Source organism: Equus asinus, chromosome 16 (genome assembly GCF_041296235.1).
Source record: "Equus asinus isolate D_3611 breed Donkey chromosome 16, EquAss-T2T_v2, whole genome shotgun sequence".
NCBI classification, from domain to species: Eukaryota; Metazoa; Chordata; class Mammalia; order Perissodactyla; family Equidae; genus Equus; species Equus asinus.
The window spans coordinates 31,859,189-32,902,711 of NC_091805.1; the positions used below are offsets into that span (position 1 = coordinate 31,859,189).

At 36.0% G+C, this 1,043,523-nt stretch overlaps 1 protein-coding gene and 1 long non-coding RNA gene across 2 annotated transcripts; both read right to left on the minus strand.

The window, feature by feature from the left end:
- Window positions 1-86,837: 86,837 nt before the first annotated feature.
- LOC139040362 (uncharacterized) lies at window positions 86,838-90,197 on the minus strand. Its single transcript, XR_011494756.1, has 4 exons — window positions 90,075-90,197; window positions 89,153-89,177; window positions 88,660-88,786; window positions 86,838-87,008 (listed from the first exon to the last, which is right to left on the minus strand). It is a non-coding gene; the product is annotated as an uncharacterized lncRNA (long non-coding RNA).
- A 60,424-nt stretch (window positions 90,198-150,621) lies between these two features.
- DPYD (dihydropyrimidine dehydrogenase) lies at window positions 150,622-918,980 on the minus strand. The gene is made up of 23 exons (XM_044748877.2): window positions 918,596-918,980; window positions 880,054-880,164; window positions 815,727-815,809; window positions 740,027-740,114; window positions 720,033-720,194; window positions 703,761-703,957; window positions 693,437-693,518; window positions 685,862-685,949; window positions 598,259-598,366; window positions 596,140-596,309; window positions 581,039-581,249; window positions 559,128-559,312; window positions 535,739-535,954; window positions 470,603-470,767; window positions 424,004-424,072; window positions 415,408-415,491; window positions 356,419-356,539; window positions 355,496-355,615; window positions 294,699-294,841; window positions 260,946-261,125; window positions 169,635-169,778; window positions 155,374-155,514; window positions 150,622-152,325 (listed from the first exon to the last, which is right to left on the minus strand). The coding sequence occupies exons 1-23, from the start codon at window positions 918,632-918,634 to the stop codon at window positions 152,155-152,157; spliced, it is 3,078 nt and encodes a 1,025-aa protein (XP_044604812.2). The 5' UTR covers window positions 918,635-918,980; the 3' UTR covers window positions 150,622-152,154.
- Between the last annotated feature and the right edge of the window lie 124,543 nt (window positions 918,981-1,043,523).

Here is a 1,043,523-nt window from a genome sequence, read left to right on the forward strand (position 1 = left end):
AACTAGATATCTACATGCAAAAGAATGAAATTAGACCCTTGCAAAAATTGACTTGAATGGATTAAATACTTAAACATAAGATGCAATGATTTCCTGGATATGAAACCAAAAGCACAGGTAACAAAAACAAAAATAGACAAATGGGACTACATCAAACTAAAAAGCTTCTGCACAGCAAAAGGAACAATCAACAGAGTGAAAATGCAGCATATGGAATGGGAGAAAATTTTTGCAAACCATATATATGATAAGAGATTAATCTCTAAAATACACAAGGAACTCCTACAACTCAACAAGCAAAAAACAAACAACCCAATTAAAAAATGAGCAAAGGACTTGAATAGACATTTCTCCAAAGAAGACATACAAATAGCCAACAGTACATGAAAAAATAATCAACATTACTAACAATCAGGGAAATGCAAATCAAAACCATGATGAGATATCACTCACACTTATTAGAATAGACATCATCAAAAAGACAAGAGATAACAAGTGTTGGCGAAAATATGGAGGAAAGAGAACACTTGTGCACTGTTGGTGGGAATGTAAATTGGTACAGCCATTGTAGAAAACAGTATGGAGTTTCTCAAAAACTTAAAAATAGAACTACCATATGATCCAGCAATTCCACTTCTTGATATTTATCCAAAAGAGTTGAAAACAGGACTTCAAAGAGATATTTGCATGCCTATGTTCATTGTAGCATTATTCACAACTGCCAAGAGGTGGAAACAACCTAAGTGTCCATTGATGCGTAAATAAAGAAAATGTGTTATAAACACAAGATGGAATATTATTCAGCCTTTAAAAAGAAGGAAATCCTCTCACATGCTACAGCATAGATGAAGCTTGAGGACATCATGCTAAGTGAAATAAATCAGTCACAGAAGAATAAATACTGCATGATTCCACTTATATGAAGTATATAAAGTAGTGAAAGTCAAAGAACAGAAAGTAGAATGGTGGTTGCCAGGGAGTGGGAAGAGGAGGAAATGGGAAGCTGCTATGTAATGGGTATAGACTTTCAGTCATGCAAGACGAAAAAGTTCTAGAGATATGCTGTACAGCAATGCATATACAGTGAACAATGCTGTACTGGATACTTAAAAAATTGTTAATAGGGTAGATTTTGTTATATGTTTTTACCACAATAAAAGAAAAATATTTCTATATTTGAATCTTGTTGAGTTTTTTTCATAGTTTGAAAAGAGTATATTTCATTGTTTTTAATTAATCAATATGTCTTATTACTTAAGAAATCCTGTTAATTATATTATTTGAGCCATCCATGTCATAATTCTGGCACCCGTACCTTCTACAGATAGTAGATTGTGAAGTTCTTCTATAATTATATTTCTGTCAATTTCTTTTTAAATTTTCAAACAACTTTTCTTTATATTTATATTGCTTTATATGTCTGCTCAATTAATGCTTCATTTTGGCTTTGCCTTCTGTTTGTTTCATTTTTAAACTGCTGCGCCAGGTTTTCCCTCCTCCCCCTCCTCCCCTCCCTCGCTCCCTCCCTTATGTTTTTGGCATTTTCTCAATATATCTTTAATAATTTTTATTTCTTGTTAATCTTACTTTGTTACTAATAACATATAGCCTATTTTCATTTATCGTCAAATTCAATATTTTATTTTTTTCATCTTGTTTTGTGCTTTCTAGTTTCTATTTTTCTGTCTTTTGATAATAAAAATAAAGAAAACATTTATTTTTGATAATGTGACAAGTACATATTCTGTTCTAAATTCTACCTTGACTGCTTATAGTTTACCAAATAAATTTGTGATCCACGTTTTTGCATTTATTGAAATCAAGAACCAAGCAGAGATGACACTCCCCCTTATGTGTTGAGGAATTGATTGTGATTACACTTCTGCCCCCAGTGCAAACTTTGAAGGCTGGAGAATGTACAAGTATTGTGTATGTATAATATCAGTCCACATAAATACTGTAAAAGTATTTGCAGAAGTTGTGCTAATTGGTTTTAATACTACAGCTTTCCCATTCTTGATCTCTTGATTTTGATTCTCTCCTGGTAACCAAGAATATCTTTGAGTAATTTTTTCTAGACAGATTTGGTAAGTGGCGTAATTTTAGAATGTCATTCTGTTTCATCGTCTTTAGCTGTTTGATGTTGCCAAAAAAAAAAAAAGTGGAGGCTAGCTTGATTTTTGTTCTGAGTCAAAAGCTTTGTATTTGTACAATTTTCTTTTTGTTATCTTATAATTTTCCTAAATAGCCTGGCTACAGCCAGGTGTGCACCTTTTTATTAACCATGTCTAGAACATAGTGAGCTCGTTCAATTTACACACGGCAGGTTTTCTTTTGACCTCAGGAAAAATTTCTTTCAACACATCTTTGGTTGCTGTGTTTGATGATGATGATGGTATTCATAACAGTTATTCACTGAGCACTTAAAATGCCTATATTTAATAGTTTATATGCATTGTCTAATTTAGTCCTAACAATAGCTCCTATTGTTCTCAACTTAAAGATAAGCAAACCGAAGTTCACTGATCTCAAAGATTTGATTTTACGCAATGTCAACTTTGCTTTTATTTCCTAATTTTAAAATTTTTGAATTACATTCTAGGACTCATTAAAATCTTTCATTTCATCTAACATCATTTTTTCTTTGACTTTATCTCACTATATTTTTCATTATGCTTTTGGCACCTGTGTCTTGAAGGTCTTATTGTCTGGTAACTATTTGAGAGCATCAACTAGATGATTTTATAAAATAGTCTTATTTTTTTGAGTTTTCAACACATTTCTGAGTCTTCCTCTTTTTCTCAGGTGTTGCTTTTTGTTGTCTCCACTTCCTTGGATGAGGAGACAAGTCTTTCGGTCTCATGTTTATCTGTAGACCTGAGGAATATGTTTCTAGCAACCCTTCCTCTCTACTAGTTGTTGAGAAATTCCTCTTCTCAGATTTAGGTCCTAAGGGCAGAGCCATGTGTACAGTCCCTATATTCAGTTTCTTGCCATTAGGGTGGGTCTGCTGGGCTAAGGCGGATATTTTTCTGTGGTCATGCTCTTGAGACAGAGGAATCTGCAGTAATTCTTAAATTTAGAATAGGGAAGACTGCTCCCTACCAGCATGCAATTTTCCCATCAGACTTCATGTCCCCTTACAGCAAACATTTTTGCCAGGCACCTAATGCATCTTAAGATGTTGTACACTGGGGCTGGCCCCGTGGCCGAGTGGTAAATTTGTGCGCTCTGTTTCGGCGGCCCAGGGTTTCATTGGTTCGGATCCTAGGCACAGACATGGCACTGCTCATGAAGCCATGCTGAGGCGGCATCCCACATAGCACAAGCAGAAGGACCTACACCTAGAATATACAACTACATACTGGAGGACCTTGGGAAGGAGAAGAAGGAGAAGGAAGGAGAAGAAAAGAAGATTGGCAACAGATGTTAGCTCTGGTGCCAATCTTTAAAAAAAAAAGATGCCGTACATCATTGAGTGTTCTCATCTTTTTCTGGCAATGCTGTTTGTTGACGTTTGCAGTCTCTGAATATGGAGAAAGTGACAAGTGTATGGAAGCAGAGAGAGAAGCATTATTTTCATCAGCTGGTTTTGGGAAGACCATCATGCATCCCATAGCTAAGTGCAAATGTTAGAGCTGAATCAAGGTTTTGTTTTCTTCTCCACAGTGTTTTTGGTCTTCTGTATTATTCTTGGTTGACCTACAGAACATATGTAATCTAAGAATATGTTTATTAATGCATAAATTTCAGTGATAGATTTAGTGGAAAACCTACCCATACTTCAGCATGTGTTCTTTTAGAACTTTTGTTTTATACTTCTGTTGCTAGTTTTTGACTTTTTTCCATGATGGGATACCTTAATTGCAATTTGTAAGGATGCTGTTTTCATCTGGATTCCCCAGGAAGTAGAGCCTGGGACTTACACTTCATTCAGAGTGTGACTTGAGGGAGCAGAGTCTGAAGCAAGGAAGAAGGGAGAGCCATTCCAAGGATGTGGTATGGAGTTGGTCACCACTATGGGTGACTGGTTGATCAATCCTGTCGGACACCTGAGAAACAACATGGAATATGTCTCAGCACCTAGTGTTACTGGTAGTGTCCATCAGTCCCCATCTCTCTTTAGTCAAAGGTTCAATCCATGGGAGATTAACCCTTGAGTTGCACATGTGTGGATACTGAACAGTTTCCTACAATCAAACCAGGAACCCCAGAGCAGTAGGCCAGGGGCTATTGAAATGTTCCTCTTTGAAGCTAGTTACAGTCTGTGCAGAACCAGTCACTGAGCAGTGGCTGGAGAAATATACAACTGAGGCTCAGAGGACGTGGAGTCTTGGGACACACGAGGCTGTTAGAGAAGGTCTGAAGAAGCATCAGATGCAACAATCTGAGCTAGAGCATAGTTATTTTCAATTCGAATAAGCATTACCCTAGATTCTAACAAAACTAAAATAGCTAACACTGCTCAGAAGTTTACTGATATTCTAAGATTTTTAATTTCCTGATATTCTGAGAATTAGAAAATCAACAGTACATCTACTAAACTCCCCTAGTGTGAGCCCATGTAGCCCACAACCTTTCCTACAACTTTGACTGGAAGCCCTCATCTCATTTTCTGTGTGAAATACATCCTGTCTTCATGAAATCCATTAAATGGATAGAGGTGACACAGAGACTCTATGTAAGGGAATTTAAGTGTAACTCAAACAGAAGGCTGGTGGGTAATAAGTGAGGACACTGGGCTCTTGGGAAAGAGAAGCAGGAAGACTGGAGATCCCTGGGGGCCCACTTCAGATGTTTTCACCACCATGCTGCCTGCTTTTTCACAATAATAAATTAATCCCAAAGATAAGAGAGCTGTTTTAAATCTGGTGTTCAGAGCCATGCAAGGAGACAGATCAGTTAGTGACAATGAGCTACTGAAATATTTGTGTGCTGTTTGCTGCTTAGCCATCAACATTCAGCTATTTTTCACTGACTCTGATACCTGATAGTGTCATTGTGCCCCAAATATAATTTTATGGTTGTCACTATTTTGCTAAGTAGACTAAAGAATAGGTAAGATTTTAACACTATTATAAACCCCATTCATATGTGTTTAAAACTTTTTATTTTCAATTCCTTTTAGATTTACACAAACCTTGCAGATAGAGCTCAGAGAGTACCTGTATATCCCTTACTTCTCTTCCCTTAGTGTTAACACCACAAATAACCATTGTCCAATTACCAAAGCCAGGAAATTATCATGGTTTAGTACTACTAACTAAACTCCATACCTTATTTTATACTCCGTACCCTATTTTAACTTCATCCATCTTTCTAATAATGTCCTTATTTCCTTCTAGAATTCCATATTGCATTTGGTTGTCATGTCTCCTGTCTCCTCCAGTCACGAGTTCCTCAGTCTTTCTATGACTTTCATGACCTTGACACTTTTGAAGAGGATTGATCTATTATTTTGTAGACTGTCTCTCAGTTTGTGTTCATCTGATGTTTTCTCATGCTTAGAATAAAGGTATGCCTTTTTGACAAGAATTCCAAGGAAATGTTGTGTCCTTTTGAGTGCATAGAGGTGATTTTTATCTTCTCTACATCTAGATATAACTTGTTGAATTCCTGTTCAAACAGTGAGTAGATAGTCAATGCTCAGGGATGTTGTATGTAGCATTCTTGGCTTTGGATGTGAAATCAGGCTAGATGACTTCCAAGATCCCTTTCTGTTTATCAGATTCTATGATTCCACTTCATCCATTCAGCCAGTAAATATTTATTGAGAACCTACTAGGTGCCAGGCATTGGCACATAGATAAATACTTGTATTTGAAAAAAAGCCCCAATATTCCAGGAATATACATAAACAGATTCATATATAGCAAAATAAGTCTATTAATAGAGAAATGTCTAAATTCCTTGGGGAGCTCAGGAGAGTTTGGGGTTAAGAGATTTAAGTTGAGGAATTACCAAGTGTTTTTTTCCCACACCACCAAGCAATTCTCCTACACCAACTGAGTGTCCTACAATTCACCTCAATCCTGATCCTAACTGGAGTTAGTTCCAGATCCCACAGGTTAGGGCTCAGTCCTACTAGGCTGCTCCCTACCCCCACCTTTCAAGCCCCAATCACAAGTCCAAGTTGTTACCTATGTCTCTGACTGACCAACCAGCTATATATGGGAGGTTCCCGTGATCTCCTTCTCAGTTTAGTTAATTTGCTAGAGAGTCTCACGGAACTCAGAAAAATATTTCCTTAACCTTTACCAGCTTATTATAAAAGGATATAACTCAAGAACAGGCAGATGGAAGACATGCATAGGGCAAAGTATATGGGAAGGGGGCACCACTCTCCCCGAACCTCCACGTGTTCGCCAACCCGGAAACTCTCTGAACCCCATCCTTTTGGGTGTTTATGGAGGCATGATTGATTAAACCATTGGCCATTGGCAATTGAACTGAATCCCAACCCCTCCCCAGTGGTCAGGGTGGAACTGAAAGTCCCAACCATCTGATCACATGGTTGGTTCCCCTAGGTTACCTAGGGGCTTTCCAAAAGCCACCTCATTAACATTACAAAAACACTTTTACAGCTTTCATCCAGGAAAGTCCAAGGGCTTTTGAAGCTTTGTGCCAGAAATGAGGATGAAAACTAAACAATATACTTATTATAAATTACAATATCATAAGAATATGAGGGGAGACAATTCTTCTCTTCCTAATTCCCGTCTTTACCCATACAGAAAGGAATATCCTCTAACACTTAAAGGCTCTTAAAGAAGTTGTGGGAAGGAAAGTTATTCTTCCCTCTCCTCCCCGTTAACTGAGTTAACCTATTGGTGATGTTGGTAAAAGCCTGATGTTCTCTAAGTCTCACTTTTTTATTGGACATTGATAAATATGTTGTTGTTCGTGTATGATCCAGACGCTTGACTTATAGGATTATTGTCTTTGGAAACAATAGGCTTTGTTTTCAGTTTTCATAAGGTTGGTCTCTCAGTGGATGGGGCTCTGGGCAAGGGTGAGGGAGTGACTCTTCTGTGTCTTTTTACCAGTGACTGGTGTGTATGTCTCAATGTGTTTGGGGAGGAGATGGTTATAAGAGGCTCTGCTGAATTTTCCCATCAACTTTTATCATTAATAACATGGATGCTTTTATCCCTATTTTGAATCATGTGTCTAATATCTATTGATTTGAATCCAAAGGAAGAAAGATATGTAATTAGTACTCCTAAACTCTAATGCCTTTGATTGTCAGCCAGGTTTTACAGAGGCAGAGATATTTGGATTAGGTTTTGAAGGTAAGACAGAGAATGTCAAGGTGAAAGACAGGTACACATTTTGGGCACAAGAGTATTCAAGTATTTGGAAAAGTGGCCAATCATGACATCTCTCTTCTCTGCCTTGGAGTTGGAACAAATTGTCGAATAAGACAATGGAGTAGTGGATGGAGAAGCAAATATCATTTTTATTACTGATATATGCCTAGTTGGAAAATATAGCTCAGTGTAGATCTGCTGAGCAAACCCCAGAATTACCCTTATGGTCGTGAGCAGTGATGAACTGAGTATCATCTTGACATGGGGTATATGAACATGAACAGTGTGATGTGTGTGTGCGTATGTGTGTGTGTGCGTGTGTGTGTGTGTGTATTGAGATGGTGGGAAGTAATAAAAGATGTTACTAGAAAACAAAATTAGCTCTTTGGTAACAGGATGCAGCTTGTATCTTCTATTGGATCACTCTAGTTGCAGTATATAGGATGCGTTAGCACTAGGGGAGACAGAAGGCAGGCAGCAAGGTCAGTACTCCATTTATTGATCTAGTCTAGGAGTGAAATGATTAGTTTATAAACCAAGACAATGGAAGTGAATATAAACAAGATAGTTTCAATACAAATCAGTACAGTAGAATAGATCTGCTTGTTACCACACAAAATTGGGGTTCTCTTGACCAATGCACATAAAAAGCCAATTAATTATGGCATCAGCCTTTGGGAAAAGAAATCAGCTTTATTCTGCAAGATCGATCTGCAGAGAGACAGGGGGCATGTGCCCTCAGCTCTATCTCCTCAATTCAGGGTTTGGGGCAAAATTTAAGAGGTTAGGGAGAACAGGCTGACACACAGAAACCCTGGTGTGACAGGTTTTGATTGGTGGGATTCTAAACATTTATGACAGAGTTCTAAACTTTTATGATGAGATTCCAAACTTTTATGATAGAGTTCTAAACATTTATGATGATGTGGGAAGGAATTCTAACACTAAATCTTCCTGAATGAGGGATCCCTCGCTTTTGAGAAGAGTCCAACTTTTAAGTTCTGGTCATGGCCTGGTCCTTTGGTTCTGTAGGGAGGAGAATCTTTGGTTCTGCAGTCATTTCTAGTCAATATTTCTTCTTTGGTGCATGCTCTGGGCACATGATTTTGCAAATTTTCTGAAGGGAAATTCTTAATCACCCTGTTGATAAGATGGGGTCAGTTGAACTGGTCCCGGAGGGCCCATAGTTACATGCTGAGTGAACAGTTAGATGTAGAAATGAGGGATAGGAAGAAAATTAGAAATCCAACTGAGTCTCTAGCTTGAAGATCTGAAATAGGGACTGAGGGCAGGAGCAGATGCTTATGGAGAAATTGACACTTTTTGAGCTCCTACTATGTGCCAGAGTTTGCTAGACACTTAGCATAACTGTTGGCATTTAGGCAGTCAAGAAATAGCATTCTTATTTTTCTCCCCAACTTGGAAACCATTGAAGGATACAACACAAGAGTTAGTCACATGGAGATCAAAATCTCTGGCCAGGTGAGCTTGCCTATATTTTTCACCTGAACCAAACAGATTTATCCACTGGTACAACTGGCCTATTGTAGGTATTTATCACAGGGCTAGGAACAGATCAAGAACAAACCCTTTCTAAAAGCAGACAGTTGTGAAAGAGAAAGAACATGGAAGGCACTGATCTGGGCATCCTCAAGTCCTTCCATATGCACCAATCAGAGTCCTTCTCCTCCTCTTTGGGGAAGAAATTAGTGAAGGATGGAGGGATGGAGGAAGTGCTCCTCGTTGTTCTTTCTCATTCTAAGAAGAGGCATTGGAATTCTTCATATCTATGGAAATAAGATGAGTAGAATAAACATCTGCCCTAGTACTTATAATACTCATTTCAACACTTATAACAGCACTGTGAGATAGGTGTTTGTATTTCCATTTTATTGACAACAAAACTGAGACCCAGAGAGATTAAATAACTTGTTAAGTTCACATTGCTATTGAATGGTTGGGGAGAGGTTTAAATTCAGGTTTGCTTGAAGTGAAATACTGCTTCTTTTGCTATTTTTGTTACCATATTGCTTTAGGGGCTGAGTTAGGAAATGTTCAATTTTAGATGTTGACAAAGACATCCAGGTGGATAGGTACAGTGGAAACACATATGCAGGGTCCAGAAGGGATCTTGGGCTGGAGTTATAAATTTAGGAGGCAGAGGGAAATATATGGGAGTTGAGAATTTTGAGTAAGATAAAATTCCACCAAAATTTTTTGATAAGGATTTATTTGATAAGGAGGATTATGTGAAGGAGAGCATTGTAGAAAGAGAGTGCTTGGAATAATCAACAGAATTAGAAGTTGGTTGCAATATATACATATATTGCATATATCAGTGTGTGTGTGTATATATATATATATATATATATATATATATATATACACTGAAATTTTACTTGAAAGCTTTTCCTTGAAAACTATGACATATTTTCAAAGAAAGGTCTTTCTTTTCATAATTATGTTTATTAGCCTCCTAGCATAGGAACTGATTCTGTTCTGTAATTGCCATGCATCTCTGCTTGACAGCAGCATTGATCTTGGGTTTGGATTGACAATTAAACTCAAGACACCATAGGCTTCATCTGGCATTGTTTAGCTTTAGGAAAGGCTATGGATACAATAACAGCATGAATGGACCAGCAGAGTAAAGTCCCATGACTCCCAGGCACAGCTTCTGAGGTCCCCTACTCTGCACTTGGAATGTGATGAAGGTGAGTATGTGCAGACAACCTCAGCTTAAGGAAGCCACCAGCTCTAGGTTCTTTTAGTTTTTATGATCAGCTAGTCTCTTAGACCCCTCAGAATTGTAATTCTAAGTCTCATTCTCTAGTGTAGCTGATTCACAGCAATAAAAGTTATTCATTATTTGATAAACAATATTGACAACGAGGTATAGGTTCTTGGTCAAGAACATAGCCCCTGGTCGGATTCTCATTTACCTTGGATCTGGTATAAGCACCCTCCAAAAATGTCTTCCATTGTGTTGTAGGAGGATTTTCAGTATCGTGCCTCAGGTGTCTCTGAGACTAGAGAATGGGCCACAGAACCATTTCATTCCAGTAATAAAGAGAGAAAAATTAAGGGAAATCTATAAATATTTATTATACCAACTATCCAGCCTACTCATAAACTAATTGTTAGTGCATTGGAATGATCGATAACAAAGTGATAAAAACAAAACACAACAAAAATAAAACTTGAAACTGATTTAACGATAGAAATAACTGATTAAAAATGTGAAAACAGGATACACCCTCTGATACAGGTTGATCCAGGGTCTCAGGATCTCAAATGATATGTTAGTACTTCTCTCTCTCTCTCCATTTCTCCACTCTACTTTTTGATTCACTGGCTTCATAATTAGGCCCAGCATAGTAGTCTTCATGAACTCAGTGTTCAGTTTCTCCAATGTTTAAATCCAGTTGAAAAGAGATTATGTCTCTTTTCCAACACTTTCATTCTGCCTCATTGGCTCTGACTGAGGCACATTCTCATTCTTGAACCATCACTGTAGTTCAAGACAATTTGATGCTCTAGCTGGTCATGCTCATAGCTGAAGGTTGAGCACCACCTGAAGCATGACGACTGCGAGAAACAGGGTGTTTCTCCAGGGGAGTTTGAGCTGGTGTTACTGGAAAAATGGTGAGTAGATACCGAATGACTAAAAAAAGCCATATATATTTCAGATTCTTTCTCTCCTTCAGCTGATGGGAACCCAGCTCAAAATAATTTAAAGTAAAAGAACATTCTTTGGTTACATCTTTGGGAAGTCCAGAGATGCGACTGACTTCATTCGAAGAAGTAGCCAGGAACTCAAATGATGTTCGCATGACTCTTTCACTTGCATTCTCTCACCAAATAGTGGTGTTATTTTAGTAATTAAGCCTCTGCACCAGGTGAGCAAAATGGCAACTGAAAACCTCATACTTGCTTTGAAGCTAGAAGCATCTGACTACTCCAGCATTTTCAGGAGATAATGGTTGTCTTTCCTGTTACCTCCAGAATGTTTGGAGAAAGTTTTCTGACCCTGCTTGAGTCATGTTCCTATCCCTACATTAATGACTAGGCCCCCAGATGCAAGGTAACTTTGGTAAAGTTTGAACCTACTATTGACCAGGTGAGGGCAGGACACTGGGCTTAATAGCCCTAAGTGGGATCAGGAAGCAAAGGTTCCCAAAGGAAACTGAGTATATACCAGAAGAAGCAGACAAAACCATAGACATCACTGGCCTCCAAGCACTTTTAATATTGTGTCCAGATTAATACTGTTCATACACTTTCTCCCTCCTCTGAAAGCAAACCACCAAGCACAAATATTTTAAAAATGAAAAAGAGAAGGACTACATAGGATTTCCACTTTATCAGAACATAAGACCTCATATCTTCTCATTGGAAATTCACATTCTTGTAACCAGATTTGCAAGAAATTTGGGAGAAATCATGAGATTCCTGGTAATAGGTCTGGTATTTTCCTCTTCAATGCTACACTCACCAGATCAGAGGAAATAAAGCTACTGAAATGAGTGAGATGAGTTCTACCGACGGGGTTTTGTTAGTGAGGATTATTGCTAATATTTCTTAAATTAAGATGCAGAATAACAATAAAGATCTCTCCTTTGCACTTTGAGAGTAACTTTGGCAACCTTCTTATTTGGTTGTAATTCTTTTATATGCAAATCCTTGGAGATTAGCTTTCAGAAGGGGAGATCAATTAGTGAGTCCCTTCTGGATTCACACAACTTTGTGATGGGGCCCGGAAGTGAGTAGGGTGTCTTTAGTGGGGTAGATTAGAGATGATTCACTTTATTTGTTCACTAGGTACCAGATATTTCTCTACGTGTGGGCCAAGGTTTCTTCACTTTCATTGCTAGGAATGAGTCCACCCAAGCTGATTAACTCACACCAAGGGTTTAAATGGAATGGAATAAAGAGGGCTTATTTAAATCACACGCACTTTGAGGATCATTAGAGCTCTGTGTCCTACGAATAAGGACGATTAAAATTCAGTAGTTTTGTGTATTCTTAATGTGCATTTAGTTTACACCACGTCTTCTTTAACACACCATTATGCTGTGTGCTGTGACTGCTATTCATAATGGCGCACACTTGGTAACACGCATGATGATACAGAATAAGTTTAAGTGTCTTTACATTATTCTTAATATAATAATGGTTCCTAGGGCTGCATGCAGCTGTGAATGCATATTAACAGGGGTAGCCCACTGTGAATTACAAATCTACAACACAACATTTTCAGAAAAAGTACTTACTGTGTATGTAAAATAGCTGCCTTTTAAAGCTTGAAACTTGGGCTGGTTAAAATGCTTCTAGTAATATTTTTAAAAGAAAATATTCCAGAGGTAGTAAGTGAACTGAATGGATTTATGAATGATTGCTATAAAGTCTTCTTTTTATGGTAATAACTCACAAAACATCAAAAGGAATAGAAAATTATCTTCTTATGCATGTGTAATATGAAATCAATTCAAATGAATTTCAGTAACAAATGTTCTTGATGTTTTTGCCATCTTATGGATCTCACTATTTATCTTTTATTATTGTTGATCGAGTGATACCAAGACATAAGGGATCCTATTTCTTTATTAATTTGAACTAAGTGCCTATAAATGTAGACAATTTTAAGAACTAAGTTTTAAAATTGCCATTTTGACCTTATTTTGGTAATAGCCATACCTACATCCACTCCTTTCTAAAATTTCTCTAAAATTTCCATTATCCTTCTGAACTAGTCCAAATACTTTAACCACCCATATGAAGCTCTTTGTGAACTGTCCATCCCACTCTTTCCAGATTCATCTTCCGTTACCTCCCACCCCCGCAGACAATACACATCAGCATGTGGCAAATATTCATTTCCTCCTTGCTCCACACACACTCTTCCTTCACCGTAGAATGTTTGTCTTGTCTCTCCCTTCACTTCTTTTCAGATTCAAGACAGGGTTAAAACTTCATCTTCTCTGTAACATGACCCACGACCCGTGTGTTTTACCACCCCAATCACACTCCCTTTACAAGTCTATGCAAGACAAATCTGGACTGTGTAGATTGACCTTCATTAGTACACTTACTGGGCAGCATGTTAGTAAAAGAGGCAAAATACTACTGATCCCACAGGAAAGACATAAGCCTGAAAATATGTGTAATTCACAACATCTAATACACAGAATGTACAGTATATATTAGTTACATTCTTATTATGTACTTAACTGAAGTTTAATTGCTTTTAATTATGAGACTCTCTTACTAGACTATGAACTCCATAAGGTCAGGGACTATGTCTTATTCTCAGCACCAAGCATAATGCCAAGCATAAAAGAAGTGACTAATGAATGCATGTCACAAAAATGGGTTGAATATTTCACTAAAGCACTTGAATTATTTTACGTGTGAATTATTGTTATGGTATTTCATTGATTCTAGAATTCACTTTTTTGCATAATTTAACTTTCTGAAATTGGGATGGGTTGTCATAGATGATTGGCAGCATTCATTCTTTCTTAATGGAACAGAAAATAATGGTATATCTTACATTTGATGGTGTCTTGAATTCAAAGAAATACAGCATTACTACTTCTAGCTAGAGTTAATAAAATCAGTTCAAAAAATCTGTTAAGTGTCTGTATTGGTCAGGATAGGCTGAGTGCCATTATAAATAACCACAAATCTTGGTGGCTTATCAAAGGTTTAGTCCTCACCCATCTTCCAGCCTAATGTGGGTCAGAGAAGGGATGAGGGAACCCTGTTGTCTGCAGGCTTTCAGGGACCAATGCTTGTTTCATCAGATGGCTTCCACATCCACTGGGGTAGTGGCATCCTCCACTGGACTTTCTGAATGAAGAGGAGAGCAAGAGCACAGAAGACTCTTCTGGAGGCTTAGAAAACAGTTCTAGAAGTAGCACACATCACTTGCATTCACATGTCACCAACAAAACTCAGTCACATGGTCCGACCTAACTTTAAGGAAGACTATACATACAGTCTAGATATGTGCCAGGAGGGAGAGGAAATGGGGTTTGGTAAGCACATAAAAATCTCTGCCACATGTCCAATACTGCATGAGGCAATGTTGAAACCATACACAAAAGTTTCCACAACTTCTATCTACAAAGAGCTTACAATTCAATCTCTGTTTATTTAGCCAATAAATATTTAAGTAATATCTGTTATAAGCCATGCCATATGCTAAATGGCATGAGGCATACAAGGGTCATTGACATTTGGATCCCTTTGTTGAGAATTTTATCATCTAAGAGAGGAGATAAAATAGGCACATAAATAACTATAGTATCAGATAGAAAGCGAAAAGTACCACAAAATAGGAGATTGTATCTAGCCAGAGGAATCATGGAAGAGTTTCGGGAGAGATGTGCGTAGACCTGGACTAAACCAAAGAAGCCTTGAAACATGGGTATGAGAAGAAAGGATGCCAGAGACAGATTTGAACTCAAGCTGTGGAAGAGGAGGAGGCTGTAGGCTTGATCTGAGTCTTCCAGAGATTCGCCTGGAACAAACATATGGTCTCAAAGAGCAGAAGAAAATCTTAGTGAATAGAAACAGCCTGGAAAGAGGTATTTGAGCAATGTGTTGAGGGGCATAGGACATTTTGTTAGGTAAGCTTAGGGAGGAGATAGTGCAAAACAAAGTGCACAGAGACAAAGACTTCATATTGCCTACTTTGGTTCTATCTTTTCAGTAGCTGTGTGAGCACATCAAGATGTGGTAGGTCATGTTTCATGAGTGGGCCTGCAAAGCACTAACAGTCCTTGCCATCTAGATGTGTGTGTAGCATGTCCTAAGTGCAGAAAGGTTTGTGCCTAATAACTCTCTCACCCCACCATATAGGGCCCTGTAGCAGACGCCTTTGGTGCCCATTGTCACATCCTCTTGTTCCACTTCAGATTTCAGCACAGCCGTGATGGACAGTTCCATGGGAGCTCAGACTCCCTGTCCCGGCATCTTCCCTCCCATCTCAATGGCACTCTGTAAAGCCTGTCAGTCTTTTTTTTTTTTTTTTTTTAATAAAGATTTTATTTTTCCTTCTTTTTCCCCAAAGCCCTCCAGTACATAGTTGTGTATTTCAGTTGTGGGTCCTTCTAGTTGTGGCATGTGAGACACTTCCTCAGTGTGGCTTGATGGGTGGTGCCATGTCTGCGCCCAGGGTCCAAACTGGTGAGACCCTGGGCCACCCAAGCAGTGCGCTAACTTAACCACTTGGCCATGAGGCCGGCCCCAAGCCTGTCAGTCTTGAAGTGTGGGAATAGTTAACAGCATTGAGGGCAACCTTCAGCCAATGAGGGAGGGTATCCAATTGATAAATGCTCATATATATTTCAATTCAGATGTTTAAAAACTCTTTGAGAAAATTCTAAGCTTTCCTTGTTGATTGCTGGTAAAGGGAGAGAGATATTGAAAATGTTCCAGCAACTAAGAAAACATCCGCAGGATCACAGATTAAGAAACCTGTTGTCATAGAACTTGTATCCTTTTGGAGCTCTGAAAAGGTCACACAGTTTCCAGGGAGCATCACATTTGGTTTTTCATTAGGTTACTGTTCTTTACCTTAATAAATGCTCGCTCTGGAAGTCTCCCTTTAAAATAAAAGATATGCTCTCTTTGTCTAACAGGTATGAAAGCTTATCAGCACCTTAGTAACCTTTATAGGTTTATTTCTATTTAAATCACTTAATCTGATTTACTTTAGTCTTTTTTAAAAGAAGCAATGTTTTCTTTCTATAGGCACACTTTGAAATTGATATGGTTTAAATCTTCCCACGAAGGCATCTCTGAGCAGTGGCTCACTGCTTTCCTTAGTTGCCAACAGATGGAGACATGCCAATAATCACTAAAGAGAACACAGGCTTCCCCGCCTCTAGGTCACCTTAAAATACCATAACTCCGAGTGGCTAAAATAAGAAAATATGGTAGGGACACTATCCAGGCTTTTATTATAGAATTTAACTGCAGAAAAAAATTCCTCACATATGTTTACCTCTACGCTCACTTCTGCTTAGAGGTGTCCTCATGGCTCTCATGCTGGTTGATAGAATTCAGTTCACAACACCTTTATATTTCTAGAATTCTTTGAAATACTACTTTTTGATATGGATAACAGGAATGACAACAAGAATGTCAAAAAGTGACACGATACCTGTTGAATGTTTACTATCTACTATGAAGTATGATATACATTTTACTTGCAATTCAATTATCTCTCAAATCAACTCAATGAGACTGGTACTACTATCTCAATTTTACAAATGAGAAATTAAGATTCAGAGATCAAGTAATTTTCCTCTAAGTCACACACTAGTAAACACATATCCATTCAAGGCAGATCTGTTTGACTAAGGCCATGTCAACCCCACCTGCTTGAATTGACAAACTGGGTCCTTTCTTCCCTTCCTCCTTATTTATCCCTTCCTTCCCTTTATCCATCTATATTATTTCACTTATTCTTTGTACAGACCTACATTGAATACTTTTTCTGCACTAGATTCTGGCTTACAGGCTTCCACAGGCTCATAAAAGGCGGCCATTGGATAAAGCCACAGAGTTACAATGAACCTAAAAGGTTATCTAAGTAGTTCAACTTTCCTCCAGATACAAGGAAGGCAGAAAAACACGACAATATTCCAAATAGTTTTAGTTCCACGTGAAGACTTCCTGGGGTCGGGAATTCATGTTCTTTCAGAGCAGCTCTTTCTTCACATCTCAGCTTTAATCCTTTTTTTTGAGTGTCTGTTGTAACTAGATTTTATCAGCCAGGCTCTGCTGGAGCCGCCTGCAGGGGAAAAGCCAACTTTTCTCCAGAGGAAAGAGAGTTGCTGGGCTGTTTTGTTTCCTGTCCAAGTGGACAGAATGGGTTGGGAAGGGTCAGTTCTGGTTGCCTCGGTCGATTTCCAAAACAAGGCAGTTTGATTGTCAGTGTCTCTTTTTTCAAATCGAGAACTGATATTTAAAAATTCTGTCCTCCCAGGAGATGTCCCAAATCAGTTGAGAGCATATTTCTCCCTTTCACCTTCCTTTTCCTTACTTCCTCCTCTGGTTTTCTCTTTTTTATCATCAAAAACCAACATAAATTTCCTATCTAACTATTTTCCTCTCTATTTTATCTACTGTTTCTTTTAGGGATTTTACTAGGTGAAGATTCCTTTGTCAGCTGCTCTTGGAGCCTGTACGCCAGCACCAGCTCTACTGAAGGTAACTCTATATATTCTGATTTATTCAAATCCAATCAGCGAGAGTTAATGAATTCCTAAGGGCAGGAGATCAATCATGTTTTATTTATATTTAATTAATTTCATGTTGCCTCACTAGTCTTTTATAACTACTTTAAAGCATTTGAGAAAAGCATATTTGTAATACATTCTTGTCTTAGAATAATTTTTCTTATATTTTTATGGATTTTACTACACCAAATTCATAAAAATCTTAGTTTCCTCAGGACTTCTAGGACATGCACAATCATAACATTTTTATTAGCAAAAGAAGCCTCCTCACAAATATTCTCTTTTCCTCCAAGGTAGAATTGATGCCATACTATCTTTTTGGTCCCAAATGAAACGCAATTGTAACAGTTCATTGCATGTGCCTACTCACCTGTTTGCCTCTCTCTCTGGACAATACACTCTTTTGCCTCCCTGGGCTTAGCCATATGCATAGTACACAGAATAGGTCCTGTACAAATGCATTGTTTTTCTTGAAAGGATGGATGAATGAATAAATTTAAGAAGCTGTGAAACTAAAGAAATACAGTATGTACAAGACATATCAAAGGGAGACTGCCTGATTACACATGAAGCAAAGGGATGTGGTTGATGAAAGATGTTGTGGAACAACATAACTAAATGTTGAGTAAAATGAAAGCATGATACAGTGTATGCAGCTGGACGCTAAGATTTTGGTATAGAGAGAAAGAAGGGTTGGGTTAGAGGATAAGAAAGAGTTTGGTAGGGCCCCGTGGCCGAGTGACTAAGTTCGTGCGCTCTGCTGCAGGTGGCCCAGTGTTTCGTCAGTTTGAATCCTGGGCGCAGACATGGCACCACTCATCGAGCCACGCTGGGGTGGCGTCCCACATGCCACAACTAGAAGGACTCACAACTAAGATTGTACAACTATGTACTGGGGAGCTTTGGGGAGAAAAAGGAAAAAGATAAAATCTTTAAAAAAAAAAAAGAAAGAGCTTGGCAGGGAAGTGGGTGTGCAAGTGTATAGAGTGACGGTTAGGAGGTGAGAATTAAGGCAGGGGAGACCCATATCTTTCAGAAGCTGGCATAAAATGAACACAAGTTTTTCTTTTATGAAAGAATCTCAGATCTCCCTTTGGTGGCCAGGCCAGTTACTAATTTTTCTTCTCAACAAAGTAGGGAGACCATCCAGGGCAGGGGTCAGCAAACTTTTTCTATAAAGGGCCATATAGTAACCATTTTCAGCTTTTCAGTCTCTGTAGAAAATTATTAACTCTTCTGCTATAAAAACAGCCATAGACTATATGTAAATGGTCTGATTAAACTTTATATACAAAATCAGACATTGGGCTGGATTTAGCCTGCAAGCATAATTTTCTGACTTCCGATCTAGGGCACACAGATCATAGTCTGTGCCTTCTTTTCTTCCTTCTACCTTGTTGTGTTTTCATGGCTTGTCCAATAAATTGGTATAACATGAAATTAAGGGCTTTCTGCTCAGAATAAACAAACTACAACTTGACTTGCTTACTAACTAAAACTCCTTAACAGAAAACACAATCTTTGATTTCCTATTAGCTACAAACTGAATAAGTTAACACAATGCCTGAAATGTACTCATTAAAATATGCCCTATCAATAAGTCAAAAAATTCAAATTACTGCTATTAAATCTTTTCCAAAGAGGAAGAGACAAAGAGAAGATGATAGCTTGGCACATCTGAGCTGGGGGAAGTGGTAGATACGGAATGGTAGGGGAAGAAAAGTGGCAGAAAAGGCTAATTTGAGGTGAAAATCAGCTTTGCTGTCCTCATCATTTGTCTTAAAGTTGGTCCAGTTTGCCTCAAAGTCATCATAGACAAATTGTTGCTGAGTGGGAAGCATTTTTGTCAGCGGTGACTCTTAATGCTCTAAGGCTTTGTTTTGCAAGACTTCTGAAAATCAACTTTTTGTGTAGACATAGTTGGCCAAATGAAATATGGAATTACTTCTCAAAGGATTCTAACTGTGGTGCACTCCATTCCTTGGGATAAAAACTCAGGCTACTAGAGAGGTAGTATTCTGATCAAATGGGGTTGTAAGTTTATATATAAAACTGTCTCCTCCCAACTATAAATATATAGCAATAATATCTATAAATAATACTTATAGAGTCAGCGCTGCTCTGGGAAAAAAGATAAACATCTCTTAGGGACCAAAAATTGAAAAGAAACAAACTGCAGTAGGGGAGTGTGAAGCTGGAGATGTACACTACAGGATGAAAACAGAATGAGGAAGCTAAGGGCTCAATCTCTGTGCGGAAACAGGACCCAAGCTTTCTATATTCCAGTCAGAAGCTGGAGTAAGAAAAAAAGCCAAAATCATTCTCAGAGGCCATACCCTATAGTGTACTGTAGGGTGGCATGGCAGGAGGAAGCAGAGACAGCTGAATATGGCTCAAACCATATATTGAGTTGGATACTTCATCAGTTATAACTCTCAGAATGGTAATTCTGAGCTCCCAATGTGAGACCTGTTTCTGGCTGGGACTTTGGGTAACCTAAATAGAGGCAACACTAAAAAGACTAGACAGGAAGCAGTGAGTGCAGAAAGAGAAATAGAAAGGAAGATGACAAAATAAAATGCAAGAAAATTGTTAATTTGATCTTGCAACTAAAATTCTATGAATGAAAACTAAACTCATAATAGTTAGTCAACAAATTCAATAAATGGTAAAATTTATTGCTGAGATTAACATCTTTTGAACAGGACATTAAAAGGTATGTGGTCAAAATCCTCAAAGACATAAAGGAAAAATATATCTATAAAGCAAGAACAAGGTATTATGAACAAAAATAGATGAATATGAGTCAAAGGCAGGAGATGACTTTTTAAAAATGTGGAGATTTTGTAAATGAAAAATTTAATCACAGAAATCAACTCAGTAGATTGAATATAGCCAACAAAGAGTTAATTAACTGGTGGAAAGATCTGAGAGCGTGACCTAGAATTCAGGAAAGGTAAAGAGATGGAAAATAAAAAAGTAAAGTTAAGTGACCCAGAGGATAGAATGAGAAGCCCAACCCACATATAACAGGAGTTCCAGAAGTAGAAAAAAAGAGTAGCAGAGAGGTAATATTTTAAGAGATAGTGGCTTAGGGTTTTTCTGAATTGAAGATAAAAATTTGTCATCAGAAAAGGCCCACAACAAACTGAAACACAAAAATAATAAATCCACAGTTAGAATAATAAAAATGTAAACAATAAAGAAGAAATAGGAAATCTTAAATGTTAACATAGGAAAAAAGGACACATTACCCAAAAAGGGGTGAAAATTAACTCTCAACATGTAATTCTATAACTAGCTAAACTATCATTCACAGTCAAGGCAAAGCATCATTTTCAAGTACTAGGATTAAGTGAATTTGTCCCCTATACATAATTGTTGAATGAAGAACTAATGAACTAGTAAACTAGTGAATCTCAGGGAAGATATTGAAATACAAAGACAACCTAATTTACTACTGATTCTAAAATTAATATTAATAATCACTAATTATCTTAAAATTAGTGGAAATAACAATACCCTAGATAAAGGGAGGTGCAGTGTTTAGAGGGTAAAACATGGTAAGCTATTTTAGGAGTAAGACAGGAAAAAATACAGAAAAGAGAAAAGACAAAAGAAGGTAGCATTAAAAAGTTTAAATAAATCAGTAATCACAATAAATGTAAAAGGACTAAATACACCAATTAAAAAAAGGGGTGATCCAATTGCATATTAAAAATATGTGCAAAATCTAGATTCACCAATATATCATCAGAGAAGGTGGTTTGGAGGAAGGCAAAGCAAAGTAGATATGTAAATTTAGTGCTTTTTTTAAATTTAGGATTTAGATGACTTCAGTATGACTTTGTTACAGAGGAAACCAGAAATAATAAAAGCACTAAATACCACTGAATTTGTCAGCACTTTACCAAGTGAATCTGCTTTTCAGGAGATTTTGAGTGAGACGCTCTTCAACTTAAATTTTGGTTGTGCCACTTGACTTTCTGACCCAAAACAAGTTACCAAAGATTTTTGAGACTGTATTCTCATCTGTATTATATTTTATAGAATTCCCCTGACAGGGTTGTGGGTAGGATTAAATTGAATGATGAATTTAAAGTCTTTATTAAGGTTCAATATATGTTAGTACCTCTCTTACTCTTTCCCCCTTTACTCTTTAATGCACTCTATTTTGGGGTAAGATAAAACTAAACGTTTGGCTTGATTTGCTCCTATAAAGAAGTAAACTTAGAGGCAGCAAAGGCTCGTTAAGTTTCAGTCTCCATATACAGATGGCAATGTGTGTGAAAGTGCTACAGGAAACTCAAAAAGATATCTGCAAAGGGAATTTTCTGTAAATCATAAATTGTACACAGGACCTTAGTGACTGCTTAGTCTAACTCTTTCATTTTACCAAGAGGGAAAAGGAACACAAAAAAGAATCAGTGTGAAGTTATATAGACGAATACCTCTCCCACTTTAATGGACAGGTGCATATCCGAGGAGCTTGTCAAAATGCAAATTCTGATTCAGTAGGTCTTGGCAGAACCTGAGATTTTGCATTTCTCCCAAGCTTTCATGTGATATCAATGCTGATGCTCAGTGGACCACACCTGGATTTGCAAGAACATAAATGTTGACGGCAGAAACAACTTCAGAAACTGAATATGCAATGTACTTTCCACCATGTCACACTTCAGATAGCTTTGCAGGGAAGTAAAAAAGAGGTTGTTTCTGGAATAAAATAAGGCATGTGATGCTGTGGTTTATAGAACAGGAAGGAATATAATTTATATTGATGTATACTCTTCTTGGTTTGTTATTGGAAGTCAGATGGCAACGCTATGTAAATCCAAATTGAATTGATCAAAAAACTCCTCAGTAAGGAGAGAATTCTGAATGAGGCCACCTCAAAGTTCCTGCTTTGTGCTTTTCTGCCAACTTCCCTGACAAACTTCAAAATCTCTAAATGTTTCAATTGGAAAAGAAAATGGATTTCAAAGCATCTGCCTCTTGCCGTGACTCTCACTGGGGCTTTAGAACACATATTAGAGAATTGAAATCCAAACCAAAACCTCTTGAAACAAAAGGCATTCAATTGTTGGGTTTGGATTCAGATATTTTAGTCAATTTTATTTAGGCGATATCCTTTTCCCAAATACTTCTCGCTTCTGGGATTTGAACAAGGCTCATAAACCCTTAGGCACAATCTCCCTGTCTGTTCTCTCACTAATTATTAAAAAAAAAAAAAAAAGAAACACTTAAAGTTGTTCTTTAAGTGCTAAGTTCTTAGATTTATGGATTCAATAAAAAGCAGTGCCTCTTCAATTTTTCAAGGCTTTGCTGATTTATATGGGCTTTGCTGGCACAAAAATTAGATTAAAATTTTTTATTGAATCTTGTCTGAAATGCTTAAACTTGAAGGGAGACTTCAAGAGAGAAAATTCATTCTCCCAATTCTCTCATTGGATTTGGCTTTGGGAAAGCACAATGTGTAAGCACTGACTGGGCTACTGGTTTATCTCTGGATGTACCCCAGTCTACCCAACCCATCAGGGGAAGAGATTTCCTATCCCACTCATAATCTCACCAGAATTATGTGTTCTGCTTGGTATTACAAGGTGTTGCAGCCTGATTACCACCTATGTAGACAGGGGTTTGAATTTTTCAGGATCGTAGAAGTTGAGCCGAATGCTTTCTGAATTACTCATCAATGAAAGAGACTTCTTTTGTGAATTTGGAAGAACTCATTTGTCAGAACTCAAAATTCACATTTCTGGGTTGCAGCTTCCTGCAGCTCTGATCATAGCTTTTCTCTGGTTGGTCATAATTTTCTTCCTTTAAGCTCAGTTTGGTTTCCAGAAGTCCAGTGGTTCATGCACCTGGATAAACACTGAATCAGGAGGACAATTAAATAGCTGAGAACAATGAACTCAAGGACTCTGCCTTTCTTCTTTGTTTAAATTCAGGAATTTTTCTAGGCTTTACTTTCAGGCTGATCAAAACTCTCTGGTTTTTACCCTCCGGTGCAGGCTACCAGCAAAGTATAGAATTGGTTTCATTACCTTGTGAGATTGCTGGTGACAGTGACTCACGCAGGGATGGTTATTTGCTTCCTGTGATTTTCCTGCCATGCAGGTGGTTGGTTATATAAAAATTTTTTGAAAAAAGGAAGTTATTTTCAGGTGTATCCTGAAATAATATCACCTCTGTTGGGTTGCCTAAGGTAATAGGACACTGAAGGATGAGGGGTGGGGGGGCTCAGTCTTGCGTTTGTGGCAGTAGAAAGGTGCTGAAATGACAATGCTTCTGTTAAAATAGCTGTGTATAGAATGTAACACTATAATTGCTTATGGCTAAAAAAATTAAGAAATATTGCAATAATGTAACTATCTAGTGGGGTGAGTTGGTAGACTATGGTCGCTTTATTAATGTGATTTTGAATAATATTTTAATAGGAAAGAAAGGCTTACCATGAAGATTATTAAGTAGAAAGTGTGATAGCTATCCTTGCTTTCGCTGCGATGTTCCACCCTCCCACCCCCACTGCCTCGCAGGAGGAAATACTTGTGTTTCTATTTTCTCATCTGGAAAAGTGAAGACTAGAATTTTGGGAAACACTTTTGACAGGTAATTGTCCATGGTACTTTTGAGGTATAGATATTAAATGGATTTTGAATATTAAAACATTGCCAGAGCATTTGTATATCCATACTACTAGTGAGTGAGATATATTTTAAAAAAATAAATACCCACTCCCATTGGTCAAATGCACGGATGTGATATCCTGGCACAAGTTAAATACCTCATTTCTTAATTTATTAATTTAGTAAATGCACGCTGAGCTCAGTTGTCCCTGTAAATTTAATCAATCAACAAGTGCCCCTTTGGAGCTGTGCTTCCTCATAACTACCAGTGAGGCACTGTGGGGACGCTGGCCTCTGGATGTGACAGAAAGCTCTTTAGATCCTGCTCTGCTAGGATCTCTCTCTCCACCCAGCCTGGAGGCCTTGGGAGCCCCCCAGGGTTCTAGGTGAGGGGGGTTGAGAGGCCTTTATGAGTCAGGGAACAGCTTTCTCATTGGCATGGTCCTGGGATTCTTCTGAGGAACAATGGGGCAATGACCCTGGTGGCTGCCAACACCTGTCTGCTGCCCTGGGGTGGTTGTTTTTCAAAGCTAATCTTTTCTCAGTTCATTTTTATACTCAGATTTTATTACCATGTAAAACTGCAAGTATCACAAGAAGCAAAGATTTATTCTGAGAGGATATTACTGAGTTAATCTCACGAGATATCACAACTCCTATACATTTATTTTTCAGCCTTTATCAATTGAACATTTCATATTAATCAAGGAGGATATGATTTTGCTGGAGAACCAATTGGTGCTGCTGTCACTTTTCACTCGGTATGGTTCTATCATCTTTTTAATTTGATGGCAGGAGAATTTCTTCAGACTCTGACTCAGAAAAAGATCTAGGAAAAGATGACAGGATCTATATACTTATTTTAAGAACCTTTTTTTAATGATCAATATCTGCATCAAAGGTATAGTTTTTATGCTTTCACCATAAATATAGATCAAGCAGAACTTCTAACTCATATCTTTTCAGTTAAACATTTAATTTATTATGCTTTTTATTTAAAGCTTGAGACAGGGGACCTATTAGTTTATAAAAGAAAATGGATAGCTTTTTGAGCTGGGAGGAGACAGCAAATAGGGCTGAAATTTGGATCCTTCATTGAATTTTAGGTAAATGATAAAGTATGTGTGGTCATTTAAATAATCTTTGGATCCAATTTCCAAAGAACATCTTACCTATAATGAGATAATTTTTTGTTTCAGTTATGATAAAGACTTACGGGCAGTGAGTTTTAGCACTCAGTGACAGTTTCAAATCCACGCTGGTGTTGGGGGACAGATAAGAGCCACCCTAAAGACTGAGTTAAGATAGATGTTTTGAGTTCACTTTGTCCTGATGAATTTAAACAAGGTGGCCGCGCACCATACAAATGGCTCTTAAACAAAGAAAAGAAAAAAGAGGAAAGATAGAGACTTTTATTAATTTCTCAATTAATATTTATTAAGCACTTTCTACATCCCTGGCACTGTGCTAAGCGGACGTGCTCCGGCTCATTTTGGTTACTGCCCAATACCATGTAACGTAATCCCAGTGGCTTCCTCGCGCTAGTCTACAACTACAGGTCCCAGCCCTGGAAAACATTTCTTGGACTAGTTCAGTTTTCCTTGTTTTGAGCATCTGTGAGATTTTGTTTGCTCCAGCCCTCTCAGTCTTCCTGCTTCTCTTTCCAGTTAACCATCAGTGGGACCTGAGTGTTGCCTGTGTAAATGGTGCTCTGACAATAAGTGTGCTTATTCCTTTGGGGAGGGGGTTGTACATTTCTGGTGTGGTTGCTTGGCTACCATAGAATGTAATGGGACCTGTGATTCATCAGATCCCTCATCACAAAGAACTAACAATGGATTCTTTCCAGTCTTCTATGCTTGTTAAACAAATTAAACTTTTTTTCTGAAACAAGTACTTTATGCTGAATGATACTTTTAGCATCACTAAACTATCTAAATGAAATAGACTAGAACTGAAGGCTTACTTCTTCAAAGTATTAGGGAAAGAAGGAAGATGTTTCCTCTGATGCAACTTGCTTCTCAGTGTGGCCAGTGAACATCTTTGCCTTGGAACGCCCTCAGTAAAAGTGGGCACTGAGCAGAAAAGAATTCTAAGATTTTTTTCTGTATCCCTAATTTCCTTGACCATTTGATTGACGGTGCTCAGAGCATTATGAGCTCTCTAAATTGCCAAAATGAACACTTTTTCTAGCAGCAATTTTCTTTTGAGGATTCCTGGAAATTCTTATGGTCTTTGGTTAGCTTAAAAAACAAGATCATAACTCAAGGCATTCTCAAATTTTTACTCTGATTTATGAACATTGAAGACAACTTGAAATCTGACTATGATAACTCAATTTTTTATGTCTGATGATAGCCTGAGATCAGAAGAAAGAGTGGAAAAAATTGAGAATAATTTTCACTTTCTAGTAAGCTGAAGTCTTGTGTGTTGGGGAAATACAATTAAAAACAAAATCTTCTCCCAACTCAGAAAACTTCTCTACAGAAATAATAAAGAAAGAGAACAATTTTATTAGTAAATAAGCATTAAACCACACTGTGATGCACATCACAGACAATCTGACAAGAGATTACAAAGCCAGCAAGAAATCTCATCCCCTTATATTGCCAAGCGTATACAACCCATTATATACAAGTTTCAAGATAAAAAGTAACTATTCTCAAGTAAAGGACTCAGCACCACCATTTGTCATGCATAGTTCATCCTAACTTTACCTGATAATTGGAGTCACCATCTGTGTTAGCTAATTGGCTTTATACGGAGGAAAAACAAACTTCTCAGTTTTTTTCATCTTTCTTTTTGCTGAGGAAGATTAGCTCTGAGCTAACTTCTGTGCCAGTCTTGCTCTACTTTAGATGTAGGGTCGACACCACAGCATGACTGACATGTGGTGTAGGTCCATGCCCAGGATCCAACCCTGTGAATCCAGGCCGCCTAAGCAGAAAACGCCAAACTCAACCACTACACCACTGGGCCAGCCCCAACAAACCTCTCATTTCTTTTTGACAGGAGGTAGTTTTGCAACTTGGAGTTGCCCATTGAAGTTCGGCTTCTTATCCTCCTGCAGAAACTGGAAGATAGGGATGCTATCTGCCTTGATGTTTGCATTTCAAAGAGATGGCTCCCAGCTTCTGTGGAAACACAGTTCTAGGTCGGAAAGCTGACAAAAGGCCAGCTGACAGAAGGCCTATCTAGTCTTCAATCAGATTACATGCATTTCAAAGAGATGAGAAAGCACTTGCTTTGATATGTTTTCTCAAGTAAATACTCTGAGAAAAGGGAGAGGGGGAAATCTCCCATTTTCAGCAGGGAGAATTAAGCCTCTTATTTTTAATTTGTGTTTGTTCTTACATGTGCAAATCTGCAGAAAAATCATTATTTGGTTTCACAACTGTCTGCTAATAAAATCTGGTGTGTAAATGTTTATCTCTGGATATTGAGACCATGAACAATATTTATGACTTTAACTCTGATGAATGTGCCCTATGAGTTGAGTTCCCAGGAAATTCGCGGTCCCTTCTGCAGCACAGCCTTGCTCCGTATGCTCTAAGGGAATGGACTTGCTTGGGACACCACGGATTTGGCTTACGTATTTTTGTAGATGCCATGACCCTTGGTGGCATCTACAAAACTTTTGAGCTCTTTAGTTAATTTAGATAGTTAATAATTTCTCCTTTGATCTTCCTCTTAATTCAGTTACTATTGACGTAGATATTCTTAATGGGCCCAGAAAACTGCCATCTTACTCCTGTCTACAACAGTGCCTTTCAGATCTAGATACACATTGCTCTCGCTAACGGATCTTTTATAAAATAACAATGTCCAACACCTCTTCTTCAGAGACTCCAATTCAGTTCCTTTGTGGTGGTGATGAGGATTATTTTAGGCTGGTTAATTTTAAAACTGCAGATGAGAAGCAGGCTCCAAGGAGCAGAGTTTGCTTGCCCTTGGAGAGACATTTGCATTTGTGAAGGAAATCTCCATGCCTCCCCCTCTGCACCAAGAGAAAGGGGGGATGGCCTTATCTCTGGAAACTCTTAATGCCAAAGGAAAGAACTTAAGTTGGTTGCCGTCTGGCAACCTCATGTAACTGATTTAGGGTGGTGGCTTCTGACCTTACTTAATCCGATTTGATTCTTATCTAAAAGTCATGGGATCACCCAATAACCAGACCCCACCTGCACTGATACCATTTTAACTTTTTCATATTCTTTCCTTTGTCTTGTAAAGAGATAACTCACATACTCATGCCTTATAAAATTAGCCCTAACCCTCAACTCAGGGCAGCAGCACCTCCTCCTGCCTGTGGGCCCTGTCCCCACGCAGCAGCCTGACTGCCCATGGGCCCTGTCCCCATGCTGGCAGCAACAGCTCTGACTGCCCATGGGTCCTGTCCCCATGCTATTCCACACTATTCTCTAAATAAAAGAGCACTACTGCCAGATCTTGAGAGTCCAAGAAATCTTTCTTTCGACTCCTCGCCTCACTGACCCCGCATCAGTGGGACCCAGGCATCATTTTAAAAGATCTCTATTGTGCAGCTGGAGTTTAGAACCAATGATCCAGAACAAATGATTGGTCCAATAAGCCACTTACCAACAGTAATAATTACCCTCTGCCTGTAAGCTGGTCCTATGCTTATCTGTTTAGAATGCTGGGGACTTCCACTCTACTGGATCCTTCATATAGTGGAGGTCTCCTTTGAGAGGAGACTATGTTATCACAACCACCATCATCGCCATCACCAATGACTATCAGCCACACATTTGAATCCTCAGTACCTTGCACAGATCCTGAATGACAAATGCCCAGTTATTGAACAGTATGCAAGAATCAAAGAGGCAGAACGTGTAGTCCTTACGTGTAAAGAAGGTCTCTCTGAAATTCCATTTCTAACTCTGGGGGCGCAGGATCATGGCAAAATTCAAGTACATGTTTATTTGCTGTTGAGAATAATTAAAGAGTGATCATAGTAAGCTTTTAGGCTTTAGAATATGGGGAAAAACTCAAAGCCAGAGAAATTTGAATGGCAATTAATTCCTGGATTTTCAAGTATTTTAGTTATGAGATATCAATAAAATCTTTTCTCCTGAGAAAAGAAAAAAAACACCCAATACTTTGTGGAATTATCACTATTTCTTCACTTGGGTAGGAGGGTAACAGAGAGGAAAATAGGTAAAGGAGAAAACTTCAGGAAAGATTAGGCCTTTAGTTTTGAGGAAGAGAAAGGAAAAGTAAGTGTGGGAGGACAGGAGGAAAGCAGTGGGCTTTTCCCCTCAAAACGAGGAGAGTTAGAATAGGGATTGTTTCTTTATACACAAGCATGATATTGTGTTAGCCTAAAACACATAATAATTTTGGAGCTTCCTCTCTTCTTCGACATACATCCTGGCCTTTGGTAAATGCGCTTCCTGGTCTCTCCTCATCCCTCCCCCCCCCCCCCCCCACACACACACACACTTAGGAGTTTACCTAGGGTAATCCAGAGAATTCTAGTCCCCCAAATGTTTCACATTCAAAGACGACCTCCTGGTCAGGTAAGCCTGAAATGCTGTGTACTATTGCCTCATGCATATTAGCTTATTAAAGGCCCTGAGAAACCTGAAATAAGGAAAGCTGATGAACTTTAACACAGCATTCTCCAATTTTATGAAAGCGGGGTACCCTTTACATTAATTGAGCTAGACATCTGTATTACACCCTTTGGGGAAGTAGTGTGTTAACGCACTTTACCTGCATTACGTTTTCTATCCTGTTGCCTTAATTCTATTATTGTGGGCCTTTATTCATTTGTATTACTGAAGACCTAAGAAAGAAGAGAAAGAAGCTGAATTTAAGGAAATAGGTGGGTGAAAAAGGAAGGTGAAGCTAATAGAGAGCAGAGAGAGAGAGAGCTCTAGAGCCAAGATGGTGTTACAGCAGAAACCCCACCAGGGTACAAGCTGAGCAAGCACTTTTCACATATATTATTATAATGTGTTTTCATATATTGTAGTTTAGGGAGAAGGAAAGCAAGAGTGAGGGAATAGGCTGCCTCAGTCACTGTGGGTTTGTGATTTTAGGATTCCTACTCTGCTCACAACCAGTTGCAGTCTAGTCTTTAGATACACAGTCTTTTCAAAAGAATCGGGATGAATGGGAGTTGAGCTTGAGTTAGTACAGAGAAAGAAATGCCAGGTTCTTTATAATGATTTTAGAAAACTTGCTCTGATTCCCCTCTAGAACATGGTTATGACCCACATTTCATTTTTTAAAACTCCTGTTCAGGTAATATTGTTGTTCTATCTCTCAGCTACCTTGTTACCTACTACAAAATTTATCGTAACCAAAGCCCAATAAATAAGATTCCTCTGGCTATAACTAGAGAGACTTTCTCCATAATTCCACATTTAGAAAAATAGATATCAACAAAAGAAGCTGATGGGGAGGGTTTATGAGACGTGCAATAAGTCCAGCAGCATGAATTTGATTTCCAGTATGTTTTCACATTGAATATCTAATTTGGTATAGACTGGGCAACCGTAATTATCTTAGTTTGCAGATGAAGAAAGTTAGATGACTTGCCCAAGATCACACTGCTAGGAAAGCCTGAACTTTAACTCAGCTCTCTGACTCCAAATGCTATCTTTATTCAATAGACGTACAGCTTCCTTTACTAGCCCTCTGACTGCTACAAATATGTTCAATTTAAAATTCACAGAAAAATGATCAGTGAACAGCTAATGATCATTGAGAACTTACAATGTTGCAGGCCCTACTTTAAGCCTTTACATAAACTGTCTTACTTCATCCTCACAATATTCCTATGGAGAAAACACTATTGTTACCTTCATTTTACTATTTGGAGAAGCTGGTGGGTCTGGAATTGAGACTCAGGGCTGTTCGATCCTGGAGCTCATGCTCCTGGCCACAAAACTGTTTGTATTAGTTTTCTATTGCTGCCGTGAAAAATTACCGCAAACTCAGTGGCTTAAAATAACACAAAATTTTATCTGACTGTTCCAGAGGTCAGAAGTCCACCACGAGTCTCACTGGGCTAAAATTAAGGCTTCAGAAGGGTCGCGGTCCTTCTGGAGGCTCTAGGGGAGAATCCACTTCTTTGCCTTTTCCAGCCTTGAGAGTCCGGCCACATTCTCTGGCTCCGGCCCCCTTCCATCTTCAAAGCCTGCAACGCTCACCGGTTCTCATGCTGCTCTCTCCATTGGGTCTCTCCAACTTCCCCTATTAAGAACCCTGTAATTACATTGAGCACATCTGTCTAATCCAGAAGAATCTTCTTAAAGTTCTTTTGATGCACAATACTAATTCCATCTGCTACCCTAATGTCCCTTCATTCTGTGACTTCACATATTCACAGGTTACGGGATTAGGACTTTGACATCTTTGGGGCACATTACTCTGTGTACCACCTTGTTCTTTCTCTTTTCACGGAAAGAAAGATTCAGGGAGGTTCAGAATGTGTCACTACATTTACTTAAGTAGAGAAAGTTACCAGAATGTTTTAGAAAGAATTTAAAAAATAAATATGTAAACATGAGCAAAAATAACTTGGTTAACAATGAAAAAAGCAGAAAATATGACTTTGTAAAACAATTGGATTTGCATAGTACTATGTTTCACACACATCTGATCCTAACAGATTACCTGAGGTAACGAGGTCAGACTTGACGGTTAGTTAACCCTCCTCCTGTCCTACTTTTCTTGCTTTTTCTTTTCTCCTCCCTTGTTTCACAAATGTTTTTCCTAAAATAAATTGTACTGTGTAGGCCTAGTAAAAATTATAATTTTAACCTAAAATAAATACATTAAAATTTTCCACAGCTTTCTATTACTTTTTGGTTTAGTTTTCAAGGAACTCTGTGGGAGGATTTTGAGCATCGTTTGCAGATGGCAGGTTCTTGAGTAGGTTTATCTCTTTACTAAGAGGAAAACGGGAAGAAGACAGACATTGCTAGGAGAAGTAAGAGTGAAGTTGGTAAAAACTAGGCATTTATTCATCGAAAGAACATATTGAACACTCACTTTATGCCGGGCACGGTTCTAGGCTCTAGGCACACGGTAACCAATGAAGCAGTCAAGAATCCCTGTCTAGGGAGCTTAGACATCAATTTTTAGAAGATGAGATAGATACTGGACAAATTAACAAGTACGTATATAATATTTACAGTGATAAGCGCTGGGGAGTCTGGGAAGAGTAGGGCAAGGTGGCTTTTGCTGTTTTCCCTGGGGGGCGGGGGGGGGGGTGGGCAAAGAAGACCTCCCTGATAAGTACCATGGAAAGGAAGGAAGAGACAGAGCCATGTGATTATATAGGTAAGAATGTTTCAGACAGAGACAAAAGCAAATCCAAAGGCCCTGAGGTGGAAATATTCTTGGCATATTGGCAGAAGAGCAAAGAAGTTATTTTATTTTATTATTTTCCAGCTTTATTGAGATATAAATGACATACAACATTGTGTAAGTTTAAGGTATACAATGTGTTGATTTGATATACTTATATATTGCAAAATGCTTACCACCATAGTGTTGGCTAATACTTGCATCACATTACATAATTACCATTTCTTTTTTATGGTGAAAACATTTAAGATCTACTCTCTTAGCGACTGTGTATAATACAGTCTTATTAACTATAGTCACCATGCTGTACGTTAGACCCCCAGAACTTATTCATCTTCCAACTGGAAGTTTGTGCCCTTTAACCAACATCTCACCATTTCCCCAGCCCCCAGCCCCTGGTAACCACCATTCTAGTCTGTTTCTATGAGTTCAGCTTTTTGGGATTCCACATGTAAGCGAGATCACACAGTATTTGTCTTTGTCTGAGTTATTTCACTTAGCATAATGCCTTCAAGGTCTATCCATGTTTTTGCGAATGGCAGGATGTCCTCCTTTCTCATGACTGAATAACATTCCATTGTATATACCACATCTTCTTTATTCATTCATCCATTGACAGACACTTAGTTTGTTTCCATACGTTGGCTATTGTGGATAAGGCTACAATGAACATGGGAGTGCAGATATCTCTTCAATATCCTGTTTTCATTCCTTTGGATATATACCCAGAAGTGGGATTGCTGGGAAGAAATTATTCTAAGCGGAGGAGAGGGAGAAAACTGGAGAGAAATAGGAAATTAGTTCAGAGAGTTGATGGGGTCCAGACGGTAGTCTAATATTTGAGGAATTTGGTTTTTATTCTCAGTGAGATGAAGATCCACTGGGATTTTGGAGCAGAGAGTGAGATCTGACTTTAGTGTTGAAAGGATCACTCTGGCTGCTGGGAATGGGGAAGGGAGTAAAGGAGGGGAAAGAGAGACCAGTTAGGAGGCTATGAAAATCATGGCAATCAGGGAGGACCATAGCAGCAGAGGCGGAGAAGGGGTTAGTCTATGACCATATTTTGAAGGTAAATCTGTGAAGACAGCTGATGAAGGGGAAGTGTGGTAGGAGGAAAGGGAGGAGTGAAGGTAACACTAAGGATTTTAACCTGAGCAACTGAAAGAATGGGGTTGACGTTTACTTAAATAAATGAATCCAGGAGCAAAGAAGGTTTGGAGAAGAAAACGGGGACTGTGGCTTTGGACATGTTAAGATTGAATTGTGTATTGGATTCTCGAGTAGTTATGTCAAACAGGCAGTGGGATATGCAAGTTTGGATTTCAAAGCTGGAAAAATAATTTGGGAGTTATCATAAGTCTGGCTCCTGGTGTGCCTCAATATTTAAAAGTTGGAGAAAGGAGGGGAAAATCAGTAAAAGAGACTGAGGAGGGGTGAGTGAGATGGGAAGAGAACCAAAAGGGAATAACAACCTGGGAGTCTAGCGAAGAAAATGTTTCCAGAAGGAAAGAGTGAAAATGCAACTGGCAGGAGAAAAACAGGCTTGAAAATTGATGGTTGAATTTTGCAATATAGAGAGGACTATGAAAAGCTTGACAAGAGGTTTTACAGCAACATAGTGAACATGGGACTGACTGGAGTGAGGTCAAGAGTGATGGGGGAAATAAAGTAGAGACAGCAAGTGTAGACACCCTTTAAGAATGATATCTATAGGGGCCGGCCCGGTTGCGCAACGGTTAAGTTCTCACATTCCGCTTCTGCAGCCTGGGGTTCACTGGTTCGGATTCCGGGTGACGACATGGCACCGCCTGGCAAGCTATGCTGTGGCAGGCATCCCACATATAAAGTAGAGGAAGATGGGCACGGATGTTAGCTCAGGGCCAGGCTTCCTCAGCAAAAGAGAGGAGGACTGGCAGTAGTTAGCTCAGGGCTAATCTTCCTCCAAAAAAAAAGGAATGATATCTATAAAGAGGGGTAGTAAAATGGAGCAGTGGTGGAGGGGATCATGGGTCAAGGAAGGTTTGTTTTTTTTTAAATAGAGGACATTGCAGCACATTTGTAGGCTGATAAGGAAGAGCTAATAGGAGAAATTGATGATGCAGAAGACAGGACAATTGCTGGAGCAATACTCTTGTGTAAGTGACAGCACATGGAGATGGAGCTCAGGGAAACATTGGTCTTACACAGAACCACGGTAAGTGAGAAGAAGGAAGGCAGAGGATGTGGTCCAGATACAGACAGATTAGTAGATGTGGTGGGGACATGTTCTCATTGCTTCTGAGGACTTCTAATGTCTCAGTAAAGTAAAATGCAAGGTCTTCAGGTGAGCATGTAAAGAGAAAAGGAGATGTGGAGAGTCTGAGTATCATCTAGGAGAGTATGTGAGTACAATAAAGAAATTGGTAGGATTGCTTGTTGTGAATTTCAGCATGGTTCTGTGTTTTTCTCTAGCTCCCCCAGGCATAGAAGATTGAAAACCAATCAGAATAATTGGAGCTGTAATATTTTAAAATTTGTAAAAATATTGTCTCTTTCTGAATCATAATAAAGTATTATGAATGAAGCCTTTAATGTGGTCCACCCTCTGGGGACATCTGCATTTTCGGCAGTAGGAGAAACCCTCGCCTAATACCTGATGATTTAATAGTGGAGCTGCAGGCTTCAGTCATAAGGTTGGTGAGGAAATGTTTGTGGAGAGCAAGTCCGATTGCTGTTCCTCAAGTAACAGCATATTGTTATCAACTGATGCGTGAATCTGGACTTTTATAAATAAGCAGTTGTAATTTCAGATATTTACTCCTGACAGAGGCTATTCATTAATGTCAGGGTTAGCATGCCACTTAACGGCTCTGAAACAAGAAAAAAATAGAAAGAAGGAAAGGTTAAAGGGGGTAGGATGGCTGTAAATCTTCGTTACTGTTCTATGGTTGTCTTTTAAAGCTGTGATTTGTTTCCAGGATTTTTCACCAGAGTGAATGATAAGCAACACAAAGATTCCCAATATTTTCTCTTTGTAGTCCTTTGGCCTATTATTAGGATGATAAACTTAAACAGCTTTGGAAAATGAGAGCATATCAGTGTCCTCCTAACACAAGATACTAACTCTAGTCACCCGGTCCATTTAATAAAGACAAGGGAGATGTCTTTCTCTCTCTTAAGTGGCAGAGCTAACCTTATAATCTGTCATAGCTCTGCTAAAGCAAGAAAATTCTGAGAAAAGTCTCCTGACACATTTTTCTAGACTTCTGGAAAAACAGTATAGAAAGAACCAAGAGAGCCTGACATAAAATGAAGACAGCTTACTGTTCTGTCTTTTTTCTTAATTGGAAATGCTGTTTTATAAGAAGCTCTATTTTATTTTCATGTACTTCAAAGAAGATCAGGATAGTTTGATTAAACTAGAAAAATCTTCACTGGCGCTTCAGCATTGTTGTTTTATTTCAGAGCTCATGGTGTGGAAGCAGAGGTCCAAAAGGAGGTTGAGGGTTTTGATAGTACTTTCTGATCCAGATTACAATGGGAATCTTGAATTCTAATTGGATCATTCCCAAATAGAAACACACAGGTAAACAGTAGAAAATATAAGCCTAACATTTACTTCTATTTTACATTTGCAATTTATTGGTTTTTCATCACTGAGCCATTATCTAGTTTGTTATTTATTCATCCATCTATCCTATTAAACAAACATGTATTAAGTGCTTAAACCGCACTAGACTTCCTGTTAGATGCTGAGGATGTGGAGATCAGTCAGTCAGTGATAATCCTTGACCTCATGTAGCACATCATCTAGTCTTTCAACCTAGTCAGCAGTACTGGGTTGAATTGTGTCCCCCTAAAATTCATGTCCACCTCAGAGTGTGGTTTACTAAACCTCAGAGTGTGACCTTATTTGGAAATAGCATCCTTGCAAATGTAATTAAGTCAAGGTAAGGACACATTGCATTAGGGTGGGCCCTAATCCAATGACTGGTGTCCTCATAAAAGGAGAGAAACGTGGACATAGACACACAGAGGGAAGGGAGCCACGTGAAGACAGAGACCTAGATTGGAATTAAGCCACCACAAACCAAGGAATGCCAAGGACTGCTGACGACTGCCAGAAGCTAGGAGGAGACAAAGAAGAATAGTCCCCTAGAGCTTTCAGAGAGAGCTGGACCTGCCCACACTTTGATTTCAGATTTCCAGCCTTCTAAACTGTTAGACAATGAACTTCTGCTGTTTTAAGCCACTCAGTTTGCGGTAAGCTGTTAATGTCACACTAACACAGATACTTACAAACTATACACTAATCCCCAAATAATTCTCTTCTTTTCTAACTTTTTCTTTTGTAAAACCATTCCGTTTAAAAGGGGAAAAATTTCAAACAAGTGGGCTGTTATCAGTTGATTTGAGACGCTCTATGTTGGACCCTTTCTCTTTTATTCATTCATCAAGTGCTTTTGTCTTCATTCAGGGTCGATGTTTTCTCTTTGAAGTACATCTATGAGACAGTTTGCTTTCACAGTGAAAGTATTTTGTGATGTAAATAAAGGCTAGTAGCAGAGGACTTACTAGAAGCTGAAGGCTTTTTCACCAAACCATGGGTGAATGGTTTCTAATTCCTCCTTGAATTTCAAATACTTTTTATGAGAAGCAAAGATGGAAGAAAAATGATATCAGGGCTTCTTAAAGTTAAATGAAATTTCTACTTGGCCACGTCTTAATAAACAGAAGCCAGCTAAGCCATATTTCTTTTATCTGCACAAAATGAATGGCATTTCAATCAATAGATCCAACAGCAAAGAGCAGACCGTGGTAGTACAGCTGCCAATGTCAAATATAGTAAGTACTCAAGAATGCATTGGCAGCGACAAGTTTTGTGCAAATGTTGTTTCATGAAAAGCAAATTCTCATGGTAATTGTTGGTGACCATGGAGATCATGTTCTAAATTAACGTTGTACGATTATTGATTTGGAGGTAGGAAATGCATTTATTCTAAAAGCTCATTACCTAGCAACCACTGAGGCAGAGTCACCCAATCAGAAACAGCCTCTCTCAGGCAACTATGGGGGTCAGATTACACGCACTGTTTTGTGTACTCAAAAATAGGTCTGCATAGAGTAGAATATTCATAACCGTTACTTTTCAAAATTGTTCAAAATACATTCTTTTATAAAGGATAGGATATAACACAAAAACCTGTTAGGATGTTTGGGAAATAGAAAAAAATAAATAAATTACTTGCACAGGTTGGATAACGTTTATTTTTTCTTCAAGGGAGAGCCTTCTTCATTTCTTACATCCTCCCTCATTCTCTCTCTGGCCTTCTCTTCTCTCAGGACTTACTATGTACAAAATCCTAGATGTGTATCTGCAGAACTATCCAACCAAAACAACCTATTCTCATGTGGCGTTTCTTTCAAAATATTTCTTCTTGAAATATTTTCCTAAGATAATGATGCTCAAGTTTAATCGGAAAATCTGAACTCAATGTGAAACAAAATGTAACTGTGCTCCCCTTGGGCGAATGATCTCATGAGAGACAGCTGTTGTGAGGTGCAAGTCAGAGTTTACTTTGTTCAGTTCACGAAGTTAAGTAGTAATTCACAGGGAAATAACGATCTTCAGCAATAATAAATGTTTGTGCACCTACTTTAAGATTCTACTAATTTCCTCTCACACTTCAACATGTTGGAAATAATTTCATGCCACCAAAATTACTATAAAATTATACAAAAGTGGAGGCTTTTTGGAGGTGGTGGTGAGACATATCTTTAAAAATCTGTTATAAGAGACTATCACATGCAAACTCTGGTCAATTTTTTTGAATACTTGCTAAAACATAAGAATACATGGAAATTTCATATTAAAACTAGGACGGTAAAATTGTCAAAGATCTTGACCTTCTTTACTTAGTACAATATGTAATTTTTGTGTGTGTGTGTGAGGAAGACTGTCCCTGAGCTAACATCCATGCCAATCTTCCTCTATTTTGTATGCAGGATGCTGCCATAGCATGGCTTGATGTGTGGTGTGTAGGTCTATGCCCAGGATCCAAACCCAAGAACCGTGGGTCGCCGAAGTGTAGCACGTGAACTTAGCCAGTACACCACCATGCGGCCCCATATGTAATTCTTAATGATGTTTGACTAGTTCTGATCACATCTCAAAGGAGGAAGTGGTAAATTGATAGTAAAATGTAGTTCTACCCAAATGTTTTCCAGGGGAATAATTATGTGAGCCATATATGAAACTATATCCTGAACCCTTAGAAATTGGTTATAAATTTCTCAAAAAGTTTAATTTTTAGTCTGTGTAGATTTGCTTAGTACAGCTTTCATCAAACTCAATGTTAAAATCTCCTAGTTACCTATTGAGTGCCTGCATGAATGATGAAATGCTTGGAGAATTTGGCAGGATGATTTTAGCCATTAATAATTAAGCCGGTAAAGTTAAATTTGTAACCAAGTAACCAATGAATGAATACTTTGCTCCCCAATTCCTATCTGCTGTCTATTGGGCACAGCGCAGTCCAAGAGGCTCTACTGAGTTGGACTGTAAATAATATATCTATACATACGCTCAACTAGAAACATGATGATGTATCTAACTTGGGATTAAGATCCTTAGCTGGCATCAGTGATGTGTTCCGTGACTCGGTCATTAACAAATACTTATTGAATGCTTACTAAGAGCCAGGCACTGGGATTCAGCAGTAAACAAAACAAACTAAAGCCCTGCTTTTGTGGAGCACTGATTCCATGATGACTTTAATTACATCACAAATTAAATATTTAATGAGAATTGTGTATAAGATTGAGCAATGTAACTAGATTTTTTATTGAAGTAAAATTCATATACAGTGTACTGTACAGTTAGGAAGTGAACGATTTAACAAGCTCTGATGAATATATACACCTGTGTAATCCCAACTGCATTCAAACTATAGGACATTTTCATTATCCCAGAAATTTCCCTTCTGCTCTCTCCTAATGAGTCCATACCCCATGTAAGGAATCACTATTCTGATTTCTATGACCAAACATTGTCTTTTCCTGTTCTTAGATTTTATATAAATGGATTTACAAAGTATGCACTTTTGTGTCTTGCTTCTTTCACTCAGCATAAGGTTTTATGAGATTCATTCATGTGGTTGTATCAGTAATACATTCCTCTTTATTGCTGAGTATGATTTCTTTGTATGAATATACCACAACTTGTCTATCCATTCAAATGCTGATGGACATTTGGGCTGTTTCTAGTTTTAGGTTCTTAAGAATAAAGCTACTGTAAACAATCTGGTATAATCCTTTTCCGTGCAAGTCTGTTGTCAGATATAAGTATTGTGAATATTTTCTACCAGACTGTTGCTTGCATTTTCATTTTTAACCATGTCTTTAGATGAGCAGAAGTTTTAAATTTTGATGAAGTCAATTTTTTTCTATGATCAGTGCTTTTTGTCTCATCTTTAAAGAAGTTTTGGCTCCTCAAGTATCGCAAAGATATTCTATGTTTTCCTCTAGAAACTTTAAAGTTTTAGCTTTTGGCTTTAGGTCTATGACCAATTTCATGTTAATTTTTCTGTGAGGTAGAGGCTGAGGTTTATTTTTTCTCTATGTATTTATCTGGGAATTATTGCACCATTTTTTGAAAATGTTATTCTTTTTCCATTGAATTGCCTTGGGCCATTTGTCAAAAATCAAATGACAATATACATTTGCATACATAGATACATTTGTATACATGCATATATATGGACTATTTCTGGATTCTCTGTTCTGTTCCATTGATCTATTTTTTAATCTTTATGCAATTCTATACTATTTATAGTAAATTTTGAAATCAGGCAGTACGAGTCCAAATTTTTTCTCATTTTTCAAGGTTGTTTTAGCTATTCTAGGCTCCTTTTACATAAATTTAAGAATCAACTTTGTGATTTATATTTTAAAAAGCTCCTTGGAGTTTTATTAAAATTGTATTGAATCAATTTAATTGTGTTGATCAATTCAAGGAGATTGGCATCTTAACTATATTTAGTCTCCCAATCCATAAACATAGTATATTTGTCCATTTATTTAAGTCTCTTCTCTTTCTCTCGGAAATGAAGTGCAGTCTTGAACATCTCTTGTTACATTTATTCCCAAGTATTTTATTTTTTTATGCTATTTTTAATAAAATCATTTTAAATTTTATTTTTAAATTATTTACTGTTGGTATATAAAAATTTAATTGAATTTTGCATATTGATTTTGTTTCCTGAGAACTTGCTAAATTTATTTACTGGCTGTGTTTTATAAATTTCTTAGGATTTTCTATGTAAATAAATATTATATTGTCTGCAAATAAAGACAATTTTTAACTGTATTTTCAAAATCTTATTAGAACACAAAACGTTATTGAGGTGCAAAATTATTAATAATGTGAGTATAAAAGCGAATTGCCAGTGCCTCACCATTTTAAGGTTATGGGTTGAAAGAGACAGAGTTTTATTGTATCCTTGTTTACATAGACTAGTACCATTCGTTGGAAATATTATGTGAATAAATTTTCTTGTAGCCACGTTTTCAAAAGCAAACAGAAATAAATATAACTAATTTCAATATTATGTTTTGTTTAACACAACATATCCAAAAATTATCATTTCCACAAATAATCAATATCAAAATTATTTTGAGATATTTTATAGCTTTTGGTACTCAGTTTTTGGAATCCAGTGTGTATTTTCACTTTTAGCACATCTCAACTTGGATTAGCCACATTTCAAGTGCTCAATAGCCAAATGTGTCTAGTAGCTTCATATTGAATGGTGCAGATATAGAAGATAAAAAACAAGTATATAAACAGGTAATTCATAGTTGAATAACTAAACTTTTTGTCCTTCTATAAATGCAAGAGAGCTAATAACATAACATTGAAAATTTGCTTTCTTAAAGCACATATTGCAATATCTAGCACACTTTCACTGTAAGTACTTTTTAGGAAGGCAGTGGGAGTGGTGAAGAGCCCAGACTCTGAAGCTGGACTGCCTGTTTTCTTATCTTGCCTCCATCACTAACTGTGTGACCTTGAACAGATCCTTATTCTCTTTGTCTTAGTTGCTTCATCTGTGAAATGAGGACAATGATACTGCTGAGAGTTAAGTAAGATAAAACTTAGAGACTCTAAGATCAAACAGTGAGAGGCATGTAGTGAGCACTCAAGGCATGTTAGCTCTGAGTAGTACACTGTATGTGTGTTTCTGTGTGTGTGTGTTTGGAAACACGTTATATATGACCTGGGTGAAAAATGGATCCAGTGGCAAGTCATGTTCATTAATATCCCTTTTGGTTGGTCTTATGGTTAAACAAAGCCACATTTACCAGGTTGATATATTAAAGTGGAATAATTTGGAAGCGTGACACTTATGAAGAAAAATCACGAGGAAAGTGTCCGTGGAACTAACCAAAGAGACAGCTGCCTGGCCTGGTCAGCAGAGAGAGGTTCCATCGAGGGATCTCAGAATCACTCTGTATTTGGAGCTGAAGGGACTTTTCAGACATTTTCTATATATATATTTGCTCTAATTTCTATTTCTGGTCCCATGCTGCCAGTAACCTCTGCTGGTTCTGTTGACATCTGGCAGTGCTCTGGCTCAGTAACTTAAGTCAAATTACCTTTTTCTCTTTGTTTTCATAACTATTCTCTTCTATTCTCCTCCCTGGAAGCAGAGAAAGCACAGAAGGGAAAAAAAGAAGCCCCTCCGAGGCCAAGTCTTAGATTTTTGAAAGAATCTATTTTGGACTTACTTTAAAATCCATTCATTTTGATGAATATAATCTAGTAGTGTGTCTGGAGCCAGCCCAGTAAATTTGTGAAGATTCTCGGCTTCATCTCAGTGCTCTCACAGAGACAATGATTCTGCACTTCGGCAGCATAATGAGATTTATTTGCACAACTTCCATGAGTGTATCTATAGAATGTGTTTGTGGGGGAGAAGGGTTATTCAAGGGCTATCATCTGACTCTGCTTTCAGTAAATGTTTGCTATTTGAGATATTTTTCTATGTATGTGTCTCCTAGAGTTTCTTTGCTTTGTGATGTGTTCTCCTCTTGGGAGGCTGGCAGTGTAAGTGGTTGACAAAAAAAGCTAATAAATCTGAGGTTAATAGGGCTCTAGACAGCAAAGTACATAGAATAAGGAGTCTCACTAGCTGCAAAGTGTTGTTGCATAAGAAACTGTCAACAGAAAGTCTCACTATTGCAAAGGGCAGGACAAAGCTCGGGAAAATTCCAGATCAGTTCTCAATTCACTGAAGCAATATCTTCATATACCTCTCCCGTGGGATTTGAAGGTGGAGAGAAAGGAGTCAAGGAAAAATACAACTTTCTGCAGGGTTTCAACTTAGCTTGGGTTTGGAGGGAGTTCAGGTGGAGTACGTTGAGGGGGCAAAGTACACAGGAACGGAGTGTGTTCAGACTCAGATACATGTTACGCCTTAAACGTTTCTATAAAGGACTGGCAGGAGGTAGAACCTCATTCATTTTGTGATAATTTGCCATTCATGTTGCTTTTGAAGCTCCATGATACAGATTCACTCCCTACCTGCAGGGAAATCAGTTACATTTAAATATTAGCTGCTTGTGATTGTACAACAGAGGAAATGAGGGCCTGGGAGAAGCGATTCTGCTCATGCAGATCCTTAGGCAGGAGCTTGCCTGGGTGTGGGGACTGGGACTGCTGACATCTGACTGTCATGGCAGCCACCACTCTGCGTTTCCTCAGTAAGTTCCTCAGGTGGAGGAGGGAAATATGTTGCTGTGGTTGTGCACGTGGACTTGCTAGTGGGGAGCCGGTCATTTTTCTCTGAGATCTGAACACAGAATCTGTGGCAGGGGTGGAGAAAAGATTTCTTCCCAGCCTCTAATATGTACAGAGTAAGGGGCGGAAACATACATTTGAGGAGTGGCATAGGGAAAGGTAGCTTAAAGTGTACATCTGACATAGGGACACAATTATCAAAGAAACCAGGCTGTTTCTGATTTACAATGCATGCACTGGTTTCTTTCGAAATCAAGTAAACCACTTTTGAAACATATTCATTTCTCACATTGAAGGAAGAAAAGGATCGCATTTAAAAATAGTATGTCAGGCCAGCCTGGTGGCTTCACGGTTAAGTTCACCCGCTCTGCTTTGGCAGCCGGGGTTTGCAGGTTCGGATCCTAGGGCAGACCCACACACTGCTCCTCAAGCCACACTGTGGTGGTGTCCCACATACAAAGTAGAGGAAGACCGGCACAGTTGTTAGCTCAGGAACAATCTTCCTTACCTTACCAGATAATAACAATAACATGTCCAGAATTAGGATAAATGGAGGCTCCCATATGAATTGTAAGTCTCAACATTTTTTGAGTAGGCAATTTTTGCCAAGTTCATTTCCAGGAACAACACTGGGAGTCTAAACAAGTAGGGATCAGATCCTGCAGCAATCCCATACAGCAACAGCTCATTGACTCTTCCTGGATGTCCAGCTTTGTACGAGGCCCTGGTCCGTGGGGGTGGGGAGAGCAGAGGGAAAGACATTATGGAATCCTTGGAGGTGTCTGCCAACCACACATTCACCTCTTCTGGAGACAATGATGTGGCCCTGAGAAAGAGAAATGGAGAGTGTTATCAAGAGAGTAATTCAACACCGCAGCTCCCGGAAGCTCTCTACCTTCTCGTGTCACCCATCAGACCTTCTTCTCCTTGAATTCACTGGGATACTGCTGTTTCTTAGAATCAATTCCCTTTTCTGCCTTATGCTAGTTTGAACGGATGTCTGTTATTTTTTTAGGGAGGCCAGACATATTTACAATTAAACAGAGGTAAATGAATAAGTATTAAATTGAAGTAGAAATAATCCTTCCTATTCTAATTTCCATCTTCCTGCTTTGTATGTGTATGTTTTTCTTGATACTCATTTTTTTGAGCTGTTCGATGCACGCTTTCTCTTTTCTCTGCCCTCTCTTTGTAATTTTATATGATTTCCTGGCCCTATAACGGTGTCCATGTAAATGAGTCCCACTGTTTTTCTCATTTCTGCCTTTTATGCACATTGTGCTATGATGGAACTGGACTATCCACTACATGACAGAAATCTATTCCCCACATGATTAATGTATTAATTATTACTGAACTAATACAGTGTCTCCTATATAAACCATAGCCTTTTGCATCTATTTCAATCTCTATGTGGCCAAGTCCTACCTACTTGAGTCTGTTGAAATGCTGTATCTTTCTGATTCCTCTTGCTTACCTCATCCCTCTCATCCTCTTCCATTTCAAACCCACCCACCATGGGAATTAATGTCTCTCTCCTTGAACTTCCCACACTATTGTAAGTACTTTACATGAGCTAACTCATTCAGTACTAACCAAAACCCATGATGTATAGAACCCTACAATCACCACTATTTCATAAATGAGGAAATTAAGGCATCATAACAATCACATGACTTTCTCAAGGTCATGTTCTTAGTAAATAACAGATCCAGGATTCAAACCTAGTCAGTCTGGTTCTAGGCTCCATGTTTTTAGCCCTTATTGTATAAATATCTAAATATTGTCAGTGCTTTATATTTAAAGATGTTGATGGTGACTTCCCTTCCTACTCTAATCTTCTTGAGTGTAGAGCACTCTACACTGTTTGATTTTCTCTGGCTCCTCCACATTGCCTAGCAGGGTGCTTTACGCATTGCAGAAATTCAATAAATATTGGGTGAAGGATTGATTCTCTTATTTTGTTACTGCACCTCTTCCTGTGGTTTGGTTGTCCCTAAATTTAACAGCAAACAACATATTAGTTGATGGTCAATATGTTGATTTATCAAAAGCTTTGTTAAGAAAAGAGTAAGCCTTCTCCTTCACACCTTTCACACCACCTCTCACCTCCTCCTGGCTGAAGAAGAAGGTGGGATTGGTTTGACATGACAAATTTTGTGGGCTGCTTTTAAACAACTTAATAACCTCCAGGATTTTAGAAATTGATCTTTTTCTTAATGAATTGCCCCAGAAACTTTCAGGTTTGAGAGTCAGACCAACTGCTCCATAATTCATGAGTTAATCCTTGTGTTCTTCTTATAGTGCAGGATGAACTGATTAATTTTTTGGACATTTTGGCAAATCTGATCTGGATGACTAAGTCCCTGGCCTGTTTTAAATCCTATTTCTTAAGTCCTCTGGTAGGAATTATATTATATCTCTGACAACAGTAGCCTTGGTAATGAGAACTGAAACAAAACAGGCATTAAACATGTCTGTGTTAACCAACCATTATTCATTACTTTTCTTACTACAATGAGTGTCTACCATTTGCTTTGATTATATTTGAAATATGTTTTCTGGTTGCTAAATGTTACATCTCCCCTACTAAGTTGATTTTGTGTATCAGAAATATATGCATAGTTTGAGAATTTGGATGATAGAATTTGAATGTATGCATTTATATATTTATTTTTGAGGAAGATTAGCCCTGAGCTAACTACTGCCAATCCTCCTCTTTTTGCTGAGGAAGACTGGCCCTGAGCTAACATCCATGCCCATCTTCCTTTACTTTACATGTGGGACACCTGCCACAGCATGGCTTTTGCCAAGCAGTGCCATGTCTGCCCTGGGATCTGAATTGGCAAACCCTGGGCCATTGAGAAGCGGAACGTGCTAACTTAACTGCTGCGCCACTGGGCCAGCCCTCATTTATTTTTTTGAAGGTTAAAGTTTAGGGGCTATTTATTACAATAGCACACCCCATACAAGCATGACCTTTACCTTGCTCATGAAGAAGGGCTGGTCCTTCAGATAACAATCTGTTTAATCTTGCTTTATTATGCCATGTAAATGCCTGGGAAAAATTCTGAAGCTCATGATGTGGTAAAAATAAACTAATCTATGGTAGTTGAAGATGTTTCTTTCTTGCCTGAAGACTATACTCTCAATAACTTGAAAGTAAGGCATTTATTTCTTCATTCATCCATTTTTTCAATGAATATTTATGATATTTTATCACATGCCTGGCCAGCTGCTAGGTCATGAGGGGCATATAAAGATGAATAAGAACTGACCCCTGCCCTCGAAGGGTTCAGTTTGGTGGGAGAACCCAATCAAGTTGTATATTATAGGGGAGGAAAAATGATTCCCCTGCCCTCTAGGTTCTTCTGGCTGGTCTAAGAATTAAATTGACATGAAACAGAATCAGAGGAGAAAATCAAACACATTTAATAGCATGTATACATGGGAGAAACCCAGGAAAACTACCTAAAATGTCCTTCCTAAAATGGCTGAAGCCACTACCTTAAATACCATCTTCAGCTAAAGACAAAGGAGGATGTTGGGGGGTAGTGATTTGGGACTTCAAAGGGGAGCAAGGCGATTCACATGGAGATGGAAAAGCAAATGCTTGGTCAACAAATGTTTGCCATATCTTGCAAAAAAGCAATGGGTAGGACTTTGACTAAGTGGGCCTTTCTGGGTTCCTCCCTGTCTACCATTCCTAGTTTATACTATACTACAGTTATCTTACAGTATTAGCTCCTTCCTGGGACAGGCCTTCTTTCTTAAATTCTTCTAGGCATTTAGGGTAAAGGTCAAAGTTTCTTTCTGAGTTTTTTGTTCTTTAAAACAATTAGGCTACGAAATATATTACAATGTACATCTGAAAGCTATATAATGTTATAATACAATGTTACTGCAATAAAATAAAAAAATTAATTAATTAAAAAAATTAGGCAAAAGAGAGACATTTTAGGGTGGCAAATTCTTATCCCCCTAGTATCAACAAAAATATTGAGTGTTTACAGAGAGAAGAGTGACTAACTTCCTAGGGGATTTAGAAAAGGTGAATTTTGAACCAGGTCTTCATGGCTATAAAGAGGATGCGAGATAGGAGGGAGAGGAAAAAGAGGTTGGGTATGAAAGAGAAATAGAGGAATGAGAATGAATAGAGTTGGGCTCAGGCTGGCCCAGTGGCACAGCAGTTAAGTTTGCACGTTCCGCTTCTCGGTGGCCCAGGGTTCGCCAGTTCGGATCCTGGGTGCAGAGATGGCACTGCTTGGCAAAAGCCATGCTGTGGTAGGTGTCCCACGTATAAAGTAGGGGAAGATGGGCATGGATGTTAGCTCAGGGCCAGTCTTCCTCAGCAAAAAGAGGAGGATTGGCAGTAGTTAGCTCAGGGCTAATCCTACTCAAAAAAAAAAAAAGAGATGGGCTCTGATGCGGAAGGGCTTGGTGCAATTTTCTAAAGGGATCAGATTACATTCTGAAGGTTACAGAGAGTCTGAAGGTTTTGAAACATGAGAATGACATGATTGTATTTTTTTGTCGGAAGATCACTTTGGTGTCAGGTGGGGGACAGTGGAGGGAGGATAATTGGAAGCTGTCTATAAAGATTGAATAACATTGCTCACAATTTGATTTTCTGAAGATGTGTATATAAAAAACCCAATCCTAGTGGAGAGAAGTATTTTATTGTTAATGATCATCTATTAATAATCGTTGATGATTTATTTGCTCTATAGCAAAAGAATTAGCTATGGCATGCCTTTACTGCTCTCTGAGTACAGAATCATTGTTATTTTCCCAACACATTGGCCATATCTAAAATTCAATGAAATCCTTGACATTTAAGCAAGTTCATGTTCATTTGTGAGCTGTTTGCACAGCAGGATTCGAACAAAGCTGCAATGCACATTTGGTAGGAAAATGGCCTTAAAAGTAATTGTGGAGCCCAAACTTTCTCTGCTGATTAAAGCAGAATCAAATTTTATTTAAGAGAATATGGGGCTGATTATGGGGCTTGGGATACAGTAGAGTGTAGATACTGATGGCAGTCATGCCTGCAAGCCCAACACAGAGTCTCACACCCAGTGAACAGCCAAAAATTTAATTGATGGGGATGATGGGGACTGTGATGCAGTAATGCAAATGACTCTGAAAACAATTAGCTATCTTGTCCACGTTCATGAAAACATACGTTTTCTCTAATCTTGAAGAACTACGCTATTTTACACAAGAAGTATCAGATCCCATATTCACAAAAGAAGAATCTTGCCCTTTAGGGTATATTTGAACAGCCTACTGGGTTCATCTGAGAACTGGGGTATATTATGGAGTGAGCAAAAGTAATAAACACACAAAAGAAAAAATGGGCATAGTGTCTATCTTTAAGGTCTTATGTACCAGTAAGTCTTTTAAAATGTTAAAAAATATAATGAACATGTGTAGCAGAAACCCAAATGTGTCCACAATGAATTAAAACTCTAGGAAAATATGATGTCATGATGTTTGGCTGGAGCCGATTCAGCCCAGGAAGAAGTAGAAAGAATTTGGGAGATAAGAGCTATGATTATTTGTATGTCTAGGGAGGGTGGCAGGTAGTAATGACAAATCAAGGCCAGAGCTACTACTGATGTGATAAAGTAGAAGTTCATCTTCTGAGTTACATCCAAAGACCTAAGTTCAAGACCCAGCAACCACATATTGGCTCTGGGACTGTGGGAAATTCATTTAAGCAATTTGTGCCTTAGTATTCCTATCTGTGAAATGAGCAAATTCAATTATATGCCCTCTGAGATGCCTCCCAGTTCCAACACTCTTTGAGCCTACGAATTGATGTAACTTTCTGAAGGCCCACGATTTCAGGGGTTTGATGAATCTGACCAAGTTGGTTTGCAGACTCTGTTGATGGTTGTTGGGGCCACAGTGCTGGGCAGCAATGTGGATGAGACAGAGAGGGGAAGGGCTTTCTCCATATTCCTTCATGGTTGGAGCTAATCTCCATTGTACCTCACTTTCCACAAACCAATTATGAATGTGGAGTTTCTGAATCAAGACTATAGCTACTCATAGGACTGGATCTACCAAAGTAAAGGAGAAGGACACAGGCCAGGATACACTGGCACCTGTTTGCCTGAACTGAAATGCAGTGTTTAAAGCATTGACTAGCTTAGTGACTTAGGCAACTTGCTTAAAATCTCTCAGCCACGTCTTCCTCACCAGTAAAACTGGACTAAGGATGGCATCTGTCTCATAGAATAGGCTTGAGGATTCAAAGAAATAATTTGAAAAATAGTATTTATTGAGTGGTACCAAAAGCCAGGCACTCTGCATGAGCTTTAAACTCTTAATCTCATTTATTTCTCAAAAGGAGTGGAAGGGATGTTGAGCAGAAAGACCGAAGTGGTAGAGAAGGAGGAAGGCCGGACTCCAGAAACATTTTTATAGCTTTTAGCTTTGCTTAGGGCTGGGCTTCCTCCCAGTATTTGCCTCAGTTTCTCATAATTCATAGGCACACTGCTATGTTAGGTGTGACCTTTGAATTCCCAAAGGAAGATAACGAAGCAAGAGAAAGTTAGTGGGAGTGGATTAGTGGCTAAAGACAAACGTGGCTTTTGCATTTTATATTCACACCAGTGTATTCTACCTTACATTTTTTCCCCCATGTTTCAACTTAGTAGAAATCGTTTGCTGTGCTTATGTTCAGTTAGTGGATTTCTTTAGTGGGAAAAAGACCTTTTAAAAAATCTACTGTAATGATCACAGTCTAAGTGAATCCTTTCTATAAATTCACTTAGATTTTTCTCTTGAATATTATAAATGAAATGTAAAAATAACCTTAACATCCCTCAGAGAAGCATTGGGCTCCTCTTCTATTACTGTTACATCCACATGTAAAATTAGTTCGTTTTTGGTCTCCATGGAGGGCAGTCTAAGATAAATTGCATTAAAGTAAAACTAGAGTGATTCAGAAGACATACGATAGAACTGGCTTAGATGAAGATTTTTGAAACACAGTGGGGTATTGTCTAGAATGACTGTGGAAATACTTTCCCTTGAGAACTTTCTAAGTAGACTGACATCCTCCCTGTTCATATTATTCTCAGTCCAGTAGTAGCTGAAAATGTGTGTGTGAGGGCTGGGGGGAGGTGTGTCTTTAAAGCCCCTTCCAGTCCAATCCTAACACCAAAAGGGAAGGAACCTTCACAAAGAGCCTTTATCATTAGAACCAACTTAATGACAAAGAGCAATTAAGCATTTCTATGGTGGGTAGCATTCTGTGTCTGTTAGCTATTATTAAAGTTATTGAGTTTTCGAAGGGATTTATCTCTTGTTGCCTCTCTTTGCCTTTGGCTCAATAGGGCAATGAAATCAGAATTGCATGCCTGTGACAACATGGGGCGTTGCCACAGGATGAAAGATGTTACCAATTTAGCCTGCCGACCACTTCATATCAAGAGGAGGAGCAGATGGGCTGGTGCTGGAAAATTCTCCTACTTGCTAAATGAAAATAACTCATAAAATACTAAAGATAGAAAAGTGATTTTAAAAATTAAGCAAATACAATTCAACTTTTTGTTTCTATTGGTATGCCTCCTAAACAAAAAAGTAATGTCTGATCTAGGATCAATCAAAGAGCATTTGTTGAAGGCCTATTATCTATTCATGTTATGAACTAGGGAGTACAAAATTAATGAGTTTTAAAGATAAGGACTTTTAAGGAGAGTACATATGATTACCAGGACAAGCTGCACACACGTGTGTGTGTGTGTTATGTGTATGTGTATACATAAAATATGTGTGTGTATGTCTGTCTATATCTATGTATCTATCTGTAGAATTATATTGGCAACGATTCTTGAATTAGTACTATATGCATAACACTATGGATAAAACTAAATGTTAAATTGTGAGGTACTGGCTTGTAAAACACTGTAAATTATGGAATATGCAATACAGATATTGGAGAACTTTTAAAGGAGATTAATATGAACAGAGGCATCAGGGATGACTGGATCTGGACATTTGGGTGTATAGATGGGAAGAGCAAGACAATTTGGGGGTATGAGAAATAGCGTGAAGCAAGATATAGGCCAGAGTCAGGGAGGCAGTAAAAGGACCTGCTTAATGGGCACTAATCTTTCTTGATTTGGAATTATAGGAGATAAAACAAGGTAGACAAAAAGGCCAAGAGACCTAGACAGAGTTGGAATTAATGTGGTACCCATTATGGGGTCCTAAATTGGGGATGGCATAAGATGCAGTGGTTGTATGAACTTGGATTTGGAGGTAAGCTCCACCTCCACCACTGTTTCCTAAGGTTGGAGTGTTGCTTAATGGAATTATTTAAAATAATGGGAACTGAACAATTGTGCAAATGCCATAGCAAAGCCAAGCTCGAAGTAGAATTTTAAAGGTGGGGGAGGGATGTAATTAGCATGGAAGTTGCTGCAAGCTTGATGACATTGTTACTGCCCAAGGGGGGTCCTCTGCTCCCTGCAAGACACGCTAGTAGTCAGTAGGCAGGGTGGTAGGAGAGAAAGGATTTCTTTATTACAGCTTTCCAGCAAGAGGGAAGATGGCCGACTGATGTCCAAAAGAACCATCTTACAGAACAAAGACTACAGGCCAGTTATATACGGGACTTGTCTCCAGGTCGGGCAGGTGGCTGGTCTCTGGGTGGGGCCTCCATCTGATCTCCAGGAGGGGGCAGACATCTGGTCCCAGCTCCTGATAGTCCTTTGTTTTACTGGATATGCATCAGAGAATGGAGCAAAGCCCTATACCCTGATCTTTCAGTTGTCATTGATGATGGCTATCAGCGTAGGCTCTCTGCCCCGGGGGAGAGAACTAGAGAACCCAAAAGAACAAAGTTATCATCTTAAAGCAGGGAGGAGGGGCCACAAAATCAACAGAGCATGTTGTGTCTTGGCTACTTAATAAGAGGTTATTTAAAGTTGCAATATGGTTTCTTTTCTACAATATAGCTTTCCTTATTTCAACCTTGTGTCGAGCCGGTGTCAATATCATTCATAAAACATTTGTTAGCGCCAAGTCTGCGCTGGTACACCCAATAGACAAGCCCCCTGCCCTCCTGGAGTTTATAGTTAGAATGATGTCCACATTTAATGCACATCACTATTCTGATGTACAGAAAAAGAGTAGCTTCTTTTTCTAGAAACTATGTAGTCTTTCTTGTGAGTCTCATCCCACTGGGTAATAGGAAAGTACAAACTTGCCAGTTAACAGTATCTCATCTCATCTGTCTCAATCTCAATCACTTAATAGTCTCTCTGGGTTAAATTCTTAGTACATTCAGAATTTTCAATTCTCCATTAGGGCTAGTTTAGATGGTCTCTTTTGTATTACTCAATCTTTTAGGCAAATCTTTAGTCTTTCTGATTTTGGGTCCTTCTTCCTGCTCCTTTCCACAATGGCGTTATAGGAGAGAAGGGGGTGGGAAATCACATGGTGTCTTTTAGATACTGGAGATCTCGGCTGACGAGGCACAACCAGTACTGTTTGAATTTTTGGAACCATGGATGAGGTAGATCCTTGGAGTCCACAGTCAAACCATTTGCCTCTGATTCTATAGTCTTCATCGTCCTGTTGTAGAGCCCTGCTGGTCCACTGCCCTCAACAACAAATTCACCCATGCTCACTGGGGCACACAGGGTTCCTGCATGTCCCGCATGGCTCTGTGGAGCCAGGAGAACTCTCTCCATCTCTTCAGCTGCCTTCTTAGACCAGTGTTGCACTGGTTCTCAGGCATTGCTTTGCCTTCCTACACAATGCCTGAGAAAACATGTCACCAGCCCCCTTCTCTCCCACTTGGCATCACTGGGCTTTCTCAGACTTACCTACGCATTTCTGTCATTCCCCTCATCCTGAAGATTCCACCCCTGTTTTGCACTGAATTGTGTCTCCCCGACCCAAATCCATTTGTTGAAGCCCTATCCCCTAGTACCTCAGAATGTGAATATGTTTGGCCATAGGCCTTTAATTAGGGTTGAATGACATCATATGAGTGGGCCCTAACCCAGTTTGACTGATATTCTTATGAGAAGAGGAAATTTGGACACACAGAGACACCAGGGTTGGACACACACAAAGGAGAGACCATATGAGGACACAAGGAGAACATGGCCATCTGCAAGCCAAGGAGGGAGGCCTGAGAAGAAACTAAAGTTGCCAACATCTTGATCTTGGGCTCCTGGCCTCTAGAATGGTGAGAAAGTAAATTCGTGTTGTTTAAGTCCCCCAGACTGTGGGATTTTATTACGACGGCCCTGGCCAACTAAGAACCCCCAAAGCAGCAAGTTGAAGACATATCCATATGACTTCATGGCTCTTTCCTCTCTTTTCCCTTTCCACGATTTATTGGGGCAGAAAACGTGGACTTTCTATTTCCTGTGCAAGAACTTCCTTATTCTAATCTTCCTTCCTCCTACTATTCACCAAGCCTTAAAATTTCCCCATGATGGAAGAAAGAATATCTCTCTCTCTACACCAATAAAAGAAAACAATCCATGATTTGAGACTCTCAGGCATGACTGTTCTTATGGTAGCCATGGAATAATTTGTAATTAGTAATGAAACAAGCACGAAAATGTGTTGGTTTAATATCCTCAAAGTGTGATCCTTACTACATGGCCTGGTAAGTGGAGAAGAAAAGCTTTAACACATAATCGCACAAGTAAATAAGTAATTATGAAGAGGAGTAAGCGTGATGAAAGCAAACATAGGAACTGTTGAGATGGGGATGGGTAGAGGTCAGGGAATTCTCTAAGAAAGTGGCTTTTCACCTGGGACCTGAAGAATGACTAAGGTTTAGCTGGGAGGAGGGGAAGAGTGTTTTGGGAGTGGAAAGGCAGAAAGGAAAAAGGAAGCTGCTCTGAGGAACTCAATGGAAGCTGGTAAGGATGGGGCGCCGAAGCAGGATAAACACAAGGATGTGGCACAGACTGTAACAGTCCACCAGGCTATCATGCAGACCAGATTGCGCAGGGCTGGTGGACCATGTTAGACGTTTGGGATTTTAACTCTAGTGCAAGGGCAGCCACCAAAGGATTTCAGCCTGTGATTGCCAATTTGTGGTGATGGAAACTCCAGGGAGCGAAAATATGATAATAGCTACAGTAGTATTTATCAACTACCTCCTTGGTGTCAGGAGGTTTATATGTTGTTACTTAACCTTCACAACACCTAGTGAGGTAGTAATTGCTACTCTTCCCTGGGTACTGACAGTATTCCAGGCACCATGTTCAATACTTTACAAATATATCTCTAATCTCACAACAAACCTATCAGGAAGCATTATTACCTTACCTCCTTGTTATAATTATAGAATGCAGGCTCAGAGTGATCAAGTGATGATTAAGGTAAGTGGCAGAGCTGTTACGCAGCCGAAAGCTGTGTAGTTCTACCATTCCAGTCCTAGGGAGGTAGCGTACTTAAATAAAGAAACGACCAAAATGTGTTAGCAGTAGACAAAGCCAGGTAAACAAGGAAGATGCAATTTGAGGAAAGCCTTTAAAGATTTCTGAACCTCTCATTATGGCTGAATTTAGGACAAATCCACACAATCTTTTTGTCACTCAACTTAATTCACCAGCAATCCATTATGTCATCTTGTGTTCATGCTTTGTGTGCTAGTTTCCCAGGGTTTCTGTAACAAATAACCACAAACTCAGTGGTTTACAACAATAGAAATGTATTCTGTCAAGGTTCTGGAGGCCACAAGTCTGAAATCAAGATGTCAACTGGGCTGTGTTCCTTCTGAAGGCTCTGAGGCAAATCCTCATTTGCCTCTTCCACTGGTGGCTCCAGGCATTCCTTGGCTTGTGGCTGCATAACTCCAATCTCTGCCTCTGTCTTCACATGGCCTTCTCCTCCTTTCCCCTGTGTGTCTCTTCTCTTTGTGTCTCTTACAGGACTCTTGTCATTGGATTTAGGGCCCACCTGGATAATCCAGGATGGCCTCATCTCAAGATCCTCAATTTAATTAAATCTGCAAATTCCTTTTTCCAAATAAGGTCACATTCAAAGGTTCTGGAACATGGACACATCTTTTTTCCACCTCACCACATGTCCCATTTCAGGAAGCTCCTCCTAGGTTCTGGATGAACACATCCAGAAAAACCTCACCTTATTACCAATTTGGTTGTGATCTCTTTGCTCCCAGATGCAGAAGACCTCCCTACTCAGGGTTCAGCTCTCTGCTGTGGTTGAGGCTTTCGACCAAGTACAGCCAAGTTAAAGGTCCACAGAAGCAATGGACTTTTTTCCATTTTGTAATTGAGACTTTTATAATGTTGCACAATAGACCAAGATTTCCGTTTTCCTCCTTAGTAAGGAGTGAGATACACAGCTCTCTTTTATGTTGCAATTTGTACACGGGGCATTAGAATGTGTATTGTTATTATATCTAAGAGTAAAAAGTCTGTCTGAGATATAAATATTACTTATGACTTGAAGATCATTTCTTTTTCCTTTTTTAATTCGTCAGTGTTAGTCCAATGAACCAAAGTGAAAAAGATCTTTACACAGCCCTGAGTTAACACACTCTGCTCTGCTCACTCATACACCCAGGCATAAATGATAAGGCATAGTATGTGTTTGGAATGGAGCCTGTAATCTGACCTGCAGATCAAAAAAGTGCTAATAAGTGGCAATCAATCCATCAGCCAACAAATGGTTTTATTTTCACTCAGTGAGGGTTTCACGCTTTAAGGGGAGATGGATAATTAAGACTTCATGTTTCAAAATATTAAATATTGATTTGTAGACATTTAACAGCAGGCATAAAGCTCTCCTGAGGGATGACAACAACTGTCTAAAAGATTATAAAAGATTTTATTTCTCTTGGTAGAATTTAGCATTTATTTCTTATTTAAAAGATGTGAAATGAGAGTTAGTAAAATATTATATCAAGGAGATAGCTCAGAGCTCTGAAAATGGATCTCATGTCTGTGGCGTGTGGCTAGCCAGAGTTAAAGTAAAACCGTTTTGCTAGTTTCATATCGGGTTTTGGTTTATTGAAGTGTCAGAAGGTTTATAAGCTCTTCAACTCAAGTTTTGATTGTTTTATCCAAGTACCGTCACTTCTTATCAGTATTAAAGGCAGAAATCAAAGAAAAGGCCCAGGGGAGGAGGACTTCCAAATGTTGCTTTTTGCTGTCACAGTTGTAACACTGATCCTCTCTTGACAGGCCCTTTTTCTTGACACTGCAGAGTAATTAGGGGGATTTTTATAATAGGCTTCACCAATTAGTTAATACGTTTTCTGATTAAACACTCCTTTGTCTCAGCCTTAGAGAAAATGCCTAAATGAGTAGAAGCTGGAGATGGAAACTACAGTCGAGGCTAGAGGGGGAACACCATGGTGGGTACAAGTGTCACAGGGCTTCGATTTTTCCAAGACCTTGAGTCAAGCATACTTGTCAGCACAGGCGATTGGGACAATAGGGCCAGACATAATATTCAGACCTCACAGAGTCGTTTTGCAATCAATAGACCCCACATAATGTGTGGTTTTCTAGCACCTTGACGAAATTTAGTGTCTTTTCAAAAGGTTTACTCTACTAATAAGCTCTTTTGGTTGAGGGACTGTGCAAGGTAAAGAAAAGGACATTAAATTGAATGGATGTATAGGGAGATCTACAAAACACTCTAAAGGTTCTAGAAACACCCAACATGTAAGATTTATAAAAACTGCAAAATTCCGCAGTGTTGCCATAGCATTCTCACAGGCACAATTTGAGTTTCATCTTTATTTATACTACTTAAAATGCTTCAGTACAAACAGACATGCCATCAAAAATCTTATGCCATTTGGTTTGTTGAACCAAGTTCTTCATTGACGGAAGTAAAAGCTGCAGTTCCAAGGCAGAACTCTTTGGGCAGTGTAAGGCTTGGGGGTTGTCGGGTGGAGCTGAGGGGGTGCTGGAGGTTGGGTCCGCTCTTCCCCTGGGATGGAGAGTGGAGTTTACAACCCTTCGAGCACTGGTGGGTGGTGGAGTGCGCCTGGGAGGGAACTTTGTTCTGTAGTCTCTGCTGCTCTTCTCCTGTTCAGCTCAGAGAGTGGCTGCCTATCTCTGAGCAGCTTCTCAAATTTCCTTCTCCTACAGCATTCACTCCAGGGGATTTTCTTTTATTTCTCACTTTAATACTAGGGAAAAGTGACAGCAGTTGCATTAAAAAAATCAACATTTGGATTGAAGATCTTATAAACTTTCTTCCCATTGAAGATAATATAATGTCCGGGCATGTTTCTTTTGGCAGCTGCCTCTACTTTCTAGATTGAGGAAGGGAACATATCCTGGAGGCCTAAACTGAAGAGAAATGAGCGAGAGCCGAAAGCTCCCAAATTGCAGTCATGATTCTCCAATGGACGATCCTTGGATCTCCACGCCCCGTGGTCTGCTTCCTATTGATTTTTTTTTTTAAATCAATTGCACTGTGGGGCTTTAGAAATGCTCATTAAGGAGGTTGAAAAAGAAGGAAATGTGGTTCAAGTTTTTGTGCTGAAAATTTGCACTCTCTAAAACTGAAGTGCCCAGCATTAGGGCCCTGCAGTTCTTGCCTTATGCTTTGATGGCTCCATTGCATACGTTCCATGGCAAAGTGGAAAAGATTTAATGAATAGCCTTGTGGTATATGAAATTGATTTCTTTAGCAAATATTAGTTTGGGAGCTCCATGTGTGAAACTGACATGCAGTGTCACAGTTCATTTTATTTTGTTTATTGTACAGGTATATTCAATTTTAGAATAAAAGTACTTTTGTATTTCCTATCGAAGTTCATGTGATGCATTTCAGAGCTATCTTCTGCTTATAATGAAACACTTAGAATTAAAAATTTATTCTTTTAAAGGCGCATCCTTTTTTTTATTAGACATTTGAATGCATCACACCGTTTTATCAGCAGTAGTAAGTAGAGGATAGAACAGGGAAGTGACAGAAAATCCATTTGACAGAGAAAATAGGCTCTCTTCATATGTGTATGTGATTGCACGTGTGTGAGTAACATTACAGCAATTGTAATACGAGGATAGACATCTTTGGGCATCATAATGGCAAATCATAAAATAAAATACAGTTTTTAAAATGTGGTCTGTTTTGGTCACTTGATTATTTCATACTAGCAGCAAATAGAAAATAGACTAAGAAAGAGAATCCACTACATATGATTCTAAATTAAGCCCTAGGCTATATCTTTTTTACAAGTGAAAGGGAATTTAAAAGGCAAGTCATCTATTTGGAAAAGAAAAGGAGACAACGTAGTTAGAAATAAACACTCATATTTTGTTTTAAACATATATTTTATAAAACAAAGAAGCAGCTGTGGTTTCCATAAAAGAATCATTGAGAGTGCATTAAATGGAATATTTAAAGCTGTAAAGTTGAAGTGGGAATTCATACCAATTATCACTGCCTCTAATAATTTAGACAGTATTTCCTAGTATACAAGAAAATCTCTAAAGTATATGATCATGCTTATATTTATATTTAGGTTTGGAAAAGCAAAACAAAACAAAGAAAAATATTTTTTTTCGCTGAGACCTTCCAGGAAAGTCTTATTAGACATGCAAATCCCTTCTGATTATCGGGTGATCAAGAAAGTATTTGCCATTTCTAAAATACTCAACATTAGATTCTGTAGATAATGCACCCTGAAGAGGAGAAAACCTGGCTCATTTAATAATGTATACTTCATTTACAGTTCTGAGTGGGTTCCTTCTTCTGGCTATGACATTTCCTCCAGTCATAGTTCTGATGTATGCAGATCTCTAAGTACATTTTAAATAGAACAACAACTGAACGATACATTCAACAGAATTCATGAAGAGGAAATAGACATATTTCGGCATGGGAGAATATTTATGCATTATTTAACAGCAATAATGTTTGAATTCATACATTATGCAAATGCAGTTATAATCAGGAAAATGAAAGAACTTGGACTACTGCAACATTCTTAAGCCCACCATTAGGTACCTATTTGTGCATAACATTTAATACTGCACAATGCCTTACGATGCCACAGTGTGTCACTCGAAGAGAAAAGTTATCAGAGATTAACTGGGTATAAAATGAAAAGTTGATGAACCTCTGATTGCTACCTTGATATTGACTTCTATAAATTTATCCTCAAACAAGTGTAAGGATGTTAATGATAATTAAAATGATATTGGAAGAAAATGCACTTCACTCAAATGCTGTCCCCACTAAAGCTTCCTCATATTTAGTCAGATGTGAACGATTTCATCTTCTTTACCTAGAGAGCCCCGCCTATGTGCAGGCACCATTCCAGGCATTTTACAAGGCTCATACCAATGATCTTATAACACAGCTATGAGGTAGACACGACTATTATTCCTATTTTACAGATGTGGAAACTGAACTGCAAAGAGGATGAGTAGTAGCTAGCCCAAGGTCACTAAAGTATTAAGTGTAGAAACTTGGCTTTGAATACAAGTCTGAATCCAGAGTCTATGCTCTTTGCCACTATATCACGTTGTTTATATCACTATGATAGTTACTTATGTTCTACTTCTTTCTCCCAGACTGTAAACTCACTGCATTAAAAATAACAATAATTGAGCATTTGTTATACCCTAGGCACTGTGCCAGGCTTGGTGGATGCAAAGATGAGTAAACATAATCCTTGCTCTCCTGGGGCTCACAGTCTAACAGGGGAAAGAAACATCAAATCATACCACATTGTGAGAAGTGCAGAGATGGGCTTGTAAACAGAAAATTACAGAAAGAATATGAAGGGTCTTCAGCCCATCTTGAGGATTGGGAGTAGGAAAACAAAAGAAAGCTAAAGGAAGAGATACCTGTGATTGGAGCTGCATGCTATTTTCTTTGTCTTTTCCTTACTCTCCTGGCATGGGTTTTGGCAGAGTAAGAATAAGTAGATCAGTTTAATGTTTAATTGGTTGAATTGGTTGCTCTTTCTAGGCAACAAGGACCCAGTGACTCCCATGCTGGTGATCCTGGGTACCACAGCATCTGGGCAGAGTATAGAGAAGACATGTTCCCTGATTTTAACTGAAAGCAGTGGTTCCCGGTGAGTTATAGAGAATCTTACAAAATCCACAACCTTTGCCCCAGAAAAAAAATACAACTGTGTGAAATTTCAAGATATTCCTGAAGTCTCTAAAACCCACTCGGGACCCCAGGTTAGGGACCCCTGGTCCAAAGGAAGGCAAGTCAGATGAGTAATAAGCCTACCAGTATATAATGGCAGTGAGTAAGGATAGATCTGTGTTTCTCAAACTTTATGGTCTCAGGACATCTTTCTGCTTCTAAAAACTCTTGAGAACTCCCCAAGTTTTTTGTTTGGGTAGATTGTATCAATCTATACTTATCACAATAGAAATTAAAACTGAGAAATGAAAAAATAATGTCTATTAATTCAAAAATACCAGTAACAGACCCCATTATGTGCTAACACAAATGTTGTTATAAAACATAATCACATTTTCCAATACAAAAAAATTAGCAACACGGGTAGTATTATTTTATATTTTTGTAAATCATTTTAATGTCTGCATCAATAGAAGACAGCTGATTTTCAGGTCTGCTTCTGCTTTGAATCTGTTGTGATATGTTATTTTGATTGAAGCATATGAAGAAAATCTGTTCTCATATGGATAGGTAATGGAAAAAGGAGAAGCACTTTAACAGCTTCTTAAGATCATTGTGGACATTCTTCTTTGATATTACACCAAAACTTGGCAAGTAGTTGTTTCTTAAAGGTTATTTGGAGTGTCAAACCTGAAACCATATCAATAAACTTTTTGTACTCTGTTACATGAAAATTTACTGGTTTTATTTTCAGTTTGAGTGGATCTTTTGCCCTTGCATGATTGTTATAAAATTTTGCAATGGTCATTTGGAAATATAAGTTCACTGAGTTTTGCAGATGTTCCAAATGTTGACACATTTCAGCATACAGTATTTAAAAATTGCATTCATTAATATCACCACCAATCTCTTCCAAAAATCTTTAAGTACTAGGAAGCTGTCCAACTCATCATTGTGGATGCAGGTTTTCCAAAATTCCATTTTCTTGTGAAACCTTTCATTTTATCAATGACAACAAACATCGTAAGTTGTTTTTCTTGAAATAGGTTCACCTCATTTGTTTTTGGGAAAATGTCCCCAAATACACAAGATTGAGTAATCATAGTTTGTCAGTCATTCTTCCAAGTAAAAATAGAGTTCCACAAAGCGGCTTGCTCAGCTCACAACTCAAATAATCACACAAGTGCTTTTCCTTGAAACAAAGCTTATGCTTCTATATGCAGCCAAAGTGTTTCATATCTACTTCCCATTTCATCATCTAGATTATTAAATACTGTGTTCAAGAATCAAGTCCTAATAAAATTAATTTTTACTGTTTTATAAAGGACGTTACTAAATAAAACTGGCATTTCTTTTTAACTGTGATTGCGTGGCAGTTGAAAAACACAGTGACTACATTGTGCAGTTAGATGTCACTGCCTTGATTTTGCTAAGGCGCCAGAAGTCTTTCCTGCCATTCCCTGTGCACCATCGCTGCAAACCACCAACACAATGAAAAAGGCAAATAATGTCATAGCATTATTATGAAAACAGTTTTGACGTTGCAGATGCCCTGAAAGACTCTTAGGTCTCTGATGTTCTGCATTCCACACTTTGAGAACCACTGGCATAGAGGGCACAAAGGGAAAAAATCTATGGAGGAGGGTTGAAAATATGCAAAGGAAAGTTGAAAGGTTTGGGGAAAAGAACTTTCCAAGGAGAGAAGCTAACTAATCAAAGTAATAGGATGCACCTAAGAGTGTTTAAAGTACAGGGAATGACCACAGACTTCATGGACACCCAATACAACAAATTTAACATTGGATTGTTCTGGATAAGGATGTGCACCTCCTTTGGCAGTCATTTTCCTACCTGCAGTTTTGGACCTTAGGGTTTTGAACACACCAATACCTGTTTCTCTGGGTGGAATTTAAAGAAGGAGTGAATGGGAAATGGTAGGAGGGAATTACACTCCTCCAGCGGAAAATAAAGATTGTTAACAATCTCACAAAACAAAGGCTTTCAAGAGAGAACTTCTATTGTGAACACATAAGCTTCAGAGACTCCGGGTTCAGAGTGGAGTGTTGACTGAGGCAGGACCAGAGAAGCAGGAGGAGGCTGTTCTGCAGTAATTAAAACCAAACTGAAGAAGCCAGGAGATGCTTGTTATTCTGTGTTCTCAAAGCAGTGTGTTCAAGCTGCCACGGCAGAGGCTCTGTTAGCATTTACTGTACAAATCTCATTTCTTCAGAGGTCAGAGCTCAAGCTGAAAATTCACTTCTGGTGGAAATTCCTTACCTTTCTGTTGGCCCATGTCACAAATGGAATGCTTCTTAGGCTTATTTTAGTTGTCTAAATATTGTAGGGTGGCCTGGTAATAAATCAACTTTATGCAATATTTTTCTTCTCTTTATCTCTGGTCATCTTGAAACACTAAGGGTTTCTTGCATTAGGGTAGAATCCTGTATAATATAGAGATCACCGATAAAAAGATAATTTTGTGTTGTGAAACAGGTTAATAAGAAAGAATATTACTAGCCATTCATCTTTCTGCCTTCAAGGCAAAGAATATCTTCCAGAGAGATAGCAGTTTATGTCTTTTTAAAAACGCAGTGGTAATTCCCCCACCAAGATTACAGCCATATGGATGGAAACTTGTGGTAGAAAGTTAGCCTAAGCTTCAAATTTCATTCATACTTTGTGATTTCCCTGACATTGCCATTTCTTCAAGCACAGTTAAGGTATAGTGTGTAGAATCTTTCATATCGTCCAATAGGCAGTTACTTCTGGGACTAGCTTAGCATTTGGGGGTGTTTTCTGCCAAGGAATTTTGCAAAGGAAATTGCTGTGCTTTTGTGTTGCATGAAGGATGTAATCTGCTGGGACACTGAGTACCTACCACCTGAATGAAAATATGTGCTCTCAGTAGGAAAAAAATCCTGGGCTAAAAAGACTTGCTGGGCTCTTCTGACCTTTCTGGGTCATAGTCATGCTGAAGAGAGGACAAGTAAGTACACAGCTTTGGAGATAAAGGTTAAGGAGATGAGGTGGTAGTCTCAACTTTTACCCAGTTGGAGGAAAATACTTTTCTGTTTTGGAATGCTCTAGATGTCCACACTTGGCTTTGAAACTAACATAGTGATTAAACACATTTATGTAATTCTTGACTAGGCATAGATGGTAGATTAATGGAAGAATCTTCTGTTTATGCAATTTGCTAAAATACCCAATGAGCTTCTCAAAGTTCTTTTTGTAGATATCTTGTTTAGAAGTTTAAATAAGAAGAATCATAGATTTTAAAAAATCAGGGCAATAAAGGGGGCCTCGGAGATGGCCTATTACCAACCATTCATTTCTTAGGTAAAACATATTTTCACCTCTTTAAGATCATATCAAATGAGAGCGAACCTCTAGACGGGACACGGGCCAGAGAACTCCTTGATTTCCTTTCAAGACCTAAGTTTTCATGATTTAATAATAAAAGATATAAACATACTTGAATTAAATAAAAGCCCTCCATCAATTCCACTATTATTATTACCTTAATTGTTGGTTAGATGCTAAAGAGTGGAATGTTAACAATAAAACCAGGTCTACACTGGCTGAGAAAAAGGCTGTCTCTCTATGCAACCTTTCAAGGGAAGCGAACGCAGCGTTAGCCTGCTGACTAGTCTTAATGGGGAGCAGTTGAAAAGAGCTTAGAATTTCCAAATCAACACAAAAGCAGAATAGGTGTCACTTCAATCTCATATAACCTTAAAAAAAACAAACCCTTGTTCCCTTTGTGAGCCAGACTGAATACGGCCTAAAAAGAGGCCACAGGAAGGAAAGACAGTATTTGCTTACTCACAATGAATACTGTATCCGTGATATATTTATGATACCGGTGCTTTTGTTTTCAGAGGTGTAAGACACCTCCCCCCACCACACACAAACATTCCAAGCTGAAACGTGGCACCAGGAGCTTCATCCTGCACAGTTTCATTATTAATAGTGCTATCATTAATGCAAATGTTGACACATTATCTGCACAACCATTTTCTAGTAAGGAAATCCACAAATAATACTTGACATCTTGTTTGCATAGCAGCTACAGTGTGTATTTTTCACTGTTCTTTATATCTTTACTGCATATTGGAGCTCCACATCATTTTGGCCTAGTTCAAAATCTTTTAATATGCAAACCTGAATCCACATCAAAGGACAAGTCAGCTTCAAAATGATTTTCCACACTAACAGTCTTGTGCCTCTCCACCAAAGATTACCATGTTGATTACTACACAGTTTTAAGATTCAATAGTTTCATGGTGATATTTTTTTTTCGGTCCATTAATATGACATATGGACTTTCACACTATGCTGTGTGGGGCATAATTTTTTAGTTCTCATTTTGCTTTTTAAAATATATTCTTCATTAAATGTGTAATTTTTACTACAAGTCAGTTTTCTAGGATCATGGTGTTAACGATACTTCAGTTATTTTAAACTATTGTTTACGATGCAATTGAGCAAGACACTGTGAATCTTTAACATTAGGATTTCTTCCGTATGACTAGAACCATTACATAACTATTGCAAACTGGCTATCAGTTCTGCAGGACCTAAATCAAAAACAATCTTTTAAGAGCTATACTTCACCAAAGGATGCAAACGTCTTGGCTCCTAAGAAAAGCATTGTAGAGAGGGTTTGCTAATTGATTTTTCCTTAAGAACAATCTGTTTCTCTTCCAGTTTATTATAGGAAACACTGGCATTTGTCATTTTTCCAATATTTGGAGCTTGCTGCCTTAATAAATGCACATATCAGATGATGCTCTCTCCCTGTCTGATGGGCGGATGCTGTTGGGCAGAAGAAGGTCACAGTGATGTTAAATTTGCTGCTGAGCAAAGGATCAAAGTGTAAATGGAATCCTGAAAGCTGGGAAATGTGAGTGTGCCAGTGTAAATAATCTATTAATTATTGACAGCTAAGGGACTGAAAATTCCTATTTAGTCATGACATCTTCATTTGCACACTGACTGAACCATTTCTGGCATTTTTAAAATTAAAGTTTTCTTTTACTATAGATATGAAATATTTCAATTTATACTACATCTCTGCTGGTGCTTTCTTCTTCTTTTGACATTTTTGTTTGATTTCTGCATATGAAAGCAATATCGGATATGACAAAAGGCAAGACAGGATTCAAGTACGAGAAATAGAACAATGGTATTAAGATTGCCTACACATTACACATTTAAAAACTTCTGTTCCTACACAGAGAGGAAACAAACTCTTAGGAAAAAGGAAAGTGATGTTTGAGAAGCTTCAGTATGTTAGCTATTTATAGAAGGCAAACGACATTGAAGGTGCTGACATTTATGAGACCATTTATCAGATATTGCAGGACTATAGGCCATTTTTCAAACATTTTGCAACGTATCCAAGAAAAGCACAAAGCAAATATAAAATATTTTAGTGTCCTTGCTGTAAGTTTTAAAAATTATTATAAATGGGGCAATGACACAATACTTTAATATGTTCAATTTCTATATCTATACACATCATCAGGGTTTCTTTACTTCCAGCATTAGCTATTTGTTTAACCGACGTAACCGGCACTCTCTTCATCACAGTTTAACTAGAGAGAGTATAAATTTAGCCTAACGAAAAGGTTGGTACCACACTGGAACATTTGGGGACTTCTGAGGCACAGTGGGTTGGTGCCCCTGACATGTGGGGGAATGGCTTTTATTAACAGCGCACTTCCATTGACGAGGTAATGTGCAGACCTTTGATAACTATAAAGACCTTCTCTTCTGGCTTTCTTAACAAACTGAAAGGTTGAATCAGGTTCCCTGAAGTTTGTGAACCCCTTTTTGTACATTTGGGTCAAGTTTGAAGCCCAAATGGCCAATTTATGTTTTCAGGTTAGTTTTGCTTTGAGTTGAGGACATATGTTTGAACTTCCCGTTCAACAATCTAACTCAGGGGGTGTGAATGACGGTGAACTGTTCACACGAGCCCCTGCACACCGCCACCGCTGGGTTTCCTACTGCTGGACTACTGGTCCGAACTGGCCTTAAAGGATTTGACACCAGGAGGAGGTCTTTCATGTTTCTCTAACTTTGATTTCACACTCTCTGCTACTGATCATTTATGATAAACTGGAGCCTTTTGAGATGAGCAATGTCATGGCTACTGTCTAGATTTGAAATGACACTAGATTGATGCATTTTACCACTGAAACATACAAAATATATGATTTTTTAAAAGAAATGTTTTAAATAATATGTCCAAGTGAGACAGAGAAATAGAGAGGAAAGAGTTCCTACAAAATAAATTTAAGTGTAAGGAATTTAATGATATAGTTTGTTTAAAAGAAGAAAGAAGGCACGAAGGGTCAGTAAAGTGGGAATCCATCAGAGATTAGGCCAATAGCAAACCATTATTCCTAACTGAATCACATCGTAGGGATGAGTGTTTGTGCCTTGTCTTCGGTTTGGAAAGATATTTTTCTTCCTCAGGATGCTGCTGTGTGTGCATTGCATCTGCTACAAAGACAGCATCTGAAGTAGAAGAAATATGGACCCATCCTTATTGCTTATTGCTTGTTAAAGGGAGAACGAGCTCAGCCTTAGCCCTGGTGGCACTTGAAATGTGTGTTCTGTCCAGCAGAGGGCACTAGTAACCAGTGCACACCAGTAACACATCGTGGTATTTCCCATATGATGAATAACCATATTTTCAATACCTCACAAGCCACAGTAATGAGAAGCCCCAGATCTTATTTTTGTTTTGGTTATCATGACATAATATCTGTTATTTATCCCAGTGAACATTTCCAATTCCTACAGCCTCAATGAAAATATCAATATCCAGTTCAAAGCACTCTCTCAGTGTCCAGAATGGGTCTATTAAAACAAATCCACGCAGACGTTTTCACACTTCTGAATAAAACGAACTTCGCTGACTTTTCTCACACTACCACTTCTGCTCATTTAAGCAGGATTCCAAAGCACAGAGGCAACAATCCTAAACACTTGAGGTCTTTGGATGGAAGGGGTGCTTCAGAACTTTCAAGAACCATGGCTCTGCTGCCCTGGTAGGAACTTTATATTGAGGAGACACAAAGGTCAGTAAACCTTGACTTCACAGACACACTCCAAAAATTTTATGTAGCCATCTCCTTACATACTTAGGTATTATTTAAATAACCACCTTATCATATATTTAAATATTAACATTACTTTGGCAGCCTGCTGGGGTTGCTGAAGTATAATTCCCTGGAGACTGACAAATTTTCTAACATATTACCAAAATATCCTTCTCAAACTTTAGTTAAAGGAATTCGGCCGTTTTCATCACCCCAGACCAAATGTGCAAAAGGGAGAAGCAAGGAGACTTTATGTATCTTAATTGTTCCTCAAAAATTTGCCAGCAACAATCAATAGCAGACATCTCCAAGTCGCTGACACGAAAGAGTTCTTGGCAATATTTCTATACATTAGCAATCTAAAAACACTGTTGTTGAATTATTATTGTTTATTGTTGAATGAATTGTTAAATATAAATTCTAAGTATATTCTTATTGAAAAGAAATCTCACAGGACATTTTTAGTTAAATTAATGTATTTTTATCACCATATGTCTATATATACATATGTGTTTAACTTTGAATCCTTGTGATTCTCATTTTTTGAGGGGGAGGGGACATGGACCTTATGAATATGTGTAATAATTAAAAAAAATAAAAACATGAATGTCCACTGCACATCATTGAAATGACATATTTAAGTATAAAATTATATCTTTTATGGCTTCCATTGAAAATATAGAATGTAACGCTGGTCAATCAATTGGAGTTTTTAATTTTGTTATTCATATTTTCTTATCATTGGTTTATAGATAGTGCCCATTTTGCTTTGCATCAAAATTGTGCCCAGGTGAGTGTTGAGAAAGTTATATTCTGGAATATGGTAAAGCATTATAGAAAGATTTATATACCATTTTGAATGGATTGTTTCAGGTTGCCTGAATTTTTAATACCCCTTTCTTGTCACAGAGAAGAGAACTTTGTTATTTTTGGCTTTCATTAGAGTTTTCACTTCGGAGTTGGTTAGTATGGGTTTCTGCTTTCAAAGCTGACATCTCTTTCCTTTTTAGCATCTGTTACATAAACAGGGTGAGTAGCTACAGGGTTCCCAGATTGTGAAGGAAGCAGCGAACCCGCTTCCTCCTCACTAGCCAGCGTAACTGACAGCACTTAGCTCCCTGCATCCTTGCTGCCTCGGTTCTGAAGGGAAGCACTGTGGTGCGGCCTTCCTGACACTGAGGTGCTGACAACAGGCAGACCTAGGCAAGGAGTGTCATCAGGAAGACAGCAGAGGAAGGAAGTCTGGTGCTGTGAGAATGAAGATAGTAAAGGCAATTATTAATACTTCTATAGTGTTGTTTGCATATTTATCTCACTGATCCTCACACCATCTGTCTGAGAAATACATAATTATTACTACCTCTCATTTTTAAAATTCTATATACCTATTTGTATACATATATATTTTTAAGGAAAGAAGAGGAGAAATACTGTAGATGGGAGAAGTTTTTTGCTCTCTGAGCTAATGTTGAGGCTGGGATTGGGCAAATCAAAATGCCTTAAACACAAAGGAAAGTATCATCTCACACAAGAAGCTTCAGTGTAGAGTGGCTCCGCGGCAGAATGAGTCCTCAAGGACTGAACATTCGCCGTGGTCTTTCTGCTTTGCTGTCTCACAGCACACTGGATCCGTGCTCCGCTTGTATCGTCATGGTCAAGACGACTGCCACAGCTCCAGGAGTCACAGTTCACACTGTCATACAACACGGCGGTTAGCATAGTTTTTTAAAGATGGCGAAGTCTGATCCATCAAATAGTAGTGTTTCACCTCTGAGCTCCATGGTGGCTTCATTCCCAAGCTCCACACAGAAGCAAAATGGTTCCAGATGCTCCTGCCTCTTGGGTTCAAGTGTATCATAAAAAAAGAAAAAACAAAAAACGTGAAGCTCAGAGAGTTTAAATAATTTGTTCCAGGATCTTGAGGCATCTGTGCAACATGGTGCCCATTATTTTGTCTAAGACCAGTGCTCTGCTCTGGAAGGTGTTTGCGTCGAGAGAAGACAGCCTTCTCGGATATCTATTTATTTGTGCACACTTGTTTGTACACAGTAGGCACTGAATCAGCATCAGTTAATTTGATTTTAGGCTTAAAAATGAAATTAAAATGAAGCTCCCTTGGGCTATTTGGCTTTGCTCTCTCTCTGGCATTTCCTTGTGTTAAGTTTAATTGAATTTGAACCAGACTCAACAGTGAGAAATGTCCAGGACTCAGATATCTTTTCTTATGTGTTTAACTTGTGCTAATATCAATATAGATGGAGATAATCATAATCAGTGGACTCATTCTGCTGCTTCAGGATCCTGGCCCCACTCTCTGTAATTAATCAGCCAAGTACTCCACTAGTACTCCATTCTAGCTGTTTCAAAATACGTAGGAAGTAGAGCTTTTCATCCAGAAGCTTGAAATGTATTTGGAGAAACATGTCAAGTACATATGAAAGGTTGGCTAATGATTTTAGGGTGGCATACGTGCGTCGAATAGAGAAGCTCTCCGGGAGGTCCGGTACCTAAAGAGACATAAGATGTGCACTGGCCCGTGGCAGGTGAATGGTCTCAAGAAAGTAGAATAGTAACTCTCATAGAGAAGCTCTACTCAGATTTTATGAACACAAGTTTTCTCAGATATCTGCAGCTGCACCATGTGGGATTGGAACTGAATGTGCTTCAGAGGCACACCGAGGGCCTGGAAAATTGAGGCAGCTGCTTAGGGTTCTGAACACTATGCGGTGGGACAGTTATCAGAGAGTCAGTGTTGGGGGCAAAGAAGGATTTTTTATTCAGGTAGATTTAACTAAGATGCAAAATTTGAAGAATTTATCCAAATAAAGAATCAGCCAATATATGTGCCCATTATCCTCAACACAGAGCCCACCAAGCCACACAGCCCCTTTTATGATTTACTTTATATGGTTTTTATTTAAATCTAATTTCACTTGCTTTATCGGGATATGGGCTCAGTGGACTTAAGTTATTCTTTGATTTATTGTTGTTTCTTTCAGCAGAGGCTCTTAAGCTTGGATCAGGAATAGAGGTATAGATTTGGAAGTCAACAACAAGAGGTGACTGTTGATGCCAGATAGATGAGCTATCTAGGGAAAAAATTACAGAGAGGAAAATCAGAGATAGGGCATAGAGGATTGCTCTCTAGGGTTGATCCTAATCACAACTGTCTCTACTCTTTGATGCCTCATTTGTAAAAAGAGGGTCATAATAGCACCCACCCCACAGGGTTTTGTGAGGTTTCAGTGAGTTAACACATGCAAAGCATTGGAAAGTTTCTTGACAAATAGAAAGTGTTCAGTATGGTTGTTATTAAGACAAATCATCTTCTCACTTCCCCCTTTGCCCCTTCTTCTCCCTTTACACAATTCTCCTGTCACTGCTAAGCTGCCCTAGTGCCCACATGCCCTCCCCTGATGTTTACAGCCCTCTGCCAAGCCCCTTTTGAGCAAAGTGTAGGCCTGCAGGCCTCTCTATTTACTTTCCACAATCAAAACTTAACTGTTAACTAACTAACTCTGCCATGGGCGTTAACATTTTAACGAGACAACGCCTGAATGTGCAAGAATGGCTCTATTGCTGAGATATCAGACATCGACGGTGATTTCTGGATACAGGACTCTCTCTGTGCCCTCCTCAAAACACGCTTGCAAGCAGCCCCCTGCTCATGTGATACTTTGAAAGCAAGAGAAGAGACAGCAAAAAGAATGACAAAGAAGTAGGCACAGAGAAAGAAGCAGGAACAAGGATGCCATCAAGCCATTTCCACAGAAACCAAGAACTGATTAAAAGAGAAAAGCAAACAAATTTATGGTCATTTAAAGCCTAGAGACACATTTAATAACATTTCTTAATTTCCTTAAGTTTCTATCTTTTCCCTCCAATAGAAGAAATCTACCTGCTAAAACATAAACCACTAATATTGTGCTCTAGGCAGAACATGGTTCTGTGAGCCAATGCAGGCTGGTTTCGGGGAAACTAACAACGTTATTGATTTTAGTCAGGCTTATTAGAATCAGTGTTACATGCCCTCTTCCTCCACCAGATTGTATTTGGGCTTCATTATGAAATCTCATTACATTAAAAGGAGGTAGCAACGAGTTCCATAAATAAAAAATTTCCAAAGATGGATTTGTTAAAATTAGTGTATCTGTGAAACCTGCTTGGGGTATCAATCTGTCAGGGGACAAAATCAGACATTTTCTCATTCTACCATGCCTTATTTATTTATTTATTTGTATTGGGAATATTCACCAAATCTAGCAGCATTTAGGAAAGCTGCGCTTGTTTTCCTGTTAACAACCTCCGTGCAACATATTGTTGCCAAACCTGGGTGAGACATCCCATCACATAATGACTACAGACAGCTTGAAGGGATGAACATGGTTTTTTTTTCCTTTCCATACAGCTCAGTAACATAGTAGCCTCGTGAATCCCAAATAAGAGCAATGAAAAATGGAGTTACATCCACAGCCCTCCTGGCCTGGGTTTTTTTAGTGCAGGATATGGAGGACTAGAAGAGATTTGAAATGACTCCCATTTCTCTGCTTCAACATGTGGCATATCATTTGGACTAGGCAGCTTAAGTGAACTGATAAAATTGATGAAAATGAACTGATGGAGGAAATTACTTTTCCAAAACAAACAGTTACAATATGTACTTTTCCCTTAGACACTCACTCCTGTGTCTGTTTATTCAGTATCAGCATACACATCTTGTAAATACTGGAGAAAATGGTGAAAACTGTTTAGTCGGAAAACTTTGTACTCTCTCATCCAAAATTATAACCACAAAGTCAACACCAAACTACGAGAGTGGCTTCAACTAGCACTGAGGAGCTATTCTGGGATCGCCATTGGAGAGGCAGGGAGTGGTGAGAAGTCAAAGGTGTTCCTGGAGAACCTGTAGTAAATCACTCGCCTGCATTTCTCTATCTGCTTTACGCATCGCTAGCCAGTATAACCCAGCATCCCCTTTTCCCTGAATGCTTCCTAGTCTCCCACTCAGCTGACATATAGGATCTCCACAGTTCTGGGCACTGATCTGATCTATTGGATTAACACTGACATGGGGAGAAAGATCTGAACACCGAGATACTGAGCATAATATTACAGTGTAGGGAGAGGCACACAGAGAAGTTAGGAGGAGAACTCTCAGGTCTCAAGTCTCCTGGTAAAGGGTGACAGTTGAAGGGACAGGCTGATTTCTTCCATCTCTTCTGACCTGGTTTTCTCCATCCACCATAGCCTATAGATTAGTAGTGGGGTCACAAATTTACACACATTTGCTCAAGCCATACACAACCATGCTGAGAAAATGCAGTGTCTTTATATTCTACAATTGATCTGAGTCTTCTTTATGAGTCTCCTCCCTCCTGGATACTTTGAGTTGCTGATTAACAAGACATCAGCCTCTTCTGCTTTAAACAGTCTCGTTTTGGCCTCTGGTTCATCCATCTGGCCTCCTCCCAACATTGCCTGTGTACCACTGTTCCTGCACCATGGGGACTTGGCTTGGTCCCAAAGGCTGGGGATGTCCTAGAGATCTGGAGCCTGGGAAAGTGGGCAGGGCAGGCACTAGTCCCAGTGTTCCTGAGTCACCCTAACTGTAAGTTTTCAATTGTCACCTCCTCTTGGGATATGAGCCCATGATGGCTGTTGGGGGAAGAGGGATTGTATGCATATGTAAATGCACATGCATCCCTTCCTCTGCTTTTCTTCCTGCCACTCCTCAGTGCTGGCAAGCTTGGGCTTTTATTTTACTTCCTCTTCCCATCTGATCAGCGCTTTTCCTACATCCTACATTCTCCTTGCAGATCTGTGTTTTAACTCATTCCAATTGGTGACTGAGGTTTAAAGAGAGAAACCAATTCACCAATAGAGAATTACAATTCAGAAGGCATTTCAAAAACATTACACCCATTGCCCACTGTTTTACTGGTAGAGGTAAAATTTGAGTGTAATTATAAAATGTTGGGATTTTCTCTTTACCATATAAGCTTTCTTCATCATGTCCATTTTCAGAGAGAGAATGGAGATGTCTGTTGCCCTAGCTTCCATGTTGTTCAATTAGATATTCTGACATTATTAGAAACTTTGGACCAGAGGGATATTTACTTTCTTTTTAGTCACCACAGGATACTTGAAAAAGTGTGCATGGAACTAATAACATAAACTATGAAGGGTTATGTATCAGTCTGGCTGTTATCAGCCTGCATTTATATTTACACATTCTCTTGCAATGATTTCATTATAACCCTTCAAAACAAAGAAGTCTGTTGCTGCCAGTTTATAGAGTTGTGCATACAGAGGCATTAGGTTATGAAATTAGTTTTCTAAGCTTCTAAGAGGGGGAAACAATCTCATTGTACTCAACACTAGTCAACCTGCCCTGGAGTATATTACACAATTCTGGCTATAAGATATCACAAATTACATATGTCCCTTGGAAGGCAGCTGGGACTCAATCATTCAACATATATTTATTCAACAAATATTTCCTGCACTCTACATGCCGGTCCTTTTTTTAAGTGCTGGGGACAAAATGGTGATGTGTTAGATAAGGAAGGTAAAGTCTCTCCCCTGAGGGAGCTTACATTCTAGCAAGTAAAATCAGAAAGAAGGATATCGGCAAGCATGAAAAATATCTAAGGACCTTCAAGAGTATATCCATCAGAAGAAGGGAGACCTTGGAGAAAGGAGTGTGAGATCTGATGATTCTAAATAGTAGAAGTCTTGAATTTAGAAGAGGGAGGAGCTTATATTTCTAGTGGGTGTTGCTCCGTAGAACAAGACTAGGATCAATGGAGAGGATTAGGGAGGCGGATCTTGCTCCGTATAAGAAAGAACTTGCTAGCAATTAGTTTTTCTACATCTGTCTCTACAGAACCCTCATGCACTGCTGGTGGGAATCTAAACGGTACAGCTGCTTTGGAAAGCCGTCTGGCAGTTCTTCAAATGATTAAACATACATTTACCATATGACCCAACAATTCCACTCCTAGGTATATACACAAGAGAAATGAAAACATATGTCCATACAAAAAGTTGTACATAAATGTTTATAGCAGCAGTATTCATAATGGATAAAAGGAGGAAACAATCCAAATGTCCGTCAATTGACGATCAGATGAACAAAATACAATGGGATATTAATTGGCCATAAAAAGGGATGAAGTACTGATACATGCTATAGTACAGATGAACTTTGAGACATTATGCTAAGTGAAAGAAGCCAGTCACAGAAGACCATATATCGTATGATTCCATTCATACGAAAGTACAGAATAGGAAAATCTATAAGAGATAAAAAGTAGATTAATGATTGTTTAGGGTTTAGGGGAGGGGCTGAGGGTCAGGGGAATGATAGCTAAAGGGTATAGGGTTTCCTTTTAGGGGGATGAAAATGTTCTAAAATTGACTGCGATGATGGTTGCACATACCTATGAATATACTAAAATTATATACTTTTAATGCGTGAATTGAACGGTATGGGAATTTTATCTCAATAAAGCTGTTAATAAAAGAAGTAATATTGAATCTGTGGTTTGAAAATGGTCTCAAATGTAATACTGGACTTTTCAAAACAGATTATGGGACACTCCAAATTACACCTCCAGCCCAAAGGAAAAGAGATGGTCCACTTCAGACTCAATTTGAGTCTTATAAATCTCTACTTTAGCAAGTGTGGAAATCAGGCATTCGGTCTCTGATGTTCTGGGGAAACTGGGTTTTTCGAAAGATAATTCCTATCTTTTTTTAGTGGCTGTTTTTTGTGCTAGCTTCTCACTTCTAGAGAGGCAACTCTGAGGTGCAGAGGAGTGAAGGATCTGGGAGAAATCCACAAATCAGCTGCTAATCTTCATCTTCCAATGAACTCTTGTCAAAAAGGACGATTTTTACAAAGGAATATATAATAAGGATATTCTGTTCATCAATGTATTCTTGAAATTTATAATAAGGAACAAAATATTAAAAATTTCAAAATGTTATCTCATTATACATCATAAAAATGTTACTTATTGCCATTTATCGAGCATCTATTGTGCCCACATACACTTTTACATACCTTAGGCGTAATCCTGTTTACAGTTACAGGAACAGAGTTTAGAGAGACTTTAATTTGCCTCAAATCACATTGTTTTTGATAAGCGGCAGAGGCAGGACTTGAATCTGTCTTTCAGACATCAGAGCCTGTTGGTACAAGCGGCCTTTGAAGAAAACGTAGCAAGGCTGCAGCTGAGTCTCCCTGCTGCTGAGGAGTGCAGCGCAACACAAGCCGGGAAAAGGAAACCCGGCTACTTAGAAATCCCTCCGCAAAATTATGGGAGGTGAGGCCGCCTACTACAGTGAGTTCTCCTCCTATTTCTTCAAAGGTTAATACCATTGCCAAAGTCTTCGAAATCCAACATTTCTTATTTCATGATTACTGGATTCAAATGGCAGCACTCTCCCTCTCTTGCTTTTTTCTCTTGCTTTCACCCTACACCAATTGCTCGCTGTTGAGCTGCCAACAAGCCAGAGCCCCCCTGGTGCTTCTCACACATCTCCAGAAACGATGTCAGACCAGCTCGGCTCATGTTCATATTCTCCTTGGCTGATGAAATATTTAAACCGTGCTGATAGCCTCAGATGGCATTTTAGATGCTGAATACACCACCCTGTGGGGCTCTTTCCAGAGGAACAGTAGGCTGCAGTGCCCAGCATCCATTTCTCCCCCATGTTTATGCTAAAAATGACACTTCCTCCTAATGCTTTTTAATCAAAAGCAGCTCATCACGAACATTAAAAAAAAAAGAAGAAGCCGTTTCTAGTAGGGTGGACTGGCCACGTGCACACAATTAGTAAGACCTTTTGGTGGAAGAATTTACAGAAAATGCTCCGTTCGTTGACTTTCAATTAAAATGATAAGAGCAACAGATTAAGTGATAGGAAACCTGTTGCCTTACTGTCAAGCCTGTGGCTGGTGCGTGGTGGGAGAGCCAGGCTCTCTTTGCAAGCACAGGTGAGCAGGTTATTCTGAGCGCAGCTTTTACACCTAAGCTAATTGACGAAGACATTTTCATTTTGACCTGATCCCGTAGAAAACAAACAAACCCAAAACACTTGTCAAAGAGCTGTGCTGACACAGGTGAGGTTAATAGGTGTGAGGGACTAGACTTTCCTTAATATTAATCAAAAATAATTTGAGCCTTAACACTATGCCCTTGCTCCTTGGTTTTGATAGTAAAAATCAGAACGTTTCCCTTCAATGCCGTTAATGGGGTCAGTCTCCCAGTCTGAGCTGGTTGCCATGCCGTCAGTCCCGTGGAATCCTAAAAACCATCATCATTTGTTTCTAAACAGATCAAGAGCTATTTACCATCTCAGTGTTTTGTGCACAGCTGGGTGTCTGGCAAATGTCCAATATCCATTAACATTTAAAAATTAGTCCCATAATGCATCTTTTCTAGGGCTTGAGAAGTATACACTGTGACACATGTTGGGAACCAATTACACTTGCACTGCCATTAGTCTGGCTGCATTCAACTTCCCAGTAAATGCAGGCTAATTTAGTTTCCAGAATGGTGTGTCTAAATTCATACAATGACCTTAGAGAAGACTGAGTATCTAAAGATTTAAAGTGGAACAAACTGCTTAGCAAGAATATTACTTCTCATAGTGACACAGGAGAACACATTATGTGAGGATTTGCTGAATTTCTGTAAGTTTCCTTTTAATTCATCCTTTCTGGAACTCCCAGGCAGGGTGAGTGAGGAGGGCACAAACAGATTAACAGATTTCAATAACCATTTCTCTTCCCTTGGTCTGCAAAGCTAACGTTACCTTGTATGTTAGCAAATAACTGCAAATGTGTTTGTTCTTTCTCACTTCCTGGGTTACAGCTTGGTTACCTTACTCCATTCCTCTAATGAATGAACAAATTCTGACTCTGATGTATAGCACTTCAGGCTCAGTTTGGGAATCATATTATCTTATTGCCCAACATTCCCAAAGCAAACTCCATAACTGGTGGTTTGGTAAACAGTTGAAACAGGGAAGTTCAGAAATAAATACTTTCTGGAAGTTCTTCTGACTTGCACTGTCTAGAAAAATTCCTCTAATAAGGTCCAAGGTGAGATAGGGAGTCAAATATCCCCCCTGCTTCCCAGGTGTCCATTCAGCTCTCAGGAATCAAGATGGAAACCAATTGGCTCCTCTGGCTGATGATTCTGGGGCACATACTGTACCAAGCTTATCTTAGCTCGCTTAGTCTATGTCATGCTGTTTAATAAAGCTAAATTGCTCACATAAACAGAATACCGTGCCATGGGCTTTTAGGATTCAGAGGTGGTTTAAAAATATAATTTTTCACTAACATTCAACAGAACAATTTAGCAATAGCTTACAGAAAATTGCAGGAAAGCAGTAATTTTCCAAATGTGCACAAACTGATTCAGCAATTTACAAATTAGAGACTTTGGGGGTGGTTAGGGATGTGCAGGGAGCTGGCAAAGTTGTCCTCTCCTAGGGGAGATTTCCCACACCTCAGGCCACGCTGGGGAACATTATTCCATTTTTCTCAAGCACCTTGAAATGTTTCGTGGCAAAGCTCCTTTTGGAGGTTATAATCGTTAAGTTAAAAATTGCATTGACTGAATTGATTTAAATTGGACTTGATTCTGGGAAATGTCATGAACTCTGTAATTTCAGAGCAATTTTTAGTGAGTTGGAGGCATATATTAGGATCTCCTTTGGTATGCTTTTATTTTAAGAAGACTACGTATTATAATGTTTGGGGTTGAGATGCTTTTCAACATCATAGGAAATACAACAGCCTCATCAGGGCTGTTGATTTCTGCTCTTACAGAATTAAAAGTTTGAGGTTAGCTTCTTTTTTATTGTTTGGGGAGCGTGAGTCATAGTTATTGCTGAAAATTTGTAGGATAGGCAGATAGGTATGGCAGATTAAAATAATAAAGAATAAATGTACCAATTGGGGAAAACATCCGTAACTATCATTTTACAAAGCTGTCTATGTTGTACATTTCTAGGTCATTCTTTCAGTGTAGGAATTAATCCAATTGGTGTAGAAGAACTTGATTTATTAAATGAAGAGAAGTCTGATTTGGTTGAGAGTACTTCATTTCAATAACTAGAAAAGTAAAGATTTTATCTATAACAATAATTTGAATGTGTGTCCTGCTTAAAATAACTAGTTCAAAACAGGCTGGGGGAAAAGGTGTATTTATCTTTTGTATAAAATGCATGCAGGGTTTTGATCTCATCACACATACAAAAACCCCTTTACAATGGGAATTGTGAACAAGAAATGTATTTCCTTCACCTTAATTATTTAGTTTCCTACTAAGAAGTTGTTCTTCAGAGGTCAATTATCCTTCAGGGATATCCTGGAAGAAATGAACAATTAGCTTGATTTTCTGTTGAATTTGGAGCTTAAGACTCAGTATGTGATCTATTAAAAAAAGGAGATAATTCCTCTTAAACCCTGTCCTAATCTACATGGGAGTCTTACACTGCAGGTAAGAAATCAGCAAAGTAATCCAATCCACCACCATGGGGCCAAGACTGAGCATCTTGATACACAACAATCATGGCTTCAAAACATTAAAAGAAAAATCTCTCCTGGGGAGCAATGAAGGATAACAGAATTCACTCCTCTTATGAAGTGCGAAACCTTATGAAAGGAAAATGCCATTTGATTTTTTTTTTAACTAAGCAGAATTGCTCAAATCTGATTAAAGGGAGTAGCAGCAAACATTGTAATTTGGGGTAATCAGGAGAGTGTACAGTTTTATGGAGAGATGAAAGGCAAGAGCAAGACTTTCATAAGCTTCCGACTATCCAGGAGGCTGACTATTACCTGGCTCTGCTCTAAAAAAAGCTTTCTTGCCCCAAGAAACAGAATGTAAAATGGGGACTAAATTGAGTTAAAAAGCATCCTGCACAGAACTCTTCAGAAAAGCACTGAATTCGCCTACGCTGTGAATCTAGAAAAAAATTATTTCCTCTCTGGAAATGTCTTTCTCCCACTTTATGAGTTATTTTAACATGGGAGTTGTAAATACAACATTCTTTCTCTCTCTCTCTCTTTTTTTTTTTTAATTTGAGGATGCTAGTTTCAGCTGGCTCTATTTCCTTGGAAGTCTGGGCTATGCTTTAAGCTTAATAATATTGGATGCCCTTAAGACCTTTAAATCACCTTCATGTCACTGATTTAGCATTTCCCCTGAGGATGCATTCATTTGTTCTGTCTCAATCCTAGGAGTCTGGCTTTCAAACACACACACACACACAACAGGAGAGAGATGAGAATATGCAGAGGGTTCAAAGAGGAAGAGCTCAAAAGTATATTATGGAGTGGGAACTTGCTGGAGTTGTGTTGTTTCAAATACAATCCCAAGAAAATAGTTTTATAGCCAGTTGCTGATTTTCTTTACAAGAGGAAGAACAGCTTTATAAAAAACCACTGAGTGGGTGGCAGAAGTGAGTCTGCATGGAGAGAGGGTAGAGCTCTCTTGAATAACTGCTACTTATGATACCAATGATAATTTGTAATAATACACAAAGAGAGCACCCTGAATTCATTTAACCAATTTCAATGAGATTTAAACACTTTTCACACATTTTCATTTACTTTTACAGCATTCTGGTGAGGCAGAGTGGGCAGATCTCATTTTTCTCTCTGCAGTTAAGAGATGGCTGTGATGAAGACTAGAGCTGGGAATACGTGGAGCCGTGTCTGGTGATAGAAGATTAGGTGCTTCTTGTTGAACTCCTTTAAAGTTATTTTTTCTAATATATCTCCCTTTCGATATTTTTCTGTGCTCAGTTTCACACTGCTTCCAGTCTGGCCTGGGGAAAAGGGGGTCCCAGGATTTTGAATCCGTGTGAAAGATGCACTCTCTGGTTTTAATCCTCCTTTTCCCTTCAACTCAACTTCTGCTGACAGCCCCCGCATGATCTAGTAACTTTGAGCCATCAGGCTGGCATCAGATGCGGCCAGAAGAGATTTTATGGGGAAATGTGTGGTCTGACCACTCAGTACGGACCTGTATCTCTGAAACCAAGCGCCAGCCTACTTGGCAGTTAATGTGTCCTGAAGGATGGGGTAGAGGTGACTATCACAGCTTTTGGTGTCAAGACATCCCTGGGTTTAAGCCCCAGCTCTGATACTTAGTCTGAGTCTTCACTTCATGATCTGTAAAATAGAGATAATATGGGTAACCACCTCATAGGATTATTTATTTATTTATGGGTAAAGATGAATGAGACAATGTGAGCCAATGTGGCCATGGTTATTAGCATGCTGTCACTACAGACCCATCCTGAACCAAGCAGCTCACATCTCCATGATGTGTATTAGCCTAATTTTCTTGAGCCTGGTCTTTTCTATAGTGGGCTATCCTGGTCAAGGCCCCCAGATACCAGCTTTCTCTGTTATTCCATGTTGGAATCCCACAAAGGAACTTTCCTGAGTATATTTTTTATATTAAAAATATATTACAGAGCTCTTAACATCAGAAGATTTTCTTGGGATATGTAACTTCTAGAGTTTTCTGCTCAATTGCTCTCCAGAATGTACGGGCTGAATTAGATCAAGATGACTGAGGAACATCAGAGGAAAAAAGATTGTAAATATGTGTGGTGATGGATGTTAACTAGACTATTGTGGTAATCATTGCATAATATATATGTCTATCAAATCATTATATTATACGCTTGAAACTAACATAACATATGTCAATTATATTTCAATTTTTTAAAAAACAGTAATTAAAAAAAAAAGATGACCGAGGAAGCCATGAACTAACCTGTGTCTTACTGAGTAGTGAATTTTGTCATAAGAACACCTCACACCTCATAAAACTCTCTCTGAAGGTGCAAAATGTGTGTGGTGGCAGTTTCCAAATGGATTATTGTGCTTTCCTACCAGAATTGAAGCATCAGAGAATGTTAGGTCCAACAGCATCTTGGAGAGCACCGAACTCACTGCTTGGCCCATTTTGCAGATGAGGACACCGAAACATAAAATGGTCACACAGCTCTTCAGTTACCAAGTAGGATAAGAGCTCTGGTGCCCTAACTCCCAGTATTATGCCTTTAATATCCCATAGAATAAATCTTTGGTATTTGTGAATACACATCTGAAGGCACTGACTACCTATTTGTAAAACAACTGATCCGTGTAGGCAATCTAGTTACCTAGCCCATAAATTCCTTGGCAGGTGAAGGGAGGGCATGCTGCTGATGGGTGAGGGACTCCTAAATTGCCCGTTTGGCTAATTGTTTGATGAAATCATCCTCAATTCAGTCCAATGGTCATTGCAATAGCCTTCTAGACACAAAACAGATCAGGAAAAAAAATACTTCAGTGACATCCCTTCCACTGCTGTGCTGGATGAATGAGAGGCAGTGGTGATAGCAATGGAGTATTCGATTTGACAGAAAGAGATGGTTTTCAGTCCTCAGGATTTACAGGATGCATAATTGTGGCTGGTTGTCAATTTTGTCTTATTCAAAAGGAGGTTAGCTCTGGGTGAGTCATCACACTTCTTTTCCTTCTACAATGATTCATTTTCTCTCTCCACTTTTCCTTCAGTGGTGCATTTACACAGGAGCTAATAAAAGATGGACACCAACTCAAGTGCAGAGTTAAATAGTTCAAAAACCCTTCTCTGGGAATTGAAGGGATGTGAGCAACCACCAGAATGACAGGTGAAATCAACACAAGGCAATTTTTCCTTTCCTGTTTGCTCTTAGAAGCATGCATTTTGCCTAATGAAAAGTTGGTGAAATTTTCTCTCTAAGTTTAAAAACATCCAGAAGCATGAGATGGATTTGACTCCCATTTCCAATTTCATCCCCGCATTCTTTTTCTTTTACAGACACATTTTATTCTCATAGGTCTCTGAGAGTCAGAAAACGTTTCAAAGCCTACAACATCTGTTCCATACATGTCAGTTGTCCCCAAAAGAGCTCTGCAGAAACACCTTCACTAATGTAGAGCCAGCACTGAGTTTTGTTATGTCTACTTACACATGACATGTCTGGACGCGTAATTACTTGTGTAATCTGAAGACCTTGTCTTGTCAATGACGGCAGATAAACATTACTACCTGAACTTTACCAGCTCGCAGCCCCACCTGCTTATTTGGGAATCCCAGTCCCTCTCCCATTTGGTTCACTAATTATGTATGCAGGCCCATCCTGGGATACATTCACTTAGGATTAAGACTCAAATTCTTTGCAAGGTGTCCTCAGAAAGAAGACTATGCTCCACACACCAGTTGTCTGGTAGTGGCCCCATGAGTCTTAAGGAGACTGAGTTGCACCATAATAGGCGATGTTATGGGCCTAGAGACCCACTAAAGGGGATAGGAAAGGCCTTCTCCCCAACTCTGAGTTGGACATTGTCAACTGGGTTCCAGAGTAGAATAACTTGGGCCCAGAATCTTACAACATCTTCTACGCATTTGGTTCTGTATATCCTAGCCTCTCTCTCCTTTTGTATTCAAGACTGCTGCCTATCAGACTGGTGGTGGATAAGGGAGTGATTGGGTGAACAGAAGGATACCATGCCACCCTATCCATTTTATCCTCCTGCCTCAGCAGCCTTCATATATACAACCACAGCAGTACTGCTAACCCCCAAATGCCTCCTTCAGTTAAAACTCAAGCCTGTTTGAAAATTAACTCATGGAATGGATTTACAGGTGTGTAGTGGGGTAAGATGGAGAGGCAGTTGGACAGGAAGGTTCTCATCCTGAAATCCTTGAACTGAGCAGTGTGGGAAATGCTGGAATCTCTCAGGTGGCAACACCCTTCCTTTCACACTCCAAGGGTGTCCAGCTCCCTCTGGCCAACCGGCCAGCTTGTTTCCTAAGCTGGGTAGTTGTCAGAGTAGATCCTCTTCTCCTTGTGGGAGTTCACAGTTCGGCTGACTGTAATGTCTGCCTCAGGTGCTTTCAGGAAAATAGATTATGCTGATGAATGTTTTCATCAGTTCCTTACCAAAGAGTTCACATAATTCCTCTCAAACCACATAGTCAGGGGATGAGAGTGGGGAAATTGTGTATCTTCTGCACCGCTCAAAGGAGCAGGGTCTCCCTACCTTGGCCTCGAGGTATTCCAAGTCTGTGCTTTCTTGTTCAGTAATTCTCCCTCTTCTCTCCTCTCACCCCTTTAATACCCTTTCCCATCTGTGTTCCCAGCACTGTCCTTATTCCCTTCCTGTTCCCACTAATACTCCCAGAAATTCAACACCCTAGCCAAGATAAAGGAGTGTTCCCTCGCTGTGCCAGGAAAATTCCACAATGTGGGGCCTCAGGTGTCTGCTACATGTCATGAGTGTTTTTCTTGCATCTGGTTTTTGCTGGTGCACCAGATGAGCTCTCACTCAGAACCTGCTGGCACTTCGGAAAACGTGCTCTCCCCCCACCCTCTTCCCAGGATGCTTTCCTTTGGAAAACACTGTGCCTAATCCTTGGTAGAGGTTCACATTTCTCTTTCTTAACATCCCTCTGCCCTTGTTTCTTGAGAATAAGCCTGGCCTTATGTGTTAAAGACACACATGATTCCTTACATTACATTCCTTACGTTAATTGGCGTGAACATCACCAAGTCTAAATCTCTTTGTTTTCATCCCCCCAATTTCTCCCTGGCCAGAGGAGTTTGGGTGAAGGGATGGGAGGACTTGCAGGCCAGTTTTCGCAGTATACCAGTACAGACTGCACTACTCGGGGAAGGGGGGATCTGTGCCTTGTGCCTGCCAATAAGTTTTCACACAAGTTCTTTAGTCTTTGCCTTAGGTTGGGTCCCTCAGAAACAGACTCTGAGATGAGAATTTAAGTATAATTAGTTTATTTGGAAGATGATGCCAGGAATCATCAAGAGAGGAGTGGAGAGGTGAGACAGGGAAGGGAAGGAAGGAAGCTAGTATGTGTGCAGTAGACTCCCAGAGCTCAGTCCCCTCCCAACCTCTGGGAGACGGGAGGAATTTAGCTCAGCAGTGTCACACCTAAGGGGCAGGAAAGGTGGGTATTTATTCTCCTCTGTTATTAAGGAGTGCTACTCCAGGAGGGGTCAACTGTCTCAGCATTTCTGGCGGGCCCTGCCCTCTGTTAGAAACCAGAGAAAGCCCTCCGTGCAGAGTCATAGGTGCTTGTATAGCATGCTTTGGGACAGTCAAAGCCAAGGGCAAGGGGCAGGCCACTCATTCACTCATCTGCTACTGCTCTCTTCAAAGACATGAGTAGAAACACACTTTTCTACTTTACTGGGCTGTGACCCAGAAAGCAGAGACCCTCCTTCTCCTTGGTCAGAAACTGCTCCATGCAGTTTGCTGGTGTGGTTTTTGAAATGAAAGCCCTCCCTCTGCCTCACTCTGCAGAGAAGGATCTAGCAACGAGGAAGGAAGGCTGGCTGGGATATTGGGTCATCACCGATCTTTGTTTTCATAGCTCCTAAGAAAGTGACTGGTATCTGTTTTTTATGAAAATAAATGTGTTAAATGGAAGAATAAATAAAGAAATTGGGATTTGAACCAAGGACACCTCATCTCAGGAGCAGTGCTCTTATCATTTAGTTCAATCTTTACTCCATTAGGGAGTCCCTAAGTGGAGGGGACTGGAAACAGTAGCCGCCACCAATGGTGGCAACGAAAGCATTCTCTCCCTGGGAATTCTCCGCCCTGGCTGATAATGGCTTTTGTGCGTCTAAGACTGGGGTCTGTAAATTGGCCTGCCAACCTAGGCAGAATGCAAAAACCCCTCTCCATGAAGGGCCATTCAAATCAACCAAGATGTCAACATTCTTAAAAACGAATCTATTAATAATTCAAATGCTTTAGTAACAAAACTAGCATTTTCTCACATTATATTAGAAAATTTGACAATGTTTGCCCATATTTATAATTGCGATGGCTTTATTTTTCAGAAATAGAAAGATTGTTAAGCACTGACGCATTTGTTTCTGCACTGAATAGCCTGGCTTGACGAAAATTTTCCAAAGCCAATAGCTCTTACTTAAATAAATCAAATTTGTCTAAGAAAACTGTGAATTCATCCCAAGAAGAAAGAAGCTATATTCAGCATAGGATTGGTGGTGTTTAAGTGTTTTTGTTTCTTCTAATTCTTTGATAACTAGTTCTGGGTGGTAAGTTTCTAGTCAAGACGCATTCCGGTCCACTAACAGGTAACAGAGTGTTCACAGCGTAAATCTGCACACACATTATGTACACATACGTGTGTATTTACACACTATATTCCTTCCTTCCTTCATTCATTGGACAAATACTTATTTGCTGATCAATAAAGTGTTCATTAAATGAGTAAACTTATTTGAAGGCCTACAATAAATTAACTGCTTGCTAAAAAAGAGAGCACAGACTTTGTCTTAAGACCTTCATTCAAAACCTATTAGATGCCTAACATTGAGTAAATGACTTCAACCCTCTGAGTTTCAGTTTCCAAACCTGTCAGATTGTGGTAAATAATATTTATCTCACAATTGATGAGGGTTAAATTAGATAAGACATGTGAGTAAATTAACATTTAATTCTATGGATGACCCTATGAGGTTGATATTACCATGTACATTTTTGTAGAGGCAGCAATCAAGATTCTTCCAGATAGGATTCCCCTAAGTTGCACAGAATGGCATCTCTGCAGCTAGCATGTGATGCCATAGTCTGATTTATATATATATATCTATATATATATGACATATATATATATGACATCTGGCTCTAAAGTTTTCAGAATTGTATAGAAGTAGCAAGAAGTTTCCTCTTATCTCAGGTGACACCACAATTGTTCTTATCGAGTAAGAGACATGGAATCTCTTTTTTATCGGTTAGCTACTCATTAAGGTTAGTAAACTTTTATTGATTGGTAAAGGAGTCAGTAGCCAGTTAAAGGGATAATAGCAACTTACTGTTAACTGCAAAGCAGAGGATACTTAACAACACCCCTGGAAGTGTTTTCATTAATTTCTATTGGGTTTTATTAAACATCCAGCATCGCAGCATAGGAAGGCTGTTCAAATATTTGAGCTGGAATTGATTGTGTATTTTGACATAGTTGTGCTTTTGTGGAGTATCAATGATCACATGGATTGGTTGCCCATTTGACAAACTTCTTGCATGAGTAGTGTTGACAGTCAGACTATTCCTTCGAGTGCATGTTTGGCTTCATGAGCATCATTTTGTAATATATTGGGGTAAACATTTTTCTTTGTGTGTGTGGGAACACATTTCTAAAATCACAAAGGAAAGCAGTGGGAATATATGATTTTCGTATGCAAATATTTATTTTATAGACAGCTTTTCAGGAACATTTAGTGCATAATGCTAAGTAGATATATATATCGATTAGGCTGGCTGGTTTCCAGGGTAGGAGAACTTGATTCATCTCCTGTAAATTCAGTATTCTCTTTCGAGTTTCAAGATTTTCACCGGCAGTGTTTCGCCCGGGTTATAAGGTCTTTGCCACCTACACGGGCATGGGCAAGAAAGAAAAAATAATAAAGGAAGACAGAAGCATGTATGGAATATTTTGAAGATAGAATTACAAAGCGTAAAAAATGTTTACCTTTGATATCTTTTTTATAAGAGACCAAGGAAAAATAATCTTTGTATTTCTTCTTCAATTTTTGACCTACTTTTGGCAAAGGAAAGAGGATATGGCAATAATGAGATGGGGTCTGGAGTGTGGCCCACCTGAGCTCCCCTCCTCTCTTCAGTTGTCATCTGTGTGGCCTGAAGGAAGTCCCCTACAGTCCTAAGTCTCAGGCCCACCACCTCAAGAATGAGTACAGCTTCTAACAACTGCGTAGAGTTGTGAAGATTAAAGAAAAGGTGTGTAAAGTACCCAGAAAACAGAAATTAATAACTGTCAGCTAGTTTTATTTTTTAACAAGGTTATTATAGCCCCTGGGAAGGCAAAATATCTAATAGTTAGAATATAGTATTAAAAGTGGGCAAGGTGCGAAATTCTGTTTTTAGCTTTACTATTGACTCACTGCATGCTTAGCATCAGTAATGTACCTTCTCATTTGTGCCATTTAATTTAAAATTACATGGAAAATATGATGTAATTTGGTGATAATAACAGAGTGCTAAAGTGTTTTCAGAAAGGGATTTGGAGATAATGGGGGAGGGAACAGATCATGCAGAGCCTCATTGACCATTGTGAGGATTTTGGCTTTGATTTTTATCACTTCAGGCTTTTAAGGAGAGGAGTACAGTTACCCGAATTATGGGCTTTTTTTTTTTTTTTTTTTTTTGCTGAGAAAGATCTGCCCTGAGCTAACACCTGTGGCCAATCTTCCTCTATTTTGTATGTGAGCCACCACCACAGCATGGCCTCTGACAGACAAGTAGTGTAGGTGTGCACCCAGGAACTGAAACCTAACTGCTGAAGTGGAGGGTGCTAAAATTAACCAGTAGGTCACTGGGGCTGACCCCTGAATTATGTTTTAAATTGACTGTTGTGGTTGCCGTATTGGCAGTAGCCTGTGGGGTGGGGTTGGGGAGAAAGGTAGGGGAGGAAGCTGAAAGACCTCTTGGGTGGATATTGCAGTAATCCAGATGAGAGGTGACGCTGTCTCAGATCAGAATGTAAGCAGTGGAACTTTTGACAAGTAATCATACTCTTGCTATATATTCAAGGCAGAGACCACAGCATTGTGGATGGATTGGATGTAAGGTGCAAGAGAAAGTATCCTTAACACTTCAAAGTTTGGCCTAAGTAACTGGAAAGATAAAGTTGCCATTAACTGGGATGAGGAGAAGTGTAGTGGAGCAGATTTAGGGTGGAAGATCTGGAGTTCAGTTTGGGACATGCTAAATTTTAAAATGTTTGTTTAATTTTAGGTAGAGATGTCAATTAGGTAGTTAGGGCTATGTATCTGGAATTATAGATGTGAATCTAGACGTCAGACCAGAGACATAAATTTGGAAATCATTTGTATAGATGGCATTTAAAGCCATATACTGGATGAGGTCACCAAGGAGATAAATGTGATAGAGAAGAGAAGACCAAGGGCTGAGCCCTGGGAAAGTTTACATCATTAAATAATGTCTCCCAAAAATTAAAGGAAGAGCAACATGGTTCAAAAGAGTCTATATCTACGTTTGCTCACTTTTGTGACTGTAACTGTGAAAAGTCTAAGTCCTGCTTTTGCTGGGCTTCTGCTGAAAGAGAGGCTATAGTAAACACAGGTGAAATTTCATCCTTTTGCATGTCTCTTTACTGTCATGGACTTGCATCTGGAACATATAAAGAACATTCAAAATTCAAAAATAAGAAAATCAAAACTCTCAATTAAAACATGGGCAAAAGGTTTGAACTAAAACTTTACCAAAGAAGATATATAAGTGTCAAAAAAGCATATGAAAAGATGCACAATATCATGAATCTTTATGGAAATGCAAAATAAAATCACGAGAGATCACTGCACACCACCCAAAAATGGCTAAAAAGCAAAAACAAAACCAAGCAAACAAAAAACTGATAGTGCCAAGTGCTAAGGAGGATACAGAGCAACTAGGACACTGATACATTGTTGGTTAGGAATGCAAAATGGTACAGCCGCTTTGGAAAACAGGCAGTTTTTTATAAACTTACACACTCACCGTATACCCAGCAATGCATATTTACCTAAAAGGGATAAAAACTTATGGTCACACAAAATCCTGTACACGCATGTTTGCAGTGGCTTTGTGCATGATTGCCCCGAACTGGAAACAACTCAAATGTCCTTCAACTGGTGAATGGATAAACTGTGCTATATCCTTACAATGGAATACTATTTAACAATAAAAAGGAACGAACTACTGATGCACACACCAACATGGATGAATCTCAAAAGCAACATGTAAGTTAAAAAAGCCAGATTCAAAAGGCAGCATGTTGTTTGATTTTATAAAGACAATCTGTAAAGGCAAGAGAGCAGATCAGTGGTTGTGACTGACTGGGATTGTGGACAGGGGCTCACTACAAAGGGCACAAGTGAATATTTTGGGAAGAGAGAACTGTTCTATATCTGATCGTGGTGGTGGTTATATTATTGTATACATTTGTCAAAACTCATAGAAATGTACACCAAAAAGGGTGAATTTTACTATATAAATAAGTGTATTTCAATCACCCCGATTTAAAAAAAATAGCATTTCTTTTTTATTAAAGATTTGCACTTGAGCTAACAACTGGTGCCAATCTTCATTTTTTTTTTATCCCCTGCTTTTTTATCCCCAAATCCCCCCAGTACATAGTTGTATATTTTAGTTGTGGGTTCTTCTAGTTGTGGCATGTGGGACGCCGCCTCAACATGGCCAAATGAGCTGTGCCATGTCCATGCCCAGGATCGGAACCTTGGGCCACCAAAGCGGAGCACACAAACTTAACCACTCGGCCACAGGACTGGCCCCAAAATAGCATTTCTTTGTACTAACAATAAACAACTGGAAAAAATTTAGATCAAACAAAAAGCCACATGGCTTCACAGTGTTGAACTATTGGGAAACTACCTCAAAAAGTCAAGAGAAAGCCAGTTACCATACTGAAGTCTTTCCCAGGGGCTGAGCAGGTGGTAGAGAGTCAATAAAGTCCCCTTTCATTTGCTGTATCCAGGAGCACTTTGAACAAAGCCAGTGATACACTTGTAGACCGTTGGACAGCACATTCGCCTCGGTGAAAGATGACCCAGCCTAATGTACCATAAAGTGTCAGCACGCAACAAGCTTGTTGTATTTTTAGATCCCAGACTCAGAGACACCATGTATGATATTTTCACCTGGGGTGAGGTTGACCTAAAACACCACAGGCTGATTCTCTGGAGTAAAAGATTTTTAACTACATGTCAGCAATGATTAGTTACAAAGGGAAAGAGAACTTGCCCCATTTGACACTAAATGACAGAACAATGCGACAAAAGCTAAAAACAGAAAGAAAATCAGTCTTTAAGACAAGAGGCTGATCCCCAGTAGTGTTAGGGACAAGTCTTTTGATTATATCTTTTGTACCACGAATAATAAATCCCTACCCTCAAAAGGCTTTCTAGGCTAGTCTCCTAGATTTTGGCCTGGTGACCTCCAAAGTACAATTTGCCGAGTTGAAGGAATCTGACCTGCATTTAATATTTAGTTTCTATCTATCTTTGCAAAGTGTATTCTGGCGAGGAAGCCACAGTCTCGTTATCCTCCTATAAATCAGGTACAGCATGGACAATGAGTGCTACAGCTTTAAAGGTCTTTAAAGATCTGAGTAATGGGTTAAAACCCTGATTAGTAAAGATGCTCTTTTAAACCTCTTGACTTGGGCTTCTAGCCAGGCTATTAATTGTAATGTTAGCTTTCTGTGAAACCTCAACCACGATAATAATGTACTTTGAAAGGCTTCGCTACAACTGAGCGCACAGAGACATCAGACAGGGTCCCTGCCATAGGGGCTGGCATCAGGGTAGGAAGAAGCAAGACTTAATAATAAAATAATGATGAAGATGATGGTGGCAATTTAAAGTAGCACATGCTAAGTCACAAATGTGTAGAAGAAAATAGTCAACAGAATAGAGGCGGCGCACTGTAAAGAGATGTTTGAGAATCAAATAGCTGCGCCCTTGAGCCCAGCTTCCATTCCTTCGTAGCCGTGAAACATTGGACGACTCATGTAACCTCTCTAAGTCTCAGTTCCTTTATCCAGAAAAAAAGAGAGAATTATAGATTCCACTGCCCAGATATGTGAGAATCAAAGGAAATCATGCCATAAATGTTTAAGTGTAGTACGTGGCATAGGAAGTACTGAATAAGTGTTCACTATTGGATAGTAGAAGTGGAAGCACCAGTAAGATTTGAAAAATGCAGTCATTTCTGCAGTGGTATGTCAAGTGTGCTCCCAGGAGGAGGTCCTGGCTGGAGCTATAAATTTGGGAGTATAAATAGTACTTAAAATCATGGGGATGGAGTGAGATCAGCTAAGGAGAGAAAGTAGATAGAAATAGGATTCGGCCTGGCATGGAGTCCTCCAGCGCTCCAAAGTTTAGACGTTGGGCAGAGAAGGGGCTACTGGGATTGGAATTTTTTTCTTTTTTCATTTTCATTCATTTTAGAAATTTCCTCTACAACACTTTACAAATTCCTCACGAACATCACAATAATGGAATTAGGCCTCTACCTAAATCCTGACAGGTGTCTCCACTCACTTTCATTTCTGTCATTATTAACGGAATGTGAAAAAATAGGTTAAATAGACTTCTGTTGGCTTATGTAATTTTAGTCCAGGTCTCCATTGTCAAAGCAAAGGGTTGAAGCAATTATCTGGATAATTCAGGCAGAACCGACCAGGCCCTTGGGACGCCTCTCTCCTTCTGCTCCTTTTGCCTGAGTAACCTGGGAATCGCTTCAATCCTTTTTCTGCTCACAGAGCTCTGGTCTTACTACATCTTTAACCATCGGACCTTGTCACTGAAATAAATATATCATATTGGAAACAAATACCAGTGAGGGAAGGCACTCTCATTTCAAATGTGGATGTATTTTATTTCCATATGGACTATGCTGTGAGCCAGTACAGAAGGCAGATCTAAAGTGTGAAGAATAAATGAAGGCAGACAGTCAGGAGCTGAGTCCTTGTCAGTTTGAAAGGAAATCAAGCTCACTAAAGGTGAAGGAGCTGAATTTTCTCGACAAGAGCCTGTATTATCATTTATTTTTATTTATGGCTCTTTGGGAGGACAGCAAGAATATTAAAATAAAGGAGAACATTTTGACCCATGTCACAAAACACCACAAAAATTTGCAGCCTCCTCATTAGGGATATTTTTCTAATCAAGAAGCAGCACTTTAGCCCCATGAAAAGGGATGTTAGGAGGATGAGATGTTTTTGATAAAAAAGCCTGGAAAATTTTACTTGCTTAAACGCCCAGGTTGGGATAAATAACAGCAGAGTAAATGAAAATCTCACAGAAAAGAACGCTCTCTTATATGACTGAATGTAAGTCCATGGAACTTACAGTTGTGCCCAAATAAAGAGAAGCCACCAGCTCTAACTCAGCATTGACCAAGGCTGTCAGATCTTATCTTAATGAGGCCCAGATCCTAGGACAGGAGAGGAACAAAACGAAGCTGTGTGATAAGGTACACAGTGCAGTAATTGGATCAAGCTGAGGCAGTGGTGGTCCTTAACAGCAGCTGTGGGTACAAATGAAAGGGCTGTCACTTGTGAATAATTTGCTTTGTTTCAGTTTTCAGTTTTGTCCAAGGTGTTGTGTGTCAGAAGGAGAGTCTGAAAGCATAGATTTTCCTTCTCCGTTTGTCTTCCAGAATATTCGTCTCTAGCCATACTTCAGCAACTTAACATGGCAAATCTTGAGATGTTTGGAATTCTTTATTTACATGAATATGATGTATTTTCTCAGATCTTAGAACTGTATTCTACATCCAGTAAATTCCTCATGTTGTTAGCATGGTGTTGCAACTTACATTGCATTTTCCACGATTTGCCAGTGTTCCCAAGAAATGCTAGGTAAATATTGACATCATATGCTATGAAATGAGCCCTCCAGAGTAAACTGAGGTCTTGTTACTATTAAAGACGCATTTAGCTTCCATGATTCACAGTTCCAAAGACATTGTTTCAGTAATCTATTGCTTTGTAACAAACTACCCAAAAACTTAGTGGCTTAAACAATAATCTATTATTTCTCATCATTCTACAATCTGGATTGGGCTCAGTGATGTGGTTTTTCTGCTCCATCTGGTGTCTGTTGGGGCTGGACATCAGCAGGGATGTCTGGAACAGGTTGGGGCTGGTCAGGCATCGCTCTCTACATGACCTCTTTAGGTGGTTAGCTTGGGCCTCCTAACAGCATCATGCTTTCAAAGAAGTCTGACTTATTACATGATGCCTGCTTCCCAGAAGGAGGAGGCAGAAGTTTCTGGTTCTCTTTAGGCCAGGGCTTGTCCCATAATATCACTTCTGCCGCATTGTACTGATTAGAGCAAGTGATGTGCCAGGCCAGATTCAAGGAAGGGGAATAGCCTCACCTCTTAGGAGATGAAGAAGCACCATGTGTGTTCAGGGAGGGAAGGAATTGATGGTGGCCATCTTTAAGGGCTTTAGAGATGCCTCCCAACTGCTCTGGTAGGGACTAAGGAGCATTCAATGATGGATTCATTGGTTGCACATGGTTTATTTCTAGTTTAGAGGGTATTACTTCAGAGATACAAGAAACTCTACACATCATTTAAAATAGCATTTCTCAAAAAATTTTATTGTTATACATAGCAGGAAACATTTTATATCATGATATACAAAACTGAAGTTATAGAAATGTGTGTGTATATTTCTATAACATATATCCCTACACCGGCATCCATATAATAATAGTTTCACAAAACAGTGTTGATCCCTAATTTGTACGCTGGATGCTGATGTTTTTTTATCCTGTTTCATTTTAAAGAAAGTTGGTCTTGACCCATGAAATTGATTTCATGACCTACCAGTGGGGTAGCATTGTGATTTGAAACGTATCAATCTAATTCTATTTGCTCGTTTTCAGATGAGGTTCCTGAGACTTCACGAGGTTGGACAACTTGTTAGGCAGATGCAGGACTGGCATGCAGGCCTCCTGACTCCGGAGCTAATGCTCTGCCACTCACCACACTGCTGTTACAGAAGCAGAGTCAGGCAATCTAACGTGAGTTATGAATTTTGTTTAGTTTATGCTTTCTCATTCTAGTCTCCACAAAAGTATAAATGAGGGACTTTTTTTAAAGCATTTTCTTTCTCATTTCCCTACAACTTAACTATGCTTAGTATAATCCTTCAAATGTGAGTGTTAAGTCACAGCACTTTCAAGCAACACATAAAGCATAACCTATTCTCTGCCCTCAGACCCTTTTTGGTAGTTTGCGTCCTTCACAACCTTAGGAAGTGTAAAATAAATAAAAGCCCATTAAGTTATATTTATTTATTAATGCAAAGAGGAGAATTTCCCTGACTTTAGTGCTGTGAAGGAGCAGAGCAGTTTCCTAAGAGAGGTGGTGGAAACATCCACAGGAGATTTTGAGGAATAGGGCTGTCTTCCAGGAAGAGTTTTAGTGTATTTCTGCCCGGAACCATAGATTGACTAGATGACCTATGAATCCACATCATTACTCACCTCGGCTTAGTGGTGTTATGGGGCTGCATTAACTGATGGCCCAATTAGCTTTCCAACAATAACACTGCTTATTAAGTAAACTAAACTATCTCTAAACACGGACCTGCAATTGTTAGTGCGAGCTAAATAGACCTTACCTTCGTTCCTCTTGTATTTTGATATTCTACCACAGCACTGCCCAATAGAGAGATGATGAGAGCCACACATAAGACACTTTTAAATTTTCTCAAAGCCGCGCTCAGAAAAGAAGAAACAGGTGAAACTAATTTTTAAATTTTATATTTTGAAATAAATTTATACATAAAAAAGTTGCAAAAGTAGTGCAGCATTCCCATATACATTTCACCCAGCTTCTCTTAATGTTAGTGTCTTGCATAACCATGGTAAATTATCAAAGCTGAGACATTAACATTGGTACAATACTAGCAACTAAACTACAGGCTTCATTTGGATTGGTGAAATTAATTAACCCAATATATCCCAAATATTGTTTCAACATGTACTCAATATAAAAATTATTCACAAGCTATTTTATTTTCTTTGTTTTGTACTAAACCTTCAAAATCTGTGTGTTTTACAATTACAGCACATCTCAGTTTGGACCAACCACATTTCAAGCACTCAGGTGCCATGTAGCCGGTGGCTACCACGTTCAACAGTGCAATCGTACTATAACAACACAGAGATGAGCTGTCATCAACATCTACTCAGTCTGGTGTGAGTTACATGTCAGGTCCTTGAGTCAGTGGAGCACTGGTGGTAGAGGCGGTATAGGCTGCTGTTAAGGGCATCAGCTTAGGGGTCAGGCAGAGTGGAATTCCAACTCTGCAACTTATTATTACCTGTGTGACCTGGGCATATAATTCAAATTTTATGGGCCTCCTTTTCTTTATCTGCAAAAAAATAAATAAACAATGAAGAAAATAACACCAATGCATCGGGTTATCAGATGGATCAAATGAGAGGACACATTAAATGCTCGCACAGCGCCTTCCATGGAGTTGGTACACAGTGAATGTTAGCTTTTAGCGGTCATCTGTGTCATCACCAAAAGATCAAACACAAGTGCACTTTCTTCAGTGTTGAGTGATATTAAAAGTCAAGTTAAGGCTCTGGGTAATATTTTAAGAAAGCTCAACAAGTGTTTATGGAGTACCTACCATTTTCCAGGCACTGTGCAGAGTACTAGGGGTAAAAAGATGAATAAAAGCCCTGTGGAGTTTACTGTTTAATGAAAGACGGATAGCATTTAAATAAGAAGGCTGCATTTTCTGTGCGTATGTGTGTGTTCATGTGTCTGTGGCGGGGTGAGAATGAAAAATTGCTGTGGCTATTTGTTTTTTAAATGACAAAGTAATCATATCTTTTAGTGTTATAAAAACAGAGGTTTTCTTAATAAAAACTATTATAAAAAACAGAGTCAAAAAATTGAATATTACCGATAATCCTATCTTCCTCATAATTAACTTATTCTCTCTGTCTCTCTCTCTCTCTTTTGACATTTAGAGTTCTGTCATTTGCTTCATTCCGTGTATTTGTAACATAGAACAGGTACAATATCTTAACTTTTTCTATATTGTTGAGTGTTTGCTGCAGAATCTGAAAGACTATTTATGTAAAAGGTGCAGTTACCTAAGGTGCTTTTGAAATCAGTGAATCAGGCAGCATTTACTAGTTGGAATAAAATTTGCTTATTTCTTGTTACAGAATGAGGTGGCAAGCTCACGGAGATGGTTATATGTGTTAAAGAAAACTATCAGTGATAATAATAACAAGAGCTAACATTTCTTGAGCACTTATTATGCACAGTCATTGTGTGAACCCAGCAACATGGCTCCAGAGTTCTGTCTTAACGAATACTCTACAATGTCTCTAGTAAAGTTTTCTGTTTTCAAATCTCTGAGTGTAGGGCAAGTCAATTGTTAAAGTCCTGACACATACAGAGAATCAGGAAACCACATGGTGACTCTCCCAAACTTTTTTTGTGTGTGAGGGGATTGGTCCTGAGCCAACTTGTGTTGCCAAGCTTCCTCTTCTTTTTTTTTTTTTGTCCTCCTCAAAGCCCCATGACATAGTTGTATGTCACTTTAGTTCTTCTATGTGGGGTGCCACCACACTATGGCCTGATGAGAAGTGCGTAGATCCACTCCCAGGACCTGAACCAGCAAACCCCAGGCCACCAAAGCATAGGCATGAGCTCAACCACTTGGCCACAGGGCAGGCCCCTGACTCTATCAAACTTTTAATGTAATTTTCCTTGGGATGTTGTATATGAATGATTCTCCCTCCTTTTTCCCTTCCCTTCCTCGCATCCTTCCTTCCTTTCTTCCATCCTTCCATCCTTCCTTTTTTCCTTTCTTCCTTTCCTATATTTCTTACACTTACTTTGTATCATGAGACCATTTTGTCCCAATTGTCTAATGTTTTATGTTACAGATGCAATTTGAAGAATGAGCTACCTTGAACTTTCAAAGTGAAACTAATAGCTCATTGGTATATTTAAAAATATTTTATTCATAGTGCAGTGGTCACAAGACAGACTGAATTTGAGCTCTTACATTTGCTAGATACATTCCCTTTTGAGCAACTTAAACTCTTTGAGTCTCAGTTGCCTTATGTGTAAAATGAGAATTAAAAAATGTCTCCCCTCTAGGGTTGTTTTGAGGATTAAAAAAGATAATGTATGTAAAGCTTGTATCACGACATCTGCTTTATACACATTAACCACAGAATAAGTGTTCAACAAATGGTTCTTTAACTGTCGGTCCAAGATGTCAACCTACTTGTGGCTGGGAGATGGGGCTGAGGAATAAGGACTAGTATAGCAAGAATGCAAAAGGAAAGAGGACTTTAGCTTTTAACTAGCTAAATGTAATCTTTGTGTGAGATGACCATTTTGAAATGCAGACTTTTGTGTGTGTGTGTGTGAGGAAAATAGTCACTAAGCCAACATCTGTGCCAATCCTCCTCCATTTTATGTGGGATGCTGCCACAGCATGGCTCGATGAATGGTGCCAGATTCACGCCCCGGATCCGAACCTGTGAATCCCAGGCCACTGAAGCAGAGTGCACGAACTTAACCATTACACCACCAGGCTGGCCTCCAAATCCAGACTTTTTAAGCAAGATAAAACTTTTTTCTCCATTCTTTTATCTCCCATTTAACTTTCCAAGAACCAAATCTAGAAGACTTTAAGCATGGCGTTTCTTTTATTACTTAAAGAGGATTGCTCTTCTACCTCTCCCAGCTAGGCCATGAGACTGTCTTGCTGCCCTGGCACCAAAGGAGGCCATGGGGAAAAGGAAATGGGAAACCAGAAGTTGGTCCCTGCTGATCCAGGAGGATTTGGGGAAGGGGCAGACTGAGAAAGGATGAGGAGGTCTTCCCGCCCCATGGTTGGGACCACATCTCATTGGCACAAGGAAGCTTAAGAATCACCCAAATAGTTTTGGGATCCTGAGAACGTGAGTGCTAATGGCATGGTGGGGGGAGGGGCAACAGGCTCTTATAACAATCCCAACCTTCACAATGGGTCTCTGCCAACTTGGTTTAGAAGTGATGGTGCCATCGCTCTTACAGATGAGCCTGAGGGAGCATCACTGGCTCCTTTTGGTCTTTATAAGGCTTTGAGGAAATGACCTGGTGTGGGAATGTAGAAGCACTGAGAGGCCAGAAGCCTGTCAGAGGTTGGGATGAGGAAGCCATGGAGCAGAAGACTCTGAGATGGGCATGAGGGGAATGGATTTAAATGGTTGGGACAATGGACTTTGGTAACGACCGCCAGAATCTCACTCTCCAAAAAACATGAGATAGACGCGTTATACCTCTGCAGCTTGAGTTCATGGAGCAAAACAGACCAGACTGTCTGTCACAGAGGACATGGGTTATTTGTAGACTCTATCTCCCCAGCACTACCACTAGGTCACATTAGCTACACACTTCCACATACTCTGACAACATTTTCACATGTAACAGGGGAAGGATAAGAGTTTGAAATACCAAAAAGAGACTGTTAGACCAGAAAAGACTGAGCTATTTTAAGGAAATAGTTAAACTGTCGGATCTGACTAAGTTTACCAGATTGGATTAAAATTTATTTTCTCCTTTATTAACTGGTGGTGTGGGTGTGTATGTTTGTATGGTTGAGAGGGATGGGAGTTTCTTTTCAATGAGATGGATGAGATTGTGAGACGAGCACTTTTTGGAGGGGAAGATGAAAAGCTCCATTTGGGGTGTATTAAATTTGAGATGCCTATTAGACATCTAAATGGAAAGGATGAGTAGGCATTTAGGTATGTGAACCTGAAATTCAGAAAAGAGGGTTGTGCTGGAGATAAAAATGTAGGAGTTGTCAGCAAATAGGTGGTGTCTTTGTGCCAGAGCATGGCTGGCCCTCCACAATTTAAGTTTTTGAAGGACGTATACCTGTCACCAGTTGTCTTTTGGTAAATAATGCATGCAGAGCTGGGGCAGGGGGATGGAAGGTTAAGTGATTCCCCTTTTTTCCTGATCATAAGCCTAAGGAAAATGGAAAAGTGGGAGTGGATTTGGATGACTTAGAGGTTGTGTATTGATGCTGAGTAAGTTCTTGACCAGCCCTGGTGGTATAGTGGTTAAGATTCAGCGCTCTCACAGCAAGGGTTTGTTTCCAATCAGGGAACCACACCACCTTTTGTTGGTTGTCCTACTGTGGTGGCTGCATGTTGCTGTGATGTTGGAAGCTATGCCACAGGTATTTCAATACCAGCAGGGTCACCCATGGTGGACAGGTTTCAGTCGAGCTTCCAGACTAAGACATACTAGGAAGAAGGACCTGGGCACCAACTCCCAAAAACTTGGCCATGAATTCCCTGTGAATAGCAGTGGAGCATTGTGTGATATTGCACCAGAGGGTGAGAGGATGGTGCAAAAAGACCGGGCAGGATTCCCCTCTTCTGTACACAGGTTTGCTAGGAGTCAGAATCCACTGGAAGGCACTAACATCAATAACAACAACACAGAATCCTTAGATATATGCATGGTTGCCCATAAGGAAAGGAGCAAGACGAGTCTGCCCACATTCCCCACAACCTTCCGGGAAGGAATAGTGAGGACACTATTTGCATGTCATCTGGGGTGATATTTTGAAAAAGAAAGTCCTATCCTTTTGTAGCCTCGTGGTTTAGTACAAAGGCATGCAAAGTGAAAGGTCCTCTGTCTCTGATTGAACGCTAACAGAAGCCACCTGCCTCCTCCTTTTCTACCTCTTTACCTTCCAAAAATAACATCTTTAAGAGCTGGGCCTGAATATCTATCTGTCTATTGGGGTTTTCAATGTCCTTGTGTCATATTCAGGCTTTGTTATGAGGAGACATTTAAGGCATGTGACTCGCCTTCCCTTCCTTCCGTTTGAACTGTCCACAGGCACCTCTACTTCACACATCCATCTTCCTGAAGTTGTTCAGACACGATAGTGGAAATAAGCACTCTATTTCATGTCACTGGGGGTGGAGGGCATCTTTCCCAGTAGATGCCTGAGACCCGATCTTCCCTGCATCGCTGACGTAATATAAAACTCCCACTCTGTGCAGGAGTCGGCAGGTCTGTTGTCACACCTGACTTGTTTTCAGTTGCTGTTTCTGCAGAGTCTATCTTGTTCTTGAAACAAGCATAGTTTCCTTTTCTGAGATGCCTAAGCAAAGTATAGCAGAAAGGTTAGTAATAATAGTGGTAGTAATGATATTAAGCATGCTAATATAGATCGCTACCACTTGTTAGATAACTTCTAATGTATGGGTTACTCTATTAATTTCTTTGCCTGCCATACCTCACATACATGTGAAGTGCGATTTGGGAGGCCATGGACATAGTAGGTAGGGCCCAAGCTCTGCAGTCAAACTGTCTGGGTTAAATTTTGGAGGCATCACTCACCACTGTGTGATCTGAGACCACTTTTGCCTTGATTTTTTCATCTGAAAAATAAGAATAACATTAATAGCAAGGATAATTAGAGTACCTAATGCATAGGGTGGTTTCATGGACTAAATTTGATAATCATATAAAGAGACTAAATTTGACATATAAAGAAATTAGAAAAGCACTTGGCACATGGTAAATGATCCATAAACATCAGCTTTATAAATATCAGTATTACATTTGTCCTCTTGTCAAAAATGAGAAAAAAAAATCAAACGTAAGTGATCCAAAGCTGCACCATGATAGGTGGTATGTCTAAACTAAAAGCCAAGTTTATTTAAGGCCATACACTATCCAGTGGTCCAGAGGCCAAAAGGGTCCCATAAGAAATTTCTGACATTTGTGTGTAACTAATTAGTGTTTCGTTCTAATATAAGAGATGACAGTAAACATCACATGCTAAATCACACAAGTAAGTGTTATACCCCTCTCAAGAGAAGACCATTGTATTTCCCACTTTCCTTGACTAGTTCAGGTGGCACTGATCCAGGTGCAACTAAAACAACAGCCACAACAAAACCCCCTGTAGCTGTGTGAGAAGCACCCCACACCTGACCACTATCACATCTGTTCCTGGGCTGCGGAGTCCTGACTTTATAGTCCAGCCTGTGTATGTAAAAGCACTTTGTAAACTTTAAAGCTCTTATAATTATTATCCAGGGATGTCTATTGCGTGGGTACCAATACGTAGGAATTTTTGTGCCATCTGAGTAGAAAGAAAAAGCCCCCAAAACTTGATGTTATAACTCCCAATGCATTTTTCTGTCTATTTTTCTCGTTTCTAATGTTGACAACTGCCCACATGGTATTCACTGGTTCTCAGTGTAGCCCACAGAAATGCCAGGTGGCTGTATGCCAGTGTCAGGAGGATGAGATTGTTGAGAGCGTCCTCATAGCAAAACCTTGTCAATGACAAGCATTGTTTCTGAATCTGAAATATTTTTCTTTTTCTGTCCCTTTGGTTTTTCTTCCCACCTGGAAGTGGGACCCAGAATGGGTTACTAATTATATTGTGGAAGCTGTGATTCCTAGCAACACCAGGCCTCATATTTATGCAGCATCACTCACTTAGCTGTAGCAGCTAATACGTGAAGATCGGATGAGGCTGTCAGCACGCACATGCAACATCGCAGGAAGTCTCCTGTGCCTCCCAGTAGTTCCACGCTGGCTTTTTAAAATGTGATTTGTTTTCTCTAAACCTGTCCAACGCACGACATCCAGAGAGAAACATGATAAAAACACAAAAGACGCCTCCTGCCTATTTTTGACAATTATAACAATTTCTATCTTAAATTAATAGAAATGCTAAATTTTCCTGTTTGAGAATCAGTGACCACCAACATTCAAACACGGGCATTTGAAAACCCAGGACCTTTCTTCTATCCTAATAACAACTTCTCAGGTAGCCACGCACACTCTAAAGAATGTTCTTCAGTTTGGAATCTGGTCTTGTGTACATTGCATTGCTGATTAGAGCAATAAATGAAGGAACATGCAGAGTGCCCTAGACTGTATAAAAACATGCTATCTTTTACTCAACAGGCATAAAGCTTTAAAAATTTAAAAATAGGCTTTAGGACATATTTTGGCCTCCAAAATCTCCCAGCCAAAATCTAAGGGATTCTGAATGTGTTTTGCACTTAATGAAAATACGTGGTGAGCCTTTGACCCATGTGTGATGTGTGCATACAATTATAGTAGCTCTATGTGTTATCGTGCTTATATTAATCTACCAAGAATCAGTTCACTGACTTAAGATTTCTTTAGAGAATGACGGAGTTAGGATTCCTAGGCGTGTCGTTCAAGGTATTGTTGGTTTACATTAGGTGCCGTGATAGTTCGGAATACCGTATTATTGCATGTGGAGCATGGTCTCCTACCAAGGCTCCCAGGGGTGCCATGTTGGATTCCAAGGGGCTCTGGATTGGGGAGCAACAGCAGAGAGGGATTGGTTGGCGTCCTTCTTCTTCCATAGACCTGAGGTTTCCTTGTGTCTGCAACTCCCGCCCCAGGACTGTCCAGTAATTATCTACAATGCAACTATGGTTGGAAATATTTAAGGCATTATCACTCTGGGTGTACTGTGTATTTCTTTGGTAGAACAAAAGATGAGTTAGTATTTACTGAGCAGTATGTTCTAGGCATGTGCTAAGGGCTTTACATGTGTTAGTCCACTTAATCATCACAGCAATCTTATGAAGTAGCATTATTATTTTCCCACTTTTCAGATGAGGACACTAAAACACAGAAAGGTTAAGTGATTTTCCTAGGGTCACACAGTAAGTTGTGGAGGGGAAACAGGCCCAGGTCTCCCACTCCAGGCATAGTGCTTTTAACCACTATGGCTGTAGACTTTGAGAGACAGCTTTTTTAGAAGTAACAATAAGGGAATTTTCCAGTATCAGGTTAATCCTGAGGAGAAGAAAGGAACCTCTGATTTATGATACATAAACTTCCTGGCTTTTCAGGCTACCTTGCCCTCTTAGCAACAGCCTCTGGGATTCCTTAATTTGGGGAAAATCTTAAATCTATCGTAGCTACCTTTTCTCCTTTGCAACAAAAATATTCTGAATGTGCAACATACTGGGAGCACATGAAGAAACTGCAAATAGTAAGAAGTATGAGTATAAAGGTTCCCTCAACACATGTGGTGGTAATAGAATAGATGTTTCAAGAATTGGTACCATCTACAGTTTTAAGCCTTACCTGAAAAAGAGATAGGGTTCCACTCCAGGAATGTAGTGTTCGCTACAGTTAAATCTTTGGCGATGTACCTAGAATAAAGAGCACTGTTGTGCCCTTCAGTCAGGAGGAATTTGGGTGTCACATTTATTAGTTTCACACACAGCTATAGGACATTTTCTGTAAATGCATTGCATGGTGCGTTTGATCAAGGACTAGACATTTCGAGGGATGCCTTTGAGTAGAATGTTTTGATTTGTTCCTATAAGGTCTAGCTCTGCCAGACAACAATGGAATAAGTTTTGGGTCTCCCTGAGTTCTGAGCTGTTGCAGGCATTTGAGGTGGTACTGAGTGACTGGGGTTCCCAGGAGACGTACTGAAATGAGGACCAGTTGAAATTCTACCGTAGGAGACCTGGCTGAAGACTTTAGCTGGGTCTGTGGCCAGGACCCAGTAGCGGGGCGAGCCACTGGTTCATTTGTTTCAGTCTGCCCCATACCATGCCATATCACCCAATCCATTTCACTCTGGAGCAACATTAACAGCATTCTCTTCTTGGTCTTAATGAGACAGTGAGTCCTTCAGATGTCCAGTGTCACCTCCTGATTATTTTCATTTTCGCTCCACAAAAAAATCATTAGCGGCACTTGTGCACTATTTGGTGAATTCTACTGGCCGTGGTGATACACTTCAAATCCTAGAGCAACTCTGCAAATGAGAAGGTGTCCAAGGAGAGACTCTACATGTTAGGATAATTCACTAACTAATGGTTGCACTGCTAATTTGATTTTGCTACTGATCAGAGATAGGAAGAGAATTGTAATTGAAATGCATTGCAACCAATTTGTAAATGTTGGTACACATTATCCATCATTGTTATGCTATTATGCTATTAACATAAATTATCACATAGAGGTAATTTAAAACTGTTAACTGACACAGGTATATCTTATTCCTGGTGATAATTACACATGAAGGAGGTCAGGCTAAATGTTGCTTGGCATTATTGCGTGGACTATTGATGGACAGTAGTGATTAAGTGATGTTAGCATTGAAAAATTACTTTGTTCCTAGCATTTCTACTGATTTTCTATTATATATGAATTTAAGATATCATATTCAAGTAAGTAATAGATTTTTCTTAAGAACATACTTTTGGGGCTAACTTTTCTAAGTAACTTTTCTGCTTTATACTAATCTAATATTGATTTTAATAAGCTTTTGTTTCAAATTTTTTTATTCTTCATACTCAATTATAGGACATTTTCTTTAGAAAGTTAGAAAATACTGACTCATTACTAGTGAATTCTTGGGTGAGTACATCAACTCCCAATTCATTTGTATATTGATGAATTGTGTCCTATATTCTTAAGCAAATTAGAACCAAAAAATAATAAGTTTATGCTTAAGGAGGTGAGTACTCACTTTGACTAAGGGAACTGGGTATGTGGGCAGATTCCGTGTTGAGGCAGTTATACTGTGAAGAAAGACTTTCTGTTTTTCTGTGGAGTGTATCAGATTATGCACTGTATGTGGCCTTTGGGATATAACTAATGAAAAGAAAAGTAAGATCGATTAAATGATGGGAGATAAAGCCAGATAAGGAACACTGGACTTTTTAGATTTAAGCTTTGAAAATCTTAAATGCTTGAAGCTTCTCAGCCAGAAGTTAGGTTGTCAATGGATATCACAATGAAAATACTAGACAAGTGTCATGCCTGGAAATGTTATCTGAGATCTTACTACAACTGGATGTCAAGGACAAAGTGTAAAATGACAAATGGGCCCATAACAGAATAATGTGCTATCGTTTCATCTCATCCCAAAGGGTTCTATCAATTCCAGGACTGCTGAGGCTATGAGAGTCATATGTTACAAGTATTTGTGAGCTGGAGATGACACAACATGTGTGACATTCTGAAGATGTGAAATGGGAGGCCTAGACTGAATCCTTGGTGCTCAGGTCAGAAAATAATTGCACATAAAATTATAGAGAACCTGCTATCATAATTCTTTGTATTCTCAAACGTGGAGCACTCAGTGCTGAGTCAGGACATAGCGCAGATGTTTCTAAGTGATAAGTTCTAAAATAATCATGAAGGATGAAAGACATATGTCATCAAAATCACTCTTGAAAATCTCCAGAAGTTGCCATATCAAAGATGGAGATGCTAACTCAGTGAATCCAGCACTGCCAGCGTTATTCCCAGGGTGGGTCCATCAGGATTCCTGTGTGTACCAGAGGTGGTAGGTGCCTTCTACTTAGGGCCATTATGTACCAGACATATATATCTATAAGCACTAGAATCTGAGTCAACGTAGCAAAGCTATTCACATGATGAGGGACATGTAAGAAGTGGGGCTGATTAAAGGAACAGATTTTCATATTCTCACATTTCATTTACAATTCTCTTGAGATATATATTCCCTAAGTGAAATGGCCAAAATCTCTGACTTAATTGCATCATTTAAATGGTTATCTCTCACTTTCCTCCTCTCTTTGCTCCGTCTCTTTTCTCTTCCTCTTTCCTCCCCTCTTTCCCGCCTCTTCCTTACTAACGTTCAACAATTAGCATTATTTAATACCACCCTGACTGTCACTTTGAGATGGAATAGAAACTTTAAGCCTTTTTTGAAAACTTATATATCGACTATTCTCGGCTCGAAGACCCCTAATTTTTGAAACCTCTATGCCTTATTTACTGTTAGCAGACATATTTAATTTTTTTGTAGGGCCGACTTTTTGATTAAATGGTGAAAACTAAGGGCACTTCCCCAGAAAAATGTACTATCTACATTTAAACTCAATATAGGAAAAAAACATCAAGATCCATGCATGGTCTTTTAACAAAGATGCTCAAAAAAATTACAGATTTCTCCTTCATCCAGCAGGTGGTCCACTTTCTTATGGTCTAATGTTCTGCCCTGTAGCATCACTTTAGAGGGGAACTATAATGTTGATAATGACAACAATGCTAATAACGAATAGCTAACATGCATTAAGTGCTTAAATCTGTAAGGTGGTAGTCTAAGTTAGCTTACTTACCATTTGCCACAACCTATAACAAATGTGCTGCTATCCTCATTTTACTGTTAAGGAAACTGACGTACGGGGAGACCAAGGTATTTGATCACACATGATTTGAGCCCAAGAAGCCTCGTTGGAAAGTCCAGGTTATCCACTGCTGTGCAATATTACCTTGCTATATAAAATAAACTGGGTGTCTTTTCTGCTTGTCTTGGTAAAAAAGAGAAGAGAAGATGATAATGGCTCTACTGTACCATCAAACTGTTACTGTGACAATGGTCCTTTCTAATCAGGAGTGCTTCCCTCCCTAGAAGAAAGGATATGCCTCCTCTTAGCTGTTGCTGTTGACCTACAACTATATCTAGCCAGTCTCACAATCAGTCCCCCAGTAAGCACTGGAATTGATTTCTAGCGGGTTTACAGCCTGATTCCAGATTTCAAAAAGGACGATACCTATCTTCCAGAACAGTTTAATTTCATATTACTACTAGTTTTAAAATCAAAACATAATTCCCGGGAGTATTTAATAAAAATGATATTGTTTAGGACTTTTGGTTGCAAATATCAGAAATCTAACTTGCAGCAACTTAAGGAAGAAAAGAAATATATTGGGTCATGATCTCCAGAGAACTAGTGAACAGTGGAGTCATGGGAAGAGCGGGGAGGCCAGGAGCCTTAGGGAAAACTCAGACAGGGAAGCTAATGCTGATGGATCTATCTGGTTCTCGTCTACTTTTCTCTGTATTCGTTTTCTCTTACTGCCAACTGGCTTTCTCCAAATGGCAGGAAACATGAATGACTATAGCTTACAAGTTTTATGTTTTACATCTTATCACAAGAGGGAGACAGTTTTGTCATTTTCTTGATGTCAAGTTTAAGAATCTAAGGCAATATATATTATTGACCAACTTGGGCTAATTTCCTAACCCTGGAACAAATCAAATTTGACTTAGGGTAGAGGGATTGGATCATATGAAAACTTATCAGTCCCATAGAAATATGAGGATGGAATAGGAAGGGAGACATTGCCAGGAAAAGGGACAGAGTGAGGAACAGACAATAGCTACTGGTTTACTACAAAAGAAAACTCGACTAAATTTATTTGTTTGAGGTTAGCATCAAGTTACAGAGGGCTATTGGACAGAGGGCTTGAAAACTTATTTCCTGCTTTACACAATTAGATGAATACTTTGGGAATAAATGGTGTGCAAACCAAATTTGTATTAATTCAACAACTAGGTGACTATTTGGAAAAATGTTATTATAAATATTTCAGCAAAAGTTATGTTATTGAAGTAAATAAAATCGTCCTTAATTTGGATTTTTATACCAGTTTAAAGAGAGATAAACTGGTAATGAGAAGCCAATAGGAACAAGAAACATCTTTCTTAGAAGAAAACTGTGATTTTCTGCAGAATGTCTTCTGGAAGAGTCTGGGACTGTGATTAAGATAACTTTAAGCTGAGAATGAAAGTGAACATGCAGAGTGTAGTGATTGACTTGTCAAAGGATATTTGATAGTGTTACTGGCACTAGGTGCTTTTTAATGAAATAAGCAAAATAGAATTATTATGCATAGCACTTTGAGTAACATGATTCTGAGACATGGACTGGGGCCAGCTCCTAGAAGAATCGGAAGGAGAATTTCACTAGTCTAGCTACAGAGGCATTATATAGCTCTCCCTATGCTGAGTAAAAGATAGTTCTGGGCAAGAGTATACTTAGAAATTATGTCAGTAAAAAATGTCTGCATCTTACGGAAGTCACATTTTCAGCATTTAACTGGAAGGATCTGAGGGACAGATTTCGTTCTCATTCTTTCTTATCTCCATTAAGTGAGAAAGAGAAACTTACATGTGAGACTTTGAAAATACATGGGAGTCAGGTTTAAGGCTTCCTCCTTGACCAGCTTGAGTGAGTGTGAGAAATCGTGTGCCGTGGGTGGGTACAAGCAGCTCCAATCCATCATTTGGAAAAGTGAATATCAAAAACTTTTAGCTTTAATATTTTTTTAAAATGTACTTTATATTTAGATTTATACTTACTATTAAAAAATCTCTTTCATCTGCCATTAACTCTGGGAGCATGATGGTGCGAGCGCTAATGGTAATTTGTAGCAAAGATTTTTTATACCTGGGAATAAATGTGCATTTGCACAGGAAGTTCAAAGGACAATTTAAGATGGAATGAATGTCGCCCCCTAGTTTGTGGTGATAGTAGGCTGTCTCAGTGGCTTGAAAAATGACAGGCTGGTATATATCGAGAGAGAGGAAACAGAGGGATGAGATATGGCGGGAAAAATGCAAGAAAGGTGCCAAATTGATAAGAAACAAAGTGTGTTTATTGAGACTGCCACTGTACCTAAAATGTAGTCATTGATTCTATATATGAGCAAATGAAGATAGGATATTAGAATTATAATTTGTGAGAAAGAAAATACTTTTTGGTTGTTTAGAATTATAAATCATTGCCCATTACGTCATTGGAAGGCATTATTCTATAGTTGGTCAAGAGTGTGGGCTACATAGCCCAAGTTCAAAAATCTTCCTTCTTCCTGGTTGTGTGATCTTGGACAACTTAATCTTTTAAATCTCAGATCTCCCTTCTTCAGAATGTGGATAATAATAGAGCCTACTTGAGAAGGTTCTTGTTCTGCTTAAACAAGCAAATCTATATAATGTTATTACCACAGTGCCTGCTATACAGTAAATGCTTGATAAAGTTTTCTGTTATTTATGGCTCAATCTTAAAAACAAGCCATCAATACCCCCTCCTCACTTCTGGACAGAAAAATCTGTCTCACTATGCAACATGCCACATCCTGATCCTGTTTCTGGCTTCAGTATTCTCTGGAGTGGCCTTAACATTGTCCTGTTATAGATAACTCTTTGACCAGGGAACAGTAATACACTGCTCAAGATAGAAGATGACGAAGTCTTAATGACCCTTCCTCCTGATGGGGAAGCTGAGTCTCAGAGTGCTTAAATATCCTTCATAAGGCTACCCAACTAACTATTGTTAGATTAATAATTTTGTTGACTAACTTAAGTTTTTCCATTATATCATTAGTTTTTAAGATTCTTTGGGAGCCGGGAACCTCTTTGAACATCTGATATAAGCTACAGGCTTTATCCTCACCCAATGTATGGTTGCACACATATAAAACTTTTGCATACAATATCAAGGATGCCTCCACCCCTGCACCCAACGGGCTCTTGGTTATGGACTCTAGCTGATCAACACCCTCCTGATGTTGCCACTTTGAAAAAACTTTTGGTTGGTTTCATCCTTGTTCCCCTTTCCTTCTACATCCTTCATATAGAGACTTTCAGTCTCCTTTCCCCCCCGTTCTCTAGCCCATAGAGCTAGCAGCAGAAGATCTAGAGGCAATGACATATATTTTAGAGCTGGTTTGAACCTAGAAGTCTTACCCCGTGCATCCTTTGGAAATGTTTCAAGAAATACACAACCAACTCCAAGTAAAAGACATTTCTACCAAGTCCTCAGGAACAGGGCAAAGAATAAACTTTTGGAAAAACATAAATGTGGGAGTATGTCCATATGTGTGACAGTTCTAATTTTTATTATATCAAGAACATATGAAATGAGTTGGTGCCTCCAGATTGTGCTCATAAGGGAGAGAAAAATTGCCAAAAATCATTTCTTTCTTTACCTCCTGCAAATGATGACTTGTAGTTCAGCTGGAAACTTATATCCAAGCTAAAGCTTTCTCATCAGTTGTAGAATGATTTATTTTTTCTTTTGGAAAAGTTGCAAATTTTTCCCTGTATTTCTCTGTACAAAAAAGAGTGAGCAGTTGTAGATATAAGAGAATGGAAGGATAAGGAGCCTTGTGTCTTCAAAATAACAAATGGTTATTAGGATATTAGTGAAGGGACAAGAAGGGGAGGCAAAGTTCCCAGTGGAGCGAGGAGAGAAAGGAGAGGAGAGAGAAGCATAGGGAGATCAGATTGCCAGCTGTTCATCCGCCCCCCTGCAGTTGCGTTGGTGGCAGAGAGAGGACCTCCACGGTCCCCTCCAACCTAGACTAAAGCCCCCATTTAAAACAGCAAGGATACTAGTCTGCTAGGGATGTCATAACAAAATACCATGTACTATAACCACACGGGAGGCTTAAACAACAGAAATTTATTTTCTCACAGTTCTGAAGTCTGAAAGTCCAAGATCATTGTGTCAGTCGGGTTGGTTTCTACTGAGCCCTCTGTCCCTGCTTGCAGATGACCACCTTCTTGCTGTAGCCTCACGTGGAATTTCCTGTGTGTGTGCACATCCCTGGTGTCTCTTTTGGGTGTCTGAGGTTCCTCTTCTAAGGACGCCAATCAGATGGGATTTAGGGCCTACCCTAAGGGACTTGTCTTAAGTTAATCAGCTCTTTAAAGGCCCTATCTCCAAATACAGTCACATTCTGGGTGCTGAGGGTTAGGGCTTTGACATACAATTTAGGGGAGACACAGTTCAGCTCCTAACAGCAAAGTGGCTTGTCAGCCTGCTAGCCTCGTAAATGGTCATCCTTACAGAGGTGAGCCAAAGATTTGTGGGTTTTATTTGAGTAATATTTCTGTAAGGTGGACTGATGCAAGGAGTGCTTACTACTTATCTTTTCAGCCATCAGGACTTGGAAGATGTAAGCTAGACAGTGACTAGATTGCCTCTTTGATTAGGATATGTTCCAACTCTTGCACCAGCTCTCTCTGCAAAAACTGAAGTGTTTGGGACAAAAGATTTTCTGTAACCCCAAGAATGGATTTCCAAAAAGGCTGCCAAGCCTGATAGAAAGGCTTTGCTACCGTCCAGCTCTCATTGTTGTGTTTACTCACCGTGGTGGAACATTTCCAATCCTGTCAGCTTGTCTTTGATTTTACATTTTTTATAGTAACTTTCTAGCCAAATATCAATGCTCCTCGCTGTCTTTTAGATGTTCAAAATCAAAAGTTGCGCAGAGGTTATGTTTTTATTTTATATAAGGATTATTTCTATTTTTGGCAATCTTTGACAGCTCTGTTCAGCACCAGTGCTACAATACACCCATTGGAACTCTGGCTTTTGTGGAGAGCAAAACAAGCCAGAGAACTATTTCACCCAATTAAGATGGGAAATAGATTTCTGTTCCCTTCAGCCTCCATAAATCCTATAATTCTCCATTACAGGTTTACCTTAAAAATGAAACTTTGTGTCTTGCTTGCATTTATAAATCTTGTCTGGTGTATTTCACATAAAAGAGAGAAGGACTTTTCATATCTTTTATTTAAAGCCGGGACATCTTCTGGGCCAAAGAGGTGACTTTTAGAAATGGAGCTAGAACGTGATAGTCCGCCCAAGATGGGAGACAAATCTAAGGTGTGCTGAGCTAAGAAGCCAAACAGGTTTCAAAAACCTCTTATCGTATTTATTTTTATATGTGTACTTCATCTTGTGTCCATTCCCATATGATCTGCCATCAATTACCCAATGGTAATGAAAACTTCCATGTTTTTTACAAGGTAGAGGCACGATCAAAGTAACCAGAGGCCAGCGAGGCTGCTGCTTCAGCTTTTCTTCTTATTGCCTGGCCCTGCACACCGCAGACTCCTTCCTTTGCCCTGCTTTTAAAAAGCGTTCATTTGTATCTCTCTTCCTTTTCATCTTTTAAAGTTCATTGGGAAAACTATAGTGTTATATTTCAAAGCACTTTGGAATCAGACAGACCAGAAATTGAAATCCTGGCTCTAAACTTGCTACGTGAACTTGGTCAAGTGTCTTACTCTGTCTCTGCCTTAGTTTCCTCATCTCTAAATTGGTGCCATTATGAAGAATAAATGAGATTATATTTATAAACACTTAGTCCAGTTCATGGCTACATAGTATAAGCATTCCATAAATGAAAGCTATTTTTATCTATCTCATTCTCTTTCTTTATTGTTGTCTTTAATTTTGGTTCCTCCTCCTCTGCTCTCTTCTGCCTCCTCTTCTTTCTGTCCCTTATTGTCCTGTCTTCTCTTTCTTCCATTAACAATAACGTGGTATAAGCATACCTTGGCCTGTGGTGCAATCCGGTGAGTCCCAAACAAGGGGCTGTGTTGGGAATCCTAAAGAATTTTTAACTGTTCCAAAAGCCTGAGGGAAGCCTTAAATTGATCTGTAATAGCACTTCATTGTTTCTTTTCTTTTGGCTCCAATTATGTCAACTCAGTATAGAAAAACTGTCTGGTTCATGCTTCTCAGAAACTCTAATGATGAGCTATGAATGTCTTAACATTAAAAAAAAACATAGAGAAAGAGAGAGAGTGGGAACAATGATCAACTTACAAATACACTTTTTCTGGGAATAACATCTTTCAACATGTGTAGTCCATGGGGATTGGGGAAGAGAATAAATAAATCAAATGCTTTGCATTTTTCTTTTCTCATCTCTAAAATTAAAGATGTGGACTAGATGCTTTTACCTGTTCTGAACACTAGTAGTATGGACCACGTCAGTGTGACTCTTTAATTGAAAGATGCTTTGGTGTCTGAGGCCCTCAGCCCTTTCCTAGAGGGATACAGTAAGAAATAAGTTTGTTAGTCACACCATCGTATTAGTTGTTTAGGAATATTATTGAGGACATTGTCTACTACATTATTTAATGTGGCTTCTTTATGAAACCCATTTTACTATTTCATATTGGCATCTAGGAAATTTACAGTCAAATTCAAGTCTCAATTCTAGTCACTGATGGGGGTCTTTACAGGCTTATTAATTATATTCTATTATCCTTGATGTTTAACAAAATATATTCAGATTTTCTATTTTATAATCCTTACCTTAAATTCTCTCTAGAAAAACCAAGAATATACATTAGGAAATAAATCTTGTCCCTTCCTCTGGCTTCTCTCACTGCTTAGCACTCAACAGATACCATCTCATCTAGATGCCAATTCCTTCACACACTTTCATATGCTCTGTTTATCTCTTGTGTAAAATGAATGATTAATAATTTGTGCACGTGTATAAAAGGCAGGAAGCCTGTTCTTTCTCCTCTCCTGACCTCTAATTTTTGCATGTAGATTTTCATTTGGCTTGTAGATGTTATTTGATGTTATTTGGTAAGAGGAAATCTACAGTGATAACTGGTACCCTCGATCATACCTGACGTTCCTTATGGTCTTAACTTTGCTATTGAAAACTAATTTCTTTCTCTTTTCTATATTTCTCTTTCTTTTCCTTGAGAAAATGCTGTTATTTTACTTTGGAATGTGTCATATTTCACCTAGAGGAGATGAACTCCAGACAAAATTCTTCCTGGACTACTTAGTTTGTACCCTACTTAGAAACAATTAATTATTGCAAGCCAAGTTACCCACAGAAGGTAGCTGGCTCATGACAATTCTTGGTTTTATAATTGCCTATAGGTTATTGAAGCTGTTTGGCATTTTAATTTTGCAAATTGCTTCAGGAGGATTTTGGACATTTTCAACAAAAGCTTTATTAGGTAAGGCACACATGTAAGATTATTTTATAAAGAAGGAGAGCTAAGTCACTGATGACTACAATGGCATGTGGTTTAGCACACGGTGAAGGCCATGGTTCTGGGATAGGACTTCTTGGGTTTGAACTCCAGATTCTTCACTTATTTGCTGTGAGATTTTTGAACAAGTTACTTAGTCTTTCTGTACTTCATTGTTTTTATTTTTTAATCTGTAAAATGGGCCTAATAATGGCACTTTTAGCTTAGCTCAGAGCTTGGTGAATAAACAGTATTATTTCTTTTTAGTTTTCAGGATAAAACTGTCAAAACTGGCCTGCAATAAACTGGAACATATTACACTGAATTGTCCTATCTCCATGTCTCAGGGCCCTTTGTTGTTGGGTTTCCATTATCCAGAGAAAGCTTTATACATCTTTACTCTAGCACTATACTTGGACATTGGGGAACAAAAAGAAGTGTGTTTGTAAAATGAAGCCGAGAAAGAAGTTGATGATTTAAATAAATGAGCATTGTTTCTTATAAAACCCAGGAAGGATAAAGAGCCCCACTCAGTTCATTAACCAGTTACTAAATGGTGTTTGTGTTATCCCCATGAATACTAAATGAATTCATTATGATATGCGCTATTACAGTGAATAGCAAATGAATGCATAACGATGGGCTCCATAAAAATATTCCTAATGGAGATGTTATGCATTATCAAGCTGGTTTCTGGAGTAACTGGGGCTTACATTTAAATGGGGGAAATAAATACTACCAGGCACAACATAGATTAGTTGGAGTTATTTGAGTAGGTTCTACAGGACTGAAATCACAGTAAATGTCTTGGTAATACATCAGGAGCCTCATATGACTCTGTTTTTAGTTTCTGTCCTTTACTACTGGTGGCTGATGTCTATTTTTGTCTTTGATTCAAAGAGAAGGATCCAAGTATATGCAGCTGGTCAACAGTACACCTTTGGTTTGTGATTAGCTAGATTGAGTGAGAAAGTCTTGAAGAGTTTTCAACCTTTCCTGCCAAGGGGCTGCCTGAAGGAATGGCTGTCATGCTTGACCAACCTTCAGGTCAGATGCTGTACAAAAAATCCAATGCACCCCCTCATCTGCCCACTTTCACTTAGCACAAAAAGAAAATAAATTTTAGCATTAATGGCATGAATGGTGTACCCTAGAAGTAATATTTGAATTTTATTGACCATCATAAATAGATTATGAAATCATGGCAGCAACAAAAGCACAGATGGTGTCTTATAATAAACCTGCAAACTACAAGTGATGAGCCTGAAGACCTCTCAGAGGGCACTTGTGGGCCATCAGTGGTCTAGAAAGCACACTATGATAACCTCTCTTCGAAAGGTAGAATTAATTTCTTAGAAAAAAAATGACACAGCTTCTTGATTTCATAATAAAATTAAAGTTCTTCCAGGGCTTCATTGTCAAGAACCAGTGGTTTTATATGTTACCCTAATTTATGGATTACTTTTGAGCCTATGAGAGAAAAATTTAGCAAGAAGTATAAAAAGAAGAAATAGAAAGTAAAACTTCCTAACACAGACAGTTTAACAATTCAATTAAATAATGCTACTTGCAGCCTACAATGTGAAAGGCATTGTGGGAGGTACCTAAATGAGACACTGTGTTAGTCTTCAAGATATTTTCAATCTAGTCTGTCATGCACATCTTTAACCATGATATCAATTAGACCAGGATAAGACTTAGAACTAATATACACATTATGGAATGTGAATAATCATAGCAAAATAATAGCAAACGTTTATATAGCGCTTTCTAAGCGCCAGGAACTTTTCTAAGCACTTTACATAAATTAACTCATTTAACTCAGTCCTCACAACGAGCCTATGCTGTAGGCACTAGTGTTATCCCCAAGTTGCGCGTGGGGAAACCCAGCCACAGATGGTTAAGTAACTCAGAGATAGCTCATTGACCATGACCTTGTCTTCCTTTCCTTCCATGATGGAGGGTTGTTTTGCTGAGAAGCAGCTGCTACACGTAGAGAATTTTGAGGTTGTAGAAGAGGGTGGATTCCTGATATCATGAGGAAGCCTGGACTTTCCAAGAAAAGGAGGTGTTGTCAAATGCAGAGATATAAAATACGATGATTGGTGACAAAAGCAAACAAAGATGTTTGATAATTAGAACATCAATGGTATTTTTAAGTGAGTGCTTCATGGAAGTAGTCGTACATGGCAGCAGTTTTTAGATTAGACCTATTTAAAGAAAGAATAGGACATAAAAAAGTGAAGACTGAAAGTGAAGCCTGGGCTTCTGAGAAGATTCGTGTTGAGTGCCAGGAGAGCGAGGACGAGATTAGTTACAGGGTATTTTTTTAAGTGGAGAGCTTTACAAAATAAGCATGGAGTAGATTGAAGAGTGACTGTCAGAGAGGAGTCGATGGAGATAGAGAGATTGAAGATGCAATCCCCCTTTATAATATTGTATGCCTTGTACACCACTGGTAGTGTGGGAAATCGGTCAAAAATACAGCTTTTTTTATTTACAGTCATTGGACACCATTGTGTGAGGAAACATGCAGCTTGATGGTCATCTCCCCAGCTCGAGCTCTACTTTATTTGGGTCTACTTTATTTGTGATTGTGACCCGAAGAAGGAAGGAAAGAGCTCGTGACCCAGATAGAGAAGGAAGTGAATCTAGGGCGTAGCTTCAGGGAAGTGAAGAGAAGAGCTTTCTAATTTTGTCAATATTTGGCCCATTTCAATATCACTTCAATGTTTCCAGAAGAAATTTTTGGCAATGTTTCAGATGCTAGACCTTCAATAAAGAAAGTCTTAAAACATAGACACACACACACATCTCCAGTCAATATAACTATAATATACAAAAATTATAGATTTGAGCAATTTCCTATATTACCTGAATATATAATATTTATTATGATTGAAGTACCTTTGATTATCTTAACTTTATTAAAACAATAGCTTTAGAGCCTAATTTTTTTTTGGCAAGGAAGATTGGCCCTGAGTTAACATCTGTTGCCAATTTTCCTCTTTTTGCTTGAGGAAGATTGTCACTGAGCTAACATCTGTGCCAAACTTCCTCTATTTTATGTGAGATGCTGCCACAACATGGCTTGATAAGCAGTGCTAGGTCTGCGCCTGGGATCCAAACCTGTGAACCCCAGGCCACTGAAGCAGAGTGCATGAACTTAACCACTATGCCACCGGGCTGGCCCCTAGAGCCTGTCTAATTTATTAATGGGGTACACATTTCAGAAATGAGACAACTTTTCACATAGTGCCTAACAAAATGTTAAATGAATTAAATGTAACTAATTATGAGCTTTAATACACATTATCTCACTTAATACTCACAAAAATCCTGTGAAGCAGGTATTATTATCCTGTTTTACTGCTGAGGAAACATGTTGCCTGACTTACCCCAGGTCACTCAGGGTGGAGAGGAAAAGCATGGTGTTAAATAGATGTCAAATATCCTACTTGTACTTTCCCCGGCATTACATTCGTTTCATTTGTACTTAAAATTGAAAGTATAAGGCAAGTATAAACTATACACCTCACTGTGCTATTAAAAATCATATTTTTTAGTGTAATGACTTCTAAAAACTGTTGAGTCTTGTTCTGTGGCTTACACTTCAGCAGAAGCAGCTCCCGGCACTTTGAAACTGGGACCATTTTATACAGCCTCAAAATGCTCTCCCATAAGGCTGCTTACTAGCCAGCAACTCCACTGGCAACCTCCCGAATGTGGAGTACAAACAGAGTCTCAACAGGAAGGAATATTTCTGTGGGGGGAGAATGTTATTATTAGCATTCTTAGAGCTGTTACATTCTTAGAGTGGTACCTGAAGAAAAAACAAGGATGTGGATTTATTGATAATGATCTCTACTACCCTCCTGGAGGTAATTGATAATCAATTACTTAACTGTCCTCAATATCTTTGCTATTTCTACCATAACAACCACAATAACAAAACAAATGGATAAACGCAATTACTTATTCCTTCAAAAAACTCTTTTTAAGTAATTATTCAGTGCCAGGCACTGGGATTAGCATTTTGGATACACCATGAATAGAGTGCCTAATCTATTCCCTGGAGCCTCTTGTTTGCCTGTGTGTGTATTTTAGGTACTTATATATATATGCACATATGCATGTAGCATTGCACGTAGGAACTTTAAAATGCATTAAAAAGGAATCATATTAATGATAACCTTGTATTATGCTCCAAACTAACAGTTATCCCAGATGACTCTAATTCTGAACTTTTCTGGGGAGAAGCTGCCTTTTACAGCACTTCTCTTCCCACCTGCACATCTCTCTTCCCCACCAGCTTGTACAATGCCTTGGACTTAGTGAGCAGCCAAAAATACTAATTAAAAATAATTTCTTGATTGGCTTTTGGTGACATTTATTCTCTAAGGTATATAGTTAGCAGTTTTCTCCATGGCAATAAAGATTTTTAAGGATCAATTAGATTTATTCTTTCATCAAATACTAATGAATGAAATACTAGTATTTCATCAAATACTAAACTACTAGATGCCCTAGGTAGTTTATGAATACTTGTCACTGAGTTCAATTTACATCTAAACAAAGTCTTGATGGTCCAGGATTACTAAAGATGATTTGGCATCATGTAAAAATTATTTCACAAGATCAGTAAATCAAGCAGTGCCTACCTAATGCCACCACCATGAAATGGTCTAACTTTTTTTCTTTTCTTTTTTTCTTTTGGTGAGGAAGATTGGCTCGGAGCTAACATTTGTTGCCAATCTTCCTCTTTTTTGCTTGAGGAAGATTGTGCCTGAGCTAACATCCATGCCAATCTTCCTCTGTTTTGTATGTGGGACACCACCACAGCATGGCTTGATGAGCAGTGAGTAGGTGCACATCCAGGCTATGAACCCATAATCCCTGGGCCACTGAAGTGGAGCACATGAACTTAACCACTACACTACCAGGACAGACACAAATGGTGTAACTTTTAAATTCACATGGTTGCTTTATTTTTGTGTGTCCAGGGGAGGAGAAAAAACTGGGGAACCCAAAACACGTTCAGTCATAAAAGGCAAATCACTCAGTCAATTGTCTTGCCTCTCTAGGAAGCTAAGGGTCACCAACAAATTGAGCATATTTAAAGATGATGAAGTAGCTGAAGCTTCAAAAGCAAAACAAGACTCAGAACCTGATAAATCTCTGTTTTTAAGCAAAACCAAAGAAAATTAAGTGACTTTTAAGAGAGAAGTTTTTGTTTAGCAGCCGGGGATATGCCACATAGACTTGGGGGAGATTGGGGATGACAATTTAGTTTGCATGAATGATCCCACTGTTTAATGGATGATTATGAAATGACCAGAAAAAGCATATTGTCGTCTTATTTTGATCATAGTTTAAGATAATACAATGGAATGAGTTTGATAATTAAACAGTTCCAGGAACACTAATGTTTACTTTAAAAAAATTAAAACTAAGCCATTCTTCTCATCATATAATTTAGGTGACAACATTTCTTATTTGTTTATCCTCATGAAAACCACTTTGTTCTTTATCAGCTAGGGCTCACTTATTCCTGAGAAGTCAGAATTATGTGCTCCCAGGGTCGATGGTGTACACGGCAGAGCAATAAAATTGGCTTGAAGACTTTAAGGTCATTTCACAATTAATTAGATTTTGAGTTAGCCATTCTTTTGGAGGATGCTTTGTGGTAAATCCCACAGTCCTGTGTATGTGTGTGTGTGTGTGTCCTTTGGGCAATATTTGGCCCTGCTGACCTCTCCTTACTTTTATTTTATTTATTTATTTTTTAAAGATTGGCACCTGATGCCAATCTTTTTTTTTTTCTGCTTTATCTCCCCAACCCCACCCCCCCATATAGTTGTATATCTTAGTTGTGGGTCCTTCTAATTGTGGCATGTGGGACACTGCCTCAACGTGACCTGACGAGCAGTGCCATGTCCGCATCCAGGATCCGAACCCTGGGCCGCTGCAGCGGAGCGCGCGAACTTAACCACTCGGCCACGGGCCGGCCCCTCTCCTTACTTTTAGAAATGCTCTCTCCCTTTGCACTCCATGATAGCTAATTCTCTTGATTTTTCCTCCTTCCTTTTACTACTTAGTCTCCTTTCTGGGGGTTCTCTCCTTCGCCCCATCTCTTTACTACACTTCTCGTTTTTCTGCCCCAGGTCCCCTTTGCATCACTCTACACCTGTGCCTTGAGTGATCTCAGCGATGACTCCCTCATCTTCTGCTCAAATCCTTCTCTTTTTTTTTTTTTTTTCTCTTGAGGAACATTAGCCCTGAGCTAACTGCTGCCGATCCTCCTTTTTCTGCTGCAGAAGACTGACCCTGAGCTAACATCCATGCCCATCCTCCTCTACTTTATATGTGGGACGCCTACCACAGCATGGCTTGCCAAGCGGAGCCATGTCCGCATCCGGGATCCGGACCAGCAAACTCCAGGCAGCTGAAGTGGAACGTGCGAACTTAACTGCTGTGCCACCGGGCGGGGCCCTCAAATCCTCTCTTAACTCCTTTTGACTACCTTTACTGGACTTCTCTACTTCATTGTTTCTCAGACACCTAAATTCAGTGGGTTAAAAACTAAAGTTATTTTCCCTCCAAACTTGTCCCTTTTCCTTTGTTCACTATTGTTGAATGCTGTCTTCCCAAATATCACCAGCACAACCTGCTGATAACATAAAACTCAGTTCATTGTATTAAATTAATTAAACAAGAAGGTCATTAGCCTGAGGTGGCTGTAATGCCTTAGCAGTCTATGTAAGCAAACCAAAACCTAAGCCTATAATGCCTCAAGGTTAAGAAAACAAAACCTAAGGACAGCCAACCAAAAACAGCCAACTACGTTTCCTAAATAAGGCAACCCCTTACGCCATAGCCAATCAAATCATTTCCTTGCTTTACTTCTGTCTCTTCTCCGTAAAAGTCCTGCCCCAAGCTCCTGTTCGTGGAGCACTCCTAACCACTTCCAGTTTGACCACTGCCCGATTTTAATCAATTTTTGCTTGAATAAACTCAAAATTTCTAATATGCCTCAGTTTGTCTTTTAATAATTGTTTTCTGAGGTAAGAAAGAACATCATCTCAATAGAACTTTGGCAGTGTCTGGGGGTGGAAAGCAAGGTTTGAATTTACCGAGAGTTGAAACTTTGGTTTAAAATGTCTTTCAATAGGGACTTCATTAGGCTTGGTTAAGGATCACCATACGACCATCCAGAATTGGTGGAAACAGCACAGTGAGGATTTTTGAAGGAAAGGATTCAAAATAAGGACACAAACTGCTGATGCTTTCCAAGGAAGAGTTGATGGGTGTTTCCAGAAGCTTCTCTCATGAGCGATCAAGCCACTTGCCTGAACTAGAGTGTCCTGGAAGGGTAAAGTTTTATTAATGAAGACAACAGAAGAGTAAAGTCCTGCTAATATCGACAATAATTTATGTGTGTGCAGAGGATAGGTAGTTTCCATCCTCAGTGTCCAGCGTGTGTGTGGGTAGATGGTTTTGGTTCTCGTTGCGCGTGTGCTTTCAGACAACTAGGCAGCTGATGGCTATGTGAATATACACTCGCTTCACATATTCACGTAGACATCTCACAATTTCTCAGAAGAATCCATCCACAAAGGAACATTGCTAATACAAATTCCTTTTAAGACATACTTAATTTGATATTATGAACATCTAAGAGAGTGAGCTCTAGCCCACTGTGACCTACTCCGTGCACAGCTCTTTTGTCCCTAAATTGTATCAGGTATGTAACTCCGTAACACTATCCATGACACTAGGGCACTTGTTTACCTACGTCTTGCGTGTCTATTTTTCCCGATTGAGTGAACGATCTTGGAAGGCAGTTCTTAGAGCAATACCTGCAGAACAGATGGTAGGAGTTCAGTAAATACATGTTGAAAGAATCCAGTTTGATGGTTGTGTAGTTACTCTTAATAGGAGGTGAGTTTTTTTGGTAAAAAAAAACATGGAGTGACCTGTTTCATTAGCATTAGTTGATTTAGGTGTTTAAAAGTCATAAACTCCTCATGTAGTTATCTAATTTCAATTTGGATAACTGTCTAAAGGCCTGGAGGCACCATAATATATGGTGAGGAGCATAAGCTATGAGTCAGACTGATTTTGGCTCCTCAATAGCTATGGGATTTTGAGAAAGTGTTCTAGCTTTTGAGGCCTTGTTTTCCTCTGTAATGTGCCAAGATAATTGTACCTGACTGTATTCGTTTTCTAGGGCTGCCATAACAAAGTACCACAAACTGGGTGGTTTGAAATAAATTTATTGTCTCATGGTTTTGGAAGCTAGAAGTATGAAATTAAGTAGTTAGCAGCGCCCTGCTCCTTGTGAAACCTGTAAGTTTGCCACTTTCCAGCTTCCAGTGGTTGCTGGCAATCTTTGGCATTCATGGGCTTGCAGGTGCATAAGTCCAATCTCTGCCTTTGTCATCATGTGAGATCTTCCTGTGTCTATGTCCTCACATGGCCATGATTTTATAAGGACACCAGTTATATTGTGTTAGAGGCCCACCCTACTCCGGTAGGACATCACTGCAACTTAACTAATCACATCTGCAATGACTGTATTTCCAAATAAACTCAAATGCTAAGATACTGGAGGTTAGGACTTTAACATATCTTTTTGGTGGGGGCAGGGGGTGAACCATTTCAACCCATAACACTGATGAATAGAATTCTTGTTTGAAATAGAATGGCAAATCAATTGCTTGGCATCTAGTAGGCGCCACAAAATTATAAACCCTTCCTCCTTTGTGCCAGGTTATAATTACAGTAACTATCCATGACTGATTTCAGTCTGTCCCGATGCCCTTATGCTTGTCAGAAAATATGCACTAAATGTAGTGAAAGTTAGGTCCCCACGTTGATCCCTGTTGGTCTTCGTCTTCATGCTGGTTCCTGAGGACACGGGCTAATTAATGTTATTTGGTGTTTTTGTTTAGAGAATCCCCACAATATGCTTTTGTGCCAGGAGCCATCTCACTCTAGGGAGAGGGTTGGAACCCCACTGCCAGCGGATCCCACCAGCACCAGCTCTGATACAGGAGGCAAGATGGCTCTGGGAGGTACAAACTGTCCTAAGTTATGGCTGCTCATAGAAGGGTGATTAGTTTTCATTGTAATACTTTACTTTTGGCTATGCTTACCTCCTGCCAGATTTCTAATTCCCTTAACATTTAAGATTGCCAAATCAGGCCATCTGTAAACAGGGAAAGTTGTAAAACTGGGGTCGCTCACCAAAGTGATAGTTATAATTTTCAGAACAGAAGAAAGGCTGATTTTCGCAGTCCTGAAAGTCCCAAATAATATAGTTTGGGGTGGGTAGACCCTCTCCCCTCTCCACCCTCCTGCTTCCTAGGGCTTTCTGGATGTGGGTGGATTTTGGTTCGATGGCCATTTTTTAATTTTCTTTTCTTCCTTCTTTCTGTCAATAACATGCCTTGGCAACCATTGTGGAGGAGCCCAGCACAGCCTTTCATGAGCCAGAAAGGTTAAAAGTGTGCTGACAGGACAGCCCCAGCTCTCTGCTGTTGGTGAGTTATTCTGTTTATTCTACATATGTTTCCTTTTAATTAAAATGTCATTTTTAATTAAAAATGAAATGTCAAGAAGGAAAAAAATTTGGCAAAGTCTGGACCATTGCAATGAATGCAAGCAGAAAAAGTCGATAGAAAAAACTTTGCAAGGATCAGAACAGTATCCTATTCACCATTTTGGTAAAAAAAAAATAATCAAGAAGAGGCTTGGAAAGGTCTGGATGCCCTTTGTTGTTCGTGGCACACACACACATCTTCTTTATAGCATATTCCTATAATTAAAAAATATATATTTGATGTGTGGGCACATGCTTTAAGTTAATGAGTGATGCTGATGGGTGCCACATTTTTCATGAGTGACAGAGCCACTAATGAGATGTAGCACTGACTGCGGAGGGCACCAATAAATTGTGTAAAACACCCCTGCTGGCCATTTATTTAATTTATTTTATAGAAGTGTAATGCCTTATAGTTTAATATGGAGCTTTTATTTTGTTATAAAGACCTAAGCCTACAATGGGCTTTTCAAGAATTATGCATCATTTATGTGTCCCATTTCAGCATTGTTCTGATAGAGAATGTTCCACCTTATGATTAAATGCTCAAAAGGATGCTTCCATAGGCAAGCAAATTCCACAGAAACAACCGCACTAGAGCTACATCACCTTTACTAGAGAGCAGGAGCTGACACATGGTCGAGTAGATGGTGGGGAGTATAGAAGTCAGTTGTGGAAGAATGACAGAAGTAGTTTTGGTATTGAATAGAGGAAAGACCAATGGGAAGTGTCTACTCCCCAGCAGGTAGTACCTTGATTTGGCCTTCCCTCTGTTTCTTTTTATGCCCAGCTTGCTCTCTCAGTGGGGCGGAGGAACTCCCCTCCCTCTCCATGAGTGAGCAGTTGGCCTTTGTTTTCTTTCCTTTGTGGTACCAGGCTTTTCCCTGACTGAGGGCTTTGCATATTCTCTTCCCTCCTCTTGAAATGCAGTCCCCCCCCCATATTCACCCCTAACTCCCCTCCCAGCTACTCCTTCAATATCAACCAAATCCCTCCTATAATGGCCTTCCTCTACCATCAATAGGTTCTATGATCACCTCCCCACCATTATATTCTTTCATAGCATCCTGGACTTCTCCTTTGTAGCACTTATAGCAAGTGTCATTAAATGCTTCATTGCCAACTTAATTTGCTTACGTTTGCTAGAACGTAAGCTCCAGGAGGGCAGAAACTATGCCAACCCTGTTTTTGGCTGTGCCCTAGCACCCGGCACAGTGATTGTACATAGTAAGTGTTAGAGAAATATTTTTTGATAAATGAAGTTTACTCTCAGTGAGACTGTAAGTAGTCGGTTAGAACGGTTAGCTAAAAGTAGTCCAGGTTCACATAAATTAGGAAAGCGCTTTACAGTCAGTTCATCTCTAGGTTAGCCTTAACGCTGTCTCTGGTCCTGCTGTGATCTCTGAAAACGATCATAGCGCTTAGAGTTTGATCTTCTAATGATATAGAAAAAAATGAAATTTATGGAGCCGTCATTCAATAAACCTGTGCGGAGAGTCCGCTGTGTGCCAGGCAGCGTGCTTGGCACCTACTGTCCCTACATTTTAGGAGCTCTCAATTTCATCAAATTTGTTGAGCAGGTGAGAACGAAAGATCAGTTTGATGTTGGCAGCCTTTTTTATTTTCCCATCCGTACATGTTATCTAGGGGGAAGTGAAAGTCAGGTGTCTACCCAATTCTTAACTGGGTCTATAAGGAAATATACATGTATCTATTTACAAAACTAAACCTGAAGGGGACTGAAGTGCTTTTCCTTGTTTACCATATTAGCTGATTACCTAGTATGAAAGGACTACTTTTGTTGAAAAATAAATAAAATGTTGGAAATGGTATTAGGTATATATTAATTTCCCTGTCTAGGCCTCAATTCTGTAAATATTAGTAATAAAAGTAAAGACATGTCCTATCCATTTTACTGGATATTTTTTGACAGTTATCTTTGAAAAATTATTAAAAAGTTTCCCCCATTTTTCTTTATCACCATGATAGTCAAAAAGTTCTGCCTTGTGTCCAGTTGAAATCTCTCTTGCTTTATTAAACCAATTTCTTCTTGTTTGCTTCTCTGTATCCATGGAGAACAGCTAGCTGATCAGCATCCTTCATATAAAACCCTTTATATTCTTCGAGACAGTAATTTCCTGTGAAATATTTAGTTGAAAGTTCCATAAACTTTAAGAGAAAAAAAGACTGTGTTTAGTTTATACTGCATGAAAATATTATTCTGAAGTTTTGGACATAAAGATAGATAGTTACATTTACCTTGCTGTGTAACAAATTAATTTTAAGCCTCTTTTTAATAGTGAGTCCCATCATAATACACTTAAATCACGTATTTCCTGTCAAGTATGGTTAGTTATTTTGAAAGTGTGTGCATTATAGCAACTCTTTTCGGCTTCTCTTAATTTTTCGGTAAATCTCTTCAACTGTATTCTATAATTTAAATTTATAATTGTCCCAATATGAATTATTATTCATTTCGAATTGATTTTGGCAATTTGATTCTAAAACCTTAAAATCTGATTATGGATCACCAATAAGAAAGCATTCATGTAAGATACAGAAAAAAATATTATCTTTTAAGGTTGAATGACTTAATTTCAGGAGCAGTTTTTAACAACTACCTATCCCTAGCATTAATTTCAGAAGTTCAGAGCTGTCCACAGTAGTTTAAGAAATCCAAACATTTATGTAACAATAAAGATAAAATGTCACTGACACTGCAAATGTTTGTATGGTGATCTAGATATGAAGTTATTTTCTGAGATTGACAACACATGGTATTAACCATCTCATGATTTCTTCATTCTTTACATCAAGGGAGCTCTTCTCTTTGGAAGAGCTATGTTTGGAGGGGTCGCTATACAAATTAACAAAAAGTTCTGCCCAAGTGTTTCCTTGGTTTTGGTGAAAGGCTGCCCTCTTGTGCAGAGATGAGAAGCAACTGTTAAAAAATCTCATTTACCTTATTAGCTGATGCAATTTGTGTTGGATTCTGAAATGGACATTAATACTGTGCTTGGCACCCACAGGCCATCATTTAGAAATACAAAAAGAATTCACTCTTAACCTTCCTTTGTACTCCTTGTACTTTAGAAAAGGATTATGATTTTCATGGGTCCTTTATACAGCTCAGACCCAAAATAAACTCTCAGCTTCGATACCAGAAAACAGCCCACCAGTAGGAGGAACCCACAAGGTTCCCATTTCAAAAAATAAATGATGTGCTTATTTCTGATTACAAAATCTTCAGCTCTATTAATGAACAGAGTCATTTAACTAAATGGAAAAGAAGTCAGATCCACTCCCTTTGGTCTGTTGAAGGCTAGGGCTTGACTTTGTCACCAATGGGAGAGAAGAAACTTGGAGAATCTTTCAGAAGATTAGCGCTTAAAAGTGAAAAGTAGAGCACAGACTCTCTCCCACCTTCTTTTCTTTGATCTTATTTTTCCAAGTATTTAATTCCATTGAAGAAGTGGTGCTTCCAAAATGCATCTTTGATAAGTAGATAAGATAGATGGATTATTTCTACTTGAGACTTTAATAATGTTTTATTTTATGCAAATACTTTCTCGTACTTTTTAAATTTAGGGTTTTAAAGAACTTAAATAATTATTGTCACTTAGAAAAGAATTAGTCGACTATCTTTGTGAAAGTTATGAGTGGTTACGAATCCTGAGCAATGTTATATGAATTAATTACTCAGTCTCTAATCCATAACTCACAGAATGCAGAAGTAAAGCTTTGATGTAGATTACAGTTTAGAATTCCACGAGGTCTTTAGTCACTGGAGGATGTTTGAACTCCATCTTTTTAGGAGATAAGAATCACTTAAAAGCAAACAGATCCCAAAGAAAAATGAAAACATATGTCCATAGAAAAAGTTGTACATAAATGTTTGTAGCAGTATTCTTCATAATAGCCATAACAGCCAAAAAGTGGAAATAACCCAAATGTCCATCAATGGACAAAGCGTGGCTTATCCTTACAATGGAATATTATTCAGCCACAAAAAGAAATGAAGTACTGATATCTTCTACAATGTGGTGAACCTTGAAAACGTCATGCTAAGTGAAAGAAGCCAGACACAAAAGGCTACATAATGTGATTCCATTTTTATAAAATGTTCAGAGTAGGCAAATCTATAGAGGTAGAAAGTATATGAGTGGTTTCTCAGGGCTGGGGGTGACAGAGAGGGATAGAGAGGGAGAGAAGAAAGGGGAGTGACTACCAATGGGTGCAGGGTTTTCTCAGGGGCTAGTAAAAATATTCTAAAATCGATTGTGATGATGTTTGCACAACTTTGTGAATAGATTAAAAGCCTTTGAATTGTACATTTTAGATGATTTTATGGTATTGAAATTATATCTCAATGAAACTGTTAGTTTAAAAAAGGAATACTCAAAAAAGTGAAAAAGCAAAGAAAAAACCCACTGTGTTTTGTAAAAAGTCTTTTCCTTTATTTCAATGGCTCATATTCAGTGTTCAAAACTCTTCATATGTGTGCAGTTAGCCTCATAGAACCTTCCTTGATTTTTAAAGATTTTATGTCGCTGGTTCAAATCTGCCTTCTTGTTTTATGAGTTTAATTATTATGAGTAATATTCCTTCAGACTTTTCCCCCGCTTCCAGGACAAAATGCCTTGGAAGGAATGTAAATATTTTAAGTGTTGTTACAATATTTATATGAGCAGAAACAAAGAGCCAAGGGCAGCACTCTGCCCTAATGGATACCAGCACAGGCTCTGACGTCTGAACAATTAAGATCCAAATCCTGCTTATTAGTTGTAAAACCTTCACAAGTCTTCTTTGAGTCTCATTTTCCTTAGCTATAAAATGGGGGTAGCGGTACCTTCTTCATACAGCTGTTGTCTCATGTATTAGAAGAGATAATGCACTTTAAGCACTTTGCAAAGTTGCCCGGCATATGGTAGATGTTCAAAAAAGATGGGAATTGATAATAGTTCTGAAGGAAATCATCTTATTATTTAACTAAAATACACGAATAGAAAACAGAGTTAACAGCTTCCTCAAGCTGATTTAATGTTAGAGAGTTTTTGCATTGGTCTTTAAAATTATGAATATTTATAGAGATTTCAATATTAAGATACATTTTTTTCCTTTAAAAGAAAAGCTAGATGGAAATGTGTAAGAAATCATCGTAGCTTTGAGGGAATGGACAAGATTATTCTCTTCAGGTATTCTTTCCAAAATAATGGATTTTACTTGTCTTAGGAAATTTTTTTCCTGCCTTTTCATCACAATTGCAATCAGCACACTACCTGCTTTCAGTAGCAACAGAAACAGCTGGAACACCCATTTTGATGAGGGATTACTCTTCAGTATTTATAGTAACACCCATTTCACCCAGTGGAGCCCAAAAGGAGGAAAAAACAAACAAGTGACTTTTCTTATAACAGGTAACTGTTTTCTTTTGTATTAAATTTCCTTTCCTATTGCTTTCACCAGCTTCAGATTCTGAAGCCTGTTTCACCACTCAGGGGATACTTGAAAGCAGCCAAATCAATGTGGCCAATAGAAATTTAATTTTAAAAATATAAAGCTTTGCTTTAAATATCCTGTAGAAGCATTAAACAAAATATTGGAGGATAAAAACATGCCAAAGGCCTTGAAATCTGAACAGAGACAATGCTTGAAGTCAGGCATGCATAAATATGTCTTTCCTCAGTGATATTAATGAAATGGTTAATTCTGTTGTCATGGCAACAAAGAACAACTGTGATAAAAAAGCTAAAGGTCTCTATATAATGCCCAGTACAAGGTCTTTCTAGTTCTAAAGCTGATTTTCTTAGCTACAATAGGAGTGATGTGTTTTCAATATCATCCTAAGCGTTCACATCAAATCCTTCCGGTTAATCCAATAAATATACCAGTAGCATAAAAAGGAATATATGTTTGCACATTATAAATTGTATAAAAGAAGTTTACCTATGCTCAATCTTAAGAGGGGATCTGGAAAGTAAACATATGCTCCTGCAAAAATAAAAGTCTATACTGAGTGGAAATTGTAAAAAATAAAATATGTTCAAACGGGATATCAGAGTAATTATCAAAGGCATTATTGTCTAGCCAGTCAGTAGGAATGTATTATATTTGAGATAACAACATCTCCATCCACAACAACAGCAATGCAACAGCAAAAATAATTCAATTTTTAAAACTTATCAGAACATAGTAATATAAGAGAAAGAGTTTGTTTCCCAGGCCCGTGAACGTTGTTTGTGTGAAAGTGAGTTCACTACAATTTGCTAAATATACCACACCAGCAAATCCACCCCAGATTGTAAATGGATTTCAAACTCTGATAAAGACCCAAGTAATATTTCGTCTTTCTTCATAAATCTCTTCTTTCCACCTTCTTCTGGTTCCTGGGAGGTGTCCTAGATTTCTTGGTCTTCCTCATCTCTATTCCTCATAGGTGTCTATCAGAACTATCCTCTCTACTCTCTTCCCTGTGCTTAGCTCTGGTACCCATTGTTTCTCCCCTGCATTACTGTAATAATCAAATGGGTCTCCAATTTACTTTCCACCCAGCTGTCAAAGTGATCTTTTTAAAACCCAAATCAAATTGTATCACTTGTCTTAACATCTTTCAGATATTTTCCCTTTACTTTCAGAGAAAAATACAAACTTCTTTCATGTCTTTATTTTTTAAATAAAAATTGCATATATTTAAGATGTACCAGATCATGATTTGATATACATATACATGGTGAAACGATTACTACAGCTAATTAACATATCCATCTCATCACATCGCTGCTATTGTAGCACCTGAAATCTACTTTCTTAGCAAATTCCCAGGATGTAATACAGTATTATTAACTATAGTCATCATGCTGTACATAGGTCTCTAGTCTTATTCATCCTACGTAACTGCAACTTTATATCCTTTGACCAGCACCTCCCCATTTCCCCCACCACTCCGCCCCTGGTAACCACCATTTTACTCTCTGCTTCTATGTATTCAACTTTTTTAGATGCCACATATAAGTGAGATCATACATATTTTTCTTTCTGTGTCTGGCTTATTTCACTTAGTACAATGTGCTCTAGTTTCATTCATGTTCTTGCAAATGGCAGGATCTCCTTCTTAGAAGGCACTTCATGATCTGAACCTTAGCAACTTCACCCTCATCTCCTTCAATGCCCCTCATCTTATTCTCTAGTCAAAAAGACCTTCTGAAGCTTTCCAAATGGACGATACGTTATTAACGACTGTGTCATTTTACAACTATTTTTCCCTTTAAGTTGAATGTTTCTTTTTGCTTCTCCATCTAATGCTCTCCAGTTTGTAATTTAAAATTTACTTATATTTTCAAAGGTAGTGTTATATGTCATAGTAGAAAAAAATGGTCCCACTGTAAGTGTCCCACAGTTAAGTAATTTAGTTAAATAAATTCTGGCACAGCCGCAATAGGGAATATTTTGAAGCCATTACAAACTATGCCAGAGATAAATATGTATTGATATAGAAAATATTTCTTGCTATCTTTTTAGGTTACTATCAGGTGTAAAAATAGTATGTTCAAAATGATTCAATTTTTAAAAATTAACTCTATTGACGTATAATTTACATATTATAAAATACATGCTTTAAGTTTACAGTTTGATGAGGTTTTTTTTAATGTAAACCTATAACAACATCACAATCAAGATAAAGAACATTATACCACCCAAAAGCTTCCCTTATTCCCCTTTCTAGTCAATCCTACTGCCACCCCTGGCCCCAGGCAACCACTGATTTGCTTTCTATCAGTATAGATTAGATATTCTTTCCTAGAGTTGGTATGAATGAAAACATTAAGCATGGTCTGGCTTTTTTCTTTCAGCACAATGATTTTGAGATTCCCTCATGTTGTTGTATGTGTCAGTAGTCCATTCATTTTTATTGCTGAGTAGTACTCTACTTGGATATTCAGTAATTTATCTGTTCACATGTTGATGGGCATTTGGGTTATTTCCAGTTTTCGCATGCTATGAATAAAGCTGCTATGAACATTCCAGTACAAGTCTTTACATGGACATTTGTTTTCATTTCTCTTGGGTAAATATGTAGGAGAGGAATTGCTCAGTTGATTGGTAAGAGTATGTTTAACTTTATAGGAAACTGCCAAATTGTATTCCAAAGTGGTCAAACAATTTTACATTTCAATCAGCAATGCATGAGAATTCCAATTGCTTCGTAGTCTTACCAAATTTAATATTGTCCTTCTTTTTAAAATTTTGGTCATTCTGCTGGGTGTATAATAGCATTTCACTGTGCTTTTAATTTATATTTACCTGATGATTAATGATATTGAGCATCTCTTCATGTGCTTACTGGCCATCTGTATATCTTTTTGGTGATATATAAAAAGTATATCATTTTTTAATTTGTCTTGTTCTTGAGTTGTAAGAATTCTTTTTCTTTTTCTCTGGAAACAAGACTTCTGTTTTATGTGTATATTAAATAATATTAAAAAATATTTTACATAATATTTACATAATGTTACATAGTATTTTCTCTCTGCCTTTGTCTTGCCTTTTTATTTTCTTAATAGTTTCTTTTAAAGAGAAGTTTTTATGAGATTACATTTTTGTAAAAAAAAAAACATATAAAGACATCTATCAAACAGAAAAGAACCTGGAAAGATATACACCAAAATGTTCATAGTGAGTACCTCTGGGTGGTAGAATTATAGGTGATTTTCTTTGCTTTTTTCCCCTAACTTTTCCATAATAAACGTGAAATACTTGTGTAATTCAAAAAGGAAAAAGTATATTATATAGGAAAACAAACTTATCCCAGTTATCCTGTTTCCCCTGGAGATCTTCACAGACTCTTTTGCAGTTCCTGGGGGAGACAAGGTGACACTTCCCGACTTGTTGAAGTCTTGATTGTGTCTTTCATCTTTACATTCCTAGAGCCTGGCTCAGTGTCTGGCATAGTTGGTGAACAATGAAATTTGATTGAAGTCATTCAGCAGATATTGGTTGAGCACCTCCTGTGTGCTAGGAACTGTGCCTGGCACTGAGAAGACAAGCCGCGTATCAAATGCAGATCCTGCAGATAAGTAGCTTATAGTTGAATAAATGCAAGAAGGAATATTGTATATGGATAAATCTTTATATTTTCTGTGCCTGGCATGATTCCTAGCACTTACTAGGATCTTGAAAAAAGTATATTGATGAAAGAAATGGAGAGACAGTAATTAAGCATTGTGTTTCTTAGTATCATTTTTCAGATATGTTATGCGTTTGACAGGTATTTTTTTTTCTCATTGAATAGGTGCCAGCGTGGACGATTCAAATAATGGAACTTTTCCATTATTTTTTTTTCCAGGAGAGTTCATCTTTAAGTAAAAATGGAGCCCCAGTTATCTGCCGGAATTGTCTTCTTTTCTTCTTTATCAGAGGTGGTCAGATCAGATCTCAAGTTAGTCAAAATTGTCTTAATTATTGGCAAGTCTATGATCATTCTTTACAAAGATGTTGCCTATGTATTCCTGAGTCATTAGAATCAGGATACCCAATGTCATTATCTGTGTAATCAAATTGGATGATTTCATCCTCAGGCCCTCTAATCTGCATGATGCTAGTAACTCATTTCCTGTGAAACATTAACTCCCAGATATTAGATATATCATCATTGGTTACTATGTTTGAACCTTTTTCTAACAAGGGCAAATGGAAATGGTGATTGCAAGAAGCCTCAAGAATATCTGAATAAAGAAAATGTTCCTTCGATAGATGATAAATTTGAGTTCTCAAGCCATTCATGTGTAAATAGAAAAGGCAATCAGGACTGCATGTGGAGTTTTTTTCCCTGGATAAGTTGAACATTGACTACTGTTTTAGTAGTGGGATCTATTTTCTCTTTTTAAGCTAATATTTGATGGGCAGGTTTTTTGAGTATCAAGCATTTATAACTGGAGTTTAAGCACTTTTGTTTGAATTTTATGGTGGCGTTCCACAGGGTGGGAATTTTTGCAAACACTAGTTTCATTCTAAATTTTGCTTCTGTCTTCTCTTTTGAGGGTAAATCACTGCGTGTTGGTGGAAATATGCACCTTGATACATCTGGTAATGGCTTTGGAGACAGAAAAAAAACTTTTTTGAGTGTAAACAGAGAAAATGCACGTTATATAATCTTTAGCTTTTCTAGACAGAAACACATTCCTGGGGAACACAAGGCAGTTCTCTAATTATTGGTGAATTCTGAACTGCTTGTTAACTGTGTTCAATTGGATTGGGATCATCCCTTAATCTGGCCCATGTGTTGCCCTATTACATTTACTAAACCCTGTAGGCTGGCTCATGATCATTTGTTTGTCCTTTCACAGGACAACTGATTACAGAGTTCCTTAGAGCAAGAAGACTTAGTTTTCAGGCTTTCTCATTTCTTCCAGCAGTTGATAGGAAAGTCTTGGAGATGACAATGGAATTTGTCTGGGTTAGATTTGTATGAGAAAACTAAAAGGGAGAGCAATGTTTTTCACATGGTCAGAAAGCCCTGGAAGAAATCAACTACCCACTTGGGGGTAAGGTGGCTTCTATTGTTCTGCTATGGCTTCCTCTAAAATCCTAATGGCTGAAGAAGAGGGTTCTTGAAGAGAAAAAGGAATGATGTACAATTCTATCCTTGACAATTAAAAACCAACAAACTGAGACCCAAATTCTAACCCACTTGTAACATTACCACCTCATCAATAAAGTCAGGAATATTTAAGTTTCAAGTTTGTAAATTAACCTATCAATGCCTCAATATTTTTATCTACAAAATGAAGATAATCAAAGAATCTATGTCATTGACTTATTCTGAAGTTAAATCTAATCATGTAATCAGGCTGTTAGGACAATGGATAACACATAATAATGGCTCAAAAAATATTAACAATTATTATTCCTGTTAGTACTATTATTAATGCTATTATTTTCCACTTTTATTATTATTATTCTTGGTAACTCCTCTCTGGTCCCTGTAAGGTTTAACAGTAAAGTCTGTAAAATGAAAAACACTGAGCATTCATCTTTGGGGGTGACTAGGAAGTACATCACCCTTCTGCGGAGAAGCATCCTTAAACACTAGAGATAACTGTGTCCTACTTAACAAACAGAAGCAGTCTAAGCCTTTCAGGCCTGTGATTTGGAGGGAAAAATTGCCGCAGGAGACTGCCTGAGCCTGAGCCTGAGCCAAGGTCCTGGGGCATGACAGTGTTTCCCACTGTGCTGAGATAGCACTAAAGATGAGTCAAGAGTAAGTGGTAATCAAAGTCTTATTTGACAATACAAGTCCATGATCTCTTTTGCACAATTCTGAAATCTAAAAAGCTCCAAAAACCAAGAAGGGTTTTTTCTTTTTTTTTTTTTTTCCATAACTTATCATTTGCCAACAAAACTAAGCAGACCTGCACTCATCTGGGGGCAAAATCTGAACTGATTGTATGTAATTCTATTCTAGTATCTTCATTGCCTGTAGAGTAAATGCATTGGTCCAGAAATCTTAATGGCTTTGTATATGCAGTGTTACCCTGGACCTTGCTGGGGCTGTATGTGATATATAGAATATGCATATACATTTTCCAAGATGTGAAAAATTCTGAAATAGGAAACACGTGTGGCCCCAAGCTTTGTGGATACCTCCTCACGGATTCACTTGGTCTAGTAGAGTGAGCCGACCCAGTGTAATCCGTTGCTTCCTCCCTGGGCCTCCACCTCTGAATGCCTGCTCCTTGGGAGGCCGACCCTCATCTCCACACAGCCGTGGTGGGCTTTCAAAGAGAGGGGAGACTGAGACCATGGTCACAGCCATGACAGACTGTGGTGATTTCTTGCCTTAGAGAAAACAGCCTCTCCCTGCTTTTTTGAGGTCAGGAGTCAAAATTTAGAGACTATTTGGACAATCAGAATACAACCTGAGGGGTGGTCTCCCCAGTGAGCTTGGACAATGGCCTTGTGGGCCCAACATTTCTGGTTCCAACAAACTCTTTGTGTATTGGAGATGTGGGTTCTTACCCGCCCTTGGCTTTCAGTTCAGTGTCGAGAGCTCCTACCCTAGTGTGCAGGCCCTACATTGTCCTCTTTTGGTAATGTAGTTAGTACTTGGAGTACCAGCACAGCTCTGGAGTGATGCTTTCCATTTTTTTCCACTCATCTTGAAAATAAGATACTTCTCTGAGATTTAGGTTGAAACATCAACATATAACAAATCATAGTAGATATATAAGATCACGTTAAAGAGATAGGCTTTCAGGCCTAAGCGAGACATGGCTGCTGTTCTGAAATATTCCAGGGAAGGAATACGTAAATTGAAAGGGTATTTGTTTAGCAATGAAATCCTATAAATAATATCACAGACAGAAACCATTAAAGCACCATGGAGGGAAGAGGCCTTGGCCTGGGGAGGTGATGTTGCAGCCCAGGGGCCCTGGACTATTACAAACTGATGTCAGTGAACCTTCCTACCACCTAACCAACTCCCCTAACTTTGTCCTGTGTTTTCCTTGTATGGAGGGAAAGGAACGTGTTGGCCCACAGGCTTGGGAGTCCAGGTTCCTTTGTTGTTCCAGTTCTTATCACACATTCTGTTTTATGTAACTGTGTTTGTGAGTGGAGGTAGGAGTAGCTCTAAGATGTGGAGCAAGTCATGGTGTGTCTGCTAACAAGCCCCCCAGACTGGGCGCCCGAGGCCACCACCCTGTGAGGCCTGCTGCAGCCCCTCCTGACTCCCGCCTTTCGGGCGGAGAGCAGACAGGTGATTAGGTGAAGGTGACACAGGTGACTTCTCTAGTTGTCAGATGGGAAATGTGCATCTTCCCCTTGAGGTTTTCTTCCTGAAGCAAAACATCTATTTTAGTACTTTTTATTCTTTTCTAAGGTTAGGGAACATCAGGTTGGCAACAGTTAGTCAAATAAAAATATTTATTAAGTGTCTATTGTTTTATCCACAGAAGAAGTAAAGAGATGTTCCTGCCCTGGGGAGACAAAACTAACAAACTTTAAACAGGAGGAAAACATTTCTGCAGCTAAATCAGGACAGGTAAGTGTGGCTGGTTTGATTGACAGCGGGAGAATTGGGGTCTGACTTGGTTAAGGGAGAGCAGGGGAGGCCTGAGTTGACTTGGTGAGAGAGTCTAACACCTTGTGAACAGGAAAGAAACTTGCTCGTCTGCAGGGTCCAGGCAGGCAATGGGAGAGGAGAGTAGTGATGGTCTGTCTACCTGGAGAGCCCTGCCTGAAGGGGCAGTTGTTTCTAGTTTTAGGTCAGGGGTCAGCAAACTTTCCCTATAAAATGCCAATAGTAAATATTTTAGGCTTTGATGACGATACTGTCTTTGCCACAAGTTGACTATGCAACTGTTACCCACGAAAACACCCGTAGACAATTTGGTCAGGGAATGTGAATGGGTTTGTTCCAGTAAAACTATTTACAAAAACAGGCTGCTTTGGCGTGGCTGCTGAACTTTGCCAACCTCTGTTATTGGATCTGAGTTTTCAAAAGGATTTAGAAATCAGGATTGCAATGTGAAATATTTTGATTTTAAAATGTGTACTCAAAAAAATTTTTTATGCCATCTGATCCAAGCAAAACCATTTCTATGACCCCATTACAGCCAATTTGCACATGCTCAGTAAGGTTTGATAGAGGCTTTAAGGATAAGTAGAATTTGATAACCGAAGAGGAGAAAGGAAGGCTCTTTAAGAAGGAGGAACAGCTTGAGAACCATGATCAGTGGACGTAAGGTGTTTGCTGTGGTGGTTTAGGAGTACAGACGCTGGAGGCAGGCTGGCCAGGGTCAAATCCCAGCTCTGCCATCTACTAGCCTTGGACAAATGACCTCACCTCCCAGGCCTGAGTGTCCCCATTTGTGCTTTATAAAGATTAAATGAGTTGTTATTTGTAAAAGCACTTACAACAATTCCTGGCACAGAGGAATCACCACATGGCTATTGAGTTAATAATAATCAAAAGACCTTTTAAGAGGACATGTAAAAAACAGGCTAGATGTTAAGGCCAGTTTACCATTAGGAATAAGTGCCAATTTTGTCACTCATTGTACATTTCCCTTCGATATACGTGTTTTACTATTTGTAGTGCAGATTAATGAGTTTCATACAGGCAGACAACCGCTGTTTGGTCCAGAGTCAAACTCCACTCCTGAGTGGTCATTCACCCAGCAAATGTGTCTGTTGGTCCCAAAGTGGACCAGATAGACTAGAAACAGACATATAAACACCAACTGGGGAGGAAGAAGAGAGAAGGGACATCTAAGGAAGTCTATTATATGCTAATTGCTTCACAAGTTATTACAGTTCTTACTAAAGTCCTGTGAAGTAAATATAACAGCCTCCCTTCACCCTCCCAGCCCAGTAGCTTGCTGCTGCTGAGTGGCTGTGGCAGAAACTCAGCCCAGATCTAACGTCACGGTGTTATCTTCTTCTATAGCTAGGATTTTCAAAATGTGCTCTATGGAAACCTAAGGTTTGGGAAAGTGATCAAAAGCTCCTTGTGAACAGAGATCTTATTTGTCTTTATGTTGAAATCATTAAGGCCTAGAACATGCACTAGAAATTTGTTAAATGAATGCATGAATATGTGAAGGAAGGAAGGGAAAAAGGAAAGTAGGAAGGAACAAAGGTGCATAGGACTTTTGTTCCTGGCCTATTTCAACCACAGCAACTCTACTTTCACCCGTGTTTTCCTTTAAGATCCTAGAAAAGAGCTCATTTGAAAAGAAGAAATGTTTGGAAGCCCTACAGCTCACATCACCACCTCCCCAAAAGTGTGTATGTCTGACAGCAGCCATTATCTTACATGTGACGTTTGCAACAAAACTCAGCAAATGATTAAGTATCATTGCTACACTACTGTAAGACATGTGCCCTTGAGGCCTCAGCTGAGATTAGATGCACCTAGCAAGTAGAGACCCTTCAGACTGTGCTCCAGGAACCCAGAATTCTCAGCAACTCAAGAACACTTCTAGGGCTTGCACAGGCCTCTTCCCTAGGTCCCCATCTTATAGGATGACCCTACCATGTGATGTGCACACTCCTAGGCACAGGGACGAGCTCTTTGGAGGAAAATAAATTTGTTTTTCACTGACCTGAACATTTGCATTGAGATGTCCACATGAGTGTCTGAAGCCACTTACAGACAGGAGCAGAGAGCCGGTGGGGAGGGAAAGGTTTGGGCTATGGGTGGGGCAGGGGTAAAGGGTTCCATTTGTACTTTTGCCCCATGTGTGTAATAGTAGGACCACTTCACCGGACCCCTTTAACAGAAGGCAATACAAGAAGTAGGGGCAGCTTTTATATAGCTTTTTATATAGCACCAAGATCACTGAGAGTTTTGGTAACTCTGTACTGGCAGGATGTGAACAAGAGGATGCTAATAATGCAATAGAAACACAGATCAGCAGAACCCAGGTTTAGAGTGATGGGACGTTGGTGTTGCCAGGCTTAGTACTGAGATGCATGTGGATGGGGGAGCACATGACCCTCTGGAGACTCATGCTAATCCTTTTGTTTGTTGAGAGTTAGGAGAGAGGTGTGCTCTTAAAAAGGGCTGACATAGGTAGGCTTGCAGGTGAGGGTTAATTAACCATTGACATTTATTTCATGAAGTTAATGTGACCTCATTGGTCCACACAGGCTGGTGGGGCCTGAGGATATTCAAATGAGGTTAAAAATCATTCTGGCACTATTTGATGAGCATAGTGCCAATAGTTCAGCTTGTCTACACATCAGAGCAGGCCTCGCTAACATTCAGTCCTTGCAATAGTTCTCTTTAAGTACCCTTTGTAATTCTTTGGATGAGGTTTTCCAAGAATCTATTCTATTAAGGAGCCCCAAATCTGTAATTTCCTCCTAATGAGGCCTGTTAATTTGATGACAGCATTATCAAATATAAACACCGCCCTCCTTTGGTCTGTAGGGTGCTTCATAATGAGATGGATCCAGGGGGGCAGAGAGCTGCCAGACACATTAAAGAAGCTAGTGTCCCTGACTGAGGAAGGACTTATTAATGATTTTTGTCCCAAAGGAAGAGACACACAGAAATTCTTCAGAAAGAAAGAGATGGCAATGGTGAAATCAAAGCAACCCAGATGGCCTATAAACAGGCTAATTATGTGGAAGACCCAGAAGCAACTCTGAAGTTTCTTCCCCAGCTGCCTATGGAGTCTGCCAGGTAGCCAGATGCTGCCAGGGCAAACACGCCTTCCCCAGGTCATCGGCAAAGTGGTGCTATGCCTTAAAGCAAATGACAACCCCCAGTATATTTCTTTGTGTAACAAAAGAATGTTTCAGATCTTTATGGGTAAAATTCTAAAGGATTTATAAGCTCCTATGTTATTCAATGAATAAGAATTATTATGCAGATGATTTTTGTTGCTAGAAAGGCATAATTAGGGACCACCACATATATGTATTTCTATACATCCATAAACACAGTGTCAGATTAAGGGAAAAAATGATTCTAGTACATTGTTAATTTATTGTAATTTAGAGATAAACAGCAAAATTTTGGTGAAGAATGTGATTTCATGTCAAAATTTTCTTTATCATCTTAGCAGTATCAAGTTCAAACTCAGACTCTGAAATACGAAGCTGTGATTGAAATGCTCGGCTCCACCTGCAGTCCTTTGCCACAGTCTTTGTGACACCCCTGACAAACATCCGAGGCCAGGTAGTGCAGGCCCTTCTTGCTAATCGAGTTTGGTGATTTCAGCAATATCTGCAGAGAAGCCAGGCGCCCAGATTCAGAATGGAGAAGAAGACAGAAGGATGGGAAGAGGAAATGTGGTGGCTTTCTATTTCAAACTAATGGACCGATTTAACCACGGCCAGGATGATGCCATTAAAGGCAATGAGAGGTGTCCTTCAAGGGAGACCTGCCTTAGTTTCTCAGCTATTTCTTATCACACTTAAGATTTTTCTCTTTTAAACTAAGGAATCTGCATCTTTCTCTGTGCTTTTATTCTTGGTGATTGCTAATTGATGGGAATTGCATATGGTGGAAAGACTAGTGCCCTCAAGAAATTCAGATATTACGCAGGTGTCATTTTTAACTAAACTTAGAGGAAGAGAGAACCATTGTTTGTAGTAACTTTATGTGCAATGTCAGGGCTCAGTCTAGAAGCCTAGAAGAAGAGATTCCTAGCTGACTCCTGTGCTCTTCTGGGCTCACACATTGTCATGCTGCATTGTGATTTTCTGATGTACCTACCAGTCTCCATCATCATACTGTGAGTTCCCTGAAGGGTGGAGCCAGGGAGTGTGCCATTTAATCCGAAACTTTATTATGAGGGAAAGAATGGTCTTCTAAATCAATAGTGCTGGGACAAATGGGCATCCACATGCAACAGGATGAACTACTTTAAACCATCTAAAAAAATTAACTTAAAATGGATCAAAAACCGAAATATAAAATCCGAAAAAAAAAAGCTTAGAAGAAAATATAGGTGAAAATTTTGTGACCTTGCATTAGGTAATAGTTTCTTAGATATTACGTCAAAAATACAAACAATAAGATAAAAAAGTAGATACATTGGAAATCATTAAAATAAAAAAAATCGTGCTTCAAAGACACTATTAAGAAAGTGAAAAGGCAACATACAGAATGGGGAAATTTTTTGCAAATCTTATATCTAATAAGGGACTCATGTCTAGAATATATAAAAAAACTTCTACAACTCAATATAAAAAAGACAAATAGTGCAATTAAAAATAAGCTGAGACTATGAATATATATTTCTCCAAAGAAGATATAAAAATAACGGATACACATGTGAAAAGATGCTCAGCATCACAAGGCAGCAGGAAAATGCAAGTCAAACCACAATCAGGTGCCACTGACATCACTAGAATGGCCATAATCAAAAGGACGGAAAATATCAAGTGTTGGTGAGGATGTGGAGAAATTGGACCATCATACGCTGTTAGTGGGAATGTGAAACGGTGCAGCCACTTTGGAAAACAATCTGGAAGTTCCTTAAAAGGTTAAACATAGTTCCCTTATGACCCAGTGATTCCACTCCTAGGTATATACCCAGGAGAAATGAAAGCATACGTTCACACCAAAACTTGTACATGAATGTTCATAGCAGCTTTATTCATAATAGCCAAAAAAAGGAGAAACAATCCAAATGTCCATCAACTGAGGAATGGGTAAATAAAGCATGTTATATCCATGCAATGGAATATTATGCAGCCATAAAAAGAAATGAAGTATTGACACATGCTACAACATGGATAAACCTTGATAACACTATGCTAAGTGAAAGAAGCCAGTCACAAAGGACCACATATTATGTGATTCCATTTATGAAATGTCCAGAATAGGAAAATCCATAGAAACAGAAAGATTAGTGTTTGCCTGGGGCTGGAGCAGAGAGGAATGGCTACAAGTTTTCTTTTTTCCGGGTAATAAAATTGATTGTGGTGATGGCTGTACAACTCTATGAACATAGTAAAAACTTGTGAATTGTACACTTTAAATGGCTGAATTTTATGTTATGTGAATTATATCTCAATAAAGCTGTTACATAAATAGTCTATGGTGTACCCAGCCTACTATATGCCAGGTCCTGCACCTGGTCCTAGGAACACAAAGATGAATATGGCAATTGCTTGAAAGCCGGTGCGCTAATAGGCAGAAGCAGGAGCAGAGGTATTCCCAGAGGGAATCATTAACTCCCGTAGCTGGGGATGTCCTTGGAAAACAGGCCCCCACTGCTTGAGGTGGTCTTTGAAGAAGTTTGCTCCTTGGGTGAGATGACGAAGAGCGATACAGAATGAGGAAACAGCACATGCTAAGGCATTAGGGGGTTTATATATTTTGATGTAAGATTTATTCTTAAAAATTCTATGGTACAAAAGGAAAAAATAAAGAGGCTTGAAAAGCACTTCGCTGGGCAATTATCGTACCGAGGAGAGGTGGGAAGGATGTAAGTTTAGGCTGCAAGTGAGGGATGGAGAGGAGAGTGGGCCCAAGCGGGGGGCACCTTTATGGAATCTCACTGTGGACCCGCGTGTACCAGCTCTGCTCTCTTCCTCTGCACATAGCCCTGTGAAGGCTGTTTACTCTTTTCTCCATTTTAGACACAAGGGAAGTGAGGCACACAGAGTTTAGGCAACTTGCCCTAAGTCTAAAGCTTCTAAGTGGCAGAGTTGAAATTCAAACCTGGGAAATGTGTCTCCAGAACCTGAGCTCTCAGTCACTACTCTGTTTTGAAGACATTATCCCAGTTTTACATGCCCTGAGAGACCTGGCATGAGGCTTGACCCCTTGCTGGTCTTTGGAAAATGACTGCCGATGGAATGCATTCAGCTCTCCTATCTGTCCAGCCCAAAGAGACCACGCTCGGAAGCCCTGCCCTGAGCACTGCCACCAGTGGCAACCAGAGAATCCTGGTCTCACGTTCCAGGACAGCTGCCTTCTTCCTCTCTTTGCACTCTTAAAACATCCAGCCAGCAGATCCTACCACACAGCAGCAGCACTCTGAATAGTTAATATGGATTAATATTTGATATTATATTATGATATTAGTATTATCAAACTTTTTTTGTGTGTGTGAGGAAGACTGGCCCTGAGTTAACATCTGTTGCCAATTCTCTTCTTTTTGCTTAAGGAAGATTGTCCCTGAACTAACATCTGTGCCCATCTTCCTCTATTTTATACGTGGGATGCCACCACAGCATGACTTGATGAACGATGTGTATATCTGTGCCCAGGATCCAAACCCATGAGACCTGGCTGCCAAAGTGGAGAGCACGAACTTAACCACTATGCCACCATGCGGGCCCCAAACTCATATTTATTAAACACTTTCCACACACAGGCACTATGCTAAGCACTTTACATGCATTATCTCCTTTTGACCTCACAATAATGCTGAGAAATTGATCCTTAAGAGGGTGGTATATTGGTTAACAGCATGGATTCAGGAGCTAGACTGTGTGCATTCAAGTCCTAGCTCTGCTCTTTGCCAGCAATGTGGCCATACATATTATTTAATTGCTCAGTGCCTCAGTTTCCTCATCTCTAAATTGGTGATAATAATAGTACCTACTTTATAGGATTGTTGTGATGGCTACAAGATTGTAGGATGCACAGAGTTTGGACTAGTGCCTGACACACAGTGACAGCTGTTTAAATGTTAATTGCTATCAATAATTTCCTTTCTACTTCTGTTTACAACTGAGAAAGTAGGTTTAGATTAAGTACCTTCCACAGCAAGAAGACGCAGCAAAGAGGCAGAGCCAGGATTCAAACACAGGGAGTTTGATTCCAGAATTTCAATTCTAAACCAGTAATACCGCATCACCTGTCCACAAGATTCAGTTCACCTGGTATATATCCTCTGTGAAGCATCCTTTGTTTTCCCCAGAAGGATTTAAGGATGCCTTTATCGGTATTTCCATAATAGCATGTTCAACATTTTATTAGAAGCATACAACACTGTGTATTTCTAATGTTTTCCCATTTCTTTACACAGTAGCTGGTATCTACCACGTTCTTAACAAATGCATGTTCTTGTTCTCAACTCTATGGCTAAATATTTTTTCAACCCATTCCTTCCTCCCTAACCCCACTATTGCTGTCTTATTAAGTCCAAGCATTCAAAATTTCTTGCTTGAGCAGATCTAATAGCACCCTAATTAGACTTCATGCTACCATACCCCTCACCACAGGCTGTGATATGAGATAATCTTAGTGATAAAATTGATCCAAAAGCTAAATGTATATACATGTAGGCCCAATAATTTCAGGATAATTTGGACAGCTCTAACAGATAAAAGTCCTTAATAATCGTTATTTGATGAACATGGAACTGTCTCTGCTATTTAAAGCATCGTGATGAAGAGTGTTGATTTGTGAACACCTCTTGGCTGAGCGTGAAAATGATTGACTTAATACTAATATGCAAAGTATGGCTTTCTTTGCTGTTGCTGTACCAAAAAAGCCATCCCAAATTTTCAACTGCCTAACAAATGCCATTGGGTCTGTTTATGATCATGAACATCTTTTTTTTTTTCTTTAAAGATTTTATTTTTTTTTCCTTTTTCTCCCCAAAGCCCCCGGGCACATAGTTGTATATTTTAGTTGTGGGTCCTTCTAGTTGTGGCATGTGGGACGCTGCCTCAGCGTGGTTTGATGAGCAGTGCCATGTCCTCACCCAGCATTCCAACCAACTAAACAGTGGGCCGCCTGCAGCAGAGCGCGAGTACTTAACCACTCGGCCACGGGGCCAGCCCCCATGAACATCTTCTTTAAGGAAGATATCTTCTAAACTCTCTGAAACTGACAGTCATTCATTCATTAAGATATCACTTGATGCAGAAATTAATAAACTTCCTTTCCTAAATAAATAAATCCTTTACAATGCATAAAGATTAAGAGTACTTCATTTCTCATTTTGCCTCAGCATGGAACTTGTAGGCTAAATTTTATTAACTGCTCAATTACACAATCTGCTTAGGGGCCAAGGCAGCTTCAGAATGTTCTATTTGTTACAATTCTCTCAGATTTTTTTCTATCTAGAGGAGTTACATCTTATTCAAGATTTGGAATCTGAAATCATAGTGTTTTGGTTTTCAATACCTTGATGACTAATGAAGTTAAACACTCTTTTATACATTTATTGATCATTTGAATATCCTCCTTTTGTGTAGTGTCTATTCATGTCTTTTGCCCATTTGCTCCCTTGGTGGTCTGTCTTTTTCTTATTGATTTGTAGGAGTCGTTTCTATGTTTTGTACATGAATCCTTTGTCGGTTATATGTACTGCAAATGTATTTTCTTACTCTGTGACTTATTTGTTCATTCTCGTAATGGTTTTTTGATGAAAAGAAACTCCTAATTTTAATGTAGTCTTTATCAGCTCTCTTGCCATGCAGCATAATATATTCACAGGTTCCCGGCATTAGGACATGGGCGACTTGGGGAGGGGGCATTATTCTGTCTACCATACAATAATAAATATTATATTATTAGATGTGATACCATAAAGATGACGTAAACGTTGAGCTCCAGGGGTCACATGTGGAGCCTGAAAATAAAGCCCCAGAAGGCAGAAACAGAGAGATGAAGGGAAACTGGGTTCTGATGATGTCACTGTTTGAAACTCTGGATCCAATAAAACCTTCAGTGAAGTCTACCCATGGGTTTTAGTTATGTGAGCCAATAAAATTCTTTTTTCTTAGCCTAATCTAGTTTGAGGTGGCTTTTCTGTCACTTGAAATCAAGCATCCTGACTGATATGAGGCAGGAAAGAAAAGGAAGATTTCATTGTAATTCTAATTATCAATGCTGAGTGACTGGGAGAAGAGTGAAGCCATTATATATGAAGAAGGAAGAGAAGATGTGTACTAAGGAGAAGACAGAGCTGCCTTTAGGTCTATTGAGTTAGGGTTTGTGTTTAAATAGCCACTGTCCAATAAGCGTTCTGATATATACATTTGAAATTCAGAGAAGTGGGGATGACACAACTAGATTTTGGAGTCTCTAATCTTTTTTCTCTTATCTTTAATGTAGATGTTTTATCTATGGTGTTCTTGGCTTGCTAGATTGTTGGACTCCAATACTGATATCTTTAGCAAAAAGGAACATCACATTCTTGTCTTTAGGAAACTTTTAAAGGTTTTATTTTAAGGATTAGTTCAGAATAATATTGCAATAAGAGGCATTGTCATTGGCCATAATTGTTGGCCAGACTTTGGAGTATGATAAAAATTACTCATGCTCGTAGTCTCAAAAGAGAAAATGAACTGTTATTGTTAAGTATTCCACCCCCCACCCCCTCCCCAACCACATGTGTTGGTTGAAGCCCCATCAAAATATCACAGCCTGTAAGAAGGAGGAGCAAGATGCAGTCTCCCAAATGCTGCAAAACACGAGTGGAATATAAAAAAATTCATAATTAGCTTCCTACAGTCTTGTCCCAAATCCCTAAGCCCTCCTTCTCCCTTTCACTCAAAGGAGGATCTTTTAAAACAGAGGAAATAAGCATTTTTTTCAGTTTCTTGCCCAAAGACATAAATTGAATTGAAAGGTTCTTATCTTCCATTCAGGTTTTTATACCTCCAAGAAAAATATGCAGACTTAACCTTTTTAGTAATCTTAAACCTATCTTAACATATGTGTGTCTTTATGCACACTCATATGTGTGTATATATGTGTATATATTTACTTGGTGTTTTATCTTTGACCAAATACCTAGATTCCATGGAGACGGATACCATAAAAGGCTTGGAAAGATGAATAAGCCAGGACTATTAATAGGCAAGTGGATCTTATTTTCCATAGAAATAAGAGAGGAGGTCTTGACCCTTATGTTGACTAATGCAAATCTTTGAAAACTGCCCACAGAATATAAAGTTGAATTTATCAACAGCAGTGGAATAAAGAATGCACGGACATAGAAGGAAGGAGCACACAGAAGGCTCTTGGTGCCTGCAGAACACAGCATATGGAAAAGCCCTATACAAATTCTATAAACAAATAACTGCACAAATACATTAATCAACATGATTCACTACTACAGGCTATTTACCAGTGACAAACGACTCGGCTTCTTCTATGGCAAAGTAGCTTATAGTGCATGTTAGAAGAATAGTAAATGTGAATACAATGATAGACAATATCAGAGTTTATAAATGCTCCAGATCAGTCCACGAAAGGTTAACACACTCTCAGGGACAATCAGCCATGCATGTTTCCAACCCGAACGGGACTACTCCATTTAAAGATGTCACCTGTCATTTTTAAAGTTTAAGCAAAAAATCCATATTAATTAATAAAAGAAGTTCCATATTAATTAATGTTCCCATAATAATTAATAAGAGAGAGCTAGACTATATGAACCTCCCAGAATCATTAAGGATCTGGTCCAAATTTTCACTCTGCAGGCAGTTTGCTGAATTGCGTGCATTTGTGGGTAAGAAGAGAAGTTACAGCTCTGGGGAGATAATAGTGTGTCTAATGGCTTTCCTGCTAATTGAATTAACTTCATAGGATACAGGCAGATCCAATCCTGCCAGGTAATAAGCTCGTTTCTAAGGCAGTATCTTAACCCTTTCAGACAACAGTTATTACATGATTTCTTCAGGCTACTTACAGGCACACTAAGACCACCAGAAGTGAATACTGCATCTCCAAACACTTATACTGTAGAAAAATATACACTGCCTGCTTAGCAGAATGATCTGGAAGAGAGGGCACTGACTGAAACACATGTCAGCTGAGCTTCATTTCCAGGTGTGATACCAATTAAACGTGTCTATTTATTTAAGTCATTTTTTAAGAGATTATTTATCCGCTTTGTCTTTAAAGTTCCTCTTTACAAAACAAATTAGAAAAAAATTCTTTATGTTCTATCCCCCTCATAGAATGAAGCAAGTACAATGAGATAATTATATATATATAATGAGATAATTATACATATATGTTAAGTTTTATTACTGGGATATTTTATTTTGGTCAGAATTTGTTAGCTTGCTCTCTTTTTAAAAAAATCTTGGTCTTCCAACTGCATAGAATGACTTTTTTCCCAGATTGTTACAGACGACGAATGTTAGTTTTAGGAAATCATCCCACCAGTTACTACTACAACAGCATGATTTTGAGTCTAGCAAATGTAGATTTTCGTAAGTAGCCTTTTCTCTCTTTAAACTTTATTTGAAATTTCTTTGCCCATAAATAATAGCAAAAGGAAATTATAATTATATATAACTTATTAAATGCAAGGCTTTTATCTTTTCCATTTTCTACATGAGGAAACTGAGGTTCAGCAGTCTCGTTAGTGTACCCGAGTTCACACAACTGGCAGGTGGGAGATCTAGATTCTAACAACCTGTGCGTAAGACGAATAACTGTTTTCACATTAGCAGGAAGATTTGAGAGGCTCAAGCAAAGATGGGGAACATGCACTGGGGGCTGAGTAGTGGGTGAATGGAGCACTGGTTTTAAATGTGGACTTTGTTCTCTGCAATGTATGGTCTTGGAAAAATTATGTAAACTTGTTGGGAAGCTGGAGAAAGACTTGGGAAATGCTTCAGGGGTTAAATCATTGGACATGGCAAACAGACTGGATGTGGGTCGGGAAGATAAAAAGTAGAGGAAGCAACTATTTTGATTTTGGAACTTGAGTTTGAAATATTTAAATACAGCAGTGGTCAGGCACTTGGATAGAAGCTTAACTTGGAGGTCTAGATGTGGCATCATCTGTATAGAGGGGGTGATTGCAATTGTGAGAGTGGGAGAAGGGGAGGAAATCTCAAAAATACCTAGGAGACTGCTTCTAGTTCACTGTTACCATAGATTTTAGGCATTGCCTTCTATTACCCCACCTCAATCTCTCTTTCTAGTAATTTGAATAACTCAGGCTCTTTTCAATCTCAGGGCCTTTGCACTTGCTGTTTCCACTTCTGAAACACATTCTTCCCTATTGTGGTTGGCTCCTTCCCTTGCATCAGGACTTCCCTGCCCACCTTATGAAAAATAAGTACCCTCCTCATCGCTACCTCAGGCCCTTCTTGCTACTTCCAAAGCACTTACCATAATTTGCAGTTTATTTATTTGCTTGCATTTGGTATCCTGCACTAAGATGTATACTCAGTAAGGCGGGAATCATGTCTGTCTTCAGAGAAACAGAACCAATAGCGTGTGTGTGTGTGTGTGTGTGTGTAGAAAGAGATTCATTTTAGGGAATTGGCTCGTGATTGTGGAGGTTTCATGAGTCCAAAATCTGATAGGGGAGGCTGGCCAGCTGGAGATTCAGGAAAGAGTTACAGTTTGAGTCCAAATACTGTCTTTTGTAGAACCAGGAAAAGTCAATGTTGCAGAGGAAGTCCAAAGGCCCTCTGCTGGAGAATTCCCTCTTGCTCCGGGAGGTCAGCTGTTTGCTCTATTCAGGCCTTCAGCTGATTGGACGAGGCCCATCCACAGTATGGACAGTAATCGGCTTTACTCAGAGTCTGTTGACATAAACGTAAATCTCATCCAAAAACACCCTCACAGAAATTTCCAGAATAATACTTGATCAAGATCTGGGTACTGTGGCCCAGCCAAAGTGACACATAAAATTAACCATTACGTACGCAGAACATTTAGTACAGCTTCTCAGACGTAGGAAACACTCACTAACCAGACTCCTTGGTCTGGTCGTATGTCTTCACTCACATCTGAAAGTCAGGAGCCATGAGAATGTGTGTGTTAGGGCCAATGGCTTGTGTTGTCTCACTGGATGGAATAATGTGATTTTCATTCTCCCTCCATTCTGAGTCTTTCTGCAAGCTATACATGTAAAATTGAATTATGATTCCTTAAACAGCATGGATAGGAAATGCTTCTTAGTGTAAAGCAGAAAGTGGACAAAACAAAAAGAAACATATGTGAGGAACAAATCAATGGAACATCATGGATTGCCAGGGCTACCTCAAAGCCTTGGTCTTTTGCAGTTCTCCAAAGCAGTTCAAGAGAAGAGCCAAAGCACTGTGTCCACTCTTTCTCAGAGGAGGATGCAAACATCATAAACAACTTTTGTCTTTAATCTCTAGTAAGGGAATTTCTGCCTGGCAGCTAGATCTTGAAGAAAACTCAAGCATATATGCATGGGTGTCTTTTTCATAAAATTCCCAGAGTGAAAAACTCTTATTACATGGAGGTAGGGAGTAATATGTTATGATGGCATCTATATGGTCCTGGCAAATTTCTTTTCAGGACAATGTGAACTCTTTGCTAAGCTATGACCAAGTCCAAAAGGGTAAAATGGCCCCACCGTGACAAGAGCAAAAAAGAAATCAGTTTATATAAGTCCTTAATATCTCACAACTCTCTAAGGAGTAATATGAAGTGACATGGATGTTTCCTATAGTGAGGATGGCACCCTCAATGGTAGGTTGCCATTTCTCATTTATCTCTGTGCACGGGCTGTTGCAAGAAACCTGGCCTGTGCCCAGGGAAAGATGTATTTTGGCAGAATAGAATAGAATTCAGAAGGGAAACCTGGGTAAGAGGAGCAGGACGTGAAACGTCTAAGTCACTACATTGTCATTACTATGAACCAGCATTATATATACATTTGGATGGAATTCACTGTAGAATTAACCAAAAATTGCTCTACTTCAAAATATAAATAGTTAACTTGAGAGCGTACTTGCAAAAGAGGCAGCAAAAGACCATGTTGCTCAAAATGCTTTACGAAATTTTATTTGATATTATTCAATAATACAGATTTTTTGGTAAGTGCACATTTCTAAAAGTACATAACCAAACATTTTATTTTTCTAGATCTTGCATTTGTCATAGAAATATGCTACAGATTGTTACTTAAAGATTTACTACTTATGGATTCATATTAAAATATGCCACAAAAAAGAGATAAATGAATTTATATGATGTATTTGCTGATTATGAAAATAGAGACATACAAAAATATTGTTTGGCAGTAATAGAAAATATATATTTCTTCTTTATCCCATTACTTTTTTTTTTGGTGAGGAAGATTGGCCCTGAGCTAACATCTGTTGCCAATATTCCTCTTTTTCCTTGAGGAAGATTGTTGCTGAGCTAACATCTGTGCCAATCTTCCTCCATTTTATGTGGGACACTGCCACAATGTGGCCTGATGAGCAGTGCTAGGTCTGTGCCCAGGATCCGAACCTGCGAACCCCGGGCCACCGAAGCAGAGCACGCAAACTTAACCACTACGCCACTGGACTGGCCCCATTATTCCATTACTTTTGAAATTAAAACATAAACACTAAAAGAAAGAATAGTCAAACTGGTGTTGCATATTTAATATAGATTACCAATACTATATTTTTTCATTCCTGAATAATGAAGCACATGACCCACTACTGTATAATTTGGGTTTTGTTCAAACTATTAATTGCTATAATCACGAAGGTTACCATTAAAAGCAGATAGAACGGCTCTGCGCACAGCAAGAGAGTGGCTTTAACCAGACCTCCATCCTACCATCTTCTTTGGTTAGGAACATAGTTTAAATATTTAAAGAAGAATGTCATGTTGGTTCATTGGTGGAGTTTGGAGACCCATCTCAGCAGGAGTGGTGAATAGCACGGAGGATAAGAACGGTTCCTAAATTCTCTCACTTTCAGTGTCTAGCACCGAAAAGAAGCTATTCATCAAAAGGGCCTTAAAAAAGTTTTGCAAACCCTCAAAACTTTGGCTTTTTCTTCCCTCCCATAGTAAATAATTATTTGACTTTCTTCATTTGTGCTTTATGGAGCTAATTACATTTGCTCAGAAACAGTGTTAAAATTAAATGTAATTTTTAATTATAAAATGTTTCCTTGGAAACATTTTCTTGCCTGTTAAATTGTACTTTGTCCTAAAATACTTAATTTCACTTACAATTAGAAATCAAAGACAGAGCACGGCATAGGGCAATTTGGAAATTGTCGCATTAATTGCCACAGAAAAAGTTAATATTTCTCACAATGGATAACTGACAGTGAACATCCAATTATCTGCTACACGGTTATTTAACAACTAGCCTCAGAAAAGAATTATTCTGTTTTATGACCATTAATTGAATGGTCGCTGGTGGTGGATTTTTTTTTAAGTTTAGAAATTTATTTAGAAATTATATATTTGTTTTAATTTAGAAAGAGCTGAACATAATGATCACAATTAAAAAGATCAGCATTATGAAGGTGACCTCAAAGTTCACAGCAACTGTTTCACAAATCACCTCAACACACTGGATTCACAGCTAAGGGCAAGCCTCTCTTTGGTTCATAAGGTGTTGTCCTGGAAACCATTTTGATGCAGTCGATAATAGGGCAGACGCTGAGACACAGGGTACAGCCTGTACAGGAGTCAGTCACGGTGGGCAGGTGGGTTTCGGGATCAAACTCTATAGCCTGCAAACAGAAATAAAGAGGACGGCTGTCACTGCTCCCAAAGGTCAAGAACGCCCCCATTTTAGCATCAACGCTTTTCTCCACTGCGATCGGACGGCAGTTGGAGACAACTCGCGCAGCACTGTGGTGCAGCTATAGCAACAGTTGAGCTGCCAGAGAGGAGCAAAAAAACGACAGAAAAGAAATCCTTTTAAATTAGAAACACAATGTTTAAAATTCCTTAGAGGTATTTTTCTTCCACTGTGTGGGGAAAATATTTCATAACACAGTAGCTCTCTCATTTCCTTTGTTCTGAGCAGAGCTCAGGTCCCTCCAGTCCCACCAGGATGTGGTGTCTGCTACCCGAGGAGGGCAGGGTGCTCTCTCACTTCCCCTCCTCACCCTCCTGGTTCTCGACAGTGGAAAAGTGTCACCGTCAGATGGGGCAATGAATGCACTTGTTTGGATTTCAAAAGATGTGTATAGTTTTTAGAAGAAAGCAGTGGAAAAAAATTAGCTTCAGGGCCGGCTGTGAGGTTTGAGGATTTTCAAGCCGATTCTAGGCATTGTCCTACCACGAAGGGGAGAAAGCACTGAAAGAGGACAGCTTCCAGTTCCAGGCGGACATGGCTCGGCTGTGGGAACCACGGCAAGGCCTTCAGCTCACAAACTGCTCAGGATTTTGAGAAATTCAATAATTTATTCCTCCCTCCCTCCCCCGTTCCTTTCTTGTTTTTTTTTTTTAACATGAAGCAATCTATAATAAGCAATAAAAATACCTAGTGTGAAATTTACAATTGAGATTTTTATTTAAAGTCATGATGAGTATTTGCCTGTTAAAGAGAAACATTTCAACTGTGGAAACAAAAGGCAAAATTTCTTTCCACAGGGGCTTCAGGGCAGCCATATTGGGGCAGAGGACACTTAGGGGGCTTGTCTGGCACTCTCACTTGCACAACAAATACAATATATATTTTTTCCTCTTTTTTTTTTGAGGAGGATTAGCTCTGAGTTAACATCTGCTGCCAATCTTCCTCTTTTTGGGCTGAGGAAGACTGGCCCTGAGCTAACATCTGTGCCCATCTTTCTCTACTTTATATGTGGGACGCCTACCACAGCATAGCTTGCCAAGCAGTGCCATGTCCACCCTCGGGATCGGAACCAGCGAACCCCAGGCCGCTGAAGTGGAACATGGGAACTTAACTGCTGTGCCACCAGGCCGGCCCCAACATTTTTACTCAGACTGTGTACTACTTTGGAGCAACAACGTAGGGGCTGAGGAAAATTATGAGGGACATTAAGGTCCCCTCCCCTCAAACTCCTTGAGGTCCAGTCTGCAAATCTTACATTTTCAAATAATTACTTGATTCTGATCTTTTTCCTGTGTCATATACAATGTGTTATAAACCAATTCAAAATAAATTGTTTTTCGTTAAAAGTTTTCCTCTCCCCAGTGAAGCTACTTGTAAGTATAATTCTTTCCTCTTTTACGCACATGAAAATATTAGAGTAAATCATGTCAGAGTGTTTACTATAAAAAAAAAAGTCTGATCTTTAAGGAAACAATCATATTATCTGTGAACAAAACTGCAGCTGTGACAAACCATAAGAAAATTTGTCCACACAAATTGTTGCCATGTTTTGTAAAACAGCATCTTGGATGTCTGTTCGAATGAGTAGAAACTCTTTCTTTTCCTTATGTACCTTTTATAAATAGAAACCCAAGAAGCAACTGATGAAAATAAAATAATACTTATGTCTTAGAAATCTGATACTTTGAAAATTTGCAAACATATAAAACTTTACATTCAGCTGAAGATTTTGATTTTCTATTTTTTATCTTTTTGTGATAGGAGTCAAAGGAGGACTTTAAAAATCTTTTAAAATGTTTAATTGTGATTTTTTTCCTCATTAATAAAATTATTTTTAATGGAGTTGTACCAAGGCTAGAATTCCAAGGCGGGAGACATAACTTCCAAGATTTAAGATATTAGAACCCCGATGCCATGATTTTAGTGACAGGACGTTTTGACATCTCTCTGATTGGTCAATTAGAGGGAAGATGTAATGAAAGTCGATGTGATGTGATTCCCATTTTCAAAATAACTGTTAGAGACACCTTTCAGCTAGAAAAAAAAGTCATACTTTGGGAAAAAATTGGTATAGAACTAATGTCAAATTAAGGAGAAAGAGATTTTTAAAAAATTAAAATATGTCTGTCATATCTCTATTAGGTGGTCAGAGAAAATGCAAAATTCTACCATGAGCAACATAGAACCTTGCTCCAGGCTGAATAAGGTAAATGAACTGCAATTTTTTAAAATGGGCCATTTTATCTATCTTGAAAGTTCCATTAATCATCTTAAAGGGATCTTATTTTACTTTATTATACTTCTTTATAGATTGAAAAGTTTAAGAAAATAATATTATTCCGGAGTTTTTAGCCTGAAGACCGTTGAATCTCCACTTTTTCTTTATTGTCCCATGGCAGACTCTCAGCTGTAGAGTGAGAAACTGAGAAGAACCTATGACTCACTTCTTGGGGTAGGAATATAACTTGTTGGCTTTTCCAGCTACAAAGGGTTTCCTGGTCCCAACCTGCACAACTAGTTGATGGGAAAGTGCTTTTTCTTTCTGTCGTAAAAGCCCAATCAATATTGAATGGAAGAGAATTCCCTTTTGTAGAAGGAATCAAGTCCTTTCAGGGTAATGGCAGTAAATGGTAGTTCTCTCCCTTCCTTCTGTATTAAAGCATAATGCTTCCTAATGTGCATACATGTGTGAATTTCTCTTTTTGGTTGGATTTTTTTCCTCCACTTTTATGGGTGATGAAATAACATTAAAATAATACTGTGCATTGAATAGTGGCATTGTTAATATAAGTTATGGCTTCCCTTTAAAAAAATTACTATGCTAAGAAGGTGAGAAGACAGAGAGATATGCCACTGCTGAGGAACAATATTTGGTATGTCTGCTCTGAATCGCATACTTAGCAATAGAAGATTCTTTTTCCTACAAAAGTCAGAAGAAACATGCCTCACAGCATCCTAATTATAGCAGAATTCTTACCTGGTAGCCAGAGTCATTACAGGTCATGTAGCATTTACCACAGTTGATACACATTTCTTCATCGATCACAGCCACAACGTGCTCTGTGTTGCTCAGTTCACCGTATGCTCCAAGGTACCGCAATGCTTTTCCAATTACATCCTGCAAGATAGGCACTGAATGACATACAGTGTTCCCTTTAAAACATCACCATGCAATAATTAACGCCAGTCCAAACCTCCGTTTTTATATAATGCTGCATTATGTAACTTAGGAGCTTTGGATATTGCTGTTCTGATAGATACACTTTTCATAATTGGAGCTTAAATATTTCTGTCTTCTGAAAGACGGCCAATCTATCTATAATCTATCTATCTATCTTAGAAACGCAAGACCTAATTAACTGCATTCAATAGGTTTTCTACTAGATAATCTGAAACAGTATTTCTCTGGACAGAAGAAATGACACCCTTTTCAGCGGTTGTGGCTTACTTTTTCTCAAATTTGGACTTTGAAGTATCCAAAAGTAATGAAAAGTCACAAAGTGGTAATGCACTGATACTAGAAAATTTTAGATTGCTAGCGATGAGGGGAATAAAAATGTGAATGATATGCATTTATATCCCTGCATTTGGATTCTAGATTTTCATTTAGAAAGGTGCTTTGATAACATAACCCACCTGTCATATCTTGAAGAGTATATTTTATTATTTAAAAATTCTAATTTATGTTAATTAATTAGGTTCATCTAATAGCTAAATAAGATGCTCTTTTACTTTTAAAGAGCTAAGATTTTCTTCATTCATCACTGAAGATTTTTCATGCAGTTACATATTGCTTTGTTCTTCATATGAATTGGAAGTGTGCTTAATATGTGAAGCACAGAGGATGTTTCATCAACAATAAGAAACACTTTGTTTCATAAAACAAAACAGAGGCGTGTAACAATGTTTGTCAAATTAGTATGCTGTCAAGATTTTCTGCTTTTGTTTTCAACTTTTAACAAGAGAATCTTTTGCTTCAATTCAAGGTCCATGTTCAAGGAGATCTGACTCTTACTAAAAGCCATCTTCCTATATTCTCTTTGGTATTTTATTTTCTGCTCTTCTTTTTATGACCTTGGTTACTCTTTTTTGCTTTTATTTCCCCCTATTTCAGCTCAAAGTGACAATATGCTCATGAGCTTTCAAAGTGAAACAAAGTTTACATGCTTACATACAGTTCATTTGAGCAACTTTCAAGAAGGAAGATGACAGAAAACGTACAATACTGTCTTCACTATTTTCTTTTCAGTGTGCTGAAGTTATAATTTCAACTTTACAGCAGTCTGTTTGTAGGTGGGCACTTGATGTCCAAATCAACAGTTCCATTCTGAATTGCTCTCACAAACTCAAGATCTACATTTATCAGCTGCATGACGAGCACTGTCACTAGAAATTGGCCCCTCAAATTCACCACTCACTAAACTAATCATCAACACCACGAAACTGGATCTTTCTTCTGATTTCCTTAGTTTTGTGAAGTGTTAGGATTTTTCCAATCACTGAAGCTTGAAATTTCAGTTATATTTCACTCCCACTTCTCCCTATTCCAATATGTCATCTGTTGCCAAGTCTTCTGAGTTCTGGATCTGCAATATCTTTTGAATCCCCTTTCCATGTTTATCACCGTCTTTAATGACTACTAATTAATTTCCCATTACTTCTAAGGCAGTTGCAAGAGCTTCCTTGCTAAGTCTCATCCTCGTGTTCCTCTTTCTCCCTCTAACCTGTGCAATGTTGTCATCTTAATCTAGGCTGTACAGCACAGACTAAATTTCTCACTATTTTACTCAAAAGTCTGTTGAATTAAATACAGCCTCAATTTAAGTCTAGCATTTAAGGCTTTCTACCAACATGTCTTTTTTGGTCTTATTTCTCACTTCCAAACACCATGTGCTTCAGCTACACTGGACACATGCTCCACACTTAACACACTTGTCAATCAGCTCCTCTGGCACCTAGTTTTATGTTGAGTCCTTTGTCCAGAATACCCTTCCTTCCCATTTATGCTTTGAAAAATCCTATCCATCCTTCAAAGACATCTCATATGCCACAACCTCATGAAGATTTCCTCAATCCTTCCTTCTTCTTTCCTAACCATGTTGAAGATGTGATCTCTCTTTCTCTTCTTTCTTCATCTCTTCCCTCTTCTCCTCCTCTGCTTCTCCCCTCCCCATCCTCCCTCTCTCTTTTTTTTTCCCTCCTAATGGCCTGTAGTCTTTTATCTGTTATGTGGAACTAATGATAACAGTAACTTTTGAGTTCTTACAATGTATCAGGCCAGTGCCAAAATTTTTAAGCATTTTCTCATGTAAACCTCACACATTTTATAGATGATGAAGTAACTGAGATTTAAGGCATAAAATTAAGTAACTAGTGAAGCAGAGAGATTCAGACCAGTGCTGCCTGACTTCATAAGCACTCTGCTATGCTGACTCATCTGCTATTCTTCTGTATAGCAAATGCAACTTCATGTTATGGATATTTTCTATATTTAGCTTCCTATCTGCAGTCTCTTAGAAGACTTTATTCGTCTTTGTGTCTCAAGTGGCATATCTTGCTCCTGCAGATCACTGAAACATAATGGGTACTCAAATATTTGTTAAAATAAATATTTTTTTGTTTATGCACTAAATATACAGCATAATATTAGGCACATAGTTGTATGGGTGAATAGCTACTTCTTGATTACTGAACATTTTTATTAATATGAGACTCACGAAAAGGTTTGAGTACTTCTTTAAATACAGAATAATCATAGTCAAAGTATCTGGCTATGTTTACTATTTTCTAATAATATTTTAAGACAGTAAATGCCTGAGGTCACTCTCTGGCTACAAAAGGCTACTTATATGTGACAGAAAATAAGTTTTTCAATCTAGTAAATAAATCAGTCAAAACAGCTGTTTCATTGAACTAGATCATAGGTTGACTGAAATCACCAGTAAATAGTCAAAAGATGATTAAAGAGGAAACTCCCTAGCCAGTCATCAAGTTTATAAGGCTCATACAAAGAAACAATATATTTTTCTGAGAAATTTTATTGTGAAAAGCAAGTTCACATTCTGTATACATTAAGTATGTCTTTTGCTCTGTATTGGAGATTTGCTGTTGTTATTTATTAAAACATCATTGTTTAATGTTAAACTAAATAAAACAAGGTCCTTGGAGCCTCTAAAAGTTACTAGCACATGGTATTGAAAGGTTACCCCTCATTCATTATAGTTCTTAAGAAAATTGTAATAAAAAATATAAGAAATATGTAAGAAAATACTATAATATATAAAATTACATATATATTTAATTTGGAAGAGGATAAAAGAATGACAATTATTTTGAATTATTTTGGGAAAAAGTATCAAGGAAAATGAATTATCATCCTACGTGGCTGCAAATGTAGACCTTTGTTTAAAACTCAAAGCTTCCAGGTAGTACCGCCAGCTTATGAATACCCTTGAGTGCACGCCCTGGAATTTGGAGTTTGCTGAAAGACACACATAATCAGTAAAGCACATCTGGCTAGTCTAGTCCCTCTTGGACACACATCTGTGGAGATTAGGGAACCAAAATTCATTATTCCAAGCGGAGTGTGGATATACAAAGGTGGAGCGATCTGCTATAGCTATCCACGATTAGTGGAAATATTTATGTGTGAATGTGTGTGTGGAGAAAGTGATGTTAAATTCTTTAAAGTGTAGACGATACATTTGATTTAAATATAAGTGTTCCCAAGATGAATGTTGTGAAGGACCACATAATTCCAGAATTACATCTTTGTCAATTAATTATCTGTTCGAGATAATCAAAAGTGTTTTTAAAAGCGAGGTCAGTCAATAGTTCTGTTTGGTATAAGGTTTAGGACCAAAGAGGGAGGAACTAGAGAGCTCCAGTCCCACCCCTGCTGTAGCATACTTAGTTTATTATGCTTAGTAAGATTTTATTAGTTTTGGCTTATTTTTTATAGTTGATTGAAGTATTTTCACGTTGTGATTGTTATCCGGCACGCTAACTGTTCTTCTAAGCCTTAAGTCTTTTACACATCTGATCAGCATCCTTCCTACAATATCTATAAATTTATAAGTGCCATTCAAAGGCCAGGATCAAGGACAGTATGCTGTGGGGAATCGTCATAATTCCTATCTGAAAGGGATCCAATATTTAAATTATTTGGGTGTTGCTGTTTAATCACTTAACCATTTTCTTATCTGTACCACTACCAATGTCACATGTTCTTATCTTTTACATCAAGTTCACTACTTGCTTAATAAACCTATCAGAATAGGAAATGAGATAATTTGGTTTGTTCTCCCTGAATTTATGCTGACTGTTAATAGTATCTTCCTTTGCTAAAGCTCTCAAGTCAAAAGTTTAATGATCTCTGTAAAATTTCACTGAGGTTAAGATCTCAAGCTTTCTGGCCTACTTCTGTCTTTTTCTCTCTCCTCCTACCACATTTACCTTTTCCTTTTCTAAAGTACCTGGGACAACATTTATTTTTCAGCAGTGTGATACAGCAATATCATATGAAAGTACTTTAAAAAATATAGCACGAAATTTATTTTTGATATCCTGTATAAGGCCCTCTGAACTAGGAGGCAGGGAGGGGGCTGTACAGTTAGAAAAAGGAAGTCTTAAGTCTAAATTCAGTAGAACTCTGATAACTGAGGACTCGGCAGGAAGATACCGAGTTGGGAGGGCAGAGACAAAGCATTGAGCCAGGAAATAAAGCAGTAGATTGGTGAAGAGGGTGAGAGAAGCAAGGAAACCAAGAGATAAGATAGAAGCAAGTGAGAATCTGAGAACTGACATGGGTGAGAGAGGATGGGGTGGGAAGGAGCTTATTAGCGAGACAGATGGGTGAGGTTGGGTGTGACCAAGGTTGGTTCAGTACAGATCTGTGGCCCTGAGTACCGCAGTCTCTGGATGTGGGATGGACTCAGGCTTTAAAGCAGCAATTCTTGGCAGACGCTTTGGATTTAAATTCATTTAATGCAGAGAAATGCGTTTTTACTATATCCTTACCCATCTTAGGCTTCAACTCTGAAATATGTTTTCCTTATCCTTTTCAGTTCTAAGAACAGTCTCTATGGGGGTGCTAGAAAGATAACAGGGGTCCAACAGTTCTTTTTTCTAGTTACAAGCATACTATCTGCTCTAAGTAGAGGGGGGTATTTTCTTTCTTTCTTTTTTTACTTTTAATAGACAAAGAATATTTCCATATTTTCTAATATTTGTTCCAAGTTCAGAAAATTTGAGGCTTTGCCACTTTTGACCCGTCCTTCAATCTGGATGCCACTCTTTTATGATCATCATTGGTCATGTGATCTGTGTTTTCTCATATGGCCATTGAATACTGCGTTATCTAAAAACTTAACCCTTTTCATTAGGAAACTTAGTGATTATGTCATCAAATTTCTGTTTGACAGCTTCTCATTCTTCTTGATCCCTCTTCAAGTTAGAGTGGCTGACTACAGGATTGTTCTCTATTGTTTTCTCCGAACTTCCTAAACTTAGATTTATTGAAGGTGGGATACTCGAATATCTAAGCTCAGACTTCCTCTCCACGGCCAAATGAACTCTAAGATGATGTGGGATGGTTACTTTGCTTCGAGATTCCTTTAGCTGCCATTTTCCCCAAACAGAATTTTATAAGGAGCCAGAAATAAGCCAAGGCAGCAAGTCCCCTCCTTGCGTCTCTCTCTTTCGTGAGATTAAATTTCCAACAAGGCAATTCAATGATTTCTCAGATGTTTTGCCTTTAGTGGAGTGGGATTTTCATCTGACGTCTGTAAAGGCTTCCCTCCCCCCTCGATCTTGCCTGTCCATGTTAGCCATCTGGTTATGAGGTCTCTGATGTAGTCCCAGGATCACACTCCCGCTTTTCTTTCATTTCACTCTCCTGCAGCTGCTTCCTCCACGCTTCACCTTCAGCTTTGTGGATTTCCAAGCATGTGTCTGTCCTTTTGACATATACTGCTCCCCCCCAGCCCTTCGTTAGACCTATTTATTCCAAACAACATCTATCCTTCCATTGTCCTAGTCCAGTCAGGAATCACACCTCAAAACATCCCCATAAAATGTAAGACATGATTTTTACCAAATTTGTTCATGTTTTTTAAACTTCAGTTTGATCCTTTTTCATCTGCTATTTGTTGGTATTGAGACAACTGAGAATGTTAATGTTGCCCCTGGCCCATTTCTCTGATATCTTCTGAAAATTGCTGGGAAAGTCCTTCACTATTTTTCTTTCTGTGCCATCATATGCTCCATAGTATCTAATATGGTCTTACAGTTTTATCTGAGTACTTCTCTCCTTCCTCTCACAATTCAATTGAAATAATAAACCACTCGATCAGACTGACTGGTCTCCTGCCAACACTGTCTTGCCAGTCTTATGAGATGCAGTCCATCTCTTACTAGAAGCAGCAGGAAGAAGAGATGAAAACATCACTAGTGCCCCTAAACCATACATTTTCCTCCCCAGAAATTCAAAGACGTTAGAGATACATTCCTGGCTTCATAAAGAGAATGAGAATTCATTCTCATATATATCAACAGAAGTGGGAAGCATTCCGGGGACTTTATAAGTCTTGGCAGACTCTCAAGTCTCTGGTATATGCTGCCTGGGAATAAAGCACGTTTCTCATTTAGCTGGGCCAAATGTGCACACTGTCACTTCGGTTCTCCTCGGTGAGAAGACAAATCAGCCTCCTATTCGGTTTCTTTTCTCTAGCACAGGTGAACCTGTAGAAAGTGTGAAGAGCTTCTTCAGAAGGTCCTACCTGGTTCTTCTTTTATAAGGAGACCTTTACACCTATTGCAGGAAGCCAGCTCTCTTTTTCTTATTTTAGCTCATTCTTCCCCTTCAGCCTTCCGGCACTGCTTTTAATTACCTTCTTCTTCCCCAGAGTCCTTTTCTGTCTATTTCCTCCACATAATCGGCAGCTCCATAATATGGCAATATATGTATGGTAAATGCTGTGTCATTATGAAATGGAAATCAAGATGTGGGGTTGATAAAGAGGAAATCAACTGGATGCCAGGCTGTCCCCAGGGCACCAGACCATTCCCTGGTGTAGGATCGAGAGCCTCTAAGGCCATTTGTTAGTTTCCAAGAAGGCAAGAAGCAGATAACAAGCTGGCCAGCAAAGACTTCTGGTTCTCAAGGACCCCCTAGTCACAGTGTAACACTGGGAATAACCACTCTTGATGCACTGGCTGAAATTCTTAGCAGTTTAATCAGTACATCCTCTTGCCCTTTCATATCATGTCTTACGACTGATCAAGAAAACTGGATTATTTTCCTCATTATTGCCTTTCAGTCCTGTTCTTTCTATGAATTCCGATTGAACAAAAGAATGAGTTTTCCACTTTGACGCTATGACCTGGTTGATCCAGTGGTTGCGTGTTGGATTTAAGGTCCCATGTCATTCCAAGTATGTGTGAACACTATGCTTTGCAAACATACCAATTTGCTTGAAATGCCACCTTCCCTTTTTTTTCTTTTGTGAGAGACAGCAGACAATAGTGCTTAAGGGCCCAAGTTCTAGAGCCAGACTTTGGAATCAAATCTTGACTTTGATACCTTCCAAGCTGTGCGGCCTTGGGCAAGTTATTTAACCTCTCTGTTTGTCATTTACATAATCAGTAAAGTAGTGAAAATACAGGTACCTGATAGGATTATTGTGAGGATTAAATGAGTTAATTCACAAGCATACAGAACTGTGCCTGAAACCTCCTAAGTACTCAATAAATATTAGCTTTTATTATTAATTCTCTGCTTAATTAACACTAATTTATTAAACTCCATGTTAAATATCACCATCTCTGTGAAGCTTTCCACAATTACCCGAGGCAGAACTAATCCCTTTCACTCCTCTGTGTTCCCAGAGTATTTTGTACATATTTGATTGAACTGGAAATAATTTTTAACATGTCTTTCTCCCTTGTTAGCCTATGAGCTCCATAAGGATAGATTTCTTTCTTTTTAAAATTCCTGTTGGATTCCTAGTTTCTAGCACAGTTCCTAGATTGTAGTGAGGACGTAATAAATATATGGAAGTGCTCCACCTCTGCAAGACTGGGAGAATCCCCGAGCCTTGGACCGGGCCTTATATATGTCTTTGGACAAAGACCAATCCTTAGCACACCACTGGTCACATAGCACAAACTCAATAAATACTGTCTGATTGACTGATATTTAAACTGCCTACCTCTGAAGCAACAGACTATTAAATCTTTCTGAAGCACTTGAAAGGAAAAAAAGAACAAAAGATGAGATCTATTGAGCATGGCTTGCTTAGAAATAATATTGTCACACTCATAACCAGGGAAGAGGAGGGCAGATTAGAAACTTGAATGCATCACTGAAAAACTTGCTCAGACAAGAGGGGCTTAGTTAACTTTGTGGGGCACCAGGGCTCTTTCAATAGCAGATGGGGAATAATGTACTGTGCTGGCTGAGAGGATAAACAAAGCAGTGTCATGGAGTTTAAACTATTGAACAGAGGAATCTATAAAGAGGCCAGCAGAGAGGAGGGAAGAAACGAGCTGAAATAAACAGATGGGTGGACAGAGAAAATATTAAGCACGAAAACAGATAACCCAGACCCTCCAGGAGAAAGGGAAAAGGAAAAATGGGATGTCAAGAAGAGAAGAAATACTGTAGGGAAAACACAAAAGTCATGATGAAGCAGCAGAGGGAAGTACATAGCATGCCTGGGTACGTGTGGTAGAATAGAACAATAACAGCACGAGAAGCAGCGTCTGATTCACAAGCAGAGAGAAAACGACTCTTAAAGGGAATGTGGCTGTTAATTTCAATGGGGACTGAACAACCGCACAGTGACATCATCCAGCTGGAGTCTGAAATAATGGGCAAAGGGGCAGGGGACTGAAATGAAAATGACAGTAACCACGGCTCCTTACATTTGAATAGAACTAGGCTGTGTGTAATACTTTCACACACATCATTTCATTTAAAACAATGGAGTTGAGGCCTTCTGCCATTACTAGTATTTCTTCTGCCTTCTGCCCATCTCTCGCCTGGTGTGTATCAACAGCCTTCTAAGTGGTCTCTCTGCCCTGCCCGTGGCCATCTAGGATCTTGTATCAACACTGCAGTCAGAAGCATCCTTTGCAAAATTAAGGCAGATCACGTCATTCTTCCCTTTAAAAACCTCAGTGGTTTCCTGACAAGGACTTTCCTATTTCAGGTCTTCACACTTCTGAAGGGAGGGTTCTCCCCCGCAGATATCTATCCACATGGTTCACTCACTCTTTAAAGTGTTTACTCAAATGCCATTTATTCAGGTAGGCATCGCCTGACCAACCTCTCTAGCAGTTCCTATTCTCCTAATGCTGCTGTATTTTCTCCACACCACTGTGCCCATCTGACTTCCTAAGTATTCACTTGTTTATTTGTTTGTTTGTTTCTCCATACTAAAACGTAGGCGCCATGTGACCTGGGCTTTTATTTTGTTCACTATTGAATTGCTAATGACTTTATCAGTGCTGGAACATGGGAGGGTGTACATTAATAATTGTTGAATGAATGACCAAATGGACATATGCGTGAATACGACAACTGTCACCACTTGTAGGTTGGAATCACAGTGGTTCCATGTGAAAGATAAAATGAAACAATACGAGGTATTGCAGCTAAGATGAGCAGCGTTTTCTGACCTGTGGACCACTTCCTCATTCTTAAGACTTCCTCCCTTTTTGGTTTCCCTCACATTTTTCTCCTATTTCTTGGCTCACTTCTTCTCATTTGCTTCCCTAGAACTTCCTTCTCCCTCTTAGGGTATTAGGTTAAGTAAGAAATAAGAAAATATATGCGAAGTTCCTATCTTGTGCCTGGCACACAGTAGGCAGTCAACATGTCAGTTCTTTTTTTGTGTGTATCTTCCAGCACAGGTCCATATTCACTTAAGTTCATTTATTTCAATATGCTCAAATCTAAATTTTCCATCCCACATCAAAAAAACCTCATCAAACTTAAAAACACTAAAAACAGAATCCTGATTCATTATCTTTTATTTTTCTTTATCTCAATTAGTGGAACTAGCAAAAGTCTAATCTTAGGGTCCTTATTTTCAACTCCTCACTATCCCTTATCTCTCAATATATAGTGAGAATCACTAAGTTTTAGAGGAGAATTGACAAGACTTCATCAATTTCTGCCTGTTTCCACAACCATGACCACTCACCAGATCTAGGACCACATTATGGGGGAACATTCTTTTTTCCCCTTATTCTTCTAATCTCTACCTGGTCTAAAGGACTCTTAAATGTCACTTGCTCAGAGAGGCCTTCCTAGACCCTTCAATCTAAATGAGGTCTTTCTATGAAAGAGACTTCATACATCCTGTATTTTCCCTAGTTTGTATCACAAATATAATTTTATATTATTGTGGGAGTCTTTCTCTAATCTGTATGCTTCATGAGGACAGAGGTTTGTCTGTTTTATTTGTTGTACTATAGATGCCCAATTCCTAGCACATTGCTTATCTCATGGTAGGTATGCAATAAAGATTTCCTGGAAAATATATGGGCTTCTTCAAACCTTCCAACTTAGTTGGCGTCCAGAGCTTTAAGTGTCCTTACTTTCGTTCTTCAGTTCATTTTGTTGGACAGAACAGAAATGGAGAGTCGCCTTAACCTGTCATCTCCTTCAACCTATCCATTCCTAAAAATAATAACTAATAGTACATACCATTATTTAGACATATTTGGTGCAGGCTAAAAGCACTTCACACACTACTTAATTTATAACCCAGTGAGGCAGACACCTTTGTTACCTCCACCACACCGATTAGCTGACTGAGGACAGAAAGAAGGAAAGGTGCAAGGAAAAGAGACTTCTTTGTTCAGTAGTCTCATTTTATAAGTCTCTTATGAGATATTTGCCCCAAATCAAGTGACGAGTAGTACAACTGTGACAAAACCCATGTGTTGTAATTCCCTTAGTAAATGTTTCATTATTCCATGTTGACATCTTCACCTTGCATGAGCTGTTTCTAGGTATATTCCATATATTTTCTAGAATGGATGCAGACCTTTCTAGTCCCTATTATAAGTCTATCTTTTGAAACTTCTGAGCCAGCAATACTCAATTTCACCTCCATCCTCCGCTCTACCACTGTTTACTACATGACTTGATCAAATTATTTAATCTCTCTTTGTTCCTCGATTTTCTCATCTGTAAAATGAACATAAAGATAGTACCTATCCCAGGTATTGTAAAGATTAAATGAGATAAAACACGTATAGCACTTAGAACAGTATAACACATTAGAGCTATTGGTTGCTACATACTTCCAGGAGCACTTCCAGGAGATAAACTTTCTATCCTGCTCTGGAAAGTCACACTGGAATGTGAGTGAAAATGGATTTATTAAAGGACAACTGCTCTAATTAAAAATACAATATCATACACACACACACACACACACACAGAGTTCACTTTCGATAACATCATGTCTCTAGAGATCAAGAGTCATCTGAAGTCAAGATGGACCCATGGATATCTCTGCGGACAGGAACAGATCTCTGTATCTTCCTTCTTCCTCTAAAACATATGCTGTCCCCCACTCTGTAGAAAGCCTTATAGAAAGCAAGATGAAGCGAGCAGTCATCTTTATCACAAATGTAATTCCTCACTTTCCAAAGAGAGAGTTGAACTTATAGTGAAAATGTCCCCCCCCAGAAAGAACACCCCACCCCCACCGTTATCAGCTACCATTATGCTTATAGCGAAAATGTGCCCCCCCCAGAAAGAACACCCCACCCCCACCGTTATCAGCTACCATTATGCTTATAGTGAAAATGTGCCCCCCCCAGAAAGAACACCCCACCCCCACCGTTATCAGCTACCATTATGCTTTCTGACAGGGCACACTATCTTCCTAGAAATGACAATAGGTAGAATGACTATGGACACCTGGGGAGAGGGCCCAGGTAGTGGAAAATCCACTGGACGCTGAGAAAAATCTACCATAGCAGCCCCTTAATATGTTGGCACCGTTATGGTCTTAGGTGCTTGGAAAACGGTATCTACAATGTTTTGAGGCAATGTGACACCAGGGATACTTCAATTTGGATAACTTCTAAAATGAGACAACACAGGAGGGGAATGTAAACCTGTACTATTTTTTTTTTTTTGTGATGAAGATTGGCCCTGAGCTAACATCTGTTGCCAATCTTCCTATTTTTGCTTGAGGAAGATTATTGCTGACCTAACATCTGCGCCAATCTTCCTCTACTTTATGTGGGCTGCTGCCACAGCGTGGCTTGACAAGGGGTGCGAGGTCCACATCCAGGATCTGAACTTGTGACCCCCCGGCCGCCAAAGCGGAGTGCGAGAACTTAACTACTATGCCACTGGGCTGGCCCCGAACCTGTACTATTTTTAATAAGACTCCTCATCTCTCCTCTTCAAAAATGTTTACTTACTTTCCTGACTCCACATTTCTTTGGTTTATTTAATTCTGCTGAGTTTGATATTTTATTTGTATTAGTGATCCATCAGCTTTAATTCAACTACAGTAGGTTTTTCATTTGTTGTTTTTGTTTTGCTTCTAGGTTATCAAAACACTCCCTGAGGGAACAGAAGACTAGAAAAGGTCAAAACGCTTTTATAATCACCTTGCACTTCTTTTATTTCAAGTATAAATATCTTTCTTTTGAAATTTTTATACACAAGGAAAAGAGAGAGATCTTACATTTAATTCAAATTAATTCAGAAGAGAGAGCTGGGACAATTCCTACTTAACCCCAAATCATATAATAATCATAGCCAAACATGGGGGGTGGGGCTTATAAAGACCTGAAGGATCTGGCTTCCTCTTTACCATCAGTGTCCAGTTCATCCTTTTACTAGAACACAAACAATTTAAAGGACATAGCACAAGAGACGATTTGGGGCCATTACGCTGTTAAAAGTCCCAAGTGTTCCCTTTATTTGGAATTATGGCATTGAAGTGCTGGTAGAATTCATGCTCAGGCACTTCTATATTTCCTTTCAGAACTCTGAATCACGTAAATTTTGCAACATCAAGTCTAAACTCCACTGTTTTTAGCATAGGACAGATTTTTTTTCTTTTTGTCTTACAGGTAGAGAGGATTTTTAAAGGTTCCAGTTCCTACTTGACTACTAAAGATGAATTTCAGGGAGGTCCACTTGAGAGCTCCTAAGAGCAAGCTGTTCAGCTGATGCTTCAAACAGAACATGGAGATGTGGGAGTATTGTCACTAAATAGAGAAGAATAAGTTTCAGTAACTGCAACTGACACTAGTGATGGGGATTTTCAGAGAGAACGTGAACCTGTAACACTCCCTTTTTTTTTTCATGATGATTGCTTTAATACAAATCCATCTTGGGGGAGGTGGGCAGGAGGCAAGCAGTTGTGGCTAGAAAAGGGCAACCTGAGGGATCCCTGTGGTGGTGGAACTCTGCATCTTGACTGTGGTGGCGGAACCTACACATGTGGTGAAATTACACAGAACTAAACAAACACACGTGCAGGCGTGCACACACATACAAATGAGGAGAAGTAAAACTGGAGAAATCTGAGTAAGATCAGTGGATTAGGTCTGTGTCATTATCCTGGTTGTGACATTGTATCATGGTTTTGCAACATGCTACCACTGAGGAGACCGGGTAAAGGGTACATAAGACCTCTCTGTATTATTTCTTACAACTGTGTGAGAATCGACATCTCTCTCAAAATAAAAAGTTCAAGGAAAAAAAAAAGAAATATAACACACACAATTCCATCTTAATGATAATTTTTGCTATTATCCAGAAAATAATCTCCTGTGACCCAAATTTTACAGGCCTTCTAGAGGCTGAACCAGAGAAAGTTTGTCTAAAATGTAAGGTATCATGTTGATATTGATCATTTAGTTGCACTGTATGGCTAATATATCTCTTGGATTTAATTGTGGATTAAAATAATTTTAAAATGACTATGAAAATACAAAGAATTCACCTTAATATTTCCTGGCCCATTTAATACATACAAAAATTTCCATGAAACATATACTTGACAGTGTCCTAAAAAGCATAAAATATACAAATAAAAGAGACTATCCTATCACCATAGAAAGAATTTTTAAAACTTTTGGTATATTTTTAAAACAATATCAGTGATACATTTAAACAGAGAATAAACACCAACTATATTGTATATTTGAACAATAAAATATACATATTTATATATATGGCTTAATTTTTACCTTGATGGCAGGAATAGGCTTTTTGGGGATAAAAGGGTTTCTCTCGAGTGGTGGAAAAGCTGCATTCTGTCCTTTCTGTCTAATCTTGTTCTCTGCTATGATTTTCTTGCGCTTCTCAAGATAAGGTCCAAAACTTGGCAGTTTCTAAAAGGAAAATACACAAATAAGAAAGCATGTTAGCTCAGAGAAGAGAAACATGTGAGGATATAAACATCTAAATATTATTAGCAAACAAATGTGTGTTTTGAGATTGTTTCCTGTATACTGTAAGCAGGTCTTCATTCATTCTTGGATCACTAGTCTTCCCGGTATCAGATTGCACTAATTATTAAAAAGAACACAAAAATACCTTTACCAAATATGTATGTATTAGATATACAAATGTTAATTAAAATACATTTCTATATGGAATAAAGTTCACTATGGTAAACCAAATCCATTCACTTAAAACAATAACTATTAGTTAGACCATTTGTTTGGTTCATATAGACAGAAAGTGAATCCTATTGATGATTTTTTTCCTCTTCATCAAGTTTTTAGCACAATATAGACACAGCCATAGTCCCTGATAAATGCTTTTGTCAATAGCAAAGGTACTTTGCCAAAGTTCTAATCTGTATCTCTATTTTATTGTGTTCAAATTCCTACTACATCTCTTTAAAGATTGTAACTAATGTTGATTGCAATTTACTGGAATAGCTGAAAAACAAAATGGTAAAAATATTGATTTCTCTGTACAGAAAATAAATTTTATTTTGCATGGAAAAGGCAAAAATAGAAATGAAAAGCAGAGGAAATATCTCAGTGCTTAAGCAAACTCCATCAGTATTAAAAATCACATCATGGAGCTTTAAATTTCAAGGTTATTCAATTGTACTTTATAAAGTTCATTTAGAAAGATACCTGGGTGTCATGGAAAAATGGTAAGTGGTTTCAAGTTAACATGAATATGCCCTCATACTATTCATTATACCACAATTATTTCCTCTTCACTTTGCCCTTCTCCTCTTCTGGAAGCTTTGATCTTCACTTTTACTGACACATGCTGCTGGGGACAGACACCACTGAATTCCAACTGTTCTGTGTCCTCCTCTAACCTGGAATTGCTTGGTCTCTTTTCTAAGACTGCAAAAACATCCCCCCGCACTCCAGGCAGGATAAAGCCCATTTATCTAGCTGATGGAGGCTTGGAAAACTACAGCAGTCCGGGGTCACCCTGATCTCTGACCTAGCAAGCACTTGGGTGAAAAATCACACTTGTTTCAGAACACTGGCCTCCACTTGCCAGGCTGCAGAATGCCGCAGGAAAACGAGTTCTCTGGTTCTTTAGAGATGTCAGTAGGGTCGAGAAACTAAACATAAACCATCTTCCAATTCAGCCAAACTGCAAGTGAAAATTTATATTAGCAGAGTATGTTTATGTGGAATATCTAAGATTACTGCTTCCATTATCAATTTACTGTAATTACGTCAACAAGTCAAGCAAATGGAAACAATGTTATGAATGCCAAATTAATTTATAGACAATTAAACTAGAACTATATACTTCATCTCTACACCTTAACACTTTCCTAAATTATAATATTTAATGATTTCAGTTATATGGAATGGTATAATGGAGGGAGAGAATATACTGTATCTATTTTACCATAAAGTAAGTGTTGCTGTCTTGTGAAAAACCATAAAATAAATAAGAGTATAAAACAAATCCTCAGTACTTATCACCCATGTGGGCCCCTTTAATGTAGAAAAGATAATGCTTGTTTGAAGTGTCCTCTTATGAAATGACTTTTTCCTGGGGCAGATGAGGTGCTAGGGATTATGCTTCAGGCCAAAGAAATGTCCCTGGGGTCCTGATAACACCTCATAAGGTGGTGAACGGGTGTCCACACGATAAGAATCTTGTCAGAATATCACTCTCTCCACACTTCTCTTACACATCAAGGGCATCTAAATCCTAATCTTACATTCTTGAAGATTGTCAAGAATCGTCAAGGTTGAATCACATGACCTGGTTCTAGAAGATCTTTTATGGTGGCAAGCTCTATGAAAATCGGAACCATGACCCTGATTCCCTGATTGGGGCTTACCTTATTCAACACTGTCTAACTCCACCTAAGGTTCTCCTAAGGTTATTCAAAAGGAATCATTCTTGGAACTTTTTCATCTAACTTTTTTAAAACATAGACCAGAGGAGATTTTTCCCCCCATTTAGAATACTCTTTATCCAAAGGGAGAGAAATAAAGCAGTTAAATTTAAACTGTGATGGTTTCAAATTTTTCCAACTCTGGGAATAATAATAATAATAATAATGATAATAAGTGAGTAGGATACAGCCTGAGTAGCTGTTTACTCTACAGGTTTACATGTTTAGATGTTTACAACAGCCTGATGTTTTCTGCAATTTTTTTTTTTTAAAGATTTTATTTTTTTCCTTTTTTTTTTCTCCCCAAAGCCCCCAGGTACATAGTTGCATATCCTTAGTTGTGAGTCCTTCTAGTTGTGGCATGTGGGACGCTGCCTCAGCGTGGTTTGATGAGCAGTGCCATGTCCGCGCCCAGGATTCGAACCAACGAAACACTGGGCCGCCTGCAGCGGAGCGCGTGAACTTAACCACTCGGCCACAGGGCCAGCCCCCTGTTTTCTGCAATTTTTTGCAGTGGTTGACCACATTTGTCATATTTAAATTATGCAGGCTTTCCATGGCGACCAGCACCATGATTCTAATATGCTTATTTTTTATAACTACTCCTAAGGAGAGGTTCTCTATTTAGCCTAAAGATTCCTGTAGAATTCTTTGTGTGTTGGTTAGAAGAACCAATGGAAAAGAAGGAAAACTGTTGCCAAATTTTTTCTTTAAACTGAAAGCACACCCGCACAAAATATTAGTGACTGCCCCCTCAGCCTTCCACCGGGCATCTCCAAATCAGAGGGGGTCCTTTGTGTGTGTTTTCTCACTGCCAGATGGAGATCCCCGAGGCTGACATCAAGTATCAGCTTCCAAAACTTCAAGGCTGCTATAGACATTTTGTTTTCTGCGTTAGTATAATGCAGAATTAGCAAGAAAGTTCAGTGCTTTTAAAAAAAAAATTATGCGATGTATGAAAATGCCCCTAAGATATTTGAATACTGAACCTTTTAAAAATTAAGTTTTCTGAAAATGTAAAAGATCAATTCTCTCTTGCACCAGAGGATCACCTTGACATATACTACATTTAGGCATATATTTGCATTCTGATCTTGCCAAAACAACAACAACAAAAAACAAACCAAAACTAAGAAAGAGTGGGGATGAATGACTATTTGGCCACTGTGTACGTTGCCATCAGTGATGATTAATAAAGCATTTAGCTCAAACCTCTGCCTGAACATATAGTTAATTGATTTCCTATTGCAGGAGGAGAAGCAGCAGGGCCCGACAGAGCCAGCAGCAGGAGCTTTTCCTCTTTATTCATTATTTTCTCACAGAAAAAGTTGTAGCCTGTGGTAACTCAAAGTGAGAGGTGTTGAGCGTCATGCTATATTTCTTAAACAAAGGGAAAAGTTCTTTAGGACAATCAAAAGCTGCTTTGTAACTGATGAACTGCACAAAGCTCAGAAATGGTGTGATTTTTGTTTCAACAGTTTCTCCAGGGATTCATCATTGATGAATTTGTTCTCATCAGAAAGGCTAAATCCTACTCATTTAAAGATAACAGTGTCTCACACTAAAACTGTCTCTATCCAGATATAACAAGCATTATATTGCCGATAGAAAAGTGACAACATAATAAATCAACAATGATACCTTAAGCCAGCAAGGCTTTAAGGTAAAGAAGTCTGTTTGGATTGCAATTTATTCATAGATCAATCTAAAGGTAATTGAGCATATTATGAAGTAGAAAAGGTTCTTGTTTCTAATAGAAGCAGGCACTGGTATCTTCCAGTTTAAATTGTATAATTTTTATGAGAACGGCACCAAGTTGGCTAATAGCACTGGTCTATAGTGCTGTAATGGATCAACTCTATTTTCCTAATCATACTCTCTTATCTAATTGGCAACAATAACAGCAAGAAAAGTAATTACTTTGATATCCAAATGGTAATAAGTTAAAAGATAAAAGGATTTCACGTTTATACTGAGTGTGATATATATATATTGCACATATATTGAACTCAGTATAAATTGCACTCAGTATAAATAAATCCATATACATATGGATTTATATATATATGAGTGTATATATATATCGGTGTGCGTGTGAGTGTGTGTATACACTGACAGACTGAGGAATAAATTAGATGGAAAGAATATATGTTTCACAACTAAGAACTGACTTTTTTATTTAAAAAACATGTTCACATATGAGTTAGTTACACCATTTATCTCTTGCCATTTATTCAACAAATACAATATCAAAAGCCTACTCTGGGCCAGGAAGTGTCCTGTAGTACATTATAGGTTAAATAATTTCCATACATGTGCAATTATCATTCTTATTCATTTTATAAGTATGTCTTGTCATTCATTCAGGGCTAGTGTCAGACTGAATTATTGATCAAGTATACTTGGTTATTGCAGTTATCCACGGGCATGATAAACCAAACTCCTCGGAAAACTGTTTGATCTCAACAATTGGAGGGACCAACAATTGGAGAGAAAACTAAAGAGAATAAACCTTCAAAGAATCGATCTTTAACAAAACTCAAGATGGCAGTGGAGTACTTTTGGGATATCTGAAATAGAAAATGCGGGAGCACAAGGGCTAGGAGCATGGCTTCTTTGAGTCTGTTCCTAACACACCCTAATTTTAATCCCTGAGCACCCAGCATGATGCAAGGTAGTATGGGAGATACAGAGAAGAAGTCTCTGTTCTGTTCTGTCTGAAGTCAGTTACTTTTCTTCTTTCCTCAAGTATAGGAGTAATCAATTACTTACATTTGACCCTGATTTTTATTTCAAAATCTGTTTTAGCATGGTTTAGATTCAGAAACTCAGATTTTTCCCATGAGTAATTGGTATGTAATGCTTAATTACTGATAGAACAGTAAGCAATTTTTCATGATATTATCAAATTTGGACAGGGAAAAACAATAAGAAGACAGAGAAAGAAGGACTAGCTCTTTATTATGTCATCATTAACACTATGTGGTGCTCAATGGTTCAAATTGGGACAGTGAGTTAGACATGCAAAATATATGAAGTTAACGAAATAAAACTATTAGTTTAACCTGATAAATGTAAGCATATGACTTTTGATCAAAAATCTGATGTCTGGGGCTGGCCCCGTGGCCAAGTGGTTAAGTTCACGCGCTCCGCTGCAGGCGGCCCAGTGTTTCGTCGGTTCGAATCCTGGGCGCGGACATGGCACTGCTCGTCAGACCACGCTGAGGCAGCGTCCCACATGCCACAACTAGAGGAACCCACAACGAAGAATACACAACCTGGGGGCTTTGGGGAGAAAAAGGAAAAAATAAAATCTTTAAAAAAAAAAAAAATCTGATGTCTGTGTCAGTCAAAAGCAATGACAGTTCATAGTGGAAGTAGAAAGCCAACATTTGCAGAGTGGTTAGGGTACTGATATAAAAGTCATATTTGCATTAAAATCACAGTTTTACACTCATTAGCTGTGTGACTATGAGCCAATTACTTAACCGTTCTGCTACTAATTTTCCTTATCAATGAAATGAGAATGACAGTATGTAACTCACGATGTTGGTATAAGTATTAAATGGAATAATATTTGTAAAGTGCATGCCTGCCAATTTCTTCCCATAAGCCTTAACTACTTATATCGCACTGTGTACCATGCTCTGTATTTCCATGTTTGCTCATGCATCCCCTCTGCTCAGAATGCCCCCTCCCTGTCTTTTTCACCTGGTACATGCCCATTTGGCATTTTAGTCTCAGCTCGGTCATCATAGCATCTAAGTAATCTCCTTTACTGACTCCCCTCCCTACTCATTGTTAGGAGCCCCTCACAGTGCTCCAAAGGACACTGGACACATTTTAGTCTTTGTTTTTACTTCATTGTCTTATCACTGTTAGCCTGTGCCTCCATCCCCCCACTTGAACTACTAGAGAGTTAATTTTTGATCCAGCACACAACAGGTAATCATATGTTATCAAAAACTTAATAAATGAAAGAATGAATATATTGAATGTACTTAAAAAATCCTGCTACTTGTTTGACATGTGAGACAATCCCAAACGATTACTTTAAGAAATAAATTAAAACATATAAATAGGCTCCCTTAATATTAAAAATCATGTAAAAATTATCATACTTACACAATAGCTGTGATTCATAAATTCAAAAAACATTTATAAAGTACCATACAAAATATATATGTAAAAGACAATCCGTGACTTTAAAGAGTCTATAGTTAATAACAATTGCAGTACCCTGAGACAAGGGCTACGGCAAAGGTGACACAAGATGTTAGATGAGCAATGACAGTGTGTACCTAACCCAGGCTGAGGGGTCAGAGCTCTTCTAGAGGAAGTGACATAGGAGCTAAGTTCTGAAGGATAAGGGGAAGGTAGGTTGGCAAGTAGTGAAGATAAGGTGTGAGGGTCAGGAAAGGGGAAGAAAATCCTCCAGGTGGAAGAAACACAAGAGGGAGAAGGGTGGCACTTTGGAAGGGGCGCTGGGGAGCCAGCAGACTGCTAAGCCTCTGCTCTGTGTCTAATAAGATACAAGAGGGTGAGGAGCTTACTCTGTGAAGGGGAAGCAAACACATTTTGTGGTGAAGAAACTGGAATGCGTGTTAGGAAGAACATCAATCAAGAGAAGAAAATCCAACATTAACGGAATGCCAGCAAAGGATGAAAGAGGTAAGACTTGCTTTTTGCCAAGCATTGTGCAGGTGCTGGGGCCATGAAGACCACTAGGAGGTAGTTCTTTCTAAAAGGAGCTTAAGGCCTTGTGAGGAAGATTGACTCATTCCACAGAAGTGAGATGAGAAAATTATTATTTCATATGGAAATATTATTTAAATCAAGCATATCAGGTTTCTCTAAAGAAACAAACTTCATTGTTTAAAGCTGTAAATTTTAAAGCAATACCTTTAGCTTGGAGCTTGAGAGATTAAGCCCTGCTGGCATGATTTAGGAGAAACAAAAACAAAGAGATGGCCAAATCAGTAGGTATTAGAAATGCAGAAGAGTTCCTTAGCAGAGGGAGAAAAGACAAGAAAGGAGAAGGAAGAGGAAAGAGCAAAAAGAGAAGGAAGAGGGAGGGACAGAGAGAGAGCAGAGCCTGATGATTTGATGGCCGGACGAGGACTTTCATAAAGAGGACGCGTTAATATTCAATTTTAAGCTGTTTGTGTTGCTACAATCTAAATCCTCCTACGTGACCCCTAAAACTTTGATAAAGTCTCCTACACACTGACATGCCTTGGAGAGAAACTTGGAAGAAAATCAGTGAAATTTCCGAGAAATTCCTAAAAAATCAGTGAGTTTCCTAGTTGGGTTGGCATATAACTCAAAGAATAGAAACCAACAAGAGGGAAGATTTGAGGGAGACTCAGAATTCAGTGAGAGCAGGAATTTACAGCCAGAAGTGAACTAGAGAACATAATCTCCAGGGATTCCAAAAGGATGGCACAGTGATCTCAGCTGACATCTGGGTTATGTAGGTGAGTGTAAGGAAGAACGGGATAAGTAGAGGAAGAGATGCACAAACAGTTTGATGTAACTTCAATCCAGGAGCAATTAACTCCAACTAGGAGATTAAGAAAGATTTTCTAGTAAAGGAGGAATTTAAACTGTGATGAAAGATTGTAAAAGGGAGAAATAGTGTGTGGTGCTGAAAGACAAGAGAGAGATAAAGGAATGAATGAGCAAAGGAATGAAAAGTAAAGAAACTACAGAATGAACTCATTCCTTTTTCAATGTTTTTCTCTTATTGCAGTAACATTGGTTTATAACATCACATAAATTTGGGGTGTACATCATTATATTTCGATTTCTGTGTAGATTACATCATGTTCACCACCCAATGACTAATTACAATCCATCACCATGCACATGTGCCTAAGCACCCCTTTTGCCCTCCTGCCTCCCCTCTTCTCCTCTGGTAACTACCAATCCAATCTTGGTCTCTATGTGATTGTTGTCATTTTTCTATTTTATTTCTGAGTGAGATCACATGGTATTTGACTTTCCCCCTTGACATATATCGCTTAGCATAATGCCCTCAAGGTCCATCCATGTTGTCACAAGTGACTGGATTTCATCCTTTTTTATGGTTGAGTAGTATTCCACTGTGTATATATACTACATTTTCTTTATTCATTCATCCCTAGATGGGCACCTAGGTTGCTTCCAAGTCTTAGCTATTGTGAATAATGCTGCAATGAACATAGGGGTGCATATATCTTTACACATTTGTGTTTTCATGTTCTTTGGATAAATGCCAAGCAGTGGAATAGCTGGATCACATGGTATGAACTCCTTCTTATGTGGCTAAAATATAGTAAGTGACTGAGCAATAGTAGTGGATAAAGCTGGGAAATCTCTGGAGGGCTCTAAATTCTGGGCAAAGCAGTTTGGATTTTTATTCTTTAGCGTGTAAGGAAACACTAGATATTTGAAAATACGTGATCAGATCCCTGTGGTGGCAGAAAGAAAGGTGGGTTGTGGGAGGAGGTTTGTGGCAGAAAGAAGATAATGGTCCAGAATGTTGGGATGGGATTCCAGTAGCAGCAGAAAAGCTAAATAGATGACTTAGAAGATTTTTTAAAGATTTTATGGTACTCTGGGAAACAGAGAACCAATATTGACTTCACATCTCAACCCCATGAGTCCAACATTGACCTTCACTTCCACACTGTGTGCTGACTGCTACACCCCTACTCTGTCAGTGACCCTGTCTGAAACCACTCCGCTTTCATTCTTTCTGACACAGGACTCTTCTCTGACAGACCTCTGTTTCTTCTTCTTTGCTGCTTATCTTTCTACAGATGACCTCTCCTCTCTCCCCACCCCCTGCTCAGTCAGAATCTCAAACACTTTCAACATTTCATAGGAACTTGTGTTAACTGGCACCTGCGTAGGCTGCAAGCTGCAGGACGGTTACTTCCTAGTCAAAATGAGCATAAAATAATGTTGGTGGGGAACCTGGGAGCTATGAAATAGGAGAATTTCTTCTTCCCTTGCACTCTGGAGGACCCTTGCTTGTGTTCTGTAGTGACGATGAAGTGGGGCAAGAAAACATGGGGAAAATCAACTTCCTCAACAATAGCTGTAGTGAGAGGTGATTGTAAGTTCTATGAAGGAACTGTATCATCATCATCATCTTCAACAAAATCAGTACCTTTATTGAACACTGCTACATACCAGGCCCTTTGCAAAGCATACGAGTACATGATCTGTTCTTCGTGGCAACCCTATGAGGTGGGTGTCTTTTTGGCCCCATTTTCAGATAAGAAAACTGAGATGCAGAAAGGCTAAGGAACTTGTTTCAATTCTCACCATTAATAAATGGCAGAAACAGGATTCAAATCCCAGTTTGCCAGATGTCAGACCCTGTGCAATGCTGTCACTCATACTTCTTTATAGTCCTTACAAAGCTTTCTGTAAGATGAGCATTTAATATGCTTTTGATTGATATAAAGAGCCAAACTACACACATACTCCATTCCTCGAAATCTATGCTCCCTGTTTTTCTCATTCCACAAACTGTGAAGGGAAAAATGTTTCACATAGTCGACACCATTAAAAAAAATGCTGAATACATACCATGCAAAATATCTGTATTAGTTGAGTCCTGTTTATTACTGGCCTCCAGTTTAATGAGCTCAAGTTAATACAGGTGAAAGGTCAGAGTGTTACATGCAGCAGTTAATGAAATACCATAGAGCTGCTGAGAAAATGATTAGCAGCCAAATGTGAATTTAATATACTTCATTCTCAAGAAGCAGTGCCCCATGGGAGGCATCTTTCTGGGGAGGTAGCATGGTCTATTAGAAACAGCACTCACTTGAGAGTTAGGAGACAATGCTCTGATCTTAGCTTTGCTATCAGCTCATTTTGCGACCTATGGCAGAGTAGTGACTCCCTCTGAGTCTCAGTTTTCTCATCTGTAAAATGAGGGGGTTGAAGCAAATAATTTATAAGATTCCTTCCAGTGATATGGGTTGTTTTGTTTTCAAAATCACAGTTAGAAATCCTCAGGGTTTATGCCCAGATGGCATCACATAGTCTGTGGATGAAACATTGGATTGAGTTGCAAATTATAACTCTTTCCCTCCTATTTTACTATAGAACATTCTGAGTCTCTTTAAGCCACAAAATATGAATAAATATAGAGAACAGTTATCAAACCCCCAAGGTTAGATGAGTTCATAAACTGTTTTAGGCTTTATTGGTGGGAGGTACAGCCAAATAATGAAATCTGTATAGATAATTAAGGGAAATAAAAATTTTTTAAATAAAAGCTATTATCACAATTAAGATACACAGTAATTCTTTTTATGAAGTTTGACGTCTAGTTACAAACTCACCTGAGACACATCCTATACAAAATCAACCACATACATATTAGAAGTGGATATAAGTGATAACAGGCATGAAATTGCCAAGTAAGTAAGACTAAAATATATATAAATTGTGGTTGCATTTGGTGTATACTGGGAGTTTTAGTGTTGGAGGAAAACACAGAAAAGCAGTGCAACATACAGAATGATCACTCATCTTAGGATGCAGAGACTAAGCACTTGGTCTCTAAGACAAGTCACTTGTCCTTTGTGAGCTTTCATCTGTGTAAAACAGAAATAACAGTGATCACACTGACTACTTCCTCCTCACAACAATTGTTTGAAATAAGAAGACACTGGTAGATTATTAAAATACAGCTTTTACTATTGTGAAAACTATAAAGCAGTATAGAACCAAAGTTTTATTTTATTATATTGAGCACAAATATGATTTATGCTCAATATAATCAACAATCTAAAGAGGAAGTGAGTATTTTGAATGTAAAAATGTCATAAAATATTAGCTACACATAAAGACATCCTGAGCTATGGTCCTTCCAATGCCACAGGAGGACTTGGATGTAATGATTTGCTTTTGAAATCCACCTTCAACATGCTACTGCTTTCATGGCTAAACATTGCATAGACTGTCAAGGGCAAAATCCATGACGGAAGATGGAATAAAAATTACTTCATACAATGGGATAGAAGCGAAGGAAAACAGAAAAATGGGGTGATGAAGAAAACAGGACTGCTATAAATATGAAAAAAGCATACAGGATTCAGGCTATATTTGGAGCAAGAGTAGAAGATTAATCAATGTTTTCCATCTTTATTCAATACGATACCTAATATTTTCCTACATGGAAATACCTGGATGACTGCTTTAAGCCTTTTTACCTGTAAGAGTGGCATAGGGCATAAAATATTACATTTTGATCCAATCGAAAATCCTATTTGGAGTTACAGTTCAGGACATATTGGAAAAAATGATCATCATTTTGAAAGTCAATTTTTAGGGTTTCTATGCTAAGCAGGGGATTTATGTTGGAGAGAAAATGAAAGTAAGTGCAAGTTTTTAGTGGAAAGGAAAGAATTTTCTAAGATAATTAATTAGTATACTAGTAGGAAGTATTTAACATGAGAAAAGAATCTTTTATGTGTGGCAAAGTAGTCCATAAACAACAGCTCCTGCATGCAGATACAGAAACACTAGCAAACCTCCCTAAGATAAAACTCATCTCTGAACCTACTGAAGCCAATCATTGCCCCACAGATTCAGAGTTTTCTCTCTGTCTCTTCTTCATTTTCTAAACCACATTACCATGATTTACGCATTCTCTGTCTTACTGAGTAGATAATAAACATTTTGAGGACAGGATACTTCTTAAACATGTTTTATCATTCCCCTTAGTTCTTTACCTTAATTAACACTTTGTGAATGAAGGAATAAAATCCACAAAAAGCTACATTGATAAGAAATTTCAGCTAACCATATGTGGTACACAGCTTAATAATGACAGCAACTGATCTAGTTTGATTGAACACTTTTCATATAAAATATTCAGAAAGGTTCCTTCTATGCACAATGCTTCGCAAGAGTGGGATTCATCTAATGCTTAATGACTGAACAAACAATATTTGGTCTGGTCCGTAATATTACATAAACCAATCCCTGACAAATACATTTACTTTGAATGGTAATAATATCCTACAGCCTAAGAGCATTTGTAGTAATAATGTATTGTAAAGTATAGTTCCAACAATCAATTTAGATTCAATGGCTTAGAGCTCAATACAAATAATTTCTTTGTATTTTCTAGGTTCTTTGCTTAAAAGTTTCTATCATGAAAATAACAATGACCAACTATTTCACTCTCCTGCTTCATAACAACCAAATCTAACAACAAGATAATTTGGAGACCATAGTTATTATAAAAACCATTATTTTTATTAAAAATTTACTTTAAACAATTCTGAATCTAGGCAATTACTGCATTAGGTCAAATATTCAGCTTCTGGGAAAGAATAATATACTTGATTTTGTCAGCTTTACAAAAGCCATATGGCTACATAATCCATGTTGCTGGTCTTTACACCCTCCTGCCCTTGGCTACCATAGTCTACTACAAGGGTGAGCCTAATGTTGAACGATACAACAAAATGAGAACAGCAGTCAAAGAAATCAGCCATTAGGATTGGAGTAGAATAATCTGTAGATAATTTGCTGAGCTTCATCAGACATCAGCCAGTTGCTAAACATCACATGTCCCAAGAGGCGTTAGCACCAAACTCTAAAACTCAATGACATGGTTATAGCACTAACGGTTTTAGAAATTGTTTTTGCATATTATCTCATTTAATTTTCAAAATAACAGAATTATTATATTGTTGATGAATCCTGAGGCCCACAGATGGCAAGCACAAAATGCCCAATGTCACATAATAGTAAGTGACACAGCAAACTCAAACCTAAGTTTCCCAACTCCAAACTTAGCACCTTCTCCTCTACAGTGACTGGCCATGTCTTTCTTGAGTTCTTTGGCTGCTACTTCACCTAAAAATACTATAAGGTTTTTGGTGTGTTAGAAGAAAATACCAGGAAAGATCTAAGAAAATGTGTTCTTGTGAACCCTCATTCTATATTCTAGGCACTGATGACATAGTTGAGGGCAAAACAGGCATGATCCCTATCCTTAGAGAGTTTGTAATGATACCGGCTCAATACAAGGTTGACATAAGGGAAGTCATATTGTAGAAAAAATTAACTTTGAATGACCTCTGATTACCTAACCCAGCTGGATATGCACCCTCCAGGAAAAATACACATTCTGTAGATTTTATGGCCCCTCCCAGCTTCAATAAGTCAATAACTTTGTTGTTTTGAGTTCCTTAGGAATGTGACGACCCCTGGGCAGAGAGTCTCTGCTGATAGCCATCATCACTGACAACTGGAAGACCTGGCTACAGGGCATTGCTCCAGTCTCTGATGCATATCCAGTAAAACAAAAGATTATCAGGAACGAAGACCAGTTGTTTTCCCCTGGCCAGAGATCAGATGGATGCCACCAGCCGGAGACCAGCTGCCTCCCCCACTCAGAGACTAGCCTGTACAACTGGCCTGTAGTTTTTGTTCTGTAAGATAGTTCTTTTGGACATTAGTTGGCCATTTACCCCTTGCTAGCAAGCTGTAATAAAACCTTTTCTCTCCTACCACCTTGCATGTCTCATGGTGGGCAGATGACCTCCCTTGGGCAGTAATGGTAATAGTTTGTAATGTAATAGGATTTAACATAAACAAATAATTCTGCAAATATATATAACATTTTTCACAGTTTTCAAGGATATACATTTATCTGATCATTTGCTTAAGGTCTAATCCTATCAGACAACCTCTAACCCCTTGTTATACTCACCATGCAAAATCTTAGTCTTTACTTAACCCAATTATCCAGTTGTTCCATATTTATACTTGAGAAACTGAATATGGCTGGAGAATATGCCTCCTCCAGATTCATAACTATAATCTCAGATTAGCACTCAATTGTGCCCAAGAAGACTTGCTATGTTACCACTGTCACTCTTTAGCTTTCTCATTCTACAAAAGGACATTTCCATACTTTCTTCTTTCTCCTAAAATCCTAAATGCCACTCCTTTTCATTCTCAATTGATGATGTTGCCTCACATTATCATTAGAAATATTGAAGTAATTTTACTATTCTGAATTTTATAAATCTACCTCATCTGTTTTATCACCTTCATCTTTTCTTCTGTCACGGTGGCAAGTGTCCTTGTTCTTCAAAAGATCCACTGAGAGTCTAGCTCACATATGTCTGATCGTCTGAAGGAATTTGCTTCTGTAATTTTTACCTCTGTCATCCTATGATTCACTCTCATTTTTTTATTATTTTCATTAGGATACAAATATGCTTTAATCTCTACCACTCTAAAAACAAATACACAAAACAGAACAAACAACTCCTTTGACTCTACAGCCACTTCCAGGTATCATTTATCTATTTCCCTTCAAACTTCTTTTAAGCATTGTTAATAGTGTCTATCCTCACATCCTCACCTCCCATTCAATCCTCAATATTCTCTTTTCAGGAATTTGTCCTCCATTCCAAGCCATGGAAATGCTTTGGTAATGGGGTCAACAACAATCTTTATTTTATAAACCACAGGGCCACAGTTTTGTGCTCATCTTACTTTATTTCTCAATATCATTCAACTTAGGTGATCCCTCCCTCCTTAAAATACTGTTCTACTTTTCCTTCTACATCACATCTGTATCTCCTTTGCTGGGTCAACGTTGCTCTGTAAAACCTATAACTTAGAAAATATACAAGGCTCAGTCCTAGACACTGTTTTTCCTCTGTTGGCATACTCTTTCTAAGTGATTTAATCATGTCCTATGGCCTTAAATATTATTTAAGGCTTTCAAGTTTACAGCTCCAGTTTTATTTTTTATACTGAGTTCCAGAATGCTATATCCAGCAACTTAATTAACATATTTATTTAAATCTTGAAAAGGGATCTCCAACTTAACATATCTTAAGTAGATCCTTTGTTATTTCACTCTAAATATGCTCCTTCTCCAATCTTCCCCATCTCAGTTACTGGAATGACTGCTGACCCATTTGTTCAAGCCAAAAACCTAAGGTTAGGGGCTGGACCGTGGCCGAGTGGTTAAGTTTGTGTGCTCCAGGGCCCAAGGTTTCACCAGTTCAGATCCTGGGCACGGACATGGCACTGCTCATCAGGTCATGCTGAGGTGGTACCCCACACAGCACAAACAGAAGGACACACAACTAAAAACCCTATAGTTATTCTGGATTCCTTTCTTTCCCTTACCTTCCTCTCTAGATTCAATATTTTAGCAAAACTTCTAGGCTCCAACCCCAACACACATCCCAAATCTCTCCACTTCTCATCATCTCCATTGATATGGCTCTACTTCAAGGCTCAATTGTCTCTCACATGGAACACTGCAGTAGCCTCCTAAGTGATCTGCCCACTACAACTTTTGACTTGCTATAATGTATTTTCCAAATAGTAGCCTGAACAATTGTCTTAAATAGAAATCAGAACATGTCACTCTTCCACTTAATATTCTCCAGTGATTTCCCATTGTACATACAATAAAATCTAAAAGCTTCACAATGACTGCAGGCTTATTTGGCTCCTGCCTACCACTTCAATTTTATTTTTTACCATTCTCCTCTTAATTCACTACGCTGCAGCCACACTGGTCTTCTTGCTCTTCTCAAAAAGTCTTATAAGGTCTTATAGCCCTAGGGCCTTCATACTTAGAGTAGGCCCTCCAAATCAAACTCTGCACATCTCCCTTTTAATAATCATCTTTTTCTTTCTTTCTTTATTTTGTATCTCCAACCTCTCTAGAAGGTATGAGCTGCCAGAATAGATTGTTCATCAATTTTGTTCACTGATGTTTCCCAATGCCTGGCCCACCATTTATTCTTGAATGAATGAATGTACTAGGGAGCAGTATATTTAGGATAAACAGTACAGTCTTTGAATTTAGCTGGGCTTCCAATCCTAGTTCCATTATTTACTAGGTTACTGACATGGTCAAATTTTGCTTAACCTTCATAAGATCTCAGTTGCCTCATTCTTAAAAGTAGAATAACATATTATAGAGTTATAGTAAGGATTATATAATTTATAGAAATTATACAAAAAAGCCAGAGCTTGTAAACAGTAGGCCCTTAGTAAATGTTAGTCTTTATCATCAACATCCTTATTATTATATAAATTCTGCCAATGTGTTATAGTTTTCTTTCTATTATTAACTTACATGTGCTTTAGGACATTTTGCAATGTGCTTGACATTAGGCTATAGTAAACAGTCCCCCTCCCTCTATAAACCATTTTTCCAGCGTTTATAAGGGATGTCCATGGATTAAGCATGTTTTATATGATGGCGAATTGGTTATTTCACATTTAGACTTTATACATTCTATAAAGTCAGGATTGCCCACATAGTTATATAATTTTATGCTCCACATGCTTAAATAAGTAAAATTAAGAAAACGAAGATTTGATAGTTGAAAAGTAAATGTAAACACTAGTGCTTAAAGAATGAAGGCAAGGCCATTCTGTAGTCTAAAGTAAATGCTGTCATCTGTGGGGGTTGGGAAAGAGGATAAGATCTGAGCCCATTACGGTGCTACTTCATGAACATCTGGCAGTCTGTCACTTCACAGGCAACAACATCTTCTCTAAACAGAAGAGACTTGAATTCATCAGGGATTCCCATAGTACAGTATATGCTTAACTTAAGTACCTGCTTTCCATGATTTCCATAGATTATCATATTCATGACACTGTGGAGTGAAAGCATTCTTCTCACTCCCTAACCAGAACATGAAAAAGAAATTAAAACATTGGCAGGCACTTTGTCTCCAGTTTGTTGGACAAGTAAAAAAAGGACTTTGCACCCATTTATGTAAATGAAATTCTGTCAACTTAGAGCATTTTAACAAAGATGACAGCAGCCTGTCTATTAATAAATAACTGACAGGATAACAATTACAATTGTAGTTGACTGTTTTTCTTTCATAAATGTAGGTCAGTGGTGTTTTTAAAGAATTTGTTTAAAATAAATTTGCAAACCCCAATAACTTTTCTCCGCATCTCTATTAATGCAGAAAGAAACTTCAACATGCACATTCTTGCCTTCTTAATAGTGGTTTTAGAACAATATGGCCAAAGCCTTTTTATTACCTGTAACTATGGAATTAAATGTGTGTCTGCTTACCGTGTGTATGTACACACATACACACACAAACATACATAAATACATGTGAAACATCCATACTCTAATCCAATATTTTGAATTCTATAGAAGGACTTAAAGAATAGTAGGCTCTCTGGTATCCAGGGGTGGTTATGCAGGTTAGGGATTAACTGGCTCTTTGTGCTGCTTCTTCTGTGTGACTGGATTTTTTTCATTGCTGATTACCAGCAAGGAACAGTAAAGATATGTTACAAATTAATCAATTGGGTTACCCATCAAGTTTTGGGAATATATTCAGCAGAGAAAGAAGTGAATTTAATGAATAAATTGAGTTGTGGGGGATTATCTATGGAATTCATTAATACACCCTGGCCCAAGGCCCCATTAGTTAGATTTCAGAAAGTGACTTTCTAAACAGAATGAGGATGATATTTTGAATTTCCTTTTGTGGAAGATCTTTCCAAGAGAATGTGTTTTTCTCTGCCTAGGGGAGTTGGGGAGAGGGTCTATCTTGATGTGTTAGAATGCCAGTTATAAGTACTCCCAAAACAGTGAATAATTTTATCTTTATTACAAATGAAAGCCCAACACTGTATTTCACCACTTTTGAGATGTTAGCAAACAATGTTCTTATGCATACAATAAGGAGGAAAATATAAGCAAAATAAATTTTTTAAAATATTACTAAAACTTCTTCACATTCAGGGTCTGCTAATTTGAAGATGCCATCAATTAATTGCAAGACATCCTGATTTGGAGATATTAAAACACACAGAAAAATGCATGTCTTAGAATTGATGAAATGCATTACGTTTCCCAAATAATTACTGGCTCAGTTCTAGGTTTCTTTCTCATCACTGTTAGTAGCCATAATCATGGTATTTCATTATTCCTAGAGCAATGCTACGTGAAAATTACATCATTCCTAAAATCCTATTTATAAACAAAAGTTTAAATTTTAGAAGTATAAAACAGAAAAAAATTATCGTCAGAGAAAAGCAGGGAATAAAAATTGTTCTGTTTCCAGCTTTAGCCCAGAAAACAGTGTGTGAGCATCTGAAAGAAAGAGAAGGCAGAGAGGGGAAGTCACTGGATGTTTCTGATTTGGGTTGAGTCCAGATCTGAACGTTTCTGAGACAGGTGTCTGTTGTTTCTTGAATTCTGTTTTCCCCGATATCTCCTCTAAAGATGATGTCAAAGTGTTTTTTTAATTAGAGAATATGTATAATACGTATTTGTATCATCTAGTGTGAGTTCAAGGAGAAGATATCATAAGAAACATTGTTCCTTCAAAGAAAATCATTACGTCTGCTCATTTTTTAAGAGCAAGATTTACCTCTTGTGTTTCTGTATGAATGTCTCTGCATGAGCTAAATACCTGAACAGTTGACAGACTCAGTTATTTCTAGGAGAAATTTCTCTTGATCAGCATGCTGGGATTAATTCTAGCACTGCCCCTTAGAGATACTTTTTCTAGGGCAGAATGAGCCACAGGGAGAAAGATACACAAGACAATGTCAAAAGATACAGCATCATTATGCCATTTAGTGGCTGATGTGGGTAACGTCAGCCAACAGTCCTAGGAAAGTAGGTTTTCCCTGAAGAAGAATGATTCAAAAATATAATGTCATATTTTATTAGAATCAATAAAATCATAAGCAAATACCACATATTCCTGTTAGCCATCCACTGACGGAACTGTGTATGTGACTGCACTAATGGATTCCTTAAATGCAAATTACTGCTAAATTCCTAAGTAAACCGTGCCCCGCTTCAGAGCCATTGTAATCCATCTCTTATGTCAGATGAACTGTGAGACTCATCCTTCTGATCACATAGACTTTACTGCTTTTCTTCATTCATCTCTCACACTCTGTAATCCTTTTACCTCTTCTTTCCAAGTTTATAATTTAAATGCAATCTATTCGCTACTGAAGAAAGGACCCTAGTGTAAATAGGATGTCTTTGAGTTACAGCCAAAGAAGCCATTACTGGTTATACAATGGTCTGGCTTCTATTACACTTACGACAATCTGGGGAGCCCCACTGCTCACTTGCTTTCACCAATGTTTCCTATCAACACACAGAATTAAGACTGGGTACTGACTTTGGGGTCTTCTCCTGCTCTGACTTCTTTTATACGGTCTTGCAGCATTTTGTATTTGAGACAAAAGTCATTGAGGGCCAGAAATGGCCCCAGTAAGTTCTTTAGTTTGTCATCACATGGATTTTTATTTTATTACTTAAAAGTTCCAAAATAGCAGATTGGCTACCTTGGCATTTATTCCTCAAAATCCTAGATAGGCATTAAAAAGAAAATCATATTTAGGAAGATTATAAGAAGTCTATAAAATGTTTACATAATATATTCGTAAGTGAAACAAAAACCAGGATTAGAGCAGTATATGCAATGTGATCTTAATTTAGCTTAAGAAATTATTGTTTATATGTGTATACACATACCATTGGGATCTCTGCATTAGTGAGATTAGAGATGATCTTTTTTATACTTGAGTATTTTCCTAATTTTCTACAGTTGGCACATATTACCTTTATAATCAGAAAAATATTATTAAAACAAATATTGTCTTAAAAGGCACGCTAATGGAAAATATTATAAAAACCTTTGTGGGAATAAAATTACAGTTATTATTATGGCCAACATCATTATCCTGGTTTTGTTTTGTTTTTTAAAATATAAGCCCCAAATCAGAATTTAGAATGGTAGCTATGAAGCACATCTAAGCTGTGGGAGAATGCATATGTAATGACTAAACAGACAGAAATATGATAAGCAGACCTCCGGCCTAATTCTATAATATGGTTAAATATACATTAAATCAGAAATGTTCATCCACTCCAGCAAATCATTGTGTATATTTGTATTTACAGATTTTTATTTCTGAGTATATAATTTTAAATTATTTCTGAGTATATAATAAATTTTCCTTCTATATGGGTATTGGCAAATTAATGTACCTCCAAGAATTCAATCGTAACATGAACTTTCCAAGAATGCAAACTCTAATACTAGCTTATATTAGAGAGAGTTATCTTTCATTTATATTTCTCAAGGAAGATATAAATTTAGATAGATACACATACAAAAACTTTTATACACAAAAATACACAGACTAAAACTCTGTCCCTTCAAAGTCGATCTAGCTAAACAACTGCAGTTTCCTGAAACGTCCCTGAGCCTAAAAGTATTGCATCTCCAAAGGGATCTGTGGTGGCAAGTATCATGCACACTTCCAGACAGAATGAACAGAGTTAAGAAGATCTATAGAGCTAAGTGTTACCCTCACACTAAGTTCCAGTTGGTCCATTTGTGGATTGAAAAAGAAGAGCATTTTTAACTGGCTGGTTTTGTAGGCCAGTCTCTTCACGTAGAAGTCAGTGAGTACGGGTAAAGATTCACTAGAATAATGAAACCAGTTTGTAAAAAGATGAAACAAAGATTATATATAGATTATAGCAGCAGTGGCAGCAAATACAGTGACACTGGAAAAATAAGGCGTCAGTAGAGAGTCAGAGGATCTGTAAACAACAGTTGGTGAGAGAGAGTGAAGGCTTGGACTTTACAAGCTTTGAAGACCCATAAAGGTAATATCCACTTTATAAGCATTTAAAATAGGTATTCTTACTTCACTAAGGCCTGCTACACATACTTATATAATACATATATAATATACAAATACATAATGACATCTGTTTAGTATATAAATACATATATTACATGTGCATACATACATACACAAATACACACGGAGAGAAGCCAACTGCAATATAAATTCCATCTTCCTCTAGAATCAAAGAATGAATGCACCAAAGGGAAACTGGTGATGTGCACATGATTGAAAAAAACTAAGTAAAGGAAAATCTTAAGTCAATACAACATCGATTTTCCTACCATATATTAGGCTGAAGTTCAGAAAAAGTAGCTGTGGACACTGTGGAGATGCTGAGTCGTATGAAGTGATTTGAAAGCATGAACAGTATTCTGTCTGAATGAGTCAATTAAGTTAAACCTGCAATATTTTAGGCATGTGTCTCTCTAGCTGATTCACTGCTCAGTGAAGAGACCCAAGGTGACTATACCATGGATACCTTCCAATGTGTGGCTCTGCTGTGCCTTACTCAGACACCAGTTTTGGAGGCCTAGATATATATGCCTGTTGTGAAATGACAATTCACGCATCTACTATAGAAATGGGTAGTTTTCTCATAGAATTCATTTTTATACACAGTCCCTTTCTTGCAATGTTTTACAGACCAGATGAATTACCGATTTGTGTTATTGTCTTCTAATATCTACCCCGGCAGATGCTTGAATAAGCAACTCAAGTCTCCCTGGGATAAAAAGCATAATGACAGGTTGAATGTGCTAACACTACAGGTTTCCCAAATAAAATCTTTATTGACTGAATGCCTTATCATCATCAAGAGTCACTCATTTATCTGATGCTTTCAAGTATATGTGAATTTATGGATGAACAGAGTTTTTTCTCCTGAACAGTCTTCACTAAAAGATCACTTATTGCTTTATAATTGCAGAGGACACTTAGCGGAAGCTAGGTCAAATGCTGTTACCGTCTTTTTCATATACTGATTCAATCTATACACTGGGGTTTGTCCGCATTCCACAAAGTTAACACAGAGAAGATTCGAAGAGAAAGTCAATCCATTACATAGATATTGCATGGAACTTTTAGTTTCATTATAATGTCAAAGATGCAATTTTTAATATTATTTGGTTCAGAATTTTGCATCTTTATTCACAAGCAGAAAATGGTCTTTTTTTTACTGCAGTCTTATCTAGTTTTAGTAGTAAAGTTGATCAAAGCTCATAAGTTTATTACAGAGTTTTTTGTATCTTTCTGTAAGTTGGAATTGTTTAAATATAGAAACTTTGACAAAAATATTAGATATTCAGCTACAAAAACACTCGTGCCTGATATCCTTTCAATGGTAAATTTTAAAATTTGCTTTCTAATTCTGTCCCTGAGCATAGGTTAAATATTTTTGGAATTTTGGCAGTTTATATTTAATAAGAAATTACCTCCTTTCTCTACATTTTCTTGCCAAAGAGTTATACATAGCTGTGTCTGAGCTTACAGTTCTGTTTCCATTCTTACAGAATATATTTTTGCTTCCTCCTTTTTAAAACTTTAATGATAATTTTATCTATTTACTGGACTTGTCTTTCCAAATGTCATTTTCTGTTTCGTTCTTCCCTTTTGCTTTCCTTTTTTGGTTATTCCTCAAACAGGCCTTGCTGACCCCCAGGAGAAGTGGCTCGTCCTGGGAGATCCAGTGCACCTGCCTAACTTGCCCTTCTCTGGGCATCCTGAGCTCTCTTGATCATCTTCAGGTCTACCGTGAAAACTCCTTCCTTTTCTCCCTTCTGTTTCCCCCTGTCCTTAACCTTTGGCCTGGATGGTCTTTCCATTTCTCTTTCTTTTTAATGTTTTGTTCTCAAGCCAACAACTTTGGCTTCCCAGCATACAGACCATTTAAACATATAGATGTAGAAAGCAGTAGGTGATTACAAAATAGATTCCATGCTTCTTGGCTTCTGCAAAGGGGCTGGGATGGGGAGGGCACCAAAAATTAGGTACAGCAATAACAAACTACATTATTGAGTTTTTCCTGTTTCTTTAAGTACCTGGAAACAGCATGGTCTACTGAAAACAGTACTCAGTCTGGAATCAGGAGATTAATGTTCTGGGTCTTTGTTTGAATGACTTTTCTGCCAGATTCAAAAATTAAGTCTTCTTTAAGGGATCTTGCACAAATTTCCTCTTTATTATTTACTCAAAAGATTACAGAAGTATATAGAGCCAAACTGGAAAGAGACCCCAACTAATTATAAGTTTTACAATCACTTGAATCTGCCTCAAAATTGTTTACATGCTTGTTTGTTTGTTTTTCATGATTCACATTTCAGCGGTTTAGACCAGGTCACCTGAAGATTAAAGTTTAGTGAGAAAATTACTGTGCCAGGTGCAAATGGAAAAGAAGTTTCTAAATTTAGTGTGTGGCTTTGGAGGTCTCTGATTCCAGGATAACCCCGTTATCTGCATGGTGACCTGAGCAAGGAGCACAGCTCCATAATAGATGCCTCATGTATATAAGACAAACTCTCTACATCATCATTTATAAACTTTAAAAGTGAGGGGATAAATAATATAATATTATTTAGTGATGAAGCCCAAAAAAACCCAACCCTCATTGTTTTTCACAGGCTTTGGAAACAAAAGGTTCTTGCCTTTGGGTATCGGCAATTTGGAACAAAAATTCTTCATTATAAAGCATAATACGCGTCTTATTTATTATGATTTCTAGTGACATCATAAAGGCCAACCAGAACAGTATTTGAAAAGAAAGCCCTATGCTGTGCATTCTACAACTCTGGCTCACAAACATTTGGAAGAAGTGGATTTTATGCTGTCGACAACACATCTCAAGCCTTCAGTGTGTGCCCAGAAGTCAGGTATGAGTTGCGTGTAACAGTTCCGCGCTCAAAGACCGTTCAGGGCAATGACATGGAAATTAGCACACTGCGTTCCTTCTTTGCAGCCAAGTCCCTTGATTTCCATGATTTGACAGGAAGATGATATCAAAGGCTGCAGAACGGTATTAAGGGATGGCTCAAATGCTAGTGTGTGTGGTGGAGCAGGTGAGCAGTTAGGATTGCGTGTCACATGCTGACAGGAGAGGGAGTGTCGGGCTGCCCTGTGAGTGAAGCGTTGAACACAGGCCCTATCATAGAAAATATGCTTTTTGTTAAAACTCTCAATACCTGGAAGGAGGGGCAACCTTTCTGGCATGAATGCTTTACTGCTGTGAGGATGCAGTAAAAGGTCTTCTCAGGGTTTGTTTAAAAAGGTCAGCTCAGGAACTACTGACCCCCGTGACTTCATCCTGACAGTTTCAGCCCTCTCACAAAATCACTCTTGTCACTTCCAGCCTCCTGTGCTTTTCTGAAAACAAAACCTTCTACCACCTGCCGTCCATTATTCCATCAGTGAGCAACATGTGCTCTCTTCAGCTGATATTTCAATTTATTCGTGGTTAGATGTGCAATAATCCTCTGACTGATGCTGAGGGAACAGTTTAAAGATTTAAAACAAAACAAAGCCAGTGCTTCAAACATCTCTTCATGCAAAGCTTACCAGACACAAGAATGTGGCTAATTCGCATCCACACAAAAGCAAAACTAAGACACGCAGATGGTCAGTGCCTGCCCTCAGCAGAGGGAGAAGCAGGGTTGGCTCCAAGTAACAAATAATTATCCAGGTCCTTTGTAAATCAAGTTGTACCACTTCTCCTGTGAGCATCGACAAAGACGGCTGCATATATTTGCTATTAGCTCCTCTTTGTCTGGGGATTTTGTTAATGCCCTTTCTTCATATAAGTTGGTGTCGCCTTGTTCTCACATTTGACACCAACTGAAATAGCCTTGCAGAACCTTTGTTTCTCTTTTCTTCAAAATGTGTATTCCTCAATGAGGTTTCATCTTAATCTCTTCTTTTCAAAAGGATATGAATTGAACATGCAGAGAATCAGCCTAACAGGACCGATTATCAATTTCCATTTCCTTTCAGCGCCTCTGCCACCCGTGGGCCTCCCAGACAGCTTTCCTTGAAGACAAAGGGTGTCTGAAATGGACAACTTTATTTTATACACTGGTCTCTCTTAGTGGACGACAGAGACTCATCGCCCATAATAAATCCTTCCTCTGACCCTTTTATATAATGCACAGCTGAGCTAAAAAGGAAATCAATGTTGCAATTTTAATTTAGCACTTTCATTCTGTTAATTTATCTAAAAAATCCTATGCCATGACTTTCCCTTGTCAAAACAGCCAATTCCTGTCAATGTGAAAATGCTTTCAGTTTCTTCCGTTATTATTTTTTTTAATAGTATGGCTGTTAAAAACCATGGGTCACATACTAAGCTCTCTGTGTTTTTCTTGTGAGTGCAAAGCTCCTTTTGAAATCAATGTGAGTGCAGCAAGTTGGAGAAATGCGTAGGGTCTCTGGGGAGAAAAAAATCTGGGTCTACATCGTTTGTCAGCTTTGCCAAAGATGCTTGTGAAACACCATAAAGTGTCTCAAGTGTGTATTTGGTGGTGAAGCCTGGTCATTTTAGTAAACTGGGGCTATTTAATCATGACTAATTCCTGGGGAGATGTCTAAGTATGGAACAACACTGCATTTTCTCTTAGGGCACCATAAAATGACTCTTTGGGTTCACTCTTTTCTCTCTGTATTTCAGAACTTCAGAATAACCCACAGACAGCCTCACACTGCTCTGGGCATGATGCTGTGCTATGGGTTCAAGGCCAGCTCAACACCACACAGCAACCAGTGCCATGGTAGGATGGCCCAGGGTGTGGAGGAGGTGGGAAGGGTGCAGAAGATCTCATGAGGAAGGTGGAATCTGCTGCCTTTTCAGCAGGAATCTCCTGTCAAAAGAATTGTTTCTTAGAGTCTTTTTCAAATATTGCCTTTCCTAACCATCCTATTTAAACTGAAAATTTTTTCCTACCTCCTTCCACTCCTCATCCCTACCTATATCCCTTCCATGCCTTTTTTTCTGCTTAGCACTAATGATTTTCCACCTTACTTTATAATTTACTTATTTTGTTTACTGTCCATCTCCATCCCAAGTAAATTCTAAGTGTCCTGTCTACTTGTTTACTAAATTAGCCTCAGAGCATGGCACAGTGTTTGACATACTGTAGGTGCTCAATAAATGTATCCCAAAGAAACGTTATGAGGCCTCATCTGCCAAGTAGTCCCTTGTGTGCAGGAATGGTAGCATTGCAAGTCTGCTGTCACCCCAGAACCAAGGCCCCATGTAGAGGGGTTACTGCAGGCTGACTCACATACTGACTGTGTTTGGGAAGAAAACCACCTCTTGCTCTGAGAACTCCCAGGACCTCTACAAGAACTAGGTCTGATAGAGGAGAGGAAGCCCATCTCCAAACCCAGGACAAGGTATTAGCCCAAGTATGGGCTTGTAAATAGTCAAATCCTGGGGGGGGTGTGTTATAGAGACAAACCTAGCTGGTTTGAATTTGATGTAGGTCTTCAGCCATTGGTGCAGCATGCTTTAAGCAAAGCAATTCAGTGAGGGCCATTATAGCATAGGTACCATGCCAGGCATTGCAGGGGAGACAGCATTTTGGCCTATGTCTACAAGTGGATTATGATCCAGGGAGGTTAGCCTAGATGTTTCAAGTCCAGAGCAGGACATGGAGTTTACTATCTTGAATTACGAAAGATGGCAATGCTTTCAGTAGCAGGGATGAGACTGATGGCATTAAAAGCAATCAGAATGGTGTTAAGAGAAGCAGAATGCATTTGAGGAATAGTTATTAGCCTGATGTAGTCACTTACCTTGTAGACTTGTGTACTGGAGGGACGGTTGAAAGGAGAGATAATTCTAGAAAAATAAGTGGCTAGTTATATTTAGGCTGGCTTTTACACGTTGCATTAGTTTACTGGGGAACCACCTATAGCTTTTAAGGAGAGGAGAGACTCCTTCCGAAGTCTCTGCTTTAGGCAGGATGTTTTATTTTATTTTGTTTTTGTGGGAGTAATATGGGTGGTGGCAAACATAATTAGTCAAGTCAATAAATATTTATAAGTACTGTACTGTAAAGCTTAAGGACTATGGAATTCATCAAACTTCTAATCTTTAAGAGATAAAACTCAAATATTCTAGAATAGAGTCATGTACTTGCTTTGCTTTTCAAAGACCTCCCAGACAGACTTTGTAACCTTGCTCATCAATCTTGCTGGTACGCTGAATGGTTAAGAAATTCTTCTTTATTTCCGAACCAAACTTTATAACCTTCATTATAACCAAATATATCTGATTTAATCCTCTATGTACACAGAGTCACCACACGGCATCACCAAAGACAGCCTGTTACATACCTGAAGAGAGTAAGCAAGTAAATTTTATTGAAATAATCTACTGTTCTCGAAAAATCTCATTGCCTTTAATCATTCCATATGTCACATATTTTATTCCTTTACAAAAACCTCTTAACTCTTGTTACTATCCTTATATTTCTTTCTGAAAATTGACAATAAAACTGTATTTTGACCTAAGAAGAGGGTGACTATTGTAGAGACTAGCGGGAGATCACTTTGTGGCTATTTTATGCCACTGATTGACTTTTTAGTCCTCAATTGCACTGCTCTGATTAGTCAAATTAAATATAAGGCTGCCTAGACCCTCAGATATTTTTCTTCTCTACTTGAACGTAGTTAGATCAGACCATCCTGTACTATCTTCAAAATAAACGTTAGTTACCATGTGGCCAGGGAATAATGCAACATGGTCCTGATACATTTATTTAAGTTTTAAAGGTAAAAACCTCAATTTTCAGTTGATGAAATATAGATGGAAAATTTTAATGCTAACAACAGCATTGTAGGTTCTCATTTGAATTCTGAAAATTCGGTATTTTTACATATCAGAAACATATTTGCTCTGCGTATCAGTCAATACTAAGATACACACACAAAGAGTTTACTACACTTCCTGTAGTCAAAATTTATCTTTCTAATAAATCCTGCTTCTAATATTAAGGCTGGGCTTTGACCAATTCATTGCAACTTGGTCCTTTATTATCCTCTGAAATTGGTACTCTCAAATGAATTTAAGAAAACCAGTAAAAATTCAACTCAATAGGGTTTGAAATATAGTACCTTAAATAGCCCAGAGGACTCTCTTACTTTCTAAATCCGATAAACAAAGTAAATATATGAAGAAAAATATATACGTTCCTGGACATCACATTTATACACTAGCTTATTTATGAAATTTTTCTTTATTGGTCCTTTGAATGTAAGAAAGTCAACAATCTAGATGCTTTAAAAATGGATGAGAGCATTTATTAACCAAGAAAATATACATGAATGCATATCAACATTTACTTTTGTGTTTTATTCCTTCATTCATCTTTCCTCACCTTTTCCTTTTTTATATTCTATCTAATCTCTGAAAGATTTTTTTTAAAGTTTCATTATAACATCCTATGCATCCTTTTTCTATTTAGCCACTGCTGGGTTTCGGCAGACACCTTTATTGAGTTGTCAGGACGGTGCAGGTTCTGAGCCCTGTGGCATATAGAAGTAGCCTGAGTGATTCGGGTCAATGTGAAATAATGAATCCGGGTCTCTGCCTAATACAGTCTGCCATTGTGAGGTTCCATCCCTGCATTTTAAATTGTGATGGAGTTTCTTGCATTTACTTTTGCTTGGGTTGTGTTCCATTAAACAACTTTGGAAGAAGTATTGTACACTCCCAATTTCTGTTTGAAAGTCACCGATGAATTGGTGGATTTTGGGTTTGGAATGACACAGTGCCTGGTCCGCAGGAATCAAAGGAAAATTTCATAATGAACTTCCTCTTTATCACTTCGCCGAAGCAAATGGGATTCCCCCTGACCTGCTCCAAATGGCACATATTTCTGGTATTTTTGTCATTAGCTTGACCAGAGAGATTTTAATCCCTAATAAAACAATTTTCCAAACCCTAAGCTTATTTATTTCCCTTAATACCTTGTTATGAGAAAAGGCAAACAGTCATGTTATAACTGGGTCACAATGCTTTAACATTATAATTTTAGTAACTCTTCTGAGTAATTTTGAAAACATGGTTTTGGGAAACCAGAGAACTAAATTTATTCCAAGCACAGATTCAATAGGTCAATGTCTACATAAGAATTTGCATTTTGCATTTTATAGTGTTTTCTTCAACATGCTTCAGTGTCTACCAAGGATGAAAAAATATAGCCTCCATGGTCCATTTAGAATTTATCCCTCCTATTTGGGCAGATATTAGGGATAAAATATTTGGTTCAATAGATAGAAGTCCACTGAGAAAAGTTAGATGCACTAAAATTTGCCTGCGTCTATGAACACACTGGATGATCCACACCCACTCTCCTCCTGCCCCAAATATTTGTGCATCCACAGAGAGAATTATTTTTCTGATCTCTTAGTGATTTGCTGGGTGATCTTTGCCTTAGGAATGTAGGAAAGTCACTCCTTTTATCTGCTGAATGTGGGGGGGAGGGTCATACATACTCTTTAAAAACCTGTGGGCCCTAACTTGGGAAGTTAGGAAGTTCTTAACTTTTTCTATGGGGTGTGAAAGAAAAAGGAATTAGTAAATTGATCTGTAAATGAATCAGTAAAACCATAACTTCTATAATATTGTTTTAGCCTTAATTTTGAAATCTTTAAAAGGGATTCCCTTAGAATAAACTAACTAGTGAAAAAGAAATAAACCACTTGTGTTGGGGGAAGTAATAATTGATTTCAGTATGTTGTAGTAGCAACTTCCCAAATTAGCCTTGAGATTAAGGTTTTCAGAACAGAGGAAATATTTTAAAATAATCACCTTTTTCTTAAGTAACGTGAGGACTGTTGGCCAGAAACTGAACATGTATGACTATGTCTCCTGTTTTATGAGGATAAATCTCCTTTTCAAAAGACTAGCCTGACCATAGGAGATGATTTTTTTCAACAAACAAACCAAAAAAGTATTGCATCTTAGACATTCTGATTCTCTCTTTCACTCAGACAAAACATCTAATTTGTAGTAGAAAATTAAGTAGATTTTAGTAAAACCTCAGACCATCTACATAGGTGTGAAAGAGAAATTCCAGTTTTATAACTTTCTAGTACGTATAATTATTAGAACTATGCTGAATACTTGCATAGGTCTGGGGTTTAAGAGGCTCAATTTATAGAACAAGCCAGAATAAACCAGGGTAAGCAACAAATTACTTTTATATAAATGAATGCCTTTAAGATGCATAGTTAACTCTGCTTAGTGTAGAAATAATTTATATCATTCCTTTCTTCTGAGACTATTAATGGCTTATAAATCCCTTTGAGGATTTAATGGGATGATGACCAACTTTAGCCTTGCTCTAGTCTGACTTGTCACAGATTCTCAATACTTGGGATAAAAATAAGTGAAATTTATTGCACATGTGAGACTCTCTGCAGAACTTTCTTTTGGCCCTCATCCTAACAGATGTGGTATTAAGTGATAAATACTTGGAGAAATTGAGGGGCAGTGGCCCTTGCTCCACTTTCAGCACAAGGTTCCCAATTAATTTAGTTTGGGATATCTTCTCTTTAGATTCCCACTTCTAAACATGAGTATCTCATAAATTTGCTTGAGTACAACTTTTTTTTAAAGATCTTATTTTTCCTTTTCCTCCCAAAGCCCCCCAGTACATAGTTGTGTATTTTTAGTTGTGGGTCCTTCTAGTTGTAGCATGTGGGATGCTGCCTCAGCATGGTTTGACCAGCGGTGACATGTCCACGCCCAGGATTCGAACTGGCGAAACCCTGGGCCGCCGAAGCACAGAGAGTGAACTTAACCACTCGGTCACGGGGCTGGCCCCTGAGTACAACTTCTAAATGTGAATACTTGACAAACTTGATTTCATCCTAATAATTTTTTATTATCTATAGATTGTAAAACATTTCTACATAAATGACTTGTTGAAAGCTCTGGATCTTAACAAAAAAGCACTTGCTTTGACTTGCCTCCTTGGCCCCTTCCATTTGTCCATACTTAAGATTTAGCCAAACTAAACTCCTTGCAGTCTCCAGTGTTCCATTACATCTCATGCCTCTAGTCGATGCACATGCTGTTCTCTGGGCCTTATATTCCTTTCCTCTATTCTCAATGTGGCGAATCCCTACTATTTCTTTACATCTCAGTTTTGATTTTGTCTCCTCTGGGAAGCACTCCCCGCTAACACTTACTTCCATAACACCTGAGGTTAACCCATTCATAGCATTTACTCCACCACGCTCAGTACCTGACTTTCCCCCAGGCTAGTTCCTTGAAGGGCAAGGACTGAATGTTATAGTATTATTAGAACAACACCTGTCACATAGAGGTGCTCAAATACATTTGTTGAGTAAATGAATGGGTTGGAAAAACGTCATCTTTTCTTTAATGTGCTTTCTACACATGATTTCCCCATTTCAGTTCTTTTTAATCCCCTGGAAATAGCACCTTGGAATTTTCGCAAATCCTATGTTTTCTTTGGGACTTTTTTGCCTTGCTCTGCCAGGACAGTCATTCGTTCATTCAAAAAATATTTTCGACTTTTGTTTATGTATAAGGCAGTTTGCAAGGTTGCAGAAAGAACTCCAAGAGAAATCATACTTAGTTGTTGCCCTCAAGGGGTTTACAGTCTAATACAAAAGGGAAGACAGGCATACAGAGCACTATCATCAAAGTAGAAAATGGTAAGTGTCATGGAAGATGGAAGGGAAACGATATATCCAATTGGAGAGAGAAGACAGGTCTTCTTAAACATGAACAAGGTCTTAAAGGACGTGCAGTGTCTGGACATCATGGCATAAAGAGAAAGACATTCCAAGGCATGACATAATGTGTGTGAAGATAGAGGAAAATACAGAACATGTAAACCACAGCCCCAAAGCCTGACTGGAGCTCACAGTTTAGAGAACTGTAACAATGTTGATGGTATTTTGAAAAGGGAGCCTGGGTCTAGGTAGTGGAGATCCTTGAAAGATTGGCTATGGAGTTAGATTTTTGGTAGACAAAGGGGACTACTGAAGCTTATGAGCAGATTGTAAATCTCTCATTGGCTGGCTGGGTCTTGCTTCATCTTCCTACACCATATTTCTGTATTTAACTTTTTTTTCTGCAGAGGTGCAGAAGCATCTCTCATCTCATTCCAGGTTCCTTTTTCCTATTATTTTGTGACATTCTAAACGATTCTTCTAAAAAGCCCAACTTGTAGGCTGCTAGAAAGGTCATTGTGAAACAATATTCCCCCGTCCTCATTAAGCTTTATTACTCACATCAGGTTCAAAATCCTGATAATTAGCCTCCACTGTAGCTTCCTACTGGCATCCTTCCAATTCCAATTTACCTGCTACACATTTTCCCAGTCGTTCTGAGACTTTTGACTCCATCTTTTCCATTTCTGGAGCCATTTCCTTGTCATACGTCTCTATGTCATCTCTCTTTTTTGAAATATCAACTCATGACCAAGCTTCCTTGGACATCTTCTTAGCTTATGGTAAAAGCATATCAAACCGAAGCCATTAACCCCACACATGCTGCTATATATTGCCATAATAAACCTTGTATGTATTGCTGATCTTGCATGAACGAAGCACACAGTAGTAGGTAGTCAATAAATGCTCAATGAAGAAATGAATGAATGTGGGTTCATGTTGGAATACAGGTTCTTCAATAACAAGCATTAGTTTTTATATTTTACATCCTCGTCCACTCTCACTGGTACAGACACTCAATAAATGCTAATTGAATGAATGTAATTAATTTCTTCAGAAAAAAGAATGCTTATGGAAAAATCCCAAGGAAGTGCAAAAGAGAATGAATCTTCTCATTTCAAAATACACAGATTCTCATATATCGTATCTAAGATAATATAGAAACATACTCTTTAGTTCTCATTTACTGATGCCTGGCCTATAAGCTTTCAGTAAAGTATAGCCATTGCTGATTCTTTTTTTTTTAAAAAAGAAGGCTTTGTGTCTTTGAACTAAACAAGAGTTCTGGGTTTTTATGACTTGCACAAACAAACGGAAGCTGAATGTGGCTAGAGTTGTCCGTGCCTAATATTTTAATTCCATTGTTCAATAATTCCCATTCCTCTGCATTATTTTTGCTTTATTATACTCTTATAATACTCTCAAATATATCTATAAAACTTTACAACCCTTTTCCAATGGCATATGGTGTGTGTTCTGAAGAGAAACATGTTTATGAGCTGAAAGATGGGAAGAAAATGTAAAGTGCTCTTACGGGACTTGGGGAGGGACTGCTGCCTGCCTGTGTGGCAGGAACACTGCAGTATATCAGACTCTTGCAACCTCAATTGAAGCCCTTCTGTTTCAGCAATGAATAGAAGTCTGCGAATGTACTATGCCAACTTTGATGCTTTTAGGTTTTTTCTTTTTTCCCTGCTGAAGGTTGAGTCAATAGTTCCTGAAACAATACTTTAATTCTCTATGCTGTAGAATAATATCTGTCAGGAGAGACAGATATTCAGAGTGTGGATGGAGGTGTGATACAAATACAATCTTATCGTCCTCTCTCATCGGAGCCCACCCAGACCTTGTCCAGGCCAGAGTTAGTAACAGTGCTCCCTGGGGAAACTGTCCTTCCATAATCATTCTGGTAAGTCTACCGATCCTTGCTCTGAAAGGTCCTGCTGAGTTCTTAAATGATTCACTTGTTGAGCTCTAGATTCAAATTTTCAGATACCTCCTATATATAGTCCCTATTTGTCTTCCGTGTTACAATCATAGATCTAAACACATAGACACACGGACTAGACATTTTAGCATGATCTCTAACTTCTCTCTTTTTGCTGCCTATTTAGTCACCAAGTGCAGTCATTTCTCCTCTCATTTCTCTCCCACCCACCTCTCCCTTGAATCTTCATTGCTCTTTCCTAGTTTCAGGTCTTGACGTTATCTCATATAGCCTATTTCAAACATTTCTTAATCATAGCCTTCTGACTTTAGCCTTTCCCACTCAAATTGCCCTCTAACAAGCTACGCATGAGATCACTATTCCTTTAAGAAAGTCTTAAATGGCCATTAAATAAACAACTCCCTTCCCTCCTGTCTACTAAGTCCCAGGTTGTTTGCTTATAATGAACATCCCCTCACTATCTCAACCTATTCACCTTTGCAGCCTCACCCCCCACAGCACTGCTACACACACCCTGTGTGTCACCAGCATCGAGTGAACTTATTTATGGTCTTTGGCACACTCTGCTCAACCTTGAATCCTCTTGAACTTCTTCATCTTCTGAAATATGGCTTCTCTGTCAAATTTTGGCTCAAAGCCCCTATAGATATTCCTGGATTCCTCCAATTAGGAACAATCTCCCTTCTCTGCTCCTTGACATTGCTACTGCAATTCCATTGTAGTATTTTTATTCCACTTTTTATTATAGTTTGTAATTTTAATTCCTGTAGGACCCAGTGACTATAAGGTGCATCTTCACGTCTTCTTCAGCATCTCTGTTACCTTTTTGACAGTGTGCTTTAAGTGGATCCAGAATTATCTTTGCACAAAATATTGGCTCTACTCATGAGGATTTTTCTGGTCTCTATCCTGACATTTCTGAATGTCCCAGCCTTTCCTGTAGATATTCTACTAAAATGTAAAATAAAAAGGCATGGATCTGTCTTAGCAACATTGAGAAACTCCTCTGGAGGTCAGAGAGGGTACTCTCATGCATTCTGCCACTCAGTGATGATCAAACATAGATTTGAAAATAAAGTATTTAAGGAGAACGAAAGGTCAATTTTTCTGGATTCTCTAAATTTTATTTCTAGGTGCTTTAAATTTAAATTTTAGGGATCTACTTAACTGGATGGTCCTTCATAAAATTCCTGTCACTGTCAACAGTAAAAGACAGTGCAAAGTGCGGCACTGTGAAATCCACTTTTGCATTTATATCAGAGACGTGGTTCTAGAACATAGCATCTTCTTTGTAAAATATATCAGACATTTCTTGAGGGATTTCTACCAGAAAAAGCTGTGCTCCTCTTCTTTTGGTTTACAACTATAGATCTTGTGAATTGTATATGTTATTGCTCCACTTTTTGCATTAGTAGTTAGGCAGTTCAGTGTCTTATTTTCAAACTTCCTTTATTAGATATATACTTGGCTACTAACCCCATTCCATCTCCATTTTATTTTTCTCACTTTACTATATACCCTCTGATTTCTTTTCCCATCTATGTATTTATCTATCCTCTGCTTATCCAGTTATTAGTTATGTATTGAAAATCATTATAAGAAGTTTTAAGTATGAACAGGGTTGGGAATAAATAAATATTTTATTTCATATAGATTATATAAGATAGCGCTTTATACAGAGAAGGTCCTCAAGGATTTCCTGATTGAATCCAAAGAATTTCAAAGCACTGAAAAATTCCAGATAACAAAGGCAATAGGTCAGATGTAATCAGTCCCTTGGAGGAACCCAAATAGGCTTCCAGTCAAAGTTGAACACAATAATATGGTACTCATCATTATTGGCTTTCATTTATTCTTAGTGACTCATACTTCATAACTTTAGGAAAAAGAGTAAGGCAACATATGCTGTATTTTTCCCTACTCTAATCCTCATATAGAGGATCTGAAAGAGAATGGTGCTTTTCATGCGTATAATAATATCTAGCCACCACTGTATCAGCTAACTCTGCTAGACAGCAGTCACAAAAAGAACATCAATATCTCTCTTACCTCCACCTGAGAAAGGTTAGTGTTATGGGATATGCACAAGAAGAAGGGCAAGGAGCATGAATTGCTGGTCCCTGCAATATGTCAGAGCAAGACAACTGAAATACACTGAGAAGGTCAAGAGCAGTGGAAGCTGAAGAGACAACTATTTGTGTGTGTGTGAATGTTCATAGGATCTGAAGAAACCTGAGTACAAATGTCACTCTTCATGACCTGATCACATATGACTCAATACAGAGGTAAAATCAGGAGGCCCCTACTGAGAACTTTAAAGTGTAGACTCCTGAGGAATGAGACTGCAATAAACCAAGAGATCCAGTCCTAACAGGAAGGAAGGATATCCATGAACAAATTTTCATATTATGCCCAGATGGACGAGCAAAGAGGAAAAACCATTTAAACCAAATAATTTTAGTTTTTAGGGTTACCTTCTTATTTTTTATACAACAAAATTTTTTATCATTTATTTTCCTTTGCTTAAATGTTTTTTAAATGAAGATGCATGGTTGCTAAGGTGCCTACAATTTAAAATACATTTGAAAAAATTCCTGTGACTTTCACAATTATCATGCTATTAAAAGTGAACACAACTACAATTGAGAGGGTTATGGGGAAAGAAATCCAGCAAAAAATTTTTTTTTAAAAGATGTTTTTAAAGACACACACACACAAATGTAATTCCTTTATTATCCTCATCAGACTTTCTTACATCTCAGCTTTCTTTAGGTCAAGTAGTCATATGCCTGCTAAAGCTTTCATCAACAGGGACATCATGATTGAGGTTCATACTTCAGCACAAAAACTGTTATTACTAATAAAAATTCATAATGATAAGATTTTTTCCCCCTTAAGTGGTATAGAAATGCCTCTACAGATAAATAAAATACTGTATCAGTCCACTACTCTATTCCACGTTCATTAACTTGGCTATCGTGTAGTTTACTGGGATAGGAAATGAATAAGATAGAGGAAATCTTCACAGTTCCATATTTCTTATTTCATATAGTCCATATTCTTATTTTATATGTGAAATAAGAAATATACATAAGAAATTTTGTCTCTGTAGTTTTCAGTTATAAAGGTAAAATAATACTATAGAAAAATTTGATACATGAAGAAAAGTGAAAGAAAAAAAACACAAATAAATCCAACACTCTAACAATTCTTATCATTCTTATGGGTCCTCCTTCCATCCTTCTCATGTGCAAGTCATCATGATGTAAAATGATTCAGAATATGTTTGCTCATTTTGCATTTTATCTTGTGGAGTGTGCCAGATCACTGCCTAGAAATTGAAATACTCTATCCAATGCTGTACCGTAATTTAATCAACTTTTTTCCATATTGCTTCCAAGTTTTTACAGTTAGTACTATTTGATTATTAAATAATGATAAAGTGAACTTCTGTGTGCACATCTAAAAATATATATATTTTGGATTATTTCCTTAGAATTAATTCAAAGGCTTTAGATTATAGGATTTCTTTTCCAAAAAGTTGAAACCATTTCCAAAGTCCTTAATATTTATGAGATCACTAGTTTCAAACCAATACTTGAGATTGTCTTAATATACATAAATGTAATTTTTTTCTGCCTATTTATGACGTGACATAAAAATGAGACCTTATTTTTCCTTTAAATTTTTTTCAAAAAACCAGTGAGCTTGAAAATTTTTTCTATGTTCTTTATTAGTTTTGTTTCTTATTCTGTGAATTGTCTGACTATAGAGGTGTCAAGATATTTTTCTTAAAAATTTAATTTAATCCTTTATGAAATAAAAATATTAACTCTGTCACATTTATTATACTTTCCCTAAATCTACTTAACTAGCCTTTTTAAATATTGGCTAAATATTATGTAAATAGGTTTTAAAATGTATGCAGACATATCTATAAACCTCCTTGTTGGTTTTATCTTTATTTTAAAATTCCTTTTTTGATAGTGATAACTTGCAGTGATATGACAGTTTTATTATCTTTTACATTTTTTTTCTGCTTTATCTCCTCATTTCCCCTGTACATAGTTGTATATCTTAGTTGCATGTCCTTCTAGTTGTGTCATGTGGGATGCTGCCTCAATGTGGCCTGACGAGCAGTGCCATGTCCGTGCCCAGGATCTGAACCGGCGAAACCCTGGGCCACCGAAGAGGAGTGCATGGACTTAACCGCTCGGCCACGGGGCGGCCCCTACCTTTTACATTTTTTTAAAGTTTCTATCTAATTTATGCAGAGAAATCTATTTGTGAGTGTCTTGCCTTTTCATTGCTTTTTAAAATTGATTACCTATAGAAGTTTGATAAATATTCAGTTTTAATTTCTTCTACCTGTTTTTTTTTTTTTTAAATCTATTTAATCCTTTGGAATTTGTTTTGGTGTATGGTATGAGACATTTTACATTTTACTTTTTCTGCAATTTTATACATTATCTATCACATAACACATTCTAATTTTTAAAAATCCTTTCCCCACTGTTGTATGAAAACTTCCATGGTACATATTCAATTATTACACATATTAGGTTTGTTCTATCTTTTATTTAAAATTATATTCTATAGGTGGAGACTGTTATGGGCTAATTACACTGATAATATATGATAACTATGGGAAGCAACATTACACTGAGAATAATTTCTTTACCTTCTAGGTAACGACTTCTGACCAAGCTGGGGCTTTACAGAGCTGGCTCTGGGCTGACCCTAAGTTTTCAAGAAATGCAAAGAATATCATTTTCAATTTTTAAGCTATTAGTCTATCTCCAAAATGAAAGTAACCCCTTTCATCAAATCTGAGTATAAATATTTGCTTTCCTTTGATAAACGATCAGTTTACAATAAGACCTAATTTTGTACCACCACATAGAATGTATTTGTGAGCATGCATTCTGAAGCCAGATTGCGCGGGCACCATTCTCTGGGCTGCTACCGACAGGCTGGATAGTTTGGGGCAAATTACTTAACCTTTCGTGCACTACTCTCCTCATATATAAAATGACAATAACAGTCATTATCTCCTGGGGTTGTTATAAGGATTAAACGAATAGTCATATTATTTTACCTAGTTTTGGAGGAAGAGGGGGCAGTGCCTCAACAAAGCTCCCTAGAGAGGGTCACCGCTAGGCCAAATCTTAAAATAGAAGTAGAAGCTCACTGTTTGAATTTTCCATTTTGACACTAGTTTCTGAAGCTGGTGGTTGCCTATTTAGCAGAGAAGTTTTACTAAATACTTTCAGAAGGTTCCACCCAGCTGTGTTGGGGCATGTAGGATGTTGCTATTTTGAGGCAGTCTTAGGCCTAATGACGAAGCATGTCAATACTGCCTTTGACACTTACCTCCACTCAGATGAAGGAGGGTGCTGAGAGTATAAATGGTAAAGGATCCGATAGAAAATTTTACACAAAGGCAAGCAGTACCTAGTGGGTTATTCCTTCCAGTCAGGACCTTATAAATATTTTTTATTTAAAAAGTATCTCAGAGATAATTGATATTAAAAAAGAAATCAGCCTGAGGGGCTGGCCTGGTGGCACAGCAGTTAAGTTTGTACGTTCTGCTTCGGTGGCCCGGGGTTCGCTGGTTCAGATCCCAGGTGCGGACATGGCACCGCCTGTCAAGCCATGCTGTGGCAGGCATCTCATGCATAAAGTAGAGGAAGATGGACACGCATGTTAGCTCAGGGCCAGTCTTCCTCAGCAAAAAGAGGAGGATTGGCAGCAGATGTTAGCTCAGGGCTAATCTTCCTCAAAAAAAAAAAAAAAAAAAATCAGCCTAAAAGGCAGCTTAATCTACCACATTTCTGGGTTTCTGTAAGCATTAAGTTTGGACAACATGAAGCAATGTTCCTAGGGTTTATTAGTTTAGCTTTGCTCGGACATAATTCTGTTGAGTTGATTTAGCTAATCCTTGGCTGTAACTAAGACTTGATATGGTAGAGTTATTTCAAGGACATTTTTGCATCTTTCACAAAACACGAGTAGTAGCCATTGTACACTATATTAATAGGTGTTTCTTAAATATATATTCATGTAAGAAAATGTTGCCAATATTTAGTGCCAAGAGCAAAATGTTGTCTCTTAAAATAAACTTATATAGTCCCTTCCATCAGAACACAAGGGCTATAAAGCCCAAGAGCTCCTTCAGTTTCTTGGCTACCAATAAGTTTTGAACAAAACTTGGTGTCCTGTTTTAGTAGTATAACTTACCTTTGGTTTTGATACAAGTACTTCTCACTTCTTAAATGATGCTTAGTCTCTCTTATATTTAAAAAATTCTGTTGTCTTAGCGGCTGGCCCCATGGTGTAGTGACTAAAGTTTGGCGTGCTCTGCTTTGGCGGCCCAGGTTCATGGGTTTGGATCCTGGGCACCGACCTACACTACTTGTCAGCCATGCTGTGGTGATGACCTATGTATAAAGTGGAGGAAGACTGGCACAGATGTTAGCTCAAGGCTAATCTTCCTCAAGCAAAAAAAAAAAAAAAGTGTTATATTAAATATTTAAAATCTGTAAGCTGCTTTAAAAGCCATGTAGGTACATGAATGAAATAGTTTTTGTCTGTGATCTTCATTTGACCTTAATTAAATGTTAATTTTTTAAAAAATACTGGTAATCTTTTTTTCTAAATAAATTTCAAGGCCCTACAGCAAAACAGAACTTCTTGTTTTATTCCTTCTATCCCTCACTTATAGGCACTCAATAAATAGCTTGATTGATTGATAGCTGTCTTTTGAAAGAAGATGCCTACAGAGAATTTTTAATGATGGGTTTTCATTAAAAATGATGTGCTAATAGCAGAAATATTGAGTTGAGAGTCTTTCTGTTATTTTTCAAATTACTCCAAAATGGACTGTGGCTATCTTCTATATGTAAGGGAGCGTATATCCAGGATCACCATTCTTTAACTTTGATAGAGTCTGGTTCCCTCATTTCAAAGACTAGGAAAGCAAGGCCCAGAGAATTTACATCATTTGCAAAGGTAACGTGCTAAGTCATCATAAAGTCATGTCATCTGAGTTGTGTCATCTGAGGCCAATCCACTTATTTACTTTCTGAAGCCACACAATAAGAATGACCTGCATAATTTCCAAGGCTTGAAATGGAGCATGACCCTAATCAGAATCTCCATTCATTAAACCTAAGCTTTGACAGTGCTAAGAATCATGACACAAATAACAAAATCCTGAGCACTCACTGTGCCAGGTCCTGTTCTAAACATCTCTCATTATCTAAGAAGTGGTTCTATAATAAGATTCTATATGATTCAATAAGATTCCATAAGATTCAATAAGAATCAATATGATTCTATAATAAGATCTAAATATGATTCTATAATATAAATGAATCTATAATAAGATTATCATATAATCTTCACAATAACCCTGTGATATAAGTATCATTATTATCCCCATTTTACAAATGAGAAAATGAGTGGCAGGCCCCATGCTTAGCACGAGGATTCAGCTGAGCTGTCTTTCACTGAGTACTGCCTCACAAATCTGTTAGGGTACAAACACTTACATGCTTCCCTTTTGGGTTATATTAGGAGATTTTTTTCCCAACCCAGACTGGGCTACCTTAGTATTCTTCTAATAGAATTCTTTTTTTTTTTTTTTCTTGAGTTAGATTAGCCCTGAGCTAACAGCCGCCAACAGTCCTCCTCTTTTGGCTGAGGAAGACTGGCCCTGAGCTAACATCCGTGCCCATCTTCCTCTACTTTATACATGGGATGCCTGCCACAGCATGGCTTGACAAGCGGTGTGTAGGTCCGCACCTGGGAACCAAACCAGCGAACCCCAGGTCGCCGAAGCAGAAGGTGCAAACCTAACCGGCTGCACCACCGGATGACCCTCCCTCTAATAGAACTCTTAAATTCTACTTCCTATGACCATTTTCCTGGAAACCTCTCACCATCAAAACAGAAATTCATACTCAGAGCTTCAGGACTGAAAGTCACATATATTGTGGAATACAAGAGAACATCAGGTATTTGGACAAAACAGAGAGGAATAGTCTGAATCCCCCAAAAAGAATGCCAGTGAAAATAAGGTGCTGCAATTAAGGAATACCTTGGAAGAATGCAGGAATGCAAATCTGTGATAAATAAATAAAGGAAATCTAAGCCAAAAGCAACTGGATTGCTTTTGAAAAAAATTTTTTTTATGCCATCCTCAACACTGGTAAAGCGTAGCATGCTAGATTGTCTTGGACTAGAAAGAATAGCTAAAACGGACAACCAACACTGTAACATTTACAAGTCACACAAATCAGAGAACTCTCGCCTAAATCTCTCTTCTTTCCATAACTGTGATATTTGCTAAAGGTGATCACCTATTAATTTTTCTGATGGAGCCTAAGGAATAATATGGCCAATGCCAAGGAAATAGTTCAATTTGAACCAGATTTATTGTTCAGCTGTTGGTGCCATGGTAGCGTGTGTGCTCGTGAGTCTTCCGTTGCTGAGGAACAGAAGGTTTTCTGAAAATGCTGAGAGAAATGTCTTCCCAGAGCTGATTATACTGGATGCCAGCCTCTATGACGCATGTCCCAGCTAACACCATGCCACACAACCCCACAATGCCTTCACCAGGTTCAGTCATCTGCCCTGGAGCGACTGAAATGATTACTATTGATTAACTTGGTGTTTAATGTGGTTGTTCAATTTTAAATCATTGCACAATGACCAATACTTTGGGTAGTAAGTAATTCTTCCAGGTTTATCACCTCTCTTGAAGCTCAACTATTTAGCACGTTGTGTAGCATTAATTCTAGACAGATGAGTAGGTTTTAATAACACAAACACTTAATAGAACAACTTTCCCATAAGCTTTCTCATAATGGTATGAACAGGAAAAGACAACTTCTCTCATTGTGCTTCTCTGAAGACATTCTGCTGGCTCTGTATCTCTATCAGTTTTTCCATAATGTGCTCTTGGCACACTTACTTTAGTATAGCTGGCTGGAGAGCACTGTCTTTTTTATCCTTGTCACCAAATGTGATATTTTGAGCACTCAAGATGCGCTGCAAGCAGAGATAAACTGATATATATTGAGATTACAATGGCAGAGTGTGTAAGATCATCTACCTCTTTGAAATGAGCCTTTAGGAAATGACTTCATCTTGGGAGTATGTCTGGCTATTCTATACAATTTTTTTAAAGGGCTAATAATTAATGTACCAGGCAAAACTCCTTTCATATTCACTGCCTACAAGCAGAGTGGTCTTGGTGGGTGCACACCTTAACATAAAGGAGGGAACACCTACATCTTGCCTTTGCCACAGAGAGACTGATGGCTCCACTATGTACACGTCCCTGATCCAAGATGTTAGTGAGCACATTTCTTATCAGCCGTGGAGCCTTCAAAGATATTTTCAGTGTTCACCGACCACTTTCCAGTCTGGATGAAGGACGTTAGCTAGGTACAGGACTAAGTACAGGTGAAAACTGGTTATTTAAGCTGACCCTACAGGTAGATGTTGCCTGCACAATGAACGTGACCTGGCTGAAGCCTGTTCCTATGCGAGTGGCATGTGGAAAATTGGGACAGATGGCAGGGTCAGTAATAAGGAACTTGTTTGTTGTTGCCGATTGGAGGCCATTTCTCCTGCCAGCATGACTCCACAGACTTATCCTGGCATTGGTGACCAAGGGGAGACAAACAACGTTGTTCAACAAGCATTCTGAAAGATAGCATATGGCCAGGGATAAATCTCTAGAGACTACCAGGATGCGTTGTGTTGTGCTACACTGTGGTACTATTGCTCCTAAGCAGTAGGGGGCATGGTGAGTTCATCCGGTTAGAAGTATAAATAGAAGTAACTGAAAACAGCAGGAAATAATCTGCTGATGAGCAGATTGTGTTGTGTGCTGCTTCTAAGATTACTGCTTAATAGACTGTATTAGTTTTATTCTTTTGCATTTTACTTCCAGAAAATATTCAAATGGGTTAGGTTTTAGGGTGACAAAGTATGGAGAATTTTTGTTGATTTTACACATACATATATTATATATATATATATATATATATAAATATATATGAACTAATAAGAGAGAAGTATTAATGATGCTAGTCTAGAAGCTTAGTTAATTGGGAGTGTCTGGGGGAGTCACTCAAGTTGGTGTCTGCTAATTAAGACAATGCATTTTCCAGGGATTTCGAGAACCAAGAGCCCGTCTGGCTTTATGACCACTTCTGGGTTATCACGCAGTAGCAGTGACCAGCTTTCACGGATTCTAGTCACATGGACTTGGTTAGATGCATTCCACTCTCATAACAAAGACTTGTGGGCAGAAATATAACATTAATCATAGAATAAAACACTAATGTGATTCCACTTGAACTTTATCTAGAAATTTGGAAATTCTGTCATTGAGTTTGGTCCTTTTGAAAAAAGAAATCTGGCACAATTGCATATTTCTTGTTCAACTTTGTGGATTCACAAATCTTATTCAAAATGTAGATTATTTTCCTGAAACAGCTCCAAAGGAGGAATCTTGGAATCCATTGGTCTTGTTTTGATCCATGCTAGTTCTGGTTCATTAGTGCCAAACAGGTCCTGGTGCCTCAGATGCTTCCCCTTCATTTCTGATGCCATAGCAGGATCTTCCCAATTACAACTGGATCAAGTAAATGGGATTTTTAGAAAATTGCAAAGTACTTTTCATTCTTCTGAGAAGCAAGTCATAAAAATAAAAATATTTATTCTCAAAAGTGGTTTCAAAAGATGAATCTTTCAAATAAAAATCAAAACATTATGAAAAACCTAATAATACAACTTCCAGATATGTAACAGAACAATGAAACAGGCCAAACCCAAAGAGTTTATTCATGGAGTTTAAAAATCTTGGACTTTAGATATTTAAAACTTCTCTCCCTGTAATTTGAGTTTAACGAACGGAAGCACCACTATATCCTTGGTCTAATGTTATTACCACACTATCTGATATTTCTAGCCTGAAATATTTTTTTAATGTTTAAAAACAACAGATTGAAGGCAAAGGCAGAGATTGAAAGCAAACAATAGCACTATTGTAATAGGACATTATGGGATTTTTCTTCATCTCAGATGAGGCACCACAGATGAAAGAAATGTTGGCAAATTTCCTCCTTTCTAAACTGGTCAGAATGTGGTAAGATATGAAATGAACTTGTTCTGTGGATCTAGGATCTTCCCCCATCACTCATGTCTAGCCTAGCTCTAATGAGAGACTAGAAGAAGAGACTATAGAAAAGAGAATTTCTTACAGGCCTAGAAAAAGTGCTGCACTTTTCTCCCCCTTACCTCAAGATTCTCCCGCAGAATCTCGTGTTTCCCCCACCCCAAGCCAAGTGACAGGGGCCTCTAGGGAACTAACTAAGAAGGGGTGCTTGCCCAAAGAAGTGACTGGTATTTTTGACTCTGAGCTACACGTTTGCTACTGGCAAAAATCTGCCTTCATGGGACAGCTGCTGACGTCTAAGAGCGGTCTTGGCAAATTGGACATGGATATGTCCCTTCGTTTTTGGGTGGGTAGCCAGGGGAGGGGGAAAATGAGGGGATTGGTGACTGACTATTACCTAGAAACATCTATATGTTAGAGATTGACTGTTAGGGTTCCCTGACAGTAGGATGATGAGAGAGATGTCTGCACATGAGCAGGCTCTGCTGCCATGATGGCAGGAAATGGGAGCCAGTTTTGGGAACACCATGGAATGCTGCTGTGATAGAATTGTCTCGAAAGTCTTGTCAAGGAGAAGTGATCTTGGTAGAGAGAGGCTGTGAGTTGAAAATGCTGAAGCATAGGGCATCATAATGGAGAGAGGCAGAGGTTATCTCCATGGCTAGAGGATGGGAGGGGAGTCTTAAGATCTCATACAGGTATCCCCTCAGAAAAAGAGCCAGCATTTGGGCATCTGTTTCACTGGGTTGGCATCAATACCAAACCAATCTCTTTTAGCCTCAAATGGCTCTTCCTTCCCAACACACTGGAGGAGTCAGAGGTGAGATGGAGAAGAGGAGAGGAGAGGGATGGGAGAGGGAGGTGGGAACATCACAGAAGACCTGAGCATGCTCACCTTTTTCCCTGCTGCTGATACAGAATTCAAGGGTCTTGAGAAGGTTAAAGCAAAGAAGCTGTAAACAGAAGGAGAGCTACACATTTCCTAGCTGGACTCTTTACCACCTGAGAGTGTTCCAACCAGGAAGCTCTGGGATCCGCCCATGGTTTCATCCAAAAACAAGAAAAGGAACCTAATGAATTGGAAAGAGAGTAAAGATATTTCTGGCTTGTTCTGAAAGCGCAGCTCATTCAGTAAACTGTAGTATCATTTTTGCCAATAATCAAGTAACTAAGTTTTGTGTTATACTACAAAGATGAACATAAATGTGAACTGAGAGTGGGCCTTAAGTCTGACAGGTTTGCAAACATGTGGAGGGTAGGGAAAGTTCTCTTCTGAGCACATATTACACCTGCAAACCTTGTCATCATAAGCCAAAATAGGGTGGAATGGGAAGTACTACTCTAGTGATCTAGCTTTATGCAGGAGAGTACTTGCATTTTCTAGCACAGTCCCTGGCACATAATGGAAGCTTGATAAATGCATGTCAGACTGAAGGGTGAACCTTGAGAGACAATGGGGTAGAGGTGCACAGAAGGTGGCCAATAGGTTCTTGAGTTAGAGGGGAACCAATTAGGGCATGAAGTGGGCACCCTTGCTACACTATGCCTTACCTCCCTGCCTTTATCCCCTGTTACTCCCTAGCCATTCTACTCCAGCACACTGCTCCTTGTTGTTCCTGAAGGCTTCTGCACTGGCTGTTCTTTCTGCCTGGAAACCTCTTCTCACAGACATCCACGTGGCTTAATTCTTCACTTCCTTCACATCTGTACTCAAACATCACCTTCTTAATGAAGTCTGCACTCTCTGCCTGCAACACTTACACCGCAACCTGTCTCCTACTTCCCTGCCTTTGACTCCATTTTTCTGCTCCACTTTTCCATTTTACATAGACCTACCTTCCAACATACTATCATTTCTTACGGTTATTGTTCATTTTTGTGTCTCCTTACTTGCCTATAAGTTTTGCAAGGGTGGGACTTTTCTTTTTTAATTGATATATCCGAAGTGTCTAGGACAATGTCTGGCAAATGGTAGGGCTTTAAGAGTTATCTTAGTTGAATGAAGAATGACTATAGGTGAGGCTTCTGTGCCATGTTAACTGAATTCCCTTTGAGACACCACAGAACATATGCTGGGGTTGGAGGAGGAATTATTGACTTCTTTGCCAAGTAGCTGCAATGCATATCCACAATCTCCCACTGAAACTCAGCATCCTGGGTGTTCTAAAACTACATTCAAGAACTACTTAGGGCCTCTCAAAGAGATATCTGTACTCCATGTTCATTGCAGCATTATTTACAAAGCCAAGGTATGGAAACAAACTAAGTGTCTATCAATGGATAAATGGATCAAGAAATGTGATATATAGGGGCTGGTCCAGTGGCACAGCAGTTAAGTTTGCATATTACGCTTTGGCAGCCCAGGGTTCGCCGGTTCAGATCCTGGGTGCGGACATGGCACTGCTTGGCAAGCCACGCTGTGGCAGGCATCCCACATATAAAGTGGAGGTAGATGGGCATGGACGTTAGCTCAGTGCCAGTCTTCCTCAGCAAAAAGAGGAGGATTGGCAGTAGATGTTAGCTCAGGGCTAATCTTCCTCAAAAAAAAAAAAAAAGGAAATGTGATATATATACAATGGAATATTATTCAGCCTTAAAAAAGAAGGAAATCCTGTTGTTTGTGACAACATGGTTGAATCTAGAGGGTATTATGGTAAGTGATATAAACCAGACAGAGAAAGACAAATACTGTATACATCTCTTATATGCGGAATCTAAAAGAAAAGAAAAAAAATAAAAAGTTGAACTCATGGAAACAGAGAGTAGAAAAGTAGTTGCCAGGGACTGACTGGTGGGGAGGTGGGTGGGATTGGCGGGAGGTGGAGAGAACAGAGGAAATAGGGAGAAGTTAGTAAAAGGGTACAAACTTTCAGTTACAGGACAAATAAGGTCTGAGGATCTAATGTATCATATGGTGACTACGGTTGATAACACTGTATTGTATAACTGAATTTTCTAACAGAGTAGAACTTAAATGTTCTCACAAAAACAAAAAAGGTAAATATGTGAGGTGATGCATGTGTTAATGAACTCCATAGGGGGAATTCTTTCACAAGGTATATGTAAATCAAATCATCGTGTTGTACACTTTAAATATCTTACAATTTTATTTGTCAACTATATTTCAATAAAGCTGAAAAAAGAAAAACTACTCAGGGGTGCTCAAGTCAAAATGACAGGTCAAAGATCTCCTTTGGATGCTTCTTTGGCTGTTTGGAAGCACGGTCTACTAAATTAGATCTGGAGGCACTCAAGTTTGATATTTTGAGAGCTATTCCTATATAATGCAGAGAGGATAGGAATTTAGATACCAACGGAAATTAAGATAATTCAAATGGAATCAATTTAGATTAGATAGTTCTTCAAATCAACTTGCACTCCAAGAATATTGGACTATTTTTGACAAAAAATAATCACACTTCACATTGAAGATAAGTAAGTCTATCTTCAGTAGGACCTCATGAAATATTTCCAGTGTTACTTGTGAAGAACTAATTTGAGAATTCTGGAGAATGCATTTTAAAGAAAACTTCATGCAACGTTAGGGAAGGAAAAGAAACTAGCTTCCTTCATATAGTTCTACGCATTTAGAATTACAGATACATCAGAATCTCTTTTTCTCAAAGATCTAAGAAAAGAAATGAAGAGAAAAGAAAAAGGAAAAGATTCTGTGGATTATTTTTCAGTCTCTTCCAAATTGCTCAGGAAAACATACCTTCTGGAAGATTTAACTTCTCATAGTGGTTTAATTTCCCTTCTTCAGTGGTAGACTTAGAAAACCGTCACTCTTTTTTGAAAACTTTACACAATATTCTTTTCTTAAAAAAATACCAGCAATTTTTTCTCAGCCTTTCTTTGTGGGTTAAACTAAGTTTCTACCAGCTAAATAATGCCAATTCTTTATGCCCTTGCTGATTTTGCCCTTCAGCACTAGAATAGTCTTGAATCTTTTAAATTTGGCTCTTCTAGGCCTATTTTGATGAAATATTTGATCTGTATTCTTTAGAGACTCATACAAAACTTTCTAAAGCTACTACTTTCATTTTTAGTCTTTGTCACTATAAAAAAATATATGTTCATTTTGGGAAATTGAGGAAACATAGAAAAGAAAAAGAAGGAAATTGAAATCACACAGAATGTCTGCTCTCAGATATGCTTGTTAATATAGGAATATCATCATAGCCTTTTTTTCTGTTCCTATAGACATGCTTTTTGAACAAAACTGGAATTATATTTAGATGTAATCTGATTTCTTGCTTTTTTTAAGTAATAAGAGCATTTCATAGCTCCAGTAAATACTATTTTTTTGAGTATTATATTTATTTTAAAAGGAGTCACTTTCATTCTGCCAAGGATGTTTGAAGCAAGGTATACTTTTCAAATCATGGTTGGTAGAACAGTTATATAAGAAGCAGGCTGTCTCAGCATCTGCTTTAAACACATTACAATGTCTAAAGGGCAGTTTATTTGGAACTGAGCACACTTGACCAATTAGAGTAAGTTCTTTGAACTGCAAAGTGAATAAACACAGAAAAGTGACTTGGTGACTAGTATTACTGGTCAAGATGTCTGAACCTCCACAGGTGGAAAGAAATCTCAGGGATGAGTAAATCTAAACTCCTGAGTAAGGAATTTTAGTATTATCTGGTGACTCCACCAATTAGGTAGACTCTTCTATATAGTGACTCAATGTCAACATTTATAAAATATTAAATTTAATCTTTATATATATTCCACAATTTGTTTAGAATTTGTTTGTCAAGCACTTACAGATTAAAAAATAGTTCTTGCTAATTATAAGAAATTTTTATCACACCGTATTGCCAGGTTCCTTAGTTATTCGTTACCTCACAGTCTTAGCTTCTGAGGTGAGTAAAATTTTAAATCAAAAAGCATTCTCAAAATGAATTTTACAACCCATCTTTGTAGGGCCATTTCTTACATATCATCTTGCATTTTTCACTCCACCAGAATTTGGGCAAAGGGAGTTATTTGTAATAAACAAGTAAAGGCTGCTTTTCTGGGACATCAAGAAGAGTTGGTCACCACCAAATGCTGACTGGTTCCTCTAGTGTATGCTTTATCCCCAGTTACAGAGCTTTCTTACATGGTAATTATCATTCCTGATATGATTCTCTGGTCATCAAACCCAGTATGTAGCATCAGGAAACAAGTGTCCAATAAAGGGTGGTCTCAGGATAACCCCAGAGCTGGACCATGACTCTCAGGCACTGGAAAAATATTCTCTGACTTTAAGGCCTTTGCTAATTTAAATGACTTTTTAAAGCAAAAGGACAAGAAATAAATGTACTGCCCTCATGCAGCTACATAGGCAAATGCTTTTCTTTCTGCTTTACACAAAGATAGCAGAAGAATCTTTTACACTCTGGGCAACCAACCAGAACTCTATTAACCGGTAGATGAAATAACTAAACTATATGTTCCAGATGTAACAGGGAACAAATACACTCAATCAATGAAAGGTAGGGTCACATCCCCCAAATGGAAAGAACTCAAAGTTCTCAGGTCATTCTACAGGGAAAGTCCATTTTGACATTTCTGTTGTATTCACAATCTGTTCCTGCTTTGGTGGCCTTCGGAGAATGAACGGCAATATTCATAATCTCTACTATCGGCTTTGTTAATTTTTTTTGAAGACCACTGGATATTTTTTTACCCTACAACTTTTCACTACTTGAAGTGTTCTCATTTCTGTAACAAATAGATTAAAATCAACAGAGAAAAGTTCCAAAGAGTGGCAAGATTGTTGGGGTTTTTCTTAAGATCGTTATGATTACTCCTTTATATACAGGTCCTGTGAGGCACAGTAAAATATCAACTACTCAGAGTCACATGCTGCGCTTTATCCCTTTGGTAGATCAGAAAAACAGAGAACTTGGGTCCATCACTATCATCTGATGTTGCAAAGAGGAATGACAACTGAAGTACTCTTAGGCGAATCACCATTTTTTTTTACAAATCACATTCTTATTCATTCTATAGACATGCCAAAATAGCATTCGTTCTCTCGCTAAATTTAACAAATAAAACAGTATATACCTTTCAATGTAGTGGCTAAGATTGGGTGATGCTGAGGGGAGGATGATATGCAGAGAGATGTTAGTATGGCACAGGGTGTTGGTGGTGGTGGGGGGCAAGTGCGCACCGTTAATAGGAGAAGATGTCAAAAAAAATGAAGCATAATAATAGTGCAATTTATCCTTGCTAAACGTACTGCAGTGTGCTATAATTAAATATGAAAACCTAAATTTATCTCTATGTTCGGTTGTCATTAATTTAACAGGGAGTGCACATGTTCTAATCTAATGGCTGTTTTTTTTTCTCCATGTGCAGCATATTAAAATGTATATTAGCCTCAAGGTGCATAAACACAAAATAATAGACCAAAGGTTTTGGCCTGTGGAGAAAAAAATCCATGCTCAAAGGCCGTCAAGTAGCTGTGATGCAGGGGAGACACTCACTTAGCCTCATTAAGCCAAAGCTCTCTTTTGCTTGTCTTTTGTTCTGCATGACAGCAGCCTCTTTGTTGTATAATAATTCATTCCAAGTTCGTTCCAAGCTACCGAAACTGGTGAACTGTGGCCATTTTAATGAGAAGTATTGGTGGTATGCATAATCTGGAAGCCACGTGGGCCAGACAATCACAGAGCACTGCAGCCAGCAAAATGAGATATTGTCGAAATCACAAATTTGTCAAGTTGTTTTTGGACAGGGTATTATAATAAGCACTAAAATATGCATCCTATTACTCTGCATCTGCCAGTCAAAGATCACTGTAATGAATGCGTGCTGCAGGGTAAAACCAGGCCGTTTGCCTAAGTAAAACAAACCACAGAGTACAGAGAAGAATTATGTGGGTTTTCTGTTTTTTGGCATTGCTCGATTTTTTTAATCCTTTTGCACCAGGAGTCAGGTTCTCCTGGCATGGCGTCCACTGCTAGCGGTGAAGACACAGAGCCTGATGGTGCCAGGGAGTTAACGTGAATACATTGCTTTTTAATAGGTGTGCTTACCAACTGAGAATACAAAACCTCAAACTCAGGGCTTAAATTGAGTCTAATGAAGAATTCCTGGGAGACAAAAGGAAAAAAGAAGGATAAGAAAATCTCTCCCAATGATACTGAGCCTTATGTTTTATCCTTTTCTACTTCAAATGGCTTAGCCTTTGGGACTTGTTTTTGGGTTTGTTTTTTTTCCTGGGATTTTTATTTGTTTGTTTTTTGCTTTTTTGTCTGTCTTTTGGCTGGTCTGCTTTGTAGATTAGCCTGAAACTTTGTGGAAAAATGGGTAGGATAATAACCCATTACACTTCCATAATAGCTCGTTTAAAAAAACTAATAATAATGATGTATAAGGTGAGCCTTTTTACTTGTCAATAAAAATGGTCCTTAGGGAGAGTGACCATATAATTCATCCTCTAAACCAGAACTCTTTTGAGAATGAAAGGGAGAGGAATACCAAAAATTACAGGTATAAAAACCAGGTCTCTCACAGGCAAACTGGCCTATATGATTATCACGAACACAGGTTCTCAGCTGGGCAAATGTGAAAGAACCTCACCATGACCAAAGGCAGCACAATACACGCTGTTGTTTTAGGCAGTCTGCATTAAATATTTAGGATTTTCTTTTGACTTTCAACCAATACACTCTCTGTAAGATCTGGCTAGAAGTACAAGGATGGTGGAAGACAATCTCAGAATGGGGAGAGAAATTCACTCTTCCATTCTTTTCTAGCCACTCATTAAACAAACCTTACTGAACCTTTGTTTTATGACGAACAGACACTATGAGGGACAGAGAGATATAAAATACGGTCCTCATGGTGTTTATAATCAGCGCTGGGGGTGGAAAGATGGTTAAAGACAAGTACATGATGACTCAAACAAATAGGTAGACACATAGTAAAAGTTAATATAGGTATAAACTCAATCTCTTAGCTTAAAGGAGAGAAATATCTTATATGTTGGGGAAAAATGAACAAAGCTTCCTGGAGTAGGTAATGACATCTTGAAGAATTAGTAGAATTTCATTAGTCAGGGAAGATAAAGAGTCAAGCGAATGGCATGTCATAAGCCAAGATGTTGGGGTTGTGATAGGAACCAACGGGGCATGTTTAGGGACCACTTGACTCAGAAATAATATATGTGCAGAGAATAAAAAAAAGTAAGATTGGCAAAAATAGGTTGCAGTGAGATCACAAAGAACCCTGAATGCCAGAGGAAAGAATTCCTTACATCTGTTGTCATAGTATCATTGAAGGCTCTGAACGGGAAAATGAGTTTTGGAACGAATAAACTTATGGTGATATATAAGAGGGCTGGAAAGGGAGAAGCTGGGAGGAGAAAGCCTACAGTTACAGAGCAGGAAAGAGGTCCTAAAAGCCTAAACTAAGACACTGATATTTGAGTTGAATAGATGGGGCTGCTCGAAGTGTTCCCATCTTCCTACTGCAATATTCCTACCGTAAGACTTACACATGTTTCCCAAGTTGTATCATATCTTCTTAACGTCTTTCGTGTCCTCAGCCCATTGTTCCATCTTGATTTCATGCCCAATTCTTCTGTGCATTGTCTCAGGCTCAGTGATTGAAGAGCAGGTGACAGCTCTATGCTGAGAATGCTTAGGACCAAGAAGGTGAGTCTATTTACATGACTTGGTATAGCCTAAGGTAGGAGGCATTTTCTTTTGCCTTAATGTTTAAAAGTGTGAGCACTTTGGGGACATAACTACTTTATTCTATAGGTGCAGGTTTGAAAAGGAAGATAAGTGCAAGGCGAACCAGAGCCCTGAGTTTGTCTCAGGAGAAACACTCTAGAAGCGCTGTCCACAGTCAAATCATGGAAGCCTGAAAGTGTAACAAATGTCCTGGGATGTAATGCCTGGAGTCTTAAAGCTGTGATGCATGACAAGCGAAGCTCTTCAGTGCCAGAGGTCTCCGTCTCTGGGGCACTGGTACATCCCTCCATTGTCCAAGTGGCTTCTGTTGCGGGGGGGTGTTTTCCTTTGGGACATTTGCTTTGAAGTCTGGTCATCAAAGTAGACTTTTCCCTGGTGAGAGTGCCACACTACAGAGAAAACATCCACATTTGCCTGCAGTTTGTGCAACTTGCTAAACTGAAGACAGATCCGCTGTACAGCAACCAGAGTGCTTTCATTTATTTCTTAATTTCATTAGATTCCCATCTACCGGTCAAAATTCTGGTTTTGTTTTTCAACTATGATGACAAATACTAAGAATTATTTTATTTATAGCCTGATTTCATTTTGTAGGAAATAAAGAGAGGTATTTTGAGTTTTTTCTTTAAAGACCTCAATAATATTTATCTTCTAAATGGAATCTTCAAATATACCAGGACAATCTATGGCTTACTATATACTGAGAGATGTCTACTATGGAATCCTTGGTAGTATCTGGTTTTAATTAAAATGAAATGTCACAAGAATGTCATCCTACATTCTGATGTCACAATAAAAAATCATTGAACTCCTGTTAAATAAGCAGAAACACTTCATAAAACTTCCAATGATGCTCTAAACAAATGAAATCCCTGACAGGGTGTCGTTTGTATCTCCTTTATATTCTTTTTTGTATATTCTTCCTTGTATTATAGCTATATAGTCTTGCTCTTCAATTAAATTATAAATTCTTAATATATAACACCTACATCACTCTCAGTTCACGGCACAGAGTGTTTAATGTGCTTTGGGCTCAACAGATGTTAGTGGAATGGAAAGGTAAATCTAAACGTTTCACATTCTCCAGAGTTCACCTCTGTTATAGATACATGATATACAGATGTACTAACAGAGGATGACAAAATATGGCAATCTTTTGAAAACTCATATTTGTTAAATGCATAGGATATGTGTTGATTACCTTAAGTTAATGTTGTCCAAACAATTAAAAAGCTCTACATGGACCAAACTGAAAGCTCATATTGACAGCAACTTGATATTGGATTCTAATTGTGTTTCATCTGTAAAATAAAGGTCACTTTTCTCCATCCCCAGTGCCATCATCCTAGTCTATGGCAACATCATCTTGCAGCTAGATTTCTACAACAGCCAGTATCAGCTACATAATCTGGGGGCCCAGTGAAAATAAGAATACAAGACCTCCTGTTTAAAACTTACTAAGAACTTCAGGATGGAGTCAACAGAGTACTAAACCATCAGCAGCAGCCTTCTGAAGAGGGGAGCCTTGTGAGACCACACAGCTCACACACCCATGAAGCTGGCCCTGATAACAGTCTCCTAACGGTTTCTCTGATTTCACTCTTGTACATTTCCTGTCTATTTTCACATAGCAGCATGATGATGTATTTAAAATGAAATTTGGATAATGTCATTGTTTCTGTGTAAAACCATTTGACAGTTTCCCTTTGCACATTTAATATAATCCAAATTCTTTCCCATGGGAATCAGGCTCTACATTATGTGGCCACTGACAACGTCTAATCCCACGTGGTGTCATTTTTACCCTTTTTTTCTAAGTTTGGCCATACTGGCCCTTTTTCAGTTTATTAAACACCTTCACAGATGCTGTTCCCTCCCAGTGGAATGCTGTTCCTTGGCTCCTGTTCATCCATCAGATCTCATTTCAAATGTCACCCCCACAGAGGACTCTTTACTGATACCCAAACTAGATACACATTCCCCATTATTCTGCTAAGCACACCTTTTTCTTCTTCAGGATATTTATCACAAGCTGTAACTTTTTAAAAATTTAAATTGTTTCTCTTCACTTTCTGACTGTAATCTTCAAGAAGGCAAGAACCCGTCTCTCTTATTCACCACAGTGTAACAACATTTAGCACAGTGCCTAGCTTACAGCAGGTGCTTAATAAACATTAGTTAAATGAATGGATTTCTTGAACAAATGAAGGAAAGGGACATTCAAATGCTCAATGACTTTTTTCTCATTATTATTCTTCTTTTCATGAAGTTAAGATATAATTTGCTTGGGCAACCAGAAATACAACATGCTCATTCAGGTATTTTTTGGGGGGCGGGTACTGAGCTCTATTCTCTACCCATGAAAAAGCTATTTTCTCAGGATAATGAATATTTATTAACATTTATCTCTTTTATGCAAAATAGGAGCCCAGAACTAAGTACATTGCTGCATCATCTGTTTTCCTGACTCCTGGATGAGTTGAGATATTATGCTACTTTCTAGGACCTCCTCTTTTCCATTTTCTATTCTATCTCAGAAGAAAGAGTTGTTATTTTTCACTTGCCACTTTGTTCATCTTTGGCTTCAAAAAGAACTAAAGCTGTTTCTAAGAAACTACACACACACACAGTATATGGCATCTTCCTGGAATTCTAGTACATTATTATGACAAACGTTTTTCACAGCAATATTTATTGCATTATGTTCAACTGTTTTTGTTGTTGGTCTGGAAACATTAGAAGTATAATTATTAGCTTTGATAAAGTAATAAAACTGTGGAATAAAACTATGCTAGGATTACGACCTCTTGTTATAAGATAGGTGGGAAAGCTAAGTCAATACACATATGGAAAATTAATATTGATATCAGATCTAGCTATCTTATGCTCAAAATGAGAAATCATTACATTCTCATAACATTCTTCTATGAAATGTATTCCTTTTATAACTTTAACACTATAGAAAACATTAAAATACTTTACATATATTTATATAGCACCTTCCTTCACTTAGGAGCCTTTTACTATACATATCTGATCTCTTCTGATTCTCATAACAGTTCTGTGAAATCAGCAGGGGAAGACTTAGTTATCTCCATTCTCTAGATGAGAACACTGAGACTCAGAAAAATTATCTGTGACCAGCTAGTTAGCAGCAGAATCAGAATTCAGATCTTCAGATTCCGTTCTGGTTTACTGCTCTATGTTTAACAAATACAGCAGATATAAAATGCATTTTAGATTTAAAACATTCTAATGAACGTACTCTACTAATCTATGGAAGAACTTAATAGCAAAAAGTTAATTCATGAAAAAGTTTGACAATAGAACATTACTGAATCCATCTAGTATTATTTACTAAGCCTTCTTCAGCCTTTCCCCATCAAGAAGTGTATTAAATTAATATTACAGCTATTTAAGAACTAAATAATTTTTCTAGCCTGATTTAATTTTATGGATAAAGTATTAATTATCATGTCTTCTTGGTTTCCCATCAAAATGCAGTTGAGAATATTTATATTGGTATTTCCAAGAAATTCCTTCTGCTAACTTTGTAAAGCACTAACTTGATAGAAAGCATTTTAAACATTTCTGATGGAAAAATATACTATGCAATTTGAGCCTAAGTTTCCAGGGATGTGGCTGATTTATTTCCTGGCCTAAACCATCTCCAAATGAGATTTAAGACTTTAAAACCTGAGAGTGAATGTACGGTTGGGTTACATTATATTCAGAAGAATGAGATTTGCAAGGTCAATGTCAGTATTAAATTTAGGTGTAAAATGCAAAGGTAGGAAGTTTGAATGATGTTTCCACTTTGTTAGATGATGCCTGACTCACAAATATATATACAGATATATGAACACATACATATGCAGTTGCACATATTTAATATCTAATTTATATATATATTAAATGATGGGTAATATTACATATACATATACAGGTACTCATATTTAATAGATATTAACATACAATTATATAAATCAATATATATACACAGAGACACATAATAGATATTGACATATATGATAGATAATAGATGTGGACATATACTAATATATAATCATCACATCTATATGATATTAACACTTCCAGGATTTTTTGTCAAGTTCTTACTTTCTTAGGCATAGCATGCTTGAGAAATGGATACTTTTTCAAGATTATGTTTAGATTATTTTCATTGTGTTTTCCCACTGATAATGTAGAATTTTAAATATAACTTGTCTTATTTTTATTTGTCCTCAATTTGAGCGCTTCCTAGCTCATTAAATTTAGAAATCCCTTCTCATTGCCCCTCTGCCATGTACTTAATGACCTGTAAAACACTTAAAAACACTAGAGGAGGTCATTTTTTAAAAGGAACCCTATGGAGAAGCCTTCTGAAATGTGAGAAAATCTTTTGTAATCAGCCATTTATTTATTTGTCCTTTGTTGATTTTCATACAGTAGAGGTATTCTTTGGCAGGGCAAACCTGCAGGATGTTCTGTAGCTTAATCTGATGATAGCTGATAACAATCTCATTTTTTTTTTTTTTTTGGTATTACTGCTGTAAGAAAACAAGCTTAGAGCCTAATAGAGCAGAATTGCTTTCCAAAAGAACAGGAATTCGATTCAGATGAGGGAAAAGATGATAATAACTACACTGCATCCCCACTCCTCTCCCATCATATACCTTTGTTGTCATTATCATGTTCATGGACAATACGGTGACATGGCATGACATATGAGTTTAGGTCTGGCTGTTATGTGGCAGAACATGGTGAGGACAGTATTAAGAGCATGTGTCTAGGAGCTGGCCCAGTGGTGTAGTGGTTAAGTTCAAGTGCTCTGCTTCAGTGGCCCGGGGTTCACAGGTTCAGATACTGGGTGTGGACCTAGTACCACTCATCAAGGCACGTTGTGGTGGCATCCCATATACAGAATAGAGGAAGACTGGCACAGATGTTAGCTCAGTGACAATCTTCCTCAAGCAAAGAAAGGAAGATTGGCAACAGATGTTAGCTCAGGGCCAATCTTCCTCACAAAACAAAACAAAAGCAAACAAACAAAATAGTAGCAATAAAGTAAATTTTCATTAAAAACAAAAAAGCATACATCTAGGTAATTTACATAGTAGGCAGCCTTGTCCTAGGTCAGTTAATGTGTTTTGTCTGTGTCATTGCAGAAGCAGAGCAAGCTAGAGCTGAATTAGACTGAGCTTTTCTCAAGACCTGGTAAGGAAGTGGGGAGTTAGCATCAACTGGTTATCTTCTCTTTGGGGGAACGCTTCTGTAGCCTGAAGAGCTGAGCACACAGACTTGAGCTGGGTACTAGTAAACCTGTGGGATGTGTATTAATATTTGGGACATGTTTTTCTGTTTGATTTCACTACTATACTTCAAAATTCATGCTTCCTCAAGTCAAAGCCTTTTCACATTTCATATTTCCAAGCATTGCCATATGTCTGACCTTGGCATCATCATTTAAACTATTCATAGTTCTTTTCATCTATCAAACTTTATAACCTGTTGTTCGCTGGATCCTGTGTGAAGCCTGAGCCTCTCTGCTTTTGGGTCCAAATACTCTCTTTGAATTTTCACTGGGATAATTTAAAAAGAACCATTATCTGCCTCTTCCATGATCTGTCTCTGGGTAGGAGGCCCCAAATTGGATTAGTTGGTTTCTTATCCTAATACATTGAAAGCCTGATTTTACTATAATTTGTTCTTCACTTTCATCTCAGTTCTAGGTCTCCTGATAATACTGCTTTCTAAATGGTGTCTATTAAATGTCTTATTTGGCATTGTTATCTCACAGATTCATATCTTACATTTACCCATGCTTCATTTCATTTCTTCTTCCTTATTTGTAACCTCTTCAGATTCTTTTGTGCAAGTTGTCTTTTTCTGAGACTTGAAAGTGGCTCCCAAATTATGACCATCTACAAATTTCCTTAATGTTCTTTTGACCTCACTTTCCAGTGATGTCACTAAATATGACATACGAGGTGCTTCTTACATTGAGATTTTATTTTATTGTATTATCTGTACCAGGACTTCTCAAACTTTAACACACAGATCAATCACCTGGGGATCTTGTTAAACTACAGATTGGGATTCAGTAGATTGGGGTGGATCTGAGAGTCTGTATTTCCAACAAGCTCCAGGTGGTGCTGATGCTGCTGATTCAAGTACCATGTTTTGAGTAGCATTATCTAGATAAGTCCAGTTCATGCAAACAACAGAAATAAACTAACTCATTTCAAAGAAAGTTTTAAAGAAAATGTTCATAATTTTACATACAAAAGTTTTTTGAAACAGTAGTTATCTGAAATGCATGAATTCCTTTGACTTTGGATTAGAGAAAGGATCTCACTTCAGTATGACCTAAGAGGGAGATGAGAACTTGGTTTTCTCTTCTTTAGACTCTAGGATTCTGTTCTTGGGTAGGAAAATGCTTACTTGGTTCTCCGCAAATCCTTCTTGACGGTAAGCTATATTACCTAGTGTTTGCCCACATTCAAACACACGTCACCTTTTCTGCCCATTCATACAACTTCAGAGATCCCTTTTCAGTGTATTACCATCATCTTGTCTTTTTCTTATTGGGAAGAGTTATCTACTTACGTGGGATTTTATTCCTTAAATAAGATAAGTTTTATTACTGACCCTGGGGAACAAAAATGCCTAGCTGTCCCTATTTGTAGTTTCCTATCATTAAGTCAGTTCTCTATCCAGGACAACAAAGTCCCTCTCAATTTCCTTGGTGACTAAATGAAGACGCAGTGATCATAAGGAGTCAAGCAGAGCACATGAGACAGAATAAAGGAGGCCTGAAATTTCTCCAGACTCAGGAAATATGTATCCCATGGCACAGAATGGAGTATCGCTTCTGAAATATTTCACTTTCTGTGAAAACTGCCCACACCTCTTGATGGATATATTTTCAAGTTGTACAAGCATTCCCATACCTATAATATGTGTATAAGCTCTCCCTTACTTTTGACACTTTTATTCACCATTAATGGTACATGGAGCTAAAAGTGATATATTTTTCAGACATGGCTTGATTTCAGGTGATGTATATCTGCGACTAGAGAATAAGATTCTTTACAATGAGCAGTGTTGAATAGGTGCTTCTATAATAATCAGGTATCACGTATTTGGACTTGACTGCTCAGGGTAACCACATATATTCTTACTGAAGTGCTGGGTGCTTAAAAATGTTTTACTTCATTCCACAGTTAACAAAAATGACCCTGAAAAGTACACTGATAGCAAGCGGTATTGCACCAATTATACCCTTCACTGCATTTGATTGTAGGGTTTTCTCTTTATTAGCTTAAAAGTGAGCAATACCAAGTCCAATTCCCCAGGGCCTTTTGTGCTTCTACAAATCATGTCAAGCTGCTCACATCCGCTGAATTCATTGCTCTGATTTAGAGATGGCAGGATGTAGGATGAGACTTTAAAAACAACAATAGCAAAAAACATTGAAGTCTTCAAATTGTACACATTTGCAATTTCAGCAAGTTTGATATCTAGGTGAATGTTCTTTCTATGAGGATTCTTCAGTTCTGTATTTACTACATGTAGGTGATGTTTAGAGAGTTGCATTTCTGGTAATTGCACAGTACCTTGTGTTGGACTTCTTCTGCAGGTAACATACCACATACACACACAAAAGCCATCCAAAGGCACTGAAGAATGTCCAAAAGAAGGCAGACACTGGAGGGGAGTTGACTCTTTGAAGAACAGAATGACAACATCCTTTTTGCTTGAGGACAGGCCCAGAGAGGTTAAAATTCAGAGAAAAATCCACAGTCTTACTATTTGAGAAGTCAGAGACCAATGCCATCAAAGCATCTAGAAACTGGGGGAATATCGAGCAAAGGGAAAAGCTACAGAGAGTGAGCCTCAGATTCTGCATACGTACTCGATCCAAATCTCTGGCCGACTTCTGAGGTATGCTTGTGCTTGGCAGACTCCAAGCAGCCCAGATAAGTCTGAAATAACTGAGAAGATATTTCAGCAGCTGCTAAGTGCAGAGGGAACAGAGTCTGGGGTTTGCATTCAGTGAAGGTAACTGTCTGCTTAAACAAACAAAAATCAGTACTCTTAGGTAGCAAATAATAGAGTCCAGAGTCTGTCTACAACGTTTCATTCACACTGTCCAGATACAATAAAAAATCATGAGACATATGGAAAAGCAGGAAATTGTGATGATTCCCTAGAGAAAGGGCAATCAATGGAGATCCATCTTGAGATGATCCAGATATTGAAATTAGAGGTCAAGAGTTTAAGGCAGCTGTTATAACTATGCTCAGCATATAAGGAAGAATATGCTAATAATGAATAATAAGGTAAAAACCTTGCAAGAAATAAAAGCTATAAAAATGAACCAAAAAGACATTCTAAAGCTGAAAGATGGGATATCAGAAATAAAAAATTCACTAGGTGGGCTTAACAGCATAGTGGAGATGCTATAAGGAGAAAGACCCAGCGAACTTGAAGGGAGATAACTAGAAATTAACCAAACTGAAGACTAGAGAGAATAAGCAACTGAAAAAAGGAAGCTAAAGAACCTCAGGGACCTGTGGAACAATATCAAAAGTCTAATACACATTTAATTGGAGTCCTAGAAAAAAAGAAAAACTGTGACACAAAAACTATTTAAAGAAATAATCACTAATATTGCCAAAATTTGGTAAGATGCATACATTTACAGATTCAAGAAGCCCAGAGAAGCTTAAGCTGAATAAGCACGATAGATGATTTTTCAAGGTTTATATAGAGGGAAAGTTAGGTAAAAGATTTGAGACTCTGAGTCTGTAATATGTTTGGAGAAAACTGTAGCAAATGGGATATAGAAAAATGGGGAAATAACAAAAATGAACGTGAAATGCATTCTGTCCCTTTAAAATCTATTATTAGAATGTTAAATAGGAGTATTGTAAGAATGAATTCATCCATTCGACAATTAAATAGAAATAATATTATTCAGTTTTTATGTCACTTAAATAAATCCTAAGATTTCCTTTCATTTCCCTTCCTCCTTCCTCCCTATCTTCTACCCTGAAGAAAGGCAAAGAATGCAGTTTTTCATAGTGATACCATTAGATTGGGGATGAAATGACATTTTCCTGAGTCAAGAGTCATCGTGATAACCAATAATTTTATATTTATAATGTTGCACATTTAACTAACTTCTCCATAATTACTGTACATTAGGGTGCTGGACTTTCCAAGATGATTTTAGAATGATTTCTATTCAAAAGACATGAAATTAAAATAGTTATTTTACCAAAAGAGATAAAGAAAAAAAAACAACAAACACAACTTTTCTACTTTCTCCATTCAGAATATTAGAATAGGGTGACAGGGAAGCTATACTTGAAATGCAAGATAGAATGCTTTCTCTAAGCTACTTGTAATAGAATGTTAGTTACACATCCTCAACTGAACTAACGCTCCATACCTTTTCTATAATATTGATAAGAGACTTGAAAATGGATGCCTCTTTAATATACCACCTGACAAATGTGAGATTAGAGAGTCCAGCAGAATTTTGAAGGCCAAGGGATAGGGTATCTGATTCTGAGAGAGAAGCTAACTCTTTAAATAGAAGAGAAAGATTGTATGAGATTTACCCCTCCTATCAGGTCCTCTCTGGTTCCCAAGATTTCAACACAATTATAATTTCATTGGTACTTGAATTTTCCCTTATTGTCACATATTTTGAAATCTGAATTTCAAAGAGAACATGACAGCCTTACACACAGAATCACTCAGAGCTGGAAGGCTACCACCCAAATTATTTACTTCATCCACAAGAGACTGTATCATTACCAGGATTCAATAATGTAATATCTGAATAAAACCTTTACTTTAATTACTGCTTTCATTTTTTTTTTCAAAGCCCAGTTCTTCACAAATTTTGAAAACAAAAATTTGGACCTGGTCACTGTTTGTTCTCCAGTTAATTCTTCAAATAGCTTCAGGAGCGCTTTAGTGAACTTGGCAAAAGCCTTCAAAAGCGAATTAGCATGTTTAACAACTTTGCCTATCTCTCCCTCACCCCCACCCCAAGCAAAGCCTATTTAATTTCAAGCAGGCATTTTAGCATATAGTGGTCTAAATTCCATCCTGTGTTCACATCTTGAATTGGCTGATTTGGAGGCAGGCAGACTTCCTTCTGTATCTCATACAATTTAGAAACAACAGCAGATTAGTAATTAAATTGGCTGAACAACTTCTGGCTCATATCAATTAATTTCTCCAAGGATTTTTCTTTAAATAAAGCATCTTTTCTACACAGCTGCAACAAATGTCTCAAACAGTCCAACTATATAATACACCACTATCTTTGAATACTTTCCTTTTTAATGTTAGAAGCTCTGTTACAGAAAACAGCCTGGAAAGTCTGTGGGGGCAAGCCACCATTATTCTACCACATGGATACAAATATGAGAAATAACAGTATCAATGTTGCAAGAAATTAAGACTCTTTATAAAGAAGAACCATCACCTTCAGAAAGCTCCTGGAGTCGTGAGGGATCTGGAAGTATTTCTAAGCCAGTCAAAAAAGAGCAACACATTTGGAATCTATAGAGGCATTCTCCTTCATTTTTAATTCAAGATGAAGCCTAAACCATGTGTAGTTAAAGTGATTTTCCAAATGGAAAGAATGCAACCAACCATCTAAGTCCACATACAGGGGTCTCATGAACAATATCAAGCAAATGGGATGACCCTATTTTAGAATCAGGGTTGAGAGGACAATATTGTGATAGTCACTTGCTTCTGGTCCATAGAGTTCAATTCTTAAGAAAAAGTGGCAGGTTAAAAAGTTGAATAGTAAAACTGAGGCTTCAGGTAAATGGGGAAATAGTTCACTTTCCTCTTAGGGTTTCCTTAAGATGACTGGTGGTTTATCTGTATTGTCCACTCAGCCCTTGGCAGCTGACCAACCCAGCTACCTACTCCTAAACTTTCTTCTTCTCTCAATTCAGAGGTACCAGGAATTACCTGCTAGGAGTTACATTTTGTGTTAAGAACTCTTCAGACATAAGTAAGGATCCCCAAATTTGCCATATGGGCCAATACTTGTGCTTTAAAGTTTTAAAAAAGTAGAATTTAATGCAGATACAGGAATATTATCAAGTCCTATTTTATCGGAGCATTTTGGAAAATGTCCTTATATTTTATTTTCGATAGTTTTTATTATCACTAATGTTTTCGATCACTTTAGAGGGTATAGTAATGCTAAGTTAGGAAATGAGAATGTTTCTGATAGCAAAAGTTCATATTTATAAAAATATGGAATTATGCTTTAGATGAGGATATTCATGAATAGGTTTATATTATCAAATTTTTATGGTGGAAAATCTTTTTTTTTTTCCTTTCAGAGGATGTCCAACAGAAAGTTTACATTTTTCAAAAGGTTTAATACAGATTAAAAGTTAAAATCATTTTGGCCACAGGGAGAACACAATATACACGTCTGTGGAATATCTACCTCATATTTATATACTCCTTGGATTTATTTAGTATTCCAGCATTAGATTTAAAAATTAAAGCACATATCACTCTATTTCCCGTAAGTTACCACTTCTTGACACTGTACAATCCTTGGACATAATTACTTTGAGTCTCTAGAGTAAGATCAGTAAGCAACTAATGAAAGATTCCTGGTAGAAGCAGATAGAATAGACAATGACTACATAACTGAGATCAAATTATATCCACAGGGAATATGGTGCTCTCTAAAAGTCTATAGTAAAAGCTCACTAATTTGGATGAATTGTCTGGAGAGTTCTTTTGAATTGTGAAAAGTATGATTTATAGATTATTGGGAAAGAAATACATTTCCAGGTACATCTACTGGAAGGAATTGCTAACAAATGTTCATTTAAAACAGCACATTCATTGTTGGTTTTCATATGAATTTTGATAGCGTACTTGAAAGCTGTTAATTATCTTAAGCAGGTTAAACAGTTTCTTGAAATGTGTTTATAATAATTTGTTTAGCAAAGCAGGCCTTACTATATTCTAGCAGAAAGGCATATTATAACTTCTAATAACTAAACATCTTGCATTTTAAGTTAGTTATATCTAAAACTTATAAGTTTGTGGTTTTCATTACCAATCTCTGGAAAAATGCTAGGTGTTTCTTTCAGATGTCCACTATTCTCACTCAATATTCCTAAATACATTACTTTAATTAAATATTGTCATATCCTGATAGAGCAATGTTTTCAAGTTTGGATTTCTATAGTGGATGATAGGCCTAACATTTTTTTTTCAGTCATATATTCACAGGTTCTAATGTAAATCTGAGGAACTCTGAGAATATGAAACCTTTTTATAAGTATGGTATTCTCCAAACAGCAAGTTAAGCTTTTCAAGGGGAAATAAGAATATTATGCGGCTTAACTAATATCTATCTAGCTCTGTGCCAGTCTTCCCCAGTGTCCACCAGGCTACCATGGTCAGCTGTCAAATGCCTTTTTGGAAATCAAGTTATACCTTGCAGGCAGCAGTTCTTCACTCTTTTGAGAAGGATGTAAAACAGTTCGGGGCTTGTGTCCTGATTTCCTGTTATCTGGGTCCAAATTCCAGCTCGACTACTCACTAGCCTTCCCTCTGTTTCCTCATCGATACAGGAGGGATCTCAGTAAGGCCCACTTCACAGCTGCCCTGAGGGTTAAACGAGGTAAGGTAGCCCAGCACATGGTACTTAGTAAGAGCCAGGAGAGAGTTCACAATTGTTATCTATTGCCTAGAAATATACCAAAAAAGAAAATTAGGTTTATTTGGCATGAATTGTTCTTATTGAGATTTTTGCCCAAAGGATTTACTTATATATTAAATTTTATTTTTTTTTTCAGTTCTCTTGTTTGTGGCTTTCTTTCTGTCATTTTTTTTTTTTGCTAACTAATAAGAACTTTCAAAAAATAACCACTATGCCATTTTCTTATTTCACAAAATTAACAAAAATACTAATGTCGTCCAATACCCATTTCATGTTCAGTTTTCTCCAATTGTCTTCAAAGTTTCTCCTCTTTTTAAATTATTTCTTTTTATTGAGGTAATATTGCTTTATAACATTATATAAATTTAGGGTGTACATCATTATATTTTGACTGCTGTGTAGACTACATCATGTTTACCACTCAAAGACTAATCATAATACATCACCACACACATGTGCCTAATCACACTTTTCATCCTCCTCCCTCCCCTCTTCCCCTCTGGTAACCACCAATCCCATCTCTGTCTCTATGTAATTGTTGTTGTTTCTATCTTCTACTTATGAGTGAGATCATATGGCATACGACTTTCTCCCTCTGACTTATTTTGTTTAGCATAATACCCTCAAGGTCCATCCATGTTGTCAAAAATGGCTGGATTTCATTGTTTCTTATGGCTGAGTAGTATTCCGTTGCATATACATACCACATCTTCTTTATCCATTCATCCCTTCTGGGCACCTAGGTCGCTTCCACGTATTGACTATTGTGAATAATGCTGTGATGAACATAGGGGTGCATGTATCTTTATGCATTCGTGTTTTCTTGTTCTTTATATAAATACTCAGCAGTGGAATGTCTGGATTGCATGGTAGTACTATTTTTAATTTTTTGAGGAATCTCCATACTGCTTTCCATATTGGCTGCACCAGTTTACACTCCCGCCAGCAGTATATGAGAGGTCCCTTCTCTCCACATCCTCTCCAACACTTATTGTTTCCTGTCTTGGTAATTATAGCCATTCTGACAGGAGTGAGGTGATATCTCATTGTAGTCTGGATTTGCATTTCCCTGTTAATGATGTTGAACATCTTTTCATATGCCAGTTGGCCATTTGTATATCCTTTGGAGAAATGTCTGTTAGATTTTTTGCCCATTTTTTAATTGTGTTTTTAGTTTTTTTGTTGTTGAGATGTAGGAGTTCTTTATACGTGATTTATCAGATATATGGCTTGCAAATATCTTTTCCCAATTGTTAGGTTTCGTTTTGTTGATTGTTTCCTTTACTGTGCAGAAGCTTTTTAGTTTGATGTAGTCCCATTTGCTTATTTTTTCTATTATTTCCCTTGCCCAGTCAGACATAGTACTTAAAAATCTGCTGCTAAGACTGATGTTGAAGAGCATACTACCTGTGTTTTCTTCTAGAAGTTTCATGGTTTTGGGTCTTGCAGTCAACTCTTTAATCCATTTTAAGTGAATTTTTGTCTATGGTGTAGGATAATGGTCTACTTTTCTTCTTTCGCACGTGGCTGTCCAGTTTTCCCAACACTATTGAAGAAACTTTCCTTTCTCCATTGTATATTCTTGGCTCCCTTGTTGAAAATTACCTGTCCACAGATGTGTGGGTTTATTCTAGGCTCTCGATTCTGTTCCATTGATCTATGTGTCTGTTTTTGTGCCAGTGCCATGCTGTTTTGGTTACTATAGCTTTGTGGTGTAGTTTGAAATCAGGGAGTGGGATTGTATTCTTAATTTCTTTTCCTACTACTTTGTTTTTAGTGTATAGAAATGCAACTGATTTTTGTATGTTGGTTTCATATCCTACAACTTTACCATATTATTATTTCTAAGAGTTTTTTGGTGGATTCTTTAGGGTTTTCTACACATAAAATCATGTCATGTGCAAATAGTGACAGTTTCACTTCTTCCTTTCCAATTTGGATCCCTTTTCTTTTTCTTGCCTGATTGCTCTGGCTAAGACTTCCAATACTATGTTAAATAATAGTGGTGAAATTGGGCATCCTTGTCTGGTTCCTGTTTTTAGAGGGATGGCTTCCAGTTTTTCTCCATTGAGAATGATATTATCTGTGGGTTTGTCATATATGGCCTTTATTACGTTGAGGTACTTTCCTTCCATACTCATTTTATTCAGTTTTTGTCATAAAAGGATGCTGTATCTTGTCAAATGCTTTCTCTGCATCTATTGAGATGAGCATGTAATTTTTATTCTTCATTTTGTTAATGTGGTGTATAATGTTGATTGATTTGTGGATGTTGAACCATCCCTGCATCCTTGGAATGAATCCCACTTGACAATGGTGTGTGATTTTTTAATGTATTATTGTATTCAATTTGCTAGGATTTCCACATTGATGTTCATCAGTGATATTGGCCTGTAATTTTCTTTTTTTGTGTTCCTGTCTGGTTTTGGTATCAGGGTAATGTTGGCTTCACATAATGATTTAGGATGCTTCCCCTTCTCTTCAATTTTTTGGAAGAGTTTGAGAGGGATAGGTATTAAGTCTTCTTTGAATGTTTGGTGGAATTCACCAGGGAAGCTATCTGGTCCTGGACTTTTATTTTTTGCAAGATTTTGGATTGCTGTTTTGAACTGCTTACTGGTGATTGGTCTATTCAAATTCTTTATTTCTTCTTGATTCAGTTTGGGAAGGTTTTATGATTCTAAGAATTTATCCATTTCTTCTAGATTATCCAATTTCTTGGCGTATAGCTTTTCATAGTACTCTCTTATAATCTTTTGTATTTCTGAGGTGTCTGTTGTAATTTCTCCTCTTTCATTTCTTTTGTTTATTTGAGCCTCTCTCTTTTTTTTCTTGGTGAGTCCAGATAAAGGTTTGTAAATTTTGTTTATCTTTTTGAAGAATCAGCTCTTGTTTTTGTTGATGTTTTCTACTTTTTTAGTCTCTATTTCATTTATTTCTGCTCTGACTTTTATTATTTCCTTCCTTCTACTGATATTGGGCTTTGTTGTTGTTCTTTTTCCAGTTTGTTTAGGTGAACTGTAAAATTATTTATTTGAGATTTTTCTTGTTTGTTGAGGTAGGCCTGTATTGCTATAAACTTCCCTCTTAAAATGGTTTTTGCTATATCCCATAAATTTTGGCATGTTGTATTTTCATTTTCATTTGTCTCCAGGTAATTTTTGATTTCTCCTTTGATTTTCTCCATTGGCCCAATCGTTTTTCAGTAGCATTTTGCTAAATTTATACATATTTGTCACTCTTCTGATTTTCTTCCTGTTGTTGATTTCTAGTTTTATACTGTTGTGGTCAGAAAAGATGCTTGGTATTACCTCAATCTTCTTAAATTTATTCAGACTTGTTTTGTGCCCTAATATGGGACCAATCCTGGAGAATGTTGCAAGTGCATTTGAAAATAATGTGTATTCTGCAGTTTTGGGATGGAATGTTCTGTATATATCTACTAAGTCCATCTGGTCTAATGTGTTATTTAAGGCCAATGCTACCTTATTGATCTTCTGTTTGGATATCTATCCACTGGTGTAAGTGAAGTGTTAAAGTCCCCTACTTTTATTGTGTTACTATCTATTTCTCCTTCAAGTCTGTTAATAACTGCTTTATATATTTAGGTTCTCCTATGTTGGGTGCATAGATATTTACAAGTGTTATAGCCTCTTGTTGGATTGTTCCCTTTATCATTATGTAGTGCCCTTCTTTGTCTCTTATTACAGTTTTTGTTTTAAAATCTATTTTTTCTGAGATAAGTATTGCTTCCTCAACTTTCTTTTCATTGCCATTTCTGTGAAGCATCTTTTTCCATCGCTTCACTTTCAGTTTGTGAGGTTTATCTTGTTTGGTGTTCCCCATGCTTCCTGTATGTGGATGTCTGTTTCCTTCCTTAGGTTAGGAAATTCACCCATAATGGCTGAATTTGTGTGTGGGCCCTTTAAGATCTGGGTTTTTTTCCCCTTATGTCCAATAGCTTTTCTGGGAGTATTTTCCATTGCTGTTAGAAGCCAGAAAAGCCAGATATTATGACACTTGTCTCAGTTCTGCTTAGTCCAAAAGATGCTTATAGCGGTAATGCTCCCACACTCAGGTCCCCCACTCCTCCAGAGAAGCTGTGTACCTTAGGACTGCTCCCAGTGAGCATGAAGCTCTGCAGCTCATGAAGGTGGCTTTTTTTCTCTCTAGAAAGGAATTTCTGCCTTCTCCACCTCAGTCAGGACTGTCCCTTGTTGCAGGGGTTCTTTTTATCCAGTTTTCAGTTCTCTCTCAGGGATAGCTGTTCCAAGAGTATTTGTAAATTTGTTGTGTCTATGAGAGGAGGTGAGTTCAGAGTCCACCTATGCTGCCATCTTGACACCAACATCTCTTATTGAGTTTTCATTTCCCCTTACCCCTCCCCACTCACATTGTTTTCGACAAATTCTGCTTCCAAAGGAACACAGTATACTTTCCCTTTATTATAATTCTATATTTCTTTAAACAAATGAATTTAAATATTTTCTAGAGGACCAAATTCAACTTCAACATTCAGAATTTTTCAGAATTCTCATTTTTCCCCTTTGGTAAAATCAATGGCTTTTCAAAGTTTGACACTTCCCCTGTTTATGATGATTTCTCAGAGATGACCATTAGCTGTGTTTGATCACAGCTTCGAGCTCTTTCAGTCTCCTGAGATGCAGTTTGTCTGGGGCTGGAGAGTTGAATGTAAAGTGGCTAAGTACTACCTGACTAAACTTGCTCACATTGAGACAGGTCTTCACTTTCCTTTTCGTGATTTTTGTTCTGTTCTTTCCAGATTGAGATGATTCTTTTTAGTGGAGAAAATGGACAGAAAATAGGAGTTGCGTAGTTCTGCCAACTTTGTGTCACCTGTAAACACTTTACAATTTTACATTTAATTTCCTAAGGAATGATCTGATCACTATCATTTTCATCTGGCAGTCCTAAAAAGCCAATATTTACTGATGAGATCGATATAATCCATATTTACTCTACTCTTTTCTTTCCAACTCAAATGTCTACATATCAACATCTTCATTACATTCTGTCTTAGATGAAGCATCCATTTCTTTCCAAGGCAATACATTTGCGGGAAAATGCCCTTAGTATGAAGATGTGTTTACAGATGCCTGCTGCAATGATCATATATATGTGTGATGTGCATGTGTGTATATATATATACATACACACATATATATATACATACATATACACACACATATAGATATATACAGATACAAATATAGATTTTTTTTGATGAATTGGGTTAAGTTTTGAAACACTGCCTCACTTTCCTTTTCTAATAGGCTCTATTGTCAACTGGTAGCAGTTAATCACTACTGAATCAGGTTATATTGCTCTAACTCACTTTCTATATTTATTCAGCATAATAAATGAAAACCTCAAAAATACTCTCTGATGGTGACTGGTGGTGTAACTCTCATTGTAGTTATGGTGTGTCTTGGATTATTGTTTGACTTTACATACCCACTCCACTGAAACTTCCTCAAAGACACCCTTGGAACTCTTCATTTCCACCCCCAAGCTCTGCTGTTGCCTCATCTCACCACCCCCAGCTCTCCCATTTTACACCTTATGGCACCCAAGAAAAACTAAGAAGGGGATAAAAATCTAAGTCACTTTTCTGGGAATTTTTCTTTGGCCAGAGTGTGAGGCTAGGTATCCTCTAGGGACTTGCAGAGAGAAACATATAGGAGTATATACAGGAAATACAGAAGCACTGTAAAGGTAGGGGAGAGTACCCACATACAGATCTAGGGTACTTTCAGACACCACTTGTAGGTTTTCTGTTGTTCTTTGCAGACCTGCATACATCACAATGCTTAAATAAGAGCCGTATGAATGGAAGCTTTGCCTGGAATAGGAATGAAGATGCTATAATGCCCTTGGCAGGTGTATCTAGGGCTTTGCTTGCCATTAAGTGTAAATCAGTTGTTGTCTGGTACCTTGGACAGTAATAGGCACTAGAAGTCTGCAGAGGTTGCTTACCATAGGGGAGTCTAAAGTCCCTTGAAGTACCCAGTTACTGCCTAGATGAATGATTTTTTATGAAATTAAGGTGACTTACGAGAGAAAGAAGGTAATATTCACATCAACAATTTGGCTGGGCATACAGCCAGACATCTACACACATCTAGACAAGCCCCGCAGCTGCTGAAGGGGAGGCCAAGCGCTGGGGAGAACAAAACAGTCCATGGGAGGCCTCTGCAGACCTCAGGATCCAGGCTTCTCCCCATTGTCTGAAGATTCTCTCTTCTCCCTTACTCTCTGGCCCTCTATCTCAAACAATTTCAAAGAAATAAATCAGCAGACCAGGGCTAGGCTCATGAAAGCAACTGGTGGAGGGTATATATGCATATAAATAAACATATGAGTTCATAGCCCAAACTGGATTGTTCTAGAGGAGCTAAAAGTCAAGTAACCAAAACAAATGGGCAGAAGAGGTGGAGGGAGAAATGAGCTCTTGATCTCTGCCAGTAAACAGTGAGTGCGTGGTGAGGATCACCCAGTTGGCAGGATGGCAATGAGGCTAATGCTCTTGATGACAGTGGTTAAGGGCCTGAAGAAAGGAGGTGATATGCCTGCCAAAGCAAAGATTTATCCCAAGCCCAGTGAATACAGGGGAGCAAGCAGGCGTCATGTTATTCCCAGTACAATTGATTGCCGAGGTCACTGGAAGGGAGGTGGAAAGTTCACCATTCTTGCCCAAAGATTTATAGGATCTTAATCTGCTATCTGTCAGCCAAGAAACAAATATAAAGCACTAGGACCACTGATCCTTTCTGCAGAGGATGAGCAGTGGAGGCAGTGAGACGCAGTAGGCAGTGTGCAGGTTTTGTGAGCACATACACCTGGGCGAAAATGCTGCCCCTGCTCTTGCCAGCACCGGAACTCGGGCAACTTTCCTAACCTCCCTAAGTCTCACTTTTCTCAGCAGAAAAAAGAGAATAATGATTCAAACCTTGTAAGGATTGTTGTAAGGATTAAAGTAGGTGACACAAAACACCCTCAAAACAATTGGTAGTATTACATAACAACCAACTGAAGGCATTTTATTTTTATTGTTATTATCATAATTATTAATTCTACTTTTCTTTGGGCAAATAAGCTTGAATTAATGAACTGACTCTAACAGCTTTGTCTGTTTTACACGATGAATGGTAATTACTGAATGGCAGAAGCAGAACTTAGCCTAGCTTGGCACTCAGTGGGTGCAGTTTAGCCATGTCACTGGTCCCCCTGGAATAACACGATTGATCCTAATGCTAAGACACAGGATGACAAGACGATGTAACATAGTGTTCACTGGAACAAAGGAATTCTTGAAGTAGAAATGTTAGTGTCCAGAGAAGGTATAAGAAAGTTTTCAAACTAAAAGAATCATTGTGTTTATGACCATGACACAAAGAGTCAAGAAGTTGAAGTGAAGGAAGAATTTATGACCCACAGAATTTGAAGCACCCTCACTGTCACATGCATAGGTAGAGGATGTTGTTACATTTCTTCATAGCCTTCAAGGTCTCTAGTCAGAGTAGGAGAGGGGGATTCAGATTTTATAAACTCCGGAGTACACATATTAATGAGAGAAGAGTGTTTCATTCTGTCCTTTTTTATTAAAGATTGGCACCTGGGCTAACATCTGTTTCCAATCTTTTTTTTTTTTTCTCTTCTTCTCCCCAAAGCCCCCCAGTACACAGTTGTATATTCTAGTTGCAGGTCCTTCTGGTTGTGCTACATGGGAGGCCACCTCAAAATAGCCTAATGAGTGGCGCCATGCCCGTGCCCAGGATCCAAATCAGCAAACTCCTGGAAAGTGGGGCGCATGAACTTAACCACTCTGCTATGGGGCAGGCCCAGAAAAAGAGTGTTTCTTACTCTAGTTAATAGTTTTTTTGTCATCCTCCAAGTAATAAAATATTTAACAATCATTGTATTAAGTTCTGATGAGCCTAGAAAAGCTAAGAAGAAGAGGGAAAGACATGACTTGAAACAGAGTTATAGATCTGATTTCTGTGTGTGGAAATTCATATAAATTTGTTTTTGTTGCACTGGTTTTGATAACCTGCCATAAAACTTTTGTTAATGCTAAGAGGAAAGACATAGCTAACACTATAAATTCACTTAGATATCTCTGCCTTACATATTTTGGTAGCAAATTAAATTTATCACTTCATTATCCCTTCCTGGCAGTTGGAAGTTGTAGACTTTAATGGAAGGTGCCAGGGTTGCTAATAGAATCTTCTCGTCACAGATGAAGGAAATGTAAAAGCAAAACTCACAAAGATTTGATGGGATTTATGCTAAAAGACAACAGTACCCAAAAGCACAAACTAAGAATGAAGCCTGGGCCCTACCACGGGATGGAATTAATTATCTAACAGATTTGTAACTCTTTCTCCACTATAAATAAAAATGCAGCAATTTTCACCAGTGATCACTTGGCCACAGCCATCGCCTATACATAGATTGGAATTAATGAGAACATTTACATAAAGCCTTAGACTGTTTTCATCCCTCACGACATAGTTCATCTGTCCCTCCCCAATTGCTCCTGCTCCCCCAGGTTGAGATGGACACTGTTCCTTGCTGCTTCTATAACTCTGATAGCATAATGGCAGTTAATGCTGAAAGGAGGTGTAGCTAAGTGGTTGAGGGCACAATTTTCGCAATGAACAGAATCAAATTTGCATCCTGCTTCCACTGCTACATACTTAAATCACTTTAAGTCTCAGTTTGCACTTTTGTAAAATGGAGAGATATATATGTATATGTATATATGTATACATATAAATAACAATGTAAAGCATTTAAAGAATATTACTATTATTATTTTTTTTTTGCAATTGACTATCTTTTGATAATAAAGGGTTTATCTTGTTCATCACTCAACCTCAATTATCTAACACAATGCCTGGTATGTAACAGATACTTGATATTTGGTTAATGAATAGATATATATTTAAATAATTAAAATCCAAACTCTAAAGTTTCGGAGGTAGGCAGAGATACATAAAATAAATTCTAAGTAGTACCCAAAATCAAATCTGTCCTAAAAAGTGTGTGAGTTCAGAAAAGATGTGTGATATTGTTTGTGCCGTAACTTTTTAGGAGATGCATCTTAGAAAATAGGAAGTAAAAGCAGAAAGTTGAAGGAAAAAATACCAGAATCAAAATATAGTTCTTGACTTTTTACAACTTTGCAATGGTAACGCCCCATGAAATGCACAAAATGTACCTGAGTGAATGGAAATTCAACCTCAGGAGTTTTTTCCCTATTTCTATAAATGTTATAATTTTATTATCCATTAATAATCATGCTATTACAAGACAAAATGTCAATGCATATATTAAAGCATGAGAAATGTATTGGGTTTAGAAATTCCAGACAAATGTCCCACTGGGTTTGTTTGTGTAAGGGTGGGTAGGACATTAGGGCAAAGGAGCCCAGCACTGCATGTAACACTCTATCAGCAATCAATTTAAGGTTCTGTTCTGGGAGCTGTGGCCTCAGGCAAGGCCAGCTTTTGTTAACAGAAGCTGCAGGCACTGGCTGATCCTACAAAGCAAAGCAAGTTGAAGGCCTACCAAAGGACCTAATCAAATTCTCCATCTTTAAGAAGCAGCTTCTCATTTGCATTGTGATGCCGCATCCCTTACCTGCGTCACCCCTCAAGGAGCCAGATGTTCCCCTTCTCTATTTCTAAGCCCAGCCAGCCTCACTGATGCACAAGGCCTAAAGTATTCCAATTCCATGCCCAGCTGCCAGCAAGCTGGCAGACGGAAATACATTTGTTTATGCCCCCAGCCATCCATTTTCTTTAAGCTGATTTCCAGCCAAGATTTTTATCCAGGTACCAGTTATTCTTTTCCAGTGGTTAAATTCATAAGGATTTTAGTTCCCAAAGGCTACCTGATTAAAAATAATTTGGTCATAAAAATTGCTTTTAGTATTTCTCATATAATATGTCTTACTTTGACCCTAGAAGTATTACTGGATGCTTGTCCTCTAGTTTCTCGCGGTTACTTGTTTACTTTTTAAAAAATGTTAATTTAATATATTTATGTATAGTTACATACAGTAAAACACACAGATTATAAGTATACAGTTGGAGGAGTTTGGACAAATAAATATATCCAAGAAACTGTCACCTTAATCAAGGTATAGGACATTTTTATCACTCCAGAAAATTCCCTTATATCTTCTTCCAGTCTCTGCTTATCACTGTTGTGATTTCTAATAACATAGATTTGTCTTTCTTATTCTTAAACTCCACATAAATGGAACAATTTAGTAAGTACTCTTTTGTGTCATGCTTCTTTCCCTTAACATGATGTTTTTGAAATTCATCTATCTTAGCTTTAAGGAGATGTATTTTTATTTGTCTTGGATGAATACCTGGGAGTGGAATTGCTGGGTCTTATAAGAAAGTGGCGAAGAGTTTTTCAAAGTGGTTTTAGCATTTTATACTCCCATTTGCAAAGTACAAGAATTCTAGTTGCTCCATATTCTTATGAACATTTGATGTTGTCAGTGTTTTTAATTTTAGCCATTCTAGTGGATGCAAAGTGGTATCTCATTGTGGTGTTTTGCTGCACTTTCCAAGGTCACCTAAGCATTTTTCTCTGATTTTCCTTACCCAAGTTTGTCAGTTCTTACCCAGTGCTGTTCTTCACTTAGGAGAATATCATTCCTAATCATAGGCCAGGCTACCTAAATTATGGTGACGTGCATGGCCACCTGTGTGATGGAAAATATGGTAATGGTATGGTATGGTAATTCTAATGACAAAAGATGCATCTACCAAAACATTTCCTTGATCCCTTCCTGCTAAGCTTCCTTTGGGTTTTCCAGGAGGGGCAGAATGAACCACCATCAACACAGCATCACAGACAGGTTTATCAGAATCTTGGTGAATTAATTAAACAGAAGTCTGCTCAATTTTGGTGCCAATGGGATAAAAGAGGAATAAAGGCAAGGGAGAGGGGCTATGGAATGTCTTTCTTTGACTCTATCTTGTTTCCCTTATCAAACTGCCATCTTCTCTAGGCCTTGACTCCTAACTAACCAGTTAAAGCATTTCCTTAGCCCAGGGAAGTTATCTTTAAAGCTGATTAGAATCAAGTGCATCTATTCTTAAGTGATTCAAAGTAAAAAAATACCCACCACATTTCATATAATTTAGGCTAAATAATTTTTTTTAAACACAGTGCAAATCAATTGAACTGTCCGTTCCTGTTGCATCCTTCAACTGCTGAATATTCTATATGGCATTTCACAGAAATATGATTTGATTTGAGAACATCTGCAGCAGTCTGGAACACATTTTCCCCTGTACTTGACTTTTAGCTCATTATAGCTCTCAGATGTTCTCGCAGCGATCCTGTGACATATTGGAGTGTTACTGAACAAACATCAGTGAAGCCTGTGTCTTAAGCAGTGTCAATCTCAGTTGAAAATGTTTCAGTTTTCTTAGCATCAACACTAGAAGAATTTAATTAACCCACTGAAACTTTCAAAATGATAGTTAATGCATGTAAGAAATGAGAAGTCAGAAGAGTAGGGGAGACTGGATAAGTGCTTAGCCTCCCGGAAGCTGATGCCTGCCACCCTCAGCCTGTGCTTAGACAGCCCATGAGCAGCCTTGCTGCTCTGTGCAGCTTCCTACATTTCGCCATGAAACCTCTGGCTTGCTCTATTGCCCCTACGGAGATGGAAAAGGTGGAGGTGGCAACTACTGCTGTCACACTCTTCTGGTCCCCAAACAAGGTCAGCTTCCAGCCTCTAATCAGCTCCCATCCAGCTGCTCTCAGGTTTTCAGTAGCTGGGGCTGGGAGACCAAGGTCAGAAAAGCGCTGTTGGCAGTGACACGGTTTTCTGCCCACTGCTGCTATTACATTAAGGAAGCAGCTGGTGAGATAATGTATGCCAAAGTGCTTTGTAAATTATAAAGTCCTTATATAATTGTCAGGTTTAATCACTACTGTTGTTTTATTCCAAAGTTGCAGGAAGAGCACTGAACTGGGCTACTGGGTGGCAAAGTCCACCAGAAAGCTGAATAGATGGGTGTGCAGGGTCCAGAGGGAGGTCTTTGGTGAGAGCACACATTTGGAAGATAAGGAGAGTAAAATTGGCTTCATGGGTCTGATGAGCACATACAGGAATACGAGAGCCATGGACAGGGAAATACTAGTACTATTATTTAAGGGCCAAAAAAGGGGAAAGGTCCTCAAAGATTAAGTCCAGAAAGATTCTCTTCAACACGGAAATATTGTTCACTCCCAGGCTTTTGCCATGCTCTCTGCCTTAGCCTGGGGTATTCTTCCTAAACTCACTAGAGCTTAAGTTTCAGATTATACTGGAAAACATTCTCAAAATCCCCACCACCCCTGCTATCCTGTGCATACCTCTAATCACTGTAATTATCACACTATATTATAAATAACTCTTTAATCGTCTACTTTCCACACTAGCCTGTGATTCTTTTAAGGAAAGGCAGAGTTATGTTACTCTTATTTGCCTCTATAATGCCTGACACATACCAGGTGCTAAAATTGTTTGCTTGATAGAAAGTAAAGGAGAAACCAGGAGAAGAGTATTCAAAAATCAAAGAAGAAATTTCAAATATAAAGGAGTGGTCAATGGTTGAATGTAAGAAGATCTAGTAAAGTAAATAATGGGGAAATTACTGGATTTAGTGATCACTAAATCACTAACTTTAACAAGAACAGTTTTAGTGATTTTTGGGGATGGGGATGGGTAGAAATCCAATTTTGATGTGTTGAAGATAGAAAAGCAAATAAGGAATGAGAGACAGTGAGTAGAGACAATGTTTTATAGAACCTGACCTATGAAAGGAAGAAGAAATTCAGACCCTATTACTTATTTCTCTCAACAATCCTATGAGATGTATATTATTATTCCAAGTTTGAGGATGAGGAAATGGTGGCTAAGAGAAAGTATCTAAGTTGCCCAAGGCCTCACCACTAACAAGAAAGCAGCTGTGCGTAAGGTACACACTCTGCTGTCTCCTCAGTTGGATTAGGCCAGTTGTTGGGTATCTTCACAATAACTTATTTAAAACTAGGTATGATGCAGGAATAAATGTTTTGATGTATGTATGGTTTGTAAAAAAGGCTATCAGGTATCTTTAGGCACTTTGCCAATAGATCAGACACAGGTTGGAGCCACATAATGGGCAACTGCATTATGGTACTGGCTGCCAGCGTGTGGGAAGAGGTGCAGAAAGGGAAGTGAAGATCGCTAAAGATGAACTCTTCCATTTTACAATTTTTCAATGGGCAACAGAGCTGTCAATCCCTCTGGCAATAGCTACACGTTATTTGGAATTCTGTATTAATCCTCACCGGTTGGTTGTACTGCAGCAACAATCAATCCCAAAATCTCAGTGACTTAACACAATAAAAGTTGATCTCTCGCTCCAAAAAAGTCTATTATGTTTCTGGATGTCCTATATGTGGTGTCTCAGCAATCTAGGCCATCCATTTCACGTTGCTACCTTCTCAACATGAGACTTCAGTGTTTGCTGTGTCAAAGGATAGGAATATGGATAACCAAATGCCAGGTCTTAAATGTTTCTGCTCATAATCACATACCATACTTCACACACATTTCATTGACTAGAGCAAGTCACCTAGTTTTAGGGACCATCCAAGAGGCATGGAGGTTTACTGCTATAGAACTAGGAAGTATTAGTGAGCATCACCCATGCCTACTACAAACACCAAAGGCATGAACAGAGTAGAATAATCTTGCAGGCTTCTTCTATATCTCAATGAAAATTGTATATAGTAGAACTGGAATAATTCTGTTTTCCTAGGAAGCGTGGATTACCACAAATGCCATATATTTACTTTTATTAGTTTCACTTGAGCCCTGCATTAAATGGAAAGAAAGACTTGGCAACATTTAGCTTCTAAAAGATGACCAACTTGATAGTCCTGAAATGATGGGTGACATTCTACAGCTCTGTTGGACTGGTCCCACGCAGAGAATAACTGCCAGCAGAGAATCTAGAGAAGGTTCCATAGGTTGAGATGAAATGGGATAATATTTATAAGTAGGGAAGACAAGCAAAATGCTTTGTGTGTGGCAAAATGTGTGGCAACAAATCTTCAAAAGGCATGATCTTGACATGGTTTGCTGGGAACAACTCACAGCAGACCTGCCAGCATGCTGTGGGGGGCTGGGAGCGAGGGCTTCAGGGCACTTCCAGTCTATGAGGCAACTTCACAAATAGTGCCTAAAGCTGCAAGTCAAAGGATCTCTGTGCAGCATTAGTCACATTCTCTGCACAGGTTGTAGTAACATCTTCTCAAACACATTTCTAGGGGTCACCTGTGACCATGAAGCACAGACTATTATAGAGTACAGATTTGAGATACTAATAAGATTGTTTTCCAAAATCTATACAGCAGAAAATAGAGGGGATATTGAGAAGTTGGGTGGTTAACTAGATCAATTTAGACAACCAAACAGAGTAATCAGGATTCTAAGGACAAGAGGAAAGGGGATGATATTTCATCTGGAAATCTAAACTGATTTGGTTAACTATGAGATTACCAATTATTCAGTGCAACTGAAGATGTCTCGGCCTATCCTTCCTAAGCTTCTAGGTTTTTGGTAAAGCTGTTCAATCAGTTACGATCCATATAAGCTGAAAACAAAAACAAGACAAAAACAAAAACCTCCTATGGTTTGTTTTGTTTGATTTTTCTTTTTGCAAGTCAGATCCCCTTTTTAATTTCAAATGGTAGACATTTAATTTTTTTTCTCAAATCTTAGATTAGGATAAATTGGCATAAAGCTGAATATAATTAGAATTTCTGGTGACTCTTTACATGATCAAAATGACTGCTTTAATTACCAGAAAATTGTATCTTTTATCTAATACTCCCTTTATTTAAGTAGGCAGATGGGCTTAAACAGAGATATAACAAACACATTTTTTCTCAGTGAGAATCTCAGGGGTATAGCTCAGAATTACAGAGAGATATTTTGCCTTATTTCATGAAATCAAGATTAGGAACAAAGCTAACTGGTTTGCAATAAATGTCCACTGATTTTGTAGAGTTCCTAGGAGAAAGGATAGGGGATGAGTTCAAGGATAGTATTTGAATTCAAATTCTATCTTATATGCTATAGTAACCATTTCTTTGTAAATCCTCAATCCCCACCCAGAAAAAGAGAAATCCTAATCTTTTTCCCTGGTTTAAAAGTAACGTCAGAATTAATGTGGGTAAGTTGTGCTGAAGATGAAAAGCACTTTTACACAAGTTCTAAGTATATAATTAATATTAATAAGGTGCATTCTGATTAAAGTAGTATATTTGATGAAGTATGAGGAATTATACTTAACCACTTACTTTCATGAAAGTGACAAAGGAAATAATTGCATTTGTGCTTGGCAATTAGATACCAATTTTAAGAGTGAGGAGAAATAGGGAATCATAATTTTTAAAAGCATGGGATGAAGGTAAAGCATGATGGGACGCTGGCAACACAGCAAAAATGTTGTATAGTTTACATTTTATTTCAGGCATAGAATGGTAGACCACAATGAGGCAATTTCAGCTGTTATAAATCCAAAAGCTCATTGCTGCCCGGATTCCTAGACCAGGCAAGCTGTTGGTGTTCCACACTCAGGGAAGTAGAGAGCCACATTTTGCAATGTCTAGTCCTGTGTCCAAGCTCATTCAGGCATTGCCAATCAATTGCACACTTCTGATGGGCTTGGCTTTAAGTTATAATTCTCCTCTACATAGCACTCCCAGGTAGTTGCTACCAACTGATCAGATCTTCCTTGTGAAATGAATCTACTTACCCCTGAGATGGGAGAGAAACCAAGCTGAGAAGGCATATAAAGGCATAAACTATTCTGGCTATAAGCAATGCAAAACCACCTCTTTATATAACACGGAAGACATCTACCAGCACCTGTTCTAATGGTTCATGTTAAATTCTGATATTGTTACTCTGATTTGGCAACAGCAGTAGGCCCCTCCTTTCTACCTATTTTCTACCTAGTGGTCCAGTGATGGACCACTCATGCCAGTTTACCACCCAAACTCTGAATTAACAAATTTATCTCCATTTTACCTGGAAAGTGAACATTTCTGAATTGTTTAGAAGCTTTTTTTGTGAAAGAGCGTGGTTCAAAGGACAAAGATGCTAGCTTTTGACCAGATCAAATAAAGCTAAGCTAGTGAGATCATGTTATCAATAAAAGGCCAAGAGAAAGTATAAAAATAATGTGTAAGTATCAGCTGAAAAATCTACACAAAAGATAGAAGAAATCAACTTATTGCTCAAATGTTCATGTTTACCCTAATATCATCTATATACTTTGTATATGCATTTATCACATATCATATTACCCCAATATATCTGTCTATCTGTTAAAATTAATTATAACAATAACTGCCAAGTATTGAACGCCCGCTATGTGCTATACACTTTGCATATATGATTTCTAATCTTGATGAAGCAGCTGTGAAATAGGTATGATTATCTCAATCTGCCATTACAGAAATGGAGGATTGTGGGATTCATGTAGCTGGCCCAAGTTCACCCAGTAGTAAGACATTGAGCCTGGCTTCAAACTCAGACCTACTAGACTCCAAACAATGTGTTCTTCTCACTATAGCACACTGACTTCTTTGTGGGATCATTATACATTAATGAGATGTTCAGACGCTCAGAACTACAGGAGGGGGGCTATCAAATCTTGTCCAACACTTCTTTCCTTCTAAGTACAAATAATCACCATTTATAAACAGGTGTCTGACTCATTCTTAAAGGACACGGCATTTCAGCATTCTACCTAAGATACTACTCATGCCATTTGATGATATTTAGAGCTGTAGATAAGATGTAGATAATATCTATGCAGTAGACTCTGATTTGGTAATTTTGGAAGGTTTGAACTTCCAGGAGCTGGTGTTTTGTGGTTTTTTTTTGCCATGTTCTATGAAATAAACTAAAACAATCAAAAATATTTAGCCTTATGCAATCTGGCTACAGTCATAGAAAGTGACCTCAATAATACTGCTTTCTACTTCAATCACTACCCAAGCAACTGATGGAAATGTAATATGTCATTTGGAACTTTTCTAACAACATAATGTATCCAACTGGCAACCCCAGGGAGAATAACTGCAGGGACAAAGCTGCAATGGGAGAAAATAACGTGGACAAGTACTGGGCCATAAGATGAACTTGAAGGAAAATGGTTTTCATCTCCCTCACTCCCTCTTTTCTGGGCTAGTTCTGAAGGTGGTGATTAGAGAAAGGAGCAAAAAACGGTTATCGTAGATGGACAGGAGTTAGCTTCAAGATCCTATGGCTAGGCTCCTCACTATGGATTTTTCACTGTAAGATTCCACATACTTGTTGATAAGATTAAATTATTTCAAATTATTCCAGTTTATACTTATAAAGTACTATATATATTTATTCTGGCCACAAGTTCTTCATGAGATATGAGTATTATGGATATTTTCTCCCATTCTGTGACTTGAATTTTCATTTCCTTAACTCTGTCTTTGATGAGAAGTTAATTTCAATGAAGTGTGACATCAATTTTTCTCTTGCATAACCGGTTAGGGCTTTTTGTATCCTATCTAAGAAATTTTTCCTTATCCCACTGTCACGAAGATACTTACTTATGCTTTCTTTGAAAATTTTATAGCCTTACCTTTTTACTTTTATATCTATGTATATTTAAAATTACTTTTGTGTCTTGTGTGAGAAAAGTATGAGGTCCATTTTTTAAATACACATATGTGGGTGTCCATTAATTCCAGCACCATATATTGAGAGGATTTTCCTGTCTTCATTGGATTGCTTTGGCACCCTTGTCAAAAATCAATTACGCATATATGTGCAGGTCTATTTCTGGACCTTCTATGTCTTCCATTGATTTATTTGTCTATCTGGACACTAAAACATACTCACTTGATTACTGTAGATTTATAGAAAGTCTTGAAGGCAGATAGTTAAAGTCTTCTAACTTTGTTCTTCTTTTTCAAGATTGTTTTGGCTATTCTAGCTCCTTTGAATTCCAACGTAAATTTTATAATCAGCTTGTCAACTTCTACAAAAACATGTGTTGGGATTTTGATTTGGATGGTGATATATCTACAGATCAATTTGGAGAAAACTGACATCTTAACATATCTCTTCATTGATTATTCTTCATTAATTTTTCTCAGCAACCCTTTGTAGTTTTCAGTGTGTGGATAGTGCATATACTTTAATTTGCTCTGAAGTATTTCATGGTTTTAAATACTATTGTAAATGGTATTTTAAAATTTAGTTTTCTGATTGTTCATTGTTCCCACTGTTCGTATAGAAATACAACTGACTTTTGTGTATTATATTTGTATCGTGAAACTTTGCTAAGTTCACATTGATTTTAACAGTATTTTTATAGGTTCTTTAGGATTTCCTACGTACATAAAATTACCATGTGCAAATAAAGACAATTTCAGTTCTTTGTTTCCAGTCTGGATGCCATTTATTTCTTTTTATGTTCTTATTGCACTAGTTAGGACCTCTAATACATCACTGGATAGAAGTGGTGAGAGTGGACATTCATGCCTAGTTCTTGATCTTAGGAGAAAAAATTTATTTTTTCATGATTAAGTATGATGCAAGCTGTAGAATTTTTGTAGATGCCCTGTATCAGATTGAGGAAGTTTCCTTCTATTACTAGATTGTCTAGGGTTTTTATTATGAGTGGATGCTGGATTTGGTAAAATGCTTTTTCTGCATCTAAAGATTTGTACCCAGAATTTATAAAGAACTCCTAAAATTCAATAAAAAGTAAACCAAATTTTGAAATGGGCGAAGGATTTTAATAGATACTTCACGGAAGAAAATATATGGATGGCCAATAAGGACATGAAGAAGTGTTTAGCATCATTAGTTTTCAGGGAAATGAAAATTAAAATCACAATGAGATATCAACATACATGTACTAAAATGGCTAAAATTAAACAAACTGAGAATACTAAATGTTGTCTGGAATGTGGAAGAACTGAAACACCCATTTCCAGTTGGTAGGATGTAAAATGGTATAACCACTTTTGAAGTCTGTTTGTAAGTTTCTTATAAGGCTTATACATCACCTTATGATCCAGATATTACACTCCTAGGAAGTACTCAAGACAAATGAAAATGTGCTCACAAAAACACTTATGCCTGAATATTTATTTCAGATATATTTATAATATTTGAAAAGTTAAAATAGCTCAAATGTCACTTTGGATGAATAATTAAATTGCAGTATATTTATGCAATAGAATATCATTTACCAATAAAAAGAAATGAATTACTTAACAGCCACAACAACATGGATGAATCTCCAAAACATTGAGCTGAGTGAAAGTAACCACACACAAAAAAAGTACATTCTGCAGAATTCTAATTATATGATGCTAAAGAATATGAGCAAAATAATCTATGCAGATAGAAACTAGACTGTGTTTGCTTCTGGTGCTGGGGAGGAGGGACAGATAATGGCTGGGAAAGTGCAGAAGTGAATTTTCTGAGGTGTTGGCAATATTCTATATCTTGATAGAAGTAAGGATTTCATGGGTGTATGCATTTGTCAAAACTCATCAAATGGTTCATTTAAGACCAGTGTATTCTTTCTTTATGTAAATTGTATCTCAATTTAGAGAAATTAAAAGCATGACAATATAAATAGCATGGAAGACATAAAACATTTAAAGTTGTGGTAAATAGGAGATATCACTCTCCTCTTCTCAGACTCTTACTGTTAGGCCTTTTGTAATGCTCATGCTCATGACATTACATATTTGTCTTGAACACTTCTTTGTTCTCTATAGTGGATAACATGCCAGAAACAAACAAATAAATAGACATCTACATATAAGATCACCACAACTAGATAACCATGGCTTTATATAATCCTATTACCTTGGCTTTAAAATAACAAGAGCATCATGCATCTGGTCATATGTATGAACCCATTTTGTTTTCTATCATCAAAACAAAGCCTTGTTTTAGGAGTTGCTATACAAGCACCAGGACAGTTTTCCTCATTTTATCCTAATGAAAGCTTTTTAATGAGCACAGATTATGTTCACTTAATATCAATGATATGTATTTCATCATATTTTAATACCTACTGAAAGCAACTTGGCACATTTACTGTTTTCTTCTAAAACAACTGCTGTTCTTGAAAGGGCCTGGCTGGAATTTTACTGATAAATTGGCTTTCTTTTTCCTTCTAAAGAAGGACACCACATATAGCTTGTGCTGTTTAATTCTATAAACATGTAGCATTGTGGTAGGTGCTTGAAAATTCAAGTAAGTATAAGTAAGACATGATCTGTGTTTCCAAGATGCTGATAATGAGCTCAGTAATGGACAAGAAGACATACAACTACAAGATAATGTCATAACTGCACTCTAGTTATATGAACAAAGGGTTATAGTGTAACAGAGAAAAGAATGACTCAACTTTCCTGGAGGGAGAGAAACAGGGTCATAGGTGGGTTCACAAAGGAAGTGACATTTAAGATAGATCTTAAAACAAATGAGTGATTGATCAATATATTCATTCAGCAATTCAGCTACCATGCTGTTGGTCCTACAGGATAGATGTTGCATCAGGCACTGGCACACAGTGTGTGTTCTAGGCCCTCAAGAAGCTTATTATCTAGGAACACTGCCTAGCAAAGAAGGGATAAAGGTTGCTCACCTGCCTACCTCACTCTTTCCACTCTGGCTTCTTTCCATCTTGTTCTACCAAACTAGACTCAAGCACAAAAAGGGACTTCAAATTCAAAGTTATCCTTTTCCTTTTACATTCTTTTCATTTCCGATGCAATGGGAAAAGGAGTGGCTTGACAAGTCAAATCACCACTAATTTTAATGCTACCAGTTAGTCACTTTCTTACAACATTCATTTATTCATTCATTTACTTATTTAAGCAGCATTTATTAAGCCCTTACTGTGGATCACTGGGTATCCAAGGAGTTGGGATGCAAAGAAGAATAAAATGAGTGAGCTTGCGGTCTAGTGGAGGAAACAGACACGTAAAACTTCAAATGTTATGTGACACCTGTTGCAACAGAGGTTGAAGAAGAGAAGGAGAAATTAATTCTGGTGTAGAGGTCAGAGAATAACTCAAAGAAAGGAGATGCTTGAGAATTTCACTTCAGTAAACTGGAAAGACCTTCCAGATATAGGAAGCAGCATGTGAAAATGCATGCAGACTCTCAGCGATCAGTAGCCTTGGCCTGTGTTGTTTCCCCGTGCTTAGGAAGGCAAGAGCCTTAGCTTAGGAATCCTGCTTTCATTCCAAGCACAGAAAAGTGAAGTCGTTTTCTTCTCTGCTTTCTGATTGCACAATTTTCTATTCTAATATTGAAGCATCCAACTTCTTTCATGTTTCTCAAGCAAATAATCTCAACATAATTCTTACTTGCTACACCTAAAAGTATCAAATATGAATATTTTATTTTCTAATATCACTGAAATATATACTTTGCCTCAAACACTAAAGGAGAACTTGTGGATAAAGGTGTAATTGCTGTTATATTCTGATTTAAGTGTTCTTTACAAGCCTTATCTGAAATTCTCGGGGCCAAATGCATCTCAGAATTCAGAGTTGTTTTTTGGACTTTGGAAAAGTAAAATGGTGCCTACACCACATTTTACCTAACACTCCCAGCAAGGTGGGGGGTAGCAGCCTGGAATCAAACACATTAGGCTCTCTGCAGTAAACATTTAAATGTTCGCTCGAAGAGGAATAAATAAAGACTATAAAGAGCCTCACATCAGTTGAGGCCAGGTTTGCTGCCAAATGAGTTATGCGAAACATTTGGTTTCAGGGCTTTTTGGATTTCAGAATGGTTAATGACGGATGGTGGACTTGCACTGTGACTATCTTCATTTCATAGTCTTAAAAATAGATTTAGAGAGATTAATTAACTTGCCTAAGTTGCCTGGCTAGTAAGTAATGAAGCATCATGTACACCTAACAGTCTTACTGTAAACTCTGCTAGTAACCACTGTCCTGTACGCAGCAAGCAATCACTTGATTTTTATTGAGTTGCCTAGGTTTTTGCCAGGGAGAAAGAGGGATTAAGATAATTTAGTAAAAAATAACAGGGTGTTTTCCTAGTGAGTCCCTTCCTTCCTCACGATACTGTGAATAGTCGCTGCTTCCTCGTCCTCCCAGATTTCCTCATTGCTGACAGTCTGCATGGACTCTGGACGTCACATCTTTGCTAGTGAAGTGTCTCTGTCCTCACAATTCTTTTTGCTTACCTGTCTTTGACCCAACTGCTCCCTAATTCCCTGCCCCTGGTTCCTCACTGGGAATTTTCAACCTTTGCCTGTTAAGAACCCAGTGTGTTGCATGTCTGGATTTCCTCTCCTCACTCTCTTTCTGTTTCTTTTCTCTTCCAGCTCAAACTCATTTATTGCCAGCTTCCTTCACCAAGAGAAGCTTGTGTTGTGTTCACTGCTAACTTCTCAGTCTCTGACTATATTCTGCTGCTGCTACCTTCTGTATTCCTTTTGGCAATGTGGATCCTTGGATCCATCCATCAGAATCACAACATTAAAACACAGATTCTTGGACTCATTTTTGCCCAACTGAATCAGGATCTCTGCGAGTGGGCCTCCAAGCATGCCACATGGTTTTTAAGCACCAATAATTTGAGATCAAGAGGTCTGTGGCATGGCAAAGCTGGTGACTGCTCTTCTGTGGGATTTGCTCTCTTACCTGCAGGCACAGATGTATACAACTTGCACCATAAGACCAGAGCAAACTATAAATGCCTGACTTCTTGCCCTTCCAAAGCCCCCTGAAGAAACATTGTTTGGGAAATTTAATTAATTAATAAGTGAGGTATACATAGGAAGAGTATATTAAATATACTAATTACTTGAAAGATAACATTACTAATTTGACCAAATCCTTGTTTCCATGACTAAAGTCTCATTTTCTTTCTATCTTCAAACACTGAATTGTAATTGGTTTCTTCTAAATTTCGACTCTAATTTATTTTAGCCTGACCTCTGAGTGAAAGATTAAGTAGAGTAACAATTGTACTTTCCAAACAAATCTTTCCTGTCTAAAGAAGCCAGCTACTTCTAGTGGATCTTTCTAAAAAGGGTCTACGTCTTTTCTTGTTTTCCCGATAGCATGAAAACAATGTAAGAAGCAGCATCTTGTTCTGTAGTTAATGAGAGTATAATATGAGTTGTTTTCAAAGACACACACACACACATACACACCAGCAGCACTAGGAAGGAACAATTAAGAAGCCACCTGCACCTTGGGTCCAGAGTGCTCTGATTCAGTATCAGGGATATTAACCTAAAGGGGATAGTCACCTATTGTTGTAGTCATGTCAGCCCACACCAGAGAATCCAGGTGCATAGATCTATTACCAGACCATCTGCTTGTTCCTCAACTTAGTGTTGGGAAATGAATTGCTAATGTAATAACGTAGGCAAAAATCTTTTTTTTAAAAACAAATGATAATGCTGAATATTACACTTATGATTTTGAGGAAGGCTAGGCTTACCAAAATAAAGTCTGAATCTAGATTCAAACTATCAGAAAATCAATTTCCACTTATGTCATTGACACAAGTGTCTCCATCATCATCCATCTTTTATTTGAATACATAAGTTTTTAAATGAGTGTGGAAGTCCTTTAAAGACAAAATGGCACAGCATAATGCAGCTACTTACATTTGAGCTTGCATGGCAACCACTCAAATTTGAGACAATGCTTTTATAGATGGTCATAAACTATCAAAACTATCACGTCAGAAACAATTGAGATATTTACATTGAATGACTGTAAAGTTATTTGTGAATTTTTGTTTTAGTTATGAACAACCTTAGGATATTGATAGCCATTGATAAAGGCAAGACCACACACTGTCTAAATACTGCAGACTCAGTTTATGATAATATGATTAGTTAACTAATAAGGCTGCTTAGGCACAGTGTTGCTAATTACAATATTATAAATATTAATGTCACCCAGCCTTTCTGTTTGATTGCCACTCATGGAGTCATTCATCACGATATTTTCCTGGAATCCACACTGTAAGATTTTATTTCTTTCTCCCTTTTGTTTTTCATACCAGACTTGCAATCATACATATTATTCTTCAAGAAGCCCTTACTTTTGGCTATCTGTTAGGAAAGGAACAGTGATATTTTCCATCAAAACTAGCCAAATACAAGTCAGTTATAAGATGTTTCTTTCTTCTTTCTGAGTCCCTAACCCTCCCATCCAAGGCACAGTACCCAGGGTTTTGGTTTTCTATTCTTTTTCATGTGACCTGTTTCAAGTTAAGATTCATTTGAATTATTAAATGCTTCCTTAAAGAATCTTTTTATACTTGCCTCTCTTTTTTTAAAGTTAATTATTGATGTAGTGACAAGCTGAAAAGACTAAGAATTATAATTTTTTCCTCTCCTCATTCAGGACTCAAGAAACGTCTTCTGACAATGGTTGTCTATTTAGAATAATACAAAGGAAACACAAAGGCAAAATGCTGAATGTTGTTTTAGAAAAGATTTGCTAAAATCACTGTATTATACAAAATGTAAATGTAGTATATATTTCTCTGAAAATAGCAGTTAGTGAGAAAGTTGGGACATAACCTTTTGAGCCCAGGTTTAACCACATAGCAGAAGTAGTTACAAAAGATACTGATTAGATTTTAATTTTAAAAACTTCATCATATTATTCAGAGCTTCAGTGATTTGATTGTCTTGAAAATAGAAAGGTAATGTTATAATTTCCAGAGCTTGTTAAAGAATAAAGAAATTTCCAGCCTCCCACTGGAAAGAATGCCAGTCATCACCACAGTATGCAAGAATTTGGAGGCAATTTACACTACAGACTTCAATCTTTCTCTTTTATATGACCTTGTGTTATACAGGTTTTATAAAAATGTAACTCGCAGACCTATCACATAGCCGTAATCAAGCCTCCTTCAGAATGATTCCACTGCAGAAATCACATCCAACAGGCACTGTGTCTCCTCTGTGAGTGAGATGGTTGGAGAGCAAACAAGAAGTGAAACAGAAAGAGACCGATGCAGAGTTCTCAAGGACAACACCGGAGAGGTGAGCACATACCTTTCCTATGAGTTCAGGAATCCGAGGAACTGGTTTCCCTTTCTGGTGACTCACGGTAGCCGGACTCTGTCCATCCCAGTCTTGTAGTTCTTCAATGCTTTTCAGATAAAGCAGGGCCTTGAGGCCAGTGCAGTAGTCTTCGATCACAGTGAAATCCTGATTCTGAATAGCACTGCACACCTAGAAAATATGGAGAAACCAACCAAATGTCAAACGAAGAGCTAATTCTCCAAACGGACTCACTTTTCATTTATTCGACAAAATTTATGTTATGTGCCAGGCACTCTTCTAAGCATGACATATCCATCATTGTCTGGGAATGGGAGTGGTGGAGAGGGAGGGACTGCAAAGGGGCACAAGGAAACTTTCAGGGATGATGAATAATTTCCATAAACTTGATGTGGTGATGGTCATACAGGTGTATACACATTTCAAAACATATCAGATTGTACACTGTAAATATGGGCAGTTTACCGTATGCCTGGTATACCTCAGTATACCTCAGTATGTTTAAAATTACATTCAATTAGGGGCCGGCCCAGTGGCATAGTGGTTAGGTTCATGAGCTCTGGTTTGGCAGCCTGGGGTTCGTGGGTTGGGGTCGCGGGCGTAGACCTACACACTGCTCATCAAGTCATGCTGTGGTGGCATCCCACACACAAAACAGAGGAAGACTGGCACAGATGTAGGTCAGGGACAATCTTCCTCACACACACACAAAAATTACATTCAATCAGCTGAAATTCCAGAGTCAAATTTAGCACAACATAAGAAAGGACATTTTAACTCTCTCATTTTCCTCCTTTAGGATGTACTGCCTGGAGATAGTTCTTGTATCTGGGGCTGGAGTGCCGTTTATCAGTTAACTCAGCCATCATTACTCGTGCCTACCTCTTTAGCCTCATCTCCTGTTGTTCTTTTTTTTGTTTACTGTACTCCAATCACACAGTTCTTTCCTCTTTTCCTCAAATTTACCACATTCTTTCTTTGTCTTAAGACCTTTCAGAAGACCTTGCTGCCTAGAATGCCTTTCCCTTCTTCACATGGCTAACAACCAGTCCTTTCTCAGTCTCATGGTAAATATCACTTCTTCAAGGAGGCCTCCAGGAGCCCACCATAGGTTAAGGCCTTCTTTTTCTCATACATTTTCTTATAACTATTGCCTGCTTATTTGATTGACAGCTCACTGCCCAAACAGACTGAAGCTTCAGAAGAGAAGAACCTACATTTATCTTGGTCAACCCAGTAACTAGCACAGAGTTTATCACTTATTCTGCTGTCAATAAAAACATGTTGAATGAATGGATAATTCAGAAGAGATTTTTTTTAATTGAGTGACCATATGTCAGAAAATAGAGAATAAAATATTTGCAGCATTATGGAAGGCTGAATCTGAGAAATTAGGATCCTTCCAACAAAATTATACTTGAACATTTGTGTTCGGATTTGAGTTAGAGCTTGAAGAATGTGGGCTTAGATAAGCACTTGCAGGATGAGTATTTCCAAAGATACCTCTCCAATTTGGGGACTATGTGTAGACTCCAGAGATTCATTTACAATGGCTAGTAGGACCTCTTCACCCAGATGGCCCACCATCAGTTCAAATTCAAAATTTACAATATAGAACTCCACATCTCTCCTCATCTATATTCTAAATAAATCCAAAGGAGGAAACTCTTTAAAAAATTAAGCAAAGCAGAACTCATTTCTATTCCATTTTCCCAGAGGTTAACTCTTAGCATATAACATAGTTCCTCGCAATGGCAGCCAATGAAGAAAAATCGTGTCATACATGAACGAAAATGAGGAAATACCTGAAAACAGGAGAATAAATCAGATTCTATTTCAAGGTCTCCTAAAACCTTCTGGGTCTTCAACAAATTTTATTGTAATCCTTGTGCCTAGCATACTATCTGATATCCAGCTGTTGCTAGGTTGGTTGAGAGAATTTATTGAAAACACACTAAAGGGGTTCAGAAAAGAAGATGAGAAGTAGACAGAGGAGAGAAAGGGCAGAAAAAAAATATACCTATGAGTTCTTAGCAAGAAGTGGTAGTGATTTCATGATGTGTATGTAAAAAAAGGCCAAGTATGGAATTCTGGGAACACTGGCACTGAAAAGCAAGGCTAAAAAACATCATGAAGGACACTAAACAGAAGAGATCCAAGACAGCATTGAGAAAGATCTCAAGTGCTGCAATCAAGGACAATAACATCAGACCTGAAAAGCGATCCTTCGATTTAGCAATCAGAAAGACACTGACCGACATTTGCATTTATAGAAGAGAAGTTCTACAACAGGGCAGAAGCCATTTCACATACGTTGAGGAATGGATACGGATTGAGGAACTGAAGGTATGGAGACAGACTGCTCTTAGAAGATTGGCTCCAGTAAAAAAAAGAGGAGAGCTAGGCGTATAGGCAGGAGGGTTTTGTATCTTATTTTTTAAAGGATGGAAATAGCTATGTTTTAGGGAGATGTGGCCATTTTACCTTTCAGAATAAGACACAATGACTTCTATGTATTAAATTTCTGTCCAAATTGGCTGAATGATGGTGTGACAAGAATAAAACAACGTAATATCTAGCATGAAGTGAGCTCTTATTATGGGCCAGGCATCTTGTTAAACATCTTTTAATGTATAATCTCATTCAGTCCTCAAAATAACCCTAAGAATTAGGTTTAATTTTTAGCCCTACTTTACAGATGAGGAGACTGAGTCTCAGAGAAATTAAATGACTTGTCCCAGGCCACCTGGCTAGAAAGTGGTGGAGCCAGGATTCATGACCATGCACTCTAATGTGACTAAGATATAGTCATTGACAGAGGAAAACCTGTTTTAATGCGACTACAACTATCTTTTCCTTCAACTATCCCATGAACCGACACATTTTAAAAGAAAATGATCAAATTATTTTCAACTCAAATATAACTATTGTTTTGAAAAATTCATACTGCCAGATAAAAACTGTCAATGTCCTCCTATTTTATTTACCTTCTTATTTGTATACTATGAGTAAGAACAATGAACCAAAACCAAAAAGCAGAAACAAAAAAACCCTTCATTTCCTATTTTGAAGTGCCATATGTTATTACAATGTAGGAAAGAACACCGAATAGCCATTAAATACAGGCAAGAATATTTTCTATGAAGCCCATTTACATTACATAAAAAAAATCTGTTTCTCTGGAGAAAGAATTTGAGCATTAATTAGGACTGTTAGAACTTTCTTAGAGTTGATGTTTTTTCCAGAACAATTATAAAGCATATCATTATAATTTCCTCCACAGGATTTTTCTTTTTAATTGTAAAAGTCAACTGATGCTTTACTCTTTGTTCACTGTGAGATTCTATTTTTTTGTAGTATATGCTTATCGGTATACTTTTACTACAGTCTTAAAATAGTTCACCATATGAATGTAAGAAATCAGATTTTGAAAATCACGTCATGTCATGTCGTTTATGAGATGTTCATGACTGTTGTAAAAACCTGGTGCTAGAAGAAAGAAACCTAGATACTTCGCATAATCTGTATAAGTAGCACAGTTTAATCTCAGTCATCCTTGATTTTTCCAAAAAGAAGATACAAAAGCCACTAATTCTCTTAATCCACAAACATGGCGCAATTTGTATACAGTAGACCCAGCCAAGTGGCGTTGGAATGATCAAAATGTAGACTTTTAAAAAGTAGTATTTTAACCATGCAAGTACATGGTAGGGCCTAAGGCTAGGAAGACTCTCTTTCCCACCCTCTCCTGGGCTCTTTATTCTATAGTGTTAGTATTCCACATAACTGGGAGTTATAATGAGCATGGAAGAGGACACAAAACCTGAAGAGGGAGGAGAGACTATAAGATGGTGAGTGAACACAGCTGGGATGGTGTGCTATGCTGGAAACCCTGGAAGCCACCATTAGACATAGGTGCCAAAGGGGACGACTTCAGATAGGTTTCATCATAAATTTAGCAAACGCCACCCTATTTCTATACCTTTCCAAAGTGAGTAATTTAATTTTTACTTTCTGGTAAGATTAAACATTTATTTTCCTGGGAGAATTTCTGGTAGTAGGAACTTTGTACATTGATATTTTCTTTTAAAACTTTACTATACATATAAATTATCTGAGGATCTTATTAAAATGCAGATTGTGATTCTGTAGGTTTGGAGTGAGGCCCAAGATCCTGCATTTGTGACAAGCTCCCAGGTGGCACTGGTGCTGCTGGGCCGCACTTAAAATAGGTTTGAAGCACTGGTAGGCGTGAATCTCATCTTAACCTGAGATGCTGTCTACAAAGTAAATTTCTTCCAGACAAATAATTTCTTCCTGATTTTTACTATTAGATTGTAACGGTACATTTTATAGTGTAGTGTAGTGTACAGTGTAGGCCCTGAACTACTTATGATAAGAAGTCACGTCTGAAGAAACAGGAGTAATTTTCTGATTAAATAGTAATGAGACCCACAATTAATCTTACGATGCAAGCACACCACTGGGAACAGAGCTTTGTCCATAGGATTTGATGCTCAGAAAGGTACCTTGTTCCTGCCTGACCTTTCACTCCACTCAGGACTTTACCTCTATCTCAATGGTAAATGGTTCCTTTTAAAACTCCAAACATGTAGCTACTATTCCTAAACGGGTGTATTTTATATGACATCTCTTAATTGTTTGTTTAACAGCTCTGATTAGGACTCTTAATAGCTGTTAACATGTTTGCTTTAGTATAATTTGTAAGTTCTTTATGGTGAAGGCTGGTTTATCTTTCTTCGCAGCAGGGCATCAGGTGCCATTATAAGGATCATTGCCACCATTAATTATTTCCATAAGTGTGAACATCCCTGTAGTGAGCGGTTTCAAATAGGGGCCCCTGGATTCTCAGCAGGACCAGCCCTGTGCAGGGGCTGAGTAGGTGGTGGCTCCCTGTAGAGCATGATTTGAGGTGTGACATAAAGTTCCCACTGCCACCAAATAGTCCTCCCCAGAGGTCTGACACAGTGCCCTGAATTCCCACTTTAGGGCCAGGCACAGCTATTCTAAGCCTATGGAAACCGACAGTACAAATACCTGGGAGGTGTTAGAGGGTTGTGGGGTGCTATTCCTTTCTCATTATTTCTCATTAAATGTGATTAACCACATTAGGAGTAAATTACCTGTTTATGGTGATTTACATCTTAAAAATCTCTTTTACGTATTATTTTTTAAAATACTCATAATAAGTCTGTGAGTTAGGCAGGAGAGAGGGTAATATTCTTACTTTAAAAATGGAAAGAGATTGGACTTGAAGAAATAATTCTCTTGAATTATTCTCTTGAATTATTTCTTCAAGTCCAATCTAGTGGTTTTTATGCCACACCAAGTAGTAGATCGTAGAGGTTAAGAGCATGCACATAGGAGTCAGGCAGAATCAGGTTTAAACTACATTTGAGCTGCATAAGTATGAGCAACTTTGCTTAAAAATGGAGATTAAATACTTAGCACATAGAAAACTAAAAGGCAACATTATTTAAGTGCTTAAAATAGTAGCTAATACTTAGTAAGCTAGATTGGCACCAAAAATACATTTCATAATATGAATAAATCATTAGAACATGAATTAGGCAGGATATAATTTTTGAAATCTAATACTTTTTTGGTTTAATGCAGTAAAAGAAGGTCATGGACCTTACTGTTATTTGCATTAAGTAATGATCTCAAAAAAAGCTTTGGTCTTGTTGTCAGAAGACATGACTGAGCTGTGTGACTGGGGCTAGTCATTGAGTCTCTTGATCTCCTCTCCCTCCTCCCAATCTGAAAAAAAGTGGGTGATAATATCTAACTTATTGTTGTTAGGATTAAATTACATCATGTAAGTGGAAGCGCTGTGGAAGTTATAAAGCTCAGACACACAGAATGGTACTAAACCTCATAGTTACTATCAGGTTATCTAGGATTTAAAGTGCCTAGTAGAGGTCAAAATGCAAAGTTTTGCCTCTAAAGAAAAAACCAACTTCTTTGAAACGTAAAAGACAATTTACTAGGAAGCTAGCAAATAGAATCTGAACTGGATTAAAAATACTAATCCCAGGTCAATAATTTGGCAAAGAAGAGTTCTACAGAAGCAGAATCCCATAGGGCTGGCACACGTTTTTGTGTAGAAAAGCAGCACATCTTTCAAAGAATGTTTTAAAATATACAAGGTTTTTAAATTGGAATCTTGAACTGTTAGACACAACTCAGATGAACCCACAACCATAATTATCCCTTTTCATTTCTTAGCACACAAGTGGACAAACTACACTCCAGGTCTTAGAAATGTGTGCTACCAGGCTATACGCAAGTAAAAATATATGTTTACAATTTAAGTCCAAAGGAGTCTCAAGGTTACAGTAAATTCATTAGTAAAAGGAGTATTGGAGACTACATTTAAGCAAAAATGGAAATTGTTCTGCAATGCTTATCACATTCCAAAATACACTAATAACAGAGTCCTATGTAACTGGAAGGAGTTCAAGAGTTTTCCCATGAACACGATCCACAGATGAAACACTGAATGAAAAGGATTCTTCATCTAATTCTTAAAGATTTGCCAGAAAAAGAAAAAAATAATTCTATAATCTGCCTTTACTAATCTATTTGATAAAGGGTTAAACTGTTGAAACAATGCAAAACATCCCCAATACTTTACATAGTGTTCATAGTTTTCAAAGCATGCTGTCAAAAAGTCAGAAATTGGGCCAGCCCGGGGCTGCAGCAGTTAAATGCGCACATTCCACTTCCCCGGGGTTCACCGGTTCTGATCCCTGGTGCGGACATGGCACCGCTTGGCAAGCCATGCTGTGGTAGGCATCCCACATACAAAGTAGAGGAAGATGGGCATGGATGTTAGCTCGGGGCCAGTCTTCCTCAGCTAAAAGAGGAGGATTGGTGGCAGACGTTAGCTCAGGGCTAATCTTCCTCAAAAAAAAAAAGTCAGAAATATTTATACAGTGATTTACAGTTTTGAAAACATGTTGACAAATAAGACAAGAGGGAACTTAGACATTTTTCAGACGGGCCTCCTTATTTCACAGATTATGAGTCTGGAAAGGTGAAATGATCTGTCCATGGTCACACAGCTAGTCAGAGGCAGTGCTGGTCTCCCCACCTGATCTGAAGCTCTCTCCACTACGGCACTGCCTCTCAAGTATCATCTTACTTAGTCTCCACACCAATTGTGAGAGGAAGACAGAGAAGGTGCTATTAATCATTTAGTAAGTGAGGGAACTGAAACTAAACACTGAATGCTATGCCCCAACTCAAAAGATTAGTAAGTGGTAGAGCCAATGATCAGATTCAGATCTTCTGACTTTTGCTCTTATATCCAGACACTTCACCAGCTAAAATTGGATGTCTTACCTAATTTAATAAGCACATACTTATAATTTTCATAAGAAGAAGTACATTTTTGCAAAATGACTTCAAATTTATTATTTAGTGAATAATGGCAGAAACACACAGATTTTTTTAAATGTACGATCTTAATAATTGAATGACCACTTGAAGGTTTACCCTAAAATTGGAAAACAGACCTCTGCTGCTGTTGGATGGAAACGCAGTTTCCAGTTCTACCTGTTTGCACCCACTGATTAAAAACATCATATTTTCCAAATGCATGGATGGAATCTCTGAACTGAGTTCTGACCACTACTGATGAACAAACATATAAAACTATGTTGTACTTTTGAAACCGGTATACAATACCAGTTAAAGAAATAATTCAGAATAACAATATGCCCTTATGAATTTTTGGTACTACATAAACATGGCACTGCTTACTAGAATTCATGAATAAAACAGCAAAATTATAATTTTATAAAGCTATAGGTGAAAAGACAGCCCCTGGAGAAACATAGTACATAGGGAGCTAGACGAGGATATATTTGTATATCCACATAAAACCACAAATCTTAGTTGTTCTATCATATTAGTTTCCATTTGTTGGAGCTGTACAACATCAAAGTCATGATGTCCCTATATATTGCATTTAGCAGTAATGTAACGGACTACGTGAAGAAATCAAAGTGAGAGTTTCTAAGTAGTTTCCTGGCAATTGAGACAGCAGGCTCTTTCATCTGCTCTGTAACTGTGGCAGCGCATTGATTTAAACTCCTTCTGAGATCTCAAATGCTTTTATACTCTTAGGTCTCTCAAGCAGCATTTTTTTTTCAATGTGATAAAATTTTAGCATTCAGCAGAATACCATCTTGTTTCCCCCAAAAGGAGAGGGCTTATTTCAGCTTTGCTACTAAACTGTGCAGGAGCACTGAGTAAAATAGCCGTCCAAATGCTATCCTATTAAGAAATCTGGCTTTGAGTTCCATTTTCTATGTTCTGACCATAGCAAATTGGATTGGGGAAAAAAAGAACAACAAACAAATAGCCCCACAGATGTTGTTTTTCAAAGGTTCAGCTCAGAAAAAGCCTGATGGATAAGCAGTTCTGCTTACTAAATTTTTTTCAATGTTCTCCTTTAATTGCTACTCATTGATAAATCCTAAAGATACAGGAGTCATTTAACTTGTTTTGTTTTGTATATTATATATTTCATTGTCCATCACATTACTTATCCTCTTCTCTAGCCTTTTAAATTATATATTCTCTGACAAATTCGAAGTATATGAATACCCCTCTTTCCCCCAATCAGGAAGGAATTTTATGGAGCTTGAAAGGCTATTTTTCAATGTCCATCTGCAGTCATTCTCTATCTGATTAATTTCTTAAGCCAAGTTCAGCTGAAGACAGACTAAAGAGAGCAAAGCGTTTCCAAGGTATTTTGCACTGGGATCCAGACCATATTTTGCCAGCCAGATTATAATCATCAATTCTCCAGGTATTTTCTCAAAGGTAGTACAGGTGATGGGCCACTGGCTCGACTATTATTCAGAACAGCATTGTGGGACTGATCCTCTATGTTGCACTGTGTTGATGACACAACTTGACTGAAGATGGCCTGGGCTGATTAGTCAAAGGGACATGCCTTGTAGGCGAGATCGCCTTTGTCCTCTTCCTTGTATCCATCCTTTACAAAGTCAGCTCCAACTGGATTCAGATCGCAATAACGACCTCAACCAAGAAATAACAAAAAAAGAACCATACAGAGACACAGCACCTCTGTCTGCCTTTTATGAAGGCTAGAGATAAAATGGGTGAGCCAGGCACAACATGTAGGGCCAAAGAATGGTGATTGCTGTCCTGCCTCTTCTAAGACATTGCTGTCAATGACCCTGATTCCTCACAGACATATATACAAGACTGAAAAGACTGAGGCAAGGATCTGGAGTGCTCTACACACCAGGCTCCTACACAGCGCCTTCTTTGGTTAGGGGCTGTGGCTGCTGTTTGAGGAAACTCGGCCACTTTGTTTCAGAGGCAGTAGAGTTTTTCGACCAAAATAGATTCTCACCATCCTGGGCTATTGCTGTGTGCAGCATCAGTTACCACAGCAATTTTCAATTACTCTGCAGTAACACAGGTGGTGGGGCAAGGGTTTGCATACAGCATTGCGCAAGCTCAGCACTTCCCACGATAAAAGTGAGCCAAGAAAAGGAAACTAAACAACCAAACAATAGTTGTCAGATGACTAAAATCCATAATTTTAGGCAATCTCTCTTTTTCAGCAGAGTCAACACAGCTGGGAAAACTTGATTTACAATATCATTTACCAAAATACCACATGGGGTTTGGATGACAGAAGGAGAAAAAGTCATACTGTCTAGAGATGAAAAGTCTATGGGGCAAATTAACCCATGGAAATTTTTTTCTGGACCTTGGAGATGGATAAAGTTATGCGGTTACTCAATAATATGAGCAGACATTCAACTTTCCAAGAAAAGGGGACAACTTGCCAGCAATGAGAAAAGTGTTGTTAACGTGAAAATAGCATCTCAGATAACACTATCCACTTCTTAATTCAAAGGACTTACAATTCAGCAGTTGATTTGATGGTTAATCTATTATTGATAAAAACACAAATTTGTGAGAGTAGCACGTGGCCATTATCAGTGAGTCAACACTCTTGACTGAGTTGCCAATATAATCTGGGACACAAAAGTTAGACAAAGTTCAGCTGATTAAGAGTGAATAATGTATTTAAGAGTTAAGCGTTATACAACAACAACAACAAAACCTGACCAATGTTCAAGTTAATACACCGAAAGCATAGTGCATACCTACGGAGGGCTGGAGAAGCAAAGTGGAAAGGTTTATATTTTTAAAAAGTTTTTAAAAAAATATTAAAGACTTGTTTTTAATTTCTTTACTATACAGGTGGAAAACAGAGGCTCAGAAAGTTTGCGGTTTTGTGGAAAAACCAGGGAAATAAATTGTATGCTAGTTTTTTTTTTTTTTTAATTAATGAAAACCAAGAACCTAAATAGAATGCCTGGCCTTCAGCTTTCGAAGATGGATTGCTGGAACATAGTTAAAGAGGAATGTATGCAATGACCAAAGAAGCAGTTTAATTTGTGCATTTCTCACTAAAAGGGCACATATTTTTAGGATTTGTGAATATGGCAATTAACCTGAAGATAGATTACTAACACTAGGAAAGTTCTAGGCTGAGGGTTTTAGGAGGCTGCTTAGATATGACCATATAATTTACCATCCAAACTGTGACACTTGAGAGTACACAGGGCAACTATTTATGAAAATACCAGGATAATCAGCATCAACTAAAACTGTCTGGGACAGACTTAGATCTATGATTCCCTTACTTATTAAAGGGTTTTTCCCCATCCTTAGATTGGAGGGAGATTTCACTTATCCTCAAGGAATACGTTCTAAAATGCTGTGCCACTTTTGGTTTGGTTTAATCTTCCGGTCCTTCAGGTACTTATGCAGGCCTCAGAACATTAGCATTGGATCAAGGTCACAGGCCTTGATTGCTTAGCGGGGGATTCAGAATCTCAGAGACCCGACCTGATTCAGATAACCCTAGGTTTAAAGAGAGCCCCTTGGCCTCCAAAGGGCTTTGGTGTAAGAAAAACTCAAGAAAGACAGGAAGGGCAACGACTGCCCAAAATCTGAATCCTGTAAGCTGGATAAAACCCCCTAAGGGTGGAATGGTTTAATGTACTTTACATACTTAATAGCCTGTTCGTTTGTAACCATCATTTCTTTATGCTTTACCCAAATTCCTTTAGGCTTACTGCACTTGACTAAAACTCACTTAGTGGTTATTGCTCCAAGCACGGTGCTAAATACATTCACATGTAGCACCACATTTAAATCTCACAATAACACCATGAGATAAGTATTCTTATTTTCTTCAATTAGCACATGAGTAAACAGAGGGCCAGAGATTAAGGACCTTGACTAAGATTATATAGCTAATTAAGAGCAGAGCAAGGGTTCAAATCCTGGGTCAATCTGCTCCTGGGACAATTTCTCATACTCACTGTGCAATCCTGCTTTTCTGTTTTAACCACTACCAAAGCACCTGGCTCTCCTGTGAACACGGGGATGAATATATACATATATTTAAAAATACATATTATATATATTTTTTACACACACATGTGTAATACACATATTATTATATACATGTGTCTATCTACTTATCTAAAATAGAGTTCTTGTGAGGATTAGATCAAATATAAAAGATATGCAAGTATGGGGTTCAGTGCCTAAAATACCTGCCTGGTAGGTATTATCATTTGGATCTCATTCACCAGCTTTCAAAGAGACAGGGAAAAGGGCAGGGACTACATCTGTTTTGTTCATCACTGGGCACCCAGTGTTTAGCACATAGAGATCTGTGTTTGGCATATGATTTGTTCAGTGAATGAATGAATGAAGGAATGAAGCAAGATAAAGATACGATAGTAATACCATTCAATGACGAGCACCATTCTCTTTCATTCTTTGTCAATAATACATTTCTCTCTCCCTCTACTTATACAAATAGATCATAACTCAGAATTCACACCAATTCATAATAAAATACTTTTATTTCAACTTCCGCTGCAGTTAGAGTCTGTGCCACTCACTGCACCATTTAAACATTAATTCCTTTGCATTATTACCTAAATACTCTTTGGGTGTTCCAACGCCTTTCCAGGATGCAAAGAAGCAGCTCTACTTCAGCATTCTTTTTCTTTTTGAGGAAGATTTAGCCCTGAGCTAACACCTGCCGTGAATCCTCCTCTTTTTCCTGAGGAAGACTGGCCCTGAGCTAACATGTGCCCATCTTCCTCTACTTTATATGTGGGACACCTGCCACACCATGGCTTGACAAGCGGTGCACAGGTCCATACCTGGGATCTGAACTCGCGAACCCTGGGCTGCTGATGGAGAACAGGTGAACTTAACCACTGAGCACAGGGCCAGCCCTACTTCAGCATTCTTCTTAATACTCAGAGTACTATTTGTCACGGTCAAACTCGACAGAGCCTGTATATGGATTATTGCTTATCTAGTGTTCCCAGTCTGGATACCTGAATCTTGACAGCAGCTGTCATTTGATTCTTTCTCTTCTGGTAGTCTCCTTTCACAACAACTGAAGAAATATGTAACTCAGAATTTTATAAAGACATCATTTAACAATGATTGAACTTACAGTATCAAGTCTAATATACGCAATGCTCTAAACTAATTTTCACACATATATGCCTAAACGTTAAAATATATCAGTCTAGATGCTAGCTACAATGAAGGATAGATAAAGAAGAGCCAGGAGAAGCTAAGGCAAAAGTCTCTATCCTATTTTGTGTCTGGATTCTCTTATTGAACTTTTTGGTTTCTGCATCACACACATATACAGGTCAGTCTAGTTATCTCCTTGGATCAGGACGAATACTTTCATTTAAAAAAATTCTTTCTCTATCTTTAATTATTCCAAGTTCATACTTTAAATTTAAAGTTCAGAACTTCATCAACTTACTCTCAATAGTTTAAGGTAAATGATCAAACTTACAACTGAACAGATTTGTGCAAATACTGGCATTTAAAATAATTTGTTCTCCTCTAGGGGCCAGCCTGGTGGCATAGTGGTTAAGTTCGCATGCTCTGCTTTGGCAGCCTGGGGTTCGTGGGTTCGGATCCCAGGTACAGACGTACATACTGCTCATCAAGTCATGCTGTGGTGGCATACCACATACAAAGTGGAGGACGATTGGCACACATGTTAGCTCAGGGCCAATCTTCCTCACCAAAAAATAAATAAATAAATAATTGTAGTAATTTGTTCTCCTCTAATATATATCCCACAAAATTGCTGCATCTGCCCAGTAAAGGCCTTCCATATTTTCTGGAGATGTAGCCAGAAGTGTTTCATAGATTGTCCTGGATTTTGATCATAAGAGAGCAACTTTATGACATCATTTCTTCAAAAAAGTCTTTCCCTATTAATCAAAAATTACCCACTCATTCGTTTATTTTTTTATTCAATAGATACTAACTTATGAAACAGTCCTCTGGTTTCTTTTCAAATTCTACTGTCAAACAAAACTTCTGACTGCAGCAGCCTGGGTTTATGCTGTTCATTTTCTATCTGTCAAAATGTGCCTTCCTCAAAAAGCTGTTGTGAGGACCAAATGAGGTAAGACTGATGAAGTACTAATTGCCAGGAAGGCTTTCTTGGTATACGTGTGACACAGTGTGTCTCATTCAGTGGTAGGAACAACTGTTGAAGTTCTTAACTGTGTACCTTAATGTGAAACAAGTGCCTTCTGAGTTTTCTCTCCACATGGACTAATTTCTAAGATAAGTTACTACATTGAGGCCCAGGACTAAAATGATTACGCCTATGTTGTAGGCCATTAGCTTATCACACACAAATGAACGTATCAGATAGAATGTTGAAACCAAGAAATGACTGACCTTCAATCATCATGCTTTGACAGCGTAAACTAAAATCTGACTATCATTCCTTCCCCATAATAAATTGTGGGGAGACTTTAAAAAAAGTATTGAATATGAATTAGAATTAAATATGAATTAGAGGATGAATACGAATTAAAGAAAAACTAAATAAGGTAAACGCAGTTAAGTTGAATTTTATGTTTTACATTTCGATCTTGCCTATAAAATGGCACGTGTAAATTAAACTATTGCTTATATTCTGAAGCTGTTTTAAGGAACATTACCTAATTATATAACGTTCTAACATGCAATAGAACTGGCTTATTATTTTTTTTAACTCTCTAGATTACTCACATTTACTTCATGTGTTTTAGAGACATCAGGCCCTATGAATATGCAACATTATTCTTAATTTAGCTCTGGAAGACCAGGCATGTGCAATGCGTGGTGTATTTGGCCATACTGCATTCAACAGTGATTAAATTGCCTCTTAGCTTGCATCATTGTTTTCAGGCCCAGTGATGAGTCATGGAACTTTTCTCTCATCTCATATACATTACTGCATCTGGTGTGATCAGGATGGAGTTAATATCCAGGATGTAGTGATTGATTTAGGGAGATGATAATGAGATTATGGCTCCTGCCCTTAAAGCATGACAACTGAAATCCTATCATTTTCCACATGAGGAAATATGCTAAATATTATAATATCTGACATGTCTATCACTGTGGGATTAAGCCAGCTATCTGAAACAGACGTTTGATATTTTGATCCTGAGACATATTACCTTCTTTTGTCTCACAAACACAGCATAATTGATTTGGGGATAATAAAGGTTTATATTTTCACGCCCCAATTTTTAATTCCAAGATGTTTTTAGGTCCTCTTGGTTCAAAGCTGTCAGCTTAAACAAAAGCAGCCAATAGTGATCATTGTCTTTCTTCCCTCTTATTTTGTGGGGCAGGATCAGTGAACAGGGTAAGAGAAGTGTTTAACTAGGAATATTTATATTTCAAACCAGGAGAATCTAGTTTGAAAGTTGTAAAAAGACCTAGGAGTCACAAAAATATTAAATGTGTGGAAAATCTGACCACTTAAACATAGCAGAGAAACAATATTTCCTGAATATTTGAAGAAGACGAGTTAGGGAAATGGATGAGCATGTTTTAAAGGCTAATAAATTTAGGATTTATTTTCCTTTGGAAGGAAATGTTTTCTAGACCTTTATTTACTTTATTTAAGAAATATACTTTAATGCAATTTTTGTTTCTTTTAATCTTTTCCTCTAACACTCATAATCTTCTAAAGCTCAGGTTCAGGGATATATATCTGAAAATGATAAGACATAATTAAAACTCGCCTCTGAACTATTCAACACCCAGATGCTTATTGTCTATTTCTAAACATTCATTGATCTAGACATCCACCTACTCATTCAACTCTCAGCATCTATGCACAAGCATGTATCCATGTATCCACTCGGTGCCTAATATTCTTCTAAACATTGTGAGGCACTCATAAGAAGTAGAAAGGAATGCACATCCTTGTTGGGAAAGAAGACACACATTCATTTATCAGGACTGAGTTGTACATACATTTGTAGGCTTGGTACCTCTCTGGAAAGTAGGATAGAAAAAAGGAGATGCAACTGCCTATCTGATGTCTCCACTAACGTGTCTCCTAGGCGTCTTAACTATGGGCAGAATAGCATTCTTAATTTTCCCACTCTCTGCAACCTACTTCTCCAGTAGTTAAAAATCTAGAAATCCTTCCTCTTTCCTTTCTTTTCCTGTCCACAAAATTCCAATTTCTCAGCAAGTTCCTTTGAACTACTTCAAATATTTTGTGAATCTATTTCTCTCCACATCCATTGCTTTTTGTTACTCAAAGCCATCATCATCTCTCACTAGACTATTGCAATAGCTTTCACCTTCCACTGTTGACCATCCCAAAGCTAATTATCTATGCAATAACTAGAATGATTATTTTAAAACATAAATTAGAGCATATCTGACCACTACTTAAAACCAACAATGTTTCACCTCACTTTTAAAAAATGGGAACACCTGATATAAAGTACTGTGTGATCTGGTGCCTGCTCACTTCTCTCTCATGCCCACGATGCTCTAGCCACATTGGCCTTTTTGGAGCATGGCTTTTTATTTTGTCATTCATTCCTTTATTTTTGCCTTGGGATTTTGCCCAGTCTACCTTTAATGCTCTTCTCCATATTTTCACATGGCTGGGTGAATCTTCTCATTCAGTTCTCCACTTAAATGTCACTCTCGAGAGAGGACTTCTCCAACTAGACAATCCAGCCACCCAGTCACTATCACATTTTCTAATTTAAATTCTCTGCATAGCACTTATCACTATTTCACATTTTCTTATATGTTTATTTCTGATTACTGTGCCTGGAACCTAACAGACAATCAATAACTATTCATAGAATGAATGGACATAACACTGCCTGATAACATGAACCTCATCACTGATATTCTCAACAGATGTTAGTTAATGATACCGTCAAAGCCAATCTCTCCTTGTTCTATTTAACTTTTCATAAGTAATGTATAGTTTTAAAAATTAAAATAATTGCACCTGACATAAGCATTCATACCAACTATAATGAGTGTTTATTTTTAAGAAAATAGTCTAATGTTAATACTCTAATGCATGGGACATTTGGAAATCTAGGAATGCCTCTACTAAGGATGATTTAATTAGGCAGACTTATTTGAATGTGCTTGCTTTTAAATTTGGCAGAGTTCATAAACATTTATTTAATTTAATTACACTTGAGATACCAATAATAGTATAAATAATGGATTCTTATAAAAGGTATTATGTCATTTTTCTAGTAAGACTAAAGAACAGAACTCTCAAGCATTATTGATATCTCCCTTGTTTATCTTCCAGGTTTTTCACTATGAATGACTCTTAATCTAGATTTCAAACCTTTAGTACTTAGTAAGTTTGTTACATACAGTACTTAAGCTATCTATCTCTAACGTATGTGGGGGTTTTAAAAACAGCATTATTAAGGTATATTTTAATTCCATAAAACTCATCTATTACAAGCGTGCAAGTCAATGACTTTTAGTGAATTTAGAGTCAGGCAATCATCACCACAACTTCATTTTAACATATTTCCATCACCCGAAAGTTTCCTTGTGCTCTTTTATAGTCACTCTCCCCATTGCTCTCCAAACTGCAGGCAACTACTGATCTGTCTTCTGTCTTCACAGATTTGCCACTTCGGATCATTTCACATAAATGGAATTACATAATGCAAATACTGCAGTCTTTAGTGTCTGCTAGTGTTCACTTAACATAGTGTTCGTTACACATGTTAAAACAATCTATGCAGTTATGGTGTCAGTCCATCTTATTGCTGACTGGCATTCCATTTTAAGTATGTACCACATTTTGTTTATTCATTCGCCAGTTGATGGGAATTTGGATTGTCTCCAGGTTTTGAGTATTAGGAACAATGCTGCTACGCGCATCTGTGTACAAGTCTTTTCGTGGATATATGTTTTTATTTATCTTGGATAGATATCTAGATGTGGAAGTTCTGGGTTGTATAGTAAATTTACATTTAACTTTCTAAGAAACTGCCAAACTGTTTTCCAAAGTGATTGCACCATTTTATATTCCCACAAGCAATATATGAGGGTTCCAGTTTCTTTATATCCTCACCAGCACTAAATATTGTTTACCTTTTGATAATAGTCATTCCAGTTGGCAAAAATGTCAACACAGTATAGGGGTTAAAATCATAGACGCTAGGCCAAATTGTCTGAGTTTAGATAACAGCTCTGCCACTTACCATTGTGTACCTTAACATTCTTGTCTACAGAATGGGGACAATACTAATACCCATCTCAGAGGACTATTAGAGGTGTAAATGAATTAATGTAATTATTAGCTTAAAAAGTGTCTGGCATAAAGTATCTTACAAAACTATAGTAAATTCTATATAAGCGTTAGCCAATATAACTGTTTTTTTATTATTATTTATAAAATTATAATGTACTTATAGCCTGGTTATGATTATAGTTAGGCTTTGGGAAGCTGTTTATGTTCTTTTAATTATCAGTTCTTATATTATACTGGTCTAAGACAGATGTCACAATGTCCAGGAACTAGAATGCCAGGTGCTATGAAAATCAAACTACAGATCTTACACATAATTAGAATGTTTAAGACTCCAAATGGCCAGATTGACCCACCAGTCAACTTCAGTCAAAAATGGGACTTCAACTGACTAACTTAAGCAGTGGTTTCATTTATTTATAAACTGTACCTATCCATGGGAAAAAAATAGAAACTGGTAGAGATAAGTTGTTTTCTTTCATAAAGTTGCACTCAGTTCTAAACTACTTGACCATAAGGACCTTCTTCCTCCCATTTCCTTATCTCATCTATTTGTTTCTTTGTCTGCTTTCTCTTTTTCTTGACTCTTTGGATGATCATTGGTGCTTCTGACTAAGGAATGAATGAGAAAAGAGCCAAACAATGACATTCCCCTTCTCAAATCACTACAATGCCCATTTTAGATGCTTTCCTAGAGAGGCACAAGTCCCATTTGCTTGTCAGATATATTTCCGATTAATAACTTTAGATGTTTTGCATGCTAGTCAGTTTTTAAAGTTCCATTACTGAAAGCACCTCAGAGCACTTCTCTTACGTTTCCAGCTATAAGCAGGGAGCACTTCTCCATGCTTAGGTCACTGCTGTCCTAATTTCTCCAAGTTCCAGGAAGTCTTGGGCTACCCATTTAGTTCCCTAACAGCAAGCCATTTTTATCTGAGACCACTCAACTTCTTAGCCTTCTGTGTCTCATTCTGGGAGTGACTGATCTAGGTTGCAGTATGGTAAAAATATTATAAAACTGAATGCTATTTTACTTACCTGTGTTACTATCTATAGTCATAAGCAAAGATAGTAAGCACAATACGAAAATATTTAACTCTGTATTGATAAGGTTTCCATTTCTGAAATTCTGTGCTTTTTAAAAAATAACATGGGCATATTCTATTTAGTTTTAAAAAGATGTAGGGTCAACGGATAAAGGATATATGGAAGTAGGTTTTCCAAATTATGAGGCAGAATTTGCTTATAATTTTATAAGGTAATAATTTATCTGTCACTATGAATATACAAGCAGGGGCTTGATAACCAGATGTGTAGAAGAAATTAGTATCCTGGATGAAATGCCAAAGGGCCGCACCACAGGGTGTGGGAGCAGGCTTTCTCAGGATGATAAAACCCAGAAGGATGGGGGAGTTAATTCTCTAGAAAGATGAACTTTCACCAATGAGAGAGAGAGAAGCCAAAGGGAATGGCAGATAAATTTTCTCTCTGTTTTCCCTGTGATGAATTGTCTCAAGGCACTATTTTCTATCTAGTCTATCTGGAGACGTTCCATGTGGCCAATTGACTGCCTGCATCTCTTGGCAGCTTATGAAGCAGTAGCCAACTCCATGATGCATTCACTTGTATTCAAATACCATCTTTGTCTCATTGCTATTTTCTTTTACTCTAGCTACCCTAGATTTTACCTTCAAACAAAACATCAGCACTTGACCCTTTCCTCAGGCCCTGTTTTCAATCAACCTGAGCTAAGATACACGCTAGTCAAAAGCTAGAATAGAGGGCTATAAGTTTTGTTTTAAAATTCTTTGTCAATGCATAAAAATACTAGTGAGGGGATGATGAGGATGATGATGACCATCATTAAAATCTAACGTCTGTGGGGTACTTTCCTGCAGGTACGGTTTTTAGTGCTTTACATGTGATAACATTTAATCCTCACAACCAGCCTACGAAGTAGGTATCATTATTATCCCCACTTTACAGATAACAAAACTGAAGTATAAAAAGTTCACACATCGAAGGAAGCCAATGTCACACAGCTAATGAGCAGTACAGCTAGGATCTCACCCCAAGCACTTTGATGCATTTTCATTGTATTGAATCATTCAACAGTAAGGTGCAGTCTTCTGAGGCTTCTTGTGTGTAGTTGGCAGTTCTGATGTTGGTAGCACTGCCTGAGCATCAGACTTTGGACAAGGCCATTTGGGTCTTTGCCACATGGTTTATGATTATAATATGGTCTCTAAAGAACTGAGGTCCACTTTTTTTCAAGAATACGTGGTTGTTGGGGCATCGGACTCTCTACCTCCCAGGCTACAGTCTGTCAGTTCAAAAGGAAGCATTGCAAAATACACACTTAGTTGAACCAGTCTCTTATATTTTTCCCTTGTTGCAGAGGTTTATGAAAGGTCTGCTTAATTTTATGCTTACTTCAAGGCATTTGTAGTTTCACCTTGAATCATTTTACCCACTATCATACAGCACATATTCCATGCATCCTGTACACAAACAGACACACCCATGCTTAGGCTCATTATACTCCATTACATGACTATTTGGGGCTACACTTACAAAGGTTCCCACTTTGTAAGATACTTATGACTGAAAGTGACCTATACTTTCCTTTTGCCCTTCTGTTGCTTTATTCAAAACAATGACTACAGAATCTCTTTCAACAAAAGGTCATTTGTGTCAACGGACAGAACACAGAGGATCAGATCACCTGCGGTAATTGCAAATTAATGCTCTCCTGGTAATGCATTAACTACACGCTATTGATCTACAATTGAATCATAGAGGCTACTGAGAAGTGATTTTACTTTCCTATTTTTTTTGTACTTTTATTGCTTTTTCCATAATGCATTTTTCTTTCAACTGGAATTTTCTCTAATTGTCTCCATTTTTAATTTCCCACAGTGAGATGACTTCTAACTTGTAATTAGAATCTGTAAAAATTCACGTCTCTGTCTCAAAAGCCTTTTAGAAATCGACTGAACTGTAACTTTGATGCTATAAAACACATACATGATGCACAGATAAATATTTCTAGTGAGCCGAGCTCTTGAATGATTTTTTTACTGAGATAAAACAGAAATCCATTTGGTCCTCTATCTAAAATTACAATTTGTTGAATAGTCTGCAATAGAACATTCAAAAATTTCCTCTAAAAGCATTTTACTTGGAGAACATTGATGATATGATTTGCTTTCCTAGAGCAAACTTTTAACATATAAGTAAACAGTTTATTTCAGAGATGATCTTTTTTTTAAGAGTGTAAGTGTGAGAAGAAGATGCAAAAATCCAGTAAATATTTATGGACATCTGTGCAGAATACTTCTGACAAAATCCAGATTTCCTTATGTTTGTGTCAAACTCTTAATTGATAATAATCCTTTCATCTGGGGGAATTGATCATAAGCTTATATTTGAATGCTGAACTTGACTGTGCTCCTAGTCTAGACAGAAGTCATGTGGCCTAAACCTGGTTTCTTAATTGTGATTTAGGAGTCGCTTGAACTGGAGAGAGATTCTGACAGCAATTTCCTTTACAACTTCTCCTGTACATTAAACTTATCGTTGATTTTCTAAACTTGTAAATGGGAGACACAGCTGTGATTTCTAATAAAAGTCTTTAAAAAGTATCCTTAGGCCTGTATGATCTTTTATATTTTACTGTAATTTCTTTCATAATCATGATTTGCATCAAGAATCACAATTAGTACTGCAAACATAAATGTGCACCCAAATTGTTTGCTTATTCTTTATTCCTCAGTAAATCATTATCATCTGTACCAAGAAAACCTTTAATAAATGTCAATTGCATGACTAGAATTATATAATCCTGGTATTCTTTCTTCTAGGAGTTTATAATTAGAGACAGATACAATCAGAGTTGATATTCATTTTAGAACCAACCTTAGAGCCGGACCAGGTGCTGAGGCCTTTCTCATGTGCCAGGCATTGCTGGAAGGCAGGAGGGTGGCAGGACCAGGGTGGCTGAAGCAGGAGGGAGATACCTCAGGGACTGGGACTCTGAATTGTGATAGTCCCTTTAACATATTAAACATCATTTCTCCCTGACAACAATCCAATGAGATAGTACAATAACTTCCATTTCACAGATGAATCCAATCAAGGTTTACAGAGGTTAAATAATTAGTCCAAATTTATCCAGCTGTTAAATGTTGAGGGCCAGGAGTTGGGCAAAGGATTTGTGGAACTTCAAAGCTCCTTCTCTTGACTACCATACTATCCATGGCAATAGAACTATCTGCATACATAACAGTGTCACATAAATACTGTGAAGAATCTTCTAGAATCAACTGAGGTTTCTGAAAAATGCTAGGGACCAACAACAGGGTTTCTTAAATGAATGCATTAAGAACAAGGAACTTGAGAACAGTGGTTTTCAAAATAAACAAAACAAAAGCCATGTATTAGGCAGTGATATAGAGCCCTAAGGCAGAACTATTCAGCTTCAATTTTACCTTACTAAGTAGAGATACCATTAGCCTTTATAAAGCAGTTCTCAGAGCTCAGTTATATCCTTGGCTTAGAGCTCTCGGCATTCTGTAGTGCAGCTACCGTCTAACGATGTTTTCCACCCTCCTCCTTTTTTCTACTCTACCTCAGCCTTAGACACATCCTAGATCAAGATCAGAAAGTGAATAAATAAAATCTTCACATTTTCTAATCTTTGAAGATGGTTAGAAATAAGACCTTTTTAAATCTGCTCCATAAGATGAGCTAGGAAAAAAATCAGCAGTATCTCAATACAAAAACAAAAAAAAAGAAAAACCAGAGTAAAATCATAATGCGCCACAACTAAAATGATGACTGGATCTTTGCAAAAGAAGGTGACTTCAGAGAGCCCAGTTTGTTGTGAATACATTGTAAGGGTGATGACCAAACATGACACACACGTTTATAGGTGTCAGGAGGATAAAAGATTCTAAGGTTTGGCTTGTTACGATTGCAAAGACATAATGCTCCTCCAAAACATAAAGATGCATTAAAAAAATCAAAGCAACCAGTCTTAAAATAGCCTGGAAAAATATCTAAATCTGTTTTGTACCCATTAGAATAAGGATAGTAATCATAAGGCCGAGAGAGAAGTCATTTAAAAAGAAGAGTGGCCATAACCCAGGAATATCATTATCATAATAACCTAATAATTCAGTGTCATTTCAAAAACATAATTAAGAAAAGTGATAAAGAATTGGGACAGCATACACAAAGCAAAATAGTGGGGTAAAAAATTGAATGTCATGATTGGAAACTCTTAGGGAGGTAGGCACTTATGAGGAACCAACTGTGAAATGTCTTTTTGTGGTCTGTATTTTCATTTTTTCTTCCAAGAGAAATACTTGAATGGCACAAACAATCTATTTTGATCTGAACCCTTGGGGAAAAATTCAAATATATTAAGCACATGATAGAACTGAATGATTCAGGAAAGAGATTTGTGTTAGTCTGATTTTTAGGTGAATATTTAATAATGTCTTTCTTTGCACAGGCAGTTGATGATGACGTTCTACCATGAACAGTACATGCGCTTAGAGATGTTTCTTCTAGAAGTGATGGGTTCGTGTTGATAAAGGCACATTTTTGGGGTCATGATCTTTGGGAAAAGTCAAAAAATACTTTCAAGCCAGCTAACCGAGGGTGAGGGAGGCTGGCGGTAGCCCTAGAAGAGAGGAGCATTGAAATCGTGGAGGGTAAAAACCATTAGTTAAAAAGTGGACAAGATGCTCTAGAAATACAAAGTAGAACGGGCCCCCTGAGCATTTGTTTGCTCCTGCATCTGAGGAGAGAGAGAAGGAATGTGGTGTCAGCCTGTGAAAATGTAAAGACCTTGTCACTTTTCAATGGCTTCCCACTGAGCATAGAATAGCATCTCAAATCTTCATCATGGCCCAGAGTATCCCACAAGGTCCACCAGTGCTTATGACTGCCTGTTCATCTCCTATCATCCTCACCTGTGCTGTGTCTTGCCAGTCCTGAAACAGGATAAGACTTCTCTCACTCATGTGCCCTACAGCCTTTGTGTCTATGCTCTTGCTCTTCTTTCTGCCAGGGGGACACTTTTCTCCCAGACCTCTGCATGGCTGACTTTTTTTTAACTCATTCAAGTCTGGGCTTAATTATCTTATCACTCCTTTGAGGGAGCATCTAGCAGGAAAGGTTCCTGAGAGCATTCTCAGTTGTCTGAGAATATTTTATATCCTTGGGGCTAGAATCATGCCCGGCACATAGTGTGCACCAACCATGTGATGGATGAAGATGTTATCTGATGAGAGGTCACTGAGGACATCATTTCCCTTTTTCTAGAAATCATAGTTCAAATGCAACTAAGATCATATCAACTTTTTTGGGGGAAGCTATATCAATATGCTACTATTGTTGACCCCATTGTCAATTAAATTCCTGTATGGCTTTCCACAAAAATCTTCTCTTTGCCATGGTTGCCTCCATTTTAAATGTATAATTAAGTTTTTGCACCCAAGGAAGGGACTTGACTTTTATCAACAATCAGCTTTATCTTCTTATATTGTATCAATCATGAATGTATCTCTTGCTTTTCCTGAAGCTACCTTGTCACTTACTCTGCCTCCATATTTCACATACTTAAAAACTTGATCAGCTGGATTTCTATGTTTCCCCCAGAAAGAATGCAGAAGCCCCAGGGTAGCCAGTCTTCTGGAAATCTCAGAATTTCCTTTAGTCAGCACATGGAAACATTTTTCAGAATTCAAAGTAGTTTTGGAAACTAAAGAAGTCAGAGATAAACTATTTAATAAAGAGCAAGCAGCTCACCTGTAAATTTATAAGATTAGGGTAAACAAACTACATACAGGTGCAGTTCAAGAATTGAGAATGAGTCATCATTTAATAAGTCAAGGGCGGAACAAGCATTCACGTTTGTTATGATGAACTTCTCTTTCAGTTTCCTAGCACATTTCTTGAGCACAGTGACAAGGATGGTTACTTGGAATAGCAACCAGGAAGCATGGTTTCTAGTTCTACTGGGTAGCCAACTGATGAAATAAACTCACGGAAATTACAAATTTGCAAATCTGTAAAATGTGGTTAAAAATGCTTACTGATACACCCATAGCTTTGTAAGAGCCAAAACTGGAAAAGACTTTTTGAAAAACAGAAGGTAATATTCATCAAATCTTTACAATATATTTGCTATGGCCTGAAGTTCTCTAAATCTCTATGCAGTCTGAATTCTGAACCCTAACTTGTACAAAAAGTCTGTAAAATATTGAGGTGGATTTTTAAATAAATATACAATTATATACACCCAAATGAGTGTGGCTTTTTCAAAATAATCACATGGGCGGATGTTGGCACTGCTCAGAATAATTTTGTAACACCTCTTTTTGAACTGTTTATTAAAGTCAGTTTATGAACTGACAGAAAAAGAGACACCCGACTTTGTATATCTCATTCACTTCAACAACCACCTTTGTTCACTCAATTTGGCTCTCTTTAGCTTTGTTTACAGGAAATCAAATCCATTCTCAAAGTATGAAGAGTGCTTATTGATGGTATTCAAAATATATTACCTCCCAAAGTAACTATTTCTAACAGTTTTGGATGGACAAGTTATGAGATAGTTATTTAAAAACCAGTTGTGTACAATCACAACTCATTTCAGGTGGTACTGATAAACTGCAAAGTTTCAGAGAAAAGCAACAAAGAAAATACAGTGTTTAGAAAATAACACGTGAAATAAGACTATCTAAACAACTGGGATTTTTTTTAACCTGAAGAATAAAAGGATAAATAGTAGTTTAAAACTTTGGTCAACCAGAGGAAGACTTTGATGAAATGAAATTATTAGTTATCCATATCCCTGCATACCGTGCAAAAAGGGACAGAAAACATAAAGGATCTGATCAGACTGGAGAAAAAATTTAGCCAAGGGAGTTTATACAAATTCAGAAATTTCATAGTTATATCTGCAAACAACTTAGCTCACTCATGGTTATTTTCTAATGTAAAATAGCCATCGTGTGATACTGTTACTTTTTTCTTATAGTAAAACTGTCTTTCAAAAAGATTAGATTTAATTTCAATTAATTTCCTTTGAATCTAGATGTTAATCTTTCTATCAAGTGGAGAGCATGTAATCATTCGAAGGCCTAGCAGGTTTCCATTTAATTTCCTCTATTTGCTTATAAACAACATTGTTGCACTGGAATCAAGATGCTTTTCAAAAATTAAAACCTCTTCCATTAAAGTAACCTCCCATTAAAGTAATTTAAAATAATGTAATAATTGACACAGTAATTAGAATTTCATTGAATGGATACTAAGAGCATATTTTTTCTTATATATTATTCTAAGATTATAGAGTTTCTATTTTTTTAAACACCCACTTGCAAGTCGTTCTTAAAATTGTAAATGAAACTCTCATTAAAGCTAGGAAACAAGAAACTGCATAGTGGAAAGAAAAATATGTCTATTTTAACAAGCTATGTGAAACAGTTCCAACGCCATTTAAAATAACTTTACCATTCTTCCTTCCTATATTACAGCCTGACTTGAAAGTGAATGATGATGGGAGAAAAAATAAGAAATCATTGAATAAATATTTTCCACCTACCCAATGAAAATTTAGAATATAGTAAGGAAAAGTTTTATCACCTAAAGACCCCCATCAATATAGTTGAGGCACTGATGTCTTTCTGTGCATTATGACCAAGAGAAGATGTCACTAAGGCATCTGTACCTATGTGGAAACAGTGTCATCACACTGCTTCAATTGCTTCTTTTTATCTAGTTTTAATAAAACAATACATTTTCTGATCGCATTAAAAAATTCCACTTAGCTTGAACTAGCTTCATTGGAGCAGCTTTGATTGTTGCTAAACATTGATTCAGTTATCTGAGCCCAGTGAGTGTCTGTCACGTGACTATGACTCTTCACAGCAAATGCCCTCTATGTTCTTTCTTTCTGCGGTATTCCAGGATTTTCTATTATCTTCAGTAACAAACCCCCACAAAAGAAATGAAATAAAAAAACCCACCCATACAGTCTCAATGAAGGCGCAGGTCATAATTGTACATGAATGAACTGATGGTTTCCTAAAATTTTTGATGTCCTGAATCAAAGTCCTCAAGAGATTGAATTGTAATGGCAATATCATGAAATTAAATTACGGAAACCCATAGTCATTCAGTGAAAAAAAGGTGGTATAGTACTTACGTTCTTTATCTATATACAATAGAGGAGAGTGAATATTTAGTGATGAAACCTATCACTAAAAGTAACTGACTCGGTCTCGGTTTTGGTTACAATAGAAATCCCTAGATAGTTTTTTATTAACAGCTATTGTAGACTAGTACTTAAGTCAGAGGAAGGGGATATAAGACTCAGTAGGAAGGCTAGATCTGGGACCAAGAAACTAAAATTAAGGGAAAAAAAAAAGCCAGTGTTAATTTATTAAAGTCTTCTCTTTAAATTGTTTTAAAAGGGAATTATTCAAGTTATTTACCTACTATCCTCTTCATGAATAATAACTAACAGCCTAAGCAAACTTATTTTCTTCCTAGTAGCCCCTCAAAAGATTTAAGACCTTAAGAGTTTATGGAGAGTTTAAGAATAGAATTTAACAAGGAAGTATTTATAAATTTCAGTATCTGAAATTTATCATTAATTTTCATCTGTCCTTTTTATAGCTTTAACTTGCATATTCTAACAAATGAGAGCCTATCAAGTAAGATGAAAAATCAGATTTCAAAGATACTAGAATCAGTTAAATAAATTAGAAGTCAGTTGAGTTGACTGACAAAGTCATAAGAGCAGCTATCCAAGAACCAGACCTAGAATCTTTTTTTTTTAAAGATTTTACTTTTCCTTTTTCTCCCAAAGCCCTCCAGTACATAGGTGTGTACTTTTAGTTGTGGGTCCTTCTAGATGTGGCATGTGGGATGCTGCCTCAGCATGGCCTGACAAGCAGTGTCATGTCCGTGCCCAGGATTCGAACTGGTGAAACACTGGGTCGCCGAAGCAGAGCGCCCCAACTTAACCACTTGGCCATGGGGCCGGCCCAGGCATAATCGGTTTTGAACCTTACTTCTTGACTAAAGTGTTGCATCTGGAGTGAACAGTCATTTTCACTCCAGAGTTGTACTAGGTAAATGATCTGGAATACCCAAATTACTCTCTAGTAATTAGTTTTCACATTCAACATTCACTAAAGCATTTTTAAGGTGGAGTTATTGGATGTTTTATCACTTAAATGTTAACATCCTTGTCAAAGCAAGCTATACAATAAGATCATAGAAATAAACAGCATCACTGAGAAATGATACATTTCTAGAAATGGTAAGAAGACTTCAAAAGCAAAAAATTGCCCATTAAAATGCAACATGAAACCTGAAAAGGCATTTCTGTTTATAAACTGCAATGTGATCTACAATATTTTGTGATTTTTATATTTCAGTTAAACTCTAAATTAGCAAAAATTTAAGCAAGTGATATTACAATCTAAGTGTCTCTTTCAATAAAAATTTCCCTGATTCACCATCTGCAATTTTTTATACAAATGTTACCTTTTCAATGAGGCCTCTTTTTTTTTTAAATGTACTTATCATCTTAGGTACCAGATAATAAACTTATGTTTTATATTTATTATATGTTATATCTCTCCCCTCATAGGAATATAAGCTTGTGAGGTAATGGACTTTTGCCTGTTCTTATTCACAGAAGAATTCCAAACTCCTTGAATAATGCTAGGCATGCAGTGGGTTCTCAATAAATATTTATTGAATGACTGATTCTCTGCAATGCATATTGATTAACAAGGAAGGCATGTTCTATCACACTTATCCAACTTAGAAAAAAAAGTCTAGCTTTCCACTTTTGAAATGTCAGTACTTTTTCTAAAGTCAATAGAAGGTCATAGTTATTGAATTCATTTAAAACTGAATTTGAAATTACTTTGAGTATAAATCCTTATTCCAGTAGTGAACTCACTTATCTACATAGTCTATATATGTGTATCAAGAAAACCAGAATCAAAATATTTATTTTTGTCACTATTTCTGTACCCATTACTTCTCTTTCTATACTTCAGTCTATCAGCACCATCACCCTGATACTGAAATACATTTTATTTGTCTAACCATGTCTTGTGAAAAATGCATTTTATCAGGACATAATTCACTTCTGAGTAGAAATAATTAGAAAGGTAGATTTGATAGTTTCCACCTGTAGATATTTAAGTGGATGAGCTCTTCAAGAGAAATATCCTAGAACCAGAGAAGAGGATTGACCTGGGCAATAAGAGCCAGTGAACAAATGGCATCAGAGAAGTGGGAGGGTGATAATGGAAGGGCTTAGGGCCTTGAGGTGTATAAAAAAGATCTGACCTAATTGTTAGAGGGAATTTTATGGGAATTTTTTTTAAAAAAGATAAATAAAAATGGATGCTGACTAGCACCCAAGGCCCAGCTGACATTAAACATTGTGAATTTGGAGTAAGTCCAACTGGCAGAGTTACCTGAATTTCTCTAATAATATTCAGGAGACTGGAAGTGTAGAAAATGAAAGGTTAGATTAACCCAGGACTAGGGTGTGGGACGGTGAAATTCAGTTACAGTGGAAGATGAAAATATTACACATTCTCCACCCCACTCAAATGCCAAGCCAAAATTCTAAATTCAAGGGTTTTCCCACTCACAGTTGTCCTAAATATATCTTAATACTGATTTAAGTTCATACTTTAGCTAAAATTGCTTTAAAAATATTTTCTGGTTGAATAAAAATGTGAATCAAGCTAATGGTAGAATTGATACATAATCTGTAATTTTCTACCAGTAAAAGGCTATGCCTGGAACTTTAAATTTTTAACAAAATCATTTGGGAGCCAATATTTTACATAGCTGGAAAGTCTCTGGGCCATTCCTAGCCAGAGCTGAAGCAGTAGTCCTTTGGCAGCCACATTTTATATCACGTTAACCCTTTCATCCTCCCTTTACAAGCTGGTTAAAAAAAAAAAAAAAAACCACAACTCAAGAACATTCATTTAACAAATTCATTCAACAAAGATTTAGTGTGTTTCTGCTCAACAGAAAGCAGTTAATACATCCAGCGATCAGTGTTTTATGATGGGGCCTGGCAGGAAAAGACAAATTGAACCAAACAGTCTTCCTCTTTTGAAAATCTGAGCCAAGAGACATTAAGCTAGTGAGGCATTTCATTTAGAAGTTGGAGCTGAAAAACTACCATGTGGAGTGGGCCTAAGAGTCACGGCATAGGCAGAAGTTCAGAGGAGGCAGAAACAAAGAGTCAGCTATGGAGAGAGAAAGACTGGACAGAACTACAGATTCCTTGGAGGAAGAAATCACATGGCCCACAAAAGAGAGATGGAGAAGGTCTCTCCCCAGAACTGCCCCACTGGTTCCTGAAGTTCCAGTTTCCATTTCCATTCACGTATAGCATACAACTGGCTTCAGCTTCTTCAGGTAGTTTGAGTGATTCTCTGCTTTTTGATACAAGATGAGCCTAAGTACAAACTGTATTTTGAGTGATTATTTCACCATATATTTTTATGAGACACATACTACTCTACATATATTTACATACTACAATCCATACACTGAGTACACATCTGTACTCAGAACAAATCACGTTGATTTACTTTTCTATGTTTTCAAATTTCTTCTCTTCTTTGAATCCTTACTCTAAGGAATTAGCTGTAGCCTGAATATGTAAACCTTGAGTAGGCAGGGAAGACCTGACATCACTAATATTCCCACCTAAGAGGTTCTGGGAGGGGGACAGGCATTGTGACCAATTTGAAGAGCATTGGCTTTACAGTTGGGAAAACCTTAGTTCTGAGTTCTGCCTCTAGCACTACTTATGTAACTTTGGCTACACAACTTTCATCCTTCAAATCTCAGTTGATGTTAATCAAAGTAGTATAAAACTATGTCCCTCTTGGGTGTATGTGGAAATACTGTATGTAGCAGCAGCTAGAACCAGCATACGATACACAATCAACCATCGTCACCCCCTGTATGACTTGTCCAAGAACACAGATTTGAAAACGAGCAGGCATCTTTTCAGGGACTCACTTAAAACCCACTTGTATCCTCTAGTCCATGTATTTCTCTGTGTTTACGAAAATAAATTCAGGTGATATTCAAGCCTAGACATCCACTATATCTTCCAGAGTCTTCTTGAAGATACTGCTCCATGTTCTTCTTCCCTTCCTGATGTCCTAAGGTACCTTCTTTTATCATTTCCTTTCTTTTTAAGGAACTTCCTTTAGCCATTCTTTTAGTTATGGTCTCCTGGCAATAAATTCTCTTAGTTTTTCTTAGGCTAAGAATGTCTTGATTTGCCTTTTATTCCTGAAGGATTTAGAACTCTGGGTTGATAGTTCTTTTCTTTCAGCAGTTAAAAAATGTCCCACTTCCTGGACTTCATGGTTTCTGAGGAAAAATTTGTTTTCATTAGAATCATTTGTTCCCTGTAGGCGAGATGATGTTTCTTCCTTGCTTTCAAGGTCCTTTTCTTTGGTCTTTAAAAATTTTCAAAAGTTCGACTCAGACGTGTTGTAGTATGGGATCAATCATATTTAGGGTTCATTCAGCTTCTTGAATCTGTAGGATTATGTCTTTTGAAAAAGTTGAGAAGTTTTCAGATATTACTTCTTTTTCTTCCTCTCCTTCTCTGACCTCTCCTCTGGCACTCTGAAGACATGAATGGTAGATCTTTGGTAATAATCCTACAGTTCCCTGAGGCTCTGGTTCATTTTTTTTTTCAGTCTTTTTTCTCTCTGTTGTTTAGGTTGGTTAATTTCTATTGCTCTACCTTCCAGTTCACTGATTCTTTCTTCTGTTCTCTCAATTCTGCTGTTGAGACACAACTGAGTTTTGCATTTTAGTTATTGTAATTTTCAGTCCTGAAATTTTCATTTGGTTCTTTTTTATATCCTCTATTTATTTGCTGAGACTTTCTGTTTTTCATTTGTTTTAAACAAGTCTATAATTGCTTGTTGAAGCAATTTTATGATGGCTATTTTAAAATCTTTTTCAAATAATTCTAACATCTCTGTAATCTTGGCATGGGCATATATTAATTGTCTTTTTACCATTCAGCTTGAGGTCTTCCTGAGTCTTGGTATGATGAATGATTTTCAGTTGAAACCATGACATTTTGGGTATAGTGCTAAGATACTTGTGAACTTATTTAAACCTTCTGTTTTAGTTGGCTTTCTTTGACACTATCCTGGCAGAGGAAGGAGAGGATGCTGCCTCATTATTGCTTAGGTTCCCCACTTGGCCTCCTTTGACACCTGAGGGGCATAGCTCCTGGCTATTGCTGGGAGAGGAAGGGAGTTCTGGCTCCTTACCAGGACTCCACTAACACCTTCCTGGTTAGGAGGGGTAGAAGTGCCTTATTACTGCTCCCACTTGGCCTTCACCAACACTATGGGGTCACCATGGTGGTGGTGGAAGGAGAGCGGTCTTGTTACCGCTGAGTGGTGAGGAAAGTCCTGATTTTTCACTAGACCCCCTCTGGAGTTACCCCAGTGGGGAAGAGAAGGGCCACCTCATTACTTTCAGGTAGGGGTAGAAATCCAGGCTTCCCACAGCAGGGAGATTATTATTGCCCAAGGGGGTGCTGGGCTGCCTTGTTACCGCCTCGTGAGGGTAGGAATCTAAGACCTCACTTGTCCTTTGTTTGTGTGGACGGGTGCAGGGCCACAGTTTTTATCTGTGGTGTTTGGCTAGAGTAGAGTAGTTATTGTCTAGAAGTTTCCTGTCTTGCTAGGCTGCACTTTTCCTGGTTCTTTGGATAGAAAGAGCAGACTTTTTTGTCTGAACTTGTTGTTTCTGGTTTCTTTGGATCCAGTTCTGGGATATATGAGGCAAAAAGAAAACCCAGGAAATACCACCATCTTGTTCCTTGGGTCCTGAGGGCCCTAGCCAGATCCTTCTCTCCACTTTTCAGAGCCTCTTTACGTTAGTTTTACATATAAAGATTTTTCATCAAACTTACTCAGAAGCATAGGGATAAGCACATCTACTCCAGCTTCCTGGAAGCAGAAATCTGCCTCCATTAGCATTTAGATACATGTTATTTCCACCTTAGATTTCATAAAAGGATGTTAACTCTGATTATCAAATTGACAACACAGGATATTTGCACTCCACTTCCTTGCCAGAGAATATAAGTGATGCTAGCCTCTCTGTTTTCCAATTACCATCAATGCTACGTAGTAAGAAGTCATATTAATGGAGGATTACCTGAGTGGTCATGGCCTAGTCATCGCGTGAAAAAATTTTATCCCTGGGTCAGGTCATACCATCCAAGCCTTCCTATCTGGCCCCTGAGAGAAACGCTTATGCTATAATGCATCAAGGCACTGTACTGGGCCTATGCTGAACAACATTATAAAATGCAAGTGTATAAGCAATAAAAATTAAGTAATTTTAATGTAGTAGTGCTATTAAGAGCACAGTGCACTATATCTCAAAGTATCCCTTCATGAAGACAATGGAAGAATTTCCCTCAGGTTTGTACCATAAGAAGCTGAATGATCAATTTATTTCTATATTTTGAAAGGTATGAAGCCAGTAATTTCCTTGCTTTAGCTGTCAGGAAGTTCAGAGTCAAGTTTGATAATCCCGCCAGTACTTCATGGCATAGATTTCATATATTGGCCTTACCTTTGACTTCATTTTATATTTCAACCAAGATTTTACTTTTACCCAGATTTCCTCATGTATTTGGTTTTAATCTAGTAGAACACTAGGCATTTTGGTACCTAATCTCCTTTATGTTAGAAACGGAGAGGTAAGTAAATACATTTAAAAAAGACAGAGGGTTTGTAAGCCCTCAGTAGGACAGGAAAGGAACCTCAGGTTTGTTCTCAACTCACAACAGAAACTTAATGAATGCTGCCATCCACACTGCATCTTTCTCAAGAGATCCTACGAGAATATATTTGTTGTCACATAATTTGCACTGCAATTGTTAGATGAAGCTTTTTGAAGGGACAGACAAACCTAAATACTACCTGGAGGACAGAAGCACCACTGTGGAGAAACTGAAGACCACTTTCAGCTGAGTCAATTCCACCAGTAGCCAAAATGGGAAATCCAGGCAAAGCACGAGCAATGGAGGTCACGGCTCTCAAAGCAATAGGTCTGATTGCTGTGCCTACAGAAAATGAGAATGATCAATGGTTAGCATATTGACCACTTGACCATATTGCCTTATAATCCCTGTTCTATGATGGCAGTGTTGTAGCAGACACAGTTCAGATTTCTTTTTCTCTATTTAAGACATATACATACGTAATATATAAACATCATTATGTTTCAAAGTATGTTAATTTGTAAATAGATGTGTATTTATTTTCAGGACTCATGCTATTATCACATGCAGACGTGTTATGCAAGTGGGTACAGCAACCCTAGAACTCTCATATAAAATGCATGCATATTATAATTTGATATACAGTAGTGTATAAAATATTCTATGGAACAGTCAAGCATCTGTTTTAAAAAGTACAAGGAACAGCAGATTTTTAAAAAGAAAAACAATCATATACAGTGCATAAATAGACATACAGCTCTGTTATGTTTCTGCTAAGTAGAAAGCAGCTGGTGTGAACAGAGATATGATGAAAACAAGCAAGGTGCTGATGAACTTACAGATTCCATATTGCTTTTTACATGCATTTCCCACAATTTGATAAAACATAGTGAGCTTAACATAACTATCTACAGATTGGAAAGTTTTAATCACGTTCAAGAGAATTTACAAAAATTCAGTGGAGAATATGTGTTTAATTTTTTTTATTAAGATTATGATAGTTTACAACCTTGTGAGATTTCAGTTGTACATTATTGTTAGTCATGTTGTGGGTACACCACTTCACCCTTTGTGCCCTCCCCCCATCCCCCACTTTCCCCTGTGTGTTTAATTTTTTGTGCTTTATTCAGCCAGACATTACCAATGTATTATTCCTTAACTGTAATGAAAACTGCAAGGGTGGACAGAACACTTTGGGGTCATTTTTAAAATGATTATACTGTACTAAAGCTGCTTTCGACTCTCAAGGGTTAACACATCCTGGAGTAAGTTAATGCTTTCATAACTTAATATAATTTGATATTTCTCGTGTATATTCATAAGCTAATGGTCTTTAAAGGCATTTTCTGAACTAAAAGTAGTTCTATTTGTGCAAGAATTTTACATTGCCTCAAACCAGGGCTCCACAAACAACACAAGCAAGCAACTAGTAAAAGTAGCTTCAAATGGTGAGCACTTTATCATCACCTTCATCACCACAAGCATCCTCATCAGCATTATCAATATGCATTTATGGAGTGTTCACCTCAAGGAAGCACAAAGAACTTCCCTTAAAATCAGTGGCTTTCTTTTTATCCTGTTCATATCCATTTCAGATAAAATTGAATTTATGTGTAACTGATGCTTTTGCATGCAACACCAAAAATGTTTGTGGAAATGTCTACTTATTGCTCTCACACTTAAAAAAGCTTCCTCTAGATATTAATGTTTCTTAGTTAAGAATGCTCAATGCTGACACTTCAGAATTCCATAACTGACATTTAAATACAAGGCATTAAGTTAGGGCAATTTAGAAACTGAACATCGAGATTCTATTTCTATTTCAAAATATTTATCAGTGACTTCTTCTTAGTCTGTATGTTCTAGCCATAAAGAAGGCTAACACAGTGGACAGGAGAATGTGTAGCAGAATACACACCCACACCCATCCCCACATTTATATCCACAAATCTTTAGCTATACTAAAAAGAAATCTAAGTGAGAATAAAAGTTAAAGGAGAGTATTTTTAAGGAAATCTGTAACTTAAATACGCCTTTTAGACAGACGTACAGCTATCTGCAGAATATTACTGACATGTTCAATACGTATTAAGCTGATGGCTTCTTTACATACATATTACTCTGAAGTAATAAAGAAATATTGGGATTCTTTTTTTTTTCTTATTTAGTTGACCCTAGAGAGTAAAGGAAATTTGAGCTAAGCAGATAAATAATTTATTTCTAACTGCACTGTTAGAAGACTATCATTAACACTATGGGGTAAAATTTCAAAGTGGTACACAGGGATTTGGCCACATATTCCAATTGATATTAATGGACATCAAATGGCAAAATCCCAGAACACGGCTTTGAAAATTAACCAGCTACACTTAAAGGGCAACATTATTACACAGGTGTTAAAAACATCAGCAAATCCTCAGCGGCATTTAAAGATGTTCAATTAGGTCAATAAGACATTTTCTATTTCATGTTTTTCTTCCTTTTCTAAAACTTTCCTAATCTACCTAATGAACATGAAAACCTTTCAAACTAATAAAGGGATCTTTTTAAAAATTAAGAATAATTATGTTCTCTGAGGAAACGTGATCCAAAATAAAGAAATCGATCCTTCTGTTGCTGAGTAATAGTAAATTAAGTTTTTATCTCCATTATAAATTCCATTTGATTAGTTTTCTTTGTAGCTCAAATAATTTCATATGAAATATTATCTATATGTTCTCAGCATTTTTATGGGGAATAGGTTTCAAAAATGACTTTTATCCATTGTGTTTCTGCAAGGAAACTGAAAGGATATAAAGTATCTGAGTTGTTATATAGAAATTTCTTTTTAGTTTTATAATGACAGAAATGAAGAAATAATAGGTTCAACATAAAAATTCTTTCGATGTAAAGAAAATACATATATCAATACTACACAAAGCTGTACATATGCCAATTGAAACACATAAATATTTCCAGGATCACAGTTACTGAGAGAAGAATTTTTAAAATTTTGTCACTGCTACAGTAATTAACAATTTTAGACAAAGACTAGGAAAGAAGAAGCCAGTTTGAGAGGCTCGAGGAATTGAACGTGGACTCTACCCTTAAGGAAACAACAAGGTGTAAATCAAGAAATTGAAATCCTATAAGCTTAAATGAACTAATAGGCAACGCACAATTTAAACTAAGCCCTCATCTACATGGGGTGGCCTGACGAGCCTGATGGGAAATTCAGTTACACCAAGCCATTCTATTTCAACTGTGTGGAATTCTCCAATGAAAATCAAGCCATTCTGAATCCCCAGATTTTTAAACAATCTGCAGTTTCGAACAAACAAACAAAAAATGAACTGGACCTTTGAGTTCCAACATTGCTGCCAAGAGTTCTGATTTGTACTGAAGTAGCCCTATCGGAAAAGCAGGTGGACTAGACTGAGCGGTAACTTTTGGAACCTAATCAATCTAGGCCTTCCTTATAGTCACGTCCTAAAATGCAAATCAGTGTGCTGAACTCATGGATCTCTGATAAACTTCACAGAGCATTTTGGATTGATTTATGCTCTAGAAAAACATTTTATTAAGCCAGAGATTTTTAATTATAAGTTAATCAATCTGATTTTGATGATTTTTTTTCCTTAAGAAAATACTATCACTTGTCAAATATTATTTTAAACCAAATTTCAAAAATGCTATTAGCAATAGTATTATGTATTGATATGTAAGTATTAATGTATTATGACTTAATCATGTTCTTTACTCAGGCTTCATTTGTCTATTCATCTGTCCATCCAAGAAATATTTATTAAGCACCTATGCTTTTTTTTTAAAGACTTTTTTTTTAACTTTATTTTTCCTTTTTCTCCCCAAACCCCCTAGTACATAGTTGTGTATTTTTAGTTGTGGGTCCTTCTAGTGGTGCCATGTGGGACACCACCTCAGTATGGCTTGATGAGCGGTGCCATGTCTGCACCCAGGATCCGAACCAGTGAAACCCTGGGCCGCTGAAGTGGAGCACCCCAACTTAATCACTTGGCCACGGGTCCGGCCCCATACCTATGCTGTTTTTAAAAAAAGATAATTGTATCTGAATGTGAAAAGTTAACAAGAACTATCCCACTTAATCTGTGTCCTAATCATATTGTCACCCAGGACAGATATCCTAAACACCAGCCCTGATGATCTTAGGAGGTTGTTTCAAGATAAATAATATGAGTCCACTTATTCATTCTGTACAGATGTTCTCCTAGGAAAAACTCACATTTATTTAAGCATCATACATTTTAAAAATACTGCTAATATGAATTGTAGAAGGAAGGCAATTTCAGGATGAACTAGTTACAACATCAGACAGACAACAGGGCCAACCGCTTAGGTTCAAATTCTAGGTCCACTGCTCACAGCTGTGTGACTGTGAAAATTTCTTAATCTCACTGTACTTCTGTTTTTCCATCTATAAAATAAAAAATTATAATAAAAACTCCACAGAGTTGTTTTGAGCATTAAAAGATTTAATATATATAAAGGGCTAGAACATATTAAAAATTATACAGGTGTTTGCTATTATAATCGGTACTACCCATGAACACAACTGATTTTAGAGGGAGCATTTATTTAGTTTACTTTGACAGTGCCTTCTATATTGTTGCTGTGTGTTTAGTAATGCAATGAACCCATTTTTTTATCAGAGACAAAAGCATAATGTCTATGATGATAGAACATTTTATCTTCCAAAACCTTAGGAGAACCACACATCTCCCCTCCTGTGGCTCTTTTCCTAACAGCTCTCATTTAGCCCTGTCATAATGTTGGTAAGATTACTTTAACTGATTCCAAAGATAAAAATTTCAAAGGCAGACATCAATATATTTAAGAATGTTTTTGAGAATTAAAAGATACATGCATGAAACCAATATACAGGATTTTAATGACATCAGAACTCAAGTTTATTGGTGAAAAGGAGCCAGAGCTTTACTTTGCATGACTAACTCCTTGAAGAGAAAAGGAATTTTTAATGGGTAAGATAGTGTGGAACATATGCTAATTTTGGATAACTGGAATTTTGAATAATTGAGTTTAATTCTGTTTGTTTTTTCCCTAATCATTTGACTCCTAGGACAGCTACTGTCACACAATTAATTGTTAGAGCTAAGTCCACAATAAACTCCCTGATAATAGCTCTGGCTGGCAATAAAAGAGAAATTGGGTTATAATACTCACTCGTGCTCACTGTGTATACAAAAAGAAAATGTAGTTTTAATTTGCTTACAGTAATTAAAATATAATGAATTAAGTGGATAACAAATTCATTAGAAATTGAACTTTGTTTAATTGTTAATAGTTTTAACATCATCCAGAAGAAAGAAAATATTAGCAAATCAAGAATTTCAAGGATTCAGGAGTTGAGAGATTGATTTTTATTAAATACACATAAATCAAGCACCAAAAAATGTATGCTTTACTAAAACAAGTTTAAAATGTTAATGAACTAGATATACTGATAAATATGTGAGGCACAGCTATTTAAAAATACATCTTTACACATGAATTAAAGTCCTCTGAGAAAATTAGCATAATTCAGCCAGAAACTGATGAACTAAAAGGATCCAGGGTTATATGTAGAGATATGAAATCTAAAGAGAAGAAAGGGGAGAAAGAAAATCAATTGTTTTATGTTGTCATTATTTTAGTTTTATTGGAAAAGCTTTTTGGCTGTCTTATGAAAATGTTTTAATTTTAGTTGACTATTTCAAGATTTTTTTCTTGAGTTTTCATATGTTCATGGCTATGCTTATTTGCTTCATAATATATTCATAATACGTACAATACATACGTGTGTGTGTGTGTGTATGAAATAGCTGAGTCTCAATAGTTGTCTTCAAATATTTGGAGGATAACCACGAAGAAAAGCTTCATCTATGCTTTTCTCAAAAAACAATTGGGACCAATGGTTAAGGACACATTATTATTTTTATTATTGTTATTTTGATCATTAATTTGTCGTGAATTTGACATTACAAACAGCTACATTGGGATGTCCCTATCCCATGAAGCAAGATGCATGTTTGGAAGGTAGGATGCCACAGAAAAGACCTCTGTACTACAGGAAATTTTAGATTAGATGATGTCTATCAATCCAAAATTTGAGGGTACTATGAACTTTGTCATGGTAGTTTAAAGAGCAATTTTACGCACCCTGTGGTTTCCCAGCAGATACCAGTGATGAAGTTAACTTAAAAAAGAATCAAGTACGAGTTAAAATGAAATTTTAACATTAAATACAATCAATATAGAGACTCCTCTCTTGAGTGCTTTCTAATTGCAGGTGTTTTCTAAGTGTTTTTGCATACATTGTCCCAACGACATTACTGCAGGGATTTTCTGTCCCCATTTTTATAGATGTGTAAACAAGACTCAGGAGAGATAAAATATCTCACCCTCAAGATCACTGTTAGAAAGCGTGGGTCCAGTATTTGACTCCAGGTCTACCTAACTCCCAATACCATGCTCTTAACCACAATGCTATACCTCTTCTTCTTCCTTATTTTAAATGTTTGGACATAAATTAAGTTACAGAGAGAGGAGTTAATAATTTTTAGAACTAATAAATATAGGTTATCCATGTATGACAAAGCCAAGAATATTAGCATTATATTAATTGTTGGCTAGGAATTAAAGCTGTAATAGTTAGTAATTGTTATAACTAAAGTGACCATATAACCTAATTTTCCCCAAGACAGTCCCAGTTTATTACACCTGTGTTTATTTGTAATTACATGAATAATTATAAATAGCATCCCCTTTCACTCTAAAAGTATCCCAGTTTTGACGATGAATCATAATGACAATTACATCCAGGAAGTATAGGACAAAGGTAATTATGGAAGCAAAGTGAACTTTGATTCAGAACAAAACTGTAATCTATGAAGAGCTTACAAACTACACTGTCCTAGACTCAAAGGATGGCATGAAGAGATAAATGTCTTCAAATTTGTTATTAGAGGGAAAAACATATGGCATTCATATGTGATATCTAGGCATAATGAATCTATATGTTCTTTCTATTTTCAACCTGTAGGTGGCCACCACAAGCTACACTTATTAAACAACTCATTAGTAGCATTTTCAATACTGTCATCTTCAGATAATTAGCAATTTATTTAAATAACCAATTTCTGTAGAAATAATTGCCATGAAATGCCCTGAACCTACTTTTTTATAAACTATAATAAAAGTGTTAAGATAATCCCTGACATTTGCAAATGCCATTAGTTCACCTTTCCTTTTGATAGTGCTGTGGCATTATGTTTAAACAATTACCCGATAACACAGCAGTTTAATGAAACAGTGCAGTAAGCACATTCTTCAATATGGCCAGCGAGGACACTCAGGTTTAGTAAGAAATCCAATGTGCAGACGTGTTTACACAGAGGAAAGATGCACAGACAAAAGAAAAAAGATTATTGAAATAAGCACATTATTGCTATTTCTAACTTGGTTTAGTTTTCATAGTAGATGCTACAACATATGTACTCTCTTTGGAAACAAGAATGGAAAGTTTTGTAAATTGGCTCATGTAATCGGCTGGTGTAAATTAAAATCACATAAATCTATGAATATGTAAAATATACCCATTGTATTATTTGTTCAGTAACCTCCACACAAAAGAAAACAGGTGGGGATTTTTTCCTACTACCATTTTAAAATATTTAAGTATATTTTTACTTACAAAATGGTGCAAATTTTCAAAGTAGAGTTATCAAGGAAAACTATAAATGGCTTTTAGATCTCAGCTGGTATTTAGCATTTAAAATGGACCAGAGACCTAACTTTCAGTTTCTTCTTTGCTGTTCAGCTCTATTCCACTAAGACTTATTGATGAGGGCTTAAACAGAGTTTCTGAGTTGCCAGTGATAAACTCTTCAAAACCCATAATTTTTAAGCTGCCGATCTTCATATGATAAAATAGAACTAGAACTCAAAGCAATGGTCATATCATTTTATGGCTAAAATGAAATCAATTTTGAGAGCCTGAATACCAGTTGCTCTGCTAAATTATTCACACATTATTTATATCCTCACAAGTCACATATGCATTATCCCCATTGTACAGATGAGGAAATTCAGTCTCAAAAAGGTTACATAGTATGTGCGTGTAAGAGGGAGGGTTGTGTGGTAAAATAATGCATCACAACAATAAAGCAATTAGTCTACAATGCAACCGTAAAATTCATTGCTGGGTTTGAATTTGAGGGTTTTTCTTTATTTCCAGATTACTGTATGCCTCAGTGCCTCTCATGTATGTGCCTCTGGCAGTGCTTTTAGCCTATAAATATAATGAGTTCATCTATAAATATATGGACTATTTAAAAAAATACACATATTTTCGTAGTCAAAAAATTCTGAACCATGACAGACTTAGCAGGCTTTACGGTGTATACACATTTCTCATGCAATTTTGCTTAAGGATGTTCAACTGTTATCATATCCCATAAAAATCTCACCAGTCTATGTGTACTAAAACTGGTTATTTGAAGAGGAGAAAAAGGAAGATTATAAGGATGATATAACGCTGATGACCAGAACTACATTCTACCCTTGGAGAACTCCAGATAATTAGAAATGAGCATTTTTCTGACGACATAAGAAAATAACAAAAAGTGTTCTCACATCCACTAGGCTCCTAAGATTTCTTTTTTGGAAGACCACGACCTCTTTTCTCTCTGAAATTCTGCACTCTACTCTGCGGGTGGTTCCATGGTCAGGGTGTCCACGGTAGCACCTGCCGTACTGTAAAACCATTCCTTCCCTTCTCAGGAACACATTCTCTTTTCACGTCACGATGAATTACAATGTGTAAATCTCTGTGCCCTGTGATAAGACTGCATTCCTCAGAGTGTGCTGAAACCCAGGCTGCACAGCATGCAGTGAGGTTTTGTTTTCTTCTTCGGGCTGGACAACCCTCAAAGATAATAATGTGGACAAGGACTTCTCCAGCCGGACCCTATCTGAACCCTCTGAGAACCAACGCTCTCTGTAAACAGACTAGGCTCTTTGGAAAAGAGGGACTTGACTGATTAATATTTGCTCTACTGATTAGTAATTGCTCTCTCAATTAGTTGACAATAAAATTTCTTCCTAAATCTCAATAGAGTAAAAAACGAGAAATCATTTTCAATCAAAATTATTTCTCGTACTCAGCATCATGTCAATTGCTAGAAGGCAGCAATAGAGGTGCCTCCTTCTCAGTGAGCTTATGAGGCTGAGAAGATGAGAAGAAAACACTGGCAATGCATGTCCACGTCTCGATTGTGTGGGTCAGACGACGGAGCTGCTGAAACTCAGAGGACAGGATGATCCTGGAAGACTGAAGTGGTCCAGGAAGGCTTTGTGGGAGATGCAGGACTTCAGGTGGGTCTGGAAAGATGGGCAGGTAGGTTTGGGGTTGAGAAGTAGGATATGTCAAATTCTGGCAGGTGTTGGGGACAAGGTGAGCAAAACTGTAGATACTATAATGAACAAATCATGTTTGTGAAACAGTTATGTTAATAGGAAAACTAAAGTAGCCTCTCAGGTTGGGAAATGATATAAAATGCTTTGGAGTGGGGAAAGGCATTGCCTGGTGAGCTGAGGAACAGCCCTTCCCCAGCTCCCCCAGCTACCACCACCAATGTCTATCCAATATTTCATTTTAAAGATGTTTTTAAAAATATTAGCCTGACACAATAATAAACAGGTTTAGATTTCAACAGTGTCTGAACAAAAGAGATGATAAAATGAAGGAAGTCCAGGTTTATTTTACTGTTAATAAAAAAATATTTCTCAAGGGAAACAAAAGAGAATATATACTCCATGTACATATCTCTGGCTGTAGCCTTTCTCTAGATCTTAAGGCTCTTTCAACTCCGATGTAAAAAGTGATAGAATCTGTATCAGTCAGAAGAGACAAGAGTTATATAATACTAAGATTCCCTTTTTCATGATGTAGACAGTTTGTGTAATGGAAGAGAGTACAAGTTGCACTCCATTCAACCATTCAACAACTGTTTCCAGTAACTCAAATTTCATTTTCATAGATGCATTTATATTTTTAACAAACATCATAAATATTGCAAGAATCTGCAGCATGCATAAAATAGAGCACACGATCAAGCAATTAGGAAAGGGGAAAGAATTTAACATTACATTCCTTCAGACAAGATCTCCTAAAGTGTTAGCTAAAGGAGCTGTCATAACACACTACATCATGGGGCTATGCACCAGTCTGGCAACTCTTCTACCATACGGAGGGCAGCCACAGGCCAAACTGGTCATCTAGTCTCAATCTGTGTATATCAGTGTGGGCCCTGGGACTCCTGATATTGTAGGGCTTTGGTCTATAAGCTAGGATGCCCCTCAGGCAAGTGGGTAGATAGAAACCAGGAGCTATTTGGATAACCATGGAGTGGGAAAGAACTTCTAATGGACCTAACTAGAACCAGGTAAAATCAAATCAAATAATCTATGTAAAGCAAGCAGCATGGTGACAAGCACAGAGTAAGTGCTTCATAAGCAGTCCCACGACTACAGATTCTAAATATAATAAGGGAACAATATGAACAACTTTGTGCAATAAATTCAACAACTGAAACGAAATGGACAAATTCCAAACAAAATGCAACTAGCCAAAACTGACAACACAAAACAGAAAATCAAAATAAAAAATAGCCCCCACAACTATTACAGAAACTAAATTCATACTAAAAATAAATAAATACAAGATTTTTATCAAGCAAACCACAGGCCCAGACGGCTTTGCTGGTAAATTCTACCAAATTCAAGGAAGAAGTAATACCAATCTTATACGACTTTTGCAGAAGACAGGAAAAGAAGGAACAAATCCCAGCATAATCCTGATACCAAAACCTGACAAATACGCTAAAAGAAAATAAAATTATAGGCTAATATCTTTCATGAACATAGACCCAAATATCTTTAATAAAATATAAGAAAACTGAATCCAGCAATATATAAAAAGAGTAAAGCATCATAATCAAATAGAGTTTATCCCAGGAATGTGAGCTTGGCTTAACATTTGGAAATCAATTAATGTAATTCACTACATTAACATAAAACAAAAGAATAAAAGAGAACAAATATGTTATCATCTCATAAGAGTGCAGAAACTGCACTGAAGAAAATTTAAAATGCATCCATGATAAAAACTCTCATCAAAGAGGAACAGGTCCATCTCCTCTCTCTAACAAAAGGCATCTAATGAAAAGCTTACAGTTAAAATTACGCTCAATGGTAAAACATCACCTTTTTCTATATGTTTTATATACTTTATATATGCTATATACTCTATATTTTTCTGTATACTAGCAATAAACAATTAGAAAATTAAAATTTAAAATAACATTTACAATAGCACAAAAAAGCAATCAATAGGAATAAACTTGTAAAAGATATGCAAGATCTCTAGACTGAAAATTACAAAATATTCCTGAGAAAAGTCAAAGAGACTTAAGAAAAAAAAGAGATGTGTTACTATATTCAGAGGCTGGAAGATTCAATACTGTTAAGATGTTAAATCTCTCCAAATTGATCGAGAGATTCAACAACACCCAAATAAAAATTCTAGCAAGCTTTCTTTGAAGAAACTGATTAAGTCGATTCTATAATTTATATGGAAATACAAAGGATCTAGAATAACCAAAACAATCATGAAAAAGAAAACAGAATCCAAGGACACTATTTCTCTTCAGGCCTTGCTATAAATCTAGAGTACCAAGACAATAGTATAAGAACAGGGAACAGGATGGAGTCCAGAAATAGACCCCACATATAAAGTCAGTTGATTTTTGACCAAGTCACCAAGTCAGTTCAGTGGGGAAAGGAAAAGTCATTTTAACAAATGGTGCTAGAACAAGTGAATATTTGTAAGAGAAAAAAAAAGGAACTTTGACTACTATCTCACCTCATACAAAAGAATTTTTAATAAGATTGAAGATGGATTAAAGGTCTAAATCTAAAACCTGATACTGTAAAGTTTCTACCAAAGAAAACATAGGAGAGTACCTTTGTTACCTTGAATTAGGCAAAGATTTCTTGGAAAGGACTTTAAAAGCACTGACTAAATTTTTTAAAAGTTGACAAACTGGACTTTATCAAAAATCAATAAAGAAGGAATGTCTAGAAAAAATATTATATTTACACACACATATTTGAAAAAGAACTCATATACAAATTCCATAAAGACTCCTAGAAAACAACAATTACAAGATGAGTAACTCATTAACATGGGCAAAACTTGAGCAGACATTTCAAAAAAGAAGATAGACAAATGAGCAGTTAGTAGATGAAAAGGTGCTCCCCTTCAGGAAAAGACAAATCAAAACCAGCTTGAGACACCATTTCACACCCATTAGAAAATAGCTAAAAATCAAGAAGACTAATTTTTGTCAACACCAAACACTGAGAAGGATGTAGAACTCTCATACACTGCTGGTAGGAGTATAAAATGATAAAATAACTTTGGATAATTGTTTGAAAGTTTCTTTAAAAATTAAACATACATCTATCCTATGACTCAGCAATTTCATTTCTAGATTTTCACCCAGGAGAAATTAGAAGAAGACTACAGAAGTGTGTGTACAAGAATGTTCACAGCAGCCTTATTTACAATAGCCTCAACCTGGAAACCACCAAAATGTCCATCAACCAGAGAATGGATAAACAGATTGTGATCAATTAATTTAAAACTATCAGCAATAAAAAGGACTCACAACAACAAAAAAATAGACAATCCAATTAAAAAATGGGCAGAGGCTCTGAATAGACATTTCTCCAAAGAGGAAATCCAAATGGCCTATGCGCACATGAAAAGATGTTCAACATCACTAATTATTAGGGAAATGCAAATCAAAACTGCAATGAGATATCACCTCACGTCCATTAGAATGGCTATTATTAAAAAGACAAGAAATAAAAAGTGTTGGAGAAGATGTGGAGAAAAGGGCACTCTCATACACTGCCAGTGGGAATGTAAACTGGTGCAGACACTATGGAACACAGTATAGAGATCCCTCAAAAAATTAAGAATAGAACTACCATATGATCCAGCTATTCCACTTCTGGGTGCTAATCCAAAGATCATGAAAACACTAAATCGAGAAGATATATGCACCCCTATCTTCATTGTAACATTATTCACAATAGCCGAGACCAGAAACAACCTAAGTGTCCATCAACAGATAAATGGGTAAAGAAGATGCGGTACATATACACAATGGAATACTACTCAGCCATAAAAAAGGATGAAATCTTGCCATTTGCGACAACATGAATGGACCTTGAGAGTATTATGCTAAGTGAAATAAGTCAGATGGAGAAAGCCAAATACCGTATGATTTCACTCATGAGTGGAAGATAAAAACAACAATAACGACAAATAAACACACAGATACAGAGAACAGGTTGGTAGTTACAAGAGGGGAAGCGGGGAGGGGAGAGGGCAAATGCAGTAAAAGGGCACTTGTGTATGCCCTTTGTGATGGATCCAATTAAGACTTTGGGTGGTGAACATGAGGTAGTCTATACAGAAGTTGAAATATAATGATGTACACCTGAAATTTACATAAAGTTATAAACCAATGTCACCTCAATAACAAATTAATTAAAAAACATTAATTATGAAAACCTCACAGAGAAAGCTGAAATGTATTACTTAAAAGTTCAATAAAAGCTATAACATAAAAAGAAAAGGACTTGCCTATGATACCTGCAACAACTCAGATGGATATAAAAAATATTATGTTGAGCAAATGAAGCTAAACAGTACACACACACACACACACACACACACACACACACACACGGGTAGGCATGTGAGAAAGAGAGACAGAAAAAGAGAATGAATATTATTTCATTTATATGAAGTTTAAGAACAGTCAAAAAGAATCTGTCATGATATAAGTCTCAGCTGGGAGTGGGGCAGTTGACTGCCAAACAATACAAGAGAATTTTCTGGTGTGAAGGAAATATTCTCTATCTTGTTTCAGATTGGAGTTACTACACACATACACATTTTTTTGTGTGTGTGAAGAAGATTTGCCCTGAGCTAACATCTGTGCCAATCTTTCTCATTTCTTTTTTTTTTGCTTGAGGAAGATTAGCCCTGAGCTAACATCTGCATCAATTTTCCTCCACTCTGTATGTGGGATGCCTCCACAGCATGGCTGATGAGTGGAGCAGGTCTGCATCCGGGATCCAAACTGGCAAACCCAGGTGGCCGAAGTGGAGTGGGTGGAACTTTAACCACTCTGCCAAGGGGCCAGCCTCCGGATGTATACAATGTTTAAAGTAAATTTGGCTGAACACCTAATACCTGTCCATTGTATTGTATATAAAATACACTTCATTCAAAAATTAAAAATATATAAATACATATAAGTAGCAAAAATGTGCATCTCAAAGGTGAGCATCTCCCATTTGGATCTTCTTCTAAGAAATCTTTTGATGGTCAGATCACTCAAAGACTTCATTTTATAAAACATGAGAGCATCTTCCCGTTTGCAGATAGAAACCAAATCTGTGAGAAACTAATCTTATATTTTAAAGGTAAATAGGACGAAAGATCATCATCTGCAGTTCGTCATGAAAATAAATCTGGGAAACTAGATGACCCTTCGGGAGCACTTTTTATGATGTTGTTGGCCTCTTCAATGTTTGTAATCTCTATGAAATTTTCTTGAAAGCAATGCTTTTAAAGAAGCCACATATATCACATGTAAGCATGTACACACACACACACACACATATACATAGTGCCAGTGATAAATCACTGATTGTTAAGAATAAGGACACATGGAGTACAAAAATGATGCAAATATATAGACAGGTATTATGGCTGGACCATAGATCTAAATCACAACCCCAGAATTAGCCAGGCACGCGAAGCACCACTGTGTGTAGAAAGGCACAGCTCCAGCAAGCCGCAGAGTCAGCCTGGCCCTTTGCTGACTGTTGTAGTAAGACCCCAGAGCCAAATTTCAAAAATGTCATCAACCGATCACAAATACTGTTAACATATAATGAGCATTTCTGCTTCTTCACTTTATGCCCAAATTGCTATTTGAGTACATCTTTACCTCTCCAAAACAAGAGAGCAAGCACTCATGGGTGTTATTGCTATTAAAACCTTATAATCGTAAACTTATCTTCCCAGCTGAATCTTTAAAGAATATTTGGCTGATAGCCTATATATCAAGTCTATGATGAGTTTGCAATGAAATATCTTCTCTCCACTTGCTACTTTTCCAATCCTTTATGTTTTCTGATGAAATTTCAGGCTCTTCTCAAATTGAGGTCGTTACTTTGTCGACTGGCATGGATATTTAGGCTGAATTGGCAAGCGTGCAACTCCGGATGATTCAACTCCTTGCCAAATGGCATTTAGCTAACTTCTGCATGCATGAAAAGGAGACAGCCTATTATCAGGACCAACTTGGTGGAAAAAGGATATATAGTCTGTATCTAATGCACAAATCTAAGCAGAAATGTGATACATATGTTTTTCCTCATTCCTAGACGCTCATTCAATTTATATTGTTGCCGTAAGTGTTTCATCATCCAAATGCTTAAATTGTGCATAATGATTCCAAATACTATTGGACCATTCAGAATTGGACATTGGGCATCACAGATGTGCTAAATTCAGTTACAGAGGCATGGCTAGAACATGGTTTGCATGCCTCAAAGGGAGAGACTTTTTTAGCAACCTTCGCCAAAACTGCTATATATTGTTTCTCAGCAGAGCTCGGAGACTTTTCGTAATTGTGTAGAAGCTGACAGAAATCATATTAGACTGTACCAGTCTTTCAAATCTTTTCAAGTACATCTGCAAAGGGTGTAAATAGGGCCAGCAGTCACAATGTATATCTTTTTTCTAACACCAATATTTGCTTTACTCTAGGCAATAAGAACGAAGGTGTGAGAAATGGCATGCTTACAGGCAGTAAGTGGCTTGAAAAAGGTCTCCTGTTTGCATTCTAGAAGATCATTTATTTATAAACTCCAGAATACAAATCATTAGACTGCCAGAGTTCTTATTTACTAACTGCTAAATTGTTATAGGGCAGCTCTTGAAATCTGAAATTTAAAAATGGCAAAGTATTAAAAAGTTTCAGGGAAAAATGATATATATCCCATACCTAGCACAAACGGAACTAGAAAAACATACTTGTGATTGCCAAAAAGGGCTAGCACTCTAAAGACTGTAGGCAAACAAAATGCTAACACGTTTAATTATTCACAATGGCACATTTATGGAGAGTATAATGTCGCAATCAATAATTACAAGCCCACACAAACAGCGTTGTAATAATTCTACAAGGCGTGTTCAGAAGTGAAATAATTTAGAGTTTGAAATCAATACCATTTACAGACATTGGAAAATGTCAAATGGAAAATGAATGCCAGTATTTGTATTCTTTCTGGAGCATTCTGACTACTCAGATTTTAATTATTCTTTAAAATATTTCCTAGTACCTGAAATCAAAAGCAAACATTTGCCCTTTCATGTCTCAATTAACTCTTTCAATAGATTGAGATTTGTCAGGAGGCTGCTGCACTTACAGGAAAACGGCAAGTCCTTATAAGAACCAAGGGTTTTCCAAGCTTTGCCCTTTAGTCAATGTGCCTTCTTTTGGCTTCTCTCCCTTATGTCCTTCTCAGTTTCCCATCTCACAGCATTTTTGTTCCCTTCATTTCACATCACTCTTTTTAGCCTTGAAAAGAAAGGCTTTGGCACAAATGCTTTCTACCACAAGATGGCACTTTGGTAGATTTTTAAATTAAAATATTGCCTATGATAAAAATAGAAGAAATTAGGTGAGGGGGGTATATGGAAACTCTGCATAGTTTGCTTTTAACTTTCTGTAAATCTAAAATCATTTCAAAGCAAAAAGCTTATTTAAAAAAAATATACCTTATGCAACACTTGGATTCTTCCTGCTGTTATAAAAATACCAGTTCGTCGACAGTATTTGGAAAAAACAAAGACACAAACTTGTGAATTTTGGAAATAGTTTTTCAAAAATATAGCATTTATAGTTGTTTTTATTAATTTCCATTTCCTACTAAGAAATAACAGCAACAATAGTAGCTATCTTTTATTGAACTGCCTAATACATGCAAAGCACTCTATTAAGGCTTTTACTTATGTTATTTCATTTAAATCTCATAAAATTCCAAGGAGCTATTACTTTTGATGCTCAAAATGATTAGATATTTTGCCTTGTAATAGTAACTGGAAGATCTTAGATTCCACCCAAATCTGTTGACTTCCAAATCAGTGCTGCTTTCCACATTACCTTGCTTCAAAAAGTATTTGTATGTACTTATATTCATACAAATATGGGTCCAGGCACTGTACTAGGTTCCATATTTGTCAGAGCACTCAAAAATAACCCTACAAACAAGTTGCTATTAGTCCTAAAAACAAAAGGAAAAATTCCAACATTTTCTAGCAAAAGCTTCTCTAGTTATGAAAGCGTTTCACTGTCAACTCTAGTTTTTTCTGACACTTCTTCAGGTTTCTGAAAAAAAGACGTATTTAGCTATTTCTCCATTAATGGAGTAATGTCCAATCACCTTATGCATCATCAAATTATCTATAAACTGAAAAAGAAAGAGCAGAAAATTTAATTTCAGGTTCCTCCAGAAACTATGGCAACCGGACTGTTTGGCAGTCAAAGGGTGTAAAATCTAGATTAGATAGATGGATATATTTACATATTCACTTTTACATTAAACAGAGTGGATGACACATCCCTGTATAAAACCTATTATTTAAACACTTCAAGTGAAAAGTGTTAAAATAAATGGCTCATGACTTATGAAGTGTTAAAATAAACGTTTATTTCAACACTATACATGTCATAAGCCATTTATTTCAACACTTTCTACTTCAGAAGACTCATCCAGACAAAAAGGAAAGATTTCATTTGCAGACTATGTCAGAAGGCCAAGACACAGAGGCTAAAATCGAAGTTTTGATGCTAGAGCACTCGATTTGGGGAGGCTAGAAGGACGTATGATGGGAGGTCTGATGTTTCACACCTGGCAAAAGCTCTGTGGATGGGGTGAGCTTATCATCAACAGTAACACTGGCTTCATTTAGACAGCACATTTATCTTAACTGATTCTGAGACTTCAGGGCATGCCTCAGCATCAAATTGCAAATGAGATGTATTGTTTGGGGTATTTCTGCAAAGAAAACATATGTTTTATTTCATGTCTCCGCTTATTAGAAGAGCCTGAAGTAACCCAAATTCTTCAGGAAACAAAGCTTCCAAGAATAACAAAGGCCAAGTTTCATAAGCATAAGTGCATGTGCTTCTATAGAAATCCTTAGACGATGAGCTCTGTTCTAGGTGCCGTATGAACATTAACTAATATAATCCCCACAGCAATCTGGAGAGGTAGCTACTCTTATTTCTGCCAATTTCTTTTCAGATAAGAAAACTGAGGTAGAGAGTGGCTGAGTAACTGATCCAAGCGAAACAAGCAAGTGGTGGCACCAGGATTTGCCCCAAGTAGTTAGTTCCAGAGTCCCCACACTTCACCCCTGCGCTAGGCTGCTGCCTTTTGGAAACAGAACAGCAGACTATTTTTTCTCATGGTCTAGAAGTTATGCAAGCTTAAGAAGTTGCCAAGTTTATCACTTCATTTTCAGGCAGGGCCAGCCCAAAGAGGTGAAAATTTCTCTTTTGTAAACAAGATCTCCAAATAAAAAAGTAATGATGCTCCTATATGAAATTAGTATTGACTGATGACTGATGACAGTTATTTATGCATTGTTCCAGTTTTGCCTATTTTAAGATTTTATTTTCCTACAAAAGGTTGAACATGTATGGTTAAAACGAAAATGTCTGATAGTGACTGAATTATTTCCCTCCAGAATGTCTCTATGACCTCCTGATAAAAATGCTGGTAAATGCTTCCATTTTCAAGCAAACTCAATAGTAGTAATCTTCATATTCTGAAGCTCTCCCTGGGGTCTCTTTCACAAGGTCAGTAATCCCATTCACCTGGGCTCCACTCTCATGACCTAATCAACTCCCAAAGGACCACCTCCTAATATCATCACATTGAGAGTTGGAATTTCAACTTATGAATTTTGGAAGGACGAAAATATTCAGTCCATGACACCAACCAACCCTTTGGCAATCTTAAGACCAAAAATTGGTAAAAAGAAGTCAGGAGACTGAGGAGATTGTGACATCTGAAGAACATACTTTTAACATGCCACAATTCAAAGAAAACTTCTGAGATAATTCATTGTAGGGATATTTGGCATTTCAAAAGAAAAAACTAAAGCATAGCAAAATTATGCAATGTATTGAACAAAAAAGATATACGATTTTTTTTCAAATTATAGTTTGAATAGTATTAAAATATATACTCATATATTTATAAAATCTCTATATTTGATATCTTATTATTGGAATATAAATTACTTCAAATAATATAACTGATAATTACTTATCATATACTATATATACTAGATAAATGAGGTCTATCTTTTTATAAATGAGACCTAATATTTAAGGATTATTACTGAGAGCAAATTTTGATATTTACTACCGGGACTAAAATAAAGACCATATATATATGGTATTGAGTGTGAATATCTTCCCAGCTTTTCTTCAATTTAAGAAAAGCTCCATACCATCAAATTGAAAAACAAAATTTGAATTAAAAATGAATTTCTATACAAATTTAAACTATACATTTGAAGTATTCAAATATTTTCATCCATTAAATCAACAGACATTTATTGAGTGCTAACTATAAAGCAGCTAATATGTTTGGAGGTGGTGATATAACTCACTGTAATACATGCTAACAGCTCCAATAAAACCCAAGCAAATGACCATGACAGCTCACCAGAAGGTGTAGTGTACTTTTTCCGGTTGGGTCACCTTGAAGTGAAGATGATATGAGCTAAGTCTTAAAGGATAAGTGGCATTTTAGAATGTAGAGAAGGCAGGGACAGGAATCACAGATACAGAGAAGTGCATGAGCAAAAGGGTAACGATCTGGAAGTAACTGGAACATCAGGTACATAACAAGGCCTAGGGTAAAGGATGGATTAGGAGGGACAGGAAGGTGACAAGCCTGGATGGAGAGTGTGGCAGGTATCTCTGTGACCCACATCTCATCTCCTCAAACACATCTTCCAGCTGTGGCTGCTAGGGACAGTATCATGCTAGTTCTTACTAACCCCAAGAAGGCAGAGGCCCACTTAGTTCTGCTAGGCTTCTTTCTACTTTCTGCCTCAGGGCTCCTGCTGACACAGCAAGAGCCTGCTAGGCCTGCGCAACTGCACCCACAGAAGTGCAGAGGAGTTCATTTTCCCCAGGACAACCCTCAAGCAGAGGTTGATGGGCACCACTGGGTAAATGCTCCAGCTTTGAATCCTTCAGGTGGACAATTATGCAAGGCCTTCTGCCTTCTCTATACTTCCCAGGAGTTTGCAATTGAGATCTCAAACGAAAAAATGAACTGGCTTTTGCTTCTTCTTTGCCTTATGCTCCCCTCTCCCTCATGTCTGCTTCCTGAGATCAACTCCCAAATAAACTACCGCATCCAAGTTTTTGTCTCAGGTTTGGCTTTCTGAGCACTCAAACTAAGGCAGTGAGAGAAACAATGCGGCCAGTTTGTGAATGGTCCTACTCCACACTCAGCATTTTGGATTTTTTCTTACAGGAGGGGGAGGGCCTCTAAGAATTTTGAGCAGTTGGTCAGTAACCAGATAAGATGGTATTTTAGACTTTATAAATGGTAGTTGTGTTACATAAAGATTAGAGGGGATGAAAGTAAAAGTGAAGAGATCATTAAAAGGTCATTTAAGAACTAAGTCTGTGAGTCCAAGGGTTTGGACGATGTCAAGGACACAGAGAGAGAGAGTGAAGTCAGAGTTCAGTCACCTTCAGACATAGACCGTATAGAACCTTGTGGTTAATTACATCTGCAGAGTAAAAAACGGGGGAGGCTCATAAGAATACTCAGAGGGTAATGTCATTAACTCTGATAATTTCTGAGGTTTGTAGGGAATAATAGGTTTGGATCTGGGTAAGCACCTGAGGTTATCTAGGTGGAAAACATCTGAGACACTTAAGAACATGGAATATAGCCCATTCTTTATTTTTGGTTTGCCATACACAGCGTACCGTATAACTGGGATTCTGTAAGTGTCTTATTTATATATAGCAGACTAGAGGTGAAAGAGGTTGTGACAGTGTTGACTACTGGAAAGCGGTTGCTAAAATGTTGTCCAATTGAAAAACCATGTCTAGACTTTAGGATCACAACAGTTGGTATAAATTCTGCTTTCCACTCTTAACAGCAACTGTAAGCTGGATTTTAATCACTCTAAAAATAAAGCTAACAACACCTATCTCATAAGGTTGTTGTAAGAATCAAATGAAATTCTGAAAATCCTTTGAAACAGTAAAAGCATTACACAAATATTAGTTACCATATCATTTTTAAAATAGCTTTGGAAATTGATGGATATATAATCACATGGATTCTGGAGTTACTGATGAGGATGATGAGGATGACAATGAAAGTTAAAATTTACTACTCTTACTATGTGCTAGCTAGATCTTTAAGTAGTTTTATAATTATTGTCTCTTAATGATGATGGCAGAAGTTGGAGTGATAGAAAGACCAGAGAACCAAGAACCAAAGAAATCAAGGCAGGGTAGTGACTTAAGGTCAGTAGATGAGATCAGGTGACATAATTGAGGTAAGCACAATGCAAAAAGTCAAGGCGGTATAATGAAGGCAAGAACTTCAAAGAATGGTGATTAAAGACTGTACAAAAATAATTTGGAAGGAGTAGTAAAATAATAAAACAATCATATTAACATCATTAATTTTTGCTCACTCACATTGAAACTCAACAAGAGTTTTAATTCTTGTTTTCTATTCTCATTCTTCCCCCATATCTGTTCAAACTAGGCTAGCCAAACTAATATGGGCAATTGCATGTATAGATAGATAGGTATGTACACATATCTCTACATATATATAAAGTTGCCTTTCACCACTGTCATTCTTGGCAGATAAAACACTATAATCATTTTATAGTTGAATGGCATATAATACAATGAAAGGTCTTCACAGGAAAAAAAATATTATGTTTTCACCACTTTACTTTCTTTAGCAGTGATTAGTTCCAGAAATATAAGGTATCATCACTTCTCAAAAAGCACTGTAGGTTATAAGATTGCTCCTCTGAAGTTGGCAACATGTAATAAATGTGCTTTATTCCTAAACATCAATCAGTTTCAAGAATGGCAGTTGCTTGTAGAACGGTAATAATAGAAATAGTCAGCTAATAAGTACCAAAGGCATTAAAACACTGGATGACAGATGTGAAGACTCCTTGTTACAAAAGAACACTCTCTTATATAATTATGGTTTTATAACTAGTTACATCAATTTCTAAATATTTAGTTGTTAAGATTTCTGTATCTTTTTTGGTAATGAAACTTATATGACACTGTTCTGTACTGACACAAAAACAAGATTTAGAAATATATTCAGGAATTGTATGAAAGTATTCTGGACAGGTATGGTGCACTAGGTCATTTAATCTGAAGAATACCCCATTTAAATAATTATCAAAAGTGTGGTTTGACGGCATTTTAATTTATTGCAAAAGTATGGATTTGAAGTAAGAATGTTCGTGAAACATCTTACAATTACCCTAAAGTTAAATTGTCTAAGAAATTTATGAAATAGTTATGTGGATATACTTTATTGAATGTGCAATTTGATAAAAACACGATTTTTATTTTCAAAAGCCGAATTTCATTTTGTGTCAAATGCATAGAGAAATTAGATCTCTAACCTAGATGGAGTTATATTTTGATGGAGAGTGGGATGGGAGACTGAATATAACTATATAATGTAACACATCTAAATGCCAAAGAAACATAGTGGACAGTTCAAAAGGAGTTCAGAGAGTGGGTGAGTTCCAGGGAGTACTTAGAAAAGGCGACCACCGTTAAAATGCAAGATCAGATAAGTACACCTTAGGCATTCCAAGCTTCAGAAACGTCTTGAAAGAAGGCATGGAAGTGAGAATGCATACACTGTTTTTATTGGACAAGGAGATGAGCGTTTATCTTCAGTAGACAGTCTGTAAAATGATCACTGAGATGTACATGGGGATGTAGATGGTCGCTGGATTGTGGAGACAGTCTAGAATGACTAAGAAGTTTGACAAACAGGCCATTGGTAAAAGGCAGAGAGTTGTCTTTCTGTGTAGTTTATTGAGTAGATTTTGCAGGGGATTTGAATATAAAGGTGAAGGGAGAGAAGGAGAGGTGGAACTAGCTAGGTACCTCTATATGCTGGGCACCGTGATGGACAACTTTGATATTACATACGTTATCCTTATGACTATACTTTATTATTAATACATGTATTTGAAATCACACCAATTCACAATTACTTTAGAAATCCAATTGCACAAATATGGGAAAATTAAGTACCAAATGACAAAAGAAGAACACGTATGCCAAGAAAGACCCAATATGTGTCTCTCTCCTAACTTGCCATAGGACGGAGAAGAATTAGAAGAGAGATTATGCCAAATGGCTATTTTATTTAAAGAAATTCATCTGAAAAAGTAGTTGAAAAATTACTTCTGAAGGTAGCAAAGGGTATGAATTTACTTGAGAAGTTAAAACTGTTCTTAGAACTGAGAAGTAGGTCTGGGCTAGGCATTTGGCACGCATTATCTCATTCAGCCCTCTTAACAGCTCTGTGAGGTCTGCTCTTGGGTGTTATCCTCAATTCACAGTGAAGACACAGACGTCATTAGCTGGGAAGAGTGCTTCTGACATTTAAACTCAGTAAGTTCTTTGCGTCATTCATGTGGCCTCTCTCCAGTAACTCCTGACACACTGAACTATTTGCAGTTTCTTGAGGGTTTCAGAACTCTGTCATTTCTCATGGTCTTCCCGTTGCCTGTAACGTTCTTCACCTTCCTCTCCTATTCATCCTTTAAGGTCCCAATGAAATATTACATCCTTTGGGAGGCCTTCCTGGATCATCTTCAATCACATATTCCTTCCCTTTTGTTCTCTTTAGTACTAGCAAAACATCACCTTGAATGACAGCAATACATGCAGGCCTCTTCTTTTATGGTATGAGCTTTGTAAGGGCTGGAGAAATATCTAGTTACTGCCTTGACTGTGGCTATATCCACGTGAAATAAAAGAAGAATAAGCTTTAGGAAACATCACGCATGGCCAGAGAAGTTCCTTATGCTCTCTTGAGTCTGTTTCCTCACATGTTATACAGGGTCAATGAAAGTATCTATCTTATAGTTAAATAAGACACTGCACGTAAAACATAGAGTCAGACACATTGTAAGTCCCAAATGAACGTTAGTTCTTACCACCATTACCACCACCATCATTATTCCTCATAATTAATAAAATTTATTCCTCAACTTCCTGAAAGATCAAAAAGGGTTACATTTTCCTCTAAAATTTGAGGATGACTAATTCTAACTTTTATAAATATGATTGTCATTGGAAGATCTGCCATTTGAGTTTTCAGAGTCACAATGAAAAATTAATCTTTCATGATTTATATTTTGTTGTAACTTTTGATCAACGTTTCTAAAGAATTAGCAATGTGGGATACATTTACCTTTACTGAAAGATACATAAAGCACTATATCATTCTCCTTATTTCTCTTTGCCTTTTAGGAGGTGGAAATTATAAGACATTTTCTGGTAGAAAAGATAATATCAGACTTAGGCATATAGTCAGTTTTATTCTGCATCCATGCTGGGAGACAAAACAATGAATGTTATACTTCATTTATAATTTCCACTGTGAACAAGGCCAGGTATATTCTCAAATCAAATTAATCCACAGTTGTAGCATTTAAGATACAGTGAAAATCCCTAATGCAGGTGTACAGTATCACCTATAAAGCCAAAATAAATGGGGTAAGATAAGAGTTCTCAGTCTTGGGTTATAGTGTCAATGCAAGACTTGAGCTGTGTTAATTCAACAAGCTTGATCTTGATTGCCAAAGCATGCTTGTCAATATACAGCTCCCAGGGGGCATGTCAGGGGCCTTTACAGAAACTAGCTTAAATACAAAATACTATAGCAGGATTTGTGATGCTTTTCCTAACACTCAGATTAAACTGCTGATTTTTTTTCTTTTAGCTTTTTAAACCAGGAACGTGTTTCCCATACTCCCGCAGTAACAAGAAGAGGAGAAACTGCATAGAAGAATTGTAAATGCTGTTATTAGGGTTTCTTGAAGCCCAGATAAAATTCTGTCACATGAAATCACTATAAGGCTTTTATCTGAGGTTTGAAATGCCATTTTCTCATCATAATTACAAAATAGAAAAAAGCTTGGAAAAAATGTTAATCTATATCCAGAAACAAATGTAATACAGATGAGATGATGGGTAATGATTCTTATAAACTTAAAAACAAACAGTTTGCAATTTTAATAACTCTACACTTAGAATCTTCTGGTACAATGATATTGTGAAGTTTCTAAGCTTCTAAAACCACTATTATTTACACTTAAGAAAATATAGGGGAGAGGAATCTTATAATGAAGAAAATCTACATGCTGTATGGTGACTGAGAATAAAATGATATGAAAAATGGTATGTTTTTTAATTAATACATTTTTCTTTGCCATCTGACTTTTCTGATTTAATAGATATCAATTAGAAATCTATATTTTCTTTTTTATATCTTCTTTTTGGCCTGACATAACATTCTAAGAGATTAGGTATGACAAAGATTATGACAAAAACAAAGACAAAATGTTAAACACATATCTCAGATAATTGAAGAATTACTCATTCATTTGGTGATCAAAATTTTCATAGACATCAAGTCCTTTATAACATGACTGAAAATGGCCTTGATATTATCTATCTTCGTTTTTTGTCTAAAATAGTGGCTAAAGATAAATTCAGATTCACGTTGGAAGAATGAGAATCAGGCTGAAACAACTAGAAGAGCCAGAACATGATCCAGCTATTTTTGGTTAGCTACAGATAGATGTGATTGGCAATTCTGATTTTAAATACATCGATGGCAAATTTCTCTTCTCAGTCTATAAATTTCTGAATGGAAAACTCCAATGATTCATTGAGACAACTCCGATTTTGATTTATCATATTTATTCCACTAAGCTAAGACAAATGCATAAGGTACACCCTTAAATTCCATTTGAACTTTTATGTAGTGATAAATTTTTCCATCATTGTCCTTAACTTAAGCTTCCTAAATGTCAGTACCTTCACAACTATTAATATATTTTATAGATGAGAAATTGGGCTCAGATGGATCAAGTGAGCACAATCCAACCCAGAACTATTAACTTTTTAAACCAGGACTTGAATCTGGGTCTGCTGATTACAACCTTGGTATTTTGTTTTTATCAACACATTAGAGATTTCTTGATCCAAAGATTGAATACAAACATGCTGAGACTTCTGGATCTAAAAATGTGTTTAATTTTCAGAGAAATGTTACTCTCCAGCATGTTTCAGAGATCTCATTACGGGAAAGATAAAACATTACACTTTTCAGTTATATTTTGCTTTGGCTTTTCTTAGAAAACCCCTTCAATTTCCCCGCAATAGATAACAATGGCTAAATCAGTTTTTATTCACAATCCCGTTTATCCCTGGAATTGCTTATTGGATGCCGAGAATCCTAATTATAAACTACATCATAGTACTTTTGTCTCACTTCATTACACTGCTGCCTCATTAGTATTTGCCGGTTCTTCAGTTCCTAAACTCATGGTAGTAGGTCCTTTGTACGCCCTTTTCCCTCTTCCCGGTGCTCTAAGTGTCCATGTTATTGCACGATTGCCATCTTTTAGCACACAAGTCTAAGCTCAAATGTCACTTCTCAGAGACACCTACCCTGAGCCCCAATCTAAAGGTCCACTCCTTTCTCTCTCTATCACAATTATATCTCCTAGATTTGTTATTTTCATAGCAGTTAGGAGTAACTTAGATTCTCTTTACTCATTGTTTCTCTTCCTCTCCCTGCTCTTACCTCCTGTCCTGCTCATTGCTTTATGCTGTCTAGAACAGTACTTAACATATCGTAGGCTCTCTTATAAATAGAGGTTTAATGGATAAATAATTGAATCAGAGTATCTTTAACATCTAGATATAATATATTCCACAAAAAATTCTTTTAAGAATAACATTTGCCTTTATCAGCCTCATCTCTGAAGATTTGAATGTAGTGAAATTGGTATCACTGTGATGTGTAAACAACATATTATCTATTTTCTATTATGTAGTGTATTTTTTTATATCAGTACTGGTTAGGAGATAAATCTCATCTTTTAATCTTCTCATTAAACTTTTAAGCACAATTTTTCTTTAATCATTGCAGGTCTCCTACTGACTTGCTCAATTCAAACATGTAATCCATCTACCCATAAGTCAGAGTGTTTTAGTATTCTCCACTTAGATGATCAATTTTCTAAGAAAACCCCATTCCTTTATTGTATTTCCTCCACTCAGTTTGATTCTTCCACTCAGAATTTTATAAATTAAATATTCCATATCAGATGTACTCTACAAAATTTTTATTGAGAAAAGTACATTATGCTTTGAGTAAAAGTAAAAATTACTTTTAAGCCATGTGAATTTAGACAAATAGTACTATTGAATAAAGTTATTACCAATTACCAGATATTTTTAGATAAAAAGATGGAGATACTCAGAAATAAAGAACTTAATCTAAGTTTCCCAAGAATTAGCTCATAATAATTTTAACAGAATATGAATTTCAGAGAAATATTGTGCTATAAAATCTGTATGATTTGTCCCTCCGAGTTCAGAAGGGTATTCATAAATGTCCCTAGGAAGCAACATCCACTTGGCTTAGCATGTCAAGGGAAAATATTAGCCGGGGAATGAAAAATAGTGCTGTTGTGCTCAGAATGCTCAGCTATGAGGAGAAGGAAGCTCTGCACCGTGGACAGGGAGCATCAACGCAGACTCTAGCAGTGCTACCCAATACCTGATTAAATAACAAAAGCTGTGGCCTGCAACTCAGGATCCTGGATCTTTGGCGTTCTCATGCAATTTAGTTCATGACTCCATTATACCTTGTCAAGTGACCTCTGGTAGATTTGCAATTTTCATTTTTTTTTTTTTGGAGGAAGATTAGCCCTGAGCTAACATCCACCACCAATCCTCCTCTATTGTTTTTTACTGAGGAAGACTGGCCCTGAGCTAACATCCGTGCCCGTCTTCCTCTACTTTATATACAGGACACCTGCCACAGCATGGCTTGACAAGCGGTGCATAGGTCCACACTGGGATCTGAACCGGGGAACCCTGGGCTGCCGAAGCGGAACGTGTGAACATAAAGGCTGCATGACTGGGCCAGCCCATTTTCTTCATATTTTACGTGAATATTTCAAATGAATGCTACATCATCTAGTTCTGTCCCTCCCTTTAGCAGACTAACAAGAAACAAGAGTCTGATTTAGGTCAGAGTAATTTATCGGACCCATGGCAGAAAGTTCCTGAAGAGCTCAGCATCTTAGCCCAAATGCTGATTTAAAAAGAGAGAAGGAGTTGGCAACATAATTTTTTTCTCTTTGAGCTAGGACAAGGCTTCAAGGCAGCCTTAAGCTGTAGGTTGCAAAGGAATATATTCCAGATCATTCCTCAATTTTGGTGAGGATAAGGAGGCTTAAGATGTGATTTTGTGTCTGTCAGGTTTTTTTTTCTTTTTTGAAGAAGACTAGCTCTGAGCTAACATCTGCCACCAATCCTCCTCTCTTTGCTGAGGAAGACTGGCCCTGAGCTAACACCCGTGCCCATCTTCCTCCACTTTATATGTGGGACGCCTGTCACAGCATGGCTTGATGAGTGGTCCGTTCCTGGGATCCAAATCGGCGAACCCTGGGCCGCCAAAGCAAAGCACGCAAACCCAACCACTGCGTCACTGGGCCGGCTCCATGTCTGTCAGTTTTGAAGAACTATAGAGTTAGAATCCAACTTCACAAAACTCTACAGACAGTCTGAAATATCAGGTGAACGGTCTTTTTTAAGGAGTGTACTTTCTGCTAAGGAGGAGAAGCTTTATTGTCAGTGGGCAAGTATTGTTCTTAACATCACACCAGGGTCTTTATGCTGTTCCTCATTCAAATAGCATATCTGGACAACCACTTGCCCTCTGAATCTTGGTTCTCTTAGTTTGAAGTGTCCACTGGGATTCTTCAGAAAATTAAATGAGAGAAGAAACTTGAGAGTGAGGGAGCTCTGAGTGCCATATGGAGACTCATCCTTTGGCTTTTCTGCCAGCTTTGTTAGATGAGCACAGGGTCCCTCCTAGCTGTTGGGAGAGCTCAAAATTTGTGCTTGGGGCAAAGACCACACCAAGCAGAGACCTGACTGCCACTGCCATTGGCCCCCTCAAGAAGAACACACTTGTCAACAGCTCTGGCTGGTCCCCTACGTGCTCCAAAGGCTGTATCTTTGATTGTCAAATGATAACTTTTAAGTTTCTTTGCTCTTTTTTCTTATGCTCTAGGCAATCTAGGAATATTATGCAACTATTACAAATGATAATCGTGAAGAATTTCTAATGACATGACAAAGTACTTATGATATAACTTTAAGTGAAAAAGAATGAGAATAAAATTAACTACATAGTGTTTTTCTATGATGACAAAACATAAATTGCTCGTGTGCATACAGAGTATGGATGCATACACGTATATTAATAGTGAATAGTGATCCAGATGATAGAATTACTGGTGATTTTTATCTTCTTTTTTATATGTTTCTCTATTATCCAGATAAAAATCTTCAACAATTGTTCCTTTGTCTGGATAATAATCTGGATGTGTCAAATCCATTGAGGGTGAAGTTATTATAACTTGGAATAATTTGGTATGAGGGCTATTTGTTATATTACTGGTGGCCTTATCACTCACTGCCTAAGTCTCTTTCCTTTTTCCAGCTTCAATTGGAACCAATGCATGGATGTAATTTTCATCATCCAAGGGGACTACACCTAAGCATAGAAAGGAGTTTTATGTCTTTTGCCCCAGATGCTGTTCCACGACCGCTTGCTTTTTACCATTAATGTGTGCCTGCTATAGATGTGTACTTACTCACTGTATTAATCAGCTTGGGCTGCCATAACAAAATACCATAGACTGGGTGGCCTAAATAACAAATTTATTTCTCACAGTTCTAGAGTCTGAGGAGTTCAAGATCAAGGTACCAACTGATTCAGTTCCTTAGGAGGGCTCTCTTCGTGGCTTTCAGTCTATGGTCTTGCTCTGTCCTTACATGGAGGAAAGAGAGAGCTCTGGTATTTCTTCCTCTTAGAAGAGCATCACACTTATGACCTCATTTAACCTTTATTACCTCCTCACAGGTCCTATCTCCAAATACATTGGGCATTAGAGCTTCAAAATGAATTCGAGGGGGACATAAGTTAGTCACCCATGAATCATTTACTTATACTGAGCGATAAATACTTAAACCGAGTGATAAATACTCAAATTTATTATAAACGCCCAAATTTAAGATGAGCTATAACTCCTCAAATGACCCCTCTGAAAAGAGAGTCACTTTATATTCAAGATCCTACAATCTTTCAATTACATAGTACTCTCCTAAGAAACGTATTTTAAAAAAGAAACTACTTAATATGCTATTTTGGATATTTTGATATCTAATAGAATTATCTTAAATAAATAGGCAAATAAATTAAAAACTGATTTAATCATTATTCTTGCATGGTGGGGAATGATCTCACAACTGAAAATGCTGGATATTAGCATAAAAATCAATTTAAAATTTGAAAGTTGTCAAGATCGTGTATGTATTCCTATATGATAAATGAGAAAAAAGTCCAAACTTAAGGTGAATTGGCATCTGTAGCTTGATATAAAATTTTCACTGACAAAATTATATATGATTTCAAAAACTGATTTATCTCAAATAACTTAGATGGAAGTAAAAGGGTCTTTGGGGAAACTATTATAGGAACTAAAAGTAGCTTTACTGATGAGAAATCACTGTTACTGACGATGTGTATGAGAGTTTGAATATGATTATTCATGAAATATACATGGGAAAAGATTATTTCCAAATTAACATTATTTTATACACAATGCAATTTTAAGTACATATGCATAAGGATATTAAGATATTAAATATTATTAATAGGTCTTTGAAAATTTTCTTCACATTCATAAAATTTATTTATTCAAAATTGGCTGAAAACTGTGTTTTTCCTCAATCTTCTCACTGATTGCCTTAAAACTGGGGCATCTTGTATCTGGACATAAATTGCCATTATCTGACACTCAATGCACAAAAATTATAGTGTGTGAACTACATACAAAATAACGTTTTTTTTTTTTTAAAGATTGGTACCCGGGCTAACAACTGTTGCCAATCTTTTTTTTTTTTTTTTTCCTGCTTTATCTCCCCAGACCCCCCCCTGTACACAGTCGTATATCTTAGTTGTAGGTCCTTCCAGTTGTGGGATGCGGGACGCCGCCTCAACGTGGCCTGACAAGTGGTGCCATGTCCGCGCCCAGGATCTGAACGCTGGGCCGCCGCAGCGGAGCGCGCGAACTTAACCACTCGGCCACGGAGCCGGCCCCCAAAATAATGTTTAACACTAACTCTGTGGATATTATATTGAAATATTGGAGATAGATACTCATCTAATTGGTAGTATTCTTCATACCACTTAGCACAATTGCAATTATCTACTCAATATTTAAGAGTTATTCTCTTACTAGATTATAAGTACCTTAAAGGTCTGGGGCCATATATGTTTCCTTCACCACTTCATTCCAGCAGGTTGCCTGGTGAATATATTTGACACTCAATATTTGCTAAAGGAAGGAAGGTAGAAAAGTAGGCAGGAAGGCAACAGAATCACTAAACAACCTAACAATCTCCCATTAGGAGTCTGAATTCACAAACAATGGGACAATGAGTTTAGCATTCTCAAAGAAAGGATTTGTGCCATTATGGTGTTGAAAGGCATCCTCGAATGTCTACAGATTCTGTAATCCCTGATACTTCTCCTTCCCCAAATCTGCCTTCCTGCATATCTGAACCAAGTGCTGACATTCCTCATATTCAAGCTACTCCTTTGGCTTAAATCACAAATCTCCAGAAGAATCTAATGATAATATACATACATTATCTGTGGAAGTTCATTAGCTAAGGCAATTACCCCATTTCCCATTCACATGGACCAAGCTTTGAAGGCTGTGAAGGGATAAAGTATAGAGCAGGTAAATTCTGCTGTGAGTGTAGGGCCAGAAAATACTTGGAATGTGAGCAATCACTACCATTACCTAAAGATGGGGCTTGGGAGATAAATGTTTGGTTCAATGGAGGAAAGACAACATGGACAGTGGGAATTTGTCTGTTAAAAGAGGAAGTAAAAGTGAGAAGGACAAAGGTAAACTTTGTCAAGTTAAGTTCAACAGCCCGCCCCATCTATGCTGAACATTTCAAAGGCAAGTTAGTTACACAAGTTCTCTCACAAACTCTTTTCTATATTTTGAGCAATTTTAGTCAAGAAGATTCCTCTTCTTTACTTACTATCTGCCTCTTGTGTTGTATCTCCCCAAGCATTTATTGAGTGCCTATTATTATATACCAGGGATTTTGCTAATAGGAGACTAAAACATATATATATGACCAATTTTCTGTGCTGAAAGAACTTTCAGCCTAGTAAGAGAGAGATGTAAACAAATAATAACCACGTAGAATGATAAGTCCTTTGACAGAAGTACACTGAGAGTATATGGAAGCCACTGAAGGGAGCATCTAATTTAGTTAGAGAGTTCACGGAGAGGATGTGTTTACACCCTGAAGGAAAACTGGGATTTCCCCAGCAATGGAAGAAGCAAGAAGCAAGGGGAACATGGTGCATATGAAGAGCAGAGTGGTTCCCTGTGACTGGAGCACAGCTGAGTCTGGGGAGGTGAGCAGACAGAGAACACTAAGGCTGGAAAGGTGCTCAGCGATGAGTTTGTGAGCATAAGCCTGAAAATGAAAGAAAGTTGGGCGTACCGTAGAGAATAAATAGGAGGTGGGAGAGAAATGAAGGAAATAAAATCAGGTAGGCATTTATTTCAATATTCCCAGTCAGAGAAGTTGGGGAGATGGAAGTAAAAGACCAGCTCAGGAAAACATTAAGCACCTAGGTTATTTCAGGCTTTAGAGATCAATCAGATGTGGTAATACTTATCACAGCCTCCCCTTATCATCTTAGAAGAGGTAATGGGAATTGAAGGTAAAATTATAATAAAAATCTAAGAGACTGTCATTTTTAATTCAATGCTCATATTCTTCACACTCTACAGATACTATATTTTGAAAACCTTGTAGAAGCATCAATTTTGTCAATGCAGATTAAACCAATGTACAGAACAAATTACTAGGGCATAGATATACAGACCAGTTTCAATCTACTGCCCACACACCACTGCTTTCTACCTCACCACCTCCCCAAATTCTTGTATTCCCCATTCTCCCACCTGGTGAACCACTGAATCACAGTTTTCCATCAGAAGGACTTCCACACTTTGAATAATTGATCTCGAGCATGCTCCTTTATGATTTAACGTTCATGTGTTCTTCTCTCTGAAGTATATTTATATCAATAACCTTACCTTCATTTGCCCTTATATCACAGTGTTCCTTTTAAAGAGCAAACCAATACCCTGAGATAATTACGAGCCTCTTGTTGAAAGATTATTTTTTTCTGCAATTTGAACTGAGGGCAACAGATTTTGTCAAAGGGAAACAAGCACATTTTTCTCTTTTAAAAACCCACGTTGTGAACACGTGTGAAAGGTCTCAATTCGATTTGACACTCAGCCAAGTCCTAGGAAAACCCAACTCACAGGCATGTCTATTTTTTCTCTACTTTTCCTCCAACTTCCACTATATTTTCAAATTATTTCTGGCTAAATTAGAAAAAGCAAACAAAAACATGGCAGAGAGGACAGGCATAGAAGCTTATTTTTTGGGAGGGCTACATTTAGCTAGAAGCATATTCTGTTGCTTCCAGTTTGAATCTTTATTTACGCAACAATTAATCAGCTATGGTATGTCTTTTATCTGAGTAAATGAACAACAATCCTTTCTAAATATGTTAAGGAGTTCATTTCCATCTGAATTCTCCTGACGAATACTAAAATAGATAACCTTAATAAGGCACTAATGAGATCATTATAACTAGTTTTGTCTGTACTTAAAGCACAGATTTAAGATCTTCATTAATGATTAACTCCTGGAAAACTTTGTTCAATCCCTTGAGTTATTTTTAAATCTTCATATACTATAATTACATATATTCAATCATAAAACTTTCCATGGTGCTGAACACAACTGAACTTTGAATAAGAACCAGTATGTTACAAATCTTGGCTGTGTAAAAGGTTAATCTTTAAGTAGATTAATGACGTAGTAATCTTTCCCCAATTCAAGCTTTTTTTTGACTGAGGAAAAGGCACTTCACTACAAGCTATCTCTCTGACCAGACTTATGGGGATAATTTCTCTAGAATATTTAACCAGCACCTTGAGCTTTCTGATTATATGGTGTCTCTCAGATCAGAGCAATAGCATGTGGCCTAACATTGGTCTTTATTTTCGGTTGTGTTAAAATAAACAAAGTGCACTTTTCCCCATCTGTTTTAGAGGAGAGTGGCAATTAAATGTGAAATTATATTTGAGCTGAAATCAATGAGCAAGACTTTTAATCCTAAAGTTACTTGGGAGTATAGGAATAGGGGCATTTTACACGTGGTATCACAAAATCAAAGAGATAGAAATGTGGGATGGTTCCTTTCATTAAATACAAAATAGTTATTTCGAAAAATAACCTGTAGATGACTGTATTTTAAATTCATAACGTATAATTTTCAGAATTAAATTCAGTTTTAAGGCAAATTAACTAATAGTCTTCAGCAAAGAGATGAACTTTAGAAACATAATTTTCTAACCTGTACAAGGCTTTCAACATATGGTTTGCCATGACTCCAACAAGGCCAAGAGTAAAACTCATTATTTTCTGATCCCTGAAATCTTTGCAAAAAGAGTAACACAGAAAATGAACACAGAAATTTATAAACCATGCTAAAAGGACAACACTGAAACTATGCTAACAGGACAACATTCATCTACACTCTAACTTAACTCTGTTCTCTCATAAGACAGCACTTTTTAATGTAGTTCAATTACCTCCATAGACTGCAAAATGGCAGTTAAACCTTTAAAGTGTAAATCTTTGCTTTCGTGTCTTTACCAGTCATAGCTTTCAAAAGCGTTAGAGAGGGCTGCAGAAGGTGGTAAGCTATTTATAAATTGGAAGGTCTTTTGCACTTATCTAGGAATATAGATATTGTCAATATGTGATTAAATTACTGCATCAGTTTTCCTGGAGGATTTCTGTGTTTATTGCTTTTTTGTAAGACGTTTATCCAGCTCTCTCAATCTCATTCTCTTTCTTGCATGAATTCACACATATTAAAATGCAGGTGTCTTGCTTGTCTGATATATGTTATTTGCATTATTTGAAACCCTGCAGCCCTAAAATTTCTTGGTGTCTGTACAATCCAGGAATAAAATTATTTAGGAATAATATTCCAGGGATAAGGCGATGTCTAATATCTAAGATATCTACAAGTTCACAAGCCATCTTTTCAATTTTCCTATTGAATTTTAAGGGTAAAGTTAGAGAAAATATTTGTTTTGAAGGACACACAAGACTCTAAATTACTATCATTATAGCCTGTGAATTATTATTTGATGCTCATTTTTCTCACAGGAAACTTTATATACCATAAAGTTAAGGCAATCTTTACTGTAGAAGCTTATACTTTAAAGAATAAAATAAAGTAAAATAGAATTTACTTTAAAATAAGTAAAATAAACATTAGATCAGATAAATACATTTAAGTACAAGGAATTTGGAAGAATATGAACCAAAGTACATACATACTCATGAACAATGACAATAATAATAACAACAGGAAAGATCTATTGAGCACTTACTAAGTGTTGCTACTTTGGAAGCTCCATGGGAGGAAGGAGCGATCAGTGCTGGTGACAACTGTACCATAATGTGTGGGACTAGCACCAATTATATGCCAGGCAAGTCCCTTCTCTCCTGAAGTTCACAATCTAAGTGAGACAGACAAGAAATTAGAAGTCGAATGCCATGTAAATATGATAGAAGTAAAGGATACATGGACTCAGGAGAATGGGCTTCTAAAGTGGTTTGGGAGTGTGAGGAAACACTGATCTGAGTCTTGAAGAATACATGGATGAGTGGTTCTGACAGTAGGAATGCCTCTATGTCTAGGGGAGCAGTATGTTTGTAGGTACAGCAACAAGAGAGAGCTTCACCTGTTGTAGAAGTTTGAGTAGCTCATTCACACTCATGGACTCATGGCTCATGGTTGATCATGGCCTTCGATAGCTGCCAGGGATGACCACAGATGAGCTGGCTCTGTAGGCTGGGACAAAACCATACCTGGATACCACGGTGAGGCAACTTTTATCCCGGAATTTTGCCCCTTCTTCAAGTTCTGGTTATAATGCTAGCTCTCCCACAAAGCCTTCCCTGATTCTTCCAGTGAGAAGTGGTTTCTCCCTCCATGGAACTCCTGTAGAACTTTCTTTGAGCTGCTTTTCTGGCATTCACCATCTGTTCTATTGCAATAGGTGGTGGAGTGAAAAGAATAGGGAACTAGGACTCAGAAGGCAAGGGATATACTCTCAATATTGTCACTTAGCAGTAGTCTATCCGCCTTTGGACAGATCTGTTCATCTCATTTTCCTTATGTATAAATTCTGGGTAATAATCCTTACAAACATTTGCCACCCAGGGTTATTGTGAGTATGTGAAAGTGCTCTAGAAATATGGAAGTGATACTTGAATTATTTGAATATATATCACATATTTCCTACAAGAACATACACTCTTTTTTTTTTCTTAAAGATTGGCACCTGAGCTAACAACTGTTGCCAATCTTTTTTTTTTTCTGCTTTTTTTTCTCCTCAAATCCCCCTAGCACATAGTTGTGTATTTTTAGTTGTGGGTCCTCCTAGTTGTGGCCTGATGAGCAGTGCCATGTCTTCGCCCAAGATCCGAACCCATGAAACCCTGTGCCGCCAAAGTGGAGCGCGTGAACTTAACCACTCGGCCACGGCGCTGGCCCCAAGAATGTACTCTCTTAAAAAGGGGCAAGGAGTTGGCCCTGTGACAGAGTGGTTAAGATCATCACACTCCATTTCAGCAGCCCAGGTTCACAGGTTTGGATCCCAAGTGCAGAACTACACCACTTGTCAGCCATGCTGTGGTGATGACCCACATACAAAGCGGAGGAAGATTGGCACAGATGTTAGCTCAGGGCTAATCTTCCTCAAGCAACAAAAGAGGAAAATTGCCAACAGATGTTAGCTGAGGGCTAATCTTCCTCACCAAAAAAAAAAAAAAAAAGGGGCAAGATTTAGACTCTATGAGGGGTGGATAGTATAGTTTTCCAGTTATTTATAAGCCTAAAATCTTGAAGATTTATCTCAATCTTTACTTTTTTCAGGAAATCTTCACTTAATCTCTCTCCCTGCTGAGTTAGTTTCCCCTCTTCTCAGTTCATAGACATGTGCACAGCTACTGCATTGTGCTTGCCATATTATGTCTTCTCCTGATTTTCCTCCTCTCAATGTCCTTTGCTGGACACATCTACTCTTCCCGATCACAAAATGTGAAAATAGTCTTTGGGTCTCTTCTTTTCTTTATCTGTAGACAATTTCTAGTCTGTCTCATCAGATCCTATGACTTTTAAATACCATGCACTGTTTACAGTATGGATGCTCAATTTATGTATTAAGCTCTTCTTTTCCCCTGAGCTTCAGAATCAAATATCCAACCAGTGACTGCACATCTTTGCTTGGATGTTTAGTAGACGTCTCAAATCCAACATCTCCACAAATGAACTACTGATCTTCCCCCCTACTCTCCTGCCCTAAAGTTGCTCTTCTCCAGGGTTCCCGATCGCTTTAAATGGCACCATTGTTCATCCACATGCTTGGCCCATACTACTTGGAGTCATCTATAATTTCCCTTCTTCTCATTTCCAACATTCAATCCATCAGCCAATCCCATTAACTTACCTATAAAACACACCCTGAAGGCAACATTCCCACCCCACTACTGTCTCCATGCTACCACACACTGGTCTAGGCCACCATTCATTATCTCTTGCCTGGATTCCTACGTTACTCTTCAAGATGATCTCCCTGCCTCCATTCTCATGCCTTACAGTCTGTTTGCCACACAATAGCCATTGTGACCTTTTATTTAAAAATAGAAGTCAGATCATATAACTACCCTAAAAATCAGATTAAAATCCAAAATCTATACCTGGCCCATATGATCTCTGGTTATCCCTCTAATCTCATTATCAACCACTCTCTTGTATGTTCACCTTACAGCACATCACACATCCTCATTGCTCTTCCTGCTCATTCTGCCATCACAGGTCCTGTGTGCTGTGCTTTCTTCTGCCGGTATAAACATGATTTGTGCCCACACTTCTTTCAGATCTTTCCTGACCATACTTTCTAAACTAATCATCATACTCCTCCCTTGTCCCTTATCCAGTCTTTTCCTTATAGAACTTATCATTATATTCCATTAGGTATCTATTTGTTTATTTAATTCCTGTCTCCTCTAGTAGACATTACCCTCCATGATGGCGGAGGGTTTATTTAGCTTGTTCAGTCTTATATTACCGAGCAATTAAAAATAGTAAGGATTTAATAGTTATTGAATAAATATTCAATTAATAAATATTTAATAAAACAGGAATTGTAAACATATTTGAATAACCGATTTCAAGTAATGGCTCAATTTAGCATCCAGATGAATTTTTTTCAAGATCATGCAGTTTGTCTCCTAATCTACTAATCTCTTCTTCAAAATTTAACTGAACATTCATGGGCAATAGCTTACCTTCGAGGTTCCCTCTGGAATGCGTTTTCTTTGGCAGTGCTAATCTATGTATTTAGCTTTTGATCATCTAGTTCACTTTATGTAACTAACTCTGACTAATGTGCCAAAAAAGTGCTCACTGTCACTCATCTCATGACTCAGCCTGTTCCAGAAAATGCAAAGATAAAAAAATATTAAGTTCTCCTTGATTCTGGCTTAACATTTTTCATATCCAGGGATGTTTCTCTCTCCGTCTTGAATAATACCTAATGATCAGTAATGTCAATGAAAGCTTGCCTACTCAGGGACTTCACCTCAAACAAGAAAGTATCAGAAAAGCCAAAGTAATGTGTCAGTCTATAACAGAGCAGTGTTCTTTGAAGTTCCAATTTTTAAAAGTTACATTTACTACCTGACTGCCCTTTACTACATTACACTTCAGAGCGGCACAACCAGAATCTCCAGAAGGTGAGTGGACAGGGGAAGACACGTGCAATTGTTGTTGATAATATGCTAGACATGACTAAGCTGTGCCAGTTAAATGTTCCCAGTGTTCTTAACTCAATGCCTAGATTTAGAAAGTCAAAGACCAGTGCTCCAATTATGCTCAATTACCTGGTGGTATTACTAACCCCAAAGCAGACTTCCTGCCGTCATTCCCCTCGAAAAGTTTCAAAACTGTGTAAGGGAAATGAGGACAACCAAATGAGGCCAATTTGATGTGTATAATCAGAAAGAAGGCATCATTTAAGAAGGAAACAATGCTCTCTCATACGCTAATGATGCAAAGGGCTAGAGAAATCTAAAATCCTGAATTCTGATAGTGCAGACAAGAATTTATTTCCCTTGCACAAGGAAATTTACTATTAGCTTATCAATTTTAATTGTGTGCATGTGTACACATATACACACAAAACCACACACACATACACATACATATATATTATACATATTACATTCTTACTAAGACAATAGTATTTTATAAAAGTTATTTTTCCATAGCTCTTGGTAGACACTAAACTTGAGTTTGCTAATGGCAAGAATTTACTTTTAAAATAATATGTGATATGTCGAATCTCTAAGATATCATGGCTTTTATACTGAAATTTTTCAGAGGATTGTTTTTTAATTATATTCAGCCTAACACACATTTTGGTTGAGTATCGCAGATTCACCAGACCTATATACTCCTTCCGGAAAATCCCACCTAAATGACGGTAAGTAAATATCTCAATAAAATTAGCATAAATGCATGAAGACCAAACAGAATAGGAAGGCATCATCTGTAGATGAGAAATTTTGGAAGATGGAACGTGGATTGAGAAGTGGTACCAACTTAGCAGAAACCCAACAACATTTACCATGTAGAAGTCCCAAAGAGGCGGAGGACTGTGGAATGCTGTGGGACTGTGGAAGGCAGGGATCACAAGGAGCTGAAAATGGGAACACTGTTTGAAGACTGGTATGAAGAGACAATTGGACCCCAGTTCCCGTCTCTCCCGCTCTGTGCAGTCAGGTTTCTAATGGTCCACTGGAGACCAGAGATTTATTTTTATGAAGGAAGAGTACCAGAGATACACCAGATATCAAAACTAGTGGAAGGCTGCAATTGAGATGATGATGAAAAGGAGGGATATGAAATGAAAGTCTGCATAATGAACACTGAGATTACCACTCACCCTCCTTCCCTTTTAAATAAGAAGACACATGCTTCCATGATAGAAACTTCAGAATCCTTCTCCTGAGAAACTAGTTATTCTCAGAGAAAAGACCTTAAGATACTCACATTTGTGAGCCCCGGTAAAATGGACAGCTTATTGTTTAATCACTCTACATACAAATTCTTTAGCTGATAAACTTCACTCACAAACTCAGAGCTTCCAATCAGCTTTTTAGCACGTCATGCTTCAAACTGAAGCGAGAAAGAGAGCCCCGAAACCCCAGACATTTCAGAGGGTCTCCTGCATGAAATAGAGAAACCAAAACAAACCATCCAAACAAATAAATGAACAATGATTCAGAGGAAACAGACATCAAGTAAGAATTGAAGGAAAACTGAAAGAAAATAAAAAGTTAATATCCTTAGAAAGAGTAAGAGAAGGCATTACATTCAAAAGATCAGGATGCAATCAAAAAGAAACTCTTGGAAAACAAGAAAGAATTGTAAGAAAATTAAAATATAACAACCAACAAAAAAATAAGTTGGAGGGCTGAAAATGATATAAAAAAAAACTCTCAAAAGAAAGAACAATAAATCTCTCAAAGGAGAGAACAATAAGATTTAAATAGGAGAAAAAAGATTCAAGAAAGTAAGAGAGGAGAATGACTAAAAGAAAGAATAGGAAAAAATGAGGAGGAAAAATTATAACAAAATAACACAAGAAAATTTATTAGACCTGAAGGTACAAATTTCCATTTAGAAAAGGGCTGAGAGCTCAACAATAAATTATAAGAAAAATCAGATCATTAAGAATAAAGAGTAGATACTACTAAACAAATCTGAAAGAGGGAAAAAATATACATATTACATATACATAAATATTTATAACTCAAAAGAGCAGATACCAATTAAAAACAGATTTTTCAATAAATGATAGAATAAATTGGAATAATGGCTTAAAAGGTTTAGTTAAGAACGATTTTTAATGTGGAATTTTATATTCAAACTAGTAACTATCAAGATAGAATAAAGATATTTGCAAATATGCATAAACTGACAATTTATCAGAATGCTAGGAATATCTTAGGAAGTTCTCAAGCTAAGATCCAGAAAAATAAGTAGATATACTAAGAATGAGGAATATGTGGGACCCAAATAAAGCAGCCAACACAAGTAGTAAGTTAAGGGATAGCCCTAAATGACATCAATTAGGCATAAACAGCATAATTTTTTTAAGTGTTTATCAAATTACAATTTAACCAATAGAGTGTAAAAATCTCTACTTCACCACCATCTTTTGAATTAATATTCCCTTTAAAATATTTTACCAATCTGATACTCAAAAATAGCTCACTGCTGCTTTACTTTGAAAGTCTCTGCAAACTGAGTTTTAAGTTTTTTTCCCTTGTAGTTATTGTCTGTTTTCATCCTTTGCTCAAAGAACTTAAAAAATCTATCTCTAGTTTAAGCCAGAGTAGCGAAGACCTGCTTTATTGACTTACACCTTGATATCATGCTTAAATTGAGGGATGTCATAAGAAAGCAAACCCATTTATGTTAGTGTGTTGAGGATATAGCTATTATATTACATGGTATTCTCTCTCTTTTTTTTTTTAAAGATTGGCCCTGAGCTAAAATCTGTTGCCAATCTTCGTTTTTTTTCTTCTTCTTCTTCTTCTTCTCCCCAAAGGTCCCCAGTGCCTAGTTGTATATTCTAGTTGTAGGTCCTCTGGTCCTGCCATGTAGGACATCACCTCAGCATGGCTTGATGAGCAGTGCTAGGTCCGCGCCCAGGATCCTAATCAGCAAAACCCTGGGGCACCGACGCAGAGTGTGTGAACTTAACCACTTGTCCACTGGGCCAGCCCTGACATGGTGTTTTCTGAATGAGAAGGCATGCACTTAGTTATGACGCACCTGAACTATTATCTTTTGAACACTGCTTTACATTCAGCTTTTAATTTTGTTCATGGTTTTTTTTATAGGTAGAAGTTTAAAAAGTATAAGCTAATACATTCAACATTTTCATTGTGATATTTTTCCATTTCTGTCATCTTTAGAAAGGTTATCTTTTCCACTTTCAAATAGGGTAAACACTCATCTTTTCTTCTTTTTTTAGTAGTTTAATTTTAGTACAGTTCTTTAACTTTTTAATCTATAATTTATTTTGATGTATAGTATGAAAAAAAGATACAGTAAGATTTTTTCCCGTATAGCTAATTTATCCATTCATCATATGTTTAACAAAACATCTTTTCCCAATTGACTTGAGATTCTTCTTTCATAATATGTTATGTTCTTTGGATACAGAATCTATTTCAGGGCTCTCTGTTTTGTTCCTTGGTTTGTCTGTTGATTCTTGTGCCAGCAAACATTTTCTAATTACCATAATTTTGAAATTGGCTATGTCCTTTTCCACCCTGCTTCTGGTTGAAAAGATTACTTAGTAAGTTTTTTTCCTGTTTGCTCTTGCTTCTGAACTTTAAAATAATTTTGTATGTCTTAGAAAAAAAGCTCACTGTAATTTTGTGATTGCATTAAATCTATAACTTAATTTGCAATAAATGTCACATTTACAATAATCAGTCTTTTACTATAAAACATACTATGTTTTGTCATTTATTAAAACCTGATTCTCTATGCTGCAGTTATGTTGTTTCTTTCAGTCCTGTATATTCTTTATAAGGATGAATATTTTATGCTTTTCTTTTTTGTGCTAGTGTGAATGCTAGTATATAGGAAAGCAACTCATGCTTGTATGTCTGCTGGATGGTGCAGGCACTGCTGCACTGAGAGCATAGGCTTTGGAACCAGTCAGACCTGTCCCCAAATAACCATGAACCTGAGCCTCTGGTATAATTTCCCTCACTTATGAACTGATTCTTTGTAAAGGCTGCTTAGCTCAGGGTCTCGTACTCAGAGGCCCTTAATAAGAAGTAGCTGCTATAATACCTTAGTGCCACCTTGTCATTACACTGTCCTGTAATTTTATTAATTCTAGCCCAGTGGAGCAGTGGTTAAGTTTGCATGCTCTACTTTGGCGGCCTGGAGTTTGCTGGTTTGGATCCCGAGTATGGACCTACACACCGCTTGTCAAGCCATGCTGTGGCAGACGTCCCACATATAAAGTACAGGAAGCTGGGCACGGATATTAGCTCAAGGCCAACCTTCCTTGCAAAAAAAGAAAAGGATTGCCAGCAGATGTTAGCTCAGGGTTAATCTTCCTCAAAAAAAATAAATAAGATTTAATATTTCATTTTGCATTTCCTAAGTATATGAGCAGAGTATCTCCAGAGAACTAACCATATTTCCCCAAAATTTATACCTCTTCTTTCATTTTACATGTGCTACATATAAATTCCCAAACAATATTAAATAACAATGCTGATGATGTTATGTACATAATATCCATAACATTAAGCCATCCTTGCATTCCTGGAATATTCTTCTTTGGTCAAGATGGATAATTATTTTAAGATATTATTGAATCTAATTTCTTAGCAGTTAATATACATTTAGATTTAAAAAATGAAGTTGATCCAAAATTTTTATTTGGTGCTTTTTAAAAAATCAGCTTTTAATACACTAGCTACATAAAGACTTTTCCATTACAGAAATAATCTGAGACTATTTTTGTAGAATTGGCAAAGAGGAAGCACTATCTAAATGTTACCCCTACTTCCCCTTATGAAGTAGGCATTATTCTTATTCCTCTTAGATGGATGAGAAAACTCAGGCAGACAAATGCCAATTAAGTTTCCTGAGGTCTCAAAATGTACTAAATTCAAAAGTCAATACTTTTGAACTGTGCTACTTACTATGACTTTCAAAAATATTGTCTTCTAATTATATTAAAAGACCATGATTCTGTATGTCAGGCCCCAACTTTGAAGATTCACTCATTCAACAATGTTTTCTGAGCACCTACTATATGCGCCAGTCACTGTTCTAGCAACACGAGATACATCAGTGAGTAGAACAGAAAAACATCTCTGCTCCTGGGAAGTTCACATTTTAGTGAGTAGAAGCCAACCATAAACATAATAAATAAGTAAATGATGTGTGGGATGTGCTTAAAGCAATGCTTAGAGGAGAATTTACAGGTTTATATGTTTACACTAAAAAAGAAAAAAAGTCTAAAGTTAATTATCTGTATGTCCAATTTCTACCCTAAGAATCTAGAAAAGAGGAGCAAACTAAATCCAAAACAAAGAGAAGAAAGGAAACGATAGAGGTAAGAAATGAAAAGAGAAAACGAATAAAAGCTAGAGAAAATCAATAAGGCCAAAGGCTGGTTCTTTAAAAGATCAATATTATTAATAACTTCTAACTAGATTGATCAAGAACAAAAGAGAATACATAAATTACCAATATCAGGATTGAAAGAATGTAATAACTATAGATTCTAAGATGCTAAAAAGATAATTAGAAAATTATAAACAAGTAAAGTATACAGTATATGTCCTTTTTAACATTTCACTACTTCAAATACGATAGTTATCCTTAAGCTTTTCAAAAGGCTGTTTCAAATAGTAGTTTATCTTTAAGTTTTTCAAAAGGCTGTTTCACTATATATTTTTTAACTTTCTAAGAATGAGGAAAAATATGTAATTAGGATAAGATACTTTGCACACATGAATCCTCACCCACCTACATTTGTTACTTCTCATAAATTGTTATTTGTTAAAATAATCTGGGATTTATTTATTTACTTATTTTCTTTAGTTATCATTTATTTATTTATTTATTTATTTTGGAAGATTAGCCCTGAGCTAACATCTGCCTCCAATCCTCCTCTTTTTACTGCGGAAGATTGGCCCTGAGCTAACATCTGTGCCCAGCTTCCTCTACTTTATATGTGGGACACCTACCACAGCATGGCTTGACAAGTGGTGCATAGGTCCACACCCGGGATCCCAATTAGTGAACCCCTGGCCACTGAAGTTGAACATGCGAACTTAACCACTGTGCCACCAGGTCAACCCCATAAAATAATCTTGGATTTAGATCTAAGATATTTCCTTTTAAAATTTTGTTAATATTTGTGGCTTCTTTCAGGATTAACTTTGACACAGGCATTCAGTTTTAAAACTCAATTTCTAATAATTATTTAGGCGTACATATATGGCTAAGTTTTTAAAAGCTTAACATTTATGCAGTGCCCTTCTAAATCTTGAATTCATTAATTTAATTCAATGGTTCTCATACTTCAGTGTGTGTTAGAATCACCTGGAGGGCTTATTAAAACAGGCTGCTGGGCTCCACACTCTGGAGTTTCTGATTTAGTAAGTCTGGGGTTGGCCCTGAAAAATTTGTGCTTCTAATAAGTTCCCAGGTGATGCTTGCTGCTGGTCCACAAACTATAGTTTGAAAGCCAATTTATCACTCAGTTATTTAGGACATATATCTTCAATAATATTTTTAAAGAATGATATGTTATATTTTCTGAGCCCTTGTATATCTGAGTATTTTCCTCCTGAATTGACACATGAGTATCATGTGTAATTACCCTTGCTCTTAAAATATATACCACTCCATTTTCTTCCGGCATTTAGCGCTGTTGAGACCATATCTGTGGCTAGCCTAATTTTACCTATCTATTCTTATAATTCAAAATATTTTGAAGAATTTGCTAGGTAAAAGTTTCTTTACTGATTTTTTTCTGATAATCAGTGAATTCTTTCTAGCTATTTTTTTTTTAAATAGCTCAGCTGTGGCCAATCAGTTAAAGTTCTGTGTGCTCTGCCTTGGCGGCCCGGGTTTGCAGGTTCGGATCATGGGTGTGGACCTACTCTGCTCATCAGCCATGCTGTGGAGGCATCCCACATACAAAGTGGAGGAAGACTGGCATGGATGTTAGCTCAGGGCCAATCTTCCTCACACACAAAAAAGAATTTTTAATTTATATCTTTCATTATGAGTTAACATAAGAAAAGTGCCTATTAAAGGAATAAAATACAGGAAGTGAGCTTAGAACAGTGACTGGTACATAGCAAGTGCTCAGTAAATGAAAGGTATTACTATTTTTTCTTTAATTATCTGCTGCCCCCCTCCCATCCTGCTACCTTCATCATGAACTCCCGTATGTTCATCACCTTCTCTTTCATGATCTGGATTTCTCTGTCCTGTTTCTCTACATTTTTGAAGCTTCATAAGGCTATCCTCTGCAACACTGATACAAGTTTCCACTGTTTCAATTTTGCTCTGTCATAACAGCAATGTGGATTTTTTTTATGCTACGGTATTTTTACTTCTTTACTGTTTTTCTTTTCTCAACTATTTCCCTATCTGTTTTGAATCTTCTCATCTCAGTCCAATCTGAATTGCCCCTGCTTTTTCTGTCTGCTTGGTTGGGCAAATCCTCTCTTTAAGACTAAAGGTAGACACAGCATTGATGTTCACAGTTCAAAGCCAAAGTGGCAGCATCTAGCAGACCATGGGACTCGGAGACTAAAGTGGGACAGTTTTATCTTTGGCTCCTTGTCTTGATCTCTGATACTCTGTACAGATGGAATATACGTAAAACTGCATAATTTCCACTGAATGGACACTAGGAATCTTGGAGTCTCTAATTCTACTTGAAGATCTTAGCTTATGAGGATTAGAGCTCTTAAACATCAGGCATTGCCTCCAGCTACCCGCGCTACTCTTCACAGAGAGACGACATCTTCATTCATTTTGGTGTCTATCGTATGGTACTGCAACAACAGCCATCCTGTTTGCCTTAAAGTAGAAAAAAAATGCTAAATGCTTCTTGCCTGTCTTTATCTATTCGTGGTTAGGAAAAAAAAAACTGGACCACTTATTGAAAATGATCTTATTATAATAACAGCTCTTTTCATACATCCAATCATATATACATGCTCAGAAATAACAGGTCAGGAATTAGGAGTGGCAAAGAAGGACTTCCAATGATATATCCCACCCCCAAAATTTAATCCCCATAAGTAAAGCTCACCAAACAGAAAGCGAAAATTGCTTGACAATTACGATAAGTGGCTAAAAGTCAACTTTTTGTCATTCCTTTGAATTTTTGTCACTCTTTATGTCTTCGTATATTTTAATGAGAATTTTGGAAAGTCCATCTGAGGGTCTATTCATTTAAAAATACAAATTATTATTAGAATGATCACTGACTAAATTTAACTTATCAAAGATACATTGGTTCATTTCATTCTCCCTAAAACAAATATCTCGAATTTTTATTATACAAAAGTATTGCATTTTGTAATGGTGGCACTCCCCATATTAAGTTTTTTATTCTCCTCAAAATGGGGACTGAAGATCTTAGGCATAGAATCCCCTGGGATTCCTGTTGAAAAAAGTATATATTCCTGGCGTCACCTCAGATCTAATAAGTTAGATGCTCTCCGGGCCCAGGAACCAGCATACTCAACAAGCTCACAGATGACTATTACCACAATAAAGACTTTACTGGTCCCTGCTATATTATAAACTTATATAAAAATGGTGAAAGTAAAGAAAAGTCTTTTGGGAATGATTTAGAATAAGGTACAAGGAACAAACATGCCGATACACACACGCAGTATTTCTACAAAAATGTTACTATACCCTCATCTAGTATAAACTTGCTTTTAAAACAAAGATTTAGTGAGCTAGAAGGCTAAAACAAAAATATATTTCAACTACTCAAACTATCATGGCTAGCCCAATTCATTTCTATTATGTTTTTATTTTATACTAGTTAATAGAGAAATTTATAATTCCATTTTAATATTGGACTAAAGGAAAAGACCAAACATTTGGAACTAGCGAATAAAAATCCAGCACAGAAATAATTAGGACCATTAAACCTTTGGCATCTGCCTTGAAAAGTACATATGTTTCTTTGTGTTATTTCTTAGTATATTAACATGAGAAATGCATGAAGTACAGAGGTTAATAGAAATACTGAGAGGCTTACTAGGCCACTTACAGTATAATTGTGACCTGTCATTACTGTGAATTTTTTTAAACAGTGATTAATCTCAGTGTTATATTTATAGATTATTTTCAGTCTAAATTTTTTGTGTGAAAGAAATACAAAACTGTGTCTCTATATTTTCATCCACAATGTGTTAAGAACATTACAAAAGCACAATAGAGTAAATTAACACAGAATGAGCAGGGGTGGTGAAGCCGCTGTGACACAGTGGTTAAATGTATAGTGTTAAGAGTCAGTCAGCATGAATCCCAATACACCTAGATACCAGCTGTGTAACGTTACAGAACTTACTTGACTTCTCTGTACCTCAATTTCCTTTTCAGAAAAACACTTCACTAATTGTGACCATCTAACCAGGTTTTTGTAGTGATTAAATGACATAATATGTGAAAAACTCTTAGCATCTGGGGCATAGTAAGATGGCCGTATTCTAATAGTTACATTTTCTTATTCAGTTACCGAAAACTCACCAGCAAATCAAGATGGATGGAAGAGATTGAGGCAGTCCAATCTCCTAAACCTTCTGATTGTACACTGCTTAATATTAAGAATCAAATGGTGTTTCTTGCATGTCTACAATGTGCCTATAACCTTCCTAGGCTTTGGAGGATATGATGAAGAAACAGCCATGACTCCTGCTTTATAATCCAAACAAGTCAGTCATTAACCAGATGTGCTAAATGAACTGAGAGCAATTTAGGAACATTCCTTGGATCCTTGACTTGTCACCTATACATTTCTTTTTAAATTAATTCATCCTGATTAAAATGTATCATACTATATCATGTCAGATGTGTTCTAAGAGGGTTTCACCTTCTCATTTTATTTATCTTTTGCCTTGTTTTATTTTAAATCAGGGAAAGTGAGAAATGGTATAGTTTCATTTTTCCCTTTCAGAAAGGGCTTAGCAGAGGTTTTCTGGCTCAATTTCTTCCCCACCTCACCACCTTCAAAATGTCCTTCTCTTTCTCCCCACCTAAGGAAAAAGTACCATCTCTGAATTACTTAGTAGTGCTTTTTGCAAGCTCAGTTGAAATGATAAAGGAGATGATACTGCTGCTGGGGAAAAAGATGGATCTGTCCAAAAAGAAGGTGAGACAGTTGCAGGAACACACAGTCATTTGTAACTGACTGAAGATTACAAAGAAGAAATTAAGAAGGACACCAAAAGTTTCTTCTCAGCATCACCGTTGGACCAAGCCCTCAGACAGTTTATCTAAGTCAGTAAGAAATAAAATTATATATTGCTATATTGATGACAGCTTCATTTCAAGTGAACGCTGCATGCTTACACTTTAAGAAAAATGCCTGAATGCTTCCTGTCATTTTTTTGTTCTTTGGAATGAGTTCAAGAATTTTTCCCTAATTCACCTATTTGACTCAATTTTCCAATATGGAGACACACTGATATAGATAATAAGGGATGGAATTTTGACAATGGTCACAGAACAGTACTCTCATTGATTTTCAAATCCAGATCGAATAAATTTTAGATTAGTAAGTGACATTTGTAGTCTATTAGAATTTAATGAGTATACCATATTTAGACAGAGACCTACCATGGCAGATATCAGATGAAGATATTGATAAAAAATGCTAGTGTTCATCTTTAGAAACAGATCTGAGTTTGAATCCAGACTATGACACATTCTGGCTCTGTAAACTGTGGCAAATTGCTTAACCATCTGGAGTTTGAGTTTCTAAGTTCATAAATGGACCCAATGATATCCACCCTGGTGGGTTATTTAAATAAGAATGCATATAAAGTGTTCAATACAGAGCTGGGCGCATAAATATCATATCATTCAAAGGTCTTGATATTCCCACATAGCCGCTAACCATTACTGGAATAGCCAGTGCTGAGCAATGAAAAACTGATGACCAATTTTGTCAGTAACATAAAAGACTGGCAATATAAATTTTCAAATACTACCGTTAGCACATGTTAACTCATATATTGAGATTTATTAACCCATGCTTGAAAATTTTCTTAAAATTGCTGGTGCTACTTTAAGAGACATAGTTAAGTTCATGTAAAAGGGAAAACCAAGGTACTGCTTAGGTATCATTAAGTTGTATGAAGATTAGATGAAATAATCTAGTGGTCTTTCTTATAGGTGTATGTACACCCAGTATTGCAAATCACACATAAGTATGCACCCCATGGGTAAACTGATTTTTTTTTTTTAAGATTTTATTTTTTTCCTTTTTCTCCCCAAAGCCCCCCGGTGCATAGTTGTATATTCTTCGTTGTGGGTCCTAGTTGTGGTATGTGGGACGCTGCCTCAGCGTGGTCTGATGAGCAGGGCCATGTCCGCGCCCAGGATTCGAACCAACGAAACACTGGGCCGCCTGCAGCGGAGCGCGCGAACTTAACCACTCGGCCACGGGGCCAGCCCCTGGGTAAACTGATTTTAAGGGGATTATTTACTAGATCTCCAATTCCCATATGTATTATTTTATATGCCTGAGAAAGAGTGCAGTTCTTCTGCTGGTTCTTCTGTTCCCAACGTCTGTGTATCAACAGTGCTGTCCATTTTAGGAAAAAAGCATTGTCCTCAATGATCTCAAATATTACAATGACCTATTGCCCTACAGTGTAAAAATTCTGAGGTACCAAACAAAATGATAACTCAAACTAGTGTTGTTGGTTTTAAGGAAGTGACTTATGATTGGGTAACAAATATTTTTGCAAATTAGGTGACTTCCAAGTTACTGCTTCAAAAAAATTGAAAGAGGAGCTCATCAAATTGCCTAACTGTTTTGGGTGATGATCACTAAGTAATTTTTAGTAATTTGTAACACGGAAAGTATTCAAAAATCTGAGTGAAATGACCCATAACAAAATTCCTTCCAGTCTCCTTTAATTATTTAAACAAACAAGGATTTTCAGCATTCACATCTAAAAAATAAAAGTAGAACAGAATGATGCTGAACCCTAACATTTTCAGGAATAATATGCATCAATGGATACATGACCAAATTGTTTCAAAAAGCCATTTTTTCTCATTAAGAAATGGATTTCCAATAAAATTTACTTTCATGTTGGATAATCATCACTATTTATATTTATAGTATGATAAAGTATAAATTATAAATTGTAACAATATAAAACAAAAAATTTATCATTAAAGCCTTAATGCATAAATTTTAAAAACATAAACGTTCACTTCTAGACATACATTTTGTTAAGAGAAATTCAATAGGGTGATCCATTAAAGATGTTCAACCTTAAAAATATACGAAATCAGGATAAAATCTGGGGAGGAAGCTGATTGGAAACACTAGTTCAAGGGGAAAGAAATGATGTAAAACTTCCAACTATTATTTCAAGCTTGCTAATATAATTTTAAAGAAGTGATGATGGATATACAATCATTGTGCTATTTAGACTCTATTAGATTTATTTAAAAGAGTGAAGTAGTCATTTCATTTTAAGAATTAATATTTGCAGAATGTGGGAGATTATGTCTTTTGCTATCACTTAAACTTGTGGCTAAACTTTGCAGGGTTGACTTAAAATGGGTGAGAGGTACATAGTTCATAAATTTTTTTCTTTTGTTTGGTTTTGTTTTGTTCAAGATTGGCACCTGAGCTAACATCTGTTGCCAATCTTCTTTTTTTTTTCGTCTTCTTTTTCGCCCCAAAGACTCCCAGTACATAGTCGTATATTCTAGTTGTGAGGGCCTCTGGTTGTGCTGTTTGGGATGCTGCCTCAACATGGCCTGACAAGTGGTACCATGTCCACGCCCAGGATCCAAACTGGAGAAACCCTGGGCTGCTGAAGCGGAGTGCACCAACTTAACCACTTGGCTATGGGGCTGTCCCATATAATTTTTTAATGTAGGGTATTTGTGAGCATAAAAATTTGAAGAACACTGAAGTAATGTGTGCAAAATCCTTACACCCATTGAATCAGTGCTGGACTCTCAAAAAGCATAGTAAGTGAAGTTAAGCTGGCCGTTGCCTCCTCTATTTCAATCCTAACTTTTCCTGTATCCTGACTCCTGTATCATCTTGGCAGTTTGCACCTTTGAGTATCAGATACTGCAAGGATCTCTTAAGGGTTCACTCTGCCCCACAATTAAGGATCTCTTGGAATTTCGGGTGTAGTTTGCCATCAGACATTCACATGGTGCTAACTTGTTGGTGCTGCATACCAGGACACTCCTCCATCCAGGAAGGCTGCAGGCAGCTTCTTTCCATGGTTGACAAACAGTATTTCAAACAGGCTATAAACATGACTTTGGGAGGCTCTGGGTGCATAATGTAACTATGGCACAGACACTGTGCATTGAAACAGCTTATCCCCACAACATTGGTTTTCTCTCTTCTACTGATAAAAGGATACCATTGTTTGGAGACGACAGAAAAAAAAGTAAATGAAGACAGAAAAGAAGGAGGTGACCAATACTGTTATCTCCTACGTTTTAAATTCTGAGAACTAACCAGGTTCAATGATATGTAAGTGCTTATTCTAGAAGAGAACTGTTAATATTTTAATATTTAATATGTCAGTATCTATACAAAGTCAAAACAAAAACCAATATTTCACAATTGTGAGCTTAATTTTACCCTTGTCTGTCTTTGACATCTGTGTCCTTTTCAAAGGACTACTAATATCCGTAAGTTGTCTTTAGTAGCACTTAGAATGGACTCTCTTTGCATAAACAATGCTTGGCATTCAACATTTAATCTTAAATGGAGTGACATATTCTTTCTATTCTGAGACCTCAAACACTATGTTCTACTACTTTTCCTAAGAATGAATTCTGACTGTATTTACTACAATTTGTTTTGGATACCTAGCTATGGGCAGAGATTCTGCATTTATTAATGTAATACCATGATTCTCTAATTTTACCATTGATTAAAGCATTTGACATTGTTTTGGAAAAAAGACGTTCAAACCAAAATGCTCAATGACACTACCTTTCCGTCATCTACTGCTTAATGCAGATTCTCAGGCCCTCCCAGGTTTATGTATCAGAAACTCTGGAGGAGAGGTCCAGCAATCTGCAGTCTAACAAGGCCTCCAGGTTCTGGTGCATGCGTAATTTTGAAAACCACTGATCTACTGGAATCTCACCTCACCAAAAGGACTTCCTTAACTAAAAATCAACTGGAGTTTAGAAGTTAAATAAGAATATTTCCCTTATCAACATACATGAGTCTGTATACATAAAAGAATCATACATATAAGTCCTAAGTCCAAAAATTAAGGGTTAATCTAATTTTTATTATGTAATCCAGCATTTACTTCTAGTGTGTTTCAGGATCTTCAACTCCTGAGAGACAATGACATTTTGATAGGTCGCTAGATGTTAGGGATAAACGTATTGGGCTTTATAGTAAGAGCGATGCTGGAGAGTTTGGTCTGATGCTTAGCGATTTAAGACAACGAATGGATAAAGATGGTGAGGAATCTCATTCTAGTCATGCCCTCCTTTCCTAATTTCCCTTTTCACTGTTTGGTCTTCTTCCTCTTTTCCTTAGGGAGCCAAGTGATTGATAGCCTAATCCAATGGCTGTGTTACAGCTGCCTCAACTAGGACCCTTTTCCTTATCATTAGCAGTTAGCCTATGGTTAAATTCACAGCTCACTGCTTGGTACAGCCCCTGAGATTTAAGGGTCTGGCCTTTAGAAAATATTTAACATAAAACTGAAATCTTGACATACTGAGAACTCAGTTCTCTGCAAGGCTTCTTTAATTAATCCAATGTAATGTACCATTGTTCTGTATGAGACTATGACATGGTGAACTGTTTCTGAAGCTTACAGAGATGTGTAGTTCTAAATTAAACAGTCACTGACGTGTACCTACACTGATTTTTTAGTACAGTAGATATGCATGAATCTGTGAATATTTAAATTCAAGCTCAAACAGTGACACAATACTCCCTAGTTTTACTTTCATAATAGAACATTTTTTGATTAATTTCAAGCTTGAAATCATTCTTTATGGAAAAAACACACACAGAGGAAAGAAATTTAATAATTCATTAGCACTGCTGCAAAGGTAAGTTTTCTTAATATGCTTGTCAGAGTCCTTTGGTTTATAAAGTCTATCAAATATTTTCTTAGGAGCTGGTACAGACATTAATTTATTTTCCTAATTTTGAACAAAGAAAAAACACATGATATCCCGATGTCCATGAATTTGTTGGTTCTTAAATACTATTTGATTTTATCATTAATCTGCGGGACAATAGTTATTTTAAAATACCTTAGGAAAGGATGTAGACCTTGATCTATGCTTTAAACCTTTGCCCTTGCTCCAGTCCGTCGATGAGCTGTAAGCATCTATGAATATGGCAGCTGAGTCCCAGATGAAAAATTATGCATCTCATAAACTGCTATTCTGCTGAAATGTCAAGCCAAGGCAAGGCTGTACCTCAAACTCAGCACTTGGCATTTTCCTTCTGTCTGCTTTGTTGCCATGAAGCAAACATGAACAGTGAGGATTTGTGTAGGGCAGGTAGCAGGCGAGCTCACTGTCAAAAATCTATTATTAGGGCTCTGATCTCCTGCACAGACCAACGACGGCCAAACAGTGAGAAACTCAGGCTCCAGGAAAGGCAATATAATGCAAAAGGAGATTCTTTGGGAATCTGTATATGAATATATTCAAATGAGCATGATTTAAATGAGAATCATTCTAATGGTGAGCGTCTCTCAACCAAACTGATAATTTATAATGAAAATTGTAATTCAGCATCTTTATTTGATATGTCTACTTTTGACTGTTCTGCAGATATACTACATATATTTATATAACAAGGTCTTTAATAATTTGATCAAATTTGTGATAGTCTAGGAATGCTTTTACATATGTGAATAATAGCCTAATTTTTTGCATTATTTTGGTACACACAAAAAATAAGAGATGAGCAAGTACAAAATGGAAGGCTCTCCTTTTAATTATTCTTTTTGGCATGATTTATCACTGCTTTTTTATTCATTTAAATATTATCTCTATCTATCAGGTTAATTTAGACATTTCAGTATTAAAATCTAAGCTGTTATTGATAAAGATAGTTAGAATAGATAGCTTAAATTTTATGACAGATAGTAGGCGTGTTTTTCTAAAAGGATTTTATGCATCCATAATCATGTGATTGACACATAAAAAAATCCAGCCCATTAAGAACTACTTCATATAAAAAAATACCAATACTGGGGGCAGGCCCCGTGGCCAAGTGGTTAAGTTCATGTGCTCTGCTTCGGCGGCCCAGGGTTTCACGGGTTTGGATCCTGGGCTCGGACATGCCACCATTCATTAAGCCATGCTGAGATGGTGTCCCACACACCACAACTAGAAGGACCTACAACTAGTATACATAACTATATACTGGGGGGCTTTGGGAGAAGATGAAGAAATAAAACCCCCAATATTGCATTTTATGATTTAATTGTAATTTCATGATTTAATTGTAATTTAATTGTAATGTACAATGTAAGAAGTTAAAGCAATCCTGCCAAAATCTTCAATTGTTTGCACTGTGAAATAGTTATTCAAAGCAAAATGTTACTGAAAGTTCTGGGTTTCCAATCCATTATATGTTTTGCCATCTTCCCAAATTTACACTAATAAATACATCAAAATAGGTTTAAGTTTATGATTGGAGTGGGTTACACTGGACGTTTTTTTTTTTATGTGGGGTCCAGTAGCTAAGCGCATGAGTCACTGCATGGTCCCTATGATTCAAGCCTAAGTAACTGTTTTAAAAACAAACAAAATTTGCAGGGTTGAGTCAATGCTTAAGATCCTTTTCTTTAAGCTACTATATTGATTCACTCAAGTTTTCTAAACCATACACTTTGTACTTCCGGCCCGACTCTGGCACAGAGTTACAAATTACTAGAGGAATTTCTAACTTGTATTTTCTTTTGTTGGTATTTCCCATGCTGCCATTACAAGGAAATCATCTTTAGGAGGCTTATAACCATAAGAGCTCAGTCACAGTTCAGTGTCCAATAGCCCACAAAGCTAGACTTCAAGTCATTCATCATTTATTTGTAGAATGTAAGAGCATTTATGTAGTGTGCCATTACCATTTGTTGAGAAATACATAACCATTTCTTAAACCGTCTGTGATATCCTACATGTGAATAGCACACTTGGATTCCTGAAACAGAGATTAAGTCTTGAGGGTAAACTTTAATAAAGTTTATAAGTAGTAATATTGAATAAAATGTTTTCTATTGTTTTAATTAAGTTGATACAGAATTAATACTATCAAACGAGCATCCAAAATTTGAAATAAGAATTTATTTTTTTGATAAAATAAAACAAATTTGGCAAATATAATAATTTAAAACAATCAGTTAATTTTTTAAGCTTGTAGGAGTAAATTATATTGAGCCGAAAGCATCTATAATCATTTCAAAGCACCTTCTGCAGAGAAATTTCAGAACTTTTCCCTATGTGTGGGTATGTGTGTGTGTTTATATGTATAACAAACAAAATACGTACAGGGCAATGTAATATGCCCATCCCCCATTAATAAAAAGAAGCATTTAAAATGCAATAAGGAACAACAACAAAAACTTCTTCAAATGAGTTTACCCCACTGAAAGATGCTTGATTACTGTTTCTCCTGATGCAACTGTAAATGAATAAAGGTTATCCTTGCGAAGTCAGTTGCAAAAAAGACATATCTTTATTTATACCATGCAGGACTCATTCTTAACCATCTCTAAAAGAATCTTATCCATAGGGAGGACTTCATGTGAAAATGTTACATCACAGCTGGATAATGCCATTTATATAGATGATAGTAATCACTGTTATCGGCTATCTTAAGACACCCTCATTATTTGAGGACAAGGTCAAGAAAAAGGTCAAAATTTGTAACTAAAACAAGAAAAAAATAAACCAAAACTAGGAAAAATAATGAGTAATTATGCAAGGACTGAGGGAATAAATGTTAATGATGAGATTAGTGTTTCTTCCAATCAAATAAATAAAACCATGCAATTCCCTCCACTCAACAAAAAGCAATAATCTACTCAACTGTGTGATGATACATGAATAAACTGCTGTTTGATGTTAACAAAAGTTTTCTGCGTGGAGTCTAGAAAAAGGAAAGTTAGGTGGTAACAACTTACAGTATCAAGTTTCTATTATCCAAAGGAAGGTAGAGAATATTGATCCTTTAGAGTTAATGATTTAGACATAAGTACTTGTATGGTGGATAGCTTTATTAGCCATCCTAGTTTCCTGAAAATATTTCTTATGAATACCGAACAGGCTTTCTTTTGATACTGTTCTCACTATGAATTCACCTTTAATTCTATAACTCAACCTTTAATGGCCTCATACTGTGAGCATGAATCATACTGGATATTCCTCCCATAATTGAAATTCAGGTTTATAAATCATGCTATTATGAATTTGGTTCGTACATTTTGCCACCTGCCCCCATTCCAATCAAAAATAAGTTGGAAAGATACAGTTTCTAAAATAATAAAGCTGAGGATGAGACCTTGGAATAGATCCTAACTCTCCCTCTTGATATAAATTTTAAACTACAAGGAGCAGAAGTTACTGTATTTAATGACTTCTATAGGCTTACTGATTTATTTTATTTAACGAAGGGACCTCCCTTTAAGATGATAACTTTCGGACTTTTTCTGAAGTTAACCACAATGAAAAATGCATTTTACATCATGACTCAGTATAGAAATGAATATGCATGTGCATATTACATGTATAACTGAATGTATTATGTGTATAACTGAAAAAGATATTTGATGAAACAATGTTTATCCCAACTGTATGCAAAGAATTCTGACGTGTTTTCTAATCTAATTCTTTAAAAACATTGATTATAGTTCATTAAACGATTCGATAGTACACATGTGAGTTGAGAACAAGTTTGCAAAACCCTGCTGTAGAGTACTCTAGAATGCAGACTAATCATATTTGAAATAATTCAACTGACATCCCTTACCTGAGGGTCTGTCTACCCAGTGCTAGTCACTGCTCCTTAATAGCTAATGTGTTTTAAAAGAAGGACATTAAAGAAATGTTATCGTTTTTCTATAGCACATGCACTAACCCACGTACCTCACTATTTCCCCATTTAAACAAAACAAAACCTTTTCAAATAGCGAAAATCTTATTCTGAGAAAAAATAATAAAGACTGAATAAAGAGCTAGAGAATATTGAAAGGGAAAAATGTCCTCTTTGGCAATGGAAAGTATGTGTTGTATTTCAGGTGGCTGTCCAAAATTGAACTCTATCTAGCTTTCGCTTTGAAAAAAAATCTGTAATTCAAGCAGCTCCTCTAAAAGCAGACATTCCAGTGCTCTGAGGGAACACTTGGGAAAGTCTTAGCGCTGTGCTGTGGTAAATTTTTTTTAAAATCGTATAAAGATAGGTGGCATCTTTTGTGTGATATAGTCTATATTGGAGCAGGATTTGAAGTCCTGAAAGCCATATTGATAATACTAGAAATGGTATTTAGCTATTTTGATATTTTCATCACTCTTGTAATTTGAAACCATTATTATTTGACACAATTTTGCTAGGCTAAGTTTTGCTATAACTCATTCTGAAGGCGCTCTGTTATAGAACTTGTTTCTATCCTGAAATATATTATCATTGCCTCCTTAAAATGCTTTTCAGATTCTATTACCTTTAAATAAAAGCAAACATTACTCTAAAGAAGAAAAACTCTATTAATTTTGTCAATCTGGAGAGGGGCTATTTTCAAAACGGATTGTTTAACGTGAAGGGACCTTAATATAGAAGCTATTAGAAATGAGGTACAAGCCCTTAAAAATGTTAGGGACTTTTTCTTGTTTAAAATGAAAGTTCCACCCAGGCTTAGCAAAGCTTATAGCCCAAGTGGATATTTATATATGAATTTATAAATCTTAGAAATAGAATTTTATGGAAATATTAACAGGCCCTGAGGTATGGCTGAACTTGTTTTCAGGTACTGCTATAATTTCCAGTGCACGTATGCTTAAAGACTAAGACACAAAAGACTTTTCCTAATGCTGTATTTTCATAGTTTTATTAGACTGAGTTATAGTATGAGAGAATATCCAGAAATTGCAGCTTAAATGAGAAAACTTGAATGGTGTTACTTATATAAAATACTACTGCAATAGTTCTTTTATTAATTTTTAATGTTCAGCACCCTCTGCGACCTCCTTTATTCTCTTGCTGTCAACATGGCAGGCTGGAAAAATTGAAATGGGCTGACAGAAAACATAGTGCACGTTACAGCCCAACTCTGGAGGCTCTCGACTCTCTTTCTGTGGCACATGCTAACGTGGTCCACGTTATTCTGCATTACAATAATCTTAAAGGGCCTGTTTGATAGCTCCTGATAAAAGAAAGCTGTGTCTGGACCCTGAGCAGGTGCTCCTTGTCAGACTTCCTCTTTCTGACATTGCAGGAATGGGAATGGCATTCAATTAAAAGCAGAATGCAATCTTTTTTTCTAATCATGGCTTAGAGACACACTTCAAGCTCTCAAGACATAATACCTCAGCATGGATAGTGCTTTATTTGTGTCTTTCCAGCCTCTTCCAAAAACACATTTTGGTCTGATTCTGCAATGCGTTTCTTAAACAGTGGGACACTGCTATGTTATGTATATTTACCACTGTCTCTATCACCAAGGAGACTAATCCCCATACCAGTACAGTCAAGAACCACACAGCATTGTCTTTGCAAGACCAAGTTTCATGTTGTCACAGCAACAGAGTGCACAGAGCGAAGATACTGAATGGGACTTAGGGATTAAAATTTCTCTTTCTGTTTTAAATGCAAGTGTTCAGTGATGAGAAAGGATATGCAAAGGTGTGGGGTCTGCAAATGTCTTGTCAGCTGAAGCTATAAATGCCACGGTTTAATGGTTTGTTGGAAGCAGTTGTGAAAGCAAGATTTTTTTGAAGAAGGTAGATTTCAAAGTTGTAGGAAGACTAGAAACTAACCCAGACTATGAAAAAGATATGATAATCAGGGTGCTTATATTTTTCTCTTAGAAGGGCATGGTGTTAGCCTTTACTAATAAGTGACAAGACGATTGTGACAATGAGAAATTCTGAGGAAAGCACAGAGCACAAGAGAATAGAATTTGTGTAAAACCCTATCTCAGTATTCCCTCATCTTGCGCTATCAGTCACCTGAGCCTTCCCACTCAATCTGCTCCATCTGTCATGACTATTAGGAATTTTGACCAACAATGAGATAAGAATTTGGGATCAGAAAAGACATGATACACTTGCTTACAACACGATCTCCTGACTTTTCAGCAACGTCCAAGGAAACAAAACGCAAGGAGAGGGAACACCTACCAGACACTCCTCCATATGTAGTGCGCTTCCCAATGCCCACTGCAGGCCAGGGGGTGCCATTGGCTTTTAATTCCATCAGACCTGAGACAGTGTTGGTGGCTGTAACACCATCTGCACCACCTAGGAAAAACACATCAACATTTACCTGTAGTTCTTACAGAGAAAATGGTTAAAACCCATTCAAACCCCACAACCTAGGAAAATGCACACTCTACTTTTTCTTGAAAATATTTCTCCACCTCAAATGTCTTCACCAATTTCACTCCTACAATTATGCTTAAAATGCTAGACATAAAAATTTTTAATTACCACCACTTCATTTTTCCAATTATTATACAGATTTGTGAATGCCCAATGTTTGTATTCAGTATTATTTTCCAGGTAATTTACAACGTCTTTGCAAATCAGGATGCAATTTCCATCGGAGAGAACACAAGCATATATGATTTACTTATTTGATAGATATTTATTAAGCATAGGTTTAAGGCAGTGTATTAGGCCCTATCAAATATAAAGGGAACTCATAAGAAATTTCACACTGTGCAAGCTGGTATCTTTTTTTTTTACTTCATTAAAGGTTCAAGTGCTGTCGCTGAATTGTTACATTATGAATCATTTATTTTGGAGTGGTTACTGTGACTGTGGTCTTGTTTCATAACTCTTCGTGTATGAAACAGGTGTTTATTAGGGAAAATTATAAATATTCTTGTTTTCCCAGGCTAAAGTTTGGAGTCCGTTTACTAGCTTGCATCTAGGTGTGAATCTACTGCATTTATGAGATCAAATGCTCAATTTAATACTCTTCTTAAACTCCAAACAAAGATATACACATATATTTGTGAATAAAGATGTACTTTCATATGGCTACATCACTCAAGTGCCTACTTACATAACTAGGCAATTGAGGCAAGTCCAGTTCTTACCTTCTTTTGCAGCTCTTGCAATGCTTACGATATCAGTGACATTTGGGGTCAATTTGGCAAAAAAAGGAACCCGAACAGCTTGCCTAACCCAGCGACAGATGTTCCGCACCAGCTCTGGATCCTGTTCAAATAGGTCAGTTAAATATAGAATATAATTAAAGAATTGCGATCAAAATGTGTACCAGAACAACAGCAAAGCTGGAGATGTGCAAGACAAATCCAACTTGACAATGAGCTACATGATATATTTCTCAAATTCCTCCTCAGTATTACACCTAGACTCATTAGGGAGCTAAGGTTAACATGCTTCAAGTGAACTGCAAATTCATCACATAAAGGTTAAATTCCTAAAGGGAGCCTTTGGAAAATAAAATTACAAAGACCCAAATGGAAGAAAGTATTTCCCATGTCACTTAATAATATCAGGAATAAAACAAAAACTTCTGGTGGGAAGTTTGGGAAACATTACAGAATTTCTGTTGGCCTCATTGGCTTAAACGTAATAAAAAATACTTAAATTTCTGACTCCTGGGTGAATGATATTAAATCTGAAGCTTGTTGTTTTCATTATTAGAAGACTTAGTCTTGTTAAAGTGCCTTCAAAAGAAAATTTGTGACTTTCTAATCAATCAAATTCTGATATATAATATATACTAATACGGAATAATTCAGCCTTGGATTATACACGAGCTGATCAGTAACTTTAGCTTACTTTTGTAAATGTTACCAAGATCTGTGCCGCACTTTTCAACATTCATCTACTTGAAAGAATTGATCAAAATGACAAAAATGAAATAAAATATCAAATGCTCATTTTTAAAAGTAAGGAATAGACGTTTTCCTGAGCCTGTTGCCTGTGATTTTTCAGGCTGCTATTTTCTCATGGGACAAGCATCATTTAGAGGGCAATCACCTATCCTTTCCACTGAAAATAACCCAGCTGTAGTAATGTTCTTTGATTTCAACACATACAATAGTCCTTTTTTTCATTACTCTTAGTGCAAAATTTATTCTGACAGGTACTGATAATGCGCTTTGAAAAATTACCTTAAAATATGCAATAGCAATTCATTATTGAACTTGGTAATATTATCTTAGAAAGTTAAAATGTTTTTTTGAATAAAAGAAAAACTCAGAAAAATATAGACATATATTTAAACAATGAAACAGAGGACAAGTATATCATTTGTAATTAATATTTTTAAATGTAAGAAATGTAAGAAGTTGCTCTTTGCATTTTAACCTTTCAAATTCTTTTAAGATGAGATTTCTAACGTTATAACCTTTAGAAAGAATCTTTTCACTTAGCTTTAATGTGTCTTGATCTATCATCTTGTATTACTTTAAAAGTTACACGTTTATGTGCTAAGATACTGCAATGAGGTAATTTCTGTTGATGGTTATCATTGCTATTCAGTAAAACTAATAATTTTAACAAGAAATCTTTGGATTGGCTTGTTCTCTTTTCAGAACAGTAATTTCTTCATTAAACATAAATATTTAAAAAAAGCACTATATGGATGCTGTACAGGGCATACTGTGCATTATGAATAGTAAAATCTAGAGACTTAGCTGTACAAATTCTAACTCATGAAAATGGAGATCGGCCCCTGCCCATGCGATGTTCATGAAATATTTATAACCGCAGCATTGGCATTATGAAGGCAGTTGCATCTTTGTGACTTTCATTTTTAAGTTATGAATTTCCATGGGACTTAGCCTAGAAATGACAGTAACTCTAGATGATATGAATTGCATGTCCTTTGTGAAAGCTCTCTTTAAGGTAGAATTTGACAATAATTTAAAGATCACTTGAATTGCATAATACATGGAAAGTAGCCTGATAAGAATTACTGAAACAAATTTAAAATATTATTTGGTTCCAATAGAGTAAACACCAATAATCTGATATAGGCTTCTAAGTGGCTTTCAATACTATTGACCCTCATGTCTTTATAATTTACTTTGAACATTTGTCATACGTTTTTCTGTTCATTCTCACTAGTTGAATATTTTAAATGAATGCCTTTTATCCATTGTTTAACAATTTGGAATTTGTTCAAAGTTTTTCAGTTTTTAAAACAAATATAATCCCTTGGCTGCCGCCATTTTCTTGACTCATCTGTCTCCATTTTGAGACACCATAATTTGACCTTCGTATACTTCTATGAGTAAGGTTCAGGGTGTTGAGATAGCTATTTCTTGTCTTCATACTTGGTCAAGCCCGCTGCAGACCAATCCTCACACCCAGTTGAAACACAATTTTATTACCTGAGAATTTTAAAAACAACCTCTGACCAAAATTATCATGAAAATTAATGAGTATTATGTAAATTGCAAAGTTTTGTTTGACAGGCCTAATAGGGGATATTCTAATACAACTAGAAATGTGATTAGGCTAATAACATGGTAAAATGAATCTGCATACTTTGGGGAATTAAAGGATAAAATATAACTATTCACACTTTCTTGGTTTCCTCGCACTTTTGACATGAATGTTCAAGATATAAAAGTCATTAATAGTGTTTCTCCATCTTGACCTTCTCATTTTCTAATGACAGCATCAGATGGTGTTGCCCTTCCTAACAAGCTAGTTTTTAGAAACTTATTGAAACGAAAAAATTTTAGACAATTTCTAATTCCTCCCAAAATCTTCAGGATAGGAAATACACAAAGCTACTAATTTTAGACAATTTCTAATTCCTCCCAAAATCTTCAGGATAGGAAATACACAAAGCTACTAATTTTAGACAATTTCTAATTCCTCCCAAAATCTTCAGGATAGGAAATACACAAAGCTACTATTGTCTCTCAGACAAATTGGGACTTTAACATTATCCACACCAATAAAAAGTAAATAAAACAAAACAATTTTGGACTGTTTTTCTATTTCTAGGCACAAAACATTATAGGCACTCAAAAAATATTTGTGTCAATGAAAGAATGAATGAAAACTTGGCACATTTTCAATTTATTTATATTGAATTGATTTCTTTATATATCTATCAAAATATAGACTATGTCTATGTTTGAGAAAAACTCAGATATATTTTATAATAGATAACGTCTACAAGCGTGAAATCCAAGAAGATTTCTTTACAAATCTGGGATAATTATAAGGAAAAATGGTGGATAATCATGCAAAAAAGAACAGCTTAACAAGTCTTTTAAAGTGTCTAATCCACAAAAAGTCTCCCTGCATCACCAAGGTTTTATTGGCTCTTCCTACAGGTATTAATAATGCTCATCCCCGACCATAACTTGCAATCTCTCCCACAGCAACCGTTTGTGTGTGTGTGTGTGTGTGTGTGTGTGTGCGCGCGTACTTCTTTAATACCTTCCTTTGTTATCATGTGATCACCAAAGAAAGCTCTGAGGCAACAGAAAGGTTTTGTCTGTGATGGAGGTGTGTGATGTTATAAGCAGAAAGCACTGAAGCCCTTAAAGGAATGAGTGATTAGCCTGAGGAGAAAATGGTGGTCTTGAGGGTACATGAGGCGAAGGGACCAGACAGACTTGCGAAGTGCTGAAAAGAGAATAAAAGCAAGCTACAGAAAAGTTGGCCTCTTTGACAATTTTAATGAGAAGTAGCCTTGCATCTGTCTGAAATTAATACACTCTGGAATAGATCCTTATGAAAACCAAACAACGATAACAGCAAGAAATGTACTACTGAGTAGATTGTTTGCAGCAGTAGTTTCTATTGTTCAAAACCAGTTGTTTCTAAAGCTTTATGTTCTATCTGGGCCATAAGATAATAATTTTTAATTCTAGTAACTAGTATGTCTCTAGTTACACGTTAAGGGGTTCTATAAATGATACACCCTGCCGTTTCTGAGGCCCTGGAGGTGACCTCTCCATTGAAGGACAGGCATTTCCACCAATTACCTGGGGCATCATTCTCATTGGTTTCATGCCCTGTACAAAGGAACAAGCACTAGAGAATGAGTCTGTGCGATTCTCTTGATAAGCTAAATTACAAGTGAAATTTTTGACTTTAAGAAACATTTCTCTCCAATTTACCTGGTAATTTTTGCCCTGCACAATTCTTTTCAAAATGGCTTTCTTAGAGGGTGGCATTTCAATGAATCCACTGAAAAATTTTACCAGTTATAAAATGTTTTCCACTAAGGAACTCCTAAGTCTTAATTCACATGACATGCCAGGAAGTAGCCTGCATTTTTATTATGTCCACTTTTCTGAGCGAACTGGGGCCCAGAAGATCAATCTGAGTACCTATTTCACCTTTTTAATTTTCTTTCCCATTATCATGTCCTAAACCATCATCTTCTTTAGCAAAATTGCTCCCGAAAGTGAAATTCAGCCATCAGTTGTAAACTAGAGCTATAAAAGGCTTCTACTTCATTTATACCTGTAAGACTAGATGTAGCTTCAGTGTAATAGGCAAAAGTGATGTATTTATCCTTCTATGTCAATAAAATAGGACAGAAAGAGTTAACTACTCCAGGTAGTCAATCACTCCAGATAAAATTATTAGTAAATGCAAAGATTGAGCCCTGAAATGGGGATGTTCTAAATTAACTTATGTTTTAGCATGTGTCCTTCTTTCACTGGGTTTCCTGACTTAAGAATTCTAATTACGGTACAATCATCTTGGAAAATCGTTTGGCAGTTTCTTATAAAGGTAAACATGCACTTACCAACCACCCCAGCAATTAACTCTCTTAGTTACAGATCCAAGAGACATGATAACATATATCCACACAAAGACTTGCACATGAATGTGCACAGCAACTTTTCCAAAATAGCTCCAAATTGGAAACAATCTAAATGTTCACTAATATGTGAATGAATAAGCAAATTGTGGCATATCCACACAATGGAATATTATTCAGCAATAAAAAGAAACAAACTGCAGAATCATGCAACAACTTGGAATTAATCAAGAAAACATTAAGCTGAGCCAGCTCTGATGGCCTAGTAGTTAAAGTTTGGCGATCTCATGCCTTTGGCAGCCTGGGTTCATTTCCAGGTCTCAGGACCACACCACTTATCTGTCAGTTGCCATGCTGTGATGGCGGCTCACATAGAAAGAACTAGAAGGTCTTATAACTAGGAAATACAACCATGCCCTGGGGTTTTGGGGAGGACAAAAATAAAGAAAGAAAACATTATGCTGAGTTAAAGAAGTACACAAAAGAGTACATGCTGTTACATGTACTCTTATATACATGTACATGTATATAAATGCATTACATTTATATAAAATTCCACAAAGGAAATACTATGCTGAAAGAAAGCAGAGCGTTAGTTGCTGGAATTGGAGTTTGGGATGGAGAAGGAATTAAGGGGGAAGAGGCATAAGAAAATGCTTTAGGGTAATGGAAATCTTCTATATCTTGATTGTGGTGGTATTTACATGAGTGTAGACATTTGCCAAAACACATCAAACTCTGTATTTAAATGTGTTCATTTATTATAGGTAAATTATACCACTACACGTTTCATTTAAAATTTTAAAAGTAATTCTAAGGGTATTCAAATGTAAATAGAAAAATGAAAGTCACTGGCATTCTAGGCAACGTGGGTTCTATCCTTTCAACAAATATTTATTGATCACAAGGCATTGCAATGGGTCTATGCTGGAGACCAAGATGAATGGAACAAGGAAGTCAGAGTCTACTGGGAAATACAACCCAATCACATAAATAAAATGCATGTTGGATGGTAAGTCTAAGAAAGGAGGTCCTGATAATTGTCTATCATTTCAGACTATTTCAGAGCACATAGCACAGGGTTTGGCACATGGTGGGCACTCAACAAATACTGCTGACTTGGTAGAGCTCACATTGCATGAATTAACACTGACTTTCTTATTTCTATTTCCATAGAAGAAAACTGGGAGTATAATATTATACTCCCTAGAATAGCCTAATAAACAACGGTTTTAGGCACTATGCATTATGTTAGACAGTGGAGATTTAAAGATGTATGATATACTATCCCTATTGTTCCAAACAAAACAAAATCAAAAATACTTCATAATTTGGGGGTAAAATGCATATAACAAATATATAATGTGAATATAAAATGTTGTAAGTATATGTACATGCAATGTGTGTGGGTATAAATTTTTATTTATGTATATATTATATATATTTTAAATATATATATATATGGGTTTTTTTCTGCACTTCCCTTGCGCCTTAAGTTGAAGATCACAGAGAATTGCTTGTGTGTTCTCTCCTCCCCACGCACAAAAAGCCTTCTCCATTCTGTTTCTCACTTCAGGCCTTTCTCTCTCTCTGTCCAGAATGTCCTTCATCACTTGATTGACATCCCTTGTAGAACACTGCTAAAAGCAGCCTTCCATGACCAATCCTCCCATCCTACCTCAGCAGAGGATGGATTAGTAAACGACTCCCTTTTTAATACTTCCATAATGTTTCTTTATTACTTCGTCTATCACAGTGTTTTATAATCATCCATTTATGTTTTTTCCTCTCTCTCTACTAGACTATTAGTCTTTTAAGGGTTGTATCCCACTCTTTTATCCTGATGCCCTAACATACAGTCTGAGATGCTAAAGACAATAAATACTGTGTTGAATGAAAGAAGGAAGATTCCTAAATATGCACCAGCTTTCCACAATGAGCAAGAAAATATTTGCTTCTTCCCTTCCCTGGAGCCAAAATAAGTTGGAGATACTAGTAGTTCTTGTCCCATAAGCCAGTGGAGTTTGGAAACAGTCTTCTGATGCTCTCTATCATAGAGCTAAAGTGCTTGGAGGGCAACTGTCTTTCCTCTGGCCTGGCAATCCATAAAAACCTCCCTGCGGTCGCAGGCTGCCCATGGCCCTTTCTGTCTGAATTTTTAGGATATTAAGGGTTCTCCAGAGTTTGCACCCTTCACCTGGCCTCAACTCCTGGTCCTTGGTCCCTGAGGCCTGGTTGGGGAGTCTGCTCATATTTTTGCCAACTAAAGGGAACTTGCATTCCTATTTCATTCCTTTAAATACCATTTCCTATGACTATGGTTTCATATTCTTTTTCTTCCTTTGAGACAGCACTTCCCTAGCACACCATTTCTCTGACATTCTTAGTGCCATTGTTCCCCATTCTCATGCACTTGGTTTCTGAAACTTAAATCTTTAACAAAAGGACAAGAATTGCCACGCACTGTTTAGATAATTCCTCACTACTGTGTACTTTTTGAGTTATTATTTTTATCCCCTCTAATGACCCTCTGGTTCTCTTATTACCTTTCTATCCGCTCACTTCTTTACTCCCTAATGGTAGTGCTAACGGTAGAGGTCAGCTCTGAAAGCTGTTCAAATTTCAAATCTTCCCCTCCACAATTTGTCCCTACAGAATCAGATTCAGATTTCCGAGGATTAACTTGATCCTACTGGCTAATTCCAACTGGAAATCCACTGCCTCACCTGGCCATGGTAATGAAGTTGGAGAAGATATACCAGCCCAAGAAACAGGCCAATGGACATCTTCTGCCCACAGTTCCATGTGCTATTCCAACCAGTGAGTGTCTTAGGGAGACCCTTCCTCACAGTGTTATTGCTGTCTTATTGTGTAAACGCCCTGAGTTTCTATTCCAGGATCCCCGTAGTATACAAAAAAAAAAAAAAAAAAGAAAGAAAGAACAAAAAGGAAAAAATAGAAGCTGAGCTTAGATTCTGCAAATTCAGGGGTTAACTTTTTGAATTGTTGAGGAGTCATATAACCTTTCACCAGAACTGATGAGCAGATATGCTAAGGTGACTTAAGTAGGATCTGAAATGTTCTTTCAGAAAACATATAGAAGCAGGCAATTGTGATAGGCACAGACATGCATCACTCAGATCCTCCTTCAGTAAAAGACTCATGTCCAGTGGTAACAGTGTGGTGGGCTTTCAGCCTCTAACTGCTCACTCCTTCAGGTTGGCCTCAGCTTTGAAGTTGAGGTCAAATTCCTCTTGGAGAGACCCTAGCCAGTGACAGCAAAACTGTGGTACAAGGTCCCAGATATTTCTGTCCAATGCAGCACTCTTCTAATGAGCAATCTTTGACCTTGAGCTCCCCATTGGGCTGGAAAGATTTTTCTCACATTCGTATCAGGGTTTTGCTGTTCCCTTTGCACAATCCTACTTCTTCCCTTTTCCTCTCACAGGCATTACTCCTCAATAACCGTTTTGCACACCGGACATCATCTATGTACCTGATTCCCAGAGGCCGCAACTGACACAGCAATTCCCCACTTGGATTTGGAATTCTTCCTGTGATAGGATTAGGCTACAGTCTAAGAAAGTGAAAGAAGAGAAAGAAACTTGCCCAAATGACCCCAGGGTATCTTACTCAGAGAAACACAAGAAAGCTAAACTGAACCAAAATAAATCTCTCAACTCCAGTTTTCCTGGAAAGTCCTAGAAAGTCAAACCTGGTTTACCCAACAATGGCCAATATATGCCTCCGGATAAGAAGGGGCCCAAAACAAAGAAGCAGGGCTAATTTTTCTCCCAGAAAAAGACTGATTTAAGAGACAAGGTAGGGGACAATGACTGGGTGTCCTCTGTCTAGAGACAGTTCAGTGACATCCTTAGAGAGTTTAGACACCTACCTGATCTTTTGATTCAGAAACTGCTGAAAGAGTCACTATTGTGGGACACTGGAAATGACTGTGCAGAACTTCATGGATAAAATAGATGATACCTTTTTGTCTGAAAGCCAGGTCTATCCATCAAAGGAGTATGGCCAGGGGGATCGTACATATGCCAGTCCCTTTCCCAGTCCCATGTCTCTTGTTGATATAATCAATTAATGACAACTCCCTTAAAAACATCATGAAGAGGTCATCTGGAAAATTCTTCCAGGTGTGATGAGCCACTAATACTCTATTCTAATGTCTACTTTTGCTTTCACAATCCATTCTGTTTGCCTGAATTCTTGCATTTCTGCACTTTATCCCTTGCCTACTTCTTTCTGGATTGGACCCCTTTTGAGTCTTGCTGTCTGCCTGAATTGACCTGCAATTGCTCTGCTTGCATCTACACTTGATCCGTGATTTGTTAGTCACTTATGGGCAGTCATTCCCTTCTGCTTCACAATGATTCTCTTTTGCCTCTGATGGATATTTCCATCACTATTTCCCTTGTCTTAGTTTTTTTTTTTTTTTTTTTAAAGATTGGCACCTGAGCTAACAACTGTTGCCAATCTTTTTTTTTCCTGCTTTTTCTCCCCAAATCCCCCTGGTACATAGTTGTATATTTTAGTTGTGGGTCCTTCTAGTTGTGGTATGTGGGATGCTGCCTCAGCATGGCCTGATGAGGGGTGCCATGTCTGCGCCCAGGATCCAAACGAGCAAAATCCTGGGCCACCGAAGCAGAGCGTGGGAACTTACCCACTAGGCCACAGGGCTGGCCTCCCACCCCTCGTCTTAGCTTTTACCATCCTTTTTTCCCCCTACAAAATCAAGATTAACACAGGCTCCATATGTCTATCTTCCTAGGCAAACAAATGCCCTTTGAGAACCACACATTGGTCATAATTCACAGAAATTAAGACACTTCAAAATCCTCCACATGAAAAGATTTTTGAAAATGGGTTATTCTGTTTAGCATTCTTTATCCTGAGCCCCCCCACCCCCACAAAAGAACTTGATCTTTCCCTGTATATGGGATGTTATTTATCTGTGAATTCAAAGGCTAGCATTATCCATCATGCAAAAAAGAGTGTGCCAATAGTTTGTTTATTAATGAGGTTAGGCAGTGTAACTGGAAAATCCTCATATATGTAGAAATAGGCTATGCACATGCTTTGCTGATACCACGGGTAGGGGTTCAAAATTGTAGACCAGCTGAGTCAAACTGAAACTCAGCAGGCTTCCCAATCACTGCTCAGAACACACTAAAAAGACTTCAGTGGGTAATGAAGTGCAGGCAGTCACTAGCACTACTGTGTACGGATTCATTTTAGATAAGGGCAAGTGAGTATTTAAGTGTATAATAAGGAGCTTTTATTCTTTGCAGATTTCAGGCAGCTTGGCATTTGTTTTCTTAATGCAAAGCATTAGCGTAAACAGTGTAACAATTGATATTTTATACATCTGTTGGTCTATTCACTTAGCCTATGCTTTTGCGTACTAGAGTTAGAAAACCACCACAAGCACAAAACCTCAGCATCTGTCTAATCCCATATTGGTGTGAATGATTCACTGACACAGGGAGGAGGCTAGTGTAAAACAGCCTTCTGCCCTGAAGCACCCACGATGCAGATACATTTAGCATGACGAGAGTCTAGGGAAGTCATGCTTCTGTCCTGGGAACTTTATGAAATCCAAGCAAGAAGAAATTACTGCTGAGGCAATTTTAAATAACATAATGCAGAAAACCTCAATCCCTTGGCAATGAATGGTTTCAGCTAAAGGGAATGCATCCATGACAAGTTGGTACAGTTCCTTAAGGGACTGCTTCCTACTGCTCCAGTGAGAGCAAGAAAGAAATTCCTAGGTTTTTGTTTGTTTTGCCAGCTCCGTGGACTGATTTCCCTCTTTGAGCTGAAAAGGACTTGGAGATACTAAAAACGGGATAACTTTGTTGAAAAGTCTTTATGGGAAAATGTGGGATGGGGAAGATATTAAACATGACCTTTTGCAAGTGTGATATTCACAAACTTGATATAAAAGTCATGGATGCCTGATTTTACCCAAAATTTTGAGCAATCTAAACCTATCTTAATCCGTGTTCATTTATTTATTTACAGTCATGTGATGGTTTATAAGATTATATAAGATTTGTGTGTGTGTGTAAAAAGGAAGTCTTTCAGGTGTGAAGGAAAGGAACCATGGCAAGGTTACACTCCAATGTCAAGGGCTTTTTACAAGCATACATGGAGAAGTAAGAAAGTAAGTGAAATGTTTTTGGTAAAGGAAGAGCCAGTCCTCTGGAGTCTGGGATGCATCTCATTGATCTTGTAGGATACTCAGCAGCTCTGATGACCCACGAGTAAAGTCAGTGACAAAGATCAGCTCTTACTTTCTTGCTGTTCCCTTAAGAGTTCGTGTCTACTGCTTTAATGATTAGAAACTCTGTGATACTAATGAACCTGCTTTTACTTCTCAGCATCTCTTTTTCCATTTCTACTTCTACTCATGTTCTCTAATTTCAATTTTTCTACTATCTACTATAGAATCTATATGTTTTAAAATCAAACCCACAGAGAAGATGCAACACAAACGGCATAATTCTTTATTTTTTGGCTGTCCAACCTTTCACCACTCTTCTTATTTTATAGGAAATTCCTACTGTATGAATTATTGGTGGGACACAGAAACAATCCCCACTATCTAACCCATTGAAGAGAGAGTTTTCCTCTCTACTCTCTGGCAACCAAGAAACAAGTACATGATCTAGGCATGGCCAACTGAAGCTCTAACCAAAAATTTTAATCTCACAATCAGAAAAGTGGTTAAAAAGTTTATTCGTGGTGATGTGCGGTGCAGAATCTTCTGATGGCATCCAACAAGGGCAGTAGTGGCACACATCAGCACTGGGAGAGGCTGCACGTTAGCTGGACAATTCTTCTGCCCATTCTCTGGACCCCTTTGGTTTCTGCCCCTTTTCTGAGCCTGCTGTTCCTGCTTTCCCTGATTCTCTAAGACATCTTGTATCCTGCCAAAAATCTCCTTTTTGCTTCTGACAGCCAGAGTCAGTTTCTGTTGCTTGCAATTAAGAGTGCTAAATGATACAGTCGGTTAGCCATTATCCAGTATAGAGTGACCTTATTGCCTGAGCTATGGCACCACACTCATTGGCAGGTTGCTGACCTCTTTTATTTAGTCTAGAGGTGTTCGCTCTTTGCTCTGGATACAATATATGGTCCAGTGAATTGTGGTCAAGGTAGCCAGGACACACGCTTTTGTGGCAGCTTGTATATAAGACATTGCTTCTGGCCACTTCTTTTAGAAAAAGAGCTGTGGGTGTGACAGGCTCTTAGCTTCGACTGTATAGTAAGAAAATGCCAATTTTCATTTAGCACCTAATAATTAACCTGAAACTTTCCATGAAATGTGGAAATTACAAAAGAGTAAGGTATCAACTTTGTCCTCAAAGAACTTACAATCAGATTATAACCACTTAGGACACTAAAATTTGTCAGAGTCAATAGAATATATAAATGGTCTTTGAGATTACAATATGGCTCTATTCCTCTATAAATCATTTAACATTTCAATGTGTCATAATGATCAAGCTCTCATATAATTCAAGAGACCCTTGCAGAAAGAAGTGATATATATCACCCAGATCCAGGAAAGCTTGATTTGAAATGTATTAAGAGTAGCTATGATTTCTTAAAAGATGGCTATGTAAAAAGAGAATGGTAATACAGCCCACAAGGAAAAATATCTTGAGGCACTAAAATTAAATTAAAATATGATCTCCCTTTCACTCTGAATACCTGCATGATTACCAATTCAACAAGGATATTTCATTTATCCCAACTCAACTTTACAAAAGTGCCTGAAGCCTGCATTGTTGATAAAACAGTTGATGAAGCTTGCATGGGGGAAAAATCTTCCAACTGCTTGATACACAAAATTATATTAGTACTAAAAACAGATGGGTATTTACTTTTGCAATATTCAACAAATGTAAAGTACCCAAAGGACTGCTAAATTTAGGTAGTTTAAAATTTTGCAATTTTTTTGTTTCACTTAGAAACAAGTGAACTGTGGTGAACTTTACTGGCTTATGTAATTAACATCTAGATGCAGCAGCACCTAATCACGTTTTTAGATGATGGGCAAAGGCGGAATCCAGCATTACAAAGAAGACTTTATTCATTTCTTTCCAGTTACTAATATTCCTAGATTTTAACATGCAACAGCTGAAATCACAAACACGACATGCATAGTCCTTGTTGCTTTGTCCTTTCTCTGATGAGTAAGAGATTTGTGGGAATAACAAAACCTGTTGAATCTGGACCAAAGTTCTTAATTGGACATTTCTAATCACTCTGCAGCTGACCACGAAGGTTTTTTGAACAGTTTCATTTTGGCATAGGAAATAGAAATAAAAACAACCCCAAACAATTTGTTCTACTTGAAATGTGTAAAAAGTGAATGGGAACTTAGTGGTGGGATGATTACTTTTATTTACTTCTAAAGTGTGTGAAGGGGTGAGGTGGGGGAGGATAGTGAAGATGATTATAGTTTGGAATCTTGAAGGATTCACAAAATGGCACTGGCTAGAGTAGGGTCTGTGGAACAACACATGAATAAGCAATACAGAGGAAAAGACTCTATGGCATGGGAATGCATGGCATGATGGGAAATAGAAAAAAAATATTGCGTATGAAGGGAACAGGGAGGAGACACGGCTAAATGTTTCAGTCAAAGTTTAGGGTCAGCTTCCTAAAGATTCTCTGCCTTATCCTTCAGGCAGCAAGAAAACATGGAAGGTCATATGTTTAGATACATTGAGTTTGAGGTCCCTATAGAACATCCAGCTGAAAGAATCTAGTTGAGAGTAAATAGAAATCTGGATCTTAGGAGAAGAGTTTTGGAAACATAGATTTAGGAATTTTTAGCATGTAGATGATAGCTAAGTCTTGTGAACAGATGAGAAGATGGAAAGAAAAGAATTTAAGCCTTGGGAGCATTAACACTAAGATGTAGAAATCCTTGCAATGGTCAGAAAGAGAAGAGAACAACCAGAAAAAATACAAGAGAGAAGAGAAACTCCAATAAAAGAGATGTAGGTGTCGTTCTTGATACAAAATACTGCAGAGAAATTAGGCAGGAAAAAGACTGAAATGTAGGCAATAGATTATACCCCTTAGAGTCACTGGCAATTTATGAGTACATGCAGCTAGACACAGTAGGGATGAAAGGCAGATTACAATGGATTAAGAAATCATACTTACAGACACACGTAGCCAAAGGAAAAAACCAACACCACAATTAACCTGAACTATCAGAACCTAGAACTGTGCTTGACATAAAAGGTGTATGTAACAACTATGTCGATTAACTACAATTTTATAGTTATCACAATTAGAACTAATGACACGGTGAAAGAGATCATTTGCTGTGTTATGAGGCAATGTGTGTATGTAAGGGAAATTCTATAACATTTTTAAAGGAATAAGTTGTAGTTTCAACAATATCTCTGAATTCTTACAACATGGAGTCAATGACAGTCTGAGACCTTAAGAATGAACTCTGTTAATTAAATATATAATTGAAATCACAGGCCTAGATAGGACCCAAAGGTTATTTAGATCATTTTCAGACAATATTAAAAACAAACATACAACACTTAATGATTTACCAAGTGCTCTCACACATATTAACTTAATCATACCTACGTCATTCTAGCCTTTTCTTTTCTATCAAATTATCCCTAGTGAGAGATATAGTAGATCCCACTTCTCACAATATTTGAAATCAACAAATCACATGAATCTCATTCCCATCCTGCTACAGATTAAAATTATATCTTTTTGTCTTATCTTGAAAGGGAAAAAGAACAACTGTTTAATATAATTTACACAATATCCTTGCATTAAATCTTTCTTCAAATGTTGTTTTTAAGAAAGTTTTTATCTGATAACAAAAGGATGATTTCATAATTATTGTGGAATAATTTTTGAATAAATTATTTCAAAAAATTATTGAATAAAGAAGAAAAATAGAAATTACTCATAATAAAACAAACAACAGCACTATTATAAAGATATATTTCTTTCTATTTTCTTTGAGTAAGAATATACTTTTCTCAAAATTTGTCTTATCATTTTCAGTTTTATGTCCTTCATTTTTACATTCTATCATGTGCATTCCTTATGTCATTCAACATTTTAAAAAATACGATTTTAATAATTCATAATATATTTCAACATATACATAGACTTTATCTTACTTATTTCCCAATTTGCACTTTGAGATTATTTCCAGGTTTTATCATAAATAACATTGGATTAAATCTCTCTGGTGCTTGGTGCTTATAATTCCCTTGCTTTCATTGCTAGGTGCCATGTTTATGGGTAAAACACTTTTTTTTTTAAAAAAAGCAAACAAACAAAAATAGGCATTTAGAAAACATAACCCCTTAGAAGACCTGGGTAGTCAATAGCCCTGGGCCACAGCACTGTAAGTCATCATGGGAGCAACTGGTGAAAGGGACAAAATTAGGTCTTTCAGGTGATGTAGAATAGACGGGAGCCCATCCACAATTGAAAAAATCAGCTTTCTCTCCCTCCAGAGCACACAGGGCTTCCATGCCTCACTCGCAGATAGATCTTGCCTCAGATAGCACATGTATAATTCGATTCCTCCACAATGTTTAATTTAAGCCAATGTTATTCATAATGGGATTCTCCTGAATCTTCTACGCCACAGAGATCCCTATTAAGGGATAAAATGATAATGCTATTACACTGTAGCCACAGTTGTTTCTAAATAATTAAGAAATAGACAATTACCTATTTTATACAGATAAACCATGACATGCAGTCAAGTCACGTTATAATATTAAGACAGTCAAATCAGTCCACTTAAACTACCACATAAGTCCATGTTAAACCATTAGTCCATATGAAACTACCTCAACAGAATTTATTAATATTCCTTCCTCCATCCATAGTATTCTGCCCCATTCACATCACACACACTAGCGCCAGCCCTTCAGAGAATTAATTTCCTCATTTATCTTTCCTTAGGATTTTATATATATGTACTTCTATTTTGATTGCTCGATAGAAACTTATTAAGTAAATGAATGGACATTCTTTGTTAATCACTAGATAACATGATTAAACTGTTTGAAAAATATCAACAAGATTACACATTTCCAGACACATTAATTAGAAAAGATAACAGCATTGCATACTACTAAGTGAAAAAGAAATGGTCAGACTACATAAAATGCAGGTTTGTTTTTATAAAGCACCCCTACCTGATCTCTTGCTAATCATCGGAGAGTTATATATTTACCTTCATACAATTAAAATTACTTAAAGTTTGCTGAAATTTTACTGTGATTATGTTACGACCAATCATTACAGAAAAATGATCATTTGTGGATTTTTAAGTTAATCTTATTGCATCAGTTCTTCATATCAAGAGGCTTTTTAGTTTATATCTTGGTCTTATTTCACATTTAATTAAAGGTAGCAATTTATTTAAAGTCTGATAAGTTAGAGAAAAAAATTCCCGAGGTGAGTGAGACACTTCTAAATATTACTTCCTAGATTTTTGGGCAATTTGATAGGATGAACTTAATAGGCTAAAGCACTTATTAAAGAAGAAGGGAAAAGCAGAAGAGTTGTAAATCTGAATTTTCTTAAGATTGAATGAATAGGAAAGAGCATTAACAAAAATATATTGTAGAATATGGAATTGTTACCAATTTGAATCTGCATAAGTTTATTTTTATGGTTATGCCATTAAATTTGAATTATCCATGTCAGAGTGGTAAGAGTCATTTATATTATAAGCACAGTCAAAATCAAGTATATTTCTTTTGGGGATGTAATCAGGGTTACAAATGTACATTCTTAACCTTATTTATTTCCAGTATTCAGTCCTGGATTAAAACAATGCTTGATGAGCATTTTGCTGGCTACTAACGGGTAAGGTAAGAAATATCTTTGAGTCACCATGCATAAATGGCACACTAGATAAATATTTTGCTGTACATTTAAAACTCAAATATACACAAAAAAGAATAACTATCAGATTATCTTATGCTGCATTTATAAGTTTTGGTCAACATTAAATTTTACAGAAGAATCCCCATACATTTTGAAAATTTCAAATTCAAACTTTAGCACAATTTTTATTATTATGTACACATAAAAAATCTTAATATACAAGGAACATTCTACTTATACTCCTCACTTCTTGATTAGGGTATGGACAATTGTTTGAACATTAAATACTCTGTAATTCATCCTGATACAATGTAAAATGAAGTCATAGAAAGAAATACTGATTTTCCTGGCTATAAAAGAAATCAAGGTGAGTCCCATGTCAATGAGCTAGCAGCAGCATTAAAGAAATTATAAAGATGATCAGTATGTTTTCTTTTATATCATTTTCTTGTTGCTGTTCATTGTTACAGTTGTTGCTTAATAAAGATCTGAACTCATATAATAACTAAAATCTGTGCCATGGTAAACAATAAGGCATCACCAGCATATTTATCTTATTTTCATAGTAATGGGCTACATGTTGTGCAACTAGTCCGTAATGATCTTTTCCTTATTTGGTGATATTCACTCATTCATTCATTCATTTATTCATTCAATAAATATTTATTCAACTACTACCTTACTTGCTTGGATTATAACAGTGAATAAGACAAACACTGTTCTAATGGAGTTTTCATTCAAGTGGAAAATACAATAAGGAAAAAACAACTAAATACGTAACACAATTTCAGGTAGGTAATAAAAAGTATACAGCAGGGTAAAAGGATAAGGGGAGAAAGAGTTACTGGGGTGTGGGTGTGGTACGTTGGAAATAGGTACTTGGGTTAACCCTAAGGAAGTCACACTTCATATTCTATGATCAACACAAATCATCACTTTGCTTTTATAGTGCTTAAAATTGTTTTAATTTCACATAGCTAAATTTTTTCTTTGCTCCTAGATTTGGAGTTGTTCAATGTCAGGGACCATACATTTTTTTCATTATGGACTATCATGCATAGAGGCAAGCATAATACTGGTATACAATAGGCACAACAGATGCATTAATCATTGACTAAATATTCTTCACCTTAGATAAACTTTATTAGAATGAGATGTGACTTCAAAGCAAGTGCTATGCTGATAGGTTTTATATGATCATTACTTATTTCTCTTATCTAGCTTTATACAAAACACAACAACAGGAAACTGACATATAGGTGTTAGCTGGTAAATGTTAGGCTAATTCTTAGCCAAGCAATTCAGGTACACCAACCTTATTGTATGATTCAAATTTCTTGCAAACTATGTATTGCTATATTTTATATGAGATCATTCACCAGTAGTTAAAAATGATAATGTTTGCAGACATATTCAAATGAGTTATGGCCAAGTAGCGAGATTTTCTTCATAAAAGAGGAAAGGAAGGCAGACAGGCGGGAAGTAAGGCAGGCAGGCTAAAGAAGACTAGACCCATGGAACTGAATTAACTCCTCCAAAGCATTATGGCATTTGGTTTTTGTTACAAATTAAACGACAGTGGCATCTGTTTAGAGTGGCTTAAGAATAATGGGTAGTTTTTCTTTTTCAGACATAGATAGAGGACAATATAAGATTAATTGAATGTCTTTGCTTTTATTAAGAAAATAACTTTGATTAAATTTCTACTTAAAGCTATATAACGCTTAGAGCAGAGATTCAGAGAAATATGACTCCACAGTACTAACGGAATATTCTTGCTGCTATCTATCTATTATCTAGGAACTTTTACCTTAAAAGAAAGAATGCTTTCTTTCTCTCATCTTCAAGTTTTATATTTCCAGGTTTTTTATTCCATCTGAGATGTTACTGAGATAATCATTGTGAACTATCTTCTAATTGTGTACTTAAGAACACTAACAATGCACTTGGTGTTTCTGGGTCTAGATCGACCCTCCAGAGCCATGCACCCTTCTTGCCTCGCTCTGCTATTTGGAGCTCTGAGGTCCAAGTTGCCTCCTTCAAATGATGGCGCATCCCACCTATAGTAAGGTCTTTGAGCCACTTCTCCTGTTTCTGTTTTACAACCTATTTACTTTAAAGGGCCAGATTGTTTCTAAAAATTTAAAACAGCTAAATAAAAATGTACATGTATAAAATAAAATTATTTAAAATTTCTCATACATGCATTCAGTTTTTATTGAAGACACACACATATATATGTGTTTGTGCATACATACATTTGCACATACATATATGTGTATATGTATATGTGTGTTTCTGTGTGTGTATGTATATATATACACACACATATATATTTAGTAAATATATTAAAAGTGGTAGTAATATCAAAGTAGGACTAGGAATAGCACCACTATGGGAAAATTTTTGAACTTGGAATTCTGTCTTTGAAGGTCTGACCATTTGTTCGATTCTCTGTCTTAAAGGCATCTTCATCTGATCCAAGTTAAGAACTCTGTCTTCAGGCTTCAGCATGAATATAATTCAGGAGTCGTCAACAAATGATGGTGGTGGTACATCATATGACAGAGACTAAATATTTACCATTTACTGGGTTCCTGGGTATAAGCAGTAATATAAATCACAAGCTCTGGGAAAATAAATTCTAAGTGCACAGTCAATGAGTAAGTAAATTCCTTATTATTATTGGTGGGTACACTGCAAAACACAAAAGAAGCAAGGATTAAAGAAAATTATTACGTAATATAGTAAATCTCTGATATTCATAGACTAAACATTTGCAGTTTCAACTCTTCGTGAATGATCCCATAGCACATATATTAATGCATAATTTTATAAGAAATTTGGATCTTGCAGTAATGTTCGTGTGAATGAATCACTTGGCTAAGAACGAGCTGAACTTTCAAGAGCTTTTCTGCACCTACATTGCAGTGCAGCCTTGACATTTTGTTTTTTTGCTTAGAAGTACAAATTAAGTTTTGAACTAATCAAAAAACTTCTGTGTAAAGTGACCCCCGAAGAAAGCCAACTGCTAATTCCCATGATGAAAATTAAGAAAAAGTGAAACAGCTTTTAAAAATTGATGCATCTTAGAAAATAGAAGTTCTGGATAAATTTGGTGGTGACTCAGACAAAAACGAGTACACCATATGCTCTATATGGGAAACAAGAAAAAGGATGTTTGAAAATGTTTCAGCCAGTGCTTAATTCAGAATTCATGTTAATAGCATTATAAATGACTTTAGTTCTGTTTCTATAGAATCATTAGGGGTCTACTGGGATCATTTAAATATTTCAGTTATATTTTACTGCTTTTTATGAGGAAAATTATATACTATAGTGATACTTAGGGATTTGAGAAGGTCTTGGGACATCTCTCTCATTAATATCCAAGTCTCACCACTTGTAGATTTACTTTTCTCCTATAATTTCTTGTTAATTCTTCAGTAATTGCTAAAATTTGGCTTATTCAGCTTATTATGGAACTCTTTTTTTTCCCTTGCAAATTATTGTTAACTCTGCCAGTGTAATGCCTAGAAACTTAGGATATAAGATGCCTTAAGAACTGCAACCTCTCCAGATGTCCAGGTGCTAGCATGGGCCATGCTTCAAGTTATACCCTTGGCTGCTGCTAATTCCTGCTGCTTGGTCATTGTTGGACTCATTTTTTAAAGCTATGGCAGACATTATGGGGTTTCTAATATGCATATTTTATGGTCTGTGGCCATAAGTAGGTTATAGTCTAGGAGGTAAGCAAAGGCCCAAGTAATCACAGTACAGGGTGGTATGGAGTGAGGGAGACAGCATGCACAGCAGAATGAAAAGAATATGGGATTGGGATCGGCTAAACCTCTGCTTTCCTGGCTCTGTCACTTACCAGCCAGATGACAGCTACTTAGCACATAGTAGGAGCTCAATAAATTATAATTACAAGATAAACAGCACAAACTGTTGCAGAGCTTAGAGAAGGGAAAGCCACTTTGGGTAGCAGTGATCAGTAGATATATTGGAATCCATCCTTGGAGAACAAATAAGTTGGACTGGACAGATATTGGAAGGAAATCTGTGCCACAGCCCAAGCGTGAACAAAGGTGCTGTAGGGAACAAGGGGGCCTGGTGCATCCTGGGGAAAGCAGAGTGTGTAAAGGGAGGTTCTGTGGAGGGTTGGGGGGAATCAGACCAAAACTGTAGGTTTTTAAAGAAAGGTTGCCTGTCTCTGTGATAAGCTTCTAAAGAGGGTACTTCCTTTGTTTTCCATCAAGCTTTCCTTTGCAGTGTGCGTGGCAGCTTTGCTTTCAGCTTTTGTAGAGGCTGCTTCCTCCATTCAATCAGAAGATGCTTCCAATATGGGAGCAGAGTCTCCCCTCTTCTTTCCATGACTGAACTTTATCTCATCAAACTCAGCTCATCAAATTTCCAGCTTAGCTGTTCTCACACTGGCTGTACATCAGAATCGCTTGTGGAGTTACATACACACACACATGCATGTGTGCACACCCACACATGCGTAGGGCCCAGAATTCCTGAAGAATCTCAGGGAAGAGAGATGCACCTTTTTAAAAGAGTTTCACAGGTAATTCTGATATTCAGAAATGATTGCGGGAGAACTTTTAGCTCATATCTTCTTTCTCAGTAATTCTTTAAAATATGGGTCAAAGATAGTTAGCTCTTCAGATATGACAGCATCCTTGTTTCCCTTTGGGTCAACTGTACATTTCTCCTTAAAATAACGGAATGTGTCACCATGTGGTATTAATTGTGGAGATGTCAATACCCAAGAGCCCACTCCATTTACCACACCTCTCTCCAATGGGACCCACCGTCCTCTGCATTACCTCCTCCACTTGGCTAATTCAAGAGATAGGACCAAGGAGAACTCTGAATCTCTTAAATTAAAAAAAAAGGTATTGGAAAATATAACAGTATAGTCGCTGCAATCCTAAAAGTAGACCACATGCCTTTTCAAGGCAAAGAAACAACTCAATTTACTCTTTCTAATTTTCTTTATTCTTCCATTCCTCCACCTTCATCCCAGTGATGCGAAGCTACTCAGACCTCCTTCTCCCTTTAACTCCTATGGGCTATTTTCTTTTCTCAGTGCCTTTTGTCCTGTCCTACCTCTCATTCTCTCTCTTTTCTTCAGGGTAACTGGTTTCATAAATTTAAGTCATAAAGTTATAAACAGCTTAATAATTTTTCCTTTTAAGGAACATTCACATTTAAAAAGAGCACTTCAGAAAAAAACAATAGAACAATGTCTCCACCTCATATGACTCAATAATGGTGGATAATTCAGATACCATGGCAAAATAGAAGAAAAGATATATTTGAGCAATTAAGCCTTTACAAAGTGCCTCCTGAATCACATCTTGTACACTATTCAAAGCCTGACTGTGAATAAGTGCATGCAGTATCAATGAGCCTAAATCAATTTTGAAAATTTTGCAGCAGTGTTTAAAAAATAATCACAAAAATTATTTAATAATCAAGTACACTAAAGCCACCAACAATTAAACCTTATGGTGTTTATACCCAGTAAGGTGCTCAATAAGCGTTTGTAGAAGGAATGAGTGTGCTAACATAAATAACGCAAAGGAAACAGAATCAAACTAGGAGCCGGGAAACCTAAATTCTAGTCTTGGCTTAGGAACAAGATAAAAATGGACCCGAAAAGGGGAGAAATGATTGCTTAGAGAGATGGGAAATGATCCAGAACAAGAGAGGTTTAAACAGGTAGGAAATAATTTCAAGGAGAGATTGTAAACAAGACCAAATTCTGTGCAGGAGATGAGAAGGTAGAAGATTGTGAAAATGTTATTGGTGACTTTTCTGATAGTGTTTTGAGTAGAAGGAGAGAAGAAGGAGTTTGAGAGCATGAATGATGAAGAAGTGGAGACAGTTTTCTAGATGACCGAAAATGAAGGGATGAAGAAAAATGGACAGGCGTATTAAGAGGGTGGTAGGATTAGAGCAAGTTTACCTCAAGATTCTTATCATGCATGTAGGAGACTGGGAAGGGGCCAGGAAGAGGGAGCGATAAAAAATATAAAAGATGGAGAAGAAAGTAAGACATTTAAGCAGTAGACAAGGGGCCAGCCCCGTGGCCAAGTGATTAAGTTTGTGTGCTCTGCTTCAGTGGCCCAGGGTTTCGCTGGTTCAAATGCTAGGCACGGACATGGCACCGCTCATCAGGCCATGCTGAGGCAGCATCCCACATGCCACAACTAGAAGGACCCACAGCTAAAAATACACAACTATGTATTGGGGGGCTTTGGGAGAAAAAAGGAAAAATAAGATCTTTAAAAAGAGGATGCTTGCTAGCCTCAAAACAATTCTGAAAAAAAAAAAAAAAAGAAGTAGATGAAACTGGGATTAAGCACATGAGCAGAGAGGTTTGTTTTAGGAAGGAAGAGGGACTCTTCTGCCTGATACTGAGGTAATGAAGAGCGCTGACTAGAAAGAAATATTCCCAGGAGAGTCGGAGGAATGAGGAAACAGAATTCTTCTGGACTCTACCAAATACCTCCTGCTCCCAAAGAAAAGTACTAGTTGCCCCCGCCCTGACCACCACACATGGCCCCAACTCTGTGGTATAATGCATCCATCCAGGTAAGTCTCCCAGGACAGAGCCCCACTGTCCCCCACTGCTCTCCTAGGCCTTTTGCTAAGAAACTATGAAGGCATGTCTAAGTTGAAGAATCGTGACCCAACACATCTTTTGGAATTGGTTTCCAGCTAAGAGAGTACCCCAAATGAAATTAATACAGAACTGAGCAGGATTTGAAAGAAGCTGTATTGTCAGAGGATCTCTCAGTCTGGCAGAATGACATGGGATTGCTTACTAGCTAAGCACCATTTAACTATGTTAACAGATTTGGCTGTGTCAACACCAGGCAAGAGCTATCCTCCAGCAGCAGAATCTGAACCTGCAGCAGCCAGGCTGGCCAAATAAAGAACTTGGTTTACTTCATGGGAAGTGAATTACCACTAAACCTGCAGGCAGAAGGTGGTCTCTGCTTAGTATCATTGACAATCATATCTTGAGTCCCTCCTCCTTTTAAAATGGGTGGTTCTTCCATTATTGTCTATTAAGTGTGACAACTGCTATGTGGTCCCTATGTTACAGAATTTTGTAGATAAAGTAGCAGAACATTATGATCCAATTATTTTCACTTGCCATTTTAACCCCCAAAATATTGAGACACTGGGAAAATTAGACTTAGTAGAAATAGCCCAAACAAAATAAAGGTGAAAGTGAAAACTTATTTAAGATTAAACTTTTACACTTGACGGCACTATTCAAAACTGTGAAAATGGATTCTAGGAAGATAGGAAGTTGCCCGAGTAATTCAACATCTAAATAAGCTTTGAGTTCCTCAGAGAAGAGAGCAAGTGTGAGGCTTCATTAACCTTGGGGAGGAAAGAAGAGTAGAAGACCCAGCAGGTCTGAAGTTAGTATGGCAGATTCCTCGGCCACTGGAGAGGGCACAGCCAACATATGCCAGTGGTGCTCTAATCATGCAAAAAGAGCAAATCTGCCAAAATTTCACATGGTCCTCTGGGAGGCTACTTAATCCTGCTCAGGCAGACAGACCGGGGAGAGTTGGAGGGTGGTGCACAGGTGGAATAAATTGCTGCAAGGTATTATTTCCCATATTTTGGGAGGAAGTGAATTTCTCTGATGCGTTCCTAGAGATTCTTAGGATGCGACCTCAGATCTTTCTCAGTGAAGGAGTTCAGGTATGCCAGTGCGTAAACACTGGCTCACGAGACAAAACCACCGTATCATCCACAAACTTCCAGTTTACCATAGCCCAAGAGAATCTCAAATTATGGCCTGTTCTTACAGGACAAAACCTACATTACCGGGAAGTCAAAGAAAAATTACTACCTATTTCATAGACTCTAACTTGTGGAAAGGAGGTCAAGTTGAACTGGTCGCTACTATTAAGGAAGAGCCAATGAATGAGATAGAGGGAAACGTTAATTTAAATGTAATGAGTATTCTCAAGGAAATGCCATTAGAAAATAAAAATAACAATTACTTGAACTGACAATAATGATTTTCAGAGTTCTAAAACGAACTAGAGGAATTGAAAAAGAAAGTAGCCACTGCTGAGAACTGAATTAGTTGTCTGGATGATCAAATGAAAGGCGGGGAGAAAAGAAAATTAGCAACAAAATAAGAGATTAAAAGGAAGATCTAGGTGACATAATATGCAAAGAAGAGAAGTTCCAGATGGGAAACTGAGCATGGAGGAGAAGCGATCATCAAGGAAATAATAGAACAAAAACTCCCTGAGTTGAAGAGAGACTTGTGCCTTTTGACGGAATGGGCTCAGTAAGACTCAGACAGGATTAATTTTACAAAAAGCCACACACCTAGACATAATCAGGGGAAATGTCTGACCTCCAATGCTAATGAAAAAATTCTTTCTTCTACTCAGAACAAAACATAGTTTTCTTACAAAAGAAAGATTATCTGACTATGCTATTTATCAAAAGAAAAGGACTATGATCCAAGAATCTTTATATGAGCCAATATAATACTCATAAGTTAAGGAAAAAGCACAATGGTTTTTAACATTCAAGGATTCAGAAAATATGCCACCCATGTACTGATATCTTATCTGAAGAAAATACTCAAGGAAGTACTCCCAACCTCATAAAAATTCAATCAGAAGCAAATCTCTTCTTTCCGAGAAGAGGAAAAAAGAAGAGTATAATAAACAGTGTTCAGCAAGTTGTTTTAATTGATATGAGGAATTTTATAACTAAGACTGAGAATAGAAGTTATAAGACAGGGTTCTTAAAAGTGTATATGTATATAATTGGATATTTCATTATATATATATTTAACAAAAGTTTAATAAAACCCTGCAACTAAAATTTTTCAGCCACTCAGCAAACCCAGGAATTGTGGAGGGAAGAAAGCAGAGGGAGGAAGGAAGGAAGAAGTCTAAAAGTCTCTTAAAAGAAGTAGAAAGGAGAAGGGGTGCAGGGGTTAAATGGGTAAGTAGGATGTCCTAGTTGGGCCATCATCATTATTTAACTTGATATACTAATTTATACAAAAACCTTCAATTATGTTATGTTGAATTGCAAAGACCCTAAATTAATGCAGATATCCTCAGCTCTATATTTATATGCACAAGCCTTGACAAGTTAGACTTTTCTCATGCACCCTTCTTTTCTTCCCCAGAATAGCGTAATTAAAAAAAAAAACCCGAGTATATTATAGACTTAAAAACCCATGGAATCTTCAAATTTCTAAATTCTTTCACTGAACACAGACCACTCCATTAAAGATAAACATTTTGAGTTCTCTGGCTTAGCACTTAAGAACACAAAATTTACCTTAAAGACTTTTCAGTTTTACCTACAAGGTTAATGATTCTTATTTTCTCTCAAAGCAGATAAGCATGATGATCCAATAAAAACAGCTGGCTTCTTAGCCATGTTTTTACTTTATGTTTCTCTCCTTGATGAAGATTGGCACATCTTTTTCTGTTGTCAGTGTTTCAGTACAATATAGTCCCCCTTATCCGAGGTTTCCCTCCTCATAGTTTAGTTACCTGTGGTCAACCATGATCTGAAAATATTTAACGGAAAATTCCAGAAATAAACAATTCATAAGGTTTAAATTGTATGCCATTCTGAGTAGCGTAATGAAACCTCACACCTTCACGCTCCGTCCCACCCGGGAAGTGAATCATCCCTTTGTCCAGCGTATCCAAGCTGCATATGATACCTGTCAGTTTGTCACTTAGTAGCAGTCTCGATTATAAGATGGATTGTTGGGATACTGCAGTGCTTGTGTTCAAGTAACCCTTATTTTACTTAGTAATGGCCCCAAAGTGCAAGAGTAGTGATACTGGCAATTCGGATATGCCAAAGAGAAGCCGTAAAGTGAAGGGTGAAACTTCTCAACTTAATAAGGAAAGAAGAAAAAATCATATGCGGAGGTTGCTAAGATCTATGGTAACTCTCACTACAGTATATTGTTATAATTATTCTACTTTATTATCAGTTATTATTGTTAATCTCTTACTGTGACTAATTTATAAATTAAACTTTATCATAGGTATGTACAAACAGGAAAAAACAGGGCTTATACACAGGGCTTATACTACCCATGGTTTTAGGCATCCACTGGGGTTCTTGGAATTTGTCCCATGCGGATAAGGGGGACCACTGTAGTGCTAATAGTGGCTACAGAGCTAGGTGTTTCATGGATGAAGCCTACCTACACCAGTAGTGGGCTGGAATCAGTTCTACATTCAGTGACATCAGGTTGTAGCTTGAAATTGGTCATGGTGAAGCACTGATATCACAGAAACCAGCAAATGCTATAAATCAGGGGTTTGTTTTCCATAGAGCTAGTTTACCCACACAGTACTGAATTTTGTCCCAGGTAGCTGATTTGACAAATTTTGGAATCTCATACTCTAGCAGGAGGACATAAAGTAGAAAAAAGGCCCATTAGAAACTGTTTATGCTCTTCTTGGATAAATGAATTTATTTCTCAGAAGTATAATTTTTTTAAAAAGTCATGAAGTTCTTAAACTAATAATTTTGGGAAATGTTAGGTCTAAAAAATCATCATAAAATTATAAGGTGATAAAAAAATAGTACTTTTGCTTAAGGCAAGTTAAAAACATGATCTTGTCTACTTTTCTCTTTTTAATCTCCTATATTCTTGTAGTATTGAATCTTTCCAGTTTCTATTTCCAAGAACAACTAATTTAATTTTTCAAAGGATGGTTGGAATGGCATTTCAGTGAATAAGAATTTTTCATATTATGCCTCAATAAAACTTGGGGACTTGTTATTATTATATGGGGGAAAAATTACCAAAGCTTTTTCTTTCTGATAGAGCACACAACATTCTTATCACTTCATACAACTTAACAACGCTAAGCAGAAGTGGACTTATGTTCTTAATGGAACTAATCAATGACCAGAAGATTGTAAAAGTATTAGGATCAGAGTTGGCAAATATGCTTATCAAAGTCATGTATGGGAACATGAACTGAAATCCCTTAATTTGCATCCACAAGATGTCCAGAAAAATAAGAAAGGTAGAGACAAGGTCAACACTGAGCAGTGAAAGTTTAACACTGATGGATGTACATAAGTCTAGAAGACAGATTTGCGCTGGGAGTTGAAGTCATGATAACAGGGCTGTCAGGAGCATGCAGAGCTTTGGCTCCCAGGGTTTTGAGTAGTTTTTATTTAGTGGCCTTTACAATTTCTGCCTTTGCAGCTCACCAAGGGTCTTATCATCAGTCCCTCCACCACTCACTATCAGCACCACTCTAAGAAAGACAATTCAATTTATTTTTATGACAGAGACCAGTTTTTGAGGTCTGGATGAACTCGGCTACCCGTCTTGCATTTGACTTACAGTTTCAGGGATTTTTAAAAACACTATTAAAACAAACAAACAAAAAATCTTATAAAAAATACTGAGAATCAGTACATTTCCTTAATGTTACAAAGGTCTTCTGAGATTCTTGTGCCTGTGTGTTTAATTGTCTCAGCTATCTTCTATGAACTGAGAAAGGCCTTCTTTTGTTTGAACGTGACAGATCAGTTAGAACGGTGGCAACTACCATTTACAGCTATTGATTTCAATGTGACATTAAAGGCCCCAAATTCAACCATTATTCTCTTCAATTGTCACAAACAAAGGTTAATAATAGTTGAGTTTGGACTGAAAGAATCAAGTAAAGATTGCCAACTGAAATTAGCACGTTGTTTCTCTCTGAGTCACAAGTCAGTGTGAGAGGGTCTATGTTCCCAAGATTACATGTACATTAGCATCATGTTAAAAACGTGCCTTTCCCCCAAAAGGAATATTTAAAATACATAAAAGGAAAATATAGTTTCATAAAAAATCATGCCGTTTAAAATAATAAATAATTTAAAAATATATTTCTCCTTGCACAGAGTAAAAACATTTTGTTTTGTTGCTTCCATTGCAGCAAAATAACGTTTCTCATAACTGTAAAAAGTGGTATGTGGCATGATTAAACAATATTTCAACCCTTTAGTTCATGCAGAGGTTACCAGCTAGAGGGGAGAAAGGTTTGATTAGGTTTATGTTTTTCACAAGAAATTCTAAAAGAAAGCAGACAACTTCTTTAATATATATATGACTGCTGAAGCTACAAATGGCTTTCTCTTGTGGGCAGGTATGAAAGAAAACATCCCTTGACTGTAATAAATAGGCAGAAAATAGCTGGTAAGATATTATAAATCTTCACAAATCAACGGCAAATTAAAAAAGTCTACACGTCTTTACAATTTCAATTTGTTTCCGTTTATATCATGATTTACTATTTATATTATTGGTAAATTGTAAATAAAGTTTCATGTGCTGTATCCACTGTAAACATTTTTTAATAAGCATCTTATTATTTTTTTTTAAAGACTTTATTTTTTCCTTTTTCTTCCCAAAGCCCCCCAGTACATAGTTGTATATTCTTCGTTGTGGGTCCTTCTAGTTGTGGTATGTGGGACGCTGCCTCAGCGTGGTTTGATGAGCAGTGCCATGTCCGCGCCCAGGATTCGAACCAACGAAACACTGGGTTGCCTGCAGCAGAGTGCGCGAACTTAACCACTCAGCCATGGGGCCAGCCCCAATAAGCATCTTATTTTTAAAAATTACTCCAATAAGTTTAATTAGTATTGATTAATATAATATCATTAAATATTTATAGAGCACTATCAAATTATACTTCTCATTAGACGGAACCTAGCCATTTTTTGACTATTTCATAGAAAGGAATCCTAGATCAAGTAAATGAGTCTAGGACAATTTATTATTGATCATTATTTCTAAAAAAAAAATAATGAGACTCTTGCCAAAAGTTAACCTGTACTTGTTAATAACCATTCTAAGGAATTTTGGAAGTGGGGTAATATAATTCCAAACAAACCTGTCTATTCTTTGAATAGACAGACCAACATCTGGGCTTGAGTCAATGCCATGCAATAATGTCTCATAGCTTAATAACAATAATGGTAGTGACATTATTTTAACTATAGAGTCAGATCCTATGCACTGAAACATAAAAATATCCTTTTAAAAACCTGATGTTGAGATAGTTGTATTTTAAACCACGAGAATTAACAATTTCTCCTATATAGCCAATTGTATAAAATGAGAAACGAAATTTCTTCCTTCTCAGTCCCAGAGTTTCTAATCATTAGGTGCATGAGTTCATATTTCTTTTCCATTTTTTTTACCCTATGTTTATATAGGCATATCTATATATACTTACACATTACTGTTATTTAACAAAAGATTCAATTGTTTGCTTCGCACGTTCTCTCTCTATATGTATGTACATACACACACCACACACCTTGATATTTGTGAAACTCGTTTTCACTTTTTTCCCCCTGATTAAGACATAGAGATCTATCTCATTTTAACAGTGGCAGAGTATCCTGTTGTGTGGACATGCCATAATTTACACAACCTTCCCCTTAAAGATGAACATTTAAGTTGTTTCCAGTTTTTATGTTATTACAAACAGTGCTGCACTGAAGTACATTAAACATGTTTATGCATGTGCTAAGATTTTTGTAGGATAAATTCCTAGAATTGGATTACTGGGCCTAAAAGTTCATGTCCTGAAATTTACTTAGATTTGGCAAAATACTTTCCCAAAGAGTGGTACGATTTTACATCCCCAATAACAACAGTGAAAGTGCCTGCTTCCGTCCACACCCTCAGCAGCACAGAAGGTTATCATCCTTTGCTAATCCATTGGTGAAGAATTTAGTATCTGTGTTGGTTTAATTTGCATTTCCATGCTGACCAACTAGGGTGGATATCTTTTCATGTTTACTGGCCATTTGCAATTCTGCTTCTTTGAACTGCCTACCCATTTTTTTATTGGGTTGTTTATCTTTTTCATATTAATTGGCCAGAAATCTTTTGTCTAATATCCTTTTTGTCCTGCTTACGTGGATAATGCACGCTCATTTTAGAAAACATATAGGCAAAAAGAAGATGAAAGCTGTTCCTATTTCTACCCACACAGAGAGAATATTTTTGGCACATGTCCTGTTGGTAGCATCAATGATGAGATAAAATAACTGTCCATTCTGTTTTGCACCTCTTCTCCTCATGCAACAACATAGCCTCTGGCATTTTTCTATACCTTTAAATGTTGATCCACAAGAGTGATTTTCAAACTTTAATCAGAATAAAACAAAAATAAGAAAATAGTGAAATCCTTTCACCAAGCAAGTTTTCATTATGAAAATTCAAAATAAATGAATCAGAGAGGAGCTGCTAATCAGCTTCCTCTCATAACTCATATCCTGTACAGGATATGAGGACTGTGGGAATGTACGAAAATGTCTCTTAATTGACAAGTGGAAAACAGCAGGAAGAAAAGCGATAGGTACCTCAACTGCAATTACGTGTGCAAACAGGCTCTATTCTTCAAAGGATGTTACATGCATTTTAATCTTTGCTACAATTCTATGAGATGAGTGCTGCTATTAATCCCAGTTTCCAGAAGAGGAAATGAACGCAAAGTCACTTGCTTTATATGATAACATATAGTACGCAGAGAGCCTGAATCTAGCACTCTAGTTCTGGAATCTGGGCTGTTAGTCACTGTGCAGCCTGCCTAATGGAAGCACAAAAGGAGCAATGAAATCATTTGCATTTGGGCTGTGTGTTGTTTTAATGATTTTTCCCAAGACATTTTTTTTCCTTACACATTGCAGGGATTTTTAAAATACAGGGATTTTTTTTTCATTACTTAAATAGAATATGCACAAAAAATATTTACAAAATATATTTTCACATAAAAATATTTGTAATTCTCATTCTTTTTTAAAAAAATAGTTTTACCACGTTTACATCCATAAAAAACATATAATCTAATATTAAGTGCTTTTGTATTATATATACGTGGACTAATACTCTTACTTATTCTTCTGAAACTTTCTTTTTTAGCTCAACATTATATTCCTAAGATTCATTTATGTTTTTGCATGTAGCTGTATACTATTCACTTTTTATTGCTGTATTGTATTCCACTGTATAATTACATTACAAATTTTTCTATCTTTTCTATTGTAGATGAGCATTAGGTTTTCATAGTTTTTATGTTATTAACATTTATCTCTTCTCTTAAGTGGATGTTCAATTCTTTTGCCCATTTTTCTATTGAGTGGTTTGTTTTTTTCTTCTTAATTTGAAGAAATGCATTCATTCTAAATATTACTCCTCTGTCAGCTGTTTGTAGAACTAATGTTTATTCCTAGTTTGTATCTTGTCTTTTCACTCTCTTTATGGTATCTTTTAACATCAATCTTTTCCCTTACGATTTATACTTTTTCTGCTTTGTTTAAGGAACACTCTAGATCATGAGGTCAACAACACATTTTCCAATATTGTTTTCTGTTTATCATATTGCCTATCACATTTAGGTCTTTAACAACTTTTAGCTGATTTTTGTGTATAGATAATGATCATCCCAGTATCATTCAGTTAATAGTTCAACATTTTCGCACTGGTTTGCAATGACAATTCATGTAAATCAATCTTCGATATATGCCTAGGTCTTTTTATGAGTTCTCTATTCTGTAACTTTGCTCAATACATCTAAATCTGTGCCAAAACCACTATCTTAAGAGCTATAGCTTTATAAGAATTGCTGATCATGGTTGAGGCCAACTCAATATATATTAAGTGTTTAGAATGATGTCTAGCACAGAATAAATGCTATATAAATCTTTTCTATTATTATTGAATGCCTTGGCTATTTTTGGTCTTTTTATTATCCATATAAACTTTTAAGTCAGTTGGTTAATTAATTTCAACTAAATAATTCTGCTGGGATTTTGACTGGTTTTGCAATAAATCTAGAGATCAATCTGGAAAAAAATGAAAATCTTTATGTCACAATATCTAATTCCTGAGCATTATATTTTCCATTTTTCACATCTTTTTAAAGTGTCTTTCAATAAAAATTCTTTAATTTCCAGCAAAATGATCGTACACATTTTTTGTTAGATTAAATCTTATTCGTTTATAGTTTTAGTGCAACGATACCGCATAGGTTAAAAAATATATTTATAATTTGGTGTAGCTAATGTATAGAAATTAAATTGATGTTTACATGTTGGGTTTTTCCCAGCAATTTTTCTAAACTTTCTTACTAATTCTAATAATATGTCAGTGGATTATTTTAGATTTTCATTGAAGATAATCAGATATGTGATTGTAGATTGTATTTTGTAGATGTAGATTGTATTTCATTGTAGATAACGAAGATATGTGAATAATTTAATTTTTTCCAATCCTCATATATTTTTTATTTTTGTACTTTTATTTCAAATTTAGTTTTATAGTCTTATTTGCATTGACATTGTATACCCAGTATAATGTAGAACAAATATGCAAATAGCAGGTATCCTTGTTTCATTTCTGGTCTTAAAGAAATGCTTACCACATTTCACTACTAACTTCGATATTTGCTGTAGTTTTCTTGCAAACATGTTTGATCAATTTAAGGAAATTCCTTTGTATTCACAGTTTCCTAAGATGTTTTTAAAATTATGAACAGATGTTGAATTTTATCAAACATGTTTTTCTATATCTACTGAGATGATCACATGATTTTTTCCTTTTACCTTTTTATGTTATGATTTACACTAATTGATTTTTTTTATTGTTATTAACCCAACCTTGCTTTGTTAAGATAAACCCCATGTGGTCATGTCATGCTCACCATTTTTATGCATTGCTGGATTCAACATGATAACATTTTGTTTGGTATTCTGTATCAATGTTCATGAGTGAGATTAGCCTGCATTTTCATTTCTCATACTGACCTTTCAAAAATCAAGGTTATGTTTGCCTCATAAAATGACTTGAGAAGGTATTCCTTTTTTTGCTATAGTCTATAATAGTTTAAAATCTTTCCTCCAAGCACTTCTCATTTTTTAAAGCCAGTTTTGGGAGACCTGCTTTTTCCTATGCACTAAAGACCAATCTGACTCGAACGTTGGTCAGCCATTCTATAGTCAAAATGGAAATTAGGAATCTTTTTGACTAATTAGGTTTCAAACAGCTTTTGCTTGTACAGTATATTCATGGATGTTAAGAAGGCACTGTCACAATGAAGGTTTTTGAAAAAATCCTTTCCAAGAGGATGTTTTCCATCAACAAACAGAAGCAAAATTAAATGCCCGATTAACAAACATAATGTCCTCTTTAATAATTCTCAGCACTCTGGTAATTCTGCTAATATTACTGTGCTATCTGCAATTCTTTCCTTTTGTTTCATGTTTTGAATAATTCAATTAAAAGTCTGACAAAGCAATAACAAGGGATTAAATGTTGTCGAATTGTAACTCGAAATAAAAACATAAGCTCTTTGGGAGTATTTATTAAAAATTCTACAAAACCTTTTCAAGTATAAGAGATTGTTGGATTCTACAAAATAAACAGTTAACTGCTTAGCCAAGTTATCCTGCTTCCTCTTTTGTAACCAATTCCAGTGAATGAGGAAAATAAAAATGCGTAAAACTGAATGAAGTTCTTGCAAAGCAGACCACTTGGGAAGAACTCTAATATGACTCCATTTGGCCTACATCGGAGGAAGAGTGATGTCTCATGTACTGTGTCGAAAAACATCGGTTATAACATGAGCCCTGAACAGCAGAAGCACCTGGGAAGGTTCATCTGCCAGGACTTATCATCTTGGCCCTTTATCTGGAAACAACGTATAAAGCAACATGAACGATATGAAAGAGAACGTGACATAGAGTTTACTCTAGTAACGGAGATAGGACAAGAGTTTCCTTCACATGTAAACATGAGTGTGGTTGGTGGGAAGAGGAGCTAAGAAGGTTTAGCAAGGAGCTATTGATCAAGATGTTAACACCATAGAATTCAAACTCCCTATATAGATATAATTCTGTTCTCATCAGAATTAATGATGAAGACGGATACAGTGAGGAAATCACTTATTCGTTTTTTTTTTTTTTAAATTTATTTGATTTATTTAAACTAAAAAAGAAAAATAGTTCACCCATTGCTCCCACTCCCTATCCCCACAGCCACTGCCACAGCATGGCCACTGATAGACAAGTGGTGCAGGTCCACATGTGGGAACCAAACTTGGGCTTTTTTCTTTTTAGAATCCACATATAAGAGAGATCATACTGTATTTGTCATTCTCTCTCTGACTTCTTTCACTTAGCATAATGCCCTCAAGGTCCATCCATGTTGTCACAAATAGCAAGACAATTCTTTCTTTATGGCTCAATAATATTCCAATGCATATATATAAACCATCTTCTTTATCTATTCATCCATTGATGGATACAGGTTATCTTGGCTATTGTAAATAATGCTGCAAGGAATATGTGGTTGAATAAATCTTTGTGAATTAGTGTTCTCATCTTTTTTTCAGATAAATATCGAGAAGTATAATTGCTGGATCTTATGGCAGTTCTATTTTTAATTTTTTGAGGAATCTCCACACTGTTTTCCAAGTGGTTGCACAAATTTACTCACCAACAGTTCACAAGGGTTCCCTTTTCTCCATATCTTCACTAAAACGTTATTTCTTCTCTTTTTAACGATAGCCATTCTAACAGGTGTGAGGTGACAGTTCATTGTGGTTTTGATTTGCATCTCCCTGATGATCAATGACGTTGAGCATCTTTACATGTACCTGTTGGTCTTCTGTAAGTCTTCCTTAAAAAAATGTCCATTCAGATCTTCTGCCCATTTTTTTAATTGGATTGTTTGTTTTTTAGCTATTGAGTTGTATGAGTTCTCTGTATTTTGGATATTAGCCCTATGATTTACAATTATGTTCTCCCATTCAGTAGGTTGCCTTTTTATTTTGTTGATGCCTTCTTCTGCTGTGCTGAAGCTTTTCAGTTTGTCATAGTCCCACTTATTTACTTTTGCTTTTGTTGCTTTTGCTTTTGGCGTCGAATTCAAAAACTCACTGTCAAGACCTATGTCAAGGGGCTTACTGCCTATGTTTTCTTCCAGGAGTTTTATGGTTTCAGGTCTTATACTCAAATCTCTAATCCATTTTCAGTTAATTTTTGTGTATGGTGTAAGATAGTAGTCCAGTTTCATTCTTTGGCATGTGGCTGTCCAGTTTTCCCAACACCATTTATTGAAGAGACTGTCCTTTCACCATTGTGTATTGTTGGCTCCCGTGTCATAAACTAATTAAACGTACATGCAGGGGTTTATTTCTAGGCTCTCTATTCTGTTCCATTGATCTATGTCTGTTTTTCTGTCAACACCATACAGTTTTAATCCCTCTAGCATTGTAATATTGTTTGAAATCAGGGAGCATGATGCCTCCTGCTTTGTTCTTCTTTCTCAAGATTGCTTTGGCTATTCAGGGTCTTCCATGGTTTCATACAAATTTTAGGATTATTTGTTCTATTTCTGTGAAAAATACCATTGGAATTTTGATTCAGATTGCATTGAATCTATACATTGCTTTGGATAATATGCACATTTTAACAATATTAATTACTCCAATCCATGACCATGGAATATCTTTCCTTTTATTTTTGTCTTCTTCAATTTCTTTCATTAATGCCCTGTAGTTTTTAATCATAGGTCTTTCACTTCCTTAGTTAAATTTATTCCTAGGTATTTTATTCTTTTTGATGCAAGTGTAAATGGAATTGTTTTCTTAATTTCTCTTTCTGATAGTTCATTATTAGTGTAAAGAAACCCAATATATCTTTGTGTATCAATTTTGTATCTTGCGAGTTTACTGAATTTGTTTACTAGTTCTAATAGTTTTTTTTAATGTTGTCTTCAGGATTTTCTATATATAACATCATTGTCATCTACAAATAGTGACAATTTTACTTCTTTTCCAATTTGGATACCTTTTATTTCTTTTTCTTGCTTAATTGCTCTGGTTAGGACTTCCAATACTAAGTTGAAGAAAAGTGGCGAGAATGGACATTATTGTCTTGTTCATAATGGAGGAAGAGCTTTCAGCTTTTCACCACTGAGTATGTAGGCTAAGGGCTTGTCATATATGGCCTTTATTATGTTGAGGTATATTTTCTCTATACCTGCTTTCTTAGAGTTGTTTTAAATAAATGAATGTTGAATTTTCTCAAATACTTTTCCTGCATCTATTGAGATGATAATAGGACTCTTATCCTTCATTTTGTTAATGTGGTATATCATAGTGACTGATTTGTGGATGTTGAACCCTCTCTGCGTCCCTGGAATATATCCCACTTGATCATGGTGTATGATCCTTTTAATGTATTGTTGAATTCAGTTTGCCAATATTTTGTTAAGGATTTTTGCATCTATGTACATCAGGGATACTGGCCTATAATTTTCTTTTTGTGTAGCATCTTTGTCTGATTTTGGTAACAGTGTAATGCTAGCCTCATAAAATGTTTTCCAAAGAGATCCTCCTCTTCTCTTTTCTGGAAGAGTTTGAGAAGGATTGGTGTTAATTCTTCTTTGAATGTTTGGCAGAATTCACCAATGAAGCCATCTGGTCCTGGACTTTTGTTTGTTGGGAGGTTTTTGATTACTGAGTTTCATCGATCTTTTCTGTTGCCTTTTTACTCTCTATCTTATTTATTTCTGCTCCAATCTTTGTTATTTCCTTCCTTCTACTAATTTTGAGCTTTGTTTGTAGTTCTTTTTCTAGTTCCTTGAGGTGTAAAGTTAGGTTGCTTATTTGAGACTTTTCTTGTTTCTTGAGGTAGGCATTTATCTCTATGAACTTTCCTCTTAGAACTGCTTTTCTTGAATTCTTGAAATTTTGTATGTTCCATTTCCATTTGTCTCAAAGTACTTTTTCTTTTTCAGGAAGATTAGCCCTGAGTTAACATCTGCTGCCAATCCTCCTGTTTTTGCTGAGGAAGACTGGCCCTGAGCTAACATTCATGTCCATCTTCCTCTACTTTTAAATGTGGCTACCACAGCATGGCTTGCCAAGCAGTGCCATGTCCGCACCCAGGATCTGAACTGGTGAACCCCGGGCCGCCAAAGCGGAACGTGCGCACTTAACCGCTGAGCCACCAGGCCAGCCCCTCAAAACATTTTTTGATTTCTCTTTTGATTTATTTTTTGATCCATTAGTTATTCAGTAGCTTGTTGTTTAATCTCTATTTATTTTTAATTTTCCAGCTTTCTTCATGTAATTAATTTCTAGTTTCATACCATTGTGGTTGATAAGATACCTGATATGATTTCAATCCTCTTAAATTTATTAAGACTTGTTTTGTGGCCCAACATATGAACTATCTTGGAAAATATTCCATGTGCACTTGAAAAGAATGCATATCTGTTGCTTTTGGATGGAATGTTTTGAAAATATCCATTAAGTATATCTGGTCTAACTTTTCATTTAAGGCTGATGTTTCCTTATTGATTTTCTGTCTGGATGATCTATCCGTTGATGTAAGCTGGGTATTAAAGTCCCCTACTATTATTGTATTGCTGTCTCTTTCTCCCTTTAGGTCTGTTAAATGTTTGCTTTATATATTTAGGTGCTCCTATGTTGGTAAATAAATATTTACAAACGTTAAATCTTCTTGTTGGATTAACCCCTTAATCACTATGTAACACCCTTCTTCGTCTCTTACTACAGTCTTTGTTTTAAAGTCCATTTTTTTTTTTTTTTTGTGATATAAGTATAGCTACTCCAGTTTCCTTTTGGTTTCATTTGCATGGAGTATCTTTTTCCATCCCTTCGCTTTCAGTCTTTGTGTGTCTTTACATATAAAGTGTGTCTCTTGTAGGCAGCATAAAGATGGGTCTTATTTTTTATCCAGTCAGTCACTCTGTCTTCTGATTGGTGAATTTAGTCCATTTACATTAAAAAGTAATTACTGATAGGGCTGTGCTTATTGCCATTTTGTCAATTGTGTTCTAGGAGTTTTTGTATTTCCTCTTTGTTCCTTTGTTCTTCTCTTGCTCTCTTCCTTTGTGGTTTGATGATTTTCTTTAGTGGTAGGCCTATATTCCTTTCTCTTTCTCTTTTGTGTATTTATTACAGGATTTTTGCTTTGTGGTTACTGTAAGGCTTAAGCGTAATAACTTATATCTATACCTGTCTATTTTAAGTTTATAACAACTTAAGTTTGATTCCATTCTAAAGCTCAACATGTTTACTCTCCTCTCCCACATTTTATATTTTTAATGTCACATTTTACATCTTTTTATCCTGGGTATTCCTTAACTAATTATTGTAATCATAGATATTTTTACTACTTTTGTCTTTTAACCTTCATACTTGCTTTATAAGTAATTAATCCACTACCTTTACTATAGATTTACTCTTCCAGTGCAATTTATTCTCTCCTATGTGTACTTGTTACTAATTAATGCCCTTTCTTTTTCAGCTTAAAGAAGTTCCTTTAACATTTTTTGTAAGGTCAGTTTAGTGGTAACGAACTCCTTTAGCTTTTGATTGTCTGGAAAACTCCTTCTCCTTCAATTCTGAAGGATAACTTTCTTGGGTAGAGTATTCTTCATTGGAAGTTTTTTCCTTTCAGCACTTTGAATATATCCTGCCACTCCCTCCTGTCTTGAAACATTTGTGTTGAAAAATCTGTTGATGGTCTTATGAGGGTTCCCTTGTATGTAACAAGTTGTCCCTCTCTTGCTGTTTTTAATATTCTCTCCTTGTGTTTAACATTTGACATTTTAATTATAATGTGTCTTCTAGGGTTTATCTTATTTGGAACTCTCTGTGTTTCCTGGATCTGGATGTCTATTTCCTTCTCCAAGTTAAAGAAGTTTTCAGTCATTATTTCTTTAAATAAGACTTCTGCCGCTTTCTCTCTCTTCTCCTCCTGGGAGCCCTATAATGCAAATGTTAGTCAATCTGATGTTGTTCCATAAGTCCCTTAAGCTATCTTCACATTTTTTCATTCTTTTTTCTTTTTTGCTGCTCTTATTGGGTGAGTTCCACTGCCTTGTTTTTGAGTTGACTGATCCTTTCTTCTGCATCTAGTCTTCTGTTGAACCCCTCTAGTATATTTCTCAGTTCAGTTATTGTATTCTTCAGCTCTGTAACTTCTATTTGGTACTTTCTAATACTTTCCATCTCTTTGTTGATCTCACTGTGTTTATCCATTTTTATCCCTAGTTCAGTAAGCATCTTTATGACCATTACTTTGAATTCTTCATCAGGTAAATTACTTCTTTCTGTTTCATTATGGTTTTTTGCTGAGGTTTTATCCTGTTCTTTCATTTGGAACATATCTCTATTTTCTTCATTTTGATTGACTCTCTGTATTGGTTTCTATACAGTAGATGAAACAACCACTTTTCCCAGTCTTGAAGGAGTGGCCTCATATAGGAGATAAATCATCTTGTTCAGCCCTGCCCCTGCTCTTGGTCATCTCTCAAACCTCTGTGCTTGTCCATGCAGCCTACTGTATTTTTAATAGCTCCCAGTAGTTGACGATGTGCTAAGACCTGTTAGGGTCCCAAAGAGGAGGATCTCAGCACCTAGATTCAGGCTGACTGGAAGCTAGATCCTCACACAGCAGCTTTTAAAAACATGTAAATATATACAGTCCTGAGGGGACAACAAAAATAAGCCCCATCGGCCACCATAGCCAGATGATTTGGAGGTGTCCCCCAGGTGGCAACTGCAAAAACTGGGGCTCCAGACAAGTGTATATTTCTTGGAGATAACAGTGAGCGAGAGAAGGGCAGAGGGAGAGTGCCAAGATGGTGTCCACAGCCTATGTTCCTTGAGAGCAGCTCCATAGGCCAGTAAATGTGTGCCAAACCTGAAGCCTTTCCCTCAGTCTGAAGCTCTAGGACAAGCAAAGTGGCCTCCTTCACAGAAAAACTGGGGTTGTGTCTCTGTCTGCCATCTGGGCAGTACCCTGTGGTTGGTAGCCTACCAAATACTATCCCTTCAATTGCTACAGTCCTATGGGACCCAGGAATGCAAGCCCCTCTGGTTACCAGAGCCAGATGATGAAGGGGCATCCCTTGCGTGTCAGCCAGAAAAACCAGGCACCAGATGTATGTAAAGCTCCCCTCCAGGAGACCCTGGCACTCTGGCACATGGCAGAGAATGAGTGGGAAGATAGTGCCTGCCCTCTGAGGTCTCTGGAAAGGATTACAGTCAGCCCCTAGATTCACGTTTAATTAGAAGCCTGCCCTTCAGGCCACAATCATGATGATTAGCTAATTGGCCTTCTTCACAGAAAGACTGAGCTCCCAGATCTGTTGTCTCTTGCTGTGCCCTGGGGGTGGTAGCTGTTTAATAACTCTTTCTCCATTGGTTACAGTCCTGTGTGATTGATGAGCATAAGCCTTACTGGCCACCAAAGCCAGGCTATGCAGAACAGGTCCCCTGCCAGCAGTCCCCAAATTAGGGTGCAAGACACAGTATGTACTCCTTTCTGGTGACATGGATTATTACAGTCCCATGTGACCAAGAATACATGCAAATCCCCCTGGCCTCCGGAGCCAGGGAATGAAGAGATATCCCCCGGGACTACATCAAACTAAAAAGCTTCTGCACAGCAAAGGAAACCATCAACAAAATGAAAAGACAACCTAACAATTGGGAGAAGATATTTGCAAACCATACATCAGATACGGGGTTAATATCAAAATATACAAAGAACTCATACCTCTCAACAACAAAAAAACTAACAACCCAATTTAAAAATGGGCAAAAGATCTGAACAGACATTTCTCCAAAGAAGATATACAAATGGTCAACAGGCACATGAAAAGATGTTCAACATCATTAACTATCAGGGAAATGCAAATCGAAACTACAAACAGATATCACCTCTCTCCCTTCAGAAAGGCTATAATTAACAAGACAGGAAACAATAAGTGTTGGAGAGGATGTGGAGAGAAGGGAACCCTCATACACTACTGGTGGGAGTGCAAATTGGTGCAGCCACTATGGAAAACAGTATGGAGATTCCTCAAAAAATTAAGAATAGATCTACCATATGATCCATCTATTCCACTGCTGGGAATTTATCCAAAGAACTTGAAAATACAAATGTATAAAGACCTATGCACCCTATGTTCATCGCAGCATTATTCACAATAGCCAAGACTTGCAAGCAACCTAGGTGCCCGTCAAGGGACGAATGGATAAAGAAGATGTGGTATGCATACACAATAGAATACTACTTAGCCATAAGAAATGATGGAATCCGGCCATTTGTGACAACATGGATGGATCTTGAGGGTATTATGCTAAGTGAAATAAGTCAGAGGGGAAAGTCAAATACCATACGATCTCACTCATAAGTAGAAGATAAAATAATGACAAACACACACGTAGCAACAGAGAATAGATTAGTGGTTACCAGAGAGGAAGTGGGGAGGGAGGAAGGTGAAAGGGGTTATTAAGTACATGTGTGAGAGAATGGATTGTAATTAGTCTTTGGGTGGTGAACATGATCTACACAGAATTCAAAATATATTACTATGTACACCTGAAATCTATGTAATGTTATGAACCAATGTTATTGCAATTAAAAAAAAAAAAACAGAGGTATTCCCTGGGTGGCAACAGCAAAATTCAGGGCAGCAGATGCGTGTAAACACTCCCTTACTGGGAGACACTGGTGGTCTGGAGCACAGCAAAGGGAGATGCAAAGATGGCACCTTCCAGTCTCCAAGCCAGGAAGAGTGTTCCAGCAGGCTCGTAGGTGTGTGTGTTAAATTAGATGCCTGTCCTTCAGGCTGAGGTTTACTATAAGCAAGTGAGCCTCCTTCCCTTTAAGTCTGGGCTCCATCGACTACCTTTGTGCTGGGCCATGGGGCAGGTGAGTCCGAGCAGCAGGGACCCTTTAAGAGGCTTTTCTCAGGTCACGATTGTCTCCTGGACCTTGAGATGCAAACACCGCTAGTTTTCAAAATTGGATGGTTTTGGGGGCTCATCTCCCAAATGCATGTCTTAAAAGCTGGGGTACCCAATGTGGGGTTTGAACTCTTCGCTCCTCAGGGAGAAGCTTCAGGTTTTGAGTTCCCTCCCGACTGTGGGCCGCCTCACCTGGGGTGGGGTTTACAGCAAGACTGTGTCCCAGCCTCTCCCACCCACTTTGATGTGGTTTTCTTCTTGTTTGTCCAATGCGTAGTCATCACTCCGCCAGCCTTTAGGTCTTTTTAGAGGAAATTGTTTCATATGTGGCTGTAGACTCAGTGTGTCAGTGGGAGGAAGTGAGTTCAGGATCTTCCTACATGGCCATGTGAACCAGAACCCCTGGAAATCTCTTATTCTTATATCAAGATTCAAAGCGAATTGATACAACCCGGCATCTTCTCACAAGAGGAGCCATGGAGCAGGGGTAAAATGTGCAGGCCTGCAGTCAGATACGCTGACTCTGAGTCATGGCTTGGCCATTTGCTGGCTACAGGATTTTGGACAAGTTGCTTAACCTTTCTATGCTTTAGTTTCTTTATTTGCAAAAATAAGGATAATGGTAGTACTAGCTCAGCGGGTTGTTTGAGAATTCAATAATATAACCTACCTAAAATGTTAGCACATTTCCTGATATATAATTAACTCTCAAAAAATGAGAGCTATTTGTTGTAGCAATATAAGCCAATGGTACAAGTTCTTATCAAAAGAAGTGATGATGATTCTAAGAGAATCAGAAACCACGAGACTAATTTAAACAAGAAAAATGCTAAGTAAGCAAAAAGAGAAGAAAGATATAATTAAAGAAATAAAAAGATAAAGTTTAATATGAGAAAAAAGTTTTAAAATTCAGAGAGATGAATGCGGTCTCAGACCTGGGCACCATTTCTCCTGAAAGCTGGGAGAGAGAGAGGGAAGAATGACAGGGAAAGGTGACAAAGAAAAAGAAAGGAAGTCATGAGGAAATTGAAATCTACTTTTTAACTAAGTAAAATTAACCTTTATTATAATACTGGCCAGGGTATTGGTAGTAACAAGGAAGAAATTAAATACTCAAGTCATAAAATTTAGTCCAAAATATGTTACTTAAACAGCTTCCTAATCTGAAGTTTAACACTCTATACATCTTTTTTTTTTAAATAATCTAGCCCTCTAAATTTACCTTCTTTCTCTCTTTTTATGTTCACAATTTATACTGGAATGTGGGTTGCCCATAACATTTTTGTATTTGCTCATTTATATATGACTGGACACCTTTTGTAGGCTGGTATCCCATTTGACAAACCTAAGGTGATCTAAAAGTTTTGGGTAAAAGGGCCAGTGAAACACATTAACTGATAAATTATTAGTTTATTTTTGAAGAGGTTGTTTTTAAAGATGACAGGTTTGGTATTAAAACTGGCACTAGTTAAGGCACAGGAAGACCTGAGTTTGAATTATTAATGATGCTATAGGTGACAAAATCAGGAGAAAATAAATTAAAAACATGCGACAATTGTTTTGGGTTGTTTTATATACTGATTTTAACATATTAATCATTTACTCCAGTGTTTATGTCATAAGTGGAATCTCCTTGATAAAAATGCAATAAGAGATTCAAAAGAGACTAAGATTGTTGACTTTATAAAATTAGGGCACTATGTCAAAAGCATGCAAAATAAGAAGCAATGCCTTATCAAGGCAGAGCCATCTGGTAATGATATGAATGAAACTCTATAGGGTGACCTGGGTGCACTTAATACAAAAGTTAGTTTTGTTTGGTGGAATTGACTATAAAAGCCCTGCCCTTTAGGAACGAATCTGTGGGAGGTTCCTGAATTTATCTTCTATCCTGTCACCAAAAATATTTTCCCTATGACATGCTTTAAGAATGCAAGTGTCCTAGTTACCACTTTTACTTAGTTACTTTCAGTCTATTAACTCCCTTTCACTTTTACAACTATTTTTATAGTTTTTTATATTTGTTCTTCCCTCTGCTCTTCTTCCAACTAAGAAGGAAATAATTAAAATTTGAAGAATGAAATATGTGAGAGCCTAACATGAGCACCTACTGCATCTGGAAGCCGACAGGACAAGACTTACTCGTGTGGGTGCGTAAAATGACCTATATTACAAGTTGGAGAGTTTACTCTGAAAGCCCAATTGGTAAAAATAAAATAAGCAATGTTATTCCTGTGGCATTTGCAAAATTATATTAAAAGGCCCAGTGTTTCCTTTTTTTTTTTTAAAAAAAAACCAACATAGGAAAAAGTTAAGGGGCAGAACTCAAAGCAGCAAGAAAAGAGAAAAAGTCATAGAATGAAGGAAACACTTAACCGGAATTTTGGAGACCTAAAGAAGAGTGGAGAGATTAAAAATGTAAAGGAAATACAGAGATAGAAGAAATCACTTAAGTGGTAGAAAACAGTAATTTAACTTTTTTGAGGACTGTAGCAATTCTTATTTAGAATAACAACTACAACAAAAATAAAAGCAACAATCATCCCGGAATACAATAAAATAAATAAAAATAGAGAAAGCAAATATAAAAACATAGTAGGGATAGAAACAGAAAATCAAAGGTGATTCAGGAAAAACAGAATTAGAAGAGAGAAATTTTATAAAAAGAGAAAATAAGCAGGAAAATAAAGGCAAACAGAGAAAAAATATTTAAAAGGAACAGGGACCAAATACTGTGAAAGGAAGAGTTTAATTGTTGATCTTGATTTAATTCACTGATTATTAAGTATACATACTAATACAATTAAATTCAGCTATTGGAATATTACAAACATCCACAGCCACACCAGATGTGAGTTTGCCGTTCTGTTTGTTTTTAACCACAGTACAAAAATGGGACTGAAGATGTTAACACATTCTCGAGTGTTCGCTGCCAAGGACATTTGAGCTTTCTAATCCAACAAAGTGAATTTAGACAGAAAAAGTCAAAAGTTCTTCATAAATGAATCTAAACAAAAATAAGGGTGCTAGGTCCAAAGGGATCAAGGAAGAGAAAGTGGCAAAGGCAGGATGATAAACAACAACATATATGTATCTGCAGAAAGAAATTGGCAATAAGAGACATGACCAACTAAAGAATGCAAAAAAGCAGAACAAAAGGGATGGCATCTGGTGTCCTCAACACCTGCACAATTCCTGCCACATAACAGTCACTCAATTAATAACTAGTGAATTAACTGAATCAGTGGATGTTCCAACTAGCAAAACGATCTTTTCAGGCTGTGTTCATCAATGGAAAAACAATGAAGGAAAAAAGCAGATAGGTAGATTTACAAGGAATAGTGTCAAAAGAATTGCTGCTTTGGAATAACAGACACACTCTTGAAAAGATGAAAATACTGAATAATCTGAAATTAGGAACAAAAACTAACAGATTCCATGTGAATTGATCTACAGGGAAGAAATAGGTTTATACTGTTCTCAAAGAACTATCCTACTGGTTGATTTCAGCGTATTTTATTGCCATCAGCCTTGGCACTCCTCCGGACATGTGTTTGGGATTCTTGGAACCAAAAGGAACAGTACATACAGTAACGCACACCTACCCTGAAGGGAAAATGACAACCACATAACACCATGTAAAAGAATGCCGACAAAAAGAGAATTTGTTTTTCTGCATTCTATGAGACAATAAGGAGAAAGAAAAGTAAAGCAAATGACTGTGTGACAGAAAAAGAGAATGAGGCTCACAACACACAAGACCAAGAAAGGGGGTGGGGGAGCCCACGAAGGCAGAAACAAGGTAACAGAAAGGACAAAACCAGCAGCAGAAAGGAACTGTCAGACACAAAACCCTCAAAACAATAGATAGGAAAAAAAGAAACAAGATGACAGGAAAAGAGCAGCATGGAATCTAGTAAGAAAAAGAAACAAAAATTTCAAATAATGGATTTTCGAACACTCCTGCTGTTCCGCCAGTGCATTGTGTCACGGACTCACAGAGCAGTGCGTAATTTATTACGGTCACTCACTGCCAGGCTGCTATAAAGGGCAATAGCTATATGAAAATACTCCCCACCGCAGGATGGCTTAATGATCAACCCTTTGTAGAGGGGTAGGCTGTGGAATGGCCAGCGAGGACAGAACCACTTATGGGGCTGGATGGCGTTCTGCATATTTAGAGTCCTCTACCATTTAAGAAAGGGTGAATGAACTCTCAGGGTACGTCTGTTGGGGGGTGGGGGCTCACCCCTCTTCAGCTTCTCCTGAATAATCACCAGCTCTCAGGAGTAGTTTCTTCATGCCCAATATCACATATTGCCCCTTTTATGGGAGGGGTGACGTCAAATTTAAACAAAGAATAGATTTTAAAAATAAAAACAGACCTTGGAAATTAACATTCATAATTGGAAAATTGCATTATATTTTAATCATGTCTGGAGATTTAAAAAATGCTGCTAGGGTTTCTCTTTAGAAATGAATTTGGATACAGAAAAAATCAAAATCACATACAAATAAAGATCATCCAAATCGTTTTTACCAATCATTTTCAGGAAACTGGCCTTTTCAGTGATATTTATATAGAGGAGCTTCCATTACTTCTACAAATAGCACTATCTTCAAACAGAGATGCATCATTAAGATATGTATCAATAATTTCTACGGTTAGTAAAGCCAAGAACTACTTCTTTAAAATTCTTCTTTGAGAGGCAGCAGTGCCTGAGGTTAGGAGCCCAGGTTCTTGAGCAAGATGGTCAAGATTTGGCTCCTAATGCTGCTGTTACTCTCCATGTGACCCTGCCACATTACTTACACTTTCCATCTCTGGGTTCCCATCTGTAAAATGGGAATAAAAACAGAAAATACATCATAGAGCTGCAGTGAGGATTGCATGGGTTAGACCCTGGATCAGAGTCTGGCAAACAGTAGGAGCATGGCAGGTATCAGCTATTGTACTTGCTCTTAAATAATGTGTGAGGGGACATTCGGGGGGGGGGGGGGTTGTAATCTAGAACCATCTGCCATTATGTGTTGGGCATGGAGACAGGTGAAAATAATGTCCTTAATCCCACTTCAGGCCAGGCTGAGGCAGTGCATTTTCTTTCTCTTCTCTCACCCTGGGAACAGACTTTGTTTATACAGGATAGCAAGTTTGCAAAAGGAAGTCACAGTCAGCTATTTTGAAGTCTTTCATCCTCCAAAGTCCTATAGTAATATGTAAAAAATATGCTCATTCCTAAAAAAAAAAAAAAAAAAGATTATTGTGTTCTAGAGGTGGAATATTTGAAAACAAGACAGACTCCTGTCCAGGACACAGGGAACTATGAATAATATTTATATGTGAGTAGCATGTACTTCTGGACAAACATATTTAGAATGGATTCAAGACACGAATTGGAGAAATCAGACATATGAAACCTCAAATGGTTAAGGTGGAAAGAAAACAAAAAAATCAGAACAAAGTATTGAGACTGGTTTTAGAGGGAAGAACAATGATTTGAAATATAAGTTCTGAACTCATAAAACATCAAGAACAGCTTAACTGAGTCCTATTCATAAACCACTCTGCTCAGGATCTTCTCATTGCCAACGGCCCAAGAAAAACACTTTGTACAAAGACTTAATTCATTCAATTATTCATTCATTCATTCATTCATACCTTCAATAACCCATCCAAAAATTATTTACTAAACCTACCATGTGCCAGAATAACATTAATCCTTGGAGATTCAACATGGTGGAAGTCACTCTAGCCTCGGTTTCTTTATCTGAAATCTGGAGAATGTTCCATCTTCCCCCTCAAGTTGACTGAGGAGTAGATGTGATCCCATGTGTAGAAATACCTAGCACAATTCCTAGAATACAAAGGCCACTAAGGGAATAAATTCAATTTCTATTCTTCATAAAAATCCTTTATGAATTTATCTTTGGATATATCCATATCGTGGTAGCTCTACTGTTACTGTAGCCATCTCAAAAGTATAATTCCTTATTTACTACCTACTGGGAAAACTCTATTACCCCTTATTTATCCTAAACCTATCATCTCTCTATAAAGAAAGGATATCTAATATGTTTAATATTCAAAATGTATTATGTGTAGGTTTTTAATTGTTTAAAATAAACGTGGCTCCATTTAAAACAAAGTTTTTAATAAGAGCTTAGTGGTGGGGATTGGAGAGAGTATACTGAAAATATCACAGTCACAAATATCAGGGGTGGAAAGGTGAAGATCCCCTCAGAGCTGGGATTAGGAACTACGGATTTGTCTGAGGCTAGGCCATCAGATGGATAAAGAATGCTTATCTGTCATGAGTAAGAATGAGTCACCCACTACACCAAGGAACAAAAAAGAGAAAGCTAGAAAGAGTGGGGCATTGAAGACATCACCTGCCTTCCTGGATCCAGACAATCATGAAGTCAACTTCAACCTTATTCCATCAGTTACATCAGCTAATACATCTGTCTTAGTTGATAATAGAATTCTTTCATCTGCATAAGACAGAAAACTAAGAACTATCTTTCCACTTGCTTCTTCCTCAAAACCCATAGCCAACTCATCCTCAAATCCTGCTGAATACTTTCCTTATTTTTGGCATATCTATTTCTCTATCTCTAAGCTACGAACCACCATTATTTCTTACACAAACTTCTGCAAGGGATTTTAGCTAGTCTTCCCAAGTCCATTCTTATGCACCTATATTCTATTCTCTCAAAATGAAAATATAATCATTATCATCCTCACCATTTTCACCATCCCACCCATCACACACACATGTACATGTACACACATGTACCCATGTACACACATATGTGCATGCACACACATATGACAAACCTTTTAATAGCTTTCCACTGTTGTTTGGATAAAATCAAAACGCTCAACAAGGCCTGACTTACAGGGTCTTACATAGCCTGATTTATGTTTTCCTTTCCAGTGTCATCTTGTGCCACATGCATCTGCTCTAAGCACCTCATTCTTCTTTTGTGCCCTTCAACATGCCTTGTTTCAACCACAAGGCTTTTGTTTCTTCTGTTTCCATCACCTGGAGTGCTCTAACCCACACCAATCATTTCACTTAAAAATCCTGTAAATATTTCACTTAACAGATCAAACATCACTTCCTTAAATAATCCTTCCTTGACTCTTCACAGTAGTCCAGAAACCTCATATTACATGCTCTTCAAGGATCATGGACCACCACTTCAGGGTTACTATGCCAGTTATACTTTATTGTTTGTAGGGTTATTTGTCCAATATCCGTCTACTCTCCTAAATGGAAATCTCTATGAGGACAGAGAACATGTCTATTTTTGCTCATCCTTATTCTCAGCATTTCAGAAATTCTTGGTACATGGTAGAGACTCTAAATCTTTGCTGAACGAATGAAAGCAGAGAAATATTTGACTATTTGGGGAGTGCAGTAAATACTTATTGGGCCTCTAGATCGTATTCCTCCTAAATAGAAAGGCTATTCTCTAAAAGTTTGAGACCTGGGTGATAGAACATAGGAGAATCAAGACTGAACACAGGAAAGCGGAATAAAGAGCAGACACTAGAAGTGAAGGAATCCAATTGTTCCTTCACATACCAAGTTCTCCCATATTATGCAAAACACAGTTATGGGAAAAACAAGAGTGGCATGCCTACTATGTTGCCATACAATTTCTGGTGTAGTCAAGAAAAGAAAAACATTGGCAAAGAAAAACTGGCAACAGAGATCTCTGTTCATTTGACAGAGGGTTGGAAATTTTACAAATCAGAGAAAAAATCTGTATGTTCTATTTTGATGAGCCATTAACACACTTTAAGTGTAACTAAATTTGCAACTTGATCTGTGAGGACTTTTAAAGCTGAATACACCCAGTAACAACAGACAGGGAGAGAAGAGTAAACACTCAAACTATCAACTCCAGAAAAAATAAACAGCAAATAATATGAGGAAAGAACCAAAGATATTCAAGACATCTCAAAGTGGCTAAAACCGACATTCGCGTTTTAAATTGATATCTCCTTAAACAAAACCTTTTTGTAAAGCATATATTTCTTCATCACATTGCTACTTAATAAAGTGGTGAAAGAACAAAGTTAGCTACAAAATATGATTCTCATTAAGATCTCTGCAATGTAATCAACATCAAGACAGGCTTCATGCTTGTGTAAAATCTCTGATTCCTAATAAGCACCATCTCTTTGTATTTAGGGGGTCATTATCGTTCTCTGGGAGTGTGGCTGCCAAATGATGGTAACAAAAGCCACGGTCTTCAATCTTGAATCGATACTCTTTGGCCGTAAAATGCCATGATTTTAATAAATCTATTTTCCTTGACTTACTTTTTTTAGGGGAGCTCAATATTTCCTTCTCTAGTCAGGCACATCCACATTCGTCCTTCATGACATTGCTCACCTCCTCCCCGCTGGAAGCCTTCAACTGATTGCACTCTAAAAGACTGCACTCTAAAAGCAGTCTTCTGCCCCAGCAGGAACTGTGTAAAAACTTTCTCTCTCAGGTAGAAGTTGCCTTAATTTTAAGGTCTTCCTGACAGTGGTGCCTCTTGTGCCTGCACTTGAATTGTCTTATTCATTATCCTCTTTCCTCATCTTGAACTCTGCTGCCTCCAAGTCTCCTAGCTCCGAAGTGCTTACTAGTTTTCTGGTCCAATCTTGCTTTTTAGCCTAATATGCAATATTCTTTACTCCTGAGTCTTTCGTGGCTTTTGACACATGACTCAGTCTTGTTTGTCAGTTCTTCCAATATTCTAGGCTAGTTGGATCTCAGGACCGAACCCTCCTTTTTCTTGCCAATATTTATATCTTAGCAATTTTGGTTTCCAACTTTGTCTCTGCTCTGCACAACTGATACATGTTATTCTGGTGTGACACTGCGCTATCTGAACTCTCTGGGGTATCATAGACTAAGATCACAGCCTCTCCCCACCTCACTCCCATGTCTCTCTCTGTAGGTTAAAGACATTTTTAATTTATCTTTATTCTATAGTCAGCAGACATATAGAAAACTCTGCTCTACTTCTCAAACTCACTGTGATGTGATATTTAAAAAAAAAAATTGGAAATGCTATTGCTGCTTTATTTGGGAATATAACAAATGATGAGTATACTAAAAACCACATTAAGTTTTAAAAATATATATTTAGATGTTTTTCCTACAACAATCCATCAGGTAGTCTACCTACTTGTACTACATATGATTTTTTTTTCCACTGCCACACAATTATTGTCCTAGACAAAAACAATGACACTCCCTGACTTAGAACTGGTATTTCAGTTAGATTTAAATGGTGTTACTTTCTACTAAAAATTTATAATTTTTAAAAGAAAGCAATCATTTTTATATCATTAACCAACATTAATAAGTAAAATAGAAAAACTCATAGAGAACCAGCTTAGGGCAAAATATTGGCAGTTACATAAATGCTTCTTACAGATCTCCTGTAGTTATCTACTTATCCAAGCACCCATGTCTAAGCAAATGGTTGAGAATTAAAATCAAATAAAAAGTTGGGCAACATAATATAGTATAAAGCAAATATTTCTTTTTGATTAGAGATACTTTTTCTCATAAACAAGTTGATAATTCATTTTAAAGTACTTCTAAAATTGTAAATGCCACATGGAAAATAGAAAGAATAAGTCAAAGGTATATGGATAATTTCAGTCATTTTTGCAGAAGCTTATATTATACCTCCATTTCTCACAGCTCTTTGTGAAATGATGTTATTTCACAGTGCAATTGTGAATGTGATGTCTCAAGGACTCAATCCACTGGGGCCAACCTATGCTATATTTATCCAATCAACCCATAGATCTCAAGTTCCAACTCTTCAGCCCAAACTTACATTCATCCATGATTAGAGCAAGATTAAACATCACATTCACGACAATGTGGCACTTTGCTACACGTGTCTTATAGCAGCTGGAGTCAGAGGGGTGAGAGGAAGAAAGAACCTGAAACAGAGGAGGTGTCGTGGGTAGATACTCAACTAGTATCAAAAAACAAATCTAACTCAGCAGTGATCCTCACCTTAGGTCCCCCAGGAGCGGTCAGAGAGGTCACTGTGGCTTTAATTTATTGTATTTTACCATTGGTAGGGTTCCCATATTCCTGTCTCTAACTTTTGGGATTTCTCATATGCCTGAGTTTCTGAATTTCACCCCTCTGCTAAATACAGCAAGTACTATGACTTGTCAGTTGCATTGGCTTTAAAAGCAGTATCCATATATTGTCTCCTCCATAGACATCTAACAGGGACCTGATCCAGGCAGGGCCGTGGTCATCACTCCGTGGACCCTGTATTGTGTGTGAGATAGAGGGTCTGTTAATCCAGCTGCTGGAGGAAGTTTTACTTCCCAAGGGAAATGCTAGCATATCTGGGGCAACGTGGTCTTCATACTTAGTTTTGGATTCTCTTCCTAGCAACAGACGTCTCCTTTCTGGCGAGGGTAAGAGCAATAATCTGTGGTTAATGTTTTATGAAAAATGTTGGCATGCTGTACCAGAAACGACTTTCTTTCTTTTTTTAAATAAGCATATAGAGTTTGTGTAAATTAAATTTGGACATAGAACAGATCATGAGGGAAATATCGCAATACTGCTGAGGGTGATCTTATTTAAGCCAATGCTTATTTTAAGATCACTAAACATTTTAAGATTTACCACTTTTAAACCTGTTTGTTCTTGATTAACTAAATTATCATGAAAGCAGGACTATATATGTATTTCCTGATGACAAAATTAATGTTAAGACTGTTTGAGTTGAACATTTATTCTGGGAGTTAGAAATTCTATGCAGAGGATGTGTGTAAATAAATGGAGGGGGGTGTGAGATAGTGAGACATAGCAGGTAATAACAGCAGCATCACCACCTCTATTTGGGACAGTGCTTGACTGTGAAGTTAGAGCGGTCTTCCCTCTGATGATACTATCATTTTGGAATTTTCCATCCAAAGCAATCATTATTGAAAAAATTGTGCACTATTTAGCAATCACTTCTACAAGGAAGGCATCCAAACCATTGAACACTGGGACTCCCTCAAGGACCAGGGAGATAATGCCCTTGTAACCTCTTAAAACTGTTAGGTAGGGGCTGGCCCCGTGGCCGAGTGGTTAAGTTCGCGCGCTCCGCTGTAGGCGGCCCAGTGTTTCGTTGCTTCGAATCCTGGGCGCGGACATGACACTGCTCATCAAACCACGCTGAGGCAGCGTCCCACATGCCACAACTAGAAGGACCCACAACGAAGACTATACAACTATGTACCAGGGGGCTTTGGGGAGAAAAAGGAAAAAATAAAATCTTTTAAAAAAAAAAAAAAGTTAGGTAAAGAAATCCAAATTCATTGACAGTGATTTAATCTCTAGGTCACCAGAGATTCAAATGAGAGTGTGCATCTAGTCTCCCTCCTTAATCCCATTCACAAACAATATATTCTCTTTTCTTTCTCAAGGAAAGTTTGGCTGATTGATAAGACATATACAGTTAATAAATTAGGTGTCATTTGAAATAGAATTAGACAGTTGATTTCTATTTGGATAATTTCAGTTGAAAAGATATGAATTCCAGGCAGAGGAAATAATAGTATGCAAAAAGGTACAGAGTCAGGAGTTCCCAGGGCATTGTACTGATTTATTCAGTTTGACTAGAGATTTGAATACACTCAAATGACACACAGGAAATACTGGACAGAGCACCAGATGTGGGTCAGTGACAAGGGCACCAAATGCTATGGGTCTTGCTAGTTGGTTATCTTAGGCTAAGGCAAATTAGGCACTTCTAGTCCCCAATTCCTTTCCTATATATAAGGGTGTTGGACTGGAAAATCTTTAAGGTTTCTCTCAGTACTAAAAGTCTGTGCTTCACTATGCCACATCATTTACTCAAGGCAAAGAAGTAAACAGCTTGTATGAGAAATAACTTAAGAAAAAGCTTTAAAAATTTATGTTTTCTGATGTCAGGGAAAAAAAAACATTTCAAGAGGATTATATAAACTAATGCTGAGAAGTCCTGTGGAGCATGCTGCCTCTTGATCTTCTTTTTTTGCCAAGTGGAAGATAAAATGGCAAAATAGGAAGGCAAGGCATCTTATCCCATACCTTCCACCCACAAGCCCCATCAGCTATTTTTCTTTTGGTAGCTGATGGGCGGGTCTAAGAATTAGAGGCATTGTTGGTTGAAGAAGACAGCCTAGAGACTCTTCAATGTCAGGAACCCAGAGGGTCAGCAAACATCTCGGAAAGGGTTGGTTTCAATATTTAAAGGTTGAATCAGAGAGGTACATAGTGATCAAATCCATGTTTGAGAATGAGCACTTAACCTTGGTCAAACGTTTGCTGCTGTTTACACGTAGCCCACACAGTGTTAAAAGAGCCTTAATTAAGCTCTAGTTCTTCCCTGCTGCATGGCAATGCAGGCCAAGTGTGGCCATGTCTTCCCATTATTTCAAGAGAAGTGAGCATGAGGATTTTTCTTTCAAATCCACCTATTTTTAAAATGTTGGTAATAGTTTAAAAAATGAAACAACCACAGTAACAACAGAAAGCTATTCGAAACCCATTCAACTCTCGTCTGAATGTGAGTTAGAAGGTTCAGCAGGATGAAAATAAAAATATTCAATATAATTGTAAAAGGACAAAAGAGGGTTATTCACTCAATGCCATAAGAACACACAGTATTTAGGAAAAGGAGAAGACCTCAAAGAGGTGCCATTTTATCTGGATTTTATAGAATTTATTGTAGTTCCGTTACATTAATAAAGTACCATGCTGTCACAGGAAACTCGTTTACATAGATTGCATGTAGAGAACTTTAAATACGAATCTTAAGACATCAGAGAAGCTCCCTTCCTTCTGGGAGACGGAACACCTACATAGTAGGTTCAGGTTAGCTTGTGTTTTTATATATTTAGAAAAACGGGAATTTAGAACTACAAAAAACTTGAGAGCTGACTTAGTCTTGCAGTTAATTTTCAGTTAATAATATTTAATGCTGATGTTGGAGTACTAATTTATTAGGAACTGTTCTAGGTGCCTTCCCCATATTCAGGCCCATGTGCTAATTAAAGCTCAGGCCTTGGCAGCTGCTGATCAGATCTGTGATCTGGGAAACATGGAGCTCTCAGGTTTTTGTTTTTTTTAATTTGTTAAATGGGATCAAAACTCAACCTACTTCAGGGGATTGTTGTACGAAGAAAGAAGAAGAATAATTTTTTTTCGTGTTGTGATATAACTCTGACTCTTTGGAGTCTACAGACCCAAAACTAGGGCATATATTTACCTCTGCTTGAGCATCAGGGTTACCGGGGGTACCGTTAACGAAAACGACAAAACCTGAAAGACGAGCAGGCTGACACACACAAGACCAAAGGTCTTTTATACATTAAGTATAAGATGTCTATTAAACTAAAGCCTTTTTAAACAACTGCTACTCAGATATTCATTCTTCAAATAAAGTAAAATATACCAAAAAAGTGGGCAGCATTGGTTGATGTAAAAATAGTTACGAATCACACATTGATGTTTACGAAGGCCAGAGAAAATGTTAAAGTGTTTTTCAAAAGAACAACATAATATGCATTCATTTATTTCTTTAGCTGATTTTGTTTTATCAATGTTCTTTACGGGTAGTTTAAAAATAACGTATTAGCCTACTACCTATAATGTTAACATTCACAGAATATTAAAGCTGGGAGGAGATTTAAATATCTTCTAGCTCAAATCTCATGTTTTAGAAAGGGAAACTGATGCTTCAGGAAAGTAAGTGGCTTGATGTAAGTAAGTGACATAGATGGTTGATGGAAAGAATAAGTTTTTAAAATTTTATATGAAATTTCACTTTGCGGGAAATACACAATTCAAATTCTCAAGGTAAGCTTGAAATTTTCTTTATTTCTACAAATTCCATAAATAAATATGATGTCTATATATTGTTGAGTAGAGATTATAGCCTTCTCTGTTCATAATTTCACAACTTTTTGTCACTTATGAGAACATTTATAAAGAGTTTAACTATATACATATATAGTTAATTTAAAATTAGGTGTAAATAAAGACAGTATTTTTCACTTATTAAATATTTGTGAGAAAATATTTGAGATAAAGGAGGGAAAAACAGATGTTTGGAAATGTACTGAACTATGATACCCTGCCTCTTCTTAAGGTGCTGAAAATAACCACTAGAAATAGAGAAAGTACAAGACAGTCTCTAATAGATAAATGTCCTAGCCATGGAACTAATGTAAGTTTGTTTCATTCATGAAGCAAACATTTATTAGGCTCTGGCAATGCACACAGCCCTGTGCTTGGCACACAGGGAGCTTTCAACAGATGGAATGCAGGATCACACTGTAATGGGGAAGAGGAATTGGCATGACTCCTCAGTCTCCCAATACTGAGTACAAATTCCCCATCCCACCAACTTGCAAGTGTTCAAAACTATGAACCTTAGGGAGGGAGGGAGAGGCAATGGTAACAAGAGGTAGAGAAAAATGGATGGAGAGGAAAAGAAGAAAAAGCCACAGATGTGTTTGTGGCTCTAAAGAGTCAGAGTTTAGTAACACTTTTTTTTTTAAATGCAGTAATATTATTTTTCCCTCCATTTAAAATATCGAATATTCATGTGTCCTGAGGCACAGTAAGTATGTTGAGGAAAAATGATTAAATTAGCTTTATTTTTCAATTATATAATTTACAAGAGGATATAATTCAAAAGAAAATTTCAAAAGCTGGTTAATAGGAAGAATTGGTTTCAGTTTTAGAGTTCATAACTAACAAGTGAAATGGAAACGTTCCTAAGTTTCCTTCAGCCGAAGATATCATGGTTTTCGGAACATATGTCTTCCAAGAGTTTTAGAAAGCTTAACGATAACTTTACTGCAAAATTTTAGCACTTGGCATCCTCATTCAGCCGAAATCTGTGCAAAAATTTATGTGGCTAAATGACTCCCCAGAGAGGATACACCTAAGACTCTTAACAGCTGGGTAAGTTCAGATGTGTTCAGAGAGCGAAAGCCTACTCTAGAAAATAAACTCAAGATGGATTTGGGCAACATTTTCGAAATAATTGTCATTTTTGTGGGAAAAATATACATATTAAAATGCATCCTTGTTTAAAAAATTAGTCAATAGATTTAAATTTTACATCGCTGATTTTATCCATTACTGAAAAATATTTGGTTCTGGAGTTTCAGAGACTGTAAAAGGGATAAAAGGAGAAATTTGACCACCTCAAGTGTCCTTGACACCTCAGGTGTCCTTGTAGAAGCCATCTTCATTTTAATCAAGTTACACATCTTGACACCCTGGCTGCTGTCTAATCACGTGACTCATAAAAGTCAGGATTTAATAAAATGTGTTTCCCCTCCCCTGGGTAATTCTGAGGCTTGCTTCTGCTACCACTGCTCCTACCAGTAGCTTCTGCTACTGATGTTCTGGGTAACCTGTTGTGAGTGGAACAGAGGATAGACCTGAAAAACATTTGACTAGGCCCTCCTTTCCTGCTGCGACAAAAGAACGGTTTCTTCCTAAGTCACAAATCTGTTCTGAATGTTAATTAAATATTTACAAGGTACTTTAGAATCCTCCCTGAATGCTAATATGAAAACAGCAACCTATGTTCATTAGAACAAGCAGAAATTTTTGCCCTTCCACATTAAGGGCCTCTGGTCTCTGAGTTTAATTCAAATAATTTGATGATTTGAAAAAAAAAGAATTGAGTACCTACTATGTACAAGGCCCTGTGCCAGATGTGGAAACAAAAGTAAACTTTCCAGGACTAGGAAATTTGTCATAAATTATAACATTTCATATTATTTAATTCACATCATTTCTCTCTGGGCTTAAAAGGTAAATTAGATGAAAAACACTCACCTTTTTAGCATTAAGCTCTTACATTGCTCCTTAACATACAACACTGTATCTAGTTACATAAAGATGCAGTATTTTCTACATATTAACATATATTTCCTTATTTTATTCATTAGGTTTTTGAAAGTATTTTAGCATGAAGGTTCCATTTATTGTATCCAAAAATAAAAATAGCATCAAAGTCTTTTCGCAACTCCCAAAACACAGTTAGGGAATAATGATCATATGCTAAAAAATGTAAAATGCAATTTGTGCTGTGCCCCATTTACTACGAAATCACTACGAACAATGCATTTTGTACAGTATATGGCTCCAGGGAAACTGGATCAGCATCAGGAATGAATAAAGAACATTGCATTTGAAATCAGCTAATTCTGCTTCAGCGCTTTTAAAAACTATTTGTTATGATATTACTTCCTGTCAAGCACATAATGTGATATTTTCCTCAATAAAACTAAACAGTTGCTGTAATTTCAGCTTTCCTCATTTTCCACTTTTTAAGCACTAAATATTTAAACAATGCAGACCTGGAAGTCTCAAGCCAGTCATCTGATCTGCACATCTCCTTGCCTAAGGTATAGTAACTCTCCATACAGGGGCCTGTTCTGTCACACAGACATACGCGGTGGCAGCTGTCGAGGTCCTTACCTGCCCGCAGGCCAGGCCCATTCCTCTTTCTCCCATGCCATGTGGACATGATAAATTTAACTCCAGGGCATCTGCTCCAGAAGCCTTTAAGATGTGGAAGGAAAATGAAAGAAAAGACAAGACTTTATTTGTGTGCTGATATGCTTTCACTGTGGATAATCAACACAGGTCACATTTGTCAAATTTTGCCTATTCTGTTTTCTGCATCACAGCTCTCTGGTGAGGTGTAGTCCAACTCTCTCCAGTTAGAGTGTGTATAACAACAACAATAATAGCAACAGCAAATATTTATTAGGTGCTTAGAAGGTGACACTCACTGTTCTAAGTGTTCTATATTTGTTCTCTCTAATTCTCATAATCCTAGGATTATCAGAATACCAATTTTACAGACAAGGAAACCAAAGCACAGGGGGTTAAAGAACAAGCCGATTATGAAGTGACACAGTAGAGATTTTAACTCAAGTCTGTTTGACATCACATTTATTCTGCCCTACACTGCTTCAATTTTTATAGAAACAAATCTTACTAATTCCAGATAATTGGTACTGGAAGTAGGAGCGCAAAGAAAAATGTAGCAATAGCACAGAGGGAATGAATGAGTAAAATTTAAAATGCTTTTAACTGAAAATCAATTTTATTGTATTCAAAAAAGTCCATGACAAGGGACATAAAGTACAGATAGTTTTGTCTTACTTTAATAATTAAATAGGATCCTTTTTATTTAACTCATTAATTCATTAGTATACAAATGGGTCCTGCAAAAATGAACAAAATAGTTCACTCTAAACATTCTATTTAGAATAGCTGGAGAAACAGAATTTTTGAGAAGTCTGCGAAAAACAGTAAGAATAAGCAAAACACTTTTTTATAGTTTAATATAGTAATTTGAGGGATGGGAGTAAAGCAAAGCATTCAAATTGAATTTTTTTTTTTTTTCCTTAACCTAACTTCTTCAGTTTCCCCAACGTCACAAATTTCTTTTTAAGTACGGTCAACCAGAAGCTTCAGTCAACTTCCATAATATTATAACATGTCAATTGCATTATGCAAAGGCTTAAAAAAAAGTTCACTATTCTCTAAATATATCGAGCCTTTCTTTAGGCCAAGAGCTGTTTCTTCAAGGTCTCTCTTTTCTTCCTAATTGTTCAAGATTTTACCCCATTTTTTCCTGCTTTATGAATTTTAAGCAGGACCTCAACAAACTTATGAATTCTAGTTAGCTATTTCTCAGTCGACTTTCTTGCCCATCTTTAATCATTAGCGAGTCTGCTTTTTCTTCTGCATCTTTGTGCCAATTCATTTGATCATTCAGCCTGTTTTCTAACTTGGTTCCATTACTGGTTTTGCTTCCCTAATTGGTTTTAAAATGCCTTATGTTATTTGAAAATTGCCATGAATCATGCTACTTTTTTTCTTGCTGGTTTGGTAGTGAGCATGGAAAAGCACAGCCTGCTAAACTCTGAGTTCCAATCCCAGGTCGGCTAAGGAATTTGGGGTGCCTTGGCCAAGTCGGCTAACCTTCATTGTCTCAATCTGCTCAAGTGTAAAGTGTAGATAATATGACCTATCTCAAAACCATGTCATGTGGGAATTACTCACTCAATTAAAAGACTGTATATTGAAATTACATACAATATTACACTTTTCTTATTATTTCTTAGTTATTACAAATATTTCCTTTAGACTTCATTTAGCTGAATTGCAGCAATTAATAGCAAATCAACTCAACACTATTTTAGATTAGATGAGTTTTAGGTGGCATTTGTATACATATGTATTATATATATTTCCTAAAATTTCAGTGCAATCTTATAAGAATACCCATGGTAGCAGATAATAATAACGAGCATTTATTGAGCCCTCATAATATTGTCAGGCACTCTACTAGGCTCTGCTTTGTAGTAGGATATATCATTATTCTCATTTTACAACTGATAAAACTGAGATATAAAGAGTTAAAGTGACTTACCCAACATCCCACAGCTTGTTGAAAGTAGGGTCTTGAACCCAAGAATTTTGAGTCAAGAGCCTGTGTTCTTACTCACTATTGTAACTTATTCCATGACTAGAGTTGTTATAGTATGTTAAAAACAAAAAACAACAACATCCTTAAAGCTTCTGAACTTGAAGTAAAATTAAAGTCTTGTAAAAACACCTATTTAATTTAAAGTCTTTTCAGTGACTAATTATTAAAAATTTACCCAGTATTATACATATATACAACCATTAACCCACCAAACAAACTCGGAAAGACCTTTGAATGGCACCTAGGCCTCAAAAACTGAGATAAGGCTGCTCAAGGAGACACCAAGAGATGGGGAACATTTATTTGGCCTCTGCTTGAACATTCCTGTCACAGGATGTACAGTACCACCTTCAAAGGCAGTTAATTCCATTTCCAAGCAACTACAACCATTCAAAAACCCTTAATTGCTGAATTAGCATAAAATGTTAAATTAACTGAAACTGGGCATGCATTCTGACTCCTGTTAGTCACAAGCTTTTTAGTGTAGTCACTTAGCCCAGAGTTTATTCTACTTCACCCAAATGGTTATACGATAAAGTAATCCAGGGAAGGGAGTGACATAGAAAAGTTGCTGTTTCTAATTTCATACATTATGTGTTTATCATCCATTACCTCTATGAATTAGAATGTACACGTTAATAGCATAGACCCTGAAGCCAGATTTCATGGATTTGAATCTCACTTATACCACATACTAGCCGTGTGAACTTGGGCATATTATTTAACTACTTTTTGCCTCAGTTTCCTCATCTCCAAAAAGTAGAAAACAATAGAACTAACTCCTAGGGTTGTTCTTGTAAGGTATAAATAAATTTGATAAAAGTAAATGACTTAGAACAGTGCCTGGACTGTAGTAAATACTATGTAAATGTAAGCAATTGTAGTAAATACTATGTAAATGTAAGCAATTACTATATCTATCTATCTATCTATCTATCTATCTATCTATCTACCTACCTACCTACCTGTCTGCTTATCTATCCATCCATCCACCTATCCAAATAGAATCTCTGATTTGCCATTCTTTGGCCTTGATCTGAGGAAGGATTTAAAGTAATTCATGTTGCACTATATTATCTATACCTCAGGGGGAAAAAAAGAAAAGAAAACTATTCTGAGAAATTCTCAGAATAGTGCTAGCAGGATAGTTTCTAAAATTCTCTGAATCACTTTAGAAAAACTCTCCGAGAAACCAGGGTAGCAAAATCACAAAACCTTGTACCTTATATACAACAAAATCCAATACAAAGCTCTTCCTCTTCTCCTTTCCTTACCCCTCCCTTACTTCCTGATCAACGTAGTTGTAAAGTCATTGGATGGGGCAGAGCAAGGTAGGTGACTAGGAAGATCTGAGAAAGAGCCACAAGAGCCCATTGTGGGGTATAGAGTCCAAGAGCAGTGAGAAGGATGTCCACGTGGAGGGTGGTTTGATGTAGCGTATCAGAGCCCAAATGGGAAGGGAAGGCTTCCATGGGTGTTGTGGGGGGGCAAAGGGCATCAGAGCCCAAGCAGGGTGAGGAGGGTATTCCTTTGGGGGGTATGAAAGGTACATTTCTTGGATTCTCTCTTCATTTCTTCTGCTAAAAGAAGACACGAGGTCCAATGTTGACTTTCTACACAGCAACACTGTCATCTAGTCTCAAGTATCCAAAACTGGAGACACAAGTTCTCCAGGATCTTAAACTACTTTGAAATGAACCTGAAACAGGTAAACACTGAACTGGCTTGGGCCTCACTGGACTAAGTCAGTGACTACCTCTTGTCTCCAATGAGGTGTCCATCTTTCCTGATTCTATTCTGTCCTGCTTACCATCCCTGTTTAGGGACTTATATCCAACTGGCCCTACATATTTTTGTAATGTGCCTCTCTCTGCTTTTTACCTCAGCTATTTGAGATCTCCTAACTCTAACATTTATTTAATTTTATGACATACTTCTAGGCCAGATTCAGGTAAAAAATGATGAGAATCTGGCTTCTAAGTAATTTATTTTGACTCTCTGATAGGAATAGTGTGGCCCCCTGGTTTTGATACCTATGCGTCTCCACTGGACCTTTCTCGTATCATCCTACCAGTTATGGTCAGACCTTTAGCAATCTCTCAGCAGGTCTCTGACTTAAAAGCCCTAGGTTTGGATCTTAATCACCTCAAGGTCATTGGGGCCACATAAAGTGCCACTCATCCCATTTATTCTGTAATGTCTCCTTTTTGTTTGTCATATGCCAACACATCAGCTCTGTACTTCTAATTTACTTCATTCAACAAATATTGAGGAATACCCACTAGCAGTCAAAGCCCTGTAGATGGCATTCGGGACTAAGGAGTAAACCAGACAGGTATCTCTGTCCCCATGGACCTTGCTTTGCAACAGGCAGGACAGAGGTTAAAGAGCTAATGATACCATTGTTAATCATCACTCTATTAAATGTTTCAGAGGGAAAGCACAGGCAGAGACCCAGATTTGGGGGTTCCTGAAGCTCAAACAATTTGGGGAAACTTCTTTAAGAAAAAAATAATTAAAAATCATGAACAAAAGGGGCCGGCCCAGTGGCATACTGGTTAAGTTCATGCACTTCGCTTTAGTGGCCCCAGGTTCACAGGTTTGGATCCTGGATGTGGACCTACATACCACTCATCAAGCCATGCCATGGTGGCAACTCACATATAAAATAGAGGAAGATTGGCACAGATGTTGGCGCAGTGACAATCTTCCTCACCAAAAAAAAGATAAAAAACATACAAACACAAAATTAGGTATAGGGGCTTGGAGGTAGCTTGTGCAAGTAAGGGACTTGAAGCTTAAGCTTCATTGGCTTTATGTTAAACTGGCTTCTGAGGACAGGGTCTTAGAGAGAGAGTAGGATGGGGACCTACCTAGTCAGGGGTCTCATGGTTAAGGAAGAGAGAACATTCTAGGCCAAAGGAGCAGCAAAGGCTCTGAGTTGGGAATGTGTTGGAGGAGTAAAAGGTGGCCAGTGGGGCTGGGATGTAGAAAACAAACCCAAGTGACACTGGGGAGATGGGTAGGGGCCAGACCATGTAGAACTTACAGGTCAAGTTAAGGGTTTTGCATCTTGAGAAAGATAGTGAGAAGATTTTGGGTTGATCAAGGGCAAGAAGATTAGTGGAGCTGTCCTAGATAAACTTGGATTACAGTGGTAGCCACGCATATTGAGCCACACTCAATTTATATGCTTCCTCAAATCTGATGACCTTCCTTGCCACCCAAACTTCTGCCACGAGCTCAGAAGGGAGACTCAGTCCTTGCTGTTATCCTCACATCGCCTATCCTCACATCTGGCTCCCTCAGGATGAGGGCTTTGTCACAGCCTCTACTGTACCTTTCCAAGTGGGAGCTCAAACAGTGCCAGGGCCCAGGCCTGACCAAGCAGCTCTGGCCTTTCCCTCCACTTCTGGATTTAGGTGAAGCATCTTACAACATGGTGGGATTTGCTTTCCCCAGCAACTGTCTAAAGGGGGCACAACACACAACTCCAAAGTGCAGAAGAAAGTAAAGCCCTGTGGTGTGAAATTTGACGAATGAGAGACAGGAGATGGGAAGGATCCAGCAGGTACAGTCGTCTCCCTCCTCTCCTCTAAACTGTCGTCAGGCAGGATGATTCCATATAGCACTGTCTGTCCACACGACTGAGCAGCGGCTCCTTTTCCTCGTGAAGGTGGAGCCAGCTCTGTAACACACCATATTGTATCTGCTTTCCCTTCTTCCCCATGTCATTTTTCTTTTCTTCACTCTTACTGCTCTGGGATTGTATCCCTCAATAAAGCATCACCATGTTCACTTTGACTCAGGCTCTGTTTTCCATGCTAATACTCATCAAGAAACAGATTCAAGATCTATTAAAATGAGTTCAAGGCCCATTAAGATCTAATATTGTGAGCCTTCAGTATGGTTCAATTTAGGATATATCTGATTACATATTTAAACTGTGAACATATCTACATAGCTGAGGCTACATCTATTCACCTTTGTTTTGGCTGGCCAGGGATGCTGCACATAGTAGGTGCTTCACCGACCTTTCTTTGCATGGAATTGGAATAGGTTATTAATGTCCCAGAAAAGTAGGAGGGCCTATGATAAGATACCCAGACCAAGAAAATTGAACAGAGCCTAACAATGCTACCGATTTGACACCAAGTTGTGAAAACTCTTCCAGAGACTGCTTCATTTTTATGGTGCTCAAAAAAATGACAAATTCAAACCAGTCTGAGGAATGCATAAAAGAAGACATTAAAAGCATGTGCATTCTCAGGATAAAGTGAAAAGGAAGGTTTGGTTCAGTACGGTTCTATTGGCAGGAAAAAACAAAGCTTTCTCAAGAATATGCAGATGACCAAGAAGAAATACTGGATATACATTAACTTTTAAAAACAGCATTTAGTTGACTTTACCATATCTTAAGAATATACCTAGCTTCTATTTTTTTATTCACTCACATGGTCTTACTCAAAATAGCAAAACAAAATGGTAGCTTCTGGTGAAACAAACAACTAACAATGATCCCTCCTTGAACAGATTTTCATTGCGACACAGTTTCTCAGTCTTTGTATTTTCATGTTCTTGTACGAGTGGATCTGTTCTGCTGTTACACGTGTCATTTCCGTTTTTAGATATAATAGTAAAGAGCTGATAGCAGGTTTCCTCAATTCCCTATTGCGTAATTCAAGAAATAATTACTACAAGGAGAGGAACTTCATGAATTTAAAGTATATTCATCATCACATCAAGTCATTTGCTCAACTCAAAGCCGGTGGTGTGCTAGAACTGCTGGTGTGCTCTCTCTGATTTCTTACAGACCATGATCATCACCCCCAAAGAAATGCACACTGTAAGTGGCATAATCTTTGGCTTGAGTACTTTTTTGTTTTTGTTGGTTTGTTTTCATGTGGGCTCTTCCATTGTAAGAAAATCTGTTTCAATCTGTTCTGGAGCAATTGTTCACAAAAACGAAACCAAATACTGATTCTACAAAGTGTTATTGGGTGCCTACCATATGAGCTGTGATGGAATCATGCTGCCTAATGCTGCCCTCCAGGGGGATGTGAAGGCCTGTGGATAGTTCCTTCATGTGATATCCAAGGACTGGCTCATATTTTAAGATTATAGGGAAGATTTTTTTTTAATTGACACCACCTACACATTGACCTTCTTGATATGTAGATTGCTTTTCTGTGGAGAGATTTCATAGAGGATTTTGACTGAAAGGAAGGAATTATCTTTTTCTTTTTTAAAATTTCTTTTCCTTTATTTTCTTCCTTCCTTCCTTCCTTTTTCCTCCCTCCCTCTCTCCCTCCCTCCTTCCTTCCTTCCCTTCTTTCTTTCTTTCTTGCTATGAGAACTCGGAAAATCAGACTAAATAAAACTGCAATTAAAGAAATAAATACAGAATGTGAGAAATGTAACAAACATAAGTTGGTTAGTATGTCACTAATAAAAAGGCTTTTGACTTTTCAAAAGTAAAATCCGCTTATTTAAAAATTAATGTTCATTATTGAAAAAAATAGTTTTTGAAAGTATTTTATTCTATAGGAAGGCAGAGAAGCAACCAGCATAAAGCCATTCATCACAGTCAGCTTAAAATTGGCAAAGCTCATGCCAACCATGGCTTCTGTGTAAGATTTCACGGTCAATTAGGTAAATACACGTACAAAATGGACCCAGTACTGAAGATCACAAAGCCAATTACTGATCATGTTTAATTTCACCCCCCTAAGTCCCAGAAGTAACTTTTCCCCTCACAGTTTTAAGATATCCAAATAAAATGCACAGTCAATATTTCTGAACACTATAGAAAGCTTTATGGTATTCTACGTTGTAGAGTCTTTGGTTCATAAGTATTGTTAGATTGAGTCTTCTATATTTCTGAGAGTTTTCAAGAAACCCCAGCTAAGGCTGCCTAGAGTATTTTTCATGACAGCATGATGGACGTAAGCGTACAATTTTAAGTATGTATTTTTCTATTTGAAATACAAATTTAAGGCACATGGTTAGTTGTTTGCATTTGTGCAAGATTCAATTTATATTATAGAAAACCTGCTGACTAGTGTTCCATTCAGGAGCATTCTGTCCTACCATTTTATGCATGTCTGTATTCAAACTAGAATAGTATTAAATGAACCATTTATATTTTAAATATTCAAGAGTTTTATATTCAAAATTTCTTCTCTTACTGTCAAACTAGTTTGCCTAAAGGCAAGGTAAGATCAAGTTAGACTCTCAAAGGTAGAATTAAATTTTATCATGGCATCCATCATAATACACAGTTTGCTTAATATGCAAATAAAGAGTATATGGATGCAGAGAATAAAGGATTTTTTATGTAGTGTGTGAAATCCAAGGGACCACTTTTATGGAATAGATTCCTTTTAAATTTACATTTCCATCATTTTAATGAAAACACAGGGTAAACATATTATAATAGAAATGTTTTAAGTTACCATTTTCCATTCAATTTTACTTCTACTGTGTTATTTTTCATGGCAGCTCTTTATTTAAAACTAATAAAAATGGAAGAGAAGAAATAAAATAAATATATGCTAAAGAAATCATTACCTCGGCCTGTTTGGCGAGTTCCATCCAGTCATTTTTGTTGTAACTGCACATGATGCTGGCAATCACAATCTTTAAAAAAGACAAAGGAAAGAATATCAGTTCAAATAGTTATGCCACTGTACTGAGGATATATTAATAGTACATATATGTTTATAATGGTAAACTACATTGAGAAATTAATTTTTGATCTGTTGAAAGACAAATTAGAAAATAGTAGTATTATGGTGAAGCAAAGGATAAGATTTGGGACTTCAGACTTATGTTAGCAACTTTCTCATTTACCATCTTTGAATACCTGCAAAAGTTACTTAACTTCTCTGATCCTCAGCATTCTCAATTTTAGTATGGAGATGATAATACTGACTTTGCCAAACTCAGAAAGTAATAGTGGGAATTACATAAATTTGTGTATGTGAAAGGGTTGTCTAAATTATACGATGACATGGAAATGTTTATTAATATAATTACTGGTATAGCTAAAAGGTTTCAAGGTATGGGAAAGAAATATATTGGTGTTTTCTTCAATCATATCTTATTATAGTATAGATAATAATATCTTAAATATTCATAGTTCATCGTGGTTTTAAATTTTGTTAAATGTGATTGTTCAACTATAGTCTTACTCCCTATAATGGAGGGTACATAGAGTGGTAGTTCCTAGTACCTGCTCTGAAGCCAGAATGTCCAGGTGAGAACTCTGGCTCTACCACTTACTGTGTGGCAAGACATTTAGTTACCTCACTAGTTAAATATGGATAATAGTACTACCTACTTAGAAAAGTAATATAGAAATTGCTAAGACTTAAATAGCTCTTATGATGTGCTAGGTACTGTTTTAATGGTTTTTCACTTACTTAATCAGTCCCAACATTCTTCTTTCCATTTTATAGATGAAGACACTGAGGCACTGAAATGTAAAGGTCACACAGCTAACAAGGAGCAGAGCCAGGACTCAGACCTAGGCGGTTTGACTGGGAGTCTGTGCTTCTAACCACTAGATTTTGCTTGCCCCAAGTAAGTGTTCAATACACGTCAGTAATTATTTTTTTATTATTACCACTTAAAGACTATGAGATTGAGACACAAAGAATCTGCCAAGCCTAAAGTCACAGAGACTAGAGGTAGAGTCCAGTAAAGGCCACTGCAGTCTCAACCTATACAGCTTTTTAACATATGTCTAGACAAAAACCAAAGATATGATGTAAAAGTCAGATGGGTGCTTTAACACTAAGAGAAGGACAGAAAATAAGTTGTGATCATATTGGAGAGAATTCTGAAAACCAAGGAGACAAGTCTGTCCTTAATGTTGAGTTAATTTTTTCTCTCATGATAGACTATAATCTCCATGGGAGCTGGGACTGCTTTGCGTCATTCACCATTTTATCTGCAATAACCAGCACAGTGTTTGGCACATAGTAAGACTGAGTGAATAAATGAATGAGGTCACCAAAGGTTTAGGAGTAGGGAGTTGCTTTATTAGCTTATCCTTTTAAGAAGATTAAGCAGAAATGAATATCATGAACTAGAGAAGAAAAAAAATAAACAGTTGGTAAAAATTGGTGGCCAATAATTACCCTATGAGTTGGAGTGAAGAGTGATCAGGGTTGATGCAGCTGTTGGTCTTAGTGACGGAAACAAAGGGTCAGAAGTTAAATTACATTGGACTGGTGAACTAGAAAGAGTAATTCAGAAAGAAGAATCAAAAGATCTGAGAGTCTGAATCTGAGTGACAGAGAAAAATCGCAGAACATTAGTCAGATAAAGGTAGAAGGACATCAGAAATAAGGAAGTAAGAGAAATAGATTCAGATAGATTCCTCTTTAGAGAAAGGAACTAAGAGAAGAAAGAAATGGTAGATAATGAATCGAGGAGGAAAATTTAAGAATGCCTAATTATTTTTGGTTGAGTTCAGGATTCAATCTTTGTGTCCAGGGGGGATGCAGCTTTTAAGAATTTGGGAGAAAAATTTAAGAATGTTTCACGGCCTCTTTTCTAGGGGCTAAAAGAAAGTGAAAAGTCAAATTCCAAGCTTGCCCATTTGCAAGCAGAAAAGAGTCACCGGCCTAATTATGCATCTTCAGTAAGATGTGCTCTTTCTGCTCTTTCCATGTGATCTAAGATGTCAGGGATACTCTGCCCCACTCCCCAGTTAACAAATGGACTGGGGCGGGGGGAGTACCACAGGGGACACCGGATCTGGGACTAGACCTAATACCTCCTGGTCAGCAGCCCTGCATGAAATAAACAGAGCCCTATTTGAAAGGAAAATCAACTAAGATGAAGCCCGTGGGCAAGTCATAGATTCCTATTGTCCTTAATGGCCTCACGGTCAAGTAAAAAAACAAAAGCAAACAAATATAAAAAACAAACAAAAACCAACAGTTAATCTAAGGATTTAGGGAGTGGGTAGAGCCCCCAGGCTTGTTGCTAAAACTTCAAGGACAGGGTCAGATCCAAAGGTCCAGACTGAAAATAAGATGTTAGCTTTAGATACTAGTTCTCCTGCGGTGAAAGTGACAAGAAATAGACTGAGGTTTTTAGGGAGTTTTATTACTTAAAACAAGATGAGACAAAAACAAAAACAAAACAAACAAAAGCCACCTCCAAGCGTGACAAAGCAACCCCCAACTTCACCTTCCCATGCAAATCTGAAGTGGCTGCAAAATCAGCACAGCACGCCCCTCTCGAATGTCTCTCTCAGGGTGCCACGGAGGACAACAGGGAAGACCCTTCTAGGGGGCAAGGTCCAGCTAGCCAGATGGGCTGACCAAAGAAATCCACTTCCAGGAAAGTAAGACTTTCCAGCACTGACAGCAGGATATGATATATGTCCTCGACTAGTGACTAACACGGTTCCTCTTTCCTAAATGGCAATTTTAATTTTGATAAAGCTATTTTTGCTTCAAATATATATTGATTGTGCCGCGGTTGGTTAAAATCATCATTTGCCCTATAGATCCTGAGGATCATGAGGAACTACCGGGCTTGATGGAGAGAAATAAATATCATCCAGAGAACTGTCCTGAATGCTTGGGGATGCAGTGACTGAGTAGGATTTGGGGGAGGCTCTCCCTAGGGAGGGGTGACCACAGGTGGGACAGAGACATTACGTTAAGCAGAGGCGGGTCTTATCTTTGTGCTCTGGGTAACTAAGCACAAGTCTCTTCTCCTTTCCCCATCTTTGGGAAACAGACTTTATTTTCTTGCCCAAAAAGCTGAGAAAGTATCCCAGACAGGGCTAATGATAGTGATCGGTTCCCATCAAAGTCCTTTACAGGAGCTGGGAAGGTAAAGCTTCATTTCTCATTGGTTCTTAAACTGGAATGGAATGTGTTCAGAGCAGTCGTGACCACTGACTGACTCCTCACTTAACCAAACGCTCCCAGTGCAGCCCAAAGCTAGCTGCACTGAGAAAAAATAAAGCTGACAGAGGAAAGCAGAGATGAAAGAATGGGAGAGATCTATGTTACAGCCACCTTTAAGCCAGGTGTACCACTAACATGCCTGTATATATGAACTAACAAATACTACTTTTTTGCTTAAGAAAATTCAAGCTATATTCTATTTTCTATCACATAGAGTTTTGACAGTTACTACATGCGAAAGTAAAATTGTCATCCTTTTTTTTTTTTTGAGGAAGATCAGCCTTGAGCTAGCATCTGCTGCCAATCCTCCTCTTTTTGCTAAGGAAGACTGGCCCGGAGCTAACATCCGTGCCCATCTTCCTCTACTTTATATGTGGGACGCCTGCCACAGCATGGCTTGCCAAGCAGTGCCATGTCCACATCCGGGATCTGAACCAGTGGACCTCGGGCCGCCGAAGTGAAATGTGCTAACCCAACCGCTGCACCACGGGCTGGCCCTAAATTTCTCATTTTTGAAACAACTTCCTAAGCACCTCTTTTAACAGTCAAATTTAAGGGAGAAAAATAACTTTATACGTTATTTAAAAACTGCTAAGTGTTCTAAACAATTTAAACATCTTTATCCAAAACCAAGGGATGGTTTGTGAAAATACATGGTGGCATTCTATTTCAGAGGAATAAAAATGACCCCAAAATAATTTTTTTCTCTATTAGAAGAGATTAAGATTTTTCAAAGAGTCAGACTAAAAGAAATTAATGGTAAAAGGACACTGGGCATAATTTAATCTTTCTTTGATGATTAGAAAGCCTGTCAGTGTTTTGCTGTGCTTGGTTTCTAATCAAGCAAGAGAGGACAGGTTATTTTTTTTTCTATGAAGAAACAGAATTGATGGATATTTTATATTGTGAAACATCACGCAATGTGACTAGAAATGAATACCCAGCGAAACATATTTTTAAATCAGAGTAACTTTTCCTTATATTCCCTTAATTTATGCCAGTTCTAGTGCTTCATTTTTTATGGCTCATATTTTAAAACATTATTGGATGAGTTTATATGTAAAAGCCAAATGCTATGTAGCATTTGAATTATATTTTACATTTTACGATACACAGTCTGGTGAGAGATTCGAACAATGTCAGTTAATTAATTAATAAGCAAACTGAGCACCTACTGTGGTTGGCACCAAATAATATACAAAAGGAGTTTAAGTAAAAGAGAAGTCCTTTGTGGATGGAGTTTCATGATAGGGCAAGAAAAGTATAAGAGAAAACAAGAGAAGCATGCAGTAGCCATATCTCTGGGAGCTGAGCCCTGTGGGAGTTTGGGTTTTATTGTAGGCATAATGGGAGGCCACTGAAAGGTTTAAAGGACGGTGATAAGATGATCTGACCTACATTTTCAAAAGATGCTTCTGACTACTTTATAGGGAATAGAATGAGGGGGTTTTTGCGTCAAAGCAGATTCCAGTTAGGTTGAAATAATGTGATTTGCATAGTACCCATGGAGACCCAGAGAAGTGGATAGTTCTGAGCTAGAACCAACCAAGCTAGTCAATGGTTAGATTCAGGAGGTGAGAGAAATTAAGGATGATCCCTAAATTATTGGCTTGAACTACTGAGTAGAATGTAGACACTTTACTGAGATGAAACAGAACCTAATGAAGTAAGTAGTGGGGGAACACTAAGAGGTTCAATTTTAATATATATCAAATGTCATAAGCATTCCATTAGTGAAGACACCAATTGTGCCACTGGAAACGAGTCTAGAATTTACTAGAGGTTAGGGATAAAGGTGTACATTTTAGAGACTTCAACATATATTGGTATTTAAAGCCATCTGGCTAGGTGACTTCACAAACGGAAGAGAATAAAATAGAGAAAAAGAAAGGGCTAGGGACTGACCTAGAGACACTTGAGAATGTGGTGTCACAAATGCCAAGAGAGGGAAGTGTTCCAAAAAGTAAGGAGCAATCAACTGTGATGAATGCTTCTTAGAATTTGTGTAAGAGAACAGAGAAGTGTCCAAAAGATGTGGCAAGACAGAAACCATTGGTGCAGATTAGTAATCTTTACAAGGAGGGTTTCAGTGAAGCAGCGGGGACAAAAGTCAGCTGGAATAGACTGAGTGAACAGAATATGAAGAAGTGGAGAGAAGTGATACACAAAGCTGTCTAAAGGTTTTGGAGAGCTAGCTAAAAGAGAAATGAGGCAGCAGATGAAGGGTTGTGGGAGGTCTAGGGAGAGATTTTTTTAATGGACATATTTGAATATGTCCATTATGCTTATGCTGGTGGAAATGATCTGGAAAAGAAGAAGACACTGTCGAGAAAGCAAGAGGTGATGATGAATCGAACACATAAATAGAGGAGGTTGATTCTGAGAGGAGCAGAGGCATTGTTTCCAGTTTAATGGGGTGGAAGTGAGGAGTACAGAGAGGAAAAATAAGTATAGATACTGTTGAGTTTATAGATTTGGTGTGGAAAAGGTGAAATTATCCTTCCTGGTGTTGAAATTTTCTTGACCAAGTGAGGTCTCCCGTTGACAGTAAAGAGAACTAGGGACAGAAGTTTAGAAGTATGAGGGAGAGATGGCACTATTGAAAGAGTCACCTAAGAGCATGGGAAAGAAATTTACCAGGTTATTATGGTAAGCTTACTAGGCTACAAAGGCAGATGTATTTAATCAGGATTGATAATGTTTTGGAAATTAAGATTAATTAAAAGAAAAAGGACAGTAAGATTTTAAAAACTGGAACACAGATTAGAGTACCCTTTATATGGCTGACCATAAAATGTAGATTTTATCTATTGTTTTGGAGTTGAAACTCATCAAGACTTTTTTTGGTGCTTCAGTCATTAAAATTTGATGTGTTCCATGAAAGGGCATTCTTATACCTAATTCTGCTTTATAGAGAACACTTTCAATTACAGTTTTACACAGTTTTGACTTTCATTTTGACTAATGAATATAACTTAAAATGTATACTTTTTGTCTAAGCATCTAATTCCTATGAAACAATAATGTTCTAAAGCACATAAAATGCCAACCATAATAATTAATGAATCAAATTTTGCATGTGGCTTCTCCCTGTAAAATACCTCAAAGGTTAAAAACAATAGGACACTAACTCTGCAAAAAAGAGTGTTAAATGACTTCCTTGTCATCCTTCCAAACTTAAAGAATCACAATTCATGGACAAATTTTTTTTTATAATTAAATTTCCTTACGGAATAAAAAAAATGATTTCATTAAGTATTTTTTTCAGACTGAATTACAATAAGGTTTGCACATCAGAAATTAAGTTGAAGAACTTAACACAAAACTTCCAGTTGGTTACAAGTAGGTTGTCTTGTCAAATTCCCATTTACTTAAAATCTATGCTTAAAAATACATGTCGGCAACACTGTTTTGGTATTCTGTAACCATACTGTGAACTACATTGGAAATTCAGTCAACAATTCAGCTTCAAGACAACCTAAATTTTTTAGTAGGAAAAACTGCAAAGTGACAGAGGTGAACAACTGTAAATTACAAGTAGCTGAGTTAGGTTCTGTCAAACAATTTAATAAAACCATTCCTTACACTACTGGGATTACAGCGAGGGGGAAAAATAGCAGGAGACATGTGATTTTCAAAGACATTTAAACTAAGACAATACGCTTATTAAATATTAATTAACTGTACAACATTCAAATTCTAAATGTACCTTATACCTTCATACAAATATAGTGAAAGGGAGATGGGTACAATTTTCCTGAAATGTACACATCGAGAGTAAGACATTAAAAGCAAAACTCATAATCTCTTCATATTTTATATGGTCATTGTTATTTAATGGCTGCAAACGAGTATAGTATTCTTAAAGCTATCTTTTTACATTATTTAAAAATTCATCATTTTCTTTGTTTATTTTGGGGCCAAGAAATGTCTTGTTTATACAACTATTCCTAACCTAGAAAAGTCATATCTAAAGTTAAACAACATGCACATAGTTTCCATGGAAAATCAGAGATGTTTTCCACTAGAACAGGAAAAAAACAACCACTGTAGACTACTCAGGAACTAGAGTAACTGCTGCTTTTTTCCTTCCCTTTTTGATCACTCCTTAATATATATTTTTTCTCTTTTCTGTCCCCACTGTGCCTAGGAACTGATCTCCCAAGGTCATCAGTAACCTTGGCAAATATATGAATACTTTTCAGCCCAAATCTTTACCAGAACTCTCTTCAGCCCTTGGACTGTTAACTACCTCCAGCTTCTTGATACACCTGTCACATGAGCTTTGGAGACACCACTTTTCCGTATTTTTCCTATTTTTCTTGTTCGTTCTCAGGCTCTTCTATCTCTGGCCACTTTTTACATGTTGCTGTCCCTAGGGTCTACTCACAGTCCTCTTTTGTGTTCCATCATACACATTCCTTAGACATCATATTCACGATTTTAAAGGATACTTACATGCAGAAAATTCATCAAGTGTACATCTCCAACCTATATCTTTCTCCTAAGTGCAAAAACTGCATATCGAACCACCTTCTGACACTTAAATTCAATTTGCCCAAAACCAAATTGAAATCTCTCCCACTGAATTTGCTTATTTCTCCACATTAAATATGCTTATACTCCAACCTTTTATCCCAAGTTAGAAAACTAGGAGATTTCCTCTCTCCCTTTCTCTCTCATTGCCCACAGCCAGTTTATCCACCAAGTACTCTCTAGTCCACTGGTTCTCAAAGTTGGCTGAGCACTGAAATCACCTGGAGAGTAAAAATAATAACCCCAAGGATTCTGAGTTAATTGGTATGTAGTTAGGCCCAGGCAGCAGGGTTTTTCAAGCATCTCCAAGTAATTCTAAGGTGCAGGAAAGTTTGAGAAGTACTGCTCTAGTTGACTTCCCAAATATCTCGTCTAAGTGTGCCTGACTCTTCATCATGACTGTCTTAGTTAAGATGCTCACCATTGCTGAAGCAGCTTCTTTATTACTCTCCCTATCTCTGATTTCAACCTATGCATCTGACAGATCCTTCTACAGAGACAAACCTGATCATAACACACTTCTGCTTCAAATCTAACTTCAGGATAAAACCCTACTTTTTAATATGCTATGCAAGACCACAATGCAACTTTTGCTCCAACCACATTGAATTACTGTGCTTCCTGAACGTAACATGCATTCTGCATTCTCTTGACCATATGTCTTTTCTTTTTTCTGAATGAATGAGGAATGGTCCCTGTGCTCTAGGAGCATATGGTATAATAAAGGAGACATATGTAAATTGATACAAAAATAATTATAGTGTACGAACCAGGATGGACTTAAAGCAGAAACAAAAGGGTGGTCATTTTTACCTGTGTCAATCAGGGAAAGCATCACAGAAAAGTGACTCAACTGATTCTGAAATCATCCATGGATATTTATTGGAAATTGAATAGAAATAAAAGGGACAAGAGTCCTTCAGGTGGAGTGAGCAGCAGGAGCAAAGGCATGGGATGCTGTTTAAGGAATCTCAAGTAGTTCAGTTTAGCTTTGGGAGAAATGAATGATTATACTTCATGGGCAATGGAGCTGGAAGCACATTAGGAACCAGGTTTATTCAGGTAAGGGGCTAAAACAATGGGTTCTAATCAGCTGAGCATTTGCATTTGAATTTTAGATCATTCTGTCTAGTAAATTCCTGCTCCTTGTTTGGATATTTCCTTCTCTAGGAAGCCTTTCCTGTTCCTCTCTCATCCTCCGACTGTGTCAGGCACCTCTCTTCTGAGATCCCACAGCATCTTCTGCATTTCTCTGTCATAACATTTATTATATTGTATTAAATTGTTGCTTGTATGCTTTTCAAAAGATGACTGAAGTTTGGGGGAGCAGGCCCATGTTTTCATCTCTATATCTCTAGCCCCTGGTAGTATACCTTGTATATAACTGGGATTCAGTAAATATTTGCCTCAAAGGAATATTAAAATAAATAGCTGATAAAAGGAATTCCAAGTAATGCACATGTTTATGACCAATCGCACTATCTAAATGTAAGTACATTTCTACAGTCTAGACAGAAAATGAGAAGGATATATGGGTAGTACAAGATAAGAGGTTCGAGAACACCATAATTTATAAAGTATACTTTATGTCAAAGAATAAGAATCCATTATATTTGTTTATATATTTACACTTAGGGCATATTTTAGCATACATTATCTCATTTATTCCACATAATAACCTTGAATTTAGAGAACCTTATAATGAGCACAGATAATTTAAGTTATTTTACCCGGGTCAAATTAATCAATGGCAGAGGCAGGAATTAAGCTCAGGTCTTTGGACTCCAAGTTCCTCTCTACTACATCAAGACTATACCATATTGATTTCCTATCCCTTCAATTACATTAGACGTTCTAGTTGATTGTGCAGCCTCAGCCCTCTGTGGTTTATTGTTTGACAAACGTGTTCCCCTCTCTGTATCCATGCCCCTTTGCAATGTAACTCTGCAGCAAACTCACATCAAATGGGGGATTTATTTTCCCATCCTTGAATCTGGGCTGACTTTGTGACTTGTTTTAATCAATAGAACATGGTAGAAGTGATGTACCAGTGTCAAACCAAGGCTTGAAGAAGCCTTGTCTTCTTCTGCTTTCTCTCTTGAAATCCTGCCTAGCCATGTGATCAAGTTGGTAAAGACAACTAAAGGATCAGAGACCTCATGGAACAGAGATGAGCTATCTAAGTGAGGCCAACCAAGACCCTCCAGCCTCTAGCCCTCCTGGAAGTGGACCACAGATAGAGTGAGACCAGCTGAGACCAGAAGAACCACACAGCTTAACCAAGCCCAAATTGGTACCATGTAAAATTGTGAACTAAGTTAATAGTTGTTTCAATACACTAAGTTTGAGATGTTTTGTTATGTAACTGAAGCTAACTAATATCACTTTTGTTTTTTGTTTGGTGAGGAAGATTGTCCCTGAGCTAACATCTGTGCCAGTATTCCTCTATTTTGTATCTGGGACAGCGCTACAGCATGGTTTGATGAGAGTTGTGTAGGTCCATGGCCCAGGATCTGAACTCATAAACCCTGGGCCACTGAAGCGGAGCACATGAACTACACCACTAGGCTGGCCCCTGATATCACTTTTAGTAAGTACAACCATAACAACAATATGAAGTAGCACGTGCTGTGTACTTGCAAGTGTCAAGCACTGTGTTAAGTGTTTCATATGCATTATCTCTAATCCTTAGAACAACATGACAAAGTAGAAATTATCAGCCCCATTTTACAGATAGGAAAAAAACATTTCAAGAGATTAAATAACTACTCATGGTTGCTCAGCTAGTAAGAGTGGATCCAAATCTTGAACTGTCCAGCTATAATGCTTTTTCTTTGAATCATTTTTCTGTGCTCTTACTTATACATTTACAGAAAATCTTGTGGGTTTATTTTTACACATGGTGAATTTTCTTCAAGGTATGTTAGTTTTTATTACTTTCATTCTCAGAGGCTTATTTCTATGTTCTTGGCCATTGGGTTATTTCACTGTAACTCCATAAACAACCATCTAAGCTAGACAGGCAGATGGAACTGCCTAGGAAATCATAGTGTCAGAGGGAAGATCACGTGAATAAGACCCAGTGAGATGAATGATTCAGTGTTTACTGACCATTTAAACATGTTAAGGGATGAAGATAGGGTAGTGTTGGCCCTTTATAATTTGGCCCCAAGTCACCTTGCTGTCCCTTATCTTGACACGCCCAACTGAACCCTCCATATATACTGCCCACCACATGTGCTTTTAGGCTTCCAGTCTCTTCCCCATGCTGGTCCTTTTCCTCATAGTACCACCCTGCTCCTCTGATGGTATATCTCTTATTCACTCTCCTAGGTCTGACTCAGAGCTAACTTCTATCATGCCACCCTCAATGATCTCAGAGATAGAATCACTGTTTTTACTAGGTATTGGAGTGTGATGCACGTATCTCTACTTCAGTTCCTGTCACACTGCATCACAGATGTGTGTTTATTTACACCACTGTCTTCTCTTACTCCACTTGCTGAGAGAACATGCTAATTTTTATTCACCTCTGTTTTCTTATCATTTGGTTCGGCATTGCATAGCACCTAATGTGCCTTTAATAAATGTCTGTAGAAGGAATGATGGCTTCTTGTTACTTTATGATTAATTTTTAAAAATTTTCTGGTTCATCCCTATAAAGACTGTAGTACTCACTGCAAGCATGGAGAAAAAGTGCATATATAAAATTACCATGACTACTATATATTTACATACCTATAAACCATTTACTGTGTCACAGCATGACTTTGGCACTGACTTTAATCTATGATGTCTAAGGATTTGGGTTGTTGTTCTATCACTGTTGACCCTCCACTGAGGTTGCAGTTAAGTCAACCGAAGTCATGAGATTTGAATTCACTGTACACATAAAAAGGTGTGTTTCCTACATAAAACCTGTGTATGAGATTTGACTTTGATTTTATTTAAAAGGTCATGATATGCTGCCTGTATTGATGTGCTTCATTCAGAGATACAGCCTTTCAAAGGCACACGAAGGGGTTGATATGAAATCTGTTATGAAGTATCTATATTCCAATTTTAAACTTTTCTATTTAGAGGCTGTAACAAATATTGAATGAACTGCCTTTATAAATTAATAAGGCTAATAATTAATATAGTGACATAGGAATTTGAAAAAAAAGAGGTTAAAAAGAAAATAATGAAAACTCTCAAGACAATTACATGGAATGATGCACTACATTAAATAGTTTGGGCACTTCTTCCAATACCAAACATGCAGCACATCGGTGTCGTAAAGATTATTGAAACATCCTCTGTAAAGACTTTAAATTCTCAAATGAAAATTTTATGTAAATACTAAGTGCTATTGTAATTATTTTATGAGATGTAGTTCTTTTGGTCTCATAACTATGATTGCATGTTTAATGCACACTCAATTAGATAATCCTGTTGTGTAAATTAGTGCTATTTTCTCTTAAGCACTAGATGGTAAGCTCCTGGAAGACACAAGCCATGTCTTCCATCTCAGCACACGTCCCTCATGGGCTGGGATTGCCTGTCCCATTTACCAACGTACCTGGCACATATTAGGAACTCACAAAATATTTGTTGAATGAAGAAATAAATAAAAGCATAGTTGAGTTGCAACAAATGCTTATTAAATGCAATGCTTTTAAGAAGTCAAGGACTTCTAAAAACACACAACTTACTCCTTCCGGCTATATCTTATTACCTCACAGAAATTCCAAAGGAAGGCTTAAATTCAATTCACTGTGGAACATGCCTTTCACCCTTGGGAGACCTGCCCTGGCTGCTTCTTCAACCTTACATATTCTTTCCCAGACATCCCTGTACCTCCTTCCATCTCTACTCAAATGTCATTGTCTCAATGACATCTATTTAGGATTGCAAGCCATCCCCTCCCAGCTCTATTTTCTTTCCCATGCACTTTCTATTATATCATTTTCTTATCTGATATATTCAATGTCTTTTTCCCCTCAGTTAGAAAGTAAGCTCCACTAAAATAAGAATTTTTGTTTTGGATACAAAACAGTGCTGGCATGTAGGAGTGCCCCATAACTGTTGAATAAATAATCAAATACTAACATATCACTTAAATGTCTTTCTGCATCAGCTACCTGATTTATAAAATGGGAATAATTTGGCTTACCACAGTTATTTCATACGGCTTATTCTGAGAATTACATGGTATTATATATTTGACATTAAATACTTTTCACTGAAATTAAATGATTATGACTAAGCAAATAATGTCATATTCAGATTTGCCATTTTCTACAATTTAGAGTGCAAACAATGACATTTTGAAACAGCACAATGCTTTTATTTTAAGTATCCACAGATAAGACTTTTAAAAATATGTCATTGGAAAGGGTAGAAAGCATCATCTTTATATGCTCCTTTGATCTTTTGGTAGTGTCACATTGTGGTCATATTATATTTGTACATTAATGTAGTTTAAGAAAAAAGAGGTGGGTCCACAGAATCATATTTTATAGACAGATTCATGTTTTACAGATATTTAAAAATTATTTTCAGATTTCACTAAAATGCTAGGAAATTCACTAATATCTAGGACATCTTTGTATTAAATTATACTTCTTATCTTACATTGCTTTATCAAAATTGAGATGGAAAAACTTTTCCTACTTACTCAGAAGAAATTCTAACAACCTGAGCCCGAGACCTGTGTGCTTCCCTGGTTTGGAGGACCCAAAGAGGGCCACTGCTGCAAACAGAGGCCATGTTAAGGATAGAGTGGCGAGTTGGAACCTGCTGCAATGTTGGGCAAAGAGGGGATGAAGAGTGGGATGGGAGTTAGGAATCATGCTCTTCACCTGAGAGGTCTAAAGGGCATGCATTCTAAACCACAAAGCTGGAAGTTTCTCTTCTAACCCATGCTCTGCAGGAGACATGTAATTTCCACTGCATCTGTCTTTCTCCTATGCACTTCTGTAATTACTCCTCTATCACCCTTCTCCCCATCAGACCACCTTCTTCAGCGCTGTCTTGAGACAGGCATGGAGAAAGAGCTGAGTGAAAACTAGGTGAATAAACTATTGATCTTGTGCCCGCTTCTTGCACAAATGATCCCATCTCCATTTTTTTCTGCTCACCTTCCTCCTCTTCATCGTATCCCATCCCCACCAAGTTTCCCTCACTTCATCCGACTCTTCTCTACAGGGAACTATTCCCATGTTTGGATTCAGATGCTTCTGCCTGTTCCATTTTGAGCTGTTACATCTGCCAACAACGGACACCCTGATAAACCGCAATAGAAACAACACCTCGAACATGCTTCACTTTTCAGGATGATGATTAATGATACTCAACTAATAAAATATTCATTGTATCATTGAATATTGATAAATGATTCCCTTGCTTTAATATGCTGTTGATACATAGGAAACAACCAAAGATGCTTCCCACATTTTGTAAACATCTTAGGGTTTCATCTATATTCTAAATTTCAGTTCAAAACGTTCCTTCTCAGAAGCGTGGAATAGTGATTTACAATAGAAATAATGACAGGACCTTTTTCAAAGTGATTGGAACCTTTCTGGTATAAGCTTTATACAGCATAATGAATGTGTTGGCATTTGGTTCTTATTTGCATACTATAAAAATAAAACAGAGTGTACAACAAAGTCCCTGTTAAATTCACATTACCTGTTAAATGAAGATACTTGAAAAGCAGTGTAACCTAATTAAAATCAAGAAATGATATTCAAGCCATATTTATATACTTCTAAAATAATACATATGTACTAATATTTACAATGCCTGCAAAGGGTATATACCTCATTAAGCACACTGGAAAAAAATCCCCAAATTTCTTTGCTCTAATCATTTCATAAATTTTTCTAATACCAATATTAGCTATTTCAACTACTGGGCTAAAGTCACATTTCATTATAATCAATGCATTAGCTGTTCTAATCCAAAGTAAACTCTGAAGGGCCTTCTCAGAGTTTAAAATCTGATGCTTTCTCACAATAATATATTGAAAGTTTAAAATAAAAAAGCATTTGTGTTCTCTTAAATCTTCCTTTTTCTCACGATTCATACTTTCCGGCTTGTTCATGAATGCACAGATGTTGATATCCATGCTGTTTTCAGGAAACAACAATGAGGTATTTGTTTTGTAATCCTTTCTCTCCCATTTCCCATATATAATTACATGATCTTTGAAGCTTTCAAAACACATCGGAGAAAAGTAGCCTTTCAAAATGAAGTAATTGCATGGCTGGGGTTTGCAGTCCTCTAGATTAAGAATAGATTATACATTTTTCCTACTATATAAGATTGGTCAATTTGAAAGTTTGTTTAAAAAATAAATTTATAAGCATATACTTGCCTTAGGAATTACTGTATAAAGGTATACACAATTAAGAGTTGGGAAAAAGATATAAAACTGCAATTTTGGGTCATCAAATGCTTTCTGTTTTGATAATTACTATATATTTTCGAAGAGCATTATAAAACCTATAGCGCTGATTATTTTAATTACTTAGAATAAGGCAAAAAACAGCCTGTAGGATAATTTGATTTAAAAGACAAATTCTGGTTCAGATCCCTTTGAATTATTTACAGCCACCTCCAATTGTTCTAACATTTAACGAAGGAAAAGAGAAATATCCCTCCCTCCCCCACTAAACAAGTCATCACAGTAGAATACCATAAAAGCTTGTGATGAGGATTTTAGTCTCAGATGCAGCCCATGTCCCCACATGTCTCATAAATTCTTCTAATGCATTTTCACATGCATGATCATGAATGCCTATTCAGTGAAAAGGTTTACCATATGCTGCATTTTTCAACTACCAAGAACAAAGGCAAATGGTCTCTGGCCTTGTATTGGAACAAAAAGTATAAAGGCAAAACAAAAACCTCTTACATTTTTACGAAATAAAGGAATGAATGCATATTGTAAAGACTGAGTGGAAGCTTCTTCTGGCACCATGCTGTTCGTTCTTGAGACAAAAGTGTTCTATGTGGGACAGATAAGAAAAAAAGGAGATACAAGTGTAGCAGAGCTCATGTGTCCCCCAATCCATCTTCTTAGTAAAGACCTGTTTGCTACAGTATAGCATTAAGTGTTTCCTTCAGTATACTTTCAGAGTAATATGGATTTTTGCTATTTCTTTAGGAAGAATTCATAATACAGTAGGTACTTTCCTTTTTTCCTTAAAAATATTTTAACGACTTGGAGTATTATTTCTCAGTGGATATTATTCAGTCAAGCCAGAGAAATTTACTGCATTTGCTAAATGTATATTCCCCCAAATTATTTATGTAAATAATATATACATATATATAAAAATCATATATAGGTTATATACATAAATATACATATACACTTTCCACTCAACCAACTAGCCCAATAATTCTACTCTGAAACGTCACCTATGACGTCACCTATAAATCACTCAGCCAAAAACAAACCAACTAAAAAACCCCCATGTTAAAAATTCTCCAAGTTGCAATGAAAACTCCTAGTATACAAATTTCACCTTAAATTTTCATCCTGTCTAGGGAAAGTCCTTCTTTTACAATTGCAATTTACTACAATTAATCTATCATTTGCTTACCGCCTTGGTTGAGAGCACAAGCAACTTCTGCTAAAGGCCTCACTGTATCAAAATAGCATAGCAAATAAGCCATAAGTGCTGAGAAGCTCATTATGTGGGATGTTACCCCTATCTTATACTTGTGATCTCTAAGAAATGCCAGCAAAATTTCACTCAAAGCAAAAGAGTGGCTACATTTCATGTGCTAAAGGACTGGTATAGTTTTGGTCTGGTGTCATTTTCCACACGTGCATCAGAAGGGATCCATAATGGAAATTAACTTGGCATTTTAACTAACAGGGCAAGATGCTCATCTTCTAAAAATACTCATAGCTTAATACTGTTTTTTCTTCTCACATAGAATTATTCCGCACCAGTCCATTTCTTATTGCCCTCTTATTTACTTGTAGAAGATGTTTCATTCTCCATTGCATAGGCTGTAGCCATAAAATTGCTAAGAGTCAAGTCTTTCTAGGTGCAAAGTATTTTAGTTCATGACTTATATCTTCCTAAGCTTCCTAACAGGGGGCAGTACTGAAGCATTTCTACTGCCTGACTTGGCTTTTGGTCTGGTTTGAAGGGTCAGCTTCTTCATCTGGTCAATTCCTCCTACATAACTTTGTCAGCAAATCTTTTTTAGGCCACTCTAAAGAATCCTTATTAAACTAGGTATCTCATTCTTTAAAAAAAAAAAAATCATCGTTTCCTCACTAAATTTTCCTCTATCAAATTAAAATTTTTGTGCCAGTAGCATGGCTATTTTCACTACACATGAAGCCACCCTTCCTGAAGCTATGAGGAAGAAGGAAAAACACCTTCCCTACGGAAAAAAACAAATTCTAGGAAACTTACAGAATGAGAAGGTGGGAAAACTACCATCAACTTACACATTTTTCAAGGACTTCCTTACTTAACCTAGTGTTATAGCAGCCATCAATCCTAACTAAATTTTCCATGCTTTATTACTGATGAAGTTTTTCTTGACATCACTGCAGCATCACTCATTTTCTGTAATATAGTTATAGCAGGGGTGTGTGTGTGTGTGTGTGTGTGTGTGTGTGTGTTTACTCCTATAGCATTTACAGCTTGCAAAGATATGGATTTTATGAAGTAATATCTTTTTTAATTAATTGTCATTTTGCATGTGTTTATCCTGTCTGCCCAAGAAGTTTATACCCCTTTGATGGCAGGGACTCTTTCTTATATATTTTGTTTTGCCATGTATAGTGTCTTACATATATTAGCTATTTCCTGATTAGTAGATATGGCAACAATTCAATATCACCTGTCTTACTATAAAAAAGATAAAGAAAATGATTAGCATAGCAAGAGCAATCCAATAATATTGATGCTTAAGGACCATTGACTTTTTCAGTTCTCATTTTGTCAGAATTTGGTATTAAATCACTTTTTGTTGAGAACCTGAAAAATGTCACAATATAGGATGCTTTACAAAGAGGGCAATCTAATTCTTGATAGTTCTGAAAGGACTTCAAACTGTGTCATTCCATTTACTTACAAGGACTAAATTCACAGGAATTAGCCTCTCACTCATGTAATGTGCTGCAGAAACTTATTGTCTTGTCAATGGTTCATGTAGAGCTATAATTTGGAATAAGTGAAGGACATGTATCCAGCAACTGTGCAGGGTGCTAGATCCTTCCAGAATCGTTGAGCAAATGCTTTAATCTCTGATTTGCCTTATCCATAAGCATCACACATTTGGACTTCCTTCATTTTCAACTTTGAAAACACTATTTTGTTTTAGCCTCTTGGCATATAGCAACATTTTCCCATTAGAAATGGATCCTAGAATCCTTTAAAGCCACTGGCATGGCAATTCTCCCCAAGTACTTCTCATGGTAGTTAGTAGCTGCCAAAATGTTACATTATTCTTGGTAAAACAGAAAAAAAAAACTTCTATCTGAAACTCATTAGGGATCCATGACCTACAAAGCTATTTGCAGACACAACACAATTCTACACAAATGTGAAAGTGTTGCTCTACTCATCATTGGGATGACAGGATTAATCCAAACCCTCTGGGATATCTTTAACCCGGAGGTGCTCACCAAATCCCCTGTCACTTAGGCCCTGGCTTCATCTCTCGCTTAAAGGATTTCTTATTGACTCATATTATCATACCACTGATTTTCAATATTTACCCTCAAAGATGATATACCCACACAAATATTAATTAGTTTTTAATTTTCTAAGGAGTGTATGGAAAGATCTTTGACGACTATCTCTCCTGCTTTCTAGCTGTTTGAGCCCTGACAAGAAACATACTTCTCTAAACTCTTACAAGGGAGGTCATATGCTGTAGTGAAAAGAGCATGGGCTTCCCCATTTACTCGCTGTAGACCTTAGGTAAATTTCATAATCTCTTAGATAAATTACTAGTCTCTGTGAGCCTCAGTCTCCTTATCTGCAACATGCGATTAATAACAGTTGCTTCAGTGAATCGTTGAGTTGTTCTTTTTAAAGCATTCCTATTTATTTGTCTGTCTCTTTCTATATCTGTCTCTATTGCTCTTTCTCTCTCTCTTCTATACCTGTATTTCTAAGTGATAAATATAAACCACTCAACAAATATTAGCTAGTTCCTTTGCTTCTGTAATTATCTAAAATTAGTATACATTTCTTATATACAAATACTAAACCAAATATGTAAATTTCAATTTCAACAAATAACACATTACAATATATGCCTCTAAAGAGTAGAATGGTGTTTGTTAGCTGAATGGTTGAAGAAAGAATAAGTACATTTCCTTTAAACAAAGCTACGTATAGTAAGCAGAATATTCTTTAAATAGACATTCTATTGCCTAGTATATCTGATTTTGATTTTATTTTGCTATGTTGTTTTCACTTCAATTTTTTTCAATATTGAAATACAAATATGCTTCTTATTAAAAACTACCTAGAACATCAAATCCCATGCAATAAGAGTGTTAACCATTGTAAACCCTGTCATGTCTCTTAGAAGCAGAGGAATTATCTTGTTATCAATTTAATAATGGAACATTGAAGTAAATGATGCCATCCACTGACACCAGTAACACTGTCTCTCTGGGGAAATTCATGTCTGTGAGAACTGTCAATCTAGATGGATACGGACATATTAAACATACTCTCTTCAATCCATAAATCTACCCTTTCTGGGATGCCTTAATAAAAAGATTGATCATTTTGATAAAGACAATCTATGCAGAATATCTTGACATTACTGCTCTATAATCCCTTTATTTAAAAAAATATTTTGTGGAAGGAGTTAGTAAATAATTTAACAATTTTTATTCTCCTTCCTTTTTTTCTGTTAGCATAACCTGCATGTAAATATGTTTCTGAGGTTTCAGATAAATGAAGTATTAATACTTATGTAATGATGTAGGAAGTGGATATAAGGTATTGATTCAGCTATTTGCTTTGGCAAGCTTTCTGCAAAACACAGTTTACCTTTGTTGTTTAGCATTAAAATTGCCTCTGGTTCTCATTCAGATGGATATAAGATAATTCCTTATATTAAAAGTGTCATATGTTTTCCATGAGAAAATATGACAAGAGAAGTAAAAATTATAAATATAAATATACCAATAAAATATACAGTAGTATAAAAGAATGAAAATCTCAATACAAAAGACAGTGTAAGAATAAGCAGAAAGCAAGAAATCAGTTCAGTTGCACTGTTAAATTATCAAGTTGTTTTGGTATCTTATGTTGCTGGTGCAGATTAAATTGGCATTAATGGACACAAGTTTTAGCTGAAATCAAGAAGCAATGACACCCTCTACTCATAAGGATGGAAAATGGAAGAACAGATATTGATTGATAAGGGAAAAGAAGTTCAAGGTGGAAATACGGGTTCTAGAAAAGGCTCTTGAAACCTCCAACTGATTTTAAACTCTTACTCACATCTCCCCTACTCCAGATGATAATATTCCAGGGTACAGAGAGGGCCAATTCATCATTAGATCATCAATCTGCTGTTGTCCAAATGCCATCTGGGCAACCCAACTAGATATCCCAGAGGTACCAGAAATGCTATGGACCCAAAACCAAACCCATCACCTCCCTCCCCAAATCTATTTCTCATGCTGCATTCTATCTTCAGTGAATGGAGGTGACAAACACAGTTGCTTAAATAAAAACTTAGAATCATTTTATAATACTGTATTTCCCTTATGTAATAACCCCTATCCTTGCTACTTGAATAGTCATCATCTCTAGCAATTCCAACTCCTACACCACTCTAAAACTCATCACTTATTCCACGTTCAATATCTGTGTTCAGGTTATTCTCATATTACCTACACCAGGTCCTTCTATAGACCCAGTACTTAATAGCTACAGTATCAAGATATATTTTGACTTTAATTCTCACAACAATGTTATGAGATATGCACCAATATTCCCATTTTAAAGATATTTTTAAAAATTAAAAAATAACTTTTATTAAAGTTTAGACAATTAAAATAGTTTAGAAAAATGCAATATGAAGAACAAAAACCTACCTCCAATTCTACACTCTGCTTCTAGGCCCTTTTCACAAATATGAACATGATTAATGTTATCTATATAAAAATACACATTTTGGGGGCAGGGGCTAGCCCCACGGCTAAGTGGTTAAGGTCCCACAAGCTCAGCTTTGGTGGCAAGGTTTCACGGGTTCGGATCCCAGGCCCAGAACTACCCCACTCATCAGCCATGCTGTGGCAGCATCCCACATGCAAAGCGGAGGAAGATTGGCATGGATGTTAGCTCAGGTCTAATCTTCCTCAAGCAAAAATAAGAGGAGGATTGGCAATGGATCTTAGCTCAGGGTGAATCTTCCTCACCAAAAAACCATATATACATTTTTATACCAAAGAGATCATACTATGTACACTGTTCTACAACTTGAACAAATTCCAAAATTCATCCTGGATATTTATTGAATCAGCCTCTGTGGATATATATTTTTTCCTAGTTTTTTAAAAAACCATTATTCAATATCACAATAAACATTTTTCTACACATATGTTGGAGGTTATATGCATTGTATAAATTCTTAATTAAGAGATTTCTGGGTGAAAGGGCATAGGCATTCAAAATCTTTATTGCTGTGGTTAAATTGTTCTGTAGAAAGGGTGCACTAATTAATAATCCCACTAACAGTTTATGAAAATGCTATTTTCCCATATTCTCTTATGTTAATCAGAGTCCTGGCAGGAAACAGATGGCACACTCAATTTGGCTGGTTTGCATAAAGATTTATAAAAGGGCTATTTACACAGGTGTAGGCTTGTGTAGGAAAAACACAAGGGACAACAGAGGATACTGGAGGAGACAGAAGAGAGCCATTACCACCCCAAGACCTAAAGGTTGGTGAAGAGGGCCACCAGACAGGAGGTGAGATTTCAGATTCTCAGCCACCTCACAGCGACTCCGCAGGGAGGAAACCCCCTCCTTCTCTCCAATCTTTCTGGTCCCCCCTGGACTGAGCCCAACTGGAAGCCAGAGGACAAGGTGACCTATGGATGCAAGTCAGCCGTCCAGACACAGATACTGCATGGAAGGAAGGAGAGTGGATCTGAGCAGCAAATTGAAGATGTTGACCATATTTTATAATTTTCCATTGTTGAACATTAAAAAGAATCTGTGTATAATACCAAAGCATGTGAATGTTTTTATTGTGTCCTGTCGGTTTCTGAACTGTTAAACACTCCTTTGCTAACTGGTTTTGTTGTCTCCACTCTTATGCTCCTACCGTCAAGTTTCTGCAGAGCCACTCAGGGATCTTCCTAAAATGCAAGTGGGATCGTGTCATTTCTCTGCACCAAATCTCTCAGTAGTTCTCTGTCTTTCCAGGATAAAGTCAAAACTCCTGGCCAAGAATAAATGGCCCTTCAAAATTGGGCCCCTGTGATCTAGGGCATCTCTTCAGCTATCATGCCTGCTTCCCACACTGACTACCCCAAAATGCCCTTTTGTATTCACTCAAACAGTACTGAGCCACTTGCAGTTCCCAGTCGTGAAACTTTTTCTCACAGTTGTATGTGACTGCATTACTCTGCCAGCAATACCAGCTCCTCCTTAGCACCCATGGTAAACTCCTAGTTATTCTTCAAGACGCCACTTAAAAGTCCCCTCCTGTGAAAGGCTTTTCCTAATCAAGTCTCTTGTGATGGAGTTAGGCACCCAGTACTCTCACCCTCTACATGATATTGTGCGTTTACATAGTTTTCTGAACCTGTTTACTTGCTTGTCTCCCCCTTTAGGTTGTGAACAACTTGGGAGCAGGGGTCTGTTCCTTGCTCACTTTGTCCATCTCTCTCTTTGGGACAGCACAGACTTTGATGTCTGATGGCCTAGGTGCGAGTCCTGGAGCCTTCCCTAATTTGCTGTGTGTAATTGGTAAAGTCCCATAATCTCTCCTAGGTTCTTAGCTGTAAAATGGATGCAAGCATAGTGCCCTCCTCTTAAGGTTTTTGTGAGAGTTAAAAGAGTTTTAACTTTGCCATGTTTAAATACATAAAAGAAGACTAGTGTTGCTGGATAGTAGGGACTGAGGAGGGAATGGAATGAGATACTATCAGGGAAGCAGACAGTAACCATAGGAAAATGTTGGTTCTAGCAAAATAAACCACATTGTGACGATTTTACTCAGGATGAGCAAAAAAATTCTCTTGCTTTTCCATGCTGCCTGTATGCCCATTTTCTTTGACTTGAGGATGGAGCTGAACAGCACTGAATTCTTGATTTTATTCAAGTCTATAGGTAACCACACATCCATCCTGTAAGCTCATTTTCTGTCTGGTTTGTAGACTGGCCAAGTGGGAGGAGGGGTATGATTATGGCTAAGTGGGGTGGGTGGAAGGAAAGTAGCAACTTCTTTTGTTCCTTTCCTTTCAGACCTGATATTATCCTAAAGAAGAAAGTGCAAAACGACATTGCATCACCCCTGCTGGGGAGAGTGCAGAATTGGTCATGGGCAATTGTGAGCACTGAACTGACATAGTATGCTGGTGACCTGAATGAGTTAATGCATTGTCCAGAAGCTCTAATTTACAACTGGGAAGAATTTGGGGCATTGAAAGGCAGTTTGAATAGGTCCATTTTTACCCATTGTGATTTCAGTGACAGGTCCAGTTTGCTCTAGTCTAAACTGATTCGCCAAATCATGCATTCAGACAATTAAATCACCAACCCTGTGACATACTGTAGAATCTCTGCAGTGTAACACAACATTGTCACTTCAGGTTCCAGCTTGTGCCCTTCGCTTTCCAATCCTCTTCTCTTTTCAGGCATTTTGCACGGAAAGTCTTCTTTGACATTGACTTTAAAATAGGATAGCAATATGGTTGCTTGTCTTTCTATTAGCCTATGAATGCAAACTCTTGCCTATAAACCCACAATAAAACCAGCTATATGACCATAAAGCCAGCTAGCCCTCTTGATTTTAAGATTTGCACCTCTTTAATACACCAACACTATGTTATCTCTGTTTGTCTTTCTGTGTAGAATTTTCTTGGTATATGATAAATATTACATTTATTTTTATCTACTGATGATAACAAGAGACAATTCCAATAAAATATACAGTCAAGGAAAGTTTTAAAAAACACTTCCAGAGAAGTTTATAAAACTACTAAAACTGATACCTGGAAAACACTTAATGCTCTTTCAATCAAAGGACATATGGAAAATCGTCTCCATAATAAGAAGTGTTCAGTGGTTACATGGGGAAGCTCCAGAACTTCCACTAAGGTGGTTTCTGCAGCTACAGCCCTGATGCTACTGGATGGAAACAGGATGGAAATGTGTCTTTTTACACATGAGTAGAAAAGACAACTCAGAGTGGTAATCAGAATATGAGTGGAAAAGAATACACTTAGATACACTGCTCAGATAGGAAAGAGAAACAGCGTGGAAACAAGACCTGCCAGAGTGTGAAAGAAGGATTCTTTGGCCCCACTGGTTAAACTATATCACCAGAACCATAGTAAAAAGGAAATGAAAACTGATTATAGTACTAACTATGCACATTTTACTATTTGTTACGCAAATATTTGTAGTGAAATTCTCTATGACACTCATTACAGAGTTTGGACTCAGTACGTACTACCGGATCTTTCTGTTACCTTGATAAGATCAATTCTAAAGAAACTTCCTCTTCTCCAGACAGCAACATTAGTATATGATCTAGTGGGCCCTTGAGTATTTTATTCTAGATTCTTGTACCCACAGTGAACAACCCTTTCCAAATGCTGTTTTACTGAAGGTTAAATTTTTCTTAGAGTTTTTTACAATACACAAACCCAAGCAATTAAGAGCTCCTAGACGGGCCATTGCCAGCTTCCCACATTATCTTTATTCTAATATGTTCCAAATGCACAGGCTAACCAATTCAGTTTTTCAGATTGAAATTTTCTTTGTATTAAAAAAGCATAGAATGTTGTAACAATAGAATCACATTCATTGAATATAAATTACATAGATAATGAATCTGCCTTAGAAATTTTAGGGCATATGATGACTATGTTTAGGGTAGTGCATTATACAAAATTGATAAAAACTTTCTGGGAATGCATCACTAACTTGAAATCCTCAGACAATAAATATGTGTACATTTGGCATGTGTAATTAATTTTTTTATTAAGTATAGATTAAAATCATCAGGATAAGTAGATGTTACCAAAATATTTCAACTCAACAAAAACAAATGCAAAACATCTGGTCTCCTCCTTAAAACAAAATAATACAATAGATTATTAAGCTGATCTTTTTAATAAACTGATAATTTGCCTATTTAGAACCTTTTGGTAGAACACAATTAGGCAAATCAAGATATTTCAGTGTTACATGAGAGTTCTGTAAAAGCAACAATTATCAAAGTAGATGGTAGAATTATCATACTGTCTTATTAATTAAATATTAGCAAGGAATATTTTATTACTAAAGCTATAAAGATATCAGAAGAAAAGGGAAGATTAGAGATTTCTACTCTCCTTTACGACTCCAACTTTTTGAAAGCTCTAATCTTCTTTAATGATCCAGTTCTTTGTTACTCCAGGGTAAAATTTAGAAGAGACATTTTATAGAAACAGATGTCTATGATTAGTAAAGTTTTATATAAGGCTGTGCTCTTACATTACAGATAAACTTGAATATCTGTAATATAAGAGAGAGAAAAGTATATTTGATATTTAACAAAACAGACTTCATCCAACCACACTATGGCTTCACCTTAATCCCCCAACTCTGGTCAAATCCTTCTGAATAAGACTCTAAAAACTTGAACCTTTGATAGCATTCTTTCAATTATTGTCTTTTTCACAAGCTTCACTCCTGCTCACTGCACAGTTTCACACATATTATACATACTGGCTTCAGTTCACTGAAAAATAAATCTGCATCTTCTGAATTCTTTATAGCTATAATCAAAGAAGTTCATAAAGCACAGGTAAAAAAATCTTAACATGTTTTTGTTATGGGTGATACACACAGAGATGTTTGTTACATTATGTTCTATATTTTTCACTATTTTTCATTCTTTTTCAAAATAAAAAGCATTAATTGAAATTAGTGTTTATTAAATATAGGCTGGAAAATGAGGGCTGTAGAACCAGGAGCGGTTGAGTTGGAGAGAACAGACAAGAAATAAGAGGCAAGAGGTCATGGAGATGTCAAAAAGTACATGTGGTGGAAGATGGAGAACATATGAGATTTTGTTCAGATAACAGGATCTCAGCTTTCAAGATGGTACAGGTGGCATAGTTCTTTGGGAAAACAAGATCAGGAGTTCTCTATGGAAGAAAGCTAGTGAGACACAATGGCAAAAGCAGCCAGAGCATAAAAGCATAAAAGGTTAAGACATGGTAACAAAGACCATAAATGTTGATGTTAAAGTTGCCTAGGATGATGGTAGACGAAGATTAAGTCGTATGCTAAAGCTCTCATGTATATTTCAAGGTGAGGAAGAGAAGAGAAGGGAATACAGAGCAAGGACCCATGAGGCTGTAGGATAGGAAGAGTGTGACTTAATTTCTTGGAATCTGGCTCAATGACAAGGCATGGTTGACTAAATACCTAGAAGTGGCAGTGGGAAGTTAGAAGAGTGTGGGATGCAACCACTGGCCTAACAATAGAGATGTGGGATGTGTAGTGGGGTGGGGTGAAAGGTAGGCAGGGAGAATGAAAAAAGTCAGCTCTATTTGATAGAGTTTTGAAGAATGCTTACCTTTTTCAGGAGAAATAGATATTTTACTTAAGGCAAAGAGGTAGATGCACGAGTCTAGGAAAATATTAAGGTTATCAAGAGATGTCAAGGGGATATGGGTTTCAGAGGGCAGAGTAAATAGAAGGAAGGTACTCTAGGAAAGAGCAAAGTTAAGTTCTATTGGATAACTTATTAGAGGGAATTAACCTTCAGCAAAGATGCAAGACTCTTATGGGAAAATTCCTATCAAGAACCACTGACTTGGGATACCATGACACATAAGGAGAGGCATGTAGTCAAGGATTTGTCCTTTGTTTGCTTTTGAAGTTAATTTTCTATTGGTATATCCATCCAAAAGATAAGCTTTCTGATATTGGAAGTTTTGAGAATTAGACAAAAATGACCTTGATTTTTTTTTCCTGATTATCATCTCAACATAAACCTACTCCTATTTCTGCTTGGCCAAATGACTGGCATTTTTGTGTGCCCAAAGATGCATACCTTCATTACATACAAGCTGTAACACAAAACTTCTACTTGTCTATTCTAGGAAATTACTCAGAAAACATAACCCCAATCCTTCACTCTATACTAGGTACCAAAATAATTTCACAGCTGATTTAAAACTCTTAGCCTCATCTTCATGCCCCAAGTGCAATGTGACCTGTCTATCCAGGAAACTAACAGAGCATTCTCTCCCTTCCTCTCTCTACCGTGTGTTGCCTAGCTCCCAGCAGTGGTCTGTTCCCATAGTTAACCTCACAGACAAGATAAAGCTTTCTTGCCCAATGAAGCAAGAAGAAAAAAAATCTCTCTGAAAATGTACCTCTGTCTCAAAATTTTTTTTCCAGAAATAGATATTAAATCCTGCCCCTTTGCCCACTCAGCCAATAGTCAAAGAACCACAGAATATAAAAATTCTCAGTAATTTTCTATGTTGCTCCCATCAAACCATTTTATTACATATGACTAAAATGGAGTAGGAAATAGAAAATACTATGTATTCACCTCTGGAATGATCTCATATATTTTCTGAGCATGAGATCCCACTGGTTTCTCTTATGTGCAATTCAAAGATGCCTAAAAAAAATGACTAAATATTTATGGTTCAGTTAAAATGTAAAAGCTTTTTCTTCTACTATTGAATACCCGCTGCCACAAATACCACTGCAATGTAAGTTATATGGTACAAAAGTGATTTGTCAGTCTCAGTGAGAGATCCATTTAATCAAATCATTGTCAGAAGCCTAGTGTCTTTAGGGCAGTGACAACATCGTCCAACCTCTTTGTTTATGGATGAGGCTGTGACTTGCCCAAGTTCATAGAGTTGGCAATAGAGCTGTGAAAGACTGTAGTTTCCCCCCAGACTTTGATCTAGCCTTTACTCCCTTACACTCCATGACTTTTCCCCTTCGCCATCCTCCCCACCCCTTCTGCCAAATTGCAGGCTTCCTAATCTAGCAATTAGTTGCTTGAAATTATTTTGGAAAGAAAAACAGTTCTTCAAATTCTAAACATGAAAAAGAAAAAATTCAAAACGGTAATAGTCAATAAATATTTACGTGAATGATTACAATGTGCCAAGCACTATAGAACAAAATTACTAAGATGACAGCAGTAGAGAGAGGAAGGCGTAGGTTTTGTTCAGATAGGGAAGTTTCAGAGTTTGAACTCATTACTTAGAATAACAAGGGGATCATGCCAGCAGGCAGCTAAGACTGAGAAAACCAATCCACCAGCCAAGAAACCACAACTAAAAGCAATACAACAAAATCTACCTGAGGTCTTTAAAAAAATAACTTGATAACATCTCTTACACAGATATATGATTCATATAATTTGAAAATGAACATGGTATTCAAAATCCAGCAAGTCCTTAAATTTTTTTGAGTGTGTGTAGGCTTTTTAAGTTTTTAAGTTTGCCCACGTGATTACCAGTACGGAAGATTATTTTCGTTTGGTTATAATTAAACTGCAGTATTAATCTGGAATTAAATTGGAATTATAAAATGGCTTATTTTGTTAACAGAATATTGGGTAATTAAGGTATTAAAATCTTTTTTTTTTTCTTTTTAAGGATTGGCACCTGGGCTAACAACTGTTGCCAAACTTTTGTTGTTTTTTTTTCTGCTTTATTTCCCAACCCCCCCAGTACATAGCTGTATATCTTAGTTGCAGGTCCTTCTAGTTATGGGTAAAATTTTTAAAGCAGCACATTTTACAAGGATGCAAATGACATCAAAATATCAGCTCCGGAAAATTTAAGAGCTTAAGTAGTAAAATAGCGAGCATTTTTAGAAGCAGACATTAGATATAAATTTGGATTTTGCTAGATTTAATACAAATTATTATGCAGCCTTTCTAACTGCACAGAGAAAAGTTAAATGTTTAGCTCAAGCTGTCAGTGTAACATGATACACACGTTGGTGAATTTGAGTTAATGAAGACAATACAATTGTACTATGTGTTTGATTAGGAAGACTGGTATGTTTATAACTTGCTTTATTTCTCATAATTTGATTTTATATTTTACCTAATCAACTTCTTAAATATGCTTCTTAATTTTTAGCAAAACAAGAATATATTGGTAAAAATATTTTTATATAAGAAATAATTTAGCATAAATTTGTCTGTCCTAATCCTAAATAGAATGTAATATCTATCATAGTGATCTGTCATTTCTTTCTTTTTCTTTTTGTCTTTTCTTTTTCTTCTCTTTTTTTTTGCTTTTTGGGTTTTGGGTCAGGAAGTATGATGAGGCAGACAGTGTGATAGGTAACTGTGTTGTATTGGAGACGGAAAAGCTTAGAGTTCAATTTCTGGCTTTGCCACTTTCTAGCACTTTTATCTTGGGTAAGCTAATTTTTAGTGTTTACGATGAGTTTCCACATTTACAAAGTGAGGACAATAATAACTTATGCTTAAAACTGTGATGAGTATTAGTGATAAAGTATGTCTATTACTCAACATCGCAACTGGTACAATAACGGGTAGCTATTTCTAACGAATTTAGTCATCATTAATTATGATACTCTGACTAATAGATATTGGCAACATATAATTCTAAAGGCTGTGCACTGGGGCTTTAAAACTATTCTCTTTGGTGTGCTTCATTTGGTCGGGGGGGAGGGGAGGTTAGCAATAACCAAAAGATATATTTAGGAAAAGAGGCATGGTGTGGACATAATAAATGTGGACAAACAACGTTAGTTTGCACAACTTTGGGACCAATATCTCTAAACTTCGTTTTTTTTTCTTAGTAAACAAATATTGAGCCAGATGATGCTTGATAATTAGTGATTCAATGATTCTCTGGCATTCAAGGACTCTATGATTAGTTATGTTTATTAGGAATGCTAAATAATGGCAACTCCAATTTGTCCTACTATCATCAGATTTCCCTCTAAGATTAGGAGGCTGTCCTAGTGATGACTGGGAGTAAATATTAATATAAATCAGAAAGTGTATGAAAGAAGTTCCTTCGTTAGAACTATGAGAATAAAATAATACCCTCTGAGAATTCTAGTGTGTGACTTGATATATCCTACGTAATTAGTCACTGATAAACTTTGACAGATTTGGTCATCTGTTTCTTAGACTCAGCCAGCATTGGCCTAGGGAACATGGATTTTAAATATGAATAATAATTAAAACAAAGCATTCTGACAGTTTCCTTAAAAAAAAAAAAACTTTTACGGCATGTGTCCTTTATTTATATGTCTGATCTTTTATAAATTATTGAAAATTTTAAGAAATGTCTACTTTCACATGAAATTTAATAAAATGTTATAATGTAAATGAAAGAGAAGCAGCTGAACTGGGCTGGGCATGCAGCTTAGCCCTAGGAATACTAAGGGACCACTGTCTAGAGGGAACAGAGATCTATATGCAAATAATTACAGGATAGAGTGATATATGCATTGATAGAAGGATGATTATCCTTCCCCCATATGCAGTTCCTCATATAAAAATTCTAGTTTATAGCCATACACCTTTCTGTACCTGTAAAAATTGTCTATATGTGAATCAATCTTTTTGAGAATGTAGAAAAAGTGGAGCCTGGGGGTTTAGAGAGAAAAAAGGAAGAGAAATAATATATAGCAGAAAAGGCGTACGAGTTTTTTGCCAGATAACCTTAAGAGAGACGATACAAAACAAGGCCTTAGAACTGACCCCTAGAAAAATTCATTTATTCATTTTTAGTAAGAAATACTAATTGTGTCCTACTATGCAGTAGCTATTGTTCTAAGGGGTTGAGATTCAGAAGTAAATGAGAAAAAATTTAAAGAGGTCTGTTCCTTATGAAAAACACTCTAGAGAAGAAATAAGTTTCATGAGATAAGAGACTGTTTGCCTAGTTCAATACTACGTTCTAAAATAGTGTCTGGTACTTAGTATATAAATATTGGTAGAATAAAATTAAAATAAAGGAACAGTTTTGAGAATAATGAGTACTAATGGGCTTGGGTTAGGGGACTGCTTTCCACATGATGGTCAAGGAAGGTCATTATAAGACAGTATCATTTGAATCAATAACTTATGCCTGAATCTCTCTCTTATTCTAAGATTCAATTACATGAATGTTAGAGCACTTGATATTGTCCCCCAGATCTCAGACACTGTGTCATGTTTGTCTCTGATTTTTCAGTTTAGGTAATTTCTATTACTCTGTCTTCAACTTCACTGATTCTTCCCTCTGCTCTGCCCAGTCTCTCTCAAACATATCCAATGAATCTTCATTTATTTCCACTTGAGTCTTTTTAATATTGTATAACCTCTGATAAAATTCCACATCTTTTCATGAATGTTTTTCCATTGGATCTTTTTTATTTTTACATTTATCATGATAATTTTAAAGTCTCTCTCTGTTAATTCCAATTCTATCTCTGCATCTGCTTCTACAGATAACTCTCAAGAAAACTCTCTTGAGCCTACGTCACATTTTTCTGTTATGTCTTATAATTTAGATTATATGCCAGATGGAACAGTGGAGACTTACATCAGAAATAATTATCCCCAGAAAAGGGTGCACCCCTTCTATGATCAGGCTGCTAATGTTGGAGACTGAGTTGATCAAATCTGTAGTTAAGCTGAATCCGGGCTTTGTTGTGGCTTTACTTAGAATCAGCTCTCCACTGGCTTCCAATGTCTTGTGGGTTGGACTGGAACTTTCTCTTCAGCAGGACTTGGGAACTGAGCCCCAGAAAATCTCCAGGGACTCTTTTATTATGACTATTCCAGGTACCAATTTTCCAAACCATAAGATATCTCCTGCTGCTTTAGAGACCAGCTGCTAACTTTTGATGTCTCTATTCCCACGCTGGCTTTCTGTGCTTTAGATATCTGTCTACTGAGCTTCCCTTCTTCAAGCCCTCAAGAGAGCCACTGCAGTACAAGTGGTGAAGGCCTGGAAAGCCTTGGAGGGGTTTCTCTCAGGCTTTTTCTCCACCCCTGCCTTCAGCCAGGCCCTGCCTGGTAACTGCAGAAAGTCCTGCTTGCCTTAGAGTGGATCTCTCTCAGCTATGCTGCCTTGGTCTCAATCCCGTAGGCAACCCAATGAAATAACATGGGAAAGAGTTGGTTGCTGAAGGCTGACAAGACCTCTGCCTGGGCTCCCTGGGATTCTCACCCATCACACCACTCCAAACACAGGCATTAAAGGTTCTTTAAAACTTTACTGGTTTCTCAGTGTTGATTTCCTTCTCCTCTCACCAATCCTCCAGGGAGCAAAGCAGTGAGCAGTCTCTTCTCTCCTAAAAAAGAGCTTACCACTTTCTGGGATTTAGTTCATTTGATTTATTTGCATTCTCAGATCTCTGACAGGTTTTCAAAAACCTGATTTTGCAGGTTATTTGACTTGTTCTGGTTGTTAGGGTGGGAGTGGTAATCGCTTCTGATTTTCTAGATCCTAACTAGAAGCAGAAGTCCTGCTTGAACTTCAAAGTGATATCTAACCATATTGTATTTATCCTGGCTGCTTGAGTTTGAATTGGGAAGGTCTTGAAAGGTGTTAAGCAGAGATAAGGCAACAACTGAATCATAAAACATGTCACAAAACCCTGGAGTTGAAGACTATATACAAAGGCATATAAAATCTAAAGTATCTGATGTGTAATTATAGTCTGGGTAACAACAGTAATTATTATTATATGGTGTTATATGTTGTTGTTCACATTGATTTCCATACTGTTTTCATCAATTCACTTAAAAATTTATTGCACACATGGCTTTTCCAGCCTGTAAATGTGTTCATTTCCTATATTAAGACACACACCCCCTACCTTGTAACCCAAGAGCCATAACTACAATTATAATTTAAACTAAATTGGACAGAAAACAGTCACTGATCATTTTAATATTGGAGGTTTTAAAGGACACATTATGAAAAAATTAAAATGCAAAATGCAGCAGAAAGTTAAATTAAATTATTTATTATGGAAAGATTAGTCAATCTCATTACTTCCCTAAATTTTGCATGAATAAAATATTACAGAAAATTTCCTTTTGGGTGATCAGTGTATAGACCAGAAACTACCCAAAGAAGCTGTATTAATGAAGTTAACTCATTCCTTACTAATGTTCTAGGCATTTTAACAATACGCAAAGTGAAATATCCACCTCAAAAATGACTTTAATGATAAGTTATTTCTTTGCCTCATGTACACAATGGATAATTAGTTCAGGAAAAAAATCTCAAAGGGAGAAAAAATAGCCAACTGTGAAATTCACAAATACTTTTGTTGGATTGGGTACAAATGCTATTCAGGCCAATACCAGGGATGCATAAATTCTTTCTATCCTATTTACAATCCAGTCTTGATTAGTTAGAGCTCATTTTCCAGTTTGTGAATTATCTAGGTCTTGATTCTTCTCTTCCCTCTGGCTGATTACCTTTCCCATTTCTCTGCTCATTAGCACCTCCACCAGAAGGGGAAGAAAATCCAAATGAAAAGAAAAAGTGAACCATATATGGATTTTTATAAAACTCTGATACTTGATTTTTTAAAAATAATGATTTTTATACTGTGAGTGTGTGTACATCAGATGTTCTATTATCAGTCTGAAATTCTACCATTCACAGTGTAAGAAATATCCTTGGGAAATTACTCACCTTCATTTGGATATCAGATTCTTATCATGAAATGGGGTGATATTCACCTCTTCCTTACAAGGTTATGGGGAGATCAACTCAGAGACATATAAATTTGTTTACTGTACATGGGTATACAAAATTAATAAATTGTTATGTTTTGAAATCGTAAAAGCCTTTGTTAATTCTTGCTTTTTTTACTTTCCTTAAGATTCCAAGTTTGCCTTGGGAAAAGGTTCATTGCCAAAAGATATCTGTTTTTTTCTTTTCTTCTTCTTTTTTTCATGTTCCCTTTTCTCTCTAACATGGTTATGAAATGCACTCTTGGTAGAAAGGTAGAAGAGTAGAAGAGAAGGGTTACAATCAATTAGACCATATTTGCGGGTCACAGATATAGCCTTAAATTCCAATTAAACTGAATCAATTACCCAACCATAAATAATGATTAAAAAATGAAAACACTTATTAAAGTACAATATACAAACCTTTAAAACAGTACCGTTATGTATTTATTGTTTAAAAAACTATCTTAAAGAATAAAGAGAAGGCTTTAAGTAAATGTCTTAGAAGACCTAAAGGAAAAATGTGAAGTTAGTTTCTTACGAAAAAGAAATCTCTAGAATATTCCTTGTAGGGTACCATGTAAAAGAATAAAATGCCTAGAGGCAATAAAAGAAGCTGGGGGAGAAAAGGTTGTTGTTATCAGTAAACCAAAAAAAAAAAAGGAAACTAGGATAAGGAGTTTGTAACAAAGTTAATTCAACACATATAATTGTAGTGCCTTACGTTAAATAACAACCTCCACATTGCCACCTACTTTTAAACCTCTCATAAAACAGTGGTGCTTTTTTCTAAGATTGTTTTCAAATTAGCAGATTTAACAGCCCTTCAAGATAAAAAAAAAAAAAAAAAAAAGATCCATTCCAGGGATTTACGGGGGGAAGAGTAGGAGGTTTTACTTTTTCTCTCCTGGTTTTCCTAATACTTTAAGAAAAGAATGCATTAGAGTTGCATTCTCCACAAAAACAGACCACTAACTGACATGAGATATTACCAAATTGGTATTAAGTAAGCGAATCCACTGAACAAACCTCTTTAGCTTTGACTGTGGACTTTGTTTTCATTTCATGACATGGTCTGGTTATGTAGCAAACATATGTAATTTATAAATTGCTTCCATTGCCACTCTCATGAACTAGTTTATACCAAGAAAGAGTGCAAATTCGATGCCATCCCCAGGGTCTCTTTCAACAAGGTTCAGTGTGCTCGAGGCTACACTTCCAAACTGAGGAGACGATATTGTTGCCCAAAAGGCAGCCTGACAAATTACAAAGTGAAGGGGAATTTGAGAAAAAGTACGAGGTAGGCAGTTAATGGTTGTATAATGTGACTACTTAAAAAGGTTTGATGGATTTTCTTAAGATTTTTCCATTACTGAATGACATGAACCACTAGCATTTTAATCTCCCACAAAGCAGAAGTTTAAAAATCCACCCAGCATTTCTTTTTTTTCTTAATCCTGCATAAGATCACTTTTAACCTCATGTTAATTCCTATGACTCAGCATTAAAGTGAATGTGCTCAAAATGCTAGATAATTTCATGGAGGGTAATAATCGACCGGTGGTTTGGGCGTTAGGGTAGAGATTGAAGAGTGACAAGGATTCAGCCTTCAACCCAACCTGGAATTAATTTCCAGGACACATCCCATGAAAAGTGCTGTTATAATTTTAAATTGAACCTATTTTTTAAAACAGATTTATTGAAGTATAAGACTCTATATGCTATATATTATATAAAGTACAATAAATTGCACATATTTAAAGCATATAATTTTATGAGTTTTGACATGTGTATGTACTTTGAAACCATCATCACAATCAAGATAACGAACATGTCTATAATGCCCCAAAATTTCCTTATGACTATAATCCCTCCCTCCCACTCCTCTCTTGTCTATGAAGCAACCATTAATCTACTTTCTGTCACTATAGACTAGTTAACATTTTCTATAATTTTATCTTAAAATATGTACTCAGTTTTGGTCTGGCTTCTTTTAGTCAGCATAAATATTTTAAGATTAATCCACGGTGTTGTGTTATGTATCAACAGTTCATTCTTTGTATTGTTGAGTAGTATTTCATTGTATATATACACCGCCATTTGTTGACCCATTCACCTTTGATGGACATTTGTGCTGTTCACAGTTTTTTGCTATTATAAATAAAACTGCTGTGAACAGTCCTGTACAAGTCTTTGTATGGATATATTTTGGTTTTCTTGGTTAAGTATCTAAAAGGTAGACTATCTGGGTCATATGGTGTATGTTTAACATTTTAAGAAACTATCAAACTATTTTCAAACATGGTTTTATGATCAGTAAAGTATGAGAGTTCCTGTAGCTCCATATCCTTGCTAACATTTGGTAAGATCAGTCTTTTAAATTTAGGCATTCTAACAGGTGTATATGGCAGTGTGGTTTTAATTTGCATTTCTGTAATAACTAATGATGTCGAGCACATTTTCACATATTTATTTATCATTCATAATCTTTGGTGAAGTGTCTGTTCAAATTTTTTGCTCAAAGTGGAAAGGGTTGTTTGCTTTCTTATTACTGGGTTTAAAAGTTTTTAAAATATTCTGGATACCAGTCCTTTATCAGATACACGATTTGCAAATATTTTCTCCTAGTCTGTGGTTTGTATTTTCATTTTCTTAATAATGGGTTTGAAGAGTAAAAGATTTTAATTTGGATGAAATCACATTTATCATTTTTTTCTTTCAAAGACTGTGCTTTTGGTAAGTATCTAATAAATATTTGGCTAACCTAAGGTCACAAGGACTTTCTCCTATGTTTCTTTAAGAAGTTTTACAGTTTTAGGTTTTCATTTAGGTCTATAACTATTTTTGAGTTGATTTTTATATATCATGTCAGATATGAGCCAACATTGACTTCTTTTGCATGTGGATACCCAATTTTATAGCATCATTTGTTGAAAAAACTGTATTTTGTCCACTGACCTTCCTTTTTTGCATCTTTGTCAAAAAATCAGTTGTTCATACAACTAATTTGTAGGTTGTTTTCTGAACTTGTTATTCTGCTCCATTAATCTATTTGTCTTTGTATCTTTATGGCAATATCACACTACCCTGATTACTTTAGTTTTAAAATAACTTTTGAAATCAGAAAGTTTTAGGTTTCCAACTTGATTCTTCTTAAATTGTTTTGGCTACTTAAGTCCTTTGCACTTCCATATGAATTACAGAATCAACTTGAGAAATTCTACAAAAAACAGTGGGTTAATATTTTGGTTGGGATTGCACTTTATCTTTAGATCAATATGGGGATACTTGACATCTTAACAACAGCGAGTCTTCTGATCACTGAAAATGGTATAGCCTCCAATTTATTTGGGTCTTCTTTAATTTCTATCAGCAATATACTGTAGCTTTCAAAGTTCATATCTTTCACATCTTTTACCAGATTTACCCTTATTCCATGTTTTTGCACCTAGTGATATCCTGATATATTTATTTCAGTTTCCATTTGTCTGTTGCTAGTTTATAAAAAGTACACGATTTTTATAAGCTGATCTTGTATCAAAACACAAAATACATTCTAATTATTTTTATGATTTCTTCTTTCATCCAAGAGTTATCTAGATGTATTATTTATTTCCTAAATTTTCCAAATATATTCCTATTGCTGATTACTAATTTAATTCTGTTTGGGTCACAGTATGTACCTTGGACAATCTGAATTCTTTAAAATTATCAAGACTTCTTTTGTGGCCCAGAATATGGCCTATTTTAGCAAATGTTACATACCTGAAAAGACTGTGTATTCTGTTGCCATTGGAGGCATGTCCTCCAAATGCCAATTAGATAAGTTGATAGCATTTTTCAAATCTCCAATAGCCTCATTCTATTGGTTTATTAATTATTGATAGGCAGATATGGATATCTTCAACAATAACTGTTAAGTTTCTTGATTGCACCTTGCAGTTCTATCAGTTTTTGCTTCATTTGTCTTGAAGCTCTAAGTGCATAAATATTTAGGATCAATATCACCTCTGGAAGAACTGACCACTTCATCATTATAAAATGATCTTTTTTGTCCCTGGTAATATTGTTTGCTTTGATAACTACTTTGTCTGCTATTAATACAATGAGGTTTCATATGATTAGAGTTAACATGGTATATCTTTTCTCATTGTGTCAATTTTCTCCTATTTGTGTCTCTATATGTAAAATTGTGTTTCTTGTAAGCTGCATACAGTTGAGACTTACTTTTTCAATATAATCTGAAAATCTCTGCCTTTCAATTGGGTTCTTTAGATCATTTACATTTAATGTAATTATTGGTATGGTTAGGTTTAATTCTATCAACTTACTATATGTTTCTATTTGTTTTCTCTCTTTTTTACTCCCTTTTTCTTTTTTTCTGCCTTCTTTTGGCTTGAGTACTTTGTATGATTCTATTTTATATCTTTATTGTTGACTTTTTTAGCTATAACTGTTGAATTATTTTAGTGGTTTTTTTTTTTAGCGCTTAGAATATACATCTTTAAGTTATCACAGTCTACCTTCAAGTGATATAAAACTTTATGTAAGGAGTTAGAAGCCTTCTGTAGTGTATTTCCATTTCTTCCTCACAACTTTTGTACCATTGTTGCCGCGCACTTTACCTTTATGTATGTTATAAACTCCTATGCTATCTTATATTATTTTGTTTAAAAAAGTTAAACAATATGATGCGTGGTGGCACAGTGGTTAAGTGTGCATGTTCCACTTTCAGTGGCCTGGGGTTCACCGGTTCAGATCCCGGGTGTTGACATGGCACTGCTTGGCATGCCATGCTGTGGTAGACATCCCACATATAAAGTAGAGGAAGATGGGCATGGATGTTAGCTCAGGGCCAGCCTTCCTCAGCAAAAAGAGGAGGATTGGCAGCAGTTAGCTCAGGGCTAATCTTCCTCAAAAAACAAAAAAAGAAAGAAAAAATCATATATTTACCCATGTAGTTACAAATTCTGGTGGTCTTCATTCCTTTGTGTAGATCTGTATTTTAACTTGTCATCATTTTCCTTCTGTCTAAAATATTTTCTTTTAACATTTCCTGTGTTGCAGATCTCCTGGTGATGAATTCTTTCAGTCTTCTTGTGTTTGAAAAAGTATTTTTGAAAGATATGTTGATGAATTTTGAAATCTAGGTTAACAGTTGTTTTTTTTCTTTCAGCACTTTAAAGATGTTGTCTTCTAGCTTGCATTGTTTCTGGCACTAAATCACAGCAGTAACCCTTATTTTTGTTCCTCTGTATGGAACATGCTTTTTGTCTCTGGCTGCTTTTAAGATTTTCTCTTTATCACTGGTTTGATTAATTTGATTATGATATACTACCTTGGTGTAATTTACTTCATGTTTCTTATGATTGGAGCTCATCAAGTTTCTTGTTTTGTGTGTGGGGTGGGATGGGGTGGAGTAGGTAGGCTTGTAGTCTTAAGCTAAACTGGAAAAATTTGGGCCATTATTTCTTCAAAATTTTGGGAATTTCAGTACATCTTAGGCAACTTGAAGTTGTCCCCAGCTCATGAATTTTAAGTTTACTTTATTTTCTCTCTCTCTGTGCATTTCACTTTGGATAGTTTTTATTGCTATATCTTCAAGTTTACTACTCATTTCTTCCACAGTGCCTAGTATGTTATTAATAACTTCCAGTGTATTTTTCATCTCATTCATTGTAACTTTCATGTCTGGAAGTTTGATTTAGGTCTTTTATCTAACTTACATGTCTTAACTTAGCTTTTTGAACACAGAGATTACGATTATAATAAAAGTTTTAACGTACTTGACTGCTAATTCTAACATTGCATCAGTTTTGGCACAGTTTCAATTGATTGATTTTCCTCTTATTTTGGGTTATATTTTCCTATTTCTTTACATACAGAATAATTTTTATTTGGATGCCAGATACTGTAAATTCTATCTTGTTTTGTACTAGATATTTTTATATTCCTATAAATATTCTTGAGCTTTATTGTGAGTTGCAGTTAAGTTACTTGGAAACATTTTGATCCTTTCAGGTCTGGCTTTTAAGGTTTGTTGGGCATGACCAAAGCAGCACTCTGCCTGGCTAATGAATCATAGGGTTTTCCAGTCTGGCTGGCAGGAAGAGTCACTATTCCCAGATCTATGTAACAACTAAGTATTAGTCCCTCTAATCCATTCAGAAAGTTCTTTCTGCAGTCTCTCATAATTTACTCACATGCATGAGCTTATCTGTTCTCTTCTGAATATTCAAGAGGGACTCTCTTCAGCTCTCTGGAGTTCTCCCTGTATGCAGCTCTCTGCTTTCAGGTGCTCTATCTTGTGAATTTTAGCCACTTTGGTCTCTCTGGACTCTCAGCTCTATCTCTTCAACTTAGGGAGGTCTCTGGTTTCTGCTCTCTGTAATGTGGCCTGGAAACATTCTGGGGCAATGGAAGAGCTCCTCTCCTTTGTTTGCCATCTCTCAGTGACCACTGTCCTTATTGACTTTTGATGTTCTAGGTTTTAAAAACTCTTGTTGCATAGATTTTTTTTAAGTTTTCTGATGTTCCTGCTTCAGTTGGGAGGGCAAATCAGGCCCCCTTTGCTCCATCTAGGTTGCAGCTAATGTTTTCCTTTAAATAAAGGAACTAGGCATATCCTATCTTGAGAAAACATTTGGCTACATGGAGCCAGAAACCAATTACAGAACTATGAGCTATATTATGTATTCTGATTAATTTTGGCTGCTCTTGTTTTGTGGAATTAAACATATTTTAATTTTTCTTTGCTTCTATGTGGAAACCAAGAAAATAACTGTCACTGTTTAGTCTTGTTTTAATCAGAAGCTGTTAAGTCAAACGAATGAATGATATTAAAGCAAGGAAGTATAATGAATAAAACATTGCACAAGAAATAAGACCTTACATTCTATATGACATGTAATGAACTCAAGTTCAAAAGGATCACTAAAGAACACATTTAGTGATTAGTTCTCACCTTTTTACTTGGTAATTATTTCCAAAATAGTGCCTTTTACATGACCTGTTAGTTCACAAACATTTTGAAAATTAATTGGGCAATATACTTTAAGAGTTATAAACATGCTGCTACCTTTGACTTGTCAAGTGTCGCCCTCAGAATATTTTATAAAAACTAATTATTACTTTAAGTAGGCATAAAAGTGAAATGCATAAAGGTAATCTATGTAATACAATTTATAGTAGTCAATAATTGCAATATTTCAAACATGTTATATATGACAACATTTAATCTTTACAACAACCTCTCAGAACAGGTATTGTTATCACACATATGAGGAAGTTGAGGCTGAGCCTGTCAGTAAATAGCAAGAGGAGAGGCTGAGATTCAAATCCATTCTGACTCTAGACCCATGCCTTTTGCTCCTAGACTCTAGCAACTCTAGAAAAGTGAAAACAGAGATTTGTTACAATAACTGGGCATGGACGGTTTTACCCCCCACCCACTCTAACTTCTAAAGTGTCCATTGCTGTCATAATTCATTTTTATTTTTACTTTTTGTAGACTAGATGGATCTTTTTAAAAAAATCAATAAAGTAATGTCACCAGAAAATCATCCTGGATTTTAGCAATGAAGGGAGGTTGGGAAGCATCTCTGTCCTCTAGAATTCATGAACAATATGAGAAAATCACTACTTAAGCTCTGGGGTAAAGAATGGGAGTTTCCTGGGGATGTTCTAGTCTTCTCTTCAATGCCTGATCCAGCAGTTTCCTAATTTATTTAAAATAAATCAGCATGGGAACGTGTAGAAATTGACAGAAACGGGGACTTGACAAGCTCAAAAAATTCCAGGGGGAGCAAAGGAGGAGTCCCCTCCAGTGCAGGGTTGCTTCCCTTTCTGAGGTGGAATATCCTCTTTGGGATATGAGATGAAGAGAGCCAACGTGCTGTTTATGCTTTACAAGCTCTATAAAAAAAAGCAAAAGCAGCAACCCTGTCCTGGTCATTGCTGGCCTGACAACACGTGTATTGTAGTTTATCTGTCACTAAATTTTATTTTTCTAAACAGATTGAGTGAGTAACAAAATCCCCCTATTTCTAATGTGTGGAGCTTAATCATAAACACTCCAAAGCAAAGGAAGCCCACTTCTGCTAAGTCAGCCTCTGTGGTGGCTGTAAGGAGATGGTGCAGCGGTTAAGAGGTGATGACCATCCCCTGAATAAGCAGCAAGCATCCTCCTTGCTTGTGGATGCCAAGATCTGACTCAGTCCCTTGATTCCCTATTTTCAGATACAGAACTTAAGATGGGGCCAGGTAACAGTTCAAACCAAGGTCCACCTTGAGTCACTGACATTGTTTTCTATAGACCGTTACATCCCTGCAAAGCAAAGGGACCTCTGCTGTAAAATGTCCTGTGCTGGCACTAATGACAAAATAATGATTGGCTGATGACAGAACTTCTTTTCTTGCCAAATAAAAAAATTTGTTTTCTTTTTTGAGAGTCTAAAGTTAAGAGAGCTCAATATAATTGGCCCACCTGAGTGAGTGGGCAAGGGAGGATTGGAATAACATATATTCTTAATTCCTCAAATTCTTTAGGGACAGATGGAATACTTGTTGAAGGTGTAATGGAAAGATTTCCACTCCCAGTGACTTCACTTACTAGCTGTGTGACACAGGACAGTTAATGCAAGCTCTTTAAACGTCGGTTTCCTCATCTTTAAAACAGAGAAAAAAGTCTCTGCTTCACAGATACATAAGGCCCTTAGTACAGTTCCTGGTACATATCAAAGGCTTCCAGTAAATAGTTCTGATATAGGAGTTTTATAAATATTTAATGATATATGTCAAAAGTCATGAATGATATTGGTTGTATCAATTACAGTAGAATCAATTGAGGAGCTTTACAAAAAATATACAAGGACATACATACATGTAAACATATATACACACATACTTACAAACACACATAGATACATATTCATTGTAGCCATGCCAGAATTTCTGAAATGACCAAACTAGGATAGGGCCTAACCACAACACTATTTTTGAAGCTCCCCAGGAGATTCTAATATGCAACCATAATTGAGAACCACTGGACAGAGGTTCTTAATCTGAGGTCCATAGAACTCTTGGTAGAATAAGGGAAATTCATGCAACCTGGATGGGACAAAATTTAGACCTTTATTTTCACTGAAATTTAGCATCTCCTCATGAATACAACAAACCACAGGAGCACTATCAATACTGTAACCTTGCACCACCAGAAACCACAGAAAATGATCACACAGTTGCTGTAGATATCTCAAGGTGTCACTTAGAGTCACCATTACACCAAAATTGCAGTAGTTATTAGACCTGCCACTAGATTGTATTTTTAGCGACTTACCAAAGAGTAACATATATTACTATGTCACATTTTAAAAAATATTTTGATCATTTGATTTTAATATAATGGGAATCCTTTGTAAACTATATAATTTTATTTTATGCTTTCCAAAACACTCTGTAAAGAGGTTCTTAGGCTTTACCAGGGTGCTAAGGACCCTGGCACACACAGGAGGTTAAGAACATTATATTTAGAGGTGACCGATGAGGAAAGCACCTTCAGCAATGCTGATGAAGAGCGACTTCTTTGGAGTCATTTTGAACTTACTGTGTGCAATGCTGATTGATTCTCAGCAACGAACTGAGAAAGGGTTTCAGTAGAAATGTGGTGTATTGTAACAGAAGTATATTTACATATCAATTGTTCTTCTTATTAATTTCTATAACAAAGCCATCACTCTTTTCTATCTTCACCAGCTGATTCACTGCTGAATCTTTATCTTTTGCCTAACTCTTACACTAGCTGCCACAAATGATAGAAAATGTCAGTCTTCGCTTGCTAATTCAGTGCAATCTGACAAAATGCAGCATGTATTTTTTGGTAAAATTTCTTTTCCAAGCCTAAAATATATAATTTCTAAAGCTTTTGCAGTGAGAATGAAAGATTCACTTAAAATTGACTTCTGTAAGCCCTATTAAATAGTATATTTCATAATAAGCATTGCAAAATCTCAGCTTAGGAGCAAAATAATTCTTAGCTAGTAATAAATTGTCACTACAATGATCAGTCTGCCAAATTAAATTCACGGATAAATAAAAGAAAACCTTGAAAGCCACTCAGAAGTCTAGTATATGTGTAGGCTTTGGTACAACACTGATAGTTAACAAACAAGCCATTATAGTACATTTCAGGGAGTCTTGATGCCTTTATATTCAAGATATTCTTTCAGCTGTTTCCTCTAGTTCATGGTCAACTGGTGCCTACTTGCTCTGGAAACAGGGATACTAGTTGCTGCTATTAGCTGACCTAGCCACAAACAGCTAGCACAATTTCTTTTTCAGAAAAGTTAGCCCTTGCTTAGAAGCTGCCAGAGTGGTTGAATTATCCAATCCCTGTCATTAAAGGTGGCAGCCACGCACTCGAGAATGATGTGGGAAAACTCCAGTGAGAGTGATAATTAAACCTGGAAAATGAAAGGGTCACCTTCTTTCATTCACCTCATTGGGTTTGGCATCAGAGTAATTCCAAAACAGTGGGGGATACTCTGCTCTCAGCATGGCAATATCTAGGTGCACACACATTATTTCTCTGAGGTCAAATGGGAATGCAATTTTAATTGTATTTAAAATGTTATCTTTGATATGGGGAGTAAACATGTTAGAAATTAGTTCTAGAAATGTAGGAAAAGAATAATCAGTATAATCTAAATGGTGGAAGAATTATAAACAAGAAAAGAATGCATTGTTTTCACAGGAAAAAAAGCATTATAGGAGAAGAAAATTGTTTCCAGGGAAATTGAAAAGAACATTTAAACGTGTCTCTTCTTTCCACTTGACTGTGGAATCATAAAGCAAAGGTTTTGTCTCAGCTTTCTTGTTACTTACTGCCATTTCTTGGAGGCCATTATTATAACATCCTACTCCTGCCCAAGAGAGGGCAGAAAGTATCAGGTAAGCTTAAGACAAACCATTGGTGGGAGTTATTTTCCAGGAAAAGGGCTTTTTTTTTCAAAGATAAGTTGGCTTATCTAAATACTATTGAACCAATATTTGGGACATTATATTTCATACCATTCTTATGTTGCATTACAAAGTAATACTGAACTTTTAAGGGCCTGAAATGATATTGCAATATAGGCAGGTGCACCACAGAACACTATTATTAGACAGGAGCATGGATGCTAAAAGTGAATTTCAAGTTCAAATTCTGGCTTCACCATATAATAGCTGTGTAATCTTGGGTATTCTATTTCACCTCTGTGTGCCTCAGTTTCCTTATCTGTGAAATGGGGAAAATAATACTACCTTATAAGGTTGTTGAAAGACTAAATGAGTGTTATTAAAATACAGGAAGCAGTTATAACCCCACCTAGTGCAGAGTGAATATTACATAAGTGCTTATACTTATTACTATTATTATTTTGCATTTTCAGTACCTAGCATAGTACTTAACACTGCAGTCCAAGTTTACAATTATATTAATAACCCTTTTTATGGTTGACCACTTTTTGTCCTTGTCATTCTGAGAAAAGCTTCCCAAAACATGTGGGTCCCTTAAAAAACAAACAGCTCAAATTAATTGTTATTAGAGTTGATTGTATAATGTGAAAATGGAGATGATTGCCACATCAAGCTCAGAAAGTGAAAGATCCCTAGTAAGCAGAAGCTACAGATGGGTCTTGATAGTTCCCTTTACATCTGAAGGGTTGACTTGCAGAAGATCAATTATATTCTAAGTGATCATATTTTGATTCAAGGTAAGAGAGAATTTGAAACAATTAGAGCTTTCTAAAACAAACAAACAAAAACTGATGGTCTGGGTAATAGTGTGATGTCTAAAGTCCTTTTGTAAGATTTTCTGATTTATAAGTTTGTAGGTAAATATCCACAAACTTCATTAGATTTTAAAATACTTATTACTAGAATACTTGAAGTGTTCTCATTTGTCTTTGAAGGATTATTGCAGAAAAACCTTTTCTACAACATAAACACACACATTGCCCCAAATCTTAACCCCATTCACTACCAGCTCATTGAGAAAGAGAGAGAGAGACAGAGGAATGTGTGTGTGCGTGTATGTGCATGGAGGGTAGGGGTGAGGAGGGGAAGGGGAGAAAGAGAATGAATGAGTGACAGTAAGGACAACCCCAACCAATTATTGAAGAGAAAATACTATCCATATATAGTATTTATAGGCAACACATAAAATCCACAAAGGAATGAAATATCTTATGTAAGTCTGATTTTACTGTAATATTTATGCACAGTACTTTAAAAGAAAAAAAAGGTTTTATAAAAGATAGTTGACTCATTTAGTATAAAGGTTAAAATTATTTGGTAGATTATTTCCCACTGAAAAAATACAAATAAGCTATATAAGAAGATATTCTGCTTCTGCCTCAGGTTTATATTTAAAATGATTTATAGTCTGCAATTTCTTCCTAAGGTCATCACCTTCATAAATACTAGCCACATACAGTGAAAACCAACTCAATAAAATGAGTATTTCATTTCTCTTCCTCCTGCTTATGTAGATACTTCTTCCATCTACATGGCACCCATTTATAACAAAGCCTTACATTGTGTGGATTTTTATGAGTTCTTGAGCTTTTCTTTCTTTTTTATCTTTCTATGCATCAGCAAAGCAACTGGCAGATTCTTTAATAAAATATATTATACACATTAATATTTATAAGCCTATGAATTGGATGTTTAAATAAACATTCACCAACTTACGCCAATTCTTTTGTTTTAGACATTAAATCACACTTACATTGTCTGGAAAGTCAGCCTTTAGTTCAGTGACACTTTGACACCAATATGCAGCCGTTTTTTCACTGATGAGCTCAATATTCAGGAAGGAGCTTTGTCCAGGGCCATACATGGGGCCAGAGGTGATCCCCCGGATGATTCTGGGTGAAACATTTGTCACGATGTCCTGATGAAAGAGTAAAGATATTGGGTCTCCTTTTGACAAAGAAAAACTATGATCTTTAATCATGTTGATCATTACCATATTAAGCATTACTCTATGCTTATTTCCATACGACAATAGTTTACGAAGTCCCTTCTCATATTTTTACAGAAGAATTTTTTAAATATATTTTAAATTACAGTTGAACATAAACTACTTCCAAATGAAAGAGTAAAATAAAGTATTTTTTAGCTTTATTTAAATTACATCTTGTAATTAAAAGATTAGCATAATGAAAAAATAAAAAGACGTAAATTCACTTACACTGGTTTTGGGCACACACATTTTAATTTGTTTGCAATTAAATAATAAATAAAAACATGATAAGTAAACTGTAAGACTATCATTTCAGTCTATTTAATCTAAGTATCTCCAATGAAATTTTAACTCCAATAAGAGTTAATGTTTGTAAAGAAAAAATATATTTTTTTCTTAAAAAGTAATTCCAATGTAAATTGGCCAAGGAGTACATATTAGTACAACTGGCTCATCAAACTTTAACACACACTCTAACAAATAATTGGGTCAACTTACCTAGAAGATTCTAACTATAAATTCACATTCAATGAGAACTCACTTTTCCCAAGACTGAAATGAGTATATCAATAACTTCCTGATAACTATAAACAGTAAACAGTCAAATTAACTTGCTTGTTAAGTGTAATTAACAATCCACAATTACTTCCAAAGCTGTATTAACAAAGAAGAGTAACATTCTTACATTACCGAAAACTAAAAAGAAACAAAGAAGGAAAATGTTTCTTCAGCCAACTTCCAATTAAAATTAATTTTGAGTAAAGGTCATTTAGTTAAGGATTTATCAGAATTAGTCATTTAAGTACCCCTCCTTACCATCTTGTCACTTTTAGTGAGATAACATGAACCCCCATTAGTATATAGCAATTAAGGTCAATTTACATATTTTAATTAAGAACCACCCCATATAAAACAATTAGCGTAATAGGCATACTAACTGGATTTCATAACATTTGGACGTTTTTCCAACTAGATAGACAGGAAACCTTAATTAGCATTAATTAGCGCTGATCTGCATATGTTTGATAAGGCATACCCTTGCCACAAAAGATTATTTATTCCTGAATCTGCCAAATGCTACAGTTGCAGAGGATAAAAGGACTTTTCTTCACATTGCATGTTAATTTCTGGTAATTTACATTCACTTTTACATTCGAATTAGTATATTATAAAATAAATGGTATAAATGTTACAATAAGCCTCCTTAAATATGTACATTTTTACTTATAGGAATCCTGCCAGTTAATGTTTTACTAATTAAGCCATTCCACTTCTATTGTAATTGTGGGCAACACCACCAGCCTTACTTTGATTTGCTATTCTGAAACCATGTTACACAATCTTAATGGATAAAATAACAAGTAGAGTCACTCCAGGAAGCTCAAGCCTAGTGGGTCAAATTCCTATCTTGGCAAATGCTTAAAAGTACGCTCTGCATCCCTGCAGGTGGCTTCTGCACAGCTCACCTAGTAGGTACTCTCGCGCTACCGTGGTCTGATAAGTCAATTCTAGAAATGTTTCATTCAAATGAGGCTGGTTTTCCTCTATGCTCCAATTTTTAAGAGTCATACTTTCAAGCCTTGAGGGCCTCCTTTCCCTTCCTATACTCCCTACTCTAAATGCTCTCCATCTAAATAAGTCCAATCTAGGCCACAGGCTGTGCCCTGTACAGGAAAACATGGCCAAGCAAGTGAACAGAGTACATATTCAGTTCACCAAGGCACGTGCCCTCCCACTGGGTAGTTCCACAAAGAAAGGGGTACCTATTTTAGATGACCATTCTGTAATTTATATTGGCCTGGAAGCAACACTTTCTGCTTATGCAAAAAAACTGATTCATGTATTACCAGTGCCCCTGCACCAGCCCATTCTTCAGGTCTTAGCTGACACTTCAGTCTCTTTGGGAAGCCTCTCTGATCTCTCCAACACCAAGTCTTAATAAGATGCTATGACTTATGCCACCATTGCAATATATACCTTCCCCAACTAGCAAGCTTAATACTCTGTATGCTGATTGTCTATATTCTGGTCTGAACCTTCCACTAGAGTGTAAGCTTTGGAAAGGAAGAAACTATATCTTATTTACTACTACATGCCCAGCTGGCCTGGCCTTTAGTAGGTGCTCTAATAATGTTTCTTAAAGGGGTCTAGACTAAAACCCTAGGCACTAGAATAGGTCTTGTCCTGAGGTTTGGGACTATAAAGTATTTATTGCTGGCCTCATTCTGTTGCTGAGCAGACAAGTGGGTTGGGCTTATATTCAAATTTCAGGTACTTGTTCTGTGCTTAGATCCTTTCCTACTAGTCCACTCCTTTAGAACTGGGGTCCTTATTTGCTTCCCCTGATCCCTCAGGCACGCCCTCTCCCCCGCACTCTACTATGGTTAGATCCTGGTACCAGCATGCTGTGATACAGACTGCACATTACTCCATCTCTCCCCATCTCAGCTACTGTAGAGCCTTGATAACACGAAGAATGCTTCAACTTCATCCTTCTGCAGGTTCCAAGACCTTCCTGATTGCTGGCCCTAAATTGTTGGGTTTATCTGATCCCTGGGATCCAAATCGAATGACCCCATTCAGGTATAATCCAACTCATGCTCTTCTGGTTCTGGTGGATGTGAATTCCTAACCTGGTTCATGGCCACCAAGAGGATTTCTTAGCTAATGAACTATCAGGACTCTAACCAACTGTAGTTGCCTCTTGTGTCTGTGCCCTAGGCTGGGCCCACATCTTCACAGTATGTGTAGAAAATATTTTAATGTCATAAAATAAAGAAGACACAGAATGGAAGAGTTGTACCTATACTGAGTAAAGAAAAATTTGACAGTCCAGGAATTCTAAGCCATATGCAATTTTACAGTAACCCTCCTAACAACAACTAGGCTAGCAGCCCACGACAGCCAAAAGGGTCAACAGTTGGCAAGACTTAACTGGAGGACAGTCAAGCAAATTCTTCTTTCTTGAAATGTCCCCCCTCAGTGATACCTTAAAACCTAAAATTCCACCCTTAGAGATTTTTCCTTTGGGTACTGTGAGCTAAGCTTATTGTGAATGTTGGAGTTGTTTTATTTTTCTCTTCCATAATTCAGTGTTAAGCTGTACATATACCAGGGGAGGATTATCAACAATCTACTTAACCAAGATCAAACAGGCAGTACAAGGTAAATCAAAGAGTAATTTTATCTACTTTATGATCGGGATTGCTTATTCCTTTATGTTGATTATAATAGGGAGTATTTCTGTAAACAACTCCATTTTCTCTTTCCTTAACTCAAGCAAAGAAAAAAGATCCTGAACAGCTGCCCATATTACAGATGCCTACTGTGTAGAACTTATCAGTTATCAGTGAGTCAACTGTTACCAGCATAGCAATTTAAAAATTCAACATATTCCAAATTCAACTAAAGTACTGAAATTTCAGTATGGTCACCTGGTGATAAATCAGTAACAGAAATTTTATCCTAGGTTTTCTTTCCAAAATTCAGTCATTTTTCCTACTACTTTGTCAAAAACCTTCTCCACTGACTTGAGACTTAGAATTTTAAAACTAAGTGAAAGATGAATGAAAACTTGGATACTACCAATTATCCTTGGTTATTCGATTAGAGTTAGAGCTTCAATAATTGGGCAATAACTTACTAAAGCTTTTGACCTGGGAATACTTCAATTTGAGCATGATTTTATAAGATAATATTTTGCTTTAATATTTAATAGCTAAATCATGTTAGCATTGCTTAAGGGAGTTAATATAATAAAATAAACATCATCAAGACTAGTTAGAACAGATAAGAGTTCATTCTCTATAACAAAGAAGATGAATTACCATAGTTCTAATCTTCAGGGCATTAACAATATCCAGATTTTAAAAAGTTGATCTTTATAGATAAGTAAGCATTAAGTGATATCTCTGCTTTATGTGATATTGTAACTACCATTATAAAATCGAGTGTTAGTGACCTCTTAACACGTGAAGTGATGATAGTGATTTTTCAGCATTAGTAAAGAGATTTAAATGGTAAATAGACTGATTATATTTGTTTGTTTAAGTTCATTTACTTGACCTCTCTTCTCCTAAAAAGCTATATTGTGTTTCCATGGTTACTACTGGATGAAGATAGTCACAATAGCCTCAAAGAACAGAAAAAGGAAACTTTGCAAAGATGTTCCGGTAAGAGACTAGGAAAAATTTGGGGTGCAAAAAATTTGGATGAAAAGGAAAAATAACATTTGCAGAGTGAACCACTGCTACTATATCACAACAAATGAATTTTAGAATCATGTAAAAAGCTGTGGAAAAATATCTAGATTATGATCCCTAAAACAAGCAAAACAATACAACACATTGCTTAGTGAAACATACTTACGTGATCAAATATAAATATAAGTAGGAGAATAATTAAAAATAATTCAGGGGAGCAGTTATCTCTCGGAGTAGGTCGATGTTGGGGGAGAAACCGGGGAGGGTGGAGCAAGAAAGGCTTTCTAAAAGTATTAGCGATATATAATTTTAAAGATGCTTTATTCCTGGAATGCTGAAACACCTGGTAGAATGAGAAATCTGTGTAATGAGCTCTGTGGTAGCATAGTGCCTATTGTTTACGCCATCAAGAAAGTTTTATCGGTTTACCAGAAAACCTGTAACTTAAACCTAATGGATATTTGTTCCGTTTTTGATTTCCAAGATTCTGCTGTGAACTACCTGTTTTTGTCAAACAAATATTTTAGTTATTTGGTTTTATAAGCTAGGACTTCAAAAATGAAATGCATTGCAGGACAAATTTTCTTCTAAAATATGTCACACTCTATATGAGTGGGATTTAACTATACATTATTTCATAAACCAGAAGAATCACTTTGCAAATAAATCTAACAATAAATATCCTCTTATATAATATGAGCCCATCATTATAAATCTGGCATACTGCTACCCTGGGAATAGCAAAAAGTAAAATAAAATTCAACAGTGGCCCAGTTTCTAGTGCAACTCCACTATAATGAAAGACTCTAACATTTTATTTTCTTCATAAACAAAGTTTATTAATATTTGATTATTCCCTAAAGTAAACTTTCTAATGGTCAGAATAATCTCTACTTGGTTATTTTGGAGGGGTGGAATCAATAGGATGAGAATTTGTTCTCAATGCATCAATTTTTCCATCCTAATATCTTACACAAAGAGAACACTCAAAAACCAACGGAATCAGTGATAAAATTTACGTTTGTCATCAAGAACTTTAAATCTGTCTATCCACATGGAAAACACAGTAAACAACAAAAACAATGTTATCCTAGAAATAGAAGATAAATTATCAGAGATATAGTGGCATTGAAATTCCAGAAACAATAATAATTTTTATGGCATAAATCTTTCACATACTTCATCTCATTTGATTTTCACAACTCATTCATCGTGCTGCTAATGCTAAAAGTAGGGCTTGGAGAAATTAAAGTGACTTGTCCACCGTTGCACCTGCCTAGTGAGCTTTGGAGACGAGACTAGAATTCAAGTGCATTTATGCGATATGAATAATAACAATATTAGTGACCTCTTAACAGTTGATGTATGTGATAATAATTGGGACTGACTTTAGTTGCAAGAAAAACAAATCAACTTAAACAAGCTAAATTTAAAAAAGTAGAATGTGGTATATTTACTTTAAGGGAAAGCAATATCTCACATAATGCAAGGAAGGAAACGCAGCTAAAAGGAAACAGAGCTAGGAATGTTTCTCTGTCCTTCTGTCTGCATATCTCTTCATTCTTCTCTCTCGCTACAGAAGTCTTTCCTGTCTCTGTTTCATATGATAAAACATAGGCCCCTGACTGGTCCCAAGTTTACAAGTTATAGGTATAATCAATCCCCAAAACTGGTGGCAGAGATGCTGATGGGCTTAACTTGGGTTCGATATTCACTCTGACTAATTACCTATATCTAGCAGGGTAGAATTAATTAGAATTTACATAGATGCTCATATAAACAAAGATGGAGTAATTAAGAACTGAGCAAGTAGTCTTAAAGGAATCTACTACACCACGCAGGTTCACCCTAGAAAGCTCAGAGGAAAATACCATATAGATATCGATAAAAGGTAATAAGCTAGGAAAATGGCTGTAGAACAGAAAATAATTATCATTTAGTGAAATGAAACTCTCCATAGTCTTGAATCAACTGTGATTATCCATTTCCTATTCCTGTGGCCCAAAGATCAAAGTTCTAAGAACTCTGTGAAATCCTCTTGTGCTTTAGGCTACATTGGGAATTCTGTAATTCCAACGTGTTGCTGTGATGGAGTGTGAGTCTTGGGCTGTACTGAAGTGAGTGAATTGGATACTCTACATAAAGGGTAAGATAGTGGAAGAAGAGGGGATAAACAAACAAATAATAATATATTTTGTTCTAGAATGACTAGGAAAACAAATACAATCTGATTAGGCTTAAAAGAGAGGAATGTTGAATGGAAACTGAACATACTGAATATCTACTATATGTCCAGGAAGAAATTTAACTCACATGCTCTCTAGAGCTCCCCTTGGGCCAAATGTCCCCACCTCCTGATAGTATCAAACAGCTAGAGGATTTAGTGTCTCACACTGCACAAATATGGAAATTAGTTTTTGAATTTTACTTATGTATGACTGTAAAATACTGGGTCACAGACTTGTACACAAGCCTTTTGTCTTCCCTCTTGCCCTTCTGCAAAAAGCTTATAACCTTGTGAACAGGACACTAAAAAGTAATTTGTTTTGCTCTTTGACTTTATCAAGTGTCAAACTGGCTTCACTATATCACAGAGAGGTTGTAGGATATTGAGTGAAATAATATTGCACATGCCTGACATGTGGTACTTGATAAATAAATATTTATTCATTCATCAACTGACCAGCTTCAGAAACAGTCAAAACAGAAGTCGCGAGGGTTCAAGTGACCAGTCTTAACTAGTGCACGGGCTGAAGCTGGGGACACAACAGAAAATGAGGATGGGAAGATTGCATAGAGTTGGGTCAGATTAGAGACTCCTGAGTGACTGTTGTAAGGAGTTCAGATTTTTTCCTGCAGGCTTTGAGAATCCATTGTGTTCTGTCTCCTATTCAAGTTATTAATACCATAGCGCACAGCAGCTGTGCATTCAGAGAGATAAGTTTTACAAGAAACAGATGAAGAGCTTTTTCAGCGCTGATATCAGATGGATTAGAACGTGATTAATCAACAGACAGACTGATTAAATTATTGGGTTCACTGTTCAGATAAGAGGTTTTGGATACACTCTGCCAAACTGTAATTAACTTAGAAATTTCTGCTGGCCTGCTTATAAGATGATCATGTGATATGCTTTGAAGAAATCTTTTAAGGCCCAGAACAGCAGCTGCGAAGGTGTAAGCATGAGTCAGTTCTAATGATTATTAAACATCTTCAAGTATTAGAGCAGAATTTTCATTGAAAGTGATAAACATTAAGAAAGAAAATGTTACTTTTTATAAAACTTGTATAAATCCTCTGGTTTTACTCTAGAAGCCACTGTAAATGAAATGGCTATTATTTAAGGAAGGGAGCCTCTAAAACAATCAGACAGGAGTTTCCCATTTCTGCAAAATCGTTAACAAGATGTTGAGAGAAACTCTCACAATATAGTACATTTAAAAATACTGGACAAGATATGGAAAAACAAAAACAGAAGATGCACAACTGTACTGGTGTCAAAATAAGGAAACTTCTCAGAGATCAGAAATGACAACAGAGCAGAGGTCCACAAGGACAAACTAGCTGTACAGTGATGTTTGCCCTCAAGGTTTCTGTCCGTCCCTGGTGGCCTAGAGGCTGAGTTCTAATGGCTTACAAACCTCTGAGAGAACAGACAAAGTCAGGGCCAGAGCATGGCGGCGGGTACATTAGAAACCTCCACATAAGGCAGGACCAACAAAAAGTGATGCTGTCAATCGGTGAGCTAGAAAATAACCATAGGGCAATGGGTGGGGCATGTGTCTATATCAGCCTTCATACTGGATAAAAAAGAAACTGTCTCCTCTAAGAATTCAAACTTGAGTGGGCCCCAAAATCACAAGCTGAAAATTTGGTTTAAACGTGGCTCCTGATCATGGTGTCCTCAGATGACCAGTAGAAGCCGTGGGGACCTGGATTTGGCGCCCCCAGATATGTCTCTTTGGCATGAGGATTATTGGGCTGATTGCTTTTGATAAACTGGGACTGGCAAGGAGGCTCTGAGGAGTGGAACTTGCTTGCCCTTTGTTAGGAGACATTTACATTTGTAAGGTAAATCTCTATCTGTAAAAGGTGCCTCCCTCTCTGTACCAGGAAGAAGAAAGGAGATGACCTTCTCTCTAGAAACTCTTAATCAATACCAAAGGCAAGGACTTAAATCTGCATTTTATTGTGCTTGTCTGGTAACCTCCTGTAACTGACTTCACTCCCCCTCCCAACGTTGGCATTTCTTTAAGGATTAAGCATCTTTCCTTAGGCTAGGAACTGATTGCTGCTCTCACCTGTGACCACCCAGCTCAAGACAATAGACTTGCCTTCTGCTATGCCCTCCGAGATAGCAGACCCACTACCTGCTGTGTCCATCAAGCACTGTGCTGACAGGGCAATCTTGTGACTATTGTGGGAGGGACATTTCAATCATATGTGAAACATCCTGTTTGGGGATATATAACCACTCTGTGCACCCCACTTCTTCGGTGTCCTTTCTTCCTTCAGGAAGAAAGGCCCTGGGCCATGGTCCTCATAAAGCTTTGTTTAATTTTCTCTTGCTATTCTGTCTCATGTGAATTTAATTCGTTCTCCAGCCAGACGAACCCACTTTGGATAGAGGAAATGTCTTCCTTCCCTACAAAGCCATCTCAAGCCCTCTCTGGAGGAATTTTTGCCCCAGGTATCAAAAAATTCCCGTAAATAAATTTCCAAGGAATGTGAGCTTACAATAGAATTCTGCTAAATAAATGAGGAAAAAAGACATCATGGGTGAGGGCCAGGAGGAACAGAAAGCTACAAAATCAGATCCACAAAAAAAATGCAGATACTGATGTTAAAAAAGATGCAGCAGCCCCAAAATGGAGTCACTTACCCCCTACAAAAGTAAACCAAGAAACCAAATACAGGAATACATCAAAAAGATTATACACCATGATTAAGTGGGATTTAACCAGGGACACAGGGATGGTTCAACATCTGCAAGTCAATCAATGTGATACACTACATTAACAAAATGAGAAACAAGAACCATATGATCATCTCAATAGATGCAGAGAAAGCATTCAACAAGATCCAACATCCATTTATGATAAAAACCCTCAATAAAATGGGTATAGAAGGAAAGTACCTCAACATAATAAAGGCCATATATGACAAACCCACAGCCAACATCACACTCAATGGACAAAAACTGAAAGCCATCCCTCTGAGAACAGGAACAAGACAAGGGTGCCCACTTTCACCACTCCTATTCAACATAGTACTGGAGGTGTTGGCCAGAGCAATTCGGCAGGAAAAAGAAATAAAAGGAATCCAAATAGGCAATGAAGAAGTAAAACTCTCGCTGTTTGCAGACGACATGATCTTATATATAGAAAACCCCAAAGAATCCATAGGAAAACTATTAGAAACAATCAACAGCCACAGCAAAGTTGCAGGATATAAAATCAACATACATAAATCAGTAGCATTTCTATACACTAACAATAAACTAACAGAAAAAGAACTCAAGAACTCAATCCCATTCACAATCGCAATGAAAAGAATAAAATACCTTGGGATAAATTTAACCAAGGAAGTGAAAGATTTATACAATGAAAACTACAAGACTTTCTTGAAAGAAATTGATGATGACATAAAGAGATGGAAAGACATTCCATGCACATGGATTGGAAGAATAAACATAGTTAAAATGTCCATACTACCTAAAGCAATCTACAGATTCAATGCTATCCCAATCAGAATCCCAATGACATTCTTTACAGAAGTTGAACAAAGAATCCTAAAATTCATATGGGGCAACAGAAGACCGCAAATTGCTAAAGCAATCCTGAGTAAGAAAAACAAAGCCAGAGGCATCACAATCTCTGATTTCAAAACATACTACAAAGTTACAGTGATCAAAACAGCATGGTACTGGTACAAAAACAGGTGCACAGATAATGGAACAGAATCGAAAGCCCAGAAATAAAACCACACATCTATGGACAGCTAATCTTCGACAAAGGAGCTGAGAGCCTACAATGGAGAAAAGAAAGTCTCTTCAACAAATGGTGCTGGGAAAACTGGACAGCCACATGTAAAAAATTGAAAATTGACCATTCTTTTTCACCATTCACAAAAATAAACTCAAAATGGATCAAAGACCTAAAGATTAGGCCTGAAACAATAAGTCTTCTAGAAGAGAATATAGGCAGTACACTCTTTGACGTCAGTTTCAAAAGAATCTTTTCGGACACCATAACTCCTAAGATGAGGGAAACAATAGAAAGAATAAACAAATGGGACTTCATCAGACTAAAGAGCTTCTTCAAGGTAAGGGAAAACAGGATTGAAACAAAAAAACAGCCCACTAATTGGGAAAAAAATATTTACAAGCTACTTATCTGACAAAGGGTTAATCTCCATAATATACAAAGAACTCACACTGCTCAACAACAAAAAAACAAACAACCCGATCAAAAAATGGGCAGAGGACATGAACAGACATTTCTCAAAAGAAGATATGAATATGGCCAATAGACACATGAAAAGATGTTCATCATCGCTAATCATCAGGGAAATGCAAATCAAAACTACACTAAGATGTCACCTTTCACCTGTTAGAGTGGCAAAAATACCCAAAACCATGAGTGACAAATGTTGGAGACATTGTGGACAAACAGGAACCCTCATACACTGTTGGTGGGAATGCAAACTAGTGCAGCCACTATGGAAAAAAGTATGGAGATTTCTCAAAAAGTTAAAAATAGAAATACCTTATGACCCAGCCATCCCACTACTGGGTATCTATCCTACGAACCTGAAATCAGCAATTCCAAGAGTCCCATGCACCCCTATGTTCATCGCAGCATTATTCACAATAGCCAAGATGTGGAACCAACCTAAGTACCCAGCAACTGATGATTGGATAAAGAAGATATGGTATATATACACAATGGAATACTACTCAGCCATAAAAAAGGACAAAATCGTCCCATTCGCATCAACATGGATGGACCTTGAGGGTATTATGTTAAGCTAAATAAGCCAGACAGAGAAAGACGGACTCTATATGACTCCACTCATAGGTGGAAGTCAACATATAGACAAGGAGAACTGATCGGTGGTTACCAGGGAAAAGGGGGGTGGTGGGGGGAGGGCACAAAGGGTGAAGTGGTGTTCCCACAACATGACTAACAATAATGTACAACTGAAATCTCACAAGGTTGTAATCTATCATAACCTTAATAAACAAAATTAAAAAAAAAAAAGTAAACCAAGACTTAATTCCAGTCTCAATCTCTCCCAGAAATGTAATCTTAACCAGTGTGGAATTTCTGGTCAGTACCATTGAGGTAATCTGTCATGTGGGCCCTCTCCATCCTCTAGAGGAAGAAGAAATCTGCATGATACAACCCTTGCCATTCCCTTTCCCCTAAAGAGAAGATGTCCTGGCCCAAAATAATCCTTTCTTTTTCTTTTGCTAATAACTTTCTTGCCTCATCCTTCCGCCTACAAAAACCTTCCATTTTGTACAACCCCTCTGAGTGCCCTTCTAGTTGCTCAATGGGATACTGCCCAATTCATGAATCGCTTAATAAAGCCAATTAGATCTTCAAATTTACTCAGTTGAATTTTGTTTTTTAACATTGACATTATCAGATATAGAATATAAAATAAAACTTTAGAATGCTTGAACAATAAGAGACTTGAATGTGTAGTAAAAGAATGAAAAACTCAAAATTATCTTGAAAATTTTAAACATAAGCAAAAAGAATTTCTAGAAATAAAAATAATAATAATAAGTGGGGGAAAAAAAGAACCTTAATAGTTTGGGGTAAACAAGAGATTAGACATAACTGAAGAGATTTAGTCAACTTGATGATATTCTTCAGAAAATTACCTGAAAGGCAGCACAGACACATGAGATGCAAAATATGATAGAAAGGTTAAGAGACGTGGAAGAAGACACAGAAGACAGGGTGAGGATGAAAGGAGAAATCGAATTGGAGCTCATAAGAAGATAACGGGGAGAACTGGGGAGTAAATATTTCAACAGATATTGTCAGAAAGTTAACAGAATTAATGAGACACCAATCTTCAGATTCAGGGACACTAATAAACTCAAACCACTTATTGGTAGTGTCAATGGAAGTCAGAAGACAGTAAAATATTTTCTATAAAGAAGAAATTTTAACAGAGAATTGCATACCTTCAAAATTATAATAGAAGAGTGAAAATAAAATTATATTTTCAAGACAAAGAAATGATGAGCAAATAGTTCACAACAGAGAAAATGAATGAACTAATGCTAATTCAACTAAGATGGATTTGAAAAACAAAACGATGAATGGTAACAAGAAAAAGCAAGTTGCATAAAAATATAAATTGTGTGAATATATTTATATGAACTATACAAAGAGACAAAACTAAACAGTGTATTGTTTATGGATACATATGTGGCAAGACATATACAAAAGCAAGAAAATGATTATCACAAAATCTAAGTCATTACTTCTAGAGGAAAGAGAAAGGAATATAACGGAGGAGGGGTACGTAGAGAGTCAAAGATATAGGAATCATACGTTTTATATCTTATCATTTGAAATGAGAAAAATGTATTCATTTTATTATTTCCTAAACTGTATATCTAAATTATATACACTTTCATACGTATGCTAGATTTCATAGTAAAAGAAACAAACCCAAAACTTACCAAGCAGAAGAAAAAAAAAATAGGATACACACCTGAAAGTGGAAGACTCTAGCGTCAGCTAAGACTCTAAGACTGGTATGTCCTGCTTCATATTACCACTTCTGCTGATACATAGCCCTGAATGATGTTTTGGAAAGAGCATTGATTCTAATCATTCTTCTAACAAAACGATGAGATTATATGACATGATCACTGCCATCACTTCCAGCCACCACTGATTAGGATAGCAAAAAGCCATTTTTATCTGTACAACTATAAAACACATAGCATGGAAGGACTTCAGATTGGAAATGTTATCTGAAACCTTTTTTGGTCCATGACACAAATGTATGATTTAGGGGTAATCTTAAACTCATATTAAAATCACTTGAGGTAACACAAACACAAACACACACACACACACACACTCACTTTGGCTATTTTAGGGAATCCTTCCCACCAATATCCTACTGACTAAAATGGGGAAACCCAGCATGAGGGACAAAAAAAAGTTTACTTCTGCCACGAATGTGCAAAACTATTCAGCTAACAGAAAATCATTCATTTGAACAAATATACAAAGTCATACTCCCCTAAATGTAAGTTAAGCAGCCATGAGATTTAACAATTGAAACAATAAAGTTTAAAGTATGTTTTCTCATAATTCTAATACCCCTACTCAATAGCATTCTTTCATATATTAGGCCATAAAGACACTTGTATTATAATTACACAATACCATTTAAAAAATGTATTATGTCCTACAGCACTTAGCCTTGACAAACAATTGCTGGATAACACATTCAACTGAATACAAAAAGCAATCTTTATCACAGGTTAAAATTAGCCTTGGAACAATAAATGCTTTCAAAGCTATTCTAAACTCCAAACTGCTTTGCACCAGTGGCTTTTGAGGAAATGCAAACAAGTACACTGAAGGACATTTGAAAAACTTCCTGGCTGTGTTCTCTAAAGTTTTTTTTTTTTTTTTTCAGTTTCATAAGGGATAATCATGTTATATTTAAAAGGTGATCAATATGGCTTCATAGGGAAAGGTTTTAAAATTAGAAGCAGGGCCAGCCCTGCTGGCCCAGTGGTCAAGTTTGGTGTGCTTTGCTTTGGCAGCTGGGGCTCAGTTCCTGGGCACAGACCTACACCACTCATCTGTCAGTGGCCATGCTGTGGTGGTGGCTCACATACAAAAAGAGGAAGATTGGCCATGGATGCTAGCTTAGGGTGAAACTTCCTCAGCAAAAAAATTAAAAATGAATAAATAAATCAAATTAGAATCAAAACAAAAGAAAAGCAGATAACCAAGCAAAGAAACTCTGAATTCTGGATTTGAGAATGTGTTATTCATAGTAAGTCTCTATTTTAATTATCGGGACCACTTTTTAGGCATTATTGTAGAAAAAGAAAATCGAATGGCAAACTCTTTGCTTTGATGGGGTTCAGGACAGGCTACCCCAAAATATGGCATCTTGGCATATAATCTTAAACTGAAGGAGTCTGAGAAAACGGCAGACGCAGGAAGGTCATTCCGACACCCCACCCCCACCACTGCTGCCCCTGAAACACATCATAAAACTCCCATGTGAAAGGCATCTTCCTTGTACCAGGAGGAAGGAAGATGTTCTCATCACCAGAGACAGGGAATTCGGGGCCAAGAAATCTGTTCAAACAAACCTTGTTAAACTCACCCTTATCTTCCTGGTTACTTCTTCATTTACCAACCCTAGCTCAAATCCCTTGGTCTTGTCAATTCTTCACAAATTTATTGCTTCTTTGCCTAAAAGGCATAAAAGCTTCTGCTCTGATCACTTATTCGCGTTTTCATGCTCTTGTGAAGGCTCCCACGTACATGTAAAAATTCAATAAAATTTTTATGCTTTTCTGCTGTTACTCTGGTCTTTGTCAGTTTAATTTTCAGACACAGCCAAGGACCCTAAGAGAGTCCAGGAAAAACTTTTTCCTCCCCTACAAATGGATTTTTCAGTTGGTTCAAACCCAATATTCTGAGATAATATATTTTGTCTACTCATTCTTCACAAGACACTACGAAATGTAGAATTTCATCATTTAAATTACTTAATTACTTTAATCATGATAGCTATTACTTCTGAAAATGGTATAATCAAAATCATAACAAAAAAGAGGCGGGCAGATGGAAATGCTGGATAAAACCATAAAATAAACATTCTTACAGGTTGACCTAAAAATAAACTGGCTCTTGGTAGAGATGTTATAGTAAAAATCCTTTGATCTCTTTTGATTAAAATACCGCTTTGAGCCTCTACCACTAGCTTGTTGAGGTAGCCTTAGAGATTATCAGATGGGTGGAAGGAACAACCCAGTGGTCGGTTTTCCTTTGGGCTGTAGTCACATTCTGACTTTAAGTATATTCTGACTTCAAGTAAATAACAGTAACAGTGACAATAAATACATTTTAAATAGCAATGAATTAAGTCACTTAAATGCTTATCCGGGTGCCAAGATTGATAAAACTATCGCCAAATGATAGCTTATATTTGTACAGTGCTCTATAATTATCATTTGTGCTTTCACAAATACAATAAAATTTAACACTATTAAACATTCTATGAAATGAGAGAATATTTTCCAAGGGTGTTTGCTGGATATTTGGGGATGGATGGGGAGTTCTATGATCACACCATCCTGAGAAAACATCAAAGAAATAGCTCTTCTTGGTGATTCACAATGCACACTAAAGGCTTTGAGATATCCAGAGCTAAACCTACCTGCCAAACTTTCTTTCTTTTTTTTTTGAGGAAGATTAGCCCTGAGCTAACTACTGCCAATGTCCCTCTTTTTGCTGAGGAAGACTGGCCCTGAGCTAACATCCATGCCCATCTTCTTCTACTTTATACGTGGGACGCCTACCACAGCATGGCTTTTGCCAAGCAATACCATGTCCGCACCTGGGATCCGAACCAGCGAACCCAGGGCCGCCAAGCAGCAGAATGTGTGAACTTAACCACTGCGCCACTGGGCCAGCCCTGCCAAAGTTTCTATAAACCATTATCTCACAAACCTGTTGGACTCTCTGAAACTTTTATTCATGTATTACCAATTAATACTCCATATGACATTAATATTTTATAGAAAATAGATTATGATATACACATAGGTCTCTAAAATTTTCAATAATGAACCCATCAACAAAAGCAAACTTTTGACCATACGTCTCCAAAAAATCATTTACAAAAATAGAAATCAGGACAAAAAGAGATGAAAATAACATAAATAGATATTTTCATACTTTTTTACATGTCCCAATGTTTTAGAGACCTTTGAACTCATAATGGACAGAAGGGCATTGAAAAAGATCTGTCTGGAGTGCAAAAAGAAGAAGGATCTGTCCAGAGAGAAGTTAAAGATCTGCCTTACAAAGGACAGGAAGATTGTTCAGAGGATACGTTGGTAAACTCCTATTGTAAAGAGTCAGATAATAAATATTTTAGGCTTTGTTGGTCACAACTACTCTACTCTGCCATTGTCACGTGAAAGCAGTAATAGACAAAATATAATGAACAAGCATGTCCGTGTTCCAGTGAAAATTTGATTATTGACACTAAAATTTGAGTTTCATGTTATGTATTGACCACCTATTTCTTACTTCTATTTAGATGCATTTCATATAATTTTCACAAGTCATAGATATTATCTTTTGATTTTTTTTCCCAAGCATTTAAAAATGTAAAAGTCATTCTTAGCTCATGGGCCGTACAAAAACAGGCGAAGGCCAGTTTTGGCCAGTGGGCTGTACCTTGCAGACCCCTTGTCTCACGTACGAAAGGGCAGATTAAAGAGGAATGCCAAGGACAACTACGGAGGATGAAGTAAAGCACCATTTTGATTTTCCTACTAAGCTTTAAAGGTGAAACATGAATAATTTAGTCAAAGATGATTCTGTTTCTTAAAGTTTCATAGGGCTTAAGACATTTAAGCTGCTTGACAATAAGTAGCAATAAGAAATCAAGCACAAAACATCTTTCCATTTATTTGTGTCTCCTTCAATTTCTCTCTTAGGGAAGAGTTTGAGAAGGATAGGTATTAAATCTTCTTTGAATGTTTGGTAGAGTTTACCAGTGAGGCCATCTGGTCCTGGACTTCTGTTTGTTGGGAGCTTTTTGATTACTGATTCAATCTCCTTGTTAGAAATCAGCCTGTTCAGATTTTTTATTTCATCATGATTCAGTCTTGGTAGGTTGCATGTTTCTCAGAATTTATTTATTTCTTCTAGGCTGTCCAATTTGCTGGCGTATAATTGTTCATAATTGTCTCTTATGATCCTTCGTATTTCTGTGGTATCGGCTGTAACATCTCTTTCATTTCTGATTTTATTTAACTGAGTCCTCTCTCTTTTTTTCTTGGTGAGTCTAGCTAACAGTTTGTTAATTTTGTTTACCTTTTTAAAGAACCAGCTCTTAGTTTCATTGATCTTTTCTATTGCCCTTTTAGTCTCTATTTAATTTTTTTCTGCTCTGCTTAACCAAGGAGGTGAAAGACCTGTATACTGAAAACTACAAGACATTAGTGAAACAAATTGAAAACGATAAAAATAAATGGAAAGATACTTCGTGCTCACACATTGGACGAATTAATATTGTTAAAATGTCCATACTACCAAAAGCAATATACAGATTCAAATTAATCTCTATCAAAATTCCAATGGTATTTTTCACAGAAATAGAACAAATAATCCTAAAATTTGTTTGGAACCACAAAAGACCCCGGATAGCCAAAGGAATCTTCAGAAAGCAAAACAAAGCTGGAGGCAACATGCTCCATAATTTCAAACTATATTACAAAGCTATAGTAACTAAAACAGTATGGTACTGGCATAGAAACAGACACAAAGATCAATGGAGCAGAACAGAGATCCCAGAAATAAGCCCACACATATGTGATCAATTAATTTATGACAAAGGAGCCAAGAATATACAATGGGGAAAAGACAGCCTCTTCAAATTGGACAGCCAAACGCAAAAGAATGAAACTAGACCACTATCTTACACCACAAACATTAACTCAAAACGGATTAAAGACTTCAACATAAGACCAGAAATCATAAAACTCCTAAAAGAAAATATAGCTAGTAAGCTCTTTGACAGAGGTCTTAGTGAGGGCTTTTTGAATTTGACACCAAAAGAAACAAAAGCGAAAATAAGTGGGACTACATCAAACTAAAAAGCTTCTGCACAGCAAAGGAAACCGTCAATAAAATGAAAATGCAACCTAGTACATGGGAGAAAATAATTGCAAATCATATATCTGATAAGGAGCTAAGATCCAAAATATAGAAAGAACTCAAACAACCCAATAGTAGAAAAAAACCAAACAATCCAATTGAAAAAGGGGAGGAAGATCTGAATACGTTTTTCCAAAGAAGACATACAGATGGCCAACAGGTACAGGAAAAGTTGCTCAACATCATTAATCATCAGGAAATACAAACCAAAACCACAGTGAGGCATCACCTCATACCTTTTAGAATGGCTATTATCAAAAAAACAAGAAATAACAAATGTTGTCAAGGATGTGGAGAAAAGAGAACTCTCATGCACTCTTGGTGGGAATGCAAACTGGTCTGACCACTATGGAAAACATAATGAAAGTTCCTCAAAAAATTAAAAATAGAACTACCATATGATCCAGGATTACACTTCTGGGTATTTATTGAAGAAAATGAAAACACTAACTCGAAAAGATATCTGCACCCCAATGTTCATTGCAACATTATTTATAATAGCCAAGATTTGGAAGAAACCGAAGTGTCCAGCAATGTATGAATGGATAAAGAAAATGTGGTATAGATACAACGGAATATTATTCGTCCATAAAAAAGAATGAAATCTTGCCATTTACAATAACATGGATGAACCTGAAGGGCATTATGCTAAGCAAAAGAAGTCAGAGAAAGACAAACACCATATGATCTCTCTTTATATGTGGAATCTAAAAAAAACAAATTCATAGATACAGAGAACAGACTGGTGGTTGCAAGATGCGTAGGACACAGGTGGGAGGGATAGTGAAGTGTTTTTTGTTGTTTTCTTTTTTAAGTTTAAATAAATTGAATAAAAAGAAAGAAAGAAAGAAACAGCTGGTCAATATATAAATTGATTCCAAAATATAAATTTATAGAAACAGGCAGTTCAAGTATTTTTTTAAAATGGTGACATTTTTGACAAGTTTTCAGGAAACTCCAAAATTAGAGCTGCCTCCATGGTCCTTATGGCCCTCTGTAAATAGTCAGCACTAATATTCATCAGCTGGAATTGTCTTTGTAAAAATGGTATAATGCAATTGCCTTTTAATACATCAACCTCATTAGGGACAAAATGTTCCTAGTATCTGTAAGGTTTCATAGTGCTACATATAATTATTTTCAAGTTTAGGTGAGGGTTAGACAAACATCATAGATCTCCAGAAGCCTTTTATGTGATAAATTTAAATGTAATAAAACCTCATGGTTCTGATTACCAAAGGGTAAAGACTGAGTAATTTGTACACTGCAGGCCGCCAAAGGAAAACTTGTCTGCTAAAACAGCCCTAAGGGGAAGGTACAATTGAAAAGACAAAGGAAAGACAAATAAAATGCCACTATTTCTTCACAAACTTTTTTGGTTGTGGTTGATTTTTTTAAAAAAAATAGTGTTATTAGTAGTGATTTTCTGGTAGTGAAAATAAAACAATAGTTCCAAGCACCACTGTTTAACAGAGAAAAAAATGTTGAAGCTCATAAATTAGCATATTGATAAATTTCTGTTTCTATAACAAAATTAAATTCTACTGATGGTTCACAACTTAGACTGTAGATACTAACCATAGCACCAAATTATGATCTTATAATTGAATTGCAATGTCTTGGATCGATTTTGTAATGGGAGTAATTTCAAAATAATCTTATTTCTTTTTTGAAATGGTTACAAATCTAATATATAGAGAAATGTGGAAGATCCCAAGTACCTGAACCACAGCAAGTAAGGTATTTGATTGCTTCCTTAGATAAGATAGAGGATAAGGACTAAAAGAAAAATACTTAAAGAACTTCTTATTCACATGGAAAATAATTCTACTATTATACAAAAAGGCTCTACCCTCAGCCAGGTCATGTTCATCATTTTTATAAATAACCTTTGGATTACTATATATAGACCTGAATACAGACACAGAGAGGTCATATATATTCAATGTGTTGATGGTATTGAGTGGAATTAGAGGAAGTTACTCCAGTGGATGAAGAGACCAAATTAAGAGATGCAGGTCAATATTGATTATCCCAAACCTATTTCCCCCACTTCCCCTGCATTTTTTGGAGACATTTTTTGAAATGGAGAGGCAGTATTGTGTACTGGTAAAAAGAATAAGTCAAACTACCTGGGTTCACATCCTGATTCTTTCATCATATTAGCTGTGCCACCTAGACAAGTAACAACCTTTTTCTACTTCACTTTCCTCATTGGTAAAATGAAGACAGTTAGATATAAATCTCAAAAAGTTATCCTGGCTAAGGTAAAGCTAGGGACATGTAAAGAGTTTAGAACAGTATGTGACATAACACAAACGTTTAATTATAATTCTATGGTCTTCTTCTATGCAGTCACATTCTTTACCTTCCCTCTAGTTCTAACATATGCAATATAATAGTGATGTCTACCTTATCTTTGGTGAATTGATGCTGGGTGTTGGGGAGGTTGTGCATGGCTCTGAGTAGTATGCCTGCAACAAGATCCTGGGAGAACTCTGGTCTTCAGGACAGCTTCCAAGTGCAAATTTGTTGAAGCTGCACATGTTAGTAATACAGCTGGACCCTCAAAAGGCTTATACGAGTTCTGAATTAGTTCTCCTGATAACATGCCGCACTGCTCATTCTGGCAAAGGGAAAGGATTTGAGCTGGAGATTGTGAGTGCTACAATGTGGAAAAGATCCAGGCCACATATAGCCTTTTTAAGAAACTTTGAACAAAGCCTGAGATGCCTACTTCTCTGATGCAAGGGCATACGACGAGATCAACAAAATTTTCCCAAAAGCTGCAAGTCACTCTGTCTCTATCTTCAACTTGTTTTACAGGGAGATCATAAAGACCAAGGTGGGGGTCCCAGGAGGTGGCAATAAAAAAGGAAGAAAAGGAAAAAAAGGCTACAGTCAGAGAGGAAGACCAATATGTTGGATAAAGAATCAAATTCCAAAGAGAGTTTGATGGGCCACAGAGACAGACTTAATTGAACAAAATAACATGTAATAAGTAATTATATTTTGGGTCCAACACTTTAACTACAAAAGTACAAGATAGAGAAGGCACAGCCAGCAGCTGAAAAGCTTAATAAAATACTATGGAGCTTTTATTTCAATATGGCTCAAAAAGAGGAAAGGGGCCCACAATAGCTGGTGAATATATTAGTAGTTTATTAGTACTAGAAAAAGGGATGTGATTGTCCCACTCTTTTCAGAGCTGTTCCAAGTACTGCCCTTTGGTCAGTTTTGGACAAATTAGAACACTTTCAGTGGAAAACAAAACAAAAATAGGGTTGAGTTTTAAAGTCATATCCTACGAGGAATAGTTAAAAGAAGTAAGCATAGCTTGGATAAATAAACCAAGAGATATATAAAAGCTTTTATTATTTATCTAAAGAGGAATCATATAGAGGAAGTTTATACTTTTTCACCTTAAGATGAGATAACCTGCACAATAAATAGAAACTATTCAAAAGCATTTCAATTGTACTTTCTAACATCCAAAGCTACTTCAAGAGGCATTCATTTGTCTCTTAACTAAAGTATTCGAGAATGATAATGTAGTAGACACCTATGGGATTATCTACCCAGCTCTTCTTTTCTGCGAATTGCCTTTTCTCTCCTTCATCTACGTGGTTGCAGGGACCCGCACACAACTTTAGATTGATTTGGAAGCAATAATTTGAGAGAGACTAGACATAGTTTCAATTTTTTATTATACCTTCTTTCTTAGGCAAACTGCTTTCTTGTCTTTGGGATCTGTGGGATGTCTCCTTATATTTTTCACTTAGATTTCAGTTGTTGCAACCAAAACAAGACTAACATAATTATTGGCCAGGGTACTAATTGACAGCCATGGAGTAGACAGATGACAGAGAATTAGCCCATAAGTCCCCTTCCAGCTGACATTTTGGATTTGTCTGATTACCTATTTTCAATAAACATCTATTTTTAAGGGCAGGGTTTAGAAATTTTATCATAAACCCTAACCTTTACCCCAATAGCTTTGAAAGGAGAAGAAAATATGATAAAATGTTCCCTAAATCACTAAGATACTGAATTTTTGAAAAACAATTACAGATTTTCTCCTCTCCCTACCCCTTGGCAATCACCATTCTATTCTCTGCTTTTATTTGAGATTCCTCACATAAGTGGAATCATGCAGTATTTGTCTTTCTGTGACTGGCTTATTTACTTAGCATAATGTCCTCAAGGTTCATCCATGTTGTTGCAATTGGCAGAATTTCCTCCTTTTTTTTTGAGGAAGATTAGCCCTGAGCTAACATCTGCCACCAATCCTCCTCTTTTTGCTGAGGAAGATTGGCCTTGAGCTAACATCTGTGCCCATCTTCCTCTATTTTATATGTGGGACGCTGCCACAGCATGGCTTGATAAGCAGTTCATGGGTCCATGCCTGGGATCCAAACTGGCAAATCCTAGGCTGCCAAAGTGGAGCATGTGAACTTAACCACTATGCCAGCGGGTCAGCCCCAGAATTTCCTTCTTTTTTAGAGCTGAATAATATTTCATTTTATGCAAACACTACACTTTCTTTATCCATTCATCTGTCAATGAGCATATGGGTTGTTTCCATATCTTGGCCATTGTTGATAATGCTGCAATGAACATGACAGTACAGAGATCTCTTGAGAACCTGATTTCAATCTTTTTGGATATACATCCAGAAGTGAGATTGTTGGATCATATGGTAGTTCTATTTTTAAATTTTTGAGGAACCTCCATAGTGTTTTCCATAGTGGCTGCACCATTCTACACTCCCACCAGCAATGTATGAGGTTCCAAGTTCTTCACATGCTCAACTCACTGCTACATTTGTTTTTGTGATAACAGCCAACCCAATGGGTGTGAGGTGATATCCAATTGTGGTTTTGATCTGCATTTCCTTGGTTATTAGGCATGAGCATAAAGTTTCTGTTATGCAAGAGAATAAGTTCTAGAGATCTGCGGTACAACATTGCACCTATAGTTAACAATATAGTATTGTGCACTTTAAAATATGTTAAGAGGATAGATCTCATGTTAAGTGTTCTTACCAAAAAAAACCCCACAAAAGAATACAAGGACAATTTTGAAGGTGGTGAATATGTGTAGTATTTTGATTTTGGTGATGGTATCATGGGTGTAAGCATATGCCTAAACTTATCAAGATGTTTATATTAAATGTACACAATTTTTTATATCAATTATACTTCAATAAAGCTAAAAAAAAGATACTGAATTTTTGAACGGATCTTAAACCTTGATCATAGGTCACTGAAATGACAAAGTCCAAGTTATAATAAAATATTCTAATGATGAACAATCAGTTCAGGGAGAAGGAACAGAAACGTAATTAACTCGCATTCTGAGTGTAAATATGAGCAGTAACACAATAAAGTGAACACGCCAATAGAGCCCAGCTATACATACTCCCAATGTTTGCCTAAATATATGAAAGCATACCAAAGAAATATATAGAATTACATATAGATCATGAGTTCTGGCAGACACATTGTACATTTTAAATTCCTGAGGACCATCTCTAATAACTTTTAGATATTTGATATTTTTTGATTAGCATTTAGGTATTGTCAACTATCCTGAAAAAAGCTTACAGATTAATATTTCTTCTAGTATTTGGATATTAGATATTTTTTAATAAACTCATCATTCATTCATTCATTTAATAATAATTTAGAGGGTAATTACTTTGTATCAGTTACTATCAATTAAGATTAATAAATAATCCCCAAATAAATGACAAACATATGAGATACATGTTATTCATATTTAGGTACAAAGTGTCGTGCTGGTATACAATGTAGAAATGCATATAGACATGCAATTTTGTCATTTTGAATATCCTTCTTAATTTTTTATTTCATCTGAATGCAACATATATAATTATAACAAATCTTTGATATCATTTATCTTATACTGAATTCTATAAATCATGGATAAAATGCAATTCCTATAAAAATTCCTATGATTTACTTCTGGAATGATTAAAAAAAAGATCCCAAATTTTACCTATAAAAATAAAGCAGTGAGAATAGCTCAGGAAATGTCAAAAGAAGAAAAAGGCAATAATATATATTGGTATCATTAACATATATAATAAAAGCAGTAATTTGAATAGTATGTTTTTGTTTGGTTTTTTTTTGAGGAGAAGATTCACTCTGAGCTAACATCATTTCCCATCTTCCCCTTTTTGCTGAGGGAGATTCGCCCTGAGCTAACATCTGTTGCCAGTCTTCCTCTGTCTATATGCGAGCCGCCCCGACAACAGACTGGTGTACGTCTGCGCCCGGGAACTGAAACCAGGCTACTGAAGTGGAGGGCGCTGAACTTAACCACTAGGCCACTGGGGCTGGCCCTGAACAGTACAGTTTTCTCATAAAAAGAAGCAGAAAGATCAGTGGAACAAAATAGAAGGCCAACATATGTGGGCATTTGTGTGACTATGGTGTATAATAAGGCTATAATATTTAAATAATGGAAAAATATGAATGTTTATTTAAAAATAATTTAGTGAAAAATAAGCTGAAAATAATTATTATTTGCTAAGTACCAAAATAAACTCTCAAATTAAAAAGGTAAAAATTTCAAATGAACAAGAGGAAGTGGAAATATACGTTAATATGTAAATCAACGTTAAATGTTGGGAAACTTTCTAAGTATAAAAGCAATGAAAATAAGTAAATAAGAAAAAAAGGACTAACTAGACAACAAAAATTCAAAATATTTGTACTTCCAAATCATATAATTAAAAAAATAAAAACAGAAAACTGGAAAACTATTTGCAACATGGTTAGCATGGATTAACATTCTGGATATATCGGAAGGAGAGGATCACAGCTGAGCTGTGGCCTTTCTTCTAGCTCAGGGGTCAGCAGACTTTTCTGCAGAGAGCCATTTAGCAAATATTTCAGTCATAGCGGCTCAGTCAGTCTCTGTCATGACGACTCTGCAACTGCACCACGAAGGTCACCACAGGCAATATCAACTAATGGGCGTGGCTGTGTTCCAACAAGACTTTATTTATAAAACTAGGCAGGGAGCCAAATTCGGCCTGTGGGCCTGAGTTTTCTCTCTTCTGCTCTAGCCTCAGAGATGCCTAAAGACTTGACCTCTGGCCAAATCCTCCTTGCAACAATAACTCCAAGAATGTATACCCCATCCAGGAGAATTGAGAGTCTGGCTGAGGTTATGCTCTCCTCACTGGACTCCTGCACCTTGTTGTAAGTTTGGTTACTAAGTAATCTGTAATTGATGCGATGCAGCTACAGAGGATTGGAGTCACCCCTGAGGGAGCCACTGACTAGCAAGGTTAAAAGGACTAAATAGGGGGCTGGCCCATGGCTGAGTGGTTAATTTCATGCACTCCACTTCGGCAGCCCAGGGTTCGCTGGTTTCGACCCTGGGCGCAGATGTACACATTGCTTATCAAGCCATGCTGTGGCAGCATCCCACATAAAAGAACTAGAATGACCTACAACTAGGATATACAATTCTGTACTGTGGCTTTAGGGAGGAAAAAAAGAGGAAAGTTGGCAACAGATGTTAGCTACAGGCCAATCTTCCTCAGGAAAAAAAAAAAAAAGAAAAAGGAGCAAATGGACTCTAAAGGTGATGGTTCTCTGAAGTGAGAGTCCTCACCCAGTCAGCCTCTTTTCTAGTAATCACGCACGTCTATAGTGCAGAACAATTTGTGGATGTTGCAAGCTGTGCCAGAGACTCATGCCACTTCTTCTCTGTTCCTCATGCTATACAGACCTGTCTCAGATCCTTTTCAAAGCTAAGTAAACTTGATGCTGAGTCTCTGCACTCAACTATCAACCCAAATCCAAAGACAATTGCTGGTGGGAGACGTAAAATATATAAGTGTGATTATAAAGCTTTTAAATTCAGTAAGAAAAAGATCAGCCCTCTAATAGGAAAATGGTCAAAAGAGATGAAAAAACAGCTGACAAAAGTTCATATAAAAAAGAGACAAAAAATGTTTTACCTCATTAGTAATTAAAGAAGTAAATATTAGGGGCCCGTCCCATGGCCGAGTGATTAAAGTTATGCGCTCCACTTTGGTGGCCCAGGTTTCACCGGTTCGGATCCTGGGTCTGGACCTGGCACCGCTCATCAGGCCACGCTGAGGCAGCGTCCCACATAGCACAACCACAGGCACTCGCAACTGGAATATACAACTATGTACTGAGGGGCTTTGGGGAGAAGAAGAACAAAAAAAGAAAGAAGATTGGCAACAGATGTTAGCTCAGGTGCCAATCTTTAAAAAAACAAAAGAAGTAAATATTAAAACAACATCCCATTATATACCTATCAAATTGGAATTTATTTTAATGATAAAACGGTGTATTAGTGGGAGCTTGAGGAAATAGGGAACTTAATGGCCTGTTAATGGAGTTTACACTGAAAAACTTGAAAGAATTAGGCAGCAGAAAGTGCCACAAAACATACTTTTTGAACTACAATCTCACTTCTAGGACATTATTTCAAAAACGAGTCAGAAAATATAAAGATGTGTGCACATACATACTACGTGTAGCATTATTTATAACAAAAAAATTTAAAGCCGCCTAAATGTCAAATAATAAGTTATTAATCATATAAATTATAATGAAACCAAATTCAGCAGACATTGTTTCTTGCCTACCCAATATCCACTCTTAGTTTTGTTCTTATAACAGAATCTTGATATTATAGGGAACATGTGCCCAATTTAAGACTTGTGTCTCTAAATTCCCTTGCACCTAGGGGAGACCATCTCATATAGATCCAGCCAGTGAGAAATAATCTGAGAATTTCTGAAAAAGCTTTGCTTCCCTGATATAATATGATATTGCGACTTCCTAGTTTCTTCTATTTCTTCCTGCTCGAAAAACCTATTTCTCAATAGCAGTATTAAATGCTAGAAAACAAGAAGCAAGGCCTTTGCATTTTGAAGAGAGAGAATTTTTAAGCTAGAAATCTTAAATCTGAAAGAACTCTAAAATATACCTACCATGCACATTTCTGAGAAGTTTTCTGGAGGACTGGTTTTAGCAAAATAAGATATCAAACAAAAAAAGAAAGAAATAGGATTCAGGAAATATGAAGCGTAGCATAAACTAATTTGAAAACTCAGAAATACAAGGAGTCTAGATTATAACAGGAGAGGTTGTCCCCAGAAGATAGAATAAAAGTGACTGAATCTTTGGAACTTTGTGTGAAAAAAGTAGTTATACCTATGTAACCAATCAGGTAAAATATATAGGAAAAAATAATAATATGTATACAAAAAATAAAACTTCTTTTAAAAGATGCAATTATTAAGTCCTCCTAAAACAAACATTTGTAAGACAAAGGAAACATAATCATTGCACACCACTTGAGTCAACAATGAACAATATTTACATAGACCTTGTAAGGTAAACATTAATAATTGAGAACTAAATCCTCAGGAACTATGACAGGAAGTCAATAGAAAATGTCGAACTAAAAACATTACACTGTAAGTATGTTATTTAGATGCATGGATTTAAAAAACCTAAAAAGTGGTAAGAATTGACTAGTTGCTTTGCAGGAGCAAGAGAGGCGAGTGTGAAAAAGTGGAGCAGGAAACAGCTGAATTTCATCAAAATATTTTCAGAATTATTTGATGTTTAACCTTGTGTATATATCACTTTGCTAAAGGCAAACGTCAGTTTTATAAAAGTTATAAAAAGTAGGGTCAGAGAAAATAGGATATGAAAACCATATGTTAAAGATTATTATCCCTTATGCACAAAAGTACTCCTCAAAATGTTACAGCAAATGACTCAATTAAAAAAATGGTCTATATTTGTCAATTATTCCTCAATAAAGCTAAGGGAAAAAAAGAAAAGTAGTCAAAGGATGTGCACAATCATTTCAAAGAAGAAGAAAAGTAAATATTCACAGTGATGTGAAACTTCTCAACCTTACTAGCAGTCAGGAAAACGCATGTGAACCAGGAGATGCCATTTTTCACCCACAGGATTTTGCAATACAGCAAAAAGTTTAAAAGATTGCTAACATCCAGTGCTGGAGGTGGTGGCACGGCTGGATGCTCTCACATTATTGGGTGTGTGAACTGTTAGGACATCTTTGGAAATTAATCTTCAGTGTTTCTCAAAATTAAATAATATAAATATTTTTGAATCATCATTCCCCTTTTAGGAATCTAGCATACAGAAATAATAGTATAGGACACAAAATATGAACATTGGATAGTGACAAAAATTTATAAAATCCAAATGTCCATCAAGAAAGAAATAGTTCAATTAATTATGCTATATCCAGTCCGTACTATGAAAATTATGCAGCTATTAAATAAATGAGTGAATAATACCAATGAGGTACTTGCCTTCATGGAGCCTTTTTCCTACTATAAATAGACAATAAACAGATAAATAAAACCATGTGTTAATATAACTATTTTATTGGAACTTTTAATACTTGATGAAGTTAAAAGTATTTCATAAAATAAAATGCCATGGTTCTTTTAATTACAATGTTTCATTCAACCCATTGATACTTGCATTGTACTATATAAATATTTTAAATTACCAGTTCCTCTTAGAAAACTATATGAGCTCTACTTTCTCTGTCTCTTTCTCTGTATATATATATATGTGCATTCAGACACACATACACACACACACACACTCCTAGAGAAGGTTATAAAGCACTGAGAGTGGATTATAAATCATTGTTGCATTGAAAGTATTTTTTTCACATATTGCTTTTACTAAAGCAGATGCATTACCTTCTCCTATGGGGGGGTGGGAGAAAGGAAAGGTCTATCACATTAAAAGTTATAAAAAGGTGTATGGCATGTCAACCTGACAACAATAGAAGCAGCACAGCGCTGTTGTTGAGAGTGGGGTCTAGGGGATATATATAAAATCTAGATATAGAGATGCACTGTCAATCAGTGAACTATCCAGTTATTTAATATGTGGATGTAGCTAGTTCTGCCCATTGGATTAAACCGTCTTATTCCTACTTTAAAGTGGTGTTATCCACCTCAACACATATTCAATTACATCTTCCACTAAGGAGGAACTGCTAAAATCAATGCACACATCATAGACACCTATATTTTTCTTTCTCCATTAGAGTTTAAGATTGCTACAATCCTATAAGTATTGACTGACATCATTAGATTATTTAGGGTGAAGAACTTGAGGCAGAGATAATGTTTCCATGTGAGTACTCTAATAGAAAATACTTAAATTCCACTGTTTTTTTCTTCAGGTAAGGGCTGAATCAGATTCCGGTACACATGGCTAAAAAACTGGCTGGGATAAATGAAAGATCTGTGCAGCTTCATTAGTGACAACATTTTACTATCATACTGGGAATCAAAGAAAGCACAGTTCTCATAACATGAGTAACAACTGAAGGCAAAGTGCACACTTCTGTGTTTCCTGGGTACTGAGAGGAGGCCAGTGATATCTGTACAGAGACATCTCTGCCTTTGCCTTCACTTCCACCTTCCTGTTATGGAAGTAAGATTTTAGTTCTTTTATCCAGCCTCGAAGTAAGATTTTAGTTCTTTTATCCAGCCTCTCATGCAAATTTATTCTCCTCCAACCTCCCAACATATCAAACGCATTTTCAGTTAAATCTGCAGTCCATATTTTTATATTTGTAACTATGTAAATATTGGTCACTGCAGAGCCAAATTGCAGGTCAAGATCAAACCTGTCAGATAATTAAGCAGTTTCACGTATATTCTGAAAAATTTCTCCTACAGGTTCTTGACTGCCTGATCCCAGATTGCTCTCAAGGTCTACAGCACACCTCTTATCCTGGAATTTTTCTTTGCAATCCTACCAGAAATTCCTTTTGCCTCTAGTGTTGGCTCTGTTCCTTTATTTCTTCCTTTGGGTGTAGCATGTTCTCCAGCAGCCTCCTGAGAAAGGACTCAGGGAAAGTAAATGTATTTGTCTTCTCTTCATATCTTATTGATATTCTGCTTGGTATAGAATTCAATATTAAAAACAAATACCCTTAGATTTTTAAAGACATTGTCTTCTAATTTCCAATGCTGCATTTCTAGATTTTCCTTTCTTTATATGTGACTTCCTTATTTTCTCTCTCGACTTTCCTAATATCTTTTGCCTAAACCCATATTACAAAATCTTATGATGCGGTCTTTCCTATTTCATTGTGCAGGGTGGCTCCATTCTCCTCGCTTCTGGGACATTTACTTGTATTATGTTTTTGAAAATTGTCTCTCCTTTATTTGCTTTGACTTCTCCATGTATGACCCCTGCTCTTAGAATGCTGAGCCTACTAGTTACATTCTCTATTTTTCCTATCTTTTCTCTCCTATTTTCTCTTTTTGTCATTTTGTCCTATTTTCTGGAAGATGTTCACAATTTTACCTTACAACTGTCCTAATGGATATTTACTTTCTGCTATCATAGTTTTAATTTCTAATACTTCTATTACTTCTCTGCACTGATTGTCTATTATTTTTCTGCTCCCCGTATTTACTCTGCTAACGATGACTTCATTTTTTTATGTTTGATTGCTTTGATCTCTGTCTTTTGTTATACACTTTCCTTATCTCATTTGTGTCTGTACTTTTAAGGTCTTCGGTTTGTCTTCGATCTCCTGTAAATTCACTATGATAAGCCTAAATAGGAGTTTGTTCATTTAATTTATTTGAGATCCACTGAGCTTCTTGAATTGATGAATTAGATCTTTCAACATTTCTGGATATTCTGAGCCATTCTCTCTTCAAATATTGACTCTTCTCTATTTTGCCTATTTTCTTGAACTCACATTCTCTAGTTTAGAACTTCTCATTATATTCTCCATGCATTTTAATACTTTGTTAATATTCTTTCTTCATAACTATCTTCAAGTTCACTATTTTTCTCTTTAGTTATTTAATCAGTTCATTGAGGTTTTTTTTTTTTTTAAATTCAGTATCACATAGTTTGATTTCCAGTTCTATTTGGTTCTTTTTCAAATATACTTGGTCATTTTTCACGTTTCATCTTTCAGAATATAATTGCTGATCCTTTGCCAGGTTCTGCAGCCGGAATTGCCTTTAAGCAACTATCTGGCCACCCTCAGATAGACCATGAAGTTTCAGATTCCTTTAGTCTGTTAAGAGACTTTCTATTAGTCCATTCACTTTCCCTCTTCCAGGAGTTTGTTGGCATTCTTTGTCTCCTATGTTTAATTTCCTGATATGTTTGTCATTGTGAGTTTGTTTACTTCCTATAGTTTTCAAAATTTCTTTAAAGAAATTTTATTGGGGTATTGAAATGAACTGGAAACTAAGAGATTAACATCTATCCTGAAACTTCCATGTTTAACAGGAAATAATACATTGTATCTAGTATTAGTAGTTTTTACTATTCATATGCAGCCCCAGTTATCCAGATTATCTGACAATTAGTAATTTTAAAGAGGTACATCATAATTTTATTATTATCTGTTCATTGAGTTGGCATTCATTTATAAAACTAGGAAAATGTTTCTTTGAAAATTTAGAAAGTTCACACTTAATACAACAGTAAAGTTGCAATATACATGTAAACTATGTAAAAGTAAAAACTATATACAAAATCTATTGTAATACATTATTAAATTATTTTTGTCCTCCATTTATACAACTTTTTCTCTTTTTTAAATTGAGATATAATTGACATATAATATTAGTTTTAAGTGTACAACATAATTACTGGATATTTGTATGTATTGTGAAATGATCACCACCAATTATTCTAGTTAACATCCATCACCACATGTAGTTACAAATCTTTTTTCTTGTAATGAGAACTCTTAAGATGTAATCTCTTAGCAACTTTCAAATATACAACATGGTATTATTAACCATAGTCACCATACTGTACAATTTTTAAGGACTGAAGGAAATAATAAATATTTTACTTCTAATATACTGCATTATGTATGAAATAATAAACGCATTCTTTTTTAAACTTGAGCCTTCCCAAACTTTATGACAAATTGCTCATGAGTTTCACGATTCTAATGTATGACTTAAAAATAATACAGAACCTAGGTCATCACGCTCATGGATTCAGAGTATATAATTTATAGAATCTAAATCAGTACCAGATGTTAATGTTACAAAAGACTGTTACTCCTTCCATTTCCATTTTTCAGAAACATCACATTAATTTAGAATGCTTTAGATTTAACGTTCCTGTATAACAGGAAGATATGTCACTGTTAATCTTATCCAAATCAATTTTTATATGAATTTAAGATTAATACAGAATTTCTAACACTCTAAAGAGACTGGAATATTTTTATTGTGATCTTAACTCTTGTTCTTTTATTCATTCTATGGATTTACTTCTTAGTATTTAGAACATTAATCCACTAAAAATTCCTTGAACTAAATAAACGTTTTCTTTGTGTACAAGGTATGCCCAAATGTATATGCAGAATATATTGTTTCTCCATAAATTATCATTTTATTATTTTTGCAAAGTTACAAATAGCACTATTAAAATAACAATCATTACTTAATGGGTAAAAAAGACGACTGAACTAACTATGTGAAAATTAAATAAAAGTAAGGGCATTTTGGAGATGCATTCTATAAGAATCATTTTATCTGTACCCTTAGGTCATATTTCACAGTTTCTGAGAAATGAAAAGCTAAAACAAATTAATTTTCTTAAACCTACAACACATGGATATGTATTTACTGAAATTCTTGAAATTAAAAATGACCAAGTTTGGTAACATAATTCATTACATTATTCTTTTTTCAATTATGGTATATTCACACAATGGAAAACTATACATTAGTAGAAACAAAGTAAGAGAAATATCTTTATATTCTATTATAGAGTGACCTCTGGGGTATTTATTTAATTAAAAAAAGCCATATGGAAAAACAGAAATTTCACTGAAGATGATATACAGATGGCAAATAAGGAAATGAAAAGATGTTCAACATCATTAGCTATTAGGGGAATTCAAGTTAAAACCACAATATGATATCATTATATCCCTATGAGAATGGCTTTAAAAAAAGTGACAAATGACAGCGCTCGTGGGAATGTGTATGTTACTGCTACTCTGGGAAACAGTTTGGCAGTTTTTTATATAAGTAAACGTACACCTAACATACGACCCATCAGTTGCACTCCTGTATATTTATCATAGAGAAATGGAGACTTAAGTCCACACACAAACAGGCACGCAAATCTTCATTGCAGCTTTATTTGTACTAGCAAACAACTAGCAAGAACTCAGATGTCCTTCAAAAGGTTAATGGTTAAACAAACTATGATACACTCATACCATGGAAGACTACTCAGAAATAAAAAGAAACCAGTTATTGACATATGCAACAACTTGCTCAATGGCATGGTGCTGAATTTTTAAAAAGCCAATCCCCAAAGTTTACATACTATATAAATCCATTTATACTACACTCTTGAAATGACAAAAGTATAGAGATGGAGAACAGATTGTTGGTTGCCACAATGTTAGCTTTGCAAAGAGAGAGGGGACAGAGGTAGGTGTGGTTATAAAAGGGCAATGGGAGGGATCTCTGTGGTGATGGGACTGTTCTGTATACTGACTGTAGCGGTAGATACGCGAACCTATACATATGATTAAACTGCACAGATCTAAATATACACAAACACATACACAAAGGAGTAAAAGTAAAAGTGGGATACCTGCATAAGACTGGTGGGTTATATCAACGCCAATATCCTAGTTGTGATGTCGTACTATAGCTTTGCAAGATGTTACCACTGGGGGAAACCGTGTAAAAGGTATATAGGATTTCTCTGCATTATTTCTTACAACTGTATGTGAACCCTACAGTTGTCTCAAAATAAAAAATTTAATTACTGAAAAAAATCAAGGTGGAGAAAAGAAAGTACAAAATGCTTAACCAAAAAAAAAGGGAGATATGGATGTATATACTTATACTGCAATCAATGGGAGAATAAATAATAAACTTTTACAAAATAACTGGTTACCTCTGGGACAGGGAGAGAATAGGGTGAAAGAGCTGAAATACAAGCTTGACGTCTTTGTATCTTGTTTTACAGATTTGGACCTGGAACCACGTACATACTCCAGATAATTTAAAACCAGGTAGTGGCATAACCACACGGAGAGGTGCTATACAACACAGGTACTTTAAAACACGGTAATTTGTACATCTCTAGTGGAAAACAAATATAATGGCAAGCGAAACAAAATAAAATATGTCTCAAAATGTTTTCAGTAATAAACTTGTTGGGATAGTGTTAGTAATGTTATTCTGGTACTGCTGTGTGTAGTATGGAAGAAGGAAAGTATAGCTATAAGATTGACAATGTTAACTAAAAATCATGTGAGTCCTGAATTTGAGCTGGAAATCCCAGTACCATGACTTACTTTTATCTTTAAACAATTAACATTGCCCATCTCTGTCTACTGAAAAAGCCTAGAAGCAACAACCAACCTGGTAGCAATGAGCAGCCTGAGGACCTAGACTGTGGTCTCTAAATACTATTTTTTTATTCAGTGGAAACAGATTGCTTGCAGAAATAGCTAATTCCACTTCTGGCAAGAAAAAAGCAAAATGAGCCTAGAATATTTTATTCCATCAAAAGCAAGGAAGCTGTCAAAATGTAAAAGAGTATTAGAGCCATGTGAAAGCTGATAAATAAATGGGAAAAAAATGAAGTCTTTATCCTGCTTCTCCTGTATGGACCCTACCTTAGCTACCAAATAATTCACCATAGGAAATTTCTTTTTGTAGAATTCTAGCTAATATTCAAAGAAGGTTAGATAGAATTAAAATATCATATTTACGCAATGCCAAATAAATTAACAGATCCATGTGCAGTGACAGTAACATTTATTTTCTAAACAGAGCACTATTGAGACACTGAGAAAACATATGTAACCTGGGGGTGTAACATTGGGATATATGGTCATGCGAGATCATCAATGGTCATTTACAAGCATCATCAATAGAGAAAAGCAGCCATTTTGTATATCCTGACAGAAGTATAGAACCTACCTATTAGATATTCTTGCCAAAACAACAACAAATATTGAGTCTCCAGATCTAACCATCATTTTATCAGAAATCTGAGAGCTAAAAGACCATTTTAAATGAAAACTCAGGGAGACAATCAACAAAATCCCAGCTTTGGGAAATTCTAAGGACAGACTAGCTGACTTTTCTAACAAAAATTGCAAGAAAAATTTTAAAAGAGATGAAAATTTTCAAAGAGATTAAAGAGAGCTATTAACCAATTGAACACAGGGATCTTATTTGGACACACTGATTCAAAAAACAAACTATAAAAAATAAAATGAAAGCAAACATGAACACTGGCTAGATAATTTATGATATTAAGGAATTATTGTTAATTATTTTTAGTTGTTATTGTGATATTGTTTTCATTTTAAAAGACTATAGTTTTAAAGTTTATAGTTTTATCAATTAAATCATAGAACTGATACTTACTTCAAAATAAACTGGACTCAGAGGAGTGGGTAAAGCAAAAATGAAAGAGGGTTGGCCATGAACTTATAATTGTTGCAGCTTGGGGATGGGCATTTTTTTTATATTTTGAAATTTTCTATAGTAAAAGTTTTTAATATGACATGAATACTAAGTTCCATTATCCCTTTCAGATTTTCAAAGCAGATCCTAGTATCTAATATCTCTGTCTGTGCCCCCACCCTAGATGACTTTATATATATACACATATATACACATACATATATATATATATATAAAGAATATTTGTGCCCTTTGTAAGTATAAATCTCTTTGTAATCTCTATTTTATAAGCTACAACCACAAATTGGTATGGACCTACAGGACTAAGGCCTGAAAGATGGTGGCTATAACTAGATGATACCAATGTTTGAGCACATAAAACTTAGTTGAAAGACAATCAATTGCTTCATTAAACTATTTATACTTGCTGGTATCAGGAACCGTTTTTTGGGGGGATAAATTATTGTGAGGAAAAATGTCTTTTCAAGGAACTAATGAGTTTTTGGCATGTGCTATACTAAGTAGATTGGGTTTAAGATCTGGGTTCATGGTCCCACCTTGAAATCAAGGCAAAAGTTCAGTTCTAAAAACTGGATGAATTTAGCACATCAAAGGTAGGGAAATGCTGACTCAGTAATTCTCAGGCTATTTCAGAAGGTTTCATTCCCATTACAGCCACATGTGGTAGGCTTACTCCAGGACACATCACAGACTTGACCCGAGGTTACTGCTCTGGTTACTCCTCTTCTACGATAACAAGGAAAATAAAATAATCGAGACTAATATTTAGCCTCTGTTGAGCACTTACTATGCCCTAAGCACTTGCTAAGGTTTTACTCGTGTTCCATGCTAGAGAGGTACTTGACATACGAATGAACTCAGTAAATTACAGTTATTAACATTTCATTACAACAATTTTACAAATAAGGAACTGAAACTTAGAGTTGAAATAACTTGCCAAAAGTCTCCTAGAAAATTGCAGAACTGGGCTTTATTCATTAGTTCATCATTTGACAAATATTTGATTTTTGCTCTAAACATGCACCTTAATAATGATATCTATAATATTTTTTGAGCACTTACTAAATACCAAGAAATGTATCTAGTATGTTCATCATTACGCCAAATTGACCACTGCGTGATATTGGCTGGGCAAGTCACTAACCCTTCTGTGACTCAGTTTTCTTCCTATGAAGTATTGATAATTATAATACCTTTATTAGTAAATGATCATCATCAGCTCACTGAATATTCATAACACTCCCTTAAGATATTATTTCATCCGATCTACCACGTACTAATGATTTTATTAGAGTAACCATTCCATGTCTCATGTTCTCACCTATTGTATGGGACTAATATTAATATACACTGCACAGTGGTGTTGTGAAGATTCAGTGAGTAAATTCACCCACACTACCTGGGACACAAACACACAGAAATCGTTTTCAATCAGGAAAGCACCTAACGAATGGGGGAAGAGAGCATATACGAGTGGCTTTACTCCTGAATCTTAAAAAGAACTAAATATCATATATACGGTGTAACTGTGAGGGCTCACTGTTCTTCTGTGTCTTCATTTTCTTTTTAAGTTGCTTTTGACGCCATTTTTAAAGAATAATGGGAGACAGAGTTGTATATTAGAAAAACATTCGCTTTGGAGTTAGAGAAACTTGAGTAAGAACTCTGAATTCACCATTTAACAGCTGTGTGACCCTGAATAGTTTACTTACTGCTCTGGGACTCTATTTCTTTAATTATAATATTATAAAACAATATAAAAAGATATAAGTTTCTTATTTCTAAGAGCTTTCATGAAGATTAAATCAGATGATCTATGTCATAATAGTACATAAGTTGCTTCAGTCATATCATTCATTGTATAAAGGTTTTAGAGGAAGAGAGGTTCTCCCAAAGGATTTGATCCTGGGGTTTTGCACCCTCAGATTAAACATTTTTCCCCCAAAAGTAGCAACATCAGCAGATTCTCCAGCCAACTTTCATGGTAGCACTGTCATTGGGAAGGCATTTTTTAGCTGATTTAAGCATTAACAAGACTTATTATGGATACATCTCATGTATTCAGTAGCAAGTTTCCCTTTTATGTCCCAATGCCTCAAAAAGATCTCTTCTGATACTGTATTTTTAATTCGTTTCCACTTGTCGAGGAGGGAATATCAGCTTTTATTTCAAATTTGTGTCATCCCATTGCTGTGTGATACTTGACATCACAAAATATGATGCAACTCTCCACATATTAAGCTCGATACAGTCATAAATTTGCACTCCAAGCCCTCACTGACTTCAATAGGGCTTGGGCTTGTAAAATGATTGCAGATCAAGCCATTCTCATATAATGTAATTTTTTTAAGTAGCTTTTTTCCATAAGTAGAAACATGCTGGGAATAGCAAACTACCTGCACAGCATACACACAGCAGTCAGTAATCCCACTCCTTGTCAAAACATTTTCTGTTCATATGTGAGTGTTGACTGTGGTGAGAGACTTAAAAAGATTTTAAAGAAAATCTCTGCAGCCACACTCTACTCCCTATTAACATAACACAACTGGAGGAGCTTCATTAAAACCCATTCTTACAGAACCACGCCTTGCATGCTTTATTACAAAAAATTAGCTATCAATTTGACTATTGACCTCAATGCATGCAAATCAGTATATTTTCCTTCATTTTAAAATCTGCTTTTGTTTCCAAATGAAGATTTATTTTGCCAGTTGATTATAGTCTGAAGATACACCATAAGTCGCGAAGAGTATAGTCTGCAAATACGTGTTTCAAGTTCAAGCAGCAATGATGTGCTATTTATAATCTTGAAGACAATAAACATTTTTATCCAATCAGCCAGAGTCTTAGGAAATTCAAAGAATGGAAAGTCTTTGAAATATACAGGCTTTTGGATATCAAATTACCTCTGAAACCCTCCACCCAGAAGTATCTCTAACAAAATCCATTTGAAATACTGCTTCAATATTCTAAAAAATCAATAATTTAAACCACAGGTTGAACATTTTTACTGCTTCCACTGCAGACTGTCATTTTTCGAAATGAAAATGCTAATGATACTGAAGGGGAAAGTACTAAGCAGAAGAGATGTATGAATGAAACCTTGGATTGGCTAGACTTGCTGGTTTGATCTCTTTCTCCCTCACTCATCTGTGACAAAATGTCTTTTAAAATCAACAACTTTCATTTCAGTGTTTCTAAAAAATGCACTTCTCTGTTGTACATTACATCCTTCTCTATAGGAAGTTAAGGAATGTGCTGTAGCAGGACATTTTATAGTAAATATGAATATAGAATGTAATACCAAGTAGGCTGTATTATTTCAGCATAATCTATAATGTCGGGACACCTTTAAAATATTGCACAGAGCACTGGGGAGAGGATAATCCCTAGTACTTACAGTTTTTCTATTCATACCACTGTACTAAAACACAAGCAGTGAAGGAAGCCATGGAAATCCAGAGCCCAGAGGAGCTGAATTCAGAAGAAACTTTTACTGCCTCTGAAATTATTTCAAAGATTTAAGAAATGAAGGTGTGAGTCCAAGGTCATCGCCTTCCCTGTAGGGATCTTGAATTTGAACCTGCTCTACCTAACATACAACGTTGCTAGTGAACTGGGCGAACGCTGGAGAAGAGTCATTCTGTCCAAGAACTGGTTATTGTGATTCCTAGGATGTAAACATCTTCCTGGAACAAAGGCTGGGGAAACAAAGACAACAAAACAATGATTGCCGATGAAGAGTCAAACATGATCCCATGAACTGTGAGAGTTATGAGGGAGAAAGCTTGTCCCATAAAATAAGATAGTTAGAAAGAGGCCCATAGTAAATATTTTAACCAGTTTCTCATTTCTTTCCTAAAAACCTCCAGCAACTTAAAGTGAACCTGCAGCTAAATGATGGCAAAAAATAGTATTGATCAGCTTCTATCATACAATAGATCATATATTTCCATCTGGAATGACGAAAACTCCTAATAGGAGATAGAAGAGGGAATTCAACCTTTGCTGAGTGTCTGCTGTGTCTGTGGCATGGAGCTATGACTGCATGGGCCATAAAGAATAGGGGAATCAGAAATTGTTAAACCGCAGTTTGTCCATGAAGAGATTATGACATCCACCATACTAGGCTGCTTGTGGTAAAAGAGAAAACGTAAATTATGTGGCTTTCAGAATTCTTGACATACACATAATAAATATCTGATGCTAGTTTCTCAGAGGTAGATGGATCTGGTACTCAGATAATGCTAAAGAAAAATAAAAATGTTCCAATTAAACATTTAGCATGATAGAATAGAAAAGAGTTGACTAATAGTTGGTTCAACTAATAGTTGACTAAAGTGGTTCACCTCATTTTACAAGGCTACGTAGTGTGTTAGTGGCAGAGTTGCAATTTTTGTCTTCTACCTATTAAAGCATGCAGTCCTAGCACTCCAAAGGCTTGTGGGAACACAATTTTAAGGGAAGAAAAAGTTTCCAGGGAGAGTCACATCTGAACTGACTCCTGAGGGTGAATTAAGTTGTCAATAGGCAAGATATTGGGGAGGGCTGTTCTGATGGGAGCACGCTGCATGGACAAGTGCTGGGGGTAGGACAGCATAAGTCACCTTCAGGAAATGTGCAGGGCACCCTCAGGCAGGTTTGGCTTCAGGAGTGAGCAGCCTATGAATCCATGTGCATGAGCATGGTCTGTAGACTGGATAATAAAAATAATATGTGGGAGCCGAGAAATTTTATAAGGTTACAAAGGGGGTACTTACATTGAAAAAATCTTAGGCCTTCTGTTAAACTTCCTTTATGTGAAAAGGTGGAGAGGAAATTAAGACTAAGAAAAGTTGGGCTGAGATGACAAAGGATCTTGTATGACACAATGAGAAGTATGAACTTTCTCCTACAGGTAGATGGGGAGAGACACATTCAAACACACTTTAGGGAGATAAATTGGGCTGAAAATAAGTACACTGATTTCTGTCAGGAGAGACCATGGAAATCAGAACTTTTAAGAGGTTCACGTAACGTTCTAAGTGAGGACAAATGAGACCTTGAACAACAAAAGTCAGTGTGGAGATGGAGGATACATATTAGTGTACTGTTCCAGATTTGGTAACTGATTCTGTGGAAATGGTCAATGCTCCATTTGAGAAAGAAGGAAAGGAAGAAGAAGGAAAGAGGGATAGAGGAAGAGAGAGAGAGAGATCAGTTTTCCACAACTTAATAAATTATAAAAATGTTTCTCCTGCCTTTCTTTGCACTCCTCCTTCATCTCATTGAAATTTAAAAATCCAAATGTAAAATATGGACTTAGATGGATGAAGAGTTCTGTTTTGGTACTTTCTTCACATGTGAACTCGAAGTTCTAATAAATTTCCCTTTCTAGGCTGCATCAGAATTATTTGCTCCATTGTCAATTTTATTATATTGATTATATTATTATTACTGTAGCATTTGAATCTGTGAAATGCGGTGAGACAGTTTGTTAACAATTTGTCATGACACCTCTGCTGGGTGGGAGGATGACACACATCATTATCATTATTATTAAGATTTTTTTTTTTTACAGCTGGTACAACGATAAATGATTTACAGATAAACATAGCAATACTCTATTTATATCAAGTTAATTAATCATATTGATTTAACATCCTGCTCTGTTAAACTTTTCCCCTTTAGTTGTTAGTTTTAGATCTAATTTTAGAATAATTAAATTGAGTTCAAACTTTAGAACTCTACATTAGTACCTATATCACATCTGAAAAATTATTAACATTTTCAGTTCAATTTTAATAACTGCAGTTCCTCTGTGAGGATGACCTTTTCCTTCCAAATATTTGAAGTAATTATAGTTGGAGAATTAAAGTGCCCATTGACAGTTTTCTTTTGATATTGGAAAGTCCTGCTTCAGTGACTGGTACAGAACACAGAAACCACATTTTACTCCTATATTCACATCCTTTGTGGATGGAACAACCATAAACAGCTGCCAAGTCAGAGATGCCATAGTCATTCTTGCCTTCTCCCTCCGCATCTGGCGCTTTACGCAGTCAGTTAACAAGACTACTACTTTGTCTCTTTTATACATTTTAAATAGATTCACTTTGCTCTAGCTACAAGCTTGGGCCGATACCATTTCTTCCCTCCAATATTATACCTGTGAGCACCATGCTCAGTGCTCAAGCACAGTGATTGCAAACAGAGCAGCTTATTAAAATACTTGTGGAATGAATATATTGATCCTCTCCCACTCTTGCATGGTTATTTTGTGAACACTTTATACATTCCTATGAGAGAATCTTTCCTAAATGCACATCTGATCCTGTCTTGCCCTTCTTTGCATAATGTTCATTCGTTATCCTTTAAGATAAAGTCTAAACTCTTCTCAATGGACAGACAAGGCCCTTTATTATCTGGTTCTAGACTAACTCTCCCTACTCACTACATCATCCTTCAGTGAAGCTAAACTCCCACATACGCTGGGCTTTCTCTCTCCGCCTAACTTTGCACATGCTCCTCAGCCACACGTGCTCCCCCTTCTTCCGACAAGCACTAGTTAGGGACTCCTCTTAGATATTATCTTTTTTCCAATGACATCCCTGGCTTCCTGCTTGGTCTGGTGCTTCCTTTGTATTTTTATAGCTCCTTGTTTCTACCTCTTTATAGCATGTTTTACAAAGTTATGTCAATTGGCTACTGGTGCACCTCAGCACCAGATTTCAAGTTCTCTGAGAGCAAAGACAATGTCATAGTTCTACAATACATGATCAATAAAAATTAACAAAACCTATAGAGGCTATAAAATACTATAAAAAATACAGTGCTAAGAGTGTCGAGTACATGGTTTAAGAGTGCTCTATCACCATCTAAATGAATTTGAACAAAGCTGTTAATTAATTTAAGACTAATTCTCCTAACCTGTAAATGAGAGCTCTCAGACTAGAGCTGGTGCTAAGGGAGTTTTAACTCTCACAATTCATGCTGTTGGATCTAGAATGAAAAAATTACCAAGCAGGGCAGCAGAGAGCAGGGAAGAACATCTGATTCAGACTCCTGGAGTAATATTCTTTATTCTTGCTATCTAGAGTATATTAAATGTTTCTCCTGAGGCCACTCATCCAGTATGATATGCTCAAAATTAGCTTGGAATATTTATTCATTTCCTTGAACTATACAAATGACCAAAAAATAAGAGACTATTCTTTGAATACACTCCAACCTGTAACACTTTCTCCCAAAGGCCTGGATCCCATATAAATTAGCTATTTATAGCCAAATAAATCCCATCACCTCATATTCTATTTTCAGACTTGCTTTTACGTCATGCCCCCAATGGAAGTCGGTCAGCTTTTCCTGATGACCACAGTTTCTGAAACAAGAAAGGACGAAAAATGGCAGCTACTACTGCCATTATATCAACTAGTTGTTGTGGCAATATGTTAAGATATTATGATACGTTTTTAAGAAATTAAGGCAATTATTAGGGCTTCATATTTTTACTATTCCAGCTATCAATTATCCTAGGAGTTGATATCACAGTGAGAACAACTTTGCACTAATTCTGATGACTATAATAAAAAAGATGGACAACAACATTCGTGAGTATGTGAAGAAATTAGAGACCTCATACACTGCTGGTGGGACCGTAAATTGGAGCAGCCACTGTAGAGAACAGTTTGGCGGTTCATCAAAAAGTTAAACATAGAGTTACCATATCATCCAGCAATTCTACTCCTAGATATATATATAAGAGAACTGATACATACATCCACTCAAAAACGTCTACACGAATGTTCACGAAAACACTACTTATAATGGGCAAAGTGTAGGGAAAAAAACTCAAATATTCATGAACCAATGAACGGATAAATAAAATGTAGTATATCCACAAAAAGGAATGAAGTTTTGATACATGCTACAACACAGATGATCTCTGAAAATATGCTAAGTTAAAGCAAGGAGTCACAAAAGGTTGCACATTGTATGATTCCATTTATACAAAATGTCCAAAATAGGCAAATCCGCAGAGACATAACGTGCATAGGGGTTGGGGGATGTGCGGAATGGGGAGTTACTGCTCAGAGGTATGAAGTTTCTCTTTCGGAGTGATGGAAATATTCTGAAATGAATTAGATAGTGGTGATGGTTATACAACTCTGTGAATATACTAAAAACCATGGAAATGTATATTTTAAAGGAGTGAATTTTATGATATGTAAATTAAAAAAGAAAACAAAAGAATTCTAGAATGAGGTTGATGGCGAAGGTTGCTAAATATTGTATTTCTTTACTCTGAATTTTTTAAATTGCAGAGATAAAACTTTCCAAGTAATTAAAAAAAGAAACTGATTACATAACACACACACACACACACACACACACACATGTAATGTATATATAAATTTAAAGGCCAAAGTAAAGTATTACAGGAAGTTCTCAACAGATGACTACATGATCTCATGATATATAAAATTTATTCTTGTGATAGCTATATACTAATGAAAAGCACCTAGATTTTGAGTTAAAAAAATTGATATTTACATGTAAACATAAAGGAGGAATTTTTCTTGAAGGTTTCGTTTTGTAAAGTATTCTTCTTTAAGAAAACATAGGCAGTATGCTCTTTGACATTGGTCTTAGCAGCATATTTTCAAGTACCATGTCTGACCGGGCAAGGGAAACAAAAGAAAAAATGAACAAATGAGACTACACCAAACTAAAAAGCTGCATAGCAAAGGAAACCAACAAAATGAAAAGACAACCTAACAATTGGGAGAAGATATTTGCAAACCATATATCAGATAAAGGGTTAATATCCAAAATATACAAAGAACTCATACAGCTCAACAACAAAAAAACCCAACAACCCAATTAAAAAATGGGCAAAAAATCTGAACAGAGATTTCTCCAAAGAAGATATACAGATGGCCAACATGCATATGAAAAGATGCTCAACATCATTAGCTATCAGGGAAATGCAAATCAAAACTACAATGAGGTATCACCTCACTCCAGTCAGAATGGCTATAATTAACAAGACAAGAAACAACAAATGTTGGAGAGGATATGGAGAGATGGGAACCCTTGTACACTGCTGGTGGGAGTGCAAACTGGTGCAGCCACTATGGAAAGCCGTATGGAGTATTCTCAGAAAATTAAGAATAGATCTACCATATGATCCAACTATCCCACTGTTGGGTATTTATCCAAAGAACTTGAAAATGCAAAGGCATAAAGATACTTGCACCCCTATGTTCACTGCAGCATTATACACAATAGCAAAGACTTGGAAGCAACCTAGGTGCCCATCAAGGGACGAATGGATAAAGAAGATGGGGTATTTAGACATGACAGAATAGTACTCAGCCATAAGAAATTATGAAATCTGGCCATTTGTGACAACATGGATGGTCCTTGAGGGTATTATGCTCAGTGAAATTAGCCAGAGGGAGAAAGTCAAATACTGTATGATCTTACTCATAAGTAGAAGATAAAAACAATGACAAACACACAAATAGCAATGGAGATTGGATTGGTGGTTACCAAAAGGGAAGGGGGGAGGAAGGCAAAAGGGGAGATCAGGCTCACATGTGAGGGGATGGACTATAATTAATTTTTGGGTGATAAACAACATAATCTACACAGAATTCGAAATACATTATGATGCACATCCAAAAGCTATATAATGTTATAATCCAATGCTACTGCAATTAAAAAAAAAATTGTTGTGTCACTTTCTGAATACGTGATTCTAGAAAGTTCTTGCATCATTTCTTAATATCAAATAATTCTACATTCAGTTTGTATTATGTGATCTACTTAAAATTTGTTTGATAAAAACCATATTGAATAAAGTTTCAGTGACTTAAAGTTAAAAAGAAATCCTTCTTTAAACCTTTAATTACAATGATAGACAGATCTACTTGGTTTCTTTTCATGTGAACTTTTATCACTTACAATAAATAAACTTTTTATTCTATCTCTCTGATGAAGAAAATGAAAAACTGATAGATCGAAATATAGAATGGAGTTGCAACATTGACCTCTATCTGATTTTTCTCCCTCAGGAGAAATGTCGTTAAATAAGCAATTTCAATGTTTAGCCTTGTATTCCTTTGGTAAATTCACTTTTCTTCTATCTTGCATAATTTCTTTATAAAATCTTCCAAGACTTCATGACCTAAGACTCCAAATGGAATGAATATGATTTTTCTTTATTCCTGAAATAAAGAATCTTTTTATTTTGCATCTTTACATATTTGTGACAATATTTTAAAGCACTGCTTAAAAGCAGGCTGAAAAACACCTTTGTGCTAAAATAGTAAATATTTTCATTTACCATGCACACATCTCTAAGGCTAATGTTAATTCAAAGACATTTTAGAGAGTGTATAATGTGTATTTCCTCTTTCTATTTAAAAACATATAGTATATACACAACTTCACATTCTCTGTGGAAAACAGTAGAAACAAAAACATACATGCCTATTCAATTACATGTAGACATACATTTTATTTGCTAAGAAAGCAGCAAAAACTTTTGATACTGTAATTTAATTAAGGTCTTCTCATCTTTTAGAAATCTGGCTTTGTAATGCTTCAAATTTTCTCTTGCTTTATTAACACAAAAGTCAAAGATTTATTGTGCACCTGTGACATTTTGTTTCGAATGCAACCTAATGTTCTATTCAAAATCTTATTTCAAAATCCTCAAAAAATGTTGGAATCTAAGCAGCAAATGGTAATAGAAGTGATCATTTATATTCAGATCTCTTCTAAAAGGGCGATGTGTGTGTGTGCCTAACTTCATGTATAAAGGTCCTGTATTCTTCAATGAGTTAGTTTAGTTTATTTACAGGGAGAATTTTCATGTTTGTATTTTAACCATAGAAAACTTTTTGAAATGAAAAGTTAAATTTCCTCAGCTACAAAGAACAATACTAGTAACAAAACAAACTTCTAGATCTTTGATTTTTAAAGGCACTCAAATTTTGTAGGTAATTTATTAAACACTATTCACATCCATTCAGAAATGAAATACACTTAATTAGGTATTGAAATATTCTGTTCTTACATTTTACTAAATTATAGCAAAAGCCAGTTGCATCGTAAAATTGTGTAAACGATAAAACTGAAATTCTCTCATTGTGAGTAAAATTTATTTCTTTAAAGTATTATCCAACCTACATAAGTATTATGTCCATTATTTTATAGTTCATGGTGATGTACAAATTAAAAACTAAACAGTGAATGCAAACATCCAATTTCAAATGTCTTCTAACCAGTCATATTTGTTATCTTCTCATATTTTCATAAAAGAGGCATTTTTCCTTAGATGCATGGATTATCATATTTTTTCCTGCACACAAACACCAAATAACATATGTTCAAAGGAAGAACTGTAAAAACAATGTATATAATTAATATAATGTGATATAGTGTATCAGAGCTGATACATGGCAAGCAAGCAGCATATTTTAGATGTTGAAGCACATTTTAAGCCTTCTTTTGCTCACATAATTCAGGCTTCAGATGTATTTCTCAATTGCTCACTGCAGAATAGCTGCAGAACCGAAACAAAACCCTCAGTATAAAAATGACAACCCTTTTGTTTCCACTAAATCCTTATTCTGTCATCCACTGGCAGTGAGCTTTCCAGTCATGTTCTCTGCCAGTCCTTACCAGTTTGCCAATTACACAAGCTGCTTCCCAGACATCAGACACAAATTCCACAAGACTGCTGTGCAAGCGTACCCTAATTAACCATCAGCTTAATTAGACAATTTACTGTGTAATTAGCAGGCAATTAGTCAACACCTCTCAGATCTTATTGACTGCTGTGACAGCCTTTCCGTCTCTCCACATTCCAATACACAACAGCGACCATGTTTCTAGCACTCTTCAACCCCATGCGACATGGTTCTGGATGGAGAAGTGGGTAATATTATATAACAAAGGAAAAAATCAATATGTAGCCTGTCCAATTATTGAACTGTTTATAAACTTGTCTTTTATTTAATACTGGAAGTCCAATATTAAAGATATTTTAAGAATCTACTCCAGAAATGGCTATAGAGCCAACTTCTTAATACGTTTTACTTCATGTTTTAATGTAAAATACTTTAAATTGCATGTACCATGAATTATGCTCCATGATTGGCTATGCCTATAGTAATTTGAGTAAATTTTCTGATCTCTGTGTAGGAGACCTAATTGATTATCTCTCATTAATGTTAATAGCAGTTATAGACACAAATCCCACACACACTGATGGAAGGCAGTCTAGGGTTGGGAAGTATTTTCTAGTTTTCTTTTAGTGAACTATGAAGAGTTCAGAAGCCAGGAATTACATCTTGGTGTTTTAACATTCACATTAACACTTATTAATTTTACAGGAAAAAGCATTTTTAAAAATATTTTTCTCTAAGCCCATATGTATGTCATGTAACACCCTTTGCTCTTTGCTCTTTTTTCTGACCCCTATAAAATACCTTCCATTTTCTGGGGATTTCATGATTGATGACTAATGAGATCCCAATAGCTCTAAGGAAGAATAATTCTTTATCATTTTTTTTTTTTTTGAGGAAGATTAGCCCTCAGCTAACTGCTGCCAATCCTCCTCTTTTGCTGAAGAAGACTAGCCCTGAGCTAACATCCATGCCCATCTTCCTCTACTTTATACGTGGGACGCCTACCACAGCATGGCTTTTGCCAAGCGGCACCACGTCCGCACCCGGGATCCGAACCAGCGAACCCCGGGCCACCGAGAAGCAGAACGTGTGAACTTAACCGCTGCTCCACCAGGCCGTGCCCTCTTATCTTTTTTCTTTTCAGAAATATTAAGGAAGAAGATGAATTTTATTGAATGAATTAGAAATCACAAAATCTTCTGTTAAGAGAAAGGGAAAAATAGGAAGAATATAACCATTCCTTCACAGTTTAATTGGTTAATTATCACCTACATTTTCTGATATCTGATAAGCTACAATAAATATAAACTACTTGTTACAACAGAATTACTCATATTATTTAAATGTTCTCATTAGCAATAATTTTCTCTTTCTTCTTTTTGAAATGTAAGGGCCCCAAAACTCCAGGCAAGTAGAACAGTTAGTGAAAGGCCATGGATGAGAATGAAGTTGACTTACTGGAAGACCCTAAAAAAGGCCATTGTAGCTGTAGCTTAACTGGTACAAGGTAAAGCAGAATGAGATGAGGTTTGAGACGCAGGCACGAAAATATGATAAAGTGAATTGTACAGGACGTTTGATCCCATATTAAGGACTAGGGGAAGCCACTGGAATATTTTAAGCACAGAAGGCACATGATATGACTTAAACTGTAAGAGATCACTTAGGCTGTGGTGTGGAGGCTGGGATGTAGGACAGACAAGAGTGGGAGTGGGGAAGCTCTTAGAGGAGGCTGGTACAGTATTCAGTGAGAAAAGATGGGGGCCTGGATGTGGGTGGTACCAGTGGAGATGACTCCTTAAATGAGAAGGGCAAAATTATAGTAATTTTCTCTGTTTTAATAAATGATTACATAACTATTATTGTTTAACTTTGGTATAGAGATCATGGGAACAATAATTATAACTTTTACTGACATGGTGTTTTAAGGTTACAAGTCATTTTTACATCTTCTATTTTTTAAAAATTCAAACAGTATCACTAGATTACCATAAGAAAGTCAAAGGAGGTATCATGGTTTTATTTTATAAGTGAGCATGCCAAGGTTTAGAGAAGTTAAGTTATTTATTGACAGTCACATTACTTATGAAAGAGATGACCCACAACACTTTCTTCCAAACAAAGGGGGACAATTGTAATACTTGAATAATAACTAGCATAATTTACTGAGAAAATCACCATTTAAAATTTAGGGTTGGGGTCAGCCCAGTGATGCAGCTGTGAAGTTCGCATGTTCTACTTCAGCAGCCCAGGGTTCACCAGTTCAGATCCTGGGTGCGGACCTACCCACCGCTTGTCCAGCCATGCAGGGGCAGGCATCCCACATGTAAAGTAGAGGAGGATGGGCCTGGATGTTAGCTCAGGGCCAGTCTTCCTCAGCAAAAAGAGGAGGATTGGTGGCAGACGTTAGCTGAGGGCTCATTTTTCTCAAAAAAAAAAAATTTTTTTTTTAAATTTAGGGTAAAATGTCCCTTCCAGCCTTCTGCATACAACCTTGTTTTTCATAATATAATAGTTAACAAGAGACTCTTTGTATAAATTTAATTTACCTTTGGTGCCATACCTATTCCCTTCATATTGATCAAAAGAAGATTTCAAAATACAATGTCAATGTTTGTTTATTCACTCATTCAAAAACCATACACTAAGTAGTTGCTTACTTTATGCTGAGAATTGTAGGAAATCCAAGTATCCTTGTGGCAACCTCAAAGAACAACAACTACAGGGAACAAAACTGAGCAAGGGCCCCAGCTCCTGTGCTGTGGAATCCATCCCTTCACTGTATGGCAACCAGGCTTTCCATGGCACAGCCAATGACCAAACAGGACAGAGATACTAAGGCAGGCCCATTCCCGAGATACACGATGACTCTGTGATGGCTTTGCTGAAACTTACTTAGACTGCAAGGCACTCTAGGATGCTTCTGCACAACCTTCCTTCCTTCTCAACTTCACTTGAGGCCACACTTGCATTGTTGTCTTATGGTTCTCCCATCTTTTTTACTTCCCTCTATATTTTCTCTCAAGTGTTTCACCCAACACAATTCTTGCATGTTTAATCCCATCTTGGTAACTATTCACGGAAGATCTGTACTAAAACAATTCTGATGCCATGTTGAAAAATTAAATGATATGGACAAAATCCAGAAAAATATCTCAATATAGGGGAAATTTGGTAAAATTTAAAAAATTTTTTATAATGCGTTTTCATGCAATTAATGCTGTTGATAATTAAAATTCGACATAGACTTTAGTAACGTAACAGTATCAAAATGCAAACTTTGGGAAATTGAAATAAATTACAAAAATAAATTTTCCCCTTGCAATCTCTGACTTCAAAACATACTACATAACTATAGTAATCAAAACAGCATGGTACTGGTACAAAAACAGACACAGAGACCAATAGAACAGAATTGAAAGCCAGAAATAAAACCACACATCTACAGACAGCTAATCTTTGACAAAGGAGCTAAGAACATATAATAGAGAAAGGAAAGTCTCTTCAATAAATTGTGTTGGGAAAGCTGGACAGCCACATGCAAAAGAATCAAAGTAGACCATTATATTTTACCATACACAAAAATTAACTCAAAATGGATCAAAGACTTGAAGATAGGACCTGAAACCATAAAACTCCTAGAAGAAAATACAGGCAGTACTCTTTGGCATCGGTCTTAGAAGGATCTTTTTGAATATCATGTCTACTCAGGCAAGGGAAACAAAAGAAAAAATTAACAAGTGGGACTTCATCAGACTAAAGAGCTTCTGCAAGGCAAAGGAAACAGGAACAAAACAAAAAGACAACCCACCAACTGCGAGAAAATATTTGCAAATCACATATCTGAGAAGGAGTTAATCTCCAACATGTATAAAGAACTCACACAACCAAACAACAGAAAAACAAACTCACTGATCAAAAAATGAGCAGAGGATATGAACATTGTTCCAAAGAAGATATAAAGATGACCAACAGGCACATGAAAAGATGTTCAACATCACTAATCATCAGGGAAATGCAAATCAAAACTACACTAAAATATCACCTTACACTGATTGAACAGCTATAACTACCAAGACAAAAAATAACAAAGGTTGGAGAGGATGTGGAAAGAAGGGAACCCTCATACACTGCTGGTGGGAATGCAAACTGGTGCAGCCACTATGGAACACTATGGAGATTTCTCAAAAAATTAAAAATAGTCATACTATGTGACCCAGCTATCCCACAACTGGGTATTTATCCAAAGAACTTGAAATCAACAATTCAAAGAGACTTTATGCACCCCTATGTTCACTGCAGCATTATTCACAATAGCCAAGAAGTGGAAGCAACCCAAGTGCCCATCGACTGACGATTGGATAAAGAAGATGTGGTATACATACACAATGGAATACTACACAGCCATAACAAAGGACAAAATCCTCCCATTTGCAACAACATAGATGGACCTTGAGGGTATTATGTTAAGCAAAATAAGCCAGATAGAGAAAGACAAACACTGCATGATTTCACTCATATGTGAAAGATAAAGTAACACATAGACAAAGAGAACAGTTTAGAGGTCGCTAGAAGGGAAGGGCGTTGGAAGGTGGGCATAAGGGGTAAAGGAGCACATTTATATGGTGACTGACAAATAATAACGTACAACTGAAATTTCACAATGTTATAAACTATTATGACCTCAATAAAAAAAAAATAAAAAAGAATGAGAAAAAATATATATTATAGTTATCAGCAAAAATAATTAAGCTATTAGAAAATCAAAAGAAAATACTGAACAATTGTAAATAATGTATGCATCCAGGAGAAGGGGATCTTAAATAAATTATCACGTAAGCATAATAAATAGATAGATAGATAGATAAATTGTCCCCTTGCAGAAATATCCAAGTAGATGACAAAAATCTTCTTAGGGAACTCTTATACATTTCACCTCCAATAAAGACACAAAAAATTAGGGATGCTGAAGATCATTAAATGATTTCTTGGAAGCATGCTGATGGTATATTATGAGTCTCACTGCCATCCCAAGCCCCAAGAGAGGGGTTAAAAGAGACAGCTCAGAACACTTGATATGTGTTCCCTGCAATTTTTTTCTTTTTTGGAGGGGGCAGCACAGTGTACAGGATCCCACTCTGTTTGTTATGTATAAAGGGTAAAGCCCGAGTTTTCTGCTGCTGAAAGATGAGCTAAAAGAGATGAAACTGCATTCCTAGGATTTGTCAAAGTAAAGGAAATGTAAGCTTCTCCTGTGGACCAGTTAAGGGACCCATATAAAATAAGGCAGTGAGGTTACACTAAGTTGTATGTAATAGGGACCCCTAGAAAGGCATGAGGTCTCAGTAGAAAAAAGTTAATGAACTCCAACGGCTCGTAGCGGTTGTGTAATGAGTGAGGTATAACCAAAGATTCAAAGAACCATAGGGGAGAGTTCCCTAATGATGGGAGGATTTATTTTTTAAAGATTTTATTTTTCCTTTTTCTCCCCCAAAGCGCCCCGCCCCCCCCCCCCCCCCCCCCGCTGTACATAGTTGTGTATTCTTAGTTGTGGGTCCTTCTAGTTGTGGCATGTGGGACGGTGCCTCAACATGGCCTGACGAGTGGTGCCATGCCCTCACCCAGGATTTGAACTGGCGAAACCCTGTGCTGCCGAAGCGGAGCCTGCAAACTTAACCACTCGGCCACAGGGCCAGCCCCAATGGGAGGAATTTTTGAAGAACCCAAGAAAGTACCCACAAGAAAAGAGCCTAAGAAAGTATGTCTCCTAAAGAGGACTATTATAGCTGTACAAAATTATATTTATCTAAGAAAGTGAAATTGTTCATCAGGAAGTAGTGATATTTATCAATTTAATAGTGACAATATTGCTGAGGAATGTTATTACATTCCAAAACACAAGCGCCTTGCTGATGACACTAGGGAATTAGTCAATCAACAGGTACTTTCCAGTGCCTTCATATGCAAGGCCTGAAGGTCACAGGACCTGCCTTCTAGAGGCTTACATGCAGGAAAGGAAAAAAGAAACAAACACCTAAAGAATCCACTCTATTTTACGTCAACTGAGGAAAATTTTATGAAAGCTCAGAGAAAGGAGAGAAGATAACCTTTGGTCAACATAGCCACAGAAGACTTGGGTCATCACTGGCCTTTTAATATGAGAATAGGAAAAGAAATCTTCTTAAGAAGGAGAAATGGTAAAATTAAGGTATAGATGGCATAAACATAAGCCTAGGCATTAGACTGGTTTAATCAGAAAAGAGAGGCTGTGTTAAGGGGAAAAGTGGAAGTTATTATTGAAATGTTGAATGGGAGTTACATTACGATTAACAGTAACTTCCAAATTGAATTATGTAATTCCTCGGCTTAAAATCTCTTCAGGATCCCTTTTACAATCACGATCACATTTAAATTCCTAGCCTAACAGGCTTTTCCCATAGTCTCTACAGCTTCTTAAACAAACCTTACGACACATTATGCTGAATCTTACTTAAAATTCAGCTGCTGAATCTTAAACATGCTTGGCATCTCATGACCATGGATGTCCAGGTGCTGTCCCTTCTGCCTAGAATAAAGACACAGCTCAAATGTGAAGTCATTCTTCTTTTAAAAAAATGAGGAAAATACTGCTTATTAAGTAACGGTTTTAGTCTAAGAATCTCTGTTGCTTTATATCAACATTCAGTCAGGCATCCTGTGTCTGGTGCATATTGTGAACTAGAGTTTAAGTTTTCTAGAGCAAAGACCATTTATACACACACACACACACACACATACACACACTATATGAGTGGTTGGGGCCTAACAAATGTTTGTTGACTGAATGAGATGAAGAGCACAGAGTTGCACATAGATGGCACAATGGTATAGCTAAAGTGCTAAATTGTATGCTAGAATCATGGGTGTCCATTTTATTGTTATGCTTTATAATTCCAATATATGTTAAATATATTGTGTGCTGTTGATATAACATCCCAATAAAAATAATAATGAATAAAATGAAAAAAAACACAAAGAGTGTATATAAAGGACATTAGCAACAGTTCTCAGGATACGTCTATTCTAGTCCATACACCTAAAAGCGACACTTGATGATACTTTTACATAAATTTTAATTTTAATAGATGGTGAATTGGGCAGAAGAGGAATGATAAATTGTTCCAAACATATGGAACACTGTGGAAACGTGCAAATGAATAAGCAGAGCAGGATGAAAAGGGCAGTGAACTTAGTTGAAGTGAAAGAAGCAGATGGGGAAGTTGGGTAAGTAAAGGTAACTGGTGAATGAAAAGACAGTTTGGCTGAATATTTCTCTAAAAAGCCAGTCACTTCCTTCAGCATCTAATGACACTTTATTTCAGAAATAATGATGATTGACTATGAAGCTCATTGCAAGTCATGTAAGAAAAAGGAGCATAAAAAGAACTACAATTTAAAACTGAATAAGTCTTGCAACAAAATAGCCAATGTAGGTGTGCCTTTAATAAAAATTTGACAGTGAGAGAATCTCTGAGTTTCATATTTAAAGTTTTTTTAATGAGGAATAAAGAGTACCCCTATGTAGTAATGACTAGAATCTTATTAAAGATCAATAAAGAAAACACAAAGGCAAGGTGGGTATTATGGAATTCAAGTCATGTTAACTTCAACCAAAACTATGTCATCCAAACATATCCAGAATATGGATATTTTTTACTAGTTAAATTTAAAATCCGCAAAAGAATTAGATGAGACAGGATAAAGGTAAAATAAGTTTTTTCAAACAGCAGGACTGTACTTTAAGGAAGTTTCTATTAGCCATAATTACGAGAATTTTCCATTAACCTTGACACCAGTTACTTACATAAAAAGCAACTAAGAGGTATTTTCCATCACAAGTTAGGTTCTTCTACCAGCTAACCCAGATCAAAATTGTACATGCCAATTAATATTATTAAAAAGTCTATTTGAGTCTCACCTTGTCCACTCTACCAAAATGATTAACTAATTAACAAGTGTGAAATCACAGCCTGAAACAGAAGAGAGGTGAAGACGTAATTATATTGGAAAATTGATCGGTCTGCTTCATAGTCAACTAGCCCAAATTGTGAAATAAAAGGTAAAAAAGATTGGGAGCAATTTAAATAACTGGAATAATGTACCTGGTTAAAATATTACTTTGGCTATAATTAAAGAATTCCTACTAAATATTAGAATTATGTGCATTAATCTATGTTTGGAAATATCATAATCTATGTTTCTATTGAATAAACTGTCTGGCATACATGGCATGGTTGAAAACGGTGACTAGTTTAGAACTTTGGGGAGAGTTGGGAAGTTTTTTCTTCACTAGAGTCTAATTTGCAAAATGTAGCTTTAATATTGCAAGTGTACACACAAATGGGCATGCAAGCACACGCATACATTCTGTTCTTGTTGAAGAGATCGACAACAAAAGAGGTTTGTTTCACAGAGGAGTTTGCTAAATAATCTTGGAGTGAACATTTGGATGAAATCTCCCAACGGATTGCTACATGTGAACTGCAGACTTTTAATAAACCCATTCTTTATAATTTGAGGATGAGTCAATTTTATGAATCTCAATAAATAAACCTAAATAACAACTAAAGATTCTAACCAGGTGAAAATCAAACTATTACTGTATGGGAATCATTGATGGTTTTGTGCATTAAAAGTTTCCCAGATGAGAAGTTTACATTGAATTTATTTAAATAACTATAGTTCCTTAGTTAATGCATAGGTATACATCAGAAGAACAATACCACACAATAAATAGAAAGTAATTATGTACCAAATTTGAAGTTAGGCCCATAGCAGTGAGAATAATGCACTGGACTATTTTATTTTATTATTATGTTACTATTATTATTTACTATTTTATTACTATGTTAATTTATTGTTTTATAGACTTTCATGATAAGGTAATGTAGAAACTCAATAATAATAAAATAAATTAGTTTTATATAATCTTTAAAAAAATCCATGTCTTTACTTCTAATAAGGGCTTCCAAAATGAGTTACAAGAGTAAATTGTGATCTTCTGTATTGTAATCCAATGAGAATTACCCAGGCTGTAAAATATTATTACATAACATTTTGTGAAATTTTTCTTAACAACTCTAAATATTACTTTTAGCATTTATAGTCCTGACAACGTTATTCCTGAATTCTTGCCTGGTTGATAGGTGCTAGAAATTTGTGCAAATGTAGGCAACTTCCTCTCAATTAAGATAATGTGGATTGAAACAAGTTTCTTAAAATCCACATGGGAGAACAGACAACCTACATGGTAAAAAGTCTGCAAACCTTATTATGGAAAGGAAAACAGGACTATTTAGAAAGGAAAAGAAAAGGCTTGTGGATAGGACATGAGAGTTGTCTCCAAGTAACTGAAGAGCTGTCATGTGGAATTGTGGTTCAAATTAGAATCCTATAATTATTCACTCCTCTAACAAGTATGTATTGCATCCTTCATATCTGCCAGACCTGGTTCTTCGTACTGGGCATACAGTAGTGAGTAAGAAAGACAGCAACCCTTTTTTTATAGAGCTTACTTCAAACAGCTAAAACAGAAAAATAAAGTAAATAAATGAATGATCAAGAGCATGCAACTTCGTATGGTGATAAGTGCAACAAAGGAAAGAACCACCAGGGAACTGTGGCACAGAGAGACTGAGTTTTGAGTGGTCAGCAAAGACTTCTCCGAGGAGGTAATTTTTGATCTGAGAATTGAACAGGAAGCAAGAAGTGGATGTATGAAAATCTGCGGGCAGAGCATTGCAGGCAGAGTGAACACCAGCAAAACAGCCCTAAGAGAAGCATTGGAGGCCATGTTGGAGGACTAGAAAGACGGCCAACGTGGCTGGAGAAAAATGGCACAGAAGGAGATTGGCTTTTGATGACAATGGATTCCCAGAAGGTTTTATACCAAAATTCTGTCTCAATGAAATTCTATATAGAATCCAAAGAGAAATAAAATCATAGGTGTTGCTCTGCTTGAGCAGAGGATGGAAGGTTCTCAGCGCACCTGCTCAGCTGAACTCCAGTCCCTGCCGAATACAGATGGAGTCAAATTGCCTTCACGTTAGACATAAAGGAATGAGATCTAGGGAAGATAAATTAGGAAACAGCATGATATAGAGGAAAGAGCCTAGATTTGTACCAAATAGACCTTGGTTCAATCCTGGTGTGGTAGACTTAAGCCTTTGAAAGCGAGGAGCCATTTCCATGCTCCCAAATCCTGGTTTGGCCTTGTGACTTGCTCTAACCAACAGAATACAGTAGAAATAACATTGTGCAATTTCAGAACCTCAGTCTCACAATTTCTTTTCTTGCCTTTTTAGAACACTGCCACCTTGTGAACAGGCCCAGTGTAGTCTCTTTGAAGAGGAGACCACATGAAGATCCAGGCCGGATCACATCAGCTGAGGACCCAAGCATGTGAAGGAAGCCATCAAGAACTAGCTAGCCACCAAGCAGTCTGTCAACTGATTGCAAATGTACGAGTGAGAAGACGTCACACCATGTGGAGCAAAGGCAAGTCTAGCCAGCTGAGCCCTGAGCAGATTGCCAAACTATATAATCGAGAGCAGATTACTTGTTTTTTAAGCCAGTAAATTATGGGGTGTTTTGATATGCAGCAATAGATAAACGATACAGAACGTGGTTACGTTTGCTAGCATAACTAAATCTAAAACATGTGACACAGGCCTTCAAATTGAGAGGCAGGCAGAGGCCTCTCTTGAAAAATCAAGAGTAAGCTGTTAGTAAAGGCTGGAAGAATGGGGAATAAACTGTTAGTGAGGCCTGGAAATGCAGTGTGAAAATTGTTATTGGAGACTGGGGAAAGAGTGGCTTGTATTGCGTAGTGACAGAGCAACTGGCAAGAATGTCGCTGGTGATAATTCAGAAGATAGGAAATGTACATAATGCATTTGTGGATCTGAGTAAAGAAATGTCTAGACAGAACGCTCAAAGTGTCAGCTGAGTGTTTCTACCCAAGTATAATAAGGAACGTAAGAGAGAAAGAGCTAAATAAGGATATATTTAATTTGCTAAGCAAACTAAGAGCAAAGCAAAAGGGCCCAGGACTTGCTCAGCTGGAAAATAAAGCTATTCTTTATACTTTGTCTCTCTTAGAAGGAAAAAGATTTTCAAAGGAAGAAATGACCTTAAGGTAAAGATCACCTCAAGAGTGTTGCTATATGATACTTCATTAAGATTTTAGTTAGATTTAAAGCAGCTCCTAGTAGGTTGTCTCAGGTAGACAATACCAATTCTAAAAATCTTAACAACACTGTGCCACAGCAAGAAAACATATCCAAAATGGAGAGAAGGCTGTCTCAAAAAGAATTATGGATGTGGTTTTGGGCATGGAATCAGCCCTTAATAGATGCAAAAAGTTTTTTTGTTTTTAACTTTTTTAGATTCAAAGTTTTTAGGAGAGTTTTATGATGACATCACTATGAGCTAGGACCAAAAGGGACAATTCAAAATAAAGAGATCATCAATAGTTCTTCTTACCTTTCTATGGCCAGAAACAGGCTGAAAAAGCTACTCAACTGCCAACAATGGCCATCACTGGCCATTTTGAAATAAAAAAAAAACAAAACTCAAAGGATAGAATCAAGAACCCAGAGGACAGAGCCAATAGTGGATAGGAACAATGGATTAGAGAACCACTACAAGGAGCAGAACTGGATCCTAATCAAGGAACATCCCCCATCCCTGGAGTAAGGGGCCCTGACAACGTGTGCACAACTGAATTTGAAAACTGCCATGGACAAATGATTGCTGTCTTCCTTCCATTTCTCCTGTTTCTGAATGAGAGTATTTACTAGGGTTCTCTTGACCACATCATTTTATGTTTGATGTACGGAGGACAGACCACTTGTCTATTTCACAATATCTTGGATAAAGCAAGCTAAACCTAAGTAACCTCATTTGCATTTGAACCCAATATAGATCACACGATCAGAGATATTGAGCCTAATGCCATGACTCGATGACATTTGGGGTGTTTTGGAAAGGGGTGGGTGCACTGCGCATGTGGGAGAGATGTGACTTACCGTAAGCAGAGGGCAGGTTAGTACTATTTACAATAATGGCTGCAACAATCCCTCCCCGCTGTGTACATCCCCGTTTGTGATATGACTTTGTTGTTCTTTCCATCAATAAGCCGTATTTATTTGATATTTATATGTTATTTATGTACTTCTTAAATATAACATGTACAGTGTACCTTGTAACTTGCTTTAACAAGAGAGCATGGTGGAAATGACACTGTGTGACTTTTCAGTCTTTTCAGCCAGAACAGGCCTGGCAGCTTCCACTCTTGCCCACTTGGAACACTGCCACCTTCTGAATAAGCCCAAGCTAGCCTCCTTGATGACACCACAAGGCAAGAGAAACTATAAAGAGATGGAGAGGGGCTGGCCCAGTGGCATAGTGGTTAAGTTTGCACGCTCTGCTTTGGTGGCCCAAGGTTTGCTGGTTCGGATCCTGGGCGTGGACCTACACACTGCTCATCAAACCATGCTGAGGCAGCATAGAAGAACTGGAAAGACTTATAACTAGGATATACAACTATGTGCTGGGGCTTTGGGGCGCAAAAAAAAGAGGAAGGTTGGCAATAGATATTGGCTCAGGGCCAATCTTCCTCACGAAAAAGCATACCCTTAAAACAAAAAAAAAAGAAAGAGATGGAGAGAGGGGTTCAGCCATCTCAGCAATTATGGCGACTCCAACTGAGGGTCCAGACATGAGTGAGGCCATCTTATCAGTCCCTGGGCATCCCTCTAGTCGACTGCAAATGCATGAATGGGCCCAGTAGATGCCATCTGAAGCAGAAGAACTGCCCTTATCACTTCAGCCAAATTGCCAGTGTACACATTTGTGAGAAAATAAATAATTGTTGTTCTAAGTCCTGGGCAATTTATTTAACATTCTTAGTCTATTATTTCATCTGAAAAAAAATACTATGTATCTTATAGGGATATTATGAAGATTCAATGAATAACTTATGAAAAATATTTGGCAATGTCTACGTTTTCCAAGCACTCAATAAATTGTAGTTAATATGTATAATAGTAACAATTATAACAACACCAACATACAATATTAAACCACTTGTTCATGATAGTAACTTAGAAGCAGCTTTGGATGGAGACTGGAATCTCCTGGCCAGATTTCTTTTCCTTAGACTGCATGGCCTCTCCATACTTGTTAGCCTTCCTCTGTGGTGTTTTTTACTTTAAAAAAAAATAACACCATATTTTAAAATCAACAATGCATTTATGTCAATAAGTTAGATTAATTTATTCCATGGTGTCTCCAAGGGCAGAACTATAAAACATGGATGGAACATATGAGAAGGATGATTTGGGGTCAATAAAAGGAAGATATTTCTAAAATAGATCTTTCCATAATAATAATACATTGCATTGCCTTAAAGATCTAGCATATTCTTTGTCACTAGCAGCATTCAAAAACAGGTTACATTTCTTCTGTCACAGCCATCAACACATGAGCTTAGATAGTTGGCCAGATAATTTTTATTTCCCTTCCTAAAATTGTGAGACAATTAGTCTGTTCTCAAAAATTCTGGGCTTACTCGACAACCTAAGTCTTAAAACACAATCTGTGTTTTTAGAAATTCCACTGACATTTTCATTTTGAGACCTGTATAGGCGCACTATAGAAAGCAAAACAGAATATGAAAATTTTAAATTAGTCTTTTCTCCTTTGATTGAGATCAATTTTCATAACAGTCAATTTTTTATGTGTTAACTGTCTGTTTGTATGGCTGGAAGAAAAAGAAACTCAATATGTTATTGCCAAAATATCTATTTATTCATTTATTAATTTGTTTATCCAATAAATATTTATGAAACATTAAACTCTTCCTATACACTAAGCATTGTGCTATGCGGTGTAAGCTTGTATTTTGGGGAACAACTACAATCAATACTTGTATTCCAAAAAAATAATAAAAACCCTTATATATTTCTCGGCTTTTAGTTTTCAGTGTTTTATGTTGAGAGACTTATTGTAAATATGTGCACCAATTTGCCTAATCATTTGATACTTATTATAATAAAATATATTCACTCAAGACATTTTCTCACTAAAAATCATTCACAAGTTTACTCTAATACCTATATATAGCTTATAAATGAGGTGAATATTTGCTTAGGTTTGACTCTGATTTAGGATAGTAATAAAGACTTGTGAGTTTATCTATGTAGTAATAAAAATATAAGCAACCTGCAGTTAGATATTATATATTTATGGTATATAATATGTAGCTAGCCATAGAAAAAAATTTATGATATAGTTAACAAAAACAAAATATTTTATATATTTCCTATTAGTATGATGTGAACACATGTCAGGAGGTTATTTTATGTGACGTCTAAACAATTTCTAATATTGCCAGTTAAACAGAGCATTTCTTTGGTTCATCATGATAGTTTAGCTTTGATTAAGCTTGACAAATTGATTTCTCTTCCACCTTTTTTTATTTAAACTTGAACTCAATACATGTTTACATAGAAAAATAATTTATAATTATATTTTAAACGTCATTTTTATGATGATATTTTGAATGCCATCTTTATAAAACATAAACAGGATCTCAAGAAAAGCAATCTAGATACTTGGGACATTCTAAAAAAGACTGATTTGGGAAGGAAGAATATAGTTAATAAAAGCCATCTTTGATGTTATTTAACACAAAAGCAAACACAGATCTTTTTATATTTGACATTAAAAATCTGATCATTTGCCTCCCTAAAGAAAGCACATACAGCTTTTATACAGACTGCACAGTAAAGAATAATAATATTTCTGTTTACTGAGATATCAACTGGCATTTCACTGTAAGTCAATGGTCTATCGTTGCTACAGCGTATTAGACCTCAATCTGGCATCTACAAATGTCAAGAGTATAAAAAGAAAAGGATAAAAATCAAAAGCATGTTCCAAACTCCCAAAAAAAATAAAAAAAGGGAAACAAAGTTCACCTAAACATATTTGCTGCAGAAATCAGTGCAATATTCAGCTGTCAATCTAGAAAAACAACGAGGGAGCCGCACTGTCAGTAGGACAGGATAATAAAATTTCCAGCAGATGTTCAGGCAGGGCTCTAATTTTTACTGAACTCCCTTGGTAAGCATTTAATTTCTTTATCATATGCAGGCTCGGCAAATTGTACTTCATCAAAACTGTATTGTGAAATATTAATATTTCATATGATAACAAAACTCCATGGAATAACCTTTTTCATATTAAGAACATCCAAATTTCAAATGTCAAGATTCTGAATTTTAATACATTTTAAGTAGATTCTTGAATTGGCATAATAAATTATAATAAAGCTAAACTAAATTGGTATGCTATAATGTCACACAAATGTATAGTACATACAATAGATTAATAGATATCTTTGGTAAGAGGCTGTGGGAAAAGCATGTGTTTATATTGCTGAGTTGTATTCTACAATATTTCATCAGTAAGAAAGCATAGAAGCTCATAAGGCAATTATATATTCACAACAGGTTTACTCACTAATTAGAGACAATATAAGAAAACAGCAAAAAAAAAGTAGATCTCTATGAGACAAACTGACTACTTTGCAAAATCATGTAGGGAAGTAATCATTTTTGAAAATGGCATTCTATAAGCCCAAGGTGGCATCATTATTTATATCATTAAAGTCTGCACAAATACATTTAAAATAGTCTTTGCACAAATATTTGGTTGTACACACCATCAAAGTCAGTCAAATAGAGCTTCCTAAAACTCCCCCATCATTATGTTTTATGTGCCAAATTTAATTTGCATTTGTTCATAACTCTCCTTTTGAACTAGCATCACAGACTTCTGAATTGATAGATTAAATTCAAATTGGAGGTTTAGAAGGAAGTTAGTTTCCACATTTATTTCTGCTGGTGATCCTAAGAAAGGCAACTGCTCCTAGGTTACTGAGAGAGACAGCATCACAAATCAATGTACGTCACCAACAGAGTAAAGATAGATGTCTCTGATTAGTCATAATTCAATTTTTGCAAGCAAAGAAAACAGCAAATTCAAAGCAAACACTTTTTTTCTACAATTCTTCACTCGAACCTGATTAGCCACCTATTTCTGTTTACACACGAAATTTTTAAAATAGCATAACTAACATAGTCATTAAATACTATCAGAGACACAGTTTTTCCCAATGGATTAAATATTTGATTACAGCTTCCGAGTAATTCTTAAAGGATGAATTGAAACAAAGACAAATATACCATCAATATTCTACAAGATTGTAAGCAAGTGATTAATAATAATCTAAAATTGAACCCACTATGTTCTGTTCATTTTTACACTTTGTTTAACCATATTATTTCTAAATATTCAGCCTATTGATTTGAAAAAGAACCTCCATCAGCTATTTAAACACTAAAATATTTCAGGGGTATTTTTTTTCACGCACTGTTTTTTCTAACTTTTGAGGCTTGTCTAGATTTTCTTGACCACGTTTATACACAGCATCTTGTAAAGCTGTCAGGGTAAGACAGCCGTAATGTTTTAGCCATAATAATGTCAGCTATTGATCCTAGTAAGAGGAGAAAGAAGGAGAGAATGTGCTTAATGGGGCATATTTGTTCTCTATTATTTTCTTTGCCTAAGGATAAGCCTGATTTAAATAATGATACTCTTTCCTTAGTCACTAGATTCACAGACGCTTACACATTAATTATTACTAACTACCATTTAGTACTAAATACATCAATAAGTTCAGCATTTAAAATTGTATCAATAAAGGATTTAAGAATGTTAAATTCTGCTGCTCTTTTCTAATTCAAAACCATATAATGATGCAGCCCTCTACTGCATAAATCATCCTACTTTGAAAACATGCATTTATATGCTTTGTGTACTTTAAAGAATCAATCTCTACCTTAATATGCAGTTTATTTTCTACTAAGTATGTCCACCTATGGTGTGAGTACAAAGTAATAACATCAAATTAAACTCAAATATGTATTTTGGGAAAAGTTTCTGTATTTAAAAATTCAAGAAGAATCTTATTTATTACCAGCACCAATGAGTTATACTGAGTGATTCTTTTTGGCACGAATTAGATCCCAGGACTTTTCGCAAACCAAAGCCATTGTTCCTAACTTTGAGTTGAGGTGTACTTCCTCATTTGCACACATCCAGAAATCACAAAACAATAATGCCAAAATAGGAATTCACGATATTGTGAATTAAACAGCCACGTTTGTAAGATTTATATTTTTGATGTCTCCTGGACAAAACAAAGTGAGAAATATATGACCCCTCCCTCCAGTGGACAGAAGGAATGGAAGGAAAGCAAAGACTAACCTGTAATAAAAGGTCTTGTTAGGAGTTTAGTAACTATTATTTCTTGGTCAGAAAAATCTTTCTATTATAATATTTATACCCTAATTAAAATACATGATGGACATTTAAACATGGCTTCAAAAATATTTTCTTACCTTATCAAGAGAGAAAGTTTTGGTCAGGGCAAAACCCCATCCAGCTTCAAAAGCTCTTCGAATCATTGATGCACTGGTAGCTGGAGTCGCACTAGCAAGACCAAAAGGATTTACAAACTTCAATCCAGCCATTTCCACACTAATGTCCACAAGATCAATAGGAGTGTAAAAGAGGGGTAGTTCAGGCTTGGCAGCAACTGAAGCTCCATGTTGTGACTGCAAAAACCAAACAGCCAATAATTGTTTTTGTATCATATCTGATTTTTCCACATAATCTTTTACAAAAATGACTTCAACACAGCATTTGAATTAACATAGATTCATCGGTCTGTTTACAATGATGAAAACTGGCAAAAAGTCAGTTAGCAGTGAACCAAATTCATATAATATCATTCTTTTCTAACTTAAAAGGCAGTATAGAGAGTATTAACAGAAATAAAGTCAATTAAATAAACAAACAAAAAACTCTTTAAAACATACTGAGATTCAAACACAAAAGGGAATAATTTTAGAATTTATCTCCCTGGTCCCATTAACCCAGCCCTTTTGTACTTAATTTGTGGAAGTGTCTTTAGTGCTCAGAGATATGAGCAACAGCAAGTCAGGAGACCTAAATTCAATTTCCCGTAATCTCACTGCTGTTTATGAGATTTTAGGAAAGCCACCTAACATGTCCATGTCTTTTCTCCTCTACCGTTTCCAGTATAGCAGCAGGAACACTAGATGCCTAATTTCCTATTTCATAGGGATATTGAAAAATGCAGGCAATCATAAGCCACAGGAAGACATCTAATTTGGAAAGTGGCTAATGTATGCATGTGCATGAAAGGAGTTTGTTTTTTCAGAAATCAAACAGGCACCAAATAGTTAATGTCAAAATCTTCAACTGGCTCTCAAAACTGTAAATTTATCTTTGTTAAATAATCATTGTAATAATGCTACTTCGCATTATTGGAAAGATTTAATGAAAGCACTTGTGCAAAGTGCATGGCACACTGAAGCAGAGTAGGTGCTTGCTAAATGTTCTCTCTCTTTCTGACTGGGGACTTTATTAAAGAGCTCATCAGGCCTTTTGTTTGTAAAGTCTTGTCTCTGTCTCTGTCTCTCTGTCTTTCTCTCTCCTTCTATCCCTCTTTCCCTTTCTCTCTGTTTATCTCTGAAAGACAAATAATACTGGCAAATACAAAAAGGATGAATTTTCTCAGCCAAAGTAGTGACTGAATTGACAGGGCTAGTTAATTCCAAAGTAAGAACTCCTTTCTCTTGTGAATCATCACTCAAAAGAAAAGTTATTTGAGCAGAACTTTAATTTTACAGGAGTGTGTCTTGTGTAGATAAAGATTGACATGACTTGCATAGAAATTGTTTCTGCCCCTCCACCATTTATAAGGCAAAGCAAAGTTCACTTAATATGTAAAAAGCATCAAACTTGTCAATTGAAAGACTAATGTCTCTGGTACCTGCAAAGAGGTGACTGATGGCATCTAGGCCTCAGTTATGGCAGACACCTGCTGCCAGGAGTGTTCTGGGTTTCAAAGCATATTTCTGAATGTTAGTCCTATTGTGAACATAATTTCTCTTGTCCTCACATGGGGTTACAATACTATTAAAAGGATTATTAGCAAATACTATAATGTGTAATATAGGGAAGTGGGGGATAACTTCAGGCACATGAATTTGGGGTGTGTGTGTGTGTGTGTACAGTGATGGATGAGGAAGAAAAACCCTTTTGATGAGATTTTCTTAGCTCTGCATAATCATAACTTAAATTGAATCTAGCAAGCTTTAGGTTACACTAAGGAAGAGAAATTTAGAAGCACCTTCCATATCTGAGGAATCTTAGACACTTTAGGCAACCTCGTGTCTGATGCTGATAGCAGAAATACACATGGCTCCATATTCTTTATGAGGTGAGGTGAATGACATCATAAAAGCTTTCTTCTCTTCTTATGGCTTTGTACTGAACTACCTAATCTATTCAATGTTACAGACAAATTTTAGTTTCTTAACAGTTTTAGTCATATGTGGCATTAGGCAATAGCCCAAGGGGGCAAATATATATTTGTAGTTCAACCTGCAGTTCTTAATTTATGTAGTTTTAATTAAATAAAAAATTGCTCTGGAATTCTTAAGAAGGATGCTGCCATAATATTTAGAAAGAAAATGATTTGGACAAACTGCAAGATTTTCCTTAAGCCTCAAAACAAAAACAAAAAGCAAACACACCAAAGCAAACAACAAAAAATAAACACACTCATAAAATTCCTTCAGATGAGAATAATAGCTTCTTGTAAAATACCTATTTTCCTTTATTGACAAAAATACTACTGATATATATGTGTGTACGATGTAACCTAAAATCTTTACTTGTAATAGGCAGTCTTTTTTCACACTGTGCATATACAGGGTTATTTTTGTTTTGGCTTTGTTACTTTTGCCACAGTGTGGTGCTACAGCGACCGGTCTGTTCAACCTCACAGTATACTCACACCCTAATGTATGCCTCCTTGTCTGATGTTAAAAGCCTGTTCTCCCCTAAACTCTTGCTCAGGGAACTCAAGCATCTCAAATTTCACCTCTCACCATAAAGCTTATTCCTCCCAAATCCTAGTTGCAATCTCCTAACTCATATTTCCAAGAGACTTCAAGACCTTTGAATGTAGATGTTTTGCCATTAATTCAAACTCAACTCCTTCAAAATGTATTTCATCATATTCCCTTCTAAAGAATGTTATCCAGATTTTCAATTTCAGACAATAGTATTTTTCCAGTGATCCAACAGTGTTAGTAAATAACAGATACAAGAAACAGCCTAGATGTCGAATAATGAGGATTAGTTCCCCAATGATACTACTGTACAAAAGAAAGTTATGGTGGCATCGGAAATGATACAGAAAAAAAAAGAATCTATTGACATGAAAGAATGTTTATCCTATTATTAAGTGAAAAAATAGTGGGCTAACATTATATGTAAATCCAAAAGATTTCAGTAAATATACACATGCATATATATTTTGCTATATGTCTCTCTATTTATCAGCTATCATAAAGGGTAAACATCAATATGTTAACCAGAGCTCTCTCTTAGAATTGAGATTTTAGATGACCTTCAATTTTTAACTTTTTGCTTATTGTATTTTTCATATTTTCAATAAATTACCATAAATTAATTTATATAAAACAAACAGAATCAAAGGTGTATTAAAACAATTTCTTAAAAGAAGCAATAAAAACTCATTAAGTGAAGATCAAGGTAAACAGATTTCTATGTAGTTTCTTCCACAAATTGTCCCAAATAAATCTTTTCCACTATATTTATCACTATTCATAAAAGTTAAAAATATTTAGAACTAGAACAAAGAGATGATTTACCTTAAAAGTTTTATTTTTTAAAGAGAGAACTAAGGTTGAGGAAGTTGAGTAACTGTAAGTTACTCAGTTAGTGGCAAAGTCACAATAAAATATATATTTTCTTGTCTTGTTGACTAACCTTCCTTCTAGTATCTTAAGCCATCCCTCAGAAACTAAATGTTTCAATCATTCCCCCTCAAAAATACTCTGTGGCTCTCTGCCTCTGCACTTTTCACATTCCATATCTTTCTTCTTCACCTACTGAAAAATTCCCCATTCTGAGGCCCTCCTTGGCCACTATAGACAAATAATTGTATCTGGGCTATTCCTAGGGAATAAAAAACAACATTTTTGTAATTTATTAATTCCATTGAAAATACGTGGTTACATGTTTAAGAACCAATATGCTTAAACTTCTCCATTTCTTAAGGAAACCAGTTTCAAATTTCTTTGTGTGGCATATACTGATCATTTCCATAACATAGTGTCCATTTCTGAGTTAGACTTAATTCCTAACATTCATATAGAACTATTTTTATCCATTTATATATTCAATAGGTACTTCTTGAGAACTTTGGGATACAGAGATGAAAAAAGCAGCCAAGGTCCTTGGAGATTACACCCTGAAAAATATACATAAAGCTACCAACCGACCAAACACAAAATTAAAACACAGATAGTTCATCACACTGCCACATGTCTCCAGGTATTCTCGGATGTCCTTCCTCTGGCCTCAAATACAATCTAAGACTGTCTTCATCGGCTGAACTCCTAATCATCCTTCCAAACTCAACTCATTCGTGCAAATATATGCTTCCTGGGGCATCTCCTAAATACACTCCATACCTTTGTCTGTTCTAACTGACTACTCTGCTATTTTACAATTTAAAATATGCTTCTACCTTCGTAGTCATCATACTTGCCTGTACCTGTTAATTTTCTTTTCAAACAGAACATGAGCTTCTTGAGGGCAGTGACTATATCCTATTCAAATTAGTGTCTCCATTAGAATTAGAAATGTTATATATACATATAATATGTATATATACTATATAATACAATAAATATTTTTAATATCTACATATTATAGATACATATATATAATAGTTATTCTTAAAGGCAACTCTACCTTCTATAGAGACAAAGATAAATAAAATCACTTTTCTACATGGCAGCTCTCAAATATGTTTTAAAGAACTATCATATTCTTTATCTCCATTTTCCCCTATTCTAAACATTCATATGTTTATAATTATTTTTCATAAAAATGCTTTTCAATATCCTAGTTGTCCTTTGTTGGATATCTCATTTACCTTTCAAGCTCTGAAATTGAGGAATCTGCTAATATAGTCGAAAGGGTTAAATACAAGAACCTGAATTTTCTTGCAATATCCCCCTTCCCTTCCCTTTCTAAAGCAGGAACTGTCTTATAATCTGGACATCACCATGATCTCTCTGGTTGCTCCAAATACACTTAATGGAAACACGAAAAAAAAAAACCCACAGAATCAAAAGAGGCTGAAGTAATAAAGAGCTGAAAAAAGAGGGAGATGAAGAAAGAGGGAGAGGGTAAAAACATGCATTAAGGACGTCCAGCAGATTTTTAGAATGTAAAGACAAAAAGTAACATGTGTTTTATAGTAGCCATTATCAAACATAGGAGACAATAAAAATGAGAGGGATGGGTAAAGATGACTTTTTTAACAGGTTCTTTTGTTTCCCTCAGAATTTTTTAGGGTAGGCTGAGTACAGATTTTAGTCACTTAAAATTCAATTAAAAAAATTAACTCCACAACATACATAGACTATGAGAGGTCTCAAATTTAACTGGATTACACTTAAATTTTCTCATTTAATTTCCATCTACAGAATCCTTCTTCGGTACCAGCAGAATAAAGCATAACCTCCTTAGCACTATATAATCCCAATGGTGATCTGGGCTCTTCCCCCTCCCCACCCTTCCTAATCTCATCTGTCACCCTTTCCACTTCCACTCTCATCTACTGCCACTCCTCACAACATTTTATGCTTCAGTTTATTAAACCACTTCTAATTTCTCAAACAAAACAATATCATTAATTCACCTATGCATTTCAACTTTTTTTTCCCCCTAAAATATTCTTTCCTGTCTAGCTTTTCTGCTTTGAAAATTCCACCTAATCCTTTAAGAGTCAGTCCTACTGTCATTTGTGCTAGAAAACTTCCCTGGCCCTTCACAAACAAAATTACTCCCTTATCATTCTCTGTGCTTATTTGCTTATGTAAATATGTCTCCTACTTAATTTAATTTCAGCACCTAGCATAAGACTAGGCAGAAAGATACTCAAAACATTGGTTGAATGCATCAGACTAGTGAGTGACCTTGGGTACTTAGCTCCTTTTTCGCATCAGCTCCCAGTAAGATGCTAATCAATTTAGATGTAATAATCATCAACTATATTCCACATATATAAAAATCCATTATTCTGAGATTCTAATGTACAGTAACATTCAACTGTCAACTTCTGGAAGACTGTTGAACTTAACAGAGGCTCTCAAAAGAGCCATCTAGTGGGAATGGTAAATAACCGCTCTGGGCAATTAAGTTACTATGTAAACATATATATTTATATTCTATAACTCAGTCACATAAAGTGACATAAGAGTTCATCAACCTCAGAATTTTGCCAGGGTCCAGCTTAAAATCAAGCATTTTTCTGCCCGCCCTGATTTTTAACTTCCAGCTTAGAATGGACCCCTTCAGGTGCAAGTAACAAAAACTAGCCTCAGATGGTTATTATGAGGTTACAGAAGTAGCTCATGAAACAAGCAGGAATGCATCTGGGCCTCCAGGAAGGGCTGGGAATCCTCGCAGAAAGCCAGAGGATCTGTCTCTCCTCTCCTCTTCTAGGTGCATCTAGTTTCTTCTGTCTCTGCCAATTGGTTGATATTTTTATCCACAGTGGTTGATATTTTATAGGTCTAGCCCAGTCATTTTTAAATCTACATGTTAAAAACATTTAGAGAGTTTTTTAAATTCTGATGTCCTGGTCAAATAGACTCAATACTAAATATATCAGAATCACTCAGAGCATGACTCAAGCATTACTATTTTATAAAATCTCTTCAAGGGATTGCACTGTGCATCCAAGGCTGAGAATCACTTCTTTAGATATGTGAATGCTCCTCCTAATTCTTAATTCTCATGTAAGACATTCAAGTTTGGCCTTGATTGTGTTAGATGTCTACCTTATTCAAATAAGTGGCTACCAGCAGCTTGTTCACAAGAAGAAAATATTATTGTAAGCTGGGCAGATATTCCAAAAGGTGCTTATATGGGGACCATGATCTGCTTATAAAGCATCAATTCTGACAACCATCAATACGTTGTGCAAATGTCAAGACCTACTGAAAAAATAGGACACCTAATTTATTAACAAAATCAATGATACTTGTCTACTTGCAAATAATACTTATGCCAGACCCAATGGTAGGTGTTTTGTACTTATTCTCTTTTTTCAATCACAACTTTTCAAGATAGGCATTATTCTCTTATTGAAGATGAGGAAAGTGAGGTTCAAAGAAAGTAAAGCACTTGTTTAAAGATAAGCAGCTAATAAGTGATAAAGCAAGTCCTGAATCTAAAGCTTATGCTTACTCCATTATATAAGCTGCACCCATTTACACAGACATTATTTTTCTAAAGTATTAATGTCCTTAAAATGGGACTGAGCTGAAAATTATTTATGAGTGTTTGATTGAACATACACGCAAATACACACATACACACACACATAAGTACACATTGAAAAATCTATTATCAAAAATAAAAAGTATATACTATCCAGATACTAATAATATAATCAATTGTAATGCCTTTCATTTGAGAATGAAAGAAAAACAAATACAATCTTAACCTATAATGGCCTATTATTTTATTATTACATTATTACTCTTTATGACTGGCATTCTTCTATTATACCTGGCTGGGTTATGGAATTATAGACAGAAAAATTTGCATGTATAAGAGTGATGATGTTGGAGAAAAGCAAATCACATCATAATTATGCATCCCAGTTGCATTTTTCCCTAATTTGCTTTACTAGAATGAAAATTTAATAAAAATTTTTAAAAAGCACTGTTAAAAGCAAGACTCCTGGCAGTGTTATATTTGATTGAAGAAGAGAAAACCACCACCACTATGTTCCATTCAATTTAAAATCATCAAACAGCTTTCACTTACTAATTTTATTTATATTCCATTGTTATATAACTACAATGGCCCCTATCTTGGGGTACAGCTGCGCTAGAAGCATCCATTTTGAGGTTATTTTAAGGCAAAGAATAAATAACATTGTGCAGCTACTTATGACTAGATTAATTCATAGCCTGGATTAATGCATTAATTAACTCTAGCTCAGTTACTTTGCCCTTTGAAGAAATATCTATTGAGGGAAAAAACTTGCAAAGCAGAAATTAATTTGGATTAGCTGCTTACATGGTGGAAAGGCCTAGGTATGGTGATTAGAACTACAACATAAAATCATATTTCATTTCTCTATCTTGAGAAATTACTATTTGTAATGAAAATTTTAGAAAAGATATGAGGCTATTGAAAAGTTTCTAAAAAATAATAACCCCATTTTATTTGCTTTTTAAAGGATTATATTCACATTGGTCTCAATAAGATACTTGTAACCTGAGCATAGAATAAGGTTACAAAATTAAATGGTATTAACTCAAATCCACGTGACCTTTTTCCCCATCTACTCTGTCTTCACCCCTAGCTACCAGCTCTTTAGCAACTTAAGGGAATATCATGCAAAAATTCCTCTGCCCTTCAACAAAAAAACTATTCCTCTCCCAATTTTCCTCATTCACTATACGAGACTATCATTCATCCAGCTTAAGTAAAAAAAAATCTGTGTATCACTCTTGGCATCTCGTCTCTCTCATTCTGTATTTCTATTTCACCAGCAAATGTAACGACTCTGTCTCTAAAATACATGAATCCATGCACTTCTGTCCATTCTCACTGCCACTAATGTCTCTTGCTGGGACTATTTCTTACTGATTTCCTTGCTTCCTACTGAAATCCACTCTTTACTTTGGACCAGAGTAGACTTTTAAAAACATAAGGTTGATTGTTTAAAACTTTCCATTAGTTTCTCATTGCATTTTGTTAATATTCACACTCTTTATTATAGCCTACAAGATCCTTCACGATCTGGTCTTGGCTTCCTAACCAAATTTACCTTATGCCACTCTCTATGGAAATACACGTATCGGTCACATATGACTTCCATCAAACTCTATCTTTCCCTAGGTGTTGCACTTGCTATTCAGGCTTTTTTCATTCTTCTGTTTCCACGTAAACTTTACTCTCACTGCCGAGTACCAGCTCTTTTAGGAACTGCTATGGACTACATTGTGTCCCCTCCTCGTCAATTCCTATGTTGAAGCCCTAACCCCTCTCAAAGCGATGGTACAAGGAGACAGGGCTTGTGGGAGTGAGATGAGGTCATGGGGGTGATAATACCATGATGGGATTAGTGCCCTTAAAAGAAGAGACACCAGAGAGCACACTCTTTCTTTGTCCCGGGAGGACACAGAGAGAAGTTACCTATCTACAAGTCATGAAGAGAGCTCTCACCAGAAGCTGATCATGCTGGCACGCCGATTTCAGACTTCCAGCCTCACAGAACTGTGAGAAAATAAATTTCTGGTGTTTAAACCATCTGGTTCATGGTATTTTTTTATGGCAGCCCAAGCTGACCAACAAAGCAACCTATGGTAGAATCATCAACAAGCTAAGTGAACTTAAGGAAATGTGCTTCCTAAATCTCATGTGTCCTATCATCTAAAATATTTCCTCAGCATATTCAATTTTTCAACAATATTTATGAAGTGCTTACTATATGGTAAGCATTATGACCAGGTACTAGGAACACAGCAGTACACAAAGTTCATTTTCTGGTCTCATGGATCTTATGTTATAGAGTGATGGTGGAGGAAGGAAGGAGACAGACAAAACCATAGATGAGCGTGTGTGTGCATGTCTGTGTGTGTGGCTTTAAGTGGGTTCTCCTCAGAAACAGGTGCACAGAAAGTGGGGAAGGGCGCAGTGGGGCTGGGTCCAGGGAAGGTTTCCATTTGGGCAGCCTCAGAGGCTTCTTTAATAAAGTAACATCTGAGCAGATACCAGAAAGAGGTGAACAAAGAGTCATGCATACATCAAAAGAGTTTTGGTAAACTCTCTTTATGACTTTGAAATGAATGGTCCAATTTACCAGTTGAGCTACAGCAAACACTGGGTTTTTAAAAAAATTCTACTAATTGTAACATCATCCATTAAGAAAATAGCATAGACTATTACTCAGAGCCTCTATTTCTACAACTCAAAGAGCTTGTTAAAAGGATAAAAGCGTGAATTAACTTGAAGAAATGGCTTGTAAGTCAGCCAAAGATCCCCTCCAAATAATACATAACATGTTGACAAATTTTCAAAAGTGTCAATCAAGAAGGTAACAATTGCCATATTCACAGGCCCAGGGGCAAAGGTGGCAACACTGCTGACAAGATGTCTTACTAGAGTAAGAAAAGCCTGGTGACCAGCACAGGGTGGTGCCTGACAGCAAATCCATGTAGCACAAACGAGTAAGTATGATCAAGGTGAGAGTGATGAAGGTAAATAAAAGAAGCTGACATTTAAGAAAGGTGACAGCAGCAATGTTAAATATTAAGACTTGGAATAAAAAGCTCAAAATTGTAAGTCAACAACCTACCAGGTAATACCTGCTTTTGTGTTAACCTATTAACCCTTGTATTGCTGGAAGGAGAAGTTTCTGAATCAGACTAAGATGCAGGGAGAAAACCAGTGTAGTTGCTCAGAGGTCACTTTGTGACCCCAATCAGGTCAGCGAGCCCTCTTTAAACCTCATCTGTCTCATCTTTAAAACACTTATTGTGAAGGACGGTCGTGGGGATCAACCAAGAAAAATTATCATGTACTGGTACGCTCATTTTCTTCTTTCAATTTCCATGTTAACTGTACCCCTACCACCTGTTTTAGCAGACTAAAGTAGTATCCATCACCAAGGAGTCAAATGAACTTGAAAACTGCCTCCCAAACTTCATGTACCTCACAATGTAAAATGTTCCCTCGGCATGTTAAATTTTTCAAGCATATTTACGGAGTGTCTACTACATGGTAGGCATTTGATTGGCCAGCCACTTACTATGAGGTAGGCACTGATCTAGACACCAAGGACACCACAGAGAATAACCACAAAAAAAACCATTTGAAGGCTACATTCTCAATGGATGTTGTCTGGTACACAATGACTGTAAAATACATGAGGAGTGATCTAAAAATGAAATAAGGTAATTTTGAGGACTGGTTGCATGGATTACAAAAGCCCTGTACCATTGCGCTCATCCCCATTCTAGCGTAGAGTTCTCTGATGACTGGCAGGCACTTGCCTATGTGGTCTGACTTCCACATGCTCAGCTGGAGCTCAACCAAAGAGAACACCATGAGGAAGAGGTGGGATGGTTATTGAAAAAACAGCAGGGCTGAGAATGAAAAAATTTGAGTTCTGGCTCCAGCATAGCCATTACCGAGTTTCAACACCTTAAGAAAGGCATTACATTTCTCCTGTTCTTTTTTTTATGGATGTTATTCCCGTCTTTACCTCCTTGAGGATCTTTAATATATTTATCTTAAAGCCCTTTCAGATAGTTCTATTATTGCTCTATTCTCCTGAGCAAATTCTCCTATTACTTGAGTTTGCTCTTTTAAAGTTTGTTCCCCAGCTTCCTGACCCATATGTTAAGTGGTTGAATCAAATGATCTCGAGGGCCCTATCCATCTCAACCAACTTCAGCATAGGTTTTCTAATTTGTAAAATGGGAAAAAATGGTTACTCCAGAGGTGATTTTGAGTATAAGATGAATGCTATATCCCTAGATAGATAACAAGATAAATCACTTTTGAATACATTAGATTCTTTATCTTTAACATATATTACTTGGGTTTCAGAACCATAAAAAGTTATAATTTTGTCCTTTTTATGGATGAAAATAGTGAGGTTCAAGACAACACATCTGAGATTTTTAAAGTTTTTAAGTCCTTGAGCTGGGAATTCCACCTCTGTGACTACATCGTGCTGTCTCAGAGTCATCAATGAGAGAACTAAAAGGCAGAATGACATTCCTAAAGGTCCAAAGGCAGAATTAAGGAGTAATTAAGTCAGGACTTGAACCCAGGTTTCCCGATCTTCAGGCTTCCATTACACCACCTGTATCTGGATATTTTTCAATCTGATCCTTTACAATTTGTATAAGACTCAAATTTACTAAATCACAGAATACAGAGGAACACGATTCTGGTTAAAATTTCCAACTGAGTTATTTTGCATTTGAATTTCCCCCAGCAAACTAAAGGTTTTCGGTGCTTTGTTCTAATGCAATGTTGTCATCAGTGCCATTGAGCCCCAGGCATCAGGGCACTGGAGAAATGGCATGGAATTCTTAACACCTACAGCCCATTTGGACCAAGTGACACTACAGTGGCTAATTTCTTTCAAACTCCAGCAGCACACATTGAGGTCAGGTTCTGAATGGCATGGATCAGATTTTTCAGAGTTATATTTTCTACCCATTACAATCTTGAGTTATCTGCCTGAAGTAGCAATCTACTGCTATATTGGTAAGGAAATATTCTGCTTTTATGGAGACAATTTCATTTTAAATTACTTTTCAGGTCAAACGCTGCCATTTAATAAAAGTTTGGAACCCTATACTAAGTCAATAAAAGGCATTAAAATTACTTATTAGTCATGGTATTTTCTTCCTCTATCGTCAACTAGATAGTTTTGTTTTGATAGCTCCATTAGATATAGGCTCACTCCTCATTTTTTCCGTGATTTCTTTTTATAACATATAGATATTATAAAGAATAAATCCCCCTTCATACACAAAGAGTTACACATTACTACAAATAGAGGTTTTAATAGAAAAAGTGCCAAGTCTCTGATACTAAATAATTATTTTAAAATATTAGCTAGAGAATACACTAAAAATTAACCTGAATGTACCATCAAAAAGGCAAATTCTTTAGATCATACTATAGGGTTACTGTATGCTTATTTATAAGCACTGGAAATGGACTTCATTTTTCAATGCCTGTAAGTAAATTTAACCTTACTAGTTCCACTGAAAGGGATAAAAATGAGATCACATGCACTCTGATTCTGGTTCAGTCTAAAGGCCCAGTTTCCCAGTGAGAAATTGGGCTGAAGTCATCTCAATACTGTGATCCTGACCAAGTGGAAAAACAGCATGGAAACAGCATTTAGCCATGACATACTTCAATATTATTTTTTGGAGGCTATTACTATCTCAAACTGAAGCCATTATGATTTAAAACTGTCTTTTTATTGATATTCATTGTTTTTCAACCTGACAGTGGCCAATGATTTATATCAACCTTCTCTTAACATAGGAATTAAAGAGTTTGCAATATATCTTAAACTGAAGGACACTTTTTCAATAGGTCTGAAGATTTTAATACAGTTGTCATTTCAAAAGCCTTACCTCGTCTCAGTTGGAGAGGGGGTTAGAGAAGAAGCCAGCTCCATTGATAGGATTGTTTTTATCTCAAGCAGTGGAGGATTCAAAAATTAGTATGACATATTGATGATGCCTTTTTTTTTTTTTTTTAAAGCATCTTTATTCTCTAAGTGCAGGAACACTGCAGTTGACTGTCAATCATTAAATCACAAAATGAAGTCCTTTGCCTGGCTAGGAGATGTGCAACTATACCAATGCTGGTAAACTAACCACCAAATTATAGCCTTTTCTCCTGCCTCACCCAGATTTCACAGGGGCTGCACACCCAAATAAATGCCTCTTGGCTACCCATTCATCTAACAGCTGGAAAGATGACACTTGACATTTGGAAACTTTCCTGTGAAGATTGCTGCAAGGCTTTCCCATTAGCTTCCTGGTGAGACTGTAAGGTCGAATGAGCTGCCTCAAAACCTGCAAAGGGTAACGGAAATACTCTAATATTAAGCCGGTGCAATTTAAATTTCTAATTCTCACATCATAGTTCTTCAGATATTGTAGAAAACCATTGGTATATTTCAGGGCAAAAGAATGCCTTTGAAGATGTGGAATTAAAGTGATATTTTAAGCAATGATAACGATGTGTCTTTTATTTAAAGTTGGAGCTGAAGGTCTTCGAAGCAACAGAGACTTGGACATAGATAAGTTCTTCTAAGTTTGTTTTCTAAAATCCTAGACTGCCATATTTTTAGCAGCTGTTCATCTTGGACCAGAGCAGACATCTTTAACATGAGGCACAGCTGCTACCATTCTTCAGGTTTTCACATCATAAACATTATTAGAGATAGTTTTAAAATTCTTATAATCCAACAATGTGGTTTCATTCTGAAAATCATTGAGCCCAATATAAAGTAAAAGTGTAAATATTCCATTATTAAGAAAATGCTGTGATCTCATAAATCTTTTAAGTATAAACATATGCCTTTCTTTCCTCTTTAGAAAGATAATTCCTTTTAAAGAGACCTCAAATCAGAAAGTTTTAACAACCTGACTGTTCACTAAAGATATTAGACAAAATCCCTCACATAATCTCAAGCCCTAAAAATGGGAGAAGGTGAAAGATTTCATTTACTGATATGAATGCACATAATTCAATTAGCTTTATAGCAATGATCCTTTTGCACTGTGTTCAATTTCAAATTCCCCATCTTCAAAGTGTCCTTACAATTTTCTATTCTTGTTTGTTCACTCAGTATTTCTCAAGGAAAGATTGACAAGAATGAATAGGCCTCTCTAAATGTTCAGTCATATGTTCAAATGTAGATAAAATTAATAATACGATTAGAAAGGAAAATGAAACATTTAAAAAATATATGCACAAGGGCATTGAAGAAACAGGAGACATGAATTATATAACTTTCAATCTTGAATTAATCACCATCTGGGACTGAAATCATTTTTTAAAAGTTACTTTAGTGATACTGAATTGGACCTCGTTAGCAACAATGACAGACAGGGATTCCTACAGATGTGCATCTCATGGCCCCAAATCACAAGTCAACACAAGGATAAGCCTAGCTTTTCCACACCATTTCATCAGGGAGTCTCAGCTCACAGGAAGAAAATGGAATACTCAGCAATGAGTGGACTCCTCCTTTCTCTTAAAACTAAAATCACAACTACCATTTTGTACTCACTCACTCTATGGTGGGACTCTGGCATAAAGCTCTCTCCACTAGGTACTGAAGTCACAAATTCATTTCACATAGTCTATTGAACTGCCATCAGATGGTAATGACTTTCTGTCACTCCTGACCTGGGGCAGATTTGAACTAGTGACCAAGAGGTTAAAGGCTCTGTATCTCATTACCAATCCCCTGAGCTACCTAGTTCCCTCAACAACTAGTGATTCTGTTGTGCCTCAATCGAACCAGAAGGACATACACAAAAACCTTAAGCGGCAGAAAAGTAGGTCATCACTCCAAGGAATTTACGATAGTTTTGAAGAACTTTACAAACAACTATTTCAAAATATGCCCATATTCTATATACAGCTGAGAAGAATCACAGTGACTATTAGAGAACTTCATAACCTTCATTAAAATATCATATAAGCTTCACCGTTGAGCTGAAAAACACTGCAGAAACCTAAAACTTAAAAGATTACCTGTGCTCTGTGATCTCATTGGGTTAAGAAAGACACTTTAGATCTAATATGATGCCAGAATATTTATGTATGTATTTTGGATATCTGTTCTAAGATAATTCTGTCACAAGAATCAGTTTCAGGGAGGATTGACAAATTAGAAAGAATAACATAGATTTATAAATGAAATAATCAAAACAGTATCAGGCACCTTAACATGGATACTTGCTATAGGAATACAGCATATTTTAATAAAGGATAAAGTTTGAGGAGGAAACAAATAAGAATATCACTTGGGAACATGCACATAGACAAACTCATGTATATATAAAAGAAATATTGAAACTAAACCAGTAATGAAGATATTAACTTTTTGTTGTTGTTGAAAGTTGACCTCAAATGTTGGCTGCCAATAAACAATATTCTATAACTGTTCGACGTTAATTATTCTGTAACTAAGTATTCAGAGACTCCTCAAGTCACTTGCAAGCACAATAATCAAAACATTTTTTAACGTTCAACGTCTCAGTGTCTCCCTCCTTATCCTTTGCAGTTTCTTATAAGTGTTTGATTTTCACAGAATGAATTCTACCTGGAAGAAACTGGGTGTTCTTTTCCATTTCATTCTCACCTATATTTGAAGAAGGTCTATACAAATTCTTTTCTTTATTTGAATTTCTCTTCCTACCTGTTCATTTTGTATTTATCCCTCCACTAATAACTCTTATCTTTTGTCTCAATATTTATCTTTCTATCACTATAACTGCTTTTATAGCAGCTACATGTGAATTTAGTTGACTCCATCCACTAATAGTAATAAATATTGTGATATTTTAAAGTTGCATCTAAGAGAGAGTGAATTTAAAACAGAATTCTGAACCACAGAATAATGACATAACTAAAAGTTCTTCTAATGATGTAATCAAACCAGTGGTTTTTGATGTTATAATTTCCATATATTTAAGACAGACTTTATTTGACAAAATGTCCCACATTTATAATTTCATCTTCTCAGAATTACCATGATTAATTTAGGGAAAATAAGTTGCTGATGTAGGATTAAAATTTAGAAGAATTCAGCTCATATTCCATCTCCAAGTTTGTTCTCAGTGGAGGATACAGGATGGTGTGGTATCATATAGCCTTTCTTCCCCTCTACTTTTTGTGACTAAATTTGTTTATATGTTAATACTAGAACAAAGCACGTGCAATCTTCTGAATAATTATATTTTTGCAAATTAATAACATTTGGTATCATGCCTTCTCTTTAGTGATTTGCAAAGAAGGACCCTAGGCATCTTATAGACTCTCTTAACCAAGTTAGACGCACTTAACAGATTCACTGGACTAATTCCTCTTTTCCTTTTCCTCAGTGAGACACAGAAAGGACAGCCAAGGAGTGCTGAATCTATGTAGTGAGTAGGGGACTCCTGTGTGCCGATGGACTTTCTACTCTACCAGTTGAGCTGTGTGCTTATTAAGACTCAGTTGAATGTTCCTCATCCCATTTGTCTTGGTTATAAATATAAATACAAATTATGTAAATTGATGAGCTACAGGAATGTGAAAAGAAAGGAGGTTGATTCTGTGGAAACTAAGTTGAATGTTTTCAAAACATTTAAGAAAGGTGAGTTACTAAAAAAAAAATTACTTCAAATTAGGTTTGGATTAAACAACTCAAATGACAGTAGAGCAACCATATAAAAATCTAGAGAACTGCTTCCCATATTTCTTGAAGGTGTTGCTCCACTTTAAAAAACAAAACTAGAAATTGAGGACAATATATTATAGTGAAGTTTAGACCATAAATATTATGAACCTCCAACCACTGGGTTCAAAATGCCTTACCCTTGCTTTTGTTTTTTTTTCAAGAAAGGAAAATGAGAAAACATCTATATGATTTAAATTAAAAGGATATACTTAATGTATGCGTATGTGCTTTATGCAAATCCCCATTTGAACTTTTTCAGACTAACCGATGAATTATTGATTTTTACTTCACAGGATAAGAGAACTTCTTTGTACTTCTGTGTTTTTAAAAGAATGTTCTGGATTTAACCAATTTACTGTTAATGAATGTTCTGGATTTACCAATATAATTAAAACGCCTCATTTTTATCCTCAATTAACAGTTAGGTTTAGGTCTTTAATCATACTAATTGAGCTAATTGTTAAAAAGTACCAAGGAAGTAGTTCAGTACAGGGGAAAATAATATATAGACATGTATGTGTTCGAATCCTGGCTTTGTTATTGACAGGATATTGACTTTGAATAGGTTTCTTTATCATTTTGGCCTTTATTTTTAAAAGCTGTGAAATAAAGATAATGATACCCATTAAACGAAGTATTGTAACAAAAAAACTACAATGTATAATACACGTTAAACAAATAGTAGTCATTATTAGTGATTAGACAAGTGAATATAAAAGGTATGTTCCAAGGAGGATAAAAATCAAGGATCACTTCTTTCATTAGCTTTCTCCCATCATTTTAAGTCAACTGACCTCTGCTCCTTGACTACTTTAGCTCCTCGACTACCCCTAGGCTACTGTATTGGTTGTAGTAAACTTATCTTCCCATTACATCTTATCATATATCTTTCTCTAATTATTTCACATAAGTAATTCTTGAATTCAAACATCATTATAAGCTCCTTTAGGGAAGAAAGTGTTGATGTGGTTACGTTTTTTTCCTAGCACAGAACTTTTTATCTATCCATCTGTACACGCACGCACGCACACACACACACAAACACACAGGGGAAATAAATAAATCCACTAGAAAGAGGCAAGTAAAAGTGCAAATAAATTTTAAAATTTGCAGAAATTTTGCTCAGCTATAGTCATTCTTTCAGTTACATACTCTTTCTTTGGGGACATTATCAAAATTAGCTTTTATTCAGTAATTCTTATTCAACTGGAAGAAGAAAACTTAAATATGCCTGGATTCCACTAACATCACACAGTATTATAAACAATTAAGGTGAAGTCATATTGGATCACTTATTAGTACAACTTCTTAAAGGAGAGTAAGTTTAATATTATAAAATAACGACTCTTAAGATGAGAAATGTCAAAAAATGTTTCTCTCTACACTAATACCAGAGAGGACCCTATAACTTCTTTATGCAAATAATTTCTCCCATATTCTTGTCTCATTACATACCCCAAAGTAAAATCCTAAACTGGGTATTCTCATCATGTTTTAACTCCATCTTAATTCAGATCCTTTCTCCAATTATTCCTATATATTCTCTATGTTTAGGGCCTCTGCTAGCCCAGACTGTCTTTTGATGAAATTTTAAAAAGCTGCCACATAGGTGCAAGGCTTACAGAGCAAGCAGAAGCCATTTTTATGAAAATTCAAGGAGGGTGCTCCTTCCTCTGAATAGAAGTGGCACAAGAAAAGGTACCACTGTTGGTGAGTGAAGCTTGGTCTGGATTTCAGCCAGCTGGTACCCTTGTCTGGGTACCCCTTGAGCAGTAAGCAAACTATACAGTCTTATCCCAGAGAACTAAGTTCCAGCAATTCAAATCACTCAATATTCTTCCGATTTTTCTTATTCTCCCTCTTTACGTGTATTTTGATTTTTTTGAACCCTTTGCTGACTCCACATCCTGATACCCACATCAGACAGAATCAATCATTATCTCTTCCACGGTACCTTTGTGCTTTTACATTTTTAATTATTACATTTATTATATTGTATTAGAAATATGTTTACTGTGTACTAAGGGCAAGTTTTATGTTTTTTTTTTTAAGATTTTATTTTTCCTTTTTCTCCCCAAAGACCCCCGGTATATAGTTGTATATTTTTAGTTGTGGGTCCTTCTAGTTGTGCTATGTGGGACGCTGCCTCAGCATGGCTTGATGGCATGTCGGCACCTAGGATCCGAACCAGCGAAACCCTGGGCTGCCAAAACGGAGCGTGCAAACTTAACCATTCAGCCATGGGGCCGACCCCACAAGTTTTATGTTTTGATTCACATTTATAAACCTAGTGATTAGTGTTATCTATAAAGGATAGCATTATTATTTTTTAAATTTTATCGTTCATTGAATGAGTGAGTGAACCCATGCATGAATGACTATATGGATAGACAGATAGATGTACATGGATAATAAATGAATGGCTAAATAAAATGCTTTTCTAATTAGCTGAAATAGCCTCTTTCAATTTTCACCTGCTAAAACCCTATACTTTGGCTTTCTATTCAAATCTGCTATCTCACCATTTTTCTCTGATGTCATTTTGACAATCCAAAGAGAATGATCTCTAATAACCCACAACAATACAAACAACAAATACTTATAGCTCAGATTCTCTATTAAGAGCTTTCCATAAATTCTTTTACATAATCTTCCCTGTAACCCAATAGGGTAGCAACTCTAATTATTATTGCTTATTTATTAATGGATCACTTATTTACCCCTGAGAAGACCACGTCCTGGAGCAATGCAGTAACTTGACCAACGTCACACAGTTTGAAAATGTTGCAACTGGGTTTGAAATCAAGTCTGTTTAACTCAGAGCTCAAATTTCTAACCACTATATTATACCTCTCTTCATTTATTCACTTTGGTACCCTCCCAAAGTCAAGTGTTGGGTCCAACAGCTTGTACTCAATAAGTGGTAATTGATCAAATTAAATAATGAAATTTAAGTGAGGTTCTCATCAGACAACCATGGGAATTACTGAAATCCCAACATAGATGTCTTTAAATACTCACATTTTTCTTAAAGAGTATACTGCAAAGAAATTCTAAATATCCAATTGCAATGATTGCATGTATGAATTAATACTATAACGTGTGTATTAAATCATTTTTTAAAGTACACTATCCAGTATTACACTTGCCCAAAAAAACCAATGTAAAACATAAGGCAAGGTGTTATAAACCTTCATTCATGAATACACTTCAGGCATTACACAAATTTTTCTTAACAAATGCTACATTTCTAAGAAACACTATTTATTTACAGTGACGATGAACTTGCATAACAAATCCATTAGTTTTCTTAACTCCTCTTTAAATTCCTTTAAAATGAATTATCTCATTCTACATATTTTCCCTGTTTAATAGATGAATACACTCCTTATTTTGAGGGTATAACAATAAACAGCTTGGTCACTGGCTTGTGTAGAGACAGATCAGTAAGCAGGCTTCAATCAGGGAAACTTAGGGTGCCAAAGAACACACAAGCAAAACTTGAAGGACAAGTAGGATCCAGACAGATGAAATGGGTGGAGCAAGGGAAAGGCCCAGACTCAGGAGAAATCTTGGTATGTTGGGGGAAATTCAAATTGGCATCACAAGCTAAGGAGTTTGGGCTTTATCTTGAGTGCAAAGAGGAGCCTCTCAAGGGTTTTAAGCGAGGGAATTAAGATCAAACATGTATTCTAGAAAGATGACTCTGGCTGCAGTGTAGGGGCACTGGATTTGACAAGGGAGAAAGCAGAGGCAATTTTGAGAGGCGTTAGAGGCCAGAACTAAGTTAATGACATTGTGGAGACAGAAAAAGCCCACTTTGTGTACATGTTTCTTTTTAGTCTTATCACTGCTTAGCACTTTGCATCCAACATCCTGGCAGGAGATTTTACCTACCTTCCATTTCTACTCCATTTTTAAAATGTAATTCAACACTCTGTTTGACAAGTCTGAATCCTTCAGCCAAATCCAAAACTCCTAGTGGTCAAAAAGTTTTTACTTTATATTTCAAACACTATTATTCCTACAAATATGTATTTTTAAAGTACGTGCGCTTTTTTCATCATTCTTAAAAGTTTGTTTCCTTGCTTTCATGAGTAAGTGGAAGCTAACTAAAACGATGGCTTATTTTTTTTTAATACACATTTATCAGATTCAGGGAAGTAAAAAGATACAGTGAAGTCAAAAGAAAAATACCCTTAAGAATCCTTTCAAATGGTAATTGTGAAGCACTACAAAACCACAATCATCACAAAATAAAGTAAATATTCTCTGTGTATTTTAATTTAAAAGCATTCAGAAGAAAGTTAACGCATGCCATCCTCCACTGACCCATGTTCAGTTTTACCTTTTCAAATCTCTTTAGCGTCTCTGCCTTCCTACCATTTTCACTCCTGCAAACTGAATTCACACATTCACTGGGTTTCATCTGGTCTAGCACAAGAGCCTTTCTCTTATCTCCTGATTCCACTTTCATCTGTTCAAGGAGTTAACAGGCTGATCAGTGAGATATCTGGTCAACCAAAAATTGTACTCTAAGCAAAAAATAAGTGAATTCAAATAAGTGTATGAAGGAGTTTGTACAGAGATAGAATTGACCAGATATATACGAGAGAGGGAAGCATAAAAGAAAATTTAGATAAATAGTTCATAAATAAAAGCGCGTAAAGCAGTGCTGTTTTATAACAAGAAAAGTGTGTGCGTGTGAACACACTAGTGTAAATCCTTCAACTGGGTTTTCTTAAGAAGTACGTCTTCTGAGAATGTGGTGTTTCCTACTTTTCTCATAAACTTTCTTTATATATATATGTTTGTACGTGTTATAATTTCATGTGTTTGAGTGTTTGCTTTAATGCTGTTAGTAAATAAGAAGCCGTCAGCCTCCTATTGGTTTCCAAATTGATTTTGAAAATTGTATTAGTCTGAGTAATCTAGACGTCTAAAGACCACTGATTTAGCGGATTTGAATCTAGGAATCAAACACGCTAGATCCTGAAGGTGGAACAGGTTTGGAGGGTGTGTTTGGTGTAAAAGCAGTACATTTGAAGCATAGGTTAGACAGTCTGTGAGGATGTCCAGCAGACAGCTGGACCATGGAAGAGAGAGCCCTACTGGAGACAGAGATTAGGGAGTTAGGCAGAAGGAGATGCGATTGGGACTTGAGAGCTCTATGAAAATACGAGTAGAATGAGAACGTAAAAATATAGGGTGGTAACTTTTGGGACAGATAGAGCAAAAGGAGCCAAAGCAGGAGTCCACCCCGGGTAGTCGCCTTGAATTGCTTCTTTGGTGTGTTTCTGAGCCAGGGAGACCCTCCAAAGCATGGATGCTACAGAGACTGGAGCCGGAGCCACTCACCAACTTTTCTCCTTTGCGTTTGTGTCTGTTAAAACTACATTCCTCTTTCCCTTCTCTCCACAGCCTAGTCTCTTTTAATTTATGACTGGTTTGAACAGCATTCTCGATTTTAGATCTGGCATCGCCTCCAAAAGACTTCCCAAATCACACCTTTGTCTCCACGCAAAACCCATAAGTTGGTTACTGCCATTCTTGGAGCCCTACATTTCTGCGACACCACACTCCAGTCCAGACCCCAACATCTCAAGCCCCACTAGTGAGAGATGCCAGGAATGAGGTGGGAGTAGGTAGGTGAATTGAACATAAAAAATATGATGTAGTCAGTACCAAGTCTAGGGCCTACCTAGTAGATAGGTAATCCTGTATGAATTACAGAAACAGTAGGAGGACAACCAGAATAGACTAAATGGTCATGAGAAAGAGGAAAACAAATATTCAAGGAAACATTAAAGACAAAGTGAATTTCATTAGTATGTGAGAAACAAACAAAAGAAAGCAAAAGCAGACAGGCAGGATCATAATGTGAATAGAGTCTTTCCTGAATAGGAAGGAGAGAATAAGAATTTTATTAACAAGAGCAAACTTTTCCAGAAATAGTTTATGTAAATGAGGTCACTGTATCTACATTTAACTAAATTATAGAGCAAGAAGAAAACAGAACATTTAGTCAAAAAGTAAGACAACTGAGATGTAGTTATGGCTTTTTCCTGCAAGACAACAAGTTACTGAACCAGAGTATGTTCAACTTTATATTTTATCATTTTTATATTTTGCATTTGTATCATAAAACTAAACAGAGAAAAAAATAATTACAATTGACATTTATAACATATTTTTTTTCTTTCCACTTAGGTGCATATAATTTGGGAAGTGAATAGGACCTCATCTGATCCTAATGGATAGGCAACATAGTTTTCTGGACTGTTTAAGATCACTAGGAACATAGATTCTATCTCCTATCATATTGTGTACCACCCAGATTTGATAAATATATTATCTATGTCTTTAAGCCACTGATAAATATTTTGAACACAGCACAACTAATGACTTCATGGCATTCCACTGGTAGAAATACACAATGGATTTTCAATCAACCAAATAGTTCTACTATCCAGTCCACATTTTAAAAATTTCATCCAAGTAAATATGTGACACATTTCACATAAGATTATTATATACCTTATAGAAATACTCATATGAATGAGTAGCAAAAATAAATGAAGAAGTACTTATCAACTGAAAAAAATTAACTGAAAGTGATGGCAAATGCCTACCTGTACATATTTGTGAATGAACCAAGAAGCTTGCTTGCCATCATTCACTGATTCCACTGTGGTGTTAGCCGTACCAACAATATCACCACCTGCAAACACCCATGGTTCACTGGTTTGCATAGTTTCTGGATCTACTTCTGGGAGACCCCATTTGTTAAATTTTATAGGGCTCAAAGCTTCTTTTACTGGAAAAAAAAAAAAAAAAAAAGAAAGACAACAGGCAATGACTAATCTGTGTATCACGTAACAGTAATCTGAAAATTAAGAAAAATTATGATTTAATTATTGTTCTAGGGATTCGAACTGTTTTTAACGAACCATAACAACAGAAAGTTAATGAAATATCTGAGTTAACAGCACATTCAAAATGTACTGACTTTACCAACTCAAAATATACCTCACATGTAGAATTAAAGACCGTGGTTTGGGCAATGTTTCAGAGCTGGTATTTATGTCTAAGAAGTATGGATCCATGAAGAAGGAGAGTACAGACTTTTAAAGATTGTAATGGATATAAAGTCCATTTAAATCCCTTTAAGTGGATATACAGTGCATTTTCTAAAACTTCATTTGTCCATAACCATTATTCTTACAGATTTGTTATTGCTTACATGATCCCAAACTTGCGCCTGTGTTTCACAGGTGTAAGTTATATTGTGGATTTGGGTCAATGGCAACTCTCTTCCTTTCACAACAAGAAGCTTAATAAACAAAACAAGACAAAGCCTACATTTTCACCGTTATTTGCAGTTAACGCTAAGCAATTTCATGGACACAAAACATAGTCACATTTAGCCAGAAGTTTTTGTTTTATTTTGTAAAAATCAACAAATGCAAACATTATCACTAATTACTTGTAAAAAATGCTGTGTAAAAGAGTTCTAAATTATTTGCTAAATATGTTGTGTTCCAATGTATCTACGCATGTCATAGAACAAGGAAGAGGTTGAGTTCCTTTAAGAAAAATATGTAAAGGAAGCTTTGCCTAGACACATGATCCTGATATTTGGAAGAGATAAAAGAATAAAAGTTAGAGAAAGGGTTGATCAAGAGAAGAAATGAAGAAAAGTAAACAACACCATTTATGATGGAGCAAACTGAGTCAGTGTTTAGGATAAAATGTTCTCTCCACGTATTCACATCATGAATTTAAAGTCGAGCATCTCAAGACAGACTAAGGAGCTATTCTCTATTTCAATTCAAAAGAGAATATAACAACTTAAACCTAAGGAGAAGGGACTGGATGACTGGAACACAAAAGTCAGTTGTTGAATAGATTCATGAGTCAAGTTTAAAGTAAAATAATTAAATGTAAAAAAATGTTATTCTAACATCGAAACCAATTTCTTCTGAGCAATAATAGAAAAAAACAAAAATAAACCTTGGTACATATTTGTAGCTTTCTACTTAAAGAATACTAGAATTTTAGAAAACTATTAAGGGACTACTGTTGATTGCATTTTCCTCACAAGACTGTAGGTTCCATGAGAACAGGAATGTGTCCGTGCTGCGTGCCACTGTACCATAGAGCCTAGTGCAGCACCTGGAGCACACGAGACGCTCAGCTCAACAGATGAACGAATGAATGAACGAACAGACAGATCAATGCTAGCGTGCTCAGGTTTTTATTTAACAGTCTGCTACTGTTTGTATCCCTGATGAAATTTCATCTTTCATTGGGAGTAAAATTAAATATTCATGTAATTATTTTCAATGTAGAATGGCATCTTGAGAAGATTTTTCTAACATCTTTAAAGGTCACATGAAAAGAGACCTTTATCATTTGTTCCCCATTGCGTAACAGATCATCACTACCATCTGTTGACAGTTACTTGAGTTGCAAGAAAGTCAATAGTGAACATGCCTCATCAATTCAACCTATTATAATAATGGTAACTGTAACTGAATGGTTTATGTAATGGGTTTTATATATGTATATACTATGTATATAGTATAGTAAATATAGTATATAGTATAATAAATATATTAAATATACTGCATATATAGTAAAAAATAATTCTCCTGTATAAGAAATGGCCTTATTTGTCCAAAACTTTGATACAACTTCGTCCCATATAGAGATCTGCAATAAACACGATTTTGTAAATGAGAAGGCATTCAAAATTATTTCACTGGGAAATCAAAGCCCTTTTATACATTTTTCTCATTTTTTACAGGAATATCCTTGAAGGTTAGCACAGATCTCTCTCTAAGCTTGAGCAAGGTAGAGATTATGTCTTAGTCATCTTTGATGCCCCACAGCAGCTATCAGAGTCAAAGACTCAGATATTGTGACATTCTTGAAGCTTAAGCTTCAGGGTTCCTTACTTGCATGGGCCTCTTTCAAGGCCTTGTGCCTAAATTTGAATTTGCAATTTGTTCTTTTTTATAGAGTAGTCCTCAAATTATATAAACTTCAGACCTCACAAAACCTGAATCTACCCTTGAATAACACTGCATTATACACAGTAGGTGCCAAATAAATGCTTGCTGAATTCAAATGAAGTTCTTTAGTAATGTGCTTTATAGTTTCTTATAATTTAAAAATGTATGTAGTATGATTCACTTTGATATTAGAGCTCCATCACTAACTCAGTCAATAAGTAGTCAGCAGACATCACTATAAGTTTAATAAGTAACTTGCATTTCTTAAAATATTTAGCACCAACACCATAATCCACCCCAAGAGCATTTATTTGAGAATTCAAAAGTGCTTTTCTATTTATAGGTCTTTCCAGTGGATATGCATTGTGTTATTTTATATCCCTAAACATTCATACATACTTATGTTTACTTTTAAAAATATGGTCTCTTTCCTCGATCTTTAATTCATTTATACCTTGGACCTGAACTATTTTATCATTTGTAATATCTAGCTAACCTTACTAATAATCAAACAACTCTCTGACATTGTATTCCAAAATAGAAAAGGAATTTTCTTTCATATTGAAAATTATCTCAGCCCCCTTTTGAAAATTATCTACTGAATTTTCCCCCTACTCTTTCTGGAGGCCTGCAGGTTTAACAAGTTCGGAGTTTCATTTAAGAAATAAATAGAAAAAACCATGAGAGGTCAAGCAATTGGTTATGATGTTATTAACATATTATAGCAAAGCTCACATCAATCAAAATAAAGATTATTTCCATTTTAATATCAAATATTTTGACTTAATATTTACAAATCATCATTGAAGAAGTACAACATGGACAACTTATAGGAATACAAACAATGCTACAGTAGGTCAAAAATGTTTTCTATCAGTGGCACTAAGCAGCTAATGCAAGAATGACTGTTCATTGCAAAATGAACATCAAATGCTTAGGCTCATTTCCCTGAGGCTCAGTGGACTCTATTTAAGCATATGTTTTATTTATGTGTGAGTGTGAGTGTGTGTATATATATGTATATGTGTGTATAGAGAGAGAGAGAGAATATAAATTCATGAATTTATCAAAACTTTGTTGAATCTGATTATGGTCTAAATAGCACCTTTCATGATTTCAATGACTCTTCTGAAATATAGTAAATATATCTATTATTTAACCATATTTTTTAAGCTCCAAAGTATTTAACTTAGAATTCAAATCAAGGATTCAGTGAAAAAAAAATCCATATGCATTTTATTCATAATTTGTCAGAAAGGAGCGCATTTATTTAGCCACCTCTTACGAGGAAGACTTTCATCCCCCTCATCATTGTAACCATCCTTCTATGAACTCCTCACAGCTCTCTTACATCTCTGCTGATACATTTAACTCAGAATACAATGAAAATAAATCTCAGAAGCATATCTTCTGTTCTGCCTTTATCTAGCTTGGAAGGAGGGAAAGCATAAGTAGATGAAAAATGTATATTTACATTTGCAAACCAAATAACTGCTTGCCATTTCCTATGAGGTGTTAAATGAATATTAATAGAAGGATTGTATTTTTTCTTTCTTGTTTATAAAATAACGGGGGTGGGGGGGAGAGGACTTTCTGTTATGATCACGCAGTTTTCCCACAGATTTCCATGAGATTGCATCTTGATGGAGACTGCAGCATATGTCCCAGTAGCTCCATCGTCGAACAGAAAAAGAACTTGAAAAAGAACTCAAAACATGCTTAATCACAGTCTATATTATTCTGCAAATGGGAGAGAAATGTGTTAAATGATATGGCGCCTGGAATTTTATGCAGTCTTTACAAAGAACGAAAATATCCTTAATTCATACCAAACATTCAAGATTTATGTTAATTTTCTGCTTTAATTACTACTGTGTTTGAATGAGCTTATTTAAAAAACAAAGACACTCTGAGGTAGCTTTAAAACAAGAAATGGTTTTGAAATAGGAACTTTTAGTCAATTTAATGTTATGCATGAAATGATTTTTTTATATAGACTTAATTGTATTGTGACACACAAGTTCTTCAATAAGCCACAGCTTAAAATTGCGGAAACCGTCCCTCAGGGACACATCACTAGCAGATGCAGATTGCCAAGGTCAATTAAACTGATGGAGCTGTGCTGTCATATATGTAGAAGAGAAACCCACAAGCATATGACAAGTATATTTCTCAGTATTTATAAAAAGATGTCAAGAATGTTATATTTTAGTACATAAATATAAGTTAATTCTCCATAAACAATAAAACAATACAACCGAAATCATAATGAAGAAGGATTATTAGTATTCTTTGGAGAGTTTGATATGCTCTGAAACAACAGGGGAAATAAAAAAATTTAACATTTATAATAAAATGATACCTTGAAAACATAGATGAATTCATTTATGTGCTCGTTGTTTACTTTTACAGAACCTATCAACCAATAGGATCAAAGTACAATGAAACAAAAAGACGAGCTGAGGCAATAATCTCAGTAATTCAACGTTGAAAGCAAAATCTCAGCAAAAGCAAATAAATTCTAATTACAGGGCCAGGACATCAGAGTTCTGTTTGAATAGAATAACCTGGGGAAAGGAAGGGACAGACCAAGAGAATGCCTTCAACTAAGAATATCAGGCCAGATGGCCTGAGCTTTGTCTTCACATCTCCCTTCTGCCTCTAAATATTTGAATCAATATGCTATCCATTCCCAAACACAATGGAGTCCATAATGAGGATTTATCATTTTCCTTCTGTAAACCCCTCAAAAGTCAAACTTGATTCTGCGCCTCCCTGCTTCTCCAGGACCTCAAATATCATCTCTGACTCTCTTTAGAATATTGTAATTCTCATATTCTCCTCTCCTGTTTTGGTTTTGTCAAAACTGGTTTTGACATGATTCTCTTTTCTCACTGCCATTCTTACATCTTCATTTATCTAATTTCTTAAAGTAATTTACACTGACTGCCTACTTTTTTTACCACCTAATTATTCCTTCCAGTCTGTCCCTCTAATGAAAATATGGAATCTGTGGTCACCAAATTCTATGACCTCAGTCCATTTTCCTTTTGCCTTTCTGTAGCATCCAATAGTTGAATCACATGAATTTTGATCTCCTTCTTCGATTTGCGTAATGTTACTCTATGTGAGCTCTCCTTATGTTTAAACTGACCCCCTTCGGCGTCAGCTCCTCCTCACCTCTTCATCTTCTTCTTCTCAGCTCTCAAATATTCAGCCCACACACTTTTCTCTATCAGAAATTATAGTCATCTTGTGCCTTTAACTTCATCTCTATGTCAATGACCTCAGACACCACCTTGAGCCCTTTTATTCTGGCACTTCTGGCTGCATGTTATAGATTCCAGTGTGGACGCTCTACTGCCTCTTCCAAATCACCACCTCCAAAACCCAGTTCCAAGCTTCCTCTGGACCTTCCACCATTTCATGACTGATTATTGGTAAGCTTGCTCTTTCACGTCTCCTACTCATTGTGACAATCATCATACCTTTTTTATTCTCCTCAAACCTTCCATGGACCTGGCTCCTTTTTCTTGCCCTACCATCAGAAAGCCTTGACTCATAAATATAAACAAATATAGAAGTTATCTTATGAAAACCCTTTGTCTTCTCATTGCCAAAACTACAAACCTACTACATGTGTGCCCACTTGCTCTCTCTTCCTTCTTATAACAATTAAAGAACTCTCCCTCTTATCAAAGGCCACTCCTTCCACCTGAGCCCTAGAATCCTCTCCTCTTACCTTGTAGGGATTTTGCTCCCTAGGTTACATGCTTTCTCTTCTCTGTTATCAGCCATTCCCTCTAAATTAGATGTTCCCCATAAGCATGTACATACATGTACAGTATTTCCCATTTTAAAACTATTCCAGACCTGCATTTGCCTCCCAAAACTTCACTGAAACTCTTTGCACTAAGATGACTAATTAGTTCCAGGGATTCCTCTCAGGGATCACCTCGCTTCAGGACCGGGACAAGGGTGAGGCGAGTGATGTGCCCCAAGAACAAAACTTAAGAAGGTCCTTGGGCTCAGGATCATACAAGTACAGGTAGGCATCTCCCTGTCTCACACTAACTGTGGCACTGCCTTCCTTGATTGCTCAGTAGCATTCAACAGATGATCACTTCCTCCTCACAAAAGGCCCTTATCTTGGCTTCAACGACACCACACTTTCTTCTTTTCCACGTGCTTCCATGATCACTCTTTAATCTTCCCTGCTGATCTTTCCTATTCTCCTTTCTCAAATGACCTAGAAATAGACCTTAAAAATATTGGCATAATTTTGAATCTTTTCTCTTCAACTACCTCAATGTCTAGTCCGTTACCACGGTCTGACAATTCATCCCAAGTAAACTCTCTCCTAGGTACTTCTTACATCTCATTTATATCATCCTCACCTAATGAAGAATGTTAAGAAAAGCAAACAACATTTATTGACCCCTTGTATGAGGCAGGCATGATGTCGAAAATTTCCATATAATATCCCATTTAGAGCATCTTTAAGGTGGGTATTACCATCCAAAATATAACCATTGGTGAGAGAGCCAGTGTTTGAATCCAGTTATTTCTAACTCCAAAGCCCAGCTTGCCACTGACCCTTGGTATGGGGCAAGAGAAAGCCAGGAATGGGCCAGGAACAGTCTCTTAAAGCTTCACTACTGGGGACCATGGGAGTAACTAAAATGAAGCAGATGGGGGTTGGAGGGATAGCAAAAAATTCTAGTCTTGACCAGTTTTACAAATACAGCCTTTAGGTCATCTCTTCCAGTGGAATCTTTTCTTTTCCCTTTTTGTTAAAATAATCACAACCACTTTCTGTTCAACTAGTCACTCTGTGCCTTTGTTTCACCACTCTTGGAGTTTAGGTCCCGTATGTGGGTCAGTGCCTTTCCCAGCATCTAGCACAATGATTGGCACATAACAGGAATTTGATAAATGTTTTTTTGGTAGAAAAATGTAATATGAAAATGTAACATTTGTTGTTCCATTTATTTAGGACTCATGTTATCCTGTCTTAATTTGTTCTTTTTCTCATAGGTCTTATTTCCACAACCAGAGAGCTCACTGTGGAGAGGAAACCCAAATATTTCCCTCTTTTTTCAAAAAAAGCTTCTAAAAAAAAAAAGGCTTCTACAGTGACAAACACACGGACTAGAGAAGAACAGGCACTTGGTTAACCTCTTTTGATTGATTTAACTACTTGATTTTTCTACTGCTAGGGTTAAATAAGGCTCAGCTTGATAAGCTTGCAGAATTCAGGCAGTGTAAAAAGTACAGATCTCATTTTCTTTCCCTCCATGCTCAGGACAAACTTAGGCTCCCCAAGTTAAATATAAAAGATGATGTCAATAACAGCCTGTAGCAACTCCTTTTGTTTTACTTGTATTCTACAGGGAGTCTCATCCTCATTTCCTAAACTGACCAACTAATCAATTCAGAATTAAAATTGTCCAAGCACTTCACCTTGATTTGCTTATTTTTCTGCAATAATTTCATCTATTTTAAACTCTAAACTCCTTGAAGATTTGATTTCATTTTATCTGGAAGAGATCTCCTCAAGGAGGTCAGTGTCCTTGAAGGAAATATATGGGGATTGTTTTCAAATTCTCTGTTGGATTCCCAAATGCTACACTTTGATTTGCTTATTTATATTCAATGATACCATCTACTTAAGACTACAAACTCCTTGAAGGACTAGATCATCCTTTAATCTGATTTGGAACATAATCATCATAATTCTATGCACATTTGGGTGCTTAATACTTCTTGATAATTAGGAGACAGTAAAAAAAAAGTAGAAAGGCTACTGAAATATTATATATATACTTCTCAGTGAAAAAACTTTCTAAAATGCTGAATGATACTATCAAGTGATATAAATAATTACAGAGAGGGGTTAAGAAAAACGTTTAATACGAAATCCCCATTTGCTGCATTTAAAGCATAAATAAAAACAAATAGAAAGCCAGTAGTAAATTATACTACTTGCGAAAACAATATTATTAAAATATAAGTGAATACTGAAAAATATTTTAATTAACAAAATAAATCAAATGGAAAAGATTCCCTAAATAGAGCTTTAAAAGTAAGTCTATGTGTGTTTGACTGCCATGACTAATTATGTATCCTTGTAATGTGTGTTCAATTTGGGCTTATTTAAATAGCAGAAATGCTCATTAGCTGCAGTATATCTGTGAAGCTTCAGTAAACAGTTTAATGGTTTTTATGTTTAACCAATTTCATAAGTTCCTGTAATTTTAGCTTTAGCAGCTCATTAATGTTATTTTTTGATATTCATCTTATGACTCTTTTTTTTCCTTGTCAATCGGCTGTAGGCATACTTCAATGGAAACTTAAAACACATACTAGAATTTCTTTTATACATTTTTAGTACATAAGTAAATGCATGGTTCAAAAATATAGCTTCTTTAAAGAGAGCATTACTTGAATTACCATGCAGTCAAGAAATATCTTTGGTATTGGCAAAGGCTATATTTAATAGGGTTCATAATGATAATAATGACACACATTTATTAAGTGCCTCCACGAACATGTGGCTGTTCTGGACTAGGCACCAAACAGATCGTCCCTTTGGATCCTCGCAGAATAGGTATTGTTTCAATTTTGTAGTTGAGGAAACTGAGACTGAGCTAAGTTACTCAGGTCACACTCTTAGGATTTGAACCTAACTGCACATCAGCTACAGATATTCCAGCTAGAAAAGCCTGGAGGTCTTCAGGGCCACTTGGAGATACACACCCAGATCTAAGGAGAGGGCCCTGCACCTTGAGATCAGATATAGTTACAAGGATGGATAAAGCTCCTGAAGAAAGAACGCAAAAGCAGGTAAAAATAGTCAACCACTTATTTTTTAAAGTAGCAGGAAACACAACCTGAACTAAAGTCTGAGGAGGAATCCTGCAGTCCTGTTGTCAATATAATATAACGTTGTCAATATAGTAAGATACACAGAGTGAAACAGGAGAAGAGCAGGAGCTGAAAAGGAGACACGCATTTCACTACACGTTCCCTCTGTCTGTGAGGGGAACATATTTAATTGACTTGCCCTGTTAAATTTCCAGTACCCGTCAACTCTGGAGTAAAACTCAGATACATTAGCCTAACACTAAAAACATTTTCTGAATTAGCAATGATATGTTTTTCCACCTTTACTCTACTATTTCTCATTGTGTACCTTACGATCTAGCCAAAGGAACTAGTCCATGTATGTATCCAATGTGCTTTCTCCTGTCTCTGTTCTCTTAATTCCTACCCAGTTCTCATCTCTATTATAAATGCAACTGCCTCCGTGAAATCTTCTTTGATTCTTACAGCTGGAAGTCACCTCTCCATCCTGTGTGTTACACTAGCAGTTTATCTATTTCTCCTTGAGTCACTTTCTACCTAATAGTATTTTTATTTATGTGCATTTTTCTCCTTCTATTAGACTACAAGCTCATGTAGACAGGGACAATGTAATCACTTTTGTGTACCCAGGAGAACCTAAAACAGAATCTTGTATACTTAATAAATACAGAATGAAAGAATGGGAAAAAAGTGCTTATAAGTATTCAGGAGGGCAGATTAGAAAGGTGTCAAAATTAAACTGAGGCATTTGGTTTCAATCCCACCATCAGGGGAGAATAATGCCATGATACTGGTGATGCAGAAGTTCATTTGGCAGCAGTGTGCAAATACAGGGGAAAACATTGGGCCATATTAAACCAAACGAATTGTCAACAGACTTTTCAGAGGGCTTGGAAAATCATTGAATATTTGCTGAACACATCCTGCATATAATATACTTGCCAGCCTTTCATGCACTTGTATGAAAAAAAAAAATGGTTGCATCTGTAAAAGTCCTTTGAAAACACTTTAAAGAGCTTTATAATTACAAAATATTATAAGTATGTCTAGCATGGAAAAAAGGGTGGCACTGAATAGCATTAGTACATACACAGCTTGTGTAGCACCCCTGAATGATGTCAAAGTTAGTGCTGGCTTTCTCTTCTAGCAATGCCAGCACATTTGGGACATCTAATAAATTACATGGGCATATTACATTTGAACTAGGTAGCTTCCATATTTGGGGGATAGATATTAAACATGATTAATGTAATTTTTCGACTTATTCAATTACAACTTACGTTTATGCAAGTCACCGTATGATTTAATGGAAGACTATCTTAAATAGGTATATTGTTCTTTTTATTTTGTGCTTTGAGTCAAGGATACAAATGCAAAGTAATTAACAACAATAATCTGCAATATAAAATATATATTACTAAGAACATTAGTATAAAATCTTCATCATTACTTTATAATTTAAATTTTACATCTTGATTTTACATCTCATAGCAGCCCAGGGTAGTTTAACATTTCACAAGAATATTAAGTTTCAGAATAAACTTTAAATATACCATAGGCTAATGAGAATTTAAAGGACAAATATAATAGTCCACAGTCAATAAAGTTCAGGACACCTATTACACTCACTATATGTTGAATAACAGTGGCTATGTTTTATGATTTCTGTTCTCTGAAACAATTGTTATTTTTCCATTTTCTACCTTATTTCCTCAGCAAAACTTGTTACATGCCACTGCTTTACTTCTTGTATGTAATCTTTGATTTGATGGAAAACTACTGATTTATCCACTGTCTCCCTGTAAGAATGCATATGATATCAACCACTAGTGAAACCTGGAAAATAAAGATAAGGGAAGGCTCTGAACAGAGCTATTCACGGGGGAAACAAAGCTATTCCTATGCAGTTATTAGAGGGAAGTAAAATAATTAGAGAAATATCATGTTGTGCTTCAAATGGATGTCTAAGGCAGTTGTAAGTGATGTGATGCTGATTCCAAACCATTTTCAACACCGTTATCAGTTTGACCTCCTTCCTCATCACCTCCACCCCTTTAGAATAATTCCAAAGAACAACTGTGCAAAGATTCCATTATATTGAATGGCTATTCGCAGAAATGCTGGTACTTGCATTAGATTCCACCACTTCATCCTCACTCTGCATAACATATAATAGAAAGACAATAAATCTTTCAGCCAGAAAAAAATTTGATAATTAGGATAGATTTAAAGAAAATATGTAGAACTTTACTATTAGGTTGCTGAGAATGCTTCTTGCCCAGAATATAATTAAAAGCAAGACAATATACAGGGAAGACTAAAAAGGGTTCATTCTCACCACTGGGCCAACCAATACAAAGAGTATATAAATGTTTATTACTCAGGCATTATAAACAAAATGATAACATAAGGAAACACGTGCATCAGTAAAAGGCGGAAGGTAAAGAACTATGGAATAAAAGTGTCTTGATGCCATGTCCTCCTTAATATATTTACCATCTGAAAAGCAGCAGTAACAAAAGCCGACTTTTTCCTCTTCATAATGTGGTAAGTGAGATGCTTCTGGATTTCCAGAAATGTCACATATCCTTTTGTATCATATTTTTAAGAACTCAGCTATAACAGCTTTCATTCATTAATTCAATCAATGAACAGTCACTGCTCTAGGCACTAGGTTATGACAATGAAAAGAGAGACAAATGATATGTTATGATTCCCAATGTCTGTTTTTCAATCATTCTCTCTCTTCTTAGTTCTAGTCCCATTTCCAGTTGTTGAGTGGATTTGCAAATCCAAAACATGTCACCATTTCCTTCAGATTTGTTCTATCTGCCGCATTCGTGAGTTCTATGAGCATTATGAACATCTGATCAGACTTCCACACTACATACTCCATATTCAACCTCTTTATCAAGCAGATGCCCAAATCCTGACTATTCTCCTTAAGAAACATGTCTTGATTCTGAATGTTCTTCTATAGTTTGACCTCCTCTACCTTAATCTGGGCCTTAATGAGTAGCCACTTAAACTAATGAAAACAGTCTTTTAATTGGTTTCACTGATACTACTCTGTCTTAACTCCAGCCCATCTTTTTGAACACCACTGCCACTGTGGAGCAACATGCTTATTTCACACTCGTGATGCCTCCTTCCAAATGGGAAAACAATCATTGTTACAACACTCATGGTGTGTCTATGAATCTTACTTAGCTTTCCTCAAAAAGCTGAAATTAGTATATCTAATTAACGAATCTGGAAATGAGGTATGCATAACTCACCCTTGCCATGCCTATAGCTTGGGAGCTGCCCATTTGGGCACAGGTTCTTTCCCTTCCTTCATACTAAAAATCTTACTGGAGCAGCTTCCCTTTTAGGGGACCTACCTTGTTGGATCATATCTGTGAATGAGTGAGTAACTTAGTCTAATTCAGGCATTCAATACTAGAAAACACAGTTGCCTTCGGATATGAACCACTTCAAAGGTGATTTCCTGATTTCTAACTCCCAACTATTTGAAGAATATTACCAATGGTTCAAAATTCAAGCAAAGAGAAGGAAAACCCAGCCTTTACCAGAATTACCTCATTAACGATAAAGACCTCTCCCATATTTAAACATCGCCATTTGTCATTTGGATGTCTATAGGATAAAACTGAAAATCCCTAGCTTAGCATATAAGTCTCTTGACTTTACATAAATTTGTAGCCAAATTTCCTGCCATCTTATCCCTACCCACTTCCCACCCTCATCTTACCACATATCATCTGCTCCAGCTAAACAAACTTTCTCACCATTCTCTGGTCACATGAGGCCATTTGTCAGCTCAGACTTTTGTGTATGATCTTCCCTCTAATAGAGAAACTCCTATTTAAGCTCTGAAATCCAGTCCAAATGTGATCTCAGATTATCAAATTATGTTGGAATGTATGTATTAACATGTCTGTTTCTCCCATTAGTCTATGAGTCCCTCAAGGGCAAAGATTCTCTTTTACTCATGTTTTATTCCCAGTGCCTGGACAGTGCCCATTACACAGTTGGACATTAAAAAATGTTCACTGCATGATGAATAATGAGAGAATAGTAGAAACCATAAAATAAAAAGTTTAATTTTAGAAATAAAAGTGGAAAATTCAGACCATGGATAAAGATGAGAACATGCATGTAATAAGCAGGCTGATGACAACTTTCTAAAGACATACTTTTTTTTAATATAGCTTTTTTAAATGACAGTAAAACAACTACTTAATCTAACAGTGTGGTGTTGAGCAAGTTGCATAATTTCCCCATGGCTCCCTCCCTTCCACCCCCATTCCACCTGGAAACTCCTACACATCACTCAGACTTCAATTTACAACCCACTTCCTCTAGGATGCTTCTCTGAACCCTCAGACTGTGTTCTGTGCTTCTCTAGGATTCTAAACTTCTCCCAGAACAATTTATCGTAATTTTGAGTCTCCCCTGTTAAACTGCATTCATGGAGACAAGGTTTGCATTCATCTTTTCCCCACTTTATCCCCAGAACCTAGCTCAGTGTCTGAAACAGCAGGCCATCAGAAGTTATTAGTTAAACAAATAAACTTGTGAAATTAGGGGACTAGACTATATGATCTCTTAGGTCCTTTCTAGCACATTTGGAAACATAAATACGGAAAACCCCAATGCAAGCTATTGTATTGTAACAGATCCAGTAAGTCACCTTGGATGACAACTTCATTGTCCAATTCTGTCTCATCTATTCCTAGTTATACTAATCACTAGTAAGCCCCTTCCTCTAACATTCTTGCCATCAACAGAAAGGTCTCCTATCTAGCAATCAAGTGCAGTATGCCTTAATTTGTTCTTTGAAGCTTTATTGCAAATGTTTGTTTACAAAAAATGCATACAACAACAAAAATTTGACCAATTATGACAGTTTCTCAACTTGGTTCTCCCTTTCTTTCCACTCTCCTTTAATTTTGGTAAGGCAAAAGACGAATTACATGAGCTGAAGCCCACAGAGAGTGGACAGTTGTTAAAGGAAATTTTGTTGAATCTCTAAGTGCCACCATTAGTTTCTGGAGGAGATGTTTTATTGTTTGGAAAACGGAACATGGTGTTTAGAAAAAAAGGAGTAGGTTATTAAAATGTCTTAGTATTCCTAATTCCATGATCGAATTACCATATAAGTAACATTTTAATAAGGAAGAAAACAAATCAAACGAATTCCATGTCTTTTAAAGCACAGATAACCATTATTATTGGGCACCAGACTCATCTAGTGCTCACCATAAAACATTTTTCCTAGGCTTTTCCCAGCACCTAAATAATTGAGGAAAAAATAGACACATTTGAAAAATTCTTCAGTGTTTGCATTGCCAGGGTCTCACGCACACCATGTATTGCCTAACTGGTAATTTCTAGTTCTGACTTAAGTCAGAAAAAGGCAAATTAATCCACGGCCTGCACCTTTGCTCAGTATGAGGGCAAGTGATTCAAAGCTACGCTTGAAGCTGGTATTGACAGAATCTTTGATTTACCCCATGAGGCTTTTAAAAATTTTTCTGAGGGCCTTCTAATAAGGAGAACTGGTGAGTGACTTTAAAAGCTGTTCCCCCCAAAACACTTTCTTATGGAACTGATGGCAATTAATGCTATCAAGGGAGTTGGTTTCCGAGGGTTGCATTAAAGTTTCAGAAAGAACTGGGCTTTGTGTTTCCTTGTTATCTCTAGCGAGACGAGCAGAAAGAAAATGGAGGCCCCGGGTGAATATATAAACTCCTTTCCCAGACGAAGGGTCATGCATTCCCTGCTGTATCCAGAGAGTTCAGTCACCTCATCCTTTGCCCTCCTGAGCAGTCCTTTGGAGCATTATGTTGAGTCTGTTTTATTGCCACATAGGTTCTCACGAATGTCCAAAACAAAACAGAAACAGACTCCTAGATACAGGAAACAAATCAGTGGATACCAGAGGAGGTAGAGGATTAAGGGGTACAAACTTTCAGTTATAAAATAAATAAGTCATAGAGATCTGATCTACAGCATAGAGAATACAGTCAGTAATATTGTAACAACTTTGTATGGTGACAGATAGTAACTAGACTTATGGTGGTTGTTTCGCAATGTGTATAAATATCAAGTCACTACGATGTACGCGTGAAACTACAGCAATAAGATACTACATGTCAATTATACTGCAATTAAAAAAATAGGTTTTCAATCTTAGTTATATCATCCCATAATTTTCAGACACTTAAAAACTCTCAAACTTAGTATCCTCAAAAGTGTTTCTCTCTTGGGGCTGGCCCAGTGGTGTAGTGGTTAAGTTCGCATGCTCTGCTCCAGGCGCCTGGGATTCACAGGTTAGGATCACTGGTGTGGACCTACACATCACTTATCAAGCCATGCTGTGGTGGCATCCCACATGCAAAATAGAGGGACACTGGCAACAGGTGCTCACTCAGGGCCAGTCTTTCTCACCAAAAAAAGAAAAAAAAAAGTGCTTCTCTCTTTCCTTCATAAAATAAAAACAAGTAATCACTTTAGATAAACATAAAAAAATTGGTCCAACTTCACCATTTTTAGTAATAAAAAACAAAGTTATTTAAAAATCCTTTGCTCTTTAAATATCTGATTAGTGGAAACTCAAAACTGAGATTTCTAACCATTAAAAATTAGTTGAAAGAAAATTCCTTTTGATTTCAATGGTATGAAAAACATCAGAATCAATAATAAAACACTAAAAAATATATATGAGATAATTACAAATTGTGCAATCTTTTTTCTGCAAATAAAAATAACCAAATATGTGAAACATTTTCTCATTTAAAAAATCAGAAATATAAGAGCATTTGCTTCACTTATTTACAAAGACATGTTGACAGAACCTCCAAGGCCCTGATGAAGTCCTGATTTTCAAGGACTTTTATTCCTAGACAACATTCATACCATCATAAGGGTATAATGTAACTCAATTTAATTACTATTAATATATGGTTTTGTTATACAAGGATAATAACATCTAAAACTTAAGAGATGCTTACTTGTAAGCATATATCTAAGTGCTTTACCTAGATAGTTTATTTAATTTATTCTTAAAACAACTCTAGAAGGTAGATACTATAATCACCTCCCTTAAAAGATCAGGATCATGGAGTCCAGAGAGACTAAGGGAGCTGGTTCTCCAGCTGGGCAGCCCGGTTCCAGAGCCCTTGCTCTCAGCTGCTACCCCAGACAGACTCTAAATAGTATAATATGTATTGAATTACAAAGAATGCAACAATCTATGCCAAAACAGCAAAAAAATCACTAACAATAGAAAAAAAGAAGTATTTTTCTAACTTGTATATTTTCTAAGAAAAATACCCCAAGCTGATCCCATAGTAGAAAAAAAATAACTAGGTGTAATAAAAAATTAACATCTTAACATAGTCAAATAGTCAAGTCAAATGCACAAATATATACTGTGCACCTATTATGGGCACATAAATATGTCAGCTGCTATTGGGACTACAGTTTTACTATAAAGGTACAATTTCTGCCCTCTTGGGGTTTATAATCATTGGAAGATAAATTAAAATAGGTTCTGGTAGATCTAAGCACATAGCTTTTTTCAAAGCAGACATTTCAAAAGAATGAGAGGATGGGTATGGTGCAGTGTATGGAAGAGGCACAGAGGTCACAGTGTGGGCTAATGTGACTTCCCTCAGTTGTCTGACAGCATATTCAAAGATACATAAAATGATGTCATCTAGATCTCCTAGGAATGTGAGGACAGGGCCAACTCTTCTTACTTCAGTTGGTAATATGAAGCTGGGGGGTTGGTGAAAATGGTAATGCATTATCCTCATCAATTCTAAACTAACAGAAAAAATATGCACACTTTCACAACTGACAGTCTGGTTCCAAGCAGAAAAAGAAGGGATGATAAACTATAAAATAAGCAAGAAGTCTCTTAAACCTGACATTGTCCAAATGACCAAAAGAGAGAAACTCAATTCAATAAACATTGATGGTGGTGTTTAGCAGGAGAGGAGATTTCCTATATTACGAAATACATATTTTTAAAATAAATAAATGTTTAAATAAATGTTTTAAAATTTCCAGCGAAGGGCAATATTTGTGGAGTAGAAATGCCAGTTAGAGGTATTTTATGCTTAATTTACTGCTAGCCTTCAAAATGAGTCTGGAAGGATAAAATCCCAACTTAATGTGATTTGGAATCTTAGAGGGAATGGATGAGAATTTTTAAAAGGTGAAACCACTCTGAGTTTTTCATAGGAAAGATATTAAATAAGGCTAAGACTTTATTACCTCAATCAAATTAGAAATTAGAGACCACAATGCCTTTAGAAGTTGGGATGGCAGTTAATGAAGGATTCAATTAAATTGTGCTCATACTAAGCACACATATATCCCATGCACGGGGATGTGGAATACGTAGTCGTCTGTTCCTATCTCTCATTCACCGTACTACCCAAAAAAAGACAGAGAAATGAAATAGATTTAGGCAAAATAATAATGAGTACTTCTAATTGTTATTAGCCTTAGTAGCAATGAAATAATTAGCAACTATATTCCAAGCTTATTATCTAAATTTGTTTTATACATTTGATATATTATCTTTCTCTATAAACTGTTGAGATACCACTTTTACAACAGAAAATATTTATTAAAGATATATTAGATGCATAACACTAAAGTTATTTTATATTATCCTTAGTAAGACATAAATTAAGGGACTTGCAAAGTCACAAAATATATCAGAGAAAAAACTGAGATTAAAAATTTAATTTCCTTCAAATTTCATGATTTAGTTTTTCTTTACAAACATTATTATTGATATAATAGAGATACGAAAGTATTTTCATTTAAAATACTACTGTAATCAGAGAACACTGGAGAATAAATTATCACTGTACTTTACACATAGTGTGTCAAGTTTATTTCACTCCTTGGATTCTTCAGCATATATTTATATAATGCTTTCACCAAGGACTTCCTGACTTAGTACTATGGAGTGCAATCTGTGCTAGACACTAGGAGGAATAATTCAATAGGGAACAGCAGAAAAGAAACCCGGATACATAGGATATGTAAAGTCATTTGCTGGAGTTTTCAAGTGTTAAGGAGGAGGAGCTTTATCCCAGAATATAACGTAACATTGGTGAATTTAATGAAAATAAAATTGGAATTAGAAATGTGAATCTGGGATAACATTTTGAACATTAGTGTTGGGGAGAACTACGGTACCATTACAACAGTAGCGAAGTTGAGAAGACCTCTGCTCTACGGAAATCTGATGAGGTGATTCCTCCTTACTGTGAATATCTCCCTGAATGTATTACTCACTTGGTAAAACAATTATTTGTTTATTTGGTAAAACAATTATTTGTTTGTAAGTCTGCCTCCAACCCCAGCCTGTGAGGTTTTGAGTACAAGGAATGCCCCATCATCTTTGTACTCTCCAGAATACAACTTGGTACCTGGCATTCACTAGATCCTCAGTAAGTGTTTGTCACATGTATGAGCATAAACATAGGTCGAAATGTCTTCTGAGGCATGGAGAGTGGAGAAAGAGATTTCAGTCATTCTACACAGAGGTGAAATAGTACTTAACTGTGACTCTAGCCACTATCTGGCACACAGAAGTTGATTCAACATTTCTTACAGGAATTAACCTATGTATGAAAAAAATGAATGAATGAATGGGACAGTCAGTTCACTGCGGGAATAAATATATTCAGAAGAAAAAATGGGCAAAGTGTCAACTTTGGAAAGTACTAAGCTAGAGGAACAAGTAACGAAATAGAGGAAAAAGAGCAGCCAGGGATAGGTTTCATGATAGGCTTGGATAAGCAACAGTTAAAAGAAAAAGCAAGAAAAGGGAGTGTCGTAAACAATAATAATGTGTTGCAGTTGCATTTCCAAAGCACTTTCACGTTATTTCATTTAATTCTGACAACAGTCCTGAGAGATAGGGAGAATAGGTATTATTATTCTTGTTTTTTTTTTTTTTTTACAGAGGAAGCAGCTGAGGCTCAGAAAGGTTAAGCGACTCGGAGGAGAGCATTTCAAACAGAAATATTTAACATTGCCAAATGCAGAAAATAGAATAAGGACTGAAAAGATGTCACTGAGTTTGGCAGGCAGTTCACTGGAGCCTGTGCAAAGTGAGGTTGGGAGCAGGGGAAAAAGAGGTGGAAAGGGAGGTTGATGTTTTAAGAGAGAGGTTTAACACATTATAGATAAATAATATTAAATCATATAGTATGACATATGTGATAATCACAAAGGTGTCCCACGTAAATTACACTGCATAGGCATCAGGATGGGTTAAGACTTAGGGTAGACTTAGGGAGAAGAACATCTTCTCTTCTTACCCAAATGGGCCACTTGCTTCCTGGAAACTGATTTTTGCCATCCCTTAAATATGTGTGTGCACATGAAAAGTTAACTGACTTTGAATTATTACTTCAGGATTTTAAACACTATCCGAGTAAGATACTCTTGATCAACTTCTAACAAACACTGATTCCCTCTATCCCTTTCTTGAATGTTCTCCATTCAAAAACCAGTGTTGAAAATATTTAGATGGAGTAGAGGCATGAATGCTATTTAACATTCCAGCTCTTCCAAGTTCCCCTCTTACTTGGAAAGTAGCTCCTTCTTAATGTAAACATTAAAGGACCCTGGTAAAGCAGGTAATTCTTTTTTTTTTTTTTTTTTTTGTTGAGGAAGATTAGCCCTGAGCTAACATCTGCTGCCAATCCTCCTCTTTTTGCTGAGGAAGACTGGCCCTGAGCTCACATCCATGCCCATCTTCCTCTACTTTATATGTGGAATGCCTGCCACAGCATGGCTTGCCAAGCGGAGCCATGTCCACACCTGGGATCCAAACCAGTGAACCCCAGGACACCGAAGCAGAACGTGCGCACTTAACCACTGTGCCACCGGGCAGCCCCAGTAATTCTATTTAAAGATAAATTTTTCCAGGTAGTTTGTTATTTTAAGTCAAGAGGACAGGAAAGAAAAAGGAAGTGATGAACCATGTGTCCTTGACTTCTCTAAACGGATATGGGGTACTACATGGGAAACACTGGAAAAAACATACACAAGCAAATTCTGGAATAAAATACACAAATAAATTCTGGAATGACTTTGTCAAATAAACATGAATAAATCAAATTTTCTTCTACTTCATATTTCAGTACTAAGTTAAATCTTTCACTCCTCACACACACGCACTAGTATAAGCTCAGGAAAATCACATCTGAAATCACAAAAGCTGTTTTCTATGATCTTCTGCGTCACATCTACTTAAGTTTGTTTAGGAAAAGATGCATTTTTCTTAATATTAGACCTGTCAGCTCTGGAACATAACTTTAGATGGTAAGCTAAATTATTTTTTGATAGGCGAATCATCAACAGAATTGCTAGTTAAATATGATTCAACTTTTTACTCAGTGCTTGGTGATGTGCAGAGTAGTAAGAACAGTATGATTTTTTTTTGGATAATAGAATGCAATTTACACACTGTTCTTTTTTTTCTTTCTGAATCCAGTTAATGAATAAACAAACCATACTCTGAGGATGTCTAGACATCACACTAACATCTAGATGAAAAGTGACAAATTCAGGCCATCAACCAGCTATTTGAAAACATTTATCTTGATGACATTAAACATCTGGATGTTTCCAAATACCAAGACGTTTGATGTCCTGCAGATAAAACATTCTGATGACTGGTTGAATTTTTTACTTATCTGTTGCATAAAAATGCACATTTGCATTTATATGTCTCTTCCTGTTTCAGACACAAGACGTAATTTTAGCAGGGATGCAGCAGGAAGTCATAGAGAGGAATCCTCAGGCTTTAATGTTTTTGTTGTTATTGCTGTTCTTAACGAATCTCTGACCTAGAGAAACGTCCTTCTTTTATTTCAGTAAATAAAGGAGTCAATCGTCATTTCAACAGTGTATATTAAAAGGTAAAGGATTTGCAAAATGAAATCACCTAGGTACTTAAGCGTTCATCTGCAATGACCCACAAAAACATTGTGAGTGGGGAAAATATAACACAAAAGAGTCTTAATTGATTGACCTACTGTTCAGTTGGAATGCTATATAAAATATTTTTCTCATTAATTCTTTTAAAGCATTTTATTCTTCCTTAGCAAGTTCATTTGAGCCATCCAGAGAAATGACAGGAGTTCAACCTTTCTAATTTGATAATTTTGATATTTCTAGCGATGGTTTGGCATGAGGATGGTAATAAACATGAATTCTATCTTTGCCTATTCATTAGATCCTAATTCGCCTGAATCATTAAAGACTGGCTGGTACAACTTCCCTGTCACATTTTCTTACTCTACGTCTAATTGAAGAAAAAGTCATTCTTATAGAGGAAACAAGGCAAATATTATTACAAAATAGAATATGTATTTTGATTATCAGCTTAAAAGAATGATTAATGTTCTTTTCAATTCCCAGCACTTTAAAAATAATTCTGTAAAAGCATTAAATACCATTTCTAAGCCTTCTAAATCAAGATTGCTTGCATTCTACACTAGAAGGAGGAAATGAATGTTAAAGTGAAAAATAATTCCCTGAAAGCTGGAAACTTTTACGGCACTAAAATAAGAGACAATGGCATAACACATTCCAGCTCCCGAGCGCTCTACCTTTAGGATCACTCAGAACTGAACCAAAGGCGCTGATGATCACATCGGCTTTCAGCTGGACGATCTGATCTTCATCTTCACTCCAGTTTCCAGCTTCATCTTGCTCTGTCCGAACAAACTGCATAGCAACAATTCTCCCACCTCTTACGACAACCTTCCGTGGGGACAGGAAAGGCAAAAATTCACACTTTTCTTCCTTAGCAAGCTCCATCTAAAACAAAAGAGAACAGAGAAAAAACTTGAAAATGTTTCTTCTCCATTTAATATTTGATTTCTAATTCACTTATACACGCTAAAGTTTATGATGTTTAAATCAAGATGAAGCTTTTGCCTTGAACAAAGCTGAGATTCAGTTATCAGCTATTTATATTTTGTAAATCACTCAGTCAGGGGAGTTCTGAATTGGAGTTGTCACGTCAAAGTTTATAGATCATGGCGTCACGAGACATGTCTCAAGTCTTAGGTCTTGTACGCCCTGCGGCTGGTAGTATGTGAGGTTTCAGACTATAGTAGCCTAGACTCCTTATGCTTTTATTTCTGTAGGTTAAGTTCTCTTTTTAATCATGCCACTTATGAAAATAAATATTTCAGATTATTACCAGGCTGCCCATAGCTAAGCTGGAAAAAAGTCAATAAAGTAGGTGAGCCCATATGTGCAAGTACATGATCAGAATGACAGACAGGAGGAAAGAAGACTAGAGAAACTCTGTGGAACTAAGAAATAAATTTAACATTTATTCTTAATTTTATAAAAATACAAATGAAAATTTTAAGAAGGAGAAACAAGAAAGTTCCTGTTTAACAATTCCCAGTTCTTCCATATCTCTTACGTAATCCATTCTGCCATAAAATGGGACAACCCAGTTTTGTTTGTTTTCATGCCCATAACGGGATGCCTATCAAGACAGAGTGTTAATATTTATTTATTTATTTTTCCACTTACTGTTTTTGGGGGAATCTAAGGCTTTGTCAATGTAATCCTAACTAGTGTGATGACTAGTCTTTCTAAAAAAATGTAAAAATGTCCTACTGAAAAGGTTGACGGGGTGCCAAGTCTTGTTCTTTGCCTCCTCTGGGGAAGATAGGGAACTGTTAGTAGGACCCCTGACAAGTGAGGTTGATAAGGTTGTGTACGTGAGGGTTCAAACGGGGAATTATCCGGGCTATCTCAAGACGGAAAAGCTGATACATAAAGTAACTTGCTCAATGTTAAAACCAAGCCATGCACCTATCTCTGAGCATTCTATCCATAACTAGTGCTTCCAAACTTTGGTGTGCTCGGGAATCACCTGAAGGCCTTGTTAAAGCAGACTGCATGGGCCCACCACTAGATTTCTAATTCTGTAGGACTGGGTGAGGCCTGAGGATCTGCATTTCTAACAAATTCCTAGGTGATGCCATGCGGCTGGTCCAGAAGTGATATTTTGTGAACCACTGTCTTATTGGGCTATAGCTGACTGGCTCTGAAATTAGTTGGTCTATACCACGCATTCTCAAGGAAAGTAATATCACTCACAAGGGAGTGAAAACTGATTTCTCTGGGAAGGAAAAATTCTTACATATCTAAATGGTTTATGACACACACCCTCCAAAAGAACCACAGTATATAAACAGATTTAGAGTATATCTATAGTATTAAAATTACAACGGGAGGGTAATAATTGGGGGGAAAAGTCTAAAAAGATTCCCTTGTTAGTGCTGTCCAGTCAATTCCAACTCCTAGTGACCCTGTCTGTGTACAGCAGAGTGGAGCCCTGCCCGTCTTTTTGCACCATCCTCTCATCTTCCGGTGCTATATCAGACAGCGCTCTGCTGCTATCCACAGGGTTTTCATAGCAAAATTTTTGTAAGTGGGTGGGAAGGTCATTCTTCCTAGTCTGTCTTGGTCTGGAAGTTCTGCTGAAATGTGTCCATATCATGGGTGACCCTGCTGGTATTTGAAATACTGGTGGCATAGCTTTCAGCATCACGGCAACATGCAGCACCAAAGTATGACAACCAACAGATGGGTGGTGTGGTTCCCTAACTGGGAAATGAATCTGGGCTGGGGCAGTGAGAGCACTGAATGTTAACCACAAGATCATGAGGGCTGCAGCAAAGACTCCCCAGAGAGATGAAAATAAAAAAAAAATAATTGAGAAACACCGGTCATTACTAGAAACTGGTGTGAATCTATTCAGTCTATATTTTATTCAGGATATTCTTTGAATATTGACCTTAATGGCTTAAAAATTGAACCACATAAACTATTATTACACAGTACTTTCCTTTTCATTAAAAGATTAAGAGATTACCAATATCAAAAATAATAGATGTGTGGGATAGTGTGGGTGGTAAAAAACAGAACAGTAGATCTAAAACTGCTCACTATTTAGACAGAGAAACTAGAGGTGAGTGGAATTGAATCAGGTTTGAAATCTGCTTCTACTGCATATTGGGCATAGTCACTATCTCTTTGGCCTTCAGGTTCCTCATACGTAAAATGGGGATAACAATATCTAATTATTTGGTATGCGGTATTATTTAAGGTAATTCAGGAATGTAAAGAACCTAAAGCAGAATTTAACATGTAGAAGGTGCAAATAAATACTATTTATATGTAGTTGCAATTCTCTGAACTAACTTTTCCCCCCAAGCATTCTTCAAACTCTTCACTATTACTTAGCAATAGGACTATGATTCCAATGGAAATGTGGCCCAAAAGCAAAGGTAAAAAAAGGAAAGACCAAAGATGAACCTTAGACTCCTCCTTAATTTTCTACAAATAAAAATGTATAATTTTTGGAAGGCAAACTATTCCTTGAGTAATTCAAATTACAAAATAAATATGGCTCCAGGAAGTAAGATATGCTTTCTGTATCACTTTGTCACATTTGCGTAAGGTAGCACCTTATAACTCATCAATATAACCCAGCTTATTGTGTTTCAAAAATGTCAAGTGATGCTAAATTTTAATGATAATGCCAAACTTGCTTGAATGACAATGCCAAATGTTTATGGTTTGAATAAATCAACACATGAAGCATGTTTCTAATACTACTCTGTGGGGACTTGGAAATGGCCACCCCAAGATATGTCTCTTTGGCATGATGATTATTTGAGGCTACTTTGCAGACAGGAAAGCAACTGAAAAGCAGAATTTACTTACTCTTTGTAAGAGACAATTACATTGTAAAGGAACTCTCTATCTGTAAAGGTGCCTCCCTCTCTATACCAAGAAGAAGAAAGGGGATGACCTTCTCTCTAGAAACTCTTAATCAATGCCAAAGGCAAGGACTTAAATCTGCATTTTGTTTACTGTACTTGTGTGGTAATCTCCCATGATCGACTCCCCCTCCACCCCCAACATCCTCTTCTGTCTTTAGATATTTAAGTGGTGGTTTCGGCCATTTTGGCGAGTTGCTCGGCTTGCCTGAGCCTCTCCTGTCTATACATTGACAAATAGAAATGGCAAGCAATGGGATGTGTTGGAGTACATGAGGAAGCCATCTGGTGTAAGCCTAATTTGGCCTGACTTTGCTATTTTTTCCAAAAGGGCCTGACTGTGGCCATTGAGCACACATTGTATATCTGCTTTAGATATTCCCTATGGCAAGAACAAAGGCCCTTGAGATAAAGGTGACTTCCCTCCCCCTCCCAACATTTGCATTTCTTTAACGATTAAGCATCTTTCCTTAGGCTAGGAACTGATTGCTGTGCTCACCTGTGACCGCCCAGTTTGAGACAATAGACTTGCCTCCTGCTATGCCCACCAAGATAGCAGACCCACTATCTGCTGTGTCCATCAAGCGCTGTGCCCACAGGGCAATCTTGTGACTATTGTGAGAGGGACATTTCAATCATATGTGAAATATCCTGTTTGGGGGTATATAACCACTCTGTGCACCCCACTTCTTCGGTGCCCTTTCTTCCTTCGGGAACAGAGGCCCCAGGCCATGGTCCTCATAAAGCTTTGTTTAATTTTCTCTTGCTATTCTGTCTCATGTGAATTTAATTCGTTCTCCAGCCAGACGAACCCACAAAAGGTAGAGGAAAAGTCTTCCTCACCTACAACTCTTTTCTGTGGAGGGGAGGAATAAAATGCTGAACTATGCTACACATATTGGGGGTATGTCTCAGACTGATTTAGTTTCTGTGGTGTCCCATTTTACTTTTCCTGTCTATTAACACTTAGTATCTATTATTATATGTAGATACTCTCATATACTTTTTGGCAAATTTGGCATTGAATTTAGAAACAAAAATTGGACACTACAAACCCACAAAAATTTTTAGGAATTTAAAATAAAGATTACCAATGATTTAATGTCTGAACATACTTTAGTAGTTTTCTTATACGGTTTTGACTTTTGAGGACCTAAAAACTATATACAGTTACGAATATGAAGAAACTGTATTTTAATACATCTTCAGTTCACATCATAATTTTCCAAAGGCACCACGGTTGATAACTTGTATTCAAATATTTAGTATTCATGCCAACTATCCAAAACTGCACTGAAGTTTGGGGCTATGAACACTGGCCCCCACATAGATTATTCTGAAATTCTGCTTTTGAAACTTGAGATGTTCTTTAGACTCTAAAACGTGTAAGATTATACTATTAGGCAACAGACATAAACCATTTCTTGCTATTTTCCTAATAAGTAGCTAGGTTTTCCAGTTTACATAAAAGAGAGAAAAACTTTTAAAGGAAAGATAGGGAGATATCACTTGAACATATGTATTTATTTGGAAAGTATTGATATTACATTGGGAAAAGAAGAACCGAGGTGTTAAGATTTATCTTAGTCAACAGGGAAGTACTAGGAAAATGAGAATTCAAGGTAAGTGAAGTCATATATCAAGTAAAATATCCTTTGAGCTATTTGTGGACAAGAGAGGAACTTACTTTTACTATTTAAGAAATCTAACAAGACAATAATAATCATATTATTTATATAGCAGGTATTCTTTTAAATGCTTAACATATAACTCATTTTAATTTTGACACAGAAGATATGTTATGACACCTATATGTTAGCTATTTTTTTAAAAAGTATTTAGTTTCAAAACAACTTTCTCCCTGTGTGGCTCAAAAGGCCAACAACACACTGGACATCATCATGATTTACAGATCTAGCACCCGACCTCAGGAGCTCTGATGCTTTCTGGCCTCATAACCAACTTTATGTGGGACAACCAACTAGTAGTATGTGGAGTTAATGGCCACTAAACACTCATCTCAAAGCAAGTAACAATGGGCATGAAGAAGACAAGCTACCTGACCAGATCATCCAACGGTGTAAGGTTGAAATCAAAAGGCAAATGGTGTCCCTCCTCCAGTTGTCAGTTACAGTGTCATGAGAAAATGATGGACCAGATTGACCAGTGGTCTAGCCTCATGCAGTCAGTCTTAATATTTTATTGTTCAAATTAATCAGCCTTCTGTGCTAAGTAGTTCACAGATGTCAGTGTTAGTGCCTTTAATACCTAATGTTTGTTAGTGAGCATTAATAATCAGCAACTCAGTGAGTTTGGTATATGAACACCTCTGTTGATGGCACACATATTTATTTATTTGTTTGATGGTGCCTGTTCTCATGAGGGGCAACTGGTATACATCAAGAAAACAAACTTCTTATCCTTATCTTCACCAATAATTACTGAAGGAAATAAAGGACAAAGCATCTCTAAGGCTCCATTTTTGAGGTTCAATAAATCAAATTGTTAACTTTCTTTTCACACATTATGAGGAAAGTGAAAAAAACATTCTTCTTAGCTTTGATTTTTACTTTCATATTCAGGAAAGATATGTGGTTGATGTGGAGTGAAATAAAAATAGAGTGCTCTAGTATGCAATAATGATCATCATTTTAATGATTAACTTTATGTAATGTGATGATTTGGTCTGATTAATATTACAGGCATCATACTGTGGAAATTACGAAACAACTTAATTTACTATAATTAAAAGCATGATGTCAACTCATTTTAGATTGCATATAGGCAAAGTAAGCATATGTTATAAACTATAATGAGCAGAACTCAAAACCAGCATACATTAAATTCTAATATGCCAAAGTTTGAGAAACACCATTCTTTGTAAAGATTATCTTCTAATAGATAGACAATTACCAAGTTATCAATTCTATATGAACATGAGGACTTCAAAAATGGTATTTCAAGTCAAAATTGTTTGGTAGTCTGCTTTGGCTAGTGATAATCCTGGTAAATATTATCTTCTATTTCCATCAGTGCTAAATTATTGAAGGTACCAGATGTATCCTAACTATACAAGAGTCCCATGCACTGATAGATTTCCCAAACACTTATTAAGTACTTACCATGTACAAAAAATGGTGCTGAGTGCTCTAGTTAACAAAATAATCCCTGCTCTCAAAAATCTCATAGAGGCAGACAAAACAGTGATTACGTTGAGTATGATAGTATATACAAACAGTGTACTCCGACGGCGCGCAAGAGGCCATTGTACACAGCGCTAGTGAAGGTCAAGAAAGGGCAGCCTGGAAAAGATACTCTATGAACTATTCTTGAAGGATGAGTAGGAATTAGTTACTGAAAAGTCCTGGTATGAAACAGATAATCTCCTTTCGGTGAGGGAAGATGAAGGAAGGTAAAGGATTTCATCTCCAGAAAGAAAGAAGCAAAGTGACCTGGATAAATCTCCATGTAAACACACTACTGGGAAACAAACTACCAATCAGCATTTAAGTGGGAAAGCCCTTATCTGTGGAATGCTTTTGGCAAGATGTACCTGTTAATCTAGGATTGCTGTGGTGAACCATCCTGGAAACTAAGGATTTATGGGGCATGGCTCTCTGGAAAGACTCATATAAATTACGTAACTATCTGAGTATAAACTAGGGACCTTTCATAGTTAAAACAGCTTCCTTTTGTGTAAGTGATGGAGCTACTTACGTATTTAGAGACTCCACATTAGTTTGGTTTAAAGCACATCCTGATGCAGCCAGATGAGACCTAGAGAACTGTGTGGGTCCTGCACCTTGCACCTCTCCTTGTTTATCTGACACTTCATTTTTACTTGTATACTTGAAATTATTAATAAAACTTGATGCAGACTATATCTCTAATTAATGTGAGTTTGATTTCACAATCCAATATTCTGGCTAGTTTAGTTACCAAGGAGATGAAGGAGACTAAAGAAAGAGGCAGTAAATCCTGCCCATCCACACTTGATCCCATCTTCCTTAATCTACTAAACAGTTCTTAATATATTTTGTAATTCTTGATTTAAACAGACTCACAGACAGCGGTGGAACGCAGAACAATTTTGATAAGCTTACTACTCCCTGGAATATACAAGCTAATTCTGCAATTATTCTTTTCTTGGGCAAAAAATTTTGTTAAAACCACCTGTTGAAGTTCCTTGTTTTAGTACTTGGTATGGTATTACAGGCAGGCTTCTTTTAGCTGTAAGCTTTTAAAACTGAAAACATGTCTCCATGTGAGAGTTGTACTATATGTTAGATAAACATATTTGCCCCTTAACTATTTTACTGTGTCATTATTGAGCTGCAAAAACCAGAAATGAGTGCCTGGGATAATTCAGAGGCTTAAAATGCTTTTGCACAGGTATCATAAAATACATCTTTTCTAACAAGAAGAGAGTATTTATAAACACTACTCATTTATGATTGATGACATCTTCCTAAATCTGACTAGCTCTTATAACTCTTCATCTTAGATTTTGCTACAGTCAAGCATTCCTGGCTGCTGTTGGAGTATCTCACAAAATTACCCTCTGTCTAACTTTGGAGCTGTTGCAGTACCTTCTTCCATATGGAAATGTCTCTTTATATAAAGTCTGTAAAAATCAGAATCTTCTCTCTTTTTCTGCAACCTGCTAATCTTGGATTTTACAACTTTTTATTAGTTTTTACTTTTTATTATATTGCTTGGTTATATTTCCTTTTTTAAAAAATTCTCAGCTATCTTTTAAGAGACTGAAGACTAGAAATAACTGTTTTCAATCTACTTTTAACGTTAGGCTGATACTGTGTTATGATAAAATGACACTTTTTAAAATTTAAATTAAAAATAAAATATTACTTATTTAAAGGTTTTAAAATTTAAATTAAAAATAAAATATTACTTATTTAAAGGCTATCAGAAGCAATTTTGAGGTATATGTATGTATATATTATAAATTATATATTTTAATATTTCATATTCACTTAAGGTTTTTAATGCCAATAAAATATTGACTTATTTAACATGCCTCACCAGTCTGCTGCCTTGGATCCAGCACTGTTCTCGACTTTTTCAGATTGGTATTTTTCAGATACCAAGTTGAATGAGCCAATCCACTTGAAAGAGCTTGCATTTTAATTTGTAGGATGACTATAAAGTAATACTATTCTATGTGATAAGTGCTACAATATAGGAAGGATAAGGAGGTATAAGATCTCACAGGAGGGAGAGGTTAATTGGGAGAACTAAGGAAGCCTTGAAAGAGAAAATGCCATTTGGAGCAGACCTTGAAGGATGAAAAATATCACTTTTAAAAAGAATGACAATTCTTTCTTTCTATATTAACTCATGTACGTTTTTCATTTATTTTTATCTTTTGAAGCATATGTATGACCAACATGTATATTTAATAAATTATGCAAACAAACTGCTTTTTAATATTTTTGATTTATAAGACAAGAAAGGCCAACCTTGGAAAGCTGAGATGAATACGACTAATGAGAGAGGGGCTTCTAAACCTTTAAACAAAAGTTAATAGAGTAATGACACCTAAAGTTAATGAAGTAATAGTGACATATTGTTATTTAATAAGGCTTGAGAGTCACTTGATATCAGTTTAAAATGTTCACTACTAGTGAATCTGTGTGTACATACATAGTCTTCAGCTCTACAGATATTCTTAGTCAGCATATTGCAGCCACACCCACCCCTGGAATTTTTTTAAATAATTAAGTTTTTAAAATACATAATCTTGAATGGCAACAGGCTTTTGTTAGCTCCTGGCCTATTTACAGTCCCTTTTTTTCTCACTCACTATCTGAATTACCACATGCGGTGTAGAATTCTGACAACTACACCTGTCAGCCTCTTTGATGTCCATGTCTTGAATGTAGCAGATTTTACGTCACCAACTGACTGGGGATACGTTAATTGCAACTTGTTTCAAGTATAATATTCATAGATATTGGCAAAGTTTTCAGTGTAGAGTTTCTGTCATTTCATGAGAAGACAGAACCTTTCCGTCTAGATTCAATATCATTCACATATTTTTCTCTAAATGTTCAAAACGCCGAATTTGGGGAAGAGAAGAAACTTTAAGAAGCATATAGTTACAACACTAATTTTGCAGATGGTCATACTCAGACTAGAACCAAATACTCCAACTTTTAGTTAATTCCTTCTTAACTGTTCCATTCTCCCTTCTCACATTTCATTGAATTTTCACACTTTTTAAAAATGCAGGGGCCAGCCCGGTGGCACAGCAGTTAAATTCACACATCCCCCCTTCGGCAGCCTGGGGTTTGCCGGTTGAGATCCAGGGTGCAGACCTATGCACTGCTTGTCAAGCCACGCTGTGGCAGGCGTCCCACATATAAAGTAGAGGAAGATGGGCATGGATGTTAGCTAAGGGCCAATCTTCCTCAGCAAAAAAGAGGATTGGTAGCAGATGTCAGCTCAGGGCTAATCTTCCTCAAAAAAAACACAAAAAAACCAAAAAAGAAAAAGAAGTAAAAAAAAGAATGTAAACACATACAGATCCTTGGAATGTCATTCCCATGTTACCATAAAACATTAAAGGTATACTTAATATCTTAGTACCAGGGGAGTCCCTAACTACCATTAATTAACGTTGTATGCCTGGGGGCACTTGCGAGTGTGCGTTTGTTTGCAGGTAGCTTCATATGGCCAATCATGCTAACAGGTCTCTGATTACTTTCCGTGAAGAACACCATCCCAAATGATGTGCAGGTGCCAAACGTTGAAGGGCTGCTATAAACATCACCTGTACTAAGTCAAATTAAATTTGTCAACTTACAGAGGTTATTTTCTCAAAATAGTCCCAGGTTCATATTTCTTGTAATTAAATAAAAACCAGAAAACATCAGTTACTTGTAGGAAAATGTATGTTTACCCAGCAAGATGTAGATGATGAAAGTATCGATGGATGTAGCTTTAAGATGATCATTTTATATTAAAAATGTCTGAGGGGAGGCCTACAGATCATGCCACATGGATGATCTATTATGAGGTATGCTGTGTGGTACCAGAAGGAGTCAACCAAAAGGCTTTCACATAGAGACGTATTATTTCAGAATTTCAGTAATAGAAAAAGAAGTTTTGACTAACAGACCAAGAAATCTGGTATTGCCTTTTTATTATTAAAAATAATAAAGTAGCATTAATTAACAAAATAGCTGACCCCCTGAATAGCTTAAATACATGGAAACAGGCTTATCAAAGGTAAATCAGTTACCACTTTGGCAAATTAATAGGGGGAAACCAAGGGTATTAGAAAAGAGTATAGAGAGCCTGTTTCAAATATCACAGAATTAAAGACCTATCACATTTTGCTGTTATTGGGAAATCAAATATGTGAACAATAGATTCTTGAAATATTCTTTGTGTGTGGGATTGTGCTATTAAAATAATTTCGTACCATATTCTTTTCAGTAATAATTAATAAGAACTACAAAGCCCTTCCCCAACCTTACCCTTTAAACTTATCAACTCCAGCAGGTCTGTTGAGTGCTGACCTTCACGCCTCCTTTTAGGGATTCCCAACTGCCTAAAGCATTCTTGCAGTTCTATCTGATCTGTCAACAGCTTTTAATACCAGCATTTTGGGGGATTCTGTTATCCTGTGAAATTTAATCTCACCTATTTAAGCTTGCAGAAAGTACTGGAGGGAATTATTAACAGATTTTCCCTCATCTTCTTATAGGATAGTGCTGAGTGATTGGCTGGTTTCCCTAAGGACCCACGGCTGAGAAGCACTAGCTTGTCAGTAGCATCCTATTTAGCATGTGTGTGAGGCCACCAGGGAGACTGAAAGACATTTGGAATCAGAATTACATCGATATGCTGATGATGCCTCCGTACTTCGTTTCATCAAACCTATATCCTGTAGCATTAATGCTTTCTTAACTAAGATGGAAAGTGCCCCAAAACAGCACACTGCTTATGGCTCTAATTAGACAGCTGGAAACCACATTGATGATACATTAAAGCAGCGAATCAGCAGCCTCAGCATCACCAGGGAACTTGTAAAAAATGCAAATTCTCAGGCCCACCCCAGACTTCCTAAATCAGAAACTCTGGGACTAGGGCCCAGCAAGCTGTGTTCAACAAGCCCTCCAGGTGATTCTGACACATACTAAAGTTTGAGAAATGGCATGTGGTTGTCACTGCTGAATCTATTGGGTGGTGCCTCCTAGATTTGTGGATTAAAACATTTCTGGCTCCAATCATATGGTTCTTTGTTACTATGTAATAACGTACACAGTCGCAAACAATTTCATGTTAAATGTAACTAGTCTTTGTAATAATCCATATTTGTCACAAAAGGATGAGAGAACTTTCTATTGTTCTGTATTTCCCTCCCTCAAAAACCCTCTGAGAATCAGACTGCAGCTTTGGATATATACATGCTGGCATGCCTAACAGTGAGGCCTTTTACCAACAGACAAATCATGTTATACCCAAATGGCATCCAAGAGTCCAAGCCCATTAAACAATACACATTTTTGAGAAAACCTCTAAATGCTCCTATTTCTCAAACTTCACTGACTTTTAAGAAACCAGGTATAGCTGCAGTTTGTATGTACCGGGGCAGCATAGAAAGAATAGGAGAAATACAAAGAAATTGAGTATGATGTGAAATTCTTCATGTTGGATAAAAATTTGTTCCAGGACATATTATTTCAAAACCCATATCTTGAAGTAGATACATGACATTGGACCTCCTCCTGACTTTCCAGTTTCCTAAATGGTAGCACTGCCATGTCATGGGTCCGCTTCCGATGTATACAAAACCAGTAATGGTTATAGAGGATTAACACTGGAACCTCTACAAATGCTAGGAGTCTCCAATCCTAAAAAAGTATAAAAATTGGCCAGTTTTATGAAATATATGCATACTCTGATAATGTATTAGATATTATTCCTTCTCTCAGGCTGAGGAATTTGCCTAAGATGAACAAATGAACCTTCAAAGGCCTACCACTGTAACACTGACCTAACTTGGAATGTATTCGCCCTGTAAAGGCTAGAAGCTCTGGATGCTGATTCCCTCCAGGAAACATTCATTCCACAATTATTTGTTGAACAGTTTACATGTGCTATCCATGTGGTAAGCTAGGGAAGAAAAAAGTGGCCAAGAGAGGTGACCATGGCCCCTGCTCTCGTGGGGCTCGAAGTCAAGTAGTTTTAAGACTACAGAAGAATTTGGTTTCTTGTAAGCTCATAATAAAGAAACATCCAAACATCTGTTCTTCTGGTTTTATTAAGCCCCAGATCCGCTAGAGTTCTACTAAGCTCTATTGCAGGCACGTGACATGTTGTCCCACAGGCCCATTGCCTCCCCTCAATACTTTGGTAACCACGGTTCAGCCCAATAAGCTCTGGCCTTCTGACTGAGCTATGCCTGGACTTGGATCCTTTCCATCCCATAATCCAGTCACACTGAATAGTCTCCTCTTTCCATTAGTTGCTGACTAGCCTCCTTGTTCTGAGCCAACCCTCCTTTAGCCAATTCTCAACAGAGCAATCCTTCTAAAATTTAACTCCAATCTTGGTGCTTCTCTGATCAAAACAGTACAATGGTTTTGTTTTTCACTCAATAAAAATTAAAGGCGTTATGAATGCCTAAAAGACCGCACCTGGTCAGCCACATGCTGCTTTTCTCTTACTCTGGTCCAGCCACAGTGACTTTTTCTTCTCTTCCCAGTCCAAGAGGCTTCCTCAGTCAAGGGTGAATGTATTTGCCTTGATCTAGGATTTTTTCTTTTTTAGGAAGATTAGCCCTGAGCTAATATCAGCTTTCAATCCTCTTCTCTTTTTTTGCTCAGGAAGACTGGCCTTGAGCTAACATCCGTGCCTATCTTCCTCTACTTTATATGTGGGACACCTACCACAGCAAAGCTTGACAAGCAGTGCGTAGGTCCATATGTGGGATCCAAATCAGCAAACGCCAAACCGCCAAAGCGGAACGTGTGAACTTCACCACTGTGCCACCAGGCCAGCCCCTGGAATGTTTTCTCCCAGATGTCTACATTCCCTCAATGTCTTCATCTCCAGAGAGGCCTTCCTGGGCAACCTTGTTTAAAATGACAAATCCTTCCTTCTTTTCTACCATATCTTCTCCCCATACACACTCTTTTACTCCTATATTCCTATATTACTCCTATATCAATTAACTTTTAATCCCACATTAAGTACCTTTCTTTACAGCACTAACCCTCTTTCAATATACTATCTATGCGACAATTGTTTGGTTATTGAGTGTCTTCTCTCACTAGGTATAAGCTCCACAAAGGCAAAAATTTCTGATTGTTTCACCGCTGTATTCAAATTGTCTAGAACAATAGCTGATACACAATGGATACTCAATAAATGCAGGGTGACTAAACAAACAAACAAACAAACTTCTACCTCTACCCTCTCAAGTAATTATCTGGTCTCATTTTGTGTGTGTTCTACATAAGGTAGAAGAAACAGCCACCACTCATTTCTAGTTACCCCTGCCAATGGAAGACGACTATAACGCAAACTGCAAAGTAAACTGACGTTGCCCTTCAGGGTCATCTTCCCTTCCAACTCTCAAGGTGCAGGTTTATGTAATTAAAACTTCTGTGACATTGCAATCAGAAGAACAATATTTAAAATATTTAGTTCAATGCACATTTCTCAAGTACTTATTTGCTGAGGTCCCTATGTATCCACGGGGATATAAAGATAATTAAATTAGCTCCTGTCTTCTTTTATCTTAGGCAAGTCATTTAACTTCAGCATGCCTGTTTTATTTTTATTTGTAACATGATGAGATTGCACTAACTGATGCCAAAAATCACACTCCAGAATAAACTCTTATGATTATACAACCACCTCCACCTTGGATTTTGGAAAAAAGTCTGAAAGGGTAGATTGGATGGAGGAAAGCCCAGAGAATAAAGCTGACATGTGAAACCCAGCCATGAATCAGTGGTGACTGTGATATTTTAGTGAGATTAATCTGTAATGTGGTTAATCTACATGTGACAAATTACCTATTGACTATAGTTATAATCCTTGCCTGGTATAGAGACTTCAAATACATTCAGGCATTCTGAAGCAAATCAAATTCATAATACTGATTCAGATAAAATGAGTAATTTATCTTTCTATAAATACATTTGGTTTTTGTTCTCAGAACTAATACCCTCTTTAAGGCATTATCTTTCTCCAACAGAATTAAAATTTGAGAAGTCTGTGGTATGTGTACCCAGCTGATGTCTCACCCAAGATTAGTCACCAGTCACCTGTAAGAATGAAATGATTTTTAAATCTGTCATTTTTAGTAAGTTAACTAATTATTAATTCCAAATAATGCTTACATTAGAGCTCTTTTTTAAAAATAAATGGCAATCTGTTGTTTTACTGGCTTCATAGCAGGATGAATTGACTGTAAGTGTGACCAAGGTAGTGGAATGCAGCTTATAAACTTGGTTTAAGGAAAATTCTGAATATCGCTAATTACTACTTTCTCCTAATGTCCATTCATTTTGTGAAGAGTACCTACTGTTCAGGATATGAAGACTTAGCACATTCCACTGTTACTAGTTACACAGAATACTTTTCAAAGATATTAACACTGAGAATAAGAAGCACTTGTGTATTGACAAGACAAATTTCTCATTTCATCCAAATCAGTATTATAAAATAATTTCCTTTTACTTTGAACATCTAAATGAGGAAAAAAACAACTATGGAAAGTCTAGAAATTTGCAAATTTGCATTGCACAATTTCAAGAACATTCTAATGATTTAAACCAGAAGACTGCACACTAACAGTTTCATCTCCTAAAATCTGTTGCATTACAACTCCGTATTTTCTGACGGTTCCATTTTACCTCCTCAGGGACAGCTCTTATATTAACAAAGCCTTTTCTGAAGACGATGAACACGCGGCGGGCTCCACAACGTAAAGCGGATGTTGCACAGTCGAAAGCAGTGTCTCCAGCCCCAAGTACAATCACGGCTCCCCGTATCGATGGCAATGGAGAGTGACAGGCGCACATTCCTGAATGATGAAAGGAAAACCCCATTTTCAAGTAGAGAAACCATTTCTGCACGACAGCTCAAAAGATACTTGTACTCAAAGCAGTGTAAAATTGCATCTTGCAGTTTTCGAGGATGGAGTGTCACTATCAAATTATTCTGCTTCATTGAAAGACAGTTTTATTCCCATTTAAAAAATATGCTCATAAATGTAATTTCATAGTCAGTACGTTTAACTTCTTTTTTCCTTCTAGAAGGATAGCTACAACACATTTTGAAGAGTTTAGGTCATAACAAACTGGAATCAATCAATTAAAATTCTCTTCGTCAACATGGTGATATGTATTTTTAAATTGGTGTCATTAAATTTCTGTTTGTTGGAACAAAAAAAGTGACCCTTATGATCTGGGTTCATAATACACAGCATTTCATGAAAATACATTATTTACATATTATCTTATAAGATTTCCAACATATAGGCCTCTATACATTATATTTAGTAAACTATGAAAATTAACATGCTAAGTTCTCTTTATACAACTGAAGAAGTTCTGAAAACTATTTTTTTGAAGTAGTTAAAATAAAACTTTCTCTCTTTTACCACTTTTCTCTGGTTTTCTTTGTAAATTAGAATAAAAGAAATATGGCTTTCTAAGTGTTCATTTCTCAAGAGCATCTATATGAAGATTTGATGTGCAGATGAAGATTCCTTTAAAAGGTAAAATCCAGGTAGTCTCTATGTGTTAAGTGGTAGTGCATGATCAGATTAAATAAAACTGTTGATAAGATAAATTAGGAAACAGCCCCATGCATAGCATAGACCTATAATCTCAACAAGTGTAATCATCTTGCTTGGAAGAGTTTGTATTTGGGATTACACAATCAGTCCTCTGTAACTCTCAAATACTTGCTGTTTGTACTATGATCTTCCCTAGAAAGGGGTGCAGGCACACAAGCACCCCATTCCCCTAAAAGGAGGAAGATGGAGACAGTATGCATCATTAGCTGTAAACTTCTGCAGATTGATCTAATAGAGAAGTTTCTTATCTTTTTTAATTTTAGGGAAAAATGTAAGTTCTTCTCTTTTCCACATGTAATTAGATGTTGGAATAGTTGAAGTTCAGACTACTTTAAAAAATATGCTTAAAGGAGTTAGACTATCTGCTTTTAAAGAATATATTGTAACTCCTTTATCACTAAGACAATGACTCTGGTCCAGCCAAAGCATAAAACAGCTTTAGCTTCAGGTTAATTCTCCCTGCAGTGTATGGAGTGATGTGACACAGAGACTACGTACTAGGGTATCTATCAAAGAATCTTTCTGCCTGTGTGGACACAAATCATGTAAGATAAGTGATAATTTGTCATATTTTAAAACAAAAAATAAAAAAAAATAATTCCCAAACTGAAGTTCCCGCTATTTCTTTTAAGAACATCCTCCAGTGTTTGTTAAGGATGCTCTAATGGAAGCAATTTTTCATGATGCAGTTTAGACTTGCATAGAATACAATTAAAAAAGCTTAGGGGCCAGCCCTGTGGCCTACTGGTTAATTTCGGCACACTCCGTTTTGGCAGCCAGGGTTTGGATTCCAGGCGCAGACCTACACCAAGTATTGGCAGCCATGCTGTGGTGGCGAACCACATACAAAACAGAGGAAGACTGGTACAGATGTTAGCTCAGGGAGAATGTTCCTCAAGCTAAAAGAGGAAGATTGGCAACAGATGTTAGCGCAGGGAGACTATTCCTCAGGAAAAAAAAAATCCTTATGATGATGTTTGATTGGAAGAATGAACAAATAGATGATTCTGGAAAACTCTTACATCATGCTTTTTTTTTTTAACTTTATATTGGTGTTATAAAAGGATAAATTTGAGATCTGAACAATATCCTACTGAGCCTGGATTTAACAGAAATTCATAGTACATACAACAACATAGTCAATGTTAAGAATAGAAGACAATATGTTATACCTGGTTTACTGCCTTTGGCTACAAGTGGCAAAAAGTCCTTGGATGTGTAAAACCCCTGGTCCTGCGTCAGGCCTTGGAAGATTTGGTCTTTTTTGGGTTCTGGTAAACCTAAGTAATAAAAATTTATAAAATATCATTAGTAGAAGAAGGGACTTTTCCTACTAGATATTCAAAAATAAAAGCTGCAATCATTAAAATAATGTGGCTTTTAGAGAAAAAAAGATCAATAAGGAAATCAACATAAAAGAATGCACAAAACAAAACAGAACTCCAAGTATACCTTTAATATATAACTAAGCACACATTATAAATCACAAATTCACGCACACATATCCATATACAGAAACATGGATACACACACATATGTATAGTGTTAAGGGGAAAATCAGTTCATGTCATAAACAATAAGTTTCTGGTGTACTAAAGTGCTAAATGTAAAAAGGTCACCACCAAAACTAAAAGAAATATAGATACATATTCTTGAATCTAGTTCTTGAATATGGAAGATCATTCTAAGAAAAAAAAATAGATGAAAAAACTTCAAAGGAAAAGAAATATAGTTTACCACAAAAATTCAACTACTTCTACATTTCAAAAACATTACAAACAAATTAAATGGCAAATGGTTAACCAGGAAAATATTTTAACAAATAAAATGTCTTTACTATCTAAAGAAGTTTCTCAGTTTCAAGAAGGAACATACTAGCTTTTTAAGAGACACAGAAACAACAGATAACAAAATTGAGATAAGAAAAAATATAAACAGCCATAAGCACCAAAAATCTTAAGTCCATTATTAATTTAAGAACTGCAAATTAAAACAATGAGACATGACTTCCTTTCTATAACAAAGAATTTAAGAGAATTAGACTATGTGGCAAGGGTAGAGACGGGACTTGTCATGGTCTATTGGTAGAAATTCACATTGGTGCTCAATTTTTAGAAAATAGTTTTGAATCTATACTAAGGAAACACTAAGACATGCAAATAAAGGTTTAATGTCCAAAAATGGTTAATGCAAAAAAAAAGAGAGAGGGAAAAAGGGTGGAGGAAGACCAAAATGCCAACAGAATGAATAAATGAGTTTTACTTTAAAAAGGAAAAAGACAGACCAAAATACAGGAATTAGAATGAACATTTGAAAAATATGGTATTAGATTATAATCAAAATATAATGTTAAAAGAACTAGTAGGATACAAAACTCTGTGCACAGTATGATTCAAATTTTGTAAAAAAAAAAGAATATATAAACTATATAATCTAAACTGTGATCATTTCTGGTAGTGGGATTATGGATATTCTATTTTTTTACTATTTCCTGATTTTCCAAATTTTCTACCACATGTATGTACCAACTATACAATTAGGAAATAACTGCCAAAATTTTGAAAAGAAAATGAATAGCAGACTAAAACACTTTTCAAAGTATAAACAAAGCAAATCTGATAGAAACCACCTCATCATAGCAAAGTGGAGAGTTAATTTCTCTCAATTCCATAGACATAAGGGGAAATTTATGGTTTAATTTTATTTACTGTCCAAAACTCAGTCTACCAATGAGTCATTCTAGAGAGGGGTAGTTTATTTTATAGTTAAATGAAGAGCAATGAGTAGCTGCTGATGGACACACAGCGTAATAAGCATGGTCCAAGGATGACTTTGTCATATAAGATAAGGTAGGTGCCACATCTGATCTGAAAGCTGAGGGTGCTTATAGATTGAGAGTGTCACCAGCAAAAATCCACTGCTGTCCCTTCAAATTAATTCAAACATTTTTCTTCCCTGTCCAGCATTCCCTCCCCACCCAAAGATTTGCCCTTTCCTCATAGATTATTTTAAGCCTATTTGTTATTAAAATTATTTTAATTACCTAGGAAAGTTAGGCAAGTCATTTGAGCTGCCTTTGCTTTGGTTTTTTTTTAAACGAGGTGGGGATAAGATTGTTTCTTCATTTTCTGACATAGAGGAATACTCCTTAGGTATATTTATAACGTGGAAACTATTACATAAATGTGTGGTTATTTAAGTAATTCTTTTAGGAAGCCTGGGATAGAGAGTGATTACAGTTACATAAATGTAGCTGAATATGTACTTGAAGACGCTGGTAACAAAACAATTTTTCTCGAAAGTTATTAAAAGATGCCTGTAGTTTAAGCTACACTTGATCCGTCAAACTAACATATACATATGCTACACATCAAGATGTAAATACGGACCTGTCTCCCCTCTCATACCGCTATACCATAGAGATAGCATACGTTCTACAGCATTTCATTTTCCTGTTAAAAAAATCACAAACAACAAGAAAAACAACCTGAAGTGCTATGCCATTTCAAGGTGGTATGATAAGCAAAAACCTTTAAGGCAGATCAAAAACAAGGCACAGAGAATGTCAGTGGCAGATAACAGTTTCACAGTTACTGGCAATAAGGTCTAAAATCCTTGCTTTACTAACTCCTAATCTGAGCTTTTTCACTACTTGCCATGGTTAAGGCAGAGGGGGAGCTTCACATCTGTGATTATTTTCTACAGACTTACTACCAAAATAACTTATCTAAAGAAATGCAAGGCACTCTTATTAAACATACCACCCAAGCCACAGAGATGACTTTTCCTCTTCTGCAGGATTGTTTTATAAGAAAAAAGCTTTGGTAAAATTTAAATTTCATTTTTTCACTTGGATCAAGGCACTGACAAGGACAACTGACAGTCCTGTACTTTCACCCCACTCTGCATTTATCACTATAATGAATTTAACATTTACTGGGTCAGATTTTCCCCGTAAATATTTAAGAGGGCACATCGGTTAGATGTTCTGACCTATGGATATTGGCTTACCGAGGGGAAAAATGAGCCAGTAACTGGACAGGATCATTATGATTGGATTATCCCTACAGCCTCTTTAGCCACACCCAGGTCACAGGCTTTTAGAGTCTCAAGGTCCAAGGAGCCCTTCTCCCCCCGGGTGACAGGTCATCGTTAGGCCATAGATCAGTGCATCTGAAGCTCTCCTCACGACTCTTGGGTAGTCTGGCCCAGTTGGCAGATGTACCCTAGCCTCTGCTAACCATGATGCTGTGGTGTGATTAGCAACAGGGTCTTTGTCATCAGAAAGAATTGTGTGGTGTGAGTTCTTTTTCTCTGACTTACCAGCTCTGTGATTTTGTGTAAGTTCCTGGGATGGTCAGTTTTATATGTACTTGGCTAGCCTATGGTGTCAAATTATCCCATCAAACACTAATCTAGGTATTGCTGTGAAGGAATTCTGTAGATGTGGTTAATATCTACAATCAGTTGCTTTAATTAAGTAAAGGAGAGTACCTTGATAATGTGGGTAGGCCTCACCCAATCAGCTGAAAAGCCTTAGGAACAAAACTGAGGTTTCCCTAAGAAAGAAGAAATTCTGCCTGGCCCACAGATTTCAGTTTCGCTAGCTCCCACAATAACACAAGCCAATTCCTTGAAATAAATTATATATATTTTATATATGTATATTTTTTATATATGTATATTTATACACATATTTTATATGTATATATATATATACACACAAAATACATGTGTTTTTCTGTAGAACCCTGAAACAGTTCCTTAATCTCTCTGATCTACTACTGCATACCTAATAGGAAAAATAATTGCACTTCTTTCATAGATGCGAGATTTAAAGGAATATGTGTGTGTATATATATAAATGCATATATGTATGTATATGAAGCATTTAGACCTGGCACACAGTGAATGCTCAATAAACATTAGCTATTAATATTAAGATAGGTTTATTTATTCTCTAGTTTATCAATTCTTTCAAATTTCACACCTTATGGCAAGGAAAGAATAGAGCTTAAATCAAAGTAAAGTATTAAACCTTAGCAAATTTAAACAAAGTGCTACAAAGAAAGATAAATGAAGCAACCTAAAGTGAAATATGAAAGATAATGAAACTTGCAAATACCCATCTATCAAAGGAAGATTTCCCTGAGAGTAGGTGGCACATTAATAAATAAGGTATGTGTCTATACCAGGATGATTTCAAAATGACACTGAAATGACTTTTTAATTCACCTTTCAGTGGGAAGAAGGAGGTTTATGAATAAAGAGGAATTGGCCAAGATTTGACAAACAAAACAGCTCAGCTTAGGAGATGTATAGTGTTCTCTGTCTTTCAAGAAGACCAGATAGTTTCTTTGTTCCCTTAGGATAGTTACTGCAGTTTTTGGTGTTTTCAGCATGTATTTATACAAAGGAACACTTCCTTAAAAACCTACTGAAAAAGATAATTTTCAAGTTCTCTGAAAATAAGTAAAAATCTGCTTATATTACAGAAATCTAATTTAACATGTGTCAATTACTTATAATCAGTGTTCTAATTACTCATTTAATTCTCAAAACAACTCTATGAGACAACTAATATTATTTCTTAGATATGACGAAACTGAAGCACAGAGACTTTGCTGACAGTCACAAACAAGTAAGGAGCTGTGCCAATTTCTAACGTGGACAGTCTGCCACCTACGCTGTAACTTCAAAATGCTGCCTTTTTCACGTGTAAAATTATAACTAAGCCCTGTTACAATGTGATGCTACACAAGTGATATCTAAATTAATCATTCAATGTATATGTATTAAGTTTCACCATGAGACTATTGACACACTTACAGCACAGAATGTGTCTGTGGCCAGGTTTCAATCTAGAGATACGGAAAGACTGGCTGCTTCTCCAGGCTGCATCTTTGTTTTGTGATTATTTTCCCTAGTACAATTCTTTTCTGAAATGTTTTCCTTCTTAAGTGTATTCCCCTTGGGTATCTGCTGGTTATTTTTCAATATTTAATATTCTTTGAAATACGTATCTCTGCTTTGTTTCCAAAGCACCTCCTTCTGGAACAACTACAGCATAGATAACAGCAGTGTATACTGTAAATTCTTTGTGCTCATACTAAGTTCTGCACAACTTCAGTTAACATTAAGATATTAAATATTCTGTCTCATGTTATCATCTAGTAAGTAAGAGAGGAGAAATGAGCCCTTAAGGCTGAGTCTTCATAGCTAGGGTAGGACGTGTTTAAGAATTCCTCAGATTTTATAATGTCTGCCTGTGTTATTTCACCGGGTCACTTATTCGGTGTTAATTGAATTGAGCAAGCATGTGTGTCATGCCTCTCATTCTTGAAGGCACGCACTTGAGTAACAGGTACGCTGGAAAGATGGTGATTGGATAGATGTGTCATTGGAGACAGCCTCACAAATCCCATAGGAGTGAAGACAGCACAGAACACTGAGAAACTGCCTCAAGTTCCCAGCAAAAGACTGTGGCTTACAGTAATGGGCAATGCTCTGGTATACTGAACTCTCTCTGCAGGTACATCAATTTTGTTATTTCACACAAGAGCTTTTTCAATAAGAAGATTTTAGGAGACAAATAAAATCCCACTGATTATGTAACTACTCTCAAGTTTACCGGCTGAAAATAGCAAAATGTACCGATGGCAAATATCCTAAGTTTTTCACTTTTCCAAGGACTTTTGTGTCTGAGATCTCATTTTCTTCTCAAAGAAAGAAGCGTGTTGTATGATCTCAGTCCTCATTTCCTAAGCCTGGTTTGGGGAATGGTGCTGCATGAGGAGAAACATTAAAATGTGCAGATTAAACATGGATTCATTAAACAAACTGTCACTGAGGGACACCAAGCTATCTACCACAGCTATCCACCCGTGTCTTTGTGAAAAAAATGTCCCTGTATAAACATTGGTTTTCTTTATTCTTGTTTACTGAATCTTTTTAAAATATCTTAATGCCAACTGACTTAATTCTTTCATTTTTTATAAATATAGTATGTTGCGTAAGAGTAAAACCTCTGAAGTCAGACTTTCTGCATTAAAATTCTACTTCCAGGACTTACTAGCTATTAGGACCTTGAGCAAGAAAATTTTTCTTTCTGGGCAGCAGCAGCTCATCAGAGGATTGTTAGAAGAAGAAAATGAAAACAATATGTAAAGCTCTTAGCATAGACATGAAATAAATGTTTCCTTTTATTTGCATTCTCTCCCTACAAACCTTTGCTTGATTTAATAAAATGATACATTTGGATAGACATAAATTGATGGGCAGACAGGTATTAGAATCCATGAAACTTACATCTTTGGCTAGAATGAAAGGCTGTGGCCAGACAAGGGTATTCTAATCTCATTCACTCTACACACTACAGTGAACTCAAACCACATATGCTTCAAGACCAGGAAAGCAGCAAGATTAAGACCCTCTAATGTTTATTGTGTCATTAAAATTGGGGCAGTTAGGGGCTGGCCCCGTGGCCGAGTGGTTAAGTTCGCGCGCTCCGCTGCAGGCGGCCCAGTGTTTTGTTGGTTCGAATCCTGGGCGCGGACATGGCACTGCTCATCATACCACACTGAGGCAGCGTCCCACATGCCACAACTAGAAGGACCCACAACGAAATATACAACAATGTACCGGGGGGCTTTGGGGAGAAAAAGGAGAAAAATAAAAAAATCTTTAAAAAAAAAAAAATTGGGGCAGTTAGACTAACACTGTACCTCAGAGAGCAGAAACCTGGGAGCCTGGAGAACTGAGTTCTAGTCTCATCATTTCCCCTTTCTAGGTGTACTCGGGTAAAATTACTGAATACTATGGCTCTCAAATTCCTTGATTTTAGAATGAAGATAACCCTGCCTGATGTATAGGGCTGTTCTAAATTAGGTAGAAAAGTGCATATAAAAGCACTCTGATAAATCTAAAACAATATTCAAATGTAACTCATTATTACTGTGTTGGGTAAAATATAAAAACTATGGAAAATAAAGACATTTGATAAAGAGATTCACAGTGAACAGTTCCAAAAACAGAAGATACTGCAATCAATCATAAGAAGCCATTTAAATAGCTGTACATAAGATATGTAATTGTAGCAAAAAAATCATAAATATTTATATCTACGTATATATGTGTTTATATACTTATCAGAAAACGTAAACTATTCCTATATCAAGCCCAAACAGTTGAGATTCAATATGGAAGTAAAACATTCCTTTCATGGATCTAAGCATTCCACAATGGATTACAAAGTTTTTCATCCGTCACTTAAAGATCACTTACATGACCCAAAGGATTTACATCTTACTTCCAAGGGACAACCGTGCCATATGGGTTATCATTCTAGGATCTATATATTGATTAGAAAGAGAACAGATCAATGATGCCCTGTTGTGATTCTCTTCTCAATAAAACTCTCCATCTTTCCCCGGATGCCTCACTGTAAATACATTTAGTTCCGAGTGTTAAGACTGAATTCAGAAAGAATGGAGCGATTCAATACAACACATATGCAATCAGATCACCATGCATCAAAATAGTATTCATTTCATTGATTTTTCAAATCCCCATTAAACATCTGTTTTGTATAACTGCTGTCTAGTTTCTCTCTCAATGTGATCACTTGCATTAGTTGTGTGTATCACACAATCAGTTAGAGCCTAAAAAGATGAAGACTTTTAAAAAATGTTCCGAATGGAGTCACCATCTCAAACCACATCTTTTCCCATCACACAAGGCATTTTTCTATAAGAAACAATAATGAAGCCCAGAACCAAGAGTAATACTGAGTACTCATACAATTTTGAAAATCTGATAGATGCCAAACTAAGATCTTCTTTTGTATTTAATTTATAAAACAGTAAAAAGTTTTAAAAGAATTGAGGAAGAGAATAAAATAAGCAAAGCTGATAATTTCTGCAAAGTTTAGTTGCAAATGCATTTCAGTTTGCTTTTATGACTTCACGTAGAAAATATGCACAAGTTCCATCATATCAATGGGATCAGTTCATATAACTTAATATTAGAACTTAATACCAGGCTCAACTTAGATTATGTATGGATGAGAAATAATATAAACAAATTAAAAAAGCAATGTATTCACAAGTGCAACACATACGAAATAAACTCAATCTAAGCAGTTAAAAATCTTCTAGAGAATTTTTTAATCTGTAATAAAATATCTAGCAATTTCATGTAACAAAAAGAGAATATGGTTCACTATGCATTTTTGGTCTCATAATTTTTATTCCCTTTATACATCTGGAAAAAAATAGATTTTATTTTAACTAATAAAATAGTGCCCAAAAATTCAAAGATGGACAAATATTCTTGAGTGTATTTTACTTTCCTGAAAAATAATTTCTATATTCAGGACCCATCTTATCTATTGTTCTTTCTATATAAAGGGACATATGAAATAACCAAAACAAAAAAATGTTGGACAGAAAAAGATGAAGTATTTTTCTTTATACTTTTGCAATATTCCAATTTTCTTATAATTAGCAGAAGTTATTTTAATAATTAAAATTTAATTTTAATATAAACATAAGGATCTCATTAAAACCCCTCTTCTAGAAAAGATATATTCATGTAATTTCCTATTTCTGTCACAAAATTCTACCTATTTCTTTGATTTTTGGTATTATTTATTAAACTGTGCTTTATCTCTTGGGCCTTTTCTCTTTTCTTTATATCCCTCCCATCTCTTTTCTCTTTTCCTCATTCTCATTTGGCTTCTGCTATAAAACAAATTCCTTAAATTTTAATCCTCACATCATGGAATAAGGGTAAGCAAAAAAACTCAAACAATATGCCCCAGGCAAAGTCTTTTTTCTTAATGATTGGAATTCTTAGACGGTGATAGGAAATTACTATTTAGGATATGTAAGTATACTATATTCCAAAGTAAAGAAATCATTAATAATAAAATACTAAAAAGGAACAGTTATATTACAAAATAAATCTACCAGGCTTACAAAGAAAACAAATTTGCAACAGCCACCTGCTGTGGAGATGAGGCAGTAATCTCAACAGCAGGAAATAAAAGGGAAGAGAGGAGAAAAATACAAAAGCACAGACATTAAAAAAGTAATTAAAACACTTATCTCCATCGACATACATAACGAAAAAAACCCTCAGCCAACCACCTAAAAACATACTCTATTGAACTGCACAGCAGGATACAGCATTAAAGCTGCCACCATAAACACACATTCTGTAGAAGGGAGAAGACCCCTTTAAAAATGTCATCTTGAAAGTATTACTAATGTGTTAATCACCAGTAAATGTACCATACATTCATTGTATTGTATTAGTTACTTTCTCAAACATATTTTTAAAAACTGTACTTCTACATTTTTTTATTCAAATAAATTCTTAAATACGGGCACGGCTAACCTCTTTGTAATTGTTCTGGTGAATTTTACAACCATATTGTGAGGCTAACATATTCTGTATATCAAAAACTTTATGTAATAATTTTTAACATAACATTCATTTAGATAATGCAGTTAAACTGTTTCCATTAAAGCCAAACTAATCTTTGCTCTGGTACTGGAATAAAATGAGGTAAAACACGACGCAAGAGTTAGGGTCATGGACTAAAAGTGCAGCGAAAGCTAAGAATCATTTTGAATTACCCAAGTTGCTCTGGCCTTCAGAGCTCTGCAAAATGAAACAATGCCAGCCTGAGGAAGCAAGAGGCAGGCTTTAAAAGAAAGACCACGCACCAAATGTGCTTGGTGACTCTCTCGACTGCGGGATCTTGTTTTCTGCATCTATGTGGTTCTCCCCCAGCACGTGTGTGAAACAATGGAGAGCGGCTTCGTTCATAATCAGAAGACCTCTAATGGACTCCTGACTCTGCTACTCACTAGCTATGAGCTACAAGTTCATGCCCGAGTCATTAAACTTTAAACCTCAGCTTCTTCATTTTTAAAATGAGAAGAGTTAAAAAAATGTATTTCCTAACAGAATTTTTATGTGGATGAGGAAGCACAATATAACTCTATATACTTGAAACAAGTTAATTTTACAGGTAAAAAACGCAATTCACAATGATAGATATTGGGATACTACCACATAATTCTGTTATCTTGCAATGATATTCACAACTCAGTGTCATGTCACTTTAATTATGCATTTTTCTCTTATACACAAATGATACATTTCTGTGCAAATGTATTTATCTTACTCTAAATCACTATTGTAATTTTATAAATTTTACAAGAAAATACTTATCTTAATAGATTTTTTCAAGAAACGTGTATAAGGAAAATATTAAATTATTTCCATGCTTAAATATACTTGGAACATGTTTAATATTACACGTTGCTGAGTAAGATTCTTGAAATTTGAATACTTTTCTAGGAATTCAAAAAATTCCACAAAGTAATCTTTGCAAAAGACATTCTTGATGGATAAACATTAATTTGAGAAACATGTGCTTGACCTTGAACCTCAGTTTGTTCATCCACAAAATAAGTAGTTTATCTAGAAATGAAGTCAGAAGCTTGCCTGGGTTTTTCAAGGAATCCAAGACGATCAGAAAAGTGTATCTTTGTATATGAATGCATTTTATTGTGCATGTGTGCAGAGGGTCCATACCTTTCATTACATTCTTACAGGACTCTGTGACTCAAAAACAGTGAAAGAATCACATTCACCAAGATTACATCAATTACACTGTACCATTTATCCAAATTCCATTCTGAGTGCCCAGAGTGTGGTCATAAAGGCCAGGATGCAACGTAATTATCCACACCTGACAAACACTACACACCATGAATGATACCAGTTTATATAAGAATGTGTAAGTATATTAGCCCTGGTATAAGGGAAAGTAATGGTTTTGACATCAGACATAACTATGTTCATATCACTCCTCTACTATATATCAGCGGTGTAACCTTGTATAATCGGTTATTTAAATTTTAAGCCTCAATATCTTTATCGATTAAACCTGCCTTCCAAGGAGATTAATTGAGATAATGTGTCTCAATAATATGATAATTGGTTAGCACGGTTACTGGCATACGGTAAATGCTACTAAATGAATTGACTTTTATGTATTTTAAACTTTTAAAATCCTATTAATTTCATATTTGTACCTTTCTTGACATTTTTCTTCCTTGATATTTAATACAATTTTAATATAAAACACCATAACCACCACCATAACAGCAACAAAAACTACAGATAATTTTTTAAACTTAGTGCCAAGTGAAATTTCCTTAAATACTGGTAATTAATCATATGGATCTTGGCAGGTTCAATGTACATTCATTACGTATCTAGTTCTGAAATTTTTGTTACATAAAAAAGTCAAACAAAAATACAGTCTCTCATGTTCAACTTTCAGATCTGGATACCAGCTGTGATTTTTAATTGTGATTAAGACCAGTTGGAAATAGAGATCTTAGATGTTTCATTTATTTAACTACTTAAGTCATTAATATTTATTGAGTGCCTACTATGTGCTAGCTAACATGTTAGGTGCTAGGGATACATAGATGAATAGCTTCCAATCTAGTGGGAGAAGGGAACATAATCAGAAACTTAGAATAAAGCAGGATAAGTGCTACAATAGAGGGATGCATAGGTGAGTGCATCTACAGGAACACTCACAAAGCACATTTCACCTGGACTGGAAACCATGACACTCAAGATTCATCTGGAAAGATGAATGTTTCCAGTGATAGAAAAAGGTGAAGAATCAGCAGCATATACAAAAGTCTGAAGAGCTAAGAGTCCAGTCTGACTAGAACTAGGGTGTGGTCAGAGGAGCAGACAGGAAGGTACAAAGAATCGCAAACTTTAAAATCTGACAGATAGGCAGACACCAGACCACAAAGGACCATACAAGTCATACCAGGGAGTTTAGATTTTACACGAAGAGACATTGCAGAGAAATGATATAATCAGCTTTGTATATTTAACAAGGATGAACTGGTACAGTGTGTAGAATTGATTTGCAGGCAGTGAGAATGAAGGAAGTAGATCATGCAAGGGGATGCTGCGCAAGTCCAGATAAGAAAGGAGCACTTACCCTGTACTTCTCTCCTTGGATTGCCAGTAACCTCCACTAACATGGCATTGCAGGGAGTGTCCATAGCCTCAGTATAAACACAGATTACCCACCCGGGGCAACAATTTCACTCAAAGATAAGTAATTTAAATTACGGTGTTTATATTAAGACAAATATGGATATCTTGAGGAATTAAATGCAAATTTTGAGTGAAATTTTAATACTTCAAAGAAATTCTGTATATGGCATTTGAAACTGTGCCTCCGGATTCCCTAGAGGTATGTTTTCACTCTCTTTTCCTGTAACTTTAATGGGAAAAAAGGGGACATGCACTTAGATACTGACAATGGAGATACAGGGAATAAAAACATATCCTGGAGATATTTTATAGGATTTGGCAGCTACTGGTCATAGGGAGAAGAGGAAAAGGCAAGGTCAAAGCTGAGTCTCAACTTTCTGTCTCAGTGGGTACCTCAATATTGTGTGCTGGACTGTGGGCCAGTATCATGGAAGGGGAGCAGATCCTAGGGAAACAATGTTGTTCCATTTTGGACATATTTAATGGAGTGTGGGACAGCCAAGAAAGTTGTTCCAGAGGTAATAAACAGGTAAAAACTCAGGTCTGAAGCTCATGAGAGAAATCTTGTCTGGACAAACAGATTTGAAAATTATCAGGAAAGAGATGGTACTGGAAGTCATGCATGCTAATGAGCTAATCCTAGAGACAGTGCATGAGGTAAACAGAATAGGAGGCCATGGTGGAGCTCTAAATAACATACCAACATTTAAAGGAGGAAAGAGGAGGAGGAGCCCAAGTGGAAACTGAGGAGGGATCCCGCAGGAGAGCAGGAGGTATGCCTGAAGCCAAGAGAAGAGGGGTATAAGTTGAAACTTTCTTATCTGCAGTAGAAAAAGAGATACAAAGTTAAAAAAAAAATTATCCAGTGTATAAAAATATACACTATAAAGCACAAAGAAACAGGTATTCAAAAGAGTATTTTTGATTTTAGGACTCATCCTTCTTGAATTTAATATAGTAACAAGGCCATTGGCCTACAATTAATTTTAGAAATAATATAACCAAAAAAAAAAAAAAAAGAGGGGCCGGTTCCGTGGCTGAGCAGTTAAGTTCACGTGCTCTGCTGCGGCCGCCCAGGGTTTTGGGGGTTCGGATCCTGGGCGAGGACATGGCACCACTTGTCCAGCCATGCTGAGGTGGCATCCCACATGCCACAACTAGAAGGACTCACGACTAAAAAATATACAACTATGTACTGGGGGGATTTGGGGAGAAAAAGCAGAAAGAAAAAAAAGAAATAATATAACCAAGAGACTTACTGAGAGAGAATATAAAACAGAACAGAATCAAATTCTCAGAATGAGAATCAATTTAAATGAGGCAAATCAGAAGAGGAAATGGAATAAACCCTATACTGATACCCACACTGCAAGGTATTCTAGTGGTAAGGCTAGACAAAGCATGGAAAGAAAGATTTTGCCAGAGGAGAAATATATCACACGCCTTCCCGGGAATCAGTATTAATGGAGAACATATTCACACTAGAGTGCTTTCTTTTAAGAAGAAAGAATTAGTCAATAATGGCAACTCTGCATTAATTAAAATGTGAGTGGATAATACAAAGTGGATATAACTTAGCTTGTGCAGTATTTGTTTGACTAAAAACAACCCTTAGAAGAGCTTCTTTGAAAACTGAAGCTTCTGAATTAGGGAGGTGTTGTTCCCCCTCTACCGGGTTTGGAAATCCTGCAGAAAGGCACATTCATGTGTGGTTCACCCGGCAACAATTTTCTGATCTCTGAAAGCAAAAATAAATAAAGACTCCTGGACAGAAGAAATATATGGCCAAAGTAGTGACACCTAGGTTTGCTCTCAGTTCCCTCACCTACTAGCTGTGTGATATGTAGCAAATTAGCCTAGTCCCTGTGCCTCAGTTTCGTCACCTGTAAAACGAAGCTTTTAGCACCCCTTCCCCTGACTCTTGAATCAGGAAGCATTACACAGACATGACAAATTTAATAATCATAATTTAGTTTTATTATAATTGGAGCCCATTACATAGGTAGTCTCATCTTCTCTTTTCCTACTACTAAGTGAAGAAATTATAGTAACAATGGATGGTGGATTAATCAGGGAAATCAAATTGAGATTCTGGGTTGCTCTTGGAAAATTATTTAAATTCCCCATGAGCTATACAATGTACACACATTCAACAATTAAATTGTATTCAAAAGCACCTGTACCACTCTAACCATAGTATATAGAGCTATATTTGACAACAGCAATAAAAATCTCACATTTTTTTAAATCAATGTAAAATAATGAATTATATCACAAACACATTTGGATTAACGAACTGAGCAGTCAATGCTCTGATAATTTTGTTTTCCAGTTTCTCAACAGGTGATTTCTGTTCTGATATATGATTTTAGGGCCACTTCTTATAACTGTAAATATTTTCATATTTTTTAAGTCATATTCTAATGCTAAGCTGGTTGAGTCCTGCTTCTTAGAGCATGGTGTACATAAAGCCATAGCAATTTAACGTAGTCCAATCGGTTTTAAATTCCAGCCACAATTTAGACTCTTTTGCAAACCTAACTTTCTGCCTTGCCAATGTATTCTACAGATGATAAAAAAAGAGAGAGAGAATGTAACTGAGAAGATCTTTTTACTAACAACTGTCCTAAATATAGGCTCAACTTCATATTAACTCAGTGATAATAAATATTTTAAGAGTTTACATTTGTAGAGTGTTTCAGTACTTAAAAATATTACTTGTATATTAGAGCTCCACAACTCAATGGGCTAGATATCTTTATGACCATTTACAGACGAGCAAACTGAGGTTCAGGTAGTCAAATAAACTTTCTAAAATCTCATAGCTACTTAGTGCCAAAGCCAGATTCAATCCAGTAAAAACTCACGCACAGCGTTTCTTCCACCATTACATAAAATATATATTTAGGATAGCATATAATCTTTATTATTAGAGAATAAAAAGAAGGAGCCTTAACCTAGTCTTTGAAAATGTAGCGTACAACGATCTATGGCACCTTAAATTTTCTGAATGCTAATATAGTAGTTTTATTCACAAGAAAGGAAAAACATGCTTTAAAGATTAGTAGGCAATTATTCACGTATCATTCCACCTACGCTACATTTTCAAACGATTTTAAGTAAACTATGCCTACTTAAATTTAAATGATGTCTCATAAAAGGATCTTCTAAGCACTATTCATTTGTTTAAAGCACAGATCTACAGTGACAAACCTATCATCAATTCATTTCGATGAAAGGGTAATAATTAAAGCGTTATTTTCCTTCTTTCACTACAAGTCGTTTGACCTATGTTAAATCAACTATCAAATTTTCATTCATTATTTCTACATGGAGGATTCTGCCAGCTCAAAAAAGTATAAATCTTCATTTGTCAAATGTAAACCATACCTGTCCCAGTCGCTATCAGGGCTCATAGCCCTTATCCCCTAAAAACAGCAAAATATTGTCAAGTCACACAAGCTCCCCACAGCCTCAGATGACCCTGGAATCGATAATATTTGTAATGTGTAAGTGCACGGTTAAGGAGAACAGACGGCAAGCGCTGTCCTCGTTAACCACATTGAGCTGTGATACTACAGCCAACTCCCTCGTGTGGCCCGTGATCAATTTTCATCTCCTGACCAAGAAGAAAAGAATACAGACTCCTGATTCTGGATTCATCTTGAAAGCAGATTATAGATTTGTATGTCTGCAGTGGGAATGAAAGATTTAATTCAACTGGCATTCCAGGAAAGAATACATCTAAACTATCATTCCTCCTCATTACCCTCTCTGCTTCCAGGGTCCTCTATTGACAGAACTAAATACTGAAAAATGAGTACGTAACGGGTTAAAAAGCAAAGCTATCTTTGTGGACATATAAACAACTGACTACAGAAACAGATTCCATAGTGGCTTTGTTTTATTCTACACTATTTAAGGTGGAATCACTTTTTCTATCTCTAATTTCCTTATAAAGACTTCAATTTTGTGCTACGCTTCTTCATGTGAAAATCTTTATTTTTAAGCAGTTATAGAATGCATCATTTACTAAAATCATGATTAGTTGTTTTCAAATGCATATATCCAGGTACACTAGTACATTTTGGGGGCTTTAAAATGCAAATTGATTTTAATGTGAGAAAAAGAAGACATCACCAGTTTTAGTTTTATATCTCTATACACGTCTATATATTTATATATGCACATACACATATATGTTAATGCGTTTACCCACTAATGCAGGCATACTCTTATTTTTCTATAAAGAGAAGTAAGATATTTTATTGTCAAAAGTAGAGTATATATAAGGTGTTCTAGGGGTTGACAGAGACAATCCATGCAACTGTAATTTGAAAATTTTATAATTACCATAAAACAGCTTTTTCAATACATCAGACAAAATGTCTCCTTCTATATCATCACCATCATCATTGTGGCAAACAATTTTTGAGCATTCACGATGCATCATATACTGTGCTAGACAAAAATGCAATACGGTAGTGAAGGGGATGGACCCCAGAGCCAAAGCCTAAACACAATTTCCAACTCTGCTATTTTCCAGCTGTGTGATCTTGAGCACATTAATTTACCACCTTTACCAGGGTTCTCTCATCTATAAAACAAGTATAAGATCTTTAATAGCACCAAGCTTATTACAGTTTTTGTAATGAGTAAACGGGAGAACACAGGCAAATGTAGAAATGTTTGTGGCACTTAAGGGGTACTGAATAGGTGCTGGCTATAGTAAAATGTATTCTGGTTGATTCATTCATTCATTCACTCATAAACACTTATTAAATGCTCCCCATGTTGCAAGGACTTTGTTAGGAAACAAAGATGAGCAGAACACTTAAGAATCTGATGTTGGGAATTGTTTCACTTTTGGGCATCAGCCTTTTTATTTGCAAAATTAAGATACTAACTATTTGTCTTGGAAGAGTTCTATAAGGATCAAATGAAATTAATTATGTAAAGTGCCAATCATAACACCAGCTACATATAGGGGATGGTCAATAAATGTTTATTTATTAAAGAAGTGGATGGATGGGTGGATGAGCGGATGGGCGGATGGATATACGTTATACTTTTGGTCAGAGAAGAAATAAGAGTGAATCAATCAGGCATCAGCACAGAGAACAGATTTATAAGTAAAATTAAAATATTACCAGACTAAAAAAATTGAAATATACCAGGTAACTTAAGGTTTTACATAAACTCTTGGGGAAATAAAAGTACATTTGTTCTGTTTCCACCAATACAATAATCAGCATCCAGTGAAAATGTAAAGGATATATACATATATGGGAATATATATATACATATATAAAGGATATGTAGATATTCCTTTTACAGGAGCTGTCTTATCTCCATTAATTGTGTAACAGATTCACAGTTCAAAAAGCCCAAATTTGGCAGTGGTAGACAACTGATACTCTAAAACCAACAAAGCAGGATATGGTGCTGTTCATGAAGCAGGGGTGATTTATTTTATCATTTGATTTTAAAATATTTACTGTAGCACTTGAAAATTTGATTGGTTTGAAAAGTCTCTGAAAAGAAACCACAGAGGTAGGAATCACGTTGGCATTTTTATTTTAAGAACAATGACTGCCTTGGCCAACAGAAGTGAATTAGTAATGAAATCTATTTCTCTCTGTGGATTTTAGTACTGGGAAATTATATTTATTCTGTCTCTTAAAATGAAGATTAATCAGATAGTTAAAATATATATTGATTTGAAAGGACAGTAACAAAAATGTGCCAAGCCACTCCAATCCTGTTCCGTGGACACTCAAAGCTGGTCAGCTTTAATGAGTTGTTCTATGAGTGTAATACCACCAGCCATTCAGTTTTTTCCATAGGTAATGCCATGCTGAATTTAGAGGTATAAATGAGAACAAAACCAAGAGCGTACCAGCATCTTAAATGGTAAAGAAATTAGTGAATATTAAACCTAGTCAAGTGGTAAGTGGAAAGATAAACCTAACAAGAGTGTGTTCAAGTAAAAGACATCCAGAGTCAAGTGGAATAGCATGAGATTCAGAGACCAGACCTAGCACAGATTGACAAGGGGGCAGGAAAGAAGAAAAGAGACTGGAATTCAGAGCAAAATAAAGCAGCTCTTCTTGAACACTGACTGGTTCAGGGAAGCTATTATGAAAGTAAAAACATTTCTTTTAGATATCTTAAAAGTACTATACTGATGAAAAAAATTGCTATAAATTTACTTCTGTAAACATCAACTTACATATAGAACTTTGGGAGACTCAACTCATGTGTTAACTGAGGACAGACTTTGCAAATGTGTGTGTATATGTGCGCATAATATATTATATATGCATGCACACATATTCACAACTACGGGTCCGCAAGTAAGATCTAGATCTATCTGCCTATTTATCGTCTGTATATTTACAAGTATATGTGTGTATATATGTCTCAGAAGCATTTGTTCATAATAAAAATCACGTAGCTTTACCAAAAAGTTAGACAATTAAGTGACTTATCTGGGCCCCTCTAACAGCTCAGAAACTACTCACAGAATCACCAGCTCTAGCTGCTTCTAGTAGAACGGCCTCTCTCCTTTCCTACTTTTCTTACCTCCTCCTCATCCCTAACCTTCTTTTAGGATAGAAATCCTAAGAATCCATTGACTGCCATTATGCAAAGTGGTTTAAGACGCCCAGATAAATTAGAGAGAAGCTAACCACCATGCCAGGTTAAGTTTTAGCCAAACGATCAAGTCGTTCACCACAAGTTGTTTACAGCTGACGTACCTCCTGATTGGTCGGCGCCCATGTTCTGCCGGTTAGTCAATATTTGTCTGTCACTCCTGGGATCCAGACAAATTAAAGTGAACATGAAGATGAGAGGCCAGGAAGTATTTTCTATGCTAACAGGGCAACAAGGTAGGGCGGGGTGCAGTGGGGGTGGGAGTAACAGAGAAATGAAAAGACACAGAAATATTATCCCTATCCTCTTTTCAAAATATATAAGAAAATCTCAAAATGCATCTATTTTTCACCGACGTCTTAATTCCCCCTTCTAACAAACGGAAGTAAATATTCCCAGAGCTTTATTGTTATGTGACTTTCAAGAATTAGTTTATGACTAGAAAAAGCATGAATGACTCATCTATTATCTGAGCCATACTGCCAAATATTTAGGGTGTATCCTGTTTCCACAGATCTCCCCTTATGCATTTATAGTAAGAGACATTAAAAGCAGAAAGGATAAAATAGACCAACTTAATAGTGTCCCGTTTTTAAAATTCAGCATATTAATGCAATAAAATATTGTCTCTGTGGAGTTTCATTTCACATGATAAAAGAAAGAAGAAGTATCTGATCAATAAACAGAAAATCAAGTTACATGTTCCCGCTAGGTTGTTCTAACAAGGATTAATTTCAGAAAGGTTGGTGCATGCCTAATGTTGTGGCTTTTAATCCTCTCACACCAGTGGGTCTAAAATACTTGCTATTAGCACTAATGTAAAAAGAATTAATACTTTACATATGGCTATCCACTCTACTCAAATGAAGGGGTTAATGGTAAAATACGCCTTTAAGGATGTAAATGATTCCTCCCATGTGGCTGGAAAATAGCTCAAGTGTTTTTCATTTAAAGTTATTAAGATATAGAAACATTATTATCTCTGCAGTTAATATGCACCTCACTGAAAATCTCATGGTCCGCAAAAATTAAGGAAGGTAGCATCCTTAATGAAGTTATAAAACATATATCATTTATTAAGCAGCAAATTATATCTTTAATTTTGGCTTTAATCTATCTTTAATTTTAGCTTTAATAATTATATGGTCCTTCCAAACCCCAGGACAAATTATGCTACAGCAATAGGGTTTTGTCTCTTCTATCTCCCACCCTCTACCCCACCCCCACGGCTAAACAAAGTTGTAATTTACCTCAAGCTTCCTTTCTGTGACTATGCACTTCTCTAAAATACTGAGACAATCAAGGCCAAGAAAACATTATATGAATGTTTTTCCATTAAGAGTCTTGTATCTACTTTTGACATTTTCTTATCGATTAATGTAGAAGACTGAATAATCTAGTGAATGTTATGAATTAGATTTTCCTTGCTACCTTAAAATGTGAAATGATAGAATAAAAAGGTTGACGCCAAGTTACACAAACATTTTTCCTCCCTCCCTCTCCTCCTTCTTTCCTGCTCCCCTTCCCTTGATTCCTTCCTCCCTTCAATAAATATTTATTAAGCAGCCGTGCTATGATAGGCACTGTTCTCTTCTGGGCAAAGCTATCTAAATTTGTTTATATCATATACTAATTTAATGTAAAGTCTATTTGCACAATCAAAGCATAATTTCAGTTGTCAATAGTTGATAGAGTCTAAGTCTGAAACCCTCTTTCCTAAAGAAAAATATTTTACATCTTGATAATACAAGGGGACAAACTCTTTGTTCAGTATGCTCATAGAAATCAATCATACCTCTCTGAAAATGATTAGGAAAGAGCGAGCAGGTCAGGAAAGTCTTTAAGAAATTCTTTATCATTATTCATCCTCTGTAAACACAATGCTCATCACCTGTTTCACATAAACTATTAGGCAGTTTCGATCACAAAAAGTTAGCATTTAGGTGCTATATCTAGAAATTTGGATTACATAACATTTCTCATTGAATAACCTAAGGCAAATATGAGCAATGTTTTTCACTGCGTAGCAGGTCAAGGTGAGGAATGAGGAGAGGAGAGAGGACAGCACGCTGATGTGTGACGGTGAGACTTCCAAAACACTTATGTTCAATGCCTGGTCTGCCAATATGTGTCTAAATCTGTTCATTTATTGAATCTATTTTTACTAATTAAAATTACAATTTGAAAGAGGTAGGGTATGAATACAAACATAAGTGATGAATGAATTCTAATTTACAGATTTTTATGCCAAAGGACATGATACAGAAATACGATAAATAAACAATGATGGGTATCACTATCTGTCAATAAACACCACTAATGAGTAAAGGCACAAGTATAAAAAAGAGGATGAAACTAGGTTGCTTGTACATGCAGAGGATAATGGCACAGAGCCGGAACTACAGGCACCAGAAAAGCAGTTATACTATACTATTTTTCTCTGTGTATAGATACAATATCATAATTGTCTTTGAATTTTCATAGCCAGATCATCCTTTTCTCTAACTATGTGACCCCAGAAGAGCCAGAGAGGGCTGGATCTTACTTGCAATCCCAGCCGTCTCTCTCATGGAGCTGATATTCAAATAACTGATCCATGGAAACTATATACAGTTTACAGCACTTACGTAGTTCCACTCATGGTATTGGAAGATAGTGATTTTAAACTTAACAAATGTCTTTAAATGAACCAAATCTTTAAAGTTGATTTCAATTTTTAAAAAAAGTTTTGTAATAAGGTATATCATATGGGGTCCCCATAAGAAACAGATTTCACACTGAAAGTAGGATAATATAAATACTTTCACTCTGCGTTTTCAGTAGATCAAGTGTCTATGATAGCATATGATATTTACAGCACAGTGAGGTGATTTCCCCCTAAGTTTGACAGAGTAAAATCAAATGTAGAAACTTTTCACAAAACCAGAGAAAAGTGAGATAAAAGGTACTGCAAGGATGATTAGCCTCCAGCAGGGGCTTGACTTGTCCAGAATTGCATAGTCAATTAGGGACCAAGATGGGGCCTGGACCAAGTTACTTAATTCTCAAGCCACTCCATCTTCATTAACAATGAAAGCATCATGACTACTCACCAAAATAAATCAAATGTACATCTTCTCCACTCACCAAAACACACACTTTTCAATATTTTTTTTAAATCATGTTTAAGCATGAATATACAGGATTATTTAATATTACAGGTTGAAGAGATCTTGGATATCATCAAATCTCACTGTCTCATTTTAGTAGTGAGGAAACTGAGGCCTACAAACTTTTAAAGTCTTTAGCTACTAAAATCTAGTTGATGGCAAAACTAAGACTTACAGATCTTCTAATTTAAATATGCAAGCTCTTTCCACAATCAGAGTGGCCTCTTGTTTCTGCCTTATTTAGTCTATGATGGTTGCCTTTTTTTTAAAGCAGACTTTGATCTACTTATTTTCCCCCCAACTTTATTGAGATATAATTGACAAATAAAAATTGTGTGTATTTAAGGTGTATTACATGATGATTTAATATATGTATACATTGTGAAACGATTACCACAATCAAGTTAATTAACACTTACATCACCTCAGTTACCACTGTGTGTGTGTGTGTGTGTGTTTGGTGAGAATACTTAAGATCTTTTCTCAACAAATTTCAAGTATACAATACAGTATTATTAACTATAGTCACCATGCTGTACATTAGACCCCAAGAACATATTCATCTTCTAACTGGAAGTTTATACCCTTTGACCAACATCTCCTCATTTCCCCCACCCCTCAGTCCCCGGTAACCACCATTCTACTTTTTGGTTCCATGAGTTTGACTTTTTTAGATTCTACATGCAAGTGAGATCATACAGTATTTGTCTTTCTGTGCCTGGCTTATTTCACTTAGCATAATGTCCTTCAGGTTCACCTTTGTTGTTGCAAATGGTAGAATTTACTTCTTTCTTTTACAGCAGAATAATATTGCATTGTATTTATAGTCACGTGTCACTTAACAACCGAGGTACATTCTGAGAAATGTAACGCTAGGTGGTTCTATCGTTGTATGAACATCATAAAGTGTACTTAGACAAACCTAGATGGCATAGCCTACTATATAAGTAGACTATGTGGTACTTATAGGAATCACTGTAATAAGGACCACCATCACATATATAGTTTGTCATTGACCAACATGTCATTATGCAGCACATGACTGTATATACACATACCACATTTTCTTTAGGAACCCTTGTATATTGTTAGCAATAACATAAGTTGATCAGCCATTATGGATAACAGTAAGGAGGCACCTCAAAAAATAAAAAATAGAACTACCATATCATCCAACAATCCGAGTTCTGGATATACATGCAAACGAAATAAAATCGGCATCATGAAGAGATATCCCCACTTCAATGTTTATTGCAGCATTATTCACAATAGTCAAGATATGGAAACAACCTAAGTGTTCATCAGTGTATGAATGGAGAAAGATCACAGGCCTTTAAAAATCTTGAGCCGCCTCTAATTTTTCATGTATGCCTAAAAGAACTAGATTAGACTACTAAACTCTGCAATTCTATTTGAATATTATTGATAACTATGATTCAAGTTAACACACATTTAGAAACCTATGTAACACTGTTCTGGTGGATAAAAAAGATGGCTAAGACATGATTCTTGTTTTAAAATATTCATAAATCCATATATCCAACTGCTTACTGAACAGTTTCCACTGGTTGGCCTAGTAACACATCAAATTCAACACATCCAAAATCTGATCCATCATCTCCCTCCCCAAATGTACTCTCAATCCTACATTCTCTTTTGATGAACAGTAAGATTATCATTCATTCACAATATACTTGTGAGCACCTACTCTGACCCAAACACTGTGCTGACTGCTGAGAATCTATGCTGACCAATGCTGAATTGACTCTTGCCTTCAAAAAAAAAAAAACACCTGTCTTGTGTGATGCACACACCAACTATCCAGCTTATCAGATAAGAAGAAAACTAGGAATCATCCATTCATGCGTCTCCCTTTTCATCAAACCTCATTTCTATTAAATCACAAAACCCTATTCTTTTCACTTGATAATTTCTCACGTTAGCCTTCCCATCTCACTACCATAGTTTAGGCCCTTATCATTTCTATTTTGGCTGACAAAAACAACCTCCCAAACTGATCTTTCCACTTCTAGCCTATCTTTGTTAGAATCATTCCACACCACACTGGCAGAGAAATTCTTCAAAAATGGAAAATTAGCCAGATCACTGATCAGGTAGTCTTCAGTGTTTAACTTCTTAACATGGAATATAAGGCCCTTTGTTATTTTAACCCTAGTCCCATCTCTCCCCTTCCTTTAACAATTACACTTCACTTCAGACAGACCAATTTGAATTTCATCGTGTAGTGCCCTAAACACAGATTCCTTCTCATTACTCCATGTATCATTGATTCCCTCTGATTGGAACGCGCCCCCCTTCCCTCCTTTCCCTGGCTTCTCTTACCTTGTCTTTAAGAAGCAAATGATAAATCAACTCCTCTGAGATTTACAGACCAAGGTCACCCCCATCCCAAACGGAGATGTCAGATTCCTACTCTGTGAAATCTCTCCCTCTTTATTATTATTATAACCAGTGTTTGAGTCTATTTTATTGGTCTTTACACTGCACTCTAATTTCTTACTTTCTGTCTGTGAATTTTTTAAGGAGAAGTCCCTGCTTTGTCTTTTCTTATTCTTTCTGCTTAGTACACAGTAGGCATTCAATAAATATTAGTCAAATGACGAAATGGTAAATTCAGTTACTTGTTCATTTCTCATTTACTTTCACACTTTTCTCAGCGTCATAAAAGAAAGGTTCCCTACATATGTGAATGATTCATCTTTTTTTTAGTATCCAAGTATCCAAATGTAATTTTAGAATAATGAGATTGAAAATTATTCTAAGTCAAGAAGAGAATTCTTATTCAAAATATTATCTTTTTGAGACAAGATAGGGTTATGATTCAGAGACCAAAGAAACAATACAGAGATACTGGATACTTACTTATTGTTCACTTAATTATTCATACAAACAATTTGGGTATTGTGCTAAAATGAAGATTTCCAAGCATGGTGATACTATAAATCTAAGAATTACAAATATTAGTAACTGTCTCTACCCATATCACTCAAATTACTTAAGTGCTTAGATAACTGTGATAACACAGTAAGTACAGAACTGGTTCATACAAAAAAGAAAAAATATACCCTAGGTGAATGATTTGTACACTACTAAAGATAATAATAATAATTTTTCATTTCCAGTTTTAATGCTACGAACAAAAAGAAGGCCTGAAGAATGAATATCCACCGCTGCATTAAAATTTCTAAGTTTACTAGAGCAGAGATTTGTTCTAAAATTAAGGCTATGAAAATATTCTTTCTTCTTTCTCTTTGTCTTCTCTTTCTCTCCCTCCCTCCCTTCCTTCCTTCCTTTTTTTTCATAAATGTTCCAAAGACCCAATTCCTACATATTAAATTGGGGCTTAACTATGAAGGAAAAAAACCAAACAACATACATGTTTATAATCCCTACACTTCTTTCTTCACTAAAACCACAAGACCATGACTCCACAGAAGTCAATTTTGAAAACTACTATACAAGAACGCTGAAATAAAGTTAATTGACAATGGGTCATTGATTTCAGGCAAACATATTTTCACCAGGACTACAGACAACTAAGATATGGTGACTGTACTAGACCAGTCAACCTGCCCTATTCATACTTGCAAGTTAGCATTTACAACAATGATTTAATCTTAAACAAAGTTAGTTTTACAATGGAGTTCCTAGACACTTAGGTTTGGTGGATCTTTGACTTTTGGTGGTCTACATGTCCATTGAAAAACATCATTATTGAGGATGAGGCCTGGCTGAGGATAAAACATGCTTTATGCCTTGGGAGAGCAACAGAGTATCTGCAGGTAGATTCAATCTCTGAGTAGGGGGTCTGCTGCCAGACGCTTAGGTAGGAGGGGGTACCTGAGAAACAGGGCTTGTTAAATCCTTGCTTCTCTAAGCAACGTCTGCAAATCTGCAGCATCTTCATCATGTAGGAGCTTGTGAGAAATACAGAAATTCAGACCCCGACTCCAGACCCTCCTAGTCAGACCTAGAAGCAGATCTCCAGGTAATTCAGATGCCTGTTAAAATTTGAGAAGCACTACTAAACCATTAGTTCTCATCTTGAAGTAAGAATAAACCTTTATGAAAGAAGGAAAAAGTCTCAAGCTGCTTTCTCTTGAAAAACTCTCTCAGTTTGCCCCTTGGTCACCCTGAAACATGGGTCACAACATGGTCAGGCTCGTGGGTCTGATAACCACATTAGAACCAAATGGGCAAGTACAGAGAGAAAGAATTTCTGAGATGGTACAGTAGACCCTTGAATATTGCCACTCGAATGGTATAAAAGTCATTACGCTGCTCTGCTTTTTGTGCCACTTTACTGAGGAGAAAATTAAAGCATTGCCTTAGTGCTGTTCTGCATAAGTGTTTCTCAAAGAGTCTATGGTGAGGGATCAGTTTTCTTTATTCCAATCCATTTCAAAAAATTATTTTAGTAAAACAAAATAAAAATAAATTACCAGAAACATGAATTGAAAAAAATAGCAAGCATACAAATACATGCCCTGATAATTTATTACTTGCTTAATCAGACATGAAATTACTCTGTCAAGTTGTTATAAAGATTTCTAAGCACTCACTCTCAGTGTGTGGGCTAATCTCACTACGGACCAGTAACAACCAGTTCAGAGACTGGCACTGGTCTATGGCTAAACCACTACTGGTACTACTACAGATCACACAGAATTTGAACCTAGGTAGCCACAAGCTTCAGAAATAAATATAAGATTTGAATCCAGATAGTCAGACTTCAGAACCACCACTTTCAACCATGACATCATCACCGACCTGTGAGAGGCACAGCTCAGCCTGAAGCACAGGGTTTCCTGTTTATAGAGTGGTACTTAGCTTATGTCAATGAGCCAGCTCAAATCATAAGGCAGTGTAACATAGAAGAAATAATAATGAACTGGAAACATCAGAGCATGTAGTATTGTGTCTCAGTTCTGCAACACTAGTAAGTAATCTCGAAAAAGATGTTTTTATTTATCTTCATTATTTTAATTTTGTTTACATTTGGTGGATGACATACTCCAGACTGTTCGTGGGGACAATATATCACATCACTGGGTAGTTATAAGGATTATTTCCTTTGACAAAGTTATACTAGTTTATTTCACACAGATTGCTAATTTACAAAATCTAATGTTCTGTAGAAATGTAAGCAATTGTAAGTTTCAAATCAATTAGGCAGTCATAAGATATTTTCAATTCTTTTAGAATTGTTAGAGATGCCTAATAAAATCATTCCTACTTTAGACAATTTGTGCCAAATTATACTCAAGCATTTTATTTATATCAAGATGACAACTATCAGTTTATGATCAAAATGGATATGTTAGTCAGCAGGAGAAAACACAGGGTTATGTCTAAGTCAGTTGTCTTTAGCATTTGGTAATACGTAAAGATAACAAGTTAACTACTTTGCATGAAATTGGAATTAAGCATATTTTTGTACTTAATTGTTCAGAATGTCACATGAGAATTCTGAAAAAGTAATTTACTTTCTTTATAATGTTTTGCATATATTCAATCCCTACTCATGTTTTAATCAATGAAGGAGAAGATAACTAATATTAATATTAGACCCATTGGTCCTAGTTTTATAATGCTGACTAGATCAATAATCCAGCAGCTTTGCTTCTGATCCCTTTGAAAAGTTTTGATATTCTTCCTCAGTCTTGGTGTCTTTTGTAGTTTTACCTTATATACAAACTCTCCAATTTCACTTAGTTTCTAGGAAATGTATGGGTAACTTTTTTAAATGGATATTTTTCATATGGCATCATTATTTTCTGGGCTTAAAGCCTTTTTCAGTATTGCCAGTGGCATTTGTGTCTCTACTGTTTGACAGCTTTTTCTCATGTTGAAAAATAGATTTGGGGAAGTTAAATCAAATTCAAACATCTGTGATTGCCATGACTGATTCTAAATACAAAAAAGCTGAATGCTATGAGAATCATTTTTAGCCATTCTTTTTCATTTAATTTTATAGTTTGGCAAAATTCCCTAGTATAAGTGAAAAAAACACAGGAACTCTGGAATTATTACCCTGGATCACACTAGGATTCACTATCTCAAGGGATATATATGGGACATTAATCTTAAAGTTCTGCTATGTATTGGTGTTTCCATGCCCATTTTTTTTTAAAGGTTTTATTTTTTTCCTTTTTCTCCCCAAAGCCCCCCCCAGTACATAGTTGTATATTCTTCATTGTGGGTCCTTCTAGTTGTGGCATGTGGGACGCTGCCTCAGCATGGTCTGATGAGCAGTGCCATGTCAGCGCCCAGGATTCGAACCAACGAAACACTGGGCCGCCAGCAGCAGAGCTCGGGAACTTAACCACTCGGCCACGGGGCCAGCCCCTCCATGCCCATTTTTAACACATTTACATTTCTTACCAGCAACATTTCAGTGGTTACTGAGAACCATTTGCATATTACCCTTTAAAATTAGATGACCAAACTTAGATGACCAAAATGTATTTTACTTAAGCCTCAAATAGCTTACAATTTCACATATTAGACTGGAAATCCATATTTATCTTTTATACTGTTCACGATTGTATGACTTTTATTAGTATATGCTGTTTCATTCTTCACTGTTCAACATGCGGAGGCCTAATCTTCTTAGCCTTTCTTCATAATTCTGCCCTCATCTAATCATTGTAATTAGAGTTTTCTGGTTCTATTTTGATTATCATTTTTTAATTAAAAAATCAGCCTCCTACTTGTAAATGCATTATAGCTGTATATGAAAACTGAATAATTACATGTTTTCATCCCATTAGGAGACCTACCATATTTACTTCAAACTAAACTATCTAATAATTGGCATATGTATACATCTACAATATAAGTCTACCTAAATTCATAATGATGGCCTTAATGGTGGTCGTGGCAGCACTGCAAGAAGCTGCAGTGTCTTTTGGATCTCAAAGAAACGAGAATTTGATTGAGCATAATAAAAATATTAACTATTTTGGAAATCCACAAAAAGCATAAATATTGAAGACTTACTATAAATTTATCATTATTCTAGGTCCTTTGAGTAATACAGAAATATGATAAGTGCCTGGCACTTATACATTATTTTACATATAATGGGTTAGGATGGGGGTGGGAGTTAATTTGAATACCATGATACATGTACACTGGATTGCACAACTAAGGAAATCAATGGCAAATGATGGGAGTCAAGTTTCTCACTCTTGGGGTAGGAGGGTAGAGAAAAATAAGGAGATGATGCTAGAATGATCCATGTAGTAATAAATTAGAGTTGGAGACAGTAGGATGTACTCATGTTCAGCTTAATATAGATACAGATGATTATATAGGTTCATAGATAGACGCATATACACAGGTGAGTATACACATATATATTTCCTTACTCTGCAGAAGCAACAATATTGCAGTGGCAGTGAGCATACTTAGCTTCCAGGTCTTAGTTTTTAACAGCATTACCTAATAAAACGAATCAGGGCTCCTTGGAGAAATGGCTGATTCTAGGACTAGGGCAAGAAATACATAATATATACCTATAGTCTCTTGTAGTGCCAGAAATTAAATGCTGAAACACAGACACACACACACACACACACAATGATGTGATTACATATCAAAGGAACACAAGAGGCAACTGAAAGAACTCCCAATGGCCACAGCTGGAAAAACATGAGCAAGAAAATAAATAAAGTAATATTATATTATAGCCCAAAGTACAAAATAAATACCCATGAGTTTGTACTTATATAAAGAAATAACTGGTAAATAAATAAATGGGTAGATTAGACGAATCTCCATGCAGAATAATTCCACATAGTTTACGTAGACACTCCACCCTCAAGGAAGTGGAGCATGACTCCCCACTCCTTAAGAGTGGCTTACTCATAGTGGCTTCCTTCCAAAGAGTACAAAAAGGTATGAAAGGGGGGAAAAAAGAGTAACTCTATAGTGAAGAAAACTGGCATACACTACTTTAGCCAGGCAGACTAGACTAAGGTGTTAAAGATGGTCTGTTAAGGAAAGTAAAGAGAAGGTTCAGTCTAAAGCGAAGCCGATTCGTTGTAGAATCATGAGAAATAAATCTGGAACCATACAGCGTTCAATCGTTACCAGAGTCTCACAAAGTCAGCCACGGGCATTTTGACGAGAGGATTTTGAGCAGGGCCATAAAATACAATGAAAAGAACTATTAAGGAAGACAATTCTAGTTGGAAAGATGAAATGAAAGAAGATACAGAGAGGTTGTCTACAAGAGAAAATACTGTTGTTTATAAGCATCTCGATTAGAGTAATAGACACAATAGGAGATAAAAAGGATGTAAATGATGACAGATTGATTGTAGACGATATACAGGATGGTAATTGTTATGGACTGAGTAGTGTCCCCCAAAATTCAGATGCTGAGGTCTTAACCTCCAGTACTTCAGAATGTGACTGTATTTGGAGACAGGGTCTTTAAAGAGGTAAGTAAGTTAAAACTAAGTTAAGCTCATTGGTGTGAGCCCTAACCCATTACGACTGGCATCCTTATAAGAAGAAAAAATTAAGAACACAGACACACAGAGGAAAGAACCATGTGAAGACACAAGAACACAGTCATCTGCTAGCCAGAGAGAGGCCTCAGAAGAAAGCAACGCTGCTGACAGCTTGACCTCAGACTTCCAGCCACAAAAATTGTGAGAAAACAAACTTCTGTTGTTTAAGCCACGCAGTCTGTGGCACTTTGTTATGGCAACCCTGGAAATTAACACAGTGATAAAACGATAATTCTTGATTTTGAAGTTTGCAATCCAGTACAATAATTCTGACATCAATAAAAGTAACTGGAAAAATGGAGGAGGGAGTTCACGTGCACTGTGGCAGATGACGCATCCCTCAACACAAATAAATCATTGCCCTGTTTGGGTCATTAAAAAAATCAATGATAAGAAAGCTTTTCCTCTTGACTCCTATACCGACTAGCCTGTGGGTAAAGTGAAGTCTGAGACCACTTATTTCTTATTTGTCACTCTATCTGTGATCCTGAAACATAGCAGGAAATATATAAATATTTGTTGAATGAATGAATTCATATTTCCCACAGTGCCAAGCCCAGAGTCTCTTCTGTTTGTGAGTGCTGCACTAATGTTTGTTGAAACAAATCAGTAAGAAAAAATGTTTTAAGCTCTAGTCAAAGTTGTAATTATTTTTAAATGTCAATGACACCAACATAACTTAAATGAGAAAACAATTATTAAAGTAATGGGAAAATTCATGCAAATATCCAGCTACTTCAAGTACCTTAGTTTAAAATGATTTTAATCTCAATTTAATTTGGAAATGAATACTTTCAATGTCTACAATTGGTTATTCTGAATGACAGGGAAAGAAACAAGCAATGACTTCCAAACTCCTCCAAAAATCTCCGCCAACAGAAAATGAGTTTGCATTCTCTTTCATATTTCTACTTCAGTCTATAGTTTCTAAATGTGATGTATGTATTTCCCAACTTAACCAATAGTCTTGTAAAACAATGTTAAATTGATATCAGTTAGTATTTGCCTCATTTGTACAGGTGAGAAGGATCAAGTCTTACGACATCTTTCTTCTGTATTGGTTTGACAATTATCAAAATGAAAAGACATAGAAAGGAAGAAATTGGAGGGGAACTATAATTCCTGAAATATATAGTATGTGCCAGGTATTTTCTAGGTGACTTACACTCAATTCCCACAGCATCTTGGTGAAATATATTATTATTTTTAATTTAGTTAAGGGAAAACTGGAGCTTAAAGAGGTTGAGGTGCCCTTCCAAGGTAAACATTTACTAAGTAGTAGATCCAGGGTTTAGATCAAAAGCCTGGATACTTTAATTTATAGCACACTGTCTTTTAGGATTAATGATACACCATATGCAAACATTAATAACAATAATAACTACAATCATTTCTAAAAACACAAAGTTTTCAATTCTCTCTTCCAAGTAAGTGAACTGCTGTTACTGTCTAATCACCCCTTGTGGTATTTTAAACATGAAAGCATGAGGAGCCAGCCTGTGGCAACCAACTCACCGTGTCTCAGGTATTCTCCCTAGATCATACTCCTGCTCTTCAATTTCTCAGGTTTCTAGGTACCAAAGAATTTATGCCCTCTTTCTGTCATACTTATGACACTGCACTTGAATGCTCCTATCTTACCTACTTATGCTTTTGTCTGCTGCAGGGCCAGCAACTTTCTAAGTCCTCCAATCCCCACCTTGCCTTTGATAACAAAATCTTGCTCTAAATAACACTCATTCCCTTCTCTCCTAGTATTATACCTTGCATTATTTCTCCACCCTGTATGACCTAGGGGGATGAAGCACTATCAACAGATAATCAGCTGACATGACATTGCTAATAGCATTATATTAAAATAATATATTTTGGGGCTGGCCCAGTGGCGCAGTAGTTAAGTTTGCACACTCTGCTTTGGCGGCCCGGGGTTCGCCAGTTTGGATCCTGGTTGTGGACCTATGCACTGCTTATCAAGCCATGCTGTGGCAGGCGTCCCACATATAAAGTAGAGGAAGATGGGCATGGATGTTAGCTCAGGGCCAATCTTCCTCAGCAAAAAAGAGAAGGATTGGTGGCAGATATTAGCTCAGGGCTAATCTTCCTCAAAAATAAATAAATAAAATAATATATTACATATATATATAGCATATATACACAAAATATATTATTATAATTATAATACTCTTAGGTTTAAAAAGGTAAAATTAAAAAGAGCCTTTTGAGCCATGCTAAAGACTTTGGATGCTATCCTGAGAAAGACTAGTCTGCTAGCTGAGTTTGCATTTAGTTTGTAACTAAATGGCAAGTAGTGAAACAGCAAGTGACAGGACTACGGAATGAAAAGAAAGGGACTCATTTCACAGACATTTAGAAGTGGATTCTTGGGCCAGCCCTGGTGGCCTAGTGGTTTAGTTCATCATGCTCCACTTTGGTGGCCTGGATTCGGTTCCCAGGGGCGGAGCTATACCACTTGTCTGTCAGTGGCCATGCTGTGGCGGCAGCTCACATACAAAAAGAGGAAGATTGGCAGTGGATGTTAGCTCAGGCAAATCTTCCTCAGCAAAAAAAAAAAGAAAAAAAAAGACTCTTCAGGATATGAAAACTGCCTGGATATGGAAGGAAAGGGAGAGGAAGAGTCTCAGAAACCTTGATCCCTTTCATTGACCAAATCTTCACGAGCGCTTGCTCCTAGGTTTACCCATCCTCTTACCCCAGCTCTCAAATGCCCTCAATCTCCACTGTAGGTCCAGGTGGACTTTTTGCTTTAAGAACCTATTTCCACGTTTTCCTTTAGCTTACTCTCAATATGTACTCATCACTCCTTCCTGTGTCTTGATTTTAAAGCAATTAAAACTTGGAGCAATACATATTCCATCCCTAGATATCACTCAGAATGCAGTGATTCTCTTATTGTGTATGCCAGAGAAAACAGTCTCAGGCAATAATGCTTAAATTGTTTTTCGAAAATCAGCTATTAAAAAGAGAAAATGCCTTTGGCTTTATATATGTTTCGCCTGCTGTTTTAGGTCCTACAGTCAAGCACCTAGCAATATTCTCAAGCAATTGTATCAAATAACAGTTAATTATAGGAAATCCAGTACCACTTAGAAATCTTGCCAATAATAACAATAATGATAACAATACGTCTCCGTAATTTTTATGAGATGAGAAGGGCCATGATTTGTGAAATCATGTAGCCAAGTCTGACTTAGACTTACAAAATGCTTTATATATGCAAAAATTAAATGGTTAGAAGAAGCAAAATTCAGGACTATCATTTCATTAGACACAAATAGACCTAGTAAATACTAATGTATGGCTGTGCTGTTTATGGCCCAGGTACTGACTGTGCAAAAAAGTGAAAAAGTAAAAGTTCTCAACTTAATATGGAAGGAAAAAAAATCGTACACTGAGATTGCTAAGATCTATGGCAACTTTTATTACAGTATATTGTTATGATTGTTCTATTTTATTACTATTATCGTTAATCTCTTACTGTGTCTAACATAAATTAAACTTTATCGTAGGTAAGTATTTATAGGAAAAAAACATAGTACATATAGGATTTGGTATTATCTATGGCTACTGGCATCCACTGGGGGGTCTTGGAACACATCCCCCATGGATAAGGGGGGACTACTGGACTCAAAGGACCCTCCTCTGAGAGGCCATTTCTGGTAATCCTATTTAACATAGTGTCCTACCCCTCTTAAAAGACAAACATTTACATAAATTGTTAGTAATCTTTGTCCTAAAAAATATATTCAGCAAATTCTACGAATGGGTTTTAGAAATGAAGATCTAGACAACACTATGATTTATGCAAATCTTTTTCATTTTATTATTCCCTGTAAAATGAGGATAATAAAATCTATACCCCAGGACTGTGGGAAGTGAATAAAATAATACAAATATGCTATAAAGCATTATATAAATGTGATACAAATATAATCTTCTTACACTTAGCATTTTTTAATATTTTGTTCTAAATATTTGTTCTAAAGTTTTCTGTATAGGTTGTTTTATTTCATTTCCCATCTTCCCTCCTTACCCATTTGCTTTTTTTGTTTTGTTTTGTTGTTTACTCCCTCAGTTCCTTCAAATACTTTATACGCCTCATCCTCTCTTACGTGTCTGATCTGGCGTTGCTCTATTCCTCCACGACTTCTCAGTCATTCTATTTCCAGCTCCCTTCACATCCCCCTCTTGGGGGGCTCGTGCCTTCCTCTGAGCATCCTGCCAGTACTGTCTCTCCCGCAGTTTGAAGCTAACAAGACCCTGAACCGCTGCTTCTCTAGGACCTCGGTGCTTAGTGTTTTGTCAGCTTCAAGCTGTTTTGGAGAAAGTGTTGGCTTATTTCTCAGCTGTAGCATTGACTTAGCAAGTCTTTCTTCTAAACTTGTAAATAATTCATTTCAGGTCAACTTTTTGCTACCAGAAACTTTTCCCAATAAATAACAAGTTTCTTTATCTCCAGTAAGAAAGTATGGTTTGGTGGTAATAGTAGTAAGCAACTTATTAATAAAAGATAAGTTCTATAATAGGAAAGCATAAGCCTTCCACTTTGGTACAACACTGATTTTGCTACTACTTTTTGACGGAGAGCAAAGTAAAGAATGACACTGGTAATATAACTTCCTGCCTTTTACAAAGCCTGTAATAGGTAGTATTATCAAAAGCTTCAAGAGATAAGCCAAAACTCAATAGCACACTAATACTCCTGTTGTCTCGATGTGTTTTTATTCTGGGTTCTCTAATAACTTACATAATTGAAGAAATTGAGGTAGTCAAAACAACAACAAAAAAGTGACTATGCAACAGGCCTCCGAAAGCAGCTTACCAATTCTCATTTGGCTGATACCGCACCTAATGTGGGTTATTAGGATCCCAGAAGGATTTCCCAGTCACTTGAAATTGTCATTGTCTGAGCTGCGTCAATGATCGGATTGGGATCAGGAGTTTGGGGCATTCTGTTGGTCACCCCAAGCCCAAAGGAGTGACAGCTGCAAGGTATAAGAGGGCACAAACTCTCTTCTGATGGGCAAAACTGAAAGCCCAGCCAGCCAGGATCAAGCCAGCTCAGAGCATAGTTTATTTTCTCTTGTCAATCTCAGCAAATCCTATTTGTTGTTGGCATTTGGACAAGCAAGATTTATTAAGGGTGAAATGTCAATCCTGGGCCTTGCTCCACCTTGTCCCAGGTCAGTAGGCAACCAAAGTGGTTATTCTAGCAAGTGGCATTTTGCAATCATAAGTGCTTATGTGAAACCAATCTGAGAAATGATTTATGTTGACAAAGAGTAAGAGAGCAAATGTATAAAGCAATAACGAGATGGACAAAAAAACAAAAGATGCTTCTAAGGAACATTTTGTTCAGAACTAAGTCAAAGGAGTTTCATGCATAAAAACAGATATGAATTAATACTTTTTCTGTTTTATTTAGGAAAAAGAACACATACAGAAACACCATTAAAATGTAAGAAGAATTGAAAATAGAATTTTCTTGAAACACATTTTCCAATTTTGGACAAATATCTGCTTTTTAAAGTTATGGGAGTGAGGAGAGAAATCTGCAGAGAAATCTTTATTATTTAGTAAGAGGATAAAAGAGTCAAAGAAATCATAACATTAAAAAAGATGCAAAATTAAGAATATTAGAGCATTTTATGGATACCAGAGTTATAGTTTTTTTTAAATGATTTTTAAAGACCCCTTTGAAATTGAGATTTGAATTATACATAAATATAGCCACAGGGTCGGACTTCTAAAATTCCATACCACCGCTCAATTGTAACCTAAAAGTAATGCCAAGAGTGCATAAGCACAAGCCCATGTAACTTCTTCCACAGTAAAAATAACTAATATAACAGGGAGTAAAATGAAAAGAGCTGGTAATGCATTTCCCCCCCAGCATATCAAGCAGGTTTTCATAAGGAAGCTGTGGTCATCAATCACTACCTCATTACCAGCCCGTCATCTGGGCTTAGGCTAAATGTATTCTGGCTGGCTGCCATACTAAATGTTCAATGAAACATCCTTAAGGCTCTCTACAAGTTCAGCTGAAGTCGCACATGCTATACATCAAAGACGAACATTAGCGTTATCATACCTTAATAAATAGTGCCATTCTGGCAATGTAATCCTGTGTTCTAGAGCTATCTACCATCCCCAGTATTACACTGCTTAAGTAAACAATCTCGCTGTCTCCTGTGAGGTTTATTTAATGATAAGTGCATGCAGAGATAATTAGTCATACTACTATAGATACACAGATATACTGCCAAACTTGCTCAAAAGCTGGACATGAATGAGATTAACAAAATATTTAAGAAACACAACACATAAGAAAAAAACACCTTGGAATATTAGTCCTACATGTCCACTGCTATTCATCATTGATGTGTGACTCTCATTGGAAAACTTTCAAGCCAAATAATAGCCCTAATCCTACTTGTGACTTTCCCAAGCTCAACTGGCACAGAAGTTGGGATGTCTTTACTGAAATGTTTGCTTACTGCTGTTTCTCAAAATGATAGTCCCAGAATTTTTAATATACATACAGGTATTGTATCATTTCTTTCATTTGTATAAACTATATAAATAGGTTTGAGGATGGGCTATTTTTTTTTAAGATGAAATGTACAAAATTGCTTTAGAGTAGTCAGCATTTTTGCAATTGCTGGTTAATCTTAGTTTGGTCTTTAAAGCCTAAAGATATAGACAACATGAACATTACTAAGAAAAATGTCCCTGGCTTCTTTCCAGGTTTCAAAAATACAAGTAATTCTAACACAAAATGGTGGGCCATGTTTTTTTAACACTACCAAATTTGTTCAAGCCACAGAGCCTTCTTTGGTTTTCTTGCTAATTACATGCTTTTGATTAAGAGCCTCCAAAAAAAGTAATATTGGAGAGATCTGAAAGGTAAATCTAAAATGTGAAGTCAAACATGTTTATAAGAATTTTGGGTCAAGATAGGATATATCAACAGTAAATTAAATTAAAAAAGAAAAACCGAGAAAAGATTTGGTGCCAAAAGTAAGATAAAGATCATCTTGGACCAGAAAATGAGACAGAAATGCAGACTAGCAAGCAATATTAAGCCCCCTCCAAAATAAAGGGGACTAAAAGTGAGATGCAGATCTGGAACCCTGAAAGCCTGGGTCTAGGGTAGGGCTAACCTGCCAGGGAAAAGTGGTCAAAATGTCCAGTCAATCCCCTGACAAGAACTATGACATTTTAAAATGTGGGCCTAGAACGGACACCTAGGCAAAGACACAGCCTCTTCACTGTGAGTCAAACCAAGACATCGACCGCATCAGACAACCGATGGCTGTGGGATAAGCCCCCAAACACATTATTAAGATGTCTAGGAGGAAAAACTTTTCCTCTATTCTTAGGTCCAGTAGGAGAGGGTGTGTGAATTAAACTAACAAAAGACAGAGTAAGAGGAGAAAAGGCAAAAAATTTTTATTAAGATTTACATGCATGGGAGTTCACAGAAAAGAAGTGAAACTCAAAAAAGCAGTTAAACTTGGGGACTTAGGTACTCTTTTAACAAAGGAAACAGGGTTTGGGCTTCAAGAGAAGTTAAACTGTAGGGAAATGACTAGGAAATATACAGTGGAAATAAAGGAAGAGAAGGGTTATTTTAGTAAGATCTGTTTATGCAAACTCCTCTAGGGTGTGGAATCCCATCTCTGGTGATACGAGTTGCTCTTCTCTTTCTGGGGGGGGAGGGGCACCTTCACTAGGGGAAATTTATGCCGTGCTATTGGGCAGATTAGGTGGGGGAGGGGGGGAGCAGAGAACTCTTACTGCATCTGTGATTCTCAATTGCTTTCCACTCAAAATAATCCTTATGCCAAAGTGGCATATTTTGGGGTGGCATATTCTGATCCCCTTCAAAGACCTGATTCAAGAATAGGGTCCTGAGGAACAGGAGAGGAAACTGCAAAACCACTAGATAGGGAGGGGAGAGTACAGACAGGAGAGGGAGGAAGGTAAAGCCAGCACCAATTTTTAGTATTCGATTTAAAATGAGCCTGAAAAAACAACCTTGAATCATGTAAAGGATTTTAATGCTTTGAAAGAAAACCAATTAACTCAATATGTGAACCATGAATTAACAAAAATTAAATTAATTTTTTAAACTTAAATCCTTAAAATAAGTACACCTAGGAAGGATGCTTAAAATGGAAAATGACACATTGGCTTTTCTTAAAATAAAGACACGAAAAGAGGAAAACTAGATATGAAACAACAGATTTGAAAAAATAGATATAAAACATGATATGAAATTGAATATAATCAATAAAATAAAAATAAGTGAAAAGATGACTTTTGCTCAGATGATGTCAAAGAGATAATTGGTGATGATACTGAAGAATTTATCCAGAAGGCAGAGAAAAAAATGAACATGAACAAGCACATGAAGATACAAAAGACGCCAACAGATATCTTTGCAGTTCCAAGAATAAAACGGAAAGATAGAGAAGCACTATTTTAAAAAAATAGCAGGTGAGCATATTACAGTATTTAACACTGATGGTCAAAGTGGGTTCTAGTGGTGCTTCCACAAGGCTAAGCCTATTCGCCTCTGGGTGTAGTACAACTGACAAGAGCAGGATTTTTAGGGACAAAGAGAAGCCACTCAGGACCAAATCTAATCTCTTCCATCTAGCTGCTATTGCCTGAAATTACCTGAAATGGAAACAAAGCCTTTCAATCTATAGTTAGAGATAAAGGGCTTAACATGCAAATAACCAGGGAGAAAGACTGTGTTCAGTCCATGCTCTGTTAGAGGGAGTGTTCAAAAAATGATGAGGCACAGAGATGCCATTGAGGAGAGGGATGTCTCTGAAGAGAGAGGCAAAAATGGCACTGCCTTCAGGCCCAGGCAACCTGGGTCCCTGGCTCCAACTTCAGAAGACACTGGACTTCAGGAGACACCGCTTCAGCGATTCTTTAGCTGTAGCCCAGGGAGTGAGGAGTTCTGTGGAGGCTAAGCTATGTGTCGACCTGGAGCCCACACCTCCCCTCCTCCCATTTAGAGGCCTGGAATTCCCTTTCCAAAGGCCTGAGCCTACTTCCCAGGCCTGCGGCCTCCTCCTTGGTTAGTGCTCCATTCCTAGGATGACATGTCTGCACACCAAGGGGTAGGGGTGATCCGGGTGCAGCTATTGGGGTGGGAAATAGATATACTGCTTACTTCTTCAGCTCCTCCTCCATGGGATTATATATGGACAACTTAACTGGCAACCACAGTTTAAGACCACCAGTGTGGAATGGATTTGCTTACAAATCCCCTTGAAATTATTCTCCCGCTATGAAACTCATGGATGTGTTTCTTAATCAACTAGCCTGTAATTCCTCAGGGGCAGGGGATGTCTGCTAAAATTGAGCATCCTCAGTGTTTATACTGTACAAATAAAGTATTAAAAAATGAACGTCAAATAATTTAAAAGGAAAGATACTAATATTATCATTAACTCACCTTCAACATGCCTTAAGTTCTAACTGTCACCTCTTGCACAAACTAGCTTCTCCTCTGACTCACTCAATTTCTGTCAAAAATCCAGTAAGCCAGCCTCCTTTAGCATCATTTTTGGCTTTATTCTCATCTCCTTACTCCAAGTATTAAGTAGTTAGTAAGTCAATCATCAAAGTAATAATATCAATATATTATATATAATACAATATCAATAATATAAAGGTAATAATAGCAATCAATCAAGTCATAATATTGATCCCTTTCATCCTTTCTTTCTATTTGCCTTTTCATTCCTACTGGCCCTACTCTTCTCCAAGTCTCTATACCTCATTCCTGGCATGGATTAGAGTCATGCAGAGCTGGGGTGAATCTTGGCTCTACCACTTACAGTTGTGTGACCTTGGGTAAGTCACTTCACCTGTCTGATTTCAGGTTCTCTATAAATAAAATTCGAATAGAAAAACCAACCAAATAAAACTGTGTGACAACTTAGGAATAATTTATTTAAAGTTCTCAGTGTCTGACAATAATACTTTTAAGATTACTTACACTAATTATTTTTATATGAAAGGGGATATGGGCAAGTGAAGATACATAATATATAAATTATCCCTACTATTATCATCAAAAATAAAGTTCTGCTTCCTCTAATCCAACTCTTACTCTGCTCTCAGATAAACATTGCTTTGCAAAAATTATTTTTCTACTTAAAAGCCTTCAACTGACTCCCCAGCAAAGTGTGAACTCTTTGATCTCGCTAACAAGTGAAACTGTCATATTCTCATTACCTTACCACCAGGCATGAGAACTCCTCTTGGTGAGTCTGTTCTGTGACATGCCTTGACAAACCTACTTGCAGTCAGTAAGAAATCTCGCGTGTATGGATGGAAGGCCCGCCATGTTGCAAAACACCAGGGAGCCCCATTCACACTGTGAGGACCCTCTTGGAACCTCAGTTGCTATAAAGATTATTTTAAGCTGAAGACATTTGAGATTCAGCAGATAAAGAAAGAAATCTTCTCAGAGCTTTCCTTATCTAACTAAAAGCAGAAAATTCCGGGAAATGAGGCTGCTATAAATTCTGTCTTTGGGGTGGTTTTGACACCCAGAAAGAAGATGGAGAGTCAACCCACTAGAAATCCCTCCTAGGGGGAGTGTCATGGCCATGAAGTCAGAAAGACCACCCACATCTGTGTAAACAAACATCACAAACTTTCTTATCTCCTAAATAAACGAGTTTTATTCTCCTAAAAACCCATTTCATTCCTAAATAAATCTATTTATTATTCCCATAGATGCCTTTTCTCCCCCTCTTTTTTTCCCTCTATTAAGTTACATATATAAGTTTCTGACTTTAACCATTTATGGAGCTACCTACTTCTTTGGTTGGCTCCCAAGTGTTTACAAGTACACTCTTTTTTCTCCCATTAATCTGTCTTTTGTCAATTTAATTCATGGGCCCTCAGTTACAAACCTCAGAGGACAGAGGAAAAGTTTTTCCGGTCTGACAACACAAAGTGTCCTGAAGTTGGCAAGTGCACAGAAAACAAAGTAAAGGACTAAAGGGCTTTGCCTGAGACCAGGCGAGGATTTGCTTTTTGTTTCACAACCAAAAAAAAAAAAAAGAAAAAAGACCAAAAGAGAGAGGAGAGAAGAAGGCTTCTTTCTGAAGCCAACAAAAAAGTGGCTGGACTTGGCTCCAGGAAGGATGCTGGTGAGACAGCCAAAGGATATTTTAAGAAAAGTGATGTCTACTATGCTTTTGGATTAATTTTTTCACTGCATCAGTTCACACATTTTCCATATTTTATTCAAATATCTTAAGGAAATACTAACCTCGCTGATGGATTTTGTGAAAATTAGGCTAAGGATCATTCTGAGAGCATGGGGTATAGAACAGGAAAGCAATTGACTTTGCTAAGAACGTCCCTTCTATTTGGAAGGTACTCTGTCTAACCACAATACTTTTTAGTGGCCAGCATCATGTCTCTGAACTTGCCTCATGAGCCCTTGGTGTTCACTCTAAGCACATGTACCTCACATGACGCTAAATATTAATGGTGTTCCCAGGAAAAGGGCTGCTTGCTCTCTTCCTTCGTCTTAACAGTTTAGAACAGTGGGCTTTGCCTGGAAGGCAGAGAGTTACAGATGAAAATCATATGGATAACTTTTTCAAAATGCATACACCTTCTCCTGACCCCTAGACCAGCACATCAGGATTTGGGGAAAAGAGGAACATAGACATGTGAACTTTGCCATGTCCCCTTGCTCCCATTTTCCTTTCATTAAGAATTATGTTCTAGGAAACTAAGCCTGACAGAGTAAGACAGGCATGCTTCTGCACGTATGGGTACCTGCAACAGGTTGCTAAATCACCTGGGAGAAGCTGCTTTCTAATAGAAGGCCATACACACGCTTACCAAATCCTTATTATTGACGAAATGGGCTAAGCAGCTAAGAAAATTCAAGAATTAAGTACAAACCTCCTGATACTGTGTGAAGGATAACCCTCATATTGAGAGATGATATCATAATGGATTCAATATACACTTTTGAAGCTTTAAGCACATATTTTTCTCCAGAGAACAGTTCTTGGATTATGTTATTCAATCGCCAGTGTAGTAAGGCAAGGCTTCTCTGCAGGCAGTGGATGAGGCAGAAAGAATGCAGACATTGGATTACTATGGACCAGCTCTCCTCCCTTGGTAAGTGTGACTTAAAGTATTAAAGTAGTTTAATCGTGGTCACCCCATTTATAACATGGGAATAAGACTGTCTATTCTCAGGATTGCTATAATGATTTAAAAAGACATTATATATGATTGGTATACATAAACATTTAATAAATGCTCATTCTTTACCCTTATTGATAATGCCATTATCATAAAATAACTGTGTGTACTCAATTAAAAATAGTTTCCATTACCTTCTATTATCTATTGTTCCATGGCTCAGACACTGAACAAAATTACTGTATTGTGCTCAATATAGCCCTGGTGGTCTAGTGGTTAAGATTTCGGTGCTGTCACTTCCAAGGCCCAGGTTCGTTTCCTGATCAGGAAACCATACTACCTGTCTGTCGGTTGTTATACTGTGGTGACTGCGTGTTGCTGTGATGCTGAAAGCTATGCCACTGGTATTTCAAATACCAGCTGGGTCACCCATGGTAGACAGGTTTCAGTGGAGCTTCCAGACTAAGACAGACTAGGAAGAAAGACCTGGCCGCCCATTTGCGAAAAAACTGGCCATGAAAACCCTATGAATAGCAATGGAGTGTTGTCTGATGTAGTGCCAGAAGGTGAGAAGATAGCGCAAAAAGACTACCCAGGGTTCTGCTCTGCGGTACACAGGGTCGCTAGGAGTCAGAATCGACTTGACAGCACTAACAACAAACTCAATATTAACTGTTGTTTTCTGCATGTCTATTTGGTTGCTTCCTCCCATCCCGTCCTTTTCTTACTTATTATATAAATTTTGGAAAAAGGAAATGGCAAGCATTGTGCATTTTAAAAAGTCCAAATAAGAAACAGTTGAATTTTCTGAAAGTTTAAAAGTCTCCCTTTCTAATGATCATTAAAGTGATGTGTTATATCAAATAATCAATGGTCTCATTAAAAACGAGAGAGCAGTCTTACAAATAGTCTGTGAAGCTGGGTCTTTCAGTTTCAATGGTGTACGTTTGTGTATTTAATTTCATATAATTGGTAGGTAAACAAAGAAATAAGATTTTCAGCTATGACACTGATTCCAATTATCTCATTGTTAATTTAAGAAGCCCACTGGAGGCTTAAGATCCATTAAAAAAAGTATGACCAAGTTAGATCCTCGAACACATGCATGCATCACTAGATGACGCTTCACATTCCTATGCAAGCCAACGTGAGTGATTTCTGAGTGACAGTGATAAGGTCAACAGTCATGTGAAAGCTGCTTCTGATTCTACTCAACCTAACTGAAACACAGGGGTGGAAACTGTATGTTTACAACATCACAAATAAGGAGTTAACTATCAAAACAAAAGCAACCCAAGGGCAATCAGTCATCAGAGGATATATCTCTTTACCTAGTCTGCGTATATAACTGACAACTCATCACAACATTTAAATATATATTAATGAAGTCAGATTACACAGTGACTTGCAGAATTCAAACGGTACAAATTCTCTGATTTGTTTTTAAGAAGAAATTCCAAAGCAGGAACAAGGGCATTTAAATTTTTTTTAGTATCGCTTTCATCCTCTTGCGGAGGCATTTTTATTTACATATTTATTTTCTCTTACAAGATTATCTGAGTCTCTAATTGTACAAGTTGCATAACCACACCGTGGCCTAACCAGGGTGAGGGGTTGCCCAGTAGATGTGGAGAAGTTAGGACTGAGCCTGTAGTTGCAACAGTTGCCACTGCCATGCAGCCTCTGACCCTCTCATAAGCCATGCAACATGGAAATTCTCCCTGGGGGAATAAAATGGTCACTTTTATAGAAAAGTCACAGAGGCCAATACAGTGATAGCAGAAAAGTGACTCATATTTGACTCTTGCTCTAGTTCTAAGGTCTGAAAGTTAGTTTAAATATCTTGTTTAGTATTGCCTGCTTTGACTTTAAGGGTCAATCCCCTTAAAGAAATAGATGCCAGCAGCAGGCTTTCTAACATATAATGCTTATCAGGAAGCCCATGTTTCACGTTTCCTCTTCAATTTGAAAGTGAGTTTTAGCTTTCCTTTCTTTCTTATATGAAAGATATGACTGCCTGGCTGACACATGGATGGAATGTAAAAGACACATGGCACTGCTTAGCCTGATCCCAGACTGGGGACAACTCGCATGATCCTTCCTTTGGACACAACTGACTGGATGGGGGATGAATGCTTAATCCAAGTCCTAATCTCTGACCAATCCAGTCAGACACTATACGTAATCAGTGGTGGGGAATTTGGTTGAAATCTGTAACATGGAGGGTTAAGGACTCCTTTTGGAGACATGCACAATAAGCACATGCAGAGGTGTAGAGAAAAGCAGGGGATCAAGACAGCAGAAACAAACAGAGAAAGATCAGATATAAAAGAGTTTTGGGCACCAAGGAAATAAGAACTTTACTTTTATTCCTGATGCTTCCCAGTTCCCATAAAGCCTGGCCACATTTCATTTCCTGTATCTACCGTGAATCACTCTTCACTTGAGCCAGCTGCAGTGGCTTTCTGCAAAGAAGACTACTACTGAGAACGCCCACAGCAAACATTTTTATCGAGTATTTACTGATCCTTTATGTCTGTAAAATGAGGGAATTTGAACTAGAAAATCTCACGCTCCTCCATCTCTAAGACGTAATAAAAAAATTGTAATTTTATACAACTACCAAAAGGTTACGTTAAAAATTCTTCCCACTGCTTTCTACCCTTAGTTATCAGGGTTCTACATGTTGCAAATATTTATATATATACATCAGACAGTAATGCACTATAAAGCGAGACTTACCATATGTTTTTAAAGGAAAATATTTTAAAATTACATTTTGGAATGTATAATACATTCAAAAAGTTGAAAGATAAGGTACAAAAAGATACATTGTGAAAAGTCTCCCTTCATTGTTGTCTCCCCTGTTTAAAGTGTTTTGAATAGCTTTGTATATATGAATTTTTTATGCCTATACAAGTAAATATTCCTATTTCCCCTATTTTTTCCACAGATGACAGCATACACTGTTTTACACCAACTTTTTTCACTTTACTGATCCATCTCAGAGATATTATATCTCCATCAGTATATAAAGATCTTCAATTTTTTTAAAGCTTCCCAGTATTCTATTGTATAAATATACCATAATGTATTTATTAGTTATTAGCTAGTCTCTCTTGAACAATAGGTTGTGTCCATTACTTTGCTACTACAAACAGTAGTACAGTTAATAAGTCAGCAGACACATTATTGCATATGTGCAAAATAATTTCCCAAAAGTAGGTTTTACATAAGCATTGTATGAATGTAGGTTTCCTTACAGACTCATCAACAATCTGCCAATCTAATAGATAAACTGGTACCTCAGTGGAGTGTTAATTTCCATTTCTTTTATTATGAGTAGAGTTTAGCATATTTTCAACTGTTTAAGGGTCATTTTTATTTCCTTTTCTGTGAAGTGTGCCACTCTATTTCAGTGCAGGATGTGAAACATGGATCCAACTTTATTGCAGAGATCCCCCAGTTATATCAATACCACGTAATGAATAATCTGTTTGTCCACACTGCTTTGGAATGCCACTTTTTACATATACTAAACTCCTGAATGCATTTGTGTCTATTTCTGGTGTTTCTAATCTGTTCTGTTGACCTATCTTTTCACGCACTAACACCATATCATTTTAATTGATGAGGCTTCCTGATATTTAAGATTTATTCCGACATATTTTAACTTTTGCTGCTCTTATAAATACGTTCTCTTTCCTTCCATTACATCTTCTAATGTTTGTTTGTATTTATAAAAGCCATTGATCTCAATCTACTAATTTTGGACCCCAATCTTACTGAATTTTTTCTTTTGTGGAAATTTATCAGCTGATTTTCTTTGGTATTCATCTAGAATTAAATATTTTTTCTCAACCAATACAATTCTTATATCTCTAGATTCTTTCTTTTCTCTAAGTGTTCTGACAACTACTTCCCAGTAAATGCAAAACAATAATGATGATAATTGACACCTTTGTCTTCATCCTGACTTTACTGACAGTGAGGATACTGTTTCTCCACTAGGTGCTATGCTAGATTTGCATTAGGGTAGATATATATTTGTGTTAAGACTACATCCAGTTTATCCTACTTATAGTGTTTATCTTTGAAAATCAATAATGACTATTGAACTTTGTCAAATGACTTCTCAATATTGATAAAAGTTATCATATTCTCCTTGGGCCTATTGACTCAGTTTATCACTGACTTTCGTCATGTTGCACTACCCGTATTTTCTGTAATAAATCTCCCTTTTTCCTGGTGTATTATTCTTTAAATGTGTTGGTAGAGTCTGGTTGCTAAATTTTACTTAATATTTTTGCATTAATATTTATAAGTGAGATTGGTACATAATTTTCTTTTTTCTTTTTCAGGGGAATTAGGCAATTTTTATCAGGTTTGCTGTAAAAGTTAAGAACGTGTTCCTTATTTTCTGAGGAGTAAAAATAACATTGGGATAGTTTCCTCTCTTATGAAAATTTCTGGGCCTACACTTTTGGAAGAGAAATTCTGTGACATGTTTTTATGTTTCTTCATGGAAATCAGTCCACTCTCTTTTTCAGGTAAGTTTTGGTAAACAGTATTTTACTAAATAATTATCTATTTCAAATGTATTTCTCCTGAGTTTTATAAAGAATTTTTTATGATTCACTTAATATTTTTCTGTCATGTGTGGTTATTTAGTGCTCAATAGTTCATATTTTGTGTAGTTGTGGTTGTTCACTTTTTTCCTAATTAAGTTAACTATTTGGTTTTACATCGAAAGAGAAGCTATTGGATTTATTTTTTTAATTCTGTTTTTCTATTTTCTAACATTAATTTCTGAGTTGGTATCTACTAATTACTTCTTTCCTTTTTTCTCAATTTAAACTATTCTTTTTGACCTAACTTTCTGGACTATAAGTTTAAATGTTTGTTTTTATTCTTTCTTTTTTGTTGATAAAGGTATTTAGGGCTACATTTTTTCCACTTATCCCTGACTTAACTGTATTCCACAAGATTTTATATGTAAACATTTGATCTCCCGCACCCCTTTTTTTACAGATACTATTTCAGTCTGTATTTCTGATTTGATCCAAAAGTAGTTTAAATGACATTTCTTTCCCTATATTTCCCATTTGGAGGGCTATTGGTAAAGAAGGATTTTATTCTATTTTATTGTTTATTCTGTTGTGATCAGATAATAATATCAATAGATTGTTACAATATGATCAGTACTATGTTTACTTTCGAAATTTATTGAGGTTTTCTTTGTAGTTTAATATATGTTCATTTAAAAATATAATGTGGGTGTCTTAAAGGAAGACGTATTCTCAATTTCAGGATACAGAGTTTCATTTATATGTTTTAGCAATTGTTTATTATGATAAGTCTATCTCACTTTATGTCAACTTGATCTTCCTGGATTGAGAGTGGTGAATTAAGTGTCCTACTGGTAGTGTGCTAGAAATTCGGAAATTTGCTTCTATCAGCGCATAGACTTTCATCACTAGTACATCTTCATTGTGATTTTCAGCATTTAGTATTAGAAAGTGCCCTTCTTCTCATCCAATGGCTTTTGAACTGCATTTCATCTTGCCTGTTATTAACATCATAACCCTTGCCATTGTTTCGCTTTAATTTACCTGGTGTAACATTACCATACTTTTATTTCAACCCTTCTAATCACTTTGTTTAAGGTGTATTATTGAATATACCAGAGAATTGGGCCTTGATTTGAGATGCAATCTCAAAGATTTGTTTTTGTTTTTGTTTTGTGCCTTTTACGATGTAGTCAACATAGCTGGTCAGCTCAGTCATGGTAATTTTTTCTGGTTTTTACATATTTTACCACTTGTTCTGCTGCTTTTCAAAAATTTTAAATAGGTAGTTCTTTTGATATTTTCACAAGATTAATATAATACCCTCAACCTTTTAATTTTTAGACAGCATCTATAGTTTGCTACTATAAAATGATAGGATTTCTCCCCTCAACACACATTCTCCATCACTGGCTTTTAGTGAATATTATTTTCATTTTTATGTTTTTCCATTACATTGTTCAATGTGCTTATACTCCTATTAAGTGACTTGGTCAGCTTTAAATGACTACCTAGCTATTAAAAATAAAGCTCCACATTCTTTCCCACTTTTCCTCTTCACTTCTGGTTTCTGTATCATTTTGGCACTACCAGAGCATGTATCATTCACATTCTATTCTGTTGCTATACTCCCTACGTTTGTTTCAGATGTAATTCTTCAGTCATATAAGTGCAGGGCTCACTAATACTTTTGGCCCAATTTCCAGCATCTTCTCTGACTGAAGTTTCTTCTCTAATAGTTTTTATCAAGAACGTTCTCCTGAAAACGATCTTTCCTGAGTTCTTGAATGTTCAAAATTGTTCGTCTGCTGACTATAAAATATTTGGCTCACACTTTCCTTCCTTGACACTCTTGCAGGTGTTGCTTCAGTGTTTTCTGTTTCAGAATGATGCTGCAGAGAAGTATGAGGCCAGTCTAATATTTTCTCTTTTAAATGTGACCTGATGTTTTCCCCTATAATTACAAAGAAATTTTGTTCTTTAAAATCTAATAACTTTCCTAGGATATTTCACAGTCTTAAGAATTCCAGGACAATTTTTCCTGGCAAGTCTTTCAAAGTACAATTTCAAACCTTTTATTTCACACATGGGAGTTTTCTTGATTATTGCTTCAAATATTTGTCTGTTCCATTGGTGGGAGAGGCTCTCCTGCTTAGAGACTCCAATTACATGTATGTTGCATCTCTTTTGTTTCCTGTAGTTATTATTTTCTCTCTTTATTCTTTCCCTTTATCTGTGTCATTTTTTCACTTTTCTCATTTCCATATTAAATGTTGTTTTGCAATCTTTATTCATTTTTATGCTTCTTCCAATTTGTCTTTACTTCTGTAATTATGTTGTTTTCTGTCTACATTTTTCTTATATTCTGTCAACTCATTTTCCATCTCCTCCTAATTTTCTGCCTTGGTTCTGCCACTTATGTGTTATGGGTTTTACTCATAAAGGTGACACTACACTAAATTTTGTTGTTTTAAATAAATAGCAAAATACTTCATCACTATTTTTATATATTCTATTGCAGTATTTTTCCGGGGAGTGTGATTCATGTATTGGTAAATTTAGTTGCTTTTTCCACAATTTCTCTTGTAGTATTTCTTTTTAATGCCACAACGATGTCTTATTATTCATCACCTAATGAGTTGACTTTGTTTGGATTCGTCATTTATGGGATGTTCCTGTAGAGGTGGTTATAGTGAAGGGCAGAGAGAGAAGGTAGCCTTCCAAGATTACTAATCCAAAGGTTTTCTCCTTTTTTCCTGCCACAGAGACTGCTTCCTGCAAATATGGCTTATTTGTGTTGTATTCCTTGAGTAGTTTTACCTACTCTGTTTTTCTTAACAAAATAAAGCACAGAAAAGTGTTTTTGTTTTTTCACTTTTCTTTTTTTTCCTACCAGCATTGCTCATCCCAGTTCCCTGACTCATTCATGGAAAGAAGGGCAAAGTGCCATGGTCTCTGAGATCTGCCACTTCTGAGATCCCGAAGACTTACAACATTTGTTTTTACTTTCTCTTCTATAGTTTTTGCCTGATTTAAGCAGTTCTTGTCAGCTCCTAAATTACTTTGGAGTAGACCAGTTATATTTATTTTCTAATTTTACTGAAAAAAATGAGTTTGAATATTTTTGATACTATTATTGTTGACTTTAAAGAGAAATGGTAACTAACATACTAGAAAATATAAATTTAAATATTTTGGTGTCCTTTTCACAAATAAAGAAAATTAAATTCACATACATTAGTCTTAACTTTTAACATGAGTTTATACATTTTATTCTAGGTAAATCTTATATTTGGTGACCTAAGATAAGGGGAAGTAAGTACAGAGACCAAATATTTATCTGATTAGCTATGGAGGCAGATTCTCTGGAGCTAAGATACCATGTAAGAGGACCATGAAGAAAATAACAACAAAATAGTACAAGATACAGTTTTTAGCCTAATATAATATACTTAAAAGCATGAGTGTTTTGTTAAAAGCAGATAACTTTAAATTCAAGATGAAACATGTTTTCGAAGAGGGAAATTTACACATTACAATGTGTAATAAAACACTGAGCATAATTTCATTCAACAATGCTACATCTTTATGATTTCTCTAAATGAACCAAAAAAAGATTATCTCAAACTACTTGTTATCAGACCATATTATATCTGCATAGTATCTTTGTATATGGACATAACTTATTCTGAGAATAAAGATACATAAATTTACTCTATATTTGAAGTTTTTCCTCCTAAAAGACTAAAGTCATTACACTGTCAGGTACTACATCATAACCAAAATCATGTCCAATAATGAATTACCAAAACAAAAATCTCCTCAGAATCTCCTCTAGTTTTTTCCAACTCATACTCTTGATATTTGCCAATTCCTGATGATTCAACTCTGCCCTTTCTCTTTCATTCATCCTCTCATCATCATTCCTGCTGCCACTACCAAATCAAATTGTCATTATCTTTCACCTTGACTATAGCCTCATAGAAACATAGAAAGTTACTGTTGAAAGGAACTTTGCAATCATAACTAGGTCACTGAATGTCAGGTCTGGATTTAAGTGCAGGTATACTAGATGACGGTCTGAGGAAATCAGTCTATTTTTGGTCTGGCAGAAACGGTGGTAAGGAATGTAGGTGGTGACATTCATTCTGGATTCAATCAAGGAGCAGCGATCATCCAGAAAATCTAACCTTAGATAGGACTGTGAAATCAGCCTAGAGTTTAGAAGGAATGTCTAAGGCATTATAGGCAAACTGATTTAAAACTCAGGTAAAAGTGGGCCAGGTGCTATGGACTGTGTTAACATAATAGGAAAAGGAATTAGGGAGCTGGGATTTAGAAGGAATTTGGTGTCTGTGGATCATCTCAACAGGTATTACGTCTTGTGCTTGATAGGAAACCAGATACTTGGGAAATAAACTTTTATTTTCTGTTATATGATTATGGTTAAAATTAACGTTCAGAACATAATTACTCAAAGAAAGTACTTGTAGAAATAAAAAATAAGAGAAAGCAGGTAGAAGTAGAATTAGAACTAGAGAGCACATTGATTTACATCATAAGATCACACGCTTTTATTTACTCCTGAAAACTGAGAATAAGATATAATATTAGCTGACACGTTATGCATTTATTTTATGCCATGCATGATTTTAAAGCATTCTATCTGTATCAAATCATTTACTTCTCCCTTTGATCCTATGAGACAATTATATTATTTTTCAGACTTAAAGTTAGTAAGACTGAAACAAAGAGTTATTTAGTAACTTGCTCAGTAACAAAACCGATTTTAGATTCAGGTACTGTGGCTCTGGGATCTTCAATCATAATAATTTGGAATATAAGATTCTTTGGAACTGTGTATAAGCATATGACTCCTGCAAACTCATTTCAGTCACATGAGATCCTCTAAAGAATAATTTTCATGTAGGCAAACCATTCTAAAAGAGAAATCATCTTAAAAAATCTACTTTTTCCTTGATATAAAGTACTACATTTGACAGTAAATTGTTGCAAAGAAGGCCTTAAGAATTCCTTCCATTCTTGTACACATGCCTCTGCAGATGATTTTGCTATTTCTTTCCTTAAGACTCAAGGGAAGTCTATTACCACCTCCCCCATTGCCTCCCTCTACCTTGAATCTGGGATTGTCCTGTGAATTGCTTTGACCAACATAATGGGGTGAGAGTAATACTGTGCGGTTTCTAAGCCTTGGCTTCAAGAGGACTTGAATCTTATATGTTCCCTCTCTTGGAACAAGGACGTGTTGTGAACAAGCCTGGGCTCAGCTCCTTGAGATGAGAAAGTATGTGAAAAGAGACACCACATGTAGAGAAAAAGATCCAGTTTTCCCAGTTGAGAACCGAGACACATGAGTAAGACCATCCTGGGCCAATCAGCCCCTAAGAGACCTCCCAACTGATTCCAATGCATGTAAGAATAGCTGACACCAGGTAGCAGAACTTCCCAGTTCAGCCCAGAACAAACTGTCAACACACAGAATCATGAGCAAGTAAACGGTTTCCGTTTCCAGCTACTAAGTTTTGGGGTAGTTTGTTATGCGGCAATAGGCAATTGACACACTTTGTAACACAAAGATCCCTTAGAAAATTGGTCATCCTAGTTATTCTTCCTGACTGGTCAATTTTATAGTCTTCTGCTTGCTGACAGTCTCTGTTTAAAATAGATCTTGTTTGATATTTTGTTTTACATCTTAACTATTATCCCGTCTCTCCTTTATCATCTTCCATCTTTTAAGACTTTCTCAAGTCCTCAGGGCTTTACTCTCATTTTGCAAAATGACTGGCTTATACGATATAATTTCTTCCTCTCCCCCCGCCCCACCTCTCTCTCTCTCTCTCTCTCTCTCTCTCTCTCTCTCTCTGCGTCTGTCTATGTCTCTATAATATTACAGGATTCTATTGGGTACTAGTCACTTTAACTTCTCTCTTTAAACCCAAATATCATTTAGTTCAAATTATTGTGAAGTGACAGCTTCATATGTGTGCATATGTGGGGAGGGAGGGAAAAAGACTATTTAAATAGCTATTTAATATAGTTATTTAATATTCACTGTCCAGAATCACTTTCTAAATTATCTCCCCAAAAAGCACATACTATCCTTTCACATGCAATCATTTCTTTCATACTTTTATTATAAAATAACATAAATTATGGCTCTTTCATTTGTTATCCTGAGTTCTTTCCTGGGACAGAAACTCCACTGAAAGTATAAATTATCAATTTTTTTATCTATGATGAATATCTCTCGATACCGACAATTAGCTTCTAGCTGTATAAATCACTAAGCTCTACCTTCTGTCCCCATAGCTAGTGCCCAAAAATGCCCTCACAATGCTAAGTTTAAGGTGTAAAACCTAGGGAAAAATGTCAAGGTGTTGTTGGTTGGTGCTCAGATTTTCTTATGAAGGACTCAAGTAAGGACATAGAGACTGCTTCTGGCGTATAAATGGGCAACTGCACTCAATTTTATGGGACATGAAAACTGAGAACCAATTTCAGCTCCAACAATTAATATTTATAAGAGTTACAGACTGATGCATAATTATCAAAGTTCTCACCTGTACCATTTCCTTTCATCCTCATATCAACAACCCTGTATTTGGGACCCGGAAGGGTATGACTTGTCCAGGGTTGAAGACTCAGTTTAAAGACAGAGAAAACCAGAAACCAGCGTCCTATATTTATTCTGAATTCATATTAAATTCCTACAATCTATGCCCTGGATCTTAATTTTGTTTTACATATGTTATATCTACATAATTAGGAAGAGAACATATCTCTATATGTTCTTTGATGTTAAGGATGTTAGGCTATATTAATATTTGACATCTTAGCAAGGAGTTCTAAGAAAACTCCTAAATCTAGAAGGTTTATATTTTCATATGTTTGCCTACATATTTCAGTTTAATTGAGGAAGCAATTTTTAGTCTTTAATTAATTGGAACTGTAATTATTCAGCTTGGAGAAGTCAATTTAATGAAGATTTTCAGCTACATAAGAAGCTCTCAAGATGATCATGTCTATTTCCACTTAAAAACTGATTTATAAGATAGCAAAAAAAAAATTAGGAAAATATTCCTGACAGTGAAGGTTAACAAATTTTAGAAAATAGAAAGGTTATAGAAATTCTTTCTATGAATGTTATTAAATCTTTTTCATATTTCTTATTCTAGTTGTGATTTTTGTCTGCACATGAATAAATTACTTAAAATATAATATTTCTTTTCTCATTTTGAATGATTCTGTGGCTGGAAATAGCAATGTGTTTAAACTGATCACAATGCAACTAATCATGTATTACTATTTTGTACTAAACAGGTAGCATTAAAACTTTTGATATTTCAATGGAGTCAAAATTTTGAAAATATAAGAAAATCCTACTGGAACTGTCTTATTGCCACATAGGTACCACTGTGTTTCATTTAAATGGTAGTTAAGAGTTAATAAATAATTATAAGTTAAATATAAGAAGGCAGAGTGGAGGGGGCACCACAAAGTAATGATTAAAGACTCCTTATTTTGAGGTCATGACCACTCTGGGACAACAGAGACAATGAGAGGCAGGGGACAGGTTGACAGACCATAACAGACAGAGATTTGCATATCTGAGGAGAGTAGAAGCAAGGTCATCATCTCCTGTTCTGATTACCAAAGCCTTTTAAATGATCTTCCCACCTCTACTCTTCCCTCCACACAGCTGACAAAGTGATTCCTTTAAAATGCAAACCTGACCATTTCACTTCCCAACCCAGCTATCTAGCATCTCCTGCCCCTTGCCTCCTTTCTTGGTTCTTTCCAGGCTCAGCTAGCAGGATCTCTCCCTTTTCTCCCAGTCAGGAGAGGTCCTCTTGGAATGCAGCCCCAAAGCCCTTTATGCTTCTTTATATTACTTTTCAAAATGTTTTACTATGTGATATGTGATGTATTTTAATATCTATCTCCCACCAGCCTAGGAGCTCCTTGAGAGCAGGGACTGTGTCTCTCCACCATTATATTTCCAGATCCAGTCCACTGCCTGGCATAAAGCAGGTTCTCCAGTACTCTGTTAAATGAGTGAGTAAAATCGCTGTGACTATTTCCTTTACTACTCCCTTCATTTATTCAATCATTCAACAAAACATTTAATAAGGAGTTAGTGTATGCTCAGTCCTAAGGCTACCATGGTCAAAAGGGATGCATAAACCTTTCCCCAATTCAGTTTCTAATTTATTAAGAATTACATATGCAGTTACAACATTCCATAATATTTTTAAAAAACATATTTTATTTCATAGAGTTTAGTTTGCTTATGATGGTGATTATTTTTTTTAAATACTGTTGATCTGAAGACTAGATTCCTAATTACAACACCCAACTTTGAAAAAGTGCTTTTTAGGGTGAGTTTAACAAGCAGATACAGCTCACAAATCATTTAAGAATGAATTAGTAGTCCTGATGGCATAACTCTCCTACAGATTGTTGCAGGTTCACATTAGTTTTCATTGGGCATAACCCATTATGACTATTATGAGTTTACTAGGACCTTGAAAGAATTTTAATCTTATTTTCTGTAAGTAATTATCCAGTATATTTGAAATATATGGTAATTACATTTATAGAAAAGGCATGATTTTCACCTAAGCAACAGTGAATGATTCCAGGTGTGTATACACACACACATTTAGGGCTCTAACAGCAGTACTTAAAATAGTACCATTCTCTTCATCGCATTCCATCATTTATCATATAACATGTCACCTAACTAAAAACTGTTCAATCATAAAATGATAGATTATTCAAATGTCTAGCCATAATAGTTGCAGTGAAAACCCTTAACTCTGAGTATTTGATAAGTGTTCAATTAAGACCTCACGACTTCAAATCTTGTGTCTGTTTGGGGACTGTTGTTTTAAGTATCTACAATTTATTCATCTTTATACATAAAACATATGTGCAATGTTAATAGTTGTATATGATGCAAAATTCGAACATTTAGGGGATGTTACACCACATTAAGTTTAACCCTCATTTACGTCTTGGATGATAGATGCAAGAATTCCAACTGAGGCGATTTTATGAACCAGTTAAATGATTTGTATTCAGAACAGCATTAAAAGTCCGCATGACAAAGTGTACTTGAACAAAAATACCCCGCTTGTGACACATCCTTTACAAGTAATGTGTTTTCATTTTTCACATGTTGCATCTCATTTATTTTATTCAGGCACACATACTGAAATCTGCAAGATACCATGAGCTTCCAATACCTTCGAAATAATAAATCACTTCTTGCAGATGTTTTCGCCTGCTGCAAGGCTGCCGTTCATTAATCAAACATTATCAGTTTCTATCAGTGCCCAGTGGTAAACAGAAAAGGCACTTCATTTTGAGTTCTGACTTTCATTCACTGGTTAGTCCCTGACCCCACAGTACTTACCACTTGCATTTTAGAAATGTGAAACCTCCTACGGTGTAATAGATTTTACAGCAAAAATCGTAAATGGTATGATATTTTTTGAATTTCATATTGCTTGATCCTGAGCTAAATCAAACTGTACATCTAACATGGCAAATAAATGCAGTCATAATATCCATTTAAAACTAGGTCCACAAAAATAATAAATTTATAATGTAAGCTGTTTTTCAATGAATATATCCAGCACATCGAATTTCTACAACACAAATGCAGGGATACACTTTTTTAAAAAATTTAGCCTAAGCTATTTAAATCATTTCAGAAGACAAAGAAGGGCAATTTGTCTCTGTAATGTAATTTTTAAGACTACAAAAAGAAAGTGGAACAAAGTTAGAGATAACTGTAAAATCTTTCTCAATTTTTTTCCTCTCTGAGGAAATACATTACAGAAAATGGATCAACTTGTAATACAAGATATCACAGATGATCTTATGGATCATGAGTCACTAGAGACACCCTATAACATCCTTATGATCTCAAGAAAAGACAATTGATGCAAACTGCATTTCTTTAGTATCTTAAAAATAGCCCCAAAATACAGATACTGAAAGAAGGACTTTCAGAAATCATTTTCATTTTCTCTTCAAAAACACCATCTCATGTCATTCATCCTCTTTGACTAGCAAATCCTGAAGAATAAGAACTCAAAGCCCAGAGTCACTTCAAAATCTGTTCTAACAATGAATTAATGAACTGGAGATTACCATGCAATGAAACATAAAGAAAATGCTTTATAAATATTTCATTTCATCATTAGGTATCGGTGTCATTAGTGATTATTCATAAACCCTCTCCCATTAAGGTAGGGTGCTGTATGTGTAGACAGGATCCTCTTCGCAGTAAATTTGTAATAAAAATGTGAATTTTTGCAGGACCATTTTCCAGCTCAAGATCTGAGGAATTCAAAGTCAATAAGAAAAAGCACATGGAAAGTATGTTACCATGATTCACTCAGGTCTCAACTAACCCTACAGAATATTAATTTGAGGGCAGAGGAGAGAGGAAAAGTATCATAGCACTTTTTTGTACAATGACATTCCTGAGCATGAAGGTCTATGGCAGTATCCTGAAGACATCAATCCAGAAATTCAGATGCCTCTCCATTGACTCCAGGATAAACCCAAACTCCACAAACATCTTAACCTGGCAAGAATTTATTCATCCCCTATCCTCACACCCTCTCTGCTGTTATTTACTTTCTCATCCCTCGGCATGCATTTTAGGAATATGCTATGCCTTATTTGTCACAGTTTTCAAATTCACTCTGTTCCTTCAAGTCTCTGTGTTATCATGGACACCATCTTATCTGCCAGTAATAGACTTGCATCATCTTCTCTTTCTACCACACTCCTACCCTGCCAGGCTAAAGTCTCAGCCTTCTGGATGGTCATTACATATCTTCTCTGTTCTCTCTTTGTACTTTAAGACAGTAATTACTTTTTCCTTAAAAATTGATGAGCTTCTCTGGGAAGACAGTATGCCTAAATTAATCATTGAATTGTCAGTGACTAGTATAGTGCCTGGACCAATAATAATTGTTAAAAATACTATGAATAATTAAATAAAATAATGGAAATGGGTAAAAGTTGTCTTTAGTAGTCAGAATTTCAATTTTTTATTTGTGCTTTGATATTTTCTTGTCCTTATATTTTCATGAGATCAATTCCTCCTCTTTCTTTCTCTATCCATTCGATCTTCTCTTTTCATCTGAACTACTTTTGTATTAGGTTTTAAATGAGTGATAATGCTAAAATTTTATTCTTCCCAGATACATATACATTTAACTAAGGATAAGCATAAAGTGCTGTCTTTATGCTAAATAATAAGCCTTTAATTGTGAAATTGTAGGTTGGGCTTAAAAGTATTTTAAGAGAAAAATCAAAATCAGACAATTCTGATGCTGAACTCAATGTCTAGTGATCAATATTGTGTGTGTGCTCTGGATATGTGTGTACCATAATGTATTAAGGTGGCATCTATAGTTTACAATCCCCCATCTTATCTCAACTAACCCAAAAAACTCAAAATTAGTGGGGTAAGTAGAGATACCATTCACAAATTTGTGTAGGGCCAAATAGATTACAAAATCTGTAACTATAACATATACTCTCTTGCTTCCATAATGTGTTTGAGATAATCTAAAATAATAGTTGAATAATCACAATGATTGAACACTAAAATGAGCTCTGAGTTTCCTGGTAATGGAATCAAAATGAAATTATTATAAATTTCATAGATATCAATATCTGATAAAAGAAAGTTTACCAATTCATCAGGAGAGACAAACTATTTCCCTATCACAAAATTCTTTAAGGAATTTTATGGCACTAGTCAACATATAAAATTTACGGAAATTTAATAGACAATGCTTAATAGTGATTTTACAAAATATATATTTTTATGTGGCCTTTTAATACTAAAAAAAGTCTAGGAAATTATAATAAAATAACTTTATACTTCCATATAATTTTCAAGATTATGTGAGATATCTTATTTGTAATCTCTTCATATGGAATTTCTAATATGTATTATTTGACCTGAGCAGCAAATACACATCTTTAGAAAAAATAATTTGATGACTACATTGCCCTATTTATCAGAAATAACTTTCAAAAAAAGAAATAAAAACATATTATTAAACGGCAAACAATAATAAAAATAACTTGAAAAATAGTCAATCAAAGCCAAATATAAGATACCATAAAAGAAATATTTTTCTGTCTGTTGTGACCTACTTGAATATACACAAATATACTTCAACACTTGCATTTCCTAAGAAAAAATCTTGACAATTTTGCAACAAGGCATTTTGAAAATAAGCAAAATCCCATGTGATTCCACAATGAAGTTATCACGGATTTGATTTTTAAAATTACTGCACAGCTTTTTCACAAAAAAGTATGTATCTCTATTTCCTTCGAGGCTAAAACATGGTCTCTCTCTGAAGCTCAGCTCCACTACTCTGTTAAGCCTCAAACAGAGCGAGACACATTTGTGACTGCAGCTCCAGCTCTCAGAAGACGCATTCTGTGAGGTTCCTTTAGTCTTGCCTGCTGAAACACATCCAGCCGTCTCAGCTCCAAAGTGATGGAGGAATCTCCCACGGAGGTTCATAGCTTTGTTTCGTTTTTGTTTAACAAGTTGATTTCTAAAATTCAGCTTGCACAACGAAAATAAAACTTTCAGGACTTAATAATAAAAATTAAAATAGTTAACAACAGTCTTTCTACAGTAGAAGCAAGCCAATGAGTATAACACACATGCACACAAACACATAAAGCGCTCGCATCTCCCCGATCCCAGGAAACAAAAACTCCAAAAATTGTACACATTTGATATAAATTTGAATGGACTTGTGTTATCTCGTGTTGTGAGTCAATTAATAGAAATATTGAAATTTAAGTATTTTGTTTCAGTCATCTAGATTTGCTATCTGGGCAGAAATAGGGCCAAAAAGGGGGTCAGCATGCCGAGGACATTCAAAATAAGGACTCATTTTCCACTTTAATTTTTAATGAAAGCTAACTGCTAAAGAACATCATTATTTCTTCTGGAAGAATGAGGGCTTAGAAGACTGCAGGGACTTTTCAAAATAGCAACATCTCTTGAGTTCTGACTTTATCATATTACCATTTTTCTTATAAATCAAAATGTACCATTTTCCATTAGCTATTGCTCTCCTTACAAGTCATAACAATACATTGTATGCAACAAACAACCACGCCCAACTGTCCTATTCTACCTACAAAGCAGTTGCTTTGGGAGCCCAGTAAGAAGAAGATTCTCAGATTGTAGCAGACAGAAATTCACTTAATCCCCTTCTTTTTACTAAAGTACCCTCTGCCTTGTGTCCTCCCGTCTAGGCACTGGATTTACTTTCTCCATCGAACAAATGGGGTTCTTGAGCTGTTCAAAATGGACAAGGGAATCAAGGATCTAGCTACTCTTTAACAGACTTTTGACAAATCCCCTCCTTCACTTCTATTTCCACTGCTATCTGGTGTTACTAATCTTGAAACATTAGAACACATCATAATACTTCTCGGGTCTGGTTCAGGATTCAGTTTTCTCAGGTCTGATCTCATATAGCTCTTTGCTGAAAGTTTCCAAAGTTTTACTGCTTTTTCCTCTCCTATTCTCACTTTTTTCGGAGTTACGGTATTTGAAATATCTGGTTGTTTTAATTCTACTGGCAATTCAGGAAGGGATGGAAAGATATGCTTGTACTCAGCCTGACATTTTAAAATGGAAGTCTGAACTAATTATAAAAATAAGAATTTCCATATCTTACTTTGTGTTAATATTTGGAAACCTTTTTATTTTCTTTTCAAAGACTGAATAGAACTAGAAAATTTATTTGTAGGTGTGACTTTTCTTTTTTTGGTCGACATTCTAAAATGAACTTGATCTTGATTTCAAGTTCAATTGTAATTTCTTAAGCCTGTTGCATAACTGTATTCTTTAGCACCTTCACTGTTCAATTAGCACACCAGTAAGCAAGATGTAGGACAAACAAAATCAGCTATGGCTTTCTGTGGATATTTATTTACTAAAAATGCTAGAGTAATAAAATGTGTATTTTTAAATTAAATTTCTATATTCTTACATATGCAGTCTTTCCCATGAGTTGCCTTGCTCTTGTAACTTTTAAATTTGCCAATATTTTATATGGGCAAATGTAATATAAAGCCAAATCATTTTATTTATTTACTATTTATTTATTTTTGGTGAGGAAGATTGGCCCTGAGCTAACATCTGTTGTCAATCTTCCTCTTTTTGCATGAGGAAGATTGTTGCTAAGGTAACATCTGTGTCAATCCTCCTCTAGTTTATGTGGGATGTCACCACAGCGTGGCTTGAGGAGTGGTACTAGGTCCGCCTCCGAGATCTGAACCTGAGAACCCCAGGCTGCCAAAGTGGAGCACGTGAACTTAACCACTGTGCCACTGGGCTGGCCCCAAAGTCAAATTATTTTTTTAACAGTGTCATGGCTTAATTAATGACATCACATCCTATTGGCATTACTGACTAAGCAAAATGTTTTATTTTTAATACACTGTATATAAATGAACAACCATCATCTTCTTTTGGTCACAGATACATCTGACAAAACATTGTTCTCTAACAAAGGAACAATGGGTGTCCAGAAAAATCAGTTTACAATGCATTTTTCTCTTAACAGTGTATCAGAAAATTGATAAGTTAATATCAACAATATATCAGAGGTCTCTTTATTATATAACTAATGGAGACTATTAAAGACTGGGTTGTTCCTAAATTCTTCTTAGAGACCATTCTTCAGATCATCTAACTACAAAAATTGGCTAATTAGAATTATTTCTAAATAACTGTTAAAACAGATACAGCTTTGAGTTTCACATGAAAATTTTAAAAACTTTGAAGCCAACTAATGGTTGAAATATACTTATATGACCACATCTAAGGAAATTAAAAGTTATTCAGTTGCTTGTTTGTATTCATAAGATTCTATTAGTTTTATTCTACAGATAACGCCTGCAGTTTGCATCAAACCACAAAATCAAGATCATGAAAACATTTTATTTGGTTATACCAGAATTTAATTCTTCTTAATGCTCTGTTAAGCATTTCAATTAACTGTTATGTTTACTTTTAGTTTTATAAATTAATTTTCGCTACATATCTAAATATACATTTCCTAATGAGCTTTAATATTCAGGGAGATAAATACGAAAAAAATGCTTTGAAAACAATCATAGGAATAATTTTATGGAATCTGAAAAGGCTGATCAAAGTATATCATTTCAATAATCCCAATGCTGGGACAGCATAGCTTTCTATGGTTGAAAATACTGATTCTGACTTTTATGATAATGTTGAGTTTTATCCTATGTACATATAAGTTAACACTACATTGAAAACCCTAAGCTACAGGAATTTAGAAGTAAAAGACTGTATAATTCTAATAGCTACTTACTAAGTGGTCGTTTATTTTCCAACGTTCTCATTAAGGTTCCTGATTTTAAATTATAAGGAAAAAGATCTAAGCAGTTAGACCTAAATATTAATCATTTAATTCATCATTTGCCCAAGTTCAAGCTGTAATCATCTCTCACCTGCACCGTACAACAGCCGCCCAGCTTGTCGACACAGGTCCAGTCTTGTTACTCTCAAATTCATACCCTACCCAGAGAGACTATGCTGCTTAAAACCTTTCAATCACTTTTCATATTCAACAGAACAACAGCTCAAGTTCCTTAACACGCTAAGCAGACCCTCCATGATCTGCCTCTTGCCTAACTCTCCAACCCAAAGACTCAACAACCAGGATTCACACGCTCCAGCAACACAAAACCACTCAGGATTTATCATGCTAGTTCACCTAACACCTGCTCTCTTGAGCCCTCAGCCAGGAAGAACCCCCACCCTCCAATTTCTCTTTTCTGCTAACTCCTAATCATCCTTTCACCGTGGCAAAGATGCCATTCCCTGCAGTAAGCCTTCCATGACTTCCTTCCCCATCTCAGTGCACACTCTCCCACTTAAATTAGTCAGGGTCATGCATATTGCTGGCGCCTCCATTGTGCCACCGCAAAACTCTGCACATCTCTCAATCACTACATCATACATTACCACATTGTGTTGTAATTATGTTACTTTGCACCCAGTGAGACTTTATAGTCTTCAGTATATCAAGGAAAACTCCCACTGCTGAATGCCCAACAACCAGGACTTATGACTTCTTTTGTTCAATAAATTGTCGGTGAAATCCGTCTGTTTTTGCATGTATCAGCAGTTCATCCCCTTTTGTTGTACTCCATTGAGTGAATATGTGAGAATTTGTTTAATCCATTCATCTGCTGATGGACATTTGGGTTTTTTCCCAGGTTTTGGATAATATGAATATTCATGTAAGAGTCTTTGTGTGGACATAGCTTTTGGTTTTTTGGGGGTTTTTTTGAGGAAGATTAGCCCTGAGCTAACATCTGCTGTTAATCCTCCTCTTTTTGCTGAGGAAGGCTGACCCTGAGCTAACATCCGTGCCCATCTTCCTCTACTTTATATGTGGGACGCCTATCACAGCATGGCTTGTCAAGCGGTGCCATTTCCACACCCGGGATCCGAACTGGCGAACACCGGGGGGCCAAAGCGGAACGTGCACACTTAACCGCTTTGCCACCGGGCCAGCCCCTGTGTGGACATGTTTTTATTTCTCTTGGTTAAATATCTATAAGTGGCATTGCTGCATCACAGGGTAGGTTTATAGTTAACTATATAAAAAATTACTAAACTGTTTTTCAAAGTACCTTCTACACTCTAAACGGTAATGTACGAAAGTTCCAATTGCTTCATACCCTTGCCAAACTTTGATAGTATTAGTCTTTTGAACTTTAGTCATTTTCGAGGATGTGAAGTGGTTCCCTTTGTGGTTTTAATTTGCATTTCTCTAATGATTAAAGATGCTGAACACCTTTTCATGTACTTACTGGCTATTTCTATATATTCATCGTCTGTTTAAACTTTTTGCCCCATTTTTTAAATTGGTTTGTTTATCTTATGTATTGTAAAGAATTCTTTGCATATCATGGAAATACATAAATACCTTTGTCAGATATATATATATATATATATACTGTGAATGTTTTCTCCCAGTCTGTGACCGTGCCATTTCATCTGAAGAGAAGTTTTTAATTTTGATGAAGTACAATTTATTTCTCAAATTTTAATTTTGTTTCATTTTTATATTTTCCTATCTAATGTTCACAAAGTTTTTCTAAGGGAAGTTCATAACTTTAATGAAAATTATACTACCACTGAGCCCTTGGCACCAAGCACTGTGTTAAATTAACTTAATCTCCCATGAGGCAAATGATCACTTCCACTTAAAAGATGAGGAAACCTAAAACGTGAGAGGTTAAATAACTTACTCACGGCTAGTAAAAGACAGAGTTGGGATTAAACTTACGTCTGTCTAACCTGGAACTCCCTGTTCTAACCTTTACTGCTTTACTGCCTCTATAATTTTAAATCCAGGACATGGTTAGATTGTATTTTAAAGATCACTGGGAATTTTAAATATCTGGAAGGTTTTTAAGGATTGGCACCTGAGCTGACAACTGTTGCCAATCTTTTTTTGTTTTGTTTTGTTTCCTCTGCTTTATTTCCCAACCTCCCCCTCCCCCCCACCCCCCCACCCACCCCCCACCCCCCCCCCCCCGGTATATAGTTGTATATCTTAGTTGTAGGTCCCTCTAGTTGTGGGATGTCGCCTCAACGTGGCCTGATGAGTGGTGCCATGTCCGTGCCCAGGATCCGAACCCTGGGCCGCTGCAGCGGAGTGCGTGAACTTAACCATTCGGCCACAGAGCCGGCCCCTGGAAGGTTTTTATTCTTAGTACAGATCATGGTGAATATTTGTAGAATGAATGCATAATTTTGATATAATTAGATATGTCCAAATAGGTTGCTTGTAAATTGGCACCCTGGAGATTTGGCAAAAAGATTCCAACAATCATTTTTGTATTACAGAATATAGTTTGTGCATGGGTATGTGGGTAGTATCTCCTCCACATATTCAGTGATGGAAATTCTCTGGTTATCTGTATTGCTCTCAATAGTTGTAGTTTAAAAAGATCAATCCATAATGAGAAGTATTTTCCACACAATGTATATTGAACTATTGTTTAGCATATGGCTAATTAAGTCTTTGGCAGAAATCAGAACTCACTTTTTCCCTTTGACTAAAGTTTTGGCCTAAAGGCTTAATTCAAAATGAATTACACCTCATTCTTCCAATCAGCAAATAAGACTTTTCAACTTGCTATTTTTTCAATCATGTAATACTATGTAGTTGACCTAGACTATTTAAAAGTGAAATGTATGCACGTGGTGTAAGAACTCAAGTTTTTGAATGAAAGCTAAACTAGATTGCCCTTCATTGAAATTTACACACATTTATTTTGCTCTCATCTCTTTCTCCTTATTCCCCCTTCACTTCCTCCATTTCCACCTCACCATTCATAAATATTGTATATTCATATGGTCATCTAATTTTCACATAAGTCCAGCCTACAGAGCTCTTGTAACATTGCATATATGCTTAAGGATGAATTTATCTTCAATTTTCAACTTAGAAAATGCCCTACATTTTTTCTAAAACAAATTTTCTCTAATGGCACAGTAGTTGATTCCATCACTTTACTTAAGCAAAACTCAAGTTATTGCTAAGGACTAATAATCTGCTAAAATGTTACTTTTACTGTATTTTTGCAAATAATACGTTTGTTGTAATAATTTACTAATGGGGTTATTTAATGACCTGATAGAATTAACTCCTTTTCAAAGCAATTAATAACAGCCCGAGTATAACTTATAGCTGGACGAACCGGTTCAAACAAGCTTTATGCATTGGTTTTATTTTTATATGCTTCAAGGGATAATTTTTAGGTTTCCTAGATTATTCATTTAATAAATAATCACTAATTTCATTGTAAGAAGTTCAAGAGATATTACCGTTAATTACAAATAAACAATAAAGCTAATGTTCAATGAAGGCATCATCCCTACTTGTGCCTTCTGTTACAATAATATACCTTATTTTTTTTTCTTTCTTTCTTTCTTTATTTTTTGGAAGATTACCCCTGAGCTAACATCTGCTGCCAATCCTCCTCTTTTTGCTGAGGAAGACTGGCCCTGAGCTAACATCCATGCCCATCTTCCTCTACTTTATCTGTGGGATGCCTACCACAGCATGGCTTGCCAAGCGGTGCCATGTCCACACCTGGGACCCAAACCAGCAAACCCTGGGCCACTGAAGCGAGGCATGCGAACTTAACCGCTGCGCCACCGGGCAGGCCCCAATAATATGTTTTATTTTATTCTTTTCTTCCTTCCACTCTATAAAAGTAAACTGCTATTAAGACCTACCAGAAATATAAAATTAGTTAAGTAACAATTTAATATTCTTTGTCTAAATCTCTCTACTTAGATATGCAGTTTCTGCTCCCCACTTAACATCTTCTGTTGTGTGTGTTCCTGGAGATAAGTTAAGGTTCGCTCTTTCTCCCTCTCCCTCCCCCAGACCCAAGGCAAAGTGAACGCCCTTGGCTGAGATGTTCCACCTTAGAATTTTTTCCATCTTCACCCAACTATTTCTTTATTCCTGAGGAAAAGTATCCTTATGATAAATAAATGACAAGAAATAGGATATACTGGAGTATATGAGGAAGCCATTTGGGTTAAAACTAATTTGGCCTGACCTTGCTTTTCCAAAAGGGCCTGAAGTGACCTGTTGAGCATGCATTGTACATCTGCTTTACATATTTACTATGTCCCAAAAACAAGAACAACGCCCTTAAAGATAAGGATGCAACTTCCCCCACATTGGCATTTCTTTAAGGATAAGCATGTCTCCCTAAACTAAGGATTAATTGGTGACCTTCTGTGCTCACCTTGTGACCAATGACCTGCTGTGTTCACGGAATTGCTGTGCTGGCAAAGCAATCTCATGACAATTGTAGAAGGGACATTCCTGTCATATGTGATGTATGCTCTTTGTTCCAAGATGGTATATAACCACTCTGTACACCCCACTTCTTTGATGCCCTTCCTTCCTTGGGGAAGGAGGGCCCCAGGCTAGTCCTCAGATCTGGCTTATAATAAACTCACCCCAATTTTGATTTATAGATTGATTATGGATTATCTGTGTTGACACTTACAACTTTCAAAAACTAATATATCATCCTATGCTCTTCTTTTCTAGTCTCTTCTTGATCTTCTCCTCCTTAATATCATTTCAAACGCTTGTTTCCATCTACTTCTTACTTTGCCATAAACTCTATTCAGATTTCTCTATTAAAACAAGAATTTTCTCACCTCTCCTTTTCCTTGAAGCCATTATACCACCCTTTACTTCTCCATGATTATATATGAGGTGCTATGGAATGCTGAGAAAACCACAGGGCTGGATTTTGATTCTGTTCTTGAGAAATTTTGTGGCTATAGGCAAGCCACTTACCAACCCAAGGCATAATTTTTTCAGCATTAAAATGGGTGTAACTAATACCTGCTCCCTGGGATTATGGTGTGGTTTGAATGAGGTCCAATGAGATCATGTGTGCAAAGCACCTAACACACAGTAGGCATTCAAAAACATATTGGCAATGCTCTTAGGCATTGATGGCTAATGTCAAATTTGACCTTTACAACATGACAGATGCTCAAGCAACTGTGATTTATTTGCGTTAGAAAAGAAAAACTCTCAAAAACATCAAGTGTACTTGCTAGAATAATTGGTGTTTCTTACTTTTCTCAAGTTTATAAAGTACTGATAGAGCTTTTAATGCTCTTTCAAAAGACTCCACAAAGGCACCTCCCACAACTTAGATTCAAGACCCTAAAAAAACCAGCATTTCAAAATAGTCCTTACAGAGTCATCACAAAACATTCTCTAGCCTGATAAATAGACATGTTCCACATTTACAATCTCCTAAATGACTTGGCTCAGGATTTTAGTTCATTTCCATTGTAACCAGTTAAGGACAGCTCACATCTGTGACCAACAAGCCTGTGTTTAACCGTTCAGTGTCCTGCCACTCATCTACACTGTGGGTAGAATGATTAGGAACATGATAAGAATTCCCAGAGGAATACTAAAGAATCCTTTTAGTATCCTATTATAAATAAAAAGGAACTCTCCAGAAAAGCCAATTTGATAAGAAAAGTATATATCACTTTTCAGATGAAAGACAGGTGGTATTAAGAGCAGGTTTGAGCATTTTTAGATAATTGTCTTTTAAATAGAAATAAAATCAGCATAATTTAAAAAATTGAACACATTTAATGAATGCCATTGGTTAATAATAATTTATATTTTTACCAGGGTTCTAAAAAGTTACAGTGTTGAGGAGAAAATAATTTAGCATAACAACAATTACCAATGTTTAAAAAGAACTATTTATTTGATTTAACATATCCTGTATACATGGTAATAAGTATTAAGTAGAGATGTAATGCAATTCATTATTACAAATTCATTTTGTTTAGAGAATAAATAGAAACCCTGACATCAAAGACTTGCCTACAATTTTCCTACCCCTCCTTTTATTTTCTGTACCAATCAAGCTACAGTGGTTAGTGGAGACCATACTTTCAGTTTCAGCATTATGGAAACTCATAGAATCTGTGAGGATTGATTTTAGGTTTCCATAATACATAACGCATGTTTTCTTACTAGATGTTAGGGAAATAACAAAATTTAACTCAGATGATGGCAAAATTAATAGCTGCAAAATTAAGAGAATTTCTAAATGTGTTAAGTTGTATACTCATAGTATATCTTGATAAAGTAGAAAATATAGAAAGCCAGGAACAAAGCTCTAGGGAAGAAGCAAACTTAAAAAGAAAAAAATTACGGCAAAATTAAATATATATATATATATTTTTTTTTTGCAGAAGAACTTCATTGGTTACTGGGAAAAAGGGCACAAATTCACATCCCACTTCTTATGATGAATATGTCTCTACGAAAAAATATCAGTCAATTTTAGAAACTATATCTTATATTAATTCTTGCTAAGGCAACTTGCTTTTTTTAAGGACCCCAGGATAATATTTTTTAAAGTAAAAGATTTTCTTTCATAATTCATCTTCTTTTCTAAATATACATGTATTATACCAAATTTTCTTTCAAAAAGTATATTCTTACATACTTTTTAGTATTCCAAAAATATAACAAATATCTAGTATTTCCAAGTCAACTCCTTAGCAAATAACAACCAGGTTCAATGGTGTTCAAGAATATTGGCTCAGTCCATCAACAGCTGACATGACAGCATGCTAAAGAAGTTCAGCCGTCATGTGGGCCAACTTTACCTTTTTTCCATTACCATAAAAGATCCCTCTAACCACAGAGAGTTATCCACCTAATGTATGGTATAGTCAAAAGAAGGATGGGACAATAACAAAACTAAGGATACACTGTGAATAAGTCATGTTGAAATAATATCCACAGACATGTTATGAGAACATATTCACTGCAGTGTGTTCGACTATCACACTCGGTGAGCGTGGGCAGTCAGACAATCTCACTGGGTCTCAGTTTTCTCAGGCCATTTACAGTGGTTACGAAGAATGAATATGTCACCTCATCAATGTCGTGGCTTCATATAACACCCATAAGCTGATCATATTAATGACTGTCATTTTTTTAAATCTTACCATATGTCAATTTCAGTGAAAAAGGCACTTTAAATTGTTTCTATTACTCCCAACAACCATGAATGATGGGATACTGACTGCATTTGACTGTCTCCGAGGCTCAGTTTTTCTGCTAGAGCATACAGAAACTAATACCAAATCTATCTCTCGTGCCCACACCTCTTACCTGATTTCCAGAGCTAGTCAGGCAGACCTGATGGCTTACTGGATCTTTCCACTGGGATAGCATAGGAATCCCAAACACAAGAGGTCAAATCAGAATTTATAATCTTCCCCTCTTTCATTCTACTGGTAAACTGTCACAGCCATTCAGCAAATTCGTCAAAAGAAATGGTGAAGACATCCTTGACTTGTAGCTATTCCTAAAATTCTGTCTGCCTTGCTGCTTCTTACTCCTATTCTTCACTGACCATATCTAATCAGGCGCTAAGACCAGTCATTGTACTTCCTTATATTTGTTCCCTGCTCTCAGCTCTCACAGCCCTACTTCAGATCCTCAATTTTCTCTTACTTGAATTCTTGCAACAGCCACAATGTAAAATCTCCCGGTATTTGGTCTTGCCCTTGCCCAATCCATTTCCATAGGGCCATCAAATCAATCTTTCTGATCTCTTACCTCTCATGTCAAAATCCTTCATCTTCCACAGTAAAAAGAAAACACACTCACTAACTAAACTAAACTCATGTATATACCACATAACATCTGCAGACCCTGTTACATCTTTTTGGACCTATTTTTCAGCATACATTCCTGGTAGTGAAAGCTCCAGCAACAATATGGAGCTGTCACATATGATATTCCCTATATCTGGGTGTCCTCCTCATCTTCCACTCCCAACATGTGCCCTGATTTGTCTTTTTCCTACAGAAGCTGATAGTCTAGGATGAATAAATAGAAGTGCATATAAGTAAGTGAATAAAATGCTTGGGCACTGTGCCACTGTGCTACATATTGTAGGAAAGAAAAACAATTACCTGGGCAACGATCAGGAAATGGTTGTATGTCTATCTCCCATCAAAACCGTAAATTTTTGATAGCAAGGACATAGTAATCACCCATCAGGAACTTGATATTTACTGAATGAATGAGTGAATGAAGTAATATAAGCCATGATGGGAGTGAAAACCTTAGCATTAAAAAATTATGAGAATGAAGGTCATTTATTGTACTTAATACTCTAAGCACATGTCTGTTGATATTTTGTCAGTGATGCCAGAGTTGGATTCTAAGAATAACTTACAAATATTAAATTTTTCAAATGCTTTTTAAGGTTGTATGGGCGCAATTAAGTAAAAAATAGAGCTGTGTGCGTTAAACTATTCAAAACCAATTTTTTAATATGATGTTGAGTCAAAACTTTTTTAATCTCTGCCTTAGTTTGTTTCTTGTTCTTAGAGGTCTTGGTACTTAGAAAACTTTTAAAACCTCTAAGTGAGATTTGCTTCTCCTACGCTGCTTTCTGATTCTCCTGCTATAGAAAAAAGAGCCACAAAATAAAAATAACTTTAAGATTATGTTGCCTTCACAAATTTTACTCTCTCCTTACTCTCTTCTCCTCATCTTCTATTTCTCAGAAAGATGAGGGTAAGTTGCAAAAGGCTGGAAAGTGAGAATTAAAATGAAAGAAACAAACAACCCCCCCAACTCCAAGAACCAAGAAGGATGATTTCCTAACATATATATGTATGCATATGTACAATATGTGTACATCCACACACAGACACACACAGAGGGAGAAGAAAAAAGAACACATTTAAATACAATGGGAAAACAGTTGTAGAGAAACATAAGATTGCTTTAGGGCCAAAATGTTACAATTTGTACCACTCTCATAGGAAATCTCACTGTTGGACCAATCATTAGAGGCATATTCAGTATTCTCTAGTCCCCATGTGATTCCATATCATAGCCCAGAATTTTCCCATCAGAAATTCTGGTCAATAGCTACCAAAAATGCATTAAAAGTGGAAAAAAAGACAGACACATAACAATGATTCAATTTTCCCTAGAGGCCCCATTAATCAAACATTTCTATAGTCAGTAGCAGAGGAAAAACATACATATACATAGAACTCCAATAGTTTATTTATTTGACTGTGGTAGAGTGGTATTCTTTAGAAAATAACTTTAGTCTATATACTTAAAATGTTCTTATATTAGTAATTAATATAAAAACTAATTACACCTTCCAAAAATGACAATAGTATTTTTCATTATTAACCTTGGTTAGCATTCTAGTTTTAATTTTCACTTTTTTAGTTTTTGGATTTTTCTAAGTAGCATAAAGGCTAACTTGAATCCAGTTTAAGTCAAGTTTTAAAAGGAACAAAAATTAATCAGTCCTGAATTCAACATATTTTATAGTAGGTCAAACAGATACTGATCTAAACCTGTTTTGCTCCACCCCATGGTACAGAAGAACGCATTTCTACCTGATCTCATTATCTTTAAAATTAAGAAAAAATCATGAATTCTACTTACTATCTACAATTCTTTTTCTTATTCATTATCTAGTTGAATGAATCTCTAATTCATTTATCAGTAATACTTTTTCTATAAAGTCTTTAATAGACTTTGCTACATAATAAACATCTTGTCTTTTGTACTGAGATGATGGATACACTTGCATAAAAATTTAAGGATATGCACCAAAATAATGTCCAATTTACTTCCCTGAGCACTAGAAATAAGAGGAACTATAGTCTGAACAGCTCTTTGCTACTTCTTGGATGAATCAATAGGTGCTAATTGTTAGAATTTATAATAAAGAGAGAGAGAACAATAAAGTAGAAAGGAAAGTTACAAAGATTTTAGAGATCAAGTCCTGGCCTAGAAGCAAAGAAAATTTTTATTGTATGTCTATGCTTCCTTTTTCCTTAACTTATCAAAAATTGATGAGAAAACATAAAACTAAACATTAATCACAATTTCTAAGATTACACCTTTAGAGCCATCAATCACTTCATAGAAAACTGATTAATTTCTGTTTTCACTTAATTCCTTCTGTGATTTTAATTTGTGGATGTGTTTTTGTTTTTTCTTTGATTGTGAAATCAAGTACGTACTTATTTACTGAAGATTATTTTAAAAGGGTAAAACATTACACCTGGGAAATAAACAAAAATAGCAGGTTTACCTATGTTAGTAATGTTTTTAAAAATCAATATAGGAATGGCATTAGGAAGAAAAATATTTTTGGATACACCTTCCAGTAAGCTGTTTGCTAAAACAGTAATTAAGAAGTGAGGAAGCCAGGTGCTTTAGTGAAACTAAAATATTGAGGACCCACCTAAAACTATTTATTTCAAAGTGCCAGTACAAAATAACCAATGACAGATATACCCTCTGCTTCAAAGACAGGTCCTTTATTGGTGTTCTTAAAAGTATTCAGCAAATAGCTCTATACTCTCAAAACAAGTTAGGTCATATTAGACAAAAAAGTTAACTTGATTTATATTGCACGTGGACTTCCACTAAGAGGTTTCTCGTCTCAAAATTATAAGAAAATATAGGCATAGAAATTAATGTTCTTTAGTAATTCCTTGGTCCAAGTCAGCTGGTCAAATGCGGCCCCCCACCTGCAGTACAGTTTTACTGACACACAGCCATGCTCCCTTGTTTACATATAGTCTATTCTACAGCTGCTTTTGCGCTACCAAGACAGAAAATTGAGTAGTGCAACATATGACCCACAAAACCTAAAATATTTACTGTTTACAGAAAAATTTTGGCAACTCCTCATTTAACTCGTTTTTTATTAGTTAGAAGCTCAAATAGAAGATATTTAAGTTCTGTCTTTTAATATTCCTCTCTACAATTTGCACCTTCTAAACAGACCTTGCAAAACTTGGCCTTCTCTCCTCAACTTTTTGGCATATACTCTAATTAAAGCCCTCATCACAAAAAATAAATGTAATTTCATTTTTACTGAGAGAGGTTCTTATTTACTAACCCATCCTGTTGATTAATTCTGCACTTACATTTTTAACATTTATTATCTCTATATTACTCACCGCAAGTTTCTGTTGGTAATAGGCATTACGCAAATGAAAGTATTAAAAATCACTATATATGACCTCATATCCATTAGGATAGCTGTTACCAAAAAAAAAAAAAAAAAAAAACCAAACAGAAAAATAACAAGTGTTGGCAAGGATGTGGAGAAATTGGAGCCCTTGCACACTGTTGGTGAGCAAGTAAAATGTTGTAGCCACTACGGAAAACAGTATGGCAGTTTCTCAAAAACTTAAAAATAGAATTACTATGTGATGTAGAAATTCCACTTTTGGGCATATACCAAAAAGAACTAAAAGAGGGGATTTGAAGAGATATTTATACACTCATGTTCATAGCAGCATTATTCACAATAGCCAAGAAGTGGGAAGTAACTCAAGTGTCCACTGATGGATGAAAGGATAAACAAAATATGGTATATAGATAAAATGGAATATTATTTGGCTTTAAAAATAAAGGAAATTCTGACCCATGCTACAACATAGATAAACCTTGAGGACACTATGCTAAATGAAATAAGCCAGGACAACTGAACAAATACCGTATGATTCCACTTATCTGAGTACCTAAAGTGGTAGAATTCAGAGACAGATAGTAGAAAGGTGGTTGCCAGCAGCTGCGGGGGAGAGGAGAATAGGGAGTTGATGTTAAGCGGGTACAGAATTTCAGTTCTGCAAGATGAAAAGACTTCTGCGGATGAATGGGGGTGATGGTAGCACAACAATGTGAATGTACTGAATGCCACTGAACTGTATACTTGGAAAATGGTTAAGGGAGCAAATTTTATGTTACGAGCATTTTACCACAATTTTAGAAAATGAATTTTAAAAAGGACAGTTATAAATTTTTAAAATATCATTATTTATGAACAACGCCAACTTAGAATATTGGTTAAAAGTAGGGCTTTGGTTTCAGATGGACATCTGTTCAACTCCAAGTTCTAGTACTGAGAAAATTACTTAACATTCCCTAGACAGAAGTTATTTATGTGTGAAATGGAGGTATCAATAATATGAATCCAAAATTACTTCATGAGAATTAAAATATGTTATGCAAAGAACTCAGTCACCACTCCAAGAAATTTAGCTACTATATTTATTATATTCATATACAAGATTCTTATTTACTAATTATATTAAAGTAGCTTTATTGGTTTTCTAAATAAACCGTAACTTTTTAAACTTATTTTGAAATCTATAATTCTTATTAGCGCACTGCTAAGCATATAGTAGAAGTTTAATAATATACTTTAAAATGTAATCAGGTAATGGTAAGATTAAAGGAATAAGAATGGTGGAAAAGCATCTGACTATGATATGGTCTTTGTAAAATACAAAAGAAAGGCTATTTTCTCCCAGTAAAAAGGAAACCACCATAGAGATATTAAACAGCAGTCAATTTTAAAACACGTTATTCTAGCACTGATAAATTTAGCAGTAAAATAGAGATATTAAGGCTCAAAAACAAAACTATCATGTACATAAAAAAGAAAGAGTAGACATACAAAATAAAAATTTAAAGATCTAAGGAAGCAATTTTCCAACTTAATATGACTTTCTTCTGCTAAACTGGATGTGTTCACATAATGTTTGACTGATTAACCCAAACATCAATATCTTCTTCTCCAAATTTAACTTATGAATTAAGAGTTGGATGCACAATTTATCTCAGTAACACAAGCAAAGTGAACATCTGCTAACTTTCCGCGATGTAAGTTTGTATTTGGGGGGGTGGGTGTGAACAGTTCCTCTGACATGTGATGTGCTTTCCATCTGCACACCAGGTGGCACTGCATGGGTGATCAGAAGACGATAACACACGTCAAGATTTCTTACATATTTGGAGATAAGAAAGTAAATAAATCAAAATTTTGTTTAAAATTTTTTTTCTTAAATGTCCACAGTAAATAGACTTAACGATGTACTTTAAAGGGTTATGCTATTTGAGTCAATAGTACAAATTAATCATTACTGCAGTATTATTTTCCTCATATATTAATTCCTTATATAACTTAAATAATATCACCAAATAATATAGGTTTAAGAAATTGAGAAAGAGTAACATAAGCAAACTAGGTTCTTCCCAACTGACTTCTATTTATTCATTTAAATTGGTGTCATACAATAGAGCCTTGGGGGATTTAAAACAACGTGATTTTGCTGGACACCCTTTTAAACAATTCAAAGGCAGGGTCTGGAGAAACACTGATTTTATATAAATTTCAATTGAACTGCTTCTAAAATAGATTTATTACTTAAAATATAATGTCTTAATGGAGTCTTCTCTTAAAAGCAATGGTCTTGCTTTAGACCACAGTGCTTTTAAGCATTTAATGTCAAAGAAAGTGTTTAAATATCAATGAAAAAGAACAGCAGTCCATTTGATCCAATGCTGCTAGCCAAAGATGGTACAGCCTACCCTGTATAAATAGGAAATAATTAGCCTGCAAAGTTTCTCATTCCTATTCTTTGGAAAGATTATTTCTAGAAAGAAATCTAAAGCATATGTAGAAATACTCCTAGATTCCTCTAACTTGCATCAACCTCTGCCATTTCCACACCATTTCTCATGCCTCTCATTAATTCCTTTTTCCTTGTGTGAAATGGGCTCCCTTATTTTACCAACTTTTACAGAGTGATTTGCAAAAGGGCAAGATAAGCAGAACTGGGTGGTTTGTAGTGTGAATAAAGCTACCTAGTAGGATGCCTCTTAGCTCTAACTGGAAATCACTGAAGTATTGTACATATGTATTCAATGTAGTCTTGAATTCCAGATTCAATTTCACTGAATTGGGGGGTTGGATGGAGAGATTATGCACTGTGGTGTTCTTTAATTCTTTTATGACAATATCCGCTACTTCTGTGACTTCTAGCGTTGTTAATTATTCTAAAGTTTATCCTTCAACATCAACATTCTACCTCCAGAGAACAACTCAGAACTACAGGATGCTTACTACATTTAAAAACACCTATCATGATGCTCCTAGTCTATGTTCAGTAATATTCCCTTCCAAGTTCAAAGATAATTTTCACCCATTAAAAAAATGTAACCAGCAGCCTTAAGCAACAGTTGAAAGAAAACATTTTGGTTAGTCTCATAATTTTCCAATTCTCTTTTCAACTACGTTTTAAGAGTTGATTAAGCCATTGGAAACTACTGAAAAAAAATAATCCTTGAACAATGAAAAGGATGAAAAACAGGGTTTTTTTTCATTCTTTAATTTAATAAACTACTGTAAGTAAAATATGTTTTAATTCCAGGAAATATATACACAAATATAACAAAAATTCCTCCATGTCTCTATCCAAAGAAATCTCAAGAAGATACATGTTCAACATTTAAAAATATAATTTATACTTCTATGAAAAAAAATTTATTACAAAGATAATTGGCCATAGGATATTTCTAAATAACTCTCTTGCTGAACAAATTACTTCTTTTTTGACTGTAATATGAAAGAAATAGATGTATTTTAATTAATCAATTCAATAGATAATTATTGAGCATCTAGAATATCCTAGGAATTCTGCCAGCAAAAAAAGCCACTTTAGAAAAAAATCCCTTAAGTTCAGTGCATTCCACTTTGGCGGCGCAGGTTCAGTTCCTAGGCATGGACCTACACCATTTGTCAGTGGCCATACTGTGGTGGTGATGACCCACATACAAAATAGAGAAAGACTGGCACAGATGTTAGCTCGGGCCAAATCTTCCTCATGGGGAAAAAAAAAATTCTTATATTATATTACCATCCTCATCATAAAATGCTTATTAAATACTCTCAAATAAATAACATTACCCTTATCAAAAATGCTCAAAGAAAATACCTAATATTTGACACAGCAGTGTAATACTTGATGTAATGATAAGGCATAAATGTAAGAATGAGATTATAGCATTTAGAATTTGAAATTCATTATCTTTAAGTGGGTAACCAAAACTATAAATAGGTCTTTGCATTTTGCCAAAAAAAAGATATAAGAGGATGCTTGGAAAGATAATTTAGAAAAGGCTAAACCATCAAGGACAGTTTCAAACTTCTCAAGAAATTATACTGTTTCTCATTTTTTCCTTTGTTTCTCTTTTCTTTTTATTCTTCCAATTATTTTACTTCAAAAATTTCTATCAATCTTATACTGTGTGTCAAGAAATGTGCTAAAATTGTAGAATATAAAGATTTTTAAAAATGATCTCATAGATTTTTAACATAGTGTGTTTGTGAGTGGGGCAGGAGAGTGGATATATGCACTCAACCAAAAATAATAAAAGGAAAACTATATTCAGTACTATGAATGATATATAAAACATTTTGCTATGTATGAACACAGAATAAACATTTATCTCAGGAGGATGAGTATGAGAGTCTTATATAAGAAGTGGCATTTGAGATGAATATTCTAAGTATTGACTTTACTATATAAAGCCAGACTGAAAAATTTTCTCAATAAAGGAAAGAGTATAGGCCAAATATAACGGTAGGAGTTCAGGTTATTTTAAGGAATGGCTGGAGATCTGGTGGTGGGAGCAATCTGTAAAGTGGTAGATAGATTTAAGGCTAAAGGGTTAGATTTGAATAGCTACTGTAGCCTGTTGAAAGTCATACTAAGAAATTTTGACTTATTCTGAATGCAGTGGCAGCCACTAAAAATATCTGAGACATTTACAGCTTGTTTTTAAGTATTTCCTCACGTGGCGAGTTCTTCATATCAGAGTATCATATTACTAAGAGTGAGCGATTTGGGGCAACAAAGATAATCAGCATAGGGACCAGGATTACTCTTATTAACATGATTAGCATTGTCTCCTAATATAATCAAACTATTAAGGAATCAGGGCTAGCTTGCTGAACCCGGAATCAGAATAAAGAGATTTAGAAGTCTTTAAAATGAACTTACCTGTGTGTCTTTATGATATGGCCTCAAAGAACTCCAGGTCCATTGATTCAGGTGCCTTTAAAGACACACCACCAACATTTCCTCAGATTCTTTTTTTTCCTTTCTATGCTTGTAAAGGTGACCAGTCCCTATTACCTGCTTCTGCAGATTAAGATGTACTTTCTACAGATATGTTAATATGATCAAAGAATAATTGCTCTACATCTATTTTATCTCCTTCTGGGGGCTTTGCTTGAACTCATTAAGTGATGATTTAATGAACTCTCAGCTGGAATTCTAATTCCCTCATTTCTGAATTCTTAGGAGCCACCTCACAATTATATCCGAGTATGTACAAGTGACACTAGACTAGACAACATTACGAACAAAAAAAAAGAGAATTTGCAAAGTATTCACGCCCCCTTTTTTGTTTTTTTTTTTAACTGTCAGGTTTATTATCTTAAAATAATCTATTCAGATTTGTGCATATTCCCTACCCAGATTCATTTTTTATCTGTGGACAGAAGTAAAGAGGACAGTCTAAAAAACATATTGCACTTTCTTCTAAATAAACAAAGTATACATGATTGGGTACAATTTAGAAACTCCTGATTAAGAAGCTAATTAAGAATAACTTCTACAGAGAAAAACTTTGACTCTAAGAAGGCACAAGAGATTTAACTAAAGGCCACAATGTAGCAAATTTAATACCACAACCTCTCAATGGATTTCCTTAATTGTAATTATCTCTTCTTCACCTGTTATAATATTTGGGAATCATCACATTTGAAAAATATTCTTTTCTAATGGTAACTGAAAAAAACAATTAGTGGCAATAATGAGAAAAATGAGGCTAAATATAAAGACTAATTCTAGTAGTGTATGAGATCCCATGTACAATACCCTTAAGTTGGACAACTCAATATAGGCAGGTGTCATCAGCTAACTTGGCTTTCAGTTATTATGTCTGTAACAGCTTTCTAGGTTGAAATATGGATGTTTGCATTTGTTACATTCTTCCTACTTTCTGTATAAAATTCACTTTCCATGTTATGGTTGCAATTTACTAGTTTTCTTTAACTTAATCTTAATTTTCTTAACTGTATAATAGAGTTAATAATATCTACCTCAAGGGCCATTTTAGGAGTTAATGACATAAATTCCATTAAAAATAGAGAAAAATAAAGAAATGAGGATGAAATATTTTAGCTATCACTGCTACTACTACCAACATCACCACCATTAATATCGTGACTCCTACTTCTCTATTTCATTTATAGTGTAATACTAACTTTATAATAATGTAATATCTATTTCCCCTTGGGTTTGGTCAGAGTTATAATACCCCCCACATTGCCAATACATTTTAATATCCTATCAATTTACTTTGGCAAACAGTCAAAACAGCTGCATTAAAAATCAATAATTAAAAAATACTTATAGTTCTTACTATGTGCCAGGCACTTTGCTAGACACTGAAGATCTATGAGAAAGGCAGACAGAATCTTCAGTCTGCAAGAGTTTATGTTCTAGTGGTGGAAACAAACGTGTAACCAGACCATAATAATACAGGGAAATAAGCACTACAATAAAGGACAAAGTGCCGTCTGGACTTCCAGAAAGGGAACAGGAACTTAACTGTGGAGGATTGGGGGTGAGGAAGCAGCTTCATTTAACCAGGTTAAAGAGTGAAGGTAAAGAGCGGATCATTACGAGTAAAGAGAACATTCTTGAAGTAGAAAAAAGTACAGGTAAGCTAAGAACTTAACTATGAAAATAGTGACAGTTCCAGGTCCAGGCAACACTATGTCAAAAAACTGAGATTAAAAATTCAGATGAGGTAAAACTAAAAACAGTTCAAATGGCTGAAACACACAATTTACTGGGTAAAGTGACTGGAGACATAAGCTGTTGACCAAATCATGAAGAGTCTTGAAAGTCTTATTTTAAAGTGTTCTTCCCCTGTCCCAGAGGAAATAGGGAGTTATGGGGGGATGGGGGGAGGTTAATGAGGGAATGACATGATGGATCTAACTTTAGAAAGATCACTACTGCATTTCTGTTGTGTGGATAACGGTGGCCATGGTGACCAGTTAGGAGGCTACAGCAGGGGTCCAGTAGCATTAAGGGAGGAGAATGGTTATAGTGAGAGGTGAATTCAAGAGAAATCTTTGGGGTAGACACAAGAAGAACATCTAATGGTAAGACAGTGACTGTTTATAATATCTTCCTGCAGTAATAATGAATTTTACAGTTGTTGCCCTTGTAATACTTTCTCCCTTCCAAGTAGTAAAAACAAAAATTCAGAAATTAAAAAGAAAACCTGTTAGAAGAATACATAGAGTATTCCCATTTATCTGAGGGTGCCTTAGTGGATACTCTTTTCCTTACACGCTTGTTTAACCTTTTCACCAGTGCCATGTTTTGTGAGACTGTAAGAGATAAACTACTGGAAAATGGGCAATTGGAAAAGGGAAAGGAAATGGGCTCCTTTGAAGCAAAGCCTAACAATCCAACCCTTCACCCATCTAGAACAGTGATTCTTAAACTTCGCTGTAGAATAATCACCCAAAGAATTAAAAAAAAAAATACGTAAGAACTATCCAATACTTTGAAAAAGCCTTGTACAGTGGATGTTCCAACTCTATTTCTGAACACTGACACTAACACCATGCAGTGCTTTTATTTCAAATACCAAAATTTTAGTCTTTTGAAAAATCCTAATTATCTCAAAGACAATGCAATCTAGTTTGAATAAGATACAGAGCTTTATCTCACATATCTTTATTTCACTTAGAAGAAACTAAACTTCTCCTGGGGAGAGAGACATAACTCTTTAAGTCTCACAGTGATGTGTATACAATGAGATAATTTCCTTAATGGACACTGTTAGCATTAGTTATGGAAAAACCCAAAAGTGAGCAACTTTTCACTAGCAATATTACCCACAATATTAAAAATCAGGAAATATTAGTCCCTAATATATCATATTTAATTTTTAAAATGTCATTTTTTTCTTTTAAACAAATTACTCATAGAATGAGACAGTAGTTATAAATACAGAAGATCTATAATATCGTATTCCCAACCACAGACAGAGAAAATACTCCATCTTCATTGTGACCTATGCAACCAACATGCAAGTGCTACGTTCTAAGAATGTCTTCTTTACTATTAAGGGTTTTACTGGCCTCTCTAAATAATGAATTCAGGTGTCAAATACCAGTGATAGTGTACATCTATGCCAGTGACCTTTATTTGTGTCTTCTCTCTATATCTACCATCCATCCTCTTTCTCTATAGTAATGGAAGTTTAATGGTGCATATGTCCACCCAGCTAAAGGCTATATTTCCCAGCATCCTTGGCTGCTTAGAATGCTTATGTCACCAGGTTGTAGACATTGAGATAAAAGCAGAAGACGTATGTGCAACTTCTCGGTCATAAACTTAAAAGGAAAAGAACTCCCATTCCTCTTTCCCATTTGTGTTAGCAGAAATGCGGACAAAGTAGTCACCTGTGAACCAAGGATGAAAGTCAGGTGTTGAGGATGGTTCATACTGTTAGACAAGAGAGAGCTAACCATATATCTTGTTTAAGCCTCTAATTTTTCTTAAAGTAACCAAACCTATATCCTAAATAATATAGAATTCTTATTCCAAAATTTACTCCTCTAAACTAAGTTGGAAAAGGTAGACAAATTTGGAAAAGGTAGACAAATTAAGTGAGTGAAGTTTAATTACAATATAGAAGCACAGTTAATAAATAAAAACATGTAAGGATGTGAGGCTGTCCAAGTAACAGGCAGTTATATGGTAATAGAAAGGTCATAAATTCCCAACTCGGAAATCAGGAGTGTCAAATAAACATTTCCTGAAGGATAAGGCTACCTGTCTTCTACAGACAGAGGTGCCTTCTTTTTTGACAAGATGAAATTCTCTTGTATATATTTCATACAAAATACTGAAATAGAACATAACTGCATTCTACACATCACTACACCAAAATGTCAAAAGATTCACTTCTCAGCGTGAAAATGCACAGCAAAATAAATACGAAAGGACTCCACATTTTAAACACTGTATTCACACCCTGGTGTAGAGTCAAATGGAGTATTGTGAATGGATGTAATATCATCAAATAACATATGTAAGGGAACTTAATGGAATAAAAGAACAGAACAAAACCGAAACATTACTGATTCTTGCAGATGGAAAATATCTCTGTGGCTGAAACCACTCAGATTGATAAACCATTTAATTGTTCCAAATTTTTGTTATAATTTGAGTCTTATGCAGTCAATTTGGAGATATTTCAATATACTGGTTACTATTTGGCCCATATCTTTTCATTGCAGAGATTCTTTGCAGACAAAGTTCATAGAGATACATGAAACTGCATTAGAATGTATTACTCCATCAATGGAAAATATCTTTTTTTTTTTTTTTTTTTTTTTTGAGGAAGATTAGCCCTGAGCTAACATCTGCCGCCAATCCTCCTCTTTTCTTCTCAGGAAGCCTGGCCCTGAGCTAACATCCCTGCCCATCTTCCTCTACTTTATATGTGGAACGCCTGCAACAGCATGGCTTGCCAAGCGGTGTGTAGGTCCAACCCGGGATCCGAACCGGTGAACCCCAGGGGGCCGAAGCAGAACTTGAGAACTTAACTGCTGCACTACCATGCCAGCCCCAAAAATATGTCTTTTATGTATGACTGCTGTAGGAAACCATAACAGTGAATTTCAAATAGCTATTTGAAAACATCACTAATATTTCAGATCTATTACCTGACTAAAGTTCCCACTTATTTTTGACCAACCATTTTTGAACAAGTATTTGTTGAGAGTAACAGCAACGTACTGATCCAACATTGATGGTATTCATAGAATATACTTGATAGATACTTGCCTTATTTCTTCATGTTAAATTCTCAATACAAATGTAACATGGAAAAGTAGAACCAAAGTCAGCTATGTTGTCTCTAAAAATGGAACCTAGGGAAAATATACCTTTTCTCCTTCCTATTATTGATCTACACATGATTACTGTACTTAAATAAAGGTAATATAGAAAGCAATACTGATGACAATGGCACTCAAGTTTCTGAAAGGAGCTTCAATACAGATATTTAGGAGCTAGAAGACAGTGCAGATTTATTTTCCTCTTCATAATTTTTTATTGAAACAAAAAGAGTGACAGACCAGGACCAGATGGCTTCCCTGGTGAATTCTACCAAACATTCAAAGAAGATTTAATACCTATCCTTCTCAGAATCTTCCAAAAAATTGAAGAGGAGGGGAGGCTTCCTAACTCATTCTATGAAGCCAACATTATCCTGATACCAAAACCAGACAAGGACAACGCTAAAAAAGAAAATTACAGGCCAATATCACTGATGAACATCGATGCAAAAATCCTCAACAAAATACCAGCAAATTGAATACAACAATACATTAAAAAGATCATACATCATGATCAAGTGGGTTTCATTCCAGGGATGCAGGGATGGCTCAACATCCACAAATCTATCAACGTGATACACCACATTAACAAGATGAAGAATAAAAATCACATGATCATCTCAATAGATGCAGAGAAAGCATTTGACAACCATACAGCATCCATTTATGATAAAAACTCTAGATAAAATGGGTATAGAAGGAAAATACCTCAACATAATAAAGGCCATATATGACAAACCCACAGCAAATATCATTCTCAATGAAGAAAAACCGAAAGCTATCCCTCTAAGAACTGGAACCAGACAAGGAGGCCCACTGTCACCAATCTTATTTAACATAGTATTGGAAGTCCTAGCCAGAGCAATCAGGCACGAAAAAGAAAGAAAATGGATCCATATTGGAAAGGAAGAAGTGAAACTGTCACTCTTTACAGACGACATGATTTTACATGTAGAAAACCCTAAAGAATCCACTAAAAAACTTTTAGAAATAATAAAGGAATACAGTCAAATCACAGGATACAAAATCAACATGCAAAAATCGGTTGCATTTCTATACACTAACAACAAAGTCATAGAAAGAGAAATTAAGAATACAATCCCATTTACAATTGCAACAAAAAGAATAAAATACCTAGGAATAAACTTAACCAAAGAGATGAAAGATCTGTACACCAAAAACTATAAAACAATGTTGAAAGAAATTGAAGAAGACACAAATAAATGGCAAAATATTCCATGCTCTTGGATTGGAAGAATTAACATAGTTAAAATGTCCGTAGTTCCTAAAGCAATCTATAGATTCAACGCAATCCCTATCAAAGTTCCAACAACATTTTTCACAGAAATAGAGTAAAGAATTCTAAAATTTGTATGGAACAACAAAAGACCCCAAATAGCCAAAGGATTCCTGAGAAAAAAGAACAAAGCTGGAGGTATCACACTCCCTGATTTCAAAATATACTACAAAACCATAGTAACCAAAACAGCATGGTACTGGCACAAAAACAGACACACAGATCAATGGAACAGAATCGAGAGCCCAGAAACAAACCCACACATTTATGGACAGCTAATATTCAACAAGGGGGCCAAGAGCATACGACGGAGAAAGGAGAGTCTCTTCAATAAATGGCGTTGGGGAAACTGGACAGCAACATGCAAAAGAATGAAAGTAGACCATTCCCTTACACCCGTGCACAAAAATCAACTCAAAATGGATTAAAGACTTGAATGTAAGACCCGAAACCATGAAAATACTAGAAGAAAACATAGGCAGTACACTCTTTGACATTGGCCTTAGCAGCATATTTTCATGTACTATGTCTGACTGGGCAAGGGAAACAAAAGAAAAAATGAACAAATGAGACTACATCAAACTAAAAAGCTCCTGCACAGCAAAAGAAACCATCAATAAAACGAAAAGACAACCTAACAATTGGGAGAAGATATTTGCAAATCATCTATCAGATAAAGGGTTAATATCCAAAATATACAAAGAACTCATACATCTCAACAACCAAAAAAACCAACAACCCAATTAAAAAATGGGCAAAAGATATGAACAGAGATTTCTCCAAAGAGGATATATGGATGGCCAACAGGCATATGAAAAGATGCTCAACATCATTGGCTATCAGGGAAATGCAAATCAAAACTGCAATGAGACATCACCTCACTCGGGTCAGAATGGCTTTAATTAGCAAGACAGGAAACAACAAGTGTTGGAGAGGATGTGGAGAGAAGGGAATGCTTGTACACTGCTGGTGGGAGTGCAAACTAGTGCAACCACTATGGAAAGCAGTATGGAGTATCCTCAGAAAATTATGGATAGACCTACCATATGGATCCAGCTATTCCACTGCTGGGGATTTATCCAAAGAACCTGAAAACACAAAGGCATAAGGATACATGCACCCCTATGTTCATTGCAGCATTACTCACAATAGCCAAAACTTGGAAGCAACCTAGGTGCCATCAAGGGACGAATGGATAAAGAAGATGTGATATATATACATAATGGAATAGTACTCAGCCATAAGAAATGATGAAATAAGGCCATTTGTGACAACATAGATGGACCTTGAGGGTATTATGCTAAGTGAAACAAGCCAGAGGGAGAAGGTCAAATACTGTAGGATCTCACTCATAAGTAGAAGATAAAAACAACGACAACAAACACATAGCAACAGAGATTGGGTTGGTGGTTACCATAGGGGAAGGGGAGAGGGCGGAGGGCAAAAGGGGTGATTAGGCTCACATGTGAGGGGATGGACTATAATTAGTTTTTGGGTGGTGAACATGATGTAATCTACACAGAATTCAAAATATATTACGATGTACATCTGAAAACTACATAATGTTATAATCCAATGTTACTCCAATAAAATAAATACATAAAAAAAGAAAAAATGAGAAAAAACTATAAGCAGAAGTAAAACTATTAAATTATCTCCAACAAATTCCCTGTACGAGAGAAATTTTCACTAACAGAAATAATCTACGACTATTCTGTGAAAAATAAAATCTCAGAAGTTTATTCTTGAAAAAAAAAGGAACAAAAGAGATGGTCTTAGACTTGGTAGCAATTATCTAGTAAGAGAACCATGGCATCCTGATAAGACAAATTTAGTTGGCTATGAAGAATTCCTAATGATTTTACTCTAGCAATGCTACGCCTGAACAGATGTTATCCAGTGTGTGATCACTTGAAAGAGATGAAACAGTTTTCATCTCTGTGTAGGTTTATTACTTAGAACAAAGAGTGTGAACTGGAGAAGAGACAAACTAAAAGATGTGGCGAAAGACTTATTCAGCTTGTATGCCATAACTGTCCACAGTATGATCACATGAGAGAATGAATACACAGTTCATGAGATAAAAACTAAATTAAATCAACTGTTTCTTCTCTCGGGTCTCTCAGTAAATAATAGATAGAAGGAAAAAGTGTTAGAAAACTCAATCTCCACGGGATATTTAGGTAAAATGTGGAACCATAAGACACATTAATTGCCTCAGAAGCTATACATTGTCCATGTGATTTTAAAAACTATGATTAAACAACTTAAAATTCAGCCAAATATGAAAAGTCTTCAGGAAATTTTGAAAAAATAAATAGAACAAGAAAACGAGCCAATTCTGTCGTTTATCAGCAATTTAGCCAATCTGTTTCATGATAAAGAGAAAACTACAGCATATAGACATCTCTAAGCCCAATTTTGACCTTCCGTGGCATGACTTGAAAACATTTAGCTTCTTAGAGATGTTCACTGGTGATGATGGGACAGTGAGAGAACAGAAAGAGAGAATGTTTTGCTCAAGTCTACTCATAATGAGGTGAGGCAGCACAACTAGTTATAAAATAGAACATTTTCTTGGCTGCTCATTTCTGTCTGCTATTCCCTGAACAGACATAACTTCTAGCAAGAAAATGTCTCAAGGTAGTTATTCTTCTGGATATTGTCTGGAAATATCATAAAGAAAATTATTTAAAAGTAAGCTACTCACCTATCCCAATGAAAACAGCTTTGTACCCTTCTTCTTTCACAGTGCTAAGAGTCATTTCATTCACTGAAAGGCTTTTACCACAAATTATCTATAAGAAACAACATTTGAATAGTGATATTTTGGTATTTGATTAATTAAAACCTTAATCTTCAACATCAAAAAGAACAGAAACTCAGTATATGTATAAAATTTCCATATATATGTGGAAATACTTTTGTCTTTTAGTATACAGACTTACATATAGAAAAGAGTATATAAATAGAACACTAACATGTTTTACTTATGGGCGAAATGCATTTTTGCCTTTTAATGAAGCAGCAGAAAAAAAGCTACTGTATTTCAAACCAAGTCAGTAAACTTTCATAGGTTGACTAATACGTTCAAGGCACCATGCGGGGCACTTTAAACAGTAAAATGATAAATGAGACACATTTTTTGCCTCAATGTATAGTCAAAAATCTGTGCAAAAGAAAAACTGTGTGTGATCAGCATGCGTCTATGGGAATTCAAAGGACGGAGAGATGCATTCTGGCTAAAGTCATAATGATGAGAATACAGAGAGTGGGATTTCAATGGAGTCTCTTTAAAGAATGGATAGGATTTTGATAGGCGACATTGTCCAGGGAAGATGAATACAGTCAGGAAGCAGAGGGTAGTCACCTCTATTAAAAGTCACAATACTTTGCTCAGTACCCAGACATGAGCCAATTTTGAGATCTGGAATCTACTGACTGTAGAGGTGGCAGGGTCCCGAGGAAGAAGGACCCTGCAACATCGTGGCAAATAAATACTGTAACGATTCCCCTAGTCCTTCTCCAAAGGGAACTGTGGCCATTTACCCAGGTGACTGTACACTGAAGAAAGAGGAGTAATCATACATTTAAGGACATTGGCCACAGATTCTTCATTGTCATTAGTACCAGGAGAGGCAAGAGTGGAGACTGATGGGGATGAGGCAAAAAATGGAGCCTGGCTAAAACCTGCCTCACAGTGGGCCCACAGAGATCTCAGATTCAGTGAGTGCTTATTCCTCTGTCTTTACCTGTGTACTCAAAATGGTCATACTTGTCAGTTGAAGTAATCTCCACATTGGATCTCTGGTCTGTGAAGTAAGAGCTATAATAGCTATAATAATTGGGAAGGCCAGAAAATTTCTCAGACCCCAGTGGAGAGAGTAAAACACACACACTATCCTATCCTAGAAGTGGGTGGCATGGGGAGAGACGGTGATGGTCCGTGTTATATTTCTGTCTAATTCACCAGTCTGGCCCTTGCTGAGACCAGAGGATGCCCAGAGAATGACTATAAACCACTGCAGGCTTGACCAAAGAGTAGCCCTGATTGCAGTTTCTGTGACAGATGTGGTATTATTGATAGAGCAGATTCATAAGGCCACAGGTACATTGCATGTGACCATCGATTTGAGGAATGCATAATTTTCCATCCTGCTTCTCAGAAAAAGGGATCAGGAACAGTTCACATTCATGAGGGAAAGATAAGAACATTCATTTACAGTTTTGCCTCAGGAATATGTCAACTCTCTTTTGGAGTAACACATGTAATCTGAAACAATCTGGTCACTCCCCAGAACATCACAGTGATCTACGACACTAAGAAAATCATGCAGATTGGACGGCATGAGCAGGAAGTGGTTAGTTTGCTGAAGACCTGGACAAAACACATGGACTCCAGAGAGCAGATGAACCCTATGAAGATCAGGGACTAGCCACTTGAATGATGTCTGAATGTTCACCTGTCAGGTATGTGTCAGTATATCCTCTCTAAAGTTAAAGATCTTTGCGGCAATTTTGCTCTCGTTTACCACCATAAAAAAAGGAAGCACAATTCCTGGTAGGCTTCTTTGGGTTCTGAAGACAACATGTTCCTAAAACCAAAAGTTTCTAAACTGAGTCAAAGAGGAAGAATAAATTTTATTCATGAAACAATAATTGCAACTAAGCTGCATAGAGTAATTAAGTGAAAGGCTCTCTTCTAAACACTGACTCATTTAATTCTTACAATCAGCCCTATGAAGTGGTATCAGCATCCTCATTTTACGAATGATGATACTAAGGGACAAAAGAGCTTAGACAACCTTTATCAAAGTCATATATGTAGTACGATTGCAGAGCCAACATGAGTAACATCTATGCCCTTACGTCTTTTGAGGTTACAAGAAGAATGAAAGGCAGAATTGGCACCATCCTCAAAGATGTATCATAGAACCTACTGAAAACATAGTATTTCTGGAGTATAAAGTGAAAAGCAAAGAATGAAAGAGAAAGTAGGGGATGAAGATGACTGGGACTACATCAGGGAGGGCCATTTTTGTTTTCCTAAAATACTAATTCTATTTTTATTTTGGCAGATAGAGCAACTGTTTGAAATTTATAAGCCTGGGACAATCAAGGTGAGATTAATAATTAACATTCAGAACCCTGAAACATATCGAATATCATGGAATAAACTAGGACATTAAGTAAACATGTACTATTAAAAGTGTTTAATAATAAGTCTCTAATAATGAGTATTACTATTAGAATTAATTGAATTAGATGCTATCGAATGTATCTAATAGTAAGGCTTTAGAATTTTAATTTATTCTAACTTTTAAAGAATAGATCTTTTCTTTTTCTCTGGTCATAAAGAAAGATAGCAAGTTCTGTTTATTTATGAAATAAATAGCCTGAATACCAATATAAAATAAAAGTTAGACATAAAAGAAAACTATAGGTCTAAACATTCTAAATAAAATTTTAGCAAATAGAGTAAGATCGCAATTTCCAAAGCTGAAAAGTGCAATGACGTGCCAATGAGTTAATTAGTGGAAACGATCCTCAGAATACTTGACTTTAGGTTTAGTTTATCGACTGCCTCAGCAAAAAGATTCAAGACAGACCTCCTATCCTTCCTGAGGTGGGGGATGTGCGTGTGTATGCACAACAGAAGTTTAGTTCAGCAGTGGTAGAATGTGATTCATCAAATGGGAACGAAGACATTCAAATCCTTCCACCCTAATAGAGGAAACATGCCTGAGTTTGTAACACACAGGAAAGAAGCACAGACATTTTACATTTCCATAGTCTGATTCCACCCTAGTAGGCAATAGTGTGCAACTAGAGAAGGAAAAAAGTTGAATTATACCTTTGTGTATCGAAAACTGGAAAGAAAAATAGCTTGACTCTCGATGTTAATGTACCAGGACTGGGACCAGCAAGACTTTACTATACTATGGACAGACATTGTGGGTAAGATGGAGAATAATCTTCATTAGGGAGTAGCTCCATGGTGGAAATTCAAACAGGGCAACAACAACAATAATCAGTGGAGTAACAGGCACCAGGACTCTTCCCCATTTGTGCTGGGAAATCTAGTAAGATTTCCCTTTTCTAAAAGGGAATAAATAAATGTAAGTAAATTTATTTATAGATGTAATAGCTTTCCATCTTGATTTTCTTACACATGGGTTACAGCATATATTATACCTTCCTATAATGGTTTTAGTAATATATGACTTGATACTCAAACTTCTTAGCTATACTCAGAATAAAATTCACTCCACTTTAAACTCAGTACAAGAGTTATTACTACTCCAGCATAAGGGCTGAATATAATAAGCCCTCACCCACGGTTCCATCCAATATCCACTTTGGGACTTGATGAATACTTCCTTTATATATCCATAACATGTATTTATATGTATAACAATATTTATAACATAGGATAAAGGTTTACAATTTTTTTTGGAGTGGAACTCTTTCTTCAAATGAAATATGTGATATCTACTATAAAAAAATACAGATGACTATTTACATGCTCTTCATATTTTTCGCATAGAATATCTGGCTAAATAGATAAAACATTGTCAGAATCTCTAAGATAGGAAATCAAATGGAAGAATTTTTTAAATAATGTTTAGCTTTCTTTAGACAAAAATTATTTTGTTGGCTATTAATGCACACATTTCTCTCCTTCCGTTAGAGATATGATATGATTTTATATTAGTTTTCCAACAACATACTATAATAATGGAAATGCCTGCTTCAAATAAACGTAATGAAAAACAAGATGATATAGACAGGTTATCAAGACAGATATCTCAGAGATTTTTGCTCAAATTAGGAATCAGAAGAAATGCCTAGCAATAACAAGTTAAGTTTAATCAAAATAGAATTATACAAAAATATTTTGGGAAATGGCAAATATATATGTATTTTAAGCATATTTAGAAAAAACACAAGATCTTTATGCAGATTTACATTTTTAGTTGTAGAAAATGAAGTTATTAGAAATATGACAGACCAAGAAACAAAAATATTTATGTCCACCTAAGTTCTGAATTGCATAACAAAAAAAGGAGCTTTTAATCTAAAAGATTAGTAAAAACATTTGACACAAATATCACAAAAGACTTTATTAAAGTCCATTTAATAAACAAAAATAATTTGCAGTGATCTACATTGGAAATTTATTATAAAATCAAGAGATTTTATTAAAATATAACAGCTAAGAAACTATTTCTTATAAAGAATAAATAACTTTATTATACTAGAAAAGATCCTTTGATGAGAAATCAATTGAGATATACTTGATAAATTAAAAACTATATAGCCTGCTGATAAATAAAGTGAAAAAGAAAAATGTGAACTCTATCACAAGAACACAGAAGCAAAAAAAAAATTATCCTAAACAATTCTGTGGAAGAGAAAAAAAATAAAATGACAATTACTCAAGAAAAATAACAATAATACTACTAATGAAAACATATGGGTTCTGACAAGTTTTATTCAGGGAGAAATTAATAATTTAAAATGGTTTCATTATTCAACCTAGAAAAATGAAAATTAAGTAAATATGCAACTCAAGAAGTTAAAAAAAAGAATAACAAATAAGTGTAAAGATAGTAGGGGGAAAGAATTAATAAAGATAAAGTCGGCAATTAGTGCATAAGGAAACATAAAACTCTAAGAGCTGGTTCTTTGAAAGAATACTTTTAACTAGAGAAATTGCTACCTATTCTTATCAACAAAAAAGTTACGAAAACAGAATGTATAAGTTTAGAAATGTGAAAGAAAATATCATCACAGGTACAGACAAGATATTTTTATCTTATATTGGAATAACATGTTTAGTCTATGCTAATTAATTCAAAAGTCTCAATGAAACAGAATTTTTTTTTCTATGAAAACATATTTTAGCCAAATTGACAGGAGAATAAAATAGGTGGAAAAACCAATAACCAGGGAGGACCCGGGGAAAAAAAAGTCAAAGTTCTGTCTCTCATAAAAAGGCTTTGAGGTCAGAAGAGCAAAATTTTCAAATTTAGCAAAAAGGATGTCTCAAGACATTATTCTTACTAACAATCAAATAATGAAATGCTCAGTTTATTTTTATAAGCCTAGCATAACTCTATTACCAAGAAATCACAAAAATAACAAACAAAAATAAATAAAGCTAAACAAACAAAAAAAGTCTTTCAAGTAAATTTGAAACTCCAAGGACAGCAACAGTAGTTGACTACTCCCAGCTATATTTCGAGTTTTAATATTTATTGCATCAATAAGTAAAAAAGAAAAATTTCAGAAAGACTAACAAAACAAATCTGATTCTGTATGTACAGACATAATAAAACATAATGCAAAAATGGATATATTCCAGAAATGCAAAGATTAATATAATTCAATACATTAACTGAACGTAAGTTTTAAAAAAGGGCAGTTAACAAATGTAATACTCCCTCTCCATTAAAATAAAAAACTAAATAAAATTTTAGTATTCAAAGTCTAGAAAAATATTTATTCAATATAATTAAAAATGCTATCTCATAGACATGAAAAGATGCCATGTTGTGTCTCCTCAGAATTGTACATACAATTTATCATTTACAAAGCAAGTTTGAATACTTTATCTCCTTCACATCTTAAAACAACCTCAGAGAGGGACAAGACAGTATTAACCTTCTGTTTAATTTAGATTCTAATTTTTTCTTGATAACCTAATAAATTCATAGGGTTTAAAATTCAAATGTACAAAATGGTGATAAAATCCTCCCTACACCTTCCCAAAGGCTATTGATGCTCTCAGATTCCTGTATCTTTCCAGAGCTATTCTATGTATATATAAGCAGATGTGTTTATATTTACACAAATGGTAGTAGCATACTTTTACCTTTGAACAGATACGGACCAAGGCTAGAGATATTAATTGACTCTGTCAAGGTTATCTGACTATAAAATAAGAAAGTAGCAAGACTGTAGCTAAAATGTATATTCTCTGGCACTCAGCACATTGACTAATATGTCTTGATGTATTTCCTAATAAGAGTAATGGGTATGCCCTAATTTATGCCATACATCTAGTACTGCAAAAATTGAATGCAAATTTGCAGTTAATTATAAGATAAACTTAGAAGCAACTTAAACTAATTTCTTATTCATCTTAAATTGGTAGTAACACCTAAAATACTAGCTTGAATTCTCAATAATCATTTTCTTCTTTAATAAGACAAGTCAGAACTTGTATTCAAAATGAAAGAGATTTAAAGAGCATTTTAGAACGTATTTTCATAAAGCAAATAATCACCTTTAAATGATCTATTTTGAACACTGTTTTTTAATGCTGTTTTCATAAAGTTGTGCACATCTGTACTTTGTACTTGCTCTAAAATTTTTTGTTCAGTGATTGTGTAAAAGTTTCATCACCTAACTACTGCCAAATGAAATGTAATTATAAATATAAAAACACAAAATAGTCTTGAGTGTTTCTCCTTTTCTTGATTTTTAAAATTTTTATTTCTAAATGCAAGAGCCATGATTAATTTGTTAATCACTTTTCAAAATATCTTCTGTATGTACTGACAGAATGTATTATGTAAATCACAGTACTTTTATCTATTGGGTTACATCTATTATGAAAAATTAAGATTTTTGAAACAAAAACAGCAATATGTTCAAGTGAAGAGCCAGAGAATAATGTTCTTAATTAATAGAAAAGAACAAGAATATCTAAAGATATATTCTGAAAGTATGATGTATCAACTTTTCAACTACCTTTAAAAGAAGAACACAATATTTATTTTGCAAAACTGAAGAATACAAAGCTATTGCTTTCTACTTTGCTGATTTACTGCCTATGTTGAGAAAGGATAATCATATTAACACTACTGACATGATGCATATAATAAATAAAATAAACCTCTGTAAGGAATTATGTTCCAAATTGTGAAATACAAACACTATGGCACATAACTTGCATTAAAAAAAACATGATTAAAGAAACCAAATCCTTAGCTGCACTGAACCCCTAAAGCAATTTAGGAATTTGTTTCTCACAGACAATTAATCACATGCAGGCGTGCCAGATGAGAACTATTGATTGCCCTTTTCCAGGCTAGTGGCATTCAGACAGTAGACAGACAAATGCCCTAAGCAAGGAGAAGCCTCTTTCTGCTTCTGCCTGGTGTAGCTTTTAATTGTTCTTTCCTAAAATGTGAGACATTTTGCTGTTAATCTTTAGTGTGGAGCTTACTCCTTGCTCTTTGAGCAGTACATATGTAAGTGTTATGCTTTCATTTACCTTTACACCAAGGTCCTTCATAAGCTCAATCTCAAAATTCACTACATCATATGGCAGCCGGAACTGAGGGATTTCAGAAGTACTGAAAAAAAAAAAAGGAAGAAGAAGCATTTGTGGAAAAATCATCACTTTAGAAAAATGTAACATATCTTTATTGATCAGTAGTATTAAAGGAATAAGTATCTCTTCTAAGGGTATTTTCATATTACCTAATGTGAGTGTGAGGACATCCAAATTTTTATATGCACAACAAAATATTATATGGGCTCCAGTAGAAACTGACGTGAAAATAAAGACATATAGACAATGGAAAATGATAAATAGGCAATTAATCAAAAGCAATTCCAATACTTTTAAATTTATTAAAGTATTTAGTTGACTTATCTACTAACAATTCTATGAAGTCCTAAGAAAATAAAATCCTAAAAAACCAAAAATTACTTTAAAGTATATAGTGTTTAATATACATATACTCATACACATATATATATATTCTACAACTATACCTCCAGCTTGTTCAAATTCAAATCTGTAACTCTATGTTATCCTGCCGTTTAGGAAATTCCAGGATCAGTTCCATGTGATTTATAGAACATTTTATAGTAAACCAACCTTCTTCTATGAAAGCAGTAAGTGTCCCAAAAAGATACAGTCATTAAAAAGTAATTCTATTTGGGCCAGCCCTGATGACTTAGTGGTTAAGTTTGGCACGCTCCACTTCGGTGGCCTGGGTTCAGTTCTTGGGTGCAGAACCACACCACTCATCTGTCAGTAGTCATGCTGTGGCAGCAGCTAACATTGAAAAACTAGAAGGATTTACAACTAGAATATACAACTACATACTGGGGCTTTGGAGAGGAAAAAAAAAAGCAGTAATTAATTCTATTTGATATCAGTGCTTATTGTCTGCACTTAAAAAAAAAACATGAGTCTAAAATATAATAATTTCAATAGTATAATAGTTTGGAGGATTAAAGATAAGCACAAATAACTTTTCAATATCTTATAGTAATAAAAAGTCTACATATGTTCATGAATAATAGCAATTCATTTATTCACTCATCTGTTCATTCAACAAACATTTACAAAGTGCCAGGCACAATATTAGTGGCAGTGATTTGATGGCGAATTTCACCAAATTCCCACTTTTAATAAGCTCTCATCCTGGTGAGCAAAGATACACAAACAATTACAATAGAACGTAGCACATGCAATAAAAGAGATATATCCAGGCATTATAGAGATTGATTTCTAAAATAAATAATTATTGAAGATGAACCTTCTGGATCATTCAATGCAATGTCTTTCAAAGTGCATACATAGTCTTTTCATTCTTTGGTGACTTAAAACCTTGACTATCCAATTAATTTCCATATATCAATCAGCAAGGCACCATGCTCAGTGCTACAGAAAATGTAAAGTATTAAACAGTATAAAATCAAGACTTTACACTAAAGGAACTTTCCATGTAGTTAGGACATAAGATTATACGTAAGAATGATTTGCGGCAGAGGTCAGAGATAAGAATCTCTTAAGGTAACTGGTGGACTCCAGCCACACTACCCCAGAGGTCATCAAAATGCTCTGGGCCCCACAAGGGCTTGGCCTTTTAGGGTATCAGAATATGCCACCCCAAAATATGTCACTTAGGCATAAGGATTATTTTGAGCTTAAGACAATTGAGAAGACATAGATACAAGAAAAGCTCTTTGTCCCCTTACTTTGCCTAAAAGCAGGATGTAAATTTTCAAAGGTGTGTCTCATTTTCCACAGCTGGAAGGGCAGAACTTTTAATCACAAAGAGACAGTTCTAGACCCTTATCAGCCCAGAGATGGGGACCAAGAGGAACCTATGTCACAAACCTTACTTTTTAAATAACCCTTATCTATCACTAGTTTCCCCCATACATCTGCCTTCTCACAGGTTGCTGCCCCTGAAAGCTTAAACCCCTTTTCCTTTGTCCTATCACTTCCCCACAAATTTATTGTTTTTTCTTAAATGCTATATAAACCTCAAGTTCTGCTCATCCCTTTGAGTGACTCATCATGAGTTCCATATGCATGCACGATACATGTGTTAACAAACTGTTTGTTTTTCTCCTTAATCTGTCTTTTGTCAGTTTCTTTCACAGGCCCAGCCCAGTGGCTAAGACACTGTGACCTAAGAGAATAGAGATTTTTTTTCTTCCCTCTACCTTCAAAGGCTAAGCAGAAAGGATTTTAAATATCATGGATTGTATGTAGACATAAACTGACACCCAGTCTTGATAGGCCTGGGGCTTCATGGGAGAAAGACTGAAAATGGACTAAAACTGGAGTTTGATGAAGTTCCTCAAAAGGCCAGACAGGACAGCAAAAGCAATGGGCCATGAATAAAGAATTCCATCAGAATAAACCAACCACAGCAAGGTGAGGCTCTAAATACATCCACATACATTGTGAGAATGAGTACCTTCCTCTGACTAAGCCCTAACTTAAGAGTTTTATGAGATCTCAGTAGAAGTATATGACATAAAAGAAAAAATGATGCCAGTTCAGGCCAGGAGTTCTGATTTAAGAAATAGCTATGAACAAGCAGGTTATAAGAAGCAAGAACAACTTTTCCGTTGACCAGAAAGGAGGACATAATCAATCTAGCAGGAAGAAACTCGAACAAGGAGAAAGTATAACTTTGAAAGCTGAATAGGCATCAGAGCAAGCGGAACACCAGGCTGCTGGGGCTTCAGTAGCTCTGCTTAGAGCCTCATACTGCTCTGAAAGCATTGTAGCCAACACGTAGCCCTGTGCTATGAACAAATGTGTGAGAATCACATCAACAAGCATCTCCTATAAAAAACAAGTGGAACATGAGATACTAAGAAGAGTTGGTCAGATTTGTTCATAATCATGTAGACAGGAGTAGAGAGGTGATTATTGATTGTTATAAATGTGACATATTTATATTCACCAGTGGATGTGGTCAGCAGTCAGATGGGTGATACACACATAAACACAGTACAATGCAACAAGTGTAAAATACAAATGTGAACAAGAGTGTTTCAAAGGAGGGAAGGCTTACTGTGGGATGAGATAATCAGGTAGGTGAAATGTGACAAATGATCAGCTTTCACATAGGTGGAGAAGAGGGAAGGCAATTCAGGAGGGGGAAATCATAAGGAGGAGGAACAGAAATGGGAGGAGAAAGAAAAGCATACATGCTGTATTCAGGGGATGGGAAATAGAGCAGCGGGGTGTCAGCAGGCTTTAGTAGGAACACTACTGCTCTGGACATCAGGTGAATTCCTGCTTGTCTGAGAGCTTTCAATGCCATCAATATGTGATGGCTCTAAATTTCAAACCTTTATATTCACTTGGATGTCTAATACGTATCTTAAATTTATCACGCCTAAAACTAAAGTTTGTTTCCTCCATCCCAACACTGGTCCTCAGATAATTCCTTTCCATGATTTCTTACAGCCCTAAACTCTATCATCATACTATTCCTTTACCAGCATCATGCCAAGTCCAGGTGCAGGCAATGATTTTTACACTATTTAAAAACAGGTATAAAACTGACTCAAATAAGCCCATTTTGTATTGTCACCATGAACTGGTAACTCTAAACAATGCACTGATAATCTAAACACTGTCACCCCCAAAAAATCTTCAGTGAATCTAAATTCTAAATTATTCCTATAGTTGTTATAGAGTGTAGTAATATGTGTGCAAGCTTTAAATGATCCCACTTTTATTATCTCTTCTTTAATAAACATTGAATTCTACAGGGAAGTTAACATGGAGAACTCCACTTAAACAGTGGCCACTGTTACATGTTGATTCAGCTAAAAGTATCCCTAATTCCAACAGCCCATAGGCAGCATGAGGCTCCACCCCAACAATATTACATATTCCAATGCTTAAGTGATTGATTTGGAATTGATAAAATGATAGCACATGAGGAAACATGAATCACTTCAATTCTGTCACTTCGTGTGACCACAAGGACTTCTTAATTTGTGTTTAAAATTTAAAATAGTGAAACAGTGTGAACTGTATCTTTAATATTGAAATTGCTTTAATTGTTAATGTTTTATTTTATAAGAATGAATGAAAATAATTATTATTACTGATTATTACATGATCCTTATTGAAAATAATTATATTGTACAGACTAGAGGATAAGCACGTTAAAAAAATAATCTATTTCAGGCATCACATGTGCTCGGTATAGCACTGCCATCAGGTATAAACTGCCATTTTTAAAACCCTTTTGTGCATATATAATCACTTGACACACTCTATATCTGGTTTATTGCTGCTTTATCATCTGCCTGCCCACCACTAGAGTATAAGCCCCACGACAACAGGCAGTTTGCTTTGCTCTCCTTTGTAGCTCTAGTGCCTGAGATAATGACCAGCACAGAGCAGAAGATCAATAACTACCAAATGAAGGAAGAGAGGGGAAAAGATGGGTAAATAGCAGGTCACAGAGGGCTTTCTGTGCCAAGCCAGATTCTTTACCTCTTGGGTTATGGGGAGTTATTGAGAGATTTTAAGTAGAAGTGCAATATAATCAGATTTGGAAATGACAAGGAAAATAGAGTTGAAAAAGACAAATCAGGACAGAAAGTGAACCATTTGGAGGCTACTGCAGTGGTACAGGAAGTGAGATGTTAAGGAATCAGAGATGAAGGGGTGAGAGGACACTTTAAAAAGTATTCACAAAATACAATTGCCAGAATATTGAAGAATAGTGCAGATAAATCCCTTATGTTTTGGTAATGCCATCCACTGAGACAGTAAACTCAGGAAGAGGCGCAATATTGATTGGTGTGGTGAAGTTTATAAGAGGAGATGCCCAGGATTTGAATGTATGACCAGGACAGAGAGAGAGGTCAGGGCAGATATAGATTTTTAAATAATTTGCATGTAGGTGGTAATTGAAACCATGAGAGTAAATGAGATTACCCTCAAGACTGGTGAGAAAGGGAATAAAAGGACAGAAGATGGAGATGGATTGGAATGATTGCTTCCCAGGTTTGTTATGCTTATGAAAAGAAACTTTTATTCTTCTATCTGTGCTCTTTTAACAATCTAAAGGTTTAAAAGAATCTTTCCTGTGGCAACCATAAATACTTTAGTACAGTTAGTAGAGCACCAGCTAATCTGAAAAAAACCCATCTTTCTTCTCTGTTCATTTTCTTTCATATAAATGGAATTTACCTATAATAACTCTCTTCCATTCTTTTTAAAGCACAACTCTCATACTTTGATAGAGCTTTGCTTCAGTTTATTATGGTGCAGGTACCAAACTTTAAATTTGCATTGCATCACACATATTCTCAAAATATTTCCTACTGCCATTACTATTTAACCCAAACCACATTTCTCTTTATTGTCCATCAATATGAAATGCAATAGACATAGTGAAAACATTGCAACATTTGAAACAGCTAAAGCAAAGGACACCATTGCCCTGACTATCCTATCTCACAGAAATGTCCTAATCCAAATATATTAATTTTTATACATAATAGACAAAATCAGAAAGTATATATATGCATGCACACTTACAGTCTCTTAACACCATCTTTATTATCTTTTTTATCATAATATCAAGTCCTTTAACCCTTTTAAACTCATGCTGTGGAAAAAAAAGAAGAAATAGGTGGAGGAAAGCAAAGCTACTGATTATTTTGTAAATTTCTTGCAGTATCAGGAATGAGAAGCTCACAGCAATAAATGCCCAGCTCAAGAAACAAGAAAAGTCTCAAAGAAACAATCTAATTTTACACCTCAAGGAAGTAGAAAAAAGAACAAAAGAAGTCCAAAGTCAGTAGAAGGAAGGAAATAAGAAAGATTACAGCAGAAATAAATAAAAAAGAGAGATTAAAAAAACAATAGAAAAGATCGATGAAATTAAGAGCTGTTCCTTTGGAAAGATAAACAAAACTGAAAAACTCTTAACTAGATTCACCAAGAAAAAGAGAGAGAGGACTCAAATAAATAAAATCAGAAATGAAAGAGGAGATGTTACAACAGATATCACAGAAATACAAAGGATGATGAGAGATTACTGTGAACAACTATACACCAACAGATTGGACAACTTAGAAGAAATGGATAAATTCCTAGAAACATACAACCTACCAGGACTGAATTACGAAGAAATAGAAAATCTGAAGAGACCGATTACTGCTAAGGAGATTGAATCAGTAATAAAAAATCTTCCAATAAACAAAAGTCCAGGATCAGACAGCTTCATTATTAAAGAATTTAATTTAAAGAAAAATTAATACTAATCCTTTTCAAACTCTTCCAAAACACAGAAGAGGGAGGAACTCTTCCAAACATATTTTATAAGGCCAGCATTACCCTGATATCAAAACCAGACAAGGACACCACAAAAAAGAAAAATTACAGGTCAATATCCCTAATGAACATAGATGCAAAAGTTTTCAACAAAATATTAGCAAGCCGAATTCGACAGTACATTAAAAGTACCATACACCATGATCAAGTAGGATTTATCCAAGGATGCAAAGATGGTTCAAAATCTGCAAATCAGTCAATGTGATTCAATACATTAAGAAAATGAAGGATAAAAATCATATGATCATCTCATTAGATGCAGAAAAAGCATTTGACAAAATTCAACATCAATTTATTATAAGAACTCTCAACCAAGCAGATATAATGTACCTTAACATACCACACCTAATGTCATACTCGATGAAAAGCTGAAAGCTTTTCCTCTAAGATCAGGAACAAGGCAAGGATGTCCATCATCACCACTTTTGTTCAACATAGTATTGGAAATCCCAGCCAGAGCAATTAGGCAAGAAAAAGAAATAAAAGGCATCCAAGTTGGAAAGAAGTAGTAAAACTGTCACTCTTGCAGATGACATGATATTATATATAGAAAACCCTAAAGACTCCATCAAAAAACTGTTAGAACTAATACAAGAACTCAGTACAACTGCAGGATACAAAATAAGTACACAAAAACCTGTTGTGTTTCTTCACACTAATAACTATCAAAAAGAGAAACTAAGAAAACAATCCCACTTACAATTGCATCAATAAAGATTGCAATCAATCTGTAATACAATTGCATCAAAAAGAATAAAATTCTTAGGAATAAATTTAACCAAGGAGATGAAAGATATGTATATCGAAAACTACAAGACATTAATGAAAGAAATCGAAAGACACACAAATAAATGGAAAGATATTCCATGTTCATGGATTGGAAAAATTAATAATGTTAAAATATCCATACTACCCAAAGAAATATACAGATTCAATGCAATCTATATCAAAATTCCAATGGCATTTTTCACAAAAGCAAAACAATCCTAAAATTTGGAACCACAAAAGACCCTCAATAGTCAAAGCAATCTTGAGAAAGAAGGTCAAAGCTGGAAACATCACACTTCCTGAATTCAAACTATATTACAAAGTTATAGTAATCAAAATAGTATGCTACTGGAATAAAAACAGACACATAGATTAAAGGAACAGAATAGAGAGCCTAGAAATAAACCTGTGCATATACAGTCAATTAATTTACAACAAGGAGTCAAGAATATACAGTGGAGAAAGATAGTTTCTTCAATAAATGGTGTTGGGAAAACTGGGCAGCCACATGCAAAAAAAATCAAACTGGAAAACTATCTTACACAATACACAAAAGTTAACTCAAAATGGATTAAAGACTTGAATGTAAGACCTAAAAACATAAAACTCCTAAAAGAAAACACAGGTGATAAGCTCCTTGACATAGGCCTTGGTGATGATTTTTTAAATCCAACACCAAAAGCAAAAGCAACAAAAGCAAAAATAAACAAGTGGGACTACATCAAACTAAAAAGCTTCTGCACAGCAAAAAAACCCATTAACAAATTGAAAAGGCAACCTACCAAATGGAAGAAAATAACTTCAAAATCATGGATCTGATAAGGAATTAATGTCCAAAGTATATAAAGAATTCATACAACTCAATAGCAAAAAACCCAATCTGATTAAAAAATGGGAAGAAGATCTGAAGAGACATTTTTCCAAAGAAGACATACAGATGGGCAATGGGTACATGAAAAGATGCTCAACATCGTTAATCACCAGAGAAACGCAAATCAAAACCACAATGAGATAACACCTCATACCTATTAGAATGCCTATTACCAAAAAGACTAGAAATAACAAGTGTTCACGAGGATATGGAGAAAGGGAAATCCTTGTGCACTGTGGGTGCGAATGTAAATTAGTGCAACCACTATGGAAAACAGTATGGAGGTTGCTCAAAAAATTAAAACTTGAATTACCACATGATCCAGCAATTCCACTTCCGGGTGTTTATCCAAAGAAAATGAAAACACTAATTCAAAAAGATACATGCACCCCCATGTTCACTGCAGCATTATTTACAATAGGCAAGATATGGAAACAATTTAAGTGTACATTAATGAATGAATGGATAAAAAAATTGACACTGATTAAACTGTATCTAAGATACAGTTTATACTGGGAAGATTCAAAGAAAAAGGAAAGAAAATAAATCAAAGAATTTAAAAGAAACATGTTTGGTCATTAATCCAGGGGAATCTGCCCCACTAGAAAAGGTTTAGTGAATATATAAAAACAAGTTTAGTGCCAACTCATATGACTTAAAAATGCTCATCCCGTATTTGAGTTAAAAAAGAGATAAAGATGCTAACAATCGTAATAATCTTCTACCAAAACTGTCAATACAGAATAATTCACAAACAAGGCTTGCTCCATTTTAAGCTTCTTCTGAAAATGCAATTAAGGGGGAAAAAAATTTCCTAGTCTACTAGGGTACACAGCAATTAAGCTCATATTTTTTAAATTAGCTCACATATTCGTTGATGTGTATAATTGAAAAAATGTACAAAGCTTATATATATGTTGCTAATAGATTACGTTTTTCCTAATTAATAAAACTGTGGTAAAATGCCATTAAAAAATATATTCTAAATCATTCCAGCAAAATAATACATTCGTACTTTATGTTTCAGGAAAAAAAATTTTACAAAATACGTGTAATCATTTAAAACTCTTAGTGGTGAAGCATCGATAGAGAAAAATAATTATTTCTTGATAATCGGGTAGTTTTTTCTTCAGTTTATGTTTCATATCCTCTCTACAGGCTGGTCTTAGTATGTGATCTTTTTGCTTGATGATTCAGTCAAATAGTTTTACATTGATGACTGATAGCTTATCTTGGGTTTAGTATATTATCATTTGACTGATATTGAAATTTATTCACTTGTTGATACATATTTACAGGTGCCATAAAAGATAAACATAAGCACAAATTTTAGTCACAACTTGTTCAAATTTATTCTCTGTGATTATCAAATAACACATTTGTTGCTTAAAGAATAGTCCAGTAGCATAAAAACTTAAACCCAAAGTATAGCAACAAATATGCCAAATGGTTGTATTTTATAATCCATGATTTTCTGATGCAAGATGACATATTTAGGGAAAATAATAAATTAACTTACCACCCAAATTCTTTCTCATTTTTAGATCAAATGTTTTAAGCAATATCCACTGAATAATTAAAATAAATTTTATTTTTTATGATCATAAATGCAACATATGTTTACTATAGAGTTCCATTTATTTTAAATAAAGCAAACTCCACCCAATTTCTAAGCTTCGTTTGAATATCTGAAAGTCACTGATCCAAAGTGAACATTTTCCATTTCAATGGACGAATCTTCATAGGAATAAAAGACGATGTGATTGAATCCTAGTTTATAATAATGATAATGATTAATAGTAAATATGAATAAGGTATTTATGAGACAAACACTGCATAAATGTATATTAAAATGGAACATTTTGGTATAGTGTGACATAATTGTAATCAAATGCAGAACTTCAGAGATTGTAAACTGAAAATATGTGAGCAGGACATATCTGTGTACACAACAAAAATGAATCATCCAATATTTTATAGAGCTAGGTTTTCCGCATGTCTAATTTCCATAATTTCCAGATACATCTCCATTAAAGAAAAGATTCACAGGGATGAAATAAGTTTTCATATGATCGTTTCCTCTATCCATAAAATATTTTGCTAAGATTTCTCTTAAATTCATAGAACTAGACCGAAATTTTTAAATAAATATTGCTTAAAGCCAACTGCGAATTTAAAGTGAATAATAAAATCAAAATTTGAGCATTTGGAAAAGAACATTTAAATACCATCTGTGAGCCTGAAGTTCCTATATGATTATGAACCAACAATATTCATAATTGTTTTACCCCATCATTTCTGACACTATAAACATGAAATAAATGTAGGCATTACCTTAAACCACCAACGTATTCTTGTTTTTCAAATATAGTGATGTCAGAGTAGCCTAATCGAGCCAAAAAGGAAGCGCAACTGATACTTGCAGGCCCAGCACCAAAAAGAGCAATCTTTGCAGAATAGGCTTCAGGCATTTTTTCTGGAGGAGGCAGAGAAGGATTTCTGATTTGTGGGATATTCATTGCTTTGAACACCTATGGAAAAATCAGTTGTCATGGTTAACATTTTTAAACGAAAAACATATTTTTAATGTTTAAATCCCTTAGTGTTTTAAATAGAAATAAACAATACATTTTCAGTAGTAATATGACACACTGAGAAGTTAATAGGGCCTAGTCGATGACAATCGGTGCTTGACTCGCAGTCTTTGAAAAAGTCCTATCTAGACTCACACCTCCTCTAGGAAGCATTCCTGACTCACTTCCCCTACTCCTACCTCTAGTCCAAGTTCAGTGCTCTTCTTCTAAGCTCCTGTAGCATACTTTGTACGCCTCTAACATAACCATTTACCACTGTACCTGTTTATGTGTCATGTTTCCACGTTAGTAGGACGTCAGCACCTTGAGTCAGAGAATATGTCTTATATAAAAACACACATACATATAACTTATTAACTACATGTTTTGGAAATTTTTAAAAACACACCACCATTATACTACAGCAGTTAGCACTAGCCTGGCACACAATAGACATTCAGGAAATAATTTGTTGACATCTGCTTCTGGTTGTGATAGATAAGCTTTTAAAGGATAATATTTCAAAAATCTGTTAGAAGCACTGGAGAGCTACTGAAGACAGACTGGGGGGCCAAGATCTCAGAGAAAAGGGAACTTCAGAGAAATCAAATGATAGCTTAGAGTTACTTTTACCCTGAGGGAACTGGCCACTTCTTAGCAGAGGGAGGAAGGCTAAGAATCTGGTAGAGTATCACAGCTCAGAGGAGACGGCAAGAGACTTTTGGCAATCTTTTAGGACTAGAGACACACTGGGTTTGGGGAATGTAACAGGTCAGAAACTGGAAGCAGAAGAAAGTGCAGGAAAGCGAGCTTAATTCTTAAGCTGCATAGCAGAAGAGGCTAAGAATCTAAACAAAAAATCTCTGTAAATCGGAGGAGAGTTTTCTGCACTCTGACTGCCCAGAGGAAACAAAAGTTGAAGCGCAGGAGTAACTAAAGAAGGAAGAGCCCTAGTAAACACCCCGGCATATGGCTGGAACTTCTGAAGGGCTACGCTCTACAAATGGGGCAGACAAGAGGTGGACAAAAAACCAGCCTAGGTCAACTCTGCCCCTGATTTGAATGAAGGTGATTAGTTCTCATTCTATCTAGCTACCAAATGAGAGAGTGGACCTTCTGTGGAAGATAATAAGTCAACAGCAGCATCTACAAATTTTCATATACAGTGTCTGGCTTTTGATAAAAAAGCCCAGGCCTGCCAATAACTAAGAAAACAGAATGAGATGCATACATAACCCAGTAAGTGTAGTTATCAAACATAGACTTTAGAATAACTATGATGAATATGTTCAAAAAATAAATAAGAACGTGAACTTCACCAGGAAACTGGAACTTGTGAAAAAACAAAAGAAATTTTGGAAGAGAAAAAAGTACAAAATTGAAATTAAAAACTATATAAATGTATTTAATAACAGATTGGACAGGTGATCAAAAAAGGACTAGCAAACTGAAGATGCATCCATAAAAACCACCTAGACCAAAGCATGCAAGCAAATAGGAAGAAAAATACAGAAAAGAACATGAGACAACAAGACAATATAAACAGATGTAATATATGAGCAATTGGAATCCTAAAAGGAAAGAAGAGATAATAAGCCAAAAGCAACACTTGGAAAAAAAAAAAAAGGAAATAGACTAAGAATTTCTCCAAATTAATGAAAGACATCAAGACACAGATTCAAGAAGTTCTAAAATCTTAAACAAGGCAAATATAAAGAAACCCACACTCATGTACATCACAATAAAATTGCTGAAAACCAAAATAAGAAAAATAAAGCATTGAAAATAACCAAAGAATAAAGACATAGTACTGTCAACCAGCAATAAAATGGCTGACAGCTTTTTCCTTAAAAGGAATGATAGAAGTCAGAATACAATTAAATATTTCTTGAGCAAATGAAAGAAAATACCTTCTACCTAGAATTCTACTCAGAAGGAAATATCCTTCAAATGTGAAGGCGAAATAAAGACATTTGCAGAGAGAACATGCCAGCAAGAGTAAAAGAAATACTAAAGAACATTAAAGAAAGTTCTTTAGGAAAAAGGAATTATCCCAAATGGAAACACAGAAATGAAGGAAAAAATAAAGAGCACTGGAAATTATAAAAAATCAGGAAAATGTAAATGAATATTGACTGTAGAAAGTAATAATGTCACATGGGGTTTAAGGTAAATGAAAACTGAAACACATGATAAAAGGCATGAGAGGTTAATAGAGTTAATATGTATTAGATCGCAGCATTGTCCAGGAAATGGCAAAAGAACTAATATATATTAGACTATAATCAGTTAAGGATGTATGTTGCCTATCTGCAATAACTACCAAAAGAATAGTAAAAGAATATTTAACTAGCTAAGTTGTTGGTGGGGGAAGTGGAAATTTTTAAAACACTTTATCAGTACAAAAGAAATAAATGAGAGAAAATTAAGGTAAATCATTGGGCAGGGAAGGGGGTAATAGAAAAACAAATAAGCAGATAGTAATTATAAACACACATAAATGAGTAATTACATTAAATATAAGTGGATTAAGATTCCAATTAAAAGATCAAAATTATAAAAGATATATATATCTTAAACATACAGAAAGGTACAAAGTTAAAGGATGGAAAAAGTTATGCTATGCAAACACTAACCAGAAGAAAGCTAGTAAAGGTATACCAGTATCAGACACATTAATTAGATTTTAAGGCAAGATGCATTACTAAAGTTAATGAATAATAAAATGGCCTATCCATAAGCAAGATTTTACAATTCTAAATCTATAGGTACCTAATTACAATTTCAAAATCTATAAAAGGAAATTAACAGAACTGAAGGTATAGAAAAATAAATCGATATGTTCTCACTATTCTCCACTCATCCAAAACTTGACTATCGACAGAAGTGGCCTATGAATAAATTCATATTAAGGATAAATTATTTATAATATTTAATGGATTACCTCACAGGGTTATTTGCATTTAATAGGACAAAGCAGTATGTTTCTCTCCTGTGGAAGACTAGGCAAAGATCAAAAGACAGATGGGAGTTTTCTTGGGAGTGAGGAAAAGGGGAGGTCTATCTGGCATTGATGTTTTCTTGACATCCTTCCATATACACCACCAATGACTCTCAAAGTCTGCCATTCAAAGTTTAAGGATTTAAGGAACATCCAAATGATCCCATCTAAAAATTAAAGAGGGTCTTATCAAGCAATATTGCAAGGCCTAATTCCTCAGTCTGAGCTAAATGGCCCCACAAATATTCCCACAGCATTTTGTCATTTTTATCCTAATACTTTATCACATTTTACTGGTTTACTTATCTGTTTCTTCCCTTAGACCATAAGATCTTTAAGGGCAGACACCATCTTTGAATTCATCTTTTAATTTCTAGTGTTTTTTATAGAAGAGGGTATATACGTTAATTAATGAAGAGTTTCAGTTAAAACAGACATATAACCATTTCTTATTTCCAGTACAATCTAGGGTTTTACAAATTAAGCTGGTTGTTCTATTTAATAAATTAAATTTACAAACCAAGAATTGTTAATGAAGTGTTTGAAAAACACAGCACTACACCATCTGGCTTCCTACCATGCTATTCTGCCACCTGAGAACCTAAGGTAGTTAGCTGCACTAAGAGGAGCGCGAACTTGTGATCAATCAAAATATTTTATATTTATATCCTTTGAAAGGCATTCTCTTCCATACCAATGCTGTAGCACTTGGACTATTTTAAGATTATGTTACTTTCCATCAATAGCATATAACAAACTTTTACAGAGCCTTATGACATAACAAGCACTGTCTTATAGGAAATGATGAAAAAGGCCTTGAACTAGCTCTGAAGGACCTAGTTCGGCTTATTTTACATTTGCTGCTATTGAAATTATGTTTAGCTACCTATAACTGAGCACATACTATCTTCTAGGCACTTAGCTAGAGGTTTTACATAATCTTTTTTCAGAACATTATAGCTTACAATCTGACTTTCCCTATAGGTTATAATGTAATCAGAGGATGTTCCCTCCCATATGTAATCCCAGGATATAATAGAATTCTACCACACAGTAGGCATACAACAAGATTTGGATGAATTTCAAAATCCCTGAACTCCAGTTACAGTCTTCAACAAATGAGTAATAGTCACCAAGGAAACACAGTTCTTCCTCAGTGATTCAGAAGGACAGTTATTTATAAGTGAATATTCTTCTTGAGGAGCATTTTAAAATAGATTTCCTGCATAATCACCCTGTGATTTCTGATCTCTTACTCATCTAGAAAGTGTATTTCTTTCATCACTCCAAATTGACTTTACTAGCATTTTCTTTATAATTTTCACATTATTTTGAGGCAAGGGAGAGATTATCCTGATTTTAAAAATGGAAAGCTCAGACACAGAGAGCGACCGTGGGATCTTCCCTCAAGCCTCTTCACCTTCTGGAGACAGAAAAAATGATTTTGTAATCATTATATAGTGCGCTCTAAATGAAAAAGAACACAGCATGGCAAATGCAAGGATATTTACCAATTCTAATTTCAGGGTAACTCTTTCTCATTTTAATCTTTCTTACTTTCTAAAATGGTACACAATGAAAATAAACATGAATGGTAGCTATAATTCTTCCTCAATTACTCTATTTGTTCTTGTTAATCAAGCAATAGCAAAAACAAACTATGGGGAAATCATGACAAATAAAATTTTCTTGGAAATTTTAGAATATCTCCACTAGGTGAAGGACGAATTGTACAACGATAGCTGTATTCTGCATACCTCTTAAGAGGTTCATATTTTTGCAAGTATTGAAATTGACTTTATTTAAAAATAAAACATCATTTCTGGTAATTTCTAGAGATATTATTTCATCAGTGTAGATCTAAAAGAAATCTTAATAAAAATAATGCTACATTGATTTTCATTTTGCTGGTTTGGGTTTCTTTGCATTATTTAATTAGCTGTATGACAGTCTGGTTACCTTTTGAATGCTTGAATGGAGAAAGATCACTATTTGTGCATCCAAAAGTAAGTTACCTCAAATTGCATGCCCTCTAGGAGACACTTCTATGTAATTTTCTTTGTAACTTGCTTCCTTTTGTAAAATAAGTCAAAAGAAATATGAGTGCATGCTATGCACTGCCCTCAGCCTTTGAGAGGAAACATTCTAGGGCAATCTGACAGCTTTCTTCACAACAATTAAACAAGGGACACCAAAAGTAGGAACTATGTTTCAAATACATCTGAAATAAGGAAAACTTCATGCCACGGCAAACTTTCAGTTATCAAAATTATTAAAGTGTTGGTAATTCTTAAAGATTTTATTTCATTATTTTTCTCATTATTATAATAGACACTATTGTGAGACATCTCTGGCATGATAAAAATACTGTGTAATTTGAGATCAGAATATTCTGTTCCTTTCAATTTCCACTTTAATTCAGTTAACATCTTTATGTGCCCTCTATGCACTAGACACCAGATTGAGTAAGACAAACACAGACTCTCCAGTAAGTAGCTCCCTGGATAACAGAGTACTCATATGTCTTAAATAAAGAAAAATTATTACAAACAATCTGTTAGGGGTAGTGCTCATTTTTACATATGGTGCTCTCTTGGAGCCCATGAGAAAGAAAAGTTACCCAGAAAGGAGAAAAGACAACACCTGAGCCTAATCTTTAAAAATTGATATGTGCTATCTCAAAGAAGACTTTACCTCTCTAAATGTCAGCTCCAAAACTAGGAGAGTAATAATCACTTCAGCAATTTATTGTGGAGACTGACAATGTGAACAATCTTCAAAGTTAGGGATGACTGCTCATTTTATAGACAACGGAACAGATTCCTAAGTTATTATACTTACGTTATAGTTTATATTTTTATAGTGACTATACTATGTGTTATATTTGAGATTTGAGGCTGCAAATGAATTAAATGGTTGAAGTTGACCAAATATAATTTGAAAACATGGATGTGTATAGCTTGGTTACGAGCAACTTTACTGATCCAAAATCATATGCAGGTTCAAAGGGGCCCATTTGCCTTCAGGATTTGCTCATGCTGTTCCCTGTGCCTTGAAGACTCACTCACTGCCGACTTCATGGAGCTTGATGAACACCTTTTAGGACTCAATTTAAATTTCACTTTCTCAACTCAACTTCCCCTCCCTGCTAGGCTATCTATTAGGTTTCCTAACTACCGACTCCCATTGAACTGTCTCCTGCCCCTGCTCAGAACTTTATGGTAATGTGCATGCTTAATTGTCTTTCTTTCTCGGTAGGCAATAAGCTCCCTGAGGGCTAATATCACTCCTGTCTTGTTCATCACTGTATCCTTCACACCCAGACACTGCCTAGTACCTAACTAGTCACTCAGTTGTGTATTCAATGGTGGAGTTGGAAACTAAAGCTGCCAGGGGCCAGGCAATCTATGTTACAGCTTGCTGAGGATGGGAGGCTAGCAGGGAGGCAACAGAGGGTAGACGGAGCCATGGTGGCCTAGAGAGAGATCCTCCCCCTTCCCATCAGATTAATAAAATAATAAAAGGACGGTAATTAGAAGGCGGTCACAATTGAAATGTACTGGTTACTATGTGATATTCCAGACAATCATTGACCAAACTAATTTCAAAGAACCAGACTTTTGTTTTGTAGATCATTGTTATTTTTGCTTGTATGCTTATTACTTTTCATCTTATTTGCATTTCCTTTCTTCTACTTTTTTAGAATTTACCACTAGCATCACCACACCACTCCTACCTGTTTGCTCTCTTTCTAACTCCTTGAGACGAACACTACTAATTTATACACATTCTTTATCTTTTCTGCTACACACACTTAACACCATAAATTTTCATGTAAAAATGACTTTGGCTGCATTTCACAGCTTGTCAATGGAAGGTGTCATACAGGTCTAAATATTTTGTAATTTCTATTGTGATGAACTCTTTCCCCCATAAGTTATTTACAAGTGTGTTTTTTAAATTTCCAAACAGAAATCGGTTGTTCCTGTCTACATTTTTGTAACTTTATTTCTAATTTAGTTATGTCATGGTTTAAAAACATACAGTCTGTATGTACTTCTTTAGAAATACATGTAACTGTTGCTGACCTAGTCCGCTGTCACTTTGGTAAATGTTACCCAAGTGCATGAAAGGTTGTGTTCACCCTAGATTAGTTGGGGACAGGACTCTCTATAGATTTGTTAAATCAATCTAATAAGCTTTATTCAAACAACCTAATTTTGAGTAAGGCCATGCTGTAATGTATACACAAGTTTATGAATGTTACATCTGTTAAGACATTTATACTCTTTTCATTACTTTTCTCTTTATTTTTATAATATTTTCCCTAAAATTCTACTTTTGCTACATATTAATATCACTACGTTAATTTTCTTACAGTTAATGTTTGCGTAGCATATCTTTTTTCAACCACCTTATTTTTAAGTTTCCTGATAAGGTCTTTCTCTTCTAGATGTCACAAAGTAGTTTAGAGTATTTATTTTTAATACATACTAGACTCACTTATGTTTTAACAGGCAAATTTAGTAAACATAAATTATTCTGATTAACTATATATGTGGATTTATTTTACTATTCATTTTGTGTTTCCTGTTTACCAGGCTTTTTCTTTGCTTCTCTCTCTTTTGTGTTTTATTTTTCCTTTCCTGTCTCTCATTGGATTACAGTTTCTCCTCGCCCACGCCTCTTTGTTTCTATGATTGCTTGGAAGTTACAGATTGTATTCCCATAATTTTTGTGATTATCTTTTAATTTTTAACACAGGTAAATCAATGTTTATAAAAACGTATTCTTAAGTTATTCAGTGTCTCTTCTCCTCCCAACATGAAAGGCCATTAGCATACTTAACGACCGAATGCACTCCCCATACCCCCACCTCAAAAACTTTTCTTATCAACATTATATAAAATTTTATTTCTATTTTTACATTTGATGTCCCAAAATGAGTTGTTATTATTACTTCATAGTTGATATTCAATTATATCTACCACCATATTTTGCTTACTTCTTTGCTCATCACTGTTTCTTGCATCTCTTTCTCTTTCACTCCAGATTCATTTCATTCATACTGAAGAATAACTAACTTTTAACAGTTCTCCTAACAAGGTGAGTGATAAGCCACCTTAGATTTAAAATGCCTGAAAAATATCTGTATTAATGTCCTTATTGTTAAAGGAGAAATAAAATTCTTTACCTTAGTCCTTTAAAAATACTGTTCTCTTGGCTTCTGACATCTATTGATGTCAATGAGAAGTCTGGGCTCAGTCTAATTGTCATTTGGTTTTAAAGGAATCTCTTTTATCTTTTTCTAGAAGCACTGATTCTTTTGTCATCCCCCGTATTTTACAATATTATAACTGTTGGAGAGAAAAAAACTTCCTCTCCCCTTCAAAGTTTCTTTCTGCTGGCCTAATAATCAAATGGACATGAGACATTAACAGAAGAAAATCAAGTTTATACATATGGGAACCCCACATACATGAGCGGGTCAGACAGAAAGGTAAAGTGAGGTATTTACGCCATCTTGAGCAAAGGAATGGGATAGGTGCCTGGGGCTTCAGAAGGGAGGAGCATAATTCACAGGACAATAGGAAAAGCAGATGTCCAGTAATTAGAGGTTTGCCCTGCCATACAGATAGGGCATAAAAACTTATTTCTGGTAATAACTATTATTACGGGCAAGGCCCTCAATTTAAATTTAATGAGAGGAAAAGTTTCTCTTGAGTCTGCAGGGTCTCAACTGCCTTTATTTCAAAATATTTCACATGCCCAAGCAGCACATCTTGGGGACACCTGTTCTGAACCCTTTGACAACCATGGGTCCAGGTGACGAAATTACATCTTTCCTTTCTTTTGGAAAATTGTCTACCATAACTGAATTAAGGGTGCTCTTTGCCAGTTTTCTCCTTCTCTCCCTCAGGTACTCCTTTAGTACGAACATTGGCGTCTTCTAAGCTTCTTCTCTATTATACTTTCCATTTGTTTATATCTCTTTTGTATACTCTGGTTGAATTTCTCAGATCTATTTTTTCTAGTTCACCAATTATATCTGTGTCTATAGCCAGTTCAAAATTTAACGGTTTTTTTTTTTGGTGTTTTTATTTCAGTGACTATGTTCAATCAACCATTTTTCACATTAAACTTGTTTTTCATAATTTTATCTGATTCTTATGGCTATTATTTTACGCCTATTTATTTTAAAGGCCCGATTATGCTATTATTTGTGTTTCATTAGGATAAAGTCATTTCTGGGTTGAGTCTTTTGATCACCACTGGTAGCATTAGTTTTTCTAATGAAGTTTTGAACTTTTTGTCACAGAGTTATCTTGAGTGAAAGTTCTCTGCATTGCACGTACCCTCTTGCTTCCTATATCAAGTCTGTGGTGGCCTCCTCCTGCCCTCATTCCTCTCCCTCTCCCACTGCAGAACCAGGTCTCTTAGTGAAAAGCCAGGGCTCCGGCGCCCAGGTGATAGTCAGAGACATCACAGAAGCAAGTTACTGTGCCCCTAGGCACATGCCCAAAACACTGCGGCACAGCTCTCTCTGCAGCCTCATATAACCCCAGCCCTGTACAGTAGTTGCATCTATTTTTTTAACTTCCTACCAGGAGTGGGTGAGTCCAGTCTTCTACCATGCATAATGTGTTGGGTACTTATTATCCCACACAAGTCACACACTCTAGCAGCTCCTCATTGCTTACGCAGAGTCTAGCGAACAGCAGCCCAAGTCTTCTGTTTACTGTCGAACATTTCTATACCATCTCTGGTCCCCAACGGTTTCACTTCAACTATTAATTTTTTTGCGTGCTTATTATATTTCATTTATTTTATTATACGCGGAGCAAAACAGGTGGCTTAAATTTTAACTCACAGCATCATGCCTCTTATAAGTGATTCATGCTGATATAGTATTATTGTTTTATACTACTTTATACTACTACTCATCAAATATATTTATGAAAATATGCCTATGTTTAAGTTGTTAAGATTTAAAGCAATGAAAATCCATCATTCTAAACTGTAAGGTGCCTGTAAGAGTACGTATATTTGGACTCACAAAAAACAAATTCACAAGGAAAAAAAAAACTATTAGCAAATAATCTTAACAACCATGCAATCTGGTAAATCTCAAAGTTAGTGTCCCAAATCTCTGAAACTTATTTTTATGTTTTGAAGCTCTAGATACTAATATATAGTTTTAAAACAAACTAAAATATTGTGCTGAAAATCATATAGCAATTCATCCAGTCATACAGTTTCATTATCAATCATTGTGTCAGCCCTGAGTATTTTTAATAGATTCCTAAAAGTTTTTGGAGAATAATGTCAAATATTTAGAGAAATTTATCAGGACATTATTCCTTTCTATTAATCATTGCATTAAGAGCAAAAGGAGAGACACAAATGAAGCCTTAAGAGAGATTACTTGCATTTGCATCCTGAGAGCAACATTTCACCAGGGTGCAAACTATTGATTTTATTACCGTTTAATGTATATTTTTCATGTACATCTTATTTCTTCCAGAAATAATTATCTTTTTTGTATGAACAGTATTCACAAACTATTGTTAATATTGCTTTAAAAAGCAATAGCATAGAAAAATTTTATTCGAAGATGATATGAGTGTGGGACAATAAGGCCAGTGTGAGATATAATCTAAAAACTATTCTCTAATCCATATTCTATTTATAAATGACCTATAAAAGGTATTAGCCATAAATATTGGTTACTATTCATTATCATGGTAATTTGTCTTAGTTTTAGATTAGCTACATGAAATGAAAGAACTTATTCACCAGTTCGCCAAACTGTACCATGAATGTGCCACCCTCACTCCTAAATTTACTTCTAGATTAGGTATCACAAAATCAGGTATAGGCTTTCCAAATTAAAATAAAACATTAAATATAAACTTAAGCTTCAGGGTCCCTCATTGCATGGGCCCCTTCTAGGGCTCTGTATTTAAATTCTGTGGTAGTGCTTTTGTGTAATTTTTCATAGAAGGAACCCAACGTTTACCAGCTCAGGCTCCAGAAAACCTGGATCCTGGCCCTACAATAATCCTTCAATGGCCAGAACAACAAAAGAAAAAGTAAAAGCTTTTTGGCAACACGCATAAATAAAACGACTAAGAAATCTGTATTCATCTTACAAAACCTATCTTAATATAGTTACTTCATATTTCACAGCAAATGACGTATAGTGACTTCATTTTGTGAGTTGTGAGGTATAGTGACTGAGGTTTATGTGGCCAAGCCAACAAAGTACAATATTGTGAAGTTGCAGCCAGAAAACCTGGGTTTACATTGAGTTTGTATCTATGATGTTACATTATCCGGCACAATTGATAGTTTGTGAAATAATGGAAATTAGAACAATAGGTTTGTGTTCTAGATCTGCCTCTTATTAGAGGTGAGCTTGTGGAAGTTAATTAACTTCACGGAGCCTCTTGTTACTCAAACATAAAATGGGGATAACATTTACCTAAAGGGTTGGCTTGAGGATTAGTCAAGTTCTGAGTAAAGTACCCAACACTGTCCAGGGCACGAGGAGTTTGTTTAATGTTTACTATGATTTTTAATCACTTTGATCCTTAGTTTTCTCATGTCTAAATCAGAAAAACATCACCTAGCTTACATGTCTCAAGGGTGTTTCTCAACATCTTAAAGTGAGATATTACAAAAATGCATGGAAGTGCTTGACAAGTATGGTGTATTATAACTCTACATTTTCTTCCTGCCTGATCCTTCCCTTTGTACTAAGGTCTAGTCACCTCCAAAACCAAGTGACAAAAATTAATGAAGACTGGATTATCAGTCCAAGGATGCTAATGTAAATGCACATGTCTTACTAAGTTTGCTACAAAATTTCAGTTGTTGGCTTTATTATTTCCTAAGAAACTACAATGTTTCTCAGGACCTGTAGTTTAGAAGCAGCCTATAACAACACTTACCTCTAATCGATGCTTAATCAATGTTTGTTTGATTAATTGAATCCTTACCTAGTAGTAGCTTATTATACTGGGTGTTCATACAAGCCAGTTTGCCTGGGATAGTTTTGCTTTGGCCTGCTGCACTGAATTAATTCTTTTTTTGTTTTTAAAGATTGGCACCTGAGCTAACAACTGTTGCCAATCTTTTTTTTCTTCTTCTTCTCCCCAAAGACCCCCAGTACACAGTTGTAGATTCCAGTTATAAGTGCCTCTGGTTGTGCTATGTGGGACGCCGTCTCAGCGTGGCCTGGTGAGCGGTGCCCTGTCCTCGCCTGGGATCTGAACTGGCGAAACCCTGGGCCGCCGAAGCAGTGTGTGTGAACTTAACCACTCGGCCACGGCGCCAGCCCCTGGATTAATTCTTAATAACAACCTCATTCACTCTCCAAAGTATCTCTGTCATTTGATGATCTTACTTATAAAGCAATCAATGTAACACACAGAGTATACTCAATCTCACATTTCAGTTTATGTAGGTATTTTTTTGGTAATTGGTTCTAATTTGAGGACTGCACTTCATTTTTTCCTTCGTCTCCACTTTTCTACTTGATAGATGGGATGTATCACATAAAGACATTATTTGAGAGAAGAAATTGAATACTCTTATTTGTTAGTATACATATTTTTATATACTCCTCAAATATGCTTAGAAGGCCAAACTGAAGTCTTTTAGTGACTTTCATGTTCAACATGAAGATATGGTAGACATATTTGTCCTATTAAAATAATCACAACTAACTCAAGTAAGTATGTTCCTTCTTCATTCACAAGTCTTCAAACTACTTATTTTAGAGTTGAAGCAAAATACAAATGTTGACGTAACTTGAGTAACTGTAAAATGTTCCTCAATGTAGTCTCATAACACTTGGTTGTTTGAATTGTATTTGTGCATAGTTTATTGTATTTTAAGTATGGATCAATTTGATTTGAACTGTGTCTACTCAATAAAATATAGAAATAAATAGAGACAGTATATGATATATAAACAGTATATGATGGAGGGACAAGAACTGGGCAATGCCAAGTGAGAAGTGATATAAAAAATCTGCTGAGAGATACAATTAAAGAAAAACCTCAGGAGTGATTCTGCTCTCAGTGAGTTACCTGATTTAGGCTGGAATTCCACTCATCAGTTCCACTCTTAACTAAAAGTATAAAAACTAAACTAAAAGTACAGTATCGAGAAGTATATGTCACACGAAACAGTATATTTGTCTATTAAAATAAATAATCCCATAGAATATTTACTGTGAAAAACAAACACTGTTTTTAGACACCAATTTCATAATCTAACATATTCTTAAAAACTCATAATTGAGGCAGAAACTTTAAGTTCTAATCCTCTGGCCTTCATTGATTTTAGCGTTTAAAGTCAAACTTTAGAGCCCTAGAATTAATTTTAATTTTCCTAAATTTCCCCCATAACTCTTTGAAATCAATAGAAGGAAACTGATTTGACATGCAGCTAATTATCTACTAAGTTATTTTTCAAACTTTAGGAAATGAGTAGAAAGATGCACTCTCATTTCATTCTCCTTTTGCAACAATTCATTAGTTAAATTCGAGAGACAATGAGAGTTTAGTTGGTCTATTAAATGTGATAAACAAATGATTTCTTAAAAATTCAATTAAATACTAAAACATATTTCAAAATAAAATTTTCAGGGGTTGCATTTGTGTAGAGAAATTTTAAAATACTCCTGAAATTGATAAGAAAATCCACATCACACTATGATCTCCAAGTTATTTTGTTTCAGCAATATTGTTAGACCTCACTGATTTAGGAAAAACTGCCTCTTAGAGAGAGTTGGAATCACCTCATAGCTTGTTTGTCCCACAGGCACACACAGTGTCTGAAGCAAGGTCACTGCAGATGTGGGGACAGCAAAGGATTGAATAATAATGACAACACAGGACAGAAGAAAAAAGAAAAGCAGCTGGTCTCCTGATTCTACTGCAGGCTATCCTTTGTGTGATTTATTCCTTTTTACCACTGTCCTTCCAAATCATATGCTCATGTTCAAATGGAAAAGTATAAGGTAGGGATTTAATCAGTAATGGCAGACTACAGAGTTGATATTTGATAAATCACCTATAAGTTATAGGAAAAACAATTTTGAAAAATATCATACTATTTTAGTCTGCTTTCTTAACCTTTGCTTAATTTGGTTGAAAGATAGATTTGTATTTCTTTAAAGGTCAAAAATCAATCACTGTGTTATCAAACAACCAAAACATAAAATCGTTGCATCACGTTCTGCTTTGACTTAAGAACTCATATCAATAGTTTAGTGGTTAGAAAGAATAACAGTATTTTGCACTTTATACATTTTCTTTTCACTGGCAGTCAATTAATATGTTGTTTGTGTTTTGCTTATCTTCATAACAACTTTGACAGTTGAGTAAATTTAAGTAAACTGCCTTTTGACTTAGGGAATACAGAACGTTCTAAATTAACTTGGCCTAAGGGGCCAACTTAAAAAAATGAATGAAAGCTTTTCTACATAGTTGACTGGGAGATTTTTATTTACGATTTGATAGATATATTTGAAGCCACAGTTATACAAAGTACAACTGGAATGGAATAAGAAGATACATTCCTATTCCAAATTCCATGATTCACTTAAAATGCATTTAATGCCATCTTAATCCATGCTATGCCTTAAATAAATAAATTTTGCTTTGGGAAGGGGTGGTAGGAACCTCATTAAAACCAAGTGAGAGTTCTCAGAAGAATGATGTTTCTCTCTCTTTCTCTCGTCCGGGTCACTGACAAACTAACAATATTAGTTTAACTCATTTTGTTTTGAAATGCAGCATTAATTCATATACATATTGTGTGACCTTTCACTTACTACATCCTTGCAAGCTTGCCCTGGTTTAATGAAGAGGTGATGGGTCCCCAAAGAAAGATGTGGAAGAATTCAAGTGTATCTTCTCCATCAACTAAGGATTTTCTCAGGTTGTAAAGCTCATATCTTACACTGGTCAGGTAAGCCTAATGTAATTTTGAATTTGGTAAGAAAAGAAATTAAATCCAAGAATTTATTGCAACAACTCACAACCTCAAATTGTTTCTATTTTCTCATTCCCATGAGCCCTTCCTTAGAATTAACCTGTCAGAAAGCAGGAAGGGAATAACCCTGATTTATTACTAAAAGCGAAGTGAGACTTAAGCTTGAGCGATATTATGGGAAGGGTCCTAAAAGGAAAGAATACGTTGTGTTTAAGTTGACAAAACCAGATAGGGAAGTCATTAACTAAAAATCTAATGTCGACAGGCATTTAATTTGGCCTTCTAGCCAACTGGACCCCAAGGATTACAAAATTTTACTGTAACCTCAGTATAAGCTGATCATTTAAATGATACATGGGAATTGACGTGGTAGTTGACTCCAAACAGGAGACCCCAGAGAGCATAAGATGTCCCAGAGAATCAAAGTCATATACAAAGGATTCATAAAAGGGAAAGCCATGACCCCAACTTACAGGATAAATAGTGACAAATGCTTTCATTTTATTTCATTATAAATTTATATAGAAATTACACATCTGCTTCTAATCTATGAGTTTATAAATCTAATGTTAAAGAATATTGTTTGAGGGTTTTTGAAAATTCTCTATTACTCAAAAATATTCTAAAATAATGCTGATGTATTATTGTGAGCTGTAAAGCTTAAAGAGAGTTTCAGGGAAAAGAATCAGTTAAGCGAGATAGCCTTTTCATAATGGGGTTCCCTTGCCACACTCCAATGTAAAATTAATAAATTCTACTTCCAAATACTCTAATACATATAACTTTCAGTCAAAGTACTTTAATAACCTCTGGGCTTGCAATTAATTTGACATATGGTTTTATAAAATTTCATTTTTGTAGCCAAACTGTTGAATAAAAATACTGCTTATGGCACAAAACATTTATACTTTAGCTGTGTAACACACTAAAAATGTTGGATATCAACAAAGTACCAGGGATTAAAGTTACTCTGAGATTTTTATGTATTAGGGGGGAATAAAACAACTTGCACATCTTACATACCTCAGTAGAAAACTGCTGCAATCCACCAATATTAATTGGTCCCTCCTCAGTGGCATACAAATTGCATCCACCGACACAAAGATCAGAGGTTGGACATACCATTCCACAGGTCAAACCAAGTGGGTTGTCAGAAAAAATCGTCTTAGCAGATCCATAATAGTTCTGCAAAAATAAAATAAAGTTTTATTATGTAACAATGTACCTTAAACATTCAATTACCCAATATTTTCTATTAGATTACTGGTTTGAAGATCAAGATATATATAAGATTCGGAGGTTACAACTCCTTTTATCATCAGGAACCATTAAATAATAAATAGCAGAGTACCTAACATACAGGAATACTCAAAATATGATGTATTAATAAAGGAACAATTAATCAATTTTGGAAAACTGAAATTTAAAATACAAATGTTCTGTAAACAGTTTTCTTTCACAAGCCATCTAACTATATCCTGCCAAAATTCTTCTCATCGTTTTTAACAAAGGTATATTAGGTAGATTGCTTGAACAAGTTTAAAACCTAAATCTTAAAACTGGAAACAAAAAAAGGTTATTTTCCGGTTATCTTCCATTTTACTAAATTTAAAAGCATCCATGGCTCTCTTTCACTTCATTTCATCTAGCTTGTCCGGGGATATTATGACTCTCTGTGTTGATTATCATCCTTCAATAACATCCTACTAGCCAAATGTGCAAACGAAACTCATTAGACAGGCACCCCTGGATAGACCTTGATAAAATCATCTCTTATCACTCCCTTACACACATTTGACTATTACGGAGTAGCTTAGAATCCTACTCATTTTATCAAGAGTTTTTGGAATCCAACTTGTTCATAAATTTTACAACTATATTATTTACTAAATAAATAAGGAATCATAAGTTGAATATTTCAGAGGCATTTTTTCCTTCAATCAAAAGAATTAGACTTGATCAGTATTCCTCAAAACTGTCAAGTACATCAACAATAAGAATAATTTTGAGAAACTGTAACAGTCAACAAGAGAACACAGAGACGTGACAACTAAATGTAATATGTTATCCTGGACAGGATGTTGGATCAGAAAAAGGACATTAGGTAAAAACTAAGGAAATCTGAAGAAACAACAGACTTTAGCTAGCAATAATATGTAAGTAATGTTTCATTAATTGTAATGAACATGCTATACTAATGTCAGATGTCAATAATAGGGGAAACTTCGTGCAGATATGTATGGGAATTCACTATACTATCTTCACAATTTTTCTGTAAATATAAAACTGCTCTAAAAATACATTTTAAAAAAGAGATAGTAGAATGCACTTAACAATATGAAACTAATGCATTTAGTTTTCCTTTGGCTTTTGTTTAATATACTTTGAAAGGTCTTTGAAAACATATGTAGATGACAGAATACTGGAGATAATAAACAATAGCAATAATCTTTACTATTTATTGACTCTTGAGTCCATTCCTGGCAATCTGCCAGGCCTCTATTAGACCTTTATCACCACTCATCTAACATAAGATGTCCAGCACTCAATCAAAAATTTGTAGGGATAAGAAGAGACAGAATTTAATGCCTTAAAATCATAAAAAACATAATTAAATGAAGAAAATCCACAGGTGATCCAGAAATGAGAGCTAGCAGAAAAAGACTAAAATAATCTTGATGGAAATTCAGGTAAAGAAAACACAAACAAAATAGATGAAACAATTAAAAATATAACCAGAATACTGTAATCTAGTTTAAAAAAATCAAACTGATATTCCATAACTAAATAAAACATTTAAAAATTAATCTTAATGAATGGTTTTGAGAGCATTCATGATGGTTTAACAGTATTTGTTTTATTCAATGTGTCTCCTTAGCAACCAACAGTCATGTCTGATACATAAGAATGTACTTCAATACGTATTTTCTGAATACATAGTAGGAATGTGCTATGAAATTCAATTTATAAATAAGGAAACTGAGGTAGGACAGCATAAATAATTTGCATATAAATGGCAGAGCCAGCATTCAAAGTCATATGTCTAACCATATACTCTTAAGGACCAAGATATATTCTGTCTAATACTAAAGCATACTGTTCACCTCTCAATAGATTAGAAAATCTGGTTACAGAATTGTTACTCAGCTATAGTACATATCTCAACGTAAAACATACACACACAGCTCTTTTCAATATAACCATGAAGGCATGTAGCTAGCCCATTAGATTAGTTATGCTTTATGCTTCATTAGATGATTTTTGATCTTTAGTTTTGATCTTTCTGTCAGACCAATGAAAAGTTATTATAAGGTAAAAGTCTTTTACTCTTAATTCAAGAGAATAAGATCTGTTTCTTCCTCCAAATTTGGTCATATTTACCACTGTTTTTGTGACAGTCTTTGTTAGTGTCACTAATAGGAGCCAAGAATAAAGCACTAAATTGTCAAAGTAAATTTTTCAAAAATTAACATAGGACTCCCTTACACATACAGAAAGAGTGAAATGTGTCAAAAATTTTATTTGAATCATTAATAAATAAGGAATCATTAAGACAGTAAAGCTGATTCAAAGAGCATTTGAGTCTGACATGGCTTAAATGGTGAATTCAAGGGGCCAGCCCAGTGACACAGCAGTTAAGTACACATGTTCTGCTTCAGCTGCCTGGGGTTCACCGGTTCAGATCCCAGGTGCAGACCTACACACTGCTTGTCAAGTCATGCTATGGCAGACATCCCACATATAAAGTAGAGGAAGATGGGCACAGATGTTAGCTCAGGGCCAGTCTTCCTCAGCAAAAAGAGGAAGATTGGTGGCAGATGTTAGCTCAAGGATAATCTTCCTCCAAAAAAAAAAAAAAAGGTGAATTCTACAAAATATTTAAATAATTTATACTAATTATTCACAAATACTTCCAAAATATACATATGGGATTTATCCCAGGAATGCAGTATTGGTTTATCATCCCAAAAATAAATAAATGTAATACACTGTATCAATAAAGAAAGGACAAAAATCACACAATCATCTCTAAAGATGCAGAAAAAGCATTTGACAAAATCCAATACCCCTCATGATTAAAACGTACAACAAAGCACAAACAGAAAGCAATTTATTCAACTTGATAAGGCACCTCTATGAAAAACTCACAGCTAACATCTTACTTCATGCTGAAAACCAAATGCCTTCTCCCCCTAACATCAGGAACAATCCAGGGATATACTTCTATTCAGCACCGTACTGGAGGTTTTAGCCAGATAATCTGGCAAGCAACAGAAATGAAAGGCATACAAATTGGAAGGGAAGAATAAAATTATTTCTACTTGTAGGTGAAATGATCTTGTATATAGAAAATCCTAAGAAATCCACTAAAAAACTATTAGCACTGTGATGTTTAATCTTATATGTCAACTTGACTATGCCATGGGGTGCCCAGATTAAACATTATTTTGGGGTGTTTATGTGAAGGTGTTTCAGATGAGATTAGCATTTGAATCAGTGACTCAGTAAAATAGATTGCCCACCCCAGTGGTTGGGCATCATCCAATCCGCAATCCACTGAGATCCTGAATAGCACAAAAAAGTGGAGGAAGGAGAAACTTGTCCCTTTCTGTTCCTGTCTGCCTGGTTGGGCTGGGACATCAGTGTATATATATCATTGTGTTTGTGTGTGTGTGTGTATACATATATGATAACAACAAGCTTGTAGGATATAAAATCAATACACAAAAATCAATTGTACAAACCAAAATGTGAAATCAAGAAAATAATTCTATTTACAAGAGCATCAGATATTGAAAGAAACTAAAGAAGACATAAATAAATGGAAAGACATCCCATGATTATGAAATGGAAGACTTATTATTAGGATGGCAATACTCCCCAAACTGATCTACAGCTTCAATGCAATCCCTATCAAAATCCTAGCTGATTTCTTTGCAAAAATTGGTATTCTGACCCTAAGATTTATACGAAAAGTTAAGGGACCCAGAATAGCCAAAACAATCTTGAAAAGTAAGAACAAAGTTGTAAGAATCACATTTCCTGATTTCAAAACTTATTATAAAGCTATGGTAATCAACACAGTATGGCACTGTCATGATGATAAACATATAGATCAATGGAATAGAATTGAGATTCTAGATGGAACCTTCATATTTATGTTCAATTGATTTTTGACAAGGGTTCCAAGTCAATTCAATTGGAAAAGAATATTCTCTTCAACAAATGATGCTGCGATAACTGACTAGCTACATGCAAAAGAATGAAGTTGGATCTCTACCTCACATTGCACATAAAAACTAACTAAAAATAGATCACAGATATAAATGGTAGAGATAAGTCTATAAAACCTTTAGAAGACAACATAGGAGTAAATCTTCAGGACCTTGGATTAGGTGATGGTTTTTAGATATGATGACAAAAGCACAAGCAACAAAAGAAAAATACATAAATTGGATTTCATCAAAATTAAAAACTTTTGTGCTACAAAGGACACCATCTAGAAAGTTAAAAGACAAAGAAAATCATATGTGATAAGAAATTTGCTATATAAAGAACACTTATAACTCACTACTAAAAATATAAATAACCAATTAAAAAAGGGGCAAAGCATTAGTATAAACGTTTCTCCAAAAATACACAAATGGCCAATAAGCACAACAAATGATGCTCAATGTCATTATCCATCAGCGAAATGCTAGTCAAAATGACAATAACATACCACTTCTCACTTACTTGGATGGCTACAGTCAAAAAGACATACAATGAGAAGTGCTGGCAAGGATGTGGAGAAACTGGAACCCTCACACACTGCTGATGGAATTGAAAAATGGTGCAGCTACTTTGAAAAACAGTTTGGCAGTTCCTCATAAGGTTAAAAATAGAGTTATCATACAATTCAGCAATTTCACTCTTTGGAGTACGCCCAAGAAAATTTACAACATATGGCCATACAGAACTTCGTAGACTAATGTTCACAGCAGTATTATTCCTAACAGCTAAAATGTAGAAACAACCCAACTGCCCATCAACTGATTAAAGGCAAAAAAAAAATTGTATATCTATATGATCAGATATTATTTCGCAATAAAAAAGGAATGAAGTAAATATACATGATACAACATAGCTGAACCTTGGAAACATCATGCTATGTGAAAGAAGCCATTCACAAAGGACCACATATTGTATGATTCCATTTATACAAAATATCCAGAATAGGCAAAACTAAAGAAACAGAAAGCAGATTGGTGGTTGCCCACAGATGGGGGTCTGAGAAAAAATGGAAAATGGCTGTTAATGGGTATGGGGTTTCATTTTGGGATGATAAAAACATCCTCAATTTCACTGCGGTGATGGTTGCAACTCTGCAAATACACTCAGCATCACTGAACTGTAGATTTATATTGGCAAATTGTAAGAGATATGAATTATGTCTCAATAAAACTTTTACATTTTTTAAAGTATACTTACGGCCCTAGAAATTATATAGCAATGTAATAAAAATTACTTGAATAAGATTGCTAGATTAGATACAAAACTGGACAATATCCTAGAGGACAATGAAACATAACTTTTGGAATTATCTTTTCTACTGAACAGAAATAATTTGCATCTCTACTGAACCCAGATCTATAATATGTAAATTTTCAGTCTGAATTTTTAATTAACATTAAATAGCAGAGTCAACCAATGGTTCTTTCTCCTAGAAAATTAAATAATACTTAGGTGTTACCTTGTATTTATTTAAAAATGATTTTAATATGATAATAGTAAACAGATACAGACTTAGCGCCTTGGCCTTATTTTTTGCTTTTGGATAATTTTACTTAATGATGGTCAATGATGAGAATTACTAACTCAAAATTAATTAGCCTATTTCTAAGCAAACATCCGCAATTCCTGCTTAAACCCATTGATCCCCTCACTTAGCACCTGCAACTAAGTAGTTAATCACTGCTGGAGAAAATCTCAAAGTCATTGTCAGTATTCTTCCCTCCTCTTACTTGACATCTCAGGAACATTTGACATGATTAATTAATAAATATTTATTGACTGACTCACTGACTAAAAATTCCTATTGCATAATTAGAAGTGTCCTTGTAATATAAAAACACTATCATGGGAAAAAATGTCAATTGCAGATCACTTTTAAGATTTGAAAAAATAAAAAAAGCACAGAAAGAATAAAATCTAATTAAACACCTAAGGATCTTTTACACAAGGATATTGATTGTTTTATGAGCCCTAAATTAAGTTTCAAGATGGCACATAAAATGATGACACAAGAAGAGAAAGAGATACATTGTTCAAAAAAATGCAACAAAGAAAACATTTAAAATTATACTTATGGTTCATGACTCACTGTGGTTGTCAAACTACTAGGGGCTGATCTATCACAGCACCTCATTGACAATGAAACCGCCTAGCAATTCTTCAACACTCTCACAACTCCAATTGTAGCCCTTACACCAAAATAAAATTGAAAGAGGCTATAAAACTTATAAAAATTAATAATAATTACTGAATGTTTCTTAAAGAGCACTATGGGAATTTTTTTAAAATGCAAATATATGCTTCCTGACATCAAGATGCTTTGGTAGCAGACTAAGAATTCATTTCAGGCTGAGGTTTAGAATCAGCTTTAAACAGGTGGCAATCAAAACAATTCTGCGGCGATAGACCTAAGAGATGAGAGGGAAGGATATACAAGTCATTCGGGATTGATATGAGTAAATATTCAAGAAAGTGCAGAATATGTCTTGGCATAATGACTTGGCAATTTGGTTAGAGGAGTTCATTCGCTCACTTAGGAAATGATAAGTAGAAGATATATTTGAAAAATGTGCTTAAACCAAATTATGGAGAATCTTGACTATCAACCTAAGGGTTTAGTGTTTAATTGAAGCTCTGTAATAGAAGGGAGCCAGTATTAAGGGCCTAACTGGAAAGATAATTGTAGAGATGACATGCAAATTGTCAGAAAGGGAGTAGAAAGATAGGGAATGTGAAGGAGAAGACATGATGATATCTAAAAAAAGGAAAGCATTGGCATGAATCACAGAATACAGAAACATGGTTCTGAAAACAGGCAGAGCCAACACTGAACTATGATTCAGAAGTCATCTTTGCAGCCCACCTCTCACAAATATGAAGAAAAGGGAGATAATTCCACCGTGTAGGGTCCGGGTACTCACAGTCAAAGACATTCAGAAACCTATTAGCAAGGTAACACCTCCTCCGCTCTTTCCATTGAGAACATCAAGATCAATACCAATTTTTTTCTCTCATAGTTAAGTGGGAAGATTTCGTGAGTCCTCCTTCTAAACAAGAGGTTTGACTTCTACTCTGTGAGCTCTTCAACCCTTCTAAAAGTAAAGGCTATAAAATTTAAATTTAGAAGGGTCCTTTAAAGATACCCCAGCAGTCTCCTTCTAGAAAATACACAACCCACTTCAACTGGTTTCTTCATGTTACTCAGTCACAAGCATTTTAGTCTTCTATTGTGTGAAGAAAAATGTACAGGGCTGTGTCAGGAGGGATAAAAAATAAATACCTGATCTTTTGTGCATAGATTTATTTTATGCATAAAGCATAAGGACTTTCACCCATTCTTTGAACAAAAATCTAAAAGACAAAAATGATGTTTGATCTGTTTCTTGTTTTCATAACACAAAAGAACACGCATTGAATGTTCTCCAGCCCATTAACTTACCCAGACTTTTCAGGTATTGAATTTTCTATTACTCATTGGGGTTTTTAAGGTAGGTTCTAAGGTACAACATGTGCCACTTAAATGTGAGTTAATTTTAAGATAATTTGAACTTTTATTCTTTGCTTTTTATTTTAAAGTTATAGCTTGAAACTGCATTAGTATCATCCATCTACAATTTAATGATTTTTAAAGTCATTATCAAGAGACATGAAAAACTCACAAGCCAGCTATCCTGTCATATGGTATAACTAATTTAACAAATAGTCCTATCATATTCAGGCCTTCATATGACTACAACATTATCAATACAGCTGGTGGATTTATTTTAAAGTGTTCTTCCTTCTTCCAATGACAGTTTTCACAGATGGAAGCACCCTTCCAAGATAAACTCCAATCTGTTGCATTTAAAAAATACTTGGGCTAAACTTCAGTAAGTTCGCATGTGTGAAAAGGGTGAATTAACATTACTTTTATTTCTGGATTGAGCTATCTAATGGTGAGTGTACTGATATACACTAACTGAATAGAAAACGTCTCTAGCAGAACAAACAGAAAGTAAAGGCACAAGGAACCCTCTGTCAGGCTGTCACTATCCCTCAGCAAACAACCTGTGGGTCTTTACACATTTGGCAAAACGAGACTGGGGATATATCCTGAACAGAACAGACAAAAATTCCTGCCCTCACAGTATTCACATTCTCATGGGGACAGAACAAAAGCTTTGGCTGGTTTTATTCTGAAAATCCTCCTTTCATATCTTACATAAACTAAATTCTAGAAAAGTTTTACATAATATGATTAGAGTTTTAGAACTACGAATTTACTTTAGTCTCACTTAAACTTAATGTGTGAGGAAATAAATAATCATCCTTACAGAAAATAAAATTTTTATCTGATCTTGAGATGCTAAACTAGAAAACACACATGCATGAGCGCATATGTGCAGACAGACACACACACACACAAACACACACACACACACTCATTGGCTTTGAAGCCATACACTCCTGGATTTGAATCCTGCCATACCATCTGATTGGGGAAAAACGATGACTGGAGGAACAAATCTCTTACCCTTAGTTTCATCACTTGAGAACCGCACATCAAAACTTTTTTTTTAATTAGTAATAATTACATCAAGTATTTTTTTAAAAACTTGACACAGGTAAGATGCCTACTACATTATGTGGCATAGAATAGATTTAATAAATTTAACTCCCCACCCCACACCTGTAGGCTTTTTCTCCCTAAAAAGGCTTTCTTAAAATGTTAATTCTAAGAGTTTAAGATTTTAACATTTATTAAAGAAAATGCATGTTAGGAAGTAGAATAAAAAAGAAAGCAGGAAAGAAGCAAAAAGTATAGGAAGAAAAACTATCATCAGTCGACTAAGCCATAAAAAAAGAAATGGCACAGAGGCATGTAAATAGGGCCATAATTCTTCAAATACCTTACAGAAACGTAAAAACATCACTTCTACTTCTATTTTCTGCAACCTATCCACCCTTCTCTATTTAATTGACTTGAGAACTTACAATTTTCCCTATGACTTACTTAGAATAACTTAGCATATGTGTGTACATGTATTAAATTCATTAATCATCAAGTTTTTATTGAACACCTACTAGTGAGAGGCCTTTTGGTAAGCACTAGATATGCCTGAAGAATGAGTGTTGTTGCCTCTGGATTTTTCTAGTCAGATGGAAGAAAATTTTCATCTATACCAAAATGCATCCTTTTCATACCTTATATCACGGTTCAAATGATATTTGCTTTAAAAAGCTTTACCAATATTTCAGCCATTTTCCAACTAGAAGCATAATGCCATAGTGTTCTTTCTTTGTACTAGATCTTTCTGATCATTTTATTTGTTAATATACACTTACAATCGATATATATCTTTCTGATGTCTTTTGCTAATCTTTTTATTAAGGTCAGAGATCATGTCTAATCTATACTTCTTGTCTATAAACAGACAGGAGAATATAATACTAGAAATTCAATTGATTATCATTTATCTTTTAATGTCAAAAATAAACATTTCTATAAAATTGAAAAGAATAAAGTGCTTCACAGTTTTTGAATGACCAATTTAAAGTAAATAATGTGGTTGTCTGTTGTAAAAATTAGAAAGTTCATTTTATCCAGAGAAAATGATAAAACGTACAATAGATTTTGTAAGAAATTTACAGAGGCATAATTTTTCGTTCCTAGGGAGTAATTTAAAAACCTGGAGAGAAACAATAAGATGCAAGATTATTCTATTTAGTGTGTGCTAGAGTTCATGTATAATAATATACCATAATTCACGATATAATTTTATTCAAGGAGATAGGATGTCTTTCTACATCCAGGCTTCAATGCAAAATATGGAAACAGATATGTTAGAGTTAATGATCATTAAAGCTAAGAACAAAAGCAAAAGTAGAAATATGTAAGTGTCATTTATAGATATTACATAATTTACAAGCAAATTAGAATGTTTTCAGAAATTACTGAAGGTGAGGTAAAATTAATACTGATGGAATCCCCATTCATATACTACACAAAAAATGCTAAAAATTTTTCTCTAATTTATATTATAAATTTTAGTTTTCACTGAGATTATTTTTCCTTACGACCCAACTAAATAGTACATCTTTTTAAAGGCAACCAGAATTATGGCTTAAATATAATTCCTTTTATTTGAACAGACAAAAATATACATATACTATATACTAAAAGGGTAATTTGGTGTCTAGAAGTTTGATGTAGAAATCTAGTATATCTGGATTAATTTGCACTTTATGTATCTCCCTCTTATGAAAAATATACTAAAAAAAAGCTGCATCACATGTTACTGGCTACTTAGCAAATAACTGAGAATTATTCCTTCTCTGATTTAATTTAAAATATACTGGTTACTAATATTTGGGAACACTGAGTAAAACCATGGAGGTTTTCGTTGTTGTTTGTGTTTAAAAAATCATTTATTATTTAAAAAGACAAAAAAAGAATCAAATCAATCAAATTGTTAGCAGGGGTTTTCAAAATAAATTTGTATTCTCAAAAACAGGGGGCCGGCCCCGTGGCCGAGTGGTTAAGTTTGCGCGCTCTGCTTCGGCAGCCCCGGGTCTCACTGGCTCGGATCCTGGGCGAGGACATGGCACCATTCGACAGGCCACACTGAGGCAGCATCCTACATAGCACAACCAGAAGGACCCACAATTAAAATATACAACTATGTTCTGGGGAGATTTAGGGAGAAAAAGCGGAAAAACAAAGAAATAAATGAATAAAAAAGAAGATTGGCAACAGTTGTTAGCTCAGGTGCCAATCTTTAAAAAATAAACAAAAAAATTTGTATTCTCAAAAACAAATATATGTAATAGAAAAATTACAAACTGATGCTGAGAAACAGTTCAAATAATCTTACCTCAAACAAGATTTAAAACAACAAACTCAGCGACTGTTGTTGAATATAATATACATAAAATAATTACTTAATAAGGACAGAGTTTCATTATTTATGCCATGAGAGTTAGACTGTAATTTCACATTCCTATTTTCTTCTACTCAAACAAAATAAAGTCAGACTATTTTGTGAGGGTTTGCTCTTCATTCACAAGAATTTGAGAGACTTCTTAATTGAGAGGGTGTTGTGGTGTCTATCATAGTGTGTTATTACATTTTGGCTGGTAAAACCAGCTGTCAGCCACTGTGTGCACAGTGGGTACAAATAGATTTATCAGAAAAGTCTCCATTCCCAGTATATTAATTTAAACCCTTTACATATTACATAATTAGCTTTGATTTTAATAATTTACTTAAAATTCTTCACTTTATCAAAGCAGTTTTCAAAAAACTAAACCCAGATTTCTTTATGATGAAGTCTACCATTACATTTTTCGTACCATTCAAGATGTTAATAGTGCTTATAAAATTCTGTCATGATAGCAAATATGTGACTTATTTAGCTTTATATATTTTAATAATGATTCATAATATGTGTACTTTATTCCTACAGATAGTGTAGTGTGATGCAGACAAAAGCTCACTGGACAGGAAAATTCAGTTACACTATCAAGTGGTTGTGTGACCTTGGATAAATCACAGCCTTGCTGGTTTCAAATTCCTTTTCCATACAATGAGATGGCTAGTTAGATTAAAATTCCATTTGGTCTAGAATCTGTTAGATCGAATTGTACTTATTAATATTAAAAAAATATTGTAATGTGTCTTATGTGTTTATACAGATTTTTGTCTTGATTATACTAAACAAAAAGTTGTGATTCCAGTTTAATTTACACATACATATATAAACTATATATCATTGTTCTGTTTTAACAATAATTTAAATTTTTAAAAATGTTTACCTAGGTATATGTTTAAATGTGTCCATACATATACACAGCCACAATGTGGTACTACTTGCTTCATATAAAATTTGCTTAAGATGTCCAATGAAAATCTTTTTTCATTTAGTTAATACCGACATTACTTTTACATTTTCTATTGCTTACGTTTTAAATTTATTGATCAACAATGCTTTGAGTTATAGAAGGTTTTTCAGAACCAAATGTTCATCATTTGAAGCAGAGATGAAGAAAAGCAGTTACCATTACACATTGTATTTGCTGTGATTAAAAGTAAAAATGTAACCCTTTAAAGGCCCAAAGACAGATATTACAAAACAGAAAGAAGACAGATTTTACATAAGCATTAATGATTCAACAGATAATGTAATATCCATCTATCTTTTTCAGAACAATATATTAAACATGTGACATTTTGAAAATAATACTCCAGTCCTTTGTTTTTAACACTAATAAATTTAGTATCCTATGATTTGCCAGACTCAACACTAGGAAGTTATATATAAAAATTAAAGGCTGAATTCTGGAAAATTCAGTTAATGTTATATCAACTAATAAGTGAATCAGGTAAGGCGGCTACACGCTTGCACTAATAATTTTAAATTAATATTTTATTATAGTCTGAGCACAGTGTTCAATAATTATTTTGTAGAGCTTTTTTTCATTTCATAAGACTAGTTTTACATGTAGAGAAAAGCTAGGATATTTTGAAAATAAATATAATATCAGAGGAATGGCCTTATTCAACGATAAGTATATTTCAAAGTATAGTAATCAAAACACCTTGATCCTGTCAAAGACAGATAGATAAATAGGACAAACAGAGAGTTTGAAAATAGATCTAAATAAATATAGAACTAAATATATGATAAAGGTAGCATTTAGAATGCGAGGAAAATATATAATTCAACAAACAGATTTGGAATTATTAGTCATTTAGAAAAAAAGTCTGGATCTTTCTCTCACTCTGTGCACCAAAATAAAAATTTAGAATAGGAAAATGTTAATAATCTCCCTTCACCCCTCCCTCAACCTCAATAAACTAAAGAAACTAAAGTTTAATTATATCCTTCTATGCCATTTTTAGCCTTATAGACAGTAGAATTTCTTTCTAAAGATAATATCATGCTATTCATATTAGTATGAAATCTACTCTTTTTTACTAATAGGGATACCCTTCTAGATTAATCAATATAAAATAATGCATTTTTAAGAACAGCCTCATAACATTCCATAATATAAATATAACCTAATAGACTTAGCAATATTCCTAATGAGGGGCAGTAAAGTTGTCTCCAGTTTTTTACTACTTCAAACAATGCTACAATTGTTACAATAAATAATATTGTACATATGCCATTACATGGTGGTACTTTTATTTCTCTAGGAAGAACACATAATAAAGCATTGAAGGCATAAAAGTATACATATTTGCAAATTTCAAATATAGTTCCACAGTATGAGTTCTGTTTCCTTCTGCTAAATAGCATAGGAGGTTATTAAACTTTTTAACTGCAACAATCTAACAAGAAAACTAGTGTCTTCTCTTTTGAGTTATATATTTCTCACTAACACGGAAGCAGGACATCTCTAGCATGCTTATTAATCATTTGCATTACCTCTCTTGTAGTGTTTACAACCTTTGCCCATAATATACTGGGTTGTTGTTCTCACTGAAATTTTAAGGAACTCTGATTAACAGAGAAGTTAGCAGCTGGCCTGAAGCATGCACGGCACAACATTTTTCACTTGAGTTCAAGTTTGGTAGTTTTTATTTTAAAATATATTTTAAAATGTGTGTAGTAAAATTTGTTCTCATATAGTTCATAGCTTCAAAATTATCCTTAAATATGTTTCTTTTTATATTTAAAACTTTGGTCCACCTAAATTTTATGTTAGATGATCTGATGAAAGGTTCTAAAAGTAATGTCAAAATTATACTAGAACCACTTTTGAAAGAACCCATTATTTTCCACTGAAATGAAATGTCCTCTTCACTATGCACCATGTTCTCATATTTACTTGGTTCTGTTCACAGACTTTCATCTGTTCCTGCACAGATGAACAGATCTTTCATCAGCTCCAGAAATGCATATGCCTTTACTAATACTATCTTGTCTCAATTATAGCAGCTTTATAGTGAGTTTCAGTATCTAATGTGGCAAATATTTTTGTCTTATTTTTCAAAAGCTTCTTTCTTCCATATACCTTCCAAATTACTAGTCTAGTATTTACCAATAAAAATCTAGGTTTCAGGGCTGGCCCGGTGGTGTGGTGGTTAAGTTCACATGCTCCACTTCGGCAGCCCAGGGTTAGAGAATGTGGATCCCGAGTGTGGACCTACATACCACTCATCACGCCATGCTGTGGAGGAGTCCCACATACAAAATAGAGGAAGACTGCCACAGTTGTTAGCTCATTGACAATCTTCCTCAAGCAAAAAGAGGAAGATTGGCAACAGATGTTAGCTCAGGGCCAGTCTTCCTCATCAAAAAATAAATAAATAAATCTAGGTTTCAATTAATCTAGACTACTCATTAGATACTAAATATTTATTGCACTTTTCCACATGTATTGAGAAATAGTTATCTGCTATGATTCCTCTTATTTAACAAGTTAAAATTACAGGTAAAATGTTTTTTACAAAGTTATTGTGAATGTATCCATGAGCTGTCATGTCCAGAGACTGAAAATGAAAAGGCACTAAGCCAGAGAAATAAGTGGAATCATTTTAAAAGCGTTTTCCAAACCAGGTGAACATAGGCTTCCATTTTCAGGTCCTCTAAGAACATAGTATATGTAAATCCCTTCTAGAGACACATGTAATCATTGCAGTCTCCACAGTCCACAGATAAAGCTTCAAAGAAAATCAGCAGCCAGAGTAAAACATTTGTAAACATACAAGGAAACAAAGCACTATGAGTGGAGCCAGTAGACATCAGACAGTATAATCAGACTCATAGAAACTTAAAATAGTGGAATTCTCAGAATATGAAACTAAGTATTTTTATATGTTTTTAAAAGTGACAGGCTTTCAAAGTGAATAAAAACCTAGCAGAATTTTTAAAAATACATATAAAAAACTCCTGGAAATGAAAGATAAAATTGCAGCTCAAAACTCAGTAGACTATTTTAACAATATATTTGAAACGGGTGAAGAAGGTATTAGTAAATCTGAAAATAGGATTGAAGGAAATTATCCAGAAAGTAACCCCCAAAAAACAAGGAGATGAAAGTGATAAGTCAAGAGCCATGGAGAATAAAGGAAGAAAGTTTAACATACATCTAACAAGAGTCCCATAAAGAAATGAGAGAGAAACAATGAGAAATTCCTCCAAATGATGAAAGACATCAATCCACAGATTCTAAAATATCAATGAAAACCAAGCAGGATAAATAAGAAGAAATCCAGACTTAGATAAATCATTGTAAAATTGTTGGACACCAAAGATAAGAAGACACTTAAAACAGTCACACTCCAAAGACATATTACCCTCAAAGGAGCAATAATTAGGCTTCTGTTGACTTTCCAATAGCATTAATGCATGGCAAAACACACTGAAATGATATCTTCTTTGAGGAGAAAAAAAAAAAACTACCAATCCTGAGTTCTATACATAGGGAAAGTAGTTTTCAAAAGTGAGGAAATAGAAAAACAGTTTCAGAAACAAAAATGAAGAGAATCTGCCAACAACATACCCTTACTGAATAAAAATTTGAAGTATTTATTCCAAGAAAAAGTAAACTGCTTTCCCTTGGAAATTCCAACATGGGAGAAAAGAAAAAAAAAGATTAGAAAAAGAAAAAAAAATTGGCTAAAATGGGAATAAAGTTAATCCGATATTGACTATTAAAGCATTAACAATACTATCTCATCAAGTTTTAAAAGGATAGAATATACAATATCTTATGAGATAAGAAGGAGCTAATTAGAACTACAGTACTTTATGCCACAAGACCCACTCACACTAACACCCCAAACGACACAGACCTATAACATACAGTATAACAGTTGTAAAATTTCGAATACACTCAGCCCTAGAAAAAATATTTTTTTTCACATTACTGAAAAACGGGCACCTCAACTGTAAAAGAAATTGACGCATGAGTTCAGACTTATTTACTTAAACCAAATAGCATATTCAACTCTGCAGGATAATGGCTTGTTTCTCTCTAGGAGCATAACAGAGATAGATTTAAAAGCTCTGTTTTCTTGAGCCCCATCTTATGACAAGTAGGTAAGTTTCTGTCAGTACTCTTGGAATGGACAGAGGTCTCACAGTTATCATCTAGCAATACAAGTGAGGTCTCTAGCCTTGTATACCAAAGGTAGCCTAAAATTTTATCACTACTTCTTTGTTTTATATATCTAAAATGTTCACATTTTTAAAAATTACTGGGTAATAAATTATGGACTCCCTAATATTTTTTTCATCTATTTACTTCTCTATCATGATAGTGGAAGAAAGCCCAATAGAGTTACACAATAGGTTAAGTATTTGGGCATTAGTTTCTAGGCACTGGGGAGCCACTGAATGTTTTTGAACAAAGGAGTAATAATAATTAGAGCTATGCTTTTAGAAAATTACTCTGGAAATGATTAGCTTTTTATTTGCTAAGGGTATAAACCGCTTAGCCATTGAAATTGAAAAGCAAACCAAAAAAGGAGGATGGACTAAATCTATTGATTGCACTTCTGCTTTGTAACACTTGTACCATTTATATGCATGTGTGTGTATTTAATGTACGTGTATACACACATGCATACATCAAGACAACTATTTTCAATCAAAAATATTGTTGTCAATAGTATTTATCAATAAATTCTCCTAGTCAAATTTTGTTGCTCGCCTCACTTTTAGTTACTGTCAACAGGGATCTATGATAAAGAAGCAGCTTTTCTTTTACCTTGAGGCATTTAGTCAGCTTTTCTCTAAAGTGTATTATTAAGTTTATTTATCTAGATTTAAAAGCCACACAAATCTGAGCACACAGATTCTTTAAGGAAATTAGTGGAGAAATCAATGCTTTACAATTTAATGTAAAATTATGAAAAGAGAAGATATCTGTGTTGCTTAAAATAAAGCATCATGAAACAAAGTAACATTTTTAAAAAACAGTAATTTTTTTCACTATGTTTATAGATTGATCTCATGCATTCTTATATAAAGTACTGTTTTGTTCAAAGGAAAACTATCAAGAAATATAACCGAGTATTCACAGTTTGATAAATCTGAAATGTGTACTTCCAATTGAGAGATACAATTGCAAACAACAGCCTGCACGAATGAAACAGAGAAAAACTGACTGAGGAGGTACAATAGAATTGAGTGTACCTTTGGAAACTAGAGCTGTAATCCAGTTTGTAAGAAAATAAAGAATGGAAGTATTGGCCTAAACTCCACTGAATCACAGAAACCTAACACAATACAACACAAGTGACATCCTTTTCTCAAAGAGGCACAAGGCTCATTGAGTCTGGCGATTCAATTACCCTCTCAACCTGGAAAGAACCCCCCTCCTGAGTTGAGGTTCACTGGCAGAGCAATGTGGGACAGCCTACATTGTACACAGCTGGTAAATATCTAAAAAGCTGTGGGCTTTAAAGAAGAAGAGTCTCTGACCTAAAAGGTCAGATTGCTACACTGATTCTTCAACAAAACACTGCTTACAATAGAGTTCCTTAAATGCCTGGCAAAACACTACATTATCAGTTAAATACTTCCAAAACTTTCTCTTCATATGGAAATCTGTTTAAATAAATACCTAAGTGCAATGTTTCATTAGGTAGTAAAGAATATGCCCAAATTAATGAAACAAAAAGTTTTCTTAAAAAAAAAAAACGATTCTGATCTTGCTTAGGCATTTTATAAACTTTTCAAAGAATACCATTATTCTCTTTTTGTCTCTTTTTTCTATAAATGAATGGGATATACAGTAATTTGGAATCACAAAGTCACTGCTGAATTTTGGAATATCTAGGGAAAATTTAGCTAGCATGGATCTTCCAAGATGGTCAATAATAATTCTAATATCTCCTCATGCTTAAAGTCAGGACTGCTCCCTTGGATATAATTTTAGCCAAAACACTTTAGACTTCAAACTTTGGACATTTCACTTCACTCCTTGTCTCATGAGGTCACTATTAAACAAATAAGATTTCATATGCTTCATATAAATTATTTAATTTCACATACAATGCAAAGGTCTTGTGATGATAAGATGTTTGAGATACTATGAAGTTAATCAATGAGATCCTTCCCAGAATTCATCTTCTTAATTACAAAACAAATATAAAGCATTGATGATTTCCTACTACCTATAGGATTAAGTCTCAAATACTGAGCATAGAGTTAAAATATTTTCACAATCAAATCCCAATCTAATTGCCTTGTCTCTTTCCCATCACCCATTTTCATCTAATCTACTCTCCATTCTAGCCACACTGAATTTGTTAAATGTCCCCAACCCTGCCATGTAGACACCCACATTCCTGCTTTTTCACATGCCAAATACTCATCCTGGATTGAATGGATTGCAGCACTAACCACACTGAATTATGATTAGTTTATTTTATTTTTTTTAATGTCTCTGTTTTTGCTCATAGATTACGAATTTGTAAAAGGCAGGGTCATAGCAGGAACCCTATCTTACCCAGTACCTACCATTGTGTTTGGTAGATAGTAGGTGTTCAATAAATAACAACAGCTACAAAAATAGTAATCACTTGTATTTAACATATTGAATGAATAGGGAAATTAATAATTCTATATCAACAAAATATTTCTTGAATAATTACCATGTTAGAGATTTTCACATACAAGTATGATTCAGTTTATACAACTTTGTAAGACAGATGCTATCTTTCCTTTGTAAATGAAAGTAGAGATAAGTTATTTTCTCTGGGTTCACAATAAGTGGTCAATCTAAAATTTCAACCCAGACTTCAAATCCTAATAAATCTGACCACGTAAATTAATACCATGCTCTAGATCTAAATAATAACCTTTAATTCTTTTGAAATCTTAAAGCTATTTAAATTTATCATTTTTCTCCTAATTTTTTTAAAATAATCGACATACTGAGAAATGATCTTTATATATAAAAAGGTAACTAGTTGTCGAAAGAGCACTCACTGGATTTTTGTAGCTTTTCAGAACATCAGTTTTAAACCTTGTGAAAAGGATTCTCTACATCCTGATGGGGAGACTTCCCTCAGCTTTTACTCATTTGTTAAAGGATAAGACCCTTGGCTAAGAGCTCACAATGCTCTTTTTACAAACAAAAGATACTATTAATTAATCATTCAATCAATCAAACCTTCACTTAGTGAATGAAAACTGGGCTTAGCTTTACATTGATTAAAAAAAAAACTTAAAGATCAAAACTCCTTTTGTTCTACTCATGCTCATAAAAGTCTGTTTTCTATTTTTCAGTTTTTGGGGTTTCCTTTTGTTACAACTCTATCAATTTCAATGAATTATTCCAAATCTTAAACAAATTAACTGAATTTTAGTAGGAGAGCAAACTCCAATCTCTTGATGTGTCTCAGTGTGCCAGATGTAATACCAAAGCACATGTTAAAACAAAGATAGTCCACAAATTTGAAATGTGTTTTGATAATCAATGACACTTTCTATCTATAACCATTCAGCAAGTTTAAGCTAGAATCAATCTATTCGGTGAATGCCTTAGATTAAAAAATCATTAATTTCAACATAACTAAAATAAACAATGAATATGCATTTTCACAATAATCATAGCACAACTTGGACGAGACTACTTGACAAAACGTGCCACATTTTCACACGCCTATAGAAACCATATTTTTAATACTTTAATCCAATTCACTAAGACAACAAGCTTTATGCTTTAATCACAGGTCATAATAGAGATCAAAATCAAAAGCTATTATTAATTTTCATTTGCAGAGCTAAATCTGAATTTACCTTGTTTGCGATACTGGTGATGAATGACTTGATATCCAGATTTGTTGGACAGCTTTTCTGACAGGGGGCATCGGCACATTTCAGACATCTAGGGAATAAAAGAACTGGATGAAAGAAACTACAAAGTAATTAAAATAATGTTCTATATATTCTCTATACCCATACTCTATACCCAGAGTTTAAGTAAGAATAAAACTGTACAATTTTTAGGTACGAAATCTTGTTTTAAGCAATAAAGTAAACGTAGAGTACCTGTGTTTCACTTTTCGCACACCTTCTGAGGTGTATAAAATAGCACCACTCAGGCTAATAACTGCCTTTCCTCTTGGTGTTCCTCTAGGGGTTAAGAGGATCATACTTATTGAAGACACACCATTTACTCATTTACTAAATCAGTCTTGCTTTGATTCCTCACTACACTGACCATGCTCAGAGAACGCAGACTTTTATGCTAAGAGTTCTGTATGCCTTGTAGACTACAATTATTATACAAACGCAAAGGTACAGTCTCTCCTTTGACTTGACACATCCTTTCCTCCTCCCTTCATCCCTCTCACTTTCCCTCCTGCCTTTCCTATCAACTTCCCTCCCTGCCTTGTTCCCTCCCACTTTCCCTCCTGTCATCCCTCCCTCCCTCCTATTTTCTGATGTCTTTTAACCCACATACTATTCACATGGCAACTGGGCTTTGTGGTAGATGCTTCAGTGCACAGCCCAGACCCACCCCCTTCCGGACTGAAGCATTTATTCCCCCAGCTGCTGTGCCCTCAGTTGAAGAGAAGAGGCTCAACCAAGGTCATGCCCCCTTTCCAGTGGCAGCTCACGTCCAATTAGAGGTCAATGAGGGTGATAGAGACTCAGTCCACTTGCCCCACTTTGGTGAACAAGTCTGGAAGGATCCACGGCAGCCTTATTGTGGCTATGTCCAATCCTGATTCCTTTACTCTCCACCTCCTGCTTACTAATCCATCTCAGAATCTGCCTCCTGGGGAATTGACCCGAGACCAGATGCTCAAACTTCAGCATGCCTAAGAACCAGCAGGGAAGCTTGATAAATGTTATAGTTTCCACAGAAGAGCCCGTCACAAATCTGAGTTATTGGCCTGGGAATCTACACTTTGAAAAAAGTCTTTAAGGTAATTCTGATATACATGGTTGGATAGGGAAAATCACAATTCTGTAATTACTACTTCAGGACTAAAACCATTGGCTAGAATAGTCCTTAATTTGTACATTAAATTGTTTATTTATTTGTTCATTTATCCATTCATTTAATAAATATTTAATGAGCCCCTGTTACATGGCAGAACCTGGGATACGAGAATATAAAAGTAATGAACAAGACCACCATGGTCCTGCTCTCATGGACCTTGTAGTTTGGAGAAAGCAAAGACATACAACAGGCAATTGTAGTAGTCAATGTGGTCAAACTGAATTTGAGTGAAACCAGCATGCAAAGGGAGCATATAAGAAGAAGAGTAGTCCTAGAGGCAGATCAAGAAAAGCTCTTTGAGAGGAGTAATACTTAAAGGAAAGCTGAAGATTGAGTGAGCATTAGGAAAGCGAAGGAGGGTGGGATGTGGAGCACAGGGTCACTCAAGAAAATGATCCAAGAATAGAAACAATTTGTGCCAAGGCCTGGAGAGAAAAGAACATGATAGGGTAGCTGAACTAATGGAATTTGGTCTGACATTAAGTGAGAGTGGGAATAGAAAAAAATTAGGCTGGAGATCTAAAACTTAAGATATACCGCTGTCTCATTTGTCAGAAGGCCAGAATTCTCCAAGAATTTCACTAAGAATGAATCCTACATTGCTCAGCGACAAAGGTGACTAGCTAGCTCATTTTCTACCCACTTCCATGTGTAAAGACCTTGGTTCATTTCCTTCGAGAAAACAATACCAGTCTCCTTGTCATTCTTTTGTGAGCAGGAGAGTCCTCTTCATTGTCTGAACCAATTTCTCAGTACCTAATTAATATCTTGTTTTTAAATCTGATCTCTTTTCTCTGGCTTGTGCCCTTAGCCTTCTTTCTAAATTAAATTTTACACAATGAATACCAAAGGCTTTTCATAATCAATTGTCCTCTCTGAAATGTAGTCATTAAACCTCTCCCCTATCATTTCTCTAAATGCCATTGTTAGATTCACATCTATCATTTAGCTGAATGCCTATCTTCTCATACTTAAGATTTTTTCCCTAAAACAGTGTCACTGAGTTCAAAAAGAATTTCTTGAAAGTATGATCAGCAGCATACATTGCATAACAATGAAAAAAGAGCATAATGCATGGTCTATTTGGTACTTGACGTTGAAATAAGGTGATACTTATGTGTGTTATCTTTACATGGATAAATGTGTTGAGCATTGGTAGTAGTTTGAAAGCATTTCCTATTACGTGATAAAATAAATAGCTAAAATTTTAGCAAATAATACGCTGTCTTAAATATCTTCTAATTTATAAAAAAGTCATTTCAACAGTTTTTAAAATATCTGCCGTTCCATAGCAATAAAGCAACACATATTTGTTTGTTATATGTATATATGTGTCTATATATATATATATATAAAACATACAGATTCTGGTTATCCACAATGAAGTCACAAGTTTTCTGCTTGTCTTTTTTCTAACACCCAACTTGAATAACAAGGCAATTAAAAAACAAAGTTATAATGTCAGCAGGTATGAATGAGCCAAATTAAGACAGTGTATTTTTTGGTTCTTCCAGAGAAATCTTAAATTCAACATAAACAGATTCACTTAATAGCACTGACAATGTAAGGATTTTTAGTTGTGGTTATTAAGCCTCTTTACCAAATAATTCTCCTTTTATTATTGAGCTAGTTCACAAATAACAGCTGTTGGAAATGTCAGATGTTAATGAAGCAGGGCAACGCAAACCTGAATTGTAGCACTCTTTTTTTCTTTGGTGCCATGAATATGCCAGAATGGGCAGACTCTGATAATAATACCATCTTGCAATTCTCTAAGCGCTCTGCAGACTAAAGTGCATCAGGCTGCCATTAATCCCACTTATCACTCTGACAGCTCGGTAATTACACTACTGCTATAGCCAGGTAGTCCTAATAAAATATCAACCACTGCACTGGAATGCATACTGGTGAGATGTTTTATTAAACTTGGGGGGGGGTTGATCATCAAGTGACATTAGTGTTGACCTATTTTTCTATTTGACAATAAATTATCCTTTGACCATGCCATAATAGATATTACAGAGTGCATTTACTGTACCAAATCAGAAAGGTACTGCATTACCATGATGTAGGCAAATGGTGTAAATAAAATAGCAGAAATGCATGTCAGAATGTTATTACCTAAATTGCTTTAAATGATTGATACCGTGAAAAATCACAGACACAGTACTTAGGGGAATATGTCAACAATTATTGTAAACCACAGTTCTACATAAATTTTTCCTTAGAAGTAACATTTAAATTGCACTTGTTTTTATCTTCAGTCATTTAATTTCCCTTTTATGTTACAAAGTTACTCTGTTATTAGACAGTTTATTTTTAAATGCATTCTAAAAGGGAAAGTTAATTCAGATAAACAACTATGTAATATTTTTAATCTGCAAATAATTAAACTTTTACTAAGAGAAGTATATTAGATTATTTTTTAAAACAATGAAATATCTTAGATTTTTTACTAGTGATAATTTTTTTTCATTTCCATATTTAATAGAGAGCATAACGATGGATTTCATTAAAAGCAAAATATAGTCTCCTTAATAATGTTAATCTTTCACAATTCAACATGACAATAAAAAGTACGAAAACTTTAGTACTGTTACCTAAGGGACAAAAACTATTAAAGATATATTTATCCAGGATCTTTCTCTAGGGAAAGAGAGCCATGATTCCTCACCCCAAATATCAGTGAGGCTGGACAGTTTTACTCCATAGTATGACACCAAAAAATCTTATGGTGAGTAATGAAATAAGCAACATTTCATTCTTCACACATCTGAGAACAGATGCCTGCTTCTTTTATTGTTAAGCATCCACACCAGTTGGAATTGTAACCCATGCTTGTTGAGTTGTCTAATCCATGACTTTAAATAACAATTTCTTTCTCAGGTAAAAAAAAAATCACACAAATCTATTTGAAAACCCTACAGCCTCACATTGTATTGTCTTCGGAGTTTTGCTAGACTTTGGTTCAATCAAGTCAGCACTGTTTCATCAGGCTAGGTATGATGTATATTAGTCCATATATAAGCAAACTAGGCAAGTTAGTATTCACATTAAAAAATTAAAGTATTTTCCTAATATTGATATTGTAATTCCTCCTCATATCTTTGATATTGGTACCTTTATTTGAAGGTCTAACTAATTAAGATGTAGCAGGAGGGGACAGGATCTACCTTCCATACCCCATAATCACCAATGTAGGCAAACATGTAGTCTAATATCCTTCCTCAACTGAGCAATATTTCCACCAAAACTGGGCAGAATTGAGCATCAGGTTGAATGGAAAGAAGGTGAATCAAGAAATGGAGGTTAGAAGTGTAATGTGGCTGAATTCCACAGCTTGTACCCCTTATGCCCAGATCCTGTCATAAAAAAAGGACCCCCAGAAAGATGGTTGGTGTCTTTAAAACATAATGGGACTAATTACATGTTCTGATACATTAAACAGTCAAGAGGCATCCTCAACTTCCAATAATGCTCTCCACTTCTCTCAATATTCCATGAACAGCTTTTCCTATATACTTTCTGACTCTGCTTCTCTGATTACACCACAGGTCCTTACTAGCTCAGGGGTATTTGGAACTAACTTTGCATATTCCTAATATGCATCTTGGCCCAGCTTCTACATTCTGCTTGGCTGGAAAGCTAGGGCAACATCATTAAAAGTAACTGTATTTTTAATGCTGGGCATCATTCTGCCTTTTAAGCACTCGTATGATGGTCACGTTTTAAGGCTTTTAATATTTATTTGAATTTATAGGTTAATACCAAAACATAATTTTTAAATAGAGTTATTTATTTTCTAGAAATTTCCATTCGCATGTGGGTGCTTCAAGACAACTCAAGAGGAGTAAAATTTAGAATAGTACACAACAGATACTCAAAATATTTTGTTGAATGATGATGACGACAAGTCTGGGAATAAAACAGTTAAAAACTTTTCTACATTCTGTAGTCTGAGTCAGAGAATTACTGGTCTTCTCAGAAATTAATAGATAAAAAATGCGTATTTTAGACTTTTTGTATATTTTGAATTAAATAAAGGGACTTAAGTTAAATTTAATATTCATTTTTGATCTTCATATATGTGATTCTTAAAAATTATTAAGACTGCTTTTATCTCCACTGCACAGAAGAGAGCATTGAGGCTCCAGAAATCTCCCAGCAGCATAATGAGACCAGTAGCTGAGGCAGCTAAGGAAACTAATAGAACACATTCACCATCTTACAACCAGGACTATCCCATTCACGGATGAAGACAGTTTAGAATTTTAAAAGGTGATATTCTATTGACCTCATCTCTCGGCAACATTAGTGCCTCCTTGCCAGGGTAATTTAAAGACTGACAAAAAAGCAGTTAAGAAGTCAGAGCTAGAAAAAGGCTAACCCATCATCTCTCCTGGAGTCCAATTTTAGCTTGAGACAAAAAAGTAAAAGGTAGTCTTGACTGTCTCCTCAAGAGGCTTCTTAAGATAAAAACGTTAGGGTTTTACAGGAACACACAATTTCAAAGGCTTACACAACCTTTGTAGTCACTGAGGCACTACTTCATAAAACTAGGAAGCTAATTTTATGACAATTTTAAACAACTTTGGTGTAGCCATTTCTATTAAAAAGATACTTTTATTAGCATATTCTTATTTTTTAAAAAGCTGAGTATGCTACAAAAACCTAACGGCATAAGAAGCCACAAATTCATGTACATCTTATTCTACAAGCAAATAAAATATTTCCATAAAAACTTAGTACATATCTCCTTCTGAAAAGTTTTAAACAAACATATTGTCCTATTTTACTACACAAAGAGAATATCATCGTGAATATCTGAAGAACGCTGCTCTTAGATTTCTCTTTTTCTTACAACAGATACTGAGACAAAAACAAATTTTTGTTGTACAGAAGTGGAACAGGAGCAATGTGATAGAATCAGTGTACATTAATAATTGCAGGAAGATTCACTAGAAGGAAATAAACACATATCACGCATATATACAAAAGAGAGAACTAATAAGGTATGAAAAGAGAACAAGTATAACTAAAGGAAATGGGGTCAGTCCTTAAGGCTTTCAGAATCAACTGGGACTTTACGATATTAGAAATAGAAATAGTAAATAATAAGACAAGATTTAAATAATACTACCAAATAACAATACCAAAATGTCTAAAAAAATAGGTTTATTTGGGGCCAGCCCAGTGGCATAGTGGTTAAGTTTGTGCACACTGCTTCAGCGAACCAGGGTTGACAGGTTTGGATTCCGGGCGTGGACCTACACACCATTCATCAAGTCATGCTGTGGTGGCGTCCCACGTACAAGGCAGAGGAAGACTGGCACAGATGTTAGCTCAGCAACAGTCTTCCTCAAGCAAAAAGGAGAAGACTGGCAACAGATTTGAGCTCAGGGTCAATCTTCCTCACCAAAAACAAACAAACAGAAAAGGTTTATTTGCCAAATGAATGGTACTGATGAGATTTATGCAGAGAATTATGGGGGAGAATAAGATCACTGTACGTTGCCACAGTGAAGGAAGAATGTCTCCATTTCCAATTTCTCTCTGTTACAAATTCTTTTAAAGAGTACAAAATCATGACTTACAAACTGAACTGTTGAAATAGAATAAAACTGAGTTACTATATTGCAACTGTTAGAAGTAATTAAATATTACACATTCTTAGGTGTTCTACATAGCAATAATACAGGAACTGTTATAGTAAGTTGATGAGAACAAATAAAAGTATTTATTAAATGTTTTTTTTGCCCAGTAGACATCCAGGCCCTAAACCTCTGATATAAAGTGCTCCCCGTCACTTCCAGCTATATCAGAGGTATGCTTTAATCAAGAAAACCAGAGAATTCCATAGATAAAAGCTCTGCTTTATGTCCTGGAGGGATGGTCTTCTTGGCAACCCTCTCTTAGGAAACCATTCTTTATCTACTTTAAAGCTGGTGTGGATTGAGAGTACTCAAGGGATTGAGGAAGATGGCTAAATTCAAGAGGAAGATAATGAGCTTCTCAGGTCTCACAGTAATGAGATAGTGATAAGCCCTGTACCTAGGATAGGGTTCCTTGTGAGACCTGGCCGTACTAAATACAGCCAACATAAACAGGTTAGATAACACATAGCACACAGGTATGATATATCATCTGTGTGTGCACACACATCCAGACTTATGTGCAAGCTAATATTAATTAAGTGCTTAAAAGTGCTTGTCCGAAGGCCTTAAACGTTATTAGTTCAGAAAACATAGCATAGAGGGTATAGACCAGGCTCTGGTGCTTGATTGCCCATATTTACTTCTTGACTTCACTTTACTGACTTTAAGACTTTAGGCAAATGATCTAACCTCTCTGGGTATCAGTTTTCTGAGACGCAAATGGAGATGATAATTTGTACTTCAGAGGTTTGTTGTGAGAATTTTTAAAGATTACATACTTACACTAAATAGTATGTACTTCTTTAGTTACTTAACAGGCATTCTCTACAATCCTCAAAATGCTCTGAAAGTTATGTATTGCTTTCTCTAATGTGGAGGGGGTCGGTGAGGAGGCATAGCATAATATCTTACAGCTAATTACATACATTAACCATAGTGGATATCTGACAAATATAAATATATGCTGTATGTTTTCGTTTTTTTCCTTATGGAATTTCAGAAGAAGGAAAAAATTATTTCCATCTCAGGAGAATCAGAGATACTTATGCTGGAGAATGAAGAACAGTAGGATGTTACCGTGGGGAAATGAGTATCCTAGAGCTTAACACTGAGAGCAAGTTCTGGATGCTAATGTGGTTCTTCTCAGTATTCCACCCAGCAGCTATCACTGCACGTGTACATTTTAGCTGCAACTCTATTGCCTAACGTAATCCATTTAAAAAAAAAAAAAAAAAAACAATGGGTTGATCCAGCACAGACACTATAATTCATCTTTGGTTCTCAGTATCTATGCTGGTAGCTGCCACATAGATAGTTGCTCACATAGGTTTATGGAAAATTCCTCAGTTGGTCACTGTACTTCTTCAGAAATCAAATGGCTAAAACACAGCATGTCAATCTCATCAGTGATGCAATGCTATTTATACAGAATTCTTTCTTCCTGAGGCTTCTAGTTGTTTCTCCATGCTGACAGTATGATGTAAAAACATTCTCCTCCTAAAAATTAGTTAAATTCAAGATCATAGGTTGGACTACACGCTACACACTATACTGTGAAGTTTGTGCTTTTGAAAATGGCTATATCCTAACTAAAAATGTAACTGATCTTTATTACGGATGTATAATTGAATAAGTATCTAAAGGATGCAATTAGTAAATGTGAGAATCCATGTGGTAAAACAGGCTTTCCTTCATTCCCGCTGCACACATCATCGCCCAGCACCTCTGTATCTTCAATGCCCACGTTAGGCATGCGTCTCCCTTCCCCCTTGCAACTGCTGCCACCTGGTGAGATGGTGTATTTCTTACCCTCCAGGGTAGGGCAGCACTTTCCCCTGCAAAACATGCTATCTACGTACAAATAAGGTCTTTCCTTAGGTAAGTGTTTATAATCAAGAAAATACCTATATTTTACATACCATTTTCATTTGAATAAGCTTATATACACGTGACCTCATTCATCCATAATAAAGATCAGTTACACATTTAGTTAGCATGTAGTCATTATCAAAAACCCAAGCTTCACAATACATTTTATAGTTCAATCTACCATTTTTAATTTAACTACAACAAGCCATGTGTAATTTTTTTTTTCATACCAGCATGTTGTTGCTCACCACAACTATGGTTCCCCTCACATTCTATTCAGCTATTACACGATGCTCAATATACTTTTGATCCTTTACAGACCTTATAGGAAAATGGGTGACAGTACTGACAGTTTTTATTATAGTTTTTCTACTATTCCATAATCTTATTTCACTTGCACTATTTCCCCAGTAGCACCATAAACTCTTTGATTTATATTGAGAATCCTTCCAGGATTCTTAAAAAAAAAAAAAAAAAAAGATACGTTTTGTAGCGTATCTATATGATGTGCAAATTATCTTTTCAAATTTTGAAACACCTGTTGTATGTTTGTCTTAACGTCAAAGAAGCACCTTTAGGAAGGGTAACAAAAAAAGTAATATATATTAGTCACAGATGCTCTAAAAGTAAACTTTTCAGCAAATTTCAAAACTGAAAAAGCTGTATATTTTATGACTTATTTGCAGGCAATTTCAGAAATAAATATAATTATTTTATATATATTATAATATGTACTATATATATAAATATAATAAATATGATAATAGCAATACTGACATAGATTTTTAACTGGTTTCTAATAGAGATGTAAAAGAAAAACAAACTCCAATAGCTAATCCACAAATAAAATAGGTTATTATGATACAATTCCTAAATTTATGGGATATGTAGATTGTGGAAAAATAATATTTGTGTAAATATGTAAACCTACTTAAGGTCATGTGGACTAAGATTTGGAAAGATTTTACTTTATACGATGTTATATTACTTGAATCTTTTTTGCAATGAGCAAATGTAACAGTAATTTTAAAAATAGATGTTGATTGGCTACTAAAACTACATTATTCTGTGTAATTTTAACTGTTTTACTTTGGTCATTTGAATTGACCAGGCAAAAGAAAACCCACAGTGCTCCCATATTCTCTTTTCCTATCCCAAAAAACTCCAAAAGTCTTACAAAGGATCCAGTTGGGGGTTTTAATAAGATGGTCACAATGGGATATACTGCTGAATAGCTGGTGGTTCACAAAGCTACCAGAACCAAGGATCAGGTCTGGCCAAAGAAATAGAGATCAGTGACAGCAGAAGCGCTGGGAGGCACAATTAAATTAAAACAACAGTGGAAGAAAATACTTGGCCTTAAATTATAAGACAGCATTCACCAATAATAGAATTTAGAAACAAATTTATCCAAATCTTAGCTATCTAGATATTATAGCACAGTAGGAATAATTCAACTCAAAATTATTTATTAAATAATTCTAAGTTCTGTGCTGATGAAGAGGAGGACTTACTGAAACTTACTTGGAAGATGGTAAATTAAAAATGTACTGACTTACTCCAGGTAAAAGAGATTTGTGTCTAGCTTTCTTTTCCTTTTGTAAGTGCAGCAGTAACTGCCATTATTTTAGGAGCTGAAAGAACACGTTTGGAGACCAATAGCCCGATCTGGATTTTCTTCCTATTAGAAGTGTTGAGTTTCATGTGTGGAGCCCATACAAAGTTTTCCGCCATAAAAATGACGTCACTCCCCCTTTTTTAAAAGTAAAAAATAAACACCTCTCACATTCATTTAATTTAAATTAAATTTAAATTTATTCATTCCTTTAATTTGGATAAATCTCTGTCGATTACCCCAAGTAAGAGAAAAATATACTCAGAACAAATTTTTTTAAAGTGTTTTATGCAATCCTGGTGATCTTTTGAAACTCTGTATCCAATCATGACATTCTCCTGCCTAAAGGCAGAATTCTGGCACAAAATGACCTCTGAGCCTTGGCTCCTGCCTATTTCTTTCCTATAGCTTCAGTTGAAACACCCGCCCCACATTAGTACCCCATTGTCCTTCTGTGAGCAGGTCAAGCCAGTTTCAACCTCTGCATTCCAACACGCTCTTTCCCTGCCTGAAGAGCCACACTCCAAGCTTGCCTCGGAACTCAGCCCACGAGGCTCTCTCCGAGCTCCCTGCTTCCTGCCATTCTGATCTCCCAGAGCACCCTCTGGGTGCCTTTATCAAAGTAATCCTCACAGCGGACTGCAACAGCTGATTCACCTTTCTGGTCTCTCTCCTATTTCCTCCTCCAGTGAGAAAATGGTTGGGTTCCTTTGTCTTTAGTGTTGGTCTGCATGGAAGTCAATTAAGTTGAAATCGGATGAAAAAGACAGCTAGAATTTTGGGAATACTCCAGTTATTGCTTTTAATGTTTTGGAAAAATTATTTTTTAATAATTGCTCTTCAAACTTATATAAATAATATACACATAATAAAAATACTTCTATTTAGTTTCATTTATTGAATAAATATGTAGAGGTTACTATATGCTAGCACTATTCTACGTGTTCTACAAATATTAACTCATTTAATCTTCATAACGACTGGATGAGGTACATATTAATATTAACTCACTGCATCTTTGTTTTGGGGTTTTTTTTTTTTGGTGAAGAACACTGGCCCTGAGCTAACATCTGCTGCCAATCTTCCTCTTTTTGCTTGAGGAAGACTGTCACTGAGCTAACATCTGTGCCAATCTTCCTCTATGTTTGCTATGTGGGATGCTGCCTCAGCATGGTTTGATGAATGGTGTGTAGGTCCGTGCCTGGGATCTGCACCTGCGAACCCCAGGCCGCTGAAGTGAAGCACATGAACTTCACTACACCACCGGGCCAGTTTTCACTGTATCTTTATAAGAACCTGATGAGACAGATATTGTTGTTTTTCTCATTGTGAAGATATTAAGGCACAAAATTTTCTTCCTTGATTTAGGTATGAAATATTTTATTGCCTATTTCAGTGATTCTGGTGATCATTAAGAAATTCATAAAAATCTCCTAAAGGTCTGTGATTCCTGGTTTTCTCCACTACTTCATTCTAAAATCCTCATAATATACAATGAGGTCAGGACTTGCCTCACAGTTTGTGAAAACAAGATTCAGGACTCTTTGTAGGTCTGACTTGCTCCAAAGCGCAACCTGGGCATCATTATTTAACTTCTGCAGTAATTCTCATACTCATAGCAAGTCGCTCCAGAGAACTTGAGAAAGTTTTCTGGAATGACATATGAAAGCTATGCATGTTATAGTCATCATTACATAATATATTCCACAGATGGCTGACTTATAAAGCAATCTAACAAAACTCTTCATTTACTTTATGAGGTGCCCAGCAATAATACTTGCGGATCACTTTATTCTCTACAAGGCTTTTTCTTATACATAAATTACCTACAGAAACCACTAAATCAATCTTTCTAGTAGAAATGCCAGACAGATAAAATAAAAGCAACATAAATATCACAAATATGAGTCACAATAAATAAAATAAAAATATGTTCAACATCTATAATCATGTCCAAGCCTAAAATAATGTCACTACACAACATTTGGAACATTACATATTGTGGCAAAAAAGTAGTTAAAACCAAATTGCCCCCATTAAAGCTCTTGTGCAGATCACTATTATTTCCTACTAGGTTGTATATGAAGCGACTCAGACACTATTCCAGTCCTTAGGAGTTTAATGCCTAAGAGTCAATGCTGACATTGCACACACAGGAAGAAAATGCAGAAATTTTAGGAAATTAATGAATATGGGATAAAAACAGATAAGAATATAAATGTTTAATCTGCTCAATTTATTTCACATGTTAAGGTGGACCAAGGTTTAAGCAATGGAACTGCTTGGAAAATGAATTAATGTGATGATGGTCGGATCATTAAAAAAAAGATTTTTGAAAAAATTAGCCTAAAAGCCAAAGGACACAATGTTCAGAAATAATACCTTGAACATAGTTATCAAAATTAGCTCCCTACAGCTTAATATGATTTAAACTCAAAAAAGATGAAAATAGGGCCGACCCAATAGTGCAATGGTTAAGTTTGCATGTTCTGCTTCAGCAGCCCAGGCTTCAGAGGTTCAGATCCCTGGTGGGGACCTACACACTGCTTGTTAAGCCATACTGTGGCAGGTGTCCCACATATAAAGTAGAGGAAGATGGGCATGGATGTTAGCTCAAGGCCAGTCTTCCTTCACAAAACGAGGAGGATTGGTGGTAGATGTTAGCTCAGAGCTAATCTTCCTCAAAAAATAAAATAAAAAATAAAATAAAAAGATGAAAATAAAAAAGCTAAGGGCAAATTATGCCATCAACTATGCTCCTAAGGAAATCCATTACAACATTGATGATTCTGTCATAGTATGTCATGTGCACCATTAAATTTAAGAAAGCTGAATGGAGAATTTGAGTGAAGGTTTTAGAACATAAATGTGTTTGTGGTCTGTGGAGTCTTAACACATTACTTCCTTTGTTCTTTCAGTTTTTCCTCACTTCCCCCCTCAATCAACAATTATCTATAGAGCACTTATCACTTGATGGGGATTTTGCTAGGTGCTGGAGATATCAAGATGAGTAAGACACGGGTTCTGCCCTCAAGGAGCTCGGAGAGGAGAAGTCAGACAATTGAATACACATCCTCAGATGATGTACAGGTGTGATGGTGGAGAGGCGAGAGATGCAGAGTGGATAGACAGTGGACTCCTCTGTCTACGATTCCTACTATTACACTAAAGATACAATGAATGGATTTGCCTCTTCAGAGTGTGTATGTGTGTGTGTATAGATGTGTCCTGTGGACAGGCTAAGTAGCACACGGCTTGAAGAAGATACAGAATGTGAGGAACTAGAAGTATTTATTACTATCTACTGAAAAGGGCATGGAGGTCTCTGTCCAACTACTTTTAGATTTACCTCGACCATAAATAGATCATCTCTTCTTTCAACTGATCTCTCTTCTTTTCCACATATCATCCGTTAGGTACCCATCACAACACAATACCAGAAGAGACAAAATATTTGATGGATTCTAGATTTCTTTATTTTTTTATTGAGGTTATGATAGTTTACAACCTTGTGAAATTTCAGTTGTACATTATTATTTGTCAGTCATATTGTAGTGCATCCCTTCGCGCTTTGTGTCCACCCTCCAACCCCCGTTTCCCCTGGTAACCACTAATCTGTTCTCTTTGTCCACATGTTTAACTTCCATATATAAGTGGAGTCATACAGAGATTGTCTTTCTGTATCTAGCTTATTTCACTTGACATAATACCCTCAAGGTCCATCCATGTTGTTGTGAATGGGATGGTTTTATCCTTTTTCATGGCTGAGTAGTATTTCATTGTATATATATACCATGTCTTCTTTAGATGGATTCTGGATTTAAATCCAGCTCTATCATTTATTAGCTTTGAGATCTTGGAAAAATTTTTTAAATTCTTTGTGTCCACAGGTTTCTCATCTAAGTTGCTAATAACAGGCTAGACATCATACCATTATAGGGAGGATTAAATAAATTAATTCACATAAAACATTTAGTGCCTGCCATATAGTAAGTGCTCAGTAATGTAAATCATTGTGGTAAATCATTGTTCCTATTGTGTAGGAACAATAGAGAATACAATGGAGTAAACGAGCACTATTTTTCAACAGCATTGGAACGTGCAGTGTTATGGTAAAACTGTAAAATAGTGACTACAACATAAGTTACTATGCAAATTAAATGAAATGATTTTGAAGAGCACCAACATCATACTCATAGTCGCTGCTCAATAAACGAGAACTAGAAAATATTTTGAAAAATATCTTAATCTTCTAAGATAATTCAAGGGAGTTTATGGAATACAGAAGTGAAGTTGTATCATTTTGAATAAAAATAAAATGTGTAACAATGAGAGAGCACAAGAAACAAAATATGTAAGATTACGTGTCATGCACATCCATAAGGTTTATAACGAAAACACCACAAAGCCAAACCTAAACTGATCTCCACAGATATCCTGCAAGTATGATAAGTCCCACTCACCGGTGACTGGGCAATCGTTATCCGGTTTCTCCAAATGCCCTCTGCTTTGGGGACTGCTCCAGTAACCCATTCTGTATTTGGGTAGTTACTGTAGGCAAATTTATATCTCAACAATGAAAAGGAGTATTGGAGCCCAGGGCGGTGGGAGAGGCAGGAAGGAAAATGAATCTCCCTTTGTCAATGGAAGCTCTCTCATAGAGGTATAATTTTTTGCCTCCTTTATTTTCCATATCTAAAATGAATATTTTTCCAATACATAAACGCATTTCATATGATGAGACACCTAAATTTTCTACTTTAAGTAGAGAGAAAGAGAAAAAGAAGAAGTTTATCAAAAAGATTGTAGAGAACAAATTTTTCTTATGTACTACCTTTGCATTCAAGCTGTGAAAAGTCCCACCTGCTTCCCTCTTGATATTTTTTTAAGGTGAACTTTTCAGAACAAGCCTACTGAGAGGAAATTGCTTTGCAAGCTAGAAAGATATTAATCTATTCTTCCAGCATTGTGGGTGAATAAATCCTCTTTCAGTGAAGAACTGTTGTTAAAGTTCTTCATATAAGGCGACAGTACAGTATTGATTTTGGTAATGCTAATACAAAAGCAGTATTTTGAGTTAAACATGATATATTCTTTCCGTTTTCCTGCCTTTGCCTTTGCTTTTCCCTCAATACAAAAATGCATGACTCCCCACTCATAATCCTCATCTGGCAAATTCCTGGGCATCTCTCAGGATGCAGCATAGGTATCATCTCCTCTTGAGAAGCCTTCCTCAGCTACTCCCTCTCCCCCTTTAAAGCTTATTCATTTACTTCTTCACATTCCCACTTTTTCACACTATACTCTGAATATTTTTTAAACTAATTGTAACCTCAAATAGCTGAGAGGTCCCAGGAGGATGTTCATTCATTTGACAACATTGGTCGAGCACCTGTTAGGTGCAAGGCCATGGGGAAAAAGATGGTAAGTACAACAGACACAGACACTTCCTTGCTATAGCTTCCGGTTAAGCAAACAAACAAACATTTCATTGTAAACTAAGATAAATTATGATAGCACAGAGCAGTGGGATCAGGGGACAGGGGAAGTCTTCCTGCCATCTCAAGGATGAGTAGATGTTACCTAGAGTGAGGAGAGGAAAGGAGGAGGCAGAGGAAACAGATGTGCAGATGCCATGAGATGGCGGGAGGCTCCGCAGGTTGGGGCTTTGAAGGAAGACCCTGGTGCCCGGAGCAGGAAGCAAGGGGGAAGCTGGCTGACAGGGCAGGGAGGCTGCTGTTTCGTCTGGTACTGCCAGCAGGCAGCCATAGCAGGTGCTCTACAAATGTTTATTGAATAAATACATGAATAATAATAATAATAATAAAAAGAGGACTATGCACTTGCTTGGTTTTTGAGGGTTTCTATTATTCCTATCTTGGGAAAATTAAAAGTTTTACAAGGTAATTTACTTCCCATTACTACAAACAGGAATATTTTTGCCTTGTTAAGATTTTCCCCTTTTCATATATTTAAAAGTCATTTACAGAGCTATAATTCAGTATTAAATACAGCATATAAAGTATTTATGATGCAGCTAACTTGAAAAATGGGCATTTTACATACATCTGCTTCCAGAGGAAATATTTATAATATTTACAAAGTTTCACTGTTGATTCCAAGGGACTGGGAATTGTATAATCTCTTTAGGAAAAAAATGATCATCATTTTCCACATAGCCTTACCAAATGAATGTCCAAAAAAGGCAGCTTGGCACTAACCATTTCTTTTGTCTGCACTACTGAATTCCCATAATACACACTGCCCAAGAAAAAGGAACACCTGCCCTGATTGATTATCTCATTTACAGATAGCTCCCATCACAAAGTGATTCAGCCATGAGGCAAAGATACCTAAAAATAAACTCTCAAGGGAAGAAAAATTCAGAATTTAATCCCCAACTGCCCCTGTGCATTGAAAATCTGACTTCATTTTGGATTAAGTCCTTAAGAAAACTATTTAATTCCCTTTTTAAATGTTAGCAACTGGTCTCCTCTACCTACACGACAGTCATAAATTTCCATTTATTTCTACCTATATCATGCCATTTTAGCCTCCTGCACAGGAAACACCAAGATCTTTTCTAGAAAATGTATCAAAAAAACACTGGCTGGGGCCAGAGAATATGAGTTTATATCCTGTCACTACTATTTGGAGGCTGTCAGGGCTTGGGTAAGGCACCTCATGCTTCCATGTCCAACTTTTTCCATCTGGGAAATGAGATAATACTTACCCCAGAATCAAGAGCATTCAATGGTGCACATGAAGTGCTGAAGCACAAACAGCTATTCAAAACACACCAGGGCATTCACTTAGACATTCTGTTTGTTGTTGTTCATCCCTACCCCACCAACACCTTACCTAGAGCATGCCTCTCCGGAGCTCAGTCTTCTGGTTTGTGTTTCGCTTACTTGCTGCCCAGGCTATGAGCCAGCATCACTGAATCCCACAGACATGAAGCTTTGCTCTCTTGGTATTTAGAAATATTTCACTAGCGTTTCTAAGATCCTAAAACTCCAAAACATCTGTTAATTACCCATTAGGTCAGATTTTTTAATTACTGCAGTCTGTCTCTCTCCCTGTTTCTAATCTTTGCTTCTTAAAATTGCCAAAATCCTGGGTTTGACTCTTCACTGCCCATTTGGTTTTTAATATTATACTCATCTACTCTTAAGTAATCCAACAAATTTATCCATATGGCCATTTCTAATCTCCCCACTCTGATATTTCCTTTCCCTCCTAGCCATCAAGTTATATTATAGTAGAAAATAGCATTTATCCAAACTAGCATTGGTATATGTTTCTTCGAAGACAAGTAGTGAACTACATTTTTGTTTAATATTGTGTAGAAGCCACTATATATGATTTTTTTTTTTTGAGGAAGATTAGGCCTGAGCTAATATCTGCTGCCAATCTTTCTCTTTTTGCTGAGGAAGACTGGCCCAGAGCTAACATCTGCGCCCGTCTTCCTCTACCTTTTTTTGTATGTGGGACGTCTGGCACAGCATGGCTTGAACAGTGGTGTGTAGATCCACACCTGGGATCCGAACCAGCAAACCCCGGGCTGGTGAAGTGGAATGTGTGAACTTAACCACTGCACCACCAGGCTGGTCCCTACATATGAATTTTTTTTAAAATTGTGTTTTGTTTTAGATGAATATTTGTGAGACACATAAATTTTATACTACATTGCCCCCTTCTACAATCTTTTATATATACACATATATTTTTGTATTAAGGCCACATTCTTAAACTGAGATGTTATTAAAAAAAGACATGACTCTAACTTAATTCATTTGTTTTAACAATAACTACATGTTTATTTATCAGGCATTTTCTAAGTACCTACCATGTGACAAACACCACACTAAATACCAGGATTTCAAAGATGAATAGAATGTGATCCATGACTTTATAAATAACAATATGTTATTGTTATACAATAATAGTATTGTTGGGCAGCAGATATTTAAACATTCAACCATGGGCGTATAGAATGTGATAAATTAAAAGAATGTACAAAATGCTATACAAGCACAAAGAAAGGAATGATAACTTCATAGTGGGGAGAATCAAGAGAAGCATTCCACACAAAGTGGTATTTGATCTGGTCTCAAAGAATAATGACTTTGTCAGAGAGAATGGAAGGGGGATATTCAGGTGGAAGCAGCACAATGAGCAAATTCAAGGAATATAAAAGTACATGAGGTATTTAGGGAAAATCTATGTTCTTCAGGAGAGTTAGAATAACACATACCTGAGAGAGGGTAGCTAGAAAAAAAAGCCAGAAATCTAGTCTGTATTAGAACTAAGTTTTACTAGTCCTCTGAGATTTTTGGCTGAAACGACATTGTAAAATTTTGATTTGAAGCTCATCTTCATTTCAAACCTATAGCCATATTATATTCTCTGGAACACACACACCCTCTCCACATATATATTATGTTAAAAGTATAGAGGCAATCTATAGAAAACTGAGATTCCTCAATGGACCAGCAAAGAAACAAAGACACAGAGTAGCAAGCAGAACTGAAGCAACAGACCTGATATGCTCCAGATTCCAGCAAACACAGATAGCCTAGAAGCAATTCCTTTGGTATAACTGAGACCAAGACTGCCCCATCTGAGGTGGGGGACTGGAATAAGACTCACTGCTATAAAGAAAGGGCTGAGCAGTTGGTACTCCCTTCCCCATGTAAGGATTAGAAAAACACTGAGATTTGTGCTAATTTGGATAAAAACTTATATAGAGCTCTATGCTAAAGAGAGACAGGAGGAAGCCAACACAGACCTAAATCTAAGACATGGGTCAAGCCACCCCTCATGTGGTTTCCAGAGATTCAACATCAACACAATATTGCTATGGGTTTATTCCAAGAACCACCCATAAAAGACAAGATTCTAGATTAAGCATATTGAGATCCATATTAAAACCAACCATGGCATTGCTAGATGGGAAGCAGAGAGAGTTCATCAAGAGAAAAACCAATAAGCACAACAATCACTCAAGATGCATGATATACAAAATTTCTGAAAATAGACAAGGAAAAACTCACATTAATAAACTGCCAGTAATCAGGAATTGAATTTATTACAAAGTAAAAATAATAGAGTAACCTGAAATTTTCTTTAAGATTACTATGGTAATAATCCTCAAAATAAAGGAGTAAATACCATCCCTTAAAAACAAAATAAGAATGTATGAAACAAAAACAAGCACAAATGAAAGAGAAATGGGATGATATTAAAAAGAAAAAAATAGAAAATCTGGAAATAGAAAATTTGGTCATTGAAATGAAAATATAAGAGATGGGATACATTCGAGGGTAGACACAGTCAGAGAGAAATTTAGTGAATTATAACACGGTACTAGAGAATTCGTAAAAAATGCAGCACAGAGTGACAGAGATTAACACATTGATATTCTGGGATTAGGAGTTTAGACATCATTGTGTAGTGGATAGTGGAGAGTCATCAAAGGTTATTATTCAGAGAATTCTGCAGGAACTCAATTCTGGTGTCAGAATAAAGAATGAACAAGTTTCTGTCATATTCCTGCCAAGACATGATGAGGTCATGAATAAATACCTGGTAGAAGGAATGGAGAGACCCATCCTTTTCCCAGCTTTTCTGAGTTCATTAAGTTAGCCTTCCTATGTAAAAATTGCTTAAGTTAAAAAACTTCTTCAGTTATTCTCTGGATCCTCTCCTCCTTGGCCTCAGAGTCTTTCTCCACATTTATTCCTATTTCCATCCTTCCAATCCACCCAGCATAGAGCCTCATTATTATTTACTGCCCAGCACATTATTTCTTTTCAAAATGATTGTATATCTCCAATATGTTTTAAGCAAGGCAGTCACACTATTTTCCAATAACTGTCAAATCAAGTGCAGACCCCTGAAATATGATAATAGAAATAGAACTACCTTAAAAGTCAAATGGATCTGGGTTCAAATTTTGTCTGTGCTACTTATGTGACCAGTCACAATTGTTGTGAGCCTCACTTGCTTAATCTGTATAAGTGGAATAAGAAGGCCCTCTTACAGAGTTATTATGAAGACCAAAGGAGATTAAATATCTAGAGTCTACTGAAATGTTTAAACACAGTAAGTGCTCAATAAATGTTATTTCCTCATTCCCATTACCACTCAGCAAGAAAGGCATTCTCCAACCTTCCTGACTAACCAAGAAAGAAAAGACCAGTCCCTTTATTGCACCTTACCTGTCTCTGTCTCTATACTTGGTTAAAGTAATTTATTTACATAACTGTCTTCCCTACTAGTCTGTAAAGTCCTTTCAGAGCAGTGCCTACTTTTATTCCTTTCTGTATCAGTCCACCTCTAGCACACTAGCACAGCTAACAGTAGAGGCCTAGTAAATGTTAGATGAACAAATTAATGTAGCTACAGTCTAATCTATCTTCCACTCACTGTCCCTACCTGCAACCCATGCTTTTTTAAACTGGACAATACAAATTTATTAAGTTACCTTTGTATTTCTCTTCCTCTTTTGTTCTTCTACCATTCCGTTTAGCTCTCTTGGCAAAAGCACATCCAATCTACCTCTTCCACTGTTTTTCTGCATTCTCGCTCTCAAAACTGACCTATCCCTTCTCTGAACTCCTCAATCAAGAAAGGAAAGAGAAAGAATCTTAACTACTTTCTCCAGAAATATATTCTGCTCCTTAGCCTAGTTTCTCACACATAGTAGGAATGCAAATTTGTTGAACTGTCTTGAGTAATCTTGCCTATTAATTAAAAGGTTTTTGCATAGGAGTAGAATGCATACATAAAAAGGTAATGATATTTTAAATTATTATGGTTTATTAATTTGATTACTTTGATTTATGCCATGGAACTTGAGATGAGAATTTAAAGATCCAAATAGTATATTAAGATTCTCAGTATTCATCCAAACATCTATTATGAATCTTATTTCTCTCTGAAAATAGAGCTTCATACCAACTAATTAGCATGCATTTATTGTGTGTGAAAACATCCTCAAGGATTTTACTTTTTTTTCCAATCAGTTCATAATTGTTTGTACTAATAGCTACTACATATTTTATTAATTTAGAATGAACACAAAGTAAGATATCATCTTTACATTAAAAAATAAGAAGAGAACACTGCTGACAATCTTTTAAGGTAAAATGGAAAGCATGAAAAAGAGGGCAGGGAAAGGAGAAGAGGAAACTGGAAGGAAGAGGTGACAAAGTTGAGAAAGAAGGGAAAAGGAACTGATGAAGGTGTGAAAAAATAAAAAGTAACAGTGAAATAAGAAGGAAAAGTACAGAAAGAAAGGAGAGAAAAACAAGGAAAGAGAAGAAAATTAGAGAATACAAAGGGGAAAAAATCTTAGATGCATAGGTGCTTTTTCTACACCTAGACTATAAAATTCTAGCATTACAAAGTGAAAATATAGTATAAGGTAAAATGCCTCATGCCACAGGTATTTCAAATACAAGTAGGGTCACCTATGACGGACATGTTTCAGCAGAGCTTCCAGACTAAGACAGACTAGAAAGAAGGACCTGGCCACCAACTTCCGAAAACATTGGCCATGAAAACCCTATGAATAGCAGCAGAACATTGTCTGATGTAGCACTGGAAGGTGAGAGGATGGTGCAAAAAGACCCAGCAGGGTTTCGCTCTGTCACACACAGGGTCGCTAGGAGTCGGAACTGACGCAGGACTTACAGCACTAACAACTAAAATGACTGAGCCTCCCAAGACAGAGATGTCTACTATTTGGCCCATTCCCAACCCAGAAATTTTTGTGCAATTCCAACACACTTAAAAGGAGATCTTAATTTGGATTACAACAATCTATTTTGGTTTAGCACAAAGGTGACATTACATATGCGTTACATGTTCAAGTTAATAACAGTGCATACTTTTCAGCATTTGTCATGCAGTTTCAAGCCAAAGGCTAAATTTTTAACTATCGCTTTACACAAAATTATCAGTCAAATTTTAAGTTTTCATATTTTAAGTTAAAAGAGGTAAACTAGTTCTATTCATAATTATCTTATACTTTACAATAATTATAAAACTCTAAGAATAAGACTTTTTCCTAAGAATAGATATTTACAGTATTTTATTTTGACTCACAATGCTGATTTATGAATAGCTTCTCAGATTTTATAAGATTTATTTTATGGATTTATTATAGAGTTCTCTCCTTGGAGACCGAAAATTCTTTGAAAGCAATATTCTAATTCATGTTATAGCTCTCATTCTTTGCACAGTGTCCAACAGTTTATACATTCAACAAATGTTTCTTGAATGAATAAATGACATGTTATTGCTTAAGTATACTTTCATTAATTTCTATGTGAACTAATCTTTTCACATGTTTGACACACTATATCTGCTTCTTCCATTCTAGCCTACCTATTAGGACCAAACTAATCTTCTTTAAATATTTATTTCCTTATGCTATTCCTCTGCCCCAAAACATTCAGAGGACTCATCCTTTCTAAAGCTTAAAAGTTGAAATACCTTGAGTCTCCTACCATTCAGTCATAGATTTAAATGTTCTCTACCACTTAACTTTCACTCTGATGAGATTCTTTGTGTTTCAAGTATATGTCATTGTCATAAACTTGTGGAAGTTCTTTGTAGAGTTTGTGGGAAAGAAATGCTTGTACAGTTCATGTCTCATTGCTTGGGTATTTAATAGATGTCAGCAAAATGTCTTCAGAAATTTGCGTTTAATACATTTTTATGGTCTATGACTACAGAAAGACTATTGGACTACCTCAGAGCCACTATACTCAACAGCCATTGCACTAAGGCAGAACACATGTGCAATTCAGGTGCAAGCTCTGAGGACCCAGAATCAGCTGTGAAGGACAAGCATCCGTGGCAGTCAATACCACGTATCTGTCCGAGGAATTCCAAATTCCATCTCTACTCGACAGCTCACACCTCTCAGGTGGGCTTGGGACATGAGCAGGAGAGTAGTTGGATAGTCTTACTCCTGAGGAAGTACTGACAACTGGTGAGAAAATTGGCTGCGATCGATCAAATGTAGTGCAGATCTACAGGACTCTCCATCTGACCTTTAGTCTGGTGAGCAGTAATACACGCACATTGTTCTAAACCAAAGAGCTGGGAGTGGTCTGTTATGTGACAACAGCTAACTGACAGAAAAAGTGTACCTGGAAGTACAGTACTATCATAACAAAAGCCTAAAATATGTGGCCCTGGTTCCATAATGAGGTGGTGGGTAAAGGCTGGTACTTGTTACAACAGCTAGAAAAATGGCAAAGAAAATGATCAGTAAAGCCTGGAAAAAGTGACAGAATTATTACAGGTGCTGGAAAAAATGGTGACCTGTGTTATGTACCAGCAAATGCGAATCTGTTACATGTAGTAAATTTAAAGCAAGATAATATACCTAATGAATTTATGGACCTTGGCAAGATGATTTTTCAGGTGATATATTCAGACTGTCAGGTGGTTTTACTGCATATGATAAGGTATGTTGATAAGGAGACAAAGAAGCACTTGTCCATTTGTAAGCTGATTTGAGAAGGAATATAGAGAAGCCAACGATACTCAAGTTGGAAAACAAAATTGTTTCTCATCTCTAGTCTTCCCAGCTGGCAAAGGATTGTCAAAGTAAAATGATGCCCAGGGACTACAATCACATCGAAGCTGTGGCTATAAGACCCTTCCTAAGAGTTCTGAAGGAATTAAGTGGTGTTCAGTGGGGGGAGAAAACAGGAAGAAAAGCGCTTCTAGAAATCTTTAAGGTGTGGTCTCTCAGATGCTAAATTCAAAAATAGTAGTGATTGTGTAAAGCGAAGCATTTCTCGAAAACAATTGCAGTTGGGTTTTTTCAGCAAAGAGGACTATAACCAGACCCAGAGAAAGCCCACAAAGTTTTATAGTAAGTTTCATAGGTAATAGAGCCACCAATCTGTAATAAAAGAGACTTAAAGTGTTCAAATTGCAAAGCGTGTTCTGGCCTCTACCTTTCATGGGCAAGAATAAGTCTAAGAAACCTACTCAGGTGCCCAAATAGACCTTTCTTCAGAAGTAGCCAAGGAAAGCAATAGACTTGGATGGACATCACAGCAGGTAGAACAAGAAATCCAGAGGGGGCCATCGGCTATAATGGACCAAAAAAACTACTCCCAGAGATAAAGGCAGGATTTCAGAATTACTATGGACCAGTGACTACTTGGTGCTTCTCATTTTACCCCTTTTGGAGCTGCATCTGAGGAATCACATCAGAGCTTCTACGTAAGTGACCACAAGGAGGAGAGCCCAGTTGTAAAGCCAAGGCAACCCTAGACCATCCTATAGGCAGCCAACTTCAAACATGTAAACGAATTTAGTCAAGATCAACAGAGCTATCTGTACAACTCAGCACTGACAGGCTGCATAGGTATACTCATAAACAATAATAAACGCTACCATTTTAAGCCACCGAGTTTTGGGATGGCTTGTGATGACGTAATAGCTAACTAGTGCATGCAATGATCCTCTACAAATCTCAACTGCAGAATAAATAACATCCAAATTTTTAACAATGTCTAGAATTAATTTCAACAGTCCCCTCTTTAATGAGGACCAAAATCAGATGATCATTTTAGGTTCTTTCAACTTAAGACTTTACATTTCCTGGTAGTACACAAGGAGGAAATTTGTAAAGTTAAGAGAAAACTCACTATCACAATAGAAGAGTACCTGATTTTTATTTAAATGCTTCCATGAATAAGTTTATAATGGCTCAATTTAACAAGGAGATAACCGAGAGAAAGACCAACCAGTTCTTGAGAAGTTTTGGGAATCTGAGAAGTATGCTCTCAAATAAGTACATATATCGCTTCATAATTATGGAACTTCTTGAGCAAGTAGCTTCCTCTGTTCAAAAAACTCTAGAATTTTTTAATGCAAAACTGTAGAATAATCTACAGTTTTCTAAAATATCCTGTGTGTCTATATGTGTGTTAAACATAACAATAAAAAGTTTCACTAGAATGAGGCTATGAGCCTGAGAATCAGAAAACAGGCACTTTTGTACTGAATGTGTTCTTATCAGCATTTATCTCAATGTCAGCACACGCTAAATGCTCTTTTTGTGCAAGCATCGCCAAACATCATTTTATAGGCAAAAATTTCACACAAATCATTCACAGTAAAAGAAATTCACTCATCCTTTTTATTGGCGTTTTAGAAGACACATTAAGATCTGTTATGATAATGTAAAAGTTTCAAGTATCCTTTCACATTCTAAACTTAGTCATTTTCTTTGTAGTTTAGATAATTGAGTAGTTATTGTCATGTGCAAACCAGAATAATTCAATTACAAAAGTTAAATTCCTGCTACAAGAGGGATAAATGTTCAACACTTTTTGCTCTAAGTAAAAAACTCCTTTTTATGCATGTTGGACTTTCAAAATCACAAATATTTATTTCAAAATGAACTGTTCCTAATAAGGAAAAATCCATATCAGTCTATCTCATAAGGGAAAGTTAAATGGAAGCTCTTTCAAATATAGTCAAATAAATTTCACAAAATACAACTTCCAGATACAATAAATATTTGTCCTAGTAATAAAAGTGAGAAATAAAATGATATTTATAACATTAACCATGATATATCAGATAATTCCCCAAATAAAAGACAGAGAGGATTAAATTTTAAAAATGAAACTCTATTCAGTTTTTCAAATGAAATTTTTTTAAAAAGCATTTACAAAGGTATAACTTATAAGAGGTCTTTCTACAGCTATTCATCTTTCTATTGACAGAATGTCCCAGATTCTTACAAACTATCTACAAATTGCTAGTCTTCCCTTGATTTCCATTTACTAGCACTATTCTGCAAAAGGAAAAGAATTTTTTTGGAAGAAATGAAGTACTCTCTGGTATAACAATTTTCATACTCAAAGAATACAAGAGCTGGATACAATTATAAAAATGTTTCTAAAGCAACAGAACAGCAATTTTCAACTAAGTCGTACTAGGTTTCTTTACCTTAAAATAACTCAATTTTTTACCAAAGTTCTTCAAGCATAAAATTATCTACATTATATATTTAAGTTATAAAAGAACATTTAACATACCATGTTGGAAAACGTTTGTCATTTGGGCCGCCACAGCGAAATGTGTGAACTTAACCACTGCGCCAACAGGCCGACCCCCCAAAACTGAGTTTTTAAAAACCTTTTGCATGTATTTTTTTCTATGGGTACCAAAATTTTCCAAATTAGGATGTAAAAAAGTACACATATTTGCATATTTAATGTTATGCATGTGAATGAGAAAACATTGACTAGAACATAAAGATAATTGTAGTGACTAAGATTTTATATGAGAACATACTATTTTGAGTGGCCAGAAGACACTATGTTTGCATGAGAGCTTTTCAATACAGGCTCTGTCTTGGCTGAGTGGATAATATAACAATCATTTCTATTTTATTAAACTTGGAAACTTCATAATACTCTCGCAACTAACTCTCTATAAACGTTAGATCATACACAGGAAACAATATGAAATACAGTGGATATGTTATCCACAGTCTCGATGTAACAGTTTATTTGCTGCACAAGCCCTGGTCAAATATTCTATTTCCTGTATTTATTAGATCCTTAATACATCTTAAATTATCATAATCTAAAATATAGTGTATATATATATGTGTACACACATACATATCTATACATATAGGAGGTATTTGGGTGTATGTAGATAAAACAGACAATAACACTATAAATACTATAAATTAGCAATTGTGAAAACATAAAAATGGCCATCCATTTGACATATTAAAAAATGCATAAACTGATTAGTTATCAAAGAAATTAAAATTAAATCAAAACATAAGTTTTCCCACATCAGATTGGCAAATATTAGAAAGGAAAAAGTCCAATGTTGGAAAGTAAATAAAAAACAGGCACTTTAATCATCTGTTAGTGGTTATCAACTTCAAAGGGCTATTTGACATTTACACACAAAAAAATACTGTCGCCCTTTTACCCAGAAGCTCACCTCCCAGAATATATCCTATAAAGATACTCATATATGAATATGTGCACACGTTTATTTCAAATGAGTTAAGGAGAATGAATTAATCAAAGAAACATATTCTTGTCTATAAAGGACTACTTTTATTCAAAAGTACAAGTTCTAAAGTAGGAAAACTAAAATTATGGTATGATTTTGAAAAGAAATATTTTTATATGACATCATATTCCCTTACATCTGATTACAAAGTTAGATAAATGCATTAGTCTCCTTCAAAAGTAGTTTATACACGCCATATTTGGAGATTAAAAATGCCTCTGATTTCCTTTATCAATATGATAGGCAGGCAGTACATTAGTTGTAAAGATTTTCTAAAATAATGACAATAATGTTCAGATTTAGGGCATTAGGAAAGGCAAGCGATTGCTGTTTTAAATTCGACGACTCGTGCTTGATGACATAGTGTAAGCAGTGATGCACCATACTTTCATTTTATCTTATAAAATATTTTGTGATACTATACAATACTATCTGCTACATGGTCCTTTCTTAACCTCAATTTATTTCCATTTATTAATAAGGGGAAAGCCTATAAAATCAAATAAACAGAAAAATAACTAAGAGATAATTATTTTTGGTATATTCTTTCCTGTATTCTTCATCTTACTATACCAAAAATAAATGCCAAATATTTATCAATGTTCTCTCAGTCTGATGTTCTTTCAAATTTTTTTCACCTCTCTCTGTATCACTCCCACACTTTCTCATTCTCATCCATAAATATAAAGAAAATGAGGAAAATGAGAGACCTTCTGAAGAACCCTCTACATAGAATAAGTATTTCTTGAGTGTCTAAACCATGTTCCCAGGCATTGTACAAGGTCTTGAGGATACAGCAGTGGACAGGGCAAATCCACATTTGACCTTATAGAACCCAGAAATTGTACTCCTTCTCTGTCTCTAATTAGAAGATAAGTTAGTTATCCAGCCTGCTCACAGTTAATGCCAACAGTATCCTCCCTCTTATCCCATCTTGTCTCTACAGAGAACTGTAAAGAAGCTACTCAAATATGGAGAACTCTATGGTGATCTCCAAAAGTATAATTTCAACAGAGCATTTTGAAAGCATAAATGTAACTTTGGTGCTAAGAGGTATTTGATGAGGAAGTAGATGTGGCATTTTTACATGCAAATTTCTCCAAAATAGTCTGGCTGGTGAAAGAAAGATGCTACATAGGATGGTAAGTAGGGAGGACAGCAATGTCAAGCTGAAGCTTTTTCTGTACAGAGTGTATCACACATGCTTGTGACTGGAGGAAAATTGGGAAGCAGAGGAGAAAGCAGAACTGAGGATGACCACAACAGCAAAAGCATACGTTTGAGGGGTCAAGATCCCAGCAGAGGTAAAACTATGAAGGCATAGTTCTAAAAGTAAACTTAGCAAGAATAGAAATATTTCTTCTACTACAGGTATAGGAAAAGATGAGAAGGCAGATTTTTTCTGAAGAGGATGGACGACCTCTGAAGAAAGGAGCTCTTTGAAGATGATTTTTCTTGACCTCTGAAGCAGACTCACTTGGAGAGTGAACATCTTTCTCTTGAGAGAATAGAAAACCAGTAAGCTAATTCCTAAGAAGTTTAAAATCAAGGAAAGAAAGCCAAAGGAAGAAACGGAAAGGTTTTATTCTATCTCTAACATAGCTCTAGAATATACACTGAGTTTTTATCACGTGCCGTACACCTGGTAGGTTCTTTAACAGAGCACCCTGCGTAGTCTTATACCAATCCTGGGAGGCTGACACCATTATTAACTCATTGAACAGATGAGGCAACTGAGCCAGTAAGCTGTGGAACTGAAATTTGAATCCAGAATTCATGATCTTAATGACGAATAGATATTTCCTCTGAGCTTATTTTCACAAGACCTATTAGGAAATAAATAATCCAACAGAGTACCTGAAATTTTAAATCTTACCTTGGTATTTTCGTCCTAAAAGTAATATAGTTTTTGTAGGCAATTTTAAAACACAGAAAAGTGCAAAGAAAAATATCATTTGTTATAATCAAAATCATTTTCAATATCTGCCAAACAGAGAATTTTGGTGCACACATGTTCTAATCTTTTAAACGCAAGAAGCACACAAATAAACACATATATTACAAAAATACATCATCTTATTTGTTTTGAAATCTGCTTTCTACACTTCACAATATATTGAAACATTTTTTCCAAGTCAATAAAACTAAATGAATGTCATAATTTTTAATGGTTGCTTATTATTACATTGTATATAGCTTTACGAAGATTTATTTAAACGATCCCTTATTGTTGGACATATGGATCATTTCTCTTTTTTATTTTGCTATTACGAACAATTACATAAGAAACCTTCTATACAGAATTGCATATGTCATATTATGCCCTTCAGAGTTACTTTTTAAAATTTTATAATGTATAAAATATTGCTTATCTTTGGTTCTGTTCCATTGAACTCTATTTTTAGAACTCTACTGTTAAAATTTTGTAGCTTCCTAAAATGTTTTATTATATTTAAGGCTAATATTATTATTATAATATATTGCTACGATTTGGATATTAATTCAAATTTTAGTATCAACATAAATAAGCTCAATTTCAATTTTCTTTTAGTGCTATCTTTGTCAAGTTTTGGTATCCAGAGTTTTAAAAATTAATTAAAATAGAGCTCTTCATGTTTTCTTATATTGTAGAAGAGTTTAAATAGCATAGCTATTATTAATCATTAGTTGTAATTAATAATAATTGTTACTATTTAGGATTGGCAAAGTTCACCTGCAAAACAGTGTGTTTAGGTAGCAACTCTTCTAAGGTTAAATTCTTTTCCTTTTTTTTTTTTCACTTTTTCTATCTTTTTCCCCTCTTCCTAATTCTCCCATTGTTACAGGTCTGGTAACATTTTCTAATTCACTGAAATCATCTATTTCATGTATATTTTCTAAATCATTTACATTTTCCTAAAAGACTATTTTACTCAGATGTCGAAATTATAGTTATCTAGAGTTCTACAAAACTACAACAAGGGGCCAGTCCCATGGCCTACTGGTTAAGTTCAGTGCACTCCACTTTGGCAGCCCTTGGTTCATGGGTTCAGATCCCAGGTATGGACCTACACCACTCGTCAGTCATGCTGTGGCAGCAAGCCACATACAAAATACAGAAAGACTTGCACAGATGTTAGCTCATAGCTAATCTTCCTCAAGCAAAAAAAGGGAAGACTGGCAACAGATGTTAGCTCAGAGCTAATCTCCCTCAGCAAAAATATAAATAAAAAAAAACTATAACAATTTTTCTACATCTATGGATAGATCTCCCTCCTCATTCCTAATATGCCCAATTTATGTTTCATATCATTTGTTTTTATCTATTTGGTTTGTTCTATGTAAATAACTGACTTGTCTTTTCAAAGAACCAGATCTTAGACTGAATTATGATTTTTTATTTGATATCTTAGTTAATTATTACTGACTTGCCTACTGCTATCATATTTCTTACTTCTGTTGGGTTTCTATCAAGCATTCTAATAGTTATCTCATTATAAATATCAGTGCGGTGTTAATTGGAACATCACATTTTTCTTTATTTTTTTGGCTCCCTGATGTTTTACAAGGCACATGATTCTGTTTTCAATTTTTCTAGTTGTTCTCTTAGTGTTTTTTTAAAAACATAAGTTAATATATTTTTATTATGGCCAGTTAAGAGTAAAATTGTATAGTTTGACTTCGATGCAAGAAGTTTAGTACATATTTACTTTCCTTCATTTCCCTACTCCATAATTACTCATTGTTCATTATTACAGTCTGGGGATTTACATGCAGATTATCATTATTATATTGACATGTTTACATCATATCTATTTTTTCAAGAATATTTGTATTTTATATTCACTTGTTCAAAAGATATTTTAAACCCCATTCTTGATTTCTCAGTTCTTTTTTCATTCACTTGGAAAATATTTTGAAGTAATTTTTTAAATGGCGTATTTTCTGAACATCTGAATGTCTAAAAATCTCCTATCACCACCATACATAAACATCTTGGCTCTATATGAAACTATTGTATATTATATATTTATAATTCATATATTATATATTTATATGTATATTATATATTTTTGCCTTAAAATTCTATAAATAGAATTTCTTCATTATCTTTCTCACATATGCAATTGAAAAGAAGATGTGTGAAGCCAACTGATTTTTTCCTCCTTTTGCTAATTTATTTGTTTCTTTGGGTTAGATATTGGTAGGACATTTCTTAATTATTGTAGTACCATAATTTGACTAGACAATATTGAAAGATGAAAAAAAGTTACTTCCAGCTACACATTTAGGTAAATAAAATATTCTTTGATTAGGTCTTTGATTATTGTCTTAGTTCTACTTATTTTGCTTTCTCTCCAGGGCACATCTATTTCTGCTCCCCTACTCTCTATTCCTTTATTCTGCTTTGTCTTACTCAGTGTGTTTACCATTCCCTAACATATTATATACTTCTATGTCCCCATGTCTACAACCTGTCTCGCTCCGCAGGAGGTCAGCCATGTGAGAGCAGGTACAATATTTGTTTTGTTCATTGCTGTATCCCCAGAGAACTGAATGAGACCTAGTGTAGCTAGAATACAAATATGTTTGGAGTGAATCCCTGAAATCATATTTTGGGTCCTCATTTTGTCCTTAATATTCCTGATTTTGGCTCACATTATTTTAAACTTTATCATTTTCATCTGCATTTTTAAGAGCTGATCAAATTTCTTCTTCTCATCACTGACTTTATTTTCTTTAGCCCTAATTTTACTCATGACTGCCTCCACTGTGGGATTTATTTGTTTTTAGATTCTTAGATGCTCTGTCTTACCTCTTTTTCTTGTCTTCTCTCTGCTTATATTCTGCTCTTTTTTCATAGACATCATGCCTTCATGACTGTGTTGAGGTCCTAAAATTCTGCCAAGGTGTGTGCATGTCTATGTACTTATCATAAAGGTTAATTTTGTTAGTATGCTCCAGGATGTCAAAAGATAATGGGTAACAGTTATGGGTATTGATTGCTGCCAGGGTTCATCTGCTTCATATGACCAACAAGTCTTGTGACTATCTCGGGGCTACCTTTCAAGGAAGATCCTATGATTTGATTCATTTTTGAAGACTTCCTGTCCAGTCTGTCTAGGATTTTCAAGATCTGCCCATATGTAGACAGAAGAAGGAGAAGTGGAGACAGGACCAAGAGTCCCTTGTGTCTCACAGAAGTTCCAGAAGGGTACAGAGGAGCTGACACTCATCTTCCTCATTAACACAGGTGTAAGGTCTATGGTCAGTAGAGCAATGAAGCATCTTCCTCCCTCAGTCTCAGGCAGTCTTTACTTTAAGATATAAATCTGAGCCACAACAAAAAGATGAAACCCGGTTCAAGTTTTCTTAGGGGAGTTCCTTTTGATATATACTTAGTATACATTTCTTCAAGATTATTAGATTGTCCATCAGACTTGGTTGTCACTGTTTTTGCAATGTTTGATACTTTTTAGGTATATCCTTAAGAATTCATGAATGCTGAAAAAAGCTACATATGTAAATTTTAAAGTAGTATTCAAGTTTTATGACAGATATTATATACTTTAAATGAAATTATCTAAAATACCCTAAAAAGTGTGGATACCATTTACCATGATTAAACTACTACTAACTGCAATTAATAATTATTTATTTATATGTCTTTCTTTTCTGTATATTCATTATTTGCCACCTACCAGCTGGTAGTGAAAATCCAAAATGATTAATTTTTTTCACTCAGATTAGTTAAAGCATTAATAATATTTTAAAATTAAAATATGCCAGGTTTTTTAAATGTTGTGTGTCTGCTTTTTCACTTACAATATAGAAAAGAATGATTTAGTCATGAAAATGACTTTCCTTTTGCTTATGAGCAACTATAAATCTGTTCCTTGAAAACAGTGTCAAAGATATTCCAAATACCCAAGCCCACACTCATTTCTTCTCTCTCTGAACATCCACTGCACGTTTGCTCACTAACATGTAATCTAGTGCTAAATTATTTGCAAATTCATAGGATGAAATCTTCCTAGAAGTGCCAGAAAGGAGCTTACAGATTATCAAGTTCAATATACAAATGAGAAAGAAGAACCGTAGAGACTTGCTCAAGATTGCAAAGCTAGCTAATGGCAGAACGAAGGCTACAACACAAGGCTTCCAATTTCTTTTTCAGTTTTTTTCTAGCTAAACAGGAAGATATTTAAGGACAGAGATCATGCCCTCTATGTCCTAGTAAGCTCCTTCACACTCATAATGCTGGTAGGGAGTGAAAATGCTTAAGCGTTGATATATGATGGATGGTGAGCAAGACACGCTTTTGCTTTTCTGTTGCTGTTCTAGTTTGGCTGCATGGTTAAGTAGCAATTATGTCCCTATCATAAGAATGTGACACATAAATGTGACAAACTTCAAAGTTTTCTTTTAAAGTAAGATCACATCAGAAAATACTTAGAAATAAAAAGCAATATTTTTTAATATTAGGAATGCTAGAAGGAATACAGAATAATCAGAATACTAGTAAGCACACCAACATCATCTCATTTAATCTTTCAATGGCCTTATTTAGTAAGTATTATTATTATCTTTACACTACTAATAAGAAGAAAAATCTGAGAGGCAAAGTAATTGGCTCAATGTGTCAAAGCTAATGAGTGGGAAGGCAGGAAATTAAACTTAGTCCATTTCGTTAAAAAGCTTAAATTCTTTCTCTCACTTCTCCACAGACAAATGCTGTTTATTAAACCATGTCCAAAAACTCCTGTATTCGATAACACCAAAATGAAAACTATAATTATTACACTTAACATTCAAAATGGCTATAACCTAAAATATATTTCTCAAAACACGTAAACAGACTTATCACTTCTCACTAAAACGGGTCAAAGGTTAGAACAGAAAGCATTCCTTTCACTGTCATGTTTTGTATACAGGTACAGATGGGGGGAAGGAAAAAGTTTCCCTTTTTATAGCCCTGAATACTTAAAAAAAATCTATTTCCTCGTGATCTTTGGAGCTAGCAATACTAAAACTCAAAAGAGTAGTATCTTTGGTAATTTTCTTCATTTTCCCTAAGAAATAGCTGCTCAATTTTCCTCAAAAGAGTCTTAGGTACACTGCATTTTTATGCACAGCTCAACAATGGCTACAGAACCACTTGGTACAACAAGCTTTCTTTCTATACTGATGGTTATCATTGAAACATACTGCCACCTTATGACTATTCTTTTTATATCTTACTTTTCAGAAAACTGTTTTAAAAATAAACTCTTGCCAGGAATACGACCATAAAGCATAGAAATTATCTGAAATTTTAAAAAAATAATAAAAAAAATTACTAGTTCTATTGAAAGCAGCCTGAGAGAAAAATGCTACATTTAAGAGAATATTTTTAGATTCTGAATAACACAATGATTTTGATGACATGACGTAAACATTTTTAAATCCAAGAGGCCAGGATACAACTGATTACATGCTGGCAATGGACCTAATATTTTGAGGCTATTTTCCAAATAAAGCTTTAGAAGTTATATCCAAAGTGTTTGCCCCTATTCGATCTATAATGTTGCAGACACACATCAAAAGATATAAAAATTGCAATGGCCCAGACTGGAAGGAAGTATAGGGGAAAGAGACACTAAAATTAAGAAAAGGCTGTATATCTGAATAAATTCACTATTGTGTGAAATTTATAACAACTCAAATAAACACTACTATTAACTACTACCATTTACATAGAACCCTCTTTTTGAGTGTCCAGAGTAGAAATTCCCATTGTAGCAGAAAACATGGAGCTTTTACCTAGAAGCTGGTTTATTTTTCTCTATGGATCCAGTGATTCATGTTTGTAATGGCTTCTGTTTGCCTTTTTGCATTAGCTGCTAAAGTACTTAGAGACAAATTTACGGTTCATATTTATCAAGTATATAAGGAGTCATTGCATGCATTTTGTACTCTACTTCACTCCTGGCTACACCTTATTTTTCTGCCTTATTTTCACTTTGGCCTGATAGTACCATTTACTTTCATTTTCCTGTATATACTTGGTACTGTGAAAAGAAAAAATATGGATTTTGGAAGCTGAACAACCAGAACCAGCTCTAATTTTTACTAGTTGTAGGATTCTGATTAACTACTTCATCTTTAAGATAAACTACAGATTCACCATTTATAAATTGGGACTAAAAATACCTTCCTTGCACAATTATTAAAATAATTAGAGACAATGATTAAAGATTTCTAATATTTACTGGATGCCTGATATGTAATGGCTACTTATATAACTTAATTTCTACATTTTTTTATTTCAATAAAGCTTCTAAAATAAGGTTATATTTTATAATTATATTTAATGCAGGCACTGTTCTCCAAAAAAGCAGTTTTTAAGTCAGTGGTATCTTAGAATCAAGGCAAACACTATTAGCTTATTTTGCTGTACTTTTATAACCACCCTCACACTATTTTTGAACTAGGCACTTATCAACAAATATTTCAATGAAATGCTCAGTTGAAGTTAAATCATGAATGGAGAAAAATTAGAAACTAGTAAACAAATAAAGAATGTAATAAAGACTTTAGCATTGTAGTTTTAAGAAAAGAAAGTTGACAATTCACTCAAGTTTTCCATTTTTGTTTAAATTTTATGAGCAAAAGAACAAAAATAAAAAAAAAGAATTTGTGCGCAATAACATATTGCTTAGTTTAATTACTGATTTGCTGTTTGCCCAAAGTTTTAATCAAGAGACTTCTTACATGTGGATAACAATGGAGACATCTGTAAAAGTTAGTGCCACGTTTAACTCCTCTAGGCACTGCAGCACCTGGTGAAGCCACAGGGAAGAAATCATGGATACTTCTTGAACATACTGCAACAGCTGTCAACTCAGAAGGAGGTATATTCTAAGTTCTACCAAGCAAGTAGCACTCCACAAAACCTCATTCTAGCCCTTCTTTTAACTGAGCAGAAGCCAGATGGAAACATGCAACTTGTCAAATTGCAAATGAAGAATTACTATAAATCGTATTGCATGGATCTCTGTATGTTCAGCTTTAAATACTTGGTCGCTCAATTTTCCAAAAATTTCACTGACGTTTTAAGAAAACTAAAGATGCTTGATGCTATTCCAGGTAAAGACAATACAACATCTTTAAGAGAATACAGTAAAGGTAAAGACAATGGGAATATCATTATATCTTTAATGTACTATCAGAGTGAAGAAACAAAAAGCATCATTCTAGAAGCTTGATAATGTCCAGAACAAGCATGGCTGCAGCATGACTAGCCGTCTCTCACAACAGCTTATGGTGCAATCTGCTTGGGGCACATGGCCACAGAAAACCAGAAAACAAGCTGTATTATCCATGATATAGCAGTCCTAGCTGTGCTGGTATGGCTAAACCTCCACCTGCGTCTCCATTATAGACTTCTATTTCTATCCATTATATGAAATTACCATAATAATTTGAAATACCCTGTGGCCAGATTTAATTGTGAATGTATACAAAGATCAGAAACTAGTAATTTTGTTTTGTATTTTTGCTACCAAAAATTACTTACAATTTTAAGACCACAAGACGCTTTTCGTAAAATTGGACATAACTAATTATTTCATATTTAGAGTTCAAGCTTTACTATTTCTGAGGTGCCACTGGGCATGTGTTAATTTGTCCATCCATTCTTGTATGCCTGGATAAAAATATTTGTTGAGTACCTACTATATAACATATACCACGCATTTTTATTTACATGGAGTCATCCTTTCAACATCGTTAAACATTTCTTTTACAGCTGGAGTCTTATCTAGGGCAGGAAAAATATCCTACAGATTCTGAAAGGGAATGATTTGTATCAAGAACCTGAACTATATCCTAAACAGTCTTCTTTGAGTGTGACATCCTAACAATAGAGATCACTGAGTGACCGTGAAAAACTCTGTGGTATAAACAATTTCTTAATAGCTTCATCATGACACAAATTGTTGAATTAAAATAATGTTGAAAAATTTTAAACATTTGAACAGTGGATAATATTATTAATAAAATATTATTTAGTGTTGATGAACCACATTAAGCTGTATTATTATTGGGATAAAAATGAGAGTTGACTTATTAAAATAATTTATATAATTTTTAGGCTTTATTTAGAAGAGAAATAAACAACCACACAATTCATGAGAAATAGGCAACTTTACACCCACATGACAGGTAAGGAAGCCGAGCCTCACAAAGTTTCAGAGCTGCCTAAGGTCATATGGAGAATGAAAGTACTGTGGTTCTGACTAATTGATTCACGTTTGTGAATGTCTTATTCTAGTCCCTTATTCCCTGATAAAGCTTTCAGGCAGAAAAGTTAAATACTGAAAGGTATTCTTTGGCATATGTCATAAAGGGACAGAAAGATCAAATTTTAATTGTCAAAGTCAGAAACCCAGCCACTATTTTCTGCTTTCTCTCTTCTAATCCTCTCACATTAACAGATGCATAATTAAGCCATTGCAAACAAAGAAGGCTTAGTAGAAGGCATTGTTCATACTGCTTGGTTTCTCTGAGTTAGGCAATTCACTCTGGGAGGTGTGCTCGCAGCTCTACTCCTCCTGTAATCCTCACTCTTTCCAAGTAGTTTTACTTCACCTTTCTTTTTAAACCACCATCCTATTTCCTTGTGCGGTACCAGATAGTTGCTGTAGCTAAGAACACAATGGATGGTGGTCACTGCAGCTTTCCTTGGTGCATGCTCTGTGGGAGGTCCTCACCCCTAGCAGCTCCCTCTCTCCTGGAAAATGGAAACCTACCACAGAGAGCTCTTGATCATCTGCAGGTAGAATATCTGCATCGGGCATTACCCATCTGCTGGGGACACTGACATACAAGCTCACTTTTCTTCCCACCCTACCAAGCTGTACTCTAATTTTATTCAGTTGCCTATTTACATCCCAAACTTTCAACAAAAGCACAGAAAGTGAAAGTGGTACAAAGGCAAGACCAGTGTGGGAAAGGACCACTCAGAAATAGGCCACAGAAATCATAGCTACTATTGCACATAAACCCATTCTATCATTAGGAGGATTAATCAACTGCCTTGAGTCACTTATAAAGATTAAACTATTTTCCTTTGCTACATTTGGAAAACAGAATAAATGACCAAACTCCTTTTCTGTATTTGTCTGCACGAATCAAGGCTGCGAAAATATTCCCTGAATATCAACTGGCAGTACCATCAGGGTGTTGCTATGGTTCTTTGTGATTCAAAAATATAAAATGTGAGACAACATAATGAAGGCACAATCCTAGAGAAACGTGCAATGATGTTGGTAGGCACTGGAGAAGTCTAAGAGTGTTGGGTAAGGGTAGGTTGGGGGAGAAGCACAAAATGTCAACTCTCGTAGCATTTGTGTTGCCCATCTCTCAAACATTCCCTTCCTAGTTCTTACAGAATCAAGCCAGTTGAACATAAAAATATAACAGAAAATGATTTTGACAAAATAATTCTTTGAATAGTCATGACCATAAATGATCGGCCTCTTACTATATAAAGAACTCCATGGCCCAGTTTTGTATGGATATGTATTGATCATCCTATTTAAAAGTAATATTTTTATACAAGTGGACTCAGACCATAGAAAATCAGATGTGCTTTCTTTATTGGGGGGGAGAGGTTGTTACACCAGAGATAATATTTATAAATGAGGGAAGAACCTACACATTGCTATTTTACTTTCAGGCAAGAACAAGAAGGCATGATTTATTGGGAGGCATAAAGCTGAGGAAGAGAGCAAGGAATAGACTGACATGACAACTTGTTCAGTGGAAGGCCACACCTCTCTTAAGATCAGTACTTTCTCCTAAATCCCAAGCCTGACCCCATATCGTGGTAATAGGAAGCATCAGCTTTTCCCCAGAATCCCTCATACTTCTGATAAAATTATGTTTCCCATGGCAACAGATGTTATCTCGGGAGAGGCAACTTCAGAGTAGAAACAAACACATTGTGGCTTAAGGAGCAGGACTGACACTACACTGATGTTATTATCCTCATGTTTTTTTCTTAGTAATGGTAGCAAGAGTTTGCAAGAGACATGAGTCATATTATGTTTAATCACTCTGATATGCAATACTTGATCTCATTTGAATTTCTATTCCCAAGAGATTAAAAATCTTCAGTATAGGGACAAAACTAAATAAAAGCAAAACTAAGGACATCTCAATTCCCGGTCATTATTCCCTCTCCCAGCAACAATGTTTCCTTAGGTGTGAGCCATGCTTTCACTTTTCCTTTCTTTTTTTAAATTACTCTTACAGTATAAATGAAACCAATTTTTCAGCTCTTTATACTAAGAGTTAAGAGTACAAATATCTGTTTAGTAAACCCACCAGAACCAAAAAGCTTTAAGGACTATATGAAGTGATTCTTTAGAGAAGGAAATACAGAACAAGAAACATACATAAGTCTCTAAGTGTTTTAAGAAAAATGTAAACATATACAGTTTTACGAGATGAAACCATTGTCTTAAAGAAATAGAGTACACAGTGTATGCTGGGTAGTTCTTATTTAATACAATAGACTGCTAACCTGCTAAGGGAAGAAAAACCAGATTATATTTCCTGTGACTCATGAGGGTACCAGAGAAGCTCTCTCTCTCATAGGTGGTCTGTGTTCCAACACTGCTCCTACCTTTGCTTCTCTTTCAGAACGTCCTTTCTAATTACTTCTGGGGAAAACATGTGAGGGATTCACATTACCAGACTCACTAGGTAGGCACAAGTTATGCAAAGTAGCATTGTTATGGATTGGCACCTGGGCTAACAACTGTTGCCAATCCTTTTTTTTTTTTTCTGCTTTTATCTCCCCAAACCCCCCCGTACACAGTTGTATATCTTAGTTGCACATCCTTCTAGTTGTGGGATGTGGGACGCCGCCTCAACGTGGCCTGACAAGCAGTGCCATGTCCGTACCCAGGATCCGAACCCTGGGCCGCCACAGCGGAGCGCGCAAACTTAACCACTTGGCCACGGAGCAGGCCCCATGGACTGTGATTTTGATGGTAATCTTTATCAACTTGTCAAGTTTTTCTGCAGTGCTAATAAGTACATACCACGAAGGTACTCGATACATAAAAATGTTGCACATAGGAATTTTAACAACAAACAGAAGCTGGGAAAATAATCCCTGTATTGGCAACTTTTGTGTTGGGAAATAACATACAACTGTGCTTAAAAGAAAGGGAAGATACTATTTATAGAAGACAATATTTTATAATTTCATAATGTTCTGATTTTAGTAAACAAAAATACATTTACTAAATCTTTGTTGTTTAATGGGAATTAGACTTGCATCTTCTTGTTTAGTAAAATCATTAAATGAGAATATAGCTTACTCACTTTAATTTGTAGAAAGAAGGAAAAAAATATAGAAGCACAACAAAAATATACTTGCCTTTCCAGCAAGCTTCAAACACCACGAATTCCACTAAACATTTAATTTAATGACTACGCATATTTCATTTGTCATTTTGATAACATTGACCATATTTTAAAAGGCTTTTACTGAATATGAGAAAGGTCAAAATTTGTCTTTTTGAGTATATAGAACACGTTTCCTCTACCAGTATCAGATGAAGCAGTTTGGACCATTGTTTTATGCTATGCATATTATTCAATTTGAACATACATTTAGGGTAATATTTAACAAATGGAAGAAAATAACTACTTACACACACATTTGTGATCCAAAGCTTTCATTTAGGCAATGACATCCATCCATCAACTGTCTTTCATGCCATATGTTTTTATAGCAGTTCTCTAAACACGAGGAAAACTTAAATATGCACTGAGTTTCAAGCACATCAGACATCTCTGTGTTTATTAATAGATCTTTATGCTAGTTGAAAGAGAAAGACGACCTTTCCTTATGGGTCACTGCCTCCTGACTGAAATTATGTCTGCCCAATTTGGCCTTTAAATCTTAGTTCAATAATCGGCCTCAGCCGAATTAAAAAAAAAAGATTCAGCATTTCTCCAAAAATACTCAATTTGAGACAATCATAGAAAACAAATGGCATTTAAATCTCTTATTCTGAAAAGAACAAAGGCAATTTTTTAAAAAGCATGCCCTTCTCTTTTTACAACATGTTTATTAGTAACCATTAGTTTACCAATCCTGTCAAACTTGATGGTTGGTGCCTAAAAAAATTTAATGATATTTTTAAGGAAATTCACACCTTTTCTTAACATACTAGATGAAAACAATAGGGTGATATATGAAAATATGTACATTTGTGAATTGTAATTAGCCTTCATTTCTATACAAAAGATATCACCCCGTAAGTGACGTTTTTAAATGAAGCATAAAGATAAATGTGCCCAGTCCACTCCGAATTATTGTACTGTTCTCATTTAAAACTACCATCTGTCAGAGATTATCTTATTTTATACCAAGGGAACATCCATTAAATATTCATCCTCCTCATCCCGAAAATGTGCTCACACAAGATCGGGGTCCTACCTGAGAAGATATTAGTATGAGTCATTTTATTAGCTCGTCTCTGAATGAAACTTAGAATAGACACCTGAAGTTTACACCTAAAGAGTAGCACTCTTTTTAGGTTGAAGTGTGTGATTTCTGAGAGCTGCTTTTAATTTACACATTCTGAGGCCAATGAGTTAATTTTCGCTATCTTGGCAACAAGCAGTTACCACTTATTTTGTTTGATTTAAAAATAGTAAAAATTTGCAGAGGTAAAGATTGTTAAAATAAAGCATATACCCACAGGAGTTTGGGTGGAAATAAAAAGCTAATGCTAGCGTAACTGCTGAGGGGGAAAACTGTGTAAATCGTTCTCGTTTTGCATGCAAGTTCCTAACTTCTAGGACATTTAATCACAGCTTCATATTTTATGCTTTATTTCCTTGGCTTTGGGGAAAAAAATACACAGGTCACTGTGAACTAAGAGCAGTCCTTAAAATATTTATGCCGCCTTCTATTCTCCATACAATAGTAATGAGAAAATTGAACATTCTGTTCAATTACAGAAAAGACAACTAAAAATTTCAAGTTATAGATGCACACAAATAATAGCTAAATTCAGGAAGAAAATAAAGCCTCCCCTCTCATCTCACAGATTTCCCAGTAGGATACTTCATATAGGCAGTGAAAATATTTGAAAGCATAACTTAATAAGCCATAATTGCATCTATATCTAAAGTAAAAATGGAATAAGTGAGATTTTCATCCTAAACAGTGAAATAGATCCTAATGACAACACTTTGGAAGGAAAGAAGTTTAAAGATGCTATATCATAACTGCTGGCTTAAATTGTCAACCTGCATTTCTAGTCTTCATTTGGCATAGTGGCAGTGTTCCACGGCAAGGATCCCCTGCTAGTCTGTAATACGTGAAGAAGAAAAAAGAGGCCTATTTACAAGATTCAACTCACCCTTAGGCAAAGAAGTAGCAAATACTTTAAAGAACGATTCTTAGCAAAGACTATAAGTTTAAGATACAAAATTCAAAATAATGATCCTTCTGCAATTTTTATGATGTCCTCTACTTTCAAAAACAAAAAAACTGAAGTCTTAGGGGAAATTTTAAACAAACAGAAGTTCGGTTAAGTAAATCTATGGTAATAAGAGCACTTTTAAAAATAGACATAATTATTCTCAAAATGTTCCTTTCTGAAAATAGAAGGTACTTATATGTTAAGTGTTAAAATATAAGTGTGTATTAACATTGACGCTATCCTTATCAATACATCTGCACAGAGTTCACTCTGTCATTGACCGTTATTGGTCACCTGGTACACACACCCAAGAGACAAAGTTTAATAATGTCTTCCCTTAGGGACATTAAACTATAGTGGGGATATAGGCAATAATAGGTTGAAATAATAATTGCAATACAATGTAACAACTACTTTATCCGTAACATGTGGTAGATTTTCTTCAGAGGGTACCAACAATTCCTCCCATCCCTGTAGGTGCATGCCACTTCTCCCATTAAGAGATGGAATCTGTCTCCTCTCCCCTTGAATCTGAACTACTTTTGTGACTTTCCAGTGACCAATGAAATGGGAGCAGAAGCGATGCTGTACTAGTTCTGAACCTAGGCTTTAAGAGACTTGGCAGCTTTCGCTTTTGCTTTCTTAGAAACCAACTACTCTGCATAAGAAGCTAGTTTAGCCCACTAAAGGATAAGAGGCCTTGTGGGGAGAACACAGGCACCTCAACCAATAGCCAGCAACAAATGCCAGACATGTGAGTGAGACAATCTTGGTCATTCCAGCACTAGCTAAGCCCCCACGTGACTGCAACTGTATGCGAGCGCCCAAGCAAGATCAGCAGAAGAACAATCCAGTTGAGTCCAGTCAAATGAAATGCAGAAACAGTAAATTGTTGTTGTTTTAGTCCAGTAAGTTTTGGGACGGTTTATTATGCAACGGATAACTGACAGAAAGTAAGAAATAAGTTTTCATAGAGTACATAGGTCTGTAGAATGTAACCTGATTTTCCCAAGAATAATCAGCCAGTAAAGGACAAAAAAACTAACTCCCTTGGGTTCTCATCCAGGACTGAAGCAAAGGCAAAGACACAAGCTCTGTTCCCAAGTTGAACATAAAATACTGTGGCTGAATATGACTCGCCTTAATCAACACAAGAGATGACCTACATCAGAGGTACACATTAGTACCCTCATTCAATAATACATTCACAGTGATCCAGAACTGGCAACAGTTCATATAAGAGCGCCAATTTGAGATATTACGATTAATTTGCTAACTATTCAGTATCAAAATTTTGAAAGTGCTAACCATGCCTTACATTTCAGAAACCAATCTAACTGGACCAAATGAGCTGAGCCTCCCTCAGGAATGCTTTATCTGAGATATGGTTTAATGATACGGCTTTTGACTGTACAAGGAGCATCAGTCATTGAATAGCATTTCTTTCTTTTGTAAAACTGAATGATAAGCTATTACTCACATGCTTACTATTGATCACAAGGATACAAAAAACTGTGTGGTAAATTCTAGTAGTTTAATTTCTAGGAAAAGAGTTTATGAATATGAATTTTAGGCTTTTCTTCCCAGAAAATAAAGAATATATAAATTTTTTATTATAGATGTTAGGGAAAATTTTAAACAGCCCCATTTCTTTGTCTCCACTTTTCTCTCACTTCACACACTTTCTCAGCCTATGGGATCCCATGCTGGCCTGAGTTCCTTTTGCTATTTCACAATTTTCTCAATTCAATTCTCAATTCAGAAAAGCAATAGTTGAATAACAAAATCACGTATAACATAAATATGTCTTTTCAGATATACCCCACAAATGACTTATGTCCCCAAATCAGTCAACTCCTTTCCCCAAATCAACACACTCAGTCTCTGAGTACAACCGATCTCAGATACTTATTGGCAAGAAAGCTTTATCATAAAATGATTAATTTATATACTGCTTTCAGTCTCAGATGGATTTAGAGATGAATGGTTTTAAAAAGTAAAGAGGGAGGCCTGCATGACTACAAGGGAGGAAATCAAGAACCACACTTGAGGGTGTGTGTGGGAGGCAGGGGGCAGCTTTGGAGAAGGGACGAGGCTACTGAGGAGCCACATTAACAGGAAGTTGAGACCTATGCTGTCAATCTGTCATCCACCTCCCTCAGGAAATCTTCAGTAATTTCTGTACCGCTCACCAACAATTTCTAAGAGCGAACTCTTCTGGTGATGGAGAAAAGTGATAAATTCTATCTCAAAGTTAGTCTGGGCTCCGAACAGACGCTACTCATAGACCCAGCTGACTTCAGGATTATACTCTTTTTAAACAGAAGAGTTGGTGCTGGAAGAGGTCATTCTTCTTGCACAAAAAGGAATGCGATCGGGATATTAGCATTTTAGTCTCTTAAAGTTCTTTCTTAAACATATTGCAAAGGATGGTACAACGCTCGGAGGGATTCTGCATCAGGGACCAGGAGAAAACGAATTTTCTACAGAATCTATGCATTTCAAACAAAAATACAACGTTTCTAGGGAGGGCACAGAATATACTGCAACAATGTGATTTATATGGTTCTCTACATTTTTGACATTTGTTTCAGAGAAATTGCCTGAATACATTCTATTTTTCTGCAAAAGGTGCATAATAACATATGCTGGAAAAGTAAAAAACAGTTTGATTATTTTCTATATTCTCCTATAATTTGGATACTATTTGTTACTCTCTTTACATCTCTTCTTTACTAATCTCTAGAATTTTTCAAATGACTAGGCTTATGTAAGGTCACTTATGTTGGAAAAAGTAAAATTACTACAGAGAACATTCTATTGAGTTCAAAATACTCAATTAGAAAAAAAATCAATAGATAATGTAATCACATTTATAGGCATGATTATCACATGATAATACGTCCTACATTGCTTTAGTATGAGCTGCAATCAAAAAATAGGCTTCCAGTTATCTATTAAATTATTCTAATATATTTTATAAACAGATAAGTTACTCTGTTGAGCTTTTAGTTTCTTTATTAACGTTTATACATTCAGTTAGGAAATAGGCAGTAGGTTCATGAAAAGTGTGCCTAAATAAGATTTTAATATATAATTTAAATACTCAATATGAAAGATCAGCTATATCCGCAATTTCGCAAGAGGCATCATTTGCATTTCCTAAGAAATAACTCTTTCCTTTTGTGAGATGTTTGATATCTCTCATCTCCTCCTATTAAGTGCCAAAGCACCCGGCCAACCTTGTGACAACCAAAAACACCTCCCGACATTTCCGAACGCCCCCTGAGGGGTAACGTCTTCTCCCACATTTAAGAATTACTAGATTCACTTTATGATTCAGGAAGGAAAACATCTCTTATGAAACTTAAACACTTGAAACCTCTACGTAACTTGGAAACCATAATAATCTGCTTTTGCAACTGTAGCATTAGCAGTACTGTAACAAGTTTTATGGTCTAGTGTGTATTTATAGTATAGCTGTGCTAAACATTTTTGAGGGAGTGAGAAATTTGCATTTGTGAAAATGCAGAAAGCTTACAGGGAAACCATGCTTAAGTCTAGTAACAACACCACGGTCTTCTCATGAATCAAGTGGTCCCAGGTACAGTTCTTTTTACTACTTCAAAATCCTCTATCTTTTGAGAAAAAAAAAAATTTAAATGACAGTGAATAGATTACGCTCATTCATCTCAATCAGTATCCCACATTTGTGGACAAGAGGAAAACAAATACTTTATAGACTTGTCTAAAGCTATTCTGATCACTGAAATTTGTGCACTTAAATACTCAGCTATACCAATATTTTATTAGCTCTTTCTTTTTTTGTTAAATTGTGGGAAAAGACAAGGAAATGGGAATATAGAGAATAAGTAACAAGAAAAGAGAAAAAAATTCTCAATTCTCAATTTCTAGTTGCTCTACGAAGGAAAGCGTTCATAATACTATTATGGGTTTAAGAAATTGGTTTCAAAAAATTATAAATATAAAAAGAATAAGGGAATAGATTCATGCTTCTTAACAATTCTAACACAAAGAGAACCTTCCTCTGCTAACCTCTGTTATGCACAGTCATAATGCAGTATAGACTGAAGACACTTCAATTAACAATTGTTTGTTGTATGCCCATTAGCTACAAAGAGGAACTATACTGTAAGACCTTAATCACAGATACTGCCCTGTCACCAATTTAGTCATATGAGCTGGCCCATCTCCCTGAGACTACAAAAGAATGATATGGCTACTCAACTCTTCAGTCTGCATCAAACCTTCCTTGTGCCATACTTCACATATATATTTTCTAACTTAGTCTTCACAGCATTTCAGCAGCAGCATCTCCACTTAACAGTGGTGAAACTAAGCCTCAATAATGTCACCACAACCAAAGGTATCATTAAAATAATATAATAAAAAAACAGTGATGATTAATGAGATAAGCAGAAAGCTCAAAGTTACACTTCTTTATGTAAGTTACTAGTGTTGGGTAACGTAAAACTGGGTAGCAGAAAAATACAAGGGAGAAAAAAGTTTCCATTTGTAATTTTCTATCCTCTCTAAAAAGATATTCAGCAACTGGAAGCAGCTTACTACTTATTCATCATAATTCATTCATTCATTCGACAAATGTATCTGCCCACAATAAATTTCACCGTTATTTTATTCCATCATGCATCAATTTTCTAAATGCCAGGGGTTTATAATTTGTAGCGTTGGAATAATAAATAAATATGCAATCAACTATTGAACATTTAGTGAAAAATATTAACTGCAAGTCATATGTGGATCCTACTAATAGAATATGTAAAATATATTAAAAAGCACACTGAAGTCAAATAGAGAATAAAGAACATAGTATACATTACAGCAAATAATCACAAACATTCCCACATAAATTTGGTTTTCATTTGTAGACTTTTACCTTTATCTTAACAATTTCACTGTTTGACATAATGAACAATAAAAATTTCACATATATTCATCTTTGTAGTTTTTAAAAAAATGAGCATATTGTACACACTCCTATGTTATTATTTTATGTTTTAATGCTTAAGTTTTATTTAACATATATACAAACTCAACATGGATAGTATAAAACACGAATTTCATTCTCTGAGGAATTTAATTATTAAAAATTACTGTTATGATATTATAATGATTACACGTCTCATTTTGTTGTACCCTAGATATAATGAAATACTATTTCTTATTCTAATAAAATGCAATGAAAACTGGTCCTTGTCTGTGTTACTACCACTGTTATTTTGATGTCTCCCTACAGATCTTCTGCTACAACAAGAACAGTATTTCATTAAGAGATGCCCAAATTAAAGACAGTAAAGACGGTGGTGATGATGGTAACATCTTAAAACTTTTACTGTACTGTACAGTTTAAAATCCACTTTCACACATATCTCTTTAATCTACATACCAATTCTGTTCAGATAGAAATTATTATTAGCCCCATTTCATAGATGGAAATATTTAGCCTGAAGGAAGTTGTTTTGCCTGTGTCAGATCACACAGCTAAGTAAGGAAGTTAGGTATCATTTGTTTTTCTTCAATGCTTTTAATCACATTAAATAGATCCCTCTATTTAACATATGAATTTAATTTTCTATGAAAATAAGAGTGCAATTTCTCATTTCACACTAATTGAAAATTGAACATATCCTCTCAATATAGCAGAAAAATCTACGTTTTAGTCATTTTATATTTTTGATGTAAGAAAACATCCTAATTATGGATAGGACTTAAATAAATGACGTCTTCACCTCAATTCACAGCAACGCCTTCTTAACGCCAATATAAAAATTACTCTATATTGTTACTTGTGAAAAAGGTGTCAAGGAGTTTCTGAACCAACAAAGGAGGAAGATATTGGAAGAGAAGGGGAAAGACAGAATGAGGGAGAGACAGAGAAACACCCAATGTGAATTATTTGCTTAGTTACCACAAAAGTAATAATTACACTAACTCCATGGGACCAATGGTAATTTCACAGTAGCTCACGTTACTGTTATCATCCTACATTCTGATAACTGTGAAATTAATTTGTGGCACTACTGTAAGTGTCGGCCATAAGCTGTTCCCTTGGTAACAGAATTATGCTACCATAGAGAAGGAATGTTTGGTAGTAAAATGGGCAGCAGCAAGCTGATTATACAGGGAAAAGCTTCTATCTAAATACATATAGCACAGCAATCGCCCTTGGAAAAACTACATGGCTTACCAAAAGAGTTCTCTCTGTTCACTGTCCATTATCTGTTGACTGTAGTAGTTCAAATGCATAGCAAGTAATCATCAAATTACCAGTTTATATTTAGCAACAGGGCCTTCTTATCTTTAAAAAACTGCAAGGACAAAGTACAGAAATGTAATATATCTCTCTTTCTCTCTTTTTCCTTTCCTTCCCTGAAATTATATACACACACACATACATGTTTCAATAAAAATCATTCATACAGCTGATAGCTAGGCAACCCTTAGGTATAAACAAAGATACTAGACATATTTTTAAAACAATTTTGCTTAAGGAAATTCATTTAAGAAGGAAGATCTGTTACATCTGCAGTGTACTACCTTCAAAATCACAGAAGAAGTTGAACATTTGGCCAAAAGGATAGAAGCTTATATTTCTACTTTTTCTTTTTCAGTATGAAATATTGAAGAGAGCATAAACTAAAATGGAAGAGCATAACTATACAACATCATAAGAAATCCCGAATTACAGGTGTATACTTAAAAAGCCACGCATCCCGAGCTTTGGATGGCTTAACAACCCAGAGGCAGAGGCCAGTTTCTCCAACTCACCCATTCTTTCATGATACCAGCCAGACTGAATATCACCCCAGGTCGATAATGAATTGGCTCAGAATACTGTTTAGCTTTGCTAAACCAATCAATATGAGACACACTATTTTGTCCTTTTTCAGTTAGAAAATATGAATTATTTAGAATTCAGCAAGTCTTTTTTTAAATCTATTTTTGCTTTTGAAATGATCACACCATACCTAGAGATAACGATTGCATCTTAGGATTTATGATAAGCTTTCGATGACTAATATTTACCTTAAATATGCAATGCAAGGTTAATAGTTACTAGAAAGTCTTATTTGGCATATCATAGATTCCTGTTAACCAAAACAACTAATTTTAGGGACTAATATTCTGACAAGTTCAGAAGAGCTAAATCACAGACAGAAATGTATTGATCTTAGTTGGCTCCTATTCACCAATCTTTTTTTTCCCCAAGTACTTGGCACATAGTAGATTTTCAATATTTGTTGAATAATTAAATAATCTCAAAATTCTTATTTGGCCATATTCCCAATAAGGACACAGTCCTAACCTACATTTAGAGAACTCTTCTCTGACATCACCTTCTCCAGAATTATTCTCCTAATTTAGATCTCTGGATATTCTCTCTACAATTGTCTTAGAAAAGATGATTGAGAATGTGAATTACAGGATATTATATTATTTTATTTTTATTACTAACTAACCACATATAGGCTAAAAAAACCTAGGCTAACAAACCACAGTTTAACAGAATTCTTTGTGACAATCAAACAAACAGTGAAATAGTTTTTGCTATTATGAATTTACCACTTACTTAGTGTAAGACCATGGGCAAGTTTCTTGACCTATTTGAATTTCAGTATCTTCATACATAAAATGTGTATAATAATGGTACCTACCTCATGGGATTGTTACTAGCAAGAAACAAGATAATCCATGTAAGGTATTTAGCCTAGTACTGAAAAACAGGAAGAGCACAATAAACACTGCTATTGTTATAATTTATTAAATAAACTCATCTAAAAGTACTTAAGATGTATTGACTTCAGTGACTAAATTTTCTATCTGCCATATTATGTAGCCCATATTTGTTCAAAAACCTTTGCTAAGTTACTACTATATACCAGGAACTAAAGATGATACTGAAAAAAGAACTGCCTTGGTGTCAGGCAAAAAGAGTTTAAGTTCCAGCTTTGTCACTTCAGAGAGTTCTCATCTGCAAAAGACTGGACCTTTTTGAGTCTTAATTTTCTATCTATAAAAAAAGGGCAGAGATTATAAATGTTCACTTGCTTATTACTGCTAAATAAAATTCATACTCCTTTCCATGACCAACAGGTTCTACATTGCCTTGGAACACATCTTCCTCCCCCAAGCTCCATCCACACTGCCTTCCTTAGAGGCCTCAAACATGCCAAGCTTATCATATTAAGGTGGGTCTGGAACCCCATGCGCTTTACCACAGTAGTGCAACTCTCTCACCCAGGGAAAGCAACATGGAGCCACAGAGGATTTACACAATGGTTAGTCAGTCACATTACAACTAAGAATTATAGGTTCCCACAAAGTTTTTGCATTTGAGTGACTTTAGTTCTTCTTAGGAAACAATAATGATTATTCTAGCCTTGCAATCTAATATGGCCCTGATTTGTGTGATCAATCAGCAAATTTCCAAGGAAGTCATTGAGTATATGACAGTAATTTCTAGAGGCAAATTTATATCTGCATGAATAAGTTCTCATCCTGAAAAAAAAAATCACCTTCTAAAAGTCCATGCTAGTTATCTGAAATAACAAAGGCGAAGTACAAACTATGCAATCCATCATAACGTGAAATAAACGTGTTGCTACTCTGTCATTTTGATCTTTATCCCAGTCTGATCCATTTCTTGAGATTGTTACCTCAAGATGCTCTCCCACAGAGTTTTCACTGAGCATACTTTAATCCAGTTTCTTAAAAATCCATAACAAATTACTGGGGTCTCAATGACTTACCAAAACTCCTATGTTTCAAAAATGATACAGGAAAAACATAATATTTAGTAAGTGTGACTAAAGTATTTTATACCTGCAGCGTTGAATTGTTCCATTGGAGGAGAGCAGGAAAAAATAAAAGTTCACATGCCAAGACTAGAACCTTGTTGTAACCTTAAAATGTATTCCTTCTGAATTTACTAATTCAAACATCCAAGGCTTTCAATGTGAAGTTCCCTGCCTCCCATTTGGCTTGCTTAATTTCCCCATTAGTACTGGTCTTCCTGCTCTTCAAGACCTCTGCTATACTCTGCTCCAAAGCGTCAAAGTGAAAACACCAGAAGTAGACTATCAAATGGTTCAAATCCCTGATTTGCTATTTATTATCTGTCTAATCTTAAGCATGGTACTCTTAACTGTAAAACTAATGTAAGAATAATACCTTAAATTTAAGTAGTAATAATAGCTACCTCACAGGATTGTCACAAGAATTAAGTAAGTAAACATATATAAAGTATTTAGAAAAGTTCTTAGCATATGGTAGGCAAGCAATAAATTACAGCTATTATTATTATTGACCCATCCAATTTTTCTTTATCCTTTTAGTTCATCCCTGTTTTTACTCACCTTAAACTCCATTTTTAATCATTTCAAATAACCTTTTACAAAAATGTCTAGCCTCTTATCACTCAGTCTTCCACCGTGCCTTTCTTAGAAAATTCATATTCTGAATGAAAACATCTATGTCCATAGAGAAAAACCATACACACATACAGAAACCCAGCATCATGATACAGCCAGTGTCACTGATTAACTGAGTTCGCAAGACTCCACAGCAATGGAATCTATTTCTATGGTCAACCTCCCACTCTTCTATACTCCAGAGCAATTATTCAAAACGCTCTTCTTTCCTTCTGATTTCCAAGCCACTCCTGTTCCACTCCTTTATCCTCAGCAAATAACTTTCCTATTTTTGTAACAAAATGAAAGCCTTTAGGGGGTGCTCCATAACAGTGCTGCTACCTCAACTCTAAACTTATTTGGAATGACCGCTGTCTTTTCTTCTGCCACTTAGCACATGGTGTTTCTGACCTCTTCCTATCAAAGGGGAATCCCCGCATGTGTACAGTAACTGGATTCCATTTCCTTCTACCTTCTCTAAAGCGACGTGCTTTCAATTTTCACCTTTTCTCCTTTTATTTCCTGGAACTGCCTTATTAGCACCTAATTATTTTTTGTCATCACAATCTGCTAACATTCTTCTCTGAATCCTACATCTTCATCTTCTTGTGCACAGCCAAATCCAAAAAAATCAAAAAAAGTTTGTTGTCTATACTGACTGTCCCTATTGCCCTCCTGTCCATTAATTTATTCATTCATTCCACAGTCTATTCCAATCTAGCTTCTGCTCCTACTTCTCCATGGATATACTCATGTCACTAATTATGTCCATGCCATTCAATCCAGAGAAAACTTTTTCAGATCTTTTATTTGATCTTTCAGAAGCATTCAGTAAACTTGCCTACTCTGTTCATCTTAAAATATTCTCTTCCCTTACTCTGTAAATCTATTTGGCCATCCCTAGTCTCCTTCATTTTGTTTTCTCATTCTTTTCCTAAATAATTGTTAACTAATGGAGTTCTTCAAGATTCTGCCATAGTTTTTTGTCTCATTCTACACTCATTTCCATGGCTTCAATTATATCTTCATACTTATCATCTATATGCCCAGCATTCTCAGATTTCCACACTTATCTATAGACTTGTGTGTCAATTATAATTATTAAATCCATTCATTCAGTCAGTCATTCAACACATACTAAGCACTTTTCATGTCCCAGGAATCGTTCTATGTGCTGAGAATGTACAGTGAACAAACACAAAACTTCCTGCCTTCAGAGAGCTTGTATTCTATTGAGGGAGATGCTAAGGAGACACAACTAAGGATAAACAAGTAAGATATACAGTATATTAGAGAGTTAGGAGTTCTCAGGAGAAAAATAAGTTAGGAAAGATGGGAAAAAAAGGTTGATGACGAAAGGTAGATAGCAGCCAAATAAGGTATCCCTGATAAGGTAACATTTAAGAGAAGAACTGAAGACTGAAAGGAAACAAATCATGCCAATATCTAGGGACAGAGGGAACAGCCAATGCACAGGACTATTTTTCCTTCTTATTCTCCTTTTTTCCTGTGTTCTGTGCAACTTTTTTTTATGGTTTCCCTCCTCATTGTCTTATTGAATTTTCAGCCATGTACAATAACTATTCACTGCCTAGCATTTTTTTTTAAATTTCTTCCTCCTTTTCTTGTTTGCTTTGCAATAGTGATAAATATTATTTATTTTATTATTTAACTTAGCAGTGTCTTGTCTTCATGGAAACAGATCCCCTTTTAATTTCTTTTAGAAGTAAGCAGGATATAAGTGATAAAAAACAAAATAAATCAAATTAAAATACATCAATACATCAATTGAGCTTTTACTTTTTAAAGGGCACTATGCCTAATAGAAAAAGAGATGCAAAGAAGCCAGATTGTAGTGGGTTGAGGTATGACTGGGAGGTAAAGACATGGAGTCACATTGTTTAAAGTACATATTCCAAAAGCTTGGCAGTGAAACGCCTTCCAGATAAATTTGTAGTTGGACACAGCACAATTCTGACAGTTGGCTCTTAGTCTATTCTTTCAGGTTTTTAAAACTATTCAATTATGAACATAGCCTTAATTAAGACAAATTTTTCTTCTGCCTGAATACGAACTGCCAAGATGTCAGAGGGCAAGACTAAAAGTTTCTGTCTAAACTCCTCTTATAGTCTCCACATTTGCAGACTGTACAATGCACTGTGCTACCAGGAACCAATTAGCATGTTCTCACACAGGTTCAGGGCCATCTCCGCTCCAGTAAGAACTTTGGACTGATTCAAGAAATATACAAGAAACCACTGAGTCAGAAGCAATTTCAACTACTCAATGAACCATTTGTCCTTTGGGTGTCCCAGATATATTCCTCAGATATTTCTATTAGCAAGGCTCCTGGCTATATCTTTTCAAGACTCACTGCCTGGGACCTTGACTTTGGGGATCTTATTCTCCTTAGTGTATATGTCCAAGCTCTCCTACTGATCCTTCTTGTCTTGGCTGACCTTTCTGAAACCCAGACCTTTGACTATTAAAAAATATAAATGTTTTAAATTTATACCAATTTATATAATGAACATATTTTTCCAGAGTATAGCCCTGAAATGATTTCAGATTATTTTTCAAAAGTTCTACTGGATTCTATATCAGTGTTTTTTGTTATGGTGGTGGTGGTGGTTGTGTAATTTATACCCTCAGGAACATTTTTTCCTTAAACTAAACCAAACTGTCTCATCAAGACACAGTCAAGTAAATAGACATCTGCAAAAAGTTGATACAGGCAAAAGCAGCATTTCAATGCTTCCAAGTTTTGTCCTTACATGTCTTCAACATACAAGTTTATTAATCTTTTCAAATAAACACATTTTCTGAAACTGAAGGGATGAAATTATTACAATAAAAGCAAATTAAATATATTAAATGCTGTATAATTATCTCATTTATATGGCTAAGATTATTAGCTTATATATGATGTCTTTAAAATAACTCCCATTTGCAGTTACATTTCAAACTGCAGATTTGACACACCAGCCAGGAGGAATGCCACAATTCCCGCTGTGCTAAACTTACTGAAACAAATAGAAAAAACGCTTTATTGTGTTTTGTTCCTGTTTTACTATTTTGTAATTGGACTACCCTAAGAAATACTCCTTTAAACTCATAACCTTGTCTCATGCTCTTTCTCTATATACAACATAAGGATTTCTGAATTATTATTTTATATTCAGGATAAAAATAATATCAAAAACATTCTAAAAGACATTAATTGAAAAGGTGCTTTAGAACCACTTATAGTGGCAATTGCTCCTAACAACATGATTGAATGTATTTTTTGGCAATGGAAACATGGGCACAAATACTTATATCCAAATACCTACAAAAGGTGACTACACAAAAATAGAGAGATGAGAAGAATTCCAAAGAACACGTCTTCAAGTTTTTCAAAAATGATTAACAGCATATATCTTACTATTCAAAGATTACAGAGTTGTTGGAGTTTTTTTCCTTTTGATTATTTTTTCTTCTTCTTCTTCTTTTTTTCTTCTTCTCCCCAAAGTTCCCCCAGTACATAGTTGTATATTCTGGTTGTAGGTCCTTCCGGTTGTGCTATGTGGGACACCGCCTTAGCATGGCTTGATGAGCGGTGCCCCGTCTGTGCCGAGGATGTGAACCAGCAATCTCCTGGGTGGCCGCAGCAGAGTGCATAAACTTAACCACTCGGCCATGGGGCCGGCCCCTCCTTTTGATTATTAAATAAAATACAGCTGAAAAGCAAAGTCTTTCTGTATACAAAGTCTTGAAATTTACATGTGGAGACTGTCATTTAGGATTTGTATTTCATGATGCTTACACAGTGTCATGTGCATCATGGTTAATTTTGTCAAAATAAATAACTTTATGATAGCGCTAATATCTTCCCTGAAGAATAAAAAGTGATCTTTAGAAAGTACTTGATAACTCCACCACATCTCTCCCTGAAGTCCACATATTAAGACCACCTTTAAAGTGAAAATAAATTTTAATAAAGTTATCTTGTCACTGAAATATTAAAGTTCATTTAAATAGTTTTTAAGCTGATGTAGCTTTATGAACAACTGTGCTAAATAGTAATGAAATTTCATTTCTAGTGAGTAAAGTCTTATCACATTCTATTTAGAAAAAAACAAAACTGCTAATATGTTAAATTTTATTTTTCTTAACCTAATTCTTGTTTAATGCAGACATCTCTGAGGGAAAAAAAAAGGGCGTATATGATGGGATATATAACATCCAATTTGGAGCTTTATGTAAATAACACCTGTTCCTTAAGTACCAGCAGCATTAACTGAGGATCAGAATATAAAGATACCAAAAGATTTTATTCCACATAGAAACACATACAGAGGTTCTTCAGGAATAGACACACTTGTGAATATAACAGCAACAAAAAACAGAAAGGAACTAAACATAATTTTGCAAATTACATCGTATGGTGTGATGTCCTAAAACTCTATCCTAAAACTCACTATTTGTGAGGTTGCAGTGATTTTAACATGTTATGTAAATTCACTAAGAAAAATAAATAATGCATTTATTTCATAAAACTTTAATTAGACACATCCTACAATGTATCTTTGACATTATCTCTCCCTAGATATCTCATTGATATTTATCTTCCAACACCAAAGTGTAAATCATTTGATTGTGTTCACCCAGGTGTAGCATACTCAGTGATACAGAACACTCTCCTGAGAAAAGAAATGGGAATTAAAGAAATTAGAAGAAAACAGGTTGCATAGTCTAGTTGTAAAAATAGACACTTTAGGAAAGGTAAGTGTTTAAGTGGTCATAAAAAAGGCTCAATTAAAACTAATTTAGCTTTGTATCTTAGAATTTGTAAACCTACACTTCTGAGCATTGAACTGAGTTGACAGGACCAAGTTACCCTTAATTGTTACTTGTTTAACTCAATCAATTAATAACTAATAAAAATTAATTAATTAATTAATAAAGTAGTGAATTATTTCTTTTACATGTGAGATAATATGAACATATACTATTTTAGTTGTGAAAAAAGATAAATACTAATTTGACACAAAATATTTTGTTAAAATAAGCAATGACCCACCTTTATTTTGATTCATTTAAATTAAATATAAATGAAAAAATAAGGCTCAAAGAGGTTAAGGAGCTTACCAACAATTACAGTCAGTCCTAGTGACAGAGCCAAAATTAGAACCCTGGGAATATGGAAAGGTAAAGCAAATAAATTTTGGTTCAGAGCAGTTGAGTTTGAGGTTCCTAAAGAATACTGACATGTCAAACATTCAGAACTATGGATCTGGGGTTCAAGGGGGTGATGTCACACATAATACAGACTTAGGAGACATTAATATACAGTCTGGGAATAAAGACAAAAGAAGTAGATGAGATCACCAAAGGCATGAACGCATAAAGAGGACCAGAGATGAAAGCATCTTATAACGCCTATATTTCAGAGAGAAAAAGGAAGGGAAAAAAAGACAGTGGATTAAATATTCTTCTTAAAATGAATAAAAAAAGATAAATTATAAAAAAAACACGAGATTTGTTTTTCTTTACATTTATAATGACATATAATTGCTTATAGTCAACCAGTACATAACTGTGATTACCAAAACAATGTGTTAAGGTACAGAGGAACTTCAACTTCTAGGCAAAAGTAGGTCACAGGAGGTCAATTAATGTTCCCATTGCTAAAACCTAGAAAAAGTTAGGTAAAGCACAAACATTGCATTTTTAGAGGCATCAGAGATCTGAGAAAGAAAGGAAAATTACACAAACTAAAGTTCCTAAGAGGAGAGAATGTTCTCAAGATGAGCTGAGGAGAAATCAGCAAAACTATTTTAGTGATCTTTGGCATTGGGGAAGAGGTGTTATAATTGGAAAATTAAGAGGACCAACACATGTCTGCTTCCCTACTGGACATATGCAGAATTCTAGTGGTGTGTGGGAGGCTAAAGAGTGAGGCTAAAAGAGCCTGAAAGACAGACAGAAAAAGCGTGTGTGTATGTGGCATGGGGGGACATGAAATGAAAATTATTAGAACGAAAAGGAGAAAACTGACAAGTCTCAAATCATACTTGAAGATTTTAACAACCCTCTCTCAGAAAAAATAAATATTTAAATAAATAAAAATCAGCAAGAATATTGAAGATCTAGATAACACTATCAACCACATCTAACTGACATTTATAGGACACTATACCCAAAAATTGCAGAATAAATATTCTTGTCAAGTCCACATGAAACTCATCAAAAATAAACCATATGCTGAGAAAAAATCAACTTTCAAAAGATTAAAATCTTACAGATTTTATTTTACAGCCAGAACAGAAATGAACTAGAAGTCAATAACAATAAAATGTAGAGGAGCTCCATCAACAATATCAGAGTTGTAGTTGTTCCACATTCTCACCAAAATGTGGTTTGTGTCAATCTACTTAATATCCTCCTCCCATCATACACACACAGACCCCTTAACACCAACATTCCATATCAGAGTGCTACATTTCTTACATTGATGAACCAACACTGGCACATCATTATCCTTAAACTCCACAGTTTACATGAGTCACTCTTGGTGTTTTACATTCTACAGGTTTTGACAAACATATAATGACATGTATCCACAATTATAGCATCATAAAGAACAGTTTCTGTGCCCTAAAATCTCCTGTGCTCCATCTACTCACACCTCCCTCCCAAACCCCTGGAAAGCCCAGATTTTTTACTGTCTCTGTAGTTTTGCCTTTTCACGAACATCATATAGTTGGAATCATACAGAATGTAGCCTTTTCAAACTGGCTTCTCTAGTTTAACAATATGTATTTAATAATAGGCATTTAAAGTTTCCTCTACATCTTTGCGTGGCTTGATAGCTCACTTCTTTTTAGCACAGAGTAATATTCAACTGCCTGGATGTACCACAGTTTGTTTGTCTACTGAAGGACATCTTGGTTGCTTCCAACTTTTGCAATTATGAATAAAGCTACAATAAACATCCATGTGCAGGTATTTGTGTGAGCATAAGTTTTCAATTCATTTGGGTAAATATCAAGAAGTGCGATTGCTGGATCACATGGTAAAAGTATGTTTAGTTTTGTAGGAAACTGCCAAACTGTCTTCCAAAGTAGCTGTACCATTTGGCGCTCTCATCAGCAATAAATGGGAGTTCCCTTTGTTCCACATCCTTGCCAACATTTGGTGTCAGTGTTTCAGATTTCTCCCATTCCAACAGGTGTAGAGTAGTATCTCGTTTTAAATTGCAATCCTCTAATGATATATGACATTGAGCATCTTTTCACAGACTTATTTTTATCAGTCTATCTTCTTTGGTGATGTGTTTATGTCCAGATCCTTTGTTTGTTTGTTTGTTTGTTTTGCTGAGGAAGATGTGCCCTGAGCTAACACCTATGCCAATCTTCCTCTATTTTGTATGTGGGTTGCTGCCGACAAGTGGTGTAGGTCCATGTCCAGAAACTGAACCCAGGTTGCCAAAGCAGAGTGAGCTGAACTTAACCACTAGGTCATGGGGCCAGCCCCTCCTTTGCCATTTTTCAATTGAGTTGTTTATTTCCTTATTACTGAGTTTTAAGAGTTCACTGTATATTTTGGATAACAGTCCTTTACCAGATACATGTTTTGCAAATATTTTCTCCCAGTCTGTGGCTTGCCTTCTCGTTATCTTGATATTATCCTTCTCAGAGCAGAAGCTTTTCACTTTAATGAAGTCCAGATTATCAATCTTTTCTTCACACCTTGGTTTTATACCTAAAAATCATCACCAATCCAAGATCATCTAGTTTTTCTCCCACGTTATCTTCTAGGAATTTTCTAGTTTTGCATTTTACATTTAAGTCTATGATCCATTTTGAGCTCATTTTTGTGAAGAGTGTAAGGTTTGTGTTTAGATTCACTTTTTTGCATGTGGATGTCCAGTTGTTCCGGCACTATTTGTTGAAAAAGATTATCCCTTCTCCATTGTATTATCTTTGCTCCTTTGTGAAATATCAGTTGACTATATTTGCGTGGGTCATTTCTGAGCTCTCTGTTCTGTTCTATCGATCTATTTGTCTATTACTTCGCCAAAATCACACCGTCTTGATTACTATAGCTTTAAAGCATATCTTGAAGTTAGGTAGTGTCAGTCCTTTGACTCTGTTCTTCTGCTTCAACATGGTATTGGCTATTCTGGGTCTTTTACCTCTCCATATAAACTTTAGCATCATTTTATTGACATCCACAAAATCACTTGCTGCTATTTTCATTGGGATTGTGTTGAATCTAAAGATCAAGTTGGGAAGAAATTACATCTCTAATCTAACAAATTAATATGATCATTCTGGCTGCTGTGTGGAGGGAGAAGAGACTTTACAAAGACCAATTGGCACTGTAGTCCGTAACCTTGGCTGCATTCTGGAATCACCTGGGATGTCTTAAAAATATTGATGCTAACTACAGCCTTCCCAACACACACACACACACACACACACACACACACACACACACACAATTCTCACTTAAGTGCTCCGGAGTTTGGTTTAGGTACTGGGACTTTTCTAACTCCCTTCCTCCCCAAAATGATTCCAATGTGAATCCAAGGTTCAGAACTACTGAGTTTGAACATTCTGGATATATTTTTAAAGAAGAGTCAATATATTTTCTGATGTACTCTGATGGAATGTAGAGTATGAGAAAAAAGAAAAAATAAAGAAGAAGAGTCAAGAAGGACCCAAGTTTCGGGTTAGGCTAACTTCTGTTGAACTACAAGGTGAGTCAGCACTGACAAGGAAGGCTCAGGTGGCTGAGGTTCCTTCCACGTACACATTCCCAAAGAACTGTGTGCCACAATGGCCTTCCATTCATGCCTTGCCCTCTTTTTTTGTTTACCCTTTAGCCTCCTAGTGTTCTTTAGATCTCAGCTTAAGAAACTCCTTTGGGGAATTTCATACTTGTCAAATCATACTATAATTTAGTAATACTTCCTCTTAGCGATACTTCCTCTCCTTTGGAGAACTGCCTTAGTTATAATTTTATATACATTTGTATGGTTATTTGATAAATGCCCACCTCCCCTCCTATTAGACTATGAGGATAAAGCTCATGAAAATTCGCTCATAATTGTATCTCCAGTGCCTACTTGTGCTTTGCATATTTAACAACTCAATAAATATGTGAAAGAATGAGTCATGTATAAGAGTAGCTATCTCCAGAAACTTTGAATGCCACCGTGTTTTCAGTGACTTTACTATTAGACATAAACACTATTAATGTTTGCAAATACAAACATTGCTCTAGACAATAAACATTTTAATGTAATAACTAAGCCCTCTTTCTTAATAAAATCCTCTAAAATGTCATAGATGAGATCTGAGACTTGCAATATAAAACATAACCCTTACTAAAATTCAATTAATTGTACCATCAATCAGTATTTTTAATTATACTCCAATATACATATAAATTTTAAAACTTCTATTGGAACACATAACCATGTTGCAAATATATATGTAACTTTTCCTAAATTATAATCTCCAAATTGTAGATTGAAATTCAAAGTTTATGTAAAGGCACACTGTAATTGTTTCTACAGATAGCCCTTTATAAACCCTAATACCATTTAATTACCAATCACAGATAAGAAGCCTAAAGTCACTAACGGAAATAAATTAATGAAAAACCACAAATAAAAATCTGATAAGCACATATTTCAAGAATACCAATCAAGATCAGAAAAACACTAAGTACAACCTGAAATTTTAAAAACCAATACAATGGAATCATCCCTTTCCGATGGTACTTTCTTTGTTTCCTCGTCAATTACACCCTAACTGTGACTGTTTCTAGGTTTTCAGCTTTATCCAGTGCTCCTCACCAGTGGTTTTGTTTTCATCTTCTCTCATGCTTTTAAAATTAATAAATTCATGCTAATGACTTACAAAGTTTTATGTATATCACTGGCTTCCATCTAAACACTTCCAAAAAAGCTAGCTCTTTCACCAGCAAATCCACCCCTGGGCGCTATGCTTTGAAAGTAGAGACTGAGGGCTCCTCACCCTTCCACTCTGGCACCCAACCTTGTGCTTGATATTTGGTAGGCTCCATAATTGAACTGCAGTCAACAATCAAGAACAAAAAAGGTTTGCCTACTTTTGTTGTAAACACATATGGAAACTACAATCGTTTTCTGAAGCTTTGAAGTTAAACCTGGAATGTAAAAAATACTCAATTTGAATTATGCTACAATAAAGATATGAGTGTGTATGTGTGTATTATATATGCTCTGTGTGTGTATGTTTAATATTTATATATTTTCAAACAACAAAGGTATTTTTTCCAAAGTGCATTTGAAAAACTGAGCACCCTAACAGTAACACAATAGTCTGGATTTAGCCAAGTCCAATTAATATCATGTTACATACTTACGAGGCTATAGAATACAAAACTTAGTTTAAGGAGATTTATTTGTGGCCCTTTATGGACTGTTTGTTAATTTGTTTAAATATACTATTTTTATGTATCATCATATTTAAAATGTATTTGTTGTTATATACAAGCAGATAGAATAATAGAGGCATGCAACAATTTATATATGTCTAGAAAATTTCAGTTTGCTCATATAGTTATAGGTGGCGAATAGTATTTATTAGTATTGATATAGTCAAGATATCCTTCTGGAATAAACATATGATCTACAGAAATATGTGTGACAAAAATATTTGTCATGAGGCTTAAAAACAGGCAGATAATTTGCTGGAAGTACTGAAAGAACAATCAATTCTCTAAAAATTGCAGATGAGCAGAATAATCCTAAATAAATATGAATTGCAGGACAAGTCTTGTATTAATATCAAATAACAATAGACTTTCATTTTAATGGAATGACCAAACTCAAGGAATGATTCTCAGGCTTCAATTAATGGTAGTGACTGGCTCAAACTGGCTATCTAATGCTTTTTAAATTATTTAACATATTTTATTTATACACAATCATTTAACTATAATTATGTGTCAAAACTAGTAATTTTTTCTTTACAGTGAAAAAAAATTCTTATCCTTGTTTCAGTATTAAAAAGAAAAATATCTGATTCCCCAAAGAGCTTTTTCATCCAAACTGTTTAAATTTCAACACAATTCTTACTTGTGGGTGGGAAATGTCTCAAGCAATATTCTCTCACAGAATATAAAATTATAAACAACATCTAAGGGGATGAAGGAAGAAATGAAATATGAAGGAAAAATATGACAATGACAAATATAATACCGGTAAGTAATTTAACCTTATTGTAAATCATTTTTCTTCCCCATCTAAAAGAAAAGATTACTCTAAACTCTCCTGAAAGATACAGGAAGATACTAGCAGAATAAGTGGTTTGTAAACATAGCTCAGATAGCAACTAAAAGTATTACTTCTGTGGTCCAATGACAAACACCCATTTCCACAAAAATGTGATCAAAGTTTATGTATGGAAGGTTTCTAAATAAAATGACTACTATTATTTTTTCTACTTACCAGCCAAAGTAACTGCCCTTAAAATGAGAGAGAGCTACAGGGTTAAAAGTTAGGAAATGTACTAAATTAAACTCAATTTCTTAGGCTCCTTGGAAGACATCAGGAAGCTAAACTTTAAATGTCAGGACCATTTTTAAAAAGAGTTCAGACTATCCATATGGCATCTCATTTAATCCTAAGAAAAACTTCTTCGTGGACTAGACAAAAAATATTTATTCATTATCCACTGGATTCTTAAACATTTATTAATTAAATTTTTGAAAGGGAGTCAATTCCTTAGTCCCACGGGTATAAAACTTTATAAAAGAATTAAAATAATGGACCACAGAACACATCACAATCAATTTTTCCAATTACTATCAGATATCATGTACGCACCTTAGTAGATGCCATGATTATTCATTCATTTGTAAGCAAAACTGATAAACTAAAATATCACAATGTTCTATTTTTATAGATACCACATTGTGGTAAACTAGGGTGAAAGTGAAGAGTAACATTATACTGTTTCATAATGTAGATGGTTCTTCAGTCGCTAGTCCACATTTTAACTCTATAAACCATAAATGTAACAAATTACTGCTAATTGATTAGGTGGCATTGATATCAATTCCTCATGTTGGTTGCACACTGATGATTTTACAATTGCAGTTGGTGATTTAATTCTTAATCATGCTTTTTTATTTAAATGAGTAATCTAGGAAATACAACTTATTCAATTTCAAAGAACAACCAAGAAACTGAAAGCTACATCTCAGTAATTGTTCTACAGTCATTTTTATTAATAAAATTGGAAGAGCTTCACAGTATTTTTCACTAATTATATACCAAAGACAATCACAAATTCACAATATATTTACCAAACAATTCTTTGAAATTTATTTTAACTGATTTATGTCAAATTTATGATTTTTGCTCTTAACTGGGGGTCAGTAAACTATGACTCAAGAGACAAATCCACCTGGCCACCTCTTTCGATAAATAAAATTTTATTAGAACATAGGCACAGCAATGCAGCCACACCCATTAGGTCACATATTATCCATGTGGCTGCTCTTGTACTATATCAGCATGAATGAATAATTGCAAACAGAGACCATATAACCCAGAAAGCTGAAAACACTATCTGGACTTTCACATTAAATGTTTGCTTACTTCTGCTTTAGACTATCAAACTACCATGCTTTGTCAACGGAAGCAACGAATTCAGAGAAAGTAAATCTAACTTACTAGCTATCTTCACCGATTGTCAGAATGGGACATTTTTTTCCCCAAGAAATAAACACAAACACTCTCAACGGACGGAATTTAGTGTACATCATAATAACCTATAGACATACTAGATAAGAAAAGGTATAATTTTCTGTTAACTGTAATGTGCTAGTATAGGAGAAATATTAGAACTAAATTGCACTGTCTATCTTCTAGAGGAGAAGACTATAACAGAAAAAACAGTATCAGCTATTATCTTATAGTATTTGTGGAATGAACCCAAATTAATTGGAATGGGCAATAACAAAAACGCCAATGCACTTATAAACAATAATGTATTATCTACAAACCTATTCTATTATTCTTCTTAAGTTGTAGAAAATGCCAAATATAATTACGAAATACGGATTCAAAACATGTAAACCACTAATTTTCCACTTGTAAAAGCCTGATTAAAAAAGCAATTTACTTTATGGTTTACTTAAGCTTTGCAACTACATTAAAATATGATAGTATATACACAACAGCTTGTTAACAAGATTATCATAACATTAAAATCATAATGTGGCACTTCAATTATGGATACTTAAAATTAAAGCTAATCCTCACAGTACCAATTTTTATCTCCTAAATAATTTTAGCTATTAGCTGCTCATTCAAAGTCTGTATCTAAGATGATAAGCATCGCAGACGGAGCCTTAGCTCGGCACTTTTCTTTGATGGCAAAACAAAAGCTGTATCCTTTTCCTTCCAGTCTTTAATACACAATCTTTTGCTATTGAGGGAAAAATGCATTTTTTTTTACCTTGGCTAAATGCTATTTATTTATGTTGTTGCCCATGTTGTTGTTTTAAATAGAAACATGCTATCTATCGACCATACATATTTTCTTTTCTGGTTTTATCATTCTAAATGTATCAAGTTGTCATCAAATGGCAGTTACAACATTAATTTCATTTTTTTCTACACATATTGCTTTTAAATAAACATTGTCTAGCACATAGTAGGCACCAGGTTAAACAAACCAATGCTTAGATGAATGAATATCATAAAGCATTTTACAAATATTTAACTGAATTAACCTATGCCTGATTTCATCTGTGCTGCTGTTTTACAAAATTTGTAATCGGTAAGTATGTAATCAATATTTCTCACATTCAAGTTCAAAGTAGAGAAAAAGATTGTAAATATACAATTCCAAATTCATACATGCCAACTGCTACCAAATCCATAAATAATCCGGAAGTATTAATGCTATGGATATATTTGGTTTTAAAACATTAGTGAGAATTAATATGAGACTTTTCCTTTATTCCCCATAAATGGTGAAAAATTAAATTATCTTTGGCCCATCTGAAACCGAATGTCAAATCTTGCTTGCACTCATTCCTGGAGTGAATGAAAGTAACATTCCTAATTTATATGGTAAATAGATGATACCAAATGTGTGTGTGTGTGTGTTGGCGCACATAAGTGTATGTAAAATGTGTGTATACATATCCACACACATATTCATATTACACAAGTTACATCAACTTAAATAGAATATATAATCAAATGCAATTAATTGCACATATTTTTACGTAATTAACCATTTTCCTAATGTCTAACCTATATTTTCTAAGCTGCATTCCAATGATGTTTATCAGAGTAGCTGCAACTTCATTATCTAGAAAAAATGATGGCTTGCTTTTGTCTTTAGATTTCACAAAATCCTAAAGATATGAGGCCTGGTTGCCCTATTCCTGCGTTAGACGGCATAAACCAAATCCAGGAAGCTACTGTGGGCATGGTGGAATATGTGTCTCTCTATAACAGAAATGATAAAAACAAATGTTTTCCTCTGCTTAGAAGAAAAGATGATACTCTCGTAATTTGCTGGTTTGGGTGTAGGAGGCTTTCAAGAGATTCCTACTGATCCATTTAGTGAAAGAATACTTGGAGAAATATAACTATGACAGGAGCAAGAAATTTGACTAAAATAGAAAGCCAACACACTGTTTCTGAGTCTAATTTCACAGGTCAAACTTCTCATGAAGTTATAAAACACACACAAACACACACATACATGGGCATTTAGGATTATAAAAATAATTTGTTTTTGAAAATAAAAAATATGTTACAAATGTTAAATCATTTGTAATCATTGCTATCATTATATCAGATATTCAGGATTTTTAAAAAATTGTATTTACTTTTCATATTATTAAACAACCTGCTGACTTCACTAGAACTAAGTATTTTGTTAATACTTTCTTGTTTTATTTATTTTATTTTTTTTCAACATCACTTTAAATTTTCTCACAACCTATATTCATTTTCTAAACTACCTATTCATTAACTAGTCAGAAATATTTAGGTCGCCTCCAGCTCCCCCACCCCCTCTTTTTCACTGTTATAAAAGAATTTCGTTGAACCTCCTTGTACATAAATCTTTGTAATCCTAATGGGTATGTGTGAGAAGCAAAGGGACCTCCAAATTCCATATGCTGTCATGCTGCCAGATTTGCTTGACTGGGAGGGGCAGATTTAAATAGAGATAGAAATCTAGAGATCCATAGTACATATATACATATATAAACATACATTTACACACACATAATATATGCACACACACAGACACATACAACTTTATCTACAAGAATAAGATTAAGTAGGATTATGATAATATTCTTACCTTCAAGTCTTATCAGATGGATGAAATTACCCAGCGACAGTCTTTTACTCCAATTCATGTAGAAGAACCAGTTTAAGAAATAGCAATGTAGTTTAACCATTTTGCTTAGCAAGGGATGCAAGACTCATATAAGTAAAACAATAAAACAATAAGCAACTAAAACAATATCTAGGTACCAGGAGTAACACAGCCCAGTACCACCAGATATTAACATAGGAGTGAAATTAAAGATGTACCTTTTAGTCTAATACATCTAGAAGGGAAAAACTGAAAAATACATCTTTTAAATCTACATGAAAAGTTTAGATTGCTATTTATATTCCTTCTGCCTCTCAAAGTCTATGAGTCTAAAGTAAAGAAACAAGCACATTAAAGCAATTTTAACCTTTTGACTTAATATTTAGAATGTGCTGTTTCTCTTAAAGCTATTTTCCAAGTTTACATAGTTACACTTTAATTTTTAACTCTGTATTAATGGCGGGGTTTATGGCACACCTATAATTACTATTACAGACACCAGAAAAAAAGCCAGGAACATAAACTGTGCAACTCAACATCACCATCTAGTGACAGAATTCCTAACACGTGACAAAACCAAGCAAACTGGAAGAATAGATTTCAGAGACATTATGTGCTGGTAGTTCATCTCTACAATAATAATCTAAATGTAACAGCCCTCAGGGAATAGGCTAGGCTCTGCAAATAAAATATTAACCCCTAACTGGCAATGTTTGTACTCCAAAAATGTAATTTATATTCTCATCAGAGAGGTATATCCACATATCTAAGCAATCTATAATTTTGTGTATTTTCACTGTCAAAAAGCTTCGTACAGTATTTTTACTATTTTTTCTTAATTAACTATATTCTATATGTATCTTTCCTTTTCCAGGATTTGCCACTGCCTTTTCTCAAGTTATTCAATTCAAATACCTTCCAATTTCTTATACCTACTATGTGTGGCCCACTGTTGCCTCTGGAACTGAAAAGGAGACAGAGACACAATGTTTAAAATGGTCCCACTTTGCCCCTTGATGTTTAGCATTTATTACAGGGGCCAAGACAGATACAAAATACGATAATACAGAAGTCAAATCACATTGGCATGATAACAGGGTTGAATTGGCAGAGATAAGGAGAAAATATAATGAAAAGAAACTAAGAATTTCATCTGTAAATTCATTATTATAATAGAGATTTAAGCTAGAGTATGCATTTTTTTCTGACCTTAAAATGTTTTTTTCTTATGTCATAATTTTCAGAAATCTTGTACAATATTTCCACAAAGACATGGAACTACAAGGGACTCTAAGTTAGATAAGAAACACTCCCTGTGGTATTCTATATTCTAAGACCATACTGAAGTTTTCCAGTCAATTCCATTATGTATGACAGATGTAAATTCTTTGAAATAAGCACTATACACCATTAAAGGAAAATAACATGTATGAACATTTAAACACTTTATATCTTCATTTTATTAATGTTTCATAAAGGATAAAGCATTCTCTCCTACATTATCCTCATTCTTCATAACAACCCTAAGAAGTTTTTAATGCTATTTTACAAAAAAGTAAGACTAAAAAAAGATTCATTTATCTAAAAGCACAGTCGGAGTCTCAAATCTGATGTTTACTTATCCTACTATTCATTTCATAGTTTTTCTTTCCATTTTTTAAATTTCTTACTTCATTATTTTTCTATTCACTCATAATATGTTCCCATTATAGAAAATTTAGGAGAACAGAAAATTATAAGCCTGCAAAAAGTATCTGTAATCCCATCACCTAGACGTAAGAGCTATTTTGCTATGTTTTATTCCTATCTTTTTTTCTCTGCATTCTTTATATTCAGTAGGGATCATATTCCACATGCAATTTTATTTTCTGTTAAAATCTTCATTTAATAAATCTTCAAGCAAAATCTTCATTGCCGTGTTTCCTTAATAGTAGACAATTAGGTTCTATTCAATTTGTTTACTATCATATTCTATAGTTTGAGAAACAGATTCAGATTGTCCATAATTTCTATGTCTTCTGCGTAATATATTTCAGGAAGCTAAATTAATATGAAAAGTGTATGTTTGTTTTAAGGCTCTTATTACTTATTGGTACCTCTTTCCTTAAACGCAGCAGTAATTCCCACTCCTCTTGAGCTCTGAGAATGTGAAAATGGCTCTCTTACCATTCCATCACTAGCACTCAAAAATCTCCTCCCCACCGAATTGCAGTAATGTCAATAACCACGAAATTAGTATTTTTTACGTAATTTATATTTTGTTTGCCGATAGAGTTGAACATTTTCAAGGGTTTCTTAATCATACTTCGCCAATTATCCATTGAGCTCCTAATCTTTTTGAATCTGTTATACACATGGCATTACAGTGCACTTATGTTGTATTTTAATTTTGTGATTTTTTTCATACATAGAGAAGCTTTTTTAATGCAGTCAAAGCTTCCTGATTTCTTCAACTACTTTTTAGCTTACTGTCTTTTCCCCCCTACAAACCTCAAAAAGACAATCACTTCCATACGCTACTGGACTTTGCTGTTTCATTTATTTCATTTACCTTTTTAATATACATGAAATTTCCTTTAGCATGTGTGAGGTGAGAATATAAAGTGTTTTCTTTTTCCAAACAGCAAAACAACTGTCTCTTATACCACCTGCTGAGTGATTCAACATGTCCTGGATGATTTGGGATACTTTACAATAACTTCATAGGACCTTCATAGGATCTATTATCAATTACAACCACTAACTGGTTCTAAGTAATACACAGAAAATCTCATGAATTTCCATGTTTATCTTGAATCTGACCATATTACTAAGTTCTCTTATTAATTCCTAGGGTGCTTTTGTTGTTAATTCTCTTGGGTTTTCTAGATATAAATCATGCTGTTACAGAATAATAGTCACTTTGTCTCCTGCATATCAAATCATACTTGTTAAATTTGGTTTTACATCCATTACTATGTTATGAATTCACCTCTTACTCTCCATTTTCTGGGAGAGTGTGTATGATGTAGATGTGGGATGTGTGTGACTGTGGTTTAGCCTAATTGTCGCCTCTCCATCGATGAGAATTCCATCGTGAGAGGCAGGTGAACGTCACCTTAGTGACACAAAAATATCCCTCCAGGGCAATGCAATGCTGTCCAACCATAGCCACTAACCAAACACAACTCTTTACATTAATTTGGTAAAAAATAAATAAAATTAAACATCCAGTTCTTCAGTCACACTAGCCACAGTTTAAGTGCTCAGTAACTACATGTGGCCAGTGGCTATCACACTGAAGAGCACATACACGGAACGTTTCTCTTATCACAGAAAGTTCTACTGGGCAGCATTGCTCTAGATGTCTCCATGAACAAGAGAACACCGGGAAAGAATGCCACCCACATTTTCCTCTCAAGTACACCATATTATAGTCACAACTGACTCTGGGGGAGGTTATTTAAAATTTTTAAATCCAAAAATATGTTTCTCTCTAACATACATTTTCCTAAGCCCAATATTTTCTTAGGCATCTGGTTAGACTTTCCTTTCTGATTCAATGCATTATTCTTGGAAGTCGCATGCCTTTGTACATCTATAGGTATTAAAATGCTAACAACAACCAACCAGGTACATCAACCCCCAGTGTTTTTCCTGAAGTGTAGTATTGTACTTCCTCTCTGCCTCTTGCAAATGTGCACATGAGTTTACCATAGCTATCCCAAATTCATCTCTAAACCAAAATCCTCTCCTTTAATCCTCCTCTTTTTTCTCTCTCCCTATATCAACAAATGTATATCCAAACACTCCAAACGAAAACATTTGACTTGCCCTTGATTAGTCTCCTTCTTCTTACCTTTATCAATAATTCACTAAATAGTTACTGAGCACTTACTATATGTTAATACTGTGGTAAGGCTAAGAATACAAAGGGGAGCAAAATAGCAATCCTCCTGCCCTCATGGGATTTATTATCTAGTAGGACACACAAATAAATTGGACTTTATTCTAAAAGCAGAAGAACACTTTAAAAGGTTTTAAACAGGGCAGCACAGATTAAATCAGGTTTATGATTTATTGAGACTATTAAGTCATAACATCTCATCAGGTCTACATTCTAAATATTTCTGTATTCCTCAAACACACTCCCCTCTGTTGACCTCTATACCCTTCTACTTCTATCTTAGTGGGGTTACTGATCTCTCCTGCTCTCTCATTCCTCCACTGCTGCCACTCTGCTGCCCAACCAAACTCTTAAATTATTTTTTCCCATTCTGGGAATGGGCTAAAACTTAATCAAATATCTACTTTATTTAACTAGCACATTCTAGAGTAAGTTGTAGCCACTCGTGCTTTTCACAGAGCCAGCTATATGATCGAGGCTTCTTCACATCTGGGATCAAAGGGAAGCACAGGAGATGTCTAAAATGATTCATGAGGTAGGATACTGACAAAATAACAGGTTTAAGACTGTACAGCAAAGACTGGCCAGGAAGAGGGCCCAGATGAGGTAGAAAAGAAGTGAGCAAGGGCAGATCCTCTTTCTTTTGTTCTAAGCTCATAGAAAAAGCAGAACCTTAATAAATAAGGAGGAATACCTAAACTGGAGAAAGGCCCCAAACACAGCAGCCACAAAAGGTCAATCTTCAGATTTAGTCCAGCTCTGCTCCAGCTTCTTCAGGCTAGACAAGCTTAGGACGAGAGCACCATTGTGGACACCAGGAGCCACCTGAGGTCTGCTGCAGAGGCTAAGCTAATGAGAGAAGAGGATGCTTCCATAACCAAGCTGCCATGCCCGTGGACCAAGAGAACACTACCTTGACTTTTGGGAGAAGGGAAAAGACAAAAGGACTGGGGCTCTGAGTCTTTACATCAAGCATTGACTATTGTACCTATCTCCTCCATGAGACTGTTAGCTCCCTGAGGGCAGGGACTGTGCCTTACTCCTGTCTATAATCCCATTACGTGATATATTACAGAAACCCAATAAATGTTTATTAAATAAATGAATGACTGTATCTATCTCTATATTGTGTCTTTTTCTCCTACTGGAATTCAAAGAGCCGTAATATTATCTTCATAGTGGTCATATTTAATCCTGTAACCCCTTTCCTTAAAAACCACAATGACTCCTTGAAATAATTTAAATTCTTTATCATGGCAAACTAGACTTTATATAACCGGCCTCTAGAATATAGTAACAAACACGTTTCCAGCCAGCCTCCTGAGACCAGCCCCTGTGCTAACTGAGGTTCTTGGCAAATTATTCTTACTTGTCTCCCACTGCTCCCTCTCCCTTCTGTGATTCTGAATTGCTCCCATCATCCCTGCCAACCCCATTCTGCTCCATTTCTACCCAAGGATTCTGGACCTATAAGGAGAAATATTACTGAAGAATTCTGCCTATGTCAGTTTTGTGGGAAAACAGGTATCCAAAAAAGCTTGAAAGAATTCGCCTTACATCAGACCACTGAAATACACCTGGCACCTGCAGGCCTCCATGCCTTGGCTCAATACTATTTCCTCCACCCACAAAACTGGCCATCTTTCACGGCCTAGATCAAATTTTTCATCTCTCCATGGTTTTCTTTGATCCAGACCTCCTTCACTCAAGGCAAAAATTTATCATAGATGAGAGAATAATTCATTTTTGCCCCTTTATGCATTCTCTTCTTACTCTATGAGTCACATGGTATTATAACTTTTTGTTTACACGTTTCCATAATCTCACATGTAAAAGGAGCTCCTGCTGCATTTTCTAAAGGCAAAAAACAAAAACAAAAGTGTCAGGCCCACAGTATACAAAACTGTCAAACGCTTTTAGTTACTAAATTATTTAATTGTGTTTAGTGAATCTAAACATTACCAATAACACGTGTGTGTGTATGATAGCTGCAGCCCATGTAAACAAAGTACATTCTAGAGCCATATAATTAAACGCTGAGTGAAACTGTCTAGACTACTGCTTTATCCGCAGCATGGTGGCACATGGAGTTTGAGCAGTTACTCCACCAGGTAATACTTGTTTTTCTCATTAGCTCATCTCTTCTTTTCTAAAAGCAGAATATCCTGGTATTTTCTAAAATGGCAAATAGTACAAAATTTGGCAGCATTTAATAATCTCTTCATACGCAGTTCTCCCATAATTCAATTTGGTGTTTCCTGATGACAAATTTTCTATACTAATTACATGTCCTTCCCTTGCTCATTATATTGCCCTCACTCACATGCATTTTCATTCACATTCCCCCTTTGCAATTCTTTCTATGTTTTTGGCCTTCAGTTCTTTTATTCAAAGCTTCAGAGCTGGCATTCTCTTTGTCTTCCTGTGTGTCTACACATTTACTTCAAACTGAATAGACACAAAAATAAGGAGAATAATTGTACTTTTCTAAATAAATATTGGTGTGCATGCTTAATATATTCAAAATTATTATAATGGGCATGTACAAAAAATGATGTGCTCAATTTATAACTGTGGTAGTTTTAGATGGAGGAGAAAGATTATAGTAAAAAACAGGAGTTCATTCACAATTTCTGCATTGGCCTTTTCCACAATATATTTTACACCTTATTTTTAATTTACTACTATTTTCAATAACTTCAACTTTCTGAGAAGGTCTGATTGCATTTTCTATAAATAAAAATTCTCTGTGTTCTCAGTTTTATTTTTCCCTCTTTTTTATTAGTAAAGACATTAACAATAAAATAGGCTCACTTGCTCCAGCTGGTAATTTCTCAGTACTAGTAATATATTATTCCTCTTTTTGTGACATCATAATCATCTATACAGAAGTACCATGTATCTTTGTGTAGAAGCTACTGTTTCCATTAAATTTAATTACCTCCCCCTGTGGTTTTAAATAGAAGTGGCTTCAAAATGAGGGCAGCTTCTATTAAATTTAATTACTTTCCCCTGCTGCTTGCATGGTAAAAGGGAGCTTCTAAATAAGAGCAGCTTCTAAACTAAAGTATATGGTAACTGCGTGTTAGCAATAACAAAATTGCAGCTAAACTACCTTTCTAGGAAGCCCCATAGGCCTATCCTTTCTCTTATTTTAATTTTTTTAACCTTGATTTAAGATTCTAAATAAATGAGCATTGCTAGAAGATATATTTTAAAAATCAACCTGGGTTTCCTAGGCTAAATAAAGGTAAATACACTATTTCTGTAAAGACATATTGGAAATTATCCCACACGAAGGTTCGAGCTCAGAACTCTTAAGATTAATATCATTTGTTGTTGTTTTCCAACTTTAAGGATGATGGGTTTATTCCTCACACATTTTTAATGTCTAGTAGGAAGCCTTCCTTGATTCTGTTCAGATGGATTTCAAGACTCTTTCCTAAAAGTTATTAAAAAGGCATCAAGTTTGGGGGCATGTCAGAGAAATATCCAGAAATAGTAATTTTAAAAAGTGAAAAAAGAAAAAACCATCAGGCTCATTATAAAGTACTATGTTTGAAAGAAAGTTAATCTATATACTTTGTAATAGTGTGAAAATGTAAATCAGTTTAAAAATACTACAATATAAATCTATAAAATCTAATAGAATATGAAATTTTAAGTACCTCTTTTTTAATTAAATATTAATTAGGAGAAAATACTACTGAGTTAAACCACCATTGTACTGTTTATTTGTTATATACAGGCAGAATTTAGATGAACAATATTTCCATTCACTCAGACAGTTTAGTATAAATATAAAACAAGACACCCCTTAAGCATTTTAAGTAACAAATTAAACATTTACATTTTTTACTGTGCACTGAGGCTTAACATTTATGCAGCTTCAAAACCAAAGTACAGCCTCAAGGGAAGTCTCTCCACTGACAAATTAATACCTTAGAGAACAGAGCTGAATGGTGGCAATGAACTCATTTGTTCCCCCAATAATGAAGAATGACTTTTTCTTTACCACATCTGTGACTGTTGCTATGGTGACCCAGACTTACCTCATTGCTTCTCGGAGAGCTCCTCGCTCACCAAGAGTCGTGTGCTTGATGTCATCAAAATTATTCTCCAGCTTCTCGCAATTCTGCAACATATTTAAAAAATGCATTAATCCTCCAACATCCTGAGATAAAATTATATCTATGCAATTATGTAAAAAGATAATTGATTATATTGATTATGGACTCATGAAAAATATGCACACCACTTTAATTAGGTAGGATTCATTAAAATTGACAGTGTGAATTCAACAGTAACAAAATAAAAACATCTTATGATACAGATGTCATAAAAGCCTTCTTATCAATTTTTCAAAATTGGGTAAATAGAAGAAATGAATATTATATAAAAGTAGTACAACTTCTAGAGTTTTGAGGTTTAAAAATTAGTGCTCTAAAATAATCTCAAGTATATCAAAGCCAATTTAAATCAAAAGAGAAAGTCAATAAAGTAAATTTGAAATCACAATTAACTATATACGATAAATATCTAGTTGTAAAAAAATTAGCATTTACTGACATGGAACAATAGAACCCAGGTATAACATAATATTAAAAGTTCCAACATTTTGGAATCAAAATTTTATAATAGGATCTTTAAATAACAATTACATACATCATGTTTATTTTCAAATATATATATAAATCTGTGTCCAATAAATAAATAAGTCTAATTCCTAAATTAAGTGATATTATATCAGATTCTTAGCATTACTAAACTGAATTTTCTAAGAGTTTTTTTATTTTACTACATTTTTAACTATATTTTTATATGTAAAATTAACTTAACCTTATACGGCCCTAATAAATTTTGAGAACATAATGTATACGATTAAATTTTAGACTAAAACCTATATCCATATGAATCTTTTGGCACATTACATTTCACAAAGAATTTAGTGGTATTTAGGTAACAAAATAATTGGATTTAGCATTTTAGTTAATTTAACAAAGAAAAACTCAATAATAAACTTTTAAATATTAATGTGTTCCTTCTATTTTAAATCGTAAATAAGTATGCTGGATTTTAAAAATTACAGAATTTAAAATTAATAATTTCCAGTGTGTAAGAATTAACTGACAAAAATCTATTGATACATATAACTCTATTTTTACCTTGATTTCTTGTCAGCCAAATTAAGGTAAATGTCCTTTTAACACATAGTTTACATGCTTTTATAATGAAAATATTGAAAATTACCAAAATGTATCTAAAATAATTTGAATTCTGAATAAAAGCCCTTTTTTAGATATGTAAAACTGCAAATATCATCTCCTACTGTGTGCCTTGTCTTTTCATTTTTTTAGTATTCTTTTTTCATAAAGAGAATTTCTTATTTTTAATGAGATTCAATATACTATTGCTTAAATTTACAGTTAGTGCTTTTTCTGTCCTGTTTAAGAAATCTTTGACTTCCTCAAGGTTATGAATATACTTTCCTATATTCTTTCACAAAAATTTAATATTTTACATTTCACATTTAGATGTGAAATCCATCTAGGAATGATATTTGTACATGGAGAGAAATAGGAAATCACACCATATAGGTAAACAATTAAATCAGTACTATTTATTGAAAAGACCATCATTTCCCCACTGTAATTCATTTTTTCCATAAAGTAAGTCACAGCATAAACGGGGTCTGTTTCTGGAATCCATTATGGCCAACTGCTCAATTTCCTATATTGTGCCAGTACTATACTATTTTAATTACTTATATCTATAATAAAGAACTCCTACAAACAAATATGAAAAAGACAAATAACTCAATGGAAAATGGCTAAAGACTTATATAAATACTATATAAAAGAGAGTATCCAAGTAGCTAATTTGAAAAAAAAATGCTCAACATTATTAGTCATAAAAAAAAATGCTCAACATCATTAATCATGAGGAAGATGCAAAATTAAACCATATCACTACACACTTTGCAAATGCCTAAAATGAAAAAGATGAATCATACAAAGTATTCTTTTAGTATAAAAAGCAACCAAAACACTGCTGGTGGAACTGTAGATTGTTACAACCACTTTGTAAGGTTTTTGGGCAGTATTTTCAAAAGCTGAACATTCAGGCTTAGGAATACACCCAGAACAAATGTATAAAATGTTCACCTAAAGTCACGTACAAGAACATTATAGTAACACTATTCAAAATAGCCCAAAACTGGAAATGAGTCAAATGCATGTCAAGATGAAATATATAAATAGATTGTGATATATTAATACAATGGAAAACTACACAGCAATGAGAATCAACAAACTAAGTCTACATGGAATAACATGGATACATCTCACAGACATAGTATTGAGCAAAAGAAGTGACAGAGAAAAAGCACATAGCAAAATTATTCCACTTATATAAAGTTTAAAAATAGGCAAAGCTACAATCAATAATCCAAAAAGGAAAATAAGACAATTCAATTTATAAGAGCATAAAAAATAGTAAAATACTTACAAATAAATTTAACAAAACAAGCATAAGACTTGTGCACTAAAGAGTACAAAATATCATGAAAAAAAGACCAGAATAAATGAAAAATATCCCATGTTCATGGATTAGAAGACTTGATATCGGTAAGATGGTACTACTCCCTAAATTGATCTAAAGATGCAATGCAATTCCTGTCAAAATCTCAGCTGACGTTTTTTTGCAGATTTTGACAAGCTGGTTCTAAAATTCATATGAAAATGCAAGGGATTCAGAATAATCAAAACATTCTTAAAACAAAGGAGTAAAACTGAAGGATTCATACTTCCTGAGTTCAAAATTAACTACTAAACTACAGTAACCAAGACATTGTGGTACTGGCATAAGAATGAAAATACGGAGTAACATATATTTGCACAAATATTTGCACACAAATTCATAACAGAGAAAATGTAGAAAACACCCAGAGTCAATGAAATGATGAATGGATAACCAAATGTGGTATACTGATAAAATGGAATATTATTTGGCCATAAAAAGGGAAGTTCTGATACATGGTACAACACAGATGAGCCCTGAAAACATCAGGCTAACTTAAAAAGCCAGATACAAAAGGCCACATTATATGAGTCCACTTATATGAAACGTACAGTATAGGCAAATCCATAGAGAGAGAAAGGAGATTAGTTGTTGCCAAGGTCTCGAGAGCACAGGGGGAATGACTGCTAACGGTAATGGGGTTTCTTTTCAGAGAGATGAAAGTATTCTGGAATTAGTAGTGATTGATGCACAACTCGGTGAATTTACTAAAAACTACTTAAGGTTTAAAAGAGTGGACTTTATGGTCTGTGAATATATCTCACTAAAACATTTTAAAAATAGGCAAAACTGGGGCCAGCCCCGTGGCCAATTGGTTAAGTTTGTGAGCTCTGCTTTGGCAGCCCAGGGTTTCCCCGGTTCGGATCCTGGGCGCGGACATGGCACCGCTTGTCAGGCCATGTTGAGGCGGCATCCCACATGCCACAACTAGAAGGACCCACAACTAAAAATATACAACTATCTACTGGGGGGATTTGGGGAGAAAAAGCAAAAAAAAAAAAAAGATTGGCAAGTTGTTAGCTCAGGTGCCAATCTTAAAAAAAAAAAGAAAATAGGCAAAACTAATCAAGATGTTGGAAGTTGGTTAATAGTGACTACAGGAGGTACAAGAGGGTCTTCCCAGAGCACTGTTTAATTCACTTTGTGAAAATTCATGGGACTAAATATTTAAGATCTGTTTACTTTTCCATATGCAATCATATTGCAATAAAAAGTTTTTAGAATAGAATCTGAGTCCTGTTTAAGAAATCATAATGCAACCACATATCACCATAGTTAAAATGAAAGAAAGTTTTATTCTTTAATTAATTAAATAAGATTTTATTATTTATTGAAATTCTATACTAAAGATTCAGTTCCTGCAACAGAGTTTAACTTATCCCGATAAGCTCTTGATACTTTATTAACTAAATTATGAATTTTTCTTTCTATAGTGAATAGTCTTAAAGGGTGAAATTTATACAATTATAATTGTAAAGATGAGAACTTAAGTTATTTGAATTAGACGTCTTTGAAGAACACTTTTCCAGTGCTTCTGAAATAAAAATTAAGTTTAGTTAGAATCTGGACCTCTAAAGAAGAAAGCAGAGTTTTCCTTTCTCTTTGCCTAATACTGGCAGTCAGACAAAAAAAAGGGGAGTGGGGGGTAGAAATATAAATTTTACACTTTACAGATTATAATGCCCTTTCAAATTATTTCTATGGAAATAATAATTTTTTAAAAAGAGTTTTACACTCATAGATGTTCACTGAAGCATTTTTATAACAGTTGAAATATTGGGGAAGAAATTTGAAATTTTCAATAGAGGAATGGTTAAATAAAATACTTTAAATTTGAGGGATGTTATGCATTCATTCTGAATGCTGTTTAGGTAATTTTTAACAAACCAACGTTTATACGTCAGCCTTTAATTTTCTTAAAACACTAGAAAATTGAATATATTGCATGATATGATTATAATTACGGAAAACAAGCAACACCATAAAAGAGCAGAAATGAAATATTAGTAACTCAGATTATCTCAGAATGTTGAATAAACAAGAGTGTTTCTTTTTACTTATAGCTTTCAATATTTTCCGAAGTGCAAAGTTTTTACAAATATTTGTATATTCTATGTTGAATATGATGTTTTTGTAAAATATCATACAACCAGATAGGTGCTAGCAATAAAAGACATTTAATATAAAACAAGACTTTTTCAAAATTTTTTAATTTTTTTGTTTAAACATGCACAGGGTCCCTAATTAAGATTTTGCCTCCTCTATTTCCCAACGAGTTCATGAAAGTTTTCATATTTCAAATTACCCAAAAGTGTTCCCAATCCTCAGTTTGCCTTCTTCACTTTTGCACACACAAAGAGAGGCATAAGGATGTATACAAAGCAATAAGAGAAAAAAAAGCCATGTAATAAAATCTGTTACATTCATTTGCTACATTCAGCCTACAACGTAGTTAACGTTAACAATTACTACTCAAAAAACAGTACTTGGGCTGCTAAATGAATACCTCAAAATACCCAAACACAACTACTGAGTGTATAATATTTAGAATGTCTTGTTTTTAACCTTCATATATTTAAACAATAATATATGACTAGTATCTAGTCACAATTCTAAACAGACTTCATGATGCCGTTTTTAAAGTTGTCTAATATTCCTCTGCATCCATATGCTATTATTTATTAAGCCAATTTATTTTTGGGTGGTTTTGTTTGTTTCCTAATGCTATTATAAATATAGGACAGGAATAGATGGCTGAAATGAATTAAAAACTTAAAAACTATTAAGAAAGAAAAAGTAAATATTCATAGACTGGGATTATTCATTCAACTAATATCTCCTATAATGCAAACTGTTTTCACCTAAAATGTATTCCAAGTATGTGAGCATTACTATCTATCTGGTACGGTCAATACTCGAATTCACGGTTTCTGATTCTAAATTTCTTTTTGTTCCCCAATTACACCATTAATGGGAAACAATGTATGTTTTCTTTATAGTCACATAATTCTATTTACTTTCCTCTGCAGTTAGGTTTGCCATAAGCCCAACCCCATCAATTTAGATGAATCACTGCTAAGAGTATTACATTTAAATCTCACAGGGAAGAAGGTTTCATAACCTTTTCTTTCAAACTTTACTGACTCTCGATATGAAAAACACCACCTATCTTTAATTTGATGCTTCCCCACAGATGGTTTATAAACCAGATGTGGGAATAAATATTTGTATTTAATTGCTACGAGCAAATTCTTAATAAATCTCCAATTTTGAATATATACACATATACACACATACATATACACATATACATATATGTGCCTTTGCTAAACGGAGTCATTTAATAGAAATAAACCTGTTCCTTGACAGAATATTTTTGTTTTGTTTGATTGGTTTTTCAGAAAATCTTAGAAACTTTGCCAGCAGGGATTAACAAAATCAAACAACACTATGCCTAAATCTCTTTATTTAAAAACAATTATTTGAAGGGGCAGGCCCAGTGGTGCAGCGGTTAACTTCACATTTTCCGCTTTGGCAGCCCAGGGTTCACCAGTCCAGATCCCGGGTGTGGACCTATACACTGCTTATCAAGCCATGCTGTGGCAGGCATCCAACATATAAAAGTAGAGGAAGATAAGCACAGATGTTAGCTCAGGGCCAGTCTTCCTCAGCAAAAAGAGGAGGATTGGCGGCAGACGTTAGCTCAGGGCTAATCTTCCTCAAAAAGATGAAAATAAAAATAAATAATAAAAACAATTGTTTGGAGTTAGAATACTGTCTTTAAGACCCAGGATGCTATATGAAATGTGCTATTGAATCGTTAAAATCAATGGAAGGGGCGTAATAATTGTATTACTGTAATTAAGAAAGAATTTCAAGATCTCAATTTAGCCATTTAAAGTTACTCCCTAGACCACAGCAATAACACCCATGGCCAAAGAAAGTCACAGATATTTAATATTTAAGGCAGCCTGCCACAACAGTGGGACGTGGTAGCTTAGAATCAAAAGCAAACACAGATGGAGTCCACAAAAACCTACTGTCATCCCAATATCCATGTCTGAAGTCCTTTGGGGAAAAAACTGTATAATAAAATGTAATAAACAAAAATTAAGTTTTTCTCATTTTTTATAATTTATAAATACTTCCAAAAAACAAATGTTAATCTGATCGATATTTCAGAAAAGGTCATTTTTCATTAAAGTCCATGTGTAGATAATCTTTTAAAAGCAGAATACTTGAGAAAAATTTACCTTTTCAGCTTTATATTTTCAAAAATTATACAGATGGTTTCAGAATCTCAAACAGGTCCTTTTCTATATGGTGAATTGAGAGCATAAAGAAAGAATACATCCAACTTTTTGTCTGTGTGTTTTTTTCTTTTGGTCCTCAAATTCCTCATCCACCTCCTCCTCTTCACCACCACACTGTAATTTTAAACTTTATCTTGGCTTCCACCACTGCCGAAGGAACAAGTTCATGAAAAACATTAAAGAAGAAACAAATGAAATTACTGGATTTTGAGTTTTTAAAGGCCCATTCCTAGCATAAACAATAGGGTTGGAAGACCACTTGACTGTCTAGTTTATCCAACCACAGAGACAGGAGATAAAAACATTCTCTTGAAGGCAAAAGAGAGAGAAAAGTTGGACACAGAAGCTCGAAGTGGCCCCACGGAGCTTGCTGCGGCTCCAGGAATTGAGGACAGCCACAGTTCTCAAAGTTAGCTAAGAGTGTTCTGGGGCAACTGGAGGTATTGCTTCATTTTATTGATAGGAGGTCTCAACTTTAGTAGTGATTTATCTGGAAGTGGTTAAAAGTACATATTTTGTCACGAAGTGAAACAGGAACCCAAAACAAGTATTAGATTAACAAAAAAGGAAAGAATGCCCCATGTCTTTTACTTCCTGAGTCTGCACTAAGTTTATTGTGCCTTAGCAGAACAATGAAGGAAATAAGTAAGCCCCATAAGCATTTAAATAGTCTAATTGCTACCTCCATCAAAAATACTTCTGTGTCCTAAAATGGAAATCAAATTCAAGATTTTTTTTTAATTTTCAAGAACAACATATTAAAGTACCAAATAAGAGATATGTGATTTGAATTCTAATTCAGACAAATACCAGTCTTTTACCATAATGAGATAAATGTCTCAAGCAACTAACATCTTTACCTGCTCATCTTCTCCAGAAATAAAATTAAGCATCAGAGCCACTGGGTGAGAGGCAAACAGACTCACTGTCAAGTCCGCAAGCAATTACATTTCCCTAACATTAGGGGCAACTATAAGTAGAGTGAAGCCAATGTCTTCCTATCAAAGTGCATCCTCAGCCCAGTTCACATGAGTATGAATCTGAGAAAAATTATAAACTTATTTGTAAGTGATGAGCATTTTAATATACTGTTCATTCTAGGGGATGTTAGTGTAGGACTATGCCAGAAGGCAATTTCAGGCATAAGTCAGACATAGGGGATTTATTGTCCAAGATATAAAATGTCCAAACAATTCTAAAAAATTCCCTTGTCCACAGTGATGACTTGCACTTCCTAGTTTTCAAGTGCCTCATAATTTCCTTTGATCAAGCTAATAGCACAAGAAAGCTGCAACCATCACAGCAGAAGCAAGGTGGTGCATGCATTTTGTAGGAAAGAAGGAAGGGAAAGGCAGAGCAGAGGGTAAATAAAAGGGAAAAGAGGATACAGAGAGAAAATGAATGAACAAACTACTCAGAGTAGCAAGAACAAGAACAAGAAAAACCAGTGATTAGTAATAAAACACTGGGACAAGAAGCCAGCCTACTAGCCTAGACACCAGGGAGCAAGCAGTGGGGACACACAGGAAAAATGCAAGGACAATAAAAGTATTGAATTTAGCGCTGACTAGACATTTCATTTGCTACAACAGGCAAAGGTTATCCCTACTGAATTAGCAGGAAACTGGAAATCCATCTCAGCAACCACTGTAAACTTTATAGTGTTTTGGCATATAAGGATCAAATATAGTAACCTAGCAAACGTGGAGGGTTTACTCTGTGTGGGCACTCTTTTGAGCTTTACACATTTAATCTGCACAACAACCATAGATATCTATACTTGACAAATGAGGAAACGGGCACAGGGAGATTAAGATAACTTGCCCAAACCTATACAGCTAGTAAGGGATAAGCAGGGACTTGAACCCAAGTAGCCTGTCCTCAGAGCCAGGCTCAAATCTCTCCAAGACTGCTTCAAAAGAGTAAACTGAATAAAGTAATATAATAAAGTTCCGAATAGGTCCTCCTCTAGGTATCTGTTGTTAAATTTAGATACCCAATTTGATGGATAATAGTTTACTACTAAAGTGGGGCATAAGTTCTTGCAGAATTCTGTCTTATTTCTGTTTAGATGTGCTATACTGTGCAATTTACAAAAATAAGGAATCCAATGTACACATGTTTAGGCCAAATTAATACCCATAAATATTTTGCATGCAACAGTCTTTATTTGGGTCTGTGACACCACTGTGACAAATATAATGAGCAATTAAATTCCCAAGTGCTCAGATTTTGGCAGCAATTAAAGCAGAAACCAGAAACCAAGCATCAAAAAGAACTGGTTTGGGTGGGCCTCCTGCCAAATGAATCCCCATGGGATGAAGGAGGGTCTAGAGCTTCAACTGTGATAGGTTTTAGAGTGTTTTATGTCTCATCGTGTTAGGGACTGTATAAAAGTATAATAAAACAAATGAGCAGAATATCAACAGCTACATGGGAGCAAAATACCACGAGGAGATCTCTGAATGCTGAGAAATTTAAATAAGATCACTGATTAAACGATACCAAACAATAACAAATTCAACCAAACATCTACTAATTCATATGCTGGATGGAGCTGGAAAGAAGCAAAAAAGTCAGCAAATTACATTACTTAATAAAAGATTTCATGGTATTACCATAGGACTTAATTTCCAGAGGACTGCATTTCCTTAATGAAATAATCACAATAACCAGAACTAAATGGGTTGGATCTGAAATTCATACACAAACGTAAATTTTAAAAATTAGAAAACTAATTTTAATAAATGAGGAAACTCAGTTCTATATTATTAAGGTGGCAGAGAGTTAACGGCACAGCTACAAGAACTTAAGCCTCAGAATTACTAATCAATTAAATTTCAATTCAGAAGAAAATTCCTGAAAATCTGCTATATGATAGGCATCATGCTAAGCACAAGGGATAGAAATGTAAATAAGATAAGATCCAAACTTGATCACAATCAAGTGAGAATATAAAGAGAGAAGAATTCATTCTCCTGGAGCAGAGATATCTATGAGTTTATTACTTCTGAACATGTTTTTGAAACAAGCCCAAATTTTCCAGATTAAGGCGGGAAAAATATCTAAGGGCGTAAAATTGGCTCTCGCCTCAAGACCTCAGCGTTATTGCCTACTAGCTGCCTGTCCTTAGGCAGGTTACTTAACTCAGCTCATTCTAAGTGAAATATACTTACCTTCTAGGGCTGTCAACAGGATTAAATGAGATAATATACATAAATCACTTAGTACACTGAACAAATAGAGGAGGAAGGGCGAGAGTATCACCATAATCCTAATGGATTAGATTTTACAGGGTGAGATAGAAAAATGTGCATTTTTCATGTTTTCCAGGTGATTCTTATAAATAATAAAGTAAAATAAATGCAGTCATTATGGAAAAAAAAAGACTTTTAACTCTTTGGTCATAAGATCCCTATGAGAATATAGTGAGAATCATAATCGTTTCCTTATAAAAAATTAAATATTCACAAAACATACATATATATATCTATATAATATGCTATATACAATTTAACTGGGGCAACGGATCCCCTGAAACCCATCTCTGGTACTATGTCTATGCTGAAATTTTAATATCAGGAAGAAAAATTTTGCAGTAGACCTAGATGACATAGAAATGAAAGTTACAAATATAACCAGTTGTCCAAGTATCTTAAGAAACAAGGGGTCCGATAGCTAGCAAATTTCTATTGGTGTTTGATAATGATGCTTAAGTTCAAGCAATTTAAATAACCAATAGAAAATATGATGCAAAAGTCAATCCTGTTGCCAAGCCAAAAATGAAAGCCAGTCATCCACTCCATCATTCATTCAATTTTTATTTAAAATCTAATAGGTGCCAGACACTCTGCAAGTCACTGGGGATACCAAGTCAAAAAAAAAAAACAGAAAAAGAAAAAGAAAACTCTTCATTTTCAAAAACTACAATTTCAATTCAAAAAGGTAATTGTTCTTAGGCAAGTCTGTCTCACATCCAATGGGAGAATCATTGCCACATATTAACCATGTATTAATGATCTCAGATGGTTGAAAGCCTACAGCAAACTCTATTTTGAAAGACCCACAGGGAACTATTACCAAGGAGGCCACAAGTCTTATGGAGGCAATTATAAATTCACATTTTTAAAACCTGAAGAATTTAAGTAAAATAGCACACTCCAAGTTATACGACTACGACTCTAAGGCAATTTAACATTGATTAATTTAATGGTTTTCTTTAGGCAGTAAGGTAAATCGGGAAAAGATAATACCCGTGCATATGCTTCTGATGTAATTAGAAATTCCCAAGGTCTAAATTCCTCTAAAGAACGAGTCAATTAGATGAACTTACTTTTCCAGCACAACGTTATATTTTAATTTTGGCGCTCAACAAGAAGCCTCAAAACTAGCCCTACTAAAGTTCTTTACAAGTCAAGCAAGAAATAATGACTATATTCAGATTTTTAAAAGTTCCAGATGAACATTCTAATACCAATATGCGATTTCCAGTTCTAATCAAGAGATTCATATTTCAATAGATAATTGCTTTTCCCTTCGGTATGTCTTAACTAGGCTAATCCTTTCAGGGAACATTAAGACATAATCATATTTAGCTAACGTCATTTCACTAATGGTGGCCAGCTTACAATCAGGCCCTGTCTAGGAGTATCTTCTATGAGTCACAGGGAAATGGAATATAATAGAGTAGGAAAGGTAGGAGCTGTGGAGGCAGGAAATCTGTTTTTAAGTTCCAGCTTTGCAACTAAAGTGCTTACATGTTCTTAGGAAAGTGCTTGACATCTCAATCTGCAGATATTCCTTAAGAAATGAAGATCTCAGTGAAGATGCTAAAAGTAATGATGCCCATTTCAAACTGTTGTTGTGAGGATAAACGCGATCATGTATGTGAAAATATACTGTAAACAAGAAAGCACTGTTCAAATATTGCTTTACATTTTTAAATGGATAGAATAAATCTCATTTTGAGGTTCATAATCTAAATCAAAATGCATTTTAGTTATATTTACTTTGAAATATTTTAAGATTTCAACTCTCATTCATGGTGAGAATTAAGTAATATTTTAGTACTTTCCCAAGGTAAGCAAAAATAAAAATAAAGAATTGTGCTGCAGAATCCTACCTGCTGACCATTAATTCCTATATCTAAAGGAGGTCAACAAAATTCACGGTTAAGTAGTTACTTTTTTAATCTTGATTTCTCATTCAAAATTACCACACAAGGGGCCAGCCCAGTGGTGTATGTAGCAGTTAAGTTCACACAATAAACTTTGGCAGCTCAGGGTTCACCAGTTCGGATCCAGGGCATGGACCTACCCACTGTTTATCAAGCCATGTTGTGGCAGGCATCCCACATATAAAGTAGAGGAAGATGGGCATGGCTGTTAGCTCAGGGCCAATCTTCCTCAGCAAAAAAACGAGGAGGATTGGCAGAAGACGTTAGCTCAGAGCTAGTCTTCCTCAAAAAGAGAAAAAAATTACCACACAGTTCTTTATATAATGAATGGTTATGTTTTAATTGTGTCTCACATGGTTTATGGGATAATCAAATGAAACACAGTGTCATTATTTCAACAAATATTGTGGAGTATTATTGTCAATTACTGCCAATCTCAAATCACAACACAAACCTTAATATTTGCTTTTTGGAAGTCATTATTGTTTATTTTATTCACTTAATCTTGACAAAGGGCAGGCTTTCAAAGAGCAAGTTAAATAATGAAAATCTATTATTCCAACCCACGAAGTTTTGTCACCTTCAAACTCTGTGTGATCTGACCAGTCTCTTTCCTACCAGGCTTCCTGAGCTCAGTCTGCTCCAATGACAGGGCCTCCTTGCTGTTCCGTCCACACAGAAGCACCCTTTCACCTCAGGGCCTCTGCACTTGCTGTTCTCTCTGCCTGAAAGGTTCTTCCCCTAAATATTCACACGGCTTACTCTTTCATCTCATTCAGGTCTCTGTTTGTCACTTCTTTAGAAACATTTTCCCTGACCACTGCCTCTAAAAATGAACCCATTCTCACTCTCCGCTCCCTTGCCCCTCTTTACTATTCTTCTTCATAATATTTATCACACTTACATTATATTACACATTACAGTATTTTTTAAATACTGACTGTAAGTTCATGACAGCAAGAGGTGCTTTTTTTAAATTACTACTATATTTCCACATAGCAGTTAACCATTAAAGGTTTGTTGAATGGATGTTCTAGAACTTTCACATACATAAATCAGATGCTAGCTTCAATTAAAAGTGCAAAAGGAAGTCAGTGTGGGCAGCTGGCTATCTGTCCTCCAAGAGACCTTCCATGTAGCCATGTCTTGGTGACAAAGTCATGCTCCAAATTTGGTTCTTCAGATTTGCAAAATAACAAAGTTAATTTTGTCAGTCCATGACAATGAGTCTGCCTATTATATTCTGTCTCACACTAACCAAGTGAACGGAAACAGATGTACAAAACTAGAATACAGATGCACTCATTTATTACATGAAACTGTCACATGGGCTGGACTATCGTGATAACATGATCAGTGAAATTTAACTCAGGAAACTCAACAGAGAATGGCAAATAAAAATCAAACGTTGCTTAGTGAGCATAGATTCTGAAGCCAACAGGAAAGACCTAATTCCAACAAGATCAGAACTTTACATAGACAAGTCTTCAGGTGTGGTATATTTACGAATTAACTTCTATAAAAAGTATTTCTACCAAAACAGAATAGTAAATTCATTTTCTTAATACTAATCAGTTCACAATAGCAAGCCCTTCATTTACTGGCTGATTTGTTATCATCCAGAAGAACTGATGCTAGCTCTGAACAATCTCCATTAAAATGACCATCAACCACGTAATCCAACAGCTATCTACCTTTGTCATGTGGTAGCTTAAAAGAAACTATTTACTAATAATTTTTACTAACATCAATATTAACCATCACATCACTAAGTTAAATACCGCCACTAGAAAACCGTAAGTACACAGCTATTATATAGGATCTCAAGCTTATTCCAGATAAAAAATTTGATGTAATCTGGAGGCCTCAAGTTTAAACCAGTCCCTTGTCCTTGGGGAGTTTCTCTCTGAAGCAGCAGGCGATCCTCGAATAGGTGCTGTCTAAGCAGATGAGGAAAACTTTGGGATCAGGGATGAAGGGAAAAAAGTCAAATAACTCCATTGTCACTACTGTGGTATTTCTTTACATCTCAAAGACAACTTTAGATAGTTAAGTTTTTCCTATAGAGAATTATTTTCTGGAATATCACCCACTTAAGAATGCTAAACAAATGTCTCATTTACTGAATTCAGTGTGTGTATTCATGAATTTATTAATTACATAAGAACACATTATTCTCAGTGTTTAGCAATTAATTTTTAATATGTTTAATTTGATCAAAATCTACAAAGGTCTACTCAGGCCGTATGGCTGTGCAATGCAATGCATGATGCATTGTATCAATACCACACAGAGCATGTAAGATGCAGAGTTAGGCACCAGGTAAACTCACAGACGTGAGCATACTCTTTTCTCTTGTACTGGGAAAGATCACTTACTTTAAAATTCTACTTCTTAAAAAATAATTAAAATCCGCCTATGTATTATTTTAAGCTATCTCAATTCTCTTGTTTGGAATAAAACCCACTGAGATCACAGTAAAGTGAGTCAATTCAAACAGGAAGGAGGAATTTATTAAGTTGTGGTACTGAAATTCAACAATCTTCAGTGTATCACAAATTTTATATGTCCTTTACAAAAAAATTATGCAAACCAATTCAACACAAGCCTCCATAAACAGCAGCTAAATTGATAAACTGATTTTTGTTTATAAAGGAAAAATATGCTTAAGATTTCCCTATATACAGTTATGGAATGCTTGGTACAAGATAAATATCAGACAAAAAAACCTAAAATAGTATTTCTAATCATTTATCTTTAAAGGCACATGTGCATTTTAAATATGTTAGAAAAGATTAATGGAACCATTTAAGATCTTGTGTTAAGTTAAAATTCAGGAAAGCAATCATTTTTAAGTCACAAAAGATAAAGCCTTCTAAAATCCCTCTGGCTTTGAAGAAATAAAGGCTTTTACTTGACAGTTAACTTACATAAATTTGTATCAAAAAGAAAACTTGGCAGAGACTTCTAAATTCATAACAATTGTCTATTAGTCTGTTTTTAATAATTTTTCTTTGGCATGTAATCCTCTTTAATTAGATTCCACTCTCTGTTGTTTCAAGACTCCATAAACTGATGTCTTATATACCAGCTGCTAAAGCAGGAGTTACTGTCTAAATGATATTCACAATGAGTATTTAGAAGGTTTACAATTATACCCTTGCTAATAAATTGTGCTATTTTCCCCAACAATTTTAAGTGCTAATCTTCAGAAGGCATTTTAAAATTAGCTAAAATTCTGTCAAGAGATTTACAAAAATTGTTAGCATGAAGATAATTATGTCACAGTCCTTGGACTCCAACTCTGATTGTGTGCATAAATCAGAAAATGTCAGCTGTGTTTTCCCTTAATAATTATCTTTGCAGCAATATATTATAGTCTAAACTCCTATTATAATTTTTGTTTCTGGTTTCTAAAACACCAGACAGTTATTTCAAAAGTTTGGAACTGATTAAATAATTCATATTCCCCAGAATAATAAATGATTATCAGTTCTAAAATTTTAAGTATCAGTAATAAGTAGATCAATAGGGAGAGTACAAATTCAGTGTTCATGAACCATCCACCACAGGGAACTAAACACTTGAATGTGCTAATGAATTTTTTTTAATGTTGACTAGGTAAAAATCTAACACAGCAGATAGTAGGCACATAGAGGTATAGATTTGATTAGAAATTCTAGGATATATTTACTTTTTATTTCAACACCAGAGGCACATGAAACACTCTGTGTCTGAACTATGTATCAAGTTACTTATCTGTCAAAATACAATCATTTTTCTTAAAGATTGGCACCTGAGCTAACATCTGTTGCCAATTTGCTTTTTCCTTCTTGTCCCCAAAGCCTCCTAGTACATAGCTGTACATTCTAGTTGTTAGTGACTCTGGCTGTGCTATGTGGGATGCCGCCTCAGCACGGCTTGATGAGGAGTGCTGGGTCTGCACCCAGGATCCGAACCAGTGAAACCCTGGGCCACTGAAGTGGAGCACACGAACTGAACCACTCGGCCATAGGGCCAGCCCCACAATTATTTTTCTTATATTTGAGAAGGTATAAAATAAAAAGTAAATTCTCTCCCTTTTTTCCAATAATCACAAATTACAAGAGTGTTTTGATTTTCTGTAATTAAATAGATTTTAGGCCAAAACATAGAATTCTGATATAAGCTAAGTAATCAAAACAAAAACCAAAGTCTTTAGACAGTGATCTTTATACTTAATTAGCTATAATACCAGGAAGCATTTTGCTTGGTGTGTTTCTCACCATATCAAGCATTTTAGAATTAGCAAAGATAACAATTCCAGTTCTCTGAATACTTCAATGAAGTAATTTATCAAAATGGCTGGATGTAATAGATAAAGGTACGTCATTCAGAACTATGAGTGTTCAAAGCCAAATGAAAAAAGGGTGTATCTTCCTGGAACATTAGTTTCATGAAAGACATTTTGGGAAAAGGTTTTGAAATTTTGCCTGTCAACGAAAATAGAAAGAGTTACATTTTCCATGGGACCCAGTATTGTGTTCTTTCGATGAAATCTCAGTGTGGGAAAAAGTGATGTGCATTAAGTAACTGGTAAATAATGGAAATGGAGTATTATTACTGAACTTAACATTAGAAACTCTGCAGTCACATCAAATTAATAGGGCCACTGCTAGCCTAAAAAGGAGCGTAGGAGCTAGAATCAGTGATTTCAGCAGATCTTCATGAACCAATTTTCCAAAAAATTAGTTTGTAGCCTTAGAAACCAGGCTGCTTTCCTCCTAAGTGAAACCAACCAACAGACAAAACTCTCTCCTCCAAAATACTTCAACATCTTCCATAACAACTTCCCTAAACACATTTTAGTAATAAAAACATCATCAAGCTTCACTCCTTTCACAGTAGACTCCCCAGCATAAAAAACATGTTGAAAATTCTGCATATCATAAATGAATTAGCAGTTTTAAGTTTAATTTTTCTTTAATTTCAAATTTTATTCAATAATTAATGTTCAATTACAAAAGTAACATATGCCCTTGTAAAACTGGAAAAAATACAAAAGTGTGTAAAAATTAATAACCTCTTACCCCCAACCTAACTTCTAATTGCACTCCTTTGTGCTAATCATTTTAATAAGCACAACTATCTTCCTATAGTGTTTTCCATGCTCACACAAACATAGCTTAATGTTGTGGTTTTTCTGTGTGTGTGTGTAGTTGTTTTCCAATGGGATCCACCTTTCAAAAAGGCTAGCAAATGTTTTTTCACATAACATGGATATGTATTCAACAAGATCAATAAATATATCTCTAAAATTCCAAACACTGCTTAAAATTCCATATTTTGTTTAATAATTTTATTGATAAAAATGTAGCTTTTATCCTAACATTTTATTGTTACAAGTTACACTATAATACATACTATTTTACATGGGTAATGGTCATTTTTCTTATTGTGGGATAAATGCTTCATATTGGAAATGTTACAATATTTTTTTTCATTTTAATATACATTACTAGATATTTCACCAAAAGTTTCTACCAATTCACAACCCACTAGCAGTGTCTGAAAGTGTTTAGTTACCTGAAACTTTGCCAATGCTGGATGTTATTAATCTTCTAAACATTTACCAATTTGAGATTGGAAATGATTTTACAATTCCTTGGCTACTAATGAGGTTGAACATCTTTCCATGTGTGGCTGTTCATATTTTCTTTTTTAGATATTACATATTTATATCCTTTGACATTTTTTATTATTTACATTATAAATATATTCCTATACAATTGTTTTTATTTGACTTGTTTAGGGTACATTTTGCCACAGAATCATTAATGTTAATCTGTTTTAAAGTATATTAAGAATAACAAAAAAAACATAAAAATATGAGATGAATATAAAATGGATTTTTAGAGGAAAATTTATAACATTAAAAAATATAGCAGGAAACAACAATAAAGTGTTGGAAATTATAAAGAAGCATTTAAAACAAATTATAACAAAAAAATAAATAAAAAGAAAGAATCTCTCCCCACTTGTTTAATAAAATAGAAGTGAGTTTTTGAAACCCAATGCTACAATATTTTGGTTGAATCTGCTTTGGGCCAAAAAGAAGCATCCAAGCAGAAAATGGTGTTGTTATTTATTTATGTTTAAACCATAAAATGTAATACATTCAAATGACATCTGAATAGCTGGTTAAGAATGGAGGTTAACCAGATACTGTATTTGTCTTGGATGAAAGCATGAACATCACTAATTTTCCTTGTTTTTGCCATGTTCACCATTTCACTCTATTATTTGCGATGTGTTCATTCCCCAAGTATTTAAAGATGAAATAATCAGTGAAGAAAATTTCAGTAGGCTATTTGAGTTTTTTCCTTCAAAAATTTCTTTTATTATTATTATTAAACAAATACGGTATTAATTAGAAAAAAATGAATGGAAGTCATGCCCACAATGATGCCAAGTCCAGGAAAAGCAGAAATACAAGAGGATGCACCCGCATCCGGGCCATGCCACTTTCTGAATGCTCTGGGACAACAGACACATTCTCAAATTGCACCTTGTCTCCAAGAGTTTGCCTCTTTTCGTGATGGGTTTCAGTGGCAAAACAGTCAAATTTTATTTCTAAAAAAGGTTGAAGTATCAATAATCGTACTTATAGACAGGAATGTCCACAGTTTTCTCTACTGCACTTCACTGGAGGAAAGCGTTGGCCCAAGAATTTTTCTTCATGAAAGAAAAATGATGCTCTGTCAGAGGTTAAAAACTGAAATAAGGTAAATCAAGGTATATTCATTGCTCACCATAATACAGAGATTTGCAAAGTTGGCCTACTTAAATATTCTCACAAGTTTGGGCATGATTCATAAAAAACATTATAGGGAAAACAGTATATTTATGGTACATGCCCAAAATGCTACAACGAAAATGGAATTTGAAAATTGAATGAAGAGAGTTGATTATGTAGATTGCAAGGCTCAGATAATTTACATGTGATGAAAATTACAGTGTCAGTTTTTAAATTAATGGCATTATCAGTCATGGTTATTCCCTGCACCAGTCCTTTTATGAGATTATCACAGAGACAAGAGAAGATTGACCAAAAGATTAGCGACCCTTTCATCCCATCATAAACTACAAGTGGCTTAACCTGTCATCAAAAAATATACTTATCAAAGTTTCCATCAACACAGCCTGGAAATGTTGTACAGCGCTGTCTCTTCGGCCTGATTCTAGGTGTCTCTTATTAGTGATTATCTGGATAGACTTAGTAAGCAATGAAAAGGGAAACGAAGGGCGACCCTCCATACATGACTATATGCAATCTCCAATGCTGTGAAGGCTGACAAAGGACTACAATCACCACCTTGCTGACATGAATATGTGACATAAGTACTTCTTAATTTAAACTAGTTTCCTGACACTGATAGGGTCACTGAAACAGCATCCTATTGCCTGCCTGAAAGGAGTAGCCAGGGGGGAAAAAAGGTTATTTTTTTCCCCTGGCATAAGCAATTCAAATATTTTAATGTCAAAATAAACAAATCTTGAACTAAGCTGACATACTATATCTTTTACTTATTTATTTTGTTTGTTGTTAATTTTATCAAACTAGAATGCAATCTCCACAGGAGAAGGAATTTTCCTCTGTTTTATTCACTGGTGTGTCTCCAGGGTATTAAACAGTGCCTGACCCATACTAGGTGTTCAATGAATGAATAAAAACCATATTATACGAAGAATACAAAATTTGCATAAATATTAAAATTAAACAAAGGAAAGACTTCATAGACATTTTCCCTGTGGGCTAAAGGCCCAGACCTTCTCTCATATGCAGCAGCTCCTTTGATAAGCACTCCTTTACTGATATAGTTCTTAAAAAAAGACTTGCTTCACAGGGGAAGATGATAAGCATATCTTAATTTTATTTTTTCATGACCATTAGTAATACATAAAATAACATATTATTTAAATTATTATAAAGTAATATTTCTATTAAACATACTAAATATATTTCAACTTGACAAACTGATAAATCTTGCCAACCTTGCTAGAATAATTAAATGTTGGATGCAATCATTAAAGAAATAACATGTATAATAAAACTAAATTGCCAATGAATATGTCAAAATTGCAGTGAGGAAAAACTGCTTTTTGAGTTTAATTTTCAAATAGACATTTTTAAGGAAAACCATACTACACTGCAATTCAAGATGATTTCCTCTCTCACTAATATATTACTTACTTATTTCTATCAGGAGACATCTATATAAAATATTTGAATAGTTCAAATATCTAAATGCTTCAATTAAGCATTATATACATATTGTTTATTCACATATTACAAATATATATATACACCTCCTACAATTCATACAGAAACCTACTTTGGGTAATGATTCTCTACTAAATGCTACTATCAATATCTTTTACTAATTTCACTAAATTATTATCATAATTAACATGATTATGACTGTTATCTTAAATAGCTTAAATGTTACTAACTCTACAAAGATCTGTTCAGCATTCTATTCATTGAAAGATTGCTGAGATCATAGAACCGGAGGGCCTTAAGAATGTAATAAATGTTTGTGGAATTCACTTGACACTGCTGCCTATTGGTAGAGTTACGAAGTGAAAATCTATATTGTTTAAAAGACTCCCAAAACACAAGATTCACAACCTCTCAAGGAATTAGAATCTTCACTCAGGATATTCTTTAGTTCTAATCTGAAGCCCTCATGCTTCCCATCGTCTTGTTCTGCACTCAATGGAGATGTTCAATAAATATTTGTTAAACCCCATCCTCCTGTTCTGTACTCACTGGAGATGGAAAACAGCTAGTCATCTTTCTTTTGTAAGAACCCTTCATCCTTAAAGACTGTTATTAACTCCGCACTCTTCTAGCCTCAAGCCTGAACAATCCAATCCTTTAGGCTTGCCTCATCATTCTGATTTGTTTTTAACTCTCAATTTATACACGTGCTTATCTCAGGAATCCACTTCAGGTTCTCAGCTTCCCTTTTTATTAGCGGAGTTCAAAGCTGGACAACTTGCTCTATGCATCTAACCAATTTTGAACATAATCAACAGAATATTGTCCTACAGCTTCTCACTATAGCAACGACTCCCTCCTTAACCCTCCAAATCTAGATGTTCTAGGAATTAAAATAAACACTTTGACTCACTAGAACATAAATTTAGTGGCAGAAGCTGTTTTCCCTCAAAGCAAATAATATGTTTCCTTTCAGTATATTTAGCAGGATTTTATCATAATTTTCCCTAGCATAAGCTGATTACATGTAAACGGAATACAATTTTAAGACAAAACAGAGTAAAAAACACCCATGTGCCATTATATGGTAATTTCGAGTAATTCCATTGTCTGGCCCAAATCCATTATTTATGGAGCCTTCCAATATTCCCCAATAAACAATATGATATTGGCTGCATGATAACTTTTATTTCTCCAGCCAAGTCAGAAACAGAAACCTGATCTTTTAAACACTAATCAGAGCATATATCAGGCTGACCTTGTTTAGTGTAATAATAAGATTAAACCATGGCCACATTTCTTTCCTTAAGAAGTCAAATGTTCATTAACCGAGTTAGCAATACTCCGAAATAGACACTCCATAATATGTGCATACACCAATCATTTGTATGGATTTGATTTGTACGGATTTACTAGAAATAAATTAATAATACTTTTAGAGTCCATTCTAAATATTCTAGCTCTCTGTCCTCATAAAGCTTACATTTTAATGGAAGGGAGGGAGACGATACGAATATATACTTAAAATAACTATTTAAAATATAGTAAACATACACACTTTAAATGCCAACATTTAACACAGCTGACCTCAGATGGCATTAAATGCTTTAGGGAAAGAAAGGAGGATAATGTGACAGTGAGGGAGATGTGGGCCTGGCACAAAAAGAACGGTCAGAGAAGGCCTTCCTAAGGTCATGATAGAGGGAAAAGGGATTGCAAAGTCCATGAGATGCCTAGGAATTTGGTTAATTCCAAGGAAAGTAAACAAGACAGTGTGCCTAAAGCAAGATAAATAAAGTACATAATGATAGGAGGTAAAATAGGAGAGGTGGACAGGGTCCAGATCATACAGAATCTTGCTAAACCATGATAAGGAGTTTGTAATTTCTTGGAATTACAAAATGCAACCTTCACAGGAAAATAGCTATTTCGCATCATTGTCCTAAAGCATAGGAAAAATATCATAGCATACTTTTGTTCTCTTTTTAAATCACTATTTCTTGTTTACTAATTTTTTAACTTCTTAAAATATTAGTTCATGTGTTTCTATAACAAACATATTCATCAAGAAGTGTTAATTTCTAAAAAATAGCACAAGAGGTAAAGTACCTTTTAGTTTGTGGAATTAAAGAAGAAGAGGAGGGGGGCGAATGGCTGCCCCAGCTATCATTTTTAGTTGTTCACCCTCAAATCTAACTTACACTCTGATCTCTTACTTAAGAGGAGTCTTGTATTTCCAACTGACTGCTAGGAATTTAGAACTGGGCTATGTCACACAACATGTTTGACACTGAACTATATTTTTCCTTAAAATAAATTTTTTCCTCCCAGGAGCAACAAATTACTTTTGGGATACAGTGACTGCTGAAAACTAAGAATCCTATCTCTACAAAAAAATTGTAAATAATTATTCAAACAAGAACTTCATTTATTTTATTTCTTAAGTGCAAAGAATAGTATAAACAATGAAAGATAGTGGGCCAGCCAAGTGGTTAAAGTTCCTTGCCCTCCCCTTTGGCGGCCCAGGCTCACAGGTTCAGATCCTGGGTGCAGACCAGCTCCACTCATCAGCCATGCTGTGCAGTCATATCACATACAAAGTAAAGGAAGATTGGCACAGATGTTAGCTCAGGGCTAATCTTCCTCAAGGAAAAAAAAGAGGAGGATTGGCAACAGATGTTAGCTCACAGCAAATCTTCCTCACAAAAACAAAAAGAAGAAGAAAATAAATGAGGAATAAAAGTATACAAATCTTAAGCAATTGGTAATTGTCCTTAATATATCTATGAAGGTTAGTGAAAATACTTAAAATTATTCTTAAAAGAGAAGTTTCATAGTATCTAAAAAATAAAACAGATTTTAAACACAAGCTTATCCTAACAAAATAACAGAAGGGATGGTTAGGCAGGAAATAAAAGCATGCTAAATTTATCAGCTTAAATGAAGGGATTCAATAGAGCCTGACTCCATTTATTGATTCTGGTATTTACTGACTGTGGTAGAGAAGTCAATTAATTCAAATATGTTAAAAATTTAATATCACACATTGATAGAATCAAAACATAGTGTATGAGATTAATTTGGAGAAAAAATAAACATTTCAGCAAAAAAAGAAAGAAAGAAAAAGAAGTATAGACATGATGAGAATAGGACGGGGACTAAGATAGCATTTGAATGCAAGTCCAAACATATCAATTAAACATAAATGTAAAATGATTAAACTTCTCTATTACAAGAGAAGATTCTCAGAGTCAAAAATAATAAAAAAACAAGATACACCTCTATATTAAATTACAATTTAAAAATAAAAGGATGGGCCAGGCAAATGCAAAGCACAAGATTGTTTTACATTGATAAATGGCGAAATCCACAAAGAAGATACAATAGTAGCAAACTGAAATGAAAATACAGCATTTTAAAATACTTTTAAAATAGTCAATATCGATGGAAAACTTTAATACATCTATTTAACAATTAGAAAATATCATTTCTGTTTAAGAACTTTTTAAAGATTGTGACTATTCTCCTAAAACGTCATATTGAGTAAATAAAATTTTAAAAATCCAAAACAGTTCATCCTTTAAGAGGATGTGAAAATGTCACTGTAGAGAAGACAGGAGGTTGGGCTGTGATATGCAATTATGTTTATGTTATTAGGGCAGCAGATATACTAAAAAGAAGTTTTCTTTTATGTGTATTATATTAACATTTAAAATATACATGTGTGGAATACAGATTTAAATTGCCTACTTTAAAAATACTAATGTAAATCAATAATATATGAAATGACTAATTTATACAATTATGCTTAGATACGAATCAGTGTTATTCATGCCATAGTTATAAAAGAAAACTGTGTTGTATAATTAACAGCAAGTAGTATCGCCCCCTGTACATCACCATTGGTCAGTATCTTGAGCACTGTGTTTGTTTTGGAGAAGTTCCAATAAAAATCAAAGACTTTTCAGAGGAAACAATGAGGAAAAGTTCAGGACTCCTTTTTGTCTATTATAAGATTATCAGTCATATGTTTCCAAACATGTTGAAATGGAATCAATTTCAGTTTGCTTTGAATTATACCTAGTAACAGAAGGTTAGACATGAAAAGAAACTTCTAATCTGAAATACGTAAATATGTGAAATGACGGCCATTACAACAATACCAATTGAGGGATGTTGACAGTAGCAAAACAAAAAAACAAAACAAAAAACCTGTATGAAAACTTCACGTTCAGCGCTAGGACACTGAATATGTAAAATATCATATTACTATGCTACTAAAAGGCATTTGAATATATATTATGATAAGTGATTACATGGAAAATTTACATATTAAGTGAACAACATGAGGTTACAAACGAAGATGTATGCTATAATACCATTTTTAATAAAAAACAGAAGCATAGACTAAGACTGACACAACACATTTCAAAATGTTAGTGACATTTCTGAGGGGTAGGATTTCAAGTGATTCCATTTTTCTATACTGTCTATATATATTTCCTAAAATTCTCTCACTATCAAAAATCCTTTAATAGCTATCACTGAACTCTTGCTCTGCACCAGGCATTAAGTACTTTATACGTCTTAATTCTTTTAAATCCTACACATCCCTATAAGAGAGACATTACCATATTCCTTTTCTCAGATGAGGAAACTGAGGCAGATGTTAAATAACTTGCTTAAAGTTTCCTGAGTAGAAACTGACAGCATAGATTTGAACCTTACTCGTCTGGTACCAGGACCTGCTCCACACTCTAAGCATTCCACAAATAAGAACTGAATTATCTTTCATAATTTTCAAAGCACTATAACAGTTGTATTAAAAATTAAAGAAACAAATGAGGAATTTAAGGACTGTCATGCTTGGCATTTATCACCAAGATCCGTTCTATCTCCTTTGATGCATATTTACAGGAAAAAATATGGGCAAATATTCGACAGCAATGTTTGAATAAAGTTTTTTCTAAAGACATGAGTCTCTTCCAAACTTTTAATTTTGTGACTTTCCTTTACAAAAACAAAATATCACGGGTTGTTGTTGTCCTCAGGAGCACCAAGAAATTTCTTGCCTGAGAAGTAAATGACTGAGGGGGAAAAATTATAGTCCATTATGGCATGCTAATAATCCAAATTAGATAAACAAACACAAGCAATGGAAAGGAAGAAAGAGCAAACGCATTCAGCAGAGAATGGTGATAAAGAGTAATGGACAGCTCATTCTCCACAGCTAAAATTGCACAAGCTGAGCTGTCTAAGGGAAATGAGTCATCTGGTTCTCAAGTTATAAGGGAATCTTACAGAATATTGTGAGTTTGAATAGCTAACACTGCAGGCAATTGAAATAGGTTCCCAAATATCTGATTAAAGTCATGCACCATTACAACTGGTATAGAATATTTTTGCACCTCTCTTACAAAGGGTAAAATGCAGGTTAAATTTCCACTTTTCTGTGTTACTTAATTTCCAAAGTAGGTATTAATTAAGGAAGTAAATTAAGATATGCTTAACTAAATTCTTAGTTATGAAAATGAAGTCTAAAACTCTTTATTAGGACATTATTCACTTCTACAATGCTTCTTAATGAACTGTTTTGTGCTTTGATTCAATAGCCTTTTTATTTCATATGAATTCTTTAACATAAATGGATTTTCACACCACAATCTGGCTTTAAATCTCTAAAAAATCAGCCTCAGAATACTAGAGTGACTGAAAAGGAGGAAAGATGAGAAGTAGAATAATATGAGGGGTGTTGTGCAACCAGGAGAGAGAAGAAATACATGAGATCATAGGGAAAATAAAACTATCAGTAATGCCGTCTGTAGAATTAAGGCTCCTATTTTTTCCAACTTAATTTGATCATGCAAATTGCCTAGTAAAAACCATCAGGCCAGGTAATTTTTGTATTTCATTGCTTATAACTATAACTCTACCATCTGTTCTTCTATAAATGATATATTAAAAATCAAATCAATGATGATTTTTTAAATACATGCCCTTTTTTAGAATATGATATATTTCCCATGATTCCTGATCAATTTGCTATTGAAAGGGAAAATGCATTGTACTCTTTTTGTCTTAAATTGTCTATGGAATAAGACAAAACAACACATTTTATGGAAAACAGAGAAGAATAGAACTTTGTCTAACATCTTTCCTAAGTTAAATATATCACTGTTTTATCACTTGAAAAAGCAATGATGCTCAAAGAGATAATATGTGACAATGGAAACAGCCATATCTATAGCAATATAAAAATATATATGGAAGGATATTTTAATTTAGATTTTTTTTAAATATAGTAAGTCTCTAATATGTTACAATTTTGGAAGAAATTATCATTTGTCTAATTCTCATATAGATACGTCATTTCTATTGCCCCTTATTTAATCTTTCTTTTTTTTGCTGAGGTAAACTTGCCCTGAGCTAACATCTATTGACAATCTTCCTCTTTATGCTGAGGAAGATTCAGCCTGAACTAACGTTCACTGCCAATATTCCTCTTTTTTGTATGTGAGCCACCATGACAGCATGGCCACTGACAGATGAGTGGTGTAGGTCTGTGCCCAGGAACCAAACTTGGGCCACTAAAGCAGAGCATGCCAAACTTAACCACTAGGCCACCAGGGCTGGCCCTTATTTAATATTCTTTTTCAAACAAAGTAGTAGAAAGTATTGGTTATGATGAGGCCAGATTAAGAGCCTCCTTATTTTTAAGTTAGTGTAATACATCATCCCACTCATTATTCTTTTCACCTAAATTATGATGTATTAAATCACCTAAGTATAATATCACATATAAAGTCAAGGTGAAATAAAGGTAAAACACTTGAAAGGTGTGTACCATCATGAAAATTCAAGAAAGAGTAATTACAATTTAAATATGCAAGGACATCTGGACCCCCCTTATGTAGTCTTTTCCAGATATCCATACATTTATACTATTTTACAAAAAGTTTCTGACCCTAAGTCAAAATTAGATATCCAATCCTAGTCCTCCAAACTCTGCAAACACCAAACCAGACCATACCTACTTCTGCAATTTCCACAGTGACTAATGATGCTTGCAGCAAGAGAAAAGGAGTTGGGCTCTGAACAAATAAAGGTGCAAATTTCCTGTAATTGTAAAGCACTATAAATAAGAATTTGTGTGCACATCCACGTGCGCATGCACATGCTTAGTTCAGGCAAGCCAGGACTGTAAACCAGGAAGACTCAGTTGTTAAAGTTTGTATTTTTGAACCAGTCAAGAAGTGCAGTTATATAATGGCTGAAGAAAACAAAATGAAGGAATGGGAAAATTAAGTGGAAATTAGGCCAGTTTTGACAAATATTCAATGACCAGCACTAGAGACTAAACTTTTATTAGCTAGATTCTTAAAATAGAAATCTTCACATTAAAAACTAATTCTTCAAATTCTGTTTTAATTTTCTTTCTGTTTTCCCCAGCTGTAATAACAATACCCCGCAAGCATTATTATAGTACTTATTATGTGCCATAGGGTGTCACGTTTGTTAACAATATTATACACTAGCAATATTAATATTAGTATGTATTAGTATCATCCTCACTTTATAGATGAGGAAACTGAGCACCAGAGCATTGAAATAACCTCCTTAATATCACAGAGGTAGTGATTTTCTAAACTTCAGTTTCCCCATCTTTAAAAAGGAACACACAGCATAAATACATATAATCTATTATAGTGATAATTATTATTTTACTAATTATAATGTTATTCAAATTGTAAAAGTGGAGTTGTAGCTAATGAGCACCGATCAACTGAACATATGCATTTTCTAAAAAGGTCATCTCCATTGTGAAATGGCTTTGTATAATGCCAACCTTCTATTCATCTTACTTAAATTCAACTGATCTGATGCTCACATAGCAACCTTCTGATTATGAGGTGGCTTTCAATGGATTTCCTTTCTTAGTGAGGGTGATTTCTCAGGTTAAATCAAGAACATCTTTCTGTCGACGATTTGATACCTCATGTAGCTCAAACACAGGCAGAAAATGATATTCATAGCAATTAAAGTATTCTGGTACATGGAACAGTTATTTTCCTCATTATGAATTAGTAAACTGGCACATTGAAAGCAATTTTAGCAAGAATCATTGAGATATATTTCCCTCATAAATACTTCACTAATTTACTACCAAGAAGGTATTAGCTGTCAATACCCAAATCCCACAGTGTAGTCTTTGTTCTTGACATTACTTCCAGACATAAGTCTCCCTGTCACCTGTTAACCCCGCTCTGGGTTAGTGACTCCATAGAAGTGCTCCCTGGCACTTGGGTATCTGTCTATCAGGTTACTTCTCTTGCTTTACTGTAGTCCTCTGTTGACGGGTCTCTCTCCCTCACTAAACATTCTTCCATGTATAAATACCTGGTGCATAACCCAGTGCCTGGTCTACAGGAGGTGCTCAACAAACATTTACTGAATTAATTAATGAGAGATTTATACTTAAATAAACTCTTCAGGAACTTCTACGCTGTTAGTTTAGTTATGTGCAGTCTTAAAAAATCTTGACTCATTGAATTCCTTGGGCATCATCACACTTAAGTTTCTGAAATAGGTGAATCAATCTGACAAGAATAATGAAGATTCTGCTGCCAAATGTGGGCATATTTGATGAACAGCAACCTTTCCGAAATTGCTGGGTACAATCTCAAAGCTGACTTTTCCTATCCAAGTGTGATACATATCACTCTACACCTGGCCTAGCGTCTATAACTGGAACAGTATCTGAATAAAAATGTTTAGAAAATCTACCTAAAAGTATAAATAAATTAGTAGCCATATTTTATTTAACATCTAATTTTTCTTTCAAAATGTTTTACACATCATCTTCAATTATCTTCAGAATACTACTTTTATTAGAAGGTAGACATAAAAGATACCATTCGATAAAAGAGATCATAAGATAAGAAACAACAGTCAAGTGACTTGCCTAAGATTGAGCAGTTAGCATAAATAGAGTGTTCAGTTCTCCATGAACTGAATCAAAAACATGAAATGCATTTTCACAAAATATCCAATTTAAAGTGAATTTACCCCTTAAAGATAGAGGGGAATCTTTCCAACAGAGATGAAAAGATCAGCCAGGTATGTGAAGAGATGGACACCTATGAAATTATAGCCAAAAGTCTATTAGAAATAATTTGAAAAAAAAATCATTGGCTATTATCAAAGTGAGCTTATTTCCCATGAGAGAAAACTAAGATAATAGATTGAGAGCTCTGTACGTTGGCTGAGAGAAACTTTGATAAGAAAACAAAATGCCTATACATTAGACATTAGACATTTAAATATCCTGAAAAGTATTCTAATATCCTTGATGTTCCAAGTGGGGCATTTAGCAGAGACCTAACAGGACCCCTCAGGAACGCTCTGGATGAACAGATCTCTGGAGAAGCTGTGATGCTGTGCAGATGCAGAGTCTCACGTCCAGTATGGACCAGATGACACCCACCCCTGGCACAGGGTTAGAGCCACATGAGCAGGGTCCTTCTATCAGGCCAACCCCCACCCTGACACAGCAGGTCCTCCAAAAGAGCAAACTGAGCTTGTCCTGGTGTTCCCTGTGCTGGCAGAGCTTCATACCTTCTTTTGGGCTAACTCTCCCATCTGACACGGAGTTGCTGGTCCAGGCTCTGGCACTCTGAGTTTATCCTATCCTCCTGTCAGAATGATACAAAAGGGTCCCTACGGACAGGTAATGAGAAGAGGATCCTTTAACTTTCCCCCTATTCTGTAAAGTGAAGATGAACGGCTCAAAGAATATTCTTCCCTGAAAGACTTCCTGCACCCAGTACATTCTCCCCTGATAACAAGAAAGGTTCTTATACCAAGCACTGGATTTTGTCTTCTGACCATACAGCCTGGAAATAGAAGTGAGCCAATTTCCTAGTTGATCCCATCTACAAGTATGGTTCTGAAGATTCAGGACCATGGCGAGATGCTTTGTTCTCTCTTTACCAAAGGAATTTTAATTTTTTCCCCTTTGTTTCTTTTACTATTAAGCAATTATACAATGGCTCAACTAGAAGTTTGATAGGATTATAACCCATAGGAAAATATTTTCTAACTACAGATTATTCAAATGTGACTCTTACAAGTAAATTCTTTTCATCTTATTCAATTTATAGGTAGTGTAATTACAGTATTTTGTTGTTAAATCTACTAAAATAATCCAGAAACACAAGTATTTTTTGTTTTTTTTCAAAAGTAAGTTGCTTGCTTTCTTCTGTTTCTAGATAGCATAAAGACAGTACTTCTGTGTTGCTGTTTCACAAGCCCCCTCCCCAACATTAGCTGCAGTAAGTTTTACAAGGGAAATCTTGCAGTCAAGACATTTGAAATTCAAACTTTATTTCTGTAACCAATGATGAAATTTAATTTATTGGTGAGACTAATATATTTACCACAATAAACCTTGGTTGAAAAAAAATTAAACTACCTAATCATGTAAGCCTTTGGGAAAGAAAAATAGATATTACTGTCTAGAGCTTCAATTAAAAATTATCAAATCTATACTACTGGCAAAACAATTTTAATACTAGCCATAATATATGCTTAATGAATAAATACATGAAATCTTTAATCCCAAATGCAGAATGTATTTGACAAATATTATGTGGCAGTAGTTTTTAATTTTGATTCAACATAACATGCTATGTTATAGTTCCATGAATTTACAATGGTCTATACATAAGGTTTGATTTTATTTCTGTTTTTCTAATTTGTACTTATTTTTTTCTCTTCTGTTTATTTTCTACTGGTAATTTTTTAACATTTTCCCCCTCCTCTCTTTTTGAATCATTTACTTCTTTGTTTTTGAAAATATCAAGCAATTTACTTATCTTTGTTTTATTCTTCAGCTTTATATCTGCTTGACTATTATCCAAATGACTCCAAGCAGTATTTTTTGTCAAACAAAAAATAAACTAATTAAAAGAAATATTCTCTATGGTAGTGTTGGGTTGCCTGGCAACACCATTCGATGCCCTTTTTAACATGAAGCAGCAATAAAGATTCATTCCCTTTCTGTCTCTTTAGTACACTGGTATGCGAAACCTTTTTTTTCACTATGTATCAACTGACTGGTAAACATAAACAAAGATATAAATGACAAAGATATGTTCTACTATTAATACAGTATTTATAACATTTTATTGTTTTGTTCCATATTTCTCTCTGATGGATTAAATGAGATAGCCTTAGATTTTCATAATTCTGGGAGACGGTAGATATTTAAATATTTTTATGAGATCACATTTTAAAATATCTTATTTACTGCTAGAAAACAATTATAAGGAGATACACAAGTATTTTTAGTCAAAAGTATGAAAGAAAACTACATAGCAAAATAAATTTAATATGGGACATAAGACATTAAGAACTTTTCTAAAACAGTAAAATAAAACATATATCTATAATGTAAACCAATGCATAATAGGGAATTATACACAAAAATTAAAACTTAAATATATAAATTCACTAAACGTGGGACATCTAAATACAGGACAAATCTTTGAGTTGATATTAAATATATTATAACAACTGACATTCTCAATGCACAATGCTAATTCTACACAAATAGCAAACCAGAAACTCACAACTGAAATAAAAGATATAAAGTCAGTTAACAAAAACTGGGTATGGATAGATCATTCTCTGTAAAAGTATATCTAATCTAAAACATTGAAACAAAGAGACATATTACAAAATCATAGCCAAAAAAAATCACATTATAAGGATCATTGTGAAAAAAGCATTACTCTAAAATTATTTAATAATAGAAATAGAAAATGTTTTGTCTTCTCAAACAAGAAAAAGCTACACTATAAAAGAAAAGGACTTCAAAAAAACAGATAAGGATAATAATTTTTTAAGCTGACATGTTTTTTGAGATAAAATGGGGCTAAATGTTAATGAGACTAGGATGAGGGAAAGGTACTTATAGAAAACTAAAATGCAATAATAGAAATAAAAATCTCCTTCAAATGCACTAGACAACAGAACTGACATTACATATTTTAAAAAATTTACAAATACCAAAGATCAATTTGACATTGTTTCTCAAAATACACTGTAAAAAATAGAAGTGAAATAAACTAATAAAAATTAATATATATTATGTAGTAAGGGAAATCCAATCTATGGATAAAGGAGTTCCCAAAGGAATGACGCACAACAAATGATGAAGAAACAAGAAGAAAGTAAAAGGAAGATGCTTCTCAGTTGGGAAAAAAGACAATTTCTATAAACTGAAAAGACGATGTTTTATGCAAAATTAGTGGGAAAATTTTATATTTAGTTACAATTTCATAGAATTTTAAATAAGAAATGAAATCACTAACTGTAAAATCAAAGGGGATAAATTCAACCAAATTAATATTAAGAACATCTGTTCAACAAAACCTCAAAAGGGTGTAAAGATAAGTCACAGACTGAGAGAAGATATTTGCAACACATATAACTAACAAATTATTTTATTTGTGACATACAAAGAACTCCTCAATATCAATAAGAAAAAGACAATCCAATCAAAAAAATGGGCAGATGAATTGAAGAGGCACGGTTCAGAAGAGGAAACATGCATGGCCATAGGCATAAAATGATGGTCAACCTCAACAGATTCTTCCCTCATAAGAAACCAAAGAAAAGGCAAATAACAATGTATCAAGACAGAAGTTTACACCACTTTGTGGGCAAAAATTAAGAGGCTGACAATATAATTGTTGGAGATCACATGGATTAACAGCACTTCTGAAATATTTCTGTGAAAGTATAGACGGCATAAAGAATTTGACATGATCTTGGAATGGTGTACTTTTGCAGCCCCTATCATCCAGTATACACTCTAGGGAATCTTTTGCACATATGTGCCAGGAGAAGTGTATAAAAATAAATCAGTGATGCCATAATAATAAAAAAATCAAAACAACGCAAATATTCATGTGTAGAACAACATACAGGTACTAACATCCTTACTACTATTTAATTATTGACTTTCAAAATTAGAACAATGTCAGTTTAAATGTAGTTATTAAAGTATTACAGATACTCACTACACTTCCTTGTTTAAAAAAAGGAAATTTTCCTACCAAATCATTGCAGGAGACAAAAGAAAATATAGAATAATATATGCATCAAAAAGTAGAAAACAGTGAAAATATTTTAAAACCAACCCATAAAAGGCATTTAATACTTGATGGAAATCAAATTCGTCACTTATAACAATTAAGTTTAAATGGTTTGCACTCATCAATAATAAAAGCTTTTCACCTTGAGTTATAATTAAATCTGAACATATACTACTTAGGAGAAACAAGGCAAAAACAAACAAACAGATTTAAAGATAAAAAGCAGGGACAAAAATATATTAAATAAACAAAAATAAAATAGCCAAAATAATATATTTCCAGATAAAGTAAAATCCAAAGTAAAAAATTTAAATTGAGTTTAAAGGCTACCTCTTCAGAGACAATCCGACTTAAATTCCCTGTCCAGTCACTTCTCACTGCCTCTACTTTATATGCGCTACAGTATATTTACAGCACCTAAAATTTTGTCCATTTCTTTATTTATTGTTCAACTTCCCTAACTAGATTGTACACATCATGTAATCTGTCTTGTTTCAACAGAGACCTGATGGCATTGTCTAAACAATATAACTAACAAGTTTAAATTAACAGACATATGTCAAATACGATATCCCACAATTAGAGGATATACTTTATTTTCAATTGTTCTTAGAACATTAAAAAGTAATAACCTAATATTACATCAATTTAAAAATGATATTTTACAGCCAATTCAAAAAGCAATTATTCTATAGAGTTTCTCACTATAATGCAGCATAATGAGAAAATGCTAACAAACATAACAACAACATGAAAAACAGTGATCATTTGGATAAAGGTAGCAACCATTCTGTTGAACATCTATTAAGGTAAAACTATAATTTTTAAAAGACTTAAAAGAATAAGTAAAATGAGAAACTTCATACTACAGACTTGTATATGCTGAAATTATTTTTTTAATCTTAATGATGTATTTAACTCAAGAAGTTATGCTTTTAAAAAACAAGATGACAGTAAAAATGTGAAATATGATAACGATGATATTGGTAATTAGGATAAAATGTGATGTGGTGTGCTATGAGGCATCCAGGAGAGAGACATAACCCAGGCTACAGATTCAGGGGCAACCTTCTCTTCCTTTCATAAGGAAATGCTTTATGATCATCAGAATGTAAGAAAATTAAATACACACAAACACACACACACACACATTTACATGTATACAGAAAGGATATGGAAAGGAGGGAGGGAAACAGCAGTTACACTATTCTGGAGAGTATGAACTGATAAACCTGTTCCGGAGGATGATTTGTCAGCATTCATTGAACCAGCAATTCCACTTCTAGGAAGCTCTCCTACAGAAACAGGTAGATATGCACATAAGAAGGTAGACACAAGGAGTTTCACTGTAGCAAGGTTCCTAATGGTAAAGAACAGGGAAGAACTAAATGGCCTTTAAAAAAGGATGATTGAATATATGATATCATATGTATATGATAGAATATTACGTGGTCATTAAAACTAATGGAGTGGATCAGTATGTACTGCCCAGGAATCAGTTAAATTCTCCCTCATACGTAGCAACTAACCAGCAGACTCTTTTAAAAGTCTATAACCTGAAGAGCAATCCAATATAACGTTGTTACATATAATTATATATAACACTAAGTTTCTGGAGACTAATACATTAAAAAGTAAACTCCCAAATAGGAGTAAGAAATATCTAATGCATGTAACATAGTAATCTAGATCTGTTCAGAGAGAACTTCTCTTTGGGGTCCTAGTAAAGCATGAAGGTGGCATTAGTCTAAAGTTAACTTGAGTAAGCCTCTGGAATATGGGAATGGAGAACAGGCTAATTTGGGAAGAACACTCAACAATTAGTGGGAAAGGCAGATTCTAGATTCAATAAATATTTTTAAGCACCTAATAAAATGCTAGGCACATAGTAGGTAAAAGAACTTACAGTATCATTGGGAAGAGAGATAAGTAAACAAGCAATGTTAAAACAATGAAAGTAATTTTTTTAAATAGTGTGATATAATTGAGTTATTTGTAAATTTTTGTTGTTTGTCTCTCCTGGCTGGAATGAGATTACCATGAAAAAAATATTTTTGTCTGTTTTGTTGTATTCCAAATGCTTACAGCAGTGCCAGGCACATAATAAGTCTCTAACAGGATGAGTTGACTGAAGGAAGAAGGGGGGAGAGAAGAAAAGAAGGAAGGGAAGGCAGAAAGGAGGGAGTGGAGCTACATTAGAGGAGGGTTCAGGGTGCTGTGGGTGGGGGAGTACCCAGAGAAGGTTTTCCAGAAGATATGAAACCCCAGCTGAGACCTGAAGGGCAAGACTGGATTTAGTGAATGTATTTGAATGGTGTGAGGTTGTTTCTTGTCCTAGGTCAAATGGAAGACTGCAAGACAGAGATAATTGGAATAATTGGAATGCATTTCCGTGAAAATATTGTTTAATCTGCAATCAATGCTCCTGTGGAGGATCCAAGGTGAAGGTGTCCAATAGGTAGGTAGGTAGGTAGGTAGGTAAGTAGATAGATAGATAGATAGACAGACAGACGGATAGACAGAGAGACAGACAGACAGACAGATATAACGATGTATGTATCAAGAAACACAAAGAGTTCTACTAAGAAAAATGACTGGAAATTTGTTTACTGGATTGGACAACACAGAGGCCATTTGTGACCCTGATGAGAGGAATTTCATTGAAGCACAGGAGGTGAAAACCAAATTGTGGTGGGTTTAGGAGTAAAAGAGAGATGAGAACTTGGCATTTCCAGAGAATGGGCATTGTTTTTGAGGTCTGATTCTGGGCGAGGGCAGATTTAGCTGGTTACATCTGTAAATGCCTCTAGTTGTAATACATACTTGAGCTGATTTCTTGAAGTAATAAACCTAGGCTAGGTGTTTGTATGTGGATGAGGAAGGAAGAGGGAAAAAGTGTACTACACTGTACATGTCAGCTTCTTCTAGATGCTTTTGCACATTTTCACTAGGAGCTTTGAGAATCAAACAGTATAAGATTACTTACTGACACTGGTTGGCAGTGGAAAGATTTGCCTGCCTATTATTTGGATTTGAAAGGAAAAGAAAAATAAACAGCTTTAACAAGCAGAGTAAGCTTGTTCACTAAACCACATGAAATGCGTTTAATTTTTCTCACCACAGGTGTACTCAAGCTTGTATATACTCTGTGCTTTTGGTTGTTCTATGACAATATTTGTGAAAATATCAAAATATTTCTGGGGATATTTGAAAATCATTTATTTCAAAGAATATGAAATATTGAGACCACAAATTTACGACTTATTGATTACTGGGTATTCATTTATTTATATAATGGAAAATTACCATAGAATTTCCATCATTGCCATTTTCTTACTCAATTTTTTTTGGTTTCTTTCTGCCATCTTCCTTCACTCTCTGATTATCTGCACAGCTCCATTCTTTCCACAATATATTGTCAATAAACATTTGTTGACAGTTAATGACAAATTTTATTATGTGTGTTATAGCATTAAGAGGTAGATTTCAAAAATGATCATGAGTCAACGATATTACAATTTTGTATTTAAATTTATTGCAAAGGAACCCAGAAATTTCTTCTATACCACACAAATGTAAGTACATTGCTTTTATTTTTTAAATTAGCTTTAAAATTTTATAAAATATTTGACAATATTATAATGTAGCAATCAGCATTCTCTTTTTAAATTTTTTTTTTTTTTTTTTTACAATTAAGTGCCAATATTTGGGAATGTCTAATTGGGAGAACTGTATAACGGGCAGACCAACAAGCTTTTATTTGAGCAACAGCTATTATGATCAAACTATGCCCTAAAGGTCTCTGCCTAAAGCTCTAGGTTTTAAAAAGAATTTCCAAAACAGTTTAAAATATCAATAGTGACATACATTTTAAATTGCTATATAGGGCTGCTTCCATTTTTTAATTATTCATTAAATTGTTGAATTATAAGTGGTTATATAGACATAAGTGAAGCAAAGATGACTAACACACAATTTCTACCATCAAGTAGCTCAAATCATCTCTAATGTTATCATAGAAGAGAATCCATGCAGTTTCGTGGCCACAGACAGAAAACTTCCTTACTTAAAATTGAAATGAATCCTCAAGAAGTATTTCCAAAAGTACATATAAAATAAATCTTTATTTTCCATTCACTCTCCCAACTACCTTGCCAGTCTTTGAAGTGAATGATTTATTTCAATCAAGAGATGCCACAGGAGGGCAAATGCAGAGCAATCACACATGTTGTGGCCTCTCAGGATGACTTCCGTAATGGAGCTTCTTAACCAGCCTTCTGCAAATGGGCTGCAAATACTGATAAACGTAAAGTGATAAAATTCCTTATAGTGATAACAATTATTGAGTTATTTTGTACACATTCAAAATTTACATCACCTTGGGGCCAGCCTGGTGGTATAGTGGTTAAGTTCACACATTCTGTTTTGGCAACCCACGATTCACAGGTTCCGATCCCAGGGATGGACTAGCACTGCTCATCAAGCCATGCTGTGGTAGCATCCCACATAAAATAGAGGAGGACTGGCACAGATGTTAGCGCAGTGACAATCTTCCTCAAGCAAAAAGAGGAAAATTGTCAACAGGTGTTAGCTCAGGGCTAATCTTCCTCACAAAAAAAAAAATGTAAAAAAATAATTTAAATCACTAGAAAATATATTTGAATACTATTTGTATAAGTCCTTCTGCTAACTTTCTGATCTTAGTAATTTGAAAATATCCCATTTGAAATTATTTTTTATAAATTATAAATACTTAATATCTTCCTTCTGTATTCGATTTTTCGGTACTATATTATTTATACATTTATATTTATGTTTTTATATATAATGACACATTTATGTTATATATTTATTTATATGTAGGTATTTTTCTTCATATAAATTTACTAATATAAGGAAATGTAATTAACTCAGTCACCAAGCCCCATATAGAGACTTCCAAACCCTCCCCATGACTTCAGTATAGTATGCAAATATTATCAATACCTATGTGTGCCATTATGTTCTAAAACAAAAGAAAGAAGAGAAAGCAGTTGGGAAGTGCTACACTAAACGATCCTCAATTTCTAACGATGGAAAAACCAGAATATCTTTGTAGTAAAATCAGTGGTGCTTTCATCAGCTGGATTATTCTGTTTGTAAAGTTTTAACCTATACAATATTAAAAAGTATGCCCCCAAGGATCTCATAATTTTATAAAATGTCCAGGTCTTAAGTGATTCAGGGTGAGAAATATTATTATTGATTTCATTTGGGCACCACAGAAAAAGCATAATTTGCTCCTCCTCAAGTCTTTTATACAGAATAATTCCAGATAAAATTAAAACTTCTCATCAAAACAGTCCAAAGATATAAGCTATCAGATGTTTTTCTTATGATGATGCAAAACCACCTTTTCAGTCAAAAGTCAGGATGACAGCAATATTTTCATATTTACTCACAGAATTTAAGAATCATCTTCCTGCCTAGAAGATACTATTAGACGGTCTCCTGAAAGGGAAAATGAGGCATTCTACTACACCCCTTTTTTATTGTGTCCACTGGGGGCTAAATATTTCTAAATTCAATTCACCTCAAAATTGATACAAAATGAAATCATTCATGTTCAAAAACACAAATGAATTTTAAAAACCAAACTTTAAATATGAACTTCAATTTTGATACATGTATAACTGTATTTTTAATTTTATAAATGAGATTTGAAATAGCATGATCTAGTCTCTAGAATCTTTATTTCATTTATTTGCATATCAACTACTGCCAAGTGTCTTGGTCCTGAGGACATAGTTGTGAACAAAAATGACTGAGCTACTGTCCTCAAGAAACTTGCATTTTAGAGAAGAAGAAAGGCAATAAATAAATAAACCAGCAAATATACAGATGACAATAAATGCTACAGAGAAAAATTAAGAGTGCTAAGGGATAAGGAGAAATGCTGGGATGAGAGATGTTGCTATGTGACTTTGGCTGTCAAGAAAGAGCTCATAGGGGCTGGCCCCGTGGCCGAGTGGTTGGGTTTTTGCTCTCTGCTGCAGGCGGCCCAGGGTTTCATTGGTTCGGGTCCTGGGCGCGGACATGGTACTGCTCATCAAAGCCATGCTGGGGAGGCATCCCACATGCCACAGCTAGAAGGACCCACAACGGAGAATATGCAACTATGTACTGGGGGCTTTGGGGAGAAAAAAGGAAAATAAAATAAAATCTTTTAAAAAAAAAAAAAGGAAGAAAGAGCTCATCAATTAGACGGCATATGAGCAGAGATCTGGAGGAAGTAAAGGAGTGTGCCATACAGATATCTGAGAGAAGAGTACTCCAGACAGAAAGAAAAGATAGTGCACATGCCAGGAGGCAGGAGGCTATGGAATGTGCTCAAGAAAAATCAAGGAGGCATGAACTCACAGTTTCTGGTTCCACAAGAAAGAGCTTGGATGACCACTCCATCGCAAGAACAAGTGAAAAATTGAACAGACTGAAAAATCAATAACTCTTCTGGGATCTGTAAGAACGGGGAGAACCCAGAGCAAACTGCTTTTCCCAAGATTGGAGAGACAGATAGGCACATACAAGGAGTCACAGACAGCTTATCTGAGCAGAGACTCACAAGAGGAAACTACCACGGAAACCAGTGCTGGGGTAGGAAAACCTGAACTGTAACTGATGAATTACTGGAGGCTTAGTGTGGACAAGTCTGAGAGTAAAAACTTCCAGAGGGACCCAGCCATAGTGAGGACCTCACAACATTGTGAAATTTACCTCCAGGATCTCGACCAGGTTCCCACAGTAAATACTATAGAACAATCGCCTCTTGTGTGTGTCTATACAGATGTGTGTATATATTAGCATATGCTAATATGTATGCTAATATATACTAATATATACAAGATTGCTAATACATGAGTGAAATGAATGCTAGCAAATATACAAGGGACAGGAGGGAGGAATTAGGATTATTTTGTTTTTATAAGGTATTCACACTACCCATGAAGTGATATAGTGCTATTTGAAAGTAGACTTAGATTAGCTGTAAATGTATATTGTAAATTCTAGGGAAACCAGTTAAAAAAAGTAAAAAGAGAAGTATAATCAATATACTAAGAAAGGAGTAAAAATGGAATCATATAAATGCTTAATTAAAACCACAAAGGGCAAAAAGAGAGAGAAAGACAAAAATAAGAATGAAGAACAAGGGCAACAAATAGAAACCAGTAATGAATATGGCAGATATTAATCCAATTATATCAATAATCACTTTGAACATCAATGGTCTAAATGCACCAATTAAAACATAGAGATTCTCAGAGTAGATCAAAAAACAAGACCCAACTAATATATTGTCTATAAGAAAACTACTTTAAAATAAAGATATATGTAGATTAAAAGTAAGTGGATAAAGAAAAATATACTTATGCTAACACTAATCCAAAAAAAGCAGGAGTTGGGGCCAGCCCCATGGTGTAGTAGTTGGGTTCAGCACACTCCACTTTGGCAGCCCAGGTTTGCAGGTTCAGATCCTGGGCATGGACCTATACTACTTGTAAGCCATGCTGTAGTGGTGACCCACATATAAAGTGGAGGAAGAGTGGCACAGGTGTTAGCTCAGGGCTAATCTTCCTCAGCAAAAAAAAATTGTGGGAGTAGCTGTATTAATTTCAGAGAGAATAAACTTAAAAACAAGGTCCAAGATAAAGAAGGGCATCACTTAATGATAAAGGGGTCAATTCTCCAAGAAGACATAACAACCTTTAAAGTGTATATGTCTCACAACAGAGCATCAAACTACGTGAGGCAAAAATTAATAGAATTGAAAAGAGAAACAGATGAATCCATTATCATAATTGGAGACTTCGACACCCCTCTATCAGAAATGGACAGACCCAGCAGGAAAAAAAAACTAGTAAAGACATAGGTGAACTCAACCACATCAATCGACTGGATATCACTGACATCTATACGCTACTTCATCCAACAGCAGAGTACACATTCTTCTCAAATTCACATGGAACATACACCAAGACAGAACACATTCTGGGCCATAAAACAGACTTTAACAAATTTTTAAAAACAGAAATCATACATAATCTGCTTTCAGACCACAATGGAATAAAACTGGAAATCAATAACAGAAAGATAACTGGAAAATTCCAAAATAAGTGGAGTTTAAATGACACACTTCTAAATAATACATGGGTCAAAGAAGAATCTCAATAGAAATTTAAAAATTTTTTGAACTAAATGAAAATGAAAACACAACTTCTTAACATTTATGGGATACAGTGAAAGCATCAATCAGAGAGAAATTTATAGCACTGAATGCATATATTAGAAAAAACAAAGATCTAAAATCAATAATCTAAGTTTCCACCTTAATAAACTGGAAAAAGAAAAGCAAATTAAATCCAAAGTAAGAAGAAGACAATAAGTAATAAGAATTAAAGCAGAAATCAACGAAATTGAAAACAAGAAATCAATAGAGAAAATCAATGAAAGCAAAAGCTAATTCTTTGAGGAGATCAATAAAATCAATAAGCCTCCAGCTAGGCTATCTAAGAAAAAAAGAGGACACAAATTACTAATATCAGAAATGAAGGAGGAGACATGAACAGATCCTATGGACATTAAAAAGATATCAAAGGAATACTAATAACTATATACCCACAAATTTGATGACTTAGATGAAATGGACCATTTCCTTGAAAGATACAAGCTGCAAAACTCACACAAGAAGAAATAGGCAATCTGAAAAAGACTGTATCTATTAAAGAAATTTGAGTTAATAATTAATAACCTTCCAAAACAGAAAGCACCAAGTCTAGATGGGCGCTCTGGTAAATTCTACCAAAAATTTAAGGAAAAAATTATACTCCTGCACTACAATCTCTATCTTAGAAGCAGAGGGAACACTTCTTAACTTATTCTATGAGACCAGCACTATCCTACTGCCAAAACCAGACAAATACATTACAAAAAATAAAACCATACACCAGTATCTCTCATAAACAAAGATATAAAAATCCTCAACAAAATATTAGTAAATCAAATCCAACAATGTATAAAAAGGAGTATACACCATGACCAAATGGAATGTAATCCCAGTAGGCTGGTTCAAAAATTAAAAATCAATTAATATAATTCATCACATCAACAGGCTAAAAAGAAAAATCATAAAATCATATCAATATATGTAGAAAAAGCATGTGACAAAGTCCAACACCATTCATGATAAAAACTCTCTGTAAACTAGGAATAGAAGGGAACTTCCTCAAGTTGATAAAGAATAGCTACAAAAAACCTGCAGCTAACATCGTACTTAGTGGTGAGAAACAAAGCTTTCCCACTATGATCAGGTCCGAGGCAAGGATGCTCCCTTTCACTCCTGCTTTTCAACATCGTACTGAAAGTCCTGGCTAGTGCAATAACACAAGAAAAGAAAAATACATACAGGTTGAGAAGGAAGAAATGAAACTATCTTTGTTTGCAGATGATATGATTGTCTATGTAGATAATGGGAAAAAATTGACAAAAAAAACTCTAGGAACTAATAAGCAATTATATATAGCAAGGTTGCAGGATACATGGTTCATAAAGAAGTCAGTTACTTTCCTCTATACCAGCAAAGAACAACTGGAATTTGAAATTAAAAATACATTACCATTTACATTAGCATCCAAAAAAATTAAATACTTAGATATAAATCTAACAAAATATGTACAAGATCTATATAAGGAAAACTATAAAACTCTGATGAACAAAAACAAAGAACTAAATAAATGGAGAGATAGTCCATGTTGATAAATAGGAAAACTCAATATTGTCAAGATGTCAGTTCTTACCAACTTGATCTATAGATTAAACGACATTCCAATCAAAATCCCAGCAAATTATTTTGTGGATATATATCATCAAATTGATTCTGAAGTTTAAATGGAGAGGGAAAAAAAAAGAATAGCCAACAAATCATTGAAGGAGAACAACAAAGCAGAAGGATTGACACTACCTGACTTCAAGTCCCACTACAAAGCTACAGTAAATGAGACAATGTGGTATTGGCCAAGAAAAATGAAAAGAGAGAGAGAAATAGATCAATGGAATAGAAAGAGCAGAAATAGATCCCTACAAATATAGCTAACTGAGCTTTGACAAAGAAGCAAGGGCAATACTAGGAAGCAAAGGTAGTCTTTTCAACAAGTGGTGCTGGAACAACTGGACATCCACATGCAAAATAATGAATCTAGATGCAGACCTCACACCCTTCACAAAAACTAACTCAAAATGGACCACAGACATAAATGTAAAACACAAAACTATAAAACTCCTAGAAGATAACATATGAGAAAACCTGCATGACCTGGGGTACGACAACTTTTAGATACAACACCAATGGTATGATTGTGAAAGAAATAATTGATAAGCTGGACTTGATTAAAATTAAACAACCCATATTACTCTTAAATATGTGTATATATATATATATATATATATATATAGATCTAGATATACTGTGTGAAACATGATTCTTTATATTACCATACACAGGAAAACTAAAGTAAATAATCAAATAGATTTATTTTTATAAAAATACTAATATTTGATAATATTTACACAAGTTCAATATGAATTCCAGCTTGATTTAAATAATTGTACTTAAAATGTCAATATTTACTAATTATAAATTATTTCATTGCATATTTTTTGTTTATATATTATTTTCTTATATCATTTTAAAATTTGAATATTTTAGAAGAATCAATTTTAAATACATGAAAATAATTTTTATTATTTTTAAATATTTACTTTAATGTACATTTCTAATGGAAATATATTCAAATTTTTGCATTTTAAATAAATTACGTTTATATTTTAATCCTTCAGAACATTATTGTCACTCAAACATAAATTGTATGGCAACCTTGATTAACACAACATAACCTGTGATTCTGCTGAAATGAAGTCAAGAAAAAATAAATTTTTTAATATAAGTACATAATAGTTTAAACTATGCACATGTTTATTCTATTACTCATCTAATCGGCATCAGCCCACTAACAGAACAGACATGGATAAAAAGCATATTTTTTGACTTTGTTCTTATAAATATGTATTTGTTAAAGTTAAGTGGTAGAACATAACTTATATAACACTTTTTTGTCTTGCTTTATAGATTGTAAATACTTAGACATATGATATGTGGGCCTCTATTTGTACTCTTGCCTTATGCCCAAGATGGTAGTAACCAGTAAGACCAGGTATGGTTGTGCAGGTTGTGTACAAACTACTCACACAGATCACAATATAAATGAAGTCCCTTCAAGTGGAGAAGGTGAGAAGTTGTCTTATTCTGTGTATATTCTGAAGGTAGAGCTAATTTATTAACAGACTGGATATGATGTGTCAAAGAAAATAAGTAATCAAAGATCCAGTGTTTTTGGCCAGAATTAAATGGATAAAGTTGTCATTTACTGAGACTTACTTGGCTATTAAAAAACAAAAAAAAGCTAAGGTAACTGCTAGAAAAAACTGCCAATGCTTTTTATGTATTTTTATCCTGAGGGGAATGACAGAACAATAATACCTACCATGGAAATACTTCATCAAGGTGATAAGACGAATGTCGCTTTGAGTTCCTTGGAGGAAGACATTCTATAAATGCAAACTGGATTTGCTATCTTGATATTACATTTATGATAGTTTTCAAATGACTTCTTAGAGCATATGCTCTGTCTAGGTTCCTTCCTGATGCCAACACTGTGTTACCAGACAGAAAGGTAGAGCTAACAGCCCAGCGAAAGACTCAAATATGATGCAAGTCTCAGGCGGAAAAAAGCTTTCTTTGGTCAACATTACTGTTTTCAGCATTTTAGCACTGTTTTCAACATTACTGAATTTGACTGATCTTTCACATGTAGCTTTCTAGATGTTGATTCCCATTATTAAAATATCTTTGTTTCTGCTTTTTAATTAATAATAAAATATTTTCATTTTTCTTCAAGTTATTGCCTCACAACAATACAATAACATTATTGCTTTGAGACAATTTTCTGTCAGACACATCAAGCTGCTAAGGGTATTTAGATCACTTTGTTGAAAATAAGTTTCTTTGGAAAAACTAGATTTGAATTTTGGGCAAACCTAGTACAACCTGCCTGATGATATCTTGATAACAGAAAAATGAGCAAATGCAGCCAACTGTTCTTGCCAGGTTTCAATTCAGTACAAAAATATGCCAAATATTTAATTTCTTCTTGTAAAAATACAAATATATTTTTATATATTCTGAAATGTGCTAGAATATGCAGATGTCCAATTTCACCCCCAGATGTTAATATTTTACTTACTAACTGCACAATTTGCACAAGGAATTCAACAACTCTAATCCTCTGTTCCCTGGTCATAAAATAGGGATAACTCTGTTACTTACATCATTGAATTACTGTGAAAATTAAATAAGTGTGTTCTAATTTCTTCTTTTACAAGGGTGGATAGTAACATACTGAGGCCTTTGTGAGCTGGTCCTTATTATCCTGTCTATTCTAGTAATACCCCACTCTATGCAGTTCGTTGGAAACATGGCACTGTTTTACAAATCTACGAGGGTGCACGCGCTGTTCTTCTCTGTCTGTTGGCTCCTTGTCCCCTCCTCTTTCCTACTCTGTTAAAGTTCTGCTGCATCTTTGATATACAAATAGCCATCTTTGACGTCCCATCATCTTCTCAGGAAAACCATTCCATTCTCCCCTGGGAGAGGTGGTTGTTCTATAAGTATCCAGTTACTTATTTAACAAATATTTATAGAATGTCCACCATTATCCAACATTCTACAATTTTTCTACTGTTTTAGAATTTATCTATTCAAGAATTTATGTTTAAAAATATTGTTTAAATTTTTCATCTCCTTTACTCTTACTCTTCATCTTTTTATTATCAGGCCCAAAGCCAATTCATTGGGTAAATAAAAAGAAGCCTGAAATGCCACCATTTCAATATTTCCATTCATTTCTGTCTTTGGGGGGTTAAATATTTGTGCAATTGATTCATAATAATTTCCACTCAAAATATTAAACCCAGGGTACTATAATGATATTCATTACAAAGAAACCAATGTTTCAGTGCTGCAGCCAGTATACGATGAGCTATTCTCCAAGAAGGCGTAAGATGAATGTAGCAAAAGGGAACAATGTTGTTAAATGGAAGATAAGGAAGAGCATTCAAAAGAACCCTAGCAATGAAAAAATTATAAGTAAGGATAGTATATTCAATTTAATAAAGTTTAGTATATCTAATAAAGCCTAAACCTAGCACAGCAGATAACTTTTCCAATATATATAGATAAGTTCTTTCAGTCTGTTTCTGGGTTAGGGTGAAGCTACTTTCTCTTCCACTTGTTCCTTTTTCATCTCCACGTAGAGGCAATTCTGGTGCAGCCAGAACCAGAGTACATTACCAGGAATTATAAAGAAGGGACCTTACTACTAAATGTCTACAATAAGAACAATAATAACAGCAAAAACCGCAACAATGACAACAAAATCTGTCAAGAAAAGAAACAATAGCTACCAATCTCTGAGTGCTTACTATGTGCACTGGGGGAACAAGGGGCCAAAGCGGCCTCACAGCTGTTCTTTTCTACCATATGTCAAAACTTCATTCCACTGCTGTCTGCTTCTCCCTAATAACAACATGGACACATTCTCATATGCCTACACGGTACTCAATAGATGGTCACTGAATGAAAACATTTTATTCAATCTTTTTCATCTCTTTCCTACCAACAGTGCTGTCCGTTCTTCCTAAATAATTTTCACGTCTGAAGAATCCTTAATCTCATTCTCTCTATCCCCATAGTTCCCACCTTTATTGACACCCCTAACAGGCAAGTTCCAAACTAATATTACAAAGATTACTTGTTAATTTTAAAACATCACTTGTATAGTGATAGGATCCTATCAAAACCATGAGTTTATTGCACTAAGAAAAAGATCCAAAATCCCTAAATTATACTTAATTGTTTTCATAAGCTGAATCCAATGTTCTTTTCTAGATATTCCTATCTCTACCCTTCCTTCCAAAACTTTTCTTCCATAGCTCTCAGATGTGAATCCCTCTTTGAACCTGAATTATCTATTTGTTCTTTATCTCCCAAACATACTACGCACATTTTACATTTAAATTTCTGTTCTCCTTGCTGGACCTGTTGACCTGCTTCCTTTTATTCACTCCTTTAAATCCACCCTTATTAAACCAAATAACGGCAAGAGTCTAGAGATGAGAGAAATGTTCTTCCAAACACGTGCAATAAAAACAGCAAAAGTGGCAAACTTTCTTAGGCAGTGCTGTGGGGGAAATGATTTGGGTAGACTACTTGTTGATTTGCAGTTTACAGACCTGCTAGCTTTAAAGTCAGGCGGAAAAAAAGGCACAGAGATACACATCTAGAGATAGCGATAAAGAGAGAGAGAGAGGAAAATATAGACACACAGATTTCAGTTCTCAAAAACATAAGAGAGGCAATTTTAGAGAAAACATAATAGACCTAAAAACAAACTGATAGAAATAGGGTGAACCAATAGATAATAAAGGCAAAGTCATACCATAAATACTATCCGTATTCTTACTGCAGCTCAAGGGGAAACAAATGAGAAGAATCCAAAGTAACCAACTTCAATTACCTCATGTAACACGGAAGCGAACTAAAAATATTGCATCTGTATGTTTTGCCTCTTAGAGAAAAAAGAATACTGAGAGAGTTTAGGATTCAGGGTCTATTGAACCATGAAAGTTACATGGACACGGCAACCTAGATTTGTTTACCAAATACTAAAATTAAAAGTATTTGACATTTTTAAAAAGTCACATTTTAGATAAATAAGTGTAGTATCACTTTACTCAATTTTTAATATCTATAAATTATTACTAAAAGATGTAAACTTCTTCAAAGAAATCCCTAGATAAACGCTTTATGATCTTAAACATGAGACATTCCCCATATTCATGTAAAAATAAAATAAATGCGGAGACGTGATTTGTACCTAGGCAACCAGGAGCTGATTACATTACACCCTATCGTCTCACACAATATGAAATTTAAATATCCCTCCTCCCTTATTCTGTTTTTCTTTTCCTACTTAATTATAATTTTAATACATTCCCTAAAAATAAAGCACCTTTTTCTAAGTTCTCAGAATTTGACACATTCCACCGTTCTCCTTAGAATTTTTCGGTTGTCTGTGTCTGAAACCTGCTTTAGATAGTTTAAGCAAAAAAAAAGAGACTATATTTGGATATGAGAGTATCTCACAAAACACAAAGTTGCAAAACTCCCCAGGAAAAGCCATGAGTAACCCAGGCAGCATTTTTCTCTATATCTGCCTGTATAGTCTTCTTCTTCAGATGGCTTTTTCTACTTTTTAATATACAAGGCAGGTAAAAACCGGCCACCCCGAAAAACCCAGGTTTCATTTTTTTCCTACTCAAACAGCCCAAAACGAAATAGAATCTCTTGTCACAGATTTCTGAGAGACAATCTGATTTTCCTGGCTTGGGTCAGTGTTCTCAGTCAGATTCAAGTCACCAGAACTGGGGGTAGAGTCAGGTGGTAACAAACATAGCTTCAAGGACCCACACTTACACACCTGTGGATTTGGGGGGGTCAGATACTCTCCAAGTACACACCAAAGTCATATTTATCCAAGAATTTATGACAAATATTTGTCTGTTGTAGGAAAGAATCCTATAACTAAGGAATATAACAAACACAGGGAACTCAATCCTAAGAACTGTATATGAAGGGGATCAGAATATGCTACCCCAAATTATGATACTTTGGCATAAAGATTATTTTGAGCTGAAGGAAATTAAGAAAAAGCAAACAGAAAAAGAGCTCTTGACCCTCCTCCTATCTGCCTAAAAACAGGACAGCAATTTCCCTTTGCAAAAGTGCTCTTCCTCCCCTCTCCTGGACCTGAAGAACATCCCTCATCACCGGAGACAGAAAGATAGCACCCAGGGGCACAAACAAACCTTACTAAAATGACTCTTTATCTTCTATTAGTTTCCCCAATATATATACCTTCCCAAAATTAACCACCCCTAGAAGTCCAAAACCCTTTTCATTTGTCTTATCACTTCGCCACAATTTATCACCCTTTGTTAAAATGGTATGTAAGTCCATGAGTCTAACTGCTTCTTTCGCTCTTCACTTCTTTTCTATGAAGGCCTCTGTACTCACATCAAATAAAATTTGTATGCTTTTTCTTCTGTTAATGACTTTTGCCAGTTTAATTCACAGGTCTCATGTCAAGAACATAAGAGGATAGAGGAAAAGTGTTTTTTTCTCCTTTACACACATTATAAATATAGACAGATAAATAGATATAGAGATTTATAGACATTTGGAGCTGCATCTTCAAACGATGATGTTGAAATTTTAACAACTGATCCAATCTGCAAATGTTGACTAGATAGTAATATTTTCAGGATCAATCACATGGAATGTTCTAGAGAACAGGTTAGCAAAATCTACATAGATATTAGAAATTCTGAGAGGAAAAAAAAAGAAAAGATTCCATTCTGTCTTATTAAAGACTATTGAATCAAAGCATGACCAAGTAGATAGAGGTATAACAAAATTTTTTTTTTATTAAAACAACTCCAAAGAGGCAACACTGAAAACACTCTAGTTCAAAGAAAACACAAAATGCAACGCAGTTAGGATGTGCTGATCTTGATTGGGTTACATGAAAATTCAAGTATTTTAAAACTGCTAAACTTCCACAATGGAGGACTATGACAGCAGAGTTCCACATTTCTATTCACATTCGATTGTAAGTGCATAAATACAGGAGGATCTTTTTCACACTATTTCTCTATGGTCCCTGATACTCAGAGTAATGATGCAATATTAATGTTCTCAGTTTTGTGAGTATACAGCATACACCAAATCCCACTAACAGAAAAGCTCCTCAATTCCTAATCATTTCAATAGGCTCTAATATAATATTTCCTACATTGGAAATCACGGCACTTTATTTAAGGAAATCAGTCTGGCCAAGCAAGCTCTGTGGAGTGCAGCCTGCACAGACGTCAGTTCAAAGGATCAGATGTCAAAGTGCTCCCTCTAATGTCCCTTAATCATCACTCCGATTAGTGCTTGAATAGGACTGTGATTAAAAACGCTGCTGCCATTGTCTACCTATTCAGGCGTCTAGCAGTCTACCCTGGGTTCCACCGATTAGTGTTTGAATAGGGGAGAGATTAGAAAGACAGCTGCCATTGTATGCCCATTCTGAAAACAGCAAAACTCGAATATTTATTTGCTATGAGCACCAAATAAATGTTTTGCAAAGGTAAAATATACCATTAGGCTCTAAAGACAATTCAGCTGATTTCTTTTGTTCAGAGCATTCTATTTTCTCATATGCAAAGATATTTCTTATTTGCAAATACAGTAATGTACTTCATTAATATCTTTTAAAATATACATATTCTGTTTTTACAGGCATAGTCTTAACACACATCTGCTTTATTATACTGTACTTATTGACCTACAATACATCATACAATTCCAGTTTAATATTTATGACTATGCAAAGAATTTCTGTATAAACAAATCAAATCAGCTTAGTTCCAGATATTTCGGATCCTTTCTCAATATTCTTGGACGAATATGTAATCTGTACGAACAACTTCTCCAAAGAGAAATTTCCCTGTCAAATATCGAGAGGAAATATTTCACTCTCGGGCTGTTCTAAAAGAAGGGGCACATTTCATGTTCTCATTTAGTACCCTGCAGGGACTCACACAAGAGAGCATCAGCCAGGGTGGGGTCCCCATGACAACGAAGAGCTGTAGACTGTAATAAAATTGGGCAGGACCAAGGCGTCATGTTGAAGCTTTTTGGAGAAGGCAAAGTGTGGCAAAAAAAATTTACAGGAAGATAATTCATTCCAATCTTATGCATATTTTAGGCAGTACTCAAAAAATCTGATGTCTCTCTTTCTGTTTCTCTCTGTCTTTATCTCTGTCTCTGTCTCTCTCTCTCTGTCACAAAGACAGACACGGACACACACACACACACAGAAGAACAAATTGCTGCCAGGAAATTTCTGGGCCATAGAGGAAATGCTCTGTTTTCCATTATCATCCTTAATATCTTCCTGTTCATTAACGCTCCATGTTCTTTCCATAATTAGTTACTCCGTTTTGTTTCCACTGTCATGATGGACCTACATATGTAGTAACAGAAACAGACCTGGGAGCATCAATACCCATCAATGCTGATAATGATAAGCAACAACACTTGCAAAAGACTATATATACACCAGGCACTGTTTTAAGTATAGTAAGCAAATAGACTTATTTAGTCCTAACCACAACTGTATCAAGTAGATATTATCATTATCTTCATTTTACAGAAGAAGAAATGGAGGCAGGAAGAGATTAAGGAATTTACTCAAGATCTCACAGCTAGTAAATGGCAGAACCAATCACTGAACCCAATTAGTTTATCTCTGGAGCTCACTCTCACCCAACAATTCTGCTGACAGGTCATCCCTTTTGGTTCCACTTTCGTCTTCTATAAAAACCCAACCTCAAAGATAAGGAAGCAGTCTTTAAAGGAAAAGTTTTCTTTCTTTTGCTAATAAAGCTAATTGAAACACACCTTACTTAGAGGAAAGTTTCTTCCAATTCAGCTTAAACTTTGACTAAATAACTACACTCCCTTCTAATTAACAATAAACTTGGTTTAAAAAAAAAAGAAACAGAGCCACCATTTAACCACCATAAAAATTTCAAACTAAAAAAGAGCAAAATAACAGTAACACGGCTGACAGCCGACAATTACAAACGAGTTTAATTTGCCTGTCACATGGAAGTGGAGAAAGCTGTGATCAGTCCGAAATAAATAATTAAAGCAAAGATTTCTTGTTAACAGCCTCAGGAAATCAAGAGTTAATACTTTTCTTCTTTTTAGTCAATTAACATTTTATTACATATTTCTTCCTGGAGAATAAATCTCTCATAATACTATTCTATGTGTGGAATAAAGCACCAAGAAACCACATACTTTCAAAGAGAGAATGTAATATACGGCAAAACTCTAAATTACAGCATGTAGCAAAATGTGGTTTTTCAATGAGATCACATGCGCTTCTCTTAATGAAATAACCAGAATTTAGAACTTTTCAATAAATGTAATTATCATCGTCATCAATGTCACTGATATTGTCACTTCTACTGCTCCCTGCTGATCTCTTCTGTCTCATCTCTTGCTATTTTCCCTCACACCTACACTTCACCCATGTAGTACTGAAATTGGTTCAATACCTTAAATTCAATATGCTCCCTCATTTTAAGTCTTTCTAATATATATTTTCTACTCTGGTGGAATCCCTCTTTCTTTCCCTCCTTCATCTGTATTTTCAACTTAAATTCTGTTTCCTCAGGGAGGTCAACCTTGAATCCTGAGACCAGGTAACATACTTCAGCTATAACTTCCATGATTGGCTGCACTGACAACACTCGATTGTGAATGAGTTTAATGCCTGTGCAAATGATTGTAAGTTGTCAGGGCAAGAAAACTGTTTGTCCCTTTCCCCACCACTTATCACTGTGTCTGGCACATATTACATCTATCACTAATATTTGGTAATTAATGAAACTGTACAATGTCGATTTCAAGCAAATATTTATACTATGTAAACCTTAAAATTAGGTTGAATAATTTATCTGTGGTAATGTTGTAAAAATATATAAAAATATGATGCAATACATTAATTCTTTAAGAGGGTTCACTGCTATGGAAAGTAACTTATTTCCAGCCACTGGACCCAAAAACGTTCAGGAGATGCTCTTCAGAGTTCATACTTCATATACAGACAATGGGAACCAATCACTGATTTCATATTTTAATTACTGATTCAGGATACACTTTGTATTCTTAAAAAAAAGTGAGATCACCCAAAATTCTTCTTTGAAATCCATAACTAGACTTTAAAACTTCTACTAAAAATGCCTTCCCATACAAGTATGTTACTATTTTAAAATAAATACTAGTTATGTGTTAGAATTCAAACAATGAAAGACCCCACACCAATTTCAAAATTACAAGGTCTGTTATATGTCTAAATGACCATGAGGGAAGATTTTAAACTCAGAATCTCTCTTGTACTTAAAGTTTTATCCTCTTGACAACAGGATGTTTAGGTTGTCACATTTCACAGTATATTTTTCCCTCCATAAATTTTTCCCTCTGCTGAACTTGCATTTTCTTTAAAGGGTTAACTAGTTTCTTCTAGTTAATGTCTATCCTAACACATATACATAAAACTAATTACTAAATTTATATAGTGATAACTTCTAATCTTTGTTAGAAGTATGGAAGAGATTGTTCAACAAAGGTCACTTAAAATATACCTATAATATATATATATACTTATTTTAAAACAAACATTTTTCTAATTCATTATAATGTTCTCAACAAATGTAGCAGGATAATTGTGCATAAAATATAAATGGTAAAATCATATCAGATTAACGATTCCAAAAAATCTAGTAATGCCTAATGTGTGGTAGCATTACTGGGAAGTTAATGTAACGGCCACAGAAGCCTGCCCAGTCGGCCAGCCAGGAGCTCTGGGGCCACCTGTGTCATCCAAAGCCATCTGAGTCCCTGCTGCAGTTTGGCAGTTGCTCCCCAAGTTTAAACACTCATGGGAACACTCCTGGATCCTGAGGCTGGCTAATACCTCCAGGACAGTGGAAGTCCTTTGGTTGGGAGGTGTTTTCAGGGCCAGTAGTAGGGTGAGGTTAGTGAGGCATCTATGACACAAAACTTCAGGAGGCACTCACTCTCAGGGTCCTGCGAGTCCTGTCTCAGTTTCCCAACATGGGGTTCCAACGGCCTTGCCTGTCCTCATCCTCCTGTCCATAGTCCCTCCTCCCAGAATAGGAACTTCACCAGCCCTCTCTCTTCAGCCCACCAGCCCTTATTTGAGAACCTGCTGGATGGAAAATGGGAGATAACTAATTATGTTCAATCCAAATTCAAAATCAGACTTTACGGGGTAGGGATACTTTTTCTATAATCCCTCCTCCTTCCCCTTAGAAATTTACACATTAGGCAGTGAGGCCAATGGTTTTCATTTCTTGAATGAAAGAACGTAACTGTAGAAAGCAGAGAAATAAGAAGAGTTTCTATCAGACTTGGGATTTCAGAAGGCACGTTTTCAAGGAAACGGAAAAGACTTGAGTGAATAACAGTGGATTTAGGTGGAAATGTGTGATGAGTAAAAAGTAAATTTTCTTCTCTATTCCCACCCTCCCATCTAGACTATAGAAATGTTTTAAGAATGGAAAGACAAGATGAGGATTAAAAAGAAAGGAAAGAGCCCAGAAATACTGGTATATCCCAGAGAAAGAGGATGATTGACCAGCTTCTCAGGCTGGAAACAGGGAGATGGGAAAAACTGGCCAGGTGCACGGATATCATGAGATGGGGAACCTGTCACTCAATAACCAGATGAAGCCCTGGGAGAGGTGACTGACCATGAAGTTTCCCAAGTCACAGTGTGAGGGGAACATTAGAATGATTGCCACGTGTTCAAGAGGGACTTCAAAGTAGTAGAAAAGTGGAGGACAGGAAGAAGCCTGGTGAATGGGAATGAAGGACGACTCCACACCCCCTACGATGGTTATTAGTGGAAAAATGTCATGAAGAATCAGCTGGGCTCACCTCACCCACAACACCTGCCACCAAATCCCCAGGAAGTCAGATGTTAGCCCAGAGTAATAAAGTGGGGGGTTTGGGGACAGAAGCAGGGAAAAAAGAATCCTGAAAGTGACAGTGACTAAGCTTCCACTCTTACAGAAGCTCAAAATAGAAAAGTTCAGTTATAGGAAAATAAAGGAGGTTATATTTCCTGCATGCCTGAGTTTCTAGTCTGATATTCATATTCTCTACACAAACAATCTATTTTTCACCTCTGAAGAAGGCATTAAGTTGCAAACAGTCTTGGTTTTGGTTATTTTTTTACTTCAGAAACTCCTTCAGGCACTGAGTCTATTTTTGGAAGAAAACTACTGTTAGCAATCAGGAAACCAAGCTCAAGCTTGAGAAGTTGTTTTAAAATACGGTCTAGGAAGAGGCGAGGGTAGAGTGAACAGGGATTGCTTTCTCACAGTAAATCTGGTCAAAAGTTCACTTAACTTTGGAGCTTAAAAATGGGAATCCATATGGTGAATTTGATATGCACCAATGTCGGGGCCTGCATCCTTTGTCAAGTTTAATGGAGCCCAGTAGCTGGGTTCCAAGCAAGAATGACTCCATCTTCCCTTTCTGAATGAGATTAATTGACTGATAACTTTATTCATTACATAGATTCCTTCCCTTAATAGTCAAGTAAATTTCTGAAGAAAAAATGGACCCAGAAGAGAAGGCAAACTGCAAGGATAATTTCCAAAGTACAAAAAGTAACCACAATTGGAAATCATGTGTTACAGGAAAAACACATTGACTTCTCCTTCCTTGTAGGAACACTCCCACTCTGCTCTTGTGGTTCTCCTCTCACCCCTCACACTGCTTCTCAAGCTAAATTCTCATCTCTGCCTGCCCTTGCCATGCTGCTGTTCAGTGTCATGCTGAGCCACATGGAGCCTGAGGCAAAAGGAAAAAGGTGAATGCCCCTATGTACATTTTTATATTTTTTTTATCACGATTATTGAGGCTTTGGGAACCCCTTTGCATTTTGCACCTGAGATCAGTGTCTCACTTGCCTTTCACTAACGCCTGTCCAAGGTCCAAAGGTCTAACCTGCACTCTCTTTCTACTCTACACACACTTCCTGAGAAACCCTACCCAAAGGCTTTTAGTTACCCATATATATTCTGATGATTTAAACTCTTCATCTCCAACCCTGACCCATTCACTGAGCTACAACTTTTTTTTTAAAGATTGGCACCTGAGCAAACATCTGTTGCCAATCTTCTTTTTTCTTTTTCCTTCTTCTCCCCAAAGCTCCCCAGTACATAGTGTATATTCTAGTTGTGGGTCCTTCTGATTGTGCTATGTGGGATGCCGCCTCAGCATGGCGTGATGAGTGGTGCCATGTCCACACCCAGAATCCAAACCAGCGAAACCCTGGGCCGCCAAAGCAGAGCACGCAAACCCAATCACTCAGCCACAGGGCTGGCCCCCGAGCTACAATTTTTATAACTAAACAGGATGTCCCACAGGTACAAGAAACTGAAAAGGTCCCAAACTAAATGCCCAATCTTTCACAATTTATCCTATAAACAACTAAATGCCCACATAAAGTCAACTCCAAAGTTTATCTATTTATTTTACCTTCTGTTAAGGACTGAATGTTGGTGTTCCCCCAAAATTCATATGCTGAAATCCTCATCCCCAATGTGATGGTATTAGTAGATAGGACCTTTGGGAGGTGATTAGGTCATGAGGGTGGAGCACTCATGAATAGGATTAGTAGTGTCCTTATAAAAGAGGCTCCAGTGAATTCCCTTCTGCCATGTGAGGACACAGCAAGAAGACAGCCAGCTGTGAACCAGGAAGTGGGCCTTCACCAGATACTGAATCTGCCAGTGCCTTGATCTTAGACTTCCTAGCCTCCAGAACTGTGATAAATGTTTGTTGTTTAAGACATCCAATCTATAATATTTTTGTTTCAGAAGTCCAAACAAAGACATCTCATAAATATATTCAAGCTTATCCTCTCTCCTACATACCCACTGCCCCTGGTCTTCCTCATTTGTCTTTCAACCTTCTATACCAGTCCCAGTCCCTGCCTCCCAACTTCCTTGTTAAAACCATCTTCCACACTAAAAGTTAGACTGGTTCAGCTAAAAGCTAATCTGAATGACACACATCAATAATTAAAAGTCCTTGAGGGTTCTTCCTTTGAAAGAGTAGTATTATCATTTACCGACCTTTCTGTCTTTTTCATAAGAATGTGAGAACTTCTTAGCAACGCCTGTGTCATATTTATCTTTATTCCAGTGTGATAAGTGGCATAACACCTGGCCCATTGTAACACGCAATAAACGCAGAAACAAAGTAGTACCTGAGATTGTGAAGCTCACACAGAGAAAAAATTGATTTATCAAAACCTATATATTACTTAGTCATTTTCACTGTCTACAAGGAAAAGAGTGAGTTATCTCTATCTAATTATTCAAAAATTTCTACTTTAAAAGCTCCAGTGCCAAATTGCATGTGTTCAACCTCTAGATCCACCATTTAGTTGTGGAACTTGGGACAGGTTTCTTAAGCTTCCCTGTGCCTCAGTTCCCTCATCTATGAATGGAGATAAAATATAGTACCTGCCTTATAGAGCGGTTCTCAGTCTTAAATGAGTTACTTCACAAAAAGCACTTAGAAATATAACCACAGTTAGCAAACTCTTAATACACCCTACGGTTTATTCTTATTTGTATTTTTTTACTATGAGTACCTACTATGTGCCATGTGTTTAGAACAAAGTAGTTAAAATTCTTAAAAACACGTCTAATAATTGGTTGTCTTTAATTGTATTTTCTTTTTATTTTCACCTAGGGTAAGTTTTGTGATTTGCAACATTTTCTGGTCTTCAAAAATTCCAATGGAAAATGAATGCAAAATATTTATGTAATTAGAACAGTTCAACATTTTTAAAAATTGCAAAAATAAACAGCAGTTATGGAACACCTGCTTAAAAGATACTGGAAATAACTGCTTCATGCTTCATTAATCAGTATAAACACATTTTCCAGTTTAAATCCATTACTGAATTCAGAATTTCCAATTAATCCCAGAATTGTAGTAAATTGCCAAGAGAAAAAATTCCTGGATAAAAAATTTCAAACTTGCCATTCTTAGGACACTTTTACAGGTCAAACATGCCTATTTTCTAAGAAGCCTATAATTCATTTATTAAAACCAAATTTATACATATTTTCAGATAATTTTAGACTTTTTATTTTGTAGATTTTATTCATCTTTGAGAAGCATCCAATACAGTGCCTGAAATACAGATGCTTCAAGGACAAAAGTGGAAAGAAGGAAGAAAGGCCGACAGGGAGAGAAGAGTATACGGCGGAGAGGGGATTATACAGTGGAGAGAGGCCTACACAGTGGCGCAAGAAAAACTTCTCTGAGTTGTTAAAAACCCCCAACCCACAACCATGATGCAGATATGCAAAGAGTGGTAAGTCAGTCATTACCTGAATTAAATTAAAACAGAAAATTGGAAAGCCAAAGCAAAATAGTTAGAAAATCAAACAAACATTTTTTTAAAAAACCTTTATATTTGGTGGTAAGGGAAGTGGTTGAAATGTACCTTTTTCACTGTCTTCAGAAATGATGTAACATTACTGGTCACAAACGTAACAGCCATTAAAATTCACAGTTTCCTTAACTTTGACATATCTGATTTCTTATAATCTTATTTGTCTTTTCTAAGGAGGCCAGCTGATATACTGGAAAGGACACACTGGATTCAGATGCCCAGAATTCTATACCTGACTGCAACAGTAAGTAATTTTAATGATCTTATGTAAATCATTTACCATATTCAGCATAGTCTTCCTCATCAATAAAACAAGGAAATAAATCTGAATTGTCCATTTGCGTCATGGTAAAAAGTTAAACACAAAATGCAAAAGTACTCTGGAATTTGTATAGTACAATATAAGAAAATACATAATCCTTATGCTGAGTATGTAAAGAATATGTAAAAGAAGGGTCATATTAATTCATGCATTCTTTCAACAAACACTTAGTGAGAACCAACTGCTCTAGAAGCTATCTTCAGCATATGAAACAAAATGCATGATGAACAACACACAAAACCCCTGCCCTCCTGAACTTTATATTCTAGTGGAAAAAGACAGATAATAAATACATTAGCAAGTGAAAAACAGTATATCAGTGGGGCTGGCCCCGTGGCCGAGTGGTTAAGTTCGCGCGCTCCGCTGCAGGCGGCCCAGTTTTTCGTTGGTTCGAATCCTGGGCGCGGACGTGACACTGCTCATCAAACCACGCTGAGGCGGCGTTCCACATACCACAACTAGAAGGACCCACAACCAAGAATATACAACTACGTACCAGCGGGGCTTTGGGGAGAAAAAGGAAAAAATAAAATCTTTAAAAAAAAAATTTAAAAAAAAAACCAGTATATCAGTGTTGAGTGCTATCAAGAAAAATCAAGCAGAGAAGTCTAAGGAGAGCTACGTAGGGGTGCAGGTTAGAGTTTTAAATAGGGTGGCCAGAGAAGGGCTTGCTGAGGGCTAACTGTACAAAGAACACTGCCAACTCCAAGTAAGCTGGAAAACCACTGAAAGACTCTAAGCACAAGAATTTTAAAAGGATTACTTGGGTGTATTATTAAGAAGAGACTCTACGAGGAAAGGGCAGAAACATGGAAACCCACTTCAAGGCTACCGAAACAATTCAGATGACACATAATGGTGATGGCTTAGAAAGGTTGATAGTGGTAGAGGTGGTGAGAGGTAATCAGATTCTGGGTATGCATATCTGAAAGCAAAGTCAAAGGATTTTCTAATTAGTTATGGGAGGTGAGAGAAATACTCAAATTGCGGACTTTAATATTTTGCTGTAAATGAAAGAATGAATGGAGATGACTCCAGGAAGAACAGGTTTTGGAGGCAAGATCATAATTTGGATTTTCCACATTTAAGTCTGAGATGCCTATTAGACATCTAAGTGGTGGTATTCAGGAGGCACTTGGCTGTAGAGGTCTAGAATCGAAGAAAGTGCTCCAGACTAGAGATATAAATATAGGAGTCATCAGTCCATAGATGGCATTTAGAGTAAGGAGACAGAATGAGATCACCAATGAGACCACCTGGGCACTCTAATATTTAGGGGTGAGAAGATGAGGAATAACCAATAAAGAGGCCAAGAAGGAAAAGCCAATGAGGAAAAGAGAAATCCAAGGAGTCTGGTGTCCTGGAAGCCAAGTGGAAAATATATTTCAGGAAGGAGAGAGTGAGTGGCTGTACCGAGAGCTGCTGATATAGGCCAAGATTTGGCTCTGTTTAACAATTTAAAGTTCATTTTCCCTGAAAGCAAAATTTGAGACACAGATTCTGGTGCACGTGCTTTACGGAGTGAGCACTCTTCAGGAAAAACCAGTACTGTAGGGGTGAAGCAGGGTAGGAAGGAGGGAAATGCTGAGCAAGGATGCAGTGAATGGTACTGTCCAGTCTTAGCCAGAGTCAAATGCTCACATGAGTTGTCCCTACCTTGAGGCAAGTGGGCAGGCTTCTTTCAAGATATTGTATTTGTCTTTAATTTTTAGAAGTTTAATTATGATATGTCTTGCTGTGGATCTCTTTGGGTTTCACTTGGGTTTCTGAATTGCTAGGTTTATGTGTCTTGACAAATTTGGGAAGTTTTTAGCCATTATTTCTGTTTTGAGTATTTTTCAGCTCCACCTTCTTTTCTTTTCTTCTGGATGGAGGTGGAAGTCCTGCGTTCTCTCCAGTGACAGCACAGATTATAGATAAGGGAGTGGGCTGGCTTGGTTAGCTGCTGGCTAGTGGGAATGAAAGTCTTGACTCCCTACTCTTTCACCCAGTAGGGGTATTGGGCATCTCATTACCCCATCACAGAGTGGAAGTCTAGGCTCCCCACTCAGCCTTTACAAAATGCATAGGGATGGGGGTCCACAATTTTTTGTAGTGTATGGCTAGAGTAGAGCAGTTATTGTCTAAAAGTTTTCTGTCTTGCTAGGCTGTCACTTCCTGGTCTTTCAGCTAGAGAGAACAGATTTTTGTTGTGGCTTTTGTGTGTGTGTTTGTGTGTGCGCTGGTTGGCGTTTCTGGGTTTCCAATTTCTTCAGCTCCAAGGCTGGAATATATGATGAAAAAAGAAAACCCAGGGAACTCACCACATGTCAGTCTTCAGGTTCTGTGTCCTTCTCTCCATCTTTCAGAGTCCTCTTATGTTTGTCTTATATATAAGGTTTTTTAATTTAGATGAGTGATTATGAAACACAAGTATGAAAATTTACAAATTTTAAAAAATAAAAATCTTTTTTTTTTAAGATTTTATTTTTTTCCTTTTTCTCCCCAAAGCCCCCCAGCACATAGTTGTATATTCTTTGTTGTGGGTCCTTCTAGTTGTGGCATGTGGGACGCTGCCTCAGCATGGCTTGATGAGCAGTGCCATGTTCGCGCCCAGGATTCGAACCAACAAAACACTGGGCCACCTGCAGCGGAGCGCGCGAACTTAACCACTCGGCCACGGGCCAGCCCCAAAAAATAAATATCTTTTGGTGAAAGCTTTATTCAATTCTTCATGCCAGCACCAAGACTATAATAATAAAAAGGAACCACATTCTTTAATTGCACTGAGGATAACTTTTAACCCTACCTTCTTATTTCCCCTTAGGGAATGAATCTCACTGCTCTTTGCTAATCCAAGTGTGTCACAAACAGTTTCAAAACGGTATACATCCAGAGAAATAAATATAATCTTATAAAATTATTTTAACATATATTGAAAGTTTTCATTTTATTTTTCTACTAATACTTGCTCTTTATAGACAACTTGAAATGTACAAAAGTGACAAGGAAACAAAGAATCACTATTAACATTTAGCTATATTTTCTTTTTTCTTTGTGGATATGTGTAAAGATGTGGTTATGGATAAGTACACATAATTATTCTTAAATATAGTGGTGTTTCAGGCATTTTCCAAGTAATATAGATTGTGAGTATATTTCTAGATTTTTAATTATTTCCAAAATAATTTTAATAGTTGCACAATTTACCACTGAATGAATATGCCCTAATTTACTTAAGCACAACCCAGTGGTTGGAATTCGGTGGATCTTTACTCTCATTTTTCTCTATGAAATAAATAATGTTGGGATAATCCTCTTTCTACTGAATTCTTTACGTACATTCCTAATTGTTTTCTTAGGATAGTTTACTAGAAGATGAATTACTTGGTGTAAGTGTTTGATAATTTAAAGGTATTACGATGGGCTGAACAGTGTCCTCTCAAAATTCCTATGTTGAAGTCCTAACCCCAGGACCTCAGAATATAATTATATTTGGAGACAGTCTTTAAAGAGGTAATTAAGTTAAAATGAGTTCTTAGGGTGGGCCCTAATCTAGTATGATGGGTATCATTATAAGAAGAAGAAATTTGGACATAGTCACACACAGACATAAGACAATGTGAAGAAACAGAAACGACAGCCATCTAAAAGACAAGACAGAGGCCTCAGAAGAAACTGAGCCTACTGAGACCTCGATCTCAAACTCCTAGCCTCCAGAACTGTGGGAAAATAAATTTCTGTTCTTCAGGCCAACCAGCCTGTGGGCTTGGTTATGGCAGCCCCAGCAAACTAACACAGATGTTAATGAGTATTGTCGAAGACATCGTCAAATTGCTATTCTAGGAATTTGTACCAATGTATATTTAATGGAAGGAGCCCATCTCACTGCATCTTTGCGATTATAGAAAATATGATAAAATAAGACACTCAAGGATATCATTATGGAATAAAAATGCTAAATTTCCATAAAATAATAACAACAATCATAATAGAGAACCTCTCTTTCTAAGTAAAATTCTGACCATAAATAGTTTAATAATCTATAACTAAGACCTTAAAGAAGTCATCTAATTTATCTGGATCATAGTTTTTACACCTTTAAAATGAGAAATTTAGACTTGATAATCTTTAAAGGCTTTCTAAATTCAAAAATTACATGATTCTTTTTTCACTGCTCTTCAATTGTTCACATCATTATACAGGGTCATGCCTTATACTCAGTCTATTCCTTGATCTAATTTGGGCCACACTGATGTCCTTCCAGAGACCTCTACTAAAATTGCCATGGTATAATGCAAACCTCACAAAACTGGAGCAAGGAAAACTGAGTTCCAAATTCAGGTCTGCTACTAAGTGGCTGTGTGATCATCTCAAGTCAGATGGTTTCCCTGTATTTCTATTTCTTTTTTTCATTCAAAAAACTTGGCTGGGTGGTCAGTGACAGAAAAATAAAAAATCAGATAAACACATACACACATGCACACAAACCCTCAACTCCCATCCTCAAACAATTCATATGTAGGAAGGAACAATGAAGTACATAAAATAAACTAAAATCATTATGTTAGACACTATATACAAAGTACCAAAAAAGCTAATGTTAAATAAGCTAAAACTATTAATTGTCTCATTAATTAATTTGAGAAAATTAATTTGAGGAAATTCATTTTGAGAAATCAGAAAAAAAGGAAATTGCTTTCTAAATTTACAGATTTCTACCCCCTAAGATGGCATTTTAAATATTGCCTTCAAGGTTATACTAAATCCCCGTCTCCAATTTATGGCCTCCGAGTCTTAGCTCTGTAATCACCTCATAGGGCCAGTTAAATAAGGTTCTAGCAAACAGTAAACTCAGAGAAACAGTGTTTTGCTTCTGCACCTCACCTGGAAATATGAGATATTCACACTAAATATCTAATGTTCACATGTTCCCCAAAAGTGTATTTTCAAATAGTATGTATATACTAGCGTACCCTTCTTCAGCTGAAATATATCCGTAATATGGAAACTGTTCTGTATCATTATGTCACTACATAAAACAAATCTAAGAGAAACTTCATAGATTTTTAAGGAAAATGTTGGCATCAAACCAAATGTATATGATTTTTAGGCATTGCAACAGATTTTTCAAAGCAGTAAAATTAAACACACTTTCAAGATTATTCAAATATAAAATATTTAAAATATAAAAAAATCACAGCTGTACTTTATGCATATTTAATTGTATTTCAAAGCATATGTAAAATCTTGTCTTACAATGTGTAGAATGAGATAATTTCCAGCGTGAAATCATGTATCAGTGGTACTTACAAAGCAGTTCTTATCAGGATTTCTTTTCCAATGTTTCTTGTCTAATTTCTTGGCCGAAGTGGAACGCAGAACTGCATGAGTTTGTGTTCGAGGATTTAAAGCCAGGATACTCTGAAAACAGTACAAACAATGTATAAACATAGGAAAATATGTGGGCATTTAAAAAAAAATCAAAATTTTATTTTAAGATTTCTTTACACAGCACTCCCACCCTGAAGAAAGGCTTAGCTAGGAGAGAAAATTCTCATGACAATGTGGCAGAAAAAGAAGATTACATGTGATCTAAACAAATTAGAAGAATGACTCAAAATTATCAAGATGGTGTCAAAAAAAAGTAAGTGAGAAATTCTATACTTGGTTTAAAAAGAGAGTCCAGTGTGGGAAAATCCTGATACAACAAACATTCATACAGATAAAGAAAGAAGGACCAAATTATTTTTAGAAAAAACCAAATAATTAAGAAAAACTCTTAAGGATATGAACTGACAAAAAGCTAAAAGTATGTCCAAAATGTGACCTGGCTCCTCAAACAGTTAGCTTACATTAACAGGGCTATACTGGGCAAAATAGGACTGGAGTAATTCCTCTTATATCTTCTACGAATTTGTCAGACAATTCTTGGTAAAAATTAATTCTTCAGGAAAAACAAAGTAAGAAACAGGAATACAACAACAAAACAATGAACCTTGACCAGAGAAAAGGAATCATGGTGGTAATTGCATCAGTTTACTCCAATTAACAATTTTTCCCAACATCTTTCAACAGTGTTTACGTGTTAAAAAACAATATGTAATAGCTGAAGAAAAAAACTGGAGAAAAGACTTAGAATGAGACAGAGGTTTTCAACAGTTGAAGAGCTTTCACATGGAAGAGGGATTTAACTTATTTTGTATTAGCAGAGAATGCACAACTCAGACTGTAAAAATTAACGGAGGAAGATTTGGATTCAGATATAAATACATAAGTGGTAGCTGAGACTGTGTTAGAAATCACACCAGCCAACTTCATTGCAGTCATTTAAAAGGACATTCATCTCAAACCTTCCTCTCCAAGAGGATTCCCCTGACTAACCTAGATCTGTCTTTTTGTTCTGGACCACACAAACATCTCTACCAGGACATAGCAGTCCATACAGTAACTGTAGCTTTATAAATCTTTCTTCCCTCCTGAAGCATAAATGCTTCGAGTTGAGAGATTAGAGATTCATTCTTTTAAACTTTGAGTCTCTAATATACAGCACCAACTAGGTAGCAGATGTTCATGTCTGTGAAATAAATGATTTCAAAATCGTGAATTTGGTTTTAATCCATACTGACCATATAAACTGGACTAAATCAATTATTCTTTTTTTTTTAAGATTGGCACCTGAGCTAACAACTGTTACCAATCTTCTTTTTTTTTTTCTGCTTTTTCTCCTCAAATCCCCCCAGTACATGGTTGTATATCTTAGTTGTGGGTCCTTCTAGTTGCAGCAAGCGGGACACCACCTCAGCGTGGCCTGAGGAGAGGTACCATGTCCGCGCCCAGGATCCAAACCAGCAAAACCCTGGGCCGCCGAAGTGGAGCAGGCAAACTTAACCACTCGGCCACGGAGCCAGCCCCTCATTTATTCTTTTGGATCTTTAGCTTCCTCACACGCAAAATGTGGCAACACTTGGATCAAAAGACTGCAGTAAACAATAAATGAAATGCATGATACAGCATGCTTTCTAAACTATAAACACCCTAACAATTAAAGTGCAGCAAAAACGAAATCCAGGGATATGTGTGACAGTAATTCTCTGCCCATGACTTGCTCATGCAGAGACTGGGTAAGATTTTCACAGAGACCCTGAGAATGAAATTCCTTCTAGACTTAACCAACTCTCAGATCAATTTCCAAATCTAGATACTATGAAAATTAATGGGTCATTTAATTTTCTTCATATATGAAAAAGACACTTTATTGGGCTTCACAAATAACTATCAAAAAGACCAAAATAAATGAATAGATAAAAGAAATTATAATACTTCTAGGCATACACCAAAAATGTTTCCCCTCAATTATTATAATTCTACAATAAACTTATCTAAAGTAATCATTTACTAAGTGATATCCTGGCTGATTTTATAAGAATATTTATTAAGGATAATATGATTCAAACTATAACAAATGATATTATAAGAATATTTATTAATGATAATACGATGTAGGGGCTGGCCCCGTGGCCGAGTGGTTAAGTTCACGTGCTCTGCTGCAAGCGGCCCAGTGTTTCGTTGGTTCGAATCCTGGGAGCAGACGTGGCACTGCTCATCAAACCACAATGAGGCAGCATCCCACATGCCACAACTAGAAGGACCCACAACGAAGAATATACAACTATGTACTGGGGGGCTTTGGGGAGAAAAAGGAAAAATAAAATCTTTAAAAAAAATGATAATACGATGTAAACCATAACAAATGACTCTTTAAGATAAATTTTACACAGTATTCTTAGATGAGAATAAGATCAGAAAAGAGGCACTTCATTCCAGATTTGATTTAAACCAGTAATAACAACGTTAAGAGTTTACAAATTGCTTTCACACACATTATCTAATCTAACTTACAAAAAGCTACTATTATCTCAATATTTTGGATGAGCAAATAAGGTCAGTGTGGTTAATCTCACAATTAATATGCAGAAGGAACTGAATTAGAACTCACTTCTTCTGAATGTTGGGCTTATATTCAAATTCACCCAAAGATGTGGTCTATATTTTACTGCGAATTTGTGAGATATAACGTAGAAAAGAAAATCTTTTTAACCACATGTACAAACAATACTAAACAGTACCTGAGTAATTCAATAAACAATTAATTTCAAAGCCCTGTCTTATCCAAGCCTTTAAAAACATAACCACTAGGGGTCACTTCCAGAATGGTAGCTTGAGGGCCTCCGCAGATCAACAAACCCATCAAAACAAACATAATTGATAAAAATAACAAACCTTTAAAGTCTCCCGAATTTGTCTGAAAGTCAAATGAAGATACATTTATCCAGGAAAGATCGAATAAAACTTGTTAAGAACGGCAGGAGTCTACGGCATTTGAAGTACAACCTGTCTCTACCCTCCCGTCTCCCAGTTCAGCATGACAAAACTTCTTCACTTGAGTGCAGTGAAGAACATGGGGTCTCTGCCTCCTGCTTCTAGTTGAGGGCTGTGGTATCTCCCAAGGAGGGGAGAGCTGTCAGCGTTTATCATCCCCTTCCCCTCTCTACCTGCCATGCAGCAACTAAACTCCAGGAAAGTGCAGCTGAGAAGTCAGGAGCTCCTTTGCTCCACACAGACCCCACTCATAGAGCAGAGGCTCTGCCTCAGGAGCAGCAGACCTATAACACTGGGGACCTGATCACCCTCATCTCAGCTTGCTATGGTTTGGAGTTAGCATACCAGGAGAAACAAGCTGAGATCTGGGGCTACTGCCTACACCAGTGCCATGCTCTTATACAAAGCAGGGGTGTCACTTTGAGAGTAGCAGGCTATTGTCACCAGCCTAGCTCTGGAGCTGTGGTTCAGAGATTTTTCCTGGAGCAAGAGGCAGGCCATAAGAACAGACAGCTCTCCCCAAAGGAACTGACTTTATTTTAATTTGTATGAGGGGAAGCTCAAATTCTCAAAAACAATAAAGTTTGGTTTGGTTTTTTTTTGAGGAAGATGAGCCCTGAGCTAATATCTGCCGCCAATCCTCCTCTTTTGGCTGAGGAAGACTGGCCACAAGCTAACATCTGTGCCCATCTTCCTCTGCCTTACATATGGGACACCTGCCGCGGCATAACTTGATAAGTGGTGTGCAGGTCCACATCCAGGATCCGAACTGGCGAACCCCGGGCCACCAAAGCAGAGCTCTTGAACCCAAGTGCTATGCCACCAGGCTGGCCCCTCAAAAACAATAAAGATTTTGATTGCAAACAATTAAGAGGAAGCTGGTAGCCTCATAAGAGCAATAAAACAAATTATAAGCCCAACAGTTCACCAGAGGGACCCAGAGAAAGAGATAGCTAAGAATAGCTCCCCTGGGGTCACAAAAAAACTCAAAAAGTCTCCCAGCAAAGAAGCCCAAATTTAATTGAATCACACTGTGGAGCGATTTATATTCCAGGGCATTGTCAAAAATAATAGAGAAATCAACCAGCAATCAGTAGAGACTAAGAGCTGGGTGGAACAGCAACACAGGCAGACAGTTTAACAGAGAAATCAGAGGACAAGGCATAGAGAGCTCCGCTAAAACCACTGTCATCCAGGGTTGTGCCCAATAACTGTGCACATAATAACTGTGTTATTATGCCCAAGCCTTCACCCTCTGAGAGTGCTATCAGAGGTTCACACTGTGGGCAAAACAGACTTTCCTTAAATAATTCATCAAGTCACTAAACAAATAAGCAAAGAACAACAAGCCCCCATTCCTGGAGGTGGGAGAGGGGTATTAGTATCCAGAATTGCTACACTATGCTATTTAAAATGTTCAGCTTTTAATTTTAAAAAATCGCAAGATATTCAAAGGAATAGGATTGTGTGATCCATACAAGAAAAAAGTAGACAACAGAAACTGTCTTTCTGAGGGCCCAGGTGTCAGATTTAACAAAAACACCAAAGCAGCCATTGTGAGGAAGGTATGATGACAATATCTTGTCACATAGAGAATATTCATAGAGCAATATAAATTATTATGAAAAAGAACCAAATGGACATTCTGGAGCTGAAAACAACAATAACCGAATTGAAAAATTCACTAGAGGGGCTCAAAAGTAGATCTAAACCAGCAGAAGAAAGAATCAGCAAACTTAAAGAGATCGCAAGAAGGATTATGTAAGCAGAAAAACAGCGACAAAAAAGAATGAAAAAAAATTAACAGACCCTTGATATGTAGCACATCATCAAGGACACCAAAATATTGTAAGGGGAATATCACAAGGTGAGGAGAGAAAGGAGGAAAAAAAATATATGAAGAAATAATAGCTGAAAACTTCCCAAATTTGATTTTAAAAAAAAGAGACAGAAAAAATCTTAAACTATAAATCCAAGAAACTCAACAAATGTGAAGTAGGATAAATGCGAAGAGAAACACACATAGACACATTAGTAAAAATGCTAAAAGTCAACACCAAAGAGGAAATCTTGATAGCAAGAGAAAAATGACTCATCATTTGCAAGGAACTCCAATAAGTTTAACGGTTGACTTCTCATCAGGAATAATATATTTCGGAAAATAGTGGGATGAGATTTTCAAAGTACTAAAATAAAATAAAACGTCAACCAAGAATTCTATACCAAAGACAGAAGAACAATAAGGGGACATAAGACTTGAACAACACTATCAACTAACTAGACCCAAGAAATATCTGTACAACACTCCACTCAACAACGGCAGAATGCACATTCTTCTTAAGTGAACACTCTCTAGGACAGACCATATGCTAGGGCATAAAACAAGCTTCAGTGAATTTTAAAAAAATTCATACAAAGTAGTTCTCCAACCACAATGGAATGGAATTAGATATCAAGAACAGAAAGAAATTTGGAAAATTCATAAACAACTTAGATAAACATAGTAAACATTATGCTGAGAGAAGTCAATTACAAAAGATCACATATTGTTTAATTCCATTTATATAAAACATCCAGAATAGGCAAACCTATAGAGACAGAAAGTAGATTGTGCTTGCCAGGGGTTGGGGGATTATAGGAAAATGGAGAGTAACTGCTAAAGGGTATACAGTTTCTTTTGAGGGTGTTGAAAATTGATTTGGTGATGGCGGCACAACTTTATGAATACACTAAAAACCTTTGAATTCTACACCTTATACAGGTGAATTGTGTGCTGTATAAATTATACCTCAATAAAGCTGTTACCAAAAAAAATAATAACCACTGAATTCTACATTCAGTGGATTTTGCTATACACAGTAGTCACTCAAACATCACTAAGACTTCCTTTAACAGCCCAATATAAATAAAGATTATTTTTAGTAATTCCTATGTATGACACACATGATATTTCTTCAATCTATCAATTTAGATGTCTGTGTCTTCTGGACAATAAACACACAATAAAGCTATGAGTTTTATTCCTTATGATGAAATAATGCCAGAGCAATCCATTAACAAGAGCCAACGTTAGAAAATAGAAACCTCATTTTTACACATAAAAAAGGAAAACATTTTCTCCTTATGAAATAAATGCAGTTTTTTGTCTGTCTAGTTATTCAACCTTGAACCACTACTAATCTCATACATTAACTCAAACTGATAAATAAAAAGGTGACATTTTTTAAAAGTAGTTATTGTGGCCAACATTTAAAGCAAAATAACTAACGTGCAAGAAAGATGGGTGGATTTATTTTAGTTTTTACTTTCATGATCCATATTGTGATAAATGATTATGTTTATCTATGTCAGCGTAGTAATATAACTTTTAAGAATAAACACTGTGAATGCAATTTATTGGCTGCTTATCACAGTAACTTTTATTTTACATAGCATAAGTAGAAAGTATAACATAACATGAAATATTGGGTTAACCTTTTGTGAAAAGGCAGTGAGTTGAATTCAATGGATCTTGGGTAAAAATAAATTAGATTGTGGAGAATGGTTACCAAGGATTTGACTTAATAATATCCCAAATGAAAAGTGATATAAAATAAAAATACAGGACATGAGTGGCTGAGAGCTGTTAAAAACAATTTTCCAAAGCAAGACTTTTTAAAACTGAAAGTCAATATCATCAATAAGCAGCTGGTGGAACAATATAGGAGAGTTCTAAATTGCATTCCTCCTAAGAAATGACCAATGCCAGATCCTAACAGGGTCATGGGGTCCCCTCTCTGGATAAATTGAGCACTTTAAGAGGTCTCTTAACCCTTTCAGATATAAGGTATGTTACTTATAGAGGGAGATTTTCTCCCATGCAAAGAACTTGCCTTTTGGCTTTCCCAATCATTTGCAGTAACAGAATAAAAATGTACTGGTGATTCCAGAGGCAGAAAAAAGTTTCACTGCACTAATTTTATTCGGTTTAAGAAATGACAGAATATGATCCAAAGACAGATTTACATATGAGATCAAATCAGGGTTATATGTTATCCCACTATTTCGGGGAGCAGTCAGAATGCCTCAAAATACAAACTAGAATTCTGCATCTGAGGAGAGTCTTTCTGTGTTACCAAAGAGAGGACAAAGAGGAGCCCATACTGACTACAATCACAAGCCATCACTTCACAAATAAAAGCATTAAGTCTTAGCCCAAAAATACTGGACTGCAGTATTATTGAGAGCTTGCATTCCAACTGCAGGAAGCCATTTGGCCAACATCTCCTCTTTCTAAAAACATGGCTTTGTTTTTTATCACAATATTGATTATCCAAATATAACACACCATTAAGCTTCCTTCACTCTTTGCATTTTAAATTATAAACAAATATTTCCTCTTCAATACTGGTCATTACTTACTATAATTCTTAGTTGTTAACATGATATGTATCTATACTGACCTTTTAGATTTACAGGCTGAACTTGATGAATTATATTTTGTCTGATTTAAATTATGCTTAAATTTTGTCTTTGATGGCTTATGCTGAGTCCTCTATAAGTTGTTTCCTACCTTCCATTGCATTAGGTTAAAAATAAAACAGTAAAAACCATGCTTTTCTCATTTTTTCATAATTGGGCATAAATACCTTGATTTTGATAAAACATTGTATTGTGCTGCCATCTTTTTCCTCAATAAATATTCTCAGATAAACAGAAAAACTCATTGATTGATGAATTTGATCAGTATTTGTTGTTTCATCCAGGCAATAATCTAACAAATGTTGATCGATGGAGAACTGAAATTTTCAGTATCTACTCAATTAACAATCTTGCATATAAGCCCCATCTCAGCCAATTATCCCACCCTTTCTGGTATCTATCCTTTATAGGGTGAATTTAAGAAAGTATCTTAGGAATTTACAAAGGTGACTTGGTTCTTGGATAAGCTCAGAACCGATACAGTCAGTCATCTGCTGGGTTAGGAGCAGAAGATGAGAGAACGCAGCTTCATTTTGCATCCTATGCCCACACTTAAGATACATATATATAACCTTTAGATCTGAAAACCTTAGAAATCCATGGTAATCAGTCCTGGACAAGGACTCTCAGATTTTTCCTTTTTTTTTTTTTTGAATGCACTTCCATTCTCTGTCCAGGCTCAGACTTCTTTTCCTTTAGGTTAGACAACCTTCCCAAGTAAATTATCTCCTACTTTTTTCATTTTACTAGCTCTAAAAAAAGGCCAATTTTCCCTTTATGCACAATGGCTGACTCATTGTAATTAATAAACAATTGATGAAGGAAGGAATCTCTGACAGTCCTAAATCTTACAACTTTCATTTTATTAAGCATTCACTAAGCAATACGCATGGTGTTTGAGGTCAAATTTGGGCTTAGATCTTAACTCTATTTTTGTTAGTTATTTACATTCTCAATCCCTCTATTTCTTCAACTATAAAATGGCAATTAGTAATAGTACCTACCTCATAGGACTATTTTGAGAAATAAATCATATGATACATAAAACTGCCTAGAATGGTACACACAGTAAGTGTTTACTATATGTTATCCATCAGTGCCAGAATTAGATTTTAGACTCCATTTAACCAATGCATATTCATGTTCTTATATGGCCAATTCTGAATATATACATGGGCATGATTTTTTTAAAGTACAGGAATATAGAAAAAGATGAAGGCAACAAGTGAAAAGATAACTATAAATAAGATAGTAAGAAAAAAGAGATGTATCTCAGGTGAAACCAAATCATTGGTCCCTGAAGTTATCTTTGCCCTAAGCCTGCAATTTCAAAGGCAGACTGCCTGAAAATTCAATATGCTTTTCACAAATTAAAATGGAAGTGTAGAAGGGTCATGAAATTCAAATACAGATTTTTAAAATCCACTACATATATATAGCAATGTAGATATCATTTTATAATACACACAACTGTATGTATCTCATGGACCTTTGGTCCCAACATGTTTAGGTGAATTCACATTACATTTCCCTCCAGAGAAAGGTCAGAACAAAAGTGATCAATTTATAAAACATCAAAAAAACTCATCAACTTGAAATGAATGAACCCCTTCAGAATGCTAGTGCTATTGCCTGGGAAATTTGATTCACTTCTATTGAACAAATAGTTACAAACAAAATAGTTTACATATCTTAAAACGTCACATTCAGCATGTCACTCTCTTATTCAACAAGCAAAGGTCTGCCACATGAAATTCTTGTCTGGCTTTGCAGGTCCAGTTTGTGACTCTCCTTCACTTCTAGAATACACACCACACACCAGGCACCTAAGTGCTCTCTAATTGAAAAAACGTCTTTTTATTGTCTTTCAGAAAAGATTGAGAACTCAACCACAGGAAGCATAACTTATACATCTGATATTAATCTCACAGTTCTTAATAGAGAACAGAGCATGCCAAAGGTGGTGACTGATTCTGACTTAGACATTGTATTAATCAGCTCTGGCTGCTATAAAAGAATCTCATAAATACTGTGTGGCTTAAGCAACAGACATTTCTTTCTCACAGCTCAGGAGGATGGACAATCCAAGATGAAGATGCAGGCCTATTCGGTTACTGGTCAGAGATCACTTCCTGGCTGGCAGACAGCCACCTATTCACTGTCCTCACAGGCAGAGAAACAGAGAACTCTCTGGTATCTCTTCTTACAAAGGCACTAATTCCATTAGGAGGGGCCCACCCTCAAGACCTCACCTAACCCTAATTACCTCCCAAAGGCCCCATCTCCGAAAACTATCACATTGAGAGCTAGAGCTTCAACACGTGAAATTTAAGGGAGACACAAACATTCAGTCCATAATAGTCCTGGAAAGGATTCTGCTATCTGTGGAACCACGCAAACGCTGTTAACACTGGGGCATTAACTCAAAAGATAGCTGTTTATCTTAAGATTGCAAATCATATCTCATTGAGTCTACACTTTTATCAAGAAGAAACTTCAGAATAAACAAAAATTAATTTTGAAAAGTAAAAACAATATTAACAAAGAAAGCAATACTAGCCATTAATTATACATCTTCCTTTAACCTTTAAACTTTTGAATAGCAAAGCATGAATGACATATATACAAATTTATGTACTATTCATAAACTTTCATTACAAATACTGAAAACAAAGTGTCACATGCGAGCACTTATAAAGTGATACCAAAAATATAAAAAAGAGGGGGCTGACTTGGTGGTATAGTGGTTAAGTTCATGCGCTCCACTTCAGCAGACCAGGGTTCACAGGTCTGGATCCTGCGTGGGAACCTACACACTGCTCATCAAGCCATGCTGTGAAGGTGTCCCACATATGGAATAGAGGAAGAGTGGCACAGATGTTAGCTCAGCAACAATCTTCCTTAAGCAAAAAGAGGAAGATTGTCAACAGATGTTAGCTCAGGACCAATCTGCTTCACCCAAAAAAAAAAAAATTATATATATAAAAGATAAGAACCTGTACTACAGCTATTTTATTTAAAAATTTCACTACTTTAATTATAAATTGTTTTTTACTTAATATAATATTGAAAAGCATTCATGTATTATTTATTTAAATGAAAACTAATATTTAGATAAGGAATAACTCTGAAAATCCATGCTATGATAGTATCTTGTGTTTGCAAGAGTTGAATATATATATGAATCTATATACAGAAAACCAAGATAAAATCATGAAGGAAAAGAACTGATGAGGATTATTAAATAACCGAAAAAATTCACCAGTTCACTGGGTAATTAAGAAAATTCACACATCCCACAACTAGAAGGACCTGCAACTAAGATATACAACTGTGTACGGGGTGGTTGGGGAGATAAAGCAGAAAAAGAAAAAAAAAAAGGATAAGAAAAGAAAATTCATATCCTATAATTTATACTTTTGAGCAAGTAACATAACTTTCAGGTTCACAAAATAAATGAAGGATAGACTAGTTGCCCTTCATGTATATGATTAACAGCTCAAAGGAAACATACATGGGCCAGCAAGTGATTTATATTAGAAATAAGAACTAAAATAACACTCAAAAAAACAACCTATCAATTTTGGATTTTATTAATATGAAGGATTATCATAAGATACTTTTCCTTTTCAGAAGCATAAGAGTGAGGCAAGGAGTATGTGGTAAGTTGGGAGTTGGACTATTTAAAATCAAGAAAATGCAACCTTTGAAACATTTGTTATTATTATGCTATGAGCCTTAGTTTAACTCTCAATTTTTCTCACTTTTATGCAGTATTCAATTCTGTTGATTTGCTCTTCTATCCAGAAACTCACCTGCTTTTGTTTCCCCGACATCATGGCATTAAAACCTTTCTTTTCACTACCTTTACTCTTGTGCCTTTCATTTCCTCTCTTGACCACAATGATGGGTTCGTGGACCTTTAGGGCCTGCTCCTCCACTAATGATTACTTTTGTGTAGCTAAGTTTTATTTCTCTATTCCAAACCCTGAGATTTCTTCCTTGATCTACAGTCATCCACCTCACTGAACACCAAATAACCTACTTACGTGTTCCATCATTATCTCAATTTCTTCACATCAAAAACAATGCATTGTCTTTTTCTCCCCAACTTTTTAGCTCCACTTGACTTGTATCAATAACACAGTAGTCCCTCCTATCTGTGAAGGGGTATGTTCCAAGACCCCTAGTGGATGCTGAAACCACAGATAATACGGAACTCTAAACATACTGTTTTTTCCTATGCATACATAATGATGATAAAGTTTAATCTATAAATTAGGCACAGTAAGAGATAAAAAACAATAACTAATAATAAAATAGAACAATTATAACAATATACTGTAATAAAAGTTATGTAAATATGGTTTCTGTCTCAAAATGTCTTATTGTACTGTAGTCAATCTTCTTGTGATGATGTAAGATGATACACTGCCTACGTGATGAGATGAAGTGAGGTGAATGATGCAGGCATTGTGACGTAGCATCTCAAGTGAGACAGAGCAGGATGGTGAGAGATTTCATCATGCTACTCAGAGTGGACACATAAGTAAAAATTTATGAATTATTTCTAGAATTTTCCACTTAATATTTTTGGACCACAGTTGACTGAGGGTAACTGAAACCGGAGAAAGTGGAACCATGGATAAGGGGGGACTACTGTACGACCACTTCTCCAGTAAAACGGACTTCATATTGTTGTCAATCTGTAACTACCACTTCTTTTGTTCTTTAAACCCACACAATGCTAGTCGATGTTAGTCACATCTGGCCTGTCCTTTGTATTTCCTGTTTCTCCAATCTATTGCAGATGCTTACTGCAGTATGTTTGGATCACAATATGAGTACTCTCCTAATTAAACTATTCATCTCTTCCGTACTTTCTCTCTTTCTTATTTGACGGACATACCCCATACACACTTACAAATGCATGTGCACACACACATACATACACACACATAAAGCTTAAATGGCTTCCCATTACATACATAATACCAATAAAAACTATCACCTTCCTATTCGATCTAGTACCCATCTAACACTCCAACCTACCCTCACCTCACCTATTTGTTGTCTATTGAGTCTATGTACAATCCTATGTCCATAACTCTGCTCACACCACTCCCTACATCAAGGATGCAGCCACTTTATGTTAGTTTAAATGCTAACTTTTCTTTAAGTTCTAACTAAGAACCATTTCCTCCAAAAATTAAGAAAAACCATCCCTCTCTTCATTTAGATTGTACCCATGAACTTCTAGAGAACCTACTGCCATTGCCATTCATTCGACACATAGGATACGATATCAAGTAATTATTAATAGATAGGCCCTGTCCCATCAAACTGGTCAGTAAAACACTCAAAATCAATGATACACTTTATTTATCCTTCTGTCTCCAAACCGAGTATAATATTTCACTATGAAAGCATGAAGTAAAAATATGCAACAAAAAAAAAAAATCCCCAAATTGTTACTGGGAAAAATTCCTTAGCAAAACAGTCTCAAAAAGCAGAAAGAAACTTCCCTTGGAGAGTAGGACTTTAATGCTGGCAAAACAAACAGAATTCTGTTTTCTTCTTAGTGTTCATTCTACTGCAGAAGACAAAGAGAACACCATTCAGTACTTGTCAGCAGTTACAAAGATTTTAAGCCATATAATCACTAACTGCTCCAAAATGGGAGGTCAATGTTTCCCCACTTTCATTCGAAGGTTTAATCATGCAACTCACTTGCGGAAATGGCAGTGAAACATTTTGAACTGAAACTTGCAATGTGTGGTAATATTACTTCAGGAACAAGTTCTGACAGGAAAACAAATGAATCACTTCTTGCTATCCCCTCTTAAAATGTTCTATGGCCAAATTTTTGGATTTTATTACACAACACAGACACCTCCAATACACAAAAGACATGGTTCCTATAACAAAGAAAGCTGCTTTTGTTATCCTTCCTCCTTACTGGAAGAAGCAGGCATGAAAAAATAAAAATAAAGTTGTTTAAGCATGTTCATAGAATCATGCTCAGCGCTGTGTGAACCCAGAAAGTGAGTCTTGGAAAGGCTAGATTTGAAGGATGTGTATTTTTTTTACAGTATTTGTTTTAGTCTTTAAAATAAAAAGGAGATCATTTAAGAAATCTCTCTGAAGAGGAAGTATGGTTTGTTATTTATAAAAATAAGAAGCTGGAAAACACCTGGCAAGAAGAGAAAAGTTAAACTTTGGTCAGTCTACAGTGGAGTAATATACACAGCTATTAAAAATTATGTTTAAAAGGACATTTACTGATATGGAGAAATACTCTTGGTATCACGGAAAGTTTTTAAAAGGAGAACAAATTAAATCTATATCTGAAATAAGATCAGTTCTATAAGAAAGATATAATTTTGTATATTAAATAAATATTTTTAAATATAAAAAAATCCATGTATATAATTACTATTTAAGGCACTTTTGTTCTCTTAATTAATAAGTGATATCTTGTATTTTTAATTAACGCTCCTTATTTGAGTGCCTACAGAGAATGGTCTCCATTTAAAAAGTAGTATTAGCTAGTGGAAAATATGAGGAATGAAGTCAGATCAAGATATCTTAATTCTTTTCTCTTTTTTTTTTTTTTGTGAGGAATATTACCCCTGAGCTGAAATCTGTTGCCAATCTTCCTCTTTTTGCTTGAGGGAGATGGTCCCAGAGCTAACATCTGTGCCAGTCTTCCTCTACTTTGTATATGGGACACTGCCACAGCATGGCTTGATAAGCAGTGTATAGGTCCATTCCCAGGATCCAAACCTGTGAACCTTGGGCCGCGGAAGCAGAGGGTGAGAAGTTAACCACTACACCACCAGGCCAGCCCCAAGATATCTCAATTGTTTAACAAGATCTAGCAATTCCAACTTGGGGCATAAATATCTCACTTTAAATAATTTAAAATTAAAACTAAAGCGAGATATAAAGAAATGATGCCTCTTTTACTAATCTTCAGTTGTAATTAAATACTACATAACCTATACTGGTTTCCTTCCAGGGACGAATAAAATTAACTCTTTGTATCTTTTTTGGGTCTCTAGGATTTACTATATTCAAGTTGGAATGGACTTTAGATATTAACATTTGATTTCCCAACCTAGGGAATGGGAATTCTATTCCAGGAATTCATTCAGGAATCCTATTCCAAACATTTATTGAACTGTATCAATCAAATATATGACAAAGGCTTAGTCTCTTTAATATATAAGGCTCACACAAATTAATAAGAAAACAAGCAAATGCTATTAGATAAATAGGAGAAAGGCATGAACACTTCACAGACAGATGCATGCATATTTCCAATTTAAGAAGGACAAAAAGAAAGAGAAATGTTCAGCCACCCACTGGGTCTTCATTGCAATTAAGTTTCTGCTCCTACCACCACTGGAAACGCTCTTGTCAAGTCTCTGATGATGAACTCATTGCCCATTACTTCTCTTTGGGTTACTGTTGTCATATATTTTACTTTTTCCCCCCATATTTAGTGCCTTTTTTTTCTTTTCAAGTAATTTTTTATAGTAGCTTTATTGAGATATAATTCATTTACCAATTTACCTATTAAAACTGTATAATTCAATAGCTTTTAGTATATTCACAGAGTTGTGCAACTATTATCATAATCAATTTTAGAATGTTTCATCAACCCCCAAAAAACTCACTAGCAGTAACTTCCAATTTCCCCCAAACTCCCAGCTTTAGGCATCATTAAGCTACTTTCTGATTCTATGGATTTGTCCGTTTCTTTTTCCCATCTTTACTGAGGTATAATTGACAAAGAAAAATTGTATATATTTAAAGTATATGATGTGATGTTTTAACATACATACGCATCATGAAATGATTACCATAATCAAGCTAATTAAAATATACATCACCTCACAGAGTTTCCTTTTTTATTTTTGTGGGGAGAACATTTCAGATCTATTGTCAGCTAATTTCAAGTATACAGTACAGTACTATTAACTATAGTCACAATGCTGTACATATTAGATCTCTATAACTTATTCATCTCGCGTAACTGAAATTTTGTACCCTTTGACCATATCTCCCCATTTCCTTGATTCCCCAACACCTGGAAACCATCAGTCTACTCTCTGCTTTTAGGAGTTCGACTTTTTCAAATTTGACTTATAACAAAGATCAAATAGTATTTCTTTCTCTGTGCCTGGCTTATTTCACTTAACATAATGTCCTCCAGATTTATCCATGTTGTCACAAATGACAGCCTTTCCTTCTTTTTATGGTTAAATAATATTCCACTGCATACATATATATACCACACTTTCTTTATCCACTCATCCATCGATGGACACTTGAGTAGTTGCTATATCTTGGCTACTGTCAACAATGCTGCAATGAACATGAGGGTGCAGTTATCTCTTCAGATACTGATTTCTATCTTTTGGATATCTACCCAGAAGTGAGATTGCTGGATCATATGGGAATTCTATTGTTAATTTTTTAAGGAACCTCCATACACTTTTCCATAATGGCTGTACCAATTTGTCTTCCCATCAACAGTGCACAAGGGTTCCCTTTTCTCCGTATCTTCACTAGCACTTGTTATCTGTTGTCTTTTTGAAAACAGCCATTCTAACAGGTGTGAGGTGATATCTCACTGTGGTTTTCATTTTCATTTCACTGATGATTAGAGACGTTGAGCACCTTTTCATATACCTGGTGGCTATCTGTATGTCTTCTTTCGAGAAATGTCTATTTGGGTACTTTGCCCATTTTTCAATTGGGTTGTTTTCTTGCTATGGATTCGTCTGTTCCAGGCATGTCATACAAACAGAATCACACAATATGTGGTCTTTCGTAACTTCTTTCACTTAGCACAATGTTTTCAAGGTTGATCCATGTTGAATTTTACTTTTACATAAGTTATAAGCCTCACACTATATATTTTTTATTTACACAGTTAATTATTTTTAACAAGATTTAAATAAGTAAAAATCATATATTTACCCATGTAGTTACCATTTTTGCAGTTTTGTATTCCTTTATGTAAATCCATATTTACATTTTCCTTCTGTCTGAAGGACATGACTTCCTTTAATATTTCTTATAGTGCAAGTCTGCTGCTGATAAATTCTTTCAGCTTCTGCGGACCTGAAAAAGTCTTCTTTCACCTTGGTTTTTGAAAGTTAATTTCACTGGTATAGAAGAGGTTGAAAGCTTTTTTTTTTTCTCCAGTATTTTAAATATATTGCTCTGTTGTCTTCTCACTTGCATTGTTACCAAAAAGAAATCAGTTTTTGCCTCATTTCTGTTCTTCTGTACCTAGCATGCTGTTTTTTCCTCTGGCTGCTTTGAAGAGTTTATCACTGGTTTTGAGCAATTTGATTATGACATCCCTTGGTGTAGTTTTCTTCATACTTCTTCTGCTTGGGCCTCTTTGGGCTTCTTGGACCTATGGATTTATTTTTTCAAATGGTTTTTCTGTCTTCCCATCCCTCCACCTCTCCTCTTCTTGGGAGATTCCATTTACATGTGTATCAAGCCAGTTGTCCCACAGCTCACTGATACTCTTTTCCTTTTTTTTCCTCTCTGTGTTTCATTTTGAATAGTTACTATTGCTATGTCCTCAAGTTAACTATCTTTTCTTCTGCAATATATAATCTGTTTTTAATCCTATCCAGCGTACTTTTCATCTTAGCCATTGTAGTTGCCAGTTCTAGAAGTTCAATTTGGGTCTTCTATCTTCTATGCCTCTACTTAATTGCTGAACATATAGAATATAGTTATAATAACTTTTAATATCCTCTGCTACTTCTAACATCTGCGTCCATCCTGAATTTGTTTCAATTCATTAATTTTTATCCTCAGTATGGGCTGTATTTTCCTACCTCTTTTCATGCCTGGTAATCTTTAATTGGATGCCAGTTACTGTGGGTCTCACCTTGTCAGCTGCAGGATGTTTCTGTATTCCTATAAATATTCTCGAGTTTTGTTCTAGGACAGAGTTATGTGCAACTAGTTTGATCCTTTCAGGTCTTGCTTTTAAGATTTGTGAGTGAGACTTAAGGAGCTCATCTGCTCTAGGGCTAATTATTTCCCACTATCGAGGCAAGAAATTTCTCAGTACCCAATGTCATATGAATCATGAAGTTTTCCAGTCTGGCTGGTGGGAGTAGGCAGCATTCCAAGACCAGTGTGAATGTCAGGCACTGTTCCTTCTAGTTCTCTCAGATTGTTCTTTAGCCTTGGGTCCTTTTTCTCACATTCATTTGCTGATCATTAATCTGTGGAAAACTCACTGAGGACCCCCTGCAGATCTCCAGTTTTCTCTCTTAGAAGCTCCCTCCTCTGTTACTCTGTTCTACAAACTCTAGCTGCCTTGGTCTCCCCAAACTCTCAGCTCTGTCTCCTCAACTGAGGGAGTCCACAAGGTTCTGCATGGGCTTCCCATTTCCTGAGCTGAAGCCTATAAACTCTCTCAAGATAGTAAACTGGGGAAATATTGAGGCTCTCGTCATTTGTTTCTGTCTCTCAAGGATCACTCTCTTTTGTTGCCTGATAGTGAGTGTCTTGTAAACCATGTTTCATATATATTTTTTGTTTAACTGTTTCAGGTGGAAATGTATGCAGGAAAGGGTTAATTCAACAGGCTTGAGCTGCTCCAACCCTGCACGTTGCAAAAAAGGCCTATTTTCAGAAGTGGTCCTTGACTCACTCCTGGAAATCAAGCTGAGGATGTTCTGACAAGAATGTTTTTGTATGCCTAAGGCAGTGGGCCATGCTATACCAGTCTGACTAGTTTAAGCTAACAATGTGATTAATGAGGAACATCTGCTTTTTCTCTGATGGTCTGGAGCTTGAGTAACCAAAGTCAGTCATGCAGCACTGTATGCCTCCATGGTCAATGCCCAATAAAAGCCCTGGACACTAAGGCTTGGTCAGCCTTCCTGGCTGGGGCAACACTTCACACATGTTGCCACACACTATCACTGGGGGAATTAAGTGTTTCCCATATAACTCCACTGTGAGAGGACACCTGGAAGCTTTTGCCTGGTTTCCTCTGTATTGTGACCTATGTGCCTTTTCTCTTTGCTGACTTCAACCTATCTTTCATTGTAATAAACTGTTAGCAAGAATATAATAACTGCTGAGTTCTGTGAGTACTTCTAGTGAATCAATGAGCCTGAGAATGTTCTTGGGGACCCCGACACAAAATGTAAATTCATTCCCTATTACTCCATCTTGAGCAGAAGTGGAAATAGACAAGAATAATATATTTTAAAGGCAACTCACTCCCCACGCAGCTTAACTTTGTAAAACACCCTGACAAAAAATATATGAAAGTTCTCAAAATGGCATTCAAATGACTTCTCCACTCACTTTTTTATATTCAACTAAGTGCCAGCCAGGGAGATGCATTTAGAAGTGTAGGTCTTTGGGAAGTCTCTCTAAAGGGAGTGGTACACCCTTCTTTTCCCCTTCCTCCTCCTTGTGGAGCTCTGGCTTCCAACCTGAACAAAGAGGTGGACTGGAAGAGATCAGCATAGAGACACAGAAACCTGCTGACAAGAAAATCGTGTGGCACGCCCCGTATTACGCATCTCTGGACTTCATTACATGAGGAAGAAATAAATTACTGTCTTGTTTAAGCTACTTTTATACTTTTTTCTATAATATGCTTCATAATCTGGTTCTCTCAGTACCGGAGATGATTCTGGTGGCCAACTAGGTGTGGGAAGTACTGACAGTCCAATCAAGAAGGGAAAATATTCAGGGCCAGAGTGCGTGTAAATGTCAAACTGAAAGCATTTGGCTTATGTACTTAAAAGACAAATGGGAAATCACATCAGCATAAGTTAGTATTTTTCTTGAAATCCATCAAAATGCCAAAAATCCCAAACCAAAAATTACTCATTTCACAGAATGATCAATGGAAATTTTGTTGTGCCAGCACAGAAAAAAATGATTCATTTTAATCTTCATTGATTGACTGCTAATAGGTTTCTCCATTTTAACTGACATGAATTTTTTACAATATGGCTTAATGACGTGAATAAAAATTTTACCCAATGTTCCCTTGTAAACTGTTTTCTGGGAATCTTCCACAACCATCCCTGTACACAACTTCCTCCCTTTAATCAGGCTCTCCCAACCAGGCTATGTTAACCTCTTCCTACAAGGCTGTGGTAGATAACACACTTCTGTGCTCCCAAGATACACCATCTCTATCAATACTCTCTGACTAATTTCGGGATTTGTTCCCAGTCTAACATATATTTCAAACACGAAGACAATTTAACTCCTTTTTCTCAGAATTTTATAATGTCTTTTATTTGAAAAAAATATTTAAGACGTTTTTCTAATGTTCTTGTATCAGATGACTGTTTATAGTAGCTGGTGTTGAATGGGGGCTTATAGTATGCCAGGCGCTTTTTTAAGTGTTTTTCTTTTCAAGCTGATTCTCATAACAATTCTATGATGACATTAGCATTGTGATCACCAGTTTACAGATGAGGAAACAAGATCACAAGGAGGTTGAGTAACTTGCTCGGGAAGTGACAGAAATTCTAACCCACATGCATTGCTTCAGATTCCACACTGTTAAAATCACTGATCTGTACTTCCTCCATGACCAGCAATAATATGAGTTTCTTATTTATTTTTAAAGTTTGTAACTCAAAGATTGTTGTATATTTACCATAAATAATGAAATTAGTTTTGCATTGGGGCAGATAACAATGTAAACAAGACCTGAAATAAGTCAGACTTAAAGAAAAGTCTATCATCTGTCTATCAGCCACAACATGTAACAAACTGCCTGGTACATACTGGTTATCTGTAATTGGTTTAAAAGAAGAAAGAGAGGCAAATCTTAGAAATAGTGTTAAGGAAGCTCTAGCAGCAAGACTTGATGATAATGAATATAGGTTGTGAAGAGACATAAAAATAAATATATTTCCCATGTGTCCAGTTTGTGATTACAAGGGAAATGGTAATCATAGAACAAAAAAGTTGGCATAGAGAACCAGCTTGGGAAAAAATGTTCAATTATTTTTGGTACAAAGCATGAATATAGGTGTCATATAATAAGTGACTTAAAGGCTAAAAAAAAAAAAAAGAAGACAGTGAAATATAGCATGTTTCCAGCGTCTTTCAATTGTTGGATTTGAATTAAGTCCAGATATCTTACCTAAAAGGCTAAGATTTTTCCTTAATTGTCAAGAAATAACAGAAGCTCTAGTACCAAAAAGTACAGTTTATAACTCAGAAATGCCAAGTAACATTACTTCCACTATAATAGAAATTATATGCTTAACACTTTCAATCCATACAATTTTTACATAAATTATTAGATCACATATTCCAACTGGACCCACACTGTCTGAAATTTTCTGTTGAAGGGCCTGTCGGCCCCACTAGACTTTGAGCTTATTGAGTGTAATGACTGGCTATGACTCATCTCAGTATCTTCTGTACCTTGTATAGGGAATACTATAAAGGAGGCTTGCAATGAATCGAATTGTACCTCCTTAAAGTGTTAGAACCATAAGGGCCCTCTGTTTACAGACAAACCTACAGTGAGGTGAAAGGACAACCCAAGTTAAAGGCAATCAACATTAACGCTAAGTCTCCTGACTCCACTACATCATCACATTCATACAAAGATATTACTACAAAGGGTCTCCCCAGTATTTTGAATTATCCACTATTTATATTGCCTATGACGCTACTTCTGATTGGAAGCCATATGTAAAAATAGAAATAGAGCAAGAACCAGGAGATGTATAAATAAAAGACCAGAGAGAGGCATAAGAGGTCAGAAGTTCAGTGTTTCAGATTTATTGGATAAAGCTAGATGCATTTCCGCAGGAAGGATTACATGATCCCTATATTTAAAACAATTCTTTAAGCATTAAAAGTCTTCCATTGCCATTGAAATACTCTTCATCTCAAGATGAGTAAATTATCACCGTCACTTTCAATACAAAGCTTCTTACACTTCTGCTGTCATTTTACAGATTTATACTGAAAATAAATTTTAAGCAGAGTTACATTGCTGTGTAATGAGTAATAATTTCATCAAATTAGTAGTATTCAGCTTCTAGTGAGATTTCTTTATTATTTTTGTCATCGAATAGTTTGTAAAAGGGACATACGAAACAGAATCACTTATCTTTTAAGACTTTTCTTATATGGGACATACCACTAGGAAATAATGAGCTATTTTTCTCCATTTCAATCTGAATAACTGTGATAACTTCCAGGTGTTTGATAAAGGTACTTCCCATCACTGTATAGGTCCACATACTTTCTATAAGCCTTCTGGCACTTAAACTTACTCAAAGGTATAAACACTTTTCTCAAGGATGACAGATATTAGGTTGTAATTAAGGTTATTTTCTGGGCATAGAAGAGAATTTGACTTAATGGAAGACTCTCCGTGAAAGAAATTAACAAAGTTCCTATGTAATCACATAACAGGATTGCTAGTGAGCAACATTCCTGCTCTTTACACATTTGCTAACATTTAAGGAAGCAAAGGCTGGATAATGAATCCACCTCATGTCGTATTTACTGTGAAGTGAAATTAAAACTTGAAGGGCTAGATACAATTTGTTTAACAATATCACAAAGAATATAATATCTCAGATTTCTTTTGCCTTAAAATTTTTTACACTGAATATATTTTTAGTGGAAAAAGTAAGAAAAGTTTTAAATGAAATTTAACCCTGCTAAAAATGCAGATTATGGAACTGGATGAAGCATTTGATAACATTTAATATATATCTACAAATGGCGTTTCTCATAATTCGTGGATCACTTCCAAGGTGGAGCTTCTGCCATAACCTGAGTCTTGAAATAGGCAAAACGCATTAGTCTAGCAAAGCAATATCTAACATGGGCAAGTCTGAGGAAATGTCCTGTGGTCATTAAACTGATTAATAGCATAGTAATCAATCATATTGTTTTTAAATTATTCCTTGGAAAACTTTTCATGGTACTATCTTACAATTCATCATTTTCACTTTCAAACTCATAATTTGGTAATTTAAATTAGTTTAAACTATATTAGAGGAACCCGGAGATCCAAATATCTAGTGTTTTAAAATCTTAATTTAAACCTTAAGTGGTCTTTAAAAAAACTGTACTTTTCCAAAACTGCTAAACAAATGGCCAAAGACAAAAAGGAAAATGTCCAAAAATTTGGTAGATGAGTAGAAATTTGAATCATATTAGTAGACGAATTAAAAACAGAAACAGTCACAAGTGCTGCTTCTGGGAACTGGGAGAGGATGAGAAGGAAGCAGGGAAGTTAATGGTGTGCTGGACCCCGCTCCAATGAGCACTGGAGCATCCATAGTTAACATCTCTTCCCAACTCCACTTTTGTAGGGTTTAAAACCTGCCAAAGAGGATGTATTCGCCCCATGGTAATCAGCAAACGCTACAAATCAGAGCTTCCCTGCTTCCCACCCCCCACTCTCAATTAGTAATTTACCAGCAAGTCACTGAGAGGAATGGTATAGAGCACCACTGCTTTTCCTTAAAAGCTCTTCTTGGAGTCTGGACTGGTGGCACAGCAGTTAAGTGCGCACATTCCGCTTCGGAGGCCCCGGGTTCGCCGGTTCGGATCCTGGGTGTGGACATGGCACCGCTTGGCAAAAGCCATACTGTGGTAGGCGTCCCACGTATAAAGCAGAGGAAGATGGGTATGGATGTTAGCTCAGGCCCAGTCTTCCTCAGCAAAAAGAGAAGGATTGGCAGCAGTTAGCTCAAGGCTAATCTTCCTCAAAAAGAAAAAAAAAAGCTATTCTTTATTTTTCATATTCATTATACTGATAAAATTAAACTACATTTAAAGACGCTATTATTTAAAAAGTGGGTTAATTCAGAGATTACAGGAATCACTGGGCAGTAAGGTGATCATAACATTTCAGTGATATGTTAATAATAATGGAAGAAACTCAAAGTTCCATGTCAACCAAAATAATTTCCATGGGTATTAAAAGGCATTGCTGAGCTTGCTTAACAGCATGAGAACTTGTATAACTAGTCAATGTAATTTGATTTCCCCAGAAAAGTTGACTCAAAGAATAAAAGTTATCAAACCCAAATGTTATATTTATTTTTAAGCCACAGGTTTTTATGGAGGTAAACTACTTTAAAATTAAGAAACTAAATAATTACATAGATTCTTAATTTATTTCATTTTCAGATTAACTGAAAGCGAGACAAATTGCTTTGTTTTGCACACTGTAGTGCAATTATAATCACACAATGTGTACCTCTAAGTATCTGCCATTGTAGCATAATCAATTCAAAATTGCACAGTACTGAAGAAGCAAAAGGGGTAAGGGTTAGGCTAATATAAATTAACCACAGATCATACCCTTCTAGTAACATTTTTTAAAATCTTCAAATACAAACTGCTTGTCTTGACAATGGCGTTATTACTATTATAAAGTAGAATGAAAAAAATGTCCTTCAGTCAAAGGGTCCAGTGAATCAGTTTTATAACGCATGTCTAAATATATATAAACTTAAGAAAAAAAATATATAGAATCCCAAAACCAATTCCAGTCTTGCACTCCATTTTGCGTATTTGTTTTTCCTAATTTCTCCAACAAATAAAGAGTCTGTCCTGTCAGAGGTCAAAGTAGCCTGGCAAAGGGCAGAACTGGTCAGTTAACATCATGTTGAGAAGTGATGGATGATATCTCATCAGCTTCCTCCACTGCAACCATCTGGCCTGTGGATTGGAAGCCATTCATACCTTGCCTCATTTACACATGTGAAGGACTCCTTGAGGAATCGAATATAAAACGTCTTATTGAGAAATTCTGTGAATACATACAGTGGGAAAAAATAAGGTAACATTTGAAGGACTTCCCACTCCCATACTTCTTTGATTCCTCATTTTCATGTCATGTATTTTAATGTCTGAATAAACAGCAACATAAAACTGGACTCATATTCATAGGTTTTAGTTTCCAGTTCACTACTGACTTTAATCAAACCATTTCACCTTTCTATGCCCTTGGTTTCACCATTTCTGAAACTGATACATCTTTGTAACACTGGAATCATGTTTTTAAGTAAGGCAGCAGCGAAAAAAAAAATGCTGTGAGTGCACAGACCCACATTTACCCCTCTTAACTCTAACTCTGCCAGCTCCTACATTCACATCTGTCTTACACTAGACCCATTTCAGCCAGGACAGTCCTGCTCCACCTATCCCTGGAAAGAGAAACCTAACTCATTTTTCGGCCCCTGAATTACTGGAGACTGGATTGAAGGTGGGAGGAGATTGTAACAAAACTTGAATGAATTTGTTATTTATCAAACAAATTCAAAATAACAGTGTAAAACTAAATCATTAAGCTGCATGAATGTGTAGTTATAACACAGATACTTTAATTCTAACACTGTAATCCTGAACCATCACCCGCAAGCACTTTCCACTTTCTGTCTTGATTTATAGCTATTTGTGATTTTGCCTCATCTTCTGTTCTGGTTTCATAAGCTCATTTAGGAGAGAGGCATTTATCTTTTAGCCAGTCACCACATAGGATCTAGTGTAGTGCCTGGATACAGCAGGTGCTTAACAATTACTTATACAATTAAATGAAGGTATAATATATTTTATTGGTAACTTAAGCTTTGGAAAACTATATGTTTAATCTTTAGTATGGATTTTAAAAGTTATCTACCTGGTTCTTTGCCATATTTGATAATAAATATTTTGTTCCCTCATTCAAGGGCTGTACACGTCTATAAGTTAACTTCCTGATAATATCAGCCTACATTTGCATTTATTCTAATTCATTTGTTCCAAACACTAACACTATGAAGCAGACAGGACAAGGATCATGATCTCCATTGTATAGACAAGGAAATTAGCTTAAATTCACAAAACTAAAAAGTGGCAGAACCAAGACTTTAATAGCATACATAGGACTCTTTAAAATATATTATGATATTTACCCCTAATTACTTCCTTAAACTATGCATTTGAATTTAATAAAGATCTTCTTTTTTAAAAATGTTAGATATCCCCAGCCTTACTATCTCTACTTCCAAAGTATCTTCCCTCCTTTCCTTCCTTTCTTCCAGAAATATCCTAGCTTCTTAGCAATTCATACCAAAATTCATACTAATTCACTCCAATCTCTGCTTCCATAGTCGTATGGTCATCTCTTCTCATGTACCTCCACATCATCTTTCTTCTGTGTTCTACTCCTAATGACTCCTTACTCCTGTCATCTACCAACCCCTTGGTCACCACACCACCCTCTGCCCAAACAGTGAGAATTTAATATCAAGTTCTCTTGTTTTTCACTCCCTGTATTTTTTTTTTTTTTTGCATTAAAGATTGGCCCTGAGCTAACACTGTCATCAATTTTCCTCTTTTTTTTTTCTTCCCCAAAGCCCCCAGTACATAGTTGTATATCCTAGTCGCAGGTCCTTCTAGTTTTTATATGTGGGATGCCACCTCAGCAAGGCTGAGGAGCAGTGCTAGGTCTGCACCCAGGATCCGAACCAGCGAATGTCAGGCTGCCAAAGCAGAGCACACGAACTTAACCACTCAGCCATGGGGCCACGGGGCCAGTCCCACTCCCTCTATTCTTTACAGGAGTCAATGACTTTAACAGCTGTTTGGATCATCCAGCATCAGCCTCTTACTCAACCATTTCACCACCAACATATTTTTTTCTTCCTCACCACCTCAGCCACTATCTCCCTGGGCTATATTCTTGAGCTTGTTATTATTAATTACTGTACCATCTCCAAAAACTTTATTTCAAACCTCTCACTCTAATCTTCACCTCCTACATCCTTCCACGTTCCAATAATTCTTTGACCTTATTGAGACAGCCAATCCATTGAGCACATCCCTGGTATTCTCACCAGTCAACTTTCCCTATTATCCTGACTTCCCTCAGATTAGATCCCATGATCCACCATTATGACTTCTTCACAACACACTTAATTCCCTGGCCCTCTCTTATGCCAACTTTATTTCCCAGGCATATCTTAACCCAATTAAGTTCATCTCTTGAACTACTCTTTTCTGAATCCAAGCAGCTAAAAGTGGCTAGAGAACCCAAAATTGTATTCACTGCTCTCATGTTAAATTCTTGACAAATTACAAATGGAAAACAAACACTGCCTAACAATCCTACTATACTTTCTTATTATTTTTATTCTCCCACTTTCCAGAAAGTCTATTCATACTTTCCTCTGTTTTTCAAATCTATATCCTGTTTTCCTCTTAACCTCAGTTAATGATCTTGCCTCATACTCTTACTGAGAAAATAAAAACCACCAGACGCGAACTCCTTCATCTTCCCACCATCCAATATGCCACCACTCTGTCTTCCATCCTACTCTAATGCTTATACTATCAATCCTATTGCCTCTCACTAAAAAAGTCCTTTTATACAGGTAATCATGCCTTCTGTGTCCCTCAACACTAGTGTCTCTTTCTACTGGCTCTCTGCATCAACTTATGTACATGCTCTATTAGCCCTCTCTAGCTACTTCTCTATTTCTGTGTTTGTCTTTACAGCAAAACTTTCCCCCAGAGTTTTCTAATGTCATTGCCTCACTTCCTTATATCTTGTTCTCCTCTCAAGCCATTCTTATTGGGCTTCTTTCTCCAAGCTAGCTTTGTCAAGCTCACAATTTCTCCATGGTAACAATCTAAAAGGAATCTTCTACACCCTCATCTTAGCCTCTCAACAGCAATGAAGAGAGTTGACTATAACACATCCTTACTCCTTCCTTGGTTTCTGTGATACCAGAGACTCCTTGGCCACTTTCTCCTCTTCTCAATGCCTAAATCCCCCCAACCTGCTATTTAGCTACGCTGTCTCTAAATGATCTTACTCAGCCCCAAGACATTAAACACCATCTTTATATCAATAGTTCCTCAGTTTCCACCTCTAGCTATGACTTCTCTATTGACCTCCAGATGCTTATTTCCACCCGCCTACTCGATATCTTTACTTTGGTATTGAATAAAGATTTCAAACTTAATGCCATTAAATACAACATTGGATCTCCCCTACACCTGTCACTTCTTTTTGCTCCCTATACTAAATTCAATCCCACCTATTTGATTTGCTTTCTTTTTTCCTCAAAAGCCATGTCAGACTCCACCTTGTTTTTCAGGTTTCAGTTCAAATGTCACCTCTACATGGAGGACTTCTCTGACTGCCACATATAAAGGAGACCTTCCTTACCAGTCATTCTGCATCACATTATTCTGGTTTACTTTTACCAAATCTCATAATACTATCTGAAACTACTGTACATTTACTTTTTTTTTACTGCCTATTTTTCCCTTACTGTAATGCACTGTTATTGAGAGCAGAAATCTTTTGTCTTGTTTGCACTCTGTTTCCAAAATCTAGACCAGTGCCTAGCACATAATAAGAAATAGTAAATATTAGTGAATGAACAAAAGAAAAAGTACAGTAAATTTATGTGTTTTTAAAACATCAAAATAACATATCATCAAAGAGATGGAAAGGCCATTGGAGTCAAAATAGTAATTGGTAGCCATTATTAATATTTTAACACCTAACATTACTGCCCACTTGTTATGTGGTGGAACTATTAAAAATGATGAATATGTAGTATTTTCTTCAAACATACAATGATCCTATGATATAGGTATTATTACTGCCCCATTGTACAGATGCGGAAATTGAAACATACAAAATTTTAAGTCATTTGCCAACGTCAAAAACTAGTAAATGGCAGAGCTAAGATATGAACATTAGCACTCTAATTCCAGAAACTATACTCTCAGCCACTAATCTATGCTACACTTTCATTACAGTTAAAATAAATAATAATCACTCATTACATATTATCAATAATGATTAGAATAGATCATGTCTACTGATCTATTGCTGTTTCTGAATTTATCTGAAGTTAGTTTTAGTGGATTCTATGTTTCCAAAATAGTACTGATTTTGTTGTGATTTTATAATTATTAGCATCTAATTTTCTTAAAATCTATATTTCTAATTTTCTTATATCTTTTTTCTCTTATTTTACTCTCACATTAAAATCCTGTTAAAATAATTTGTAAAAGAAAATCCAAACTATTTTAAAACATGGAAAAAATATTCAAACTTACCAATATTCAAACAAATGCAAATTAAACCAATCAGACAGGAATTTTCACAGAATTCTTTCTTTAAAAATGTAAAATATTGGGGCTGGCCCTGTGGCCAAGTGGTTATAGTTGCCCAAACTCCGTTTCGGTGGCCCAGGTTTGTGGGGTCAGATCCCAGGCACAGACCTACTTGACTCATCAGCCACCCCTATAGGCATGTCTTGGGGTGATGGGCTGATGGGCTGTAATTGTCACGAACCATATAAGAATTTTTTTCCGCAAATGTTTTTGTCTCTTTCAAAAAAGACAGAGGCTTAAGCATAGCAATGTTCAGAGTTCAGGATGCAAGTAAATCTGATCTTTAAATTACAGCATGAATCAAGTTACTTTAGGAGCCAGCCTGGTTGCATAGTGGTTAAGTTCGCACACCCTGCTTCAGCGGCCCAGGGTTTGTGGGTTCAGATCCCAGGCGTGGACCTACACACCGCTCATCAAACCATGCATCCCACATAAAATAGAGGAAGATTGGCATGGATGCTAGCTCGGGGCCACTCTTCCTCATCTTTCGCCCACCAAAAAAGTTATTTTTGTTAATGAACCTAATACAGAAGAATGTTTCACTTTACTAAATTGTCACTGTGAGAAAAATCTGTTGGGTCAAAAGTAGCTACACTCATCATCTCTCTCCTCTTCCTGAGTACCATAAGGAAAAGAAAAAGAAAAAAATTGTACACACACATGTGCTTTTGCATGAGTGTACACACACACACCCACTCATACTTCTAATGTAAAGGTCAAGGTTGCAAGAATCCTTTGAGAATCTGTTCTGCCAGAGTGGTTTGGGGGGAAAGGGGGACATACTATAAAAGCTTCCATCCTTGGTCACACAGTTGGACACCTGCAGTTGGTGTTACATTTATTCATTCAAGATAAAAATCTGAGATTTTATCCATTCAAGATAACAATCTGAGACCTAACCTTACTCTTCCTGTTCTCAGGGCAGAAAAAATAAGGAACCTTCAGGCAGTCAAGCCGTGATCTAGAAGGAAGCATCACATCAGCAGTGAGTCCAAACAAAGTCACATCCATATCAAGGGAAACTACATCCAGATGCCTGAGTGTTCTGAGCTTGTATCCGTGGCGGGAGGAAGAGGTAAACAGGTAACTGGTTCCAATTTCATTTTGTCCTTTCTATCTCTGCCACTAATAATGGGCCCCTTTTCCTTTTTAAAAACACTTTTTAAAAGACACAATTCAGTTGAATCATGTCGGGTAGAAGAGAACTGAAATGCACTCTATATTATTGAAACCAACCTGCTCAAGTGTATTTACCATACAATGTTTTAAGCAAAACAAAAAAAAATTATGGAAGCATTATTCTTAATAACTAGTAATAAAAACAAAGCAAACATCTGATAATACAGGGGAGGCTTGAACAAATTTTGTTATCTCCACTGCCATGGAATCTCACGCTGCTATTTAAAACTATTTTAAAAGTTAGCAAGAATGTGGCGAAATACTTCTGACAGAATAAGAAGGCAAATGTAAAACTGGATATGATTAAAACTATTTAGGGAAAAAACTCTCATGCATAGGAAAAAAACGTACTAAGTCAATATCAGCATGGCTGTGTGGGTGGTATCACTATATGTTTGGGGTCTTCTTTTCACCTTTTTTTGCATCTTTTAAATCTTCTGTAATGATCATAAAAAATAATTAAAAATTAAATCAGAGGAATGAAAAAAAGTTTAATGAAGGCTAAGCCAAAAGTAAAAGAGTGTTTTGCTGTGAAAGCTGTCAAACCTTAACCCTAGATCTATGAGGAGAAGTGAATGCCCTTCTTCTAAGAATTATGGAGGATTTCAAACATTTTACCCAAGCACTGCTCAATATGTGTCATGGAAGAATATCTGAAAGAAGGTCCCCAAGCTTTGAAGTTATTGTGGTGCAAGGAGCCAGAGAAAAGTGACTTGAATCCCCTGTGGGGGTGGGGACCCCACCATTTGTACTCTAGTTTCCACTGACAGTTATCAATCAACAAACATCCTGGACAAATTGACTTAGAGAGCCCAATCTCCTTTTTGGAATCTCTGGTCTTAATTTCTGGTTAAAGATGGCATTATCTAAAAGACACAAAATATTAACCTATTAATTCCAGATCACCCTCACAGAACTCCAGCCACACAAAGTAGGATTGGACTTTTTCTGTGTGCACAGGAGAGATTTAGATTTAGCTCACTCATTTGATTAAAAAAGAAAAGAAAGGAGGCAGGCAAGCATGAAGAAAGTTAAAAAATCAGGTGAATAAATCTATCAAATCCATATAGCTGGTATAAATGTACACTTAATCCTACCTAGCACGTAAAATAGAGTAGCTATGACAACACCACCTCTGCATTTCCTTAATATGATCACTCAGCAGGTCACATTTCCAAACAATTTCACCAGTGCCGTATTTTATTACAAACCATCCTTAAAAGACTGATCAATAGCAAACTCATTGAGGAATCAGCAATCTCTTCACAGCGGCTGAATGATTTCCACAAGATCAGGGAGCACGGGATCCAACACATAGAGCAAAAATAACCCCAGGCCCGTCCCCTATCCCAGGACGCTTATTTTAACTAACACACAGTAAACACACATTCTCTTCTATTGTTTCGCTGAAGATTTTCACATGGCCTTTACATTAGACATACTGACTTAACATTTTTCAAGTTTTAACTTGCTACCAGAGTCAATTTTTAATACCATTCAAAGGATTTTGCAAAGATTAGCAAAACAATCCACTCAGATGAGTCAATCGTGGGCAGGTAAAACAGGTTGAAAATTGGGGGCTGATGTTTTGGGAGAGAATGAAAGTTGAGGGGGGTAAGTGGTGAGGATCAGCAGAGAGTGGCGGGTAATAAAATACCGGAGGAGGGGGAGGTGTGGTCAGGGCTCCATCCACGAGCGCCATCTGTATAAATCAGGCCTGCAGTTGACATGTAATTTTGTGTGAGTCCCCGGAGAAGTGGCCCTCAGGGCTTCATTATTGATGAAGAGATTTTTCTTCAAAGTGGCCCAGTCAGGAGTGCCTCAAGGGGACATTCATAAGCACTCATAATATCAATTTCCAAGCACCTGGGAGGTAGGGACGCAGATTGTCTCTTTAATTATTATGACAGAGGTAGAGGATAGTGAGAATGCTATTACACAACCAAGCTGAAAATCTCAAGGAATAAAATTATTATAACCCAGCATAAAAAGTTTATTATCGGAGTCATCCTTCAGAAAGGGCATGCTTTACCTTTTCCTGGTGCAAAACAGGTTGATCTCCAACTCCCTCCTTAAAAAAGTTAAAAAAATTATTAATGAACAAACAGTGGGTGCAGGGACGCTTAGAAGTCTAGAAAAAACTTTCTTTGAAACTAATACACTTGCTTAGAGAAACTAAAAGCTCAGCCCAGTTTGTACAAAGAGACACCTGAGCTGTTTCTTTTTTAGTAATTGTATATGGATTGCTTTTCAGAAAAGGCTAACACCAAATCCCTTCTAAAGATCCTTGAGAATGCCAAGGAAACATGTCACCAATGCATTGGCCCTGATCTAGTCTCAAAAACCCTCAAACATTAAAGACTCATTCCATAAGTACACTGCAATAAAGCAGAAACGGTTCGGGGGTGGGGAGGCGGGGATCAGCCCTGGATCTGAATCTTATTCTCCTGTGTATTCGATGGGGATAATCCTGTACAGACAGAGCCTATGCCACATACCTCCTTCGAATCTCCTGCAGCTTAAACTAGAGGGCTGGCATTACAATGGGTATTAAAAATATTTTTAAAATAGAAATAAAAAGCAAAATGAAGTGGGTCTTTTTAATTTGACCTGAATTCAGAAACTCCCCCATTTCATTGGTAATACTGACAAATAGTATTCAGCAACTTTCTCATAAGACACATTTGCAACATTTTTGAATCTATAACGAGCCCCCCTCATAATTCTTTTAATTTTATTAACTCTTTCCTCCCTCACATATTTTAACAGACTTCAATACCACTAGCTGATTCTTGGAGTTGAAGAACGTCAAGTGACTTTTACATAACACACATGAAATATGCAATAAAAATATTTAAAATAACTAAAAAAGCATATATTTTATGTGACAGATCTATTTGAGGCATTACATGTACATGACTCCAATTAATCCTTACAGCTATTGCATGAAATAATTAAGATTAAATCCAATTTACAAAAGAAGAAACAACAGTCCAGGAAAGAACTTGACTGCAATCACACAAATAAAAAAATAACAGAGTCAGGATTTGAACCATTATATTTTAACATAATGGGTTTTTTTTAACTAACCATGAAATAAAGCTTAATTTTGTGAAACAGAAAGTAAATAACTTTACACAAAACTACTTAGTTCCTAACATCAATAAATAGGTATCTGTGGTGAAGTCTAAAAGGAAAGCTATACACTGAGTTAAATGCAGATGTTTCATATCTACTAGTGTAACATTTTAATTAAAATCAATGGAAGCAGTAATAATTATAAGCCACAGGAAAGACATAATCCTATTAAGAGTTATCGCAGTAGTATAATTGGCTCCAGGATATCTGTGAACACCCACACTACTGATGTTTAAGGCCAAAAAACACCTTCTGTCTTGATATGGAGGATTAAGAGCAAATGAAGCCTAGAAGGTAAACACGTCACATTTGAAAATCAAAATCCTGATTTAGATAAATTTATAATCTTAGGATGCTTTATTAAATGTTTTTGAATTAAGATAGAGGATAAAGGACATAGAGTTTTCTTTACACTTTTAAGGACTGAAGGTTTCTGCTACATATTTCTCAATTGTGTCCATATAGCTAAGAGGCAGAAAAATAAATTGGCCAATCCTACTTTTCAATCTCCTCTTTTGCTGCATTGAAGCCTAGCCTATACCAAATCTCTCATCAGATTTTCTTTGTCATATTATTTTATGACAATTTTTTTCAGTCTCATTGTCTTTAATTTTAGTGTTTCTAACCTTGTAACTTAAATTTATGCTAATTATTAGAATTCTGCCACAGTGACCAGACATGTTTACCTTAACTAGAGTCTCTATTTTTCAGCTCTTGTATTGTTGCCTGTTTATACAGAGAGTTTGGTAAAATGCTGTATTCAAATATTCAAAATTGTTAAGAAAAGATACAATTGCTTAAAGATCATTCAGTTATCTCAGCATTTTGACTCTAGATTTTGTTGGCATTCTTATTAATTTCTTACTGTTAACACTCAGCTTCCCAAAACTGGATTTTTCTTCCAGAATGTACGAGAGGAGGTTACTGAATTCAAGAACATTTTTACAATTAAGCAATCAGTCAACACTATCTGCTATGATTAAGCAGATGCAATCTAAAAATCTCCCTAGTGATAGACTCATCATTAGTCATTAATCTCACAGTTTTTAATTAAACTACTGACACTAGTTCTGAATTCATGTGCCAGAGGTAGAAATTTTTTTTGACTGTACCAATACATATATATGACCATGTTTAACTAAAGAAATGTGTAGTACCTTAAAACTACAAAGATGTGTCACTGGAACGAAGTAACTCTCCAAATCACGTAATCGTACCCATTTCTGTTGCCCAGCTAAACTCCTCAGAAAGGAGAAAGGCATTAAAGTAAAACCAAGCATGGTCCAGGGGACAGCTTAAAGTACAGTATATTTTTAACAATTCAAACTCACAAAATAGGTTTAAAATTAAAAAATGTAAAAGTAAAAAAAACAAACAAGCTTTAAAAGCTTTAGCAAGTCAAAGTAGCATTTCCATAGATCTATGGGGCCCAATCAATACCAGGGAGGAGACAAGAAAGGACTGTTATTTATACACTGAGTAAAAACTATGTAAATTTCAATAAACAAATAAATAACCGATAGCTTCTGCAAAGCTGAACCCTTATTTGGTTGCATGCCTTTGGATCCATGACCCTTTCTCCCTCCCTAGGGGCAAAAGCAGTTATGATAAAGAGTATTCTGAAGGATCCTTTGCCATCTCCACCAACGCACAACCCATGCCTTTCTTTTTTCAAAATGCTCCTTAAAATTTCCTTTCTCCAAGTTGTTTCCATTATACTCCCATTTTCCAAATCTATCATTTCAGTATCTTATTTTCTTAACTAATACACACAGAAAATTCTCAATTATCTTCTCAAATGAATAGAAGTCATAGCATCAGTAATTCAGAAACTATCTCTATTGGACTTGAAATGTATTGTGATTTTTCTGGACAATGGATTGAAATCCCTTTTTTATTCTGGATAAATTTGAAATGAGTTTATAACCCTTTAATATTCATTAACTGATAATTCTAGGGAATGGACCTTGACTTGTGATTGCAGAAGCAGTAGAGTGGCAGGTAGCAATTTAGTTTGTCTGTAAACATTTACCAAAATTATTAGTATTCAAAGAGTTAAAAGCTGGCTGCGACTGCGTACATTTCCCTTTGGCTATACCTGTAGAGCATATTCTCAATTATCCATGTCAGTGGAGGGGAACAAGGCACTGAACAAAAGCGAATTCTTACAAAATCATTCTTACTTCCTTTTAAATGTGCAGATATTGACATTCTACTGGTTATCAATTCAAACTAAATGAAGTACTGTGAAAGTACTGTTGGGATCATAGAAAGTGATCAATGTCTCATATTCACCTTCTTTGAAACCTTCAAAAGTCATATTCAAAAGTTATCCTTGACAAAATTCAGCTATATCCAAAGACTAAGACCACAAAGTAAAATAACTCTAAAAAGTATATAGCTACCGTTAATGAACTTTAGAATATTAATTATTTCATTGGCAGTGATTTTCCTAAGATATTTTTACTATGTCTTTATTTTTTCACACGTTTTTGTCTTTTCCTGACAAGAAGATGTCAACCTGTGGCATTTGTTTATTATCTTTTCTATTATTATTTTCCTTAGTTAACAGATTATGCAAATATGACTCAAAGAAGTGAGGTAACTTGCCTAACGTCACACAGCTAAAAAGGAGTGCAATGAAACCTCAGTCCTAGGCAGTTTGCCCAAGATCCCAGGTTCTGAACCACATTTATGTGTCTGGCAAAAAACCTGACTTTTCATTCAACTTCTGCCACTAATATAATGACAACAACATTTGAGTATATGAGCTAGGTTCTACTGCCTAATCATCTACTAACGCACTGTTGCTATGCCTATCTTCCAACCCAGGGACACTCCACTTTTGGAGTCTGGTGACCTTTTTATTGTTTTTCAGGTTCCCAACCCTTCAAACTCCGATGTGCTATTGGATTGAGGCTAGAAATTATGGAATGAGCACACAAAGCAACACTGTATATCTCAATAACTTTTTTCCTCAGAAACAAAGAGATTTCTCCGCTGCTTCACTGACACCTGAGGTTCTGTGGGTAGCTTACGGGAAAATTAAATCACTATTATAGTGGGTTGTCACCATCACCTTCTGTTCTTTTCACATCTATCAAGTGAACATGTACTCTGTTTCATACCAATAATTTTTTTTTTAAAGATTGGCACCTGAGCTAACATCTGGTGCCAATCTTTTTTTTTTCTTTTTTCCTTCTTCTCCCCAAAGCTCCCCCCAGTACACAGTCGTATATTCTAGCTGTAGGTCCTTCTGGTCTGCTATGTGAGTCGCCATCTCAGCATGGCTTGAGGTCCATGCCCAGGACCTGAACCAGGAAACCCTGGGCCACAGAAGCAGAATGCATGAACTTAACCATTCTGCCACGCAGGGGCCCCAATAATTTTTTTTTTTTAAGATTACTTGTTTCTCCACACATTTTAGACTAAGACAAAGGTTACAATGAGACCAATCTCTAGACAATGATTCTAATGAATTCATCCAAGGAAGGCAAATCAAATGTACACATTCAAATTTGATAGAAAACTGAGCTTTCATAATTCATTCTAAGTCTTCAAACAAAAATGAACTTTGGTGACTCAATACAATCAGCTGAGACATCTATGTTCAAACGTATTTCTCTAGGCATAATGTATTTTTCTAGGCTTGACATATTTTTCCTCACTGTATTATATTTTAATGATTAATTTCACATTCTTTCATGGCACTCTAGCTCATTAATCATGGATACTACTTCGAGAAAAAAGTAAGGTACTGGGTGTGATGAAAGATGTGACTGAGTAAAGTGTGTTGCATATAGGAACTACATAAAAGCTGAAAAAGTCTGAATACCACTATTCTAGATTATACGTAATATCAGGCAGACTGGTCACATAGACTAAGGTTAGATTGTGAGTACGTGTGAGGGCATGGACTTCTTAAATGGTCTTGGCTAAACCAATGCACAAAATTAAGCCAGTCATTTAATGTTTCGCTGGCATCTTTTCCCTTAGTGTAATGTGGTTAAGAACTGATTTCAAAGACAACTGCAAGAGACATACAGAGAAAGAAATCAGTTTAGCAGATAACATACCATTCTGAAATTCAAAAGCCAAGAGCCACCTGCCCTCTGACACTCATATCTCTGAAATCAGTGCTGCCTGAATGCTGTCTGAAGTGTGCTATTTGACTTAGTAAAAAAAAGGAAAAAAAAGGATTTGGTTAAGTCAAAATAACAAGGACCAAAAAAGACAATGACATAAATCAAGTATCTCTTATCCTAAGCACACATGAATAAATATTGGGTTAAGTATATCACATTGCTTAATATGAAAAAGTAAACAATCCACAAGAAAAACCACAAGTAAATTAACCCGAGATGTCCACACAGTATACTATGACTCTTATTACTAAAATGGATGTTTCAAACCAATATTGGAGTCTGGAGAAAACAGTACTACCATCCCCCAAACAGCACACAAAGTTCCTTCAGTCAATGACAGAGGCAAAACATGGCAAAAGCAGCTATTCTGCAAACAGGTGGTTTTAAACTTTTACTTAAACCACTGAAAGGAAACGAGGGAAAAAAAATATATTGTCATTTCTAAAGAAAACATACACGCATGCGCATACACACACGTTACCAAGAGACTCAAATAAAGAAAAGCCCCAAACAAAACACAACAAAAAAACCTAAAAAGCAGTTTATCTTAGCTCAGAAGTGCTGACACTGGGTTAGTATGTCTAAAATCACTGTTTACAATTAAATCCTTCTCATCTCCTACATAAAGGTCCTAGGGAGAACTCAAAGGAGAGGATCATGTCATTTCAGGTAGGACCTTATTCACAGGAAGAAAGATAACATTTTTACAGAAACAGACTGCACCAGAGAATCAAAAACTGTTGAGAAAAGAAAAACAGGTCTTTCTAAAGGCACTGCATTATTCATGTTCTCAATACTTTATTCCATTCATCCCTATGTTACATTATTTCATAAGAAATACTACGGCTAGCGGGGGCTGCTGTAGCGGACACACTGATCTCCTTTATTTCTAGACTCCACCTTTGCAAATATTCAGGATTCAGCTACTGCAGGTTGGGGCGGCAGACAGGTGTCCTGAGAAGCACACCGCGGGCAGAGGGGAAGGTGCGGGGCAGATCGGATGAGAAACGGCACTTCTCCCCTCCGAAGCCATCTCTCGCGAACTCTCGTAGTTCTTCAGTCCCTGCCATTCGGGGCAGAACAGGACAGGCTTCTCTGACCCCTCTCTGAAGTCAACAACCAGGTCCCAACCCACAGGGTGCCTTTCCACTCGCGGGACTCCTGCACTTCTCTCCCGGCCTGGCCCCCGCGGGGCTCCCACTCCCGCTCCTCCGCCGCCCCCCCCCCCCAACGTCCCGCCAAAGCAAAGTTTCCCGCGACTCCCACTCCTTCTCGGCTCGGCGGGGAGCGGGCGGCCTCCCGGACACCCGCCAGCTGGGCCCCCTCCCAGCCCGGGCAACCGAGCGCGCAGTCAGTACCTCGATGTCGGCCGGGTCCTTGCTCAGCACAGGGGCCATGGCAGTGCCTATAGTCTGCGGTCTGCTAGAGACAGACCCTCCCTGCGTCCTCAGGCTGCAGCCAGAGACCGAAGCGACAGCTGGCCCGAGCGCCCGTGGCGATCGAAAGCGGAGGGTCGGCGACGCGGGGGCGGGGCGGGGCGGCGCGGGCGGAGACGCCCCCGGGGCGGGGCTGAGCGCGGCCCGCGGCTCCGAGCGCCCGGCAACAAGCAGCCGGGACCGAGCGGGGCCGGAGCGGGGCCTCGCCGCAGGCCCGCCCCCACCCCCGTAACCCAGCGGCTTGTTTTTCTGCTGCAGGCGGAAGGAAAGGCGGGAGACGGCGCCCGTTCGGGGGACTGGCCTTTGCTCTAGAAACTGTTAAAGGCTGAGCTAGGTAGGCGGGGCCAGATGTGCGAAACCCACAGGCTTGAAGGGAAAAACAGTCGGCGCTCTCACTGACAAATTGCTCTTTTTCTTGCCTCCCGCACGAAGGTGCAGAACCCCGCGAGGTGCAGAAACATCGTCTTATGGGCCAATGCATCTTCAGGAACTCCTCGCGGAGGAGGTAGTCAGTGTTCCTCCATCCACCCAACAAATAGGCTTGTGGGGTGCTGCGCTGCAAGGGGAAGGCGACGGCACGGTCTCGGAGAGTTGCCCCGGGGACCGGGGCGGGGCAGGGGACAAGGGAGGCGAGGGAGAGAGGCAAACGAACGTTCTACAGCCAGAAGCGGCAAGTAGTCAGTGCTGTAGGTTGTCCAAAGTCAGGGTTGTATTTTTGCAGGACAATTCATTTTAACGGCTCCTTTAAAAAATAATTATTCTAAAAGGTGAAACTCTTTTGAAGAATTGCTTTTTCTGTTTTGTTCTAGAGCTTGCTGGATTGCTGGGGAGAGGGGAGCGATCTCATTTAGAGATGGTCTCAATCCAGAAAATAGTCACCTCATCTTTGAGTATATCTGTAGTCCGGATCTCGCTCCTCTCTCCCGCAGTTAGATAGACGCATTGTCCTCTCTTGTCCCATGACGTTTCCCGCTTAGTTCTAGTAAGGCTTTTATCACACTTCGTAGTCCTCTTGGTTACATTGTGAGCTCCTTGGAGTCAAGTATTTCCTCTTTATCTTTATTCTATCATTAGTTCATTCATCATTTCATTCAACAAATATTTATGGAACATTTTCAGTGTGCCAAACGCTGTTAGGTGCTCTGGACTTAGTCTTCAAGAAGACACATCACTCTCGTGGAGATTATTCTCAAAGTGAGCAAGTAAGCAAAATAATAAGAGACTGTGATGTCTGCTTGGAAGACAGAGGGATAGGACAGATTAACGGCGCTCACTACCTTGGGTGGTTGAGGAAGGCTTCTCTAGATAAACCAGCAGATTACATTCCAGGTTGCCGAATTCACTAGGGGATGGATACATTTTTTTTTAATCAAATAGTGTTATTAAGAGAAACTAAAAAGTTACATAGAAACCTTGGAATCATCCTGGACTCCCTCTTTCTCACTTCCACATTTAATCCATTCCCAAGCTCTCCAGATTCAATCTAAGTAGATCTTGGCATCTTTCTTCATTTCTCCATCTTCACTGCATCCACCAATGTTTAAACTACATTATTCCAGCTTCTACTCTTACCCTTTTCCACTCCAGATTGAGCTTTGAAAAGTATCAGTTGGCTCTGACACACACACACACACACACACACACACACACACAATGTATAAATCCTTCAATGGTTCCCATTGTAGTAAGAATAAAATACAAACTCCACAGTGACCCCTGCATAACCTGCCCTTCTCTTCTCCAGCCTCACCTAGGACCCCTCTTGCCATGACTGGTTATGTTCCAAGCACAAAGTAATCTTCCCATCCACCAACCACTTTTCTCCTTTAACACATGTCCTCCATTCGGGTTTTTCTTCCCCTTCTACTGTCTTTTAGGTCTCAGGGAAGCCTCTCCAACCCATCCCCACAACCAACAAAATTAGACCCATCCTGTGTCTGTTGTTCTTTCATAACACCCTATTGTTTTCTTCATAGTTCTGTCGAGTTTTATTTGCATATTTATTTGAGTGTGACTTGTTTAATGTCTGTCTTCCATTTGGAATGGAATCTCCAGGAAGAAAGGGCCCATGTCTGGCTTGGTTGTCTACTGGATACTCAGTTCCTAGCCCAGGACTGAAACATAAGAGACCCAGAATACTTAGTGATCGAATGACCCCAGTAGCTCCTGAAGTTGGTTTATGCACTAAGCAGTTCATTTTAGACACTTTACTTCCACTTTACCATGTATTCCTCTCAAGGTTCCACTTAATCTTGAGAAGTAAATAGCAATATCTATCAGTGACTTTCTAGTTAAAATGTGTCAAAGTTACTACTTTCTTTTTCATGGAGTAATGTTCCAGTCAGATGTTCCTCCATCTCTCCACAGCCGTACCTTACCCACCTCCAAAATGACCTATATCCTCTTAGAGAATTTATGTGTATATAAATTCTTACACACACACACATATATGTACATATTTAGGAGAGAAAAAATATATGCATATATATATGATATGTATAATTGTAATGTATATGATTTATTCTTCAATTTAACCAGAAATCTTCAATATTCTATTTCCTAACCTCCAGAGATATGGACTTATGTACTATTTTAGGTTGCACGCTAATACAAATCTTATCAGTTAGCAATCCATACTTTAGTTGTTTTATGCGTACAGGTGTCCAAGTTATCCTTAAGAGTTAGAGACTTTATTTCCGTATTTGTTTTCTGTGATTATTATCCTCCTAAACCACCATAGAGGATAAGCCCAAAATGTGTTGTCTTTTCAAAGGTGAGAGCTTCTTCAGTGACACTCAATAATCAAATAGAAAATTCAAGTGATATTTCACCATCCCCCTAACCTCACCAAACAGACGCATCCTATTCTGAGATGTTTAATTAAGGCATCTAATCACATTGCTCACAGGCCACGCCTATACTCCGTGATCAGTGATTGAACCTAATAATATTTTAAATCCATTGAAATTCCACATTAAACACAGTTGTACCTGTAAATAATCCAAGCTGTTTAAAGCTCACTGCAAATGCATTCAAACCACACTTTTTAAAGTTGTAAATTACGATGGCATTTGTCAAGCTGTCCCTCCATCTGGAAGCACAGTCAAATATCAGGTGTTCCACATTAATTTTGTGTAGGCTTTGGAAAGACGGCTCATCTAATAGTATACAAATTTCCCAAAACGCATCTCTGCCTAGTAGTTTACATTACACAAATGAATATTATTATTATTATTATCACCATATTTAGAAGGAAGGCCTGTGAGTCATCTTTTATTTCTGAAAAGTTATTCAGTACCACAAATTTAGAAACACAATAAAAATTCAGATTTCCCTATGCTTTTATTTCCCCCTATAGTCTAGCATTAAGTGATTTTTTTTTCAAACATTCCTTGGAAGGTGATTTTCTCCTAAAAAATCAGAGACTTTGATTGATCATGAGACTTATTTTTCCCCCATCTGATTTTCTAAGGCCAGATTAATTCTATCCAAACTGACCCAAAAGGATAATGAGTAAAAATTAGTTGGGCCCAAATATTTCTAGTATGCATTCCTACTTGAAAAACCCATGATGTAGATAATGTGTATATTAGTTGTTATTTTATGGAATAAACTTGGTATAATTTATTCAACTACATATACTGTTTATCCTATATAAGCGTGCACACACGCACATGCATGTGGGTGCTGCATACATGCATATATATTATGTAATGCCATAAAAGGCACACATAACTCAGAGAAACTACAAATCTCTCATAGAAATTTATTCAACAATTATTTATTGAGTGCTATTGTTTCAGGCACTGTGATAGACATTAGTGATAATTCAACGTATAATAAAGACAGTGTCCTTGTCATTCACAAACCTTAAGCCACTAGCAAGCTCAAAAACACACACCATCAGATAGAGATTTTGAGTAAGTGACTTAACTTAATGGGGTTATTGTGAGAGTTAAATGTCAAAGTGTATGTAGTAGTATTTTGTAAATTGCAAATGCCAAGTAATGTCAGTTAAATGTGAAAAATTTAAAGATATGTTCTTTAATGCTCATATTCTGGGAAAACACCATTGGTGTATGGTTGACTATGAATGATTTGGGGTAAAATGCAGTGTGAGTAGGAGGTTTATAAACTTACCTGATTTAAAGCGTGTGGGAAAAAATATCCTCCAGAATGAGTATTCCCTGAATTTTCCTCGTTACCTTGAGGCCTTTTGCCTGGGCTTGTTGCTTTTCTCTCCTAATCAAAAGTTACCATAATTCCAGCAGCTGGCATTTAAAGCTGTCTCTTTCATTTCTGGCTGGAATTTTACTCTTTCATAGTTTTAAATGCATTCATATTTGGAATTGAGACAGAACCTTAGTATAAATTATTCATTGTTCCTTTTGGTCATCTGTAGTGGATGCTGTGATGTACCTCACAGATCCCCACCCACCCTTCCTTCCCACCTGTTCAGGTCCAAAGTACTCATTCTCACAGCTACTGGGAGTGTTGGTGGGTGACAGCTCTCTGCTGAGTCCCTCTCTGGAAATTGCCGCTGGCTAAAGAGAGCCATTCACCTAAGGGTCAGGGTGGAGGACATCCAATGATTGATTGATATGGGGCTATATAGTCCTGGCACTTGCCTCAATTCAAAACATCTTTGAGGAGCCTTCCTAATTTCAGAGGTCCCTCAAGGGATCATCTAAGACATTTGTTGGGGTTGCAGTAGAGTTCAGCTTCTCCTTCTGTCCATCCTGCTTTATCCTCCACCCCCACAGGTCCTCATCCAGACAGCACTTCCACATAAATAAACTTCCTGCATGCACATTTCTATCTCAGGGTCCACTTTCCAGGGAACCTCAGTTGCATTGTCACTATTGTATGTTATTTAGCTGATCAAATGTATTGCATGTAAAATGTACTTAATTACCCACATGTCTGGACATAAAACATTGACTCATATAATAAAATCTCATCATTTTATTTCAGTGTTCTGTGACATTCCTACATTTTTCATCCGTTTACTCATATCACAAATAACATGTGCCTAATATACTAAGTGCAATGAAAAACATGAGAGTGTCATGGTGAGCAAAATAGAAGTGAACTGTATGCTCATGCAGCTTGCAGATGACTTAGGGAGATGAATATTTGTCAAGTAATCAAACAAAAATATAATATTTACTGTGAATAACACTATCAAGGAAAAACAGGGGGTTGTTATAGCAGAGGGACCTGGGAAATCAGTGAAAGACTCCTTGAGGAAATTATCTTGCTGCTAAGATCTAAAGGACAATAGGAGTTAAGAAGGCAAAAAGGAAGAGATCAAAAGCATTCCAGGCAAAGAAGTAACTGTGTAAAGACTGCAAGGCTGGAGGTATCTTGATAGAAGGGAAAGGAGGCTCTGAGAGCTAGAATTCAGGCAGCTGGGGAAGAATAACCCAGAGTGAGGCCATGGAGATAAGCATGCCATGCAGTGTTTTAGTCTTAGTTTAGGATTTTGGATATATTCTGTAAGACATGGGAAGTCATGGAAGTTTTTTAAAGCGGAGGAATTACATGATCAAATATGTATTTTGAAGTATCACTCTGATTGCAATATATGTGTAATTGCATATTCATATGCTCACTAGGGTGAATGTGTGAAAATCAACCAAGGCAAGTGATTTCTGGAGATGGGCTCAGTCATTTCCTCCACAGGCTAGCCTGGGTGGTAATCATCACCGACACTAGAAACCAAAATAGTGAATTTCCTACCATATATCAATGCCGCTGTTATTTAGCATTTTGTAACAGTTAAAGAGCAGATCTATATGTATTTAATTGGAGTCTGGAATGAAAAACCTACACCCCAGAAAGATTTCTGTCTCCCAATCAGTGGCTGTCTTTCTGTTTTCCAACAGAAAACTATAGTGATCCATTTTTAATTGTCTGAATAACGAATGACATGCTGTTCTTGTTCTGCAGTCTGTTTGCAGAACACCTCTCTAGACTGCGTGGGCCTTGGTGGTGTTGAATGGGTCTTATCCTTTTATCCTTCATGCCTAGCACAGTACTTAGTAATAGGAGGTACAAAAATATTTATTTAGGAATAAATATTCGTTATTACTCTCTCTAAACCTGACATAGAGTGTAGAAAGCCTAAGAGGAAAAGATTTCTAGTAATATACTAACAGATAAAGGGCATTAATGGGCAATTTTCCTCCACAAAAAAGAATACAGGTGGTTGATAAAAATGTGAAATTGTATCAACCAAATTGGTAAACAAAGAAATGCCAATTAAATGATAATAAGGTATGATTTTTCACCTATCAGTCTGTACATTTTTTTTACTAGATTACTAGTTTATTATAAGAAGATATAACTCAGGAACAGCCAAATGGAAGAGATACATAGGGCAAGGCATGGAGAAAGGAGGTGGAACTTCCACGACCTCTCCCAGCCTGCCACTCTCTCCCAGCACCTCTACATGTTCACTAACCTGGAAGCTCTGGCAAAAATCTTTTTTTTTGAGGAAGATTAGCCCTGAGGTAACATCCGCTACCAATCCTCCTCTTTTTTTTCTTTTTCTTTTTTTTGCCAGGGAAGATTGGCCCTGAGCTAACATCTATGCCCATCTTCTTCTGTTTTATATATGGGACGCCTGCGACAGCATGACTTGATAAGTGGTTTGTAGATCTGTGCCTGGGATCCAAACTGGTGAACTCTAGGCTGCTGAAGAGGAGTGTACAAACTCAACTGCTGCACCACTGGGATGGCCCCGAAAATTTTTTTAATGAGTGATCAGGTGTAGGAAAATTAACAGATTCATAAGATTCTATAATGAGTAAAAACTTGGTACAGTATACCATATATTGGTACAGTATATACAGGCTATATATGTAGCAATACGTAGCCAAACTATAAGCATGTGCATTTTTTTTCACCCAAGAGCTTCATTTCTATCTTTATGTTAAAAAAAATTATGCTTATATGCAAAATATACCTAAAAATATGGTTTATTCCAAAGTTGTTTATATAAGAATAAAAAAATTACAACATAAATGTCCTGCAACAGGTGACTGATTAATAACTATATTGAGTGGGTACAATTTAATTTTATGTAGTCTTTACAAATGCAGTTGTAGGCTATTAACAACATGGAGAGATATTGGCAATATTTCAAAGAATATATGAGATTATAGGGTCTAAAGATACATGGTGACATAACAAACACATGTCAGTTAATTATAGGAAAAAGTAAAAGGAGTTTTAAAAACTCCATTGCATTATGATCAAATACACAAGTACATAGACCTTTCATAAGTGTATATATGTATGCTTGCATGTAAGACTCTCACTACTTCCCCCATGGTGCTCGGCACATGTTGGACACTTTGTAATGTATATATGAAGTATTTTATTTAAAAAACTGAATGCAAAAATTGTCTGTAATGTTCTACAGTCCATTCTATGAAAATATTATGATCATATTCCTGGATGAAAAATTTTTTAAGGATTATAGAAACTGGCAAGTAGTGGGAACTACTTAAGCTTTATCTAACTAGACAAAATAATCTGAATGTTTGAATAACGTCCTATTACAAAATAATTGTTTGAATGTTTCATTTAATCTGTAAAACAATAAGCTTGTCAGTCTTTTGCTCCAAACTCGTCATGGCTTCCCATTTCACTCAGTAGAAAAAAGTCCTTACTGTGGCGTACAAGGCATGTGTGACCCAGCTGCTTGGTCCCTCTCTCCCCTAATTTCTGCTATTTCTGTTCACTCCAACTTCATCCACACAGGTTTTTCCACTTGCCGTTCCCTCTGCCTGCAATGATATTCCACCAGATGTTCCAACAGCTGGCCCCGATCAGCTTCAAGAATTTCTGTAAAGGTCACCTTTTTGGTAAGTTCTTCTCTGACCTCCACATTTAAAACTGCAACTCTCATTTCTCACATTCACTTCCCCTTTCCCGTCTTCCCTGCTTTGGTTTTCTCCATTGTTGTTAGTGCCATGGAGTTGATTCTGACTCCTAGCGCCACTGTGTACATCAGAGCAGAACCCTGCCCACTCTTTTTGTGCCATCCTCTCACCTTCTGACACTACATCAGACAAGCTCCCCTGCTATTCATAGGGTTCTCATGGCCAGTTTTTTTGGAAGTGGGTGGCCAGGTCCTTCTTCCTGGTCTGTCTTAGTCTGGAAGCTCTGCTGAAATCTGTCCACCATGGGTGACTCTTCTGGTATTTGAAATACCAGTGGCATAGCTTTCAGCATCACAGCAGCAGGCAACTACCACAGTATGACAACAGAAAGACAGACAGATGGGTGATGTGGTTTCCTGAGTGGAAAACGAATCCGGGCTGTGGTGGTGAGAGTGCAGAATCTGAACCACTAGACCACCGTGGCTGGTTATTTCTCTCCATAGCATTTTATGTCAACTGACATTCTATTTGTTTTAATTATGTGTTCATTTATCATCTACTTTCCCCTACTGGTAAGTTCCACAAGGTTGTTTTATTCAGTGCCTGGACCAGTGCTTGGACCAGTGCCTAGCACATTGCACATGCTCAACAAATATTTTGGATGAATGCATGAAACACCTTGTAGGTTACAGTGCCTTATCATTTTTTATACTTCTATATTAGCACTTAGTATTAAATATCATACATTTATGCGCCTGTCTCCCCACAGATAGAATTGTTCAAGGGCAAGGACTAGGACTATGTCGTATTAATCTTTGAAGCCTTCAGCTTGCATAGTCTCTGAAAATGAGTAAGTGTGTTCTAACATATGTTGACTGAATGAACAAATGGATTAAAAAATCAGCATGTTTGTGTGCTTTCCCAATAGCACTTGCCCCAGTGCATCTTTTTTTTTCTTTTAAAGATTTTATTTTTTTCTCCCAAAGCCCTCCGGCACATAGTTGTGTATTTATCAGTTGTGGGTCCTTTTAGTTGTGGCATGTGAGACACCGCCTCAGCATGGCCTGGTCAGCAGTGCCATGTCCATGCCCAGGATTCTAACCGGCGAAACCCTGGGCCGCTGAAGCAGAGCGTACGAACTTAACCACTGGGCCACTGGATCGGCCCCACCCAATGCATCTTTTGATGTTTAAAAATGGAAATTTATTGGGGCCGGCCCGGTGGCCCAGTGGTTAAGTTCGCACGTTCTGCTTCGGTGGCCTGGGGTTCGCAGGTTTGGATTCTGGGTTCAGACGTGGCACCGCTTGTCAAGCCATGCTGTGGTAGGGATTCCACATATAAAGTAGAGGAACATGGGCACGGATGTTAGTGCAGGGCCAGTCTTCCTCAGCAAAAAGAGGAGGACTGGCAGCAGATGTTAGCTCAGGACTAATCGTCCTCAAAAAAAAGTAAATAAATAAAAAATTTAAAAGTTAAAAAAATTGAAATTTATCATGTATGCCAATCAGAGAAACTCCAAGCTAGAAGCTTACACTAAAATGTATTTCCTGTTCTCATTCTTGTCTTAGCAACTCACCTGGCAATATTTGATGAGTACAATCATCCATGTAATGTACCTAGAGTATTTTCAATAAATTCGAAAGTATTTTCCATTTCCTTATTCCATGCTTTAAATACATACAAAGAGTTTTATTAGTTTTGTTTTTTTAAGTATTCTGAGCAGTCTCTTCTCCATCCATTGAAAATGTTATCAAAGTATGGTGATTTTCATGTTTTTTGTTTTTTTTGCGAGGGAAGTTTCTCCCATTGCTAATATCTATTGCAAATCTTCCTCCTTTATTCTTCTTCTTTTCTCACCAAAGCCCCAGAACATAGTAGTGTATAGTTGTAAGTTCTTCTGGCTCTTCAGTGTGAGCCACCACCACAACATGGCTACTGACAGACGAGTGGTGTGGTTCCACGCCCAGAAACTGAACCTGGGCCACTGAAGCAGAGCATGCTGAACTTTAACCACTAGGCCATCAGGACTGGCTCTATGGTATTGTTTTTTAATATTTCCATCCAATTTGCAGAGTGCAAGGGAACATTTATTTCATAGTTTGTATCTTAGACAGAATGATCATTCCTAAAGTACTTTAGCATTCTTTTAAAAGAATTAATATATTACATGTTCATGCCATTGTATGTGATATGTGTATCTATGTGTGTATGTATATTTTCCCACCCAGTGTACTTTTTCAATTTATTGTTAAGATGAGTCATAGCTGAACTCATTAATTCAACTGTCTTGTTTTAGGCTTCAATTGAAAGAACTTCTTTTAGTTTTGTCTTCTTCTTTTCCTTTCTTTTGGAGTGTGGGAGGGGGGGATGCTGATTAGTATGACTCTTCCAAGTAGCACAAATACATTTCACAATGTGATCTTTGATAAATGTCCAAATGGATTTTAAACTAAGTAAATTGAATTGCTTTTTATTGAGTCCCATAATTTATTCCAACCATCTGTGTCACTGAAACACACAAAAGTTTGTTTCTTAAGGGCTTTATGATTTTTTTTGTCCCCCTCAGCATCATCATTGGATATAACAACATTAACATATTTCAGGATTGACTTTGGCCCCCTGAAGAATATAATACATCTTTCAGTCAAGAAGCATTTTTCAACACAACTATTTGCAATTTGAAGATTAAAAAATACGGAATCAAAAGCATTCTTTTGGCATCATACCTTCTATTTAAAGGCCACCAAATGTTTCTTTCTGAGAGATTGTATTGAGCGGTTAGGATCTTGGCATCCACTATTGTTCTAGGGAAAGATTTTCCTGGCCCACACTTGTTGTTGCTAGATAATGAATGACTGGAGTATATGGACAGAGCCACCTTCCCATCTGTACTTGCCTTAGCTATCATCCATTGCTGTGTTGTGTCCTCTGTTGAACGATGCATGTTTAATCATTAATTTTACTTAGAGCTGATAAAAATACCTGCCTTTATTGATCATGTACCGTATGCCTAGGACATTACACCTAATTTCTGATTTAATCATCATAATAATCTGAATTTAAAGATAGAGAAACTGATGCTTATGTATTTTATTGGAATTTCTAACTAATACTTTTGGTAGGAGTTATTAAAACAATACTAGAAATTTGTGAATTTTGTTTGTTTTAAATGCATTTTAATTTATAGAGTACATTTTAGTTTTCTTCATGGAACTTTTAAAGTTCCTACTTTGCTAAGCACTGCATTAAACTTTATGTTAATTATCGCAGTGTAGGGAAAACAGACATAGTAAGGTTCGCTGTATTTTCACAAAACTGAAAGGTGGCAGACCCTGGATTCTTGCCCAGGACTCCTTCACTCAATACACTTTACATCTTACTATTCTGCCCTGAAATAGAATAATAGTAACCTATGTTCCCCTACAGAAACTATCTATCTATCTATCCTATTCTATCCATGACCTATAATAATCCTGATGTTTGGGCAATGATATTATCTGTATCACGGCTTTTCTGTGTTCAGTAAGAAACAAACATCTTATATATATGACTACATATAAGTTACAGATGTGACTACATATATTAACCACATCCTAAGTAAATATGTATGTTTGTGGTTGATACATATAATAAATTCATGCTTAGGTGATGAGTTCTTTCATAGATTTTCATGCAAATATAATGCGTTAAATACTATGTCATCTTTCTCCCAAAATTTGAACTAAACTAAATTGCTAAACATATAACACAAATTTCTAAACAGCTCATGTTATGCATTGATACAAGAAACAATTCATACATTACAACAGATTGTTCTGAAAATAAGAAAAATTTGGTATTTATACACGATGGACTACTACTCAGCCATAAAAAATGACGAAATCTGGCCATTTGTGACAATGTGGATGGACCTTGAGGGTATTATGCTGAGTGAAATAAGTCAGAGGGAGAAAGTCAAATACCATATGATCTCACTCATAAGTAGAAGATAAAAACGACAAAAAAAAAAAAACCCACATAGCATTGGAGATTGGACTGGTGGTTACCATTGGGGAAGGGGGTAGGGGGTAGGGCAAAAGGGGTGATTAGGGTCACATGTGAGGGGATGCACTGTAATTAGTGTTCGGGTGGTGAACATGATGTAATGTATACAGAATTCGAAATATGATGTACATGCAAAAAAAAAAAAATTAAAAAAAGATCCCCCACCCCCCCAAAAAAGAAAAATTTGGCTAAAGTAACAAAAATAGAGAAAGATAGAGAATTTGAGATCATTTAGCCTAGAGAAGATAAAGTCAGCTAAGCTTGAATAAATTATTCTATTTAAATAGGTTTTTAAAATAACAATAGTGAGGTGTTGTTTTCTATTTTGACATCAGATCAGGAAATGGGTTTAATAACTTATGAGGTAGTTTAATTGGATATAAGAAAAACAACCTCTATGTCAAAGTGATAAAATATTAGCCTGGACTACTAAGGAAGATGTGACGTCTTTATACATGGAAATCTGCACAAAGACTATAAACAACCATTTACCCCTGCCCCAAAAATGCAAGCTGCTGGACAATATGATCTCAAGTAGTCTTTCCTAATTTTTTATTTTATAGACATCATAACTCTTTTCTCACAGCTTTCTCTGCTATTCATAACATTACTTTAAGGAGTAACCATTTCTGGCTCTTATTTTTAAACATATCTGGTTACAAGATTATTAACTGCAGTTTCTCTTGCATTCCATTGTTGGGAAGTGAAAACAGTTACGTATCAGCCAGTTTTTCAGGAAAAATACAGATTGCAAGGTAGATCACATTTCTAATGTATCCCTTAACATACATAGAGCAACTAGATTGACAGTCGAAGGACATATTTAAATCATAACACTCCCTATTCAAAACCTATCCATGGGTTCTCATTAACACTGAAGTAAAACTCTCATTCCTTAGAATGGTCTACAAGGCCTGACATATCTGAACATCCCTATATCTCAGATCTCATCTCCTCCCTTCTTCTCCAGGTCACTCACTTCAGCCACTCTGGGCTTGCTATTTATCCACCATACCAACTTCTTAGCTTTTTCTATTCTTTGTCCTTGGATTAATTCCAAGATGATATATAACAGGTGACCTTGGATTAATTCCAACATCATATAGAACAGGTGACCATTCAGCAATGTTGGTTAAGGATAGTCCACACATAGGGAACAGTAAGTGCAAAGCTCTGAATTCTCTCTCTCATTTTCTCCTGAACATGCTGCATAGGCACCCATACACATCAACGTCCTCCTTTTTCTCCTGAATATTTTTCTTCACTGCATACACACTGACATTATATCTGTATTTGTATTCTTGTTTATTGTCAGCTTCTCCTTCCATATCATGGGAACTGTGATCAAGGACTGTTTTCTTTCTTACTCTCTGCTGTATTGCCTGCACCTAGAATAGTGTCTGGCACATGATAGACATTTAATAAATCAACCTTTCACTTCACTTTCAATTTAAAAGTAGATATTATTTCTGCAATGCCAAAATCTGATGAAAAATATTGCTTATAGTTGTGACTATAGCCAAAGTGAGTATATTTGTGACTGAATATTATGCTTTCCACACATATGGTTTGTTATTGTGGAAAGACAGCCCTAGTCTGAAGGTGAAGTGGGAAGTACAATTTGCAGAAATCATATCATTTATCCTTTCTAAAATGAATCAAGTCTTATTGTCTTTGGGTAAAAATATATTATTAAAAAAACTTATAGTGAACTTCTTTTCTGCACATAAGAAAACATAGGCTGTTTAAAAAATGTGATTCTCTCTCTGATGTGAGAAGAATTTATTCCATTCCTTATCTGAGAATTTCATTGCCATTTGCATGTTGCCTGGAATACAAATTGTACTTAGTAATCAATCAGTGTTTAATTGCCGCTCAAGTAAACCCTTGTAATCAGACTTGCTGTAAAAATGTTAAGGTGTGCAAAAAGCATAAGGTGGCATTTTCCCCTCCTTCTTATTATGCCTGTGTAACTTCCATTAATACTAATAGGAGCACAGCTGGTCGTCAACAGGAGATTACAGGTTGCTGTTTAAATCATATTTTATTTTTATACCTTGGCAAGATTTATGTATTGAAATCAGGTGGCCAGATTTTTGCTGTTGTTAAGAAAGCTTTTACTCTGAAAGAATGAGATTGGGGGACGGAAATTGAGTCTCATATTTTTTATGTTAGGAATATAAAGACTTGAAATCCAAGCAGCAGCTTGTCCTTATACAGCAAGTCTATCTTATTCTTTAGCACCAGCTGGAGTCCCATTTCTAATTTGCTGTGAAAAATTAAGTGATTTGAGACCCATACCCTGGAGTATTTGACCTCTAATGTCAACCAGCTAGCTTGCAATTCCCTTGGCTGGAAAGTTTCTCCAGAATTGATTAGAACTAACATCAGTTAAAATACTCTGCAATATAGTAGTAAATATCATTTCAAATCTGAGTACGACTTTATAGCCATGAAAACACACTGTAGAATGTTAAGGAAAGGAGTTTAGGAAACACGGAAAGCCTTAGTGATCAGAAATGTGATAATAGAACCTTTCACCTCAAGGTCATCAGTTTGAGTCTGGTACAGTTGGGTGGCTTTACTGGTTGAAGACAGTAGTTTACAGCATACGTGAACTGTGTCAGTGCTCTCACGCTCATTCATTTGTGGTCAGGTCCATTTGTCATAAACAGCTATTCCTGTTATTCTCAATTGCCACAGCGTTGGCAATCCTAGAGAACAGAAGGACTAATAAGGACAAAGGCAGTATCCTTGTTACCCCAAAACCAAATCATTCTCCTTTTATCTCAATCAGTGCCCTCATCTGGATTGTTGTCCATTTTTTCTCTAACCCTCATCTAGCCCTTCAAATCCTTCAACTCATTCTTTCTCCCTTTCCGTGATGTTTCTCCCAATAATCCCTGCAATTGGTAGATTTTTCTGCATCCTAACCTTACTTGGTATCTAATTACCTGATTATGACACTAGTGTGAGTAACACTATTGCAGATGGGAGAATAAATGTCACCATCCCCATAACTCTTCTTGAATTCTTCTGTCCTCATTCTTTCTCTTCGTTTTCTCCTTCCTCAGCTTCCACTATAGTTAATTAAGCACATCTCATGAAGTCATATCTTGCTTCTCACTCAAACTCTCACCTGGCTCCTCACCCTAGAAACACTACCTACTGACAACCTGTAGTTCTGGTGCCCTTCTTTTGCCACTGCCTAACCTAATTTGCTGTATTGTTCGCCTGCCCTAAACCTTGAAAGACGCAATGAAAGGTTATAACCAGGGTCATATATATATATATGACCAGGGTGTATATATATATATATATATATATATATATAACCAGGGTAGCCCCCATCCACTTGACATGATAAAGTGGATGGAAAGTGTCACATATGAGGCGAGATCAAAAAGTATAAGTACATGCGGAGAATCCCTAGTTGGAAAATCAAATAGTGATTACTTTTCATAGCCCACTTTCCCACATTAGTGTCACGTGTTGGTTGGGATACTTAGTACACTTAGTACTATTTTTCAAATATATTATGAGTTAATGTAGACTTATGACTTTGGGCAGTTCCCCAAACCTTGAACTTCTATGTTTTTTTTCCGTAAGTAAAATTACATGGTGGGACTGAGTAATAAAAATAGCTACCATTTATTGAGAAATTACTTTATGCCAGGCACTGCCTTAAGTGCATTATGTACATTATCTCATTCAATACTTAAAGCAATCTGAGTAGGTATTATTATACTTGTGTTACAGTAAAGGAAATTGGGCCTTCGGGAGTTTAAGTACCTTGAGCAAAGTCACATTGCCAGAAATATCAAAGTTTCAGGCTAAACCCAGATATTTCCAACTCCACAGCCTATTTTCTTAACCAGTGTTACTCACAGTCTCTTCGGGTCCTAGTATTCTGTGATTTGGTCATCCTACTTAAGAACCTAAAGATCTAGCCTGAGATTCTACCACAATATATCTAGTTTGCTGTAAGAAAATGCTATGCTTGTGCATTCAACTCGGTACTTTGTTTAACGCATACAGTGGAACGAAGAAGGAGAGTTGTGTTTGTGTGCCATTGTGTAATACTTCTTGCTTGTTTAAGTCTGTGTCACCAGGTAAGATTTTGATCCAATGACTGACTTACATATTTCTTTTTTGTCTTTGGAAACATATCACACATTACTGGGGAGTGAATAAATGCTCAACAAATGCTTGTAGTTTTTAATTAAAATTCCGATAAAATTATCAAGTTGTGGAAATTCAGAGGTTTGTGACCCTGCAAATCTTGGTTTTAATTTAAAAGAAAAAATTTACCCTACCTCCTATTCTGGAACTTAACTGTATAGAATGCGCATCCTGATTTTCTACTGGTGAGCTTTTGAGGGATATACGATCATGTTTTATTCAAATTTTATTTTTTTCTGAATATGTGATAAGAAAAATGTAAAACAAAAAAGGGAGAAAATATATAATACTTGCAATTCCACCCTCAGTGCTTTAATCTATGTCAATTTACACAATTGTTTTACGTAATTGGAATTATTTGAATAGCATTGATTTGTAGTCCGATTGTTTCACTTAACACAAAATGTGATATTTAGTAGACTCATATTATTCTAAATTGTGAGTGTTCTAGAATATGTTAGTAAGTGTAGGTCAGATTATGCTGCAATACCAAGTACTCCAGAAATTTCAGAGGCTTGATACCATAAAAGTTTATGTCTTGCTCATGCTCCATATCCCATGTGGGTTGACAGGGAGCCTTTGCTCCATATAGTCACTCTGGGACCAGGTTGCCACAGGTTCAAATTTCTTTTGATTGCGCCTTCTAGAAAATGTGGCCTTCTCAGACACTCCTGCACATTTAAGAGATGCAGGAAGTTTTCATCTCAGCAATTAAATACTTAAACCTGAAATGATACATGTCATTTTCAGTCATAGTCCAATGGCCAGAACAAGTTACGTCACTCTGCCTAATTTCAAGGGGGCTGAAAGCTATAAGGAAATATTTTATATAACTAAGACTTTTCAGTTTCTTCCTTTAATATAATTCCTTCAGCTTTATATTTAACAGAGATTTCTCAAAGTTATAATTATCAAGAAAGACATCCTTTTGTTTTTTCAAGTGTTGATAAAAATATAGTACTGACTAACTAGCCTTAGACTTCAGACTTAGGTTCACCAAAAACTTAACTCAATTTATTCTATAATATAACTTAATTTTTATTTCAAAGCCTTAATCAGCCAAATGGCAAAATCAAAATCTCAGCCGATTTAAGACTTCTCCCTTCCACCTATGTTTGTTTCTAAATTCTAAGGGGTTGACAAAGTGCCAACATCTCAGTAAGGAGTGTGGGCACCTGGTCCTCAGTCATTTTCATGTTCCCGTGTGTTGAATGATGAGATGACCATCATCTATTCTATTCACTGGTCCACACACATAAGTACAGTATGCCTCTTTTTCCTGAAGACAAAGCTTCCAAAGCATCTTGTTCTCTCTGTTACCGCTGTGCTCCTGTGGGGCACGGGGAACACATTATTCTGTTCCTCTAACACACTGGAAATTTGTCAGGAAAGAGATGAGGGTGAGGAGTTGTAAAACAGGCAGAGCTCAAGTCTTTTTCTCACAGAACCACAAGTGACTAATTTTTCATCCTTAATAGGAAGGATGAGGACTATAGAAATTGACAGATCACATATTCTCCCAGATCTTATGATGTAGCATAATCTTGTTCCCGGACCTCAGCTTTTGAAATGTAAAAGCTAAATTTTGATTCTTTACTCCTTTTCTGTTTTAACAACCCTCATCTGAAGCTATAATTTCACTGAATGAGTAGAAGAAAGGCAAAAAATGAGGAAAGGAAAAGAAAAACACATATCAATTTATTAAAATATTATTCCGTAACCTGCTGACAAAGTACTCATGGCTGGTTTTTTCTGTGTGAGGTGGTCATATTCTGTACCATGCAACTATGTCATCTAGTAATAGCTGACTGTCCAGCGTTTATCTGGGACCCTGGAGCCAAAATTCTCCTGTAATAATATGTGGCCCAATAGTATTCTCAACTTTAGAATTTTACTTAGCAATTCAGGTGTTCCCAGGAATAAAATTTTATTATATATATTTAGAAGTGGTGGTGGTGGCTTAAGGATTGTTGTTATTTGTTCACTTGTTGTTTGATTGTTGCTGAAAATTTTGTCTGTTTTGGGGGGAAGGTGACTCATTAGTTGTGAGTGGAATTCCGTCCCTCTCTTCATCTGGTTCCTGGGAAGGAAGCCCTGTCACTGTATGTCTAAGAGTTTTTTCCAATCCTCCTGCCCATCAAATAAAGAAAGATAAATTATGTTGTCATTCTGGTGGAGGGTCTTTGGGATGAACAAGCACTTCTTGAGATATGAATCGGTATTTTGAGAGAGAAAGGGACAGGGATAGTGAAGGCCTTATGTTTTGGAGGTGGGGTGAGAACGAGAGTTGATCGTCAGTCCTGAGTGGGAAGAAGAAAAGCGAGTGCAGCTTCCACAGAGTAGACGCCCTCCGAATATTTAGGGTCTTAGAAAGAGAAGGCTCTATGGGTTCCTGAAAAGACTGAGCACTGAGTTTCACTGTTTGAAGATCTTGGCAAATGTCCCGCACAGCTAAGCCAGACAAAGAGGAAGTTGTCCTTCCATTGGAACCACAGCCATCAAAGGTTTTATGCTGTCTGGGCAGGAATCCTGATAAAAAATGATAAAGCACCTAGTGGAAGGGCAAAGTCTAATAGCAGCACTATATAGTCCTAGATGGTCTCTTTAGTTTTTTTTGTAATAAACTTTTTACTTTAGAATAGTTTTAGATTTGCAGAAAAAATTGCAAAGATACTACAGAGGGTTCCCATGTATCTCACATCCAATTTTCATTATTATTAACATCTTGCGTTAGTATGGTACATATGTCAAATTAATGAACCAATATTGGTCCACTATTATTAACTAAAATTTATACTATATTCAGATTTCCTTACCCTTTACCTAATGTTTTTTATTGTTAGAAGATCCCACCCAGTATCACATTTAGTTGGCATGTCTCCTTAGATTCCTCTTGGCTCTGGTAGTTTCTCAAATTGTCCTTGTTTTTGATGATCTTGACAGTTTTGAGGAGTGCTGGTCAGGTATTTTGTAGAATGTCCCTTGATTAAGATTTTTCTGGTGTTTTTCTCATGATTACACTGGATTAAAGATTTTGGGGAGGAGACCGCAGAGGTAAAATGCCATTCTCATTGCATCGTATCAGGAGTATGTGCTATCATCAAGACATCACTTTTGATATTAAGCTTGACCCCTTGGCTGAGATCGTGTTTATCAGGTTTCTCTACTGTAACATTACTGTTTTTCTTCCTCTCTCTTTTAATACTGGTTTTTTTTTTTTTTTTGGAAGTCACTGTGAGAAGCTCACACTTAATGTTTAGAAAAGAGAAAGATCAATGATTATGGGGAGGAATGAATAGGTGAAGTATATAAAAGAGGATTTGATCAATGCTTTGAAACAGAGGAAACAGAGGTAGAGTTTGGATAGGCAGAAGGAACAGAGGATGGAGGATTATGCTCCCCCTCCTTGAGGGCCAAGAGTCTATAGAAATTATTTGTAATTCTTCTGCATGGGAGCTTTTATTTTCTCCCCCGTTTCTTTACTTATTCAATCATTTATTTATATTAGTATACAGGCATGGATAATTATTTTATACTTTGGGTTATAATCAAATACTACTTTATTTTGTTTCTCCAGTTTCCCCAGAATTGTCCAATTGTCCAAAGGAGCTCTTTCAGTTGGCTCCTTTGCTGCTTTGACATACCATTTGTGTGTGTGTGTATCCGTCTGTTCAAGCTACTGTAACAAAATACCATAGACTAGGTGGCTTAAACAACAGAAATTTATTTCCCACAGTTCTTGAGGCTGGAATGCCCAAGATCAAGATGTCAGCACATTCAGTTTCTCAGAGAGAGCCTTCCTCTTGGTTTGCAGATGACTGCCTTCTCACTATGTCCTCACATGGTGGAGAACGAGAAAGAGAGAGCAAGTTCTGATCTCTCTTCCTCTTCTTCTGTGACACTAAACCAACCATGGGGACCCCACCCTTATCTGCACTTAATTATCTCTGAAATCTTCCATCTCCAAATGATCACATTGGGGATTAAGGGTTCAACATATGAATTTTGGGGAGACAAATATTAAGTTCATAACAGTGACTCTGTGTTTTAGCACAATTTGGGGGTTTTGATTTGCATTTCTCTAATGACTAATGACATTGAGCATCTTTTCATGTACAGATTTTTGTATGAACATACTTTTCAAATCAGTTTGGTAAATACCTAGAAGCACCATTGTTGGATAGTATGTTAAGACTATGGCCTCTTTATTTTAATTCAATCAAATAAGTATAATATGAATTTTAACCAATACTTGTGAAACATCTCCTACCTGTTATGTACTATGACGTCTAACCATTTGCTAGCCAGAAGGGAGGCAGGAAGCTTAGATTGCCCTATGTGGTTCTTTCCTGCTTGTGGGGAGGAGAGAGACCGCCCTCTAGGGGAATTTGGCAAAGTGTTGGGGTATATTTTCGGTTGTCACAATGACCAGTGTGTGCTATAGCCATTTGGTGTCTGAGGCCCAGTCAGTATTGTGCAGTGTATGAAAGAGTCTCGCACAACTAAGAAATATCCTATCTCAAATGTCACTGAGCATCTCAGATGAAAATAATAACCAGACGTATGAGTTAGAAGAAACCAAAAGATAGAAAAAGTAAAGAGTAGAGTTCAAAATTTGCAAGTGACAAAAGCAAGTTTGGCCATTAAATAGTGGTTAACTGACAACTTTCTAGGACTGAGAGGTGATAAGATCTCCTTCCAAGAATTGTCTTTAGTCTTAAGTCATCTCTGGGACCTGTGTATGTTATGGTCTCTGTATGATGAGCCCTAGGTCCCTTGAGATTCTTGTTTTCCTTATTTGTATTTTGTATCTTCATCCTGACTACTTATATTATTTAGATTACCTAAGTGGGCATGTGGTTTTTGCAATCAAAAGATGCTAACCAGCGTATGTTGTTTTTTCCCATAGAGATATGGAGAGGGTGGAATTTGAAGAGGGGGGTTCAAGCCCCACTTTACTCTGAAGTTATTCATTATAAGCTCTTAGGACTAATATTTGCATTGTGGTTAACACATTAGAAGTAATTGTCATATCTTTAAATATTAACCTGGCAAGCTCATTATTTGGAATACTTTGATTAGTTATGTTTTTTATATGTGATGCTAATAAATTGGTTACTGAGGACACTCCAAATTATGAAATTGAAGTCAACATCAGATCAAATATTTGTGTAGGAGAAAAAAAGCCAATACTTTGCAAGTTTTTTCAAACTACATGGTATATTATTTTAGAGGGCTCAGCATTTAGCTAATGTATTCAACATTATAGACCAGTAATTAACATAGAAAAAAATGGAAACTTCTCAATTTAACTCCCATTGGTAGGAATTATAGCTTAAATTGTAGTGAAGTGGAACTTTGTCAAAAAAAATAACCAGGTCACATTCTTTACATACTAAAGCATTTAATTTCCATATACTTGAATTTTGTATGTTAACAAAACCCTAAATTCATTGTTTCCCTAGTGATTAGAAACTAGAATACATTGTTCTATATTATTAGCAGTCAACTCAATAAGTAGTGATTAAACCACGTGGTGGTCTGTTCCATTGGTGACCCCGTGGAATCAGTCTCTTGGTATTCGTCCCCTTATGCAATCCTCTCCCCTTGAATCTGGGCTGGACCAATGGTGTTCTTAACTAAAAGAATATGTCTAAGATGACTGTGTGCCAGTTCCAGGTCTAAGCCTCAAAAAGTCTGGTAGTTTTTACTCTTGCCCTCATGGGTGCCTTGAACTTTCGGATAAGAAACTCAGCTATGTTTCTAGAAAGACCGTGTGAAGAAGCACCAAGGAGAGTGTCAGGCCCTGACACTACATGGAAAGAGAGATGCCTAGTCCTCTCAACTTCCCCGCTGCCCACACTGACTTGCCAGCTGAATTCACCCGCAAAAGTGACCAACAGTAGAACCAGAAGAAGACTCAGAAGCTGAGCCCAGCACACACTTCAAACTTGTAAGCAAATAAAATAGGTATTTTGAGTTGATTCGTTTTGGGGTGGTTAGTTTTGAAGCAATAAATAACCAGAAAAAGCACCAAATATCTGGCACTGCATAGTTTGCCAAAGAATAGATGGTGGAATCATGCATATTTGACTTCCTAGTTTTTTTTTAACCTCATTTTTTTGTGGTAAGAACACTTAACCTGAGATCTACTCTCTTAACAAATTTTTAAAGGTACAGTACAGTATTGTTGGTTGTATGGACAGTGTTGTACAGCAGATCTCTAGAATGTACTAATGGCTTAACTGAAACTTTATGCCTCTTGATTATTAACTCCCCATTAGTCCCTCCCTCAGCTGCTGGCAACCACCATTCCAATCTGATTCTATGAACTTGGCTATTTCAGATACCTCATATAATTGACTTCCAGTTTTTGAGCTGGAGTATGGCATATACCTTTTCACTGAAATTTTTGGAAATTGTATTTTTGTCAGTAATATATTTCAGCTACATTTTTGATTATCTGAAATATAGCATGGCATGTTAATTATATTTAGCATTTTTGTGGGTGAATGAATTTTCAACTTCTAATAAGTAACTTATAAATGAACTTTTGGAACACATTAATTTACTGGGCGTTGCCTGTATCATCACATGCCATCCTTCAAGGTATAATTTCCAATTATTGCGGTAATTCAGGCAGGGGAGAAATTTGGAGCTGCCTGAGCGATTCAAGAAAGATGCAAGCCACTTTGGTATCGGGAACTGATAGGAAGGAAAGAGTAGGAACGAGCCAGGCATAGAAGAACAAGACAGACATTCTAAATGAGGTGTGACATGCTCAAAGGCTCAGCAGCAGAGACAAGGCTGCCATGTTAGAAGGGTACATAAGCATTTGGTTTATAATCACACTGATGGGTGAAGAGAATTTTTAAGAAATTACCCAAAGGTAGCTTATCAAGGAAATTACATGATTAAGCCGTGTTTTAGACTTATGAATTTGGCAGCAATTCCCAGGACAAAGTAGAAGAGGGAGAGATTTGACAAAATCATGAAAAATCTTACTGACACCCAGTATTTTCAGCGGCCTTCTCTGGTATTCAAAAGAGGTCTTTAAAAACAAATATGAAATAATTGCAATAAACAGTAACAGGTACTTTTCCTTTGCAGTTTTGTCAAATACTTTATATAATGTCATAATAGCAACAAATTAGAAAGACTATCTTCTTCTTGATCAAAAAGTCAATTCTTTGGTCCTATAACTTTGGTGAGCATCCTCGGCTGTTCCATGATACTTTAAGAAAAGAGATGTATAGTTTTTGCAAGCGTAACATTTGGCCTCCTGGAACAATTTTATTTATATTGACTTTCTTTGGCAGTTTTATTGTGCATGTATATGTATATATGTATTTTTCTTTCCATCTCTTATTCTGGACACAATTTTTCATATTTTGACTGGGCATTAAACAGCAGGGCATTTTCTTACATATTTAAATATCACTAAAATAAATGTGAATGTATCTCCTTGTGCTGAGAAAAGATGTTCAAGGAAAAAAAAAATAGCTGGGCACTAAAGGAATAATTGAGTCAGAATGAAAAATAAAATGAAAAACATCTCCCCCAATTTTCAGTTTAGTCCCAAATCTCTCTTCGAATATCCTATACCTATACTTCATATAGAGAGTATCACAAGAACTAACAGACAAATTTCTTGTTGGAATTTATTACCTTTTTAATCTTTGTAACCAATGAACTTGCTTATACACAAATAATATCCAATGGGCAAGCCTCATGCTTAGTATCCAGTTATGACTACAGTTAGTGCTGGAAAAGCAGGTCCATAAGGTCTGTCCAATTTATATTCCTAGGAGGATGAACTGGATTAGGATTTCTTCTAACCCACAACCTGGATATTCTATTTTACACAATTTTGTATAAATTAGTGGAAGGCTTTCCAAATTAAGTAACGTTTTTAGAGGGCTTAGTATTTAGGTAAATTTCCCAGATCGGTCTCAGAGCTGATTTAGGCTTTAGTGACATGTAATAACAACACGAGACATTTCCTATGGCCAGAATTGATGTGCTATGTGCTTCTGTGATTTAGAGTGTTATGTCATATCACCAGATTACAGATAATCCATTTCCCATTGATATATGTAGCCACAAACTTTGAATAAAGAATGAGTTGAATAAGAAGCATGGCGAATGTTTCTAAAATGCAAAGTCTGAATATATTTTCAGGTTTGTCTACATTAGAATCTTTAATATAAAACATGGAAATTCTTTAAAATTAGAAAATACTGCATGTTTTTGGAAAGCGTTCGCTAAATAGATCTAATTTAGGTTTTAAGTATTGTTTGTGATAAAATATTAAAGGTAATTTTTGATTTGAAATATTTAAATTAGAGATGCCTGTAGATTAATTTCAAAAATTAAAACTCGTAATCAGATGTTAATTCTAATTCTTTTTATTGTCATATAAGTGTAAAATTGTATTTTTATCTCTAAGGTAACATATGAACCATGAATCTAAGATTTGAAAAACTGTATACTAATGAACACATAATTCCCTTGTGCATGTGTTCAGAGGGCTTTTTTTCACAGCGTATCTGAAAGTATAAAGAATCTCTTTTAAGTGTTTGATTAGCAGCAAAATTAGTGAGCTAGAAACATTATTCATAATACAATAGAGATGTAGGAAATCTGGAAACTCTCCAATTGGCTATTTGGAAACATGGACAATTTAATTGTTCTTAGGTTGAGAGACAAATTATTGATTACATTTTCCCACTAAAGTATTCTCTTCAAAATTAAACTGAAATTGTTGATATCTTTTCTAAGAAAACACTCACCTCTACTGCATAATGCTTACACTTAGTAGGTCCTCAATAAATACTTTTAAAATTAATGCTAAATGCAAATATGTCCACTAATTATAAATCTGAGCATGCTGCTTATTTGAATTTATTGAAAATTAGAATTTATTTTTCTACCTTATGGATTCGACACAGTAGGGGCATATGAATGTTGGTGCCATTTTTGGTGATTTTATAAAACAAATTTGTGATTTGCAACATTTTGACTCAATATTTCTATTTCTAATACACAAATATGTGACTCCTAGAAAGTAGTAGAGGCAATTTTTTTGTGTATTAAATTCTTTGATCTTTTCAATAATGCCTCTTGAACATATAAATCTGAGCAAGAAAAGAAAGAATAAGAATGTCTACATATTAAATGAAATATTTAGAGGAGTATTTCTTAAGCTATATCCACTCAAATCAAAGGTAAGGATTTTCTAGGCAGCATATAAAATTATGCTAAAATCAGTTGCCTCTGTGTGTATGAGTAGGTTTATATTTGGGTTAGTTTTGTGCATGTTTTATAATAAATGGAAAAATAAATGATATTTCTTTGCCTGAGTGAGAATTTCAGTGTCCCAAGTTTGCTGCATGTATTAGATGAGAAAATGTTTTTAAATTTTCAAAATCAGCATTATGGTTATATACGTTAAGAAAGTTCTTCCACTGTATAGGAGAAGCAAGCTTATAGCAAGGCTGGAGTTGGGCCAGGAGAAAGAGGATCAAAGATAAATAGGGATGTAAGTAAGGATAGCCGTAACCTAACCAAAAATGTGAAAATACTTTTATTATTCATTGGACAAGAAAATTACAGACTCAGGGATGCAGAAAATCCACACATTTTGACATATGTGATTTAGTTTCAGTTTAAAAGATGCTGTTAAATAGAAGCAGAGAAACAAGTTCAGATATTTCCAAATGAGGTTTGCATCTGGAAGAAGGGGCTGGTGTTTCAGGCTTTATCCTAATCTACCGCTAAATCTCTCTGATCCCATCATCAAGAAGTACTTATTAATAATCTAACGTTTATGTATGTACAGAACTATGTTGAACAACGAGGAGACAGAGAATCATTAGTTTCTTAAGTTTTATAGTCTTATTAGAAAGCTAGGAAATACCCATAGAAAGAAAATAAAACCTGATATCATCTGCTATGTCTCAAATATGTGTAACAAACAAGTGCTATATTCAACTATGATATAAGGTGGAATGTGATGTGTTAAAAGCAAATAGCATGGGGGCTGGCCTGGTGGCGCAGCAGTTAGGTTTTCATGTTTCTCTTCGGTGACCCAGGGTTCGCCGGTTCAGATCCCGAGTGTGGACCTATGCACTGCTTGTCAAGCCGTGCTGTGGCAGGCATCCCATGTATAAATTAGAGGAAGATGGGCATGGATGTTAGCTCAGGGACGGTCTTTGTCAGCAAAAAGAGGAGGATTGGTGGCAGATCTTAGCTTGGGACTAATCTTCCTAAAAAAAATAAATAAATAAAAAACAACAACAACAAAAAACCAAATAGCATGGGAGGATAAAAGGTGGAGGGATTAAAATTGGGGATGAAGAATACAATTTTAATAGGCTAAGATTTCATGTAGAGGGAACAATTGAGCAAACATCCTAATGTTAGAAAGATGGAGCAAGATTATGGAGTTTCCTTGACTGAGTATACAGTATACATAGTGAAATAAAAATCTAAAAAATGTAAATTGACTATAGTAAGGGAGAATTTCAAATGTTGGGATAGGAAGTACTAATTGTATTAAATAAACCTATAAAACTATTTAAAGTCTTTCATCAGTCAAATCCATGATGAGATGTTGGGTTTAGGAAGAAAACTCTGGGGGAGGGCGGTGAAAATAATGGGGTGAAGGTATGGAGACGAGTTGGAAAGTTAAAATAATCCAGATGATAGGTATTAAGAATCTGAAATAGGACAATAGCAGAAAGGATGGAAAGCAAGAGGTAGATGATATTGCAGATATTGAAATAAAAATACTATGCAATCAAATAGATGTTTTGACATAAAAGAAATAAAGATGCTAGTAACTGCTACCTGTTACAGATTTTTACATCTATATTCATGAGGAATATTGTCTAAAATTTTCTTTCTTTTAATGTCATTTTCCAGTATGTATATCAGAATAGTGCAAACTTAATCAACTGAGTTATTTTAATTACATTTTATGCAAAGATATTTGCATTATTTTGAAATATCAGAGTATCAACTGTGGGTATAAAAAGATGTTCTCTAATGAAGGAAGAATACTAGCAGAATCTGATAGAAATTGTGAAATGTATGGGAAATTTATATGTATCATCCTTTCCATCAGCTTAATAGCTGAAAAGCTCATTCAAAATTGGAAAGTGTGCTGGGACAAGAAAGTTTACTCACCATCTAAACTGACTCATTTGAAGTAGGGTTAGATGTTATTCTTATTTCAGAATGAGAAAAACAAATGAAATAAAGGCCAAACCTGAATATATGAAATAACAATCCAAACCAATGGAAACGAAACAGCATCTGGATGACCTTGTGAAAGGGCTTTGCTTCTGAAAATGACTTGCTGCAAGAACCAGAAGGAACTATTATAAAACAATTAGCATTCAAAAAAGTACCCAAGAAATCACTGCTTTTTATAAGATGGAAAGAGAAAGTCATTTAGAGAGACAGTGCGCAGATGAAATAGTAAAGAAATGATTTAAAATAAGAAATAATTATAAAGAAATTAAAGATTATATTAAAAGACTAGAGATCCATTGATACTCCAAAAAGTGTAATGCTGATGTAGAGGATAAACTTGAAAAGGCCAACAAGAAAGAGAAGAAAAGAACAATAAAACAATAGAAGATGACTTACACTATTTTTAGTCTCTGGTATCTCAGTTAAGTATAAAATGCGTAGGGAGAAATTTGAGAATAAGATAAACTCCATGTACCTTTTCCCAAGGAAAATGTACACATGAATATACACCTAAAACTCATATCAATTTCCGGAGGTTCACAGACGTCATAAATTGCATTCATATACCCCATGTTAAGGTGAAGAACTCCTAATGTGCAGTGGATCTAAATAATCTAGTTCAGTATTTCCAAAATTAATATTCCCTGGAACATATTTTTTTCTCCAACTGGCTATGACCAAAGTATACTGTATTCAACTTTGAGAAACGCTAAGATAAGCAATATTAAGCAGATTCCAATTCTTCATTACTTCTCAGAGCCTTTTATATGCAATGTATCAATACCTAGCTGTTTAAAAAAAATGCTTACTGTCTCTTAGGCACTAAGTGCTCAATATATATTCATCATGCAATCCTCATAATGATCCTATGAGGTAAGTACTATTATTTTCCCTATTTTACTGACATGGAAATTGAGCAAAAGTGAGATGAAATAACTTGCCCAAGTTCACACAGTGTATAAATTGGGGGCGCTAGGATTCAAACATTCCAATCAAGAGTCTGTGTTATTAACCACTGCAATAAAAACAGGAAGCAGGGAATGTAGGGGCCATTAAACTTTTTATTTTGAGGAGATTTTATTAATATTCCATAGAAATAGTATTTTTTAAAGCTTAATATGAAAAATGGCAATATGGTTAATTACGTAGGTTAAATAATATATAAATCTAAATATATGCAAAACTTATACATACACACGTGATTATACAGCTTTGAAAATTACCAAAATACAGGAAATATTTACAAAACTTGATCATATACTAGGCAACCAAAAATATCACAACATATTCTAGGCAGGAATTGTGCATTCTATATTCTTTGATAACAACACAAAAAAATCTAGAAATTATCAACTGTGTTAGTTGTGATATAACTACAGCTGGTGTTGCTGAGCCTCAACATAACAGTTCTTAAGTGAGAGTTTATTTTTGTCTCACAAACAATTCTGTCGAACCATCAGGGTAAGTAGGACAGCTCCTTGGTGTCAGGCACCCAGGCATCTTCTATTTGCTTATTCCACATGCCTCGACCTGTCGCTTCCACCCTGTGGTCCATGTTAGCTGTTCCAGCTCCTCTCTCCTTCATGTATGCATTTCAGGCATTGAGAAGAAGAAGGCACACTCTTTCATTTTCAGAATAAGAGTTTGAATCACTGCATCATTGCATTGCTTTCATTCACATCTCCTCATGGAATTAAGTTACATGGCAACACCTAGCTACAAGAGTGACTGGGAAGTAGAGTCTTCAGATTGGTGACCATGTGCCCAGTTAAAAAATATGTTACAATATAAGAGGGGGATAACAGATATTGGGGTGCTGGGGCAATCAGTGATTTTGGCCACTCTAAAAGGAAAAATTTTCTTAGCTCAGATAAAAGATGAAATCAAAACTATAATTACAGAAGGTTTAAAACTGGTGGGATGCTGCCAAACCTATACTCAGAAGAAAATTTAATGCTTAAATGATTTTGTATTAAACAAGGAAGAATGAAAATAAATGAATTCATCATTCAAGTGAAGAAGCTAGAAATAATTCTTTAAAATGAGTATAAGAAAAGCATGAAAGAATTTATAAAGATAAAATTGTAGATTAATAATTTATGAATGAGCAAAACAGTTGAATGATAAATAAATGCAAATGCTTGCTCTTCAAAAGACCATTAAAAGAGATGAACTGTAGAAAACTCAAGTCAATAAAAAAAAAAGATGCAAACTCTTTACATTATGTATGACAGAGGAAATATAACCACAGATATAAAGGAAGATTAATAATCATAAATGTTTACCATCACCTATTATAGTACTTGCCAGAGCACCTAACACAAGTATCAGGATCTTAATTATTAATTAGTCAGTAGGCCCTAGCTCACAGAAATCTCTGTCTACAAAGTAATTAATATATAAATTGTTAGAATAACAAAATCAATTTGAGAAGATGTTGGAAATATGAATCACCAAAAGCAGAGAGGAAGGAAGGAAATCAGTGTTTCTGTAGCACGTTCTGTGTACCAAGTGCTTTACATACTTTTTCTCATTTAAGCTTCATATCCTGTAAGGAAGGATTACTATATATCAAAGTTGAGGAAACTGAGATTCAAAGAGGTTAGTTGTTTGCTCAGTTTCGTGCTGTAAATGATTGAACTGCTACCTACACTAGTCTGCCTAACCTGAAAGTTGATGTTCTTTTCACTGCTTTGCACCTTTTTGTTGTTTCTAAGACTTCTCTTTGCCAGGAAAATCTTATGAAGTTCTTTATATCTAAGCAGATCTATTTAATCTAGCTTATTGTTTTAAATATCAAGGATTTGTGTAAGACTTCTTTTGAAAAAGCTGTTTGCTGCTCCAAAATTTTTTTTTTTTCACTTATTGCATCCAGATGGGAGGGAACTTAACATGTGGCAAAAATTTCTCTCAGTTCTCAGGACAAACTATATTGCTCCTAATCAACTGGTTTGTTTTTTATCTTTCAGACCCTTGTGAGTATCATAACTGACGTTGCTTCTCTCTCCTGTGTGGCTGGTAGGAAGCCCCAAAAGCAGAGGCCAGTTTTTCTCCAAAACCCTATAACATCCATGCATATTTTTTGTACTAACCTTATCTCTGATTTTATTTTCCCTACACATTTTAAAAATTTTTGTTTGACTTTTTATGTATTCATTTTACCCACGACGTTCCAGGTATTTTTAAGCCATTTAAAAGAGTGTATGTACTAAGGCGTTGAGTGTATAAAAATATATAAATGGGTAAGTAATTTCCATAGCCATTCTCTTATTTTTGAACATTTAGTTGCTTTCATTATATTTTTCTGCTTTCCTAACATAGCCTAATAGCATGATCTGACACTATGTTTGAAATTGCCAATTTTACCGCTACCTCACGAATCGTGGATATTATTCTAACTCATATGTACTTTAGTTATAGGAATAATAGGACTTTGGTCTACATAGGGAAGGAGGTCAGGAATGGAGAGAGAAAGCATAAGGAAATTCATTTGATTACAGAATGGGCACCAAGGAGGGTGGTGAGCAAACCAAAGCCCAGTTAAAGAGGATATGGCAGACTCAGGCATTTGTTCTGACAATAATATCCAAGTATAAGCTAGTGGATTGGAGCAGAGAAGCAGAAATTTCAAGATGGTGGTAATTCTTGTGGTAAGGCTGGTGGTAGCACCAGGATTTGAAGACATTGTTTTCAGTTTAAAGCAAAATCCAACTAATAGCTAGCATTAGGATCAGGATCCAAACCTAGGAAACCATATCTAGGAGTTATCAGATATGATTTAATACACAAAAACTACTTATTTTCCTTTGCATTTTTGAAAAATCAGCAGTTTACCAAATTCTTAAGTGTTTATCTATTAAATCTACCTTCTCATTAAAACTTTTATAAACATTATCAATCTAGTTATTGAAACATTCTTTTAATTAGCAACTCCAATGAGCTCTTTGTATAACATTCATCTTTTTCTATTTGCTGAAAGTATTTTCCAAGTCCTTTATTTAAATGTATATTATTACAACTTGTAGAACTTGTATGTAGATCTTGAGTAGATGTGTCTTTATAGTATATTGATCACTTCAAAAATTATTGCTTAAGAGGTACATCTATTTATTGCTATGATAGCGTATCTTGTAGTAGACCAATATTCCTATTGAGAACAACAATAAAAGGAGATTTTAAGAATGTATATGACCTCTGTGCAGTTTCTGCTCAATTTTTCTGTAAACCTGAAATTGCTCTAAAAAGTCTATTAATTAAAAAAAACACATGTGTTTAAAGGCACTGGGGAGTTGCAGAAACACACAGGACAAGGGAGACATAAGATTTTGGACAGTTATGAGTAGTTAGTTCATAGACTGATGATGGTTCTTTTCTGTGGGTGTTTGCCAATGTTGGACTCAGGATAAGGATCTGAAAATCCAGGCTGCCTTTGTGCAGATTGAACTCGGGAACAGAGAAAACAGGAGAGCTTTTGGTAGGCTCAGGATAAAAATGAAACCTTGAGACCTGTGGGGATAAGATCCTAGGAAGAGAGGGATGGAAAACTGACCTTTGCACATGGCAAGTTTTCCTCACAGGATATTTGTTAATTTCTGAAGCTGCACAGATCAGAGCTAAGTAGCTAAATGGTTTCTGAAAACCAGACTGGTTATTTTGGCAATCTTATCAAAATGAATGGACAAAAATAATTTCAGGATCTACCTGGAAAAGCAGTCCAAGTGAACAAACTAAGCTCTAGTTTGGAAGCAGTAAAGGGATGCACTAAAGGACAGCGAACCAGAAGTAAGAAAATTCATATGAAAACTGCAGCCCATCTTGACTTAGTTCACTTTCTGATTAAATTAAGTCCTTACTCTATCTGCCTGGCAAAAGAAAATATGAACCCTTTCTGCAGGAAGATAATATGTCATATGATGACTCTATAGTATGAATTTATTGAATGACAATTTATGAATGACATTCAATTATAAATTACTAGACAGGTGAAAAGACAAGACTACATGAATAAGAAAAACATGATTAAAAACTGAAAAAAGAAAAAGAGTCGTAGATGATAAATATATTAGAAATTACTAGCAAGAAGCTTTAAGTAAATATGATTACTATATTAAAATAAATAGAGGAAAAATGGAGACAATAGATGAAAATATTTAGAATTTCACCAGTAAATTATAATATTAAATATAAATGGAAGTTTTAGAACTGAAAAATAAAATAACAAATTGAGAATTTTAAAAAGAGGTCTACCAGCAGATTAGAACCGCAGACTAGAGCATAGTGAATTCCAAAACGAGTTAATGAAAGCATGCAACCTGAAGCAGAGAAAAAATGAAAATCCAGAAAAGCATAAGAGAATGTATGACATAGTGAAAAGATTTAACATACATGTAATTAGGTTCCATAAGAAAAGCAAAGCATAGGGAAGCAGAAGTTTTTGAATACACAATAGCCAGAAATTTTCAAAACATGATGGAAGACATCCACTATAGAGTTCAGAAGTTCTTCCAAATCTGGGAAGGCTGTATACAACGAAAACCTCTCCTAGGCACACCATAGTAAAACTACTTAAATCTAAAGACAAAAATAAAATTATAAAAGCAGTCAAGATAATAGAAATATTGCCTTAAAAGAGCAAGAAGATCAATAGTGCCTTCTTAAAATAAACAATAAAAGAACAATAAAACCAAAAGACAATGAAATGATATCCCAGGAGCTGGAAGGGAATCCTATTTCCAGAGAAAATATCCTCCAAAAACCAAGATGCAATAAAGTTTTTCAGACAAATAAATACTGAGAGAATTTCTTGTTAGTGGAGTTAAACTAAAAAAACAAACAAACAAAAAGCTACTGAAGAGAAGACTTCAGACTGAAGGAAGATAATCTCAGAGGAAAAGAATAATTAGCAAAAGAAAGAGTAAAGTATATGAGTAAATATAAATGAGTATTGATATTAAGTAATAATAACAATGATGTCTTGGGGCTTTACAAGGTAAATAGAATTAAATGCATCAACATAATAACACAATAATTAATTCAATGACATAATCCTTTCACAATGTAGACATCTATCAAATCATCACATTGTACACTTTAAATATTTACAATTTTATTTGTCAATTATACCTCAATAAAGCTGAGAAAAAATAACACAAAAGGGGAAAACCACAAAACAGGTGGGTCACATAGAAAATAAATAGTATACCCCATCAGTAATGATGTTAAAGATAAAGGGATTAAATATCCTGACTAAAAGATTAAGAAAATAAAACTTAACTAGGCTACTTATTAGAGGTATACCTTAAATATAAGGACAAAGAAAGAGTCAGGGTAAAACAATATGAAAAGATGTATCATAAAAACATTATTCAAGAGGAAGCTGGGTATTACATTAATATAAGACAAACTAGGTTTTAAGGCTAGAAGAATTCCTACAGAAAAAGAGAAAGATTTCATATTGATAAAAAGGCCAAACACAGAATACACAATTATAAATTTGTATACACCCAGTAACATAGCATATATGTTGCCATAGATGTAGATAGATAAGCAAAAGTTGACAGAAATAAAAAGAGAAATAAACAAATCCAAATCATATGAGAGAGTTTAACTCACCACTAGTAATGACCGATAGAGAGGCAGACGAAAATGTTTAAGAATATAGATCTGAACAACACAACAAATGACTTTTTGGCATTATTGAACAGTGTATACAATTATGATGGAAGATATATTATCTTTAAGTGTATATTGACTATGTACTGAAAACTAATTTTAACAAGTTTCAAATGATTGAATAATGCAGAATATAGGCTTCTGGCCACTGTTGAATTAAGCTATAAAATAACAAATTAGATAACTAGATATCTCCAAATTTTGGAAGTTAAGCAATATACTTTTCAATAATTCATGACTGAAAGACAAAATCACAATGGAAATTAGAAAATTATATGAACTAAATAACAATACAGCATATGACAACTTTTGTAATGTAATTATAGTAAGTTTCCCTAGAGACAATTATTGCTTTAAACACTTAACACTAGAAAAAAAAAAGGGCTGATTATTAATATCGAAGTTTCCATCTCAAGAAGCTAGAAAAAAGAACAGCACGTTAAATGCAAGAAAAGGAGATTGAATGAAATAATGAAGATAAAAACAGAAATAAATGAAATAGAAAGCAAACACACAACAGAGAAATTCAACAAAGTTCTTTTTGGTTTGGGAATAATAAAATTGATAACTACCCACAGGCCTGATCAATTAAAAAAGAGAAAAAATCAACTTGCCTATATCAGGAACAAAAATGGGGACCACACTATAGGTTCTACTGATATTAAAATGATAGCAAAGGGTATTTTGAATGACTTTGCACAGATATATTTGACAATTGAGATGAAAGGGACAAATACCTTGAAAAACAAAATTTGCCAAAGTTGTCAGGAGAAGAAATAGAAAATTGAATAATTCTATATCTATTTAAAAAGTTGAACCCATTATTCACAAATTTACACGAAGGAACATCCTGTCAAGTTGATTTAAGCGATGATTTCTTTCATATATTTATGAAGAAATAACACTAATCCTACATAAACCTTTCCAGAGGATCAAAAAAATAAAGGAAACACTTCCCATTCTTTTTATGAGGCCTAAATAACCTTGATACCAAAATCTGGAAATAATATTACCAAAAAAAAAAAATGAGCACAGATGAAAAATTCCTACTCCAAACCATATAGTGCAGTGTGTTAAAATGATTCTGTTTTATTCCATGAATTGTAACATTGTTTTAGCAATCAAAAACAAATCAATATAATTGGCATTAATAGAAAAAAAGGGGAAAACACATACAATCATATCAATAGATAAAATTAAATACCATTCATGAAAAAAAACTTTTAGTAAGCTAGGAACAGATGGGATCTTCTGTTCTTAGATAGGAAATTCTGATATAGTATCTACAATATTATAGTTAATGGTTAATTACTGAGAGCTTTCCTCAGACATTGGGAATGAGATAAGGGTGTCTGAGGTCCCAGTCAGTACAAAAAGCATGGAAAAAGGAATGAAAAGTATAAGGATGTTACAGGAAGAAATAAAACTGCTATTATTTATAAACTATATGATTAAAGATGTAGTAAATCCAAAAAGAATATCTAAAGAAACCATTCAAATTTATAAGTGAATTTAGCAATATCACTAAATACAAGGCCAATATGCCAAAATCAATTGTATAGCTATATACCAGTAATAGAAAATATAAAATAAAATTTTAAGAGATAACTTTTACAATAGCATAAAACATAAACTAGAAATGTCTAACAAAATATGTGCAAACTCAGTATCCTGAAAACTACAGAAATGTTGAGAAAAATTAAAGAATAAAATAAAAGAATAGAACATGTTTGTGAATTGGAACAGTAGTGTATAAGATGGCCATTCCCTCCAAAATGATCTATAGGTCGAGTGCATTCCCAATCAAAATCCCAGAAGAGTTCTTTTATCCTGGTGAAAATTGGTTAGCTGATTCTAAAGTTTATGTACAATGCAAAAGTCCAAAAATAGCCAAGACAATCTTGTGGAAGAATAAAGTGAAAGAACTTCCAGTACCAGTTAACATGTCTTATTGTCAAGCTGTAGTATGATATCGGCAAAATAATAGGCAAGTAGACCAAAAGAACAGGTAAGAATTCAGAAACAGACCCACATTCATGTGGCCGCTTTATATATGCAAACAATGACACTTCAGGGCAGTGGAGAATAAGTGGAACTAGTTGCATTGAATATCCATATGGAAAAACGATAGTTTTTTCCCCCCAGATTTATTGAGATGTAATTGACGCATAATGGTGTGTAAGCTAAAGGTGTAAAATGTGTTGGTTTGATACACTTATGTATTGCAAAATGATTACCACCATAGTGTTATCTAACAGTTCCATCACATCACATAGTTACCATTTCTTTTTTGTGATGAGAACACTTAAGATCTACTCTCTTATCAACTTTCAAATATATAATACAGTATTATTAACAAAAATCACTATGCTGTACATTAGATCCCCAGAACATACTCCTAACTGTAAGTTTATATCGTTGACCAACATCTCCCCATTTCTCCCACCCCTCAACCTCCAGTAACCAACCCTCTACTCTCTGTTTCTATGACTTTGACGTTTTAAAATTCTACGTATAAGTGATATCATACAATATTTGTCTTTCTCTGTTTGTTTTATTTCACTTAGCATAATACCCTCGAGGTCCATTCATGTTGTCACAAATGGCAGAATGTCCTTCTGTCTTGTGACTAATATCCCGTTTTGTGTGTGTGTGTGTGTGTGTGTGTGTTTATGTATATATATATTTATACCACATTTTCTTTATCCATTCATCCATTGATAGACACTTAGATTGTTTCCATATCTTGGCTATTGTGAATAATGCTGTGATGAACATGGAAGTACAAATATCTCTTCGAGAATCTGTTTTTGTTTCCTTTGGATAAATACAGAGAAGTGAGATTGCTGGATCATATAGCGGTTTTATTTTTAATTTTTGAGGAACTTCCATACTATCTTCCATAGTGACTGCACCAATTTACATTCCCACCAACAGTGCACAAGTGTTCCAATTTCTTCACGTCCTCACCAACACTTCTCTCTTGTCTTTTTGATGATAGCCATTCTAACAGTTGAGAGGTAATTATCTCATTGTGGTTTTGATTTGCAAATCCCTGGTGATCAGTGATGATTAGTTTGAACATCTTTTCATGTACCTGTTGGACATTTGTATGTCTTCTTTGGAAAAGTGAACATTCAGTTCTTCTGCCCAGTTTTTAGTTGAATAATTTTTGCCATTGAGTTGTGTGAGTTCTTTATATATTTTTGATATTAACTGCTTACAAGATCTATTATTTGCAAATATTTTCTACCATCCCATAGGTTTCCTTTTCATTTCACTGATCATTTCTTTTGCTGTGCAGAAGCTTTTTGATATATTCCCACTCATTAATTTTTGCTTTTGTTGCTTGTGCTTTTGGTGTCATATCCATGAAATCATTGCCAAGACCAGTGTCATGGAGCTATTTTCCTATGTTTTCTTCTAGAAGTTTTACAGTTTCACGTCTTATGTTTAAGTCTTAACCATTTCAAGTTAATTTCTTGTAAGTAGTGTAGATAAGATCCAATTTCATTCTTCTACATGTGGTTATCCAGTCTTCCCAAACCCATTTATTGAAGAGATTATCCTTTTCCTTTTCAGTATTCTTGACCACCTTGTCAAATATTAGTTGACCGTACATCCAAGTGTTTATTTCTGGGATCTTGATTCTGTTCCATTGATCTATGTGGTTATTTTTATGCCAGTGCCATACGGTTTTGATTGCTATAGCTTTGTAGGATAGTTTGAAATCAGGAAGTGTGATGCTTCCAGCTTTGTTCTCCTTTCTCAGGATTGCTTTTGTTATTTGAGGTCTATTGTGGTTCCATAAACATTTTAGAATTGTTTCATCTATTTCTGTGAAAAATCCTATTGGAATTTTAATAGGGATCACATTGAATTTATAGATGGCTTTGGGTAGTATAGACATTTTACAATATTAATTCTTCCAATCCATGAACATGGTATATCTTTCTATTTGTTTTTGTCTTCTTCAACTTATTTCATCAAAGATTTAGTTTTCAGTTTACAGATCTTTCACCTCCTTGGTTAAATCTATTCCTAAGTATTTTATGGTTTTTGATGCTACTTTGAATGGGATTGTTTCCTTTATTTCTTTTTCAGATGTTTTGTTGTTAGTGTATAGAAATGCAACAACTACTTCATGCCATACAGAAAAGCAAATTTCATGCAAACCAAAACCACAATGAGATATCACCTCATGCCCATCAGAATAGCTATCATTAAAAAGACAAGAAATAAGTGTTGGAGAGGATATGGAGAAAAGGGAATCCTCCTACAGTGCTGGTGAGAATGTAAATTGGTACAGATACTATGGAAAACAGTACGGATATTCCTCAAAAAATTAAAAATAGCACTGCTGTATGATCTAGCTATTCTACTTCTGGATATTTATCCAAAGAACACAAAAACACTAATTTGAAAAGATATTGCACTCCTATGCTCATTGCAGCATTATTTAAAGACAACCTAAGTGTCCATCAACAGATGAATGGATAAAGAAGATGTGGTGTATATATACAATGGAATACTACTCAGCCATAAAATAAGATGAAATTTTGCCGTTTGTAACAACATGGATGGACCTTGAGGATATTATACTAAGCAAAATAAGTCAGATGGAGAAAGATAAACACCATATGATTTCACTCATATGTGGAAGATAAAAAACAAACACATAGATACAGAGAACAGAATGGTGGTTACCAGAGGGGAAGGGGTTAGGGAGGGAGGATTAAAGGGGTAAAGGGAGACATTTATATGGTAACAGATGGAGACTAGACCTTTGATGGTGAACATGATGTAGTCTATACAGAAGTTGAAATATAATGAGGTACACCTGAAATTTATATGATGTTATAAACCAATGTTACCTCAATAAAAATAGTTAAAAATGAAAAGTAAATTTCAAAAGGATTATAGATTAAAATTTTAAAATTAAAACAATCAAAATTAAGAAAAAACATAATGGATTTTTTTGTTGCAAGAGGCAAAGATTTTTTAATCAGGACACAGACAGCATTAATTTTACATAAAGGAAAAAATGACAAATTGGATAATATTTGATTAAATATGTAAGTTTTCCTCCATTAGAGTTAAGGATGTCCTCTGATCAACAACCATTAATAGAATCAAAACCAAGACACAGTGGTAAAATTTACATATAGATGTATGTATATACTAATATATGTGTATATGTCTGTATATATCTGACAATAGACTTTTATCTAAATATACTAAGAACATCTTCAAATCAATAAGAAGAAAACATAGTCCAGGAGAAAAATAGGCAAATGAAAATAGGCAAATGATTTGAATAGACAGTTCACAAAGTGGACATCCAAATGGTGAATGAATATGATAAAAAGTGCTCAATCTCATTGAGCATCAAGTTAGTACAAATTAAAACCAGACTGAGATAGCACTACTCACCTACCAGAATGGATAAAATGAAAAATACAGATAATGCTGGTATTGGTGACGATGTGGTACAACTGAAACCTCATGTAGTGCTAGTGAAAATATGAACTGGCACAACTACTTTGGCCAATGGTTGGACAGTATCTACTAGAGCTGTATTTATGCACTGCCAGCAGTTCCACTCCTAGGTATACAGCCAACAGAAATGAGTAGATATATTCACCAAAAACCAAAAAAAAGTTCTAAAGATCACAGCAACACTGTTCACTTTAGTCAAAAGCTGGAAACAACCTAAGTATTTATCAATAGCAGAACGGGCAATTCAATTGTGGTGTATTAATACAATTTAATACTATAAAGTGATGAAAAAAACCAAATTATTGCTACATGCACCAACATGCATAATACTCAAAGATACAATGTTGAGTAAAAGAAACTAGATACAAAATAATAGATACTGCATGATTATATTATATATAAAATTCAAATGCAGGCAAAACTTTTCTATGAATTTAGAAGTCAGATTAGTACCTTTGGGGTTATTAATTCCTTGGAGTACATCTGGGATGCTGATAATGTTCTAGTTCTTGGTCTAGGAGCTGGTTATACAGCATGTTTACTTTGTAAAACTTCAGCAAGCTGGATACTTATGACTTTATGCTTCTGTTTTATGTATTATGTGTCAATCAAAAGATTACTTAAAACTTGCAAAAAAAAATTTCTCAGAAATTTATTCCACCAAAGATTTGAAAACATACTGTATTCCGTAAACTTTAAATAAATAATTAGCTATTTAATTCTTACAGAATTTTTTTGTGTATTATGTGAATTTAAATTAATGTTATATCATTGCTATCATTATAGCACTTATTCATGAATCTTTGCTGTTTGAATATATACTTTAATATATTTTAATCATTTTCTATAAAAGGGTTTTCTATTATGTTCCATAGTTGTTTATTTCCAGTTTTGTTCAATATCTCCTTGTTTTATTACTGGTTCATTTTAAAATATATTTAAATTCTTTCAGGTTACTCTTTCATCATTCTTCTTTTCATAAGATTCATTTATATTCTTGTGTGTTTATTTTTTCATATGAATTTTATCCATGCTGTTTAAATGATTCTTTATCCTCAGTTATCTTATATAAAGGAAATGATAAATGATCAGAATCAGAATTTGATCCAATCATAGTGGTGTCATAGAAAGTAAACACTGATATGGATAGTGGACTGGAGGGCAGAAAGACTAAGTATGGAGACAAATTTTAATATTAAAGAGAAGATGTGACTAGGACTTCAGATAAGCCTGAAAGCAGCAGGAATAAAGAAGTAGTGAACAGCCTGAGAGATGGTCATGAAGTATAATTGGTGATCAACTAAATGTGGGGACCACAGAGGGCTGGGAATAGACAAGAAAAATTCTACCTTGAATATTTGGTAGATTGTGATATTAAAAGCTTTAGATTTTAAATAGAAGAAGAGGTTTGGGATCTAAGATAACTTTAGAGAATTTACCTCTAAATTGCTTATAAGATGCCCCAACGGAAGAGAGTTCATTCAGACAGATAAAGATTTGAGGGTCATCAGAATGTATGGATAAGAAAAATGATTGGAATGACTTTTTTTTTTGCAAAAAGAAAAGAATACGATCCTACAAAACAGTCAGGGCCAGTCCCAATAGCCTACTGGTTAAGTTTGGCATGCTCCACTTTGGTGGCCAGGTTCAGTTCCTGGGTGCAGACCTACACTACTCATCTGTCAGTGACATGCTGTGGTGGCAGCTCACATGAAAAAAAAAAAAGAGGAAGATTGGCAACAGATGTTAACTCAGGGTGAATCTCCCTCAGCAAAAAAAAAAAAAAAAAAAAAGTCAAATTTAAGAGTTGAGTGAAGTCTGAACTGGCTGCTACCTGCAGGGCCAAGGTAAATTCTTCCATTTCAGTGACTCCAGGAATGATCTGAAAAGCTTCTCCAACTAGGGCCCAGCTTCCTGGTCTGTTGCCTTGGTCCCAGTTTCAGCATTTCAGCCCATCTTCCTAAGATAGAGGTGTAGACAGATTGTTTTGTTTGATTCCACACTTGCCCTTGGATCTTGACTTTCTCTACTCCATGTTTTACAGTCTGTGAATAAATTCCACCCAGCTCCTATGATCAGGTCTATCTACCAGAACTCCAACCCAGGAATGGCCCTCAGAGCTCCTCCTTAACTGGAAAGGGAAGATATAAGGCTTCAGTGAAGCAGGCAGAAAACTATCAGAGAAGAAAAGAACAATATTGATTATCTGGCCACCATTTTTCTAATTGTCCTGTCACTTTTGTATCACTAACAGTTTTTCCCAAATTGGTGAAAATTAATTCTAGATACACTAACTCATTGCTTTCATGGCATCCTTCTGGGCATGCATTTATTATTAATATAATTAACATGTTTTCATATACTCTGCTTTGAGAGAACATTCAAGGAGTTTATGTTCCTGTTTAACACTGTGCCCTGCCTTCTTGGTAGTCTTGTAACGTTTATCAGGAGAGTGTCCTCAGAGTTCTTGACAGAATCGTCCAATGATTTGACTTCTTTTGTCCCCTTCCCTGCTTCCCTATTCTCTGTTCCTTCCTCAAGTCTGAAGATTTCCATATGTGTGTGGAGTATTTCCTTGATATATAATGCTGTTCCCATCCCCCTCCCACTAAGCCTATTGTTAAATATATTTACTTTTCTTTTCTCTCTTTCAATATTAAGTTCTATCCTCAAGTTGTATCTAGAAAACTTTTTTTGGTTAACATTTCAAAGTAACTTTTGTATTAAATATATACTGTATACAGGGTCTGTTTTATTTTTACATTTTTACAGTGGCTTAACTTCATAGCCTTCTCAGAGTTTCAAGTAGAATTGTGAGAAATTTCATTATCTAATTGACATTTTTCTGCATGATGGACCACTCATAAGTAGAATCAATTTTAGAAATTACACAACAAATCCATTCTCACTGCATTTAGGAGGGGTTAAAAATATATTTTTTATTCTAAAAGTATTTGTGAAGGGATAAATGTTAAAAAGATCAATTCCATAATAAGCGAAAAATGTTTGACATCTGGTTAGTGGGAGGGGGGATGAAAATAAGAAACAACTAGAGATGACATAATTTCTGAATTATTACAAGCTTTAAATATTGTAAACCTAGCATCATGGCATCTTTTCTCCCTGAATTTCTGTTACTCTCTCCCTGCACTTTTTATTCCTGAAATCCTTTAATTATAACCCTGGCCAGCTGCGGCAGTGGGGACTGGAAATATGATTTGCTAAAACTCTCTAAGTTTTTCAGTTTCCTACAACTCACTACCTCCTATCACTTTGGACTTGCACCTCAGCTTTCAGAGAAAAAGTGGGGACACGTACTCAAATGAGATTGAGTGCAAGTCGATCCAAGGGGTGCAGGGATGGATGACACTGGGCTCAGTTATGCACCACCTGAGTTCTGCTCAAAACCACCTACATCGCCAGGGTCAGCCACTTGCCTCTCTGGTGATGGGGTGGAGGGAGAGAGGTTCTATCATCTTCTATGGCTGTGAATCCCCGGACACTGCCCCTGGTACTGCCACCTCCATCACCACAATTTTAGAATCCCCCACACGTTGCACTGATGGACAAAGACACTGCATCTGCCCATTGGCTGTCATGGATGTCTGGAGGCTGTGGCTTCCCCAACATATACCTGGAGGGGACAAATAATCATGAGCCAGAAGTTTGGGGAGTTAATGCTGTGTGGGACAGACTATAACCAGTAAAAGATAGGAAACAGAAGGAGCCAGCAAATAAACCGTTTGTCTTTCCTTCCCCCAGTAGTCTGTTCCAAGCCACAACAGTTTCATATAGCCCATCTGGAGATTTCCTGCAACAATTAACAACCAACCGTGATGCAAAGCTGTGACCAGCTCAGGAATATACTCTCTATCAGTCACAGTTTTTCCTTCACTCCTAATTTCTTGGGATTACAGCCCCAGGAAAGCTGTAGCACACAAACTTTTGCCTCAAGGTCTGTTTTCTGGGGAAGCTTACTTAAAACATAGACCAAATATCAGCTAAAAAGGCATTTTTAGATTCCGTCTTCTAAATTGCCACTACTAAAACATAAGGACATGGAAAAGTTGAAAGAAGTGTAGAAAAATATATAGCAGGCAAATATTAATTTTAAAATTCTACTATAGTTCTAGTAAAGACAGATAAAATAAACTTTAATAAACAAAACAGCATAATTAGGAATAAAGTGGCTAAATACATAATGACAAAAGTGAATTCATCAGAAAGATTTCATAATTCTTAAGTTGTGTGCGCTTAGTAAAACATCTTCAAAATATATACAGCAAAAATGGTTGAAACAACAAAAAAGTGACAAATCTCCAATCATACTGAAAGACTTCCATTCACCTCTTTACATTAAGCAGAAAGAAACTGAAAAATAGAAACAATTTGAGCACAAAATTAACATACTTCTAGTAGCAATAAAAGAACTGGAAAAAACCCAAAATATTCTTTGATAAGTGACTAAATTAAAAGTTTGCTGTATCATCACTTAGTGGAATATTATGTAGCCAGGAAAATGAGCAAATTACAGCTACATGCAACAACATGATGAGTCTAACATAGCCTTGAATGAAAAATCAAGTTTCAGACCACACAGACAACGACACCATATTATAAACCTTAAAATCTAGAGATAGATGCATTTATGATGGAAACTATCTGAAAAAGCAAAGGAACAATAAACCCAAATTTCAGGATATTGCTTACCTTTTGGGACTGGCAGAGGGATGGAATTTGGAGGAAAGCATAGTTATAGCCTCAGTAGTATGAGTAATATTCTACCTCCTGTGATGGTTGGAGGGTTCATGACTTTTATTTTCATGCTTTATGATTTTTATGTATCAAATATTTTTATTGATATATCCCAAATTTTTATATATAAATTTTATATGTAAATATTATATAATAAATTAATATATAAAATTTAAAAATTAGTTTTAAAGATCATGTTTATTAAGTAGAGCAAGGTATACCATTATACTGATAAAATTATTTAGGAGAATGAGTTTTAACAATTTCATTACTAAGTTTTATTCACTGTAGATCTGAATTTTGGTCTACTCACAAGAGATCCTACTTTACTATTCTGAGTTTCCTAGAGTCTCAAAGTCAACAAAATAGTAATTTTTATTTGTATGATTGATTGATTGATTGATTTTGATGAGGAAGATTGGCCCTGAGGTAACATCTATTGCCAATCTTTCTCTTATTGCTGAAGGAAGATTGTCATTGAGCTAACATCTGTACCAATCTTCCTCTATTTTGTATGTGGGATGCTGCCACAGCATGGCTTGATGAGTGGTGTGTAGGTCCACACCCAGGATTTGAACCAGCGAACCTCCGGCCGCCAAAGTGGAGTGCACGAACTTAACCACTATGCCACCAGGCGACCCCGAAAATAGTAATTTTTTAAGTGATAAACTGATTCAACTTAGTGGTCTGCTTTCCAATTTGCTTCACTGTTTTTTCAATATAGAAAGGCTATATGGTATGTCCAGAAAAAGCCGACGTTTTATCTAATTGTGTTCAGTAGTGTAACTGTAACATTGAAACTACCAGTGAACGTGTCAAAAATTCTTTAATGTAGAGGAATATCAGCATTGCTTGACGTCATTTAAATGTTCTTCCTCAAATTGCCATGTGCTGTATATATATATGTATATATGTATATATACATATATATATAGTGCTTTATACCTCCACTCTCATATCTGCAAACACAGAGCTTTAATATAAGTGATAAGCGTAGAGAACACCAAGACGATGTGCCAGTCTGTTCATTTTATTGCTACCTGCAGCCGAAGGTCCATATATAGCCTAGATCTTAAATATGCATGCATGCACACATGCGTTGAGATATCATAATGATTACTAGCTGATTCCAAACAGACCTTGAATTTATTTGCTTATTAGCCATGGAAATTTGGCAGATTACTTATTATCTCTCTACCACATGTTCTGGATTTTAAAAATAGAGGTAAAGTTTTTCCCTAGTTTAGAAATTTCTTATGAAGATAAAATAAATAATGTATGTGAAGTTCGTAGCACAATGTCCTTTTTATTCATTGACAGCACTCAATATTGTAAGCTGTTGTCCTTATTATTATATAGTTGGAGGAGTGCTTACACCTGTGACCAGTTTCTTTCTCAAATGAAATGGAATTGATGTGTTATTTTATTCTTATCTAGGATTTTGGACTAGGTAGGTTCTATAAGAAGACTGCGTTTATATGTGTGGAGATTGGAAATAAAGGAATGATGAGTGTTATTAGTTTCAGCTGCAAGAAACAGAAGACCCAACTAAAAGAGGCTTAGACATTAAGGAAAATTTATTATGTCACGTATCAAGAATTCTTTTATAGAGGTAGAGTGGTACAGGGTTGGTTCAGAATCTGTTTTCTGCCATCCTCAGCATGTCTGTAACTCTCCCCAGCCTTATAAGATGCTATGGCAGCTTCAGGTAGCTTCTCACAAGATTGTTCAAAAGCTGGATGAAAGGCATCTCGTCCTTTTGTCTGAAGAGTATGCAAAAATCTTCCTAGAAGATGTTGTCCTGTGTCTCAATGGCCACAATTGCATCACATGTCCCTGGAAGAAGTGGGGTGAAGGTGGTAAGGTAGGTAAGTGACAGTGTTTGTCACACTGAGGATGGAAAGAAGGTATTGAAAGCAGCACTGAAAACGTTACTCAATCAACAGCTATTTCCTTTTCGACATCTAGTGTAGAGAACTATTCTATGAATATTTGGGGAAAATACAAAAAAAGATAGCAATATGTCATTAAGAAGAAAAATAAATGATAATTTTTTAATTAAAAAAGCAAAAATACTTGTGGGGACATAGAATTAAATAAAATAAAATATACAGAATTGTAAAATAGTACTATCACATTATGTATGTATAAACAAATGTCCTTATCTATACATATCTCCCGCTTATTCTTAATTACATTTCCCTCAAGGGAAATAGCACTCATTTTATTTTCAGAATTAGCATACTACGCAACTTGAAGAAATTCCTTTTTTTGGTTTTTACCTGGACAGTAACGTTTTTAAAATAAATGGGGGAACCCTAGAAAAGTTATACAGTTTGCAATTCGAGAGAAAAATTATAATGATAAACTGAGCACTTAGCATGTGTATATAATATTGTACTTAGATTCTTAGGCTTATTGACAAATGATAAGCATAAAAACACTTACATAAACAAAAAGGTATATCATACTTTAGTTCAAAGCCATCACAGAAGCTATAAAATTCCTTGGTGCACATTTTTGAATTTTGAAAATATTGATGATTTATACATACCATATATTGAATCAAAATGGTGATCAAGAAGGTAACCAGTAAATATTTAATGGATTTGTGAACATTAGGCCTATTATTTTTAACTTGTTGCCATTATAGGTAAAAGCAATATTGAAACAAAAAATCTGCAGTAGCGTTTTTTGCTGAAGACACCATGTTTTTAAAGGCTCTGAACTCATGAAAAATTTAAAGCTAATAGCAACTTTATAAATTATTTCAACCTGCCTCCTAATTTTACTAATGAGACCAGGTAGAGAAGGGCTTAAGTGAGCTTTCCCAGTTCATCGTGCAGTCTAGCTCCTAGCTAGGACATTTGCTCGCATCCTTTTTGGCCTGCATTTGTACCTTTTCACAAGCTCTTTCCATTTTCTCCTCTAATGTATTAGTGTCCTTCATTTTTTTCTTTCACTCTTGGAATACACAGAACCCTAAGACCCAAATTTTAAAGCAGGCAAATAATATATTTTACTTAAGTTTTAAATAATTCTGTCAGAAACAGAATCTGGAGAGAGAGATTATGTTTTGAGTCAGTTGTGCTTTTTCTCCTGCAGCTTTGTTGAGATTTAATTGACAAATAAAAATTGTATACATTTAAGATATACTATACGATGATTTGCTATACATATACATTGTGAAATAATTATCACAATCAAGCTAATTAACACATCTATCATCTCACAGAGTTACCATTTTTTTTGTAGTGAGGGCATTTAAAATCTACTCTATTAGCAAATTTCAAATATACAATACAGTATTATTAACTATAATCACCATGCTGTACATTAGATCCCCAGAGTTTATTCAATTTATAACAAAGTTTGTACCCTTCGACCAACAGCTCCCCATTTCCTCAAGACTTAGCTTCGGACAACCACCATTCTACTCTGTGTTTCTACGAGTTCAACTTTTTTAGATTCCACATTTCACTGTGTTTTTATTTGCTCAAGTTTGGATTCTAATATCTGGATGATCACTTCTCTAAAAGCTGGAAAATCTAAACGCCAGCTCCATTCTTCACCAGCACACCATTCTCAATGTTATCCAAAAGAATATTTAATAACATAGAAGAATAACCACAATAATTATAGAAGAATAACAAAACAGAAAATCAAAGTGGTTCAAAGTCCCTTCCCCAAAGCTACGTATAATGCTTGCAGGGAGATTGGTCTGAATAAAGCCAATTTTATCTCCAATCCTTGGCCCTGCACTAAAATCTACTCCCTCCTCCAAACTAGAATGCCCTGAAGAGGACATGGCCCAACATAATCTTCTGAATATACCTCTGTTGGGTCTATATTGCTTAAGTCATTATCTATTTGATATAAGCACATCCTTTAGGCAATTTCCACCTGGTCTCATTACTGTTCATGTCCATTTCCCATGTCGGTAAAATCAACTAGCTATTTTCCATTCAGAGATTCATTCCTTTGATAAATATTGATTAAGCACTTGACATGTTCCCTGCATCCTAATAAGCTCTGGGGATACTTTGGTGAGCAAGAAAGAGACAGTTTCTTTCCTTACAGGGCATTTAGTACAGCAGGGAAGACATGCAATCAGATAACTAAACTCAACATGCTACTTATTCTGATCCAGAAATTATGGAGTATGATGAAAGCACATGACAGCGACACCTAATATAACTTCCACAGGAGGTTATTTTTAAACTGGACACTGAACACTGAGTGGGAAGTTCAGCAAATTAGCAAAATGGGCTAATTTCATTTTTACTGTTGTGTTTGGTAATTCTTCCTTATTAGTTTTTCAACAAAACCATTTGTTAAAGAATATTTTAAAATCTAGAAGCCTTTCTTTGGGAAACCTTGATTTAACTCTTTTTCTCCAGAATTTATTTGCCACATCTAGATTTCTGCACTTCCTAGAACTGAGTCTTAATATCTGAATTTAATTTCTGCTGTGGCTGTGGCTTCTCAAAGAAGAGTCATTGACTGCCTTAGAATCACTTCTGGTAGTGTTTAAACATGGAGATTATAGGTACCCTCCAAGTCCCACTGAAACAATCTCTGGGACTGTGAGGAGAGGAAGAGAGAGAACTCAAATTTGCCTGCTTAACAAGTTCCCCTCATACACACTAAAGTTGGAGACTTACGGGCTGCCATCATTGAGTGTATATTCAGAATGTAACTAAAATATCCTTCCCCAATTTTCTTCTAGTTGCCTTAAAACGGAGTCTATGTGTCTTTTCAAGGGAAAACTATCCCTAGCTGTCCCAGTGCCAGACACTCACCTTGGCTATTTCCCATTGTACTACCTAAGGCACTATGTTGGTATATAAACATTTCTTGGGACTAAAATGACACATGCCTAGGGCAATCACCAGTTATTGTGGCCCTCTTACTTGGTGGTAGTAGAAAATAGAAAGATCAGTGTTCAAAAATTCCTGCTTAGCCTATCCAGAGCTGTCTATTTTTATCTAGGGAAACAAAATTACAGTTACTATAAATGACTAGCCTCTGGCCAATTCAGAAAATTGGGGAAAAATTTATCAAAGTATCCTGCAGTTCTTGACCCAAATCCAATGTTCTATCAATTAACTCATTTTGGTGTGTGTTTATTGTACATATTGCATAAAACGAATGTATTAGTTAGGATATGCTAGTTAGGAACACCCATTGGTTAGGATATGTATTAGTTAGGAATGTATTAGTTAAGATAAGTTATTAGATCTAACTAACAATAAGATAATTGGTTAGGATAACTCATTATCCCTATTAGCTAGGGTAAGCCAACGATAGTGACTTAAGGAAGATTAAAGTTTCTTTCTCTCTCATGTTAATAGTCCCAGAGGAGTGGTCCAAGTTGAGGTTGGCTCTGCTCCACATGGTTTTTAAGTGACCAAAAAGTTCCTTTCCTGATGTACTCCTTCATTCTCTAGGACATTCTACCTGTCTGCATGGTAAATCAGGTTGCTATAGGTTCCAGTTAGTGGGAAGGACAATGAGAGCAGGGAGAAAGTCCAAGAAATGGATGTATCACTTCCATTCATAGCCCAGTAGTAAAAACCTAGTCTTGTGGTCACACATAGCTGAGAATGAGGCTCAGAAATGTGATCTCTGACTGGGTGGCTACATGCCCAGTCCTAACTGTATTTTTATGGAAAAACAGAAGAACCGATATTGGTGTACAACTAGCAGTCTCTGTAACTATACTTTAGAAATGCAAACTGAATGCTGTTGCTTTTGCCATTAAAAAGGATTATTGACCCTGAAAAAAAATGCATGTATTTTTTTCATGAGCATAGGACTTTATTAGTTTAGTAAGGAATGAGGCATATTCCTTTTTTGAAAAGAAGTCTGTGCCATTTTTCTATTCTTACCTAGCAAACCTTGCCAAAACTTACTGGCTTAAAACAAGGATCAGCAAACTTATCTGTAAAGGGGAAAACAGTTGAGGCCAGCCTGGTGGCGCAGTGGTTAAGTTCACACCTTCCGCTTCTTGGCGGCCTGGGGTTCACCGGTTTGGATCCTGGGTGCGGACATGGCACCTCTTGGCAAAAGCCATGCTGTGGCAGGCATCCCACATATAAAATAGAGGAAGATGGACTTGGATGTTAGCTCAGGGCCAGTCTTCCTCAGCAAAAAGAGGAGGATTGGCAGTAGTTAGCTCAGGGCTAATCTTCCTTAAAAAAAAAAGGGGTGGAGAGATATAGTAAATATTTTAGGCTCTGCAGACCATATGGTCTCTGTTGCAATTACTCAACTCTGCCATTGTGGTGTGAAAGCAGCCATAGGCAATACATAACAAATAAATGTGGCTGTGTTCCAATAAAACCTTATTTTTAAAACACGTGGTGGTCTGGATTTGGCCCATGAGCTGTAGCTCGGCTGATCCCCAGCTTAAAACAACAACTATTCTATTTTTGCCTAAAATTCTATGGGATAAGTTGGTTGTCCACTTAGCAGACACGTCATCTGAGGGTGAATGATCTAGAATGGCCTGGTTCATGCGCCTGGTGTTTGGCAGCCTGGTTGGTCCAGGAAGCCTTAGCTGGCATGGCTTATCTCTACCCTATGTGGGTTCTTATTCTCCAGGACACTAGCTTAAGCTTCTTCACAAGGCTGTTTCAGGGCAGCAAAGACAGGAAGCCCTAATGTGCTGGTGTTTCATTAATTCATTAATGTGAGGTGTTATCAAACCTCTGCTTTCATCCTGTTTGCTAATGCCCTGTTGACCAAAATCACGCCACTTGGCAAAGCCCAGATTGAAGGGATAGAAAAATAGCTCTTGATGAGAGGAACAGCAAAGTCATATTACAAAGATGTGTGTATACAGCGATAGGAGGAATTATTTTAGTCATCTTTGTAAGCAATCTACCTCAAAGTCTTTGAAATAATAAAGGACATTCCAATTCAATTCAACGTCAGTAGTTTATTTTCCTATTGCAAAATTATTTAAATGAATTTTAAGATATTTTTAACAAAAAATGATCTGCATACTTTTTGAACTATAGTGGAAAATATGTATGTAAAGCTTATTTTAAAATATTAGAAAGAATTATATTTTCCAAGAGCAGAGTAATGATCTTAAGAATAAATATCCATATTGCGGACTACCTAGAGGAGAGAGTTGTTAGCTAGGCAACTAAGCAGGGTTATCTTCAGATTGTTTATTCTTTTTTAAAATTCCTTATTTCCTGCAGCGCCTACCTTTAAAGTTTCAAGGTACACATACTGCCTGTCATCTTGATAGACATAGTGGCCTCTGGCTCAGAATTTTCTGTTCCAGCTTTCCAAACAGTGGGGTGTATAGCTGGTATCAGTCCTTGTATTAACTTATCAAGAAGTTTTGAAGAACTGAAGCCATGGATTTAATCTAATTCAGGGGGTGGGGGTTAAAACCTCAAGACATGCCCTTGAGCTTCTATATGTGAGTCACTGTAGGAAATAGAAGTTTTTCTAAATTAATCATACTGTATAAATTTATTATGAAAGTATTAGTAATTATTTACCCTCTTTACAAAAATCTAATAATATAAAGGAGTAACTGTTTCATCTACAAGGTCAGTAAAATAATTTTTATAAATCCTCCTCTCCTGGAATTTTGATGAACTAATTGAAACGCTTTCTAGTGTGTTAGAAAAGCAAAATTGTTTGATGTTCTGTAATAGGCTGAATTAAATTACTAGAGTGCTACCATTATTGATGCTTACTAGGTACCAGGCATCATATGAAATACATTATCCATCGAAATGTCTACAGGATCCTATGAGGACCTGTCATATTTATTTTTTCTTTTCAGATGAAAAAAACTAAAGCTCAGAAAGGTTAGGGAATTTGCCCAAGGTCCAGTGGTGGCTTGGTAAGCTGGCACATGGTGAATAAAGCCTTGATTTATAGCATTTGCCGATCTTGGGGATCTAAATAATAGCCACTTGGCTGATTTCAGACTACCAGTGTGATGTCACTGAACATGACTTTGGGAAGAGATGCACAGAATCAGCTATCGAGAGCCAGTAGGAGGTAGCTCTTGCACACCACTGCCAAGATCACAAAGAGCAGGAAGTTGGAGAGCGAGGATTTGAGCTCCTGGTTGTCTACAAAGTCCATTTAAACCATCATATAGTAATGACTTTCAACATAATAAGCTATTCACTTGACAAATTACAAAGATAATGAATGTCAGTAACATCTTTAATTCCAGAAACATAGATGTTTCTTTATTCTCTTTTGGAAACTAATACAGGAAATATTCTCTAAGAATTATTTAATAATCATGTGTTAGAGGCCAAGAAAACCTGTATGTTTCTTCCATCTTCCATGACTCTTCCTTTTCATTCTTAAGCTTTTGCAATTTTTACTAGGTCTGCATCTTATTCACATTTTATTGCCACTTCATCTTAAAATCCTTATGCTTGGCCCCCAACAAATTCCTTTGGTGTTTCAAACTGTTTGCTGCTTTTTTTAATAGTTTTTTTCTTACCTTATGGCATAACTTTCACACTTCTGCTTTTTAGTTCTTCAACATTCTGTCATTCCTTCCTTGTTTGAACAAGTAAGTAGATGGATAAAAGTCTAATTACTAAAATAAAGGGGGTTCACATTTTAAGAAGTATTTAACCTCTCTGTACCCGAGAATCCTTATCTGTAAATGGAGATAATACTACTTACCTTGTGTTGTATGAGTGGTTGATCAATTAAAAAAAAGAAAAACAGGAACTATAAGAGAAACAAATATGGAGGGTCTGAGATGATGGGGGTATGGATGATGCCTTGATGGGTGAGATCCATCCAGATTATTTTATGCTGATGAAAGATATCATTTGATGTTTGATGGGAACACATCTCAACGATATGGAAACAACAGAACTTTTGAAAGTGATAGCATTTTTTATGTAACATGAAATAAAATTGTACTTGAGTACTTTCTTCACACAACAGATTTTATACTAAAAGTTTTCATCTTTTGTTAACATAATTAAGATGCTCATGAATACCATTTACCATTATAATGGATTGAATGAATGACAAATGAGAAAATCTGGGTTTCTTTCCCCCGAAATAATCTTATATGTGTCAAGCTTTTTTAAAATATAAAGAGAACAATTTGGCAAATTGGGATGAATTTTTATCTGATTGGTAAGAGAAAATTTATGAAAACATACCTGCGATGATAAATCAATGCATGTTTGTACTATGCCAGAGCAAACGAAAGTTTTAAAACTCATCAGAATTTTTATAATTTCTTCAAGTGACTGAATTGAAGTGGGTGGATACCCAGCAAAATTTTTCTCATCTACTTCTGTAGAAAAATGAAAGTAAAAATTAAGTTGATTTTTCTTTTTATAAAATGAGCCCCATTGTATATTTTCTTCCCATATAAAGATAGAATGTATGCTGCAAAAGAGCTAACTTAAAATGGATAATTCTCACTGTCAAGGAGTAAAACAAAAATCTTACCTTCTATTTGATGTATTATTCTTGTGGCTCCGTGGCAAAATTCAATGACATCTTGAGTTTCTGTTGAAATTATTATTTTTATTATGAAGTATGTCCTAGAGTTTTGAAGAGTTGTACAAAATGGTAAATAAGGAAAATTTTTTTTGGCCTGATGCATTTTCAAGTACATCCGGCAAATGAAAACAAATCGATAGGAAACAGAGCTAATTTAGAAACTTGAGGTTAAAATGAAATAAAACCAGCAAAAGGAACAGCATTGAACTCTGAGTCAGGAAATGAAGCAATGAGCGAATTTGATTTTAAATAGTGGTTAATTATAATTAAACTTCAAACATAATTTGTAAATCATGTATCAGACTACGAAATGGAACATATAACAACATTTCTATTTTGTGTCTTTTTATTCTCTTTTCCTTCCTCAACTCCTACTCTAACATTGCTGTTATACTATAGAAAGCCAAGTTTCATATGACCAATAGAAGATAGTTTAATGCTGTGATAATATCAGGGGCTAGAATGGAATTTTGGGGAGAAAAATCATTGACAAAGTTTAACCAATATCCTTCTAATAAATGGAGAGTTCTGAGGATGGTATAAATGCTGCTTCAACATAAAGAAAATAAATCTATTAAACATAATACCTCTGTTCTTTCCAAAGCCAAATGATTCTCTTTATTATTCTAATGGGTTTATTTGTTAAATTTCATCACTTAGCAGACAGAATGTGCAGCTTGGCAATAACATAGTTATATTGGCATTTTTTCTGCCTACAATTAAATAACTTGAATTTTCCCTATGCATAGCATATTATACTACAGAGTTACATGTTGTTTCTCTTCAAATTTTGCTATTACCATAAGGTGCGAGCTTCACTTATTAAAACATGATAATTGAGAGCTTTAACTTTATTTTATTCAGGGGTAAATATAGGTCAGTTTTTGCATAAAACTTGGGACTCCAGTAAATCTCATTTTTGTTATAATACTGGGTTAGATTGTTATTCACCAGTAAAATAACACAGCATTTAAAAAATTTATGATAATTTATCTGTAAAAAACGTATCACTGATGAATGGTAAATCTAAACATACTCCAAACAGATTGTAAAGCAGAAGTAGTGAGAAAGCTAAATAAATAATAAATAAATTAAAGAGGAGTCAGGATTAGTCATGAAGTGAAAATGAAAGCTCTAATAATGACAAGGTTGTGAACAAAACATTTAAAGAAAATGCAAGACACATATCTTGGATTTCTAAATTTCTATTTCTATAATTTTTCTGGGCCTCATTTTATTAGAGTATGAAATCCAGCCTAATGATTATAAAGCATGCGGAACCTGCAAGGAATGCTACCAAAATTATCTTACAACATAAACATCGATTTTAGGTCCTGAATATAATCACTGTGTTGTCAAGATGTTATATGTAATAGTTTTAATCCTTCAATGTGGGTTACTATAATTCCTCCAACCTTTATTTATTTATATAAGCAATCCATTTCATTATTAGACCTCGCTTTTTGTCTTGAACATTTTATTTTTATATTAATTCTAATTTCTAGAGAACACTGGAAAATGTTTAAATTGACCATTTTTATGGAATACATGGTTTGTCATGAGCAATATAAATAAATACATTAATTGCCTTATCATACTTTTATCTGACAGATGGGTCCCCAGGCACAGAGCCTAACCTTTTATTTTGACACCTGCCACATTTTGCCAGCCCTGGCCCTTTTTCTTTGCCAGAGTGTTGCTGTGCTGTTCACCATGGTTGCACTAATCTCCAGCTTTTAAAAGGCATAATATTGGAACCCTTCTGAGAATCGCTGCTATCAATCAGCTGATACTACAACATAAAGTATTTCACAGATCCATCCAACATCCCTTCTCTCCTGTGATTCAAACACATTTTCTCTTATTTCTCTTACCTACTGGCTCAATAAGATTACATGGAGCTTGTTTTAATCTAAGACCCCATATTGTTAACCTCTGACATAAACCATTTCATTTAGCAGTAATTTAAAATTTAGAATGTACTGGAGAATGATAAAAGAAGTTATGTTTCCATTTTTATGCTGAAATACACTTCTTTACTACAAAGCAAGTATGCTATTTTAATATAGCTAAAGAGTTAAAAATAATCTTAACACGTTCATTTAAAAAAAAGCATCGGGGCAATAAAACATGTTTTGAGAATCACTGTGCACTCAATCTCAAGCCTGCACCTTTGATTTCTGGGGTGATTCCAGAAACCACTAACACATGATATGTGTCTGGATTAGTACAAACTAAAAGCACATGTCTGGTCTTTTAGACAGTGATCTGGTTCTAACGAGCTCTGCAAATCTGAGGACATACAGAGGCCAGGTGAGTTGTGGAGGCCCATCCATTACCGAGATAATTTGTCATAAATTTTAAGGGATTCCCTCCTTGAGAAAAATCAGACTATAATTAGCTTTGTAAAATATTATAATCAATCTTTTGGGGAAGTATGCTGGCAACAAAGAAATACAAAAGTATATATGTAGGTAGATAGGAGATGGATATTTGGTAGCAAACAGATAGTTCCATCAGACCAACTCAGTTTGGCTTATAAACTCATTTCAGACTGATTGTAATTAAAGATGTGACTGCTAACAATTTATCTTCAAATATGGCATCTATTGTTTCTGAAATAAGCTTACTTGATATAATGGGAAAAGCCTTGGACTATGTTTTTAGATAAGCTAAGTTTCTTGAATAATTCAGAGACCCATTTATGCCAGCGAAGATATATATGCACATTGCAAGAAGTGTGGGATCCATATCTTAGGACATTCAAAGAAAATGCTGCTTCATGCCTGGGGCTAAGGCATATTGGAGGTGAAAGGTAATTCTAGAGTTACGGCAGCTTTTCGTGCCTCAGCATCAGCAGTTTTTGAACCTGTAGTGATGCACTATTAATATGACTCAGCTCTATTTCACATCTTCCTCTTTCTTCCCTGCCCCAACCCAACTCTCACAGCCTACTCAGAGTTTCTGCTAACTCATATTTTAAGCATATACAAAACCTTGGGTTATCATAGAAAGTCCTTTCTTCACTCATTAGATCTAAATCCAGAGACAAAAAAAACTGATGGGCCCAGCTCATCTTTTCAAGCATGGCCTCAGTTCACAGCTTGCTGGCCAGCCTATCCTTTGGTTCCAGTCCAATCAGCTGTAAATGGCGGAAGGCAGAAATTCACTTGAGAGTAAACATGGCCACTTAGGTGGCAAATGTTCTGGCTGAGGATGATTCCATGATTGACATGGTTGACACAGACAATATTCAAAGTGTGATTCAAAGACTGGAGCTGGTCCACTTGCTATTTGTTACCCATTCAAAACGATAAGCACATTGAGGATAATCATTTCAGAACTCTTACAGCTATTTGTTAAAGTCATTTGATCGTTGTTGAATCTAGTAATAAAAAATTTGGATTTGTGTTTTGTATACCTTTTTTGTTTATTTTTCTAGTGGTTCATTTATATTATGTTATTAAGAAATAATGGTTGGTGACAGATTAGGGCTGAGTGGGAAACTGGTCTTTCACTACAGATATTTTGAGAGGCACTGGTTTAGAAGACTTCGATTCTAATTGCGGTACTCCCCTAACCAATGAAGTAAATTATAATCCTCTGAATATCAGTTTCCTCCTAAGCAACAGGGACTATAATGGCAGTCCCTCAGCTTCCCAAGTTATTATCAGTCATGAGGCAATACAGGAGAATGAATTTTGAAAAGTTGTAACAGGCTAATCAGAATTTGGTTATTATATTTCACTGTTATTAAAGTCTCTCTCTCTCTCTAAACACACACACACACACACACACATGTGTTCCATGGGAGAATTAGGAGTGTATGCTCAACATTTCATCATAAATATAATTGTCCTATTACTTTCCCATACAGTAGTCCCCCCTTATCTGCATTTTGCTTTCCATGGTTTCAGTTACCCACGATCAACCATGATCCAAAAATATTAAATGGAAAATTCTAGAAATAAATAATTCGTAAGTTTTAAATTGCACACCATTCTGAATAGCATGATGAACTCTCGCGCCCTCCCGCCCTGTCCTGCCCTGGACACCCCTTTGTCCAGTGTATCCACGCTGTATATGCTACCCGCCCGTTAGTCCCTTAGTAGCCCTCTTGGTTATCAGGTGGACTGCCACGGTATCGAGGTGCTTGTGTTCAAGTAACCCTTATTTCACTTAATAATGGCCCCAAAGTGCAAGAGTAGTGATGCTGGCAATTTCGATATGCTGAAGAGAAGCTGTTAAGTGCTTCCTTTAAGTGAAAAAGTGGAAGTTGTCGACTTAATAAGAAAAAAAATCATATGCTGAGGTTGCTAAGATCTATGGTAACTGTTATTACAGTATGTTGTTACAATTGCTCTATTTTGTTATTAGTTATGTTAATTTCTTATCCTGCCTAATTTATAAATTAAACTTTATCATAGGTATGTATGTACAGGAAAAAAATGTAGCATATGTAGGGTTTGGTACAATCTGTGGTTTCAGGCATCCACAGGGAGTTTTGGGATGCATCCCCCATGGATAAGGGCGGACTACTGTATAAAATGTAAGAAATGGCAGTGTAGATTTTATTCCCTGTTTATGTTTTATTTGCTAGCTTTGGCAAAAGGCAACAAGGGATCAAATTGATAAGGATTTGCTCAGGAAGCACCCTGTTTTCAATAATTAGTTGATTGTATATAAAAGATAAATGCAAAATATTTAAGCAGTATAACATTCCAAGAACTATAAGGAGGAAGTACATATTTAATAAATCAATGATACAAATATTAAAGACTAAAGATATTCAACGGAAGGGGAGAGGATTTCATGCTATGGTGATCAGAGAAGATTTATAGAACAGGTGGATTTGTACAGTATCTTGAAGATTTGGAAAGGCAGAAAGGACAAACTAAGTTATTCAAGGCAGAACAAAACTTCAAGTGTAAGTGCAGAATCAGAACCTCTCTGTATATATGTGTTAATAGGTGTGGGTGTTCTCACAGATAGATAGATAGATAGATAGACAGATGGATGAATGGATGATAGATAGGTAAATGTCAGAAAATAAATGAAATTAGAAGCAGAAAATAAGTAAAATTTAAAACCCTGAAAATTAAATTGCAATAAGCAATCTTAATTTTTTTATAGTTTTTCCCATCTAAAGCATGATAGTAAATTATTAAAACCGGGACTCTTGAAATAGAATTGCTTTTACATATATAACATTTACTACCACATGTTAAATGCAAATGTTATAAATGGAAAATAATTTAACAAATAATTTTCTCCAAGTAAAACACAATATTGTATATTAAATGATAATTTTTTAAAATCTCATAATTCAAAGAATAAAAGCAATTATTAAAATATTAGTATACTTTCCTGTGGCCATCTGGCATCTCAGTCTAATGTAAAGAACAAAAAGTAAATGGCAAGAGACTTGCTGCCCCTAATAGGCAGCTTTATAACTGTAGCAATTTTATTACTTTATAATAGGATCATAATAATTAAATTACCGATTACAGAACATTATGTAAATTTGAACCACTATACATGTAGTGCCTTACTTAGAAAACTCCACCTAGTAAGACTACCATTATTTTAAGATATAAGAACTACGATATTGTTAGTAGTGCAATTTAGTGATTTCAGTACAGGTTTTTGGTATTTCAGCATTCAATTATATGACACCAGTTTGAAGGACCAAGGTAGTGGTAACTTTGTATAATATTGTTTGATTTTCTCATTCTGAAATTTTTTACAACATAAGATTAAAATTAAGGATTTAATTGTTCGATGTATACAAAAAAGACAAATCAAAAAATGGCCAGCTATTCTAAAGTCGTCATTGCCCAACATAATAGGCGAACACATCGTGGTGCTGCAAACGTGTATTACAAGAGTAATCCTACTCTGGCGGCATATAAGTAAGACAGTATTGAACACGAGAGAGGTAATTCTGTGTAGGCATCTCCAAGTACACAAAATAAAATTAAAGATGGTCAAGGCAAACTGGAAATGTTTAAACAAAAAACAAAAAAAGAGAAATAGAAACTAAAGATCTAATGTAATTTAAAAACTGCAGCTGCCGAAAAGAAAAAAGTTAATTAAAAAGATCTTAAAATTGTCAAACAAGGAGTAGAATTATTCGAAGATGAAGGAATCAGAGGAAAATGTGTAGAAATAGTTTATAACTTTCTCTGCAGTATTTCCCTGACCATGTAGATGTGAAAGGAGCTTGTCAGGTTAGAAAAATTACAAAATGGACTGAATGAAGCTTTGCCTCTTAAGGGTACAAATTTATAAAACCAAAGAATATTATTTTGCTTTCAGTTTGTCTTAAATAATTAAATTTTCTTCATTTTTTCTAGTATTTTGTTTATTTTAATAGTACTTCACTTTTATTAAATGAATCTATGAATAATTTATTTTAAAGTGATGTTTAATATTCACAAATTATAAATTTACATATTTTTGCTTTTTACATTTTCCTCTGTGATATGTTTATTTGAAATGTATAGAATGTTTAATTTTGCTTTTTTCCTTACTTTTAACAATATTCAAATATATAACATCAGCCTTATCATTTTATCTTAATATTAATTGCCTGTCCAAATTAATTCTGAATCGTCTTTTGATTTTTGATATTATTGATCATTCCCATCTTAAAACTTATTTCTCTTGGCTTCCTTGACGTCTCTCAACTCTGACAATTTTTCTGACTTCATCTCTTTGTCCCAAAATGCAGGTATTTGCTAAGGATCAGCTTTCTTTCTTCCCTGTTCATTCTAAACTTCTCTCAAAGGTAGCTCTTGTTTCTCCCTGCTTGAATCTCTGTGAGCCTTTCCCCCAAATCACTCTCTCTCACTCCATGTGCCTGCTGGACATCAAACAGATAGCCCATCAGCACCTCAAACTGAACACATTCAAAAACATTCTCTCCTCTCTCCACATGCTTTCTTATTCATTAGGTAGCTGGACCATAATCATAGGACACCAGGCTTGAATATTGGACTCGTGTCTGACTCCCACCCCACCCTGCTCACCACAGGTCTTGAATTTACAATTGCGTGGATTTTGCCTCCACAATATTCCTAACACCTGCCCCTTCTTCTGGATTCTCATTTTTGCCATTAGCCTTTCATTTAACTTTAATCTAAAATATCAAAATAATTATATAACTTGACTCTTTCTAGCCACTCCCTTCTTGGAAAACAAAATTCTGATCATGTTCAGAAACTTCCAAGGATTTTTTTACAAAAATTCTTATTCAATTTTTTATTTCAATAACCTCCACTATTTAGCTAAATATACTTGTCTAGCCTTATTTTTAAATTCTGTATCTTTTAACATTCATTTCCCCTTATAATGGAATGTAAGTTTCTTGAGAAATAGGGCTTTGTGTTATTTGTCTTTGTGTCCCCTAGCTCTTCACACAGCACTTATTTTAGAATCTCAGTATACATGTTTTCATGGTGAATGAATAAATGAATGAAGTAGCCTTTACCCACCATCTCTTCATCCTGGAAATTCTGACATCCCAGACTAGCAGCAGAATTCTCTTAAGATCAAAGCTAATACAAAGACTAGAGTGGTGCTTCTCAGCCTGGGATGCACACTGGTATCACTGGGAAGATTTTGAGAAACACTAATGCTCCACCTCCAGAGTCTGATTTAATTGTCCTGGGTGGGATTCAGTAAACGGTATTTTTAAACATTCCCCAGGCAATTTGAAGTACACCAAAGTTAAAAACTTTTGAGCTAGAGAGTAAGTGTAGGCTGGGGAAATTTGAATTTAGTTTAAGATGAATTTTCCCGTACTATATTTACCCCAACAATCAAATCCACTTAAACGAATCCTTTCACTGTCTCTAGCATCAGAATTTGATACTTAATAGATCTACAGCTAATGGAAAATATACATGGAAAAAAGAACTCATTTTAATAGAAAATTAGGCTTTAAAAATCTATATGTAATTATCTGAGATTGGACTATTCAAAAAGAGTATTACAAAACCAGAAAGCAAACCATCACAATTTGTGTCTGGGTTTTTTATTCCATTCAAGCAGTTATCTATTCATTTAACCAACATTAATATTCATTTATGTTTTGGTTGCTTATAATTTCAATTTTTAATTCATACAGAAGTGATTCCATATCAGGCTATTTTACATTTTAGACTTTATTGATCTTTAATACATCTTATGTGGTCATTAACAATATTGATTATCCTTGGAGTCACTAGGACCCTGGTAGGATCTTCAAGCTCATTACAGGTTTTGAATCCTTTAACCAAGCTTCAAAGAAGGAAAGGGAATAAATGGCGTAATCACTTCTGAGTTTTTAATGTTCCCATTATTTTGTCATGCTCTCTCTTTAAATACAAATATAACACATATTTTGAAATACATTTTGCATTTTAGATATCACCAAGAAGCCAATTAGTATTGTTTAACTAACCTTTCCTGTTTTAGAATGTAATCGACCTTTTTTAATATCACCATTGGTGACTCAGTAATTCCTCAACTAGTTTTGAAATACTAACCATTTTTTTCTTAATAAGTTCCTCTTTTGCCACTTCCCTCTCTCTTCTACCCCAACTCTGCTCTAAAACTGTCAATATTTCAGGATAACAGAGGCAAAAGCAGAAAAATATTTAGTCTTTCTTTTTTTTCCTGAAACTAGTTACAAAAAACCTGAAGCCCTCAGGGGAATGGAGAGGACTCAGAGTCTAGATATATATTTGAGAGGGAAATTCCTTAAAAACTAAAAATGTGCCACATCCCCACCCGCATCCAGGCTGGTTGGGCATGGAAGAGGGGAAATGATATAAGGAGGGTCTCTCTCCTCAGAGACATAGAAGGGATGTAATAAAGTGAACCACCTGAAAGAGTAAAGCAGGTGAGAATAGGAATGTGTAATAGTCACAAGCATGGACTCTGGAGCCAGACTTCCTGGGTTCAAGTCCCAGCTCTGGAACTCAGTAGCTGTGTGGCCCTAGGCAAGGTGTTGACAATTATTGTTGCCTAATTTGTCTAAACTATAAAAAAATGGAGATCAATGGAGTGCCTACATCGTAAAACTGCTTCAAGGATTAACTGAGTTGAGGATGCTGGAGAGGATGTCATCTCAACTCAATCTCCCAGTTCCCCATGTACTTCACAACATCTTTTTCCTCCCTGGGCTCTGTGATGCTGCTTCATCCTTGTTCCTTCCTATTATCTTGATTATTCTCTCAAAACTTAGCTCATGTAAAATCACTTTCTTCAAGAACTGTCTTCTGGCCAATCCTCCAGGTCACAGGCATCCTAGAAATCCCATGCCACCTGCTTAGGAAACTTCTCCAAGCTTTACCTCCTATCTTCTGAGCTGAATCTTTTCATTTTTCTTTACTTAATCCCCTTTACATGGACCTTACACTTGGATGGCATACCAGGCTTTTGATTTGGCATCTTCCCTCGCATTCATCCTCTTAGCACCAAGCAATGCTTTCTGTGGATGAGCGGAGCACCCCTGCCCCTGCAATGGACTACGTTTCCCAGATTCTGCCCAGGCCCCAGTCTGGAAGCCTCACTTTTCCCCTTGGGATGATCACACAGCCTCTATGGTAGATTTCTCTCTACCTAACTGTCCCTTAAAGGATCAAGGATTCTCTTGTTTCTTCATTCCCCACCTTTGCCAGGGCAATCTCCTTTTCCTTCATGGTTTCAACATTCACTGATAGGCTAATAAAAATAATGACTTAACATTGATTGAATGCTTCGACATACCAAGCAGTGTTTTGAGGTAGGTAGTATTGTTATCCTCCTTTGCAAATGAGGAAACTGAGGCAGAGAATGGGTAGATAACATAACCAAAATCACACAGCTCATAGACAGGAAAGGAAGGCCTGGAAGTCTGGGTCCCAACCCTGGACTCACAGTGACTGGATTTTAAAAGCAGACTGTCCGGGTTTGAATCTTGTTTGGCTTGAGAGCTGTGTGACCTCAGATAAACCATTTGACAGATCCATGCCTCGACTTCTAATTTATAAAATGGGGAAAATTATGCCTGTCTCTCAGGGTTTCTGTGAGTATTAAGTAGGATAATGTTTACAAGGCACTTAGAACAGTACCGGCACTTAGAAAGTGCTTTAATGGTTAGGTGTTAATATTATTACTCTATATTGCCTCTCATGATGCCTAAATTTCTATCTTTGTCCTCAGTTTCTCGAGTTCCAGACTTATATATCTAACTCTACTAGATGCCTCGATGTTCCAAAGATGTCTCAACTCATTATCATTTCCCCAATTTATTATTCTGGTATAGCTTACCTTGAGAATGCTATCATCACACCACACACACGAGTCACTCTGGGCTCGTCTTTTTTAATCAGTTAATTCCAGTAATGAATTTCCCTGTATTTTTTCATTCATATATGTTGTTGCATCTGCCCTCCTCCAACTCCTACTTATAGCAGACTCATTTCCAGCAATATTGAAATACTGAATGTTAGTTCGTCATACATATAAAAAACCCAGCAACCCTACTATGTGCCAGGCATGTCACTGATAGTCTAAAGAGGAATAGGATCTAATCTCTGCCCTCAAGGATCTCCCAGTGTAATTAAGAACTGAGAACTCAGTAATAATTGAAAACAAACTAGTGAGTACATTACAAGAAACATGGCAGGGTATTAAAGGAAGGTAGAAATGGGGGGTCATGGATGGTGTGGTGAAGGAGGTAATACCCGAGAGAGCTCAGTCTAATTCAACAAACTGATGATACCAGGCTCTGAGCTAGGTGTTAGAGGTATTGCTTCTGACCTGGAGAATATAATAGTCTGTGGGAGAAACAACTATAAATATATACTTCGATAAACAGTGATCAATTCTAAGACAGAGGGAGGCACAGTGAGTTCAGAGAACACAGTCAAGGTGTCTGTAGTTAAGAATAAGACATTTTAGGAATGTCAGGCTGTTTAACGATTGTTCATAGCACTTCCTATGCTTGATTCGACTTCTCTCTTCTTGTATTACGGGAAAAACCTATTTTTAAGGCTGTCTTTAGATGTCAGCTTCAGTTGGAAGCTGATCCTTCCTCTCCTTCCAGGTGGGTTTGATCCACAGTCTTACCCCACTCCCACCACTCCACCCCCAGCCTTTTGCCTCTCCTTGACCATTCCTCTATGAGAACAAATGAAACTTATTTTTTAAACTTGATTATTTGCATAATAATCATTCTCCCAATCTATCATCAAGTGACATCTAGCTATGTGGGGGGTTCAACATGACAAAACCCCCAATTTTCTTATAGTAATCCACTGAATTATTGAATGCTCTCTCCAGTTAATAGCAAACTGTACTTGATGACTTCAGAAGTTTACTATGATTGAAAATTAAAGGATGAAGTTTACATTTAATCAAGGTGTTGATTAATACAAAATAGTACAAATGGGTATAAAATATCTTCAAAGCATTAATTTACTTTATTATTAAAGCAGTGAGATTAAACTTACGACTTTTGTTTCTAAGTGGATTTATTTAGTTATATAAATATTAGTCACAATGAAATGCCTACATATTACACATAATACTATACATAAAAACCCTGTAAAGTTTAGTTATTGTTGTTGTTAAATCCATTGTTACTCAAAGTATCTTCATTGAACATACAAGCATTTCCTCAGTGTTTTCTATGGTAACATAATGATGCTATATGACTTAGTGGCTGGTGGCCCTGTTAGATCCGATTGTCCACTAAGTCATATGGCATTGTTATGCAATTTGGAAAAGGCGCCCTATCTCAAGACGCTTCATGTCCATCTGTAGGCAATTTGTCATAATAAACTAATTTTATTAGAACAAGGTACTATACTGCCATCTGCCAGAAAATTATTGTAATTAATACTTAAATCTGCAAAGTCTACAATATGAATCTTCCTCTAAGGTTGTGCAGTGAGCGACCTGCATAACCATTCACTGTGGTCCAACCTAGTTTATCCTTGTCCTCAATAGAGATAAGAAAAATAAATGCTTTAATAATACACTAAATCAGAAATTGGAACTTTATATAAGTAAACAATTTACTACAAAAGTATTACAAAGAAAGACCACCTTAATAAATAATGAGTATCATATATGGTTTTCATTTGACAAATGCTATGCTGACTGTGAGACTAAGAAATTGGGCTATAAACGGTGATGGACTTTTGTGAGTTTGACTGCAGTCATTATTTAGAAAATCTGTTATTTAATAAAAGCAGCTGAGAACCTGTCAGATGCAGAAATATTGAGCTGAAATTGACCTAAATAAGTCCATATGTTCAAAATCCTGTTTCCAGAAGGGACCATCCATAAATCATCTGAAATTAAAAAATATCTATCTTCTTAAAATAATAGTTAACAATTCATATCATAAGAAAATCCTAATAGTCAATTTAAATCTATAGTGCCTAAAATTTAACCTCTTTTCTCGCATTCTCTCAATGTGAGAACAAATGATACAACAAATGTAAACTGCCTTGGATGTGGTAGGCACTCTATAGGTGGTAAAATTTTTAAATTCATGCAGAATCCTTCTTATTAATGCATTTAGAATAGTTTTCAGGCTTCCCATATTATGGCAAGTTACACCATTAACTTCCTGCAAGAAAATATGGATGAATAATCAACTAATTGATTATAATATCTAAAGTTTTCTTTTTAAAACATGGGTGTGGCAACCACGATCTTAGGTTCACATTAGAACATGTGCTGCACAAGTACAAGATTTAACAAGGAGGTAGTAAGATCGTAAACAACGTTAGTTCAAATCTGAAGAAAATGGGTTTTTTAAAGATTTATACCAACAAATAATTTTTAAAATTGGGAATGCTTTGGTTTGATGAATTGAGACAATAAATAAATACATACATAAATGTAAATAAATAAAACTGAGCAGTGCCTTTGCATCACCATGGGCTCCCTGGACCTGTCCTCTTTTTCTTAACTATTTCTTCATGTTCTCTTTCTTCCACTCTTCCTCAATCATTCTTTTTCCATTCAGCTTACTTCCACACAAAACTATAACGCATTAAAATTTCCCTTCTTTCTTTCCTTTATCATAGGTTATCTCAGAGATATTAGAATACTAAGTGTGTTTGAATTGCTGCAAGAAGGATTTGCTACGGTTTCAATATCTTTATTGACCCGTTTTCTTCAGTTTGATGTAGCTCTATTAAAAGCAGACTTTTTTTCTGTTTCTGAACATTTTATGTGTAGAATGTTTGTACTTTTTCATAGTAGTTCTTCTTTTTGCTGTGCTGCTACATTTAGTGTGTTCCTAGCCTTTTAATTGTACAGAAAAAAAATCCTCAAATGCTGCAGCATGAGAAATAAAAGGGGCACTTCTGTCTTCGTGTGTCGTAATTACAACCTGCACTCAGGAATGAAGTCATGATGGCACAACCGGAGAGTCGCTTATCAGGCACACAAGATCAGGGGATCTGAGAGAAGAACACATCCATTAATTGTGGGGAAAGAGGATGGGGGGCATTTTCTTAATTACATAGAAATGTAGTAAGGAAGACAAATCTAGGAAAAAAACTAAAAATTGTATTTCTGTAGCAATTAGTGGAAAAAAGAAAACTTTAATCAATCAGCAGTTTATTTTCACTTCCCCCTACACAAAAGATTCAAAGAACATTATCCTCACCAAACTGATTCGATTATTTTTCCAGTGAATTGAATATTATTTTCCTGATTGAGTGAACTGACCAAATGTATGATAACTTCTAGTGGATGTTGACAATGTATTGATGTCAGTATTGCTGACAATTTTTTAAAATTAAATATTGAACTGAGATCATCCTTTGAATTTCTCACTAAGTATGAAAGTTCATGTTTACTTCTTTGTTGTCTGTTTGAAGATATTCTTACAAACAAGACCACACATCTCTTAGGGAGGAAAAAAAGAATTTACCTCTTTGACTTTACCAAGAACTGTTACGAAAATTTGATTTTCTTTTTAATTCAGGGGAAAACTCTACACTACTAAACAGTGAAAAAATTGAAAGACTGTATTTTTTTTAAGTTTAGCTACAATATAAGTGTGACATTGATCTGAAGTACACTAATCCAACTTCATAAGAAATCTCCTAAATTATGTAATAAACAAGTTGCTCTTTTTCTGCCACATATGGCCACTTCTCTTTGTTAATTCTACTATAATAGTACCTAATATGTATAACTTGAAAAAAACAGACTCTCTCTGATAAGTAAAACAGTGTTTAAGACAGGGGCCTTCATTCTTTGTGAAGAGCTAATCACTCAACAATTACATGTTTGACACATTTTACATGTCCAAAGCTATACAGCAGAACTGGCTGCGGCTTAAAATAAAACAATCCTTTTAGGGGAAACTGGTAAAAATGAAATCTGTTTTTCAATCAATAGAGCTTAATTTGCTATTAAATTGATGATATAAAGGAAAATAAATGGATTTTGATTATACATGTAGTGTTAATTCAAGTGCTCTTGATATCTCCTCAAATTAATTTAAGCTATAAAATTGCCTAACAATCTATTTTTATAAATCTCTTGTCAAGAAAGATTTGCATTTTCCATAATTTAGTTGTAGTGTTTATTTAAACAATAAAAAAATTGTGTTTGTAATATTATTCTCATTCCTACTGAAAACCTAGATTTGACAACATATTTTACAGACCTATTTGCACACTATTTCTTCCTGAATCACACTCTTTCCTTCTTTATGGATTTATTTATTAATGAAAAGTGTCCTTTAGTATTTCTTTCAAGTGAGGGTAGGTAATTCTGTGTCATTGTATGATTTTAACCTTTTTTACTCTACCCTCTCTCTTAAATGCTGAACTTTACTTTGAATGCTGTTTCCTCAGCACTTTGAAGTTATTACTCCACTCTCTTCCAGCCTTCACTAATGCCGATGAGGTTTGCTATCAGTCTGATTGCTGTTACGTAAACAAGGAGCTTATTTCTCCTTGATCTCTATTTGATTCCAAGATTTTCTCTTTGTCTCTGGTGTTCTTCAATCCCACTACAAAATGACTAGGTATAATTTGTTTTATTTTTTACACAACTTTTTGATATGAGGACTCTTCACTGTTTACTATTCAAGAAAGTTTTCAGCCATAATTTCAAATATTTCCTCTTCCCTATGAACACTATGATTTCCTGCTGGAATTCTTATTAGACCTATGTAAAGAGCCTTGATTTTTTTTCCTCCATGTCTCTTTAATTCCTCTTAATATCCTTCTTTTCTTTCTCTCTCTCTGTACTGCATTTTGCATGCTTCAAACTTCCTATTCATTCATTTTCTCTTCATCTATGTCTAGTCTACTTTATATACTTTTTTTTTAGATTGGCCCTGAGCTAACATTTGTTGCCAATCTTCCTCTTCTTTTTCTCCCCAAAGCCCCAGTACATACTTGTATAACCTACTTGTAGGTCCTTCTAGTTATTCTATGTGGGACGCTGCCTCAGAGTGGCTTGATGAACAGTGTGTAGGTCTGCACCCAGGAGCCAAACTGGCAAACTCGGAGCTGCTGAAGCAGAGTGTGTGACCTTAACCACTCAGCCATGAGGCTGGCCCCATATATACTTTCTATTATTATTTTATTTCAGTGACTACATTATTTTATTTGATTGGAAATCTCTTTTTGGTTTAAACTTGTGGAAGCAGAGAACTCAGAATTCTATACTAAGTCTTGAAGAAATAATGCTATCTTAATGAGATAGTAATTCCAGAAAGGAAAATTCTATGATTAGGCTATAAGATGAAGGAAAGAAAGGATGTCTCATTATCTGAGCAGCCCTACCACCTAGTAAACAGCTTGGCAAATTGTATATTCTCAATAAATTTTTTCAGTAACGGATTAAATATAAACAAACTAAGTATTAAACTTAGCAATACAACTTAGCATTAATAGGTTTTCTCTACTAATTGTAAATAGTTCAAGAACAATGATTCTCAAACCAAAGATATTAAGAAACAGCTCAGGAGAACATTAAAGTGCAGATTCACATGCCTCACCACAAAGTTTTTGATTCAGGTCTGGCATAAGATCTAGAAATGTGTATTTTCACAACAGGTGTGATCTTTCTTCTGGGAGAACAAGAAGCACCTTTGAGAGAAATACTGCTGTGTGCAATCAGATTTAGAAACAGCAGCGACAGACAGCTAAAGATTCCTCCACATGATTTCATCAGGAGAGGGGACTGGCGGGAAAGAAGAGCTTTGAAATGATGGAGTAAAAGCTGAATAACAGAAGAAAAGTTTGAGAAGGGCTGAGCCTGGCCTCATCAAGTATCATACCAAAACTAGGTCATTAAAAAAATATGCAAATAATATATGTTTGGTCATTTGCTCTAGTAAAAAGCAGCATTTTACAGCATACATTTTTTTTTAATTCTTCACACAGGTTCCTTTATTAATTAAAACCACTTGGAAACAGGTAGAAAAGGTTAATCCTGGGTCTGTTTTCTCGCAGATTTATTTTTTTAAAAAGCTTTGCATTGAATTTTGCAGCATGATAGAATCATAATGTAATGTAATTTAGCTTAATATCTATTTTGTGTTAGATGACAGTTTTATTAAGCAGAACCAATAATCATCGTTATTCAGAATCATAACGACCCATTATAAATGGTCTCATTTTCCCTAATTTTAATTTTACCTCTTAAAGTATGCCTTTCTAGAACTGCTAAAATGGTTACACTTGATTTCTTTTATAAATATGATTTTTAACAACCACTATGGCAACATAAGTCATCTAGTAGTTAAGTACCACTATTCTATATATTTGATAGAAAACTATTTTAGTGTCTTGGTTTCTCTTAATTAAACTCTCAGACTAGCAAATTTCAGGAAATTAAATTGCCATCCTCTATGCACTAGAGCCTTAAAATTGAGATGAATAGCTTCTTCTTTCTGAGGTGCCACCTTTCTGACCCCTGCGTGGCTTGGGATAGGAACTAGCGGTCAGATTAGACAAAAGAAGGACATCCCTCCAACAACCTCCAGAATAACCACATTCACAACCCCCTCTTTAAAAATGTCAACAAACTAAGGTGATTTTATGTTTATCAGGCATTTTAGCTTCAAGTGCATAAATTTAGGCAACAATCAGATTGTGCTTTCTATCCCAACAATTGCGATGAGAGATGGGAATTTGGATGAAGGAGAGAATGAAGTTATTTAGGTCATGGATACTTCGGGGCAGGGAGGACGTTAGCAGTCTCCCAATTTTAAGGCTTTTAAAAATAATATCAAATATCTGTTTGATGTTTTATAGTTTACAGAGCATTCTCACTTGCATCTTTTCATAAAGCCCCATATCATTTCTCCCAGAGGAACATCATTATTATTCTAAATTTACACTGAAGGGACAAAGTGTCAGAGAAACTCACACCCAAGCCAGTTAACTAGTTCGAGTGGAGGCAAAGCTTATGCTCTTTCTACAACATCAGAGTCTTGACAGTCAGAGCACATCCCAGAGGCTCTGGATGCCTGGGAACAGAGGCAAAAGGTCAAAGAAGTTCAAAAAATGGAGGGTGAAGGTCATCTCTAATACAAACCTTACAGGCTTTATATTATTGTCCAGGGACCAGCATGCCACAATTGCTTAGAATTCAAGGAAAGTCAACTCCTTTCAGCTTCTGTCATGGGCACTATAGGTGGCTCCTGTTGCTTTTGAGTAATAATTCTATTTCATCTATACATGATTAAATATAGCTTTCCTCTATAAAATTTGTGCCTGGATAAACTAAAGATGTATTTTCAAGCATTCAAGGGTATGCAGGAAGAAAGTAGATCTATTCATGGATGCAAACATGGATTATACCCTATGATACCATTATGTAATTTGATATTTTACTTTATATTATTCATTTATTTATTCAATACGTACTCAGTGAATGCCAGAACTGTGTTATACACTGGTTCATAGAGGAAAAGACACAATCTCTGACCTTACAAAGTTCATACTCTGGTTGGGGAGGAAGGCATCGACAATAGAACACGGTAAGTAATAGAACAGAATTCATAGGAAGTCGTGGGAATGCAGAGGAAGAGCCTTTAAATCAATCTTCCAATCATTTCTTTGAGATGATTGTTTCACTGTGATTCATTTACATAATGCATATCAATGATTGACATTTCCACGTATGCATATATGTAAGTAGCTTTACTCTTTCTGAGTTGCCAACTAATTTGTAAATAAAGAATGTTCCCAAGTTTGTGCAAACAGAAAAACCTCATAGAGAATGATAAATTAGAATTGCTTTGATCGGGCTTGGAGCATGTGGTTTAATACAATGGATATTGGGCTATCTGTATTTATAGGGGTCTTGATAAGCCACGCTGATAGCGGCATTTTAAAAAGTCTTGGATAAATTAATGAAAGAAATGCTTTATTTTTAGCCTAACAGATGTTTAGTTTGTGGCTTATAACCATCTCTTAAAATATTAGAATCACTGAAATGCTGTAACTACCAGGAATTCTGCCAGTCTAGCAAAATCTTTAAGATAAAACTAAAACAACTGAGAAAATAGAGTATTTCTGTCAATATGTCCTGGATCTATAAAATTCTTGGTCAAAAATTATGGTCATCTAAAAATCCATGTTCTCCACTTGGGTTTTTAGGTCAAGCAGTTATATCCATTGCTTAATATAAATAATACAAATTATATGAATTCTATTAAGTTTTTTGGTTAGATTTATATTATCTTTATTTCAAATAAAATGATCATGGAATTTGAAGTAAGTCTTTGTAGCCAAATTCTGAGGCTCTCACCGACTCTGGACAAGTTTTTTACCCCACAATTTGGTCTCTTATCTGGAAAATGAAGATAATACCTACCACGTAGTTCTGGATGAAGCACAATGTATTATATAAGGAACTGATGTAGCACTGGGCATAGGACAGTTTCTGAGTCAGTGATCATTCCTCTTTGTGCTTGGCTACAAAACCTGTGCTGGATTATGCTTTTATCATTTAAACACACTTTCTTACAACATTCCACCAGAGGTGACCAGTCAAAAAACTTAACAATTCTTACTCAATTTATTTCTTTTGTGGAGACATCAAACTTATCTGCCAGTGATTGGACTGGCTCATATAAACTGACCACTCAAAATATTACTTGGGTTGTGTTTTCCCCCCTAAAATGGTTGAGACATACCAAGCGTTTTCCTCCTATTTTCTCATAGTTATAGTGTTATGTGATGCCTGATGTTCTGTTTATAAAGCACATCCTGAAGGCTGTATAGTAAGGAGGAATTGGGGATGCTTTCTGAAATTCATCACGGCATTACAACACCACTTTACTTTAAAAATTGGATTAAATAAAGATATATTATTTGACACCATATGGATATTTAAGTCCAGTTGGTCAGAATTTGGTGCTAATATGTCAGGTTAGGGTATTCGATCTCCCCATGCAGTAATTACAATCTGATTGATTTTTCACTCCCTGGATTTTTGTTTTGTTTTGTTTTGTTCTAGGCTCACTGACTGCAGCTGTAACTTGAACTTGCCAATATACACCATTGCTCACAAGAGGACCTGATGAGAGAGTGTGGATGAATTTACTGCCAACCCCTTCCTACTCCAAAAACAAAACAATTTTGTAGATTTGTTACTGATGGATCGTAGCACCAATTTTCATATACAAATGACAACATTTCATGTGGCACTATTTTCAGTGTAAATGATAACACAGATCATGAGGAGACAGTACAAATTATCTTGGGCCATTGTATTATTTATGGATTAAAGTACAATTATATTTTCCACTGATTTACATTCTGACATCTTAGTTAATTATGTTATTTGCTTCTTTTATGCTCATTCTCCCCTTGGATCTGGCATGCCTATTCTTTTCTTTAGTATTCTTTCCCTTGTTAGATTGTTTATTTTATCTGAGCAGCAGAATACCTTTTTTTAAAATTATTATTATGAGAATGCTAAGTATTTACCTAACTACCCTTCAGAGAACAAGGGAAGACAATGCAGTTAAACAAATGGATGAATACTGGAAAAGGATTACTGAATAATTATATTATTTCTGGAAGTCTCAGTGACTGTTTTCTTCTTACTTCATGTATTTTTTCCTGTAGGGTACTATTTTTTTTTTCATGACAGCTTTTCAGGATTATAGCTGGTAATTTTTTTCCTCTTGTTTGAAAAAATATCCTTGGAATGTGCAAGGCTCAGATAAATATTATCTATTGAAAGCTCATGAATTTAAGAACCTACTAATATATTTGTTCAATTTTTAGAAGGAAAAAATATCTAACACAGTATTTATTTTAATATTATGGCTTTAAGTTCATACGTAAGTTTAAAGAATTATAAATCAAATCTTATGCCGATCCAAAAATTGAGTAACTGATACAAATAAAAGAGCATAAGCCCAAAACAAAATAATAAGACAGAAGAATTTCATTAATTCTTTAAGCAGTCCATCATCATCTATCATACAATTATTGAGAGCCTAACTTTGTGTCAGGGATCTCTCTAGATACAAAGGTGAAAAAGATGTAGTACATTGCCTCCGAAAACACATACTCTAGCAAGAAAGGCAGATGATGTGGATGGGGAAACAAGTAACACCAACACCACATAGTCAGATCTGTCATAGAGATACGTGGCGTCACTGAGAAGCCACTTAGCCCAATGGATAATCCAATCTGGCAGACAGTGTAGGTTATTTCTGTTTCAATTTGGCATACATTCTGATTTTTGCCAAGCAAATTTGTTTTATTAACTTCTGTGTTGGATTGGCTGATCTTTAAATTGGCTTAATTTCGCATACACTATTATCCAGGAGTAGGATGAGTGATAGAATATGATGAATGATAGAATGAAGGGTCATGTGGAATTAAACATTTGTGAAAAAATAATTTCAAATGTGGAATTCAATCCTAAAATGGAGACGCGACTGCAAAATTACGAACATGTTCGTGGAAACTCAACAGCACCAGCCTGGCTCTGACAATCTGATTCACGGCTCTTTTACTATCTATTCATATTGTTCCTTTAGGGGAAATTTGACAATGATGTCTCGCAAATGTGTTGCCACTTTCAAAGCTTCTTGCTAGCATTTTAGCAAAGTGGAAGGCAGCTCTGGCCTTTTGGATAAATGTTCCCCAAATCTTCGCTGCCAAACATCTCATTAAGTAGGAAGCCTCAACAGAGTAATACGGAAAAGCAATTTTAAATACAAGATTGATCCACAACATGGTGATTTTTGTAAATAATATTCTGAGAAGGCTTCTGTGCTTTTTATGGATGTAATTTTAATGTTGGAGTTGTATGCCCCTCCCTGTCTATTGTGACCAGTAATATTACCCTGCCACCCATCACCGCTCTTCAGAAAGAATGGGCTGTAAATAAATGTATGAAACCATTCCAAAATTTACAGAAGACTATGCAAGAAATGACTATTTCTGAAAGGATTATTTATTGATTCATTATGTTCCCACATAAATATTCTCTGAAACATTAAATGCGCCCCCTCTCTGTGATGCTACTTTTTAAAAACATAATAGCCCTTCTTTTAAATACTATATTATTATAATTGTCTCTGCATAGTTGTGATTCTCTTGCTAAAAGTGCACCCTTGAGAGCAGAGTTTGTGTTGTATTCATTGTATATAACACAATCATCGTATCGTTGTATCTTCAACCTGGCCACAAACATAAGTACTTGATTAATATTTTTGAAGGAATGGATAGCATGACATCAATGTTTGATGCTTGCCGATATCTACTTATTTTTTTTTATAAATATGGCTTTCGATGTGATTGATTGTCTTAGTCTAATATCCTTGTTTGCTGAAATAGATGAAAACAATCCTGTGCAATCCTCTTCTCTACCCAGATTGCCTTTGTCCTGGAGCATATTCTCATCTTCTCTTGGCTGGACTACAGAAATAGACTTCTTACTACTTACTTAACATAAAAGTCATCACTCCACTCTATGTCTGACTTCACTCCCAAAGTGATATTTCCAACACTCAAATCTGATTATGTCACCCTCATGCTCAGAAATCTTCAGTGCCTGCCCTTCACACTATAGTGAATCTAGATTCTGATGTTATTTTACCTAGACTTAGTTCCTGGAGTCTAAGCAAAGTCCTGTCTTTTCATTTTTCTCCCCCAAGTGCCTCACATATGACGTTCATTAAATATTGTTGGATAAACGCTGCACAATTAGATAAATGAAGATGGCTATTTTGCCAAAATTGGGGCAGATGATTTAGTTCAGAGAAGTTTCTCATGGTGCTGTCTGAAAATAGAGATGGATGTTTTAGGAAAGCATTTCACACACTTGCCTGTTCATAAAAATTATCTGAGGTGTCTTTTTAAAATAAAGATTTCTGGAGTCCGAATTTCCAAAGGAAGACATAAGAATCTCTATTTTTGAAAAATAATAGGTCTAATTGGTTCTCATGTTCAGGCAAGTTTGGAAAAGATGTCTTAGAGTGATAGGTAATATCTGGAGACTTAGATGGTTATTAAATGTGGGAAGCTGGACAATGTGACAGTAAATGCATTCCCCTCCATGGAGTTTGGGGTACTATGATTCTAGTAGAGGTCTTAGTTTATACATGTGTAGATGCAGGTGATTGACTTGAGATTTACCAGAATGCAGAGAGGAGGAGTTTGGGGACAAATGACTGGGTCCAAGCGTCACCAGATCTAGAGCATTATGACCAATTTTCGAGGAGTCTAAGGGAAATCCTTCTCTAGTCCCCAAGTTGTTATTTATTTAACAACTGTTTATTGAACATATATTGTGTGCTAGGAACAGTTCTAGGTGTTGGGGAAACAACAATAATATAACATACAATCTAAGCATTCTTTCAGCTGATTTGTCCCAATTCACCAGGCTTGTCTCTAGAACTCTCCACTTGAGTTAACTTCATAGCTACTTGGTTCTTATGCAAATTGAAAATGATCATCCCCAAAGAGCCATGATTAGCCTTATTAAAAATGTGTCCATTTTTTTGGTCTGACTGAAAACTCCAAAAGAGTTCCCAGGTCCTCTGGAGGTATAACTGTTGGGTTCAGATTATCGGGCACCACTTCTCGCTTTAGGGGACCTATTTATATCCTGACAGAGGAGCTCATTCCAGGCCTAGCCTCTGACCACTAAATGCTCTATCATTTTAAGTGGAAATACATTGTATTTCTTGTTTTTATCTTTTGAACTTAGTATTTTTTCTGCTCACTTTTATAATCCTATAAATATTTCAAGCTGTAGAAGCAGAATGGTGAGGTAGGGAGAAGAGGTCCTATGTCACAAACTGTGAAATTAAATGAGATACAAAATAGAGCGTTACAGAAACTGGCACTTAATATCTACACATTAAAATTACTGCATAATTTATCTGCATTTTACAGGATGTTAAGAAACAGAGGTTTGAGGTGGCTAAGACAACTTGTAAATATATCCTTATGGTAACAGAAATATTTGTAAACATTGTCAACTTTTTAGTACACCAAATGCTTCTATGAAATGTGGTGAGTTAAGATGATGGTCCTGAGACAGGCAAAGTTTTCTACTCTACTCTTTTTTTTTTAATCCTATGTAGTAGTCAAGGCTTAGATTTCTTGGTATTTCATTTCTCTTCAGTACTATTCCCATTTCAAAAAACAGATTATGGCACATACATACCATCAAGTTGCTACATTTTCACAAGGAAATTCTTTTAAAGGCAAAACCTTCTAAATTAGATCTAAGGATAACAAAAGGTCATATTGAAATATGTTCAATTTAAAAACTGAATTCTGCACATAAAAAACTGAAAACAAAATACTAAGCATGAGGATTTTAGTGTTTTTAAGTAAAACAGTTTTATGGGTATGGATGCTTTGGAAAATGGAAGAATTTTCAACAAGGTCCAAAAATGTCATGGTGATTTCTGTAGGTGTATTTTTAAAGAGCAGAAGAAATATACTGGTCACTAAATTGGAATTAAGAAACATAAGCTCTTACATAGAGAAGAGACTTTCAGAAAAGTCAACAAACTACCTTACTTTTGGAACTTTCCTAAAATTCCACTTATAGTTGCAAAAATAAATATGTAGAAAATGGTCTTTATTAGCAGTGGTTTAAATGTCCACAAAATGGTGCAATTTACCTATGAAAATAGAAAGCCATCAAAATAAACATCTTTTTTGTTTTATCTATCACAGTGAGAGAGATTTTTACTAATCACCATGCTGTAAATGCAAGAGTTAAAGTATTTAGTAGTTTCCTTTACTGTCCACCTATCCCTGGAATCTTTTGAAGATAATTGCATCAAACACAAACATATTTTAAAAGCTGGTAGATCAAAAAGAGAAGTTCTCTCTCTTCCTTCCAGGAGTTTTACAAGCCCCAGATTTATGTATTTATCACTGTAATTAGGATAATTCCCAACTCTACCACCGACACCACCATCCACCGTGTATATTGTATAGCAGGGTTTCTTAAATTTTTCCACATCATAGCACTCATTGAAAATAGTATTTGTATAGCACACTGGAGTGAAAAAAGAACACTTCTTCCAGCAGAGACTGAAAGCTAGAAAAGGTCTGGGCCCCAGGCCCAACTCAGAAGCCCTGAGGACTGGAGGCATCACTATCCTGGCACATTTGAAGCCCATTTGCACACATCAGTGTGTATTGGCATACCACTTGGGAAGCACTGTGTTTGATTTGAAAGAAATGGTAGCATTAAAAAGACTACATGTTCTTTTTTTTTTTTTTTTAGTTTCCTTGAGCCTAAATTGTAGCAGGAGACATTTCTGTATTTTGTATCTCAGCTTTATATAAAAATAGCTTGTTTCCAATGTCCCTAGTGATGAAGATGCTAAGTATTTGAAGTTTATGTCTCAAGTCAGTGCAATTAGCAAATGTGAATTTGTTTGTAGTGATTTGGGTTCTTCTTTTTTCCAGAAATTTTCAATAAAAAATTTGACATTCAAAGTAGCAAATTTAGTTCCTGAATGATTTTCCCAAATGTAATTATTAAGGATTTTGAGGAAAAGCATAAAAGGTGGCATACTAGGTAACTGGATTTATTTTACTTTAAATATCTTCTATTTTTTAGTTTAAAATATAATGTTTCTCATCTAACTTGAGTATGATAATGACAATCTCTAAAACACAACAAATCATGCCAACCAGTTTAACTTTAGAAAGAAATATCTTTAAAGGGGTTAGAAAGGTGAGAGGAAGAGAGAGCGAGAGAAGGAGAGAGGGAGAGATCAAGAGATTTATCAGTTTTCCTTACTGTGTTCAAAATTTAACAATCCTTCCTGTCTAGAAATTGTTATATGTAGCTTTAATCTGTTCTACTACAATGCAACTTCATTTTCTCTTTTTATGTCTTGGAGGGCAGAGGGCCCCAAGAGCATAAGAAAAGAATAACCAGCGCTACAACCACGATTGGGTAGTGTTGACACAACTATAAAATGAAAGCTATTCCACTTGTTCTATAGCCCTTAAACTTTGGAAATAGTGTCCAATAGTGGAAAATTAAAAAAAAATTCTGGCTTGTATTCCAGAGGAAAAGGATCATGAGTCTGTCTATCCATGATAGATTAGGTCAATTGTATTTCTTTCAAAAGCTTTTAAAAACACAAGTGAAGTCTACAAGAAGTTGCATGTCATCATTATGATATCGGTAACTTGTGACACTCAAGCAATTGATTCCTATGTTCATTTTGCTTTATTAATAATCCTTTGTATATTTACTGATCCATTATCCTCTTCGTACTTCCATAATAATGTCCTCAATTTTGAAGATAGTCTCATTGCAATATGCCCTCATGAGAACTGGTCTCATCTGTTGGAGATTGAGATCATGTATCAGGAATACCCTTTGAGCTTTTGTGCCCTTAAAACCAGTGTGAAATTGTATCACAATTACAGAAAAATACCCAGTCTATAACTATTTGTCTCAGACTTCTTAATGGCAACTTTTGTACTTGAAATGACTTAAGAAGACTGTTCAACATCAAATCTTTTCTAACAAACTTATTGAGGTATATTTGAAGTTTAGCGGACTCTTAGGAAGTTTGGGAGACACTGTTCGTTTCAACATATGTGTACCTTGATTGCACCTTTTGTTTTGTGCCTCAGATGGATAAACAAAGAGATTTTTCTCATCTTTATAGGACATGACAGATCCATTTCCTCATCATTTTGAAATGGAGGGGACATGAAACTATATACCGTCTCTAACGTACTTACAATATTTCTGATGATCCTCAATAATTGTACATATAAGGTATTAAATTTACCCAATATATTTACTATTTATTATAGTTTTATAGCAAACATTGAATTGATACAAATATAGTAAAAATGTCTAGAAATTATTAAATACATAGGAAATACTATCATTATTCTATTGCGTTTAGAGAAACAGGCAACATGAATTGGTGCTATTTCACTTATTATCTAGAAATCATTCTTCCTCTCAGATTTTTCCAAATTAATAATTAAACAAATCTGGAGCACTAGTAGATTTGGAGGGAAGGACTTTCTGTCCACGTGTAACCTCTGCAGGTTTGTTTAGAGAAAAGATTTCCAGATGCCCACACAAAATCTTTCACTTCTGAACAAACTTATATGCTAGTTAAATTTATTTCCAGAACTCTTTCAACTAAATGTTTCTTATTAAGCCATTTTAGAATTTTGAGTTGATATAAATTATGCCATTTCTGAGTTATGATTCTTCTTGTAGCAGTCTCTTACCAAGTACTAATCGAGCATATTTTTTAACTCTAGCAAATAGACTATTTCACTATTTTTTTTTTTAGATTCTTGATTTGAACTATCAGCTAATTACAATGCCACCTTTTCTACGAGCTTGGAAAATCCAAAGTTTTCTTTATAATTCAAGAACCACTTTGAATTAATTTATTTTGGCATCATAGGGAATTAGTCTAAATGGTCTTTTGTTAAAGTGAGTTCAGTTTAAAGAACAAAATTTAATTTCACAAATGTAGCTCTATTCACCCATTTAACTGATGCCAGTAGTCCGATATATGGACTAATAGGTGAACTATTATTCTTTAGAAAGCAGAAGGTCAAAATAATTTCCTGATCTGATTATTAGTGATATTACTTTCTTACCAATTCCCTACATAAAGCTGTATAAAGCAAAGTTACAGATGAAGCTTTTTTTTTTTAGAAAATCACATGAGGTTCCTTCCAAATCCTTCAGCAGCTACTCAGAAAAGTGCTATTTGATTAAATATCATTTTACAAAGATAACTATCACTAATACATCTAAAAATTATTGCTATAGCATGAATGGATAGATCATGTCCTCTGGTTGCCTACTGAAGAATCTTCTTCATTGGTAAGTTTATGGGCATATTTTAATATGAAGTCCATATTTTAAAGGCATGAAGACAAAGGGGGTGCTATCCTGGTCTATGGATTCGAGAAGTTCTTTTCTTTCTACCCCAAGAGAGGTCATTTGTTTGGCAGTCAAGTCCAAAACATGGGCTATGTAAACTTCCAAGAGTTGTCTGGCCCTGAGCTTCACCTAGAAGCCTACTGATACATTTATTAGTGAGAAATTCTAGCCAGGCCAGACCACCTGCAGAACCCAACCACCGTCTGTGAGCTCATATCTCTAATGCAGTCTGCCTTCCTCTTTAGCTGGCGGAGGATACACATTTAAACACATGATGCCACTTCCTAGCTATCAAATTAGCAACATTTTACTGAAATTGGACCACACAAATGATATAAATACAGTGGAATCAACACTTTAAAACATAGATAGTGATAATGAATTGATAATCCCTCTAAAAATCAATTTGGGAAAATACACAGGGAACTGAAACATCCAACAAAATGGATGTCAGTAAATAAATTATAATACACTTGTATGCAGAAAAGAGATGAAAAATAATTAAATTATTTATAAAACTGTTCATAATATGATAAATTTAAATAAGTGGAAGCTCATGATTGAAAAAACAACTGTTAAAAAAGAATTACAGAGTCCGGCCTGGTGGCATAGTGGTTAAGCTCGCATGTTCTGCTTTGGCGGCCAGGGGTTTAAAGGTTCAGATCCTGGGAACAGACCTAGCACCACTCGTCAAGCCATGCTGACGAGTGGGCAGCATCTCACATAAAATAGAGGAAGATTGGCCCAGATGTTAGCTCAGGGCCAATCTTTCTCACACACACACAAAAAGAATTACATAAATTTACGAAGAATTGTAACTGCATGTATGTGCATATCTATATTTATACCTATTTCTGCATCTTTCTATCTAACTATATTTAAAATGCTTAACAACCTTCAAGGGGATAATGAAATGGCCTGTCTCTTCTTTTAAATTTCTTTACAGTTTTACACATTTTCAAAATTGCTTGAAATTAGATGAAATTATTATTATGTGATTTATTTGTTTATTTTTCGCTGAGGAAGATTAGCCCTGAGCTAACATCTGTGCCGATCTTCCTCCATTTTATATGTGGGTCACTGCCACAGCATGGCTGATGAGTGGTGTAGGTCCATGTCCGGGATCCGAAACCAGGCTGCTGAAGCGGAGTATGTCAAACTTAGCCACTACACCATGGGGCCAGCCCCCATGAAATTATTTTCATAATCACAAAAATCTTGTTTAAAAAAATAGACATAGCCCCCGATAGTGGAGAAAAAGTGTGCCGTTTATCAACTGATGTGTCCGAGTCTGACAAGCACAAAAAATACTATCAGATCGTCCTCATATACTGAAATCTTCCATCACCTACTCATGGGTGACAAATTGGGATATACTTGATAACTTGGCTCCTCTAATTATTATCAATAATTGTGGTACTTGACTTATTGTAGAGTAAAATTTCCAATACTTCCCTTTTGTCAAGTGTAAAACAATAACAGTAAGTTTTTCTAAAATTCCAAAGAAGGTGTGAAAATAGTAATGAAGAAACACTTGTAAAATAATACAGAGCAAGATCTTTATAACTCATCAAATATACTATAAAATTAATTTTTTTGCCATGAAGATGATTTCACTGTATACTTTAAGTGCCTTTTTACAAACAATACTGACTTTGAGTAACTTGAATCTGTATGTTTGAAAACTAATAAGAGTTTATTAGTTTCATTTAGGGTTTTCCAAAACCAAGACTTTGAGTTGTTAGAGGATCTTTGCCTTAGTACCAACAATTATTATGTTTTTTTACTCATTGCCACCAAACTGGTAACTACAAAAATTGAAGAATTGTGTTAGGGCAAGAATAACTTGGAAATAGGCATAATGGCTCAATTTTGTCCCAATAACAAAGGTCTGTGGAAGAACAATGGTGGAAGAAAATGATTTTTTCTTCATGGTAAACACCACAGCTAACACCTTAATTTCAGCACTTTTTCATTGAATAAATACAGGTATGGAAAATGTTTATGAATGAATTGCGTTTGGTTAATATGTATGAAGTCTGCTCAGCCCCAGGCACACCATAGCAGTGCTCCCTACTTAACAGGAACAAGTTGAAAAGAATGTTGAATGAATGAATAAATGATGGGCATTTAATGAACCCTGATTTCCTCCCCCTTCATCCCTGTGTCTTCTTTAACTGATAACCAAGTCAAAAATTCAAGCCTCCAATGTGACCTGGAAGATTTCACATTAAAAACAATACAAAACAAACAAAAGTGTACTTATTAGTGTAAAACTCAATGATATTAAACTTATTTTGATGAACATAATTTTAAAATTTCCAGAGTAAAGTAAATTCAAACAGTAGGCAAAATGCTATGGTTTTTACTTAAATTCAAATCTTAGGAAACTGGAAATTTTTATATGTGCCTAAATAATAATCCTACAAGAGGTGTTTTCATGATTACAATAAAATTACTGGTAAGCCCCTACAGTTGTATTACTGAGAGCTGCAGTCATGACAAATTTGCATGAAGAATGCAAATTTCATTTTTGTCATAGTGATGTGACGTTCATGACATGTGGCTGTTACATTTTAGTGGATGCTTAGCAACTTAGTCTATAGCTTTTGTTTGGTAATGTCTATTTTAGGAAAACAATCACATTCAACAAGAGTTAGAAAAAAATCTGGTTTTATATTGATTGATGCACATTAATTGTTTACCAAGATATTTAAACATTCCCCAAGCCCATTTTCTGAATAAATCATTTGCAAAATCATAGGGAAATAAAGTATAATTGATGGGACTAGTATTGAACAAATGCCTTGTGATTTGAATTTTATGTGTATTTTGTATACATGGTTTTATGGATAGCAGGAACTGCAAAATATATTTATCTTTGGGTAGAATTTTCACCAGTAAGCTAAATAAGAAACTAGAAGTTTGATATCTTTGCTTGGGCTAATTTGAAGATGATGTTGTATTTGTTTGAAAATAATTTTAAGGTATTGAACTACCCAGTAATACTAAGTATGAGTTTTGTTGAAAACTACAAATGCAAAGCAATTGAAATATTGATCATTTCCAAAAAAAAGGAGAGGGGGAGCAAGGAAGGAAATGAGAAATGGTTTTGTTTCTCAGTCAATATACCGTTGTTGATTAAAGAAGAATAGGATTTCATTGTATGCTACAAAGGAAGATGACATCAAAGTATCCTCTTGGTAGCAAGCTAGCTATATAAACCACAAAAAGAGAGCTGCATTAAAAATACGATATGTTGAAACAGTAATGTTTCAATGTTATGTAAATACTATGGACATTTTAAATTCAAAGATAAGCAGAATCAGCAGATAGCGACAGTTTTAAATTTGCTAAAAATCAATAGAAGAGCAGTGAAATGCAATTTCCCTAAACCAGGCTGTAACTTCAAGTGAGCTGAACCATTCTTGATTCAACCGAGAGATTTTTTAACAGGACTTAAGAGAGTGGATTTAACATTGTTCCATCTTATTAGTCGTTGAGCAATATAAATGTGAAATGCTTTGAAGTAATTTACATTATATTTTTATTAGCTTCAAAGTCTCTATATACATATTTTATGTTCTTTTCAGAAGCTTAAATAGTATTACATTCTAATTATTATTTGCAGATGGTATTTGTTTTTCTCATAATGACCAGTCAGAAGTCAGTTCTCTGAGTTCCATGAGAAAGAATCATTTCATGTTGAGTAGCAGTTACTCAGTATGCATTCTATCTCTTGCTCTCTCAGAGGGAAAGATTTAAATAATGTATGGTGGCTTCCTTTGTAATGAGGTGCTCTTTTTCATGTTTTGTTGTGATTTTGTCACTTTAGAGGAAACGTTGTTAGTTAAAGGGTCACAAATCATATCAAGGTTTTCATCAATGCCACATAATTGATCTATAGAACTTTTAATGGCGGTGGGGGGGGGGGTGAATGTCATTCAAGGCTCTTGGGCATTTTATTCAAATACTAAATTTAAGAACCATGAGCTTATTGATGAGTTAAGAAAAGTGCATAAAACAAGACCTGGGTGAACACCTTTTTTTTTCCTTTCTTTCTCATTAAAGATTGATCTAAAGATTTTTTGAGGGAGAGTTATTTGATAGCGATAGTCACTTTTTTGGTTCCCAGAGTGGTAATAAAAAAAATCGTTCAATAAAACACAATTTCCCTTTTCTCTTGTGTCGGGTACTCCCTTCCTCTTCAAATGCAGCTGTTTTCTTAAAGCTTCTTTCAAAAGTGAAGACCATAACAACAACAAAAATTAACACAAAAAAGAGACAGTTTCTGAAGAGCCGAGAAGCTTTTTAAGCATTGGATTGAAGTCTTGCTTGTAAGCACGACTTCTAAAATAGGCTATCTTGACAAAATAAAAATAAAAATAAAATAAAAAAACTCAGCAGACTTTATTTTAACAAAAGAGTAGGCTTCCTAAGGCGTCCTTCATTATTCTGTCATCTCTTTGCTTAAATGTTTCCTGCATGTGAAATCTCTAGTATCCTCCAGCACACTTGACTTCTTCGGGTATTGATATTTATTTGGTGCATTTCCTTTTATTGCCTACACATTTTGCGATTACGCCATGTCAGGCCCTTTGTCAACTGACAGTATGTGTAGGCCTGTATTGGGGATACATGTCTAGAAGGCATAATAAGTAGCAGCAACATATAGAACACAAATCAGCAACCTCATATGCTAGAGAAAATGATTTCTTTTACCAAAGTTCTATAATATTCCCTTAACTTAAAACACTAGCATGTTAATTTCACCTGTTTTGCAAAGAGCATGCCATTATTATTGACATGCTGCTGGCTTTATGTTCCCAAGATGCATGAATTATTAGTGTCGCTTGACATTTTTAAATCCCCAACTCTACAGCCTGTAGCTATACTTCCCGTTAGCTATTATGGGCTTTAAGAGACCATGCTAGTTCTTGATCAATGATTGCTCAGTAATTCAGAGGTGTCAGATTCTCTTCTGGGTTAAAGAAAAAGAAAAAAGAATCCCGGTTGTTATTTCTGGACTTTATATATAAGCCGTTATCTAAATAAAAGTGTAAAGCACTGTTGTGTATTTGATGCCTAGAGGACATCAATCCTGATTTTTCTGAAGAAACTATACTTGCTTTTCTACTATTATTTTTTAACAATAAAACAATACTATTCAAATGCAATTATTATTAGATTTTAGTGCCTTTCTCTCAAGGCATTCCAATGAAATATTATAACAGCACTATATCATACATAATTGAATATGTCTAAATATTTATTATCTGAAAAGTCCGCCTGATTAGGAACAATACTGAAAATATTTGAGTTACAAAGGTGTATAGCATATTTATGAGTCTTTAATTTTCCAGGAACAACATACTAATTCTTATTAGACTGAGTTTTTAAATAGCTATTTGCTTGTCATGGAAAGATACAAACATTGCAAGCATGAAACATAAAAGCGGAAATATCAAAGACATCTGCCTTTTCCCAAAAAATTTTGATCCTTTTATTTATATTTACATTCTCAGTGTGTATTTAAGTGTTCAAAGACATTAACTGACCGTCCAATTTTGAAATCTTTAGGCAAATCAATGCATTCTCAGGTAATGTGTCTGCGTTTGGGGTTTTTAATTGTTAAAGAATCACCATGGAAATATATTTTGTATCGTTTTTTTTTCCTTTTAATATGCTGTATCAGCAGGTAGCATTTTAAATTAGGACACCTGTAATGAAATTCAGTACAACTAATTGCCTGTTAGTCTCCTACACTAGACCTATACTACAGTTCTGTTGCTAAACTGTGGATTTGGAAACTTGCCTTATAGTTGACTCCCAACTCATCAAAGGATGTATTCCAAAATCCAAGTGATTAGTTCCAGTGATCAGTTTAGAACACATAACACATTTTCCAATGTTCTCCTATTGTCAAACCCAATGACCTATTTTAAGTCCTTGTCCCAACTGATCTCTGTGAAGCATTTCAATCTCTGGGACAATTCTCTCTATCTTGAGATACTTTTCTCCCTCCTTTGGCTTCCATTCTTCTCCTTCTCTTTCATCCTATCACTTAAACAATCTTTTTCAACTTCCTTTCTGGGCCCCTTCCATTTTCTTATTCCTTAGATTCTATTTTTTGGTACTCTTCCCATTTATTTAAGCAAAGAACATTTATGAAGTAATTACCATGTATCCTAGAGTGTGAAAATCTGAGGGATTCAAAAGTGCATGCAACAAAGGCACTGTCTTGAAGACCTTGACATTTAGTAGTGAAGAAAACTTATAAACGTATCATTCCAACTGAATTATACTAGTATTTCTCTTTTTCTCTACACATTCCGCCCGAGTAATTTCACTGATCCTCAAGACTTCAAAGCCACGGTATGTAGTGACCATCCCTGACACTTCTTCTCTACATCTGTATTTCCAACTCCTTACTGGACCCCTCTTTTTGGATGTCCTCTAGGCACTTAAAGCTCAATGTATCACACATTAAATTTTCTCTCTATCAATTCTCCTTTAATCCCCTCTCCCAAATCATTGTTTATCTACTGGATTCTCAGTCTTAAATGTTGCCACTTGTGTCAATGTTTTTCTCAATCTCATAACGTCTAAATTATCCTTGACTAGTACTTTCTATTTCCTCTTTCATATTGAATTTGTTAAAAAAAAAAAGTCTGCTTATCTTCTTTGAAAATGGCTTGTGTGTATCAAACCTCATTGCCACTTTCTTATTTCAGTCCTACATCACCTCTCATCTGGACAAATGGCAATAGTTTCATATCCTATTTCCCTACCATGTAGACTAGTGGAAATCAAAGGGGCTTTGGAATCTTTCAAAATGATTAAAAGCACGGCTGCACCACTGATTGCTATGTGATCTTGGACAGCTAACCACTCTAAGCTTCAGTTCGCCCATGTATGGTGTGAACTAATAATCTGAATATTTCAAATTCATTGAGAAAATCATCGTATAAAACAATTCCTGGCATATATTAAACGCTACAAATGTTAGTTACCTTTTCCCTTCAGTTTATCCTGGACAACATGTAAGAATCTTTTCCTTTGAAAATTCGATTATATTCTATTGAAATCTTTATTGACTTCACATTGCTTATAAATCAAACTCACCTGGATATTTTAACTCTGTTTTACTTCAACCTCATTTCTTGCCTCTCCACTCCTGGCCCCTACTAAGTTACACCAACCTTCTCACCACTCTCTTAACTTTCTCGTGCCTTACCCCTACTGTTCCTGCCCCTTCTTTGGAAAGGTCTTCTCCTACTTTTTCTCTTGGTAAAACTCCTACTCATCTTTAAGACCCAGATCAAATGGCATGTCTTCTGGGAGTCTACAGTGACTCATCCAAGAAGAATGCCCCCGTGCTCTTGCATCACTTTGTTTACAGATAGTACACTAATTTCTTGTGACTTTTCCTATACGGACTTCAGTTTGCTAAACAACAATAACAAGGACAACAACAGTAAGAATTAACATTTATGGAATGCTTACGTATCTAAGGCATTGTGCTGTGCCCTTTATGTTGCTGGACCTCACTATAACGCAATGAGGTAGATGCTACTTTATTCCTGTTTTACAGATGAGCAAACTGAGATGTAAAATGTTTGCAGTTAGTCCTAGATGAACCACTTAGGTAGATCTCACTTCAGAGTCTATGCTTTTAAACATATATAATCATTTATTCCAAATATCATATGTTGGTTCACAAACTCCCTTGAAAATATGATAAAAAGTAATTTTAAAATGCCATTTCCAGATCTATTTGCATTATCAGGTGGATCATGGATCCTCTGAAACACTTCTTTGGACACTGAGGAATCCATTAATCTGAAAATAAGACCTCTTTCTTTACAGATCAAATTTTTAATTCTATAATCTGATGAACAAATATTCTCATTTTTTTTGTTTTTTAAATAAAATCTACATTTCAAATGATAACTTTCAGTTATCTACATGATGTGGCATCTAGGGAACTTCAAATGCCTTAGGTTCCATGGAACAAAATATGAAAAATACTGGGTTAAGATAGTGGCATGTTCAATTTCTCAGAAAATGTTTATTTCTCTTCATGTTGGAAAGCAAATTTGTTGTGAACTGTACCTAACTTTCCATCATCAGCTTTTGAAAGGGTTATTTACACAATGAAGCTTGGGTCTGAATATTTCAATGAGGTTAGGATTTAAAAGAAAAGTACAATATATCTCCACAACCAAGGTAAGCAGGGAAAACTACTACTTTGTATCATGACAACTGAGCAGCAAATAGCTGACAGGAATGGAAATGTGTTGATCCAGATCATTGAGACCACCCCCAGAAACATTGGCTCATTGCTCAAAAATGTGAATTATAACTTAATCAGTAGACAAAATGAACAAAGTTGTGATTATATATGGGTAGCAGAGATTGCAAATTGGTTGCCAGTGGACTAAATTTGGTCCACAAATGTGTTGTTTGTCATGCATAATATTTTTTAAAAATTTAAGCCAGTATTTAAACGCCAGGGTATTTGTTTTTTACATGAATCTCTGGGTTTCCAGCTTCGCTTGAAAATTTGGAAGCTCTGACAACACTGGGTCCATATCCTCACATGGCAATGATTGGCTAGAACTGAACAGCAGCTGTTCCCTCTACACAGGACTTGCACTTTCCAGCTCAGCACAGCCCCCAGCAGACCCATTTCACACATTTACCGTACCTGCCTGTCCCCTGTTGGCAGTCGTAACCTTAGAAGACTCGCCTGGAAATCTGAAGAGTTTATAGCAAATTGTTATTTTAAATAATGCATCATGTTCTGTAATGTAAGACAAAATCACCTTTTCTAAAGTGAAGCTTAGAGATATATACTCCTAGATAGTCACTGAGGCTGCTATGACTCCCAAGAAATGGTGTAAACAGAAAAATTCCACATTTAATTATTTAGATTCAAATCAGTTTGACTATGGAGAAACAAAAGACTTGAATTTTAGCCTACTGGTCGAAGACAAATCAATTCGGCAGGTAGTAGCGAAGCAGCATGGACTCTAAGCCCTCTGTGACGAGTACAAAATCAAATCCAGAAGCCTAGCATTCTATCAGTGAATAAGGCCCTCACAACTAGATGTAATTGTTAATATTCATTATCTATAAGAAAAACAGGGAAAGGAGGATGGGGTTGGAGTGGAGATCAATTTTCTTTCCATTCTCTCTATATTGGCATTATTTAAATTTCTCTATCACCTTGTAATTAGAAACAATAATATGAAGAGCAAAACACAATGGGCAAAGATTTTAGTTCATCACATTTTACAAGTCTTTGTTTTCTAGTCTTTTCTAGAAATGATAATGATACCATTACTATAACGGTCTGGTAGGTTATAGTATTTCCAGTTATTCTAAATCCTTGCAGTTCTACAGGGCCTTGAAGGAAGTTTCCTCTTGAGAAAAAAAAAATTAACTATATCACGGTTTAATTGTTTGTGTTGGCTAATGAATATAACACTAAATTTATATTCCTGGTGCTTTGTTGAATCTTAGAACAGAGTATATATTAGAGAACTTGTTTGATTTAGGAGGACTTTGAGTCCCTTAAATTATCATGGAAAAACCACCTCAAATTTCTTTGATGTGTCACTCATCTTTCAGCAGCCCTGCTAATATTAGAGCACTTCATTTTTTTCCAAAGCACTTTCACATACTGCAAACCTTTCTTTAGGTATTGCAATTAAGTCAATTTTAGGATATTTGGCCTAATGAAAGTACAAGCAAGTGTAGCTCAAAAAGGAGGGCAACTGACCCAGGACTTTTCTTTGTGGTTCTGCAGTCCAGAGGACTGAGAGATTTGATAATGATGATAAGTAAACAGGAGAAATGATAGCTAGGGGGCCCCCAGAAATGTGACAGTTGTCATTTATATTAGATCCTTACCATTTATGGATCTGCCATTTGAAATATGACTATTCACAAACTGCCCCAAAAGTTTCTGATATTTAAAAACTGTGAGCCTTCTGTGAAGCTCATAATCTAAATTATTTTCTTTTGAACTCTGGTAACTTGTAGAGAATCACTTAGTTAGTATGTGAGGCTAGTCACTCACTGGGCATCAATGCTGTCTGTTGTTCTCTAACCATCTCTGCATACAAAGCATCTCTCCTAGAATGGTAAAAAAAATAAAATAAAAAATCACGCGACTGCTACATTGTGGGAAAAAAATGATCTTCAAAGGCAAGAGGCACTTAGAAGAGTCAAAACCAAAAATGACTAACTTCTGATAAAAGGATTTCTCAACTGAAATAGGCCAACACTCTATCAGTGTTTCTATGTTTGTAAACTTGGAAACTTTAGATTTCGAAAGTTGAAAATATCAGGAACTATCTTTTTGGTACATCCTTTAATTCCAATTCTCTTAATTTCAACAATGGACAGTTTTGAGTTTGCTGAAAGGCCAACTTAATCTTCATTTAGTCAAACAAAAAATACTCCTTGAGTGCCTGTCTCTGCAGATTATGGGATTAACAGAATGTAAAACAAAGCATTGTTACAAATGAGGTTCCTCCCAGAGATACTCCTCACCCTCTAGATTTAAAGACTTCTATTGCTTGTCTATTTCTGGTTATTCACATTCCTTTTCACTCTGCTGTACCTTTGCATATGCTCTTTCTTTGCCCTTAAATGATCTCTCTCTGCCTAAATGCTATTTCCATTCCTGATTCAGCTCAGGTGGTAATTTTTCCAGGAAACCTTGCCGAGGAGAGTTGAGCATCTTTCCTTGAGTCTACCCAGCATTCTACAGAGATTTAGCATGACCTTTTCTATTGCATTGAGATTATCCATTGGTGTGCTTGTCTCCACACTGGTGACTCTATCACTAGAACTTTAGCTTATTGAGGGCTTAGGCCATGTCTTTTTCATTAGTGGATATCCCCAGTGCACACGTCAAAAGGCCTAGAAGAGTAAACACTCACTTAATTTCCTACAAAGTTGAGAGAACCAGATGAAGGAAAATGCCCATCTCGGGGAATGGGATGATGAGATGAGGTGACACTGTTCTGGAAGGAAGAAAAAGCTGAGAGGCAGCAGCATTCAGTACATACAGATCATCAATGTGCAGTTATTTGAGAGCTGACAGTACACTGCCAAATGAGAAAAGAGCAACTCCACTGGAGAGTAAACTTGCATCAAATCCAAGAAATACAGTGGCCGTTTGTTCCATGACCATATGACTGGGTTTGATTCTAGACCTACCAGGCAGCACTTTGTCAAAATGATCCAACCAGATGTGTTTCATACCCAGATGAAATAAAACATTTAGAATAACCCAATAATGTTTCAAATTTTAAAAAAATGTAATAAAATATCTTTTGGAGAGATGCATGAATTACAAAATCCATAATAAAATATGTAATTTTAGTTGTGTCTATGTGGTCAAAAGGAGAAATTGTAACTATGTGCCAGTGACTTAGTTTTGTAATGATCTTAATGCTCTTACATGCTTTCTTATCATAAAATTAAATAATACCAGATCCAGATAAATTATTTCTTAGTTTGATAATTGTTCTAATTATGAAAATCTGATGAAGCAAGAATTCAGTCTGGAATAGCTTTATTCTTTTGATTCTCTTTTAAAAGTTTTATATTTGTGCCATTTCGTGTCATTTGCTGTCCTCTGTTATAAAACAAATAGCTGTTAATATATTGTTTTATTTACAAAGGTTCACTTAGTATTGTCTAAGCTCTTTTCAGAATTTTTACAAATAAGATTCCCATAAAAGTACTAATTTTTAAGACTGGGAATCTTCCATAATGAGGACACCTCCAAAAAATGGGCCTTGTTGTTTTTCCCTGAGGATGTGACATAAATCAAGATTTTCCCATTGTAATCTGAGGAAAGGAAAATAGGTTATATAAAATTGTTTTATAACCAAATATTTTTATCTTTCTCCATTGAGGGCTGTGACATCCTGTGCACAGTACTAGGCCCTGGGATCACCAAAATTCATTAGAGAAAGTCCCTGTTTTTGAGGCACTAATAGTCAAGTAGGGAAGATAGACACAAGAACAGAAAAAGCTAATATTTGAAAAATAATTAGCTAGAAGTTTGTGCAAGCGTTATGGGAGCAGAGAAGGGGAGGCATTTGGACCAGTTTGAGGGTTTGATGAATGTGTGATGGAGATGATGCTGAATTGTAAGGATGAATAGTAGGAGATGAAGAGGTAGGGAAGGGAATTCCTGGCAAGGGAGGCAGCAAATACCAAGAGATGAGGTTTGAAAATAAAGCCCCTGATGAATTGAATCTTTGAACACACCAAGCATGTTCCCATCTCAGAGCCTTTGCACTTGCTAATTTCCCTTCTGGAATGCCTGTCCCTCAGAAAGTCAGAAGACCTATTCTGTCATTTCAGTCATTTCTCTGACTAAATGTCATGTAGCACTCCTTAATGTCTTTTCTATCCTCTTCTTCTGCTTTATTTTCTTTTCAGAGGAGTTATTACTAAATGCTTGTTATTTATTGTCCACATTAAAGCTTGCATGAGGGCATGAACTTTGTGTGTAGCTGGATTCAAAGCTCCTAGAACAGGGAATGGCTCTGAGTAAGCACTTGCTGAATGAAGGAAAGAATGCACCTTTAAGTGTTAATAGCAAGTGAGCAACCTGAGATTCTCCTCTGCCTCTGTGACTATTTCAACACGTGAATGACTTAGGGCAGGAAACACATTAAACAACCCTGACTTGAGGATTGAAGCAGGGACCATGGAGATGAATAAGGCTCCTCATATTCCATTCCTGGCCCTAAAACTGCCCGATCAGTTTCTTAAAGCCTTTCTGAGTAAACCAGTTCCCTTATATATTTGTAGGATTAAGAGTTCATCTTACATTTTAAAACTTAACTTTCAACCCAAAACTAAATGATATTACAGAATCTAGATCACAGTATTTTTGAAGGAGCTTATGTCATAAATTATGCTCTCAAAATAGTCATGACTATAATCTGCTTAGCAAGATTTTCTGGACTAGAAACCCTACGCCCATAAAACTTTACAGTTTTGCCAGGACTTCTCCATCCTGTAATAAATGAAAATATAAATCTCATTGTCACAAATGAACACATTCATAATTATTTCTAATTTAGTGCAATTTCACTTGAAATTCTCAAGAAATGTGCATTTCTTTTCCAATATAATGATACTGTATAATTTATATTTGTATATGCCTAGATGCTCTGGATATGCTGAACTCAAATTGTGGGAAAATATTTGAATGATGCTAATAGGAAAAGTGATCTAGTTGTCATAATTAGGCTGCTAATTATCACATACTATACATTTTAGATTTGCAGTTAATTACTCCAAGTTAATAAAAAAGGGAGCTATTTTATTTGATTATAGGATAAGTGAAAAGATCTATTTTCCCAATCCTAGCAATATAGGTCATGCACTTTTAAAATATTTGAGAATTTAATTTGATTTTATATTATTATAACGCTTGCGAAACTTCAAGCATAACAGAGCATTAATGCTCTATAAAGCTAGGTTAAATTATATTTTTTTGGAGAATATATATTTTATTAATATATATACATATGTTAAGAATATATATATGTTAATAATATACATATATAGTTTGATGCAGTCCCACTTGTCTATTTTTGCTTTTGTTGCCTGTGCTTTTGGTGTCACATCCATGAAATCATTGCCAAGAACAACATCATGAAGTTTTTCCTCTATGTTTTCGTCTAGGAGTTTTACAGTTAGTGGTCTTACATTTATGTTTCACCCATTTTGAATTGACTTTTGTGCATGGTGTAAGACAAGGGTCCAATTTCATTGTTGTACATATGGATAACCAGTTTTCCCAACACTATTATTGAAGAGACTATCCTTTCCCCATCATGTATTCTTAGCACCCTTCTCGAAGATCAGTTGACAATATATGTGTGGATTTATTTCTGACTCTCTATTTTGTTCCTTTGATCTATATGTCTTTCTTTAAGCCAGTACTATAATGTTTTAATATACCAGCACCATACTGTAGCTTAGTAATATATTTTGAAATCAGGAAGCGTGATGCCTCCAGTTTTGCTAACCTTTCTCAAGATTGTTCGGCTATCTGGGATCCTTCATGGTTCCATAGAAATTTTATAATTTTTTTTTATTTCTGTAAAAAATGTCACTGGGATTTTGATAGGGATCTCACTGAATCTGTAGATCACTTTGGGTAGTGTGGACATTTTAACAATATTAAATCTTCCAATCCACGAACACAAGATATTTTTCCATTTGCTTTTGTCTCCATTCCTTAATTTCTTTCATCAATATTTTGTAGCTTTTGGTATACACGTGTTCGATCTCCTTAGTTAAGTTTACTCCAAAGTATTTTATTCTTTTTGATGCTATTGTAAACGGGCCTGCTTTCCTAACGTCCTTTTCAGATAGTTCATTGTTAATGTATAGAAATGCAACTGAATTTTATATGTTGATTTTGTATGCTACAACTTTACTAACTTGGAAATACAAAGGCATAAAGATACTTTCACCCCTATGTTCATTGTAGCATTATACACAATAGCCAAGACTTGGAAGCAGCCTAGGTGCCCATCAAGGGACGAATGGATAAAGAAGATGTGGTATTTATACACGATGGAATACTACTCAGCCATAAGAAATGATGAAATCCAGCCATTTGTGACAACATGGATGGACCTTGAGGGTATTATGCTGAGTGAAATAAGTCAGAGGGAGAAAGCCAAATACCGTATGATCTAACTCATAAATAGAAGATAAAAACAACGACAACAAACACATAGCAATGGAGATTGGATTGGTGATTACCATACGGGAACTGGGGGGGAGGGCAAAAGGGGTGATTAGGCTCACATGTGAGGGGATGGACTATAGTTAGTTTTTGGGAGGTGAACATGATGTAATCTACACAGAATTCGAAATATATTATGATGTACATCCGAAAGCTATATAATGTTATAATCCAATGTTACTGCAATTTAAAAAAAAAGAAAGAAAGACAAACTACTATCTTTGTGGAAAAAATATTGAGACAGCTGCTTGGAAAAAATTTGTTTATTAGTGCTAACAGTTTGTGTGTATGTGTTTGGACTCTTTAAGGAACAACAATCAACAGAGTGAAGAGGCAACCTATGGAATGAGAGGAAATATTTGCAAACCATATATCTGATAAGCGGTTAATTTCCAATATATAAGAGACTCCTACAATTCTATAGCAAAAAATTTAATTACTCAATTAAAAAACCAAAGAGTTTAAGACTTAAAAAAACATTTCTCTAAAGAGGACATACATGGCCAACAGGTATATGAAAAAATGCTCAACATCAGTAATCATCAGGGAAATGCAAATCAAAATCACAATGAGATACCACTTCACACCTGTCAGGATGGCCATTATCAAAAAAACAAAAGATGTGTGTTGGTGAGGATGTGAAGAAATTGGAACCCTTACACACTGTTGGTGGGAATGCAAAATGGCACAGCTGCTATGGATGGAAAACAGTATGGAGGTTCCTCAAAAAATTAAAAATAGAACTACCATATGAACCAGCAATCCCACTTCTGGGTATTTAGCCAAAAGAACTGAAATCAGGATCTTGAAGAAATATTAACACTCCCATATTCTTTGCAGCACTATTCACAATATCCAACATGTGGAAACAACCTAAATGTCCATTGATGGATGAATGGATAAAGCAAATGTGGTATATACATATAATGGGTTATTATTCAATCTTTATAAAGAAGGAAATCCTGCAATACGCAACAACATGGATGAACCTAGAGGACATTATGCTAAGTGAAATAAGGCAGTCACAGAAGGACAAGTACTGCATGATTCCACTTACATCAGTTATTTAAAATAGTGAAACTCATAGAAGCAGAGGGTAGAATGGTGGTTACCGGGCACTGGAGATTGGGAGAAATGAGGAGCTGCTAATCAATGGGTATAAAGTTTCAGTTACATAAGATGAATAAGTTCTAGCAATCTGCTATACAACATTGTGCCTATAGTTAACACTATTGTATTATACCCTTACAAATCTCTTAAGAGTGAAGAACTCATGCTAAGCCACAATTTTAAAAAAAGAAAATATATGTACATGTATATAATTTAAGAATTTGTAGGTTGTTTAAAAATACTCAAATGCTGTTTTCTTTTTGTTTTTAAAAAAATAAGTTCCTTTATTAGAAGAAATTGGTCATTTATTTTAAGCCAACATTATAGCAGAATGGGGGAAAGGTTTTTAAAAAACCAAACATCTGAACGTTATTGAACTTGAATTACTGAAACTGGGAAATATGTAATTATGAAAATTTGAGAAATCCTTCAATGTGTGAATATATACTTCAGAGTATTTCAAAGTATATCCACATGAAGCCAGCAGATGTTGGCTGTGTGTATTCATATTCTTTATAAGTAGTGTAATCAGCAAATATTTAGCATTTATATACCACCTGACAGAGCAGTCAAGAATCACAGACATTTATTTGTTAATCATTAAAGGAAATGGGTGTCAAGAATAATTTAGTGTATATTATTTATGTCACCAAGAGGCTAATTTTATAAACATTACAATAGAGAGGTGGAAGAAAAAAAATTGAACAGGAAAGTAGTCTTTTGGTTTTCATGGGTTGGGGAGATTGAACTGTTACTTACAATAAACACAGAACATGTAAGAATTTTCTCCCCTAAGTGATCTTGGGGAATATTTTTCCATGCATAAGAGAAGCTTAAAAAAAGGAGAGAGAGAGAGAGAAAGGTCCTAAGAGACAGAGAGAGAGAGAGAAAGGCCCTAAACAGATCCATTATGTAACTTTACATGCTGAGAATGCATTGGCTGTGAGGTTACGAGGCAGGAATCAAGTCTAATACCTGTGCCCTAATTACTTTCGTGAATGACAGTGGCAGATAAACACATGGTCACAAGTCGAGAAGTAGAAGTAGAGTGTATCAGACCTCTGATATCTCCATACAAAATATTTAGATATGACACAAAAGCAGTTTCCTCTTTTCAGTTTTTCAACTTCAGATAGATTCCATAAATCAAAAAAAAAAAGTATATTCCTTCATCGGTGTGGCTTATAAGTTGATTTTTCAGTTCATCAGTGTAATAATATCTCGCTAACATAAAATATTAATTTTACAAAATTCAATGCATATGTACCTTTTTCATTCAGAGCTGGGATTCAGCTCTCCAGGTGAAAAGAAAGAGTTAATATTTGAATAAGTGATTTTGCCCATTTAAACATAGAGCAGCCAAGTCTTAATTTTTACATATTCATGGCTGCCAATATTTTGACTAATTTTGAGGACTCTGGTGCTTGAAGTGTTCCAGATCTTTAATATGAGTTATTCATATAGACGTAGGCATTATCAATATTTCTCCTACAAAGAAAGACTACATGTGAAGGGCAAAACACCTTAGGAATGTATTGATCATCTTATAAGTAAAAATAACACTAAAGTTAAGTTTCATTAAATTGGCAAAGTGATTTACATATGTCAAGAATTCTTGGCGTATTAATTTTTATCAAACCCTTAGAAAAAAACCAGCTGTATCAAATTTCATCTAGAAGCAACTAAATCTTAATGTTAGTTACCAAACAGAGGTACAATTCCTTTTAAATGTTGTGAGTTTTCTTCATTTCTAAAAATAATAAGTACAGAATGTTTTAGGTGGATTATTCTAAGGGAAGCAGTATAGCGCGGTAAGAAAGTTTGAAAAAGTCTCTTCAGCTGGATTGCTTTTTTTAAAGCCCTGCTCTGACATTGCTAATGCTTTCTCTTGGGCAAATTGCTGAACCTCTTTGTGCCCATCTTCTATGCCTAAAATAGAAAAAATAATAATGCCCATTTCACAGGGTGGTTGTGAGAATTAAATAGAATAAGCCACTTAAACTAAGAACTGTGCCTGGCACATAGAAAATGCTCCATACATTTTCAATATAATAATGTCATTAAAATTGAGGTACTCTCAGTTTTAAAATAAATTAGTAAATTTTAAGACTTTGGGGTTTTAAATTTTCACTTAAAATTTGTTTGAGGGTGTTGGTTTTACGAAATGTTGACAATACGCTTGTGGGAGAACCTATTTCGGACTCCTTTCTGCCCTGCAAACTTAAAGCCGGAACTTCAGTTGTTTGCATAGCATTTGAACTCCCATTTATACATGTTTCTAAGATATTATCTCTCAAATTACCTCTAGAAGCCTCCTATCTCTCTCCTGTGGCTTGTATTCTACACCGATGTAGATGAGATAAGCATAGCATTGTATGCGAAAATATCTTGCAAAAGTCAGCATGAGTTTAAACAGATTCACTGGTTCAATTATCATTGGAGTTCTCTCTATTTATGTATCATTTATAGTAAGCATTCCAAGCAACTTCATAATAAAATACTTAGTAGGAAAGGTCACTAACATAGATAAGGAAAAATCAGAACGTATATCTTCTCCTCATGCATACATTTATTTCATACTTGAGAGTTCTGTTGTTTGGCTGAGCTTTCCAATATTTGTACTGGGTGCACAATTAGTGAACTTGGCACTGACGTATGTTTCAGAGGTCAAAATCATGCAAGAGTCCCTTGCTTTGTCTAAGATCGTCCAAAACTTTTTGTGATAACTAGCAAATGAATCATCTGCTATATTTTACACAGATCAGAAAAAAAATATAGTACTCTATAGCCTCACTATAGGGTACCATTAGATTAGAATTTTCCCAAGTATAGGAATAAGCATAACCTACTCCTACAACCTAATACTACCTAATAACCTAGTAACCTAAGATTACAATCCAAATAAATTTTTAAGTATTAGGTCTTTTAATAATTTTTTTGTCTAAGTTGCTTCTTTCCATTCAAATTTTAAAAAGTAGCTATGACTTAAAATAGTAAAAGGTGTAGGATTTACACCATAAAGAAATAATAGCTAACACTCAAAGTTTAGAGTTTTGCATTTTTATTAACTTTGATCTGAAAAAAGTAAATTCAGTTGAAATTAACTCAATGTATTTCCACATATCCTCTAAACTATTTTGATTTTACTATTTCATAAATGAACTTTTTGAAGTTCTAGGACATTGTTATAATATTTCAAAGTAAATTATTTTAGATAACAGAGAATTTAGCAAAATTTAAGCCTGCGACTTCCGTCAGTTAACTCAGTAGCTTTTAGCATCGTAATTTAGCCTCTCTTTTTTCTCTTAAGAAATAGGTGTCCCTCAAGTGTCTGCATCTATCTTTCTATGTCCATATGGTTTTGAACAAGTGGTGAAAGTGTTCACTATTTGCTGTGTACCCACACTCGTATAGCTCAGCTGGAATACCATCTGGTGTGGTACTCTTCCCATTTTCCTCATTTTGATTGCTTTCTCAATCTGGAAAATGGTAGCTTGATCATGCAACTGGTCTCCAGATGGCTGCTGGATCATTCTATGTAGTATCCATCAACAATATTTGATGAGTTATTTAAAGTTCTTCCAAGGTGCTTGCAACTTAATTATTTGGTCATAAAAAATCAGAAATTTTATTTGGAAAAATATCATAATCTTAGGTTTTAGGAAGAAAATCTTTTGGATTAGTTTAAGGAAAGAAACAAGAAAACACATTCATATCTTTCTGAGAAGCAGATGGCTACTCTTACAGTGTTAGTTATCCAAAATTTTTTCTATTTTTACCCTTCTATACTGGCTAAGATGACATTTTAGTGGAAACAGCATCCTTACATATAGACCATCTTTGTTTCTTAAAGGATAACTATTGAAATAAGAATGCATATGAGATTAAATTTGTGCAGAACAGTGAGGCTGACCAACAGACCTATAAGGATCAATCAGTGGAAATGGAATCAGATCATATGATCCCATGAAGATGCAATGTGAGACAAGAATGTAAAGATGTCAGGAAATTATTATATATAACCTCATGTGAATATAAAAGTGCCTAAAGGAGATCACAGTTTATCAACCTCCTTTTCTGCCTCCCTACAAAAACACACCAAATAATGAATTTTGGAGCACAAAAACTTTACAGTTTCTTAATTTATCATTCAACATTCTCCATTTCTCCATGGTTTTGTAAATAAGATGGGGTAAAAAGGTTGTTTTCCCCTCTCTCTAACCAGCTCCTGTTTTATGCTTAGCTGAGTTTGATTTTATCTTGGTTACATTTCCCATTCTCTCTTCTCATTCATTCATTTGTCCTTTCCTTTCTCAGTTATTAAGTACTTAGCAGAGATTCAGAAAAGAGAACAGATAATTTAGAGAGGACCACTGAGTACTCAGGGAGCTCTTAGTGAGGAGGAAGAAGGTATGTGAACCAATAATTACAATAAAATATGATAGGTACCAGAAGATATTCATAAGGAAATATGAAACCACAGAAAGCCCCTAAATCTGCCAGGTGGATTCTAGATTAATACATCTTCATGTTTTCCTGAATCAGTATCTGCACATAAATATCTACTTTATCTTTCACACAAGATCTACCAAAGCACATTCAATGACATCACTTGTTGTAAAAATGGAAGTACTTTAGTTGACTTAAAACCTTAACAAGCAAATCCTAACTGAAATTGGAACACAATTTTCAATTTACGTCATCTGTGTGATGCATGTGTAAAATGCCTCCTTCTTAAAATTGTGTAAAAATGGAAAAGATGTTCATGATTCCTACCTGCTGTCCATTCTTTGGATAAAATATTATATAAATGGGATTGGAATTTAGCTTTCACTTTCAAGTTTTAGCCTCCAGGTTAGATTATTTCCTGTCTTGTTTTCTGAACTTCCTGAGAAATTCTTGATCTCTCCAAATTTTGCAAAATTCTTGCTTGAGAATTTACTTTCTTCAAAGTGAATTTGGATTTTCTTATTTTTGTCTCAGAAGAGCTGTATTAGCTCTCTATTAAGCTCTAAATTTATTTCAAAATTGATTGAAAATGACATTTAACTGATATCCATGTTTTAGAATTGTACTTACATGAGAATTAGAATTGTTGAAAATAATCTGAAGGCTGAGTGATGCATACTCCAAGTACGAGGCTAAGGCTTCTTAAAACATACTAGTTTTAATTTATTTATTTTAAACCTAGGAGCATTATCATCTGATAGAGAAATGCAAAGCTAGCGAACTAATTCAATTTTGTATTTAATTCTTGTCACTTCATACCAGTCAATTAAGAACATTTGAACCTAAAAAAAATTTCAGAATAGTCATAAAAACATGGCAAATCTTTCCATTTTGTATACAAAACCAACTTAATTGACTTTTCCCTTACTTTTTACTAGTTTGTTGTGGTATTATATGGATATGTTATGTCATTATTATCAGGAATTTGTATCTAAAATTGATTAAAAGTCATTTTCATAAAATCATTTATAATAATTTAAAAAATATTATTTATTTTTTAGTGGTGCAATGTAAATATTTCAAAACAAAATAAAGCACTTTCTAACTAGGACCTGTGTATAATAAAATGACAGCATACTTATTAAATCAATCTTTGAGATAATCCATGTATTTTTTGTGAAATGATGAATTCACATGAAAATATTTTTAGATCTTTTTGGAAACAATTTTTAGTTTTTTCTGTCTTTTCCAAATATGGTGTATATTTTGAGAATCAAGTGCATTTGTTGTCAAGAAGAAATAAATAACAAGCAGTCACTACTTTAAGGACAAAAAAAGTATCAGAATAAGTTTTACATTCTATAAAAACATTAATCTTTCCCATAGACTATTAGAAAATCCAAGCAGAGATCATTGCTCTGCGACAGTTTCTGAAAAATATAATATTCAAGAAAGAATAATACTTTAAGTACTAAGTACTTCACCCATCCCCACTCTTAAAGCTGTTTCTTAGGAAAAAATTTTTATTTTTCCATATTGCTACAACTTTTCCAAAATGTCTATCTCCTCAGCAAATCTTTGTGCAGAGTGTTGGGATCTTTCTGAGAGTCATGCTCATTAATGAAACTGAATAGCAAAGCAGAGAAGGTATTCCTAAAATATTTGGATATGTCTCAACGTCTCTGCACTTGATATTGCCTTTGTTTAGAACACTCTTCATCCTTCATTCTTGTCTTTCAGGATCTCAGAAACAGCCCCATGCCACCTTATCTAAGTTGGCTTTCCCCAGTTAATCTCTAACTCCTCAAGGTATTAATTTCCTTGGAGGAAGCTTTCACAATTAGTAATTATTTTTTCTCTCCATTGGTTTAATTATTTATTGGTCTCTCTTATCATGCTGGGAGCTTGGTGTAGGTATCAACTTTGTATTTTTAGCAATATACACCCAGTGTCTTGCATGGTGCCTGGCACATAGTAGGAGTTCAATAACTATGTGTTGAATACATAAACGAGTGAAACCAAACTTAACCAACTTAACCAAAGTTTGAGTTTTTGCCAAAATTCCTACTAGCTCAAAATCACCTTAAGTGACATGTTTTTGTGTGTGTGAAAAATCATATGTATTACAAGGAGGTGTTCTAGGTGGTTGCAAATTGTGTGGAACAATTATTTATTATTATTTCTAATACAAAAGTTGTAGAATTATGTCAATATTTATGCAATAGCAAGATGAGATCACAGAACAATAACTCCTGAAAGAAAAGATCATTCTTTTCACTTTGCCATCATTTACATTTTTGTCAACTTTAGAAAAGGAGAAAATGGTGAGAAAAATCTGTAAAGAGTTTACACACAAAAGAATATTTCAACGAAGGAAAATATGTCAACTTACTATACCATATTTTGCTCTTTCAAAATATTACAAAATTGACATAGGACATAATGATGTTTGATGTTCTAAGAAAAATACAATATGTTTAGGAAACTGTATGTATGATATGGATGCATCACTAAGAGAACCACATAAGGAACTGCTAACATTTCAAAAGCACGGATTTTCAAAATGGTATATATATGTGTCTAAAATTGCTGGTGTGCTATAATTAATTTCTATTCTATTTTAAAGGGTCATTTGCTTATCTTTTATAGACAATTTTTACGGCTTATCATGAATCCCTAGAGCTGCTAAGATTAAGTCAATATATTTTCATGAATAGTATGTAAATATATTTGAGTATCTTAGTGTTCTTGACACAGCCTAAGGTGTTTCATGTGAATGTATCCAACATTTTGCTTTTTGAGGGAGAAAATGTATTGCTATGCTTTATCGCAGCACATACTGTAAATATCCTTTAAGCTTGTTCTGTATTTCCACACTGCTTCATATCATCTATTTAATTTTTTTATATATGCCGCATAATAAATGCATGATGCTAAATTCAAACTTTGTAAGTGTCTGACCCATCCTAAGTCAATTTCACATCTTTTTCATATCTTTCTCTGTGCTTCACTGATCTGGTCAGAACATAGACTTCCTTTTATATCAACAGAGATTTTGTCCTGTGACTGATGCCATGAAATCAGACGAGAACCTGGGAAATACCAGAGAAATATTGTTCAATGTTATTATTACTGTGGCTGACTTTTTCAATTTTGTTTCTCAAAAAAAAAAAAAAAAGCAAAAGCAACCAAACTTCTCTGAGATTACCTAAAATCACACAAGGCTACAGCTGGTTCCATCACCAAATTCTTCAGATGAAGGAAATGAGATGCAAATTGCTGGCCTAGGGTCACATTTCAGCTAGGGCAGAAGCAGGAATAAAACCCAATACTAGTCCCCAGCCCGATGCTCTTCTCAGGCGTCACTCATCTTCGCTGGTTGTTTTAAAAAGACGTGGAAATGGCAATGCGGTGGGAGGAATTGAACAAGGGCTTTAATATAAAGTAGCTTAGGCTCTTGCACTTATTAGCTGTGTGACTTTGGGTGTGTGACAATCCCTGTGAAATTCAGTTTTCTTATTTATAAAATGTCAATAATAGTACCTGACACACAAGATCCTTCTCAGAAGTAAATGAAATAAGATAAGAGATACAGTATACAATGCCTGCCACATGGAAGGCATTTAAACACAGTGTATCTATTACTATTATGATTATTTGAAATTAGCAGCATTTTTATAGTTAATCATTACGATAAGCCTGAGTAATCTTACAGCATTCTATGGTATGAGACAAGCACCGGCTGGGCAGAGCTCACCTGACACGGGAAGAATCCAGCATTGCTTTGGCAGACTGTGACTGCGCCCAGTTTAGCAGTAATTAGTCCTAGTCAACCAAGGTAATCTGGAAATTGGCTCTCAGATCATATTTGCAATTTTATGTGGAGAGATGATTCAATATTCGGTAACGGTTAGGTACTTTCAGTGTTCAACCCTGAGGTCCTTGTGTAAATAGGATTGTTCTCGAAATGGAATGGAAGTTTTGTGTGCAAAATGACGGCAGGAGCAGCCCCTTAATCAGATTTACACAGAAAAGGAGGAGATTGTGCCATCATGTGAATGCCGATGAGAAGATGCGCTGAATGGGAAAATCAGTTATTTTTAACGATAATGTAAATATTAGCAGTAATAACTGGACACAGAGTTGTCATTCCCGCCTCTATCTTTGATAAAGGAGAAAAGAATCTTATGTTTGTTTGTCATGTTATGTTTGAACAGTATTTTTACTTCAAATAAGTCATTAAAATAGCTTCTAAATTAAATACGTTTCATAAGATTATCCAGTGATTGAGTAAAGAATGGGAAAATTAGGGATAAACTTTGACGTGAAGAAGAAATATTTTTGCAATAATAGTCATTTTATGTATATATTTTACGTACATATATAAACATACACATATATACACATTTATGTTTATATGTAATCATAGTCATTTATTATATATGATGATAATGACAAATAATTGATAGGTCAAACCCATGTGTGTTGAGCTCGCTGTGATCCATGACTCTGAAGTTGTTACTATGAGCAGGACTTTTACTGGAAAAAATACTACCATATTAAGAGTGGAAGCTGTAGTATCTCTACAGCTCAGTTTCTGATCTTTAAAATGAGAGGGATTGTACCAAATGACCACTTAAGTCTTTTCAGCACTAAACTCTGAAAACAATTCTATCAGCAATTCAAAGACATCAGTTCAAAGATAGTCTTTGTTCCTATACGTGGACCCGGAACTCATCAGGACTGAGACTGGAGGGGAAAACTTCCTCTCTGTGGGGTTCTTTGATAAATCAAATCCACACCCAGGAGTAGTGGAGGATTTAGAAGTGAACCCAGTGATACCGCTTCCATAATCACCACCTATTTTGTTCCCGAGCCTTCAGGACGGCATAAGTCTTCTTTTGGCTTCAATAGGAAATCCCAAGTTCAGAGTCAGGAACAAAACCGCACCAATTTCCAGAATTGGTAAGTCAATTGCAGTGTGCTAACCCATTCTCTTGGTGGCTGTGATTACGTGAAATCACAAAATCACCTGCCTTTGTTTAATGTTCACATATCTTGACACTCATAGTTTATTATATCACAGATTATTGTCCATCCACGTATTGTCTGGAATATGGCTGAAAGTATTGAGTGGTCTTCAAGCCTCAGAATTACAATTTTGCAGACTTTTAAAGAGACATTTATTCCAAATTTCTTTTGTTTAACCTATTCCAGAAATCTAAGTGCCTTTAAGGATAAATGACAGGATAACAGAACTCTGTCTGCTCTGCAGTGAATATTATATTTTCATTTTGCACAGTGGAGCTCAAAATGCCTCACTTTATGCCGATGGTGGGCACTTTTAGAGTTTTTCATACTCCTGCAGTTAAAACATATGACAACATGGACTTGCAAAAAGAGATGAAGGGGATAAGCGAGCAGGAAATTCACAGAAATTGAGACCATATTAAAGACTAAGTAGGTCTACTTCCATCTACCTCTATTTTCAGATAATATCTTAAATTTGCTATACCAAGAAATTCACATTGAGAGATTACATTTTTGGTTAAAATTAGATACCTTGTGGAAAATATAATAATCATAATAAAGACAGGTTGAAAACACAATAATCCTCCTAAATCAATGTAAATCAAATATATAGATATGTACGTATAACATTCAATGATATATAAATAGATCTGAAAAAATGTACTACTAAAGCAACCTAAATATTAAAGGTTAATGTATTTTTTCCAAAATAATTAATTTCTGTAGTCATAGGAATCTCGTCACAGAAAGGAAATTATGTGTATTGAAAAATAAAAATAAAATAAAGAAAATGCCCTTTCTGCATATAGCTTTATTATTTAAATTAGTGTAATTTCATATCACAGTAAATGTATAAAAATAAATTAATATAAATATCCCTCCTACTGAATAATAGCAAATGAAGCTAATTCTTTTAAAATAAATTTCTGTAAAAAGATTTTTACCATTAATGTTCTTTCTGCTGATAAACAACATATAAGGTTAAAGAGAGAAAAATGAAAACAGTAATCACTATGTGCCAAATATCATTTTGAGAAATCATTTCAGAATCTAAGTCAAATTGGATTTTTATCTCTTAATTGAAAATAAGTAGTGACTTCCTTGACACAATAGGCCTAACTTTTTCAAATAAACCAATACAATTAAGAAGTGAGGATTATTATTTTACATTTTTAAATGCATCTAAATAAATTTAACTAAGGTATACATAATGCCTGTGAGATATGTGGGCTTCCTCTTTAAAGATTAAGAAACTGAGATAAACTAAGATAGAAGTTAATAAATCAAAACAGAATTTCAAGTTTCATCTAAAGTTTCTAAGAAAAACAGATCATAATTTTAAAAGGATATAAATGATAACTCTTTATATAATTGTTTCTACATTAGGCTAAGATGCTGAATCTTTCTGAAGACTGAATGTTTTTTAAGTGATTACGTTTTTCTAAGATATGTAAAATCAAACGTTTAACTATCATGTGATGGTGTTTTACCATGGCCTGTCTTTGAATTGATCCCCATTAAGTTAGCTATTAAAAATATTTTGGATTGTATTTATAGATTTTTTAAAGCATTACAAATAGCGATAGCAGTAGAAAAGGGTTAGAATTATTTGAGCACTTTGCTTTATCATCATCTAGAAGAAGTACTTTGCAATTAGTTTTCCTGCTTTATTAGCATTTTATGGAAATCCTTGTGCTAAAATGTCAGCCCCATAGTTTCATGAATCATTACAAAAACATCAGGGAGTATCATTTATAATGTACAACAATCCATTTTGATACAAGAAAATAGACCTTGTTGCAGTATGCCATTTTTTTCATGTAATTTGAAGTAAGTGCTAAAATTATGATCTTGGCTGATACTTACTCGTAAGCCAGTCATGGCATTAAAGCCAATATATATCAAAAAGGAAGGGCAGAAAGAAAGAGTAATAGAAATACCTTGATTTAATAAACATTACACCTAATATTTTCCATTTTGGTATGCTAATTTTAATACCTTGACTTAACATCTGACCAAAGGGTGCTTTCACTTTTAATTCCTTTATATCATATATTTCATTTTTTATAAATGTGGAATTTAATTCAGTGCAAACTTTTAAACTTATTTAAAAATTAGAGTTGAAAAACTATTAAGTAACACATTTTCAGGTGAATAATTGTTTAAAATTTCCTTCATGGATCTGCTTTTACAGGCATATTGAGAGCTTTCTAAGCAGCATAAGGGAGCAGTCTGCAAGTGAAATGGTCAAGAGATGTGAGAAAATCAATGCTGCCAAACACTTCAAGCATTCTAGGAGATGCTAAGCCATTAACGTTTTATTTGTTGATAATTAATAAGCTCACATCTGATAACTTTTCCAGCTATCAATACACTAATTTATATTAAGTATAAAGCCATGATGGTGAGATTATCAGCAACACAGACCCATAATGAGCCAAGCGAGATGTGGCTAAAATATAAATCTATATATTCATTTGAGAAAGATTGGGCTTTGTAATATTAACAGTTTTTTCCAACTGACTTTTTCTTTATAAAATGTTCAAAGTAACATTTGTTCCATAGAAAAGAATTTGTGAAACATCAACAGCAATATAATAACCGAATACCTATGACTCTGCCATACAACTTAAGGACTAGAATGAATAATAAACTGAAACATTTAATAAAAATATGAGAAAAATAGGCTATTTTTGACACTTCTGAATTTTAAGTATCTTCTCTGCCTAAATATAAGCCACTTGGTGTTTACTTTCTATCTTTTTTATCGTCAAAACTCCTTTGTTTGAGGTTTGAAGTACTAACCTTTAAATTAGTATCTATTTAATTTAATAACTAAATCCATCAAAGTGAAGGCCTACCAAAATGATTTCATTTTCCTTTCTGGTTAATCTAAAGTGCTTAATCCTAAAATATTAACTGTCAAAATAATGCACTTTTTTCCTCCATAAGAATAACTTGGATTTCCCATATATCTCTTGTCAATCATTTTATCTAAACTGAGTCTGGACATGATGTTCATCTCCACCATGAAAAAGAAATAAGATCATATCTTAAAATAGATTTACAGTCTATGCCTATAGTCAGAATGTATCTTTAGAGAGGGGAAGTTCTATTATTCTCTCAGGTAATGGAGCAACTATAAAAAGATGATATTTGAGTAAACAGAATATTACAGAACACATTAATGCATTAAAGTTATAAGGTAAAACACTACATAATTTATCTAATGTTACACATATTTTCTGTTGGGTAATTTTTTTGATATTCCGGCCCTCACCTCCTCGCTTTACATATTAGTAAAGTTGCATTTTTACTAAGAAATATTATCACTAATTCTTCATTATATATTTTGGCATCCTATAACGTATGTGACTAAATTTATTCTTTTACATAAGAAACAGAAATATTAACAGAAAGATTTTAGACTGAGAAAAATCCCAGTTAGATTGTCAATCGGTTACTTTAACATTAAATCAAAGGTGGTTTGAAATTATTTTTGTGTTAAATACAAAAGCCAACTTTTATGGATCAGAGGACTATTCTAGGTCTTACAATCCAGAGTGATATGGCTTAACAGTTGTCCTTTTAAGTTTGAATTTAAAGCATAAACAAGAAACAATTAATTGCACTTTATAGCTGCATTTTAAACATTCTAGCCTTGAAATTACTAGCATTTCCATAAAAGCTTGAATAAAAAGCTGTTGTTTGACAAATTAAGAACATATTTTATCTTTATAAAACAGTCTCCAATTGGCATAATGAGAAATTATAATCTAACTGTTTAACCAATAATATTCATTTTTGCTATTATATAATAAACTATGTTCTAAGTAAATTTTTATCAACTATCGCTCTAATGAACATATTTAGAAAATTTATTTTATACTACCGTATTACTGGAACATTTTGTAAATGCTCAAAGAATTTGGTCAGAGTAATTCTTTTACATGAGAACTTAAAAATTCTTTGTGTCATAGATGAATGCGAAAATGTTAATGATCCATGAGACAATCACACACACATACGCACACACACGCACAGACACACACACATACCATCTAAAGTTCTTACTCGATGCTTTATGCTTTTAATAAAATGGAGCTGATTCTCCTCTCTTTTAAAATGAGACAATGTAACACCAGAGTAAAATTTGGGAAGCTGTTGGAACTACCACAATAATAACTTAAATCAAAGGAAGAGTTTAAGTCCTGGAAAAATTCAACTCAATATATATTATCATACATACAAAGCTATTTTAGCAATAAGAGTATCATATAATACTAATAAGAGCACTGAGTTCCATATAAATAGAACTCCAAATAAAGTGGAATATTTGAAGTTTAGAATATTTCCCAAATGTTATAGAATTTTCCAGTCAGGTAAAGTCTTGATTTTTTTTGTTTAAAATATTTGCTATAATTAATAATTAACAATAACTTGTTACTATAAATCTACAACAGAGCCTAAATTATTTGGGTCAGTGTTGCATAGAACCTGACCAACTGTGAATTGTTTATAATAAATAGAAAGCAGTGGTTCTCAAACTCTAGCAGCATTAGAATCAGGCTTGTTAAAACACAGATTAGGAGGCCCTCACCTCCAGAGTCCTAGATTCAGTGGGCCTGTGATGCCATCTGAGAATCTGCATTTCTAACAAGTTCCCGAGTGACGCTGAGGCTACTGATCAGGGGACCACATTTTGAGAACCACTGATCTGAGTTATAGCATAATACTTCTAGCATCTTCTTTGAAAAAGCCTGTTACCATGTTCTCAAAAGATATTTACTGACTCTGGAACCTGATATTATTAATGGATTTGTGAATTACACGTATTCAGTATAATTTTACAGTTACTAAAATAGATTTTTTGATAACCATAGATGCACTAACAATATTTCCTAGGATAATCACGTGTAATTATAAATAGTGTTATAACAACTTAGAAATGGTAACAGAATAACTATTGCTTTGAGATGGAAAAAAAGGGGACTTTATCCTTTTCCAGTCGGGTGCTTCCTTGGTCTATTAAGTTCTGAAAGACTTTCTATACTCTAGGCGAAAGAAAAAGAGTAAATCCATTTCTACAAAGGATTTTTATTATTATTAGGATGTGCAGGTGCCTTCTGGTGAACACAGAGCACAGTGATGGCTTGTAGCAACATTCATTTCTACACAGTTTAATATTTGATATGTTAACCACAACCTAGTAAGATCTTTGAAAGGAAGGTGTTGCTTTATCTTCTTTTGAATCCCCCACAGAACTCATAAGAGCCTGGATTATGAGATGTCCTCTAAGGCATAAATGCTTTAAGGGCAATGTAACCCAAACAATTTAGAACAATGCCAGGTACACAGTAGGTGCTTAATAAAAGTCAACAGACCTCAATAGATGCCTCATGAATAGTACATGCATAAAAGCTATTTACCGATTTATTCTGAAAGGCATCCTGGCTCTTTTGAATATACAAGCTGCCTGATCTCAGCATGTTGGTTAGATGCTATAAAATGAAAGGTGGTATGCTCTAAATATCCTTACATTAAAGCAGATAACTTGATAAGCGTCAAATTTGCCTTAGGTTACTAATTTTGCCCACATCTATGCTACAGGCATTATAATAAAAACATTTCTACGTTTAAAAAACGTTTTCTTGTTTTTAATAATGCAGATAGGACTTTGTACACAATAAAATATATATTTAAAATACACACATCATCGTTGTCACTTGTAGTATAAGCTACAGGTTTAAGGAGACTAGAATGGCGGGGGCCAGATTTTCATCTGTTATGGCTATGAGAAGGAGCTTTATAACCTGGAACTAGGACTTCCGAGGCTTAAATGTAATAGACCTGTATATTGCTCCTAAAATGTTAATCTAATTTCTGCTCCTAAAGTATATTAACCCAGATATTATCTTTGTTTCTTCATCAGTTTTGAGAATTGTACCCCAAAATATAGAGGGGGGATTAACGTATATATTCAATGACTACTGCACCATTACAAAGAAAGAATGAGCATGAAACCCAACGACAAAATAGTTATGAAGGACTTCCCTCTTTCTCTCACTGACCAGCAACCTAAAAGCCCAGGGAAAACTATTATAGCATATAGGATGTGTGACAGGGGAGAAACTGCAGCAACACCTGATAAATGCAAATGTCTTGATAAAGCTGAGCTTTTTTCTAGCACAATATGAAAAACCACTAAAGGCAAAATATGTTAATAACAGAAGTCATTTAAAGGCTTTTTAAAGAAAGAAAACAGGAAGAAAGAAAAAGTCCTAGTGCTTTGCATCTGTTTTTAATATTGACACCCAAAATACCAGTCCCTGAGACACACAACTGAGGCCTGCCAGCTGTGACCCCCCGATCTGACTCTATAAGGAGCAGTGCACACTAACGTGCCAGCAGCCCTGCTTCTGCTAAATATCCTGTACAAACGTCAAAGAAAGAACAGAGTGGGAAAGAGCAGTAATGGTGCTTCACACGAAAGACTGCCTTCCTGCTTCCTTCTCCTTTCCCTCATAAACTGGAGCAACTGTTGTTATAAGACAACATACTGCTGAGTTAATGTAACTTAAAAATTTACAGCAGGTTGTATGCCTGGAGGCACATTATGGGGCCACCTGTAGGCATGTAATTCCACTGAAATTAATAAATATTTGTGGAGAATTCCTCAGAGTCGAGAGGCTAGTGGATAAGAATCGTGTTGCTGGTTGACTCGAACACGGATTCTGTTGTGGAGGAGGATTAGGGAACTGTACTCTTTCCAACAAATATGAGCAATCCTTCTCCCTACAAAAGAGGCCGCTAAATGCAACACCAGACACCTGGGTGCCAGAGCTACACAGCCATTTCTTGGGCACTTTTGATAATCCACCTGCAGAAAGTGTCACATGGCAATTGCTTAATATAGTACGTTGATCCATTTGAGAACTCTTTTTTTTTTTTACAGTAAAGAAAGCTATTTTGTTTGTCTCTCTGCATCCTGTTTACCTCCTTGAAGCCGCCTCCTCATATTTTGGCAAAGGTAGAAAATGACAGTAAGAATATCCCTGATATGATTCCAAGCATTTATTTGGGAGAAATTAATACGCGTATTTTAGCAATGCTCAGCAACCTTGACCTTTTTCAACTGGAAGATACAATTAATTGACTGCAGAGCTGCTTTAAAGAAAAAGTGAGTGTTTGTTATTATGCTTTTGCCACAAGGTAGCTGGATTTAATACTTATCCTGTAACTACTCAGATATATATGTTATTTATTCAGATCATCTTCGGCTATAAGATCAGTGAAATTTTACACACACACACGTATATGAACTTTTATCAAGCAGGTTCCAAAAGCTAGCCAAATTTTTGTTCAGTTGGGTTATAAATTACCCATAAACTTTATTAATGTAGTCCTTAGCCTTAGAAGCACTGCAAAGACTGTCTGGGTTTTAAATCTATGACACCTTTCTTTCCTCCACAATGATCATATGGCTTTGAATTAAGAAAGCTACATTTAAATTATCATTTAGGTACTGATGATTGGATTCTTGGTGGTATTAAGGTTGACATTTCCTTTCTATTTGTACTACACGAAGGGTTAATAAGGTTTACATGAGCTTATTCCTTGACAGCTTTTCAGCAGAGTATTTGAGGATTGCTACCAAACAGATTTTAACCCTTTTAATCATACTGTTAATAATCACACTGTGCAGATTACAGTGCATACTGCACATAAGACAATACAGCTCTCAACACAGTTTGACCAGATATCCAATCAAGGAAAGGTTTCTAGAGACGCTTGCTATTTTGGTTGCTATGGTGAGTTTCATATTTTGTGGAAACCACTGCTAGATGTCTTAAAATAGACCTTTGCCAAGAAAAACATTGGTCCAGTGGCACATGCTGGCCGAGCACTGCAAGGTTGCTCAAATTCTCTTCCTTTGTTTTTCCCTCTCCCCCCTGGGGCAACTGCTCCAAGCATCAGCCCACTAGTCTGGCAGGCTGAGAATCCAGAAACTTGCTGCTAATTACAATGTTGACAATTCCCAACCTGTTTACTGGCGCCAGCAATCAAACCACATCCTCTCGAGTGAACCAAAAAGCACTTGCTGGCTTTAGCTTGCTGAGGTTCCAAGCTGGCTGTATTAATTACTGTTAACTTAGAACTGTCTGTGTACAGAAGAAGCTTAATTAGCTAGTTTGAGGATTAAAATCTATCCTTTACAAATTTTAAAGCCTTCTGTTCTTGACCAAATTATGTGAATCCATAAAATATCTTTCCTTGGAGAAAATGTTGATTATTTTAGGTGTGGCTTCTAGGGGTCAATTTTGCCACCGTATTACCTTTAATTGAGCACCAAAACAGATCAGAAGACAACGTCTCTCTCATCTCTCTCTCTCTATATCTTAGAATTATGTCTACATTTTGTTTTTAAAAATTGAGGAAGACAGTGGGCACAATTACTAACAGTTATAGTTTAGAGTTAATGAAAAAGGAAAACCTTTAATGAGGATGAAATGGTCAAAAGATATTTTGCTATCTAGGTGAATTTTAAAACAATGATAGTTACTGACACCATTTTTTCAGTGAACTCTCATTGCTGTGATAGAAGTCTGATTTGGGAGCACTTGTCTTTCAAGTGTAAGAAGCATGTTTTTTTGATTGATAAGTTGGGTGACCACACAGTGAGAAATCACCCTCTCAGCTTCCTAAATGGTTAGCATTACAGGTAACCCAGATGTGTCAGTGGCTGACCACCACGCAATTTTCATAAATATCGCAACAGCAGTGGACAAGGGTTTGGTAAAATTGAGAATTTTATTTTGAATCTGCTGTAATCCAAAAGTCAATCTGTCTTTCTTTATTCAACAAGATAGCTTTGAATATTTAAAAGCTGAAATAAGACAGAGTAAATACAATTCTAATATGAAAATGTGATTTTATTTCTGTTCTCTGGTGTGAGAACATCACTGGGTCAGTGTTATTTACTAATCTTATTTTGAATTTTCCATTGAATATACTACATGACAAATATTTGTCATTCCAATCTTTCAGCCAATATTTTCATTTGGAAGCTTATTAAATTAAGTTGATTTCATTAAGATTAAAATATTCCTAGTTTTACTGATATATTTGCAAACTGGGTAAAAGATCAAGCTATTCCTTTAATTATGATGTATATTTGTTTCTACATTAATATTAATTTCACCTATAAAATTTTCCTGGATTTTGAAAAAAACCCAAGTTTTTTTAAAGTGCACTATAGGTCTTTGGAATGTCTTGGCACATTTACATCGGTATATACAATATTCGAGATTGAAAAAGGTTAAATCAGATGAATCACTGACTGGGGAGAAGAATATAAGAATTATTGTCAGATACCAGAAGAGTAAAGTTGTAAGAAAAACTTCAATAATGAAGTTTTAGTGTGATTATGTTAGGAAAAAACATCCAAAGAGGACTAGAAAACGGGTTCCACACATTATCTGACTGCCCACGGGGAAGTTACTTAGATTCTCTGTGTTGTGAGGATTTCACGTGTAAACCATGGAAGTAGGACCATACACCAGATAACTGGATCCGAAATAGAAAATTATCATAACAACAAATATCATATGAATTTACTATGGGCTTATCTAATACTCATGAAATTTTGTATTCTATGTGAATAATAGACTGGAAAATAATTCCATCAAAAGAAAACAAATGATCAAGTGGAAATGCTATGTCTGTGGATACAAAGGCCAAGCCAAAGAAGAACAAGCATGTCAATCTTCTGTATTTTTACCATGGTTAATTAGCAAATAGCCCTCCTCCCTACCATCTAAATCAACTGGAGTGAATAGAAAAAACTAAACTCTTAGACACAACTGTCTGTATTTTAATTGAGAAATATTGCTAACACAGTCTTAAACAAATTTCCCTAGGTTACTATTTCTAAAGCATGAATTCAAATATAACACATACCTTTTCTAATAGAAAAATGGATAAAAGACTCTCTTTTTTAAGCCATGTCCCCCTTATGCTTAATTTTCCACAAGTCTGTCTTTTCAGACTGATGATCTTTCCTTTGACTTGCGAAACATCCAGATTTCATGCCTTTCTTAATTTTCTACCTATAAGCCAGGCCCATTTTACTCAGACACTATTTCTATTTTAATTGATTCACAGTTCTATACCAGAGCATGACCTTCTATCTAAATCAAAGCAAGAACTTTTGAATACTATGAAACAATTCCAACTATATAGATACACTATATAAAATCAATATTGTCAACCTCCCATCACAGCTGGAATAAGGGCCTTATATAAAGAACAAGATCTCTTCTGAGGTTTCCTACAATTTATATTTTTTCAATGTGTATCAGTACTAGCTACTAGGTCTGCCAAAAAAATATCCACCAACAATTTAATTATTGTTTCCTTAACACATCACCAAAAACTGCAACAATCCTCTCCACAGTCCACATCCTTAATATTATTACTTGCTATCATTGTCCCTCGTCTCTTGTCAAATTCAATTGTTATCTGCACAAATATCGGATCTAAATGTGAAACTGTCTCAAAAATTTAACATCAACGCTGATTTTGTGTGTGTGTGTGTGTGTGTGTGTGTGAGGAAGATTCGCCCTGAGCTAACATCCATTGTCAATCCTTCTCTTTTTTTTGCTTGAGGAAGATTAGCCCTGAGCTAACATCTGCATCAATCTTCCTCCACTTTGTATGTGGGATGCCTTCACAGCATGGCTGATGAGTGGAGTGGGTCTGTACCTGGGATCCGAACCCACAAACCCAGTGGAATTTTAACCACTCAGCCATGGGGCCAGTTCCCAACCCTGGTTTTTAATATAGCAGCCACAACTAACAAAAACCTGTTTATTTGGGGTAAAGAATTCTCATATTTTGACTCTGTCTTAACATAGAGTATTAAACAATCTCAAAGCTGTTATGGGCAACCACATTCAGTGAGAGAAAGAAATATGAGATATTTTAATAAAACTGTCACTAAATGGCTTCCAAAACTCATTCTCTTACCACCAAAAATCTATTTGAAATCAATTGCTTTTGAAAGCTTTAGAGAATTTTTATTAAACCTATTGTCAAAGTTTTAAATGGACATAATGTGTCATATCCATCATTAAACTGTGGATGAAACATTATGTAAATTATTTGAATAAAGCAATATAGACTATATTATTTTAATATTTAGAGAATGGGTGTATTCTTTTGTGGTTAAAAGGTCAAATTACATTTACTGTACTTGGAACATCTAGGAGAGTCACACCTTTCAAATAAAACTATAATTTAATTTTGCTTATAATTTAAATTTACTTAGCTAGTAAGTAATGAAAAAATATTACACAGATCTTTATCTGTGAAAATGTATCTAACACAGTAATTATTATATTGCATAAAATGAATTTCCATTGATTATTTGTTTAAAAATTTATGAATTCTTACAAGTATTTATACATTTAATATTAAATAAAATATATTAGGTAACATTTTCTACATCAAAATTCATGTGGAACGAAATGATTCCAGATGAAACAGTTACTTGCTGTTCCAAAAAGAATACCAGATTAAAAGAAATGCTCTCATAGGTTTTTCAATTATTTAGGAGCTATATCTGAGAATTAGAGAAAATGAATTTTCTGTCTTAACAAAGAGTAAGTTCACTATTAGTAAACAAATTTGAGAATTAGGAATTAAATTAAATTTAAATATATGCAATTCAATAGCCATTTTATATAATAGCTACTTTTAAAAGGACATTAACTATGGAAAAAATGTAAAATTCTGCATTAGCATGTCTGAAAAGATATAATTGCTTTCACTAAATTAATAAATATTTTTGAGCACCTATCCTGTGCCAGACACTGGATGAGGTATTTTTAAAGGGCTATACCATTGCTTTGCTATTTAGAATTAAATATCTTAGACAAAATATTAGTCCTTTTCAACAGAATGAAAAAAAAAAACATAGTAATTTCCCTACTCCTCTAAAAATTGTAATTAAGTTTAATAGCATAAACATTTACTCACAGAATAAACATTTTAAAAGGCCCAGTGTTTATTCTTTAGCCACTACAATCATATACACTGATGTTGAAAAAAGTTGTTTGTGATTTGGTTTTATTAGGTTGACATATTTTTGAGGTGGAGCCATGGTTTGGGGAGCCTCACATATGTTATACACGTAGAGACATGCACGTATATGCATTCCCATAATTACACACTAGGATGAATCTGTAAGTCATTCTTTTGGGGCTTTTCTCTCCTACGAAAACTTCAAATAAAAATGGAAGGACCAAGAAGTGACAAAAATGTTTCCACGTGTTTCATGTTTTAAAATTTTAAGTAAAAATCTTCAAGACCAATTTCTTGCCTGATATCAAGACAAAATACGTTGGTGAATACCTTTGAAAGATTTATGTCTTTTTTAAAGCAGCTTTCTTCATTGTGGTATCAATTTGCAGACAATTAATATCTAAAATGAAGAGTACAATTCAGGCCAAACATAAAAAAAGGCTTTCTTTGAAATGGAGTCCATAAGACGTAGAAGGGCCTTGAGACAGTCTAAATCCAGCCCTCCTTGTGGTGGATGAGACACTGGAGGCCAGGCAAGCTCTGCAGCTAGTCCATTGTTCTAGTTCACAACGGAACCTGCACTCAAAATCAGATTTTCTAGCTTTTATTTCAAAGTTCTTTCCATCATAGGATACACACTCTCTTCCCTTAAATATCATATAGTTGAGTTTTCCCACATAACTGTCTCAATTCTCTAATTTGCTTTGTCTTTGTAAACACTGTCAAAGCCTGTCTAAAATAATAGTTATGAAAACAAATTGTGCATGAAACTGGACTCATAAAGTAACCATTCTTAAATGTAATTCTCCTGTAGTTATGCATAAACAAATCCAGAATATTTGTCTTATCCTAATATATTTCTATGATAAAGGAAAAGATCTTTTTTGCACATAGGCTTCTGATAGAATATTAGGCATGACATTCATTTTCATTCATTCATTCTTCTTGGAGTCTAAAAGTGAATGGAATATTTGGTAGGTATACAGACACTATCTTAAATAAGTAACTTTAGTTTATGTTGGGACTTGTCTGAACTAATTCTTGAAATTGGCCACATTTGCTCATGAAGATAAAAATAGACCTCAAACAATTAATTTTCACTCATGTATTGGATATAAACTTAAAAAACAAAATTGCAAGAAATATCAATTTTCCAATTACATTATATCATTGTTACAAAAATAATTTGTTAGAAACAGTGTCTCTTAAGAGCACACATTTTATTCAAGTTTAAAAATAGACACTACTTTCAAATTATGCAGTTACACCACTATTGTAATATAATTTGCCAACTTTTTTTTTTAAAAAAGTGTATTATCATATAAACTGTATTTTAACCAGGAACATAGTAAATAGATTACAGCAACATAAGTGCTTTTTAGTTTGAAATTTGAGATTCAGTATTGATTTGAAGCTAATAAATGTAGTAAGCCGTATTTAAAATCCTTTGAATGTTTTAAAGTTCATAGTTTACTCTCAGTTTTTATTTAAACTTTTGGCTCTGACTATAGGTGGCATGTGGATAAATTTTCAGATACTGTGGATTATGGCTGAGTTTCAAAGGTATTTCCACAAACACAGCAAATGAAAAGTGTTGTCTTTACACTTGTATAGATAGCATAATACTTTTTGTTGATTTTGAAGATCAGACTGTCTTACTTAGCTCCCATTAAAATATAAGAGAACTCAAAACTCGAAAGATTTAGGTAGTCACATATTTGTAATCTAGACAACAATACAAACGTTAGAGATACAGTGGTTCTGTTAAGCTGCACTTAACAAACACAACCAATCACCAGGTACTAAACATATTTCAAGAAACAAAATTTTATAATATCTCTTCTTTTAGCTTATGGTTTTTTGGGTGAATTGCAATGTTTTCTCAATTAAAAAGCTTCTAATATACACTCACATGATGTTATGTAGATTGAAATTTAAGTTATAAGTCATGACTTAAAGTACAGGTGCCAGGGGAGAAATTTCAAAATACTTAAAAAACAAATGTATTACAAAACTACTTCTTTAAAACCTATTTAATGTTTATGTCTATGGGTGTATAGCTACCAGGAGCTAAACGTAATAGTTAAATATAATAATAAAGTCTTTAAGTATTCTGTTATTAATATGTTTTCCCTGTTTATTCAAAACATTTATCACCAAAGTAAATTTACTTTAAAATAGTAAGGCTAATACGCAGAATACGCTACTCTCTAAATGTAAGAGCATCATTCTGTCAGTTCTTGAAACACTGACAGCTGAAACTGTACGGTATGGAAAAGTTGGTAAGCAATCATGATGGTCTTATACTGTCTTCTATGTCTGTAGTCCTTCTCCTGTGTCCTACATAAATGCACCAAACATTCCCCAATTACACCCATCGCCTCCACCTAGACGAAATAGAAATGTCTATTTTTATATTTGACAATTTACCATTACTGATGTGGAATATAATAAGAAAAAATGATAATATGGTTTATGAAATTTTCTATCCATCAAAATGCTACTTCATCGTTGCTCTCCTTTGCCTGGACACTCGTTGACAGTTCTGCTTTGGTTCTAGATTGGCGCTGCTGAGCAACAAGAACAGCATCATTCCAGCGCTAACAGTGGACTTGGGGAGAGATCCTGGCTCCAGGACATGATTATTTATTAAAAAATATACGTGGTCAGAATCATCAGTCCAATAATTTTTTTGAATTCACATAGAGGTTGTCATGATCCTCAGTGGATCCTTAAGCCTGAATACCACCATTCCCTGAAGTTATAGTCAAGCAAAAATATCAGAACACGATTCTCAAACCCAAAGAATTAAAATCAACAAATTCTTTGTAAAATGCAGTTTCCTTCAAGCTCCTTACCTGAGACTCAGTAGTAAACCATCAACCAAGATGATGTTTCTTACACCTATTAATGAATATCACAGTATAAATTTGAGTTCCTAGACATTATATAAATTTCAATGGAAAACCTAAAATCTTCCATCTGTAAGCTATAACTTGCGTTCATAAAAATTTGAGTACTTAGGCAGTCTTAATTAAGTAGAAAAAAAGCAATTTTCTTAAGTTTTCTCCCTCCTTCTCCATTGTGCCCCAAGTATTACTGTCAAATGAATAGTCTAAGTTGTATCCATACACTTTTGTCAGGCAGAAATTCTATCACTTTTGTAAAGCAAACCAAATTTTAGAAAAAGGATGCATGCTCTTCTAGGATTGGGACATCAATTGAAAAACAATCCAACTATTATGATTACTTAAAATCACTTGGAACTAGCATGAAAAACACACCCAATCACTTTGCATGTCTTTTATCTTGTTTATGGGTACTAACAGGGCAAAAGCGATAACCAGCTAGTGGTGATGCAATTTAAAATTCTGTTTTCTGAGGAAAAAACTCTGCCTTATAACAATAACAATTAACTACAGTAATTTCAATTTAATAAGGTTTTGGGTTTTTTTTTCTCTTTCTTATCTAAAATGGCTCATTCTGATAAAAAAAAAAACCTTTTTTTTTTCTTTTTAAATTTAAAATAGGAACCAGCTCAGTCAGACTGACACCTAATGGAAACTTTTATAAGAAAATAATTCTGCAAAGGAAAGAAAGCAATGAGATAAGTATTTAAACCACTTGAACCAAGAAAATCAAATACTTTTTGTTGACCATGAGATGAGTAGAGGCTTCCCTTAGATTTCATCACTAGCATTTACAATTATTCTACTCTAAAAATTATTGTTATTCCTTTATAAAGCAACTGCAATCATAAGCTAAAGTACCAGTGGCAAAGAACCGAATGAAATAGCTTATTTTTCAAAAGTTCTTCCTCATTCTCTCAACAAATACCGGAGTACTGGAATATTACACCTTTCTTTTCTTGAAAACTCTTGCCACTAGGCCTTCAGCTCCCTTTCTGCATTTCACATCTTAGACACTTATTTAGCCAACCAGCATGAGGCTAACTTTCCAAAGATCACGTAGTTACTAGATTATGTGGCCTCTCTCTAGTTTCCTAATTTCTCAGTAAAACAATGTCACCGGTACATACCGAATTTTGTTAAATACATAACAAGCACAATATTTAAAAGCCCTTAATCACCAACTGGTGTATCCCTAGAGAAAGAGGGTAATTCATGGAACTATGAAGGAAAGAACAGTAGTTACATATTCTCTTGCTAGTGAGTGATAGTCGTGTGCAAAGATAGCATCTGGTGTTTTCTTTTCCACTTCAACTCATTCTTAAAATGGACTCGCCCTCGGAGCTTCTGAGAGGGGCCCCACTCATTTTCCTCGCCAACAACCTTCCCTGAGCGCAAAAGCTGTGGACGGAGACACCCTGAGAGTAGCTGTGGGATCAGACGCGGGGTGGTGCAAATAGGGACAGGAGAAGAGTGGCGTCGTGTACCCCTCGCTCGGAATCCAAAGTACTGGAAGTAAGGCGAGACTCTAGATGGGAGAGCGTGAGAGTGCGCTTGCCTCCTTCGAGGCACCTCGCTCTTACTGTCTCCAGGGCTCAGAGCTGCTCTTGTGGGCAAGAACCCAGTGGGGTACGTGCACGTCGCGCCCGGGAAAGGCCCATCTTCCACAGGGAAAAGGTGTCTGGGGCGTCGCTCAGCTTAGAGCTGGTCTGGGAGCGCCGCGAGGGACAGCGTCGCAGGCTTCTCTTTTTTTGTCCTGCAGCTTCGACTTCCCAGGAATTCAGTCTTCTCAGCCAATGCCCACCACGTAGGGAGGAAACCTGGTCTTAGTGTCCCAGGAGGCTCTTGCCGAGCCTCGTGGAACCTTCTGGGCGCCTGGTATGTTCTCGTCCCCAGCATTTTCTCCTCCCACTTTTGGAGCGCCACCACTGGCCGGGCCCTGGCGCCTCGCAAGAAGGAAAGGGGATTTGCAGAACTGCGGGGTCCGCCGTCCGCGAGAACCGAGAGCTCGAGCCTCCTCGGCCCGCGCCTTCTACAGTGGATCATCTTTTCCAGCTCCATCTTGGGCGTCTCAACTCCTGCCACATCCGGTTGTCCCCAGCAGTGCCCGGGTGTGCTGGTGGGGGATCGGTGGGTGATAGCTTGTTCTTCGCTAGCAAGGGGCAAATCCGTACCGTTTTCTCGTCCATTAATATTTGAAACAAACAAAAACTGGAAGTAGAAGGAGGGAAAGGCTCGCTCTTCCTCTCGTCCCTTCGCGCAGACCTGAGAGGGGGAACGTGCCTTGGGTTTGTTGGTGTTTGAGACTCGTCCTAAAGGCAGAGGCAGGGAAGACAGCGCCGAAGAGGTGTCCCAAAGAAACTGGACGACTGAACTGTCACTGCCTGCCCCAACCACTTTCAGGAAGGTTCCAGTTCTGTGCCACACCGCAACCAATCCGGTTCCCATTCTGTTTCTCCACCCCTTCGCGGAGAATCCGAAAAGAAAACATGGGTTCCAGAGAAACCCGCCACACTTCCAATCTGGAAGTGCCGCGGGGACCCAGGCCCTTGCCTCCCGCCCCCTCCCCAGCCCGGGCTGCCTCCTGTGGCTGCGGAGTGGCACGCCCGGGGGTGGGGCTCCGGCACCGCCCCAGGCCTGGGATTTGCGAAGTCACGAGCTTCCGCAGCTTGCGGGGGCACCTTCGCCCACGGACACGCCCTTTCTGCGGAGGCAGCCCCCAGCGACCCTCTGCTGAGCTCCAGCTCCTCGCTCGCGACGCTGCCAAACTGCTCAAGGTCTTTAAATCATTCCCAACTTTAGAGACTCGCTCCGTCCGCGTCTCTCCCCCACCAGCCGCACCCACCGGGGAGGGGAGACTAGCAGGCCAGCGATGCCGAAACTCCCCACAGGTTCGGCTGAACAGACCCTCATCCTTTCCCCGCCTCTCCCCAGCGCCTCGACCCCCGCCCCGCTGCGCGCACCCATTCTACAGCCCCGGTCACCAGAGGCGCGGCGCACAGAGCCCTTCTGGTGGGATGTGTCGTATAATCACCTAACACGCGACCCATAGCGAAAACACCCAGGAAAGGAAAAGATCAAAAAAGTGCTACCTTGGCAACCACAGGCGTTTAGAGGCCAGCTGATGGGCTGGGAGGGGCGGCCGCTGCCCGCCTGCCGCTGGTACTCTCCTCGACTACGCGTATTCTTAAGCAATAACAACGTAATCCGTATTATCCACCCAAGAAT

What these genes read in the sequence shown, in the direction of transcription:
- DPYD (XM_044748877.2), bottom strand. Translation starts at nt 918,634, where the DNA reads ATGGCCCCTGTGCTGAGCAAGGACCCGGCCGACATCGAG. An exon ending in TCACCAGTATCGCAAACAAG is followed by an intron (nt 720,195 to 740,026) that starts GTAAATTCAGAT and finishes TTATTTTTGCAG; the next exon opens with AACTATTATGGATCTGCTAA. An exon ending in TAAGAGCTGTCCCTGAGGAG is followed by an intron (nt 581,250 to 596,139) that starts GTAAAATGGAAC and finishes CTTTTGTTTTAG; the next exon opens with ATGGAGCTTGCTAAGGAAGA.